General features: G+C 47.0%; 2 long non-coding RNA genes across 5 annotated transcripts; both read right to left on the reverse strand.

Moving 5' to 3' along the window:
- Positions 1 to 2,712: 2,712 nt before the first annotated feature.
- Positions 2,713 to 874,884, reverse strand: LOC307181126. Of its 4 annotated transcripts, none has more exons than XR_013825926.1 (6): positions 641,730 to 641,854; positions 559,636 to 559,721; positions 75,348 to 75,429; positions 65,875 to 65,956; positions 54,818 to 54,899; positions 2,713 to 2,790 (listed from the first exon to the last, which is right to left on the reverse strand). It is a non-coding gene; the product is annotated as an uncharacterized lncRNA (long non-coding RNA). The 4 variants fall into 4 exon arrangements; XR_013825927.1 differs by lacking the exons at positions 2,713 to 2,790; positions 641,730 to 641,854 and adding exons at positions 16,916 to 16,994; positions 874,819 to 874,884; XR_013825928.1 differs by lacking the exon at positions 2,713 to 2,790 and adding an exon at positions 16,916 to 16,994.
- On the reverse strand, positions 400,268 to 409,113 carry LOC307181122. Its single transcript, XR_013825922.1, has 3 exons — positions 409,070 to 409,113; positions 403,701 to 403,811; positions 400,268 to 400,404 (listed from the first exon to the last, which is right to left on the reverse strand). It is a non-coding gene; the product is annotated as an uncharacterized lncRNA (long non-coding RNA).
- Positions 874,885 to 1,153,433: the final 278,549 nt, after the last annotated feature.

Consider the following 1,153,433-nt stretch of genomic DNA (forward strand, 5'->3'; position numbering starts at 1 on the left):
AGAGAATCAAGCATGTGTACAGGGGCATAAACGCAGCAGTGATAGGATTGGAGAGGTTCGGTGAGCAAATGAAGACCCTTTGAAGTCATATTGCATGGTACCCATTCCACGGGTTTCAACTACCCAGGTTTTAGGTATTCTTCCTTCAGCTAAAACATGTATGTGGAACCCAAGTATGATCAACCATGTGAACGGGAGACGTGTTCAAATATGTCTCAGTTTTCTTCCCCTGGTACTCGGGTGCAACATTCCAGACGCTTTACTAACACTCTCCCGACTTGGAGAGTCAGTCCCTTTAACCTCCTGTTTGGCCCAGTTTGCAATTTCTGCGGAAGATGAACAGGAATAGCGAGAACCAATGAGAGGCTAGCTGGAGGTGTCTGGACGGGCAAATTTAACTCTCATTTCCCACCAGGAAGAGGAAATAACCAAAGGCTCAGTGTGCCGTGCCGGAACCAGATTAGGGCCTGAAGCCATCCTGCGGTGTTGCGGCCAGCTCACAAGAAAACGAGTTGAAGAAAGGAGCTCAGGGGCACTGTAATTCACAAACCTGCAGAGTTATAAATGACAGCTATCGTCCAAAAATAGACTGAAGTAAGGCTGCCAAGAGGACTTGAAAGCGGGGCAGAATTGCAGGAAACCGATTTCAGGAGGTAGACTGGAATTGCATTGAAAGCATAGGAAAAGAGGCAGAACGTCCACAATGATGCACTTGGCCAAAAAGGGCGTATGCGTTTTTTCCTGAATATATTCAGGAAAAAACGCATACGCCCTTTTTGGCCAACCAAGCAAGCTTGCAAAGGAAATCTGCACTACAATGAAGTCTCACTTCCCCCCGGTCAAAAGGGCCATCTGAAAAAAGTGTAAAATCCAGAAAGGCAGGACAGGCCATGGAGAACTGGGAGCCTTGTTATGCTGATGGGCGGGATGTAAATTGCCAACAACCACTCGGGAGAAGTGTATGGTGTTTCCTGAAACATCTAAAATACAAAGCAACAGAACCTAGGGCACTTCCACTTATGGTCCTATAGCTTAGGGAAATTAAAATCAAAAAGACACAGCCACCCCAAAGTTTGGAACGGCTCTGTTTACAAGAACCTCGTTTACATTACAAGTTCAACATCGCAGAAAGTGAAAAATGGATAAAGAAGTTGTGGTATTTACTTACAAAGCAATATCACTCAGCAATGAAATCTGTGTCATCAGGCCCTTAGCAGCACAATGAGTGGATTCAGGTATGATGATTCTAACTGAAATAAGTCACACAGAAAAAGAAACATCATAAGATATCAGTAATACACGGAATGTAAACTTGGCTACACAGGAACTGAATTACAGAACAGAACAGTGTCTCAAATTTAGAAAACCAACTTATGCTTGCTTAAGGGGAAAGGTGAGTTGGGGTGCTGCATAAAACCAGAGATTGAAATGAGCACAGATAAAGTTCCTTAAGCCAAATATGGAATAGACAAGAGCTACTCCTTGCTCAACGAAATGGACTCAACACCGCATATTAAACGCCTAAGAATGTACCTGACTAGTAAGTATCTTAAAACCTATAGATTGCTATGTCTCCGAAAGAGAATCAAGCATGTGTACAGGGGCATAAACGCAGCAGTGATAGGATTGGAGAGGTTCAGTGAGCAAATGAAGACCCTTTGAAGTCATATTGCATGGTACCCATTCCACGGGTTTCAACTACCCAGATTTTAGGTATTCTTCCTTCAGCTAAAACATGCATGTGGAACCCAGAGTATGATCAACCATGTGATCTGGAGACGTGTTCAAATATGTCTCAGTTTTCCTCCCCTGGTACTCGGGTGCAACATTCCAGATGCTTTACTAACACTCTCCCGACTTGGAGAGTCAGTCCCTTTAACCTCCTGTTTGGCCCAGTTTGCAATTTCTGCGGAAGATGAACAGGAATAGCGAGAACCAATGAGAGGCTAGCTGGAGGTGTCTGGATGGGCAAATTTAACTCTCATTTCCCACCAGGAAGCGGAATTAACCAAAGGCTCAGCATGCCGGGCCGGAACCAGATTAGGGCCTGAAGCCATCCTGCGGAGTTTCGGCCAGGTCACAAGAAAGCGAGTTGAAGAAAGGAGCTCAGGGGCACTGTAATTCACAAACCTGCAGAGTTATAAATGACAGCTATCGTCCAAAAATAGACTGAAGTAAGGCTGCCAAGAGGACTTGAAAGCGGGGCAGAATTGCAGGAAACCGATTTCAGGAGGTAGACTGGAATTGCATTGAAAGCATAGGAAAAGAGGCAGAACGTCCACAATGATGCACTTGGCCAAAAAGGGCGTATGCGTTTTTTCCTGAATATATTCAGGAAAAAACGCATACGCCCTTTTTGGCCAACCAAGCAAGCTTGCAAAGGAAATCTGCACTACAATGAAGTCTCACTTCCCCCCGGTCAAAAGGGCCATCTGAAAAAAGTGTAAAATCCAGAAAGGCAGGACAGGCCATGGAGAACTGGGAGCAACCACTTGGGAGAAGTGTATGGTGTTTCCTGAAACATCTAAAAAACAAAGCAACAGAACCTAGGGCACTTCCACTTATGGTCCTATAGCTTAGGGAAATTAAAATGAAAAAGACACAGCCACCCCAAAGTTTGGAACGGCTCTGTTTACAAGAACCTCGTTTACAGTACAAGTTCAACATCGCAGAAAGTGAAAAATGGATAAAGAAGTTGTGGTATTTACTTACAAAGCAATATCACTCAGCAATGAAATCTGTGTCATCAGGCCCTTAGCATCACAATGAGTGGATTCAGTTATGATGATTCTAACTGAAATAAGACACACAGAAAAAGAAACATCATAAGATATCAGTAATACACGGAATGTAAACTTGGCTACACAGGAACTGAATTACAGAACAGAACAGGGTCTCAAATTTAGAAAACCAACTTATGCTTGCTTAAGGGTAAAGGTGAGTTGGGGTGCTGCATAAAACCAGAGATTGAAATGAGCACAGATAAAGTTCCTTAAGCCAAATATGGAATAGACAAGAGCTACTCCTTGCGCAACGAAATGGACTCAACACCGCATATTAAACGCCTAAGAATGTACCTGACTAGTAAGTATCTTAAAACCTATGGATTGCTATGTCTCCGAAAGAGAATCAAGCATGTGTACATGGGCATAAATGCAGCAGTGATAGGATTGGAGGGGTTTGTGAGCAAATGAAGACCCTTTGAAGTCATATTGCATGCTACCCATTCCACGGGTCTCAACTCTCCAAGTTTAAGGTATTGTTTCTTCAGCTAAAACATGCATGTGGAACCTAGATTATGATCAACCATGTGATCGGGAGACGTGTTCAAATATGTCTCAGTTTTCGTACCCTGGTACTCGGGTTCAACATTCCAGACGCTTTACTAACACTCTCCCCACTTGGAGAGTCAGTCCCTTTAACCTCCTGTTTGGCCCAGTTTGCAATTTCTGTGGAAGATGAACAGGAATAGCGAGAACCAATGAGAGACTAGCTGGAGGTGTCTGGATGGGCAAATTTAACTCTCATTTCCCACCAGGAAGAGGAATTAACCAAAGGCTCAGCGTGCCATGCCGGAACCAGATTAGGGCCTGTAGACATCCTGCGGTGTTGCGGCCAGGTCACAAGAAAGCGAGTTGAAGAAAGGAGCTCAGGGGCACTGTAATTCACAAACCTGCAGAGTTATAATTGACAGCTGTCGTCCAAAAATAGACTGAAGTAAGGCTGCCAAGAGGACTTGAAAGTGGGGCAGAATTGCAGGAAACCGATTTCAGGAGGTAGACTGGAATTGCATTAAAGGCATAGGAAAAGAGGCAGAACGTCCACAATGATGCACTTGGCCAAAAAGGGCGTATGCGTTTTTTCCTGAATATATTCAGGAAAAAACGCATACGCCCTTTTTGGCCAACCAAGCAAACTTGCAAAGGAAATCTGCACTACAATGAAGTCTCACTTCTCCCCGGTCAAAAGGGCCATCTGAAAAAAGTGTAAACTCCAGAAAGGCAGGACAGGCCATGGAGAACTGGGAGCCTTGTTATGCTGATGGGCGGGATGTAAATTGCCAACAGATGCTCAGGAGAAGTGTATGGTGTTTCCTGAAACATCTAAAAAACAAAGCATCAGAGCCTAGGGCACTTCCACTTATGGTCCTATAGCTTAGGGAAATTAAAATGAAAAAGACACAGCCACCCCAAAGTTTGGAATGGCTCTGTTTACAAGAACCTCGTTTACAGTACAAGTTCAACATCGCAGAAAGTGAAAAATGGATAAAAAAGTTGTGGTATTTACTTACAAAGCAATATCACTCAGCAATGAAATCTGTGTCATCAGGCCCTTAGCAGCACAATGAGGGGATTCAGGTATGATGATTCTAACTGAAATAAGTCACACAGAAAAAGAAACATCATAAGATATCACTAATACACGGAATGTAAACTTGGCTACACAGGAACTGAATTACAGAACAGAACAGGGTCTCAAATTTCGAAAACCAACTTATGCTTGCTTAAGGGGAAAGGTGAGTTGGGGTGCTGCATAAAACCAGAGATTGAAATGAGCACAGATAAAGTTCCTTAAGCCAAATATGGAACAGACAAGAGCTACTCCTTGCTCAACGAAATGGACTCAACACCGCATATTAAACGCCTAAAATGTACCTGACTAGTAAGTATCTAAAAACCTATGGATTGCTATGTCTCCGAAAGAGAATCAAGCATGTGTACAGGGGCATAAACTCAGCAGTGATAGGATTGGAGAGGTTCGGTGAGCAAATGAACACCCTTTGAAGTCATATTGCATGGTACCCATTCCACGGGTCTTAACTCTCCAGGTTTAAGGTATTCTTCCTTCAGCTAAAACATGCATGTGGAACCCAGAGTATGATCAACCATGTGATCGGGAGACGTGTTCAAATATGTCTCAGTTTTCCTCCCCTGGTACTCGGGTGCAACATTCCAGACGCATTACTAACACTCTCCCCACTTGGAGAGTCAGCGCCTTTAACCTCCTGTTTGGCCCAGTTTGCAATTTCTGCGGAAGATGAACAGGAATAGCTAGAACCAATGAGAGGCTAGCTGGAGATGTCTGGACGGGCAAATTTAACTCTCATTTCCCACCAGGAAGAGGAAATAACCAAAGGCTCAGCGTGCCGTACCGGAACCAGATTAGGGCCTGAAGCCATCCTGCGGTGTTGCGGCCAGCTCAAAAGAAAGCGAGTTGAAGAAAGGAGCTCAGGGGCACTGTAATTCACAAACCTGCAGAGTTATAAATGACAGCTATCGTCCAAAAATAGACTGAAGTAAGGCTGCCAAGAGGACTTGAAAGCGGGGCAGAATTGCAGGAAACCGATTTCAGGAGGTAGACTGGAATTGCATTGAAAGCATAGGAAAAGAGGCAGAACGTCCACAATGATGCACTTGGCCAAAAAGGGCGTATGCATTTTTTCCTGAATATATTCAGGAAAAAACGCATACGCCCTTTTTGGCCAACCAAGCAAGCTTGCAAAGGAAATCTGCACTACAATGAAGTCTCACTTCCCCCCGGTCAAAAGGGCCATCTGAAAAAAGTGTAAAATCCAGAAAGGCAGGACAGGCCATGGAGAACTGGGAGCCTTGTTATGCTGATGGGCGGGATGTAAATTGCCAACAGACACTCAGGAGAAGTGTATGGTGTTTCCTGAAGCATCTAAAAAACAAAGCAACAGAGCCGAGGGCACTTGCGCTTATGGTCCTATAGCTTAGGGAAATTAAAATCAAAAAGACACAGCCACCCCAAAGTTTGGGACGCCTCCGTTTACAAGAACCTCGTTTACCGTACAAGTTCAATATCACAGAAAGTGAAAAATGGATAAACAACTTGTGGTACTTACGTACAATGCAGTATCACGCAGCAATGAAATCTATGTCATCAGGCCCGTAGCAGCATAATGAGTGGATTCAGGTACGATGATTCTAACTGAAATAAGTCACACAGAAAAAGAAACATCATAAGATATCACTAATACACGGAATGTAAACTTGGCTACACAGGAACTGCATTCCAAAACAGAACAGGGTCTCAAATTTAGAAAACCAACTTATGCTTGCTTAAGGGGAAAGGTGAGTTGGGGTGCTGCATAAAACCAGAGATTGAAATGAGCACAGATAAAGTTCCTTAAGCCAAATATGGAATACACAAGAGCTACTCCTTGCTCAACGAAATGGACACAAAACCCCATATTAAACGCCTAAGAATGCACCTGACTAGTAAGTATCTTAAAACCTATGGATTGCTATGTCTCCGAAAGAGAATCAAGCATGTGTACAGGGGCATAAACGCAGCAGTGATAGGATTGGAGAGGTTCGTGAGCAAATGAAGACCCTTTGAAGTCATATTGCATGGTACCCATTCCACGGGTTTCAACTACCCAGGTTTAAGGTATTCTTCCTTCATCTGAAACATGCATGTGGAACCTAGAGTATGATCAACCATGTGATCGGGAGACGTGTTCAAATATGTCTCAGTTTTCGTACCCTGGTACTCGGGTGCAACATTCCAGACGCTTTACTAACACTCTCCCCACTTGGAGAGTCAGCGCCTTTAACCTCCTGTTTGGCCCAGTTTGCAATTTCTGCGGAAGATGAACAGGAATAGGGAGAACCAATGAGAGACTAGCTGGAGGTGTCTGGTCGGGCAAATTTAACTCTCATTACCCACCAGGAAGAGGAAATAACCAAAGGCTCAGCGTGCCGTGCCGGAACCAGATTAGGGCCGGAAGCCATCCTGCGGTGTTGCGGCCAGCTCAAAAGAAAGCGAGTTGAAGAAAGGAGCTCAGGGGCACTGTAATTCACAAACCTGCAGAGTTATAAATGACAGCTATCGTCCAAAAATATACTGAAGTAAGGCTGCCAAGAGGACTTGAAAGCGGGGCAGAATTGCAGGAAACCGATTTCAGGAGGTAGACTGGAATTGCATTGAAAGCATAGGAAAAGAGGCAGAACGTCCACAATGATGCACTTGGCCAAAAAGGGCGTATGCGTTTTTTCCTGAATACATTCAGGAAAAAACGCATACGCCCTTTTTGGCCAACCAAGCAAGCTTGCAAAGGAAATCTGCACTACAATGAAGTCTCACTTCCCCCCGGTCAAAAGGGCCATCTGAAAAAAGTGTAAAATCCAGAAAGGCAGGACAGGCCATGGAGAACTGGGAGCCTTGTTATGCTGATGGGCGGGATGTAAATTGCCAACAACCACTCCGGAGAAGTGTATGGTGTCTCCTGAAACATCTAAAAAACAAATCAACAGAGCCTAGGGCACTTCCACTTATGGTCCTATAGCTTAGGAAAATTAAAATAAAATAGACACAGCCACCCCAAAGTTTGGAACGGCTCTGTTTACAAGAACCTCGTTTACAGTACAAGTTCAACATCGCAGAAAGTGAAAAATGGATAAAGAAGTTGTGGTATTTACTTACAAAGCAATATCACTCAGCAATGAAATCTATGTCATCAGGCCCTTAGCAGCACAATGAGTGGATTCAGGTATGATGATTCTAACTGAAATAAGTCACACAGAAAAAGAAACATCATAATATATCAGTAATACACGGAATGTAAACTTGACTACACAGGAACTGAATTACAGAACAGAACAGGGTCTCAAATTTAGAAAACCAACTTATGCTTGCTTAAGGATAAAGGTGAATTGGGGTGCTGCATAAGCAGAGATCGAAATGAGCACAGATAAAGTTCCTTAAGCCAAATATGGAATAGACAAGAGCTACTCCTTGCTCAACGAAATGGACTCAACACCGCATATTAAACGCCTAAGAATGTACCTGACTAGTAAGTATCTTAAAACCTATGGATTGCTATGTCTCCGAAAGAGAATCAAGCATGTGTACAGGGGCATAAACGCAGCAGTGATAGGATTGGAGAGGTTCGGTGAGCAAATGAAGACCCTTTGAAATCATATTGCATGGTACCCATTCCACGGGTTTCAACTACCCAGGTTTTAGGTATTCTTCCTTCAGCTAAAACATGCATGTGGAACCTAGAGTATGATCAACCATGCGATCGGGAGGCGTGTTCAAATATGTCTCAGTTTTTGTACCCTGGTACTCGGGTGCAACATTCCAGACGCTTTACTAACACTCTCCCCACTTGGAGAGTCAGTCCCTTTAACCTCCTGTTTGGCCCAGTTTGCAATTTCTGCGGAAGATGAACAGGAATAGCGAGAACCAATGAGAGGCTAGCTGGAGGTGTCTGGACGGGCAAATTTAACTCTCATTTCCCACCAGGAAGAGGAAATAACCAAAGGCTCAGCGTGCCGGGCCGGAACCAGATTAGGGCCTGAAGCCATCCTGCGGTGTTGCGGCCAGGTCACAAGAAAGCGAGTTGAAGAAAGGAGCTCAGGGGCACTGTAATTCACAAACCTGCAGAGTTATAAATGACAGCTATCGTCCAAAAATAGACTGAAGTAAGGCTGCCAAGAGGACTTGAAAGCGGGGCAGAATTGCAGGAAACCGATTTCAGGAGGTAGACTGGAATTGCATTGAAAGCATAGGAAAAGAGGCAGAACGTCCACAATGATGCACTTGGCCAAAAAGGGCGTATGCGTTTTTTCCTGAATATATTCAGGAAAAAACGCATACGCCCTTTTTGGCCAACCAAGCAAGCTTGCAAAGGAAATCTGCACTACAATGAAGTCTCACTTCCCCCCGGTCAAAAGGGCCATCTGAAAAAAGTGTAAAATCCAGAAATGCAACAGGCCATTGAGAACTGGGAGCCTTGTTATGCTGATGGGCGGGATGTAAATTGCCAACAGACACTCGGGAGAAGTGTATGGTGTTTCCTGAAACATCTAAAAAACAAAGCAACAGAGCCTAGGGCACTTCCACTTATGGTCCTATAGCTTAGGGAAATTAAAATCAAAAAGACACAGCCACCCCAAAGTTTGGAACGGCTCTGTTTACAAGAACCTCGTTTACAGTACAAGTTCAACATCGCAGAAAGTGAAAAATGGATAAAGAAGTTGTGGTATTCACTTACAAAGCAATATCACTCAGCAATGAAATCTATGTCATCAGGCCCTTAGCAGCACAATGAGTGGATTCAGGTATGATGATTCTAACTGAAATAAGTCACACAGAAAAAGAAACATCATAAGATATCAGTAATACACGGAATGTAAACTTGGCTACACAGGAACTGAATTACAGAACAGAACAGGGTCTCAAGTTTCGTAAACCAACTTATGCTTGCTTAAGGGGAAAGGTGAGTTGGGGTGCTGCATAAAACCAGAGATTAAAATAGCACAGATAAAGTTCCTTAAGCCAAATATGGAATAGACAAGAGCTACTCCTTGCTCAACGAAATGGACACAACACCGCATATTAAACGCCTAAGAATGTACCTGACTAGTAAGTATCGTAAAACCTATGGATTGCTATGTCTAAAAAAGAGAATCAAACATGTGTACAGGGGCATAAACGTAGGAGTGATAGGATTGGAGAGCTTCGGTGAGCAAATAAAGACCCTTTGAAGTCATATTGCATGGTACCCATTACACGGGTCTCAACTCTCCAGGTTTAAGGTATTCTTCCTTCAGCTAAAACATGCATGTGAAACCCAAGTATGATCAACCATGTGAACGGGAGACGTGTTCAAATATGTCTCAGTTTTCCTCCCCTGGTACTCGGGTGTAACATTCCAGACGCTTTACTAACACTCTCCCCATTTGGAGAGTCAGCGCCTTTAACCTCCTGTTTGGCCCAGTTTGCAATTTCTGCGGAAGATGAACAGGAATAGCGAGAACCAATGAGAGGCTACCTGGAGGTGTCTGGACGGGCAAATTTAACTCTCATTTCCCACCAGGAAGAGGAATTAACCAAAGGCTCAGCGTGCCGTGCCGGAACCCGATTAGGGCCTGAAGCCATTCTGCGGTGTTGCGGCCAGCACAAAAGAAAGTGAATTGAAGAAAGGAGCTCAGGGGCACTGTAATTCACAAACCTGCAGAGTTATAAATGACAGCTATCGTCCAAAAATAGACTGAAGTAAGGTTGCCAAGAGGACTTGAAAGCGGGGCAGAATTGCAGGAAACCGATTTCAGGAGGTAGACTGGAATTGCATTGAAAGCATAGGAAAAGAGGCAGAACGTCCACAATGATGCACTTGGCCAAAAAGGGCGTATGCGTTTTTTCCTGAATATATTCAGGAAAAAACGCATACGCCCTTTTTGGCCAACCAAGCAAGCTTGCAAAGGAAATCTGCACTACAATGAAGTCTCACTTCCCCCCAGTCAAAAGGGCCATCTGAAAAAAGTGTAAAATCCAGAAAGGCAGGACAGGCCATGGAGAACTGGGAGCCTTGTTATGCTGATGGGCGGGATGTAAATTGCCAACAGACACTCGGGAGAAGTGTATGGTGTTTCCTGAAACATCTAAAAAACAAAGCAACAGAGCCTAGGGCACTGCCACTTATGGTCCTATAGCTTAGGGAAATTAAAATCAAAAAGACACAGCCACCCCAAACTTTGGGACGCCTCTGTTTACAAGAACCTCGTTTACAGTACAAGTTCAACATCGCAGAAAGTGAAAAATGGATAAAGAAGTTGTGGTATTTACTTACAAAGCAATATCACACAGCAATGAAATCTGTGTCATCAGGCCCTTAGCAGCACAATGAGTGGATTCAGGTATGATGATTCTAACTGAAATAAGTCACACAGAAAAAGAAACATCATAAGATATCAGTAATACACGGAATATAAACTTGGCTACACAGGAACTGAATTACAGAACAGAACAGGGTCTCAAATTTAGAAAACCAACTTATGCTTGCTTAAGGGGAAAGGTGAGTTGGGGTGCTGCATAAAACCAGAGATTGAAATAAGCACAGATAAAATTCCTTAAGCCAAATATGGAATAGACAAGAGCTACTCCTTGCTCAACGAAATGGACTCAACACCGCATATTAAACGCCTAAGAATGTACCTGACTAGTAAGTATCGTAAAACCTATGGATTGCTATGTCTCCAAAAGAGAATCAAGCATGTGTACAGGGGCATAAACGTAGCAGTGATAGGATTGGAGAGGTTCGGTGAGCAAATGAAGACCCTTTGAAGTCATATTGCATGGTACCCATTACACGGGTCTCAACTCTCCAGGTTTAAGGTATTCTTCCTTCAGCTAAAACATGCATGTGGAACCCAAGTATGATCAACCATGTGAACGGGAGACGTGTTCAAATATGTCTCAGTTTTCCTCCCCTGGTACTCGGGTGTAACATTCCAGACGCTTTACTAACACTCTCCCCATTTGGGGAGTCAGCGCCTTTAACCTCCTGTTTGGCCCAGTTTGCAATTTCTGCGGAAGATGAACAGGAATAGCGAGAACCAATGAGAGACTAGCTGGAGGTGTCTGGACGGGCAAATTTAACTCTCATTTCCCACCAGGAAGAGGAATTAACCAAAGGCTCAGCATGCCGGGCCGGAACCAGATTAGGGCCTGAAGCCATCCTGCGGTGTTGCGGCCAGGTCACAAGAAAGCGAGTTGAAGAAAGGAGCTCAGGGGCACTGTAATTCACAAACCTGCAGAGTTATAAATGACAGCTATCGTCCAAAAATAGACTGAAGTAAGGCTGCCAAGAGGACTTGAAAGTGGGGCAGAATTGCAGGAAACCAATTTCAGGAGGTAGACTGGAATTGCATTGAAAGCATAGGAAAAGAGGCAGAACGTCCACAATGATGCACTTGGCCAAAAAGGGCGTATGCGTGTTTTCCTGAATATATTCAGGAAAAAACGCATACGCCCTTTTTGGCCAACCAAGCAAGCTTGCAAAGGAAATCTGCACTACAATGAAGTCTCACTTCCCCCGGGTCAAAAGGGCCATCTGAAAAAAGTGTAAAATCCAGAAAGGCAGGACAGGCCATGGAGAACTGGGAGCCTTGTTATGCTGATGGACGGGATGTAAATTGCCAACAACCACTCGGGAGAAGTGTATGGTGTTTCCTGAAACATCTAAAAAACAAAGCAACAGAACCTAGGGCACTTCCACTTATGGTCCTATAGCTTAGGGGAATTAAAATCAAAAAGACACAGCCACCCCAAAGTTTGGAACGGCTCTGTTGACAAGAACCTCGTTTACAGTACAAGTTCAACATCGAAGAAAGTGAAAAATGGATAAAGAAGTTGTGGTATTTACTTACAAAGCAATATCACTCAGCAATGAAATCTGTGTCATCAGGCCCTTAGCAGCACAATGAGTGGATTCAGGTATGATGATTCTAACTGAAATAAGTCACACAGAAAAAGAAACATCATAAGATATCAGTAATACACGGAATGTAAACTTGGCTACACAGGAACTGAATTACAGTACAGAACAGGGTCTCAAATTTAGAAAACCAACTTATGCTTGCTTAAGGGTAAAGGTGAGTTGTGGTGCTGCATAAAACCAGAGATTGAAATGAGCACAGATAAAGTTCCTTAAGTCAAATATGGAATAGACAAGAGCTACTCCTTGCTCAACGAAATGGACTCAACACCGCATATTAAACGCCTAAGAATGTACCTGACTAGTAAGTATCGTAAAACCTATGGATTGCTATGTCTCCAAAAGAGAATCAAGCATGTTTACAGGGGCATAAACGTAGCAGTGATAGGATTGGAGAGGTTCGGTGAGCAAATGAAGACCCTTTGAAGTCATATTGCATGGTACCCATTACACGGGTCTCAACGCTCCAGGTTTAAGGTATTCTTCCTTCAGCTAAAACATGCATGTGGAACCCAAGTATGATCAACCATGTGAACGGGAGACGTGTTCAAATATGTCTCAGTTTTCGTACCCTGGTACTCGGGTGCAACATTCCAGACGCTTTACTAACACTCTCCCCACTTGGAGAGTCAGCGCCTTTAACCTCCTGTTTGGCCCAGTTTGCAATTTCTGCGGAAGATGAACAGGAATAGCGAGAACCAATGAGAGACTAGCTGGAGGTGTCTGGACGGGCAAATTTAACTCTCATTTCCCACCAGGAAGAGGAAATAACCAAAGGCTCAGCGTGCCGTGCCGGAACCAGATTAGGGCCTGAAGCCATCCTGCGGTGTTGCGGCCAGGTCACAAGAAAGCAAGTTGAAGAAACGAGCTCAGGGGCACTGTAATTCACAAACCTGCAGAGTTATAAATGACAGCTATCGTCCAAAAATAGACTGAAGTAAGGCTGCCAAGAGGACTTGAAAGCGGGGCAGAATTGCAGGAAACCGATTTCAGGAGGTAGACTGGAATTGCATTGAAAGCATAGGAAAAGAGGCAGAACGTCCACAATGATGCACTTGGCCAAAAAGGGCGTATGCGTTTTTTCCTGAATATATTCAGGAAAAAACGCATACGCCCTTTTTGGCCAACCAAGCAAGCTTGCAAAGGAAATCTGCACTACAATGAAGTCTCACTTCCCCCCGGTCAAAAGGGCCATCTGAAAAAAGTGTAAAATCCAGAAAGGCAGGACAGGCCATGGAGAACTGGGAGCCTTGTTATGCTGATGGGCGGGATGTAAATTGCCAACAACCACTCCGGAGAAGTGTATGGTGTTTCCTGAAACATCTAAAAAACAAAGAAACAGAACCTAGGGCACTTCCACTTATGGTCCTATAGCTTAGGGAAATTAAAATCAAAAAGACACAGCCACCCCAATGTTTGGAACGGCTCTGTTGACAAGAACCTCGTTTACAGTACAAGTTCAACATCGCAGAAAGTGAAAAATGGATAAAGAAGTTGTGGTATTTACTTACAAAGCAATATCACTCAGCAATGAAATCTGTGTCATCAGGCCCTTAGCAGCACAATGAGTGGATTCAGGTATGATGATTCTAACTGAAATAAGTCACACAGAAAAAGAAACATCATAAGATATCAGTAATACACGGAATGTAAACTTGGCTACACAGGAACTGAATTACAGAACAGAACAGGGTCTCAAATTTAGAAAACCAACTTATTCTTGCTTAAGGGTAAAGGTGAGTTGGGGTGCTGCATAAAACCAGAGATTGAAATGAGCACAGATAAAGTTCCTTAAGCCAAATATGGAATAGACAAGAGCTACTCCTTGCTCAACGAAATGGACTCAACACCGCATATTAAACGCCTAAGAATGTACCTGACTAGTAAGTATCTTAAAACCTATGGATTGCTATGTCTCCGAAAGAGAACCAAGCATGTGTACAGGGGCATAAACGTAGCAGTGATAGGATTGGAGAGGTTCGGTGAGCAAATGAAGACCCTTTGAAGTCATATTGCATGGTACCCATTACACGGGTCTCAACTCTCCAGGTTTAAGGTATTCTTCCTTCAGCTAAAACATGCATGTGGAACCCAAGTATGATCAACCATGTGAACGGGAGACGTGTTCAAATATGTCTCAGTTTTCGTACCCTGGTACTCGGGTGCAACATTCCAGACGCTTTACTAACACTCTCCCCATTTGGAGAGTCAGCGCCTTTAACCTCCTGTTTGGCCCAGTTTGCAATTTCTGTGGAAGATGAACAGGAATAGCGAGAACCAATGGAGACTAGCTGGAGGTGTCTGGACGGGCAAATTTAACTCTCATTTCCTACCAGGAAGAGGAATTAACCAAAGGCTCAGCGTGCCGTGCCGGAACCAGATTAGGGCCTGAAGCCATCCTGCGGTGTTGCGGCCAGGTCACAAGAAAGCGAGTTGAAGAAAGGAGCTCAGGGGCACTGTAATTCACAAACCTGCAGAGTTATAAATGACAGCTATCGTCCAAAAATAGACTGAAGTAAGGCTGCCAAGAGGACTTGAAAGTGGGGCAGAATTGCAGGAAACCGATTTCAGGAGGTTGACTGGAATTGCATTGAAAGCATAGGAAAAGAGGCAGAACGTCCACAATGATGCACTTGGCCAAAAAGGGCGTATGCGTTTTTTCCTGAATATATTCAGGAAAAAACGCATACGCACTTTTTGGCCAACCAAGCAAGCTTGCAAAGGAAATCTGCACTACAATGAAGTCTCACTTCCCCCGGGTAAAAAGGGCCATCTGAAAAAAGTGTAAAACCCAGAAAGGCAGGACAGGCCATGGAGAACTGGGAGCCTTGTTATGCTGATGGGCGGGATGTAAATTGCCAACAACCACTCGGGAGAAGTGTATGGTGTTTCCTGAAACATCTAAAAAACAAAGCAACAGAACCTAGGGCACTTCCACTTATGGTCCTATAGCTTAGGGAAATTAAAATCAAAAAGACACAGCCACCCCAAAGTTTGGAACGGCTCTGTTTACAAGAACCTCCTTTACAGTACAAGTTCAACATCGCAGAAAGTGAAAAATGGATAAAGAAGTTGTGGTATTTACTTACAAAGCAATATCACTCAGCAATGAAATCTGTGTCATCAGGCCCTTAGCAGCACAATGAGTGGATTCAGGTATGATGATTCTAACTGAAATAAGTCACACAGAAAAAGAAACATCATAAGATATCAGTAATACACGGAATGTAAACTTGGCTACACAGGAACTGAATTACAGAACAGAACAGGGTCTCAAATTTAGAAAACCAACTTATGCTTGCTTAAGGGTAAAGGTGAGTTGTGGTGCTGCATAAAACCAGAGATTGAAATGAGCACAGATAAAGTTCCTTAAGTCAAATATGGAATAGACAAGAGCTACTCCTTGCTCAACGAAATGGACTCAACACCGCATATTAAACGCCTAAGAATGTACCTGACTAGTAAGTATCGTAAAACTTATGGATTGCTATGTCTCCAAAAGAGAATCAAGCATGTGTACAGGGGCATAAACGTAGCAGTGATAGGATTGGAGAGGTTCGGTGAGCAAATGAAGACCCTTTGAAGTCATATTGCATGGTACCCATTACACGGGTCTCAACGCTCCAGGTTTAAGGTATTCTTCATTCAGCTAAAACATGCATGTGGAACCCAAGTATGATCAACCATGTGAACGGGAGACGTGTTCAAATATGTCTTAGTTTTCCTCCCCTGGTACTCGGGTGCAACATTCCAGACGCTTTACTAACACTCTCCCCACTTGGAGAGTCAGCGACTTTAACCTCCTGTTTGGCCCAGTTTGCAATTTCTGCGGAAGATGAACAGGAATAGCGAGAACCAATGGAGACTAGCTGGAGGTGTCTGGACGGGCAAATTTAACTCTCATTTCCTACCAGGAAGAGGAATTAACCAAAGGCTCAGCGTGCCATGCCAGAACCAGATTAGGGCCTGAAGCCATCCTGCGGTGTTGCGGCCAGGTCACAAGAAAGCGAGTTGAAGAAAGGAGCTCAGGGGCACTGTAATTCACAAACCTGCAGAGTTATAAATGACAGCTATCGTCCAAAAATAGACTGAAGTAAGGCTGCCAAGAGGACTTGAAAGCGGGGCAGAAATGCAGGAAACCGATTTCAGGAGGTAGACTGGAATTGCATTGAAAGCATAGGAAAAGAGGCAGAACGTCCACAATGATGCACTTGGCCAAAAAGGGCGTATGCGTTTTTTCCTGAATATATTCAGGAAAAAACGCATACGCCCTTTTTGGCCAACCAAGCAAGCTTGCAAAGGAAATCTGCACTACAATGAAGTCTCACTTCCCCCCGGTCAAAAGGGCCATCTGAAAAAAGGGTAAAATCCAGAAAGGCAGGACAGGCCATGGAGAACTGGGAGCCTTGTTATGCTGATGGGCGGGATGTAAATTGCCAACAGACACTCAGGAGAAGTGTATGGTGTTTCCTGAAACATCTAAAAAACAAAGCAACAGAACCTAGGGCACTTCCACTTATGGTCCTATAGCTTAGGGAAATTAAAATCAAAAAGACACAGCCACCCCAAAGTTTGGAACGGCTCTGTTTACAAGAACCTCGTTTACAGTACAAGTTCAACATCGCAGAAAGTGAACAATGGATAAAGAAGTTGTGGTATTTAGTTAAAAGCAATATCACTCAGCAATGAAATCTATTTCATCAGGCCCTTAGCAGCACAATGAGTGGATTCAGGTATGATGATTCTAACTGAAATAAGTCACACAGAAAAAGAAACATCATAAGATATCAGTAATACACGGAATGTAAACTTGGCTACACAGGAACTGAATTACAGAACAGAACAGGGTCTCAAATTTAGAAAACCAACTTATGCTTGCTTAAGGGTAAAGGTGAGTTGTGGTGCTGCATAAAACCAGAGATTGAAATGAGCACAGATAAAGTTCCTTACGCCAAATATGGAATAGACAAGAGCTACTCCTTGCTCAATGAAATGGACTCAACACCGCATATTAAACACCTAAGAATGTACCTGACTAGAAAGTATCTTAAAACCTATGGATTGCTATGTCTCCGAAAGAGAATCAAGCATGTGTACAGGGGCATAAACGCAGCTGTAATAGGATTGGAGAGGTTCGGTGAGCAAATGAAGACCCTTTGAAGTCATATTGCATGGTACCCATTCCACGGGTTTCAACTCTCCAGGTTTAAGGTATTCTTCCTTCAGCTAAAACATGCATGTGGAACCTAGAGTATGATCAACCATGTGATCGGGAGACGTGTTCAAATATGTCTCAGTTTTCGTACCCTGGTACTCGGGTGCAACATTCCAGACGCTTTACTAACACTCTCCCGACTTCAGAGTCAATCCCTTAAATCTCCTGTTTGGCCCAGTTTGCAATTTCTGCGGAAGATGAACAGGAATAGCGAGAACCAATGAGAGACTAGCTGGAGGTGTCCTGACGGGCAAATTTAACACTCACATCCCACCACGAAGAGGAATTAACCAAAGGCTCAGCGTGCCGTGCCAGAACCAGATTAGGGCCTGAAGCCATCCTGCGGTGTTGCGGCCAGCTCACAAGAAAGCGAGTTGAAGAAAGGAGCTCAGGGGCACTGTAATTCACAAACCTGCAGAGTTATAAATGACAGCTATCGTCCAAAAATAGACTGAAGTAAGGCTGCCAAGAGGACTTGAAAGCGGGGCAGAATTGCAGGAAACCGATTTCAGGAGGTAGACTGGAATTGCATTGAAAGCATAGGAAAAGAGGCAGAACGTCCACAATGATGCACTTGGCCAAAAAGGGCGTATGCGTTTTTTCCTGAATATATTCAGGTAAAAACGCATACGCCCTTTTTGGCCAAGCAAGCAAACATGCAAAGGAAATCTGCACTACAATGAAGTCTCACTTCCCCCCGGTCAAAAGGGCCATCTGAAAAAAGTGTAAAATCCAGAAAGGCAGGACAGGCCATGGAGAACTGGGAGCCTTGTTATGCTGATGGGCGGGATGTAAATTGCCAACAACCACTCGGGAGAAGTGTATGGTGTTTCCTGAAACATCGAAAAAACAAAGCAACAGAGTCTAGGGCACTTCCACTTATGGTCCTATAGCTTAGGGAAATTAAAATCAAAAAGACACAGCCACCCCAAAATTTGGGACGCCTCTGTTTACAAGCACCTCGTTTACCATACAAGTTCAACATCGCAGAAAGTGAAAAATGGATAAAGAAGTTGTGGTATTTACTTACAAAGCAATATCACTCAGCAATGAAATCTATGTCATCAGGCCCTTAGCAGCACAATGAGTGGATTCAGGTATGATGATTCTAACTGAAATAAGTCACACAGAAAAAGAAACATCATAAGATATCAGTAATACACGGAATGTAAACTTGGCTACACAGGAACTGAATTACAGAACAGAACAGGGTCTCAAATTTAGAAAACCAACTTATGCTTGCTTAAGGGGAAAGGTGAGTTGGGGTGCTACATAAAACCAGAGATCGAAATGAGCACAGATAAAGTTCCTTAAGCCAAATATGGAATAGACAAGAGCTACTGCTTGCTCAACGAAATGGACTCGACACCGCATATTAAACGCCTAAGAATGTACCTGACTAGTAAGTATCTTAAAACCTATGGATTGCTATGTCTCCGAAAGAGAATGAAGCATGTGTACAGGGGCATAAACACAGCAGTGAAAGGATTGGAGAGGTTCGGTGAGCAAAAGAAGACCCTTTGAAGTCATATTACATGGTACCCATTCCACGGGTTTTAACTACCCAGGTTTAAGGTATTCTTCCTTCAGCTAAAACTTGCATGTGGAACCTAGAGTATGATCAACCATGTGATCGGGAGACGTGTTCAAATATGTCTCAGTTTTCATACCCTCGTACTCGGGTGCAACATTCCAGACGCTTTACTAACACTCTCCCCACTTGGAGAGTCAGTCCCTTTAACCTCCTGTTTGGCCCAGTTTGCAATTTCTGTGGAAGATGAACAGGAATAGCAAGAACCAATGAGAGACTAGCTGAAGGTGTCTGGATGGGCAAATTTAACTCTCATTTCCCACCAGGAAGAGGAATTAACCAAAGGCTCAGCGTGCCGTGCCAGAACCAGATTAGGGCCTGAAGACATCCTGCGGTGTTGCGGCCAGCTCACAAGAAAGCGAGTTGAAGAAAGGAGCTCAGGGGCACTGTAATTCACAAACCTGCAGACTTATAAATGACAGCTATCGTCCAAAAATAGACTGAAGTAAGGCTGCCAAGAGGACTTGAAAGCGGGGCAGAATTGCAGGAAACCGATTTCAGGAGGTAGACTGGAATTGCATTGAAAGCATAGGAAAAGAGGCAGAACGTCCACAATGATGCACTTGGCCAGAAAGGGCGTATGCGTTTTTTCCTGAATATGTTCAGGAAAAAACGCATACGCACTTTTTGGCCAACCAAGCAAACTTGCAAAGGAAATCTGCACTACAATGAAGTCTCACTTCCCCCCGGTCAAAAGGGCCATCTGAAAAAAGTGTAAAATCCAGAAAGGCAGGACAGGCCATGGAGAACTGGGAGCCTTGTTATGCTGATGGGCGGGATGTAAATTGCCAACAGAAACTCGGGAGAAGTGTATGGTGTTTCCTGAAACATCGAAAAAACAAAACAACAGAGTCTAGGGCACTTCCACTTATGGTCCTATAGCTTAGGGAATTTAAAATCAAAAAGACACAGCCACCCCAAAGTTTGGGACGCCTCTGTTTACAAGAACCTCGTTTACCGTGCAAGTTCAATATCACAGAAAGTGAAAAATGGATAAAGAACTTGTGGTACTTACGTACAATGCAGTATCAATCAGCAATGAAATCTATGTCATCAGGCCCGTAGCAGCATAATGAGTGGATTCAGGTACGATGATTCTAACTGAAATAAGTCACACAGAAAAAGAAACATCATAAAATATCACTAATACACGGAATGTAAACTTGGCTACACAGGAACTGAATTCCAAAACAGAACAGGGTCTCAAATTTAGAAAACCAACTTATGCTTGCTTAAGGGGAAAGGTGAGTTGGGGTGCTGCATAAAACCAAAGATTGAAATGAGCACAGATAAATTTCCTTAAGCCAAATATGGAATAGACAAGAGCTACTCCTTGCTCAGCGAAATGGACTCAATACCCCATATTAAACGCCTAAGAATGTACCTGACTAGTAAGTATCTTAAAACCTATGGATTGCTATGTCTCCAAAAGAGAATCAAGCGTGTGTACAGGGGCATAAACACAGCAGTGAAAGGATTGGAGAGGTTCGGTGAGCAAAAGAAGACCCTTTGAAGTCATATTACATGGTACCCATTCCACGGGTTTCAACTACCCAGGTTTAAGGTATTCTTCCTTCAGCTAAAACATGCATGTGGAACCTAGAGTATGATCAACCATGTGATCGGGAGACGTGTTCAAATATGTCTCAGTTTTCATACCCTAGTACTCGGGTGCAACATTCCAGACGCTTTACTAACACTCTCCCGACTTGGAGAGTCAGTCCCTTTAACCTCCTGTTTGGCCCAGTTTGCAATTTCTGCGGAAGATGAACAGGAATAGCGAGAACCAATGAGAGACTAGCTGGAGGTGTCTGGATGGGCAAATTTAACTCTCATTTCCCACCAGGAAGATGAATTAACCAAAGGCTCAGCATGCCGTGCCAGAACCAGATTAGGGCCTGAAGCCATCCTGCGGTGTTGCGGCCAGCTCAAAAGAAAGCGAGTTGAAGAAAGGAGCTCAGGGGCACTGTAATTCACAAACCTGCAGAGTTATAAATGACAGCTATCGTCCAAAAATAGACTGAAGTAAGGCTGCCAAGAGGACTTGAAAGCAGGGCAGAATTGCAGGAAACCGATTTCAGGAGTTAGACTGGAATTGCACTGAAAGCATAGGAAAAGAGGCAGAACGTCCACAATGATGCACTTGGCCAAAAAGGGCGTATGCGTTTTTTCCTGAATATATTCAGGAAAAAACGCATACGCCCTTTTTGGCCAACCAAGCAAGCTTGCAAAGGAAATCTGCACTACAATGAAGTCTCACTTCCCCCCGGTCAAAAGGGCCATCTGAAAAAAGTGTAAAATCCAGAAAGGCAGGACAGGCCATGGAGAACTGGGAGCCTTGTTATGCTGATGGGCGGGATGTAAATTGCCAACAGACACTCGGGAGAAGTGTATGGTGTTTCCTGAAACATCTAAAAAACAAAGCAACAGAACCTAGGGCACTTCCACTTATGGTCCTATAGCTTAGGGAAATTAAAATCAAAAAGACACAGCCACCCCAAAGTTTGGAACGGCTCTGTTTACAAGAACCTCGTTTACAGTACAAGTTCAACATCGCAGAAAGTGAAAAATGGATAAAGAAGTTGTGGTATTTACTTACAAAGCAATATCACTCAGCAATGAAATCTGTGTCATCAGGCCCTTAGCAGCACAATGAGTGGATTCAGGTATGATGATTCTAACTGAAATAAGTCACACAGAAAAAGAAACATCATAAGATATCAGTAATACACGGAATGTAAACTTGGCTACACAGGAACTGAATTACAGAACAGAACAGGGTCTCAAATTTAGAAAACCAACTTATGCTTGCTTAAGGGGAAAGGTGAGTTGGGGTGCTGCATAAAACCAGAGATTGAAATGAGCACAGATAAAGTTCCTTAAGCCAAATATGGAATACACAAGAGCTACTCCTTGCTCAACGAAATGGACTCAACACCGCATATTAAACGCCTAAGAATGTACCTGACTAGTAAGTATCTTAAAACCTATGGATTGCTATGTCTCCGAAAGAGAATCAAGCATGTGTACAGGGCCATAAACGCAGCAGTGATAGGATTGGAGAGGTTCGGTGAGCAAATGAAGACCCTTTGAAGTCATATTGCATGGTACCCATTCCACGGGTTTCAACTACCCAGGTTTTAGGTATTCTTCCTTCAGCTAAAACATGCATGTGGAACCCAGAGTATGATCAACCATGTGATCGGGAGACGTGTTCAAATATGTCTCAGTTTTCGTACCCTGGTACTCGGGTGCAACATTCCAGACGCTTTACTAACACTCTCCCGACTTGGAGAGTCAGTCCCTTTAACCTCCTGTTTGGCCCAGTTTGCAATTTCTGCGGAAGATGAACAGGAATAGTGAGAACCAATGAGAGACTAGCTGGAGGTGTCTGGACGGGCAAATTTAACTCTCATTTCCCACCAGGAAGAGGAATTAACCAAAGGCTCAGCGTGCCGTGCCGGAACCAGATTAGGGCCTGAAGCCATCCTGCGGTGTTGCGGCCAGGTCACAAGAAAGCGAGTTGAAGAAAGGAGCTCAGGGGCACTGTAATTCACAAACCTGCAGAGTTATAAATGACAGCTATCGTCCAAAAATAGACTGAAGTAAGGCTGCCAAGAGGACTTGAAAGCGGGGCAGAATTGCAGGAAACCGATTTCAGGAGGTAGACTGGAATTGCATTGAAAGCATAGGAAAAGAGGCAGAACGTCCACAATGATGCACTTGGCCAAAAAGGGCGTATGCGTTTTTTCCTGAATATATTCAGGAAAAAGCGCATACGCCCTTTTTGGCCAACCAAGCAAGCTTGCAAAGGAAATCTGCACTACAATGAAGTCTCACTTCCCCCCGGTCAAAAGGGCCATCTGAAAAAAGTGTAAAATCCAGAAAGGCAGGACAGGCCATGGAGAACTGGGAGCCTTGTTATGCTGATGGGCGGGATGTAAATTGCCAACAGACACTCGGGAGAAGTGTATGGTGTTTCCTGAAACATCTAAAAAACAAAGCAACAGAGCCTAGGGCACTGCCACTTATGGTCCTATAGCTTAGGGAAATTAAAATAAAAAAGACACAGCCACCCCAAAGTTTGGGACGCCTCTGTTTACAAGAACCTCGTTTACAGTACAAGTTCAACATCGCAGAAAGTGAAAAATGGATAAAGAAGTTGTGGTATTTACTTACAAAGCAATATCACTCAGGAATGAATCTGTGTCATCAGGCCCTTAGCAGCACAATGAGTGGATTCAGGTATGATGATTCTAACTGAAATAAGTCACACAGAAAAAGAAACATCATAAGATATCAGTAATACACGGAATGTAAACTTGGCTACACAGGAACTGAATTACAGAACAGAACAGGGTCTCAAATTTAGAAAACCAACTTATGCTTGCTTAAGGGTAAAGGTGAGTTGCGGTGCTGCATAAAACCAGAGATTGAAATGAGCACAGATAAAGTTCCTTAAGCCAAATATGGAATAGACAAGAGCTACTCCTTGCTCAACGAAATGGACTCAACACCGCATATTAAACACCTAAGAATGTACCTGACTAGTAAGTATCTTAAAACCTATGGATTGCAATGTCTCCGAAAGAGAATCAAGCATGTGTACAGGGGCATAAACGCAGCAGTGATAGGTTTGGAGATGTTCGGTGAGCAAATGAAGACCCTTTGAAGTCATATTGCATGGTACCCATTCCACGGGTTTCAACTACCCAGGTTTCAGGTATTCTTCCTTCAGCTAAAACATGCATGTTGAACCCAGAGTATGATCAACCATGTGAACGGGAGACGTGTTCAAATATGTCTCAGTTTTCCTCCCCTGGTACTCGGGTGCAACATTCCAAACGCTTTACTAACACTCTCCCGACTTGGAGAGTCAGTGCCTTTAACCTCCTGTTTGGCCCAGTTTGCAATTTCTGCGGAAGATGAACAGGAATAGCGAGAACCAATGAGAGGCTAGCTGGAGGTGTCTGAACGGGCAAATTTAACTCTCATTTCCCACCAGAAAGAGGAATTAATCAAAGGCTCAGCATGCCGGGCCGGAACCAGATTAGGGCCTGAAGCCATCCTGCGGTGTTGCGGCCAGGTCACAAGAAAGCGAGTTGAAGAAAGGAGCTCAGGGGCACTGTAATTCACAAACCTGCAGAGTTATAAATGACAGCTATCGTCCAAAAATAGACTGAAGTAAGGCTGCCAAGAGGACTTGAAAGCGGGGCAGAATTGCAGGAAACCGATTTCAGGAGGTAGACTGGAATTGCATTGAAAGCATAGGAAAAGAGGCAGAACGTCCACAATGATGCACTTGGCCAAAAAGGGCGTATGCGTTTTTTCCTGAATATATTCAGGAAAAAACACATACGCCCTTTTTGGCCAACCAAGCAAGCTTGCAAAGGAAATCTGCACTACAATGAAGTCTCACTTCCCCCCGGTCAAAAGGGCCATCTGAAAAAAGTGTAAAATCCAGAAAGGCAGGACAGGCCATGGAGAACTGTGAGCCTTGTTATGCTGAAAGGCGGGATGTAAATTGCCAACAACCACTCGGGAGAAGTGTATGGTGTTTCCTGAAACATCTAAAAAACAAAGCAACAGAGCCTAGGGCACTTCCACTTATGGTCCTATAGCTTAGGGAATTAAAATCAAAAAGACACAGCCACCCCAAAGTTTGGAACGGCTCTGTTTACAAGAACCTCGTTTACAGTACAAGTTCAACATCGCAGAAAGTGAAAAATGGATAAAGAAGTTGTGGTATTTACTTACAAAGCAATATCACTCAGCAATGAAATCTGTGTCATCAGGCCCTTAGCAGCACAATGAGTGGATTCAGGTATGATGATTCTAACTGAAATAAGTCACACAGAAAAAGAAACATCATAAGATATCAGTAATACACGGAATGTAAACTTGGCTACACAGGAACTGAATTACAGAACAGAACAGGGTCTCAAATTTAGAAAACCAACTTATGCTTGCTTAAGGGGAAAGGTGAGTTGGGGTGCTGCATAAAACCAGAGATTGAAATGAGCACAGATAAAGTTCCTTAAGCCAAATATGGAATAGACAAGAGCTACTCCTTGCTCAACGAAATGGACTCAACACCCCATATTAAACGCCTAAGAATGTACCTGACTAGTAAGTATCTTAAAACCTACGGATTGCTATGTCTCCGAAAGAGAATCAAGCATGTGTACAGGGGCATAAACGCAGCAGTGATAGGATTGGAGAGGTTCGGTGAGCAAATGAAGACCCTTTGAAGTCATATTGCATGGTTCCCATTCCACGGGTTTCAACTACCCAGGTTTAAGGTATTCTTCCTTCAGCTAAAACATGCATGTGCAACCTAGAGTATGATCAACCATGTGATCGGGAGACGTCTTCAAATATGTCCCAGTTTCCGTACCCTGGTACTCGGGTGCAACATTCCAGACGCTTTACTAACACTCTCCCGACTTGGAGAGTCAGTCCCTTTAACCTCCTGTTTGGCCCAGTTTGCAATTTCTGCGGAAGATGAACAGGAATAGCGAGAACCAATGAGAGGCTAGCTGGAGGTGTCTGGACGGGCAAATTTAACTCTCATTTCCCACCAGGAAGAGGAATTAACCAAAGGCTCAGCGTGCCGTGCCGGAACCAGCTTAGGGCATGAAGCCATCCTGCGGTGTTGCGGCCAGCTCAAAAGAAAGCGAGTTGAAGAAAGGAGCTCAGAGGCACTGTAATTCACAAACCTGCAGAGTTATAAATGACAGCTATCGTCCAAAAATAGACTGAAGTAAGGCTGCCAAGAGGACTTGAAAGCGGGGCAGAATTGCAGGAAACCGATTGCAGGAGGTAGACTGGAATTGCATTGAAAGCATAGGAAAAGAGGCAGAACGTCCACAATGATGCACTTGGCCAAAAAGGGCGTATGCGTTTTTTCCTGAATATATGCAGGAAAAACCGCATACGCCCTTTTTGGCCAACCAAGCAAGCTTGCAAAGGAAATCTGCACTACAATGAAGTCTCACTTCCCCCCGGTCAAAAGGGCCATCTGAAAAAAGTGTAAAATCCAGAAAGGCAGGACAGGCCATGGAGAACTGGGAGCCTTGTTATGCTGATGGGCGGGATGTAAATTGCCAACAGACACACGGGAGAAGTGTATGGTGTTTCCTGAAACATCTAAAAAACAAAGCAACAGAGCCTAGGGCACTGCCACTTATGGTCCTATAGCTTAGGGAAATTAAAATCAAAAAGACACAGCCACCCCAAAGTTTGGGACGCCTCTGTTTACAAGAACCTCGTTTACCGTACAAGTTCAATATCACAGAAAGTGAAAAATGGATAAAGAACTTGTGGTACTTACGTACAATGCAGTATCACTCAGCAATGAAATCTATGTCATCAGGCCCGTAGCAGCATAATGAGTAGATTCAGGTACGATGATTCTAACTGAAATAAGTCACACAGAAAAAGAAACATCATAAGATATCAGTAATACACGGAATGTAAACTTGGCTACACAGGAACTGAATTCCAAAACAGAACAGGTTCTCAAATTTAGAAAACCAACTTATGCTTGCTTAAGGGGAAAGGTGAGTTGGGTTGCTGCATAAAACCAGAGATTGAAATGAGCACAGATAAAGTTCCTTAAGCCAAATATGGAATAGACAAGAGCTACTCCTTGCTCAACAAAATGGACTCAACCCCGCATATAAAATGCCTAAGAATGTACCTGACTAGTAAGTATCTTAAAACCTATGGATTGCTATGTCTCTGAAAGAGAATCAAGCATGTGTACAGGGGCATAAACGCAGCAGTGATAGGATTGGAGAGGATCGGTGAGCAAATGAAGACCCTTTGAAGTCATATTGCATGGTACCCATTCCACGGGTTTCAACTACCCAGGTTTTAGTTATTCTTCCTTCAGCTAAAACATGCATGTGGAACCCAGAGTATGATCAACCATGTGATCGGGAGACGTGTTCAAATATGTCTCAGTGTTCCTCCCCTGGTACTCGGGTACAACATTCCAGACGCTTTACTAACACTCTCCCCACTTGGAGAGTCAGCGCCTTTAACCTCCTGTTTGGCACAGTTTGCAATTTCTGCGGAAGATGAACAGGAATAGCGAGAACCAATGAGAGACTAGCTGGAGGTGTATGGACGGGCAAATTTAACTCTCATTTCCCACCAGGAAGAGGAAATAACCAAAGGCTCAGTGTGCCGTACTGGAACCAGATTAGGGCCTGAAGCCATCCTGCGGTGTTGCGGCCAGCTCACAAGAAAGCGAGTTGAAGAAAGGAGCTCAGGGGCACTGTAATTCACAAACCTGCAGAGTTATAAATGACAGCTATCGTCCAAAAATAGACTGAAGTAAGGCTGCCAAGAGGACTTGAAAGCGGGGCAGAATTGCAGGAAACCGATTTCAGGAGGTAGACTGGAATTGCATTGAAAGCATAGGAAAAGAGGCAGAACATCCACAATGATGCACTTGGCCAAAAAGGGCATATGCGTTTTTTCCTGAATATATTCAGGAAAAAATGCATACGCCGTTTTTGGCCAACCAAGCAAGCTTGCAAAGGAAATCTGCACTACAATGAAGTCTCACTTCCCCCGGTCAAAAGGGCCATCTGAAAAAAGGGTAAAATCCAGAAAGGAAGGACAGGCCATGGAGAACTGGGAGCCTTGTTATGCTGATGGGCGGGATGTAAATTGCCAACAACCACTCGGGAGAAGTGTATGGTGTTTCCTGAAACATCTAAAAAACAAAGCAACAGAACCTTGGGCACTTCCACTTATGGTCCTATAGCTTAGGGAAATTAAAATCAAAAAGACACAGCCACCCCAAAGTTTGGAACGGCTCTGTTTACAAGAACCTAGTTTACAGTACAAGTTCAACATCTCAGAAAGTGAAAAATGGATAAAGAAGTTGTGGTATTTACTTACAAAGCAATATCACTCAGCAATGAAATCTGTGTCATCAGGCCCTTAGCAGCACAATGAGTGGATTCAGGTATGATGTTTCTAACTGAAATAAGTCACACAGAAAAAGAAACATCATAAGATATCAGTAATACACGGAATGTAAACTTGGCTACACAGGAACGGAATTACAGAACAGAACAGGGTCTCAAATTTAGAAAACCAACCTATGCTTGCTTAAGGGGAAAGGTGAGTTGGGGTGCTGCATAAAACCAGAGATTGAAATGAGCACAGATAAAGTTCCTTAAGCCAAATATGGAATAGACCAGAGCTACTCCTTGCTCAATGAAATGGACTCAACACCACATGTTAAACGCCTAAGAATGTACCTGACTAGTAAGTATCTTAAAACCTATGGATTGCTATGTCTCCGAAAGAGAATCAAGCATGTGTACAGGGGCATAAACGCAGCAGTGATAGGATTGGAGAGGTTCGTGAGCAAATGAAGACCCTTTGAAGTCATATTGCATGGTACCCATTACACGGGTCTTAACTCTCCAGGTTTAAGGTATTCTTCCTTCAGCTAAAACATGCATGTGGAACCCAGAGTATGATCAACCATTTGATCGGGAGACGTGTTCAAATATGTCTCAGTTTTCGTACCCTGGTACTCGGGTGCAACATTCCAGACGCTTTACTAACACTCTCCCGACTTGGAGAGTCAGTCCCTTTAACCTCCTGTGTGGCCCAGTTTGCAATTTCTGTGGAAGATGAACAGGAATAGCGAGAACCAATGAGAGACTAGCTGGAGGTGTCTGGATGGGAAATTTAACTCTCATTTCCCACCAGGAAGAGGAATTAACCAAAGGCTCAGCGTGCCGTGCCGGGACCAGATTAGGGCCTGAAGCCATCCTGCGGTGTTGCGGCCAGCTCAAAAGAAAGCGAGTTGAAGAAAGGAGCTCAGGGGCACTGTAATTCACAAACCTGCAGAGTTATAAATGACAGCTATCGTCCAAAAATAGACTGAAGTAAGGCTGCCAAGAGGACTTGAAAGCGGGGCAGAATTGCAGGAAACCGATTTCAGGAGGTAGACTGGAATTGCATTGAAAGCATAGGAAAAGAGGCAGAACGTCCACAATGATGCACTTGGCCAAAAAGGGCGTATGCGTTTTTTCCTGAATATATTCAGGAAAAAACGCATACGCCCTTTTTGGCCAACCAAGCAAACTTGCAAAGGAAATCTGCACTACAATGAAGTCTCACTTCCCCCCGGTCAAAAGGGCCATCTGAAAAAAGTGTAAAATCCAGAAAGACAGGACAGGCCATGGAGAACTGGGAGCCTTGTTATGCTGATGGGCGGGATGTAAATTGCCAACAGACACTCGGGAGAAGTGTATGGTGTTTCCTGAAACATCTAAAAAACAAAGCAACAGAGCCTAGGGCACTTCCACTTATGGTCCTATAGCTTAGGGAAATTAAAATCAAAAAGACACAGCCACCCCAAAGTTTGGGACGCCTCTGTTTACAAGAACCTCGTTTACCGTACAAGTTCAATATCACAGAAAGTGAAAAATGCATAAAGAACTTGTGGTACTTACGTACAATGCAGTATCACTCAGCAATGAAATCTATGTCATCAGGCCCGTAGCAGCATAATGAGTAGATTCAGGTACGATGATTCTAACTGAAATAAGTCACACAGAAAAAGAAACATCATAAGATATCAGTAATACACGGAATGTAAACTTGGCTACACAGGAACTGAATTACAGAACAGAACAGGTTCTCAAATTTAGAAAACCAACTAATGCTTGCTTAAGGGGAAAGGTGAGTTGGGGTGCTGCATAAAACCAGAGATTGAAATGAGCACAGATAAAGTTCCTTAAGCCAAATATGGAATAGACAAGAGCTACTCCTTGCTCAACGAAATGGACTCAACACCGCATATTAAACGCCTAAGAATGTACCTGACTAGTAAGTATCTTAAAACCTATGGATTGCTATGTCTCCGAAAGAGAATCAAGCATGTGTACAGGGGCATAAACGCAGCAGTGATAGGATTGGAGATGTTCGGTGAGCAAATGAAGACCCTTTGAAGTCATATTGCATGGTACCCATTCCACGGGTTTCAACTACCCAGGTTTTAGGTATTCTTCCTTCAGCTAAAACATGCATGTGGAACCCAGAGTATGATCAACCATGTGATTGGGAGACGTGTTCAAATATGTCTCAGTTTTCGTACCCTGGTACTCGGGTGCAACATTCCAGACGCTTTACTAACACTCTCCCGACTTGGAGAGTCAGTCCCTTTAACCTCCTGTTTGGCCCAGTTTGCAATTTCTGTGGAAGATGAACAGGAATAGCGAGAACCAATGAGAGACTAGCTGGAGGTGTCTGGATGGGCAAATTTAACTCTCATTTCCCACCAGGAAGAGGAATTAACCAAAGGCTCAGCATGCCGTGCCAGAACCAGATTAGGGCCTGAAGACATCCTGCGGTGTTGCGGCCAGGTCACAAGAAAGCGAGTTGAAGAAAGGAGCTCAGGGGCACTGTAATTCACAAACCTGCAGAGTTATAAATGACAGCTATCGTCCAAAAATAGACTGAAGTAAGGCTGCCAAGAGGACTTGAAAGCGGGGCAGAATTGCAGGAAACCGATTTCAGGAGGTAGACTGGAATTGCATTGAAAGCACAGGAAAAGAGGCAGAAGGTCCACAATGATGCACTTGGCCAAAAAGGGCGTATGCGTTTTTTCCTGAATATATTCAGGAAAAAACGCATACGCCCTTTTTGGCCAACCAAGCAATCTTGCAAAGGAAATCTGCACTACAATGAAGTCTCACTTCCCCCCGGTAAAAAGGGCCATCTGAAAAAAGTGTAAAATCCAGAAAGGCAGGACAGGCCATGGAGAACTGGGAGCCTTGTTATGCTGATGGGCGGGATGTAAATTACCAACAGACACTCAGGAGAAGTGTATGGTGTTTCCTGAAACATCTAAAAAACAAAGCAAGAGAGCCTAGGGCACTTCCACTTATAGTCCTATAGCTTAGGGAAATTAAAATCAAAAAGACACAGCCACCCCAAAGTTTGGGACGCCTCTGTTTACAAGAACCTCGTTTACCGTACAAGTTCAATATCACAGAAAGTGAAAAATGCATAAAGAACTTGTGGTACTTACGTACAATGCAGTATCACTCAGCAATGAAATCTATGTCATCAGGCCCGTAGCAGCATAATGAGTAGATTCAGGTACGATGATTCTAACTGAAATAAGTCACACAGAAAAAGAAACATCATAAGATATCAGTAATACACGGAATGTAAACTTGGCTACACAGGAACTGAATTACAGAACAGAACAGGGTCTCAAATTTAGAAAACCAACTAATGCTTGCTTAAGGGGAAAGGTGAGTTGGGGTGCTGCATAAAACCAGAGATTGAAATGAGCACAGATAAAGTTCCTTAAGCCAAATATGGAATAGACAAGAGCTACTCCTTGCTCAACGAAATGGACTCAACACCGCATATTAAACGCCTAAGAATGTACCTGACTAGTAAGTATCTTAAAACCTATGGATTGCTATGTCTCCGAAAGAGAATCAAGCATGTGTACAGGGGCATAAACGCAGCAGTGATAGGATTGGAGATGTTCGGTGAGCAAATGAAGACCCTTTGAAGTCATATTGCATGGTACCCATTCCACGGGTTTCAACTACCCAGGTTTTAGGTATTCTTCCTTCAGCTAAAACATGCATGTGGAACCCAGAGTATGATCAACCATGTGATCGGGAGACGTGTTCAAATATGTCTCAGTTTTCGTACCCTGGTACTCGGGTGCAACATTCCAGACGCTTTACTAACACTCTCCCGACTTGGAGAGTCAGTCCCTTTAACCTCCTGTTTGGCCCAGTTTGCAATTTCTGTGGAAGATGAACAGGAATAGCGAGAACCAATGAGAGACTAGCTGGAGGTGTCTGGATGGGCAAATTTAACTCTCATTTCCCACCAGGAAGAGGAATTAACCAAAGGCTCAGCATGCCGTGCCAGAACCAGATTAGGGCCTGAAGACATCCTGCGGTGTTGCGGCCAGGTCACAAGAAAGCGAGTTGAAGAAAGCAGCTCAGGGGCACTGTAATTCACAAACCTGCAGAGTTATAAATGACAGCTATCGTCCAAAAATAGACTGAAGTAAGGCTGCCAAGAGGACTTGAAAGCGGGGCAGAATTGCAGGAAACCGATTTCAGGAGGTAGACTGGAATTGCATTGAAAGCACAGGAAAAGAGGCAGAAGGTCCACAATGATGCACTTGGCCAAAAAGGGCGTATGCGTTTTTTCCTGAATATATTCAGGAAAAAACGCATACGCCCTTTTTGGCCAACCAAGCAAGCTTGCAAAGGAAATCTGCACTACAATGAAGTCTCACTTCCCCCCGGTAAAAAGGGCCATCTGAAAAAAGTGTAAAATCCAGAAAGGCAGGACAGGCCATGGAGAACTGGGAGCCTTGTTATGCTGATGGGCGGGATGTAAATTACCAACAGACACTCAGGAGAAGTGTATGGTGTTTCCTGAAACATCTAAAAAACAAAGCAACAGAGCCTAGGGCACTTCCACTTATGGTCCTATAGCTTAGGGAAATTAAAATCAAAAAGACACAGCCACCCCAAAGTTTGGGACGCCTCTGTTTACAAGAACCTCGTTTACCGTACAAGTTCAATATCACAGAAAGTGAAAAATGCATAAAGAACTTGTGGTACTTACGTACAATGCAGTATCACTCAGCAATGAAATCTATGTCATCAGGCCCGTAGCAGCATAATGAGTAGATTCAGGTACGATGATTCTAACTGAAATAAGTCACACAGAAAAAGAAACATCATAAGATATCACTAATACACGGAATGTAAACTTGGGTACACAGGAACTGCATTCCAAAACAGAACAGGGTCTCAAATTTAGAAAACCAACTAATGCTTGCTTAAGGGGAAAGGTGAGTTGGGGTGCTGCATAAAACCAGAGATTGAAATGAGCACAGATAAAGTTCCTTAAGCCAAATATGGAATAGACAAGAGCTACTCCTTGCTCAACGAAATGGACTCAACACCGCATATTAAACGCCTAAGAATGTACCTGACTAGTAAGTATCTTAAAACCTATGGATTGCTATGTCTCCGAAAGAGAATCAAGCATGTGTACAGGGGCATAAACGCAGCAGTGATAGGATTGGAGATGTTCGGTGAGCAAATGAAGACCCTTTGAAGTCATATTGCATGGTACCCATTCCACGGGTTTCAACTACCCAGGTTTTAGGTATTCTTCCTTCAGCTAAAACATGCATGTGGAACCCAGAGTATGATCAACCATGTGATCGGGAGACGTGTTCAAATATGTCTCAGTTTTCGTACCCTGGTACTCGGGTGCAACATTCCAGACGCTTTACTAACACTCTCCCGACTTGGAGAGTCAGTCCCTTTAACCTCCTGTTTGGCCCAGTTTGCAATTTCTGTGGAAGATGAACAGGAATAGCGAGAACCAATGAGAGACTAGCTGGAGGTGTCTGGATGGGCAAATTTAACTCTCATTTCCCACCAGGAAGAGGAATTAACCAAAGGCTCAGCATGCCGTGCCAGAACCAGATTAGGGCCTGAAGACATCCTGCGGTGTTGCGGCCAGGTCACAAGAAAGCGAGTTGAAGAAAGCAGCTCAGGGGCACTGTAATTCACAACCCTGCAGAGTTATAAATGACAGCTATCGTCCAAAAATAGACTGAAGTAAGGCTGCCAAGAGGACTTGAAAGCGGGGCAGAATTGCAGGAAACCGATTTCAGGAGGTAGACTGGAATTGCATTGAAAGCACAGGAAAAGAGGCAGAAGGTCCACAATGATGCACTTGGCCAAAAAGGGCGTATGCGTTTTTTCCTGAATATATTCAGGAAAAAACGCATACGTCCTTTTTGGCCAACCAAGCAAGCTTGCAAAGGAAATCTGCACTACAATGAAGTCTCACTTCCCCCCGGTAAAAAGGGCCATCTGAAAAAAGTGTAAAATCCAGAAAGGCAGGACAGGCCATGGAGAACTGGGAGCCTTGTTATGCTGATGGGCGGGATGTAAATTACCAACAGACACTCGGGAGAAGTGTATGGTGTTTCCTGAAACATCTAAAAAACAAAGCAACAGAGCCTAGGGCACTTCCACTTATGGTCCTATAGCTTAGGGAAATTAAAATCAAAAAGACACAGCCACCCCAAAGTTTGGGACGCCTCTGTTTACAAGAACCTCGTTTACCGTACAAGTTCAATATCACAGAAAGTGAAAAATGCATAAAGAACTTGTGGTACTTACGTACAATGCAGTATCACTCAGCAATGAAATCTATGTCATCAGGCCCGTAGCAGCATAATGAGTAGATTCAGGTACGATGATTCTAACTGAAATAAGTCACACAGAAAAAGAAACATCATAAGATATCACTAATACACGGAATGTAAACTTGGGTACACAGGAACTGCATTCCAAAACAGAACAGGGTCTCAAATTTAGAAAACCAACTAATGCTTGCTTAAGGGGAAAGGTGAGTTGGGGTGCTGCATAAAACCAGAGATTGAAATGAGCACAGATAAAGTTCCTTAAGCCAAATATGGAATAGACAAGAGCTACTCCTTGCTCAATGAAATGGACTCAACACCGCATATTAAACGCCTAAGAATGTACCTGACTAGTAAGTATCTTAAAACCTATGGATTGCTATGTCTCCGAAAGAGAATCAAGCATGTGTACAGGGGCATAAACGCAGCAGTGATAGGATTGGAGATGTTCGGTGAGCAAATGAAGACCCTTTGAAGTCATATTGCATGGTACCCATTCCACGGGTTTCAACTACCCAGGTTTTAGGTATTCTTCCTTCAGCTAAAACATGCATGTGGAACCCAGAGTATGATCAACCATGTGATCGGGAGACGTGTTCAAATATGTCTCAGTTTTCGTACCCTGGTACTCGGGTGCAACATTCCAGACGCTTTACTAACACTCTCCCGACTTGGAGAGTCAGTCCCTTTAACCTCCTGTTTGGCCCAGTTTGCAATTTCTGTGGAAGATGAACAGGAATAGCGAGAACCAATGAGAGACTAGCTGGAGGTGTCTGGATGGGCAAATTTAACTCTCATTTCCCACCAGGAAGAGGAATTAACCAAAGGCTCAGCATGCCGTGCCAGAACCAGATTAGGGCCTGAAGACATCCTGCGGTGTTGCGGCCAGGTCACAAGAAAGCGAGTTGAAGAAAGCAGCTCAGGGGCACTGTAATTCACAAACCTGCAGAGTTATAAATGACAGCTATCGTCCAAAAATAGACTGAAGTAAGGCTGCCAAGAGGACTTGAAAGCGGGGCAGAATTGCAGGAAACCGATTTCAGGAGGTAGACTGGAATTGCATTGAAAGCACAGGAAAAGAGGCAGAAGGTCCACAATGATGCACTTGGCCAAAAAGGGCGTATGCGTTTTTTCCTGAATATATTCAGGAAAAAACGCATACGCCCTTTTTGGCCAACCAAGCAAGCTTGCAAAGGAAATCTGCACTACAATGAAGTCTCACTTCCCCCCGGTAAAAAGGGCCATCTGAAAAAAGTGTAAAATCCAGAAAGGCAGGACAGGCCATGGAGAACTGGGAGCCTTGTTATGCTGATGGGCGGGATGTAAATTACCAACAGACACTCAGGAGAAGTGTATGGTGTTTCCTGAAACATCTAAAAAACAAAGCAAGAGAGCCTAGGGCACTTCCACTTATGGTCCTATAGCTTAGGGAAATTAAAATCAAAAAGACACAGCCACCCCAAAGTTTGGGACGCCTCTGTTTACAAGAACCTCGTTTACCGTACAAGTTCAATATCACAGAAAGTGAAAAATGCATAAAGAACTTGTGGTACTTACGTACAATGCAGTATCACTCAGCAATGAAATCTATGTCATCAGGCCCGTAGCAGCATAATGAGTAGATTCAGGTACGATGATTCTAACTGAAATAAGTCACACAGAAAAAGAAACATCATAAGATATCAGTAATACACGGAATGTAAACTTGGCTACACAGGAACTGAATTACAGAACAGAACAGGTTCTCAAATTTAGAAAACCAACTAATGCTTGCTTAAGGGGAAAGGTGAGTTGGGGTGCTGCATAAAACCAGAGATTGAAATGAGCACAGATAAAGTTCCTTAAGCCAAATATGGAATAGACAAGAGCTACTCCTTGCTCAACGAAATGGACTCAACACCGCATATTAAACGCCTAAGAATGTACCTGACTAGTAAGTATCTTAAAACCTATGGATTGCTATGTCTCCGAAAGAGAATCAAGCATGTGTACAGGGGCATAAACGCAGCAGTGATAGGATTGGAGATGTTCGGTGAGCAAATGAAGACCCTTTGAAGTCATATTGCATGGTACACATTCCACGGGTTTCAACTACCCAGGTTTTAGGTATTCTTCCTTCAGCTAAAACATGCATGTGGAACCCAGAGTATGATCAACCATGTGATCGGGAGACGTGTTCAAATATGTCTCAGTTTTCGTACCCTGGTACTCGGGTGCAATATTCCAGACGCTTTACTAACACTCTCCCGACTTGGAGAGTCAGTCCCTTTAACCTCCTGTTTGGCCCAGTTTGCAATTTCTGTGGAAGATGAACAGGAATAGCGAGAACCAATGAGAGACTAGCTGGAGGTGTCTGGATGGGCAAATTTAACTCTCATTTCCCACCAGGAAGAGGAATTAACCAAAGGCTCAGCATGCCGTGCCAGAACCAGATTAGGGCCTGAAGACATCCTGCGGTGTTGCGGCCAGGTCACAAGAAAGCGAGTTGAAGAAAGCAGCTCAGGGGCACTGTAATTCACAAACCTGCAGAGTTATAAATGACAGCTATCGTCCAAAAATAGACTGAAGTAAGGCTGCCAAGAGGACTTGAAAGCGGGGCAGAATTGCAGGAAACCGATTTCAGGAGGTAGACTGGAATTGCATTGAAAGCACAGGAAAAGAGGCAGAAGGTCCACAATGATGCACTTGGCCAAAAAGGGCGTATGCGTTTTTTCCTGAATATATTCAGGAAAAAACGCATACGCCCTTTTTGGCCAACCAAGCAAGCTTGCAAAGGAAATCTGCACTACAATGAAGTCTCACTTCCCCCCGGTAAAAAGGGCCATCTGAAAAAAGTGTAAAATCCAGAAAGGCAGGACAGGCCATGGAGAACTGGGAGCCTTGTTATGCTGATGGGCGGGATGTAAATTACCAACAGACACTCAGGAGAAGTGTATGGTGTTTCCTGAAACATCTAAAAAACAAAGCAACAGAGCCTAGGGCACTTCCACTTATGGTCCTATAGCTTAGGGAAATTAAAATCAAAAAGACACAGCCACCCCAAAGTTTGGGACGCCTCTGTTTACAAGAACCTCGTTTACCGTACAAGTTCAATATCACAGAAAGTGAAAAATGCATAAAGAACTTGTGGTACTTACGTACAATGCAGTATCACTCAGCAATGAAATCTATGTCATCAGGCCCGTAGCATCATAATGAGTAGATTCAGGTACGATGATTCTAACTGAAATAAGTCACACAGAAAAAGAAACATCATAAGATATCAGTAATACACGGAATGTAAACTTGGCTACACAGGAACTGAATTACAGAACAGAACAGGTTCTCAAATTTAGAAAACCAACTAATGCTTGCTTAAGGGGAAAGGTGAGTTGGGGTGCTGCATAAAACCAGAGATTGAAATGAGCACAGATAAAGTTCCTTAAGCCAAATATGGAATAGACAAGAGCTACTCCTTGCTCAACGAAATGGACTCAACACCGCATATTAAACGCCTAAGAATGTACCTGACTAGTAAGTATCTTAAAACCTATGGATTGCTATGTCTCCGAAAGAGAATCAAGCATGTGTACAGGGGCATAAACGCAGCAGTGATAGGATTGGAGATGTTCGGTGAGCAAATGAAGACCCTTTGAAGTCATATTGCATGGTACCCATTCCACGGGTTTCAACTACCCAGGTTTTAGGTATTCTTCCTTCAGCTAAAACATGCATGTGGAACCCAGAGTATGATCAACCATGTGATCGGGAGACGTGTTCAAATATGTCTCAGTTTTCGTACCCTGGTACTCGGGTGCAACATTCCAGACGCTTTACTAACACTCTCCCGACTTGGAGAGTCAGTCCCTTTAACCTCCTGTTTGGCCCAGTTTGCAATTTCTGTGGAAGATGAACAGGAATAGCGAGAACCAATGAGAGACTAGCTGGAGGTGTCTGGACGGGCAAATTTAACTCTCATTTCCCACCAGGAAGAGGAATTAACCAAAGGCTCAGCGTGCCGTGCCGGAACCAGATTAGGGCCTGAAGCCATCCTGCGGTGTTGCGGCCAGCTCAAAAGAAAGCGAGTTGAAGAAAGGAGCTCAGGGGCACTGTAATTCACAAACCTGCAGAGTTATAAATGACAGCTATCGTCCAAAAATAGACTGAAGTAAGGCTGCCAAGAGGACTTGAAAGCGGGGCAGAATTGCAGGAAACCGATTTCAGGAGGTAGACTGGAATTGCATTGAAAGCATAGGAAAAGAGGCAGAACGTCCACAATGATGCACTTGGCCAAAAAGGGCGTATGCGTTTTTTCCTGAATATATTCAGGAAAAAACGCATACGCCCTTTTTGGCCAACCAAGCAAACTTGCAAAGGAAATCTGCACTACAATGAAGTCTCACTTCTCCCCGGTCAAAAGGGCCATCTGAAAAAAGTGTAAAATCCAGAAAGGCAGGACAGGCCATGGAGAACTGGGAGCCTTGTTATGCTGATGGGCGGGATGTAAATTGCCAACAGACACTCGGGAGAAGTGTATGGTGTTTCCTGAAACATCTAAAAAACAAAGCAACAGAGCCTAGGGCACTTCCACTTATGGTCCTATAGCTTAGGGAAATTAAAATCAAAAAGACACAGCCACCCCAAGTTTGGAACGGCTCTGTTTACAAGAACCTCGTTTACAGTACAAGTTCCACATCTCAGAAAGTGAAAAATGGATAAAGAAGTTGTGGTATTTACTTACAAAGCAATATCACTCAGCAATGAAATCTGTGTCATCAGGCCCTTAGCAGCACAATGAGTGGATTCAGGTATGATGATTCTAACTGAAATAAGTCACACAGAAAAAGAAACATCATAAGATATCAGTAATACACGGAATGTAAACTTGGCTACACAGGAACGGAATTACAGAACAGAACAGGGTCTCAAATTTAGAAAACCAACTTATGCTTGCTTAAGGGGAAAGGTGAGTTGGGGTGCTGCATAAAACCAGAGATTGAAATGAGCACAGATAAAGTTCCTTAAGCCAAATATGGAATAGACAAGAGCTACTCCTTGCTCAATGAAATGGACTCAACACCACATGTTAAACGCCTAAGAATGTACCTGACTAGTAAGTATCTTAAAACCTATGGATTGCTATGTCTCCGAAAGAGAATCAAGCATGTGTACAGGGGCATAAACGCAGCAGTGATAGGATTGGAGAGGTTCGTGAGCAAATGAAGACCCTTTGAAGTCATATTGCATGGTACCCATTACACGGGTGTTAACTCTCCAGGTTTAAGGTATTCTTCCTTCAGCTAAAACATGCATGTGGAACCCAGAGTATGATCAACCATTTGATCGGGAGACGTGTTCAAATATGTCTCAGTTTTCGTACCCTGGTACTCGGGTGCAACATTCCAGACGCTTTACTAACACTCTCCCGACTTGGAGAGTCAGTCCCTTTAACCTCCTGTGTGGCCCAGTTTGCAATTTCTGTGGAAGATGAACAGGAATAGCGAGAACCAATGAGAGACTAGCTGGAGGTGTCTGGATGGGAAATTTAACTCTCATTTCCCACCAGGAAGAGGAATTAACCAAAGGCTCTGCGTGCCGTGCCGGGACCAGATTAGGGCCTGAAGCCATCCTGCGGTGTTGCGGCCAGCTTAAAAGAAAGCGAGTTGAAGAAAGGAGCTCAGGGGCACTGTAATTCACAAACCTGCAGAGTTATAAATGACAGCTATCGTCCAAAAATAGACTGAAGTAAGGCTGCCAAGAGGACTTGAAAGCGGGGCAGAATTGCAGGAAACCGATTTCAGGAGGTAGACTGGAATTGCATTGAAAGCATAGGAAAAGAGGCAGAACGTCCACAATGATGCACTTGGCCAAAAAGGGCGTATGCGTTTTTTCCTGAATATATTCAGGAAAAAACGCATACGCCCTTTTTGGCCAACCAAGCAAACTTGCAAAGGAAATCTGCACTACAATGAAGTCTCACTTCCCCCGGGTCAAAAGGGCCATCTGAAAAAAGTGTAAAATCCAGAAAGGCAGGACAGGCCATGGAGAACTGGGAGCCTTGTTATGCTGATGGGCGGGATGTAAATTGCCAACAGACACTCGGGAGAAGTGTATGGTGTTTCCTGAAACATCTAAAAAACAAAGCAAGAGAGCCTAGGGCACTTCCACTTATGGTCCTATAGCTTAGGGAAATTAAAATCAAAAAGACACAGCCACCCCAAAGTTTGGGACGCCTCTGTTTACAAGAACCTCGTTTACCGTACAAGTTCAATATCACAGAAAGTGAAAAATGCATAAAGAACTTGTGGTACTTACGTACAATGCAGTATCACTCAGCAATGAAATCTATGTCATCAGGCCCGTAGCAGCATAATGAGTAGATTCAGGTACGATGATTCTAACTGAAATAAGTCACACAGAAAAAGAAACATCATAAGATATCACTAATACACGGAATGTAAACTTGGGTACACAGGAACTGCATTCCAAAACAGAACAGGGTCTCAAATTTAGAAAACCAACTAATGCTTGCTTAAGGGGAAATGTGAGTTGGGGTGCTGCATAAAACCAGAGATTGAAATGAGCACAGATAAAGTTCCTTCAGCCAAATATGGAATAGACAAGAGCTACTCATTGCTCAACGAAATGGACTCAACACCGCATATTAAACGCCTAAGAATGTACCTGACTAGTAAGTATCTTAAAACCTATGGATTGCTATGTCTCCGAAAGAGAATCAAGCATGTGTACAGGGGCATAAACGCAGCAGTGATAGGATTGGAGAGGTTCGGTGAGCAAATGAAGACCCTTTGAAGTCATATTGCATGGTACCCATTCCACGGGTTTCAACTACCCAGGTTTTAGGTATTCTTCCTTCAGCTAAAACATGCATGTGGAACCCAAGTATGATCAACCATGTGAACGGGAGACGTGTTCAAATATGTCTCAGTTTTCCTCCCCTGGTACTCGGGTGCAACATTCCAGACGCTTTACTAACACTCTCCCCACTTGGAGAGTCAGCGCCTTTAACCTCCTGTTTGGCCCAGTTTGCAATTTCTGCGGAAGATGAACAAGAATAGCGAGAACCAATGAGAGACTAGCTGGAGGTGTCTGGACGGGCAAATTTAACTCTCATTTCCCACCAGGAAGAGGAAATAACCAAAGGCTCAGCGTGCCGTGCCGGATCCAGATTAGGGCCTGAAGCCATCCTGCGGTGTTGCGGCCAGGTCACAAGAAAGCGAGTTGAAGAAAGGAGCTCAGGGTCACTGTAATTCACAAACCTGCAGAGTTATAAATGACAGCTATCGTCCAAAAATAGACTGAAGTAAGGCTGCCAAGAGGACTTGAAAGCGGGGCAGAATTGCAGGAAACCGATTTCAGGAGGTAGACTGGAATTGCATTGAAAGCATAGGAAAAGAGGCAGAACGTCCACAATGATGCACTTGGCCAAAAAGGGCGTATGCGTTTTTTCCTGAATATATTCAGGAAAAAACGCATACGCCCTTTTTGGCCAACCAAGCAAACTTGCAAAGGAAATCTGCACTACAATGAAGTCTCACTTCCCCCCGGTCAAAAGGGCCATCTGAAAAAAGTGTAAAATCCAGAAAGGCAGGACAGGCCATGGAGAACTGGGAGCCTTGTTATGCTGATGGGCGGGATGTAAATTGCCAACAGACACTCGGGAGAAGTGTATGGTGTTTCCTGAAACATCTAAAAAACAAAGCAACAGAGCCTAGGGCACTTCCACTTATGGTCCTATAGCTTAGGGAAATTAAAATCAAAAAGACACAGCCACCCCAAAGTTTGGAACGGCTCTGTTTACAAGAACCTCGTTTACAGTACAAGTTCAACATCTCAGAAAGTGAAAAATGGATAAAGAAGTTGTGGTATTTACTTACAAAGCAATATCACTCAGCAATGAAATCTGTGTCATCAGGCCCTTAGCAGCACAATGAGTGGATTCAGGTATGATGTTTCTAACTGAAATAAGTCACACAGAAAAAGAAACATCATAAGATATCAGTAATACACGGAATGTAAACTTGGCTACACAGGAACGGAATTACAGAACAGAACAGGGTCTCAAATTTAGAAAACCAACTTATGCTTGCTTAAGGGGAAAGGTGAGTTGGGGTGCTGCATAAAACCAGAGATTGAAATGAGCACAGATAAAGTTCCTTAAGCCAAATATGGAATAGACAAGAGCTACTCCTTGCTCAATGAAATGGACTCAACACCACATGTTAAACGCCTAAGAATGTACCTGACTAGTAAGTATCTTAAAACCTATGGATTGCTATGTCTCCGAAAGAGAATCAAGCATGTGTACAGGGGCATAAACGCAGCAGTGATAAGATTGGAGAGGTTCCTGAGCAAATGAAGACCCTTTGAAGTCATATTGCATGGTACCCATTACACGGGTGTTAACTCTCCAGGTTTAAGGTATTCTTCCTTCAGCTAAAACATGCATGTGGAACCCAGAGTATGATCAACCATTTGATCGGGAGACGTGTTCAAATATGTCTCAGTTTTCGTACCCTGGTACTTGGGTGCAACATTCCAGATGCTTTACTAACACTCTCCCGACTTGGAGAGTCAGTCCCTTTAACCTCCTGTGTGGCCCAGTTTGCAATTTCTGTGGAAGATGAACAGGAAGAGCGAGAACCAATGAGAGACTAGCTGGAGGTGTCTGGATGGGAAATTTAACTCTCATTTCCCACCAGGAAGAGGAATTAACCAAAGGCTCAGCGTGCCGTGCCGGGACCAGATTAGGGCCTGAAGCCATCCTGCGGTGTTGCGGCCAGCTCACAAGAAAGCGAGTTGAAGAAAGGAGCTCAGGGGCACTGTAATTCACAAACCTGCAGAGTTATAAATGACAGCTATCGTCCAAAAATAGACTGAAGTAAGGCTGCCAAGAGGACTTGAAAGCGGGGCAGAATTGCAGGAAACCGATTTCAGGAGGTAGACTGGAATTGCATTGAAAGCATAGGAAAAGAGGCAGAACGTCCACAATGATGCACTTGGCCAAAAAGGGCGTATGCGTTTTTTCCTGAATATATTCAGGAAAAAACGCATACGCCCTTTTTGGCCAACCAAGCAAACTTGCAAAGGAAATCTGCACTACAATGAAGTCTCACTTCCCCCCGGTCAAAAGGGCCATCTGAAAAAAGTGTAAAATCCAGAAAGGCAGGACAGGCCATGGAGAACTGGGAGCCTTGTTATGCTGATGGGCGGGATGTAAATTGCCAACAGACACTCGGGAGAAGTGTATGGTGTTTCCTGAAACATCTAAAAAACAAAGCAAGAGAGCCTAGGGCACTTCCACTTATGGTCCTATAGCTTAGGGAAATTAAAATCAAAAAGACACAGCCACCCCAAAGTTTGGGACGCCTCTGTTTACAAGAACCTCGTTTACCGTACAAGTTCAATATCACAGAAAGTGAAAAATGCATAAAGAACTTGTGGTACTTACGTACAATGCAGTATCACTCAGCAATGAAATCTATGTCATCAGGCCCGTAGCAGCATAATGAGTAGATTCAGGTACGATGATTCTAACTGAAATAAGTCACACAGAAAAAGAAACATCATAAGATATCACTAATACACGGAATGTAAACTTGGGTACACAGGAACTGCATTCCAAAACAGAACAGGGTCTCAAATTTAGAAAACCAACTAATGCTTGCTTAAGGGGAAAGGTGAGTTGGGGTGCTGCATAAAACCAGAGATTGAAATGAGCACAGATAAAGTTCCTTAAGCCAAATATGGAATAGACAAGAGCTACTCCTTGCTCAACGAAATGGACTCAACACCGCATATTAAACGCCTAAGAATGTACCTGACTAGTAAGTATCTTAAAACCTATGGATTGCTATGTCTCCGAAAGAGAATCAAGCATGTGTACAGGGGCATAAACGCAGCAGTGATAGGATTGGAGATGTTCGGTGAGCAAATGAAGACCCTTTGAAGTCATATTGCATGGTACCCATTCCACGGGTTTCAACTACCCAGGTTTTAGGTATTCTTCCTTCAGCTAAAACATGCATGTGGAACCCAGAGTATGATCAACCATGTGATCGGGAGACGTGTTCAAATATGTCTCAGTTTTCGTACCCTGGTACTCGGGTGCAACATTCCAGACGCTTTACTAACACTCTCCCGACTTGGAGAGTCAGTCCCTTTAACCTCCTGTTTGGCCCAGTTTGCAATTTCTGTGGAAGATGAACAGGAATAGCGAGAACCAATGAGAGACTAGCTGGAGGTGTCTGGATGGGCAAATTTAACTCTCATTTCCCACCAGGAAGAGGAATTAACCAAAGGCTCAGCGTGCCGTGCCGGAACCAGATTAGGGCCTGAAGCCATCCTGCGGTGTTGCGGCCAGCTCAAAAGAAAGCGAGTTGAAGAAAGGAGCTCAGGGGCACTGTAATTCACAAACCTGCAGAGTTATAAATGACAGCTATCGTCCAAAAATAGACTGAAGTAAGGCTGCCAAGAGGACTTGAAAGCGGGGCAGAATTGCAGGAAACCGATTTCAGGAGGTAGACTGGAATTGCATTGAAAGCATAGGAAAAGAGGCAGAACGTCCACAATGATGCACTTGGCCAAAAAGGGCGTATGCGTTTTTTCCTGAATATATTCAGGAAAAAACGCATACGCCCTTTTTGGCCAACCAAGCAAACTTGCAAAGGAAATCTGCACTACAATGAAGTCTCACTTCCCCCCGGTCAAAAGGGCCATCTGAAAAAAGTGTAAAATCCAGAAAGGCAGGACAGGCCATGGAGAACTGGGAGCCTTGTTATGCTGATGGGCGGGATGTAAATTGCCAACAGACACTCGGGAGAAGTGTATGGTGTTTCCTGAAACATCTAAAAAACAAAGCAACAGAGCCTAGGGCACTTCCACTTATGGTCCTATAGCTTAGGGAAATTAAAATCAAAAAGACACAGCCACCCCAAAGTTTGGAACGGCTCTGTTTACAAGAACCTCGTTTACAGTACAAGTTCAACATCTCAGAAAGTGAAAAATGGATAAAGAAGTTGTGGTATTTACTTACAAAGCAATATCACTCAGCAATGAAATCTGTGTCATCAGGCCCTTAGCAGCACAATGAGTGGATTCAGGTATGATGTTTCTAACTGAAATAAGTCACACAGAAAAAGAAACATCATAAGATATCAGTAATACACGGAATGTAAACTTGGCTACACAGGAACGGAATTACAGAACAGAACAGGGTCTCAAATTTAGAAAACCAACTTATGCTTGCTTAAGGGGAAAGGTGAGTTGGGGTGCTGCATAAAACCAGAGATTGAAATGAGCACAGATAAAGTTCCTTAAGCCAAATATGGAATAGACAAGAGCTACTCCTTGCTCAATGAAATGGACTCAACACCACATGTTAAACGCCTAAGAATGTACCTGACTAGTAAGTATCTTAAAACCTATGGATTGCTATGTCTCCGAAAGAGAATCAAGCATGTGTACAGGGGCATAAACGCAGCAGTGATAGGATTGGAGAGGTTCCTGAGCAAATGAAGACCCTTTGAAGTCATATTGCATGGTACCCATTACACGGGTGTTAACTCTCCAGGTTTAAGGTATTCTTCCTTCAGCTAAAACATGCATGTGGAACCCAGAGTATGATCAACCATTTGATCGGGAGACGTGTTCAAATATGTCTCAGTTTTCGTACCCTGGTACTTGGGTGCAACATTCCAGATGCTTTACTAACACTCTCCCGACTTGGAGAGTCAGTCCCTTTAACCTCCTGTGTGGCCCAGTTTGCAATTTCTGTGGAAGATGAACAGGAATAGCGAGAACCAATGAGAGACTAGCTGGAGGTGTCTGGATGGGAAATTTAACTCTCATTTCCCACCAGGAAGAGGAATTAACCAAAGGCTCAGCGTGCCGTGCCGGGACCAGATTAGGGCCTGAAGCCATCCTGCGGTGTTGCGGCCAGCTCACAAGAAAGCGAGTTGAAGAAAGGAGCTCAGGGGCACTGTAATTCACAAACCTGCAGAGTTATAAATGACAGCTATCGTCCAAAAATAGACTGAAGTAAGGCTGCCAATTGGACTTGAAAGCGGGGCAGAATTGCAGGAAACCGATTTCAGGAGGTAGACTGGAATTGCATTGAAAGCATAGGAAAAGAGGCAGAACGTCCACAATGATGCACTTGGCCAAAAAGGGCGTATGCGTTTTTTCCTGAATATATTCAGGAAAAAACGCATACGCCCTTTTTGGCCAACCAAGCAAACTTGCAAAGGAAATCTGCACTACAATGAAGTCTCACTTCCCCCCGGTCAAAAGGGCCATCTGAAAAAAGTGTAAAATCCAGAAAGGCAGGACAGGCCATGGAGAACTGGGAGCCTTGTTATGCTGATGGGCGGGATGTAAATTGCCAACAGACACTCGGGAGAAGTGTATGGTGTTTCCTGAAACATCTAAAAAACAAAGCAACAGAGCCTAGGGCACTTCCACTTATGGTCCTATAGCTTAGGGAAATTAAAATCAAAAAGACACAGCCACCCCAAAGTTTGGGACGCCTCTGTTTACAAGAACCTCGTTTACCGTACAAGTTCAATATCACAGAAAGTGAAAAATGCATAAAGAACTTGTGGTACTTACGTACAATGCAGTATCACTCAGCAATGAAATCTATGTCATCAGGCCCGTAGCAGCATAATGAGTAGATTCAGGTACGATGATTCTAACTGAAATAAGTCACACAGAAAAAGAAACATCATAAGATATCACTAATACACGGAATGTAAACTTGGGTACACAGGAACTGCATTCCAAAACAGAACAGGGTCTCAAATTTAGAAAACCAACTAATGCTTGCTTAAGGGGAAAGGTGAGTTGGGGTGCTGCATAAAACCAGAGATTGAAATGAGCACAGATAAAGTTCCTTAAGCCAAATATGGAATAGACAAGAGCTACTCCTTGCTCAACGAAATGGACTCAACACCGCATATTAAACGCCTAAGAATGTACCTGACTAGTAAGTATCTTAAAACCTATGGATTGCTATGTCTCCGAAAGAGAATCAAGCATGTGTACAGGGGCATAAACGCAGCAGTGATAGGATTGGAGATGTTCGGTGAGCAAATGAAGACCCTTTGAAGTCATATTGCATGGTACCCATTCCACGGGTTTCAACTACCCAGGTTTTAGGTATTCTTCCTTCAGCTAAAACATGCATGTGGAACCCAGAGTATGATCAACCATGTGATCGGGAGACGTGTTCAAATATGTCTCAGTTTTCGTACCCTGGTACTCGGGTGCAACATTCCAGACGCTTTACTAACACTCTCCCGACTTGGAGAGTCAGTCCCTTTAACCTCCTGTTTGGCCCAGTTTGCAATTTCTGTGGAAGATGAACAGGAATAGCGAGAACCAATGAGAGACTAGCTGGAGGTGTCTGGATGGGCAAATTTAACTCTCATTTCCCACCAGGAAGAGGAATTAACCAAAGGCTCAGCATGCCGTGCCAGAACCAGATTAGGGCCTGAAGACATCCTGCGGTGTTGCGGCCAGGTCACAAGAAAGCGAGTTGAAGAAAGCAGCTCAGGGGCACTGTAATTCACAAACCTGCAGAGTTATAAATGACAGCTATCGTCCAAAAATAGACTGAAGTAAGGCTGCCAAGAGGACTTGAAAGCGGGGCAGAATTGCAGGAAACCGATTTCAGGAGGTAGACTGGAATTGCATTGAAAGCACAGGAAAAGAGGCAGAAGGTCCACAATGATGCACTTGGCCAAAAAGGGCGTATGCGTTTTTTCCTGAATATATTCAGGAAAAAACGCATACGCCCTTTTTGGCCAACCAAGCAAGCTTGCAAAGGAAATCTGCACTACAATGAAGTCTCACTTCCCCCCGGTAAAAAGGGCCATCTGAAAAAAGTGTAAAATCCAGAAAGGCAGGACAGGCCATGGAGAACTGGGAGCCTTGTTATGCTGATGGGCGGGATGTAAATTACCAACAGACACTCAGGAGAAGTGTATGGTGTTTCCTGAAACATCTAAAAAACAAAGCAAGAGAGCCTAGGGCACTTCCACTTATGGTCCTATAGCTTAGGGAAATTAAAATCAAAAAGACACAGCCACCCCAAAGTTTGGGACGCCTCTGTTTACAAGAACCTCGTTTACCGTACAAGTTCAATATCACAGAAAGTGAAAAATGCATAAAGAACTTGTGGTACTTACGTACAATGCAGTATCACTCAGCAATGAAATCTATGTCATCAGGCCCGTAGCAGCATAATGAGTAGATTCAGGTACGATGATTCTAACTGAAATAAGTCACACAGAAAAAGAAACATCATAAGATATCAGTAATACACGGAATGTAAACTTGGCTACACAGGAACTGAATTACAGAACAGAACAGGTTCTCAAATTTAGAAAACCAACTAATGCTTGCTTAAGGGGAAAGGTGAGTTGGGGTGCTGCATAAAACCAGAGATTGAAATGAGCACAGATAAAGTTCCTTAAGCCAAATATGGAATAGACAAGAGCTACTCCTTGCTCAACGAAATGGACTCAACACCGCATATTAAACGCCTAAGAATGTACCTGACTAGTAAGTATCTTAAAACCTATGGATTGCTATGTCTCCGAAAGAGAATCAAGCATGTGTACAGGGGCATAAACGCAGCAGTGATAGGATTGGAGATGTTCGGTGAGCAAATGAAGACCCTTTGAAGTCATATTGCATGGTACCCATTCCACGGGTTTCAACTACCCAGGTTTTAGGTATTCTTCCTTCAGCTAAAACATGCATGTGGAACCCAGAGTATGATCAACCATGTGATCGGGAGACGTGTTCAAATATGTCTCAGTTTTCGTACCCTGGTACTCGGGTGCAACATTCCAGACGCTTTACTAACACTCTCCCGACTTGGAGAGTCAGTCCCTTTAACCTCCTGTTTGGCCCAGTTTGCAATTTCTGTGGAAGATGAACAGGAATAGCGAGAACCAATGAGAGACTAGCTGGAGGTGTCTGGATGGGCAAATTTAACTCTCATTTCCCACCAGGAAGAGGAATTAACCAAAGGCTCAGCATGCCGTGCCAGAACCAGATTAGGGCCTGAAGACATCCTGCGGTGTTGCGGCCAGGTCACAAGAAAGCGAGTTGAAGAAAGCAGCTCAGGGGCACTGTAATTCACAAACCTGCAGAGTTATAAATGACAGCTATCGTCCAAAAATAGACTGAAGTAAGGCTGCCAAGAGGACTTGAAAGCGGGGCAGAATTGCAGGAAACCGATTTCAGGAGGTAGACTGGAATTGCATTGAAAGCACAGGAAAAGAGGCAGAAGGTCCACAATGATGCACTTGGCCAAAAAGGGCGTATGCGTTTTTTCCTGAATATATTCAGGAAAAAACGCATACGCCCTTTTTGGCCAACCAAGCAAGCTTGCAAAGGAAATCTGCACTACAATGAAGTCTCACTTCCCCCCGGTAAAAAGGGCCATCTGAAAAAAGTGTAAAATTCAGAAAGGCAGGACAGGCCATGGAGAACTGGGAGCCTTGTTATGCTGATGGGCGGGATGTAAATTACCAACAGACACTCAGGAGAAGTGTATGGTGTTTCCTGAAACATCTAAAAAACAAAGCAAGAGAGCCTAGGGCACTTCCACTTATGGTCCTATAGCTTAGGGAAATTAAAATCAAAAAGACACAGCCACCCCAAAGTTTGGGACGCCTCTGTTTACAAGAACCTCGTTTACCGTACAAGTTCAATATCACAGAATGTGAAAAATGCATAAAGAACTTGTGGTACTTACGTACAATGCAGTATCACTCAGCAATGAAATCTATGTCATCAGGCCCGTAGCAGCATAATGAGTAGATTCAGGTACGATGATTCTAACTGAAATAAGTCACACAGAAAAAGAAACATCATAAGATATCAGTAATACACGGAATGTAAACTTGGCTACACAGGAACTGAATTACAGAACAGAACAGGTTCTCAAATTTAGAAAACCAACTAATGCTTGCTTAAGGGGAAAGGTGAGTTGGGGTGCTGCATAAAACCAGAGATTGAAATGAGCACAGATAAAGTTCCTTAAGCCAAATATGGAATAGACAAGAGCTACTCCTTGCTCAACGAAATGGACTCAACACCGCATATTAAACGCCTAAGAATGTACCTGACTAGTAAGTATCTTAAAACCTATGGATTGCTATGTCTCCGAAAGAGAATCAAGCATGTGTACAGGGGCATAAACGCAGCAGTGATAGGATTGGAGATGTTCGGTGAGCAAATGAAGACCCTTTGAAGTCATATTGCATGGTACCCATTCCACGGGTTTCAACTACCCAGGTTTTAGGTATTCTTCCTTCAGCTAAAACATGCATGTGGAACCCAGAGTATGATCAACCATGTGATCGGGAGACGTGTTCAAATATGTCTCAGTTTTCGTACCCTGGTACTCGGGTGCAACATTCCAGACGCTTTACTAACACTCTCCCGACTTGGAGAGTCAGTCCCTTTAACCTCCTGTTTGGCCCAGTTTGCAATTTCTGTGGAAGATGAACAGGAATAGCGAGAACCAATGAGAGACTAGCTGGAGGTGTCTGGATGGGCAAATTTAACTCTCATTTCCCACCAGGAAGAGGAATTAACCAAAGGCTCAGCGTGCCGTGCCGGAACTAGATTAGGGCCTGAAGCCATCCTGCGGTGTTGCGGCCAGCTCAAAAGAAAGCGAGTTGAAGAAAGGAGCTCAGGGGCACTGTAATTCACAAACCTGCAGAGTTATAAATGACAGCTATCGTCCAAAAATAGACTGAAGTAAGGCTGCCAAGAGGACTTGAAAGCGGGGCAGAATTGCAGGAAACCGATTTCAGGAGGTAGACTGGAATTGCATTGAAAGCATAGGAAAAGAGGCAGAACGTCCACAATGATGCACTTGGCCAAAAAGGGCGTATGCGTTTTTTCCTGAATATATTCAGGAAAAAACGCATACGCCCTTTTTGGCCAACCAAGCAAACTTGCAAAGGAAATCTGCACTACAATGAAGTCTCACTTCCCCCCGGTCAAAAGGGCCATCTGAAAAAAGTGTAAAATCCAGAAAGGCAGGACAGGCCATGGAGAACTGGGAGCCTTGTTATGCTGATGGGCGGGATGTAAATTGCCAACAGACACTCGGGAGAAGTGTATGGTGTTTCCTGAAACATCTAAAAAACAAAGCAACAGAGCCTAGGGCACTTCCACTTATGGTCCTATAGCTTAGGGAAATTAAAATCAAAAAGACACAGCCACCCCAAAGTTTGGAACGGCTCTGTTTACAAGAACCTCGTTTACAGTACAAGTTCAACATCGCAGAAAGTGAAAAATGGATAAAGAAGTTGTGGTATTTACTTACAAAGCAATATCACTCAGCAATGAAATCTGTGTCATCAGGCCCTTAGCAGCACAATGAGTGGATTCAGGTATGATGTTTCTAACTGAAATAAGTCACACAGAAAAAGAAACATCATAAGATATCAGTAATACACGGAATGTAAACTTGGCTACACAGGAACGGAATTACAGAACAGGACAGGGTCTCAAATTTAGAAAACCAACTTATGCTTGCTTAAGGGGAAAGGTGAGTTGGGGTGCTGCATAAAACCAGAGATTGAAATGAGCACAGATAAAGTTCCTTAAGCCAAATATGGAATAGACAAGAGCTACTCCTTGCTCAATGAAATGGACTCAACACCACATGTTAAACGCCTAAGAATGTACCTGACTAGTAAGTATCTTAAAACCTATGGATTGCTATGTCTCCGAAAGAGAATCAAGCATGTGTACAGGGGCATAAACGCAGCAGTGATAGGATTGGAGAGGTTCGTGAGCAAATGAAGACCCTTTGAAGTCATATTGCATGGTACCCATTATACGGGTGTTAACTCTCCAGGTTTAAGGTATTCTTCCTTCAGCTAAAACATGCATGTGGAACCCAGAGTATGATCAACCATGAGATCGGGAGACGTGTTCAAATATGTCTCAGTTTTCCTCCCCTGGTACTCGGGTGCAACATTCCAGACGCTTTACTAACACTGTCCCCACTTGGAGAGTCAGCGCCTTTAACCTCCTGTTTGGCCCAGTTTGCAATTTCTGCGGAAGATGAACAGGAATAGCGAGAACCAATGAGAGACTAGCTGGAGGTGTCTGGACGGGCAAATTTAACTCTCATTTCCCACCAGGAAGAGGAAATAACCAAAGGCTCAGCGTGCCGTACCGGAATCAGATTAGGGCCTGAAGCCATCCTGCGGTGTTGCGGCCAGGTCACAAGAAAGCGCGTTGAAGAAAGGAGCTCAGGGGCACTGTAATTCACAAACCTGCAGAGTTATAAATGACAGCTATCGTCCAAAAATAGACTGAAGTAAGGCTGCCAAGAGGACTTGAAAGTGGGGCAGAATTGCAGGAAACCGATTTCAGGAGGTAGACTGGAATTGCATTGAAAGCATAGGAAAAGAGGCAGAACGTCCACAATGATGCACTTGGCCAAAAAGGGCGTATGCGTTTTTTCCTGAATATATTCAGGAAAAAACGCATAAGCCCTTTTTGGCCAACCAAGCAAGCTTGCAAAGGAAATCTGCACTACAATGAATTCTCACTTTCCCCCGGTCAAAAGGGCCATCTGAAAAAAGTGTAAAATCCAGAAAGGCAGGACAGGCCATTGAGAACTGGGAGCCTTGTTATGCTGATGGGCGGGATGTAAATTGCCAACAGACACTTGGGAGAAGTGTATGGTGTTTCCTGAAACATCTAAGAAACAAAGCAACAGAGCCTAGGGCACTTCCACTTATGGTCCTATAGCTTAGGGAAATTAAAATCAAAAAGACACAGCCACCCCAAAGTTTGGAACGGCTCTGTTAACAAGAACCTCGTTTACAGTACAAGTTCAACATCGCAGAAAGTGAAAAATGGATAAAGAAGTTGTGGTATTCACCTACAAAGCAATATCACTCAGCAATGAAATCTATGTCATCAGGCCCTTAGCAGCACAATGAGTGGATTCAGGTATGATGATTGTAACTGAAATAAGTCACACAGAAAAAGAAACATCATAAGATATCAGTAATACACGGAATGTAAACTTGGCTACACAGGAACTGAATTACAGAACAGAACAGGGTCTCAAATTTAGAAAACCAACTTATGCTTGCTTAAGGGGAAAGGTGAGTTGGGGTGCTGCATAAAACCAGAGATTGAAATGAGCACAGATAAAGTTCCTTAAGCCAAATATGGAATAGACAAGAGCTACTCCTTGCTCAACGAAATGGACTCAACACCGCATATTAAACGCCTAAGAATGTACCTGACTAGTAAGTATCTTAAAACCTATGGATTGCTATGTCTCCGAAAGAGAATCAAGCATGTGTACAGGGGCATAAACGCAGCAGTGATAGGATTGGAGAGGTTCGGTGAGCAAATGAAGACCCTTTGAAGTCATATTGCATGGTACCCATTCCACGGGTTTCAACTACCCAGGTTTAAGGTATTCTTCCTTCAGCTAAAACATGCATGTGGAACCTAGATTATGATCAACCATGTGATGGGGAGACGTGTTCAAATATGTCTCAGTTTTCGTACCCTGGTACTCGGGTGCAACATTCCAGACGCTTTACTAACACTCTCCCCACTTGGAGAGTCAGTCCCTTTAACCTCCTGTTTGGCCCAGTTTGTAATTTCTGCGGAAGATGAACAGGAATAGCGAGAACCAATGAGAGGCTAGCTGGAGGTATCTGGACGGGCAAATTTAACTCTCATTTCCCACCAGGAAGAGGAATTAACCAAAGGCTCAGCGTGCCGTGCCGGATCCAGATTAGGGCCTGAAGCCATCCTGCGGTGTTGCGGCCAGGTCACAAGAAAGCGAGTTGAAGAAAGGAGCTCAGGGGCACTGTAATTCACAAACCTGCAGAGTTATAAATGACAGCTATCGTCCAAAAATAGACTGAAGTAAGGCTGCCAAGAGGACTTGAAAACGGGGCAGAATTGCAGGAAACCGATTTCAGGAGGTAGACTGGAATTGCATTGAAAGCATAGGAAAAGAGGCAGAACGTCCACAATGATGCACTTGGCCAAAAAGGGAGTATGCGTTTTTTCCTGAATATATTCAGGAAAAAACGCATACGCCCTTTTTGGCCAACCAAGCAAGCTTGCAAAGGAAATCTGCACTACAATGAAGTCTCACTTCCCCCTGGTCAAAAGGGCCATCTGAAAAACGTGTAAAATCCAGAAAGGCAGGACAGGCCATGGAGAACTGGGAGCCTTGTTATGCTGATGGGCGGGATGTAAATTGCCAACAACCACTCGGGAGAAGTGTATGGTGTTTCCTGAAACATCTAAAAAACAAAGCAACATAGCCTAGGGCACTTCCACTTATGGTCCTATAGCTTAGGGAATTTAAAATCAAAAAGACACAGCCACCCCAAAGTTTGGAACGGCTCTGTTTACAAGAACCTCGTTTACAGTACAAGTTCAACATCGCAGAAAGTGAAAAATGGATAAAGAAGTTGTGGTATTTACTTAAAAAGCAATATCACTCAGCAATGAAATCTGTGTCATCAGGCCCTTAGCAGCACAATGAGTGGATTCAGGTATGATGATTCTAACTGAAATAAGTCACACAGAAAAAGAAACATCATAAGATATCAGTAATACACGGAATGTAAACTTGGCTACACAGGAACTGAATTACAGAACAGAACAGGGTCTCAAATTTCGAAAACCAACTTATGCTTGCTTAAGGCGAAAGGTGAGTTGGGGTGCTGCATAAAACCAGAGATTGAAATGAGCACAGATAAAGTTCCTTAAGCCAAATATGGAATAGACAAGAGCTACTCCTTGCTCAACGAAATGGACTCAACACCGCATATTAAACGCCTAAGAATGTACCTGACTAGTAAATATCTTAAAACCTATGGATTGCTATGTCTCCGAAAGAGAATCAAGCATGTGTACAGGGGCATAAACGCAGCAGTGATAGGATTGGAGAGGTTCGGTGAGCAAATGAAGACCCTTTGAAGTCATATTGCATGGTACCCATTCCACGGGTTTCAACTACCCAGGTTTTAGGTATTCTTCCTTCAGCTAAAACATGCATGTGGAACCCAGAGTATGATCAACCATGTGATCGGGAGACGTGTTCAAATATGTTTCAGTTTTCCTCCCCTGGTACTCGGGTGCAACATTCCAGACGCTTTACTAACACTCTCCCCACTTGGAGAGTCAGCGCCTTTAACCTCCTGTTTGGCCCAGTTTGCAATTTCTGCGGAAGATGAACAGGAATAGCCAGAACCAATGAGAGGCTAGCTGGAGGTGTCTGGACGGGCAAATTTAACTCTCATTTCCCACCAGGAAGAGGAAATAACCAAAGGCTCAGCGTGCCGTACCGGAACCAGATTATGGCCTGAAGCCAACCTGCGGTGTTGCGGCCAGCTCAAAAGAAAGCGAGTTGAAGAAAGGAGCTCAGGGGCACTGTAATTCACAAACCTGCAGAGTTATAAATGACAGCTATCGTCCAAAAATAGACTGAAGTAAGGCTGCCAAGAGGACTTGAAAGCGGGGCAGAATTGCAGGAAACCGATTTCAGGAGGTAGACTGGAATTGCATTGAAAGCATAGGAAAAGAGGCAGAACGTCCACAATGATGCAGTTGGCCAAAAAGGGCGTATGCGTTTTTTCCTGAATACATTCAGGAAAAAACGCATACGCCCTTTTTGGCCAACCAAGCAAGCTTGCAAAGGAAATCTGCACTACAATTAAGTCTCACTTCCCCCCGGTCAAAAGGGCCATCTGAAAAAAGTGTAAAATCCAGAAAGGCAGGACAGGCCATGGAGAACTGGGAGCCTTGTTATGCTGAAGGGCGGGATGTAAATTGCCAACAGACACTCGGGAGAAGTGTATGGTGTTTCCTGAAACATCTAAAAAACAAAGCAACAGAACCTAGGGCACTTCCACTTATGGTCCTATAGCTTAGGGAATTTAAAATCAAAAACACACAGCCACCCCAAAGTTTCGAACGGCTCTGTTTACAAGAACCTCGTTTACAATACAAGTTCAACATCGCAGAAAGTGAAAAATGGATAAAAAAGTTGTTTTATTTACTTACAAAGCAATATCAGTCAGCAATGAAATCTGTGTCATCAGGCCCTTAGCAGCACAATGAGTGGATTCAGGTATGATGATTCTAACTGAAATAAGTCACACAGAAAAAGAAACATCATAAGATATCAGTAATACACGGAATGTAAACTTGGCTACACAGGAACTGAATTACAGAACAGAACAGGGTCTCAAATTTAGAAAACCAACTTATGCTTGCTTAATGGGAAAGGTGAGTTGGGGTGCTGCATAAAACCAGAGATTGAAATGAGCACAGATAAAGTTCCTTAAGCCAAATATGGAATAGACAAGAGCTACTCCTTGCTCAAAGAAATGGACTCAACACCGCATATTAAACGCCTAAGAATGTACCTTACTAGTAAGTATCTTAAAACCTAGGGATTGCTATGTCTCCGAAAGAGAATCAAGCATGTGTACAGGGGCATAAACGCAGCAGTGATAGGATTGGAGATGTTCGGTGAGCAAATGAAGACCCTTTGAAGTCATATTGCATGGTACCCATTACACGGGTCTCAACTCTCCAGGTTTAAGGTATTCTTCCTTCAGCTAAACCATGCATGTGGAACCCAGAGTATGATCAACCATGTGAACGGGAGAGGTGTTCAAATATGTCTCAGTTTTCGTACCCTGGTACTCGGGTACAACATTCCAGATGCTTTACTAACACTCTCCCGACTTGGAGAGTCAGTCCCTTTAACCTCCTGTTTGGCCCAGTTTGCAATTTCTGCGGAAGATGAACAGGAATAGCGAGAACCAATGAGAGGCTAGCTGGAGGTGTCTGGACGGGCAAATTTAACTCTCATTTCCCACCAGGAAGAGGAATTAACCAAAGGCTCAGAATGCCGGGCCGGAACCAGATTAGGGCCCGAAGCCATCCTGCGGTGTTGCGGCCAGGTCACAAGAAAGCGAGTTGAAGAAAGGAGCTCAGGGGCACTGTAATTCACAAACCTGCAGAGTTATAAATGACAGCTATCGTCCAAAAATAGACTGAAGTAAGGCTGCCAAGAGGACTTGAAAGCGGGGCAGAATTGCAGGAAACCGATTTCAGGAGGTAGACTGGAATTGCATTGAAAGCATAGGAAAAGAGGCAGAACGTCCACAATGATGCACTTGGCCAAAAAGGGCGTATGCATTTTTTCCTGAATATATTCAGGAAAAAACGCATACGCCCTTTTTGGCCAACCAAGCAAGCTTGCAAAGGAAATCTGCACTACAATGAAGTCTCACTTCCCCCCGGTCAAAAGGGCCATCTGAAAAAAGTGTAAAATCCAGAAAGGCAGGACAGGCCATGGAGAACTGGGAGCCTTGTTATGCTGATGGGCGGGATGTAAATTGCCAACAGAAACTTGGGAGAAGTGTATGGTGTTTCCTGAAACATCTAAAAAACAAAGCAACAGAGCCTAGGGCACTTCCACTTATGGTCCTATAGCTTAGGGAAATTAAATTCAAAAAGACACAGCCACCCCAAAGTTTGGAACGGCTCTGTTTACAAGAACCTCGTTTACATTACAAGTTCAACATCGCAGAAAGTGAAAAATGGATAAAGAAGTTGTGGTATTCACTTACAATGCAGTATCACTCAGCAATGAAATCTATGTCATCAGGCCCTTAGCAGCACAATGAGTGGATTCAGGTATGATGATTCTAACTGAAATAAGTCACACAGAAAAAGAAACATCATAAGATATCAGTAATACACGGAATGGAAACTTGGCTACACAGGAACTGAATTACAGAACAGAACAGGGTCTCAAATTTAGAAAACCAACTTATGCTTGCTTAAGGGGAAAGGTGAGTTGGGGTGCTGCATAAAACCAGAGATTGAAATGAGCACAGATAAAGTTCCTTAAGCCAAATATGGAATAGACAAGAGCTACTCCTTGCTCAACGAAATGGACTCAACACCCCATATTAAACGCCGAAGAATGTACCTGACTAGTAAGTATCTTAAAACCTATGGATTGCTATGTCTCCGAAAGAGAATCAAGCATGTGTACAGGGGCATAAACGCAGCAGTGATAGGATTGGAGAGGTTCGGTGAGCAAATGAAGACCCTTTGAAGTCATATTGCATGGTACCCATTCCACGGGTTTCACCTACCCAGGTTTAAGGTATTCTTCCTTCAGCTAAAACATGCATGTGGAACCTAGAGTATGATCAACCATGTGATCGGGAGACGTGTTCAAATATGTCTCAGTTTTCGTACCCTGGTACTCGGGTGCAACATTCCAGACGCTTTACTAACACTCTCCCCACTTGGAGAGTCAGTCCCTTTAACCTCCTGTTTGGCCCAGTTTGCAATTTCTGCGGAAGATGAACAGGAATAGCGAGAACCAATGAGAGACTAGCTGGAGGTGTCTGAACGGGCAAATTTAACTCTCATTTCCCACCAGGAAGAGGAATTAACCAAAGGCTCAGCGTGCCATGCCGGAACCAGATTAGGGCCTGAAGACATCCTGCGGTGTTGCGGCCAGGTCACAAGAAAGCGAGTTGAAGAAAGGAGCTCAGCGGCACTGTAATTCACAAACCTGCAGAGTTATAAATGACAGCTATCGTCCAAAAATAGACTGAAGTAAGGCTGCCAAGAGGACTTGAAAGCGGGGCAGAATTGCAGGAAACCGATTTCAGGAGGTAGATTGGAATTGCATTGAAAGCTTAAGAAAAGAGGCAGAACGTCCACAATGATGCACTTGGCCAAAAAGGGCGTATGCGTTTTTTCCTGAATATATTCAGGAAAAAACGCATACGCCCTTTTTGGCCAACCAAGCAAACTTGCAAAGGAAATCTGCACTACAATGAAGTCTCACTTCCCCCCGCTCAAAAGGGCCATCTGAAAAAAGTGTAAAATCCAGAAAGGCAGGACAGGCCATGGAGAACTGGGAGCCTTGTTATGCTGATGGGCGGGATGTAAATTGCCAACAGACACTCAGGAGAAGTGTATGGTGTTTCCTGAAACATCTAAAAAACAAAGCAACAGAGCCTAGGGCACTGCCACTTATGGTCCTATAGCTTAGGGAAATTAAAATCAAGAAGACACAGCCACCCCAAAGTTTGGGACGCCTCCGTTTACAAGAACCTCGTTTACCATACAAGTTCAATATCACAGAAAGTGAAAAATGGATAAAGAAGTTGTGGTATTTACTTACAAAGCAATATCACTCAGCAATGAAATCTGTGTCATCAGGCCCTTAGCAGCACAATGAGTGGATTCAGGTATGATGATTCTAACTGAAATAAGTCACACAGAAAAAGAAACATCATAAGATATCAGTAATACACGGAATGTAAACTTGGCTACACAGGAACTGAAGAACAGAACAGAACAGTGTCTCAAATTTAGAAAACCAACTTATGCTTGCTTAAGGGGAAAGGTGAGTTGGGGTGCTGCATAAAACCAGAGATTGAAATGAGCACAGATAAAGTTCCTTAAGCCAAATATGGAATAGACAAGAGCTACTCCTTGCTCAACGAAATGGACTCAACACCGCATATTAAACGCCTAAGAATGTACCTGACTAGTAAGTATCTTAAAACCTATAGATTGCTATGTCTCCGAAAGAGAATCAAGCATGTGTACAGGGGCATAAACGCAGCAGTGATAGGATTGGAGAGGTTCGGTGAGCAAATGAAGACCCTTTGAAGTCATATTGCATGGTACCCATTCCACGGGTTTCAACTACCCAGGTTTTAGGTATTCTTCCTTCAGCTAAAACATGCATGTGGAACCCAGAGTATGATCAACCATGTGATCGGGAGACGTGTTCAAATATGTCTCAGTTTTCGTACCCTGGTACTCGGGTGCAACATTCCAGACGCTTTACTAACACTCTCCCCACTTGGAGAGTCAGCGCCTTTAACCTCCTGTTTGGCCCAGTTTGCAATTTCTGCGGAAGATGAACAGGAATAGCGAGAACCAATGAGAGGCTAGCTGCAGGTGTCTGGACGGGCAAATTTAACTCTCATTTCCCACCAGGAAGAGGAATTAACCAAAGGCTCAGCATGCCGGGCCGGAACCAGATTAGGGCCTGAAGCCATCCTGCGGTGTTGCGGCCAGGTCACAAGAAAGTGAGTTGAAGAAAGGAGCTCAGGGGCACTGTAATTCACAAACCTGCAGAGTTATAAATGACAGCTATCGTCCAAAAATAGACTGAAGTAAGGCTGCCAAGAGGACTTGAAAGCGGGGCAGAATTGCAGGAAACCGATTTCAGGAGGTAGACTGGAATTGCATTGAAAGCATAGGAAAAGAGGCAGAACGTCCACAATGATGCACTTGGCCAAAAAGGGCGTATGCGTTTTTTCCTGAATATATTCAGGAAAAAACGCATACGCCCTTTTTGGCCAACCAAGCAAGCTTGCAAAGGAAATCTGCACTACAATGAAGTCTCACTTCCCCCCGGTCAAAAGGGCCATCTGAAAAAAGTGTAAAATCCAGAAAGGCAGGACAGGCCATGGAGAACTGGGAGCCTTGTTATGCTGAAGGGCGGGATGTAAATTGCCAACAAACACTCGGGAGAAGTGTATGGTGTTTCCTGAAACATCTAAAAAACAAAGCAAGAGAGCCTAGGGCACTTCCACTTATGGTCCTATAGCTTAGGGAATTTAAAATCAAAAAGACACAGCCACCCCAAAGTTTCGAATGTCTCTGTTTACAAGAACCTCGTTTACAGTACAAGTTCAACATCGCAGAAAGTGAAAAATGGATAAAAAAGTTGTGGTATTTACTTACAAAGCAATATCACTCAGCAATGAAATCTGTGTCATCAGGCCCTTAGCAGCACAATGAGTGGATTCAGGTATGATGATTCTAACTGAAATAAGTCACACAGAAACAGAAACATCATAAGATATCAGTAATACACGGAATGTAAACTTGGCTACACAGGAACTGAATTACAGAACAGAACAGGGTCTCAAATTTAGAAAACCAACTTATGCTTGCTTAAGGGGAAAGGTGAGTTGGGGTGCTGCATAAAACCAGAGATTGAAATGAGCACAGATAAAGTTCCTTAAGCCAAATATGGAATAGACAAGAGCTACTCCTTGCTCGAAGAAATGGACCCAACACCGCATATTAAACGCCTAAGAATGTACCTGACTAGTAAGTATCTTAAAACCTAGGGATTGCTATGTCTCCGAAAGAGAATCAAGCATGTGTACAGGGGCATAAACGCAGCAGTGATAGGATTAGAGAGGTTCGGTGAGCAAATGAAGACCCTTTGAAGTCATATTGCATGGTACCCATTCCACGGGTTTCAGCTACCCAGGTTTTAGGTATTCTTCCTTCAGGTAAAACATGCATGTGGAACCCAGAGTATGATCAACCATGAGATCGGGAGACGTGTTCAAATATGTCTCAGTTTTCCTCCCCTGGTACTCGGGAGCAACATTCCAGACGCTTTACTAACACTGTCCCCACTTGGAGAGTCAGCGCCTTTAACCTCCTGTTTGGCCCAGTTTGCAATTTCTGCGGAAGATGAACAGGAATAGCGAGAACCAATGAGAGACTAGCTGGAGGTGTCTGGACGGGCAAATTTAACTCTCATTTCCCACCAGGAAGAGGAAATAACCAAAGGCTCAGCGTGCCGTACCGGAATCAGATTAGGGCCTGAAGCCATCCTGCGGTGTTGCGGCCAGGTCACAAGAAAGCGCGTTGAAGAAAGGAGCTCAGGGGCACTGTAATTCACAAACCTGCAGAGTTATAAATGACAGCTATCGTCCAAAAATAGACTGAAGTAAGGCTGCCAAGAGGACTTGAAAGCGGGGCAGAATTGCAGGAAACCGATTTCAGGAGGTAGACTGGAATTGCATTGAAAGCATAGGAAAAGAGGCAGAACGTCCACAATGATGCACTTGGCCAAAAAGGGTGTATGCGTTTTTTCCTGAATATATTCAGGAAAAAACGCATAAGCCCTTTTTGGCCAACCAAGCAAGCTTGCAAAGGAAATCTGCACTACAATGAATTCTCACTTTCCCCCGGTCAAAAGGGCCATCTGAAAAAAGTGTAAAATCCAGAAAGGCAGGACAGGCCATTGAGAACTGGGAGCCTTGTTATGCTGATGGGCGGGATGTAAATTGCCAACAGACACTTGGGAGAAGTGTATGGTGTTTCCTGAAACATCTAAGAAACAAAGCAACAGAGCCTAGGGCACTTCCACTTATGGTCCTATAGCTTAGGGAAATTAAAATCAAAAAGACACAGCCACCCCAAAGTTTGGAACGGCTCTGTTAACAAGAACCTCGTTTACAGTACAAGTTCAACATCGCAGAAAGTGAAAAATGGATAAAGAAGTTGTGGTATTCACCTACAAAGCAATATCACTCAGCAATGAAATCTATGTCATCAGGCCCTTAGCAGCACAATGAGTGGATTCAGGTATGATGATTGTAACTGAAATAAGTCACACAGAAAAAGAAACATCATAAGATATCAGTAATACACGGAATGTAAACTTGGCTACACAGGAACTGAATTACAGAACAGAACAGGGTCTCAAATTTCGAAAACCAACTTATGCTTGCTTAAGGCGAAAGGTGAGTTGGGGTGCTGCATAAAACCAGAGATTGAAATGAGCACAGATAAAGTTCCTTAAGCCAAATATGGAATAGACAAGAGCTACTCCTTGCTCAACGAAATGGACTCAACACCGCATATTAAACGCCTAAGAATGTACCTGACTAGTAAGTATCTTAAAACCTATGGATTGCTATGTCTCCGAAAGAGAATCAAGCATGTGTACAGGGGCATAAACGCAGCAGTGATAGGATTGGAGAGGTTCGGTGAGCAAATGAAGACCCTTTGAAGTCATATTGCATGGTACCCATTCCACGGGTTTCAACTACCCAGGTTTTAGGTATTCTTCCTTCAGCTAAAACATGCATGTGGAACCCAAGTATGATCAACCATGTGATCGGGAGACGTGTTCAAATATGTCTCAGTTTTCTTCCCCTGGTACTCGGGTGCAACATTCCAGACGCTTTACTAACACTCTCCCGACTTGGAGAGTCAGTCCCTTTAACCTCCTGTTTGGCCCAGTTTGCAATTTCTGCGGAAGATGAACAGGAATAGCGAGAACCAATGAGAGGCTAGCTGGAGGTGTCTGGACGGGCAAATTTAACTCTCATTTCCCACCAGGAAGAGGAAATAACCAAAGGCTCAGCATGCCGTGCCAGAACCAGATTAGGGCCTGAAGACATCCTGCGGTGTTGCGGCCAGGTCACAAGAAAGCGAGTTGAAGAAAGGAGCTCAGGGGCACTGTAATTCACAAACCTGCAGAGTTATAAATGACAGCTATCGTCCAAAAATAGACTGAAGTAAGGCTGCCAAGAGGACTTGAAAGCGGGGTAGAATTGCAGGAAACCGATTTCAGGAGGTAGACTGGAATTGCACTGAAGGCATAGGAAAAGAGGCAGAACGTCCACAATGATGCACTTGGCCAAAAAGGGCGTATGCGTTTTTTCCTGAATATATTCAGGAAAAAACGCATACGCCCTTTTTGGCCAACCAAGCAAGCTTACAAAGGAAATCTGCACTACAATGAAGTCTCACTTCCCCCCGGTCAAAAGGGCCATCTGAAAAAAGTGTAAAATCCAGAAAGGCAGGACAGGCCATGGAGAACTGGGAGCCTTGTTATGCTGATGGGCGGGATGTAAATTGCAAACAACCACTCGGGAGAAGTGTATGGTGTTTCCTGAAACATCTAAAAAACAAAGCAACAGAGCCTAGGGCACTTCCACTTATGGTCCTATAGCTTAGGGAATTTAAAATCAAAAAGACACAGCCACCCCAAAGTTTGGAATGGCTCTGTTTACAAGAACCTCGTTTACAGTACAAGTTCAACATCGCAGAAAGTGAAAAATGGATAAAGAAGTTGTGGTATTTACTTACAAAGCAATATCACTCAGCAATGAAATCTGTGTCATCAGGCCCTTAGCAGCACAATGAGTGGATTCAGGTATGATGATTCTAACTGAAATAAGTCACACAGAAAAAGAAACATCATAAGATATCAGTAATACACGGAATGGAAACTTGGCTACACAGGAACTGAATTACAGAACAGAACAAGGTCTCAAATTTAGAAAACCAACTTATGCTTGCTTAAGGGGAAAGGTGAGTTGGGGTGCTGCATAAAACCAGAGATTGAAATGAGCATAGATAAATTTCCTTAAGCCAAATATGGAATAGACAAGAGCTACTCCTTGCTCAACGAAATGGAGTCAACACCGCATATTAAACGCCTAAGAATGTACCTGACTAGTAAGTATCTTAAAACCTATGGATTGCTATGTCTCCAAAAGAGAATCAAGCATGTGTACAGGGGCATAAACGCAGCAGTGATAGGATTGGAGAGGTTCGTGAGCAAATGAAGACCCTTTGAAGTCATATTGCATGGTACCCATTCCACGGGTTTCAACTACCCAGGTTTTAGGTATTCTTCCTTCAGCTAAAACATGCATGTGGAACCCAAGTATGATCAACCATGTGAACGGGAGACGTGTTCAAATATGTCTCAGTTTTCTTCCCCTGGTACTCGGGTGCAACATTCCAGACGCTTTACTAACACTCTCCCGACTTGGAGAGTCAGTCCCTTTAACCTCCTGTTTGGCCCAGTTTGCAATTTCTGCGGAAGATGAACAGGAATAGCGAGAACCAATGAGAGGCTAGCTGGAGGTGTCTGGACGGGCAAATTCAACTCTCATTTCCCACCAGGAAGAGGAATTAACCAAAGGCTCAGCATGCCGGGCCGGAACCAGATTAGGGCCTGAAGACATCCTGCGGTGTTGCGGCCAGGTCACAAGAAAGCGAGTTGAAGAAAGGAGCTCAGGGGCACTGTAATTCACAAACCTGCAGAGTTATAAATGACAGCTATCGTCCAAAAATAGACTGAAGTAAGGCTGCCAAGAGGACTTGAAAGCGGGGCAGAATTGCAGGAAACCGATTTCAGGAGGTAGACTGGAATTGCATTGAAAGCATAGGAAAAGAGGCAGAACGTCCACAATGATGCACTTGGCCAAAAAGGGCGTATGCGTTTTTTCCTGAATATATTCAGGAAAAAACGCATACGTCCTTTTTGGCCAACCAAGCAAGCTTGCAAAGGAAATCTGCACTACAATGAAGTCTCACTTCCCCCTGTTCAAAAGGGCCATCTGAAAAAAGTGTAAAATCCAGAAAGGCAGGACAGGCCATGGAGAACTGGGAGCCTTGTTATGCTGATGGGCGGGATGTAAATTGCCAACAACCACTCGGGAGAAGTGTATGGTGTTTCCTGAAACATCTAAAAAACAAAGCAACATAGCCTAGGGCACTTCCACTTATGGTCCTATAGCTTAGGGAATTTAAAATCAAAAAGACACAGCCACCCCAAAGTTTGGAACGGCTCTGTTTACAAGAACCTCGTTTACAGTACAAGATCAACATCGCAGAAAGTGAAAAATGGATAAAGAAGTTGTGGTATTTACTTAAAAAGCAATATCACTCAGCAATGAAATCTGTGTCATCAGGCCCTTAGCAGCACAATGAGTGGATTCAGGTATGATGATTCTAACTGAAATAAGTCACACAGAAAAAGAAACATCATAAGATATCAGTAATACACGGAATGTAAACTTGGCTACACAGGAACTGAATTACAGAACAGAACAGGGTCTCAAATTTAGAAAACCAACTTATGCTTGCTTAAGGGGAAAGGTGAGTTGGGGTGCTGCATAAAACCAGAGATTGAAATGAGCACAGATAAAGTTCCTTAAGCCAAATATGGAATAGACAAGAGCTACTCCTTGCTCAACGAAATGGACTCAACACCGCATATTAAACGCCTAAGAATGTACCTGACTAGTAAGTATCTTAAAACCTATGGATTGCTATGTCTCCGAAAGAGAATCAAGCATGTGTACAGGGGCATAAACGCAGCAGTGATAGGATTGGAGAGGTTCGGTGAGCAAATGAAGACCCTTTGAAGTCATATTGCATGGTACCCATTCCACGGGTTTCAACTACCCAGGTTTTAGGTATTCTTCCTTCAGCTAAAACATGCATGTGGAACCCAAGTATGATCAACCATGTGATCGGGAGACGTGTTCAAATATGTCTCAGTTTTCTTCCCCTGGTACTCGGGTGCAACATTCCAGACGCTTTACTAACACTCTCCCCACTTGGAGAGTCAGCGCCTTTAACCTCTTGTTTGGCCCAGTTTGCAATTTCTGCGGAAGATGAACAGGAATAGAGAGAACCAATGAGAGGCTAGCTGGAGGTGTCTGGACGGGCAAATTTAACTCTCATTTCCCACCAGGAAGAGGAAATAACCAAAGGCTCAGCATGCCGTGCCAGAACCAGATTAGGGCCTGAAGACATCCTGCGGTGTTGCGGCCAGGTCACAAGAAAGCGAGTTGAAGAAAGGAGCTCAGGGGCACTGTAATTCACAAACCTGCAGAGTTATAAATGACAGCTATCGTCCAAAAATAGACTGAAGTAAGGCTGCCAAGAGGACTTGAAAGCGGGGCAGAATTGCAGGAAACCGATTTCAGGAGGTAGACTGGAATTGCATTGAAAGCATAGGAAAAGAGGCCGAACGTCCACAATGATGCACTTGGCCAAAAAGGGCGTATGCGTTTTTTCCTGAATATATTCAGGAAAAAACGCATAAGCCCTTTTTGGCCAACCAAGCAAGCTTGCAAAGGAAATCTGCACTACAATGAAGTCTCACTTCCCCCCGGTCAAAAGGGCCATCTGAAAAAAGTGTAAAATCCAGAAAGGCAGGACAGGCCATGGAGAACTGGGAGCCTTGTTATGCTGATGGGCGGGATGTAAATTGCAAACAACCACTCTGGAGAAGTGTATGGTGTTTCCTGAAACATCTAAAAAACAAAGCAACAGAGCCTAGGGCACTTCCACTTATAGTCCTATAGCTTAGGGAATTTAAAATCAAAAAGACACAGCCACCCCAAAGTTTGGAATGGCTCTGTTTACAAGAACCTCGTTTACAGTACAAGTTCAACATCGCAGAAAGTGAAAAATGGATAAAGAAGTTGTGGTATTTACTTACAAAGCAATATCACTCAGCAATGAAATCTGTGTCATCAGGCCCTTAGCAGCACAATGAGTGGATTCAGGTATGATGATTCTAACTGAAATAAGTCACACAGAAAAAGAAACATCATAAGATATCAGTAATACACGGAATGGAAACTTGGCTACACAGGAACTGAATTACAGAACAGAACAGGGTCTCAAATTTAGAAAATCAACTTATGCTTGCTTAAGGGGAAAGGTGAGTTGGGGTGCTGCATAAAACCAGAGATTGAAATGAGCACAGATAAAGTTCCTTAAGCCAAATATGGAATAGACAAGAGCTACTCCTTGCTCAACGAAATGGACTCAACACCGCATATTAAACGCCTAAGAATGTACCTGACTAGTAAGTATCTTAAAACCTATGGATTGCTATGTCTCCGAAAGAGAATCAAGCATGTGTACAGGGGCATAAACGCAGCAGTGATAGGATTGGAGAGGTTCGTGAGCAAATGAAGACCCTTTGAAGTCATATTGCATGGTACCCATTCCACGGGTTTCAACTACCCAGGTTTTAGGTATTCTTCCTTCAGCTAAAACATGCATGTGGAACCCAAGTATGATCAACCATGTGAACGGGAGACGTGTTCAAATATGTCTCAGTTTTCTTCCGCTGGTACTCGGGTGCAACATTCCAGACGCTTTACTAACACTCTCCCGACTTGGAGAGTCAGTCCCTTTAACCTCCTGTTTGGCCCAGTTTGCAATTTCTGCGGAAGATGAACAGGAATAGCGAGAACCAATGAGAGGCTAGCTGGAGGTGTCTGGACGGGCAAATTTAACTCTCATTTCCCACCAGGAAGAGGAAATAACCAAAGGCTCAGCATGCCGTGCCAGAACCCGATTAGGGCCTGAAGACCTCCTGCGGTGTTGCGGCCAGCTCACAAGAAAGCGAGTTGAAGAAAGGAGCTCAGGGGCACTGTAATTCACAAACCTGCAGAGTTATAAATGACAGCTATCGTCCAAAAATAGACTGAAGTAAGGCTGCCAAGAGGACTTGAAAGTGGGGCAGAATTGCAGGAAACCGATTTCAGGAGGTAGACTGGAATTGCACTGAAGGCATAGGAAAAGAGGCAGAACGTCCACAATGATGCACTTGGCCAAAAAGGGCGTATGCGTTTTTTCCTGAATATATTCAGGAAAAAACGCATACGCCCTTTTTGGCCAACCAAGCAAGCTTACAAAGGAAATCTGCACTACAATGAAGTCTCACTTCCCCCCGGTCAAAAGGGCCATCTGAAAAAAGTGTAAAATCCAGAAAGGCAGGACAGGCCATGGAGAACTGGGAGCCTTGTTATGCTGATGGGCGGGATGTAAATTGCAAACAACCACTCGGGAGAAGTGTATGGTGTTTCCTGAAACATCTAAAAAACAAAGCAACAGAGCCTAGGGCACTTCCACTTATGGTCCTATAGCTTAGGGAATTTAAAATCAAAAAGACACAGCCACCCCAAAGTTTGGAATGGCTCTGTTTACAAGAACCTCGTTTACAGTACAAGTTCAACATCGCAGAAAGTGAAAAATGGATAAAGAAGTTGTGGTATTTACTTACAAAGCAATATCACTCAGCAATGAAATCTGTGTCATCAGGCCCTTAGCAGCACAATGAGTGGATTCAGGTATGATGATTCTAACTGAAATAAGTCACACAGAAAAAGAAACATCATAAGATATCAGTAATACACGGAATGGAAACTTGGCTACACAGGAACTGAATTACAGAACAGAACAGGGTCTCAAATTTCGAAAACCAACTTATGCTTGCTTAAGGGGAAAGGTGAGTTGGGGTGCTGCATAAAACCAGAGATTGAAATGAGCACAGATAAAGTTCCTTAAGCCAAATATGGAATAGACAAGAGCTACTCCTTGCTCAACGAAATGGACTCAACACCGCATATTAAACGCCTAAGAATGTACCTGACTAGTAAGTATCTTAAAACCTATGGATTGCTATGTCTCCGAAAGAGAATCAAGCATGTGTACAGGGGCATAAACGCAGCAGTGATAGGATTGGAGAGGTTCGGTGAGCAAATGAAGACCCTTTGAAGTCATATTGCATGGTACCCATTCCAGGGGTTTCAACTACCCAGGTTTTAGGTATTCTTCCTTCAGCTAAAACATGCATGTGGAACCCAAGTATGATCAACCATGTGATCGGGAGACGTGTTCAAATATGTCTCAGTTTTCTTCCCCTGGTACTCGGGTGCAACATTCCAGACGCTTTACTAACACTCTCCCCACTTGGAGAGTCAGCGCCTTTAACCTCTTGTTTGGCCCAGTTTGCAATTTCTGCGGAAGATGAACAGGAATAGAGAGAACCAATGAGAGGCTAGCTGGAGGTGTCTGGACGGGCAAATTTAAATCTCATTTCCCACCAGGAAGAGGAAATAACCAAAGGCTCAGCATGCCGTGCCAGAACCAGATTAGGGCCTGAAGACATCCTGCGGTGTTGCGGCCAGGTCACAAGAAAGCGAGTTGAAGAAAGGAGCTCAGGGGCACTGTAATTCACAAACCTGCAGAGTTATAAATGACAGCTATCGTCCAAAAATAGACTGAAATAAGGCTGCTAAGAGGACTTGAAAGCGGGGCAGAATTGCAGGAAACCGATTTCAGGAGGTAGACTGGAATTGCATTGAAAGCATAGGAAAAGAGGCCGAACGTCCACAATGATGCACTTGGCCAAAAAGGGCGTATGCGTTTTTTCCTGAATATATTCAGGAAAAAACGCATACGCCCTTTTTGGCCAACCAAGCAAGCTTGCAAAGGAAATCTGCACTACAATGAAGTCTCACTTCCCCCCGGTCAAAAGGGCCATCTGAAAAAAGTGTAAAATCCAGAAAGGCAGGACAGGCCATGGAGAACTGGGAGCCTTGTTATGCTGATGGGCGGGATGTAAATTGCAAACAACCACTCTGGAGAAGTGTATGGTGTTTCCTGAAACATCTAAAAAACAAAGCAACAGAGCCTAGGGCACTTCCACTTATGGTCCTATAGCTTAGGGAATTTAAAATCAAAAAGACACAGCCACCCCAAAGTTTGGAATGGCTCTGTTTACAAGAACCTCGTTTACAGTACAAGTTCAACATCGCAGAAAGTGAAAAATGGATAAAGAAGTTGTGGTATTTACTTACAAAGCAATATCACTCAGCAATGAAATCTGTGTCATCAGGCCCTTAGCAGCACAATGAGTGGATTCAGGTATGATGATTCTAACTGAAATAAGTCACACAGAAAAAGAAACATCATAAGATATCAGTAATACACGGAATGGAAACTTGGCTACACAGGAACTGAATTACAGAACAGAACAGGGTCTCAAATTTAGAAAATCAACTTATGCTTGCTTAAGGGGAAAGGTGAGTTGGGGTGCTGCATAAAACCAGAGATTGAAATGAGCACAGATAAAGTTCCTTAAGCCAAATATGGAATAGACAAGAGCTACTCCTTGCTCAACGAAATGGACTCAACACCGCATATTAAACACCTAAGAATGTACCTGACTAGTAAGTATCTTAAAACCTATGGATTGCTATGTCTCCGAAAGAGAATCAAGCATGTGTACAGGGGCATAAACGCAGCAGTGATAGGATTGGAGAGGTTCGTGAGCAAATGAAGACCCTTTGAAGTCATATTGCATGGTACCCATTCCACGGGTTTCAACTACCCAGGTTTTAGGTATTCTTCCTTCAGCTAAAACATGCATGTGGAACCCAAGTATGATCAACCATGTGAACGGGAGACGTGTTCAAATATGTCTCAGTTTTCTTCCCCTGGTACTCGGGTGCAACATTCCAGACGCTTTACTAACACTCTCCCGACTTGGAGAGTCAGTCCCTTTAACCTCCTGTTTGGCCCAGTTTGCAATTTCTGCGGAAGATGAACAGGAATAGCGAGAACCAATGAGAGGCTAGCTGGAGGTGTCTGGACGGGCAAATTTAACTCTCATTTCCCACCAGGAAGAGGAAATAACCAAAGGCTCAGTGTGCCGTGCCGGAACCAGATTAGGGCCTGAAGCCATCCTGCGGTGTTGCGGCCAGCTCACAAGAAAACGAGTTGAAGAAAGGAGCTCAGGGGCACTGTAATTCACAAACCTGCAGAGTTATAAATGACAGCTATCGTCCAAAAATAGACTGAAGTAAGGCTGCCAAGAGGACTTGAAAGCGGGGCAGAATTGCAGGAAACCGATTTCAGGAGGTAGACTGGAATTGCATTGAAAGCATAGGAAAAGAGGCAGAACGTCCACAATGATGCACTTGGCCAAAAAGGGCGTATGCGTTTTTTCCTGAATATATTCAGGAAAAAACGCATACGCCCTTTTTGGCCAACCAAGCAAGCTTGCAAAGGAAATCTGCACTACAATGAAGTCTCACTTCCCCCCGGTCAAAAGGGCCATCTGAAAAAAGGGTAAAATCCAGAAAGGCAGGACAGGCCATGGAGAACTGGGAGCCTTGTTATGCTGATGGGCGGGATGTAAATTGCCAACAACCACTCTGGAGAAGTGTATGGTGTTTCCTGAAACATCTAAAAAACAAAGCAACAGAACCTAGGGCACTTCCACTTATGGTCCTATAGCTTAGGGAAATTAAAATCAAAAAGACACAGCCACCCCAAAGTTTGGAACGGCTCTGTTTACAAGAACCTCGTTTACAGTACAAGTTCAACATCGCAGAAAGTGAAAAATGGATAAAGAAGTTGTGGTATTTACTTACAAAGCAATATCACTCAGCAATGAAATCTGTGTCATCAGGCCCTTAGCAGCACAATGAGTGGATTCAGGTATGATGATTCTAACTGAAATAAGTCACACAGAAAAAGAAACATCATAAGATATCACTAATACACGGAATGTAAACTTGGCTACACAGGAACTGCATTCCAAAACAGAACAGGGTCTCAAATTTCGAAAACCAACTTATGCTTGCTTAAGGGGAAAGGTGAGTTGGGGTGCTGCATAAAACCAGAGATTGAAATGAGCACAGATAAAGTTCCTTAAGCCAAATATGGAATAGACAAGAGCTACTCCTTGCTCAACGAAATGGACTCAAAACCCCATATTAAACGCCTAAGAATGTACCTGACTAGTAAGTATCTTAAAACCTATGGATTGCTATGTCTCCAAAAGAGAATCAAGCGTGTGTACAGGGGCATAAACGCAGCAGTGATAGGATTGGAGAGGTTCGGGGAGCAAATGAAGACCCTTTGAAGTCATATTGCATGGTACCCATTACACGGGTCTCAACTCTCCAGGTTTAAGGTATTCTTCCTTCAGCTAAAACATGCATGTGGAACCCAGAGTATGATCAACCATGTGAACGGGAGACGTGTTCAAATATGTCTCAGTTTTCCTCCCCTGGTACTCGGGTGCAACATTCCAGATGCTTTACTAACACTCTCCCGACTTGGAGAGTCAGTCCCTTTAACCTCCTGTTTGGCCCAGTTTGCAATTTCTGTGGAAGATGAACAGGAATAGCGAGAACCAATGAGAGACTAGCTGGAGGTGTCTGGATGGGCAAATTTAACTCTCATTTCCCACCAGGAAGAGGAATTAACCAAAGGCTCAGCGTGCCGTGCCAGAACCAGATTAGGGCCTGAAGCCATCCTGCGGTGTTGCGGCCAGCTCAAAAGAAAGCGAGTTGAAGAAAGGAGCTCAGGGGCACTGTAATTCACAAACCTGCAGAGTTATAATTGACAGCTATCGTCCAAAAATAGACTGAAGTAAGGCTGCCAAGAGGACTTGAAAGCGGGGCAGAATTGCAGGAAACCGATTTCTGGAGGTAGACTGGAATTGCATTAAAGGCATAGGAAAAGAGGCAGAACGTCCACAATGATGCACTTGGCCAAAAAGGGCGTATGCGTTTTTTCCTGAATATATTCAGGAAAAAACGCATACGCCCTTTTTGGCCAACCAAGCAAACTTGCAAAGGAAATCTGCACTACAATGAAGTCTCACTTCTCCCCGGTCAAAAGGGCCATCTGAAAAAAGTGTAAACTCCAGAAAGGCAGGACAGGCCATGGAGAACTGGGAGCCTTGTTATGCTGATGGGCGGGATGTAAATTGCCAACAGACGCTCAGGAGAAGTGTATGGTGTTTCCTGAAACATCTAAAAAACAAAGCATCAGAGCCTAGGGCACTTCCACTTATGGTCCTATAGCTTAGGGAAATTAAAATGAAAAAGACACAGCCACCCCAAAGTTTGGAACGGCTCTGTTTACAAGAACCTCGTTTACAGTACAAGTTCAGCATCGCAGAAAGTGAAAAATGGATAAAAAAGTTGTGGTATTTACTTACAAAGCAATATCACTCAGCAATGAAATCTGTGTCATCAGGCCCTTAGCAGCACAATGAGTGGATTCAGGTATGATGATTCTAACTGAAATAAGTCACACAGAAAAAGAAACATCATAAGATATCACTAATACACGGAATGTAAACTTGGCTACACAGGAACTGCATTCCAAAACAGAACAGGGTCTCAAATTTCGAAAACCAACTTATGCTTGCTTAAGGGGAAAGGTGAGTTGGGGTGCTGCATAAAACCAGAGATTGAAATGAGCACAGATAAAGTTCCTTAAGCCAAATATGGAACAGACAAGAGCTACTCCTTGCTCAACGAAATGGACTCAACACCGCATATTAAACGCCTAAAATGTACCTGACTAGTAAGTATCTAAAAACCTATGGATTGCTATGTCTCCAAAAGAGAATCAAGCATGTGTACAGGGGCATAAACGCAGCAGTGATAGGATTGGAGAGGTTCGGTGAGCAAATGAACACCCTTTGAAGTCATATTGCATGGTACCCATTCCACGGGTTTCAAATACCCAGGTTTAAGGTATTCTTCCTTCAGCTAAAACATGCATGTGGAACCTAGATTATGATCAACCATGAGATCGGGAGACGTGTTCAAATATGTCTCAGTTTTCGTACCCTGGTACTCGGGTGCAACATTCCAGACGCTTTACTAACACTCTCCCCACTTGGAAAGTCAGCGCCTTTAACCTCCTGTTTGGCCCAGTTTGCAATTTCTGCGGAAGATGAACAGGAATAGCTAGAACCAATGAGAGGCTAGCTGGAGATGTCTGGACGGGCAAATTTAACTCTCATTTCCCACCAGGAAGAGGAAATAACCAAAGGCTCAGCGTGCTGTACCGGAACCAGATTAGGGCCTGAAGCCATCCTGCGGTGTTGCGGCCAGCTCAAAAGAAAGCGAGTTGAAGAAAGGAGCTCAGGGGCACTGTAATTCACAAACATGCAGAGTTATAAATGACAGCTATCGTCCAAAAATAGACTGAAGTAAGGCTGCCAAGAGGACTTGAAAACGGGGCAGAATTGCAGGAAACCGATTTCAGGAGGTAGACTGGAATTGCATTGAAAGCATAGGAAAAGAGGCAGAACGTCCACAATGATGCACTTGGCCAAAAAGGGCGTATGCGTTTTTTCCTGAATATATTCAGGAAAAAACGCATACGCCCTTTTTGGCCAACCAAGCAAGCTTGCAAAGGAAATCTGCACTACAATGAAGTCTCACTTCCCCCTGGTCAAAAGGGCCATCTGAAAAAAGTGTAAAATCCAGAAAGGCAGGACAGGCCATGGAGAACTGGGAGCCTTGTTATGCTGATGGGCGGGATGTAAATTGCCAACAACCACTCGGGAGAAGTGTATGGTGTTTCCTGAAACATCTAAAAAACAAAGCAACAGAGCCTAGGGCACTTCCACTTATGGTCCTATAGCTTAGGGAATTTAAAATCAAAAAGACACAGCCACCCCAAAGTTTGGAACGGCTCTGTTTACAAGAACCTCGTTTACAGTACAAGTTCAACATCGCAGAAAGTGAAAAATGGATAAAGAAGTTGTGGTATTTACTTAAAAAGCAATATCACTCAGCAATGAAATCTGTGTCATCAGGCCCTTAGCAGCACAATGAGTGGATTCAGGTATGATGATTCTAACTGAAATAAGTCACACAGAAAAAGAAACATCATAAGATATCAGTAATACACGGAATGTAAACTTGGCTACACAGGAACTGAATTACAGAACAGAACAGGGTCTCAAATTTCGAAAACCAACTTATGCTTGCTTAAGGGGAAAGGTGAGTTCGGGTGCTGCATAAAACCAGAGATTGAAATGAGCACAGATAAAGTTCCTTAAGCCAAATATGGAATAGACAAGAGCTACTCCTTGCTCAACGAAATGGACTCAACACCGCATATTAAACGCCTAAGAATGTACCTGACTAGTAAGTATCTTAAAACCTATGGATTGCTATGTCTCCGAAAGAGAATCAAGCATGTGTACAGGGGCATAAACGCAGCAGTGATAGGATTGGAGAGGTTCGGTGAGCAAATGAAGACCCTTTGAAGTCATATTGCATGGTACCCATTCCACGGGTTTCAACTACCCAGGTTTTAGGTATTCTTCCTTCAGCTAAAACATGTATGTGGAACCCAAGTATGATCAACCATGTGAACGGGAGACGTGTTCAAATATGTCTCAGTTTTCTTCCCCTGGTACTCGGGTGCAACATTCCAGACGCTTTACTAACACTCTCCCGACTTGGAGAGTCAGTCCCTTTAACCTCCTGTTTGGCCCAGTTTGCAATTTCTGCGGAAGATGAACAGGAATAGCGAGAACCAATGAGAGGCTAGCTGGAGGTGTCTGGACGGGCAAATTTAACTCTCATTTCCCACCAGGAAGAGGAAATAACCAAAGGCTCAGTGTGCCGTGCCGGAACCAGATTAGGGCCTGAAGCCATCCTGCGGTGTTGCGGCCAGCTCACAAGAAAACGAGTTGAAGAAAGGAGCTCAGGGGCACTGTAATTCACAAACCTGCAGAGTTATAAATGACAGCTATCGTCCAAAAATAGACTGAAGTAAGGCTGCCAAGAGGACTTGAAAGCGGGGCAGAATTGCAGGAAACCGATTTCAGGAGGTAGACTGGAATTGCATTGAAAGCATAGGAAAAGAGGCAGAACGTCCACAATGATGCACTTGGCCAAAAAGGGCGTATGCGTTTTTTCCTGAATATATTCAGGAAAAAACGCATACGCCCTTTTTGGCCAACCAAGCAAGCTTGCAAAGGAAATCTGCACTACAATGAAGTCTCACTTCCCCCCGGTCAAAAGGGCCATCTGAAAAAAGTGTAAAATCCAGAAAGGCAGGACAGGCCATGGAGAACTGGGAGCCTTGTTATGCTGATGGGCGGGATGTAAATTGCCAACAACCACTCGGGAGAAGTGTATGGTGTTTCCTGAAACATCTAAAATACAAAGCAACAGAACCTAGGGCACTTCCACTTATGGTCCTATAGCTTAGGGAAATTAAAATCAAAAAGACACAGCCACCCCAAAGTTTGGAACGGCTCTGTTTACAAGAACCTCGTTTACATTACAAGTTCAACATCGCAGAAAGTGAAAAATGGATAAAGAAGTTGTGGTATTTACTTACAAAGCAATATCACTCAGCAATGAAATCTGTGTCATCAGGCCCTTAGCAGCACAATGAGTGGATTCAGGTATGATGATTCTAACTGAAATAAGTCACACAGAAAAAGAAACATCATAAGATATCAGTAATACACGGAATGTAAACTTGGCTACACAGGAACTGAATTACAGAACAGAACAGTGTCTCAAATTTAGAAAACCAACTTATGCTTGCTTAAGGGGAAAGGTGAGTTGGGGTGCTGCATAAAACCAGAGATTGAAATGAGCACAGATAAAGTTCCTTAAGCCAAATATGGAATAGACAAGAGCTACTCCTTGCTCAATGAAATGGACTCAACACCGCATATTAAACGCCTAAGAATGTACCTGACTAGTAAGTATCTTAAAACCTATAGATTGCTATGTCTCCGAAAGAGAATCAAGCATGTGTACAGGGGCATAAACGCAGCAGTGATAGGATTGGAGAGGTTCAGTGAGCAAATGAAGACCCTTTGAAGTCATATTGCATGGTACCCATTCCACGGGTTTCAACTACCCAGATTTTAGGTATTCTTCCTTCAGCTAAAACATGCATGTGGAACCCAGAGTATGATCAACCATGTGATCTGGAGACGTGTTCAAATATGTCTCAGTTTTCCTCCCCTGGTACTCGGGTGCAACATTCCAGATGCTTTACTAACACTCTCCCGACTTGGAGAGTCAGTCCCTTTAACCTCCTGTTTGGCCCAGTTTGCAATTTCTGCGGAAGATGAACAGGAATAGCGAGAACCAATGAGAGGCTAGCTGGAGGTGTCTGGATGGGCAAATTTAACTCTCATTTCCCACCAGGAAGCGGAATTAACCAAAGGCTCAGCATGCCGGGCCGGAACCAGATTAGGGCCTGAAGCCATCCTGCGGAGTTTCGGCCAGGTCACAAGAAAGCGAGTTGAAGAAAGGAGCTCAGGGGCACTGTAATTCACAAACCTGCAGAGTTATAAATGACAGCTATCGTCCAAAAATAGACTGAAGTAAGGCTGCCAAGAGGACTTGAAAGCGGGGCAGAATTGCAGGAAACCGATTTCAGGAGGTAGACTGGAATTGCATTGAAAGCATAGGAAAAGAGGCAGAACGTCCACAATGATGCACTTGGCCAAAAAGGGCGTATGCGTGTTTTCCTGAATATATTCAGGAAAAAACGCATACGCCCTTTTTGGCCAACCAAGCAAGCTTGCAAAGGAAATCTGCACTACAATGAAGTCTCACTTCCCCCCGGTCAAAAGGGCCATCTGAAAAAAGTGTAAAATCCAGAAAGGCAGGACAGGCCATGGAGAACTGGGAGCAACCACTTGGGAGAAGTGTATGGTGTTTCCTGAAACATCTAAAAAACAAAGCAACAGAACCTAGGGCACTTCCACTTATGGTCCTATAGCTTAGGGAAATTAAAATGAAAAAGACACAGCCACCCCAAAGTTTGGAACGGCTCTGTTTACAAGAACCTCGTTTACAGTACAAGTTCAACATCGCAGAAAGTGAAAAATGGATAAAGAAGTTGTGGTATTTACTTACAAAGCAATATCACTCAGCAATGAAATCTGTGTCATCAGGCCCTTAGCATCACAATGAGTGGATTCAGGTATGATGATTCTAACTGAAATAAGTCACACAGAAAAAGAAACATCATAAGATATCAGTAATACACGGAATGTAAACTTGGCTACACAGGAACTGAATTACAGAACAGAACAGGGTCTCAAATTTAGAAAACCAACTTATGCTTGCTTAAGGGTAAAGGTGAGTTGGGGTGCTGCATAAAACCAGAGATTGAAATGAGCACAGATAAAGTTCCTTAAGCCAAATATGGAATAGACAAGAGCTACTCCTTGCGCAACGAAATGGACTCAACACCGCATATTAAACGCCTAAGAATGTACCTGACTAGTAAGTATCTTAAAACCTATGGATTGCTATGTCTCCGAAAGAGAATCAAGCATGTGTACATGGGCATAAATGCAGCAGTGATAGGATTGGAGGGGTTCGTGAGCAAATGAAGACCCTTTGAAGTCATATTGCATGCTACCCATTCCACGGGTCTCAACTCTCCAAGTTTAAGGTATTGTTTCTTCAGCTAAAACATGCATGTGGAACCTAGATTATGATCAACCATGTGATCGGGAGACGTGTTCAAATATGTCTCAGTTTTCGTACCCTGGTACTCGGGTTCAACATTCCAGACGCTTTACTAACACTCTCCCCACTTGGAGAGTCAGTCCCTTTAACCTCCTGTTTGGCCCAGTTTGCAATTTCTGTGGAAGATGAACAGGAATAGCGAGAACCAATGAGAGACTAGCTGGAGGTGTCTGGATGGGCAAATTTAACTCTCATTTCCCACCAGGAAGAGGAATTAACCAAAGGCTCAGCGTGCCATGCCGGAACCAGATTAGGGCCTGTAGACATCCTGCGGTGTTGCGGCCAGGTCACAAGAAAGCGAGTTGAAGAAAGGAGCTCAGGGGCACTGTAATTCACAAACCTGCAGAGTTATAATTGACAGCTATCGTCCAAAAATAGACTGAAGTAAGGCTGCCAAGAGGACTTGAAAGTGGGGCAGAATTGCAGGAAACCGATTTCAGGAGGTAGACTGGAATTGCATTAAAGGCATAGGAAAAGAGGCAGAACGTCCACAATGATGCACTTGGCCAAAAAGGGCGTATGCGTTTTTTCCTGAATATATTCAGGAAAAAACGCATACGCCCTTTTTGGCCAACCAAGCAAACTTGCAAAGGAAATCTGCACTACAATGAAGTCTCACTTCTCCCCGGTCAAAAGGGCCATCTGAAAAAAGTGTAAACTCCAGAAAGGCAGGACAGGCCATGGAGAACTGGGAGCCTTGTTATGCTGATGGGCGGGATGTAAATTGCCAACAGATGCTCAGGAGAAGTGTATGGTGTTTCCTGAAACATCTAAAAAACAAAGCATCAGAGCCTAGGGCACTTCCACTTATGGTCCTATAGCTTAGGGAAATTAAAATGAAAAAGACACAGCCACCCCAAAGTTTGGAACGGCTCTGTTTACAAGAACCTCGTTTACAGTACAAGTTCAACATCGCAGAAAGTGAAAAATGGATAAAAAAGTTGTGGTATTTACTTACAAAGCAATATCACTCAGCAATGAAATCTGTGTCATCAGGCACTTAGCAGCACAATGAGGGGATTCAGGTATGATGATTCTAACTGAAATAAGTCACACAGAAAAAGAAACATCATAAGATATCACTAATACACGGAATGTAAACTTGGCTACACAGGAACTGAATTACAGAACAGAACAGGGTCTCAAATTTCGAAAACCAACTTATGCTTGCTTAAGGGGAAAGGTGAGTTGGGGTGCTGCATAAAACCAGAGATTGAAATGAGCACAGATAAAGTTCCTTAAGCCAAATATGGAACAGACAAGAGCTACTCCTTGCTCAACGAAATGGACTCAACACCGCATATTAAACGCCTAAAATGTACCTGACTAGTAAGTATCTAAAAACCTATGGATTGCTATGTCTCCGAAAGAGAATCAAGCATGTGTACAGGGGCATAAACTCAGCAGTGATAGGATTGGAGAGGTTCGGTGAGCAAATGAAGACCCTTTGAAGTCATATTGCATGGTACCCATTCCACGGGTCTTAACTCTCCAGGTTTAAGGTATTCTTCCTTCAGCTAAAACATGCATGTGGAACCCAGAGTATGATCAACCATGTGATCGGGAGACGTGTTCAAATATGTCTCAGTTTTCCTCCCCTGGTACTCGGGTGCAACATTCCAGACGCATTACTAACACTCTCCCCACTTGGAGAGTCAGCGCCTTTAACCTCCTGTTTGGCCCAGTTTGCAATTTCTGCGGAAGATGAACAGGAACAGCTAGAACCAATGAGAGGCTAGCTGGAGATGTCTGGACGGGCAAATTTAACTCTCATTTCCCACCAGGAAGAGGAAATAACCAAAGGCTCAGCGTGCCGTACCGGAACCAGATTAGGGCCTGAAGCCATCCTGCGGTGTTGCGGCCAGCTCAAAAGAAAGCGAGTTGAAGAAAGGAGCTCAGGGGCACTGTAATTCACAAACCTGCAGAGTTATAAATGACAGCTATCGTCCAAAAATAGACTGAAGTAAGGCTGCCAAGAGGACTTGAAAGCGGGGCAGAATTGCAGGAAACCGATTTCAGGAGGTAGACTGGAATTGCATTGAAAGCATAGGAAAAGAGGCAGAACGTCCACAATGATGCACTTGGCCAAAAAGGGCGTATGCGTTTTTTCCTGAATATATTCAGGAAAAAACGCATACGCCCTTTTTGGCCAACCAAGCAAGCTTGCAAAGGAAATCTGCACTACAATGAAGTCTCACTTCCCCCCGGTCAAAAGGGCCATCTGAAAAAAGTGTAAAATCCAGAAAGGCAGGACAGGCCATGGAGAACTGGGAGCCTTGTTATGCTGATGGGCGGGATGTAAATTGCCAACAGACACTCAGGAGAAGTGTATGGTGTTTCCTGAAACATCTAAAAAACAAAGCAACAGAGCCGAGGGCACTTGCGCTTATGGTCCTATAGCTTAGGGAAATTAAAATCAAAAAGACACAGCCACCCCAAAGTTTGGGACGCCTCCGTTTACAAGAACCTCGTTTACCGTACAAGTTCAATATCACAGAAAGTGAAAAATGGATAAACAACTTGTGGTACTTACGTACAATGCAGTATCACGCAGCAATGAAATCTATGTCATCAGGCCCGTAGCAGCATAATGAGTGGATTCAGGTACGATGATTCTAACTGAAATAAGTCACACAGAAAAAGAAACATCATAAGATATCACTAATACACGGAATGTAAACTTGGCTACACAGGAACTGCATTCCAAAACAGAACAGAGTCTCAAATTTAGAAAACCAACTTATGCTTGCTTAAGGGGAAAGGTGAGTTGGGGTGCTGCATAAAACCAGATATTGAAATGAGCACAGATAAAGTTCCTTAAGCCAAATATGGAATACACAAGAGCTACTCCTTGCTCAACGAAATGGACACAAAACCCCATATTAAACGCCTAAGAATGCACCTGACTAGTAAGTATCTTAAAACCTATGGATTGCTATGTCTCCGAAAGAGAATCAAGCATGTGTACAGGGGCATAAACGCAGCAGTGATAGGATTGGAGAGGTTCGTGAGCAAATGAAGACCCTTTGAAGTCATATTGCATGGTACCCATTCCACGGGTTTCAACTACCCAGGTTTAAGGTATTCTTCCTTCATCTAAAACATGCATGTGGAACCTAGAGTATGATCAACCATGTGATCGGGAGACGTGTTCAAATATGTCTCAGTTTTCGTACCCTGGTACTCGGGTGCAACATTCCAGACGCTTTACTAACACTCTCCCCACTTGGAGAGTCAGCGCCTTTAACCTCCTGTTTGGCCCAGTTTGCAATTTCTGCGGAAGATGAACAGGAATAGGGAGAACCAATGAGAGACTAGCTGGAGGTGTCTGGTCGGGCAAATTTAACTCTCATTACCCACCAGGAAGAGGAAATAACCAAAGGCTCAGCGTGCCGTGCCGGAACCAGATTAGGGCCGGAAGCCATCCTGCGGTGTTGCGGCCAGCTCAAAAGAAAGCGAGTTGAAGAAAGGAGCTCAGGGGCACTGTAATTCACAAACCTGCAGAGTTATAAATGACAGCTATCGTCCAAAAATAGACTGAAGTAAGGCTGCCAAGAGGACTTGAAAGCGGGGCAGAATTGCAGGAAACCGATTTCAGGAGGTAGACTGGAATTGCATTGAAAGCATAGGAAAAGAGGCAGAACGTCCACAATGATGCACTTGGCCAAAAAGGGCGTATGCGTTTTTTCCTGAATACATTCAGGAAAAAACGCATACGCCCTTTTTGGCCAACCAAGCAAGCTTGCAAAGGAAATCTGCACTACAATGAAGTCTCACTTCCCCCCGGTCAAAAGGGCCATCTGATAAAAGTGTAAAATCCAGAAAGGCAGGACAGGCCATGGAGAACTGGGAGCCTTGTTATGCTGATGGGCGGGATGTAAATTGCCAAGAACCACTTGGGAGAAGTGTATGGTGTTTCCTGAAACAACTAAAAAACAAAGCAACAGAACCTAGGGCACTTCCACTTATGGTCCTATAGCTTAGGGAAATTAAAATCAAAAAGACACAGCCACCCCAAAGTTTGGAACGGCTCTGTTTACAAGAACCTCGTTTACAGTACAAGTTCAACATCGCAGAAAGTGAAAAATGGATAAAGAAGTTGTGGTATTTACTTACAAAGCAATATCACTCAGCAATGAAATCTGTGTCATCAGGCCCTTAGCAGCACAATGAGTGGATTCAGGTATGATGATTCTAACTGAAATAAGTCACACAGAAAAAGAAACATCATAAGATATCAGTAATACACGGAATGGAAACTTGGCTACACAGGAACTGAATTACAGAACAGAACAGGGTCTCAAATTTAGAAAACTAACTTATGCTTGCTTAAGGGGAAAGGTGAGTTGGGGTGCTGCATAAAACCAGAGATTGAAATGAGCACAGATAAAGTTCCTTAAGCCAAATATGGAATAGACAAGAGCTACTCCTTGCTCAACGACATGGACACAACACCCCATATTAAACACCTAAGAATGTACCTGACTAGTAAGTATCTTAAAACCTATGGATTGCTATGTCTCTGAAAGAGAATCAAGCATGTGTACAGGGGCATAAACGCAGCAGTGATAGGATTGGAGAGGTTCGTGAGCAAATGAAGACCCTTTGAAGTCATATTGCATGGTACCCATTCCACGGGTTTCAACTACCCAGGTTTAAGGTATTCTTCCTTCAGCTAAAACATGCATGTGGAACCTAGAGTATGATCAACCATGTGATCGGGAGACGTGTTCAAATATGTCTCAGTTTTCGTACCCTGGTACTCGGGTGCAACTTTCCAGACGCTTTACTAACACTCTCCCGACTTGGAGAGTCAGTCCCTTTAACCTCCTGTTTGGCCCAGTTTGCAATTTCTGTGGAAGATGAACAGGAATAGCGAGAACCAATGAAAGAATAGCTGGAGGTGTCTAGATGGGCAAATTTAACTCTCATTTCCCACCAGGAAGAGGAATTAACCAAAGGCTCAGCGTGCCGTGCCAGAACCAGATTAGGGCCTGAAGACATCCTGCGGTGTTGCGGCCAGGCCATAAGAAAGCGAGTTGAAGAAAGGAGCTCAGGGGCACTGTAATTCACAAACCTGCAGAGTTATAAATGACAGCTATCGTCCAAAAATAGACTGAAGTAAGGCTGCCAAGAGGACTTGAAAGCGGGGCAGAATTGCAGGAAACCGATTTCAGGAGGTAGACTGGAATTGCATTGAAAGCATAGGAAAAGAGGCAGAACGTCCACAATGATGCACTTGGCCAAAAAGGGCGTATGCGTTTTTTCCTGAGCCCTTTTTGGCCAACCAAGCAAGCTTGCAAAGGAAATCTGCACTACAATGAAGTCTCACTTCCCCCCGGTCAAAAGGGCCATCTGAAAAAAGTGTAAAATCCAGAAAGGCAGGACAGGCCATGGAGAACTGGGAGCCTTGTTATGCTGATGGGCGGGATGTAAATTGCCAACAGACACTCAGGAGAAGTGTATGGTGTTTCCTGAAACATCTAAAAAACCAAGCTACAGAGCCGAGGGCACTTGCGCTTATGGTCCTATAGCTTAGGGAAATTAAAATCAAAAAGACACAGCCACCCCAAAGTTTGGGACGCCTCCGTTTACAAGAACCTCGTTTACCGTACAAGTTCAATATCACAGAAAGTGAAAAATGGATAAAGAACTTGTGGTACTTACGTACAATGCAGTATCACTCAGCAATGAAATCTATGTCATCAGGCCCATAGCAGCATAATGAGTGGATTCAGGTATGATGATTCTAACTGAAATAAGTCACACAGAAAAAGAAACATCATAAGATATCACTAATACACGGAATGTAAACTTGGCTACACATGAACTGCATTCCAAAACAGAACAGGGTCTCAAATTTAGAAAACCAACTTATGCTTGCTTAAGGTGAAAGGTGAGTTGGGGTGCTGCATAAAACCAGAGATTGAAATGAGCACAGATAAAGTCCCTTAAGCCAAATATGGAATACACAAGAGCTACTCCTTGCTCAACGAAATGGACACAAAACCCCATATTAAACGCCTAAGAATGCACCTGACTAGTAAGTATCTTAAAACCTATGGATTGCTATGTCTCCGAAAGAGAATCAAGCATGTGTACAGGGGCATAAACGCAGCAGTGATAGGATTGGAGAGGTTCGTGAGCAAATGAAGACCCTTTGAAGTCATATTGCATGGTACCCATTCCACGGGTTTCAACTACCCAGGTTTAAGGTATTCTTCCTTCATCTAAAACATGCATGTGGAACCTAGAGTATGATCAACCATGTGATCGGGAGACGTGTTCAAATATGTTTCAGTTTTCGTACCCTGGTACTCGGGTGCAACATTCCAGACGCTTTACTAACACTCTCCCCACTTGGAGAGTCAGTTCCTTTAACTTCCTGTTTGGCCCAGTTTGCAATTTCTGTGGAAGATGAACAGGAATAGCGAGAACCAATGAAAGACTAGCTGGAGGTGTCTGGATGGGCAAATATAACTCTCATTTCCCACCAGGAAGAGGAATTAACCAAAGGCTCAGCGTGCCGTGCCGGAACCAGATTAGGGACTGAAGACATCCTGCGGTGTTGCGGCCAGGTCACAAGAAAGCGAGTTGAAGAAAGGAGCTCAGGGGCACTGTAATTCACAAACCTGCAGAGTTATAAATGACAGCTATCGTCCAAAAATAGACTGAAGTAAGGCTGCCAAGAGGACTTGAAAGCGGGGCAGAATTGCAGGAAACCGATTTCAGGAGGTAGACTGGAATTGCATTGAAAGCATAGGAAAAGAGGCAGAACGTCCACAATGATGCACTTGGCCAAAAAGGGCGTATGCGTTTTTTCCTGAATATATTCAGGAAAAAACGCATACGCCCTTTTTGGCCAACCAAGCAAGCTTGCAAAGGAAATCTGCACTACAATGAAGTCTCACTTCCCCCCGGTCAAAAGGGCCATCTGAAAAAAGTGTAAAATCCAGAAAGGCAGGACAGGCCATGGAGAACTGGGAGGCTTGTTATGCTGATGGGCGGAATGTAAATTGCCAACAACCACTTGGGAGAAGTGTATGGTGTTTCCTGAAACATCTAAAAAACAAAGCAACAGAACCTAGCGCACTTCCACTTATGGTCCTATAGCTTAGGGAAATTAAAATCAAAAAGACACAGCCACCCCAAAGTTTGGAACGGCTCTGTTTACAAGAAACTCGTTTACAGTACAAGTTCAACATCGCAGAAAGTGAAAAATGGATAAAGAAGTTGTGGTATTTACTTACAAAGCAATATCACTCAGCAATGAAATCTGTGTCATCAGGCCCTTAGCATCACAATGAGTGGATTCAGGTATGATGATTCTAACTGAAATAAGTCACACAGAAAAAGAAACATCATAAGATATCAGTAATACACGGAATGTAAACTTGGCTACACAGGAACTGAATTACAGAACAGAACAGGGTCTCAAATTTAGAAAACCAACTTATGCTTGCTTAAGGGGAAAGGTGAGTTGGGGTGCTGCATAAAACCAGAGATTGAAATGAGCACAGATAAAGTTCCTTAAGCCAAATATGGAATAGACAAGAGCTACTCCTTGCTCAACGAAATGGACTCAGCACCGCATATTAAACGCCTAAGAATGTACCTGACCAGTAAGTATCTTAAAACCTATGGATTGCTATGTCTCCGAAAGAGAATCAAGCATGTGTACATGGGCATAAATGCAGCAGTGATAGGATTGGAGGGGTTCGTGAGCAAATGAAGACCCTTTGAAGTCATATTGCATGGTACCCATTCCACGGGTCTCAACTCTCCAGGTTTAAGGTATTGTTCCTTCAGCTAAAACATGCATGTGGAACCTAGATTATGATCAACCATGTGATCGGGAGACGTGTTCAAATATGTCTCAGTTTTCGTACCCTGGTACTCGGGTGCAACATTCCAGACGCTTTACTAACACTCTCCCCACTTGGAGAGTCAGTCCCTTTAACCTCCTGTTTGGCCCAGTTTGCAATTTCTGTGGAAGATGAACAGGAATAGCGAGAACCAATGAGAGACTAGCTGGAGGTGTCTGGATGGGCAAATTTAACTCTCATTTCCCACCAGGAAGAGGAATTAACCAAAGGCTCAGCGTGCCGTGCCGGAACCAGATTAGGGCCTGTAGACATCCTGCGGTGTTGCGGCCAGGTCACAAGAAAGCGAGTTGAAGAAAGGAGCTCAGGGGCACTGTAATTCACAAACCTGCAGAGTTATAAATGACAGCTATCGTCCAAAAATAGACTGAAGTAAGGCTGCCAAGAGGACTTGAAAGCGGGGCAGAATTGCAGGAAACCGATTTCAGGAGGTAGACTGGAATTGCATTGAAGGCATAGGAAAAGAGGCAGAACGTCCACAATGATGCACTTGGCCAAAAAGGGCGTATGCGTTTTTTCCTGAATATATTCAGGAAAAAACGCATACGCCCTTTTTGGCCAACCAAGCAAACTTGCAAAGGAAATCTGCACTACAATGAAGTCTCACTTCCCCCCGGTCAAAAGGGCCATCTGAAAAAAGTGTAAAATCCAGAAAGGCAAGACAGGCCATGGAGAACTGGGAGCCTTGTTATGCTGATGGGCGGGATGTAAATTGCCAACAGACACTCAGGAGAAGTGTATGGTGTTTCCTGAAACATCTAAAAAACCAAGCAACAGAGCCGAGGGCACTTGCGCTTATGGTCCTATAGCTTAGGGAAATTAAAATCAAAAAGACACAGCCACCCCAAAGTTTGGGACGCCTCCGTTTACAAGAACCTCGTTTACCGTACAAGTTCAATATCACAGAAAGTGAAAAATGGATAAAGAACTTGTGGTACTTACGTACAATGCAGTATCACTCAGCAATGAAATCTATGTCATCAGGCCCGTAGCAGCATAATGAGTGGATTCAGGTACGATGATTCTAACTGAAATAAGTCACACAGAAAAAGAAACATCATAAGATATCACTAATACACGGAATGTAACTTGGCTACACAGGAACTGCATTCCAAAACAGAACAGGGTCTCAAATTTAGAAAACCAACTTATGCTTGCTTAAGGTGAAAGGTGAGTTGGGGTGCAGCATAAAACCAGAGATTGAAATGAGCACAGATAAAGTTCCTTAAGCCAAATATGGAATACACAAGAGCTACTCCTTGCTCAACGAAATGGACACAAAACCCCATATTAAAAGCCTAAGAATGTACCTGACTCGTAAGTATCTTAAAACCTATGGATTGCTATGTCTCCGAAAGAGAATCAAGCATGTGTACAGGGGCATAAACGCAGCAGTGATAGGATTGGAGAGGTTCGTGAGCAAATGAAGACCCTTTGAAGTCATATTGCATGGTACCCATTCCACGGGTCTCAACTCTCCAGGTTTAAGGTATTCTTCCTTCATCTAAAACATGCATGTGGAACCTAGAGTATGATCAACCATGTGATCGGGAGACGTGTTCAAATATGTCTCAGTTTTCGTACCCTGGTACTCGGGTGCAACATTCCAGACGCTTTACTAACACTCTCCCCACTTGGAGAGTCAGTCCCTTTAACTTCATGTTTGGCCCAGTTTGCAATTTCTGTGGAAGATGAACAGGAATAGCGAGAACCAATGAAAGACTAGCTGGAGGTGTCTGGATGGGCAAATATAACTCTCATTTCCCACCAGGAAGAGGAATTAACCAAAGGCTCAGCGTGCCGTGCCAGAACCAGATTAGGGCCTGAAGACATCCTGCGGTGTTGCGGCCAGGTCACAAGAAAGCGAGTTGAAGAAAGGAGCTCAGGGGCACTGTAATTCACAAACCTGCAGAGTTATAAATGACAGCTATCGTCCAAAAATAGACTGAAGTAAGGCTGCCAAGAGGACTTGAAATCGGGGCAGAATTGCAGGAAACCGATTTCAGGAGGTAGACTGGAATTGCATTGAAAGCATAGGAAAAGAGGCAGAACGTCCACAATGATGCACTTGGCCAAAAAGGGCGTATGCGTTTTTTCCTGAATATATTCAGGAAAAAACGCATACGCCCTTTTTGGCCAACCAAGCAAGCTTGCAAAGGAAATCTGCACTACAATGAAGTCTCACTTCCCCCCGGTCAAAAGGGCCATCTGAAAAAAGTGTAAAATCCAGAAAGGCAGGACAGGCCATGGAGAACTGGGAGCCTTGTTATGCTGATGGGCGGAATGTAAATTGCCAACAACCGCTTGGGAGAAGTGTATGGTGTTTCCTGAAACATCTAAAAAACAAAGCAACAGAACCTAGGGCACTTCCACTTATGGTCCTATAGCTTAGGGAAATTAAAATCAAAAAGACACAGCCACCCCAAAGTTTGGAACGGCTCTGTTTACAAGAAACTCGTTTACAGTACAAGTTCAACATCGCAGAAAGTGAAAAATGGATAAAGAAGTTGTGGTATTTACTTACAAAGCAATATCACTCAGCAATGAAATCTGTGTCATCAGGCCCTTAGCATCACAATGAGTGGATTCAGGTATGATGATTCTAACTGAAATAAGTCACACAGAAAAAGAAACATCATAAGATATCAGTAATACACGGAATGTAAACTTGGCTACACAGGAACTGAATTACAGAACAGAACAGGGTCTCAAATTTAGAAAACCAACTTATGCTTGCTTAAGGGGAAAGGTGAGTTGGGGTGCTGCATAAAACCAGAGATTGAAATGAGCACAGATAAAGTTCCTTAAGCCAAATATGGAATAGACAAGAGCTACTCCTTGCTCAACGAAATGGACTCAGCACCGCATATTAAACGCCTAAGAATGTACCTGACTAGTAAGTATCTTAAAACCTATGGATTGCTATGTCTCCGAAAGAGAATCAAGCATGTGTACATGGGCATAAATGCAGCAGTGATAGGATTGGAGGGGTTCGTGAGCAAATGAAGACCCTTTGAAGTCATATTGCATGGTACCCATTCCACGGGTCTCAACTCTCCAGGTTTAAGGTATTGTTCCTTCAGCTAAAACATGCATGTGGAACCTACATTATGATCAACCATGTGATCGGGAGACGTGTTCAAATATGTCTCAGTTTTCGTACCCTGGTACTCGGGTTCAACATTCCAGACGCTTTACTAACACTCTCCCCACTTGGAGAGTCAGTCCCTTTAACCTCCTGTTTGGCCCAGTTTGCAATTTCTGTGGAAGATGAACAGGAATAGCCAGAACCAATGAGAGACTAGCTGGAGGTGTCTGGATGGGCAAATTTAACTCTCATTTCCCACCAGGAAGAGGAATTAACCAAAGGCTCAGCGTGCCGTGCCGGAACCAGATTAGGGCCTGTAGACATCCTGCGGTGTTGCGGCCAGGTCACAAGAAAGCGAGTTGAAGAAAGGAGCTCAGGGGCACTGTAATTCACAAACCTGCAGAGTTATAAATGACAGCTATCGTCCAAAAATAGACTGAAGTAAGGCTGCCAAGAGGACTTGAAAGCGGGGCAGAATTGCAGGAAACCGATTTCAGGAGGTAGACTGGAATTGCATTGAAGGCATAGGAAAAGAGGCAGAACGTCCACAATGATGCACTTGGCCAAAAAGGGCGTATGCGTTTTTTCCTGAATATATTCAGGAAAAAACGCATACGCCCTTTTTGGCCAACCAAGCAAACTTGCAAAGGAAATCTGCACTACAATGAAGTCTCACTTCCCCCCGGTCAAAAGGGCCATCTGAAAAAAGTGTAAAATCCAGAAAGGCAGGACAGGCCATGGAGAACTGGGAGCCTTGTTATGCTGATGGGCGGGATGTAAATTGCCAACAGACACTCAGGAGAAGTGTATGGTGTTTCCTGAAACATCTAAAAAACCAAGCAACAGAGCCGAGGGCACTTGCGCTTATGGTCCTATAGCTTAGGGAAATTAAAATCAAAAAGACACAGCCACCCCAAAGTTTGGGACGCCTCCATTTACAAGAACCTCGTTTACCGTACAAGTTCAATATCACAGAAAGTGAAAAATGGATAAAGAACTTGTGGTACTTACGTACAATGCAGTATCACTCAGCAATGAAATCTATGTCATCAGGCCCGTAGCAGCATAATGAGTGGATTCAGGTACGATGATTCTAACTGAAATAAGTCACACAGAAAAAGAAACATCATAAGATATCACTAATACACGGAATGTAAACTTGGCTACACAGGAACTGCATTCCAAAACAGAACAGGGTCTCAAATTTAGAAAACCAACTTATGCTTGCTTAAGGTGAAAGGTGAGTTGGGGTGCAGCATAAAACCAGAGATTGAAATGAGCACAGATAAAGTTCCTTAAGCCAAATATGGAATACACAAGAGCTACTCCTTGCTCAACGAAATGGACACAAAACCCCATATTAAACGCCTAAGAATGTACCTGACTCGTAAGTATCTTAAAACCTATGGATTGCTATGTCTCCGAAAGAGAATCAAGCATGTGTACAGGGGCATAAACGCAGCAGTGATAGGATTGGAGAGGTTCGTGAGCAAATGAAGACCCTTTGAAGTCATATTGCATGGTACCCATTCCACGGGTCTCAACTCTCCAGGTTTAAGGTATTCTTCCTTCATCTAAAACATGCATGTGGAACCTAGAGTATGATCAACCATGTGATCGGGAGACGTGTTCAAATATGTCTCAGTTTTCGTACCCTGGTACTCGGGTGCAACATTCCAGACGCTTTACTAACACTCTCCCCACTTGGAGAGTCAGTCCCTTTAACTTCCTGTTTGGCCCAGTTTGCAATTTCTGTGGAAGATGAACAGGAATAGCGAGAACCAATGAAAGACTAGCTGGAGATGTCTGGATGGGCAAATATAACTCTCATTTCCCACCAGGAAGAGGAATTAACCAAGGGCTCAGCGTGCCGTGCCAGAACCAGATTAGGGCCTGAAGACATCCTGCGGTGTTGCGGCCAGCTCAAAAGAAAGCGAGTTGAAGAAAGGAGCTCAGGGGCACTGTAATTCACAAACCTGCAGAGTTATAAATGACAGCTATCGTCCAAAAATAGACTGAAGTAAGGCTGCCAAGAGGACTTGAAAGCGGGGCAGAATTGCAGGAAACCGATTTCAGGAGGTAGACTGGAATTGCATTGAAAGCATAGGAAAAGAGGCAGAACGTCCACAATGATGCACTTGGCCAAAAAGGGCGTATGCGTTTTTTCCTGAATATATTCAGGAAAAAACGCATACGCCCTTTTTGGCCAACCAAGCAAGCTTGCAAAGGAAATCTGCACTACAATGAAGTCTCACTTCCCCCCGGTCAAAAGGGCCATCTGAAAAAAGTGTAAAATCCAGAAAGGCAGGACAGGCCATGGAGAACTGGGAGCCTTGTTATGCTGATGGGCGGGATGTAAATTGCCAACAACCACTTGGGAGAAGTGTATGGTGTTTCCTGAAACATCTAAAAAACAAAGCAACAGAACCTAGGGCACTTCCACTTATGGTCCTATAGCTTAGGGAAATTAAAATAAAAAAGACACAGCCACCCCAAAGTTTGGAACGGCTCTGTTTACAAGAACCTCGTTTACAGTACAAGTTCAACATCGAAGAAAGTGAAAAATGGATAAAGAAGTTGTGGTATTTACTTACAAAGCAATATCACTCAGCAATGAAATCTGTGTCATCAGGCCCTTAGCATCACAATGAGTGGATTCAGGTATGATGATTCTAACTGAAATAAGTCACACAGAAAAAGAAACATCATAAGATATCAGTAATACACGGAATGTAAACTTGGCTACACAGGAACTGAATTACAGAACAGAACAGGGTCTCAAATTTAGAAAACCAACTTATGCTTGCTTAAGGGGAAAGGTGAGTTGGGGTGCTGCATAAAACCAGAGATTGAAATGAGCACAGATAAAGTTCCTTAAGCCAAATATGGAATAGACAAGAGCTACTCCTTGCTCAACGAAATGGACTGAACACCGCATATTAAACGCCTAAGAATGTACCTGACTAGTAAGTATCTTAAAACCTATGGATTGCTATGTCTCCGAAAGAGAATCAAGCATGTGTACAGGGGCATAAACGCAGCAGTGATAGGATTGGAGAGGTTCGGTGAGCAAATGAACACCCTTTGAAGTCATATTGCATGGTACCCATTCCACGGGTTTCAAATACCCAGGTTTAAGGTATTCTTCCTTCAGCTAAAACATGCATGTGGAACCCAAGTATGATCAACCATGTGAACGGGAGACGTGTTCAAATATGTCTCAGTTTTCGTACCCTGGTACTCGGGTGCAACATTCCAGACGCTTTACTAACACTCTCCCCACTTGGAGAGTCAGCGCCTTTAACCTCCTGTTTGGCCCAGTTTGCAATTTCTGTGGAAGATGAACAGGAATAGGGAGAACCAATGAGAGACTAGCTGGAGGTGTCTGGTCGGGCAAATTTAACTCTCATTTCCCACCAGGAAGAGGAAATAACCAAAGGCTCAGCGTGCCGTGCCGGAACCAGATTAGGGCCGGAAGCCATCCTGCGGTGTTGCGGCCAGCTCAAAAGAAAGCGAGTTGAAGAAAGGAGCTCAGGGGCACTGTAATTCACAAACCTGCAGAGTTATAAATGACAGCTATCGTCCAAATATATACTGAAGTAAGGCTGCCAAGAGGACTTGAAAGCGGGGCAGAATTGCAGGAAACCGATTTCAGGAGGTAGACTGGAATTGCATTGAAAGCATAGGAAAAGAGGCAGAACGTCCACAATGATGCACTTGGCCAAAAAGGGCGTATGCGTTTTTTCCTGAATATATTCAGGAAAAAACGCATACGCCCTTTTTGGCCAACCAAGCAAGCTTGCAAAGGAAATCTGCACTACAATGAAGTCTCACTTCCCCCCGGTCAAAAGGGCCATCTGATAAAAGTGTAAAATCCAGAAAGGCAGGACAGGCCATGGAGAACTGGGAGCCTTGTTATGCTGATGGGCGGGATGTAAATTGCCAACAACCACTTGGGAGAAGTGTATGGTGTTTCCTGAAACAACTAAAAAACAAAGCAACAGAACCTAGGGCACTTCCAGTTATGGTCCTATAGCTTAGGGAAATTAAAATCAAAAAGACACAGCCACCCCAAAGTTTGGAACGGCTCTGTTTACAAGAACCTCGTTTACAGTACAAGTTCAACATCGCAGAAAGTGAAAAATGGATAAAGAAGTTGTGGTATTTACTTACAAAGCAATATCACTCAGCAATGAAATCTGTGTCATCAGGCCCTTAGCAGCATAATGAGTGGATTCAGGTACGATGATTCTAACTGAAATAAGTCACACAGAAAAAGAAACATCATAAGATATCACTAATACACGGAATGGAAACTTGGCTACACAGGAACTGCATTCCAAAACAGAACAGGGTCTCAAATTTAGAAAACCAACTTATGCTTGCTTAAGGTGAAAGGTGAGTTGGGGTGCTGCATAAAACCAGAGATTGAAATGAGCACAGATAAAGTTCCTTAAGCCAAATATGGAATACACAAGAGCTACTCCTTGCTCAACGAAATGGACACAAAACCCCATATTAAACGCCTAAGAATGTACCTGACTAGTAAGTATCTTAAAACCTATGGATTGCTATGTCTCCGAAAGAGAATCAAGCATGTGTACAGGGGCATAAACGCAGCAGTGATAGGATTGGAGAGGTTCGTGAGCAAATGAAGACCCTTTGAAGTCATATTGCATGGTACCCATTCCACGGGTTTCAACTACCCAGGTTTAAGGTATTCTTCCTTCAGCTAAAACATGCATGTGGAACCTAGAGTATGATCAACCATGTGATCGGGAGACGTGTTCAAATATGTCTCAGTTTTCGTACCCTGGTACTCGGGTGCAACATTCCAGACGCTTTACTAACACTCTCCCCACTTGGAGAGTCAGTTCCTTTAACTTCCTGTTTGGCCCAGTTTGCAATTTCTGTGGAAGATGAACAGGAATAACGAGAACCAATGAAAGACTAGCTGGAGGTGTCTGGACGGGCAAATTTAACTCTCATTTCCCACCAGGAAGAGGAATTAACCAAAGGCTCAGCGTGCCGTGCCAGAACCAGATTAGGGCCTGAAGACATCCTGCGGTGTTGCGGCCAGCTCAAAAGAAAGCGAGTTGAAGAAAGGAGCTCAGGGGCACTGTAATTCACAAACCTGCAGAGTTATAAATGACAGCTATCGTCCAAAAATAGACTGAAGTAAGGCTGCCAAGAGGACTTGAAAGTGGGGCAGAATTGCAGGAAACCGATTTCAGGAGGTAGACTGGAATTGCATTGAAAGCATAGGAAAAGAGGCAGAACGTCCACAATGATGCACTTGGCCAAAAAGGGCGTATGCGTTTTTTCCTGAATATATTCAGGAAAAAACGCATACGCCCTTTTTGGCCAACCAAGCAAGCTTGCAAAGGAAATCTGCACTACAATGAAGTCTCACTTCCCCCCGGTCAAAAGGGCCATCTGAAAAAAGTGTAAAATCCAGAAAGGCAGGACAGGCCATGGAGAACTGGGAGCCTTGTTATGCTGATGGGCGGGATGTAAATTGCCAACAACCACTTGGGAGAAGTGTATGGTGTTTCCTGAAACATCTAAAAAACAAAGCAACAGAACCTAGGGTAGTTCCACTTATGGTCCTATAGCTTAGGGAAATTAAAATCAAAAAGACACAGCCACCCCAAAGTTTGGAACGGCTCTGTTTACAAGAAACTCGTTTACAGTACAAGTTCAACATCGCAGAAAGTGAAAAATGGATAAAGAAGTTGTGGTATTTACTTACAAAGCAATATCACTCAGCAATGAAATCTGTGTCATCAGGCCCTTAGCATCACAATGAGTGGATTCAGGTATGATGATTCTAACTGAAATAAGTCACACAGAAAAAGAAACATCATAAGATATCAGTAATACACGGAATGTAAACTTGGCTACACAGGAACTGAATTACAGAACAGAACAGGGTCTCAAATTTAGAAAACCAACTTATGCTTGCTTAAGGGGAAAGGTGAGTTGGGGTGCTGCATAAAACCAGAGATTGAAATGAGCACAGATAAAGTTCCTTAAGCTAAATATGGAATAGACAAGAGCTACTCCTTGCTCAACGAAATGGACTCAACACCGCATATTAAACGCCTAAGAATGTACCTGACTAGTAAGTATCTTAAAACCTATGGATTGCTATGTCTCCGAAAGAGAATCAAGCATGTGTACATGGGCATAAATGCAGCAGTGATAGGATTGGAGGGGTTCGTGAGCAAATGAAGACCCTTTGAAGTCATATTGCATGGTACCCATTCCACGGGTCTCAACTCTTCAGGTTTAAGGTATTGTTCCTTCAGCTAAAACATGCATGTGGAATCTAGATTATGATCAACCATGTGATCGGGAGACGTGTTCAAATATGTCTCAGTTTTTGTACCCTGGTACTCTGGTTCAACATTCCAGACGCTTTACTAACACTCTCCCCATTTGGAGAGTCAGTCCCTTTAACCTCCTGTTTGGCCCAGTTTGCAATTTCTGTGGAAGATGAACAGGAATAGCGAGAACCAATGAGAGACTAGCTGGAGGTGTCTGGATGGGCAAATTTAACTCTCATTTCCCACCAGGAAGAGGAATTAACCAAAGGCTCAGCGTGCCGTGCCGGAACCAGATTAGGGCCTGTAGACATCCTGCGGTGTTGCGGCCAGGTCACAAGAAAGCGAGTTGAAGAAAGGAGCTCAGGGGCACTGTAATTCACAAACCTGCAGAGTTATAAATGACAGCTATCGTCCAAAAATAGACTGAAGTAAGGCTGCCAAGAGGACTTGAAAGCGGGGCAGAATTGCAGGAAACCGATTTCAGGAGGTAGACTGGAATTGCATTGAAGGCATAGGAAAAGAGGCAGAACGTCCACAATGATGCACTTGGCCAAAAAGGGCGTATGCGTTTTTTCCTGAATATATTCAGGAAAAAACGCATACGCCCTTTTTGGCCAACCAAGCAAACTTGCAAAGGAAATCTGCACTACAATGAAGTCTCACTTCTTCCCGGTCAAAAGGGTCATCTGAAAAAAGTGTAAAATCCAGAAAGGCAGGACAGGCCATGGAGAACTGGGAGCCTTGTTATGCTGATGGGCGGGATGTAAATTGCCAACAGACACTCAGGAGAAGTGTATGGTGTTTCCTGAAACATCTAAAAAACAAAGCATCAGAGCCTAGGGCACTTGCGCTTATGGTCCTATAGCTTAGGGTAATTAAAATCAAAAAGACACAGCCACCCCAAAGTTTGGGACACCTCCGTTTACAAGAACCTCATTTACCGTACAAGTTCAATATCACAGAAAGTGAAAAATGGATAAAGAACTTGTGGTACTTACGTACAATGCAGTATCACTCAGCAATGAAATCTATGTCATCAGGCCCGTAGCAGCATAATGAGTGGATTCAGGTACGATGATTCTAACTGAAATAAGTCACACAGAAAAAGAAACATCATAAGATATCACTAATACACGGAATGTAAACTTGGCTACACAGGAACTGCATTCCAAAACAGAACAGGGTCTCAAATTTAGAAAACCAACTTATGCTTGCTTAAGGGGAAAGGTGAGTTGGGGTGCTGCATAAAACCAGAGATTGAAATGAGCACAGATAAAGTTCCTTAAGCCAAATATGGAATAGACAAGAGGTACTCCTTGCTCAACGAAATGGACTCAAAACCCCATATTAAACGCCTAAGAATGTACCTGACAAGTAAGTATCTTAAAACCTATGGATTGCTATGTCTCCAAAAGAGAATCAAGCGTGTGTACAGGGGCATAAACGCAGCAGTGATAGGATTGGAGAGGTTCGGTGAGCAAATGAAGACCCTTTGAAGTCATATTGCATGGTACCCATTACACGGGTCTCAACTCTCCAGGTTTAAGGTATTCTTCCTTCAGCTAAAACATGCATGTGGAACCCAGAGTATGATCAACCATGTGAACGGGAGACGTGTTCAAATATGTCTCAGTTTTCCTCCCCTGGTACTCGGGTGCAACATTCCAGACGCTTTACTAACACTCTCCCCACTTGGAGAGTCAGTCCTTTTAACCTCCTGTTTGGCCCAGTTTGCAATTTCTGTGGAAGATGAACAGGAATAGCGAGAACCAATGAAAGAATAGCTGGAGGTGTCTGGACGGGCAAATTTAACTCTCATTTCCCACCAGGAAGAGGAATTAACCAAAGGCTCAGCGTGCCGTGCCAGAACCAGATTAGGGCCTGAAGACATCCTGCGGTGTTGCGGCCAGGCCACAAGAAAGCGAGTTGAAGAAAGGAGCTCAGGGGCACTGTAATTCACAAACCTGCAGAGTTATAAATGACAGCTATCGTTCAAAAATAGACTGAAGTAAGGCTGCCAAGAGGACTTGAAAGCGGGGCAGAATTGCAGGAAACCGATTTCAGGAGGTAGACTGGAATTGCATTGAAAGCATAGGAAAAGAGGCAGAACGTCCACAATGATGCACTTGGCCAAAAAGGGCGTATGCGTTTTTTCCTGAATATATTCAGGAAAAAACGCATACGCCCTTTTCGGCCAACCAAGCAAACTTGCAAAGGAAATCTGCACTACAATGAAGTCTCACTTCCCCCCGGTCAAAAGGGCCATCTGAAAAAAGTGTAAAATCCAGAAAGGCAGGACAGGCCATGGAGAACTGGGAGCCTTGTTATGCTGATGGGCGGGATGTAAATTGCCAACAGACACTCAGGAGAAGTGTATGGTGTTTCCTGAAACATCTAAAAAACCAAGCAACAGAGCCGAGGGCACTTGCGCTTATGGTCCTATAGCTTAGGGAAATTAAAATCAAAAAGACACAGCCACCCCAAAGCTTGGGACGCCTCCGTTGACAAGAACCTCGTTTACCGTACAAGTTCAATATCACAGAAAGTGAAAAATGGATAAAGAACTTGTGGTACTTACGTACAATGCAGTATCACTCAGCAATGAAATCTATGTCATCAGGCCCGTAGCAGCATAATGAGTGGATTCAGGTACGATGATTCTAACTGAAATAAGTCACACAGAAAAAGAAACATCATAAGATATCACTAATACACGGAATGTAAACTTGGCTACACAGGAACTGCATTCCAAAACAGAACAGGGTCTCAAATTTAGAAAACCAACTTATGCTTGCTTAAGGTGAAAGGTGAGTTGGGGTGCAGCATAAAACCAGAGATTGAAATGAGCACAGATAAAGTTCCTTAAGCCAAATATGGAATACACAAGAGCTACTCCTTGCTCAACGAAATGGACACAAAACCCCATATTAAACGCCTAAGAATGTACCTGACTCGTAAGTATCTTAAAACCTATGGATTGCTATGTCCCCGAAAGAGAATCAAGCATGTGTACAGGGGCATAAACGCAGCAGTGATAGAATTGGAGAGGTTCGTGAGCAAATGAAGACCCTTTGAAGTCATATTGCATGGTACCCATTCCACGGGTTTCAACTACCCAGGTTTAAGGTATTCTTCCTTCAGCTAAAACATGCATGTGGAACCTAGAGTATGATCAACCATGTGATCGGGAGACGTGTTCAAATATGTCTCAGTTTTCGTACCCTGGTACTCGGGTGCAACATTCCAGACGCTTTACTAACACTCTCCCCACTTGGAGAGTCAGTCCCTTTAACTTCCTGTTTGGCCCAGTTTGCAATTTCTGCGGAAGATGAACAGGAATAGCGAGAACCAATGAGAGACTAGCTGGAGGTGTCTGGATGGGCAAATATAACTCTCATTTCCCACCAGGAAGAGGAATTAACCAAAGGCTCAGCGTGCCGTGCCAGAACCAGATTAGGGCCTGAAGACATCCTGCGGTGTTGCGGCCACGTCACAAGAAAGCGAGTTGAAGAAAGGAGCTCAGGGGCACTGTAATTCACAAACCTGCAGAGTTATAAATGACAGCTATCGTCCAAAAATAGACTGAAGTAAGGCTGCCAAGAGGACTTGAAAGCGGGGCAGAATTGCAGGAAACCGATTTCAGGAGGTAGACTGGAATTGCATTGAAAGCATAGGAAAAGAGGCAGAACGTCCACAATGATGCACTTGGCCAAAAAGGGCGTATGCGTTTTTTCCTGAATATATTCAGGAAAAAACGCATACGCCCTTTTTGGCCAACCAAGCAAGCTTGCAAAGGAAATCTGCACTACAATGAAGTCTCACTTCCCCCCGGTCAAAAGGGCCATCTGAAAAAAGTGTAAAATCCAGAAAGGCAGGACAGGCCATGGAGAACTGGGAGCCTTGTTATGCTGATGGGCGGGATGTAAATTGCCAACAACCACTTGGGAGAAGTGTATGGTGTTTCCTGAAACATCTAAAAAACAAAGCAACAGAACCTAGGGCACTTCCACTTATGGTCCTATAGCTTAGGGAAATTAAAATCAAAAAGACACAGCCACCCCAAAGTTTGGAATGGCTCTGTTTACAAGAAACTCGTTTACAGTACAAGTTCAACATCGCAGAAAGTGAAAAATGGATAAAGAAGTTGTGGTATTTACTTACAAAGCAATATCACTCAGCAATGAAATCTGTGTCATCAGGCCCTTAGCATCACAATGAGTGGATTCAGGTATGATGATTCTAACTGAAATAAGTCACACAGAAAAAGAAACATCATAAGATATCAGTAATACACGGAATGTAAACTTGGCTACACAGGAACTGAATTACAGAACAGAACAGGGTCTCAAATTTAGAAAACCAACTTATGCTTGCTTAAGGGGAAAGGTGAGTTGGGGTGCTGCATAAAACCAGAGATTGAAATGAGCACAGATAAAGTTCCTTAAGCCAAATATGGAATAGACAAGAGCTACTCCTTGCTCAACGAAATGGACTCAACACCGCATATTAAACGCCTAAGAATGTACCTGACTAGTAAGTATCTTAAAACCTATGGATTGCTATGTCTCCGAAAGAGAATCAAGCATGTGTACATGGGCATAAATGCAGCAGTGATAGGATTGGAGGGGTTCGTGAGCAAATGAAGACCCTTTGAAGTCATATTGCATGGTACCCATTCCACGGGTCTCAACTCTCCAGGTTTAAGGTATTGTTCCTTCAGCTAAAACATGCATGTGGAACCTAGATTATGATCAACCATGTGATCGGGAGACGTGTTCAAATATGTCTCAGTTTTCGTACCCTGGTACTCGGGTTCAACATTCCAGACGCTTTACTAACACTCTCCCCACTTGGAGAGTCAGTCCCTTTAACCTCCTGTTTGGCCCAGTTTGCAATTTCTGTGGAAGAAGAACAGGAATAGCGAGAACCAATGAGAGACTAGCTGGAGGTGTCTGGATGGGCAAATTTAACTCTCATTTCCCACCAGGAAGAGGAATTAACCAAAGGCTCAGCGTGCCGTGCCGGAACCAGATTAGGGCCTGTAGACATCCTGCGGTGTTGCGGCCAGGTCACAAGAAAGCGAGTTGAAGAAAGGAGCTCAGGGGCACTGTAATTCACAAACCTGCAGAGTTATAAATGACAGCTATCGTCCAAAAATAGACTGAAGTAAGGCTGCCAAGAGGACTTGAAATCGGGGCAGAATTGCAGGAAACCGATTTCAGGAGGTAGACTGGAATTGCATTGAAGGCATAGGAAAAGAGGCAGAACGTCCACAATGATGCACTTGGCCAAAAAGTGCGTATGCGTTTTTTCCTGAATATATTCAGGAAAAAACGCATACGCCCTTTTTGGCCAACCAAGCAAACTTGCAAAGGAAATCTGCACTACAATGAAGTCTCACTTCTCCCCGGTCAAAAGGGCCATCTGAAAAAAGTGTAAACTCCAGAAAGGCAGGACAGGCCATGGAGAACTGGGAGCCTTGTTATGCTGATGGGCGGGATGTAAATTGCCAACAGACACTCAGGAGAAGTGTATGGTGTTTCCTGAAACATCTAAAAAACAAAGCATCAGAGCCTAGGGCACTTCCACTTATGGTCCTATAGCTTAGGGTAATTAAAATCAAAAAGACACAGCCACCCCAAAGTTTGGGACACCTCCGTTTACAAGAACCTCGTTTACCGTACAAGTTCAATATCACAGAAAGTGAAAAATGGATAAAGAACTTGTGGTACTTACGTACAATGCAGTATCACTCAGCAATGAAATCTATGTCATCAGGCCCGTAGCAGCATAATGAGTGGATTCAGGTATGATGATTCTAACTGAAATAAGTCACACAGAAAAAGAAACATCATAAGATATCACTAATACACGGAATGTAAACTTGGCTACACAGGAACTGCATTCCAAAACAGAACAGGGTCTCAAATTTAGAAAACCAACTTATGCTTGCTTAAGGGGAAAGGTGAGTTGGGGTGCTGCATAAAACCAGAGATTGAAATGAGCACAGATAAAGTTCCTTAAGCCAAATATGGAATAGACAAGAGCTACTCCTTGCTCAACGAAATGGACTCAAAACCCCATATTAAACGCCTAAGAATGTACCTGACTAGTAAGTATCTTAAAACCTATGGATTGCTATGTCTCCGAAAGAGAATCAAGCATGTGTACAGGGGCATAAACGCAGCAGTGATAGGATTGGAGAGGTTCGGTGAGCAAATGAAGACCCTTTTAAGTCATATTGCATGGTACCCATTACACGGGTCTTAACTCTCCAGGTTTAAGGTATTCTTCCTTCAGCTAAAACATGCATGTGGAACCTAGAGTATGATCAACCATGTGATCGGGAGACGTGTTCAAATATGTCTCAGTTTTCGTACCCTGGTACTCGGGTGCAACATTCCAGACGCTTTACTAACACTCTCCCCACTTGGAGAGTCAGCGCCTTTAATCTCCTGTTTGGCACAGTTTCCAATTTCTGCGGAAGATGAACAGGAATAGCGAGAACCAATGAGAGGCTAGCTGGAGATGTCTGGACGGGCAAATTTAACTCTCATTTCCCACCAGGAAGAGGAAATAACCAAAGGCTCAGCATGCCGTACCGGAATCAGATTAGGGCCTGAAGCCATCCTGCGGTGTTGCGGCCAGCTCACAAGAAAGCGAGTTGAAGAAAGGAGCTCAGGGGCACTGTAATTCACAAACCTGCAGAGTTATAAATGACAGCTATCGTCCAAAAATAGACTGAAGTAAGGCTGCCAAGAGGACTTGAAAGTGGGGCAGAATTGCAGGAAACCGATTTCAGGAGGTAGACTGGAATTGCATTGAAAGCATAGGAAAAGAGGCAGAACGTCCACAATGATGCACTTGGCCAAAAAGGGCGTATGCGTTTTTTCCTGAATATATTCAGGAAAAAACGCATACGCCCTTTTTGGCCAACCAAGCAAGCTTGCAAAGGAAATCTGCACTACAATGAAGTCTCACTTCCGCCCGGTCAAAAGGGCCATCTGATAAAAGTGTAAAATCCAGAAAGGCAGGACAGGCCATGGAGAACTGGGAGCCTTGTTATGCTGATGGGCGGGATGTAAATTGCCAACAACCACTTGGGAGAAGTGTATGGTGTTTCCTGAAACAACTAAAAAACAAAGCAACAGAACCTAGGGCACTTCCACTTATGGTCCTATAGCTTAGGGAAATTAAAATCAAAAAGACACAGCCACCCCAAAGTTTGGAACGGCTCTGTTTACAAGAACCTCGTTTACAGTACAAGGTCAACATCGCAGAAAGTGAAAAATGGATAAAGAAGTTGTGGTATTTCCTTACAAAGCAATATCACTCAGCAATGAAATCTGTGTCAACAGGCCCTTAGCAGCACAATGAGTGGATTCAGGTATGATGATTCTAACTGAAATAAGTCACACAGAAAAAGAAACATCATAAGATATCAGTAATACACGGAATGGAAACTTGGCTACACAGGAACTGAATTACAGAACAGAACAGGGTCTCAAATTTAGAAAACTAACTTATGCTTGCTTAAGGGGAAAGGTGAGTTGGCGTGCTGCATAAAACCAGAGATTGAAATGAGCACAGATAAAGTTCCTTAAGCCAAATATGGAATAGACAAGAGCTACTCCTTGCTCAACGAAATGGACTCAACACCCCATATTAAACGCCTAAGAATGTACCTGACTAGTAAGTATCTTAGAACCTATGGATTGCTATGTCTCCGAAAGAGAATCAAGCATGTGTACAGGGGCATAAACGCAGCAGTGATAGGATTGGAGAGGTTCGTGAGCAAATGAAGTCCCTTTGAAGTCATATTGCATGGTACCCATTCCACGGGTTTCAACTACCCAGATTTCAGGTATTCTTCCTTCAGCTAAAACATGCATGTGGAACCTAGAGTATGATCAACCATGTGATCGGGAGACGTGTTCAAATATGTCTCAGTTTTCGTACCCTGGTACTCGGGTGCAACTTTACAGACGCTTTACTAACACTCTCCCGACTTGGAGAGTCAGTCCCTTTAACCTCCTGTTTGGCCCAGTTTGCAATTTCTGTGGAAGATGAACAGGAATAGCGAGAACCAATGAAAGAATAGCTGGAGGTGTATGGATGGGCAAATTTAACTCTCATTTCCCACCAGGAAGAAGAATTAACCAAAGGCTCAGCGTGCCGTGCCAGAACCAGATTAGGGCCTGAAGACATCCTGCGGTGTTGCGGTCAGGCCACAAGAAAGCGAGTTGAAGAAAGGAGCTCAGGGGCACTGTAATTCACAAACCTGCAGAGTTATAAATGACAGCTATCGTCCAAAAATATACTGAAGTAAGGCTGCCAAGAGGACTTGAAAGCGGGGCAGAATTGCAGGAAACCGATTTCAGGAGGTAGACTGGAATTGCATTGAAAGCATAGGAAAAGAGGCAGAACGTCCACAATGATGCACTTGGCCAAAAAGGGCGTATGCGTTTTTTCCTGAATATATTCAGGAAAAAACGCATACGCCCTTTTTGGCCAACCAAGCAAACTTGCAAAGGAAATCTGCACTACAATGAAGTCTCACTTCCCCCCGGTCAAAAGGGCCATCTGAAAAAAGTGTAAAATCCAGAAAGGCAGGACAGGCCATGGAGAACTGGGAGCCTTGTTATGCTGATGGGCGGGATGTAAATTGCCAACAGACACTCAGGAGAAGTGTATGGTGTTTCCTGAAACATCTAAAAAACCAAGCAACAGAGCCGAGGGCACTTGCGCTTATGGTCCTATAGCTTAGGGAAATTAAAATCAAAAAGACACAGCCACCCCAATGTTTGGGACGCCTCCATTTACAAGAACCTCGTTTACCGTACAAGTTCAATATCACAGAAAGTGAAAAATGGATAAAGAACTTGTGGTACTTACGTACAATGGAGTATCACTCAGCAATGAAATCTATGTCATCAGGCCCGTAGCAGCATAATGAGTGGATTCAGGTACGATGATTCTAACTGAAATAAGTCACACAGAAAAAGAAACATCATAAGATATCACTAATACACGGAATGTAAACTTGGCTACACAGGAACTGCATTCCAAAACAGAACAGGGTCTCAAATTTAGAAAACCAACTTATGCTTGCTTAAGGTGAAAGGTGAGTTGGGGTGCTGCATAAAACCAGAGATTGAAATGAGCACAGATAAAGTTCCTTAAGCCAAATATGGAATACACAAGAGCTACTCCTTGCTCAACGAAATGGACACAAAACCCCATATTAAACGCCTAAGAATGCACCTGACTAGTAAGTATCTTAAAACCTATGGATTGCTATGTCTCCGAAAGAGAATCAAGCATGTGTACAGGGGCATAAACGCAGCAGTGATAGGATTGGAGAGGTTCGTGAGCAAATGAAGACCCTTTGAAGTCATATTGCATGGTACCCATTCCACGGGTTTCAACTCTCCAGGTTTAAGGTATTGTTCCTTCATCTAAAACATGCATGTGGAACCTAGAGTATGATCAACCATGTGATCGGGAGACGTGTTCAAATATGTCTCAGTTTTCCTCCCCTGGTACTCGGGTGCAACATTCCAGACGCTTTACTAACACTCTCTCGACTTGGAGAGTCAGTCCCTTTAGCCTCCTGTTTGGCCCAGTTTGCAATTTCTGCGGAAGATGAACGGGAATAGCGAGAACCAATGAGAGGCTAGCTGGAGGTGTCTGGACGGGCAAATTCAACTCTCATTTCCCACCAGGAAGAGGAATTAACCAAAGGCTCAGCGTGCCGTGCCGGAACCAGATTAGGGCCTGAAGCCATCCTGCGGTGTTGCGGCCAGGTCACAAGAAAGCGAGTTGAAGAAAGGAGCTCAGGGGCACTGTAATTCACAAACCTGCAGAGTTATAAATGACAGCTATCGTCCAAAAATAGACTGAAGTAAGGCTGCCAAGAGGACTTGAAAGCGGGGCAGAATTGCAGGAAACCGATTTCAGGAGGTAGACTGGAATTGCATTGAAAGCATAGGAAAAGAGGCAGAACGTCCACAATGATGCACTTGGCCAAAAAGGGCGTATGCGTTTTTTCCTGAATATATTCAGGAAAAAACGCATACGCCCTTTTTGGCCAACCAAGCAAGCTTGCAAAGGAAATCTGCACTACAATGAAGTCTCACATCCCCCCGGTCAAAAGGGCCATCTGAAAAAAGTGTAAAATCCAGAAAGGCAGGACAGGCCATGGAGAATTGGGAGCCTTGTTATGCTGATGGGCGGGATGTAATTTGCCAACAACCACTCGGGAGAAGTGTATGGTGTTTCCTGAAACATCTAAAAAACAATGCAACAGAGCCTAGGGCACTTCCACTTATGGTCCTATAGCTTAGGGAATTTAAAATCAAAAAGACACAGCCACCCCAAAGTTTGGAACGGCTCTGTTTACAAGAAACTCGTTTACAGTACAAGTTCAACATCACAGAAAGTGAAAAATGGATAAAGAAGTTGTGGTATTTACTTACAAAGCAATATCACTCAGCAATGAAATCTGTGTCATCAGGCCCTTAGCAGCACAATGAGTGGATTCAGGTATGATGATTCTAACTGAAATAAGTCACACAGAAAAAGAAACATCATAAGATATCAGTAATACACGGAATGTAAACTTGGCTACACAGGAACTGAATTACAGAACAGAACAGGGTCTCAAATTTAGAAAACCAACTTATGCTTGCTTAAGGGTAAAGGTGAGTTGGCGTGCTGCATAAAACCAGAGATTGAAATGAGCACAGATAAAGTTCCTTAAGCCAAATATGGAATAGACAAGAGATACTCCTTGCTCAACGAAATGGACTCAAAACCCCATATTAAACGCCTAAGAATGTACCTGACTAGTAAGTATCTTAAAACCTATGGATTGCTATGTCTCCAAAAGAGAATCAAGCGTGTGTACAGGGGCATAAACGCAGCAGTGATAGGATTGGAGAGGTTCGGTGAGCAAATGAAGACCCTTTGAAGTCATATTGCATGGTACCCATTACACGGGTCTCAACTCTCCAGGTTTAAGGTATTCTTCCTTCAGCTAAAACATGCATGTGGAACCCAGAGTATGATCAACCATGTGAACGGGAGACGTGTTCAAATATGTCTCAGTTTTCCTCCCCTGGTACTCGGGTGCAACATTCCAGACGCTTTACTAACACTCTCCCCACTTGGAGAGTCAGTCCCTTTAACCTCCTGTTTGGCCCAGTTTGCAATTTCTGCGGAAGATGAACAGGAATAGCGAGAACCAATGAGAGGCTAGCTGGAGGTGTCTGGACGGGCAAATTCAACTCTCATTTCCCACCAGGAAGAGGAATTAACCAAAGGCTCAGCATGCCGGGCCGGAACCAGATTAGGGCCTGAAGCCATCCTGCGGTGTTGCGGCCAGGTCACAAGAAAGCGAGTTGAAGAAAGGAGCTCAGGGGCACTGTAATTCACAAACCTGCAGAGTTATAAATGACAGCTATCGTCCAAAAATAGACTGAAGTAAGGCTGCCAAGAGGACTTGAAAGCGGGGCAGAATTGCAGGAAACCGATTTCAGGAGGTAGACTGGAATTGCATTGAAAGCATAGGAAAAGAGGCAGAACGTCCACAATGATGCACTTGGCCAAAAAGGGCGTATGCGTTTTTTCCTGAATATATTCAGGAAAAAACGCATACGCCCATTTTGGCCAACCAAGCAAGCTTGCAAAGGAAATCTGCACTACAATGAAGTCTCACTTCCCCCCGGTCAAAAGGGCCATCTGAAAAAAGTGTAAAATCCAGAAAGGCAGGACAGGCCATGGAGAACTGGGAGCCTTGTTATGCTGATGGGCGGGATGTAAATTGCCAAGAACCACTTGGGAGAAGTGTATGGTGTTTCCTGAAACAACTAAAAAACAAAGCAACAGAACCTAGGGCACTTCCACTTATGGTCCTATAGCTTAGGGAAATTAAAATGAAAAAGACACAGCCACCCCAAAGTTTGGAACGGCTCTGTTTACAAGAACCTCGTTTACAGTACAAGTTCAACATTGCAGAAAGTGAAAAACGGATAAAGAAGTTGTGGTATTTACTTACAAAGCAATATCACTCAGCAATGAAATCTGTGTCATCAGGCCCTTAGCAGCACAATGAGTGGATTCAGGTATGATGATTCTAACTGAAATAAGTCACACAGAAAAAGAAACATCATAAGATATCACTAATACACGGAATGTAAACTTGGCTACACAGGAACTGAATTACAGAACAGAACAGGGTCTCAAATTTAGAAAACCAACTTATGCTTGCTTAAGGGTAAAGGTGAGTTGGCGTGCTGCATAAAACCAGAGATTGAAATGCGCACAGATAAAGTTCCTTAAGCCAAATATGGAATAGACAAGAGATACTCCTTGCTCAACGAAATGGACTCAATACCCCATATTAAACGCCTAAGAATGTACCTGACTAGTAAGTATCTTAAAACCTATGGATTGCTATGTCTCCAAAAGAGAATCAAGCGTGTGTACAGGGGCATAAACGCAGCAGTGATAGGATTGGAGAGGTTCGGTGAGCAAATGAAGACCCTTTGAAGTCATATTGCATGGTACCCATTACACGGGTCTCAACTCTCCAGGTTTAAGGTATTCTTCCTTCAGCTAAAACATGCATGTGGAACCCAGAGTATGATCAACCATGTGAACGGGAGACGTGTTCAAATATGTCTCAGTTTTCCTCCCCTGGTACTCGGGTGCAACATTCCAGACGCTTTACTAACACTCTCCCCACTTGGAGAGTCAGTCCCTTTAACCTCCTGTTTGGCCCAGTTTGCAATTTCTGCGGAAGATGAACAGGAATAGCGAGAACCAATGAGAGGCTAGCTGGAGGTGTCTGGACGGGCAAATTCAACTCTCATTTCCCACCAGGAAGAGGAATTAACCAAAGGCTCAGCATGCCGGGCCGGAACCAGATTAGGGCCTGAAGCCATCCTGCGGTGTTGCGGCCAGGTCACAAGAAAGCGAGTTGAAGAAAGGAGCTCAGGGGCACTGTAATTCACAAACCTGCAGAGTTATAAATGACAGCTATCGTCCAAAAATAGACTGAAGTAAGGCTGCCAAGAGGACTTGAAAGCGGGGCAGAATTGCAGGAAACCGATTTCAGGAGGTAGACTGGAATTGCATTGAAAGCATAGGAAAAGAGGCAGAACGTCCACAATGATGCACTTGGCCAAAAAGGGCGTATGCGTTTTTTCCTGAATATATTCAGGAAAAAACGCATACGCCCTTTTTGGCCAACCAAGCAAGCTTGCAAAGGAAATCTGCACTACAATGAAGTCTCACTTCCCCCCGGTCAAAAGGGCCATCTGAAAAAAGTGTAAAATCCAGAAAGGCAGGACAGGCCATGGAGAACTGGGAGCCTTGTTATGCTGATGGGCGGGATGTAAATTGCCAACAACCACTTGGGAGAAGTGTATGGTGTTTCCTGAAACAACTAAAAAACAAAGCAACAGAACCTAGGGCACTTCCACTTATGGTCCTATAGCTTAGGGAAATTAAAATGAAAAAGACACAGCCACCCCAAAGTTTGGAACGGCTCTGTTTACAAGAACCTCGTTTACAGTACAAGTTCAACATCGCAGAAAGTGAAAAATGGATAAAGAAGTTGTGGTATTTACTTACAAACCAATATCACTCAGCAATGAAATCTGTGTCATCAGGCCCTTAGCAGCACAATGAGTGGATTCAGGTATGATGATTCTAACTGAAATAAGTCACACAGAAAAAGAAACATCATAAGATATCACTAATACACGGAATGTAAACTTGGCTACACAGGAACTGCATTCCAAAACAGAACAGGTTCTCAAATTCAGAAAACCAACTTATGCTTGCTTAAGGGGAAAGGTGAGTTGGGGTGCTGCATAAAACCAGAGATTGAAATGAGCACAGATAAAGTTCCTTAAGCCAAATATGGAATAGACAAGAGCTACTCCTTGCTCAACGAAATGGACTCAAAACTCCATATTAAACGCCTAAGAATGTACCTGACTAGTAAGTATCTTAAAACCTATGGATTGCTATGTCTCCAAAAGAGAATCAAGCGTGTGTACAGGGCATAAACGCAGCAGTGATAGGATTGGAGAGGTTCGGTGAGCAAATGAAGACCCTTTGAAGTCATATTGCATGGTACCCATTACACGGGTCTCAACTCTCCAGGTTTAAGGTATTCTTCCTTCAGCTAAAACATGCATGTGGAACCCAGAGTATGATCAACCATGTGAACGGGAGACGTGTTCAAATATGTCTCAGTTTTCCTCCCCTGGTACTCGGGTGCAACATTCCAGACGCTTTACTAACACTCTCCCCACTTGGAGAGTCAGTCCCTTTAATCTCCTGTTTGGCCCAGTTTGCAATTTCTGCGGAAGATGAACAGGAATAGCGAGAACCAATGAGAGGCTAGCTGGAGGTGTCTGGACGGGCAAATTCAACTCTCATTTCCCACCAGGAAGAGGAATTAACCAAAGGCTCAGCATGCCGGGCCGGAACCAGATTAGGGCCTGAAGCCATCCTGCGGTGTTGCGGCCAGGTCACAAGAAAGCGAGTTGAAGAAAGGAGCTCAGGGGCACTGTAATTCACAAACCTGCAGAGTTATAAATGACAGCTATCGTCCAAAAATAGACTGAAGTAAGGCTGCCAAGAGGACTTGAAAGCGGGGCAGAATTGCAGGAAACCGATTTCAGGAGGTAGACTGGAATTGCATTGAAAGCATAGGAAAAGAGGCAGAACGTCCACAATGATGCACTTGGCCAAAAAGGGCGTATGCGTTTTTTCCTGAATATATTCAGGAAAAAACGCATACGCCCTTTTTGGCCAACCAAGCAAGCTTGCAAAGGAAATCTGCACTACAATGAAGTCTCACTTCCCCCCGGTCAAAAGGGCCATCTGAAAAAAGTGTAAAATCCAGAAAGGCAGGACAGGCCATGGAGAACTGGGAGCCTTGTTATGCTGATGGGCGGGATGTAAATTGCCAAGAACCACTTGGGAGAAGTGTATGGTGTTTCCTGAAACAACTAAAAAACAAAGCAACAGAACCTAGGGCACTTCCACTTATGGTCCTATAGCTTAGGGAAATTAAAATGAAAAAGACACAGCCACCCCAAAGTTTGGAACGGCTCTGTTTACAAGAACCTCGTTTACAGTACAAGTTCAACATCGCAGAAAGTGAAAAATGGATAAAGAAGTTGTGGTATTTACTTACAAAGCAATATCACTCAGCAATGAAATCTGTGTCATCAGGCCCTTAGCAGCACAATGAGTGGATTCAGGTATGATGATTCTAACTGAAATAAGTCACACAGAAAAAGAAACATCATAAGATATCACTAATACACGGAATGTAAACTTGGCTACACAGGAACTGAATTACAGAACAGAAAAGGGTCTCAAATTTAGAAAACCAACTTATGCTTGCTTAAGGGGAAAGGTGAGTTGGGGTGCTGCATAAAACCAGAGATTGAAATGAGCACAGATAAAGTTCCTTAAGCCAAATATGGAATAGACAAGAGCTACTCCTTGCTCAACGAAATGGACTCAACACCGCATATTAAACGCCTAAGAATGTACCTGACTAGTAAGTATCTTAAAACCTATAGATTGCTATGTCTCCAAAAGAGAATCAAGCGTGTGTACAGGGGCATAAACGCAGCAGTGATAGGATTGGAGAGGTTCGGTGAGCAAATGAAGACCCTTTGAAGTCATATTGCATGGTACCCATTACACGGGTCTCAACTCTCCAGGTTTAAGGTATTCTTCCTTCAGCTAAAACATGCGTGTGGAACCCAGAGTATGATCAACCATGTGAACGGGAGACGTGTTCAAATATGTCTCAGTTTTCCTCTCCTGGTACTCGGGTGCAACATTCCAGACACTTTACTAACACTCTCCCGACTTGGAGAGTCCGTCCCTTTAACCTCCTGTTTGGCCCAGTTTGCAATTTCTGCGGAAGATGAACAGGAATAGCGAGAACCAATGAGAGGCTAGCTGGAGGTGTCTGAACGGGCAAATTTAACTCTCATTTCCCACCAGGAAGAGGAATTAACCAAAGGCTCAGCATGCCGGGCCGGAACCAGATTAGGGCCTGAAGCCATCCTGCGGTGTTGCGGCCAGGTCACAAGAAAGCGAGTTGAAGAAAGGAGCTCAGGGGCACTGTAATTCACAAACCTGCAGAGTTATAAATGACAGCTATCGTCCAAAAATAGACTGAAGTAAGGCTGCCAAGAGGACTTGAAAGCGGGGCAGAATTGCAGGAAACCGATTTCAGGAGGTAGACTGGAATTGCATTGAAAGCATAGGAAAAGAGGCAGAACGTCCACAATGATGCACTTGGCCAAAAAGGGCGTATGCGTTTTTTCCTGAATATATTCAGGAAAAAACGCATACGCCCTTTTTGGCCAACCAAGCAAGCTTGCAAAGGAAATCTGCACTACAATGAAGTCTCACTTCCCCCCGGTCAAAAGGGCCATCTGAAAAAAGTGTAAAATCCAGAAAGGCAGGAAAGGCCATGGAGAATTGGGAGCCTTGTTATGCTGATGGGCGGGATGTAATTTGCCAACAACCACTCGGGAGAAGTGTATGGTGTTTCCTGAAACATCTAAAAAACAAAGCAACAGAGCCTAGGGCACTTCCACTTATGGTCCTATAGCTTAGGGAATTTAAAATCAAAAAGACACAGCCACCCCAAAGTTTGGAACGGCTCTGTTTACAAGAACCTCGTTTACAGTACAACTTCAACATCACAGAAAGTGAAAAATGGATAAAGAAGTTGTGGTATTTACTTACAAAGCAATATCACTCAGCAATGAAATCTGTGTCATCAGGCCCTTAGCAGCACAATGAGTGGATTCAGGTATGATGATTCTAACTGAAATAAGTCACACAGAAAAAGAAACATCATAAGATATCAGTAATACACGGAATGTAAACTTGGCTACACAGGAACTGAATTACAGAACAGAACAGGGTCTCAAATTTAGAAAACCAACTTATGCTTGCTTAAGGGGAAAGGTGAGTTGGCGTGCTGCATAAAACCAGAGATTGAAATGAGCACAGATAAAGTTCCTTAAGCCAAATATGGAATAGACAAGAGATACTCCTTGCTCAACGAAATGGACTCAAAACCCCATATTAAACGCCTAAGAATGTACCTGACTAGTAAGTATCTTAAAACCTATGGATTGCTATGTCTCCAAAAGAGAATCAAGCGTGTGTACAGGGGCATAAACGCAGCAGTGATAGGATTGGAGAGGTTCGGTGAGCAAATGAAGACCCTTTGAAGTCATATTGCATGGTACCCATTACACGGGTCTCAACTCTCCAGGTTTAAAGTATTCTTCCTTCAGCTAAAACATGCATGTGGAACCCAGAGTATGATCAACCATGTGAACGGGAGACGTGTTCAAATATGTCTCAGTTTTCCTTCCCTGGTACTCGGGTGCAACATTCCAGACGCTTTACTAACACTCTCCCCACTTGGAGAGTCAGTCCCTTTAACCTCCTGTTTGGCCCAGTTTGCAATTTCTGCGGAAGATGAACAGGAATAGCAAGAACCAATGAGAGGCTAGCTGGAGGTGTCTGGACGGGCAAATTCAACTCTCATTTCCCACCAGGAAGAGGAATTAACCAAAGGCTCAGCATGCCGGGCCGGAACCAGATTAGGGCCTGAAGCCATCCTGCGGTGTTGCGGCCAGGTCACAAGAAAGCGAGTTGAAGAAAGGAGCTCAGGGGCACTGTAATTCACAAACCTGCAGAGTTATAAATGACAGCTATCGTCCAAAAATAGACTGAAGTAAGGCTGCCAAGAGGACTTGAAAGCGGGGCAGAATTGCAGGAAACCGATTTCAGGAGGTAGACTGGAATTGCATTGAAAGCATAGGAAAAGAGGCAGAACGTCCACAATGATGCACTTGGCCAAAAAGGGCATATGCGTTTTTTCCTGAATATATTCAGGAAAAAACGCATACGCCCTTTTTGGCCAACCAAGCAAGCTTGCAAAGGAAATCTGCACTACAATGAAGTCTCACTTCCCCCCGGTCAAAAGGGCCATCTGAAAAAAGTGTAAAATCCAGAAAGGCAGGACAGGCCATGGAGAACTGGGAGCCTTGTTATGCTGATGGGCGGGATGTAAATTGCCAAGAACCACTTGGGAGAAGTGTATGGTGTTTCCTGAAACAACTAAAAAACAAAGCAACAGAACCTAGGGCACTTCCACTTATGGTCCTATAGCTTAGGGAAATTAAAATGAAAAAGACACAGCCACCCCAAAGTTTGGAACGGCTCTGTTTACAAGAACCTCGTTTACAGTACAAGTTCAACATCGCAGAAAGTGAAAAATGGATAAAGAAGTTGTGGTATTTACTTACAAAGCAATATCACTCAGCAATGAAATCTGTGTCATCAGGCCCTTAGCAGCACAATGAGTGGATTCAGGTATGATGATTCTAACTGAAATAAGTCACACAGAAAAAGAAACATCATAAGATATCACTAATACACGGAATGTAAACTTGGCTACACAGGAACTGCATTCCAAAACAGAACAGGTTCTCAAATTCAGAAAACCAACTTATGCTTGCTTAAGGGGAAAGGTGAGTTGGGGTGCTGCATAAAACCAGAGATTGAAATGAGCACAGATAAAGTTCCTTAAGCCAAATATGGAATAGACAAGAGCTACTCCTTGCTCAACGAAATGGACTCAAAACCCCATATTAAACGCCTAAGAATGTACCTGACTAGTAAGTATCTTAAAACCTATGGATTGCTATGTCTCCAAAAGAGAATCAAGCGTGTGTACAGGGGCATAAACGCAGCAGTGATAGGATTGGAGAGGTTCGGTGAGCAAATGAAGACCCTTTGAAGTCATATTGCATGGTACCCATTACACGGGTCTCAACTCTCCAGGTTTAAGGTATTCTTCCTTCAGCTAAAACATGCATGTGGAACCCAGAGTATGATCAACCATGTGAACGGGAGACGTGTTCAAATATGTCTCAGTTTTCCTCCCCTGGTACTCGGGTGCAACATTCCAGACGCTTTACTAACACTCTCCCGACTTGGAGAGTCAGTCCCTTTAACCTCCTGTTTGGCCCAGTTTGCAATTTCTGCGGAAGATGAACAGGAATAGCGAGAACCAATGAGAGGCTAGCTGGAGGTGTCTGGACGGGCAAATTCAACTCTCATTTCCCACCAGGAAGAGGAATTAACCAAAGGCTCAGCATGCCGGGCCGGAACCAGATTAGGGCCTGAAGCCATCCTGCGGTGTTGCGGCCAGGTCACAAGAAAGCGAGTTGAAGAAAGGAGCTCAGGGGCACTGTAATTCACAAACCTGCAGAGTTATAAATGACAGCTATCGTCCAAAAATAGACTGAAGTAAGGCTGCCAAGAGGACTTGAAAGCGGGGCAGAATTGCAGGAAACCGATTTCAGGAGGTAGACTGGAATTGCATTGAAAGCATAGGAAAAGAGGCAGAACGTCCACAATGATGCACTTGGCCAAAAAGGGCGTATGCGTTTTTTCCTGAATATATTCAGGAAAAAACGCATACGCACTTTTTGGCCAACCAAGCAAGCTTGCAAAGGAAATCTGCACTACAATGAAGTCTCACTTCCCCCCGGTCAAAAGGACCATCTGAAAAAAGTGTAAAATCCAGAAAGGCAGGGCAGGCCATGGAGAACTGGGAGCCTTGTTATGCTGATGGGCGGGATGTAAATTGCCAAGAACCACTTGGGAGAAGTGTATGGTGTTTCCTGAAACAACTAAAAAACAAAGCAACAGAACCTAGGGCACTTCCACTTATGGTCCTATAGCTTAGGGAAATTAAAATGAAAAAGACACAGCCACCCCAAAGTTTGGAACGGCTCTGTTTACAAGAACCTCGTTTACAGTACAAGTTCAACATCGCAGAAAGTGAAAAATGGATAAAGAAGTTGTGGTATTTACTTACAAAGCAATATCACTCAGCAATGAAATCTGTGTCATCAGGCCCTTAGCAGCACAATGAGTGGATTCAGGTATGATGATTCTAACTGAAATAAGTCACACAGAAAAAGAAACATCATAAGATATCACTAATACACGGAATGTAAACTTGGCTACACAGGAACTGCATTCCAAAACAGAACAGGGTCTCAAATTTAGAAAACCAACTTATGCTTGCTTAAGGGGAAAGGTGAGTTGGGGTGCTGCATAAAACCAGAGATTGAAATGAGCACAGATAAAGTTCCTTAAGCCAAATATGGAATAGACAAGAGCTACTCCTTGCTCAACGAAATGGACTCAAAACCCCATATTAAACGCCTAAGAATGTACCTGACTAGTAAGTATCTTAAAACCTATGGATTGCTATGTCTCCAAAAGAGAATCAAGCGTGTGTACAGGGGCATAAACGCAGCAGTGATAGGATTGGAGAGGTTCGGTGAGCAAATGAAGACCCTTTGCAGTCATATTGCATGGTACCCATTACACGGGTCTCAACTCTCCAGGTTTAAGGTATTCTTCCTTCAGCTAAAACATGCATGTGGAACCCAGAGTATGATCAACCATGTGAACGGGAGACGTGTTCAAATATGTCTCAGTTTTCCTCCCCTGGTACTCGGGTGCAACATTCCAGACGCTTTACTAACACTCTCCCGACTTGGAGAGTCAGTCCCTTTAACCTCCTGTTTGGCCCAGTTTGCAATTTCTGCGGAAGATGAACAGGAATAGTGAGAACCAATGAGAGGCTAGCTGGAGGTGTCTGGACGGGCAAATTCAACTCTCATTTCCCACCAGGAAGAGGAATTAACCAAAGGCTCAGCATGCCGGGCCGGAACCAGATTAGGGCCTGAAGCCATCCTGCGGTGTTGCGGCCAGGTCACAAGAAAGCGAGTTGAAGAAAGGAGCTCAGGGGCACTGTAATTCACAAACCTGCAGAGTTATAAATGACAGCTATCGTCCAAAAATAGACTGAAGTAAGGCTGCCAAGAGGACTTGAAAGCGGGGCAGAATTGCAGGAAACCGATTTCAGGAGGTAGACTGGAATTGCATTGAAAGCATAGGAAAAGAGGCAGAACGTCCACAATGATGCACTTGGCCAAAAAGGGCGTATGCGTTTTTTCCTGAATATATTCAGGAAAAAACGCATACGCACTTTTTGGCCAACCAAGCAAGCTTGCAAAGGAAATCTGCACTACAATGAAGTCTCACTTCCCCCCGGTCAAAAGGACCATCTGAAAAAAGTGTAAAATCCAGAAAGGCAGGGCAGGCCATGGAGAACTGGGAGCCTTGTTATGCTGATGGGCGGGATGTAAATTGCCAAGAACCACTTGGGAGAAGTGTATGGTGTTTCCTGAAACAACTAAAAAACAAAGCAACAGAACCTAGGGCACTTCCACTTATGGTCCTATAGCTTAGGGAAATTAAAATCAAAAAGACACAGCCACCCCAAAGTTTGGAACGGCTCTGTTTACAAGAACCTCGTTTACAGTACAAGTTCAACATCGCAGAAAGTGAAAAATGGATAAAGAAGTTGTGGTATTTACTTACAAAGCAATATCACTCAGCAATGAAATCTGTGTCATCAGGCCCTTAGCAGCACAATGAGTGGATTCAGGTATGATGATTCTAACTGAAATAAGTCACACAGAAAAAGAAACATCATAAGATATCACTAATACACGGAATGTAAACTTGGCTACACAGGAACTGCATTCCAAAACAGAACAGGGTCTCAAATTTAGAAAACCAACTTATGCTTGCTTAAGGGGAAAGGTGAGTTGGGGTGCTGCATAAAACCAGAGATTGAAATGAGCACAGATAAAGTTCCTTAAGCCAAATATGGAATAGACAAGAGCTACTCCTTGCTCAACGAAATGGACTCAAAACCCCATATTAAACGCCTAAGAATGTACCTGACTAGTAAGTATCTTAAAACCTATGGATTGCTATGTCTCCAAAAGAGAATCAAGCGTGTGTACAGGGGCATAAACGCAGCAGTGATAGGATTGGAGAGGTTCGGTGAGCAAATGAAGACCCTTTGAAGTCATATTGCATGGTACCCATTACACGGGTCTCAACTCTCCAGGTTTAAGGTATTCTTCCTTCAGCTAAAACATGCATGTGGAACCCAGAGTATGATCAACCATGTGAACGGGAGACGTGTTCAAATATGTCTCAGTTTTCCTCCCCTGGTACTCGGGTGCAACATTCCAGACGCTTTACTAACACTCTCCCGACTTGGAGAGTCAGTCCCTTTAACCTCCTGTTTGGCCCAGTTTGCAATTTCTGCGGAAGATGAACAGGAATAGTGAGAACCAATGAGAGGCTAGCTGGAGGTGTCTGGACGGGCAAATTCAACTCTCATTTCCCACCAGGAAGAGGAATTAACCAAAGGCTCAGCATGCCGGGCCGGAACCAGATTAGGGCCTGAAGCCATCCTGCGGTGTTGCGGCCAGGTCACAAGAAAGCGAGTTGAAGAAAGGAGCTCAGGGGCACTGTAATTCACAAACCTGCAGAGTTATAAATGACAGCTATCGTCCAAAAATAGACTGAAGTAAGGCTGCCAAGAGGACTTGAAAGCGGGGCAGAATTGCAGGAAACCGATTTCAGGAGGTAGACTGGAATTGCATTGAAAGCATAGGAAAAGAGGCAGAACGTCCACAATGATGCACTTGGCCAAAAAGGGCGTATGCGTTTTTTCCTGAATATATTCAGGAAAAAACGCATACGCCCTTTTTGGCCAACCAAGCAAGCTTGCAAAGGAAATCTGCACTACAATGAAGTCTCACTTCCCCCCGGTCAAAAGGGCCATCTGAAAAAAGTGTAAAATCCAGAAAGGCAGGACAGGCCATGGAGAACTGGGAGCCTTGTTATCATGATGGGCGGGATGTAAATTGCCAAGAACCACTGGGGAGAAGTGTATGGTGTTTCCTGAAACAACTAAAAAACAAAGCAACAGAACCTAGGGCACTTCCACTTATGGTCCTATAGCTTAGGGAAATTAAAATGAAAAAGACACAGCCACCCCAAAGTTTGGAACGGCTCTGTTTACAAGAACCTCGTTTAGAGTACAAGTTCAACATCGCAGAAAGTGAAAAATGGATAAAAAAGTTGTGGTCATTACTTACAAAGCAATATCACTCAGCAATGAAATCTGTGTCATCAGGCCCTTAGCAGCACAATGAGTGGATTCAGGTATGATGATTCTAACTGAAATAAGTCACACAGAAAAAGAAACATCATAAGATGTCAGTAATACACGGAATGTAAACATGGCTACACAGGAACTGAATTACAGAACAGAACAAGGTCTCAAATTTAGAAAACCAACTTATGCTTGCTTAAGGGGAAAGGTGAGTTGGGGTGCTGCATAAAACCAGAGATTGAAATGAGCACAGATAAAGTTCCTTAAGCCAAATATGGAATAGACAAGAGCTACTCCTTGCTCAACGAAATGGACTCAACACCCCATATTAAACGCCTAAGAATGTACCTGACTAGTAAGTATCTTAAAACCTATGGATTGCTATGTCTCCGAAAGAGAATCAAGCATGTGTACAGAGGCATAAACGCAGCAGTGATAGGATTGGAGAGGTTCAGTGAGCAAATGAAGACCCTTTGAAGTCATATTGCATGGTACCCATTCCACGGGTTTCAACTACCCAGATTTTAGGTATTCTTCCTTCAGCTAAAACATGCATGTGGAACCCAGAGTTTGATCAACCATGTGATCGGGAGACGTGTTCAAATATGTCTCAGTTTTCCTCCCCTGGTACTCGGGTGCAACATTCCAGACGCTTTACTAACACTCTCCCCACTTGGAGAGTCAGCGCCTTTAACCTCCTGTTTGGCCCAGTTTGCAATTTCTGCGGAAGATGAACAGGAATAGCAAGAACCAATGAGAGGCTAGCTGGAGGTGTCTGGACGGGCAAATTTAACTCTCATTTCCCACCAGGAAGAGGAAATAACCAAAGGCTCAGCATGCCGGGCCGGAACCAGATTAGGGCCTGAAGCCATCCTGCGGTGTTGCGGCCAGCTCAAAAGAAAGCGAGTTGAAGAAAGGAGCTCAGGGGCACTGTAATTCACAAACCTGCAGAGTTATAAATGACAGCTATCGTCCAAAAATAGACTGAAGTAAGGCTGCCAAGAGGACTTGAAAGCGGGGCAGAATTGCAGGAAACCGATTTCAGGAGGTAGACTGGAATTGCATTGAAAGCATAGGAAAAGAGGCAGAACGTCCACAATGATGCACTTGGCCAAAAAGGGCGTATGCGTTTTTTCCTGAATATATTCAGGAAAAAACGCATACGCCCTTTTTGGCCAACCAAGCAAGCTTGCAAAGGAAATCTGCACTACAATGAAGTCTCACTTCCCCCCGGTCAAAAGGGCCATCTGAAAAAAGTGTAAAATCCAGAAAGGCAGGACAGGCCATGGAGAACTGGGAGCCTTGTTATGCTGATGGGCGGGATGTAAATTGCCAACAACCACTCGGGAGAAGTGTATGGTGTTTCCTGAAACATCTAAAAAACAAAGCAACAGAACCTAGGGCACTTCCACTTATGGTCCTATAGCTTAGGGAAATTAAAATCAAAAAGACACAGCCACCCCAAAGTTTGGAACGGCTCTGTTTACAAGAACCTCATTTACAGTACAAGTTCAACATCGCAGAAAGTGAAAAATGGATAAAGAAGTTGTGGTATTTACTTACAAAGCAATATCACTCAGCAATGAAATCTGTGTCATCAGGCCCTTAGCAGCACAATGAGTGGATTCAGGTATGATGATTCTAACTGAAATAAGTCACACAGAAAAAGAAACATCATAAGATATCAGTAATACACGGAATGTAAACTTGGCTACACAGGAACTGAATTACAGAACAGAACAAGGTCTCAAATTTAGAAAACCAACTTATGCTTGCTTAAGGGGAAAGGTGAGTTGGGGTGCTGCATAAAACCAGAGATTGAAATGAGTACAGATAAAGTTCCTTAAGCCAAATATGGAATAGACAAGAGCTACTCCTTGCTCAACGAAATGGACTCAACACCGCATATTAAACGCCTAAGAATGTACCTGACTAGTAAGTATCTTAAAACCTATGGATTGCTATGTCTCCGAAAGAGAATCAAGCATGTGTACAGGGGCATAAACGCAGCAGTGATAGGATTGGAGAGGTTCGGTGAGCAAATGAAGACCCTTTGAAGTCATATTGCATGGTACCCATTCCACGGGTTTCAACTACCCAGGTTTTAGGTATTCTTCCTTCAGCTAAAACATGCATGTGGAACCCAAGTATGATCAACCATGTGAATGGGAGACGTGTTCAAATATGTCTCAGTTTTCCTCCCCTGGTACTCGGGTGCAACATTCCAGACGCTTTACTAACACTCTCCCCACTTGGAAAGTCAGCGCCTTTAACCTCCTGTTTGGCCCAGTTTGCAATTTCTGCGGAAGATGAACAGGAATAGCGAGAACCAATGAGAGGCTACCTGGAGGTGTCTGGACGGGCAAATTTAACTCTCATTTCCCACCAGGAAGAGGAAATAACCAAAGGCTCAGTGTGCCGTGCCGGAACCAGATTAGGGCCTGAAGCCATCCTGCGGTGTTGCGGCCAGGTCACAAGAAAGCGAGTTGAAGAAAGGAGCTCAGGGGCACTGTAATTCACAAACCTGCAGAGTTATAAATGACAGCTATCGTCCAAAAATAGACTGAAGTAAGGCTGCCAAGAGGACTTGAAAGCGGGGCAGAATTGCAGGAAACCGATTTCAGGAGGTAGACTGGAATTGCATTGAAAGCATAGGAAAAGAGGCAGAACGTCCACAATGATGCACTTGGCCAAAAAGGGCGTATGCGTTTTTTCCTGAATATATTCAGGAAAAAACGCATACGCCCTTTTTGGCCAACCAAGCAAGCTTGCAAAGGAAATCTGCACTACAATGAAGTCTCACTTCCCCCCGGTCAAAAGGGCCATCTGAAAAAAGTGTAAAATCCAGAAAGGCAGGACAGGCCATGGAGAACTGGGAGCCTTGTTATGCTGATGGGCGGTATGTAAATTGCCAACAACCACTCAGGAGAAGTGTATGGTGTTTCCTGAAACATCTAAAATACAAAGCAACAGACCCTACGGCACTTCCACTTATGGTCCTATAGCTTAGGGAATTTAAAATCAAAAAGACACAGCCACCCCAAAGTTTCGAACGGCTCTGTTTACAAGAACCTCGTTTACAGTACAAGTTCAACATCGCAGAAATTGAAAAATGGATAAAGAAGTTGTGGTATTTACTTACAAAGCAATATCACTCAGCAATGAAATCTGTGTCATCAGGCCCTTAGCAGCACAATGAGTGGATTCAGGTATGATGATTCTAACTGAAATAAGTCACACAGAAAAAGAAACATCATAAGATATCAGTAATACACTGAATGTAAACTTGGCTACACAGGAACTGAATTACAGAACAGAACAAGGTCTCAAATTTAGAAAACCAACTTATGCTTGCTTAAGGGGAAAGGTGAGTTGGGGTGCTGCATAAAACCAGAGATTGAAATGAGCACAGATAAAGTTCCTTAAGCCAAATATGGAATAGACAAGAGCTACTCCTTGCTCAACGAAATGGACTTAACACCGCATATTAAACGCCTAAGAATGTACCTGACTAGTAAGTATCTTAAAACCTATAGATTGCTATGTTTCCGAAAGAGAATCAAGCATGTGTACAGGGGCATAAACGCAGCAGTGATAGGATTGGAGAGGTTCGGTGAGCAAATGAAGACCCTTTGAAGTCATATTGCATGGTACCCATTCCACGGGTTTCAACTACGCAGATTTTAGGTATTCTTCCTTCAGCTAAAACATGCATGTGGAACCCAGAGTATGATCAACCATGTGATCGGGAGACGTGTTCAAATATGTCTCACTTTTCCTCCCCTGGTACTCGGGTGCAACATTCCAGACACTTTACTAACACTCTCCCCACTTGGAGAGTCAGTCCCTTTAACCTCCTGTTTGGCCCAGTTTGCAATTTCTGCGGAAGATGAACAGGAATAGCGAGAACCAATGAGAGGCTAGCTGGAGGTGTCTGGACGGGCAAATTTAACTCTCATTTCCCACCAGGAAGAGGAATTAACCAAAGGCTCAGCATGCCGGGCCGGAACCAGATTAGGGCCTGAAGCCATCCTGCGGTGTTGCGGCCTGGTCACAAGAAAGCGAGTTGAAGAAAGGAGCTCAGGGGCACTGTAATTCACAAACCTGCAGAGTTATAAATGACAGCTATCGTCCAAAAATAGAGTGAAGTAAGGCTGCCAAGAGGACTTGAAAGCGGGGCAGAATTGCAGGAAACCGATTTCAGGAGGTAGACTGGAATTGCATTGAAAGCATAGGAAAAGAGGCAGAACGTCCACAATGATGCACTTGGCCAAAAAGGGCATATGCGTTTTTTCCTGAATATACTCAGGAAAAAACGCATACGCACTTTTTGGCCAACCAAGCAAGCTTGCAAAGGAAATCTGCACTACAATGAAGTCTCACTTCCCCCCGGTCAAAAGGGCCATATGAAAAAAGTGTAAAATCCAGAAATGCAACAGGCCATTGAGAACTGGGAGCCTTGTTATGCTGATGGGCGGGATGTAAATTGCCAACAGACACTCAGGAGAAGTGTATGGTGTTTCCTGAAACATCTAAAAAACAAAGCAACAGAACCTAGGGCACTTCCACTTATGGTCCTATAGCTTAGGGAAATTAAAATGAAAAACACACAGCCACCCCAAAGTTTGGGACGCCTCCGTTTACAAGAACCTCGTTTACCGTACAAGTTCAATATCACAGAAAGTGAAAAATGGATAAAGAACTTGTGGTACTTACGTACAATGCAGTATCACTCAGCAATGAAATCTATGTCATCAGGCCTGTAGCAGCATAATGAGTGGATTCAGGTACGATGATTCTAACTGAAATAAGTCACACAGAAAAAGAAACATCATAAGATATCAGTAAGACACGGAATGTAAACTTGGCTACACAGGAACTGAATTACAGAACAGAACAGGGTCTCAAATTTAGAAAACCAACTTATGCTTGCTTAAGGGTAAAGGTGAGTTGGGGTGCTGCATAAAACCAGAGATTGAAATGAGCACAGATAAAGTTCCTTAAGCCAAATATGGAATAGACAAGAGCTACTCCTTGCTCAACGAAATGGACTCAACACCGCATATTAAACGCCTAAGAATGTACCTGACTAGTAAGTATCTTAAAACCTATGGATTGCTATGTCTCCGAAAGAGAATCAAGCATGTGTACAGGGGCATAAACGCAGCAGTGATAGGATTGGAGAGGTTCGGTGAGCAAATGAAGACCCTTTGAAGTCATATTGCATGGTACCCATTCCACGGGTTTCAACTCTCCAGGTTTAAGGTATTCTTCCTTCAGCTAAAACATGCATGTGGAACCTAGAGTATGATCAACCATGTGATCGGGAGACGTGTTCAAATATGTCTCAGTTTTCATACGCTGGTACTCGGATGCAACATTCCAGAAGCTTTACTAACACTCTCCCCACTTGGAGAGTCAGTCCCTTTAACCTCCTGTTTGGCCCAGTTTGCAATTTCTGTGGAAGATGAACAGGAATAGCGAGAACCAATGAGAGACTAGCTGGAGGTGTCTGGATGGGCAAATTTAACTCTCATTTCCCACCAGGAAGAGGAATTAACCAAAGGCTCAGCGTGCCGTGCCAGAACCAGATTAGGGCCTGAAGCCATCCTGCGGTGTTGCGGCCAGGTCACAAGAAAGCGAGTTGAAGAAAGGAGCTCAGGAGCACTGTAATTCACAAACCTGCAGAGTTATAAATGACAGCTATCGTCCAAAAATAGACTGAAGTAAGGCTGCCAAGAGGACTTGAAAGCGGGGCAGAATTGCAGGAAACCGATTTCAGGAGGTAGACTGGAATTGCATTGAAAGCATAGGAAAAGAGGCAGAACGTCCACAATGATGCACTTGGCCAAAAAGGGTGTATGCGTTTTTTCCTGAATATATTCAGGAAAAAACGCATACGCCCTTTTTGGCCAACCAAGCAAGCTTGCAAAGGAAATCTGCACTACAATGAAGTCTCACTTCCCCCCGGTCAAAAGGGCCATCTGAAAAAAGTGTAAACTCCAGAAAGGCAGGACAGGCCATGGAGAACTGGGAGCCTTGTTATGCTGATGGGCGGGATGTAAATTACCAACAGACACTCAGGAGAAGTGTATGGTGTTTCCTGAAACATCTGAAAAACAAATCAACAGAGCCTAGGGCACTGCCACTTATGGTCCTATAGCTTAGGGAAATTAAAATCAAAAAGACACAGCCACCCCAAAGTTTGGTTCGCCTCTGTTTACAAGAACCTCCTTTACAGTACAAGTTCAACATCGCAGAAAGTGAAAAATGGATAAAGAAGTTGTGGTATTTACTTACAAAGCAATATCACTCAGCAATGAAATCTGTGTCATCAGGCCCTTAGCAGCACAATGAGTGGATTCAGGTATGATGATTCTAACTGAAATAAGTCACACAGAAAAAGAAACATCATAAGATATCAGTAATACACGGAATGTAAACTTGGCTACACAGGAACTGAATTACAGAACAGAACAAGGTCTCAAATTTAGAAAACCAACTGATGCTTGCTTAAGGGGAAAGGTTAGTTGGGGTGCTGCATAAAACCAGAGATTGAAATGAGCACAGATAAAGTTCCTTAAGCCAAATATGGAATAGACAAGAGCTACTCCTTGCTCAACGAAATGGTCTCAACACCCCATATTAAACGCCTAAGAATGTACCTGACTAGTAAGTATCTTAAAACCTATGGATTGCTATGTCTCCGAAAGAGAATCAAGCATGTGTACAGGGGCATAAACGCAGCAGTGATAGGATTGGAGAGGTTCGGTGAGCAAATGAACACCCTTTGAAGTGATATTGCATGGTACCCATTCCACAGGTTTCAACTACCCAGGTTTTAGGTATTCTTCCTTCAGCTAAAACATGCATGTGGAACCTAGATTATGATCAACCATGTGATCGGGAGACGTGTTCAAATATGTCTCAGTTTTCCTCCCCTGGTACTCGGGTGCAACATTCCAGACGCTTTACTAACACTCTCCCCACTTGGAAAGTCAGCGCCTTTAACCTCCTGTTTGGCCCAGTTTGCAATTTCTGCGGAAGATGAACAGGAATAGCGAGAACCAATGAGAGGCTAGCTGGAGGTGTCTGGACGGGCAAATTTAACTCTCATTTCCCACCAGGAAGAGGAAATAACCAAAGGCTCAGTGTGCCGTGCCGGAACCAGATTAGGGCCTGAAGCCATCCTGCGGTGTTGCGGCCAGCTCAAAAGAAAGCGAGTTGAAGAAAGGAGCTCAGGGGCACTGTAATTCACAAACCTGCAGAGTTATAAATGACAGCTATCGTCCAAAAATAGACTGAAGTAAGGCTGCCAAGAGGACTTGAAAGCGGGGCAGAATTGCAGGAAACCGATTTCAGGAGGTAGACTGGAATTGCATTGAAAGCATAGGAAAAGAGGCAGAACGTCCACAATGATGCACTTGGCCAAAAAGGGCGTATGCGTTTTTTCCTGAATATATTCAGGAAAAAACGCATACGCCCTTTTTGGCCAACCAAGCAAGCTTGCAAAGGAAATCTGCACTACAATGAAGTCTCACTTCCCCCAGGTAAAAAGGGCCATCTGAAAAAAGTGTAAAATCCAGAAAGGCAGGACAGGCCATGGAGAACTGGGAGCCTTGTTATGCTGATGGGCGGGATGTAAATTGCCAACAACCACTCGGGAGAAGTGTATGGTGTTTCCTGAAACATCTAAAAAACAAAGCAACAGAACCTAGGGCACTTCCACTTATGGTCCTATAGCTTAGGGAAAATAAAATCAAAAAGACACAGCCACCCCAAAGTTTGGAACGGCTCTGTTTACAAGAACCTCATTTACAGTACAAGTTCAACATCGCAGAAAGTGAAAAATGGATAAAGAAGTTGTGGTATTTACTTACAAAGCAATATCACTCAGCAATGAAATCTGTGTCATCAGGCCCTTAGCAGCACAATGAGTGGATTCAGGTATGATGATTCTAACTGAAATAAGTCACACAGAAAAAGAAACATCATAAGATATCAGTAAGACACGGAATGTAAACTTGGCTACACAGGAACTGAATTACAGAACAGAACAGGGTCTCAAATTTAGAAAACCAACTTATGCTTGCTTAAGGGGAAAGGTGAGTTGGGGTGCTGCATAAAACCAGAGATTGAAATGAGCACAGATAAAGTTCCTTAAGCCAAATATGGAATAGACAAGAGCTACTCCTTGCTCAACGAAATGGACTCAACACCGCATATTAAACGCCTAAGAATGTACCTGACTAGTAAGTATCTTAAAACCTATGGATTGCTATGTCTCCGAAAGAGAATCAAGCATGTGTACAGGGGCATAAACGCAGCAGTGATAGGATTGGAGAGGTTCGGTGAGCAAATGAAGACCCTTTGAAGTCATATTGCATGGTACCCATTCCACGGGTTTCAACTCTCCAGGTTTAAGGTATTCTTCCTTCAGCTAAAACATGCATGTGGAACCTAGAGTATGATCAACCATGTGATCGGGAGACGTGTTCAAATATGTCTCAGTTTTCATACGCTGGTACTCGGATGCAACATTCCAGAAGCTTTACTAACACTCTCCCCACTTGGAGAGTCAGTCCCTTTAACCTCCTGTTTGGCCCAGTTTGCAATTTCTGTGGAAGATGAACAGGAATAGCGAGAACCAATGAGAGACTAGCTGGAGGTGTCTGGATGGGCAAATTTAACTCTCATTTCCCACCAGGAAGAGGAATTAACCAAAGGCTCAGCGTGCCGTGCCAGAACCAGATTAGGGCCTGAAGCCATCCTGCGGTGTTGTGGCCAGGTCACAAGAAAGCGAGTTGAAGAAAGGAGCTCAGGAGCACTGTAATTCACAAACCTGCAGAGTTATAAATGACAGCTATCGTCCAAAAATAGACTGAAGTAAGGCTGCCAAGAGGACTTGAAAGCGGGGCAGAATTGCAGGAAACCGATTTCAGGAGGTAGACTGGAATTGCATTGAAAGCATAGGAAAAGAGGCAGAACGTCCACAATGATGCACTTGGCCAAAAAGGGCGTATGCGTTTTTTCCTGAATATATTCAGGAAAAAACGCATACGCCCTTTTTGGCCAACCAAGCAAGCTTGCAAAGGAAATCTGCACTACAATGAAGTCTCACTTCCCCCTGGTCAAAAGGGCCATCTGAAAAAAGTGTAAACTCCAGAAAGGCAGGACAGGCCATGGAGAACTGGGAGCCTTGTTATGCTGATGGGTGGGATGTAAATTACCAACAGACACTCAGGAGAAGTGTATGGTGTTTCCTGAAACATCTGAAAAACAAAGCAACAGAGCCTAGGGCACTGCCACTTATGGTCCTATAGCTTAGGGAAATTAAAATCAAAAAGACACAGCCACCCCAAAGTTTGGTTCGCCTCTGTTTACAAGAACCTCGTTTACAGTACAAGTTCAACATCGCAGAAAGTGAAAAATGGATAAAGAAGTTGTGGTATTTACTTACAAAGCAATATCACTCAGCAATGAAATCTGTGTCATCAGGCCCTTAGCAGCACAATGAGTGGATTCAGGTATGATGATTCTAACTGAAATAAGTCACACAGAAAAAGAAACATCATAAGATATCAGTAATACACGGAATGTAAACTTGGCTACACAGGAACTGAATTACAGAACAGAACAAGGTCTCAAATTTAGAAAACCAACTGATGCTTGCTTAAGGGGAAAGGTGAGTTGGGGTGCTGCATAAAACCAGAGATTGAAATGAGCACAGATAAAGTTCCTTAAGCCAAATATGGAATAGACAAGAGCTACTCCTTGCTCAACGAAATGGTCTCAACACCCCATATTAAACGCCTAAGAATGTACCTGACTAGTAAGTATCTTAAAACCTATGGATTGCTATGTCTCCGAAAGAGAATCAAGCATGTGTACAGGGGCATAAACGCAGCAGTGATAGGATTGGAGAGGTTCGGTGAGCAAATGAACACCCTTTGAAGTGATATTGCATGGTACCCATTCCACAGGTTTCAACTACCCAGGTTTTAGGTATTCTTCCTTCAGCTAAAACATGCATGTGGAACCTAGATTATGATCAACCATGTGATCGGGAGACGTGTTCAAATATGTCTCAGTTTTCCTCCCCTGGTACTCGGGTGCAACATTCCAGACGCTTTACTAACACTCTCCCCACTTGGAAAGTCAGCGCCTTTAACCTCCTGTTTGGCCCAGTTTGCAATTTCTGCGGAAGATGAACAGGAATAGCGAGAACCAATGAGAGGCTAGCTGGAGGTGTCTGGACGGGCAAATTTAACTCTCATTTCCCACCAGGAAGAGGAAATAACCAAAGGCTCAGTGTGCCGTGCCGGAACCAGATTAGGGCCTGAAGCCATCCTGCGGTGTTGCGGCCAGCTCAAAAGAAAGCGAGTTGAAGAAAGGAGCTCAGGGGCACTGTAATTCACAAACCTGCAGAGTTATAAATGACAGCTATCGTCCAAAAATAGACTGAAGTAAGGCTGCCAAGAGGACTTGAAAGCGGGGCAGAATTGCAGGAAACCGATTTCAGGAGGTAGACTGGAATTGCATTGAAAGCATAGGAAAAGAGGCAGAACGTCCACAATGATGCACTTGGCCAAAAAGGGCGTATGCGTTTTTTCCTGAATATATTCAGGAAAAAACGCATATGCCCTTTTTGGCCAACCAAGCAAGCTTGCAAAGGAAATCTGCACTACAATGAAGTCTCACTTCCCCCCGGTAAAAAGGGCCATCTGAAAAAAGTGTAAAATCCAGAAAGGCAGGACAGGCCATGGAGAACTGGGAGCCTTGTTATGCTGATGGGCGGGATGTAAATTGCCAACAACCACTCGGGAGAAGTGTATGGTGTTTCCTGAAACATCTATAAAACAAAGCAACAGAACCTAGGGCACTTCCACTTATGGTCCTATAGCTTAGGGAAAATAAAATCAAAAAGACACAGCCACCCCAAAGTTTGGAACGGCTCTGTTTACAAGAACCTCATTTACAGTACAAGTTCAACATCGCAGAAAGTGAAAAATGGATAAAGAAGTTGTGGTATTTACTTACAAAGCAATATCACTCAGCAATGAAATCTGTGTCATCAGGCCCTTAGCAGCACAATGAGTGGATTCAGGTATGATGATTCTAACTGAAATAAGTCACACAGAAAAAGAAACATCATAAGATATCAGTAAGACACGGAATGTAAACTTGGCTACACAGGAACTGAATTACAGAACAGAACAGGGTCTCAAATTTAGAAAACCAACTTATGCTTGCTTAAGGGTAAAGGTGAGTTGGGGTGCTGCATAAAACCAGAGATTGAAATGAGCACAGATAACGTTCCTTAAGCCAAATATGGAATAGACAAGAGCTACTCCTTGCTCAACGAAATGGACTCAACACCGCATATTAAACGCCTAAGAATGTACCTGACTAGTAAGTATCTTAAAACCTATGGATTGCTATGTCTCCGAAAGAGAATCAAGCATGTGTACAGGGGCATAAACGCAGCAGTGATAGGATTGGAGAGGTTCGGTGAGCAAATGAAGACCCTTTGAAGTCATATTGCATGGTACCCATTCCACGGGTTTCAACTCTCCAGGTTTAAGGTATTCTTCCTTCAGCTAAAACATGCATGTGGAACCTAGAGTATGATCAACCATGTGATCGGGAGACGTGTTCAAATATGTCTCAGTTTTCATACCCTGGTACTCGGGTGCAACATTCCAGACGCTTTACTAACACTCTCCCCACTTGGAGAGTCAGTCCCTTTAACCTCCTGTTTGGCCCAGTTTGCAATTTCTGTGGAAGATGAACAGGAATAGCGAGAACCAATGAGAGACTAGCTGGAGGTGTCTGGATGGGCAAATTTAACTCTCATTTCCCACCAGGAAGAGGAATTAACCAAAGGCTCAGCGTGCCGTGCCAGAACCAGATTAGGGCCTGAAGACATCCTGCGGTGTTGCGGCCAGGTCACAAGAAAGCGAGTTGAAGAAAGGAGCTCAGGAGCACTGTAATTCACAAACCTGCAGAGTTATAAATGACAGCTATCGTCCAAAAATAGACTGAAGTAAGGCTGCCAAGAGGACTTGAAAGTGGGGCAGAATTGCAGGAAACCGATTTCAGGAGGTAGACTGGAATTGCATTGAAAGCATAGGAAAAGAGGCAGAACGTCCACAATGATGCACTTGGCCAAAAAGGGCGTATGCGTTTTTTCCTGAATATATTCAGGAAAAAACGCATACGCCCTTTTTGGCCAACCAAGCAAGCTTGCAAAGGAAATCTGCACTACAATGAAGTCTCACTTCCCCCTGGTCAAAAGGGCCATCTGAAAAAAGTGTAAAATCCAGAAAGGCAGGACAGGCCATGGAGAACTGGGAGCCTTGTTATGCTGATGGGCAGGATGTAAATTACCAACAGACACTCAGGAGAAGTGTATGGTGTTTCCTGAAACATCTAAAAAACAAAGCAACAGAGCCTAGGGCACTGCCACTTATGGTCCTATAGCTTAGGGAAATTAAAATCAAAAAGACACAGCCACCCCAAAGTTTGGGACGCCTCTGTTTACAAGAACCTCGTTTACAGTACAAGTTCAACATCGCAGAAATTGAAAAATGGATAAAGAGGTTGTGGTATTTACTTACAAAGCAATATCACTCAGCAATGAAATCTGTGTCATCAGGCCCTTAGCAGCACAATGAGTGGATTCAGGTATGATGATTCTAACTGAAATAAGTCACACAGAAAAAGAAACATCGTAAGATATCAGTAATACACGGAATGTAAACTTGGCTACACAGGAACTGAATTACAGAACAGAACAAGGTCTCAAATTTAGAAAACCAACTTATGCTTGCTTAAGGGGAAAGGTGAGTTGGGGTGCTGCATAAAACCAGAGATTGAAATGAGCACAGATAAAGTTCCTTAAGCCAAATATGGAATAGACAAGAGCTACTCCTTGCTCAACGAAATGGACTCAACACCGCATATTAAACGCCTAAGAATGTACCTGACTAGTAAGTATCTTAAAACCTATGGATTGCTATGTCTCCGAAAGAGAATCAAGCATGTGTACAGGGGCATAAACGCAGCAGTGATAGGATTGGAGAGGTTCGGTGAGCAAATGAAGACCCTTTGAAGTCATATTGCATGGTACCCATTCCACGGGTTTCAACTACCCAGGTTTTAGGTATTCTTCCTTCAGCTAAAACATGCATGTGGAACCCAAGTATGATCAACCATGTGAATGGGAGACGTGTTCAAATATGTCTCAGTTTTCCTCCCCTGGTACTCGGGTGCAACATTCCAGACGCTTTACTAACACTCTCCCCACTTGGAAAGTCAGCGCCTTTAACCTCCTGTTTGGCCCAGTTTGCAATTTCTGCGGAAGATGAACAGGAATAGCGAGAACCAATGAGAGGCTAGCTGGAGGTGTCTGGACGGGCAAATTTAACTCTCATTTCCCACCAGGAAGAGGAAATAACCAAAGGCTCAGTGTGCCGTGCCGGAACCAGATTAGGGCCTGAAGCCATCCTGCGGTGTTGCGGCCAGGTCACAAGAAAGCGAGTTGAAGAAAGGAGCTCAGGGGCACTGTAATTCACAAACCTGCAGAGTTATAAATGACAGCTATCGTCCAAAAATAGACTGAAGTAAGGCTGCCAAGAGGACTTGAAAGCGGGGCAGAATTGCAGGAAACCGATTTCAGGAGGTAGACTGGAATTGCATTGAAAGCATAGGAAAAGAGGCAGAACGTCCACAATGATGCACTTGGCCAAAAAGGGCGTATGCGTTTTTTCCTGAATATATTCAGGAAAAAACGCATACGCCCTTTTTGGCCAACCAAGCAAGCTTGCAAAGGAAATCTGCACTACAATGAAGTCTCACTTCCCCCCGGTCAAAAGGGCCATCTGAAAAAAGTGTAAAATCCAGAAAGGCAGGACAGGCCATGGAGAACTGGGAGCCTTGTTATGCTGATGGGCGGTATGTAAATTGCCAACAACCAATCAGGAGAAGTGTATGGTGTTTCCTGAAACATCTAAAATACAAAGCAACAGAACCTAGGGCACTTCCACTTATGGTCCTATAGCTTAGGGAAAATAAAATCAAAAAGACACAGCCACCCCAAAGTTTGGAACGGCTCTGTTTACAAGAACCTCATTTACAGTACAAGTTCAACATCGCAGAAAGTGAAAAATGGATAAAGAAGTTGTGGTATTTACTTACAAAGCAATATCACTCAGCAATGAAATCTGTGTCATCAGGCCCTTAGCAGCACAATGAGTGGATTCAGGTATGATGATTCTAACTGAAATAAGTCACACAGAAAAAGAAACATCATAAGATATCAGTAAGACACGGAATGTAAACTTGGCTACACAGGAACTGAATTACAGAACAGAACAGGGTCTCAAATTTAGAAAACCAACTTATGCTTGCTTAAGGGTAAAGGTGAGTTTGGGTGCTGCATAAAACCAGAGATTGAAATGAGCACAGATAAAGTTCCTTAAGCCAAATATGGAATAGACAAGAGCTACTCCTTGCTCAACGAAATGGACTCAACACCGCATATTAAACGCCTAAGAATGTACCTGACTAGTAAGTATCTTAAAACCTATGGATTGCTATGTCTCCGAAAGAGAATCAAGCATGTGTACAGGGGCATAAACGCAGCAGTGATAGGATTGGAGAGGTTCGGTGAGCAAATGAAGACCCTTTGAAGTCATATTGCATGGTACCCATTCCACGGGTTTCAACTCTCCAGGTTTAAGGTATTCTTCCTTCAGCTAAAACATGCATGTGGAACCTAGAGTATGATCAACCATGTGATCGGGAGACGTGTTCAAATATGTCTCAGTTTTCATACCCTGGTACTCGGGTGCAACATTCCAGACGCTTTACTAACACTCTCCCCACTTGGAGAGTCAGTCCCTTTAACCTCCTGTTTGGCCCAGTTTGCAATTTCTGTGGAAGATGAACAGGAATAGCGAGAACCAATGAGAGACTAGCTGGAGGTGTCTGGATGGGCAAATTTAACTCTCATTTCCCACCAGGAAGAGGAATTAACCAAAGGCTCAGCGTGCCGTGCCAGAACCAGATTAGGGCCTGAAGACATCCTGCGGTGTTGCGGCCAGGTCACAAGAAAGCGAGTTGAAGAAAGGAGCTCAGGAGCACTGTAATTCACAAACCTGCAGAGTTATAAATGACAGCTATCGTCCAAAAATAGACTGAAGTAAGGCTGCAAGAGGACTTGAAAGTGGGGCAGAATTGCAGGAAACCGATTTCAGGAGGTAGACTGGAATTGCATTGAAAGCATAGGAAAAGAGGCAGAACGTCCACAATGATGCACTTGGCCAAAAAGGGCGTATGCGTTTTTTCCTGAATATATTCAGGAAAAAACGCATACGCCCTTTTTGGCCAACCAAGCAAGCTTGCAAAGGAAATCTGCACTACAATGAAGTCTCACTTCCCCCTGGTCAAAAGGGCCATCTGAAAAAAGTGTAAAATCCAGAAAGGCAGGACAGGCCATGGAGAACTGGGAGCCTTGTTATGCTGATGGGGGGGATGTACATTACCAACAGACACTCAGGAGAAGTGTATGGTGTTTCCTGAAACATCTAAAAAACAAAGCAACAGAGCCTAGGGCACTGCCACTTATGGTCCTATAGCTTAGGGAAATTAAAATCAAAAAGACACAGCCACCCCAAAGTTTGGGACGCCTCTGTTTACAAGAACCTCGTTTACAGTACAAGTTCAACATCGCAGAAATTGAAAAATGGATAAAGAGGTTGTGGTATTTACTTACAAAGCAATATCACTCAGCAATGAAATCTGTGTCATCAGGCCCTTAGCAGCACAATGAGTGGATTCAGGTATGATGATTCTAACTGAAATAAGTCACACAGAAAAAGAAACATCATAAGATATCAGTAATACACTGAATGTAAACTTGGCTACACAGGAACTGAATTACAGAACAGAACAAGGTCTCAAATTTAGAAAACCAACTTATGCTTGCTTAAGGGGAAAGGTGAGTTGGGGTGCTGCATAAAACCAGAGATTGAAATGAGCACAGATAAAGTTCCTTAAGCCAAATATGGAATAGACAAGAGCTACTCCTTGCTCAACGAAATGGACTCAACACCGCATATTAAACGCCTAAGAATGTACCTGACTAGTAAGTATCTTAAAACCTATGGATTGCTATGTCTCCGAAAGAGAATCAAGCATGTGTACAGGGGCATAAACGCAGCAGTGATAGGATTGGAGAGGTTCGGTGAGCAAATGAAGACCCTTTGAAGTCATATTGCATGGTACCCATTCCACAGGTTTCAACTACCCAGGTTTTAGGTATTCTTCCTTCAGCTAAAACATGCATGTGGAACCCAAGTATGATCAACCATGTGAATGGGAGACGTGTTCAAATATGTCTCAGTTTTCCTCCCCTGGTACTCGGGTGCAACATTCCAGACGCTTTACTAACACTCTCCCCACTTGGAAAGTCAGCGCCTTTAACCTCCTGTTTGGCCCAGTTTGCAATTTCTGCGGAAGATGAACAGGAATAGCGAGAACCAATGAGAGGCTAGCTGGAGGTGTCTGGACGGGCAAATTTAACTCTCATTTCCCACCAGGAAGAGGAAATAACCAAAGGCTCAGTGTGCCGTGCCGGAACCAGATTAGGGCCTGAAGCCATCCTGCGGTGTTGCGGCCAGCTCAAAAGAAAGCGAGTTGAAGAAAGGAGCTCAGGGGCACTGTAATTCACAAACCTGCAGAGTTATAAATGACAGCTATCGTCCAAAAATAGACTGAAGTAAGGCTGCCAAGAGGACTTGAAAGCGGGGCAGAATTGCAGGAAACCGATTTCAGGAGGTAGACTGGAATTGCATTGAAAGCATAGGAAAAGAGGCAGAACGTCCACAATGATGCACTTGGCCAAAAAGGGCGTATGCGTTTTTTCCTGAATATATTCAGGAAAAAACGCATACGCCCTTTTTGGCCAACCAAGCAAGCTTGCAAAGGAAATCTGCACTACAATGAAGTCTCACTTCCCCCCGGTCAAAAGGGCCATCTGAAAAAAGTGTAAAATCCAGAAAGGCAGGACAGGCCATGGAGAACTGGGAGCCTTGTTATGCTGATGGGCGGGATGTAAATTGACAACAACCACTCGGGAGAAGTGTATGGTGTTTCCTGAAACATCTAAAAAACAAAGCAACAGAACCTAGGGCACTTCCACTTATGGTCCTATAGCTTAGGGAAATTAAAATCAAAAAGACACAGCCACCCCAAAGTTTGGAACGGCTCTGTTTACAAGAACCTCATTTACAGTACAAGTTCAACATCGCAGAAAGTGAAAAATGGATAAAGAAGTTGTGGTATTTACTTACAAAGCAATATCACTCAGCAATGAAATCTGTGTCATCAGGCCCTTAGCAGCACAATGAGTGGATTCAGGTATGATGATTCTAACTGAAATACGTCACACAGAAAAAGAAACATCATAAGATATCAGTAATACACGGAATGTAAACTTGGCTACACAGGAACTGAATTACAGAACAGAACAAGGTCTCAAATTTAGAAAACCAACTTATGCTTGCTTAAGGGGAAAGGTGAGTTGGGGTGCTGCATAAAACCAGAGATTGAAATGAGTACAGATAAAGTTCCTTAAGCCAAATATGGAATAGACAAGAGCTACTCCTTGCTCAACGAAATGGACTCAACACCGCATATTAAACGCCTAAGAATGTACCTGACTAGTAAGTATCTTAAAACCTATGGATTGCTATGTCTCCGAAAGAGAATCAAGCATGTGTACAGGGGCATAAACGCAGCAGTGATAGGATTGGAGAGGTTCGGTGAGCAAATGAAGACCCTTTGAAGTCATATTGCATGGTACCCATTCCACGGGTTTCAACTACCCAGGTTTTAGGTATTCTTCCTTCAGCTAAAACATGCATGTGGAACCCAAGTATGATCAACCATGTGAATGGGAGACGTGTTCAAATATGTCTCAGTTTTCCTCCCCTGGTACTCGGGTGCAACATTCCAGACGCTTTACTAACACTCTCCCCACTTGGAAAGTCAGCGCCTTTAACCTCCTGTTTGGCCCAGTTTGCAATTTCTGCGGAAGATGAACAGGAATAGCGAGAACCAATGAGAGGCTAGCTGGAGGTGTCTGGACGGGCAAATTTAACTCTCATTTCCCACCAGGAAGAGGAAATAACCAAAGGCTCAGTGTGCCGTGCCGGAACCAGATTAGGGCCTGAAGCCATCCTGCGGTGTTGCGGCCAGGTCACAAGAAAGCGAGTTGAAGAAAGGAGCTCAGGGGCACTGTAATTCACAAACCTGCAGAGTTATAAATGACAGCTATCGTCCAAAAATAGACTGAAGTAAGGCTGCCAAGAGGACTTGAAAGCGGGGCAGAATTGCAGGAAACCGATTTCAGGAGGTAGACTGGAATTGCATTGAAAGCATAGGAAAAGAGGCAGAACGTCCACAATGATGCACTTGGCCAAAAAGGGCGTATGCGTTTTTTCCTGAATATATTCAGGAAAAAACGCATACGCCCTTTTTGGCCAACCAAGCAAGCTTGCAAAGGAAATCTGAACTACAATGAAGTCTCACTTCCCCCCGGTCAAAAGGGCCATCTGAAAAAAGTGTAAAATCCAGAAAGGCAGGACAGGCCATGGAGAACTGGGAGCCTTGTTATGCTGATGGGCGGGATGTAAATTGCCAACAACCACTCAGGAGAAGTGTATGGTGTTTCCTGAAACATCTAAAATACAAAGCAACAGACCCTACGGCACTTCCACTTATGGTCCTATAGCTTAGGGAATTTAAAATCAAAAAGACACAGCCACCCCAAAGTTTCGAACGGCTCTGTTTACAAGAACCTCGTTTACAGTACAAGTTCAACATCGCAGAAATTGAAAAATGGATAAAGAAGTTGTGGTATTTACTTACAAAGCAATATCACTCAGCAATGAAATCTGTGTCATCAGGCCCTTAGCAGCACAATGAGTGGATTCAGGTATGATGATTCTAACTGAAATAAGTCACACAGAAAAAGAAACATCATAAGATATCAGTAATACACTGAATGTAAACTTGGCTACACAGGAACTGAATTACAGAACAGAACAAGGTCTCAAATTTAGAAAACCAACTTATGCTTGCTTAAGGGGAAAGGTGAGTTGGGGTGCTGCATAAAACCAGAGATTGAAATGAGCACAGATAAAGTTCCTTAAGCCAAATATGGAATAGACAAGAGCTACTCCTTGCTCAACGAAATGGACTCAACACCGCATATTAAACGCCTAAGAATGTACCTGACTAGTAAGTATCTTAAAACCTATGGATTGCTATGTCTCCGAAAGAGAATCAAGCATGTGTACAGGGGCATAAACGCAGCAGTGATAGGATTGGAGAGGTTCGGTGAGCAAATGAAGACCCTTTGAAGTCATATTGCATGGTACCCATTCCACGGGTTTCAACTACCCAGGTTTTAGGTATTCTTCCTTCAGCTAAAACATGCATGTGGAACCCAAGTATGATCAACCATGTGAATGGGAGACGTGTTCAAATATGTCTCAGTTTTCCTCCCCTGGTACTCGGGTGCAACATTCCAGACGCTTTACTAACACTCTCCCCACTTGGAAAGTCAGCGCCTTTAACCTCCTGTTTGGCCCAGTTTGCAATTTCTGCGGAAGATGAACAGGAATAGCGAGAACCAATGAGAGGCTAGCTGGAGGTGTCTGGACGGGCAAATTTAACTCTCATTTCCCACCAGGAAGAGGAAATAACCAAAGGCTCAGTGTGCCGTGCCGGAACCAGATTAGGGCCTGAAGCCATCCTGCGGTGTTGCGGCCAGGTCACAAGAAAGCGAGTTGAAGAAAGGAGCTCAGGGGCACTGTAATTCACAAACCTGCAGAGTTATAAATGACAGCTATCGTCCAAAAATAGACTGAAGTAAGGCTGCCAAGAGGACTTGAAAGCGGGGCAGAATTGCAGGAAACCGATTTCAGGAGGTAGACTGGAATTGCATTGAAAGCATAGGAAAAGAGGCAGAACGTCCACAATGATGCACTTGGCCAAAAAGGGCGTATGCGTTTTTTCCTGAATATATTCAGGAAAAAACGCATACGCCCTTTTTGGCCAACCAAGCAAGCTTGCAAAGGAAATCTGCACTACAATGAAGTCTCACTTCCCCCCGGTCAAAAGGGCCATCTGAAAAAAGTGTAAAATCCAGAAAGGCAGGACAGGCCATGGAGAACTGGGAGCCTTGTTATGCTGATGGGCGGGATGTAAATTGCCAACAACCACTCGGGAGAAGTGTATGGTGTTTCCTGAAACATCTAAAAAACAAAGCAACAGAACCTAGGGCACTTCCACTTATGGTCCTATAGCTTAGGGAAATTAAAATCAAAAAGACACAGCCACCCCAAAGTTTCGAACGGCTCTGTTTACAAGAACCTCGTTTACAGTACAAGTTCAACATCGCAGAAATTGAAAAATGGATAAAGAAGTTGTGGTATTTACTTACAAAGCAATATCACACAGCAATGAAATCTGTGTCATCAGGCCCTTAGCAGCACAATGAGTGGATTCAGGTATGATGATTCTAACTGAAATAAGTCACACAGAAAAAGAAACATCATAAGATATCAGTAATACACTGAATGTAAACTTGGCTACACAGGAACTGAATTACAGAACAGAACAAGGTCTCAAATTTAGAAAACCAACTTATGCTTGCTTAAGGGGAAAGGTGAGTTGGGGTGCTGCATAAAACCAGAGATTGAAATGAGCACAGATAAAGTTCCTTAAGCCAAATATGGAATAGACAAGAGCTACTCCTTGCTCAACGAAATGGACTCAACACCGCATATTAAACGCCTAAGAATGTACCTGACTAGTAAGTATCTTAAAACCTATGGATTGCTATGTCTCCGAAAGAGAATCAAGCATGTGTACAGGGGCATAAACGCAGCAGTGATAGGATTGGAGAGGTTCGGTGAGCAAATGAAGACCCTTTGAAGTCATATTGCATGGTACCCATTCCACGGGTTTCAACTACCCAGGTTTTAGGTATTCTTCCTTCAGCTAAAACATGCATGTGGAACCCAAGTATGATCAACCATGTGAATGGGAGACGTGTTCAAATATGTCTCAGTTTTCCTCCCCTGGTACTCGGGTGCAACATTCCAGACGCTTTACTAACACTCTCCCCACTTGGAAAGTCAGCGCCTTTAACCTCCTGTTTGGCCCAGTTTGCAATTTCTGCGGAAGATGAACAGGAATAGCGAGAACCAATGAGAGGCTAGCTGGAGGTGTCTGGACGGGCAAATTTAACTCTCATTTCCCACCAGGAAGAGGAAATAACCAAAGGCTCAGTGTGCCGTGCCGGAACCAGATTAGGGCCTGAAGCCATCCTGCGGTGTTGCGGCCAGGTCACAAGAAAGCGAGTTGAAGAAAGGAGCTCAGGGGCACTGTAATTCACAAACCTGCAGAGTTATAAATGACAGCTATCGTCCAAAAATAGACTGAAGTAAGGCTGCCAAGAGGACTTGAAAGCGGGGCAGAATTGCAGGAAACCGATTTCAGGAGGTAGACTGGAATTGCATTGAAAGCATAGGAAAAGAGGCAGAACGTCCACAATGATGCACTTGGCCAAAAAGGGCGTATGCGTTTTTTCCTGAATATATTCAGGAAAAAACGCATACGCCCTTTTTGGCCAACCAAGCAAGCTTGCAAAGGAAATCTGCACTACAATGAAGTCTCACTTCCCCCCGGTCAAAAGGGCCATCTGAAAAAAGTGTAAAATCCAGAAAGGCAGGACAGGCCATGGAGAACTGGGAGCCTTGTTATGCTGATGGGCGGGATGTAAATTGCCAACAACCACTCGGGAGAAGTGTATGGTGTTTCCTGAAACATCTAAAAAACAAAGCAACAGAACCTAGGGCACTTCCACTTATGGTCCTATAGCTTAGGGAAATTAAAATCAAAAAGACACAGCCACCCCAAAGTTTGGAACGGCTCTGTTTACAAAAACCTCATTTACAGTACAAGTTCAACATCGCAGAAAGTGAAAAATGGATAAAGAAGTTGTGGTATTTACTTACAAAGCAATATCACTCAGCAATGAAATCTGTGTCATCAGGCCCTTAGCAGCACAATGAGTGGATTCAGGTATGATGATTCTAACTGAAATAAGTCACACAGAAAAAGAAACATCATAAGATATCAGTAAGACACGGAATGTAAACTTGGCTACACAGGAACTGAATTACAGAACAGAACAGGGTCTCAAATTTAGAAAACCAACTTATGCTTGCTTAAGGGTAAAGGTGAGTTTGGGTGCTGCATAAAACCAGAGATTGAAATGAGCACAGATAAAGTTCCTTAAGCCAAATATGGAATAGACAAGAGCTACTCCTTGCTCAACGAAATGGACTCAACACCGCATATTAAACGCCTAAGAATGTACCTGACTAGTAAGTATCTTAAAACCTATGGATTGCTATGTCTCCGAAAGAGAATCAAGCATGTGTACAGGGGCATAAACGCAGCAGTGATAGGATTGGAGAGGTTCGGTGAGCAAATGAAGACCCTTTGAAGTCATATTGCATGGTACCCATTCCACGGGTTTCAACTCTCCAGGTTTAAGGTATTCTTCCTTCAGCTAAAACATGCATGTGGAACCTAGAGTATGATCAACCATGTGATCGGGAGACGTGTTCAAATATGTCTCAGTTTTCATACCCTGGTACTCGGGTGCAACATTCCAGACGCTTTACTAACACTCTCCCCACTTGGAGAGTCAGTCCCTTTAACCTCCTGTTTGGCCCAGTTTGCAATTTCTGTGGAAGATGAACAGGAATAGCGAGAACCAATGAGAGACTAGCTGGAGGTGTCTGGATGGGCAAATTTAACTCTCATTTCCCACCAGGAAGAGGAATTAACCAAAGGCTCAGCGTGCCGTGCCAGAACCAGATTAGGGCCTGAAGACATCCTGCGGTGTTGCGGCCAGGTCACAAGAAAGCGAGTTGAAGAAAGGAGCTCAGGAGCACTGTAATTCACAAACCTGCAGAGTTATAAATGACAGCTATCGTCCAAAAATAGACTGAAGTAAGGCTGCCAAGAGGACTTGAAAGTGGGGCAGAATTGCAGGAAACCGATTTCAGGAGGTAGACTGGAATTGCATTGAAAGCATAGGAAAAGAGGCAGAACGTCCACAATGATGCACTTGGCCAAAAAGGGCGTATGCGTTTTTTCCTGAATATATTCAGGAAAAAACGCATACGCCCTTTTTGGCCAACCAAGCAAGCTTGCAAAGGAAATCTGCACTACAATGAAGTCTCACTTCCCCCCAGTCAAAAGGGCCATCTGAAAAAAGTGTAAAATCCAGAAAGGCAGGACAGGCCATTGAGAACTGGGAGCCTTGTTATGCTGATGGGCGTGATGTAAATTGCCAACAACCACTCGGGAGAAGTGTATGGTGTTTCCTGAAACATCTAAAAAACAAAGCAACAGAACCTAGGGCACTTCCACTTATGGTCCTATAGCTTAGGGAAATTAAAATCAAAAAGACACAGCCACCCCAAAGTTTGGAACGGCTCTGTTTACAAGAACCTCATTTACAGTACAAGTTCAACATCGCAGAAAGTGAAAAATGGATAAAGAAGTTGTGGTATTTACTTACAAAGCAATATCACTCAGCAATGAAATCTGTGTCATCAGGCCCTTAGCAGCACAATGAGTGGATTCAGGTATGATGATTCTAACTGAAATAAGTCACACAGAAAAAGAAACATCATAAGATATCAGTAATACACGGAATGTAAACTTGGCTACACAGGAACTGAATTACAGAACAGAACAAGGTCTCAAATTTAGAAAACCAACTTATGCTTGCTTAAGGGGAAAGGTGAGTTGCGGTGCTGCATAAAACCAGAGATTGAAATGAGCACAGATAAAGTTCCTTAAGCCAAATATGGAATAGACAAGAGCTACTCCTTGCTCAACGAAATGGACTCAACACCGCATATTAAACGCCTAAGAATGTACCTGACTAGTAAGTATCTTAAAACCTATGGATTGCTATGTCTCCGAAAGAGAATCAAGCATGTGTACAGGGGCATAAACGCAGCAGTGATAGGATTGGAGAGGTTCGGTGAGCAAATGAAGACCCTTTGAAGTCATATTGCATGGTACCCATTTTACGGGTTTCAACTACCCAGGTTTTAGGTATTCTTCCTTCAGCTAAAACATGCATGTGGAACCCAAGTATGATCAACCATGTGAATGGGAGACGTGTTCAAATATGTCTCAGTTTTCCTCCCCTGGTACTCGGGTGCAACATTCCAGACGCTTTACTAACACTCTCCCCACTTGGAAAGTCAGCACCTTTAACCTCCTGTTTGGCCCAGTTTGCAATTTCTGCGGAAGATGAACAGGAATAGCGAGAACCAATGAGAGGCTAGCTGGAGGTGTCTGGACGGGCAAATTTAACTCTCATTTCCCACCAGGAAGAGGAAATAACCAAAGGCTCAGTGTGCCGTGCCGGAACCAGATTAGGGCCTGAAGCCATCCTGCGGTGTTGCGGCCAGCTCACAAGAAAGCGAGTTGAAGAAAGGAGCTCAGGGGCACTGTAATTCACAAACCTGCAGAGTTATAAATGACAGCTATCGTCCAAAAATAGACTGAAGTAAGGCTGCCAAGAGGACTTGAAAGCGGGGCAGAATTGCAGGAAACCGATTTCAGGAGGTAGACTGGAATTGCATTGAAAGCATAGGAAAAGAGGCAGAACGTCCACAATGATGCACTTGGCCAAAAAGGGCGTATGCGTTTTTTCCTGAATATATTCAGGAAAAAACGCATACGCCCTTTTTGGCCAACCAAGCAAGCTTGCAAAGGAAATCTGAACTACAATGAAGTCTCACTTCCCCCCGGTCAAAAGGGCCATCTGAAAAAAGTGTAAAATCCAGAAAGGCAGGACAGGCCATGGAGAACTGGGAGCCTTGTTATGCTGATGGGCGGTATGTAAATTGCCAACAACCACTCAGGAGAAGTGTATGGTGTTTCCTGAAACATCTAAAATACAAAGCAACAGACCCTACGGCACTTCCACTTATGGTCCTATAGCTTAGGGAATTTAAAATCAAAAAGACACAGCCACCCCAAAGTTTCGAACGGCTCTGTTTACAAGAACCTCGTTTACAGTACAAGTTCAACATCGCAGAAATTGAAAAATGGATAAAGAAGTTGTGGTATTTACTTACAAAGCAATATCACTCAGCAATGAAATCTGTGTCATCAGGCCCTTAGCAGCACAATGAGTGGATTCAGGTATGATGATTCTAACTGAAATAATTCACACAGAAAAAGAAACATCATAAGATATCAGTAATACACTGAATGTAAACTTGGCTACACAGGAACTGAATTACAGAACAGAACAAGGTCTCAAATTTAGAAAACCAACTTATGCTTGCTTAAGGGGAAAGGTGAGTTGGGGTGCTGCATAAAACCAGAGATTGAAATGAGCACAGATAAAGTTCCTTAAGCCAAATATGGAATAGACAAGAGCTACTCCTTGCTCAACGAAATGGACTCAACACCGCATATTAAACGCCTAAGAATGTACCTGACTAGTAAGTATCTTAAAACCTATGGATTGCTATGTCTCCGAAAGAGAATCAAGCATGTGTACAGGGGCATAAACGCAGCAGTGATAGGATTGGAGAGGTTCGGTGAGCAAATGAAGACCCTTTGAAGTCATATTGCATGGTACCCATTCCACGGGTTTCAACTACCCAGGTTTTAGGTATTCTTCCTTCAGCTAAAACATGCATGTGGAACCCAAGTATGATCAACCATGTGAATGGGAGACGTGTTCAAATATGTCTCAGTTTTCCTCCCCTGGTACTCGGGTGCAACATTCCAGACGCTTTACTAACACTCTCCCCACTTGGAAAGTCAGCGCCTTTAACCTCCTGTTTGGCCCAGTTTGCAATTTCTGCGGAAGATGAACAGGAATAGCGAGAACCAATGAGAGACTAGCTGGAGGTGTCTGGACGGGCAAATTTAACTCTCATTTCCCACCAGGAAGAGGAAATAACCAAAGGCTCAGTGTGCCGTGCCGGAACCAGATTAGGGCCTGAAGCCATCCTGCGGTGTTGCGGCCAGCTCACAAGAAAGCGAGTTGAAGAAAGGAGCTCAGGGGCACTGTAATTCACAAACCTGCAGAGTTATAAATGACAGCTATCGTCCAAAAATAGACTGAAGTAAGGCTGCCAAGAGGACTTGAAAGCGGGGCAGAATTGCAGGAAACCGATTTCAGGAGGTAGACTGGAATTGCATTGAAAGCATAGGAAAAGAGGCAGAACGTCCACAATGATGCACTTGGCCAAAAAGGGCGTATGCGTTTTTTCCTGAATATATTCAGGAAAAAACGCATACGCCCTTTTTGGCCAACCAAGCAAGCTTGCAAAGGAAATCTGCACTACAATGAAGTCTCACTTCCCCCCGGTCAAAAGGGCCATCTGAAAAAAGTGTAAAATCCAGAAAGGCAGGACAGGCCATGGAGAACTGGGAGCCTTGTTATGCTGATGGGCGGGATGTAAATTGCCAACAACCACTGGGGAGAAGTGTATGGTATTTCCTGAAACATCTAAAAAACAAAGCAACAGAACCTAGGGCACTTCCACTTATGGTCCTATAGCTTAGGGAAATTAAAATCAAAAAGACACAGCCACCCCAAAGTTTGGAACGGCTCTGTTTACAAGAACCTCATTTACAGTACAAGTTCAACATCGCAGAAAGTGAAAAATGGATAAAGAAGTTGTGGTCATTACTTACAAAGCAATATCACTCAGCAATGAAATCTGTGTCATCAGGCCCTTAGCAGCACAATGAGTGGATTCAGGTATGATGATTCTAACTGAAATAAGTCACACAGAAAAAGAAACATCATAAGATATCAGTAATACACGGAATGTAAACTTGGCTACACAGGAACTGAATTACAGAACAGAACAGGGTCTCAAATTTATAAAACCAACTTATGCTTGCTTAAGGGGAAAGGTGAGTTGGGGTGCTGCATAAAACCAGAGATTGAAATGAGCACAGATAAAGTTCCTTAAGCCAAATATGGAATAGACAAGAGCTACTCCTTGCTCAACGAAATGGACTCAACACCGCATATTAAACGCCTAAGAATGTACCTGACTAGTAAGTATCTTAAAACCTATGGATTGCTATGTCTCCGAAAGAGAATCAAGCATGTGTACAGGGGCATAAACGCAGCAGTGATAGGATTGGAGAGGTTCGGTGAGCAAATGAAGACCCTTTGAAGTCATATTGCATGGTACCCATTCCACGGGTTTCAACTACCCAGGTTTTAGGTATTCTTCCTTCAGCTAAAACATGCATGTGGAACCCAAGTATGATCAACCATGTGAATGGGAGACGTGTTCAAATATGTCTCAGTTTTCCTCCCCTGGTACTCGGGTGCAACATTCCAGACGCTTTACTAACACTCTCCCCACTTGGAAAGTCAGCGCCTTTAACCTCCTGTTTGGCCCAGTTTGCAATTTCTGCGGAAGATGAACAGGAATAGCGAGAACCAATGAGAGGCTAGCTGGAGGTGTCTGGACGGGCAAATTTAACTCTCATTTCCCACCAGGAAGAGGAAATAACCAAAGGCTCAGTGTGCCGTGCCGGAACCAGATTAGGGCCTGAAGCCATCCTGCGGTGTTGCGGCCAGGTCACAAGAAAGCGAGTTGAAGAAAGGAGCTCAGGGGCACTGTAATTCACAAACCTGCAGAGTTATAAATGACAGCTATCGTCCAAAAATAGACTGAAGTAAGGCTGCCAAGAGGACTTGAAAGCGGGGCAGAATTGCAGGAAACCGATTTCAGGAGGTAGACTGGAATTGCATTGAAAGCATAGGAAAAGAGGCAGAACGTCCACAATGATGCACTTGGCCAAAAAGGGCGTATGCGTTTTTTCCTGAATATATTCAGGAAAAAACGCATACGCCCTTTTTGGCCAACCAAGCAAGCTTGCAAAGGAAATCTGCACTACAATGAAGTCTCACTTCCCCCCGGTCAAAAGGGCCATCTGAAAAAAGTGTAAAATCCAGAAAGGCAGGACAGGCCATGGAGAACTGGGAGCCTTGTTATGCTGATGGGCGGGATGTAAATTGCCAACAACCACTGGGGAGAAGTGTATGGTGTTTCCTGAAACATCTAAAAAACAAAGCAACAGAACCTAGGGCACTTCCACTTATGGTCCTATAGCTTAGGGAAATTAAAATCAAAAAGACACAGCCACCCCAAAGTTTGGAACGGCTCTGTTTACAAGAACCTCATTTACAGTACAAGTTCAACATCGCAGAAAGTGAAAAATGGATAAAGAAGTTGTGGTATTTACTTACAAAGCAATATCACTCAGCAATGAAATCTGTGTCATCAGGCCCTTAGCAGCACAATGAGTGGATTCAGGTATGATGATTCTAACTGAAATAAGTCACACAGAAAAAGAAACATCATAAGATATCAGTAATACACTGAATGTAAACTTGGCTACACAGGAACTGAATTACAGAACAGAACAAGGTCTCAAATTTAGAAAACCAACTTATGCTTGCTTAAGGGGAAAGGTGAGTTGGGGTGCTGCATAAAACCAGAGATTGAAATGAGCACAGATAAAGTTCCTTAAGCCAAATATGGAATAGACAAGAGCTACTCCTTGCTCAACGAAATGGACTCAACACCGCATATTAAACGCCTAAGAATGTACCTGACTAGTAAGTATCTTAAAACCTATGGATTGCTATGTCTCCGAAAGAGAATCAAGCATGTGTACAGGGGCATAAACGCAGCAGTGATAGGATTGGAGAGGTTCGGTGAGCAAATGAAGACCCTTTGAAGTCATATTGCATGGTACCCATTCCACGGGTTTCAACTACCCAGGTTTTAGGTATTCTTCCTTCAGCTAAAACATGCATGTGGAACCCAAGTATGATCAACCATGTGAATGGGAGACGTGTTCAAATATGTCTCAGTTTTCCTCCCCTGGTACTCGGGTGCAACATTCCAGACGCTTTACTAACACTCTCCCCACTTGGAAAGTCAGCGCCTTTAACCTCCTGTTTGGCCCAGTTTGCAATTTCTGCGGAAGATGAACAGGAATAGCGAGAACCAATGAGAGGCTAGCTGGAGGTGTCTGGACGGGCAAATTTAACTCTCATTTCCCACCAGGAAGAGGAAATAACCAAAGGCTCAGTGTGCCGTGCCGGAACCAGATTAGGGCCTGAAGCCATCCTGCGGTGTTGCGGCCAGCTCACAAGAAAGCGAGTTGAAGAAAGGAGCTCAGGGGCACTGTAATTCACAAACCTGCAGAGTTATAAATGACAGCTATCGTCCAAAAATAGACTGAAGTAAGGCTGCCAAGAGGACTTGAAAGCGGGGCAGAATTGCAGGAAACCGATTTCACGAGGTAGACTGGAATTGCATTGAAAGCATAGGAAAAGAGGCAGAACGTCCACAATGATGCACTTGGCCAAAAAGGGCATATGCGTTTTTTCCTGAATATACTCAGGAAAAAACGCATACGCACTTTTTGGCCAACCAAGCAAGCTTGCAAAGGAAATCTGCACTACAATGAAGTCTCACTTCCCCCCGGTCAAAAGGGCCATCTGAAAAAAGTGTAAACTCCAGAAAGGCAGGACAGGCCATGGAGAACTGGGAGCCTTGTTATGCTGATGGGCGGGATGTAAATTACCAACAGACACTCAGGAGAAGTGTATGGTGTTTCCTGAAACATCTGAAAAACTAAGCAACAGAGCCTAGGGCACTGCCACTTATGGTCCTATAGCTTAGGGAAATTAAAATCAAAAAGACACAGCCACCCCAAAGTTTGGGACGCCTCTGTTTACAAGAACCTCGTTTACAGTACAAGTTCAACATCGCAGAAAGTGAAAATTGGATAAAGAAGTTGTGGTATTTACTTACAAAGCAATATCACTCAGCAATGAAATCTGTGTCATCAGGCCCTTAGCAGCACAATGAGTGGATTCAGGTATGATGATTCTAACTGAAATAAGTCACACAGAAAAAGAAACATCATAAGATATCAGTAATACACGGAATGTAAACTTGGCTACACAGGAACTGAATTACAGAACAGAACAAGGTCTCAAATTTAGAAAACCAACTTATGCTTGCTTAAGGGGAAAGGTGAGTTGGGGTGCTGCATAAAACCAGAGATTGAAATGAGCACAGATAAAGTTCCTTAAGCCAAATATGGAATAGACAAGAGCTACTCCTTGCTCAACGAAATGGTCTCAACACCCCATATTAAACGCCTAAGAATGTACCTGACTAGTAAGTATCTTAAAACCTATGGATTGCTATGTCTCCGAAAGAGAATCAAGCATGTGTACAGGGGCATAAACGCAGCAGTGATAGGATTGGAGAGGTTCGGTGAGCAAATGAACACCCTTTGAAGTGATATTGCATGGTACCCATTCCACAGGTTTCAACTACCCAGGTTTTAGGTATTCTTCCTTCAGCTAAAACATGCATGTGGAACCTAGATTATGATCAACCATGTGATCGGGAGACGTGTTCAAATATGTCTCAGTTTTCCTCCCCTGGTACTCGGGTGCAACATTCCAGACGCTTTACTAACACTCTCCCCACTTGGAAAGTCAGCGCCTTTAACCTCCTGTTTGGCCCAGTTTGCAATTTCTGCGGAAGATGAACAGGAATAGCGAGAACCAATGAGAGGCTAGCTGGAGGTGTCTGGACGGGCAAATTTAACTCTCATTTCCCACCAGGAAGAGGAAATAACCAAAGGCTCAGTGTGCCGTGCCGGAACCAGATTAGGGCCTGAAGCCATCCTGCGGTGTTGCGGCCAGCTCAAAAGAAAGCGAGTTGAAGAAAGGAGCTCAGGGGCACTGTAATTCACAAACCTGCAGAGTTATAAATGACAGCTATCGTCCAAAAATAGACTGAAGTAAGGCTGCCAAGAGGACTTGAAAGCGGGGCAGAATTGCAGGAAACCGATTTCAGGAGGTAGACTGGAATTGCATTGAAAGCATAGGAAAAGAGGCAGAACGTCCACAATGATGCACTTGGCCAAAAAGGGCGTATGCGTTTTTTCCTGAATATATTCAGGAAAAAACGCATACGCCCTTTTTGGCCAACCAAGCAAGCTTGCAAAGGAAATCTGCACTACAATGAAGTCTCACTTCCCCCCGGTCAAAAGGGCCATCTGAAAAAAGGGTAAAATCCAGAAAGGCAGGACAGGCCATGGAGAACTGGGAGCCTTGTTATGCTGATGGGCGGGATGTAAATTGCCAACAACCACTCTGGAGAAGTGTATGGTGTTTCCTGAAACATCTAAAAAACAAAGCAACAGAACCTAGGGCACTTCCACTTATGGTCCTATAGCTTAGGGAAATTAAAATCAAAAAGACACAGCCACCCCAAAGTTTGGAACGGCTCTGTTTACAAGAACCTCATTTACAGTACAAGTTCAACATCGCAGAAAGTGAAAAATGGATAAAGAAGTTGTGGTATTTACTTACAAAGCAATATCACTCAGCAATGAAATCTGTGTCATCAGGCCCTTAGCAGCACAATGAGTGGATTCAGGTATGATGATTCTAACTGAAATAAGTCACACAGAAAAAGAAACATCATAAGATATCAGTAATACACGGAATGTAAACTTGGCTACACAGGAACTGAATTACAGAACAGAACAGGGTCTCAAATTTAGAAAACCAACTTATGCTTGCTTAAGGGTAAAGGTGAGTTTGGGTGCTGCATAAAACCAGAGATTGAAATGAGCACAGATAAAGTTCCTTAAGCCAAATATGGAATAGACAAGAGCTACTCCTTGCTCAACGAAATGGACTCAACACCGCATATTAAACGCCTAAGAATGTACCTGACTAGTAAGTATCTTAAAACCTATGGATTGCTATGTCTCCGAAAGAGAATCAAGCATGTGTACAGGGGCATAAACGCAGCAGTGATAGGATTGGAGAGGTTCGGTGAGCAAATGAAGACCCTTTGAAGTCATATTGCATGGTACCCATTCCACGGGTTTCAACTCTCCAGGTTTAAGGTATTCTTCCTTCAGCTAAAACATGCATGTGGAACCTAGAGTATGATCAACCATGTGATCGGGAGACGTGTTCAAATATTTCTCAGTTTTCGTACCCTGGTACTCGGGTGCAACATTCCAGACGCTTTACTAACACTCTCCCCACTTGGAGAGTCAGTCCCTTTAACCTCCTGTTTGGCCCAGTTTGCAATTTCTGTGGAAGATGAACAGGAATAGCGAGAACCAATGAGAGACTAGCTGGAGGTGTCTGGATGGGCAAATTTAACTCTCATTTCCCACCAGGAAGAGGAATTAACGAAAGGCTCAGCGTGCCGTGCCAGAACCAGATTAGGGCCTGAAGACATCCTGCGGTGTTGCGGCCAGGTCACAAGAAAGCGAGTTGAAGAAAGGAGCTCAGGAGCACTGTAATTCACAAACCTGCAGAGTTATAAATGACAGCTATCGTCCAAAAATAGACTGAAGTAAGGCTGCCAAGAGGACTTGAAAGTGGGGCAGAATTGCAGGAAACCGATTTCAGGAGGTAGACTGGAATTGCATTGAAAGCATAGGAAAAGAGGCAGAACGTCCACAATGATGCACTTGGCCAAAAAGGGCGTATGCGTTTTTTCCTGAATATATTCAGGAAAAAACGCATACGCCCTTTTTGGCCAACCAAGCAAGCTTGCAAAGGAAATCTGCACTACAATGAAGTCTCACTTCCCCCTGGTCAAAAGGGCCATCTGAAAAAAGTGTAAAATCCAGAAAGGCAGGACAGGCCATGGAGAACTGGGAGCCTTGTTATGCTGATGGGCGGGATGTAAATTACCAACAGACACTCAGGAGAAGTGTATGGTGTTTCCTGAAACATCTAAAAAACAAAGCAACAGAGCCTAGGGCACTGCCACTTATGGTCCTATAGCTTAGGGAAATTAAAATCAAAAAGACACAGCCACCCCAAAGTTTGGGACGCCTCTGTTTACAAGAACCTCGTTTACAGTACAAGTTCAACATCGCAGAAATTGAAAAATGGATAAAGAGGTTGTGGTATTTACTTACAAAGCAATATCACTCAGCAATGAAATCTGTGTCATCAGGCCCTTAGCAGCACAATGAGTGGATTCAGGTATGATGATTCTAACTGAAATAAGTCACACAGAAAAAGAAACATCATAAGATATCAGTAATACACGGAATGTAAACTTGGCTACACAGGAACTGAATTACAGAACAGAACAAGGTCTCAAATTTAGAAAACCAACTTATGCTTGCTTAAGGGGAAAGGTGAGTTGGGGTGCTGCATAAAACCAGAGATTGAAATGAGCACAGATAAAGTTCCTTAAGCCAAATATGGAATAGACAAGAGCTACTCCTTGCTCAACGAAATGGACTCAACACCGCATATTAAACGCCTAAGAATGTACCTGACTAGTAAGTATCTTAAAACCTATGGATTGCTATGTCTCCGAAAGAGAATCAAGCATGTGTACAGGGGCATAAACGCAGCAGTGATAGGATTGGAGAGGTTCGGTGAGCAAATGAAGACCCTTTGAAGTCATATTGCATGGTACCCATTCCACGGGTTTCAACTCTCCAGGTTTAAGGTATTCTTCCTTCAGCTAAAACATGCATGTGGAACCCAAGTATGATCAACCATGTGAATGGGAGACGTGTTCAAATATGTCTCAGTTTTCCTCCCCTGGTACTCGGGTGCAACATTCCAGACGCTTTACTAACACTCTCCCCACTTGGAAAGTCAGCGCCTTTAACCTCCTGTTTGGCCCAGTTTGCAATTTCTGCGGAAGATGAACAGGAATAGCGAGAACCAATGAGAGGCTAGCTGGAGGTGTCTGGACGGGCAAATTTAACTCTCATTTCCCACCAGGAAGAGGAAATAACCAAAGGCTCAGTGTGCCGTGCCGGAACCAGATTAGGGCCTGAAGCCATCCTGCGGTGTTGCGGCCAGGTCACAAGAAAGCGAGTTGAAGAAAGGAGCTCAGGGGCACTGTAATTCACAAACCTGCAGAGTTATAAATGACAGCTATCGTCCAAAAATAGACTGAAGTAAGGCTGCCAAGAGGACTTGAAAGCGGGGCAGAATTGCAGGAAACCGATTTCAGGAGGTAGACTGGAATTGCATTGAAAGCATAGGAAAAGAGGCAGAACGTCCACAATGATGCACTTGGCCAAAAAGGGCGTATGCGTTTTTTCCTGAATATATTCAGGAAAAAACGCATACGCCCTTTTTGGCCAACCAAGCAAGCTTGCAAAGGAAATCTGCACTACAATGAAGTCTCACTTCCCCCCGGTCAAAAGGGCCATCTGAAAAAAGTGTAAAATCCAGAAAGGCAGGACAGGCCATGGAGAACTGGGAGCCTTGTTATGCTGATGGGCGGGATGTAAATTGCCAACAACCACTCGGGAGAAGTGTATGGTGTTTCCTGAAACATCTAAAAAACAAAGCAACAGAACCTAGGGCACTTCCACTTATGGTCCTATAGCTTAGGGAAATTAAAATCAAAAAGACACAGCCACCCCAAAGTTTGGAACGGCTCTGTTTACAAGAACCTCATTTACAGTACAAGTTCAACATCGCAGAAAGTGAAAAATGGATAAAGAAGTTGTGGTATTTACTTACAAAGCAATATCACTCAGCAATGAAATCTGTGTCATCAGGCCCTTAGCAGCACAATGAGTGGATTCAGGTATGATGATTCTAACTGAAATAAGTCACACAGAAAAAGAAACATCATAAGATATCAGTAATACACGGAATGTAAACTTGGCTACACAGGAACTGAATTACAGAACAGAACAGGGTCTCAAATTTAGAAAACCAACTTATGCTTGCTTAAGGGTAAAGGTGAGTTTGGGTGCTGCATAAAACCAGAGATTGAAATGAGCACAGATAAAGTTCCTTAAGCCAAATATGGAATAGACAAGAGCTACTCCTTGCTCAACGAAATGGACTCAACACCGCATATTAAACGCCTAAGAATGTACCTGACTAGTAAGTATCTTAAAACCTATGGATTGCTATGTCTCTGAAAGAGAATCAAGCATGTGTACAGGGGCATAAACGCAGCAGTGATAGGATTGGAGAGGTTCGGTGAGCAAATGAAGACCCTTTGAAGTCATATTGCATGGTACCCATTCCACAGGTTTCAACTCTCCAGGTTTAAGGTATTCTTCCTTCAGCTAAAACATGCATGTGGAACCTAGAGTATGATCAACCATGTGATCGGGAGACGTGTTCAAATATTTCTCAGTTTTCGTACCCTGGTACTCGGGTGCAACATTCCAGACGCTTTACTAACACTCTCCCCACTTGGAGAGTCAGTCCCTTTAACCTCCTGTTTGGCCCAGTTTGCAATTTCTGTGGAAGATGAACAGGAATAGCGAGAACCAATGAGAGACTAGCTGGAGGTGTCTGGATGGGCAAATTTAACTCTCATTTCCCACCAGGAAGAGGAATTAACGAAAGGCTCAGCGTGCCGTGCCAGAACCAGATTAGGGCCTGAAGACATCCTGCGGTGTTGCGGCCAGGTCACAAGAAAGCGAGTTGAAGAAAGGAGCTCAGGAGCACTGTAATTCACAAACCTGCAGAGTTATAAATGACAGCTATCGTCCAAAAATAGACTGAAGTAAGGCTGCCAAGAGGACTTGAAAGTGGGGCAGAATTGCAGGAAACCGATTTCAGGAGGTAGACTGGAATTGCATTGAAAGCATAGGAAAAGAGGCAGAACGTCCACAATGATGCACTTGGCCAAAAAGGGCGTATGCGTTTTTTCCTGAATATATTCAGGAAAAAACGCATACGCCCTTTTTGGCCAACCAAGCAAGCTTGCAAAGGAAATCTGCACTACAATGAAGTCTCACTTCCCCCTGGTCAAAAGGGCCATCTGAAAAAAGTGTAAAATCCAGAAAGGCAGGACAGGCCATGGAGAACTGGGAGCCTTGTTATGCTGATGGGCGGGATGTAAATTACCAACAGACACTCAGGAGAAGTGTATGGTGTTTCCTGAAACATCTAAAAAACAAAGCAACAGAGCCTAGGGCACTGCCACTTATGGTCCTATAGCTTAGGGAAATTAAAATCAAAAAGACACAGCCACCCCAAAGTTTGGGACGCCTCTGTTTACAAGAACCTCGTTTACAGTACAAGTTCAACATCGCAGAAATTGAAAAATGGATAAAGAGGTTGTGGTATTTACTTACAAAGCAATATCACTCAGCAATGAAATCTGTGTCATCAGGCCCTTAGCAGCACAATGAGTGGATTCACGTATGATGATTCTAACTGAAATAAGTCACACAGAAAAAGAAACATCATAAGATATCAGTAATACACGGAATGTAAACTTGGCTACACAGGAACTGAATTACAGAACAGAACAAGGTCTCAAATTTAGAAAACCAACTTATGCTTGCTTAAGGGGAAAGGTGAGTTGGGGTGCTGCATAAAACCAGAGATTGAAATGAGCACAGATAAAGTTCCTTAAGCCAAATATGGAATAGACAAGAGCTACTCCTTGCTCAACGAAATGGACTCAACACCGCATATTAAACGCCTAAGAATGTACCTGACTAGTAAGTATCTTAAAACCTATGGATTGCTATGTCTCCGAAAGAGAATCAAGCATGTGTACAGGGGCATAAACGCAGCAGTGATAGGATTGGAGAGGTTCGGTGAGCAAATGAAGACCCTTTGAAGTCATATTGCATGGTACCCATTCCACGGGTTTCAACTCTCCAGGTTTAAGGTATTCTTCCTTCAGCTAAAACATGCATGTGGAACCCAAGTATGATCAACCATGTGAATGGGAGACGTGTTCAAATATGTCTCAGTTTTCCTCCCCTGGTACTCGGGTGCAACATTCCAGACGCTTTACTAACACTCTCCCCACTTGGAAAGTCAGCGCCTTTAACCTCCTGTTTGGCCCAGTTTGCAATTTCTGCGGAAGATGAACAGGAATAGCGAGAACCAATGAGAGGCTAGCTGGAGGTGTCTGGACGGGCAAATTTAACTCTCATTTCCCACCAGGAAGAGGAAATAACCAAAGGCTCAGTGTGCCGTGCCGGAACCAGATTAGGGCCTGAAGCCATCCTGCGGTGTTGCGGCCAGGTCACAAGAAAGCGAGTTGAAGAAAGGAGCTCAGGGGCACTGTACTTCACAAACCTGCAGAGTTATAAATGACAGCTATCGTCCAAAAATAGACTGAAGTAAGGCTGCCAAGAGGACTTGAAAGCGGGGCAGAATTGCAGGAAACCGATTTCAGGAGGTAGACTGGAATTGCATTGAAAGCATAGGAAAAGAGGCAGAACGTCCACAATGATGCACTTGGCCAAAAAGGGCGTATGCGTTTTTTCCTGAATATATTCAGGAAAAAACGCATACGCCCTTTTTGGCCAACCAAGCAAGCTTGCAAAGGAAATCTGAACTACAATGAAGTCTCACTTCCCCCCGGTCAAAAGGGCCATCTGAAAAAAGTGTAAAATCCAGAAAGGCAGGACAGGCCATGGAGAACTGGGAGCCTTGTTATGCTGATGGGCGGTATGTAAATTGCCAACAACCACTCAGGAGAAGTGTATGGTGTTTCCTGAAACATCTAAAATACAAAGCAACAGACCCTACGGCACTTCCACTTATGGTCCTATAGCTTAGGGAATTTAAAATCAAAAAGACACAGCCACCCCAAAGTTTCGAACGGCTCTGTTTACAAGAACCTCGTTTACAGTACAAGTTCAACATCGCAGAAAGTGAAAAATGGATAAAGAAGTTGTGGTATTTACTTACAAAGCAATATCACTCAGCAATGAAATCTGTGTCATCAGGCCCTTAGCAGCACAATGAGTGGATTCAGGTATGATGATTCTAACTGAAATAAGTCACACAGAAAAAGAAACATCATAAGATATCAGTAATACACTGAATGTAAACTTGGCTACACAGGAACTGAATTACAGAACAGAACAAGGTCTCAAATTTAGAAAACCAACTTATGCTTGCTTAAGGGGAAAGGTGAGTTGGGGTGCTGCATAAAACCAGAGATTGAAATGAGCACAGATAAAGTTCCTTAAGCCAAATATGGAATAGACAAGAGCTACTCCTTGCTCAACGAAATGGACTCAACACCGCATATTAAACGCCTAAGAATGTACCTGACTAGTAAGTATCTTAAAACCTATGGATTGCTATGTCTCCGAAAGAGAATCAAGCATGTGTACAGGGGCATAAACGCAGCAGTGATAGGATTGGAGAGGTTCGGTGAGCAAATGAAGACCCTTTGAAGTCATATTGCATGGTACCCATTCCACGGGTTTCAACTACCCAGGTTTTAGGTATTCTTCCTTCAGCTAAAACATGCATGTGGAACCCAAGTATGATCAACCATGTGAATGGGAGACGTGTTCAAATATGTCTCAGTTTTCCTCCCCTGGTACTCGGGTGCAACATTCCAGACGCTTTACTAACACTCTCCCCACTTGGAAAGTCAGCGCCTTTAACCTCCTGTTTGGCCCAGTTTGCAATTTCTGCGGAAGATGAACAGGAATAGCGAGAACCAATGAGAGGCTAGCTGGAGGTGTCTGGACGGGCAAATTTAACTCTCATTTCCCACCAGGAAGAGGAAATAACCAAAGGCTCAGTGTGCCGTGCCGGAACCAGATTAGGGCCTGAAGCCATCCTGCGGTGTTGCGGCCAGGTCACAAGAAAGCGAGTTGAAGAAAGGAGCTCAGGGGCACTGTAATTCACAAACCTGCAGAGTTATAAATGACAGCTATCGTCCAAAAATAGACTGAAGTAAGGCTGCCAAGAGGACTTGAAAGCGGGGCAGAATTGCAGGAAACCGATTTCAGGAGGTAGACTGGAATTGCATTGAAAGCATAGGAAAAGAGGCAGAACGTCCACAATGATGCACTTGGCCAAAAAGGGCGTATGCGTTTTTTCCTGAATATATTCAGGAAAAAACGCATACGCCCTTTTTGGCCAACCAAGCAAGCTTGCAAAGGAAATCTGCACTACAATGAAGTCTCACTTCCCCCCGGTCAAAAGGGCCATCTGAAAAAAGTGTAAAATCCAGAAAGGCAGGACAGGCCATGGAGAACTGGGAGCCTTGTTATGCTGATGGGCGGGATGTAAATTGCCAACAACCACTCGGGAGAAGTGTATGGTGTTTCCTGAAACATCTAAAAAACAAAGCAACAGAACCTAGGGCACTTCCACTTATGGTCCTATAGCTTAGGGAAATTAAAATCAAAAAGACACAGCCACCCCAAAGTTTGGAACGGCTCTGTTTACAAGAACCTCATTTACAGTACAAGTTCAACATCGCAGAAAGTGAAAAATGGATAAAGAAGTTGTGGTATTTACTTACAAAGCAATATCACTCAGCAATGAAATCTGTGTCATCAGGCCCTTAGCAGCACAATGAGTGGATTCAGGTATGATGATTCTAACTGAAATAAGTCACACAGAAAAAGAAACATCATAAGATATCAGTAATACACGGAATGTAAACTTGGCTACACAGGAACTGAATTACAGAACAGAACAAGGTCTCAAATTTAGAAAACCAACTTATGCTTGCTTAAGGGGAAAGGTGAGTTGGGGTGCTGCATAAAAACCAGAGATTGAAATGAGTACAGATAAAGTTCCTTAAGCCAAATATGGAATAGACAAGAGCTACTCCTTGCTCAACGAAATGGACTCAACACCGCATATTAAACGCCTAAGAATGTACCTGACTAGTAAGTATCTTAAAACCTATGGATTGCTATGTCTCCGAAAGAGAATCAAGCATGTGTACAGGGGCATAAACGCAGCAGTGATAGGATTGGAGAGGTTCGGTGAGCAAATGAAGACCCTTTGAAGTCATATTGCATGGTACCCATTCCACGGGTTTCAACTACCCAGGTTTTAGGTATTCTTCCTTCAGCTAAAACATGCATGTGGAACCCAAGTATGATCAACCATGTGAATGGGAGACGTGTTCAAATATGTCTCAGTTTTCCTCCCCTGGTACTCGGGTGCAACATTCCAGACGCTTTACTAACACTCTCCCCACTTGGAAAGTCAGCGCCTTTAACCTCCTGTTTGGCCCAGTTTGCAATTTCTGCGGAAGATGAACAGGAATAGCGAGAATCAATGAGAGGCTAGCTGGAGGTGTCTGGACGGGCAAATTTAACTCTCATTTCCCACCAGGAAGAGGAAATAACCAAAGGCTCAGTGTGCCGTGCCGGAACCAGATTAGGGCCTGAAGCCATCCTGCGGTGTTGCGGCCCGGTCACAAGAAAGCGAGTTGAAGAAAGGAGCTCAGGGGCACTGTAATTCACAAACCTGCAGAGTTATAAATGACAGCTATCGTCCAAAAATAGACTGAAGTAAGGCTGCCAAGAGGACTTGAAAGCGGGGCAGAATTGCAGGAAACCGATTTCAGGAGGTAGACTGGAATTGCATTGAAAGCATAGGAAAAGAGGCAGAACGTCCACAATGATGCACTTGGCCAAAAAGGGCGTATGCGTTTTTTCCTGAATATATTCAGGAAAAAACGCATACGCCCTTTTTGGCCAACCAACCAAGCTTGCAAAGGAAATCTGAACTACAATGAAGTCTCACTTCCCCCCGGTCAAAAGGGCCATCTGAAAAAAGTGTAAAATCCAGAAAGGCAGGACAGGCCATGGAGAACTGGGAGCCTTGTTATGCTGATGGGCAGTATGTAAATTGCCAACAACCACTCAGGAGAAGTGTATGGTGTTTCCTGAAACATCTAAAATACAAAGCAACAGACCCTACGGCACTTCCACTTATGGTCCTATAGCTTAGGGAATTTAAAATCAAAAAGACACAGCCACCCCAAAGTTTCGAACGGCTCTGTTTACAAGAACCTCGTTTACAGTACAAGTTCAACATCGCAGAAATTGAAAAATGGATAAAGAAGTTGTGGTACTTACGTACAAAGCAATATCACTCAGCAATGAAATCTGTGTCATCAGGCCCTTAGCAGCACAATGAGTGGATTCAGGTATGATGATTCTAACTGAAATAAGTCACACAGAAAAAGAAACATCATAAGATATCAGTAATACACGGAATGTAAACTTGGCTACACAGGAACTGAATTGCAGAACAGAACAGGGTCTCAAATTTAGAAAACCAACTTATGCTTGCTTAAGGGGAAAGGTGAGTTGGGGTGCTGCATAAAACCAGAGATTGAAATGAGCACAGATAAAGTTCCTTAAGCCAAATATGGAATAGGCAAGACCTACTCCTTGCTCAACGAAATGGACTCAACACCGCATATTAAACGCCTAAGAATGTACCTGACTAGTAAGTATCTTAAAACCTATGGATTGCTATGTCTCCGAAAGAGAATCAAGCATGTGTACAGGGGCATAAACGCAGCAGTGATAGGATTGGAGAGGTTCGGTGAGCAAATGAAGACCCTTTGAAGTCATATTGCATGGTACCCATTCCACGGGTTTCAAATACCCAGGTTTAAGGTATTCTTCCTTCAGCTAAAACATGCATGTGGAACCTAGAGTATGATCAACCATGTGATCGGGAGACGTGTTCAAATATGTCTCAGTTTTCGTACCCTGGTACTCGGGTGCAACATTCCAGACGCTTTACTAACACTCTCCCCACTTGGAGAGTCAGTCCCTTTAACCTCCTGTTTGGCCCAGTTTGCAATTTCTGCGGAAGATGAACAGGAATAGCGAGAACCAATGAGAGACTAGCTGGAGGTGTCTGGACGGGCAAATTTAACTCTCATTTCCCACCAGGAAGAGGAATTAACCAAAGGCTCAGCGTGCCGTGCCGGAACCAGATTAGGGCCTGAAGCCATCCTGCGGTGTTGCAGCCAGCTCACAAGAAAGCGAGTTGAAGAAAGGAGCTCAGGGGCACTGTAATTCACAAACCTGCAGAGTTATAAATGACAGCTATCGTCCAAATATATACTGAAGTAAGGCTGCCAAGAGGACTTGAAAGCGGGGCAGAATTGCAGGAAACCGATTTCAGGAGGTAGACTGGAATTGCATTGAAAGCATAGGAAAAGAGGCAGAACGTCCACAATGATGCACTTGGCCAAAAAGGGCGTATGCGTTTTTTCCTGAATATATTCAGGAAAAAACGCATACGCCCTTTTTGGCCAACCAAGCAAGCTTGCAAAGGAAATCTGCACTACAATGAAGTCTCACTTCCCCCTGGTCAAAAGGGCCATCTGAAAAAAGTGTAAAATCCAGAAAGGCAGGACAGGCCATGGAGAACTGGGAGCCTTGTTATGCTGATGGGCGGGATGTAAATTGCCAACAACCACTCGGGAGAAGTGTATGGTGTTTCCTGAAACATCTAAAAAACAAAGCAACAGAACCTAGGGCACTTCCACTTATGGTCCTATAGCTTAGGGAAATTAAAATCAAAAAGACACAGCCACCCCAAAGTTTGGAACGGCTCTGTTTACAAGAACCTCATTTACAGTACAAGTTCAACATCACAGAAAGTGAAAAATGGATAAAGAAGTTGTGGTATTTACTTACAAAGCAATATCACTCAGCAATGAAATCTGTGTCATCAGGCCCTTAGCAGCACAATGAGTGGATTCAGGTATGATGATTCTAACTGAAATAAGTCACACAGAAAAAGAAACATCATAAGATATCAGTAATACACGGAATGTAAACTTGGCTACACAGGAACTGAATTACAGAACAGAACAAGGTCTCAAATTTAGAAAACCAACTTATGCTTGCTTAAGGGGAAAGGTGAGTTGGGGTGCTGCATAAAACCAGAGATTGAAATGAGCACAGATAAAGTTCCTTAAGCCAAATATGGAATAGACAAGAGCTACTCCTTGCTCAACGAAATGGACTCAACACCGCATATTAAACGCCTAAGAATGTACCTGACTAGTAAGTATCTTAAAACCTATGGATTGCTATGTCTCCGAAAGAGAATCAAGCATGTGTACAGGGGCATAAACGCAGCAGTGATAGGATTGGAGAGGTTCGGTGAGCAAATGAAGACCCTTTGAAGTCATATTGCATGGTACCCATTCCACGGGTTTCAACTACCCAGGTTTTAGGTATTCTTCCTTCAGCTAAAACATGCATGTGGAACCCAAGTATGATCAACCATGTGAATGGGAGACGTGTTCAAATATGTCTCAGTTTTCCTCCCCTGGTACTCGGGTGCAACATTCCAGACGCTTTACTAACATTCTCCCCACTTGGAAAGTCAGCGCCTTTAACCTCCTGTTTGGCCCAGTTTGCAATTTCTGCGGAAGATGAACAGGAATAGCGAGAACCAATGAGAGGCTAGCTGGAGGTGTCTGGACGGGCAAATTTAACTCTCATTTCCCACCAGGAAGAGGAAATAACCAAAGGCTCAGTGTGCCGTGCCGGAACCAGATTAGGGCCTGAAGCCATCCTGCGGTGTTGCGGCCAGGTCACAAGAAAGCGAGTTGAAGAAAGGAGCTCAGGGGCACTGTAATTCACAAACCTGCAGAGTTATAAATGACAGCTATCGTCCAAAAATAGACTGAAGTAAGGCTGCCAAGAGGACTTGAAAGCGGGGCAGAATTGCAGGAAACCGATTTCAGGAGGTAGACTGGAATTGCATTGAAAGCATAGGAAAAGAGGCAGAACGTCCACAATGATGCACTTGGCCAAAAAGGGCGTATGCGTTTTTTCCTGAATATATTCAGGAAAAAACGCATACGCCCTTTTTGGCCAACCAAGCAAGCTTGCAAAGGAAATCTGCACTACAATGAAGTCTCACTTCCCCCCGGTCAAAAGGGCCATCTGAAAAAAGTGTAAAATCCAGAAAGGCAGGACAGGCCATGGAGAACTGGGAGCCTTGTTATGCTGATGGGCGGGATGTAAATTGCCAAGAACCACTTGGGAGAAGTGTATGGTGTTTCCTGAAACATCTAAAAAACAAAGCAACAGAACCTAGGGCACTTCCACTTATGGTCCTATAGCTTAGGGAAATTAAAATCAAAAAGACACAGCCACCCCAAAGTTTGGAACGGCTCTGTTTACAAGAACCTCATTTACAGTACAAGTTCAACATCGCAGAAAGTGAAAAATGGATAAAGAAGTTGTGGTATTTACTTACAAAGCAATATCACTCAGCAATGAAATCTGTGTCATCAGGCCCTTAGCAGCACAATGAGTGGATTCAGGTATGATGATTCTAACTGAAATAAGTCACACAGAAAAAGAAACATCATAAGATATCAGTAATACACGGAATGTAAACTTGGCTACACAGGAACTGAATTACAGAACAGAACAGGGTCTCAAATTTAGAAAACCAACTTATGCTTGCTTAAGGGTAAAGGTGAGTTCGGGTGCTGCATAAAACCAGAGATTGAAATGAGCACAGATAAAGTTCCTTAAGCCAAATATGGAATAGACAAGAGCTACTCCTTGCTCAACGAAATGGACTCAACACCGCATATTAAACGCCTAAGAATGTACCTGACTAGTAAGTATCTTAAAACCTATGGATTGCTATGTCTCCGAAAGAGAATCAAGCATGTGTACAGGGGCATAAACGCAGCAGTGATAGGATTGGAGAGGTTCGGTGAGCAAATGAAGACCCTTTGAAGTCATATTGCATGGTACCCATTCCACGGGTTTCAACTACCCAGGTTTTAGGTATTCTTCCTTCAGCTAAAACATGCATGTGGAACCCAGAGTATGATCATCCGTGTGAACGGGAGACGTGTTCAAATATGTCTCAGTTTTCCTCCCCTGGTACTCGGGTGCAAAATTCCAGACGCTTTACTAACACTCTCCCGACTTGGAGAGTCATCGCCTTTAACCTCCTGTTTGGCCCAGTTTGTAATTTCTGTGGAAGATGAACAGGAATAGCGAGAACCAATGAGAGACTAGCTGGAGGTGTCTGGACGGGCAAATTTAACTCTCATTTCCCACCAGGAAGAGGAAATAACCAAAGGCTCAGCATGCCGTGCCGGAACCAGATTAGGGCCTGAAGCCATCCTGTGGTGTTGCGGCCAGCTCACAAGAAAGCGAGTTGAAGAAAGAGCTCAGGGGCACTGTAATTCACAAACCTGCAGAGTTATAAATGACAGCTATCGTCCAAAAATAGACTGAAGTAAGGCTGCCAAGAGGACTTGAAAGCGGGGCAGAATTGCAGGAAACCGATTTCAGGAGGTAGACTGGAATTGCATTGAAAGCATAGGAAAAGAGGCAGAACGTCCACAATGATGCACTTGGCCAAAAAGGGCGTATGCGTTTTTTCCTGAATATATTCAGGAAAAAACGCATACGCCCTTTTTGGCCAACCAAGCAAGCTTGCAAAGGAAATCTGCACTACAATGAAGTCTCACTTCCCCCCGGTCAAAAGGGCCATCTGAAAAAAGTGTAAAATCCAGAAAGGCAGGACAGGCCATGGAGAACTGGGAGCCTTGTTATGCTGATGGGCGGGATGTAAATTGCCAACAACCACTCGGGAGAAGTGTATGGTGTTTCCTGAAACATCTAAAAAACAAAGCAACAGAACCTAGGGCACTTCCACTTATGGTCCTATAGCTTAGGGAAATTAAAATCAAAAAGACACAGCCACCCCAAAGTTTGGAACGGCTCTGTTTACAAGAACCTCATTTACAGTACAAGTTCAACATCGCAGAAAGTGAAAAATGGATAAAGAAGTTGTGGTATTTACTTACAAAGCAATATCACTCAGCAATGAAATCTGTGTCATCAGGCCCTTAGCAGCACAATGAGTGGATTCAGGTATGATGATTCTAACTGAAATAAGTCACACAGAAAAAGAAACATCATAAGATATCAGTAATACACGGAATGTAAACTTGGCTACACAGGAACTGAATTACAGAACAGAACAAGGTCTCAAATTTAGAAAACCAACTTATGCTTGCTTAAGGGGAAAGGTGAGTTGGGGTGCTGCATAAAAACCAGAGATTGAAATGAGTACAGATAAAGTTCCTTAAGCCAAATATGGAATAGACAAGAGCTACTCCTTGCTCAACGAAATGGACTCAACACCGCATATTAAACGCCTAAGAATGTACCTGACTAGTAAGTATCTTAAAACCTATGGATTGCTATGTCTCCGAAAGAGAATCAAGCATGTGTACAGGGGCATAAACGCAGCAGTGATAGGATTGGAGAGGTTCGGTGAGCAAATGAAGACCCTTTGAAGTCATATTGCATGGTACCCATTCCACGGGTTTCAACTACCCAGGTTTTAGGTATTCTTCCTTCAGCTAAAACATGCATGTGGAACCCAAGTATGATCAACCATGTGAATGGGAGACGTGTTCAAATATGTCTCAGTTTTCCTCCCCTGGTACTCGGGTGCAACATTCCAGACGCTTTACTAACACTCTCCCCACTTGGAAAGTCAGCGCCTTTAACCTCCTGTTTGGCCCAGTTTGCAATTTCTGCGGAAGATGAACAGGAATAGCGAGAACCAATGAGAGGCTAGCTGGAGGTGTCTGGACGGGCAAATTTAACTCTCATTTCCCACCAGGAAGAGGAAATAACCAAAGGCTCAGTGTGCCGTGCCGGAACCAGATTAGGGCCTGAAGCCATCCTGCGGTGTTGCGGCCCGGTCACAAGAAAGCGAGTTGAAGAAAGGAGCTCAGGGGCACTGTAATTCACAAACCTGCAGAGTTATAAATGACAGCTATCGTCCAAAAATAGACTGAAGTAAGGCTGCCAAGAGGACTTGAAAGCGGGGCAGAATTGCAGGAAACCGATTTCAGGAGGTAGACTGGAATTGCATTGAAAGCATAGGAAAAGAGGCAGAACGTCCACAATGATGCACTTGGCCAAAAAGGGCGTATGCGTTTTTTCCTGAATATATTCAGGAAAAAACGCATACGCCCTTTTTGGCCAACCAAGCAAGCTTGCAAAGGAAATCTGAACTACAATGAAGTCTCACTTCCCCCCGGTCAAAAGGGCCATCTGAAAAAAGTGTAAAATCCAGAAAGGCAGGACAGGCCATGGAGAACTGGGAGCCTTGTTATGCTGATGGGCAGTATGTAAATTGCCAACAACCACTCAGGAGAAGTGTATGGTGTTTCCTGAAACATCTAAAATACAAAGCAACAGACCCTACGGCACTTCCACTTATGGTCCTATAGCTTAGGGAATTTAAAATCAAAAAGACACAGCCACCCCAAAGTTTCGAACGGCTCTGTTTACAAGAACCTCGTTTACAGTACAAGTTCAACATCGCAGAAATTGAAAAATGGATAAAGAAGTTGTGGTACTTACGTACAAAGCAATATCACTCAGCAATGAAATCTGTGTCATCAGGCCCTTAGCAGCACAATGAGTGGATTCAGGTATGATGATTCTAACTGAAATAAGTCACACAGAAAAAGAAACATCATAAGATATCAGTAATACACGGAATGTAAACTTGGCTACACAGGAACTGAATTGCAGAACAGAACAGGGTCTCAAATTTAGAAAACCAACTTATGCTTGCTTAAGGGGAAAGGTGAGTTGGGGTGCTGCATAAAACCAGAGATTGAAATGAGCACAGATAAAGTTCCTTAAGCCAAATATGGAATAGGCAAGACCTACTCCTTGCTCAACGAAATGGACTCAACACCGCATATTAAACGCCTAAGAATGTACCTGACTAGTAAGTATCTTAAAACCTATGGATTGCTATGTCTCCGAAAGAGAATCAAGCATGTGTACAGGGGCATAAACGCAGCAGTGATAGGATTGGAGAGGTTCGGTGAGCAAATGAAGACCCTTTGAAGTCATATTGCATGGTACCCATTCCACGGGTTTCAAATACCCAGGTTTAAGGTATTCTTCCTTCAGCTAAAACATGCATGTGGAACCTAGAGTATGATCAACCATGTGATCGGGAGACGTGTTCAAATATGTCTCAGTTTTCGTACCCTGGTACTCGGGTGCAACATTCCAGACGCTTTACTAACACTCTCCCCACTTGGAGAGTCAGTCCCTTTAACCTCCTGTTTGGCCCAGTTTGCAATTTCTGCGGAAGATGAACAGGAATAGCGAGAACCAATGAGAGACTAGCTGGAGGTGTCTGGACGGGCAAATTTAACTCTCATTTCCCACCAGGAAGAGGAATTAACCAAAGGCTCAGCGTGCCGTGCCGGAACCAGATTAGGGCCTGAAGCCATCCTGCGGTGTTGCAGCCAGCTCACAAGAAAGCGAGTTGAAGAAAGGAGCTCAGGGGCACTGTAATTCACAAACCTGCAGAGTTATAAATGACAGCTATCGTCCAAAAATAGACTGAAGTAAGGCTGCCAAGAGGACTTGAAAGCGGGGCAGAATTGCAGGAAACCGATTTCAGGAGGTAGACTGGAATTGCATTGAAAGCATAGGAAAAGAGGCAGAACGTCCACAATGATGCACTTGGCCAAAAAGGGCGTATGCGTTTTTTCCTGAATATATTCAGGAAAAAACGCATACGCCCTTTTTGGCCAACCAAGCAAGCTTGCAAAGGAAATCTGCACTACAATGAAGTCTCACTTCCCCCTGGTCAAAAGGGCCATCTGAAAAAAGTGTAAAATCCAGAAAGGCAGGACAGGCCATGGAGAACTGGGAGCCTTGTTATGCTGATGGGCGGGATGTAAATTGCCAACAACCACTCGGGAGAAGTGTATGGTGTTTCCTGAAACATCTAAAAAACAAAGCAACAGAACCTAGGGCACTTCCACTTATGGTCCTATAGCTTAGGGAAATTAAAATCAAAAAGACACAGCCACCCCAAAGTTTGGAACGGCTCTGTTTACAAGAACCTCATTTACAGTACAAGTTCAACATCACAGAAAGTGAAAAATGGATAAAGAAGTTGTGGTATTTACTTACAAAGCAATATCACTCAGCAATGAAATCTGTGTCATCAGGCCCTTAGCAGCACAATGAGTGGATTCAGGTATGATGATTCTAACTGAAATAAGTCACACAGAAAAAGAAACATCATAAGATATCAGTAATACACGGAATGTAAACTTGGCTACACAGGAACTGAATTACAGAACAGAACAAGGTCTCAAATTTAGAAAACCAACTTATGCTTGCTTAAGGGGAAAGGTGAGTTGGGGTGCTGCATAAAACCAGAGATTGAAATGAGCACAGATAAAGTTCCTTAAGCCAAATATGGAATAGACAAGAGCTACTCCTTGCTCAACGAAATGGACTCAACACCGCATATTAAACGCCTAAGAATGTACCTGACTAGTAAGTATCTTAAAACCTATGGATTGCTATGTCTCCGAAAGAGAATCAAGCATGTGTACAGGGGCATAAACGCAGCAGTGATAGGATTGGAGAGGTTCGGTGAGCAAATGAAGACCCTTTGAAGTCATATTGCATGGTACCCATTCCACGGGTTTCAACTACCCAGGTTTTAGGTATTCTTCCTTCAGCTAAAACATGCATGTGGAACCCAAGTATGATCAACCATGTGAATGGGAGACGTGTTCAAATAGGTCTCAGTTTTCCTCCCCTGGTACTCGGGTGCAACATTCCAGACGCTTTACTAACATTCTCCCCACTTGGAAAGTCAGCGCCTTTAACCTCCTGTTTGGCCCAGTTTGCAATTTCTGCGGAAGATGAACAGGAATAGCGAGAACCAATGAGAGGCTAGCTGGAGGTGTCTGGACGGGCAAATTTAACTCTCATTTCCCACCAGGAAGAGGAAATAACCAAAGGCTCAGTGTGCCGTGCCGGAACCAGATTAGGGCCTGAAGCCATTCTGCGGTGTTGCGGCCAGGTCACAAGAAAGCGAGTTGAAGAAAGGAGCTCAGGGGCACTGTAATTCACAAACCTGCAGAGTTATAAATGACAGCTATCGTCCAAAAATAGACTGAAGTAAGGCTGCCAAGAGGACTTGAAAGCGGGGCAGAATTGCAGGAAACCGATTTCAGGAGGTAGACTGGAATTGCATTGAAAGCATAGGAAAAGAGGCAGAACGTCCACAATGATGCACTTGGCCAAAAAGGGCGTATGCGTTTTTTCCTGAATATATTCAGGAAAAAACGCATACGCCCTTTTTGGCCAACCAAGCAAGCTTGCAAAGGAAATCTGCACTACAATGAAGTCTCACTTCCCCCCGGTCAAAAGGGCCATCTGAAAAAAGTGTAAAATCCAGAAAGGCAGGACAGGCCATGGAGAACTGGGAGCCTTGTTATGCTGATGGGCGGGATGTAAATTGCCAAGAACCACTTGGGAGAAGTGTATGGTGTTTCCTGAAACATCTAAAAAACAAAGCAACAGAACCTAGGGCACTTCCACTTATGGTCCTATAGCTTAGGGAAATTAAAATCAAAAAGACACAGCCACCCCAAAGTTTGGAACGGCTCTGTTTACAAGAACCTCATTTACAGTACAAGTTCAACATCACAGAAAGTGAAAAATGGATAAAGAAGTTGTGGTATTTACTTACAAAGCAATATCACTCAGCAATGAAATCTGTGTCATCAGGCCCTTAGCAGCACAATGAGTGGATTCAGGTATGATGATTCTAACTGAAATAAGTCACACAGAAAAAGAAACATCATAAGATATCAGTAATACACGGAATGTAAACTTGGCTACACAGGAACTGAATTACAGAACAGAACAAGGTCTCAAATTTAGAAAACCAACTTATGCTTGCTTAAGGGGAAAGGTGAGTTGGGGTGCTGCATAAAACCAGAGATTGAAATGAGCACAGATAAAGTTCCTTAAGCCAAATATGGAATAGACAAGAGCTACTCCTTGCTCAACGAAATGGACTCAACACCGCATATTAAACGCCTAAGAATGTACCTGACTAGTAAGTATCTTAAAACCTATGGATTGCTATGTCTCCGAAAGAGAATCAAGCATGTGTACAGGGGCATAAACGCAGCAGTGATAGGATTGGAGAGGTTCGGTGAGCAAATGAAGACCCTTTGAAGTCATATTGCATGGTACCCATTCCACGGGTTTCAACTACCCAGGTTTTAGGTATTCTTCCTTCAGCTAAAACATGCATGTGGAACCCAAGTATGATCAACCATGTGAATGGGAGACGTGTTCAAATATGTCTCAGTTTTCCTCCCCTGGTACTCGGGTGCAACATTCCAGACGCTTTACTAACATTCTCCCCACTTGGAAAGTCAGCGCCTTTAACCTCCTGTTTGGCCCAGTTTGCAATTTCTGCGGAAGATGAACAGGAATAGCGAGAACCAATGAGAGGCTAGCTGGAGGTGTCTGGACGGGCAAATTTAACTCTCATTTCCCACCAGGAAGAGGAAATAACCAAAGGCTCAGTGTGCCGTGCCGGAACCAGATTAGGGCCTGAAGCCATCCTGCGGTGTTGCGGCCAGCTCACAAGAAAGCGAGTTGAAGAAAGGAGCTCAGGGGCACTGTAATTCACAAACCTGCAGAGTTATAAATGACAGCTATCGTCCAAAAATAGACTGAAGTAAGGCTGCCAAGAGGACTTGAAAGCGGGGCAGAATTGCAGGAAACCGATTTCAGGAGGTAGACTGGAATTGCATTGAAAGCATAGGAAAAGAGGCAGAACGTCCACAATGATGCACTTGGCCAAAAAGGGCGTATGCGTTTTTTCCTGAATATATTCAGGAAAAAACGCATACGCCCTTTTTGGCCAAGCAAGCAAACATGCAAAGGAAATCTGCACTACAATGAAGTCTCACTTCCCCCCGGTCAAAAGGGCCATCTGAAAAAAGTGTAAAATCCAGAAAGGCAGGACAGGCCATGGAGAACTGGGAGCCTTGTTATGCTGATGGGCGGGATGTAAATTGCCAAGAACCACTTGGGAGAAGTGTATGGTGTTTCCTGAAACATCTAAAAAACAAAGCAACAGAACCTAGGGCACTTCCACTTATGGTCCTATAGCTTAGGGAAATTAAAATCAAAAAGACACAGCCACCCCAAAGTTTGGAACGGCTCTGTTTACAAGAACCTCATTTACAGTACAAGTTCAACATCGCAGAAAGTGAAAAATGGATAAAGAAGTTGTGGTATTTACTTACAAAGCAATATCACTCAGCAATGAAATCTGTGTCATCAGGCCCTTAGCAGCACAATGAGTGGATTCAGGTATGATGATTCTAACTGAAATAAGTCACACAGAAAAAGAAACATCATAAGATATCAGTAATACACGGAATGTAAACTTGGCTACACAGGAACTGAATTACAGAACAGAACAGGGTCTCAAATTTAGAAAACCAATTTATGCTTGCTTAAGGGGAAAGGTGAGTTGGGGTGCTGCATAAAGCCAGAGATTGAAATGAGCACAGATAAAGTTCCTTAAGCCAAATATGGAATAGACAAGAGCTACTCCTTGCTCAACGAAATGGACTCAACACCCCATATTAAACGCCTAGGAATGTACCTGACTAGTAAGTATCTTAAAACCTATGGATTGCTATGTCTCCGAAAGAGAATCAAGCATGTGTACAGGGGCATAAACGCAGCAGTGATAGTATTGGAGAGGTGCGGTGAGCAAATGAAGACCCTTTGAAGTCATATTGCATGGTACCCATTCCACGGGTTTCAACTACCCAGGTTTTAGGTATTCTTCCTTCAGCTAAAACATGCATGTGGAACCCAAGTATGATCAACCATGTGAATGGGAGACGTGTTCAAATATGTCTCTGTTTTCCTCCCCTGGTACTCGGGTGCAACATTCCAGACGCTTTACTAACATTCTCCCCACTTGGAAAGTCAGGGCCTTTAACCTCCTGTTTGGCCCAGTTTGCAATTTCTGTGGAAGATGAACAGGAATAGCGAGAACCAATGAGAGACTAGCTGGAGGTGTCTGGACGGGCAAATTTAACTCTCATTTCCCACCAGGAAGAGGAAATAACCAAAGGCTCAGCGTGCCGTGCCGGAACCAGATTAGGGCCTGAAGCCATCCTGTGGTGTTGCGGCCAGCTCACAAGAAAGCGAGTTGAAGAAAGAGCTCAGGGGCACTGTAATTCACAAACCTGCAGAGTTATAAATGACAGCTATCGTCCAAAAATAGACTGAAGTAAGGCTGCCAAGAGGACTTGAAAGCGGGGCAGAATTGCAGGAAACCGATTTCAGGAGGTAGACTGGAATTGCATTGAAAGCATAGGAAAAGAGGCAGAACGTCCACAATGATGCACTTGGCCAAAAAGGGCGTATGCGTTTTTTCCTGAATATATTCAGGAAAAAACGCATACGCCCTTTTTGGCCAACCAAGCAAGCTTGCAAAGGAAATCTGCACTACAATGAAGTCTCACTTCCCCCCGGTCAAAAGGGCCATCTGAAAAAAGTGTAAAATCCAGAAAGGCAGGACAGGCCATGGAGAACTGGGAGCCTTGTTATGCTGATGGGCGGGATGTAAATTGCCAACAACCACTCTGGAGAAGTGTATGGTGTTTCCTGAAACATCTAAAAAACAAAGCAACAGAACCTAGGGCACTTCCACTTATGGTCCTATAGCTTAGGGAAATTAAAATCAAAAAGACACAGCCACCCCAAAGTTTGGAACGGCTCTGTTTACAAGAACCTCATTTACAGTACAAGTTCAACATCGCAGAAAGTGAAAAATGGATAAAGAAGTTGTGGTATTTACTTACAAAGCAATATCACTCAGCAATGAAATCTGTGTCATCAGGCCCTTAGCAGCACAATGAGTGGATTCAGGTATGATGATTCTAACTGAAATAAGTCACACAGAAAAAGAAACATCATAAGATATCAGTAATACACGGAATGTAAACTTGGCTACACAGGAACTGAATTACAGAACAGAACAGGGTCTCAAATTTAGAAAACCAACTTATGCTTGCTTAAGGGGAAAGGTGAGTTCGGGTGCTGCATAAAACTAGAGATTGAAATGAGCACAGATAAAGTTCCTTAAGCCAAATATGGAATAGACAAGAGCTACTCCTTGCTCAACGAAATGGACTCAACACCGCATATTAAACGCCTAAGAATGTACCTGACTAGTAAGTATCTTAAAACCTATGGATTGCTATGTCTCCGAAAGAGAATCAAGCATGTGTACAGGGGCATAAACGCAGCAGTGATAGGATTGGAGAGGTTCGGTGAGCAAATGAAGACCCTTTGAAGTCATATTGCATGGTACCCATTCCACGGGTTTCAACTACCCAGGTTTTAGGTATTCTTCCTTCAGCTAAAACATGCATGTGGAACCCAGAGTATGATCATCCGTGTGAACGGGAGACGTGTTCAAATCTGTCTCAGTTTTCCTCCCCTGGTACTCGGGTGCAACATTCCAGACGCTTTACTACCACTCTCCCGACTTGGAGAGTCATCGCCTTTAACCTCCTGTTTGGCCCAGTTTGCAATTTCTGTGGAAGATGAACAGGAATAGCGAGAACCAATGAGAGATTAGCTGGAGGTGTCTGGACGGGCAAATTTAACTCTCATTTCCCACCAGGAAGAGGAAATAACCAAAGGCTCAGCGTGCCGTGCCGGAACCAGATTAGGGCCTGAAGCCATCCTGTGGTGTTGCGGCCAGCTCACAAGAAAGCGAGTTGAAGAAAGAGCTCAGGGGCACTGTAATTCACAAACCTGCAGAGTTATAAATGACAGCTATCGTCCAAAAATAGACTGAAGTAAGGCTGCCAAGAGGACTTGAAAGCGGGGCAGAATTGCCGGAAACCGATTACAGGAGGTAGACTGGAATTGCATTGAAAGCATAGGAAAAGAGGCAGAACGTCCACAATGATGCACTTGGCCAAAAAGGGCGTATGCGTTTTTTCCTGAATATATTCAGGAAAAAACGCATACGCCCTTTTTGGCCAACCAAGCAAGCTTGCAAAGGAAATCTGCACTACAATGAAGTCTCACTTCCCCCCGGTCAAAAGGGCCATCTGAAAAAAGTGTAAAATCCAGAAAGGCAGGACAGGCCATGGAGAACTGGGAGCCTTGTTATGCTGATGGGCGGGGTGTAAATTGCCAACAACCACTCTGGAGAAGTGTATGGTGTTTCCTGAAACATCTAAAAAACAAAGCAACAGAACCTAGGGCACTTCCACTTATGGTCCTATAGCTTAGGGAAATTAAAATCAAAAAGACACAGCCACCCCAAAGTTTGGAACGGCTCTGTTTACAAGAACCTCATTTACAGTACAAGTTCAACATCGCAGAAAGTGAAAAATGGATAAAGAAGTTGTGGTATTTACTTACAAAGCAATATCACTCAGCAATGAAATCTGTGTCATCAGGCCCTTAGCAGCACAATGAGTGGATTCAGGTATGATGATTCTAACTGAAATAAGTCACACAGAAAAAGAAACATCATAAGATATCAGTAATACACGGAATGTAAACTTGGCTACACAGGAACTGAATTACAGAACAGAACAGGGTCTCAAATTTAGAAAACCAACTTATGCTTGCTTAAGGGGAAAGGTGAGTTCGGGTGCTGCATAAAACTAGAGATTGAAATGAGCACAGATAAAGTTCCTTAAGCCAAATATGGAATAGACAAGAGCTACTCCTTGCTCAACGAAATGGACTCAACACCCCATATTAAACGCCTAAGAATGTACCTGACTAGTAAGTATCTTAAAACCTATGGATTGCTATGTCTCCGAAAGAGAATCAAGCATGTGTACAGGGGCATAAACGCAGCAGTGATAGGATTGGAGAGGTTCGGTGAGCAAATGAAGACCCTTTGAAGTCATATTGCATGGTACCCATTCCACGGGTTTCAACTACCCAGGTTTTAGGTATTCTTCCTTCAGCTAAAACATGCATGTGGAACCCAGAGTATGATCATCCGTGTGAACGGGAGACGTGTTCAAATCTGTCTCAGTTTTCCTCCCCTGGTACTCTGCTGCAACATTCCAGACGCTTTACTACCACTCTCCCGACTTGGAGAGTCATCGCCTTTAACCTCCTGTTTGGCCCAGTTTGCAATTTCTGTGGAAGATGAACAGGAATAGCGAGAACCAATGAGAGATTAGCTGGAGGTGTCTGGACGGGCAAATTTAACTCTCATTTCCCACCAGGAAGAGGAAATAACCAAAGGCTCAGCGTGCCGTGCCGGAACCAGATTAGTGCCTGAAGCCATCCTGCGGTGTTGCAGCCAGCTCACAAGAAAGCGAGTTGAAGAAAGAGCTCAGGGGCACTGTAATTCACAAACCTGCAGAGTTATAAATGACAGCTATCGTCCAAAAATAGACTGAAGTAAGGCTGCCAAGAGGACTTGAAAGCGGGGCAGAATTGCAGGAAACCGATTTCAGGAGGTAGACTGGAATTGCATTGAAAGCATAGGAAAAGAGGCAGAACGTCCACAATGATGCACTTGGCCAAAAAGGGCGTATGCGTTTTTTCCTGAATATATTCAGGAAAAAACGCATACGCCCTTTTTGGCCAACCAAGCAAGCTTGCAAAGGAAATCTGCACTACAATGAAGTCTCACTTCCCCCCGGTCAAAAGGGTCATCTGAAAAAAGTGTAAAATCCAGAAAGGCAGGACAGGCCATGGAGAACTGGGAGCCTTGTTATGCTGATGGGCGGGATGTAAATTACCAACAGACACTCAGGAGAAGTGTATGGTGTTTCCTGAAACATCTAAAAAACAAAGCAACAGAGCCTATGGCACTGCCACTTATAGTCTTATAGCTTAGGGAAATTAAAATCAAAAAGACACAGCCACCCCAATGTTTGGGACGCCTCTGTTTACAAGAACCTCGTTTACAGTACAAGTTCAACATCGCAGAAATTGAAAAATGGATAAAGAAGTTGTGGTATTTACTTACAAAGCAATATCACTCAGCAATGAAATCTGTGTCATCAGGCCCTTAGCAGCACAATGAGTGGATTCAGGTATGATGATTCTAACTGAAATAAGTCACACAGAAACAGAAACATCATAAGATATCAGTAATACACGGAATGTAAACTTGGCTACACAGGAACTGAATTACAGAACAGAACAGGGTCTCAAATTTAGAAAACCAATTTATGCTTGCTTAAGGGGAAAGGTGAGTTGGGGTGCTGCATAAAGCCAGAGATTGAAATGAGCACAGATAAAGTTCCTTAAGCCAAATATGGAATAGACAAGAGCTACTCCTTGCTCAACGAAATGGACTCAACACCCCATATTAAACGCCTAGGAATGTACCTGACTAGTAAGTATCTTAAAACCTATGGATTGCTATGTCTCCGAAAGAGAATCAAGCATGTGTACAGGGGCATAAACGCAGCAGTGATAGGATTGGAGAGGTGCGGTGAGCAAATGAAGACCCTTTGAAGTCATATTGCATGGTACCCATTCCACGGGTTTCAACTACCCAGGTTTTAGGTATTCTTCCTTCAGCTAAAACATGCATGTGGAACCCAAGTATGATCAACCATGTCAATGGGAGACGTGTTCAAATATGTCTCAGTTTTCTTCCCCTGGAACTCGGGTTCAACATTCCAGACGCTTTACTAACACTCTCCCCACTTGGAGAGTCAGGGCCTTTAACCTCCTGTTTGGCCCAGTTTGCAATTTCTGCGGAAGATGAACAGGAATAGCGAGAACCAATGAGAGGCTAGCTGGAGGTGTCTGGACGGGCAAATTTAACTCTCATTTCCCACCAGGAAGAGGAAATAACCAAAGGCTCAGTGTGCCGTGCCGGAACCAGATTAGGGCCTGAAGCCATCCTGCGGTGTTGCGGCCAGGTCACAAGAAAGCGAGTTGAAGAAAGGAGCTCAGGGGCACTGTAATTCACAAACATGCAGAGTTATAAATGACAGCTATCGTCCAAAAATAGACTGAAGTAAGGCTGCCAAGAGGACTTGAAAGCGGGGCAGAATTGCAGGAAACCGATTTCAGGAGGTAGACTGGAATTGCATTGAAAGCATAGGAAAAGAGGCAGAACGTCCACAATGATGCACTTGGCCAAAAAGGGCGTATGCGTTTTTTCCTGAATATATTCAGGAAAAAACGCATACGCCCTTTTTGGCCAACCAAGCAAGCTTGCAAAGGAAATCTGCACTACAATGAAGTCTCACTTCCCCCCGGTCAAAAGGGCCATCTGAAAAAAGTGTAAAATCCAGAAAGGCAGGACAGGCCATGGAGAACTGGGAGCCTTGTTATGCTGATGGACGGGATGTAAATTGCCAACAACCACTCGGGAGAAGTGTATGGTGTTTCTTGAAACATCTAAAAAACAAAGCAACAGAACCTAGGGCACTTCCACTTATGGTCCTATAGCTTAGGGAAATTAAAATCAAAAAGACACAGCCACCCCAAAGTTTGGAACGGCTCTGTTTACAAGAACCTCGTTTACAGTACAAGTTCAACATCGCAGAAAGTGAAAAATGGATAAAGAAGTTGTGGTATTTACTTACAAAGCAATATCACTCAGCAATGAAATCTGTGTCATCAGGCCCTTAGCAGCACAATGAGTGGATTCAGGTATGATGATTCTAACTGAAATAAGTCACACAGAAAAAGAAACATCATAAGATATCAGTAATACACGGAATGTAAACTTGGCTACACAGGAACTGAATTACAGAACAGAACAGGGTCTCAAATTTAGAAAACCAACTTATGCTTGCTTAAGGGGAAAGGTGAGTTGGGGTGCTGCATAAAAGCAGAGATTGAAATGAGCACAAAGTTCCTTAAGCCAAATATGGAATAGACAAGAGCTACTCCTTGCTCAACGAAATGGACTTAACACCGCATATTAAACGCCTAAGAATGTACCTGACTAGTAAGTATCTTAAAACCTATAGATTGCTATGTCTCCGAAAGAGAATCAAGCATGTGTACAGGGGCATAAACGCAGCAGTGATAGGATTGGAGCGGTTCAGTGAGCAAATGAAGACCCTTTGAAGTCATATTGCATTGTACCCATTCCACGGGTTTCAACTACGCAGATTTTAGGTATTCTTCCTTCAGCTAAAACATGCATGTGGAACCCAGAGTATGATCAACCATGTGATCGGGAGACGTGTTCAAATATGTCTCAGTTTTCCTCCCCTGGTACTCGGGTGCAACATTCCAGACGCTTTACTAACACTCTCCCCACTTGGAGAGTCAGTCCCTTTAACCTCCTGTTTGGCCCAGTTTGCAATTTCTGCGGAAGATGAACAGGAATAGCGAGAACCAATGAGAGGCTAGCTGGAGGTGTCTGGACGGGCAAATTTAACTCTCATTTCCCACCAGGAAGAGGAATTAACCAAAGGCTCAGCATGCCGGGCCGGAACCAGATTAGGGCCTGAAGCCATCCTGCGGTGTTGCGGCCTGGTCACAAGAAAGCGAGTTGAAGAAAGGAGCTCAGGGGCACTGTAATTCACAAACCTGCAGAGTTATAAATGACAGCTATCGTCCAAAAATAGACTGAAGTAAGGCTGCCAAGAGGACTTGAAAGCGGGGCAGAATTGCAGGAAACCGATTTCAGGAGGTAGACTGGAATTGCATTGAAAGCATAGGAAAAGAGGCAGAACGTCCACAATGATGCACTTGGCCAAAAAGGGCATATGCGTTTTTTCCTGAATATACTCAGGAAAAAACGCATACGCACTTTTTGGCCAACCAAGCAAGCTTGCAAAGGAAATCTGCACTACAATGAAGTCTCACTTCCCCCCGGTCAAAAGGGCCATCTGAAAAAAGTGTAAAATCCAGAAATGCAACAGGCCATTGAGAACTGGGAGCCTTGTTATGCTGATGGGCGGGATGTAAATTGACAACAGACACTCAGGAGAAGTGTATGGTGTTTCCTGAAACATCTAAAAAACAAAGCAACAGAACATAGGGCATTTCCACTTATGGTCCTATAGCTTAGGGAAATTAAAATGAAAAACACACAGCCACCCCAAAGTTTGGGACGCCTCCGTTTACAAGAACCTCGTTTACCATACAAGTTCAATATCACAGAAAGTGAAAAATGGATAAAGAACTTGTGGTACTTACGTACAATGCAGTATCACTCAGCAATGAAATCTATGTCATCAGGCCCGTAGCAGCATAATGAGTGGATTCAGGTATGATGATTCTAACTGAAATAAGTCACACAGAAAAAGAAACATCATAAGATATCACTAATACACGGAATGTAAACTTGGCTACACAGGAACTGCATTCCAAAACAGAACAGGGTCTCAAATTTAGAAAACCAACTAATGCTTGCTTAAGGGGAAAGGTGAGTTGGGGTGCTGCATAAAACCAGAGATTGAAATGAGCACAGATAAAGTTCCTTAAGCCAAATATGGAATAGACAAGAGCTACTCCTTGCTCAATGAAATGGACTCAACACTGCATATTAAATGCCTAAGAATGTAGCTGACTAGTAAGTATCTTAAAACCTATGGATTGCTATGTCTCCGAAAGAGAATCAAGCATGTGTACAGGGGCATAAACGCAGCTGTGATAGGATTGGAGAGGTTCGGTGAGCAAATGAAGACCCTTTGAAGTCATATTGCACGGTACCCATTCCACGGGTTTCAACTACGCAGGTTTAAGGTATTCTTCCTTCAGCTAAAACATGCATGTGGAACCTAGAGTATGATCAACCATGTGATCGGGAGATGTGTTCAAATATGTCTCAGTTTTCGTACCCTGGTACTCGGGTGCAACATTGCAGACGCTTTACTAACACTCTCCCCACTTGGAGAGTCAGTCCCTTTAACCTCCTGTTTGGCCCAGTTTGCAATTTCTGTGGAAGATGAACAGGAATAGCGAGAACCAATGAGAGACTAGCTGGAGGTGTCTGGATGGGCAAATTTAACTCTCATTTCCCACCAGGAAGAGGAATTAACCAAAGGCTCAGCGTGCCGTGCCAGAACCAGATTAGGGCCTGAAGGCATCCTGCGGTGTTGCGGCCAGGTCACAAGAAATCGAGTTGAAGAAAGGAGCTCAGGGGCACTGTAATTCACAAACCTGCAGAGTTATAAATGACAGCTATCGTCCAAAAATAGACTGAAGTAAGGCTGCCAAGAGGACTTGAAAGCGGGGCAGAATTGCAGGAAACCGATTTCAGGAGGTAGACTGGAATTGCATTGAAAGCATAGGAAAAGAGGCAGAACGTCCACAATGATGCACTTGGCCAAAAAGGGCGTATGCGTTTTTTCCTGAATATATTCAGGAAAAAACGCATACGACCTTTTTGGCCAACCAAGCAAGCTTGCAAAGGAAATCTGCACTACAATGAAGTCTCACTTCCCCCCGGTCAAAAGGGCCATCTGAAAAATCCAGAAAGGCAGGACAGGCCATGGAGAACTGGGAGCCTTGTTATGCTGATGGGCGGGATGTAAATTACCAACAGACACTCAGGAGAAGTGTATGGTGTTTCTTGAAACATCTGAAAAACAAAGCAACAGAGCCTAGGGCACTGCCACTTATGGTCCTATAGCTTAGGGAAATTAAAATCAAAAAGACACAGCCACCCCAAAGTTTGGAACGGCTCTGTTTACAAGAACCTCGTTTACAGTACAAGTTCAACATCGCAGAAAGTGAAAAATGGATAAAGAAGTTGTGGTATTTACTTACAAAGCAATATCACTCAGCAATGAAATCTGTGTCATCAGGCCCTTAGCAGCACAATGAGTGGATTCAGGTATGATGATTCTAACTGAAATAAGTCACACAGAAAAAGAAACATCATAAGATATCAGTAAGACACGGAATGTAAACTTGGCTACACAGGAACTGAATTACAGAACAGAACAGGGTCTCAAATTTAGAAAACCAACTTATGCTTGCTTAAGGGGAAAGGTGAGTTTGGGTGCTGCATAAAACCAGAGATTGAAATGAGCACAGATAAAGTTCCTTAAGCCAAATATGGAATAGACAAGAGCTACTCCTTGCTCAACGAAATGGACTCAACACCGCATATTAAACGCCTAAGAATGTACCTGACTAGTAAGTATCTTAAAACCTATGGATTGCTATGTCTCCGAAAGAGAATCAAGCATGTGTACAGGGGCATAAACGCAGCGGTGATAGGATTGGAGAGGTTCGGTGAGCAAATGAAGACCCTTTGAAGTGATATTGCATGGTACCCATTCCACGGGTTTCAACTACCCAGGTTTTAGGTATTCTTCCTTCAGCTAAAACATGCATGTGGAACCTAGATTATGATCAACCATGTGATCGGGAGACGTGTTCAAATATGTCTCAGTTTTCCTCCCCTGGTACTCGGGTGCAACATTCCAGACGCTTTACTAACACTCTCCCCACTTGGAAAGTCAGCGCCTTTAACCTCCTGTTTGGCCCAGTTTGCAATTTCTGCGGAAGATGAACAGGAATAGCGAGAACCAATGAGAGGCTAGCTGGAGGTGTCTGGATGGGCAAATTTAACTCTCATTTCCCACCAGGAAGAGGAATTAACCAGAGGCTCAGCGTGCCGTGCCGGAACCAGATTAGGGCCTGAAGACATCCTGCGGTGTTGCGGCCAGGTCACAAGAAAGCGAGTTGAAGAAAGGAGCTCAGGGGCACTGTAATTCACAAACCTGCAGAGTTATAAATGACAGCTATCGTCCAAAAATAGACTGAAGTAAGGCTGCCAAGAGGACTTGAAAGTGGGGCAGAATTGCAGGAAACCGATTTCAGGAGGTAGACTGGAATTGCATTGAAAGCATAGGAAAAGAGGCAGAACGTCCACAATGATGCACTTGGCCAAAAAGGGCGTATGCGTTTTTTCCTGAATATATTCAGGAAAAAACGAATACGCCCTTTTTGGCCAACCAAGCAAGCTTGCAAAGGAAATCTGCACTACAATGAAGTCTCACTTCCCCCTGGTCAAAAGGGCCATCTGAAAAAAGTGTAAAATCCAGAAAGGCAGGACAGGCCATGGAGAACTGGGAGCCTTGTTATGCTGATGGGCGGGATGTAAATTGCCAACAACCACTCGGGAGAAGTGTATGGTGTTTCCTGAAACATCTAAAAAACAAAGCAACAGAACCTAGGGCACTTCCACTTATGGTCCTATAGCTTAGGGAAATTAAAATCAAAAAGACACAGCCACCCCAAAGTTTGGAACGGCTCTGTTTACAAGAACCTCATTTACAGTACAAGTTCAACATCGCAGAAAGTGAAAAATGGATAAAGAAGTTGTGGTATTTACTTACAAAGCAATATCACTCAGCAATGAAATCTGTGTCATCAGGCCCTTAGCAGCACAATGAGTGGATTCAGGTATGATGATTCTAACTGAAATAAGTCACACAGAAAAAGAAACATCATAAGATATCAGTAATACACTGAATGTAAACTTGGCTACACAGGAACTGAATTACAGAACAGAACAAGGTCTCAAATTTAGAAAACCAACTTATGCTTGCTTAAGGGGAAAGGTGAGTTGGGGTGCTGCATAAAACCAGAGATTGAAATGAGCACAGATAAAGTTCCTTAAGCCAAATATGGAATAGACAAGAGCTACTCCTTGCTCAACGAAATGGACTCAACACCGCATATTAAACGCCTAAGAATGTACCTGACTAGTAAGTATCTTAAAACCTATGGATTGCTATGTCTCCGAAAGAGAATCAAGCATGTGTACAGGGGCATAAACGCAGCAGTGATAGGATTGGAGAGGTTCGGTGAGCAAATGAAGACCCTTTGAAGTCATATTGCATGGTACCCATTCCACGGGTTTCAACTACCCAGGTTTTAGGTATTCTTCCTTCAGCTAAAACATGCATGTGGAACCCAAGTATGATCAACCATGTGAATGGGAGACGTGTTCAAATATGTCTCAGTTTTCCTCCCCTGGTACTCGGGTGCAACATTCCAGACGCTTTACTAACACTCTCCCCACTTGGAAAGTCAGCGCCTTTAACCTCCTGTTTGGCCCAGTTTGCAATTTCTGCGGAAGATGAACAGGAATAGCGAGAACCAATGAGAGGCTAGCTGGAGGTGTCTGGATGGGCAAATTTAACTCTCATTTCCCACCAGGAAGAGGAAATAACCAAAGGCTCAGTGTGCCGTGCCGGAACCAGATTAGGGCCTGAAGCCATCCTGCGGTGTTGCGGACAGCTCACAAGAAAGCGAGTTGAAGAAAGGAGCTCAGGGGCACTGTAATTCACAAACCTGCAGAGTTATAAATGACAGCTATCGTCCAAAAATAGACTGAAGTAAGGCTGCCAAGAGGACTTGAAAGCGGGGCAGAATTGCAGGAAACCGATTTCAGGAGGTAGACTGGAATTGCATTGAAAGCATAGGAAAAGAGGCAGAACGTCCACAATGATGCACTTGGCCAAAAAGGGCGTATGCGTTTTTTCCTGAATATATTCAGGAAAAAACGCATACGCCCTTTTTGGCCAACCAAGCAAGCTTGCAAAGGAAATCTGCACTACAATGAAGTCTCACTTCCCCCCGGTCAAAAGGGCCATCTGAAAAAAGTGTAAAATCCAGAAAGGCAGGACAGGCCATGGAGAACTGGGAGCCTTGTTATGCTGATGGGCGGGATGTAAATTGCCAACAACCACTCGGGAGAAGTGTATGGTGTTTCCTGAAACATCTAAAAAACAAAGCAACAGAACCTAGGGCACTTCCACTTATGGTCCTATAGCTTAGGGAAATTAAAATCAAAAAGACACAGCCACCCCAAAGTTTGGAACGGCTCTGTTTACAAGAACCTCATTTACAGTACAAGTTCAACATCGCAGAAAGTGAAAAATGGATAAAGAAGTTGTGGTATTTACTTACAAAGCAATATCACTCAGCAATGAAATCTGTGTCATCAGGCCCTTAGCAGCACAATGAGTGGATTCAGGTATGATGATTCTAACTGAAATAAGTCACACAGAAAAAGAAACATCATAAGATATCAGTAATACACGGAATGTAAACTTGGCTACACAGGAACTGAATTACAGAACAGAACAAGGTCTCAAATTTAGAAAACCAACTTATGCTTGCTTAAGGGGAAAGGTGAGTTGGGGTGCTGCATAAAACCAGAGATTGAAATGAGTACAGATAAAGTTCCTTAAGCCAAATATGGAATAGACAAGAGCTACTCCTTGCTCAACGAAATGGACTCAACACCGCATATTAAACGCCTAAGAATGTACCTGACTAGTAAGTATCTTAAAACCTATGGATTGCTATGTCTCCGAAAGAGAATCAAGCATGTGTACAGGGGCATAAACGCAGCAGTGATAGGATTGGAGAGGTTCGGTGAGCAAATGAAGACCCTTTGAAGTCATATTGCATGGTACCCATTCCACGGGTTTCAACTACCCAGGTTTTAGGTATTCTTCCTTCAGCTAAAACATGCATGTGGAACCCAAGTATGATCAACCATGTGAATGGGAGACGTGTTCAAATATGTCTCAGTTTTCCTCCCCTGGTACTCGGGTGCAACATTCCAGACGCTTTACTAACACTCTCCCCACTTGGAAAGTCAGCGCCTTTAACCTCCTGTTTGGCCCAGTTTGCAATTTCTGCGGAAGATGAACAGGAATAGCGAGAACCAATGAGAGACTAGCTGGAGGTGTCTGGACGGGCAAATTTAACTCTCATTTCCCACCAGGAAGAGGAAATAACCAAAGGCTCAGTGTGCCGTGCCGGAACCATATTAGGGCCTGAAGCCATCCTGCGGTGTTGCGGGCAGGTCACAAGAAAGCGAGTTGAAGAAAGGAGCTCAGGGGCACTGTAATTCACAAACCTGCAGAGTTATAAATGACAGCTATCGTCCAAAAATACACTGAAGTAAGGCTGCCAAGAGGACTTGAAAGCGGGGCAGAATTGCAGGAAACCGATTTCAGGAGGTAGACTGGAATTGCATTGAAAGCATAGGAAAAGAGGCAGAACGTCCACAATGATGCACTTGGCCAAAAAGGGCGTATGCGTTTTTTCCTGAATATATTCAGGAAAAAACGCATACGCCCTTTTTGGCCAACCAAGCAAGCTTGCAAAGGAAATCTGAACTACAATGAAGTCTCACTTCCCACCGGTCAAAAGGGCCATCTGAAAAAAGTGTAAAATCCAGAAAGGCAGGACAGGCCATGGAGAACTGGGAGCCTTGTTATGCTGATGGGCGGGATGTAAATTGCCAACAACCACTCAGGAGAAGTGTATGGTGTTTCCTGAAACATCTAAAATACAAAGCAACAGACCCTACGGCACTTCCACTTATGGTCCTATAGCTTAGGGAATTTAAAATCAAAAAGACACAGCCACCCCAAAGTTTCGAACGGCTCTGTTTACAAGAACCTCGTTTACAGTACAAGTTCAACATCGCAGAAATTGAAAAATGGATAAAGAAGTTGTGGTATTTACTTACAAAGCAATATCACTCAGCAATGAAATCTGTGTCATCAGTCCCTTAGCAGCACAATGAGTGGATTCAGGTATGATGATTCTAACTGAAATAAGTCACACAGAAAAAGAAACATCATAAGATATCAGTAATACACTGAATGTAAACTTGGCTACACAGGAACTGAATTACAGAACAGAACAAGGTCTCAAATTTAGAAAACCAACTTATGCTTGCTTAAGGGGAAAGGTGAGTTGGGGTGCTGCATAAAACCAGAGATTGAAATGAGCACAGATAAAGTTGCTTAAGCCAAATATGGAATAGACAAGAGCTACTCCTTGCTCAACGAAATGGACTCAACACCGCATATTAAACGCCTAAGAATGTACCTGACTAGTAAGTATCTTAAAACCTATGGATTGCTATGTCTCCGAAAGAGAATCAAGCATGTGTACAGGGGCATAAAAGCAGCAGTGATAGGATTGGAGAGGTTCGGTGAGCAAATGAAGACCCTTTGAAGTCATATTGCATGGTACCCATTCCACGGGTTTCAACTACCCAGGTTTTAGGTATTCTTCCTTCAGCTAAAACATGCATGTGGAACCCAAGTATGATCAACCATGTGAATGGGAGACGTGTTCAAATATGTCTCAGTTTTCCTCCCCTGGTACTCGGGTGCAACATTCCAGACGCTTTACTAACACTCTCCCCACTTGGAAAGTCAGTGCCTTTAACCTCCTGTTTGGCCCAGTTTGCAATTTCTGCGGAAGATGAACAGGAATAGCGAGAACCAATGAGAGGCTAGCTGGAGGTGTCTGGACGGGCAAATTTAACTCTCATTTCCCACCAGGAAGAGGAAATAACCAAAGGCTCAGTGTGCCGTGCCGGAACCAGATTAGGGCCTGAAGCCATCCTGCGGTGTTGCGGCCAGCTCACAAGAAAGCGAGTTGAAGAAAGGAGCTCAGGGGCACTGTAATTCACAAACCTGCAGAGTTATAAATGACAGCTATCGTCCAAAAATAGACTGAAGTAAGGCTGCCAAGAGGACTTGAAAGCGGGGCAGAATTGCAGGAAACCGATTTCAGGAGGTAGACTGGAATTGCATTGAAAGCATAGGAAAAGAGGCAGAACGTCCACAATGATGCACTTGGCCAAAAAGGGCGTATGCGTTTTTTCCTGAATATATTCAGGAAAAAACGCATACGCCCTTTTTGGCCAACCAAGCAAGCTTGCAAAGGAAATCTGCACTACAATGAAGTCTCACTTCCCCCCGGTCAAAAGGGCCATCTAAAAAAAGTGTAAAATCCAGAAAGGCAGGACAGGCCATGGAGAACTGGGAGCCTTGTTATGCTGATGGGCGGGATGTAAATTGCCAACAACCACTGGGGAGAAGTGTATGGTATTTCCTGAAACATCTAAAAAACAAAGCAACAGAACCTAGGGCACTTCCACTTATGGTCCTATAGCTTAGGGAAATTAAAATCAAAAAGACACAGCCACCCCAAAGTTTGGAACGGCTCTGTTTACAAGAACCTCATTTACAGTACAAGTTCAACATCGCAGAAAGTGAAAAATGGATAAAGAACTTGTGGTATTTACTTACAAAGCAATATCACTCAGCAATGAAATCTGTGTCATCAGGCCCTTAGCAGCACAATGAGTGGATTCAGGTATGATGATTCTAACTGAAATAAGTCACACAGAAAAAGAAACATCATAAGATATCAGTAATACACGGAATGTAAACTTGGCTACACAGGAACTGAATTACAGAACAGAATAAAGTTTAAATTTAGAAAACCAACTTATGCTTGCTTAAGGGGAAAGGTGAGTTGGGGTGCTGCATAAAACCAGAGATTGAAATAAGCACAGATAAAGTTCCTTAAGCCAAATATGGAATAGACAAGAGCTACTCCTTGCTCAACGAAATGGACTCAACACCGCATATTAAACGCCTAAGAATGTACCTGACTAGTAAGTATCTTAAAACCTATGGATTGCTATGTCTCCGAAAGAGAATCAAGCATGTGTACAGGGGCATAAACGCAGCAGTGATAGGATTGGAGAGGTTCGGTGAGCAAATGAAGACCCTTTGAAGTCATATTGCATGGTACCCATTCCACGGGTTTCAACTACCCAGGTTTTAGGTATTCTTCCTTCAGCTAAAACATGCATGTGGAACCCAAGTATGATCAACCATGTGAATGGGAGACGTGTTCAAATATGTCTCAGTTTTCCTCCCCTGGTACTCGGGTGCAACATTCCAGACGCTTTACTAACACTCTCCCCACTTGGAAAGTCAGCGCCTTTAACCTCCTGTTTGGCCCAGTTTGCAATTTCTGCGGAAGATGAACAGGAATAGCGAGAACCAATGAGAGGCTAGCTGGAGGTGTCTGGACGGGCAAATTTAACTCTCATTTCCCACCAGGAAGAGGAAATAACCAAAGGCTCAGTGTGCCGTGCCGGAACCAGATTAGGGCCTGAAGCCATCCTGCGGTGTTGCGGGCAGGTCACAAGAAAGCGAGTTGAAGAAAGGAGCTCAGGGGCACTGTAATTCACAAACCTGCAGAGTTATAAATGACAGCTATCGTCCAAAAATAGACTGAAGTAAGGCTGCCAAGAGGACTTGAAAGCGGGGCAGAATTGCAGGAAACCGATTTCAGGAGGTAGACTGGAATTGCATTGAAAGCATAGGAAAAGAGGCAGAACGTCCACAATGATGCACTTGGCCAAAAAGGGCGTATGCGTTTTTTCCTGAATATATTCAGGAAAAAACGCATACGCCCTTTTTGGCCAACCAAGCAAGCTTGCAAAGGAAATCTGCACTACAATGAAGTCTCACTTCCCCAAGGTCAAAAGGGCCATCTGAAAAAAGTGTAAAATCCAGAAAGGCAGGACAGGCCATGGAGAACTGGGAGCCTTGTTATGCTGATGGGCGGTATGTAAATTGCCAACAACCACTCAGGAGAAGTGTATGGTGTTTCCTGAAACATCTAAAATACAAAGCAACAGAACCTACGGCACTTCCACTTATGGTCCTATAGCTTAGGGAATTTAAAATCAAAAAGACACAGCCACCCCAAAGTTTCGAATGGCTCTGTTTACAAGAACCTCGTTTACAGTACAAGTTCAACATCGCAGAAATTGAAAAATGGATAAAGAAGTTGTGGTATTTACTTACAAAGCAATATCACTCAGCAATGAAATCTGTGTCATCAGGCCCTTAGCAGCACAATGAGTGGATTCAGGGATGATGATTCTAACTGAAATAAGTCACACAGAAAAAGAAACATCATAAGATATCAGTAATACACGGAATGTAAACTTGGCTACACAGGAACTGAATTGCAGAACAGAACAGGGTCTCAAATTTAGAAAACCAACTTATGCTTGCTTAAGGGGAAAGGTGAGTTGGGGTGCTGCATAAAACCAGAGATTGAAATGAGCACAGATAAAGTTCCTTAAGCCAAATATGGAATAGGCAAGACCTACTCCTTGCTCAACGAAATGGACTCAACACCGCATATTAAACGCCTAAGAATGTACCTGACTAGTAAGTATCTTAAAACCTATGGATTGCTATGTCTCCGAAAGAGAATCAAGCATGTGTACAGGGGCATAAACGCAGCAGTGATAGGATTGGAGAGGTTCGGTGAGCAAATGAAGACCCTTTGAAGTCATATTGCATGGTACCCATTCCACGGGTTTCAACTACCCAGGTTTTAGGTATTCTTCCTTCAGCTAAAACATGCATGTGGAACCCAAGTATGATCAACCATGTGAATGGGAGACGTGTTCAAATATGTCTCAGTTTTCCTCCCCTGGTACTCGGGTGCAACATTCCAGACGCTTTACTAACATTCTCCCCACTTGGAAAGTCAGCGCCTTTAACCTCCTGTTTGGCCCAGTTTGCAATTTCTGCGGAAGATGAACAGGAATAGCGAGAACCAATGAGAGGCTAGCTGGAGGTGTCTGGACGGGCAAATTTAACTCTCATTTCCCACCAGGAAGAGGAAATAACCAAAGGCTCAGTGTGCCGTGCCGGAACCAGATTAGGGCCTGAAGCCATCCTGCGGTGTTGCGGCCAGCTCACAAGAAAGCGAGTTGAAGAAAGGAGCTCAGGGGCACTGTAATTCACAAACCTGCAGAGTTATAAATGACAGCTATCGTCCAAAAATAGACTGAAGTAAGGCTGCCAAGAGGACTTGAAAGCGGGGCAGAATTGCAGGAAACCGATTTCAGGAGGTAGACTGGAATTGCATTGAAAGCATAGGAAAAGAGGCAGAACGTCCACAATGATGCACTTGGCCAAAAAGGGCGTATGCGTTTTTTCCTGAATATATTCAGGAAAAAACGCATACGCACTTTTTGGCCAACCAAGCAAGCTTGCAAAGGAAATCTGCACTACAATGAAGTCTCACTTCCCCCCGGTCAAAAGGGCCATCTGAAAAAAGTGTAAAATCCAGAAAGGCAGGACAGGCCATGGAGAACTGGGAGCCTTGTTATGCTGATGGGCGGGATGTTAATTGCCAAGAACCACTTGGGAGAAGTGTATGGTGTTTCCTGAAACATCTAAAAAACAAAGCAACAGAACCTAGGGCACTTCCACTTATGGTCCTATAGCTTAGGGAAATTAAAATCAAAAAGACACAGCCACCCCAAAGTTTGGAACGGCTCTGTTTACAAGAACCTCATTTACAGTACAAGTTCAACATCGCAGAAAGTGAAAAATGGATAAAGAACTTGTGGTATTTACTTACAAAGCAATATCACTCAGCAATGAAATCTGTGTCATCAGGCCCTTAGCAGCACAATGAGTGGATTCAGGTATGATGATTCTAACTGAAATAAGTCACACAGAAAAAGAAACATCATAAGATATCAGTAATACACGGAATGTAAACTTGGCTACACAGGAACTGAATTACAGAACAGAACAAAGTTTAAATTTAGAAAACCAACTTATGCTTGCTTAAGGGGAAAGGTGAGTTGGGGTGCTGCATAAAACCAGAGATTGAAATAAGCACAGATAAAGTTCCTTAAGCCAAATATGGAATAGGCAAGACCTACTCCTTGCTCAACGAAATGGACTCAACACCGCATATTAAACGCCTAAGAATGTACCTGACTAGTAAGTATCTTAAAACCTATGGATTGCTATGTCTCCGAAAGAGAATCAAGCATGTGTACAGGGGCATAAACGCAGCAGTGATAGGATTGGAGAGGTTCGGTGAGCAAATGAAGACCCTTTGAAGTCATATTGCATGGTACCCATTCCACGGGTTTCAACTACCCAGGTTTTAGGTATTCTTCCTTCAGCTAAAACATGCATGTGGAACCCAAGTATGATCAACCATGTGAATGGGAGACGTGTTCAAATATGTCTCAGTTTTCCTCCCCTGGTACTCGGGTGCAACATTCCAGACGCTTTACTAACACTCTCCCCACTTGGAAAGTCAGCGCCTTTAACCTCCTGTTTGGCCCAGTTTGCAATTTCTGCGGAAGATGAACAGGAATAGCGAGAACCAATGAGAGGCTAGCTGGAGGTGTCTGGACGGGCAAATTTAACTCTCATTTCCCACCAGGAAGAGGAAATAACCAAAGGCTCAGTGTGCCGTGCCGGAACCAGATTAGGGCCTGAAGCCATCCTGCGGTGTTGCGGGCAGGTCACAAGAAAGCGAGTTGAAGAAAGGAGCTCAGGGGCACTGTAATTCACAAACCTGCAGAGTTATAAATGACAGCTATCGTCCAAAAATAGACTGAAGTAAGGCTGCCAAGAGGACTTGAAAGCGGGGCAGAATTGCAGGAAACCGATTTCAGGAGGTAGACTGGAATTGCATTGAAAGCATAGGAAAAGAGGCAGAACGTCCACAATGATGCACTTGGCCAAAAAGGGCGTATGCATTTTTTCCTGAATATATTCAGGAAAAAACGCATACGCCCTTTTTGGCCAACCAAGCAAGCTTGCAAAGGAAATCTGCACTACAATGAAGTCTCACTTCCCCCCGGTCAAAAGGGCCATCTGAAAAAAGTGTAAAATCCAGAAAGGCAGGACAGGCCATGGAGAACTGGGAGCCTTGTTATGCTGATGGGCGGTATGTAAATTGCCAACAACCACTCAGGAGAAGTGTATGGTGTTTCCTGAAACATCTAAAATACAAAGCAACAGAACCTACGGCACTTCCACTTATGGTCCTATAGCTTAGGGAATTTAAAATCAAAAAGACACAGCCACCCCAAAGTTTCGAATGGCTCTGTTTACAAGAACCTCGTTTACAGTACAAGTTCAACATCGCAGAAATTGAAAAATGGATAAAGAAGTTGTGGTATTTACTTACAAAGCAATATCACTCAGCAATGAAATCTGTGTCATCAGGCCCTTAGCAGCACAAAGAGTGGATTCAGGGATGATGATTCTAACTGAAATAAGTCACACAGAAAAAGAAACATCATAAGATATCAGTAATACACGGAATGTAAACTTGGCTACACAGGAACTGAATTGCAGAACAGAACAGGGTCTCAAATTTAGAAAACCAACTTATGCTTGCTTAAGGGGAAAGGTGAGTTGGGGTGCTGCATAAAACCAGAGATTGAAATGAGCACAGATAAAGTTCCTTAAGCCAAATATGGAATAGGCAAGACCTACTCCTTGCTCAACGAAATGGACTCAACACCGCATATTAAACGCCTAAGAATGTACCTGACTAGTAAGTATCTTAAAACCTATGGATTGCTATGTCTCCGAAAGAGAATCAAGCATGTGTACAGGGGCATAAACGCAGCAGTGATAGGATTGGAGAGGTTCGGTGAGCAAATGAAGACCCTTTGAAGTCATATTGCATGGTACCCATTCCACGGGTTTCAACTACCCAGGTTTTAGGTATTCTTCCTTCAGCTAAAACATGCATGTGGAACCCAAGTATGATCAACCATGTGAATGGGAGACGTGTTCAAATATGTCTCAGTTTTCCTCCCCTGGTACTCGGGTGCAACATTCCAGACGCTTTACTAACATTCTCCCCACTTGGAAAGTCAGCGCCTTTAACCTCCTGTTTGGCCCAGTTTGCAATTTCTGCGGAAGATGAACAGGAATAGCGAGAACCAATGAGAGGCTAGCTGGAGGTGTCTGGACGGGCAAATTTAACTCTCATTTCCCACCAGGAAGAGGAAATAACCAAAGGCTCAGTGTGCCGTGCCGGAACCAGATTAGGGCCTGAAGCCATCCTGCGGTGTTGCGGCCAGCTCACAAGAAAGCGAGTTGAAGAAAGGAGCTCAGGGGCACTGTAATTCACAAACCTGCAGAGTTATAAATGACAGCTATCGTCCAAAAATAGACTGAAGTAAGGCTGCCAAGAGGACTTGAAATCGGGGCAGAATTGCAGGAAACCGATTTCAGGAGGTAGACTGGAATTGCATTGAAAGCATAGGAAAAGAGGCAGAACGTCCACAATGATGCACTTGGCCAAAAAGGGCGTATGCGTTTTTTCCTGAATATATTCAGGAAAAAACGCATACGCACTTTTTGGCCAACCAAGCAAGCTTGCAAAGGAAATCTGCACTACAATGAAGTCTCACTTCCCCCCGGTCAAAAGGGCCATCTGAAAAAAGTGTAAAATCCAGAAAGGCAGGACAGGCCATGGAGAACTGGGAGCCTTGTTATGCTGATGGGCGGGATGTTAATTGCCAAGAACCACTTGGGAGAAGTGTATGGTGTTTCCTGAAACATCTAAAAAACAAAGCAACAGAACCTAGGGCACTTCCACTTATGGTCCTATAGCTTAGGGAAATTAAAATCAAAAAGACACAGCCACCCCAAAATTTGGAACGGCTCTGTTTACAAGAACCTCATTTACAGTACAAGTTCAACATCGCAGAAAGTGAAAAATGGATAAAGAAGTTGTGGTATTTACTTACAAAGCAATATCACTCAGCAATGAAATCTGTGTCATCAGGCCCTTAGCAGCACAATGAGTGGATTCAGGTATGATGATTCTAACTGAAATAAGTCACACAGAAAAAGAAACATCATAAGATATCAGTAATACACGGAATGTAAACTTGGCTACACAGGAACTGAATTACAGAACAGAACAGGGTCTCAAATTTAGAAAACCAACTTATGCTTGCTTAAGGGTAAAGGTGAGTTCGGGTGCTGCATAAAACCAGAGATTGAAATGAGCACAGATAAAGTTCCTTAAGCCAAATATGGAATAGACAAGAGCTACTCCTTGCTCAACGAAATGGACTCAACACCGCATATTAAACGCCTAAGAATGTACCTGACTAGTAAGTATCTTAAAACCTATGGATTGCTATGTCTCCGAAAGAGAATCAAGCATGTGTACAGGGGCATAAACGCAGCAGTGATAGGATTGGAGAGGTTCGGTGAGCAAATGAAGACCCTTTGAAGTCATATTGCATGGTACCCATTCCACGGGTTTCAACTACCCAGGTTTTAGGTATTCTTCCTTCAGCTAAAACATGCATGTGGAACCCAGAGTATGATCATCCGTGTGAACGGGAGACGTGTTCAAATATGTCTCAGTTTTCCTCCCCTGGTACTCGGGTGCAACATTCCATACGCTTTACTAACACTCTCCCGACTTGGAGAGTCATCGCCTTTAACCTCCTGTTTGGCCCAGTTTGTAATTTCTGTGGAAGATGAACAGGAATAGCGAGAACCAATGAGAGACTAGCTGGAGGTGTCTGGACGGGCAAATTTAACTCTCATTTCCCACCAGGAAGAGGAAATAACCAAAGGCTCAGCGTGCCGTGCCGGAACCAGATTAGGGCCTGAAGCCATCCTGTGGTGTTGCGGCCAGCTCACAAGAAAGCGAGTTGAAGAAAGAGCTCAGGGGCACTGTAATTCACAAACCTGCAGAGTTATAAATGACAGCTATCGTCCAAAAATAGACTGAAGTAAGGCTGCCAAGAGGACTTGAAAGCGGGGCAGAATTGCAGGAAACCGATTTCAGGAGGTAGACTGGAATTGCATTGAAAGCATAGGAAAAGAGGCAGAACGTCCACAATGATGCACTTGGCCAAAAAGGGCGTATGCGTTTTTTCCTGAATATATTCAGGAAAAAACGCATACGCCCTTTTTGGCCAACCAAGCAAGCTTGCAAAGGAAATCTGCACTACAATGAAGTCTCACTTCCCCCCGGTCAAAAGGGCCATCTGAAAAAAGTGTAAAATCCAGGAAGGCAGGACAGGCCATGGAGAACTGGGAGCCTTGTTATGCTGATGGGCGGGATGTAAATTGCCAACAACCACTCTGGAGAAGTGTATGGTGTTTCCTGAAACATCTAAAAAACAAAGCAACAGAACCTAGGGCACTTCCACTTATGGTCCTATAGCTTAGGGAAATTAAAATCAAAAAGACACAGCCACCCCAAAGTTTGGAACGGCTCTGTTTACAAGAACCTCATTTACAGTACAAGTTCAACATCGCAGAAAGTGAAAAATGGATAAAGAAGTTGTGGTATTTACTTACAAAGCAATATCACTCAGCAATGAAATCTGTGTCATCAGGCCCTTAGCAGCACAATGAGTGGATTCAGGTATGATGATTCTAACTGAAATAAGTCACACAGAAAAAGAAACATCATAAGATATCAGTAATACACGGAATGTAAACTTGGCTACACAGGAACTGAATTACAGAACAGAACAGGGTCTCAAATTTAGAAAACCAACTTATGCTTGCTTAAGGGGAAAGGTGAGTTCGGGTGCTGCATAAAACTAGAGATTGAAATGAGCACAGATAAAGTTCCTTAAGCCAAATATGGAATAGACAAGAGCTACTCCTTGCTCAACGAAATGGACTCAACACCGCATATTAAACGCCTAAGAATGTACCTGACTAGTAAGTATCTTAAAACCTATGGATTGCTATGTCTCCGAAAGAGAATCAAGCATGTGTACAGGGGCATAAACGCAGCAGTGATAGGATTGGAGAGGTTCGGTGAGCAAATGAAGACCCTTTGAAGTCATATTGCATGGTACCCATTCCACGGGTTTCAACTACCCAGGTTTTAGGTATTCTTCCTTCAGCTAAAACATGCATGTGGAACCCAGAGTATGATCATCCGTGTGAACGGGAGACGTGTTCAAATCTGTCTCAGTTTTCCTCCCCTGGTACTCGGGTGCAACATTCCAGACGCTTTACTAACACTCTCCCGACTTGGAGAGTCATCGCCTTTAACCTCCTGTTTGGCCCAGTTTGCAATTTCTGTGGAAGATGAACAGGAATAGCGAGAACCAATGAGAGATTAGCTGGAGGTGTCTGGACGGGCAAATTTAACTCTCATTTCCCACCAGGAAGAGGAAATAACCAAAGGCTCAGCGTGCCGTGCCGGAACCAGATTAGGGCCTGAAGCCATCCTGTGGTGTTGCGGCCAGCTCACAAGAAAGCGAGTTGAAGAAAGAGCTCAGGGACACTGTAATTCACAAACCTGCAGAGTTATAAATGACAGCTATCGTCCAAAAATAGACTGAAGTAAGGCTGCCAAGAGGACTTGAAAGTGGGGCAGAATTGCAGGAAACCGATTTCAGGAGGTAGACTGGAATTGCATTGAAAGCATAGGAAAAGAGGCAGAACGTCCACAATGATGCACTTGGCCAAAAAGGGCGTATGCGTTTTTTCCTGAATATATTCAGGAAAAAACGCATACGCCCTTTTTGGCCAACCAAGCAAGCTTGCAAAGGAAATCTGCACTACAATGAAGTCTCACTTCCCCCCGGTCAAAAGGGCCATCTGAAAAAAGTGTAAAATCCAGAAAGGCAGGACAGGCCATGGAGAACTGGGAGCCTTGTTATGCTGATGGGCGGGATGTAAATTGCCAACAACCACTCTGGAGAAGTGTATGGTGTTTCCTGAAACATCTAAAAAACAAAGCAACAGAACCTAGGGCACTTCCACTTATGGTCCTATAGCTTAGGGAAATTAAAATCAAAAAGACACAGCCACCCCAAAGTTTGGAACGGCTCTGTTTACAAGAACCTCATTTACAGTACAAGTTCAACATCGCAGAAAGTGAAAAATGGATAAAGAAGTTGTGGTATATACTTACAAAGCAATATCACTCAGCAATGAAATCTGTGTCATCAGGCCCTTAGCAGCACAATGAGTGGATTCAGGTATGATGATTCTAACTGAAATAAGTCACACAGAAAAAGAAACATCATAAGATATCAGTAATACACGGAATGTAACCTTGGCTACACAGGAACTGAATTACAGAACAGAACAGGGTCTCAAATTTAGAAAACCAACTTATGATTGCTTAAGGGGAAAGGTGAGTTCGGGTGCTGCATAAAACTAGAGATTGAAATGAGCACAGATAAAGTTCCTTAAGCCAAATATGGAATAGACAAGAGCTACTCCTTGCTCAACGAAATGGACTCAACACCGCATATTAAACGCCTAAGAATGTACCTGACTAGTAAGTATCTTAAAACCTATGGATTGCTATGTCTCCGAAAGAGAATCAAGCATGTGTACAGGGGCATAAACGCAGCAGTGATAGGATTGGAGAGGTTCGGTGAGCAAATGAAGACCCTTTGAAGTCATATTGCATGGTACCCATTCCACGGGTTTCAACTACCCAGGTTTTAGGTATTCTTCCTTCAGCTAAAACATGCATGTGGAACCCAGAGTATGATCATCCGTGTGAACGGGAGACGTGTTCAAATCTGTCTCAGTTTTCCTCCCCTGGTACTCTGCTGCAACATTCCAGACGCTTTACTAACACTCTCCCGACTTGGAGAGTCATCGCCTTTAACCTCCTGTTTGGCCCAGTTTGCAATTTCTGTGGAAGATGAACAGGAATAGCGAGAACCAATGAGAGATTAGCTGGAGGTGTCTGGACGGGCAAATTTAACTCTCATTTCCCACCAGGAAGAGGAAATAACCAAAGGCTCAGCGTGCCGTGCCGGAACCAGATTAGTGCCTGAAGCCATCCTGCGGTGTTGCGGCCAGCTCACAAGAAAGCAAGTTGAAGAAAGAGCTCAGGGGCACTGTAATTCACAAACCTGCAGAGTTATAAATGACAGCTATCGTCCAAAAATAGACTGAAGTAAGGCTGCCAAGAGGACTTGAAAGCGGGGCAGAATTGCAGGAAACCGATTTCAGGAGGTAGACTGGAATTGCATTGAAAGCATAGGAAAAGAGGCAGAACGTCCACAATGATGCACTTGGCCAAAAAGGGCGTATGCGTTTTTTCCTGAATATATTCACGAAAAAACGCATACGCCCTTTTTGGCCAACCAAGCAAGCTTGCAAAGGAAATCTGCACTACAATGAAGTCTCACTTCCCCCCGGTCAAAAGGGCCATCTGAAAAAAGTGTAAAATCCAGAAAGGCAGGACAGGCCATGGAGAACTGGGAGCCTTGTTATGCTGAAGGGCGGGATGTAAATTACCAACAGACACTCAGGAGAAGTGTATGGTGTTTCCTGAAACATCTAAAAAACAAAGCAACAGAGCCTAGGGCACTGCCACTTATAGTCTTATAGCTTAGGGAAATTAAAATCAAAAAGACACAGCCACCCCAATGTTTGGGACGCCTCTGTTTACAAGAACCTCGTTTACAGTACAAGTTCAACATCGCAGAAATTGAAAAATGGATAAAGAAGTTGTGGTATTTACTTACAAAGCAATATCACTCAGCAATGAAATCTGTGTCATCAGGCCCTTAGCAGCACAATGAGTGGATTCAGGTATGATGATTCTAATTGAAATAAGTCACACAGAAACAGAAACATCATAAGATATCAGTAATACACGGAATGTAAACTTGGCTACACAGGAACTGAATTACAGAACAGAACAGGGTCTCAAATTTAGAAAACCAATTTATGCTTGCTTAAGGGGAAAGGTGAGTTGGGGTGCTGCATAAAGCCAGAGATTGAAATGAGCACAGATAAAGTTCCTTAAGCCAAATATGGAATAGACAAGAGCTACTCCTTGCTCAACGAAATGGACTCAACACCCCATATTAAACGCCTAGGAATGTACCTGACTAGTAAGTATCTTAAAACCTATGGATTGCTATGTCTCCGAAAGAGAATCAAGCATGTGTACAGGGGCATAAACGCAGCAGTGATAGGATTGGAGAGGTGCGGTGAGCAAATGAATACCCTTTGAAGTCATATTGCATGGTACCCATTCCACGGGTTTCAACTACCCAGGTTTTAGGTATTCTTCCTTCAGCTAAAACATGCATGTGGAACCCAAGTATGATCAACCATGTCAATGGGAGACGTGTTCAAATATGTCTCAGTTTTCCTCCCCTGGAACTCGGGTTCTACATTCCAGACGCTTTACTAACACTCTCCCCACTTGGAGAGTCAGGGCCTTTAACCTCCTGTTTGGCCCAGTTTGCAATTTCTGCGGAAGATGAACAGGAATAGCGAGAACCAATGAGAGGCTAGCTGGAGGTGTCTGGACGGGCAAATTTAACTCTCATTTCCCACCAGGAAGAGGAAATAACCAAAGGCTCAGTGTGCTGTGCCGGAACCAGATTAGGGCCTGAAGCCATCCTGCGGTGTTGCGGCCAGGTCACAAGAAAGCGAGTTGAAGAAAGGAGCTCAGGGGCACTGTAATTCACAAACCTGCAGAGTTATAAATGACAGCTATCGTCCAAAAATAGACTGAAGTAAGGCTGCCAAGAGGACTTGAAAGCGGGGCAGAATTGCAGGAAACCGATTTCAGGAGGTAGACTGGAATTGCATTGAAAGCATAGGAAAAGAGGCAGAACGTCCACAATGATGCAGTTGGCCAAAAAGGGCGTATGCGTTTTTTCCTGAATATATTCAGGAAAAAACGCATACGCCCTTTTTGGCCAACCAAGCAAGCTTGCAAAGGAAATCTGCACTACAATGAAGTCTCACTTCCCCCTGGTCAAAAGGGCCATCTGAAAAAAGTGTAAAATCCAGAAAGGCAGGACAGGCCATGGAGAACTGGGAGCCTTGTTATGCTGATGGGCGGGATGTAAATTGCCAACAGACACTCAGGAGAAGTGTATGGTGTTTCCTGAAACATCTAAAAAACAAAGCAACAGAACCTAGGGCACTTCCACTTATGGTCCTATAGCTTAGGGAAATTAAAATCAAAAAGACACAGCCACCCCAAAGTTTGGAACGGCTCTGTTTACAAGAACCTCATTTACAGTACAAGTTCAACATCGCAGAAAGTGAAAAATGGATAAAGAAGTTGTGGTATTTACTTACAAAGCAATATCACTCAGCAATGAAATCTGTGTCATCAGGCCCTTAGCAGCACAATGAGTGGATTCACGTATGATGATTCTAACTGAAATAAGTCACACAGAAAAAGAAACATCATAAGTTATCAGTAATACACGGAATGTAAACTTGGCTACACAGGAACTGAATTACAGAACAGAACAACGTCTCAAATTTAGAAAACCAACTTATGCTTGCATAAGGGGAAAGGTGAGTTGGGGTGCTGCATAAAACCAGAGATTGAAATGAGCACAGATAAAGTTCCTTAAGACAAATATGGAATAGACAAGAGCTACTCCTTGCTCAACGAAATGGACTCAACACCGCATATTAAACGCCTAAGAATGTACCTGACTAGTAAGTATCTTAAAACCTATGGATTGCTATGTCTCCGAAAGAGAATCAAGCATGTGTACAGGGGCATAAACGCAGCAGTGATAGGATTGGAGATGTTCGGTGAGCAAATGAAGACCCTTTGAAGTCATATTGCATTGTACCCATTCCATGGTTTTCAACTACCCAGGTTTTAGGTATTCTTCCTTCAGCTAAAACATGCATGTGGAACCCAGAGTATGATCAACCATGTGATCGGGAGACGTGTTCAAATATGTCTCAGTTTTCGTACCCTGGTACTCGGGTGCAACATTCCAGACGCTTTACTAACACTCTCCCCACTTGGAGAGTCAGTCCCTTTAACCTCCTGTTTGGCCCAGTTTGCAATTTCTGTGGAAGATGAACAGGAATAGCGAGAACCAATGAGAGACTAGCTGGAGGTGTCTGGATGGGCAAATTTAACTCTCATTTCCCACCAGGAAGAGGAATTAACCAAAGGCTCAGCGTGCCGTGCCAGAACCAGATTAGGGCCTGAAGCCATCCTGCGGTGTTGCGGCCAGGTCACAAGAAAGCGAGTTGAAGAAAGGAGCTCAGGGGCACTGTAATTCACAAACCTGCAGAGTTATAAATGACAGCTATCGTCCAAAAATATACTGAAGTAAGGCTGCCAAGAGGACTTGAAAGCGGGGCAGAATTGCAGGAAACCGATTTCAGGAGGTAGACTGGAATTGCATTGAAAGCATAGGAAAAGAGGCAGAACGTCCACAATGATGCACTTGGCCAAAAAGGGCGTATGCCTTTTTTCCTGAATATATTCAGGAAAAAACGCATACGCCCTTTTTGGCCAACCAAGCAAACTTGCAAAGGAAATCTGCACTACAATGAAGTCTCACTTCCCCCCGGTCAAAAGGGCCATCTGAAAAAAGTATAAAATCCAGAAAGGCAGGACAGGCCATGGAGAACTGGGAGCCTTGTTATGCTGATGGGCGGGATGTAAATTGCCAACAGACACTCAGGAGAAGTGTATGGTGTTTCCTGAAACATCTAAAAAACAAAGCAACAGAGCCTAGGGCACTTCCACTTATGGTCCTATAACTTAGGGAAATTAAAATCAAAAAGACACAGCAACCCCAAAGTTTGGGACGCCTCCATTTACAAGAACCTCGTTTACCGTACAAGTTCAATATCACAGAAAGTGAAAAATGGATAAAGAACTTGTGGTACTTACGTACAATGCAGTATCACTCAGCAATGAAATGTATGTCATCAGGCCCGTAGCAGCATAATGAGTGGATTCAGGTACGATGATTCTAACTGAAATAAGTCACACAGAAATAGAAACATCATAAGATATCACTAATACACGGAATGTATACTTGGCTACACAGGAACTGCATTCCAAAACAGAACCGGGTCTCAAATTTAGAAAACCAACTTATGCTTGCTTAAGGGGAAAGGTGAGTTGGGGTGCTGCATAAAACCAGAGATTGAAATGAGCACAGATAAAGTTCCTTAAGCCAAATATGGAATAGACAAGAGCTACTCCTTGCTCAACGAAATGGACTCAAAACCCCATATTAAACGCCTAAGAATGTACCTGACTAGTAAGTATCTTAAAACCTATGGATTGCTATGTCTCCAAAAGAGAATCAAGCGTGTGTACAGGGGCATAAACGCAGCAGTGATAGGATTGGAGAGGTTCGGTGAGCAAATGAACACCCTTTGAAGTCATATTGCATGGTACCCATTACACGGGTCTCAAGTCTCCAGGTTTAAGGTATTCTTCCTTCAGCTAAAACATGCATGTGGAACCCAGAGTATGATCAACCATGTGAACGGGAGACGTGTTCAAATATGTCTCAGTTTTCCTCCCCTGGTACTCGGGTGCAACATTCCAGACGCTTTACTAACACTCTCCCGACTTGGAGAGTCAGTCCCTTTAACCTCCTGTTTGGCCCAGTTTGCAATTTCTGCGGAAGATGAACAGGAATAGCGAGAACCAATGAGAGACTAGCTGGAGGTGTCTGAACGGGCAAATTTAACTCTCATTTCCCACCAGGAAGAGGAATTAACCAAAGGCTCAGCGTGCCGTGCCAGAACCAGATTAGGGCCTGAAGACATCCTGCGGTGTTGTGGCCAGGTCACAAGAAAGCGAGTTGAAGAAAGGAGCTCAGGGGCACTGTAATTCACAAACCTGCAGAGTTATAAATGACAGCTATCGTCCAAAAATAGACTGAAGTAAGGCTGCCAAGAGGACTTGAAAGCGGGGCAGAATTGCAGGAAACCGATTTCAGGAGGTAGATTGGAATTGCATTGAAAGCATAGGAAAAGAGGCAGAACGTCCACAATGATGCACTTGACCAAAAAGGGTGTATGCGTTTTTTCCTGAATATATTCAGGAAAAAACGCATACGCCCTTTTTGGCCAACCAAGCAAACTTGCAAAGGAAATCTGCACTACAATGAAGTCTCACTTCCCCCCGGTCAAAAGGGCCATCTGAAAAAAGTGTAAAATCCAGAAAGGCAGGACAGGCCATGGAGAACTGGGAGCCTTGTTATGCTGATGGGCGGGATGTAAATTGCCAACAGACACTGGGGAGAAGTGTATGGTGTTTCCTGAAACATCTAAAAAACAATGCAACAGAGCCTAGGGCACTTCCACTTATGGTCCTATAGCTTAGGGAAATTAAAATCAAAAAGACACAGCCACCCCAAAGTTTGGGACGCCTCTGTTTACAAGAACCTCGTTTACCGTACAAGTTCAATATCACAGAAAGTGAAAAATGGATAAAGAACTTGTGGTACTTACGTACAATGCAGTATCACTCAGCAATGAAACCTATGTCATCAGGCCCGTAGCAGCATAATGAGTGGATTCAGGTACGATGATTCTAACTGAAATAAGTCACACAGAAAAAGAAACATCATAAGATATCAGTAATACACGGAATGTAAAGTTGGCTACACAGGAACTGAATTACAGAACAGAACAGGGTCTCAAATTTAGAAAACCAACTTATGCTTGCTTAAGGGGAAAGGTGAGTTGGGGTGCTGCATAAAACCAGAGATTGAAATGAGCACAGATAAAGTTCCTTAAGCCAAATATGGAATAGACAAGAGCTACTCCTTGCTCAACGAAATGGACTCAACACCGCATATTAAACGCCTAAGAATGTACCTAACTAGTAAGTATCTTAAAACCTATAGATTGCTATGTCTCCGAAAGAGAATCAAGCATGTGTACAGGGGCATAAACGCAGCAGTGATAGGATTGGAGAGGTTCGGTGAGCAAATGAAGACCCTTTGAATTCATATTGCATGGTACCCATTCCACGGGTTTCAACTACCCAGGTTTTAGGTATTCTTCCTTCAGCTAAAACATGCATGTGGAACCCAGAGTATGATCAATCATGTGATCGGGAGACGTGTTCAAATATGTCTCAGTTTTCCTCCCCTGGTACTCGGGTGCAACATTCCAGACGCTTTACTAACACTCTCCCCACCTGGAGAGTCCGCGCCTTTAACCTCCTGTTTGGCCCAGTTTGCAATTTCTGCGGAAGATGAACGGGAATAGCGAGAACCAATGAGAGGCTAGCTGCAGGTGTCTGGACGGGCAAATTTAACTCTCATTTCCCACCAGGAAGAGGAATTAACCAAAGGCTCAGCATGCCGGGCCGGAACCAGATTAGGGCCTGAAGCCATCCTGCGGTGTTGCGGCCAGGTCACAAGAAAGCGAGTTGAAGAAAGGAGCTCAGGGGCACTGTAATTCACAAAACTGCAGAGTTATAAATGACAGCTATCGTCCAAAAATAGACTGAAGTAAGGCTGCCAAGAGGACTTGAAAGCGGGGCAGAATTGCAGGAAACCGATTTCAGGAGGTAGACTGGAATTGCATTGAAAGCATAGGAAAAGAGGCAGAACGTCCACAATGATGCACTTGGCCAAAAAGGGCGTATGCGTTTTTTCCTGAATATATTCAGGAAAAAACGCATACGCCCTTTTTGGCCAACCAAGCAAGCTTGCAAAGGAAATCTGCACTACAATGAAGTCTCACTTCCCCCCGGTCAAAAGGGCCATCTGAAAAAAGTGTAAAATCCAGAAAGGCAGGACAGGCCATGGAGAACTGGCAGCCTTGTTATGCTGAAGGGCGGGATGTAAATTGCCAACAAACACTCGGGAGAAGTGTATGGTGTTTCCTGAAACATCTAAAAAACAAAGCAAGAGAGCCTAGGGCACTTCCAGTTATGGTCCTATAGCTTAGGGAATTTAAAATCAAAAAGACACAGCCACCCCAAAGTTTCGAACGGCTCTGTTTACAAGAACCTCGTTTACAGTACAAGTTCAACATCGCAGAAAGTGAAAAATGGATAAAAAAGTTGTGGTATTTACTTACAAAGCAATATCACTCAGCAATGAAATCTGTGTCATCAGGCCCTTAGCAGCACAATGAGTGGATTCAGGTATGATGATTCTAACTGAAATAAGTCACACAGAAAAAGAAACATCATAAGATATCAGTAATACACGGAATGTAAACTTGGCTACACAGGAACTGAATTACAGAACAGAACAGGGTCTCAAATTTAGAAAACCAACTTATGCTTGCTTAAGGGGAAAGGTGAGTTGGGGTGCTGCATAAAACCAGAGATTGAAATGAGCACAGATAAAGTTCCTTAAGCCAAATATGGAATAGACAAGAGCTACTCCTTGCTCAATGAAATGGACTCAACACCCCATATTAAACGCCTAAGAATGTACCTAACTAGTAAGTATCTTAAAACCTATGGATTGCTATGTCTCCGAAAGAGAATCAAGCATGTGTACAGGGGCATAAACGCAGCAGTGATAGGATTGGAGAGGTTCGGTGAGCAAATGAAGACCCTTTGAAGTCATATTGCATGGTACCCATTCCACGGGTTTCAACTACACAGGTTTTAGGTATTCTTCCTTCAGCTAAAACATGCATGTGGAACCCAGAGTATGATCATCCGTGTGAACGGGAGACGTGTTCAAATCTGTCTCAGTTTTCCTCCCCTGGTACTCTGCTGCAACATTCCAGACGCTTTACTAACACTCTCCCGACTTGGAGAGTCATCGCCTTTAACCTCCTGTTTGGCCCAGTTTGCAATTTCTGTGGAAGATGAACAGGAATAGCGAGAACCAATGAGAGGCTAGCTGGAGGTGTCTGGACGGGCAAATTTAACTCTCATTTCCCACCAGGAAGAGGAAATAACCAAAGGCTCAGCGTGCCGTGCCGGAACCAGATTAGGGCCTGAAGCCATCCTGTGGTGTTGCGGCCAGCTCACAAGAAAGCGAGTTGAAGAAAGAGCTCAGGGACACTGTAATTCACAAACCTGCAGAGTTATAAATGACAGCTATCGTCCAAAAATAGACTGAAGTAAGGCTGCCAAGAGGACTTGAAAGTGGGGCAGAATTGCAGGAAACCGATTTCAGGAGGTAGACTGGAATTGCATTGAAAGCATAGGAAAAGAGGCAGAACGTCCACAATGATGCACTTGGCCAAAAAGGGCGTATGCGTTTTTTCCTGAATATATTCAGGAAAAAACGCATACGCCCTTTTTGGCCAACCAAGCAAGCTTGCAAAGGAAATCTGCACTACAATGAAGTCTCACTTCCCCCCGGTCAAAAGGGCCATCTGAAAAAAGTGTAAAATCCAGAAAGGCAGGACAGGCCATGGAGAACTGGGAGCCTTGTTATGCTGATGGGCGGGATGTAAATTGCCAACAACCACTCTGGAGAAGTGTATGGTGTTTCCTGAAACATCTAAAAAACAAAGCAACAGAACCTAGGGCACTTCCACTTATGGTCCTATAGCTTAGGGAAATTAAAATCAAAAAGACACAGCCACCCCAAAGTTTGGAACGGCTCTGTTTACAAGAACCTCATTTACAGTACAAGTTCAACATCGCAGAAAGTGAAAAATGGAAAAAGAAGTTGTGGTATTTACTTACAAAGCAATATCACTCAGCAATGAAATCTGTGTCATCAGGCCCTTAGCAGCACAATGAGTGGATTCAGGTATGATGATTCTAACTGAAATAAGTCACACAGAAAAAGAAACATCATAAGATATCAGTAATACACGGAATGTAAACTTGGCTACACAGGAACTGAATTACAGAACAGAACAGGGTCTCAAATTTAGAAAACCAACTTATGATTGCTTAAGGGGAAAGGTGAGTTCGGGTGCTGCATAAAACTAGAGATTGAAATGAGCACAGATAAAGTTCCTTAAGCCAAATATGGAATAGACAAGAGCTACTCCTTGCTCAACGAAATGGACTCAACACCGCATATTAAACGCCTAAGAATGTACCTGACTAGTAAGTATCTTAAAACCTATGGATTGCTATGTCTCCGAAAGAGAATCAAGCATGTGTACAGGGGCATAAACGCAGCTGTGATAGGATTGGAGAGGTTCGGTGAGCAAATGAAGACCCTTTGAAGTCATATTGCATGGTACCCATTCCACGGGTTTCAACTACCCAGGTTTTAGGTATTCTTCCTTCAGCTAAAACATGCATGTGGAACCCAGAGTATGATCATCCGTGTGAACGGGAGACGTGTTCAAATCTGTCTCAGTTTTCCTCCCCTGGTACTCTGCTGCAACATTCCAGACGCTTTACTAACACTCTCCCGACTTGGAGAGTCATCGCCTTTAACCTCCTGTTTGGCCCAGTTTGCAATTTCTGTGGAAGATGAACAGGAATAGCGAGAACCAATGAGAGATTAGCTGGAGGTGTCTGGACGGGCAAATTTAACTCTCATTTCCCACCAGGAAGAGGAAATAACCAAAGGCTCAGCGTGCCGTGCCGGAACCAGATTAGTGCCTGAAGCCATCCTGCGGTGTTGCGGCCAGCTCACAAGAAAGCGAGTTGAAGAAAGAGCTCAGGGGCACTGTAATTCACAAACCTGCAGAGTTATAAATGACAGCTATCGTCCAAAAATAGACTGAAGTAAGGCTGCCAAGAGGACTTGAAAGCGGGGCAGAATTGCAGGAAACCGATTTCAGGAGGTAGACTGGAATTGCATTGAAAGCATAGGAAAAGAGGCAGAACGTCCACAATGATGCACTTGGCCAAAAAGGGCGTATGCGTTTTTTCCTGAATATATTCAGGAAAAAACGCATACGCCCTTTTTGGCCAACCAAGCAAGCTTGCAAAGGAAATCTGCACTACAATGAAGTCTCACTTCCCCCCGGTCAAAAGGGCCATCTGAAAAAAGTGTAAAATCCAGAAAGGCAGGACAGGCCATGGAGAACTGGGAGCCTTGTTATGCTGAAGGGCGGGATGTAAATTACCAACAGACACTCAGGAGAAGTGTATGGTGTTTCCTGAAACATCTAAAAAACAAAGCAACAGAGCCTAGGGCACTGCCACTTATAGTCTTATAGCTTAGGGAAATTAAAATCAAAAAGACACAGCCACCCCAATGTTTGGGACGCCTCTGTTTACAAGAACCTCGTTTACAGTACAAGTTCAACATCGCAGAAATTGAAAAATGGATAAAGAAGTTGTGGTATTTACTTACAAAGCAATATCACTCAGCAATGAAATCTGTGTCATCAGGCCCTTAGCAGCACAATGAGTGGATTCAGGTATGATGATTCTAATTGAAATGGGTCACACAGAAACAGAAACATCATAAGATATCAGTAATACACGGAATGTAAACTTGGCTACACAGGAACTGAATTACAGAACAGAACAGGGTCTCAAATTTAGAAAACCAATTTATGCTTGCTTAAGGGGAAAGGTGAGTTGGGGTGCTGCATAAAGCCAGAGATTGAAATGAGCACAGATAAAGTTCCTTAAGCCAAATATGGAATAGACAAGAGCTACTCCTTGCTCAACGAAATGGACTCAACACCCCATATTAAACGCCTAGGAATGTACCTGACTAGTAAGTATCTTAAAACCTATGGATTGCTATGTCTCCGAAAGAGAATCAAGCATGTGTACAGGGGCATAAACGCAGCAGTGATACGATTGGAGAGGTTCGGTGAGCAAATGAAGACCCTTTGAAGTCATATTGCATGGTACCCATTCCACGGGTTTCAACTACCCAGGTTTTAGGTATTCTTCCTTCAGCTAAAACATGCATGTGGAACCCAAGTATGATCAACCATGTCAATGGGAGACGTGTTCAAATATGTCTCAGTTTTCCTCCCCTGGAACTCGGGTTCTACATTCCAGACGCTTTACTAACACTCTCCCCACTTGGAGAGTCAGGGCCTTTAACCTCCTGTTTGGCCCAGTTTGCAATTTCTGCGGAAGATGAACAGGAATAGCGAGAACCAATGAGAGGCTAGCTGGAGGTGTCTGGACGGGCAAATTTAACTCTCATTTCCCACCAGGAAGAGGAAATAACCAAAGGCTCAGTGTGCTGTGCCGGAACCAGATTAGGGCCTGAAGCCATCCTGCGGTGTTGCGGCCAGGTCACAAGAAAGCGAGTTGAAGAAAGGAGCTCAGGGGCACTGTAATTCACAAACCTGCAGAGTTATAAATGACAGCTATCGTCCAAAAATAGACTGAAGTAAGGCTGCCAAGAGGACTTGAAAGCGGGGCAGAATTGCAGGAAACCGATTTCAGGAGGTAGACTGGAATTGCATTGAAAGCATAGGAAAAGAGGCAGAACGTCCACAATGATGCACTTGGCCAAAAAGGGCGTATGCGTTTTTTCCTGAATATATTCAGGAAAAAACGCATACGCCCTTTTTGGCCAACCAAGCAAGCTTGCAAAGGAAATCTGCACTACAATGAAGTCTCACTTCCCCCCGGTCAAAAGGGCCATCTGAAAAAAGTGTAAAATCCAGAAAGGCAGGACAGGCCATGGAGAACTGGGAGCCTTGTTATGCTGAAGGGCGGGATGTAAATTACCAACAGACACTCAGGAGAAGTGTATGGTGTTTCCTGAAACATCTAAAAAACAAAGCAACAGAGCCTAGGGCACTGCCACTTATAGTCTTATAGCTTAGGGAAATTAAAATCAAAAAGACACAGCCACCCCAATGTTTGGGACGCCTCTGTTTACAAGAACCTCGTTTACAGTACAAGTTCAACATCGCAGAAATTGAAAAATGGATAAAGAAGTTGTGGTATTTACTTACAAAGCAATGTCACTCAGCAATGAAATCTGTGTCATCAGGCCCTTAGCAGCACAATGAGTGGATTCAGGTATGATGATTCTAATTGAAATGGGTCACACAGAAACAGAAACATCATAAGATATCAGTAATACACGGAATGTAAACTTGGCTACACAGGAACTGAATTACAGAACAGAACAGGGTCTCAAATTTAGAAAACCAATTTATGCTTGCTTAAGGGGAAAGGTGAGTTGGGGTGCTGCATAAAGCCAGAGATTGAAATGAGCACAGATAAAGTTCCTTAAGCCAAATATGGAATAGACAAGAGCTACTCCTTGCTCAACGAAATGGACTCAACACCCCATATTAAACGCCTAGGAATGTACCTGACTAGTAAGTATCTTAAAACCTATGGATTGCTATGTCTCCGAAAGAGAATCAAGCATGTGTACAGGGGCATAAACGCAGCAGTGATACGATTGGAGAGGTTCGGTGAGCAAATGAAGACCCTTTGAAGTCATATTGCATGGTACCCATTCCACGGGTTTCAACTACCCAGGTTTTAGGTATTCTTCCTTCAGCTAAAACATGCATGTGGAACCCAAGTATGATCAACCATGTCAATGGGAGACGTGTTCAAATATGTCTCAGTTTTCCTCCCCTGGAACTCGGGTTCTACATTCCAGACGCTTTACTAACACTCTCCCCACTTGGAGAGTCAGGGCCTTTAACCTCCTGTTTGGCCCAGTTTGCAATTTCTGCGGAAGATGAACAGGAATAGCGAGAACCAATGAGAGGCTAGCTGGAGGTGTCTGGACGGGCAAATTTAACTCTCATTTCCCACCAGGAAGAGGAAATAACCAAAGGCTCAGTGTGCTGTGCCGGAACCAGATTAGGGCCTGAAGCCATCCTGCGGTGTTGCGGCCAGGTCACAAGAAAGCGAGTTGAAGAAAGGAGCTCAGGGGCACTGTAATTCACAAACCTGCAGAGTTATAAATGACAGCTATCGTCCAAAAATAGACTGAAGTAAGGCTGCCAAGAGGACTTGAAAGCGGGGCAGAATTGCAGGAAACCGATTTCAGGAGGTAGACTGGAATTGCATTGAAAGCATAGGAAAAGAGGCAGAACGTCCACAATGATGCACTTGGCCAAAAAGGGCGTATGCGTTTTTTCCTGAATATATTCAGGAAAAAACGCATACGCCCTTTTTGGCCAACCAAGCAAACTTGCAAAGGAAATCTGCACTACAATGAAGTCTCACTTCCCCCCGGTCAAAAGGGCCATCTGAAAAAAGTATAAAATCCAGAAAGGCAGGACAGGCCATGGAGAACTGGGAGCCTTGTTATGCTGATGGGCGGGATGTAAATTGCCAACAGACACTCAGGAGAAGTGTATGGTGTTTCCTGAAACATCTAAAAAACAAAGCAACAGAGCCTAGGGCACTTCCACTTATGGTCCTATAACTTAGGGAAATTAAAATCAAAAAGACACAGCAACCCCAAAGTTTGGGACGCCTCCATTTACAAGAACCTCGTTTACCGTACAAGTTCAATATCACAGAAAGTGAAAAATGGATAAAGAACTTGTGGTACTTATGTACAATGCAGTATCACTCAGCAATGAAATGTATGTCATCAGGCCCGTAGCAGTATAATGAGTGGATTCAGGTACGATGATTCTAACTGAAATAAGTCACACAGAAATAGAAACATCATAAGATATCACTAATACACGGAATGTATACTTGGCTACACAGGAACTGCATTCCAAAACAGAACCGGGTCTCAAATTTAGAAAACCAACTTATGCTTGCTTAAGGGGAAAGGTGAGTTGGGGTGCTGCATAAAACCAGAGATTGAAATGAGCACAGATAAAGTTCCTTAAGCCAAATATGGAATAGACAAGAGCTACTCCTTGCTCAACGAAATGGACTCAAAACCCCATATTAAACGCCTAAGAATGTACCTGACTAGTAAGTATCTTAAAACCTATGGATTGCTATGTCTCCAAAAGAGAATCAAGCGTGTGTACAGGGGCATAAACGCAGCAGTGATAGGATTGGAGAGGTTCGGTGAGCAAATGAACACCCTTTGAAGTCATATTGCATGGTACCCATTACACGGGTCTCAAGTCTCCAGGTTTAAGGTATTCTTCCTTCAGCTAAAACATGCATGTGGAACCCAGAGTATGATCAACCATGTGAACGGGAGACGTGTTCAAATATGTCTCAGTTTTCCTCCCCTGGTACTCGGGTGCAACATTCCAGACGCTTTACTAACACTCTCCCGACTTGGAGAGTCAGTCCCTTTAACCTCCTGTTTGGCCCAGTTTGCAATTTCTGCGGAAGATGAACAGGAATAGCGAGAACCAATGAGAGACTAGCTGGAGGTGTCTGAACGGGCAAATTTAACTCTCATTTCCCACCAGGAAGAGGAATTAACCAAAGGCTCAGCGTGCCGTGCCAGAACCAGATTAGGGCCTGAAGACATCCTGCGGTGTTGTGGCCAGGTCACAAGAAAGCGAGTTGAAGAAAGGAGCTCAGGGGCACTGTAATTCACAAACCTGCAGAGTTATAAATGACAGCTATCGTCCAAAAATAGACTGAAGTAAGGCTGCCAAGAGGACTTGAAAGCGGGGCAGAATTGCAGGAAACCGATTTCAGGAGGTAGATTGGAATTGCATTGAAAGCATAGGAAAAGAGGCAGAACGTCCACAATGATGCACTTGACCAAAAAGGGTGTATGCGTTTTTTCCTGAATATATTCAGGAAAAAACGCATACGCCCTTTTTGGCCAACCAAGCAAACTTGCAAAGGAAATCTGCACTACAATGAAGTCTCACTTCCCCCCGGTCAAAAGGGCCATCTGAAAAAAGTGTAAAATCCAGAAAGGCAGGACAGGCCATGGAGAACTGGGAGCCTTGTTATGCTGATGGGCGGGATGTAAATTGCCAACAGACACTGGGGAGAAGTGTATGGTGTTTCCTGAAACATCTAAAAAACAATGCAACAGAGCCTAGGGCACTTCCACTTATGGTCCTATAGCTTAGGGAAATTAAAATCAAAAAGACACAGCCACCCCAAAGTTTGGGACGCCTCTGTTTACAAGAACCTCGTTTACCGTACAAGTTCAATATCACAGAAAGTGAAAAATGGATAAAGAACTTGTGGTACTTACGTACAATGCAGTATCACTCAGCAATGAAACCTATGTCATCAGGCCCGTAGCAGCATAATGAGTGGATTCAGGTACGATGATTCTAACTGAAATAAGTCACACAGAAAAAGAAACATCATAAGATATCAGTAATACACGGAATGTAAAGTTGGCTACACAGGAACTGAATTACAGAACAGAACAGGGTCTCAAATTTAGAAAACCAACTTATGCTTGCTTAAGGGGAAAGGTGAGTTGGGGTGCTGCATAAAACCAGAGATTGAAATGAGCACAGATAAAGTTCCTTAAGCCAAATATGGAATAGACAAGAGCTACTCCTTGCTCAACGAAATGGACTCAACACCGCATATTAAACGCCTAAGAATGTACCTAACTAGTAAGTATCTTAAAACCTATAGATTGCTATGTCTCCGAAAGAGAATCAAGCATGTGTACAGGGGCATAAACGCAGCAGTGATAGGATTGGAGAGGTTCGGTGAGCAAATGAAGACCCTTTGAAGTCATATTGCATGGTACCCATTCCACGGGTTTCAACTACCCAGGTTTTAGGTATTCTTCCTTCAGCTAAAACATGCATGTGGAACCCAGAGTATGATCAATCATGTGATCGGGAGACGTGTTCAAATATGTCTCAGTTTTCCTCCCCTGGTACTCGGGTGCAACATTCCAGACGCTTTACTAACACTCTCCCCACCTGGAGAGTCCGCGCCTTTAACCTCCTGTTTGGCCCAGTTTGCAATTTCTGCGGAAGATGAACGGGAATAGCGAGAACCAATGAGAGGCTAGCTGCAGGTGTCTGGACGGGCAAATTTAACTCTCATTTCCCACCAGGAAGAGGAATTAACCAAAGGCTCAGCATGCCGGGACGGAACCAGATTAGGGCCTGAAGCCATCCTGCGGTGTTGCGGCCAGGTCACAAGAAAGCGAGTTGAAGAAAGGAGCTCAGGGGCACTGTAATTCACAAACCTGCAGAGTTATAAATGACAGCTATCGTCCAAAAATAGACTGAAGTAAGGCTGCCAAGAGGACTTGAAAGCGGGGCAGAATTGCAGGAAACCGATTTCAGGAGGTAGACTGGAATTGCATTGAAAGCATAGGAAAAGAGGCAGAACGTCCACAATGATGCACTTGGCCAAAAAGGGCGTATGCGTTTTTTCCTGAATATATTCAGGAAAAAACGCATACGCCCTTTTTGGCCAACCAAGCAAGCTTGCAAAGGAAATCTGCACTACAATGAAGTCTCACTTCCCCCCGGTCAAAAGGGCCATCTGAAAAAAGTGTAAAATCCAGAAAGGCAGGACAGGCCATGGAGAACTGGCAGCCTTGTTATGCTGAAGGGCGGGATGTAAATTGCCAACAAACACTCGGGAGAAGTGTATGGTGTTTCCTGAAACATCTAAAAAACAAAGCAAGAGAGCCTAGGGCACTTCCAGTTATGGTCCTATAGCTTAGGGAATTTAAAATCAAAAAGACACAGCCACCCCAAAGTTTCGAACGGCTCTGTTTACAAGAACCTCGTTTACAGTACAAGTTCAACATCGCAGAAAGTGAAAAATGGATAAAAAAGTTGTGGTATTTACTTACAAAGCAATATCACTCAGCAATGAAATCTGTGTCATCAGGCCCTTAGCAGCACAATGAGTGGATTCAGGTATGATGATTCTAACTGAAATAAGTCACACAGAAAAAGAAACATCATAAGATATCAGTAATACACGGAATGTAAACTTGGCTACACAGGAACTGAAGAACAGAACAGAACAGTGTCTCAAATTTAGAAAACCAACTTATGCTTGCTTAAGGGGAAAGGTGAGTTGGGGTGCTGCATAAAACCAGAGATTGAAATGAGCACAGATAAAGTTCCTTAAGCCAAATATGGAATAGACAAGAGCTACTCCTTGCTCAACGAAATGGACTCAACACCGCATATTAAACGCCTAAGAATGTACCTGACTAGTAAGTATCTTAAAACCTATGGATTGCTATGTCTCCGAAAGAGAATCAAGCATGTGTACAGGGGCATAAACGCAGCAGTGATAGGATAGGAGAGGTTCGGTGAGCAAATGAAGACCCTTTGAAGTCATATTGCATGGTACCCATTCCACAGGTTTCAACTACCCAGGTTTTAGGTATTCTTCCTTCAGCTAAAACATGCATGTGGAACCCAAGTATGATCAACCATGTGAATGGGAGACGTGTTCAAATATGTCTCAGTTTTCCTCCCCTGGTACTCGGGTGCAACATTCCAGACGCTTTACTAACACTCTCCCCACTTGGAAAGTCAGCGCCTTTAACCTCCTGTTTGGCCCAGTTTGCAATTTCTGCGGAAGATGAAGAGGAATAGCGAGAACCAATGAGAGGCTAGCTGGAGGTGTCTGGACGGGCAAATTTAACTCTCATTTCCCACCAGGAAGAGGAAATAACCAAAGGCTCAGTGTGCCATGCCGGAACCAGATTAGGGCCTGAAGCCATCCTGCAGTGTTGCGGCCAGCTCAAAAGAAAGCGAGTTGAAGAAAGGAGCTCAGGGGCACTGTAATTCACAAACCTGCAGAGTTATAAATGACAGCTATCATCCAAAAATAGACTGAAGTAAGGCTGCCAAGAGGACTTGAAAGCGGTGCAGAATTGCAGGAAACCGATTTCAGGAGGTAGACTGGAATTGCATTGAAAGCATAGGAAAAGAGGCAGAACGTCCACAATGATGCACTTGGCCAAAAAGGGCGTATGCGTTTTTTCCTGAATATATTCAGGAAAAAACGCATACGCCCTTTTTGGCCAACCAAGCAAGCTTGCAAAGGAAATCTGCACTACAATGAAGTCTCACTTCCCCCCGGTCAAAAGGGCCATCTGAAAAAAGGGTAAAATCCAGAAAGGCAGGACAGGCCATGGAGAACTGGGAGCCTTGTTATGCTGATGGGCGGGATGTAAATTGCCAACAGACACTCAGGAGAAGTGTATGGTGTTTCCTGAAACATCTAAAAAACAAAGCAACAGAACCTAGGGCACTTCCACTTATGGTCCTATAGCTTAGGGAAATTAAAATCAAAAAGACACAGCCACCTCAAAGTTCGGAACGGCTCTGTTTACAAGAACCTCGTTTACAGTACAAGTTCAACATCGCAGAAAGTGAAAAATGGATAAAGAAGTTCTGGTATTTACTTACAAAGCAATATCACTCAGCAATGAAATCTGTGTCATCAGGCCCTTAGCAGCACAATGAGTGGATTCAGGTATGATGATTCTATCTGAAATAAGTCACACAGAAAAAGAAACATCATAAGATATCAGTAATACACGGAATGTAAACTTGGCTACACAGGAACTGAATTACAGAACAGAACAGGTTCTCAAATTTAGAAAACCAACTTATGCTTGCTTAAGGGGAAAGGTGAGTTGGGGTGCTGCATAAAACCAGAGATTGAAATGAGCACAGATAAAGTTCCTTAAGCCAAATATGGAATAGACAAGAGCTACTCCTTGCTCAACGAAATGGACTCAACACCGCATATTAAACGCCTAAGAATGTACCTGACTAGTAAGTATCTTAAAACCTATGGATTGCTATGTCTCCGAAAGAGAATCAAGCATGTGTACAGGGGCATAAACGCAGCAGTGATAGGATTGGAGATGTTCGGTGAGCAAATGAAGACCCTTTGAAGTCATATTGCATTGTACCCATTCCATGGTTTTCAACTACCCAGGTTTTAGGTATTCTTCCTTCAGCTAAAACATGCATGTGGAACCCAGAGTATGATCAACCATGTGATCGGGAGACGTGTTCAAATATGTCTCAGTTTTCGTACCCTGGTACTCGGGTGCAACATTCCAGACGCTTTACTAACACTCTCCCGACTTGGAGAGTCAGTCCCTTTAACCTCCTGTTTGGCCCAGTTTGCAATTTCTGTGGAAGATGAACAGGAATAGCGAGAACCAATGAGAGACTAGCTGGAGGTGTCTGGATGGGCAAATTTAACTCTCATTTCCCACCAGGAAGAGGAATTAACCAAAGGCTCAGCGTGCCGTGCCAGAACCAGATTAGGGCCTGAAGCCATCCTGCGGTGTTGCGGCCAGGTCACAAGAAAGCGAGTTGAAGAAAGGAGCTCAGGGGCACTGTAATTCACAAACCTGCAGAGTTATAAATGACAGCTATCGTCCAAAAATATACTGAAGTAAGGCTGCCAAGAGGACTTGAAAGCGGGGCAGAATTGCAGGAAACCGATTTCAGGAGGTAGACTGGAATTGCATTGAAAGCATAGGAAAAGAGGCAGAACGTCCACAATGATGCACTTGGCCAAAAAGGGCGTATGCCTTTTTTCCTGAATATATTCAGGAAAAAACGCATACGACCTTTTTGGCCAACCAAGCAAGCTTGCAAAGGAAATCTGCACTACAATGAAGTCTCACTTCCCCCCGGTCAAAAGGGCCATCTGAAAAAAGTATAAAATCCAGAAAGGCAGGACAGGCCATGGAGAACTGGGAGCCTTGTTATGCTGATGGGCGGGATGTAAATTGCCAACAGACACTCAGGAGAAGTGTATGGTGTTTCCTGAAACATCTAAAAAACAAAGCAACAGAGCCTAGGGCACTTCCACTTATGGTCCTATAACTTTGGGAAATTAAAATCAAAAAGACACAGCAACCCCAAAGTTTGGGACGCCTCCATTTACAAGAACCTCGTTTACCGTACAAGTTCAATATCACAGAAAGTGAAAAATGGATAAAGAACTTGTGGTACTTACGTACAATGCAGTATCACTCAGCAATGAAATGTATGTCATCAGGCCCGTAGCAGCATAATGAGTGGATTCAGGTACGATGATTCTAACTGAAATAAGTCACACAGAAATAGAAACATCATAAGATATCACTAATACACGGAATGTATACTTGGCTACACAGGAACTGCATTCCAAAACAGAACCGGGTCTCAAATTTAGAAAACCAACTTATGCTTGCTTAAGGGGAAAGGTGAGTTGGGGTGCTGCATAAAACCAGAGATTGAAATGAGCACAGATAAAGTTCCTTAAGCCAAATATGGAATAGACAAGAGCTACTCCTTGCTCAACGAAATGGACTCAAAACCCCATATTAAACGCCTAAGAATGTACCTGACTAGTAAGTATCTTAAAACCTATGGATTGCTATGTCTCCAAAAGAGAATCAAGCGTGTGTACAGGGGCATAAACGCAGCAGTGATAGGATTGGAGAGGTTCGGTGAGCAAATGAACACCCTTTGAAGTCATATTGCATGGTACCCATTACACGGGTCTCAAGTCTCCAGGTTTAAGGTATTCTTCCTTCAGCTAAAACATGCATGTGGAACCCAGAGTATGATCAACCATGTGAACGGGAGACGTGTTCAAATATGTCTCAGTTTTCCTCCCCTGGTACTCGGGTGCAACATTCCAGACGCTTTACTAACACTCTCCCGACTTGGAGAGTCAGTCCCTTTAACCTCCTGTTTGGCCCAGTTTGCAATTTCTGCGGAAGATGAACAGGAATAGCGAGAACCAATGAGAGACTAGCTGGAGGTGTCTGAACGGGCAAATTTAACTCTCATTTCCCACCAGGAAGAGGAATTAACCAAAGGCTCAGCGTGCCGTGCCAGAACCAGATTAGGGCCTGAAGACATCCTGCGGTGTTGTGGCCAGGTCACAAGAAAGCGAGTTGAAGAAAGGAGCTCAGGGGCACTGTAATTCACAAACCTGCAGAGTTATAAATGACAGCTATCGTCCAAAAATAGACTGAAGTAAGGCTGCCAAGAGGACTTGAAAGCGGGGCAGAATTGCAGGAAACCGATTTCAGGAGGTAGATTGGAATTGCATTGAAAGCATAGGAAAAGAGTCAGAACGTCCACAATGATGCACTTGACCAAAAAGGGTGTATGCGTTTTTTCCTGAATATATTCAGGAAAAAACGCATACGCCCTTTTTGGCCAACCAAGCAAACTTGCAAAGGAAATCTGCACTACAATGAAGTCTCACTTCCCCCCGGTCAAAAGGGCCATCTGAAAAAAGTGTAAAATCCAGAAAGGCAGGACAGGCCATGGAGAACTGGGAGCCTTGTTATGCTGATGGGCGGGATGTAAATTGCCAACAGACACTGGGGAGAAGTGTATGGTGTTTCCTGAAACATCTAAAAAACAATGCAACAGAGCCTAGGGCACTTCCACTTATGGTCCTATAGCTTAGGGAAATTAAAATCAAAAAGACACAGCCACCCCAAAGTTTGGGACGCCTCTGTTTACAAGAACCTCGTTTACCGTACAAGTTCAATATCACAGAAAGTGAAAAATGGATAAAGAACTTGTGGTACTTACGTACAATGCAGTATCACTCAGCAATGAAACCTATGTCATCAGGCCCGTAGCAGCATAATGAGTGGATTCAGGTACGATGATTCTAACTGAAATAAGTCACACAGAAAAAGAAACATCATAAGATATCAGTAATACACGGAATGTAAAGTTGGCTACACAGGAACTGAATTACAGAACAGAACAGGGTCTCAAATTTAGAAAACCAACTTATGCTTGCTTAAGGGGAAAGGTGAGTTGGGGTGCTGCATAAAACCAGAGATTGAAATGAGCACAGATAAAGTTCCTTAAGCCAAATATGGAATAGACAAGAGCTACTCCTTGCTCAACGAAATGGACTCAACACCGCATATTAAACGCCTAAGAATGTACCTAACTAGTAAGTATCTTAAAACCTATAGATTGCTATGTCTCCGAAAGAGAATCAAGCATGTGTACAGGGGCATAAACGCAGCAGTGATAGGATTGGAGAGGTTCGGTGAGCAAATGAAGACCCTTTGAAGTCATATTGCATGGTACCCATTCCACGGGTTTCAACTACCCAGGTTTTAGGTATTCTTCCTTCAGCTAAAACATGCATGTGGAACCCAGAGTATGATCAATCATGTGATCGGGAGACGTGTTCAAATATGTCTCAGTTTTCCTCCCCTGGTACTCGGGTGCAACATTCCAGACGCTTTACTAACACTCTCCCCACCTGGAGAGTCCGCGCCTTTAACCTCCTGTTTGGCCCAGTTTGCAATTTCTGCGGAAGATGAACGGGAATAGCGAGAACCAATGAGAGGCTAGCTGCAGGTGTCTGGACGGGCAAATTTAACTCTCATTTCCCACCAGGAAGAGGAATTAACCAAAGGCTCAGCATGCCGGGCCGGAACCAGATTAGGGCCTGAAGCCATCCTGCGGTGTTGCGGCCAGGTCACAAGAAAGCGAGTTGAAGAAAGGAGCTCAGGGGCACTGTAATTCACAAACCTGCAGAGTTATAAATGACAGCTATCGTCCAAAAATAGACTGAAGTAAGGCTGCCAAGAGGACTTGAAAGCGGGGCAGAATTGCAGGAAACCGATTTCAGGAGGTAGACTGGAATTGCATTGAAAGCATAGGAAAAGAGGCAGAACGTCCACAATGATGCACTTGGCCAAAAAGGGCGTATGCATTTTTTCCTGAATATATTCAGGAAAAAACGCATACGCCCTTTTTGGCCAACCAAGCAAGCTTGCAAAGGAAATCTGCACTACAATGAAGTCTCACTTCCCCCCGGTCAAAAGGGCCATCTGAAAAAAGTGTAAAATCCAGAAAGGCAGGACAGGCCATGGAGAACTGGCAGCCTTGTTATGCTGAAGGGCGGGATGTAAATTGCCAACAAACACTCGGGAGAAGTGTATGGTGTTTCCTGAAACATCTAAAAAACAAAGCAAGAGAGCCTAGGGCACTTCCAGTTATGGTCCTATAGCTTAGGGAATTTAAAATCAAAAAGACACAGCCACCCCAAAGTTTCGAACGGCTCTGTTTACAAGAACCTCGTTTACAGTACAAGTTCAACATCGCAGAAAGTGAAAAATGGATAAAAAAGTTGTGGTATTTACTTACAAAGCAATATCACTCAGCAATGAAATCTGTGTCATCAGGCCCTTAGCAGCACAATGAGTGGATTCAGGTATGATGATTCTAACTGAAATAAGTCACACAGAAAAAGAAACATCATAAGATATCAGTAATACACGGAATGTAAACTTGGCTACACAGGAACTGAATTACAGAACAGAACAGGGTCTAAAATTTAGAACACCAACTTATGCTTGCTTAAGGGGAAAGGTGAGTTGGGGTGCTGCATAAAACCAGAGATTGAAATCAGCAGAGATAAAGTTCCTTAAGCCAAATATGGAATAGACAAGAGCTACTCCTTGCTCAACGAAATGGACTCAACACCGCATATTAAACGCCTAAGAATGTACCTGACTAGTAAGTATCTTAAAACCTATGGATTGCTATGTCTCCGAAAGAGAATCAAGCATGTGTACAGGGGCATAAACGCAGCTGTGATAGGATTGGAGAGGTTCGGTGAGAAAATGAAGACCCTTTAAAGTCATATTGCATGGTACCCATTCCACGGCTTTCACCTACCCAGGTTTAAGGTATTCTTCCTTCAGCTAAAACATGCATGTGGAACCTAGAGTATGATCAACCATGTGATCGGGAGACGTGTTCAAATATGTCTCAGTTTTCGTACCCTGGTACTCGGGTGCAACATTCCAGACGCTTTACTAACACTCTCCCGACTTGGAGAGTCAGTCCCTTTAACCTCCTGTTTGGCCCAGTTTGCAATTTCTGCGGAAGATGAACAGGAATAGCGAGAACCAATGAGAGGCTAGCTGGAGGTGTCTGAACGGGCAAATTTAACTCTCATTTCCCACCAGGAAGAGGAATTAACCAAAGGCTCAGCGTGCCGTGCCGGAACCAGATTAGGGCCTGAAGACATCCTGCGGTGTTGCGGCCAGGTCACAAGAAAGCGAGTTGAAGAAAGGAGCTCAGGGGCACTGTAATTCACAAACCTGCAGAGTTATAAATGACAGCTATCGTCCAAAAATAGACTGAAGTAAGGCTGCCAAGAGGACTTGAAAGCGGGGCAGAATTGCAGGAAACTGATTTCAGGAGGTAGACTGGAATTGCATTGAAAGCATAGGAAAAGAGGCAGAACGTCCACAATGATGCACTTGGCCAAAAAGGGCGTATGCGTTTTTTCCTGAACATATTCAGGAAAAAACGCATACGCACTTTTTGGCCAACCAAGCAAACTTGCAAAGGAAATCTGCACTACAATGAAGTCTCACTTCCCCCCGGTCAAAAGGGCCATCTGAAAAAAGTGTAAAATCCAGAAAGGCAGGACAGGCCATGGAGAACTGGGAGCCTTGTTATGCTGATGGGCGGGATGTAAATTGCCAACAGACACTCGGGAGAAGTGTATGGTGTTTCCTGAAACATCTAAAAAACAAAGCAACAGAGCCTAGGGCACTTCCACTTATGGTCCTATAGCTTAGGGAAATTAAAATCAAAAAGACACAGCCACCCCAAAGTTTGGGACGCCTCTGTTTACAAGAACCTCGTTTACCGTACAAGTTCAATATCACAGAAAGTGAAAAATGGATAAAGAACTTGTGGTACTTACGTACAATGCAGTATCACTCAGCAATGAAATCTATGTCATCAGGCCTGTAGCAGCATAATGAGTGGATTCAGGTACGATGATTCTAACTGAAATAAGTCACACAGAAAAAGAAACATCATAAGATATCACTAATACACGGATTGTAAACTTGGATACACAGGAACTGAATTACAGAACAGAACATGTTCTCAAATTTAGAAAACCAACTTATGCTTGCTTAAGGGGAAAGGTGAGTTGGGGTCCTGCATAAAACCAGAGATTGAAATGAGCACAGATAAAGTTCCTTAAGCCAAATATGGAATAGACAAGAGCTACTCCTTGCTCAAATAAATGGACTCAACACCGCATATTAAACGCCTAAGAATGTACCTGACTAGTAAGTATCTTAAAACCTAGGGATTGCTATGTCTCCGAAAGAGAATCAAGCATGTGTACAGGGGCATAAACGCAGCAGTGATAGGATTGGAGAGGTTCGGTGAGCAAATGAAGACCCTTTGAAGTCATATTGCATGGTACCCATTCCACGGGTTTCAACTACCCAGGTTTTAGGTATTCTTCCTTCAGCTAAAACATGCATGTGGAACCCAGAGTATGATCAACCATGAGATCGGGAGACGTGTTCAAATATGTCTCAGTTTTCCTCCCCTGGTACTCGGGTGCAACATTCCAGACGCTTTACTAACACTCTCCCCACTTGGAGAGTCAGCGCCTTTAACCTCCTGTTTGGCCCAGTTTGCAATTTCTGCGGAAGATGAACAGGAATAGCGAGAACCAATGAGAGACTAGCTGGAGGTGTCTGGACGGGCAAATTTAACTCTCATTTCCCACCAGGAAGAGGAAATAACCAGAGGCTCAGCGTGCCGTGCCGGAACCAGATTAGGGCCTGAAGCTATCCTGCGGTGTTGCGGCCAGGTCACAAGAAAGCGAGTTGAAGAAAGGAGCTCAGGGACACTGTAATTCACAAACCTGCAGAGTTATAAATGACAGCTATCGTCCAAAAATAGACTGAAGTAAGGCTGCCAAGAGGACTTGAAAGCGGGGCAGAATTGCAGGAAACCGATTTCAAGAGGTAGACTGGAATTGCATTGAAAGCATAGGAAAAGAGGCAGAACGTCCACAATGATGCACTTGGCCAAAAAGGGCGTATGCGTTTTTTCCTGAACATATTCAGGAAAAAACGCATACGCCCCTTTTGGCCAACCAAGCAAACTTGCAAAGGAAATCTGCTCTACAATGAAGTCTCACTTCCCCCCGGTCAAAAGGGCCATCTGAAAAAAGTGTAAAATCCAGAAAGGCAGGACAGGCCATGGAGAACTGGGAGCCTTGTTATGCTGATGGGCGGGATGTAAATTGCCAACAGACACTCGGGAGATGTGTATGGTGTTTCCTGAAACGTCTAAAAAACAAAGCAACAGAGCCTAGGGCACTTCCACTTATGGTCCTATAGCTTAGGGAAATTAAAATCAAAAAGACACAGCCACCCCAAAGTTTGGGACGCCTCTGTTTACAAGAACCTCGTTTACCGTACAAGTTCAACATCGCAGAAAGTGAAAAATGGATAAAGAAGTTGTGGTATTTACTTACAAAGCAATATCACTCAGCAATGAAATCTATGTCATCAGGCCCTTAGCAGCACAATGAGTGGATTCAGGTACGATGATTCTAACTGAAATAAGTCACACAGAAAAAGAAACATCATAAGATATCAGTAATACACGGAATGTAAACTTGGCTACACAGGAACTGAATTACAGAACAGAACAGGGTCTCAAATTTAGAAAACCAACTTATGCTTGCTTAAGGGGAAAGGTGAGTTGGGGTGCTGCATAAAACCAGAGATTGAAATGAGCACAGATAAAGTTCCTTAAGCCAAATATGGAATAGACAAGAGCTACTCCTTGCTCAACGAAATGGACTCAACACCGCATATTAAACGCCTAAGAATGTACCTGACTAGTAAGTATTTTAAAACCTATGGATTGCTATGTCTCCGAAAGAGAATCAAGCATGTGTACAGGGGCATAAACGCAGCAGTGATAGGATTGGAGAGGTTCGGTGAGCAAATGAAGACCCTTTGAAGTCATATTGCATGGTACCCATTCCACGGGTTTCAACTACCCAGGTTTAAGGTATTCTTCCTTCAGCTAAAACATGCATGTGGAACCCAGAGTATGATCAACCATGTGAACGGGAGACGTGTTCAAATATGTCTCAGTTTTCCTCCCCTGGTACTCGGGTGCAACATTCCAGATGCTTTACTAACACTCTCCTGACTTGGAGAGTCAGTCCCTTTAACCTCCTGTTTGGCCCAGTTTGCAATTTCTGTGGAAGATGAACAGGAATAGCGAGAACCAATGAGAGACTACCTGGAGGTGTCTGAACGGGCAAATTTAACTCTCATTTCCCACCAGGAAGAGGAATTAACCAAAGGCTCAGCGTGCCGTGCCGGAACCAGATTAGGGCCTGAAGACATCCTGCGGTGTTGCGGCCAGGTCACAAGAAAGCGTGTTGTAGAAAGGAGCTCAGGGGCACTGTAATTCACAAACCTGCCGAGTTATAAATGACAGCTATCGTCCAAAAATAGACTGAAGTAAGGCTGCCAAGAGGACTTGAAAGCGGGGCAGAATTGCAGGAAACCGATTTCAGGAGGTAGACTGGAATTGCATTGAAAGCATAGGAAAAGAGGCAGAACGTCCACAATGATGCACTTGGCCAAAAAGGGCGTATGCGTTTTTTCCTGAATATATTTTTCCTGAATATATTCAGGAAAAAACGCATACGCCCTTTTTGGCCAACCAAGCAAGCTTGCAAAGGAAATCTGCACTACAATGAAGTCTCACTTCCCCCCGGTCAAAAGGGCCATCTGAAAAAAGTGTAAAATCCAGAAAGGCAGGACAGGCCATGGAGAACTGGGAGCCTTGTTATGCTGATGGGCGGGATGTAAATTGCCAACAACCAATTGGGAGAAGTGTATGGTGTTTCCTGAAACATCTAAAAAACAAAGCAACAGAGCCTAGGGCACTTCCACTTATGGTCCTATAGCTTAGGGAATTTAAAATCAAAAAGACACAGCCACCCCAAAGTTTCGAACGGCTCTGTTTACAAGAACCTCGTTTACAGTACAAGTTCAACATCGCAGAAAGTGAAAAATGGATAAAGAAGTTGTGGTATTTACTTACAAAGCAATATCACTCAGCAATGAAATCTGTGTCATCAGGCCCTTAGCAGCACAATGAGTGGATTCAGGTATGATGATTCTAACTGAAATAAGTCACACAGAAAAAGAAACATCATAAGATATCACTAATACACGGAATATAAACTTGGCTACACAGGAACTGAATTACAGAACAGAACAGGGTCTCAAATTTAGAAAACCAACTTATGCTTGCTTAAGGGGAAAGGTGAGTTGGGGTGCTGCATAAAACCAGAGATTGAAATGAGCACAGATAAAGTTCCTTAAGCCAAATATGGAATAGACAAGAGCTACTCCTTGCTCAACGAAATGGACTCAAAACCCCATATTAAACGCCTAAGAATGTACCTGACTAGTAAGTATCTTAAAACCTATGGATTGCTATGTCTCCAAAAGAGAATCAAGCGTGTGTACAGGGGCATAAACGCAGCAGTGATAGGATTGGAGAGGTTCGGTGAGCAAATGAAGACCCTTTGAAGTCATATTGCATGGTACCCATTCCACGGGTTTCAAAAACCGAGGTTTAAGGTATTCTTCCTTCAGCTAAAACATGCATGTGGAACCCAAGTATGATCAACCATGTGAACGGGAGACGTGTTCAAATATGTCTCAGTTTTCCTCCCCTGGTACTCGGGTGCAACATTCCAGACGCTTTACTAACACTCTCCCCACTTGGAGAGTCAGCGCCTTTAAACTCCTGTTTGGCCCAGTTTGCAATTTCTGCGGAAGATGAACAGGAATAGCGAGAACCAATGAGACTAGCTGGAGGTGTCTGGACGGGCATATTTAACTCTCATTTCCCACCAGGAAGAGGAAATAACCAAAGGCTCAGCGTGTCGTGCCGGAACCAGATTAGGGCCTGAAGCCATCCAGCGGTGTTGCGGCCAGCTCACAAGAAAGCGAGTTGAAGAAACGAGCTCAGGGGCACTGTAATTCACAAACCTGCAGAGTTATAAATGACAGCTATCGTACAAAAATAGACTGAAGTAAGGCTGCCAAGAGGACTTGAAATCGGGGCAGAATTGCAGGAAACCGATTTCAGGAGGTAGACTGGAATTGCACTGAAAGCATAGGAAAGGAGGCAGAACGTACACAATGATGCACTTGGCCAAAAAGGGCGTATGCGTTTTTTCCTGAATATATTCAGGAAAAAACGCATACGCCCTTTTTGGCCAACCAAGCAAGCTTGCAAAGGAAATCTGCACTACAATGAAGTCTCACTTCCCCCAGGTCAAAAGGGCCATCTGAAAAAAGTGTAAAATCCAGAAAGGCAGGACAGGCCATGGAGAACTGGGAGCCTTGTTATGCTGATGGGCGGGATGTCAATTGCCAACAGACACTCGGGAGAAGTGTATGGTGTTTCCTGAAACATCTAAAAAACAAAGCAACAGAGCCTAGGGCACTTCCACTTATGGTCCTATAGCTTAGGGAAATTAAAATCAAAAAGACACAGCCACCCCAAAGTTTGGAACGGCTCTGTTTACAAGAACCTCGTTTACAGTACAAGTTCAACATCGCAGAAAGTGAAAAATGGATAAAGAACTTGTGGTACTTACGTACAATGCAGTATCACTCAGCAATGAAATCTATGTCATCAGGCCCGTAGCAGCATAATGAGTGGATTAAGGTACGATGATTCTAACTGAAATAAGTCACACAGAAAAAGAAACATCATAAGATATCAGTAATACACGGAATGTAAACTTGGCTACACAAGAACTGCATTCCAAAACAGAACAGGGTCTCAAATTTAGAAAAAGAACTTATGCTTGCTTAAGGGGAAAGGTGAGTTGGGGTGCTGCATAAAACCAGAGATTGAAATGAGCACAGATAAAGTTCCTTAAGCCAAATATGGAATAGACAAGAGCTACTCCTTGCTCAACGAAATGGACTCAAAACCCCATATTAAACGCCTAAGAATGTACCTGACTAGTAAGTATCTTAAAACCTATGGATTGCTATGTCTCCGAAAGAGAATCAAGCGTGTGTACAGGGACATAAACGCAGCAGTGATAGGATTGGAGAGGTTCGGTGAGCAAATGAAGACCCTTTGAAGTCATATTGCATGGTACCCATTCCACGGGTCTCAACTCTCCAGGTTTAAGGTATTCTTCCTTCAGCTAAAACATGCATGTGGAACCCAGAGTATGATCAACCATGTGATCGGGAGACGTGTTCAAATATGTCTCAGTTTTCCTCCCCTGGTACTCGGGTGCAACATTCCAGACGCTTTACTAACACTCTCCCGACTTTGAGAGTCAGTCCCTTTAACCTCCTGTTTGGCCCAGTTTGCAATTTCTGCGGAAGATGAACAGGAATAGCGAGAACCAATGAGAGGCTAGCTGGAGGTGTCTGGACGGGCAAATTTAACTCTCATTTCCCACCAGGAAGAGGAATTAACCAAAGGCTCAGCGTGCCGGGCCGGAACCAGATTAGGGCCTGAAGCCATCCTGCGGTGTTGCGGCCAGGTCACAAGAAAGCGAGTTGAAGAAACGAGCTCAGGGGCACTGTAATTCACAAACCTGCAGAGTTATAAATGACAGCTATCGTCCAAAAATAGACTGAAGTAAGGCTGCCAAGAGGACTTGAAAGCGGGGCAGAATTGCAGGAAACCGATTTCAGGAGGTAGACTGGAATTGCATTGAAAGCATAGGAAGAGGCAGAACGTCCACAATGATGCACTTGGCCAAAAAGGGCGTATGCGTTTTTTCCTGAATATATTCAGGAAAAAACGCATACGCCCTTTTTGGCCAACCAAGCAAGCTTGCAAAGGAAATCTGCACTACACTGAAGTCTCACTTCCCTCTGGTCAAAGGGGCCATCTGAAAAAAGTGTAAAATCCAGAAAGGCAGGACAGGCCATGGAGAACTGGGAGCCTTGTTATGCTGATGGGCGGGATGTAAATTGCCAAGAACCACTTGGGAGAAGTGTATGGTGTTTCCTGAAACATCTAAAAAACAAAGCAACAGAACCTAGGGCACTTCCACTTATGGTCCTATAGCTTAGGGAAATTAAAATGAAAAAGACACAGCCACCCCAAAGTTTGGAACGGCTCTGTTTACAAGAACCTCGTTTACAGTACAAGTTCAACATCGCAGAAAGTGAAAAATGGATAAAGAAGTTGTGGTATTTACTTACAAAGCAATATCACTCAGCAATGAAATCTGTGTCATCAGGCCCTTAGCAGCACAATGAGTGGATTCAGGTATGATGATTCTAACTGAAATAAGTCACACAGAAAACGGAACATCATAAGATATCACTAATACACGGAATGTAAACTTGGCTACACAGGAACTGCATTCCAAAACAGAACAGGGTCTCAAATTTAGAAAACCAACTTATGCTTGCTTAAGGGTAAAGGTGAGTTGGGGTGCTGCATAAAACCAGAGATTGAAATGAGCACAGATAAAGTTCCTTAAGCCAAATATGGAATAGACAAGAGCTACTCCTTGCTCAACGAAATGGACTCAAAACCCCATATTAAACGCCTAAGAATGTACCTGACTAGTAAGTATCTTAAAACCTATGGATTGCTATGTCTCCAAAAGAGAATCAAGCGTGTGTACAGGGGCATAAACGCAGCAGTGATAGGATTGGAGAGGTTCGGTGAGCAAATGAAGACCCTTTGAAGTCATATTGCATGGTACCCATTCCACGGGTTTCAACTACCCAGATTTTAGGTATTCTTCCTTCAGCTAAAACATGCATGTGGAACCCAGAGTATGATCAACCATGTGATCTGGAGACGTGTTCAAATATGTCTCAGTTTTCGTACCCTGGTACTCGGGTGCAACATTCCAGACGCTTTACTAACACTCTCCCAACTTGGAGAGTCAGTCCCTTTAACCTCCTGTTTGGCCCAGTTTGCAATTTCTGTGGAAGATGAATAGGAATAGCGAGAACCAATGAGAGACTAGCTGGAGGTGTCTGGATGGGCAAATTTAACTCTCATTTCCCACCAGGAAGAGGAATTAACCAAAGGCTCAGCGTGCCGTGCCAGAACCAGATTAGGGCCTGAAGACATCCTGCGGTGTTGTGGCCAGGTCACAAGAAAGCGAGTTGAAGAAAGGAGCTCAGGGGCACTGTAATTCACAAACCTGCAGAGTTATAAATGACAGCTATCGTCCAAAAATATACTGAAGTAAGGCTGCCAAGAGGACTTGAAAGCGGGGCAGAATTGCAGGAAACCGATTTCAGGAGGTAGACTGGAATTGCATTGAAAGCATAGGAAAAGAGGCAGAACGTCCACAATGATGCACTTGGCCAAAAAGGGCGTATGCGTTTTTTCCTGAATATATTCAGGAAGAAACGCATACGCCCTTTTTGGCCAACCAAGCAAACTTGCAAAGGAAATCTGCACTACAATGAAGTCTCACTTCCCTCCGGTCAAAAGGGCCATCTGAAAAAAGTGTAAAATCCAGAAAGGCAGGACAGGCCATGGAGAACTGGGAGTCTTGTTATGCTGATGGGCGGGATGTAAATTGCCAACAGACATTCAGGAGAAGTGTATGGGGTTTTTGAAACATCTAAAAAACAAAGCAACAGAGCCTAGGGCACTTCCACTTATGGTCCTATAGCTTAGGGAAATTAAAATCAAAAAGACACAGCCACCCCAAAGTTTGGGACGCCTCCGTTTACAAGAACCTCGTTTACCGTACAAGTGCAATATCACAGAAAGTGAAAAATGGATAAAGAACTTGTGGTACTTACGTACAATGCAGTATCACTCAGCAATGAAATCTATGTCATCAGGCCCGTAGCAGCATAATGAGTGGATTCAGGTACGATGATTCTAACTGAAATAAGTCACACAGAAAAAGAAACATCATAAGATATCAATAATACACGGAATGTAAACTTGGCTACACAGGAACTGCATTCCAAAACAGAACAGGGTCTCAAATTTAGAAAACCAACTTATGCTTGCTTAAGGGTAAAAGTGAGTTGGGGTGCTGCATAAAACCAGAGATTGAAATGAGCACAGATAATGTTCCTTAAGCCAAATATGGAATAGACAAGAGCTACTCCTTGCTCAATGAAATGGACTCAACACCGCATATTAAACGCCTAAGAATGTACCTGACTAGTAAGTATCTTAAAACCTATGGATTGGTATGTCTCCAAAAGAGAATCAAGCGTGTGTACAGGGGCATAAACGCAGCAGTGATAGGATTGGAGAGGTTCGGTGAGCAAATGAAGACCCTTTGAAGTCATATTGCATGGTACCCATTACACGCGTCTCAACTCTCCAGGTTTAAGGTATTCTTCCTTCAGCTAAAACATGCATGTGGAACCCAGAGTATGATCAACCATGTGAACGGGAGACGTGTTCAAATATGTCTCAGTTTTTGTACCCTGGTACTCGGGTGCGACATTCCAGACGCTTTACTAACACTCTCCCAACTTGGAGAGTCAGTGCCTTTAACCTCCTGTTTGGCCCAGTTTGCAATTTCTGCGGAAGATGAACAGGAATAGCGAGAACCAATGAGAGGCTAGCTGGAGGTGTCTGAACGGGCAAATTTAACTCTCATTTCCACCAGGAAGAGGAATTAACCAAAGGCTCAGCGTGCCGGGCCGGAACCAGATTAGGGCCTGAAGACATCCTGCGGTGTTGCGGCCAGGTCACAAGAAAGCGAGTTGAAGAAAGGAGCTCAGGGGCACTGTAATTCACAAACCTGCAGAGTTATAAATGACAGCTATCGTCCAAAAATAGACTGAAGTAAGGCTGCCAAGAGGACTTGAAAGCGGGGCAGAATTGCAGGAAACCGATTTCAGGAGGTAGACTGGAATTGCATTGAAAGCATAGGAAAAGAGGCAGAACGTCCACAATGATGCACTTGGCCAAAAAGGGCGTATGCGTTTTTTCCTGAATATATTCAGGAAAAAACGCATACGCCCTTTTTGGCCAACCAAGCAAGCTTGCAAAGGAAATCTGCACTACAATGAAGTCTCACTTCCCCCCGGTCAAAAGGGCCATCTGAAAAAAGTGTAAAATCCAGAAAGGCAGGACAGGCCATGGAGAACTGGGAGCCTTGTTATGCTGATGGGCGGGATGTAAATTGCCAACAGACACTTGGGAGAAGTGTATGGTGTTTCCTGAAACATCTAAAAAACAAAGCAACAGAACCTAGGGCACTTCCACTTATGGTTCTATAGCTTAGGGAAATTAAAATCAAAAAGACACAGCCACCCCAAAGTTTGGGACGGCTCTGTTTACAAGAACCTCGTTTACACTACAAGTTCAACATCGCAGAAAGTGAAAAATGGATAAAGAAGTTGTGGTATTCACTTACAAAGCAATATCACTCAGCAATGAAATCTATGTCATCAGGCCCTTAGCAGCACAATGAGTGGATTCAGGTATGATGATTCTAACTGAAATAAGTCACACAGAAAAAGAAACATCATAAGATATCAGTAATACACGGAATGGAAACTTGGCTACACAGGAACTGAATTACAGAACAGAACAGGGTCTCAAATTTAGAAAACCAACTTATGCTTGCTTAAGGGGAAAGGTGAGTTGGGGTGCTGCATAAAACCAGAGATTGAAATGAGCACAGATAAAGTTCCTTAAGCCAAATATGGAATAGACAAGAGCTACTCCTTGCTCAACGAAATGGACTCAACACCGCATATTAAACGCCTAAGAATGTACCTGACTAGTAAGTATCTTAAAACCTATGGATTGCTATGTCTCCGAAAGAGAATCAAGCATGTGTACAGGGGCATAAACGCAGGAGTGATAGGATTGGAGAGGTTCGGTGAGCAAATTAAGACCCTTTGAAGTCATATTGAATGGTACCCATTACACGGGTCTTAACTCTCCAGGTTTAAGGTATTGTTCCTTCAGCTAAAACATGCATGTGGAACCCAAGTATGATCAACCATGTGAACGGGAGACGTGTTCAAATATGTCTCAGTTTTCCTCCCCTGGTACTCGGGTGCAACATTCCAGACGCTTTACTAACACTCTCCCCACTTGGAGAGTCAGCGCCTTTAACCTCCTGTTTGGCCCAGTTTGCAATTTCTGCGGAAGATGAACAGGAATAGCGAGAACCAATGAGAGACTAGCTGGAGGTGTCTGGACGGGCAAATTTAACTCTCATTTCCCACCAGGAAGAGGAAATAACCAAAGGCTCAGCGTGCCGTGCCGGAACCAGATTAGGGCCTGAAGCCATCCTGCGGTGTTGCGGCCAGGTCACAAGAAAGCGAGTTGAAGAAAGGAGCTCAGGGGCACTGTAATTCACAAACCTGCAGAGTTATAAATGACAGCTATCGTCCAAAAATAGACTGAAGTAAGGCTGCCAAGAGGACTTGAAAGCGGGGCAGAATTGCAGGAAACCGATTTCAGGAGGTAGACTGGAATTGCATTGAAAGCATAGGAAAAGAGGCAGAACGTCCACAATGATGCACTTGGCCAAAAAGGGCGTATGCGTTTTTTCCTGAATATATTCAGGAAAAAACGCATACGCCCTTTTTGGCCAACCAAGCAAGCTTGCAAAGGAAATCTGCACTACAATGAAGTCTCACTTCCCCCCGGTCAAAAGGGCCATCTGAAAAAAGTGTAAAATCCAGAAAGGCAGGACAGGCCATGGAGAACTGGGAGCCTTGTTATGCTGATGGGCGGGATGTAAATTGCCAACAACCACTCGGGAGAAGTGTATGGTGTTTCCTGAAACATCTAAAAAACAAAGCAACAGAACCTAGGGCACTTCCACTTATGGTCCTATAGCTTAGGGAAATTAAAATCAAAAAGACACAGCCACCCCAAAGTTTGGGATGCCTCTGTTTACAAGAAGCTCGTTTACAGTACAAGTTCAACATCGCAGAAAGTGAAAAATGGATAAAGAAGTTGTGGTATTTACTTACAAAGCAATATCACTCAGCAATGAAATCTGTGTCATCAGGCCCTTAGCAGCACAATGAGTGGATTCAGGTATGATGATTCTAACTGAAATAAGTCACACAGAAAAAGAAACATCATAACATATCAGTAATACACGGAATGTAAACTTGGCTACACAGGAACTGAATTACAGAACAGAACAGGGTCTCAAATTTAGAAAACCAACTGATGCTTGCTTAAGGGTAAAGGTGAGTTGGGGTGCTGCATAAAAGCAGAGATTGAAATGAGCACAGATAAAGTTCCTTAAGCCAAATATGGAATAGACAAGAGCTACTCCTTGCTCAACGAAATGGACTCAACACCCCATATTAAACGCCTAAGAATGTACCTGACTAGTAAGTATCTTAAAACCTATGGATTGCTATGTCTCCAAAAGAGAATCAAGCATGTGTACAGGGGCATAAACGCAGCAGTGATAGGATTGGAGAGGTTCGGTGAGCAAATTAAGACCCTTTGAAGTCATATTGCATGGTACCCATTACACGGGTCTTAACTCTCCAGGTTTAAGGTATTCTTCCTTCAGCTAAAACATGCATGTGGAACCCAAGTATGATCAACCATGTGAACGGGAGACGTGTTCAAATATGTCTCAGTTTTCCTCCCCTGGTACTCGGGTGCAACATTCCAGACGCTTTACTAACACTCTCCCCACTTGGAGAGTCAGCGCCTTTAACCTCCTGTTTGGCCCAGTTTGCAATTTCTGCGGAAGATGAACAGGAATAGCGAGAACCAATGAGAGACTAGCTGGAGGTGTCTGGACGGGCAAATTTAACTCTCATTTCCCACCAGGAAGAGGAAATAACCAAAGGCTCAGCGTGCCGTGCCGGAACCAGATTAGGGCCTGAAGCCATCCTGCGGTGTTGCGGCCAGGTCACAAGAAAGCGAGTTGAAGAAAGGAGCTCAGGGGCACTGTAATTCACAAACCTGCAGAGTTATAAATGACAGCTATCGTCCAAAAATAGACTGAAGTAAGGCTGCCAAGAGGACTTGAAAGCGGGGCAGAATTGCAGGAAACCGATTTCAGGAGGTAGACTGGAATTGCATTGAAAGCATAGGAAAAGAGGCAGAACGTCCACAATGATGCACTTGGCCAAAAAGGGCGTATGCGTTTTTTCCTGAATATATTCAGGAAAAAACGCATACGCCCTTTTTGGCCAACCAAGCAAGCTTGCAAAGGAAATCTGCACTACAATGAAGTCTCACTTCCCCCCGGTCAAAAGGGCCATCTGAAAAAAGTGTAAAATCCAGAAAGGCAGGACAGGCCATGGAGAACTGGGAGCCTTGTTATGCTGATGGGCGGGATGTAAATTGCCAACAACCACTCGGGAGAAGTGTATGGTGTTTCCTGAAACATCTAAAAAACAAAGCAACAGAACCTAGGGCACTTCCACTTATGGTCCTATAGCTTAGGGAAATTAAAATCAAAAAGACACAGCCACCCCAAAGTTTGGGACGCCTCTGTTTACAAGAAGCTCGTTTACAGTACAAGTTCAACATCGCAGAAAGTGAAAAATGGATAAAGAAGTTGTGGTATTTACTTACAAAGCAATATCACTCAGCAATGAAATCTGTGTCATCAGGCCCTTAGCAGCACAATGAGTGGATTCAGGTATGATGATTCTAACTGAAATAAGTCACACAGAAAAAGAAACATCATAACATATCAGTAATACACGGAATGTAAACTTGGCTACACAGGAACTGAATTACAGAACAGAACAGGGTCTCAAATTTAGAAAACCAACTGATGCTTGCTTAAGGGTAAAGGTGAGTTGGGGTGCTGCATAAAGCAGAGATTGAAATGAGCACAGATAAAGTTCCTTAAGCCAAATATGGAATAGACAAGAGCTACTCCTTGCTCAACGAAATGGACTCAACACCCCATATTAAACGCCTAAGAATGTACCTGACTAGTAATTATCTTAAAACCTATGGATTGCTATGTCTCCAAAAGAGAATCAAGCATGTGTACAGGGGCATAAACGCAGCAGTGATAGGATTGGAGAGGTTCGGTGAGCAAATTAAGACCCTTTGAAGTCATATTGCATGGTACCCATTACACGGGTCTTAACTCTCCAGGTTTAAGGTATTCTTCCTTCAGCTAAAACATGCATGTGGAACCCAAGTATGATCAACCATGTGAAAGGGAGACGTGTTCAAATATGTCTCAGTTTTCCTCCCCTGGTACTCGGGTGCAACATTCCAGACGCTTTACTAACACTCTCCCCACTTGGAGAGTCAGCGCCTTTAACCTCCTGTTTGGCCCAGTTTGCAATTTCTGCGGAAGATGAACAGGAATAGCGAGAACCAATGAGAGACTAGCTGGAGGTGTCTGGACGGGCAAATTTAACTCTCATTTCCCACCAGGAAGAGGAAATAACCAAAGGCTCAGCGTGCCGTGCCGGAACCAGATTAGGGCCTGAAGCCATCCTGCGGTGTTGCGGCCAGGTCACAAGAAAGCGAGTTGAAGAAAGGAGCTCAGGGGCACTGTAATTCACAAACCTGCAGAGTTATAAATGACAGCTATCGTCCAAAAATAGACTGAAGTAAGGCTGCCAAGAGGACTTGAAAGCGGGGCAGAATTGCAGGAAACCGATTTCAGGAGGTAGACTGGAATTGCATTGAAAGCATAGGAAAAGAGGCAGAACGTCCACAATGATGCACTTGGCCAAAAAGGGCGTATGCGTTTTTTCCTGAATATATTCAGGAAAAAACGCATACGCCCTTTTTGGCCAACCAAGCAAACTTGCAAAGGAAATCTGCAGTACAATGAAGTCTCACTTCCCCCCAGTCAAAAGGGCCATCTGAAAAAAGTGTAAAATCCAGAAAGGCAGGACAGGCCATGGAGAACTGGGAGCCTTGTTATGCTGATGGGCGGGATGTAAATTGCCAACAGACACTCGGGAGAAGTGTATGGTGTTTCCAGAAACATCTAAAAAACAAAGCAACAGTGCCTAGGGCACTTCCACTTATGGTCCTATAGCTTAGGGAAATTAAAATCAAAAAGACACAGCCACCCCAAAGTTTGGGACGCCTCTGTTTACAAGAACCTCGTTTACAGTACAAGTTCAATATCACAGAAATGAAAAATGGATAAAGAACTTGTGGTACTTACGTACAATGCAGTATCACTCAGCAATGAAATCTATGTCATCAGGCCCATAGCAGCATCATGAGTGGATTCAGGTACGATGATTCTAACTGAAATAAGTCACACAGAAAAAGAAACATCATAAGATATCACTAATACACGGAATGTAAACTTGGCTACACAGGAACTGAATTACAGAACAGAACAGGTTCTCAAATTTAGAAAACCAACTTATGCTTGCTTAAGGGGAAAGGTGAGTTGGGGTGCTGCATAAAACCAGAGATTGAAATGAGCACAGATAAAGTTCCTTAAGCCAAATATGGAATAGACAAGAGCTACTCCTTGCTCAACGAAATAGACTCAACACCGCATATTAAACGCCTAAGAATGTACCTGACTAGTAAGTATCTTAAAACCTATGGATTGCTATGTCTCCGAAAGAGAATCAAGCATGTGTACAGGGGCATAAACGCAGCAGTGATAGGATTGGAGAGGTTCGGTGAGCAAATGAAGACCCTTTAAAGTCATATTGCATGGTACCCATTCCACGGGTTTCAACTACCCAGGTTTTAGGTATTCTTCCTTCAGCTAAAACATGCATGTGGAACCCAGAGTATGATCAACCATGTGATCGGGAGACGTGTTCAAATATGTCTCAGTTTTCGTACCCTGGTACTCGGGTGCAACATTCCAGACGCTTTACTAACACTCTCCCCACTTGGAGAGTCAGTCCCTTTAACCTCCTGTTTGGCCCAGTTTGCAATTTCTGTGGAAGATGAACAGGAATAGCGAGAACCAATGAGAGGCTAGCTGGAGGTGTCTGGACGGGCAAATTTAACTCTCATTTCCCACCAGGAAGAGGAAATTACCAAAGGCTCAGCGTGCTGTACCGGAACCAGATTAGGGCCTGAAGCCATCCTGCGGTGTTGCGGCCAGCTCAAAAGAAAGCGAGTTGAAGAAAGGAGCTCAGGGGCACTGTAATTCACAAACCTGCAGAGTTATAAATGACAGCTATCGTCCAAAAATAGACTGAAGTAAGGCTGCCAAGAGGACTTGAAAGCGGGGCAGAATTGCAGGAAACCGATTTCAGGAGGTAGACTGGAATTGCATTGAAAGCATAGGAAAAGAGGCAGAACGTCCACAATGATGCACTTGGCCAAAAAGGGCGTATGCGTTTTTTCCTGAATATATTCAGGAAAAAACGCATACGCCCTTTTTGGCCAACCAAGCAAGCTTGCAAAGGAAATCTGCACTACAATGAAGTCTCACTTCCCCCCGGTCAAAAGGGCCATCTGAAAAAAGTGTAAAATCCAGAAAGGCAGGACAGGCCATGGAGAACTGGGAGCCTTGTTATGCTGATGGGCGGGATGTAAATTGCCAACAGACACTTGGGAGAAGTGTATGGTGTTTCCTGAAACATCTAAAAAACAAAGCAACAGAGCCTAGGGCACTTCCACTTAGGGTTCTATAGCTTAGGGAAATTAAAATCAAAAAGACACAGCCACCCCAAAGTTTGGGACGGCTCTGTTTACAAGAACCTCGTTTACACTACAAGTTCAACATCGCAGAAAGTGAAAAATGGATAAAGAAGTTGTGGTATTCACTTACAAAGCAATATCACTCAGCAATGAAATCTATGTCATCAGGCCCTTAGCAGCACAATGAGTGGATTCAGGTATGATGATTCTAACTGAAATAAGTCACACAGAAAAAGAAACATCATAAGATATCAGTAATACACGGAATGTAAACTTGGCTACACAGGAACTGAATTACAGAACAGAACAAGGTCTCAAATTTAGAAAACCAACTTATGCTTGCTTAAGGGGAAAGGTGAGTTGGGGTGCTGCATAAAACCAGAGATTGAAATGAGCACAGATAAAGTTCCTTAAGCCAAATATGGAATAGACAAGAGCTACTCCTTGCTCAACGAAATGGACTCAACACCGCATATTAAACGCCTAAGAATGTACCTGACTAGTAAGTATCTTAAAACCTATGGATTGCTATGTCTCCGAAAGAGAATCAAGCATGTGTACAGGGGCATAAACGCAGCAGTGATAGGATTGGAGAGGTTCGGTGAGCAAATTAAGACCCTTTGAAGTCATATTGCATGGTACCCATTACACGGGTCTTAACTCTCCAGGTTTAAGGTATTCTTCCTTCAGCTAAAACATGCATGTGGAACCCAAGTATGATCAACCATGTGAACGGGAGACGTGTTCAAATATGTCTCAGTTTTCCTCCCCTGGTACTCGGGTTCAACATTCCAGACGCTTTACTAACACTCTCCCCACTTGGAGAGTCAGCGCCTTTAACCTCCTGTTTGGCACAGTTTGCAATTTCTGCGGAAGATGAACAGGAATAGCGAGAACCAATGAGAGACTAGCTGGAGGTGTCTGGACGGGCAAATTTAACTCTCATTTCCCACCAGGAAGAGGAAATAACCAAAGGCTCAGCGTGCCGTGCCGGAACCAGATTAGGGCCTGAAGCCATCCTGCGGTGTTGCGGCCAGCTCACAAGAAAGCAAGTTGAAGAAAGGAGCTCAGGGGCACTGTAATTCACAAACCTGCAGAGTTATAAATGACAGCTATCGTCCAAAAATAGACTGAAGTAAGGCTGCCAAGAGGACTTGAAAGCGGGGCAGAATTGCAGGAAACCGATTTCAGGAGGTAGACTGGAATTGCATTGAAAGCATAGGAAAAGAGGCAGAACGTCCACAATGATGCACTTGGCCAAAAAGGGCGTATGCGTTTTTTCCTGAATATATTCAGGAAAAAACGCATACGCCCTTTTTGGCCAACCAAGCAAGTTTGCAAAGGAAATCTGCACTACAATGAAGTCTCACTTCCCCCCGGTCAAAAGGGCCATCTGAAAAAAGTGTAAAATCCAGAAAGGCAGGACAGGCCATGGAGAACTGGGAGCCTTGTTATGCTGATGGGCGGGATGTAAATTGCCAACAACCACTCGGGAGAAGTGTATGGTGTTTCCTGAAACATCTAAAAAACAAAGCAACAGAACCTAGGGCACTTCCACTTATGGTCCTATAGCTTAGGGAAATTAAAATCAAAAAGACACAGCCACCCCAAAGTTTGGGACGCCTCTGTTTACAAGAACCTCGTTTACAGTACAAGTTCAACATCGCAGAAAGTGAAAAATGGATAAAGAAGTTGTGGTATTTACTTACAAAGCAATATCACTCAGCAATGAAATCTGTGTCATCAGGCCCTTAGCAGCACAATGAGTGGATTCAGGTATGATGATTCTAACTGAAATAAGTCACACAGAAAAAGAAACATCATAAGATATCAGTAATACACGGAATGTAAACTTGGCTACACAGGAACTGAATTACAGAACAGAACAGGGTCTCAAATTTAGAAAACCAACTGATGCTTGCTTAAGGGTAAAGGTGAGTTGGGGTGCTGCATAAAAGCAGAGATTGAAATGAGCACAGATAAAGTTCCTTAAGCCAAATATGGAATAGACAAGAGCTACTCCTTGCTCAACGAAATGGACTCAACACCCCATATTAAACGCCTAAGAATGTACCTGACTAGTAAGTATCTTAAAACCTATGGATTGCTATGTCTCCAAAAGAGAATCAAGCATGTGTACAGGGGCATAAACGCAGCAGTGATAGGATTGGAGAGGTTCGGTGAGCAAATAAAGACCCTTTGAAGTCATATTGCATGGTACCCATTACACGGGTCTTAACTCTCCAGGTTTAAGGTATTCTTCCTTCAGCTAAAACATGCATGTGGAACCCAAGTATGATCAACCATGTGAACGGGAGACGTGTTCAAATATGTCTCAGTTTTCCTCCCCTGGTACTCGGGTGCAACATTCCAGACGCTTTACTAACACTCTCCCCACTTGGAGAGTCAGCGCCTTTAACCTCCTGTTTGGCCCAGTTTGCAATTTCTGCGGAAGATGAACAGGAATAGCGAGAACCAATGAGAGACTAGCTGGAGGTGTCTGGACGGGCAAATTTAACTCTCATTTCCCACCAGGAAGAGGAAATAACCAAAGGCTCAGCGTGCCGTGCCGGAACCAGATTAGGGCCTGAAGCCATCCTGCGGTGTTGCGGCCAGGTCACAAGAAAGCGAGTTGAAGAAAGGAGCTCAGGGGCACTGTAATTCACAAACCTGCAGAGTTATAAATGACAGCTATCGTCCAAAAATAGACTGAAGTAAGGCTGCCAAGAGGACTTGAAAGCGGGGCAGAATTGCAGGAAACCGATTTCAGGAGGTAGACTGGAATTGCATTGAAAGCATAGGAAAAGAGGCAGAACGTCCACAATGATGCACTTGGCCAAAAAGGGCGTATGCGTTTTTTCCTGAATATATTCAGGAAAAAACGCATACGCCCTTTTTGGCCAACCAAGCAAGCTTGCAAAGGAAATCTGCACTACAATGAAGTCTCACTTCCCCCCGGTCAAAAGGGCCATCTGAAAAAAGTGTAAAATCCAGAAAGGCAGGACAGGCCATGGAGAACTGGGAGCCTTGTTATGCTGATGGGCGGGATGTAAATTGCCAACAACCACTCGGGAGAAGTGTATGGTGTTTCCTGAAACATCTAAAAAACAAAGCAACAGAACCTAGGGCACTTCCACTTATGGTCCTATAGCTTAGGGAAATTAAAATCAAAAAGACACAGCCACCCCAAAGTTTGGGACGCCTCTGTTTACAAGAAGCTCGTTTACAGTACAAGTTCAACATCGCAGAAAGTGAAAAATGGATAAAGAAGTTGTGGTATTTACTTACAAAGCAATATCACTCAGCAATGAAATCTGTGTCATCAGGCCCTTAGCAGCATCATGAGTGGATTCAGGTATGATGATTCTAACTGAAATAAGTCACACAGAAAAAGAAACATCATAACATATCAGTAATACACGGAATGTAAACTTGGCTACACAGGAACTGAATTACAGAACAGAACAGGGTCTCAAATTTAGAAAACCAACTGATGCTTGCTTAAGGGTAAAGGTGAGTTGGGGTGCTGCATAAAGCAGAGATTGAAATGAGCACAGATAAAGTTCCTTAAGCCAAATATGGAATAGACAAGAGCTACTCCTTGCTCAACGAAATGGACTCAACACCCCATATTAAACGCCTAAGAATGTACCTGACTAGTAATTATCTTAAAACCTATGGATTGCTATGTCTCCAAAAGAGAATCAAGCATGTGTACAGGGGCATAAACGCAGCAGTGATAGGATTGGAGAGGTTCGGTGAGCAAATTAAGACCCTTTGAAGTCATATTGCATGGTACCCATTACACGGGTCTTAACTCTCCAGGTTTAAGGTATTCTTCCTTCAGCTAAAACATGCATGTGGAACCCAAGTATGATCAACCATGTGAACGGGACACGTGTTCAAATATGTCTCAGTTTTCCTCCCCTGGTACTCGGGTGCAACATTCCAGACGCTTTACTAACACTCTCCCCACTTGGAGAGTCAGCGCCTTTAACCTCCTGTTTGGCCCAGTTTGCAATTTCTGCGGAAGATGAACAGGAATAGCGAGAACCAATGAGAGGCTAGCTGGAGGTGTCTGGACGGGCAAATTTAACTCTCATTTCCCACCAGGAAGAGGAAATAACCAAAGGCTCAGTGTGCCGTGCCAGAACCAGATTAGGGCCTGAAGCCATCCTGCGGTGTTGCGGCCCGGTCACAAGAAAGCGAGTTGAAGAAAGGAGCTCAGGGGCACTGTAATTCACAAACCTGCAGAGTTATAAATGACAGCTATCGTCCAAAAATAGACTGAAGTAAGGCTGCCAAGAGGACTTGAAAGCGGGGCAGAATTGCAGGAAACCGATTTCAGGAGGTAGACTGGAATTGCATTGAAAGCATAGGAAAAGAGGCAGAACGTCCACAATGATGCACTTGGCCAAAAAGGGCGTATGCGTTTTTTCCTGAATATATTCAGGAAAAAACGCATACGCCCTTTTTGGCCAACCAAGCAAGCTTGCAAAGGAAATCTGAACTACAATGAAGTCTCACTTCCCCCCGGTCAAAAGGGCCATCTGAAAAAAGTGTAAAATCCAGAAAGGCAGGACAGGCCATGGAGAACTGGGAGCCTTGTTATGCTGATGGGCAGTATGTAAATTGCCAACAACCACTCAGGAGAAGTGTATGGTGTTTCCTGAAACATCTAAAATACAAAGCAACAGACCCTACGGCACTTCCACTTATGGTCCTATAGCTTAGGGAATTTAAAATCAAAAAGACACAGCCACCGCAAAGTTTCGAACGGCTCTGTTTACAAGAACCTCGTTTACAGTACAAGTTCAACATCGCAGAAATTGAAAAATGGATAAAGAAGTTGTGGTACTTACGTACAAAGCAATATCACTCAGCAATGAAATCTGTGTCATCAGGCCCTTAGCAGCACAATGAGTGGATTCAGGTATGATGATTCTAACTGAAATAAGTCACACAGAAAAAGAAACATCATAAGATATCAGTAATACACGGAATGTAAACTTGGCTACACAGGAACTGAATTGCAGAACAGAACAGGGTCTCAAATTTAGAAAACCAACTTATGCTTGCTTAAGGGGAAAGGTGAGTTGGGGTGCTGCATAAAACCAGAGATTGAAATGAGCACAGATAAAGTTCCTTAAGCCAAATATGGAATAGGCAAGACCTACTCCTTGCTCAACGAAATGGACTCAACACCGCATATTAAACGCCTAAGAATGTACCTGACTAGTAAGTATCTTAAAACCTATGGATTGCTATGTCTCCGAAAGAGAATCAAGCATGTGTACAGGGGCATAAACGCAGCAGTGATAGGATTGGAGAGGTTCGGTGAGCAAATGAAGACCCTTTGAAGTCATATTGCATGGTACCCATTCCACGGGTTTCAAATACCCAGGTTTAAGGTATTCTTCCTTCAGCTAAAACATGCATGTGGAACCTAGAGTATGATCAACCATGTGATCGGGAGACGTGTTCAAATATGTCTCAGTTTTCGTACCCTGGTACTCAGGTGCAACATTCCAGACGCTTTACTAACACTCTCCCCACTTGGAGAGTCAGTCCCTTTAACCTCCTGTTTGGCCCAGTTTGCAATTTCTGCGGAAGATGAACAGGAATAGCGAGAACCAATGAGAGACTAGCTGGAGGTGTCTGGACGGGCAAATTTAACTCTCATTTCCCACCAGGAAGAGGAATTAACCAAAGGCTCAGCGTGCCGTGCCGGAACCAGATTAGGGCCTGAAGCCATCCTGCGGTGTTGCAGCCAGCTCACAAGAAAGCGAGTTGAAGAAAGGAGCTCAGGGGCACTGTAATTCACAAACCTGCAGAGTTATAAATGACAGCTATCGTCCAAAAATAGACTGAAGTAAGGCTGCCAAGAGGACTTGAAAGCGGGGCAGAATTGCAGGAAACCGATTTCAGGAGGTAGACTGGAATTGCATTGAAAGCATAGGAAAAGAGGCAGAACGTCCACAATGATGCACTTGGCCAAAAAGGGCGTATGCGTTTTTTCCTGAATATATTCAGGAAAAAACGCATACGCCCTTTTTGGCCAACCAAGCAAGCTTGCAAAGGAAATCTGCACTACAATGAAGTCTCACTTCCCCCTGGTCAAAAGGGCCATCTGAAAAAAGTGTAAAATCCAGAAAGGCAGGACAGGCCATGGAGAACTGGGAGCCTTGTTATGCTGATGGGCGGGATGTAAATTGCCAACAACCACTCGGGAGAAGTGTATGGTGTTTCCTGAAACATCTAAAAAACAAAGCAACAGAACCTAGGGCACTTCCACTTATGGTCCTATAGCTTAGGGAAATTAAAATCAAAAAGACACAGCCACCCCAAAGTTTGGAACGGCTCTGTTTACAAGAACCTCATTTACAGTACAAGTTCAACATCACAGAAAGTGAAAAATGGATAAAGAAGTTGTGGTATTTACTTACAAAGCAATATCACTCAGCAATGAAATCTGTGTCATCAGGCCCTTAGCAGCACAATGAGTGGATTCAGGTATGATGATTCTAACTGAAATAAGTCACACAGAAAAAGAAACATCATAAGATATCAGTAATACACGGAATGTAAACTTGGCTACACAGGAACTGAATTACAGAACAGAACAAGGTCTCAAATTTAGAAAACCAACTTATGCTTGCTTAAGGGGAAAGGTGAGTTGGGGTGCTGCATAAAACCAGAGATTGAAATGAGCACAGATAAAGTTCCTTAAGCCAAATATGGAATAGACAAGAGCTACTCCTTGCTCAACGAAATGGACTCAACACCGCATATTAAACGCCTAAGAATGTACCTGACTAGTAAGTATCTTAAAACCTATGGATTGCTATGTCTCCGAAAGAGAATCAAGCATGTGTACAGGGGCATAAACGCAGCAGTGATAGGATTGGAGAGGTTCGGTGAGCAAATGAAGACCCTTTGAAGTCATATTGCATGGTACCCATTCCACGGGTTTCAACTACCCAGGTTTTAGGTATTCTTCCTTCAGCTAAAACATGCATGTGGAACCCAAGTATGATCAACCATGTGAATGGGAGACGTGTTCAAATATGTCTCAGTTTTCCTCCCCTGGTACTCGGGTGCAACATTCCAGACGCTTTACTAACATTCTCCCCACTTGGAAAGTCAGCGCCTTTAACCTCCTGTTTGGCCCAGTTTGCAATTTCTGCGGAAGATGAACAGGAATAGCGAGAACCAATGAGAGGCTAGCTGGAGGTGTCTGGACGGGCAAATTTAACTCTCATTTCCCACCAGGAAGAGGAAATAACCAAAGGCTCAGTGTGCCGTGCCGGAACCAGATTAGGGCCTGAAGCCATCCTGCGGTGTTGCGGCCAGGTCACAAGAAAGCGAGTTGAAGAAAGGAGCTCAGGGGCACTGTAATTCACAAACCTGCAGAGTTATAAATGACAGCTATCGTCCAAAAATAGACTGAAGTAAGGCTGCCAAGAGGACTTGAAAGCGGGGCAGAATTGCAGGAAACCGATTTCAGGAGGTAGACTGGAATTGCATTGAAAGCATAGGAAAAGAGGCAGAACGTCCACAATGATGCACTTGGCCAAAAAGGGCGTATGCGTTTTTTCCTGAATATATTCAGGAAAAAACGCATACGCCCTTTTTGGCCAACCAAGCAAGCTTGCAAAGGAAATCTGCACTACAATGAAGTCTCACTTCCCCCCGGTCAAAAGGGCCATCTGAAAAAAGTGTAAAATCCAGAAAGGCAGGACAGGCCATGGAGAACTGGGAGCCTTGTTATGCTGATGGGCGGGATGTAAATTGCCAAGAACCACTTGGGAGAAGTGTATGGTGTTTCCTGAAACATCTAAAAAACAAAGCAACAGAACCTAGGGCACTTCCACTTATGGTCCTATAGCTTAGGGAAATTAAAATCAAAAAGACACAGCCACCCCAAAGTTTGGAACGGCTCTGTTTACAAGAACCTCGTTTACAGTACAAGTTCAACATCACAGAAAGTGAAAAATGGATAAAGAAGTTGTGGTATTTACTTACAAAGCAATATCACTCAGCAATGAAATCTGTGTCATCAGGCCCTTAGCAGCACAATGAGTGGATTCAGGTATGATGATTCTAACTGAAATAAGTCACACAGAAAAAGAAACATCATAAGATATCAGTAATACACGGAATGTAAACTTGGCTACACAGGAACTGAATTACAGAACAGAACAAGGTCTCAAATTTAGAAAACCAACTTATGCTTGCTTAAGGGGAAAGGTGAGTTGGGGTGCTGCATAAAACCAGAGATTGAAATGAGCACAGATAAAGTTCCTTAAGCCAAATATGGAATAGACAAGAGCTACTCCTTGCTCAACGAAATGGACTCAACACCGCATATTAAACGCCTAAGAATGTACCTGACTAGTAAGTATCTTAAAACCTATGGATTGCTATGTCTCCGAAAGAGAATCAAGCATGTGTACAGGGGCATAAACGCAGCAGTGATAGGATTGGAGAGGTTCGGTGAGCAAATGAAGACCCTTTGAAGTCATATTGCATGGTACCCATTCCACGGGTTTCAACTACCCAGGTTTTAGGTATTCTTCCTTCAGCTAAAACATGCATGTGGAACCCAAGTATGATCAACCATGTGAATGGGAGACGTGTTCAAATATGTCTCAGTTTTCCTCCCCTGGTACTCGGGTGCAACATTCCAGACGCTTTACTAACATTCTCCCCACTTGGAAAGTCAGCGCCTTTAACCTCCTGTTTGGCCCAGTTTGCAATTTCTGCGGAAGATGAACAGGAATAGCGAGAACCAATGAGAGGCTAGCTGGAGGTGTCTGGACGGGCAAATTTAACTCTCATTTCCCACCAGGAAGAGGAAATAACCAAAGGCTCAGTGTGCCGTGCCGGAACCAGATTAGGGCCTGAAGCCATCCTGCGGTGTTGCGGCCAGGTCACAAGAAAGCGAGTTGAAGAAAGGAGCTCAGGGGCACTGTAATTCACAAACCTGCAGAGTTATAAATGACAGCTATCGTCCAAAAATAGACTGAAGTAAGGCTGCCAAGAGGACTTGAAAGCGGGGCAGAATTGCAGGAAACCGATTTCAGGAGGTAGACTGGAATTGCATTGAAAGCATAGGAAAAGAGGCAGAACGTCCACAATGATGCACTTGGCCAAAAAGGGCGTATGCGTTTTTTCCTGAATATATTCAGGAAAAAACGCATACGCCCTTTTTGGCCAACCAAGCAAGCTTGCAAAGGAAATCTGCACTACAATGAAGTCTCACTTCCCCCCGGTCAAAAGGGCCATCTGAAAAAAGTGTAAAATCCAGAAAGGCAGGACAGGCCATGGAGAACTGGGAGCCTTGTTATGCTGATGGGCGGGATGTAAATTGCCAAGAACCACTTGGGAGAAGTGTATGGTGTTTCCTGAAACATCTAAAAAACAAAGCAACAGAACCTAGGGCACTTCCACTTATGGTCCTATAGCTTAGGGAAATTAAAATCAAAAAGACACAGCCACCCCAAAGTTTGGAACGGCTCTGTTTACAAGAACCTCATTTACAGTACAAGTTCAACATCGCAGAAAGTGAAAAATGGATAAAGAAGTTGTGGTATTTACTTACAAAGCAATATCACTCAGCAATGAAATCTGTGTCATCAGGCCCTTAGCAGCACAATGAGTGGATTCAGGTATGATGATTCTAACTGAAATAAGTCACACAGAAAAAGAAACATCATAAGATATCAGTAATACACGGAATGTAAACTTGGCTACACAGGAACTGAATTACAGAACAGAACAGGGTCTCAAATTTAGAAAACCAATTTATGCTTGCTTAAGGGGAAAGGTGAGTTGGGGTGCTGCATAAAGCCAGAGATTGAAATGAGCACAGATAAAGTTCCTTAAGCCAAATATGGAATAGACAAGAGCTACTCCTTGCTCAACGAAATGGACTCAACACCCCATATTAAACGCCTAGGAATGTACCTGACTAGTAAGTATCTTAAAACCTATGGATTGCTATGTCTCCGAAAGAGAATCAAGCATGTGTACAGGGGCATAAACGCAGCAGTGATAGTATTGGAGAGGTGCGGTGAGCAAATGAAGACCCTTTGAAGTCATATTGCATGGTACCCATTCCACGGGTTTCAACTACCCAGGTTTTAGGTATTCTTCCTTCAGCTAAAACATGCATGTGGAACCCAAGTATGATCAACCATGTGAATGGGAGACGTGTTCAAATATGTCTCAGTTTTCCTCCCCTGGTACTCGGGTGCAACATTCCAGACGCTTTACTAACATTCTCCCCACTTGGAAAGTCAGGGCCTTTAACCTCCTGTTTGGCCCAGTTTGCAATTTCTGTGGAAGATGAACAGGAATAGCGAGAACCAATGAGAGACTAGCTGGAGGTGTCTGGACGGGCAAATTTAACTCTCATTTCCCACCAGGAAGAGGAAATAACCAAAGGCTCAGCATGCCGTGCCGGAACCAGATTAGGGCCTGAAGCCATCCTGTGGTGTTGCGGCCAGCTCACAAGAAAGCGAGTTGAAGAAAGAGCTCAGGGGCACTGTAATTCACAAACCTGCAGAGTTATAAATGACAGCTATCGTCCAAAAATAGACTGAAGTAAGGCTGCCAAGAGGACTTGAAAGCGGGGCAGAATTGCAGGAAACCGATTTCAGGAGGTAGACTGGAATTGCATTGAAAGCATAGGAAAAGAGGCAGAACGTCCACAATGATGCACTTGGCCAAAAAGGGCGTATGCGTTTTTTCCTGAATATATTCAGGAAAAAACGCATACGCCCTTTTTGGCCAACCAAGCAAGCTTGCAAAGGAAATCTGCACTACAATGAAGTCTCACTTCCCCCCGGTCAAAAGGGCCATCTGAAAAAAGTGTAAAATCCAGAAAGGCAGGACAGGCCATGGAGAACTGGGAGCCTTGTTATGCTGATGGGCGGGATGTAAATTGCCAACAACCACTCTGGAGAAGTGTATGGTGTTTCCTGAAACATCTAAAAAACAAAGCAACAGAACCTAGGGCACTTCCACTTATGGTCCTATAGCTTAGGGAAATTAAAATCAAAAAGACACAGCCACCCCAAAGTTTGGAACGGCTCTGTTTACAAGAACCTCATTTACAGTACAAGTTCAACATCGCAGAAAGTGAAAAATGGATAAAGAAGTTGTGGTATTTACTTACAAAGCAATATCACTCAGCAATGAAATCTGTGTCATCAGGCCCTTAGCAGCACAATGAGTGGATTCAGGTATGATGATTCTAACTGAAATAAGTCACACAGAAAAAGAAACATCATAAGATATCAGTAATACACGGAATGTAAACTTGGCTACACAGGAACTGAATTACAGAACAGAACAGGGTCTCAAATTTAGAAAACCAACTTATGCTTGCTTAAGGGGAAAGGTGAGTTCGGGTGCTGCATAAAACTAGAGATTGAAATGAGCACAGATAAAGTTCCTTAAGCCAAATATGGAATAGACAAGAGCTACTCCTTGCTCAACGAAATGGACTCAACACCGCATATTAAACGCCTAAGAATGTACCTGACTAGTAAGTATCTTAAAACCTATGGATTGCTATGTCTCCGAAAGAGAATCAAGCATGTGTACAGGGGCATAAACGCAGCAGTGATAGGATTGGAGAGGTTCGGTGAGCAAATGAAGACCCTTTGAAGTCATATTGCATGGTACCCATTCCACGGGTTTCAACTACCCAGGTTTTAGGTATTCTTCCTTCAGCTAAAACATGCATGTGGAACCCAGAGTATGATCATCCGTGTGAACGGGAGACGTGTTCAAATCTGTCTCAGTTTTCCTCCCCTGGTACTCTGCTGCAACATTCCAGACGCTTTACTACCACTCTCCCGACTTGGAGAGTCATCGCCTTTAACCTCCTGTTTGGCCCAGTTTGCAATTTCTGTGGAAGATGAACAGGAATAGCGAGAACCAATGAGAGATTAGCTGGAGGTGTCTGGACGGGCAAATTTAACTCTCATTTCCCACCAGGAAGAGGAAATAACCAAAGGCTCAGCGTGCCGTGCCGGAACCAGATTAGGGCCTGAAGCCATCCTGTGGTGTTGCGGCCAGCTCACAAGAAAGCGAGTTGAAGAAAGAGCTCAGGGGCACTGTAATTCACAAACCTGCAGAGTTATAAATGACAGCTATCGTCCAAAAATAGACTGAAGTAAGGCTGCCAAGAGGACTTGAAAGCGGGGCAGAATTGCCGGAAACCGATTACAGGAGGTAGACTGGAATTGCATTGAAAGCATAGGAAAAGAGGCAGAACGTCCACAATGATGCACTTGGCCAAAAAGGGCGTATGCGTTTTTTCCTGAATATATTCAGGAAAAAACGCATACGCCCTTTTTGGCCAACCAAGCAAGCTTGCAAAGGAAATCTGCACTACAATGAAGTCTCACTTCCCCCCGGTCAAAAGGGCCATCTGAAAAAAGTGTAAAATCCAGAAAGGCAGGACAGGCCATGGAGAACTGGGAGCCTTGTTATGCTGATGGGCGGGATGTAAATTGCCAACAACCACTCTGGAGAAGTGTATGGTGTTTCCTGAAACATCTAAAAAACAAAGCAACAGAACCTAGGGCACTTCCACTTATGGTCCTATAGCTTAGGGAAATTAAAATCAAAAAGACACAGCCACCCCAAAGTTTGGAACGGCTCTGTTTACAAGAACCTCATTTACAGTACAAGTTCAACATCGCAGAAAGTGAAAAATGGATAAAGAAGTTGTGGTATTTACTTACAAAGCAATATCACTCAGCAATGAAATCTGTGTCATCAGGCCCTTAGCAGCACAATGAGTGGATTCAGGTATGATGATTCTAACTGAAATAAGTCACACAGAAAAAGAAACATCATAAGATATCAGTAATACACGGAATGTAAACTTGGCTACACAGGAACTGAATTACAGAACAGAACAGGGTCTCAAATTTAGAAAACCAACTTATGCTTGCTTAAGGGGAAAGGTGAGTTCGGGTGCTGCATAAAACTAGAGATTGAAATGAGCACAGATAAAGTTCCTTAAGCCAAATATGGAATAGACAAGAGCTACTCCTTGCTCAACGAAATGGACTCAACACCCCATATTAAACGCCTAAGAATGTACCTGACTAGTAAGTATCTTAAAACCTATGGATTGCTATGTCTCCGAAAGAGAATCAAGCATGTGTACAGGGGCATAAACGCAGCAGTGATAGGATTGGAGAGGTTCGGTGAGCAAATGAAGACCCTTTGAAGTCATATTGCATGGTACCCATTCCACGGGTTTCAACTACCCAGGTTTTAGGTATTCTTCCTTCAGCTAAAACATGCATGTGGAACCCAGAGTATGATCATCCGTGTGAACGGGAGACGTGTTCAAATCTGTCTCAGTTTTCCTCCCCTGGTACTCTGCTGCAACATTCCAGACGCTTTACTACCACTCTCCCGACTTGGAGAGTCATCGCCTTTAACCTCCTGTTTGGCCCAGTTTGCAATTTCTGTGGAAGATGAACAGGAATAGCGAGAACCAATGAGAGATTAGCTGGAGGTGTCTGGACGGGCAAATTTAACTCTCATTTCCCACCAGGAAGAGGAAATAACCAAAGGCTCAGCGTGCCGTGCCGGAACCAGATTAGTGCCTGAAGCCATCCTGCGGTGTTGCGGCCAGCTCACAAGAAAGCGAGTTGAAGAAAGAGCTCAGGGGCACTGTAATTCACAAACCTGCAGAGTTATAAATGACAGCTATCGTCCAAAAATAGACTGAAGTAAGGCTGCCAAGAGGACTTGAAAGCGGGGCAGAATTGCAGGAAACCGATTTCAGGAGGTAGACTGGAATTGCATTGAAAGCATAGGAAAAGAGGCAGAACGTCCACAATGATGCACTTGGCCAAAAAGGGCGTATGCGTTTTTTCCTGAATATATTCAGGAAAAAACGCATACGCCCTTTTTGGCCAACCAAGCAAGCTTGCAAAGGAAATCTGCACTACAATGAAGTCTCACTTTCCCCCGGTCAAAAGGGTCATCTGAAAAAAGTGTAAAATCCAGAAAGGCAGGACAGGCCATGGAGAACTGGGAGCCTTGTTATGCTGATGGGCGGGATGTAAATTACCAACAGACACTCAGCAGAAGTGTATGGTGTTTCCTGAAACATCTAAAAAACAAAGCAACAGAGCCTAGGGCACTGCCACTTATAGTCTTATAGCTTAGGGAAATTAAAATCAAAAAGACACAGCCACCCCAATGTTTGGGACGCCTCTGTTTACAAGAACCTCGTTTACAGTACAAGTTCAACATCGCAGAAATTGAAAAATGGATAAAGAAGTTGTGGTATTTACTTACAAAGCAATATCACTCAGCAATGAAATCTGTGTCATCAGGCCCTTAGCAGCACAATGAGTGGATTCAGGTATGATGATTCTAACTGAAATAAGTCACACAGAAACAGAAACATCATAAGATATCAGTAATACACGGAATGTAAACTTGGCTACACAGGAACTGAATTACAGAACAGAACAGGGTCTCAAATTTAGAAAACCAATTTATGCTTGCTTAAGGGGAAAGGTGAGTTGAGGTGCTGCATAAAGCCAGAGATTGAAATGAGCACAGATAAAGTTCCTTAAGCCAAATATGGAATAGACAAGAGCTACTCCTTGCTCAACGAAATGGACTCAACACCCCATATTAAACGCCTAGGAATGTACCTGACTAGTAAGTATCTTAAAACCTATGGATTGCTATGTCTCCGAAAGAGAATCAAGCATGTGTACAGGGGCATAAACGCAGCAGTGATAGGATTGGAGAGGTTCGGTGAGCAAATGAAGACCCTTTGAAGTCATATTGCATGGTACCCATTCCACGGGTTTCAACTACCCAGGTTTTAGGTATTCTTCCTTCAGCTAAAACATGCATGTGGAACCCAAGTATGATCAACCATGTGAATGGGAGACGTGTTCAAATATGTCTCAGTTTTCCTCCCCTGGTACTCGGGTGCAACATTCCAGACGCTTTACTAACACTATCCCCACTTGGAGAGTCAGTCCCTTTAACCTCCTGTTTGGCCCAGTTTGCAATTTCTGCGGAAGATGAACAGGAATAGCGAGAACCAATGAGAGGCTAGCTGGAGGTGTCTGGACGGGCAAATTTAACTCTCATTTCCCACCAGGAAGAGGAATTAACCAAAGGCTCAGCATGCCGGGCCGGAACCAGATTAGGGCCTGAAGCCATCCTGCGGTGTTGCGGCCTGGTCACAAGAAAGCGAGTTGAAGAAAGGAGCTCAGGGGCACTGTAATTCACAAACCTGCAGAGTTATAAATGACAGCTATCGTCCAAAAATAGACTGAAGTAAGGCTGCCAAGAGGACTTGAAAGCGGGGCAGAATTGCAGGAAACCGATTTCAGGAGGTAGACTGGAATTGCATTGAAAGCATAGGAAAAGAGGCAGAACGTCCACAATGATGCACTTGGCCAAAAAGGGCATATGCGTTTTTTCTTGAATATACTCAGGAAAAAACGCATACGCACTTTTTGGCCAACCAAGCAAGCTTGCAAAGGAAATCTGCACTACAATGAAGTCTCACTTCCCCCCGGTCAAAAGGGCCATCTGAAAAAAGTGTAAAATCCAGAAATGCAACAGGCCATTGAGAACTGGGAGCCTTGTTATGCTGATGGGCGGGATGTAAATTGACAACAGACACTCAGGAGAAGTGTATGGTGTTTCCTGAAACATCTAAAAAACAAAGCAACAGAACATAGGGCATTTCCACTTATGGTCCTATAGCTTAGGGAAATTAAAATGAAAAACACACAGCCACCCCAAAGTTTGGGACGCCTCCGTTTACAAGAACCTCGTTTACCATACAAGTTCAATATCACAGAAAGTGAAAAATGGATAAAGAACTTGTGGTACTTACGTACAATGCAGTATCACTCAGCAATGAAATCTATGTCATCAGGCCCGTAGCAGCATAATGAGTGGATTCAGGTATGATGATTCTAACTGAAATAAGTCACACAGAAAAAGAAACATCATAAGATATCACTAATACACGGAATGTAAACTTGGCTACACAGGAACTGCATTCCAAAACAGAACAGGGTCTCAAATTTAGAAAACCAACTTATGCTTGCTTAAGGGGAAAGGTGAGTTGGGGTGCTGCATAAAACCAGAGATTGAAATGAGCACAGATAAAGTTCCTTAAGCCAAATATGGAATAGACAAGAGCTACTCCTTGCTCAATGAAATGGACTCAACACTGCATATTAAATGCCTAAGAATGTAGCTGACTAGTAAGTATCTTAAAACCTATGGATTGCTATGTCTCCGAAAGAGAATCAAGCATGTGTACAGGGGCATAAACGCAGCTGTGATAGGATTGGAGAGGTTCGGTGAGCAAATGAAGACCCTTTGAAGTCATATTGCACGGTACCCATTCCACGGGTTTCAACTACCCAGGTTTAAGGTATTCTTCCTTCAGCTAAAACATGCATGTGGAACCTAGATTATGATCAACCATGTGATCGGGAGACGTGTTCAAATATGTCTCAGTTTTCCTCCCCTGGTACTCGGGTGCAACATTCCAGACGCTTTACTAACACTCTCCCCACTTGGAAAGTCAGCGCCTTTAACCTCCTGTTTGGCCCAGTTTGCAATTTCTGCGGAAGATGAACAGGAATAGCGAGAACCAATGAGAGGCTAGCTGGAGGTGTCTGGATGGGCAAATTTAACTCTCATTTCCCACCAGGAAGAGGAATTAACCAGAGGCTCAGCGTGCCGTGCCGGAACCAGATTAGGGCCTGAAGACATCCTGCGGTGTTGCGGCCAGGTCACAAGAAAGCGAGTTGAAGAAAGGAGCTCAGGGGCACTGTAATTCACAAACCTGCAGAGTTATAAATGACAGCTATCGTCCAAAAATAGACTGAAGTAAGGCTGCCAAGAGGACTTGAAAGTGGGGCAGAATTGCAGGAAACCGATTTCAGGAGGTAGACTGGAATTGCATTGAAAGCATAGGAAAAGAGGCAGAACGTCCACAATGATGCACTTGGCCAAAAAGGGCGTATGCGTTTTTTCCTGAATATATTCAGGAAAAAACGAATACGCCCTTTTTGGCCAACCAAGCAAGCTTGCAAAGGAAATCTGCACTACAATGAAGTCTCACTTCCTCCTGGTCAAAAGGGCCATCTGAAAAAAGTGTAAAATCCAGAAAGGCAGGACAGGCCATGGAGAACTGGGAGCCTTGTTATGCTGATGGGCGGGATGTAAATTGCCAACAACCACTCGGGAGAAGTGTATGGTGTTTCCTGAAACATCTAAAAAACAAAGCAACAGAACCTAGGGCACTTCCACTTATGGTCCTATAGCTTAGGGAAATTAAAATCAAAAAGACACAGCCACCCCAAAGTTTGGAACGGCTCTGTTTACAAGAACCTCATTTACAGTACAAGTTCAACATCGCAGAAAGTGAAAAATGGATAAAGAAGTTGTGGTATTTACTTACAAAGCAATATCACTCAGCAATGAAATCTGTGTCATCAGGCCCTTAGCAGCACAATGAGTGGATTCAGGTATGATGATTCTAACTGAAATAAGTCACACAGAAAAAGAAACATCATAAGATATCAGTAATACACGGAATGTAAACTTGGCTACACAGGAACTGAATTACAGAACAGAACAAGGACTCAAATTTAGAAAACCAACTTATGCTTGCTTAAGGGGAAAGGTGAGTTCGGGTGCTGCATAAAACCAGAGATTGAAATGAGTACAGATAAAGTTCCTTAAGCCAAATATGGAATAGACAAGAGCTACTCCTTGCTCAACGAAATGGACTCAACACCGCATATTAAACGCCTAAGAATGTACCTGACTAGTAAGTATCTTAAAACCTATGGATTGCTATGTCTCCGAAAGAGAATCAAGCATGTGTACAGGGGCATAAACGCAGCAGTGATAGGATTGGAGAGGTTCGGTGAGCAAATGAAGACCCTTTGAAGTCATATTGCATGGTACCCATTCCACGGGTTTCAACTACCCAGGTTTTAGGTATTCTTCCTTCAGCTAAAACATGCATGTGGAACCCAAGTATGATCAACCATGTGAATGGGAGACGTGTTCAAATATGTCTCAGTTTTCCTCCCCTGGTACTCGGGTGCAACATTCCAGACGCTTTACTAACACTCTCCCCACTTGGAAAGTCAGCGCCTTTAACCTCCTGTTTGGCCCAGTTTGCAATTTCTGCGGAAGATGAACAGGAATAGCGAGAACCAATGAGAGGCTAGCTGGAGGTGTCTGGACGGGCAAATTTAACTCTCATTTCCCACCAGGAAGAGGAAATAACCAAAGGCTCAGTGTGCCGTGCCAGAACCAGATTAGGGCCTGAAGCCATCCTGCGGTGTTGCGGGCAGGTCACAAGAAAGCGAGTTGAAGAAAGGAGCTCAGGGGCACTGTAATTCACAAACCTGCAGAGTTATAAATGACAGCTATCGTCCAAAAATAGACTGAAGTAAGGCTGCCAAGAGGACTTGAAAGCGGGGCAGAATTGCAGGAAACCGATTTCAGGAGGTAGACTGGAATTGCATTGAAAGCATAGGAAAAGAGGCAGAACGTCCACAATGATGCACTTGGCCAAAAAGGGCGTATGCGTTTTTTCCTGAATATATTCAGGAAAAAACGCATACGCCCTTTTTGGCCAACCAAGCAAGCTTGCAAAGGAAATCTGCACTACAATGAAGTCTCACTTCCCCCCGGTCAAAAGGGCCATCTGAAAAAAGTGTAAAATCCAGAAAGGCAGGACAGGCCATGGAGAACTGGGAGCCTTGTTATGCTGATGGGCGGTATGTAAATTGCCAACAACCACTCAGGAGAAGTGTATGGTGTTTCCTGAAACATCTAAAATACAAAGCAACAGACCCTACGGCACTTCCACTTATGGTCCTATAGCTTAGGGAATTTAAAATCAAAAAGACACAGCCACCCCAAAGTTTGGAACGGCTCTGTTTACAAGAACCTCGTTTACAGTACAAGTTCAACATCGCAGAAAGTGAAAAATGGATAAAGAAGTTGTGGTATTTACTTACAAAGCAATATCACTCAGCAATGAAATCTGTGTCATCAGGCCCTTAGCAGCACAATGAGTGGATTCAGGTATGATGATTCTAACTGAAATAAGTCACACAGAAAAAGAAACATCATAAGATATCAGTAATACACTGAATGTAAACTTGGCTACACAGGAACTGAATTACAGAACAGAACAAGGTCTCAAATTTAGAAAACCAACTTATGCTTGCTTAAGGGGAAAGGTGAGTTGGGGTGCTGCATAAAACCAGAGATTGAAATGAGCACAGATAAAGTTCCTTAAGCCAAATATGGAATAGACAAGAGCTACTCCTTGCTCAACGAAATGGACTCAACACCGCATATTAAACGCCTAAGAATGTACCTGACTAGTAAGTATCTTAAAACCTATGGATTGCTATGTCTCCGAAAGAGAATCAAGCATGTGTACAGGGGCATAAACGCAGCAGTGATAGGATTGGAGAGGTTCGGTGAGCAAATGAAGACCCTTTGAAGTCATATTGCATGGTACCCATTCCACGGGTTTCAACTACCCAGGTTTTAGGTATTCTTCCTTCAGCTAAAACATGCATGTGGAACCCAAGTATGATCAACCATGTGAATGGGAGACGTGTTCAAATATGTCTCAGTTTTCCTCCCCTGGTACTCGGGTGCAACATTCCAGACGCTTTACTAACACTCTCCCCACTTGGAAAGTCAGCGCCTTTAACCTCCTGTTTGGCCCAGTTTGCAATTTCTGCGGAAGATGAACAGGAATAGCGAGAACCAATGAGAGGCTAGCTGGAGGTGTCTGGATGGGCAAATTTAACTCTCATTTCCCACCAGGAAGAGGAAATAACCAAAGGCTCAGTGTGCCGTGCCGGAACCAGATTAGGGCCTGAAGCCATCCTGCGGTGTTGCGGCCAGCTCACAAGAAAGCGAGTTGAAGAAAGGAGCTCAGGGGCACTGTAATTCACAAACCTGCAGAGTTATAAATGACAGCTATCGTCCAAAAATAGACTGAAGTAAGGCTGCCAAGAGGACTTGAAAGCGGGGCAGAATTGCAGGAAACCGATTTCAGGAGGTAGACTGGAATTGCATTGAAAGCATAGGAAAAGAGGCAGAACGTCCACAATGATGCACTTGGCCAAAAAGGGCGTATGCGTTTTTTCCTGAATATATTCAGGAAAAAACGCATACGCCCTTTTTGGCCAACCAAGCAAGCTTGCAAAGGAAATCTGAACTACAATGAAGTCTCACTTCCCACCGGTCAAAAGGGCCATCTGAAAAAAGTGTAAAATCCAGAAAGGCAGGACAGGCCATGGAGAACTGGGAGCCTTGTTATGCTGATGGGCGGGATGTAAATTGCCAACAACCACTCAGGAGAAGTGTATGGTGTTTCCTGAAACATCTAAAATACAAAGCAACAGACCCTACGGCACTTCCACTTATGGTCCTATAGCTTAGGGAATTTAAAATCAAAAAGACACAGCCACCCCAAAGTTTCGAATGGCTCTGTTTACAAGAACCTCGTTTACAGTACAAGTTCAACATCGCAGAAATTGAAAAATGGATAAAGAAGTTGTGGTATTTACTTACAAAGCAATATCACTCAGCAATGAAATCTGTGTCATCAGGCCCTTAGCAGCACAATGAGTGGATTCAGGTATGATGATTCTAACTGAAATAAGTCACACAGAAAAAGAAACATCATAAGATATCAGTAATACACTGAATGTAAACTTGGCTACACAGGAACTGAATTACAGAACAGAACAAGGTCTCAAATTTAGAAAACCAACTTATGCTTGCTTAAGGGGAAAGGTGAGTTGGGGTGCTGCATAAAACCAGAGATTGAAATGAGCACAGATAAAGTTGCTTAAGCCAAATATGGAATAGACAAGAGCTACTCCTTGCTCAACGAAATGGACTCAACACCGCATATTAAACGCCTAAGAATGTACCTGACTAGTAAGTATCTTAAAACCTATGGATTGCTATGTCTCTGAAAGAGAATCAAGCATGTGTACAGGGGCATAAACGCAGCAGTGATAGGATTGGAGAGGTTCGGTGAGCAAATGAAGACCCTTTGAAGTCATATTGCATGGTACCCATTCCACGGGTTTCAACTACCCAGGTTTTAGGTATTCTTCCTTCAGCTAAAACATGCATGTGGAACCCAAGTATGATCAACCATGTGAATGGGAGACGTGTTCAAATATGTCTCAGTTTTCCTCCCCTGGTACTCGGGTGCAACATTCCAGACGCTTTACTAACACTCTCCCCACTTGGAAAGTCAGTGCCTTTAACCTCCTGTTTGGCCCAGTTTGCAATTTCTGCGGAAGATGAACAGGAATAGCGAGAACCAATGAGAGGCTAGCTGGAGGTGTCTGGACGGGCAAATTTAACTCTCATTTCCCACCAGGAAGAGGAAATAACCAAAGGCTCAGTGTGCCGTGCCGGAACCAGATTAGGGCCTGAAGCCATCCTGCGGTGTTGCGGCCAGCTCACAAGAAAGCGAGTTGAAGAAAGGAGCTCAGGGGCACTGTAATTCACAAACCTGCAGAGTTATAAATGACAGCTATCGTCCAAAAATAGACTGAAGTAAGGCTGCCAAGAGGACTTGAAAGCGGGGCAGAATTGCAGGAAACCGATTTCAGGAGGTAGACTGGAATTGCATTGAAAGCATAGGAAAAGAGGCAGAACGTCCACAATGATGCACTTGGCCAAAAAGGGCGTATGCGTTTTTTCCTGAATATATTCAGGAAAAAACGCATACGCCCTTTTTGGCCAACCAAGCAAGCTTGCAAAGGAAATCTGCACTACAATGAAGTCTCACTTCCCCCCGGTCAAAAGGGCCATCTAAAAAAAGTGTAAAATCCAGAAAGGCAGGACAGGCCATGGAGAACTGGGAGCCTTGTTATGCTGATGGGCGGGATGTAAATTGCCAACAACCACTGGGGAGAAGTGTATGGTATTTCCTGAAACATCTAAAAAACAAAGCAACAGAACCTAGGGCACTTCCACTTATGGTCCTATAGCTTAGGGAAATTAAAATCAAAAAGACACAGCCACCCCAAAGTTTGGAACGGCTCTGTTTACAAGAACCTCATTTACAGTACAAGTTCAACATCGCAGAAAGTGAAAAATGGATAAAGAACTTGTGGTATTTACTTACAAAGCAATATCACTCAGCAATGAAATCTGTGTCATCAGGCCCTTAGCAGCACAATGAGTGGATTCAGGTATGATGATTCTAACTGAAATAAGTCACACAGAAAAAGAAACATCATAAGATATCAGTAATACACGGAATGTAAACTTGGCTACACAGGAACTGAATTACAGAACAGAACAAAGTTTAAATTTAGAAAACCAACTTATGCTTGCTTAAGGGGAAAGGTGAGTTGGGGTGCTGCATAAAACCAGAGATTGAAATAAGCACAGATAAAGTTCCTTAAGCCAAATATGGAATAGACAAGAGCTACTCCTTGCTCAACGAAATGGACTCAACACCGCATATTAAACGCCTAAGAATGTACCTGACTAGTAAGTATCTTAAAACCTATGGATTGCTATGTCTCCGAAAGAGAATCAAGCATGTGTACAGGGGCATAAACGCAGCAGTGATAGGATTGGAGAGGTTCGGTGAGCAAATGAAGACCCTTTGAAGTCATATTGCATGGTACCCATTCCACGGGTTTCAACTACCCAGGTTTTAGGTATTCTTCCTTCAGCTAAAACATGCATGTGGAACCCAAGTATGATCAACCATGTGAATGGGAGACGTGTTCAAATATGTCTCAGTTTTCCTCCCCTGGTACTCGGGTGCAACATTCCAGACGCTTTACTAACACTCTCCCCACTTGGAAAGTCAGCGCCTTTAACCTCCTGTTTGGCCCAGTTTGCAATTTCTGCGGAAGATGAACAGGAATAGCGAGAACCAATGAGAGGCTAGCTGGAGGTGTCTGGACGGGCAAATTTAACTCTCATTTCCCACCAGGAAGAGGAAATAACCAAAGGCTCAGTGTGCCGTGCCGGAACCAGATTAGGGCCTGAAGCCATCCTGCGGTGTTGCGGGCAGGTCACAAGAAAGCGAGTTGAAGAAAGGAGCTCAGGGGCACTGTAATTCACAAACCTGCAGAGTTATAAATGACAGCTATCATCCAAAAATAGACTGAAGTAAGGCTGCCAAGAGGACTTGAAAGCGGGGCAGAATTGCAGGAAACCGATTTCAGGAGGTAGACTGGAATTGCATTGAAAGCATAGGAAAAGAGGCAGAACGTCCACAATGATGCACTTGGCCAAAAAGGGCGTATGCATTTTTTCCTGAATATATTCAGGAAAAAACGCATACGCCCTTTTTGGCCAACCAAGCAAGCTTGCAAAGGAAATCTGCACTACAATGAAGTCTCACTTCCCCCCGGTCAAAAGGGCCATCTGAAAAAAGTGTAAAATCCAGAAAGGCAGGACAGGCCATGGAGAACTGGGAGCCTTGTTATGCTGATGGGCGGTATGTAAATTGCCAACAACCACTCAGGAGAAGTGTATGGTGTTTCCTGAAACATCTAAAATACAAAGCAACAGAACCTACGGCACTTCCACTTATGGTCCTATAGCTTAGGGAAATTAAAATCAAAAAGACACAGCCACCCCAAAGTTTCGAATGGCTCTGTTTACAAGAACCTCGTTTACAGTACAAGTTCAACATCGCAGAAATTGAAAAATGGATAAAGAAGTTGTGGTATTTACTTACAAAGCAATATCACTCAGCAATGAAATCTGTGTCATCAGGCCCTTAGCAGCACAAAGAGTGGATTCAGGGATGATGATTCTAACTGAAATAAGTCACACAGAAAAAGAAACATCATAAGATATCAGTAATACACGGAATGTAAACTTGGCTACACAGGAACTGAATTGCAGAACAGAACAGGGTCTCAAATTTAGAAAACCAACTTATGCTTGCTTAAGGGGAAAGGTGAGTTGGGGTGCTGCATAAAACCAGAGATTGAAATGAGCACAGATAAAGTTCCTTAAGCCAAATATGGAATAGGCAAGACCTACTCCTTGCTCAACGAAATGGACTCAACACCGCATATTAAACGCCTAAGAATGTACCTGACTAGTAAGTATCTTAAAACCTATGGATTGCTATGTCTCCGAAAGAGAATCAAGCATGTGTACAGGGGCATAAACGCAGCAGTGATAGGATTGGAGAGGTTCGGTGAGCAAATGAAGACCCTTTGAAGTCATATTGCATGGTACCCATTCCACGGGTTTCAACTACCCAGGTTTTAGGTATTCTTCCTTCAGCTAAAACATGCATGTGGAACCCAAGTATGATCAACCATGTGAATGGGAGACGTGTTCAAATATGTCTCAGTTTTCCTCCCCTGGTACTCGGGTGCAACATTCCAGACGCTTTACTAACATTCTCCCCACTTGGAAAGTCAGCGCCTTTAACCTCCTGTTTGGCCCAGTTTGCAATTTCTGCGGAAGATGAACAGGAATAGCGAGAACCAATGAGAGGCTAGCTGGAGGTGTCTGGACGGGCAAATTTAACTCTCATTTCCCACCAGGAAGAGGAAATAACCAAAGGCTCAGTGTGCCGTGCCGGAACCAGATTAGGGCCTGAAGCCATCCTGCGGTGTTGCGGCCAGCTCACAAGAAAGCGAGTTGAAGAAAGGAGCTCAGGGGCACTGTAATTCACAAACCTGCAGAGTTATAAATGACAGCTATCGTCCAAAAATAGACTGAAGTAAGGCTGCCAAGAGGACTTGAAAGCGGGGCAGAATTGCAGGAAACCGATTTCAGGAGGTAGACTGGAATTGCATTGAAAGCATAGGAAAAGAGGCAGAACGTCCACAATGATGCACTTGGCCAAAAAGGGCGTATGCGTTTTTTCCTGAATATATTCAGGAAAACACGCATACGCACTTTTTGGCCAACCAAGCAAGCTTGCAAAGGAAATCTGCACTACAATGAAGTCTCACTTCCCCCCGGTCAAAAGGGCCATCTGAAAAAAGTGTAAAATCCAGAAAGGCAGGACAGGCCATGGAGAACTGGGAGCCTTGTTATGCTGATGGGCGGGATGTTAATTGCCAAGAACCACTTGGGAGAAGTGTATGGTGTTTCCTGAAACATCTAAAAAACAAAGCAACAGAACCTAGGGCACTTCCACTTATGGTCCTATAGCTTAGGGAAATTAAAATCAAAAAGACACAGCCACCCCAAAATTTGGAACGGCTCTGTTTACAAGAACCTCATTTACAGTACAAGTTCAACATCGCAGAAAGTGAAAAATGGATAAAGAAGTTGTGGTATTTACTTACAAAGCAATATCACTCAGCAATGAAATCTGTGTCATCAGGCCCTTAGCAGCACAATGAGTGGATTCAGGTATGATGATTCTAACTGAAATAAGTCACACAGAAAAAGAAACATCATAAGATATCAGTAATACACGGAATGTAAACTTGGCTACACAGGAACTGAATTACAGAACAGAACAGGGTCTCAAATTTAGAAAACCAACTTATGCTTGCTTAAGGGTAAAGGTGAGTTCGGGTGCTGCATAAAACCAGAGATTGAAATGAGCACAGATAAAGTTCCTTAAGCCAAATATGGAATAGACAAGAGCTACTCCTTGCTCAACGAAATGGACTCAACACCGCATATTAAACGCCTAAGAATGTACCTGACTAGTAAGTATCTTAGAACCTATGGATTGCTATGTCTCCGAAAGAGAATCAAGCATGTGTACAGGGGCATAAACGCAGCAGTGATAGGATTGGAGAGGTTCGGTGAGCAAATGAAGACCCTTTGAAGTCATATTGCATGGTACCCATTCCACGGGTTTCAACTACCCAGGTTTTAGGTATTCTTCCTTCAGCTAAAACATGCATGTGGAACCCAGAGTATGATCATCCGTGTGAACGGGAGACGTGTTCAAATATGTCTCAGTTTTCCTCCCCTGGTACTCGGGTGCAACATTCCATACGCTTTACTAACACTCTCCCGACTTGGAGAGTCATCGCCTTTAACCTCCTGTTTGGCCCAGTTTGTAATTTCTGTGGAAGATGAACAGGAATAGCGAGAACCAATGAGAGACTAGCTGGAGGTGTCTGGACGGGCAAATTTAACTCTCATTTCCCACCAGGAAGAGGAAATAACCAAAGGCTCAGCGTGCCGTGCCGGAACCAGATTAGGGCCTGAAGCCATCCTGTGGTGTTGCGGCCAGCTCACAAGAAAGCGAGTTGAAGAAAGAGCTCAGGGGCACTGTAATTCACAAACCTGCAGAGTTATAAATGACAGCTATCGTCCAAAAATAGACTGAAGTAAGGCTGCCAAGAGGACTTGAAAGCGGGGCAGAATTGCAGGAAACCGATTTCAGGAGGTAGACTGGAATTGCATTGAAAGCATAGGAAAAGAGGCAGAACGTCCACAATGATGCACTTGGCCAAAAAGGGCGTATGCGTTTTTTCCTGAATATATTCAGGAAAAAACGCATACGCCCATTTTGGCCAACCAAGCAAGCTTGCAAAGGAAATCTGCACTACAATGAAGTCTCACTTCCCCCCGGTCAAAAGGGCCATCTGAAAAAAGTGTAAAATCCAGAAAGGCAGGACAGGCCATGGAGAACTGGGAGCCTTGTTATGCTGATGGGCGGGATGTAAATTGCCAACAACCACTCTGGAGAAGTGTATGGTGTTTCCTGAAACATCTAAAAAACAAAGCAACAGAACCTAGGGCATTTCCACTTATGGTCCTATAGCTTAGGGAAATTAAAATCAAAAAGACACAGCCACCCCAAAGTTTGGAACGGCTCTGTTTACAAGAACCTCATTTACAGTACAAGTTCAACATCGCAGAAAGTGAAAAATGGATAAAGAAGTTGTGGTATTTACTTACAAAGCAATATCACTCAGCAATGAAATCTGTGTCATCAGGCCCTTAGCAGCACAATGAGTGGATTCAGGTATGATGATTCTAACTGAAATAAGTCACACAGAAACAGAAACATCATAAGATATCAGTAATACACGGAATGTAAACTTGGCTACACAGGAACTGAATTACAGAACAGAACAGGGTCTCAAATTTAGAAAACCAACTTATGCTTGCTTAAGGGGAAAGGTGAGTTCGGGTGCTGCATAAAACTAGAGATTGAAATGAGCACAGATAAAGTTCCTTAAGCCAAATATGGAATAGACAAGAGCTACTCCTTGCTCAATGAAATGGACTCAACACCGCATATTAAACGCCTAAGAATGTACCTGACTAGTAAGTATCTTAAAACCTATGGATTGCTATGTCTCCGAAAGAGAATCAAGCATGTGTACAGGGGCATAAACGCAGCAGTGATAGGATTGGAGAGGTTCGGTGAGCAAATGAAGACCCTTTGAAGTCATATTGCATGGTACCCATTCCACGGGTTTCAACTACCCAGGTTTTAGGTATTCTTCCTTCAGCTAAAACATGCATGTGGAACCCAGAGTATGATCATCCGTGTGAACGGGAGACGTGTTCAAATCTGTCTCAGTTTTCCTCCCCTGGTACTCGGGTGCAACATTCCAGACGCTTTACTAACACTCTCCCGACTTGGAGAGTCATCGCCTTTAACCTCCTGTTTGGCCCAGTTTGCAATTTCTGTGGAAGATGAACAGGAATAGCGAGAACCAATGAGAGATTAGCTGGAGGTGTCTGGACGGGCAAATTTAACTCTCATTTCCCACCAGGAAGAGGAAATAACCAAAGGCTCAGCGTGCCGTGCCGGAACCAGATTAGGGCCTGAAGCCATCCTGTGGTGTTGCGGCCAGCTCACAAGAAAGCGAGTTGAAGAAAGAGCTCAGGGGCACTGTAATTCACAAACCTGCAGAGTTATAAATGACAGCTATCGTCCAAAAATAGACTGAAGTAAGGCTGCCAAGAGGACTTGAAAGCGGGGCAGAATTGCAGGAAACCGATTTCAGGAGGTAGACTGGAATTGCATTGAAAGCATAGGAAAAGAGGCAGAACGTCCACAATGATGCACTTGGCCAAAAAGGGCGTATGCGTTTTTTCCTGAATATATTCAGGAAAAAACGCATACGCCCTTTTTGGCCAACCAAGCAAGCTTGCAAAGGAAATCTGCACTACAATGAAGTCTCACTTCCCCCCGGTCAAAAGGGCCATCTGAAAAAAGTGTAAAATCCAGAAAGGCAGGACAGGCCATGGAGAACTGGGAGCCTTGTTATGCTGATGGGCGGGATGTAAATTGTCAACAACCACTCGGGAGAAGTGTATGGTGTTTCCTGAAACATCTAAAAAACAAAGCAACAGAACCTAGGGCACTTCCACTTATGGTCCTATAGCTTAGGGAAATTAAAATCAAAAAGACACAGCCACCCCAAAGTTTGGAACGGCTCTGTTTACAAGAACCTCATTTACAGTACAAGTTCAACATCGCAGAAAGTGAAAAATGGATAAAGAAGTTGTGGTATTTACTTACAAAGCAATATCACTCAGCAATGAAATCTGTGACATCAGGCCCTTAGCAGCACAATGAGTGGATTCAGGTATGATGATTCTAACTGAAATAAGTCACACAGAAAAAGAAACATCATAAGATATCAGTAATACACGGAATGTAAACTTGGCTACACAGGAACTGAATTACAGAACAGAACAGGGTCTCAAATTTAGAAAACCAACTTATGCTTGCTTAAGGGGAAAGGTGAGTTCGGGTGCTGCATAAAACTAGAGATTGAAATGAGCACAGATAAAGTTCCTTAAGCCAAATATGGAATAGACAAGAGCTACTCCTTGCTCAACGAAATGGACTCAACACCGCATATTAAACGCCTAAGAATGTACCTGACTAGTAAGTATCTTAAAACCTATGGATTGCTATGTCTCCGAAAGAGAATCAAGCATGTGTACAGGGGCATAAACGCAGCAGTGATAGGATTGGAGAGGTTCGGTGAGCAAATGAAGACCCTTTGAAGTCATATTGCATGGTACCCATTCCACGGGTTTCAACTACCCAGGTTTTAGGTATTCTTCCTTCAGCTAAAACATGCATGTGGAACCCAGAGTATGATCATCCGTGTGAACGGGAGACGTGTTCAAATCTGTCTCAGTTTTCCTCCCCTGGTACTCGGGTGCAACATTCCAGACGCTTTACTAACACTCTCCCGACTTGGAGAGTCATCGCCTTTAACCTCCTGTTTGGCCCAGTTTGCAATTTCTGTGGAAGATGAACAGGAATAGCGAGAACCAATGAGAGATTAGCTGGAGGTGTCTGGACGGGCAAATTTAACTCTCATTTCCCACCAGGAAGAGGAAATAACCAAAGGCTCAGCGTGCCGTGCCGGAACCAGATTAGGGCCTGAAGCCATCCTGTGGTGTTGCGGCCAGCTCACAAGAAAGCGAGTTGAAGAAAGAGCTCAGGGACACTGTAATTCACAAACCTGCAGAGTTATAAATGACAGCTATCGTCCAAAAATAGACTGAAGTAAGGCTGCCAAGAGGACTTGAAAGTGGGGCAGAATTGCAGGAAACCGATTTCAGGAGGTAGACTGGAATTGCATTGAAAGCATAGGAAAAGAGGCAGAACGTCCACAATGATGCACTTGGCCAAAAAGGGCGTATGCGTTTTTTCCTGAATATATTCAGGAAAAAACGCATACGCCCTTTTTGGCCAACCAAGCAAGCTTGCAAAGGAAATCTGCACTACAATGAAGTCTCACTTCCCCCCGGTCAAAAGGGCCATCTGAAAAAAGTGTAAAATCCAGAAAGGCAGGACAGGCCATGGAGAACTGGGAGCCTTGTTATGCTGATGGGCGGGATGTAAATTGCCAACAACCACTCTGGAGAAGTGTATGGTGTTTCCTGAAACATCTAAAAAACAAAGCAACAGAACCTAGGGCACTTCCACTTATGGTCCTATAGCTTAGGGAAATTAAAATCAAAAAGACACAGCCACCCCAAAGTTTGGAACGGCTCTGTTTACAAGAACCTCATTTACAGTACAAGTTCAACATCGCAGAAAGTGAAAAATGGATAAAGAAGTTGTGGTATATACTTACAAAGCAATATCACTCAGCAATGAAATCTGTGTCATCAGGCCCTTAGCAGCACAATGAGTGGATTCAGGTATGATGATTCTAACTGAAATAAGTCACACAGAAAAAGAAACATCATAAGATATCAGTAATACACGGAATGTAACCTTGGCTACACAGGAACTGAATTACAGAACAGAACAGGGTCTCAAATTTAGAAAACCAACTTATGATTGCTTAAGGGGAAAGGTGAGTTCGGGTGCTGCATAAAACCAGAGATTGAAATGAGCACAGATAAAGTTCCTTAAGCCAAATATGGAATAGACAAGAGCTACTCCTTGCTCAACGAAATGGACTCAACACCGCATATTAAACGCCTAAGAATGTACCTGACTAGTAAGTATCTTAAAACCTATGGATTGCTATGTCTCCGAAAGAGAATCAAGCATGTGTACAGGGGCATAAACGCAGCAGTGATAGGATTGGAGAGGTTCCGTGAGCAAATGAAGACCCTTTGAAGTCATATTGCATGGTACCCATTCCACGGGTTTCAACTACCCAGGTTTTAGGTATTCTTCCTTCAGCTAAAACATGCATGTGGAACCCAGAGTATGATCATCCATGTGAACGGGAGACGTGTTCAAATCTGTCTCAGTTTTCCTCCCCTGGTACTCTGCTGCAACATTCCAGACGCTTTACTAACACTCTCCCGACTTGGAGAGTCATCGCCTTTAACCTCCTGTTTGGCCCAGTTTGCAATTTCTGTGGAAGATGAACAGGAATAGCGAGAACCAATGAGAGATTAGCTGGAGGTGTCTGGACGGGCAAATTTAACTCTCATTTCCCACCAGGAAGAGGAAATAACCAAAGGCTCAGCGTGCCGTGCCGGAACCAGATTAGTGCCTGAAGCCATCCTGCGGTGTTGCGGCCAGCTCACAAGAAAGCAAGTTGAAGAAAGAGCTCAGGGGCACTGTAATTCACAAACCTGCAGAGTTATAAATGACAGCTATCGTCCAAAAATAGACTGAAGTAAGGCTGCCAAGAGGACTTGAAAGCGGGGCAGAATTGCAGGAAACCGATTTCAGGAGGTAGACTGGAATTGCATTGAAAGCATAGGAAAAGAGGCAGAACGTCCACAATGATGCACTTGGCCAAAAAGGGCGTATGCGTTTTTTCCTGAATATATTCACGAAAAAACGCATACGCCCTTTTTGGCCAACCAAGCAAGCTTGCAAAGGAAATCTGCACTACAATGAAGTCTCACTTCCCCCCGGTCAAAAGGGCCATCTGAAAAAAGTGTAAAATCCAGAAAGGCAGGACAGGCCATGGAGAACTGGGAGCCTTGTTATGCTGAAGGGCGGGATGTAAATTACCAACAGACACTCAGGAGAAGTGTATGGTGTTTCCTGAAACATCTAAAAAACAAAGCAACAGAGCCTAGGGCACTGCCACTTATAGTCTTATAGCTTAGGGAAATTAAAATCAAAAAGACACAGCCACCCCAATGTTTGGGACGCCTCTGTTTACAAGAACCTCGTTTACAGTACAAGTTCAACATCGCAGAAATTGAAAAATGGATAAAGAAGTTGTGGTATTTACTTACAAAGCAATATCACTCAGCAATGAAATCTGTGTCATCAGGCCCTTAGCAGCACAATGAGTGGATTCAGGTATGATGATTCTAATTGAAATAAGTCACACAGAAACAGAAACATCATAAGATATCAGTAATACACGGAATGTAAACTTGGCTACACAGGAACTGAATTACAGAACAGAACAGGGTCTCAAATTTAGAAAACCAATTTATGCTTGCTTAAGGGGAAAGGTGAGTTGGGGTGCTGCATAAAGCCAGAGATTGAAATGAGCACAGATAAAGTTCCTTAAGCCAAATATGGAATAGACAAGAGCTACTCCTTGCTCAACGAAATGGACTCAACACCCCATATTAAACGCCTAGGAATGTACCTGACTAGTAAGTATCTTAAAACCTATGGATTGCTATGTCTCCGAAAGAGAATCAAGCATGTGTACAGGGGCATAAACGCAGCAGTGATAGGATTGGAGAGGTGCGGTGAGCAAATGAATACCCTTTGAAGTCATATTGCATGGTACCCATTCCACGGGTTTCAACTACCCAGGTTTTAGGTATTCTTCCTTCAGCTAAAACATGCATGTGGAACCCAAGTATGATCAACCATGTCAATGGGAGACGTGTTCAAATATGTCTCAGTTTTCCTCCCCTGGAACTCGGGTTCTACATTCCAGACGCTTTACTAACACTCTCCCCACTTGGAGAGTCAGGGCCTTTAACCTCCTGTTTGGCCCAGTTTGCAATTTCTGCGGAAGATGAACAGGAATAGCGAGAACCAATGAGAGGCTAGCTGGAGGTGTCTGGACGGGCAAATTTAACTCTCATTTCCCACCAGGAAGAGGAAATAACCAAAGGCTCAGTGTGCTGTGCCGGAACCAGATTAGGGCCTGAAGCCATCCTGCGGTGTTGCGGCCAGGTCACAAGAAAGCGAGTTGAAGAAAGGAGCTCAGGGGCACTGTAATTCACAAACCTGCAGAGTTATAAATGACAGCTATCGTCCAAAAATAGACTGAAGTAAGGCTGCCAAGAGGACTTGAAAGCGGGGCAGAATTGCAGGAAACCGATTTCAGGAGGTAGACTGGAATTGCATTGAAAGCATAGGAAAAGAGGCAGAACGTCCACAATGATGCAGTTGGCCAAAAAGGGCGTATGCGTTTTTTCCTGAATATATTCAGGAAAAAACGCATACGCCCTTTTTGGCCAACCAAGCAAGCTTGCAAAGGAAATCTGCACTACAATGAAGTCTCACTTCCCCCTGGTCAAAAGGGCCATCTGAAAAAAGTGTAAAATCCAGAAAGGCAGGACAGGCCATGGAGAACTGGGAGCCTTGTTATGCTGATGGGCGGGATGTAAATTGCCAACAGACACTCAGGAGAAGTGTATGGTGTTTCCTGAAACATCTAAAAAACAAAGCAACAGAACCTAGGGCACTTCCACTTATGGTCCTATAGCTTAGGGAAATTAAAATCAAAAAGACACAGCCACCCCAAAGTTTGGAACGGCTCTGTTTACAAGAACCTCATTTACAGTACAAGTTCAACATCGCAGAAAGTGAAAAATGGATAAAGAAGTTGTGGTATTTACTTACAAAGCAATATCACTCAGCAATGAAATCTGTGTCATCAGGCCCTTAGCAGCACAATGAGTGGATTCACGTATGATGATTCTAACTGAAATAAGTCACACAGAAAAAGAAACATCATAAGTTATCAGTAATACACGGAATGTAAACTTGGCTACACAGGAACTGAATTACAGAACAGAACAACGTCTCAAATTTAGAAAACCAACTTATGCTTGCATAAGGGGAAAGGTGAGTTGGGGTGCTGCATAAAACCAGAGATTGAAATGAGCACAGATAAAGTTCCTTAAGACAAATATGGAATAGACAAGAGCTACTCCTTGCTCAACGAAATGGACTCAACACCGCATATTAAACGCCTAAGAATGTACCTGACTAGTAAGTATCTTAAAACCTATGGATTGCTATGTCTCCGAAAGAGAATCAAGCATGTGTACAGGGGCATAAACGCAGCAGTGATAGGATAGGAGAGGTTCGGTGAGCAAATGAAGACCCTTTGAAGTCATATTGCATGGTACCCATTCCACGGGTTTCAACTACCCAGGTTTTAGGTATTCTTTCTTCAGCTAAAACATGCATGCGGAACCCAAGTATGATCAACCATGTGAATGGGAGACGTGTTCAAATATGTCTCAGTTTTCCTCCCCTGGTACTCGGGTGCAACATTCCAGACGCTTTACTAACACTCTCCCCACTTGGAAAGTCAGCGCCTTTAACCTCCTGTTTGGCCCAGTTTGCAATTTCTGCGGAAGATGAAGAGGAATAGCGAGAACCAATGAGAGGCTAGCTGGAGGTGTCTGGACGGGCAAATTTAACTCTCATTTCCCACCAGGAAGAGGAAATAACCAAAGGCTCAGTGTGCCATGCCGGAACCAGATTAGGGCCTGAAGCCATCCTGCAGTGTTGCGGCCAGCTCAAAAGAAAGCGAGTTGAAGAAAGGAGCTCAGGGGCACTGTAATTCACAAACCTGCAGAGTTATAAATGACAGCTATCATCCAAAAATAGACTGAAGTAAGGCTGCCAAGAGGACTTGAAAGCGGTGCAGAATTGCAGGAAACCGATTTCAGGAGGTAGACTGGAATTGCATTGAAAGCATAGGAAAAGAGGCAGAACGTCCACAATGATGCACTTGGCCAAAAAGGGCGTATGCGTTTTTTCCTGAATATATTCAGGAAAAAACGCATACGCCCTTTTTGGCCAACCAAGCAAGCTTGCAAAGGAAATCTGCACTACAATGAAGTCTCACTTCCCCCCGGTCAAAAGGGCCATCTGAAAAAAGGGTAAAATCCAGAAAGGCAGGACAGGCCATGGAGAACTGGGAGCCTTGTTATGCTGATGGGCGGGATGTAAATTGCCAACAGACACTCAGGAGAAGTGTATGGTGTTTCCTGAAACATCTAAAAAACAAAGCAACAGAACCTAGGGCACTTCCACTTATGGTCCTATAGCTTAGGGAAATTAAAATCAAAAAGACACAGCCACCTCAAAGTTCGGAACGGCTCTGTTTACAAGAACCTCGTTTACAGTACAAGTTCAACATCGCAGAAAGTGAAAAATGGATAAAGAAGTTGTGGTATTTACTTACAAAGCAATATCACTCAGCAATGAAATCTGTGTCATCAGGCCCTTAGCAGCACAATGAGTGGATTCAGGTATGATGATTCTATCTGAAATAAGTCACACAGAAAAAGAAACATCATAAGATATCAGTAATACACGGAATGTAAACTTGGCTACACAGGAACTGAATTACAGAACAGAACAGGTTCTCAAATTTAGAAAACCAACTTATGCTTGCTTAAGGGGAAAGGTGAGTTGGGGTGCTGCATAAAACCAGAGATTGAAATGAGCACAGATAAAGTTCCTTAAGCCAAATATGGAATAGACAAGAGCTACTCCTTGCTCAACGAAATGGACTCAACACCGCATATTAAACGCCTAAGAATGTACCTGACTAGTAAGTATCTTAAAACCTATGGATTGCTATGTCTCCGAAAGAGAATCAAGCATGTGTACAGGGGCATAAACGCAGCAGTGATAGGATTGGAGATGTTCGGTGAGCAAATGAAGACCCTTTGAAGTCATATTGCATTGTACCCATTCCATGGTTTTCAACTACCCAGGTTTTAGGTATTCTTCCTTCAGCTAAAACATGCATGTGGAACCCAGAGTATGATCAACCATGTGATCGGGAGACGTGTTCAAATATGTCTCAGTTTTCGTACCCTGGTACTCGGGTGCAACATTCCAGACGCTTTACTAACACTCTCCCCACTTGGAGAGTCAGTCCCTTTAACCTCCTGTTTGGCCCAGTTTGCAATTTCTGTGGAAGATGAACAGGAATAGCGAGAACCAATGAGAGACTAGCTGGAGGTGTCTGGATGGGCAAATTTAACTCTCATTTCCCACCAGGAAGAGGAATTAACCAAAGGCTCAGCGTGCCATGCCAGAACCAGATTAGGGCCTGAAGCCATCCTGCGGTGTTGCGGCCAGGTCACAAGAAAGCGAGTTGAAGAAAGGAGCTCAGGGGCACTGTAATTCACAAACCTGCAGAGTTATAAATGACAGCTATCGTCCAAAAATATACTGAAGTAAGGCTGCCAAGAGGACTTGAAAGCGGGGCAGAATTGCAGGAAACCGATTTCAGGAGGTAGACTGGAATTGCATTGAAAGCATAGGAAAAGAGGCAGAACGTCCACAATGATGCACTTGGCCAAAAAGGGCGTATGCCTTTTTTCCTGAATATATTCAGGAAAAAACGCATACGCCCTTTTTGGCCAACCAAGCAAACTTGCAAAGGAAATCTGCACTACAATGAAGTCTCACTTCCCCCCGGTCAAAAGGGCCATCTGAAAAAAGTATAAAATCCAGAAAGGCAGGACAGGCCATGGAGAACTGGGAGCCTTGTTATGCTGATGGGCGGGATGTAAATTGCCAACAGACACTCAGGAGAAGTGTATGGTGTTTCCTGAAACATCTAAAAAACAAAGCAACAGAGCCTAGGGCACTTCCACTTATGGTCCTATAACTTAGGGAAATTAAAATCAAAAAGACACAGCAACCCCAAAGTTTGGGACGCCTCCATTTACAAGAACCTCGTTTACCGTACAAGTTCAATATCACAGAAAGTGAAAAATGGATAAAGAACTTGTGGTACTTATGTACAATGCAGTATCACTCAGCAATGAAATGTATGTCATCAGGCCCGTAGCAGTATAATGAGTGGATTCAGGTACGATGATTCTAACTGAAATAAGTCACACAGAAATAGAAACATCATAAGATATCACTAATACACGGAATGTATACTTGGCTACAGAGGAACTGCATTCCAAAACAGAACCGGGTCTCAAATTTAGAAAACCAACTTATGCTTGCTTAAGGGGAAAGGTGAGTTGGGGTGCTGCATAAAACCAGAGATTGAAATGAGCACAGATAAAGTTCCTTAAGCCAAATATGGAATAGACAAGAGCTACTCCTTGCTCAACGAAATGGACTCAACACCGCATATTAAACGCCTAAGAATGTACCTAACTAGTAAGTATCTTAAAACCTATAGATTGCTATGTCTCCGAAAGAGAATCAAGCATGTGTACAGGGGCATAAACGCAGCAGTGATAGGATTGGAGAGGTTCGGTGAGCAAATGAAGACCCTTTGAATTCATATTGCATGGTACCCATTCCACGGGTTTCAACTACCCAGGTTTTAGGTATTCTTCCTTCAGCTAAAACATGCATGTGGAACCCAGAGTATGATCAATCATGTGATCGGGAGACGTGTTCAAATATGTCTCAGTTTTCCTCCCCTGGTACTCGGGTGCAACATTCCAGACGCTTTACTAACACTCTCCCCACCTGGAGAGTCCGCGCCTTTAACCTCCTGTTTGGCCCAGTTTGCAATTTCTGCGGAAGATGAACGGGAATAGCGAGAACCAATGAGAGGCTAGCTGCAGGTGTCTGGACGGGCAAATTTAACTCTCATTTCCCACCAGGAAGAGGAATTAACCAAAGGCTCAGCATGCCGGGCCGGAACCAGATTAGGGCCTGAAGCCATCCTGCGGTGTTGCGGCCAGGTCACAAGAAAGCGAGTTGAAGAAAGGAGCTCAGGGGCACTGTAATTCACAAAACTGCAGAGTTATAAATGACAGCTATCGTCCAAAAATAGACTGAAGTAAGGCTGCCAAGAGGACTTGAAAGCGGGGCAGAATTGCAGGAAACCGATTTCAGGAGGTAGACTGGAATTGCATTGAAAGCATAGGAAAAGAGGCAGAACGTCCACAATGATGCACTTGGCCAAAAAGGGCGTATGCGTTTTTTCCTGAATATATTCAGGAAAAAACGCATACGCCCTTTTTGGCCAACCAAGCAAGCTTGCAAAGGAAATCTGCACTACAATGAAGTCTCACTTCCCCCCGGTCAAAAGGGCCATCTGAAAAAAGTGTAAAATCCAGAAAGGTAGGACAGGCCATGGAGAACTGGGAGCCTTGTTATGCTGATGGGCGGGATGTAAATTGCCAACAACCACTCTGGAGAAGTGTATGGTGTTTCCTGAAACATCTAAAAAACAAAGCAAGAGAGCCTAGGGCACTTCCAGTTATGGTCCTATAGCTTAGGGAATTTAAAATCAAAAAGACACAGCCACCCCAAAGTTTCGAACGGCTCTGTTTACAAGAACCTCGTTTACAGTACAAGTTCAACATCGCAGAAAGTGAAAAATGGATAAAAAAGTTGTGGTATTTACTTACAAAGCAATATCACTCAGCAATGAAATCTGTGTCATCAGGCCCTTAGCAGCACAATGAGTGGATTCAGGTATGATGATTCTAACTGAAATAAGTCACACAGAAAAAGAAACATCATAAGATATCAGTAATACACGGAATGTAAACTTGGCTACACAGGAACTGAATTACAGAACAGAACAGGGTCTCAAATTTAGAAAACCAACTTATGCTTGCTTAAGGGGAAAGGTGAGTTGGGGTGCTGCATAAAACCAGAGATTGAAATGAGCACAGATAAAGTTCCTTAAGCCAAATATGGAATAGACAAGAGCTACTCCTTGCTCAACGAAATGGACTCAACACCCCATATTAAACGCCTAAGAATGTACCTGACTAGTAAGTATCTTAAAACCTATGGATTGCTATGTCTCCGAAAGAGAATCAAGCATGTGTACAGGGGCATAAACGCAGCAGTGATAGGATTGGAGAGGTTCGGTGAGCAAATGAAGACCCTTTGAAGTCATATTGCATGGTACCCATTCCACGGGTTTCAACTACCCAGGTTTTAGGTATTCTTCCTTCAGCTAAAACATGCATGTGGAACCCAGAGTATGATCATCCGTGTGAACGGGAGACGTGTTCAAATCTGTCTCAGTTTTCCTCCCCTGGTACTCTGCTGCAACATTCCAGACGCTTTACTAACACTCTCCCGACTTGGAGAGTCATCGCCTTTAACCTCCTGTTTGGCCCAGTTTGCAATTTCTGTGGAAGATGAACAGGAATAGCGAGAACCAATGAGAGGCTAGCTGGAGGTGTCTGGACGGGCAAATTTAACTCTCATTTCCCACCAGGAAGAGGAAATAACCAAAGGCTCAGCGTGCCGTGCCGGAACCAGATTAGGGCCTGAAGCCATCCTGTGGTGTTGCGGCCAGCTCACAAGAAAGCGAGTTGAAGAAAGAGCTCAGGGACACTGTAATTCACAAACCTGCAGAGTTATAAATGACAGCTATCGTCCAAAAATAGACTGAAGTAAGGCTGCCAAGAGGACTTGAAAGTGGGGCAGAATTGCAGGAAACCGATTTCAGGAGGTAGACTGGAATTGCATTGAAAGCATAGGAAAAGAGGCAGAACGTCCACAATGATGCACTTGGCCAAAAAGGGCGTATGCGGTTTTTCCTGAATATATTCAGGAAAAAACGCATACGCCCTTTTTGGCCAACCAAGCAAGCTTGCAAAGGAAATCTGCACTACAATGAAGTCTCACTTCCCCCCGGTCAAAAGGGCCATCTGAAAAAAGTGTAAAATCCAGAAAGGCAGGACAGGCCATGGAGAACTGGGAGCCTTGTTATGCTGATGGGCGGGATGTAAATTGCCAACAACCACTCTGGAGAAGTGTATGGTGTTTCCTGAAACATCTAAAAAACAAAGCAACAGAACCTAGGGCCCTTCCACTTATGGTCCTATAGCTTAGGGAAATTAAAATCAAAAAGACACAGCCACCCCAAAGTTTGGAACGGCTCTGTTTACAAGAACCTCATTTACAGTACAAGTTCAACATCGCAGAAAGTGAAAAATGGAAAAAGAAGTTGTGGTATTTACTTACAAAGCAATATCACTCAGCAATGAAATCTGTGTCATCAGGCCCTTAGCAGCACAATGAGTGGATTCAGGTATGATGATTCTAACTGAAATAAGTCACACAGAAAAAGAAACATCATAAGATATCAGTAATACACGGAATGTAAACTTGGCTACACAGGAACTGAATTACAGAACAGAACAGGGTCTCAAATTTAGAAAACCAACTTATGATTGCTTAAGGGGAAAGGTGAGTTCGGGTGCTGCATAAAACTAGAGATTGAAATGAGCACAGATAAAGTTCCTTAAGCCAAATATGGAATAGACAAGAGCTACTCCTTGCTCAACGAAATGGACTCAACACCGCATATTAAAAGCCTAAGAATGTACCTGACTAGTAAGTATCTTAAAACCTATGGATTGCTATGTCTCCGAAAGAGAATCAAGCATGTGTACAGGGGCATAAACGCAGCAGTGATAGGATTGGAGAGGTTCGGTGAGCAAATGAAGACCCTTTGAAGTCATATTGCATGGTACCCATTCCACGGGTTTCAACTACCCAGGTTTTAGGTATTCTTCCTTCAGCTAAAACATGCATGTGGAACCCAGAGTATGATCATCCGTGTGAACGGGAGACGTGTTCAAATCTGTCTCAGTTTTCCTCCCCTGGTACTCTTATGCAACATTCCAGACGCTTTACTAACACTCTCCCGACTTGGAGAGTCATCGCCTTTAACCTCCTGTTTGGCCCAGTTTGCAATTTCTGTGGAAGATGAACAGGAATAGCGAGAACCAATGAGAGATTAGCTGGAGGTGTCTGGACGGGCAAATTTAACTCTCATTTCCCACCAGGAAGAGGAAATAACCAAAGGCTCAGCGTGCCGTGCCGGAACCAGATTAGTGCCTGAAGCCATCCTGCGGTGTTGCGGCCAGCTCACAAGAAAGCGAGTTGAAGAAAGAGCTCAGGGGCACTGTAATTCACAAACCTGCAGAGTTATAAATGACAGCTATCGTCCAAAAATAGACTGAAGTAAGGCTGCCAAGAGGACTTGAAAGCGGGGCAGAATTGCAGGAAACCGATTTCAGGAGGTAGACTGGAATTGCATTGAAAGCATAGGAAAAGAGGCAGAACGTCCACAATGATGCACTTGGCCAAAAAGGGCGTATGCGTTTTTTCCTGAATATATTCAGGAAAAAACGCATACGCCCTTTTTGGCCAACCAAGCAAGCTTGCAAAGGAAATCTGCACTACAATGAAGTCTCACTTCCCCCCGGTCAAAAGGGCCATCTGAAAAAAGTGTAAAATCCAGAAAGGCAGGACAGGCCATGGAGAACTGGGAGCCTTGTTATGCTGAAGGGCGGGATGTAAATTACCAACAGACACTCAGGAGAAGTGTATGGTGTTTCCTGAAACATCTAAAAAACAAAGCAACAGAGCCTAGGGCACTGCCACTTATAGTCTTATAGCTTAGGGAAATTAAAATCAAAAAGACACAGCCACCCCAATGTTTGGGACGCCTCTGTTTACAAGAACCTCGTTTACAGTACAAGTTCAACATCGCAGAAATTGAAAAATGGATAAAGAACTTGTGGTATTTACTTACAAAGCAATATCACTCAGCAATGAAATCTGTGTCATCAGGCCCTTAGCAGCACAATGAGTGGATTCAGGTATGATGATTCTAATTGAAATAAGTCACACAGAAACAGAAACATCATAAGATATCAGTAATACACGGAATGTAAACTTGGCTACACAGGAACTGAATTACAGAACAGAACAGGGTCTCAAATTTAGAAAACCAATTTATGCTTGCTTAAGGGGAAAGGTGAGTTGGGGTGCTGCATAAAGCCAGAGATTGAAATGAGCACAGATAAAGTTCCTTAAGCCAAATATGGAATAGACAAGAGCTACTCCTTGCTCAACGAAATGGACTCAACACCCCATATTAAACGCCTAGGAATGTACCTGACTAGTAAGTATCTTAAAACCTATGGATTGCTATGTCTCCGAAAGAGAATCAAGCATGTGTACAGGGGCATAAACGCAGCAGTGATACGATTGGAGAGGTGCGGTGAGCAAATGAAGACCCTTTGAAGTCATATTGCATGGTACACATTCCACGGGTTTCAACTACCCAGGTTTTAGGTATTCTTCCTTCAGCTAAAACATGCATGTGGAACCCAAGTATGATCAACCATGTCAATGGGAGACGTGTTCAAATATGTCTCAGTTTTCCTCCCCTGGAACTCGGGTTCTACATTCCAGACGCTTTACTAACACTCTCCCCACTTGGAGAGTCAGGGCCTTTAACCTCCTGTTTGGCCCAGTTTGCAATTTCTGCGGAAGATGAACAGGAATAGCGAGAACCAATGAGAGGCTAGCTGGAGGTGTCTGGACGGGCAAATTTAACTCTCATTTCCCACCAGGAAGAGGAAATAACCAAAGGCTCAGTGTGCTGTGCCGGAACCAGATTAGGGCCTGAAGCCATCCTGCGGTGTTGCGGCCAGGTCACAAGAAAGCGAGTTGAAGAAAGGAGCTCAGGGGCACTGTAATTCACAAACCTGCAGAGTTATAAATGACAGCTATCGTCCAAAAATAGACTGAAGTAAGGCTGCCAAGAGGACTTGAAAGCGGGGCAGAATTGCAGGAAACCGATTTCAGGAGGTAGACTGGAATTGCATTGAAAGCATAGGAAAAGAGGCAGAACGTCCACAATGATGCACTTGGCCAAAAAGGGTGTATGCGTTTTTTCCTGAATATATTCAGGAAAAAACGCATACGCCCTTTTTGGCCAACCAAGCAAGCTTGCAAAGGAAATCTGCACTACAATGAAGTCTCACTTCCCCCCGGTCAAAAGGGCCATCTGAAAAAAGTGTAAAATCCAGAAAGGCAGGACAGGCCATGGAGAACTGGGAGCCTTGTTATGCTGATGGGCGGGATGTAAATTGCCAACAGACACTCAGGAGAAGTGTATGGTGTTTCCTGAAACATCTAAAAAACAAAGCAACAGAACCTAGGGCACTTCCACTTATGGTCCTATAGCTTAGGGAAATTAAAATCAAAAAGACACAGCCACCTCAAAGTTCGGAACGGCTCTGTTTACAAGAACCTCGTTTACAGTACAAGTTCAACATCGCAGAAAGTGAAAAATGGATAAAGAAGTTGTGGTATTTACTTACAAAGCAATATCACTCAGCAATGAAATCTGTGTCATCAGGCCCTTAGCAGCACAATGAGTGGATTCAGGTATGATGATTCTATCTGAAATAAGTCACACAGAAAAAGAAACATCATAAGATATCAGTAATACACGGAATGTAAACTTGGCTACACAGGAACTGAATTACAGAACAGAACAGGTTCTCAAATTTAGAAAACCAACTTATGCTTGCTTAAGGGGAAAGGTGAGTTGGGGTGCTGCATAAAACCAGAGATTGAAATGAGCACAGATAAAGTTCCTTAAGCCAAATATGGAATAGACAAGAGCTACTCCTTGCTCAACGAAATGGACTCAACACCGCATATTAAACGCCTAAGAATGTACCTGACTAGTAAGTATCTTAAAACCTATGGATTGCTATGTCTCCGAAAGAGAATCAAGCATGTGTACAGGGGCATAAACGCAGCAGTGATAGGATTGGAGATGTTCGGTGAGCAAATGAAGACCCTTTGAAGTCATATTGCATTGTACCCATTCCATGGTTTTCAACTACCCAGGTTTTAGGTATTCTTCCTTCAGCTAAAACATGCATGTGGAACCCAGAGTATGATCAACCATGTGATCGGGAGACGTGTTCAAATATGTCTCAGTTTTCGTACCCTGGTACTCGGGTGCAACATTCCAGACGCTTTACTAACACTCTCCCGACTTGGAGAGTCAGTCCCTTTAACCTCCTGTTTGGCCCAGTTTGCAATTTCTGTGGAAGATGAACAGGAATAGCGAGAACCAATGAGAGACTAGCTGGAGGTGTCTGGATGGGCAAATTTAACTCTCATTTCCCACCAGGAAGAGGAATTAACCAAAGGCTCAGCGTGCCGTGCCAGAACCAGATTAGGGCCTGAAGCCATCCTGCGGTGTTGCGGCCAGGTCACAAGAAAGCGAGTTGAAGAAAGGAGCTCAGGGGCACTGTAATTCACAAACCTGCAGAGTTATAAATGACAGCTATCGTCCAAAAATATACTGAAGTAAGGCTGCCAAGAGGACTTGAAAGCGGGGCAGAATTGCAGGAAACCGATTTCAGGAGGTAGACTGGAATTGCATTGAAAGCATAGGAAAAGAGGCAGAACGTCCACAATGATGCACTTGGCCAAAAAGGGCGTATGCCTTTTTTCCTGAATATATTCAGGAAAAAACGCATACGCCCTTTTTGGCCAACCAAGCAAACTTGCAAAGGAAATCTGCACTACAATGAAGTCTCACTTCCCCCCGGTCAAAAGGGCCATCTGAAAAAAGTATAAAATCCAGAAAGGCAGGACAGGCCATGGAGAACTGGGAGCCTTGTTATGCTGATGGGCGGGATGTAAATTGCCAACAGACACTCAGGAGAAGTGTATGGTGTTTCCTGAAACATCTAAAAAACAAAGCAACAGAACCTAGGGCACTTCCACTTATGGTCCTATAGCTTAGGGAAATTAAAATCAAAAAGACACAGCCACCTCAAAGTTCGGAACGGCTCTGTTTACAAGAACCTCGTTTACAGTACAAGTTCAACATCGCAGAAAGTGAAAAATGGATAAAGAAGTTGTGGTATTTACTTACAAAGCAATATCACTCAGCAATGAAATCTGTGTCATCAGGCCCTTAGCAGCACAATGAGTGGATTCAGGTATGATGATTCTATCTGAAATAAGTCACACAGAAAAAGAAACATCATAAGATATCAGTAATACACGGAATGTAAACTTGGCTACACAGGAACTGAATTACAGAACAGAACAGGTTCTCAAATTTAGAAAACCAACTTATGCTTGCTTAAGGGGAAAGGTGAGTTGGGGTGCTGCATAAAACCAGAGATTGAAATGAGCACAGATAAAGTTCCTTAAGCCAAATATGGAATAGACAAGAGCTACTCCTTGCTCAACGAAATGGACTCAACACCGCATATTAAACGCCTAAGAATGTACCTGACTAGTAAGTATCTTAAAACCTATGGATTGCTATGTCTCCGAAAGAGAATCAAGCATGTGTACAGGGGCATAAACGCAGCAGTGATAGGATTGGAGATGTTCGGTGAGCAAATGAAGACCCTTTGAAGTCATATTGCATTGTACCCATTCCATGGTTTTCAACTACCCAGGTTTTAGGTATTCTTCCTTCAGCTAAAACATGCATGTGGAACCCAGAGTATGATCAACCATGTGATCGGGAGACGTGTTCAAATATGTCTCAGTTTTCGTACCCTGGTACTCGGGTGCAACATTCCAGACGCTTTACTAACACTCTCCCGACTTGGAGAGTCAGTCCCTTTAACCTCCTGTTTGGCCCAGTTTGCAATTTCTGTGGAAGATGAACAGGAATAGCGAGAACCAATGAGAGACTAGCTGGAGGTGTCTGGATGGGCAAATTTAACTCTCATTTCCCACCAGGAAGAGGAATTAACCAAAGGCTCAGCGTGCCGTGCCAGAACCAGATTAGGGCCTGAAGCCATCCTGCGGTGTTGCGGCCAGGTCACAAGAAAGCGAGTTGAAGAAAGGAGCTCAGGGGCACTGTAATTCACAAACCTGCAGAGTTATAAATGACAGCTATCGTCCAAAAATATACTGAAGTAAGGCTGCCAAGAGGACTTGAAAGCGGGGCAGAATTGCAGGAAACCGATTTCAGGAGGTAGACTGGAATTGCATTGAAAGCATAGGAAAAGAGGCAGAACGTCCACAATGATGCACTTGGCCAAAAAGGGCGTATGCCTTTTTTCCTGAATATATTCAGGAAAAAACGCATACGCCCTTTTTGGCCAACCAAGCAAACTTGCAAAGGAAATCTGCACTACAATGAAGTCTCACTTCCCCCCGGTCAAAAGGGCCATCTGAAAAAAGTATAAAATCCAGAAAGGCAGGACAGGCCATGGAGAACTGGGAGCCTTGTTATGCTGATGGGCGGGATGTAAATTGCCAACAGACACTCAGGAGAAGTGTATGGTGTTTCCTGAAACATCTAAAAAACAAAGCAACAGAACCTAGGGCACTTCCACTTATGGTCCTATAGCTTAGGGAAATTAAAATCAAAAAGACACAGCCACCTCAAAGTTCGGAACGGCTCTGTTTACAAGAACCTCGTTTACAGTACAAGTTCAACATCGCAGAAAGTGAAAAATGGATAAAGAAGTTGTGGTATTTACTTACAAAGCAATATCACTCAGCAATGAAATCTGTGTCATCAGGCCCTTAGCAGCACAATGAGTGGATTCAGGTATGATGATTCTATCTGAAATAAGTCACACAGAAAAAGAAACATCATAAGATATCAGTAATACACGGAATGTAAACTTGGCTACACAGGAACTGAATTACAGAACAGAACAGGTTCTCAAATTTAGAAAACCAACTTATGCTTGCTTAAGGGGAAAGGTGAGTTGGGGTGCTGCATAAAACCAGAGATTGAAATGAGCACAGATAAAGTTCCTTAAGCCAAATATGGAATAGACAAGAGCTACTCCTTGCTCAACGAAATGGACTCAACACCGCATATTAAACGCCTAAGAATGTACCTGACTAGTAAGTATCTTAAAACCTATGGATTGCTATGTCTCCGAAAGAGAATCAAGCATGTGTACAGGGGCATAAACGCAGCAGTGATAGGATTGGAGATGTTCGGTGAGCAAATGAAGACCCTTTGAAGTCATATTGCATTGTACCCATTCCATGGTTTTCAACTACCCAGGTTTTAGGTATTCTTCCTTCAGCTAAAACATGCATGTGGAACCCAGAGTATGATCAACCATGTGATCGGGAGACGTGTTCAAATATGTCTCAGTTTTCGTACCCTGGTACTCGGGTGCAACATTCCAGACGCTTTACTAACACTCTCCCGACTTGGAGAGTCAGTCCCTTTAACCTCCTGTTTGGCCCAGTTTGCAATTTCTGTGGAAGATGAACAGGAATAGCGAGAACCAATGAGAGACTAGCTGGAGGTGTCTGGATGGGCAAATTTAACTCTCATTTCCCACCAGGAAGAGGAATTAACCAAAGGCTCAGCGTGCCGTGCCAGAACCAGATTAGGGCCTGAAGCCATCCTGCGGTGTTGCGGCCAGGTCACAAGAAAGCGAGTTGAAGAAAGGAGCTCAGGGGCACTGTAATTCACAAACCTGCAGAGTTATAAATGACAGCTATCGTCCAAAAATATACTGAAGTAAGGCTGCCAAGAGGACTTGAAAGCGGGGCAGAATTGCAGGAAACCGATTTCAGGAGGTAGACTGGAATTGCATTGAAAGCATAGGAAAAGAGGCAGAACGTCCACAATGATGCACTTGGCCAAAAAGGGCGTATGCCTTTTTTCCTGAATATATTCAGGAAAAAACGCATACGCCCTTTTTGGCCAACCAAGCAAACTTGCAAAGGAAATCTGCACTACAATGAAGTCTCACTTCCCCCCGGTCAAAAGGGCCATCTGAAAAAAGTATAAAATCCAGAAAGGCAGGACAGGCCATGGAGAACTGGGAGCCTTGTTATGCTGATGGGCGGGATGTAAATTGCCAACAGACACTCAGGAGAAGTGTATGGTGTTTCCTGAAACATCTAAAAAACAAAGCAACAGAACCTAGGGCACTTCCACTTATGGTCCTATAGCTTAGGGAAATTAAAATCAAAAAGACACAGCCACCTCAAAGTTCGGAACGGCTCTGTTTACAAGAACCTCGTTTACAGTACAAGTTCAACATCGCAGAAAGTGAAAAATGGATAAAGAAGTTGTGGTATTTACTTACAAAGCAATATCACTCAGCAATGAAATCTGTGTCATCAGGCCCTTAGCAGCACAATGAGTGGATTCAGGTATGATGATTCTATCTGAAATAAGTCACACAGAAAAAGAAACATCATAAGATATCAGTAATACACGGAATGTAAACTTGGCTACACAGGAACTGAATTACAGAACAGAACAGGTTCTCAAATTTAGAAAACCAACTTATGCTTGCTTAAGGGGAAAGGTGAGTTGGGGTGCTGCATAAAACCAGAGATTGAAATGAGCACAGATAAAGTTCCTTAAGCCAAATATGGAATAGACAAGAGCTACTCCTTGCTCAACGAAATGGACTCAACACCGCATATTAAACGCCTAAGAATGTACCTGACTAGTAAGTATCTTAAAACCTATGGATTGCTATGTCTCCGAAAGAGAATCAAGCATGTGTACAGGGGCATAAACGCAGCAGTGATAGGATTGGAGATGTTCGGTGAGCAAATGAAGACCCTTTGAAGTCATATTGCATTGTACCCATTCCATGGTTTTCAACTACCCAGGTTTTAGGTATTCTTCCTTCAGCTAAAACATGCATGTGGAACCCAGAGTATGATCAACCATGTGATCGGGAGACGTGTTCAAATATGTCTCAGTTTTCGTACCCTGGTACTCGGGTGCAACATTCCAGACGCTTTACTAACACTCTCCCGACTTGGAGAGTCAGTCCCTTTAACCTCCTGTTTGGCCCAGTTTGCAATTTCTGTGGAAGATGAACAGGAATAGCGAGAACCAATGAGAGACTAGCTGGAGGTGTCTGGATGGGCAAATTTAACTCTCATTTCCCACCAGGAAGAGGAATTAACCAAAGGCTCAGCGTGCCGTGCCAGAACCAGATTAGGGCCTGAAGCCATCCTGCGGTGTTGCGGCCAGGTCACAAGAAAGCGAGTTGAAGAAAGGAGCTCAGGGGCACTGTAATTCACAAACCTGCAGAGTTATAAATGACAGCTATCGTCCAAAAATATACTGAAGTAAGGCTGCCAAGAGGACTTGAAAGCGGGGCAGAATTGCAGGAAACCGATTTCAGGAGGTAGACTGGAATTGCATTGAAAGCATAGGAAAAGAGGCAGAACGTCCACAATGATGCACTTGGCCAAAAAGGGCGTATGCCTTTTTTCCTGAATATATTCAGGAAAAAACGCATACGCCCTTTTTGGCCAACCAAGCAAACTTGCAAAGGAAATCTGCACTACAATGAAGTCTCACTTCCCCCCGGTCAAAAGGGCCATCTGAAAAAAGTATAAAATCCAGAAAGGCAGGACAGGCCATGGAGAACTGGGAGCCTTGTTATGCTGATGGGCGGGATGTAAATTGCCAACAGACACTCAGGAGAAGTGTATGGTGTTTCCTGAAACATCTAAAAAACAAAGCAACAGAACCTAGGGCACTTCCACTTATGGTCCTATAGCTTAGGGAAATTAAAATCAAAAAGACACAGCCACCTCAAAGTTCGGAACGGCTCTGTTTACAAGAACCTCGTTTACAGTACAAGTTCAACATCGCAGAAAGTGAAAAATGGATAAAGAAGTTGTGGTATTTACTTACAAAGCAATATCACTCAGCAATGAAATCTGTGTCATCAGGCCCTTAGCAGCACAATGAGTGGATTCAGGTATGATGATTCTATCTGAAATAAGTCACACAGAAAAAGAAACATCATAAGATATCAGTAATACACGGAATGTAAACTTGGCTACACAGGAACTGAATTACAGAACAGAACAGGTTCTCAAATTTAGAAAACCAACTTATGCTTGCTTAAGGGGAAAGGTGAGTTGGGGTGCTGCATAAAACCAGAGATTGAAATGAGCACAGATAAAGTTCCTTAAGCCAAATATGGAATAGACAAGAGCTACTCCTTGCTCAACGAAATGGACTCAACACCGCATATTAAACGCCTAAGAATGTACCTGACTAGTAAGTATCTTAAAACCTATGGATTGCTATGTCTCCGAAAGAGAATCAAGCATGTGTACAGGGGCATAAACGCAGCAGTGATAGGATTGGAGATGTTCGGTGAGCAAATGAAGACCCTTTGAAGTCATATTGCATTGTACCCATTCCATGGTTTTCAACTACCCAGGTTTTAGGTATTCTTCCTTCAGCTAAAACATGCATGTGGAACCCAGAGTATGATCAACCATGTGATCGGGAGACGTGTTCAAATATGTCTCAGTTTTCGTACCCTGGTACTCGGGTGCAACATTCCAGACGCTTTACTAACACTCTCCCGACTTGGAGAGTCAGTCCCTTTAACCTCCTGTTTGGCCCAGTTTGCAATTTCTGTGGAAGATGAACAGGAATAGCGAGAACCAATGAGAGACTAGCTGGAGGTGTCTGGATGGGCAAATTTAACTCTCATTTCCCACCAGGAAGAGGAATTAACCAAAGGCTCAGCGTGCCGTGCCAGAACCAGATTAGGGCCTGAAGCCATCCTGCGGTGTTGCGGCCAGGTCACAAGAAAGCGAGTTGAAGAAAGGAGCTCAGGGGCACTGTAATTCACAAACCTGCAGAGTTATAAATGACAGCTATCGTCCAAAAATATACTGAAGTAAGGCTGCCAAGAGGACTTGAAAGCGGGGCAGAATTGCAGGAAACCGATTTCAGGAGGTAGACTGGAATTGCATTGAAAGCATAGGAAAAGAGGCAGAACGTCCACAATGATGCACTTGGCCAAAAAGGGCGTATGCCTTTTTTCCTGAATATATTCAGGAAAAAACGCATACGCCCTTTTTGGCCAACCAAGCAAACTTGCAAAGGAAATCTGCACTACAATGAAGTCTCACTTCCCCCCGGTCAAAAGGGCCATCTGAAAAAAGTATAAAATCCAGAAAGGCAGGACAGGCCATGGAGAACTGGGAGCCTTGTTATGCTGATGGGCGGGATGTAAATTGCCAACAGACACTCAGGAGAAGTGTATGGTGTTTCCTGAAACATCTAAAAAACAAAGCAACAGAGCCTAGGGCACTTCCACTTATGGTCCTATAACTTAGGGAAATTAAAATCAAAAAGACACAGCAACCCCAAAGTTTGGGACGCCTCCATTTACAAGAACCTCGTTTACCGTACAAGTTCAATATCACAGAAAGTGAAAAATGGATAAAGAACTTGTGGTACTTACGTACAATGCAGTATCACTCAGCAATGAAATGTATGTCATCAGGCCCGTAGCAGTATAATGAGTGGATTCAGGTACGATGATTCTAACTGAAATAAGTCACACAGAAATAGAAACATCATAAGATATCACTAATACACGGAATGTATACTTGGCTACACAGGAACTGCATTCCAAAACAGAACCGGGTCTCAAATTTAGAAAACCAACTTATGCTTGCTTAAGGGGAAAGGTGAGTTGGGGTGCTGCATAAAACCAGAGATTGAAATGAGCACAGATAAAGTTCCTTAAGCCAAATATAGAATAGACAAGAGCTACTCCTTGCTCAACGAAATGGACTCAAAACCCCATATTAAACGCCTAAGAATGTACCTGACTAGTAAGTATCTTAAAACCTATGGATTGCTATGTCTCCAAAAGAGAATCAAGCGTGTGTACAGGGGCATAAACGCAGCAGTGATAGGATTGGAGAGGTTCGGTGAGCAAATGAACACCCTTTGAAGTCATATTGCATGGTACCCATTACACGGGTCTCAAGTCTCCAGGTTTAAGGTATTCTTCCTTCAGCTAAAACATGCATGTGGAACCCAGAGTATGATCAACCATGTGAACGGGAGACGTGTTCAAATATGTCTCAGTTTTCCTCCCCTGGTACTCGGGTGCAACATTCCAGACGCTTTACTAACACTCTCCCGACTTGGAGAGTCAGTCCCTTTAACCTCCTGTTTGGCCCAGTTTGCAATTTCTGCGGAAGATGAACAGGAATAGCGAGAACCAATGAGAGACTAGCTGGAGGTGTCTGAACGGGCAAATTTAACTCTCATTTCCCACCAGGAAGAGGAATTAACCAAAGGCTCAGCGTGCCGTGCCAGAACCAGATTAGGGCCTGAAGACATCCTGCGGTGTTGTGGCCAGGTCACAAGAAAGCGAGTTGAAGAAAGGAGCTCAGGGGCACTGTAATTCACAAACCTGCAGAGTTATAAATGACAGCTATCGTCCAAAAATAGACTGAAGTAAGGCTGCCAAGAGGACTTGAAAGCGGGGCAGAATTGCAGGAAACCGATTTCAGGAGGTAGATTGGAATTGCATTGAAAGCATAGGAAAAGAGGCAGAACGTCCACAATGATGCACTTGACCAAAAAGGGTGTATGCGTTTTTTCCTGAATATATTCAGGAAAAAACGCATACGCCCTTTTTGGCCAACCAAGCAAACTTGCAAAGGAAATCTGCACTACAATGAAGTCTCACTTCCCCCCGGTCAAAAGGGCCATCTGAAAAAAGTGTAAAATCCAGAAAGGCAGGACAGGCCATGGAGAACTGGGAGCCTTGTTATGCTGATGGGCGGGATGTAAATTGCCAACAGACACTGGGGAGAAGTGTATGGTGTTTCCTGAAACATCTAAAAAACAATGCAACAGAGCCTAGGGCACTTCCACTTATGGTCCTATAGCTTAGGGAAATTAAAATCAAAAAGACACAGCCACCCCAAAGTTTGGGACGCCTCTGTTTACAAGAACCTCGTTTACCGTACAAGTTCAATATCACAGAAAGTGAAAAATGGATAAAGAACTTGTGGTACTTACGTACAATGCAGTATCACTCAGCAATGAAACCTATGTCATCAGGCCCGTAGCAGCATAATGAGTGGATTCAGGTACGATGATTCTAACTGAAATAAGTCACACAGAAAAAGAAACATCATAAGATATCAGTAATACACGGAATGTAAAGTTGGCTACACAGGAACTGAATTACAGAACAGAACAGGGTCTCAAATTTAGAAAACCAACTTATGCTTGCTTAAGGGGAAAGGTGAGTTGGGGTGCTGCATAAAACCAGAGATTGAAATGAGCACAGATAAAGTTCCTTAAGCCAAATATGGAATAGACAAGAGCTACTCCTTGCTCAACGAAATGGACTCAACACCGCATATTAAACGCCTAAGAATGTACCTAACTAGTAAGTATCTTAAAACCTATAGATTGCTATGTCTCCGAAAGAGAATCAAGCATGTGTACAGGGGCATAAACGCAGCAGTGATAGGATTGGAGAGGTTCGGTGAGCAAATGAAGACCCTTTGAAGTCATATTGCATGGTACCCATTCCACGGGTTTCAACTACCCAGGTTTTAGGTATTCTTCCTTCAGCTAAAACATGCATGTGGAACCCAGAGTATGATCAATCATGTGATCGGGAGACGTGTTCAAATATGTCTCAGTTTTCCTCCCCTGGTACTCGGGTGCAACATTCCAGACGCTTTACTAACACTCTCCCCACCTGGAGAGTCCGCGCCTTTAACCTCCTGTTTGGCCCAGTTTGCAATTTCTGCGGAAGATGAACGGGAATAGCGAGAACCAATGAGAGGCTAGCTGCAGGTGTCTGGACGGGCAAATTTAACTCTCATTTCCCACCAGGAAGAGGAATTAACCAAAGGCTCAGCATGCCGGGCCGGAACCAGATTAGGGCCTGAAGCCATCCTGCGGTGTTGCGGCCAGGTCACAAGAAAGCGAGTTGAAGAAAGGAGCTCAGGGGCACTGTAATTCACAAACCTGCAGAGTTATAAATGACAGCTATCGTCCAAAAATAGACTGAAGTAAGGCTGCCAAGAGGACTTGAAAGCGGGGCAGAATTGCAGGAAACCGATTTCAGGAGGTAGACTGGAATTGCATTGAAAGCATAGGAAAAGAGGCAGAACGTCCACAATGATGCACTTGGCCAAAAAGGGCGTATGCGTTTTTTCCTGAATATATTCAGGAAAAAACGCATACGCCCTTTTTGGCCAACCAAGCAAGCTTGCAAAGGAAATCTGCACTACAATGAAGTCTCACTTCCCCCCGGTCAAAAGGGCCATCTGAAAAAAGTGTAAAATCCAGAAAGGCAGGACAGGCCATGGAGAACTGGCAGCCTTGTTATGCTGAAGGGCGGGATGTAAATTGCCAACAAACACTCGGGAGAAGTGTATGGTGTTTCCTGAAACATCTAAAAAACAAAGCAAGAGAGCCTAGGGCACTTCCAGTTATGGTCCTATAGCTTAGGGAATTTAAAATCAAAAAGACACAGCCACCCCAAATTTTCGAACGGCTCTGTTTACAAGAACCTCGTTTACAGTACAAGTTCAACATCGCAGAAAGTGAAAAATGGATAAAAAAGTTGTGGTATTTACTTACAAAGCAATATCACTCAGCAATGAAATCTGTGTCATCAGGCCCTTAGCAGCACAATGAGTGGATTCAGGTATGATGATTCTAACTGAAATAAGTCACACAGAAAAAGAAACATCATAAGATATCAGTAATACACGGAATGTAAACTTGGCTACACAGGAACTGAAGAACAGAACAGAACAGTGTCTCAAATTTAGAAAACCAACTTATGCTTGCTTAAGGGGAAAGGTGAGTTGGGGTGCTGCATAAAACCAGAGATTGAAATGAGCACAGATAAAGTTCCTTAAGCCAAATATGGAATAGACAAGAGCTACTCCTTGCTCAACGAAATGGACTCAACACCGCATATTAAACGCCTAAGAATGTACCTGACTAGTAAGTATCTTAAAACCTATGGATTGCTATGTCTCCGAAAGAGAATCAAGCATGTGTACACGGGCATAAACGCAGCAGTGATAGGATAGGAGAGGTTCGGTGAGCAAATGAAGACCCTTTGAAGTCATATTGCATGGTACCCATTCCACAGGTTTCAACTACCCAGGTTTTAGGTATTCTTCCTTCAGCTAAAACATGCATGTGGAACCCAAGTATGATCAACCATGTGAATGGGAGACGTGTTCAAATATGTCTCAGTTTTCCTCCCCTGGTACTCGGGTGCAACATTCCAGACGCTTTACTAACACTCTCCCCACTTGGAAAGTCAGCGCCTTTAACCTCCTGTTTGGCCCAGTTTGCAATTTCTGCGGAAGATGAAGAGGAATAGCGAGAACCAATGAGAGGCTAGCTGGAGGTGTCTGGACGGGCAAATTTAACTCTCATTTCCCACCAGGAAGAGGAAATAACCAAAGGCTCAGTGTGCCATGCCGGAACCAGATTAGGGCCTGAAGCCATCCTGCAGTGTTGCGGCCAGCTCAAAAGAAAGCGAGTTGAAGAAAGGAGCTCAGGGGCACTGTAATTCACAAACCTGCAGAGTTATAAATGACAGCTATCATCCAAAAATAGACTGAAGTAAGGCTGCCAAGAGGACTTGAAAGCGGTGCAGAATTGCAGGAAACCGATTTCAGGAGGTAGACTGGAATTGCATTGAAAGCATAGGAAAAGAGGCAGAACGTCCACAATGATGCACTTGGCCAAAAAGGGCGTATGCGTTTTTTCCTGAATATATTCAGGAAAAAACGCATACGCCCTTTTTGGCCAACCAAGCAAGCTTGCAAAGGAAATCTGCACTACAATGAAGTCTCACTTCCCCCCGGTCAAAAGGGCCATCTGAAAAAAGGGTAAAATCCAGAAAGGCAGGACAGGCCATGGAGAACTGGGAGCCTTGTTATGCTGATGGGCGGGATGTAAATTGCCAACAGACACTCAGGAGAAGTGTATGGTGTTTCCTGAAACATCTAAAAAACAAAGCAACAGAACCTAGGGCACTTCCACTTATGGTCCTATAGCTTAGGGAAATTAAAATCAAAAAGACACAGCCACCTCAAAGTTCGGAACGGCTCTGTTTACAAGAACCTCGTTTACAGTACAAGTTCAACATCGCAGAAAGTGAAAAATGGATAAAGAAGTTGTGGTATTTACTTACAAAGCAATATCACTCAGCAATGAAATCTGTGTCATCAGGCCCTTAGCAGCACAATGAGTGGATTCAGGTATGATGATTCTATCTGAAATAAGTCACACAGAAAAAGAAACATCATAAGATATCAGTAATACACGGAATGTAAACTTGGCTACACAGGAACTGAATTACAGAACAGAACAGGTTCTCAAATTTAGAAAACCAACTTATGCTTGCTTAAGGGGAAAGGTGAGTTGGGGTGCTGCATAAAACCAGAGATTGAAATGAGCACAGATAAAGTTCCTTAAGCCAAATATGGAATAGACAAGAGCTACTCCTTGCTCAACGAAATGGACTCAACACCGCATATTAAACGCCTAAGAATGTACCTGACTAGTAAGTATCTTAAAACCTATGGATTGCTATGTCTCCGAAAGAGAATCAAGCATGTGTACAGGGGCATAAACGCAGCAGTGATAGGATTGGAGATGTTCGGTGAGCAAATGAAGACCCTTTGAAGTCATATTGCATTGTACCCATTCCATGGTTTTCAACTACCCAGGTTTTAGGTATTCTTCCTTCAGCTAAAACATGCATGTGGAACCCAGAGTATGATCAACCATGTGATCGGGAGACGTGTTCAAATATGTCTCAGTTTTCGTACCCTGGTACTCGGGTGCAACATTCCAGACGCTTTACTAACACTCTCCCGACTTGGAGAGTCAGTCCCTTTAACCTCCTGTTTGGCCCAGTTTGCAATTTCTGTGGAAGATGAACAGGAATAGCGAGAACCAATGAGAGACTAGCTGGAGGTGTCTGGATGGGCAAATTTAACTCTCATTTCCCACCAGGAAGAGGAATTAACCAAAGGCTCAGCGTGCCGTGCCAGAACCAGATTAGGGCCTGAAGCCATCCTGCGGTGTTGCGGCCAGGTCACAAGAAAGCGAGTTGAAGAAAGGAGCTCAGGGGCACTGTAATTCACAAACCTGCAGAGTTATAAATGACAGCTATCGTCCAAAAATATACTGAAGTAAGGCTGCCAAGAGGACTTGAAAGCGGGGCAGAATTGCAGGAAACCGATTTCAGGAGGTAGACTGGAATTGCATTGAAAGCATAGGAAAAGAGGCAGAACATCCACAATGATGCACTTGGCCAAAAAGGGCGTATGCCTTTTTTCCTGAATATATTCAGGAAAAAACGCATACGCCCTTTTTGGCCAACCAAGCAAACTTGCAAAGGAAATCTGCACTACAATGAAGTCTCACTTCCCCCCGGTCAAAAGGGCCATCTGAAAAAAGTATAAAATCCAGAAAGGCAGGACAGGCCATGGAGAACTGGGAGCCTTGTTATGCTGATGGGCGGGATGTAAATTGCCAACAGACACTCAGGAGAAGTGTATGGTGTTTCCTGAAACATCTAAAAAACAAAGCAACAGAGCCTAGGGCACTTCCACTTATGGTCCTATAACTTAGGGAAATTAAAATCAAAAAGACACAGCAACCCCAAAGTTTGGGACGCCTCCATTTACAAGAACCTCGTTTACCGTACAAGTTCAATATCACAGAAAGTGAAAAATGGATAAAGAACTTGTGGTACTTACGTACAATGCAGTATCACTCAGCAATGAAATGTATGTCATCAGGCCCGTAGCAGCATAATGAGTGGATTCAGGTACGATGATTCTAACTGAAATAAGTCACACAGAAATAGAAACATCATAAGATATCACTAATACACGGAATGTATACTTGGCTACACAGGAACTGCATTCCAAAACAGAACCGGGTCTCAAATTTAGAAAACCAACTTATGCTTGCTTAAGGGGAAAGGTGAGTTGGGGTGCTGCATAAAACCAGAGATTGAAATGAGCACAGATAAAGTTCCTTAAGCCAAATATGGAATAGACAAGAGCTACTCCTTGCTCAACGAAATGGACTCAAAACCCCATATTAAACGCCTAAGAATGTACCTGACTAGTAAGTATCTTAAAACCTATGGATTGCTATGTCTCCAAAAGAGAATCAAGCGTGTGTACAGGGGCATAAACGCAGCAGTGATAGGATTGGAGAGGTTCGGTGAGCAAATGAACACCCTTTGAAGTCATATTGCATGGTACCCATTACACGGGTCTCAAGTCTCCAGGTTTAAGGTATTCTTCCTTCAGCTAAAACATGCATGTGGAACCCAGAGTATGATCAACCATGTGAACGGGAGACGTGTTCAAATATGTCTCAGTTTTCCTCCCCTGGTACTCGGGTGCAACATTCCAGACGCTTTACTAACACTCTCCCGACTTGGAGAGTCAGTCCCTTTAACCTCCTGTTTGGCCCAGTTTGCAATTTCTGCGGAAGATGAACAGGAATAGCGAGAACCAATGAGAGACTAGCTGGAGGTGTCTGAACGGGCAAATTTAACTCTCATTTCCCACCAGGAAGAGGAATTAACCAAAGGCTCAGCGTGCCGTGCCAGAACCAGATTAGGGCCTGAAGACATCCTGCGGTGTTGTGGCCAGGTCACAAGAAAGCGAGTTGAAGAAAGGAGCTCAGGGGCACTGTAATTCACAAACCTGCAGAGTTATAAATGACAGCTATCGTCCAAAAATAGACTGAAGTAAGGCTGCCAAGAGGACTTGAAAGCGGGGCAGAATTGCAGGAAACCGATTTCAGGAGGTAGACTGGAATTGCATTGAAAGCATAGGAAAAGAGGCAGAACGTCCACAATGATGCACTTGACCAAAAAGGGTGTATGCGTTTTTTCCTGAATATATTCAGGAAAAAACGCATACGCCCTTTTTGGCCAACCAAGCAAACTTGCAAAGGAAATCTGCACTACAATGAAGTCTCACTTCCCCCCGGTCAAAGGGCCATCTGAAAAAAGTGTAAAATCCAGAAAGGCAGGACAGGCCATGGAGAACTGGGAGCCTTGTTATGCTGATGGGCGGGATGTAAATTGCCAACAGACACTGGGGAGAAGTGTATGGTGTTTCCTGAAACATCTAAAAAACAATGCAACAGAGCCTAGGGCACTTCCACTTATGGTCCTATAGCTTAGGGAAATTAAAATCAAAAAGACACAGCCACCCCAAAGTTTGGGACGCCTCTGTTTACAAGAACCTCGTTTACCGTACAAGTTCAATATCACAGAAAGTGAAAAATGGATAAAGAACTTGTGGTACTTACGTACAATGCAGTATCACTCAGCAATGAAACCTATGTCATCAGGCCCGTAGCAGCATAATGAGTGGATTCAGGTACGATGATTCTAACTGAAATAAGTCACACAGAAAAAGAAACATCATAAGATATCAGTAATACACGGAATGTAAACTTGGCTACACAGGAACTGAATTACAGAACAGAACAGGGTCTCAAATTTAGAAAACCAACTTATGCTTGCTTAAGGGGAAAGGTGAGTTGGGGTGCTGCATAAAACCAGAGATTGAAATGAGCACAGATAAAGTTCCTTAAGCCAAATATGGAATAGACAAGAGCTACTCCTTGCTCAACGAAATGGACTCAACACCGCATATTAAACGCCTAAGAATGTACCTAACTAGTAAGTATCTTAAAACCTATAGATTGCTATGTCTCCGAAAGAGAATCAAGCATGTGTACAGGGGCATAAACGCAGCAGTGATAGGATTGGAGAGGTTCGGTGAGCAAATGAAGACCCTTTGAAGTCATATTGCATGGTACCCATTCCACGGGTTTCAACTACCCAGGTTTTAGGTATTCTTCCTTCAGCTAAAACATGCATGTGGAACCCAGAGTATGATCAATCATGTGATCGGGAGACGTGTTCAAATATGTCTCAGTTTTCCTCCCCTGGTACTCGGGTGCAACATTCCAGACGCTTTACTAACACTCTCCCCACCTGGAGAGTCCGCGCCTTTAACCTCCTGTTTGGCCCAGTTTGCAATTTCTGCGGAAGATGAACGGGAATAGCGAGAACCAATGAGAGGCTAGCTGCAGGTGTCTGGACGGGCAAATTTAACTCTCATTTCCCACCAGGAAGAGGAAATAACCAAAGGCTCAGCGTGCCATGCCGGATCCAGATTAGGGCCTGAAGCCATCCTGCGGTGTTGCGGCCAGGTCACAAGAAAGCGAGTTGAAGAAAGGAGCTCAGGGGCACTGTAATTCACAAACCTGCAGAGTTATAAATGACAGCTATCGTCCAAAAATAGACTGAAGTAAGGCTGCCAAGAGGACTTGAAAGCGGGGCAGAATTGCAGGAAACCGATTTCAGGAGGTAGACTGGAATTGCATTGAAAGCATAGGAAAAGAGGCAGAACGTCCACAATGATGCACTTGGCCAAAAAGGGCGTATGCGTTTTTTCCTGAATATATTCAGGAAAAAACGCATACGCCCTTTTTGGCCAACCAAGCAAGCTTGCAAAGGAAATCTGCACTACAATGAAGTCTCACTTCCCCCCGGTCAAAAGGGCCATCTGAAAAAAGTGTAAAATCCAGAAAGGCAGGACAGGCCATGGAGAACTGGCAGCCTTGTTATGCTGAAGGGCGGGATGTAAATTGCCAACAAACACTCGGGAGAAGTGTATGGTGTTTCCTGAAACATCTAAAAAACAAAGCAAGAGAGCCTAGGGCACTTCCAGTTATGGTCCTATAGCTTAGGGAATTTAAAATCAAAAAGACACAGCCACCCCAAAGTTTCGAACGGCTCTGTTTACAAGAACCTCGTTTACAGTACAAGTTCAACATCGCAGAAAGTGAAAAATGGATAAAAAAGTTGTGGTATTTACTTACAAAGCAATATCACTCAGCAATGAAATCTGTGTCATCAGGCCCTTAGCAGCACAATGAGTGGATTCAGGTATGATGATTCTAACTGAAATAAGTCACACAGAAAAAGAAACATCATAAGATATCAGTAATACACGGAATGTAAACTTGGCTACACAGGAACTGAATTACAGAACAGAACAGGGTCTAAAATTTAGAAAACCAACTTATGCTTGCTTAAGGGGAAAGGTGAGTTGGGGTGCTGCATAAAACCAGAGATTGAAATCAGCACAGATAAAGTTCCTTAAGCCAAATATGGAATAGACAAGAGCTACTCCTTGCTCAACGAAATGGACTCAACACCGCATATTAAACGCCTAAGAATGTACCTGACTAGTAAGTATCTTAAAACCTATGGATTGCTATGTCTCCGAAAGAGAATCAAGCATGTGTACAGGGGCATAAACGCAGCTGTGATAGGATTGGAGAGGTTCGGTGAGAAAATGAAGACCCTTTAAAGTCATATTGCATGGTACCCATTCCACGGCTTTCACCTACCCAGGTTTAAGGTATTCTTCCTTCAGCTAAAACATGCATGTGGAACCTAGAGTATGATCAACCATGTGATCGGGAGACGTGTTCAAATATGTCTCAGTTTTCGTACCCTGGTACTCGGGTGCAACATTCCAGACGCTTTACTAACACTCTCCCGACTTGGAGAGTCAGTCCCTTTAACCTCCTGTTTGGCCCAGTTTGCAATTTCTGCGGAAGATGAACAGGAATAGCGAGAACCAATGAGAGGCTAGCTGGAGGTGTCTGAACGGGCAAATTTAACTCTCATTTCCCACCAGGAAGAGGAATTAACCAAAGGCTCAGCGTGCCGTGCCGGAACCAGATTAGGGCCTGAAGACATCCTGCGGTGTTGCGGCCAGGTCACAAGAAAGCGAGTTGAAGAAAGGAGCTCAGGGGCACTGTAATTCACAAACCTGCAGAGTTATAAATGACAGCTATCGTCCAAAAATAGACTGAAGTAAGGCTGCCAAGAGGACTTGAAAGCGGGGCAGAATTGCAGGAAACTGATTTCAGGAGGTAGACTGGAATTGCATTGAAAGCATAGGAAAAGAGGCAGAACGTCCACAATGATGCACTTGGCCAAAAAGGGCGTATGCGTTTTTTCCTGAACATATTCAGGAAAAAACGCATACGCACTTTTTGGCCAACCAAGCAAACTTGCAAAGGAAATCTGCACTACAATGAAGTCTCACTTCCCCCCGGTCAAAAGGGCCATCTGAAAAAAGTGTAAAATCCAGAAAGGCAGGACAGGCCATGGAGAACTGGGAGCCTTGTTATGCTGATGGGCGGGATGTAAATTGCCAACAGACACTCGGGAGAAGTGTATGGTGTTTCCTGAAACATCTAAAAAACAAAGCAACAGAGCCTAGGGCACTTCCACTTATGGTCCTATAGCTTAGGGAAATTAAAATCAAAAAGACACAGCCACCCCAAAGTTTGGGACGCCTCTGTTTACAAGAACCTCGTTTACCGTACAAGTTCAATATCACAGAAAGTGAAAAATGGATAAAGAACTTGTGGTACTTACGTACAATGCAGTATCACTCAGCAATGAAATCTATGTCATCAGGCCTGTAGCAGCATAATGAGTGGATTCAGGTACGATGATTCTAACTGAAATAAGTCACACAGAAAAAGAAACATCATAAGATATCACTAATACACGGATTGTAAACTTGGATACACAGGAACTGAATTACAGAACAGAACAGGTTCTCAAATTTAGAAAACCAACTTATGCTTGCTTAAGGGGAAAGGTGAGTTGGGGTCCTGCATAAAACCAGAGATTGAAATGAGCACAGATAAAGTTCCTTAAGCCAAATATGGAATAGACAAGAGCTACTCCTTGCTCAAAGAAATGGACTCAACACCGCATATTAAACGCCTAAGAATGTACCTGACTAGTAAGTATCTTAAAACCTAGGGATTGCTATGTCTCCGAAAGAGAATCAAGCATGTGTACAGGGGCATAAACGCAGCAGTGATAGGATTGGAGAGGTTCGGTGAGCAAATGAAGACCCTTTGAAGTCATATTGCATGGTACCCATTCCACGGGTTTCAACTACCCAGGTTTTAGGTATTCTTCCTTCAGCTAAAACATGCATGTGGAACCCAGAGTATGATCAACCATGAGATCGGGAGACGTGTTCAAATATGTCTCAGTTTTCCTCCCCTGGTACTCGGGTGCAACATTCCAGACGCTTTACTAACACTCTCCCCACTTGGAGAGTCAGCGCCTTTAACCTCCTGTTTGGCCCAGTTTGCAATTTCTGCGGAAGATGAACAGGAATAGCGAGAACCAATGAGAGACTAGCTGGAGGTGTCTGGACGGGCAAATTTAACTCTCATTTCCCACCAGGAAGAGGAAATAACCAGAGGCTCAGCGTGCCGTGCCGGAACCAGATTAGGGCCTGAAGCTATCCTGCGGTGTTGCGGCCAGGTCACAAGAAAGCGAGTTGAAGAAAGGAGCTCAGGGACACTGTAATTCACAAACCTGCAGAGTTATAAATGACAGCTATCGTCCAAAAATAGACTGAAGTAAGGCTGCCAAGAGGACTTGAAAGCGGGGCAGAATTGCAGGAAACCGATTTCAAGAGGTAGACTGGAATTGCATTGAAAGCATAGGAAAAGAGGCAGAACGTCCACAATGATGCACTTGGCCAAAAAGGGCGTATGCGTTTTTTCCTGAACATATTCAGGAAAAAACGCATACGCCCCTTTTGGCCAACCAAGCAAACTTGCAAAGGAAATCTGCTCTACAATGAAGTCTCACTTCCCCCCGGTCAAAAGGGCCATCTGAAAAAAGTGTAAAATCCAGAAAGGCAGGACAGGCCATGGAGAACTGGGAGCCTTGTTATGCTGATGGGCGGGATGTAAATTGCCAACAGACACTCGGGAGATGTGTATGGTGTTTCCTGAAACATCTAAAAAACAAAGCAACAGAGCCTAGGGCACTTCCACTTATGGTCCTATAGCTTAGGGAAATTAAAATCAAAAAGACACAGCCACCCCAAAGTTTGGGACGCCTCTGTTTACAAGAACCTCGTTTACCGTACAAGTTCAACATCGCAGAAAGTGAAAAATGGATAAAGAAGTTGTGGTATTTACTTACAAAGCAATATCACTCAGCAATGAAATCTATGTCATCAGGCCCTTAGCAGCACAATGAGTGGATTCAGGTACGATGATTCTAACTGAAATAAGTCACACAGAAAAAGAAACATCATAAGATATCAGTAATACACGGAATGTAAACTTGGCTACACAGGAACTGAATTACAGAACAGAACAGGGTCTCAAATTTAGAAAACCAACTTATGCTTGCTTAAGGGGAAAGGTGAGTTGGGGTGCTGCATAAAACCAGAGATTGAAATGAGCACAGATAAAGTTCCTTAAGCCAAATATGGAATAGACAAGAGCTACTCCTTGCTCAACGAAATGGACTCAACACCGCATATTAAACGCCTAAGAATGTACCTGACTAGTAAGTATTTTAAAACCTATGGATTGCTATGTCTCCGAAAGAGAATCAAGCATGTGTACAGGGGCATAAACGCAGCAGTGATAGGATTGGAGAGGTTCGGTGAGCAAATGAAGACCCTTTGAAGTCATATTGCATGGTACCCATTCCACGGGTTTCAACTACCCAGGTTTAAGGTATTCTTCCTTCAGCTAAAACATGCATGTGGAACCCAGAGTATGATCAACCATGTGAACGGGAGACGTGTTCAAATATGTCTCAGTTTTCCTCCCCTGGTACTCGGGTGCAACATTCCAGATGCTTTACTAACACTCTCCTGACTTGGAGAGTCAGTCCCTTTAACCTCCTGTTTGGCCCAGTTTGCAATTTCTGTGGAAGATGAACAGGAATAGCGAGAACCAATGAGAGACTACCTGGAGGTGTCTGAACGGGCAAATTTAACTCTCATTTCCCACCAGGAAGAGGAATTAACCAAAGGCTCAGCGTGCCGTGCCGGAACCAGATTAGGGCCTGAAGACATCCTGCGGTGTTGCGGCCAGGTCACAAGAAAGCGAGTTGTAGAAAGGAGCTCAGGGGCACTGTAATTCACAAACCTGCCGAGTTATAAATGACAGCTATCGTCCAAAAATAGACTGAAGTAAGGCTGCCAAGAGGACTTGAAAGCGGGGCAGAATTGCAGGAAACCGATTTCAGGAGGTAGACTGGAATTGCATTGAAAGCATAGGAAAAGAGGCAGAACGTCCACAATGATGCACTTGGCCAAAAAGGGCGTATGCGTTTTTTCCTGAATATATTTTTCCTGAATATATTCAGGAAAAAACGCATACGCCCTTTTTGGCCAACCAAGCAAGCTTGCAAAGGAAATCTGCACTACAATGAAGTCTCACTTCCCCCCGGTCAAAAGGGCCATCTGAAAAAAGTGTAAAATCCAGAAAGGCAGGACAGGCCATGGAGAACTGGGAGCCTTGTTATGCTGATGGGCGGGATGTAAATTGCCAACAGACACTCGGGAGAAGTGTATGGTGTTTCCTGAAACATCTAAAAAACAAAGCAACAGAGCCTAGGGCACTTCCACTTATGGTCCTATAGCTTAGGGAAATTAAAATCAAAAAGACACAGCCACCCCAAAGTTTGGAACGGCTCTGTTTACAAGAAGCTCGTTTACAGTACAAGTTCAACATCGCAGAAAGTGAAAAATGGATAAAGAACTTGTGGTACTTACGTACAATGCAGTATCACTCAGCAATGAAATCTATGTCATCAGGCCCGTAGCAGCATAATGAGTGGATTAAGGTACGATGATTCTAACTGAAATAAGTCACACAGAAAAAGAAACATCATAAGATATCAGTAATACACGGAATGTAAACTTGGCTACACAAGAACTGCATTCCAAAACAGAACAGGGTCTCAAATTTAGAAAACCAACTTATGCTTGCTTAAGGGGAAAGGTGAGTTGGGGTGCTGCATAAAACCAGAGATTGAAATGAGCACAGATAAAGTTCCTTAAGCCAAATATGGAATAGACAAGAGCTACTCCTTGCTCAACGAAATGGACTCAAAACCCCATATTAAACGCCTAAGAATGTACCTGACTAGTAAGTATCTTAAAACCTATGGATTGCTATGTCTCCGAAAGAGAATCAAGCGTGTGTACAGGGACATAAACGCAGCAGTGATAGGATTGGAGAGGTTCGGTGAGCAAATGAAGACCCTTTGAAGTCATATTGCATGGTACCCATTCCACGGGTCTCAACTCTCCAGGTTTAAGGTATTCTTCCTTCAGCTAAAACATGCATGTGGAACCCAGAGTATGATCAACCATGTGATCGGGAGACGTGTTCAAATATGTCTCAGTTTTCCTCCCCTGGTACTCGGGTGCAACATTCCAGACGCTTTACTAACAGTCTCCCCACTTGGAGAGTCAGTCCCTTTAACCTCCTGTTTGGCCCAGTTTGCAATTTCTGCGGAAGATGAACAGGAATAGCGAGAACCAATGAGAGGCTAGCTGGAGGTGTCTGGACGGGCCAATTTAACTCTCATTTCCCACCAGGAAGAGGAATTAACCAAAGGCTCAGCGTGCCGGGCCGGAACCAGATTAGGGCCTGAAGCCATCCTGCGGTGTTGCGGCCAGGTCACAAGAAAGCGAGTTGAAGAAAGGAGCTCAGGGGCACTGTAATTCACAAACCTGCAGAGTTATAAATGACAGCTATCGTCCAAAAATAGACTGAAGTAAGGCTGCCAAGAGGACTTGAAAGCGGGGCAGAATTGCAGGAAACCGATTTCAGGAGGTAGACTGGAATTGCATTGAAAGCATTGGAAGAGGCAGAACGTCCACAATGATGCACTTGGCCAAAAAGGGCGTATGCGTTTTTTCCTGAATATATTCAGGAAAAAACGCATACGCCCTTTTTGGCCAACCAAGCAAGCTTGCAAAGGAAATCTGCACTACACTGAAGTCTCACTTCCCTCTGGTCAAAGGGGCCATCTGAAAAAAGTGTAAAATCCAGAAAGGCAGGACAGGCCATGGAGAACTGGGAGCCTTGTTATGCTGATGGGCGGGATGTAAATTGCCAAGAACCACTTGGGAGAAGTGTATGGTGTTTCCTGAAACATCTAAAAAACAAAGCAACAGAACCTAGGGCACTTCCACTTATGGTCCTATAGCTTAGGGAAATTAAAATGAAAAAGACACAGCCACCCCAAAGTTTGGAACGGCTCTGTTTACAAGAACCTCGTTTACAGTACAAGTTCAACATCGCAGAAAGTGAAAAATGGATAAAGAAGTTGTGGTATTTACTTACAAAGCAATATCACTCAGCAATGAAATCTGTGTCATCAGGCCCTTAGCAGCACAATGAGTGGATTCAGGTATGATGATTCTAACTGAAATAAGTCACACAGAAAACGGAACATCATAAGATATCACTAATACACGGAATGTAAACTTGGCTACACAGGAACTGCATTCCAAAACAGAACAGGGTCTCAAATTTAGAAAACCAACTTATGCTTGCTTAAGGGTAAAGGTGAGTTGGGGTGCTGCATAAAACCAGAGATTGAAATGAGCACAGATAAAGTTCCTTAAGCCAAATATGGAATAGACAAGAGCTACTCCTTGCTCAACGAAATGGACTCAAAACCCCATATTAAACGCCTAAGAATGTACCTGACTAGTAAGTATCTTAAAACCTATGGATTGCTATGTCTCCAAAAGAGAATCAAGCGTGTGTACAGGGGCATAAACGCAGCAGTGATAGGATTGGAGAGGTTCGGTGAGCAAATGAAGACCCTTTGAAGTCATATTGCATGGTACCCATTCCACGGGTTTAAACTACCCAGATTTTAGGTATTCTTCCTTCAGCTAAAACATGCATGTGGAACCCAGAGTATGATCAACCATGTGATCGGGAGACGTGTTCAAATATGTCTCAGTTTTCGTACCCTGGTACTCGGGTGCAACATTCCAGACGCTTTACTAACACTCTCCCAACTTGGAGAGTCAGTCCCTTTAACCTCCTGTTTGGCCCAGTTTGCAATTTCTGTGGAAGATGAATAGGAATAGCGAGAACCAATGAGAGACTAGCTGGAGGTGTCTGGATGGGCAAATTTAACTCTCATTTCCCACCAGGAAGAGGAATTAACCAAAGGCTCAGCGTGCCGTGCCAGAACCAGATTAGGGCCTGAAGACATCCTGCGGTGTTGTGGCCAGGTCACAAGAAAGCGAGTTGAAGAAAGGAGCTCAGGGGCACTGTAATTCACAAACCTGCAGAGTTATAAATGACAGCTATCGTCCAAAAATATACTGAAGTAAGGCTGCCAAGAGGACTTGAAAGCGGGGCAGAATTGCAGGAAACCGATTTCAGGAGGTAGACTGGAATTGCATTGAAAGCATAGGAAAAGAGGCAGAACGTCCACAATGATGCACTTGGCCAAAAAGGGCGTATGCGTTTTTTCCTGAATATATTCAGGAAGAAACGCATACGCCCTTTTTGGCCAACCAAGCAAACTTGCAAAGGAAATCTGCACTACAATGAAGTCTCACTTCCCTCCGGTCAAAAGGGCCATCTGAAAAAAGTGTAAAATCCAGAAAGGCAGGACAGGCCATGGAGAACTGGGAGTCTTGTTATGCTGATGGGCGGGATGTAAATTGCCAACAGACATTCAGGAGAAGTGTATGGGGTTTTTGAAACATCTAAAAAACAAAGCAACAGAGCCTAGGGCACTTCCACTTATGGTCCTATAGCTTAGGGAAATTAAAATCAAAAAGACACAGCCACCCCAAAGTTTGGGACGCCTCCGTTTACAAGAACCTCGTTTACCGTACAAGTGCAATATCACAGAAAGTGAAAAATGGATAAAGAACTTGTGGTACTTACGTACAATGCAGTATCACTCAGCAATGAAATCTATGTCATCAGGCCCGTAGCAGCATAATGAGTGGATTCAGGTACGATGATTCTAACTGAAATAAGTCACACAGAAAAAGAAACATCATAAGATATCAATAATACACGGAATGTAAACTTGGCTACACAGGAACTGCATTCCAAAACAGAACAGGGTCTCAAATTTAGAAAACCAACTTATGCTTGCTTAAGGGTAAAAGTGAGTTGGGGTGCTGCATAAAACCAGAGATTGAAATGAGCACAGATAATGTTCCTTAAGCCAAATATGGAATAGACAAGAGCTACTCCTTGCTCAATGAAATGGACTCAACACCGCATATTAAACGCCTAAGAATGTACCTGACTAGTAAGTATCTTAAAACCTATGGATTGGTATGTCTCCAAAAGAGAATCAAGCGTGTGTACAGGGGCATAAACGCAGCAGTGATAGGATTGGAGAGGTTCGGTGAGCAAATGAAGACCCTTTGAAGTCATATTGCATGGTACCCATTACACGCGTCTCAACTCTCCAGGTTTAAGGTATTCTTCCTTCAGCTAAAACATGCATGTGGAACCCAGAGTATGATCAACCATGTGAACGGGAGACGTGTTCAAATATGTCTCAGTTTTTGTACCCTGGTACTCGGGTGCGACATTCCAGACGCTTTACTAACACTCTCCCAACTTGGAGAGTCAGTGCCTTTAACCTCCTGTTTGGCCCAGTTTGCAATTTCTGCGGAAGATGAACAGGAATAGCGAGAACCAATGAGAGGCTAGCTGGAGGTGTCTGAACGGGCAAATTTAACTCTCATTTCCACCAGGAAGAGGAATTAACCAAAGGCTCAGCGTGCCGGGCCGGAACCAGATTAGGGCCTGAAGACATCCTGCGGTGTTGCGGCCAGGTCACAAGAAAGCGAGTTGAAGAAAGGAGCTCAGGGGCACTGTAATTCACAAACCTGCAGAGTTATAAATGACAGCTATCGTCCAAAAATAGACTGAAGTAAGGCTGCCAAGAGGACTTGAAAGCGGGGCAGAATTGCAGGAAACCGATTTCAGGAGGTAGACTGGAATTGCATTGAAAGCATAGGAAAAGAGGCAGAACGTCCACAATGATGCACTTGGCCAAAAAGGGCGTATGCGTTTTTTCCTGAATATATTCAGGAAAAAACGCATACGCCCTTTTTGGCCAACCAAGCAAGCTTGCAAAGGAAATCTGCACTACAATGAAGTCTCACTTCCCCCCGGTCAAAAGGGCCATCTGAAAAAAGTGTAAAATCCAGAAAGGCAGGACAGGCCATGGAGAACTGGGAGCCTTGTTATGCTGATGGGCGGGATGTAAATTGCCAACAGACACTTGGGAGAAGTGTATGGTGTTTCCTGAAACATCTAAAAAACAAAGCAACAGAACCTAGGGCACTTCCACTTATGGTTCTATAGCTTAGGGAAATTAAAATCAAAAAGACACAGCCACCCCAAAGTTTGGGACGGCTCTGTTTACAAGAACCTCGTTTACACTACAAGTTCAACATCGCAGAAAGTGAAAAATGGATAAAGAAGTTGTGGTATTCACTTACAAAGCAATATCACTCAGCAATGAAATCTATGTCATCAGGCCCTTAGCAGCACAATGAGTGGATTCAGGTATGATGATTCTAACTGAAATAAGTCACACAGAAAAAGAAACATCATAAGATATCAGTAATACACGGAATGGAAACTTGGCTACACAGGAACTGAATTACAGAACAGAACAGGGTCTCAAATTTAGAAAACCAACTTATGCTTGCTTAAGGGGAAAGGTGAGTTGGGGTGCTGCATAAAACCAGAGATTGAAATGAGCACAGATAAAGTTCCTTAAGCCAAATATGGAATAGACAAGAGCTACTCCTTGCTCAACGAAATGGACTCAACACCGCATATTAAACGCCTAAGAATGTACCTGACTAGTAAGTATCTTAAAACCTATGGATTGCTATGTCTCCGAAAGAGAATCAAGCATGTGTACAGGGGCATAAACGCAGGAGTGATAGGATTGGAGAGGTTCGGTGAGCAAATTAAGACCCTTTGAAGTCATATTGAATGGTACCCATTACACGGGTCTTAACTCTCCAGGTTTAAGGTATTGTTCCTTCAGCTAAAACATGCATGTGGAACCCAAGTATGATCAACCATGTGAACGGGAGACGTGTTCAAATATGTCTCAGTTTTCCTCCCCTGGTACTCGGGTGCAACATTCCAGACGCTTTACTAACACTCTCCCCACTTGGAGAGTCAGCGCCTTTAACCTCCTGTTTGGCCCAGTTTGCAATTTCTGCGGAAGATGAACAGGAATAGCGAGAACCAATGAGAGACTAGCTGGAGGTGTCTGGACGGGCAAATTTAACTCTCATTTCCCACCAGGAAGAGGAAATAACCAAAGGCTCAGCGTGCCGTGCCGGAACCAGATTAGGGCCTGAAGCCATCCTGCGGTGTTGCGGCCAGGTCACAAGAAAGCGAGTTGAAGAAAGGAGCTCAGGGGCACTGTAATTCACAAACCTGCAGAGTTATAAATGACAGCTATCGTCCAAAAATAGACTGAAGTAAGGCTGCCAAGAGGACTTGAAAGCGGGGCAGAATTGCAGGAAACCGATTTCAGGAGGTAGACTGGAATTGCATTGAAAGCATAGGAAAAGAGGCAGAACGTCCACAATGATGCACTTGGCCAAAAAGGGCGTATGCGTTTTTTCCTGAATATATTCAGGAAAAAACGCATACGCCCTTTTTGGCCAACCAAGCAAGCTTGCAAAGGAAATCTGCACTACAATGAAGTCTCACTTCCCCCCGGTCAAAAGGGCCATCTGAAAAAAGTGTAAAATCCAGAAAGGCAGGACAGGCCATGGAGAACTGGGAGCCTTGTTATGCTGATGGGCGGGATGTAAATTGCCAACAACCACTCGGGAGAAGTGTATGGTGTTTCCTGAAACATCTAAAAAACAAAGCAACAGAACCTAGGGCACTTCCACTTATGGTCCTATAGCTTAGGGAAATTAAAATCAAAAAGACACAGCCACCCCAAAGTTTGGGATGCCTCTGTTTACAAGAAGCTCGTTTACAGTACAAGTTCAACATCGCAGAAAGTGAAAAATGGATAAAGAAGTTGTGGTATTTACTTACAAAGCAATATCACTCAGCAATGAAATCTGTGTCATCAGGCCCTTAGCAGCACAATGAGTGGATTCAGGTATGATGATTCTAACTGAAATAAGTCACACAGAAAAAGAAACATCATAACATATCAGTAATACACGGAATGTAAACTTGGCTACACAGGAACTGAATTACAGAACAGAACAGGGTCTCAAATTTAGAAAACCAACTGATGCTTGCTTAAGGGTAAAGGTGAGTTGGGGTGCTGCATAAAAGCAGAGATTGAAATGAGCACAGATAAAGTTCCTTAAGCCAAATATGGAATAGACAAGAGCTACTCCTTGCTCAACGAAATGGACTCAACACCCCATATTAAACGCCTAAGAATGTACCTGACTAGTAAGTATCTTAAAACCTATGGATTGCTATGTCTCCAAAAGAGAATCAAGCATGTGTACAGGGGCATAAACGCAGCAGTGATAGGATTGGAGAGGTTCGGTGAGCAAATTAAGACCCTTTGAAGTCATATTGCATGGTACCCATTACACGGGTCTTAACTCTCCAGGTTTAAGGTATTCTTCCTTCAGCTAAAACATGCATGTGGAACCCAAGTATGATCAACCATGTGAACGGGAGACGTGTTCAAATATGTCTCAGTTTTCCTCCCCTGGTACTCGGGTGCAACATTCCAGACGCTTTACTAACACTCTCCCCACTTGGAGAGTCAGCGCCTTTAACCTCCTGTTTGGCCCAGTTTGCAATTTCTGCGGAAGATGAACAGGAATAGCGAGAACCAATGAGAGACTAGCTGGAGGTGTCTGGACGGGCAAATTTAACTCTCATTTCCCACCAGGAAGAGGAAATAACCAAAGGCTCAGCGTGCCGTGCCGGAACCAGATTAGGGCCTGAAGCCATCCTGCGGTGTTGCGGCCAGGTCACAAGAAAGCGAGTTGAAGAAAGGAGCTCAGGGGCACTGTAATTCACAAACCTGCAGAGTTATAAATGACAGCTATCGTCCAAAAATAGACTGAAGTAAGGCTGCCAAGAGGACTTGAAAGCGGGGCAGAATTGCAGGAAACCGATTTCAGGAGGTAGACTGGAATTGCATTGAAAGCATAGGAAAAGAGGCAGAACGTCCACAATGATGCACTTGGCCAAAAAGGGCGTATGCGTTTTTTCCTGAATATATTCAGGAAAAAACGCATACGCCCTTTTTGGCCAACCAAGCAAGCTTGCAAAGGAAATCTGCACTACAATGAAGTCTCACTTCCCCCCGGTCAAAAGGGCCATCTGAAAAAAGTGTAAAATCCAGAAAGGCAGGACAGGCCATGGAGAACTGGGAGCCTTGTTATGCTGATGGGCGGGATGTAAATTGCCAACAACCACTCTGGAGAAGTGTATGGTGTTTCCTGAAACATCTAAAAAACAAAGCAACAGAACCTAGGGCACTTCCACTTATGGTCCTATAGCTTAGGGAAATTAAAATCAAAAAGACACAGCCACCCCAAAGTTTGGGACGCCTCTGTTTACAAGAAGCTCGTTTACAGTACAAGTTCAACATCGCAGAAAGTGAAAAATGGATAAAGAAGTTGTGGTATTTACTTACAAAGCAATATCACTCAGCAATGAAATCTGTGTCATCAGGCCCTTAGCAGCACAATGAGTGGATTCAGGTATGATGATTCTAACTGAAATAAGTCACACAGAAAAAGAAACATCATAACATATCAGTAATACACGGAATGTAAACTTGGCTACACAGGAACTGAATTACAGAACAGAACAGGGTCTCAAATTTAGAAAACCAACTGATGCTTGCTTAAGGGTAAAGGTGAGTTGGGGTGCTGCATAAAGCAGAGATTGAAATGAGCACAGATAAAGTTCCTTAAGCCAAATATGGAATAGACAAGAGCTACTCCTTGCTCAACGAAATGGACTCAACACCCCATATTAAACGCCTAAGAATGTACCTGACTAGTAATTATCTTAAAACCTATGGATTGCTATGTCTCCAAAAGAGAATCAAGCATGTGTACAGGGGCATAAACGCAGCAGTGATAGGATTGGAGAGGTTCGGTGAGCAAATTAAGACCCTTTGAAGTCATATTGCATGGTACCCATTACACGGGTCTTAACTCTCCAGGTTTAAGGTATTCTTCCTTCAGCTAAAACATGCATGTGGAACCCAAGTATGATCAACCATGTGAAAGGGAGACGTGTTCAAATATGTCTCAGTTTTCCTCCCCTGGTACTCGGGTGCAACATTCCAGACGCTTTACTAACACTCTCCCCACTTGGAGAGTCAGCGCCTTTAACCTCCTGTTTGGCCCAGTTTGCAATTTCTGCGGAAGATGAACAGGAATAGCGAGAACCAATGAGAGACTAGCTGGAGGTGTCTGGACGGGCAAATTTAACTCTCATTTCCCACCAGGAAGAGGAAATAACCAAAGGCTCAGCGTGCCGTGCCGGAACCAGATTAGGGCCTGAAGCCATCCTGCGGTGTTGCGGCCAGGTCACAAGAAAGCGAGTTGAAGAAAGGAGCTCAGGGGCACTGTAATTCACAAACCTGCAGAGTTATAAATGACAGCTATCGTCCAAAAATAGACTGAAGTAAGGCTGCCAAGAGGACTTGAAAGCGGGGCAGAATTGCAGGAAACCGATTTCAGGAGGTAGACTGGAATTGCATTGAAAGCATAGGAAAAGAGGCAGAACGTCCACAATGATGCACTTGGCCAAAAAGGGCGTATGCGTTTTTTCCTGAATATATTCAGGAAAAAACGCATACGCCCTTTTTGGCCAACCAAGCAAACTTGCAAAGGAAATCTGCAGTACAATGAAGTCTCACTTCCCCCCAGTCAAAAGGGCCATCTGAAAAAAGTGTAAAATCCAGAAAGGCAGGACAGGCCATGGAGAACTGGGAGCCTTGTTATGCTGATGGGCGGGATGTAAATTGCCAACAGACACTCGGGAGAAGTGTATGGTGTTTCCAGAAACATCTAAAAAACAAAGCAACAGTGCCTAGGGCACTTCCACTTATGGTCCTATAGCTTAGGGAAATTAAAATCAAAAAGACACAGCCACCCCAAAGTTTGGGACGCCTCTGTTTACAAGAACCTCGTTTACAGTACAAGTTCAATATCACAGAAAGTGAAAAATGGATAAAGAACTTGTGGTACTTACGTACAATGCAGTATCACTCAGCAATGAAATCTATGTCATCAGGCCCATAGCAGCATCATGAGTGGATTCAGGTACGATGATTCTAACTGAAATAAGTCACACAGAAAAAGAAACATCATAAGATATCACTAATACACGGAATGTAAACTTGGCTACACAGGAACTGAATTACAGAACAGAACAGGTTCTCAAATTTAGAAAACCAACTTATGCTTGCTTAAGGGGAAAGGTGAGTTGGGGTGCTGCATAAAACCAGAGATTGAAATGAGCACAGATAAAGTTCCTTAAGCCAAATATGGAATAGACAAGAGCTACTCCTTGCTCAACGAAATGGACTCAACACCGCATATTAAACGCCTAAGAATGTACCTGACTAGTAAGTATCTTAAAACCTATGGATTGCTATGTCTCCGAAAGAGAATCAAGCATGTGTACAGGGGCATAAACGCAGCAGTGATAGGATTGGAGAGGTTCGGTGAGCAAATGAAGACCCTTTAAAGTCATATTGCATGGTACCCATTCCACGGGTTTCAACTACCCAGGTTTTAGGTATTCTTCCTTCAGCTAAAACATGCATGTGGAACCCAGAGTATGATCAACCATGTGATCGGGAGACGTGTTCAAATATGTCTCAGTTTTTGTACCCTGGTACTCGGGTGCAACATTCCAGACGCTTTACTAACACTCTCCCCACTTGGAGAGTCAGTCCCTTTAACCTCCTGTTTGGCCCAGTTTGCAATTTCTGTGGAAGATGAACAGGAATAGCGAGAACCAATGAGAGGCTAGCTGGAGGTGTCTGGACGGGCAAATTTAACTCTCATTTCCCACCAGGAAGAGGAAATTACCAAAGGCTCAGCGTGCTGTACCGGAACCAGATTAGGGCCTGAAGCCATCCTGCGGTGTTGCGGCCAGCTCAAAAGAAAGCGAGTTGAAGAAAGGAGCTCAGGGGCACTGTAATTCACAAACCTGCAGAGTTATAAATGACAGCTATCGTCCAAAAATAGACTGAAGTAAGGCTGCCAAGAGGACTTGAAAGCGGGGCAGAATTGCAGGAAACCGATTTCAGGAGGTAGACTGGAATTGCATTGAAAGCATAGGAAAAGAGGCAGAACGTCCACAATGATGCACTTGGCCAAAAAGGGCGTATGCGTTTTTTCCTGAATATATTCAGGAAAAAACGCATACGCCCTTTTTGGCCAACCAAGCAAGCTTGCAAAGGAAATCTGCACTACAATGAAGTCTCACTTCCCCCCGGTCAAAAGGGCCATCTGAAAAAAGTGTAAAATCCAGAAAGGCAGGACAGGCCATGGAGAACTGGGAGCCTTGTTATGCTGATGGGCGGGATGTAAATTGCCAACAGACACTTGGGAGAAGTGTATGGTGTTTCCTGAAACATCTAAAAAACAAAGCAACAGAGCCTAGGGCACTTCCACTTACGGTTCTATAGCTTAGGGAAATTAAAATCAAAAAGACACAGCCACCCCAAAGTTTGGGACGGCTCTGTTTACAAGAACCTCGTTTACACTACAAGTTCAACATCGCAGAAAGTGAAAAATGGATAAAGAAGTTGTGGTATTCACTTACAAAGCAATATCACTCAGCAATGAAATCTATGTCATCAGGCCCTTAGCAGCACAATGAGTGGATTCAGGTATGATGATTCTAACTGAAATAAGTCACACAGAAAAAGAAACATCATAAGATATCAGTAATACACGGAATGTAAACTTGGCTACACAGGAACTGAATTACAGAACAGAACAAGGTCTCAAATTTAGAAAACCAACTTATGCTTGCTTAAGGGGAAAGGTGAGTTGGGGTGCTGCATAAAACCAGAGATTGAAATGAGCACAGATAAAGTTCCTTAAGCCAAATATGGAATAGACAAGAGCTACTCCTTGCTCAACGAAATGGACTCAACACCGCATATTAAACGCCTAAGAATGTACCTGACTAGTAAGTATCTTAAAACCTATGGATTGCTATGTCTCCGAAAGAGAATCAAGCATGTGTACAGGGGCATAAACGCAGCAGTGATAGGATTGGAGAGGTTCGGTGAGCAAATTAAGACCCTTTGAAGTCATATTGCATGGTACCCATTACACGGGTCTTAACTCTCCAGGTTTAAGGTATTCTTCCTTCAGCTAAAACATGCATGTGGAACCCAAGTATGATCAACCATGTGAACGGGAGACGTGTTCAAATATGTCTCAGTTTTCCTCCCCTGGTACTCGGGTTCAACATTCCAGACGCTTTACTAACACTCTCCCCACTTGGAGAGTCAGCGCCTTTAACCTCCTGTTTGGCACAGTTTGCAATTTCTGCGGAAGATGAACAGGAATAGCGAGAACCAATGAGAGACTAGCTGGAGGTGTCTGGACGGGCAAATTTAACTCTCATTTCCCACCAGGAAGAGGAAATAACCAAAGGCTCAGCGTGCCGTGCCGGAACCAGATTAGGGCCTGAAGCCATCCTGCGGTGTTGCGGCCAGCTCACAAGAAAGCAAGTTGAAGAAAGGAGCTCAGGGGCACTGTAATTCACAAACCTGCAGAGTTATAAATGACAGCTATCGTCCAAAAATAGACTGAAGTAAGGCTGCCAAGAGGACTTGAAAGCGGGGCAGAATTGCAGGAAACCGATTTCAGGAGGTAGACTGGAATTGCATTGAAAGCATAGGAAAAGAGGCAGAACGTCCACAATGATGCACTTGGCCAAAAAGGGCGTATGCGTTTTTTCCTGAATATATTCAGGAAAAAACGCATACGCCCTTTTTGGCCAACCAAGCAAGCTTGCAAAGGAAATCTGCACTACAATGAAGTCTCACTTCCCCCCGGTCAAAAGGGCCATCTGAAAAAAGTGTAAAATCCAGAAAGGCAGGACAGGCCATGGAGAACTGGGAGCCTTGTTATGCTGATGGGCGGGATGTAAATTGCCAACAACCACTCGGGAGAAGTGTATGGTGTTTCCTGAAACATCTAAAAAACAAAGCAACAGAACCTAGGGCACTTCCACTTATGGTCCTATAGCTTAGGGAAATTAAAATCAAAAAGACACAGCCACCCCAAAGTTTGGGACGCCTCTGTTTACAAGAACCTCGTTTACAGTACAAGTTCAACATCGCAGAAAGTGAAAAATGGATAAAGAAGTTGTGGTATTTACTTACAAAGCAATATCACTCAGCAATGAAATCTGTGTCATCAGGCCCTTAGCAGCACAATGAGTGGATTCAGGTATGATGATTCTAACTGAAATAAGTCACACAGAAAAAGAAACATCATAAGATATCAGTAATACACGGAATGTAAACTTGGCTACACAGGAACTGAATTACAGAACAGAACAGGGTCTCAAATTTAGAAAACCAACTGATGCTTGCTTAAGGGTAAAGGTGAGTTGGGGTGCTGCATAAAAGCAGAGATTGAAATGAGCACAGATAAAGTTCCTTAAGCCAAATATGGAATAGACAAGAGCTACTCCTTGCTCAACGAAATGGACTCAACACCCCATATTAAACGCCTAAGAATGTACCTGACTAGTAAGTATCTTAAAACCTATGGATTGCTATGTCTCCAAAAGAGAATCAAGCATGTGTACAGGGGCATAAACGCAGCAGTGATAGGATTGGAGAGGTTCGGTGAGCAAATAAAGACCCTTTGAAGTCATATTGCATGGTACCCATTACACGGGTCTTAACTCTCCAGGTTTAAGGTATTCTTCCTTCAGCTAAAACATGCATGTGGAACCCAAGTATGATCAACCATGTGAACGGGAGACGTGTTCAAATATGTCTCAGTTTTCCTCCCCTGGTACTCGGGTGCAACATTCCAGACGCTTTACTAACACTCTCCCCACTTGGAGAGTCAGCGCCTTTAACCTCCTGTTTGGCCCAGTTTGCAATTTCTGCGGAAGATGAACAGGAATAGCGAGAACCAATGAGAGACTAGCTGGAGGTGTCTGGACGGGCAAATTTAACTCTCATTTCCCACCAGGAAGAGGAAATAACCAAAGGCTCAGCGTGCCGTGCCGGAACCAGATTAGGGCCTGAAGCCATCCTGCGGTGTTGCGGCCAGGTCACAAGAAAGCGAGTTGAAGAAAGGAGCTCAGGGGCACTGTAATTCACAAACCTGCAGAGTTATAAATGACAGCTATCGTCCAAAAATAGACTGAAGTAAGGCTGCCAAGAGGACTTGAAAGCGGGGCAGAATTGCAGGAAACCGATTTCAGGAGGTAGACTGGAATTGCATTGAAAGCATAGGAAAAGAGGCAGAACGTCCACAATGATGCACTTGGCCAAAAAGGGCGTATGCGTTTTTTCCTGAATATATTCAGGAAAAAACGCATACGCCCTTTTTGGCCAACCAAGCAAGCTTGCAAAGGAAATCTGCACTACAATGAAGTCTCACTTCCCCCCGGTCAAAAGGGCCATCTGAAAAAAGTGTAAAATCCAGAAAGGCAGGACAGGCCATGGAGAACTGGGAGCCTTGTTATGCTGATGGGCGGGATGTAAATTGCCAACAACCACTCGGGAGAAGTGTATGGTGTTTCCTGAAACATCTAAAAAACAAAGCAACAGAACCTAGGGCACTTCCACTTATGGTCCTATAGCTTAGGGAAATTAAAATCAAAAAGACACAGCCACCCCAAAGTTTGGGACGCCTCTGTTTACAAGAAGCTCGTTTACAGTACAAGTTCAACATCGCAGAAAGTGAAAAATGGATAAAGAAGTTGTGGTATTTACTTACAAAGCAATATCACTCAGCAATGAAATCTGTGTCATCAGGCCCTTAGCAGCATCATGAGTGGATTCAGGTATGATGATTCTAACTGAAATAAGTCACACAGAAAAAGAAACATCATAACATATCAGTAATACACGGAATGTAAACTTGGCTACACAGGAACTGAATTACAGAACAGAACAGGGTCTCAAATTTAGAAAACCAACTGATGCTTGCTTAAGGGTAAAGGTGAGTTGGGGTGCTGCATAAAGCAGAGATTGAAATGAGCACAGATAAAGTTCCTTAAGCCAAATATGGAATAGACAAGAGCTACTCCTTGCTCAACGAAATGGACTCAACACCCCATATTAAACGCCTAAGAATGTACCTGACTAGTAATTATCTTAAAACCTATGGATTGCTATGTCTCCAAAAGAGAATCAAGCATGTGTACAGGGGCATAAACGCAGCAGTGATAGGATTGGAGAGGTTCGGTGAGCAAATTAAGACCCTTTGAAGTCATATTGCATGGTACCCATTACACGGGTCTTAACTCTCCAGGTTTAAGGTATTCTTCCTTCAGCTAAAACATGCATGTGGAACCCAAGTATGATCAACCATGTGAACGGGAGACGTGTTCAAATATGTCTCAGTTTTCCTCCCCTGGTACTCGGGTGCAACATTCCAGACGCTTTACTAACACTCTCCCCACTTGGAGAGTCAGCGCCTTTAACCTCCTGTTTGGCCCAGTTTGCAATTTCTGCGGAAGATGAACAGGAATAGCGAGAACCAATGAGAGACTAGCTGGAGGTGTCTGGACGGGCAAATTTAACTCTCATTTCCCACCAGGAAGAGGAAATAACCAAAGGCTCAGCGTGCCGTGCCGGAACCAGATTAGGGCCTGAAGCCATCCTGCAGTGTTGCGGCCAGGTCACAAGAAAGCGAGTTGAAGAAAGGAGCTCAGGGGCACTGTAATTCACAAACCTGCAGAGTTATAAATGACAGCTATCGTCCAAAAATAGACTGAAGTAAGGCTGCCAAGAGGACTTGAAAGCGGGGCAGAATTGCAGGAAACCGATTTCAGGAGGTAGACTGGAATTGCATTGAAAGCATAGGAAAAGAGGCAGAACGTCCACAATGATGCACTTGGCCAAAAAGGGCGTATGCGTTTTTTCCTGAATATATTCAGGAAAAAACGCATACGCCCTTTTTGGCCAACCAAGCAAACTTGCAAAGGAAATCTGCACTACAATGAAGTCTCACTTCCCCCCGGTCAAAAGGGCCATCTGAAAAAAGTGTAAAATCCAGAAAGGCAGGACAGGCCATGGAGAACTGGGAGCCTTGTTATGCTGATGGGCGGGATGTAAATTGCCAACAGACACTCGGGAGAAGTGTATGGTGTTTCCAGAAACATCTAAAAAACAAAGCAACAGTGCCTAGGGCACTTCCACTTATGGTCCTATAGCTTAGGGAAATTAAAATCAAAAAGACACAGCCACCCCAAAGTTTGGGACGCCTCTGTTTACAAGAACCTCGTTTACAGTACAAGTTCAATATCACAGAAAGTGAAAAATGGATAAAGAACTTGTGGTACTTACGTACAATGCAGTATCACTCAGCAATGAAATCTATGTCATCAGGCCCATAGCAGCATCATGAGTGGATTCAGGTACGATGATTCTAACTGAAATAAGTCACACAGAAAAAGAAACATCATAAGATATCACTAATACACGGAATGTAAACTTGGCTACACAGGAACTGAATTACAGAACAGAACAGGTTCTCAAATTTAGAAAACCAACTTATGCTTGCTTAAGGGGAAAGGTGAGTTGGGGTGCTGCATAAAACCAGAGATTGAAATGAGCACAGATAAAGTTCCTTAAGCCAAATATGGAATAGACAAGAGCTACTCCTTGCTCAACGAAATGGACTCAACACCGCATATTAAACGCCTAAGAATGTACCTGACTAGTAAGTATCTTAAAACCTATGGATTGCTATGTCTCCGAAAGAGAATCAAGCATGTGTACAGGGGCATAAACGCAGCAGTGATAGGATTGGAGAGGTTCGGTGAGCAAATGAAGACCCTTTAAAGTCATATTGCATGGTACCCATTCCACGGGTTTCAACTACCCAGGTTTTAGGTATTCTTCCTTCAGCTAAAACATGCATGTGGAACCCAGAGTATGATCAACCATGTGATCGGGAGACGTGTTCAAATATGTCTCAGTTTTCGTACCCTGGTACTCGGGTGCAACATTCCAGATGCTTTACTAACACTCTCCCGACTTGGAGAGTCAGTCCCTTTAACCTCCTGTTTGGCCCAGTTTGCAATTTCTGTGGAAGATGAACAGGAATAGCGAGAACCAATGAGAGACTAGCTGGAGGTGTCTGGATGGGCAAATTTAACTCTCATTTCCCACCAGGAAGAGGAATTAACCAAAGGCTCAGCGTGCCATGCCAGAACCAGATTAGGGCCTGAAGCCATCCTGCGGTGTTGCGGCCAGGTCACAAGAAAGCGAGTTGAAGAAAGGAGCTCAGGGGCACTGTAATTCACAAACCTGCAGAGTTATAAATGACAGCTATCGTCCAAAAATATACTGAAGTAAGGCTGCCAAGAGGACTTGAAAGCGGGGCAGAATTGCAGGAAACCGATTTCAGGAGGTAGACTGGAATTGCATTGAAAGCATAGGAAAAGAGGCAGAACGTCCACAATGATGCACTTGGCCAAAAAGGGCGTATGCGTTTTTTCCTGAATATATTCAGGAAAAAACGCATACGCCCTTTTTGGCCAACCAAGCAAGCTTGTAAAGGAAATCTGCACTACAATGAAGTCTCACTTCCCCCCGGTCAAAAGGGCCATCTGAAAAAAGTGTAAAATCCAGAAAGGCAGGACAGGCCATGGAGAACTGGGAGCCTTGTTATGCTGATGGGCGGGATGTAAATTGCCAACAGACACTTGGGAGAAGTGTATGGTGTTTCCTGAAACATCTAAAAAACAAAGCAACAGAGCCTAGGGCACTTCCACTTATGGTTCTATAGCTTAGGGAAATTAAAATCAAAAAGACACAGCCACCCCAAAGTTTGGGACAGCTCTGTTTACAAGAACCTCGTTTACACTACAAGTTCAACATCGCAGAAAGTGAAAAATGGATAAAGAAGTTGTGGTATTCACTTACAAAGCAATATCACTCAGCAATGAAATCTATGTCATCAGGCCCTTAGCAGCACAATGAGTGGATTCAGGTATGATCATTCTAACTGAAATAAGTCACACAGAAAAAGAAACATCATAAGATATCAGTAATACACGGAATGTAAACTTGGCTACACAGGAACTGAATTACAGAACAGAACAAGGTCTCAAATTTAGAAAACCAACTGATGCTTGCTTAAGGGTAAAGGTGAGTTGGGGTGCTGCATAAAAGCAGAGATTGAAATGAGCACAGATAAAGTTCCTTAAGCCAAATATGGAATAGACAAGAGCTACTCCTTGCTCAACGAAATGGACTCAACACCCCATATTAAACGCCTAAGAATGTACCTGACTAGTAATTATCTTAAAACCTATGGATTGCTATGTCTCCAAAAGAGAATCAAGCATGTGTACAGGGGCATAAACGCAGCAGTGATAGGATTGGAGAGGTTCGGTGAGCAAATTAAGACCCTTTGAAGTCATATTGCATGGTACCCATTACACGGGTCTTAACTCTCCAGGTTTAAGGTATTCTTCCTTCAGCTAAAACATGCATGTGGAACCCAAGTATGATCAACCATGTGAACGGGAGACGTGTTCAAATATGTCTCAGTTTTCCTCCCCTGGTACTCGGGTGCAACATTCCAGACGCTTTACTAACACTCTCCCCACTTGGAGAGTCAGCGCCTTTAACCTCCTGTTTGGCCCAGTTTGCAATTTCTGCGGAAGATGAACAGGAATAGCGAGAACCAATGAGAGACTAGCTGGAGGTGTCTGGACGGGCAAATTTAACTCTCATTTCCCACCAGGAAGAGGAAATAACCAAAGGCTCAGCGTGCCGTGCCGGAACCAGATTAGGGCCTGAAGCCATCCTGCGGTGTTGCGGCCAGGTCACAAGAAAGCGAGTTGAAGAAAGGAGCTCAGGGGCACTGTAATTCACAAACCTGCAGAGTTATAAATGACAGCTATCGTCCAAAAATAGACTGAAGTAAGGCTGCCAAGAGGACTTGAAAGCGGGGCAGAATTGCAGGAAACCGATTTCAGGAGGTAGACTGGAATTGCATTGAAAGCATAGGAAAAGAGGCAGAACGTCCACAATGATGCACTTGGCCAAAAAGGGCGTATGCGTTTTTTCCTGAATATATTCAGGAAAAAACGCATATGCCCTTTTTGGCCAACCAAGCAAACTTGCAAAGGAAATCTGCACTACAATGAAGTCTCACTTCCCCCCGGTCAAAAGGGCCATCTGAAAAAAGTGTAAAATCCAGAAAGGCAGGACAGGCCATGGAGAACTGGGAGCCTTGTTATGCTGATGGGCGGGATGTAAATTGCCAACAGACACTTGGGAGAAGTGTATGGTGTTTCCAGAAACATCTAAAAAACAAAGCAACAGTGCCTAGGGCACTTCCACTTATGGTCCTATAGCTTAGGGAAATTAAAATCAAAAAGACACAGCCACCCCAAAGTTTGGGACGCCTCTGTTTACAAGAACCTCGTTTACAGTACAAGTTCAATATCACAGAAAGTGAAAAATGGATAAAGAACTTGTGGTACTTACGTACAATGCAGTATCACTCAGCAATGAAATCTATGTCATCAGGCCCATAGCAGCATCATGAGTGGATTCAGGTACGATGATTCTAACTGAAATAAGTCACACAGAAAAAGAAACATCATAAGATATCACTAATACACGGAATGTAAACTTGGCTACACAGGAACTGAATTACAGAACAGAACAGGTTCTCAAATTTAGAAAACCAACTTATGCTTGCTTAAGGGGAAAGGTGAGTTGGGGTGCTGCATAAAACCAGAGATTGAAATGAGCACAGATAAAGTTCCTTAAGCCAAATATGGAATAGACAAGAGCTACTCCTTGCTCAACGAAATGGACTCAACACCGCATATTAAACGCCTAAGAATGTACCTGACTAGTAAGTATCTTAAAACCTATGGATTGCTATGTCTCCGAAAGAGAATCAAGCATGTGTACAGGGGCATAAACGCAGCAGTGATAGGATTGGAGAGGTTCGGTGAGCAAATGAAGACCCTTTAAAGTCATATTGCATGGTACCCATTCCACGGGTTTCAACTACCCAGGTTTTAGGTATTCTTCCTTCAGCTAAAACATGCATGTGGAACCCAGAGTATGATCAACCATGTGATCGGGAGACGTGTTCAAATATGTCTCAGTTTTCGTACCCTGGTACTCGGGTGCAACATTCCAGACGCTTTACTAACACTCTCCCCACTTGGAGAGTCAGTCCCTTTAACCTCCTGTTTGGCCAAGTTTGCAATTTCTGTGGAAGATGAACAGGAATAGCGAGAACCAATGAGAGGCTAGCTGGAGGTGTCTGGACGGGCAAATTTAACTCTCATTTCCCACCAGGAAGAGGAAATTACCAAAGGCTCAGCGTGCTGTACCGGAACCAGATTAGGGCCTGAAGCCATCCTGCGGTGTTGCGGCCAGCTCAAAAGAAAGCGAGTTGAAGAAAGGAGCTCAGGGGCACTGTAATTCACAAACCTGCAGAGTTATAAATGACAGCTATCGTCCAAAAATAGACTGAAGTAAGGCTGCCAAGAGGACTTGAAAGCGGGGCAGAATTGCAGGAAACCGATTTCAGGAGGTAGACTGGAATTGCATTGAAAGCATAGGAAAAGAGGCAGAACGTCCACAATGATGCACTTGGCCAAAAAGGGCGTATGCGTTTTTTCCTGAATATATTCAGGAAAAAACGCATACGCCCTTTTTGGCCAACCAAGCAAGCTTGCAAAGGAAATCTGCACTACAATGAAGTCTCACTTCCCCCCGGTCAAAAGGGCCATCTGAAAAAAGTGTAAAATCCAGAAAGGCAGGACAGGCCATGGAGAACTGGGAGCCTTGTTATGCTGATGGGCGGGATGTAAATTGCCAACAGACACTTGGGAGAAGTGTATGGTGTTTCCTGAAACATCTAAAAAACAAAGCAACAGAGCCTAGGGCACTTCCACTTACGGTTCTATAGCTTAGGGAAATTAAAATCAAAAAGACACAGCCACCCCAAAGTTTGGGACGGCTCTGTTTACAAGAACCTCGTTTACACTACAAGTTCAACATCGCAGAAAGTGAAAAATGGATAAAGAAGTTGTGGTATTCACTTACAAAGCAATATCACTCAGCAATGAAATCTATGTCATCAGGCCCTTAGCAGCACAATGAGTGGATTCAGGTATGATGATTCTAACTGAAATAAGTCACACAGAAAAAGAAACATCATAAGATATCAGTAATACACGGAATGTAAACTTGGCTACACAGGAACTGAATTACAGAACAGAACAAGGTCTCAAATTTAGAAAACCAACTTATGCTTGCTTAAGGGGAAAGGTGAGTTGGGGTGCTGCATAAAACCAGAGATTGAAATGAGCACAGATAAAGTTCCTTAAGCCAAATATGGAATAGACAAGAGCTACTCCTTGCTCAACGAAATGGACTCAACACCGCATATTAAACGCCTAAGAATGTACCTGACTAGTAAGTATCTTAAAACCTATGGATTGCTATGTCTCCGAAAGAGAATCAAGCATGTGTACAGGGGCATAAACGCAGCAGTGATAGGATTGGAGAGGTTCGGTGAGCAAATTAAGACCCTTTGAAGTCATATTGCATGGTACCCATTACACGGGTCTTAACTCTCCAGGTTTAAGGTATTCTTCCTTCAGCTAAAACATGCATGTGGAACCCAAGTATGATCAACCATGTGAACGGGAGACGTGTTCAAATATGTCTCAGTTTTCCTCCCCTGGTACTCGGGTTCAACATTCCAGACGCTTTACTAACACTCTCCCCACTTGGAGAGTCAGCGCCTTTAACCTCCTGTTTGGCACAGTTTGCAATTTCTGCGGAAGATGAACAGGAATAGCGAGAACCAATGAGAGACTAGCTGGAGGTGTCTGGACGGGCAAATTTAACTCTCATTTCCCACCAGGAAGAGGAAATAACCAAAGGCTCAGCGTGCCGTGCCGGAACCAGATTAGGGCCTGAAGCCATCCTGCGGTGTTGCGGCCAGCTCACAAGAAAGCAAGTTGAAGAAAGGAGCTCAGGGGCACTGTAATTCACAAACCTGCAGAGTTATAAATGACAGCTATCGTCCAAAAATAGACTGAAGTAAGGCTGCCAAGAGGACTTGAAAGCGGGGCAGAATTGCAGGAAACCGATTTCAGGAGGTAGACTGGAATTGCATTGAAAGCATAGGAAAAGAGGCAGAACGTCCACAATGATGCAATTGGCCAAAAAGGGCGTATGCGTTTTTTCCTGAATATATTCAGGAAAAAACGCATACGCCCTTTTTGGCCAACCAAGCAAGCTTGCAAAGGAAATCTGCACTACAATGAAGTCTCACTTCCCCCCGGTCGAAAGGGCCATCTGAAAAAAGTGTAAAATCCAGAAAGGCAGGACAGGCCATGGAGAACTGGGAGCCTTGTTATGCTGATGGGCGGGATGTAAATTGCCAACAACCACTCGGGAGAAGTGTATGGTGTTTCCTGAAACATCTAAAAAACAAAGCAACAGAACCTAGGGCACTTCCACTTATGGTCCTATAGCTTAGGGAAATTAAAATCAAAAAGACACAGCCACCCCAAAGTTTGGGACGCCTCTGTTTACAAGAACCTCGTTTACAGTACAAGTTCAACATCGCAGAAAGTGAAAAATGGATAAAGAAGTTGTGGTATTTACTTACAAAGCAATATCACTCAGCAATGAAATCTGTGTCATCAGGCCCTTAGCAGCACAATGAGTGGATTCAGGTATGATGATTCTAACTGAAATAAGTCACACAGAAAAAGAAACATCATAAGATATCAGTAATACACGGAATGTAAACTTGGCTACACAGGAACTGAATTACAGAACAGAACAGGGTCTCAAATTTAGAAAACCAACTGATGCTTGCTTAAGGGTAAAGGTGAGTTGGGGTGCTGCATAAAAGCAGAGATTGAAATGAGCACAGATAAAGTTCCTTAAGCCAAATATGGAATAGACAAGAGCTACTCCTTGCTCAACGAAATGGACTCAACACCCCATATTAAACGCCTAAGAATGTACCTGACTAGTAAGTATCTTAAAACCTATGGATTGCTATGTCTCCAAAAGAGAATCAAGCATGTGTACAGGGGCATAAACGCAGCAGTGATAGGATTGGAGAGGTTCGGTGAGCAAATAAAGACCCTTTGAAGTCATATTGCATGGTACCCATTCCACGGGTCTCAACTCTCCAGGTTTAAGGTATTCTTCCTTCAGCTAAAACATGCATGTGGAACCCAGAGTATGATCAACCATGTGAATGGGAGACGTGTTCAAATATGTCTCAGTTTTCCTCCCCTGGTACTCGGGTGCAACATTCCAGACGCTTTACTAACACTCTTCCGACTTGGAGAGTCAGTCCCTTTAACCTCCTGTTTGGCCCAGTTTGCAATTTCTGCGGAAGATGAACAGGAATAGCGAGAACCAATGAGAGACTAGCTGGAGGTGTCTGGACGGGCAAATTTAACTCTCATTTCCCACCAGGAAGAGGAATTAACCAAAGGCTCAGCGTGCCGTGCCGGAACCAGATTAGGGCCTGAAGCCATCCTGCGGTGTTGCGGCCAGGTCACAAGAAAGCGAGTTGAAGAAAGGAGCTCAGGGGCACTGTAATTCACAAACCTGCAGAGTTATAAATGACAGCTATCGTCCAAAAATAGACTGAAGTAAGGCTGCCAAGAGGACTTGAAAGCGGGGCAGAATTGCAGGAAACCGATTTCAGGAGGTAGACTGGAATTGCATTGAAAGCATAGGAAAAGAGGCAGAACGTCCACAATGATGCACTTGGCCAAAAAGGGCGTATGCGTTTTTTCCTGAATATATTCAGGAAAAAACGCATACGCCCTTTTTGGCCAACCAAGCAAGCTTGCAAAGGAAATCTGCACTACAATGAAGTCTCACTTCCCCCCGGTCAAAAGGGCCATCTGAAAAAAGTGTAAAATCCAGAAAGGCAGGACAGGCCATGGAGAACTGGGAGCCTTGTTATGCTGATGGGCGGGATGTAAATTGCCAACAGACACTCGGGAGAAGTGTATGGTGTTTCCTGAAACATCTAAAAAACAAAGCAACAGAGCCTAGGGCACTGCCACTTATGGTCCTATAGCTTAGGGAAATTAAAATCAAAAAGACACAGCCACCCCAAACTTTCGAACGGCTCTGTTTACAAGAACCTCGTTTACAGTACAAGTTCAACATCGCAGAAAGTGAAAAATGGATAAAGAAGTTGTGGTATTTACTTACAAAGCAATATCACTCAGCAATGAAATCTGTGTCATCAGGCCCGTAGCAGCACAATGAGTGGATTCAGGTATGATGATTCTAACTGAAATATGTCACACAGAAAAGAAACATCATAAGATATCATTAATACACGGAATGTAAACTTGGCTACACAGGAACTGAATTACAGAACAGAACAGGGTCTCAAATTTAGAAAACCAACTTATGCTTGCTTAAGGGGAAAGGTGAGTTGGGGTGCTGCATAAAACCAGAGATTGAAATGAGCACAGATAAAGTTCCTTAAGTCAAATATGGAATAGACAAGAGCTACTCCTTGCTCAAAGAAATGGACTCAACACCGCATATTAAACGCCTAAGAATGTACCTGACTAGTAAGTATCGGAAAACCTATGGATTGCTATGTCTCCAAAAGAGAATCAAGCATGTGTACAGGGGCATAAACGCAGCAGTGATAGGATTGGAGAGGTTCGGTGAGCAAATGAAGACCCTTTGAAGTGATATTGCATGGTACGCATTACAAGGGTCTCAACTCTCCAGGTTTAAGGTATTCTTCCTTCAGCTAAAACATGCATGTGGAACCTAGAGTATGATCAACCATGTGATCGGGAGACGTGTTCAAATATGTCTCAGTTTTCCTCCCCTGGTACTCGGGTGCAACATTCCAGACGCTTTACTAACACTCTCCCGAGTTGGAGAGTCAGTCCCTTTAACCTCCTGTTTGGCCCAGTTTGCAATTTCTGCGGAAGATGAACAGGAATAGCGAGAACCAATGAGAGACTAGCTGGAGGTGTCTGGACGGGCAAATTTAACTCTCATTTCTCACCAGGAAGAGGAATTAACCAAAGGCTCAGCGTGCCGTGCCAGAACCAGATTATGGCCTGAAGCCATCCTGTGGTGTTGCGGCCAGGTCACAAGAAAGCGAGTTGAAGAAAGGAGCTCAGGGGCACTGTAATTCACAAACCTGCAGAGTTATAAATGACAGCTATCGTCCAAAAATAGACTGAAGTAAGGCTGCCAAGAGGACTTGAAAGCGGGGCAGAATTGCAGGAAACCGATTTCAGGAGGTAGACTGGAATTGCATTGAAAGCATAGGAAAAGAGGCAGAACGTCCACAATGATGCACTTGGCCAAAAAGGGCGTATGCGTTTTTTCCTGAATATATTCAGGAAAAAACGCATACGCCCTTTTTGGCCAACCAAGCAAGCTTGCAAAGGAAATCTGCACTACAAAGAAGTCTCACTTCCCCCCGGTCAAAAGGGCCATCTGAAAAAAGTGTAAAATCCAGAAAGACAAGACAGGCCATGGAGAACTGGGAGCCTTGCTATGCTGATGGGCGGGATGTAAATTGCCAACAACCACTCGGGAGAAGTGTATGGTGTTTCCTGAAACATGTAAAAAACAAAGCAACAGAACCTAGGGCACTTCCACTTATGGTCCTATAGCTTAGGGAAATTAAAATCAAAAATACACAGCCTCCCCAAAGTTTGGAACGGCTCTGTTTACAAGAACCTCGTTTACAGTACAAGTTCAACATCGCAGAAAGTGAAAAATGGATAAAGAAGTTGTGGTATTTACTTACAAAGCAATATCACTCAGCAATGAAATCTATGTCATCAGGCCCTTAGCAGCACAATGAGTGGATTCAGGTACGATGATTCTAACTGAAATAAGTCACACAGAAAAAGAAACATCATAAGATATCACTAATACACGGAATGTAAACTTGGCTACACAGGAACTGAATTACAGAACAGAACAGTGTCTCAAATTTAGAAAAGCAACTTATGCTTGCTTAAGGGGAAAGGTGAGTTGGGGTGCTGCATAAAACCAGAGATTGAAATGAGCACAGATAAAGTTCCTTAAGCCAAATATGGAATAGACAAGAGCTACTCCTTGCTCAACGAAATGGACTCAATACCGCATATTAAACGCCTAAGAATGTACCTGACTAGTAAGTATCTTAAAACCTATGGATTGCTATGTCTCCGAAAGAGAATCAAGCGTGTGTACAGGGGCATAAACGCAGCAGTGATAGGATTGGAGAGGTTCGGTGAGCAAATGAAGACCCTTTGAAGTCATATTGCATGGTACCCATTCCACGGGTCTCAACTCTCCAGGTTTAAGGTATTCTTCCTTCAGCTAAAACATGCATGTGGAACCCAGAGTATGATCAACCATGTGAACGGGAGACGTGTTCAAATATGTCTCAGTTTTCCTCCCCTGGTACTCGGGTGCAACATTCCAGACGCTTTACTAACACTCTCCCCACTTGGAGAGTCAGCGCCTTTAACCTCCTTTTGGCCCAGTTTGCAATTTCTGCGGAAGATGAACAGGAATAGCGAGAACCAATGAGAGACTAGCTGGAGGTGTCTGGACGGGCAAATTTAACTCTCATTTCCCACCAGGAAGAGGAAATAACCAAAGGCTCAGCATGCCGGTCCGGAACCAGATTAGGGCCTGAAGCCATCCTGCGGTGTTGCGGCCAGGTCACAAGAAAGCGAGTTGAAGAAAGGAGCTCAGGGGCACTGTAATTCACAAACCTGCAGAGTTATAAATGACAGCTATCGTCCAAAAATAGACTGAAGTAAGGCTGCCAAGAGGACTTGAAAGCGGGGCAGAATTGCAGGAAACCGATTTCAGGAGGTAGACTGGAATTGCATTGAAAGCATAGGAAAAGAGGCAGAACGTCCACAATGATGCACTTGGCCAAAAAGGGCGTATGCGTTTTTTCCTGAATATATTCAGGAAAAAACGCATACGCCCTTTTTGGCCAACCAAGCAAGCTTGCAAAGGAAATCTGCACTACAATGAAGTCTCACTTCCCCCCGGTCAAAAGGGCCATCTGAAAAAAGTGTAAAATCCAGAAAGGCAGGACAGGCCATGGAGAACTGGGAGCCTTGTTATGCTGATGGGCGGGATGTAAATTGCCAACAGACACTCGGGAGAAGTGTATGGTGTTTCCTGAAACATCTAAAAAACAAAGCAACAGAGCCTAGGACACTGCCACTTATGGTCCTATAGCTTAGGGAAATTAAAATCAAAAAGACACAGCCACCCCAAAGTTTGGGACACCTCTGTTTACAAGAACCTCGTTTACAGTACAAGTTCAACATCGCAGAAAGTGAAAAATGGATAAAGAAGTTGTGGTATTTACTTACAAAGCAATATCACTCAGCAATGAAATCTATGTCATCAGGCCCTTAGCATCACAATGAATGGATTCAGGTATGATGATTCTAACTGAAATAAGTCACACAGAAAAAGAAACATCATAAGATATCAGTAATACACGGAATAGAAATTTGGCTACACAGGAACTGAATTACAGAACAGAACAGGGTCTCAAATTTAGAAAACCAACTTATGCTTGCTTAAGGGGAAAGGTGAGTTGGGGTGCTGCATAAAACCAGAGATTGAAATGAGCACAGATAAAGTTCCTTAAGCCAAATATGGAATAGACAAGAGCTACTCCTTGCTCAACGAAATGGACTCAACACCCCATATTAAACGCCTAAGAATGTACCTGACTAGTAAGTATCTTAAAACCTATGGATTGCTGTGTCTCCGAAAGAGAAGCAAGCATGTGCACAGGGGCATAAACGCAGCAGTGATAGGATTGGAGAGGTTTGGTGAGCAAATGAAGACCCTTTGAAGTCATATTGCATGGTACCCATTCCACGGGTTTCAACTACCCAGGTTTAAAGTATTCTTCCTTCAGCTAAAACATGCATGTGGAACCTAGAGTATGATCAACCATGTGATCGGGAGACGTGTTCAAATATGTCTCAATTTTCCTCCCCTGGTACTCGGGTGCAACATTCCAGACGCTTTACTAACACTCTCCCCACTTGGAGAGTCAGTCCCTTTAACCTCCTGTTTGGCCCAGTCTGCAATTTCTGCGGAAGATGAACAGGAATAGCGAGAACCAATGAGAGGCTAGCTGGAGGTGTCTGGACGGGCAAATTTAACTCTCATTTCCCACCAGGAAGAGGAATTAACCAAAGGCTCAGCATGCCGGGCCGGAACCAGATTAGGGCCTGAAGCCATCCTGCGGTGTTGCGGCCAGCTCACAAGAAAGCGAGCTGAAGAAAGGAGCTCAGGGGCACTGTAATTCACAAACCTGCAGAGTTATAAATGACAGCTATCGTCCAAAAATAGACTGAAGTAAGGCTGCCAAGAGGACTTGAAAGCGGGGCAGAATTGCAGGAAACCGATTTCAGGAGGTAGACTGGAATTGCATTGAAAGCATAGGAAAAGAGGCAGAACGTCCACAATGATGCACTTGGCCAAAAAGGGCGTATGCGTTTTTTCCTGAATATATTCAGGAAAAAACGCATACGCCATTTTGGCCAACCAAGCAAGCTTGCAAAGGAAATCTGCACTACAATGAAGTCTCACTTCCCCCCGGTCAAAAGGGCCATCTGAAAAAAGTGTAAAATCCAGAAAGGCAGGTCAGGCCATGGAGAACTGGGAGCCTTGTTATGCTGATGGGTGGGATGTAAATTGCCAACAACCACTCGGGAGAAGTGTATGGTGTTTCCTGAAACATCTAAAAAACAAAGCAACAGAACCTAGGGCACTTCCACTTATGGTCCTATAGCTTAGGGAAATTAAAATCAAAAAGACACAGCCACCCCAAAGTTTGGAACGGCTCTGTTTACAAGAACCTCGTTTACAGTACAAGTTCAACATCGCAGAAAGTGAAAAATGGATAAAGAACTTGTGGTATTTACTTACAAAGCAATATCACTCAGCAATGAAATCTGTGTCATCAGGCCCTTAGCAGCACAATGAGTGGATTCAGGTATGATGATTCTAACTGAAATAAGTCACACAGAAAAAGAAACATCATAAGATATCAGTAATACACGGAATGTAAACTTGGCTACACAGGAACTGAAATACAGAACAGAACAGGGTCTCAAATTTAGAAAACCAACTTATGCTTGCTTAAGGGTAAAGGTGAGTTGGGGTGCTGCATAAAACCAGAGATTGAAATGAGCACAGATAAAGTTCCTTAAGTCAAATATGGAATAGACAAGAGCTACTCCTTGCTCAACGAAATGGACTCAACACCCCATATTAAACACCTAAGAATGTACCTGACTAGTAAGTATCTTAAAACCTATGGATTGCTATGTCTCCGAAAGAGAATCAAGCATGTGTACAGGGGCATAAACGCAGCAGTGATAGGATTGGAGAGGTTCAGTGAGCAAATGAAGACCCTTTGAAATCATATTGCATGGTACCCATTCCACGGGTCTCAACTCTCCAGGTTTAAGGTATTCTTCCTTCAGCTAAAACATGCATGTGGAACCCAAGTATGATCAATCATGTGAATGGGAGACGTGTTCAAATATGTCTCAGTTTTCCTCCCCTGGTACTCGGGTCCAACATTCCAGACGCTTTACTAACACTCTCCCCACTTGGAGAGTCAGCGCCTTTAACCTCCTGTTTGGCCCAGTTTGCAATTTCTGCGGAAGATGAACAGGAATAGCGAGAACCAATGAGAGACTAGCTGGAGGTGTCTGGACAGGCAAATTTAACTCTCATTTCCCACCAGGAAGAGGAAATAACCAAAGGCTCAGCAAGCCGTGCCGGAACCAGATTAGGGCCTGAAGCCATCCTGCAGTGTTGCGGCCAGGTCACAAGAAAGCGAGTTGAAGAAAGGAGCTCAGGGACACTGTAATTCACAAACCTGCAGAGTTATAAATGACAGCTATCGTCCAAAAATAGACTGAAGTAAGGCTGCCAAGAGGACTTGAAAGCGGGGCAGAATTGCAGGAAACCGATTTCAGGAGGTAGACTGGAATTGCATTGAAAGCATAGGAAAAGAGGCAGAACGTCCACAATGATGCACTTGGCCAAAAAGGGTGTATGCGTTTTTTCCTGAATATATTCAGGAAAAAACGCATACGCCCTTTTTGGCCAACCAAGCAAGCTTGCAAAGGAAATCTGCACTATAATGAAGTCTCACTTCCCCCAGGTCAAAAGGGCCATCTGAAAAAAGTGTAAAATCCAGAAAGGCAGGACAGGCCATGGAGAACTGGCAGCCTTGTTATGCTGATGGGCGGGATGTAAATTGCCAACAACCACTCGGGAGAAGTGTATGGTGTTTCCTGAAACATCTAAAAAACAAAGCAACAGAACCTAGGGCACTTCCACTTATGGTCCTATAGCTTAGGGAAATTAAAATCAAAAAGACACAGCCACCCCAAATTTTGGAACGGCTCTGTTTACAAGAACCTCATTTACAGTACAAGTTCAACATCGCAGAAAGTGAAAAATGGATAAAGAACTTGTGGTACTTACGTACAATGCAGTATCACTCAGCAATGAAATCTATGTCATCAGGCCCGTAGCAGCATAATGAGTAGATTCAGGTACGATGATTCTAACTGAAATAAGTCACACAGAAAAAGAAACATCATAAGATATCACTAATACACGGAATGTAAACTTGGCTACACAGGAACTGAATTCCAAAACAGAACAGGTTCTCAAATTTAGAAAACCAACTTATGCTTGCTTAAGGGGAAAGGTGAGTTGGGTTGCTGCATAAAACCAGAGATTGAAATGAGCACAGATAAAGTTCCTTAAGCCAAATATGGAATAGACAAGAGCTACTCCTTGCTCCACAAATGGACTCCACACCGCATATTAAACGCCTAAGAATGTACCTGACTAGTAAGTATCTTAAAACCTATGGATTGCTATGTCTCTGAAAGAGAATCAAGCATGTGTACAGGGGCATAAACGCAGCAGTGATAGGATTGGAGAGGTTCGGTGAGCAAATGAAGACCCTTTGAAGTCATATTGCATGGTACCCATTCCACGGGTTTCAACTACCCAGGTTTTAGGTATTCTTCCTTCAGCTAAAACATGCATGTGGAACCCAGAGTATGATCAACCATGTGATCGGGAGACGTGTTCAAATATGTCTCAGTTTTCCTCCCCTGGTACTCGGGTGCAACATTCCAGACGCTTTACTAACACTCTCCCCACTTGGAGAGTCAGCGCCTTTAACCTCCTGTTTGGCCCAGTTTGCAATTTCTGCGGAAGATGAACAGGAATAGCGAGAACCAATGAGAGACTAGCTGGAGGTGTCTGGACGGGCAAATTTAACTCTCATTTCCCACCAGGAAGAGGAATTAACCAAAGGCTCAGCGTGCCGTGCCGGAACCAGATTAGGGCCTGAAGCCATCCTGTGGTGTTGCGGCCAGGTCACAAGAAAGCGAGTTGAAGAAAGGAGCTCAGGGGCACTGTAATTCACAAACCTGCAGAGTTATAAATGACAGCTATCGTCCAAAAATAGACTGAAGTAAGGCTGCCAAGAGGACTTGAAAGCGGGGCAGAATTGCAGGAAACCGATTTCTGGAGGTAGACTGGAATTGCATTGAAAGCATAGGAAAAGAGGCAGAACGTCCACAATGATGCACTTGGCCAAAAAGGGCGTATGCGTTTTTTCCTGAATATATTCAGGAAAAAACGCATACGCCCTTTTTGGCCAACCAAGCAAGCTTGCAAAGGAAATCTGCACTACAATGAAGTCTCACTTCCCCCCGGTCAAAAGGGCCATCTGAAAAAAGTGTAAAATCCAGAAAGGCAACAGGCCATTGAGAACTGGGAGCCTTGTTATGCTGATGGGCGGGATGTAAATTGCCAACAGACACTCCGGAGAAGTGTATGGTGTTTCCTGAAACATCTAAAAAACAAAGCAACAGAGCCTAGGGCACTTCCACTTATGGTCCTATAGCTTAGGGAAATTAAAATCAAAAAGACACAGCCACCCCAAACTTTGGAACGTCTCTGTTTACAAGAACCTCGTTTACAGTACAAGTTCAAGATCGCAGAAAGTGAAAAATGGATAAAGAAGTTGTGGTATTCACTTACAAAGCAATATCACTCAGCAATGTAATCTATGTCATCAGGCCCTTAGCAGCACAATGAGTGGATTCAGGTATGATGATTCTAACTGAAATAAGTCACAAGAAAAAGAAACATCATAAGATATCAGTAATACACGGAATGTAAACTTGGCTACACAGGAACTGAATTACAGAACAGAACAGGGTCTCAAATTTAGAAAACCAACTTATGCTTGCTTAAGGGTAAAGGTGAGTTGGGGTGCTGCATAAAACCAGAGATTGAAATGAGCACAGATAAACTTCCTTAGGCCAAATATGGAATAGACAAGAGCTACTCCTTGCTCAATGAAATGGACTCAACACCGCATATTAAACGCCTAAGAATGTACCTGACTAGTAAGTATCGTAAAACCTATGGATTGCTATGTCTCTGAAAGAGAATCAAGCATGTGTACAGGGGCATAAACGCAGCAGTGATAGGATTGGAGAGGTTCGGTGAGCAAATGAAGACCCTTTGAAGTCATATTGCATGGTACCCATTACACGGGTCTCAACTCTCCAGGTTTAAGGTATTCTTCCTTCAGCTAAAACATGCATGTGGAACCCAAGTATGATCAACCATGTGAACGGGAGACGTGTTCAAATATGTCTCAGTTTTCCTCCCCTGGTACTCGGGTGCAACATTCCAGACGCTTTACTAACACTCTCCCCACTTGGAGAGTCAGCGCCTTTAACCTCCTGTTTGGCCCAGTTTGCAATTTCTGCGGAAGATGAACAGGAATAGCGAGAACCAATGAGAGACTAGCTGGAGGTGTCTGGACAGGCAAATTTAACTCTCATTTCCCACCAGGAAGAGGAAATAACCAAAGGCTCAGCAAGCCGTGCCGGAACCAGATTAGGGCCTGAAGCCATCCTGCAGTGTTGCGGCCAGGTCACAAGAAAGCGAGTTGAAGAAAGGAGCTCAGGGACACTGTAATTCACAAACCTGCAGAGTTATAAATGACAGCTATCGTCCAAAAATAGACTGAAGTAAGGCTGCCAAGAGGACTTGAAAGCGGGGCAGAATTGCAGGAAACCGATTTCAGGAGGTAGACTGGAATTGCATTGAAAGCATAGGAAAAGAGGCAGAACGTCCACAATGATGCACTTGGACAAAAAGGGCGTATGCGTTTTTTCCTGAATATATTCAGGAAAAAACGCATACGCCCTTTTTGGCCAACCAAGCAAGCTTGCAAAGGAAATCTGCACTACAATGAAGTCTCACTTCCCCACGGTCAAAAGGGCCATCTGAAAAAAGTGTAAAATCCAGAAAGGCAGGACAGGCCATGGAGAACTGGGAGCCTTGTTATGCTGATGGGCGGGATGTAAATTGCCAACAACCACTCGGGAGAAGTGTATGGTGTTTCCTGAAACATGTAAAAAACAAAGCAACAGAACCTAGGGCACTTCCACTTATGGTCCTATAGCTTAGGGAAATTAAAATCAAAAAGACACAGCCACCCCAAAGTTTGGAACGGCTCCGTTTACAAGAACCTCGTTTACAGTACAAGTTCAACATCGCAGAAAGTGAAAAATGGAGAAAGAAGTTGTGGTATTTACTTACAAAGCAATATCACTCAGCAATGAAATCTGTGTCATCAGGCCCTTAGCAGCACAATGAGTGGATTCAGGTATGATGATTCTAACTGAAATAAGTCACACAGAAAAAGAAACATCATAAGATATCATTAATACACGGAATGTAAACTTGGCTACACAGGAACTGAAATACAGAACAGAACAGGGTCTCAAATTTAGAAAACCAACTTATGCTTGCTTAAGGGTAAAGGTGAGTTGGGGTGCTGCATAAAACCAGAGATTGAAATGAGCACAGATAAAGTTCCTTAAGCCAAATATGGAATAGACAAGAGCTACTCCTTGCTCAACGAAATGGACTCAACACCCCATATTAAACGCCTAAGAATGTACCTGACTAGTAAGTATCTTAAAACCTATGGATTGCTATGTCTCCAAAAGAGAATCAAGCGTGTGTACAGGGGCATAAACGCAGTAGTGATAGGATTGGAGAGGTTCGGTGAGCAAATGAAGACCCTTTGAAGTCACATTGCATGGTACCCATTACACGGGTCTCAACTCTCCAGGTTTAAGGTATTCTTCCTTCAGCTAAAACATGCATGTGGAACCCAGAGTATGATCAACCATGTCAACTGGAGACGTGTTCAAATATGTCTCAGTTTTCCTCCCCTGGTACTCGGGTGCAACATTCCAGACGCTTTACTAACAGTCTCCCCACTTGGAGAGTCAGCACCTTTAACCTCCTGTTTGGCCCAGTTTGCAATTTCTGCGGAAGATGAACAGGAATAGCGAGAACCAATGAGAGGCTAGCTGGAGGTGTCTGGACGGGCAAATTTAACTCTCATTTCCCACCAGGAAGAGGAAATAACCAAAGGCTCAGTGTGCCGTGCCGGAACCAGATTAGGGCCTGAAGCCATCCTGCGGTGTTGCGGCCAGCTCACAAGAAAGCGAGTTGAAGAAAGGAGCTCAGGGGCACTGTAATTCACAAACCTGCAGAGTTATAAATGACAGCTATCGTCTAAAAATAGACTGAAGTAAGGCTGCCAAGAGGACTTGAAAGCGGGGCAGAATTGCAGGAAACCGATTTCAGGAGGTAGACTGGAATTGCATTGAAAGCATAGGAAAAGAGGCAGAACGTCCACAATGATGCACTTGGCCAAAAAGGGCGTATGCGTTTTTTCCTGAATATATTCAGGAAAAAACGCATACGCCCTTTTTGGCCAACCAAGCAAGCTTGCAAAGGAAATCTGCACTACAATGAAGTCTCACTTCCCCCCGGTCAAAAGGGCCATCTGAAAAAAGTGTAAAATCCAGAAAGGCAGGACAGGCCATGGAGAACTGGGAGCCTTGTTATGCTGATGGGCGGGATGTAAATTGCCAACAACCACTGGGGAGAAGTGTATGGTGTTTCCTGAAACATCTAAAAAACAAAGCAACAGAACCTCGGGCACTTCCACTTATGGTCCTATAGCTTAGGGAAATTAAAATCAAAAAGACACAGCCACCCAAAAGTTTGGAACGGCTCCGTTTACAAGAAACTCGTTTACAGTACAAGTTCAACATCGCAGAAAGTGAAAAATGGATAAAGAAGTTGTGGTATTTACCTACCAAACAATATCACTCAGCAATGAAATCTGTGTCATCAGGCCCTTAGCAGCACAATGAGTGGATTCAGGTATGATGATTCTAACTGAAATAAGTCACACAGAAAAAGTAACATCATAAGATATCAGTAATACACGGAATGTAAAAATGGCTACACAGGAACTGAATTACAGAACAGAACAGGGTCTCAAATTTAGAAAACCAACTTATGCTTGCTTAAGGGGAAAGGTGAGTTGGGGTGCTGCATAAAACCAGAGATTGAAATGAGCACAGATAAAGTTCCTTAAGTCAAATATGGAATAGACTAGAACTACTCCTTGCTCAACGAAATGGACTCAACACCGCATATTAAACGCTTAAGAATGTACCTGACTAGTAAGTATCTTAAAACCTATGGATTGCTATGTCTCCGAAAGGGAATCAAGCATGTGTACAGGGGCATAAACGCAGCAGTGATAGGATTGGAGATGTTCGGTGAGCAAATGAAGACTCTTTGAAGTCATATTGCATGGTACCCATTACACGGGTCTTAACGCTCCAGGTTTAAGGTATTCTTCCTTCAGCTAAAACATGCATGTGGAACCTAGAGTATGATCAACCATGCGATCGGGAGACTTGTTCAAATATGTCTCAGTTTTCGTACCCTGGTACTCGGGTGCAACATTCCAGACGCTTTACTAACACTCTCCCCACTTGGAGAGTCAGTCCCTTTAACCTCCTGTTTGGCCCAGTTTGCAATTTCTGCGGAAGATGAACAGGAATAGCGAGAACCAATGAGAGACTAGCTGGAGGTGTCTGGACAGGCAAATTTAACTCTCATTTCCCACCAGGAAGAGGAATTAACCAAAGGCTCAGCGTGCCGTGCCGGAACTAGATTAGGGCCTGAAGCCATCCTGTGGTGTTGCGGCCAGCTCACAAGAAAGCAAGTTGAAGAAAGGAGCTCAGGGGCACTGTAATTCACAAACCTGCACAGTTATAAATGACAGCTATCGACCAAAAATAGACTGAAGTAAGGCTGCCAAGAGGACTTGAAAGCGGGGCAGAATTGCAGGAAACCGATTTCAGGAGGTAGACTGGAATTGCATTGAAAGCATAGGAAAAGAGGCAGAACGTCCACAATGATGCACTTGGCCAAAAAGGGCGTATGCGTTTTTTCCTGAATATATTCAGGAAAAAACGCATACGCCCTTTTTGGCCAACCAAGCAAGCTTGCAAAGGAAATCTGCACTACAATGAAGTCTCACTTCCCCCCGGTCAAAAGGGCCATCTGAAAAAAGTGTAAAATCCAGAAAGGCAGGACAGGCCATGGAGAACTGGGAGCATTGTTATGCTGATGGGCGGGATGTAAATTGCCAACAACCACTCGGGAGAAGTGTATGGTGTTTCCTGAAACATCTAAAAAACAAAGCAACAGAGCCTAGGGCACTTCCACTTATGGTCCTATAGCTTAGGGAAATTAAAATCAAAAAGACACAGCCACCCCAAATTTGGGACTCCTCCGTTTACAAGAACCTCGTTTACCGTACATGTTCAATATCACAGAAAGTGAAAAATGGATAAAGAACTTGTGGTACTTACGTACAATGCAGTATCACTCAGCAATGAAATCTATGTCATCAGGCCCATAGCAGCATAATGAGTGGATTCAGGTACGATGATTCTAACTGAAATAAGTCACACAGAAAAAGAAACATCATAAGATATCACTAATACACGGAATGTAAACTTGGCTACACAGGAACTGCATTCCAAAACAGAACAGGGTCTCAAATTTAGAAAACCAACTTATGCTTGCTTAAGGGGAAAGGTGAGTTGGGGTGCTGCATAAAACCAGAGATTGAAATGAGCACAGATAAAGTTCCTTAAGCCAAATATGGAATAGACAAGAGCTACTCCTTGCTCAACGAAATGGACTCAAAACCCCATATTAAACGCCTAAGAATGTACCTGACTAGTAAGTATCTTAAAACCTATGGATTGCTATGTCTCCGAAAGAGAATCAAGCATGTGTACAGGGGCATAAACGCAGCAGTGATAGGATTGGAGAGGTTCGGTGAGCAAATGAAGACCCTTTGAAGTCATATTGCATGGTACCCATTCCACGGGTTTCAACTACCCAGGTTTAAGGTATTCTTCCTTCAGCTAAAACATGCATGTGGAACCTAGAGTATGATCAACCATGTGATCGGGAGACGTGTTCAAATATGTCTCAGTTTTCCTCCCCTGGTACTCGGGTGCAACATTCCAGACGCTTTACTAACACTCTCCCGACTTGGAGAGTCAGTCCCTTTAACCTCCTGTTTGGCCCAGTTTGCAATTTCTGCGGAAGATGAACAGGAATAGCGAGAACCAATGAGAGGCTAGCTGGAGGTGTCTGGACGGGCAAATTTAACTCTCATTTCCCACCAGGAAGAGGAATTAACCAAAGGCTCACCATGCCGGGCCGGAACCAGATTAGGGCCTAAAGCCATCTTGCGGTGTTGCGGCCAGGTCACAAGAAAGCGAGTTGAAGAAAGGAGCTCAGGGGCACTGTAATTCACAAACCTGCAGAGTTATAAATGACAGCTATCGTCCAAAAATAGACTGAAGTAAGGCTGCCAAGAGGACTTGAAAGCGGGGCAGAATTGCAGGAAACCGATTTCAGGAGGTAGACTGGAATTGCATTGAAAGCATAGGAAAAGAGGCAGAACGTCCACAATGATGCACTTGGCCAAAAAGGGCGTATGCGTTTTTTCCTGAATATATTCAGGAAAAAACGCATACGCCCTTTTTGGCCAACCAAGCAAGCTTGCAAAGGAAATCTGCACTACAATGAAGTCTCACTTCCCCCCGGTCAAAAGGGCCATCTGAAAAAAGTGTAAAATCCAGAAAGGCAGGACAGGCCATGGAGAACTGGGAGCCTTGTTATGCTGATGGGCGGGATGTAAATTGCCAACAACCACTCGGGAGAAGTGTATGGTGTTTCCTGAAACATCTAAAATACAAAGCAACAGAACCTAGGGCACTTCCACTTATGGTCCTATAGCTTAGGGAAATTAAAATCAAAAAGACACAGCCACCCCAAAGTTTGGAACGGCTCTGTTTACAAGAACCTCGTTTACAGTACAAGTTCAACATCGCAGAAAGTGAAAAATGGAGAAAGAAGTTGTGGTATTTACTTACAAAGCAATATCACTCAGCAGTGAAATCTATATCATCAGGCCCTTAGCAGCACAATGAGTGGATTCAGGTATGATGATTCTAACTGAAATAAGTCACACAGAAAAAGAAACATCATAAGATATCAGTAATACACGGAATGTAAACTTGGCTACACAGGAACTGAATTACAGAAGAGAACAGGGTCTCAAATTTAGAAAACCAACTTATGCTTGCTTAAGGGGAAAGGTGAGTTGGGGTGCTGCATAAAACCAGAGATTGAAATGAGCACAGATAAAGTTCCTTAAGCCAAATATGGAATAGACAAGAGCTACTCCTTGCTCAACGAAATGGACTCAACACCCCATATTAAACGCCTAAGAATGTACCTGACTAGTAAGTATCTTAAAACCTATGGATTGCTATGTCTCCGAAAGAGAATCAAGCATGTGTACAGGGGCATAAACGCAGCAGTGATAAGATTGGAGAGGTTTGGTGAGCAATTGAAGACCCTTTGAAGTCATATTGCATGGTACCCATTACACGGGTCTTAACTCTCCAGGTTTAAGGTATTCTTCCTTCAGCTAAAACATGCATGTGGAACCCAAGTATGATCAACCATGTGAACGGGAGACGTGTTCAAATATGTCTCAGATTTCCTCCCCTGGTACTCGGGTGCAACATTCCAGACACTTTACTAACACTCTCCCCACTTGGAGAGTCAGCGCCTTTAACCTCCTGTTTGGCCCAGTTTGCAATTTCTGCGGAAGATGAACAGGAATAGCGAGAACCAATGAGAGGCTAGCTGGAGGTGTCTGGACGGGCAAATTTAACTCTCATTTCCCACCAGGAAGAGGAAATAACCAAAGGCTCAGCGTGCCGTGCCGGAACCAGATTAGGGCCTGAAGCCATCCTGCGGTGTTGCGGCCAGGTCACAAGAAAGCGAGTTGAAGAAAGGAGCTCAGGGGCACTGTAATTCACAAACCTGCAGAGTTATAAATGACAGCTATCGTCCAAAAATATACTGAAGTAAGGCTGCCAAAAGGACATGAAAGCGGGGCAGAATTGCAGGAAACCGATTTCAGGAGGTAGACTGGAATTGCATTGAAAGCATAGGAAAAGAGGCAGAACGTCCACAATGATGCACTTGGACAAAAAGGGCGTATGCGTTTTTTCCTGAATATATTCAGGAAAAAACGCATACGCCCTTTTTGGCCAACCAAGCAAGCTTGAAAAGGAAATCTGCACTACAATGAAGTCTGACTTCCCCCCGGTCAAATGGGCCATCTGAAAAAAGTGTAAAATCCAGAAAGGCAGGACAGGCCACGGAGAACTGGGAGCCTTGTTATGCTGATGGGCGGGATGTAAATTGCCAACAGACACTCCGGAGAAGTGTATGGTGTTTCCTGAAACATCTAAAAAACAAAGCAACAGAGCCTAGGGCACTGCCACTTATGGTCCTATAGCTTAGGGAAATTAAAATCAAAAAGACACAGCCACCCCAAAGTTTGGGACGCCTCTGTTTACAAGAACCTCGTTTACAGTACAAGTTCAACATCGCAGAAAGTGAAAAATGGATAAAGAATTTGTGGTATTTACTTACAAAGCAATATCACTCAGCAATGAAATCTATGTCATCAGGCCCTTAGCAGCACAATGAGTGGATTCAGGTATGATGATTCTAACTGAAATAAGTCACACAGAAAAAGAAACATCATAAGATATCAGTAATACACGGAATGTAAACTTGGCTACACAGGAACTGAATTACAGAACAGAACAGGGTCTCAAATTTAGAAAACCAACTTATGCTTGCTTAAGGGTAAAGTTGAGTTGGGGTGCTGCATAAAACCAGAGATTGAAATGAGCACAGATAAAGTTCCTTAAGCCAAATATGGAATAGACAAGAGCTACTCCTTGCTCAACGAAATGGACTCAACACCGCATATTAAACGCCTAAGAATGTACCTGACTAGTAAGTATCTTAAAACCTATGGATTGCTATGTCTCCGAAAGAGAATCAAGCATGTGTACAGGGGCATGAACGCAGCAGTGATAGGATTGGAGAGGTTCGGTGAGCAAATGAAGACCCTTTGAAGTCATATTGCATGGTACCCATTACACGGGTCTCAACTCTCCAGGTTTAAGGTATTCTTCCTTCAGCTGAAACATGCATGTGGAACCCAGAGTATGATCAACCGTGTGAACGGGAGACGTGTTCAAATATGTCTCAGTTTTCCTCCCCTGGTACTCGGGTGCAACATTCCAGACCCTTTACTAACACTCTCCCGACTTGGAGAGTCAGCGCCTTTAACCTCCTGTTTGGCCCAGTTTGCAATTTCTGCGGAAGATGAACAGGAATAGCGAGAACCAATGAGAGACTAGCTGGAGGTGTCTGGACAGGCAAATTTAACTCTCATTTCCCACCAGGAAGAGGAAATAACCAAAGGCTCAGCGTGCCGTGCCGGAACCATATTAGGGCCTGAAGCCATCCTGCGGTGTTGCGGCCAGCTCACAAGAAAGCGAGTTGAAGAAAGGAGCTCAGGGGCACTGTAATTCACAAACCTGCAGAGTTATAAATGACAGCTATCGTCCAAAAATATACTGAAGTAAGGCTGCCAAGAGGACTTGAAAGCGGGGCAGAATTGCAGGATACCGATTTCAGGAGGTAGACTGGAATTGCATTGAAAGCATAGGAAAAGAGGCAGAACGTCCACAATGATGCACTTTGCCAAAAGGGCGTATGCGTTTTTTCCTGAATATATTCAGGAAAAAACGCATACGCCCTTTTTGGCCAACCAAGCAAGCTTGCAAAGGAAATCTGCACTACAATGAAGTCTCACTTCCCCCAGGTCAAAAGGGCCATCTGAAAAAAGTGTAAAACCCAGAAAGGCAGGACAGGCCATGGAGAACTGGGAGCCTTGTTATGCTGATGGGCGGGATGTAAATTGCCAACAGACACTCCGGAGAAGTGTATGGTGTTTCCTGAAACATCTAAAAAACAAAGCAACAGAGCCTAGGGCACTTCCACTTATGGTCCTATAGCTTAGGGAAATTAAAATCAAAAAGACACAGCCACCCCAAAATTTGGAACGGCTCTGTTTACAACTACCTCATTTACAGTACAAGTTCAACATCGCAGAAAGTGAAAAATGGATAAAGAAGTTGTGGTATTTACTTACAAAGCAATATCACTCAGCAATGAAATCTGTGTCATCAGGCCCTTAGCAGCACAATGAGTGGATTCAGGTATGATGATTCTAACTGAAGTAAGTCACACAGAAAAAGAAATATCATAAGATATCAGTAATACACGGAATGTAAACTTGGCTACACAGGAACTGAATTACAGAACAGAACAGGGTCTCAAATTTAGAAAACCAACTTATGCTTGCTTAAGGGTAAAGGTGAGTTGGGGTGCTGCATAAAACCAGAGATTGAAATGAGCACAGATAAAGTTCCTTAAGCCAAATATGGAATAGACAAGAGCTACTCCTTGCTCAACGAAATGGACTCAACACCGCATATTAAACGCCTAAGAATGTACCTGACTAGTAAGTATCTTAAAACCTATGGATTGCTATGTCTCCGAAAGAGAATCAAGCATGTGTACAGGGGCATAAACGCAGCAGTGATAGGATTGGAGAGGTTCGGTGAGCAAATGAAGACCCTTTGAAGTCATATTGCATGGTACCCATTCCACGGGTTTCAACTACCCAGGTTTAAGGTATTCTTCCTTCAGCTAAAACATGCATGTGGAACCAAGAGTATGATCATCCGTGTGAACGGGAGACGTGTTCAAATATGTCTCAGTTTTCGTACCCTGGTACTCGGGTGCAACATTCCAGACGCTTTACTAACACTCTCCCGACTTGGAGAGTCAGCGCCTTTAACCTCCTCTTTGGCCCAGTTTGCAATTTCTGCGGAAGATGAACAGGAATAGCGAGAACCAATGAGAGACTAGCTGGAGGTGTCTGGACGAGCAAATTTAACTCTCATTTCCCACCAGGAAGAGGAAATAACCAAAGGCTCAGCGTGCTGTGCCGGAACCAGATAAGGGCCTGAAGCCATCCTGCGGTGTTGCGGCCAGCTCACAAGAAAGCGAGTTGAAGAAAGGAGCTCAGGGGCACTGTAATTCACAAACCTGCAGAGTTATAAATGACAGCTATCGTCCAAAAATATACTGAAGTAAGCCTGCCAAGAGGACTTGAAAGCGGGGCAGAATTGCAGGAAACCGATTTCAGGAGGTAGACTGGAATTGCATTGAAAGCATAGGAAAAGAGGCAGAACGTCCACAATGATGCACTTGGCCAAAAAGGGCGTATGCGTTTTTTCCTGAATATATTCAGGAAAAAACGCATACGCGCTTTTTGGCCAACCAAGCAAACTTGCAAAGGAAATCTGCACTACAATGAAGTCTCACTTCCCTCTGGTCAAAAGGGCCATCTGAAAAAAGTGTAAAATCCAGAAAGGCAGGACAGGCCATGGAGAACTGGGAGCCTTGTTATGCTGATGGGCGGGATGTAAATTGCCAACAGACACTCGGGAGAAGTGTATGGTGTTTCCTGAAACATCTAAAAAACAAAGCAACAGAGCCTAGGGCACTTCCACTTATGGTCCTATAGCTTAGGGAAATTAAAATCAAAAAGACACAGCCACCCCAAAATTTGGAACGGCTCTGTTTACAACATCCTCATTTACAGTACAAGTTCAACATCGCAGAAAGTGAAAAATGGATAAAGAAGTTGTGGTATTTACTTACAAAGCAATATCACTCAGCAATGAAATCTGTGTCATCAGGCCCATAGCAGCACAATGAGTGGATTCAGGTATGATGATTCTAACTGAAGTAAGTCACACAGAAAAAGAAACATCATAAGATATCAGTAATACACGGAATGTAAACTTGGCTACACAGGAACTGAATTACAGAACAGAACAGGGTCTCAAATTTAGAAAACCAACTTATGCTTGCTTAAGGGTAAAGGTGAGTTGGGGTGCTGCATAAAACCAGAGATTGAAATGAGCACAGATAAAGTTCCTAAAGCCAAATATGGAATAGACAAGAGCTACTCCTTGCTCAACGAAATGGACTCAACACCGCATATTAAACGCCTAAGAATGTACCTGATTAGTAAGTATCTTAAAACCTATGGATTGCTATGTCTCCGAAAGAGAATCAAGCATGTGTACAGGGGCATAAACGCAGCAGTGATAGGATTGGAGAGGTTCGGTGAGCAAATGAAGACCCTTTGAAGTCATATTGCATGGTACCCATTCCACGGGTTTCAACTACCCAGGTTTAAGGTATTCTTCCTTCAGCTAAAACATGCATGTGGAACCCAGAGTATGATCAACCATGTGATCGGGAGACGTGTTCAAATATGTCTCAGTTTTCGTACCCTGGTACTCGGGTGCAACATTCCAGACGCTTTACTAACACTCTCCCGACTTGGAGAGTCAGTCCCTTTAACCTCCTGTTTGGCCCAGTTTGCAATTTCTGCGGAAGATGAACAGGAATAGCGAGAACCAATGAGAGACTAGATGGAGCTGTCTGGACGGGCAAATTTAACTCTCATTTCCCACCAGGAAGAGGAATTAACCAAAGGCTCAGCGTGCCGTGCCGGAACCAGATTAGGGCCTGAAGCCATCCTGCGGTGTTGCGGCCAGCTCACAAGAAAGCGAGTTGAAGAAAGGAGCTCAGGGGCACTGTAATTCACAAACCTGCAGAGTTATAAATGACAGCTATCGTCCAAAAATAGACTGAAGTAAGGCTGCCAAGAGGACTTGAAAGCGGGGCAGCATTGCAGGAAACCGATTTCAGGAGGTAGACTGGAATTGCATTGAAAGCATAGGAAAAGAGGCAGAACGTCCACAATGATGCACTTGGCCAAAAAGGGCGTATGCGTTTTTTCCTGAATATATTCAGGAAAAAACGCATACGCCCTTTTTGGCCAACCAAGCAAGCTTGCAAAGGAAATCTGCACTACAATGAAGTCTCACTTCCCCCCGGTCAAAAGGGCCATCTGAAAAAAGTGTAAAATCCAGAAAGGCAGGACAGGCCATGGAGAACTGGGAGCCTTGTTATGCTGATGGGCGGGATGTAAATTGCCAACAACCACTCGGGAGAAGTGTATGGTGTTTCCTGAAACATCTAAAAAACAAAGCAACAGAACCTAGGGCACTTCCACTTATGGTCATATAGCTTAGGGAAATTAAAATCAAAAAGACACAGCCACCCCAAAGTTTGGAAAAGCTCTGTTTACAAGAACCTCGTTTACAGTACAAGTTCAACATCACAGAAAGTGAAAAATGGATAAAGAAGTTGTGGTATTTACTTACAAAGCAATATCACTCAGCAATGAAATCTGTGTCATCAGGCCCTTAGCAGCACAATGAGTGGATTCAGGTATGATGATTCTAACTGAAATAAGTCACACAGAAAAAGAAACATCATAAGATATCAGTAATACACGGAATGTAAACTTGGCTACACAGGAACTGAATTACAGAACAGAACAGGGTCTCAAATTTAGAAAACCAACTTATTCTTGCTTAAGGGTAAAGGAGAGTTGAGGTGCTGCATAAAACCAGAGATTCAAATGAGCACAGATAAAGTTCCTTAAGCCAAATATGGAATAGACAAGAGCTACTCCTTGCTCAACGAAATGGACTCAACACCCCATATTAAACGCCTAAGAATGTACCTGACTAGTAAGTATCTTAAAACCTATGGATTGCTATGTCTCCGAAAGAGAATGAAGCATGTGTACAGGGGCATAAACGCAGCAGTGATAGGATTGGAGAGGTTCGGTGAGCAAATGAAGACCCTTTGAAGTCATATTGCATAGTACCCATTACAGGGGTCTTAACTCTCCAGGTTTAAGGTATTCTTCCTTCAGCTAAAACATGCATGTGGAACCCAAGTATGATCAACCATGTGAACGGGAGACGTGTTCAAATATGTCTCAGTTTTCCTCCCCTGGTACTCGGGTGCAACATTCCAGACGCTTTACTAACACTCTCCCCACTTGGAGAGTCAGCGCCTTTAACATCCTGTTTGGCCCAATTTGCAATTTCTGCGGAAGATGAACAGGAATAGCGAGAACCAATGAGAGACTAGCTGGAGGTGTCTAGACGGGCAAATTTAACTCTCATTTCCCACCAGGAAGAGGAATTAACCAAAGGCTCAGCGTGCCGTGCCGGAACCAGATTAGCGCCTGAAGCCATCCTGCGGTGTTGCGGCCAGGGCACAAGAAAGCAAGTTGAAGAAAGGAGCTCAGGGGCACTGTAATTCACAAACCTGCAGAGTTATAAATGACAGCTATCATCCAAAAATAGACTGAAGTAAGGCTGCCAAGAGGACTTGAAAGCGGGGCAGAATTGCAGGAAACCGATTTCAGGAGGTAGACTGGAATTGCATTGAAAGCATAGGAAAAGAGGCAGAACGTCCACAATGATGCACTTGGCCAAAAAGGGCGTATGCGTTTTTTCCTGAATATATTCAGGAAAAAACGCATACGCCCTTTTTGGCCAACCAAGCAAACTTGCAAAGGAAATCTGCACTACAATGAAGTCTCACTTCCCTCCGGTCAAAAGGGCCATCTGAAAAAAGTGTAAAATCCAGAAAGGCAGGACAGGCCATGGAGAACTGAGAGCCTTGTTATGCTGATGGGTGGGATGTAAATTGCCAACAGACACTCGGGAGAAGTGTATGGTGTTTCCTGAAACATCTAAAAAACAAAGCAACAGAGCCTAGGGCACTTCCACTTATGGTCCTATAGCTTAGGGAAATTAAAATCAAAAAGACACAGCCACCCCAAAATTTGGAACGGCTCTGTTTACAAGAACCTCGTTTACAGTACAAGTTCAACATCGCAGAAAGTGAAAAATGGATAAAGAAGTTGTGGTATTTACTTACAAAGCAATATCAGTCAGCAATGAAATCTGTGTCATCAGGCCCTTAGCAGCACAATGAGTGGATTCAGGTATGATGATTCTAACTGAAATAAGTCACACAGAAAAAGAAACATCATAAGATATCAGTAATACACGGAATGTAAACTTGGCTACAGAGGAACTGAATTACAGAACAGAACAGGGTCTCTAATTTAGAAAACCAACTTATGCTTGCTTAAGGGTAAAGGTGAGTTGGGGTGCTGCATAAAACCAGAGATTGAAATGAGCACAGATAAAGTTCCTTAAGTCAAATATGGAATAGACAAGAGCTACTCCTTGCTCAACGAAATGGACTCAACACCCCATATTAAACGCCTAAGAATGTACCTGACTAGTAAGTATCTTAAAACCTATGGATTGCTATGTCTCCGAAAGAGAATGAAGCATGTGTACAGGGGCATAAACGCAGCAGTGATAGGATTGGAGAGGTTCGGTGAGCAAATGAAGACACTTTGAAGTCATATTGCATGGTACCCATTACACGGGTCTTAACTCTCCAGGTTTAAGGTATTCTTCCTTCAGCTAAAACATGCATGTGGAACCCAAGTATGATCAACCATGTGAACGGGAGACGTGTTCAAATATGTCTCAGATTTCCTCCCCTGGTACTCGGGTGCAACATTCCAGACGCTTTACTAACACTCTCCCCACTTGGAGAGTCAGCGCCTTTAACCTCCTGTTTGGCCCAGTTTGCAATTTCTGCGGAAGATGAACAGGAATAGCGAGAACCAATGAGAGGCTAGCTGGAGGTGTCTGGACGGGCAAATTTAACTCTCATATCCCACCAGGAAGAGGAATTAACCAAAGGCTCAGCGTGCCGTGCCGGAACCAGATTAGCGCCTGAAGCCATCCTGCGGTGTTGCGGCCAGGGCACAAGAAAGCAAGTTGAAGAAAGGAGCTCAGGGGCACTGTAATTCACAAACCTGCAGAGTTATAAATGACAGCTATCGTCCAAAAATAGACTGAAGTAAGGCTGCCAAGAGGACTTGAAAGCGGGGCAGAATTGCAGGAAACCGATTTCAGGAGGTAGACTGGAATTGCATTGAAAGCATAGGAAAAGAGGCAGAACGTCCACAATGATGCACTTGGCCAAAAAGGGCGTATGCGTTTTTTCCTGAATATATTCAGGAAAAAACGCATACGCCCTTTTTGGCCAACCAAGCAAACTTGCAAAGGAAATCTGCACTACAATGAAGTCTCACTTCCCTCCGGTCAAAGGGGCCGTCTGAAAAAAGTGTAAAATCCAGAAAGGCAGGACAGGCCATGGAGAACTGGGAGCCTTGTTATGCTGATGGGCGGGATGTAAATTGCCAACAGACACTCGGGAGAAGTGTATGGTGTTTCCTGAAACATCTAAAAAACAAAGCAACAGAGCCTAGGGCACTTCCACTTATGGTCCTATAGCTTAGGGAAATTAAAATCAAAAAGACACAGCCACCCCAAAATTTGGAACGGCTCTGTTTACAAGAACCTCGTTTACAGTACAAGTTCAACATCGCAGAAAGTGAAAAATGGATAAAGAAGTTGTGGTATTTACTTACAAAGCAATATCACTCAGCAATGAAATCTGTGTCATCAGGCCCTTAGCAGCACAATGAGTGGATTCAGGTATGATGATTCTAACTGAAATAAGTCACACAGAAAAAGAAACATCATAAGATATCAGTAATACACGGAATGTAAACTTGGCTACACAGGAACTGAATTACAGAACAGAACAGGGTCTCTAATTTAGAAAACCAACTTATGCTTGCTTAAGGGGAAAGGTGAGTTGGGGTGCTGCATAAAACCAGAGATTGAAATGAGCACAGATAAAGTTCCTTAAGTCAAATATGGAATAGACAAGAGCTACTCCTTGCTCAACGAAATGGACTCAACACCGCATATTAAACGTCTAAGAATGTACCTGACTAGTAAGTATCTTAAAACCTATGGATTGCTATGTCTCCGAAAGAGAATCAAGCATGTGTACAGGGGCATAAACGCAGCAGTGATAGGATTGGAGAGGTTCGGTGAGCAAATGAAGACCCTTTGAAGTCATATTGCATGGTACCCATTCCACGGGTTTCAACTACCCAGGTTTAAGGTATTCTTCCTTCAGCTAAAACATGCATGTGGAACCCAAGTATGATCAACCATGTGAACGGGAGACGTGTTCAAATATGTCTCAGATTTCCTCCCCTGGTACTCGGGTGCAACATTCCAGACGCTTTACTAACACTCTCCCCACTTGGAGAGTCAGCGCCTTTAACCTCCTGTTTGGCCCAGTTTGCAATTTCTGCGGAAGATGAACAGGAATAGCGAGAACCAATGAGAGGCTAGCTGGAGGTGTCTGGACGGGCAAATTTAACTCTCATTTCCCACCAGGAAGAGGAAATAACCAAAGGCTCAGCGTGCCGTACCGGAACCAGATTAGGGCCTGAAGCCATCCTGCGGTGTTGCGGCCAGCTCACAAGAAAGCAAGGTGAAGAAAGGAGCTCAGGGGCACTGTAATTCACAAACCTGCAGAGTTATAAATGACAGCTATCGTCCAAAAATATACTGAAGTAAGGCTGCCAAGAGGACTTGAAAGCGGGGCAGAATTGCAGGAAACCGATTTCAGGAGGTAGACTGGAATTGTATGGAAAGCATAGGAAAAGAGGCAGAACGTCCACAATGATGCACTTGGCCAAAAAGGGCGTATGCGTTTTTTCCTGAATATATTCAGGAAAAAACGCATACGCCCTTTTTGGCCAACCAAGCAAGCTTGCAAAGGAAATCTGCACTACAATGAAGTCTCACTTCCCCCTGGTCAAAAGGGCCGTCTGAAAAAAGTGTAAAATCCAGAAAGGCAGGACAGGCCATGGAGAACTGGGAGCCTTGTTATGCTGATGGGCGGGATGTAAATTGCCAACAACCACTCGGGAGAAGTGTATGGTGTTTCCTGAAACATCTAAAAAACAAAGCAACAGAGCCTAGGGCACTTCCACTTATGGTCCTATAGCTTAGGGAATTTAAAATCAAAAAGACACAGCCACCCCAAAGTTTGGAAAGGCTCTGTTTACAAGAACCTCGTTTACAGTACAAGTTCAACATCGCAGAAAGTGAAAAATGGAGAAAGAAGTTGTGGTATTTACTTACAAAGCAATATCACTCAGCAATGAAATCTGTGTCATCAGGCCCTTAGCAGCACAATGAGTGGATTCAGGTATGATGATTCTAACTGAAATAAGTCACACAGAAAAAGAAACATCATAAGATATCAGTAATACACGGAATGTAAACTTGGCTACACAGGAACTGAATTACAGAACAGAACAGGGTCTCTAATTTAGAAAACCAACTTATGCTTGCTTAAGGGTAAAGGTGAGTTGGGGTGCTGCATAAAACCAGAGATTGAAATGAGCACAGATAAAGTTCCTTAAGTCGAATATGGAATAGACAAGAGCTACTCCTTGCTCAACGAAATGGACTCAACACCGCATATTAAACGTCTAAGAATGTACCTGACTAGTAAGTATCTTAAAACCTATGGATTGCTATGTCTCCGAAAGAGAATCAAGCATGTGTACAGGGGCATAAACGCAGCAGTGATAGGATTGGAGAGGTTCGGTGAGCAAATGAAGACCCTTTGAAGTCATATTGCATGGTACCCATTCCACGGGTTTCAACTACCCAGGTTTAAGGTATTCTTCCTTCAGCTAAAACATGCATGTGGAACCCAAGTATGATCAACCATGTGAACGGGAGACGTGTTCAAATATGTCTCAGTTTTCCTCCCCTGGTACTCGGGTGCAACATTCCAGACGCTTTACTAACACTCTCCCCACTTGGAGAGTCAGCGCCTTTAACCTCCTGTTTGGCCCAGTTTGCAATTTCTGCGGAAGATGAACAGGAATAGCGAGAACCAATGAGAGGCTAGCTGGAGGTGTCTGGACGGGCAAATTTAACTCTCATTTCCTACCAGGAAGAGGAAATAACTAAAGGCTCAGCGTGATGTACCGGAACCAGATTAGGGCCTGAAGCCATCCTGCGGTGTTGCGGCCAGCTCAAAAGAAAGCGAGTTGAAGAAAGGAGCTCAGGGGCACTGTAATTCACAAACCTGCAGAGTTATAAATGACAGCTATTGTCCAAAAATATACTGAAGTAAGGCTGCCAAGAGGACTTGAAAGTGGGGCAGAATTGCAGGAAACCGATTTCAGGAGGTAGACTGGAATTACATTGAAAGCATAGGAAAAGAGGCAGAACGTCCACAATGATGCACTTGGCCAAAAAGGGCGTATGCGTTTTTTCCTGAATATATTCAGGAAAAAACGCATACGTCCTTTTTGGCCAACCAAGCAAGTTTGCAAAGGAAATCTGCACTACAATGAAGTCTCACTTCCCCCCGGTCAAAAGGGCCATCTGAAAAAAGTGTAAAATCCAGAAAGGCAGGACAGGCCATGGAGAACTGGGAGCCTTGTTATGCTGATGGGCGGGATGTAAATTGCCAACAACCACTCGGGAGAAGTGTATGGTGTTTCCTGAAACATCTAAAAAACAAAGCAACAGAACCTAGGGCACTTCCACTTATGGTCCTATAGCTTAGGGAAATTAAAATCAAAAAGACACATCCACCCCAAAGTTTGGAATGGCTCTGTTTACAAGAACCTCGTTTACAGTACAAGTTCAACATCGCAGAAAGTGAAAAATGGATAAAGAAGTTGTGGTATTTACTTACAAAGCAATATCACTCAGCAATGAAATCTGTGTCATCAGGCCCTTAGCAGCACAATGAGTGGATTCAGGTATGATGATTCTAACTGAAGTAAGTCACACAGAAAAAGAAACATCATAAGATATCAGTAATACACGGAATGTAAACTTGGCTACACAGGAACTGAATTACAGAACAGAACAGGGACTCAAATTTAGAAAACCAACTTATGCTTACTTAAGGGTAAAGGTGAGTTGGGGTGCTGCATAAAACCAGAGATTGAAATGAGCACAGATAAAGTTCCTTAAGCCAAATATGGAATAGACAAGAGCTACTCCTTGCTCAACGAAATGGACTCAACAACGCATATTAAACACCTAAGAATGTACCTGACTTGTAAGTATCTTAAAACCTATGGATTGCTATGTCTCCAAAAGAGAATGAAGCATGTGTACAGGGGCATAAACGCAGCAGTGATAGGATTGGAGATGTTGGGTGAGCAAATGAAGACCCTTTGAACTCATATTGCATGGTACCCATTCCACGTGTTTCAACTACCTAGGTTTAAGGTATTCTTCCTTCATCTAAAACATGCATGTGGAACCTAGAGTATGATCAACCATGTGATCGGGAGACGTGTTCAAATATGTCTCAGTTTTCGTACCCTGGTACTCGGGTGCAACATTCCAGACGCTTTACTAACACTCTCCCGACTTGGAGAGTCAGTCCCTTTAACCTCCTGTTTGGCCCAGTTTGCAATTTCTGCGGAAGATGAACAGGAATAGCGAGAACCAATGGAGACTAGCTGGAGGTGTCTGGACGGGCAAATTTAACTCTCATTTCCTACCAGGAAGAGGAATTAACCAAAGGCTCAGCGTGCCATGCCAGAATCAGATTAGGGCCTGAAGCCATCCTGCGGTGTTGCGGCCAGGTCACAAGAAAGCGAGTTGAAGAAAGGAGCTCAGGGGCACTGTAATTCACAAACCTGCAGAGTTATAAATGACAGCTATCGTCCAAAAATAGACTGAAGTAAGGCTGCCAAGAGGACTTGAAAGCGGGGCAGAATTGCAGGAAACCGATTTCAGGAGGTAGACTGGAATTGCATTGAAAGCATAGGAAAAGAGGCAGAACGTCCACAATGATGCACTTGGCCAAAAAGGGCGTATGCGTTTTTTCCTGAATATATTCAGGAAAAAACGCATACGCCCTTTTTGGCCAACCAAGCAAGCTTGCAAAGGAAATCTGCACTACAATGAAGTCTCACTTCCCCCCAGTCAAAAGGGCCATCTGAAAAAAGTGTAAAATCCAGAAAGGCAGGACAGGCCATGGAGAACTGGGAGCCTTGTTATGCTGATGGGCGGGATGTAAATTGCCAACAACCACTTGGGAGAAGTGTATGGTGTTTCCTGAAACATCTAAAAAACAAAGCAACAGAGCCTAGGGCACTGCCACTTATGGTCCTATAGCTTAGGGAAATTAAAATCAAAAAGACACAGCCACCCCAAAGTTTGGGACGCCTCTGTTTACAACAACCTCGTTTACAGTACAAGTTCAACATCGCAGAAAGTGAAAAATGGATAAAGAAGTTGTGGTATTTACTTACAAAGCAATATCACTCAGCAATGAAATCTATGTCATCAGGCCCTTAGCATCACAATGAGTGGATGCAGGTATGATGATTCTAACTGAAATAAGTCACACAGAAAATGAAACATCATAAGATATCAGTAATACATGGAATGTAAACTTGGCTACACAGGAACTGAATTACAGAACACAACAGGGTCTCAAATTTAGAAAACCAACTTATGCTTGCTTAAGGGTAAAGGTGAGTTGGGGTGCTGCATAAAACCAGAGATTGAAATGAGCACAGATAAAGTTCCTTAAGTCAAATATGGAATAGACAAGAGCTACTCCTTGCTCAACGAAATGGACTCAACACCGCATATTAAACGCCTAAGAATGTACCTGACTAGTAAGTATCTTAAAACCTATGGATTGCTATGTCTCCGAAAGAGAATCAAGCATGTGTACAGGGGCATAAACGCAGCAGTGATAGGATTGGAGAGGTTCGGTGAGCAAATGAAGACCCTTTGAAGTCATATTGCATGGTACCCATTCCACGGGTCTCAACTCTCCAGGTTTTAGGTATTCTTCCTTCAGCTAAAACATGCATGTGGAACCCAAGTATGATCAACCATGTGAACGGGAGACGTGTTCAAATATGTCTCAGTTTTCCTCCCCTGGTACTCGGGTGCAACATTCCAGACGCTTTACTAACACTCTCCCCACTTGGAGAGTCAGCGCCTTTAAACTCCTGTTTGGCCCAGTTTGCAATTTCTGCGGAAGATGAACAGGAATAGCGAGAACCAATGAGAGGCTAGCTGGAGGTGTCTGGACGGGCAAATTTAACTCTCATTTCCCACCAGGAAGAGGAAATAACCAAAGGCTCAGCGTGCCGTACAGGAACCAGATTAGGGCCTGAAGCCATCCTGCGGTGTTGCGGCCAGCTCAAAAGAAAGCGAGTTGAAGAAAGGAGCTCAGGGGCACTGTAATTCACAAACCTGCAGAGTTATAAATGACAGCTATCGTCCAAAAATATACTGAAGTAAGGCTGCCAAGAGGACTTGAAAGCGGGGCAGAATTGCAGGAAACCGATTTCAGGACGTAGACTGGAATTGCATTGAAAGCATAGGAAAAGAGGCAGAACGTCCACAATGATGCACTTGGCCAAAAAGGGCGTATGCGTTTTTTCCTGAATATATTCAGGAAAAAACGCATACGCCCTTTTTGGCCAACCAAGCAAGCTTGCAAAGGAAATCTGCACTACAATGAAGTCTCACTTCCCCCCGGTCAAAAGGGCCATCTGAAAAAAGTGTAAAATCCAGAAAGGCAGGACAGGCCATGGAGAACTGGGAGCCTTGTTATGCTGATGGGCGGGATGTAAATTGCCAACAACCACTCGGGAGAAGTGTATGGTGTTTCCTGAAACATCTAAAAAACAAAGCAACAGAACCTAGGGCACTTCCACTTATGGTCCTACAGCTTAGGGAAATTAAAATCAAAAAGACACAGCCACCCCAAAGTTTGGAATGGCTCTGTTTACAAGAACCTCGTTTACAGTACAAGTTCAACATCGCAGAAAGTGAAAAATGGATAAAGAAGTTGTGGTATTTACTTACAAAGCAATATCACTCAGCAATGAAATCTGTGTCATCAGGCCCTTAGCAGCACAATGAGTGGATTCAGGTATGATGATTCTAACTGAAGTAAGTCACACAGAAAAAGAAACATCATAAGATATCAGTAATACACGGAATGTAAACTTGGCTACACAGGAACTGAATTACAGAAGAGAACAGGGTCTCAAATTTAGAAAACCAACTTATGCTTACTTAAGGGTAAAGGTGAGTTGGGGTGCTGCATAAAACCAGAGATTGAAATGAGCACAGATAAAGTTCCTTAAGCCAAATATGGAATAGACAAGAGCTACTCCTTGCTCAACGAAATGGACTCAACAACGCATATTAAACGCCTAAGAATGTACCTGACTTGTAAGTATCTTAAAACCTATGGATTGCTATGTCTCCAAAAGAGAATCAAGCATGTGTACAGGGGCATAAACGCAGCAGTGATAGGATTGGAGAGGTTGGGTGAGCAAATGAAGACCCTTTGAACTCATATTGCATGGTACCCATTCCACGTGTTTCAACTACCTAGGTTTAAGGTATTCTTCCTTCATCTAAAACATGCATGTGGAACCTAGAGTATGATCAACCATGTGATCGGGAGACGTGTTCAAATATGTCTCAGTTTTCGTACCCTGGTACTCGGGTGCAACATTCCAGATGCTTTACTAACACTCTCCCGACTTGGAGAGTCAGCGCCTTTAACCTCCTGTTTGGCCCAGTTTGCAATTTCTGCGGAAGATGAACAGGAATAGGGAGAACCAATGGAGACTAGCTGGAGGTGTCTGGACGGGCAAATTTAACTCTCATTTCCTACCAGGAAGAGGAATTAACCAAAGGCTCAGCGTGCCATGCCAGAATCAGATTAGGGCCTGAAGCCATCCTGCGGTGTTGCGGCCAGGTCACAAGAAAGCGAGTTGAAGAAAGGAGCTCAGGGGCACTGTAATTCACAAACCTGCAGAGTTATAAATGACAGCTATCGTCCAAAAATATACTGAAGTAAGGCTGCCAAGAGGACTTGAAAGCGGGGCAGAATTGCAGGAAACCGATTTCAGGAGGTAGACTGGAATTGCATTGAAAGCATAGGAAAAGAGGCAGAACGTCCACAATGATGCACTTGGCCAAAAAGGGCGTATGCGTTTTTTCCTGAATATATTCAGGAAAAAACGCATACGCCCTTTTTGGCCAACCAAGCAAGCTTGCAAAGGAAATCTGCACTACAATGAAGTCTCACTTCCCCCCAGTCAAAAGGGCCATCTGAAAAAAGTGTAAAATCCAGAAAGGCAGGACAGGCCATGGAGAACTGGGAGCCTTGTTATGCTGATGGGCGGGATGTAAATTGCCAACAGACACTCGGGAGAAGTGTATGGTGTTTCCTGAAACATCTAAAAAACAAAGCAACAGAGCCTAGGGCACTGCCACTTATGGTCCTATAGCTTAGGGAAATTAAAATCAAAAAGACACAGCCACCCCAAAGTTTGGGACGCCTCTGTTTACAACAACCTCGTTTACAGTACAAGTTCAACATCGCAGAAAGTGAAAAATGGATAAAGAAGTTGTGGTATTTACTTACAAAGCAATATCACTCAGCAATGAAATCTATGTCATCAGGCCCTTAGCATCACAATGAGTGGATGCAGGTATGATGATTCTAACTGAAATAAGTCACACAGAAAAAGAAACATCATAAGATATCAGTAATACACGGAATGTAAACTTGGCTACACAGGAACTGAATTACAGAACAGAACAGGGTCTCAAATTTAGAAAACCAACTTATTCTTGCTTAAGGGTAAAGGTGAGTTGGGGTGCTGCATAAAACCAGAGATTGAAATGAGCACAGATAAAGTTCCTTAAGCCAAATATGGAATAGACAAGAGCTACTCCTTGCTCAACGAAATGGACTCAACACCCCATATTAAACGCCTAAGAATGTACCTGACTAGTAAGTATCTTAAAACCTATGGATTGCTATGTCTCCGAAAGAGAATCAAGCATGTGTACAGGGGCATAAATGCAGCAGTGCTAGGATTGGAGAGGTTCGGTGAGCAAATGAAGACCCTTTGAAGTCATATTGCATGGTACCCATTCCACAGGTTTCACCTACCCAGGTTTAAGGTATTCTTCCTTCAGCTAAAACATGCATGTGGAACCTAGAGTATGATCAACCATGTGATCGGGAGACGTGTTCAAATATGTCTCAGTTTTCCTCCCCTGGTACTCGGGTGCAACATTCCAGACGCTTTACTAACACTCTCCCCACTTGGAGAGTCAGTCCCTTTAACCTCCTGTTTGGCCCAGTTTGCAATTTCTGCGGAAGATGAACAGGAATAGCGAGAACCAATGAGAGGCTAGCTGGAGGTGTCTGGACGGGCAAATTTAACTCTCATTTCCCACCAGGAAGAGGAATTAACCAAAGGCTCAGCATGCCGGGCCGGAACCAGATTAGGGCCTGAAGCCATCCTGCGGTGTTGCGGCCAGGTCACAAGAAAGCGAGTTGAAGAAAGGAGCTCAGGGGCACTGTAATTCACAAACCTGCAGAGTTATAAATGACAGCTATCGTCCAAAAATAGACTGAAGTAAGGCTGCCAAGAGGACTTGAAAGCGGGGCAGAATTGCAGGAAACCAATTTCAGAAGGTAGACTGGAATTGCATTGAAAGCATAGGAAAAGAGGCAGAACGTCCACATGATGCACTTGGCCAAAAAGGGCGTATGCGTTTTTTCCTGAATATATTCAGGAAAAAACGCATACGCCCTTTTTGGCCAACCAAGCAAGCTTGCAAAGGAAATCTGCACTACAATGAAGTCTCACTTCCCCCCGGTCAAAAGGGCCATCTGAAAAAAGTGTAAAATCCAGAAAGGCAGGACAGGCCATGGAGAACTGGGAGCCTTGTTATGCTGATGGGCGGGATGTAAATTGCCAACAACCACTTGGGAGAAGTGTATGGTGTTTCCTGAAACATCTAAAAAACAAAGCAACAGAACCTAGGGCACTTCCACTTATGGTCCTATAGCTTAGGGAAATTAAAATCAAAAAGACACAGCCACCCCAAAGTTTGGAACGGCTCTGTTTACAAGAACCTCGTTTACAGTACAAGTTCAACATCGCAGAAAGTGAAAAATGGATAAAGAAGTTGTGGTATTTACTTACAAAGCAATATCACTCAGCAATGAAATCTGTGTCATCAGGCCCTTAGCAGCACAATGAGTGGATTCAGGTATGATGATTCTAACTGAAATAAGTCACACAGAAAAAGAAACATCATAAGATATCAGTAATACACGGAATGAAAACTTGGCTACACAGGAACTGAATTACAGAACAGAACAGGGTCTCAAATTTAGAAAACCAACTTATTCTTGCTTAAGGGTAAAGGTGAGTTGGGGTGCTGCATAAAACCAGAGATTGAAATGAGCACAGATAAAGTTCCTTAAGCCAAATATGGAATAGACAAGAGCTACTCCTTGCTCAACGAAATGGACTCAACACCCCATATTAAACGCCTAAGAATGTACCTGACTAGTAAGTATCTTAAAACCTATGGATTGCTATGTCTCCGAAAGAGAATCAAGCATGCGTACAGGGGCATAAACGCAGCAGTGCTAGGATTGGAGAGGTTCGGTGAGCAAATGAAGACCCTTTGAAGTCATATTGCATGGTACCCATTCCACAGGTTTCACCTACCCAGGTTTAAGGTATTCTTCCTTCAGCTAAAACATGCATGTAGAACCTAGAGTATGATCAACCATGTGATCGGGAGACGTGTTCAAATATGTCTCAGTTTTCCTCCCCTGGTACTCGGGTGCAACATTCCAGACGCTTTACTAACACTCTCCCCACTTGGAGAGTCAGTCCCTTTAACCTCCTGTTTGGCCCAGTTTGCAATTTCTGCAGAAGATGAACAGGAATAGCGAGAACCAATGAGAGGCTAGCTGGAGGTGTCTGGACGGGCAAATTTAACTCTCATTTCCCACCAGGAAGAGGAATTAACCAAAGGCTCAGCGTGCCGTGCCGGAACCAGATTAGGGCCTGAAGCCATCCTGCGGTGTTGCGGCCAGCTCACAAGAAAGCGAGTTGAAGAAAGGAGCGCAGGGGCACTGTAATTCACAAACCTGCAGAGTTATAAATGACAGCTATCGTCCAAAAATAGACTGAAGTAAGGCTGCCCAGAGGACTTGAAAGCGGGGCAGAATTGCAGGAAACCGATTTCAGGAGGTAGACTGGAATTGCATTGAAAGCATAGGAAAAGAGGCAGAACGTCCACAATGATGCACTTGGCCAAAAAGGGCGTATGCGTTTTTTCCTGAATATATTCAGGAAAAAACGCATACGCCCTTTTTGGCCAACCAAGCAAGCTTGCAAAGGAAATCTGCACTACAATGAAGTCTCACTTCCCCCCGGTCAAAAGGGCCATCTGAAAAAAGTGTAAAATCCAGAAAGGCAGGACAGGCCATGGAGAACTGGGAGCCTTGTTATGCTGATGGGCGGGATGTAAATTGCCAACAACCACTTGGGAGAAGTGTATGGTGTTTCCTGAAACATCTAAAAAACAAAGCAACAGAACCTAGGGCACTTCCACTTATGGTCCTATAGCTTAGGGAAATTAAAATCAAAAAGACACAGCCACCCCAAAGTTTGGAATGGCTCTGTTTACAAGAACCTCGTTTACAGTACAAGTTCAACATCGCAGAAAGTGAAAAATGGATAAAGAAGTTGTGGTATTTACTTACAAAGCAATATCACTCAGCAATGAAATCTGTGTCATCAGGCCCTTAGCAGCACAATGAGTGGATTCAGGTATGATGATTCTAACTGAAATAAGTCACACAGAAAAAGAAACATCATAAGATATCAGTAATACACGGAATGTAAACTTGGCTACACAGGAACTGAATTACAGAACAGAACAGGGTCTCTAATTTAGAAAACCAACTTATGCTTGCTTAAGGGTAAAGGTGAGTTGGGGTGCTGCATAAAACCAGAGATTGAAATGAGCACAGATAAAGTTCCTTAAGTCGAATATGGAATAGACAAGAGCTACTCCTTGCTCAACGAAATGGACTCAACAACGCATATTAAACGCCTAAGAATGTACCTGACTTGTAAGTATCTTAAAACCTATGGATTGCTATGTCTCCAAAAGAGAATCAAGCATGTGTACAGGGGCATAAACGCAGCAGTGATAGGATTGGAGAGGTTGGGTGAGCAAATGAAGACCCTTTGAACTCATATTGCATGGTACCCATTCCACGTGTTTCAACTACCTAGGTTTAAGGTATTCTTCCTTCATCTAAAACATGCATGTGGAACCTAGAGTATGATCAACCATGTGATCGGGAGACGTGTTCAAATATGTCTCAGTTTTCGTACCCTGGTACTCGGGTGCAACATTCCAGATGCTTTACTAACACTCTCCCGACTTGGAGAGTCAGCGCCTTTAACCTCCTGTTTGGCCCAGTTTGCAATTTCTGCGGAAGATGAACAGGAATAGGGAGAACCAATGGAGACTAGCTGGAGGTGTCTGGACGGGCAAATTTAACTCTCATTTCCTACCAGGAAGAGGAATTAACCAAAGGCTCAGCGTGCCATGCCAGAATCAGATTAGGGCCTGAAGCCATCCTGCGGTGTTGCGGCCAGGTCACAAGAAAGCGAGTTGAAGAAAGGAGCTCAGGGGCACTGTAATTCACAAACCTGCAGAGTTATAAATGACAGCTATCGTCCAAAAATATACTGAAGTAAGGCTGCCAAGAGGACTTGAAAGCGGGGCAGAATTGCAGGAAACCGATTTCAGGAGGTAGACTGGAATTGCATTGAAAGCATAGGAAAAGAGGCAGAACGTCCACAATGATGCACTTGGCCAAAAAGGGCGTATGCGTTTTTTCCTGAATATATTCAGGAAAAAACGCATACGCCCTTTTTGGCCAACCAAGCAAGCTTGCAAAGGAAATCTGCACTACAATGAAGTCTCACTTCCCCCCAGTCAAAAGGGCCATCTGAAAAAAGTGTAAAATCCAGAAAGGCAGGACAGGCCATGGAGAACTGGGAGCCTTGTTATGCTGATGGGCGGGATGTAAATTGCCAACAGACACTCGGGAGAAGTGTATGGTGTTTCCTGAAACATCTAAAAAACAAAGCAACAGAGCCTAGGGCACTGCCACTTATGGTCCTATAGCTTAGGGAAATTAAAATCAAAAAGACACAGCCACCCCAAAGTTTGGGACGCCTCTGTTTACAACAACCTCGTTTACAGTACAAGTTCAACATCGCAGAAAGTGAAAAATGGATAAAGAAGTTGTGGTATTTACTTACAAAGCAATATCACTCAGCAATGAAATCTATGTCATCAGGCCCTTAGCATCACAATGAGTGGATGCAGGTATGATGATTCTAACTGAAATAAGTCACACAGAAAAAGAAACATCATAAGATATCAGTAATACACGGAATGTAAACTTGGCTACACAGGAACTGAATTACAGAACAGAACAGGGTCTCAAATTTAGAAAACCAACTTATTCTTGCTTAAGGGTAAAGGTGAGTTGGGGTGCTGCATAAAACCAGAGATTGAAATGAGCACAGATAAAGTTCCTTAAGCCAAATATGGAATAGACAAGAGCTACTCCTTGCTCAACGAAATGGACTCAACACCCCATATTAAACGCCTAAGAATGTACCTGACTAGTAAGTATCTTAAAACCTATGGATTGCTATGTCTCCGAAAGAGAATCAAGCATGTGTACAGGGGCATAAATGCAGCAGTGCTAGGATTGGAGAGGTTCGGTGAGCAAATGAAGACCCTTTGAAGTCATATTGCATGGTACCCATTCCACAGGTTTCACCTACCCAGGTTTAAGGTATTCGTCCTTCAGCTAAAACATGCATGTGGAACCTAGAGTATGATCAACCATGTGATCGGGAGACGTGTTCAAATATGTCTCAGTTTTCCTCCCCTGGTACTCGGGTGCAACATTCCAGACGCTTTACTAACACTCTCCCCACTTGGAGAGTCAGTCCCTTTAACCTCCTGTTTGGCCCAGTTTGCAATTTCTGCGGAAGATGAACAGGAATAGCGAGAACCAATGAGAGGCTAGCTGGAGGTGTCTGGACGGGCAAATTTAACTCTCATTTCCCACCAGGAAGAGGAATTAACCAAAGGCTCAGCATGCCGGGCCGGAACCAGATTAGGGCCTGAAGCCATCCTGCGGTGTTGCGGCCAGGTCACAAGAAAGCGAGTTGAAGAAAGGAGCTCAGGGGCACTGTAATTCACAAACCTGCAGAGTTATAAATGACAGCTATCGTCCAAAAATAGACTGAAGTAAGGCTGCCAAGAGGACTTGAAAGCGGGGCAGAATTGCAGGAAACCAATTTCAGAAGGTAGACTGGAATTGCATTGAAAGCATAGGAAAAGAGGCAGAACGTCCACATGATGCACTTGGCCAAAAAGGGCGTATGCGTTTTTTCCTGAATATATTCAGGAAAAAACGCATACGCCCTTTTTGGCCAACCAAGCAAGCTTGCAAAGGAAATCTGCACTACAATGAAGTCTCACTTCCCCCCGGTCAAAAGGGCCATCTGAAAAAAGTGTAAAATCCAGAAAGGCAGGACAGGCCATGGAGAACTGGGAGCCTTGTTATGCTGATGGGCGGGATGTAAATTGCCAACAACCACTTGGGAGAAGTGTATGGTGTTTCCTGAAACATCTAAAAAACAAAGCAACAGAACCTAGGGCACTTCCACTTATGGTCCTATAGCTTAGGGAAATTAAAATCAAAAAGACACAGCCACCCCAAAGTTTGGAACGGCTCTGTTTACAAGAACCTCGTTTACAGTACAAGTTCAACATCGCAGAAAGTGAAAAATGGATAAAGAAGTTGTGGTATTTACTTACAAAGCAATATCACTCAGCAATGAAATCTGTGTCATCAGGCCCTTAGCAGCACAATGAGTGGATTCAGGTATGATGATTCTAACTGAAATAAGTCACACAGAAAAAGAAACATCATAAGATATCAGTAATACACGGAATGAAAACTTGGCTACACAGGAACTGAATTACAGAACAGAACAGGGTCTCAAATTTAGAAAACCAACTTATTCTTGCTTAAGGGTAAAGGTGAGTTGGGGTGCTGCATAAAACCAGAGATTGAAATGAGCACAGATAAAGTTCCTTAAGCCAAATATGGAATAGACAAGAGCTACTCCTTGCTCAACGAAATGGACTCAACACCCCATATTAAACGCCTAAGAATGTACCTGACTAGTAAGTATCTTAAAACCTATGGATTGCTATGTCTCCGAAAGAGAATCAAGCATGCGTACAGGGGCATAAACGCAGCAGTGCTAGGATTGGAGAGGTTCGGTGAGCAAATGAAGACCCTTTGAAGTCATATTGCATGGTACCCATTCCACAGGTTTCACCTACCCAGGTTTAAGGTATTCTTCCTTCAGCTAAAACATGCATGTAGAACCTAGAGTATGATCAACCATGTGATCGGGAGACGTGTTCAAATATGTCTCAGTTTTCCTCCCCTGGTACTCGGGTGCAACATTCCAGACGCTTTACTAACACTCTCCCCACTTGGAGAGTCAGTCCCTTTAACCTCCTGTTTGGCCCAGTTTGCAATTTCTGCAGAAGATGAACAGGAATAGCGAGAACCAATGAGAGGCTAGCTGGAGGTGTCTGGACGGGCAAATTTAACTCTCATTTCCCACCAGGAAGAGGAATTAACCAAAGGCTCAGCGTGCCGTGCCGGAACCAGATTAGGGCCTGAAGCCATCCTGCGGTGTTGCGGCCAGCTCACAAGAAAGCGAGTTGAAGAAAGGAGCGCAGGGGCACTGTAATTCACAAACCTGCAGAGTTATAAATGACAGCTATCGTCCAAAAATAGACTGAAGTAAGGCTGCCCAGAGGACTTGAAAGCGGGGCAGAATTGCAGGAAACCGATTTCAGGAGGTAGACTGGAATTGCATTGAAAGCATAGGAAAAGAGGCAGAACGTCCACAATGATGCACTTGGCCAAAAAGGGCGTATGCGTTTTTTCCTGAATATATTCAGGAAAAAACGCATACGCCCTTTTTGGCCAACCAAGCAAGCTTGCAAAGGAAATCTGCACTACAATGAAGTCTCACTTCCCCCCGGTCAAAAGGGCCATCTGAAAAAAGTGTAAAATCCAGAAAGGCAGGACAGGCCATGGAGAACTGGGAGCCTTGTTATGCTGATGGGCGGGATGTAAATTGCCAACAACCACTTGGGAGAAGTGTATGGTGTTTCCTGAAACATCTAAAAAACAAAGCAACAGAACCTAGGGCACTTCCACTTATGGTCCTATAGCTTAGGGAAATTAAAATCAAAAAGACACAGCCACCCCAAAGTTTGGAATGGCTCTGTTTACAAGAACCTCGTTTACAGTACAAGTTCAACATCGCAGAAAGTGAAAAATGGATAAAGAAGTTGTGGTATTTACTTACAAAGCAATATCACTCAGCAATGAAATCTGTGTCATCAGGCCCTTAGCAGCACAATGAGTGGATTCAGGTATGATGATTCTAACTGAAATAAGTCACACAGAAAAAGAAACATCATAAGATATCAGTAATACACGGAATGTAAACTTGGCTACACAGGAACTGAATTACAGAACAGAACAGGGTCTCAAATTTAGAAAACCAACTTATTCTTGCTTAAGGGTAAAGGTGAGTTGGGGTGCTGCATAAAACCAGAGATTGAAATGAGCACAGATAAAGTTCCTTAAGCCAAATATGGAATAGACAAGAGCTACTCCTTGCTCAACGAAATGGACTCAACACCCCATATTAAACGCCTAAGAATGTACCTGACTAGTAAGTATCTTAAAACCTATGGATTGCTATGTCTCCGAAAGAGAATCAAGCATGTGTACAGGGGCATAAACGCAGCAGTGCTAGGATTGGAGAGGTTCGGTGAGCAAATGAAGACCCTTTGAAGTCATATTGCATGGTACCCATTCCACAGGTTTCACCTACCCAGGTTTAAGGTATTCTTCCTTCAGCTAAAACATGCATGTGGAACCTAGAGTATGATCAACCATGTGATCGGGAGATGTGTTCAAATATGTCTCAGTTTTCCTCCCCTGGTACTCGGGTGCAACATTCCAGACGCTTTACTAACACTCTCCCCACTTGGAGAGTCAGTCCCTTTAACCTCCTGTTTGGCCCAGTTTGCAATTTCTGCAGAAGATGAACAGGAATAGCGAGAACCAATGAGAGGCTAGCTGGAGGTGTCTGGACGGGCAAATTTAACTCTCATTTCCCACCAGGAAGAGGAATTAACCAAAGGCTCAGCATGCCGGGCCGGAACCAGATTAGGACCTGAAGCCATCCTGCGGTGTTGCGGCCAGGTCACAAGAAAGCGAGTTGAAGAAAGGAGCTCAGGGGCACTGTAATTCACAAACCTGCAGAGTTATAAATGACAGCTATCGTCCAAAAATAGACTGAAGTAAGGCTGCCAAGAGGACTTGAAAGCGGGGCAGAATTGCAGGAAACCGATTTCAGGAGGTAGACTGGAATTGCATTGAAAGCATAGGAAAAGAGGCAGAACGTCCACAATGATGCACTTGGCCAAAAAGAGCGTATGCGTTTTTTCCTGAATATAATCAGGAAAAAACACATACGCCCTTTTTGGCCAACCAAGCAAGCTTGCAAAGGAAATCTGCACTACAATGAAGTCTCACTTCCCCCCGGTCAAAAGGGCCATCTGAAAAAAGTGTAAAATCCAGAAAGGCAACAGGCCATTGAGAACTGGGAGCCTTGTTATGCTGATGGGCGGGATGTAAATTGCCAACAGACACTCGGGAGAAGTGTATGGTGTTTCCTGAAACATCTAAAAAACAAAGCAACAGAGCCTAGGGCACTTCCACTTATGGTCCTATAGCTTAGGGAAATTAAAATCAAAAAGACACAGCCACCCCAAAGTTTGGAACGGCTCTGTTCACAAGAACCTCGTTTACAGTACAAGTTCAACATCGCAGAAAGTGAAAAATGGATAAAGAACTTGTGGTACTTACGTACAATGCAGTATCACTCAGCAATGAAATCTATGTCATCAGGCCCGTAGCAGCATAATGAGTAGATTCAGGTACGATGATTCTAACTGAAATAAGTCACACAGAAAAAGAAACATCATAAGATATCACTAATACACGGAATGTAAACTTGGCTACACAGGAACTGAATTCCAAAACAGAACAGGTTATCAAATTTAGAAAACCAACTTATGCTTGCTTAAGGGGAAAGGTGAGTTGGGTTGCTACATAAAACCAGAGATTGAAATGAGCACAGATAAAGTTCCTTAAGGCAAATATGGAATAGACAAGAGCTACTCCTTGCTCAACGAAATGGACTCAACACCGCATATTAAACGCCTAAGAATGTACCTGACTAGTAAGTATCTTAAAACCTATGGATTGCTATGTCTCCGAAAGAGAATCAAGCATGTGTACAGGGGCATAAACGCAGCAGTGATAGGATTGGAGAGGTTCGGTGAGCAAATGAAGACCCTTTGAAGTCATATTGCATGGTACCCATTCCACGGGTTTCAACTACCCAGGTTTTAGGTATTCTTCCTTCAGGTAAAACATGCATGTGGAACCCAGAGTATGATCAACCATGTGATCAGGAGACGTGTTCAAATATGTCTCAGTTTTCCTCCCCTGGTACTCGGGTGCAACATTCCAGACGCTTTACTAACACTCTCCCCACTTGGAGAGTCAGCGCCTTTAACCTCCTGTTTGGCCCAGTTTGCAATTTCTGCGGAAGATGAACAGGAATAGCGAGAACCAATGAGAGGCTAGCTGGAGGTGTCTGGACGGGCAAATTTAACTCTCATTTCCCACCAGGAAGAGGAAATAACCAAAGGCTCAGCGTGCCGTACCGGAACCAGATTAGGGCCTGAAGCCATCCTGCGGTGTTGCGGCCAGGTCACAAGAAAGCGAGTTGAAGAAAGGAGCTCAGGGGCACTGTAATTCACAAACCTGCAGAGTTATAAATGACAGCTATCGTCCAAAAATAGACTGAAGTAAGGCTGCCAAGAGGACTTGAAAGCGGGGCAGAATTGCAGGAAACCGATTTCAGGAGGTAGACTGGAATTGCATTGAAAGCATAGGAAAAGAGGCAGAACGTCCACAATGATGCACTTGGCCAAAAAGGGCGTATGCGTTTTTTCCTGAATATATTCAGGAAAAAACGCATACGCCCTTTTTGGCCAACCAAGCAAGCTTGCAAAGGAAATCTGCACTACAATGAAGTCTCACTTCCCCCCGGTCAAAAGGGCCATCTGAAAAAAGTGTAAAATCCAGAAAGGCAGGACAGGCCATGGAGAACTGGGAGCCTTGTTATGCTGATGGGCGGGATGTAAATTGCCAACAACCACTTGGGAGAAGTGTATGGTGTTTCCTGAAACATCTAAAAAACAAAGCAACAGAACCTAGGGCACTTCCACTTATGGTCCTATAGCTTAGGGAAATTAAAATCAAAAAGACACAGCCACCCCAAAGTTTGGAACGGCTCTGTTTACAAGAACCTCGTTTACAGTACAAGTTCAACATCGCAGAAAGTGAAAAATGGATAAAGAAGTTGTGGTATTTACTTACAAAGCAATATCACTCAGCAATGAAATCTGTGTCATCAGGCCCTTAGCAGCACAATGAGTGGATTCAGGTATGATGATTCTAACTGAAATAAGTCACACAGAAAAAGAAACATCATAAGATATCAGTAATACACGGAATGAAAACTTGGCTACACAGGAACTGAATTACAGAACAGAACAGGGTCTCAAATTTAGAAAACCAACTTATTCTTGCTTAAGGGTAAAGGTGAGTTGGGGTGCTGCATAAAACCAGAGATTGAAATGAGCACAGATAAAGTTCCTTAAGCCAAATATGGAATAGACAAGAGCTACTCCTTGCTCAACGAAATGGACTCAACATCCCATATTAAACGCCTAAGAATGTACCTGACTAGTAAGTATCTTAAAACCTATGGATTGCTATGTCTCCGAAAGAGAATCAAGCATGTGTACAGGGGCATAAACGCAGCAGTGCTAGGATTGGAGAGGTTCGGTGAGCAAATGAAGACCCTTTGAAGTCATATTGCATGGTACTCATTCCACAGGTTTCACCTACCCAGGTTTAAGGTATTCTTCCTTCAGCTAAAACATGCATGTGGAACCTAGAGTATGATCAACCATGTGATCGGGAGACGTGTTCAAATATGTCTCAGTTTTCCTCCCCTGGTACTCGGGTGCAACATTCCAGACGCTTTACTAACACTCTCCCCACTTGGAGAGTCAGTCCCTTTAACCTCCTGTTTGGCCCAGTTTGCAATTTCTGCAGAAGATGAACAGGAATAGCGAGAACCAATGAGAGGCTAGCTGGAGGTGTCTGGACGGGCAAATTTAACTCTCATTTCCCACCAGGAAGAGGAATTAACCAAAGGCTCAGCGTGCCGTGCCGGAACCAGATTAGGGCCTGAAGCCATCCTGCGGTGTTGCGGCCAGGTCACAAGAAAGCGAGTTGAAGAAAGGAGCTCAGGGGCACTGTAATTCACAAACCTGCAGAGTTATAAATGACAGCTATCGTCCAAAAATAGACTGAAGTAAGGCTGCCAAGAGGACTTGAAAGTGGGGCAGAATTGCAGGAAACCGATTTCAGGAGGTAGACTGGAATTGCATTGAAAGCATAGGAAAAGAGGCAGAACGTCCACAATGATGCACTTGGCCAAAAAGGGCGTACGCGTTTTTTCCTGAATATAATCAGGAAAAAACGCATACGCCCTTTTTGGCCAACCAAGCAAGCTTGCAAAGGAAATCTGCACTACAATGAAGTCTCACTTCACCCCGGTCAAAAGGGCCATCTGAAAAAAGTGTAAAATCCAGAAAGGCAACAGGCCATTGAGAACTGGGAGCCTTGTTATGCTGATGGGCGGGATGTAAATTGCCAACAGACACTCGGGAGAAGTGTATGGTGTTTCCTGAAACATCTAAAAAACAAAGCAACAGAGCCTAGGGCACTTCCACTTATGGTCCTATAGCTTAGGGAAATTAAAATCAAAAAGACACAGCCACCCCAAAGTTTGGAACGGCTCTGTTTACAAGAACCTGGTTTACAGTACAAGTTCAACATCGCAGAAAGTGAAAAATATATAAAGAACTTGTGGTACTTACGTACAATGCAGTATCACTCAGCAATGAAATCTATGTCATCAGGCCCGTAGCAGCATAATGAGTAGATTCAGGTACGATGATTCTAACTGAAATAAGTCACACAGAAAAAAAACATCATAAGATATCACTAATACACGGAATGTAAACTTGGCTACACAGGAACTGCATTCCAAAACAGAACAGGGTCTCAAATTTAGAAAACCAACTTATGCTTGCTTAAGGGGAAAGGTGAGTTGGGGTGCTGCATAAAACCAGAGATTGAAATGAGCACAGATAAAGTTCCTTAAGCCAAATATGGAATAGACAAGAGCTACTCCTTGCTCAACGAAATGGACTCAACACCGCATATTAAACGCCTAAGAATGTACCTGACTAGTAAGTATCTTAAAACCTATGGATTGCTATGTCTCCAAAAGAGAATCAAGCGTGTGTACAGGGGAATAAACGCAGCAGTGATAGGATTGGAGAGGTTCGGTGAGCAAATGAAGACCCTTTGAAGTCATATTGCATGGTACCCATTCCACGGGTCTCAACTCTCCTGGTTTAAGGTATTCTTCCTTCAGCTAAAACATGCATGTGGAACCCAGAGTATGATCAACCATGTGAACGGGAGACGTGTTCAAATATGTCTCAGTTTTCCTCCCCTGGTACTCGGGTGCAACATTCCAGATGCTTTATTAACACTCTCCCCACTTGGAGAGTCAGTCCCTTTAACCTCCTGTTTGGCCCAGTTTGCAATTTCTGCGGAAGATGAACAGGAATAGCGAGAACCAATGAGAGGCTAGCTGGAGGTGTCTGGACGGGCAAATTTAACTCTCATTTCCCACCAGGAAGAGGAAATAACCAAAGGCTCAGCATGCCGGGCCGGAACCAGATTAGGGTCTGAAGCCATCCTGCGGTGTTGCGGCCAGGTCACAAGAAAGAGAGTTGAAGAAAGGAGCTCAGGGGCACTGTAATTCACAAACCTGCAGAGTTATAAATGACAGCTATCGTCCAAAAATATACTAAAGTAAGGCTGCCAAGAGGACTTGAAAGCGGGGCAGAATTGCAGGAAACCGATTTCAGGAGGTAGACTGGAATTGCTTTGAAAGCATAGGAAAAGAGGCAGAACGTCCACAATGATGCACTTGGCCAAAAAGGGCGTATGCGTTTTTTCCTGAATATATTCAGGAAAAAACGCATACGCACTTTTTGGCCAACCAAGCAAGCTTGCAAAGGAAATCTGCACGACAATGAAGTCTCACTTCCCCCCGGTCAAAAGGGCCATCTGAAAAAAGTGTAAAATCCAGAAAGGCAGGACAGGCCATGGAGAACTGGGAGCCTTGTTATGCTGATGGGCGGGATGTAAATTGCCAACAACCACTCGGGAGAAGTGTATGGTGTTTCCTGAAACATCTAAAAAACAAAGCAACAGAACCTAGGGCACTTCCACTTATGGTCCTATAGCTTAGGGAAATTAAAATCAAAAAGACACAGCCACCCCAAAGTTTGGAACGGCTCTGTTTACAAGAATCTCGTTTACAGTACAAGTTCAACATCGCAGAAAGTGAAAAATGGATAAAGAAGTTGTGGTATTTACTTACAAAGCAATATCACTCAGCAATGAAATCTGTGTCATCAGGCCCTTAGCAGCACAATGAGTGGATTCAGGTATGATGATTCTAACTGAAGTAAGTCACACAGAAAAAGAAACATCATAAGATATCAGTAATACACGGAATATAAACTTGGCTACACAGGAACTGAATTACAGAACAGAACAGGGTCTCAAATTTAGAAAACCAACTTATGCTTGCTTAAGGGTAAAGATGAGTTGGGGTGCTGCATAAAACCAGAGATTGAAATGAGCACAGATAAAGTTCCTTAAGCCAAATATGGAATAGACAAGAGCTACTCCTTGCTCAACGAAATGGACTCAACACCGCATATTAAACGCCTAAGAATGTACCTGACTAGTAAGTATCTTAAAACCTATGGATTGCTATGTCTCCGAAAGAGAATCAAGCATGTGTACAGGGGCATAAACGCAGCAGTGATAGGATTGGGGAGGTTCGGTGAGCAAATGAAGACCCTTTGAAGTCATATTGCATGGTACCCATTCCACGGGTTTCAACTACCCAGGTTTTAGGTATTCTTCCTTCAGCTAAAACATGCATGTGGAACCCAAGTATGATCAACCATGTGAACGGGAGACGTGTTCAAATATGTCTCAGTTTTCCTCCCCTGGTACTCGGGTGCAACATTCCAGACGCTTTACTAACACTCTCCCCACTTGGAGAGTCAGTCCCTTTAACCTCCTGTTTGGCCCAGTTTGCAATTTCTGCGGAAGATGAACAGGAATAGTGAGAACCAATGAGAGGCTAGCTGGAGGTGTCTGGACGGGCAAATTTAACTCTCATTTCCCACCAGGAAGAGGAAATAACCAAAGGCTCAGCGTGCCATACCGGAACTAGATTAGGGCCTGAAGCCATCCTGCGGTATTGCGGCCAGCTCAAAAGAAAGCGAGTTGAAGAAAGGAGCTCAGGGGCACTGTAATTCACAAACCTGCAGAGTAATAAATGACAGCTATCGTCCAAAAATAGACTGAAGTAAGGCTGCCAAGAGGAGTTGAAAGTGGGGCAGAATTGCAGGAAACCGATTTCAGGAGGTAGACTGGAATTGCATTGAAAGCATAGGAATAGAGGCAGAACGGCCACAATGATGCACTTGGCCAAAAAGGGCGTATGCGTTTTTTCCTGAATATATTCAGGAAAAAACGCATACGCCCTTTTTGGCCAACCAAGCAAGCTTGCAAAGGAAATCTGCACTACAATGAAGTCTCACTTCCCCCCGGTCAAAAGGGCCATCTGAAAAAAGTGTAAAATCCAGAAAGGCAGGACAGGCCATGGAGAACTGGGAGCCTTGTTATGCTGATGGGCGGGATGTAAATTGCCAACAACCACTTGGGAGAAGTGTATGGTGTTTCCTGAAACATCTAAAAAACAAAGCAACAGAGCCTAGGGCACTGCCACTTATGGTCCTAAGGCTTAGGGAATTTAAAATCAAAAAGACACAGCCACCCCAAAGTTTGGAACGGCTCTGTTTACAAGAACCTCGTTTACAGTACAAGTTCAACATCGCAGAAAGTGAAAAATGGATAAAGAAGTTGTGGTATTTACTTACAAAGCAATATCACTCAGCAATGAAATCTGTGTCATCAGGCCCTTAGCAGCACAATGAGTGGATTCAGGTATGATGATTCTAACTGAAATAAGTCACACAGAAAAAGAAACATCATAAGATATCAGTAATACACGGAATGTAAACTTGGTTACACAGGAACTGAATTACAGAACAGAACAGGGTCTCAAATTTAGAAAACCAACTTATGCTTGCTTAAGGGTAAAGGTGAGTTGGGGTGCTGCATAAAACCAGAGATTGAAATGAGCACAGATAAAGTTCCTTAAGCCAAATATGGAATAGACAAGAGCTACTCCTTGCTCAACGAAATGGACTCAACACCGCATATGAAACGCCTAAGAATGTACCTGACTAGTAAGTATCTTAAAACCTATGGATTGCTATGTCTCCGAAAGAGAATCAAGCATGTGTACAGGGGCATAAACGCAGCAGTGATAGGATTGGAGAGGTTCGGTGAGCAAATGAAGACCCTTTGAAGTCATATTGCATGGTACCCATTCCACGGGTTTCAACTACCCAGGTTTTAGGTATTCTTCCTTCAGCTAAAACATGCATGTGGAACCCAGAGTATGATCAACCATGTGAACGGGAGACATGTTCAAATATGTCTCAGTTTTCCTCCCCTGGTACTCGGGTGCAACATTCCAGACGCTTTACTAACACTCTCCCCACTTGGAGAGTCAGTCCCTTTAACCTCCTGTTTGGCCCAGTTTGCAATTTCTGCGGAAGATGAACAGGAATAGCGAGAACCAATGAGAGACTAGCTGCAGGTGTCTGGACGGGCAAATTTAACTCTCATTTCCCACCAGGAAGAGGAAATAACCAAAGGCTCAGCGTGCCGTGCTGGAACCAGATTAGGGCCTGAAGCCATCCTGCGGTGTTGCGGCCAGGTCACAAGAAAGCGAGTTGAAGAAAGGAGCTCAGGGGCACTGTAATTCACAAACCTGCAGAGTTATAAATGACAGCTATCGTCCAAAAATAGACTGAAGTAAGGCTGCCAAGAGGACTTCAAAGCGGGGCAGAATTGCAGGAAACCGATTTCAGAGGTAGACTGGAATTGCATTGAATGCATAGGAAAAGAGGCAGAACGTCCACAATGATGCACTTGGCCAAAAAGGGCGTATGCGTTTTTTCCTGAATATATTCAGGAAAAAACGCATACGCCCTTTTTGGCCAACCAAGCAAGCTTGCAAAGGAAATCTGCACTACAATGAAGTCTCACTTCCCCCCGGTCAAAAGGGCCGTCTGAAAAAAGTGTAAAATCCAGAAAGGCAGGACAGGCCATAGAGAACTGGGAGCCTTGTTATGCTGATGGGCGGGATGTAAATTGCCAACAACCACTCGGGAAAAGTGTATGGTGTTTCCTGAAACATCTAAAAAACAAAGCAACAGAGCCTAGGGCACTTCCACTTATGGTCCTATAGCTTAGGGAATTCAAAATCAAAAAGACACAGCCACCCCAAAGTTTGGAACGGCTCTGTTTACAAGAACCTCGTTTACAGTACAAGTTCAACATCACAGAAAGTGAAAAATGGATAAAGAAGTTGTGGTATTTACTTACAAAGCAATATCACTCAGCAATGAAATCTGTGTCATCAGGCCCTTAGCAGCACAATGAGTGGATTCAGGTATGATGAATCTAACTGAAGTAAGTCACACAGAAAAAGAAACATCATAAGATATCAGTAATACACGGAATGGAAACTTGGCTACACAGGAACTGAATTACAGAACAGAACAGGGTCTCAAATTTAGAAAACCAACTTATGCTTGCTTAAGGGGAAAGGTGAGTTGGGGTGCTGCATAAAACCAGAGATTGAAATGAGCACAGATAAAGTTCCTTAAGCCAAATATGAAATAGACAAGAGCTACTCCTTGCTCAACGAAATGGACTCAACACCGCATATTAAACGCCTAAGTATGTACCTGACTAGTAAGTGTCTTAAAACCTATGGATTGCTATGTCTCCGAAAGAGAATCAAGCATGTGTACAGGGGCATAAACGCAGCAGTGATAGGATTGGAGAGGTTCGGTGAGCAAATGAAGACCCTTTGAAGTCATATTGCATGGTACCCATTCCACGGGTTTCAACTACCCAGGTTTTAGGTATTCTTCCTTCAGCTAAAACATGCATATGGAACCCAAGTATGATCAACCACGTGAACGGGAGACGTGTTCAAATATGTCTCAGTTTTCCTCCCCTGGTACTCGGGTGCAACATTCCAGACGCTTTACTAACACTCTCCCCACTTGGAGAGTCAGTCCCTTTAACCTCCTGTTTGGCACAGTTTGCAATTTCTGCGGAAGATGAACAGGAATAGCGAGAACCAATGAGAGGCTAGCTGGAGGTGTCTGGACGGGCAAATTTAACTCTCATTTCCCACCAGGAAGAGGAAATAACCAAAGGCTCAGTGTGCCGTGCCGGAACCAGATTAGGGCCTGAAGCCATCCTGCGGTGTTGCGGCCAGGTCACAAGAAAGCGAGTTGAAGAAAGGAGCTCAGGGGCACTGTAATTCACAAACCTGCAGAGTTATAAATGACAGCTATCGTCCAAAAATAGACTGAAGTAAGGCTGCCAAGAGGACTTGAAAGCGGGGCAGAATTGCAGGAAACCGATTTCAGGAGGTAGACTGGAATTGCATTGAAAGCATAGGAAAAGAGGCAGAACGTCCACAATGATGCACTTGGCCAAAAAGGGCGTATGCGTTTTTTCCTGAATATATTCAGGAAAAAACGCATACGCCCTTTTTGGCCAACCAAGCAAGCTTGCAAAGGAAATCTGCACTACAATGAAGTCTCACTTCCCCCCGGTCAAAAGGGCCATCTGAAAAAAGTGTAAAATCCAGAAAGGCAGGACAGGCCATGGAGAACTGGGAGCCTTGTTATGCTGATGGGCGGGATGTAAATTGTCAACAGACACTCGGGAGAAGTGTATGGTGTTTCCTGAAACATCTAAAAAACAAAGCAACAGAACCTAGGGCACTTCCACTTATGGTCCTATAGCTTAGGGAAATTAAAATCAAAAAGACACAGCCACCCCAAAGTTTGGAACGGCTCTGTTTACAAGAACCTCGTTTACAGTACAAGTTCAACATCGCAGAAAGTGAAAAATGGATAAAGAAGTTGTGGTATTTACTTACAAAGCAATATCACTCAGCAATGAAATCTGTGTCATCAGGCCCTTAGCATCACAATGAGTGGATGCAGGTATGATGATTCTAACTGAAATAAATCACACAGAAAAAGAAACATCATAAGATATCAGTAATACACGGAATGTAAACTTGGCTACACAGGAACTGAATTACAGAACAGAACAGGGTCTCAAATTTAGAAAACCAACTTATGCTTGCTTAAGGGGAAAGGTGAGTTGGGGTGCTGCATAAAACCAGAGATTGAAATGAGCACAGATAAAGTTCCTTAAGCCAAATATGGAATAGACAAGAGCTACTCCTTGCTCAACGAAATGGACTCAACACCGCATATTAAACGCCTAAGAATGTACCTGACTAGTAAGTATCTTAAAACCTATGGATTGCTATCTCTCGAAAAGAGAATCAAGCATGTGTACAGGGGCATAAACGCAGCAGTGATAGGGTTGGGGAGGTTCGGTGAGCAAATGAAGACCCTTTGAAGTCATATTGCATGGTACCCATTCCACGGGTTTCAACTACCCAGGTTTTAGGTATTCTTCCTTCAGCTAAAACATGCATGTGGAACCCAAGTATGATCAACCATGTGAACGGGAGACGTGTTCAAATATGTCTCAGTTTTACTCCCCTGGTACTCGGGTGCAACATTCCAGACGCTTTACTAACACTCTCCCCACTTGGAGAGTCAGTCCCTTTAACCTCCTGTTTGGCCCAGTTTGCAATTTCTGCGGAAGATGAACAGGAATAGCGAGAACCAATGAGAGGCTAGCTGGAGGTGTCTGGACGGGCAAATTTAACTCTCATTTCCCACCAGGAAGAGGAAATAACCAAAGGCTCAGTGTGCCGTGCCGGAACCAGATTAGGGCCTGAAGCCATCCTGCGGTGTTGCGGCCAAGTCACAAGAAAGCGAGTTGAAGAAAGGAGCTCAGGGGCACTGTAATTCACAAACCTGCAGAGTTATAAATGACAGCTATCGTCCAAAAATAGACTGAAGTAAGGCTGCCAAGAGGACTTGAAAGCGGGGCAGAATTGCAGGAAACCGATTTCAGGAGGTAGACTGGAATTGCATTGAAAGCATAGGAATAGAGGCAGAACGTACACAATGATGCACTTGGCCAAAAAGGGCGTATGCGTTTTTTCCTGAATATATTCAGGAAAAAACGCATACGCCCTTTTTGGCCAACCAAGCAAGCTTGCAAAGGAAATCTGCACTACAATGAAGTCTCACTTCCCCCCGGTCAAAAGGGCCATCTGAAAAAAGTGTAAAATCCAGAAAGGCAGGACAGGCCATGGAGAACTGGGAGCCTTGTTATGCTGATGGGCGGGATGTAAATTGCCAACAACCACTCGGGAGAAGTGTATGGTGTTTCCTGAAACATCTAAAAAACAAAGCAACAGAACCTAGGGCACTTCCACTTATGGTCCTATAGCTTAGGGAAATTAAAATCAAAAAGACACAGCCACCCCATAGTTTGGAACGGCTCTGTTTACAAGAACCTCGTTTACAGTACAAGTTCAACATCGCAGAAAGTGAAAAATGGATAAAGAAGTTGTGGTATTTACTTACAAAGCAATATCACTCAGCAATGAAATCTGTGTCATCAGGCCCTTAGCAGCACAATGAGTGGATTCAGGTATGATGATTCTAACTGAAATAAGTCACACAGAAAAAGAAACATCATAAGATATCAGTAATACACGGAATGTAAACTTGGCTACACAGGAACTGAATTACAGAACAGAACAGGGTCTCAAATTTAGAAAACCAACTTATGCTTGCTTAAGGGGAAAGGTGAGTTGGGGTGCTGCATAAAACCAGAGATTGAAATGAGCACAGATAAAGTTCCTTAAGCCAAATATGGAATAGACAAGAGCTACTCCTTGCTCAACGAAATGGACTCAACACCGCATATTAAACGCCTAAGAATGTACCTGACTAGTAAGTATCTTAAAACCTATGGATTGCTATGTCTCCGAAAGAGAATCAAGCATGTGTACAGGCGCATAAACGCAGCAGTGATAGGATTGTGGCGGTTCGGTGAGCAAATGAAGACCCTTTGAAGTCATATTGCATGGTACCCATTCCACGGGTTTCAACTACCCAGGTTATAGGTATTCTTCCTTCAGCTAAAACATGCATGTGGAACCCAAGTATGATCAACCATGTGAACGGGAGACGTGTTCAAATATGTCTCAGTTTTACTCCCCTGGTACTCGGGTGCAACATTCCAGACGCTTTACTAACACTCTCCCCACTTGGAGAGTCAGCGCCTTTAACCTCCTGTTTGGCACAGTTTGCAATTTCTGCGGAAGATGAACAGGAATAGCGAGAACCAATGAGAGGCTAGCTGGAGGTGTCTGGACGGGCAAATTTAACTCTCATTTCCCACCAGGAAGAGGAAATAACCAAAGGCTCAGTGTGCCGTGCCGGAACCAGATTAGGGCCTGAAGCCATCCTGCGGTGTTGCGGCCAGGTCACAAGAAAGCGAGTTGAAGAAAGGAGCTCAGGGGCACTGTAATTCACAAACCTGCAGAGTTATAAATGACAGCTATCGTCCAAAAATAGACTGAAGTAAGGCTGCCAAGAGGACTTGAAAGCGGGGCAGAATTGCAGGAAACCGATTTTAGGAGGTAGACTGGAATTGCATTGAATGCATAGGAAAAGAGGCAGAACGTCCACAATGATGCACTTGGCCAAAAAGGGCGTATGCGTTTTTTCCTGAATATATTCAGGAAAAAACGCATACGCCCTTTTTGGCCAACCAAGCAAGCTTGCAAAGGAAATCTGCACTACAATGAAGTCTCACTTCCCCCCGGTCAAAAGGGCCATCTGAAAAAAGTGTAAAATCCAGAAAGGCAGGACAGGCCATGGAGAACTGGGAGCCTTGTTATGCTGATGGGCGGGATGTAAATTGCCAACAACCACTCGGGAGAAGTGTATGGTGTTTCCTGAAACATCTAAAAAACAAAGCAACAGAGCCTAGGGCACTTCCACTTATGGTCCTATAGCTTAGGGAATTTAAAATCAAAAAGACACAGCCACCCCAAAGTTTGGAACGGCTCTGTTTACAAGAACCTCGTTTACAGTACAAGTTCAACATCGCAGAAAGTGAAAAATGGATAAAGAAGTTGTGGTATTTACTTACAAAGCAATATCACTCAGCAATGAAATCTGTGTCATCAGGCCCTTAGCAGCACAATGAGTGGATTCAGGTATGATGATTCTAACTGAAATAAGTCACACAGAAAAAGAAACATCATAAGATATCAGTAATACACGGAATGTAAACTTGGCTACACAGGAACTGAATTACAGAACAGAACAGGGTCTCAAATTTCGAAAACCAACTTATGCTTGCTTAAGGGGAAAGGTGAGTTGGGGTGCTGCATAAAACCAGAGATTGAAATGAGCACAGATAAAGTTCCTTAAGCCAAATATGGAATAGACAAGAGCTACTCCTTGCTCAACGAAATGGACTCAACACCGCATATTAAACGCCTAAGAATGTACCTGACTAGTAAGTATCTTAAAACCTATGGATTGCTATGTCTCCGAAAGAGAATCAAGCATGTGTACAGGGGCATAAACGCAGCAGTGATAGGATTGGGGAGGTTCGGTGAGCAAATGAAGACCCTTTGAAGTCATATTGCATGGTACCCATTCCACGGGTTTCAACTACCCAGGTTTTAGGTATTCATCCTTCAGCTAAAACATGCATGTGGAACCCAAGTATGATCAACCATGTGAACGGGAGACGTGTTCAAATATGTCTCAGTTTTCCTCCCCTGGTACTCGGGTGCAACATTCCAGACGCTTTACTAACACTCTCCCCACTTGGAGAGTCAGTCCCTTTAACCTCCTGTTTGGCCCAGTTTGCAATTTCTGCGGAAGATGAACAGGAATAGCGAGAACCAATGAGAGGCTAGCTGGAGGTGTCTGGACGGGCAAATTTAACTCTCATTTCCCACCAGGAAGAGGAAATAACCAAAGGCTCAGTGTGCCGTGCTGGAACCAGATTAGGGCCTGAAGCCATCCTGCGGTGTTGCGGCCAGGTCACAAGAAAGCGAGTTGAAGAAAGGAGCTCAGGGGCACTGTAATTCACAAACCTGCAGAGTTATAAATGACAGCTATCGTCCAAAAATAGACTGAAGTAAGGCTGCCAAGAGGACTTGAAAGCGGGGCAGAATTGCAGGAAACCGATTTCAGGAGGTAGACTGGAATTGCATTGAAAGCATAGGAAAAGAGGCAGAACGTCCACAATGATGCACTTGGCCAAAAAGGGCGTATGCGTTTTTTCCTGAATATATTCAGGAAAAAACGCATACGCCCTTTTTGGCCAACCAAGCAAGCTTGCAAAGGAAATCTGCACTACAATGAAGTCTCACTTCCCCCCGGTCAAAAGGGCCATCTGAAAAAAGTGTAAAATCCAGAAAGGCAGGACAGGCCATGGAGAACTGGGAGCCTTGTTATGCTGATGGGCGGGATGTAAATTGCCAACAACCACTCGGGAGAAGTGTATGGTGTTTCCTGAAACATCTAAAAAACAAAGCAACAGAACCTAGGGCACTTCCACTTATGGTCCTATAGCTTAGGGAAATTAAAATCAAAAAGACACAGCCACCCCAAAGTTTGGAACGGCTCTGTTTACAAGAACCTCGTTTACAGTACAAGTTCAACATCGCAGAAAGTGAAAAATGGATAAAGAAGTTGTGGTATTTACTTACAAAGCAATATCACTCAGCAATGAAATCTGTGTCATCAGGCCCTTAGCAGCACAATGAGTGGATTCAGGTATGATGATTCTAACTGAAATAAGTCACACAGAAAAAGAAACATCATAAGATATCAGTAATACACGGAATGTAAACTTGGCTACACAGGAACTGAATTATAGAACAGAACAGGGTCTGAATTTTAGAAAACCAACTTATGCTTGCTTAAGGGGAAAGGTGAGTTGGGGTGCTGCATAAAACCAGAGATTGAAATGAGCACAGATAAAGTTCCTTAAGCCAAATATGGAATAGACAAGAGCTACTCCTTGCTCAACGAAATGGACTCAACACCCCATATTAAACGCCTAAGAATGTACCTGACTAGTAAGTATCTTAAAACCTATGGATTGCTATGTCTCCGAAAGAGAATCAAGCATGTGTACAGGGGCATAAACGCAGCAGTGATAGGATTGGAGAGGTTCGGTGAGCAAATGAAGACCCTTTGAAGTCATATTGCATGGTACCCATTCCACAGGTTTCAAATACACAGGTTTAAGGTATTCTTCCTTCAGCTAAAACATGCATGTGGAACCCAAGTATGATCAACCATGTGAACGGGAGACGTGTTCAAATATGTCTCAGTTTTCCTCCCCTGGTACTCGGGTGCAACATTCCAGACGCTTTACTAACACTCTCCCCACTTGGAGAGTCAGTCCCTTTAACCTCCTGTTTGGCCCAGTTTGCAATTTCTGCGGAAGATGAACAGGAATAGCGAGAACCAATGAGAGGCTAGCTGGAGGTGTCTGGACGGGCAAATTTAACTCTCATTTCCCACCAGGAAGAGGAAATAACCAAAGGCTCAGTGTGCCGTGCCGGAACCAGATTAGGGCCTGAAGCCATCCTGCGGTGTTGCGGCCAGCTCACAAGAAAGCGAGTTGAAGAAAGGAGCTCAGGGGCACTGTAATTCACAAACCTGCAGAGTTATAAATGACAGCTATCGTCCAAAAATAGACTGAAGTAAGGCTGCCAAGAGGACTTGAAAGCGGGGCAGAATTGCAGGAAACCGATTTCAGGAGGTAGACTGGAATTGCATTGAAAGCATAGGAAAAGAGGCAGAACGTCCAGAATGATGCACTTGGCCAAAAAGGGCGTATGCGTTTTTTCCTGAATATATTCAGGAAAAAACGCATACGCCCTTTTTGGCCAACCAAGCAAGCTTGCAAAGGAAATCTGCACTACAATGAAGTCTCACTTCCCCCCGGTCAAAAGGGCCATCTGAAAAAAGTGTAAAATCCAGAAAGGCAGGACAGGCCATGGAGAACTGGGAGCCTTGTTATGCTGATGGGCGGGATGTAAATTGCCAACAACCACTCGGGAGAAGTGTATGGTGTTTCCTGAAACATCTAAAAAACAAAGCAACAGAACCTAGGGCACTTCCACTTATGGTCCTATAGCTTAGGGAAATTAAAATCAAAAAGACACAGCCACCCCAAAGTTTGGAAAGGCTCTGTTTACAAGAACCTCGTTTACAGTACAAGTTCAACATCGCAGAAAGTGAAAAATGGATAAAGAAGTTGTGGTATTTACTTACAAAGCAATATCACTCAGCAATGAAATCTGTGTCATCAGGCCCTTAGCAGCACAATGAGTGGATTCAGGTATGATGATTCTAACTGAAATAAGTCACACAGAAAAAGAAACATCATAAGATATCAGTAATACACGGAATGTAAACTTGGCTACACAGGAACTGAATTACAGAACAGAACAGGGTCTCTAATTTAGAAAACCAACTTATGCTTGCTTAAGGGTAAAGGTGAGTTGGGGTGCTGCATAAAACCAGAGATTGAAATGAGCACAGATAAAGTTCCTTAAGCCAAATATGTAATAGACAAGAGCTACTCCTTGCTCAACGAAATGGACTCAACACCGCATATTAAACGCCTAAGAATGTACCTGACTAGTAAGTATCTTAAAACCTATGGATTGCTATGTCTCCGAAAGAGAATCAAGCATGTGTACAGGGGCATAAACGCAGCAGTGATAGGATTGGAGATGTTCGGTGAGCAAATGAAGACCCTTTGAAGTCATATTGCAGGGTACCCATTCCATGGGTTTCAACTACCCAGGTTTAAGGTATTCTTCCTTCAGCTAAAACATGCATGTGGAACCTAGAGTATGATCAACCATGTGATCGGGAGACATGTTCAAATATGTCTCAGTTTTCGTACCCTGGTACTCGGGTGCAATATTCCAGACGCTTTACTAACACTCTCCCGACTTGGAGAGTCAGTCCCTTTAACCTCCTGTTTGGCCCAGTTTGCAATTTCTGCGGAAGATGAACAGGAATAGCGAGAACCAATGAGAGACTAGCTGGAGGTGTCTGGACGGGCAAATTTAACTCTCATTTCCCACCAGGAAGAGGAATTAACCAAAGGCTCACGGTGCCGTGCCAGAACCAGATTAGGGCCTGAAGCCATCCTGCGGTGTTGCGGCCAGCTCACAAGAAAGCGAGTTGAAGAAAGGAGCTCAGGGGCACTGTAATTCACAAACCTGCAGAGTTATAAATGACAGCTATCGTCCAAAAATAGACTGAAGTAAGGCTGCCAAGAGGACTTGAAAGCGGGGCAGAATTGCAGGAAACCGATTTCAGGAGGTAGACTGGAATTGCATTGAAAGCATAGGAAAAGAGGCAGAACGTCCACAATGATGCACTTGGCCAAAAAGGGCGTATGCGTTTTTTCCTGAATATATTCAGGAAAAAACGCATACGCCCTTTTTGGCCAACCAAGCAAGCTTACAAAGGAAATCTGCACTACAATGAAGTCTCACTTCCCCCCGGTCAAAAGGGCCATCTGAAAAAAGTGTAAAATCCAGAAAGGCAACAGGCCATTGAGAACTGGGAGCCTTGTTATGCTGATGGGCGGGATGTAAATTGCCAACAGACACTCGGGAGAAGTGTATGGTGTTTCCTGAAACATCTAAAAAACAAAGCAACAGAGCCTAGGGCACTTCCACTTATGGTCCTATAGCTTAGGGAAATTAAAATCAAAAAGACACAGCCACCCCAAAGTTTGGGACGCCTCCGTTTACAAGAACCTCGTTTACCGTACAAGTTCAATATCACAGAAAGTGAAAAATGGATAAAGAACTTGTGGTACTTACGTACAATGCAGTATCACTCAGCAATGAAATCTATGTCATCAGGCCCGTAGCAGCATAATGAGTGGATTCAGGTACGATGATTCTAACTGAAATAAGTCACACAGAAAAAGAAACATCATAAGATATCACTAATACACGGAATGTAAACTTGGCTACACAGGAACTGCATTCCAAAACAGAACAGGGTCTCAAATTTAGAAAACCAACTTATGCTTGCTTAAGGGGAAAGGTGAGTTGGGGTGCTGCATAAAACCAGAGATTGAAATGAGCACAGATAAAGTTCCTTAAGCCAAATATGGAATAGACAAGAGCTACTCCTTGCTCAACGAAATGGACTCAACACCGCATATTAAACGCCTAAGAATGTACCTGACTAGTAAGTATCTTAAAACCTATGGATTGCTATGTCTCCAAAAGAGAAACAAGCGTGTGTACAGGGGCATAAACGCAGCAGTGATAGGATTGGAGAGGTTCGGTGAGAAAATGAAGACCCTTTGAAGTCATATTGCATGGTACCCATTACACGGGTTTCAACTACCCAGGTTTTAGGTATTCTTCCTTCAGCTAAAACATGCATGTGGAACCTAGAATATGATCAACCATGTGATCGGGAGATGTGTTCAAATATGTCTCAGTTTTCGTACCCTGGTACTCGGGTGCAATATTCCAGACGCTTTACTAACACTCTCCCGACTTGGAGAGTCAGTCCCTTTAACCTCCTGTTTGGCCCAGTTTGCAATTTCTGCGGAAGATGAACAGGAATAGCGAGAACCAATGAGAGACTAGCTGGAGGTGTCTGTACGGGCAAATTTAACTCTCATTTCCCACCAGGAAGAGGAATTAACCAAAGGCTCAGCGTGCCGTGCCGGAACCAGATTAGGGCCTGAAGCCATCCTGCGGTGTTGCGGCCAGCTCACAAGAAAGCGAGTTGAAGAAAGGAGCTCAGGGGCACTGTAATTCACAAACCTGCAGAGTTATAAATGACAACTATCGTCCAAAAATAGACTGAAGTAAGGCTGCCAAGAGGACTTGAAAGCAGGGCACTATTGCAGGAAACTGATTTCAGGAGGTAGACTGGAATTGCATTGAAAGCATAGGAAAAGAGGCCTAAGGTCCACAATGATGCACTTGGCCAAAAAGGGCGTATGCGTTTTTTCCTGAATATATTCAGGAAAAAACGCATACGCCCTTTTTGGCCAACCAAGCAAGCTTGCAAAGGAAATCTGCACTACAATGAAGTCTCACTTCCCCCTGGTCAAAAGGGCCATCTGAAAAAAGTGTAAAATCCAGAAAGTCAGGACAGGCCATGGAGAACTGGGAGCCTTGTTATGCTGATGGGCGGGATGTAAATTGCCAACAACCACTCGGTAGAAGTGTATGGTGTTTCCTGAAACATCTAAAAAACAAAGCAACAGAACCTAGGGCACTTCCACTTATGGTCCTATAGCTTAGGGAAATTAAAATCAAAAAGACACAGTCACCCCAAAGTTTGGAACGGCTCTGTTTACAAGAACCTCGTTTACAGTACAAGTTCAACATCGCAGAAAGTGAAAAATGGATAAAGAACTTGTGGTATTTACTTACAAAGCAATATCACTCAGCAATGAAATCTGTGTCATCAGGCCCTTAGCAGCACAATGAGTGGATTCAGGTATGATGATTCTAACTGAAATAAGTCACACAGAAAAAGAAACATCATAAGATATCAGTAATACACGGAATGTAAACTTGGCTACACAGGAACTGAATTACAGAACAGAACAGGGTCTCAAATTTAGAAAACCAACTTATGCTTGCTTATGGGTAAAGGTGAGTTGGGGTGCTGCATAAAACCAGAGATTGAAATGAGCACAGATAAAGTTCCTTAAGCCAAATATGGAATAGACAAGAGCTACTCCTTGCTCAACGAAATGGACTCAACACCGCATATTAAACGCCTAAGAATGTACCTGACTAGTAAGTATCTTAAAACCTATGGATTGCTATGTCTCCGAAAGAGAATCAAGCATGTGTACAGGGGCATAAACGCAGCAGTGATAGGATTGGAGAGGTTCGGTGAGCAAATGAAGAGCCTTTGAAGTCATATTGCATGGTACCCATTCCACGGGTTTCAACTACCCAGGTTTTAGGTATTCTTCCTTCAGCTAAAACATGCATGTGGAACCCAAGTATGATCAACCATGTGAACGGCAGACGTGTTCAAATATGTCTCAGTTTTCCTCCCCTGGTACTCGGGTGCAACATTCCAGACGCTTTACTAACACTCTCCCCACTTGGAGAGTCAGCGCCTTTAACCTCCTGTTTGGCCCAGTTTGCAATTTCTGCGGAAGATGAACAGGAATAGCGAGAACCAATGAGAGGCTAGCTGGAGGTGTCTGGACGGGCAAATTTAACTCTCATTTCCCACCAGGAAGAGGAAGTAACCAAAGGCTCAGTGTGCCGTGCCGGAACCAGATTAGGGCCTGAAGCCATCCTGCGGTGTTGCGGCCAGCTCACAAGAAAACGAGTTGAAGAAAGGAGCTCAGGGGCACTGTAATTCACAAACCTGCAGAGTTATAAATGACAGCTATCGTCCAAAAATAGACTGAAGTAAGGCTGCCAAGAGGACTTGAAAGTGGGGCAGAATTGCAGGAAACCGATTTCAGGAGGTAGACTGGAATTGCATTGAAAGCATAGGAAAAGAGGCCGAACGTCCACAATGATGCACTTGGCCAAAAAGGGCGTATGCGTTTTTTCCTGAATATATTCAGGAAAAAACGCATACGCCCTTTTTGGCCAACCAAGCAAGCTTGCAAAGGAAATCTGCACTACAATGAAGTCTCACTTCCCCCCGGTCAAAAGGGCCATCTGAAAAAAGTGTAAAATCCAGAAAGGCAGGACAGGCCATGGAGAACTGGGAGCCTTGTTATGCTGATGGGCGGGATGTAAATTGCCAACAGACACTCGGGAGAAGTGTATGGTGTTTCCTGAAACATCTAAAAAACAAAGCAACAGAGCCTAGGGCACTGCCACTTATGGTCCTATAGCTTAGGGAAATTAAAATCAAAAAGACACAGCCACCCCAAAGTTTGGGACGCCTCTGTTTACAAGAACCTCGTTTACAGTACAAGTTCAACATCGCAGAAAGTGAAAAATGGATAAAGAACTTGTGGTACTTACGTACAATGCAGTATCACTCAGCAATGAAATCTATGTCATCAGGCCCGTAGAAGCATAATGAGTGGATTCAGGTACGATGATTCTAACTGAAATAAGTCACACAGAAAAAGAAACATCATAAGATATCACTAATACACGGAATGTAAACTTGGCTACACAGGAACTGCATTCCAAAACAGAACAGGGTCTCAAATTTAGAAAACCAACTTATGCTTGCTTAAGGGGAAAGGTGAGTTGGGGTGCTGCATAAAACCAGAGATTGAAATGAGTACAGATAAAGTTCCTTAAGCCAAATATGGAATAGACAAGAGCTACTCCTTGCTCAACGAAATGGACTCAACACCCCATATTAAACGCCTAAGAATGTACCTGACTAGTAAGTATCTTAAAACCTATGGATTGCTATGTCTCCAAAAGGGAATCAAGCGTGTGTACAGGGGTATAAACGCAGCAGTGATAGGATTGGGGAGGTTCGGTGAGCAAATGAAGACCCTTTGAAGTCATATTGCATGGTACCCATTACACGGGTCTCAACTCTCCAGGTTTAAGGTATTCTTCCTTCAGCTAAAACATGCATGTGGAACCCAGAGTATGATCAACCATGTGAAAGGGAGACGTGTTCAAATATGTCTCAGTTTTCCTCCCCTGGTACTCGGGTGCAACATTCCAGACGCTTTACTAACACTCTCCCCACTTGGAGAGTCAGCGCCTTTAACCTCCTGTTTGGCCCAGTTTGCAATTTCTGCGGAAGATGAACAGGAATAGCGAGAACCAATGAGAGGCTAGCTGGAGGTGTCTGGACGGGCAAATTTAACTCTCATTTCCCACCAGGAAGAGGAAATAACCAAAGGCTCAGCGTGCCGTACCGGAACCAGATTAGGGCCTGAAGCCATCATGCGGTGTTGCGGCCAGCTCAAAAGAAAGCGAGTTGAAGAAAGGAGCTCAGGGGCACTGTAATTCACAAACCTGCAGAGTTATAAATGACAGCTATCGTCCAAAAATAGACTGAAGTAAGGCTGCCAAGAGGACTTGAAAGCGGGGCAGAATTGCAGGAAACCGATTTCAGGAGGTAGACTGGAATTGCATTGAAAGCATAGGAAAAGAGGCAGAACGTCCACAATGATGCACTTGGCCAAAAAGGGCGTATGCGTTTTTTCCTGAATATATTCAGGAAAAAACGCATACGCCCTTTTTGGCCAACCAAGCAAGCTTGCAAAGGAAATCTGCACTACAATGAAGTCTCACTTCCCCCCGGTCAAAAGGGCCATCTGAAAAAAGTGTAAAATGCAGGAAGGCAGGACAGGCCATGGAGAACTGGGAGCCTTGTTATGCTGAAGGGCGGGATGTAAATTGCCAACAAACACTCGGGAGAAGTGTATGGTGTTTCCTGAAACATCTAAAAAACAAAGCAACAGAACCTAGGGCACTTCCACTTATGGTCCTATAGCTTAGGGAAATTAAAATCAAAAAGACACAGTCACCCCAAAGTTTGGAACGGCTCTGTTTACAAGAACCTCGTTTACAGTACAAGTTCAACATCGCAGAAAGTGAAAAATGGATAAAGAAGTTGTGGTATTTACTTACAAAGCAATATCACTCAGCAATGAAATCTGTGTCATCAGGCCCTTAGCAGCACAATGAGTGGATTCAGGTATGATGATTCTAACTGAAATAAGTCACACAGAAAAAGAAACATCATAAGATATCAGTAATACACGGAATGTAAACTTGGCTACACAGGAACTGAATTACAGAACAGAACAGGGTCTCAAATTTAGAAAACCAACTTATGCTTGCTTAAGGGGAAAGGTGAGTTGGGGTGCTGCATAAAACCAGAGATTGAAATGAGCACAGATAAAGTTCCTTAAGCCAAATATGGAATAGACAAGAGCTACTCCTTGCTCAACGAAATGGACTCAACACCGCATATTAAACGCCTAAGAATGTACCTGACTAGTAAGTATCTTAAAACCTATGGATTGCTATGTCTCCGAAAGAGAATCAAGCATGTGTACAGGGGCATAAACGCAGCAGTGATAGGATTGGAGAGGTTCGGTGAGCAAATGAAGAGCCTTTGAAGTCATATTGCATGGTACCCATTCCACGGGTTTCAACTACCCAGGTTTTAGGTATTCTTCCTTCAGCTAACACATGCATGTGGAACCCAAGTATGATCAACCATGTGAACGGCAGACGTGTTCAAATATGTCTCAGTTTTCCTCCCCTGGTACTCGGGTGCAACATTCCAGACGCTTTACTAACACTCTCCCCACTTGGAGAGTCAGCGCCTTTAACCTCCTGTTTGGCCCAGTTTGCAATTTCTGCGGAAGATGAACAGGAATAGCGAGAACCAATGAGAGGCTAGCTGGAGGTGTCTGGACGGGCAAATTTAACTCTCATTTCCCACCAGGAAGAGGAAGTAACCAAAGGCTCAGTGTGCCGTGCCGGAACCAGATTAGGGCCTGAAGCCATCCTGCGGTGTTGCGGCCAGCTCACAAGAAAACGAGTTGAAGAAAGGAGCTCAGGGGCACTGTAATTCACAAACCTGCAGAGTTATAAATGACAGCTATCGTCCAAAAATAGACTGAAGTAAGGCTGCCAAGAGGACTTGAAAGTGGGGCAGAATTGCAGGAAACCGATTTCAGGAGGTAGACTGGAATTGCATTGAAAGCATAGGAAAAGAGGCCGAACGTCCACAATGATGCACTTGGCCAAAAAGGGCGTATGCGTTTTTTCCTGAATATATTCAGGAAAAAACGCATACGCCCTTTTTGGCCAACCAAGCAAGCTTGCAAAGGAAATCTGCACTACAATGAAGTCTCACTTCCCCCCGGTCAAAAGGGCCATCTGAAAAAAGTGTAAAATCCAGAAAGGCAGGACAGGCCATGGAGAACTGGGAGCCTTGTTATGCTGATGGGCGGGATGTAAATTGCCAACAGACACTCGGGAGAAGTGTATGGTGTTTCCTGAAACATCTAAAAAACAAAGCAACAGAGCCTAGGGCACTGCCACTTATGGTCCTATAGCTTAGGGAAATTAAAATCAAAAAGACACAGCCACCCCAAAGTTTGGGACGCCTCTGTTTACAAGAACCTCGTTTACAGTACAAGTTCAACATCGCAGAAAGTGAAAAATGGATAAAGAACTTGTGGTACTTACGTACAATGCAGTATCACTCAGCAATGAAATCTATGTCATCAGGCCCGTAGAAGCATAATGAGTGGATTCAGGTACGATGATTCTAACTGAAATAAGTCACACAGAAAAAGAAACATCATAAGATATCACTAATACACGGAAGGTAAACTTGGCTACACAGGAACTGCATTCCAAAACAGAACAGGGTCTCAAATTTAGAAAACCAACTTATGCTTGCTTAAGGGGAAAGGTGAGTTGGGGTGCTGCATAAAACCAGAGATTGAAATGAGTACAGATAAAGTTCCTTAAGCCAAATATGGAATAGACAAGAGCTACTCCTTGCTCAACGAAATGGACTCAACACCCCATATTAAACGCCTAAGAATGTACCTGACTAGTAAGTATCTTAAAACCTATGGATTGCTATGTCTCCAAAAGAGAATCAAGCGTGTGTACAGGGGTATAAACGCAGCAGTGATAGGATTGGGGAGGTTCGGTGAGCAAATGAAGACCCTTTGAAGTCATATTGCATGGTACCCATTACACGGGTCTCAACTCTCCAGGTTTAAGGTATTCTTCCTTCAGCTAAAACATGCATGTGGAACCCAGAGTATGATCAACCATGTGAAAGGGAGACGTGTTCAAATATGTCTCAGTTTTCCTCCCCTGGTACTCGGGTGCAACATTCCAGACGCTTTACTAACACTCTCCCCACTTGGAGAGTCAGCGCCTTTAACCTCCTGTTTGGCCCAGTTTGCAATTTCTGCGGAAGATGAACAGGAATAGCGAGAACCAATGAGAGGCTAGCTGGAGGTGTCTGGACGGGCAAATTTAACTCTCATTTCCCACCAGGAAGAGGAAATAACCAAAGGCTCAGCGTGCCGTACCGGAACCAGATTAGGGCCTGAAGCCATCATGCGGTGTTGCGGCCAGCTCAAAAGAAAGCGAGTTGAAGAAAGGAGCTCAGGGGCACTGTAATTCACAAACCTGCAGAGTTATAAATGACAGCTATCGTCCAAAAATAGACTGAAGTAAGGCTGCCAAGAGGACTTGAAAGTGGGGCAGAATTGCAGGAAACCGATTTCAGGAGGTAGACTGGAATTGCATTGAAAGCATAGGAAAAGAGGCAGAACGTCCACAATGATGCACTTGGCCAAAAAGGGCGTATGCGTTTTTTCCTGAATATATTCAGGAAAAAACGCATACGCCCTTTTTGGCCAACCAAGCAAGCTTGCAAAAGAAATCTGCATTACAATGAAGTCTCACTTCCCCCGGTCAAAAGGGCCATCTGAAAAAAGTGTAAAATGCAGAAAGGCAGGACAGGCCATGGAGAACTGGGAGCCTTGTTATGCTGAAGGGCGGGATGTAAATTGCCAACAAACACTCGGGAGAAGTGTATGGTGTTTCCTGAAACATCTAAAAAACAAAGCAACAGAGCCTAGGGCACTTCCACTTATGGTCCTATAGCTTAGGGAATTTAAAATCAAAAAGACACAGCCACCCCAAAGTTTCGAACGGCTCTGTTTACAAGAACCTCGTTTACAGTACAAGTTCAACATCGCAGAAAGTGAAAAATGGATAAAAAAGTTGTGGTATTTACTTAGTAAGCAATATCACTCAGCAATGAAATCTGTGTCATCAGGCCCTTAGCAGCACAATGAGTGGATTCAGGTATGATGATTCTAACTGAAATAAGTCACACAGAAAAAGAAACATCATAAGATATCAGTAATACACGGAATGTAAACTTGGCTACACAGGAACTCAGTTACAAAACAGAACAGGGTCTCAAATTTAGAAAACCAACTTATGCTTGCTTAAGGGTAAAGGTGAGTTGGGGTGCTGCATAAAACCAGAGATTGAAATGAGCACAGATAAAGTTCCTTAAGCCAAATATGGAATAGACAAGAGCTACTCCTTGCTCAACGAAATGGACTCAACACCGCATATTAAACGCCTAAGAATGTAACTGACTAGTAAGTATGTTAAAACCTATGGATTGCTATGTCTCCGAAAGAGAATCAAGCATGTGTACAGGGGCATAAACGCAGCAGTGATAGGATTGGAGAGGTTCGGTGAGCAAATGAAGACCCTTTGAAGTCATATTGCATGGTACCCATTACACGGGTCTCAACTCTCCAGGTTTAAGGTATTCTTCCTTCAGCTAAAACATGCATGTAGAACCCAGAGTATGATCAACCATGTGAATGGGAGACGTGTTCAAATATGTCTCAGTTTTCCTCCCCTGGTACTCGGGTGCAACATTCCAGACGCTTTACTAACACTCTCCCGACTTGGAGAGTCAGTCCCTTTAACCTCCTGTTTGGCCCAGTTTGCAATTTCTGCGGAAGATGAACAGGAATAGCGAGAACCAATGAGAGGCTAGCTGGAGGTGTCTGGACGGGCAAATTTAACTCTCATTTCCCACCAGGAAGAGGAATTAACCAAAGGCTCAGCATGCCGGGCCGGAACAAGATTAGGGCCTGAAGCCATCCTGCGGTGTTGCGGCCAGGTCACAAGAAAGCGAGTTGAAGAAAGGAGCTCAGGGGCACTGCAATTCACAAACCTGCAGAGTTATAAATGACAGCTATCGTCCAAAAATATACTGAAGTAAGGCTGCCAAGAGGACTTGAAAGCGGGGCAGAATTGCAGGAAACCGATTTCAGGAGGTAGACTGGAATTGCATTGAAAGCATAGGAAAAGAGGCAGAACGTCCACAATGATGCACTTGGCCAAAAAGGGCGTATGCGTTTTTTCCTGAATATATTCAGGAAAAAACGCATTACGCACTTTTTGGCCAACCAAGCAAGCTTGCAAAGGAAATCTGCACTACAATGAAGTCTCACTTCCCCCCGGTCAAAAGGGCCATCTGAAAAAAGTGTAAAATCCAGAAAGGCAACAGGCCATTGAGAACTGGGAGCCTTGTTATGCTGATGGGCGGGATGTAAATTGCCAATAGACACTCAGGAGAAGTGTATGGTGTTTCCTGAAACATCTAAAAAACAAAGCAACAGAACCTAGGGCACTTCCACTTATGGTCCTATAGCTTAGGGAATTTAAAATCAAAAAGACACAGCCACCCCAAAGTTTGGGACGCCTCCGTTTACAAGATCCTCGTTTACCGTACAAGTTCAATATCACAGAAAGTGAAAAATGGATAAAGAAATTGTGGTACTTACGTACAATGCAGTATCACTCAGCAATGAAATCTATGTCATCAGGCCCGTAGCAGCATAATGAGTGGATTCAGGTACGATGATTCTAACTGAAATAAGTCACACAGAAAAAGAAACATCATAAGATATCACTAATACACGGAATGTAAACTTGGCTACACAGGAACTGCATTCCAAAACAGAACAGGGTCTCAAATTTAGAAAACCAACTTATGCTTGCTTAAGGGGAAAGGTGAGTTGGGGTGCTGCATAAAACCAGAGATTGAAATGAGCACAGATAAAGTTCCTTAAGCCAAATATGGAATAGACAAGAGCTACTCCTTGCTCAACGAAATGGACTCAACACCCCATATTAAACGCCTAAGAATGTACCTGACTAGTAAGTATCTTAAAACCTATGGATTGCTATGTCTCCGAAAGAGAATCAAGCATGTGTACAGGGGCATAAACACAGCAGTGAAAGGATTGGAGAGGTTCGGTGAGCCAATGAAGACCCTTTGAAGTCATATTGCATGGTACCCATTCCACGGGTTTCAACTACCCAGGTTTTAGGTATTCTTCCTTCAACTAAAACATGCATGTGGAACCTAGAGTATGATCAACCATGAGATCGGGAGACGTGTTCATATATGTCCCTGTTTTCGTACCCTGGTACTCGGGTGCAACATTCCAGACGCTTTACTAACACTCTCCCGACTTGGAGAGTCAGTCCCTTTAACCTCCTGTTTGGCCCAGTTTGCAATTTCTGCGGAAGATGAACAGGAATAGCGAGAACCAATGAGAGGCTAGCTGGAGGTGTCTGGACGGGCAAATTTAACTCTCATTTCCCACCAGGAAGAGGAATTAACCAAAGGCTCAGCGTGCCGTGCCGGAACCAGATTAGGGCCTGAAGCCATCCTGCGGTGTTGCGGCCAGCTCAAAAGAAAGCGAGTTGAAGAAAGGAGCTCAGGGGCACTGTAATTCACAAACCTGCAGAGTTATAAATGACAGCTATCGTCCAAAAAGAGACTGAAGTAAGGCTGCCAAGAGGACTTGAAAGCGGGGCAGAATTGCAGGAAACCGATTTCAGGAGGTAGACTGGAATTGCATTGAAAGCATAGGAAAAGAGGCAGAACGTCCACAATGATGCACTTGGCCAAAAAGGGCGTATGCGTTTTTTCCTGAATATATTCAGGAAAAAACGCATACGCCCTTTTTGGCCAACCAAGCAAGCTTGCAAAGGAAATCTGCACTACAATGAAGTCTCACTTCCCCGAGGTCAAAAGGGCCATCTGAAAAAAGTGTAAAATCCAGAAAGGCAGGACAGGCCATGGAGAACTGGGAGCCTTGTTATGCTGAAGGGCGGGATGTAAATTGCCAACAAACACTCGGGAGAAGTGTATGGTGTTTCCTGAAACATCTAAAAGACAAAGCAACAGAGCCTAGGGCACTTCCACTTATGGTCCTATAGCTTAGGGAATTTAAAATCAAAAAGGCACAGCCACCCCAAAGTTTGGAACGGCTCGGTTTACAAGAACCTCGTTTACAGTACAAGTTCAACATCGCAGAAAGTGAAAAATGGATAAAGAACTTGTGGTACTTACGTACAATGCAGTATCACTCAGCAATGAAATCTATGTCATCAGGCCCGTAGCAGCATAATGAGTGGATTCGGGTATGGTGATTCTAACTGAAATAAGTCTAACAGAAAAAGAAACATCAAAAAATATCACTAATACATGGAATTTAAACTTGGCTACAGAGGAACTGAATTACAAAACAGAACAGTGTCTCAAATTTAGAAAACCAACATATGCTTGCTTAAGTGGAAAGGTGAGTTGGGGTGCTGCATAAAACCAGAGACTGAAATGAGCACAGATAAAGTTCCTTAAGCCAAATATGGAATAGACAAGAGCTACTCCTTGCTCAACGAAATGGACTCCACACCCCATATTAAACGCCTAAGAATATACCTGACTAGTAAGTATCTTAAAACCTATGGATTGCTATGTCTCCAAAAGAGAATCAAGCGTGTGTACAAGGGTCATAAACGCAGCAGTGATAGGATTGGAGAGATTCGGTGAGCAAATGAAGACCCTTTGAAGTCATATTGCATGGTACCCATTCCACGGGTCTCAACTCTCCAGGTTTAAGGTATTCTTCCTTCAGCTAAAACATGCATGTGGAACCCAGAGTATGATCAACCATGTGATCGGGAGACATGTTAAAATATGTCTCAGTTTTCATCCCCTGGTACTTCGGTGCAACATTCCAGACGCTTTACTAACACTCTCCCCACTTGGAGAGTCAGTGCCTTTAACCTCCTGTTTGGCCCAGTTTGCAATTTCTGCGGAAGATGTACAGGAATAGGGAGAACCAATGAGAGACAAGCGGGAGGTGTGTGGATTGGCAAATTTAACTCTAATTTCCCACCAGGATGAGGAATTAACCAAAGGCTCAGCGTGCCGTGCCGGAACCAGATTAGGGCCTGAAGCCATCCTGCGGTGTTGCGGCCAGGTCACAAGAAAGCGAGTTGAAGAAAGGATCTCAGGCGCACTGTAATTCACAAACCTGCAGAGTTATAAATGACAGCTATCGTCCAAAAATAGACTGAAGTAAGGCTGCCAAGAGGACTTGAAAGCGGGGCAGAATTGCAGGAAACCGATTTCAGGAGGTAGACTGGAATTGCATTGAAAGCATAGGAAAAGAGGCAGAACGTCCACAATGATGCACTTGGCCAAAAAGGGCGTATGCGTTTTTTCCTGAATATATTCAGGAAAAAACGCATACGCCCTTTTTGGCCAACCAAGCAAGCTTGCAAAGGAAATCTGCACTACAATGAAGTCTCACTTCCCCCCGGTCAAAAGGGCCATCTGAAAAAAGTGTAAAATCCAGAAAGGCAGGACAGGCCATGGAGAACTGGGAGCCTTGTTATGCTGATGGGCGAGATGTAAATTGCCAACAGACACTCAGGAGAAGTGTATGGTGTTTCCTGAAACATCTAAAAAACAAAGCAACAGAGCCTAGGGCACTTCCACTTATGGTCCTATAGCTTAGGGAAATTAAAATCAAAAAGACACAGCCACCCCAAAGTTTGGGACGCCTCTGTTTACAAGAACCTCGTTTACCGTACAAGTTCAATATCACAGAAAGTGAAAAATGGATAAAGAACTTGTGGTACGTATGTACAATGCAATATCACTCAGCAATGAAATCTAAGTCATCAGGCCCGTAGCAGCATAATGAGTGGATTCAGGTACGATGATTCTAACTGAAATAAGTCACACAGAAAAAGAAACATCATAAGATATCACTAATACACGGAATGTAAACTTGGCTACACAGGAACTGCATTCCAAAACAGAACAGGGTCTCAAATTTAGAAAACCAACTTCTGCTTGCTTAAGGGGAAAGGTGAGTTGGGGTGCTGCATAAAACCAGAGATTGAAATGAGCACAGATAAAGTTCCTTAAGCCAAATATGGAATAGACAAGAGCTACTCCTTGCTCAACGAAATGGACTCAACACCCCATATTAAATGCCTAAGAATGTACCTGACTAGTAAGTATCTTAAAACCTAGGGATTGCTATGTCTCCGAAAGAGAATCAAGCGTGTGTACTGGGGCATAAATGCAGCAGTGATAGGATTGGAGAGGTTCGGTGAGCAAATGAAGACCCTTTGAAGTCATATTGCATGGTACCCATTCCACGGGTCTCAACTCTCCAGGTTTAAGGTATTCTTCCTTCAGCTAAAACATGCATGTGGAACCCAGAGTATGATCAACCGTGTGATCGGGAGACGTGTTCAAATATGTCTCAGTTTTCCTCCCCTGGTACTCGGGTGCAACATTCCAGACGCTTTACTAACACTCTCCCGACTTGGACAGTCAGTGCCTTTAACCTCCTGTTTGGCCCAGTTTGCAATTTCTGCGGAAGATGAACAGGAATAGGGAGAACCAATGAGAGACTAGCTGGAGGTGTCTGGACGGGCAAATTTAACTCTCATTTCCCACTAGGAAGAGGAATTAACCAAAGGCTCAGCGTGCCGTGGCGGAAACAGATTAGGGCCTGAAGTCATCCTGCAGTGTTGCGGCCAGCTCACAAGAAAGTGAGTTGAAGAAAGGAGCTCAGGGGCTCTGTAATTCACAAACCTGCAGAGTTATAAATGACAGCTATCGTCCAAAAATAGACTGAAGTAAGGCTGCCAAGAGGACTTGAAAGCGGGGCAGAATTGCAGGATACCGATTTCAGGAGGTAGACTGGAATTGCATTGAAAGCGTAGGAAAAGAGGCAGAACGTCCACAATGATGCACTTGGCCAAAAAGGGCGTATGCGTTTTTTCCTGAATATATTCAGGAAAAAACGCATACGCCCTTTTTGGCCAACCAAGCAAGCTTGCAAAGGAAATCTGCACTACAATGAAGTCTCACTTCCCCCCGGTCAAAAGGGCCATCAGAATAAAGTGTAAAATCCAGAAAGGCAGGACAGGCCATGGAGAACTGGGAGCCTTGTTATGCTGATGGGCGGGATGTAAATTGCCAACAGACACTCGGGAGAAGTGTATGGTGTTTCCTGAAACATCTAAAAAACAAAGCAACAGAGCCTAGGGCACTTCCACTTATGGTCCTATAGCTTAGGGAAATTAATATCAAAAAGACACAGCAACCCCAAAATTTGGGACGGCTCTTTTTACAGGAATCTCTTCTACGGCACAAGTTAAATATCCCAGAGAGCAAATAATGGATAAAGAAGTTGCGGTACTTCTGTACAACAGAATACCACTCAGCAATGAAATCTCTGTCACCAGGCCCGTACCAGCATAATGAGTGGATTGAGGCACGATGATTCTAAGTGAAATAAGTCACACAGAAAAAGAAACATCATAAGGTATCACTAATACACGGAATGTGAACTTGGCTACACATGAACTGAATTACAAAACAGAACAGGGTCTCAAGTTTAGAAAACCAACTTATGCCTGCTTAAGGGGGAAGGTGAGTTGGGGTGCTGCATAAAAGCAGAGTTTGAAATTAGCACAGATACCATTCCATAAGCCAAATATGTAATAGACAAGACCTACCCCTTGCTCAACGAAATGGATTCAACAATGAGGTATCACCTCACACCTGGTAGAATAGGCATCATTGAAAATCTACAAACAAAATATGCTGGAAAGGGTCTGGAGAAAAGGAACCCTCTTCCACTATTGTTGGGAATATAAATTGATACAGTCATTATGGAGAACAATATGGAATTTCTTAAGAAACTAACAATAGAATTACCATATGATACAGCAATCCCAGTACTGGACATATACCCAGACAAAACCATAAATCAAAAAGAGTCATTCACCGCAATGTTCATTGCATCACTATTTACAATATCGAGGTAATGGAAGCAACCTAAATGCCCACAGACAGACGAATGCATAAAGCTGTGGTACATATATAAAATGGAATATTACTAAGCCATGAAAAGGAATGAAATTGGGTCATTTGTAGAGACGTCGATGGATCTAGAGACTGTCATACAGAGTGAAGTAAGTCAGAAAGAGAAAAACAAATCTTGTATATTCATGCATATATGTGGAACCTAGAAAAACTGTACAGATTAACCATTTTGCAAGGCATAAATAGAGCAACAGATGTAGACAACAAACGTATGGACAACAAGGGGGGAAAGCTGTTGGGGGGTGGTGGTGGGAGGAGTTGAGAGACTGGGATTGGCATGTATACATTTATATGTATAAAATAGATAACCAATAAGAACCTGCTGTATAAAAATATAAAATAAAATTCAAAATTAAAAAGAAATAAAATTTAAAAAATAAAACAGAAAAAACAATTATTCCCTGCACATACATGTATTTATATGAATAAATTATTTCCATGCTTATATCTGTAAATACAAAAAAGAGGAATAAAATCTACCTTGAACCAAAAACGAAAAAGAGAAAAAAACACAGAACCCACCAGTTCCACAGAGGAAAACCGTATCAGGGCACTTGCTCCAGTTGTAAACAATTCTGAAGTTGGTCAGTGGTGGGGAATCGTCTCCCATTCAGCCAGCAGCCCCCACGCAACAAGCGTCCTCATTGCAAAGCTGGGGCACCGTGCCGAGGCATCTGTGAGTAAACGTGAGCTGAGCCCCAGGCCAGTTGCTGCTGAACTATTCCCACCCGTCCCAGGTAAAACACCTGAATATATACAAGGACTTGAAAGCCTAGAGGAAGGGCCATAGAGCCACACGAGTGACAGCATGCCGGCCGACTTGGTGCCTGCAGGCCAGCCAGGATGGTCCTGGCCCTGGGTGCTCTTCTGGAAGATTTCCATTTCCCTGCCTGAGATACCCGTCCTGTCCCTGCCCCCACTGCTTTTTTCCTTCCTCACCTCTGCCCAGGGAGAAATTCCAGCAGCAGGTATGGGTGACACATCCTCTTCTTTAGCAGGTGGCAGCCTGGCAACTGCTGCAGAAAGTCCAGCAGAGCCCCACTCACACTGGGCCACCCACAAAGCCGTGGCCTCTCACTCCCTCCCACCAGCCCAGCCCCGAGACTGCTGACAGGGCAGAGAAAATGGCGTCAGGCACGGCTGCAGGGGCTCTTGCTGCCTGGAGTGGTATTTATATTGATCTCAACCCAGGCACACCTGGGGAGGGCTGGCCGGCACGGTAAGGCTGCCCAGGTCAGCCAATCATCACCCCTCAGGGGCTCACAGTTGCAGAAAATGGAACTTGCTGAACCGGCCAGGTCCAAGGAACAGGTGTGGGCTCCTGAGAGTCAGGATAGACAAGGGGCTGCAGCTTTGGCTTGTTTTCTAATCATTTTATCTGGCCCATGAGTGGGAGACAACTTCAAGAAAACCCTCTCCTAATGAGAGGAACCCAGGAGTCAGGCAGAGGAGGGGTGGGTGGTGGTTGGAGACAGAGGCCTGGTGCCCCGGGTGCAGTGGAAGTCTCTGGAAGACCAGGTGGAGGGTGGCCTCATGGAGTGATGCCCAGGGTCACAGACCTGTCGCAGCTGCTGTTTGTTAGTTCAAGTCCTGCTCTGAGGTGCTCTGTGTCAGCTCTGAGCGACAGGTGAGCTGGGGGTGCTCTGCAATGAGGGCTATGTGCACGGTTCCTGTGTGCCCAGCCCTGCCACGGTACCTGCAAGGGTAGCTCTGTATCCTGGGAGGGGCCTGACCACGAGAGCCCCGTGGGCTGGGGTGGGGGTGGGGTACCTGCCCAGGTGAGCTCCATATTCTGGGATTGGTCTGACCACGAGAGCCCCATGGGCTGCTGGGGACCTGGTAAAGGATGTCAGGACAGTCAGTGAAGCCACCGAGGATATACCTCCAGTTGCTCCTAATTCCTACACCCTGCTGGTCATTCTACCAACCACCAGGACATGGTATTCTGTATTAGTCTTCAATGATGCCTTCTTTTGTATTCCATTAGTCCCAGAGTCACAAGAAATTTTGGCTTGTGAGTGGCAGGACTCAACATACAACTAAAACAATACTTCCGGGCCGTCTGGCCCCAAGGGTGCAAAAATTCCCACACCATCTTTGGGGAAAGCTTAGCTAAAGACCTAAAAGTTCTACCTCTGGAAAAGGAAACCCTCCTTCAATATGCAGACGACATTCTGATCACCAGCCCTACTAAGGAGGCCTCTGAACTACCAAGCCAATAAAGGATAGAAGTTGTCCAAGAAAAAGCTCAAATATCACAGACTGCGGTGACCTGCCTGGGCTTCATTCTCACAGAAGGTCAGAGAAGCCCATCCCAGGAAAGGGAAGAAACCATTTTCAGCCTTACCCCTTTCTAAAACTAGAAGACAGCTTAGGGGTTCCTGGGGAGGCCAGGGTTTGCTGCTTCTGGATCCCTAACTACAGTCTACTAGCTGGGCCTCTATATGAAACACTGAAAGGAAAAGATGATGATCCTTTTGAATAGAATCCAGAAGTGGCCTTTCAAGAATGGAAAGAGCAGTCAATTCAGACCCTTGCCCTGGAACTCCCTAATTTAGCTAAACCCTTTGATCTTTACAATCCCGGTGAAAGGTGAATCGCCATTGGAGAATTAGTGCAAAAACTGGGACCACTTGAAATGGAACAATGCAAGAATGCCATCCAGGTAGGATAAACTACGGTCACTAAGGGGCTTGGCCCACTGCCACATCTGGCCAAGATACTGGCGGTATCTAAAAACCTGGAAATCAGCAGCCCAAAAGGCCACCTCCCTCCTAAGGGAAAAGGACCCCACGTGGTGATCCTAACCACCAACCATGCCCTGAAGTTGCAGGGTTCGCTCCGTGGGCACACCGACCTCGAGTGAGGAGGCCCTCCAACTCCAACATCCAGAGAGATAACCGGGGGCAACAGGGCACCATGACGACTCATGTGAACATCACTTGACCTGGAGTTTCTCTCATAAAACAACAAGAGTGTGTCCCAAAAGAGTAGACTACTGCTTGCAGGACTTACTGCACCCAGAGGGGAGCTAATAATCTTGGCGGGGGAACAGTATACCACACTGTCACCATAGAAAAGCCTACAGACACCGTGATGATGGTGGCCAATAAGACCGGCTGGACTCCTGTTTACTTCAAAAGGCTGTTGACTCAGTAGCCATCATGGTCCTTGGTCACCACTGACCCTGGACTGTCTGGGAGTTGAGCGGGCAGGGCTCTGACACCTGGTGCTGTTTGTACGTTAATTCAGGGGCCTAACTGAAGAAAGCGCAGACTACTGGTCAGAACATCTAGGCTGGCAGAGACGGTCAGCCTAAGGTGGCCGAACAAATGTGGGGCGGGGTGAAACCGGCCCCCACAGCGTCTCTGCACATCTCTTTCCTGGACCCTTAAAGGTCATTAGAATCTATAACACTTCCAATGCTGGTGCTCAGGTGGACGAGCAGGGAGGCAGGGGTCCTGGGGACAATCAACGTCACCGGGAGGCTGCTGGGGAGAAGCTCTGACCCTCGCCCCAGGGTATGAGGGCTCCCAACTCAGCACTCAGCAGTTACAGAAGAAGGGTCTGCACCCTCAGCACTCCAAGAATGAGGAACGGGACAAAAGGCAGAGGAGGGGTTTGTCCCCAGCAAAGCCCATTAAAAATCCCTGGGAGATAAAAATAGAATCTGGGCAATAAAGTCAAGTCTAACCTTTTTTATCCTTTGTGCTTTGTCTAATTTCACGTGCTCCTAGGGTCCCGCATGCAGAGGTTCCACACCCGGCACTTCAGACCAGATTTCCTAGTGCAGAATGGCTGGGTCGACACCTCAGCTCCTGGGGCCCAGTGCAGACTCCACGATATAGAGCCTGAGCTACAGCCAACCCGGCCCTCGAGAGCTCCGCCGCCTCCCTCCCTCCCACTGACTCTGACATGATCTCTACACAGCAGCCCAGCCCACAGCCCACGGGGTAGTGCATGCTCTCACCTCTCCATTCTCTGATCAAAATATAAAGTTTCCTTTGCTTGTGAACCAAACTCAGTCTCGATCTGTTGGCCCCAATGACACTGGGCAGGGGGACACTTGTTGGGGTCCACTCTGGAGGATCAGTAACAGAAATTGAGACTATTGTAACCTCAATGAACAGATGTGTGAGCCAAACTGTAGTTAACATAGAACAGTGTATAAGGCTCGGGTAAAATAAGATGTTTTTAACACTTCCATTTGATATTTCCATCACTTTTTATAAGCAAGTTCAGTGAAAAGGTTTGTCTTATTTGTCAGGTCAATATTAGAGAAACGAAGTGATTTCTTTCCAAGGATGTACAGCTAATAATCTTGGTTAAACCTTCAATCTTGTTTTAAATGCTTTTCCATTGAAAATGATACCTCTCTTTCAGCTCCCCCATTTCTGAGAAGTATAAAATCTTATAATTTATTATTACCAAAGGGGAAAGGTGGGAGGAGGGATAAATTAACAGTTTGGAATGAACACATACACACTGCTATGTATAAAATAGATCATCAACAAGGAACTACTGTATAGCACAGGGAACTACACTCAACATTTTGCAATAACCTATAAGGGGAAATAATCTGAAAAAGAATAGATATTTTTATTGACATCATCTATCAATGACAGTTAAAGTGTAGCCTAAGGGAAGCTGGTGGTGAGTGCTTCTGACCCTGAAGACTTCAATCATCTAAAGTTTGGACTCTGCCTACTTCCCAAGGCCCTTAATGAACATATGTGTAGCCGTAGCTTAAAAACTTCCCCAGTTTGGGTTTCGGGGAGACACTGATTTTGAAAAAGCCCTGGTGTTCTCCTTACATGAATGGGACTCTTCCTACTGCTAAAACATGTCTGTCACACCCAGAGGATGGTATACCGTCTGATCGGGAAGAGTTTGGAAAAGGCATCTTATCTCCTCATCTCCTGGTGCTCGGGTTCACCCCTCCAGCGTCTTTACTAACAGTCTCCCCACTTGGAGATGTCAGCACTGTCAACATCCTGTTGCGTACAGTTTGGAATTTGTCCAGAGGATGAAACGGAAGGATGAGGAACAATGAGAGACAAGTCCTAGGTGTTCAGACAGGCACATGTCACTCTAATTTCCAATCAGGAAGACGAATTGACCAAAGGCTAGGGTTGCCCATGGAAACAGTATAGGGCTTGAGGAAATCCCGCTGCTTTGTGGCCAGTTCCCATAAACACGAGTTGAACAATGGAACTCAGGGGCAGTAAAATTCACAAAACTGCAGAGTTGAAAATATCCATCACTGAAAAATGTCTTGAGGAAAGTCAGAGAAAAGGATTTGTAAGCAAGGGAGAATGGCAGGAAAGGGATTTGAGGAGGTAGAAAGGACTCGCCATTAAGCACAAGAAAAGGAGCTGAACATTGCCAACATTGCAGTTGGCCAAAAAGGGTGTATGCGTTCTTTTCTGTATATATTCAAGAAAAGGGCATACACTTTTTTAGCCAACCAAACAGGTGGGCACTGGAAGTCAATACTACAAAAGATATCACTTCGCATCAGTCAGAAGAGCCATCCTCATAAAGCGTAAACAACAGAAATGCAGGACAGGGCAACGAGAAGAGGGAGCCCTGTGAGACTTATAGTGGAAATGTATATTGCCAACGGCCATTCTGGAGAAGTGTATTGTGTTTACTAAAGCATCTAAAAAATGAGCTACAGAGCATAGGGCACTTGCACTCATGGGCGTATATCTTGGGAAAAACAAAAATCGAGAGGACACAGGCACCCCAATGTTTACCCCCTCTCTGTTTAAAAGATCCTCGACTAGGATATAACTTAAATGTCTCTGGAGGGAAAAAATGGATAGAGATGTGGTACTTAGGTAGAGTGGAATATTATTCAGCCTGGAAATCAATGAAATATGGCCAGTTGTAACAACTCCGGAGGAGTTACGTATGATCATTCTAAGTGACAGAATTCAAAAAGAAAAAGACACATATCATAAGATATCACTTAAAGGTGGAATCCAAAATGGCTACACATGAAATAAATTACAAAACAAAAACATAGTCAAATATGTAGAAAACACGCATAAGGCTGCTAAACGGGAAAGGTGGGGAGGGGTGAGGCATCATCCAGGAGGTTGAAATTAGCAAAGATACCATTCCAAATACCAAACTGATAATCAACAAGGCCTACACGGTAGCTAAAAGAACTGCACTCAGCACACTCAAGTCACCGGAAAAGAATATATACGACTGGTAAGAATCTGAAAAAGAATTTATTGATGTCTCTCTGTACGTGAATCAAGTGGATGTACAGCAGCAAGAAACAGAGCTTTGAAAATCAGCTGTAACCAATATAGTAATAAATTGAAAAAAATAAACGACAGAGAGACAGAGAAAACCTCTTACAACTTTTCCTCAGGGATGGTGATGCAACATGGATTGAACACATCTAGACCCACAGCAGGATGAGACATAAGGCTGGAAACTGTTTGCGCTAAGAGAAATGTGAGGTTGGGTGAGGAAATACACACCCTTTAAAGTAATACTACCTGGTACCCATTCAATGGGTCCCAAATCTGCAGGTTCAAGGGATCTTCCTACAGCTAAAACATGCATGGAAAACCCAGAGGACTGTACACCATGTGATCGGGAGATGTGTCTAAAATGCACCTCATTTATCCTCTCCTGGTGCTCCTGTTCACCATTCCAGCCACGCTACTTAGAATCTCCCCACTTGGAGAATCAGCACATTTAAACTTCTGTTTCACACATTTTGCAAATTGTGAGGAGGATGAACGGGAAGAGGGGGAACCAATGAGAGAAGAGTTGTAGGGGTTTGGACGGGCACATATCACTCTAATTTCCCATTAAGAGTAAGAATTAAAGGAAGGCTCAGCCTGCCTCGCCGGAGCCAAAATAGGGCCTGAAGCAATCCTGCGGGTTTGAGGCCAGCTCACAAAAGAGCAACTTAAAAAATGGAGCTCAGGGTCACTGCAGTTCACAAACCTGCAGAGTTATAAATGAAAACTAACGTCCAAAAATATGTTGAGGTAAGGCAAAGAAGAGGATCTGAATGCAAGACAGAATTGCAAGAAACAGATTTCAAGAGATAGATTGGACTCGTCTTTAACGCACATGAAAAGCGGCAGAATTTCGACAATGATGCAGTTGGCCCAAAAGGGCGTATGCGTTTTTTCCTGATTATATCCAGGAAAAAACGCATACGCACTTTATGGGCAACGAAGCAAGCAAGCAATGCAAATGTGCACAACAAAGAAGTCTCACTTCCCACCGGTCAAAAGGGCCATCCTAAAAAATTGTAAAAACCAGAAATGCAGGACAGGCCATGGAGAACAGGGAGCCTTTATACGCTGATGGGCAGTGTGTGAACTGCCGAGAGCCACTCTGGAGAAGTGTATGGTGGTTCCTAAATCATCTAAAAAACAGAGCTACAGAGCATAGGACACTTCCAATCATGGGAGTACATCTAGGGAAGTCTAAAAATCAACAAGACACAAGCACACCACAGTTTAGGGCTACTCTGTTTACAAGAACCTCAACTTCAGTACACCTTAAATATCCCAGGAAAGAGAACAATGGATAAAGAAGATGTGGTACTTATGTACAATGGAATATCTCTTCACCATGAAATCAATGTAATAAGGCTAGTAGAAGGATAAAGAGTGGATTTAGGTCCGATAATACTACTTGAAATAAGTCAAACAGAAAAAGAAACATATCATAAGATATCACTTATAGAGGGAGGGTAAATATGGCTGCACAAGAAATGAATTACAGAACAGAACAGTGTCTCACATTTAGAAAACACACTTATGTCAGCTTAAGGGGAAAGGAGAGGTGGGGTGATGCATAAAACCAGAGTTTGAAATTAGCACAGATACCGTTCAATAAACCAAATAGGTATTAGACAAGATCTACACCTTGCTCAATGAACAGGCCTCAACACACCCTATACACCGCAGAGAAATATATCTGAGGAATAAGAATCTTAAAACCCATGTATTGATATATCTCCATAAGGGAATCAAGTGTGTGCAGAGTGGCACAAACACAGCAGTGAAAAGGAGCTAAACCCCATTATAGAAATAAATTTTAAAAACAAAACGCTGAAACAATGAAAGAGAGAAAAATTCTTACAAAATTCGCTCAGGGGCTGTGATGCAACCTGGATTGACCACATATAAACCCACAGCTGGATAAGACATAAGGCTGGACACTTGGGGCTGACAGGATTGGTGAGCTTTGGTGAGCAACTGCCGAAAGTTTAATGCAATACTTCATGCTACTCAGTCCAAGGGTCCCAACACTCCAGGTTGAAGGGAATCTTCCTACAGCTAAACCATGCTTGGGAAACCCAGCGACTGGTATACCATATGATCGGGAAAGGTTTCTAAAACGCACCTCATTTTTCCTCTCCTGGGGCTCCGGATCGACATTCCAGCCGCTTTACTAACAACATCCCCACATGGAGTCAATGCCTTTAAGTTCTGGTATCGCACAGTCTGCAGTTAGTGCAGAGGATGAATGGGAATAGGGGGAACCAGTGAGAAACTAGCTGTAGCGGTTTCAATGGGCACATGTCACTCTAATATCACATCAGTAAGAAGAATTAACCAAAGGCACAGCAAGGTGCCCCAGAAGAAAAATAGGGCTTCAAGGAATCCTGTGGTTATGGGGCAAGACCACAAAAATAAGAGCTAAAAAATGGAGCTAAGGGCCACTGCAATTCAAAAACCTGCAGAGTTATAAAGGCCAACTATTTTTAAAAAATATATTGAGGTAAGGCTATGAAGAGGCATTGAAAGCAAGGCAGAATTGCAGGAAACCGATTTCAGGAGGTTGACTGGAATTGCATTGAAAGCATATGAAGAGAGTCAGAAACTCGACAATGATGCACTTGGCCAAAAAGGGCGTATGCGTTTTTTCCTGAATATATTCAGGAAAAAACGCATACGCACTTTTTGGCCAACCAAGCAAGCTTGCAAAGGAAATCTGCACTACAATGAAGTCTCACTTCCACCCGGTCAAAAGGGCCATCTGAAAAAAGTGTAAAATCCATAAAGGCACGACAGGCCATGGAGAACTGGGAGCCTTCTTATGCTGATGGGCGGGATGTAAATTGCCAACAGCCACTCTGGAGAAGTGTATGGTGTTTCCTGAAACATCTAAAAAACAAAGCAACAGAGCCTAGGGCACTTCCACTTATGGTCCTATAGCTTAGGGAAATTAAAATCAAAAAGACACAGCCACCCCAAAATTTGGGACGGCTCTGTTTACAACAACCTCGTTTACGGTACAAGTTCAATATCGCAGAAAGTGAAAAATGGATAAAGAACTTGTGGTACTTACGTACAATGCAATATCACTCAGCAATGAAATCTATGTCATCAGGCCCGTAGCAGCATAATGAGTGGATTCAGGTATGATGATTCGAACTGAAATAAGTCACACAGAAAAGAAACATCATAAGGTATCACTAATACACAGAATGTGAACTTGGCTACACATGAACTGAATTACAAAACAGAACAGTGTCTCAAGTTTAGAAAACCAACTTACGCTTGCTTAAGGGGGAAGGTGAGTTGGGGTGCTGCATAAAACCAGAGATTGAAATGAGCACAGATAAAGTTCCTTAAGCCAAATATGGAATAGACAAGAGCTACTCCTTGCTCAACGAAATGGACTCAACACCCCATATTAAACGCCTAAGAATGTACCTGACTAGTAAGTATCTTAAAACCTATGGATTGCTATGTCTCCGAAAGAGAATCAAGCGTGTGTACAGAGACATAAACGCAGCAGTGATAGGATTGGAGAGGTTCGGTGAGCAAATGAAGACCCTTTGAAGTCATATTGCATGGTACCCATTCCACGGGTCTCAACTCTCCAGGTTTAAGGTATTCTTCCTTCAGCTAAAACATGCATGTGGAACCCAGAGTATGATCAACCGTGTGAACGGGAGACGTGTTCAAATATGTCTCAGTTTTCCTCCCCTGGTACTCGGGTGCAACATTCCAGACCCTTTACTAACACTCTCCCAACTTGGAGAGTCAGTGCCTTTAACCTCCTGTTTGGCCCATTTTGCAATTTCTGCGGAAGATGAACAGGAATAGGGAGAACCAATGAGAGAGTAGCTGGAGGTGTCTGGACGGGCAAATTTAACTCTCATTTCCCACCAGGAAGAGGAAATAACCAAAGGCTCAGCGTGCCGTGCCGGAACCAGATTAGGGCCTGAAGCCATCCTGCGGTGTTGCGGCCAGCTCAAAAGAAAGCGAGTTGAAGAAATGAGCTCAGGGTCTCTGTAATTCACAAACCTGCAGAGTTATAAATGACAGCTATCGTCCAAAAATAGACTGAAGTAAGGCTGCCAAGAGGACTTGAAAGCGGGGCAGAATTGCAGGATACCGATTTCAGGAGGTAGACTGGAATTGCATTGAAAGCGTAGGAAAAGAGGCAGAACGTCCACAATGATGCACTTTGCCAAAAGGGCATATGCGTTTTTTCCTGAATATATTCAGGAAAAAACGCATACGCCCTTTTTGGCCAACCAAGCAAGCTTGCAAAGGAAATCTGCACTACAATGAAGTCTCACTTCCCCCCCGGTCAAAAGGGCCATCAGAATAAAGTGTAAAATCCAGAAAGGCAGGACAGGCCATGGAGAACTGGGAGCCTTGTTATGCTGATGGGCGGGATGTAAGTTGCCAACAGACACTGGGGAGAAGTGTATGGTGTTTCCTGAAACATCTAAAAAACAAAGCAACAGAACCTAGGGCACTTCCACTTATGGTCCTATAGCTTAGGGAAATTAATATCAAAAAGACACAGCAACCCCAAAATTTGGGACGGCTCTTTTTACAGGAATCTCTTCTCCGGCACAAGTTAAATATCCCAGAGAGCAAATAATGGATAAAGAAGTTGCGGTACTTCTGTACAACAGAATACCACTCAGCAATGAAATCTATGTCACCAGGCCCGTACCAGCATAATGAGTGGATTGAGGCACGATGATTCTAAGTGAAATAAGTCACACAGAAAAAGAAACATCATAAGGTATCACTAATACACGGAATGTGAACTTGGCTACACATGAACTGAATTACAAAACAGAACAGGGTCTCAAGTTTAGAAAACCAACTTATGCCTGCTTAAGGGGGAAGGTGAGTTGGGGTGCTGCATAAAAGCAGAGTTTGAAATTAGCACAGATACCGTTCCATAAGCCAAATATGTAATAGACAAGACCTACCCCTTGCTCAACGAAATGGATTCAACAATGAGGTATCACCTCACACCTGGTAGAATAGGCATCATTGAAAATCTACAAGCAAAAAATGCTGGAAAGGGTGTGGGGAAAAGGAACCCTCTTCCACTATTGTTGGGAATATAAATTGATACAGTCATTATGGAGAACAATATGGAATTTCTTAAGAAACTAACAATAGAATTACCATATGATACAGCAATCCCAGTACTGGACATATACCCAGAAAAAACCATAAATCAAAAAGAGTCATTCACCGCAATGTTCATTGCATCACTATTTACAATATCGAGGTAATGGAAGCAACCTAAATGCCCACAGACAGACGAATGCATAAAGCTGTGGTACATATATAAAATGGAATATTACTAAGCCATGAAAAGGAATGAAATTGGGTCATTTGTAGAGACGTCGATGGATCTAGAGACTGTCATACAGAGTGAAGTAAGTCAGAAGGAGAAAAACAAATCTTGTATATTCATGCATATATGTGGAACCTAGAAAAACTGTACAGATTAACCATTTTGCAAGGCATAAATAGAGCAACAGATGTAGACAACAAACGTATGGACAACAAGGGGGGAAAGCTGTTGGGGGGGTGGTGGTGGGAGGAGTTGAGAGACTGGGATTGGCATGTATACATTTATATGTATAAAATAGATAACCAATAAGAACCTGCTGTATAAAAATATAAAATAAAATTCAAAATTAAAAAGAAGTAAAATTTAAAAAATAAAACAGAAAAAACAATTATTCCCTGCACATACATGTATTTATATGAATAAATTATTTCCATGCTTATATCTGTAAATACAAAAAAGAGGAATAAAATCTACCTTGAACCAAAAACGAAAAAGAGAAAAAAAACACAGAACCCACCAGTTCCACAGAGGAAAACCGTATCAGGGCACTTGCTCCAGTTGTAAACAATTCTGAAGTTGGTCAGTGGTGGGGAATCGTCTCCCATTCAGCCAGCAGCCCCCACGCAACAAGCGTCCTCATTGCAAAGCTGGGGCACCGTGCCGAGGCATCTGTGAGTAAACGTGAGCTGAGCCCCAGGCCAGTTGCTGCTGAACTATTCCCACCCGTCCCAGGTAAAACACCTGAATATATACAAGGACTTGAAAGCCTAGAGGAAGGGCCATAGAGCCACACGAGTGACAGCATGCCAGCCGACTTGGTGCCTGCAGGCCAGCCAGGATGGTCCTGGCCCTGGGTGCTCTTCTGGAAGATTTCCATTTCCCTGCCTGAGATACCCGTCCTGTCCCTGCCCCCACTGCTTTTTTCCTTCCTCACCTCTGCCCAGGGAGAAATTCCAGCAGCAGGTATGGGTGACACATCCTCTTCTTTAGCAGGTGGCAGCCTGGCAACTGCTGCAGAAAGTCCAGCAGAGCCCCACTCACACTGGGCCACCCACAAAGCCGTGGCCTCTCACTCCCTCCCACCAGCCCAGCCCCGAGACTGCTGACAGGGCAGAGAAAATGGCGTCAGGCACGGCTGCAGGGGCTCTTGCTGCCTGGAGTGGTATTTATATTGATCTCAACCCAGGCACACCTGGGGAGGGCTGGCCAGCACGGTAAGGCTGCCCAGGTCAGCCAATCATCACCCCTCAGGGGCTCACAGTTGCAGAAAATGGAACTTGCTGAACCGGCCAGGTCCAAGGAACAGGTGTGGGCTCCTGAGAGTCAGGATAGACAAGGGGCTGCAGCTTTGGCTTGTTTTCTAATCATTTTATCTGGCCCATGAGTGGGAGACAACTTCAAGAAAACCCTCTCCTAATGAGAGGAACCCAGGAGTCAGGCAGAGGAGGGGTGGGTGGTGGTTGGAGACAGAGGCCTGGTGCCCCGGGTGCAGTGGAAGTCTCTGGAAGACCAGGTGGAGGGAGGCCTCATGGAGTGATGCCCAGGGTCACAGACCTGTCGCAGCTGCTGTTTGTTAGTTCAAGTCCTGCTCTGAGGTGCTCTGTGTCAGCTCTGAGCGACAGGTGAGCTGGGGGTGCTCTGCAATGAGGGCTATGTGCACGGTTCCTGTGTGCCCAGCCCTGCCACGGTACCTGCAAGGGTAGCTCTGTATCCTGGGAGGGGCCTGACCACGAGAGCCCCGTGGGCTGGGGTGGGGGTGGGGTACCTGCCCAGGTGAGCTCCATATTCTGGGATTGGTCTGACCACGAGAGCCCCATGGGCTGCTGGGGACCTGGTAAAGGATGTCAGGACAGTCAGTGAAGCCACCGAGGATATACCTCCAGTTGCTCCTAATTCCTACACCCTGCTGGTCATTCTACCAACCACCAGGACATGGTATTCTGTATTAGTCTTCAATGATGCCTTCTTTTGTATTCCATTAGTCCCAGAGTCACAAGAAATTTTGGCTTGTGAGTGGCAGGACTCTACATACAACTAAAACAATACTTCCGGGCCGTCTGGCCCCAAGGGTGCAAAAATTCCCACACCATCTTTGGGGAAAGCTTAGCTAAAGACCTAAAAGTTCTACCTCTGGAAAAGGAAACCCTCCTTCAATATGCAGACGACATTCTGATCACCAGCCCTACTAAGGAGGCCTCTGAACTACCAAGCCAATAAAGGATAGAAGTTGTCCAAGAAAAAGCTCAAATATCACAGACTGCGGTGACCTGCCTGGGCTTCATTCTCACAGAAGGTCAGAGAAGCCCATCCCAGGAAAGGGAAGAAACCATTTTCAGCCTTACCCCTTTCTAAAACTAGAAGACAGCTTAGGGGTTCCTGGGGAGGCCAGGGTTTGCTGCTTCTGGATCCCTAACTACAGTCTACTAGCTGGGCCTCTATATGAAACACTGAAAGGAAAAGATGATGATCCTTTTGAATAGAATCCAGAAGTGGCCTTTCAAGAATGGAAAGAGCAGTCAATTCAGACCCTTGCCCTGGAACTCCCTAATTTAGCTAAACCCTTTGATCTTTACAATCCCGGTGAAAGGTGAATCGCCATTGGAGAATTAGTGCAAAAACTGGGACCACTTGAAATGGCACAATGCAAGAATGCCATCCAGGTAGGATAAACTACGGTCACTAAGGGGCTTGGCCCACTGCCACATCTGGCCAAGATACTGGCGGTATCTAAAAACCTGGAAATCAGCAGCCCAAAAGGCCACCTCCCTCCTAAGGGAAAAGGACCCCACGTGGTGATCCTAACCACCAACCATGCCCTGAAGTTGCAGGGTTCGCTCCGTGGGCACACCGACCTCGAGTGAGGAGGCCCTCCAACTCCAACATCCAGAGAGATAACCGGGGGCAACAGGGCACCATGACGACTCGTGTGAACATCACTTGACCTGGAGTTTCTCTCATAAAACAACAAGAGTGTGTCCCAAAAGAGTAGACTACTGCTTGCAGGACTTACTGCACCCAGAGGGGAGCTAATAATCTTGGCGGGGGAACAGTATACCACACTGTCACCATAGAAAAGCCTACAGACACTGTGATGATGGTGGCCAATAAGACCGGCTGGACTCCTGTTTACTTCAAAAGGCTGTTGACTCAGTAGCCATCATGGTCCTTGGTCACCACTGACCCTGGACTGTCTGGGAGTTGAGCGGGCAGGGCTCTGACACCTGGTGCTGTTTGTACGTTAATTCAGGGGCCTAATTGAAGAAAGCGCAGACTACTGGTCAGAGCATCTAGGCTGGCAGAGACGGTCAGCCTAAGGTGGCCGAACAAATGTGGGGCGGGGTGAAACCGGCCCCCACAGCGTCTCTGCACATCTCTTTCCTGGACCCTTAAAGGTCATTAGAATCTATAACACTTCCAATGCTGGTGCTCAGGTGGACGAGCAGGGAGGCAGGGGTCCTGGGGACAATCAACGTCACCGGGAGGCTGCTGGGGAGAAGCTCTGACCCTCGCCCCAGGGTATGAGGGCTCCCAACTCAGCACTCAGCAGTTACAGAAGAAGGGTCTGCACCCTCAGCACTCCAAGAATGAGGAACGGGACAAAAGGCAGAGGAGGGGTTTGTCCCCAGCAAAGCCCATTAAAAATCCCTGGGAGATAAAAATAGAATCTGGGCAATAAAGTCAAGTCTAACCTTTTTTATCCTTTGTGCTTTGTCTAATTTCACGTGCTCCTAGGGTCCCGCATGCAGAGGTTCCACACCCGGCACTTCAGACCAGATTTCCTAGTGCAGAATGGCTGGGTCGACACCTCAGCTCCTGGGGCCCAGTGCAGACTCCACGATATAGAGCCTGAGCTACAGCCAACCCGGCCCTCGAGAGCTCCGCCGCCTCCCTCCCTCCCACTGACTCTGACAGGATCTCTACACAGCAGCCCAGCCCACAGCCCACGGGGTAGTGCATGCTCTCATCTCTCCATTCTCTGATCAAAATATAAAGTTTCCTTTGCTTGTGAACCAAACTCAGTCTCGATCTGTTGGCCCCAATGACACTGGGCAGGGGGACACTTGTTGGGGTCCACTCTGGAGGATCAGTAACAGAAATTGAGACTATTGTAACCTCAATGAACAGATGTGTGAGCCAAACTGTAGTTAACATAGAACAGTGTATAAGGCTCGGGTAAAATAAGATGTTTTTAACACTTCCATTTGATATTTCCATCACTTTTTATAAGCAAGTTCAGTGAAAAGGTTTGTCTTATTTGTCAGGTCAATATTAGAGAAACGAAGTGATTTCTTTCCAAGGATGTACAGCTAATAATCTTGGTTAAACCTTCAATCTTGTTTTAAATGCTTTTCCATTGAAAATGATACCTCTCTTTCAGCTCCCCCATTTCTGAGAAGTATAAAATCTTATAATTTATTATTACCAAAGGGGAAAGGTGGGAGGAGGGATAAATTAACAGTTTGGAATGAACACATACACACTGCTATGTATAAAATAGATCATCAACAAGGAACTACTGTATAGCACAGGGAACTACACTCAACATTTTGCAATAACCTATAAGGGGAAATAATCTGAAAAAGAATAGATATTTTTATTGACATCATCTATCAATGACAGTTAAAGTGTAGCCTAAGGGAAGCTGGTGGTGAGTGCTTCTGACCCTGAAGACTTCAATCATCTAAAGTTTGGACTCTGCCTACTTCCCAAGGCCCTTAATGAACATATGTGTAGCTGTAGCTTAAAAAATTCCCCAGTTTGGGTTTCGGGGAGACACTGATTTTGAAAAAGCCCTGGTGTTCTCCTTACATGAATGGGACTCTTCCTACTGCTAAAACATGTCTGTCACACCCAGAGGATGGTATACCGTCTGATCGGGAAGAGTTTGGAAAAGGCATCTCATCTCCTCATCTCCTGGTGCTCGGGTTCACCCCTCCAGCGTCTTTACTAACAGTCTCCCCACTTGGAGATGTCAGCACTGTCAACATCCTGTTGCGTACAGTTTGGAATTTGTCCAGAGGATGAAGCGGAAGGATGAGGAACAATGAGAGACAAGTCCTAGGTGTTCAGACAGGCACATGTCACTCTAATTTCCAATCAGGAAGACGAATTGACCAAAGGCTAGGGTTGCCCATGGAAACAGTATAGGGCTTGAGGAAATCCCGCTGCTTTGTGGCCAGTTCCCATAAACACGAGTTGAACAATGGAACTCAGGGGCAGTAAAATTCACAAAACTGCAGAGTTGAAAATATCCATCACTGAAAAATGTCTTGAGGAAAGTCAGAGAAAAGGACTTGTAAGCAAGGGAGAATGGCAGGAAAGGGATTTGAGGAGGTAGAAAGGACTCGCCATTAAGCACAAGAAAAGGAGCTGAACATTGCCAACATTGCCAACATTGCAGTTGGCCAAAAAGGGTGTATGCGTTCTTTTCTGTATATATTCAAGAAAAGGGCATACACTTTTTTAGCCAACCAAACAGGTGGGCACTGGAAGTCAATACTACAAAAGATATCACTTCGCATCAGTCAGAAGAGCCATCCTCATAAAGCGTAAACAACAGAAACGCAGGACAGGGCAACGAGAAGAGGGAGCCCTGTGAGACTTATAGTGGAAATGTATATTGCCAACGGCCATTCTGGAGAAGTGTATTGTGTTTACTAAAGCATCTAAAAAATGAGCTACAGAGCATAGGGCACTTGCACTCATGGGCGTATATCTTGGGAAAAACAAAAATCGAGAGGACACAGGCACCCCAATGTTTACCCCCTCTCTGTTTAAAAGATCCTCGACTAGGATATAACTTAAATGTCTCTGGAGGGAAAAAATGGATAGAGATGTGGTACTTAGGTAGAGTGGAATATTATTCAGCCTGGAAATCAATGAAATATGGCCAGTTGTAACGACTCCGGAGGAGTTACGTATGATCATTCTAAGTGACAGAATTCAAAAAGAAAAAGACACATATCATAAGATATCACTTAAAGGTGGAATCCAAAATGGCTACACATGAAATAAATTACAAAACAAAAACATAGTCAAATATGTAGAAAACACGCATAAGGCTGCTAAACGGGAAAGGTGGGGAGGGGTGAGGCATCATCCAGGAGGTTGAAATTAGCAAAGATACCATTCCAAATACCAAACTGATAATCAACAAGGCCTACACGGTAGCTAAAAGAACTGCACTCAGCACACTCAAGTCACCGGAAAAGAATATATACGACTGGTAAGAATCTGAAAAAGAATTTATTGATGTCTCTCTGTACGTGAATCAAGTGGATGTACAGCAGCAAGAAACAGAGCTTTGAAAATCAGCTGTAACCAATATAGTAATAAATTGAAAAAAATAAACGACAGAGAGACAGAGAAAACCTCTTACAACTTTTCCTCAGGGATGGTGATGCAACATGGATTGAACACATCTAGACCCACAGCAGGATGAGACATAAGGCTGGAAACTGTTTGCGCTAAGAGAAATGTGAGGTTGGGTGAGGAAATGCACACCCTTTAAAGTAATACTACCTGGTACCCATTCAATGGGTCCCAAATCTGCAGGTTCAAGGGATCTTCCTACAGCTAAAACATGCATGGAAAACCCAGAGGACTGTACACCATGTGATCGGGAGATGTGTCTAAAATGCACCTCATTTATCCTCTCCTGGTGCTCCTGTTCACCATTCCAGCCACGCTACTTAGAATCTCCCCACTTGGAGAATCAGCACATTTAAACTTCTGTTTCACACATTTTGCAAATTGTGAGGAGGATGAACGGGAAGAGGGGGAACCAATGAGAGAAGAGTTGTAGGGGTTTGGACGGGCACATATCACTCTAATTTCCCATTAAGAATAAGAATTAAAGAAAGGCTCAGCCTGCCTCGCCGGAGCCAAAATAGGGCCTGAAGCAATCCTGCGGGTTTGAGGCCAGCTCACAAAAGAGCAACTTAAAAAATGGAGCTCAGGGTCACTGCAATTCACAAACCTGCAGAGTTATAAATGAAAACTAACGTCCAAAAATATGTTGAGGTAAGGCAAAGAAGAGGATCTGAATGCAAGACAGAATTGCAAGAAACAGATTTCAAGAGATAGATTGGACTCGTCTTTAACGCACATGAAAAGCGGCAGAATTTCGACAATGATGCAGTTGGCCCAAAAGGGCGTATGCGTTTTTTCCTGATTATATCCAGGAAAAAACGCATACGCACTTTATGGGCAACGAAGCAAGCAAGCAATGCAAATGTGCACAACAAAGAAGTCTCACTTCCCACCGGTCAAAAGGGCCATCCTAAAAAATTGTAAAAACCAGAAATGCAGGACAGGCCATGGAGAACAGGGAGCCTTTATACGCTGATGGGCAGTGTGTGAACTGCCGAGAGCCACTCTGGAGAAGTGTATGGTGGTTCCTAAATCATCTAAAAAACAGAGCTACAGAGCATAGGACACTTCCAATCATGGGAGTATATCTAGGGAAGTCTAAAAATCAACAAGACACAAGCACACCACAGTTTAGGGCTACTCTGTTTACAAGAACCTCAACTTCAGTACACCTTAAATATCCCAGGAAAGAGAACAATGGATAAAGAAGATGTGGTACTTATGTACAATGGAATATCTCTTCACCATGAAATCAATGTAATAAGGCTAGTAGAAGGATAAAGAGTGGATTTAGGTCCGATAATACTACTTGAAATAAGTCAAACAGAAAAAGAAACATATCATAAGATATCACTTATAGAGGGAGGGTAAATATGGCTGCACAAGAAATGAATTACAGAACAGAACAGTGTCTCACATTTAGAAAACACACTTATGTCAGCTTAAGGGGAAAGGAGAGGTGGGGTGATGCATAAAACCAGAGTTTGAAATTAGCACAGATACCGTTCAATAAACCAAATAGGTATTAGACAAGATCTACACCTTGCTCAATGAACAGGCCTCAACACACCCTATACACCGCAGAGAAATATATCTGAGGAATAAGAATCTTAAAACCCATGTATTGATATATCTCCATAAGGGAATCAAGTGTGTGCAGAGCGGCACAAACACAGCAGTGAAAAGGAGCTAAACCCCATTATAGAAATAAATTTTAAAAACAAAACGCTGAAACAATGAAAGAGAGAAAAATTCTTACAAAATTCGCTCAGGGGCTGTGATGCAACCTGGATTGACCACATATAAACCCACAGCTGGATAAGACATAAGGCTGGACACTTGGGGCTGACAGGATTGGTGAGCTTTGGTGAGCAACTGCCGAAAGTTTAATGCAATACTTCATGCTACTCAGTCCAAGGGTCCCAACACTCCAGGTTGAAGGGAATCTTCCTACAGCTAAACCATGCTTGGGAAACCCAGCGACTGGTATACCATATGATCGGGAAAGGTTTCTAAAACGCACCTCATTTTTCCTCTCCTGGGGCTCCGGATCGACATTCCAGCCGCTTTACTAACAACATCCCCACATGGAGTCAATGCCTTTAAGTTCTGGTATCGCACAGTCTGCAGTTAGTGCAGAGGATGAATGGGAATAGGGGGAACCAGTGAGAAACTAGCTGTAGCGGTTTCAATGGGCACATGTCACTCTAATATCACATCAGTAAGAAGAATTAACCAAAGGCACAGCAAGGTGCCCCAGAAGAAAAATAGGGCTTCAAGGAATCCTGTGGTTATGGGGCAAGACCACAAAAATAAGAGCTAAAAAATGGAGCTAAGGGCCACTGCAATTCAAAAACCTGCAGAGTTATAAAGGCCAACTATTTTTAAAAAATATATTGAGGTAAGGCTATGAAGAGGCATTGAAAGCAAGGCAGAATTGCAGGAAACCGATTTCAGGAGGTAGACAGGAATTGCATTGAAAGCATATGAAGAGAGTCAGAAACTCGACAATGATGCACTTGGCCAAAAAGGGCGTATGCGTTTTTTCCTGAATATATTCAGGAAAAAACGCATACGCACTTTTTGGCCAACCAAGCAAGCTTGCAAAGGAAATCTGCACTACAATGAAGTCTCACTTCCCCCCGGTCAAAAGGGCCATCTGAAAAAAGTGTAAAATCCATAAAGGCACGACAGGCCATGGAGAACTGGGAGCCTTCTTATGCTGTTGGGCGGGATGTAAATTGCCAACAGCCACTCGGGAGAAGTGTATGGTGTTTCCTGAAACATCTAAAAAACAAAGCAACAGAGCCTAGGGCACTTCCACTTATGGTCCTATAGCTTAGGGAAATTAAAATCAAAAAGACACAGCCACCCCAAAGTTTGGGACGGCTCTGTTTACAAGAACCTCGTTTACGGTACAAGTTCAATATCGCAGAAAGTGAAAAATGGATAAAGAACTTGTGGTACTTACGTACAATGCAATATCACTCAGCAATGAAATCTATGTCATCAGGCCCGTAGCAGCATAATGAGTGGATTCAGGTATGATGATTCGAACTGAAATAAGTCACACAGAAAAGAAACATCATAAGGTATCATTAATACACAGAATGTCGACTTGGCTACACATGAACTGAATTACAAAACAGAACAGTGTCTCAAGTTTAGAAAACCAACTTATGCTTGCTTAAGGGGGAAGGTGAGTTGGGGTGCTGCATAAAACCAGAGATTGAAATGAGCACAGATAAAGTTCCTTAAGCCAAATATGGAATAGACAAGAGCTACTCCTTGCTCAACGAAATGGACTCAACACCCCATATTAAACGCCTAAGAATGTACCTGACTAGTAAGTATCTTAAAACCTATGGATTGCTATGTCTCCAAAAGAGAATCAAGCGTGTGTACAGGGGCATAAACGCAGCAGTGATAGGATTGGAGAGGTTCGGTGAGCAAATGAAGACCCTTTGAAGTCATATTGCATGGTACCCATTCCATGGGTCTCAACTCTCCAGGTTTAAGGTATTCTTCCTTCAGCTAAAACATGCATGTGGAACCCAGAGTATGATCAACCGTGTGAACGGGAGACGTTTTCAAATATGTCTCAGTTTTCCTCCCCTGGTACTCGGGTGCAACATTCCAGACGCTTTACTAACACTCCCGACTTGGAGAGTCAGTGCCTTTAACCTCCTGTTTGGCCCAGTTTGCAATTTCTGCGCAAGATGAACAGGAATAGCGAGAACCAATGGGAGGCTAGCTGGAGGTGTCTGAACGGGCAAATTTAACTCTCATTTCCCACCAGGAAGAGGAATTAACCAAAGGCTCAGCATGCCGGGCCGGAACCAGATTAGGGCCTGAAGCCATCCTGCGGTGTTGCGGCCACCTCACAAGAAAGCGAGTTGAAGAAAGGAGCTCAGGGGCACTTTAATTCACAAACCTGCAGAGTTATAAATGACAGCTATCGTCCAAAAATAGACTGAAGTAAGGCTGCCAAGAGGACTTGAAAGCGGGGCAGAATTGCAGGAAACCGATTTCAGGAGGTAGACTGAAATTGCATTGAAAGCATAGGAAAAGAGGCAGAACGTCCACAATGATGCACTTGGCCAAAAAGGGCGTATGCGTTTTTTCCTGAATATATTCAGGAAAAAACGCATACGCCCTTTTTGGCCAACCAAGCAAGCTTGCAAAGGAAATCTGCACTACAATGAAGTCTCACTTCCCCCCAGTCAAAAGGGCCATCTGAAAAAAGTGTAAAATCCAGAAAGGCAGGACAGGCCATGGAGAACTGGGAGCCTTGTTATGCTGATGGGCGGGATGTAAATTGCCAACAGACACTCGGGAGAAGTGTATGGTGTTTCCTGAAACATCTAAAACACAAAGCAACAGAGCCTAGGGCACTGCCACTTATGGTCCTATAGCTTAGGGAAATTAAAATCAAAAAGACACAGCCACCCCAAAGTTTGGGACGCCTCTGTTTACAAGAACCTCGTTTACAGTACAAGTTCAACATCGCAGAAAGTGAAAAATGGATAAAGAAGTTGTGGTATTTACTTACAAAGCAATATCACTCAGCAATGAAATCTATGTCATCAGGCCCTTAGCAGAACAATGAGTGGATTCAGGTATGATGATTCTAACTGAAATAAGTCACACAGAAAAAGAAACATCATAAGATATCAGTAATACACGGAATGTAAACTTGGCTACACAGGAACTGAATTACAGAACAGAACAGGGTCTCAAATTTAGAAAACCAACTTATGCTTGCTTAAGGGTAAAGGTGAGTTGGGGTGCTGCATAAAACCAGAGATTGAAATGAGCACAGATAAAGTTCCTTAAGCCAAATATGGAATAGACAAGAGCTACTCCTTGCTCAACGAAATGGACTCAACACCGCATATTAAACGCCTAAGAATGTACCTGACTAGTAAGTATCGTAAAACCTATGGATTGCTATGTCTCCAAAAGAGAATCAAGCATGTGTACAGGGGCATAAACGCAGCAGTGATAGGATTGGAGAGGTTCGGTGAGCAAATGAAGACCCTTTGAAGTCATATTGCATGGTACCCATTACACGGGTCTAAACTCTCCAGGTTTAAGGTATTCTTCCTTCAGCTAAAACATGCATGTGGAACCCAAGTATGATCAACCATGTGAACGGGAGACGTGTTCAAATATGTCTCAGTTTTCCTCCCCTGGTACTCGGGTGCAACATTCCAGACGCTTTACTAACAGTCTCCCCACTTGGAGAGTCAGCGCCTTTAACCTCCTGTTTGGCCCAGTTTGCAATTTCTGCGGAAGATGAACAGGAATAGCGAGAACCAATGAGAGGCTAGCTGGAGGTGTCTGGACGGGCAAATTTAACTCTCATTTCCCACCAGGAAGAGGAAATAACCAAAGGCTCAGCGTGCCGTACCGGAACCAGATTAGGGCCTGAAGCCATCCTGCGGTGTTGCGGCCAGCTCAAAAGAAAGCGAATTGAAGAAAGGAGCTCAGGGGCACTGTAATTCACAAACCTGCAGAGTTATAAATGACAGCTATCGTCCAAAAATAGACTGAAGTAAGGCTGCCAAGACGACTTGAAAGCGGGGCAGAATTGCAGGAAACCGATTGCAGGAGGTAGACTGGAATTGCATTGAAAGCATAGGAAAAGAGGCAGAACGTCCACAATGATGCACTTGGCCAAAAAGGGCGTATGCGTTTTTTCCTGAATATATTCAGGAAAAAACGCATACGCCCTTTTTGGCCAACCAAGCAAGCTTGCAAAGGAAATCTGCACTACAATGAAGTCTCACTTCCCCCCGGTCAAAAGGGCCATCTGAAAAAAGTGTAAAATCCAGAAAGGCAGGACAGGCCATGGAGAACTGGGAGCCTTGTTATGCTGATGGGCGGGATGTCAATTGCCAACAACCACTCGGGAGAAGTGTATGGTGTTTCCTGAAACATCTAAAAAACAAAGCAACAGAGCCTAGGGCACTTCCACTTATGGTCCTATAGCTTAGGGAAATTAAAATCAAAAAGACACAGCCATCCCAAAGTTTGGAACGGCTCTGTTTACAAGAACCTCGTTTACAGTACAAGTTCAACATCGCAGAAAGTGAAAAATGGATAAAGAACTTGTGGTACTTACGTACAATGCAGTATCACTCAGCAATGAAATCTATGTCATCAGGCCCGTAGCAGCATAATGAGTGGATTCAGGTATGATGATTCTAACTGAAATAAGTCACACAGAAAAAGAAACATCATAAGATATCACTAATACACGAAATGTAAACTTGGCTACACAGGAACTGAATTCCAAAACAGAACAGGTTCTCAAATTTAGAAAACCAACTATGCTTGCTTAAGGGGAAAGGTGAGTTGGGTTGCTGCATAAAACCAGAGATTGAAATGAGCACAGATAAAGTTCCTTAAGCGAAATATGGAATAGACAAGAGCTACTCCTTGCTCAACGAAATGGACTCAACACCCCATATTAAACGCCTAAGAATGTACCTGACTAGTAAGCATCTTAAAACCTATGGATTGCTATGTCTCCGAAAGAGAATCAAGCATGTGTACAGGGGCATAAACGCAGCAGTGCTAGGATTGGAGACGTTCGGTGAGCAAATGAAGACCCTTTGAAGTCATATTGCATGGTACCCATTCCACAGGTTTCAACTACCCAGGTTTAAGGTATTCTTCCTTCAGTTAAAACATGCATGTGGAACCTAGAGTGTGATCAACCATGTGATCGGGAGACGTGTTCAAATATGTCTCAGTTTTCCTCCCCTGGTACTCGGGTGCAACATTCCAGACGCTTTACTAACACTCTCCCCACTTGGAGAGTCAGTCCCTTTAACCTACTGTTTGGCCCAGTTTGCAATTTCTGCGGAAGATGAACAGGAATAGCGAGAACCAATGAGAGGCTAGCTGGAGGTGTCTGGATGGGCAAATTTAACTCTCATTTCCCACAAGGAAGAGGAATTAACCAAAGGCTCAGCATGCCGTGCCGGAACCAGATTAGGGCCTGAAGCCATCCTGCGGTGTTGCGGCCAGGTCACAAGAAAGCGAGTTGAAGAAAGGAGCTCAGGGGCACTGTAATTCACAAACCTGCAGAGTTATAAATGACAGCTATCGTCCAAAAATAGACTGAAGTAAGGCTGCCAAGAGGACTTGAAAGCGGGGCAGAATTGCAGGAAACCGATTTCAGGAGGTAGACTGGAATTGCATTGAAAGCATAGGAAAAGAGGCAGAACGTCCACAATGATGCACTTGGCCAAAAAGGGCGTATGCGTTTTTTCCTGAATATAATCAGGAAAAAACCCATACGCCCTTTTTGGCCAACCAAGCAAGCTTGCAAAGGAAATCTGCACTACAATGAAGTCTCACTTCCCCCCGGTCAAAAGGGCCATCTGAAAAAAGTGTAAAATCCAGAAAGGCAACAGGCCATTGAGAACTGGGAGCCTTGTTATGCTGATGGGCGGGATGTAAATTGCCAACAGACACTCGGGAGAACTGTATGGTGTCTCCTGAAACATCTAAAAAACAAAGCAACAGAGCCTAGGGCACTTCCACTTATGGTCCTATAGCTTAGGGAAATTAAAATCAAAAAGACACAGCCATCCCAAAGTTTGGAACGGCTCTGTTTACAAGAACCTCGTTTACAGTACAAGTTCAACATCGCAGAAAGTGAAAAATGGATAAAGAACTTGTGGTACTTACGTACAATGCAGTATCACTCAGCAATGAAATCTATGTCATCAGGCCCGTAGCAGCATAATGAGTGGATTCAGGTATGATGATTCTAACTGAAATAAGTCACACAGAAAAAGAAACATCATAAGATATCACTAATACACGAAATGTAAACTTGGCTACACAGGAACTGAATTCCAAAACAGAACAGGTTCTCAAATTTAGAAAACCAACTATGCTTGCTTAAGGGGAAAGGTGAGTTGGGTTGCTGCATAAAACCAGAGATTGAAATGAGCACAGATAAAGTTCCTTAAGCGAAATATGGAATAGACAAGAGCTACTCCTTGCTCAACGAAATGGACTCAACACCCCATATTAAACGCCTAAGAAAGTACCTGACTAGTAAGTATCTTAAAACCTATGGATTGCTATGTCTCCGAAAGAGAATCAAGCATGTGTACAGGGGCATAAACGCAGCAGTGCTAGGATTGGAGACGTTCGGTGAGCAAATGAAGACCCTTTGAAGTCATATTGCATGGTACCCATTCCACAGGTTTCAACTACCCAGGTTTAAGGTATTCTTCCTTCAGCTAAAACATGCATGTGGAACCTAGAGTGTGATCAACCATGTGATCGGGAGACGTGTTCAAATATGTCTCAGTTTTCCTCCCCTGGTACTCGGGTGCAACATTCCAGACGCTTTACTAACACTCTCCCCACTTGGAGAGTCAGTCCCTTTAACCTACTGTTTGGCCCAGTTTGCAATTTCTGCGGAAGATGAACAGGAATAGCGAGAACCAATGAGAGGCTAGCTGGAGGTGTCTGGATGGGCAAATTTAACTCTCATTTCCCACAAGGAAGAGGAATTAACCAAAGGCTCAGCATGCCGTGCCGGAACCAGATTAGGGCCTGAAGCCATCCTGCGGTGTTGCGGCCAGGTCACAAGAAAGCGAGTTGAAGAAAGGAGCTCAGGGGCACTGTAATTCACAAACCTGCAGAGTTATAAATGACAGCTATCGTCCAAAAATAGACTGAAGTAAGGCTGCCAAGAGGACTTGAAAGCGGGGCAGAATTGCAGGAAACCGATTTCAGGAGGTAGACTGGAATTGCATTGAAAGCATAGGAAAAGAGGCAGAACGTCCACAATGATGCACTTGGCCAAAAAGGGCGTATGCGTTTTTTCCTGAATATAATCAGGAAAAAACCCATACGCCCTTTTTGGCCAACCAAGCAAGCTTGCAAAGGAAATCTGCACTACAATGAAGTCTCACTTCCCCCCGGTCAAAAGGGCCATCTGAAAAAAGTGTAAAATCCAGAAAGGCAACAGGCCATTGAGAACTGGGAGCCTTGTTATGCTGATGGGCGGGATGTAAATTGCCAACAGACACTCGTGAGAACTGTATGGTGTCTCCTGAAACATCTAAAAAACAAAGCAACAGAGCCTAGGGCACTTCCACTTATGGTCCTATAGCTTAGGGAAATTAAAATCAAAAAGACACAGCCACCCCAAAGTTTGGAACGGCTCTGTTTACAAGAACCTCGTTTACAGTACAAGTTCAACATCGCAGAAAGTGAAAAATGGATAAAGAAGTTGTGGTATTTACTTACAAAGCAATATCACTCAGCAATGAAATCTGTGTCATCAGGCCCTTAGCAGCACAATGAGTGGATTCAGGTATGATGATTCTAACTGAAATAAGTCACACAGAAAAAGAAACATCATAAGATATCAGTAATACACGGAATGTAAACTTGGCTACACAGGAACTGAATTACAGAACAGAACAGGGTCTCAAATTTAGAAAACCAACTTATTCTTGCTTAAGGGTAAAGGTGAGTTGGGGTGCTGCATAAAACCAGAGATTGAAATGAGCACAGATAAAGTTCCTTAAGCCAAATATGGAATAGACAAGAGCTACTCCTTGCTCAACGAAATGGACTCAACACCCCATATTAAACGCCTAAGAATGTACCTGACTAGTAAGTATCTTAAAACCTATGGATTGCTATGTCTCCGAAAGAGAATCAAGCATGTGTACAGGGGCATAAACGCAGCAGTGATAGGATTGGAGAGGTTTGGTGAGCAAATGAAGACCCTTTGAAGTCATGTTGCATGGTACCCATTCCTCAGGTTTCAACTACCCAGGTTTAAGGTATTCTTCCTTCAGCTATAACATGCATGTGGAACCTAGAGTATGATCAACCATGTGATCGGGAGACGTGTTCAAATATGTCTCAGTTTTCCTCCCCTGGTACTCGGGTGCAACATTCCAGACGCTTTACTAACACTCTCCCCACTTGGAGAGTCAGTCCCTTTAACCTCCTGTTTGGCCCAGTTTGCAATTTCTGCGGAAGATGAACAGGAATAGCGAGAACCAATGAGAGGCTAGCTGGAGGTGTCTGGACGGGCAAATTTAACTCTCATTTCCCACCAGGAAGAGGAATTAACCAAAGGCTCAGCATGCCGGGCCGGAACCAGATTAGGGCCTGAAGCCATCCTGCGGTGTTGCGGCCAGGTCACAAGAAAACGAGTTGAAGAAAGGAGCTCAGGGGCACTGTAATTCACAAACCTGCAGAGTTATAAATGACAGCTATCGTCCAAAAATAGACTGAAGTAAGGCTGCCAAGAGGACTTGAAAGCGGGGCAGAATTGCAGGAAACCGATTTCAGGAGGTAGACTGGAATTGCATTGAAAGCATAGGAAAAGAGGCAGAACGTCCACAATGATGCACTTGGCCAAAAAGGGCGTATGCGTTTTTTCCTGAATATAATCAGGAAAAAATGCATACGCCCTTTTTGGCCAACCAAGCAAGCTTGCAAAGGAAATCTGCACTACAATGAAGTCTCACTTCCCCCCGGTCAAAAGGGCCATCTGAAAAAAGTGTAAAATCCAGAAAGGCAACAGGCCATTGAGAACTGGGAGCATTGTTATGCTGATGGGCGGGATGTAAATTGCCAACAGACACTCGGGAGAAGTGTATGGTGTTTCCTGAAACATCTAAAAAACAAAGCAACAGAGCCTAGGGCACTTCCACTTATGGTCCTATAGCTTAGGGAAATTAAAATCAAAAAGACACAGCCACCCCAAAGTTTGGAACGGCTCTGTTTACAAGAACCTCGTTTACAGTACAAGTTCAACATCGCAGAAAGTGAAAAATGGATAAAGAACTTGTGGTACTTACGTACAATGCAGTATCACTCAGCAATGAAATCTATGTCATCAGGCCCGTAGCAGCATAATGAGTAGATTCAGGTACGATGATTCTAACTGAAATAAGTCACACAGAAAAAGAAACATCATAAGATATCAGTAATACACGGAATGTAAACTTGGCTACACAGGAACTGAATTCCAAAACAGAACAGGTTCTCAAATTTAGAAAACCAACTTATGCTTGCTTAAGGGGAAAGGTGAGTTGGGTTGCTGCATAAAACCAGAGATTGAAATGAGCACAGATAAAGTTCCTTAAGCCAAATATGGAATAGACAAGAGCTACTCCTTGCTCAATGAAATGGACTCAACACCGCATATTAAACGCCTAAGAATGTACCTGACTAGTAAGTATCTTAAAACCTATGGATTGCTATGTCTCCGAAAGAGAATCAAGCATGTGTACAGGGGCATAAACGCAGCAGTGATAGGATTGGAGAGGTTCGGTGAGCAAACGAAGACCCTTTGAAGTCATATTGCATGGTACCCATTACACGGGTCTCAACTCTCCAGGTTTAAGGTATTCTTCCTTCAGCTAAAACATGCATGTGGAACCCAAGTATGATCAACCATGTGAACGGGAGACGTGTTCAAATATGTCTCAGTTTTCCTCCCCTGGTACTCGGGTGCAACATTCCAGACGCTTTACTAACAGTCTCCCCACTTGGAGAGTCAGCGCCTTTAACCTCCTGTTTGGCCCAGTTTGCAATTTCTGCGGAAGATGAACAGGAATAGCGAGAACCAATGAGAGGCTAGCTGGAGGTGTCTGGACGGGCAAATTTAACTCTCATTTCCCACCAGGAAGAGGAAATAACCAAAGGCTCAGCGTGCCGTACCGGAACCAGATTAGGGCCTGAAGCCATCCTGCGGTGTTGCGGCCAGCTCAAAAGAAAGCGAGTTGAAGAAAGGAGCTCAGGGGCACTGTAATTCACAAACCTGCAGAGTTATAAATGACAGCTATCGTCCAAAAATAGACTGAAGTAAGGCTGCCAAGAGGACTTGAAAGCGGGGCAGAATTGCAGGAAACCGATTTCAGGAGGTAGACTGGAATTGCATTGAAAGCATAGGAAAAGAGGCAGAACGTACACAATGATGCACTTGGCCAAAAAGGGCGTATGCGTTTTTTCCTGAATATATTCAGGAAAATCGCATACGCCCTTTTTGGCCAACCAAGCAAGCTTGCAAAGGAAATCTGCACTACAATGAAGTCTCACTTCCCCCCGGTCAAAAGGGCCATCTGAAAAAAGTGTAAAATCCAGAAAGGCAGGACAGGCCATGGAGAACTGGGAGCCTTGTTATGCTGATGGGCGGGATGTCAATTGCCAACAACCACTCGGGAGAAGTGTATGGTGTTTCCTGAAACATCTAAAAAACAAAGCAACAGAGCCTAGGGCACTTCCACTTATGGTCCTATAGCTTAGGGAAATTAAAATCAAAAAGACACAGCCACCCCAAAGTTTGGAACGGCTCTGTTTACAAGAACCTCGTTTACAGTACAAGTTCAACATCGCAGAAAGTGAAAAATGGATAAAGAACTTGTGGTACTTACGTACAATGCAGTATCACTCAGCAATGAAATCTATGTCATCAGGCCCGTAGCAGCATAACGAGTGGATTCAGGTACGATGATTCTAACTGAAATAAGTCACACAGAAAAAGAAACATCATAAGATATCACTAATACACGAAATGTAAACTTGGCTACACAGGAACTGAATTCCAAAACAGAACAGGGTCTCAAATTTAGAAAACCAACTATGCTTGCTTAAGGGGAAAGGTGAGTTGGGTTGCTGCATAAAACCGGAGATTGAAATGAGCACATATAAAGTTCCTTAAGCGAAATATGGAATAGACAAGAGCTACTCCTTGCTCAACGAAATGGACTCAACACCCCATATTAAACGCCTAAGAATGTACCTGACTAGTAAGTATCTTAAAACCTATGGATTGCTATGTCTCCGAAAGAGAATCAAGCATGTGTACAGGGGCATAAACGCAACAGTGCTAGGATTGGAGAGGTTCGGTGAGCAAATGAAGACCCTTTGAAGTCATATTGCATGGTACCCATTCCACGGGTTTCAACTACCCAGGTTTTAGGTATTCTTCCTTCAGCTAAAACATGCATGTGGAACCCAGAGTATGATCAACCATGTGATCAGGAGACGTGTTCAAATATGTCTCAGTTTTCGTACCCTGGTACTCGGGTGCAACATTCCAGACGCTTTACTAACACTCTCCCCACTTGGAGAGTCAGCGCCTTTAACCTCCTGTTTGGCCCAGTTTGCAATTTCTGCGGAAGATGAACAGGAATAGCGAGAACCAATGAGAGGCTAGCTGGAGGTGTCTGGACGGGCAAATTTAACTCTCATTTCCCACCAGGAGGAGGAAATAACCAAAGGCTCAGCGTGCCGTGCCAGAACCAGATTAGGGCCTGAAGCCATCCTGCGGTGTTGCGGCCAGGTCACAAGAAAGCGAGTTGAAGAAAGGAGCTCAGGGGCACTGTAATTCACAAACCTGCAGAGTTATAAATGACAGCTATCGTCCAAAAATAGACTGAAATAAGGCTGCCAAGAGGACTTGAAAGCGGGGCAGAATTGCAGGAAACCGATTTCAGGAGGTAGACTGAAATTGCATTGAAAGCATAGGAAAAGAGGCAGAACGTCCACAATGATGCACTTGGCCAAAAAGGGTGTATGCGTTTTTTCCTGAATATATTCAGGAAAAAACGCATACGCCCTTTTTGGCCAACCAAGCAAGCTTGCAAAGGAAATCTGCACTACAATGAAGTCTCACTTCCCCCCGGTCAAAAGGGCCATCTGAAAAAAGTGTAAAATCCAGAAAGGCAGGACAGGCCATGGAGAACTGGGAGCCTTGTTATGCTGATGGGTGGGATGTAAATTGCCAAGAGACACTCGGGAGAAGTGTATGGTGTTTCCTGAAACATCTAAAACACAAAGCAACAGAGCCTAGGGCACTGCCACTTATGGTCCTATAGCTTAGGGAAATTAAAATAAAAAAGACACAGCCACCCCAAAGTTTGGGACGCCTCTGTTTACAAGAACCTCGTTTACAGTACAAGTTCAACATCGCAGAAAGTGAAAAATGGATAAAGAAGTTGTGGTATTTACTTACAAAGCAATATCACTCAGCAATGAAATCTATGTCATCAGGCCCTTAGCAGCACAATGAGTGGATTCAGGTATGATGATTCTAACTGAAATAAGTCACACAGAAAAAGAAACATCATAAGATATCAGTAATACACGGAATGTAAACTTGGCTACACAGGAACGGAATTACAGAACAGAACAGGGTCTCAAATTTAGAAAACCAACTTATGCTTGCTTAAGGGTAAAGGTGAGTTGGGGTGCTGCATAAAACCAGAGATTGAAATGAGCACAGATAAAGTTCCTTAAGCCAAATATGGAATAGACAAGAGCTACTCCTTGCTCAACGAAATGGACTCAACACCGCATATTAAACGCCTAAGAATGTACCTGACTAGTAAGTATCGTAAAACCTATGGATTGCTATGTCTCCAAAAGAGAATCAAGCATGTGTACAGGAGCATAAACGCAGCAGTGATAGGATTGTAGAGGTTCGGTGAGCAAATGAAGACCCTTTGAATTCATATTGCATGGTACCCATTACACGGGTCTCAACTCTCCAGGTTTAAGGTATTCTTCCTTCAGCTAAAACATGCATGTGGAACCCAAGTATGATCAACCATGTGAACGGGAGACGTGTTCAAATATGTCTCAGTTTTCCTCCCCTGGTACTCGGGTGCAACATTCCAGACGCTTTACTAACAGTCTCCCCACTTGGAGAGTCAGCGCCTTTAACCTCCTGTTTGGCCCAGTTTGCAATTTCTGCGGAAGATGAACAGGAATAGCGAGAACCAATGAGAGGCTAGCTGGAGGTGTCTGGACGGGCAAATTTAACTCTCATTTCCCACCAGGAAGAGGAAATAACCAAAGGCTCAGCGTGCCGTACCGGAACCAGTTTAGGGCCTGAAGCCATCCTGCGGTGTTGCGGCCAGCTCAAAAGAAAGCGAGTTGAAGAAAGGAGCTCAGGGGCACTGTAATTCACAAACCTGCAGAGTTATAAATGACAGCTATCGTCCAAAAATAGACTGAAGTAAGGCTGCCAAGAGGACTTGAAAGCGGGGCAGAATTGCAGGAAACCGATTGCAGGAGGTAGACTGGAATTGCATTGAAAGCATAGGAAAAGAGGCAGAACGTCCACAATGATGCACTTGGCAAAAAGGGCGTATGCGTTTTTTCCTGAATATATTCAGGAAAATCGCATACGCCCTTTTTGGCCAACCAAGCAAGCTTGCAAAGGAAATCTGCACTACAATGAAGTCTCACTTCCCCCCGGTCAAAAGGGCCATCTGAAAAAAGTGTAAAATCCAGAAAGGCAGGACAGGCCATGGAGAACTGGGAGCCTTGTTATGCTGATGGGCGGGATGTCAATTGCCAACAACCACTCGGGAGAAGTGTATGGTGTTTCCTGAAACATCTAAAAAACAAAGCAACAGAGCCTAGGGCACTTCCACTTATGGTCCTATAGCTTAGGGAAATTAAAATCAAAAAGACACAGCCACCCCAAAGTTTGGAACGGCTCTGTTTACAAGAACCTCGTTTACAGTACAAGTTCAACATCGCAGAAAGTGAAAAATGGATAAAGAACTTGTGGTACTTACGTACAATGCAGTATCACTCAGCAATGAAATCTATGTCATCAGGCCCGTAGCAGCATAACGAGTGGATTCAGGTACGATGATTCTAACTGAAATAAGTCACACAGAAAAAGAAACATCATAAGATATCACTAATACACGAAATGTAAACTTGGCTACACAGGAACTGAATTCCAAAACAGAACAGGGTCTCAAATTTAGAAAACCAACTATGCTTGCTTAAGGGGAAAGGTGAGTTGGGTTGCTGCATAAAACCAGAGATTAAAATGAGCACAGATAAAGTTCCTTAAGCGAAATATGGAATAGACAAGAGCTACTCCTTGCTCAACGAAATGGACTCAACACCCCATATTAAACGCCTAAGAATGTACCTGACTAGTAAGTATCTTAAAACCTATGGATTGCTATGTCTCCGAAAGAGAATCAAGCATGTGTACAGGGGCATAAACGCAGCAGTGCTAGGATTGGAGAGGTTCGGTGAGCAAATGAAGACCCTTTGAAGTCATATTGCATGGTACCCATTCCACAGGTTTCAACTACCCAGGTTTAAGGTATTCTTCCTTCAGCTAAAACATGCATGTGGAACCTAGAGTGTGATCAACCATGTGATCAGGAGACGTGTTCAAATATGTCTCAGTTTTCCTCCCCTGGTACTCGGGTGCAACATTCCAGACGCTTTACTAACACTCTCCCCACTTGGAGAGTCAGTCCCTTTAACCTCCTGTTTGGCCCAGTTTGCAATTTCTGCGGAAGATGAACAGGAATAGCGAGAACCAATGAGAGGCTAGCTGGAGGTGTCTGGATGGGCAAATTTAACTCTCATTTCCCACCAGGAAGAGGAATTAACCAAAGGCTCAGCATGCCGTGCCGGAACCAGATTAGGGCCTGAAGCCATCCTGCGGTGTTGCGGCCAGGTCACAAGAAAGCGAGTTGAAGAAAGGAGCTCAGGGGCACTGTAATTCACAAACCTGCAGAGTTATAAATGACAGCTATCGTCCAAAAATAGACTGAAGTAAGGCTGCCAAGAGGACTTGAAAGCGGGGCAGAATTGCAGGAAACCGATTTCAGGAGGTAGACTGGAATTGCATTGAAAGCATAGGAAAAGAGGCAGAACGTCCACAATGATGCACTTGGCCAAAAAGGGCGTATGCGTTTTTTCCTGAATATAATCAGGAAAAAATGCATACGCCCTTTTTGGCCAACCAAGCAAGCTTGCAAAGGAAATCTGCACTACAATGAAGTCTCACTTCCCCCCGGTCAAAAGGGCCATCTGAAAAAAGTGTAAAATCCAGAAAGGCAACAGGCCATTGAGAACTGGGAGCCTTGTTATGCTGATGGACGGGATGTAAATTGCCAACAGACACTCGGGAGAACTGTATGGTGTCTCCTGAAACATCTAAAAAACAAAGCAACAGAGCCTAGGGCACTTCCACTTATGGTCCTATAGCTTAGGGAAATTAAAATCAAAAAGACACAGCCACCCCAAAGTTTGGAACGGCTCTGTTTACAAGAACCTCGTTTACAGTACAAGTTCAACATCGCAGAAAGTGAAAAATGGATAAAGAACTTGTGGTACTTACGTACAATGCAGTATCACTCAGCAATGAAATCTATGTCATCAGGCCCGTAGCAGCATAACGAGTGGATTCAGGTACGATGATTCTAACTGAAATAAGTCACACAGAAAAAGAAACATCATAAGATATCACTAATACACGAAATGTAAACTTGGCTACATAGGAACTGAATTCCAAAACAGAACAGGTTCTCAAATTTAGAAAACCAACTATGCTTGCTTAAGGGGAAAGGTGAGTTGGGTTGCTGCATAAAACCAGAGATTGAAATGAGCACAGATAAAGTTCCTTAAGCGAAATATGGAATAGACAAGAGCTACTCCTTGCTCAACGAAATGGACTCAACACCCCATATTAAACGCCTAAGAATGTACCTGACTAGTAAGTATCTTAAAACCTATGGATTGCTATGTCTCCGAAAGAGAATCAAGCATGTGTACAGGGGCATAAACGCAGCAGTGCTAGGATTGGAGAGGTTCGGTGAGCAAATGAAGACCCTTTGAAGTCATATTGCATGGTACCCATTCCACAGGTTTCAACTACCCAGATTTAAGGTATTCTTCCTTCAGCTAAAACATGCATGTGGAACCTAGAGTGTGATGAAACATGTGATCGGGAGACGTGTTCAAATATGTCTCAGTTTTCCTCCCCTGGTACTCGGGTGCAACATTCCAGACGCTTTACTAACACTCTCCCCACTTGGAGAGTCAGTCCCTTTAACCTCCTGTTTGGCCCAGTTTGCAATTTCTGCGGAAGATGAACAGGAATAGCGAGAACCAATGAGAGGCTAGCTGGAGGTGTCTGGATGGGCAAATTTAACTCTCATTTCCCACCAGGAAGAGGAATTAACCAAAGGCTCAGCATGCCGTGCCGGAACCAGATTAGGGCCTGAAGCCATCCTGCGGTGTTGCGGCCAGCTCACAAGAAAGCGAGTTGAAGAAAGGAGCTCAGGGGCACTGTAATTCACAAACCTGCAGAGTTATAAATGACAGCTATCGTCCAAAAATAGACTGAAGTAAGGCTGCCAAGAGGACTTGAAAGCGGGGCAGAATTGCAGGAAACCGATTTCAGGAGGTAGACTGGAATTGCATTGAAAGCATAGGAAAAGAGGCAGAACGTCCACAATGATGCACTTGGCCAAAAAGGGCGTATGCGTTTTTTCCTGAATATAATCAGGAAAAAACCCATACGCCCTTTTTGGCCAACCAAGCAAGCTTGCAAAGGAAATCTGCACTACAATGAAGTCTCACTTCCCCCCGGTCAAAAGGGCCATCTGAAAAAACTGTAAAATCCAGAAAGGCAGGACAGGCCATGGAGAACTGGGAGCCTTGTTATGCTGATGGGCGGGATGTAAATTGCCAACAACCACTCGGGAGAAGTGTATGGTGTTTCCTGAAACATCTAAAAAACAAAGCAACAGAACCTAGGGCACTTCCACTTATGGTCCTATAGCTTAGGGAAATTAAAATCAAAAAGACACAGCCACCCCAAAGTTTGGAACGGCTCTGTTTACAAGATACTCGTTTACAGTACAAGTTCAACATCGCAGAAAGTGAAAAATGGATAAAGAAGTTGTGGTATATACTTACAAAGCAATATCACTCAGCAATGAAATCTGTGTCATCAGGCCCTTAGCAGCACAATGAGTGGATTCAGGTATGATGATTCTAACTGAAATAAGTCACACAGAAAAAGAAACATCATAAGATATCAGTAATACACGGAATGTAAACTTGGCTACACAGGAACTGAATTACAGAACAGAACAGGGTCTCAAATTTAGAAAACCAACTTATGCTTGCTTAAGGGTAAAGGTGAGTTGGGGTGCTGCATAAAACCAGAGATTGAAATGAGCACAGATAAAGTTCCTTAAGCCAAATATGGAATAGACAAGAGCTACTCCTTGCTCAACGAAATGGACTCAAAACCCCATATTAAACGCCTAAGAATGTACCTGACTAGTAAGTATCTTAAAACCTATGGATTGCTATGTCTCCGAAAGAGAATCAAGCATGTGTACAGGGGCATAAACGCAGCAGTGATAGGATTGGAGAGGTTCGGTGAGCAAATGAAGACCCTTTGAAGTCATATTGCATGGTACCCATTCCACGGGTTTCAACTAACCAGGTTTAAGGTATTCTTCCTTCAGCTAAAACATGCATGTGGAACCTAGAGTATGATCAACCATGTGATCGGGAGACGTGTTCAAATATGTCTCAGTTTTCCTCCCCTGGTACTCGGGTGCAACATTCCAGACGCTTTACTAACACTCTCCCCACTTGGAGAGTCAGTCCCTTTAACCTCCTGTTTGGCCCAGTTTGCTATTTCTGCGGAAGATGAACAGGAATAGCGAGAACCAATGAGAGGCTAGCTGGAGGTGTCTGGACCGGCAAATTTAACTCTCATTTCCCACCAGGAAGAGGAATTAACCAAAGGCTCAGCATGCCGGGCCGGAACCAGATTAGGGCCTGAAGCCATCCTGCGGTGTTGCGGCCAGGTCACAAGAAAGCGAGTTGAAGAAAGGAGCTCAGGGGCACTGTAATTCACAAACCTGCAGAGTTATAAATGACAGCTATCGTCCAAAAATAGACTGAAGTAAGGCTGCCAAGAGGACTTGAAAGCGGGGCAGAATTGCAGGAAACCGATTTCAGGAGGTAGACTGGAATTGCATTGAAAGCATAGGAAAAGAGGCAGAACGTCCACAATGATGCACTTGGCCAAAAAGGGCGTATACGTTTTTTCCTGAATATATTCAGGAAAAAACGCATACGCCCTTTTTGGCCAACCAAGCAAGCTTGCAAAGGAAATCTGCACTACAATGAAGTCTCACTTCCCCCGGTCAAAAGGGCCATCTGAAAAAAGTGTAAAATCCAGAAAGGCAGGACAGGCCATGGAGAACTGGGAGCCTTGTTATGCTGATGGGCGGGATGTAAAATGCCAACAACCACTCGGGAGAAGTGTATGGTGTTTCCTGAAACATCTAAAAAACAAAGCAACAGAGCCTAGGGCACTGCCACTTATGGTCCTATAGCTTAGGGAAATTAAAATCAAAAAGACACAGCCACCCCAAAGTTTGGAACGGCTCTGTTTACAAGAACCTCGTTTACAGTACAAGTTCAACATCGCAGAAAGTGAAAAATGGATAAAGAAGTTGTGGTATTTACTTACAAAGCAATATCACTCAGCAATGAAATCTATGTCATCAGGCCCTTAGCAGAACAATGAGTGGATTCAGGTATGATGATTCTAACTGAAATAAGTCACACAGAAAAAGAAACATCATAAGATATCAGTAATACACGGAATGTAAACTTGGCTACACAGGAACTGAATTACAGAACAGAACAGGGTCTCAAATTTAGAAAACCAACTTATGCTTGCTTAAGGGTAAAGGTGAGTTGGGGTGCTGCATAAAACCAGAGATTGAAATGAGCACAGATAAAGTTCCTTAAGTCAAATATGGAATAGACAAGAGCTACTCCTTGCTCAACGAAATGGACTCAACACCGCATATTAAACGCCTAAGAATGTACCTGACTAGTAAGTATCGTAAAACCTATGGATTGCTATGTCTCCAAAAGAGAATCAAGCATGTGTACAGGGGCATAAACGCAGCAGTGATAGGATTGGAGAGGTTTGGTGAGCAAATGAAGACCCTTTGAAGTCATATTGCATGGTACCCATTACACGGGTCTCAACTCTCCAGGTTTAAGGTATTCTTCCTTCAGCTAAAACATGCATGTGGAACCCAAGTATGATCAACCATGTGAACGGGAGACGTGTTCAAATATGTCTCAGTTTTCCTCCCCTGGTACTCGGGTGCAACATTCCAGACGCTTTACTAACACTCTCCCCACTTGGAGAGTCAGCGCCTTTAACCTCCTGTTTGGCCCAGTTTGCAATTTCTGCGGAAGATGAACAGGAATAGCGAGAACCAATGAGAGACTAGCTGGAGGTGTCTGGACGGGCAAATTTAACTCTCATTTCCCACCAGGAAGAGGAAATAACCAAAGGGTCAGTGTGCCGTACCGGAGCCAGATTAGGGCCTGAAGCCGTCTTGCGGTGTTGCGGCCAGCTCACAAGAAAGCGAGTTGAAGAAAGGAGCTCAGGGGCACTGTAATTCACAAACCTGCAGAGTTATAAATGACAGCTATCGTCCAAAAATAGACTGAAGTAAGGCTGCCAAGAGGACTTGAAAGCGGGGCAGAATTGCAGGAAACCGATTGCAGGAGGTAGACTGGAATTGCATTGAAAGCATAGGAAAAGAGGCAGAACGTCCACAATGATGCACTTGGCAAAAAGGGCGTATGCGTTTTTTCCTGAATATATTCAGGAAAATCGCATACGCCCTTTTTGGCCAACCAAGCAAGCTTGCAAAGGAAATCTGCACTACAATGAAGTCTCACTTCCCCCCGGTCAAAAGGGCCATCTGAAAAAAGTGTAAAATCCAGAAAGGCAGGACAGGCCATGGAGAACTGGGAGCCTTGTTATGCTGATGGGCGGGATGTCAATTGCCAACAACCACTCGGGAGAAGTGTATGGTGTTTCCTGAAACATCTAAAAAACAAAGCAACAGAGCCTAGGGCACTTCCACTTATGGTCCTATAGCTTAGGGAAATTAAAATCAAAAAGACACAGCCACCCCAAAGTTTGGAACGGCTCTGTTTACAAGAACCTCGTTTACAGTACAAGTTCAACATCGCAGAAAGTGAAAAATGGATAAAGAACTTGTGGTACTTACGTACAATGCAGTATCACTCAGCAATGAAATCTATGTCATCAGGCCCGTAGCAGCATAACGAGTGGATTCAGGTACGATGATTCTAACTGAAATAAGTCACACAGAAAAAGAAACATCATAAGATATCACTAATACACGAAATGTAAACTTGGCTACACAGGAACTGAATTCCAAAACAGAACAGGGTCTCAAATTTAGAAAACCAACTATGCTTGCTTAAGGGGAAAGGTGAGTTGGGTTGCTGCATAAAACCAGAGATTAAAATGAGCACAGATAAAGTTCCTTAAGCGAAATATGGAATAGACAAGAGCTACTCCTTGCTCAACGAAATGGACTCAACACCCCATATTAAACGCCTAAGAATGTACCTGACTAGTAAGTATCTTAAAACCTATGGATTGCTATGTCTCCGAAAGAGAATCAAGCATGTGTACAGGGGCATAAACGCAGCAGTGCTAGGATTGGAGAGGTTCGGTGAGCAAATGAAGACCCTTTGAAGTCATATTGCATGGTACCCATTCCACAGGTTTCAACTACCCAGGTTTAAGGTATTCTTCCTTCAGCTAAAACATGCATGTGGAACCTAGAGTGTGATCAACCATGTGATCAGGAGACGTGTTCAAATATGTCTCAGTTTTCCTCCCCTGGTACTCGGGTGCAACATTCCAGACGCTTTACTAACACTCTCCCCACTTGGAGAGTCAGTCCCTTTAACCTCCTGTTTGGCCCAGTTTGCAATTTCTGCGGAAGATGAACAGGAATAGCGAGAACCAATGAGAGGCTAGCTGGAGGTGTCTGGATGGGCAAATTTAACTCTCATTTCCCACCAGGAAGAGGAATTAACCAAAGGCTCAGCATGCCGTGCCGGAACCAGATTAGGGCCTGAAGCCATCCTGCGGTGTTGCGGCCAGGTCACAAGAAAGCGAGTTGAAGAAAGGAGCTCAGGGGCACTGTAATTCACAAACCTGCAGAGTTATAAATGACAGCTATCGTCCAAAAATAGACTGAAGTAAGGCTGCCAAGAGGACTTGAAAGCGGGGCAGAATTGCAGGAAACCGATTTCAGGAGGTAGACTGGAATTGCATTGAAAGCATAGGAAAAGAGGCAGAACGTCCACAATGATGCACTTGGCCAAAAAGGGCGTATGCGTTTTTTCCTGAATATAATCAGGAAAAAATGCATACGCCCTTTTTGGCCAACCAAGCAAGCTTGCAAAGGAAATCTGCACTACAATGAAGTCTCACTTCCCCCCGGTCAAAAGGGCCATCTGAAAAAAGTGTAAAATCCAGAAAGGCAACAGGCCATTGAGAACTGGGAGCCTTGTTATGCTGATGGGCGGGATGTAAATTGCCAACAGACACTCGGGAGAACTGTATGGTGTCTCCTGAAACATCTAAAAAACAAAGCAACAGAGCCTAGGGCACTTCCACTTATGGTCCTATAGCTTAGGGAAATTAAAATAAAAAAGACACAGCCACCCCAAAGTTTGGAACGGCTCTGTTTACAAGAACCTCGTTTACAGTACAAGTTCAACATCGCAGAAAGTGAAAAATGGATAAAGAACTTGTGGTACTTACGTACAATGCAGTATCACTCAGCAATGAAATCTATGTCATCAGGCCCATAGCAGCATAACGAGTGGATTCAGGTACGATGATTCTAACTGAAATAAGTCACACAGAAAAAGAAACATCATAAGATATCACTAATACACGAAATGTAAACTTGGCTACATAGGAACTGAATTCCAAAACAGAACAGGTTCTCAAATTTAGAAAACCAACTATGCTTGCTTAAGGGGAAAGGTGAGTTGGGTTGCTGCATAAAACCAGAGATTGAAATGAGCACAGATAAAGTTCCTTAAGCGAAATATGGAATAGACAAGAGCTACTCCTTGCTCAACGAAATGGACTCAACACCCCATATTAAACGCCTAAGAATGTACCTGACTAGTAAGTATCTTAAAACCTATGGATTGCTATGTCTCCGAAAGAGAATCAAGCATGTGTACAGGGGCATAAACGCAGCAGTGCTAGGATTGGAGAGGTTCGGTGAGCAAATGAAGACCCTTTGAAGTCATATTGCATGGTACCCATTCCACAGGTTTCAACTACCCAGATTTAAGGTATTCTTCCTTCAGCTAAAACATGCATGTGGAACCTAGAGTGTGATGAAACATGTGATCGGGAGACGTGTTCAAATATGTCTCAGTTTTCCTCCCCTGGTACTCGGGTGCAACATTCCAGACGCTTTACTAACACTCTCCCCACTTGGAGAGTCAGTCCCTTTAACCTCCTGTTTGGCCCAGTTTGCAATTTCTGCGGAAGATGAACAGGAATAGCGAGAACCAATGAGAGGCTAGCTGGAGGTGTCTGGATGGGCAAATTTAACTCTCATTTCCCACCAGGAAGAGGAATTAACCAAAGGCTCAGCATGCCGTGCCGGAACCAGATTAGGGCCTGAAGCCATCCTGCGGTGTTGCGGCCAGCTCACAAGAAAGCGAGTTGAAGAAAGGAGCTCAGGGGCACTGTAATTCACAAACCTGCAGAGTTATAAATGACAGCTATCGTCCAAAAATAGACTGAAGTAAGGCTGCCAAGAGGACTTGAAAGCGGGGCAGAATTGCAGGAAACCGATTTCAGGAGGTAGACTGGAATTGCATTGAAAGCATAGGAAAAGAGGCAGAACGTCCACAATGATGCACTTGGCCAAAAAGGGCGTATGCGTTTTTTCCTGAATATAATCAGGAAAAAACCCATACGCCCTTTTTGGCCAACCAAGCAAGCTTGCAAAGGAAATCTGCACTACAATGAAGTCTCACTTCCCCCCGGTCAAAAGGGCCATCTGAAAAAACTGTAAAATCCAGAAAGGCAGGACAGGCCATGGAGAACTGGGAGCCTTGTTATGCTGATGGGCGGGATGTAAATTGCCAACAACCACTCGGGAGAAGTGTATGGTGTTTCCTGAAACATCTAAAAAACAAAGCAACAGAACCTAGGGCACTTCCACTTATGGTCCTATAGCTTAGGGAAATTAAAATCAAAAAGACACAGCCACCCCAAAGTTTGGAACGGCTCTGTTTACAAGATACTCGTTTACAGTACAAGTTCAACATCGCAGAAAGTGAAAAATGGATAAAGAAGTTGTGGTATATACTTACAAAGCAATATCACTCAGCAATGAAATCTGTGTCATCAGGCCCTTAGCAGCACAATGAGTGGATTCAGGTATGATGATTCTAACTGAAATAAGTCACACAGAAAAAGAAACATCATAAGATATCAGTAATACACGGAATGTAAACTTGGCTACACAGGAACTGAATTACAGAACAGAACAGGGTCTCAAATTTAGAAAACCAACTTATGCTTGCTTAAGGGTAAAGGTGAGTTGGGGTGCTGCATAAAACCAGAGATTGAAATGAGCACAGATAAAGTTCCTTAAGCCAAATATGGAATAGACAAGAGCTACTCCTTGCTCAACGAAATGGACTCAAAACCCCATATTAAACGCCTAAGAATGTACCTGACTAGTAAGTATCTTAAAACCTATGGATTGCTATGTCTCCGAAAGAGAATCAAGCATGTGTACAGGGGCATAAACGCAGCAGTGATAGGATTGGAGAGGTTCGGTGAGCAAATGAAGACCCTTTGAAGTCATATTGCATGGTACCCATTCCACGGGTTTCAACTAACCAGGTTTAAGGTATTCTTCCTTCAGCTAAAACATGCATGTGGAACCTAGAGTATGATCAACCATGTGATCGGGAGACGTGTTCAAATATGTCTCAGTTTTCCTCCCCTGGTACTCGGGTGCAACATTCCAGACGCTTTACTAACACTCTCCCCACTTGGAGAGTCAGTCCCTTTAACCTCCTGTTTGGCCCAGTTTGCTATTTCTGCGGAAGATGAACAGGAATAGCGAGAACCAATGAGAGGCTAGCTGGAGGTGTCTGGACCGGCAAATTTAACTCTCATTTCCCACCAGGAAGAGGAATTAACCAAAGGCTCAGCATGCCGGGCCGGAACCAGATTAGGGCCTGAAGCCATCCTGCGGTGTTGCGGCCAGGTCACAAGAAAGCGAGTTGAAGAAAGGAGCTCAGGGGCACTGTAATTCACAAACCTGCAGAGTTATAAATGACAGCTATCGTCCAAAAATAGACTGAAGTAAGGCTGCCAAGAGGACTTGAAAGCGGGGCAGAATTGCAGGAAACCGATTTCAGGAGGTAGACTGGAATTGCATTGAAAGCATAGGAAAAGAGGCAGAACGTCCACAATGATGCACTTGGCCAAAAAGGGCGTATACGTTTTTTCCTGAATATATTCAGGAAAAAACGCATACGCCCTTTTTGGCCAACCAAGCAAGCTTGCAAAGGAAATCTGCACTACAATGAAGTCTCACTTCCCCCGGTCAAAAGGGCCATCTGAAAAAAGTGTAAAATCCAGAAAGGCAGGACAGGCCATGGAGAACTGGGAGCCTTGTTATGCTGATGGGCGGGATGTAAAATGCCAACAACCACTCGGGAGAAGTGTATGGTGTTTCCTGAAACATCTAAAAAACAAAGCAACAGAGCCTAGGGCACTGCCACTTATGGTCCTATAGCTTAGGGAAATTAAAATCAAAAAGACACAGCCACCCCAAAGTTTGGAACGGCTCTGTTTACAAGAACCTCGTTTACAGTACAAGTTCAACATCGCAGAAAGTGAAAAATGGATAAAGAAGTTGTGGTATTTACTTACAAAGCAATATCACTCAGCAATGAAATCTATGTCATCAGGCCCTTAGCAGAACAATGAGTGGATTCAGGTATGATGATTCTAACTGAAATAAGTCACACAGAAAAAGAAACATCATAAGATATCAGTAATACACGGAATGTAAACTTGGCTACACAGGAACTGAATTACAGAACAGAACAGGGTCTCAAATTTAGAAAACCAACTTATGCTTGCTTAAGGGTAAAGGTGAGTTGGGGTGCTGCATAAAACCAGAGATTGAAATGAGCACAGATAAAGTTCCTTAAGTCAAATATGGAATAGACAAGAGCTACTCCTTGCTCAACGAAATGGACTCAACACCGCATATTAAACGCCTAAGAATGTACCTGACTAGTAAGTATCGTAAAACCTATGGATTGCTATGTCTCCAAAAGAGAATCAAGCATGTGTACAGGGGCATAAACGCAGCAGTGATAGGATTGGAGAGGTTTGGTGAGCAAATGAAGACCCTTTGAAGTCATATTGCATGGTACCCATTACACGGGTCTCAACTCTCCAGGTTTAAGGTATTCTTCCTTCAGCTAAAACATGCATGTGGAACCCAAGTATGATCAACCATGTGAACGGGAGACGTGTTCAAATATGTCTCAGTTTTCCTCCCCTGGTACTCGGGTGCAACATTCCAGACGCTTTACTAACACTCTCCCCACTTGGAGAGTCAGCGCCTTTAACCTCCTGTTTGGCCCAGTTTGCAATTTCTGCGGAAGATGAACAGGAATAGCGAGAACCAATGAGAGACTAGCTGGAGGTGTCTGGACGGGCAAATTTAACTCTCATTTCCCACCAGGAAGAGGAAATAACCAAAGGGTCAGTGTGCCGTACCGGAGCCAGATTAGGGCCTGAAGCCGTCTTGCGGTGTTGCGGCCAGCTCACAAGAAAGCGAGTTGAAGAAAGGAGCTCAGGGGCACTGTAATTCACAAACCTGCAGAGTTATAAATGACAGCTATCGTCCAAAAATAGACTGAAGTAAGGCTGCCAAGAGGACTTGAAAGCGGGGCAGAAATGCAGGAAACCGATTTCAGGAGGTAGACTGGAATTGCATTGAAAGCATAGGAAAAGAGGCAGAACGTCCACAATGATGCACTTGGCCAAAAAGGGCGTATGCGTTTTTTCCTGAATATATTCAGGAAAAAACGCATACGCCCTTTTTGGCCAACCAAGCAAGCTTGCAAAGGAAATCTGCACTACAATGAAGTCTCACTTCCCCACGGTCAAAAGGGTCATCTGAAAAAAGTGTAAAATCCAGAAAGGCAGGACAGGCCATGGAGAACTGGGAGCCTTGTTATGCTGATGGGCGGGATGTAAATTGCCAACAACCACTCGGGAGAAGTGTATGGTGTTTCCTGAAACATCTAAAAAACAAAGCAACAGAACCTAGGGCACTTCCACTTATGGACCTATAGCTTAGGGAAATTAAAATCAAAAAGACACAGCCACCCCAAAGTTTGGAACGGCTCTGTTTACAAGAACCTCGTTTACAGTACAAGTTCAACATCGCAGAAAGTGAAAAATGGATAAAGAAGTTGTGGTATTTACTTACAAAGCAACATCACTCAGCAATGAAATCTGTGTCACAAGGCCCTTAGCAGCACAATGAGTGGATTCAGGTATGATGATTCTAACTGAAATAAGTCACACAGAAAAAGAAACATCATAAGATATCAGTAATACACGGAATGTAAACTTGGCTACACAGGAACTGAATTACAGAACAGAACAGTGTCTCAAATTTAGAAAACCAACTTATGCTTGCTTAAGGGGAAAGGTGAGTTGGGGTGCTGCATAAAACCAGAGATTGAAATGAGCACAGATAAAGTTCCTTAAGCCAAATATGGAATAGACAAGAGCTACTCCTTGCTCAACGAAATGGACTCAACACCGCATATTAAACGCCTAAGAATGTACCTGACTAGTAAGTATCGTAAAACCTATGGATTGCTATGTCTCCAAAAGAGAATCAAGCATGTGTACAGGGGCATAAATGCAGCAGTGATAGGATTGGAGAGGTTCGGTGAGCAAATGAAGACCCTTTGAAGTCATATTGCATGGTACCCATTACACGGGTCTCAACTCTCCAGGTTTAACGTATTCTTCCTTCAGCTAAAACATGCATGTGGAACCCAAGTATGATCAACCATGTGAACGGGAGACGTGTTCAAATATGTCTCAGTTTTCCTCCCCTGGTACTCGGGTGCAACATTCCAGACGCTTTACTAACACTCTCCCCACTTGGAGAGTCAGCGCCTTTAACCTCCTGTTTGGCACAGTTTGCAATTTCTGCGGAAGATGAACAGGAATAGCGAGAACCAATGAGAGGCTAGCTGGAGGTGTCTGGACGGGCAAATTTAACTCTCATTTCCCACCAGGAAGAGGAAATAACCAAAGGCTCAACGTGCCGTACCGGAGCCAGATTAGGGCCTGAAGCCATCCTGCGGTGTTGCGCCCAGCTCAAAAGAAAGCGAGTTGAAGAAAGGAGCACAGGGGCACTGTAATTCACAAACCTGCAGAGTTATAAATGAGAGCTATCGTCCAAAAATAGACTGAAGTACGGCTGCCAAGAGGACTTGAAAGCGGGACAGAATTGCAGGAAACCGATTTCAGGAGGTAGACTGGAATTGCATTGAAAGCATAGGAAAAGAGGCAGAACGTCCACAATGATGTACTTGGCCAAAAAGGGCGTATGCGTTTTTTCCTGAATATATTCAGGAAAAAACGCATACGCCCTTTTTGGCCAACCAAGCAAGCTTGCAAAGGAAATCTGCACTACAATGAAGTCTCACTTCCCCCCGGTCAAAAGGGTCATCTGAAAAAAGTGTAAAATCCAGAAAGGCAGGACAGTCCATGGAGAACTGGGAGCCTTGTTATGCTGATGGGCGGGATGTAAATTGCCAACAACCACTCGGGAGAAGTGTATGGTGTTTCCTGAAACATCTAAAAAACAAAGCAACAGAACCTAGGGCACTTCCACTTATGGTCCTATAGCTTAGGGAAATTAAAATCAAAAAGACACAGCCACCCCAAAGTTTGGAACGGCTCTGTTTACAAGAACCTCGTTTACAGTACAAGTTCAACATCGCAGAAAGTGAAAAATGGATAAAGAAGTTGTGGTATTTACTTACAAAGCAATATCACTCAGCAATGAAATCTGTGTCATCAGGCCCTTAGCAGCACAATGAGTGGATTCAGGTATGATGATTCTAACTGAAATAAGTCACACAGAAAAAGAAACATCATAAGATATCAGTAATACACGGAATGTAAACTTGGCTACACAGGAACTGAATTACAGAACAGAACAGGGTCTCAAATTTAGAAAACCAACTTATGCTTGCTTAAGGGGAAAGGTGAGTTGGGGTGCTGCATAAAACCAGAGATTGAAATGAGCACAGATAAAGTTCCTTAAGCCAAATATGGAATAGACAAGAGCTACTCGTTGCTCAACGAAATGGACTCAACACCCCATATTAAACGCCTAAGAATGTACCTGACTAGTAAGTATCGTAAAACCTATGGATTGCTATGTCTCCGAAAGAGAATCAAGCATGTGTACAGGGGCATAAACGCAGCAGTGATAGGATTGGAGAGGTTCGGTGAGCAAATGAAGACCCTTTGAAGTCATATTGCATGGTACCCATTTCACGGGTCTCAACTCTCCAGGTTTAAGGTATTCTTCCTTCAGCTAAAACATGCATGTGGAACCCAAGTATGATCAACCATGTGAACGGGAGACGTGTTCAAATATGTCTCAGTTTTCCTCCCCTGGTACTCGGGTGCAACATTCCAGACGCTTTACTAACACTCTCCCCACTTGGAGAGTCAGCGCCTTTAACCTCCTGTTTGGCCCAGTTTGCAATTTCTGAGGAAGATGAACAGGAATAGCGAGAACCAATGAGAGGCTAGCTGGAGGTGTCTGGACGGGCAAATTTAACTCTCATTTCCCACCAGGAAGAGGAAATAACCAAAGGCTCAACGTGCCGTGCCGGAGCCAGATTAGGGCCTGAAGCCATCCTGCGGTGTTGCAGCCAGCTCAAAAGAAAGCGAGTTGAAGAAAGGAGCTCAGGGGCACTGTAATTCACAAACCTGCAGAGTTATAAATGACAGCTATCGTCCAAAAATAGACTGAAGTAAGGCTGCCAAGAGGACTTGAAAGCGGGGCAGAATTGCAGGAAACCGATTTCAGGAGGTAGACTGGAATTGCATTGAAAGCATAGGAAAAGAGGCAGAACGTCCACAATGATGCACTTGGCCAAAAAGGGCGTATGCGTTTTTTCCTGAATATATTCAGGAAAAAACGCATACGCCCTTTTTGGCCAACCAAGCAAGCTTGCAAAGGAAATCTGCACTACAATGAAGTCTCACTTCCCCCCGGTCAAAAGGGCCATCTGAAAAAACTGTAAAATCCAGAAAGGCAGGACAGTCCATGGAGAACTGGGAGCCTTGTTATGCTGATGGGCGGGATGTAAATTGCCAACAACCACTCGGGAGAAGTGTATGGTGTTTCCTGAAACATCTAAAAAACAAAGCAACAGAACCTAGGGCACTTCCACTTATGGTCCTATAGTTTAGGGAAATTAAAATCAAAAAGACACAGCCACCCCAAAGTTTGGAACGGCTCTGTTTACAAGAACCTCGTTTACAGTACAAGTTCAACATCGCAGAAAGTGAAAAATGGATAAAGAAGTTGTGGTATTTACTTACAAAGCAATATCACTCAGCAATGAAATCTGTGTCATCAGGCCCTTAGCAGCACAATGAGTGGATTCAGGTATGATGATTCTAACTGAAATAAGTCACACAGAAAAAGAAACATCATAAGATATCAGTAATACACGGAATGTAAACTTGGCTACACAGGAACTGAATTACAGAACAGAACAGGGTCTCAAATTTAGAAAACCAACTTATGCTTGCTTAAGGGGAAAGGTGAGTTGGGGTGCTGCATAAAACCAGAGATTGAAATGAGCACAGATAAAGTTCCTTAAGCCAAATATGGAATAGACAAGAGCTACTCGTTGCTCAACGAAATGGACTCAACACCCCATATTAAACGCCTAAGAATGTACCTGACTAGTAAGTATCGTAAAACCTATGGATTGCTATGTCTCCGAAAGAGAATCAAGCATGTGTACAGGGGCATAAACGCAGCAGTGATAGGATTGGAGAGGTTCGGTGAGCAAATGAAGACCCTTTGAAGTCATATTGCATGGTACCCATTTCACGGGTCTCAACTCTCCAGGTTTAAGGTATTCTTCCTTCAGCTAAAACATGCATGTGGAACCCAAGTATGATCAACCATGTGAACGGGAGACGTGTTCAAATATGTCTCAGTTTTCCTCCCCTGGTACTCGGGTGCAACATTCCAGACGCTTTACTAACACTCTCCCCACTTGGAGAGTCAGCGCCTTTAACCTCCTGTTTGGCCCAGTTTGCAATTTCTGAGGAAGATGAACAGGAATAGCGAGAACCAATGAGAGGCTAGCTGGAGGTGTCTGGACGGGCAAATTTAACTCTCATTTCCCACCAGGAAGAGGAAATAACCAAAGGCTCAACGTGCCGTACCGGAGCCAGATTAGGGCCTGAAGCCATCCTGCGGTGTTGCGGCCAGCTCAAAAGAAAGCGAGTTGAAGAAAGGAGCTCAGGGGCACTGTAATTCACAAACCTGCAGAGTTATAAATGACAGCTATCGTCCAAAAATAGACTGAAGTAAGGCTGCCAAGAGGACTTGAAAGCGGGGCAGAATTGCAGGAAACCGATTTCAGGAGGTAGACTGGAATTGCATTGAAAGCATAGGAAAAGAGGCAGAACGTCCACAATGATGCACTTGGCCAAAAAGGGCGTATGCGTTTTTTCCTGAATATATTCAGGAAAAAACGCATACGCCCTTTTTGGCCAACCAAGCAAGCTTGCAAAGGAAATCTGCACTACAATGAAGTCTCACTTCCCCCCGGTCAAAAGGGCCATCTGAAAAAAGTGTAAAATCCAGAAAGGCAGGACAGGCCATGGAGAACTGGGAGCCTTGTTATGCTGATGGGCGGGATGTAAATTGACAACAACCACTCGGGAGAAGTGTATGGTGTTTCCTGAAACATCTAAAAAACAAAGCAACAGAACCTAGGGCACTTCCACTTATGGTCCTATAGCTTAGGGAAATTAAAATCAAAAAGACACAGCCACCCCAAAGTTTGGAACGGCTCTGTTTACAAGAACCTCGTTTACAGTACAAGTTCAACATCGCAGAAAGTGAAAAATGGATAAAGAAGTTGTGGTATTTACTTACAAAGCAATATCACTCAGCAATGAAATCTGTGTCATCAGGCCCTTAGCAGCACAATGAGTGGATTCAGGTATGATGATTCTAACTGAAATAAGTCACACAGAAAAAGAAACATCATAAGATATCAGTAATACACGGAATGTAAACTTGGCTACACAGGAACTGAATTACAGAACAGAACAGGGTCTCAAATTTAGAAAACCAACTTATGCTTGCTTAAGGGTAAAGGTGAGTTGGGGTGCTGCATAAAACCAGAGATTGAAATGAGCACAGATAAAGTTCCTTAAGCCAAATATGGAATAGACAAGAGCTACTCCTTGCTCAACGAAATGGACTCAACACCGCATATTAAACGCCTAAGAATGTACCTGACTAGTAAGTTTCGTAAAACCTACGGATTGCTATGTCTCCAAAAGAGAATCAAGCATGTGTACAGGGGCATAAATGCAGCAGTGATAGGATTGGAGAGGTTCGGTGAGCAAATGAAGACCCTTTGAAATCATATTGCATGGTACCCATTACACGGGTCTCAACTCTCCAGGTTTAAGGTATTCTTCCTTCAGCTAAAACATGCATGTGGAACCCAAGTATGATCAACCATGTGAACGGGAGACGTGTTCAAATATGTCTCAGTTTTCCTCCCCTGGTACTCGGGTGCAACATTCCAGACGCTTTACTAACACTCTCCCCACTTGGAGAGTCAGCGCCTTTAACCTCCTGTTTGGCACAGTTTGCAATTTCTGCGGAAGATGAACAGGAATAGCGAGAACCAATGAGAGGCTAGCTGGAGGTGTCTGGACGGGCAAATTTAACTCTCATTTCCCAACAGGAAGAGGAAATAACCAAAGGCTCAGCGTGCCGTACCGGAACCAGATTAGGGCCTGAAGCCATCCTGTAGTGTTGCGGCCAGCTCAAAAAAAACCGAGTTGAAGAAAGGAGCACAGGGGCACTGTAATTCACAAACCTGCAGAGTTATAAATGACAGCTATCGTCCAAAAATAGACTGAAGTACGGCTGCCAAGAGGACTTGAAAGCGGGACAGAATTGCAGGAAACCGATTTCAGGAGGTAGACTGGAATTGCATTGAAAGCATAGGAAAAGAGGCAGAACGTCCACAATGATGCACTTGGCCAAAAAGGGCGTATGCGTTTTTTCCTGAATATATTCAGGAAAAAACGCATACGCCCTTTTTGGCCAACCAAGCGAGCTTGCAAAGGAAATCTGCCCTACAATGAAGTCTCACTACCCCCCGGTCAAAAGGGCCATCTGAAAAAAGTGTAAAATCCAGAAAGGCAGGACAGGCCATGGAGAACTGGGAGCCTTGTTATGCTGATGGGCGGGATGTAAATTGCCAACAACCACTCGGGAGAAGTGTATGGTGTTTCCTGAAACATCAAAAAAACAAAGCAACAGAACCTAGGGCACTTCCACTTATGGTCCTATAGCTTAGGGAAATTAAAATCAAAAAGACACAGCCACCCCAAAGTTTGGAACGGCTCTGTTTACAAGAACCTCATTTACAGTACAAGTTCAACATCGCAGAAAGTGAAAAATGGATAAAGAAGTTGTGGTATTTACTTACAAAGCAATATCACTCAGCAATGAAATCTGTGTCATCAGGCCCTTAGCAGCACAATGAGTGGATTCAGGTATGATGATTCTAACTGAAATAAGTCACACAGAAAAAGAAACATCATAAGATATCAGTAATACACGGAATGTAAACTTGGCTACACAGGAACTGAATTACAGAACAGAACAGGGTCTCAAATTTAGAAAACCAACTTATGCTTGCTTAAGGGGAAAGGTGAGTTGGGGTGCTGCATAAAACCAGAGATTGAAATGAGCACAGATAAAGTTCCTTAAGCCAAATATGGAATAGACAAGAGCTACTCCTTGCTCAACGAAATGGACTCAACACCGCATATTAAACGCCTAAGAATGTACCTGACTAGTAAGTATCTTAAAACCTATGGATTGCTATGTCTCCGAAAGAGAATCAAGCATGTGTACAGGGGCATAAACGCAGCAGTGATAGGATTGGAGAGGTTCGGTGAGCAAATGAAGACCCTTTGAAGTCATATTGCATGGTACCCATTACACGGGTCTCAACTCTCCAGGTTTAAGGTATTCTTCCTTCAGCTAAAACATGCATGTGGAACCCAAGTATGATCAACCATGTGAACGGGAGACGTGTTCAAATATGTCTCAGTTTTCCTCCCCTGGTACTCGGGTGCAACATTCCAGACGCTTTACTAACAGTCTCCCCACTTGGAGAGTCAGCGCCTTTAACCTCCTGTTTGGCCCAGTTTGCAATTTCTGCGGAAGATGAACAGGAATAGCGAGAACCAATGAGAGGCTAGCTGGAGGTGTCTGGACGGGCAAATTTAACTCTCATTTCCCACCAGGAAGAGGAAATAACCAAAGGCTCAGCGTGCCGTACCGGAACCAGATTAGGGCCTGAAGCCATCCTGCGGTGTTGCGGCCAGCTCAAAAGAAAGCGAGTTGAAGAAAGGAGCTCAGGGGCACTGTAATTCACAAACCTGCAGAGTTATAAATGACAGCTATCGTCCAAAAATAGACTGAAGTAAGGCTGCCAAGAGGACTTGAAAGCGGGGCAGAATTGCAGGAAACCGATTGCAGGAGGTAGACTGGAATTGCATTGAAAGCATAGGAAAAGAGGCAGAACGTCCACAATGATGCACTTGGCAAAAAGGGCGTATGCGTTTTTTCCTGAATATATTCAGGAAAATCGCATACGCCCTTTTTGGCCAACCAAGCAAGCTTGCAAAGGAAATCTGCACTACAATGAAGTCTCACTTCCCCCCGGTCAAAAGGGCCATCTGAAAAAAGTGTAAAATCCAGAAAGGCAGGACAGGCCATGGAGAACTGGGAGCCTTGTTATGCTGATGGGCGGGATGTCAATTGCCAACAACCACTCGGGAGAAGTGTATGGTGTTTCCTGAAACATCTAAAAAACAAAGCAACAGAGCCTAGGGCACTTCCACTTATGGTCCTATAGCTTAGGGAAATTAAAATCAAAAAGACACAGCCACCCCAAAGTTTGGAACGGCTCTGTTTACAAGAACCTCGTTTACAGTACAAGTTCAACATCGCAGAAAGTGAAAAATGGATAAAGAACTTGTGGTACTTACGTACAATGCAGTATCACTCAGCAATGAAATCTATGTCATCAGGCCCATAGCAGCATAACGAGTGGATTCAGGTACGATGATTCTAACTGAAATAAGTCACACAGAAAAAGAAACATCATAAGATATCACTAATACACGAAATGTAAACTTGGCTACACAGGAACTGAATTCCAAAACAGAACAGGGTCTCAAATTTAGAAAACCAACTATGCTTGCTTAAGGGGAAAGGTGAGTTGGGTTGCTGCATAAAACCAGAGATTAAAATGAGCACAGATAAAGTTCCTTAAGCGAAATATGGAATAGACAAGAGCTACTCCTTGCTCAACGAAATGGACTCAACACCCCATATTAAACGCCTAAGAATGTACCTGACTAGTAAGTATCTTAAAACCTATGGATTGCTATGTCTCCGAAAGAGAATCAAGCATGTGTACAGGGGCATAAACGCAGCAGTGCTAGGATTGGAGAGGTTCGGTGAGCAAATGAAGACCCTTTGAAGTCATATTGCATGGTACCCATTCCACAGGTTTCAACTACCCAGGTTTAAGGTATTCTTCCTTCAGCTAAAACATGCATGTGGAACCTAGAGTGTGATCAACCATGTGATCAGGAGACGTGTTCAAATATGTCTCAGTTTTCCTCCCCTGGTACTCGGGTGCAACATTCCAGACGCTTTACTAACACTCTCCCCACTTGGAGAGTCAGTCCCTTTAACCTCCTGTTTGGCCCAGTTTGCAATTTCTGCGGAAGATGAACAGGAATAGCGAGAACCAATGAGAGGCTAGCTGGAGGTGTCTGGATGGGCAAATTTAACTCTCATTTCCCACCAGGAAGAGGAATTAACCAAAGGCTCAGCATGCCGTGCCGGAACCAGATTAGGGCCTGAAGCCATCCTGCGGTGTTGCGGCCAGGTCACAAGAAAGCGAGTTGAAGAAAGGAGCTCAGGGGCACTGTAATTCACAAACCTGCAGAGTTATAAATGACAGCTATCGTCCAAAAATAGACTGAAGTAAGGCTGCCAAGAGGACTTGAAAGCGGGGCAGAATTGCAGGAAACCGATTTCAGGAGGTAGACTGGAATTGCATTGAAAGCATAGGAAAAGAGGCAGAACGTCCACAATGATGCACTTGGCCAAAAAGGGCGTATGCGTTTTTTCCTGAATATAATCAGGAAAAAATGCATACGCCCTTTTTGGCCAACCAAGCAAGCTTGCAAAGGAAATCTGCACTACAATGAAGTCTCACTTCCCCCCGGTCAAAAGGGCCATCTGAAAAAAGTGTAAAATCCAGAAAGGCAACAGGCCATTGAGAACTGGGAGCCTTGTTATGCTGATGGGCGGGATGTAAATTGCCAACAGACACTCGGGAGAACTGTATGGTGTCTCCTGAAACATCTAAAAAACAAAGCAACAGAGCCTAGGGCACTTCCACTTATGGTCCTATAGCTTAGGGAAATTAAAATCAAAAAGACACAGCCACCCCAAAGTTTGGAACGGCTCTGTTTACAACAACCTCCTTTACAGTACAAGTTCAACATCGCAGAAAGTGAAAAATGGATAAAGAACTTGTGGTACTTACGTACAATGCAGTATCACTCAGCAATGAAATCTATGTCATCAGGCCCGTAGCAGCATAACGAGTGGATTCAGGTACGATGATTCTAACTGAAATAAGTCACACAGAAAAAGAAACATCATAAGATATCACTAATACACGAAATGTAAACTTGGCTACATAGGAACTGAATTCCAAAACAGAACAGGTTCTCAAATTTAGAAAACCAACTATGCTTGCTTAAGGGGAAAGGTGAGTTGGGTTGCTGCATAAAACCAGAGATTGAAATGAGCACAGATAAAGTTCCTTAAGCGAAATATGGAATAGACAAGAGCTACTCCTTGCTCAACGAAATGGACTCAACACCCCATATTAAACGCCTAAGAATGTACCTGACTAGTAAGTATCTTAAAACCTATGGATTGCTATGTCTCCGAAAGAGAATCAAGCATGTGTACAGGGGCATAAACGCAGCAGTGCTAGGATTGGAGAGGTTCGGTGAGCAAATGAAGACCCTTTGAAGTCATATTGCATGGTACCCATTCCACAGGTTTCAACTACCCAGATTTAAGGTATTCTTCCTTCAGCTAAAACATGCATGTGGAACCTAGAGTGTGATCAAACATGTGATCGGGAGACGTGTTCAAATATGTCTCAGTTTTCCTCCCCTGGTACTCGGGTGCAACATTCCAGACGCTTTACTAACACTCTCCCCACTTGGAGAGTCAGTCCCTTTAACCTCCTGTTTGGCCCAGTTTGCAATTTCTGCGGAAGATGAACAGGAATAGCGAGAACCAATGAGAGGCTAGCTGGAGGTGTCTGGACGGGCAAATTTAACTCTCATTTCCCACCAGGAAGAGGAATTAACCAAAGGCTCAGCATGCCGTGCCGGAACCAGATTAGGGCCTGAAGCCATCCTGCGGTGTTGCGGCCAGCTCACAAGAAAGCGAGTTGAAGAAAGGAGCTCAGGGGCACTGTAATTCACAAACTTGCAGAGTTATAAATGACAGCTATCGTCCAAAAATAGACTGAAGTAAGGCTGCCAAGAGGACTTGAAAGCGGGGCAGAATTGCAGGAAACCGATTTCAGGAGGTAGACTGGAATTGCATTGAAAGCATAGGAAAAGAGGCAGAACGTCCACAATGATGCACTTGGCCAAAAAGGGCGTATGCGTTTTTTCCTGAATATAATCAGGAAAAAACCCATACGCCCTTTTTGGCCAACCAAGCAAGCTTGCAAAGGAAATCTGCACTACAATGAAGTCTCACTTCCCCCCGGTCAAAAGGGCCATCTGAAAAAACTGTAAAATCCAGAAAGGCAGGACAGGCCATGGAGAACTGGGAGCCTTGTTATGCTGATGGGCGGGATGTAAATTGCCAACAACCACTCGGGAGAAGTGTATGGTGTTTCCTGAAACATCTAAAAAACAAAGCAACAGAACCTAGGGCACTTCCACTTATGGTCCTATAGCTTAGGGAAATTAAAATCAAAAAGACACAGCCACCCCAAAGTTTGGAACGGCTCTGTTTACAAGATACTCGTTTACAGTACAAGTTCAACATCGCAGAAAGTGAAAAATGGATAAAGAAGTTGTGGTATATACTTACAAAGCAATATCACTCAGCAATGAAATCTGTGTCATCAGGCCCTTAGCAGCACAATGAGTGGATTCAGGTATGATGATTCTAACTGAAATAAGTCACACAGAAAAAGAAACATCATAAGATATCAGTAATACACGGAATGTAAACTTGGCTACACAGGAACTGAATTACAGAACAGAACAGGGTCTCAAATTTAGAAAACCATCTTATGCTTGCTTAAGGGTAAAGGTGAGTTGGGGTGCTGCATAAAACCAGAGATTGAAATGAGCACAGATAAAGTTCCTTAAGCCAAATATGGAATAGACAAGAGCTACTCCTTGCTCAACGAAATGGACTCAAAACCCCATATTAAACGCCTAAGAATGTACCTGACTAGTAAGTATCTTAAAACCTATGGATTGCTATGTCTCCGAAAGAGAATCAAGCATGTGTACAGGGGCATAAACGCAGCAGTGATAGGATTGGAGAGGTTCGGTGAGCAAATGAAGACCCTTTGAAGTCATATTGCATGGTACCCATTCCACGGGTTTCAACTAACCAGGTTTAAGGTATTCTTCCTTCAGCTAAAACATGCATGTGGAACCTAGAGTATGATCAACCATGTGATCGGGAGACGTGTTCAAATATGTCTCAGTTTTCCTCCCCTGGTACTCGGGTGCAACATTCCAGACGCTTTACTAACACTCTCCCCACTTGGAGAGTCAGTCCCTTTAACCTCCTGTTTGGCCCAGTTTGCTATTTCTGCGGAAGATGAACAGGAATAGCGAGAACCAATGAGAGGCTAGCTGGAGGTGTCTGGACCGGCAAATTTAACTCTCATTTCCCACCAGGAAGAGGAATTAACCAAAGGCTCAGCATGCCGGGCCGGAACCAGATTAGGGCCTGAAGCCATCCTGCGGTGTTGCGGCCAGGTCACAAGAAAGCGAGTTGAAGAAAGGAGCTCAGGGGCACTGTAATTCACAAACCTGCAGAGTTATAAATGACAGCTATCGTCCAAAAATAGACTGAAGTAAGGCTGCCAAGAGGACTTGAAAGCGGGGCAGAATTGCAGGAAACCGATTTCAGGAGGTAGACTGGAATTGCATTGAAAGCATAGGAAAAGAGGCAGAACGTCCACAATGATGCACTTGGCCAAAAAGGGCGTATACGTTTTTTCCTGAATATATTCAGGAAAAAACGCATACGCCCTTTTTGGCCAACCAAGCAAGCTTGCAAAGGAAATCTGCACTACAATGAAGTCTCACTTCCCCCGGTCAAAAGGGCCATCTGAAAAAAGTGTAAAATCCAGAAAGGCAGGACAGGCCATGGAGAACTGGGAGCCTTGTTATGCTGATGGGCGGGATGTAAAATGCCAACAACCACTCGGGAGAAGTGTATGGTGTTTCCTGAAACATCTAAAAAACAAAGCAACAGAGCCTAGGGCACTGCCACTTATGGTCCTATAGCTTAGGGAAATTAAAATCAAAAAGACACAGCCACCCCAAAGTTTGGAACGGCTCTGTTTACAAGAACCTCGTTTACAGTACAAGTTCAACATCGCAGAAAGTGAAAAATGGATAAAGAAGTTGTGGTATTTACTTACAAAGCAATATCACTCAGCAATGAAATCTATGTCATCAGGCCCTTAGCAGAACAATGAGTGGATTCAGGTATGATGATTCTAACTGAAATAAGTCACACAGAAAAAGAAACATCATAAGATATCAGTAATACACGGAATGTAAACTTGGCTACACAGGAACTGAATTACAGAACAGAACAGTGTCTCAAATTTAGAAAACCAACTTATGCTTGCTTAAGGGGAAAGGTGAGTTGGGGTGCTGCATAAAACCAGAGATTGAAATGAGCACAGATAAAGTTCCTTAAGCCAAATATGGAATAGACAAGAGCTACTCCTTGCTCAACGAAATGGACTCAACACCGCATATTAAACGCCTAAGAATGTACCTGACTAGTAAGTATCGTAAAACCTATGGATTGCTATGTCTCCAAAAGAGAATCAAGCATGTGTACAGGGGCATAAATGCAGCAGTGATAGGATTGGAGAGGTTCGGTGAGCAAATGAAGACCCTTTGAAGTCATATTGCATGGTACCCATTACACGGGTCTCAACTCTCCAGGTTTAACGTATTCTTCCTTCAGCTAAAACATGCATGTGGAACCCAAGTATGATCAACCATGTGAACGGGAGACGTGTTCAAATATGTCTCAGTTTTCCTCCCCTGGTACTCGGGTGCAACATTCCAGACGCTTTACTAACACTCTCCCCACTTGGAGAGTCAGCGCCTTTAACCTCCTGTTTGGCACAGTTTGCAATTTCTGCGGAAGATGAACAGGAATAGCGAGAACCAATGAGAGGCTAGCTGGAGGTGTCTGGACGGGCAAATTTAACTCTCATTTCCCACCAGGAAGAGGAAATAACCAAAGGCTCAACGTGCCGTACCGGAGCCAGATTAGGGCCTGAAGCCATCCTGCGGTGTTGCGCCCAGCTCAAAAGAAAGCGAGTTGAAGAAAGGAGCACAGGGGCACTGTAATTCACAAACCTGCAGAGTTATAAATGAGAGCTATCGTCAAAAAATAGACTGAAGTACGGCTGCCAAGAGGACTTGAAAGCGGGACAGAATTGCAGGAAACCGATTTCAGGAGGTAGACTGGAATTGCATTGAAAGCATAGGAAAAGAGGCAGAACGTCCACAATGATGTACTTGGCCAAAAAGGGCGTATGCGTTTTTTCCTGAATATATTCAGGAAAAAACGCATACGCCCTTTTTGGCCAACCAAGCAAGCTTGCAAAGGAAATCTGCACTACAATGAAGTCTCACTTCCCCCCGGTCAAAAGGGTCATCTGAAAAAAGTGTAAAATCCAGAAAGGCAGGACAGTCCATGGAGAACTGGGAGCCTTGTTATGCTGATGGGCGGGATGTAAATTGCCAACAACCACTCGGGAGAAGTGTATGGTGTTTCCTGAAACATCTAAAAAACAAAGCAACAGAACCTAGGGCACTTCCACTTATGGTCCTATAGCTTAGGAAAATTAAAATCAAAAAGACACAGCCACCCCAAAGTTTGGAACGGCTCTGTTTACAAGAACCTCGTTTACAGTACAAGTTCAACATCGCAGAAAGTGAAAAATGGATAAAGAAGTTGTGGTATTTACTTACAAAGCAATATCACTCAGCAATGAAATCTGTGTCATCAGGCCCTTAGCAGCACAATGAGTGGATTCAGGTATGATGATTCTAACTGAAATAAGTCACACAGAAAAAGAAACATCATAAGATATCAGTAATACACGGAATGTAAACTTGGCTACACAGGAACTGAATTACAGAACAGAACAGGGTCTCAAATTTAGAAAACCAACTTATGCTTGCTTAAGGGGAAAGGTGAGTTGGGGTGCTGCATAAAACCAGAGATTGAAATGAGCACAGATAAAGTTCCTTAAGCCATATATGGAATAGACAAGAGCTACTCGTTGCTCAACGAAATGGACTCAACACCCCATATTAAACGCCTAAGAATGTACCTGACTAGTAAGTATCGTAAAACCTATGGATTGCTATGTCTCCGAAAGAGAATCAAGCATGTGTACAGGGGCATAAACGCAGCAGTGATAGGATTGGAGAGGTTCGGTGAGCAAATGAAGACCCTTTGAAGTCATATTGCATGGTACCCATTTCACGGGTCTCAACTCTCCAGGTTTAAGGTATTCTTCCTTCAGCTAAAACATGCATGTGGAACCCAAGTATGATCAACCATGTGAACGGGAGACGTGTTCAAATATGTCTCAGTTTTCCTCCCCTGGTACTCGGGTGCAACATTCCAGACGCTTTACTAACACTCTCCCCACTTGGAGAGTCAGCGCCTTTAACCTCCTGTTTGGCCCAGTTTGCAATTTCTGAGGAAGATGAACAGGAATAGCGAGAACCAATGAGAGGCTAGCTGGAGGTGTCTGGACGGGCAAATTTAACTCTCATTTCCCACCAGGAAGAGGAAATAACCAAAGGCTCAACGTGCCGTGCCGGAGCCAGATTAGGGCCTGAAGCCATCCTGCGGTGTTGCGGCCAGCTCAAAAGAAAGCGAGTTGAAGAAAGGAGCTCAGGGGCACTGTAATTCACAAACCTGCAGAGTTATAAATGACAGCTATCGTCCAAAAATAGACTGAAGTAAGGCTGCCAAGAGGACTTGAAAGCGGGGCAGAATTGCAGGAAACCGATTTCAGGAGGTAGACTGGAATTGCATTGAAAGCATAGGAAAAGAGGCAGAACGTCCACAATGATGCACTTGGCCAAAAAGGGCGTATGCGTTTTTTCCTGAATATATTCAGGAAAAAACGCATACGCCCTTTTTGGCCAACCAAGCAAGCTTGCAAAGGAAATCTGCACTACAATGAAGTCTCACTTCCCCCCGGTCAAAAGGGCCATCTGAAAAAACTGTAAAATCCAGAAAGGCAGGACAGTCCATGGAGAACTGGGAGCCTTGTTATGCTGATGGGCGGGATGTAAATTGCCAACAACCACTCGGGAGAAGTGTATGGTGTTTCCTGAAACATCAAAAAAACAAAGCAACAGAACCTAGGGCACTTCCACTTATGGTCCTATAGCTTAGGGAAATTAAAATCAAAAAGACACAGCCACCCCAAAGTTTGGAACGGCTCTGTTTACAAGAACCTCGTTTACAGTACAAGTTCAACATCGCAGAAAGTGAAAAATGGATAAAGAAGTTGTGGTATTTACTTACAAAGCAATATCACTCAGCAATGAAATCTGTGTCATCAGGCCCTTAGCAGCACAATGAGTGGATTCAGGTATGATGATTCTAACTGAAATAAGTCACACAGAAAAAGAAACATCATAAGATATCAGTAATACACGGAATGTAAACTTGGCTACACAGGAACTGAATTACAGAACAGAACAGGGTCTCAAATTTAGAAAACCAACTTATGCTTGCTTAAGGGGAAAGGTGAGTTGGGTTGCTGCATAAAACCAGAGATTGAAATGAGCACAGATAAAGTTCCTTAAGCCAAATATGGAATAGACAAGAGCTACTCCTTGCTCAACGAAATGGACTCAACACCGCATATTAAACGCCTAAGAATGTACCTGACTAGTAAGTATCGTAAAACCTATGGATTGCTATGTCTCCAAAAGAGAATCAAGCATGTGTACAGGGGCATAAACGCAGCAGTGATAGGATTGGAGAGGTTCGGTGAGCAAATGAAGACCCTTTGAAGTCATATTGCATGGTACCCATTACACGGGTCTCAACTCTCCAGGTTTAAGGTATTCTTCCTTCAGCTAAAACATGCATGTGGAACCCAAGTATGATCAACCATGTGAACGGGAGACGTGTTCAAATATGTCTCAGTTTTCCTCCCCTGGTACTCGGGTGCAACATTCCAGACGCTTTACTAACACTCTCCCCACTTGGAGAGTCAGCGCCTTTAACCTCCTGTTTGGCCCAGTTTGCAATTTCTGCGGAAGATGAACAGGAATAGCGAGAACCAATGAGAGGCTAGCTGGAGGTGTCTGGACGGGCAAATTTAACTCTCATTTCCCACCAGGAAGAGGAAATAACCAAAGGCTCAGCGTGCCGTACCGGAACCAGATTAGGGCCTGAAGCCATCCTGCGGTGTTGCGGCCAGCTCAAAAGAAAGCGAGTTGAAGAAAGGAGCTCAGGGGCACTGTAATTCACAAACCTGCAGAGTTATAAATGACAGCTATCGTCCAAAAATATACTGAAGTAAGGCTGCCAAGAGGACTTGAAAGCGGGGCAGAATTGCAGGAAACCGATTGCAGGAGGTAGACTGGAATTGCATTGAAAGCATAGGAAAAGAGGCAGAACGTCCACAATGATGCACTTGGCCAAAAAGGGCGTATGCGTTTTTTCCTGAATATATGCAGGAAAAACCGCATACGCCCTTTTTGGCCAACCAAGCAAGCTTGCAAAGGAAATCTGCACTACAATGAAGTCTCACTTCCCCCCGGTCAAAAGGGCCATCTGAAAAAAGTGTAAAATCCAGAAAGGCAGGACAGGCCATGGAGAACTGGGAGCCTTGTTATGCTGATGGGCGGGATGTAAATTGCCAACAGACACACGGGAGAAGTGTATGGTGTTTCCTGAAACATCTAAAAAACAAAGCAACAGAGCCTAGGGCACTGCCACTTATGGTCCTATAGCTTAGGGAAATTAAAATCAAAAAGACACAGCCACCCCAAAGTTTGGGACGCCTCTGTTTACAACAACCTCCTTTACAGTACAAGTTCAACATCGCAGAAAGTGAAAAATGGATAAAGAAGTTGTGGTATTTACTTACAAAGCAATATCACTCAGCAATGAAATCTGTGTCATCAGGCCCTTAGCAGCACAATGAGTGGATTCAGGTATGATGATTCTAACTGAAATAAGTCACACAGAAAAAGAAACATCATAAGATATCTGTAATACACGGAATGTAAACTTGGCTACACAGGAACTGAATTACAGAACAGAACAGGGTCTCAAATTTAGAAAACCAACTTATGCTTGCTTAAGGGGAAAGGTGAGTTGGGGTGCTGCATAAAACCAGAGATTGAAATGAGCACAGATAAAGTTCCTTAAGCCAAATATGGAATAGACAAGAGCTACTCCTTGCTCAACGAAATGGACTCAACACCCCATATTAAACGCCTAAGAATGTACCTGACTAGTAAGTATCTTAAAACCTATGGATTGCTATGTCTCCGAAAGAGAATCAAGCATGTGTACAGGGGCATAAACGCAGCAGTGATAGGATTGGGGAGGTTCGGTGAGCAAATGAAGACCCTTTGAAGACATATTGCATGGTACCCATTCCACGGGTCTCAACTCTCCAGGTTTAAGGTATTCTTCCTTCAGCTAAAACATGCATGTGGAACCCAGAGTATGATCAACCGTGTGAACGGGAGACGTGTTCAAATATGTCTCAGTTTTCCTACCCTGGTACTCGGGTGCAACATTCCAGAAGCTTTACTAACACTCTCCCCACTTGGAGAGTCAGCGCCTTTAACCTCCTGTTTGGCCCAGTTTGCAATTTCTGCGGAAGATGAACAGGAATAGCGAGAAGCAATGAGAGACTAGCTGGAGGTGTCTGGACGGGCAAATTTAACTCTCATTTCCCACCAGGAAGAGGAATTAACCAAAGGCTCAGCGTGCCGTGCCGGAACCAGATTAGGGCCTGAAGCCATCCTGCGGTGTTGCGGCCAGCTCACAAGAAAGCGAGTTGAAGAAAGGAGCTCAGGGGCACTGTAATTCAAAAGCCTGCAGAGTTATAAATGACAGCTATCGTCCAAAAATAGACTGAAGTAAGGCTGCCAAGAGGACTTGAAAGTGGGGCAGAATTGCAGGAAACCGATTTCAGGAGGTAGACTGGAATTGCATTGAAAGCATAGGAAAAGAGGCAGAACGTCCACAATGATGCACTTGGCCAAAAAGGGCGTATGCGTTTTTTCCTGAATATATTCAGGAAAAAACGCATACGCCCTTTTTGGCCAACCAAGCAAGCTTGCAAAGGAAATCTGCACTACAATGAAGTCTCACTTCCCCCCGGTCAAAAGGGCCATCTGAAAAAAGTGTAAAATCCAGAAAGGCAGGACAGGCCATGGAGAACTGGGAGCCTTGTTATGCTGATGGGCGGGATGTAAATTGCCAACAACCACTCGGGAGAAGTGTATGGTGTCTCCTGAAACATCTAAAAAACAAATCAACAGAGCCTAGGGCACTTCCACTTATGGTCCTATAGCTTAGGAAAATTAAAATAAAATAGACACAGCCACCCCAAAGTTTGGAACGGCTCTGTTTACAAGAACCTCGTTTACAGTACAAGTTCAACATCGCAGAAAGTGAAAAATGGATAAAGAAGTTGTGGTATTTACTTACAAAGCAATATCACTCAGCAATGAAATCTATGTCATCAGGCCCTTAGCAGCACAATGAGTGGATTCAGGTATGATGATTCTAACTGAAATAAGTCACACAGAAAAAGAAACATCATAATATATCAGTAATACACGGAATGTAAACTTGGCTACACAGGAACTGAATTACAGAACAGAACAGGGTCTCAAATTTAGAAAACCAACTTATGCTTGCTTAAGGATAAAGGTGAATTGGGGTGCTGCATAAGCAGAGATCGAAATGAGCACAGATAAAGTTCCTTAAGCCAAATATGGAATAGACAAGAGCTACTCCTTGCTCAACGAAATGGACTCAACACCGCATATTAAACGCCTAAGAATGTACCTGACTAGTAAGTATCTTAAAACCTATGGATTGCTATGTCTCCGAAAGAGAATCAAGCATGTGTACAGGGGCATAAACGCAGCAGTGATAGGATTGGAGAGGTTCGGTGAGCAAATGAAGACCCTTTGAAGTCATATTGCATGGTACCCATTCCACGGGTTTCAACTACCCAGGTTTTAGGTATTCTTCCTTCAGCTAAAACATGCATGTGGAACCTAGAGTATGATCAACCATGCGATCGGGAGGCGTGTTCAAATATGTCTCAGTTTTTGTACCCTGGTACTCGGGTGCAACATTCCAGACGCTTTACTAACACTCTCCCCACTTGGAGAGTCAGTCCCTTTAACCTCCTGTTTGGCCCAGTTTGCAATTTCTGCGGAAGATGAACAGGAATAGCGAGAACCAATGAGAGGCTAGCTGGAGGTGTCTGGACGGGCAAATTTAACTCTCATTTCCCACCAGGAAGAGGAAATAACCAAAGGCTCAGCATGCCGGGCCGGAACCAGATTAGGGCCTGAAGCCATCCTGCGGTGTTGCGGCCAGGTCACAAGAAAGCGAGTTGAAGAAAGGAGCTCAGGGGCACTGTAATTCACAAACCTGCAGAGTTATAAATGACAGCTATCGTCCAAAAATAGACTGAAGTAAGGCTGCCAAGAGGACTTGAAAGTGGGGCAGAATTGCAGGAAACCGATTTCAGGAGGTAGACTGGAATTGCATTGAAAGCATAGGAAAAGAGGCAGAACGTCCACAATGATGCACTTGGCCAAAAAGGGCGTATGCGTTTTTTCCTGAATATATTCAGGAAAAAACGCATACGCCCTGTTTGGCCAACCAAGCAAGCTTGCAAAGGAAATCTGCACTACAATGAAGTCTCACTTCCCCCCGGTCAAAAGGGCCATCTGAAAAAAGTGTAAAATCCAGAAATGCAACAGGCCATTGAGAACTGGGAGCCTTGTTATGCTGATGGGCGGGATGTAAATTGCCAACAGACACTTGGGAGAAGTGTATGGTGTTTCCTGAAACATCTAAAAAACAAAGCAACAGAGCCTAGGGCACTTCCACTTATGGTCCTATAGCTTAGGGAAATTAAAATCAAAAAGACACAGCCACCCCAAAGTTTGGAACGGCTCTGTTTACAAGAACCTCCTTTACAGTACAAGTTCAACATCGCAGAAAGTGAAAAATGGATAAAGAAGTTGTGGTATTTACTTACAAAGCAATATCACTCAGCAATGAAATCTGTGTCATCAGGCCCTTAGCAGCACAATGAGTGGATTCAGGTATGATGATTCTAACTGAAATAAGTCACACAGAAAAAGAAACATCATAAGATATCAGTAATACACGGAATGTAAACTTGGCTACACAGGAACTGAATTACAGAACAGAACAGGGTCTCAAATTTAGAAAACCAACTTATGCTTGCTTAAGGGGAAAGGTGAGTTGGGGTGCTGCATAAAACCAGAGATTGAAATGAGCACAGATAAAGTTCCTTAAGCCAAATATGGAATAGACAAGAGCTACTCCTTGCTCAACGAAATGGACTCAACACCGCATATTAAACGCCTAAGAATGTACCTGATTAGTAAGTATCGTAAAACCTATGGATTGCTATGTCTCCAAAAGAGAATCAAGCATGTGTACAGGGGCATAAACGCAGCAGTGATAGGATTGGAGAGGTTCGGTGAGCAAATGAAGACCCTTTGAAGTCATATTGCATGGTACCCATTACACGGGTCTCAACTCTCCAGGTTTAAGGTATTCTTCCTTCAGCTAAAACATGCATGTGGAACCCAAGTATGATCAACCATGTGAACGGGAGACGTGTTCAAATATGTCTCAGTTTTCCTCCCCTGGTACTCGGGTGCAACATTCCAGACGCTTTACTAACACTCTCCCCATTTGGAGAGTCAGCGCCTTTAACCTCCTGTTTGGCCCAGTTTGCAATTTCTGCGGAAGATGAACAGGAATAGCGAGAACCAATGAGAGGCTAGCTGGAGGTGTCTGGACGGGCAAATTTAACTCTCATTTCCCACCAGGAAGAGGAAATAACCAAAGGCTCAGCGTGCCGTACCGGAACCAGATTAGGGCCTGAAGCCATCCTGCGGTGTTGCGGCCAGGTCACAAGAAAGCGAGTTGAAGAAAGGAGCTCAGGGGCACTGTAATTCACAAACCTGCAGAGTTATAAATGACAGCTATCGTCCAAAAATATACTGAAGTAAGGCTGCCAAGAGGACTTGAAAGCGGGGCAGAATTGCAGGAAACCGATTGCAGGAGGTAGACTGGAATTGCATTGAAAGCATAGGAAAAGAGGCAGAACGTCCACAATGATGCACTTGGCCAAAAAGGGCGTATGCGTTTTTTCCTGAATATATGCAGGAAAAACCGCATACGCCCTTTTTGACCAACCAAGCAAGCTTGCAAAGGAAATCTGCACTACAATGAAGTCTCACTTCCCCCCGGTCAAAAGGGCCATCTGAAAAAAGTGTAAAATCCAGAAAGGCAGGACAGGCCATGGAGAACTGGGAGCCTTGTTATGCTGATGGGCGGGATGTAAATTGCCAACAGACACACGGAAGAAGTGTATGGTGTTTCCTGAAACATCTAAAAAACAAAGCAACAGAGCCTAGGGCACTGCCACTTATGGTCCTATAGCTTAGGGAAATTAAAATCAAAAAGACACAGCCACCCGAAAGTTTGGGACGCCTCTGTTTACAACAACCTCCTTTACAGTACAAGTTCAACATCGCAGAAAGTGAAAAATGGATAAAGAAGTTGTGGTATTTACTTACAAAGCAATATCACTCAGCAATGAAATCTGTGTCATCAGGCCCTTAGCAGCACAATGAGTGGATTCAGGTATGATGATTCTAACTGAAATAAGTCACACAGAAAAAGAAACATCATAAGATATCTGTAATACACGGAATGTAAACTTGGCTACACAGGAACTGAATTACAGAACAGAACAGGGTCTCAAATTTAGAAAACCAACTTATGCTTGCTTAAGGGGAAAGGTGAGTTGGGGTGCTGCATAAAACCAGAGATTGAAATGAGCACAGATAAAGTTCCTTAAGCCAAATATGGAATAGACAAGAGCTACTCCTTGCTCAACGAAATGGACTCAACACCCCATATTAAACGCCTAAGAATGTACCTGACTAGTAAGTATCTTAAAACCTATGGATTGCTATGTCTCCGAAAGAGAATCAAGCATGTGTACAGGGGCATAAACGCAGGAGTGATAGGATTGGGGAGGTTCGGTGAGCAAATGAAGACCCTTTGAAGACATATTGCATGGTACCCATTCCACGGGTCTCAACTCTCCAGGTTTAAGGTATTCTTCCTTCAGCTAAAACATGCATGTGGAACCCAGAGTATGATCAACCGTGTGAACGGGAGACGTGTTCAAATATGTCTCAGTTTTCCTCCCCTGGTACTCGGGTGCAACATTCCAGAAGCTTTACTAACACTCTCCCCACTTGGAGAGTCAGCGCCTTTAACCTCCTGTTTGGCCCAGTTTGCAATCTCTTCGGAAGATGAACAGGAATAGCGAGAAGCAATGAGAGACTAGCTGGAGGTGTCTGGACGGGCAAATTTAACTCTCATTTCCCACCAGGAAGAGGAATTAACCAAAGGCTCAGCGTGCCGTGCCGGAACCAGATTAGGGCCTGAAGCCATCCTGCGGTGTTGCGGCCAGCTCACAAGAAAGCGAGTTGAAGAAAGGAGCTCAGGGGCACTGTAATTCACAAGCCTGCAGAGTTATAAATGACAGCTATCGTCCAAAAATAGACTGAAGTAAGGCTGCCAAGAGGACTTGAAAGTGGGGCAGAATTGCAGGAAACCGATTTCAGGAGGTAGACTGGAATTGCATTGAAAGCATAGGAAAAGAGGCAGAACGTCCACAATGATGCACTTGGCCAAAAAGGGCGTATGCGTTTTTTCCTGAATATATTCAGGAAAAAACGCATACGCCCTTTTTGGCCAACCAAGCAAGCTTGCAAAGGAAATCTGCACTACAATGAAGTCTCACTTCCCCCCGGTCAAAAGGGCCATCTGAAAAAAGTGTAAAATCCAGAAAGGCAGGACAGGCCATGGAGAACTGGGAGCCTTGTTATGCTGATGGGCGGGATGTAAATTGCCAAGAACCACTTGGGAGAAGTGTATGGTGTTTCCTGAAACATCTAAAAAACAAAGCAACAGAACCTAGGGCACTTCCACTTATGGTCCTATAGCTTAGGGAAATTAAAATCAAAAAGACACAGCCACCCCAAAGTTTGGAACGGCTCTGTTTACAAGAACCTCGTTTACAGTACAAGTTCAACATCACAGAAAGTGAAAAATGGATAAAGAAGTTGTGGTATTTACTTACAAAGCAATATCACTCAGCAATGAAATCTGTGTCATCAGGCCCTTAGCAGCACAATGAGTGGATTCAGGTATGATGATTCTAACTGAAATAAGTCACACAGAAAAAGAAACATCATAAGATATCAGTAATACACGGAATGTAAACTTGGCTACACAGGAACTGAATTACAGAACAGAACAAGGTCTCAAATTTAGAAAACCAACTTATGCTTGCTTAAGGGGAAAGGTGAGTTGGGGTGCTGCATAAAACCAGAGATTGAAATGAGCACAGATAAAGTTCCTTAAGCCAAATATGGAATAGACAAGAGCTACTCCTTGCTCAACGAAATGGACTCAACACCGCATATTAAACGCCTAAGAATGTACCTGACTAGTAAGTATCTTAAAACCTATGGATTGCTATGTCTCCGAAAGAGAATCAAGCATGTGTACAGGGGCATAAACGCAGCAGTGATAGGATTGGAGAGGTTCGGTGAGCAAATGAAGACCCTTTGAAGTCATATTGCATGGTACCCATTCCACGGGTTTCAACTACCCAGGTTTTAGGTATTCTTCCTTCAGCTAAAACATGCATGTGGAACCTAGAGTATGATCAACCATGCGATCGGGAGGCGTGTTCAAATATGTCTCAGTTTTTGTACCCTGGTACTCGGGTGCAACATTCCAGACGCTTTACTAACACTCTCCCCACTTGGAGAGTCAGTCCCTTTAACCTCCTGTTTGGCCCAGTTTGCAATTTCTGCGGAAGATGAACAGGAATAGCGAGAACCAATGAGAGGCTAGCTGGAGGTGTCTGGACGGGCAAATTTAACTCTCATTTCCCACCAGGAAGAGGAAATAACCAAAGGCTCAGCGTGCCGGGCCGGAACCAGATTAGGGCCTCAAGCCATCCTGCGGTGTTGCGGCCAGGTCACAAGAAAGCGAGTTGAAGAAAGGAGCTCAGGGGCACTGTAATTCACAAACCTGCAGAGTTATAAATGACAGCTATCGTCCAAAAATAGACTGAAGTAAGGCTGCCAAGAGGACTTGAAAGTGGGGCAGAATTGCAGGAAACCGATTTCAGGAGGTAGACTGGAATTGCATTGAAAGCATAGGAAAAGAGGCAGAACGTCCACAATGATGCACTTGGCCAAAAAGGGCGTATGCGTTTTTTCCTGAATATATTCAGGAAAAAACGCATACGCCCTTTTTGGCCAACCAAGCAAGCTTGCAAAGGAAATCTGCACTACAATGAAGTCTCACTTCCCCCCGGTCAAAAGGGCCATCTGAAAAAAGTGTAAAATCCAGAAATGCAACAGGCCATTGAGAACTGGGAGCCTTGTTATGCTGATGGGCGGGACGTAAATTGCCAACAGACACTCGGGAGAAGTGTATGGTGTTTCCTGAAACATCTAAAAAACAAAGCAACAGAGCCTAGGGCACTTCCACTTATGGTCCTATAGCTTAGGGAAATTAAAATCAAAAAGACACAGCCACCCCAAAGTTTGGAACGGCTCTGTTTACAAGAACCTCGTTTACAGTACAAGTTCAACATCGCAGAAAGTGAAAAATGGATAAAGAAGTTGTGGTATTCACTTACAAAGCAATATCACTCAGCAATGAAATCTATGTCATCAGGCCCTTAGCAGCACAATGAGTGGATTCAGGTATGATGATTCTAACTGAAATAAGTCACACAGAAAAAGAAACATCATAAGATATCAGTAATACACGGAATGTAAACTTGGCTACACAGGAACTGAATTACAGAACAGAACAGGGTCTCAAATTTCGAAAACCAACTTATGCTTGCTTAAGGGGAAAGGTGAGTTGGGGTGCTGCATAAAACCAGAGATTAAAATAGCACAGATAAAGTTCCTTAAGCCAAATATGGAATAGACAAGAGCTACTCCTTGCTCAACGAAATGGACACAACACCGCATATTAAACGCCTAAGAATGTACCTGACTAGTAAGTATCGTAAAACCTATGGATTGCTATGTCTAAAAAAGAGAATCAAACATGTGTACAGGGGCATAAACGTAGGAGTGATAGGATTGGAGAGCTTCGGTGAGCAAATAAAGACCCTTTGAAGTCATATTGCATGGTACCCATTACACGGGTCTCAACTCTCCAGGTTTAAGGTATTCTTCCTTCAGCTAAAACATGCATGTGAAACCCAAGTATGATCAACCATGTGAACGGGAGACGTGTTCAAATATGTCTCAGTTTTCCTCCCCTGGTACTCGGGTGTAACATTCCAGACGCTTTACTAACACTCTCCCCATTTGGAGAGTCAGCGCCTTTAACCTCCTGTTTGGCCCAGTTTGCAATTTCTGCGGAAGATGAACAGGAATAGCGAGAACCAATGAGAGACTAGCTGGAGGTGTCTGGACGGGCAAATTTAACTCTCATTTCCCACCAGGAAGAGGAATTAACCAAAGGCTCAGCATGCCGGGCCGGAACCAGATTAGGGCCTGAAGCCATCCTGCGGTGTTGCGGCCAGGTCACAAGAAAGCGAGTTGAAGAAAGGAGCTCAGGGGCACTGTAATTCACAAACCTGCAGAGTTATAAATGACAGCTATCGTCCAAAAATAGACTGAAGTAAGGCTGCCAAGAGGACTTGAAAGCGGGGCAGAATTGCAGGAAACCGATTTCAGGAGGTAGACTGGAATTGCATTGAAAGCATAGGAAAAGAGGCAGAACGTCCACAATGATGCACTTGGCCAAAAAGGGCGTATGCGTTTTTCCCTGAATATATTCAGGAAAAAACGCATACGCCCTTTTTGGCCAACCAAGCAAGCTTGCAAAGGAAATCTGCACTACAAGGAAGTCTCACTTCCCCCCGGTCAAAAGGGCCATCTGAAAAAAGTGTAAAATCCAGAAAGGCAGGACAGGCCATGGAGAACTGGGAGCCTTGTTATGCTGATGGGCGGGATGTAAATTGCCAACAACCACTCGGGAGAAGTGTATGGTGTTTCCTGAAACATCTAAAAAACAAAGCAACAGAACCTAGGGCACTTCCACTTATGGTCCTATAGCTTAGGGAAATTAAAATCAAAAAGACACAGCCACCCCAAAGTTTGGAATGGCTCTGTTGACAAGAACCTCGTTTACAGTACAAGTTCAACATCGCAGAAAGTGAAAAATGGATAAAGAAGTTGTGGTATTTACTTACAAAGCAATATCACTCAGCAATGAAATCTGTGTCATCAGGCCCTTAGCAGCACAATGAGTGGATTCAGGTATGATGATTCTAACTGAAATAAGTCACACAGAAAAAGAAACATCATAAGATATCAGTAATACACGGAATGTAAACTTGGCTACACAGGAACTGAATTACAGAACAGAACAGGGTCTCAAATTTAGAAAACAATCTTATTCTTGCTTAAGGGTAAAGGTGAGTTGGGGTGCTGCATAAAACCAGAGATTGAAATGAGCACAGATAAAGTTCCTTAAGCCAAATATGGAATAGACAAGAGCTACTCCTTGCTCAACGAAATGGACTCAACACCCCATATTAAACGCCTAAGAATGTACCTGACTAGTAAGTATCTTAAAACCTATGGATTGCTATGTCTCCGAAAGAGAACCAAGCATGTGTACAGGGGCATAAACGCAGCAGTGATAGGATTGGAGAGGTTCGGTGAGCAAATGAAGACCCTTTGAAGTCATATTGCATGATACCCATTCCAGGGGTTTCAACTACCCAGGTTTAAGGTATTCTTCCTTCAGCTAAAACATGCATGTGGAACCTAGAGTATGATCAACCATGTGATCGGGAGACGTGTTCAAATATGTCTCAGTTTTCGTACCCTGGTACTCGGGTGCAAGATTCCAGACGCTTTACTAACACTCTCCCGACTTGGAGAGTCAGTCCCTTTAACCTCCTGTTTGGCCCAGTTTGCAATTTCTGCGGAAGATGAACAGGAATAGCGAGAACCAATGAGAGGCTACCTGGAGGTGTCTGGACGGGCAAATTTAACTCTCATTTCCCACCAGGAAGAGGAATTAACCAAAGGCTCAGCGTGCCGTGCCGGAACCCGATTAGGGCCTGAAGCCATTCTGCGGTGTTGCGGCCAGCACAAAAGAAAGTGAATTGAAGAAAGGAGCTCAGGGGAACTGTAATTCACAAACCTGCAGAGTTATAAATGACAGCTATCGTCCAAAAATAGACTGAAGTAAGGTTGCCAAGAGGACTTGAAAGCGGGGCAGAATTGCAGGAAACCGATTTCAGGAGGTAGACTGGAATTGCATTGAAAGCATAGGAAAAGAGGCAGAACGTCCACAATGATGCACTTGGCCAAAAAGGGCGTATGCGTTTTTTCCTGAATATATTCAGGAAAAAACGCATACGCCCTTTTTGGCCAACCAAGCAAGCTTGCAAAGGAAATCTGCACTACAATGAAGTCTCACTTCCCCCCGGTCAAAAGGGCCATCTGAAAAAAGTGTAAAATCCAGAAAGGCAGGACAGGCCATGGAGAACTGGGAGCCTTGTTATGCTGATGGGCGGGATGTAAATTGCCAACAGACACTCGGGAGAAGTGTATGGTGTTTCCTGAAACATCTAAAAAACAAAGCAACAGAGCCTAGGGCACTGCCACTTATGGTCCTATAGCTTAGGGAAATTAAAATCAAAAAGACACAGCCACCCCAAACTTTGGGACGCCTCTGTTTACAAGAACCTCGTTTACAGTACAAGTTCAACATCGCAGAAAGTGAAAAATGGATAAAGATGTTGTGGCATTTACTTACAAAGCAATATCACACAGCAATGAAATCTGTGTCATCAGGCCCTTAGCAGCACAATGAGTGGATTCAGGTATGATGATTCTAACTGAAATAAGTCACACAGAAAAAGAAACATCATAAGATATCAGTAATACACGGAATATAAACTTGGCTACACAGGAACTGAATTACAGAACAGAACAGGGTCTCAAATTTAGAAAACCAACTTATGCTTGCTTAAGGGGAAAGGTGAGTTGGGGTGCTGCATAAAACCAGAGATTGAAATGAGCACAGATAAAATTCCTTAAGCCAAATATGGAATAGACAAGAGCTACTCCTTGCTCAACGAAATGGACTCAACACCGCATATTAAACGCCTAAGAATGTACCTGACTAGTAAGTATCGTAAAACCTATGGATTGCTATGTCTCCAAAAGAGAATCAAGCATGTGTACAGGGGCATAAACGTAGCAGTGATAGGATTGGAGAGGTTCGGTGAGCAAATGAAGACCCTTTGAAGTCATATTGCATGGTACCCATTACACGGGTCTCAACTCTCCAGGTTTAAGGTATTCTTCCTTCAGCTAAAACATGCATGTGGAACCCAAGTATGATCAACCATGTGAACGGGAGACGTGTTCAAATATGTCTCAGTTTTCCTCCCCTGGTACTCGGGTGTAACATTCCAGACGCTTTACTAACACTCTCCCCATTTGGAGAGTCAGCGCCTTTAACCTCCTGTTTGGCCCAGTTTGCAATTTCTGCGGAAGATGAACAGGAATAGCGAGAACCAATGAGAGACTAGCTGGAGGTGTCTGGACGGGCAAATTTAACTCTCATTTCCCACCAGGAAGAGGAATTAACCAAAGGCTCAGCATGCCGGGCCGGAACCAGATTAGGGCCTGAAGCCATCCTGCGGTGTTGCGGCCAGGTCACAAGAAAGCGAGTTGAAGAAAGGAGCTCAGGGGCACTGTAATTCACAAACCTGCAGAGTTATAAATGACAGCTATCGTCCAAAAATAGACTGAATTAAGGCTGCCAAGAGGACTTGAAAGTGGGGCAGAATTGCAGGAAACCAATTTCAGGAGGTAGACTGGAATTGCATTGAAAGCATAGGAAAAGAGGCAGAACGTCCACAATGATGCACTTGGCCAAAAAGGGCGTATGCGTTTTTTCCTGAATATATTCAGGAAAAAACGCATACGCCCTTTTTGGCCAACCAAGCAAGCTTGCAAAGGAAATCTGCACTACAATGAAGTCTCACTTCCCACGGGTCAAAAGGGCCATCTGAAAAAAGTGTAAAATCCAGAAAGGCAGGACAGGCCATGGAGAACTGGGAGCCTTGTTATGCTGATGGGCGGGATGTAAATTGCCAACAACCACTCGGGAGAAGTGTATGGTGTTTCCTGAAACATCTAAAAAACAAAGCAACAGAACCTAGGGCACTTCCACTTATGGTCCTATAGCTTAGGGGAATTAAAATCAAAAAGACACAGCCACCCCAAAGTTTGGAACGGCTCTGTTTACAAGAACCTCGTTTACAGTACAAGTTCAACATCGAAGAAAGTGAAAAATGGATAAAGAAGTTGTGGTATTTACTTACAAAGCAATATCACTCAGCAATGAAATCTGTGTCATCAGGCCCTTAGCAGCACAATGAGTGGATTCAGGTATGATGATTCTAACTGAAATAAGTCACACAGAAAAAGAAACATCATAAGATATCAGTAATACACGGAATGTAAACTTGGCTACACAGGAACTGAATTACAGTACAGAACAGGGTCTCAAATTTAGAAAACCAACTTATGCTTGCTTAAGGGTAAAGGTGAGTTGTGGTGCTGCATAAAACCAGAGATTGAAATGAGCACAGATAAAGTTCCTTAAGTCAAATATGGAATAGACAAGAGCTACTCCTTGCTCAACGAAATGGACTCAACACCGCATATTAAACGCCTAAGAATGTACCTGACTAGTAAGTATCGTAAAACCTATGGATTGCTATGTCTCCAAAAGAGAATCAAGCATGTTTACAGGGGCATAAACGTAGCAGTGATAGGATTGGAGAGGTTCGGTGAGCAAATGAAGACCCTTTGAAGTCATATTGCATGGTACCCATTACACGGGTCTCAACGCTCCAGGTTTAAGGTATTCTTCCTTCAGCTAAAACATGCATGTGGAACCCAAGTATGATCAACCATGTGAACGGGAGACGTGTTCAAATATGTCTCAGTTTTCCTCCCCTGGTACTCGGGTGCAACATTCCAGACGCTTTACTAACACTCTCCCCACTTGGAGAGTCAGCGCCTTTAACCTCCTGTTTGGCCCAGTTTGCAATTTCTGCGGAAGATGAACAGGAATAGCGAGAACCAATGAGAGACTAGCTGGAGGTGTCTGGACGGGCAAATTTAACTCTCATTTCCCACCAGGAAGAGGAAATAACCAAAGGCTCAGCGTGCCGTGCCGGAACCAGATTAGGGCCTGAAGCCATCCTGCGGTGTTGCGGCCAGGTCACAAGAAAGCAAGTTGAAGAAACGAGCTCAGGGGCACTGTAATTCACAAACCTGCAGAGTTATAAATGACAGCTATCGTCCAAAAATAGACTGAAGTAAGGCTGCCAAGAGGACTTGAAAGCGGGGCAGAATTGCAGGAAACCGATTTCAGGAGGTAGACTGGAATTGCATTGAAAGCATAGGAAAAGAGGCAGAACGTCCACAATGATGCACTTGGCCAAAAAGTGCGTATGCGTTTTTTCCTGAATATATTCAGGAAAAAACGCATACGCCCTTTTTGGCCAACCAAGCAAGCTTGCAAAGGAAATCTGCACTACAATGAAGTCTCACTTCCCCCGGGTAAAAAGGGCCATCTGAAAAAAGTGTAAAACCCAGAAAGGCAGGACAGGCCATGGAGAACTGGGAGCCTTGTTATGCTGATGGGCGGGATGTAAATTGCCAACAACCACTCGGGAGAAGTGTATGGTGTTTCCTGAAACATCTAAAAAACAAAGCAACAGAACCTAGGGCACTTCCACTTATGGTCCTATAGCTTAGGGAAATTAAAATCAAAAAGACACAGCCACCCCAAAGTTTGGAACGGCTTTGTTTACAAGAACCTCCTTTACAGTACAAGTTCAACATCGCAGAAAGTGAAAAATGGATAAAGAAGTTGTGGTATTTACTTACAAAGCAATATCACTCAGCAATGAAATCTGTGTCATCAGGCCCTTAGCAGCACAATGAGTGGATTCAGGTATGATGATTCTAACTGAAATAAGTCACACAGAAAAAGAAACATCATAAGATATCAGTAATACACGGAATGTAAACTTGGCTACACAGGAACTGAATTACAGAACAGAACAGGGTCTCAAATTTAGAAAACCAACTTATGCTTGCTTAAGGGTAAAGGTGAGTTGTGGTGCTGCATAAAACCAGAGATTGAAATGAGCACAGATAAAGTTCCTTAAGTCAAATATGGAATAGACAAGAGCTACTCCTTGCTAAACGAAATGGACTCAACACCGCATATTAAACGCCTAAGAATGTACCTGACTAGTAAGTATCGTAAAACTTATGGATTGCTATGTCTCCAAAAGAGAATCAAGCATGTGTACAGGGGCATAAACGTAGCAGTGATAGGATTGGAGAGGTTCGGTGAGCAAATGAAGACCCTTTGAAGTCATATTGCATGGTACCCATTACACGGGTCTCAACGCTCCAGGTTTAAGGTATTCTTCATTCAGCTAAAACATGCATGTGGAACCCAAGTATGATCAACCATGTGAACGGGAGACGTGTTCAAATATGTCTCAGTTTTCCTCCCCTGGTACTCGGGTGCAACATTCCAGACGCTTTACTAACACTCTCCCCACTTGGAGAGTCAGCGACTTTAACCTCCTGTTTGGCCCAGTTTGCAATTTCTGCGGAAGATGAACAGGAATAGCGAGAACCAATGGAGACTAGCTGGAGGTGTCTGGACGGGCAAATTTAACTCTCATTTCCTACCAGGAAGAGGAATTAACCAAAGGCTCAGCGTGCCATGCCAGAACCAGATTAGGGCCTGAAGCCATCCTGCGGTGTTGCGGCCAGGTCACAAGAAAGCGAGTTGAAGAAAGGAGCTCAGGGGCACTGTAATTCACAAACCTGCAGAGTTATAAATGACAGCTATCGTCCAAAAATAGACTGAAGTAAGGCTGCCAAGAGGACTTGAAAGCGGGGCAGAAATGCAGGAAACCGATTTCAGGAGGTAGACTGGAATTGCATTGAAAGCATAGGAAAAGAGGCAGAACGTCCACAATGATGCACTTGGCCAAAAAGGGCATATGCGTTTTTTCCTGAATATATTCAGGAAAAAACGCATACGCCCTTTTTGGCCAACCAAGCAAGCTTGCAAAGGAAATCTGCACTACAATGAAGTCTCACTTCCCCTAGGTCAAAAGGGCCATCTGAAAAAAGTGTAAAATCCAGAAAGGCAGGACAGGCCATGGAGAACTGGGAGCCTTGTTATGCTGATGGGCGGGATGTAAATTGCCAACAGACACTCAGGAGAAGTGTATGGTGTTTCCTGAAACATCTAAAAAACAAAGCAACAGAACCTAGGGCACTTCCACTTATGGTCCTATAGCTTAGGGAAATTAAAATCAAAAAGACACAGCCACCCCAAAGTTTGGAACGGCTCTGTTTACAAGAACCTCGTTTACAGTACAAGTTCAACATCGCAGAAAGTGAACAATGGATAAAGAAGTTGTGGTATTTAGTTAAAAGCAATATCACTCAGCAATGAAATCTATGTCATCAGGCCCTTAGCAGCACAATGAGTGGATTCAGGTATGATGATTCTAACTGAAATAAGTCACACAGAAAAAGAAACATCATAAGATATCAGTAATACACGGAATGTAAACTTGGCTACACAGGAACTGAATTACAGAACAGAACAGGGTCTCAAATTTAGAAAACCAACTTATGCTTGCTTAAGGGTAAAGGTGAGTTGGGGTGCTGCATAAAACCAGAGATTGAAATGAGCACAGATAAAGTTCCTTACGCCAAATATGGAATAGACAAGAGCTACTCCTTGCTCAACGAAATGGACTCAACACCGCATATTAAACACCTAAGAATGTACCTGACTAGAAAGTATCTTAAAACCTATGGATTGCTATGTCTCCGAAAGAGAATCAAGCATGTGTACAGGGGCATAAACGCAGCAGTGATAGGATTGGAGAGGTTCGGTGAGCAAATGAATACCCTTTGAAGTCATATTGCATGGTACCCATTCCACGGGTTTCAACTACCCAGGTTTTAGGTATTCTTCCTTCAGCTAAAACATGCATGTGGAACCTAGAGTATGATCAACCATGTGATCGGGAGACGTATTCAAATATGTCTCAGTTTTCTTACCCTGGTACTCGGGTGCAACATTCCAGACGCATTACTAACACTCTCCCGACTTGGAGAGTCAGTCCCTTTAACCTCCTGTTTGGCCCAGTTTGCAATTTCTGTGGAAGATGAACAGGAATAACGAGAACCAATGAGAGGCTAGCTGGAGGTGTCTGGATGGGCAAATTTAACTCTCATTTCCCACCAGGAAGAGGAATTAACCAAAGGCTCAGCGTGCCGTGCCAGAACCAGATTAGGGCCTGAAGCCATCCTGCGGTGTTGCGGCCAGGTCACAAGAAAGCGAGTTGAAGAAAGGAGCTCAGGGGCACTGTAATTCACAAACCTGCAGAGTTATAAATGACAGCTATCGTCCAAAAATAGACTGAAGTAAGGCTGCCAAGAGGACTTGAAAGCGGGGCAGAATTGCAGGAAACCGATTTCAGGAGGTAGACTGGAATTGCATTGAAAGCATAGGAAAAGAGGCAGAACGTCCACAATGATGCACTTGGCCAAAAAGGGCGTATGCGTTTTTTCCTGAATATATTCAGGAAAAAACGCATACGCCCTTTTTGGCCAACCAAGCAAGCTTGCAAAGGAAATCTGCACTACAATGAAGTCTCACTTCCCCCCGGTCAAAAGGGCCATCTGAAAAATGTGTAAAATCCAGAAAGGCAGGACAGGCCATGGAGAACTGGGAGCCTTGTTATGCTGATGGGCGGGATGTAAATTGCCAACAGACACTCGGGAGAAGTGTATGGTGTTTCCTGAAACATCTAAAAAACAAAGCAACAGAGCCTACGGCACTGCCACTTATGGTCCTATAGCTTAGGGAAATTAAAATCAAAAAGATACAGCCACCCCAAAGTTTGGGACGCCTCTGTTTACAAGAACCTCGTTTACAGTACAATTTCAACATCGCAGAAAGTGAAAAATGGATAAAGAAGTTGTGGTATTTACTTACAAAGCAATATCACTCAGCAATGAAATCTATGTCATCAGGCCCTTAGCAGCACAATGAGTGGATTCAGGTATGATGATTCTAACTGAAATAAGTCACACAGAAAAAGAAACATCATAAGATATCAGTAATATATGGAATGTAAACTTGGCTACACAGGAACTGAATTACAGAACAGAACAGGATCTCAAATTTAGAAAACCAACTTATGCTTGCTTAAGGGGAAAGGTGAGTTGTGGTGCTGCATAAAACCAGAGATTGAAATGAGCACAGATAAAGTTCCTTAAGCCAAATATGGAATAGACAAGAGCTACTCCTTGCTCAACGAAATGGACTCAACACCGCATATTAAACGCCTAAAAATGTACCTGACTAGTAAGTATCTTAAAACCTATAGATTGCTATGTCTCCGAAAGAGAATCAAGCATGTGTACAGGGGCAAAAACGCAGCAGTGATAGGATTGGAGAGGTTCGGTGAGCAAATGAAGACCCTTTGAAGTCATATTGCATGGTACCCATTCCACGGGTTTCAACTACCCAGGTTTTAGGTATTCTTCCTTCAGCTAAAACATGCATGTGGAACCCAGAGTATGATCAACCATGTGATCGGGAGACGTGTTCAAATATGTCTCAGTTTTCGTCCCCTGGTACTCGGGTGCAACATTCCAGACGCTTTACTAACACTCTCCCCACTTGGAGAGTCAGCGCCTTTAACCTCCTGTTTGGCCCAGTTTGCAATTTCTGCGGAAGATGAACAGGAATAGCGAGAACCAATGAGAGACTAGCTGGAGGTGTCTGGACAGGCAAATTTAACTCTCATTTCCCACCAGGAAGAGGAAATAACCAAAGGCTCAGCATGCCGTGCCGGAACCAGATTAGGGCCTGAAGCCATCCTGCGGTGTTGCGGCCAGCTCAAAAGAAAGCGAGTTGAGGAAAGGAGCTCAGGGGCACTGTAATTCACAAACCTGCAGAGTTATAAATGACAGCTATCGTCCAAAAATAGATTGAAGTAAGGCTGCCAAGAGGACTTGAAAGCGGGGCAGAATTGCAGGAAACCGATTTCAGGAGGTAGACTGGAATTGCATTGAAAGCATAGGAAAAGAGGCAGAACGTCCACAATGATGCACTTGGCCAAAAAGGGCGTATGCGTTTTTTCCTGAATATATTCAGGAAAAAACGCATACGCCCTTTTTGGCCAACCAAGCAAGCTTGCAAAGGAAATCTGCACTACAATGAAGTCTCACTTCCCCCCGGTCAAAAGGGCCATCTGAAAAAAGTGTAAAATCCAGAAAGGCAGGACAGGCCATGGAGAACTGGGAGCCTTGTTATGCTGATGGGCGGGATGTAAATTGCCAACAGACACTCCGGAGAAGTGTATGGTGTTTCCTGAAACATCTAAAAAACAAAGCAACAGAGCCTAGGGCTCTTCCACTTATGGTCGTATAGCTTACGGAAATTAAAATCAAAAAGACACAGCCACCCAAAAGTTTGGGACGCCTCTGTTTACAAGAACCTCGTTTACAGTACAAGTTCAACATCGCAGAATGTGAAAAATGGATAAAGAAGTTGTGGTATTTACTTACAAAGAAATATCACTCAGCAATGAAATCTATGTCATCAGGCCCTTAGCAGCACAATGAGTGGATTCAGGTATGATGATTCTAACTGAAATAAGTCACACAGAAAAAGAAACATCATAAGATATCAGTAATACACGGAATGTAAACTTGGCTACACAGGAACTGAATTACAGAACAGAACAGGGTCTCAAATTTAGAAAACCAACTTATGCTTGCTTAAGGGGAAAGGTGAGTTGGGGTGCTGCATAAAACCAGAGATTGAAATGAGCACAGATAAAGTTCCTTAAGCCAAATATGGAATAGACAAGAGCTACTCCTTGCTCAACGAAATGGACTCAACACCCCATATTAAACGCCTAAGAATGTACCTGACTAGTAAGAATCTTAAAACCTATGGATTGCTATGTCTCCGAAAGAGAATCAAGCATGTGTACAGGGGCATAAACGCAGCAGTGATAGGATTGGAGAGGTTCGGTGAGCAAATGAAGACCCTTTGAAGTCATAATGCATGGTACCCATTCCACGAGTCTCAACTCTCCAGGTTTCAGGTATTCTTCCTTCAGCTAAAACATGCATGTGGAACCCAGAGTATGATCAACTGTGTGAACGGGAGACGTGTTCAAATATGTCTCAGTTTTTGTACCCTGGTACTCGGGTGCAACATTCCAGACGCTTTACTAACACTCTCCCGACTTGGAGAGTCAGTCCCTTTAACCTCCTGTTTGGCCCAGTTTGCAATTTCTGCGGAAGATGAACAGGAATAGCGAGAACCAATGAGAGACTAGCTGGAGGTGTCTGGACGGGCAAATTTAACACTCACATCCCACCAGCAAGAGGAATTAACCAAAGGCTCAGCGTGCCGTGCCGGAACCAGATTAGGGCCTGAAGCCATCCTGCGGTGTTGCGGCCAGGTCACAAGAAAGCGAGTTGAAGAAAGGAGCTCAGGGGCACTGTAATTCACAAACCTGCAGAGTTATAAATGACAGCTATCGTCCAAAAATAGACTGAAGTAAGGCTGCCAAGAGGACTTGAAAGCGGGGCAGAATTGCAGGAAACCGATTTCAGGAGGTAGACTGGAATTGCATTGAAAGCATAGGAAAAGAGGCAGAACGTCCACAATGATGCACTTGGCCAAAAAGGGCGTATGCGTTTTTTCCTGAATATATTCAGGAAAAAACGCATACGCCCTTTTTGGCCAACCAAGCAAGCTTGCAAAGGAAATCTGCAGTACAATGAAGTCTCACTTCCCCCCGGTCAAAAGGGCCATCTGAAAAAAGTGTAAAATCCAGAAAGGCAGGACAGGCCATGGAGAACTGGGAGCCTTGTTATGCTGATGGGCGGGATGTAAATTGCCACAGACACTCGGGAGAAGTGTATGGTGTTTCCTGAAACATCTAAAAAACAAAGCAACAGAGCCTAGGGCACTTCCACTTATGGTCCTATAGCTTAGGGAAATTAAAATAAAAAAGACACAGCCACCCCAAAGTTTGGGACTCCTCTGTTTACAAGAACCTCGTTTACCGTACAAGTTCAATGTCACAGAAAGTGAAAAATGGATAAAGAACTTGTGGTACTTACGTACAATGCAGTATCACTCAGCAATGAAATCTATGTCATCAGGCCCGTAGCAGCATAATGAGTGGATTCAGGTACGATGATTCTAACTGAAATAAGTCACACAGAAAAAGAAACATCATAAGATATCACTAATACACGGAATGTAAACTTGGCTACACAGGAACTGCATTCCAAAACAGAACAGGGTCTCAAATTTAGAAAACCAACTTATGCTTGCTTAAGGGGAAAGGTGAGTTGGGGTGCTGCATAAAACCAGAGATTGAAATGAGCACAGATAAAGTTCCTTAAGCCAAATATGGAATAGACAAGAGCTACTCCTTGCTCAACGAAATGGACTCAACACCCCATATTAAACGCCTAAGAATGTACCTGACTAGTAAGTATCTTAAAACCTATGGATTGCTATGTCTCCAAAAGGGAATCAAGCGTGTGTACAGGGGCATAAACGCAGGAGTGATAGGATTGGAGAGGTTCGGTGAGCAAATGAAGACCCTTTGAAGTCATATTGCATGGTACCCATTCCACGGGTCTCAACTCTGCAGGTTCCAGGTATTCTTCCTTCAGCTAAAACATGCATGTGGAACCTAGAGTATGATCAACCATGTGATCAGGAGACGTGTTCAAATATGTCTCAGTTTTTGTACCCTGGTACTCGGGTGCAACATTCCAGACGCTTTACTAACACTCTCCCGACTTCAGAGTCAATCCCTTAAATCTGCTGTTTGGCCCAGTTTGCAATTTCTGCGGAAGATGAACAGGAATAGCGAGAACCAATGAGAGACTAGCTGGAGGTGTCCTGACGGGCAAATTTAACACTCACATCCCACCAGGAAGAGGAATTAACCAAAGGCTCAGCGTGCCGTGCCAGAACCAGATTAGGGCCTGAAGCCATCCTGCGGTGTTGCGGCCAGCTCACAAGAAAGCGAGTTGAAGAAAGGAGCTCAGGGGCACTGTAATTCACAAACCTGCAGAGTTATAAATGACAGCTATCGTCCAAAAATAGACTGAAGTAAGGCTGCCAAGAGGACTTGAAAGCGGGGCAGAATTGCAGGAAACCGATTTCAGGAGGTAGACTGGAATTGCATTGAAAGCATAGGAAAAGAGGCAGAACGTCCACAATGATGCACTTGGCCAAAAAGGGCATATGCGTTTTTTCCTGAATATATTCAGGTAAAAACGCATACGCCCTTTTTGGCCAAGCAAGCAAACATGCAAAGGAAATCTGCACTACAATGAAGTCTCACTTCCCCCTGGTCAAAAGGGCCATCTGAAAAAAGTGTAAAATCCAGAAAGGCAGGACAGGCCATGGAGAACTGGGAGCCTTGTTATGCTGATGGGCGGGATGTAAATTGCCAACAACCACTCGGGAGAAGTGTATGGTGTTTCCTGAAACATCGAAAAAACAAAGCAACAGAGTCTAGGGCACTTCCACTTATGGTCCTATAGCTTAGGGAAATTAAAATCAAAAAGACACAGCCACCCCAAAAGTTGGGACGCCTCTGTTTACCAGCACCTCGTTTACCATACAAGTTCAACATCGCAGAAAGTGAAAAATGGATAAAGAAGTTGTGGTATTTACTTACAAAGCAATATCACTCAGCAATGAAATCTATGTCATCAGGCCCTTAGCAGCACAATGAGTGGATTCAGGTATGATGATTCTAACTGAAATAAGTCACACAGAAAAAGAAACATCATAAGATATCAGTAATACACGGAATGTAAACTTGGCTACACAGGAACTGAATTACAGAACAGAACAGGGTCTCAAATTTAGAAAACCAACTTATGCTTGCTTAAGGGGAAAGGTGAGTTGGGGTGCTGCATAAAACCAGAGATCGAAATGAGCACAGATAAAGTTCCTTAAGCCAAATATGGAATAGACAAGAGCTACTGCTTGCTCAACGAAATGGACTCGACACCGCATATTAAACGCCTAAGAATGTACCTGACTAGTAAGTATCTTAAAACCTATGGATTGCTATGTCTCCGAAAGAGAATGAAGCATGTGTACAGGGGCATAAACACAGCAGTGAAAGGATTGGAGAGGTTCGGTGAGCAAAAGAAGACCCTTTGAAGTCATATTACATGGTACCCATTCCACGGGTTTTAACTACCCAGGTTTAAGGTATTCTTCCTTCAGCTAAAACTTGCATGTGGAACCTAGAGTATGATCAACCATGTGATCGGGAGACGTGTTCAAATATGTCTCAGTTTTCATACCCTCGTACTCGGGTGCAACATTCCAGACGCTTTACTAACACTCTCCCCACTTGGAGAGTCAGTCCCTTTAACCTCCTGTTTGGCCCAGTTTGCAATTTCTGTGGAAGATGAACAGGAATAGCAAGAACCAATGAGAGACTAGCTGAAGGTGTCTGGATGGGCAAATTTAACTCTCATTTCCCACCAGGAAGAGGAAATAACCAAAGGCTCAGCGTGCCGTGCCAGAACCAGATTAGGGCCTGAAGACATCCTGCGGTGTTGCGGCCAGCTCACAAGAAAGCGAGTTGAAGAAAGGAGCTCAGGGGCACTGTAATTCACAAACCTGCAGACTTATAAATGACAGCTATCGTCCAAAAATAGACTGAAGTAAGGCTGCCAAGAGGACTTGAAAGCGGGGCAGAATTGCAGGAAACCGATTTCAGGAGGTAGACTGGAATTGCATTGAAAGCATAGGAAAAGAGGCAGAACGTACACAATGATGCACTTGGCCAAAAAGGGCGTATGCGTTTTTTCCTGAATATGTTCAGGAAAAAACGCATACGCCCTTTTTGGCCAACCAAGCAAGCTTGCAAAGGAAATCTGCACTACAAAGAAGTCTCACTTCCCCCCGGTCAAAAGGGCCATCAGAAAAAGGTGTAAAATCCAGAAAGGCAGGACAGGCCATGGAGAACTGGGAGCTTTGTTATGCTGATGGGCGGGATGTAAATTGTCAACAGACACTCCTGAGAAGTGTATGGTGTTTCCTGAAACATCTAAAAAACAAAGCAACAGAGCCTAGGGCACTTCCACTTATGGTCCTATAGCTTAGGGAAATTTAAATCAAAAAGACACAGCCACCCAAATGTTTGGGACTCCTCTGTTTACAAGAACCTCGTTTACTGTAAAAGTTCAATATCGCAGAAAGTGAAAAATGGATAAGAAGTTGTGGTACTTACGTACAATGCAGTATCACTCAGCAATGAAATTTTTGTCATCAGGCCCGTTGCAGCTTAATGAGTGGATTCAGGTACGATGTTTCTAACTGAAATAAGTCACACAGAAAAAGAAACATCATAGGATATCACTAATACACGGAATGTAAACTTGGCTACACAGGAACTGAATTACAGAACAGAACAGGGTCTCAAATTTAGAAAACCAACTTATGCTTGCTTAAGGGTAAAGGTGAGTTGGGGTGCTGCATAAAACCGAGATTGAAATGAGCACAGATAAATTTCCTTAAGCCAAATATGGAATAGACAAGAGCTACTCCTTGCTCAACGAAATGGACTCAACACCGCATATTAAACGCCTAAGAATGTACCTGACTAGTAAGTATCTTAAAACCTATGGATTTCTATGTCTCCGAAAGAGAATCAAGCATGTGTACAGGGGCATAAACGCAGCAGTGATAGGATTGGAGAGGTTCGGTGAGCAAATGAAGACCCTTTGAAGTCATATTGCATGGTACCCATTCCACGGGTTTCAACTACCCAGGTTTAAGGTATTCTTCCTTCAGCTAAAACATGCATGTGGAACCTAGAGTATGATCAACCATGTGATCGGGAGACGTGTTCAAATATGTCTCAGTTTTCGTACCCTGGTACTCGGGTGCAACATTCCAGACGCTTTACTAACACTCTCCCGACTTGGAGAGTCAGTCCCTTTAACTTCCTGTTTGGCCCAGTTTGCAATTTCTGCGGAAGATGAACAGGAATAGCGAGAACCAATGAGAGACTAGCTGGAGGTGTCTGGACGGGCAAATTTAACTCTCATTTCCCACCAGGAAGAGGAATTAACCAAAGGCTCAGCGTGCCGTGCCAGAACCAGATTAGGGCCTGAAGCCATCCTGCGGTGTTGCGGCCAGCTCACAAGAAAGCGAGTTGAAGAAAGGAGCTCAGGGGCGCTGTAATTCACAAACCTGCAGAGTTATAAATGACAGCTATCGTCCAAAAATAGACTGAAGTAAGGCTGCCAAGAGGACTTGAAAGCGGGGCAGAATTGCAGGAAACCGATTTCAGGAGGTAGACTGGAATTGCATTGAAAGCATAGGAAAAGAGGCAGAACGTCCACAATGATGCACTTGGCCAGAAAGGGCGTATGCGTTTTTTCCTGAATATGTTCAGGAAAAAACGCATACGCCCTTTTTGGCCAACCAAGCAAACTTGCAAAGGAAATCTGCACTACAATGAAGTCTCACTTCCCCCCGGTCAAAAGGGCCATCTGAAAAAAGTGTAAAATCCAGAAAGGCAGGACAGGCCATGGAGAACTGGGAGCCTTGTTATGCTGATGGGCGGGATGTAAATTGCCAACAGAAACTCGGGAGAAGTGTATGGTGTTTCCTGAAACATCGAAAAAACAAAACAACAGAGTCTAGGGCACTTCCACTTATGGTCCTATAGCTTAGGGAATTTAAAATCAAAAAGACACAGCCACCCCAAAGTTTGGGACGCCTCTGTTTACAAGAACCTCGTTTACCGTGCAAGTTCAATATCACAGAAAGTGAAAAATGGATAAAGAACTTGTGGTACTTACGTACAATGCAGTATCAATCAGCAATGAAATCTATGTCATCAGGCCCGTAGCAGCATAATGAGTGGATTCAGGTACGATGATTCTAACTGAAATAAGTCACACAGAAAAAGAAACATCATAAAATATCACTAATACACGGAATGTAAACTTGGCTACACAGGAACTGAATTCCAAAACAGAACAGGGTCTCAAATTTAGAAAACCAACTTATGCTTGCTTAAGGGGAAAGGTGAGTTGGGGTGCTGCATAAAACCAGAGATTGAAATGAGCACAGATAAATTTCCTTAAGCCAAATATGGAATAGACAAGAGCTACTCCTTGCTCAGCGAAATGGACTCAATACCCCATATTAAACGCCTAAGAATGTACCTGACTAGTAAGTATCTTAAAACCTATGGATTGCTATGTCTCCAAAAGAGAATGAAGCGTGTGTACAGGGGCATAAACACAGCAGTGAAAGGATTGGAGAGGTTCGGTGAGCAAAAGAAGACCCTTTGAAGTCATATTACATGGTACCCATTCCACGGGTTTCAACTACCCAGGTTTAAGGTATTCTTCCTTCAGCTAAAACATGCATGTGGAATCTAGAGTATGATCAACCATGTGATCGGGAGACGTGTTCAAATATGTCTCAGTTTTCATACCCTGGTACTCGGGTGCAACATTCCAGACGCTTTACTAACACTCTCCCGACTTGGAGAGTCAGTCCCTTTAACCTCCTGTTTGGCCCAGTTTGCAATTTCTGCGGAAGATGAACAGGAATAGCGAGAACCAATGAGAGACTAGCTGGAGGTGTCTGGATGGGCAAATTTAACTCTCATTTCCCACCAGGAAGATGAATTAACCAAAGGCTCAGCATGCCGTGCCAGAACCAGATTAGGGCCTGAAGCCATCCTGCGGTGTTGCGGCCAGCTCAAAAGAAAGCGAGTTGAAGAAAGGAGCTCAGGGGCACTGTAATTCACAAACCTGCAGAGTTATAAATGACAGCTATCGTCCAAAAATAGACTGAAGTAAGGCTGCCAAGAGGACTTGAAAGCAGGGCAGAATTGCAGGAAACCGATTTCAGGAGTTAGACTGGAATTGCATTGAAAGCATAGGAAAAGAGGCAGAACGTCCACAATGATGCACTTGGCCAAAAAGTGCATATGCGTTTTTTCCTGAATATATTCAGGAAAAAACGCATACGCCCTTTTTGGCCAACCAAGCAAGCTTGCAAAGGAAATCTGCACTACAAAGAAGTCTCACTTCCCCCCGGTCAAAAGGGCCATCTGAAAAAGGTGTAAAATCCAGAAAGGCAGGACAGGCCATGGAGAACTGGGAGCTTTGTTATGCTGATGGGCGGGATGTAAATTGTCAACAGACACTCCTGAGAAGTGTATGGTGTTTCCTGAAACATCTAAAAAACAAAGCAACAGAGCCTAGGGCACTTCCACTTATGGTCCTATAGCTTAGGGAAATTAAAATCAAAAAGACACAGCCACCCAAAAGTTTGGGACTCCTCTGTTTACAAGAACCTCGTTTACTGTAAAAGTTCAATATCGCAGAAAGTGAAAAATGGATAAAGAAGTTGTGGTACTTATGTACAATGCAGTATCACTCAGCAATGAAATCTTTGTCATCAGGCCCATAGCAGCTTAATGAGTGGATTCAGGTACGATGTTTCTAACTGAAATAAGTCACACAGAAAAAGAAACATCATAAGATATCACTAATACACGGAATGTAAACTTGGCTACACAGGAACTGAATTACAGAACAGAACAGTGTCTCAAATTTAGAAAACCAACTTATACTTGCTTAAGGGGAAAGGTGAGTTGGGGTGCTTCATAAAACCAGAGATTGAAATGAGCACAGATAAAGTTCCTTAAGCCAAATATGGAATAGACAAGAGCTACTCATTGCTCAACGAAATGGACTCAACACCGCATATTAAACGCCTAAGAATGTACCTGACTAGTAAGTATCTTAAAACCTATGGATTTCTATGTCTCCGAAAGACAATCAAGCATGTGTACAGGGGCATAAACGCAGCAGTGATAGGATTGGAGAGGTTTGCTGAGCAAATGAAGACCCTTTGAAGTCATATTGCATGGTACCCATTCCACGGGTTTCAACTACCCAGGTTTAAGGTATTCTTCCTTCAGCTAAAACATGCATGTGGAACCTAGAGTATGATCAACCATGTGATCGGGAGACGTGTTCAAATATTTCTCAGTTTTCGTACCCTGGTACTCGGGTGCAACATTCCAGACGCTTTACTAACACTCTCCCGACTTGGAGAGTCAGTCCCTTTAACCTCCTGTTTGGCCCAGTTTGCAATTTCTGCGGAAGATGAACAGGAATAGCGAGAACCAATGAGAGACTAGCTGGAGGTGTCTGGACGGGCAAATTTAACTCTCATTTCCCACCAGGAAGAGGAAATAACCAAAGGCTCAGCGTGCCGTGCCAGAACCAGATTAGGGCCTGAAGCCATCCTGCGGTGTTGCGGCCAGCTCACAAGAAAGCGAGTTGAAGAAAGGAGCTCAGGGGCACTGTAATTCACAAACCTGCAGAGTTATAAATGACAGCTATCGTCCAAAAATATACTGAAGGAAGGCTGCCAAGAGGACTTGAAAGCGGGGCAGAATTGCAGGAAACCGATTTCAGGAGGTAGACTGGAATTGCATTGAAAGCATAGGAAAAGAGGCAGAACGTCCACAATGATGCACTTGGCCAAAAAGGGCGTATGCGTTTTTTCCTGAATATATTCAGGAAAAAACGCATACGCCCTTTTTGGCCAACCAAGCAAGCTTGCAAAGGAAATCTGCACTACAATGAAGTCTCACTTCCCCCCGGTCAAAAGGGCCATCTGAAAAAAGTGTAAAATCCAGAAAGGCAGGACAGGCCATGGAGAACTGGGAGCCTTGATATGCTGATGGGTGGGATGTAAATTGCCAACAAACACTCGGGAGAAGTGTATGGTGTTTCCTGAAACATCTAAAAAAAAATGCAACAGAGCCTAGGACACTGCCACTTATGGTCCTATAGCTTAGGGAAATTAAAATCAAAAAGACACAGCCACCCAAATGTTTGGGACGCCTCTGTTTACAAGAACCTCGTTTACAGTACAAGTTCAACATTGTAGAAAGTGAAAAATGGATAAAGAAGTTGTGGTATTTACTTACAAAGCAATATCACTCAGCAATGAAATCTGTGTCATCAGGCCCTTAGCAGCACAATGAGTGGATTCAGGTATGATGATTCTAACTGAAATAAGTCACACAGAAAAAGAAACATCATAAGATATCAGTAATACATGGAATGTAAACTTGGCTACACAGGAACTGAATTACAGAACAGAACAGGGTCTCAAATTTAGAAAACCAACTTATGCTTGCTTAAGGGGAAAGGTGAGTTGGGGTGCTGTATAAAACCAGAGATTGAAATGAGCACAGATAAAGTTCCTTAAGCCAAATATGGAATAGACAAGAGCTACTCCTTGCTCAACGAAATGGACTCAACACCGCATATTAAACGCCTAAGAATGTACCTGACTTGTAAGTATCTTAAAACCTATGGATTGCTATGTCTCCGAAAGAGAATCAAGCATGTGTACAGGGGCATAAACGCAGCAGTGATAGGATTGGAGAGGTTCGGTGAGCAAATGAAGACCCTTTGAAGTCATATTGCATGGTACCCATTCCACGGGTTTCAACTACTCAGGTTTAAGGTATTCTTCCTTCAGCTAAAACGTGCATGTGGAACCTAGAGTATGATCAACCATGTGATCAGGAGACGTGTTCAAATATGTCTCAGTTTTCGTACCCTGGTACTCGGGAGCAACATTCCAGACGCTTTACTAACACTCTCCCGACTTGGAGAGTCAGTCCCTTTAACCTCCTGTTTGGCCCAGTTTGCAATTTCTGCGGAAGATAAACAGGAATAGCGAGAACCAATGAGAGAATAACTGGAGGTGTCTGGACAGGCAAATTTAACTCTCATTTCCCACCAGGAAGAGGAATTAACTAAAGGCTCAGCGTGCCGTGCCGGAACCAGATTAGGGCCTGAAGCCATCCTGCGGTGTTGCGGCCAGCTCACAAGAAAGCGAGTTGAAGAAAGGAGCTCAGGGGCACTGTAATTCACAAACCTGCAGAGTTATAAATGACAGCTATCGTCCAAAAATAGACTGAAGTAAGGCTGCCAAGAGGACTTGAAAGCGGGGCAGAATTGCAGGAAACCGATTTCAGGAGGTAGACTGGAATTGCATTGAAAGCATAGGAAAAGAGGCAGAACGTCCACAATGATGCACTTGGCCAAAAAGGGCGTATGCGTTTTTTCCTGAATATATTCAGGAAAAAACGCATACGCCCTTTTTGGCCAACCAAGCAAGCTTGCAAAGGAAATCTGCACTACAATGAAGTCTCACTTCCCCCCGGTCAAAAGGGCCATCTGAAAAAAGTGTAAAATCCAGAAAGGCAGGACAGGCCATGGAGAACTGGGAGAATTGTTATGCTGATGGGCGGGATGTAAATTGCCAACAGACACTCGAGAGAAGTGTATGGTGTTTCCTGAAACATCTAAAAAACAAAGCAACAGAACCTAGGGCACTTCCACTTATGGTCCTATAGCTTAGGGAAATTAAAATCAAAAAGACACAGCCACCCCAAAGTTTGGAACGGCTCTGTTTACAAGAACCTCGTTTACAGTACAAGTTCAACATCGCAGAAAGTGAAAAATGGATAAAGAAGTTGTGGTATTTACTTACAAAGCAATATCACTCAGCAATGAAATCTATGTCATCAGGCCCTTAGCAGCACAATGAGTGGATTCAGGTATGATGATTCTAAGTGAAATAAGTCACACAGAAAAAGAAACATCATAAGATATCAGTAATACACGGAATGTAAACTTGGCTACACAGGAACTGAATTACAGAACAGAACAGGGTCTCAAATTTAGAAAACCAACTTATTCTTGCTTAAAGGTAAAGGTGAGGTGGGGTGCTTCATAAAACCAGAGATTGAAATGAGCACAGATAAAGTTCCTTAAGTCAAATATGGAATAGACAAGAGCTACTCCTTGCTCAACGAAATGGACTCAACACCGCATATTAAACGCCTAAGAATGTACCTGACTAGTAAGTATCTTAAAACCTATGGATTTCTATGTCTCCGAAAGAGAATCAAGCATGTGTATAGGGGCATAAACGCAGCAGTGATAGGATTGGAGAGGTTCGGTGAGCAAATGAAGACCCTTTGAAGTCATATTGCATGCTACCCATTCCACGGGTTTCAACTACCCAGGTTTAAGGTATTCTTCCTTCAGCTAAAACATGCATGTGGAACCTAGAGTATGATCAACCATGTGATCGGGAGACGTGTTCAAATATGTCTCAGTTTTCGTACCCTGGTACTCGGGTGCAACATTCCAGACGCTTTACTAACACTCTCCCGACTTGGAGAGTCAGTCCCTTTAACCTCCTGTTTGGCCCAGTTTGCAATTTCTGCGGAAGATGAACAGGAATAGCGAGAACCAATGAGAGACTAGCTGGAGGTGTCTGGACGGGCAAATTTAACTCTCATTTCCCACCAGGAAGAGGAATTAACCAAAGGCTCAGCGTGCCGTGCCATAACCAGATTAGGGCCTGAAGCCATCCTGCGGTGTTGCGGCCAGCTCAAAAGAAAGCGAGTTGAAGAAAGGAGCTCAGGGGCACTGTAATTCACAAACCTGCAGAGTTATAAATGACAGCTATCGTCCAAAAATAGACTGAAGTAAGGCTGCCAAGAGGACTTGAAAGCAGGGCAGAATTGCAGGAAACCGATTTCAGGAGGTAGACTGGAATTGCATTGAAAGCATAGGAAAAGAGGCAGAACGTCCACAATGATGCACTTGGCCAAAAAGGGCGTATGCGTTTTTTCCTGAATATATTCAGGAAAAAATGCATACGCCCTTTTTGGCCAACCAAGCAAGCTTGCAAAGGAAATCTGCACTACAAAGAAGTCTCACTTCCCCCCGGTCAAAAGTGCCATCTGAAAAAGGTGTAAAATCCAGAAAGGCAGGACAGGCCATGGAGAACTGGGAGCTTTGTTATGCTGATGGGCGGGATGTAAATTGTCAACAGACACTCCTGAGAAGTGTATGGTGTTTCCTGAAACATCTAAAAAACAAAGCAACAGAGCCTAGGGCACTTCCACTTATGGTCTTATAGCTTAGGGAAATTAAAATCAAAAAGACACAGCCACCCAAAAGTTTGGGACTCCTCTGTTTACAAGAACCACGTTTACTGTAAAAGTTCAATATCGCAGAAAGTGAAAAATGGATAAAGAAGTTGTGGTACTTACGTACAATGCAGTATCACTCAGCAATGAAATCTTTGTCATCAGGCCCGTAGCAGCTTAATGAGTGGATTCAGGTACGATGTTTCTAACTGAAATAAGTCACACAGAAAAAGAAACATCATAAGATATCACTAATACACGGAATGTAAACTTGGCTACACAGGAACTGAATTACAGAACAGAACAGGGTCTCAAATTTAGAAAACCAACTTATGCTTGCTTAAGGGGAAAGTGAGTTGGGGTGCTGCATAAAACCAGAGATTGAAATGAGCACAGATAAAGTTCCTTAAGCCAAATATGGAATAGACAAGAGCTACTCCTTGCTCAACGAAATGGACTCAACACCGCATATTAAACGCCTAAGAATGTACCTGACTAGTAAGTATCTTAAAACCTATGGATTGCTATGTCTCCGAAAGACAATCAAGCATGTGTACAGGGGCATAAACGCAGCAGTGATAGGATTGGAGAGGTTTGGTGAGCAAATGAAGACCCTTTGAAGTCATATTGCATGGTACCCATTCCACGGGTTTCAACTACCCAGGTTTAAGGTATTCTTCCTTCAGCTAAAACATGCATGTGGAACCTAGAGTATGATCAACCATGTGATCGGGAGACGTGTTCAAATATTTCTCAGTTTTCGTACCCTGGTACTCGGGTGCAACATTCCAGACGCTTTACTAACACTCTCCCGACTTGGAGAGTCAGTCCCTTTAACCTCCTGTTTGGCCCAGTTTGCAATTTCTGCGGAAGATGAACAGGAATAGCGAGAACCAATGAGAGACTAGCTGGAGGTGTCTGGACGGGCAAATTTAACTCTCATTTCCCACCAGGAAGAGGAATTAACCAAAGGCTCAGCATGCCGTGCCAGAACCAGATTAGGGCCTGAAGCCATCCTGCGGTGTTGCGGCCAGCTCACAAGAAAGCGAGTTGAAGAAAGGAGCTCAGGGGCACTGTAATTCACAAACCTGCAGAGTTATAAATGACAGCTATCGTCCAAAAATAGACTGAAGTAAGGCTGCCAAGAGGACTTGAAAGCGGGGCAGAATTGCAGGAAACCGATTTCAGGAGGTAGACTGGAATTGCATTGAAAGCATAGGAAAAGAGGCAGAACGTCCACAATGATGCACTTGGCCAAAAAGGGCGTATGCGTTTTTTCCTGAATATATTCAGGAAAAAACGCATACGCCCTTTTTGGCCAACCAAGCAAGCTTGCAAAGGAAATCTGCACTACAATGAAGTCTCACTTCCCCCCGGTCAAAAGGGCCATCTGAAAAAAGTGTAAAATCCAGAAAGGCAGGACAGGCCATGGAGAACTGGGAGCCTTGTTATGCTGATGGGCGGGATGTAAATTGCCAACAGACACTCGAGAGAAGTGTATGGTGTTTCCTGAAACATCTAAAAAACAAAGCAACAGAACCTAGGGCACTTCCACTTATGGTCCTATAGCTTAGGGAAATTAAAATCAAAAAGACACAGCCACCCCAAAGTTTGGAACGGCTCTGTTTACAAGAACCTCGTTTACAGTACAAGTTCAACATCGCAGAAAGTGAAAAATGGATAAAGAAGTTGTGGTATTTACTTACAAAGCAATATCACTCAGCAATGAAATCTGTGTCATCAGGCCCTTAGCAGCACAATGAGTGGATTCAGGTATGATGATTCTAACTGAAATAAGTCACACAGAAAAAGAAACATCATAAGATATCAGTAATACACGGAATGTAAACTTGGCTACACAGGAACTGAATTACAGAACAGAACAGGGTCTCAAATTTAGAAAACCAACTTATGCTTGCTTAAGGGGAAAGGTGAGTTGGGGTGCTGCATAAAACCAGAGATTGAAATGAGCACAGATAAAGTTCCTTAAGCCAAATATGGAATACACAAGAGCTACTCCTTGCTCAACGAAATGGACTCAACACCGCATATTAAACGCCTAAGAATGTACCTGACTAGTAAGTATCTTAAAACCTATGGATTGCTATGTCTCCGAAAGAGAATCAAGCATGTGTACAGGGCCATAAACGCAGCAGTGATAGGATTGGAGAGGTTCGGTGAGCAAATGAAGACCCTTTGAAGTCATATTGCATGGTACCCATTCCACGGGTTTCAACTACCCAGGTTTTAGGTATTCTTCCTTCAGCTAAAACATGCATGTGGAACCCAGAGTATGATCAACCATGTGATCGGGAGACGTGTTCAAATATGTCTCAGTTTTCGTACCCTGGTACTCGGGTGCAACATTCCAGACGCTTTACTAACACTCTCCCGACTTGGAGAGTCAGTCCCTTTAACCTCCTGTTTGGCCCAGTTTGCAATTTCTGCGGAAGATGAACAGGAATAGTGAGAACCAATGAGAGACTAGCTGGAGGTGTCTGGACGGGCAAATTTAACTCTCATTTCCCACCAGGAAGAGGAATTAACCAAAGGCTCAGCGTGCCGTGCCGGAACCAGATTAGGGCCTGAAGCCATCCTGCGGTGTTGCGGCCAGGTCACAAGAAAGCGAGTTGAAGAAAGGAGCTCAGGGGCACTGTAATTCACAAACCTGCAGAGTTATAAATGACAGCTATCGTCCAAAAATAGACTGAAGTAAGGCTGCCAAGAGGACTTGAAAGCGGGGCAGAATTGCAGGAAACCGATTTCAGGAGGTAGACTGGAATTGCATTGAAAGCATAGGAAAAGAGGCAGAACGTCCACAATGATGCACTTGGCCAAAAAGGGCGTATGCGTTTTTTCCTGAATATATTCAGGAAAAAGCGCATACGCCCTTTTTGGCCAACCAAGCAAGCTTGCAAAGGAAATCTGCACTACAATGAAGTCTCACTTCCCCCCGGTCAAAAGGGCCATCTGAAAAAAGTGTAAAATCCAGAAAGGCAGGACAGGCCATGGAGAACTGGGAGCCTTGTTATGCTGATGGGCGGGATGTAAATTGCCAACAGACACTCGGGAGAAGTGTATGGTGTTTCCTGAAACATCTAAAAAACAAAGCAACAGAGCCTAGGGCACTGCCACTTATGGTCCTATAGCTTAGGGAAATTAAAATAAAAAAGACACAGCCACCCCAAAGTTTGGGACGCCTCTGTTTACAAGAACCTCGTTTACAGTACAAGTTCAACATCGCAGAAAGTGAAAAATGGATAAAGAAGTTGTGGTATTTACTTACAAAGCAATATCACTCAGGAATGAATCTGTGTCATCAGGCCCTTAGCAGCACAATGAGTGGATTCAGGTATGATGATTCTAACTGAAATAAGTCACACAGAAAAAGAAACATCATAAGATATCAGTAATACACGGAATGTAAACTTGGCTACACAGGAACTGAATTACAGAACAGAACAGGGTCTCAAATTTAGAAAACCAACTTATGCTTGCTTAAGGGGAAAGGTGAGTTGGGGTGCTGCATAAAACCAGAGATTGAAATGAGCACAGATAAAGTTCCTTAAGCCAAATATGGAATACACAAGAGCTACTCCTTGCTCAACGAAATGGACTCAACACCGCATATTAAACGCCTAAGAATGTACCTGACTAGTAAGTATCTTAAAACCTATGGATTGCTATGTCTCCGAAAGAGAATCAAGCATGTGTACAGGGCCATAAACGCAGCAGTGATAGGATTGGAGAGGTTCGGTGAGCAAATGAAGACCCTTTGAAGTCATATTGCATGGTACCCATTCCACGGGTTTCAACTACCCAGGTTTTAGGTATTCTTCCTTCAGCTAAAACATGCATGTGGAACCCAGAGTATGATCAACCATGTGATCGGGAGACGTGTTCAAATATGTCTCAGTTTTCGTACCCTGGTACTCGGGTGCAACATTCCAGACGCTTTACTAACACTCTCCCGACTTGGAGAGTCAGTCCCTTTAACCTCCTGTTTGGCCCAGTTTGCAATTTCTGCGGAAGATGAACAGGAATAGTGAGAACCAATGAGAGACTAGCTGGAGGTGTCTGGACGGGCAAATTTAACTCTCATTTCCCACCAGGAAGAGGAATTAACCAAAGGCTCAGCGTGCCGTGCCGGAACCAGATTAGGGCCTGAAGCCATCCTGCGGTGTTGCGGCCAGGTCACAAGAAAGCGAGTTGAAGAAAGGAGCTCAGGGGCACTGTAATTCACAAACCTGCAGAGTTATAAATGACAGCTATCGTCCAAAAATAGACTGAAGTAAGGCTGCCAAGAGGACTTGAAAGCGGGGCAGAATTGCAGGAAACCGATTTCAGGAGGTAGACTGGAATTGCATTGAAAGCATAGGAAAAGAGGCAGAACGTCCACAATGATGCACTTGGCCAAAAAGGGCGTATGCGTTTTTTCCTGAATATATTCAGGAAAAAGCGCATACGCCCTTTTTGGCCAACCAAGCAAGCTTGCAAAGGAAATCTGCACTACAATGAAGTCTCACTTCCCCCCGGTCAAAAGGGCCATCTGAAAAAAGTGTAAAATCCAGAAAGGCAGGACAGGCCATGGAGAACTGGGAGCCTTGTTATGCTGATGGGCGGGATGTAAATTGCCAACAGACACTCGGGAGAAGTGTATGGTGTTTCCTGAAACATCTAAAAAACAAAGCAACAGAGCCTAGGGCACTGCCACTTATGGTCCTATAGCTTAGGGAAATTAAAATAAAAAAGACACAGCCACCCCAAAGTTTGGGACGCCTCTGTTTACAAGAACCTCGTTTACAGTACAAGTTCAACATCGCAGAAAGTGAAAAATGGATAAAGAAGTTGTGGTATTTACTTACAAAGCAATATCACTCAGGAATGAATCTGTGTCATCAGGCACTTAGCAGCACAATGAGTGGATTCAGGTATGATGATTCTAACTGAAATAAGTCACACAGAAAAAGAAACATCATAAGATATCAGTAATACACGGAATGTAAACTTGGCTACACAGGAACTGAATTACAGAACAGAACAGGGTCTCAAATTTAGAAAACCAACTTATGCTTGCTTAAGGGTAAAGGTGAGTTGCGGTGCTGCATAAAACCAGAGATTGAAATGAGCACAGATAAAGTTCCTTAAGCCAAATATGGAATAGACAAGAGCTACTCCTTGCTCAACGAAATGGACTCAACACCGCATATTAAACACCTAAGAATGTACCTGACTAGTAAGTATCTTAAAACCTATGGATTGCAATGTCTCCGAAAGAGAATCAAGCATGTGTACAGGGGCATAAACGCAGCAGTGATAGGTTTGGAGATGTTCGGTGAGCAAATGAAGACCCTTTGAAGTCATATTGCATGGTACCCATTCCACGGGTTTCAACTACCCAGGTTTCAGGTATTCTTCCTTCAGCTAAAACATGCATGTTGAACCCAGAGTATGATCAACCATGTGAACGGGAGACGTGTTCAAATATGTCTCAGTTTTCCTCCCCTGGTACTCGGGTGCAACATTCCAAACGCTTTACTAACACTCTCCCGACTTGGAGAGTCAGCGCCTTTAACCTCCTGTTTGGCCCAGTTTGCAATTTCTGCGGAAGATGAACAGGAATAGCGAGAACCAATGAGAGGCTAGCTGGAGGTGTCTGAACGGGCAAATTTAACTCTCATTTCCCACCAGGAAGAGGAATTAATCAAAGGCTCAGCATGCCGGGCCGGAACCAGATTAGGGCCTGAAGCCATCCTGCGGTGTTGCGGCCAGGTCACAAGAAAGCGAGTTGAAGAAAGGAGCTCAGGGGCACTGTAATTCACAAACCTGCAGAGTTATAAATGACAGCTATCGTCCAAAAATAGACTGCAGTAAGGCTGCCAAGAGGACTTGAAAGCGGGGCAGAATTGCAGGAAACCGATTTCAGGAGGTAGACTGGAATTGCATTGAAAGCATAGGAAAAGAGGCAGAACGTCCACAATGATGCACTTGGCCAAAAAGGGCGTATGCGTTTTTTCCTGAATATATTCAGGAAAAAACGCATACGCCCTTTTTGGCCAACCAAGCAAGCTTGCAAAGGAAATCTGCACTACAATGAAGTCTCACTTCCCCCCGGTCAAAAGGGCCATCTGAAAAAAGTGTAAAATCCAGAAAGGCAGGACAGGCAATGGAGAACTGTGAGCCTTGTTATGCTGAAAGGCGGGATGTAAATTGCCAACAACCACTCGGGAGAAGTGTATGGTGTTTCCTGAAACATCTAAAAAACAAAGCAACAGAGCCTAGGGCACTTCCACTTATGGTCCTATAGCTTAGGGAATTAAAATCAAAAAGACACAGCCACCCCAAAGTTTGGAACGGCTCTGTTTACAAGAACAGCGTTTACAGTACAAGTTCAACATCGCAGAAAGTGAAAAATGGATAAAGAAGTTGTGGTATTTACTTACAAAGCAATATCACTCAGCAATGAAATCTGTGTCATCAGGCCCTTAGCAGCACAATGAGTGGATTCAGGTATGATGATTCTAACTGAAATAAGTCACACAGAAAAAGAAACATCATAAGATATCAGTAATACACGGAATGTAAACTTGGCTACACAGGAACTGAATTACAGAACAGAACAGGGTCTCAAATTTAGAAAACCAACTTATGCTTGCTTAAGGGGAAAGGTGAGTTGGGGTGCTGCATAAAACCAGAGATTGAAATGAGCACAGATAAAGTTCCTTAAGCCAAATATGGAATAGACAAGAGCTACTCCTTGCTCAACGAAATGGACTCAACACCCCATATTAAACGCCTAAGAATGTACCTGACTAGTAAGTATCTTAAAACCTATGGATTGCTATGTCTCCGAAAGAGAATCAAGCATGTGTACAGGGGCATAAACGCAGCAGTGATAGGATTGGAGAGGTTCGTGAGCAAATGAAGACCCTTTGAAGTCATATTGCATGGTACCCATTACACGGGTCTTAACTCTCCAGGTTTAAGGTATTCTTCCTTCAGCTAAAACATGCATGTGGAACCCAGAGTATGATCAACCATTTGATCGGGAGACGTGTTCAAATATGTCTCAGTTTTCGTACCCTGGTACTCGGGTGCAACATTCCAGACGCTTTACTAACACTCTCCCGACTTGGAGAGTCAGTCCCTTTAACCTCCTGTGTGGCCCAGTTTGCAATTTCTGTGGAAGATGAACAGGAATAGCGAGAACCAATGAGAGACTAGCTGGAGGTGTCTGGATGGGAAATTTAACTCTCATTTCCCACCAGGAAGAGGAATTAACCAAAGGCTCAGCGTGCCGTGCCGGGACCAGATTAGGGCCTGAAGCCATCCTGCGGTGTTGCGGCCAGCTCAAAAGAAAGCGAGTTGAAGAAAGGAGCTCAGGGGCACTGTAATTCACAAACCTGCAGAGTTATAAATGACAGCTATCGTCCAAAAATAGACTGAAGTAAGGCTGCCAAGAGGACTTGAAAGCGGGGCAGAATTGCAGGAAACCGATTTCAGGAGGTAGACTGGAATTGCATTGAAAGCATAGGAAAAGAGGCAGAACGTCCACAATGATGCACTTGGCCAAAAAGGGCGTATGCATTTTTTCCTGAATATATTCAGGAAAAAACGCATACGCCCTTTTTGGCCAACCAAGCAAACTTGCAAAGGAAATCTGCACTACAATGAAGTCTCACTTCCCCCCGGTCAAAAGGGCCATCTGAAAAAAGTGTAAAATCCAGAAAGACAGGACAGGCCATGGAGAACTGGGAGCCTTGTTATGCTGATGGGCGGGATGTAAATTGCCAACAGACACTCGGGAGAAGTGTATGGTGTTTCCTGAAACATCTAAAAAACAAAGCAACAGAGCCTAGGGCACTTCCACTTATGGTCCTATAGCTTAGGGAAATTAAAATCAAAAAGACACAGCCACCCCAAAGTTTGGGACGCCTCTGTTTACAAGAACCTCGTTTACCGTACAAGTACAATATCACAGAAAGTGAAAAATGCATAAAGAACTTGTGGTACTTACGTACAATGCAGTATCACTCAGCAATGAAATCTATGTCATCAGGCCCGTAGCAGCATAATGAGTAGATTCAGGTACAATGATTCTAACTGAAATAAGTCACACAGAAAAAGAAACATCATAAGATATCAGTAATACACGGAATGTAAACTTGGCTACACAGGAACTGAATTACAGAACAGAACAGGTTCTCAAATTTAGAAAACCAACTAATGCTTGCTTAAGGGGAAAGGTGAGTTGGGGTGCTGCATAAAACCAGAGATTGAAATGAGCACAGATAAAGTTCCTTAAGCCAAATATGGAATAGACAAGAGCTACTCCTTGCTCAACGAAATGGACTCAACACCGCATATTAAACGCCTAAGAATGTACCTGACTAGTAAGTATCTTAAAACCTATGGATTGCTATGTCTCCGAAAGAGAATCAAGCATGTGTACAGGGGCATAAACGCAGCAGTGATAGGATTGGAGATGTTCGGTGAGCAAATGAAGACCCTTTGAAGTCATATTGCATGGTACCCATTCCACGGGTTTCAACTACCCAGGTTTTAGGTATTCTTCCTTCAGCTAAAACATGCATGTGGAACCCAGAGTATGATCAACCATGTGATCGGGAGACGTGTTCAAATATGTCTCAGTTTTCGTACCCTGGTACTCGGGTGCAACATTCCAGACGCTTTACTAACACTCTCCCGACTTGGAGAGTCAGTCCCTTTAACCTCCTGTTTGGCCCAGTTTGCAATTTCTGTGGAAGATGAACAGGAATAGCGAGAACCAATGAGAGACTAGCTGGAGGTGTCTGGATGGGCAAATTTAACTCTCATTTCCCACCAGGAAGAGGAAATAACCAAAGGCTCAGCGTGCCATGCCAGAACCAGATTAGGGCCTGAAGACATCCTGTGGTGTTGCGGCCAGGTCACAAGAAAGCGAGTTGAAGAAAGGAGCTCAGGGGCACTGTAATTCACAAACCTGCAGAGTTATAAATGACAGCTATCGTCCAAAAATAGACTGAAGTAAGGCTGCCAAGAGGACTTGAAAGCGGGGCAGAATTGCAGGAAACCGATTTCAGGAGGTAGACTGGAATTGCATTGAAAGCACAGGAAAAGAGGCAGAAGGTCCACAATGATGCACTTGGCCAAAAAGGGCGTATGCGTTTTTTCCTGAATATATTCAGGAAAAAACGCATACGCCCTTTTTGGCCAACCAAGCAAGCTTGCAAAGGAAATCTGCACTACAATGAAGTCTCACTTCCCCCCGGTCAAAAGGGCCATCTGAAAAAAGGGTAAAATCCAGAAAGGCAGGACAGGCCATGGAGAACTGGGAGCCTTGTTATGCTGATGGGTGGGATGTAAATTACCAACAGACACTCAGGAGAAGTGTATGGTGTTTCCTGAAACATCTAAAAAACAAAGCAAGAGAGCCTAGGGCACTTCCACTTATGGTCCTATAGCTTAGGGAAATTAAAATCAAAAAGACACAGCCACCCCAAAGTTTGGGACGCCTCTGTTTACAAGAACCTCGTTTACCGTACAAGTTCAATATCACAGAAAGTGAAAAATGCATAAAGAACTTGTGGTACTTACGTACAATGCAGTATCACTCAGCAATGAAATCTATGTCATCAGACCCGTAGCAGCATAATGAGTAGATTCAGGTACGATGATTCTAACTGAAATAAGTCACACAGAAAAAGAAACATCATAAGATATCAGTAATACACGGAATGTAAACTTGGCTACACAGGAACTGAATTACAGAACAGAACAGGTTCTCAAATTTAGAAAACCAACTAATGCTTGCTTAAGGGGAAAGGTGAGTTGGGGTGCTGCATAAAACCAGAGATTGAAATGAGCACAGATAAAGTTCCTTAAGCCAAATATGGAATAGACAAGAGCTACTCCTTGCTCAACGAAATGGACTCAACACCGCATATTAAACGCCTAAGAATGTACCTGACTAGTAAGTATCTTAAAACCTATGGATTGCTATGTCTCCGAAAGAGAATCAAGCATGTGTACAGGGGCATAAACGCAGCAGTGATAGGATTGGAGATGTTCGGTGAGCAAATGAAGACCCTTTGAAGTCATATTGCATGGTACCCATTCCACGGGTTTCAACTACCCAGGTTTTAGGTATTCTTCCTTCAGCTAAAACATGCATGTGGAACCCAGAGTATGATCAACCATGTGATCGGGAGACGTGTTCAAATATGTCTCAGTTTTCGTACCCTGGTACTCGGGTGCAACATTCCAGACGCTTTACTAACACTCTCCCGACTTGGAGAGTCAGTCCCTTTAACCTCCTGTTTGGCCCAGTTTGCAATTTCTGTGGAAGATGAACAGGAATAGCGAGAACCAATGAGAGACTAGCTGGAGGTGTCTGGATGGGCAAATTTAACTCTCATTTCCCACCAGGAAGAGGAATTAACCAAAGGCTCAGCATGCCGTGCCAGAACCAGATTAGGGCCTGAAGACATCCTGCGGTGTTGCGGCCAGGTCACAAGAAAGCGAGTTGAAGAAAGCAGCTCAGGGGCACTGTAATTCACAAACCTGCAGAGTTATAAATGACAGCTATCGTCCAAAAATAGACTGAAGTAAGGCTGCCAAGAGGACTTGAAAGCGGGGCAGAATTGCAGGAAACCGATTTCAGGAGGTAGACTGGAATTGCATTGAAAGCACAGGAAAAGAGGCAGAAGGTCCACAATGATGCACTTGGCCAAAAAGGGCGTATGCGTTTTTTCCTGAATATATTCAGGAAAAAACGCATACGCCCTTTTTGGCCAACCAAGCAAGCTTGCAAAGGAAATCTGCACTACAATGAAGTCTCACTTCCCCCCGGTAAAAAGGGCCATCTGAAAAAAGTGTAAAATCCAGAAAGGCAGGACAGGCCATGGAGAACTGGGAGCCTTGTTATGCTGATGGGCGGGATGTAAATTACCAACAGACACTCAGGAGAAGTGTATGGTGTTTCCTGAAACATCTAAAAAACAAAGCAAGAGAGCCTAGGGCACTTCCACTTATGGTCCTATAGCTTAGGGAAATTAAAATCAAAAAGACACAGCCACCCCAAAGTTTGGGACGCCTCTGTTTACAAGAACCTCGTTTACCGTACAAGTTCAATATCACAGAAAGTGAAAAATGCATAAAGAACTTGTGGTACTTACGTACAATGCAGTATCACTCAGCAATGAAATCTATGTCATCAGGCCCGTAGCATCATAATGAGTAGATTCAGGTACGATGATTCTAACTGAAATAAGTCACACAGAAAAAGAAACATCATAAGATATCAGTAATACACGGAATGTAAACTTGGCTACACAGGAACTGAATTACAGAACAGAACAGGTTCTCAAATTTAGAAAACCAACTAATGCTTGCTTAAGGGGAAAGGTGAGTTGGGGTGCTGCATAAAACCAGAGATTGAAATGAGCACAGATAAAGTTCCTTAAGCCAAATATGGAATAGACAAGAGCTACTCCTTGCTCAACGAAATGGACTCAACACCGCATATTAAACGCCTAAGAATGTACCTGACTAGTAAGTATCTTAAAACCTATGGATTGCTATGTCTCCGAAAGAGAATCAAGCATGTGTACAGGGGCATAAACGCAGCAGTGATAGGATTGGAGATGTTCGGTGAGCAAATGAAGACCCTTTGAAGTCATATTGCATGTTACCCATTCCACGGGTTTCAACTACCCAGGTTTTAGGTATTCTTCCTTCAGCTAAAACATGCATGTGGAACCCAGAGTATGATCAACCATGTGATCGGGAGACGTGTTCAAATATGTCTCAGTTTTCGTACCCTGGTACTCGGGTGCAACATTCCAGACGCTTTACTAACACTCTCCCGACTTGGAGAGTCAGTCCCTTTAACCTCCTGTTTGGCCCAGTTTGCAATTTCTGTGGAAGATGAACAGGAATAGCGAGAACCAATGAGAGACTAGCTGGAGGTGTCTGGATGGGCAAATTTAACTCTCATTTCCCACCAGGAAGAGGAATTAACCAAAGGCTCAGCATGCCGTGCCAGAACCAGATTAGGGCCTGAAGACATCCTGCGGTGTTGCGGCCAGGTCACAAGAAAGCGAGTTGAAGAAAGCAGCTCAGGGGCACTGTAATTCACAAACCTGCAGAGTTATAAATGACAGCTATCGTCCAAAAATAGACTGAAGTAAGGCTGCCAAGAGGACTTGAAAGCGGGGCAGAATTGCAGGAAACCGATTTCAGGAGGTAGACTGGAATTGCATTGAAAGCACAGGAAAAGAGGCAGAAGGTCCACAATGATGCACTTGGCCAAAAAGGGCGTATGCGTTTTTTCCTGAATATATTCAGGAAAAAACGCATACGCCCTTTTTGGCCAACCAAGCAAGCTTGCAAAGGAAATCTGCACTACAATGAAGTCTCACTTCCCCCCAGTCAAAAGGGCCATCTGAAAAAAGTGTAAAATCCAGAAAGGCAGGACAGGCCATGGAGAACTGGGAGCCTTGTTATGCTGATGGGCGGGATGTAAATTACCAACAGACACTCAGGAGAAGTGTATGGTGTTTCCTGAAACATCTAAAAAACAAAGCAAGAGAGCCTAGGGCACTTCCACTTATGGTCCTATAGCTTAGGGAAATTAAAATCAAAAAGACACAGCCACCCCAAAGTTTGGGACGCCTCTGTTTACAAGAACCTCGTTTACCATACAAGTTCAATATCACAGAAAGTGAAAAATGCATAAAGAACTTGTGGTACTTACGTACAATGCAGTATCACTCAGCAATGAAATCTATGTCATCAGGCCCGTAGCAGCATAATGAGTAGATTCAGGTACGATGATTCTAACTGAAATAAGTCACACAGAAAAAGAAACATCATAAGATATCAGTAATACACGGAATGTAAACTTGGCTACACAGGAACTGAATTACAGAACAGAACAGGTTCTCAAATTTAGAAAACCAACTAATGCTTGCTTAAGGGGAAAGGTGAGTTGGGGTGCTGCATAAAACCAGAGATTGAAATGAGCACAGATAAAGTTCCTTAAGCCAAATATGGAATAGACAAGAGCTACTCCTTGCTCAACGAAATGGACTCAACACCGCATATTAAACGCCTAAGAATGTACCTGACTAGTAAGTATCTTAAAACCTATGGATTGCTATGTCTCCGAAAGAGAATCAAGCATGTGTACAGGGGCATAAACGCAGCAGTGATAGGATTGGAGATGTTCGGTGAGCAAATGAAGACCCTTTGAAGTCATATTGCATGGTACCCATTCCACGGGTTTCAACTACCCAGGTTTTAGGTATTCTTCCTTCAGCTAAAACATGCATGTGGAACCCAGAGTATGATCAACCATGTGATCGGGAGACGTGTTCAAATATGTCTCAGTTTTCGTACCCTGGTACTCGGGTGCAACATTCCAGACGCTTTACTAACACTCTCCCGACTTGGAGAGTCAGTCCCTTTAACCTCCTGTTTGGCCCAGTTTGCAATTTCTGTGGAAGATGAACAGGAATAGCGAGAACCAATGAGAGACTAGCTGGAGGTGTCTGGATGGGCAAATTTAACTCTCATTTCCCACCAGGAAGAGGAATTAACCAAAGGCTCAGCGTGCCGTGCCGGAACCAGATTAGGGCCTGAAGCCATCCTGCGGTGTTGCGGCCAGCTCAAAAGAAAGCGAGTTGAAGAAAGGAGCTCAGGGGCACTGTAATTCACAAACCTGCAGAGTTATAAATGACAGCTATCGTCCAAAAATAGACTGAAGTAAGGCTGCCAAGAGGACTTGAAAGCGGGGCAGAATTGCAGGAAACCGATTTCAGGAGGTAGACTGGAATTGCATTGAAAGCATAGGAAAAGAGGCAGAACGTCCACAATGATGCACTTGGCCAAAAAGGGCGTATGCGTTTTTTCCTGAATATATTCAGGAAAAAACGCATACGCCCTTTTTGGCCAACCAAGCAAACTTGCAAAGGAAATCTGCACTACAATGAAGTCTCACTTCCCCCCGGTCAAAAGGGCCATCTGAAAAAAGTGTAAAATCCAGAAAGGCAGGACAGGCCATGGAGAACTGGGAGCCTTGTTATGCTGATGGGCGGGATGTAAATTGCCAACAGACACTCGGGAGAAGTGTATGGTGTTTCCTGAAACATCTAAAAAACAAAGCAACAGAGCCTAGGGCACTTCCACTTATGGTCCTATAGCTTAGGGAAATTAAAATCAAAAAGACACAGCCACCCCAAAGTTTGGAACGGCTCTGTTTACAAGAACCTCGTTTACAGTACAAGTTCAACATCTCAGAAAGTGAAAAATGGATAAAGAAGTTGTGGTATTTACTTACAAAGCAATATCACTCAGCAATGAAATCTGTGTCATCAGGCCCTTAGCAGCACAATGAGTGGATTCAGGTATGATGTTTCTAACTGAAATAAGTCACACAGAAAAAGAAACATCATAAGATATCAGTAATACACGGAATGTAAACTTGGCTACACAGGAACGGAATTACAGAACAGAACAGGGTCTCAAATTTAGAAAACCAACTTATGCTTGCTTAAGGGGAAAGGTGAGTTGGGGTGCTGCATAAAACCAGAGATTGAAATGAGCACAGATAAAGTTCCTTAAGCCAAATATGGAATAGACAAGAGCTACTCCTTGCTCAATGAAATGGACTCAACACCACATGTTAAACGCCTAAGAATGTACCTGACTAGTAAGTATCTTAAAACCTATGGATTGCTATGTCTCCGAAAGAGAATCAAGCATGTGTACAGGGGCATAAACGCAGCAGTGATAGGATTGGAGAGGTTCGTGAGCAAATGAAGACCCTTTGAAGTCATATTGCATGGTACCCATTACACGGGTGTTAACTCTCCAGGTTTAAGGTATTCTTCCTTCAGCTAAAACATGCATGTGGAACCCAGAGTATGATCAACCATTTGATCGGGAGACGTGTTCAAATATGTCTCAGTTTTCGTACCCTGGTACTCGGGTGCAACATTCCAGACGCTTTACTAACACTCTCCCGACTTGGAGAGTCAGTCCCTTTAACCTCCTGTGTGGCCCAGTTTGCAATTTCTGTGGAAGATGAACAGGAATAGCGAGAACCAATGAGAGACTAGCTGGAGGTGTCTGGATGGGAAATTTAACTCTCATTTCCCACCAGGAAGAGGAATTAACCAAAGGCTCAGCGTGCCGTGCCGGGACCAGATTAGGGCCTGAAGCCATCCTGCGGTGTTGCGGCCAGCTCAAAAGAAAGCGAGTTGAAGAAAGGAGCTCAGGGGCACTGTAATTCACAAACCTGCAGAGTTATAAATGACAGCTATCGTCCAAAAATAGACTGAAGTAAGGCTGCCAAGAGGACTTGAAAGCGGGGCAGAATTGCAGGAAACCGATTTCAGGAGGTAGACTGGAATTGCATTGAAAGCATAGGAAAAGAGGCAGAACGTCCACAATGATGCACTTGGCCAAAAAGGGCGTATGCGTTTTTTCCTGAATATATTCAGGAAAAAACGCATACGCCCTTTTTGGCCAACCAAGCAAACTTGCAAAGGAAATCTGCACTACAATGAAGTCTCACTTCCCCCCGGTCAAAAGGGCCATCTGAAAAAAGTGTAAAATCCAGAAAGGCAGGACAGGCCATGGAGAACTGGGAGCCTTGTTATGCTGATGGGCGGGATGTAAATTGCCAACAACCACTCGGGAGAAGTGTATGGTGTTTCCTGAAACATCTAAAAAACAAAGCAAGAGAGCCTAGGGCACTTCCACTTAAGGTCCTATAGCTTAGGGAAATTAAAATCAAAAAGACACAGCCACCCCAAAGTTTGGGACGCCTCTGTTTACAAGAACCTCGTTTACCGTACAAGTTCAATATCACAGAAAGTGAAAAATGCATAAAGAACTTGTGGTACTTACGTACAATGCAGTATCACTCAGCAATGAAATCTATGTCATCAGGCCCGTAGCAGCATAATGAGTAGATTCAGGTACGATGATTCTAACTGAAATAAGTCACACAGAAAAAGAAACATCATAAGATATCAATAATACACGGAATGTAAACTTGGGTACACAGGAACTGCATTCCAAAACAGAACAGGGTCTCAAATTTAGAAAACCAACTAATGCTTGCTTAAGGGGAAAGGTGAGTTGGGGTGCTGCATAAAACCAGAGATTGAAATGAGCACAGATAAAGTTCCTTAAGCCAAATATGGAATAGACAAGAGCTACTCCTTGCTCAACGAAATGGACTCAACACCGCATATTAAACGCCTAAGAATGTACCTGACTAGTAAGTATCTTAAAACCTATGGATTGCTATGTCTCCGAAAGAGAATCAAGCATGTGTACAGGGGCATAAACGCAGCAGTGATAGGATTGGAGATGTTCGGTGAGCAAATGAAGACCCTTTGAAGTCATATTGCATGGTACCCATTCCACGGGTTTCAACTACCCAGGTTTTAGGTATTCTTCCTTCAGCTAAAACATGCATGTGGAACCCAGAGTATGATCAACCATGTGATCGGGAGACGTGTTCAAATATGTCTCAGTTTTCGTACCCTGGTACTCGGGTGCAACATTCCAGACGCTTTACTAACACTCTCCCGACTTGGAGAGTCAGTCCCTTTAACCTCCTGTTTGGCCCAGTTTGCAATTTCTGTGGAAGATGAACAGGAATAGCGAGAACCAATGAGAGACTAGCTGGAGGTGTCTGGATGGGCAAATTTAACTCTCATTTCCCACCAGGAAGAGGAATTAACCAAAGGCTCAGCATGCCGTGCCAGAACCAGATTAGGGCCTGAAGACATCCTGCGGTGTTGCGGCCAGGTCACAAGAAAGCGAGTTGAAGAAAGCAGCTCAGGGGCACTGTAATTCACAAACCTGCAGAGTTATAAATGACAGCTATCGTCCAAAAATAGACTGAAGTAAGGCTGCCAAGAGGACTTGAAAGCGGGGCAGAATTGCAGGAAACCGATTTCAGGAGGTAGACTGGAATTGCATTGAAAGCACAGGAAAAGAGGCAGAACGTCCACAATGATGCACTTGGCCAAAAAGGGCGTATGCGTTTTTTCCTGAATATATTCAGGAAAAAACGCATACGCCCTTTTTGGCCAACCAAGCAAGCTTGCAAAGGAAATCTGCACTACAATGAAGTCTCACTTCCCCCCGGTAAAAAGGGCCATCTGAAAAAAGTGTAAAATCCAGAAAGGCAGGACAGGCCATGGAGAACTGGGAGCCTTGTTATGCTGATGGGCGGGATGTAAATTACCAACAGACACTCAGGAGAAGTGTATGGTGTTTCCTGAAACATCTAAAAAACAAAGCAAGAGAGCCTAGGGCACTTCCACTTATGGTCCTATAGCTTAGGGAAATTAAAATCAAAAAGACACAGCCACCCCAAAGTTTGGGACGCCTCTGTTTACAAGCACCTCGTTTACCGTACAAGTTCAATATCACAGAAAGTGAAAAATGCATAAAGAACTTGTGGTACTTACGTACAATGCAGTATCACTCAGCAATGAAATCTATGTCATCAGGCCCGTAGCAGCATAATGAGTAGATTCAGGTACGATGATTCTAACTGAAATAAGTCACACAGAAAAAGAAACATCATAAGATATCAGTAATACACGGAATGTAAACTTGGCTACACAGGAACTGAATTACAGAACAGAACAGGTTCTCAAATTTAGAAAACCAACTAATGCTTGCTTAAGGGGAAAGGTGAGTTGGGGTGCTGCATAAAACCAGAGATTGAAATGAGCACAGATAAAGTTCCTTAAGCCAAATATGGAATAGACAAGAGCTACTCCTTGCTCAACGAAATGGACTCAACACCGCATATTAAACGCCTAAGAATGTACCTGACTAGTAAGTATCTTAAAACCTATGGATTGCTATGTCTCCGAAAGAGAATCAAGCATGTGTACAGGGGCATAAACGCAGCAGTGATAGGATTGGAGATGTTCGGTGAGCAAATGAAGACCCTTTGAAGTCATATTGCATGTTACCCATTCCACGGGTTTCAACTCCCCAGGTTTTAGGTATTCTTCCTTCAGCTAAAACATGCATGTGGAACCCAGAGTATGATCAACCATGTGATCGGGAGACGTGTTCAAATATGTCTCAGTTTTCGTACCCTGGTACTCGGGTGCAACATTCCAGACGCTTTACTAACACTCTCCCGACTTGGAGAGTCAGTCCCTTTAACCTCCTGTTTGGCCCAGTTTGCAATTTCTGTGGAAGATGAACAGGAATAGCGAGAACCAATGAGAGACTAGCTGGAGGTGTCTGGATGGGCAAATTTAACTCTCATTTCCCACCAGGAAGAGGAATTAACCAAAGGCTCAGCATGCCGTGCCAGAACCAGATTAGGGCCTGAAGACATCCTGCGGTGTTGCGGCCAGGTCACAAGAAAGCGAGTTGAAGAAAGCAGCTCAGGGGCACTGTAATTCACAAACCTGCAGAGTTATAAATGACAGCTATCGTCCAAAAATAGACTGAAGTAAGGCTGCCAAGAGGACTTGAAAGCGGGGCAGAATTGCAGGAAACCGATTTCAGGAGGTAGACTGGAATTGCATTGAAAGCACAGGAAAAGAGGCAGAAGGTCCACAATGATGCACTTGGCCAAAAAGGGCGTATGCGTTTTTTCCTGAATATATTCAGGAAAAAACGCATACGCACTTTTTGGCCAACCAAGCAAGCTTGCAAAGGAAATCTGCACTACAATGAAGTCTCACTTCCCCCCGGTAAAAAGGGCCATCTGAAAAAAGTGTAAAATCCAGAAAGGCAGGACAGGCCATGGAGAACTGGGAGCCTTGTTATGCTGATGGGCGGGATGTAAATTACCAACAGACACTCAGGAGAAGTGTATGGTGTTTCCTGAAACATCTAAAAAACAAAGCAAGAGAGCCTAGGGCACTTCCACTTATGGTCCTATAGCTTAGGGAAATTAAAATCAAAAAGACACAGCCACCCCAAAGTTTGGGACGCCTCTGTTTACAAGAACCTCGTTTACCGTACAAGTTCAATATCACAGAAAGTGAAAAATGCATAAAGAACTTGTGGTACTTACGTACAATGCAGTATCACTCAGCAATGAAATCTATGTCATCAGGCCCGTAGCAGCATAATGAGTAGATTCAGGTACGATGATTCTAACTGAAATAAGTCACACAGAAAAAGAAACATCATAAGATATCAGTAATACACGGAATGTAAACTTGGCTACACAGGAACTGAATTACAGAACAGAACAGGTTCTCAAATTTAGAAAACCAACTAATGCTTGCTTAAGGGGAAAGGTGAGTTGGGGTGCTGCATAAAACCAGAGATTGAAATGAGCACAGATAAAGTTCCTTAAGCCAAATATGGAATAGACAAGAGCTACTCCTTGCTCAACGAAATGGACTCAACACCGCATATTAAACGCCTAAGAATGTACCTGACTAGTAAGTATCTTAAAACCTATGGATTGCTATGTCTCCGAAAGAGAATCAAGCATGTGTACAGGGGCATAAACGCAGCAGTGATAGGATTGGAGATGTTCGGTGAGCAAATGAAGACCCTTTGAAGTCATATTGCATGGTACCCATTCCACGGGTTTCAACTACCCAGGTTTTAGGTATTCTTCCTTCAGCTAAAACATGCATGTGGAACCCAGAGTATGATCAACCATGTGATCGGGAGACGTGTTCAAATATGTCTCAGTTTTCGTACCCTGGTACTCGGGTGCAACATTCCAGATGCTTTACTAACACTCTCCCGACTTGGAGAGTCAGTCCCTTTAACCTCCTGTTTGGCCCAGTTTGCAATTTCTGTGGAAGATGAACAGGAATAGCGAGAACCAATGAGAGACTAGCTGGAGGTGTCTGGATGGGCAAATTTAACTCTCATTTCCCACCAGGAAGAGGAATTAACCAAAGGCTCAGCATGCCGTGCCAGAACCAGATTAGGGCCTGAAGACATCCTGCGGTGTTGCGGCCAGGTCACAAGAAAGCGAGTTGAAGAAAGCAGCTCAGGGGCACTGTAATTCACAAACCTGCAGAGTTATAAATGACAGCTATCGTCCAAAAATAGACTGAAGTAAGGCTGCCAAGAGGACTTGAAAGCGGGGCAGAATTGCAGGAAACCGATTTCAGGAGGTAGACTGGAATTGCATTGAAAGCACAGGAAAAGAGGCAGAAGGTCCACAATGATGCACTTGGCCAAAAAGGGCGTATGCGTTTTTTCCTGAATATATTCAGGAAAAAACGCATACGCCCTTTTTGGCCAACCAAGCAAGCTTGCAAAGGAAATCTGCACTACAATGAAGTCTCACTTCCCCCCGGTAAAAAGGGCCATCTGAAAAAAGTGTAAAATCCAGAAAGGCAGGACAGGCCATGGAGAACTGGGAGCCTTGTTATGCTGATGGGCGGGATGTAAATTACCAACAGACACTCAGGAGAAGTGTATGGTGTTTCCTGAAACATCTAAAAAACAAAGCAAGAGAGCCTAGGGCACTTCCACTTATGGTCCTATAGCTTAGGGAAATTAAAATCAAAAAGACACAGCCACCCCAAAGTTTGGGACGCCTCTGTTTACAAGAACCTCGTTTACCGTACAAGTTCAATATCACAGAAAGTGAAAAATGCATAAAGAACTTGTGGTACTTACGTACAATGCAGTATCACTCAGCAATGAAATCTATGTCATCAGGCCCGTAGCAGCATAATGAGTAGATTCAGGTACGATGATTCTAACTGAAATAAGTCACACAGAAAAAGAAACATCATAAGATATCAGTAATACACGGAATGTAAACTTGGCTACACAGGAACTGAATTACAGAACAGAACAGGTTCTCAAATTTAGAAAACCAACTAATGCTTGCTTAAGGGGAAAGGTGAGTTGGGGTGCTGCATAAAACCAGAGATTGAAATGAGCACAGATAAAGTTCCTTAAGCCAAATATGGAATAGACAAGAGCTACTCCTTGCTCAACGAAATGGACTCAACACCGCATATTAAACGCCTAAGAATGTACCTGACTAGTAAGTATCTTAAAACCTATGGATTGCTATGTCTCCGAAAGAGAATCAAGCATGTGTACAGGGGCATAAACGCAGCAGTGATAGGATTGGAGATGTTCGGTGAGCAAATGAAGACCCTTTGAAGTCATATTGCATGGTACCCATTCCACGGGTTTCAACTACCCAGGTTTTAGGTATTCTTCCTTCAGCTAAAACATGCATGTGGAACCCAGAGTATGATCAACCATGTGATCGGGAGACGTGTTCAAATATGTCTCAGTTTTCGTACCCTGGTACTCGGGTGCAACATTCCAGACGCTTTACTAACACTCTCCCGACTTGGAGAGTCAGTCCCTTTAACCTCCTGTTTGGCCCAGTTTGCAATTTCTGTGGAAGATGAACAGGAATAGCGAGAACCAATGAGAGACTAGCTGGAGGTGTCTGGATGGGCAAATTTAACTCTCATTTCCCACCAGGAAGAGGAATTAACCAAAGGCTCAGCATGCCGTGCCAGAACCAGATTAGGGCCTGAAGACATCCTGCGGTGTTGCGGCCAGGTCACAAGAAAGCGAGTTGAAGAAAGCAGCTCAGGGGCACTGTAATTCACAAACCTGCAGAGTTATAAATGACAGCTATCGTCCAAAAATAGACTGAAGTAAGGCTGCCAAGAGGACTTGAAAGCGGGGCAGAATTGCAGGAAACCGATTTCAGGAGGTAGACTGGAATTGCATTGAAAGCACAGGAAAAGAGGCAGAAGGTCCACAATGATGCACTTGGCCAAAAAGGGCGTATGCGTTTTTTCCTGAATATATTCAGGAAAAAACGCATACGCCCTTTTTGGCCAACCAAGCAAGCTTGCAAAGGAAATCTGCACTACAATGAAGTCTCACTTCCCCCCGGTAAAAAGGGCCATCTGAAAAAAGTGTAAAATCCAGAAAGGCAGGACAGGCCATGGAGAACTGGGAGCCTTGTTATGCTGATGGGCGGGATGTAAATTACCAACAGACACTCAGGAGAAGTGTATGGTGTTTCCTGAAACATCTAAAAAACAAAGCAAGAGAGCCTAGGGCACTTCCACTTATGGTCCTATAGCTTAGGGAAATTAAAATCAAAAAGACACAGCCACCCCAAAGTTTGGGACGCCTCTGTTTACAAGAACCTCGTTTACCGTACAAGTTCAATATCACAGAAAGTGAAAAATGCATAAAGAACTTGTGGTACTTACGTACAATGCAGTATCACTCAGCAATGAAATCTATGTCATCAGGCCCGTAGCAGCATAATGAGTAGATTCAGGTACGATGATTCTAACTGAAATAAGTCACACAGAAAAAGAAACATCATAAGATATCAGTAATACACGGAATGTAAACTTGGCTACACAGGAACTGAATTACAGAACAGAACAGGTTCTCAAATTTAGAAAACCAACTAATGCTTGCTTAAGGGGAAAGGTGAGTTGGGGTGCTGCATAAAACCAGAGATTGAAATGAGCACAGATAAAGTTCCTTAAGCCAAATATGGAATAGACAAGAGCTACTCCTTGCTCAACGAAATGGACTCAACACCGCATATTAAACGCCTAAGAATGTACCTGACTAGTAAGTATCTTAAAACCTATGGATTGCTATGTCTCCGAAAGAGAATCAAGCATGTGTACAGGGGCATAAACGCAGCAGTGATAGGATTGGAGATGTTCGGTGAGCAAATGAAGACCCTTTGAAGTCATATTGCATGGTACCCATTCCACGGGTTTCAACTACCCAGGTTTTAGGTATTCTTCCTTCAGCTAAAACATGCATGTGGAACCCAGAGTATGATCAACCATGTGATCGGGAGACGTGTTCAAATATGTCTCAGTTTTCGTACCCTGGTACTCGGGTGCAACATTCCAGACGCTTTACTAACACTCTCCCGACTTGGAGAGTCAGTCCCTTTAACCTCCTGTTTGGCCCAGTTTGCAATTTCTGTGGAAGATGAACAGGAATAGCGAGAACCAATGAGAGACTAGCTGGAGGTGTCTGGATGGGCAAATTTAACTCTCATTTCCCACCAGGAAGAGGAATTAACCAAAGGCTCAGCATGCCGTGCCAGAACCAGATTAGGGCCTGAAGACATCCTGCGGTGTTGCGGCCAGGTCACAAGAAAGCGAGTTGAAGAAAGCAGCTCAGGGGCACTGTAATTCACAAACCTGCAGAGTTATAAATGACAGCTATCGTCCAAAAATAGACTGAAGTAAGGCTGCCAAGAGGACTTGAAAGCGGGGCAGAATTGCAGGAAACCGATTTCAGGAGGTAGACTGGAATTGCATTGAAAGCACAGGAAAAGAGGCAGAAGGTCCACAATGATGCACTTGGCCAAAAAGGGCGTATGCGTTTTTTCCTGAATATATTCAGGAAAAAACGCATACGCCCTTTTTGGCCAACCAAGCAAGCTTGCAAAGGAAATCTGCACTACAATGAAGTCTCACTTCCCCCCGGTCAAAAGGGCCATCTGAAAAAAGTGTAAAATCCAGAAAGGCAGGACAGGCCATGGAGAACTGGGAGCCTTGTTATGCTGATGGGCGGGATGTAAATTACCAACAGACACTCAGGAGAAGTGTATGGTGTTTCCTGAAACATCTAAAAAACAAAGCAAGAGAGCCTAGGGCACTTCCACTTATGGTCCTATAGCTTAGGGAAATTAAAATCAAAAAGACACAGCCACCCCAAAGTTTGGGACGCCTCTGTTTACAAGAACCTCGTTTACCGTACAAGTTCAATATCACAGAAAGTGAAAAATGCATAAAGAACTTGTGGTACTTACGTACAATGCAGTATCACTCAGCAATGAAATCTATGTCATCAGGCCCGTAGCAGCATAATGAGTAGATTCAGGTACGATGATTCTAACTGAAATAAGTCACACAGAAAAAGAAACATCATAAGATATCAGTAATACACGGAATGTAAACTTGGCTACACAGGAACTGAATTACAGAACAGAACAGGTTCTCAAATTTAGAAAACCAACTAATGCTTGCTTAAGGGGAAAGGTGAGTTGGGGTGCTGCATAAAACCAGAGATTGAAATGAGCACAGATAAAGTTCCTTAAGCCAAATATGGAATAGACAAGAGCTACTCCTTGCTCAACGAAATGGACTCAACACCGCATATTAAACGCCTAAGAATGTACCTGACTAGTAAGTATCTTAAAACCTATGGATTGCTATGTCTCCGAAAGAGAATCAAGCATGTGTACAGGGGCATAAACGCAGCAGTGATAGGATTGGAGATGTTCGGTGAGCAAATGAAGACCCTTTGAAGTCATATTGCATGGTACCCATTCCACGGGTTTCAACTACCCAGGTTTTAGGTATTCTTCCTTCAGCTAAAACATGCATGTGGAACCCAGAGTATGATCAACCATGTGATCGGGAGACGTGTTCAAATATGTCTCAGTTTTCGTACCCTGGTACTCGGGTGCAACATTCCAGACGCTTTACTAACACTCTCCCGACTTGGAGAGTCAGTCCCTTTAACCTCCTGTTTGGCCCAGTTTGCAATTTCTGTGGAAGATGAACAGGAATAGCGAGAACCAATGAGAGACTAGCTGGAGGTGTCTGGATGGGCAAATTTAACTCTCATTTCCCACCAGGAAGAGGAATTAACCAAAGGCTCAGCATGCCGTGCCAGAACCAGATTAGGGCCTGAAGACATCCTGCGGTGTTGCGGCCAGGTCACAAGAAAGCGAGTTGAAGAAAGCAGCTCAGGGGCACTGTAATTCACAAACCTGCAGAGTTATAAATGACAGCTATCGTCCAAAAATAGACTGAAGTAAGGCTGCCAAGAGGACTTGAAAGCGGGGCAGAATTGCAGGAAACCGATTTCAGGAGGTAGACTGGAATTGCATTGAAAGCACAGGAAAAGAGGCAGAAGGTCCACAATGATGCACTTGGCCAAAAAGGGCGTATGCGTTTTTTCCTGAATATATTCAGGAAAAAACGCATACGCCCTTTTTGGCCAACCAAGCAAGCTTGCAAAGGAAATCTGCACTACAATGAAGTCTCACTTCCCCCCGGTAAAAAGGGCCATCTGAAAAAAGTGTAAAATCCAGAAAGGCAGGACAGGCCATGGAGAACTGGGAGCCTTGTTATGCTGATGGGCGGGATGTAAATTACCAACAGACACTCAGGAGAAGTGTATGGTGTTTCCTGAAACATCTAAAAAACAAAGCAAGAGAGCCTAGGGCACTTCCACTTATGGTCCTATAGCTTAGGGAAATTAAAATCAAAAAGACACAGCCACCCCAAAGTTTGGGACGCCTCTGTTTACAAGAACCTCGTTTACCGTACAAGTTCAATATCACAGAAAGTGAAAAATGCATAAAGAACTTGTGGTACTTACGTACAATGCAGTATCACTCAGCAATGAAATCTATGTCATCAGGCCCGTAGCAGCATAATGAGTAGATTCAGGTACGATGATTCTAACTGAAATAAGTCACACAGAAAAAGAAACATCATAAGATATCAGTAATACACGGAATGTAAACTTGGCTACACAGGAACTGAATTACAGAACAGAACAGGTTCTCAAATTTAGAAAACCAACTAATGCTTGCTTAAGGGGAAAGGTGAGTTGGGGTGCTGCATAAAACCAGAGATTGAAATGAGCACAGATAAAGTTCCTTAAGCCAAATATGGAATAGACAAGAGCTACTCCTTGCTCAACGAAATGGACTCAACACCGCATATTAAACGCCTAAGAATGTACCTGACTAGTAAGTATCTTAAAACCTATGGATTGCTATGTCTCCGAAAGAGAATCAAGCATGTGTACAGGGGCATAAACGCAGCAGTGATAGGATTGGAGAGGTTCGGTGAGCAAATGAAGACCCTTTGAAGTCATATTGCATGGTACCCATTCCACGGGTTTCAACTACCCAGGTTTTAGGTATTATTCCTTCAGCTAAAACATGCATGTGGAACCCAAGTATGATCAACCATGTGAACGGGAGACGTGTTCAAATATGTCTCAGTTTTCCTCCCCTGGTACTCGGGTGCAACATTCCAGATGCTTTACTAACACTCTCCCCACTTGGAGAGTCAGCGCCTTTAACCTCCTGTTTGGCCCAGTTTGCAATTTCTGCGGAAGATGAACAGGAATAGCGAGAACCAATGAGAGACTAGCTGGAGGTGTCTGGACGGGCAAATTTAACTCTCATTTCCCACCAGGAAGAGGAAATAACCAAAGGCTCAGCGTGCCATGCCGGATCCAGATTAGGGCCTGAAGCCATCCTGCGGTGTTGCGGCCAGGTCACAAGAAAGCGAGTTGAAGAAAGGAGCTCAGGGGCACTGTAATTCACAAACCTGCAGAGTTATAAATGACAGCTATCGTCCAAAAATAGACTGAAGTAAGGCTGCCAAGAGGACTTGAAAGCGGGGCAGAATTGCAGGAAACCGATTTCAGGAGGTAGACTGGAATTGCATTGAAAGCATAGGAAAAGAGGCAGAACGTCCACAATGATGCACTTGGCCAAAAAGGGCGTATGCGTTTTTTCCTGAATATATTCAGGAAAAAACGCATACGCCCTTTTTGGCCAACCAAGCAAGCTTGCAAAGGAAATCTGCACTACAATGAAGTCTCACTTCCCCCCGGTCAAAAGGGCCATCTGAAAAAAGGGTAAAATCCAGAAAGGCAGGACAGGCCATGGAGAACTGGGAGCCTTGTTATGCTGAAGGGCGGGATGTAAATTGCCAACAACCACTCGGGAGAAGTGTATGGTGTTTCCTGAAACATCTAAAAAACAAAGCAACAGAACCTAGGGCACTTCCACTTATGGTCCTATAGCTTAGGGAAATTAAAATCAAAAAGACACAGCCACCCCAACGTTTGGGACGCCTCTGTTTACAAGAACCTCGTTTACCGTACAAGTTCAATATCACAGAAAGTGAAAAATGCATAAAGAACTTGTGGTACTTACGTACAATGCAGTATCACTCAGCAATGAAATCTATGTCATCAGGCCCGTAGCAGCATAATGAGTAGATTCAGGTACGATGATTCTAACTGAAATAAGTCACACAGAAAAAGAAACATCATAAGATATCAGTAATACACGGAATGTAAACTTGGCTACACAGGAACTGAATTACAGAACAGAACAGGTTCTCAAATTTAGAAAACCAACTAATGCTTGCTTAAGGGGAAAGGTGAGTTGGGGTGCTGCATAAAACCAGAGATTGAAATGAGCACAGATAAAGTTCCTTAAGCCAAATATGGAATAGACAAGAGCTACTCCTTGCTCAACGAAATGGACTCAACACCGCATATTAAACGCCTAAGAATGTACCTGACTAGTAAGTATCTTAAAACCTATGGATTGCTATGTCTCCGAAAGAGAATCAAGCATGTGTACAGGGGCATAAACGCAGCAGTGATAGGATTGGAGAGGTTCGGTGAGCAAATGAAGACCCTTTGAAGTCATATTGCATGGTACCCATTCCACGGGTTTCAACTACCCAGGTTTTAGGTATTCTTCCTTCAGCTAAAACATGCATGTGGAACCCAGAGTATGATCAACCATGTGATCGGGAGACGTGTTCAAATATGTCTCAGTTTTCGTACCCTGGTACTCGGGTGCAACATTCCAGACGCTTTACTAACACTCTCCCGACTTGGAGAGTCAGTCCCTTTAACCTCCTGTGTGGCCCAGTTTGCAATTTCTGTGGAAGATGAACAGGAATAGCGAGAACCAATGAGAGACTAGCTGGAGGTGTCTGGATGGGAAATTTAACTCTCATTTCCCACCAGGAAGAGGAATTAACCAAAGGCTCAGCGTGCTGTGCCGGGACCAGATTAGGGCCTGAAGCCATCCTGCGGTGTTGCGGCCAGCTCAAAAGAAAGCGAGTTGAAGAAAGGAGCTCAGGGGCACTGTAATTCACAAACCTGCAGAGTTATAAATGACAGCTATCGTCCAAAAATAGACTGAAGTAAGGCTGCCAAGAGGACTTGAAAGCGGGGCAGAATTGCAGGAAACCGATTTCAGGAGGTAGACTGGAATTGCATTGAAAGCACAGGAAAAGAGGCAGAAGGTCCACAATGATGCACTTGGCCAAAAAGGGCGTATGCGTTTTTTCCTGAATATATTCAGGAAAAAACGCATACGCCCTTTTTGGCCAACCAAGCAAGCTTGCAAAGGAAATCTGCACTACAATGAAGTCTCACTTCCCCCCGGTAAAAAGGGCCATCTGAAAAAAGTGTAAAATCCAGAAAGGCAGGACAGGCCATGGAGAACTGGGAGCCTTGTTATGCTGATGGGCGGGATGTAAATTACCAACAGACACTCAGGAGAAGTGTATGGTGTTTCCTGAAACATCTAAAAAACAAAGCAAGAGAGCCTAGGGCACTTCCACTTATGGTCCTATAGCTTAGGGAAATTAAAATCAAAAAGACACAGCCACCCCAAAGTTTGGGACGCCTCTGTTTACAAGAACCTCGTTTACCGTACAAGTTCAATATCACAGAAAGTGAAAAATGCATAAAGAACTTGTGGTACTTACGTACAATGCAGTATCACTCAGCAATGAAATCTATGTCATCAGGCCCGTAGCAGCATAATGAGTAGATTCAGGTACGATGATTCTAACTGAAATAAGTCACACAGAAAAAGAAACATCATAAGATATCAGTAATACACGGAATGTAAACTTGGCTACACAGGAACTGAATTACAGAACAGAACAGGTTCTCAAATTTAGAAAACCAACTAATGCTTGCTTAAGGGGAAAGGTGAGTTGGGGTGCTGCATAAAACCAGAGATTGAAATGAGCACAGATAAAGTTCCTTAAGCCAAATATGGAATAGACAAGAGCTACTCCTTGCTCAACGAAATGGACTCAACACCGCATATTAAACGCCTAAGAATGTACCTGACTAGTAAGTATCTTAAAACCTATGGATTGCTATGTCTCCGAAAGAGAATCAAGCATGTGTACAGGGGCATAAACGCAGCAGTGATAGGATTGGAGATGTTCGGTGAGCAAATGAAGACCCTTTGAAGTCATATTGCATGGTACCCATTCCACGGGTTTCAACTACTCAGGTTTTAGGTATTCTTCCTTCAGCTAAAACATGCATGTGGAACCCAGAGTATGATCAACCATGTGATCGGGAGACGTGTTCAAATATGTCTCAGTTTTCGTACCCTGGTACTCGGGTGCAACATTCCAGACGCTTTACTAACACTCTCCCGACTTGGAGAGTCAGTCCCTTTAACCTCCTGTTTGGCCCAGTTTGCAATTTCTGTGGAAGATGAACAGGAATAGCGAGAACCAATGAGAGACTAGCTGGAGGTGTCTGGATGGGCAAATTTAACTCTCATTTCCCACCAGGAAGAGGAATTAACCAAAGGCTCAGCATGCCGTGCCAGAACCAGATTAGGGCCTGAAGACATCCTGCGGTGTTGCGGCCAGGTCACAAGAAAGCGAGTTGAAGAAAGCAGCTCAGGGGCACTGTAATTCACAAACCTGCAGAGTTATAAATGACAGCTATCGTCCAAAAATAGACTGAAGTAAGGCTGCCAAGAGGACTTGAAAGCGGGGCAGAATTGCAGGAAACCGATTTCAGGAGGTAGACTGGAATTGCATTGAAAGCACAGGAAAAGAGGCAGAAGGTCCACAATGATGCACTTGGCCAAAAAGGGCGTATGCGTTTTTTCCTGAATATATTCAGGAAAAAACGCATACGCCCTTTTTGGCCAACCAAGCAAGCTTGCAAAGGAAATCTGCACTACAATGAAGTCTCACTTCCCCCCGGTAAAAAGGGCCATCTGAAAAAAGTGTAAAATCCAGAAAGGCAGGACAGGCCATGGAGAACTGGGAGCCTTGTTATGCTGATGGGCGGGATGTAAATTACCAACAGACACTCAGGAGAAGTGTATGGTGTTTCCTGAAACATCTAAAAAACAAAGCAAGAGAGCCTAGGGCACTTCCACTTATGGTCCTATAGCTTAGGGAAATTAAAATCAAAAAGACACAGCCACCCCAAAGTTTGGAACGGCTCTGTTTACAAGAACCTCGTTTACCGTACAAGTTCAATATCACAGAAAGTGAAAAATGCATAAAGAACTTGTGGTACTTACGTACAATGCAGTATCACTCAGCAATGAAATCTATGTCATCAGGCCCGTAGCAGCATAATGAGTAGATTCAGGTACGATGATTCTAACTGAAATAAGTCACACAGAAAAAGAAACATCATAAGATATCAGTAATACACGGAATGTAAACTTGGCTACACAGGAACTGAATTACAGAACAGAACAGGTTCTCAAATTTAGAAAACCAACTAATGCTTGCTTAAGGGGAAAGGTGAGTTGGGGTGCTGCATAAAACCAGAGATTGAAATGAGCACAGATAAAGTTCCTTAAGCCAAATATGGAATAGACAAGAGCTACTCCTTGCTCAACGAAATGGACTCAACACCGCATATTAAACGCCTAAGAATGTACCTGACTAGTAAGTATCTTAAAACCTATGGATTGCTATGTCTCCGAAAGAGAATCAAGCATGTGTACAGGGGCATAAACGCAGCAGTGATAGGATTGGAGATGTTCGGTGAGCAAATGAAGACCCTTTGAAGTCATATTGCATGGTACCCATTCCACGGGTTTCAACTACCCAGGTTTTAGGTATTCTTCCTTCAGCTAAAACATGCATGTGGAACCCAGAGTATGATCAACCATGTGATCGGGAGACGTGTTCAAATATGTCTCAGTTTTCGTACCCTGGTACTCGGGTGCAACATTCCAGACGCTTTACTAACACTCTCCCGACTTGGAGAGTCAGTCCCTTTAACCTCCTGTGTGGCCCAGTTTGCAATTTCTGTGGAAGATGAACAGGAATAGCGAGAACCAATGAGAGACTAGCTGGAGGTGTCTGGATGGGAAATTTAACTCTCATTTCCCACCAGGAAGAGGAATTAACCAAAGGCTCAGCGTGCTGTGCCGGGACCAGATTAGGGCCTGAAGCCATCCTGCGGTGTTGCGGCCAGCTCAAAAGAAAGCGAGTTGAAGAAAGGAGCTCAGGGGCACTGTAATTCACAAACCTGCAGAGTTATAAATGACAGCTATCGTCCAAAAATAGACTGAAGTAAGGCTGCCAAGAGGACTTGAAAGCGGGGCAGAATTGCAGGAAACCGATTTCAGGAGGTAGACTGGAATTGCATTGAAAGCACAGGAAAAGAGGCAGAAGGTCCACAATGATGCACTTGGCCAAAAAGGGCGTATGCGTTTTTTCCTGAATATATTCAGGAAAAAACGCATACGCCCTTTTTGGCCAACCAAGCAAGCTTGCAAAGGAAATCTGCACTACAATGAAGTCTCACTTCCCCCCGGTAAAAAGGGCCATCTGAAAAAAGTGTAAAATCCAGAAAGGCAGGACAGGCCATGGAGAACTGGGAGCCTTGTTATGCTGATGGGCGGGATGTAAATTACCAACAGACACTCAGGAGAAGTGTATGGTGTTTCCTGAAACATCTAAAAAACAAAGCAAGAGAGCCTAGGGCACTTCCACTTATGGTCCTATAGCTTAGGGAAATTAAAATCAAAAAGACACAGCCACCCCAAAGTTTGGGACGCCTCTGTTTACAAGAACCTCGTTTACCGTACAAGTTCAATATCACAGAAAGTGAAAAATGCATAAAGAACTTGTGGTACTTACGTACAATGCAGTATCACTCAGCAATGAAATCTATGTCATCAGGCCCGTAGCAGCATAATGAGTAGATTCAGGTACGATGATTCTAACTGAAATAAGTCACACAGAAAAAGAAACATCATAAGATATCAGTAATACACGGAATGTAAACTTGGCTACACAGGAACTGAATTACAGAACAGAACAGGTTCTCAAATTTAGAAAACCAACTAATGCTTGCTTAAGGGGAAAGGTGAGTTGGGGTGCTGCATAAAACCAGAGATTGAAATGAGCACAGATAAAGTTCCTTAAGCCAAATATGGAATAGACAAGAGCTACTCCTTGCTCAACGAAATGGACTCAACACCGCATATTAAACGCCTAAGAATGTACCTGACTAGTAAGTATCTTAAAACCTATGGATTGCTATGTCTCCGAAAGAGAATCAAGCATGTGTACAGGGGCATAAACGCAGCAGTGATAGGATTGGAGATGTTCGGTGAGCAAATGAAGACCCTTTGAAGTCATATTGCATGGTACCCATTCCACGGGTTTCAACTACTCAGGTTTTAGGTATTCTTCCTTCAGCTAAAACATGCATGTGGAACCCAGAGTATGATCAACCATGTGATCGGGAGACGTGTTCAAATATGTCTCAGTTTTCGTACCCTGGTACTCGGGTGCAACATTCCAGACGCTTTACTAACACTCTCCCGACTTGGAGAGTCAGTCCCTTTAACCTCCTGTTTGGCCCAGTTTGCAATTTCTGTGGAAGATGAACAGGAATAGCGAGAACCAATGAGAGACTAGCTGGAGGTGTCTGGATGGGCAAATTTAACTCTCATTTCCCACCAGGAAGAGGAATTAACCAAAGGCTCAGCATGCCGTGCCAGAACCAGATTAGGGCCTGAAGACATCCTGCGGTGTTGCGGCCAGGTCACAAGAAAGCGAGTTGAAGAAAGCAGCTCAGGGGCACTGTAATTCACAAACCTGCAGAGTTATAAATGACAGCTATCGTCCAAAAATAGACTGAAGTAAGGCTGCCAAGAGGACTTGAAAGCGGGGCAGAATTGCAGGAAACCGATTTCAGGAGGTAGACTGGAATTGCATTGAAAGCACAGGAAAAGAGGCAGAAGGTCCACAATGATGCACTTGGCCAAAAAGGGCGTATGCGTTTTTTCCTGAATATATTCAGGAAAAAACGCATACGCCCTTTTTGGCCAACCAAGCAAGCTTGCAAAGGAAATCTGCACTACAATGAAGTCTCACTTCCCCCCGGTAAAAAGGGCCATCTGAAAAAAGTGTAAAATCCAGAAAGGCAGGACAGGCCATGGAGAACTGGGAGCCTTGTTATGCTGATGGGCGGGATGTAAATTACCAACAGACACTCAGGAGAAGTGTATGGTGTTTCCTGAAACATCTAAAAAACAAAGCAAGAGAGCCTAGGGCACTTCCACTTATGGTCCTATAGCTTAGGGAAATTAAAATCAAAAAGACACAGCCACCCCAAAGTTTGGAACGGCTCTGTTTACAAGAACCTCGTTTACCGTACAAGTTCAATATCACAGAAAGTGAAAAATGCATAAAGAACTTGTGGTACTTACGTACAATGCAGTATCACTCAGCAATGAAATCTATGTCATCAGGCCCGTAGCAGCATAATGAGTAGATTCAGGTACGATGATTCTAACTGAAATAAGTCACACAGAAAAAGAAACATCATAAGATATCAGTAATACACGGAATGTAAACTTGGCTACACAGGAACTGAATTACAGAACAGAACAGGTTCTCAAATTTAGAAAACCAACTAATGCTTGCTTAAGGGGAAAGGTGAGTTGGGGTGCTGCATAAAACCAGAGATTGAAATGAGCACAGATAAAGTTCCTTAAGCCAAATATGGAATAGACAAGAGCTACTCCTTGCTCAACGAAATGGACTCAACACCGCATATTAAACGCCTAAGAATGTACCTGACTAGTAAGTATCTTAAAACCTATGGATTGCTATGTCTCCGAAAGAGAATCAAGCATGTGTACAGGGGCATAAACGCAGCAGTGATAGGATTGGAGATGTTCGGTGAGCAAATGAAGACCCTTTGAAGTCATATTGCATGGTACCCATTCCACGGGTTTCAACTACCCAGGTTTTAGGTATTCTTCCTTCAGCTAAAACATGCATGTGGAACCCAGAGTATGATCAACCATGTGATCGGGAGACGTGTTCAAATATGTCTCAGTTTTCGTACCCTGGTACTCGGGTGCAACATTCCAGACGCTTTACTAACACTCTCCCGACTTGGAGAGTCAGTCCCTTTAACCTCCTGTTTGGCCCAGTTTGCAATTTCTGTGGAAGATGAACAGGAATAGCGAGAACCAATGAGAGACTAGCTGGAGGTGTCTGGATGGGCAAATTTAACTCTCATTTCCCACCAGGAAGAGGAATTAACCAAAGGCTCAGCGTGCCGTGCCGGAACCAGATTAGGGCCTGAAGCCATCCTGCGGTGTTGCGGCCAGCTCAAAAGAAAGCGAGTTGAAGAAAGGAGCTCAGGGGCACTGTAATTCACAAACCTGCAGAGTTATAAATGACAGCTATCGTCCAAAAATAGACTGAAGTAAGGCTGCCAAGAGGACTTGAAAGCGGGGCAGAATTGCAGGAAACCGATTTCAGGAGGTAGACTGGAATTGCATTGAAAGCATAGGAAAAGAGGCAGAACGTCCACAATGATGCACTTGGCCAAAAAGGGCGTATGCGTTTTTTCCTGAATATATTCAGGAAAAAACGCATACGCCCTTTTTGGCCAACCAAGCAAACTTGCAAAGGAAATCTGCACTACAATGAAGTCTCACTTCCCCCCGGTCAAAAGGGCCATCTGAAAAAAGTGTAAAATCCAGAAAGGCAGGACAGGCCATGGAGAACTGGGAGCCTTGTTATGCTGATGGGCGGGATGTAAATTGCCAACAGACACTCGGGAGAAGTGTATGGTGTTTCCTGAAACATCTAAAAAACAAAGCAACAGAGCCTAGGGCACTTCCACTTATGGTCCTATAGCTTAGGGAAATTAAAATCAAAAAGACACAGCCACCCCAAAGTTTGGAACGGCTCTGTTTACAAGAACCTCCTTTACAGTACAAGTTCAACATCTCAGAAAGTGAAAAATGGATAAAGAAGTTGTGGTATTTACTTACAAAGCAATATCACTCAGCAATGAAATCTGTGTCATCAGGCCCTTAGCAGCACAATGAGTGGATTCAGGTATGATGTTTCTAACTGAAATAAGTCACACAGAAAAAGAAACATCATAAGATATCAGTAATACACGGAATGTAAACTTGGCTACACAGGAACGGAATTACAGAACAGAACAGGGTCTCAAATTTAGAAAACCAACTTATGCTTGCTTAAGGGGAAAGGTGAGTTGGGGTGCTGCATAAAACCAGAGATTGAAATGAGCACAGATAAAGTTCCTTAAGCCAAATATGGAATAGACAAGAGCTACTCCTTGCTCAATGAAATGGACTCAACACCACATGTTAAACGCCTAAGAATGTACCTGACTAGTAAGTATCTTAAAACCTATGGATTGCTATGTCTCCGAAAGAGAATCAAGCATGTGTACAGGGGCATAAACGCAGCAGTGATAGGATTGGAGAGGTTCGTGAGCAAATGAAGACCCTTTGAAGTCATATTGCATGGTACCCATTACACGGGTGTTAACTCTCCAGGTTTAAGGTATTCTTCCTTCAGCTAAAACATGCATGTGGAACCCAGAGTATGATCAACCATTTGATCGGGAGACGTGTTCAAATATGTCTCAGTTTTCGTACCCTGGTACTCGGGTGCAACATTCCAGACGCTTTACTAACACTCTCCCGACTTGGAGAGTCAGTCCCTTTAACGTCCTGTTTGGCCCAGTTTGCAATTTCTGTGGAAGATGAACAGGAATAGCGAGAACCAATGAGAGACTAGCTGGAGGTGTCTGGATGGGAAATTTAACTCTCATTTCCCACCAGGAAGAGGAATTAACCAAAGGCTCAGCGTGCCGTGCCGGGACCAGATTAGGGCCTGAAGCCATCCTGCGGTGTTGCGGCCAGCTCAAAAGAAAGCGAGTTGAAGAAAGGAGCTCAGGGGCACTGTAATTCACAAACCTGCAGAGTTATAAATGACAGCTATCGTCCAAAAATAGACTGAAGTAAGGCTGCCAAGAGGACTTGAAAGCGGGGCAGAATTGCAGGAAACCGATTTCAGGAGGTAGACTGGAATTGCATTGAAAGCATAGGAAAAGAGGCAGAACGTCCACAATGATGCACTTGGCCAAAAAGGGCGTATGCGTTTTTTCCTGAATATATTCAGGAAAAAACGCATACGCCCTTTTTGGCCAACCAAGCAAACTTGCAAAGGAAATCTGCACTACAATGAAGTCTCACTTCCCCCCGGTCAAAAGGGCCATCTGAAAAAAGTGTAAAATCCAGAAAGGCAGGACAGGCCATGGAGAACTGGGAGCCTTGTTATGCTGATGGGCGGGATGTAAATTGCCAACAGACACTCGGGAGAAGTGTATGGTGTTTCCTGAAACATCTAAAAAACAAAGCAAGAGAGCCTAGGGCACTTCCACTTATGGTCCTATAGCTTAGGGAAATTAAAATCAAAAAGACACAGCCACCCCAAAGTTTGGGACGCCTCTGTTTACAAGAACCTCGTTTACCGTACAAGTTCAATATCACAGAAAGTGAAAAATGCATAAAGAACTTGTGGTACTTACGTACAATGCAGTATCACTCAGCAATGAAATCTATGTCATCAGGCCCGTAGCAGCATAATGAGTAGATTCAGGTACGATGATTCTAACTGAAATAAGTCACACAGAAAAAGAAACATCATAAGATATCACTAATACACGGAATGTAAACTTGGGTACACAGGAACTGCATTCCAAAACAGAACAGGGTCTCAAATTTAGAAAACCAACTAATGCTTGCTTAAGGGGAAAGGCGAGTTGGGGTGCTGCATAAAACCAGAGATTGAAATGAGCACAGATAAAGTTCCTTAAGCCAAATATGGAATAGACAAGAGCTACTCCTTGCTCAACGAAATGGACTCAACACCGCATATTAAACGCCTAAGAATGTACCTGACTAGTAAGTATCTTAAAACCTATGGATTGCTATGTCTCCGAAAGAGAATCAAGCATGTGTACAGGGGCATAAACGCAGCAGTGATAGGATTGGAGAGGTTCGGTGAGCAAATGAAGACCCTTTGAAGTCATATTGCATGGTACCCATTCCACGGGTTTCAACTACCCAGGTTTTAGGTATTCTTCCTTCAGCTAAAACATGCATGTGGAACCCAAGTATGATCAACCATGTGAACGGGAGACGTGTTCAAATATGTCTCAGTTTTCCTCCCCTGGTACTCGGGTGCAACATTCCAGACGCTTTACTAACACTCTCCCCACTTGGAGAGTCAGCGCCTTTAACCTCCTGTTTGGCCCAGTTTGCAATTTCTGCGGAAGATGAACAAGAATAGCGAGAACCAATGAGAGACTAGCTGGAGGTGTCTGGACGGGCAAATTTAACTCTCATTTCCCACCAGGAAGAGGAAATAACCAAAGGCTCAGCGTGCCGTGCCGGATCCAGATTAGGGCCTGAAGCCATCCTGCGGTGTTGCGGCCAGGTCACAAGAAAGCGAGTTGAAGAAAGGAGCTCAGGGTCACTGTAATTCACAAACCTGCAGAGTTATAAATGACAGCTATCGTCCAAAAATAGACTGAAGTAAGGCTGCCAAGAGGACTTGAAAGCGGGGCAGAATTGCAGGAAACCGATTTCAGGAGGTAGACTGGAATTGCATTGAAAGCATAGGAAAAGAGGCAGAAAGTCCACAATGATGCACTTGGCCAAAAAGGGCGTATGCGTTTTTTCCTGAATATATTCAGGAAAAAACGCATACGCCCTTTTTGGCCAACCAAGCAAGCTTGCAAAGGAAATCTGCACTACAATTAAGTCTCACTTCCCCCCGGTCAAAAGGGCCATCTGAAAAAAGGGTAAAATCCAGAAAGGCAGGACAGGCCATGGAGAACTGGGAGCCTTGTTATGCTGAAGGGCGGGATGTAAATTGCCAACAAACACTCGGGAGAAGTGTATGGTGTTTCCTGAAACATCTAAAAAACAAAGCAACAGAACCTAGGGCACTTCCACTTATGGTCCTATAGCTTAGGGAAATTAAAATCAAAAAGACACAGCCACCCCAAAGTTTGGAACGGCTCTGTTTACAAGAACCTCGTTTACAGTACAAGTTCAACATCGCAGAAAGTGAAAAATGGGTAAAGAAGTTGTGGTATTTACTTACAAAACAATATCACTCAGCAATGAAATCTGTGTCATCAGGCCCTTAGCAGCACAATGAGTGGATTCAGGTATGATGATTCTAACTGAAATAAGTCACACAGAAAAAGAAACATCATAAGATATCAGTAATACACGGAATGTAAACTTGGCTACACAGGAACTGAATTACAGAACAGAACAGTGTCTCAAATTTAGAAAACCAACTTATGCTTGCTTAAGGGGAAAGGTGAGTTGGGGTGCTGCATAAAACCAGAGATTGAAATGAGCACAGATAAAGTTCCTTAAGCCAAATATGGAATAGACAAGAGCTACTCCTTGCTCAACGAAATGGACTCAACACCGCATATTAAACGCCTAAGAATGTACCTGACTAGTAAGTATCTTAAAACCTATGGATTGCTATGTCTCCGAAAGAGAATCAAGCATGTGTACAGGGGCATAAACGCAGCAGTGATAGGATTGGAGAGGTTCGGTGAGCAAATGAAGACCCTTTGAAGTCATATTGCATGGTACCCATTCCACGGGTTTCAACTCTCCTGGTTTAAGGTATTCTTCCTTCAGCTAAAACATGCATGTGGAACCTAGAGTATGATCAACCATGTGATCGGGAGACGTGTTCAAATATTTCTCAGTTTTCGTACCCTGGTACTCGGGTGCAACATTCCAGACGCTTTACTAACACTCTCCCCACTTGGAGAGTCAGCGCCTTTAACCTCCTGTTTGGCCCAGTTTGCAATTTCTGCGGAAGATGAACAAGAATAGCGAGAACCAATGAGAGACTAGCTGGAGGTGTCTGGACGGGCAAATTTAACTCTCATTTCCCACCAGGAAGAGGAAATAACCAAAGGCTCAGCGTGCCGTGCCGGATCCAGATTAGGGCCTGAAGCCATCCTGCGGTGTTGCGGCCAGGTCACAAGAAAGCGAGTTGAAGAAAGGAGCTCAGGGTCACTGTAATTCACAAACCTGCAGAGTTATAAATGACAGCTATCGTCCAAAAATAGACTGAAGTAAGGCTGCCAAGAGGACTTGAAAGCGGGGCAGAATTGCAGGAAACCGATTTCAGGAGGTAGACTGGAATTGCATTGAAAGCATAGGAAAAGAGGCAGAAAGTCCACAATGATGCACTTGGCCAAAAAGGGCGTATGCGTTTTTTCCTGAATATATTCAGGAAAAAACGCATACGCCCTTTTTGGCCAACCAAGCAAGCTTGCAAAGGAAATCTGCACTACAATGAAGTCTCACTTCCCCCCGGTCAAAAGGGCCATCTGAAAAAAGGGTAAAATCCAGAAAGGCAGGACAGGCCATGGAGAACTGGGAGCCTTGTTATGCTGAAGGGCGGGATGTAAATTGCCAACAAACACTCGGGAGAAGTGTATGGTGTTTCCTGAAACATCTAAAAAACAAAGCAACAGAACCTAGGGCACTTCCACTTATGGTCCTATAGCTTAGGGAAATTAAAATCAAAAAGACACAGCCACCCCAAAGTTTGGAACGGCTCTGTTTACAAGAACCTCGTTTACAGTACAAGTTCAACATCGCAGAAAGTGAAAAATGGGTAAAGAAGTTGTGGTATTTACTTACAAAACAATATCACTCAGCAATGAAATCTGTGTCATCAGGCCCTTAGCAGCACAATGAGTGGATTCAGGTATGATGATTCTAACTGAAATAAGTCACACAGAAAAAGAAACATCATAAGATATCAGTAATACACGGAATGTAAACTTGGCTACACAGGAACTGAATTACAGAACAGAACAGTGTCTCAAATTTAGAAAACCAACTTATGCTTGCTTAAGGGGAAAGGTGAGTTGGGGTGCTGCATAAAACCAGAGATTGAAATGAGCACAGATAAAGTTCCTTAAGCCAAATATGGAATAGACAAGAGCTACTCCTTGCTCAACGAAATGGACTCAACACCCCATATTAAACGCCTAAGAATGTACCTGACTAGTAAGTATCTTAAAACCTATGGATTGCTATGTCTCCGAAAGAGAATCAAGCATGTGTACAGGGGCATAAACGCAGCAGTGATAGGATTGGAGAGGTTCGTGAGCAAATGAAGACCCTTTGAAGTCATATTGCATGGTACCCATTCCACGGGTTTCAACTACCCAGGTTTAAGGTATTCTTCCTTCAGATAAAACATGCATGTGGAACCTAGAGTATGATCAACCATGTGATCGGGAGACGTGTTCATATATGTCCCAGTTTTCGTACCCTGGTACTCGGGTGCAACATTCCAGACGCTTTACTAACACTCTACCGACTTGGAGAGTCAGTCCCTTTAACCTCCTGTTTGGCCCAGTTTGCAATTTCTGCAGAAGATGAACAGGAATAGCGAGAACCAATGAGAGTCTAGCTGGATGTGTCTGGATGGGCAAATTTAACTCTCATTTCCCACCAGGAAGAGGAATTAACCAAAGGCTCAGCATGCCGTGCCAGAACCAGATTAGGGCCTGAAGACATCCTGCGGTGTTGCGGCCAGGTCACAAGAAAGCGAGTTGAAGAAAGCAGCTCAGGGCCACTGTAATTCACAAACCTGCAGAGTTATAAATGACAGCTATCGTCCAAAAATAGACTGAAGTAAGGCTGCCAAGAGGACTTGAAAGCGGGGCAGAATTGCAGGAAACCGATTTCAGGAGGTAGACTGGAATTGCATTGAAAGCACAGGAAAAGAGGCAGAAGGTCCACAATGATGCACTTGGCCAAAAAGGGCGTATGCGTTTTTTCCTGAATATATTCAGGAAAAAACGCATACGCCCTTTTTGGCCAACCAAGCAAGCTTGCAAAGGAAATCTGCACTACAATGAAGTCTCACTTCCCCCCGGTAAAAAGGGCCATCTGAAAAAAGTGTAAAATCCAGAAAGGCAGGACAGGCCATGGAGAACTGGGAGCCTTGTTATGCTGATGGGCGGGATGTAAATTACCAACAGACACTCAGGAGAAGTGTATGGTGTTTCCTGAAACATCTAAAAAACAAAGCAAGAGAGCCTAGGGCACTTCCACTTATGGTCCTATAGCTTAGGGAAATTAAAATCAAAAAGACACAGCCACCCCAAAGTTTGGGACGCCTCTGTTTACAAGCACCTCGTTTACCGTACAAGTTCAATATCACAGAAAGTGAAAAATGCATAAAGAACTTGTGGTACTTACGTACAATGCAGTATCACTCAGCAATGAAATCTATGTCATCAGGCCCGTAGCAGCATAATGAGTAGATTCAGGTACGATGATTCTAACTGAAATAAGTCACACAGAAAAAGAAACATCATAAGATATCAGTAATACACGGAATGTAAACTTGGCTACACAGGAACTGAATTACAGAACAGAACAGGTTCTCAAATTTAGAAAACCAACTAATGCTTGCTTAAGGGGAAAGGTGAGTTGGCGTGCTGCATAAAACCAGAGATTGAAATGAGCACAGATAAAGTTCCTTAAGCCAAATATGGAATAGACAAGAGCTACTCCTTGCTCAACGAAATGGACTCAACACCGCATATTAAACGCCTAAGAATGTACCTGACTAGTAAGTATCTTAAAACCTATGGATTGCTATGTCTCCGAAAGAGAATCAAGCATGTGTACAGGGGCATAAACGCAGCAGTGATAGGATTGGAGATGTTCGGTGAGCAAATGAAGACCCTTTGAAGTCATATTGCATGGTACCCATTCCACGGGTTTCAACTACCCAGGTTTTAGGTATTCTTCCTTCAGCTAAAACATGCATGTGGAACCCAGAGTATGATCAACCATGTGATCGGGAGACGTGTTCAAATATGTCTCAGTTTTCGTACCCTGGTACTCGGGTGCAACATTCCAGACGCTTTACTAACACTCTCCCGACTTGGAGAGTCAGTCCCTTTAACCTCCTGTTTGGCCCAGTTTGCAATTTCTGTGGAAGATGAACAGGAATAGCGAGAACCAATGAGAGACTAGCTGGAGGTGTCTGGATGGGCAAATTTAACTCTCATTACCCACCAGGAAGAGGAATTAACCAAAGGCTCAGCATGCCGTGCCAGAACCAGATTAGGGCCTGAAGACATCCTGCGGTGTTGCGGCCAGGTCACAAGAAAGCGAGTTGAAGAAAGCAGCTCAGGGGCACTGTAATTCACAAACCTGCAGAGTTATAAATGACAGCTATCGTCCAAAAATAGACTGAAGTAAGGCTGCCAAGAGGACTTGAAAGCGGGGCAGAATTGCAGGAAACCGATTTCAGGAGGTAGACTGGAATTGCATTGAAAGCACAGGAAAAGAGGCAGAAGGTCCACAATGATGCACTTGGCCAAAAAGGGCGTATGCGTTTTTTCCTGAATATATTCAGGAAAAAACGCATACGCCCTTTTTGGCCAACCAAGCAAGCTTGCAAAGGAAATCTGCACTACAATGAAGTCTCACTTCCCCCCGGTAAAAAGGGCCATCTGAAAAAAGTGTAAAATCCAGAAAGGCAGGACAGGCCATGGAGAACTGGGAGCCTTGTTATGCTGATGGGCGGGATGTAAATTACCAACAGACACTCAGGAGAAGTGTATGGTGTTTCCTGAAACATCTAAAAAACAAAGCAAGAGAGCCTAGGGCACTTCCACTTATGGTCCTATAGCTTAGGGAAATTAAAATCAAAAAGACACAGCCACCCCAAAGTTTGGGACGCCTCTGTTTACAAGAACCTCGTTTACCGTACAAGTTCAATATCACAGAAAGTGAAAAATGCATAAAGAACTTGTGGTACTTACGTACAATGCAGTATCACTCAGCAATGAAATCTATGTCATCAGGCCCGTAGCAGCATAATGAGTAGATTCAGGTACGATGATTCTAACTGAAATAAGTCACACAGAAAAAGAAACATCATAAGATATCAGTAATACACGGAATGTAAACTTGGCTACACAGGAACTGAATTACAGAACAGAACAGGTTCTCAAATTTAGAAAACCAACTAATGCTTGCTTAAGGGGAAAGGTGAGTTGGGGTGCTGCATAAAACCAGAGATTGAAATGAGCACAGATAAAGTTCCTTAAGCCAAATATGGAATAGACAAGAGCTACTCCTTGCTCAACGAAATGGACTCAACACCGCATATTAAACGCCTAAGAATGTACCTGACTAGTAAGTATCTTAAAACCTATGGATTGCTATGTCTCCGAAAGAGAATCAAGCATGTGTACAGGGGCATAAACGCAGCAGTGGTAGGATTGGAGAGGTTCGGTGAGCAAATGAAGACCCTTTGAAGTCATATTGCATGGTACCCATTCCACGGGTTTCAACTACCCAGGTTTTAGGTATTCTTCCTTCAGCTAAAACATGCATGTGGAACCCAAGTATGATCAACCATGTGAACGGGAGACGTGTTCAAATATGTCTCAGTTTTCCTCCCCTGGTACTCGGGTGCAACATTCCAGATGCTTTACTAACACTCTCCCCACTTGGAGAGTCAGCGCCTTTAACCTCCTGTTTGGCCCAGTTTGCAATTTCTGCGGAAGATGAACAGGAATAGCGAGAACCAATGAGAGACTAGCTGGAGGTGTCTGGACGGGCAAATTTAACTCTCATTTCCCACCAGGAAGAGGAAATAACCAAAGGCTCAGCGTGCCGTGCCGGATCCAGATTAGGGCCCGAAGCCGTCCTGCGGTGTTGCGGCCAGGTCACAAGAAAGCGAGTTGAAGAAAGGAGCTCAGGGGCACTGTAATTCACAAACCTGCAGAGTTATAAATGACAGCTATCGTCCAAAAATAGACTGAAGTAAGGCTGCCAAGAGGACTTGAAAGCGGGGCAGAATTGCAGGAAACCGATTTCAGGAGGTAGACTGGAATTGCATTGAAAGCATAGGAAAAGAGGCAGAACGTCCACAATGATGCACTTGGCCAAAAAGGGCGTATGCGTTTTTTCCTGAATATATTCAGGAAAAAGCGCATACGCCCTTTTTGGCCAACCAAGCAAGCTTGCAAAGGAAATCTGCACTACAATGAAGTCTCACTTCCCCCCGGTCAAAAGGGCCATCTGAAAAAAGGGTAAAATCCAGAAAGGCAGGACAGGCCATGGAGAACTGGGAGCCTTGTTATGCTGAAGGGCGGGATGTAAATTGCCAACAACCACTCCGGAGAAGTGTATGGTGTTTCCTGAAACATCTAAAAAACAAAGCAACAGAACCTAGGGCACTTCCACTTATGGTCCTATAGCTTAGGGAAATTAAAATCAAAAAGACACAGCCACCCCAAAGTTTGGAACGGCTCTGTTTACAAGAACCTCGTTTACAGTACAAGTTCAACATCGCAGAAAGTGAAAAATGGGTAAAGAAGTTGTGGTATTTACTTACAAAACAATATCACTCAGCAATGAAATCTGTGTCATCAGGCCCTTAGCAGCACAATGAGTGGATTCAGGTATGATGATTCTAACTGAAATAAGTCACACAGAAAAAGAAACATCATAAGATATCAGTAATACACGGAATGTAAACTTGGCTACACAGGAACTGAATTACAGAACAGAACAGTGTCTCAAATTTAGAAAACCAACTTATGCTTGCTTAAGGGGAAAGGTGAGTTGGGGTGCTGCATAAAACCAGAGATTGAAATGAGCACAGATAAAGTTCCTTAAGCCAAATATGGAATAGACAAGAGCTACTCCTTGCTCAACGAAATGGACTCAACACCCCATATTAAACGCCTAAGAATGTACCTGACTAGTAAGTATCTTAAAACCTATGGATTGCTATGTCTCCGAAAGAGAATCAAGCATGTGTACAGGGGCATAAACGCAGCAGTGATAGGATTGGAGAGGTTCGTGAGCAAATGAAGACCCTTTGAAGTCATATTGCATGGTACCCATTCCACGGGTTTCAACTACCCAGGTTTTAGGTATTCTTCCTTCAGCTAAAACATGCATGTGGAACCTAGAGTATGATCAACCATGTGATCGGGAGACGTGTTCAAATATGTCCCAGTTTTCGTACCCTGGTACTCAGGTGCAACATTCCAGACGTTTACTAACACTCTCCCCACTTGGAGAGTCAGCGCCTTTAACCTCCTGTTTGGCCCAGTTTGCAATTTCTGCGGAAGATGAACAGGAATAGCGAGAACCAATGAGAGACTAGCTGGAGGTGTCTGGACGGGCAAATTTAACTCTCATTTCCCACCAGGAAGAGGAAATAACCAAAGGCTCAGCGTGCCGTGCCGGATCCAGATTAGGGCCTGAAGCCATCCTGCGGTGTTGCGGCCAGGTCACAAGAAAGCGAGTTGAAGAAAGGAGCTCAGGGGCACTGTAATTCACAAACCTGCAGAGTTATAAATGACAGCTATCGTCCAAAAATAGACTGAAGTAAGGCTGCCAAGAGGACTTGAAAGCGGGGCAGAATTGCAGGAAACCGATTTCAGGAGGTAGACTGGAATTGCATTGAAAGCATAGGAAAAGAGGCAGAACGTCCACAATGATGCACTTGGCCAAAAAGGGCGTATGCGTTTTTTCCTGAATATATTCAGGAAAAAACGCATACGCCCTTTTTGGCCAACCAAGCAAGCTTGCAAAGGAAATCTGCACTACAATGAAGTCTCACTTCCCCCCAGTCAAAAGGGCCATCTGAAAAAAGGGTAAAATCCAGAAAGGCAGGACAGCCCATGGAGAAATGGGAGCCTTGTTATGCTGAAGGGCGGGATGTAAATTGCCAACAACCACTTGGGAGAAGTGTATGGTGTTTCCTGAAACATCTAAAAAACAAAGCAACAGAACCTAGGGCACTTCCACTTATGGTCCTATAGCTTAGGGAAATTAAAATCAAAAAGACACAGCCACCCCAAAGTTTGGAACGGCTCTGTTTACAAGAACCTCATTTACAGTACAAGTTCAACATCGCAGAAAGTGAAAAATGGGTAAAGAAGTTGTGGTATTTACTTACAAAACAATATCACTCAGCAATGAAATCTGTGTCATCAGGCCCTTAGCAGCACAATGAGTGGATTCAGGTATGATGATTCTAACTGAAATAAGTCACACAGAAAAAGAAACATCATAAGATATCAGTAATACACGGAATGTAAACTTGGCTACACAGGAACTGAATTACAGAACAGAACAGTGTCTCAAATTTAGAAAACCAACTTATGCTTGCTTAAGGGGAAAGGTGAGTTGGGGTGCTGCATAAAACCAGAGATTGAAATGAGCACAGATAAAGTTCCTTAAGCCAAATATGGAATAGACAAGAGCTACTCCTTGCTCAACGAAATGGACTCAACACCGCATATTAAACGCCTAAGAATGTACCTGACTAGTAAGTATCTTAAAACCTATGGATTGCTATGTCTCCGAAAGAGAATCAAGCATGTGTACAGGGGCATAAACGCAGCAGTGATAGGATTGGAGAGGTTCGTGAGCAAATGAAGACCCTTTGAAGTCATATTGCATGGTACCCATTCCACGGGTTTCAACTACCCAGGTTTTAGGTATTCTTCCTTCAGCTAAAACATGCATGTGGAACCTAGAGTATGATCAACCATGTGATCGGGAGACGTGTTCAAATATGTCCCAGTTTTCGTACCCTGGTACTCAGGTGCAACATTCCAGACGCTTTACTAACACTCTCCCCACTTGGAGAGTCAGCGCCTTTAACCTCCTGTTTGGCCCAGTTTGCAATTTCTGCGGAAGATGAACAGGAATAGCGAGAACCAATGAGAGACTAGCTGGAGGTGTCTGGACGGGCAAATTTAACTCTCATTTCCCACCAGGAAGAGGAAATAACCAAAGGCTCAGCGTGCCGTGCCGGATCCAGATTAGGGCCTGAAGCCATCCTGCGGTGTTGCGGCCAGGTCACAAGAAAGCGAGTTGAAGAAAGGAGCTCAGGGGCACTGTAATTCACAAACCTGCAGAGTTATAAATGACAGCTATCGTCCAAAAATAGACTGAAGTAAGGCTGCCAAGAGGACTTGAAAGCGGGGCAGAATTGCAGGAAACCGATTTCAGGAGGTAGACTGGAATTGCATTGAAAGCATAGGAAAAGAGGCAGAACGTCCACAATGATGCACTTGGCCAAAAAGGGCGTATGCGTTTTTTCCTGAATATATTCAGGAAAAAACGCATACGCCCTTTTTGGCCAACCAAGCAAGCTTGCAAAGGAAATCTGCACTACAATGAAGTCTCACTTCCCCCCAGTCAAAAGGGCCATCTGAAAAAAGGGTAAAATCCAGAAAGGCAGGACAGGCCATGGAGAACTGGGAGCCTTGTTATGCTGAAGGGCGGGATGTAAATTGCCAACAACCACTCGGGAGAAGTGTATGGTGTTTCCTGAAACATCTAAAAAACAAAGCAACAGAACCTAGGGCACTTCCACTTATGGTCCTATAGCTTAGGGAAATTAAAATCAAAAAGACACAGCCACCCCAAAGTTTGGAACGGCTCTGTTTACAAGAACCTCGTTTACAGTACAAGTTCAACATCGCAGAAAGTGAAAAATGGGTAAAGAAGTTGTGGTATTTACTTACAAAACAATATCACTCAGCAATGAAATCTGTGTCATCAGGCCCTTAGCAGCACAATGAGTGGATTCAGGTATGATGATTCTAACTGAAATAAGTCACACAGAAAAAGAAACATCATAAGATATCAGTAATACACGGAATGTAAACTTGGCTACACAGGAACTGAATTACAGAACAGAACAGTGTCTCAAATTTAGAAAACCAACTTATGCTTGCTTAAGGGGAAAGGTGAGTTGGGGTGCTGCATAAAACCAGAGATTGAAATGAGCACAGATAAAGTTCCTTAAGCCAAATATGGAATACACAAGAGCTACTCCTTGCTCAACGAAATGGACTCAACACCGCATATTAAACGCCTAAGAATGTACCTGACTAGTAAGTATCTTAAAACCTATGGATTGCTATGTCTCCGAAAGAGAATCAAGCATGTGTACAGGGGCATAAACGCAGCAGTGATAGGATTGGAGAGGTTCGTGAGCAAATGAAGACCCTTTGAAGTCATATTGCATGGTACCCATTCCACGGGTTTCAACTACCCAGGTTTTAGGTATTCTTCCTTCAGCTAAAACATGCATGTGGAACCTAGAGTATGATCAACCATGTGATCGGGAGACGTGTTCAAATATGTCCCAGTTTTCGTACCCTGGTACTCAGGTGCAACATTCCAGACGCTTTACTAACACTCTCCCCACTTTGAGAGTCACCGCCTTTAACCTCCTGTTTGGCCCAGTTTGCAATTTCTGCGGAAGATGAACAGGAATAGCGAGAACCAATGAGAGACTAGCTGGAGGTGTCTGGACGGGCAAATTTAACTCTCATTTCCCACCAGGAAGAGGAAATAACCAAAGGCTCAGCGTGCCGTGCCGGATCCAGATTAGGGCCTGAAGCCATCCTGCGGTGTTGCGGCCAGGTCACAAGAAAGCGAGTTGAAGAAAGGAGCTCAGGGGCACTGTAATTCACAAACCTGCAGAGTTATAAATGACAGCTATCGTCCAAAAATAGACTGAAGTAAGGCTGCCAAGAGGACTTGAAAGCGGGACAGAATTGCAGGAAACCGATTTCAGGAGGTAGACTGGAATTGCATTGAAAGCATAGGAAAAGAGGCAAAACGTCCACAATGATGCACTTGGCCAAAAAGGGCGTATGCGTTTTTTCCTGAATATATTCAGGAAAAAACGCATACGCACTTTTTGGCCAACCAAGCAAGCTTGCAAAGGAAATCTGCACTACAATGAAGTCTCACTTCCCCCCGGTCAAAAGGGCCATCTGAAAAAAGGGTAAAATCCAGAAAGGCAGGACAGACCATGGAGAACTGGGAGCCTTGTTATGCTGAAGGGCGGGATGTAAATTGCCAACAACCACTCGGGAGAAGTGTATGGTGTTTCCTGAAACATCTAAAAAACAAAGCAACAGAACCTAGGGCACTTCCACTTATGGTCCTATAGCTTAGGGAAATTAAAATCAAAAAGACACAGCCACCCCAAAGTTTGGAATGGCTCTGTTTACAAGAACCTCGTTTACAGTACAAGTTCAACATCGCAGAAAGTGAAAAATGGGTAAAGAAGTTGTGGTATTTACTTACAAAACAATATCACTCAGCAATGAAATCTGTGTCATCAGGCCCTTAGCAGCACAATGAATGGATTCAGGTATGATGATTCTAACTGAAATAAGTCACACAGAAAAAGAAACATCATAAGATATCAGTAATACACGGAATGTAAACTTGGCTACACAGGAACTGAATTACAGAACAGAACAGTGTCTCAAATTTAGAAAACCAACTTATGCTTGCTTAAGGGGAAAGGTGAGTTGGGGTGCTGCATAAAACCAGAGATTGAAATGAGCACAGATAAAGTTCCTTAAGCCAAATATGGAATAGACAAGAGCTACTCCTTGCTCAACGAAATGGACTCAACACCCCATATTAAACGCCTAAGAATGTACCTGACTAGTAAGTATCTTAAAACCTATGGATTGCTATGTCTCCGAAAGAGAATCAAGCATGTGTACAGGGGCATAAACGCAGCAGTGATAGGATTGGAGATGTTCGGTGAGCAAATGAAGACCCTTTGAAGTCATATTGCATGGTACCCATTCCACGGGTTTCAACTACCCAGGTTTTAGGTATTCTTCCTTCAGTTAAAACATGCATGTGGAACCCAGAGTATGATCAACCATGTGATCGGGAGACGTGTTCAAATATGTCTCAGTTTTCGTACCCTGGTACTTGGGTGCAACATTCCAGACGCTTTACTAACACTCTCCCGACTTGGAGAGTCAGTCCCTTTAACCTCCTGTTTGGCCCAGTTTGCAATTTCTGCGGAAGATGAACAGGAATAGCGAGAACCAATGAGAGAATAGCTGGAGGTGTCTGGACGGGCAAATTTAACTCTCATTTCCCACCAGGAAGAGGAAATAACCAAAGGCTCAGCGTGCCGTGCCGGATCCAGATAAGGGCCTGAAGCCAACCTGCGGTGTTGCGGCCAGCTCAAAAGAAAGCGAGTTGAAGAAAGGAGCTCAGGGGCACTGTAATTCACAAACCTGCAGAGTTATAAATGACAGCTATCGTCCAAAAATAGACTGAAGTAAGGCTGCCAAGAGGACTTGAAAGCGGGGCAGAATTGCAGGAAACCGATTTCAGGAGGTAGACTGGAATTGCATTGAAAGCATAGGAAAAGAGGCAGAACGTCCACAATGATGCACTTGGCCAAAAAGGGTGTATGCGTTTTTTCCTGAATATATTCAGGAAAAAACGCATACGCCCTTTTTGGCCAACCAAGCAAGCTTGCAAAGGAAATCTGCACTACAATGAAGTCTCACTTCCCCCCGGTCAAAAGGGCCATCTGAAAAAAGTGTAAAATCCAGAAAGGCAGGACAGGCCATGGAGAACTGGGAGCCTTGTTATGCTGATGGGCGGGATGTAAATTGCCAACAACCACTCGGGAGAAGTGTATGGTGTTTCCTGAAACATCTAAAAAACAAAGCAACAGAACCTAGGGCACTTCCACTTATGGTCCTATAGCTTAGGGAAATTAAAATCAAAAAGACACAGCCACCCCAAAGTTTGGAACGGCTCTGTTTACAAGAACCTCGTTTACAGTACAAGTTCAACATCGCAGAAAGTGAAAAATGGGTAAAGAAGTTGTGGTATTTACTTACAAAACAATATCACTCAGCAATGAAATCTGTGTCATCAGGCCCTTAGCAGCACAATGAGTGGATTCAGGTATGATGATTCTAACTGAAATAAGTCACACAGAAAAAGAAACATCATAAGATATCAGTAATACACGGAATGTAAACTTGGCTACACAGGAACTGAATTACAGAACAGAACAGGGTCTCAAATTTAGAAAACCAACTTATGCTTGCTTAAGGGGAAAGGTGAGTTGGGGTGCTGCATAAAACCAGAGATTGAAATGAGCACAGATAAAATTCCTTAAGCCAAATATGGAATAGACAAGAGCTACTCCTTGCTCAACGAAATGGACTCAACACCGCATATTAAACGCCTAAGAATGTACCTGACTAGTAAGTATCTTAAAACCTATGGATTGCTATGTCTCCGAAAGAGAATCAAGCATGTGTACAGGGGCATAAACGCAGCAGTGATAGGATTGGAGAGGTTCGTGAGCAAATGAAGACCCTTTGAAGTCATATTGCATGGTACCCATTCCACGGGTTTCAACTACCCAGGTTTTAGGTATTCTTCCTTCAGCTAAAACATGCATGTGGAACCTAGAGTATGATCAACCATGTGATCGGGAGACGTGTTCAAATATGTCCCAGTTTTCGTACCCTGGTACTCAGGTGCAACATTCCAGACGCTTTACTAACACTCTCCCCACTTGGAGAGTCAGCGCCTTTAACCTCCTGTTTGGCCCAGTTTGCAATTTCTGCGGAAGATGAACAGGAATAGCGAGAACCAATGAGAGACTAGCTGGAGGTGTCTGGACGGGCAAATTTAACTCTCATTTCCCACCAGGAAGAGGAAATAACCAAAGGCTCAGCGTGCCGTGCCGGATCCAGATTAGGGCCTGAAGCCATCCTGCAGTGTTGCGGCCAGCTCAAAAGAAAGCGAGTTGAAGAAAGGAGCTCAGGGGCACTGTAATTCACAAACCTGCAGAGTTATAAATGACAGCTATCGTCCAAAAATAGACTGAAGTAAGGCTGCCAAGAGGACTTGAAAGCGGGGCAGAATTGCAGGAAACCGATTTCAGGAGGTAGACTGGAATTGCATTGAAAGCATAGGAAAAGAGGCAGAACGTCCACAATGATGCACTTGGCCAAAAAGGGCGTATGCGTGTTTTCCTGAATATATTCAGGAAAAAACGCATACGCCCTTTTTGGCCAACCAAGCAAGCTTGCAAAGGAAATCTGCACTACAATGAAGTCTCACTTCCCCCCGGTCAAAAGGGCCATCTGAAAAAAGTGTAAAATCCAGAAAGGCAGGACAGGCCATGGAGAACTGGGAGCCTTGTTATGCTGAAGGGCGGGATGTAAATTGCCAACAACCACTCGGGAGAAGTGTATGGTGTTTCCTGAAACATCTAAAAAACAAAGCAACAGAACCTAGGGCACTTCCACTTATGGTCCTATAGCTTAGGGAAATTAAAATCAAAAAGACACAGCCACCCCAAAGTTTGGAACGGCTCTGTTTACAAGAACCTCGTTTACAGTACAAGTTCAACATCGCAGAAAGTGAAAAATGGATAAAGAAGTTGTGGTATTTACTTACAAAGCAATATCACTCAGCAATGAAATCTATGTCATCAGGCCCTTAGCAGCACAATGAGTGGATTCAGGTATGATGATTCTAACTGAAATAAGTCACACAGAAAAAGAAACATCATAAGATATCAGTAATACACGGAATGTAAACTTGGCTACACAGGAACTGAATTACAGAACAGAACAGTGTCTCAAATTTAGAAAACCAACTTATGCTTGCTTAAGGGGAAAGGTGAGTTGGGGTGCTGCATAAAACCAGAGATTGAAATGAGCACAGATAAAGTTCCTTAAGCCAAATATGGAATAGACAAGAGCTACTCCTTGCTCAACGAAATGGACTCAACACCCCATATTAAACGCCTAAGAATGTACCTGACAAGTAAGTATCTTAAAACCTATGGATTGCTATGTCTCCGAAAGAGAATCAAGCATGTGTACAGGGGCATAAACGCAGCAGTGATAGGATTGGAGATGTTCGGTGAGCAAATGAAGACCCTTTGAAGTCATATTGCATGGTACCCATTCCACGGGTTTCAACTACCCAGGTTTTAGGTATTCTTCCTTCAGCTAAAACATGCATGTGGAACCCAGAGTATGATCAACCATGTGATCGGGAGACGTGTTCAAATATGTCTCAGTTTTCGTACCCTGGTACTCGGGTGCAACATTCCAGACGCTTTACTAACACTCTCCCGACTTGGAGAGTCAGTCCCTTTAACCTCCTGTTTGGCCCAGTTTGCAATTTCTGTGGAAGATGAACAGGAATAGCGAGAACCAATGAGAGACTAGCTGGAGGTGTCTGGATGGGCAAATTTAACTCTCATTTCCCACCAGGAAGAGGAATTAACCAAAGGCTCAGCGTGCCGTGCCGGAACCAGATTAGGGCCTGAAGCCATCCTGCGGTGTTGCGGCCAGCTCAAAAGAAAGCGAGTTGAAGAAAGGAGCTCAGGGGCACTGTAATTCACAAACCTGCAGAGTTATAAATGACAGCTATCGTCCAAAAATAGACTGAAGTAAGGCTGCCAAGAGGACTTGAAAGCGGGGCAGAATTGCAGGAAACCGATTTCAGGAGGTAGACTGGAATTGCATTGAAACCATAGGAAAAGAGGCAGAACGTCCACAATGATGCACTTGGCCAAAAAGGGCGTATGCGTTTTTTCCTGAATATATTCAGGAAAAAACGCATACGCCCTTTTTGGCCAACCAAGCAAGCTTGCAAAGGAAATCTGCACTACAATGAAGTCTCACTTCCCCCCGGTCAAAAGGGCCATCTGAAAAAAGTGTAAAATCCAGAAAGGCAGGACAGGCCATGGAGAACTGGGAGCCTTGTTATGCTGATGGGCGGGATGTAAATTGCCAACAGACACACAGGAGAAGTGTATGGTGTTTCCTGAAACATCTAAAAAACAAAGCAACAGAGCCTAGGGCACTTCCACTTATGGTCCTATAGCTTAGGGAAATTAAATTCAAAAAGACACAGCCACCCCAAAGTTTGGGACGCCTCTGTTTAGAAGAACCTCGTTTACCGTACAAGTTCAATATCACAGAAAGTGAAAAATGCATAAAGAACTTGTGGTACTTACGTACAATGCAGTATCACTCAGCAATGAAATCTATGTCATCAGGCCCGTAGCAGCATAATGAGTAGATTCAGGTACGATGATTCTAACTGAAATAAGTCACACAGAAAAAGAAACATCATAAGATATCACTAATACACGGAATGTAAACTTGGCTACACAGGAACTGCATTCCAAAACAGAACAGGGTCTCAAATTTAGAAAACCAACTTATGCTTGCTTAAGGGGAAAGGTGAGTTGGGGTGCTGCATAAAACCAGAGATTGAAATGAGCACAGATAAAGTTCCTTAAGCCAAATATGGAATAGACAAGAGCTACTCCTTGCTCAACGAAATGGACTAAACACCGCATATTAAACGCCTAAGAATGTACCTGACTAGTAAGTATCTTAAAACCTATGGATTGCTATGTCTCCGAGAGAGAATCAAGCATGTGTACAGGGGCATAAACGCAGCAGTAATAGGATTGGAGAGGTTCGGTGAGCAAATGAAGACCCTTTGAAGTCATATTGCATGGTACCCATTCCACGGGTTTCAACTACCCAGGTTTTAGGTATTCTTCCTTCAGCTAAAACATGCATGTGGAACCCAGAGTATGATCAACCATGTGAACGGGAGACGTGTTCAAATATGTCTCAGTTTTCCTCCCCTGGTACTCGGGTGCAACATTCCAGACGCTTTACTAACACTCTCCCCACTTGGAGAGTCAGCGCCTTTAACCTCCTGTTTGGCCCAGTTTGCAATTTCTGCGGAAGATGAACAGGAATAGCGAGAACCAATGAGAGACTAGCTGGAGGTGTCTGGACGGGCAAATTTAACTCTCATTTCCCACCAGGAAGAGGAAATAACCAAAGGCTCAGCGTGCCGTGCCGGATCCAGATTAGGGCCTGAAGCCATCCTGCGGTGTTGCGGCCAGCTCAAAAGAAAGCGAGTTGAAGAAAGGAGCTCAGGGGCACTGTAATTCACAAACCTGCAGAGTTATAAATGACAGCTATCGTCCAAAAATAGACTGAAGTAAGGCTGCCAAGAGGACTTGAAAGCGGGGCAGAATTGCAGGAAACCGATTTCAGGAGGTAGACTGGAATTGCATTGAAAGCATAGGAAAAGAGGCAGAACGTCCACAATGATGCACTTGGCCAAAAAGGGCGTATGCGTTTTTTCCTGAATATATTCAGGAAAAAACGCATACGCCCTTTTTGGCCAACCAAGCAAGCTTGCAAAGGAAATCTGCACTACAATGAAGTCTCACTTCCCCCCGGTCAAAAGGGCCATCTGAAAAAAGGGTAAAATCCAGAAAGGCAGGACAGGCCATGGAGAACTGGGAGCCTTGTTATGCTGAAGGGCGGGATGTAAATTGCCAACAACCACTCGGGAGAAGTGTATGGTGTTTCCTGAAACATCTAAAAAACAAAGCAACAGAACCTAGGGCACTTCCACTTATGGTCCTATAGCTTAGGGAAATTAAAATCAAAAAGACACAGCCACCCCAAAGTTTGGAACGGCTCTGTTTACAAGAACCTCGTTTACAGTACAAGTTCAACATCGCAGAAAGTGAAAAATGGGTAAAGAAGTTGTGGTATTTACTTACAAAACAATATCACTCAGCAATGAAATCTGTGTCATCAGGCCCTTAGCAGCACAATGAGTGGATTCAGGTATGATGATTCTAACTGAAATAAGTCACACAGAAAAAGAAACATCATAAGATATCAGTAATACACGGAATGTAAACTTGGCTACACAGGAACTGAATTACAGAACAGAACAGTGTCTCAAATTTAGAAAACCAACTTATGCTTGCTTAAGGGGAAAGGTGAGTTGGGGTGCTGCATAAAACCAGAGATTGAAATGAGCACAGATAAAGTTCCTTAAGCCAAATATGGAATAGACAAGAGCTACTCCTTGCTCAACGAAATGGACTCAACACCGCATATTAAACGCCTAAGAATGTACCTGACTAGTAAGTATCTTAAAACCTATGGATTGCTATGTCTCCGAAAGAGAATCAAGCATGTGTACAGGGGCATAAACGCAGCAGTGATAGGATTGGAGAGGTTCGTGAGCAAATGAAGACCCTTTGAAGTCATATTGCATGGTACCCATTCCACGGGTTTCAACTACCCAGGTTTTAGGTATTCTTCCTTCAGCTAAAACATGCATGTGGAACCTAGAGTATGATCAACCATGTGATCGGGAGACGTGTTCAAATATGTCCCAGTTTTCGTACCCTGGTACTCAGGTGCAACATTCCAGACGCTTTACTAACACTCTCCCCACTTGGAGAGTCAGCGCCTTTAACCTCCTGTTTGGCCCAGTTTGCAATTTCTGCGGAAGATGAACAGGAATAGCGAGAACCAATGAGAGACTAGCTGGAGGTGTCTGGACGGGCAAATTTAACTCTCATTTCCCACCAGGAAGAGGAAATAACCAAAGGCTCAGCGTGCCGTGCCGGATCCAGATTAGGGCCTGAAGCCATCCTGCGGTGTTGCGGCCAGCTCAAAAGAAAGCGAGTTGAAGAAAGGAGCTCAGGGGCACTGTAATTCACAAACCTGCAGAGTTATAAATGACAGCTATCGTCCAAAAATAGACTGAAGTAAGGCTGCCAAGAGGACTTGAAAGCGGGGCAGAATTGCAGGAAACCGATTTCAGGAGGTAGACTGGAATTGCATTGAAAGCATAGGAAAAGAGGCAGAACGTCCACAATGATGCACTTGGCCAAAAAGGGCGTATGCGTTTTTTCCTGAATATATTCAGGAAAAAACGCATACGCCCTTTTTGGCCAACCAAGCAAGCTTGCAAAGGAAATCTGCACTACAATGAAGTCTCACTTCCCCCCGGTCAAAAGGGCCATCTGAAAAAAGTGTAAAATCCAGAAAGGCAGGACAGGCCATGGAGAACTGGGAGCCTTGTTATGCTGAAGGGCGGGATGTAAATTGCCAACAACCACTCGGGAGAAGTGTATGGTGTTTCCTGAAACATCTAAAAAACAAAGCAACAGAACCTAGGGCACTTCCACTTATGGTCCTATAGCTTAGGGAAATTAAAATCAAAAAGACACAGCCACCCCAAAGTTTGGAACGGCTCTGTTTACAAGAACCTCGTTTACAGTACAAGTTCAACATCGCAGAAAGTGAAAAATGGATAAAGAAGTTGTGGTATTTACTTACAAAGCAATATCACTCAGCAATGAAATCTATGTCATCAGGCCCTTAGCAGCACAATGAGTGGATTCAGGTATGATGATTCTAACTGAAATAAGTCACACAGAAAAAGAAACATCATAAGATATCAGTAATACACGGAATGTAAACTTGGCTACACAGGAACTGAATTACAGAACAGAACAGTGTCTCAAATTTAGAAAACCAACTTATGCTTGCTTAAGGGGAAAGGTGAGTTGGGGTGCTGCATAAAACCAGAGATTGAAATGAGCACAGATAAAGTTCCTTAAGCCAAATATGGAATAGACAAGAGCTACTCCTTGCTCAACGAAATGGACTCAACACCCCATATTAAACGCCTAAGAATGTACCTGACTAGTAAGTATCTTAAAACCTATGGATTGCTATGTCTCCGAAAGAGAATCAAGCATGTGTACAGGGGCATAAACGCAGCAGTGATAGGATTGGAGATGTTCGGTGAGCAAATGAAGACCCTTTGAAGTCATATTGCATGGTACCCATTCCACGGGTTTCAACTACCCAGGTTTTAGGTATTCTTCCTTCAGCTAAAACATGCATGTGGAACCCAGAGTATGATCAACCATGTGATCGGGAGACGTGTTCAAATATGTCTCAGTTTTCGTACCCTGGTACTCGGGTGCAACATTCCAGATGCTTTACTAACACTCTCCCGACTTGGAGAGTCAGTCCCTTTAACCTCCTGTTTGGCCCAGTTTGCAATTTCTGTGGAAGATGAACAGGAATAGCGAGAACCAATGAGAGACTAGCTGGAGGTGTCTGGATTGGCAAATTTAACTCTCATTTCCCACCAGGAAGAGGAATTAACCAAAGGCTCAGCGTGCCGTGCCGGAACCAGATTAGGGCCTGAAGCCATCCTGCGGTGTTGCGGCCAGCTCAAAAGAAAGCGAGTTGAAGAAAGGAGCTCAGGGTCACTGTAATTCACAAACCTGCAGAGTTATAAATGACAGCTATCGTCCAAAAATAGACTGAAGTAAGGCTGCCAAGAGGACTTGAAAGCGGGGCAGAATTGCAGGAAACCGATTTCAGGAGGTAGACTGGAATTGCATTGAAAGCATAGGAAAAGAGGCAGAACGTCCACAATGATGCACTTGGCCAAAAAGGGCGTATGCGTTTTTTCCTGAATATATTCAGGAAAAAACGCATACGCCCTTTTTGGCCAACCAAGCAAGCTTGCAAAGGAAATCTGCACTACAATGAAGTCTCACTTCCCCCCGGTCAAAAGGGCCATCTGAAAAAAGTGTAAAATCCAGAAAGGCAGGACAGGCCATGGAGAACTGGGAGCCTTGTTATGCTGATGGGCGGGATGTAAATTGCCAACAACCACTCGGGAGAAGTGTATGGTGTTTCCTGAAACATCTAAAAAACAAAGCAACAGAGCCTAGGGCACTTCCACTTATGGTCCTATAGCTTAGGGAAATTAAAATCAAAAAGACACAGCCACCCCAAAGTTTGGGACGCCTCTGTTTACAAGAACCTCGTTTACCGTACAAGTTCAATATCACAGAAAGTGAAAAATGCATAAAGAACTTGTGGTACTTACGTACAATGCAGTATCACTCAGCAATGAAATCTATGTCATCAGGCCCGTAGCAGCATAATGAGTAGATTCAGGTACGATGATTCTAACTGAAATAAGTCACACAGAAAAAGAAACATCATAAGATATCAGTAATACACGGAATGTAAACTTGGCTACACAGGAACTGAATTACAGAACAGAACAGTGTCTCAAATTTAGAAAACCAACTTATGCTTGCTTAAGGGGAAAGGTGAGTTGGGGTGCTGCATAAAACCAGAGATTGAAATGAGCACAGATAAAGTTCCTTAAGCCAAATATGGAATAGACAAGAGCTACTCCTTGCTCAACGAAATGGACTCAACACCGCATATTAAACGCCTAAGAATGTACCTGACTAGTAAGTATCTTAAAACCTATGGATTGCTATGTCTCCGAAAGAGAATCAAGCATGTGTACAGGGGCATAAACGCAGCAGTGATAGGATTGGAGAGGTTCGGTGAGCAAATGAAGACCCTTTGAAGTCATATTGCATGGTACCCATTCCACGGGTTTCAACTACCCAGGTTTTAGGTATTCTTCCTTCAGCTAAAACATGCATGTGGAACCCAGAGTATGATCAATCATGTGATCGGGAGACGTGTTCAAATATGTCTCAGTTTTCGTACCCTGGTACTCGGGTGCAACATTCCAGACGCTTTACTAACACTCTCCCGACTTGGAGAGTCAGTCCCTTTAACCTCCTGTTTGGCCCAGTTTGCAATTTCTGTGGAAGATGAACAGGAATAGCCAGAACCAATGAGAGACTAGCTGGAGGTGTCTGGATGGGCAAATTTAACTCTCATTTCCCACCAGGAAGAGGAAATAACCAAAGGCTCAGCGTGCCGTGCCGGAACCAGATTAGGTCCTGAAGCCATCCTGCGGTGTTGCGGCCAGCTCAAAAGAAAGCGAGTTGAAGAAAGGAGCTCAGGGGCACTGTAATTCACAAACCTGCAGAGTTATAAATGACAGCTATCGTCCAAAAATAGACTGAAGTAAGGCTGCCAAGAGGACTTGAAAGCGGGGCAGAATTGCAGGAAACCGATTTCAGGAGGTAGACTGGAATTGCATTGAAAGCATAGGAAAAGAGGCAGAACGTCCACAATGATGCACTTGGCCAAAAAGGGCGTATGCGTTTTTTCCTGAATATATTCAGGAAAAAACGCATACGCCCTTTTTGGCCAACCAAGCAAACTTGCAAAGGAAATCTGCACTACAATGAAGTCTCACTTCCGCCCGGTCAAAAGGGCCATCTGAAAAAAGTGTAAAATCCAGAAAGGCAGGACAGGCCATGGAGAACTGGGAGCCTTGTTATGCTGAAGGGCGGGATGTAAATTGCAAACAACCACTCGGGAGAAGTGTATGGTGTTTCCTGAAACATCTAAAAAACAAAGCAACAGAGCCTAGGGCACTTCCACTTATGGTCCTATAGCTTAGGGAAATTAAAATCAAAAAGACACAGCCACCCCAAAGTTTGGGACGCCTCTGTTTACAAGAACCTCATTTACCGTACAAGTTCAACATCGCAGAAAGTGAAAAATGGGTAAAGAAGTTGTGGTATTTACTTACAAAACAATATCACTCAGCAATGAAATCTGTGTCATCAGGCCCTTAGCAGCACAATGAGTGGATTCAGGTATGATGATTCTAACTGAAATAAGTCACACAGAAAAAGAAACATCATAAGATATCAGTAATACACGGAATGTAAACTTGGCTACACAGGAACTGAATTACAGAACAGAACAGTGTCTCAAATTTAGAAAACCAACTTATGCTTGCTTAAGGGGAAAGGTGAGTTGGGGTGCTGCATAAAACCAGAGATTGAAATGAGCACAGATAAAGTTCCTTAAGCCAAATATGGAATAGACAAGAGCTACTCCTTGCTCAACGAAATGGACTCAACACCCCATATTAAACGCCTAAGAATGTACCTGACTAGTAAGTATCTTAAAACCTATGGATTGCTATGTCTCCGAAAGAGAATCAAGCATGTGTACAGGGGCATAAACGCAGCAGTGATAGGATTGGAGAGGTTCGGTGAGCAAATGAAGACCCTTTGAAGTCATATTGCATGGTACCCATTCCACGGGTTTCAACTACCCAGGTTTTAGGTATTCTTCCTTCAGCTAAAACATGCATGTGGAACCTAGAGTATGATCAACCATGTGATCGGGAGACGTGTTCAAATATGTCCCAGTTTTCGTACCCTGGTACTCAGGTGCAACATTCCAGACGCTTTACTAACACTCTCCCCACTTGGAGAGTCAGCGCCTTTAATCTCCTGTTTGGCCCAGTTTGCAATTTCTGCGGAAGATGAACAGGAATAGCGAGAACCAATGAGAGACTAGCTGGAGGTGTCTGGACGGGCAAATTTAACTCTCATTTCCCACCAGGAAGAGGAAATAACCAAAGGCTCAGCATGCCGGGCCGGAACCAGATTAGGGCCTGAAGCCATCCTGCGGTGTTGCGGCCAGGTCACAAGAAAGCGAGTTGAAGAAAGGAGCTCAGGGGCACTGTAATTCACAAACCTGCAGAGTTATAAATGACAGCTATCGTCCAAAAATAGACTGAAGTAAGGCTGCCAAGAGGACTTGAAAGCGGGGCAGAATTGCAGGAAACCGATTTCAGGAGGTAGACTGGAATTGCATTGAAAGCATAGGAAAAGAGGCAGAACGTCCACAATGATGCACTTGGCCAAAAAGGGCGTATGCGTTTTTTCCTGAATATATTCAGGAAAAAACGCATACGCCCTTTTTGGCCAACCAAGCAAGCTTGCAAAGGAAATCTGCACTACAATGAAGTCTCACTTCCCCCCGGTCAAAAGGGCCATCTGAAAAAAGTGTAAAATCCAGAAAGGCAGGACAGGCCATGGAGAACTGGGAGCCTTGTTATGCTGATGGGCGGGATGTAATTTGCCAACAACCACTCGGGAGAAGTGTATGGTGTTTCCTGAAACATCTAAAAAACAAAGCAACAGAACCTAGGGCACTTCCACTTATGGTCCTATAGCTTAGGGAAATTAAAATCAAAAAGACACAGCCACCCCAAAGTTTGGAACGGCTCTGTTTACAAGAACCTCGTTTACAGTACAAGTTCAACATCGCAGAAAGTGAAAAATGGATAAAGAAGTTGTGGTATTTACTTACAAAGCAATATCACTCAGCAATGAAATCTGTGTCATCAGGCCCTTAGCAGCACAATGAGTGGATTCAGGTATGATGATTCTAACTGAAATAAGTCACACAGAAACAGAAACATCATAAGATATCAGTAATACACGGAATAGAAATTTGGCTACACAGGAACTGAATTACAGAACAGAACAGGGTCTCAAATTTAGAAAACCAACTTATGCTTGCTTAAGGGGAAAGGTGAGTTGGGGTGCTGCATAAAACCAGAGATTGAAATGAGCACAGATAAAGTTCCTTAAGCCAAATATGGAATAGACAAGAGCTACTCCTTGCTCAACGAAATGGACTCAAAACCCCATATTAAACGCCTAAGAATGTACCTGACTAGTAAGTATCTTAAAACCTATGGATTGCTATGTCTCCAAAAGAGAATCAAGCGTGTGTACAGGGGCATAAGCGCAGCAGTGATAGGATTGGAGAGGTTCGGGGAGCAAATGAAGACCCTTTGAAGTCATATTGCATGGTACCCATTACACGGGTCTCAACTCTCCAGGTTTAAGGTATTCTTCCTTCAGCTAAAACATGCATGTGGAACCCAGAGTATGATCAACCATGTGAACGGGAGACGTGTTCAAATATGTCTCAGTTTTCCTCCCCTGGTACTCGGGTGCAACATTCCAGACGCTTTACTAACACTCTCCCGACTTGGAGAGTCAGTCCCTTTAACCTCCTGTTTGGACCAGTTTGCAATTTCTGCGGAAGATGAACAGGAATAGCGAGAACCAATGAGAGGCTAGCTGGAGGTGTCTGGACGGGCAAATTCAACTCTCATTTCCCACCAGGAAGAGGAAATAACCAAAGGCTCAGCATGCCGGGCCGGAACCAGATTAGGGCCTGAAGCCATCCTGCGGTGTTGCGGCCAGGTCACAAGAAAGCGAGTTGAAGAAAGGAGCTCAGGGGCACTGTAATTCACAAACCTGCAGAGTTATAAATGACAGCTATCGTCCAAAAATAGACTGAAGTAAGGCTGCCAAGAGGACTTGAAAGCGGGGCAGAATTGCAGGAAACCGATTTCAGGAGGTAGACTGGAATTGCATTGAAAGCATAGGAAAAGAGGCAGAACGTCCACAATGATGCACTTGGCCAAAAAGGGCGTATGCGTTTTTTCCTGAATATATTCAGGAAAAAACGCATACGCCCTTTTTGGCCAACCAAGCAAGCTTGCAAAGGAAATCTGCACTACAATGAAGTCTCACTTCCCCCCGGTCAAAAGGGCCATCTGAAAAAAGTGTAAAATCCAGAAAGGCAGGACAGGCCATGGAGAACTGGGAGCCTTGTTATGCTGATGGGCGGGATGTAAATTGCCAACAGATGCTCAGGAGAAGTGTATGGTGTTTCCTGAAACATCTAAAAAACAAAGCATCAGAGCCTAGGGCACTTCCACTTATGGTCCTATAGCTTAGGGAAATTAAAATGAAAAAGACACAGCCACCCCAAAGTTTGGAACGGCTCTGTTTACAAGAACCTCGTTTACAGTACAAGTTCAACATCGCAGAAAGTGAAAAATGGATAAAAAAGTTGTGGTATTTACTTACAAAGCAATATCACTCAGCAATGAAATCTGTGTCATCAGGCCCTTAGCAGCACAATGAGTGGATTCAGGTATGATGATTCTAACTGAAATAAGTCACACAGAAAAAGAAACATCATAAGATATCAATAATACACGGAATGTAAACTTGGCTACACAGGAACTGCATTCCAAAACAGAACAGGGTCTCAAATTTCGAAAACCAACTTATGCTTGCTTAAGGGGAAAGGTGAGTTGGGGTGCTGCATAAAACCAGAGATTGAAATGAGCACAGATAAAGTTCCTTAAGCCAAATATGGAACAGACAAGAGCTACTCCTTGCTCAACGAAATGGACTCAACACCGCATATTAAACGCCTAAAATGTACCTGACTAGTAAGTATCTAAAAACCTATGGATTGCTATGTCTCCAAAAGAGAATCAAGCATGTGTACAGGGGCATAAACGCAGCAGTGATAGGATTGGAGAGGTTCGGTGAGCAAATGAACACCCTTTGAAGTCATATTGCATGGTACCCATTCCACGGGTTTCAAATACCCAGGTTTAAGGTATTCTTCCTTCAGCTAAAACATGCATGTGGAACCTAGATTATGATCAACCATGTGATCGGGAGACGTGTTCAAATATGTCTCAGTTTTCGTACCCTGGTACTCGGGTGCAACATTCCAGACGCTTTACTAACACTCTCCCCACTTGGAAAGTCAGCGCCTTTAACCTCCTGTTTGGCCCAGTTTGCAATTTCTGCGGAAGATGAACAGGAATAGCTAGAACCAATGAGAGGCTAGCTGGAGATGTCTGGACGGGCAAATTTAACTCTCATTTCCCACCAGGAAGAGGAAATAACCAAAGGCTCAGCGTGCCATACCGGAACCAGATTAGGGCCTGAAGCCATCCTGCGGTGTTGCGGCCAGCTCAAAAGAAAGCGAGTTGAAGAAAGGAGCTCAGGGGCACTGTAATTCACAAACATGCAGAGTTATAAATGACAGCTATCGTCCAAAAATAGACTGAAGTAAGGCTGCCAAGAGGACTTGAAAACGGGGCAGAATTGCAGGAAACCGATTTCAGGAGGTAGACTGGAATTGCATTGAAAGCATAGGAAAAGAGGCAGAACGTCCACAATGATGCACTTGGCCAAAAAGGGCGTATGCGTTTTTTCCTGAATATATTCAGGAAAAAACGCATACGCACTTTTTGGCCAACCAAGCAAGCTTGCAAAGGAAATCTGCACTACAATGAAGTCTCACTTCCCCCTGGTCAAAAGGGCCATCTGAAAAAAGTGTAAAATCCAGAAAGGCAGGACAGGCCATGGAGAACTGGGAGCCTTGTTATGCTGATGGGCGGGATGTAAATTGCCAACAACCACTCGGGAGAAGTGTATGGTGTTTCCTGAAACATCTAAAAAACAAAGCAACAGAGCCTAGGGCACTTCCACTTATGGTCCTATAGCTTAGGGAAATTAAAATGAAAAAGACACAGCCACCCCAAAGTTTGGAACGGCTCTGTTTACAAGAACCTCGTTTACAGTACAAGTTCAACATCGCAGAAAGTGAAAAATGGATAAAGAAGTTGTGGTATTTACTTAAAAAGCAATATCACTCAGCAATGAAATCTGTGTCATCAGGCCCTTAGCAGCACAATGAGTGGATTCAGGTATGATGATTCTAACTGAAATAAGTCACACAGAAAAAGAAACATCATAAGATATCAGTAATACACGGAATGTAAACTTGGCTACACAGGAACTGAATTACAGAACAGAACAGGGTCTCAAATTTCGAAAACCAACTTATGCTTGCTTAAGGGGAAAGGTGAGTTCGGGTGCTGCATAAAACCAGAGATTGAAATGAGCACAGATAAAGTTCCTTAAGCCAAATATGGAATAGACAAGAGCTACTCCTTGCTCAACGAAATGGACTCAACACCGCATATTAAACGCCTAAGAATGTACCTGACTAGTAAGTATCTTAAAACCTATAGATTGCTATGTCTCCGAAAGAGAATCAAGCATGTGTACAGGGGCATAAACGCAGCAGTGATAGGATTGGAGAGGTTCAGTGAGCAAATGAAGACCCTTTGAAGTCATATTGCATGGTACCCATTCCACGGGTTTCAACTACCCAGATTTTAGGTATTCTTCCTTCAGCTAAAACATGCATGTGGAACCCAGAGTATGATCAACCATGTGATCTGGAGACGTGTTCAAATATGTCTCAGTTTTCCTCCCCTGGTACTCGGGTGCAACATTCCAGATGCTTTACTAACACTCTCCCGACTTGGAGAGTCAGTCCCTTTAACCTCCTGTTTGGCCCAGTTTGCAATTTCTGCGGAAGTTGAACAGGAATAGCGAGAACCAATGAGAGGCTAGCTGGAGGTGTCTGGATGGGCAAATTTAACTCTCATTTCCCACCAGGAAGAGGAATTAACCAAAGGCTCAGCATGCCGGGCCGGAACCAGATTAGGGCCTGAAGCCATCCTGCGGAGTTTCGGCCAGGTCACAAGAAAGCGAGTTGAAGAAAGGAGCTCAGGGGCACTGTAATTCACAAACCTGCAGAGTTATAAATGACAGCTATCGTCCAAAAATAGACTGAAGTAAGGCTGCCAAGAGGACTTGAAAGCGGGGCAGAATTGCAGGAAACCGATTTCAGGAGGTAGACTGGAATTGCATTGAAAGCATAGGAAAAGAGGCAGAACGTCCACAATGATGCACTTGGCCAAAAAGTGCGTATGCGTTTTTTCCTGAATATATTCAGGAAAAAACGCATACGCCCTTTTTGGCCAACCAAGCAAACTTGCAAAGGAAATCTGCACTACAATGAAGTCTCACTTCCCCCCGGTCAAAAGGGCCATCTGAAAAAAGTGTAAAATCCAGAAAGGCAGGACAGGCCATGGAGAACTGGGAGCAACCACTTGGGAGAAGTGTATGGTGTTTCCTGAAACATCTAAAAAACAAAGCAACAGAACCTAGGGCACTTCCACTTATGGTCCTATAGCTTAGGGAAATTAAAATGAAAAAGACACAGCCACCCCAAAGTTTGGAACGGCTCTGTTTACAAGAACCTCGTTTACAGTACAAGTTCAACATCGCAGAAAGTGAAAAATGGATAAAGAAGTTGTGGTATTTACTTACAAAGCAATATCACTCAGCAATGAAATCTGTGTCATCAGGCCCTTAGCATCACAATGAGTGGATTCAGTTATGATGATTCTAACTGAAATAAGTCACACAGAAAAAGAAACATCATAAGATATCAGTAATACACGGAATGTAAACTTGGCTACACAGGAACTGAATTACAGAACAGAACAGGGTCTCAAATTTCGAAAACAAACTTATGCTTGCTTAAGGGGAAAGGTGAGTTGGGGTGCTGCATAAAACCAGAGATTGAAATGAGCACAGATAAAGTTCCTTAAGCCAAATATGGAATAGACAAGAGCTACTCCTTGCGCAACGAAATGGACTCAACACCGCATATTAAACGCCTAAGAATGTACCTGACTAGTAAGTATCTTAAAACCTATGGATTGCTATGTCTCCGAAAGAGAATCAAGCATGTGTACATGGGCATAAATGCAGCAGTGATAGGATTGGAGGGGTTCGTGAGCAAATGAAGACCCTTTGAAGTCATATTGCATGCTACCTATTCCACGGGTCTCAACTCTCCAAGTTTAAGGTATTGTTTCTTCAGCTAAAACATGCATGTGGAACCTAGATTATGATCAACCATGTGATCGGGAGACGTGTTCAAATATGTCTCAGTTTTCGTACCCTGGTACTCGGGTTCAACATTCCAGACGCTTTACTAACACTCTCCCCACTTGGAGAGTCAGTCCCTTTAACCTCCTGTTTGGCCCAGTTTGCAATTTCTGTGGAAGATGAACAGGAATAGCGAGAACCAATGAGAGACTAGCTGGAGGTGTCTGGATGGGCAAATTTAACTCTCATTTCCCACCAGGAAGAGGAATTAACCAAAGGCTCAGCGTGCCATGCCGGAACCAGATTAGGGCCTGTAGACATCCTGCGGTGTTGCGGCCAGGTCACAAGAAAGCGAGTTGAAGAAAGGAGCTCAGGTGCACTGTAATTCACAAACCTGCAGAGTTATAATTGACAGCTATCGTCCAAAAATAGACTGAAGTAAGGCTGCCAAGAGGACTTGAAAGTGGGGCAGAATTGCAGGAAACCGATTTCAGGAGGTAGACTGGAATTGCATTAAAGGCATAGGAAAAGAGGCAGAACGTCCACAATGATGCACTTGGCCAAAAAGGGCGTATGCGTTTTTTCCTGAATATATACAGGAAAAAACGCATACGCCCTTTTTGGCCAACCAAGCAAACTTGCAAAGGAAATCTGCACTACAATGAAGTCTCACTTCTCCCCGGTCAAAAGGGCCATCTGAAAAAAGTGTAAACTCCAGAAAGGCAGGACAGGCCATGGAGAACTGGGAGCCTTGTTATGCTGATGGGTGGGATGTAAATAGCCAACAGATGCTCAGGAGAAGTGTATGGTGTTTCCTGAAACATCTAAAAAACAAAGCATCAGAGCCTAGGGCACTTCCACTTATGGTCCTATAGCTTAGGGAAATTAAAATGAAAAAGACACAGCCACCCCAAAGTTTGGAACGGCTCTGTTTACAAGAACCTCGTTTACAGTACAAGTTCAACATCGCAGAAAGTGAAAAATGGATAAAAAAGTTGTGGTATTTACTTACAAAGCAATATCACTCAGCAATGAAATCTGTGTCATCAGGCCCTTAGCAGCACAATGAGGGGATTCAGGTATGATGATTCTTACTGAAATAAGTCACACAGAAAAAGAAACATCATAAGATATCAGTAATACACGGAATGTAAACTTGGCTACACAGGAACTGAATTACAGAACAGAACAGGGTCTCAAATTTTGAAAACCAACTTATGCTTGCTTAAGGGGAAAGGTGAGTTGGGGTGCTGCATAAAACCAGAGATTGAAATGAGCACAGATAAAGTTCCTTAAGCCAAATATGGAACAGACAAGAGCTACTCCTTGCTCAACGAAATGGACTCAACACCGCATATTAAACGCCTAAAATGTACCTGACTAGTAAGTATCTAAAAACCTATGGATTGCTATGTCTCCGAAAGAGAATCAAGCATGTGTACAGGGGCATAAACGCAGCAGTGATAGGATTGGAGAGGTTCGGTGAGCAAATGAACACCCTTTGAAGTCATATTGCATGGTACCCATTCCACGGGTCTTAACTCTCCAGGTTTAAGGTATTCTTCCTTCAGCTAAAACATGCATGTGGAACCCAGAGTATGATCAACCATGTGATCGGGAGACGTGTTCAAATATGTCTCAGTTTTCCTCCCCTGGTACTCGGGTGCAACATTCCAGACGCATTACTAACACTCTCCCCACTTGGAGAGTCAGCGCCTTTAACCTCCTGTTTGGCCCAGTTTGCAATTTCTGCGGAAGATGAACAGGAATAGCTAGAACCAATGAGAGGCTAGCTGGAGATGTCTGGACGGGCAAATTTAACTCTCATTTCCCACCAGGAAGAGGAAATAACCAAAGGCTCAGCGTGCCGTACCGGAACCAGATTAGGGCCTGAAGCCATCCTGCGGTGTTGCGGCCAGCTCAAAAGAAAGCGAGTTGAAGAAAGGAGCTCAGGGGCACTGTAATTCACAAACCTGCAGAGTTATAAATGACAGCTATCGTCCAAAAATAGACTGAAGTAAGGCTGCCAAGAGGACTTGAAAGCGGGGCAGAATTGCAGGAAACCGATTTCAGGAGGTAGACTGGAATTGCATTGAAAGCATAGGAAAAGAGGCAGAACGTCCACAATGATGCACTTGGCCAAAAAGGGCGTATGCGTTTTTTCCTGAATATATTCAGGAAAAAACGCATACGTCCTTTTTGGCCAACCAAGCAAGCTTGCAAAGGAAATCTGCACTACAATGAAGTCTCACTTCCCCCCGGTCAAAAGGGCCATCTGAAAAAAGTGTAAAATCCAGAAAGGCAGGACAGGCCATGGAGAACTGGGAGCCTTGTTATGCTGATGGGCGGGATGTAAATTGCCAACAGACACTCAGGAGAAGTGTATGGTGTTTCCTGAAACATCTAAAAAACAAAGCAACAGAGCCGAGGGCACTTGCGCTTATGGTCCTATAGCTTAGGGAAATTAAAATCAAAAAGACACAGCCACCCCAAAGTTTGGGACGCCTCCGTTTACAAGAACCTCGTTTACCGTACAAGTTCAATATCACAGAAAGTGAAAAATGGATAAACAACTTGTGGTACTTACGTACAATGCAGTATCACGCAGCAATGAAATCTATGTCATCAGGCCCGTAGCAGCATAATGAGTGGATTCAGGTACGATGATTCTAACTGAAATAAGTCACACAGAAAAAGAAACATCATAAGATATCACTAATACACGGAATGTAAACTTGGCTACACAGGAACTGCATTCCAAAACAGAACAGGGTCTCAAATTTAGAAAACCAACTTATGCTTGCTTAAGGGGAAAGGTGAGTTGGGGTGCTGCATAAAACCAGATATTGAAATGAGCACAGATAAAGTTCCTTAAGCCAAATATGGAATACACAAGAGCTACTCCTTGCTCAACGAAATGGACACAAAACCCCATATTAAACGCCTAAGAATGCACCTGACTAGTAAGTATCTTAAAACCTATGGATTGCTATGTCTCCGAAAGAGAATCAAGCATGTGTACAGGGGCATAAACGCAGCAGTGATAGGATTGGAGAGGTTCGTGAGCAAATGAAGACCCTTTGAAGTCATATTGCATGGTACCCATTCCACGGGTTTCAACTACCCAGGTTTAAGGTATTCTTCCTTCATCTAAAACATGCATGTGGAACCTAGAGTATGATCAACCATGTGATCGGGAGACGTGCTCAAATATGTCTCAGTTTTCGTACGCTGGTACTCGGGTGCAACATTCCAGACGCTTTACTAACACTCTCCCCACTTGGAGAGTCAGCGCCTTTAACCTCCTGTTTGGCCCAGTTTGCAATTTCTGCGGAAGATGAACAGGAATAGGGAGAACCAATGAGAGACTAGCTGGAGGTGTCTGGTCGGGCAAATTTAACTCTCATTACCCACCAGGAAGAGGAAATAACCAAAGGCTCAGCGTGCCGTGCCGGAACCAGATTAGGGCCGGAAGCCATCCTGCGGTGTTGCGGCCAGCTCAAAAGAAAGCGAGTTGAAGAAAGGAGCTCAGGGGCACTGTAATTCACAAACCTGCAGAGTTATAAATGACAGCTATCGTCCAAAAATATACTGAAGTAAGGCTGCCAAGAGGACTTGAAAGCGGGGCAGAATTGCAGGAAACCGATTTCAGGAGGTAGACTGGAATTGCATTGAAAGCATAGGAAAAGAGGCAGAACGTCCACAATGATGCACTTGGCCAAAAAGGGCGTATGCGTTTTTTCCTGAATACATTCAGGAAAAAACGCATACGCCCTTTTTGGCCAACCAAGCAAGCTTGCAAAGGAAATCTGCACTACAATGAAGTCTCACTGCCCCCCGGTCAAAAGGGCCATCTGATAAAAGTGTAAAATCCAGAAAGGCAGGACAGGCCATGGAGAACTGGGAGCCTTGTTATGCTGATGGGCGGGATGTAAATTGCCAAGAACCACTTGGGAGAAGTGTATGGTGTTTCCTGAAACAACTAAAAAACAAAGCAACAGAACCTAGGGCACTTCCACTTATGGTCCTATAGCTTAGGGAAATTAAAATCAAAAAGACACAGCCACCCCAAAGTTTGGAACGGCTCTGTTTACAAGAACCTCGTTTACAGTACAAGTTCAACATCGCAGAAAGTGAAAAATGGATAAAGAAGTTGTGGTATTTACTTACAAAGCAATATCACTCAACAATGAAATCTGTGTCATCAGGCCCCTAGCAGCACAATGAGTGGATTCAGGTATGATGATTCTAACTGAAATAAGTCACACAGAAAAAGAAACATCATAAGATATCAGTAATACACGGAATGGAAACTTGGCTACACAGGAACTGAATTACAGAACAGAACAGGGTCTCAAATTTAGAAAACTAACTTATGCTTGCTTAAGGGCAAAGGTGAGTTGGGGTGCTGCATAAAACCAGAGATTGAAATGAGCACAGATAAAGTTCCTTAAGCCAAATATGGAATAGACAAGAGCTACTCCTTGCTCAACGACATGGACACAACACCCCATATTAAACACCTAAGAATGTACCTGACTAGTAAGTATCTTAAAACCTATGGATTGCTATGTCTCTGAAAGAGAATCAAGCATGTGTACAGGGGCATAAACGCAGCAGTGATAGGATTGGAGAGGTTCGTGAGCAAATGAAGACCCTTTGAAGTCATATTGCATGGTACCCATTCCACGGGTTTCAACTACCCAGGTTTAAGGTATTATTCCTTCAGCTAAAACATGCATGTGGAACCTAGAGTATGATCAACCATGTGATCGGGAGACGTGTTCAAATATGTCTCAGTTTTCGTACCCTGGTACTCGGGTGCAACTTTCCAGACGCTTTACTAACACTCTCCCGACTTGGAGAGTCAGTCCCTTTAACCTCCTGTTTGGCCCAGTTTGCAATTTCTGTGGAAGATGAACAGGAATAGCGAGAACCAATGAAAGAATAGCTGGAGGTGTCCGGATGGGCAAATTTAACTCTCATTTCCCACCAGGAAGAGGAATTAACCAAAGGCTCAGCGTGCCGTGCCAGAACCAGATTAGGGCCTGAAGACATCCTGCGGTGTTGCGGCCAGGCCATAAGAAAGCGAGTTGAAGAAAGGAGCTCAGGGGCACTGTAATTCACAAACCTGCAGAGTTATAAATGACAGCTATCGTCCAAAAATAGACTGAAGTAAGGCTGCCAAGAGGACTTGAAAGTGGGGCAGAATTGCAGGAAACCGATTTCAGGAGGTAGACTGGAATTGCATTGAAAGCATAGGAAAAGAGGCAGAACGTCCACAATGATGCACTTGGCCAAAAAGGGCGTATGCGTTTTTTCCTGAATATATTCAGGAAAAAACGCATACGCCCTTTTTGGCCAACCAAGCAAGCTTGCAAAGGAAATCTGCACTACAATGAAGTCTCACTTCCCCCCGGTCAAAAGGGCCATCTGAAAAAAGTGTAAAATCCAGAAAGGCAGGACAGGCCATGGAGAACTGGGAGCCTTGTTATGCTGATGGGCGGGATGTAAATTGCCAACAGACACTCAGGAGAAGTGTATGGTGTTTCCTGAAACATCTAAAAAACCAAGCAACAGAGCCGAGGGCACTTGCGCTTATGGTCCTATAGCTTAGGGAAATTAAAATCAAAAAGACACAGCCACCCCAAAGTTTGGGACGCCTCCGTTTACAAGAACCTCGTTTACCGTACAAGTTCAATATCACAGAAAGTGAAAAATGGATAAAGAACTTGTGGTACTTACGTACAATGCAGTATCACTCAGCAATGAAATCTATGTCATCAGGCCCGTAGCAGCATAATGAGTGGATTCAGGTATGATGATTCTAACTGAAATAAGTCACACAGAAAAAGAAACATCATAAGATATCACTAATACACGGAATGTAAACTTGGCTACACATGAACTGCATTCCAAAACAGAACAGGGTCTCAAATTTAGAAAACCAACTTATGCTTGCTTAAGGTGAAAGGTGAGTTGGGGTGCTGCATAAAACCAGAGATTGAAATGAGCACAGATAAAGTCCCTTAAGCCAAATATGGAATACACAAGAGCTACTCCTTGCTCAACGAAATGGACACAAAACCCCATATTAAACGCCTAAGAATGCACCTGACTAGTAAGTATCTTAAAACCTATGGATTGCTATGTCTCCGAAAGAGAATCAAGCATGTGTACAGGGGCATAAACGCAGCAGTGATAGGATTGGAGAGGTTCGTGAGCAAATGAAGACCCTTTGAAGTCATATTGCATGGTACCCATTCCACGGGTTTCAACTACCCAGGTTTAAGGTATTCTTCCTTCATCTAAAACATGCATGTGGAACCTAGAGTGTGATCAACCATGTGATCGGGAGACGTGTTCAAATATGTCTCAGTTTTCGTACCCTGGTACTCGGGTGCAACATTCCAGACGCTTTACTAACACTCTCCCCACTTGGAGAGTCAGTTCCTTTAACTTCCTGTTTGGCCCAGTTTGCAATTTCTGTGGAAGATGAACAGGAATAGCGAGAACCAATGAAAGACTAGCTGGAGGTGTCTGGATGGGCAAATATAACTCTCATTTCCCACCAGGAAGAGGAATTAACCAAAGGCTCAGCGTGCCGTGCCGGAACCAGATTAGGGACTGAAGACATCCTGCGGTGTTGCGGCCAGGTCACAAGAAAGCGAGTTGAAGAAAGGAGCTCAGGGGCACTGTAATTCACAAACCTGCAGAGTTATAAATGACAGCTATCGTCCAAAAATAGACTGAAGTAAGGCTGCCAAGAGGACTTGAAAGCGGGGCAGAATTGCAGGAAACCGATTTCAGGAGGTAGACTGGAATTGCATTGAAAGCATAGGAAAAGAGGCAGAACGTCCACAATGATGCACTTGGCCAAAAAGGGCGTATGCGTTTTTTCCTGAATATATTCAGGAAAAAACGCATACGCCCTTTTTGGCCAACCAAGCAAGCTTGCAAAGGAAATCTGCACTACAATGAAGTCTCACTTCCCCCCGGTCAAAAGGGCCATCTGATAAAAGTGTAAAATCCAGAAAGGCAGGACAGGCCATGGAGAACTGGGAGCCTTGTTATGCTGATGGGCGGGATGTAAATTGCCAACAACCACTTGGGAGAAGTGTATGGTGTTTCCTGAAACAACTAAAAAACAAAGCAACAGAACCTAGGGCACTTCCAGTTATGGTCCTATAGCTTAGGGAAATTAAAATCAAAAAGACACAGCCACCCCAAAGTTTGGAACGGCTCTGTTTACAAGAACCTCGTTTACAGTACAAGTTCAACATCGCAGAAAGTGAAAAATGGATAAAGAAGTTGTGGTATTTACTTACAAAGCAATATCACTCAGCAATGAAATCTGTGTCATCAGGCCCTTAGCAGCATAATGAGTGGATTCAGGTACGATGATTCTAACTGAAATAAGTCACACAGAAAAAGAAACATCATAAGATATCACTAATACACGGAATGGAAACTTGGCTACACAGGAACTGCATTCCAAAACAGAACAGGGTCTCAAATTTAGAAAACCAACTTATGCTTGCTTAAGGGGAAAGGTGAGTTGGGGTGCTGCATAAAACCAGAGATTGAAATGAGCACAGATAAAGTTCCTTAAGCCAAATATGGAATACACAAGAGCTACTCCTTGCTCAACGAAATGGACACAAAACCCCATATTAAACGCCTAAGAATGTACCTGACTAGTAAGTATCTTAAAACCTATGGATTGCTATGTCTCCGAAAGAGAATCAAGCATGTGTACAGGGGCATAAACGCAGCAGTGATAGGATTGGAGAGGTTCGTGAGCAAATGAAGACCCTTTGAAGTCATATTGCATGGTACCCATTCCACGGGTTTCAACTACCCAGGTTTAAGGTATTCTTCCTTCAGCTAAAACATGCATGTGGAACCTAGAGTATGATCAACCATGTGATCGGGAGACGTGTTCAAATATGTCTCAGTTTTCGTACCCTGGTACTCGGGTGCAACATTCCAGACGCTTTACTAACACTCTCCCCACTTGGAGAGTCAGTTCCTTTAACTTCCTGTTTGGCCCAGTTTGCAATTTCTGTGGAAGATGAACAGGAATAACGAGAACCAATGAAAGACTAGCTGGAGGTGTCTGGACGGGCAAATTTAACTCTCATTTCCCACCAGGAAGAGGAATTAACCAAAGGCTCAGCGTGCCGTGCCAGAACCAGATTAGGGCCTGAAGACATCCTGCGGTGTTGCGGCCAGCTCAAAAGAAAGCGAGTTGAAGAAAGGAGCTCAGGGGCACTGTAATTCACAAACCTGCAGAGTTATAAATGACAGCTATCGTCCAAAAATAGACTGAAGTAAGGCTGCCAAGAGGACTTGAAAGCGGGGCAGAATTGCAGGAAACCGATTTCAGGAGGTAGACTGGAATTGCATTGAAAGCATAGGAAAAGAGGCAGAACGTCCACAATGATGCACTTGGCCAAAAAGGGCGTATGCGTTTTTTCCTGAATATATTCAGGAAAAAACGCATACGCCCTTTTTGGCCAACCAAGCAAGCTTGCAAAGGAAATCTGCACTACAATGAAGTCTCACTTCCCCCCGGTCAAAAGGGCCATCTGAAAAAAGTGTAAAATCCAGAAAGGCAGGACAGGCCATGGAGAACTGGGAGCCTTGTTATGCTGATGGGCGGGATGTAAATTGCCAACAACCACTTGGGAGAAGTGTATGGTGTTTCCTGAAACATCTAAAAAACAAAGCAACAGAACCTAGGGTACTTCCACTTATGGTCCTATAGCTTAGGGAAATTAAAATCAAAAAGACACAGCCACCCCAAAGTTTGGAACGGCTCTGTTTACAAGAAACTCGTTTACAGTACAAGTTCAACATCGCAGAAAGTGAAAAATGGATAAAGAAGTTGTGGTATTTACTTACAAAGCAATATCACTCAGCAATGAAATCTGTGTCATCAGGCCCTTAGCATCACAATGAGTGGATTCAGGTATGATGATTCTAACTGAAATAAGTCACACAGAAAAAGAAACATCATAAGATATCAGTAATACACGGAATGTAAACTTGGCTACACAGGAACTGAATTACAGAACAGAACAGGGTCTCAAATTTAGAAAACCAACTTATGCTTGCTTAAGGGGAAAGGTGAGTTGGGGTGCTGCATAAAACCAGAGATTGAAATGAGCACAGATAAAGTTCCTTAAGCCAAATATGGAATAGACAAGAGCTACTCCTTGCTCAACGAAATGGACTCAACACCCCATATTAAACGCCTAAGAATGTACCTGACTAGTAAGTATCTTAAAACCTATGGATTGCTATGTCTCCGAAAGAGAATCAAGCATGTGTACAGGGGCATAAACGCAGCAGTGATAGGATTGGAGAGGTTCGGTGAGCAAATGAAGACCCTTTGAAGTCATATTGCATGGTACCCATTCCACGGGTTTCAACTACCCAGGTTTAAGGTATTCTTCCTTCAGCTAAAACATGCATGTGGAACCTAGAGTATGATCAACCATGTGATCGGGAGACGTGTTCAAATATGTCTCAGTTTTCGTACCCTGGTACTCGGGTGCAACATTCCAGACGCTTTACTAACACTCTCCCCACTTGGAGAGTCAGTCCCTTTAACTTCCTGTTTGGCCCAGTTTGCAATTTCTGCGGAAGATGAACAGGAATAGCGAGAACCAATGAGAGACTAGCTGGAGGTGTCTGGATGGGCAAATATAACTCTCATTTCCCACCAGGAAGAGGAATTAACCAAAGGCTCAGCGTGCCGTGCCAGAACCAGATTAGGGCCTGAAGACATCCTGCGGTGTTGCGGCCACGTCACAAGAAAGCGAGTTGAAGAAAGGAGCTCAGGGGCACTGTAATTCACAAACCTGCAGAGTTATAAATGACAGCTATCGTCCAAAAATAGACTGAAGTAAGGCTGCCAAGAGGACTTGAAAGCGGGGCAGAATTGCAGGAAACCGATTTCAGGAGGTAGACTGGAATTGCATTGAAAGCATAGGAAAAGAGGCAGAACGTCCACAATGATGCACTTGGCCAAAAAGGGCGTATGCGTTTTTTCCTGAATATATTCAGGAAAAAACGCATACGCCCTTTTTGGCCAACCAAGCAAGCTTGCAAAGGAAATCTGCACTACAATGAAGTCTCACTTCCCCCCGGTCAAAAGGGCCATCTGAAAAAAGTGTAAAATCCAGAAAGGCAGGACAGGCCATGGAGAACTGGGAGCCTTGTTATGCTGATGGGCGGGATGTAAATTGCCAACAACCACTTGGGAGAAGTGTATGGTGTTTCCTGAAACATCTAAAAAACAAAGCAACAGAACCTAGGGCACTTCCACTTATGGTCCTATAGCTTAGGGAAATTAAAATCAAAAAGACACAGCCACCCCAAAGTTTGGAATGGCTCTGTTTACAAGAAACTCGTTTACAGTACAAGTTCAACATCGCAGAAAGTGAAAAATGGATAAAGAAGTTGTGGTATTTACTTACAAAGCAATATCACTCAGCAATGAAATCTGTGTCATCAGGCCCTTAGCATCACAATGAGTGGATTCAGGTATGATGATTCTAACTGAAATAAGTCACACAGAAAAAGAAACATCATAAGATATCAGTAATACACGGAATGTAAACTTGGCTACACAGGAACTGAATTACAGAACAGAACAGGGTCTCAAATTTAGAAAACCAACTTATGCTTGCTTAAGGGGAAAGGTGAGTTGGGGTGCTGCATAAAACCAGAGATTGAAATGAGCACAGATAAAGTTCCTTAAGCCAAATATGGAATAGACAAGAGCTACTCCTTGCTCAACGAAATGGACTCAACACCGCATATTAAACGCCTAAGAATGTACCTGACTAGTAAGTATCTTAAAACCTATGGATTGCTATGTCTCCGAAAGAGAATCAAGCATGTGTACATGGGCATAAATGCAGCAGTGATAGGATTGGAGGGGTTCGTGAGCAAATGAAGACCCTTTGAAGTCATATTGCATGGTACCCATTCCACGGGTCTCAACTCTCCAGGTTTAAGGTATTGTTCCTTCAGCTAAAACATGCATGTGGAACCTAGATTATGATCAACCATGTGATCGGGAGACGTGTTCAAATATGTCTCAGTTTTCGTACCCTGGTACTCGGGTTCAACATTCCAGACGCTTTACTAACACTCTCCCCACTTGGAGAGTCAGTCCCTTTAACCTCCTGTTTGGCCCAGTTTGCAATTTCTGTGGAAGAAGAACAGGAATAGCGAGAACCAATGAGAGACTAGCTGGAGGTGTCTGGATGGGCAAATTTAACTCTCATTTCCCACCAGGAAGAGGAATTAACCAAAGGCTCAGCGTGCCGTGCCGGAACCAGATTAGGGCCTGTAGACATCCTGCGGTGTTGCGGCCAGGTCACAAGAAAGCGAGTTGAAGAAAGGAGCTCAGGGGCACTGTAATTCACAAACCTGCAGAGTTATAAATGACAGCTATCGTCCAAAAATAGACTGAAGTAAGGCTGCCAAGAGGACTTGAAATCGGGGCAGAATTGCAGGAAACCAATTTCAGGAGGTAGACTGGAATTGCATTGAAGGCATAGGAAAAGAGGCAGAACGTCCACAATGATGCACTTGGCCAAAAAGTGCGTATGCGTTTTTTCCTGAATATATTCAGGAAAAAACGCATACGCCCTTTTTGGCCAACCAAGCAAACTTGCAAAGGAAATCTGCACTACAATGAAGTCTCACTTCTCCCCGGTCAAAAGGGCCATCTGAAAAAAGTGTAAACTCCAGAAAGGCAGGACAGGCCATGGAGAACTGGGAGCCTTGTTATGCTGATGGGCGGGATGTAAATTGCCAACAGACACTCAGGAGAAGTGTATGGTGTTTCCTGAAACATCTAAAAAACAAAGCATCAGAGCCTAGGGCACTTCCACTTATGGTCCTATAGCTTAGGGTAATTAAAAGCAAAAAGACACAGCCACCCCAAAGTTTGGGACACCTCCGTTTACAAGAACCTCGTTTACCGTACAAGTTCAATATCACAGAAAGTGAAAAATGGATAAAGAACTTGTGGTACTTACGTACAATGCAGTATCACTCAGCAATGAAATCTATGTCATCAGGCCCGTAGCAGCATAATGAGTGGATTCAGGTATGATGATTCTAACTGAAATAAGTCACACAGAAAAAGAAACATCATAAGATATCACTAATACACGGAATGTAAACTTGGCTACACAGGAACTGCATTCCAAAACAGAACAGGGTCTCAAATTTAGAAAACCAACTTATGCTTGCTTAAGGGGAAAGGTGAGTTGGGGTGCTGCATAAAACCAGAGATTGAAATGAGCACAGATAAAGTTCCTTAAGCCAAATATGGAATAGACAAGAGCTACTCCTTGCTCAACGAAATGGACTCAAAACCCCATATTAAACGCCTAAGAATGTACCTGACTAGTAAGTATCTTAAAACCTATGGATTGCTATGTCTCCGAAAGAGAATCAAGCATGTGTACAGGGGCATAAACGCAGCAGTGATAGGATTGGAGAGGTTCGGTGAGCAAATGAAGACCCTTTTAAGTCATATTGCATGGTACCCATTACACGGGTCTTAACTCTCCAGGTTTAAGGTATTCTTCCTTCAGCTAAAACATGCATGTGGAACCTAGAGTATGATCAACCATGTGATCGGGAGACGTGTTCAAATATGTCTCAGTTTTCGTACCCTGGTACTCGGGTGCAACATTCCAGACGCTTTACTAACACTCTCCCCACTTGGAGACTCAGCGCCTTTAACCTCCTGTTTGGCACAGTTTCCAATTTCTGCGGAAGATGAACAGGAATAGCGAGAACCAATGAGAGGTGAGCTGGAGATGTCTGGACGGGCAAATTTAACTCTCATTTCCCACCAGGAAGAGGAAATAACCAAAGGCTCAGCGTGCCGTACCGGAATCAGATTAGGGCCTGAAGCCATCCTGCGGTGTTGCGGCCAGCTCACAAGAAAGCGAGTTGAAGAAAGGAGCTCAGGGGCACTGTAATTCACAAACCTGCAGAGTTATAAATGACAGCTATCGTCCAAAAATAGACTGAAGTAAGGCTGCCAAGAGGACTTGAAAGTGGGGCAGAATTGCAGGAAACCGATTTCAGGAGGTAGACTGGAATTGCATTGAAAGCATAGGAAAAGAGGCAGAACGTCCACAATGATGCACTTGGCCAAAAAGGGCGTATGCGTTTTTTCCTGAATATATTCAGGAAAAAACGCATACGCCCTTTTTGGCCAACCAAGCAAACTTGCAAAGGAAATCTGCACTACAATGAAGTCTCACTTCCCCCCGGTCAAAAGGGCCATCTGAAAAAAGTGTAAAATCCAGAAAGGCAGGACAGGCCATGGAGAACTGGGAGCCTTGTTATGCTGATGGGCGGGATGTAAATTGCCAACAGACATTCAGGAGAAGTGTATGGTGTTTCCTGAAACATCTAAAAAACCAAGCAACAGAGCCGAGGGCACTTTCGCTTATGGTCCTATAGCTTAGGGAAATTAAAATCAAAAAGACACAGCCACCCCAAAGTTTGGGACGCCTCCGTTTACAAGAACCTCGTTTACCGTACAAGTTCAATATCACAGAAAGTGAAAAATGGATAAAGAACTTGTGGTACTTACGTACAATGGAGTATCACTCAGCAATGAAATCTATGTCATCAGGCCCGTAGCAGCATAATGAGTGGATTCAGGTACGATGATTCTAACTGAAATAAGTCACACAGAAAAAGAAACATCATAAGATATCACTAATACACGGAATGTAAACTTGGCTACACAGGAACTGCATTCCAAAACAGAACAGGGTCTCAAATTTAGAAAACCAACTTATGCTTGCTTAAGGTGAAAGGTGAGTTGGGGTGCTGCATAAAACCAGAGATTGAAATGAGCACAGATAAAGTTCCTTAAGCCAAATATGGAATACACAAGAGCTACTCCTTGCTCAACAAAATGGACACAAAACCCCATATTAAACGCCTAAGAATGCACCTGACTAGTAAGTATCTTAAAACCGATGGATTGCTATGTCTCCGAAAGAGAATCAAGCATGTGTACAGGGGCATAAACGCAGCAGTGATAGGATTGGAGAGGTTCGTGAGCAAATGAAGACCCTTTGAAGTCATATTGCATGGTACCCATTCCACGGGTTTCAACTCTCCAGGTTTAAGGTATTCTTCCTTCATCTAAAACATGCATGTGGAACCTAGAGTATGATCAACCATGTGATCGGGAGACGTGTTCAAATATGTCTCAGTTTTCGTACCCTGGTACTCGGGTGCAACATTCCAGACACTTTACTAACACTCTCCCCACTTGGAGAGTCAGTCCCTTTAACTTCCTGTTTGGCCCAGTTTGCAATTTCTGCGGAAGATGAACAGGAATAGCGAGAACAAATGAAAGACTAGCTGGAGGTGTCTGGATGGGCAAATATAACTCTCATTTCCCACCAGGAAGAGGAATTAACCAAAGGCTCAGCGTGCCGGGCCAGAACCAGATTAGGGCCTGAAGACATCCTGCGGTGTTGCGGCCAGGTCACAAGAAAGCGAGTTGAAGAAAGGAGCTCAGGGGCACTGTAATTCACAAACCTGCAGAGTTATAAATGACAGCTATCGTCCAAAAATAGACTGAAGTAAGGCTGCCAAGAGGACTTGAAAGCGGGGCAGAATTGCAGGAAACCGATTTCAGGAGGTAGACTGGAATTGCATTGAAAGCATAGGAAAAGAGGCAGAACGTCCACAATGATGCACTTGGCCAAAAAGGGCGTATGCGTTTTTTCCTGAATATATTCAGGAAAAAACGCATACGCCCTTTTTGGCCAACCAAGCAAGCTTGCAAAGGAAATCTGCACTACAATGAAGTCTCACTTCCCCCCGGTCAAAAGGGCCATCTGATAAAAGTGTAAAATCCAGAAAGGCAGGACAGGCCATGGAGAACTGGGAGCCTTGTTATGCTGATGGGCGGGATGTAAATTGCCAACAACCACTTGGGAGAAGTGTATGGTGTTTCCTGAAACAACTAAAAAACAAAGCAACAGAACCTAGGGCACTTCCACTTATGGTCCTATAGCTTAGGGAAATTAAAATCAAAAAGACACAGCCACCCCAAAGTTTGGAACGGCTCTGTTTACAAGAACCTCGTTTACAGTACAAGGTCAACATCGCAGAAAGTGAAAAATGGATAAAGAAGTTGTGGTATTTACTTACAAAGCAATATCACTCAGCAATGAAATCTGTGTCAACAGGCCCTTAGCAGCACAATGAGTGGATTCAGGTATGATGATTCTAACTGAAATAAGTCACACAGAAAAAGAAACATCATAAGATATCAGTAATACACGGAATGTAAACTTGGCTACACAGGAACTGAATTACAGAACAGAACAGGGTCTCAAATTTAGAAAACTAACTTATGCTTGCTTAAGGGGAAAGGTGAGTTGGGGTGCTGCATAAAACCAGAGATTGAAATGAGCACAGATAAAGTTCCTTAAGCCAAATATGGAATAGACAAGAGCTACTCCTTGCTCAACGAAATGGACTCAACACCCCATATTAAACGCCTAAGAATGTACCTGACTAGTAAGTATCTTAAAACCTATGGATTGCTATGTCTCCGAAAGAGAATCAAGCATGTGTACAGGGGCATAAACGCAGCAGTGATAGGATTGGAGAGGTTCGTGAGCAAATGAAGTCCCTTTGAAGTCATATTGCATGGTACCCATTCCACGGGTTTCAACTACCCAGGTTTCAGGTATTCTTCCTTCAGCTAAAACATGCATGTGGAACCTAGAGTATGATCAACCATGTGATCGGGAGACGTGTTCAAATATGTCTCAGTTTTCCTCCCCTGGTACTCGGGTGCAACATTCCAGACGCTTTACTAACACTCTCTCGACTTGGAGAGTCAGTCCCTTTAGCCTCCTGTTTGGCCCAGTTTGCAATTTCTGCGGAAGATGAACGGGAATAGCGAGAACCAATGAGAGGCTAGCTGGAGGTGTCTGGACGGGCAAATTCAACTCTCATTTCCCACCAGGAAGAGGAATTAACCAAAGGCTCAGCGTGCCGTGCCGGAACCAGATTAGGGCCTGAAGCCATCCTGCGGTGTTGCGGCCAGGTCACAAGAAAGCGAGTTGAAGAAAGGAGCTCAGGGGCACTGTAATTCACAAACCTGCAGAGTTATAAATGACAGCTATCGTCCAAAAATAGACTGAAGTAAGGCTGCCAAGAGGACTTGAAAGCGGGGCAGAATTGCAGGAAACCGATTTCAGGAGGTAGACTGGAATTGCATTGAAAGCATAGGAAAAGAGGCAGAACGTCCACAATGATGCACTTGGCCAAAAAGGGCGTATGCGTTTTTTCCTGAATATATTCAGGAAAAAACGCATACGCCCTTTTTGGCCAACCAAGCAAGCTTGCAAAGGAAATCTGCACTACAATGAAGTCTCACATCCCCCCGGTCAAAAGGGCCATCTGAAAAAAGTGTAAAATCCAGAAAGGCAGGACAGGCCATGGAGAATTGGGAGCCTTGTTATGCTGATGGGCGGGATGTAATTTGCCAACAACCACTCGGGAGAAGTGTATGGTGTTTCCTGAAACATCTAAAAAACAATGCAACAGAGCCTAGGGCACTTCCACTTATGGTCCTATAGCTTAGGGAATTTAAAATCAAAAAGACACAGCCACCCCAAAGTTTGGAACGGCTCTGTTTACAAGAACCTCGTTTACAGTACAAGTTCAACATCACAGAAAGTGAAAAATGGATAAAGAAGTTGTGGTATTTACTTACAAAGCAATATCACTCAGCAATGAAATCTGTGTCATCAGGCCCTTAGCAGCACAATGAGTGGATTCAGGTATGATGATTCTAACTGAAATAAGTCACACAGAAAAAGAAACATCATAAGATATCAGTAATACACGGAATGTAAACTTGGCTACACAGGAACTGAATTACAGAACAGAACAGGGTCTCAAATTTAGAAAACCAACTTATGCTTGCTTAAGGGTAAAGGTGAGTTGGCGTGCTGCATAAAACCAGAGATTGAAATGAGCACAGATAAAGTTCCTTAAGCCAAATATGGAATAGACAAGAGATACTCCTTGCTCAACGAAATGGACTCAAAACCCCATATTAAACGCCTAAGAATGTACCTGACTAGTAAGTATCTTAAAACCTATGGATTGCTATGTCTCCAAAAGAGAATCAAGCGTGTGTACAGGGGCATAAACGCAGCAGTGATAGGATTGGAGAGGTTTGGTGAGCAAATGAAGACCCTTTGAAGTCATATTGCATGGTACCCATTACACGGGTCTCAACTCTCCAGGTTTAAGGTATTCTTCCTTCAGCTAAAACATGCATGTGGAACCCAGAGTATGATCAACCATGTGAACGGGAGACGTGTTCAAATATGTCTCAGTTTTCATCCCCTGGTACTCGGGTGCAACATTCCAGACGCTTTACTAACACTCTCCCCACTTGGAGAGTCAGTCCCTTTAACCTCCTGTTTGGCCCAGTTTGCAATTTCTGCGGAAGATGAACAGGAATAGCGAGAACCAATGAGAGGCTAGCTGGAGGTGTCTGGACGGGCAAATTCAACTCTCATTTCCCACCAGGAAGAGGAATTAACCAAAGGCTCAGCATGCCGGGCCGGAACCAGATTAGGGCCTGAAGCCATCCTGCAGTGTTGCGGCCAGGTCACAAGAAAGCGAGTTGAAGAAAGGAGCTCAGGGGCACTGTAATTCACAAACCTGCAGAGTTATAAATGACAGCTATCGTCCAAAAATAGACTGAAGTAAGGCTGCCAAGAGGACTTGAAAGCGGGGCAGAATTGCAGGAAACCGATTTCAGGAGGTAGACTGGAATTGCATTGAAAGCATAGGAAAAGAGGCAGAACGTCCACAATGATGCACTTGGCCAAAAAGGGCGTATGCGTTTTTTCCTGAATATATTCAGGAAAAAACGCATACGCCCTTTTTGGCCAACCAAGCAAGCTTGCAAAGGAAATCTGCACTACAATGAAGTCTCACTTCCCCCCGGTCAAAAGGGCCATCTGAAAAAAGTGTAAAATCCAGAAAGGCAGGACAGGCCATGGAGAACTGGGAGCCTTGTTATGCTGATGGGCGGGATGTAAATTGCCAAGAACCACTTGGGAGAAGTGTATGGTGTTTCCTGAAACAACTAAAAAACAAAGCAACAGAACCTAGGGCACTTCCACTTATGGTCCTATAGCTTAGGGAAATTAAAATGAAAAAGACACAGCCACCCCAAAGTTTGGAACGGCTCTGTTTACAAGAACCTCGTTTACAGTACAAGTTCAACATCGCAGAAAGTGAAAAATGGATAAAGAAGTTGTGGTATTTACTTACAAAGCAATATCACTCAGCAATGAAATCTGTGTCATCAGGCCCTTAGCAGCACAATGAGTGGATTCAGGTATGATGATTCTAACTGAAATAAGTCACACAGAAAAAGAAACATCATAAGATATCAGTAATACACGGAATGTAAACTTGGCTACACAGGAACTGCATTCCAAAACAGAACAGGTTCTCAAATTCAGAAAACCAACTTATGCTTGCTTAAGGGGAAAGGTGAGTTGGGGTGCTGCATAAAACCAGAGATTGAAATGAGCACAGATAAAGTTCCTTAAGCCAAATATGGAATAGACAAGAGCTACTCCTTGCTCAACGAAATGGACTCAAAACCCCATATTAAACGCCTAAGAATGTACCTGACTAGTAAGTATCTTAAAACCTATGGATTGCTATGTCTCCAAAAGAGAATCAAGCGTGTGTACAGGGGCATAAACGCAGCAGTGATACGATTGGAGAGGTTCGGTGAGCAAATGAAGACCCTTTGAAGTCATATTGCATGGTACCCATTACACGGGTCTCAACTCTCCAGGTTTAAGGTATTCTTCCTTCAGCTAAAACATGCATGTGGAACCCAGAGTATGATCAACCATGTGAACGGGAGACGTGTTCAAATATGTCTCAGTTTTCCTCCCCTGGTACTCGGGTGCAACATTCCAGACTCTTTACTAACACTCTCCCCACTTGGAGAGTCAGTCCCTTTAACCTCCTGTTTGGCCCAGTTTGCAATTTCTGCGGAAGATGAACAGGAATAGCGAGAACCAATGAGAGGCTAGCTGGAGGTGTCTGGACGGGCAAATTCAACTCTCATTTCCCACCAGGAAGAGGAATTAACCAAAGGCTCAGCATGCCGGGCCGGAACCAGATTAGGGCCTGAAGCCATCCTGCGGTGTTGCGGCCAGGTCACAAGAAAGCGAGTTGAAGAAAGGAGCTCAGGGGCACTGTAATTCACAAACCTGCAGAGTTATAAATGACAGCTATCGTCCAAAAATAGACTGAAGTAAGGCTGCCAAGAGGACTTGAAAGCGGGGCAGAATTGCAGGAAACCGATTTCAGGAGGTAGACTGGAATTGCATTGAAAGCATAGGAAAAGAGGCAGAACGTCCACAATGATGCACTTGGCCAAAAAGGGCGTATGCGTTTTTTCCTGAATATATTCAGGAAAAAACGCATACGCACTTTTTGGCCAACCAAGCAAGCTTGCAAAGGAAATCTGCACTACAATGAAGTCTCACTTCCCCCCGGTCAAAAGGGCCATCTGAAAAAAGTGTAAAATCCAGAAAGGCAGGACAGGCCATGGAGAACTGGGAGCCTTGTTATGCTGATGGGCGGGATGTAAATTGCCAACAACCACTCGGGAGAAGTGTATGGTGTTTCCTGAAACATCTAAAAAACAAAGCAACAGAACCTAGGGCACTTCCACTTATGGTCCTATAGCTTAGGGAAATTAAAATGAAAAAGACACAGCCACCCCAAAGTTTGGAACGGCTCTGTTTACAAGAACCTCGTTTACAGTACAAGTTCAACATCGCAGAAAGTGAAAAATGGATAAAGAAGTTGTGGTATTTACTTACAAAGCAATATCACTCAGCAATGAAATCTGTGTCATCAGGCCCTTAGCAGCACAATGAGTGGATTCAGGTATGATGATTCTAACTGAAATAAGTCACACAGAAAAAGAAACATCATAAGATATCACTAATACACGGAATGTAAACTTGGCTACACAGGAACTGAATTACAGAACAGAACAGGGTCTCAAATTTAGAAAACCAACTTATGCTTGCTTAAGGGGAAAGGTGAGTTGGGGTGCTGCATAAAACCAGAGATTGAAATGAGCACAGATAAAGTTCCTTAAGCCAAATATGGAATAAACAAGAGCTACTCCTTGCTCAACGAAATGGACTCAACACCGCATATTAAACGCCTAAGAATGTACCTGACTAGTAAGTATCTTAAAACCTATAGATTGCTATGTCTCCAAAAGAGAATCAAGCGTGTGTACAGGGGCATAAACGCAACAGTGATAGGATTGGAGAGGTTCGGTGAGCAAATGAAGACCCTTTGAAGTCATATTGCATGGTACCCATTACACGGGTCTCAACTCTCCAGGTTTAAGGTATTCTTCCTTCAGCTAAAACATGCATGTGGAACCCAGAGTATGATCAACCATGTGAACAGGAGACGTGTTCAAATATGTCTCAGTTTTCCTCCCCTGGTACTCGGGTGCAACATTCCAGACGCTTTACTAACACTCTCCCCACTTGGAGAGTCAGTCCCTTTAACCTCCTGTTTGGCCCAGTTTGCAATTTCTGCGGAAGATGAACAGGAATAGCGAGAACCAATGAGAGGCTAGCTGGAGGTGTCTGGACGGGCAAATTCAACTCTCATTTCCCACCAGGAAGAGGAATTAACCAAAGGCTCAGCATGCCGGGCCGGAACCAGATTAGGGCCTGAAGCCATCCTGCAGTGTTGCGGCCAGGTCACAAGAAAGCGAGTTGAAGAAAGGAGCTCAGGGGCACTGTAATTCACAAACCTGCAGAGTTATAAATGACAGCTATCGTCCAAAAATAGACTGAAGTAAGGCTGCCAAGAGGACTTGAAAGCGGGGCAGAATTGCAGGAAACCGATTTCAGGAGGTAGACTGGAATTGCATTGAAAGCATAGGAAAAGAGGCAGAACGTCCACAATGATGCACTTGGCCAAAAAGGGCGTATGCGTTTTTTCCTGAATATATTCAGGAAAAAACGCATACGCCCTTTTTGGCCAACCAAGCAAGCTTGCAAAGGAAATCTGCACTACAATGAAGTCTCACTTCCCCCCGGTCAAAAGGGCCATCTGAAAAAAGTGTAAAATCCAGAAAGGCAGGACAGGCCATGGAGAACTGGGAGCCTTGTTATGCTGATGGGCGGGATGTAAATTGCCAAGAACCACTTGGGAGAAGTGTATGGTGTTTCCTGAAACAACTAAAAAACAAAGCAACAGAACCTAGGGCACTTCCACTTATGGTCCTATAGCTTAGGGAAATTAAAATGAAAAAGACACAGCCACCCCAAAGTTTGGAACGGCTCTGTTTACAAGAACCTCGTTTACAGTACAAGTTCAACATCGCAGAAAGTGAAAAATGGATAAAGAAGTTGTGGTATTTACTTACAAAGCAATATCACTCAGCAATGAAATCTGTGTCATCAGGCCCTTAGCAGCACAATGAGTGGATTCAGGTATGATGATTCTAACTGAAATAAGTCACACAGAAAAAGAAACATCATAAGATATCAGTAATACACGGAATGTAAACTTGGCTACACAGGAACTGCATTCCAAAACAGAACAGGTTCTCAAATTCAGAAAACCAACTTATGCTTGCTTAAGGGGAAAGGTGAGTTGGGGTGCTGCATAAAACCAGAGATTGAAATGAGCACAGATAAAGTTCCTTAAGCCAAATATGGAATAGACAAGAGCTACTCCTTGCTCAACGAAATGGACTCAAAACCCCATATTAAACGCCTAAGAATGTACCTGACTAGTAAGTATCTTAAAACCTATGGATTGCTATGTCTCCAAAAGAGAATCAAGCGTGTGTACAGGGGCATAAACGCAGCAGTGATACGATTGGAGAGGTTCGGTGAGCAAATGAAGACCCTTTGAAGTCATATTGCATGGTACCCATTACACGGGTCTCAACTCTCCAGGTTTAAGGTATTCTTCCTTCAGCTAAAACATGCATGTGGAACCCAGAGTATGATCAACCATGTGAACGGGAGACGTGTTCAAATATGTCTCAGTTTTCCTCCCCTGGTACTCGGGTGCAACATTCCAGACTCTTTACTAACACTCTCCCCACTTGGAGAGTCAGTCCCTTTAACCTCCTGTTTGGCCCAGTTTGCAATTTCTGCGGAAGATGAACAGGAATAGCGAGAACCAATGAGAGGCTAGCTGGAGGTGTCTGGACGGGCAAATTCAACTCTCATTTCCCACCAGGAAGAGGAATTAACCAAAGGCTCAGCATGCCGGGCCGGAACCAGATTAGGGCCTGAAGCCATCCTGCGGTGTTGCGGCCAGGTCACAAGAAAGCGAGTTGAAGAAAGGAGCTCAGGGGCACTGTAATTCACAAACCTGCAGAGTTATAAATGACAGCTATCGTCCAAAAATAGACTGAAGTAAGGCTGCCAAGAGGACTTGAAAGCGGGGCAGAATTGCAGGAAACCGATTTCAGGAGGTAGACTGGAATTGCATTGAAAGCATAGGAAAAGAGGCAGAACGTCCACAATGATGCACTTGGCCAAAAAGGGCGTATGCGTTTTTTCCTGAATATATTCAGGAAAAAACGCATACGCACTTTTTGGCCAACCAAGCAAGCTTGCAAAGGAAATCTGCACTACAATGAAGTCTCACTTCCCCCCGGTCAAAAGGGCCATCTGAAAAAAGTGTAAAATCCAGAAAGGCAGGACAGGCCATGGAGAACTGGGAGCCTTGTTATGCTGATGGGCGGGATGTAAATTGCCAACAACCACTCGGGAGAAGTGTATGGTGTTTCCTGAAACATCTAAAAAACAAAGCAACAGAACCTAGGGCACTTCCACTTATGGTCCTATAGCTTAGGGAAATTAAAATGAAAAAGACACAGCCACCCCAAAGTTTGGAACGGCTCTGTTTACAAGAACCTCGTTTACAGTACAAGTTCAACATCGCAGAAAGTGAAAAATGGATAAAGAAGTTGTGGTATTTACTTACAAAGCAATATCACTCAGCAATGAAATCTGTGTCATCAGGCCCTTAGCAGCACAATGAGTGGATTCAGGTATGATGATTCTAACTGAAATAAGTCACACAGAAAAAGAAACATCATAAGATATCACTAATACACGGAATGTAAACTTGGCTACACAGGAACTGAATTACAGAACAGAACAGGGTCTCAAATTTAGAAAACCAACTTATGCTTGCTTAAGGGGAAAGGTGAGTTGGGGTGCTGCATAAAACCAGAGATTGAAATGAGCACAGATAAAGTTCCTTAAGCCAAATATGGAATAAACAAGAGCTACTCCTTGCTCAACGAAATGGACTCAACACCGCATATTAAACGCCTAAGAATGTACCTGACTAGTAAGTATCTTAAAACCTATAGATTGCTATGTCTCCAAAAGAGAATCAAGCGTGTGTACAGGGGCATAAACGCAACAGTGATAGGATTGGAGAGGTTCGGTGAGCAAATGAAGACCCTTTGAAGTCATATTGCATGGTACCCATTACACGGGTCTCAACTCTCCAGGTTTAAGGTATTCTTCCTTCAGCTAAAACATGCATGTGGAACCCAGAGTATGATCAACCATGTGAACAGGAGACGTGTTCAAATATGTCTCAGTTTTCCTCCCCTGGTACTCGGGTGCAACATTCCAGACGCTTTACTAACACTCTCCCCACTTGGAGAGTCAGTCCCTTTAACCTCCTGTTTGGCCCAGTTTGCAATTTCTGCGGAAGATGAACAGGAATAGCGAGAACCAATGAGAGGCTAGCTGGAGGTGTCTGGACGGGCAAATTCAACTCTCATTTCCCACCAGGAAGAGGAATTAACCAAAGGCTCAGCATGCCGGGCCGGAACCAGATTAGGGCCTGAAGCCATCCTGCAGTGTTGCGGCCAGGTCACAAGAAAGCGAGTTGAAGAAAGGAGCTCAGGGGCACTGTAATTCACAAACCTGCAGAGTTATAAATGACAGCTATCGTCCAAAAATAGACTGAAGTAAGGCTGCCAAGAGGACTTGAAAGCGGGGCAGAATTGCAGGAAACCGATTTCAGGAGGTAGACTGGAATTGCATTGAAAGCATAGGAAAAGAGGCAGAACGTCCACAATGATGCACTTGGCCAAAAAGGGCGTATGCGTTTTTTCCTGAATATATTCAGGAAAAAACGCATACGCCCTTTTTGGCCAACCAAGCAAGCTTGCAAAGGAAATCTGCACTACAATGAAGTCTCACTTCCCCCCGGTCAAAAGGGCCATCTGAAAAAAGTGTAAAATCCAGAAAGGCAGGACAGGCCATGGAGAACTGGGAGCCTTGTTATGCTGATGGGCGGGATGTAAATTGCCAAGAACCACTTGGGAGAAGTGTATGGTGTTTCCTGAAACAACTAAAAAACAAAGCAACAGAACCTAGGGCACTTCCACTTATGGCCCTATAGCTTAGGGAAATTAAAATGAAAAAGACACAGCCACCCCAAAGTTTGGAACGGCTCTGTTTACAAGAACCTCGTTTACAGTACAAGTTCAACATCGCAGAAAGTGAAAAATGGATAAAGAAGTTGTGGTATTTACTTACAAAGCAATATCACTCAGCAATGAAATCTGTGTCATCAGGCCCTTAGCAGCACAATGAGTGGATTCAGGTATGATGATTCTAACTGAAATAAGTCACACAGAAAAAGAAACATCATAAGATATCACTAATACACGGAATGTAAACTTGGCTACACAGGAACTGCATTCCAAAACAGAACAGGTTCTCAAATTCAGAAAACCAACTTATGCTTGCTTAAGGGGAAAGGTGAGTTTGGGTGCTGCATAAAACCAGAGATTGAAATGAGCACAGATAAAGTTCCTTAAGCCAAATATGGAATAGACAAGAGCTACTCCTTGCTCAACGAAATGGACTCAAAACCCCATATTAAACGCCTAAGAATGTACCTGACTAGTAAGTATCTTAAAACCTATGGATTGCTATGTCTCCAAAAGAGAATCAAGCGTGTGTACAGGGGCATAAACGCAGCAGTGATAGGATTGGAGAGGTTCGGTGAGCAAATGAAGACCCTTTGAAGTCATATTGCATGGTACCCATTACACGGGTCTCAACTCTCCAGGTTTAAGGTATTCTTCCTTCAGCTAAAACATGCATGTGGAACCCAGAGTATGATCAACCATGTGAACGGGAGACGTGTTCAAATATGTCTCAGTTTTCCTCCCCTGGTACTCGGGTGCAACATTCCAGACGCTTTACTAACACTCTCCCCACTTGGAGAGTCAGTCCCTTTAACCTCCTGTTTGGCCCAGTTTGCAATTTCTGCGGAAGATGAACAGGAATAGCGAGAACCAATGAGAGGCTAGCTGGAGGTGTCTGGACGGGCAAATTCAACTCTCATTTCCCACCAGGAAGAGGAATTAACCAAAGGCTCAGCATGCCGGGCCGGAACCAGATTAGGGCCTGAAGCCATCCTGCGGTGTTGCGGCCAGGTCACAAGAAAGCGAGTTGAAGAAAGGAGCTCAGGGGCACTGTAATTCACAAACCTGCAGAGTTATAAATGACAGCTATCGTCCAAAAATAGACTGAAGTAAGGCTGCCAAGAGGACTTGAAAGCGGGGCAGAATTGCAGGAAACCGATTTCAGGAGGTAGACTGGAATTGCATTGAAAGCATAGGAAAAGAGGCAGAACGTCCACAATGATGCACTTGGCCAAAAAGGGCGTATGCGTTTTTTCCTGAATATATTCAGGAAAAAACGCATACGCACTTTTTGGCCAACCAAGCAAGCTTGCAAAGGAAATCTGCACTACAATGAAGTCTCACTTCCCCCCGGTCAAAAGGGCCATCTGAAAAAAGTGTAAAATCCAGAAAGGCAGGACAGGCCATGGAGAACTGGGAGCCTTGTTATGCTGATGGGCGGGATGTAAATTGCCAAGAACCACTTGGGAGAAGTGTATGGTGTTTCCTGAAACAACTAAAAAACAAAGCAACAGAACCTAGGGCACTTCCACTTATGGTCCTATAGCTTAGGGAAATTAAAATGAAAAAGACACAGCCACCCCAAAGTTTGGAACGGCTCTGTTTACAAGAACCTCGTTTACAGTACAAGTTCAACATCGCAGAAAGTGAAAACTGGATAAAGAAGTTGTGGTATTTACTTACAAAGCAATATCACTCAGCAATGAAATCTGTGTCATCAGGCCCGTAGCAGCACAATGAGTGGATTCAGGTATGATGATTCTAACTGAAATAAGTCACACAGAAAAAGAAACATCATAAATTATCACTAATACACGGAATGTAAACTTGGCTACACAGGAACTGAATTACAGAACAGAAAAGGGTCTCAAATTTAGAAAACCAACTTATGCTTGCTTAAGGGGAAAGGTGAGTTGGGGTGCTGCATAAAACCAGAGATTGAAATGAGCACAGATAAAGTTCCTTAAGCCAAATATGGAATAGACAAGAGCTACTCCTTGCTCAACGAAATGGACTCAACACCGCATATTAAACGCCTAAGAATGTACCTGACTAGTAAGTATCTTAAAACCTATAGATTGCTATGTCTCCAAAAGAGAATCAAGCGTGTGTACAGGGGCATAAACGCAGCAGTGATAGGATTGGAGAGGTTCGGTGAGCAAATGAAGACCCTTTGAAGTCATATTGCATGGTACCCATTACACGGGTCTCAACTCTCCAGGTTTAAGGTATTCTTCCTTCAGCTAAAACATGCATGTGGAACCCAGAGTATGATCAACCATGTGAACGGGAGAGGTGTTCAAATATGTCTCAGTTTTCCTCTCCTGGTACTCGGGTGCAACATTCCAGACACTTTACTAACACTCTCCCGACTTGGAGAGTCAGTCCCTTTAACCTCCTGTTTGGCCCAGTTTGCAATTTCTGCGGAAGATGAACAGGAATAGCGAGAACCAATGAGAGGCTAGCTGGAGGTGTCTGGACGGGCAAATTTAACTCTCATTTCCCACCAGGAAGAGGAATTAACCAAAGGCTCAGCATGCCGTGCCGGAACCAGATTAGGGCCTGAAGCCATCCTGCGGTGTTGCGGCCAGGTCACAAGAAAGCGAGTTGAAGAAAGGAGCTCAGGGGCACTGTAATTCACAAACCTGCAGAGTTATAAATGACAGCTATCGTCCAAAAATAGACTGAAGTAAGGCTGCCAAGAGGACTTGAAAGCGGGGCAGAATTGCAGGAAACCGATTTCAGGAGGTAGACTGGAATTGCATTGAAAGCATAGGAAAAGAGGCAGAACGTCCACAATGATGCACTTGGCCAAAAAGGGCGTATGCGTTTTTTCCTGAATATATTCAGGAAAAAACGCATACGCCCTTTTTGGCCAACCAAGCAAGCTTGCAAAGGAAATCTGCACTACAATGAAGTCTCACTTCCCCCCGGTCAAAAGGGCCATCTGAAAAAAGTGTAAAATCCAGAAAGGCAGGACAGGCCATGGAGAATTGGGAGCCTTGTTATGCTGATGGGCGGGATGTAATTTGCCAACAACCACTCGGGAGAAGTGTATGGTGTTTCCTGAAACATCTAAAAAACAAAGCAACAGAGCCTAGGGCACTTCCACTTATGGTCCTATAGCTTAGGGAATTTAAAATCAAAAAGACACAGCCACCCCAAAGTTTGGAACGGCTCTGTTTACAAGAACCTCGTTTACAGTACAAGTTCAACATCACAGAAAGTGAAAAATGGATAAAGAAGTTGTGGTATTTACTTACAAAGAAATATCACTCAGCAATGAAATCTGTGTCATCAGGCCCTTAGCAGCACAATGAGTGGATTCAGGTATGATGATTCTAACTGAAATAAGTCACACAGAAAAAGAAACATCATAAGATATCAGTAATACACGGAATGTAAACTTGGCTACACAGGAACTGAATTACAGAACAGAACAGGGTCTCAAATTTAGAAAACCAACTTATGCTTGCTTAAGGGGAAAGGTGAGTTGGCGTGCTGCATAAAACCAGAGATTGAAATGAGCACAGATAAAGTTCCTTAAGCCAAATATGGAATAGACAAGAGATACTCCTTGCTCAACGAAATGGACTCAAAACCCCATATTAAACGCCTAAGAATGTACCTGACTAGTAAGTATCTTAAAACCTATGGATTGCTATGTCTCCAAAAGAGAATCAAGCGTGTGTACAGGGGCATAAACGCAGCAGTGATAGGATTGGAGAGGTTCGGTGAGCAAATGAAGACCCTTTGAAGTCATATTGCATGGTACCCATTACACGGGTCTCAACTCTCCAGGTTTAAAGTATTCTTCCTTCAGCTAAAACATGCATGTGGAACCCAGAGTATGATCAACCATGTGAACGGGAGACGTGTTCAAATATGTCTCAGTTTTCCTTCCCTGGTACTCGGGTGCAACATTCCAGACGCTTTACTATCACTCTCCCCACTTGGAGAGTCAGTCCCTTTAACCTCCTGTTTGGCCCAGTTTGCAATTTCTGCGGAAGATGAACAGGAATAGCGAGAACCAATGAGAGGCTAGCTGGAGGTGTCTGGACGGGCAAATTCAACTCTCATTTCCCACCAGGAAGAGGAATTAACCAAAGGCTCAGCATGCCGGGCCGGAACCAGATTAGGGCCTGAAGCCATCCTGCGGTGTTGCGGCCAGGTCACAAGAAAGCGAGTTGAAGAAAGGAGCTCAGGGGCACTGTAATTCACAAACCTGCAGAGTTATAAATGACAGCTATCGTCCAAAAATAGACTGAAGTAAGGCTGCCAAGAGGACTTGAAAGCGGGGCAGAATTGCAGGAAACCGATTTCAGGAGGTAGACTGGAATTGCATTGAAAGCATAGGAAAAGAGGCAGAACGTCCACAATGATGCACTTGGCCAAAAAGGGCGTATGCGTTTTTTCCTGAATATATTCAGGAAAAAACGCATACACACTTTTTGGCCAACCAAGCAAGCTTGCAAAGGAAATCTGCACTACAATGAAGTCTCACTTCCCCCCGGTCAAAAGGACCATCTGAAAAAAGTGTAAAATCCAGAAAGGCAGGGCAGGCCATGGAGAACTGGGAGCCTTGTTATGCTGATGGGCGGGATGTAAATTGCCAAGAACCACTTGGGAGAAGTGTATGGTGTTTCCTGAAACAACTAAAAAACAAAGCAACAGAACCTAGGGCACTTCCACTTATGGTCCTATAGCTTAGGGAAATTAAAATGAAAAAGACACAGCCACCCCAAAGTTTGGAACGGCTCTGTTTACAAGAACCTCGTTTACAGTACAAGTTCAACATCGCAGAAAGTGAAAAATGGATAAAGAAGTTGTGGTATTTACTTACAAAGCAATATCACTCAGCAATGAAATCTGTGTCATCAGGCCCTTAGCAGCACAATGAGTGGATTCAGGTATGATGATTCTAACTGAAATAAGTCACACAGAAAAAGAAACATCATAAGATATCACTAATACACGGAATGTAAACTTGGCTACACAGGAACTGCATTCCAAAACAGAACAGGGTCTCAAATTTAGAAAACCAACTTATGCTTGCTTAAGGGGAAAGTTGAGTTGGGGTGCTGCATAAAACCAGAGATTGAAATGAGCACAGATAAAGTTCCTTAAGCCAAATATGGAATAGACAAGTGCTACTCCTTGCTCAACGAAATGGACTCAAAACCCCATATTAAACGCCTAAGAATGTACCTGACTAGTAAGTATCTTAAAACCTATGGATTGCTATGTCTCCAAAAGAGAATCAAGCATGTGTACAGGGGCATAAACGCAGCAGTGATAGGATTGGAGAGGTTCGGTGAGCAAATGAAGACCCTTTGAAGTCATATTGCATGGTACCCATTACACGGGTCTCAACTCTCCAGGTTTAAGGTATTCTTCCTTCAGCTAAAACATGCATGTGGAACCCAGAGTATGATCAACCATGTGAACGGGAGACGTGTTCAAATATGTCTCAGTTTTCCTCCCCTGGTACTCGGGTGCAACATTCCAGACGCTTTACTAACACTCTCCCGACTTGGAGAGTCAGTCCCTTTAACCTCCTGTTTGGCCCAGTTTGCAATTTCTGCGGAAGATGAACAGGAATAGTGAGAACCAATGAGAGGCTAGCTGGAGGTGTCTGGACGGGCAAATTCAACTCTCATTTCCCACCAGGAAGAGGAATTAACCAAAGGCTCAGCATGCCGGGCCGGAACCAGATTAGGGCCTGAAGCCATCCTGCGGTGTTGCGGCCATGTCACAAGAAATCGAGTTGAAGAAAGGAGCTCAGGGGCACTGTAATTCACAAACCTGCAGAGTTATAAATGACAGCTATCGTCCAAAAATAGACTGAAGTAAGGCTGCCAAGAGGACTTGAAAGCGGGGCAGAATTGCAGGAAACCGATTTCAGGAGGTAGACTGGAATTGCATTGAAAGCATAGGAAAAGAGGCAGAACGTCCACAATGATGCACTTGGCCAAAAAGGGCGTATGCGTTTTTTCCTGAATATATTCAGGAAAAAACGCATACGCCCTTTTTGGCCAACCAAGCAAGCTTGCAAAGGAAATCTGCACTACAATGAAGTCTCACTTCCCCCCGGTCAAAAGGGCCATCTGAAAAAAGTGTAAAATCCAGAAAGGCAGGACAGGCCATGGAGAACTGGGAGCCTTGTTATCCTGATGGGCGGGATGTAAATTGCCAAGAACCACTTGGGAGAAGTGTATGGTGTTTCCTGAAACAACTAAAAAACAAAGCAACAGAACCTAGGGCACTTCCACTTATGGTCCTATAGCTTAGGGAAATTAAAATGAAAAAGACACAGCCACCCCAAAGTTTGGAACGGCTCTGTTTACAAGAACCTCGTTTACAGTACAAGTTCAACATCGCAGAAAGTGAAAAATGGATAAAGAAGTTGTGGTATTTACTTACAAAGCAATATCACTCAGCAATGAAATCTGTGTCATCAGGCCCTTAGCAGCACAATGAGTGGATTCAGGTATGATGATTCTAACTGAAATAAGTCACACAGAAAAAGAAACATCATAAGATATCACTAATACACGGAATGTAAACTTGGCTACACAGGAACTGCATTCCAAAACAGAACAGGGTCTCAAATTTAGAAAACCAACTTATGCTTGCTTAAGGGGAAAGGTGAGTTGGGGTGCTGCATAAAACCAGAGATTGAAATGAGCACAGATAAAGTTCCTTAAGCCAAATATGGAATAGACAAGAGCTACTCCTTGCTCAACGAAATGGACTCAAAACCCCATATTAAACGCCTAAGAATGTACCTGACTAGTAAGTATCTTAAAACCTATGGATTGCTATGTCTCCAAAAGAGAATCAAGCGTGTGTACAGGGGCATAAACGCAGCAGTGATAGGATTGGAGAGGTTCGGTGAGCAAATGAAGACCCTTTGAAATCATATTGCATGGTACCCATTACACGGTTCTCAACTCTCCAGGTTTAAGGTATTCTTCCTTCAGCTAAAACATGCATGTGGAACCCAGAGTATGATCAACCATGTGAACGGGAGACGTGTTCAAATATGTCTCAGTTTTCCTCCCCTGGTACTCGGGTGCAACATTCCACATGCTTTACTAACACTCTCCCGACTTGGAGAGTCAGTCCCTTTAACCTCCTGTTTGGCCCAGTTTGCAATTTCTGCGGAAGATGAACAGGAATAGCGAGAACCAATGAGAGGCTAGCTGGAGGTGTCTGGACGGGCAAATTCAACTTTCATTTCCCACCAGGAAGAGGAATTAACCAAAGGCTCAGCATGCCGGGCCAGAACCAGATTAGGGCCTGAAGCCATCCTGCAGTGTTGCGGCCAGGTCACAAGAAAGCGAGTTGAAGAAAGGAGCTCAGGGGCACTGTAATTCACAAACCTGCAGAGTTATAAATGACAGCTATCGTCCAAAAATAGACTGAAGTAAGGCTGCCAAGAGGACTTGAAAGCGGGGCAGAATTGCAGGAAACCGATTTCAGGAGGTAGACTGGAATTGCATTGAAAGCATAGGAAAAGAGGCAGAACGTCCACAATGATGCACTTGGCCAAAAAGGGCGTATGCGTTTTTTCCTGAATATATTCAGGAAAAAACGCATACGCCCTTTTTGGCCAACCAAGCAAGCTTGCAAAGGAAATCTGCACTACAATGAAGTCTCACTTCCCCCCGGTCAAAAGGGCCATCTGAAAAAAGGGTAAAATCCAGAAAGGCAGGACAGGCCATGGAGAACTGGGAGCCTTGTTATGCTGAAGGGCGGGATGTAAATTGCCAACAACCACTCGGGAGAAGTGTATGGTGTTTCCTGAAACATCTAAAAAACAAAGCAACAGAACCTAGGGCACTTCCACTTATGGTCCTATAGCTTAGGGAAATTAAAATCAAAAAGACACAGCCACCCCAAAGTTTGGAACGGCTCTGTTTACAAGAACCTCGTTTACAGTACAAGTTCAACATCGCAGAAAGTGAAAAATGGGTAAAGAAGTTGTGGTATTTACTTACAAAACAATATCACTCAGCAATGAAATCTGTGTCATCAGGCCCTTAGCAGCACAATGAGTGGATTCAGGTATGATGATTCTAACTGAAATAAGTCACACAGAAAAAGAAACATCATAAGATATCAGTAATACACGGAATGTAAACTTGGCTACACAGGAACTGAATTACAGAACAGAACAGGGTCTCAAATTTAGAAAACCAACTTATGCTTGCTTAAGGGGAAAGGTGAGTTGGCGTGCTGCATAAAACCAGAGATTGAAATGAGCACAAAGTTCCTTAAGCCAAATATGGAATAGACAAGAGCTACTCCTTGCTCAACGAAATGGACTTAACACCGCATATTAAACGCCTAAGAATGTACCTGACTAGTAAGTATGTTAAAACCTATAGATTGCTATGTCTCCGAAAGAGAATCAAGCATGTGTACAGGGGCATAAACGCAGCAGTGATAGGATTGGAGCGGTTCAGTGAGCAAATGAAGACCCTTTGAAGTCATATTGCATGGTACCCATTCCACGGGTTTCAACTACGCAGATTTTAGGTATTCTTCCTTCAGCTAAAACATGCATGTGGAACCCAGAGTATGATCAACCATGTGATCGGGAGACGTGTTCAAATATGTCTCACTTTTCCTCCCCTGGTACTCGGGTGCAACATTCCAGACACTTTACTAACACTCTCCCCACTTGGAGAGTCAGTCCCTTTAACCTCCTGTATGGCCCAGTTTGCAATTTCTGCGGAAGATGAACAGGAATAGCGAGAACCAATGAGAGGCTAGCTGGAGGTGTCTGGACGGGCAAATTTAACTCTCATTTCCCACCAGGAAGAGGAATTAACCAAAGGCTCAGCATGCCGGGCCGGAACCAGATTAGGGCCTGAAGCCATCCTGCGGTGTTGCGGCCTGGTCACAAGAAAGCGAGTTGAAGAAAGGAGCTCAGGGGCACTGTAATTCACAAACCTGCAGAGTTATAAATGACAGCTATCGTCCAAAAATAGAGTGAAGTAAGGCTGCCAAGAGGACTTGAAAGCGGGGCAGAATTGCAGGAAACCGATTTCAGGAGGTAGACTGGAATTGCATTGAAAGCATAGGAAAAGAGGCAGAACGTCCACAATGATGCACTTGGCCAAAAAGGGCATATGCGTTTTTTCCTGAATATACTCAGGAAAAAACGCATACGCACTTTTTGGCCAACCAAGCAAGCTTGCAAAGGAAATCTGCACTACAATGAAGTCTCACTTCCCCCCGGTCAAAAGGGCCATCTGAAAAAAGTGTAAAATCCAGAAATGCAACAGGCCATTGAGAACTGGGAGCCTTGTTATACTGATGGGCGGGATGTAAATTGCCAACAGACACTCAGGAGAAGTGTATGGTGTTTCCTGAAACATCTAAAAAACAAAGCAACAGAACCTAGGGCACTTCCACTTATGGTCCTATAGCTTAGGGAAATTAAAATGAAAAACACACAGCCACCCCAAAGTTTGGGACGCCTCCGTTTACAAGAACCTCGTTTACCGTACAAGTTCAATATCACAGAAAGTGAAAAATGGATAAAGAACTTGTGGTACTTACGTACAATGCAGTATCACTCAGCAATGAAATCTATGTCATCAGGCCCGTAGCAGCATAATGAGTGGATTCAGGTACGATGATTCTAACTGAAATAAGTCACACAGAAAAAGAAACATCATAAGATATCACTAATACACGGAATGTAAACTTGGCTACACAGGAACTGAATTACAGAACAGAACAGGGTCTCAAATTTAGAAAACCAAGTTATGCTTGCTTAAGGGGAAAGGTGAGTTGGGGTGCTGCATAAAACCAGAGATTGAAATGAGCACAGATAAAGTTCCTTAAGCCAAATATGGAATAGACAAGAGCTACTCCTTGCTCAACGAAATGGACTCAACACTGCATATTAAATGCCTAAGAATGTAGCTGACTAGTAAGTATCTTAAAACCTATGGATTGCTATGTCTCCGAAAGAGAATCAAGCATGTGTACAGGGGCATAAACGCAGCTGTAATAGGATTGGAGAGGTTCGGTGAGCAAATGAAGACCCTTTGAAGTCATATTGCATGGTACCCATTCCACGGGTTTCAACTCTCCAGGTTTAAGGTATTCTTCCTTCAGCTAAAACATGCATGTGGAACCTAGAGTATGATCAACCATGTGATCGGGAGACGTGTTCAAATATGTCTCAGTTTTCATACCCTGGTACTCGGGTGCAACATTCCAGACGCTTTACTAACACTCTCCCCACTTGGAGAGTCAGTCCCTTTAACCTCCTGTTTGGCCCAGTTTGCAATTTCTGTGGAAGATGAACAGGAATAGCGAGAACCAATGAGAGACTAGCTGGAGGTGTCTGGATGGGCAAATTTAACTCTCATTTCCCACCAGGAAGAGGAATTAACCAAAGGCTCAGCGTGCCGTGCCAGAACCAGATTAGGGCCTGAAGACATCCTGCGGTGTTGCGGCCAGGTCACAAGAAAGCGAGTTGAAGAAAGGAGCTCAGGAGCACTGTAATTCACAAACCTGCAGAGTTATAAATGACAGCTATCGTCCAAAAATAGACTGAAGTAAGGCTGCCAAGAGGACTTGAAAGTGGGGCAGAATTGCAGGAAACCGATTTCAGGAGGTAGACTGGAATTGCATTGAAAGCATAGGAAAAGAGGCAGAACGTCCACAATGATGCACTTGGCCAAAAAGGGCGTATGCGTTTTTTCCTGAATATATTCAGGAAAAAACGCATACGCCCTTTTTGGCCAACCAAGCAAGCTTGCAAAGGAAATCTGCACTACAATGAAGTCTCACTTCCCCCTGGTCAAAAGGGCCATCTGAAAAAAGTGTAAAATCCAGAAAGGCAGGACAGGCCATGGAGAACTGGGAGCCTTGTTATGCTGATGGGCGGGATGTAAATTACCAACAGACACTCAGGAGAAGTGTATGGTGTTTCCTGAAACATCTAAAAAACAAAGCAACAGAGCCTAGGGCACTGCCACTTATGGTCCTATAGCTTAGGGAAATTAAAATCAAAAAGACACAGCCACCCCAAAGTTTGGGACGCCTCTGTTTACAAGAACCTCGTTTACAGTACAAGTTCAACATCGCAGAAATTGAAAAATGGATAAAGAGGTTGTGGTATTTACTTACAAAGCAATATCACTCAGCAATGAAATCTGTGTCATCAGGCCCTTAGCAGCACAATGAGTGGATTCAGGTATGATGATTCTAACTGAAATAAGTCACACAGAAAAAGAAACATCATAAGATATCAGTAATACACTGAATGTAAACTTGGCTACACAGGAACTGAATTACAGAACAGAACAAGGTCTCAAATTTAGAAAACCAACTTATGCTTGCTTAAGGGGAAAGGTGAGTTGGGGTGCTGCATAAAACCAGAGATTGAAATGAGCACAGATAAAGTTCCTTAAGCCAAATATGGAATAGACAAGAGCTACTCCTTGCTCAACGAAATGGACTCAACACCGCATATTAAACGCCTAAGAATGTACCTGACTAGTAAGTATCTTAAAACCTATGGATTGCTATGTCTCCGAAAGAGAATCAAGCATGTGTACAGGGGCATAAACGCAGCAGTGATAGGATTGGAGAGGTTCGGTGAGCAAATGAAGACCCTTTGAAGTCATATTGCATGGTACCCATTCCACGGGTTTCAACTACCCAGGTTTTAGGTATTCTTCCTTCAGCTAAAACATGCATGTGGAACCCAAGTATGATCAACCATGTGAATGGGAGACGTGTTCAAATATATCTCAGTTTTCCTCCCCTGGTACTCGGGTGCAACATTCCAGACGCTTTACTAACACTCTCCCCACTTGGAAAGTCAGCGCCTTTAACCTCCTGTTTGGCCCAGTTTGCAATTTCTGCGGAAGATGAACAGGAATAGCGAGAACCAATGAGAGGCTAGCTGGAGGTGTCTGGACGGGCAAATTTAACTCTCATTTCCCACCAGGAAGAGGAAATAACCAAAGGCTCAGTGTGCCGTGCCGGAACCAGATTAGGGCCTGAAGCCATCCTGCGGTGTTGCGGCCAGCTCAAAAGAAAGCGAGTTGAAGAAAGGAGCTCAGGGGCACTGTAATTCACAAACCTGCAGAGTTATAAATGACAGCTATCGTCCAAAAATAGACTGAAGTAAGGCTGCCAAGAGGACTTGAAAGCGGGGCAGAATTGCAGGAAACCGATTTCAGGAGGTAGACTGGAATTGCATTGAAAGCATAGGAAAAGAGGCAGAACGTCCACAATGATGCACTTGGCCAAAAAGGGCGTATGCGTTTTTTCCTGAATATATTCAGGAAAAAACGCATACGCCCTTTTTGGCCAAACAAGCAAGCTTGCAAAGGAAATCTGCACTACAATGAAGTCTCACTTCCCCCCGGTCAAAAGGGCCATCTGAAAAAAGTGTAAAATCCAGAAAGGCAGGACAGGCCATGGAGAACTGGGAGCCTTGTTATGCTGATGGGCGGGATGTAAATTGACAACAACCACTCGGGAGAAGTGTATGGTGTTTCCTGAAACATCTAAAAAACAAAGCAACAGAACCTAGGGCACTTCCACTTATGGTCCTATAGCTTAGGGAAATTAAAATCAAAAAGACACAGCCACCCCAAAGTTTGGAACGGCTCTGTTTACAAGAACCTCGTTTACAGTACAAGTTCAACATCGCAGAAAGTGAAAAATGGGTAAAGAAGTTGTGGTATTTACTTACAAAGCAATATCACTCAGCAATGAAATCTGTGTCATCAGGCCCTTAGCAGCACAATGAGTGGATTCAGGTATGATGATTCTAACTGAAATAAGTCACACAGAAAAAGAAACATCATAAGATATCAGTAATACACGGAATGTAAACTTGGCTACACAGGAACTGAATTACAGAACAGAACAGTGTCTCAAATTTAGAAAACCAACTTATGCTTGCTTAAGGGGAAAGGTGAGTTGGGGTGCTGCATAAAACCAGAGATTGAAATGAGCACAGATAAAGTTCCTTAAGCCAAATATGGAATAGACAAGAGCTACTCCTTGCTCAACGAAATGGACTCAACACCCCATATTAAACGCCTAAGAATGTACCTGACTAGTAAGTATCTTAAAACCTATGGATTGCTATGTCTCCGAAAGAGAATCAAGCATGTGTACAGGGGCATAAACGCAGCAGTGATAGGATTGGAGAGGTTCGTGAGCAAATGAAGACCCTTTGAAGTCATATTGCATGGTACCCATTCCACGGGTTTCAACTACCCAGGTTTAAGGTATTCTTCCTTCAGCTAAAACATGCATGTGGAACCTAGAGTATGATCAACCATGTGATCGGGAGACGTGTTCATATATGTCCCAGTTTTCGTACCCTGGTACTCGGGTGCAACATTCCAGACGCTTTACTAACACTCTACCGACTTGGAGAGTCAGTCCCTTTAACCTCCTGTTTGGCCCAGTTTGCAATTTCTGCGGAAGATGAACAGGAATAGCGAGAACCAATGAGAGTCTAGCTGGATGTGTCTGGATGGGCAAATATAACTCTCATTTCCCACCAGGAAGAGGAATTAACCAAAGGCTCAGCATGCCGTGCCAGAACCAGATTAGGGCCTGAAGACATCCTGCGGTGTTGCGGCCAGGTCACAAGAAAGCGAGTTGAAGAAAGCAGCTCAGGGCCACTGTAATTCACAAACCTGCAGAGTTATAAATGACAGCTATCGTCCAAAAATAGACTGAAGTAAGGCTGCCAAGAGGACTTGAAAGCGGGGCAGAATTGCAGGAAACCGATTTCAGGAGGTAGACTGGAATTGCATTGAAAGCACAGGAAAAGAGGCAGAAGGTCCACAATGATGCACTTGGCCAAAAAGGGCGTATGCGTTTTTTCCTGAATATATTCAGGAAAAAACGCATACGCCCTTTTTGGCCAACCAAGCAAGCTTGCAAAGGAAATCTGCACTACAATGAAGTCTCACTTCCCCCCGGTAAAAAGGGCCATCTGAAAAAAGTGTAAAATCCAGAAAGGCAGGACAGGCCATGGAGAACTGGGAGCCTTGTTATGCTGATGGGCGGGATGTAAATTACCAACAGACACTCAGGAGAAGTGTATGGTGTTTCCTGAAACATCTAAAAAACAAAGCAAGAGAGCCTAGGGCACTTCCACTTATGGTCCTATAGCTTAGGGAAATTAAAATCAAAAAGACACAGCCACCCCAAAGTTTGGGACGCCTCTGTTTACAAGCACCTCGTTTACCGTACAAGTTCAATATCACAGAAAGTGAAAAATGCATAAAGAACTTGTGGTACTTACGTACAATGCAGTATCACTCAGCAATGATATCTATGTCATCAGGCCCGTAGCAGCATAATGAGTAGATTCAGGTACGATGATTCTAACTGAAATAAGTCACACGGAAAAAGAAACATCATAAGATATCAGTAATACACGGAATGTAAACTTGGCTACACAGGAACTGAATTACAGAACAGAACAGGTTCTCAAATTTAGAAAACCAACTAATGCTTGCTTAAGGGGAAAGGTGAGTTGGGGTGCTGCATAAAACCAGAGATTGAAATGAGCACAGATAAAGTTCCTTAAGCCAAATATGGAATAGACAAGAGCTACTCCTTGCTCAACGAAATGGACTCAACACCGCATATTAAACGCCTAAGAATGTACCTGACTAGTAAGTATCTTAAAACCTATGGATTGCTATGTCTCCGAAAGAGAATCAAGCATGTGTACAGGGGCATAAACGCAGCAGTGATAGGATTGGAGAGGTTCGGGGAGCAAATGAAGACCCTTTGAAGTCATATTGCATGGTACCCATTCCACGGGTTTCAACTACCCAGGTTTTAGGTATTCTTCCTTCAGCTAAAACATGCATGTGGAACCCAAGTATGATCAACCATGTGAACGGGAGACGTGTTCAAATATGTCTCAGTTTTCCTCCCCTGGTACTCGGGTGCAACATTCCAGATGCTTTACTAACACTCTCCCCACTTGGAGAGTCAGCGCCTTTAACCTCCTGTTTGGCCCAGTTTGCAATTTCTGCGGAAGATGAACAGGAATAGCGAGAACCAATGAGAGACTAGCTGGAGGTATCTGGACGGGCAAATTTAACTCTCATTTCCCACCAGGAAGAGGAAATAACCAAAGGCTCAGCGTGCCATGCCGGATCCAGATTAGGGCCTGAAGCCATCCTGCGGTGTTGCGGCCAGGTCACAAGAAAGCGAGTTGAAGAAAGGAGCTCAGGGGCACTGTAATTCACAAACCTGCAGAGTTATAAATGACAGCTATCGTCCAAAAATAGACTGAAGTAAGGCTGCCAAGAGGACTTGAAAGCGGGGCAGAATTGCAGGAAACCGATTTCAGGAGGTAGACTGGAATTGCATTGAAAGCATAGGAAAAGAGGCAGAACGTCCACAATGATGCACTTGGCCAAAAAGGGCGTATGCGTTTTTTCCTGAATATATTCAGGAAAAAACGCATACGCCCTTTTTGGCCAACCAAGCAAGCTTGCAAAGGAAATCTGCACTACAATGAAGTCTCACTTCCCCCCGGTCAAAAGGGCCATCTGAAAAAAGGGTAAAATCCAGAAAGGCAGGACAGGCCATGGAGAACTGGGAGCCTTGTTATGCTGAAGGGCGGGATGTAAATTGCCAACAACCACTCGGGAGAAGTGTATGGTGTTTCTTGAAACATCTAAAAAACAAAGCAACAGAACCTAGGGCACTTCCACTTATGGTCCTATAGCTTAGGGAAATTAAAATCAAAAAGACACAGCCACCCCAAAGTTTGGGACGCCTCTGTTTACAAGAACCTCGTTTACCGTACAAGTTCAATATCACAGAAAGTGAAAAATGCATAAAGAACTTGTGGTACTTACGTACAATGCAGTATCACTCAGCAATGAAATCTATGTCATCAGGCCCGTAGCAGCATAATGAGTAGATTCAGGTACGATGATTCTAACTGAAATAAGTCACACAGAAAAAGAAACATCATAAGATATCAGTAATACACGGAATGTAAACTTGGCTACACAGGAACTGAATTACAGAACAGAACAGGTTCTCAAATTTAGAAAACCAACTAATGCTTGCTTAAGGGGAAAGGTGAGTTGGGGTGCTGCATAAAACCAGAGATTGAAATGAGCACAGATAAAGTTCCTTAAGCCAAATATGGAATAGACAAGAGCTACTCCTTGCTCAACGAAATGGACTCAACACCGCATATTAAACGCCTAAGAATGTACCTGACTAGTAAGTATCTTAAAACCTATGGATTGCTATGTCTCCGAAAGAGAATCAAGCATGTGTACAGGGGCATAAACGCAGCAGTGGTAGGATTGGAGAGGTTCGGTGAGCAAATGAAGACCCTTTGAAGTCATATTGCATGGTACCCATTCCACGGGTTTCAACTACCCAGGTTTTAGGTATTCTTCCTTCAGCTAAAACATGCATGTGGAACCCAAGTATGATCAACCATGTGAACGGGAGACGTGTTCAAATATGTCTCAGTTTTCCTCCCCTGGTACTCGGGTGCAACATTCCAGATGCTTTACTAACACTCTCCCCACTTGGAGAGTCAGCGCCTTTAACCTCCTGTTTGGCCCAGTTTGCAATTTCTGCGGAAGATGAACAGGAATAGCGAGAACCAATGAGAGACTAGCTGGAGGTGTCTGGACGGGCAAATTTAACTCTCATTTCCCACCAGGAAGAGGAAATAACCAAAGGCTCAGCGTGCCGTGCCGGATCCAGATTAGGGCCCGAAGCCGTCCTGCGGTGTTGCGGCCAGGTCACAAGAAAGCGAGTTGAAGAAAGGAGCTCAGGGGCACTGTAATTCACAAACCTGCAGAGTTATAAATGACAGCTATCGTCCAAAAATAGACTGAAGTAAGGCTGCCAAGAGGACTTGAAAGCGGGGCAGAATTGCAGGAAACCGATTTCAGGAGGTAGACTGGAATTGCATTGAAAGCATAGGAAAAGAGGCAGAACGTCCACAATGATGCACTTGGCCAAAAAGGGCGTATGCGTTTTTTCCTGAATATATTCAGGAAAAAGCGCATACGCCCTTTTTGGCCAACCAAGCAAGCTTGCAAAGGAAATCTGCACTACAATGAAGTCTCACTTCCCCCCGGTCAAAAGGGCCATCTGAAAAAAGGGTAAAATCCAGAAAGGCAGGACAGGCCATGGAGAACTGGGAGCCTTGTTATGCTGAAGGGCGGGATGTAAATTGCCAACAACCACTCCGGAGAAGTGTATGGTGTTTCCTGAAACATCTAAAAAACAAAGCAACAGAACCTAGGGCACTTCCACTTATGGTCCTATAGCTTAGGGAAATTAAAATCAAAAAGACACAGCCACCCCAAAGTTTGGAACGGCTCTGTTTACAAGAACCTCGTTTACAGTACAAGTTCAACATCGCAGAAAGTGAAAAATGGGTAAAGAAGTTGTGGTATTTACTTACAAAACAATATCACTCAGCAATGAAATCTGTGTCATCAGGCCCTTAGCAGCACAATGAGTGGATTCAGGTATGATGATTCTAACTGAAATAAGTCACACAGAAAAAGAAACATCATAAGATATCAGTAATACACGGAATGTAAACTTGGCTACACAGGAACTGAATTACAGAACAGAACAGTGTCTCAAATTTAGAAAACCAACTTATGCTTGCTTAAGGGGAAAGGTGAGTTGAGGTGCTGCATAAAACCAGAGATTGAAATGAGCACAGATAAAGTTCCTTAAGCCAAATATGGAATAGACAAGAGCTACTCCTTGCTCAACGAAATGGACTCAACACCCCATATTAAACGCCTAAGAATGTACCTGACTAGTAAGTATCTTAAAACCTATGGATTGCTATGTCTCCGAAAGAGAATCAAGCATGTGTACAGGGGCATAAACGCAGCAGTGATAGGATTGGAGAGGTTCGTGAGCAAATGAAGACCCTTTGAAGTCATATTGCATGGTACCCATTCCACGGGTTTCAACTACCCAGGTTTTAGGTATTCTTCCTTCAGCTAAAACATGCATGTGGAACCTAGAGTATGATCAACCATGTGATCGGGAGACGTGTTCAAATATGTCCCAGTTTTCGTACCCTGGTACTCAGGTGCAACATTCCAGACGTTTACTAACACTCTCCCCACTTGGAGAGTCAGCGCCTTTAACCTCCTGTTTGGCCCAGTTTGCAATTTCTGCGGAAGATGAACAGGAATAGCGAGAACCAATGAGAGACTAGCTGGAGGTGTCTGGACGGGCAAATTTAACTCTCATTTCCCACCAGGAAGAGGAAATAACCAAAGGCTCAGCGTGCCGTGCCGGATCCAGATTAGGGCCTGAAGCCATCCTGCGGTGTTGCGGCCAGGTCACAAGAAAGCGAGTTGAAGAAAGGAGCTCAGGGGCACTGTAATTCACAAACCTGCAGAGTTATAAATGACAGCTATCGTCCAAAAATAGACTGAAGTAAGGCTGCCAAGAGGACTTGAAAGCGGGGCAGAATTGCAGGAAACCGATTTCAGGAGGTAGACTGGAATTGCATTGAAAGCATAGGAAAAGAGGCAGAACGTCCACAATGATGCACTTGGCCAAAAAGGGCGTATGCGTTTTTTCCTGAATATATTCAGGAAAAAACGCATACGCCCTTTTTGGCCAACCAAGCAAGCTTGCAAAGGAAATCTGCACTACAATGAAGTCTCACTTCCCCCCAGTCAAAAGGGCCATCTGAAAAAAGGGTAAAATCCAGAAAGGCAGGACAGCCCATGGAGAAATGGGAGCCTTGTTATGCTGAAGGGCGGGATGTAAATTGCCAACAACCACTCGGGAGAAGTGTATGGTGTTTCCTGAAACATCTAAAAAACAAAGCAACAGAACCTAGGGCACTTCCACTTATGGTCCTATAGCTTAGGGAAATTAAAATCAAAAAGACACAGCCACCCCAAAGTTTGGAACGGCTCTGTTTACAAGAACCTCATTTACAGTACAAGTTCAACATCGCAGAAAGTGAAAAATGGGTAAAGAAGTTGTGGTATTTACTTACAAAACAATATCACTCAGCAATGAAATCTGTGTCATCAGGCCCTTAGCAGCACAATGAGTGGATTCAGGTATGATGATTCTAACTGAAATAAGTCACACAGAAAAAGAAACATCATAAGATATCAGTAATACACGGAATGTAAACTTGGCTACACAGGAACTGAATTACAGAACAGAACAGTGTCTCAAATTTAGAAAACCAACTTATGCTTGCTTAAGGGGAAAGGTGAGTTGGGGTGCTGCATAAAACCAGAGATTGAAATGAGCACAGATAAAGTTCCTTAAGCCAAATATGGAATAGACAAGAGCTACTCCTTGCTCAACGAAATGGACTCAACACCGCATATTAAACGCCTAAGAATGTACCTGACTAGTAAGTATCTTAAAACCTATGGATTGCTATGTCTCCGAAAGAGAATCAAGCATGTGTACAGGGGCATAAACGCAGCAGTGATAGGATTGGAGAGGTTCGTGAGCAAATGAAGACCCTTTGAAGTCATATTGCATGGTACCCATTCCACGGGTTTCAACTACCCAGGTTTTAGGTATTCTTCCTTCAGCTAAAACATGCATGTGGAACCTAGAGTATGATCAACCATGTGATCGGGAGACGTGTTCAAATATGTCCCAGTTTTCGTACCCTGGTACTCAGGTGCAACATTCCAGACGCTTTACTAACACTCTCCCCACTTGGAGAGTCAGCGCCTTTAACCTCCTGTTTGGCCCAGTTTGCAATTTCTGCGGAAGATGAACAGGAATAGCGAGAACCAATGAGAGAGTAGCTGGAGGTGTCTGGACGGGCAAATTTAACTCTCATTTCCCACCAGGAAGAGGAAATAACCAAAGGCTCAGCGTGCCGTGCCGGATCCAGATTAGGGCCTGAAGCCATCCTGCGGTGTTGCGGCCAGGTCACAAGAAAGCGAGTTGAAGAAAGGAGCTCAGGGGCACTGTAATTCACAAACCTGCAGAGTTATAAATGACAGCTATCGTCCAAAAATAGACTGAAGTAAGGCTGCCAAGAGGACTTGAAAGCGGGGCAGAATTGCAGGAAACCGATTTCAGGAGGTAGACTGGAATTGCATTGAAAGCATAGGAAAAGAGGCAGAACGTCCACAATGATGCACTTGGCCAAAAAGGGCGTATGCGTTTTTTCCTGAATATATTCAGGAAAAAACGCATACGCCCTTTTTGGCCAACCAAGCAAGCTTGCAAAGGAAATCTGCACTACAATGAAGTCTCACTTCCCCCCAGTCAAAAGGGCCATCTGAAAAAAGGGTAAAATCCAGAAAGGCAGGACAGGCCATGGAGAACTGGGAGCCTTGTTATGCTGAAGGGCGGGATGTAAATTGCCAACAACCACTCGGGAGAAGTGTATGGTGTTTCCTGAAACATCTAAAAAACAAAGCAACAGAACCTAGGGCACTTCCACTTATGGTCCTATAGCATAGGGAAATTAAAATCAAAAAGACACAGCCACCCCAAAGTTTGGAACGGCTCTGTTTACAAGAACCTCGTTTACAGTACAAGTTCAACATCGCAGAAAGTGAAAAATGGGTAAAGAAGTTGTGGTATTTACTTACAAAACAATATCACTCAGCAATGAAATCTGTGTCATCAGGCCCTTAGCAGCACAATGAGTGGATTCAGGTATGATGATTCTAACTGAAATAAGTCACACAGAAAAAGAAACATCATAAGATATCAGTAATACACGGAATGTAAACTTGGCTACACAGGAACTGAATTACAGAACAGAACAGTGTCTCAAATTTAGAAAACCAACTTATGCTTGCTTAAGGGGAAAGGTGAGTTGGGGTGCTGCATAAAACCAGAGATTGAAATGAGCACAGATAAAGTTCCTTAAGCCAAATATGGAATAGACAAGAGCTACTCCTTGCTCAACGAAATGGACTCAACACCGCATATTAAACGCCTAAGAATGTACCTGACTAGTAAGTATCTTAAAACCTATGGATTGCTATGTCTCCGAAAGAGAATCAAGCATGTGTACAGGGGCATAAACGCAGCAGTGATAGGATTGGAGAGGTTCGTGAGCAAATGAAGACCCTTTGAAGTCATATTGCATGGTACCCATTCCACGGGTTTCAACTACCCAGGTTTTAGGTATTCTTCCTTCAGCTAAAACATGCATGTGGAACCTAGAGTATGATCAACCATGTGATCGGGAGACGTGTTCAAATATGTCCCAGTTTTCGTACCCTGGTACTCAGGTGCAACATTCCAGACGCTTTACTAACACTCTCCCCACTTGGAGAGTCAGCGCCTTTAACCTCCTGTTTGGCCCAGTTTGCAATTTCTGCGGAAGATGAACAGGAATAGCGAGAACCAATGAGAGACTAGCTGGAGGTGTCTGGACGGGCAAATTTAACTCTCATTTCCCACCAGGAAGAGGAAATAACCAAAGGCTCAGCGTGCCGTGCCGGATCCAGATTAGGGCCTGAAGCCATCCTGCGGTGTTGCGGCCAGGTCACAAGAAAGCGAGTTGAAGAAAGGAGCTCAGGGGCACTGTAATTCACAAACCTGCAGAGTTATAAATGACAGCTATCGTCCAAAAATAGACTGAAGTAAGGCTGCCAAGAGGACTTGAAAGCGGGGCAGAATTGCAGGAAACCGATTTCAGGAGGTAGACTGGAATTGCATTGAAAGCATAGGAAAAGAGGCAAAACGTCCACAATGATGCACTTGGCCAAAAAGGGCGTATGCGTTTTTTCCTGAATATATTCAGGAAAAAACGCATACGCACTTTTTGGCCAACCAAGCAAGCTTGCAAAGGAAATCTGCACTACAATGAAGTCTCACTTCCCCCCGGTCAAAAGGGCCATCTGAAAAAAGGGTAAAATCCAGAAAGGCAGGACAGACCATGGAGAACTGGGAGCCTTGTTATGCTGAAGGGCGGGATGTAAATTGCCAACAACCACTCGGGAGAAGTGTATGGTGTTTCCTGAAACATCTAAAAAACAAAGCAACAGAACCTAGGGCACTTCCACTTATGGTCCTATAGCTTAGGGAAATTAAAATCAAAAAGACACAGCCACCCCAAAGTTTGGAATTGCTCTGTTTACAAGAACCTCGTTTACAGTACAAGTTCAACATCGCAGAAAGTGAAAAATGGGTAAAGAAGTTGTGGTATTTACTTACAAAACAATATCACTCAGCAATGAAATCTGTGTCATCAGGCCCTTAGCAGCACAATGAGTGGATTCAGGTATGATGATTCTAACTGAAATAAGTCACACAGAAAAAGAAACATCATAAGATATCAGTAATACACGGAATGTAAACTTGGCTACACAGGAACTGAATTACAGAACAGAACAGTGTCTCAAATTTAGAAAACCAACTTATGCTTGCTTAAGGGGAAAGGTGAGTTGGGGTGCTGCATAAAACCAGAGATTGAAATGAGCACAGATAAAGTTCCTTAAGCCAAATATGGAATAGACAAGAGCTACTCCTTGCTCAACGAAATGGACTCAACACCCCATATTAAACGCCTAAGAATGTACCTGACTAGTAAGTATCTTAAAACCTATGGATTGCTATGTCTCCGAAAGAGAATCAAGCATGTGTACAGGGGCATAAACGCAGCAGTGATAGGATTGGAGATGTTCGGTGAGCAAATGAAGACCCTTTGAAGTCATATTGCATGGTACCCATTCCACGGGTTTCAACTACCCAGGTTTTAGGTATTCTTCCTTCAGTTAAAACATGCATGTGGAACCCAGAGTATGATCAACCATGTGATCGGGAGACGTGTTCAAATATGTCTCAGTTTTCGTACCCTGGTACTTGGGTGCAACATTCCAGACGCTTTACTAACACTCTCCCAACTTGGAGAGTCAGTCCCTTTAACCTCCTGTTTGGCCCAGTTTGCAATTTCTGCGGAAGATGAACAGGAATAGCGAGAACCAATGAGAGAATAGCTGGAGGTGTCTGGACGGGCAAATTTAACTCTCATTTCCCACCAGGAAGAGGAAATAACCAAAGGCTCAGCGTGCCGTGCCGGATCCAGATTAGGGCCTGAAGCCAACCTGCGGTGTTGCGGCCAGCTCAAAAGAAAGCGAGTTGAAGAAAGGAGCTCAGGGGCACTGTAATTCACAAACCTGCAGAGTTATAAATGACAGCTATCGTCCAAAAATAGACTGAAGTAAGGCTGCCAAGAGGACTTGAAAGCGGGGCAGAATTGCAGGAAACCGATTTCAGGAGGTAGACTGGAATTGCATTGAAAGCATAGGAAAAGAGGCAGAACGTCCACAATGATGCACTTGGCCAAAAAGGGCGTATGCGTTTTTTCCTGAATATATTCAGGAAAAAACGCATACGCCCTTTTTGGCCAACCAAGCAAGCTTGCAAAGGAAATCTGCACTACAATGAAGTCTCACTTCCCCCCGGTCAAAAGGGCCATCTGAAAAAAGGGTAAAATCCAGAAAGGCAGGACAGGCCATGGAGAACTGGGAGCCTTGTTATGCTGATGGGCGGGATGTAAATTGCCAACAACCACTCGGGAGAAGTGTATGGTGTTTCCTGAAACATCTAAAAAACAAAGCAACAGAACCTAGGGCACTTCCACTTATGGTCCTATAGCTTAGGGAAATTAAAATCAAAAAGACACAGCCACCCCAAAGTTTGGAACGGCTCTGTTTACAAGAACCTCGTTTACAGTACAAGTTCAACATCGCAGAAAGTGAAAAATGGGTAAAGAAGTTGTGGTATTTACTTACAAAACAATATCACTCAGCAATGAAATCTGTGTCATCAGGCCCTTAGCAGCACAATGAGTGGATTCAGGTATGATGATTCTAACTGAAATAAGTCACACAGAAAAAGAAACATCATAAGATATCAGTAATACACGGAATGTAAACTTGGCTACACAGGAACTGAATTACAGAACAGAACAGTGTCTCAAATTTAGAAAACCAACTTATGCTTGCTTAAGGGGAAAGGTGAGTTGGGGTGCTGCATAAAACCAGAGATTGAAATGAGCACAGATAAAGTTCCTTAAGCCAAATATGGAATAGACAAGAGCTACTCCTTGCTCAACGAAATGGACTCAACACCGCATATTAAACGCCTAAGAATGTACCTGACTAGTAAGTATCTTAAAACCTATGGATTGCTATGTCTCCGAAAGAGAATCAAGCATGTGTACAGGGGCATAAACGCAGCAGTGATAGGATTGGAGAGGTTCGTGAGCAAATGAAGACCCTTTGAAGTCATATTGCATGGTACCCATTCCACGGGTTTCAACTACCCAGGTTTTAGGTATTCTTCCTTCAGCTAAAACATGCATGTGGAACCTAGAGTATGATCAACCATGTGATCGGGAGACGTGTTCAAATATGTCCCAGTTTTCGTACCCTGGTACTCAGGTGCAACATTCCAGACGCTTTACTAACACTCTCCCCACTTGGAGAGTCAGCGCCTTTAACCTCCTGTTTGGCCCAGTTTGCAATTTCTGCGGAAGATGAACAGGAATAGCGAGAACCAATGAGAGACTAGCTGGAGGTGTCTGGACGGGCAAATTTAACTCTCATTTCCCACCAGGAAGAGGAAATAACCAAAGGCTCAGCGTGCCGTGCCGGATCCAGATTAGGGCCTGAAGCCATCCTGCGGTGTTGCGGCCAGGTCACAAGAAAGCGAGTTGAAGAAAGGAGCTCAGGGGCACTGTAATTCACAAACCTGCAGAGTTATAAATGACAGCTATCGTCCAAAAATAGACTGAAGTAAGGCTGCCAAGAGGACTTGAAAGCGGGGCAGAATTGCAGGAAACCGATTTCAGGAGGTAGACTGGAATTGCATTGAAAGCATAGGAAAAGAGGCAGAACGTCCACAATGATGCACTTGGCCAAAAAGGGCATATGCGTGTTTTCCTGAATATATTCAGGAAAAAACGCATACGCCCTTTTTGGCCAACCAAGCAAGCTTGCAAAGGAAATCTGCACTACAATGAAGTCTCACTTCCCCCCGGTCAAAAGGGCCATCTGAAAAAAGGGTAAAATCCAGAAAGGCAGGACAGGCCATGGAGAACTGGGAGCCTTGTTATGCTGAAGGGCGGGATGTAAATTGCCAACAACCACTCGGGAGAAGTGTATGGTGTTTCCTGAAACATCTAAAAAACAAAGCAACAGAACCTAGGGCACTTCCACTTATGGTCCTATAGCTTAGGGAAATTAAAATCAAAAAGACACAGCCACCCCAAAGTTTGGAACGGCTCTGTTTACAAGAACCTCGTTTACAGTACAAGTTCAACATCGCAGAAAGTGAAAAATGGATAAAGAAGTTGTGGTATTTACTTACAAAGCAATATCACTCAGCAATGAAATCTATGTCATCAGGCCCTTAGCAGCACAATGAGTGGATTCAGGTATGATGATTCTAACTGAAATAAGTCACACAGAAAAAGAAACATCATAAGATATCAGTAATACACGGAATGTAAACTTGGCTACACAGGAACTGAATTACAGAACAGAACAGGGTCTCAAATTTAGAAAACCAACTTATGCTTGCTTAAGGGGAAAGGTGAGTTGGGGTGCTGCATAAAACCAGAGATTGAAATGAGCACAGATAAAGTTCCTTAAGCCAAATATGGAATAGACAAGAGCTACTCCTTGCTCAACGAAATGGACTCAACACCCCATATTAAACGCCTAAGAATGTACCTGACAAGTAAGTATCTTAAAACCTATGGATTGCTATGTCTCCGAAAGAGAATTAAGCATGTGTACAGGGGCATAAACGCAGCAGTGATAGGATTGGAGATGTTCGGTGAGCAAATGAAGACCCTTTGAAGTCATATTGCATGGTACCCATTCCACGGGTTTCAACTACCCAGGTTTTAGGTATTCTTCCTTCAGCTAAAACATGCATGTGGAACCCAGAGTATGATCAACCATGTGATCGGGAGACGTGTTCAAATATGTCTCAGTTTTCCTCCCCTGGTACTCGGGTGCAACATTCCAGACGCTTTACTAACACTCTCCCGACTTGGAGAGTCAGTCCCTTTAACCTCCTGTTTGGCCCAGTTTGCAATTTCTGTGGAAGATGAACAGGAATAGCGAGAACCAATGAGAGACTAGCTGGAGGTGTCTGGATGGGCAAATTTAACTCTCATTTCCCACCAGGAAGAGGAATTAACCAAAGGCTCAGCGTGCCGTGCCGGAACCAGATTAGGGCCTGAAGCCATCGTGCGGTGTTGCGGCCAGCTCAAAAGAAAGCGAGTTGAAGAAAGGAGCTCAGGGGCACTGTAATTCACAAACCTGCAGAGTTATAAATGACAGCTATCGTCCAAAAATAGACTGAAGTAAGGCTGCCAAGAGGACTTGAAAGCGGGGCAGAATTGCAGGAAACCGATTTCAGGAGGTAGACTGGAATTGCATTGAAAGCATAGGAAAAGAGGCAGAACGTCCACAATGATGCACTTGGCCAAAAAGGGCGTATGCGTTTTTTCCTGAATATATTCAGGAAAAAACACATACGCCCTTTTTGGCCAACCAAGCAAACTTGCAAAGGAAATCTGCACTACAATGAAGTCTCACTTCCCCCCGGTCAAAAGGGCCATCTGAAAAAAGTGTAAAATCCAGAAAGGCAGGACAGGCCATGGAGAACTGGGAGCCTTGTTATGCTGATGGGCGGGATGTAAATTGCCAACAGACACTCGGGAGAAGTGTATGGTGTTTCCTGAAACATCTAAAAAACAAAGCAACAGAGCCTAAGGCACTTCCACTTATGGTCCTATAGCTTAGGGAAATTAAAATCAAAAAGACACAGCCACCCCAAAGTTTGGGACGCCTCTGTTTACAAGAACCTCGTTTACCGTACAAGTTCAATATCACAGAAAGTGAAAAATGCATAAAGAACTTGTGGTACTTACGTACAATGCAGTATCACTCAGCAATGAAATCTATGTCATCAGGCCCGTAGCAGCATAATGAGTAGATTCAGGTACGATGATTCTAACTGAAATAAGTCACACAGAAAAAGAAACATCATAAGATATCACTAATACACGGAATGTAAACTTGGCTACACAGGAACTGCATTCCAAAACAGAACAGGGTCTCAAATTTAGAAAACCAACTTATGCTTGCTTAAGGGGAAAGGTGAGTTGGGGTGCTGCATAAAACCAGAGATTGAAATGAGCACAGATAAAGTTCCTTAAGCCAAATATGGAATAGACAAGAGCTACTCCTTGCTCAACGAAATGGACTAAACACCGCATATTAAACGCCTAAGAATGTACCTGACTAGTAAGTATCTTAAAACCTATGGATTGCTATGTCTCCGAAAGAGAATCAAGCATGTGTACAGGGGCATAAACGCAGCAGTAATAGGATTGGAGAGGTTCGGTGAGCAAATGAAGACCCTTTGAAGTCATATTGCATGGTACCCATTCCACGGGTTTCAACTACCCAGGTTTTAGGTATTCTTCCTTCAGCTAAAACATGCATGTGGAACCCAAGTATGATCAACCATGTGAACGGGAGACGTGTTCAAATATGTCTCAGTTTTCCTCCCCTGGTACTCGGGTGCAACATTCCAGACGCTTTACTAACACTCTCCCCACTTGGAGAGTCAGCGCCTTTAACCTCCTGTTTGGCCCAGTTTGCAATTTCTGCGGAAGATGAACAGGAATAGCGAGAACCAATGAGAGACTAGCTGGAGGTGTCTGGACGGGCAAATTTAACTCTCATTTCCCACCAGGAAGAGGAAATAACCAAAGGCTCAGCGTGCCGTGCCGGATCCAGATTAGGGCCTGAAGCCATCCTGCGGTGTTGCGGCCAGCTCAAAAGAAAGCGAGTTGAAGAAAGGAGCTCAGGGGCACTGTAATTCACAAACCTGCAGAGTTATAAATGACAGCTATCGTCCAAAAATAGACTGAAGTAAGGCTGCCAAGAGGACTTGAAAGCGGGGCAGAATTGCAGGAAACCGATTTCAGGAGGTAGACTGGAATTGCATTGAAAGCATAGGAAAAGAGGCAGAACGTCCACAATGATGCACTTGGCCAAAAAGGGCGTATGCGTTTTTTCCTGAATATATTCAGGAAAAAACGCATACGCCCTTTTTGGCCAACCAAGCAAGCTTGCAAAGGAAATCTGCACTACAATGAAGTCTCACTTCCCCCCGGTCAAAAGGGCCATCTGAAAAAAGGGTAAAATCCAGAAAGGCAGGACAGGCCATGGAGAACTGGGAGCCTTGTTATGCTGAAGGGCGGGATGTAAATTGCCAACAACCACTCGGGAGAAGTGTATGGTGTTTCCTGAAACATCTAAAAAACAAAGCAACAGAACCTAGGGCACTTCCACTTATGGTCCTATAGCTTAGGGAAATTAAAATCAAAAAGACACAGCCACCCCAAAGTTTGGAACGGCTCTGTTTACAAGAACCTCGTTTACAGTACAAGTTCAACATCGCAGAAAGTGAAAAATGGGTAAAGAAGTTGTGGTATTTACTTACAAAACAATATCACTCAGCAATGAAATCTGTGTCATCAGGCCCTTAGCAGCACAATGAGTGGATTCAGGTATGATGATTCTAACTGAAATAAGTCACACAGAAAAAGAAACATCATAAGATATCAGTAATACACGGAATGTAAACTTGGCTACACAGGAACTGAATTACAGAACAGAACAGTGTCTCAAATTTAGAAAACCAACTTATGCTTGCTTAAGGGGAAAGGTGAGTTGGGGTGCTGCATAAAACCAGAGATTGAAATGAGCACAGATAAAGTTCCTTAAGCCAAATATGGAATAGACAAGAGCTACTCCTTGCTCAACGAAATGGACTCAACACCCCATATTAAACGCCTAAGAATGTACCTGACTAGTAAGTATCTTAAAACCTATGGATTGCTATGTCTCCGAAAGAGAATCAAGCATGTGTACAGGGGCATAAACGCAGCAGTGATAGGATTGGAGATGTTCGGTGAGCAAATGAAGACCCTTTGAAGTCATATTGCATGGTACCCATTCCACGGGTTTCAACTACCCAGGTTTTAGGTATTCTTCCTTCAGCTAAAACATGCATGTGGAACCCAGAGTATGATCAACCATGTGATCGGGAGACGTGTTCAAATATGTCTCAGTTTTCGTACCCTGGTACTCGGGTGCAACATTCCAGACGCTTTACTAACACTCTCCCGACTTGGAGAGTCAGTCCCTTTAACCTCCTGTTTGGCCCAGTTTGCAATTTCTGTGGAAGATGAACAGGAATAGCGAGAACCAATGAGAGACTAGCTGGAGGTGTCTGGATTGGCAAATTTAACTCTCATTTCCCACCAGGAAGAGGAATTAACCAAAGGCTCAGCGTGCCGTGCCGGAACCAGATTAGGGCCTGAAGCCATCCTGCGGTGTTGCGGCCAGCTCAAAAGAAAGCGAGTTGAAGAAAGGAGCTCAGGGTCACTGTAATTCACAAACCTGCAGAGTTATAAATGACAGCTATCGTCCAAAAATAGACTGAAGTAAGGCTGCCAAGAGGACTTGAAAGCGGGGCAGAATTGCAGGAAACCGATTTCAGGAGGTAGACTGGAATTGCATTGAAAGCATAGGAAAAGAGGCAGAACGTCCACAATGATGCACTTGGCCAAAAAGGGCGTATGCGTTTTTTCCTGAATATATTCAGGAAAAAACGCATACGCCCTTTTTGGCCAACCAAGCAAGCTTGCAAAGGAAATCTGCACTACAATGAAGTCTCACTTCCCCCCGGTCAAAAGGGCCATCTGAAAAAAGTGTAAAATCCAGAAAGGCAGGACAGGCCATGGAGAACTGGGAGCCTTGTTATGCTGATGGGCGGGATGTAAATTGCCAACAACCACTCGGGAGAAGTGTATGGTGTTTCCTGAAACATCTAAAAAACAAAGCAACAGAGCCTAGGGCACTTCCACTTATGGTCCTATAGCTTAGGGAAATTAAAATCAAAAAGACACAGCCACCCCAAAGTTTGGGACGCCTCTGTTTACAAGAACCTCGTTTACCGTACAAGTTCAATATCACAGAAAGTGAAAAATGCATAAAGAACTTGTGGTACTTACGTACAATGCAGTATCACTCAGCAATGAAATCTATGTCATCAGGCCCGTAGCAGCATAATGAGTAGATTCAGGTACGATGATTCTAACTGAAATAAGTCACACAGAAAAAGAAACATCATAAGATATCACTAATACACGGAATGTAAACTTGGCTACACAGGAACTGAATTACAGAACAGAACAGGTTCTCAAATTTAGAAAACCAACTTATGCTTGCTTAAGGGGAAAGGTGAGTTGGGGTGCTGCATAAAACCAGAGATTGAAATGAGCACAGATAAAGTTCCTTAAGCCAAATATGGAATAGACAAGAGCTACTCCTTGCTCAACGAAATGGACTCAACACCGCATATTAAACGCCTAAGAATGTACCTGACTAGTAAGTATCTTAAAACCTATGGATTGCTATGTCTCCGAAAGAGAATCAAGCATGTGTACAGGGGCATAAACGCAGCAGTGATAGGATTGGAGAGGTTCGGTGAGCAAATGAAGACCCTTTGAAGTCATATTGCATGGTACCCATTCCACGGGTTTCAACTACCCAGGTTTTAGGTATTCTTCCTTCAGCTAAAACATGCATGTGGAACCCAGAGTATGATCAACCATGTGATCGGGAGACGTGTTCAAATATGTCTCAGTTTTCGTACCCTGGTACTCGGTTGCAACATTCCAGACGCTTTACTAACACTCTCCCGACTTGGAGAGTCAGTCCCTTTAACCTCCTGTTTGGCCCAGTTTGCAATTTCTGTGGAAGATGAACAGGAATAGCCAGAACCAATGAGAGACTAGCTGGAGGTGTCTGGATGGGCAAATTTAACTCTCATTTCCCACCAGGAAGAGGAAATAACCAAAGGCTCAGCGTGCCGTGCCGGAACCAGATTAGGTCCTGAAACCATCCTGCGGTGTTGCGGCCAGCTCAAAAGAAAGCGAGTTGAAGAAAGGAGCTCAGGGGCACTGTAATTCACAAACCTGCAGAGTTATAAATGACAGCTATCGTCCAAAAATAGACTGAAGTAAGGCTGCCAAGAGGACTTGAAAGCGGGGCAGAATTGCAGGAAACCGATTTCAGGAGGTAGACTGGAATTGCATTGAAAGCATAGGAAAAGAGGCAGAACGTCCACAATGATGCACTTGGCCAAAAAGGGCGTATGCGTTTTTTCCTGAATATATTCAGGAAAAAACGCATACGCCCTTTTTGGCCAACCAAGCAAACTTGCAAAGGAAATCTGCACTACAATGAAGTCTCACTTCCGCCCGATCAAAAGGGCCATCTGAAAAAAGTGTAAAATCCAGAAAGGCAGGACAGGCCATGGAGAACTGGGAGCCTTGTTATGCTGAAGGGCGGGATGTAAATTGCAAACAACCACTCGGGAGAAGTGTATGGTGTTTCCTGAAACATCTAAAAAACAAAGCAACAGAGCCTAGGGCACTTCCACTTATGGTCCTATAGCTTAGGGAAATTAAAATCAAAAAGACACAGCCACCCCAAAGTTTGGGACGCCTCTGTTTACAAGAACCTCATTTACCGTACAAGTTCAACATCGCAGAAAGTGAAAAATGGGTAAAGAAGTTGTGGTATTTACTTACAAAACAATATCACTCAGCAATGAAATCTGTGTCATCAGGCCCTTAGCAGCACAATGAGTGGATTCAGGTATGATGATTCTAACTGAAATAAGTCACACAGAAAAAGAAACATCATAAGATATCAGTAATACACGGAATGTAAACTTGGCTACACAGGAACTGAATTACAGAACAGAACAGTGTCTCAAATTTAGAAAACCAACTTATGCTTGCTTAAGGGGAAAGGTGAGTTGGGGTGCTGCATAAAACCAGAGATTGAAATGAGCACAGATAAAGTTCCTTAAGCCAAATATGGAATAGACAAGAGCTACTCCTTGCTCAACGAAATGGACTCAACACCCCATATTAAACGCCTAAGAATGTACCTGACTAGTAAGTATCTTAAAACCTATGGATTGCTATGTCTCCGAAAGAGAATCAAGCATGTGTACAGGGGCATAAACGCAGCAGTGATAGGATTGGAGAGGTTCGGTGAGCAAATGAAGACCCTTTGAAGTCATATTGCATGGTACCCATTCCACGGGTTTCAACTACCCAGGTTTTAGGTATTCTTCCTTCAGCTAAAACATGCATGTGGAACCTAGAGTATGATCAACCATGTGATCGGGAGACGTGTTCAAATATGTCCCAGTTTTCGTACCCTGGTACTCAGGTGCAACATTCCAGACGCTTTACTAACACTCTCCCCACTTGGAGAGTCAGCGCCTTTAATCTCCTGTTTGGCCCAGTTTGCAATTTCTGCGGAAGATGAACAGGAATAGCGAGAACCAATGAGAGACTAGCTGGAGGTGTCTGGACGGGCAAATTTAACTCTCATTTCCCACCAGGAAGAGGAAATAACCAAAGGCTCAGCATGCCGGGCCGGAACCAGATTAGGGCCTGAAGCCATCCTGCGGTGTTGCGGCCAGGTCACAAGAAAGCGAGTTGAAGAAAGGAGCTCAGGGGCACTGTAATTCACAAACCTGCAGAGTTATAAATGACAGCTATCGTCCAAAAATAGACTGAAGTAAGGCTGCCAAGAGGACTTGAAAGTGGGGCAGAATTGCAGGAAACCGATTTCAGGAGGTAGACTGGAATTGCATTGAAAGCATAGGAAAAGAGGCAGAACGTCCACAATGATGCACTTGGCCAAAAAGGGCGTATGCGTTTTTTCCTGAATATATTCAGGAAAAAACGCATACGCCCTTTTTGGCCAACCAAGCAAGCTTGCAAAGGAAATCTGCACTACAATGAAGTCTCACTTCCCCCCGGTCAAAAGGGCCATCTGAAAAAAGTGTAAAATCCAGAAAGGCAGGACAGGCCATGGAGAACTGGGAGCCTTGTTATGCTGATGGGCGGGATGTAATTTGCCAACAACCACTCGGGAGAAGTGTATGGTGTTTCCTGAAACATCTAAAAAACAAAGCAACAGAACCTAGGGCACTTCCACTTATGGTCCTATAGCTTAGGGAAATTAAAATCAAAAAGACACAGCCACCCCAAAGTTTGGAACGGCTCTGTTTACAAGAACCTCATTTACAGTACAAGTTCAACATCGCAGAAAGTGAAAAATGGATAAAGAAGTTGTGGTATTTACTTACAAAGCAATATCACTCAGCAATGAAATCTGTGTCATCAGGCCCTTAGCAGCACAATGAGTGGATTCAGGTATGATGATTCTAACTGAAATAAGTCACACAGAAAAAGAAACATCATAAGATATCAGTAAGACACGGAATGTAAACTTGGCTACACAGGAACTGAATTACAGAACAGAACAGGGTCTCAAATTTAGAAAACCAACTTATGCTTGCTTAAGGGTAAAGGTGAGTTTGGGTGCTGCATAAAACCAGAGATTGAAATGAGCACAGATAAAGTTCCTTAAGCCAAATATGGAATAGACAAGAGCTACTCCTTGCTCAACGAAATGGACTCAACACCGCATATTAAACGCCTAAGAATGTACCTGACTAGTAAGTATCTTAAAACCTATGGATTGCTATGTCTCCGAAAGAGAATCAAGCATGTGTACAGGGGCATAAACGCAGCAGTGATAGGATTGGAGAGGTTCGGTGAGCAAATGAAGACCCTTTGAAGTCATATTGCATGGTACCCATTCCACGGGTTTCAACTCTCCAGGTTTAAGGTATTCTTCCTTCAGCTAAAACATGCATGTGGAACCTAGAGTATGATCAACCATGTGATCGGGAGACGTGTTCAAATATGTCTCAGTTTTCATACCCTGGTACTCGGGTGCAACATTCCAGACACTTTACTAACACTCTCCCCACTTGGAGAGTCAGTCCCTTTAACCTCCTGTTTGGCCCAGTTTGCAATTTCTTTGGAAGATGAACAGGAATAGCGAGAACCAATGAGAGACTAGCTGGAGGTGTCTGGATGGGCAAATTTAACTCTCATTTCCCACCAGGAAGAGGAATTAACCAAAGGCTCAGCGTGCCGTGCCAGAACCAGATTAGGGCCTGAAGACATCCTGCGGTGTTGCGGCCAGGTCACAAGAAAGCGAGTTGAAGAAAGGAGCTCAGGAGCACTGTAATTCACAAACCTGCAGAGTTATAAATGACAGCTATCGTCCAAAAATAGACTGAAGTAAGGCTGCCAAGAGGACTTGAAAGTGGGGCAGAATTGCAGGAAACCGATTTCAGGAGGTAGACTGGAATTGCATTGAAAGCATAGGAAAAGAGGCAGAACGTCCACAATGAGGCACTTGGCCAAAAAGGGCGTATGCGTTTTTTCCTGAATATATTCAGGAAAAAACGCATACACCCTTTTTGGCCAACCAAGCAAGCTTGCAAAGGAAATCTGCACTACAATGAAGTCTCACTTCCCCCTGGTCAAAAGGGCCATCTGAAAAAAGTGTAAAATCCAGAAAGGCAGGACAGGCCATGGAGAACTGGGAGCCTTGTTATGCTGATGGGCGGGATGTAAATTACCAACAGACACTCAGGAGAAGTGTATGGTGTTTCCTGAAACATCTAAAAAACAAAGCAACAGAGCCTAGGGCACTGCCACTTATGGTCCTATAGCTTAGGGAAATTAAAATCAAAAAGACACAGCCACCCCAAAGTTTGGGACGCCTCTGTTTACAAGAACCTCGTTTACAGTACAAGTTCAACATCGCAGAAATTGAAAAATGGATAAAGAGGTTGTGGTATTTACTTACAAAGCAATATCACTCAGCAATGAAATCTGTGTCATCAGGCCCTTAGCAGCACAATGAGTGGATTCAGGTATGATGATTCTAACTGAAATAAGTCACACAGAAAAAGAAACATCATAAGATATCAGTAATACACTGAATGTAAACTTGGCTACACAGGAACTGAATTACAGAACAGAACAAGGTCTCAAATTTAGAAAACCAACTTATGCTTGCTTAAGGGGAAAGGTGAGTTGGGGTGCTGCATAAAACCAGAGATTGAAATGAGCACAGATAAAGTTCCTTAAGCCAAATATGGAATAGACAAGAGCTACTCCTTGCTCAACGAAATGGACTCAACACCGCATATTAAACGCCTAAGAATGTACCTGACTAGTAAGTATCTTAAAACCTATGGATTGCTATGTCTCCGAAAGAGAATCAAGCATGTGTACAGGGGCATAAACGCAGCAGTGATAGGATTGGAGAGGTTCGGTGAGCAAATGAAGACCCTTTGAAGTCATATTGCATGGTACCCATTCCACGGGTTTCAACTACCCAGGTTTTAGGTATTCTTCCTTCAGCTAAAACATGCATGTGGAACCCAAGTATGATCAACCATGTGAATGGGAGACGTGTTCAAATATGTCTCAGTTTTCCTCCCCTGGTACTCGGGTGCAACATTCCAGACGCTTTACTAACACTCTCCCCACTTGGAAAGTCAGCGCCTTTAACCTCCTGTTTGGCCCAGTTTGCAATTTCTGCGGAAGATGAACAGGAATAGCGAGAACCAATGAGAGGCTAGCTGGAGGTGTCTGGACGGGCAAATTTAACTCTCATTTCCCACCAGGAAGAGGAAATAACCAAAGGCTCAGTGTGCCGTGCCGGAACCAGATTAGGGCCTGAAGCCATCCTGCGGTGTTGCGGCCAGCTCAAAAGAAAGCGAGTTGAAGAAAGGAGCTCAGGGGCACTGTAATTCACAAACCTGCAGAGTTATAAATGACAGCTATCGTCCAAAAATAGACTGAAGTAAGGCTGCCAAGAGGACTTGAAAGCGGGGCAGAATTGCAGGAAACCGATTTCAGGAGGTAGACTGGAATTGCATTGAAAGCATAGGAAAAGAGGCAGAACGTCCACAATGATGCACTTGGCCAAAAAGGGCGTATGCGTTTTTTCCTGAATATATTCAGGAAAAAACGCATACGCCCTTTTTGGCCAACCAAGCAAGCTTGCAAAGGAAATCTGCACTACAATGAAGTCTCACTTCCCCCCGGTCAAAAGGGCCATCTGAAAAAAGTGTAAAATCCAGAAAGGCAGGACAGGCCATGGAGAACTGGGAGCCTTGTTATGCTGATGGGCGGGATGTAAATTGACAACAACCACTCGGGAGAAGTGTATGGTGTTTCCTGAAACATCTAAAAAACAAAGCAACAGAACCTAGGGCACTTCCACTTATGGTCCTATAGCTTAGGGAAATTAAAATCAAAAAGACACAGCCACCCCAAAGTTTGGAACGGCTCTGTTTACAAGAACCTCATTTACAGTACAAGTTCAACATCGCAGAAAGTGAAAAATGGATAAAGAAGTTGTGGTATTTACTTACAAAGCAATATCACTCAGCAATGAAATCTGTGTCATCAGGCCCTTAGCAGCACAATGAGTGGATTCAGGTATGATGATTCTAACTGAAATAAGTCACACAGAAAAAGAAACATCATAAGATATCAGTAATACACGGAATGTAAACTTGGCTACACAGGAACTGAATTACAGAACAGAACAAGGTCTCAAATTTAGAAAACCAACTTATGCTTGCTTAAGGGGAAAGGTGAGTTGGGGTGCTGCATAAAACCAGAGATTGAAATGAGTACAGATAAAGTTCCTTAAGCCAAATATGGAATAGACAAGAGCTACTCCTTGCTCAACGAAATGGACTCAACACCGCATATTAAACGCCTAAGAATGTACCTGACTAGTAAGTATCTTAAAACCTATGGATTGCTATGTCTCTGAAAGAGAATCAAGCATGTGTACAGGGGCATAAACGCAGCAGTCATAGGATTGGAGAGGTTCGGTGAGCAAATGAAGACCCTTTGAAGTCATATTGCATGGTACCCATTCCACGGGTTTCAACTACCCAGGTTTTAGGTATTCTTCCTTCAGCTAAAACATGCATGTGGAACCCAAGTATGATCAACCATGTGAATGGGAGACGTGTTCAAATATGTCTCAGTTTTCCTCCCCTGGTACTCGGGTGCAACATTCCAGACGCTTTACTAACACTCTCCCCACTTGGAAAGTCAGCGCCTTTAACCTCCTGTTTGGCCCAGTTTGCAATTTCTGCGGAAGATGAACAGGAATAGCGAGAACCAATGAGAGGCTAGCTGGAGGTGTCTGGACGGGCAAATTTAACTCTCATTTCCCACCAGGAAGAGGAAATAACCAAAGGCTCAGTGTGCCGTGCCGGAACCAGATTAGGGCCTGAAGCCATCCTGCGGTGTTGCGGCCAGCTCAAAAGAAAGCGAGTTGAAGAAAGGAGCTCAGGGGCACTGTAATTCACAAACCTGCAGAGTTATAAATGACAGCTATCGTCCAAAAATAGACTGAAGTAAGGCTGCCAAGAGGACTTGAAAGCGGGGCAGAATTGCAGGAAACCGATTTCAGGAGGTAGACTGGAATTGCATTGAAAGCATAGGAAAAGAGGCAGAACGTCCACAATGATGCACTTGGCCAAAAAGGGCGTATGCGTTTTTTCCTGAATATATTCAGGAAAAAACGCATACGCCCTTTTTGGCCAACCAAGCAAGCTTGCAAAGGAAATCTGAACTACAATGAAGTCTCACTTCCCCCCGGTCAAAAGGGCCATCTGAAAAAAGTGTAAAATCCAGAAAGGCAGGACAGGCCATGGAGAACTGGGAGCCTTGTTATGCTGATGGGCGGTATGTAAATTGCCAACAACCACTCAGGAGAAGTGTATGGTGTTTCCTGAAACATCTAAAATACAAAGCAACAGACCCTACGGCACTTCCACTTATGGTCCTATAGCTTAGGGAATTTAAAATCAAAAAGACACAGCCACCCCAAAGTTTCGAACGGCTCTGTTTACAAGAACCTCGTTTACAGTACAAGTTCAACATCGCAGAAATTGAAAAATGGATAAAGAAGTTGTGGTATTTACTTACAAAGCAATATCACTCAGCAATGAAATCTGTGTCATCAGGCCCTTAGCAGCACAATGAGTGGATTCAGGTATGATGATTCTAACTGAAATAAGTCACACAGAAAAAGAAACATCATAAGATATCAGTAATACACTGAATGTAAACTTGGCTACACAGGAACTGAATTACAGAACAGAACAAGGTCTCAAATTTAGAAAACCAACTTATGCTTGCTTAAGGGGAAAGGTGAGTTGGGGTGCTGCATAAAACCAGAGATTGAAATGAGCACAGATAAAGTTCCTTAAGCCAAATATGGAATAGACAAGAGCTACTCCTTGCTCAACGAAATGGACTCAACACCGCATATTAAACGCCTAAGAATGTACCTGACTAGTAAGTATCTTAAAACCTATGGATTGCTATGTCTCCGAAAGAGAATCAAGCATGTGTACAGGGGCATAAACGCAGCAGTGATAGGATTGGAGAGGTTCGGTGAGCAAATGAAGACCCTTTGAAGTCATATTGCATGGTACCCATTCCACGGGTTTCAACTACCCAGGTTTTAGGTATTCTTCCTTCAGCTAAAACATGCATGTGGAACCCAAGTATGATCAACCATGTGAATGGGAGACGTGTTCAAATATGTCTCAGTTTTCCTCCCCTGGTACTCGGGTGCAACATTCCAGACGCTTTACTAACACTCTCCCCACTTGGAAAGTCAGCGCCTTTAACCTCCTGTTTGGCCCAGTTTGCAATTTCTGCGGAAGATGAACAGGAATAGCGAGAACCAATGAGAGGCTAGCTGGAGGTGTCTGGACGGGCAAATTTAACTCTCATTTCCCACCAGGAAGAGGAAATAACCAAAGGCTCAGTGTGCCGTGCCGGAACCAGATTAGGGCCTGAAGCCATCCTGCGGTGTTGCGGCCAGGTCACAAGAAAGCGAGTTGAAGAAAGGAGCTCAGGGGCACTGTAATTCACAAACCTGCAGAGTTATAAATGACAGCTATCGTCCAAAAATAGACTGAAGTAAGGCTGCCAAGAGGACTTGAAAGCGGGGCAGAATTGCAGGAAACCGATTTCAGGAGGTAGACTGGAATTGCATTGAAAGCATAGGAAAAGAGGCAGAACGTCCACAATGATGCACTTGGCCAAAAAGGGCATATGCGTTTTTTCCTGAATATATTCAGGAAAAAACGCATACGCCCTTTTTGGCCAACCAAGCAAGCTTGCAAAGGAAATCTGCACTACAATGAAGTCTCACTTCCCCCCGGTCAAAAGGGCCATCTGAAAAAAGTGTAAAATCCAGAAAGGCAGGACAGGCCATGGAGAACTGGGAGCCTTGTTATGCTGATGGGCGGGATGTAAATTGCCAACAACCACTCGGGAGAAGTGTATGGTGTTTCCTGAAACATCTAAAAAACAAAGCAACAGAACCTAGGGCACTTCCACTTATGGTCCTATAGCTTAGGGAAATTAAAATCAAAAAGACACAGCCACCCCAAAGTTTGGAACGGCTCTGTTTACAAGAACCTCATTTACAGTACAAGTTCAACATCGCAGAAAGTGAAAAATGGATAAAGAAGTTGTGGTATTTACTTACAAAGCAATATCACTCAGCAATGAAATCTGTGTCATCAGGCCCTTAGCAGCACAATGAGTGGATTCAGGTATGATGATTCTAACTGAAATAAGTCACACAGAAAAAGAAACATCATAAGATATCAGTAAGACACGGAATGTAAACTTGGCTACACAGGAACTGAATTAGAGAACAGAACAGGGTCTCAAATTTAGAAAACCAACTTATGCTTGCTTAAGGGTAAAGGTGAGTTTGGGTGCTGCATAAAACCAGAGATTGAAATGAGCACAGATAAAGTTCCTTAAGCCAAATATGGAATAGACAAGAGCTACTCCTTGCTCAACGAAATGGACTCAACACCGCATATTAAACGCCTAAGAATGTACCTGACTAGTAAGTATCTTAAAACCTATGGATTGCTATGTCTCCGAAAGAGAATCAAGCATGTGTACAGGGGCATAAACGCAGCAGTGATAGGATTGGAGAGGTTCGGTGAGCAAATGAAGACCCTTTGAAGTCATATTGCATGGTACCCATTCCACGGGTTTCAACTCTCCAGGTTTAAGGTATTCTTCCTTCAGCTAAAACATGCATGTGGAACCTAGAGTATGATCAACCATGTGATCGGGAGACGTGTTCAAATATGTCTCAGTTTTCATACCCTGGTACTCGGGTGCAACATTCCAGACGCTTTACTAACACTCTCCCCACTTGGAGAGTCAGTCCCTTTAACCTCCTGTTTGGCCCAGTTTGCAATTTCTGTGGAAGATGAACAGGAATAGCGAGAACCAATGAGAGACTAGCTGGAGGTGTCTGGATGGGCAAATTTAACTCTCATTTCCCACCAGGAAGAGGAATTAACCAAAGGCTCAGCGTGCCGTGCCAGAACCAGATTAGGGCCTGAAGCCATCCTGCGGTGTTGCGGCCAGGTCACAAGAAAGCGAGTTGAAGAAAGGAGCTCAGGAGCACTGTAATTCACAAACCTGCAGAGTTATAAATGACAGCTATCGTCCAAAAATAGACTGAAGTAAGACTGCCAAGAGGACTTGAAAGTGGGGCAGAATTGCAGGAAACCGATTTCAGGAGGTAGACTGGAATTGCATTGAAAGCATAGGAAAAGAGGCAGAACGTCCACAATGATGCACTTGGCCAAAAAGGGCGTATGCGTTTTTTCCTGAATATATTCAGGAAAAAATGCATACGCCCTTTTTGGCCAACCAAGCAAGCTTGCAAAGGAAATCTGCACTACAATGAAGTCTCACTTCCCCCTGGTCAAAAGGGCCATCTGAAAAAAGTGTAAAATCCAGAAAGGCAGGACAGGCCATGGAGAACTGGGAGCCTTGTTATGCTGATGGGCGGGATGTAAATTACCAACAGACACTCAGGAGAAGTGTATGGTGTTTCCTGAAACATCTAAAAAACAAAGCAACAGAGCCTAGGGCACTGCCACTTATGGTCCTATAGCTTAGGGAAATTAAAATCAAAAAGACACAGCCACCCCAAAGTTTGGGACGCCTCTGTTTACAAGAACCTCGTTTACAGTACAAGTTCAACATCGCAGAAATTGAAAAATGGATAAAGAGGTTGTGGTATTTACTTACAAAGCAATATCACTCAGCAATGAAATCTGTGTCATCAGGCCCTTAGCAGCACAATGAGTGGATTCAGGTATGATGATTCTAACTGAAATAAGTCACACAGAAAAAGAAACATCATAAGATATCAGTAATACACTGAATGTAAACTTGGCTACACAGGAACTGAATTACAGAACAGAACAAGGTCTCAAATTTAGAAAACCAACTTATGCTTGCTTAAGGGGAAAGGTGAGTTGGGGTGCTGCATAAAACCAGAGATTGAAATGAGCACAGATAAAGTTCCTTAAGCCAAATATGGAATAGACAAGAGCTACTCCTTGCTCAACGAAATGGACTCAACACCGCATATTAAACGCCTAAGAATGTACCTGACTAGTAAGTATCTTAAAACCTATGGATTGCTATGTCTCCGAAAGAGAATCAAGCATGTGTACAGGGGCATAAACGCAGCAGTGATAGGATTGGAGAGGTTCGGTGAGCAAATGAAGACCCTTTGAAGTCATATTGCATGGTACCCATTCCACGGGTTTCAACTACCCAGGTTTTAGGTATTCTTCCTTCAGCTAAAACATGCATGTGGAACCCAAGTATGATCAACCATGTGAATGGGAGACGTGTTCAAATATGTCTCAGTTTTCCTCCCCTGGTACTCGGGTGCAACATTCCAGACGCTTTACTAACACTCTCCCCACTTGGAAAGTCAGCGCCTTTAACCTCCTGTTTGGCCCAGTTTGCAATTTCTGCGGAAGATGAACAGGAATAGCGAGAACCAATGAGAGGCTAGCTGGAGGTGTCTGGACGGGCAAATTTAACTCTCATTTCCCACCAGGAAGAGGAAATAACCAAAGGCTCAGTGTGCCGTGCCGGAACCAGATTAGGGCCTGAAGCCATCCTGCGGTGTTGCGGCCAGCTCAAAAGAAAGCGAGTTGAAGAAAGGAGCTCAGGGGCACTGTAATTCACAAACCTGCAGAGTTATAAATGACAGCTATCGTCCAAAAATAGACTGAAGTAAGGCTGCCAAGAGGACTTGAAAGCGGGGCAGAATTGCAGGAAACCGATTTCAGGAGGTAGACTGGAATTGCATTGAAAGCATAGGAAAAGAGGCAGAACGTCCACAATGATGCACTTGGCCAAAAAGGGCGTATGCGTTTTTTCCTGAATATATTCAGGAAAAAACGCATACGCCCTTTTTGGCCAACCAAGCAAGCTTGCAAAGGAAATCTGCACTACAATGAAGTCTCACTTCCCCCCGGTCAAAAGGGCCATCTGAAAAAAGTGTAAAATCCAGAAAGGCAGGACAGGCCATGGAGAACTGGGAGCCTTGTTATGCTGATGGGCGGGATGTAAATTGCCAACAACCACTCGGGAGAAGTGTATGGTGTTTCCTAAAACATCTAAAAAACAAAGCAACAGAACCTAGGGCACTTCCACTTATGGTCCTATAGCTTAGGGAAATTAAAATGAAAAAGACACAGCCACCCCAAAGTTTGGAACGGCTCTGCTTACAAGAACCTCATTTACAGTACAAGTTCAACATCGCAGAAAGTGAAAAATGGATAAAGAAGTTGTGGTATTTACTTACAAAGCAATATCACTCAGCAATGAAATCTGTGTCATCAGGCCCTTAGCAGCACAATGAGTGGATTCAGGTATGATGATTCTAACTGAAATAAGTCACACAGAAAAAGAAACATCATAAGATATCAGTAATACACGGAATGTAAACTTGGCTACACAGGAACTGAATTACAGAACAGAACAAGGTCTCAAATTTAGAAAACCAACTTATGCTTGCTTAAGGGGAAAGGTGAGTTGGGGTGCTGCATAAAACCAGAGATTGAAATGAGTACAGATAAAGTTCCTTAAGCCAAATATGGAATAGACAAGAGCTACTCCTTGCTCAACGAAATGGACTCAACACCGCATATTAAACGCCTAAGAATGTACCTGACTAGTAAGTATCTTAAAACCTATGGATTGCTATGTCTCCGAAAGAGAATCAAGCATGTGTACAGGGGCATAAACGCAGCAGTGATAGGATTGGAGAGGTTCGGTGAGCAAATGAAGACCCTTTGAAGTCATATTGCATGGTACCCATTCCACGGGTTTCAACTACCCAGGTTTTAGGTATTCTTCCTTCAGCTAAAACATGCATGTGGAACCCAAGTATGATCAACCATGTGAATGGGAGACGTGTTCAAATATGTCTCAGTTTTCCTCCCCTGGTACTCGGGTGCAACATTCCAGACGCTTTACTAACACTCTCCCCACTTGGAAAGTCAGCGCCTTTAACCTCCTGTTTGGCCCAGTTTGCAATTTCTGCGGAAGATGAACAGGAATAGCGAGAACCAATGAGAGGCTAGCTGGAGGTGTCTGGACGGGCAAATTTAACTCTCATTTCCCACCAGGAAGAGGAAATAACCAAAGGCTCGGTGTGCCGTGCCAGAACCAGATTAGGGCCTGAAGCCATCCTGCGGTGTTGCGGCCAGGTCACAAGAAAGCGAGTTGAAGAAAGGAGCTCAGGGGCACTGTAATTCACAAACCTGCAGAGTTATAAATGACAGCTATCGTCCAAAAATAGACTGAAGTAAGGCTGCCAAGAGGACTTGAAAGCGGGGCAGAATTGCAGGAAACCGATTTCAGGAGGTAGACTGGAATTGCATTGAAAGCATAGGAAAAGAGGCAGAACGTCCACAATGATGCACTTGGCCAAAAAGGGCGTATGCGTTTTTTCCTGAATATATTCAGGAAAAAACGCATACGCCCTTTTTGGCCAACCAAGCAAGCTTGCAAAGGAAATCTGCACTACAATGAAGTCTCACTTCCCCCCGGTCAAAAGGGCCATCTGAAAAAAGTGTAAAATCCAGAAAGGCAGGACAGGCCATGGAGAACTGGGAGCCTTGTTATGCTGATGGGCGGTATGTAAATTGCCAACAACCACTCAGGAGAAGTGTATGGTGTTTCCTGAAACATCTAAAATACAAAGCTACAGACCCTACGGCACTTCCACTTATGGTCCTATAGCTTAGGGAATTTAAAATCAAAAAGACACAGCCACCCCAAAGTTTCGAACGGCTCTGTTTACAAGAACCTCGTTTACAGTACAAGTTCAACATCGCAGAAATTGAAAAATGGATAAAGAAGTTGTGGTATTTACTTACAAAGCAATATCACTCAGCAATGAAATCTGTGTCATCAGGCCCTTAGCAGCACAATGAGTGGATTCAGGTATGATGATTCTAACTGAAATAAGTCACACAGAAAAAGAAACATCATAAGATATCAGTAATACACTGAATGTAAACTTGGCTACACAGGAACTGAATTACAGAACAGAACAAGGTCTCAAATTTAGAAAACCAACTTATGCTTGCTTAAGGGGAAAGGTGAGTTGGGGTGCTGCATAAAACCAGAGATTGAAATGAGCACAGATAAAGTTCCTTAAGCCAAATATGGAATAGACAAGAGCTACTCCTTGCTCAACGAAATGGACTCAACACCGCATATTAAACGCCTAAGAATGTACCTGACTAGTAAGTATCTTAAAACCTATGGATTGCTATGTCTCCGAAAGAGAATCAAGCATGTGTACAGGGGCATAAACGCAGCAGTGATAGGATTGGAGAGGTTCGGTGAGCAAATGAAGACCCTTTGAAGTCATATTGCATGGTACCCATTCCACGGGTTTCAACTACCCAGGTTTTAGGTATTCTTCCTTCAGCTAAAACATGCATGTGGAACCCAAGTATGATCAACCATGTGAATGGGAGACGTGTTCAAATATGTCTCAGTTTTCCTCCCCTGGTACTCGGGTGCAACATTCCAGACGCTTTACTAACACTCTCCCCACTTGGAAAGTCAGCGCCTTTAACCTCCTGTTTGGCCCAGTTTGCAATTTCTGCGGAAGATGAACAGGAATAGCGAGAACCAATGAGAGGCTAGCTGGAGGTGTCTGGACGGGCAAATTTAACTCTCATTTCCCACCAGGAAGAGGAAATAACCAAAGGCTCAGTGTGCCGTGCCGGAACCAGATTAGGGCCTGAAGCCATCCTGCGGTGTTGCGGCCAGGTCACAAGAAAGCGAGTTGAAGAAAGGAGCTCAGGGGCACTGTAATTCACAAACCTGCAGAGTTATAAATGACAGCTATCGTCCAAAAATAGACTGAAGTAAGGCTGCCAAGAGGACTTGAAAGCGGGGCAGAATTGCAGGAAACCGATTTCAGGAGGTAGACTGGAATTGCATTGAAAGCATAGGAAAAGAGGCAGAACGTCCACAATGATGCACTTGGCCAAAAAGGGCGTATGCGTTTTTTCCTGAATATATTCAGGAAAAAACGCATACGCACTTTTTGGCCAACCAAGCAAGCTTGCAAAGGAAATCTGAACTACAATGACGTCTCACTTCCCCCCGGTCAAAAGGGCCATCTGAAAAAAGTGTAAAATCCAGAAAGGCAGGACAGGCCATGGAGAACTGGGAGCCTTGTTATGCTGATGGGCGGTATGTAAATTGCCAACAACCACTCAGGAGAAGTGTATGGTGTTTCCTGAAACATCTAAAATACAAAGCAACAGACCCTACGGCACTTCCACTTATGGTCCTATAGCTTAGGGAATTTAAAATCAAAAAGACACAGCCACCCCAAAGTTTCGAACGGCTCTGTTTACAAGAACCTCGTTTACAGTACAAGTTCAACATCGCAGAAATTGAAAAATGGATAAAGAAGTTGTGGTATTTACTTACAAAGCAATATCACTCAGCAATGAAATCTGTGTCATCAGGCCCTTAGCAGCACAATGAGTGGATTCAGGTATGATGATTCTAACTGAAATAATTCACACAGAAAAAGAAACATCATAAGATATCAGTAATACACTGAATGTAAACTTGGCTACACAGGAACTGAATTACAGAACAGAACAAGGTCTCAAATTTAGAAAACCAACTTATGCTTGCTTAAGGGGAAAGGTGAGTTGGGGTGCTGCATAAAACCAGAGATTGAAATGAGCACAGATAAAGTTCCTTAAGCCAAATATGGAATAGACAAGAGCTACTCCTTGCTCAACGAAATGGACTCAACACCGCATATTAAACGCCTAAGAATGTACCTGACTAGTAAGTATCTTAAAACCTATGGATTGCTATGTCTCCGAAAGAGAATCAAGCATGTGTACAGGGGCATAAACGCAGCAGTGATAGGATTGGAGAGGTTCGGTGAGCAAATGAAGACCCTTTGAAGTCATATTGCATGGTACCCATTCCACGGGTTTCAACTACCCAGGTTTTAGGTATTCTTCCTTCAGCTAAAACATGCATGTGGAACCCAAGTATGATCAACCATGTGAATGGGAGACGTGTTCAAATATGTCTCAGTTTTCCTCCCCTGGTACTCGGGTGCAACATTCCAGACGCTTTACTAACACTCTCCCCACTTGGAAAGTCAGCGCCTTTAACCTCCTGTTTGGCCCAGTTTGCAATTTCTGCGGAAGATGAACAGGAATAGCGAGAACCAATGAGAGGCTAGCTGGAGGTGTCTGGACGGGCAAATTTAACTCTCATTTCCCACCAGGAAGAGGAAATAACCAAAGGCTCAGTGTGCCGTGCCAGAACCAGATTAGGGCCTGAAGCCATCCTGCGGTGTTGCGGCCAGCTCACAAGAAAGCGAGTTGAAGAAAGGAGCTCAGGGGCACTGTAATTCACAAACCTGCAGAGTTATAAATGACAGCTATCGTCCAAAAATAGACTGAAGTAAGGCTGCCAAGAGGACTTGAAAGCGGGGCAGAATTGCAGGAAACCGATTTCAGGAGGTAGACTGGAATTGCATTGAAAGCATAGGAAAAGAGGCAGAACGTCCACAATGATGCACTTGGCCAAAAAGGGCGTATGCGTTTTTTCCTGAATATATTCAGGAAAAAACGCATACGCCCTTTTTGGCCAACCAAGCAAGCTTGCAAAGGAAATCTGCACTACAATGAAGTCTCACTTCCCCCCGGTCAAAAGGGCCATCTGAAAAAAGTGTAAAATCCAGAAAGGCAGGACAGGCCATGGAGAACTGGGAGCCTTGTTATGCTGATGGGCGGGATGTAAATTGCCAACAACCACTGGGGAGAAGTGTATGGTATTTCCTGAAACATCTAAAAAACAAAGCAACAGAACCTAGGGCACTTCCACTTATGGTCCTATAGCTTAGGGAAATTAAAATGAAAAAGACACAGCCACCCCAAAGTTTGGAACGGCTCTGTTTACAAGAACCTCGTTTACAGTACAAGTTCAACATCGCAGAAAGTGAAAAATGGATAAAGAAGTTGTGGTCATTACTTACAAAGCAATATCACTCAGCAATGAAATCTGTGTCATCAGGCCCTTAGCAGCACAATGAGTGGATTCAGGTATGATGATTCTAACTGAAATAAGTCACACAGAAAAAGAAACATCATAAGATATCAGTAATACACGGAATGTAAACTTGGCTACACAGGAACTGAATTACAGAACAGAACAGGGTCTCAAATTTAGAAAACCAACTTATGCTTGCTTAAGGGGAAAGGTGAGTTGGGGTGCTGCATAAAACCAGAGATTGAAATGAGCACAGATAAAGTTCCTTAAGCCAAATATGGAATAGACAAGAGCTACTCCTTGCTCAACGAAATGGACTCAACACCCCATATTAAACGCCTAAGAATGTACCTGACTAGTAAGTATCTTAAAACCTATGGATTGCTATGTCTCCGAAAGAGAATCAAGCATGTGTACAGAGGCATAAACGCAGCAGTGATAGGATTGGAGAGGTTCAGTGAGCAAATGAAGACCCTTTGAAGTCATATTGCATGGTACCCATTCCACGGGTTTCAACTACCCAGATTTTAGGTATTCTTCCTTCAGCTAAAACATGCATGTGGAACCCAGAGTTTGATCAACCATGTGATCGGGAGACGTGTTCAAATATGTCTCAGTTTTCCTCCCCTGGTACTCGGGTGCAACATTCCAGACGCTTTACTAACACTCTCCCCACTTGGAGAGTCAGCGCCTTTAACCTCCTGTTTGGCCCAGTTTGCAATTTCTGCGGAAGATGAACAGGAATAGCAAGAACCAATGAGAGGCTAGCTGGAGGTGTCTGGACGGGCAAATTTAACTCTCATTTCCCACCAGGAAGAGGAAATAACCAAAGGCTCAGCGTGCCGTACCGGAACCAGATTAGGGCCTGAAGCCATCCTGCGGTGTTGCGGCCAGCTCACAAGAAAGCGAGTTGAAGAAAGGAGCTCAGGGGCACTGTAATTCACAAACCTGCAGAGTTATAAATGACAGCTATCGTCCAAAAATAGACTGAAGTAAGGCTGCCAAGAGGACTTGAAAGCGGGGCAGAATTGCAGGAAACCGATTTCAGGAGGTAGACTGGAATTGCATTGAAAGCATAGGAAAAGAGGCAGAACGTCCACAATGATGCACTTGGCCAAAAAGGGCGTATGCGTTTTTTCCTGAATATATTCAGGAAAAAACGCATACGCCCTTTTTGGCCAACCAAGCAAGCTTGCAAAGGAAATCTGCACTACAATGAAGTCTCACTTCCCCCCGGTCAAAAGGGCCATCTGAAAAAAGTGTAAAATCCAGAAAGGCAGGACAGGCCATGGAGAACTGGGAGCCTTGTTATGCTGATGGGCGGTATGTAAATTGCCAACAACCACTCAGGAGAAGTGTATGGTGTTTCCTGAAACATCTAAAATACAAAGCAACAGACCCTACGGCACTTCCACTTATGGTCCTATAGCTTAGGGAATTTAAAATCAAAAAGACACAGCCACCCCAAAGTTTCGAACGGCTCTGTTTACAAGAACCTCGTTTACAGTACAAGTTCAACATCGCAGAAATTGAAAAATGGATAAAGAAGTTGTGGTATTTACTTACAAAGCAATATCACTCAGCAATGAAATCTGTGTCATCAGGCCCTTAGCAGCACAATGAGTGGATTCAGGTATGATGATTCTAACTGAAATAAGTCACACAGAAAAAGAAACATCATAAGATATCAGTAATACACTGAATGTAAACTTGGCTACACAGGAACTGAATTACAGAACAGAACAAGGTCTCAAATTTAGAAAACCAACTTATGCTTGCTTAAGGGGAAAGGTGAGTTGGGGTGCTGCATAAAACCAGAGATTGAAATGAGCACAGATAAAGTTCCTTAAGCCAAATATGGAATAGACAAGAGCTACTCCTTGCTCAACGAAATGGACTCAACACCGCATATTAAACGCCTAAGAATGTACCTGACTAGTAAGTATCTTAAAACCTATGGATTGCTATGTCTCCGAAAGAGAATCAAGCATGTGTACAGGGGCATAAACGCAGCAGTGATAGGATTGGAGATGTTCGGTGAGCAAATGAAGACCCTTTGAAGTCATATTGCATGGTACCCATTCCACGGGTTTCAAATACCCAGGTTTTAGGTATTCTTCCTTCAGCTAAAACATGCATGTGGAACCCAAGTATGATCAACCATGTGAATGGGAGACGTGTTCAAATATGTCTCAGTTTTCCTCCCCTGGTACTCGGGTGCAACATTCCAGACGCTTTACTAACACTCTCCCCACTTGGAAAGTCAGCGCCTTTAACCTCCTGTTTGGCCCAGTTTGCAATTTCTGCGGAAGATGAACAGGAATAGCGAGAACCAATGAGAGGCTAGCTGGAGGTGTCTGGACGGGCAAATTTAACTCTCATTTCCCACCAGGAAGAGGAAATAACCAAAGGCTCAGTGTGCCGTGCCGGAACCAGATTAGGGCCTGAAGCCATCCTGCGGTGTTGCGGCCAGCTCACAAGAAAGCGAGTTGAAGAAAGGAGCTCAGGGGCACTGTAATTCACAAACCTGCAGAGTTATAAATGACAGCTATCGTCCAAAAATAGACTGAAGTAAGGCTGCCAAGAGGACTTGAAAGCGGGGCAGAATTGCAGGAAACCGATTTCAGGAGGTAGACTGGAATTGCATTGAAAGCATAGGAAAAGAGGCAGAACGTCCACAATGATGCACTTGGCCAAAAAGGGCGTATGCGTTTTTTCCTGAATATATTCAGGAAAAAACGCATACGCCCTTTTTGGCCAACCAAGCAAGCTTGCAAAGGAAATCTGCACTACAATGAAGTCTCACTTCCCCCCGGTCAAAAGGGCCATCTGAAAAAAGTGTAAAATCCAGAAAGGCAGGACAGGCCATGGAGAACTGGGAGCCTTGTTATGCTGATGGGCGGGATGTAAATTGCCAACAACCACTGGGGAGAAGTGTATGGTATTTCCTGAAACATCTAAAAAACAAAGCAACAGAACCTAGGGCACTTCCACTTATGGTCCTATAGCTTAGGGAAATTAAAATCAAAAAGACACAGCCACCCCAAAGTTTGGAACGGCTCTGTTTACAAGAACCTCATTTACAGTACAAGTTCAACATCGCAGAAAGTGAAAAATGGATAAAGAAGTTGTGGTCATTACTTACAAAGCAATATCACTCAGCAATGAAATCTGTGTCATCAGGCCCTTAGCAGCACAATGAGTGGATTCAGGTATGATGATTCTAACTGAAATAAGTCACACAGAAAAAGAAACATCATAAGATATCAGTAATACACGGAATGTAAACTTGGCTACACAGGAACTGAATTACAGAACAGAACAGGGTCTCAAATTTAGAAAACCAACTTATGCTTGCTTAAGGGGAATGGTGAGTTGGGGTGCTGCATAAAACCAGAGATTGAAATGAGCACAGATAAAGTTCCTTAAGCCAAATATGGAATAGACAAGAGCTACTCCTTGCTCAACGAAATGGACTTAACACCGCATATTAAACGCCTAAGAATGTACCTGACTAGTAAGTATCTTAAAACCTATAGATTGCTATGTCTCCGAAAGAGAATCAAGCATGTGTACAGGGGCATAAACGCAGCAGTGATAGGATTGGAGCGGTTCAGTGAGCAAATGAAGACCCTTTGAAGTCATATTGCATGGTACCCATTCCACGGGTTTCAACTACGCAGATTTTAGGTATTCTTCCTTCAGCTAAAACATGCATGTGGAACCCAGAGTATGATCAACCATGTGATCGGGAGACGTGTTCAAATATGTCTCAGTTTTCCTCCCCTGGTACTCGGGTGCAACATTCCAGACGCTTTACTAACACTCTCCCCACTTGGAGAGTCAGTCCCTTTAACCTCCTGTTTGGCCCAGTTTGCAATTTCTGCGGAAGATGAACAGGAATAGCGAGAACCAATGAGAGGCTAGCTGGAGGTGTCTGGACGGGCAAATTTAACTCTCATTTCCCACCAGGAAGAGGAATTAACCAAAGGCCTCAGCATGCCGGGCCGGAACCAGATTAGGGCCTGAAGCCATCCTGCGGTGTTGCGGCCTGGTCACAAGAAAGCGAGTTGAAGAAAGGAGCTCAGGGGCACTGTAATTCACAAACCTGCAGAGTTATAAATGACAGCTATCGTCCAAAAATAGACTGAAGTAAGGCTGCCAAGAGGACTTGAAAGCGGGGCAGAATTGCAGGAAACCGATTTCACGAGGTAGACTGGAATTGCATTGAAAGCATAGGAAAAGAGGCAGAACGTCCACAATGATGCACTTGGCCAAAAAGGGCATATGCGTTTTTTCCTGAATATACTCAGGAAAAAACGCATACGCACTTTTTGGCCAACCAAGCAAGCTTGCAAAGGAAATCTGCACTACAATGAAGTCTCACTTCCCCCCGGTCAAAAGGGCCATCTGAAAAAAGGGTAAAATCCAGAAATGCAACAGGCCATTGAGAACTGGGAGCCTTGTTATGCTGATGGGCGGGATGTAAATTGCCAACAGACACTCAGGAGAAGTGTATGGTGTTTCCTGAAACATCTAAAAAACAAAGCAACAGAACCTAGGGCACTTCCACTTATGGTCCTATAGCTTAGGGAAATTAAAATGAAAAACACACAGCCACCCCAAAGTTTGGGACGCCTCTGTTTACAAGAACCTCGTTTACCGTACAAGTTCAATATCACAGAAAGTGAAAAATGGATAAAGAACTTTTGGTACTTACGTACAATGCAGTATCACTCAGCAATGAAATCTATGTCATCAGGCCCGTAGCAGCATAATGAGTGGATTCAGGTACGATGATTCTAACTGAAATAAGTCACACAGAAAAAGAAACATCATAAGATATCACTAATACACGGAATGTAAACTTGGCTACACAGGAACTGCATTCCAAAACAGAACAGGGTCTCAAATTTAGAAAACCAACTTATGCTTGCTTAAGGGGAAAGGTGAGTTGGGGTGCTGCATAAAACCAGAGATTGAAATGAGCACAGATAAAGTTCCTTAAGCCAAATATGGAATAGACAAGAGCTACTCCTTGCTCAACGAAATGGACTCAACACTGCATATTAAATGCCTAAGAATGTAGCTGACTTGTAAGTATCTTAAAACCTATGGATTGCTATGTCTCCGAAAGAGAATCAAGCATGTGTACAGGGGCATAAACGCAGCAGTGATAGGATTGGAGAGGTTCGGTGAGCAAATGAAGACCCTTTGAAGTCATATTGCATGGTACCCATTCCACGGGTTTCAACTACCCAGGTTTAAGGTATTCTTCCTTCAGCTAAAACATGCATGTGGAACCTAGAGTATGATCAACCATGTGATCGGGAGATGTGTTCAAATATGTCTCAGTTTTCGTACCCTGGTACTCGGGTGCAACATTGCAGACGCTTTACTAACACTCTCCCCACTTGGAGAGTCAGTCCCTTTAACCTCCTGTTTGGCCCAGTTTGCAATTTCTGTGGAAGATGAACAGGAATAGCGAGAACCAATGAGAGACTAGCTGGAGGTGTCTGGATGGGCAAATTTAACTCTCATTTCCCACCAGGAAGAGGAATTAACCAAAGGCTCAGCATGCCGTGCCAGAACCAGATTAGGGCCTGAAGACATCCTGCGGTGTTGCGGCCAGGTCACAAGAAATCGAGTTGAAGAAAGGAGCTCAGGAGCAGTGTAATTCACAAACCTGCAGAGTTATAAATGACAGCTATCGTCCAAAAATAGACTGAAGTAAGGCTGCCAAGAGGACTTGAAAGCGGGGCAGAATTGCAGGAAACCGATTTCAGGAGGTAGACTGGAATTGCATTGAAAGCATAGGAAAAGAGGCAGAACGTCCACAATGATGCACTTGGCCAAAAAGGGCGTATGCGTTTTTTCCTGAATATATTCAGGAAAAAACGCATACGCCCTTTTTGGCCAACCAAGCAAGCTTGCAAAGGAAATCTGCACTACAATGAAGTCTCACTTCCCCCCGGTCAAAAGGGCCATCTGAAAAAAGTGTAAACTCCAGAAAGGCAGGACAGGCCATGGAGAACTGGGAGCCTTGTTATGCTGATGGGCGGGATGTAAATTACCAACAGACACTCAGGAGAAGTGTATGGTGTTTCCTGAAACATCTGAAAAACTAAGCAACAGAGCCTAGGGCACTGCCACTTATGGTCCTATAGCTTAGGGAAATTAAAATCAAAAAGACACAGCCACCCCAAAGTTTGGGACGCCTCTGTTTACAAGAACCTCGTTTACAGTACAAGTTCAACATCGCAGAAAGTGAAAATTGGATAAAGAAGTTGTGGTATTTACTTACAAAGCAATATCACTCAGCAATGAAATCTGTGTCATCAGGCCCTTAGCAGCACAATGAGTGGATTCAGGTATGATGATTCTAACTGAAATAAGTCACACAGAAAAAGAAACATCATAAGATATCAGTAATACACGGAATGTAAACTTGGCTACACAGGAACTGAATTACAGAACAGAACAAGGTCTCAAATTTAGAAAACCAACTTATGCTTGCTTAAGGGGAAAGGTGAGTTGGGGTGCTGCATAAAACCAGAGATTGAAATGAGCACAGATAAAGTTCCTTAAGCCAAATATGGAATAGACAAGAGCTACTCCTTGCTCAACGAAATGGTCTCAACACCCCATATTAAACGCCTAAGAATGTACCTGACTAGTAAGTATCTTAAAACCTATGGATTGCTATGTCTCCGAAAGAGAATCAAGCATGTGTACAGGGGCATAAACGCAGCAGTGATAGGATTGGAGAGGTTCGGTGAGCAAATGAAGACCCTTTGAAGTGATATTGCATGTTACCCATTCCACAGGTTTCAACTACCCAGGTTTTAGGTATTCTTCCTTCAGCTAAAACATGCATGTGGAACCTAGATTATGATCAACCATGTGATCGGGAGACGTGTTCAAATATGTCTCAGTTTTCCTCCCCTGGTACTCGGGTGCAACATTCCAGACGCTTTACTAACACTCTCCCCACTTGGAAAGTCAGCGCCTTTAACCTCCTGTTTGGCCCAGTTTGCAATTTATGCGGAAGATGAACAGGAATAGCGAGAACCAATGAGAGGCTAGCTGGAGGTGTCTGGACGGGCAAATTTAACTCTCATTTCCCACCAGGAAGAGGAAATAACCAAAGGCTCAGTGTGCCGTGCCGGAACCAGATTAGGGCCTGAAGCCATCCTGCGGTGTTGCGGCCAGCTCAAAAGAAAGCGAGTTGAAGAAAGGAGCTCAGGGGCACTGTAATTCACAAACCTGCAGAGTTATAAATGACAGCTATCGTCCAAAAATAGACTGAAGTAAGGCTGCCAAGAGGACTTGAAAGCGGGGCAGAATTGCAGGAAACCGATTTCAGGAGGTAGACTGGAATTGCATTGAAAGCATAGGAAAAGAGGCAGAACGTCCACAATGATGCACTTGGCCAAAAAGGGCGTATGCGTTTTTTCCTGAATATATTCAGGAAAAAACGCATACGCCCTTTTTGGCCAACCAAGCAAGCTTGCAAAGGAAATCTGCACTACAATGAAGTCTCACTTCCCCCTGGTCAAAAGGGCCATCTGAAAAAAGTGTAAAATCCAGAAAGGCAGGACAGGCCATGGAGAACTGGGAGCCTTGTTATGCTGATGGGCGGGATGTAAATTACCAACAGACACTCAGGAGAAGTGTATGGTGTTTCCTGAAACATCTAAAAAACAAAGCAACAGAGCCTAGGGCACTGCCACTTATGGTCCTATAGCTTAGGGAAATTAAAATCAAAAAGACACAGCCACCCCAAAGTTTGGGACGCCTCTGTTTACAAGAACCTCGTTTACAGTACAAGTTCAACATCGCAGAAATTGAAAAATGGATAAAGAGGTTGTGGTATTTACTTACAAAGCAATATCACTCAGCAATGAAATATGTGTCATCAGGCCCTTAGCAGCACAATGAGTGGATTCAGGTATGATGATTCTAACTGAAATAAGTCACACAGAAAAAGAAACATCATAAGATATCAGTAATACACGGAATGTAAACTTGGCTACACAGGAACTGAATTACAGAACAGAACAAGGTCTCAAATTTAGAAAACCAACTTATGCTTGCTTAAGGGGAAAGGTGAGTTGGGGTGCTGCATAAAACCAGAGATTGAAATGAGCACAGATAAAGTTCCTTAAGCCAAATATGGAATAGACAAGAGCTACTCCTTGCTCAACGAAATGGACTCAACACCGCATATTAAACGCCTAAGAATGTACCTGACTAGTAAGTATCTTAAAACCTATGGATTGCTATGTCTCCGAAAGAGAATCAAGCATGTGTACAGGGGCATAAACGCAGCAGTGATAGGATTGGAGAGGTTCGGTGAGCAAATGAAGACCCTTTGAAGTCATATTGCATGGTACCCATTCCACGGGTTTCAACTCTCCAGGTTTAAGGTATTCTTCCTTCAGCTAAAACATGCATGTGGAACCCAAGTATGATCAACCATGTGAATGGGAGACGTGTTCAAATATGTCTCAGTTTTCCTCCCCTGGTACTCGGGTGCAACATTCCAGACGCTTTACTAACACTCTCCCCACTTGGAAAGTCAGCGCCTTTAACCTCCTGTTTGGCCCAGTTTGCAATTTCTGCAGAAGATGAACAGGAATAGCGAGAACCAATGAGAGGCTAGCTGGAGGTGTCTGGACGGGCAAATTTAACTCTCATTTCCCACCAGGAAGAGGAAATAACCAAAGGCTCAGTGTGCCGTGCCGGAACCAGATTAGGGCCTGAAGCCATCCTGCGGTGTTGCGGCCAGGTCACAAGAAAGCGAGTTGAAGAAAGGAGCTCAGGGGCACTGTAATTCACAAACCTGCAGAGTTATAAATGACAGCTATCGTCCAAAAATAGACTGAAGTAAGGCTGCCAAGAGGACTTGAAAGCGGGGCAGAATTGCAGGAAACCGATTTCAGGAGGTAGACTGGAATTGCATTGAAAGCATAGGAAAAGAGGCAGAACGTCCACAATGATGCACTTGGCCAAAAAGGGCGTATGCGTTTTTTCCTGAATATATTCAGGAAAAAACGCATACGCCCTTTTTGGCCAACCAAGCAAGCTTGCAAAGGAAATCTGCACTACAATGAAGTCTCACTTCCCCCCGGTCAAAAGGGCCATCTGAAAAAAGTGTAAAATCCAGAAAGGCAGGACAGGCCATGGAGAACTGGGAGCCTTGTTATGCTGATGGGCGGTATGTAAATTGCCAATAACCACTCAGGAGAAGTGTATGGTGTTTCCTGAAACATCTAAAATACAAAGCAACAGACCCTACGGCACTTCCACTTATGGTCCTATAGCTTAGGGAATTTAAAATCAAAAAGACACAGCCACCCCAAAGTTTCGAACGGCTCTGTTTACAAGAACCTCGTTTACAGTACAAGTTCAACATCGCAGAAAGTGAAAAATGGATAAAGAAGTTGTGGTATTTACTTACAAAGCAATATCACTCAGCAATGAAATCTGTGTCATCAGGCCATTAGCAGCACAATGAGTGGATTCAGGTATGATGATTCTAACTGAAATAAGTCACACAGAAAAAGAAACATCATAAGATATCAGTAAGACACTGAATGTAAACTTGGCTACACAGGAACTGAATTACAGAACAGAACAAGGTCTCAAATTTAGAAAACCAACTTATGCTTGCTTAAGGGGAAAGGTGAGTTGGGGTGCTGCATAAAACCAGAGATTGAAATGAGCACAGATAAAGTTCCTTAAGCCAAATATGGAATAGACAAGAGCTACTCCTTGCTCAACGAAATGGACTCAACACCGCATATTAAACGCCTAAGAATGTACCTGACTAGTAAGTATCTTAAAACCTATGGATTGCTATGTCTCCGAAAGAGAATCAAGCATGTGTACAGGGGCATAAACGCAGCAGTGATAGGATTGGAGAGGTTCGGTGAGCAAATGAAGACCCTTTGAAGTCATATTGCATGGTACCCATTCCACGGGTTTCAACTACCCAGGTTTTAGGTATTCTTCCTTCAGCTAAAACATGCATGTGGAACCCAAGTATGATCAACCATGTGAATGGGAGACGTGTTCAAATATGTCTCAGTTTTCCTCCCCTGGTACTCGGGTGCAACATTCCAGACGCTTTACTAACACTCTCCCCACTTGGAAAGTCAGCGCCTTTAACCTCCTGTTTGGCCCAGTTTGCAATTTCTGCGGAAGATGAACAGGAATAGCGAGAACCAATGAGAGGCTAGCTGGAGGTGTCTGGACGGTCAAATTTAACTCTCATTTCCCACCAGGAAGAGGAAATAACCAAAGGCTCAGTGTGCCGTGCCAGAACCAGATTAGGGCCTGAAGCCATCCTGCGGTGTTGCGGCCAGGTCACAAGAAAGCGAGTTGAAGAAAGGAGCTCAGGGGCACTGTAATTCACAAACCTGCAGAGTTATAAATGACAGCTATCGTCCAAAAATAGACTGAAGTAAGGCTGCCAAGAGGACTTGAAAGCGGGGCAGAATTGCAGGAAACCGATTTCAGGAGGTAGACTGGAATTGCATTGAAAGCATAGGAAAAGAGGCAGAACGTCCACAATGATGCACTTGGCCAAAAAGGGCGTATGCGTTTTTTCCTGAATATATTCAGGAAAAAACGCATACGCCCTTTTTGGCCAACCAAGCAAGCTTGCAAAGGAAATCTGCACTACAATGAAGTCTCACTTCCCCCCGGTCAAAAGGGCCATCTGAAAAAAGTGTAAAATCCAGAAAGGCAGGACAGGCCATGGAGAACTGGGAGCCTTGTTATGCTGATGGGCGGGATGTAAATTGCCAACAACCACTCGGGAGAAGTGTATGGTGTTTCCTGAAACATCTAAAAAACAAAGCAACAGAACCTAGGGCACTTCCACTTATGGTCCTATAGCTTAGGGAAATTAAAATCAAAAAGACACAGCCACCCCAAAGTTTGGAACGGCTCTGTTTACAAGAACCTCATTTACAGTACAAGTTCAACATCGCAGAAAGTGAAAAATGGATAAAGAAGTTGTGGTATTTACTTACAAAGCAATATCACTCAGCAATGAAATCTGTGTCATCAGGCCCTTAGCAGCACAATGAGTGGATTCAGGTATGATGATTCTAACTGAAATAAGTCACACAGAAAAAGAAACATCATAAGATATCAGTAATACACGGAATGTAAACTTGGCTACACAGGAACTGAATTACAGAACAGAACAAGGTCTCAAATTTAGAAAACCAACTTATGCTTGCTTAAGGGGAAAGGTGAGTTGGGGTGCTGCTTAAAAACCAGAGATTGAAATGAGTACAGATAAAGTTCCTTAAGCCAAATATGGAATAGACAAGAGCTACTCCTTGCTCAACGAAATGGACTCAACACCGCATATTAAACGCCTAAGAATGTACCTGACTAGTAAGTATCTTAAAACCTATGGATTGCTGTGTCTCCGAAAGAGAATCAAGCATGTGTACAGGGGCATAAACGCAGCAGTGATAGGATTGGAGAGGTTCGGTGAGCAAATGAAGACCCTTTGAAGTCATATTGCATGGTACCCATTCCACGGGTTTCAACTACCCAGGTTTTAGGTATTCTTCCTTCAGCTAAAACATGCATGTGGAACCCAAGTATGATCAACCATGTGAATGGGAGACGTGTTCAAATATGTCTCAGTTTTCCTCCCCTGGTACTCGGGTGCAACATTCCAGACGCTTTACTAACACTCTCCCCACTTGGAAAGTCAGCGCCTTTAACCTCCTGTTTGGCCCAGTTTGCAATTTCTGCGGAAGATGAACAGGAATAGCGAGAACCAATGAGAGGCTAGCTGGAGGTGTCTGGACGGGCAAATTTAACTCTCATTTCCCACCAGGAAGAGGAAATAACCAAAGGCTCAGTGTGCCGTGCCGGAACCAGATTAGGGCCTGAAGCCATCCTGCGGTGTTGCGGCCAGGTCACAAGAAAGCGAGTTGAAGAAAGGAGCTCAGGGGCACTGTAATTCACAAACCTGCAGAGTTATAAATGACAGCTATCGTCCAAAAATAGACTGAAGTAAGGCTGCCAAGAGGACTTGAAAGCGGGGCAGAATTGCAGGAAACCGATTTCAGGAGGTAGACTGGAATTGCATTGAAAGCATAGGAAAAGAGGCAGAACGTCCACAATCATGCACTTGGCCAAAAAGTGCGTATGCGTTTTTTCCTGAATATATTCAGGAAAAAACGCATGCGCCCTTTTTGGCCAACCAAGCAAGCTTGCAAAGGAAATCTGAACTACAATGAAGTCTCACTTCCCCCCGGTCAAAAGGGCCATCTGAAAAAAGTGTAAAATCCAGAAAGGCAGGACAGGCCATGGAGAACTGGGAGCCTTGTTATGCTGATGGGCGGTATGTAAATTGCCAACAACCACTCAGGAGAAGTGTATGGTGTTTCCTGAAACATCTCAAATACAAAGCAACAGACCCTACGGCACTTCCACTTATGGTCCTATAGCTTAGGGAATTTAAAATCAAAAAGACACAGCCACCCCAAAGTTTCGAACGGCTCTGTTTACAAGAACCTCGTTTACAGTACAAGTTCAACATCGCAGAAATTGAAAAATGGATAAAGAAGTTGTGGTACTTACGTACAAAGCAATATCACTCAGCAATGAAATCTGTGTCATCAGGCCCTTAGCAGCACAATGAGTGGATTCAGGTATGATGATTCTAACTGAAATAAGTCACACAGAAAAAGAAACATCATAAGATATCAGTAATACACGGAATGTAAACTTGGCTACACAGGAACTGAATTGCAGAACAGAACAGGGTCTCAAATTTAGAAAACAAACTTATGCTTGCTTAAGGGGAAAGGTGAGTTGGGGTGCTGCATAAAACCAGAGATTGAAATGAGCACAGATAAAGTTCCTTAAGCCAAATATGGAATAGGCAAGACCTACTCCTTGCTCAACGAAATGGACTCAACACCGCATATTAAACGCCTAAGAATGTACCTGACTAGTAAGTATCTTAAAACCTATGGATTGCTATGTCTCCGAAAGAGAATCAAGCATGTGTACAGGGGCATAAACGCAGCAGTGATAGGATTGGAGAGGTTCGGTGAGCAAATGAAGACCCTTTGAAGTCATATTGCATGGTACCCATTCCACGGGTTTCAAATACCCAGGTTTAAGGTATTCTTCCTACAGCTAAAACATGCATGTGGAACCTAGAGTATGATCAACCATGTGATCGGGAGACGTGTTCAAATATGTCTCAGTTTTCGTACCCTGGTCCTCGGGTGCAACATTCCAGACGCTTTACTAACACTCTCCCCACTTGGAGAGTCAGTCCCTTTAACCTCCTGTTTGGCCCAGTTTGCAATTTCTGCGGAAGATGAACAGGAATAGCGAGAACCAATGAGAGACTAGCTGGAGGTGTCTGGACGGGCAAATTTAACTCTCATTTCCCACCAGGAAGAGGAATTAACCAAAGGCTCAGCGTGCCGTGCCGGAACCAGATTAGGACCTGAAGCCATCCTGCGGTGTTGCAGCCAGCTCACAAGAAAGCGAGTTGAAGAAAGGAGCTCAGGGGCACTGTAATTCACAAACCTGCAGAGTTATAAATGACAGCTATCGTCCAAAAATAGACTGAAGTAAGGCTGCCAAGAGGACTTGAAAGCGGGGCAGAATTGCAGGAAACCGATTTCAGGAGGTAGACTGGAATTGCATTGAAAGCATAGGAAAAGAGGCAGAACGTCCACAATGATGCACTTGGCCAAAAAGGGCGTATGCGTTTTTTCCTGAATATATTCAGGAAAAAACGCATACGCCCTTTTTGGCCAACCAAGCAAGCTTGCAAAGGAAATCTGCACTACAATGAAGTCTCACTTCCCCCTGGTCAAAAGGGCCATCTGAAAAAAGTGTAAAATCCAGAAAGGCAGGACAGGCCATGGAGAACTGGGAGCCTTGTTATGCTGATGGGCGGGATGTAAATTGCCAACAACCACTCGGGAGAAGTGTATGGTGTTTCCTGAAACATCTAAAAAACAAAGCAACAGAACCTAGGGCACTTCCACTTACGGTCCTATAGCTTAGGGAAATTAAAATCAAAAAGACACAGCCACCCCAAAGTTTGGAACGGCTCTGTTTACAAGAACCTCATTTACAGTACAAGTTCAAAATCACAGAAAGTGAAAAATGGATAAAGAAGTTGTGGTATTTACTTACAAAGCAATATCACTCAGCAATGAAATCTGTGTCATCAGGCCCTTAGCAGCACAATGAGTGGATTCAGGTATGATGATTCTAACTGAAATAAGTCACACAGAAAAAGAAACATCATAAGATATCAGTAATACACGGAATGTAAACTTGGCTACACAGGAACTGAATTACAGAACAGAACAAGGTCTCAAATTTAGAAAACCAACTTATGCTTGCTTAAGGGGAAAGGTGAGTTGGGGTGCTGCATAAAACCAGAGATTGAAATGAGCACAGATAAAGTTCCTTAAGCCAAATATGGAATAGACAAGAGCTACTCCTTGCTCAACGAAATGGACTCAACACCGCATATTAAACGCCTAAGAATGTACCTGACTAGTAAGTATCTTAAAACCTATGGATTGCTATGTCTCCGAAAGAGAATCAAGCATGTGTACAGGGGCATAAACGCAGCAGTGATAGGATTGGAGAGGTTTGGTGAGCAAATGAAGACCCTTTGAAGTCATATTGCATGGTACCCATTCCACGGGTTTCAACTACCCAGGTTTTAGGTATTCTTCCTTCAGCTAAAACATGCATGTGGAACCCAAGTATGATCAACCATGTGAATGGGAGACGTGTTCAAATATGTCTCAGTTTTCCTCCCCTGGTACTCGGGTGCAACATTCCAGACGCTTTACTAACACTCTCCCCACTTGGAAAGTCAGCGCCTTTAACCTCCTGTTTGGCCCAGTTTGCAATTTCTGCGGAAGATGAACAGGAATAGCGAGAACCAATGAGAGGCTAGCTGGAGGTGTCTGGACGGGCAAATTTAACTCTCATTTCCCACCAGGAAGAGGAAATAACCAAAGGCTCAGTGTGCCGTGCCGGAACCAGATTAGGGCCTGAAGCCATCCTGCGGTGTTGCGGCCAGGTCACAAGAAAGCGAGTTGAAGAAAGGAGCTCAGGGGCACTGTAATTCACAAACCTGCAGAGTTATAAATGACAGCTATCGTCCAAAAATAGACTGAAGTAAGGCTGCCAAGAGGACTTGAAAGCGGGGCAGAATTGCAGGAAACCGATTTCAGGAGGTAGACTGGAATTGCATTGAAAGCATAGGAAAAGAGGCAGAACGTCCACAATGATGCACTTGGCCAAAAAGGGCGTATGCGTTTTTTCCTGAATATATTCAGGAAAAAACGCATACGCCCTTTTTGGCCAACCAAGCAAGCTTGCAAAGGAAATCTGCACTACAATGAAGTCTCACTTCCCCCCGGTCAAAAGGGCCATCTGAAAAAAGTGTAAAATCCAGAAAGGCAGGACAGGCCATGGAGAACTGGGAGCCTTGTTATGCTGATGGGCGGGATGTAAATTGCCAACAACCACTCTGGAGAAGTGTATGGTGTTTCCTGAAACATCTAAAAAACAAAGCAACAGAACCTAGGGCACTTCCACTTATGGTCCTATAGCTTAGGGAAATTAAAATCAAAAAGACACAGCCACCCCAAAGTTTGGAACGGCTCTGTTTACAAGAACCTCATTTACAGTACAAGTTCAACATCGCAGAAAGTGAAAAATGGATAAAGAAGTTGTGGTATTTACTTACAAAGCAATATCACTCAGCAATGAAATCTGTGTCATCAGGCCCTTAGCAGCACAATGAGTGGATTCAGGTATGATGATTCTAACTGAAATAAGTCACACAGAAAAAGAAACATCATAAGATATCAGTAATACACGGAATGTAAACTTGGCTACACAGGAACTGAATTACAGAACAGAACAGGGTCTCAAATTTAGAAAACCAACTTATGCTTGCTTAAGGGTAAAGGTGAGTTCGGGTGCTGCATAAAACCAGAGATTGAAATGAGCACAGATAAAGTTCCTTAAGCCAAATATGGAATAGACAAGAGCTACTCCTTGCTCAACGAAATGGACTCAACACCGCATATTAAACGCCTAAGAATGTACCTGACTAGTAAGTATCTTAAAACCTATGGATTGCTATGTCTCCGAAAGAGAATCAAGCATGTGTACAGGGGCATAAATGCAGCAGTGATAGGATTGGAGAGGTTCGGTGAGCAAATGAAGACCCTTTGAAGTCATATTGCATGGTACCCATTCCACGGGTTTCAACTACCCAGGTTTTAGGTATTCTTCCTTCAGCTAAAACATGCATGTGGAACCCAGAGTATGATCATCCGTGTGAATGGGAGACGTGTTCAAATATGTCTCAGTTTTCCTCCCCTGGTACTCGGGTGCAACATTCCATACGCTTTACTAACACTCTCCCGACTTGGAGAGTCATCGCCTTTAACCTCCTGTTTGGCCCAGTTTGTAATTTCTGTGGAAGATGAACAGGAATAGCGAGAACCAATGAGAGACTAGCTGGAGGTGTCTGGACGGGCAAATTTAACTCTCATTTCCCACCAGGAAGAGGAAATAACCAAAGGCTCAGCGTGCCGTGCCGGAACCAGATTAGGGCCTGAAGCCATCCTGTGGTGTTGCGGCCAGCTCACAAGAAAGCGAGTTGAAGAAAGAGCTCAGGGGCACTGTAATTCACAAACCTGCAGAGTTATAAATGACAGCTATCGTCCAAAAATAGACTGAAGTAAGGCTGCCAAGAGGACTTGAAAGCGGGGCAGAATTGCAGGAAACCGATTTCAGGAGGTAGACTGGAATTGCATTGAAAGCATAGGAAAAGAGGCAGAACGTCCACAATGATGCACTTGGCCAAAAAGGGCGTATGCGTTTTTTCCTGAATATATTCAGGAAAAAACGCATACGCCCTTTTTGGCCAACCAAGCAAGCTTGCAAAGGAAATCTGCACTACAATGAAGTCTCACTTCCCCCCGGTCAAAAGGGCCATCTGAAAAAAGTGTAAAATCCAGAAAGGCAGGACAGGCCATGGAGAACTGGGAGCCTTGTTATGCTGATGGGCGGGATGTAAATTGCCAACAACCACTCTGGAGAAGTGTATGGTGTTTCCTGAAACATCTAAAAAACAAAGCAATAGAACCTAGGGCACTTCCACTTATGGTCCTATAGCTTAGGGAAATTAAAATCAAAAAGACACAGCCACCCCAAAGTTTGGAACGGCTCTGTTTACAAGAACCTCATTTACAGTACAAGTTCAACATCGCAGAAAGTGAAAAATGGATAAAGAAGTTGTGGTATTTACTTACAAAGCAATATCACTCAGCAATGAAATCTGTGTCATCAGGCCCTTAGCAGCACAATGAGTGGATTCAGGTATGATGATTCTAACTGAAATAAGTCACACAGAAAAAGAAACATCATAAGATATCAGTAATACACGGAATGTAAACTTGGCTACACAGGAACTGAATTACAGAACAGAACAGGGTCTCAAATTTAGAAAACCAACTTATGCTTGCTTAAGGGGAAAGGTGAGTTCGGGTGCTGCATAAAACTAGAGATTGAAATGAGCACAGATAAAGTTCCTTAAGCCAAATATGGAATAGACAAGAGCTACTCCTTGCTCAACGAAATGGACTCAACACCGCATATTAAACGCCTAAGAATGTACCTGACTAGTAAGTATCTTAAAACCTATGGATTGCTATGTCTCCGAAAGAGAATCAAGCATGTGTACAGGGGCATAAACGCAGCAGTGATAGGATTGGAGAGGTTCGGTGAGCAAATGAAGACCCTTTGAAGTCATATTGCATGGTACCCATTCCACGGGTTTCAACTACCCAGGTTTTAGGTATTCTTCCTTCAGCTAAAACATGCATGTGGAACCCAGAGTATGATCAACCATGTGATCGGGAGACGTGTTCAAATATGTCTCAGTTTTCCTCCCCTGGTACTCGGGTGCAACATTCCAGACGCTTTACTAACACTCTCCCCACTTGGAGAGTCAGTCCCTTTAACCTCCTGTTTGGCCCAGTTTGCAATTTCTGCGGAAGATGAACAGGAATAGCGAGAACCAATGAGAGGCTAGCTGGAGGTGTCTGGACGGGCAAATTTAACTCTCATTTCCCACCAGGAAGAGGAATTAACCAAAGGCTCAGCATGCCGGGCCGGAACCAGATTAGGGCCTGAAGCCATCCTGCGGTGTTGCGGCCTGGTCACAAGAAAGCGAGTTGAAGAAAGGAGCTCAGGGGCACTGTAATTCACAAACCTGCAGAGTTATAAATGACAGCTATCGTCCAAAAATAGACTGAAGTAAGGCTGCCAAGAGGACTTGAAAGCGGGGCAGAATTGCAGGAAACCGATTTCAGGAGGTAGACTGGAATTGCATTGAAAGCATAGGAAAAGAGGCAGAACGTCCACAATGATGCACTTGGCCAAAAAGGGCATATGCGTTTTTTCCTGAATATACTCAGGAAAAAACGCATACGCACTTTTTGGCCAACCAAGCAAGCTTGCAAAGGAAATCTGCACTACAATGAAGTCTCACTTCCCCCCGGTCAAAAGGGCCATCTGAAAAAAGTGTAAAATCCAGAAATGCAACAGGCCATTGAGAACTGGGAGCCTTGTTATGCTGATGGGCGGGATGTAAATTGACAACAGACACTCAGGAGAAGTGTATGGTGTTTCCTGAAACATCTAAAAAACAAAGCAACAGAACATAGGGCATTTCCACTTATGGTCCTATAGCTTAGGGAAATTAAAATGAAAAACACACAGCCACCCCAAAGTTTGGGACGCCTCCGTTTACAAGAACCTCGTTTACCGTACAAGTTCAATATCACAGAAAGTGAAAAATGGATAAAGAACTTTTGGTACTTACGTACAATGCAGTATCACTCAGCAATGAAATCTATGTCATCAGGCCCGTAGCAGCATAATGAGTGGATTCAGGTACGATGATTCTAACTGAAATAAGTCACACAGAAAAAGAAACATCATAAGATATCACTAATACACGGAATGTAAACTTGGCTACACAGGAACTGCATTCCAAAACAGAACAGGGTCTCAAATTTAGAAAACCAACTTATGCTTGCTTAAGGGGAAAGGTGAGTTGGGGTGCTGCATAAAACCAGAGATTGAAATGAGCACAGATAAAGTTCCTTAAGCCAAATATGGAATAGACAAGAGCTACTCCTTGCTCAACGAAATGGACTCAACACTGCATATTAAATGCCTAAGAATGTAGCTGACTTGTAAGTATCTTAAAACCTATGGATTGCTATGTCTCCGAAAGAGAATCAAGCATGTGTACAGGGGCATAAACGCAGCAGTGATAGGATTGGAGAGGTTCGGTGAGCAAATGAAGACCCTTTGAAGTCATATTGCACGGTACCCATTCCACGGGTTTCAACTACCCAGGTTTAAGGTATTCTTCCTTCAGCTAAAACATGCATGTGGAACCTAGAGTATGATCAACCATGTGATCGGGAGATGTGTTCAAATATGTCTCAGTTTTCGTACCCTGGTACTCGGGTACAACATTGCAGACGCTTTACTAACACTCTCCCCACTTGGAGAGTCAGTCCCTTTAACCTCCTGTTTGGCCCAGTTTGCAATTTCTGTGGAAGATGAACAGGAATAGCGAGAACCAATGAGAGACTAGCTGGAGGTGTCTGGATGGGCAAATTTAACTCTCATTTCCCACCAGGAAGAGGAATTAACCAAAGGCTCAGCGTGCCGTGCCAGAACCAGATTAGGGCCTGAAGGCATCCTGCGGTGTTGCGGCCAGGTCACAAGAAATCGAGTTGAAGAAAGGAGCTCAGGGGCACTGTAATTCACAAACCTGCAGAGTTATAAATGACAGCTATCGTCCAAAAATAGACTGAAGTAAGGCTGCCAAGAGGACTTGAAAGCGGGGCAGAATTGCAGGAAACCGATTTCAGGAGGTAGACTGGAATTGCATTGAAAGCATAGGAAAAGAGGCAGAACGTACACAATGATGCACTTGGCCAAAAAGGGCGTATGCGTTTTTTCCTGAATATATTCAGGAAAAAACGCATACGACCTTTTTGGCCAACCAAGCAAGCTTGCAAAGGAAATCTGCACTACAATGAAGTCTCACTTCCCCCCGGTCAAAAGGGCCATCTGAAAAAAGTGTAAAATCCAGAAAGGCAGGACAGGCCATGGAGAACTGGGAGCCTTGTTATGCTGATGGGCGGTATGTAAATTGCCAACAACCACTCGGGAGAAGTGTATGGTGTTTCCTGAAACATCTAAAATACAAAGCAACAGACGCTACGGCACTTCCACTTATGGTTCTATAGCTTAGGGAATTTAAAATCAAAAAGACACAGCCACCCCAAAGTTTGGAACGGCTCTGTTTACAAGAACCTCGTTTACAGTACAAGTTCAACATCGCAGAAAGTGAAAAATGGATAAAGAAGTTGTGGTATTTACTTACAAAGCAATATCACTCAGCAATGAAATCTGTGTCATCAGGCCCTTAGCAGCACAATGAGTGGATTCAGGTATGATGATTCTAACTGAAATAAGTCATACAGAAAAAGAAACATCATAAGATATCAGTAATACACGGAATGTAAACTTGGCTACACAGGAACTGAATTACAGAACAGAACAGGGTCTCAAATTTAGAAAACCAACTTATGCTTGCTTAAGGGGAAAGGTGAGTTGGGGTGCTGCATAAAACCAGAGATTGAAATGAGCACAGATAAAGTTGCTTAAGCCAAATATGGAATAGACAAGAGCTACTCCTTGCTCAACGCAATGGACTCAACACCGCATATTAAACGCCTAAGAATGTACCTGACTAGTAAGTATCTTAAAACCTATGGATTGCTATGTCTCCGAAAGAGAATCAAGCATGTGTACAGGGGCATAAACGCAGCAGTGATAGGATTGGAGAGGTTCGGTGAGCAAATGAAGACCCTTTGAAGTCATATTGCATGGTACCCATTCCACGGGTTTCAACTCTCCAGGTTTAAGGTATTCTTCCTTCAGCTAAAACATGCATGTGGAACCTAGAGTATGATCAACCATGTGATCGGGAGACATGTTCAAATATGTCTCAGTTTTCGTACGCTGGTACTCGGATGCAACATTCCAGACGCTTTACTAACACTCTCCCCACTTGGAGAGTCAGTCCCTTTAACCTCCTGTTTGGCCCAGTTTGCAATTTCTGTGGAAGATGAACAGGAATAGCGAGAACCAATGAGAGACTAGCTGGAGGTGTCTGGATGGGCAAATTTAACTCTCATTTCCCACCAGGAAGAGGAATTAACCAAAGGCTCAGCGTGCCATGCCAGAACCAGATTAGGGCCTGAAGACATCCTGCGGTGTTGCGGCCAGGTCACAAGACAGCGAGTTGAAGAAAGGAGCTCAGGAGCACTGTAATTCACAAACCTGCAGAGTTATAAATGACAGCTATCGTCCAAAAATAGACTGAAGTAAGGCTGCCAAGAGGACTTGAAAGCGGGGCAGAATTGCAGGAAACCGATTTCAGGAGGTAGACTGGAATTGCATTGAAAGCATAGGAAAAGAGGCAGAACGTACACAATGATGCACTTGGCCAAAAAGGGCGTATGCGTTTTTTCCTGAATATATTCAGGAAAAAACGCATACGCCCTTTTTGGCCAACCAAGCAATCTTGCAAAGGAAATCTGCACTACAATGAAGTCTCACTTCCCCCCGGTCAAAAGGGCCATCTGAAAAATCCAGAAAGGCAGGACAGGCCATGGAGAACTGGGAGCCTTGTTATGCTGATGGGCGGGATGTAAATTACCAACAGACACTCAGGAGAAGTGTATGGTGTTTCCTGAAACATCTGAAAAACAAAGCAACAGAGCCTAGGGCACTGCCACTTATGGTCCTATAGCTTAGGGAAATTAAAATCAAAAAGACACAGCCACCCCAAAGTTTGGAACGGCTCTGTTTACAAGAACCTCGTTTACAGTACAAGTTCAACATCGCAGAAAGTGAAAAATGGATAAAGAAGTTGTGGTATTTACTTACAAAGCAATATCACTCAGCAATGAAATCTGTGTCATCAGGCCCTTAGCAGCACAATGAGTGGATTCAGGTATGATGATTCTAACTGAAATAAGTCACACAGAAAAAGAAACATCATAAGATATCAGTAAGACACGGAATGTAAACTTGGCTACACAGGAACTGAATTACAGAACAGAACAGGGTCTCAAATTTAGAAAACCAACTTATGCTTGCTTAAGGGGAAAGGTGAGTTGGGGTGCTGCATAAAACCAGAGATTGAAATGAGCACAGATAAAGTTCCTTAAGCCAAATATGGAATAGACAAGAGCTACTCCTTGCTCAACGAAATGGACTCAACACCGCATATTAAACGCCTAACAATGTACCTGACTAGTAAGTATCTTAAAACCTATGGATTGCTATGTCTCCGAAAGAGAATCAAGCATGTGTACAGGGGCATAAACGCAGCAGTGATAGGATTGGAGAGGTTCGGTGAGCAAATGAAGACCCTTTGAAGTGATATTGCATGGTACCCATTCCACGGGTTTCAACTACCCAGGTTTTAGGTATTCTTCCTTCAGCTAAAACATGCATGTGGAACCTAGATTATGATCAACCATGTGATCGGGAGACGTGTTCAAATATGTCTCAGTTTTCCTCCCCTGGTACTCGGGTGCAACATTCCAGACGCTTTACTAACACTCTCCCCACTTGGAAAGTCAGCGCCTTTAACCTCCTGTTTGGCCCAGTTTGCAATTTCTGCGGAAGATGAACAGGAATAGCGAGAACCAATGAGAGGCTAGCTGGAGGTGTCTGGATGGGCAAATTTAACTCTCATTTCCCACCAGGAAGAGGAATTAACCAGAGGCTCAGCGTGCCGTGCCGGAACCAGATTAGGGCCTGAAGACATCCTGCGGTGTTGCGGCCAGGTCACAAGAAAGCGAGTTGAAGAAAGGAGCTCAGGGGCACTGTAATTCACAAACCTGCAGAGTTATAAATGACAGCTATCGTCCAAAAATAGACTGAAGTAAGGCTGCCAAGAGGACTTGAAAGCGGGGCAGAATTGCAGGAAACCGATTTCAGGAGGTAGACTGGAATTGCATTGAAAGCATAGGAAAAGAGGCAGAACGTCCACAATGATGCACTTGGCCAAAAAGGGCGTATGCGTTTTTTCCTGAATATATTCAGGAAAAAACGAATACGCCCTTTTTGGCCAACCAAGCAAGCTTGCAAAGGAAATCTGCACTACAATGAAGTCTCACTTCCCCCTGGTCAAAAGGGCCATCTGAAAAAAGTGTAAAATCCAGAAAGGCAGGACAGGCCATGGAGAACTGGGAGCCTTGTTATGCTGATGGGCGGGATGTAAATTGCCAACAACCACTCGGGAGAAGTGTATGGTGTTTCCTGAAACATCTAAAAAACAAAGCAACAGAACCTAGGGCACTTCCACTTATGGTCCTATAGCTTAGGGAAATTAAAATCAAAAAGACACAGCCACCCCAAAGTTTGGAACGGCTCTGTTTACAAGAACCTCATTTACAGTACAAGTTCAACATCGCAGAAAGTGAAAAATGGATAAAGAAGTTGTGGTATTTACTTACAAAGCAATATCACTCAGCAATGAAATCTGTGTCATCAGGCCCTTAGCAGCACAATGAGTGGATTCAGGTATGATGATTCTAACTGAAATAAGTCACACAGAAAAAGAAACATCATAAGATATCAGTAATACACGGAATGTAAACTTGGCTACACAGGAACTGAATTACAGAACAGAACAAGGTCTCAAATTTAGAAAACCAACTTATGCTTGCTTAAGGGGAAAGGTGAGTTGGGGTGCTGCATAAAACCAGAGATTGAAATGAGTACAGATAAAGTTCCTTAAGCCAAATATGGAATAGACAAGAGCTACTCCTTGCTCAACGAAATGGACTCAACACCGCATATTAAACGCCTAAGAATGTACCTGACTAGTAAGTATCTTAAAACCTATGGATTGCTATGTCTCCGAAAGAGAATCAAGCATGTGTACAGGGGCATAAACGCAGCAGTGATAGGATTGGAGAGGTTCGGTGAGCAAATGAAGACCCTTTGAAGTCATATTGCATGGTACCCATTCCACGGGTTTCAACTACCCAGGTTTTAGGTATTCTTCCTTCAGCTAAAACATGCATGTGGAACCCAAGTATGATCAACCATGTGAATGGGAGACGTGTTCAAATATGTCTCAGTTTTCCTCCCCTGGTACTCGGGTGCAACATTCCAGACGCTTTACTAACACTCTCCCCACTTGGAAAGTCAGCGCCTTTAACCTCCTGTTTGGCCCAGTTTGCAATTTCTGCGGAAGATGAACAGGAATAACGAGAACCAATGAGAGGCTAGCTGGAGGTGTCTGGACGGGCAAATTTAACTCTCATTTCCCACCAGGAAGAGGAAATAACCAAAGGCTCAGTGTGCCGTGCCGGAACCATATTAGGGCCTGAAGCCATCCTGCGGTGTTGCGGGCAGGTCACAAGAAAGCGAGTTGAAGAAAGGAGCTCAGGGGCACTGTAATTCACAAACCTGCAGAGTTATAAATGACAGCTATCGTCCAAAAATAGACTGAAGTAAGGCTGCCAAGAGGACTTGAAAGCGGGGCAGAATTGCAGGAAACCGATTTCAGGAGGTAGACTGGAATTGCATTGAAAGCATAGGAAAAGAGGCAGAACGTCCACAATGATGCACTTGGCCAAAAAGGGCGTATGCGTTTTTTCCTGAATATATTCAGGAAAAAACGCATACGCCCTTTTTGGCCAACCAAGCAAGCTTGCAAAGGAAATCTGAACTACAATGAAGTCTCACTTCCCCCCGGTCAAAAGGGCCATCTGAAAAAAGTGTAAAATCCAGAAAGGCAGGACAGGCCATGGAGAACTGGGAGCCTTGTTATGCTGATGGGCGGTATGTAAATTGCCAACAACCACTCAGGAGAAGTGTATGGTGTTTCCTGAAACATCTAAAATACAAAGCAACAGACCCTACGGCACTTCCACTTATGGTCCTATAGCTTAGGGAATTTAAAATCAAAAAGACACAGCCACCCCAAAGTTTCGAACGGCTCTGTTTACAAGAACCTCGTTTACAGTACAAGTTCAACACCGCAGAAATTGAAAAATGGATAAAGAAGTTGTGGTATTTACTTACAAAGCAATATCACTCAGCAATGAAATCTGTGTCATCAGGCCCTTAGCAGCACAATGAGTGGATTCAGGTATGATGATTCTAACTGAAATAAGTCACACAGAAAAAGAAACATCATAAGATATCAGTAATACACTGAATGTAAACTTGGCTACACAGGAACTGAATTACAGAACAGAACAAGGTCTCAAATTTAGAAAACCAACTTATGCTTGCTTAAGGGGAAAGGTGAGTTGGGGTGCTGCATAAAACCAGAGATTGAAATGAGCACAGATAAAGTTGCTTAAGCCAAATATGGAATAGACAAGAGCTACTCCTTGCTCAACGAAATGGACTCAACACCGCATATTAAACGCCTAAGAATGTACCTGACTAGTAAGTATCTTAAAACCTATGGATTGCTATGTCTCCGAAAGAGAATCAAGCATGTGTACAGGGGCATAAACGCAGCAGTGATAGGATTGGAGAGGTTCGGTGAGCAAATGAAGACCCTTTGAAGTCATATTGCATGGTACCCATTCCACGGGTTTCAACTACCCAGGTTTTAGGTATTCTTCCTTCAGCTAAAACATGCATGTGGAACCCAAGTATGATCAACCATGTGAATGGGAGACGTGTTCAAATATGTCTCAGTTTTCCTCCCCTGGTACTCGGGTGCAACATTCCAGACGCTTTACTAACACTCTCCCCACTTGGAAAGTCAGTGCCTTTAACCTCCTGTTTGGCCCAGTTTGCAATTTCTGCGGAAGATGAACAGGAATAGCGAGAACCAATGAGAGGCTAGCTGGAGGTGTCTGGACGGGCAAATTTAACTCTCATTTCCCACCAGGAAGAGGAAATAACCAAAGGCTCAGTGTGCCGTGCCGGAACCAGATTAGGGCCTGAAGCCATCCTGCGGTGTTGCGGCCAGCTCACAAGAAAGCGAGTTGAAGAAAGGAGCTCAGGGGCACTGTAATTCACAAACCTGCAGAGTTATAAATGACAGCTATCGTCCAAAAATAGACTGAAGTAAGGCTGCCAAGAGGACTTGAAAGCGGGGCAGAATTGCAGGAAACCGATTTCAGGAGGTAGACTGGAATTGCATTGAAAGCATAGGAAAAGAGGCAGAACGTCCACAATGATGCACTTGGCCAAAAAGGGCGTATGCATTTTTTCCTGAATATATTCAGGAAAAAACGCATACGCCCTTTTTGGCCAACCAAGCAAGCTTGCAAAGGAAATCTGCACTACAATGAAGTCTCACTTCCCCCCGGTCAAAAGGGCCATCTAAAAAAAGTGTAAAATCCAGAAAGGCAGGACAGGCCATGGAGAACTGGGAGCCTTGTTATGCTGATGGGCGGGATGTAAATTGCCAACAACCACTGGGGAGAAGTGTATGGTATTTCCTGAAACATCTAAAAAACAAAGCAACAGAACCTAGGGCACTTCCACTTATGGTCCTATAGCTTAGGGAAATTAAAATCAAAAAGACACAGCCACCCCAAAGTTTGGAACGGCTCTGTTTACAAGAACCTCATTTACAGTACAAGTTCAACATCGCAGAAAGTGAAAAATGGATAAAGAACTTGTGGTATTTACTTATAAAGCAATATCACTCAGCAATGAAATCTGTGTCATCAGGCCCTTAGCAGCACAATGAGTGGATTCAGGTATGATGATTCTAACTGAAATAAGTCACACAGAAAAAGAAACATCATAAGATATCAGTAATACACGGAATGTAAACTTGGCTACACAGGAACTGAATTACAGAACAGAACAAAGTTTAAATTTAGAAAACCAACTTATGCTTGCTTAAGGGGAAAGGTGAGTTGGGGTGCTGCATAAAACCAGAGATTGAAATGAGCACAGATAAAGTTCCTTAAGCCAAATATGGAATAGACAAGAGCTACTCCTTGCTCAACGAAATGGACTCAACACCGCATATTAAACGCCTAAGAATGTACCTGACTAGTAAGTATCTTAAAACCTATGGATTGCTATGTCTCCGAAAGAGAATCAAGCATGTGTACAGGGGCATAAACGCAGCAGTGATAGGATTGGAGAGGTTCGGTGAGCAAATGAAGACCCTTTGAAGTCATATTGCATGGTACCCATTCCACGGGTTTCAACTACCCAGGTTTTAGGTATTCTTCCTTCAGCTAAAACATGCATGTGGAACCCAAGTATGATCAACCATGTGAATGGGAGACGTGTTCAAATATGTCTCAGTTTTCCTCCCCTGGTACTCGGGTGCAACATTCCAGACGCTTTACTAACACTCTCCCCACTTGGAAAGTCAGCGCCTTTAACCTCCTGTTTGGCCCAGTTTGCAATTTCTGCGGAAGATGAACAGGAATAGCGAGAACCAATGAGAGGCTAGCTGGAGGTGTCTGGACGGGCAAATTTAACTCTCATTTCCCACCAGGAAGAGGAAATAACCAAAGGCTCAGTGTGCCGTGCCGGAACCATATTAGGGCCTGAAGCCATCCTGCGGTGTTGCGGGCAGGTCACAAGAAAGCGAGTTGAAGAAAGGAGCTCAGGGGCACTGTAATTCACAAACCTGCAGAGTTATAAATGACAGCTATCGTCCAAAAATAGACTGAAGTAAGGCTGCCAAGAGGACTTGAAAGCGGGGCAGAATTGCAGGAAACCGATTTCAGGAGGTAGACTGGAATTGCATTGAAAGCATAGGAAAAGAGGCAGAACGTCCACAATGATGCACTTGGCCAAAAAGGGCGTATGCGTTTTTTCCTGAATATATTCAGGAAAAAACGCATACGCCCTTTTTGGCCAACCAAGCAAGCTTGCAAAGGAAATCTGAACTACAATGAAGTCTCACTTCCCCCCGGTCAAAAGGGCCATCTGAAAAAAGTGTAAAATCCAGAAAGGCAGGACAGGCCATGGAGAACTGGGAGCCTTGTTATGCTGACGGGCGGTATGTAAATTGCCAACAACCACTCAGGAGAAGTGTATGGTGTTTCCTGAAACATCTAAAATACAAAGCAACAGACCCTACGGCACTTCCACTTATGGTCCTATAGCTTAGGGAATTTAAAATCAAAAAGACACAGCCACCCCAAAGTTTCGAACGGCTCTGTTTACAAGAACCTCGTTTACAGTACAAGTTCAACATCGCAGAAATTGAAAAATGGATAAAGAAGTTGTGGTATTTACTTACAAAGCAATATCACTCAGCAATGAAATCTGTGTCATCAGGCACTTAGCAGCACAATGAGTGGATTCAGGGATGATGATTCTAACTGAAATAAGTCACACAGAAAAAGAAACATCATAAGATATCAGTAATACACGGAATGTAAACTTGGCTACACAGGAACTGAATTGCAGAACAGAACAGGGTCTCAAATTTAGAAAACCAACTTATGCTTGCTTAAGGGGAAAGGTGAGTTGGGGTGCTGCATAAAACCAGAGATTGAAATGAGCACAGATAAAGTTCCTTAAGCCAAATATGGAATAGGCAAGACCTACTCCTTGCTCAACGAAATGGACTCAACACCGCATATTAAACGCCTAAGAATGTACCTGACTAGTAAGTATCTTAAAACCTATGGATTGCTATGTCTCCGAAAGAGAATCAAGCATGTGTACAGGGGCATAAACGCAGCAGTGATAGGATTGGAGAGGTTCGGTGAGCAAATGAAGACCCTTTGAAGTCATATTGCATGGTACCCATTCCACGGGTTTCAACTACCCAGGTTTTAGGTATTCTTCCTTCAGCTAAAACATGCATGTGGAACCCAAGTATGATCAACCATGTGAATGGGAGACGTGTTCAAATATGTCTCAGTTTTCCTCCCCTGGTACTCGGGTGCAACATTCCAGACGCTTTACTAACATTCTCCCCACTTGGAAAGTCAGCGCCTTTAACCTCCTGTTTGGCCCAGTTTGCAATTTCTGCGGAAGATGAACAGGAATAGCGAGAACCAATGAGAGGCTAGCTGGAGGTGTCTGGACGGGCAAATTTAACTCTCATTTCCCACCAGGAAGAGGAAATAACCAAAGGCTCAGTGTGCCGTGCCGGAACCAGATTAGGGCCTGAAGCCATCCTGCGGTGTTGCGGCCAGCTCACAAGAAAGCGAGTTGAAGAAAGGAGCTCAGGGGCACTGTAATTCACAAACCTGCAGAGTTATAAATGACAGCTATCGTCCAAAAATAGACTGAAGTAAGGCTGCCAAGAGGACTTGAAAGCGGGGCAGAATTGCAGGAAACCGATTTCAGGAGGTAGACTGGAATTGCATTGAAAGCATAGGAAAAGAGGCAGAACGTCCACAATGATGCACTTGGCCAAAAAGGGCGTATGCATTTTTTCCTGAATATATTCAGGAAAAAACGCATACGCCCTTTTTGGCCAACCAAGCAAGCTTGCAAAGGAAATCTGCACTACAATGAAGTCTCACTTCCCCCCGGTCAAAAGGGCCATCTGAAAAAAGTGTAAAATCCAGAAAGGCAGGACAGGCCATGGAGAACTGGGAGCCTTGTTATGCTGATGGGCGGGATGTTAATTGCCAAGAACCACTTGTGAGAAGTGTATGGTGTTTCCTGAAACATCTAAAAAACAAAGCAACAGAACCTAGGGCACTTCCACTTATGGTCCTATAGCTTAGGGAAATTAAAATCAAAAAGACACAGCCACCCCAAAATTTGGAACGGCTCTGTTTACAAGAACCTCATTTACAGTACAAGTTCAACATCGCAGAAAGTGAAAAATGGATAAAGAAGTTGTGGTATTTACTTACAAAGCAATATCACTCAGCAATGAAATCTGTGTCATCAGGCCCTTAGCAGCACAATGAGTGGATTCAGGTATGATGATTCTAACTGAAATAAGTCACACAGAAAAAGAAACATCATAAGATATCAGTAATACACGGAATGTAAACTTGGCTACACAGGAACTGAATTACAGAACAGAACAGGGTCTCAAATTTAGAAAACCAACTTATGCTTGCTTAAGGGTAAAGGTGAGTTCGGGTGCTGCATAAAACCAGAGATTGAAATGAGCACAGATAAAGTTCCTTAAGCCAAATATGGAATAGTCAAGAGCTACTCCTTGCTCAACGAAATGGACTCAACACCGCATATTAAACGCCTAAGAATGTACCTGACTAGTAAGTATCTTAAAACCTATGGATTGCTATGTCTCCGAAAGAGAATCAAGCATGTGTACAGGGGCATAAACGCAGCAGTGATAGGATTGGAGAGGTTCGGTGAGCAAATGAAGACCCTTTGAAGTCATATTGCATGGTACCCATTCCACGGGTTTCAACTACCCAGGTTTTAGGTATTCTTCCTTCAGCTAAAACATGCATGTGGAACCCAGAGTATGATCATCCGTGTGAACGGGAGACGTGTTCAAATCTGTCTCAGTTTTCCTCCCCTGGTACTCTGCTGCAACATTCCAGACGCTTTACTAACACTCTCCCGACTTGGAGAGTCATCGCCTTTAACCTCCTGTTTGGCCCAGTTTGTAATTTCTGTGGAAGATGAACAGGAATAGCGAGAACCAATGAGAGACTAGCTGGAGGTGTCTGGACGGGCAAATTTAACTCTCATTTCCCACCAGGAAAAGGAAATAACCAAAGGCTCAGCGTGCCGTGCCGGAACCAGATTAGGGCCTGAAGCCATCCTGTGGTGTTGCGGCCAGCTCACAAGAAAGCGAGTTGAAGAAAGAGCTCAGGGGCACTGTAATTCACAAACCTGCAGAGTTATAAATGACAGCTATCGTCCAAAAATAGACTGAAGTAAGGCTGCCAAGAGGACTTGAAAGCGGGGCAGAATTGCAGGAAACCGATTTCAGGAGGTAGACTGGAATTGCATTGAAAGCATAGGAAAAGAGGCAGAACGTCCACAATGATGCACTTGGCCAAAAAGGGCGTATGCGTTTTTTCCTGAATATATTCAGGAAAAAACGCATACGCCCTTTTTGGCCAACCAAGCAAGCTTGCAAAGGAAATCTGCACTACAATGAAGTCTCACTTCCCCCCGGTCAAAAGGGCCATCTGAAAAAAGTGTAAAATCCAGAAAGGCAGGACAGGCCATGGAGAACTGGGAGCCTTGTTATGCTGATGGGCGGGATGTAAATTGCCAACAACCACTCTGGAGAAGTGTATGGTGTTTCCTGAAACATCTAAAAAACAAAGCAACAGAACCTAGGGCACTTCCACTTATGGTCCTATAGCTTAGGGAAATTAAAATCAAAAAGACACAGCCACCCCAAAGTTTGGAACGGCTCTGTTTACAAGAACCTCATTTACAGTACAAGTTCAACATCGCAGAAAGTGAAAAATGGATAAAGAAGTTGTGGTATTTACTTACAAAGCAATATCACTCAGCAATGAAATCTGTGTCATCAGGCCCTTAGCAGCACAATGAGTGGATTCAGGTATGATGATTCTAACTGAAATAAGTCACACAGAAAAAGAAACATCATAAGATATCAGTAATACACGGAATGTAAACTTGGCTACACAGGAACTGAATTACAGAACAGAACAGGGTCTCAAATTTAGAAAACCAACTTATGCTTGCTTAAGGGGAAAGGTGAGTTCGGGTGCTGCATAAAACTAGAGATTGAAATGAGCACAGATAAAGTTCCTTAAGCCAAATATGGAATAGACAAGAGCTACTCCTTGCTCAACGAAATGGACTCAACACCGCATATTAAACGCCTAAGAATGTACCTGACTAGTAAGTATCTTAAAACCTATGGATTGCTATGTCTCCGAAAGAGAATCAAGCATGTGTACAGGGGCATAAACGCAGCAGTGATAGGATTGGAGAGGTTCGGTGAGCAAATGAAGACCCTTTGAAGTCATATTGCATGGTACCCATTCCACGGGTTTCAACTACCCAGGTTTTAGGTATTCTTCCTTCAGCTAAAACATGCATGTGGAACCCAGAGTATGATCATCCGTGTGAACGGGAGACGTGTTCAAATCTGTCTCAGTTTTCCTCCCCTGGTACTCGGGTGCAACATTCCAGACGCTTTACTAACACTCTCCCGACTTGGAGAGTCATCGCCTTTAACCTCCTGTTTGGCCCAGTTTGCAATTTCTGTGGAAGATGAACAGGAATAGCGAGAACCAATGAGAGATTAGCTGGAGGTGTCTGGACGGGCAAATTTAACTCTCATTTCCCACCAGGAAGAGGAAATAACCAAAGGCTCAGCGTGCCGTGCCGGAACCAGATTAGGGCCTGAAGCCATCCTGTGGTGTTGCGGCCAGCTCACAAGAAAGCGAGTTGAAGAAAGAGCTCAGGGACACTGTAATTCACAAACCTGCAGAGTTATAAATGACAGCTATCGTCCAAAAATAGACTGAAGTAAGGCTGCCAAGAGGACTTGAAAGCGGGGCAGAATTGCAGGAAACCGATTTCAGGAGGTAGACTGGAATTGCATTGAAAGCATAGGAAAAGAGGCAGAACGTCCACAATGATGCACTTGGCCAAAAAGGGCGTATGCGTTTTTTCCTGAATATATTCAGGAAAAAACGCATACGCCCTTTTTGGCCAACCAAGCAAGCTTGCAAAGGAAATCTGCACTACAATGAAGTCTCACTTCCCCCCGGTCAAAAGGGCCATCTGAAAAAAGTGTAAAATCCAGAAAGGCAGGACAGGCCATGGAGAACTGGGAGCCTTGTTATGCTGATGGGCGGGATGTAAATTGCCAACAACCACTCTGGAGAAGTGTATGGTGTTTCCTGAAACATCTAAAAAACAAAGCAACAGAACCTAGGGCACTTCCACTTATGGTCCTATAGCTTAGGGAAATTAAAATCAAAAAGACACAGCCACCCCAAAGTTTGGAACGGCTCTGTTTACAAGAACCTCATTTACAGTACAAGTTCAACATCGCAGAAAGTGAAAAATGGATAAAGAAGTTGTGGTATTTACTTACAAAGCAATATCACTCAGCAATGAAATCTGTGTCATCAGGCCCTTAGCAGCACAATGAGTGGATTCAGGTATGATGATTCTAACTGAAATAAGTCACACAGAAAAAGAAACATCATAAGATATCAGTAATACACGGAATGTAAACTTGGCTACACAGGAACTGAATTACAGAACAGAACAGGGTCTCAAATTTAGAAAACCAACTTATGCTTGCTTAAGGGGAAAGGTGAGTTCGGGTGCTGCATAAAACTAGAGATTGAAATGAGCACAGATAAAGTTCCTTAAGCCAAATATGGAATAGACAAGAGCTACTCCTTGCTCAACGAAATGGACTCAACACCGCATATTAAACGCCTAAGAATGTACCTGACTAGTAAGTATCTTAAAACCTATGGATTGCTATGTCTCCGAAAGAGAATCAAGCATGTGTACAGGGGCATAAACGCAGCAGTGATAGGATTGGAGAGGTTCGGTGAGCAAATGAAGACCCTTTGAAGTCATATTGCATGGTACCCATTCCACGGGTTTCAACTACCCAGGTTTTAGGTATTCTTCCTTCAGCTAAAACATGCATGTGGAACCCAGAGTATGATCATCCGTGTGAACGGGAGACGTGTTCAAATCTGTCTCAGTTTTCCTCCCCTGGTACTCTGCTGCAACATTCCAGACGCTTTACTAACACTCTCCCGACTTGGAGAGTCATCGCCTTTAACCTCCTGTTTGGCCCAGTTTGCAATTTCTGTGGAAGATGAACAGGAATAGCGAGAACCAATGAGAGATTAGCTGGAGGTGTCTGGACGGGCAAATTTAACTCTCATTTCCCACCAGGAAGAGGAAATAACCAAAGTCTCAGCGTGCCGTGCCGGAACCAGATTAGTGCCTGAAGCCATCCTGCGGTGTTGCGGCCAGCTCACAAGAAAGCGAGTTGAAGAAAGAGCTCAGGGGCACTGTAATTCACAAACCTGCAGAGTTATAAATGACAGCTATCGTCCAAAAATAGACTGAAGTAAGGCTGCCAAGAGGACTTGAAAGCGGGGCAGAATTGCAGGAAACCGATTTCAGGAGGTAGACTGGAATTGCATTGAAAGCATAGGAAAAGAGGCAGAACGTCCACAATGATGCACTTGGCCAAAAAGTGCGTATGCGTTTTTTCCTGAATATATTCACGAAAAAACGCATACGCCCTTTTTGGCCAACCAAGCAAGCTTGCAAAGGAAATCTGCACTACAATGAAGTCTCACTTCCCCCCGGTCAAAAGGGCCATCTGAAAAAAGTGTAAAATCCAGAAAGGCAGGACAGGCCATGGAGAACTGGGAGCCTTGTTATGCTGAAGGGCGGGATGTAAATTACCAACAGACACTCAGGAGAAGTGTATGGTGTTTCCTGAAACATCTAAAAAACAAAGCAACAGAGCCTAGGGCACTGCCACTTATAGTCTTATAGCTTAGGGAAATTAAAATCAAAAAGACACAGCCACCCCAATGTTTGGGACGCCTCTGTTTACAAGAACCTCGTTTACAGTACAAGTTCAACATCGCAGAAATTGAAAAATGGATAAAGAAGTTGTGGTATTTACTTACAAAGCAATATCACTCAGCAATGAAATCTGTGTCATCAGGCCCTTAGCAGCACAATGAGTGGATTCAGGTATGATGATTCTAATTGAAATAAGTCACACAGAAACAGAAACATCATAAGATATCAGTAATACACGGAATGTAAACTTGGCTACACAGGAACTGAATTACAGAACAGAACAGGGTCTCAAATTTAGAAAACCAATTTATGCTTGCTTAAGGGGAAAGGTGAGTTGGGGTGCTGCATAAAGCCAGAGATTGAAATGAGCACAGATAAAGTTCCTTAAGCCAAATATGGAATAGACAAGAGCTACTCCTTGCTCAACGAAATGGACTCAACACCCCATATTAAACGCCTAGGAATGTACCTGACTAGTAAGTATCTTAAAACCTATGGATTGCTATGTCTCCGAAGGAGAATCAAGCATGTGTACAGGGGCATAAACGCAGCAGTGATAGGATTGGAGAGGTGCGGTGAGCAAATGAAGACCCTTTGAAGTCATATTGCATGGTACCCATTCCACGGGTTTCAACTACCCAGGTTTTAGGTATTCTTCCTTCAGCTAAAACATGCATGTGGAACCCAAGTATGATCAACCATGTCAATGGGAGACGTGTTCAAATATGTCTCAGTTTTCCTCTCCTGGAACTCGGGTTCTACATTCCAGACGCTTTACTAACACTCTCCCCACTTGGAGAGTCAGGGCCTTTAACCTCCTGTTTGGCCCAGTTTGCAATTTCTGCGGAAGATGAACAGGAATAGCGAGAACCAATGAGAGGCTAGCTGGAGGTGTCTGGACGGGCAAATTTAACTCTCATTTCCCACCAGGAAGAGGAAATAACCAAAGGCTCAGTGTGCTGTGCCGGAACCAGATTAGGGCCTGAAGCCATCCTGCGGTGTTGCGGCCAGGTCACAAGAAAGCGAGTTGAAGAAAGGAGCTCAGGGGCACTGTAATTCACAAACCTGCAGAGTTATAAATGACAGCTATCGTCCAAAAATAGACTGAAGTAAGGCTGCCAAGAGGACTTGAAAGCGGGGCAGAATTGCAGGAAACCGATTTCAGGAGGTAGACTGGAATTGCATTGAAAGCATAGGAAAAGAGGCAGAACGTCCACAATGATGCAGTTGGCCAAAAAGGGCGTATGCGTTTTTTCCTGAATATATTCAGGAAAAAACGCATACGCCCTTTTTGGCCAACCAAGCAAGCTTGCAAAGGAAATCTGCACTACAATGAAGTCTCACTTCCCCCTGGTCAAAAGGGCCATCTGAAAAAAGTGTAAAATCCAGAAAGGCAGGACAGGCCATGGAGAACTGGGAGCCTTGTTATGCTGATGGGCGGGATGTAAATTGCCAACAGACACTCAGGAGAAGTGTATGGTGTTTCCTGAAACATCTAAAAAACAAAGCAACAGAACCTAGGGCACTTCCACTTATGGTCCTATAGCTTAGGGAAATTAAAATCAAAAAGACACAGCCACCCCAAAGTTTGGAACGGCTCTGTTTACAAGAACCTCATTTACAGTACAAGTTCAACATCGCAGAAAGTGAAAAATGGATAAAGAAGTTGTGGTATTTACTTACAAAGCAATATCACTCAGCAATGAAATCTGTGTCATCAGGCCCTTAGCAGCACAATGAGTGGATTCAGGTATGATGATTCTAACTGAAATAAGTCACACAGAAAAAGAAACATCATAAGATATCAGTAATACACGGAATGTAAACTTGGCTACACAGGAACTGAATTACAGAACAGAACAACGTCTCAAATTTAGAAAACCAACTTATGCTTGCTTAAGGGGAAAGGTGAGTTGGGGTGCTGCATAAAACCAGAGATTGAAATGAGCACAGATAAAGTTCCTTAAGACAAATATGGAATAGACAAGAGCTACTCCTTGCTCAACGAAATGGACTCAACACCGCATATTAAACGCCTAAGAATGTACCTGACTAGTAAGTATCTTAAAACCTATGGATTGCTATGTCTCCGAAAGAGAATCAAGCATGTGTACAGGGGCATAAACGCAGCAGTGATAGGATAGGAGAGGTTCGGTGAGCAAATGAAGACCCTTTGAAGTCATATTGCATGGTACCCATTCCACGGGTTTCAACTACCCAGGTTTTAGGTATTCTTCCTTCAGCTAAAACATGCATGTGGAACCCAAGTATGATCAACCATGTGAATGGGAGACGTGTTCAAATATGTCTCAGTTTTCCTCCCCTGGTACTCGGGTGCAACATTCCAGACGCTTTACTAACACTCTCCCCACTTGGAAAGTCAGCGCCTTTAACCTCCTGTTTGGCCCAGTTTGCAATTTCTGCGGAAGATGAAGAGGAATAGCGAGAACCAATGAGAGGCTAGCTGGAGGTGTCTGGACGGGCAAATTTAACTCTCATTTCCCACCAGGAAGAGGAAATAACCAAAGGCTCAGTGTGCCATGCCGGAACCAGATTAGGGCCTGAAGCCATCCTGCAGTGTTGCGGCCAGCTCAAAAGAAAGCGAGTTGAAGAAAGGAGCTCAGGGGCACTGTAATTCACAAACCTGCAGAGTTATAAATGACAGCTATCATCCAAAAATAGACTGAAGTAAGGCTGCCAAGAGGACTTGAAAGCGGTGCAGAATTGCAGGAAACCGATTTCAGGAGGTAGACTGGAATTGCATTGAAAGCATAGGAAAAGAGGCAGAACGTCCACAATGATGCACTTGGCCGAAAAGGGCGTATGCGTTTTTTCCTGAATATATTCAGGAAAAAACGCATACGCCCTTTTTGGCCAACCAAGCAAGCTTGCAAAGGAAATCTGCACTACAATGAAGTCTCACTTCCCCCCGGTCAAAAGGGCCATCTGAAAAAAGGGTAAAATCCAGAAAGGCAGGACAGGCCATGGAGAACTGGGAGCCTTGTTATGCTGATGGGCGGGATGTAAATTGCCAACAGACACTCAGGAGAAGTGTATGGTGTTTCCTGAAACATCTAAAAAACAAAGCAACAGAACCTAGGGCACTTCCACTTATGGTCCTATAGCTTAGGGAAATTAAAATCAAAAAGACACAGCCACCTCAAAGTTCGGAACGGCTCTGTTTACAAGAACCTCGTTTACAGTACAAGTTCAACATCGCAGAAAGTGAAAAATGGATAAAGAAGTTGTGGTATTTACTTACAAAGCAATATCACTCAGCAATGAAATCTGTGTCATCAGGCCCTTAGCAGCACAATGAGTGGATTCAGGTATGATGATTCTATCTGAAATAAGTCACACAGAAAAAGAAACATCATAAGATATCAGTAATACACGGAATGTAAACTTGGCTACACAGGAACTGAATTACAGAACAGAACAGGTTCTCAAATTTAGAAAACCAACTTATGCTTGCTTAAGGGGAAAGGTGAGTTGGGGTGCTGCATAAAACCAGAGATTGAAATGAGCACAGATAAAGTTCCTTAAGCCAAATATGGAATAGACAAGAGCTACTCCTTGCTCAACGAAATGGACTCAACACCGCATATTAAACGCCTAAGAATGTACCTGACTAGTAAGTATCTTAAAACCTATGGATTGCTATGTCTCCGAAAGAGAATCAAGCATGTGTACAGGGGCATAAACGCAGCAGTGATAGGATTGGAGATGTTCGGTGAGCAAATGAAGACCCTTTGAAGTCATATTGCATTGTACCCATTCCATGGTTTTCAACTACCCAGGTTTTAGGTATTCTTCCTTCAGCTAAAACATGCATGTGGAACCCAGAGTATGATCAACCATGTGATCGGGAGACGTGTTCAAATATGTCTCAGTTTTCGTACCCTGGTACTCGGGTGCAACATTCCAGACGCTTTACTAACACTCTCCCGACTTGGAGAGTCAGTCCCTTTAACCTCCTGTTTGGCCCAGTTTGCAATTTCTGTGGAAGATGAACAGGAATAGCGAGAACCAATGAGAGACTAGCTGGAGGTGTCTGGATGGGCAAATTTAACTCTCATTTCCCACCAGGAAGAGGAATTAACCAAAGGCTCAGCGTGCCGTGCCAGAACCAGATTAGGGCCTGAAGACATCCTGCGGTGTTGCGGCCAGGTCACAAGAAAGCGAGTTGAAGAAAGGAGCTCAGGGGCACTGTAATTCACAAACCTGCAGAGTTATAAATGACAGCTATCGTCCAAAAATATACTGAAGTAAGGCTGCCAAGAGGACTTGAAAGCGGGGCAGAATTGCAGGAAACCGATTTCAGGAGGTAGACTGGAATTGCATTGAAAGCATAGGAAAAGAGGCAGAACGTCCACAATGATGCACTTGGACAAAAAGGGCGTATGCCTTTTTTCCTGAATATATTCAGGAAAAAACGCATACGCCCTTTTTGGCCAACCAAGCAAACTTGCAAAGGAAATCTGCACTACAATGAAGTCTCACTTCCCCCCGGTCAAAAGGGCCATCTGAAAAAAGTATAAAATCCAGAAAGGCAGGACAGGCCATGGAGAACTGGGAGCCTTGTTATGCTGATGGGCGGGATGTAAATTGCCAACAGACACTCAGGAGAAGTGTATGGTGTTTCCTGAAACATCTAAAAAACAAAGCAACAGAGCCTAGGGCACTTCCACTTATGGTCCTATAACTTAGGGAAATTAAAATCAAAAAGACACAGCAACCCCAAAGTTTGGGACGCCTCCATTTACAAGAACCTCGTTTACCGTACAAGTTCAATATCACAGAAAGTGAAAAATGGATAAAGAACTTGTGGTACTTACGTACAATGCAGTATCACTCAGCAATGAAATGTATGTCATCAGGCCCGTAGCAGTATAATGAGTGGATTCAGGTACGATGATTCTAACTGAAATAAGTCACACAGAAATAGAAACATCATAAGATATCACTAATACACGGAATGTATACTTGGCTACACAGGAACTGCATTCCAAAACAGAACCGGGTCTCAAATTTAGAAAACCAACTTATGCTTGCTTAAGGGGAAAGGTGAGTTGGGGTGCTGCATAAAACCAGAGATTGAAATGAGCACAGATAAAGTTCCTTAAGCCAAATATGGAATAGACAAGAGCTACTCCTTGCTCAACGAAATGGACTCAAAACCCCATATTAAACGCCTAAGAATGTACCTGACTAGTAAGTATCTTAAAACCTATGGATTGCTATGTCTCCAAAAGAGAATCAAGCGTGTGTACAGGGGCATAAACGCAGCAGTGATAGGATTGGAGAGGTTCGGTGAGCAAATGAACACCCTTTGAAGTCATATTGCATGGTACCCATTACACGGGTCTCAAGTCTCCAGGTTTAAGGTATTCTTCCTTCAGCTAAAACATGCATGTGGAACCCAGAGTATGATCAACCATGTGAACGGGAGACGTGTTCAAATATGTCTCAGTTTTCCTCCCCTGGTACTCGGGTGCAACATTCCAGACGCTTTACTAACACTCTCCCGACTTGGAGAGTCAGTCCCTTTAACCTCCTGTTTGGCCCAGTTTGCAATTTCTGCGGAAGATGAACAGGAATAGCGAGAACCAATGAGAGACTAGCTGGAGGTGTCTGAACGGGCAAATTTAACTCTCATTTCCCACCAGGAAGAGGAATTAACCAAAGGCTCAGCGTGCCGTGCCAGAACCAGATTAGGGCCTGAAGACATCCTGCGGTGTTGTGGCCAGGTCACAAGAAAGCGAGTTGAAGAAAGGAGCTCAGGGGCACTGTAATTCACAAACCTGCAGAGTTATAAATGACAGCTATCGTCCAAAAATAGACTGAAGTAAGGCTGCCAAGAGGACTTGAAAGCGGGGCAGAATTGCAGGAAACCGATTTCAGGAGGTAGACTGGAATTGCATTGAAAGCATAGGAAAAGAGGCAGAACGTCCACAATGATGCACTTGACCAAAAAGGGCGTATGCGTTTTTTCCTGAATATATTCAGGAAAAAACGCATACGCCCTTTTTGGCCAACCAAGCAAACTTGCAAAGGAAATCTGCACTACAATGAAGTCTCACTTACCCCCGGTCAAAAGGGCCATCTGAAAAAAGTGTAAAATCCAGAAAGGCAGGACAGGCCATGGAGAACTGGGAGCCTTGTTATGCTGATGGGCGGGATGTAAATTGCCAACAGACACTCGGGAGAAGTGTATGGTGTTTCCTGAAACATCTAAAAAACAATGCAACAGAGCCTAGGGCACTTCCACTTATGGTCCTATAGCTTAGGGAAATTAAAATCAAAAAGACACAGCCACCCCAAAGTTTGGGACGCCTCTGTTTACAAGAACCTCGTTTACCGTACAAGTTCAATATCACAGAAAGTGAAAAATGGATAAAGAACTTGTGGTACTTACGTACAATGCAGTATCACTCAGCAATGAAACCTATGTCATCAGGCCCGTAGCAGCATAATGAGTGGATTCAGGTACGATGATTCTAACTGAAATAAGTCACACAGAAAAAGAAACATCATAAGATATCAGTAATACACGGAATGTAAAGTTGGCTACACAGGAACTGAATTACAGAACAGAACAGGGTCTCAAATTTAGAAAACCAACTTATGCTTGCTTAAGGGGAAAGGTGAGTTGGGGTGCTGCATAAAACCAGAGATTGAAATGAGCACAGATAAAGTTCCTTAAGCCAAATATGGAATAGACAAGAGCTACTCCTTGCTCAACGAAATGGACTCAACACCGCATATTAAACGCCTAAGAATGTACCTAACTAGTAAGTATCTTAAAACCTATAGATTGCTATGTCTCCGAAAGAGAATCAAGCATGTGTACAGGGGCATAAACGCAGCAGTGATAGGATTGGAGAGGTTCGGTGAGCAAATGAAGACCCTTTGAAGTCATATTGCATGGTACCCATTCCACGGGTTTCAACTACCCAGGTTTTAGGTATTCTTCCTTCAGCTAAAACATGCATGTGGAACCCAGAGTATGATCAATCATGTGATCGGGAGACGTGTTCAAATATGTCTCAGTTTTCCTCCCCTGGTACTCGGGTGCAACATTCCAGACGCTTTACTAACACTCTCCCCACCTGGAGAGTCCGCGCCTTTAACCTCCTGTTTGGCCCAGTTTGCAATTTCTGTGGAAGATGAACAGGAATAGCGAGAACCAATGAGAGGCTAGCTGCAGGTGTCTGGACGGGCAAATTTAACTCTCATTTCCCACCAGGAAGAGGAATTAACCAAAGGCTCAGCATGCCGGGCCGGAACCAGATTAGGGCCTGAAGCCATCCTGCGGTGTTGCGGCCAGGTCACAAGAAAGCGAGTTGAAGAAAGGAGCTCAGGGGCACTGTAATTCACAAACCTGCAGAGTTATAAATGACAGCTATCGTCCAAAAATAGACTGAAGTAAGGCTGCCAAGAGGACTTGAAAGCGGGGCAGAATTGCAGGAAACCGATTTCAGGAGGTAGACTGGAATTGCATTGAAAGCATAGGAAAAGAGGCAGAACGTCCACAATGATGCACTTGGCCAAAAAGGGCGTATGCGTTTTTTCCTGAATATATTCAGGAAAAAACGCATACGCCCTTTTTGGCCAACCAAGCAAGCTTGCAAAGGAAATCTGCACTACAATGAAGTCTCACTTCCCCCCGGTCAAAAGGGCCATCTGAAAAAAGTGTAAAATCCAGAAAGGCAGGACAGGCCATGGAGAACTGGCAGCCTTGTTATGCTGAAGGGCGGGATGTAAATTGCCAACAAACACTCGGGAGAAGTGTATGGTGTTTCCTGAAACATCTAAAAAACAAAGCAAGAGAGCCTAGGGCACTTCCAGTTATGGTCCTATAGCTTAGGGAATTTAAAATCAAAAAGACACAGCCACCCCAAAGTTTCGAACGGCTCTGTTTACAAGAACCTCGTTTACAGTACAAGTTCAACATCGCAGAAAGTGAAAAATGGATAAAAAAGTTGTGGTATTTACTTACAAAGCAATATCACTCAGCAATGAAATCTGTGTCATCAGGCCCTTAGCAGCACAATGAGTGGATTCAGGTATGATGATTCTAACTGAAATAAGTCACACAGAAAAAGAAACATCATAAGATATCAGTAATACACGGAATGTAAACTTGGCTACACAGGAACTGAATTACAGAACAGAACAGGGTCTCAAATTTAGAAAACCAACTTATGCTTGCTTAAGGGGAAAGGTGAGTTGGGGTGCTGCATAAAACCAGAGATTGAAATGAGCACAGATAAAGTTCCTTAAGCCAAATATGGAATAGACAAGAGCTACTCCTTGCTCAACGAAATGGACTCAACACCCCATATTAAACGCCTAAGAATGTACCTGACTAGTAAGTATCTTAAAACCTATGGATTGCTATGTCTCTGAAAGAGAATCAAGCATGTGTACAGGGGCATAAACGCAGCAGTGATAGGATTGGAGAGGTTCGGTGAGCAAATGAAGACCCTTTGAAGTCATATTGCATGGTACCCATTCCACGGGTTTCAACTACCCAGGTTTTAGGTATTCTTCCTTCAGCTAAAACATGCATGTGGAACCCAGAGTATGATCATCCGTGTGAACGGGAGACGTGTTCAAATCTGTCTCAGTTTTCCTCCCCTGGTACTCTGCTGCAACATTCCAGACGCTTTACTAACACTCTCCCGACTTGGAGAGTCATCGCCTTTAACTTCCTGTTTGGCCCAGTTTGCAATTTCTGTGGAAGATGAACAGGAATAGCGAGAACCAATGAGAGATTAGCTGGAGGTGTCTGGACGGGCAAATTTAACTCTCATTTCCCACCAGGAAGAGGAAATAACCAAAGGCTCAGCGTGCCGTGCCGGAACCAGATTAGGGCCTGAAGCCATCCTGTGGTGTTGCGGCCAGCTCACAAGAAAGCGAGTTGAAGAAAGAGCTCAGGGACACTGTAATTCACAAACCTGCAGAGTTATAAATGACAGCTATTGTCCAAAAATAGACTGAAGTAAGGCTGCCAAGAGGACTTGAAAGTGGGGCAGAATTGCAGGAAACCGATTTCAGGAGGTAGACTGGAATTGCATTGAAAGCATAGGAAAAGAGGCAGAACGTCCACAATGATGCACTTGGCCAAAAAGGGCGTATGCGTTTTTTCCTGAATATATTCAGGAAAAAACGCATACGCCCTTTTTGGCCAACCAAGCAAGCTTGCAAAGGAAATCTGCACTACAATGAAGTCTCACTTCCCCCCGGTCAAAAGGGCCATCTGAAAAAAGTGTAAAATCCAGAAAGGCAGGACAGGCCATGGAGAACTGGGAGCCTTGTTATGCTGATGGGCGGGATGTAAATTGCCAACAACCACTCGGGAGAAGTGTATGGTGTTTCCTGAAACATCTAAAAAACAAAGCAACAGAACCTAGGGCACTTCCACTTATGGTCCTATAGCTTAGGGAAATTAAAATCAAAAAGACACAGCCACCCCAAAGTTTGGAACGGCTCTGTTTACAAGAACCTCATTTACAGTACAAGTTCAACATCGCAGAAAGTGAAAAATGGATAAAGAAGTTGTGGTATTTACTTACAAAGCAATATCACTCAGCAATGAAATCTGTGTCATCAGGCCCTTAGCAGCACAATGAGTGGATTCAGGTATGATGATTCTAACTGAAATAAGTCACACAGAAAAAGAAACATCATAAGATATCAGTAATACACGGAATGTAAACTTGGCTACACAGGAACTGAATTACAGAACAGAACAGGGTCTCAAATTTAGAAAACCAACTTATGATTGCTTAAGGAGAAAGGTGAGTTCGGGTGCTACATAAAACTAGAGATTGAAATGAGCACAGATAAAGTTCCTTAAGCCAAATATGGAATAGACAAGAGCTACTCCTTGCTCAACGAAATGGACTCAACACCGCATATTAAACGCCTAAGAATGTACCTGACTAGTAAGTATCTTAAAACCTATGGATTGCTATGTCTCCGAAAGAGAATCAAGCATGTGTACAGGGGCATAAACGCAGCAGTGATAGGATTGGAGTGGTTCGGTGAGCAAATGAAGACCCTTTGAAGTCATATTGCATGGTACCCATTCCACGGGTTTCAACTACCCAGGTTTTAGGTATTCTTCCTTCAGCTAAAACATGCATGTGGAACCCAGAGTATGATCATCCGTGTGAACGGGAGACGTGTTCAAATCTGTCTCAGTTTTCCTCCCCTGGTACTCTGCTGCAACATTCCAGACGCTTTACTAACACTCTCCCGACTTGGAGAGTCAGTCCCTTTAACCTCCTGTTTGGCCCAGTTTGCAATTTCTGCGGAAGATGAACAGGAATAGCGAGAACCAATGAGAGGCTAGCTGGAGGTGTCTGAACGGGCAAATTTAACTCTCATTTCCCACCAGGAAGAGGAATTAACCAAAGGCTCAGCGTGCCGTGCCGGAACCAGATTAGGGCCTGAAGACATCCTGCGGTGTTGCGGCCAGGTCACAAGAAAGCGAGTTGAAGAAAGGAGCTCAGGGGCACTGTAATTCACAAACCTGCAGAGTTATAAATGACAGCTATCGTCCAAAAATATACTGAAGTAAGGCTGCCAAGAGGACTTGAAAGCGGGGCAGAATTGCAGGAACCCGATTTCAGGAGGTAGACTGGAATTGCATTGAAAGCATAGGAAAAGAGGCAGAACGTCCACAATGATGCACTTGGCCAAAAAGGGCGTATGCGTTTTTTCCTGAACATATTCAGGAAAAAACGCATACGCACTTTTTGGCCAACCAAGCAAACTTGCAAAGGAAATCTGCACTACATTGAAGTCTCACTTCCCCCCGGTCAAAAGGGCCATCTGAAAAAAGTGTAAAATCCAGAAAGGCAGGACAGGCCATGGAGAACTGGGAGCCTTGTTATGCTGATGGGCGGGATGTAAATTGCCAACAGACACTCGGGAGAAGTGTATGGTGTTTCCTGAAACATCTAAAAAACAAAGCAACAGAGCCTAGGGCACTTCCACTTATGGTCCTATAGCTTAGGGAAATTAAAATCAAAAAGACACAGCCACCCCAAAGTTTGGGACGCCTCTGTTTACAAGAACCTCGTTTACCGTACAAGTTCAATATCACAGAAAGTGAAAAATGGATAAAGAACTTGTGGTACTTACGTACAATGCAGTATCACTCAGCAATGAAATCTATGTCATCAGGCCTGTAGCAGCATAATGAGTGGATTCAGGTACGATGATTCTAACTGAAATAAGTCACACAGAAAAAGAAACATCATAAGATATCACTAATACACGGATTGTAAACTTGGATACACAGGAACTGAATTACAGAACAGAACAGGTTCTCAAATTTAGAAAACCAACTTATGCTTGCTTAAGGGGAAAGGTGAGTTGGGGTCCTGCATAAAACCAGAGATTGAAATGAGCACAGATAAAGTTCCTTAAGCCAAATATGGAATAGACAAGAGCTACTCCTTGCTCAAAGAAATGGACTCAACACCGCATATTAAACGCCTAAGAATGTACCTGACTAGTAAGTATCTTAAAACCTAGGGATTGCTATGTCTCCGAAAGAGAATCAAGCATGTGTACAGGGGCATAAACGCAGCAGTGATAGGATTGGAGAGGTTCGGTGAGCAAATGAAGACCCTTTGAAGTCATGTTGCATGGTACCCATTCCACGGGTTTCAACTACCCAGGTTTTAGGTATTCTTCCTTCAGCTAAAACATGCATGTGGAACCCAGAGTATGATCAACCATGAGATCGGGAGACGTGTTCAAATATGTCTCAGTTTTCCACCCCTGGTACTCGGGTGCAACATTCCAGACGCTTTACTAACACTCTCCCCACTTGGAGAGTCAGCGCCTTTAACCTCCTGTTTGGCCCAGTTTGCAATTTCTGCGGAAGATGAACAGGAATAGCGAGAACCAATGAGAGACTAGCTGGAGGTGTCTGGACGGGCAAATTTAACTCTCATTTCCCACCAGGAAGAGGAAATAACCAGAGGCTCAGCGTGCCGTGCCGGAACCAGATTAGGGCCTGAAGCTATCCTGCGGTGTTGCGGCCAGGTCACAAGAAAGCGAGTTGAAGAAAGGAGCTCAGGGGCACTGTAATTCACAAACCTGCAGAGTTATAAATGACAGCTATCGTCCAAAAATAGACTGAAGTAAGGCTGCCAAGAGGACTTGAAAGCGGGGCAGAATTGCAGGAAACCGATTTCAAGAGGTAGACTGGAATTGCATTGAAAGCATAGGAAAAGAGGCAGAACGTCCACAATGATGCACTTGGCCAAAAAGGGCGTATGCGTTTTTTCCTGAACATATTCAGGAAAAAACGCATACGCCCCTTTTGGCCAACCAAGCAAACTTGCAAAGGAAATCTGCTCTACAATGAAGTCTCACTTCCCCCCGGTCAAAAGGGCCATCTGAAAAAAGTGTAAAATCCAGAAAGGCAGGACAGGCCATGGAGAACTGGGAGCCTTGTTATGCTGATGGGCGGGATGTAAATTGCCAACAGACACTCGGGAGATGTGTATGGTGTTTCCTGAAACATCTAAAAAACAAAGCAACAGAGCCTAGGGCACTTCCACTTATGGTCCTATAGCTTAGGGAAATTAAAATCAAAAAGACACAGCCACCCCAAAGTTTGGGACGCCTCTGTTTACAAGAACCTCGTTTACCGTACAAGTTCAACATCGCAGAAAGTGAAAAATGGATAAAGAAGTTGTGGTATTTACTTACAAAGCAATATCACTCAGCAATGAAATCTATGTCATCAGGCCCTTAGCAGCACAATGAGTGGATTCAGGTACGATGATTCTAACTGAAATAAGTCACACAGAAAAAGAAACATCATAAGATATCAGTAAGACACTGAATGTAAACTTGGCTACACAGGAACTGAATTACAGAACAGAACAAGGTCTCAAATTTAGAAAACCAACTTATGCTTGCTTAAGGGGAAAGGTGAGTTGGGGTGCTGCATAAAACCAGAGATTGAAATGAGCACAGATAAAGTTCCTTAAGCCAAATATGGAATAGACAAGAGCTACTCCTTGCTCAACGAAATGGACTCAACACCGCATATTAAACGCCTAAGAATGTACCTGACTAGTAAGTATCTTAAAACCTATGGATTGCTATGTCTCCGAAAGAGAATCAAGCATGTGTACAGGGGCATAAACGCAGCAGTGATAGGATTGGAGAGGTTCGGTGAGCAAATGAAGACCCTTTGAAGTCATATTGCATGGTACCCATTCCACGGGTTTCAACTACCCAGGTTTAAGGTATTCTTCCTTCAGCTAAAACATGCATGTGGAACCCAGAGTATGATCAACCATGTGAACGGGAGACGTGTTCAAATATGTCTCAGTTTTCCTCCCCTGGTACTCGGGTGCAACATTCCAGATGCTTTACTAACACTCTCCTGACTTGGAGAGTCAGTCCCTTTAACCTCCTGTTTGGCCCAGTTTGCAATTTCTGTGGAAGATGAACAGGAATAGCGAGAACCAATGAGAGACTACCTGGAGGTGTCTGAACGGGCAAATTTAACTCTCATTTCCCACCAGGAAGAGGAATTAACCAAAGGCTCAGCGTGCCGTGCCGGAACCAGATTAGGGCCTGAAGACATCCTGCGGTGTTGCGGCCAGGTCACAAGAAAGCGAGTTGTAGAAAGGAGCTCAGGGGCACTGTAATTCACAAACCTGCCGAGTTATAAATGACAGCTATCGTCCAAAAATAGACTGAAGTAAGGCTGCCAAGAGGACTTGAAAGCGGGGCAGAATTGCAGGAAACCGATTTCAGGAGGTAGACTGGAATTGCATTGAAAGCATAGGAAAAGAGGCAGAACGTCCACAATGATGCACTTGGCCAAAAAGGGCGTATGCGTTTTTTCCTGAATATATTTTTCCTGAATATATTCAGGAAAAAACGCATACGCCCTTTTTGGCCAACCAAGCAAGCTTGCAAAGGAAATCTGCACTACAATGAAGTCTCACTTCCACCCGGTCAAAAGGGCCATCTGAAAAAAGTGTAAAATCCAGAAAGGCAGGACAGGCCATGGAGAACTGGGAGCCTTGTTATGCTGATGGGCGGGATGTAAATTTCCAACAACCACTTGGGAGAAGTGTATGGTGTTTCCTGAAACATCTAAAAAACAAAGCAACAGAGCCTAGGGCACTTCCACTTATGGTCCTATAGCTTAGGGAATTTAAAATCAAAAAGACACAGCCACCCCAAAGTTTCGAACGGCTCTGTTTACAAGAACCTCGTTTACAGTACAAGTTCAACATCGCAGAAAGTGAAAAATGGATAAAGAAGTTGTGGTATTTACTTACAAAGCAATATCACTCAGCAATGAAATCTGTGTCATCAGGCCCTTAACAGCACAATGAGTGGATTCAGGTATGATGATTCTAACTGAAATAAGTCACACAGAAAAAGAAACATCATAAGATATCACTAATACACGGAATGTAAACTTGCCTACACAGGAACTGAATTACAGAACAGAACAGGGTCTCAAATTTAGAAAACCAACGTATGCTTGCTTAAGGGGAAAGGTGAGTTGGGGTGCTGCATAAAACCAGAGATTGAAATGAGCACAGATAAAGTTCCTTAAGCCAAATATGGAATAGACAAGAGCTACTCCTTGCTCAACGAAATGGACTCAAAACCCCATATTAAACGCCTAAGAATGTACCTGACTAGTAAGTATCTTAAAACCTATGGATTGCTATGTCTCCAAAAGAGAATCAAGCGTGTGTACAGGGGCATAAACGCAGCAGTGATAGGATTGGAGAGGTTCGGTGAGCAAATGAAGACCCTTTGAAGTCATATTGCATGGTACCCATTCCACGGGTTTCAAATACCGAGGTTTAAGGTATTCTTCCTTCAGCTAAAACATGCATGTGGAACCCAAGTATGATCAACCATGTGAACGGGAGACGTGTTCAAATATGTCTCAGTTTTCCTCCCCTGGTACTCGGGTGCAACATTCCAGACGCTTTACTAACACTCTCCCCACTTGGAGAGTCAGCGCCTTTAAACTCCTGTTTGGCCCAGTTTGCAATTTCTGCGGAAGATGAACAGGAATAGCGAGAACCAATGAGACTAGCTGGAGGTGTCTGGACGGGCAAATTTAACTCTCATTTCCCACCAGGAAGAGGAAATAACCAAAGGCTCAGCGTGTCGTGCCGGAACCAGATTAGGGCCTGAAGCCATCCAGCGGTGTTGCGGCCAGCTCACAAGAAAGCGAGTTGAAGAAACGAGCTCAGGGGCACTGTAATTCACAAACCTGCAGAGTTATAAATGACAGCTATCGTCCAAAAATAGACTGAAGTAAGGCTGCCAAGAGGACTTGAAATCGGGGCAGAATTGCAGGAAACCAATTTCAGGAGGTAGACTGGAATTGCATTGAAAGCATAGGAGAGGAGGCAGAACGTACACAATGATGCACTTGGCCAAAAAGGGCGTATGCGTTTTTTCCTGAATATATTCAGGAAAAAACGCATACGCCCTTTTTGGCCAACCAAGCAAGCTTGCAAAGGAAATCTGCACTACAATGAAGTCTCACTTCCCCCAGGTCAAAAGGGCCATCTGAAAAAAGTGTAAAATCCAGAAAGGCAGGACAGGCCATGGAGAACTGGGAGCCTTGTTATGCTGATGGGCGGGATGTCAATTGCCAACAGACACTCGGGAGAAGTGTATGGTGTTTCCTGAAACATCTAAAAAACAAAGCAACAGAGCCTAGGGCACTTCCACTTATGGTCCTATAGCTTAGGGAAATTAAAATCAAAAAGACACAGCCACCCCAAAGTTTGGAACGGCTCTGTTTACAAGAACCTCGTTTACAGTACAAGTTCAACATCGCAGAAAGTGAAAAATGGATAAAGAACTTGTGGTACTTACGTACAATGCAGTATCACTCAGCAATGAAATCTATGTCATCAGGCCCGTAGCAGCACAATGAGTGGATTCAGGTATGATCATTCTAACTGAAATAAGTCACACAGAAAAAGAAACATCATAAGATATCAGTAATACACGGAATGTAAACTTGGCTACACAGGAACTGAATTACAGAACAGAACAAGGTCTCAAATTTAGAAAACCAACTGATGCTTGCTTAAGGGTAAAGGTGAGTTGGGGTGCTGCATAAAAGCAGAGATTGAAATGAGCACAGATAAAGTTCCTTAAGCCAAATATGGAATAGACAAGAGCTACTCCTTGCTCAACGAAATGGACTCAACACCCCATATTAAACGCCTAAGAATGTACCTGACTAGTAATTATCTTAAAACCTATGGATTGCTATGTCTCCAAAAGAGAATCAAGCATGTGTACAGGGGCATAAACGCAGCAGTGATAGGATTGGAGAGGTTCGGTGAGCAAATTAAGACCCTTTGAAGTCATATTGCATGGTACCCATTACACGGGTCTTAACTCTCCAGGTTTAAGGTATTCTTCCTTCAGCTAAAACATGCATGTGGAACCCAAGTATGATCAACCATGTGAACGGGAGACGTGTTCAAATATGTCTCAGTTTTCCTCCCCTGGTACTCGGGTGCAACATTCCAGACGCTTTACTAACACTCTCCCCACTTGGAGAGTCAGCGCCTTTAACCTCCTGTTTGGCCCAGTTTGCAATTTCTGCGGAAGATGAACAGGAATAGCGAGAACCAATGAGAGACTAGCTGGAGGTGTCTGGACGGGCAAATTTAACTCTCATTTCCCACCAGGAAGAGGAAATAACCAAAGGCTCAGCGTGCCGTGCCGGAACCAGATTAGGGCCTGAAGCCATCCTGCGGTGTTGCGGCCAGGTCACAAGAAAGCGAGTTGAAGAAAGGAGCTCAGGGGCACTGTAATTCACAAACCTGCAGAGTTATAAATGACAGCTATCGTCCAAAAATAGACTGAAGTAAGGCTGCCAAGAGGACTTGAAAGCGGGGCAGAATTGCAGGAAACCGATTTCAGGAGGTAGACTGGAATTGCATTGAAAGCATAGGAAAAGAGGCAGAACGTCCACAATGATGCACTTGGCCAAAAAGGGCGTATGCGTTTTTTCCTGAATATATTCAGGAAAAAACGCATATGCCCTTTTTGGCCAACCAAGCAAACTTGCAAAGGAAATCTGCACTACAATGAAGTCTCACTTCCCCCCAGTCAAAAGGGCCATCTGAAAAAAGTGTAAAATCCAGAAAGGCAGGACAGGCCATGGAGAACTGGGAGCCTTGTTATGCTGATGGGCGGGATGTAAATTGCCAACAGACACTCGGGAGAAGTGTATGCTGTTTCCAGAAACATCTAAAAAACAAAGCAACAGTGCCTAGGGCACTTCCACTTATGGTCCTATAGCTTAGGGAAATTAAAATCAAAAAGACACAGCCACCCCAAAGTTTGGGACGCCTCTGTTTACAAGAACCTCGTTTACAGTACAAGTTCAATATCACAGAAAGTGAAAAATGGATAAAGAACTTGTGGTACTTACGTACAATGCAGTATCACTCAGCAATGAAATCTATGTCATCAGGCCCATAGCAGCATCATGAGTGGATTCAGGTACGATGATTCTAACTGAAATAAGTCACACAGAAAAAGAAACATCATAAGATATCACTAATACACGGAATGTAAACTTGGCTACACAGGAACTGAATTACAGAACAGAACAGGTTCTCAAATTTAGAAAACCAACTTATGCTTGCTTAAGGGGAAAGGTGAGTTGGGGTGCTGCATAAAACCAGAGATTGAAATGAGCACAGATAAAGTTCCTTAAGCCAAATATGGAATAGACAAGAGCTACTCCTTGCTCAACGAAATGGACTCAACACCGCATATTAAACGCCTAAGAATGTACCTGACTAGTAAGTATCTTAAAACCTATGGATTGCTATGTCTCCGAAAGAGAATCAAGCATGTGTACAGGGGCATAAACGCAGCAGTGATAGGATTGGAGAGGTTCGGTGAGCAAATGAAGACCCTTTAAAGTCATATTGCATGGTACCCATTCCACGGGTTTCAACTACCCAGGTTTTAGGTATTCTTCCTTCAGCTAAAACATGCATGTGGAACCCAGAGTATGATCAACCATGTGATCGGGAGACGTGTTCAAATATGTCTCAGTTTTCGTACCCTGGTACTCGGGTGCAACATTCCAGACGCTTTACTAACACTCTCCCCACTTGGAGAGTCAGTCCCTTTAACCTCCTGTTTGGCCCAGTTTGCAATTTCTGTGCAAGATGAACAGGAATAGCGAGAACCAATGAGAGGCTAGCTGGAGGTGTCTGGACGGGCAAATTTAACTCTCATTTCCCACCAGGAAGAGGAAATTACCAAAGGCTCAGCGTGCTGTACCGGAACCAGATTAGGGCCTGAAGCCATCCTGCGGTGTTGCGGCCAGCTCAAAAGAAAGCGAGTTGAAGAAAGGAGCTCAGGGGCACTGTAATTCACAAACCTGCAGAGTTATAAATGACAGCTATCGTCCAAAAATAGACTGAAGTAAGGCTGCCAAGAGGACTTGAAAGCGGGGCAGAATTGCAGGAAACCGATTTCAGGAGGTAGACTGGAATTGCATTGAAAGCATAGGAAGAGGCAGAACGTCCACAATGATGCACTTGGCCAAAAAGGGCGTATGCGTTTTTTCCTGAATATATTCAGGAAAAAACGCATACGCCCTTTTTGGCCAACCAAGCAAGCTTGCAAAGGAAATCTGCACTACACTGAAGTCTCACTTCCCTCTGGTCAAAGGGGCCATCTGAAAAAAGTGTAAAATCCAGAAAGGCAGGACAGGCCATGGAGAACTGGGAGCCTTGTTATGCTGATGGGCGGGATGTAAATTGCCAAGAACCACTTGGGAGAAGTGTATGGTGTTTCCTGAAACATCTAAAAAACAAAGCAACAGAACCTAGGGCACTTCCACTTATGGTCCTATAGCTTAGGGAAATTAAAATGAAAAAGACACAGCCACCCCAAAGTTTGGAACGGCTCTGTTTACAAGAACCTCGTTTACAGTACAAGTTCAACATCGCAGAAAGTGAAAAATGGATAAAGAAGTTGTGGTATTTACTTACAAAGCAATATCACTCAGCAATGAAATCTGTGTCATCAGGCCCTTAGCAGCACAATGAGTGGATTCAGGTATGATGATTCTAACTGAAATAAGTCACACAGAAAACGGAACATCATAAGATATCACTAATACACGGAATGTAAACTTGGCTACACAGGAACTGCATTCCAAAACAGAACAGGGTCTCAAATTTAGAAAACCAACTTATGCTTGCTTAAGGGTAAAGGTGAGTTGGGGTGCTGCGTAAAACCAGAGATTGAAATGAGCACAGATAAAGTTCCTTAAGCCAAATATGGAATAGACAAGAGCTACTCCTTGCTCAACGAAATGGACTCAAAACCCCATATTAAACGCCTAAGAATGTACCTGACTAGTAAGTATCTTAAAACCTATGGATTGCTATGTCTCCAAAAGAGAATCAAGCGTGTGTACAGGGGCATAAACGCAGCAGTGATAGGATTGGAGAGGTTCGGTGAGCAAATGAAGACCCTTTGAAGTCATATTGCATGGTACCCATTACACGGGTCTCAACTCTCCAGGTTTAAGGTATTCTTCCTTCAGCTAAAACATGCATGTGGAACCCAGAGTATGATCAACCATGTGAACGGGAGACGTGTTCAAATATGTCTCAGTTTTCCTCCCCTGGTACTCGGGTGCAACATTCCAGACGCTTTACTAACACTCTCCCGACTTGGAGAGTCAGTCCCTTTAACCTCCTGTTTGGCCCAGTTTGCAATTTCTGCGGAAGATGAACAGGAATAGCGAGAACCAATGAGAGGCTAGCTGGAGGTGTCTGGACGGGCAAATTCAACTCTCATTTCCCACCAGGAAGAGGAATTAACCAAAGGCTCAGCATGCCGGGCCGGAACCAGATTAGGGCCTGAAGCCATCCTGCGGTGTTGCGGCCAGGTCACAAGAAAGCGAGTTGAAGAAAGGAGCTGAGGGGCACTGTAATTCACAAACCTGCAGAGTTATAAATGACAGCTATCGTCCAAAAATAGACTGAAGTAAGGCTGCCAAGAGGACTTGAAAGCGGGGCAGAATTGCAGGAAACCGATTTCAGGAGGTAGACTGGAATTGCATTGAAAGCATAGGAAAAGAGGCAGAACGTCCACAATGATGCACTTGGCCAAAAAGGGCGTATGCGTTTTTTCCTGAATATATTCAGGAAAAAACGCATACGCCCTTTTTGGCCAACCAAGCAAGCTTGCAAAGGAAATCTGCACTACAATGAAGTCTCACTTCCCCCCGGTCAAAAGGGCCATCTGAAAAAAGTGTAAAATCCAGAAAGGCAGGACAGGCCATGGAGAACTGGGAGCCTTGTTATGCTGATGGGCGGGATGTAAATTGCCAACAACCACTCGGGAGAAGTGTATGGTGTTTCCTGAAAAATCTAAAAAACAAAGCAACAGAACCTAGGGCACTTCCACTTATGGTCCTATAGCTTAGGGAAATTAAAATCAAAAAGACACAGCCACCCCAAAGTTTGGGACGCCTCTGTTTACAAGAAGCTCGTTTACAGTACAAGTTCAACATCGCAGAAAGTGAAAAATGGATAAAGAAGTTGTGGTATTTACTTACAAAGCAATATCACTCAGCAATGAAATCTGTGTCATCAGGCCCTTAGCAGCACAATGAGTGGATTCAGGTATGATGATTCTAACTGAAATAAGTCACACAGAAAAAGAAACATCATAACATATCAGTAATACACGGAATGTAAACTTGGCTACACAGGAACTGAATTACAGAACAGAACAGGGTCTCAAATTTAGAAAACCAACTGATGCTTGCTTAAGGGTAAAGGTGAGTTGGGGTGCTGCATAAAGCAGAGATTGAAATGAGCACAGATAAAGTTCCTTAAGCCAAATATGGAATAGACAAGAGCTACTCCTTGCTCAACGAAATGGACTCAACACCCCATATTAAACGCCTAAGAATGTACCTGACTAGTAATTATCTTAAAACCTATGGATTGCTATGTCTCCAAAAGAGAATCAAGCATGTGTACAGGGGCATAAACGCAGCAGTGATAGGATTGGAGAGGTTCGGTGAGCAAATTAAGACCCTTTGAAGTCATATTGCATGGTACCCATTACACGGGTCTTAACTCTCCAGGTTTAAGGTATTCTTCCTTCAGCTAAAACATGCATGTGGAACCCAAGTATGATCAACCATGTGAACGGGAGACGTGTTCAAATATGTCTCAGTTTTCCTCCCCTGGTACTCGGGTGCAACATTCCAGACGCTTTACTAACACTCTCCCCACTTGGAGAGTCAGCGCCTTTAACCTCCTGTTTGGCCCAGTTTGCAATTTCTGCGGAAGATGAACAGGAATAGCGAGAACCAATGAGAGACTAGCTGGAGGTGTCTGGACGGGCAAATTTAACTCTCATTTCCCACCAGGAAGAGGAAATAACCAAAGGCTCAGCGTGCCGTGCCGGAACCAGATTAGGGCCTGAAGCCATCCTGCGGTGTTGCGGCCAGGTCACAAGAAAGCGAGTTGAAGAAAGGAGCTCAGGGGCACTGTAATTCACAAACCTGCAGAGTTATAAATGACAGCTATCGTCCAAAAATAGACTGAAGTAAGGCTGCCAAGAGGACTTGAAAGCGGGACAGAATTGCAGGAACCCGATTTCAGGAGGTAGACTGGAATTGCATTGAAAGCATAGGAAAAGAGGCAGAACGTCCACAATGATGCACTTGGCCAAAAAGGGCGTATGCGTTTTTTCCTGAATATATTCAGGAAAAAACGCATACGCCCTTTTTGGCCAACCAAGCAAGCTTGCAAAGGAAATCTGCACTACAATGAAGTCTCACTTCCCCCCGGTCAAAAGGGCCATCTGAAAAAAGTGTAAAATCCAGAAAGGCAGGACAGGCCATGGAGAACTGGGAGCCTTGTTATGCTGATGGGCGGGATGTAAATTGCCAACAACCACTCGGGAGAAGTGTATGGTGTTTCCTGAAACATCTAAAAAACAAAGCAACAGAACCTAGGGCACTGCCACTTATGGTCCTATAGCTTAGGGAAATTAAAATCAAAAAGACACAGCCACCCCAAAGTTTGGGACGCCTCTGTTTACAAGAAGCTCGTTTACAGTACAAGTTCAACATCGCAGAAAGTGAAAAATGGATAAAGAAGTTGTGGTATTTACTTACAAAGCAATATCACTCAGCAATGAAATCTGTGTCATCAGGCCCTTAGCAGCACAATGAGTGGATTCAGGTATGATGATTCTAACTGAAATAAGTCACACAGAAAAAGAAACATCATAACATATCAGTAATACACGGAATGTAAACTTGGCTACACAGGAACTGAATTACAGAACAGAACAGGGTCTCAAATTTAGAAAACCAACTGATGCTTGCTTAAGGGTAAAGGTGAGTTGGGGTGCTGCATAAAGCAGAGATTGAAATGAGCACAGATAAAGTTCCTTAAGCCAAATATGGAATAGACAAGAGCTACTCCTTGCTCAACGAAATGGACTCAACACCGAATATTAAACGCCTAAGAATGTACCTGACTAGTAAGTATCTTAAAACCTATGGATTGCTATGTCTCCGAAAGAGAATCAAGCATGTGTACAGGGGCATAAACGCAGCAGTGATAGGATTGGAGAGGTTCGGTGAGCAAATGAAGACCCTTTAAAGTCATATTGCATGGTACCCATTCCACGGGTTTCAACTACCCAGGTTTTAGGTATTCTTCCTTCAGCTAAAACATGCATGTGGAACCCAGAGTATGATCAACCATGTGATCGGGAGACGTGTTCAAATATGTCTCAGTTTTCGTACCCTGGTACTCGGGTGCAACATTCCAGATGCTTTACTAACACTCTCCCGACTTGGAGAGTCAGTCCCTTTAACCTCCTGTTTGGCCCAGTTTGCAATTTCTGTGGAAGATGAACAGGAATAGCGAGAACCAATGAGAGACTAGCTGGAGGTGTCTGGATGGGCAAATTTAACTCTCATTTCCCACCAGGAAGAGGAATTAACCAAAGACTCAGCGTGCCATGCCAGAACCAGATTAGGGCCTGAAGCCATCCTGCGGTGTTGCGGCCAGGTCACAAGAAAGCGAGTTGAAGAAAGGAGCTCAGGGGCACTGTAATTCACAAACCTGCAGAGTTATAAATGACAGCTATCGTCCAAAAATATACTGAAGTAAGGCTGCCAAGAGGACTTGAAAGCGGGGCAGAATTGCAGGAACCCGATTTCAGGAGGTAGACTGGAATTGCATTGAAAGCATAGGAAAAGAGGCAGAACGTCCACAATGATGCACTTGGCCAAAAAGGGCGTATGCGTTTTTTCCTGAATATATTCAGGAAAAAACGCATACGCCCTTTTTGGCCAACCAAGCAAGCTTGCAAAGGAAATCTGCACTACAATGAAGTCTCACTTCCCCCCGGTCAAAAGGGCCATCTGAAAAAAGTGTAAAATCCAGAAAGGCAGGACAGGCCATGGAGAACTGGGAGCCTTGTTATGCTGATGGGCAGGATGTAAATTGCCAACAGACACTTGGGAGAAGTGTATGGTGTTTCCTGAAACATCTAAAAAACAAAGCAACAGAGCCTAGGGCACTTCCACTTATGGTTCTATAGCTTAGGGAAATTAAAATCAAAAAGACACAGCCACCCCAAAGTTTGGGACAGCTCTGTTTACAAGAACCTCGTTTACACTACAAGTTCAACATCGCAGAAAGTGAAAAATGGATAAAGAAGTTGTGGTATTCACTTACAAAGCAATATCACTCAGCAATGAAATCTATGTCATCAGGCCCTTAGCAGCACAATGAGTGGATTCAGGTATGATCATTCTAACTGAAATAAGTCACACAGAAAAAGAAACATCATAAGATATCAGTAATACACGGAATGTAAACTTGGCTACACAGGAACTGAATTACAGAACAGAACAAGGTCTCAAATTTAGAAAACCAACTGATGCTTGCTTAAGGGTAAAGGTGAGTTGGGGTGCTGCATAAAAGCAGAGATTGAAATGAGCACAGATAAAGTTCCTTAAGCCAAATATGGAATAGACAAGAGCTACTCCTTGCTCAACGAAATGGACTCAACACCCCATATTAAACGCCTAAGAATGTACCTGACTAGTAATTATCTTAAAACCTATGGATTGCTATGTCTCCAAAAGAGAATCAAGCATGTGTACAGGGGCATAAACGCAGCAGTGATAGGATTGGAGAGGTTCGGTGAGCAAATTAAGACCCTTTGAAGTCATATTGCATGGTACCCATTACACGGGTCTTAACTCTCCAGGTTTAAGGTATTCTTCCTTCAGCTAAAACATGCATGTGGAACCCAAGTATGATCAACCATGTGAACGGGAGACGTGTTCAAATATGTCTCAGTTTTCCTCCCCTGGTACTCGGGTGCAACATTCCAGACGCTTTACTAACACTCTCCCCACTTGGAGAGTCAGCGCCTTTAACCTCCTGTTTGGCCCAGTTTGCAATTTCTGCGGAAGATGAACAGGAATAGCGAGAACCAATGAGAGACTAGCTGGAGGTGTCTGGACGGGCAAATTTAACTCTCATTTCCCACCAGGAAGAGGAAATAACCAAAGGCTCAGCGTGCCGTGCCGGAACCAGATTAGGGCCTGAAGCCATCCTGCGGTGTTGCGGCCAGGTCACAAGAAAGCGAGTTGAAGAAAGGAGCTCAGGGGCACTGTAATTCACAAACCTGCAGAGTTATAAATGACAGCTATCGTCCAAAAATAGACTGAAGTAAGGCTGCCAAGAGGACTTGAAAGCGGGGCAGAATTGCAGGAAACCGATTTCAGGAGGTAGACTGGAATTGCATTGAAAGCATAGGAAAAGAGGCAGAACGTCCACAATGATGCACTTGGCCAAAAAGGGCGTATGCGTTTTTTCCTGAATATATTCAGGAAAAAACGCATATGCCCTTTTTGGCCAACCAAGCAAACTTGCAAAGGAAATCTGCACTACAATGAAGTCTCACTTCCCCCCAGTCAAAAGGGCCATCTGAAAAAAGTGTAAAATCCAGAAAGGCAGGACAGGCCATGGAGAACTGGGAGCCTTGTTATGCTGATGGGCGGGATGTAAATTGCCAACAGACACTCGGGAGAAGTGTATGCTGTTTCCAGAAACATCTAAAAAACAAAGCAACAGTGCCTAGGGCACTTCCACTTATGGTCCTATAGCTTAGGGAAATTAAAATCAAAAAGACACAGCCACCCCAAAGTTTGGGACGCCTCTGTTTACAAGAACCTCGTTTACAGTACAAGTTCAATATCACAGAAAGTGAAAAATGGATAAAGAACTTGTGGTACTTACGTACAATGCAGTATCACTCAGCAATGAAATCTATGTCATCAGGCCCATAGCAGCATCATGAGTGGATTCAGGTACGATGATTCTAACTGAAATAAGTCACACAGAAAAAGAAACATCATAAGATATCACTAATACACGGAATGTAAACTTGGCTACACAGGAACTGAATTACAGAACAGAACAGGTTCTCAAATTTAGAAAACCAACTTATGCTTGCTTAAGGGGAAAGGTGAGTTGGGGTGCTGCATAAAACCAGAGATTGAAATGAGCACAGATAAAGTTCCTTAAGCCAAATATGGAATAGACAAGAGCTACTCCTTGCTCAACGAAATGGACTCAACACCGCATATTAAACGCCTAAGAATGTACCTGACTAGTAAGTATCTTAAAACCTATGGATTGCTATGTCTCCGAAAGAGAATCAAGCATGTGTACAGGGGCATAAACGCAGCAGTGATAGGATTGGAGAGGTTCGGTGAGCAAATGAAGACCCTTTAAAGTCATATTGCATGGTACCCATTCCACGGGTTTCAACTACCCAGGTTTTAGGTATTCTTCCTTCAGCTAAAACATGCATGTGGAACCCAGAGTATGATCAACCATGTGATCGGGAGACGTGTTCAAATATGTCTCAGTTTTCGTACCCTGGTACTCGGGTGCAACATTCCAGACGCTTTACTAACACTCTCCCCACTTGGAGAGTCAGTCCCTTTAACCTCCTGTTTGGCCCAGTTTGCAATTTCTGTGCAAGATGAACAGGAATAGCGAGAACCAATGAGAGGCTAGCTGGAGGTGTCTGGACGGGCAAATTTAACTCTCATTTCCCACCAGGAAGAGGAAATTACCAAAGGCTCAGCGTGCTGTACCGGAACCAGATTAGGGCCTGAAGCCATCCTGCGGTGTTGCGGCCAGCTCAAAAGAAAGCGAGTTGAAGAAAGGAGCTCAGGGGCACTGTAATTCACAAACCTGCAGAGTTATAAATGACAGCTATCGTCCAAAAATAGACTGAAGTAAGGCTGCCAAGAGGACTTGAAAGCGGGGCAGAATTGCAGGAAACCGATTTCAGGAGGTAGACTGGAATTGCATTGAAAGCATAGGAAAAGAGGCAGAACGTCCACAATGATGCACTTGGCCAAAAAGGGCGTATGCGTTTTTTCCTGAATATATTCAGGAAAAAACGCATACGCCCTTTTTGGCCAACCAAGCAAGCTTGCAAAGGAAATCTGCACTACAATGAAGTCTCACTTCCCCCCGGTCAAAAGGGCCATCTGAAAAAAGTGTAAAATCCAGAAAGGCAGGACAGGCCATGGAGAACTGGGAGCCTTGTTATGCTGATGGGCGGGATGTAAATTGCCAACAGACACTTGGGAGAAGTGTATGGTGTTTCCTGAAACATCTAAAAAACAAAGCAACAGAGCCTAGGGCACTTCCACTTACGGTTCTATAGCTTAGGGAAATTAAAATCAAAAAGACACAGCCACCCCAAAGTTTGGGACGGCTCTGTTTACAAGAACCTCGTTTACACTACAAGTTCAACATCGCAGAAAGTGAAAAATGGATAAAGAAGTTGTGGTATTCACTTACAAAGCAATATCACTCAGCAATGAAATCTATGTCATCAGGCCCTTAGCAGCACAATGAGTGGATTCAGGTATGATGATTCTAACTGAAATAAGTCACACAGAAAAAGAAACATCATAAGATATCAGTAATACACGGAATGTAAACTTGGCTACACAGGAACTGAATTACAGAACAGAACAAGGTCTCAAATTTAGAAAACCAACTTATGCTTGCTTAAGGGGAAAGGTGAGTTGGGGTGCTGCATAAAACCAGAGATTGAAATGAGCACAGATAAAGTTCCTTAAGCCAAATATGGAATAGACAAGAGCTACTCCTTGCTCAACGAAATGGACTCAACACCGCATATTAAACGCCTAAGAATGTACCTGACTAGTAAGTATCTTAAAACCTATGGATTGCTATGTCTCCGAAAGAGAATCAAGCATGTGTACAGGGGCATAAACGCAGCAGTGATAGGATTGGAGAGGTTCGGTGAGCAAATTAAGACCCTTTGAAGTCATATTGCATGGTACCCATTACACGGGTCTTAACTCTCCAGGTTTAAGGTATTCTTCCTTCAGCTAAAACATGCATGTGGAACCCAAGTATGATCAACCATGTGAACGGGAGACGTGTTCAAATATGTCTCAGTTTTCCTCCCCTGGTACTCGGGTTCAACATTCCAGACGCTTTACTAACACTCTCCCCACTTGGAGAGTCAGCGCCTTTAACCTCCTGTTTGGCACAGTTTGCAATTTCTGCGGAAGATGAACAGGAATAGCGAGAACCAATGAGAGACTAGCTGGAGGTGTCTGGACGGGCAAATTTAACTCTCATTTCCCACCAGGAAGAGGAAATAACCAAAGGCTCAGCGTGCCGTGCCGGAACCAGATTAGGGCCTGAAGCCATCCTGCGGTGTTGCGGCCAGCTCACAAGAAAGCAAGTTGAAGAAAGGAGCTCAGGGGCACTGTAATTCACAAACCTGCAGAGTTATAAATGACAGCTATCGTCCAAAAATAGACTGAAGTAAGGCTGCCAAGAGGACTTGAAAGCGGGGCAGAATTGCAGGAAACCGATTTCAGGAGGTAGACTGGAATTGCATTGAAAGCATAGGAAAAGAGGCAGAACGTCCACAATGATGCACTTGGCCAAAAAGGGCGTATGCGTTTTTTCCTGAATATATTCAGGAAAAAACGCATACGCCCTTTTTGGCCAACCAAGCAAGCTTGCAAAGGAAATCTGCACTACAATGAAGTCTCACTTCCCCCCGGTCAAAAGGGCCATCTGAAAAAAGTGTAAAATCCAGAAAGGCAGGACAGGCCATGGAGAACTGGGAGCCTTGTTATGCTGATGGGCGGGATGTAAATTGCCAACAACCACTCGGGAGAAGTGTATGGTGTTTCCTGAAACATCTAAAAAACAAAGCAACAGAACCTAGGGCACTTCCACTTATGGTCCTATAGCTTAGGGAAATTAAAATCAAAAAGACACAGCCACCCCAAAGTTTGGGACGCCTCTGTTTACAAGAACCTCGTTTACAGTACAAGTTCAACATCGCAGAAAGTGAAAAATGGATAAAGAAGTTGTGGTATTTACTTACAAAGCAATATCACTCAGCAATGAAATCTGTGTCATCAGGCCCTTAGCAGCACAATGAGTGGATTCAGGTATGATGATTCTAACTGAAATAAGTCACACAGAAAAAGAAACATCATAAGATATCAGTAATACACGGAATGTAAACTTGGCTACACAGGAACTGAATTACAGAACAGAACAGGGTCTCAAATTTAGAAAACCAACTGATGCTTGCTTAAGGGTAAAGGTGAGTTGGGGTGCTGCATAAAAGCAGAGATTGAAATGAGCACAGATAAAGTTCCTTAAGCCAAATATGGAATAGACAAGAGCTACTCCTTGCTCAACGAAATGGACTCAACACCCCATATTAAACGCCTAAGAATGTACCTGACTAGTAAGTATCTTAAAACCTATGGATTGCTATGTCTCCAAAAGAGAATCAAGCATGTGTACAGGGGCATAAACGCAGCAGTGATAGGATTGGAGAGGTTCGGTGAGCAAATAAAGACCCTTTGAAGTCATATTGCATGGTACCCATTACACGGGTCTTAACTCTCCAGGTTTAAGGTATTCTTCCTTCAGCTAAAACATGCATGTGGAACCCAAGTATGATCAACCATGTGAACGGGAGACGTGTTCAAATATGTCTCAGTTTTCCTCCCCTGGTACTCGGGTGCAACATTCCAGACGCTTTACTAACACTCTCCCCACTTGGAGAGTCAGCGCCTTTAACCTCCTGTTTGGCCCAGTTTGCAATTTCTGCGGAAGATGAACAGGAATAGCGAGAACCAATGAGAGACTAGCTGGAGGTGTCTGGACGGGCAAATTTAACTCTCATTTCCCACCAGGAAGAGGAAATAACCAAAGGCTCAGCGTGCCGTGCCGGAACCAGATTAGGGCCTGAAGCCATCCTGCGGTGTTGCGGCCAGGTCACAAGAAAGCGAGTTGAAGAAAGGAGCTCAGGGGCACTGTAATTCACAAACCTGCAGAGTTATAAATGACAGCTATCGTCCAAAAATAGACTGAAGTAAGGCTGCCAAGAGGACTTGAAAGCGGGGCAGAATTGCAGGAAACCGATTTCAGGAGGTAGACTGGAATTGCATTGAAAGCATAGGAAAAGAGGCAGAACGTCCACAATGATGCACTTGGCCAAAAAGGGCGTATGCGTTTTTTCCTGAATATATTCAGGAAAAAACGCATACGCCCTTTTTGGCCAACCAAGCAAGCTTGCAAAGGAAATCTGCACTACAATGAAGTCTCACTTCCCCCCGGTCAAAAGGGCCATCTGAAAAAAGTGTAAAATCCAGAAAGGCAGGACAGGCCATGGAGAACTGGGAGCCTTGTTATGCTGATGGGCGGGATGTAAATTGCCAACAACCACTCGGGAGAAGTGTATGGTGTTTCCTGAAACATCTAAAAAACAAAGCAACAGAACCTAGGGCACTTCCACTTATGGTCCTATAGCTTAGGGAAATTAAAATCAAAAAGACACAGCCACCCCAAAGTTTGGGACGCCTCTGTTTACAAGAAGCTCGTTTACAGTACAAGTTCAACATCGCAGAAAGTGAAAAATGGATAAAGAAGTTGTGGTATTTACTTACAAAGCAATATCACTCAGCAATGAAATCTGTGTCATCAGGCCCTTAGCAGCATCATGAGTGGATTCAGGTATGATGATTCTAACTGAAATAAGTCACACAGAAAAAGAAACATCATAACATATCAGTAATACACGGAATGTAAACTTGGCTACACAGGAACTGAATTACAGAACAGAACAGGGTCTCAAATTTAGAAAACCAACTGATGCTTGCTTAAGGGTAAAGGTGAGTTGGGGTGCTGCATAAAGCAGAGATTGAAATGAGCACAGATAAAGTTCCTTAAGCCAAATATGGAATAGACAAGAGCTACTCCTTGCTCAACGAAATGGACTCAACACCCCATATTAAACGCCTAAGAATGTACCTGACTAGTAATTATCTTAAAACCTATGGATTGCTATGTCTCCAAAAGAGAATCAAGCATGTGTACAGGGGCATAAACGCAGCAGTGATAGGATTGGAGAGGTTCGGTGAGCAAATTAAGACCCTTTGAAGTCATATTGCATGGTACCCATTACACGGGTCTTAACTCTCCAGGTTTAAGGTATTCTTCCTTCAGCTAAAACATGCATGTGGAACCCAAGTATGATCAACCATGTGAACGGGAGACGTGTTCAAATATGTCTCAGTTTTCCTCCCCTGGTACTCGGGTGCAACATTCCAGACGCTTTACTAACACTCTCCCCACTTGGAGAGTCAGCGCCTTTAACCTCCTGTTTGGCCCAGTTTGCAATTTCTGCGGAAGATGAACAGGAATAGCGAGAACCAATGAGAGACTAGCTGGAGGTGTCTGGACGGGCAAATTTAACTCTCATTTCCCACCAGGAAGAGGAAATAACCAAAGGCTCAGCGTGCCGTGCCGGAACCAGATTAGGGCCTGAAGCCATCCTGCGGTGTTGCGGCCAGGTCACAAGAAAGCGAGTTGAAGAAAGGAGCTCAGGGGCACTGTAATTCACAAACCTGCAGAGTTATAAATGACAGCTATCGTCCAAAAATAGACTGAAGTAAGGCTGCCAAGAGGACTTGAAAGCGGGGCAGAATTGCAGGAAACCGATTTCAGGAGGTAGACTGGAATTGCATTGAAAGCATAGGAAAAGAGGCAGAACGTCCACAATGATGCACTTGGCCAAAAAGGGCGTATGCGTTTTTTCCTGAATATATTCAGGAAAAAACGCATACGCCCTTTTTGGCCAACCAAGCAAACTTGTAAAGGAAATCTGCACTACAATGAAGTCTCACTTCCCCCCGGTCAAAAGGGCCATCTGAAAAAAGGGTAAAATCCAGAAAGGCAGGACAGGCCATGGAGAACTGGGAGCCTTGTTATGCTGATGGGCGGGATGTAAATTGCCAACAGACACTCGGGAGAAGTGTATGGTGTTTCCAGAAACATCTAAAAAACAAAGCAACAGTGCCTAGGGCACTTCCACTTATGGTCCTATAGCTTAGGGAAATTAAAATCAAAAAGACACAGCCACCCCAAAGTTTGGGACGCCTCTGTTTACAAGAACCTCGTTTACAGTACAAGTTCAATATCACAGAAAGTGAAAAATGGATAAAGAACTTGTGGTACTTACGTACAATGCAGTATCACTCAGCAATGAAATCTATGTCATCAGGCCCATAGCAGCATCATGAGTGGATTCAGGTACGATGATTCTAACTGAAATAAGTCACACAGAAAAAGAAACATCATAAGATATCACTAATACACGGAATGTAAACTTGGCTACACAGGAACTGAATTACAGAACAGAACAGGTTCTCAAATTTAGAAAACCAACTTATGCTTGCTTAAGGGGAAAGGTGAGTTGGGGTGCTGCATAAAACCAGAGATTGAAATGAGCACAGATAAAGTTCCTTAAGCCAAATATGGAATAGACAAGAGCTACTCCTTGCTCAACGAAATGGACTCAACACCGCATATTAAACGCCTAAGAATGTACCTGACTAGTAAGTATCTTAAAACCTATGGATTGCTATGTCTCCGAAAGAGAATCAAGCATGTGTACAGGGGCATAAACGCAGCAGTGATAGGATTGGAGAGGTTCGGTGAGCAAATGAAGACCCTTTAAAGTCATATTGCATGGTACCCATTCCACGGGTTTCAACTACCCAGGTTTTAGGTATTCTTCCTTCAGCTAAAACATGCATGTGGAACCCAGAGTATGATCAACCATGTGATCGGGAGACGTGTTCAAATATGTCTCAGTTTTCGTACCCTGGTACTCGGGTGCAACATTCCAGATGCTTTACTAACACTCTCCCGACTTGGAGAGTCAGTCCCTTTAACCTCCTGTTTGGCCCAGTTTGCAATTTCTGTGGAAGATGAACAGGAATAGCGAGAACCAATGAGAGACTAGCTGGAGGTGTCTGGATGGGCAAATTTAACTCTCATTTCCCACCAGGAAGAGGAATTAACCAAAGGCTCAGCGTGCCATGCCAGAACCAGATTAGGGCCTGAAGCCATCCTGCGGTGTTGCGGCCAGCTCACAAGAAAGCGAGTTGAAGAAAGGAGCTCAGGGGCACTGTAATTCACAAACCTGCAGAGTTATAAATGACAGCTATCGTCCAAAAATAGACTGAAGTAAGGCTGCCAAGAGGACTTGAAAGCGGGGCAGAATTGCAGGAACCCGATTTCAGGAGGTAGACTGGAATTGCATTGAAAGCATAGGAAAAGAGGCAGAACGTCCACAATGATGCACTTGGCCAAAAAGGGCGTATGCGTTTTTTCCTGAATATATTCAGGAAAAAACGCATACGCCCTTTTTGGCCAACCAAGCAAGCTTGCAAAGGAAATCTGCACTACAATGAAGTCTCACTTCCCCCCGGTCAAAAGGGCCATCTGAATAAAGTGTAAAATCCAGAAAGGCAGGACAGGCCATGGAGAACTGGGAGCCTTGTTATGCTGATGGGCGGGATGTAAATTGCCAACAGACACTTGGGAGAAGTGTATGGTGTTTCCTGAAACATCTAAAAAACAAAGCAACAGAGCCTAGGGCACTTCCACTTATGGTTCTATAGCTTAGGGAAATTAAAATCAAAAAGACACAGCCACCCCAAAGTTTGGGACAGCTCTGTTTACAAGAACCTCGTTTACACTACAAGTTCAACATCGCAGAAAGTGAAAAATGGATAAAGAAGTTGTGGTATTCACTTACAAAGCAATATCACTCAGCAATGAAATCTATGTCATCAGGCCCTTAGCAGCACAATGAGTGGATTCAGGTATGATCATTCTAACTGAAATAAGTCACACAGAAAAAGAAACATCATAAGATATCAGTAATACACGGAATGTAAACTTGGCTACACAGGAACTGAATTACAGAACAGAACAAGGTCTCAAATTTAGAAAACCAACTGATGCTTGCTTAAGGGTAAAGGTGAGTTGGGGTGCTGCATAAAAGCAGAGATTGAAATGAGCACAGATAAAGTTCCTTAAGCCAAATATGGAATAGACAAGAGCTACTCCTTGCTCAACGAAATGGACTCAACACCCCATATTAAACGCCTAAGAATGTACCTGACTAGTAATTATCTTAAAACCTATGGATTGCTATGTCTCCAAAAGAGAATCAAGCATGTGTACAGGGGCATAAACGCAGCAGTGATAGGATTGGAGAGGTTCGGTGAGCAAATTAAGACCCTTTGAAGTCATATTGCATGGTACCCATTACACGGGTCTTAACTCTCCAGGTTTAAGGTATTCTTCCTTCAGCTAAAACATGCATGTGGAACCCAAGTATGATCAACCATGTGAACGGGAGACGTGTTCAAATATGTCTCAGTTTTCCTCCCCTGGTACTCGGGTGCAACATTCCAGACGCTTTACTAACACTCTCCCCACTTGGAGAGTCAGCGCCTTTAACCTCCTGTTTGGCCCAGTTTGCAATTTCTGTGGAAGATGAACAGGAATAGCGAGAACCAATGAGAGACTAGCTGGAGGTGTCTGGACGGGCAAATTTAACTCTCATTTCCCACCAGGAAGAGGAAATAACCAAAGGCTCAGCGTGCCGTGCCGGAACCAGATTAGGGCCTGAAGCCATCCTGCGGTGTTGCGGCCAGGTCACAAGAATGCGAGTTGAAGAAAGGAGCTCAGGGGCACTGTAATTCACAAACCTGCAGAGTTATAAATGACAGCTATCGTCCAAAAATAGACTGAAGTAAGGCTGCCAAGAGGACTTGAAAGCGGGGCAGAATTGCAGGAAACCGATTTCAGGAGGTAGACTGGAATTGCATTGAAAGCATAGGAAAAGAGGCAGAACGTCCACAATGATGCACTTGGCCAAAAAGGGCGTATGCGTTTTTTCCTGAATATATTCAGGAAAAAACGCATATGCCCTTTTTGGCCAACCAAGCAAACTTGCAAAGGAAATCTGCAATACAATGAAGTCTCACTTCCCCCCAGTCAAAAGGGCCATCTGAAAAAAGTGTAAAATCCAGAAAGGCAGGACAGGCCATGGAGAACTGGGAGCCTTGTTATGCTGATGGGCGGGATGTAAATTGCCAACAGACACTTGGGAGAAGTGTATGGTGTTTCCAGAAACATCTAAAAAACAAAGCAACAGTGCCTAGGGCACTTCCACTTATGGTCCTATAGCTTAGGGAAATTAAAATCAAAAAGACACAGCCACCCCAAAGTTTGGGACGCCTCTGTTTACAAGAACCTCGTTTACAGTACAAGTTCAATATCACAGAAAGTGAAAAATGGATAAAGAACTTGTGGTACTTACGTACAATGCAGTATCACTCAGCAATGAAATCTATGTCATCAGGCCCATAGCAGCATCATGAGTGGATTCAGGTACGATGATTCTAACTGAAATAAGTCACACAGAAAAAGAAACATCATAAGATATCACTAATACACGGAATGTAAACTTGGCTACACAGGAACTGAATTACAGAACAGAACAGGTTCTCAAATTTAGAAAACCAACTTATGCTTGCTTAAGGGGAAAGGTGAGTTGGGGTGCTGCATAAAACCAGAGATTGAAATGAGCACAGATAAAGTTCCTTAAGCCAAATATGGAATAGACAAGAGCTACTCCTTGCTCAACGAAATGGACTCAACACCGCATATTAAACGCCTAAGAATGTACCTGACTAGTAAGTATCTTAAAACCTATGGATTGCTATGTCTCCGAAAGAGAATCAAGCATGTGTACAGGGGCATAAACGCAGCAGTGATAGGATTGGAGAGGTTCGGTGAGCAAATGAAGACCCTTTAAAGTCATATTGCATGGTACCCATTCCACGGGTTTCAACTACCCAGGTTTTAGGTATTCTTCCTTCAGCTAAAACATGCATGTGGAACCCAGAGTATGATCAACCATGTGATCGGGAGACGTGTTCAAATATGTCTCAGATTTCGTACCCTGGTACTCGGGTGCAACATTCCAGACGCTTTACTAACACTCTCCCCACTTGGAGAGTCAGTCCCTTTAACCTCCTGTTTGGCCCAGTTTGCAATTTCTGTGGAAGATGAACAGGAATAGCGAGAACCAATGAGAGGCTAGCTGGAGGTGTCTGGACGGGCAAATTTAACTCTCATTTCCCACCAGGAAGAGGAAATTACCAAAGGCTCAGCGTGCTGTACCGGAACCAGATTAGGGCCTGAAGCCATCCTGCGGTGTTGCGGCCAGCTCAAAAGAAAGCGAGTTGAAGAAAGGAGCTCAGGGGCACTGTAATTCACAAACCTGCAGAGTTATAAATGACAGCTATCGTCCAAAAATAGACTGAAGTAAGGCTGCCAAGAGGACTTGAAAGCGGGGCAGAATTGCAGGAAACCGATTTCAGGAGGTAGACTGGAATTGCATTGAAAGCATAGGAAAAGAGGCAGAACGTCCACAATGATGCACTTGGCCAAAAAGGGCGTATGCGTTTATTCCTGAATATATTCAGGAAAAAACGCATACGCCCTTTTTGGCCAACCAAGCAAGCTTGCAAAGGAAATCTGCACTACAATGAAGTCTCACTTCCCCCCGGTCAAAAGGGCCATCTGAAAAAAGTGTAAAATCCAGAAAGGCAGGACAGGCCATGGAGAACTGGGAGCCTTGTTATGCTGATGGGCGGGATGTAAATTGCCAACAGACACTTGGGAGAAGTGTATGGTGTTTCCTGAAACATCTAAAAAACAAAGCAACAGAGCCTAGGGCACTTCCACTTACGGTTCTATAGCTTAGGGAAATTAAAATCAAAAAGACACAGCCACCCCAAAGTTTGGGACGGCTCTGTTTACAAGAACCTCGTTTACACTACAAGTTCAACATCGCAGAAAGTGAAAAATGGATAAAGAAGTTGTGGTATTCACTTACAAAGCAATATCACTCAGCAATGAAATCTATGTCATCAGGCCCTTAGCAGCACAATGAGTGGATTCAGGTATGATGATTCTAACTGAAATAAGTCACACAGAAAAAGAAACATCATAAGATATCAGTAATACACGGAATGGAAACTTGGCTACACAGGAACTGAATTACAGAACAGAACAAGGTCTCAAATTTAGAAAACCAACTTATGCTTGCTTAAGGGGAAAGGTGAGTTGGCGTGCTGCATAAAACCAGAGATTGAAATGAGCACAGATAAAGTTCCTTAAGCCAAATATGGAATAGACAAGAGTTACTCCTTGCTCAACGAAATGGACTCAACACCGCATATTAAACGCCTAAGAATGTACCTGACTAGTAAGTATCTTAAAACCTATGGATTGCTATGTCTCCGAAAGAGAATCAAGCATGTGTACAGGGGCATAAACGCAGCAGTGATAGGATTGGAGAGGTTCGGTGAGCAAATTAAGACCCTTTGAAGTCATATTGCATGGTACCCATTACACGGGTCTTAACTCTCCAGGTTTAAGGTATTCTTCCTTCAGCTAAAACATGCATGTGGAACCCAAGTATGATCAACCATGTGAACGGGAGACGTGTTCAAATATGTCTCAGTTTTCCTCCCCTGGTACTCGGGTTCAACATTCCAGACGCTTTACTAACACTCTCCCCACTTGGAGAGTCAGCGCCTTTAACCTCCTGTTTGGCACAGTTTGCAATTTCTGCGGAAGATGAACAGGAATAGCAAGAACCAATGAGAGACTAGCTGGAGGTGTCTGGACGGGCAAATTTAACTCTCATTTCCCACCAGGAAGAGGAAATAACCAAAGGCTCAGCGTGCCGTGCCGGAACCAGATTAGGGCCTGAAGCCATCCTGCGGTGTTGCGGCCAGCTCACAAGAAAGCAAGTTGAAGAAAGGAGCTCAGGGGCACTGTAATTCACAAACCTGCAGAGTTATAAATGACAGCTATCGTCCAAAAATAGACTGAAGTAAGGCTGCCAAGAGGACTTGAAAGCGGGGCAGAATTGCAGGAAACCGATTTCAGGAGGTAGACTGGAATTGCATTGAAAGCATAGGAAAAGAGGCAGAACGTCCACAATGATGCACTTGGCCAAAAAGGGCGTATGCGTTTTTTCCTGAATATATTCAGGAAAAAACGCATACGCCCTTTTTGGCCAACCAAGCAAGCTTGCAAAGGAAATCTGCACTACAATGAAGTCTCACTTCCCCCCGGTCAAAAGGGCCATCTGAAAAAAGTGTAAAATCCAGAAAGGCAGGACAGGCCATGGAGAACTGGGAGCCTTGTTATGCTGATGGGCGGGATGTAAATTGCCAACAACCACTCGGGAGAAGTGTATGGTGTTTCCTGAAACATCTAAAAAACAAAGCAACAGAACCTAGGGCACTTCCACTTATGGTCCTATAGCTTAGGGAAATTAAAATCAAAAAGACACAGCCACCCCAAAGTTTGGGGCGCCTCTGTTTACAAGAACCTCGTTTACAGTACAAGTTCAACATCGCAGAAAGTGAAAAATGGATAAAGAAGTTGTGGTATTTACTTACAAAGCAATATCACTCAGCAATGAAATCTGTGTCATCAGGCCCTTAGCAGCACAATGAGTGGATTCAGGTATGATGATTCTAACTGAAATAAGTCACACAGAAAAAGAAACATCATAAGATATCAGTAATACACGGAATGTAAACTTGGCTACACAGGAACTGAATTACAGAACAGAACAGGGTCTCAAATTTAGAAAACCAACTGATGCTTGCTTAAGGGTAAAGGTGAGTTGGGGTGCTGCATAAAAGCAGAGATTGAAATGAGCACAGATAAAGTTCCTTAAGCCAAATATGGAATAGACAAGAGCTACTCCTTGCTCAACGAAATGGACTCAACACCCCATATTAAACGCCTAAGAATGTACCTGACTAGTAAGTATCTTAAAACCTATAGATTGCTATGTCTCCAAAAGAGAATCAAGCATGTGTACAGGGGCATAAACGCAGCAGTGATAGGATTGGAGAGGTTCGGTGAGCAAATAAAGACCCTTTGAAGTCATATTGCATCGTACCCATTACACGGGTCTTAACTCTCCAGGTTTAAGGTATTCTTCCTTCAGCTAAAACATGCATGTGGAACCCAAGTATGATCAACCATGTGAACGGGAGACGTGTTCAAATATGTCTCAGTTTTCCTCCCCTGGTACTCGGGTGCAACATTCCAGACGCTTTACTAACACTCTCCCCACTTGGAGAGTCAGCGCCTTTAACCTCCTGTTTGGCCCAGTTTGCAATTTCTGCGGAAGATGAACAGGAATAGCGAGAACCAATGAGAGACTAGCTGGAGGTGTCTGGACGGGCAAATTTAACTCTCATTTCCCACCAGGAAGAGGAAATAACCAAAGGCTCAGCGTGCCGTGCCGGAACCAGATTAGGGCCTGAAGCCATCCTGCGGTGTTGCGGCCAGGTCACAAGAAAGCGAGTTGAAGAAAGGAGCTCAGGGGCACTGTAATTCACAAACCTGCAGAGTTATAAATGACAGCTATCGTCCAAAAATAGACTGAAGTAAGGCTGCCAAGAGGACTTGAAAGCGGGGCAGAATTGCAGGAAACCGATTTCAGGAGGTAGACTGGAATTGCATTGAAAGCATAGGAAAAGAGGCAGAACGTCCACAATGATGCACTTGGCCAAAAAGGGCGTATGCGTTTTTTCCTGAATATATTCAGGAAAAAACGCATACGCCCTTTTTGGCCAACCAAGCAAGCTTGCAAAGGAAATCTGCACTACAATGAAGTCTCACTTCCCCCCGGTCAAAAGGGCCATCTGAAAAAAGTGTAAAATCCAGAAAGACAAGACAGGCCATGGAGAACTGGGAGCCTTGTTATGCTGATGGGCGGGATGTAAATTGCCAACAACCACTCGGGAGAAGTGTATGGTGTTTCCTGAAACATCTAAAAAACAAAGCAACAGAACCTAGGGCACTTCCACTTATGGTCCTATAGCTTAGGGAAATTAAAATCAAAAAGACACAGCCACCCCAAAGTTTGGGACGCCTCTGTTTACAAGAACCTCGTTTACAGTACAAGTTCAACATAGCAGAAAGTGAAAAATGGATAAAGAAGTTGTGGTATTTACTTACAAAGCAATATCACTCAGCAATGAAATCTGTGTCATCAGGCCCTTAGCAGCATCATGAGTGGATTCAGGTATGATGATTCTAACTGAAATAAGTCACACAGAAAAAGAAACATCATAACATATCAGTAATACACGGAATGTAAACTTGGCTACACAGGAACTGAATTACAGAACAGAACAGGGTCTCAAATTTAGAAAACCAACTGATGCTTGCTTAAGGGTAAAGGTGAGTTGGGGTGCTGCATAAAGCAGAGATTGAAATGAGCACAGATAAAGTTCCTTAAGCCAAATATGGAATAGACAAGAGCTACTCCTTGCTCAACGAAATGGACTCAACACCCCATATTAAACGCCTAAGAATGTACCTGACTAGTAATTATCTTAAAACCTATGGATTGCTATGTCTCCAAAAGAGAATCAAGCATGTGTACAGGGGCATAAACGCAGCAGTGATAGGATTGGAGAGGTTCGGTGAGCAAATTAAGACCCTTTGAAGTCATATTGCATGGTACCCATTACACGGGTCTTAACTCTCCAGGTTTAAGGTATTCTTCCTTCAGCTAAAACATGCATGTGGAACCCAAGTATGATCAACCATGTGAACGGGAGACGTGTTCAAATATGTCTCAGTTTTCCTCCCCTGGTACTCGGGTGCAACATTCCAGACGCTTTACTAACACTCTCCCCACTTGGAGAGTCAGCGCCTTTAACCTCCTGTTTGGCCCAGTTTGCAATTTCTGCGGAAGATGAACAGGAATAGCGAGAACCAATGAGAGACTAGCTGGAGGTGTCTGGACGGGCAAATTTAACTCTCATTTCCCACCAGGAAGAGGAAATAACCAAAGGCTCAGCGTGCCGTGCCGGAACCAGATTAGGGCCTGAAGCCATCCTGCGGTGTTGCGGCCAGGTCACAAGAAAGCGAGTTGAAGAAAGGAGCTCAGGGGCACTGTAATTCACAAACCTGCAGAGTTATAAATGACAGCTATCGTCCAAAAATAGACTGAAGTAAGGCTGCCAAGAGGACTTGAAAGCGGGGCAGAATTGCAGGAAACCGATTTCAGGAGGTAGACTGGAATTGCATTGAAAGCATAGGAAAAGAGGCAGAACGTCCACAATGATGCACTTGGCCAAAAAGGGCGTATGCGTTTTTTCCTGAATATATTCAGGAAAAAACGCATACGCCCTTTTTGGCCAACCAAGCAAACTTGCAAAGGAAATCTGCACTACAATGAAGTCTCACTTCCCCCCAGTCAAAAGGGCCATCTGAAAAAAGTGTAAAATCCAGAAAGGCAGGACAGGCCATGGAGAACTGGGAGCCTTGTTATGCTGATGGGCGGGATGTAAATTGCCAACAGACACTTGGGAGAAGTGTATGGTGTTTCCAGAAACATCTAAAAAACAAAGCAACAGTGCCTAGGGCACTTCCACTTATGGTCCTATAGCTTAGGGAAATTAAAATCAAAAAGACACAGCCACCCCAAAGTTTGGGACGCCTCTGTTTACAAGAACCTCGTTTACAGTACAAGTTCAATATCACAGAAAGTGAAAAATGGATAAAGAACTTGTGGTACTTACGTACAATGCAGTATCACTCAGCAATGAAATCTATGTCATCAGGCCCATAGCAGCATCATGAGTGGATTCAGGTACGATGATTCTAACTGAAATAAGTCACACAGAAAAAGAAACATCATAAGATATCACTAATACACGGAATGTAAACTTGGCTACACAGGAACTGAATTACAGAACAGAACAGGTTCTCAAATTTAGAAAACCAACTTATGCTTGCTTAAGGGGAAAGGTGAGTTGGGGTGCTGCATAAAACCAGAGATTGAAATGAGCACAGATAAAGTTCCTTAAGCCAAATATGGAATAGACAAGAGCTACTCCTTGCTCAACGAAATGGACTCAACACCGCATATTAAACGCCTAAGAATGTACCTGACTAGTAAGTATCTTAAAACCTATGGATTGCTATGTCTCCGAAAGAGAATCAAGCATGTGTACAGGGGCATAAACGCAGCAGTGATAGGATTGGAGAGGTTCGGTGAGCAAATGAAGACCCTTTAAAGTCATATTGCATGGTACCCATTCCACGGGTTTCAACTACCCAGGTTTTAGGTATTCTTCCTTCAGCTAAAACATGCATGTGGAACCCAGAGTATGATCAACCATGTGATCGGGAGACGTGTTCAAATATGTCTCAGTTTTCGTACCCTGGTACTCGGGTGCAACATTCCAGATGCTTTACTAACACTCTCCCGACTTGGAGAGTCAGTCCCTTTAACCTCCTGTTTGGCCCAGTTTGCAATTTCTGTGGAAGATGAACAGGAATAGCGAGAACCAATGAGAGACTAGCTGGAGGTGTCTGGATGGGCAAATTTAACTCTCATTTCCCACCAGGAAGAGGAATTAACCAAAGGCTCAGCGTGCCATGCCAGAACCAGATTAGGGCCTGAAGCCATCCTGCGGTGTTGCGGCCAGGTCACAAGAAAGCGAGTTGAAGAAAGGAGCTCAGGGGCACTGTAATTCACAAACCTGCAGAGTTATAAATGACAGCTATCGTCCAAAAATATACTGAAGTAAGGCTGCCAAGAGGACTTGAAAGCGGGGCAGAATTGCAGGAAACCGATTTCAGGAGGTAGACTGGAATTGCACTGAAAGCATAGGAAAAGAGGCAGAACGTCCACAATGATGCACTTGGCCAAAAAGGGCGTATGCGTTTTTTCCTGAATATATTCAGGAAAAAACGCATACGCCCTTTTTGGCCAACCAAGCAAGCTTGCAAAGGAAATCTGCACTACAATGAAGTCTCACTTCCCCCCGGTCAAAAGGGCCATCTGAAAAAAGTGTAAAATCCAGAAAGGCAGGACAGGCCATGGAGAACTGGGAGCCTTGTTATGCTGATGGGCGGGATGTAAATTGCCAACAGACACTTGGGAGAAGTGTATGGTGTTTCCTGAAACATCTAAAAAACAAAGCAACAGAGCCTAGGGCACTTCCACTTATGGTTCTATAGCTTAGGGAAATTAAAATCAAAAAGACACAGCCACCCCAAAGTTTGGGACGGCTCTGTTTACAAGAACCTCGTTTACACTACAAGTTCAACATCGCAGAAAGTGAAAAATGGATAAAGAAGTTGTGGTATTCACTTACAAAGCAATATCACTCAGCAATGAAATCTATGTCATCAGGCCCGTAGCAGCACAATGAGTGGATTCAGGTATGATGATTCTAACTGAAATAAGTCACACAGAAACAGAAACATCATAAGATATCAGTAATACACGGAATGGAAACTTGGCTACACAGGAACTGAATTACAGAACAGAACAGGGTCTCAAATTTAGAAAACCAACTTATGCTTGCTTAAGGGTAAAGGTGAGTTGGGGTGCTGCATAAAACCAGAGATTGAAATGAGCACAGATAAAGTTCCTTAAGCCAAATATGGAATAGACAAGAGCTACTCCTTGCTCAACGAAATGGACTCAACACCGCATATTAAACGCCTAAGAATGTACCTGACTAGTAAGTATCTTAAAACCTATGGATTGCTATGTCTCCGAAAGAGAATCAAGCATGTGTACAGGGCATAAACGCAGCAGTGATAGGATTGGAGAGGTTCGGTGAGCAAATTAAGACCCTTTGAAGTCATATTGCATGGTACCCATTACACGGGTCTTAACTCTCCAGGTTTAAGGTATTCTTCCTTCAGCTAAAACATGCATGTGGAACCCAAGTATGATCAACCATGTGAACGGGAGACGTGTTCAAATATGTCTCAGTTTTCCTCCCCTGGTACTCGGGTGCAACATTCCAGACGCTTTACTAACACTCTCCCCACTTGGAGAGTCAGCGCCTTTAACCTCCTGTTTGGCACAGTTTGCAATTTCTGCGGAAGATGAACAGGAATAGCGAGAACCAATGAGAGACTAGCTGGAGGTGTCTGGACGGGCAAATTTAACTCTCATTTCCCACCAGGAAGAGGAAATAACCAAAGGCTCAGCGTGCCGTGCCGGAACCAGATTAGGGCCTGAAGCCATCCTGCGGTGTTGCGGCCAGCTCACAAGAAAGCAAGTTGAAGAAAGGAGCTCAGGGGCACTGTAATTCACAAACCTGCAGAGTTATAAATGACAGCTATCGTCCAAAAATAGACTGAAGTAAGGCTGCCAAGAGGACTTGAAAGCGGGGCAGAATTGCAGGAAACCGATTTCAGGAGGTAGACTGGAATTGCATTGAAAGCATAGGAAAAGAGGCAGAACGTCCACAATGATGCACTTGGCCAAAAAGGGCGTATGCGTTTTTTCCTGAATATATTCAGGAAAAAACGCATACGCCCTTTTTGGCCAACCAAGCAAGCTTGCAAAGGAAATCTGCACTACAATGAAGTCTCACTTCCCCCCGGTCAAAAGGGCCATCTGAAAAAAGTGTAAAATCCAGAAAGGCAGGACAGGCCATGGAGAACTGGGAGCCTTGTTATGCTGATGGGCGGGATGTATTTGCCAACAACCACTCGGGAGAAGTGTATGGTGTTTCCTGAAACATCTAAAAAACAAAGCAACAGAACCTAGGGCACTTCCACTTATGGTCCTATAGCTTAGGGAAATTAAAATCAAAAAGACACAGCCACCCCAAAGTTTGGGACGCCTCTGTTTACAAGAAGCTCGTTTACAGTACAAGTTCAACATCGCAGAAAGTGAAAAATGGATAAAGAAGTTGTGGTATTTACTTACAAAGCAATATCACTCAGCAATGAAATCTGTGTCATCAGGCCCTTAGCAGCACAATGAGTGGATTCAGGTATGATGATTCTAACTGAAATAAGTCACACAGAAAAAGAAACATCATAACATATCAGTAATACACAGAATGTAAACTTGGCTACACAGGAACTGAATTACAGAACAGAACAGGGTCTCAAATTTAGAAAACCAACTGATGCTTGCTTAAGGGTAAAGGTGAGTTGGGGTGCTGCATAAAAGCAGAGATTGAAATGAGCACAGATAAAGTTCCTTAAGCCAAATATGGAATAGACAAGAGCTACTCCTTGCTCAACGAAATGGACTCAACAACCCATATTAAACGCCTAAGAATGTACCTGACTAGTAAGTATCTTAAAACCTATGGATTGCTATGTCTCCAAAAGAGAATCAAGCATGTGTACAGGGACATAAACGCAGCAGTGATAGGATTGGAGAGGTTCGGTGAGCAAATTAAGACCCTTTGAAGTCATATTGCATGGTACCCATTACACGGGTCTTAACTCTCCAGGTTTAAGGTATTCTTCCTTCAGCTAAAACATGCATGTGGAACCCAAGTATGATCAACCATGTGAACGGGAGACGTGTTCAAATATGTCTCAGTTTTCCTCCCCTGGTACTCGGGTGCAACATTCCAGACGCTTTACTAACACTCTCCCCACTTGGAGAGTCAGCGCCTTTAACCTCCTGTTTGGCCCAGTTTGCAATTTCTGCGGAAGATGAACAGGAATAGCGAGAACCAATGAGAGACTAGCTGGAGGTGTCTGGACGGGCAAATTTAACTCTCATTTCCCACCAGGAAGAGGAAATAACCAAAGGCTCAGCGTGCCGTGCCGGAACCAGATTAGGGCCTGAAGCCATCCTGCGGTGTTGCGGCCAGGTCACAAGAAAGCGAGTTGAAGAAAGGAGCTCAGGGGCACTGTAATTCACAAACCTGCAGAGTTATAAATGACAGCTATCGTCCAAAAATAGACTGAAGTAAGGCTGCCAAGAGGACTTGAAAGCGGGGCAGAATTGCAGGAAACCGATTTCAGGAGGTAGACTGGAATTGCATTGAAAGCATAGGAAAAGAGGCAGAACGTCCACAATGATGCACTTGGCCAAAAAGGGCGTATGCGTTTTTTCCTGAATATATTCAGGAAAAAACGCATACGCCCTTTTTGGCCAACCAAGCAAGCTTGCAAAGGAAATCTGCACTACAATGAAGTCTCACTTCCCCCCGGTCAAAAGGGCCATCTGAAAAAAGTGTAAAATCCAGAAAGGCAGGACAGGCCATGGAGAACTGGGAGCCTTGTTATGCTGATGGGCGGGATGTAAATTGCCAACAACCACTCGGGAGAAGTGTATGGTGTTTCCTGAAACATCTAAAAAACAAAGCAACAGAACCTAGGGCACTTCCACTTATGGTCCTATAGCTTAGGGAAATTAAAATCAAAAAGACACAGCCACCCCAAAGTTTGGGACGCCTCTGTTTACAAGAAGCTCGTTTACAGTACAAGTTCAACATCGCAGAAAGTGAAAAATGGATAAAGAAGTTGTGGTATTTACTTACAAAGCAATATCACTCAGCAATGAAATCTGTGTCATCAGGCCCTTAGCAGCATCATGAGTGGATTCAGGTATGATGATTCTAACTGAAATAAGTCACACAGAAAAAGAAACATCATAACATATCAGTAATACACGGAATGTAAACTTGGCTACACAGGAACTGAATTACAGAACAGAACAGGGTCTCAAATTTAGAAAACCAACTGATGCTTGCTTAAGGGTAAAGGTGAGTTGGGGTGCTGCATAAAGCAGAGATTGAAATGAGCACAGATAAAGTTCCTTAAGCCAAATATGGAATAGACAAGAGCTACTCCTTGCTCAACGAAATGGACTCAACACCCCATATTAAACGCCTAAGAATGTACCTGACTAGTAATTATCTTAAAACCTATGGATTGCTATGTCTCCAAAAGAGAATCAAGCATGTGTACAGGGGCATAAACGCAGCAGTGATAGGATTGGAGAGGTTCGGTGAGCAAATTAAGACCCTTTGAAGTCATATTGCATGGTACCCAATACACGGGTCTTAACTCTCCAGGTTTAAGGTATTCTTCCTTCAGCTAAAACATGCATGTGGAACCCAAGTATGATCAACCATGTGAACGGGAGACGTGTTCAAATATGTCTCAGTTTTCCTCCCCTGGTACTCGGGTGCAACATTCCAGACGCTTTACTAACACTCTCCCCACTTGGAGAGTCAGCGCCTTTAACCTCCTGTTTGGCCCAGTTTGCAATTTCTGCGGAAGATGAACAGGAATAGCGAGAACCAATGAGAGACTAGCTGGAGGTGTCTGGACGGGCAAATTTAACTCTCATTTCCCACCAGGAAGAGGAAATAACCAAAGGCTCAGCGTGCCGTGCCGGAACCAGATTAGGGCCTGAAGCCATCCTGCGGTGTTGCGGCCAGGTCACAAGAAAGCGAGTTGAAGAAAGGAGCTCAGGGGCACTGTAATTCACAAACCTGCAGAGTTATAAATGACAGCTATCGTCCAAAAATAGACTGAAGTAAGGCTGCCAAGAGGACTTGAAAGCGGGGCAGAATTGCAGGAACCCGATTTCAGGAGGTAGACTGGAATTGCATTGAAAGCATAGGAAAAGAGGCAGAACGTCCACAATGATGCACTTGGCCAAAAAGGGCGTATGCGTTTTTTCCTGAATATATTCAGGAAAAAACGCATACGCCCTTTTTGGCCAACCAAGCAAGCTTGCAAAGGAAATCTGCTCTACAATGAAGTCTCACTTCCCCCCGGTCAAAAGGGCCATCTGAAAAAAGTGTAAAATCCAGAAAGGCAGGACAGGCCATGGAGAACTGGGAGCCTTGTTATGCTGATGGGCAGGATGTAAATTGCCAACAGACACTTGGGAGAAGTGTATGGTGTTTCCTGAAACATCTAAAAAACAAAGCAACAGAGCCTAGGGCACTTCCACTTATGGTTCTATAGCTTAGGGAAATTAAAATCAAAAAGACACAGCCACCCCAAAGTTTGGGACAGCTCTGTTTACAAGAACCTCGTTTACACTACAAGTTCAACATCGCAGAAAGTGAAAAATGGATAAAGAAGTTGTGGTATTCACTTACAAAGCAATATCACTCAGCAATGAAATCTATGTCATCAGGCCCTTAGCAGCACAATGAGTGGATTCAGGTATGATCATTCTAACTGAAATAAGTCACACAGAAAAAGAAACATCATAAGATATCAGTAATACACGGAATGTAAACTTGGCTACACAGGAACTGAATTACAGAACAGAACAAGGTCTCAAATTTAGAAAACCAACTGATGCTTGCTTAAGGGTAAAGGTGAGTTGGGGTGCTGCATAAAAGCAGAGATTGAAATGAGCACAGATAAAGTTCCTTAAGCCAAATATGGAATAGACAAGAGCTACTCCTTGCTCAACGAAATGGACTCAACACCCCATATTAAACGCCTAAGAATGTACCTGACTAGTAATTATCTTAAAACCTATGGATTGCTATGTCTCCAAAAGAGAATCAAGCATGTGTACAGGGGCATAAACGCAGCAGTGATAGGATTGGAGAGGTTCGGTGAGCAAATTAAGACCCTTTGAAGTCATATTGCATGGTACCCATTACACGGGTCTTAACTCTCCTGGTTTAAGGTATTCTTCCTTCAGCTAAAACATGCATGTGGAACCCAAGTATGATCAACCATGTGAACGGGAGACGTGTTCAAATATGTCTCAGTTTTCCTCCCCTGGTACTCGGGTGCAACATTCCAGACGCTTTACTAACACTCTCCCCACTTGGAGAGTCAGCGCCTTTAACCTCCTGTTTGGCCCAGTTTGCAATTTCTGCGGAAGATGAACAGGAATAGCGAGAACCAATGAGAGACTAGCTGGAGGTGTCTGGACGGGCAAATTTAACTCTCATTTCCCACCAGGAAGAGGAAATAACCAAAGGCTCAGCGTGCCGTGCCGGAACCAGATTAGGGCCTGAAGCCATCCTGCGGTGTTGCGGCCAGGTCACAAGAAAGCGAGTTGAAGAAAGGAGCTCAGGGGCACTGTAATTCACAAACCTGCAGAGTTATAAATGACAGCTATCGTCCAAAAATAGACTGAAGTAAGGCTGCCAAGAGGACTTGAAAGCGGGGCAGAATTGCAGGAAACCGATTTCAGGAGGTAGACTGGAATTGCATTGAAAGCATAGGAAAAGAGGCAGAACGTCCACAATGATGCACTTGGCCAAAAAGGGCGTATGCGTTTTTTCCTGAATATATTCAGGAAAAAACGCATACGCCCTTTTTGGCCAACCAAGCAAGCTTGCAAAGGAAATCTGCACTACAATGAAGTCTCACTTCCCCCCAGTCAAAAGGGCCATCTGAAAAAAGTGTAAAATCCAGAAAGGCAGGACAGGCCATGGAGAACTGGGAGCCTTGTTATGCTGATGGGCGGGATGTAAATTGCCAACAGACACTTGGGAGAAGTGTATGGTGTTTCCAGAAACATCTAAAAAACAAAGCAACAGTGCCTAGGGCACTTCCACTTATGGTCCTATAGCTTAGGGAAATTAAAATCAAAAAGACACAGCCACCCCAAAGTTTGGGACGCCTCTGTTTACAAGAACCTCGTTTACAGTACAAGTTCAATATCACAGAAAGTGAAAAATGGATAAAGAACTTGTGGTACTTACGTACAATGCAGTATCACTCAGCAATGAAATCTATGTCATCAGGCCCATAGCAGCATCATGAGTGGATTCAGGTACGATGATTCTAACTGAAATAAGTCACACAGAAAAAGAAACATCATAAGATATCACTAATACACGGAATGTAAACTTGGCTACACAGGAACTGAATTACAGAACAGAACAGGTTCTCAAATTTAGAAAACCAACTTATGCTTGCTTAAGGGGAAAGGTGAGTTGGGGTGCTGCATAAAACCAGAGATTGAAATGAGCACAGATAAAGTTCCTTAAGCCAAATATGGAATAGACAAGAGCTACTCCTTGCTCAACGAAATGGACTCAACACCGCATATTAAACGCCTAAGAATGTACCTGACTAGTAAGTATCTTAAAACCTATGGATTGCTATGTCTCCGAAAGAGAATCAAGCATGTGTACAGGGGCATAAACGCAGCAGTGATAGGATTGGAGAGGTTTGGTGAGCAAATGAAGACCCTTTAAAGTCATATTGCATGGTACCCATTCCACGGGTTTCAACTACCCAGGTTTTAGGTATTCTTCCTTCAGCTAAAACATGCATGTGGAACCCAGAGTATGATCAACCATGTGATCGGGAGACGTGTTCAAATATGTCTCAGTTTTCCTCCCCTGGTACTCGGGTGCAACATTCCAGACGCTTTACTAACACTCTCCCCACTTGGAGAGTCAGCGCCTTTAACCTCCTGTTTGGCACAGTTTGCAATTTCTGCGGAAGATGAACAGGAATAGCGAGAACCAATGAGAGACTAGCTGGAGGTGTCTGGACGGGCAAATTTAACTCTCATTTCCCACCAGGAAGAGGAAATAACCAAAGGCTCAGCGTGCCGTGCCAGAACCAGATTAGGGCCTGAAGCCATCCTGCGGTGTTGCGGCCAGCTCACAAGAAAGCAAGTTGAAGAAAGGAGCTCAGGGGCACTGTAATTCACAAACCTGCAGAGTTATAAATGACAGCTATCGTCCAAAAATAGACTGAAGTAAGGCTGCCAAGAGGACTTGAAAGCGGGGCAGAATTGCAGGAAACCGATTTCAGGAGGTAGACTGGAATTGCATTGAAAGCATAGGAAAAGAGGCAGAACGTCCACAATGATGCACTTGGCCAAAAAGGGCGTATGCGTTTTTTCCTGAATATATTCAGGAAAAAACGCATACGCCCTTTTTGGCCAACCAAGCAAGCTTGCAAAGGAAATCTGCACTACAATGAAGTCTCACTTCCCCCCGGTCAAAAGGGCCATCTGAAAAAAGTGTAAAATCCAGAAAGGCAGGACAGGCCATGGAGAACTGGGAGCCTTGTTATGCTGATGGGCGGGATGTAAATTGCCAACAACCACTCCGGAGAAGTGTATGGTGTTTCCTGAAACATCTAAAAAACAAAGCAACAGAACCTAGGGCACTTCCACTTATGGTCCTATAGCTTAGGGAAATTAAAATCAAAAAGACACAGCCACCCCAAAGTTTGGGACGCCTCTGTTTACAAGAACCTCGTTTACAGTACAAGTTCAACATCGCAGAAAGTGAAAAATGGATAAAGAAGTTGTGGTATTTACTTACAAAGCAATATCACTCAGCAATGAAATCTGTGTCATCAGGCCCTTAGCAGCACAATGAGTGGATTCAGGTATGATGATTCTAACTGAAATAAGTCACACAGAAAAAGAAACATCATAAGATATCAGTAATACACGGAATGTAAACTTGGCTACACAGGAACTGAATTACAGAACAGAACAGGGTCTCAAATTTAGAAAACCAACTGATGCTTGCTTAAGGGTAAAGGTGAGTTGGGGTGCTGCATAAAAGCAGACATTGAAATGAGCACAGATAAAGTTCCTTAAGCCAAATATGGAATAGACAAGAGCTACTCCTTGCTCAACGAAAAGGACTCAACACCCCATATTAAACGCCTAAGAATGTACCTGACTAGTAAGTATCTTAAAACCTATGGATTGCTATGTCTCCAAAAGAGAATCAAGCATGTGTACAGGGGCATAAACGCAGCAGTGATAGGATTGGAGAGGTTCGGTGAGCAAATTAAGACCCTTTGAAGTCATATTGCATGGTACCCATTCCACGGGTCTTAACTCTCCAGGTTTAAGGTATTCCTCCTTCAGCTAAAACATGCATGTGGAACCCAAGTATGATCAACCATGTGAACGGGAGACGTGTTCAAATATGTCTCAGTTTTCCTCCCCTGGTACTCGGGTGTAACATTCCAGACGCTTTACTAACACTCTCCCCACTTGGAGAGTCAGCGCCTTTAACCTCCTGTTTGGCCCAGTTTGCAATTTCTGCGGAAGATGAACAGGAATAGCGAGAACCAATGAGAGACTAGCTGGAGGTGTCTGGACGGGCAAATTTAACTCTCATTTCCCACCAGGAAGAGGAAATAACCAAAGGCTCAGCGTGCCGTGCCGGAACCAGATTAGGGCCTGAAGCCATCCTGCGGTGTTGCGGCCAGGTCACAAGAAAGCGAGTTGAAGAAAGGAGCTGAGGGGCACTGTAATTCACAAACCTGCAGAGTTATAAATGACAGCTATCGTCCAAAAATAGACTGAAGTAAGGCTGCCAAGAGGACTTGAAAGCGGGGCAGAATTGCAGGAAACCGATTTCAGGAGGTAGACTGGAATTGCATTGAAAGCATAGGAAAAGAGGCAGAACGTCCACAATGATGCACTTGGCCAAAAAGGGCGTATGCGTTTTTTCCTGAATATATTCAGGAAAAAACGCATACGCCCTTTTTGGCCAACCAAGCAAGCTTGCAAAGGAAATCTGCACTACAATGAAGTCTCACTTCCCCCCGGTCAAAAGGGCCATCTGAAAAAAGTGTAAAATCCAGAAAGGCAGGACAGGCCATGGAGAACTGGGAGCCTTGTTATGCTGATGGGCGGGATGTAAATTGCCAACAACCACTCCGGAGAAGTGTATGGTGTTTCCTGAAACATCTAAAAAACAAAGCAACAGAACCTAGGGCACTTCCACTTATGGTCCTATAGCTTAGGGAAATTAAAATCAAAAAGACACAGCCACCCCAAAGTTTGGGACGCCTCTGTTTACAAGAACCTCGTTTACAGTACAAGTTCAACATCGCAGAAAGTGAAAAATGGATAAAGAAGTTGTGGTATTTACTTACAAAGCAATATCACTCAGCAATGAAATCTGTGTCATCAGGCCCTTAGCAGCACAATGAGTGGATTCAGGTATGATGATTCTAACTGAAATAAGTCACACAGAAAAAGAAACATCATAACATATCAGTAATACACAGAATGTAAACTTGGCTACACAGGAACTGAATTACAGAACAGAACAGGGTCTCAAATTTAGAAAACCAACTGATGCTTGCTTAAGGGTAAAGGTGAGTTGGGGTGCTGCATAAAAGCAGAGATTGAAATGAGCACAGATAAAGTTCCTTAAGCCAAATATGGAATAGACAAGAGCTACTCCTTGCTCAACGAAATGGACTCAACACCCCATATTAAACGCCTAAGAATGTACCTGACTAGTAAGTATCTTAAAACCTATGGATTGCTATGTCTCCAAAAGAGAATCAAGCATGTGTACAGGGACATAAACGCAGCAGTTATAGGATTGGAGAGGTTCGGTGAGCAAATTAAGACCCTTTGAAGTCATATTGCATGGTACCCATTACACGGGTCTTAACTCTCCAGGTTTAAGGTATTCTTCCTTCAGCTAAAACATGCATGTGGAACCCAAGTATCATCAACCATGTGAACGGGAGACGTGTTCAAATATGTCTCAGTTTTCCTCCCCTGGTACTCGGGTGCAACATTCCAGACGCTTTACTAACACTCTCCCCACTTGGAGAGTCAGCGCCTTTAACCTCCTGTTTGGCCCAGTTTGCAATTTCTGCGGAAGATGAACAGGAATAGCGAGAACCAATGAGAGACTAGCTGGAGGTGTCTGGACGGGCAAATTTAACTCTCATTTCCCACCAGGAAGAGGAAATAACCAAAGGCTCAGCGTGCCGTGCCGGAACCAGATTAGGGCCTGAAGCCATCCTGCGGTGTTGCGGCCAGGTCACAAGAAAGCGAGTTGAAGAAAGGAGCTCAGGGGCACTGTAATTCACAAACCTGCAGAGTTATAAATGACAGCTATCGTCCAAAAATAGACTGAAGTAAGGCTGCCAAGAGGACTTGAAAGCGGGGCAGAATTGCAGGAAACCGATTTCAGGAGGTAGACTGGAATTGCATTGAAAGCATAGGAAAAGAGGCAGAACGTCCACAAAGATGCACTTGGCCGAAAAGGGCGTATGCGTATTTTCCTGAATATATTCAGGAAAACACGCATACGCCCTTTTTGGCCAACCAAGCAAACTTGCAAAGGAAATCTGCACTACAATGAAGTCTCACTTCCCCCCAGTCAAAAGGGCCATCTGAAAAAAGTGTAAAATCCAGAAAGGCAGGACAGGCCATGGAGAACTGGGAGCCTTGTTATGCTGATGGGCGGGATGTAAATTGCCAACAGACACTCGGGAGAAGTGTATGGTGTTTCCTGAAACATCTAAAAAACAAAGCAACAGTGCCTAGGGCACTTCCACTTATGGTCCTATAGCTTAGGGAAATTAAAATCAAAAAGACACAGCCACCCCAAAGTTTGGGACGCCTCTGTTTACAAGAACCTCGTTTACAGTACAAGTTCAATATCACAGAAAGTGAAAAATGGATAAAGAACTTGTGGTACTTACGTACAATGCAGTATCACTCAGCAATGAAATCTATGTCATCAGGCCCATAGCAGCATCATGAGTGGATTCAGGTACGATGATTCTAACTGAAATAAGTCACACAGAAAAAGAAACATCATAAGATATCACTAATACACGGAATGTAAACTTGGCTACACAGGAACTGAATTACAGAACAGAACAGGTTCTCAAATTTAGAAAACCAACTTATGCTTGCTTAAGGGGAAAGGTGAGTTGGGGTGCTGCATAAAACCAGAGATTGAAATGAGCACAGATAAAGTTCCTTAAGCCAAATATGGAATAGACAAGAGCTACTCCTTGCTCAACGAAATGGACTCAACACCGCATATTAAACGCCTAAGAATGTACCTGACTAGTAAGTATCTTAAAACCTATGGATTGCTATGTCTCCGAAAGAGAATCAAGCATGTGTACAGGGGCATAAACGCAGCAGTGATAGGATTGGAGAGGTTCGGTGAGCAAATGAAGACCCTTTAAAGTCATATTGCATGGTACCCATTCCACGGGTTTCAACTACCCAGGTTTTAGGTATTCTTCCTTCAGCTAAAACATGCATGTGGAAACCAGAGTATGATCAACCATGTGATCGGGAGACGTGTTCAAATATGTCTCTGTTTTCGTACCCTGGTACTCGGGTGCAACATTCCAGATGCTTTACTAACACTCTCCCGACTTGGAGAGTCAGTCCCTTTAACCTCCTGTTTGGCCCAGTTTGCAATTTCTGTGGAAGATGAACAGGAATAGCGAGAACCAATGAGAGACTAGCTGGAGGTGTCTGGATGAGCAAATTTAACTCTCATTTCCCACCAGGAAGAGGAATTAACCAAAGGCTCAGCGTGCCATGCCAGAACGAGATTAGGGCCTGAAGCCATCCTGCGGTGTTGCGGCCAGCTCAAAAGAAAGCGAGTTGAAGAAAGGAGCTCAGGGGCACTGTAATTCACAAACCTGCAGAGTTATAAATGACAGCTATCGTCCAAAAATAGACTGAAGTAAGGCTGCCAAGAGGACTTGAAAGCGGGGCAGAATTGCAGGAAACCGATTTCAGGAGGTAGACTGGAATTGCATTGAAAGCATAGGAAAAGAGGCAGAACGTCCACAATGATGCACTTGGCCAAAAAGGGCGTATGCGTTTTTTCCTGAATATATTCAGGAAAAAACGCATACGCCCTTTTTGGCCAACCAAGCAAGCTTGCAAAGGAAATCTGCACTACAATGAAGTCTCACTTCCCCCGGTCAAAAGGGTCATCTGAAAAAAGGGTAAAATCCAGAAAGGCAGGACAGGCCATGGAGAACTGGGAGCCTTGTTATGCTGATGGGCGGGATGTAAATTGCCAACAGACACTCGGGAGAAGTGTATGGTGTTTCCTGAAACATCTGAAAAACAAAGCAACAGAACCTAGGGCACTTCCACTTATGGTCCTATAGCTTAGGGAAATTAAAATCAAAAAGACACAGCCACCCCAAAGTTTGGGACGCCTCTGTTTACAAGAACCTCGTTTACAGTACAAGTTCAACATCGCAGAAAGTGAAAAATGGATAAAGAAGTTGTGGTATTTACTTACAAAGCAATATCACTCAGCAATGAAATCTGTGTCATCAGGCCCTTAGCAGCACAATGAGTGGATTCAGGTATGATGATTCTAACTGAAATAAGTCACACAGAAAAAGAAACATCATAAGATATCACTAATACACGGAATGTAAACTTGGCTACACAGGAACTGAATTACAGAACAGAACAGGGTCTCAAATTTAGAAAACCAACTTATGCTTGCTTAAGGGGAAAGGTGAGTTGGGGTGCTGCATAAAACCTGAGATTGAAATGAGAACAGATAAATTTCCTTAAGCCAAATATGGAATAGACAAGAGCTACTCCTTGTTCAACGAAATGGACTCAACACCGCATATTAAACGCCTAAGAATGTACCTGACTAGTAAGTATCTTAAAACCTATGGATTGCTATGTCTCCGAAAGAGAATCAAGCATGTGTACAGGGGCATAAACGCAGCAGTGATAGGATTGGAGAGGTTCGGTGAGCAAATGAAGACCCTTTGAAGTCATATTGCATGGTACCCATTCCACGGATTTCAACTACCCAGGTTTAAGGTATTCTTCCTTCAGCTAAAACATGCATGTGGAACCTAGAGTATGATCAACCATGTGATCGGGAGACGTGTTCAAATATGTCTCAGTTTTCGTACCCTGGTACTCGGGTGCAACATTCCAGACGCTTTACTAACACTCTCCCCACTTGGAGAGTCAGTCCCTTTAACCTCCTGTTTGGCCTAGTTTGCAATTTCTGTGGAAGATGAACAGGAATAGCGAGAACCAATGAGAGACTAGCTGGAGGTGTCTGGATGGGCAAATTTAACTCTCATTTCCCACCAGGAAGAGGAATTAACCAAAGGCTCAGCGTGTCGTGCAAGAAGCAGATTAGGGCCTGAAGACATCCTGCGGTGTTGCGGCCAGGTCACAAGAAAGCGAGTTGAAGAAAGGAGCTCAGGGGCACTGTAATTCACAAACCTGCAGAGTTATAAATGACAGCTATCGTCCAAAAATAGACTGAAGTACGGCTGCCAAGAGGACTTGAAAGCGGGGCAGAATTGCAGGAAACCGATTTCAGGAGGTAGACTGGAATTGCATTGAAAGCATAGGAAAAGAGGCAGAACGTCCACAATGATGCACTTGGCCAAAAAGGGCGTATGCGTTTTTTCCTGAATATATTCAGGAAAAAACGCATACGCACTTTTTGGCCAACCAAGCAAACTTGCAAAGGAAATCTGCACTACAATGAAGTCTCACTTCCCCCCGGTCAAAAGGGCCATCTGAAAAAAGTGTAAAATCCAGAAAGGCAGGACAGGCCATGGAGAACTGGGAGCCTTGTTATGCTGATGGGCGGGATGTAAATTGCCAACAGACACTTGGGAGAAGTGTATGGTGTTTCCTGAAACATCTAAAAAACAAAGCAACAGAGCCTAGGGCACTTCCACTTATGGTCCTATAGCTTAGGGAAATTAAAATCAAAAAGACACAGCCACCCCAAAGTTTGGGACGCCTCTCTTTACAAGAACCTCGTTTACCGTACAAGTTCAATATCACAGAAAGTGAAAAATGGATAAAGAACTTGTGGTACTTACGTACAATGCAGTATCACTCAGCAATGAAATCTATGTCATCAGGCCCGTAGCAGCATAATGAGTGGATTCAGGTACGATGATTCTAACTGAAATAAGTCACACAGAAAAAGAAACATCATAAGATATCACTAATACACGGAATGTAAACTTGGCTACACAGGAACTGCATTCCAAAACAGAACAGGGTCTCAAATTTAGAAAACCAACTTATGCTTGCTTAAGGGGAAAGGTGAGTTGGGGTGCTGCATAAAACCAGAGATTGAAATGAGCAAAGATAAAGTTCCTTAAGCCAAATATGGAATAGACAAGAGCTACTCCTTGCTCAACGAAATGGACTCAACACCGCATATTAAACGCCTAAGAATGTACCTGACTAGTAAGTATCTTAAAACCTATGGATTGCTATGTCTCCGAAAGAGAATCAAGCATGTGTACAGGGGCATAAACGCAGCAGTGATAGGATTGGAGAGGTTCGGTGAGCAAATGAAGACCCTTTGAAGTCATATTGCATGGTACCCATTCCACGGGTCTTAACTCTCCAGGTTTAAGGTATTCTTCCTTCAGCTAAAACATGCATGTGGAACCCAGAGTATGATCAACCATGTGATCGGGAGACGTGTTCAAATATGTCTCAGTTTTCCTCCCCTGGTACTCGGGTGCAACATTCCAGACGCATTACTAACACTCTCCCCACTTGGAGAGTCAGCGCCTTTAACCTCCGGTTTGGCACAGTTTGCAATTTCTGCGGAAGATGAACAGGAATAGCGAGAACCAATGAGAGGCTAGCTGGAGGTGTCTGGACGGGCAAATTTAACTCTCATTTCCCACCAGGAAGAGGAATTAACCAAAGGCTCAGCATGCCGGGCCGGAACCAGATTAGGGCCTGAAGCCATCCTGCGGTGTTGCGGCCAGCTCAAAAGAAAGCGAGTTGAAGAAAGGAGCTCAGGGGCACTGTAATTCACAAACCTGCAGAGTTATAAATGACAGCTATCGTCCAAAAATAGACTGAAGTAAGGCTGCCAAGAGGACTTGAAAGCGGGGCAGAATTGCAGGAAACCGATTTCAGGAGGTAGACTGGAATTGCATTGAAAGCATAGGAAAAGAGGCAGAACGTCCACAATGATGCACTTGGCCAAAAAGGGCGTATGCGTTTTTTCCTGAATATATTCAGGAAAAAACGCATACGCCCTTTTTGGCCAACCAAGCAAGCTTGCAAAGGAAATCTGCACTACAATGAAGTCTCACTTCCCCCCGGTCAAAAGGGCCATCTGAAAAAAGTGTAAAATCCAGAAAGGCAGGACATGCCATGGAGAACTTGGAGCCTTGTTATGCTGATGGGCGGGATGTAAATTGCCAACAGACAATTGGGAGAAGTGTATGGTGTTTCCTGAAACATCTAAAAAACAAAGCAACAGAGCCTAGGGCACTTCCACTTATGGTCCTATAGCTTAGGGAAATTAAAATCAAAAAGACACAGCCACCCCAAAGTTTGGGACGCCTCTGTTTACAAGAACCTCGTTTACAGTACAAGTTCAATATCACAGAAAGTGAAAAATGGATAAAGAACTTGTGGTACTTACGTACAATGCAGTATCACTCAGCAATGAAATCTATGTCATCAGGCCCGTAGCAGCATCATGAGTGGATTCAGGTACGATGATTCTAACTGAAATAAGTCACACAGAAAAAGAAACATCATAAGATATCACTAATACACGGAATGTAAACTTGGCTACACAGGAACTGAATTACAGAACAGAACAGGGTCTCAAATTTAGAAAACCAACTTATGCTTGCTTAAGGGGAAAGGTGAGTTGGGGTGCTGCATAAAACCAGAGATTGAAATGAGCACAGATAAAGTTCCTTAAGCCAAATATGGAATAGACAAGAGCTACTCCTTGCTCAACGAAATGGACTCAACACCCCATATTAAACGCCTAAGAATGTACCTGACTAGTAAGTATCTTAAAACCTATGGATTGCTATGTCTCCGAAAGAGAATCAAGCATGTGTACAGGGGCATAAACGCAGCAGTGATAGGATTGGAGAGGTTCGGTGAGCAAATGAAGACCCTTTGAAGTCATATTGCACGGTACCCATTCCACGGGTCTCAACTCTCCAGGTTTAAGGTATTCTTCCTTCAGCTAAAACATGCATGTGGAACCCAGAGTATGATCAACCATGTGAACGGGAGACGTGTTCAAATATGTCTCAGTTTTCCTACCCTGGTACTCGGGTGCAACATTCCAGACGCTTTACTAACACTCTCCCGACTTGGAGAGTCAGTCCCTTTAACCTCCTGTTTGGCCCAGTTTGCAATTTCTGCGGAAGATGAACAGGAATAGCGAGAACCAATGAGAGACTAGCTGGAGGTGTCTGGACGGGCAAATTTAACTCTCATTTCCCACCAGGAAGAGGAAATAACCAAAGGCTCAGCATGCCATACAGGAACCAGATTAGGGCCTGAAGCCATCCTGCGGTGTTGCGGCCAGCTCAAAAGAAAGCGAGTTGAAGAAAGGAGCTGAGGGGCACTGTAATTCACAAACCTGCAGAGTTATAAATGACAGCTATCGTCCAAAAATAGACTGAAGTAAGGCTGCCAAGAGGACTTGAAAGCGGGGCAGAATTGCAGGAAACCGATTTCAGGAGGTAGACTGGAATTGCATTGAAAGCATAGGAAAAGAGGCAGAACGTCCACAATGATGCACTTGGCCAAAAAGGGCGTATGCGTTTTTTCCTGAATATATTCAGGAAAAAACGCATACGCCCTTTTTGGCCAACCAAGCAAGCTTGCAAAGGAAATCTGCACTACAATGAAGTCTCACTTCCCCCCGGTCAAAAGGGCCATCTGAAAAAAGTGTAAAATCCAGAAAGGCAGGACAGGCCATGGAGAACTGGGAGCCTTGTTATGCTGATGGGCGGGATGTAAATTGCCAACAGACAATTGGGAGAAGTGTATGGTGTTTCCTGAAACATCTAAAAAACAAAGCAACAGAGCCTAGGACACTTCCACTTATGGTCCTATAGCTTAGGGAAATTAAAATCAAAAAGACACAGCCACCCCAAAGTTTGGGACGCCTCTGTTTACAAGAACCTCGTTTACAGTACAAGTTCAATATCACAGAAAGTGAAAAATGGATAAAGAACTTGTGGTACTTACGTACAATGCAGTATCACTCAGCAATGAAATCTATGTCATCAGGCCCGTAGCAGCATCATGAGTGGATTCAGGTACGATGATTCTAACTGAAATAAGTCACACAGAAAAAGAAACATCATAAGATATCACTAATACACGGAATGTAAACTTGGCTACACAGGAACTGAATTACAGAACAGAACAGGTTCTCAAATTTAGAAAACCAACTTATGCTTGCTTAAGGGGAAAGGTGAGTTGGGGTGCTGCATAAAACCAGAGATTGAAATGAGCACAGATAAAGTTCCTTAAGCCAAATATGGAATAGACAAGAGCTACTCCTTGCTCAACGAAATGGACTCAACACCCCATATTAAACGCCTAAGAATGTACCTGACTAGTAAGTATCTTAAAACCTATGGATTGCTATGTCTCCGAAAGAGAATCAAGCATGTGTACAGGGGCATAAACGCAGCAGTGATAGGATTGGAGAGGTTCGGTGAGCAAATGAAGACCCTTTGAAGTCATATTGCACGGTACCCATTCCACGGGTCTCAACTCTCCAGGTTTAAGGTATTCTTCCTTCAGCTAAAACATGCATGTGGAACCCAGAGTATGATCAACCATGTGAACGGGAGACGTGTTCAAATATGTCTCAGTTTTCCTACCCTGGTACTCGGGTGCAACATTCCAGACGCTTTACTAACACTCTCCCGACTTGGAGAGTCAGTCCCTTTAACCTCCTGTTTGGCCCAGTTTGCAATTTCTGCGGAAGATGAAGAGGAATAGCGAGAACCAATGAGAAGCTAGCTGGAGGTGTCTGGACGGGCAAATTTAACTCTCATTTCCCACCAGGAAGAGGAATTAACCAAAGGCTCAGCGTGCCGTGCCGGAACCAGATTAGGGCCTGAAGCCATCCTGCGGTGTTGCGGCCAGCTCAAAAGAAAGCGAGTTGAAGAAAGGAGCTCAGGGGCACTGTAATTCACAAACCTGCAGAGTTATAAATGACAGCTATTGTCCAAAAATATACTGAAGTAAGGCTGCCAAGAGGACTTGAAAGCGGGGCAGAATTACAGGAAACCGATTTCAGGAGGTAGACTGGAATTGCATTGAAAGCATAGGAAAAGAGGCAGAACGTCCACAATGATGCACTTGGCCAAAAAGGGCGTATGCGTTTTTTCCTGAATATATTCAGGAAAAAACGCATACGCACTTTTTGGCCAACCAAGCAAACTTGCAAAGGAAATCTGCACTACAATGAAGTCTCACTTCCCCCCGGTCAAAAGGGCCATCTGAAAAAAGTGTAAAATCCAGAAAGGCAGGACAGGCCATGGAGAACTGGGAGCCTTGTTATGCTGATGGGCGGGATGTAAATTGCCAACAAACACTCAGGAGAAGTGTATGGTGTTTCCTGAAACATCTAAAAAACAAAGCAACAGAGCCTAGGGCACTTCCACTTATGGTCCTATAGCTTAGGGAAATTAAAATCAAAAAGACACAGCCACCCCAAAGTTTGGGATGCCTCTGTTTACAAGAACCTCGTTTACCGTACAAGTGCAATATCACAGAAAGTGAAAAATGGATAAAGAACTTGTGGTACTTACGTACAATGCAGTATCACTCAGCAATGAAATCTATGTCATCAGGCCCGTAGCAGCATAATGAGTGGATTCAGGTACGATGATTCTAACTGAAATAAGTCACACAGAAAAAGAAACATCATAAGATATCACTAATACACGGAATGTAAACTTGGCTACACAGGAACTGAATTACAGAACAGAACAGGGTCTCAAATTTAGAAAACCAACTTATGCTTGCTTAAGGGTAAAGGTGAGTTGGGGTGCTGCATAAAACCAGAGATTGAAATGAGCACAGATAAAGTTCCTTAAGCCAAATATGGAATAGACAAGAGCTACTCCTTGCTCAAAGAAATGGACTCAACACCGCATATTAAACGCCTAAGAATGTACCTGACTAGTAAGTATCTTAAAACCTAGGGATTGCTATGTCTCCGAAAGAGAATCAAGCATGTGTACAGGGGCATAAACGCAGCAGTGATAGGATTGGAGAGGTTCGGTGAGCAAATGAAGACCCTTTGAAGTCATATTGCACGGTACCCATTCCACGGGTCTCAACTCTCCAGGTTTAAGGTATTCTTCCTTCAGCTAAAACATGCATGTGGAACCCAGAGTATGATCAACCATGTGAACGGGAGACGTGTTCAAATATGTCTCAGTTTTCCTACCCTGGTACTCGGGTGCAACATTCCAGACGCTTTACTAACACTCTCCCGACTTGGAGAGTCAGTCCCTTTAACCTCCTGTTTGGCCCAGTTTGCAATTTCTGCGGAAGATGAACAGGAATAGCGAGAACCAATGAGAGACTAGCTGGAGGTGTCTGGACGGGCAAATTTAACTCTCATTTCCCACCAGGAAGAGGAAATAACCAGAGGCTCAGCGTGCCGTGCCGTAACCAGATTAGGGCCTGAAGCCTTCCTGCGGTGTTGCGGCCAGGTCACAAGAAAGCGAGTTGAAGAAAGGAGCTCAGGGGCACTGTAATTCACAAACCTGCAGAGTTATAAATGACAGCTATCGTCCAAAAATAGACTGAAGTAAGGCTGCCAAGAGGACTTGAAAGTGGGGCAGAATTGCAGGAAACCGATTTCAGGAGGTAGACTGGAATTGCATTGAAAGCATAGGAAAAGAGGCAGAACGTCCACAATGATGCACTTGGCCAAAAAGGGCGTATGCGTTTTTTCCTGAATATATTCAGGAAAAAACGCATACGCCCTTTTTGGCCAACCAAGCAAGCTTGCAAAGGAAATCTGCACTACAATGAAGTCTCACTTCCCCCCGGTCAAAAGGGTCATCTGAAAAAAGGGTAAAATCCAGAAAGGCAGGACAGGCCATGGAGAACTGGGAGCCTTGTTATGCTGATGGGCGGGATGTAAATTGCCAACAACCACTCGGGAGAAGTGTATGGTGTTTCCTGAAACATCTAAAAAACAAAGCAACAGAACCTAGGGCACTTCCACTTATGGTCCTATAGGTTAGGGAAATTAAAATCAAAAAGACACAGCCACCCCAAAGTTTGGGACGCCTCTGTTTACAAGAACCTCATTTACAGTACAATTTCAACATCGCAGAAAGTGAAAAATGGATAAAGAAGTTGTGGTATTTACTTACAAAGCAATATCACTCAGCAATGAAATCTGTGTCATCAGGCCCTTAGCAGCACAATGAGTGGATTCAGGTATGATGATTCTAACTGAAATAAGTCACACAGAAAAAGAAACATCATAAGATATCAGTAATACACGGAATGTAAACTTGGCTACACAGGAACTGAATTACAGAACAGAACAGGGTCTCAAATTTAGAAAACCAACTTATGCTTGCTTAAGGGGAAAGGTGAGTTGGGGTGCTGCATAAAACCAGAGATTGAAATGAGCACAGATAAAGTTCCTTAAGCCAAATATGGAATAGACAAGAGCTACTCCTTGCTCAACGAAATGGACACAAAACCCCATATTAAAAGCCTAAGAATGCAACTGACTAGTACGTATCTCAAAACCTATGGTTTGCTATGTCTCCGAAAGAGAATCAAGCATGTGTACAGGGGCATAAACGCAGCAGTGATAGGATTGGAGAGGTTCGTGAGCAAATGAAGACCCTTTGAAGTCATATTGCATGGTACCCATTCCACGGGTTTCAATTCTCCAGGTTTAAGGTATTCTTCGTTCAGCTAAAACATGCATGTGGAACCCAGAGTATGATCAACCATGTGAACGGGAGACGTGTTCAAATATGTCTCAGTTTTCCTCCCCTGGTACTCGGGTGTAACATTCCAGACGCTTTACTAACACTCTCCCAACTTGGAGAGTCAGTCCCTTTAACCTCCTGTTTGGCCCAGTTTGCAATTTCTGCGGAAGATGAACAGGAATAGCGAGAACCAATGAGAGGCTAGCTGGAGGTGTCTGGACGGGCAAATTTAACACTCATTTCCCACCAGGAAGAGGAATTAACCAAAGGCTCAGCATGCCAGGCCGGTACCAGATTAGGGCCTGAAGCCATCCTGCGGTGTTGCGGCCAGGTCACAAGAAAGCGAGTTGAAGAAAGGAGCTCAGGGGCACTGTAATTCACAAACCTGCAGAGTTATAAATGACAGCTATCGTCCAAAAATAGACTGAAGTAAGGCTGCCAAGAGGACTTGAAAGCGGGGCAGAATTGCAGGAAACCGATTTCAGGAGGTAGACTGGAATTGCATTGAAAGCATAGGAAAAGAGGCAGAACGTCCACAATGATGCACTTGGCCAAAAAGGGCGTATGCGTTTTTTCCTGAATATATTCAGGAAAAAACGCATACGCCCTTTTTGGCCAACCAAGCAAGCTTGCAAAGGAAATCTGCACTACAATGAAGTCTCACTTCCCCCCGGTCAAAAGGGCCATCTGAAAAAAGTGTAAAATCCAGAAAGGCAGGACAGGCCATGGAGAACTGGGAGCCTTGTTATGCTGATGGGCGGGATGTAAATTGCCAACAGACACTTGGGAGAAGTGTATGGTGTTTCCTGAAACAGCTAAAAAACAAAGCAACAGAACCTAGGGCACTTCCACTTATGGTCCTATAGCTTAGGGAAATTAAAATCAAAAAGACACAGCCACCCCAGAGTTTGGAACGGCTCTGTTTACAAGAACCTCGTTTACAGTACAAGTTCAACATTGCAGAAAGTGAAAAATGGATAAAGAAGTTGTGGTATTTACTTACAAAGCAATATCACTCAGCAATGAAATCTGTGTCATCAGGCCCTTAGCAGCACAATGAGTGGATTCAGGTATGATGATTCTAACTGAAATAAGTCACACAGAAAAAGAAACATCATAAGATATCAATAATACACGGAATGTAAACTTGGCTACACAGGAACTGAATTACAGAACAGAACAGGGTCTCAAATTTAGAAAACTAACTTATGCTTGCTTAAGGGTAAAGGTGAGTTGGGGTGCTGCATAAAACCAGAGATTGAAATGAGCACAGATAAAGTTCCTTAAGCCAAATATGGAATAGACAAGAGCTACTCCTTGCTCAACGAAATGGACTCAACACCGCATATTAAACGCCTAAGAATGTACCTGACTAGTAAGTATCTTAAAATCTATGGATTGCTATGTCTCCGAAAGAGAATCAAGCATGTGTACAGGGGCATAAACGCAGCAGTGATAGGATTGGAGAGGTTCGTGAGCAAATGAAGACCCTTTGAAGTCATATTGCATGGTACCCATTCCACGGGTTTCAACTACCCAGGTTTAAGGTATTCTTCCTTCAGCTAAAACATGCATGTGGAACCTAGAGTATGATCAACCATGTGATCGGGAGACGTGTTCAAATATGTCTCAGTTTTCGTACCCTGGTCCTCGGGTGCAACATTCCAGACGCTTTACTAACACTCTCCCCACTTGGAGAGTCAGTCCCTTTAACCTCCTGTTTGGCCCAGTTTGCAATTTCTGCGGAAGATGAACAGGAATAGCGAGAACCAATGAGAGACTAGCTGGAGGTGTCTGGTTGGGCAAATTTAACTCTCATTTCCCACCAGGAAGAGGAATTAACCAAAGGCTCAGCGTGCCGTGCCAGAACCAGATTAGGGCCTGAAGACATCCTGCGGTGTTGCGGCCAGGTCACAAGAAAGCGAGTTGAAGAAAGGAGCTCAGGGGCACTGTAATTCACAAACCTGCAGAATTATAAATGACAGCTATCGTCCAAAAATAGACTGAAGTAAGGCTGCCAAGAGGACTTGAAAGCGGGGCAGAATTGCAGGAAACCGATTTCAGGAGGTAGACTGGAATTGCATTGAAAGCATAGGAAAAGAGGCAGAACGTCCACAATGATGCACTTGGCCAAAAAGGACGTATGCGTTTTTTCCTGAATATATTCAGGAAAAAACGCATACGCCCTTTTTGGCCAACCAAGCAAGCTTGCAAAGGAAATCTGCACTACAATGAAGTCTCACTTCCCCCCGGTCAAAAGGGCCATCTGAAAAAAGTGTAAAATCCAGAAAGGCAACAGGCCATGGAGAACTGGGAGCCTTGTTATGCTGATGGGCGGGATGTAAATTGCCAACAGACACTCAGGAGAAGTGTATGGTGTTTCCAGAAACATCTAAAAAACAAAGCAACAGAGCCTAGGGCACTTCCACCTATGGTCCTATAGCTTAGGGAAATTAAAATCAAAAAGACACAGCCACCCCAAAGTTTGGGACGCCTCTGTTTACAAGAACCTCGTTTACCGTACAAGTTCAATATCACAGAAAGTGAAAAATGGATAAAGAACCTGTGGTACTTACGTACAATGCAGTATCACTCAGCAATGAAATCTATGTCATCAGGCCCGTAGCAGCATAATGAGTGGATTCAGGTACGATGATTCTAACTGAAATAAGTCACACAGAAAAAGAAACATCATAAGATATCACTAATACACGGAATGTAAACTTGGCTATACAGGAACTGCATTCCAAAACAGAACAGGGTCTCAAATTTAGAAAACCAACTTATGCTTGCTTAAGGGGAAAGGTGAGTTGGGGTGCTGCATAAAACCAGAGATTGAAATGAGCACAGATAAAGTTCCTTAAGCCAAATATGGAATAGACAAGAGCTACTCCTTGCTCAACGAAATGGACTCAACACCGCATATTAAACGCCTAAGAATGTACCTGACTAGTAAGTATCTTAAAACCTATAGATTGCTATGTCTCCGAAAGAGAATCAAGCATGTGTACAGAGGCATAAACGCAGCAGTGATAGGATTGGAGAGGTTCGGTGAGCAAATGAAGACCCTTTGAAGTCATATTGCATGGTACCCATTACATGGGTCTCAACTCTCCAGGTTTAAGGTATTCTTCCTTCAGCTAAAACATGCATGTGGAACCCAGAGTATGATCAACCATGTGAACGGGAGACGTGTTCAAATATGTCTCAGTTTTCCTCCCCTGGTACTCGGGTGCAACATTCCAGACGCTTTACTAACACTCTCCCAACTTGGAGAGTCAGTCCCTTTAACCTCCTGTTTGGCCCAGTTTGCAATTTCTGCGGAAGATGAACAGGAATAGCGAGAACCAATGAGAGGCTAGCTGGAGGTGTCTGGACGGGCAAATTTAACTCTCATTTCCCACCAGGAAGAGGAAATAACCAGAGGCTCAGCGTGCCGTGCCGGAACCAGATTAGGGCCTGAAGCCATCCTGCGGTGTTGCGGCCAGGTCACAAGAAAGCGAGTTGAAGAAAGGAGCTCAGGGGCACTGTAATTCACAAACCTGCAGAGTTATAAATGACAGCTATCGTCCAAAAATACACTGAAGTAAGGCTGCCAAGAGGACTTGAAAGCGGGGCAGAATTGCAGGAAACCGATTTCAGGAGGTAGACTGGAATTGCATTGAAAGCATAGGAAAAGAGGCAGAACGTCCACAATGATGCACTTGGCCAAAAAGGGCGTATGCGTTTTTTCCTGAATATATTCAGGAAAAAACGCATACGCCCTTTTTGGCCAACCAAGCAAGCTTGCAAAGGAAATCTGCACTACAATGAAGTCTCACTTCCCCCCGGTCAAAAGGGCCATCTGAAAAAAGTGTAAAATCCAGAAAGGCAGGACAGGCCATGGAGAACTGGGAGCCTTGTTATGCTGATGGGCGGGATGTAAATTGCCAACAGACACTTGGGAGAAGTGTATGGTGTTTCCTGAAACAGCTAAAAAACAAAGCAACAGAACCTAGGGCACTTCCACTTATGGTCCTATAGCTTAGGGAAATTAAAATCAAAAAGACACAGCCACCCCAGAGTTTGGAACGGCTCTGTTTACAAGAACCTCGTTTACAGTACAAGTTCAACATTGCAGAAAGTGAAAAATGGATAAAGAAGTTGTGGTATTTACTTACAAAGCAATATCACTCAGCAATGAAATCTGTGTCATCAGGCCCTTAGCAGCACAATGAGTGGATTCAGGTATGATGATTCTAACTGAAATAAGTCACACAGAAAAAGAAACATCATAAGATATCAATAATACACGGAATGTAAACTTGGCTACACAGGAACTGAATTACAGAACAGAACAGGGTCTCAAATTTAGAAAACTAACTTATGCTTGCTTAAGGGTAAAGGTGAGTTGGGGTGCTGCATAAAACCAGAGATTGAAATGAGCACAGATAAAGTTCCTTAAGCCAAATATGGAATAGACAAGAGCTACTCCTTGCTCAACGAAATGGACTCAACACCGCATATTAAACGCCTAAGAATGTACCTGACTAGTAAGTATCTTAAAATCTATGGATTGCTATGTCTCCGAAAGAGAATCAAGCATGTGTACAGAGGCATAAACGCAGCAGTGATAGGATTGGAGAGGTTCGGTGAGCAAATGAAGACCCTTTGAAGTCATATTGCATGGTACCCATTACATGGGTCTCAACTCTCCAGGTTTAAGGTATTCTTCCTTCAGCTAAAACATGCATGTGGAACCCAGAGTATGATCAACCATGTGAACGGGAGACGTGTTCAAATATGTCTCAGTTTTCCTCCCCTGGTACTCGGGTGCAACATTCCAGACGCTTTACTAACACTCTCCCAACTTGGAGAGTCAGTCCCTTTAACCTCCTGTTTGGCCCAGTTTGCAATTTCTGCGGAAGATGAACAGGAATAGCGAGAACCAATGAGAGGCTAGCTGGAGGTGTCTGGACGGGCAAATTTAACTCTCATTTCCCACCAGGAAGAGGAAATAACCAGAGGCTCAGCGTGCCGTGCCGGAACCAGATTAGGGCCTGAAGCCTTCCTGCGGTGTTGCGGCCAGGTCACAAGAAAGCGAGTTGAAGAAAGGAGCTCAGGGGCACTGTAATTCACAAACCTGCAGAGTTATAAATGACAGCTATCGTCCAAAAATAGACTGAAGTAAGGCTGCCAAGAGGACTTGAAAGTGGGGCAGAATTGCAGGAAACCGATTTCAGGAGGTAGACTGGAATTGCATTGAAAGCATAGGAAAAGAGGCAGAACGTCCACAATGATGCACTTGGCCAAAAAGGGCGTATGCGTTTTTTCCTGAATATATTCAGGAAAAAACGCATACGCCCTTTTTGGCCAACCAAGCAAGCTTGCAAATGAAATCTGCACTACAATGAAGTCTCACTTCCCCCTGGTCAAAAGGGTCATCTGAAAAAAGGGTAAAATCCAGAAAGGCAGGACAGGCCATGGAGAACTGGGAGCCTTGTTATGCTGATGGGCGGGATGTAAATTGCCAACAACCACTCGGGAGAAGTGTATGGTGTTTCCTGAAACATCTAAAAAACAAAGCAACAGAGCCTAGGGCACTTCCACTTATGGTCCTATAGGGTAGGGAAATTAAAATCAAAAAGACACAGCCACCCCAAAGTTTGGAACGGCTCTGTTTACAAGAACCTCGTTTACAGTACAAGTTCAACATTGCAGAAAGTGAAAAATGGATAAAGAAGTTGTGGTATTTACTTACAAAGCAATATCACCAAGCAATGAAATCTGTGTCATCAGGCCCTTAGCAGCACAATGAGTGGATTCAGGTATGATGATTCTAACTGAAATAAGTCACACAGAAAAAGAAACATCATAAGATATCACTAATACACGGAATGTAAACTTGGCTACACAGGAACTGAATTACAGAACAGAACAGGGTCTCAAATTTAGAAAACCAACTTATGCTTGCTTAAGGGTAAAGGTGAGTTGGGGTGCTGCATAAAACCAGAGATTGAAATGAGCACAGATAAAGTTCCTTAAGCCAAATATGGAATAGACAAGAGCTACTCCTTGCTCAAAGAAATGGACTCAACACCGCATATTAAACGCCTAAGAATGTACCTGACTAGTAAGTATCTTAAAACCTAGGGATTGCTATGTCTCCGAAAGAGAATCAAGCATGTGTACAGGGGCATAAACGCAGCAGTGATAGGATTGGAGAGGTTCAGTGAGCAAATGAAGACCCTTTGAAGTCATATTGCATGGTACCCATTCCACGGGTTTCAACTACCCAGATTTTAGGTATTCTTCCTTCAGCTAAAACATGCATGTGGAACCCAGAGTATGATCAACCATGTGATCGGGAGACGTGTTCAAATATGTCTCAGTTTTCCTCCCCTGGTACTCGGGTGCAACATTCCAGACGCTTTACTAACACTCTCCCCACTTGGAGAGTCAGCGCCTTTAACCTCCTGTTTGGCCTAGTTTGCAATTTCTGTGGAAGATGAACAGGAATAGCGAGAACCAATGAGAGACTAGCTGGAGGTGTCTGGACGGGCAAATTTAACTCTCATTTCCCACCAGGAAGAGGAAATAACCAGAGGCTCAGCGTGCCGTGCCGGAACCAGATTAGGGCCTGAAGCCTTCCTGCGGTGTTGCGGCCAGGTCACAAGAAAGCGAGTTGAAGAAAGGAGCTCAGGGGCACTGTAATTCACAAACCTGCAGAGTTATAAATGACAGCTATCGTCCAAAAATAGACTGAAGTAAGGCTGCCAAGAGGACTTGAAAGTGGGGCAGAATTGCAGGAAACCGATTTCAGGAGGTAGACTGGAATTGCATTGAAAGCATAGGAAAAGAGGCAGAACGTCCACAATGATGCACTTGGCCAAAAAGGGCGTATGCGTTTTTTCCTGAATATATTCAGGAAAAAACGCATACGCCCTTTTTGGCCAACCAAGCAAGCTTGCAAAGGAAATCTGCACTACAATGAAGTCTCACTTCCCCCCGGTCAAAAGGGTCATCTGAAAAAAGGGTAAAATCCAGAAAGGCAGGACAGGCCATGGAGAACTGGGAGCCTTGTTATGCTGATGGGCGGGATGTAAATTGCCAACAACCACTCGGGAGAAGTGTATGGTGTTTCCTGAAACATCTAAAAAACAAAGCAACAGAACCTAGGGCACTTCCACTTATGGTCCTATAGGTTAGGGAAATTAAAATCAAAAAGACACAGCCACCCCAAAGTTTGGGACGCCTCTGTTTACAAGAACCTCATTTACAGTACAATTTCAACATCGCAGAAAGTGAAAAATGGATAAAGAAGTTGTGGTATTTACTTACAAAGCAATATCACTCAGCAATGAAATCTGTGTCATCAGGCCCTTAGCAGCACAATGAGTGGATTCAGGTATGATGATTCTAACTGAAATAAGTCACACAGAAAAAGAAACATCATAAGATATCAGTAATACACGGAATGTAAACTTGGCTACACAGGAACTGAATTACAGAACAGAACAGGGTCTCAAATTTAGAAAACCAACTTATGCTTGCTTAAGGGGAAAGGTGAGTTGGGGTGCTGCATAAAACCAGAGATTGAAATGAGCACAGATAAAGTTCCTTAAGCCAAATATGGAATAGACAAGAGCTACTCCTTGCTCAACGAAATGGACACAAAACCCCATATTAAAAGCCTAAGAATGCAACTGACTAGTACGTATCTCAAAACCTATGGTTTGCTATGTCTCCGAAAGAGAATCAAGCATGTGTACAGGGGCATAAACGCAGCAGTGATAGGATTGGAGAGGTTCGTGAGCAAATGAAGACCCTTTGAAGTCATATTGCATGGTACCCATTCCACGGGTTTCAATTCTCCAGGTTTAAGGTATTCTTCGTTCAGCTAAAACATGCATGTGGAACCCAGAGTATGATCAACCATGTGAACGGGAGACGTGTTCAAATATGTTTCAGTTTTCCTCCCCTGGTACTCGGGTGTAACATTCCAGACGCTTTACTAACACTCTCCCAACTTGGAGAGTCAGTCCCTTTAACCTCCTGTTTGGCCCAGTTTGCAATTTCTGCGGAAGATGAACAGGAATAGCGAGAACCAATGAGAGGCTAGCTGGAGGTGTCTGGACGGGCAAATTTAACTCTCATTTCCCACCAGGAAGAGGAATTAACCAAAGGCTCAGCATGCCAGGCCGGAACCAGATTAGGGCCTGAAGCCATCCTGCGGTGTTGCGGCCAGGTCACAAGAAAGCGAGTTGAAGAAAGGAGCTCAGGGGCACTGTAATTCACAAACCTGCAGAGTTATAAATGACAGCTATCGTCCAAAAATACACTGAAGTAAGGCTGCCAAGAGGACTTGAAAGCGGGGCAGAATTGCAGGAAACCGATTTCAGGAGGTAGACTGGAATTGCATTGAAAGCATAGGAAAAGAGGCAGAACGTCCACAATGATGCACTTGGCCAAAAAGGACGTATGCGTTTTTTCCTGAATATATTCAGGAAAAAACGCATACGCCCTTTTTGGCCAACCAAGCAAGCTTGCAAAGGAAATCTGCACTACAATGAAGTCTCACTTCCCCCCGGTCAAAAGGGCCATCTGAAAAAAGTGTAAAATCCAGAAAGGCAGGACAGGCCATGGAGAACTGGGAGCCTTGTTATGCTGATGGGCGGGATGTAAATTGCCAACAGACACTTGGGAGAAGTGTATGGTGTTTCCTGAAACAGCTAAAAAACAAAGCAACAGAACCTAGGGCACTTCCACTTATGGTCCTATAGCTTAGGGAAATTAAAATCAAAAAGACACAGCCACCCCAGAGTTTGGAACGGCTCTGTTTACAAGAACCTCGTTTACAGTACAAGTTCAACATTGCAGAAAGTGAAAAATGGATAAAGAAGTTGTGGTATTTACTTACAAAGCAATATCACTCAGCAATGAAATCTGTGTCATCAGGCCCTTAGCAGCACAATGAGTGGATTCAGGTATGATGATTCTAACTGAAATAAGTCACACAGAAAAAGAAACATCATAAGATATCAATAATACACGGAATGTAAACTTGGCTACACAGGAACTGAATTACAGAACAGAACAGGGTCTCAAATTTAGAAAACTAACTTATGCTTGCTTAAGGGTAAAGGTGAGTTGGGGTGCTGCATAAAACCAGAGATTGAAATGAGCACAGATAAAGTTCCTTAAGCCAAATATGGAATAGACAAGAGCTACTCCTTGCTCAACGAAATGGACTCAACACCGCATATTAAACGCCTAAGAATGTACCTGACTAGTAAGTATCTTAAAATCTATGGATTGCTATGTCTCCGAAAGAGAATCAAGCATGTGTACAGGGGCATAAACGCAGCAGTGATAGGATTGGAGAGGTTCGTGAGCAAATGAAGACCCTTTGAAGTCATATTGCATGGTACCCATTCCACGGGTTTCAACTACCCAGGTTTAAGGTATTCTTCCTTCAGCTAAAACATGCATGTGGAACCTAGAGTATGATCAACCATGTGATCGGGAGACGTGTTCAAATATGTCTCAGTTTTCGTACCCTGGTCCTCGGGTGCAACATTCCAGACGCTTTACTAACACTCTCCCCACTTGGAGAGTCAGTCCCTTTAACCTCCTGTTTGGCCCAGTTTGCAATTTCTGCGGAAGATGAACAGGAATAGCGAGAACCAATGAGAGACTAGCTGGAGGTGTCTGGATGGGCAAATTTAACTCTCATTTCCCACCAGGAAGAGGAATTAACCAAAGGCTCAGCGTGCCGTGCCAGAACCAGATTAGGGCCTGAAGACATCCTGCGGTGTTGCGGCCAGGTCACAAGAAAGCGAGTTGAAGAAAGGAGCTCAGGGGCACTGTAATTCACAAACCTGCAGAATTATAAATGACAGCTATCGTCCAAAAATAGACTGAAGTAAGGCTGCCAAGAGGACTTGAAAGCGGGGCAGAATTGCAGGAAACCGATTTCAGGAGGTAGACTGGAATTGCATTGAAAGCATAGGAAAAGAGGCAGAACGTCCACAATGATGCACTTGGCCAAAAAGGACGTATGCGTTTTTTCCTGAATATATTCAGGAAAAAACGCATACGCCCTTTTTGGCCAACCAAGCAAGCTTGCAAAGGAAATCTGCACTACAATGAAGTCTCACTTCCCCCCGGTCAAAAGGGCCATCTGAAAAAAGTGTAAAATCCAGAAAGGCAACAGGCCATGGAGAACTGGGAGCCTTGTTATGCTGATGGGCGGGATGTAAATTGCCAACAGACACTCAGGAGAAGTGTATGGTGTTTCCAGAAACATCTAAAAAACAAAGCAACAGAGCCTAGGGCACTTCCACCTATGGTCCTATAGCTTAGGGAAATTAAAATCAAAAGGACACAGCCACCCCAAAGTTTGGGACGCCTCTGTTTACAAGAACCTCGTTTACCGTACAAGTTCAATATCACAGAAAGTGAAAAATGGATAAAGAACCTGTGGTACTTACGTACAATGCAGTATCACTCAGCAATGAAATCTATGTCATCAGGCCCGTAGCAGCATAATGAGTGGATTCAGGTACGATGATTCTAACTGAAATAAGTCACACAGAAAAAGAAACATCATAAGATATCACTAATACACGGAATGTAAACTTGGCTATACAGGAACTGCATTCCAAAACAGAACAGGGTCTCAAATTTAGAAAACCAACTTATGCTTGCTTAAGGGGAAAGGTGAGTTGGGGTGCTGCATAAAACCAGAGATTGAAATGAGCACAGATAAAGTTCCTTAAGCCAAATATGGAATAGACAAGAGCTACTCCTTGCTCAACGAAATGGACTCAACACCGCATATTAAACGCCTAAGAATGTACCTGACTAGTAAGTATCTTAAAACCTATAGATTGCTATGTCTCCGAAAGAGAATCAAGCATGTGTACAGAGGCATAAACGCAGCAGTGATAGGATTGGAGAGGTTCGGTGAGCAAATGAAGACCCTTTGAAGTCATATTGCATGGTACCCATTACATGGGTCTCAACTCTCCAGGTTTAAGGTATTCTTCCTTCAGCTAAAACATGCATGTGGAACCCAGAGTATGATCAACCATGTGAACGGGAGACGTGTTCAAATATGTCTCAGTTTTCCTCCCCTGGTACTCGGGTGCAACATTCCAGACGCTTTACTAACACTCTCCCAACTTGGAGAGTCAGTCCCTTTAACCTCCTGTTTGGCCCAGTTTGCAATTTCTGCGGAAGATGAACAGGAATAGCGAGAACCAATGAGAGGCTAGCTGGAGGTGTCTGGACGGGCAAATTTAACTCTCATTTCCCACCAGGAAGAGGAAATAACCAGAGGATCAGCGTGCCGTGCCGGAACCAGATTAGGGCCTGAAGCCTTCCTGCGGTGTTGCGGCCAGGTCACAAGAAAGCGAGTTGAAGAAAGGAGCTCAGGGGCACTGTAATTCACAAACCTGCAGAGTTATAAATGACAGCTATCGTCCAAAAATAGACTGAAGTAAGGCTGCCAAGAGGACTTGAAAGTGGGGCAGAATTGCAGGAAACCGATTTCAGGAGGTAGACTGGAATTGCATTGAAAGCATAGGAAAAGAGGCAGAACGTCCACAATGATGCACTTGGCCAAAAAGGGCGTATGCGTTTTTTCCTGAATATATTCAGGAAAAAACGCATACGCCCTTTTTGGCCAACCAAGCAAGCTTGCAAAGGAAATCTGCACTACAATGAAGTCTCACTTCCCCCTGGTCAAAAGGGTCATCTGAAAAAAGGGTAAAATCCAGAAAGGCAGGACAGGCCATGGAGAACTGGGAGCCTTGTTATGCTGATGGGCGGGATGTAAATTGCCAACAACCACTCGGGAGAAGTGTATGGTGTTTCCTGAAACATCTAAAAAACAAAGCAACAGAACCTAGGGCACTTCCACTTATGGTCCTATAGCTTAGGGAAATTAAAATCAAAAAGACACAGCCACCACAAAGTTTGGGACGCCTCTGTTTACAAGAACCTCGTTTACAGTACAATTTCAACATTGCAGAAAGTGAAAAATGGATAAAGAAGTTGTGGTATTTACTTACAAAGCAATATCACTCAGCAATGAAATCTGTGTCATCAGGCCCTTAGCATCACAATGAGTGGATTCAGGTATGATGATTCTAACTGAAATAAGTCACACAGAAAAAGAAACATCATAAGATATCAGTAATACATGGAATGTAAACTTGGCTACACAGGAACTGAATTACAGAACAGAACAGGGTCTCAAATTTAGAAAACCAACTTATGCTTGCTTAAGGGGAAAGGTGAGTTGGGGTGCTGCATAAAACCAGAGATTGAAATGAGCACAGATAAAGTTCCTTAAGCCAAATATGGAATAGACAAGAGCTACTCCTTGCTCAACGAAATGGACTCAACACCCCATATTAAACGCCTAAGAATGTACCTGACTAGTAAGTATCTTAAAACCTATGGATTGCTATGTCTCCGAAAGAGAATCAAGCATGTGTACAGGGGCATAAACGCAGCAGTGATAGGATTGGAGAGGTTCGGTGAGCAAATGAAGACCCTTTGAAGTCATATTGCATGGTACCCATTCCACGGGTTTCAACTACCCAGGTTTAAGGTACTCTTCCTTCAGCTAAAACATGCATGTGGAACCTAGAGTATGATCAACCATGTGATCGGGAGACGTGTTCAAATATGTCTCAGTTTTCGTACCCTGGTACTCGGGTGCAACATTCCAGACGCTTTACTAACACTCTCCCCACTTGGAGAGTCAGTCCCTTTAACCTCCTGTTTGGCCTAGTTTGCAATTTCTGTGGAAGATGAACAGGAATAGCGAGAACCAATGAGAGACTAGCTGGAGGTGTCTGGATGGGCAAATTTAACTCTCATTTCCCACCAGGAAGAGGAATTAACCAAAGGCTCAGCGTGTCGTGCAAGAACCAGATTAGGGCCTGAAGACATCCTGCGGTGTTGCGGCCAGGTCACAAGAAAGCGAGTTGAAGAAAGGAGCTCAGGGGCACTGTAATTCACAAACCTGCAGAGTTATAAATGACAGCTATCGTCCAAAAATATACTGAAGTAAGGCTGCCAAGAGGACTTGAAAGCGGGGCAGAATTGCAGGAAACCGATTTCAGGAGGTAGACTGGAATTGCATTGAAAGCATAGGAAAAGAGGCAGAACGTCCACAATGATGCACTTGTCCAAAAAGGGCGTATGCGTTTTTTCCTGAATATATTCAGGAAAAAACGCATACGCACTTTTTGGCCAACCAAGCAAACTTGCAAAGGAAATCTGCACTACAATGAAGTCTCACTTCCCCCCGGTCAAAAGGCCCATCTGAAAAAAGTGTAAAATCCAGAAAGGCAGGACAGGCCATGGAGAACTGGGAGCCTTGTTATGCTGATGGGCGGGATGTAAATTGCCAACAGACACTTGGGAGAAGTGTATGGTGTTTCCTGAAACATCTAAAAAACAAAGCAACAGAGCCTAGGGCACTTCCACTTATGGTCCTATAGCTTAGGGAAATTAAAATCAAAAAGACACAGCCACCCCAAAGTTTGGGACGCCTCTGTTTACAAGAACCTCGTTTACCGTACAAGTTCAATATCACAGAAAGTGAAAAATGGATAAAGAACTTGTGGTACTTACGTACAATGCAGTATCACTCAGCAATGAAATCTATGTCATCAGGCCCGTAGCAGCATAATGAGTGGATTCAGGTACGATGATTCTAACTGAAATAAGTCACACAGAAAAAGAAACATCATAAGATATCACTAATACACGGAATGTAAACTTGGCTACACAGGAACTGCATTCCAAAACAGAACAGGGTCTCAAATTTAGAAAACCAACTTATGCTTGCTTAAGGGGAAAGGTGAGTTGGGGTGCTGCATAAAACCAGAGATTGAAATGAGCAAAGATAAAGTTCCTTAAGCCAAATATGGAATAGACAAGAGCTACTCCTTGCTCAACGAAATGGACTCAACACCGCATATTAAACGCCTAAGAATGTACCTGACTAGTAAGTATCTTAAAACCTATGGATTGCTATGTCTCCGAAAGAGAATCAAGCATGTGTACAGGGGCATAAACGCAGCAGTGATAGGATTGGAGAGGTTCGGTGAGCAAATGAAGACCCTTTGAAGTCATATTGCATGGTACCCATTCCACGGGTTTCAACTACCCAGGTTTAAGGTATTCTTCCTTCAGCTAAAACATGCATGTGGAACCTAGAGTATGATCAACCATGTGATCGGGAGACGTGTTCAAATATGTCTCAGTTTTCGTACCCTGGTACTCAGGTGCAACATTCCAGACGCTTTACTAACACTCTCCCCACTTGGAGAGTCAGTCCCTTTAACCTCCTGTTTGGCCTAGTTTGCAATTTCTGTGGAAGATGAACAGGAATAGCGAGAACCAATGAGAGACTAGCTGGAGGTGTCTGGATGGGCAAATTTAACTCTCATTTCCCACCAGGAAGAGGAATTAACCAAAGGCTCAGCGTGTCGTGCAAGAACCAGATTAGGGCCTGAAGACATCCTGCGGTGTTGCGGCCAGGTCACAAGAAAGCGAGTTGAAGAAAGGAGCTCAGGGGCACTGTAATTCACAAACCTGCAGAGTTATAAATGACAGCTATCGTCCAAAAATATACTGAAGTAAGGCTGCCAAGAGGACTTGAAAGCGGGGCAGAATTGCAGGAAACCGATTTCAGGAGGTAGACTGGAATTGCATTGAAAGCATAGGAAAAGAGGCAGAACGTCCACAATGATGCACTTGTCCAAAAAGGGCGTATGCGTTTTTTCCTGAATATATTCAGGAAAAAACGCATACGCACTTTTTGGCCAACCAAGCAAACTTGCAAAGGAAATCTGCACTACAATGAAGTCTCACTTCCCCCCGGTCAAAAGGGCCATCTGAAAAACGTGTAAAATCCAGAAAGGCAGGACAGGCCATGGAGAACTGGGAGCCTTGTTATGCTGATGGGCGGGATGTAAATTGCCAACAGACACTTGGGAGAAGTGTATGGTGTTTCCTGAAACATCTAAAAAACAAAGCAACAGAACCTAGGGCACTTCCACTTATGGTCCTATAGCTTAGGGAAATTAAAATCAAAAAGACACAGCCACCCCAAAGTTTGGGACGCCTCTGTTTACAAGAACCTCGTTTACCGTACAAGTTCAATATCACAGAAAGTGAAAAATGGATAAAGAACTTGTGGTACTTACGTACAATGCAGTATCACTCAGCAATGAAATCTATGTCATCAGGCCCGTAGCAGCATAATGAGTGGATTCAGGTACGATGATTCTAACTGAAATAAGTCACACAGAAAAAGAAACATCATAAGATATCACTAATACACGGAATGTAAACTTGGCTACACAGGAACTGCATTCCAAAACAGAACAGGGTCTCAAATTTAGAAAACCAACTTATGCTTGCTTAAGGGGAAAGGTGAGTTGGGGTGCTGCATAAAACCAGAGATTGAAATGAGCAAAGATAAAGTTCCTTAAGCCAAATATGGAATAGACAAGAGCTACTCCTTGCTCAACGAATTGGACTCAACACCGCATATTAAACGCCTAAGAATGTACCTGACTAGTAAGTATCTTAAAACCTATGGATTGCTATGTCTCCGAAAGAGAATCAAGCATGTGTACAGGGGCATAAACGCAGCAGTGATAGGATTGGAGAGGTTCGGTGAGCAAATGAAGACCCTTTGAAGTCATATTGCATGGTACCCATTCCACGGGTCTTAACTCTCCAGGTTTAAGGTATTCTTCCTTCAGCTAAAACATGCATGTGGAACCCAGAGTATGATCAACCATGTGATCGGGAGACGTGTTCAAATATGTCTCAGTTTTCCTCCCCTGGTACTCGGGTGCAACATTCCAGACGCATTACTAACACTCTCCCCACTTGGAGAGTCAGCGCCTTTAACCTCCGGTTTGGCACAGTTTGCAATTTCTGCGGAAGATGAACAGGAATAGCGAGAACCAATGAGAGGCTAGCTGGAGGTGTCTGGACGGGCAAATTTAACTCTCATTTCCCACCAGGAAGAGGAAATAACCAAAGGCTCAGCGTGCCGTACCGGAACCAGATTAGGGCCTGAAGCCATCCTGCGGTGTTTCGGCCAGCTCAAAAGAAAGCGAGTTGAAGAAAGGAGCTCAGGGGCACTGTAATTCACAAACCTGCAGAGTCATAAATGACAGCTATCGTCCAAAAATAGACTGAAGTAAGGCTGCCAAGAGGACTTGAAAGCGGGGCAGAATTGCAGGAAACCGATTTCAGGAGGTAGACTGGAATTGCATTGAAAGCATAGGAAAAGAGGCAGAACGTCCACAATGATGCACTTGGCCAAAAAGGGCGTATGCATTTTTTCCTGAATATATTCAGGAAAAAACGCATATGCCCTTTTTGGCCAACCAAGCAAGCTTGCAATGGAAATCTGCACTACAATGAAGTCTCACTTCCCCCCGGTCAAAAGGGCCATCTGAAAAAAGTGTAAAATCCAGAAAGGCAGGACAGGCCATGGAGAACTGGGAGCCTTGTTATGCTGATGGGCGGGATGTAAATTGCCAACAACCACTTGGGAGAAGTGTATGGTGTTTCCTGAAACATCTAAAAACAAAGCAACAGAGCCTAGGACTTTTCCGCTTATGGTCCTATAGCTTAGGGAAATTAAAATCAAAAACACACAGCCACCCCAAAGTTTGGGACGCCTCTGTTTACAAGAACCTCGTTTACCGTACAAGTTCAATATCACAGAAAGTGAAAAATGCATAAAGAACTTGTGGTACTTACGTACAATGCAGTATCACTCAGCAATGAAATCTATGTCATCAGGCCCGTAGCAGCATCATGAGTGGATTCAGGTACGATGATTCTAACTGAAATAAGTCACACAGAAAAAGAAACATCATAAGATATCACTAATACACGGAATGTAAACTTGGCTACACAGGAACTGCATTCCAAAACAGAACAGTGTCTCAAATTTAGAAAACCAACTTATGCTTGCTTAAGGGGAAAGGTGAGTTGGGGTGCTGCATAAAACCAGAGATTGAAATGAGCAAAGATAAAGTTCCTTAAGCCAAATATGGAATAGACAAGAGCTACTCCTTGCTCAACGAAATGGACACAAAACCCCATATTAAAAGCCTAAGAATGCAACTGACTAGTACGTATCTCAAAACCTATGGTTTGCTATGTCTCCGAAAGAGAATCAAGCATGTGTACAGGGGCATAAACGCAGCAGTGATAGGATTGGAGAGGTTCGTGAGCAAATGAAGACCCTTTGAAGTCATATTGCATGGTACCCATTCCACGGGTTTCAATTCTCCAGGTTTAAGGTATTCTTCGTTCAGCTAAAACATGCATGTGGAACCCAGAGTATGATCAACCATGTGAACGGGAGACGTGTTCAAATATGTCTCAGTTTTCCTCCCCTGGTACTCGGGTGTAACATTCCAGACGCTTTACTAACACTCTCCCAACTTGGAGAGTCAGTCCCTTTAACCTCCTGTTTGGCCCAGTTTGCAATTTCTGCGGAAGATGAACAGGAATAGCGAGAACCAATGAGAGGCTAGCTGGAGGTGTCTGGACGGGCAAATTTAACTCTCATTTCCCACCAGGAAGAGGAATTAACCAAAGGCTCAGCATGCCAGGCCGGAACCAGATTAGGGCCTGAAGCCATCGTGCGGTGTTGCGGCCAGGTCACAAGAAAGCGAGTTGAAGAAAGGAGCTCAGGGGCACTGTAATTCACAAACCTGCAGAGTTATAAATGACAGCTATCGTCCAAAAATACACTGAAGTAAGGCTGCCAAGAGGACTTGAAAGCGGGGCAGAATTGCAGGAAACCGATTTCAGGAGGTAGACTGGAATTGCATTGAAAGCATAGGAAAAGAGGCAGAACGTCCACAATGATGCACTTGGCCAAAAAGGGCGTATGCGTTTTTTCCTGAATATATTCAGGAAAAAACGCATACGCCCTTTTTGGCCAACCAAGCAAGCTTGCAAAGGAAATCTGCACTACAATGAAGTCTCACTTCCCCCTGGTCAAAAGGGCCATCTGAAAAAAGTGTAAAATCCAGAAAGGCAGGACAGGCCATGGAGAACTGGGAGCCTTGTTATGCTGATGGGCGGGATGTAAATTGCCAACAGACACTCCGGAGAAGTGTATGGTGTTTCCTGAAACATCTAAAAAACAAAGCAACAGAGCCTAGGGCACTTCCACTTATGGTCCTATAGCTTAGGGAAATTAAAATCAAAAAGACACAGCCACCCCAAAGTTTGGGACGCCTCTGTTTACAAGAACCTCGTTTACAGTACAAGTTCAATATCACAGAAAGTGAAAAATGGATAAAGAACTTGTGGTACTTACGTACAATGCAGTATCACTCAGCAATGAAATCTATGTCATCAGGCCCGTAGCAGCATCATTAGTGGATTCAGGTACGATGATTCTAACTGAAATAAGTCACACAGAAAAAGAAACATCATAAGATATCACTAATACACGGAATGTAAACTTGGCTACACAGGAACTGCATTCCAAAACAGAACAGGGTCTCAAATTTAGAAAACCAACTTATGCTTGCTTAAGGGGAAAGGTGAGTTGGGGTGCTGCATAAAACCAGAGATTGAAATGAGCACAGATAAAGCTCCTTAAGCCAAATATGGAATAGACAAGAGCTACTCCTTGCTCAACGAAATGGACTCAACACCGCATATTAAACGCCTAAGAATGTACCTGACTAGTAAGTATCTTAAAACCTATGGATTGCTATGTTTCCAAAAGAGAATCAAGCGTGTGTACAGGGGCATAAACGCAGCAGTGATAGGATTGGAGAGGTTCGGTGAGCAAATGAAGACCCTTTGAAGTCATATTGCATGGTACCCATTACATGGGTCTCAACTCTCCAGGTTTAAGGTATTCTTCCTTCAGCTAAAACATGCATGTGGAACCCAGAGTATGATCAACCATGTGAACGGGAGACGTGTTCAAATATGTCTCAGTTTTCCTCCCCTGGTACTCGGGTGCAACATTCCAGATGCTTTACTAACACTCTCCCCACTTGGAGAGTCAGCGCCTTTAACCTCCTGTTTGGCCCAGTTTGCAATTTCTGCGGAAGATGAACAGGAATAGCGAGAACCAATGAGAGACTAGCTGGAGGTGTCTGGATGGGCAAATTTAACTCTCATTTCCCACCAGGAAGAGAAAATAACCAAAGGCTCAGCGTGCCGTACCGGAACCAGATTAGGGCCTGAAGCCATCCTGCGGTGTTGCGGCCAGCTCAAAAGAAAGCGAGTTGAAGAAAGGAGCTCAGGGGCACTGTAATTCACAAACCTGCAGAGTTATAAATGACAGCTATCGTCCAAAAATATACTGAAGTAAGGCTGCCAAGAGGACTTGAAAGCGGGGCAGAATTGCAGGAAACCGATTTCAGGAGGTAGACTGGAATTGCATTGAAAGCATAGGAAAAGAGGCAGAACGTCCACAATGATGCACTTGGCCAAAAAGGGCGTATGCGTTTTTTCCTGAATATATTCAGGAAAAAACGCATACGCCCTTTTTGGCCAACCAAGCAAGCTTGCAAAGGAAATCTGCACTACAATGAAGTCTCACTTCCCCCAGGTCAAAAGGGCCATCTGAAAAAAGTGTAAAATCCAGAAAGGCAGGACAGGCCATGGAGAACTGGGAGCTTTGTTATGCTGATGGGCGGGATGTAAATTGCCAACAACCACTCGGGAGAAGTGTATGGTGTTTCCTGAAACATCTAAAAAACAAAGCAACAGAACCTAGGGCACTTCCACTTATGGTCCTATAGCTTAGGGAAATTAAAATCAAAAAGACACAGCCACCCCAAAGTTTGGATCGGCTCTGTTTACAAGAACCTCGTTTACAGTACAAGTTCAACATCGCAGAAAGTGAAAAATGGATAAAGAAGTTGTGGTATTTACTTACAAAGCAATATCACTCAGCAATGAAATCTGTGTCATCAGGCCCTTAGCAGCACAATGAGTGGATTCAGGTATGATGATTCTAACTGAAATAAGTCACACAGAAAAAGAAACATCATAAGATATCACTAATACACGGAATGTAAACTTGGCTACACAGGAACTGAATTACAGAACAGAACAGGGTCTCAAATTTAGAAAACCAACTTATGCTTGCTTAAGGGTAAAGGTGAGTTGGGGTGCTGCATAAAACCAGAGATTGAAATGAGCACAGATAAAGTTCCTTAAGCCAAATATGGAATAGACAAGAGCTACTCCTTGCTCAACGAAATGGACTCAACACCGCATATTAAATGCCTAAGAATGTACCTGACTAGTAAGTATCTTAAAACCTATGGATTGCTATGTCTCCGAAAGAGAATCAAGCATGTGTACAGGGGCATAAACGCAGCAGTGATAGGATTGGAGAGGTTCGGTGAGCAAACGAAGACCCTTTGAAGTCATATTGCATGGTACACATTCCACGGGTTTCAACTACCAAGGTTTAAGGTATTCTTCCTTCAGCTAAAACATGCATGTGGAACCTAGAGTATGATCAACCATGTGATCGGGAGACGTTTTCAAATATGTCTCAGTTTTCCTACCCTGGTACTCGGGTGCAACATTCCAGACGCTTTACTAACACTCTCCCCACTTGGAGAGTCAGTCCCTTTAACCTCCTGTTTGGCCCAGTTTGCAATTTCTGTGGAAGATGAACAGGAATAGCGAGAACCAATGAGAGACTAGCTGGAGGTGTCTGGATGGGCAAATTTAACTCTCATTTCCCACCAGGAAGAGGAATTAACCAAAGGCTCAGCGTGACGTGCCAGAACCAGATTAGGGCCTGAAGACATCCTGCAGTGTTGCGGGCAGGTCACAAGAAAGCGAGTTGAAGAAAGAGCTCAGGGGCACTGTAATTCACAAGCCTGCAGAGTTATAAATGACAGCTATCGTCCAAAAATATACCGAAGTAAGGCTGCCAAGAGGACTTGAAAGCGGGGCAGAATTGCAGGAAACCGATTTCAGGAGGTAGAGTGGAATTGCATTGAAAGCATAGGAAAAGAGGCAGAACGTCCACAATGATGCACTTGGCCAAAAAGGGCGTATTCGTCTTTTCCTGAATATATTCAGGAAAAAACGCATACGTACTTTTTGGCCAACCAAGCAAGCTTGCAAAGGAAATCTGCACTACAATGAAGTCTCACTTCCCCCCGGTCAAAAGGGCCATCTGAAAAAAGTGTAAAATCCAGAAAGGCAGGACAGGCCATGGAGAACTGGGAGCCTTGTTATGCTGAAGGGCGGGAAGTAAATTGCCAACAAACACTCAGGAGAAGTGTATGGTGTTTCCTGAAACATCTAAAAAACAAAGCAACAGAGCCTAGGGCACTTCTACTTATGGTCCTATAGCATAGGGAATTTAAAATCAAAAAGACACAGCCACCCCAAAGTTTCGAACGGCTCTGTTTACAAGAACCTCGTTTACAGTACAAGTTCAACATCGCAGAAAGTGAAAAATGGATAAAAATTGTGGTATTTACTTACAAAGCAATATCACTCAGCAATGAAATCTGTGTCATCAGACCCTTAGCAGCACAATGAGTGGAATCAGGTATGATGATTCTAACTGAAATAAGTCACACAGAAAAAGAAACATCATAAGATATCACTAATACACGGAATGTAAACTTGGCTACACAGGAACTGAATTACAGAACAGAACAGGGTCTCAAATTTAGAAAACCAACTTATGCTTGCTTAAGGGGAAAGGTGAGTTGGGGTGCTGCATAAAACCAGAGATTGAAATGAGCACAGATAAAGTTCCTTAAGCCAAATATGGAATAGCCAAGAGCTACTCCTTGCTCAACGAAATGGACTCAACACCGCATATTAAACGCCTAAGAATGTACCTGACTAGTAAGTATCTTAAAACCTATGGATTGCTATGTCTCCGAAAGAGAATCAAGCATGTGTACAGGGGCATAAACGCAGCAGTGATAGGATTGGAGAGGTTCAGTGAGCAAATGAAGACCCTTTGAATTCATATTGCATGGTACCCATTCCACGGGTTTCAACTACCCAGATTTTAGGTATTCTTCCTTCAGCTAAAACATGCATGTGGAACCCAGAGTATGATCAACCATGTGATCGGGAGACGTGTTCAAATATGTCTCAGTTTTCCTCCCCTGGTACTCGGGTGCAACATTCCAGACGCTTTACTAACACTCTCCCCACTTGGAGAGTCAGCGCCTTTAACCTCCTGTTTGGCCCAGTTTGCAATTTCTGCGGAAGATGAACAGGAATAGCGAGAACCAATGAGAGGCTAGCTGGAGGTGTTTGGACGGGCAAATTTAACTCTCATTTCCCACCAGGAAGAGGAAATAACCAAAGGCTCAGCGTGCCGTACCGGAACCAGATTAGGGCCTGAAGCCATCCTGCGGTGTTGCGGCCAGCTCAAAAGAAAGCGAGTTGAAGAAAGGAGCTCAGGGGCACTGTAATTCACAAACCTGCAGAGTTATAAATGACAGCTATCGTCCAAAAATAGACTGAAGTAAGGCTGCCAAGAGGACTTGAAAGCGGGACAGAATTGCAGGAAACCGATTTTAGGAGGTAGACTGGAATTACATTGAAAGCATAGGAAAAGAGGAAGAATGTCCACAATGATGCACTTGGCCAAAAAGGGCGTATGCGTTTTTCCCTGAATATATTCAGGAAAAAACGCATACGCCCTTTTTGGCCAACCAAGCAAGCTTGCAAAGGAAATCTGCACTACAATGAAGTCTCACTTCCCCCCGGTCAAAAGGGCCATCTAAAAAAAGTGTAAAACCCAGAAAGGCAGGACAGGCCATGGAGAACTGGGAGCCTTGTTATGCTGATGGGCGGGATGTAAATTGCCAACAGACACTCGGTAGAAGTGTATGGTGTTTCCTGAAACATCTAAAAAACAAAGCAACAGAGCCTAGGGCACTTCCACTTATGGTCCTATAGCTTAGGGAAATTAAAATCAAAAAGACACAGCCACCCCAAAGTTTGGAACGGCTCTGTTTACAAGAACCTCGTTTACAGTACAAGTTCAACATCGCAGAAAGTGAAAAATGGATAAAGAAGTTGTGGTATTTACTTACAAAACAATATCACTCAGCAATGAAATCTGTGTCATCAGGCCCTTAGCAGCACAATGAGTGGATTCAGGTATGATGATTCTAACTGAAATAAGTCACACAGAAAAAGAAACATCATAAGATATCAGTAATACACGGAATGTAAACTTGGCTACACAGGAACTGAATTACAGAACAGAACAGGGTCTCAAATTTAGAAAACCAACTTATGCTTGCTTAAGGGGAAAGGTGAGTTGGGGTGCTGCATAAAACCAGAGATTGAAATGAGCACAGATAAAGTTCCTTAAGCCAAATATGGAATAGACAAGAGCTACTCCTTGCTCAACGAAATGGACTCAAAACCCCATATTAAACGCCTAAGAATGTACCTGACTAGTAAGTATCTTAAAACCTATGGATTGCTATGTCTCCAAAAGAGAATCAAGCGTGTGTACAGGGGCATAAATGCAGCAGTGATAGGATTGGAGAGGTTCGGTGAGCAAATGAAGACCCTTTGAAGTCATATTGCATGGTACCCATTCCACGGGTCTCAACTCTCCAGGTTTATGGTATTCTTCCTTCAGCTAAAACATGCATGTGGAACCCAGAGTATGATCAACCATGTGAACGGGAGACGTGTTCAAATATGTCTCAGTTTTCGTACCCTGGTTCTCGGGTGCAACATTCCAGACGCTTTACTAACACTCTCCCGACTTGGAGAGTCAGTCCCTTTAAACTCCTGTTTGGCCCAGTTTGCAATTTCTGCGGAAGATGAACAGGAATAGCGAGAACCAATGAGAGGCTAGCTGGAGGTGTCTGGACGGGCAAATTTAACTCTCATTTCCCACCAGGAAGAGGAATTAACCAAAGGCTCAGCATGCCGGGCCGGAACCAGATTAGGGCCTGAAGGCATCCTGCGTTGTTGCGGCCAGCTCAAAAGAAAGCGAGTTGAAGAAAGGAGCTCAGGGGCACTGTAATTCACAAACCTGCAGAGTTATAAATGACAGCTATCGTCCAAAAATAGACTGAAGTAAGGCTGCCAAGAGGACTTGAAAGCGGGGCAGAATTGCAGGAAACCGATTTCAGGAGGTAGACTGGAATTGCATTGAAAGCATAGGAAAAGAGGCAGAACGTCCACAATGATGCACTTGGCCAAAAAGGGCGTATGCGTTTTTTCCTGAATATATTCAGGAAAAAACGCATACGCCCTTTTTGGCCAACCAAGCAAGCTTGCAAAGGAAATCTGCACTACAATGAAGTCTCACTTCCCCCCGGTCAAAAGGGCCATCTGAAAAAAGTGTAAAATCCAGAAAGGCAGGACAGGCCATGGAGAACTGGGAGCCTTGTTATGCTGATGGGCGGGATGTAAATTGCCAACAGACACTGGGGAGAAGTGTATGGTGTTTCCTGAAACATCTAAAAAACAAAGCAACAGAGCCTAGGGCACTGCCACTTATGGTCCTATAGCTTAGGGAAATTAAAATCAAAAAGACACAGCCACCCCAAAGTTTGGGACGCCTCTGTTTACAAGAACCTCGTTTACAGTACAACTTCAACAGCGCAGAAAGTGAAAAATGGATAAAGAAGTTGTGGTATTTACTTACAAAGCAATATCACTCAGCAATGAAATCTATGTCATCAGGCCCTTAGCAGCACAATGAGTGGATTCAGGTATGATGATTCTAACTGAAATAAGTCACACAGAAAAAGAAACATCATAAGATATCAGTAATACACGGAATGTAAACTTGGCTACACAGGAACTGAATTACAGAACAGAACAGGGTCTCAAATTTCGAAAACCAACTTATGCTTGCTTAAGGGGAAAGGTGAGTTGGGGTACTGCATAAAACCAGAGATTGAAATGAGCACAGATAAAGTTCCTTAAGCCAAATATGGAATAGACAAGAGCTACTCCTTGCTCAATGAAATGGACTCAACACCGCATATTAAACGCCTAAGAATGTACCTGACTAATAAGTATCTTAAAACCTATGGATTGCTATGTCTCCGAAAGAGAATCAAGCGTGTGTACAGGGGCATAAACGCAGCAGTGATAGGATTGGAGAGGTTCGGTGAGCAAATGAAGACCCTTTGAAGTCATATTGCATGGTACCCATTACACGGGTCTCAACTCTCCAGGTTTAAGGTATTCTTCCTTCAGCTAAAACATGCATGTGGAACCCAAGTATGATCAACCATGTGAACGAGAGACGTGTTCAAATATGTCTCAGTTTTCCTCCCCTGGTACTCGGGTGCAACATTCCAGATGCTTTACTAACACTCTCCCCACTTGGAGAGTCAGCGCCTTTAACCTCCTGTTTGGCACAGTTTGCAATTTCTGCGGAAGATGAACAGGAATAGCGAGAACCAATGAGAGGCTAGCTGGAGGTGTCTGGACGGGCAAATTTAACTCTCATTTCCCACCAGGAAGAGGGAATAACCAAAGGGTCAGCGTGCCGTGCCGGAACCAGATTAGGGCCTGAAGCCATCCTGCGGTGTTGCGGCCAGCTCAAAACAAAGCGAGTTGAAGAAAGGAGTTCAGGGGCACTGTAATTCACAAACCTGCAGAGTTATAAATGACAGCTATCGTCCAAAAATAGACTGAAGTAAGGCTGCCAAGAGGACTTGAAAGCGGGGCAGAATTGCAGGAAACCGATTTCAGGAGGTAGACTGGAATTGCATTGAAAGCATAGGAAAAGAGGCAGAACGTCCACAATGATGCACTTGGCCAAAAAGGGCGTATGCGTTTTTTCCTGAATATATTCAGGAAAAAACGCATACGCCCTTTTTGGCCAACCAAGCAAGCTTGCAAAGGAAATCTGCACTACAATGAAGTCTCACTTCCCCCCGGTCAAAAGGGCCATCTGAAAAAAGTGTAAAATCCAGAAAGGCAGGACAGGCCATGGAGAACTGGGAGCCTTGTTATGCTGATGGGCGGGATGTAAATTGCCAACAGACACTGGGGAGAAGTGTATGGTGTTTCCTGAAACATCTAAAAAACAAAGCAACAGAGCCTAGGGCACTGCCACTTATGGTCCTATAGCTTAGGGAAATTAAAATCAAAAAGACACAGCCACCCCAAAGTTTGGGACGCCTCTGTTTACAAGAACCTCGTTTACAGTACAACTTCAACAGCGCAGAAAGTGAAAAATGGATAAAGAAGTTGTGGTATTTACTTACAAAGCAATATCACTCAGCAATGAAATCTATGTCATCAGGCCCTTAGCAGCACAATGAGTGGATTCAGGTATGATGATTCTAACTGAAATAAGTCACACAGAAAAAGAAACATCATAAGATATCAGTAATACACGGAATGTAAACTTGGCTACACAGGAACTGAATTACAGAACAGAACAGGGTCTCAAATTTCGAAAACCAACTTATGCTTGCTTAAGGGGAAAGGTGAGTTGGGGTACTGCATAAAACCAGAGATTGAAATGAGCACAGATAAAGTTCCTTAAGCCAAATATGGAATAGACAAGAGCTACTCCTTGCTCAATGAAATGGACTCAACACCGCATATTAAACGCCTAAGAATGTACCTGACTAATAAGTATCTTAAAACCTATGGATTGCTATGTCTCCGAAAGAGAATCAAGCGTGTGTACAGGGGCATAAACGCAGCAGTGATAGGATTGGAGAGGTTCGGTGAGCAAATGAAGACCCTTTGAAGTCATATTGCATGGTACCCATTCCACGGGTTTCAACTACCCAGGTTTTAGGTATTCTTCCTTCAGCTAAAACATGCATGTGGAACCCAGAGTATGATCAACCGTGTGATCGGGAGACGTGTTCAAATATGTCTCAGTTTTCCTCCCCTGGTACTCGGGTGCAACATTCCAGATGCTTTACTAACACTCTCCCCACTTGGAGAGTCAGCGCCTTTAACCTCCTGTTTGGCACAGTTTGCAATTTCTGCGGAAGATGAACAGGAATAGCGAGAACCAATGAGAGGCTAGCTGGAGGTGTCTGGTCGGGCAAATTTAACTCTCATTTCCCACCAGGAAGAGGAAATAACCAAAGGCTCAGTGTGCCGTACCGGAACCAGATTAGGGCCTGAAGCCATCCTGCGGTGTTGCGGCCAGCTCAAAAGAAAGCGAGTTGAAGAAAGGAGCTCAGGGGCACTGTAATTCACAAACCTGCAGAGTTATAAATGACAGCTATCGTCCAAAAATTGACTGAAGTTAGGCTGCCAAGAGGACTTGAAAGCGGGGCAGAATTGCAGGAAACCGATTTCAGGAGGTAGACTGGAATTGCATTGAAAGCATAGGAAAAGAGGCAGAACGTCCACAATGATGCACTTGGCCAAAAAGGGCGTATGCGTTTTTTCCTGAATATATTCAGGAAAAAACGCATACGCCCTTTTTGGCCAACCAAGCAAGCTTGCAAAGGAAATCTGCACTACAATGAAGTCTCACTTCCTCCCGGTCAAAAGGGCCATCTGAAAAAAGTGTAAAATCCAGAAAGGCAGGACAGGCCATGGAGAACTGGGAGCCTTGTTATGCTGATGGGTGGGATGTAAATTGCCAACAGACACTCGGGAGAAGTGTATGGTGTTTCCTGAAACATCTAAGAAACAAAGCAACAGAGCCTAGGGCACTTCCACTTATGGTCCTATAGCTTAGGGAAATTAAAATCAAAAAGACACAGCCACCCCAAAGTTTGGGACGCCTCTGTTTACAAGAACCTCGTTTACAGTACAAGTTCAACATCGCAGAAAGTGAAAAATGGAGAAAGAAGTTGTGGTATTTACTTACAAAGCAATATCACTCAGCAATGAAATCTGTGTCATCAGGCCCTTAGCAGCACAATGAGTGGATTCAGGTATGATGATTCTAACTGAAATAAGTCACACAGAAAAAGAAACATCATAAGATATCAGTAATACACGGAATGTAAACTTGGCTACACAGGAACTGAATTACAGAACAGAACAGGGTCTCAAATTTAGAAAACCAACTTATGCTTGCTTAAGGGGAAAGGTGAGTTGGGGTGCTGCATAAAACCAGAGATTGAAATGAGCACAGATAAAGTTCCTTAAGCCAAATATGGAATAGACAAGAGCTACTCCTTGCTCAACGAAGTGGACTCAACACCGCATATTAAACGCCTAAGAATGTACCTGACTAGTAAGTATCTTAAAACCTATGGATTGCTATGTCTCCGAAAGAGAATCAAGCATGTGTACAGGGGCATAAACGCAGCAGTGATAGGATTGGAGAGGTTCGTGAGCAAATGAAGACCCTTTGAAGTCATATTGCATGGTACCCATTCCACGGGTTTCAACTACCCAGGTTTTAGGTATTCTTCCTTCAGCTAAAACATGCATGTGGAACCCAGAGTATGATCAACCATGTGATCGGTAGACGTGTTCAAATATGTCTCAGTTTTCGTACCCTGGTACTCGGGTGCAACATTCCAGACGCTTTACTAACACTCTCCCCACTTGGAGAGTCAGCGCCTTTAACCTCCTGTTTGGCACAGTTTGCAATTTCTGCGGAAGATGAACAGGAATAGCGAGAACCAATGAGAGACTAGCTGGAGGTGTCTGGACGGGCAAATTTAACTCTCATTTCCCACCAGGAAGAGGAAATAACCAAAGGCTCAGCGTGCCGTACCGGAACCAGATTAGGGCCTGAAGCCATCCTGCGGTGTTGCGGCCAGCTCAAAAGAAAGCGAGTTGAAGAAAGGAGCTCAGGGGCACTGTAATTCACAAACCTGCAGAGTTATAAATGACAGCTATCGTCCAAAAATAGACTGAAGTAAGGCTGCCGAGAGGACTTGAAAGCGGGGCAGAATTGCAGGAAACCGATTTCAGGAGGTAGACTGGAATTGCATTGAAAGCATAGGAAAAGAGGCAGAACGTCCACAATGATGCACTTGGCCAAAAAGGGCGTATGCGTTTTTTCCTGAATATATTCAGGAAAAAACGCATACGCCCTTTTTGGCCAACCAAGCAAGCTTGCAAAGGAAATCTGCACTACAATGAAGTCTCACTTCCCCCGGTCAAAAGGGCCATCTGAAAAAAGGGTAAAATCCAGAAAGGCAGGACAAGCCATGGAGAACTGGGAACCTTGTTATGCTCATGGGCGGGATGTAAATTGCCAACAGACACTCAGGAGAAGTGTATGGTGTTTCCTGAAACATCTAAAAAACAAAGCAACAGAACCTAGGGCACTTCCACTTATGGTCCTATAGCTTAGGGAAATTAAAATGAAAAACACACAGCCACCCCAAAGTTTGGGACGCCTCTGTTTACAAGAACCTCGTTTACCGTACAAGTTCAATATCACAGAAAGTGAAAAATGGATAAAGAACTTTTGGTACTTACGTACAATGCAGTATCACTCAGCAATGAAATCTATGTCATCAGGCCCGTAGCAGCATAATGAGTGGATTCAGGTACGATGATTCTAACTGAAATAAGTCACACAGAAAAAGAAACATCATAAGATATCACTAATACACGGAATGTAAACTTGGCTACACAGGAACTGCATTCCAAAACAGAACAGGGTCTCAAATTTAGAAAACCAACTTATGCTTGCTTAAGGGGAAAGGTGAGTTGGGGTGCTGCATAAAACCAGAGATTGAAATGAGCACAGATAAAGTTCCTTAAGCCAAATATGGAATAGACAAGAGCTACTCCTTGCTCAACGAAATGGACTCAACACTGCATATTAAATGCCTAAGAATGTAGCTGACTTGTAAGTATCTTAAAACCTATGGATTGCTATGTCTCCGAAAGAGAATCAAGCATGTGTACAGGGGCATAAACGCAGCAGTGATAGGATTGGAGAGGTTCGGTGAGCAAATGAAGACCCTTTGAAGTCATATTGCATGGTACCCATTCCACGGGTTTCAACTACCCAGGTTTAAGGTATTCTTCCTTCAGCTAAAACATGCATGTGGAACCTAGAGTATGATCAACCATGTGATCGGGAGATGTGTTCAAATATGTCTCAGTTTTCGTACCCTGGTACTCGGGTGCAACATTGCAGACGCTTTACTAACACTCTCCCCACTTGGAGAGTCAGTCCCTTTAACCTCCTGTTTGGCCCAGTTTGCAATTTCTGTGGAAGATGAACAGGAATAGCGAGAACCAATGAGAGACTAGCTGGAGGTGTCTGGATGGGCAAATTTAACTCTCATTTCCCACCAGGAAGAGGAATTAACCAAAGGCTCAGCGTGCCGTGCCAGAACCAGATTAGGGCCTGAAGACATCCTGCGGTGTTGCGGCCAGGTCACAAGAAATCGAGTTGAAGAAAGGAGCTCAGGAGCAGTGTAATTCACAAACCTGCAGAGTTATAAATGACAGCTATCGTCCAAAAATAGACTGAAGTAAGGCTGCCAAGAGGACTTGAAAGCGGGGCAGAATTGCAGGAAACCGATTTCAGGAGGTAGACTGGAATTGCATTGAAAGCATAGGAAAAGAGGCAGAACGTCCACAATGATGCACTTGGCCAAAAAGGGCGTATGCGTTTTTTCCTGAATATATTCAGGAAAAAACGCATACGCCCTTTTTGGCCAACCAAGCAAGCTTGCAAAGGAAATCTGCACTACAATGAAGTCTCACTTCCCCCGGTCAAAAGGGCCATCTGAAAAAAGTGTAAACTCCAGAAAGGCAGGACAGGCCATGGAGAACTGGGAGCCTTGTTATGCTGATGGGCGGGATGTAAATTACCAACAGACACTCAGGAGAAGTGTATGGTGTTTCCTGAAACATCTGAAAAACTAAGCAACAGAGCCTAGGGCACTGCCACTTATGGTCCTATAGCTTAGGGAAATTAAAATCAAAAAGACACAGCCACCCCAAAGTTTGGGACGCCTCTGTTTACAAGAACCTCGTTTACAGTACAAGTTCAACATCGCAGAAAGTGAAAAATGGATAAAGAAGTTGTGGTATTTACTTACAAAGCAATATCACTCAGCAATGAAATCTATGTCATCAGGGCCTTAGCAGCACAATGAGTGGATTCAGGTATGATGATTCTAACTGAAATAAGTCACACAGAAAAAGAAACATCATAAGATATCAGTAATACACGGAATGTAAACTTGGCTACACAGGAACTGAATTACAGAACAGAACAGGGTCTCAAATTTAGAAAACCAACTTATGCTTGCTTAAGGGGAAAGGTGAGTTGGGGTGCTGCATAAAACCAGAGATTAAAATGAGCACAGATAAAGTTCCTTAAGCCAAATATGGAATAGACAAGAGCTACTCCTTGCTCAACGAAATGGACGCAACACCGCATATTAAACGCCTAAGAATGTACCTGACTAGTAAGTATCTTAAAACCTATGGATTGCTATGTCTCCGAAAGAGAATCAAGCATGTGTACAGGGGCATAAAAGCAGCAGTGATAGGATTGGAGACGTTCGGTGAGCAAATGAAGACCCTCTGAAGTCATATTGCATGGTACCCATTCCACGGGTTTCACCTACCCAGGTTTAAGGTATTCTTCCTTCAGCTAAAACATGCATGTGGAACCTAGAGTATGATCAACCATGTGATCGGGAGACGTGTTCAAATATGTCTCAGTTTTCGTACCCTGGTACTCGGGTGCAACATTCCAGACGCTTTACTAACACTCTCCCGACTTGGAGAGTCAGTCCCTTTAACCTCCTGTTTGACCCAGTTTGCAATTTCTGTGGAAGATGAACAGGAATAGCGAGAACCAATGAAAGAATAGCTGGAGGTGTCTGGTTGGGCAAATTTAACTCTCATTTCCCACCAGGAAGAGGAAATAACCAAAGGCTCAGCGTGCCGTGCCGGAACCAGATTAGGGCCTGAAACCATCCTGCGGTGTTGCGGCCAGTTCACAAGAAAGCGAGTTGAAGAAACGAGCTCAGGGGCACTGTAATTCACAAACCTGCAGAGTTATAAATGAGAGCTATCGTCCAAAAATAGACTGAAGTAAGGCTGCCAAGAGGACTTGAAAGCGGGGCAGAATTGCAGGAAACCGATTTCAGGAGGTAGACTGGAATTGCATTGAAAGCATAGGAAAAGAGGCAGAACGTCCACAATGATGCACTTGGCCAAAAAGGGCGTATGCGTTTTTTCCTGAATATATTCAGGAAAAAACGCATACGCCCTTTTTGGCCAACCAAGCAAGCTTGCAAAGGAAATCTGCACTACAATGAAGTCTCACTTCCCCCCGGTCAAAAGGGCCATCTGAAAAAAGTGTAAAATCCAGAAAGGCAGGACAGGCCATGGAGAACTGGGAGCCTTGTTATGCTGATGGGCGGGATGTAAATTGCCAAGAACCACTTGGGAGAAGTGTATGGTGTTTCCTGAAACAACTAAAAAACACAGCAACAGAACCTAGGGCACTTCCACTTATGGTCCTATAGATTAGGGAAATTAAAATGAAAAAGAAACAGCCACCCCAAAGTTTGGAACGGCTCTGTTTACAAGAACCTCGTTTACAGTACAAGTTCAACATCGCAGAAAGTGAAAAATGGATAAAGAAGTTGTGGTATTTACTTACAAAGCAATATCACTCAGCAATGAAATCTGTGTCATCAGGCCCTTAGCAGCACAATGAGTGGATTCAGGTATGATGATTCTAACTGAAATAAGTCACACAGAAAAAGAAACATCATAAGATATCAGTAATACACGGAATGGAAACTTGGCTACACAGGAACTGAATTACAGAACAGAACAGGGTCTCAAATTTAGAAAACCAACTTATGCTTGCTTAAGGGTAAAGGTGAGTTGGGGTGCTGCATAAAACCAGAGATTGAAATGAGCACAGATAAAGTTCCTTAAGCCAAATATGGAATAGACAAGAGCTACTCCTTGCTCAACGAAATGGACTCAAAACCCCATATTAAACGCCTAAGAATGTACCTGACTAGTAATTGTCTTAAAACCTATGGATTGCTATGTCTCCAAAAGAGAATCAAGCGTGTGTACAGGGGCATAAACGCAGCAGTGATAGGATTGGAGAGGTTCGGTGAGCAAATGAAGACCCTTTGAAGTCATATTGCATGGTACCCATTACACGGGTCTCAACTCTCCAGGTTTAAGGTATTCTTTCTTCAGCTAAAACATGCATGTGGTACCCAGAGTATGATCAACCATGTGAACGGGAGACGTGTTCAAATATGTCTCAGTTTTCCTCCCCTGGTACTCGGGTGCAACATTCCAGACGCTTTACTAACACTCTCCCGACTCGGAGAGTCAGTCCCTTTAACCTCCTGTTTGGCCCAGTTTGCAATTTCTGTGGAAGATGAACAGGAATAGCGAGAACCAATGAAAGAATAGCTGGAGGTGTCTGGTTGGGCAAATTTAACTCTCATTTCCCACCAGGAAGAGGAAATAACCAAAGGCTCAGCGTGCCGTGCCGGAACCAGATTAGGGCCTGAAGCCATCCTGCGGTGTTGCGGCCAGGTCACAAGAAAGCGAGTTGAAGAAACGAGCTCAGGGGCACTGTAATTCACAAACCTGCAGAGTTATAAATGAGAGCTATCGTCCAAAAATAGACTGAAGTAAGGCTGCCAAGAGGACTTGAAAGCGGGGCAGAATTGCAGGAAACCGATTTCAGGAGGTAGACTGGAATTGCATTGAAAGCATAGGAAAAGAGGCAGAACGTCCACAATGATGCACTTGGCCAAAAAGGGCGTATGCGTTTTTTCCTGAATATATTCAGGAAAAAACGCATACGCCCTTTTTGGCCAACCAAGCAAGCTTGCAAAGGAAATCTGCACTACAATGAAGTCTCACTTCCCCCCGGTCAAAAGGGCCATCTGAAAAAAGTGTAAAATCCAGAAAGGCAGGACAGGCCATGGAGAACTGGGAGCCTTGTTATGCTGATGGGCGGGATGTAAACTGCCAAGAACCACTTGGGAGAAGTGTATGGTGTTTCCTGAAACAACTAAAAAACACAGCAACAGAACCTAGGGCACTTCCACTTATGGTCCTATAGATTAGGGAAATTAAAATGAAAAAGAAACAGCCACCCCAAAGTTTGGAACGGCTCTGTTTACAAGAACCTCGTTTACAGTACAAGTTCAACATCGCAGAAAGTGAAAAATGGATAAAGAAGTTGTGGTATTTACTTACAAAGCAATATCACTCAGCAATGAAATCTGTGTCATCAGGCCCTTAGCAGCACAATGAGTGGATTCAGGTATGATGATTCTAACTGAAATAAGTCACACAGAAAAAGAAACATCATAAGATATCACTAATACACGGAATGTAAAGTTGGCTACACAGGAACTGCATTCCAAAACAGAACAGGGTCTAAAATTTAGAAAACCAACTTATGCTTGCTTAAGGGGAAAGGTGAGTTGGGGTGCTGCATAAAACCAGAGATTGAAATGAGCACAGATAAAGTTCCTTAAGCCAAATATGGAATAGACAAGAGCTACTCCTTGCTCAACGAAATGGACTCAAAACCCCATATTAAACGCCTAAGAATGTACCTGACTAGTAAGTATCTTAAAACCTATGGATTGCTATGTCTCCAAAAGAGAATCAAGCGTGTGTACAGGGGCATAAACGCAGCAGTGATAGGATTGGAGAGGTTCGGTGAGCAAATGAAGACCCTTTGAAGTCATATTGCATGGTACCCATTCCACGCGTCTCAACTCTCCAGGTTTAAGGTATTCTTTCTTCAGCTAAAACATGCATGTGGAACCCAGAGTATGATCAACCATGTGAACGGGAGACGTGTTCAAATATGTCTCAGTTTTCGTCCCCTGGTACTGGGGTGCAACATTCCAGACGCTTTACTAACATTCTCCCGACTTGGAGAGTCAGTCCCTTTAACCTCCTGTTTGGCCCAGTTTGCAATTTCTGTGGAAGATGAACAGGAATAGCGAGAACCAATGAGAGGCTAGCTGGAGGTGTCTGGATGGGCAAATTTAACTCTCATTTCCCACCAGGAAGAGGAATTAACCAAAGGCTCAGCGTGCCGGGCCGGAACCTGATTAGGGCCTGAAGCCATCCTGCGGTGTTGCGGCCAGGTCACAAGAAAGCGAATTGAAGAAAGGAGCTCAGGGGCACTGTAATTCACAAACCTGCAGAGTTATAAATGAGAGCGATCGTCCAAAAATAGACTGAAGTAAGGCTGCCAAGAGGACTTGAAAGCGGGGCAGAATTGCAGGAAACCGATTTCAGGAGGTAGACTGGAATTGCACTGAAAGCATAGGAAAAGAGGCAGAACGTGCACAATGATGCACTTGGCCAAAAAGGGCGTATGCGTTTTTTCCTGAATATATTCAGGAAAAAACGCATACGCCCTTTTTGGCCAACCAAGCAAGCTTGCAAAGGAAATCGGCACTACAATGAAGTCTCACTTCCCCCGGTCAAAAGGGCCATCTGAAAAAAGTGTAAAATCCAGAAAGGCAACAGGCATTGAGAACTGGGAGCCTTGTTATGCTGATGGGCGGGATGTAAATTGCCAACAGACACTCAGGAGAAGTGTATGGTGTTTCCTGAAACATCTAAAAAACAAAGCAACAGAGCCTAGGGCACTTCCACTTATGGTCCTATAGCCTCGGGAAATTAAAATCAAAAAGACACAGCCACCCCAAAATTTGCGACGCCTCTGTTTACAAGAACCTCGTTTACCGTACAAGTGCAATATCACAGAAAGTGAAAAATGGATAAAGAACTTGTGGTACTTACGTACAATGCAGTATCACTCAGCAATGAAATCTATGTCATCAGGCCCGTAGCAGCATAATGAGTGGATTCAGGTACGATGATTCTAACTGAAATAAGTCACACAGAAAAAGAAACATCATAAGATATCACTAATACACGGAATGTAAACTTGGCTACACAGGAACTGCATTCCAAAACAGAACAGGGTCTCAAATTTAGAAAACCAACTTATGCTTGCTTAAGGGGAAAGGTGAGTTGGGGTGCTGCATAAAACCAGAGATTGAAATGAGCACAGATAAAGTTCCTTAAGCCAAATATGGAATAGACAAGAGCTACTCCTTGCTCAACGAAATGGACTCAACACCGCATATTAAACGCCTAAGAATGTACCAGACTAGTAAGTATCATAAAACCTATAGATTGCTATGTCACCGAAAGAGAATCAAGCATGTGTACAGGGGCATAAACGCAGCAGTGATAGGATTGGAGAGGTTCGGTGAGCAAATGAAGACCCTTTGAAGTCATATTGCATGGTACCCATTCCACGGGTTTCAAATACCCAGGTTTAAGGTATTCTTCCTTCAGCTAAAACATGCATGTGGAACCTAGAGTATGATCAACCATGTGATTGGGAGACGTGTTCAAATATGTCTCAGCTTGCGTACCCTGGTCCTCGGGTGCAACATTCCAGACGCTTTACTAACACTCTCCCGACTTGGAGAGTCAGTCCCTTTAACCTCCGGTTTGGCCCAGTTTGCAATTTCTGCGGAAGATGAACAGGAATAGCGAGAACCAATGAGAGACTAGCTGGAGGTGTCTGGACGGGCAAATTTAACTCTCATTTCCCACCAGGAAGAGGAAATAACCAAAGGCTCAGCGTGCCGTACCGGAACCAGATTAGGGCCTGAAGCCATCCTGCGGTGTTGCGGCCAGGTCACAAGAAAGCAAGTTGAAGAAAGGAGCTGAGGGGCACTGTAATTCACAAACCTGCAGAGTTATAAATGACAGCTATCGTCCAAAAATAGACTGAAGTAAGGCTGCCAAGAGGACTTGAAAGCGGGGCAGAATTGCAGGAAACCGATTTCAGGAGGTACACTGGAATTGCATTGAAAGCATAGGAAAAGAGGCAGAACGTCCACAATGATGCACTTGGCCAAAAAGGGCGTATGCGTTTTTTCCTGAATATATTCAGGAAAAAACGCATACGCCCTTTTTGGACAACCAAGCAAACTTGCAAAGGAAATCTGCACTACAATGAAGTCTCACTTCCCCCTGGTCAAAAGGGCCATCTGAAAAAAGTGTAAAATCCAGAAAGGCAGGACAGGCCATGGAGAACTGGGAGCCTTGTTATGCTGATGGGCGGGATGTAAATTGCCAACAACCACTCGGGAGAAGTGTATGGTGTTTCCTGAAACATCTAAAAAACAAAGCAACAGAGCCTAGGGCACTTCCACTTATGGTCCTATAGCTTAGGGAATTTAATTTCAAAAAGACACAGCCACCCCAAAGTTTCGAACGGCTCTGTTTACAAGAACCTCGTTTACAGTACAAGTTCAACATCGCAGAAAGTGAAAAATGGATAAAGAAGTTTTGGTATTTACTTACAAAGCAATATCACTCAGCAATGAAATCTGTGTCATCAGGCCCTTAGCAGCACAATGAGTGGATTCAGGTATGATGATTCTAACTGAAATAAGTCACACAGAAAAAGAAACATCCTAAGATATCAGTAATACACGGAATGTAAACTTGGCTACACAGGAACTGAATTACAGAACAGAACAGGGTCTCAAATTTAGAAAACCAACTTATGCTTGCTTAAGGGGAAAGGTGAGTTGGGGTGCTGCATAAAACCAGAGATTGAAATGAGCACAGATAAAGTTCCTTAAGCCAAATATGGAATAGACAAGAGCTACTCCTTGCTCAACGAAATGGACTCAACACCCCATATTAAACGCCTAAGAATGTACCTGACTAGTAAGTATCTTAAAACCTATGGATTGCTATGTCTCCGAAAGAGAATCAAGCATGTGTACAGGGGCATAAACGCAGCAGTGATAGGATTGGAGAGGTTCGGTGAGCATATGAAGACCCTTTGAAGTCATATTGCATGGTACCCATTACACGGGTCTCAACTCTCCAGGTTTAAGGTATTCTTCCTTCAGCTAAAACATGCATGTGGAACCCAGAGTATGATCAACCATGTGAACGGGAGACGTATTCAAATATGTCTCAGTTTTCCTCCCCTGGTACTCGGGTGCAACATTCCAGACGCTTTACTAACACTCTCCAGACTTGGAGAGTCAGTCCCTTTAACCTCCTGTTTGGCCCAGTTTGCAATTTCTGTGGAAGATGAACAGGAATAGCGAGAACCAATGAGAGGCTAGCTGGAGGTGTCTGGACGGGCAAATTTAACTCTCATTTCCCACCAGGAAGAGGAATTAACCAAAGGCTCAGCATGCCGGGCCGGAACCAGATTAGGGCCTGAAGCCATCCTGCGGTGTTGCGGCCAGGTCACAAGAAAGCGAGTTGAAGAAAGGAGCTCAGGGGCACTGTAATTCACAAACCTGCAGAGTTATAAATGAGAGCTATCGTCCAAAAATAGACTGAAGTAAGGCTGCCAAGAGGACTTGAAAGCGGGGCAGAATTGCAGGAAACCGATTTCAGGAGGTACACTGGAATTGCATTGAAAGCATAGGAAAAGAGGCAGAACGTCCACAATGATGCACTTGGCCAAAAAGGGCGTATGCGTTTTTTCCTGAATATATTCAGGAAAAAACGCATACGCCCTTTTTGGCCAAGCAAGCAGGCTTGCAAAGGAAATCTGCACTACAATGAAGTCTCACTTCCCCCTGGTCAAAAGGGCCATCTGAAAAAAGTGTAAAATCCAGAAAGGCAACAGGCCATTGAGAACTGGGAGCCTTGTTATGCTGATGGGCGGGATGTAAATTGCCAACAGACACTCAGGAGAAGTGTATGGTGTTTCCTGAAACATCTAAAAAACAAAGCAACAGAGCCTAGGGCACTTCCACTTATGGTCCTATAGCTTAGGGAAATTAAAATCAAAAGGACACAGCCACCCCAAAGTTTGGGACGCCTCCGTTTACAAGAACCTCGTTTACCGTACAAGTTCAATATCACAGAAAGTGAAAAATGGATAAAGAACTTGTGGTACTTACGTACAATGCAGTATCACTCAGCAATGAAATCTATGTCATCAGGCCCGTAGCAGCATAATGAGTGGATTCAGGTACGATGATTCTAACTGAAATAAGTCACACAGAAAAAGAAACATCATAAGATATCACTAGTACACGGAATGTAAACTTGGCTACACAGGAACTGAATTACAGAACAGAACAGGGTCTCAAATTTAGAAAACCAACTTATGCTTGCTTAAGGGGAAAGGTGAGTTGGGGTGCTGCATAAAACCAGAGATTGAAATGAGCACAGATAAAGTTCCTTAAGCCAAATATGGAATAGACAAGAGCTACTCCTTGCTCAACGAAATGGACTCAACACCGCATATTAAACGCCTAAGAATGTACCTGACTAGTAAGTATCTTAAAACCTATGGATTGCTATGTCTCCGAAAGAGAATCAAGCATGTGTACAGGGGCATAAACGCAGCAGTGATAGGATTGGAGAGGTTCGGTGAGCAAATGAAGACCCTTTGAAGTCATATTGCATGGTAACCATTCCAAGGGTTTCAACTACCCAGGTTTTAGGTATTCTTCCTTCAGCTAAAACATGCATGTGGAACCCAGAGTATGATCAACCATGTGATCGGGAGACGTGTTCAAATATGTCTCAGTTTTCCTCCCCTGGTACTCGGGTGCAACATTCCAGACGCTTTACTAACACTCTCCCCACTTGGAGAGTCAGCGCCTTTAACCTCCTGTTTGGCCCAGTTTGCAATTTCTGCGGAAGATGAACAGGAATAGCGAGAACCAATGAGAGGCTAGCTGGAGGTGTCTGGACGGGCAAATTTAACTCTCATGTCCCACCAGGAAGAGGAAATAACCAAAGGCTCAGCGTGCTGTACCGGAACCAGATTAGGGCCTGAAGCCATCCTGCGGTGTTGCGGCCAGGTCACAAGAAAGCGAGTTGAAGAAAGGAGCTCAGGGGCACTGTAATTCACAAACCTGCAGAGTTATAAATGAGAGCTATCGTCCAAAAATATACTGAAGTAAGGCTGCCAAGAGGACTTGAATGCGGGGCAGAACTGCAGGAAACCGATTTCAGGAGGTAGACTGGAATTGCATTGAAAGCATAGGAAAAGAGGCAGAATGTCCACAATGATGCACTTGGCCAAAAAGGGCATATGCGTTTTTTCCTGAATATATTCAGGAAAAAACGCATACGCCCTTTTTGGCCAACCAAGCAAGCTTGCAAAGGAAATCTGCACTACAATGAAGTCTCACTTCCCCCTGGTCAAAAGGGCCATCTGAAAAAAGTGTAAAATCCAGAAAGGCAGGACAGGCCATGGAGAACTGGGAGCCTTGTTATGCTGATGGGCGGGATGTAAATTGCCAACAGACACTCAGGAGAAGTGTATGGTGTTTCCTGAAACATCTAAAAAACAAAGCAACAGAGCCTAGGGCACTTCCACTTATGGTCCTATAGCTTAGGGAAATTAAAATAAACAAGACACAGCCACCCCAAAGTTTGGAACGGATCTGTTTACAAGAACCTCATTTACAGTACAAGTTCAACATCGCAGAAAGTGAAAAATGGATAAAGAAGTTGTGGTATTTACTTACAAAGCAATATCACTCAGCAATGAAATCTATGTCATCAGGCCCTTAGCAGCACAATGAGTGGATTCAGGAATGATCATTCTAACTGAAATAAGTCACACAGAAAAAGAAACATCATAAGATATCAGTAATACACGGAATGTAAACTTGGCTACACAGGAACTGAATTACAGAACAGAACAAGGTCTCAAATTTAGAAAACCAACTGATGCTTGCTTAAGGGTAAAGGTGAGTTGGGGTGCTGCATAAAAGCAGAGATTGAAATGAGCACAGATAAAGTTCCTTAAGCCAAATATGGAATAGACAAGAGCTACTCCTTGCTCAACGAAATGGACTCAACACCCCATATTAAACGCCTAAGAATGTACCTGACTAGTAATTATCTTAAAACCTATGGATTGCTATGTCTCCAAAAGAGAATCAAGCATGTGTACAGGGGCATAAACGCAGCAGTGATAGGATTGGAGAGGTTCGGTGAGCAAATTAAGACCCTTTGAAGTCATATTGCATGGTACCCATTACACGGGTCTTAACTCTCCTGGTTTAAGGTATTCTTCCTTCAGCTAAAACATGCATGTGGAACCCAAGTATGATCAACCATGTGAACGGGAGACGTGTTCAAATATGTCTCAGTTTTCCTCCCCTGGTACTCGGGTGCAACATTCCAGACGCTTTACTAACACTCTCCCCACTTGGAGAGTCAGCGCCTTTAACCTCCTGTTTGGCCCAGTTTGCAATTTCTGCGGAAGATGAACAGGAATAGCGAGAACCAATGAGAGACTAGCTGGAGGTGTCTGGACGGGCAAATTTAACTCTCATTTCCCACCAGGAAGAGGAAATAACCAAAGGCTCAGCGTGCCGTGCCGGAACCAGATTAGGGCCTGAAGCCATCCTGCGGTGTTGCGGCCAGGTCACAAGAAAGCGAGTTGAAGAAAGGAGCTCAGGGGCACTGTAATTCACAAACCTGCAGAGTTATAAATGACAGCTATCGTCCAAAAATAGACTGAAGTAAGGCTGCCAAGAGGACTTGAAAGCGGGGCAGAATTGCAGGAAACCGATTTCAGGAGGTAGACTGGAATTGCATTGAAAGCATAGGAAAAGAGGCAGAACGTCCACAATGATGCACTTGGCCAAAAAGGGCGTATGCGTTTTTTCCTGAATATATTCAGGAAAAAACGCATACGCCCTTTTTGGCCAACCAAGCAAGCTTGCAAAGGAAATCTGCACTACAATGAAGTCTCACTTCCCCCCAGTCAAAAGGGCCATCTGAAAAAAGTGTAAAATCCAGAAAGGCAGGACAGGCCATGGAGAACTGGGAGCCTTGTTATGCTGATGGGCGGGATGTAAATTGCCAACAGACACTTGGGAGAAGTGTATGGTGTTTCCAGAAACATCTAAAAAACAAAGCAACAGTGCCTAGGGCACTTCCACTTATGGTCCTATAGCTTAGGGAAATTAAAATCAAAAAGACACAGCCACCCCAAAGTTTGGGACGCCTCTGTTTACAAGAACCTCGTTTACAGTACAAGTTCAATATCACAGAAAGTGAAAAATGGATAAAGAACTTGTGGTACTTACGTACAATGCAGTATCACTCAGCAATGAAATCTATGTCATCAGGCCCATAGCAGCATCATGAGTGGATTCAGGTACGATGATTCTAACTGAAATAAGTCACACAGAAAAAGAAACATCATAAGATATCACTAATACACGGAATGTAAACTTGGCTACACAGGAACTGAATTACAGAACAGAACAGGTTCTCAAATTTAGAAAACCAACTTATGCTTGCTTAAGGGGAAAGGTGAGTTGGGGTGCTGCATAAAACCAGAGATTGAAATGAGCACAGATAAAGTTCCTTAAGCCAAATATGGAATAGACAAGAGCTACTCCTTGCTCAACGAAATGGACTCAACACCGCATATTAAACGCCTAAGAATGTACCTGACTAGTAAGTATCTTAAAACCTATGGATTGCTATGTCTCCGAAAGAGAATCAAGCATGTGTACAGGGGCATAAACGCAGCAGTGATAGGATTGGAGAGGTTTGGTGAGCAAATGAAGACCCTTTAAAGTCATATTGCATGGTACCCATTCCACGGGTTTCAACTACCCAGGTTTTAGGTATTCTTCCTTCAGCTAAAACATGCATGTGGAACCCAGAGTATGATCAACCATGTGATCGGGAGACGTGTTCAAATATGTCTCAGTTTTCCTCCCCTGGTACTCGGGTGCAACATTCCAGACGCTTTACTAACACTCTCCCCACTTGGAGAGTCAGCGCCTTTAACCTCCTGTTTGGCACAGTTTGCAATTTCTGCGGAAGATGAACAGGAATAGCGAGAACCAATGAGAGACTAGCTGGAGGTGTCTGGACGGGCAAATTTAACTCTCATTTCCCACCAGGAAGAGGAAATAACCAAAGGCTCAGCGTGCCGTGCCAGAACCAGATTAGGGCCTGAAGCCATCCTGCGGTGTTGCGGCCAGCTCACAAGAAAGCAAGTTGAAGAAAGGAGCTCAGGGGCACTGTAATTCACAAACCTGCAGAGTTATAAATGACAGCTATCGTCCAAAAATAGACTGAAGTAAGGCTGCCAAGAGGACTTGAAAGCGGGGCAGAATTGCAGGAAACCGATTTCAGGAGGTAGACTGGAATTGCATTGAAAGCATAGGAAAAGAGGCAGAACGTCCACAATGATGCACTTGGCCAAAAAGGGCGTATGCGTTTTTTCCTGAATATATTCAGGAAAAAACGCATACGCCCTTTTTGGCCAACCAAGCAAGCTTGCAAAGGAAATCTGCACTACAATGAAGTCTCACTTCCCCCCGGTCAAAAGGGCCATCTGAAAAAAGTGTAAAATCCAGAAAGGCAGGACAGGCCATGGAGAACTGGGAGCCTTGTTATGCTGATGGGCGGGATGTAAATTGCCAACAACCACTCCGGAGAAGTGTATGGTGTTTCCTGAAACATCTAAAAAACAAAGCAACAGAACCTAGGGCACTTCCACTTATGGTCCTATAGCTTAGGGAAATTAAAATCAAAAAGACACAGCCACCCCAAAGTTTGGGACGCCTCTGTTTACAAGAACCTCGTTTACAGTACAAGTTCAACATCGCAGAAAGTGAAAAATGGATAAAGAAGTTGTGGTATTTACTTACAAAGCAATATCACTCAGCAATGAAATCTGTGTCATCAGGCCCTTAGCAGCACAATGAGTGGATTCAGGTATGATGATTCTAACTGAAATAAGTCACACAGAAAAAGAAACATCATAAGATATCAGTAATACACGGAATGTAAACTTGGCTACACAGGAACTGAATTACAGAACAGAACAGGGTCTCAAATTTAGAAAACCAACTGATGCTTGCTTAAGGGTAAAGGTGAGTTGGGGTGCTGCATAAAAGCAGACATTGAAATGAGCACAGATAAAGTTCCTTAACCCAAATATGGAATAGACAAGAGCTACTCCTTGCTCAACGAAAAGGACTCAACACCCCATATTAAACGCCTAAGAATGTACCTGACTAGTAAGTATCTTAAAACCTATGGATTGCTATGTCTCCAAAAGAGAATCAAGCATGTGTACAGGGGCATAAACGCAGCAGTGATAGGATTGGAGAGGTTCGGTGAGCAAATTAAGACCCTTTGAAGTCATATTGCATGGTACCCATTCCACGGGTCTTAACTCTCCAGGTTTAAGGTATTCCTCCTTCAGCTAAAACATGCATGTGGAACCCAAGTATGATCAACCATGTGAACGGGAGACGTGTTCAAATATGTCTCAGTTTTCCTCCCCTGGTACTCGGGTGTAACATTCCAGACGCTTTACTAACACTCTCCCCACTTGGAGAGTCAGCGCCTTTAACCTCCTGTTTGGCCCAGTTTGCAATTTCTGCGGAAGATGAACAGGAATAGCGAGAACCAATGAGAGACTAGCTGGAGGTGTCTGGACGGGCAAATTTAACTCTCATTTCCCACCAGGAAGAGGAAATAACCAAAGGCTCAGCGTGCCGTGCCGGAACCAGATTAGGGCCTGAAGCCATCCTGCGGTGTTGCGGCCAGGTCACAAGAAAGCGAGTTGAAGAAAGGAGCTCAGGGGCACTGTAATTCACAAACCTGCAGAGTTATAAATGACAGCTATCGTCCAAAAATAGACTGAAGTAAGGCTGCCAAGAGGACTTGAAAGCGGGGCAGAATTGCAGGAAACCGATTTCAGGAGGTAGACTGGAATTGCATTGAAAGCATAGGAAAAGAGGCAGAACGTCCACAATGATGCACTTGGCCAAAAAGGGCGTATGCGTTTTTTCCTGAATATATTCAGGAAAAAACGCATACGCCCTTTTTGGCCAACCAAGCAAGCTTGCAAAGGAAATCTGCACTACAATGAAGTCTCACTTCCCCCCGGTCAAAAGGGCCATCTGAAAAAAGTGTAAAATCCAGAAAGGCAGGACAGGCCATGGAGAACTGGGAGCCTTGTTATGCTGATGGGCGGGATGTAAATTGCCAACAACCACTCAGGAGAAGTGTATGGTGTTTCCTGAAACATCTAAAAAACAAAGCAACAGAACCTAGGGCACTTCCACTTATGGTCCTATAGCTTAGGGAAATTAAAATCAAAAAGACACAGCCACCCCAAAGTTTGGGACGCCTCTGTTTACAAGAAGCTCGTTTACAGTACAAGTTCAACATCGCAGAAAGTGAAAAATGGATAAAGAAGTTGTGGTATTTACTTACAAAGCAATATCACTCAGCAATGAAATCTGTGTCATCAGGCCCTTAGCAGCACAATGAGTGGATTCAGGTATGATGATTCTAACTGAAATAAGTCACACAGAAAAAGAAACATCATAACATATCAGTAATACACAGAATGTAAACTTGGCTACACAGGAACTGAATTACAGAACAGAACAGGGTCTCAAATTTAGAAAACCAACTGATGCTTGCTTAAGGGTAAAGGTGAGTTGGGGTGCTGCATAAAAGCAGAGATTGAAATGAGCACAGATAAAGTTCCTTAAGCCAAATATGGAATAGACAAGAGCTACTCCTTGCTCAACGAAATGGACTCAACACCCCATATTAAACGCCTAAGAATGTACCTGACTAGTAAGTATCTTAAAACCTATGGATTGCTATGTCTCCAAAAGAGAATCAAGCATGTGTACAGGGACATAAACGCAGCAGTTATAGGATTGGAGAGGTTCGGTGAGCAAATTAAGACCCTTTGAAGTCATATTGCATGGTACCCATTACACGGGTCTTAACTCTCCAGGTTTAAGGTATTCTTCCTTCAGCTAAAACATGCATGTGGAACCCAAGTATCATCAACCATGTGAACGGGAGACGTGTTCAAATATGTCTCAGTTTTCCTCCCCTGGTACTCGGGTGCAACATTCCAGACGCTTTACTAACACTCTCCCCACTTGGAGAGTCAGCGCCTTTAACCTCCTGTTTGGCCCAGTTTGCAATTTCTGCGGAAGATGAACAGGAATAGCGAGAACCAATGAGAGACTAGCTGGAGGTGTCTGGACGGGCAAATTTAACTCTCATTTCCCACCAGGAAGAGGAAATAACCAAAGGCTCAGCGTGCCGTGCCGGAACCAGATTAGGGCCTGAAGCCATCCTGCGGTGTTGCGGCCAGGTCACAAGAAAGCGAGTTGAAGAAAGGAGCTCAGGGGCACTGTAATTCACAAACCTGCAGAGTTATAAATGACAGCTATCGTCCAAAAATAGACTGAAGTAAGGCTGCCAAGAGGACTTGAAAGCGGGGCAGAATTGCAGGAAACCGATTTCAGGAGGTAGACTGGAATTGCATTGAAAGCATAGGAAAAGAGGCAGAACGTCCACAAAGATGCACTTGGCCAAAAAGGGCGTATGCGTATTTTCCTGAATATATTCAGGAAAACACGCATACGCCCTTTTTGGCCAACCAAGCAAACTTGCAAAGGAAATCTGCACTACAATGAAGTCTCACTTCCCCCCAGTCAAAAGGGCCATCTGAAAAAAGTGTAAAATCCAGAAAGGCAGGACAGGCCATGGAGAACTGGGAGCCTTGTTATGCTGATGGGCGGGATGTAAATTGCCAACAGACACTCGGGAGAAGTGTATGGTGTTTCCTGAAACATCTAAAAAACAAAGCAACAGTGCCTAGGGCACTTCCACTTATGGTCCTATAGCTTAGGGAAATTAAAATCAAAAAGACACAGCCACCCCAAAGTTTGGGACGCCTCTGTTTACAAGAACCTCGTTTACAGTACAAGTTCAATATCACAGAAAGTGAAAAATGGATAAAGAACTTGTGGTACTTACGTACAATGCAGTATCACTCAGCAATGAAATCTATGTCATCAGGCCCATAGCAGCATCATGAGTGGATTCAGGTACGATGATTCTAACTGAAATAAGTCACACAGAAAAAGAAACATCATAAGATATCACTAATACACGGAATGTAAACTTGGTTACACAGGAACTGAATTACAGAACAGAACAGGTTCTCAAATTTAGAAAACCAACTTATGCTTGCTTAAGGGGAAAGGTGAGTTGGGGTGCTGCATAAAACCAGAGATTGAAATGAGCACAGATAAAGTTCCTTAAGCCAAATATGGAATAGACAAGAGCTACTCCTTGCTCAACGAAATGGACTCAACACCGCATATTAAACGCCTAAGAATGTACCTGACTAGTAAGTATCTTAAAACCTATGGATTGCTATGTCTCCGAAAGAGAATCAAGCATGTGTACAGGGGCATAAACGCAGCAGTGATAGGATTGGAGAGGTTCGGTGAGCAAATGAAGACCCTTTAAAGTCATATTGCATGGTACCCATTCCACGGGTTTCAACTACCCAGGTTTTAGGTATTCTTCCTTCAGCTAAAACATGCATGTGGAAACCAGAGTATGATCAACCATGTGATCGGGAGACGTGTTCAAATATGTCTCTGTTTTCGTACCCTGGTACTCGGGTGCAACATTCCAGATGCTTTACTAACACTCTCCCGACTTGGAGAGTCAGTCCCTTTAACCTCCTGTTTGGCCCAGTTTGCAATTTCTGTGGAAGATGAACAGGAATAGCGAGAACCAATGAGAGACTAGCTGGAGGTGTCTGGATGGGCAAATTTAACTCTCATTTCCCACCAGGAAGAGGAATTAACCAAAGGCTCAGCGTGCCATGCCAGAACGAGATTAGGGCCTGAAGCCATCCTGCGGTGTTGCGGCCAGCTCAAAAGAAAGCGAGTTGAAGAAAGGAGCTCAGGGGCACTGTAATTCACAAACCTGCAGAGTTATAAATGACAGCTATCGTCCAAAAATAGACTGAAGTAAGGCTGCCAAGAGGACTTGAAAGCGGGGCAGAATTGCAGGAAACCGATTTCAGGAGGTAGACTGGAATTGCATTGAAAGCATAGGAAAAGAGGCAGAACGTCCACAATGATGCACTTGGCCAAAAAGGGCGTATGCGTTTTTTCCTGAATATATTCAGGAAAAAACGCATACGCCCTTTTTGGCCAACCAAGCAAGCTTGCAAAGGAAATCTGCACTACAATGAAGTCTCACTTCCCCCGGTCAAAAGGGTCATCTGAAAAAAGGGTAAAATCCAGAAAGGCAGGACAGGCCATGGAGAACTGGGAGCCTTGTTATGCTGATGGGCGGGATGTAAATTGCCAACAGACACTCGGGAGAAGTGTATGGTGTTTCCTGAAACATCTGAAAAACAAAGCAACAGAACCTAGGGCACTTCCACTTATGGTCCTATAGCTTAGGGAAATTAAAATCAAAAAGACACAGCCACCCCAAAGTTTGGGACGCCTCTGTTTACAAGAACCTCGTTTACCGTACAAGTTCAACATCGCAGAAAGTGAAAAATGGATAAAGAAGTTGTGGTATTTACTTACAAAGCAATATCACTCAGCAATGAAATCTGTGTCATCAGGCCCTTAGCAGCACAATGAGTGGATTCAGGTATGATGATTCTAACTGAAATAAGTCACACAGAAAAAGAAACATCATAAGATATCACTAATACACGGAATGTAAACTTGGCTACACAGGAACTGAATTACAGAACAGAACAGGGTCTCAAATTTAGAAAACCAACTTATGCTTGCTTAAGGGGAAAGGTGAGTTGGGGTGCTGCATAAAACCTGAGATTGAAATGAGAACAGATAAATTTCCTTAAGCCAAATATGGAATAGACAAGAGCTACTCCTTGCTCAACGAAATGGACTCAACACCGCATATTAAACGCCTAAGAATGTACCTGACTAGTAAGTATCTTAAAACCTATGGATTGCTATGTCTCCGAAAGAGAATCAAGCATGTGTACAGGGGCATAAACGCAGCAGTGATAGGATTGGAGAGGTTCGGTGAGCAAATGAAGACCCTTTGAAGTCATATTGCATGGTACCCATTCCACGGGTTTCAACTACCCAGGTTTAAGGTATTCTTCCTTCAGCTAAAACATGCATGTGGAACCTAGAGTATGATCAACCATGTGATCGGGAGACGTGTTCAAATATGTCTCAGTTTTCGTACCCTGGTACTCGGGTGCAACATTCCAGACGCTTTACTAACACTCTCCCCACTTGGAGAGTCAGTCCCTTTAACCTCCTGTTTGGCCTAGTTTGCAATTTCTGTGGAAGATGAACAGGAATAGCGAGAACCAATGAGAGACTAGCTGGAGGTGTCTGGATGGGCAAATTTAACTCTCATTTCCCACCAGGAAGAGGAATTAACCAAAGGCTCAGCGTGTCGTGCAAGAAGCAGATTAGGGCCTGAAGACATCCTGCGGTGTTGCGGCCAGGTCACAAGAAAGCGAGTTGAAGAAAGGAGCTCAGGGGCACTGTAATTCACAAACCTGCAGAGTTATAAATGACAGCTATCGTCCAAAAATAGACTGAAGTACGGCTGCCAAGAGGACTTGAAAGCGGGGCAGAATTGCAGGAAACCGATTTCAGGAGGTAGACTGGAATTGCATTGAAAGCATAGGAAAAGAGGCAGAACGTCCACAATGATGCACTTGGCCAAAAAGGGCGTATGCGTTTTTTCCTGAATATATTCAGGAAAAAACGCATACGCACTTTTTGGCCAACCAAGCAAACTTGCAAAGGAAATCTGCACTACAATGAAGTCTCACTTCCCCCCGGTCAAAAGGGCCATCTGAAAAAAGTGTAAAATCCAGAAAGGCAGGACAGGCCATGGAGAACTGGGAGCCTTGTTATGCTGATGGGCGGGATGTAAATTGCCAACAGACACTTGGGAGAAGTGTATGGTGTTTCCTGAAACATCTAAAAAACAAAGCAACAGAGCCTAGGGCACTTCCACTTATGGTCCTATAGCTTAGGGAAATTAAAATCAAAAAGACACAGCCACCCCAAAGTTTGGGACGCCTCTCTTTACAAGAACCTCGTTTACCGTACAAGTTCAATATCACAGAAAGTGAAAAATGGATAAAGAACTTGTGGTACTTACGTACAATGCAGTATCACTCAGCAATGAAATCTATGTCATCAGGCCCGTAGCAGCATAATGAGTGGATTCAGGTACGATGATTCTAACTGAAATAAGTCACACAGAAAAAGAAACATCATAAGATATCACTAATACACGGAATGTAAACTTGGCTACACAGGAACTGCATTCCAAAACAGAACAGGGTCTCAAATTTAGAAAACCAACTTATGCTTGCTTAAGGGGAAAGGTGAGTTGGGGTGCTGCATAAAACCAGAGATTGAAATGAGCAAAGATAAAGTTCCTTAAGCCAAATATGGAATAGACAAGAGCTACTCCTTGCTCAACGAAATGGACTCAACACCGCATATTAAACGCCTAAGAATGTACCTGACTAGTAAGTATCTTAAAACCTATGGATTGCTATGTCTCCGAAAGAGAATCAAGCATGTGTACAGGGGCATAAACGCAGCAGTGATAGGATTGGAGAGGTTCGGTGAGCAAATGAAGACCCTTTGAAGTCATATTGCATGGTACCCATTCCACGGGTCTTAACTCTCCAGGTTTAAGGTATTCTTCCTTCAGCTAAAACATGCATGTGGAACCCAGAGTATGATCAACCATGTGATCGGGAGACGTGTTCAAATATGTCTCAGTTTTCCTCCCCTGGTACTCGGGTGCAACATTCCAGACGCATTACTAACACTCTCCCCACTTGGAGAGTCAGCGCCTTTAACCTCCGGTTTGGCACAGTTTGCAATTTCTGCGGAAGATGAACAGGAATAGCGAGAACCAATGAGAGGCTAGCTGGAGGTGTCTGGACGGGCAAATTTAACTCTCATTTCCCACCAGGAAGAGGAATTAACCAAAGGCTCAGCATGCCGGGCCGGAACCAGATTAGGGCCTGAAGCCATCCTGCGGTGTTGCGGCCAGCTCAAAAGAAAGCGAGTTGAAGAAAGGAGCTCAGGGGCACTGTAATTCACAAACCTGCAGAGTTATAAATGACAGCTATCGTCCAAAAATAGACTGAAGTAAGGCTGCCAAGAGGACTTGAAAGCGGGGCAGAATTGCAGGAAACCGATTTCAGGAGGTAGACTGGAATTGCATTGAAAGCATAGGAAAAGAGGCAGAACGTCCACAATGATGCACTTGGCCAAAAAGGGCGTATGCGTTTTTTCCTGAATATATTCAGGAAAAAACGCATACGCCCTTTTTGGCCAACCAAGCAAGCTTGCAAAGGAAATCTGCACTACAATGAAGTCTCACTTCCCCCCGGTCAAAAGGGCCATCTGAAAAAAGTGTAAAATCCAGAAAGGCAGGACATGCCATGGAGAACTTGGAGCCTTGTTATGCTGATGGGCGGGATGTAAATTGCCAACAGACAATTGGGAGAAGTGTATGGTGTTTCCTGAAACATCTAAAAAACAAAGCAACAGAGCCTAGGGCACTTCCACTTATGGTCCTATAGCTTAGGGAAATTAAAATCAAAAAGACACAGCCACCCCAAAGTTTGGGACGCCTCTGTTTACAAGAACCTCGTTTACAGTACAAGTTCAATATCACAGAAAGTGAAAAATGGATAAAGAACTTGTGGTACTTACGTACAATGCAGTATCACTCAGCAATGAAATCTATGTCATCAGGCCCGTAGCAGCATCATGAGTGGATTCAGGTACGATGATTCTAACTGAAATAAGTCACACAGAAAAAGAAACATCATAAGATATCACTAATACACGGAATGTAAACTTGGCTACACAGGAACTGAATTACAGAACAGAACAGGTTCTCAAATTTAGAAAACCAACTTATGCTTGCTTAAGGGGAAAGGTGAGTTGGGGTGCTGCATAAAACCTGAGATTGAAATGAGAACAGATAAATTTCCTTAAGCCAAATATGGAATAGACAAGAGCTACTCCTTGCTCAACGAAATGGACTCAACACCGCATATTAAACGCCTAAGAATGTACCTGACTAGTAAGTATCTTAAAACCTATGGATTGCTATGTCTCCGAAAGAGAATCAAGCATGTGTACAGGGGCATAAACGCAGCAGTGATAGGATTGGAGAGGTTCGGTGAGCAAATGAAGACCCTTTGAAGTCATATTGCATGGTACCCATTCCACGGGTTTCAACTACCCAGGTTTAAGGTATTCTTCCTTCAGCTAAAACATGCATGTGGAACCTAGAGTATGATCAACCATGTGATCGGGAGACGTGTTCAAATATGTCTCAGTTTTCGTACCCTGGTACTCGGGTGCAACATTCCAGACGCTTTACTAACACTCTCCCCACTTGGAGAGTCAGTCCCTTTAACCTCCTGTTTGGCCTAGTTTGCAATTTCTGTGGAAGATGAACAGGAATAGCGAGAACCAATGAGAGACTAGCTGGAGGTGTCTGGATGGGCAAATTTAACTCTCATTTCCCACCAGGAAGAGGAATTAACCAAAGGCTCAGCGTGTCGTGCAAGAAGCAGATTAGGGCCTGAAGACATCCTGCGGTGTTGCGGCCAGGTCACAAGAAAGCGAGTTGAAGAAAGGAGCTCAGGGGCACTGTAATTCACAAACCTGCAGAGTTATAAATGACAGCTATCGTCCAAAAATAGACTGAAGTAAGGCTGCCAAGAGGACTTGAAAGCGGGGCAGAATTGCAGGAAAACGATTTCAGGAGGTAGACTGGAATTGCATTGAAAGCATAGGAAAAGAGGCAGAACGTCCACAATGATGCACTTGGCCAAAAAGGGCGTATGCGTTTTTTCCTGAATATATTCAGGAAAAAACGCATACGCACTTTTTGGCCAACCAAGCAAACTTGCAAAGGAAATCTGCACTACAATGAAGTCTCACTTCCCCCCGGTCAAAAGGGCCATCTGAAAAAAGTGTAAAATCCAGAAAGGCAGGACAGGCCATGGAGAACTGGGAGCCTTGTTATGCTGATGGGCGGGATGTAAATTGCCAACAGACACTTGGGAGAAGTGTATGGTGTTTCCTGAAACATCTAAAAAACAAAGCAACAGAGCCTAGGGCACTTCCACTTATGGTCCTATAGCTTAGGGAAATTAAAATCAAAAAGACACAGCCACCCCAAAGTTTGGGACGCCTCTCTTTACAAGAACCTCGTTTACCGTACAAGTTCAATATCACAGAAAGTGAAAAATGGATAAAGAACTTGTGGTACTTACGTACAATGCAGTATCACTCAGCAATGAAATCTATGTCATCAGGCCCGTAGCAGCATAATGAGTGGATTCAGGTACGATGATTCTAACTGAAATAAGTCACACAGAAAAAGAAACATCATAAGATATCACTAATACACGGAATGTAAACTTGGCTACACAGGAACTGCATTCCAAAACAGAACAGGGTCTCAAATTTAGAAAACCAACTTATGCTTGCTTAAGGGGAAAGGTGAGTTGGGGTGCTGCATAAAACCAGAGATTGAAATGAGCAAAGATAAAGTTCCTTAAGCCAAATATGGAATAGACAAGAGCTACTCCTTGCTCAACGAAATGGACTCAACACCGCATATTAAACGCCTAAGAATGTACCTGACTAGTAAGTATCTTAAAACCTATGGATTGCTATGTCTCCGAAAGAGAATCAAGCATGTGTACAGGGGCATAAACGCAGCAGTGATAGGATTGGAGAGGTTCGGTGAGCAAATGAAGACCCTTTGAAGTCATATTGCATGGTACCCATTCCACGGGTCTTAACTCTCCAGGTTTAAGGTATTCTTCCTTCAGCTAAAACATGCATGTGGAACCCAGAGTATGATCAACCATGTGATCGGGAGACGTGTTCAAATATGTCTCAGTTTTCCTCCCCTGGTACTCGGGTGCAACATTCCAGACGCATTACTAACACTCTCCCCACTTGGAGAGTCAGCGCCTTTAACCTCCGGTTTGGCACAGTTTGCAATTTCTGCGGAAGATGAACAGGAATAGCGAGAACCAATGAGAGGCTAGCTGGAGGTGTCTGGACGGGCAAATTTAACTCTCATTTCCCACCAGGAAGAGGAATTAACCAAAGGCTCAGCATGCCGGGCCGGAACCAGATTAGGGCCTGAAGCCATCCTGCGGTGTTGCGGCCAGCTCAAAAGAAAGCGAGTTGAAGAAAGGAGCTCAGGGGCACTGTAATTCACAAACCTGCAGAGTTATAAATGACAGCTATCGTCCAAAAATAGACTGAAGTAAGGCTGCCAAGAGGACTTGAAAGCGGGGCAGAATTGCAGGAAACCGATTTCAGGAGGTAGACTGGAATTGCATTGAAAGCATAGGAAAAGAGGCAGAACGTCCACAATGATGCACTTGGCCAAAAAGGGCGTATGCGTTTTTTCCTGAATATATTCAGGAAAAAACGCATACGCCCTTTTTGGCCAACCAAGCAAGCTTGCAAAGGAAATCTGCACTACAATGAAGTCTCACTTGCCCCTGGTCAAAAGGGCCATCTGAAAAAAGTGTAAAATCCAGAAAGGCAGGACATGCCATGGAGAACTGGGAGCCTTGTTATGCTGATGGGCGGGATGTAAATTGCCAACAGACACTTGGGAGAAGTGTATGGTGTTTCCTGAAACATCTAAAAAACAAAGCAACAGAGCCTAGGGCACTTCCACTTATGGTCCTATAGCTTAGGGAAATTAAAATCAAAAAGACACAGCCACCCCAAAGTTTGGGACGCCTCTGTTTACAAGAACCTCGTTTACCGTACAAGTTCAATATCACAGAAAGTGAAAAATGGATAAAGAACTTGTGGTACTTACGTACAATGCAGTATCACTCAGCAATGAAATCTATGTCATCAGGCCCGTAGCAGCATAATGAGTGGATTCAGGTACGATGATTCTAACTGAAATAAGTCACACAGAAAAAGAAACATCATAAGATATCACTAATACACGGAATGTAAACTTGGCTACACAGCAACTGCATTCCAAAACAGAACAGGGTCTCAAATTTAGAAAACCAACTTATGCTTGCTTAAGGGGAAAGATGAGTTGGGGTGCTGCATAAAACCAGAGATTGAAATGAGCAAAGATAAAGTTCCTTAAGCCAAATATGGAATAGACAAGAGCTACTCCTTGCTCAACGAAATGGACTCAACACCGCATATTAAACGCCTAAGAATGTACCTGACTAGTAAGTATCTTAAAACCTATGGATTGCTATGTCTCCGAAAGAGAATCAAGCATGTGTACAGGGGCATAAACGCAGCAGTGATAGGATTGGAGAGGTTCGGTGAGCAAATGAAGACCCTTTGAAGTCATATTGCATGGTACCCATTCCACGGGTCTTAACTCTCCAGGTTTAAGGTATTCTTCCTTCAGCTAAAACATGCATGTGGAACCCAAGTATGATCAACCATGTGAACGAGAGACGTGTTCAAATATGTCTCAGTTTTCCTCCCCTGGTACTCGGGTGCAACATTCCAGATGCTTTACTAACACTCTCCCCACTTGGAGAGTCAGCGCCTTTAACCTCCTGTTTGGCCCAGTTTGCAATTTCTGCGGAATATGAACAGGAATAGCGAGAACCAATGAGAGGCTAGCTGGAGGTGTCTGGACGGGCAAATTTAACTCTCATTTCCCACCAGGAAGAGGAAATAACCAAAGGCTCAGCGTGCCGTGCCAGAACCAGATTAGGGCCTGAAGCCATCCTGCGGTGTTGCGGCCAGCTCAAAACAAAGCGAGTTGAAGAAAGGAGTTCAGGGGCACTGTAATTCACAAACCTGCAGAGTTATAAATGACAGCTATCGTCCAAAAATAGACTGAAGTAAGGCTGCCAAGAGGACTTGAAAGCGGGGCAGAATTGCAGGAAACCGATTTCAGGAGGTACACTGGAATTGCATTGAAAGCATAGGAAAAGAGGCAGAACGTCCACAATGATGCACTTGGCCAAAAAGGGCATATGCGTTTTTTCCTGAATATATTCAGGAAAAAACGCATACGCCCTTTTTGGCCAACCAAGCAAGCTTGCAAAGGAAATCTGCACTACAATGAAGTCTCACTTCCTCCCGGTCAAAAGGGCCATCTGAAAAAAGTGTAAAATCCAGAAAGGCAGGACAGGCCATGGAGAACTGGGAGCCTTGTTATGCTGATGGGCGGGATGTAAATTGCCAACAGACACTCGGGATAAGTGTATGGTGTTTCCTGAAACATCTAAAAAACAAAGCAACAGAGCCTAGGGCACTTCCACTTATGGTCCTATAGCTTAGGGAAATTAAAATCAAAAAGACACAGCCACCCCAAAGTTTGGGACGCCTCTGTTTACAAGAACCTCGTTTACCGTACAAGTTCAATATCACAGAAAGTGAAAAATGGATAAAGAACTTGTGGTACTTACGTACAATGCAGTATCACTCAGCAATGAAATCTATGTCATCAGGCCCGTAGCAGCATCATGAGTAGATTCAGGTACGATGATTCTAACTGAAATAAGTCACACAGAAAAAGAAACATCATAAGATATCAGTAATACACGGAATGTAAACTTGGCTACACAGGAACTGAATTACAGAACAGAACAGGGACTCAAATTTAGAAAACCAACTTATGCTTGCTTAAGGGGAAAGGTGAGTTGGGGTGCTGCATAAAACCAGAGATTGAAATGAGCACAGATAAAGTTCCTTAAGCCAAATATGGAATAGACAAGAGCTACTCCTTGCTCAACGAAATGGACTCAACACCGCATATTAAACGCCTAAGAATGTAACTGACTAGTAAGTATCTTAAAACCTATGGATTGCTATGTCTCCGAAAGAGAATCAAGCATGTGTACAGGGGCATAAACGCAGCAGTGATAGGATTGGAGAGGTTCGGTGAGCAAATGAAGACCCTTTGAAGTCATATTGCATGGTACCCATTCCACGGGTTTCAACTACCCAGGTTTTAGGTATTCTTCATTCAGCTAAAACATGCATGTGGAACCCAGAGTATGATCAACCGTGTGATCGGGAGACGTGTTCAAATATGTCTCAGTTTTCCTCCCCTGGTACTCGGGTGCAACATTCCAGATGCTTTACTAACACTCTCCCCACTTGGAGAGTCAGCGCCTTTAACCTCCTGTTTGGCACAGTTTGCAATTTCTGCGGAAGATGAACAGGAATAGCGAGAACCAATGAGAGGCTAGCTGGAGGTGTCTGGTCGGGCAAATTTAACTCTCATTTCCCACCAGGAAGAGGAAATAACCAAAGGCTCAGTGTGCCGTACCGGAACCAGATTAGGGCCTGAAGCCATCCTGCGGTGTTGCGGCCAGCTCAAAAGAAAGCGAGTTGAAGAAAGGAGCTCAGGGGCACTGTAATTCACAAACCTGCAGAGTTATAAATGACAGCTATCGTCCAAAAATTGACTGAAGTTAGGCTGCCAAGAGGACTTGAAAGCGGGGCAGAATTGCAGGAAACCGATTTCAGGAGGTAGACTGGAATTGCATTGAAAGCATAGGAAAAGAGGCAGAACGTCCACAATGATGCACTTGGCCAAAAAGGGCGTATGCGTTTTTTCCTGAATATATTCAGGAAAAAACGCATACGCCCTTTTTGGCCAACCAAGCAAGCTTGCAAAGGAAATCTGCACTACAATGAAGTCTCACTTCCTCCCGGTCAAAAGGGCCATCTGAAAAAAGTGTAAAATCCAGAAAGGCAGGACAGGCCATGGAGAACTGGGAGCCTTGTTATGCTGATGGGTGGGATGTAAATTGCCAACAGACACTCGGGAGAAGTGTATGGTGTTTCCTGAAACATCTAAAAAACAAAGCAACAGAGCCTAGGGCACTTCCACTTATGGTCCTATAGCTTAGGGAAATTAAAATCAAAAAGACACAGCCACCCCAAAGTTTGGGACGCCTCTGTTTACAAGAACCTCGTTTACCGTACAAGTTCAATATCACAGAAAGTGAAAAATGGATAAAGAACTTGTGGTACTTACGTACAATGCAGTATCACTCAGCAATGAAATCTATGTCATCAGGCCCGTAGCAGCATAATGAGTAGATTCAGGTACGATGATTCTAACTGAAATAAGTCACACAGAAAAAGAAACATCATAAGATATCAGTAATACACGGAATGTAAACTTGGCTACACAGGAACTGAATTACAGAACAGAACAGGGACTCAAATTTAGAAAACCAACTTATGCTTGCTTAAGGGGAAAGGTGAGTTGGGGTGCTGCATAAAACCAGAGATTGAAATGAGCACAGATAAAGTTCCTTAAGCCAAATATGGAATAGACAAGAGCTACTCCTTGCTCAACGAAATGGACTCAACACCGCATATTAAACGCCTAAGAATGTAACTGACTAGTAAGTATCTTAAAACCTATGGATTGCTATGTCTCCGAAAGAGAATCAAGCATGTGTACAGGGGCATAAACGCAGCAGTGATAGGATTGGAGAGGTTCGGTGAGCAAATGAAGACCCTTTGAAGTCATATTGCATGGTACCCATTCCACGGGTTTCAACTACCCAGGTTTTAGGTATTCTTCATTCAGCTAAAACATGCATGTGGAACCCAGAGTATGATCAACCGTGTGATCGGGAGACGTGTTCAAATATGTCTCAGTTTTCCTCCCCTGGTACTCGGGTGCAACATTCCAGATGCTTTACTAACACTCTCCCCACTTGGAGAGTCAGCGCCTTTAACCTCCTGTTTGGCACAGTTTGCAATTTCTGCGGAAGATGAACAGGAATAGCGAGAACCAATGAGAGGCTAGCTGGAGGTGTCTGGTCGGGCAAATTTAACTCTCATTTCCCACCAGGAAGAGGAAATAACCAAAGGCTCAGTGTGCCGTACCGGAACCAGATTAGGGCCTGAAGCCATCCTGCGGTGTTGCGGCCAGCTCAAAAGAAAGCGAGTTGAAGAAAGGAGCTCAGGGGCACTGTAATTCACAAACCTGCAGAGTTATAAATGACAGCTATCGTCCAAAAATTGACTGAAGTTAGGCTGCCAAGAGGACTTGAAAGCGGGGCAGAATTGCAGGAAACCGATTTCAGGAGGTAGACTGGAATTGCATTGAAAGCATAGGAAAAGAGGCAGAACGTCCACAATGATGCACTTGGCCAAAAAGGGCGTATGCGTTTTTTCCTGAATATATTCAGGAAAAAACGCATACGCCCTTTTTGGCCAACCAAGCAAGCTTGCAAAGGAAATCTGCACTACAATGAAGTCTCACTTCCTCCCGGTCAAAAGGGCCATCTGAAAAAAGTGTAAAATCCAGAAAGGCAGGACAGGCCATGGAGAACTGGGAGCCTTGTTATGCTGATGGGTGGGATGTAAATTGCCAACAGACACTCGGGAGAAGTGTATGGTGTTTCCTGAAACATCTAAAAAACAAAGCAACAGAGCCTAGGGCACTTCCACTTATGGTCCTATAGCTTAGGGAAATTAAAATCAAAAAGACACAGCCACCCCAAAGTTTGGGACGCCTCTGTTTACAAGAACCTCGTTTACCGTACAAGTTCAATATCACAGAAAGTGAAAAATGGATAAAGAACTTGTGGTACTTACGTACAATGCAGTATCACTCAGCAATGAAATCTATGTCATCAGGCCCGTAGCAGCATAATGAGTAGATTCAGGTACGATGATTCTAACTGAAATAGGTCACACAGAAAAAGAAACATCATAAGATATCAGTAATACACGGAATGTAAACTTGGCTACACAGGAACTGAATTACAGAACAGAACAGGTTCTCAAATTTAGAAAACCAACTTATGCTTGCTTAAGGGGAAAGGTGAGTTGGGGTGCTGCATAAAACCAGAGATTGAAATGAGCACAGATAAAGTTCCTTAAGCCAAATATGGAATAGACAAGAGCTACTCCTTGCTCAACGAAATGGACTCAACACCGCATATTAAACGCCTAAGAATGTACCTGACTAGTAAGTATCTTAAAACCTATGGATTGCTATGTCTCCGAAAGAGAATCAAGCATGTGTACAGGGGCATAAACGCAGCAGTGATAGGATTGGAGAGGTTCGGTGAGCAAATGAAGACCCTTTGAAGTCATATTGCATGGTACCCATTCCACGGGTTTCAACTACCCAGGTTTTAGGTATTCTTCCTTCAGCTAAAACATGCATGTGGAACCCAGAGTATGATCAACCGTGTGATCGGGAGACGTGTTCAAATATGTCTCAGTTTTCCTCCCCTGGTACTCGGGTGCAACATTCCAGACGCTTTACTAACACTCTCCCCACTTGGAGAGTCAGCGCCTTTAACCTCCTGTTTGGCACAGTTTGCAATTTCTGCGGAAGATGAACAGGAATAGCGAGAACCAATGAGAGGCTAGCTGGAGGTGTCTGGACGGGCAAATTTAACTCTCATTTCCCACCAGGAAGAGGAAATAACCAAAGGCTCAGTGTGCCGTACCGGAACCAGATTAGGGCCTGAAGCCATCCTGCGGTGTTGCGGCCAGCTCAAAAGAAAGCGAGTTGAAGAAAGGAGCTCAGGGGCACTGTAATTCACAAACCTGCAGAGTTATAAATGACAGCTATCGTCCAAAAATAGACTGAAGTTAGGCTGCCAAGAGGACTTGAAAGCGGGGCAGAATTGCAGGAAACCGATTTCAGGAGGTAGACTGGAATTGCATTGAAAGCATAGGAAAAGAGGCAGAACGTCCACAATGATGCACTTGGCCAAAAAGGGCGTATGCGTTTTTTCCTGAATATATTCAGGAAAAAACGCATACGCCCTTTTTGGCCAACCAAGCAAGCTTGCAAAGGAAATCTGCACTACAATGAAGTCTCACTTCCTCCGGGTCAAAAGGGCCATCTGAAAAAAGTGTAAAATCCAGAAAGGCAGGACAGAACATGGAGAACTGGGAGCCTTGTTATGCTGATGGGCGGGATGTAAATTGCCAACAGACACTCGGGAGAAGTGTATGGTGTTTCCTGAAACATCTAAAAAACAAAGCAACAGAGCCTAGGGCACTTCCACTTATGGTCCTATAGCTTAGGGAAATTAAAATCAAAAAGACACAGCCACCCCAAAGTTTGGGACGCCTCTGTTTACAAGAACCTCGTTTACCGTACAAGTTCAATATCACAGAAAGTGAAAAATGGATAAAGAACTTGTGGTACTTACGTACAATGCAGTATCACTCAGCAATGAAATCTATGTCATCAGGCCCGTAGCAGCATAATGAGTAGATTCAGGTACGATGATTCTAACTGAAATAGGTCACACAGAAAAAGAAACATCATAAGATATCAGTAATACACGGAATGTAAACTTGGCTACACAGGAACTGAATTACAGAACAGAACAGGTTCTCAAATTTAGAAAACCAACTTATGCTTGCTTAAGGGGAAAGGTGAGTTGGGGTGCTGCATAAAACCAGAGATTGAAATGAGCACAGATAAAGTTCCTTAAGCCAAATATGGAATAGACAAGAGCTACTCCTTGCTCAACGAAATGGACTCAACACCGCATATTAAACGCCTAAGAATGTACCTGACTAGTAAGTATCTTAAAACCTATGGATTGCTATGTCTCCGAAAGAGAATCAAGCATGTGTACAGGGGCATAAACGCAGCAGTGATAGGATTGGAGAGGTTCGGTGAGCAAATGAAGACCCTTTGAAGTCATATTGCATGGTACCCATTCCACGGGTTTCAACTACCCAGGTTTTAGGTATTCTTCCTTCAGCTAAAACATGCATGTGGAACCCAGAGTATGATCAACCGTGTGATCGGGAGACGTGTTCAAATATGTCTCAGTTTTCCTCCCCTGGTACTCGGGTGCAACATTCCAGACGCTTTACTAACACTCTCCCCACTTGGAGAGTCAGCGCCTTTAACCTCCTGTTTGGCACAGTTTGCAATTTCTGCGGAAGATGAACAGGAATAGCGAGAACCAATGAGAGGCTAGCTGGAGGTGTCTGGACGGCCAAATTTAACTCTCATTTCCCACCAGGAAGAGGAAATAACCAAAGGCTCAGTGTGCCGTACCGGAACCAGATTAAGGCCTGAAGCCATCCTGCGGTGTTGCGGCCAGCTCAAAAGAAAGCGAGTTGAAGAAAGGAGCTCAGGGGCACTGTAATTCACAAACCTGCAGAGTTATAAATGACAGCTATCGTCCAAAAATAGACTGAAGTTAGGCTGCCAAGAGGACTTGAAAGCGGGGCAGAATTGCAGGAAACCGATTTCAGGAGGTAGACTGGAATTGCATTGAAAGCATAGGAAAAGAGGCAGAACGTCCACAATGATGCACTTGGCCAAAAAGGGCGTATGCGTTTTTTCCTGAATATATTCAGGAAAAAACGCATACGCCCTTTTTGGCCAACCAAGCAAGCTTGCAAAGGAAATCTGCACTACAATGAAGTCTCACTTCCCCCCGGTCAAAAGGGCCATCTGAAAAAAGTGTAAAATCCAGAAAGGCAGGACAGGCCATGGAGAACTGGGAGCCTTGTTATGCTGATGGGCGGGATGTCAATTGCCAACAGACACTCGGGAGAAGTGTATGGTGTTTCCTGAAACATCTAAAATACAAAGCAACAGAGCCTAGGGCACTTCCACTTATGGTCCTATAGCTTAGGGAAATTAAAATCAAAAAGACACAGCCACCCCAAAGATTGGGACGCCTCTGTTTACAAGAACCTCGTTTACCGTACAAGTTCAATATCACAGAAAGTGAAAAATGGATAAAGAACTTGTGGTACTTACGTACAATGCAGTATCACTCAGCAATGAAATCTATGTCATCAGGCCCGTAGCAGCATAATGAGTAGATTCAGGTACGATGATTCTAACTGAAATAAGTCACACAGAAAAAGAAACATCATAAGATATCACTAATACACGGAATGTAAACTTGGCTACACAGGAACTGAATTACAGAACAGAACAGGTTCTCAAATTTAGAAAACCAACTTATGCTTGCTTAAGGGGAAAGGTGAGTTGGGGTGCTGCATAAAACCAGAGATTGAAATGAGCACAGATAAAGTTCCTTAAGCCAAATATGGAATAGACAAGAGCTACTCCTTGCTCAACGAAATGGACTCAACACCGCATATTAAACGCCTAAGAATGTACCTGACTAGTAAGTATCTTAAAACCTATGGATTGCTATGTCTCCGAAAGAGAATCAAGCATATGTACAGGGGCATAAACGCAGCAGTGATAGGATTGGAGAGGTTCGGTGAGCAAATGAAGACCCTTTGAAGTCATATTGCATGGTACCCATTCCACGGGTTTCAACTACCCAGGTTTTAGGTATTCTTCCTTCAGCTAAAACATGCATGGGGAACCCAGAGTATGATCAACCGTGTGATCGGGAGACGTGTTCAAATATGTCTCAGTTTTCCTCCCCTGGTACTCGGGTGCAACATTCCAGACGCTTTACTAACACTCTCCCCACTTGGAGAGTCAGCGCCTTTAACCTCCTGTTTGGCACAGTTTGCAATTTCTGCGGAAGATGAACAGGAATAGCGAGAACCAATGAGAGGCTAGCTGGAGGTGTCTGGACGGGCAAATTTAACTCTCATTTCCCAACAGGAAGAGGAAATAACCAAAGGCTCAGTGTGCCGTACCGGAACCAGATTAGGGCCTGAAGCCATCTTGCGGTGTTGCGGCCAGCTCAAAAGAAAGCGAGTTGAAGAAAGGAGCTCAGGGGCACTGTAATTCACAAACCTGCAGAGTTATAAATGACAGCTATCGTCCAAAAATAGACTGAAGTTAGGCTGCCAAGAGGACTTGAAAGCGGGGCAGAATTGCAGGAAACCGATTTCAGGAGGTAGACTGGAATTGCATTGAAAGCATAGGAAAAGAGGCAGAACGTCCACAATGATGCACTTGGCCAAAAAGGGCGTATGCGTTTTTTCCTGAATATATTCAGGAAAAAACGCATACGCCCTTTTTGGCCAACCAAGCAAGCTTGCAAAGGAAATCTGCACTACAATGAAGTCTCACTTCCCCCTGGTCAAAAGGGCCATCTGAAAAAAGTGTAAAATCCAGAAAGGCAGGACAGGCCATGGAGAACTGGGAGCCTTGTTATGCTGATGGGCGGGATGTAAATTGCCAACAACCACTCGGGAGAAGTGTATGGTGTTTCCTGAAACATCTAAAAAACAAAGCAACAGAACCTAGGGCACTTCCACTTATGGTCCTATAGCTTAGGGAAATTAAAATCAAAAAGACACAGCCATCCCAAAGTTTGGAACGGCTCTGTTTACAAGAAGCTCGTTTACAGTACAAGTTCAACATCGCAGAAAGTGAAAAATGGAGAAAGAAGTTGTGGTATTTACTTACAAAGCAATATCACTCAGCAATGAAATCTGTGTCATCAGGCCCTTAGCAGCACAATGAGTGGATTCAGGTATGATGATTCTAACTGAAATAAGTCACACAGAAAAAGAAACATCATAAGATATCAGTAATACACGGAATGTAAACTTGGCTACACAGGAACTGAATTACAGAACAGAACAGGGTCTCAAATTTAGAAAACCAACTTATGCTTGCTTAAGGGGAAAGGTGAGTTGGGGTGCTGCATAAAACCAGAGATTGAAATGAGCACAGATAAAGTTCCTTAAGCCAAATATGGAATAGACAAGAGCTACTCCTTGCTCAACGAAGTGGACTCAACACCGCATATTAAACGCCTAAGAATGTACCTGACTAGTAAGTATCTTAAAACCTATGGATTGCTATGTCTCCGAAAGAGAATCAAGCATGTGTACAGGGGCATAAACGCAGCAGTGATAGGATTGGAGAGGTTCGTGAGCAAATGAAGACCCTTTGAAGTCATATTGCATGGTACCCATTCCACGGGTTTCAACTACCCAGGTTTTAGGTATTCTTCCTTCAGCTAAAACATGCATGTGGAACCCAGAGTATGATCAACCATGTGATCGGGAGACGTGTTCAAATATGTCTCAGTTTTCGTACCCTGGTACTCGGGTGCAACATTCCAGACGCTTTACTAACACTCTCCCCACTTGGAGAGTCAGCGCCTTTAACCTCCTGTTTGGCACAGTTTGCAATTTCTGCGGAAGATGAACAGGAATAGCGAGAACCAATGAGAGACTAGCTGGAGGTGTCTGGACGGGCAAATTTAACTCTCATTTCCCACCAGGAAGAGGAAATAACCAAAGGCTCAGCGTGCCGTACCGGAACCAGATTAGGGCCTGAAGCCATCCTGCGGTGTTGCGGCCAGCTCAAAAGAAAGCGAGTTGAAGAAAGGAGCTCAGGGGCACTGTAATTCACAAACCTGCAGAGTTATAAATGACAGCTATCGTCCAAAAATAGACTGAAGTAAGGCTGCCGAGAGGACTTGAAAGCGGGGCAGAATTGCAGGAAACCGATTTCAGGAGGTAGACTGGAATTGCATTGAAAGCATAGGAAAAGAGGCAGAACGTCCACAATGATGCACTTGGCCAAAAAGGGCGTATGCGTTTTTTCCTGAATATATTCAGGAAAAAACGCATACGCCCTTTTTGGCCAACCAAGCAAGCTTGCAAAGGAAATCTGCACTACAATGAAGTCTCACTTCCCCCCGGTCAAAAGGGCCATCTGAAAAAAGGGTAAAATCCAGAAAGGCAGGACAAGCCATGGAGAACTGGGAGCCTTGTTATGCTGATGGGCGGGATGTAAATTGCCAACAGACACTTGGGAGAAGTGTATGGTGTTTCCTTAAACATCTAAAAAACAAAGCAACAGAGCCTAGGGCACTTCCACTTATGGTCCTATAGCTTAGGGAAATTAAAATCAAAAAGACACAGCCACCCCAAAGTTTGGGACGGCTCTGTTTACAAGAACCTCGTTTACAGTACAAGTTCAACATAGCAGAAAGTGAAAAATGGATAAAGAATTTGTGGTATTTACTTACAAAGCAATATCACTCAGCAATGAAATCTATGTCATCAGGGCCTTAGCAGCACAATGAGTGGATTCAGGTATGATGATTCTAACTGAAATAAGTCACACAGAAAAAGAAACATCATAAGATATCAGTAATACACGGAATGTAAACTTGGCTACACAGGAACTGCATTACAGAACAGAACAGGGTCTCAAATTTAGAAAACCAACTTATGCTTGCTTAAGGGGAAAGGTGAGTTGGGGTGCTGCATAAAACCAGAGATTGAAATGAGCACAGATAAAGTTCCTTAAGCCAAATATGGAATAGACAAGAGCTACTCCTTGCTCAACGAAATGGACGCAACACCGCATATTAAACGCCTAAGAATGTACCTGACTAGTAAGTATCTTAAAACCTATGGATTGCTATGTCTCCGAACGAGAATCAAGCATGTGTACACGGGCATAAACGCAGCAGTGATAGGATTGGAGAGGTTCAGTGAGCAAATGAAGACCCTCTGAAGTCATATTGCATGGTACCCATTCCACGGGTTTCACCTACCCAGGTTTAAGGTATTCTTCCTTCAGCTAAAACATGCATGTGGAACCTAGAGTATGATCAACCATGTGATCGGGAGACGTGTTCAAATATGTCTCAGTTTTCGTACCCTGGTACTCGGGTGCAACATTCCAGACGCTTTACTAACACTCTCCCGACTTGGAGAGTCAGTCCCTTTAACCTCCTGTTTGACCCAGTTTGCAATTTCTGTGGAAGATGAACAGGAATAGCGAGAACCAATGAAAGAATAGCTGGAGGTGTCTGGTTGGGCAAATTTAACTCTCATTTCCCACCAGGAAGAGGAAATAACCAAAGGCTCAGCGTGCCGTGCCGGAACCAGATTAGGGCCTGAAACCATCCTGCGGTGTTGCGGCCAGTTCACAAGAAAGCGAGTTGAAGAAACGAGCTCAGGGGCACTGTAATTCACAAACCTGCAGAGTTATAAATGAGAGCTATCGTCCAAAAATAGACTGAAGTAAGGCTGCCAAGAGGACTTGAAAGCGGGGCAGAATTGCAGGAAACCGATTTCAGGAGGTAGACTGGAATTGCATTGAAAGCATAGGAAAAGAGGCAGAACGTCCACAATGATGCACTTGGCCAAAAAGGGCGTATGCGTTTTTTCCTGAATATATTCAGGAAAAAACGCATACGCCCTTTTTGGCCAACCAAGCAAGCTTGCAAAGGAAATCTGCACTACAATGAAGTCTCACTTCCCCCCGGTCAAAAGGGCCATCTGAAAAAAGTGTAAAATCCAGAAAGGCAGGACAGGCCATGGAGAACTGGGAGCCTTGTTATGCTGATGGGCGGGATGTAAATTGCCAAGAACCACTTGGGAGAAGTGTATGGTGTTTCCTGAAACAACTAAAAAACACAGCAACAGAACCTAGGGCACTTCCACTTATGGTCCTATAGATTAGGGAAATTAAAATGAAAAAGAAACAGCCACCCCAAAGTTTGGAACGGCTCTGTTTACAAGAACCTCGTTTACAGTACAAGTTCAACATCGCAGAAAGTGAAAAATGGATAAAGAAGTTGTGGTATTTACTTACAAAGCAATATCACTCAGCAATGAAATCTGTGTCATCAGGCCCTTAGCAGCACAATGAGTGGATTCAGGTATGATGATTCTAACTGAAATAAGTCACACAGAAAAAGAAACATCCTAAGATATCACTAATACACGGAATGTAAACTTGGCTACACAGGAACTGAATTACAGAACAGAACAGGGTCTCAAATTTAGAAAACCAACTTATGCTTGCTTAAGGGTAAAGGTGAGTTGGGGTGCTGCATAAAACCAGAGATTGAAATGAGCACAGATAAAGTTCCTTAAGCCAAATATGGAATAGACAAGAGCTACTCCTTGCTCAACGAAATGGACTCAACACCCCATATTAAACGCCTAAGAATGTACCTGACTAGTAAGTATCTTAAAACCTATGGATTGCTATGTCTCCGAAAGAGAATCAAGCATGTGTACAGGGGCATAAACGCAGCAGTGATAGGATTGGAGAGGTTCGGTGAGCATATGAAGACCCTTTGAAGTCATATTGCATGGTACCCATTACACGGGTCTCAACTCTCCAGGTTTAAGGTATTCTTCCTTCAGCTAAAACATGCATGTGGAACCCAGAGTATGATCAACCATGTGAACGGGAGACGTATTCAAATATGTCTCAGTTTTCCTCCCCTGGTACTCGGGTGCAACATTCCAGACGCTTTACTAACACTCTCCCGACTTGGAGAGTCAGTCCCTTTAACCTCCTGTTTGGCCCAGTTTGCAATTTCTGTGGAAGATGAACAGGAATAGCGAGAACCAATGAGAGGCTAGCTGGAGGTGTCTGGACGGGCAAATTTAACTCTCATTTCCCACCAGGAAGAGGAATTAACCAAAGGCTCAGCATGCCGGGCCGGAACCAGATTAGGGCCTGAAGCCATCCTGCGGTGTTGCGGCCAGGTCACAAGAAAGCGAGTTGAAGAAAGGAGCTCAGGGGCACTGTAATTCACAAACCTGCAGAGTTATAAATGAGAGCTATCGTCCAAAAATAGACTGAAGTAAGGCTGCCAAGAGGACTTGAAAGCGGGGCAGAATTGCAGGAAACCGATTTCAGGAGGTAGGCTGGAATTGCATTGAAAGCATAGGAAAAGAGGCAGAACGTCCACAATGATGCACTTGGCCAAAAAGGGCATATGCGTTTTTTCCTGAATATATTCAGGAAAAAACGCATACGCCCTTTTTGGCCAAGCAAGCAGGCTTGCAAAGGAAATCTGCACTACAATGAAGTCTCACTTCCCCCCGGTCAAAAGGGCCATCTGAAAAAAGTGTAAAATCCAGAAAGGCAACAGGCCATTGAGAACTGGGAACCTTGTTATGCTGATGGGCGGGATGTAAATTGCCAACAGACACTCAGGAGAAGTGTATGGTGTTTCCTGAAACATCTAAAAAACAAAGCAACAGAGCCTAGGGCACTTCCACTTATGGTCCTATAGCTTAGGGAAATTAAAATCAAAAGGACACAGCCACCCCAAAGTTTGGGACGCCTCCGTTTACAAGAACCTCGTTTACCGTACAAGTTCAATATCACAGAAAGTGAAAAATGGATAAAGAACTTGTGGTACTTACGTACAATGCAGTATCACTCAGCAATGAAATCTATGTCATCAGGCCCGTAGCAGCATAATGAGTGGATTCAGGTACGATGATTCTAACTGAAATAAGTCACACAGAAAAAGAAACATCATAAGATATCACTAGTACACGGAATGTAAACTTGGCTACACAGGAACTGAATTACAGAACAGAACAGGGTCTCAAATTTAGAAAACCAACTTATGCTTGCTTAAGGGGAAAGGTGAGTTGGGGTGCTGCATAAAACCAGAGATTGAAATGAGCACAGATAAAGTTCCTTAAGCCAAATATGGAATAGACAAGAGCTACTCCTTGCTCAACGAAATGGACTCAACACCGCATATTAAACGCCTAAGAATGTACCTGACTAGTAAGTATCTTAAAACCTATGGATTGCTATGTCTCCGAAAGAGAATCAAGCATGTGTACAGGGGCATAAACGCAGCAGTGATAGGATTGGAGAGGTTCGGTGAGCAAATGAAGACCCTTTGAAGTCATATTGCATGGTAACCATTCCACGGGTTTCAACTACCCAGGTTTTAGGTATTCTTCCTTCAGCTAAAACATGCATGTGGAACCCAAGTATGATCAACCATGTGAACGGGAGACGTGTTCAAATATGTCTCAGTTTTCCTCCCCTGGTACTCGGGTGCAACATTCCAGACGCTTTACTAACACTCTCCCCACTTGGAGAGTCAGCGCCTTTAACCTCCTGTTTGGCCCAGTTTGCAATTTCTGCGGAAGATGAACAGGAATAGCGAGAACCAATGAGAGGCTAGCTGGAGGTGTCTGGACGGGCAAATTTAACTCTCATGTCCCACCAGGAAGAGGAAATAACCAAAGGCTCAGCGTGCCGTACCGGAACCAGATTAGGGCCTGAAGCCATCCTGCGGTGTTGCGGCCAGGTCACAAGAAAGCGAGTTGAAGAAAGGAGCTCAGGGGCACTGTAATTCACAAACCTGCAGAGTTATAAATGAGAGCTATCGTCCAAAAATATACTGAAGTAAGGCTGCCAAGAGGACTTGAAAGCGGGGCAGAATTGCAGGAAACCGATTTCAGGAGGTAGACTGGAATTGCATTGAAAGCATAGGAAAAGAGGCAGAATGTCCACAATGATGCACTTGGCCAAAAAGGGCATATGCGTTTTTTCCTGAATATATTCAGGAAAAAACGCATACGCCCTTTTTGGCCAACCAAGCAAGCTTGCAAAGGAAATCTGCACTACAATGAAGTCTCACTTCCCCCTGGTCAAAAGGGCCATCTGAAAAAAGTGTAAAATCCAGAAAGGCAGGACAGGCCATGGAGAACTGGGAGCCTTGTTATGCTGATGGGCGGGATGTAAATTGCCAACAACCACTCGGGAGAAGTGTATGGTGTTTCCTGAAACATCTAAAAAACAAAGCAACAGAGCCTAGGGCACTTCCACTTATGGTCCTATAGCTTAGGGAAATTAAAATAAACAAGACACAGCCACCCCAAAGTTTGGAACGGATCTGTTTACAAGAACCTAATTTACAGTACAAGTTCAACATCGCAGAAAGTGAAAAATGGATAAAGAAGTTGTGGTATTTACTTACAAAGCAATATCACTCAGCAATGAAATCTGTGTCATCAGGCCCTTAGCAGCACAATGAGTGGATTCAGGTATGATGATTCTAACAGAAGTAAGTCACACAGAAAAAGAAACGTCATAAGATATCAGTAATACACGGAATGTAAACTTGGCTACACAGGAACTGAATTACAGAACAGAACAGGGTCTCAAATTTAGAAAACCAACTTATGCTTGCTTAAGGGTAAAGGTGAGTTGGGGTGCTGCATAAAACCAGAGATTGAAATGAGCACAGATAAAGTTCCTTAAGTCAAATATGGAATAGACAAGAGCTACTCCTTGCTCAACGAAATGGACTCAACACCCCATATTAAACGCCTAAGAATGTACCTGACTAGTAAGTATCTTAAAACCTATGGATTGCTATGTCTCCGAAAGAGAATCAAGCATGTGTACAGGGGCATAAACGCAGCAGTGATAGGATTGGAGAGGTTCGGTGAGCAAATGAAGACCCTTTGAAGTCATATTGCATGGTACCCATTCCACGGGTTTCAACTACCCAGGTTTAAGGTATTCTTCCTTCAGCTAAAACATGCATGTGGAACCTAGAGTATGATCAACCATGTGATCGGGAGACGTGTTCAAATATGTCTCAGTTTTCCTCCCCTGGTACTCGGGTGCAACATTCCAGACGCTTTACTAACACTCTCCCCACTTGGAGAGTCAGTCCCTTTAACCTCCTGTTTGGCCCAGTTTGCAATTTCTGCGGAAGATGAACAGGAATAGCGAGAACCAATGAGAGGCTAGCTGGAGGTGTCTGGACGGGCAAATTTAACTCTCATTTCCCACCAGGAAGAGGAATTAACCAAAGGCTCAGCGTGCCGTGCCGGAACCAGATTAGGGCCTGAAGACATCCTGCGGTGTTGTGGCCAGGTCACAAGAAAGCGAGTTGAAGAAAGGAGCTCATTGGCACTGTAATTCACAAACCTGCAGAGTTATAAATGACAGCTATCGTCCAAAAATACACTGAAGTAAGGCTGCCAAGAGGACTTGAAAGCGGGGCAGAATTGCAGGAAACCGATTTCAGGAGGTAGACTGGAATTGCATTGAAAGCATAGGAAAAGAGGCAGAACGTCCACAATGATGCACTTGGCCAAAAAGGGCGTATGCGTTTTTTCCTGAATATATTCAGGAAAAAACGCATACGCCCTTTTTGGCCAACCAAGCAAGCTTGCAAAGGAAATCTGCACTACAATGAAGTCTCACTTCCCCCCGGTCAAAAGGGCCATCTGAATAAAGTGTAAAATCCAGAAAGGCAGGACAGGCCATGGAGAACTGGGAGCCTTGTTATGCTGATGGGCGGGATGTAAATTGCCAACAGACACTCGGGAGAAGTGTATGGTGTTTCCTGAAACATCTAAAAAACAAAGCAACAGAGTCTAGGGCACTGCCACTTATGGTCCTATAGCTTAGGGAAATTAAAATCAAAAAGACACAGCCACCCCAAAGTTTGGGACGCCTCTGTTTACAAGAACCTCGTTTACAGTACAAGTTCAACATTGCAGAAAGTGAAAAATGGATAAAGAAGTTGTGGTATTTACTTACAAAGCAATATCACTCAGCAATGAAATCTATGTCATCAGGCCCTTAGCATCACAATGAGTGGATTCAGGTATGATGATTCTAACTGAAATAAGTCACACAGAAAAAGAAATATCATAAGATATCAGTAATACACGGAATGTAAACTTGGCTACACAGGAACTGAATTACAGAACAGAACAGGGTCTCAAATTTAGAAAACCATCTTATGCTTGCTTAAGGGTAAAGGTGAGTTGGGGTGCTGCATAAAACCAGAGATTGAAATGAGCACAGATAAAGTTCCTTAAGTCAAATATGGAATAGACAAGAGCTACTCCTTGCTCAACAAAATGGACTCAACACCGCATATTAAACGCCTAAGAATGTACCTGACTAGTAAGTATCGTAAAACCTATGGATTGCTATGTCTCCAAAAGAGAATCAAGCATGTGTACAGGGGCATAAACGCAGCAGTGATAGGATTGGAGAGGTTCGGTGAGCAAATGAAGACCCTTTGAAGTCATATTGCATGGTACCCATTACACGGGTCTCAACTCTCCAGGTTTAAGGTATTCTTCCTTCAGCTAAAACATGCATGTGGAACCCAAGTATGATCAACCATGTGAACGGGAGACGTGTTCAAATATGTCTCAGTTTTCTTCCCCTGGTACTCGGGTGCAACATTCCAGACGCTTTACTAACACTCTCCCCACTTGGAGAGTCAGCGCCTTAAACCTCCTGTTTGGCCCAGTTTGCAATTTCTGCAGAAGATGAACAGGAATAGCGAGAACCAATGAGAGGCTAGCTGGAGGTGTCTGGACGGGCAAATTTAACTCTCATTTCCCACCAGGAAGAGGAAATTACCAAAGGCTCAGCGTGCTGTACCGGAACCAGATTAGGGCCTGAAGCCATCCTGCGGTGTTGCGGCCAGCTCAAAAGAAAGCGAGTTGAAGAAAGGAGCTCAGGGGCACTGTAATTCACAAACCTGCAGAGTTATAAATGACAGCTATCGTCCAAAAATAGACTGAAGTAAGGCTGCCAAGAGGACTTGAAAGCGGGGCAGAATTGCAGGAAACCGATTTCAGGAGGTAGACTGGAATTGCATTGAAAGCATAGGAAAAGAGGCAGAACGTCCACAATGATGCACTTGGCCAAAAAGGGCGTATGCGTTTTTTCCTGAATATATTCAGGAAAAAACGCATACGCCCTTTTTGGCCAACCAAGCAAGCTTGCAAAGGAAATCTGCACTACAATGAAGTCTCACTTCCCCCCGGTCAAAAGGGCCATCTGAAAAAAGTGTAAAATCCAGAAAGGCAACAGGCCATTGAGAACTGGGAGCCTTGTTATGCTGATGGGCGGGATGTAAATTGCCAACAGACAATTGGGAGAAGTGTATGGTGTTTCCTGAAACATCTAAAAAACAAAGCAACAGAGCCTAGGGCACTTCCACTTATGGTCCTATAGCTTAGGGAAATTAAAATCAAAAAGACACAGCCACCCCAAAGTTTGGGACGGCTCTGTTTACAAGAACCTCGTTTACAGTACAAGTTCAACATCGCAGAAAGTGAAAAATGGATAAAGAAGTTGTGGTATTCACTTACCAAGCAATATCACTCAGCAATGAAATCTATGTCATCAGGCCCTTAGCATCACAATGAGTGGATTCAGGTATGATGATTCTAACTGAAATAAGTCACACAGAAAAAGAAACATCATAAGATATCAGTAATACACGGAATGTAAACTTGGCTACACAGGAACTGAATTACAGAACAGAACAGGGTCTCAAATTTAGAAAACCAACTTATGCTTGCTTAAGGGTAAAGGTGAGTTGGGGTGCTGCATAAAACCAGAGATTGAAATGAGCACAGATAAAGTTCCTTAAGTCAAATATGGAATAGACAAGAGCTACTCCTTGCTCAACGAAATGGACTCAACACCCCATATTAAACGCCTAAGAATGTACCTGACTAGTAAGTATCGTAAAACCTATGGATTGCTATGTCTCCAAAAGAGAATCAAGCATGTGTACAGGGGCATAAACGCAGCAGTGATAGGATTGGAGAGGTTCGGTGAGCAAATGAAGACCCTTTGAAGTCATATTGCATGGTACCCATTCCACGGGTCTCAACTCTCCAGGTTTAAGGTATTCTTCCTTCAGCTAAAACATGCATGTGGAATCCAAGTATGATCAACCATGTGAACGGGAGACGTGTTCAAATATGTCTCAGTTTTCTTCCCCTGGTACTCGGGTGCAACATTCCAGACGCTTTACTAACACTCTCCCCACTTGGAGAGTCAGCGCCTTTAACCTCCTGTTTGGCCCAGTTTGCAATTTCTGCGGAAGATGAACAGGAATAGCGAGAACCAATGAGAGGCTAGCTGGAGGTGTCTGGACGGGCAAATTTAACTCTCATTTCCCACCAGGAAGAGGAAATAACCAAAGGCTCAGCGTGCCGTACCGGAACCAGATTAGGGCCTGAAGCCATCCTGCGGTGTTGCGGCCAGCTCAAAAGAAAGCGAGTTGAAGAAAGGAGCTCAGGGGCACTGTAATTCACAAACCTGCAGAGTTATAAATGACAGCTATCGTCCAAAAATAGACTGAAGTAAGGCTGCCAAGAGGACTTGAAAGCGGGGCAGAATTGCAGGAAACCGATTTCAGGAGGTAGACTGGAATTGCATTGAAAGCATAGGAAAAGAGGCAGAACGTCCACAATGATGCACTTGGCCAAAAAGGGCGTATGCGTTTTTTCCTGAATATATTCAGGAAAAAACGCATACGCCCTTTTTGGCCAACCAAGCAAGCTTGCAAAGGAAATCTGCACTACAATGAAGTCTCACTTCCCCCCGGTCAAAAGGGCAATCTGAAAAAAGTGTAAAATCCAGAAAGGCAGGACAGGCCATGGAGAACTGGGAGCCTTGTTATGCTGATGGGCGGGATGTAAATTGCCAACAGACACTCGGGAGAAGTGTATGGTGTTTCCTGAAACATCTAAAAAACAAAGCAACAGAGCCTAGGGCACTGCCACTTATGGTCCTATAGCTTAGGGAAATTAAAATCAAAAAGACACAGCCACCCCAAAGTTTGGAACGGCTCTGTTTACAAGAACCTCGTTTACAGTACAAGTTTAACATCGCAGAAAGTGAAAAATGGAGAAAGAAGCTGTGGTATTCACTTACAAAGCAATATCACTCAGCAATGAAATCTATGTCATCAGGCCCTTAGCAGCACAATGAGTGGATTCAGGTATAATGATTCTAACTGAAATAAGTCACACAGAAAAAGAAACATCATAAGATATCAGTAATACACGGAATGGAAACTTGGCTACACAGGAACTGAATTACAGAACAGAACAGGGTCTCAAATTTAGAAAACCAACTTATGCTTGCTTAAGGGGAAAGGTGAGTTGGGTTGCTGCATAAAACCAGAGATTGAAATGAGCACAGATAAAGTTCCTTAAGCCAAATATGGAATAGACAAGAGCTACTCCTTGCTCAACGAAATGGACTCAACACCGCATATTAAACGTCTAAGAATGTACCTGACTTGTAAGTATCTTAAAACCTATGGATTGCTATGTCTCCGAAAGAGAATCAAGCATGTGTACAGGGGCATAAACGCAGCAGTGATAGGATTGGAGAGGTTCGGTGAGCAAATGAAGACCCTTTGAAGTCATATTGCATGGTACCCATTCCACGGGTTTCAACTACCCAGGTTTAAGGTATTCTTCCTTCAGCTAAAACATGCATGTGGAACCTAGAGTATGATCAACCATGTGATCGGGAGACGTGTTCAAATATGTCTCAGTTTTCCTCCCCTGGTACTCGGGTGCAACATTCCAGACGCTTTACTAACACTCTCCCCACTTGGAGAGTCAGTCCCTTTAACCTCCAGTTTGGCCCAGTTTGCAATTTCTGCGGAAGATGAACAGGAATAGCGAGAACCAATGAGAGGCTAGCTGGAGGTGTCTGGACGGGCAAATTTAACTCTCATTTCCCACCAGGAAGAGGAATTAACCAAAGGCTCAGCGTGCCGTGCCGGAACCAGATTAGGGCCTGAAGACATCCTGCGGTGTTGCGGCCAGGTCACAAGAAAGCGAGTTGAAGAAAGGAGCTCAGGGGCACTGTAATTCACAAACCTGCAGAGTTATAAATGACAGCTATCGTCCAAAAATAGACTGAAGTAAGGCTGCCAAGAGGACTTGAAAGCGGGGCAGAATTGCAGGAAACCGATTTCAGGAGGTAGACTGGAATTGCATTGAAAGCATAGGAAAAGAGGCAGAACGTCCACAATGATGCACTTGGCCAAAAAGGGCGTATGCGTTTTTTCCTGAATATATTCAGGAAAAAACGCATACGCCCTTTTTGGCCAACCAAGCAAGCTTGCAAAGGAAATCTGCACTACAATGAAGTCTCACTTCCCCCCGGTCAAAAGGGCCATCTGAAAAAAGTGTAAAATCCAGAAAGGCAGGACAGGCCATGGAGAACTGGGAGCCTTGTTATGCTGATGGGCGGGATGTAAATCGCCAACAGACACTCGGGAGAAGTGTATGGTGTTTCCGGAAACATCTAAAAAACAAAGCAACAGAGCCTAGGGCACTGCCACTTATGGTCCTATAGCTTAGGGAAATTAAAATCAAAAAGACACAGCCACCCCAAAGTTTGGAACGGCTCTGTTTACAAGAACCTCGTTTACAGTACAAGTTCAACATCGCAGAAAGTGAAAAATGGATAAAAAAGTTGTGGTATTCACTTACAAAGCAATATCACTCAGCAATGAAATCTATGTCATCAGGCCCTTAGCAGTACAATGAGTGGATTCAGGTATGATGATTCTAACTGAAATAAGTCACACAGAAAAAGAAACATCATAAGATATCAGTAATACACGGAATGGAAACTTGGCTACACAGGAACTGAATTACAGAACAGAACAGGGTCTCAAATTTAGAAAAACAACTTATGCTTGCTTAAGGGTAAAGGTGAGTTGGGGTGCTGCATAAAACCAGAGATTGAAATGAGCACAGATAAAGTTCCTTAAGCCAAATATGGAATAGACAAGAGCTACTCCTTGCTCAACGAAATGGACTCAACACCGCATATTAAACGTCTAAGAATGTACCTGACTTGTAAGTATCTTAAAACCTATGGATTGCTATGTCTCCGAAAGAGAATCAAGCATGTGTACAGGGGCATAAACGCAGCAGTGATAGGATTGGAGAGGTTCGGTGAGCAAATGAAGACCCTTTGAAGTCATATTGCATGGTACCCATTCCACGGGTTTCAACTACCCAGGTTTAAGGTATTCTTCCTTCAGCTAAAACATGCATGTGGAACCTAGAGTATGATCAACCATGTGATCGGGAGACGTGTTCAAATATGTCTCAGTTTTCCTCCCCTGGTACTCGGGTGCAACATTCCAGACGCTTTACTAACACTCTCCCCACTTGGAGAGTCAGTCCCTTTAACCTCCTGTTTGGCCCAGTTTGCAATTTCTGCGGAAGATGAACAGGAATAGCGAGAACCAATGAGAGGCTAGCTGGAGGTGTCTGGACGGGCAAATTTAACTCTCATTTCCCACCAGGAAGAGGAATTAACCAAAGGCTCAGCATGCCGGGCCGGAACCAGATTAGGGCCTGAAGCCATCCTGCGGTGTTGCGGCCAGGTCACAAGAAAGCGAGTTGAAGAAAGGAGCTCAGGGGCACTGTAATTCACAAACCTGCAGAGTTATAAATGACAGCTATCATCCAAAAATAGACTGAAGTAAGGCTGCCAAGAGGACTTGAAAGTGGGGCAGAATTGCAGGAAACCGATTTCAGGAGGTAGACTGGAATTGCATTGAAAGCATAGGAAAAGAGGCAGAACGTCCACAATGATGCACTTGGCCAAAAAGGGCGTATGCGTTTTTTCCTGAATATATTCAGGAAAAAACGCATACGCCCTTTTTGGCCAACCAAGCAAGCTTGCAAAGGAAATCTGCACTACAATGAAGTCTCACTTCCCCCGGTCAAAAGGGCAATCTGAAAAAAGTGTAAAATCCAGAAAGGCAGGACAGGCCATGGAGAACTGGGAGCCTTGTTATGCTGATGGGCGGGATGTAAATTGCCAACAGACACTCGGGAGAAGTGTATGGTGTTTCCTGAAACATCTAAAAAACAAAGCAACAGAGCCTAGGGCACTGCCACTTATGGTCCTATAGCTTAGGGAAATTAAAATCAAAAAGACACAGCCACCCCAAAGTTTGGAATGGCTCTGTTTACAAGAACCTCGTTTACAGTACAAGTTTAACATCGCAGAAAGTGAAAAATGGATAAAGAAGTTGTGGTATTCACTTACAAAGCAATATCACTCAGCAATGAAATCTATGTCATCAGGCCCTTAGCAGCACAATGAGTGGATTCAGGTATAATGATTCTAACTGAAATAAGTCACACAGAAAAAGAAACATCATAAGATATCAGTAATACACGGAATGGAAACTTGGCTACACAGGAACTGAATTCCAAAACAGAACAGGTTCTCAAATTTAGAAAACCAACTTATGCTTGCTTAAGGGGAAAGGTGAGTTGGGTTGCTGCATAAAACCAGAGATTGAAATGAGCACAGATAAAGTTCCTTAAGCCAAATATGGAATAGACAAGAGCTACTCCTTGCTCAACGAAATGGACTCAACACCGCATATTAAACGCCTAAGAATGTACCTGACTAGTAAGTATCTTAAAACCTATGGATTGCTATGTCTCCGAAAGAGAATCAAGCATGTGTACAGGGGCATAAACGCAGCAGTGATAGGATTGGAGAGGTTCGGTGAGCAAATGAAGACCCTTTGAAGTCATATTGCATGGTACCCATTCCACGGGTTTCAACTACCCAGGTTTTAGGTATTCTTCCTTCAGCTAAAACATGCATGTGGAACCCAGAGTATGATCAACCATGTGATCGGGAGACGTGTTCAAATATGTCTCAGTTTTCCTCCCCTGGTACTCGGGTGCAACATTCCAGACGCTTTACTAACACTCTCCCCACTTGGAGAGTCAGCGCCTTTAACCTCCTGTTTGGCCCAGTTTGCAATTTCTGCGGAAGATGAACAGGAATAGTGAGAACCAATGAGAGACTAGCTGGAGGTGTCTGGACGGGCAAATTTAACTCTCATTTCCCACCAGGAAGAGGAAATAACCAAAGGCTCAGCGTGCCGTGCCGGAACCAGATTAGGGCCTGAAGCCATCCTGCGGTGTTGCGGCCAGGTCACAAGAAAGCGAGTTGAAGAAAGGAGCTCAGGGGCACTGTAATTCACAAACCTGCAGAGTTATAAATGACAGCTATCGTCCAAAAATAGACTGAAGTAAGGCTGCCAAAAGGACTTGAAAGCGGGGCAGAATTGCAGGAAACCAATTTCAGGAGGTAGACTGGAATTGCATTGAAAGCATAGGAAAAGAGGCAGAACGTCCACAATGATGCACTTGGCCAAAAAGGGCGTATGCGTTTTTTCCTGAATATATTCAGGAAAAAACGCATACACCCTTTTTGGCCAACCAAGCAATCTTGCAAAGAAATCTGCACTACAATGAAGTCTCACTTCTCCCCGGTCAAAAGGTCCATCTGAAAAAAGTGTAAAATCCAGAAAGGCAGGACAGGCCATGGAGAACTGGGAGCCTTGTTATGCTGATGGGCGGGATGTAAATTGCCAACAGACACTCAGGAGAAGTGTATGGTGTTTCCTGAAACATCTAAAAAACAAAGCAACAGAGCCTAGGGCACTTCCACTTATGGTCCTATAGCTTAGGGAAATTACAATCAAAAAGACACAGCCACCCCAAAGTTTGGGACGCCCCCGTTTACAAGAACCGCGTTTACCGTACAAGTTCAATATCACAGAAAGTGAAAAATGGATAAAGAACTTGTGGTACTTACGTACAATGCAGTATCACTCAGCAATGAAATCTATGTCATCAGGCCCATAGCAGCATAATGAGTGGATTCAGGTACGATGATTCTAACTGAAATAAGTCACACAGAAAAAGAAACATCATAAGATATCAGTAATACACGGAATGTAAACTTGGCTACACAGGAACTGCATTCCAAAACAGAACAGGGTCTCAAATTTAGAAAACCAACTTATGCTTGCTTAAGGGGAAAGGTGAGTTGGGGTGCTGTATAAAACCAGAGATTGAAATGAGCACAGATAAAGGTCCTTGAGCCAAATATGGAATACACAAGAGCTACTCCTTGCTCAACGAAATGGACTCAACACCCCATATTAAACGCCTAAGAATGTACCTGACTAGTAAGTATCTTAAAACCTATGGATTGCTATGTCTCCAAAAGAGAATCAAGCGTGTGTACAGGGGCATAAACGCAGCAGTGATAGGATTGGAGAGGTTCGGTGAGCAAATGAAGACCCTTTGAAGTCATATTGCATGGTACCCATTCCAAGGGTTTCAACTACCCAGGTTTAAGGTATTCTTCCTTCAGCTAAAACATGCATGTGGAACCTAGAGTATGATCAACCATGTGATCGGGAGACGTGTTCAAATATGTCTCAGTTTTCGTACCCTGGTACTCGGGTGCAACATTCCAGACGCTTTACTAACACTCTCCCGACTTGGAGAGTCAGTCCCTTTAACCTCCTGTTTGGCCCAGTTTGCAATTTCTGCGGAAGATGAACAGGAATAGCGAGAACCAATGAGAGACTAGCTGGAGGTGTCTGGACGGGCAAATTTAACTCTCATTTCCCACCAGGAAGAGGAATTAACGAAAGGCTCAGCGTGCCGTGCCGGAACCAGATTAGGGCCTGAAGCCATCCTGCGGTGTTGCGGCCAGGTCACAAGAAAGCGAGTTGAAGAAAGGAGCTCAGGGGCACTGTAATTCACAAACCTGCAGAGTTATAAATGACAGCTATCGTCCAAAAATAGACTGAAGTAAGGCTGCCAAGAGGACTTGAAAGCGGGGCAGAATTGCAGGAAACCGATTTCAGGAGGTAGACTGGAATTGCATTGAAAGCATAGGAAAAGAGGCAGAACGTCCACAATGATGCACTTGGCCAAAAAGGGCGTATGCGTTTTTTCCTGAATATATTCAGGAAAAAACGCATACGCCCTTTTTGGCCAACCAAGCAAGCTTGCAAAGGAAATCTGCACTACAATGAAGTCTCACTTCCCCCCGGTCAAAAGGGCCATCTGAAAAAAGTGTAAAATCCAGAAAGGCAGGACAGGCCATGGAGAACTGGGAGCCTTGTTATGCTGATGGGTGGGATGTAAATTGCCAACAGACATTCGGGAGAAGTGTATGGTGTTTCCTGAAACATCTAAAAAACAAAGCAACAGAACCTAGGGCACTTCCACTTATGGTCCTATAGCTTAGGGAAATTAAAATCAAAAAGACACAGCCACCCCAAAGTTTGGAACGGCTCTGTTTACAAGAACCTCGTTTACAGTACAAGTTCAACATCGCAGAAAGTGAAAAATGGATAAAGAAGTTGTGGTATTTACTTACAAAGCAATATCACTCAGCAATGAAATCTGTGTCATCAGGCCCTTAGCAGCACAATGAGTGGATTCAGGTATGATGATTCTAACTGAAATAAGTCACACAGAAAAAGAAACATCATAAGATATCAGTAATACACGGAATGTAAACTTGGCTACACAGGAACAGAATTACAGAACAGAACAGGGTCTCAAATTTAGAAAACCAACTTATGCTTGCTTAAGGGGAAAGGTGAGTTGGGGTGCTGCATAAAACCAGAGATTGAAATGAGCACAGATAAAGTTCCTTAAGCCAAATATGGAATAGACAAGAGCTACTCCTTGCTCAACGAAATGGACTCAACACCGCATATTAAACGCCTAAGAATGTACCTGACTAGTAAGTATCTTAAAACCTATGGATTGCTATGTGTCCGAAAGAGAATCAAGCATGTGTACAGGGGCATAAACGCAGCAGTGATAGGATTGGAGAGGTTTGGTGAGCAAATGAAGACCCTTTGAAGTCATATTGCATGGTACCCATTACACGGGTCTTAACTCTCCAGGTTTAAGGTATTCTTCCTTCAGCTAAAACATGCATGTGGAACCCAAGTATGATCAACCATGTGAACGGGAGACGTGTTCAAATATGTCTCAGTTTTCCTCCCCTGGTACTCGGGTGCAACATTCCAGACACTTTACTAACACTCTCCCCACGTGGAGAGTCAGCGCCTTTAACCTCCTGTTTGTCCCAGTTTGCAATTTCTGCGGAAGATGAACAGGAATAGCGAGAACCAATGAGAGATTAGCTGGAGGTGTCTGGACGGGCAAATTTAACTCTCATTTCCCACCAGGAAGAGGAAATAACCAAAGGCTCAGCGTGCCGTGCCGGAACCAGATTAGGGCCTGAAGCCATCCTGCGGTGTTGCGGCCAGGTCACAAGAAAGCGAGTTGAAGAAAGGAGCTCAGGGGCACTGTAATTCACAAACCTGCAGAGTTATAAATGACAGCTATCGTCCAAAAATATACTGAAGTAAGGCTGCCAAAAGGACTTGAAAGCGGGGCAGAATTGCAGGAAACCGATTTCAGGAGGTAGACTGGAATTGCATTGAAAGCATAGGAAAAGAGGCAGAACGTCCACAATGATGCACTTGGCCAAAAAGGGCGTATGCGTTTTTTCCTGAATATATTCAGGAAAAAACGCATACGCCCTTTTTGGCCAACCAAGCAAGCTTGCAAAGGAAATCTGCACTACAATGAAGTCTCACTTCCCCCCGTCAAAAGGGCCATCTGAAAAATGTGTAAAATCCAGAAAGGCAGGACAGGCCATGGAGAACTGGGAGCCTTGTTATGCTGATGGGCGGGATGTAAATTGCCAACAGACATTCGGGAGAAGTGTATGGTGTTTCCTGAAACATCTAAAAAACAAAGCAACAGAACCTAGGGCACTTCCACTTATGGTCCTATAGCTTAGGGAAATTAAAATCAAAAAGACACAGCCACCCCAAAGTTTGGAACGGCTCTGTTTACAAGAACCTCGTTTACAGTACAAGTTCAACATCGCAGAAAGTGAAAAATGGATAAAGAAGTTGTGGTATTTACTTACAAAGCAATATCACTCAGCAATGAAATCTGTGTCATCAGACCCTTAGCAGCACAATGAGTGGATTCAGGTATGATGATTCTAACTGAAATAAGTCACACAGAAAAAGAAACATCATAAGATATCAGTAATACACGGAATGTAAACTTGGCTACACAGGAACTGAATTACAGAACAGAACAGGGTCTCAAATTTAGAAAACCAACTTATGCTTGCTTAAGGGGAAAGGTGAGTTGGGGTGCTGCATAAAACCAGAGATTGAAATGAGCACAGATAAAGTTCCTTAAGCCAAATATGGAATAGACAAGAGCTACTCCTTGCTCAACGAAATGGACTCAACACCGCATATTAAACGCCTAAGAATGTACCTGACTAGTAAGTATCTTAAAACCTATGGATTGCTATGTGTCCGAAAGAGAATCAAGCATGTGTACAGGAGCATAAATGCAGCAGTGATAGGATTAGAGAGGTTTGGTGAGCAAATGAAGACCCTTTGAAGTCATATTACATGGTACCCATTACACGGGTCTTAACTCTCCAGGTTTAAGGTATTCTTCCTTCAGCTAAAACATGCATGTGGAACCCAAGTATGATCAACCATGTGAACGGGAGACGTGTTCAAATATGTCTCAGTTTTCCTCCCCTGGTACTCGGGTGCAACATTCCAGACACTTTACTAACACTCTCCCCACTTGGAGAGTCAGTCCCTTTAACCTCCTGTTTGGCCCAGTTTGCAATTTCTGCGGAAGATGAACAGGAATAGCGAGAACCAATGAGAGGCTAGCTGGAGGTGTCTGGACGGGCAAATTTAACTCTCATTTCCCACCAGGAAGAGGAAATAACCAAAGGCTCAGCGTGCCGTGCCGGAACCAGATTAGGGCCTGAAGCCATCCTGCGGTGTTGCGGCCAGGTCACAAGAAAGCGAGTTGAAGAAAGGAGCTCAGGGGCTCTGTAATTCACAAACCTGCAGAGTTATAAATGACAGCTATCGTCCAAAAATATACTGAAGTAAGGCTGCCAAAAGGACTTGAAAGCTGGGCAGAATTGCAGGAAACCGATTTCAGGAGGTAGACTGGAATTGCATTGAAAGCATAGGAAAAGAGGCAGAACGTCCACAGTGATGCAGTTGGCCAAAAAGGGCGTATGCGTTTTTTCCTGAATATATTCAGGAAAAAACGCATACGCCCTTTTTGGCCAACCAAGCAAGCTTTCAAAGGAAATCTGCACTACAATGAAGTCTCACTTCCCCCCGGTCAAAAGGGCCATCTGAAAAAAGTGTAAAATCCAGAAAGGCAGGACAGGCCATGGAGAACTGGGAGCCTTGTTATGCTGATGGGCGGGATGTAAATTGCCAACAGACATTCGGGAGAAGTGTATGGTGTTTCCTGAAACATCTAAAAAACAAAGCAACAGAACCTAGGGCACTTCCACTTATGGTCCTATAGCTTAGGGAAATTAAAATCAAAAAGACACAGCCACCCCAAAGTTTGGAACGGCTCTGTTTACAAGAACCTCGTTTACAGTACAAGTTCAACATCGCAGAAAGTGAAAAATGGATAAAGAAGTTGTGGTATTTACTTACAAAGCAATATCACTCAGCAATGAAATCTGTGTCATCAGGCCCTTAGCAGCACAATGAGTGGATTCAGGTATGATGATTCTAACTGAAATAAGTCACACAGAAAAAGAAACATCATAAGATATCAGTAATACACGGAATGTAAACTTGGCTACACAGGAACTGAATTACAGAACAGAACAGGGTCTCAAATTTAGAAAACCAACTTATGCTTGCTTAAGGGGAAAGGTGAGTTGGGGTGCTGCATAAAACCAGAGATTGAAATGAGCACAGATAAAGTTCCTTAAGCCAAATATGGAATAGACAAGAGCTACTCCTTGCTCAACGAAATGGACTCAACACCGCATATTAAACGCCTAAGAATGTACCTGACTAGTAAGTATCTTAAAACCTATGGATTGCTATGTGTCCGAAAGAGAATCAAGCATGTGTACAGGGGCATAAACGCAGCAGTGATAGGATTGGAGAGGTTCGGTGAGCAAATGAAGACCCTTTGAAGTCATATTGCATGGTACCCATTACACGGGTTTCAACTACCCAGGTTTTAGGTATTCTTCCTTCAGCTAAAACATGCATGTGGAACCCAGAGTATGATCAACCATGTGATCGGGAGACATGTTCAAATATGTCTTAGTTTTCGTACCCTGGTACTAGGGTGCAACATTCCAGACGCTTTACTAACACTCTCCCCACTTGGAGAGTCAGTCCCTTTAACCTCCTGTTTGGCCCAGTTTGCAATTTCTGCGGAAGATGAACAGGAATAGCGAGAACCAATGAGAGGCTAGCTGGAGGTGTCTGGACGGGCAAATTTAACTCTCATTTCCCACCAGGAAGAGGAATTAACCAAAGGCTCAGCATGCCGGGCCGGAACCAGATTAGGGCCTGAAGCCATCCTGCGGTGTTGCGGCCAGCTCACAAGAAAACGAGTTGAAGAAAGGAGCTCAGGGGCACTGCAATTGATAAACCAGCAGAGTTATAAATGACAGGTATCGTCCAAAAATAGACTGAAGTAAGACTGCCAAGAGGACTTGAAAGTGGGGCAGAATTGCAGCAAACCGATTTCAGGATGTAGACTGGAATTGCATTGAAAGCATAGGAAAAGAGGCAGAACGTCCACAATGATGCACCTGGCCAAAAAGGGCGTATGCGTTTTTTCCTGAATATATTCAGGAAAAAACGCATACGCCCTTTTTGGCCAACCAAGCAAGCTTGCAAAGGAAATCTGCACTACAATGAAATCTCACTTCCCCCCGGTCAAAAGGGCCATCTGAAAAAAGTGTAAAATCCAGAAAGGCAACAGGCCATGGAGAACTGGGAGCCTTGTTATGCTGATGGGTGGGATGTAAATTGCCAACAGCCACTCCGGAGAAGCGTATGGTGTTTCCTGAAACATCTAAAAAACAAAGCAACAGAGCCTAGTGCACTTCCACTTATGGTCCTATAGCTTAGGGAAATTAAAATCAAAAAGACACAGCCACCCCAAAGTTTGGGACGCCTCTGTTTACAAGAACCTCGTTTACCGTACAAGTTCAATATCACAGAAAGTGAAAAATGGATAAAGAATTTGTGGTACTCATGTACAAAGCAATATCACTCAGCAATGAAATCTATGTCACCAGGCCCGTAGCAGCATAATGAGTGGATTCGGGTATGGTGATTCTAACTGAAATAAGTCTAACAGAAAAAGAAACATCAAAAAATATCACTAATACATGGAATTTAAACTTGGCTACAGAGGAACTGAATTACAAAACAGAACAGGGTCTCAAATTTAGAAAACCAACTTATGCTTGCTTAAGTGGAAAGGTGAGTGGGGTGCTGCATAAAACCAGAGACTGAAATGAGCAAAGATAAAGTTCCTTAAGCCAAATATGGAATAGACAAGAGCTACTCCTTGCTCAACGAAATGGACTCCACACCCCATATTAAACGCCTAAGAATATACCTGACTAGTAAGTATCTTAAAACCTATGGATTGCTCTGTCTCCAAAAGAGAATCAAGCGTGTGTACAAGGGTCATAAACGCAGCAGTGATAGGATTGGAGAGATTCGGTGAGCAAATGAAGACCCTTTGAAGTCATATTGCATGGTACCCATTCCACGGGTCTCAACTCTCCAGGTTTAAGGTATTCTTCCTTCAGTTAAAACATGCATGTGGAACCCAGAGTATGATCAACCGTGTGATCGGGAGACGTGTTCAAATATGTCTCAGTTTTCATACCCTGGTACTCGGGTGCAACATTCCAGACGCTTTACTAACACTCTCCCGACTTGGACAGTCAGTGCCTTTCACCTCCTGTTTGGCCCAGTTTGCAATTTCTGCGGAAGATGAACAGGAATAGGGAGAACCAATGAGAGACTAGCTGGAGGTGTCTGGACGGGCAAATTTAACTCTCATTTCCCACTAGGAAGAGGAATTAACCAAAGGCTCAGCCTGCCGGGGCGGAAACAGATTAGGGCCTGAAGCCATCCTGCAGTGTTGCGGCCAGCTCACAAGAAAGTGAGTTGAAGAAAGGAGCTCAGGGGCTCTGTAATTCACAAACCTGCAGAGTTATAAATGACAGCTATCGTCCAAAAATATACTGAAGTAAGGCTGCCAAGAGGACTTGAAAGCGGGGCAGAATTGCAGGATACCAATTTCAGGAGGTAGACTGGAATTGCATTGAAAGCGTAGGAAAAGAGGCAGTACGTCCACAATGATGCACTTTGCCAAAAGGGCATATGCGTTTTTTCCTGCATATATTCAGGAAAAAACGCATACGCCCTTTTTGGCCAACCAAGCAAGCTTGCAAAGGAAATCTGCACTACAATGAAGTCTCACTTCCCCCCGGTCAAAAGGGCCATCAGAATAAAGTGTAAAATCCAGAAAGGCAGGACAGGCCATGGAGAACTGGGAGCCTTGTTATGCTGATGGGCGGGATGTAAATTGCCAACAGACACTCGGGAGAAGTGTATGGTGTTTCCTGAAACATCTAAAAAACAAAGCAACAGAGCCTAGGGCACTTCCACTTATGGTCCTATAGCTTAGGGAAATTAATATCAAAAAGACACAGCAACCCCAAAATTTGGGACGGCTCTTTTTACAGGAATCTCTTCTACGGCACAAGTTAAATATCCCAGAGAGCAAATAATGGATAAAGAAGTTGCGGTACTTCTTTACAACAGAATACCACTCAGCAATGAAATCTATGTCACCAGGCCCGTACCAGCATAATGAGTGGATTGCGGCACGATGATTCTAAGTGAAATAAGTCACACAGAAAAAGAAACATCATAAGGTATCACTGATACACGGAATGTGAACTTGGCTACACATGAACTGAATTACAAAACAGAACAGGGTCTCAAGTTTAGAAAACCAACTTATGCCTGCTTAAGGGGGAAGGTGAGTTGGGGTGCTGCATAAAAGCAGAGTTTGAAATTAGCACAGATACCGTTCCATAAGCCAAATATGTAATAGACAAGAGCTACCCCTTGCTCAACGAAATGGATTCAACAATGAGGTATCACCTCACACCTGGTAGAATAGGCATCATTGAAAATCTACAAACAAAAAATGCTGGAAAGGGTGTGGAGAAAAGGAACCCTCTTCCACTATTGTTGGGAATATAAATTGATACAGTCATTATGGAGAACAATATGGAATTTCTTAAGAAACTAACAATAGAACTACCATATGATACAGCAATCCCAGTTCTGGACATATACCCAGACAAAACCATAAATCAAAAAGAGTCATTCACCGCAATGTTCATTGCATCACTATTTACAATATCGAGGTAATGGAAGCAACCTAAATGCCCACAGACAGACGAATGCATAAAGCTGTGGTACATATATAAAATGGAATATTACTAAGCCATGAAAAGGAATGAAATTGGGTCATTTGTAGAGACGTCGATGGATCTAGAGACTGTCATACAGAGTGAAGTAAGTCAGAAAGAGAAAAACAAATCTTGTATATTCATGCATATATGTGGAACCTAGAAAAACTGTACAGATTAACCATTTTGCAAGGCATAAATAGAGCAACAGATGTAGACAACAAACGTATGGACAACAAGGGGGGAAAGCTGTTGGGGGGGTGGTGGTGGGAGGAGTTGAGAGACTGGGATTGGCATGTATACATTTATATGTATAAAATAGATAACCAATAAGAACCTGCTGTATAAAAATATAAAATAAAATTCAAAATTAAAAAGAAGTAAAATTTAAAAAATAAAACAGAAAAAACAATTATTCCCTGCACATACATGTATTTATATGAATAAATTATTTCCATGCTTATATCTGTAAATACAAAAAAGAGGAATAAAATCTACCTTGAACCAAAAACGAAAAAGAGAAAAAAAACACAGAACCCACCAGTTCCACAGAGGAAAACCGTATCAGGGCACTTGCTCCAGTTGTAAACAATTCTGAAGTTGGTCAGTGGTGGGGAATCGTCTCCCATTCAGCCAGCAGCCCCCACGCAACAAGCGTCCTCATTGCAAAGCTGGGGCACCGTGCCGAGGCATCTGTGAGTAAACGTGAGCTGAGCCCCAGGCCAGTTGCTGCTGAACTATTCCCACCCGTCCCAGGTAAAACACCTGAATATATACAAGGACTTGAAAGCCTAGAGGAAGGGCCATAGAGCCACACGAGTGACAGCATGCCGGCCGACTTGGTGCCTGCAGGCCAGCCAGGATGGTCCTGGCCCTGGGTGCTCTTCTGGAAGATTTCCATTTCCCTGCCTGAGATACCCGTCCTGTCCCTGCCCCCACTGCTTTTTTCCTTCCTCACCTCTGCCCAGGGAGAAATTCCAGCAGCAGGTATGGGTGACACATCCTCTTCTTTAGCAGGTGGCAGCCTGGCAACTGCTGCAGAAAGTCCAGCAGAGCCCCACTCACACTGGGCCACCCACAAAGCCGTGGCCTCTCACTCCCTCCCACCAGCCCAGCCCCGAGACTGCTGACAGGGCAGAGAAAATGGCGTCAGGCACGGCTGCAGGGGCTCTTGCTGCCTGGAGTGGTATTTATATTGATCTCAACCCAGGCACACCTGGGGAGGGCTGGCCAGCACGGTAAGGCTGCCCAGGTCAGCCAATCATCACCCCTCAGGGGCTCACAGTTGCAGAAAATGGAACTTGCTGAACCGGCCAGGTCCAAGGAACAGGTGTGGGCTCCTGAGAGTCAGGATAGACAAGGGGCTGCAGCTTTGGCTTGTTTTCTAATCATTTTATCTGGCCCATGAGTCGGAGACAACTTCAAGAAAACCCTTTCCTAATGAGAGGAACCCAGGAGTCAGGCAGAGGAGGGGTGGGTGGTGGTTGGAGACAGAGGCCTGGTGCCCCGGGTGCAGTGGAAGTCTCTGGAAGACCAGGTGGAGGGAGGCCTCACGGAGTGATGCCCAGGGTCACAGACCTGTCGCAGCTGCTGTTTGTTAGTTCAAGTCCTGCTCTGAGGTGCTCTGTGTCAGCTCTGAGCGACAGGTGAGCTGGGGGTGCTCTGCAATGAGGGCTATGTGCACGGTTCCTGTGTGCCCAGCCCTGCCACGGTACCTGCAAGGGTAGCTCTGTATCCTGGGAGGGGCCTGACCACGAGAGCCCCGTGGGCTGGGGTGGGGGTGGGGTACCTGCCCAGGTGAGCTCCATATTCTGGGATTGGTCTGACCACGAGAGCCCCATGGGCTGCTGGGGACCTGGTAAAGGATGTCAGGACAGTCAGTGAAGCCACCGGGGATATACCTCCAGTTGCTCCTAATTCCTACACCCTGCTGGTCATTCTACCAACCACCAGGACATGGTATTCTGTATTAGTCTTCAATGATGCCTTCTTTTGTATTCCATTAGTCCCAGAGTCACAAGAAATTTTGGCTTGTGAGTGGCAGGACTCCACATACAACTAAAACAATACTTCCGGGCCGTCTGGCCCCAAGGGTGCAAAAATTCCCACACCATCTTTGGGGAAAGCTTAGCTAAAGACCTAAAAGTTCTACCTCTGGAAAAGGAAACCCTCCTTCAATATGCAGACGACATTCTGATCACCAGCCCTACTAAGGAGGCCTCTGAACTACCAAGCCAATAAAGGATAGAAGTTGTCCAAGAAAAAGCTCAAATATCACAGACTGCGGTGACCTGCCTGGGCTTCATTCTCACAGAAGGTCAGAGAAGCCCATCCCAGGAAAGGGAAGAAACCATTTTCAGCCTTACCCCTTTCTAAAACTAGAAGACAGCTTAGGGGTTCCTGGGGAGGCCAGGGTTTGCTGCTTCTGGATCCCTAGCTACAGTCTACTAGCTGGGCCTCTATATGAAACACTGAAAGGAAAAGATGATGATCCTTTTGAATAGAATCCAGAAGTGGCCTTTCAAGAATGGAAAGAGCAGTCAATTCAGACCCTTGCCCTGGAACTCCCTAATTTAGCTAAACCCTTTGACCTTTACATTCCCGGTGAAAGGTGAATCGCCATTGGAGAATTAGTGCAAAAACTGGGACCACTTGAAATGGAACAATGCAAGAATGCCATCCAGGTAGGTTAAACTACGGTCACTAAGGGGCTTGGCCCACTGCCACATCTGGCCAAGATACTGGCGGTATCTAAAAACCTGGAAATCAGCAGCCCAAAAGGCCACCTCCCTCCTAAGGGAAAAGGACCCCACGTGGTGATCCTAACCACCAACCATGCCCTGAAGTTGCAGGGTTCGCTCCGTGGGCACACCGACCTCGAGTGAGGAGGCCCTCCAACTCCAACATCCAGAGAGATAACCGGGGGCAACAGGGCACCATGACGACTCGTGTGAACATCACTTGACCTGGAGTTTCTCTCATAAAACAACAAGAGTGTGTCCCAAAAGAGTAGACTACTGCTTGCAGGACTTACTGCACCCAGAGGGGAGCTAATAATCTTGGCGGGGGAACAGTATACCACACTGTCACCATAGAAAAGCCTACAGACACCATGATGATGGTGGCCAATAAGACCGGCTGGACTCCTGTTTACTTCAAAAGGCTGTTGACTCAGTAGCCATCATGGTCCTTGATCACCACTGACCCTGGACTGTCTGGGAGTTGAGCGGGCAGGGCTCTGACACCTGGTGCTGTTTGTACGTTAATTCAGGGGCCTAATTGAAGAAAGCGCAGACTACTGGTCAGAGCATCTAGGCTGGCAGAGACGGTCAGCCTAAGGTGGCCGAACAAATGTGGGGCGGGGTGAAACCGGTCCCCACAGCGTCTCTGCACATCTCTTTCCTGGACCCTTAAAGGTCATTAGAATCTATAACACTTCCAATGCTGGTGCTCAGGTGGACGAGCAGGGAGGCAGGGGTCCTGGGGACAATCAACGTCACCGGGAGGCTGCTGGGGAGAAGCTCTGACCCTCGCCCCAGGGTATGAGGGCTCCCAACTCAGCACTCAGCAGTTACAGAAGAAGGGTCTGCACCCTCAGCACTCCAAGAATGAGGAACGGGACAAAAGGCAGAGGAGGGGTTTGTCCCCAGCAAAGCCCATTAAAAATCCCTGGGAGATAAAAATAGAATCTGGGCAATAAAGTCAAGTCTAACCTTTTTTATCCTTTGTGCTTTGTCTAATTTCACGTGCTCCTAGGGTCCCGCATGCAGAGGTTCTACACCCGGCACTTCAGACCAGATTTCCTAGTGCAGAATGGCTGGGACGACACCTCAGCTCCTGGGGCCCAGTGCAGACTCCACGATATAGAGCCTGAGCTACAGCCAACCCAGCCCTCGAGAGCTCCGCCGCCTCCCTCCCTCCCACTGACTCTGACAGGATCTCTACACAGCAGCCCAGCCCACAGCCCACGGGGTAGTGCATGCTCTCACCTCTCCATTCTCTGATCAAAATATAAAGTTTCCTTTGCTTGTGAACCAAACTCAGTCTCGATCTCTTGGCCCCAATGACACTGGGCAGGGGGACACTTGTTGGGGTCCACTCTGGAGGATCAATAACAGAAATTGAGACTATTGTAACCTCAATGAACAGATGTGTGAGCCAAACTGTACTTAACATAGAACAGTGTATAAGGCTCGGGTAAAATAAGATGTTTTTAACACTTCCATTTGATATTTCCATCACTTTTTATAAGCAAGTTCAGTGAAAAGGTTTGTCTTATTTGTCAGGTCAATATTAGAGAAACGAAGTGATTTCTTTCCAAGGATGTACAGCTAATAATCTTGGTTAAACCTTCAATCTTGTTTTAAATGCTTTTCCATTGAAAATGATACCTCTCTTTCAGCTCCCCCATTTCTGAGAAGTATAAAATCTTATAATTTATTATTACCAAAGGGGAAAGGTGGGAGGAGGGATAAATTAACAGTTTGGAATGAACACATACACACTGCTATGTATAAAATAGATCATCAACAAGGAACTACTGTATAGCACAGGGAACTACACTCAACATTTTGCAATAACCTATAAGGGGAAATAATCTGAAAAAGAATAGATATTTTTATTGACATCATCTATCAATGACAGTTAAAGTGTAGCCTAAGGGAAGCTGGTAGTGAGTGCTTCTGACCCTGAAGACTTCAATCATCTAAAGTTTGGACTCTGCCTACTTCCCAAGGCCCTTAATGAACATATGTGTAGCCGTAGCTTAAAAACTTCCCCAGTTTGGGTTTCGGGGAGACACTGATTTTGAAAAAGCCCTGGTGTTCTCCTTACATGAATGGGACTCTTCCTACTGCTAAAACATGTCTGTCACACCCAGAGGATGGTATACCGTCTGATCGGGAAGAGTTTGGAAAAGGCATCTCATCTCCTCATCTCCTGGTGCTCGGGTTCACCCCTCCAGCGTCTTTACTAACAGTCTCCCCACTTGGAGATGTCAGCACTGTCAACATCCTGTTGCGTACAGTTTGGAATTTGTCCAGAGGATGAAGCGGAAGGATGAGGAACAATGAGAGACAAGTCCTAGGTGTTCAGACAGGCACATGTCACTCTAATTTCCAATCAGGAAGACGAATTGACCAAAGGCTAGGGTTGCCCATGGAAACAGTATAGGGCTTGAGGAAATCCCGCTGCTTTGTGGCCAGTTCCCATAAACACGAGTTGAACAATGGAACTCAGGGGCAGTAAAATTCACAAAACTGCAGAGTTGAAAATATCCATCACTGAAAAATGTCTTGAGGAAAGTCAGAGAAAAGGACTTGTAAGCAAGGGAGAATGGCAGGAAAGGGATTTGAGGAGGTAGAAAGGACTCGCCATTAAGCACAAGAAAAGGAGCTGAACATTGCCAACATTGCAGTTGGCCAAAAAGGGTGTATGCGTTCTTTTCTGTATATATTCAAGAAAAGGGCATACACTTTTTTAGCCAACCAAACAGGTGGGCACTGGAAGTCAATACTACAAAAGATATCACTTCGCATCAGTCAGAAGAGCCATCCTCATAAAGCGTAAACAACAGAAATGCAGGACAGGGCAACGAGAAGAGGGAGCCCTGTGAGACTTATAGTGGAAATGTATATTGCCAACGGCCATTCTGGAGAAGTGTATTGTGTTTACTAAAGCATCTAAAAAATGAGCTACAGAGCATAGGGCACTTGCACTCATGGGCGTATATCTTGGGAAAAACAAAAATCGAGAGGACACAGGCACCCCAATGTTTACCCCCTCTCTGTTTAAAAGATCCTCGACTAGGATATAACTTAAATGTCTCTGGAGGGAAAAAATGGATAGAGATGTGGTACTTAGGTAGAGTGGAATATTATTCAGCCTGGAAATCAATGAAATATGGCCAGTTGTAACGACTCCGGAGGAGTTACGTATGATCATTCTAAGTGACAGAATTCAAAAAGAAAAAGACACATATCATAAGATATCACTTAAAGGTGGAATCCAAAATGGCTACACATGAAATAAATTACAAAACAAAAACATAGTCAAATATGTAGAAAACACGCATAAGGCTGCTAAACGGGAAAGGTGGGGAGGGGTGAGGCATCATCCAGGAGGTTGAAATTAGCAAAGATACCATTCCAAATACCAAACTGATAATCAACAAGGCCTACACGGTAGCTAAAAGAACTGCACTCAGCACACTCAAGTCACCGGAAAAGAATATATACGACTGGTAAGAATCTGAAAAAGAATTTATTGATGTCTCTCTGTACGCGAATCAAGTGGATGTACAGCAGCAAGAAACAGAGCTTTGAAAATCAGCTGTAACCAATATAGTAATAAATTGAAAAAAATAAACGACAGAGAGACAGAGAAAACCTCTTACAACTTTTCCTCAGGGACGGTGATGCAACATGGATTGAACACATCTAGACCCACAGCAGGATGAGACATAAGGCTGGAAACTGTTTGCGCTAAGAGAAATGTGAGGTTGGGTGAGGAAATGCACACCCTTTAAAGTAATACTACCTGGTACCCATTCAATGGGTCCCAAATCTGCAGGTTCAAGGGATCTTCCTACAGCTAAAACATGCATGGAAAACCCAGAGGACTGTACACCATGTGATCGGGAGATGTGTCTAAAATGCACCTCATTTATCCTCTCCTGGTGCTCCTGTTCACCATTCCAGCCACGCTACTTAGAATCTCCCCACTTGGAGAATCAGCACATTTAAACTTCTGTTTCACACATTTTGCAAATTGTGAGGAGGATGAACGGGAAGAGGGGGAACCAATGAGAGAAGAGTTGTAGGGGTTTGGACGGGCACATATCACTCTAATTTCCCATTAAGAATAAGAATTAAAGAAAGGCTCAGCCTGCCTCGCCGGAGCCAAAATAGGGCCTGAAGCAATCCTGCGGGTTTGAGGCCAGCTCACAAAAGAGCAACTTAAAAAATGGAGCTCAGGGTCACTGCAATTCACAAACCTGCAGAGTTATAAATGAAAACTAACGTCCAAAAATATGTTGAGGTAAGGCAAAGAAGAGGATCTGAATGCAAGACAGAATTGCAAGAAACAGATTTCAAGAGATAGATTGGACTCATCTTTAACGCACATGAAAAGCGGCAGAATTTGGACAATGATGCAGTTGGCCCAAAAGGGCGTATGCGTTTTTTCCTGATTATATCCAGGAAAAAACGCATACGCACTTTATGGGCAACGAAGCAAGCAAGCAATGCAAATGTGCACAACAAAGAAGTCTCACTTCCCACCGGTCAAAAGGGCCATCCTAAAAAATTGTAAAAACCAGAAATGCAGGACAGGCCATGGAGAACAGGGAGCCTTTATACGCTGATGGGCAGTGTGTGAACTGCCGAGAGCCACTCTGGAGAAGTGTATGGTGGTTCCTAAATCATCTAAAAAACAGAGCTACAGAGCATAGGACACTTCCAATCATGGGAGTATATCTAGGGAAGTCTAAAAATCAACAAGACACAAGCACACCACAGTTTAGGGCTACTCTGTTTACAAGAACCTCAACTTCAGTACACCTTAAATATCCCAGGAAAGAGAACAATGGATAAAGAAGATGTGGTACTTATGTACAATGGAATATCTCTTCACCATGAAATCAATGTAATAAGGCTAGTAGAAGGATAAAGAGTGGATTTAGGTCCGATAATACTACTTGAAATAAGTCAAACAGAAAAAGAAACATATCATAAGATATCACTTATAGAGGGAGGGTAAATATGGCTGCACAAGAAATGAATTACAGAACAGAACAGTGTCTCACACTTAGAAAACACACTTATGTCAGCTTAAGGGGAAAGGAGAGGTGGGGTGATGCATAAAACCAGAGTTTGAAATTAGCACAGATACCGTTCAATAAACCAAATAGGTATTAGACAAGATCTACACCTTGCTCAATGAACAGGCCTCAACACACCCTATACACCGCAGAGAAATATATCTGAGGAATAAGAATCTTAAAACCCATGTATTGATATATCTCCATAAGGGAATCAAGTGTGTGCAGAGCGGCACAAACACAGCAGTGAAAAGGAGCTAAACCCCATTATAGAAATAAATTTTAAAAACAAAACGCTGAAACAATGAAAGAGAGAAAAATTCTTACAAAATTCGCTCAGGGGCTGTGATGCAACCTGGATTGACCACATATAAACCCACAGCTGGATAAGACATAAGGCTGGACACTTGGGGCTGACAGGATTGGTGAGCTTTGGTGAGCAACTGCCAAAAGTTTAATGCAATACTTCATGCTACTCAGTCCAAGGGTCCCAACACTCCAGGTTGAAGGGAATCTTCCTACAGCTAAACCATGCTTGGGAAACCCAGCGACTGGTATACCATATGATCGGGAAAGGTTTCTAAAACGCACCTCATTTTTCCTCTCCTGGGGCTCCGGATCGACATTCCAGCCGCTTTACTAACAACATCCCCACATGGAGTCAATGCCTTTAAGTTCTGGTATCGCACAGTCTGCAGTTAGTGCAGAGGATGAATGGGAATAGGGGGAACCAGTGAGAAACTAGCTGTAGCGGTTTCAATGGGCACATGTCACTCTAATATCACATCAGTAAGAAGAATTAACTAAAGGCACAGCAGGTGCCCCAGAAGAAAAATAGGGCTTCAAGGAATCCTGTGGTTATGGGGCAATACCACAAAAATAAGAGCTAAAAAATGGAGCTAAGGGCCACTGCAATTCAAAAACCTGCAGAGTTATAAAGGCCAACTATTTTTAAAAAATATATTGAGGTAAGGCTATGAAGAGGCATTGAAAGCAAGGCAGAATTGCAGGAAACCGATTTCAGGAGGTAGACTGGAATTGCATTGAAAGCATATGAAGAGAGTCAGAAACTCGACAATGATGCACTTGGCCAAAAAGGGCGTATGTGTTTTTTCCTGAATATATTCAGGAAAAAACGCATACGCACTTTTTGGCCAACCAAGCAAGCTTGCAAAGGAAATCTGCACTACAATGAAGTCTCATTTCCACCTGGTCAAAAGGGCCATCTGAAAAAAGTGTAAAATCCATAAAGGCACGACAGGACATGGAGAACTGGGAGCCTTCTTATGCTGATGGGCGGGATGTAAATTGCCAACAGCCACACTGGAGAAGTGTATGGTGTTTCCTGAAACATCTAAAAAACAAAGCAACAGAACCTAGGGCACTTCCACTTATGGTCCTATAGCTTAGGGAAATTAAAATCAAAAAGACACAGCCACCCCAAAGTTTGGGACGGCTCTGTTTACAAGAACCTCGTTTACAGTACAAGTTCAACATCGCAGAAAGTGAAAAATGGAGAAAGAAGTTGTGGTATTTACTTACAAAGCAATATCACTCAGCAATGAAATCTATGTCATCAGGCCCGTAGCAGCATAATGAGTGGATTCAGGTATGATGATTCGAACTGAAATAAGTCACACAGAAAAGAAACATCATAAGGTATCACTAATACACAGAATGTGAACTTGGCTACACATGAACTGAATTACAAAACAGAACAGTGTCTCAAGTTTAGAAAACCAACTTATGCTTGCTTAAGGGTAAAGGTGATATGGGGTGCTGCATAAAACCAGAGATTGAAATGAGCACAGATAAAGTTCCTTAAGCCAAATATGGAATAGATAAGAGCTACTCCTTGCTCAACGAAATGGACTCAACACCGCATATTAAACGCCTAAGAATGTACCTGACTAGTAAGTATCTTAAAACCTATGGATTGCTATGTCTCCAAAAGAGAATCAGGCGTGTGTACAGGGGCATAAACGCAGCAGTGATAGGATTGGAGAGGTTCGGTGAGCAAATGAAGACCCTTTGAAGTCATATTGCATGGTACCCATTACACGGGTCTCAACTCTCCAGGTTTAAGGTATTCTTCCTTCAGCTAAAACATGCATGTGGAACCCAGAGTATGATCAACCGTGTGAACGGGAGACGTGTTCAAATATGTCTCAGTTTTCCTCCCCTGGTACTCGGGTGCAACATTCCAGACGCTTTACTAACACTCTCCCCACTTGGAGAGTCAGCACCTTTAACCTCCTGTTTGGCCCCGTTTGCAATTTCTGCGGAAGATGAACAGGAATAGGGATAACCAATGAGAGACTAGCTGGAGGTGTCTGGACGGGCAAATTTAACTCTCATTTCCCACCAGAAAGAGGAAATAACCAAAGGCTCAGCATGCCGTGCCGGAACCAGATTAGGGCCTGAAGCCATCCAGCGGTGTTGCAGCCAGCTCACAAGAAAACGAGTTGAAGAAAGGAGCTCAGGGGCACTGTAACTCACAAACCTGCAGAGTTATAAATGAGAGCTATCGTCCAAAAATAGACTGAAGTAAGGCTGCCAAGAGGACTTGAAAGCGGGGCAGAATTGCAGGAAACCGATTTCAGGAGGTAGACTGGAATTGCATTGAAAGCATAGGAAAAGAGGCAGAACGTCCACAATGATGCACTTGGCCAAAAAGGGCGTATGCGTTTTTTCCTGAATATATTCAGGAAAAAACGCATACGCCCTTTTTGGCCAACCAAGCAAGCTTGCAAAGGAAATCTGCACTACAATGAAGTCTCACTTCCCCCCGGTCAAAAGGGCCATCTGAAAAAAGTGTAAAATCCAGAAAGGCAGGACAGGCCATGGAGAACTGGGAGCCTTGTTATGCTGATGGGCGGGATGTAAATTGCCAACAGACACTCAGGAGAAGTGTATGGTGTTTCCTGAAACATCGAAAAAACAAAGCAACAGAGCCTAGGGCACTTCCACTTATGGTCCTATAGCTTAGGGAAATTAAAATCAAAAAGACACAGCCACCCCAAAGTTTGGGACGGCTCTGTTTACAAGAACCTCGTTTACAGTACAAGTTCAACATCGCAGAAAGTGAAAAATGGATAAAGAAGTTGTGGTATTTACTTACAAAGCAATATCACTCAGCAATGAAATCTATGTCATCAGGCCCTTAGCAGCACAATGAGTGGATTCAGGTATGATGATTCTAACTGAAATAAGTCACACAGAAAAAGAAACATCATAAGATATCAGTAATACACGGAATGTAAACTTGGCTACACAGGAACTGAATTACAGAACAGAACAGGGTCTCAAATTTAGAAAACCAACTTATGCTTGCTTAAGGGGAAAGGTGAGTTGGGGTGCTGCATAAAACCAGAGATTGAAATGAGCACAGATAAAGTTCCTTAAGCCAAATATGGAATAGACAAGAGCTACTCCTTGCTCAACGAAATGGACTCAACACCGCATATTAAACGCCTAAGAATGTACCTGACTAGTAAGTATCTTAAAACCTATGGATTGCTTTGTCTCCGAAAGAGAATCAAGCATGTGTACAGGGGCATAAACGCAGCAGTGATAGGACTGGAGAGGTTCGTGAGCAAATGAAGACCCTTTGAAGTCATATTGCATGGTACCCATTCCACGGGTTTCAACTACCCAGGTTTAAGGTATTCTTCCTTCAGCTAAAACATGCATGTGGAACCTAGAGTATGATCAACCATGTGATCGGGAGACGTGTTCAAATATGTCTCAGTTTTCGTACCCTGGTACTCGGGTGCAACATTCCAGACGCTTACTAACACTCTCCCCACTTGGAGAGTCAGTCCCTTTAACCTCCTGTTTGGCCCAGTTTGCAATTTCTGCGGAAGATGAACAGGAACAGCGAGAATCAATGAGAGACTAGCTGGAGGTGTCTGGATGGGCAAATTTAACTCTCATTTCCCACCAGGAAGAGGAATTAACCAAAGGCTCAGCGTGCCGTGCCAGAACCAGATTAGGGCCTGAAGACATCCTGCGGTGTTGCGGCCAGGTCACAAGAAAGCGAGTTGAAGAAAGGAGCTCAGGGGCACTGTAATTCACAAACCTGCAGAGTTATAAGTGACAGCTATCGTCCAAAAATAGACTGAAGTAAGGCTGCCAAGAGGACTTGAAAGCGGGGCAGAATTGCAGGAAACCGATTTCAGGAGGTAGACTGGAATTGCATTGAAAGCATAGGAAAAGAGGCAGAACGTCCACAATGATGCACTTGGCCAAAAAGGGCGTATGCGTTTTTTCCTGAATATATTCAGGAAAAAACGCATACGCCCTTTTTGGCCAACCAAGCAAACTTGCAAAGGAAATCTGCACTACAATGAAGTCTCACTTCCCCCCGGTCAAAAGGTCCATCTGAAAAAAGTGTAAAATCCAGAAAGGCAGGACAGGCCATGGAGAACTGGGAGCCTTGTTATGCTGATGGGCGGGATGTAAATTGCCAACAGACACTCAGGAGAAGTGTATGGTGTTTTCTGAAACATCTAAAAAGCAAAGCAACAGAGCCTAGGGCACTTCCACTTATGGTCCTATAGCTTAGGGAAATTAAAATCAAAAAGACACAGCCACCCCAAAGTTTGGGACGCCTCCGTTTACAAGAACCTTGTTTACCGTACAAGTTCAATATCACAGAAAGTGAAAAATGGATAAAGAACTTGTGGTACTTACGTACAATGCAGTATCACTCAGCAATGAAATCTATGTCATCAGGCCCGTAGCAGCATAATGAGTGGATTAAGGTACGATGATTCTAACTGAAATAAGTCACACAGAAAAAGAAACATCATAAGATATCAGTAATACACGAAATGTAAACTTGGCTACACAGGAACTGCATTCCAAAACAGAACAGGGTCTCAAATTCAGAAAACCAACTTATGCTTGCTTAAGGGGAAAGGTGAGTTGGGGTGCTGCATAAAACCAGAGATTGAAATGAGCACAGATAAAGTTCCTTAAGCCAAATATGGAATAGACAAGAGCTACTCCTTGCTCAACGAAATGGACTCAACACCGCATATTAAACGCCTAAGAATGTACCTGACTAGTAAGTATCTTAAAACCTATGGATTGCTATGTCTCCGAAAGAGAATCAAGCATGTGTACAGGGGCATAAACGCAGCAGTGATAGGATTGGAGAGGTTCGGTGAGCAAATGAAGACCCTTTGAAGTCATATTGCATGGTACCCATTCCACGGGTTTCAACTACCGAGGTTTAAGGTATTCTTCCTTCAGCTAAAACATGCATGTGGAACCCAGAGTATGATCAACCATGTGATCGGGAGACGTGTTCAAATATGTCTCAGTTTTCGTACCCTGGTACTCGGGTGCAACATTCCAGACGCTTTACTAACACTCTCCTGACTTGGAGAGTCAGTCCCTTTAACCTCCTGTTTGGCCCAGTTTGCAATTTCTACGGAAGATGAACAGGAATAGCGAGAACCAATGAGAGACTAGCTGGAGGTGTCTGGACGGGCAAATTTAACTCTCATTTCCCACCAGGAAGAGGAATTAACCAAAGGCTCAGTGTGCCGTGCCAGAACCAGATTAGGGCCTGAAGCCATCCTGCGGTGTTGTGGCCAGGTCACAAGAAAGCGAGTTGAAGAAAGGAGCTCAGGGGCACTGTAATTCACAAACCTGCAGAGTTATAAATGACAGCTATCGTCCAAAAATAGACTGAAGTAAGGCTGCCAAGAGGACTTGAAAACGGGGCAGCATTGCAGGAAACCGATTTCAGGAGGTAGACTGGAATTGCATTGAAAGCATAGGAAAAGAGGCAGAACGTCCACAATGATGCACTTGGCCAAAAAGGGCGTATGCGTTTTTTCCTGAATATATTCAGGAAAAAAACGCATACACCCTTTTTGGCCAACCAAGCAAGCTTGCAAAGGAAATCTGCACTACAATGAAGTCTCACTTCCCCCCAGTCAAAAGGGCCATCTGAAAAAAGTGTAAAATGCAGAAAGGCAGGACAGGCCATGGAAAACTGGGAGCCTTGTTATGCTGATTTGCGGGATGTAAATTGCCAACAACCACTCGGGAGAAGTGTATGGTGTTTCCTGAAACATCTAAAAAACAAAGCAACAGAGCCTAGGGCACTTCAACTTATGGTCCTATAGCTTAGGGAATTTAAAATCAAAAAGACACAGCCACCCCAATGTTTGGAACGGCTCTGTTTACAAGAACCTCGTTTACAGTACAAGTTCAACATCGCAGAAAGTGAAAAATGGATAAAGAAGTTGTGGTATTTACTTACAAAGCAATATCACTCAGCAATGAAATCTGTGTCATCAGGCCCTTAGCAGCACAATGAGTGGATTCAGGTATGATGATTCTAACTGAAATAAGTCACACAGAAAAAGAAACATCATAAGATATCAGTAATACACGGAATGTAAACTTGGCTACACAGGAACTGAATTACAGAACAGAACAGGGTCTCAAATTTAGAAAACCAACTTATTCTTGTTTAAGGGGAAAGGTGAGTTGGGGTGCTGCATAAAACCAGAGATTGAAATGAGCACAGATAAAGTTCCTTAAGCCAAATATGGAATAGACAAGAGCTACTCCTTGCTCAACGAAATGGACTCAACACCGCATATTAAACACCTAAGAATGTACCTGACTAGTAAGTATCTTAAAACCTATGGATTGCTATGTCTCCGAAAGAGAATCAAGCATGTGTACAGGGGCGTAAACGCAGCAGTGATAGGATTGGAGAGGTTCGGTGAGCAAATGAAGACCCTTTGAAGTCATATTGCATGGTACCCATTACACGGGTCTCAACTCTCCAGGTTTAAGGTATTCTTCCTTCAGCTAAAACATGCATGTGGAACCCAGAGTATGATCAACCGTGTGAACGGGAGACGTGTTCAAATATGTCTCAGTTTTCCTCCCCTGGTACTCGGGTGCAACATTCCAGACGCTTTACTAACACTCTCCCCACTTGGAGAGTCAGCACCTTTAACCTCCTGTTTGGCCCCGTTTGCAATTTCTGCGGAAGATGAACAGGAATAGGGAGAACCAATGAGAGACTAGCTGGAGGTGTCTGGACGGGCAAATTTAACTCTCATTTCCCACCAGAAAGAGGAAATAACCAAAGGCTCAGCATGCCGTGCCGGAACCAGATTAGGGCCTGAAGCCATCCAGCGGTGTTGCAGCCAGCTCACAAGAAAACGAGTTGAAGAAAGGAGCTCAGGGGCACTGTAACTCACAAACCTGCAGAGTTATAAATGAGAGCTATCGTCCAAAAATAGACTGAAGTAAGGCTGCCAAGAGGACTTGAAAGCGGGGCAGAATTGCAGGAAACCGATTTCAGGAGGTAGACTGGAATTGCATTGAAAGCATAGGAAAAGAGGCAGAACGTCCACAATGATGCACTTGGCCAAAAAGGGCGTATGCGTTTTTTCCTGAATATATTCAGGAAAAAACGCATACGCCCTTTTTGGCCAACCAAGCAAGCTTGCAAAGGAAATCTGCACTACAATGAAGTCTCACTTCCCCCCGGTCAAAAGGGCCATCTGAAAAAAGTGTAAAATCCAGAAAGGCAGGACAGGCCATGGAGAACTGGGAGCCTTGTTATGCTGATGGGCGGGATGTAAATTGCCAACAGACACTCAGGAGAAGTGTATGGTGTTTCCTGAAACATCGAAAAAACAAAGCAACAGAGCCTAGGGCACTTCCACTTATGGTCCTATAGCTTAGGGAAATTAAAATCAAAAAGACACAGCCACCCCAAAGTTTGGGACGGCTCTGTTTACAAGAACCTCGTTTACAGTACAAGTTCAACATCGCAGAAAGTGAAAAATGGATAAAGAAGTTGTGGTATTTACTTACAAAGCAATATCACTCAGCAATGAAATCTATGTCATCAGGCCCTTAGCAGCACAATGAGTGGATTCAGGTATGATGATTCTAACTGAAATAAGTCACACAGAAAAAGAAACATCATAAGATATCAGTAATACACGGAATGTAAACTTGGCTACACAGGAACTGAATTACAGAACAGAACAGGGTCTCAAATTTAGAAAACCAACTTATGCTTGCTTAAGGGGAAAGGTGAGTTGGGGTGCTGCATAAAACCAGAGATTGAAATGAGCACAGATAAAGTTCCTTAAGCCAAATATGGAATAGACAAGAGCTACTCCTTGCTCAACGAAATGGACTCAACACCGCATATTAAACGCCTAAGAATGTACCTGACTAGTAAGTATCTTAAAACCTATGGATTGCTATGTCTCCGAAAGAGAATCAAGCATGTGTACAGGGGCATAAACGCAGCAGTGATAGGACTGGAGAGGTTCGTGAGCAAATGAAGACCCTTTGAAGTCATATTGCATGGTACCCATTCCACGGGTTTCAACTACCCAGGTTTAAGGTATTCTTCCTTCAGCTAAAACATGCATGTGGAACCTAGAGTATGATCAACCATGTGATCGGGAGACGTGTTCAAATATGTCTCAGTTTTCGTACCCTGGTACTCGGGTGCAACATTCCAGACGCTTACTAACACTCTCCCCACTTGGAGAGTCAGTCCCTTTAACCTCCTGTTTGGCCCAGTTTGCAATTTCTGCGGAAGATGAACAGGAACAGCGAGAATCAATGAGAGACTAGCTGGAGGTGTCTGGATGGGCAAATTTAACTCTCATTTCCCACCAGGAAGAGGAATTAACCAAAGGCTCAGCGTGCCGTGCCAGAACCAGATTAGGGCCTGAAGACATCCTGCGGTGTTGCGGCCAGGTCACAAGAAAGCGAGTTGAAGAAAGGAGCTCAGGGGCACTGTAATTCACAAACCTGCAGAGTTATAAGTGACAGCTATCGTCCAAAAATAGACTGAAGTAAGGCTGCCAAGAGGACTTGAAAGCGGGGCAGAATTGCAGGAAACCGATTTCAGGAGGTAGACTGGAATTGCATTGAAAGCATAGGAAAAGAGGCAGAACGTCCACAATGATGCACTTGGCCAAAAAGGGCGTATGCGTTTTTTCCTGAATATATTCAGGAAAAAACGCATACGCCCTTTTTGGCCAACCAAGCAAACTTGCAAAGGAAATCTGCACTACAATGAAGTCTCACTTCTCCCCGGTCAAAAGGGCCATCTGAAAAAAGTGTAAAATCCAGAAAGGCAGGACAGGCCATGGAGAACTGGGAGCCTTGTTATGCTGATGGGCGGGATGTAAATTGCCAACAACCACTCGGGAGAAGTGTATGGTGTTTCCTGAAACATCTAAAAAACAAAGCAACAGAACCTAGGGCACTTCTACTTATGGTCCTATAGCTTAGGGAAATTAAAATCAAAAAGACACAGCCACCCCAAAGTTTGGAACGGCTCTGTTTACAAGAACCTCGTTTACAGTACAAGTTCAACATCGCAGAAAGTGAAAAATGGAGAAAGAAGTTGTGGTATTTACTTACAAAGCAATATCACTCAGCAATGAAATCTGTGTCATCAGGCCCTTAGCAGCACAATGAGTGGATTCAGGTATGATGATTCTAACTGAAATAAGTCACACAGAAAAAGAAACATCATAAGATATCAGTAATACACGGAATGTAAACTTGGCTACACAGGAACTGAATTACAGAACAGAACAGGGTCTCAAATTTAGAAAACCAACTTATGCTTGCTTAAGGGGAAAGGTGAGTTGGGGTGCTGCATAAAACCAGAGATTGAAATGAGCACAGATAAAGTTCCTTAAGTCAAATATGGAATAGACAAGAGCTACTCCTTGCTCAACGAAATGGACTCAACACCGCATATTAAACGCCTAAGAATGTACCTGACTAGTAAGTATCTTAAAACCTATGGATTGCTATGTCTCCGAAAGAGAATCAAGCATGTGTACAGGGGCATAAACGCAGCAGTGATAGGATTGGAGAGGTTCGGTGAGCAAATGAAGACCCTTTGAAGTCATATTGCATGGTACCCATTCCACGGGTTTCAACTACCGAGGTTTAAGGTATTCTTCCTTCAGCTAAAACATGCATGTGGAACCCAGAGTATGATCAACCATGTGATCGGGAGACGTGTTCAAATATGTCTCAGTTTTCGTACCCTGGTACTCGGGTGCAACATTCCAGACGCTTTACTAACACTCTCCCGACTTGGAGAGTCAGTCCCTTTAACCTCCTGTTTGGCCCAGTTTGCAATTTCTACGGAAGATGAACAGGAATAGCGAGAACCAATGAGAGACTAGCTGGAGGTGTCTGGACGGGCAAATTTAACTCTCATTTCCCACCAGGAAGAGGAATTAACCAAAGGCTCAGTGTGCCGTGCCAGAACCAGATTAGGGCCTGAAGCCATCCTGCGGTGTTGTGGCCAGGTCACAAGAAAGCGAGTTGAAGAAAGGAGCTCAGGGGCACTGTAATTCACAAACCTGCAGAGTTATAAATGACAGCTATCGTCCAAAAATAGACTGAAGTAAGGCTGCCAAGAGGACTTGAAAACGGGGCAGCATTGCAGGAAACCGATTTCAGGAGGTAGACTGGAATTGCATTGAAAGCATAGGAAAAGAGGCAGAACGTCCACAATGATGCACTTGGCCAAAAAGGGCGTATGCGTTTTTTCCTGAATATATTCAGGAAAAAAATGCATACGCCCTTTTTGGCCAACCAAGCAAGCTTGCAAAGGAAATCTGCACTACAATGAAGTCTCACTTCCCCCCGGTCAAAAGGGCCATCTGAAAAAAGTGTAAAATCCAGAAAGGCAGGACAGGCCATGGAAAACTGGGAGCCTTGTTATGCTGATTTGCGGGATGTAAATTGCCAACAACCACTCGGGAGAAGTGTATGGTGTTTCCTGAAACATCTAAAAAACAAAGCAACAGAGCCTAGGGCACTTCCACTTATGGTCCTATAGCTTAGGGAATTTAAAATCAAAAAGACACAGCCACCCCAAAGTTTGGAACGGCTCTGTTTACAAGAACCTCGTTTACAGTACAAGTTCAACATCGCAGAAAGTGAAAAATGGAGAAAGAAGTTGTGGTATTTACTTACAAAGCAATATCACTCAGCAATGAAATCTGTGTCATCAGGCCCTTAGCAGCACAATGAGTGGATTCAGGTATGATGATTCTAACTGAAATAAGTCACACAGAAAAAGAAACATCATAAGATATCAGTAATACACGGAATGTAAACTTGGCTACACAGGAACTGAATTACAGAACAGAACAGGGTCTCAAATTTAGAAAACCAACTTATTCTTGTTTAAGGGGAAAGGTGAGTTGGGGTGCTGCATAAAACCAGAGATTGAAATGAGCACAGATAAAGTTCCTTAAGCCAAATATGGAATAGACAAGAGCTACTCCTTGCTCAACGAAATGGACTCAACACCGCATATTAAACACCTAAGAATGTACCTGACTAGTAAGTATCTTAAAACCTATGGATTGCTATGTCTCCGAAAGAGAATCAAGCATGTGTACAGGGGCGTAAACGCAGCAGTGATAAGATTGGAAAGGTTCGGTGAGCAAATGAAGACCCTTTGAAGTCATATTGCATGGTACCCATTCCACGGGTTTCAACTACCCAGGTTTTAGGTATTCTTCCTTCAGCTAAAACATGCATGTGGAACCAAGAGTATGATCACACGTGTGAACGGGAGACGTGTTCAAATATGTCTCAGTTTTCCTCCCCTTGTACTCGGGTGCAACATTCCAGACGCTTTACTAACACTCTCCCGACTTGGAGAGTCAGCGCCTTTAACCTCCTGTTTGGCCCAGTTTGCAATTTCTGCGGAAGATGAACAGGAATAGCGAGAACCAATGAGAGACTAGCTGGAGGTGTCTGGACGGGCAAATTTAACTCTCATTTCCCACCAGGAACAGGAAATAACCAGAGGGTCAGCGTGCCATGCCGGAACCAGATAAGGGCCTGAAGCCATCCTGCAGTGTTGCGGCCAGCTCACAAGAAAGCGAGTTGAAGAAAGGAGCTCAGGGGCACTGTAATTCACAAACCTGCAGAGTTATAAATGACAGCTATCGTCCAAAAATATACTGAAGTAAGCCTGCCAAGAGGACTTGAAAGCGGGGCAGAATTGCAGGAAACCGATTTCAGGAGGTAGACTGGAATTGCATTGAAAGCATAGGAAAAGAGGCAGAACGACCACAATGATGCACTTGGCCAAAAAGGGCGTATGCGTTTTTTCCTGAATATATTCAGGAAAAAACGCATACGCCCTTTTTGGCCAACCAAGCAAACTTGCAAAGGAAATCTGCACTACAATGAAGTCTCACTTCCCTCTGGTCAAAAGGACCATCTGAAAAAAGTGTAAAATCCAGAAAGGCAGGACAGGCCATGGAGAACTGGGAGCCTTGTTATGCTGATGGGCGGGATGTAAATTGCCAACAGACACTTGGGAGAAGTGTATGGTGTTTCCTGAAACATCTAAAAAACAAAGCAACAGAGCCTAGGGCACTGCAAGTTATGGTCCTATAGCTTAGGGAAATTAAAATCAAAAAGACACAGCCACCCCAAAATTTGGAACGGCTCTGTTTACAAGAACCTCGTTTACAGTACAAGTTCAACATCGCAGAAAGTGAAAAATGGATAAAGAAGTTGTGGTATTTACTTACAAAGCAATATCACTCAGCAATGAAATCTGTGTCATCAGGCCCTTAGCAGCACAATGAGTGGATTCAGGTATGATGATTCTAACTGAAATAAGTCACACAGAAAAAGAAACATCATAAGATATCAGTAATACACGGAATGTAAACTTGGCTACACAGGAACTGAATTATAGAACAGAACAGGGTCTGAAATTTAGAAAACCAACTTATGCTTGCTTAAGGGGAAAGGTGAGTTGGGGTGCTGCATAAAACCAGAGATTGAAATCAGCACAGATAAAGTTCCTTAAGCCAAATATGGAATAGACAAGAGCTACTCCTTGCTCAACGAAATGGACTCAACACCGCATATTAAACGCCTAAGAATGTACCTGACTAGTAAGTATCTTAAAACCTATGGATTGCTATGTCTCCGAAAGAGAATCAAGCATGTGTACAGGGGCATAAACGCAGCAGTGATAGGATTGGAGAGGTTCGGTGAGCAAATGAAGACCCTTTGAAGTCATATTGCATGGTACCCATTCCACGGGTTTCAACTACCGAGGTTTAAGGTATTCTTCCTTCAGCTAAAACATGCATGTGGAACCCAGAGTATGATCAACCATGTGATCGGGAGACGTGTTCAAATATGTCTCAGTTTTCGTACCCTGGTAGTCGGGTGCAACATTCCAGACGCTTTACTAACACTCTCCCGACTTGGAGAGTCAGTCCCTTTAACCTCCTGTTTGGCCCAGTTTCCAATTTCTGCAGAAGATGAACAGGAATAGCGAGAACCAATGAGAGACTAGCTGGAGGTGTCTGGACGGGCAAATTTAACTCTCATTTCCCACCAGGAAGAGGAATTAACCAAGGGCTCAGCGTGCCGTGCCGGAACCAGATTAGGGCCTGAAGCCATCCTGCCGTGTTGCGGCCAGCTCACAAGAAAGCGAGTTGAAGAAAGGAGCTCAGGGGCACTGTAATTCACAAACCTGCAGAGTTATAAATGACAGCTATCGTCCAAAAATAGACTGAAGTAAGGCTGCCAAGAGGACTTGAAAGCGGGGCAGAATTGCAGGAAACCGATTTCAGGAGGTAGACTGGAATTGCATTGAAAGCATAGGAAAAGAGGCAGAACGTCCACAATGATGCACTTGGCCAAAAAGGGCGTATGCGTTTTTTCCTGAATATATTCAGGAAAAAACGCATACGCCCTTTTTGGCCAACCAAGCAAGCTTGCAAAGGAAATCTGCACTACAATGAAGTCTCACTTCTCCCCGGTCAAAAGGGCCATCTGAAAAAAGTGTAAAATCCAGAAAGGCAGGACAGGCCATGGAGAACTGGGAGCCTTGTTATGCTGATGGGCGGGATGTAAATTGCCAACAACCACTCGGGAGAAGTGTATGGTGTTTCCTGAAACATCTAAAAAACAAAGCAACAGAACCTAGGGCACTTCTACTTATGGTCCTATAGCTTAGGGAAATTAAAATCAAAAAGACACAGCCACCCCAAAGTTTGGGACGCCTCTGTTTACAAGAACCTCGTTTACAGTACAAGTTCAACATCGCAGAAAGTGAAAAATGGAGAAAGAAGTTGTGGTATTTACTTACAAAGCAATATCACTCAGCAATGAAATCTGTGTCATCAGGCCCTTAGCAGCACAATGAGTGGATTCAGGTATGATGATTCTAACTGAAATAAGTCACACAGAAAAAGAAACATCATAAGATATCAGTAATACACGGAATGTAAACTTGGCTACACAGGAACTGAATTACAGAACAGAACAGGGTCTCAAATTTAGAAAACCAACTTATGCTTGCTTAAGGGGAAAGGTGAGTTGGGGTGCTGCATAAAACCAGAGATTGAAATCAGCACAGATAAAGTTCCTTAAGTCAAATATGGAATAGACAAGAGCTACTCCTTGCTCAACGAAATGGACTCAACACCGCATATTAAACGCCTAAGAATGTACCTGACTAGTAAGTATCTTAAAACCTATGGATTGCTATGTCTCCGAAAGAGAATCAAGCATGTGTACAGGGGCATAAACGCAGCAGTGATAGGATTGGAGAGGTTCAGTGAGCAAATGAAGACCCTTTGAAGTCATATTGCATGGTACCCATTACACGGGTCTCAACTCTCCAGGTTTAAGGTATTCTTCCTTCAGCTAAAACATGCATGTGGAACCAAGAGTATGATCACACGTGTGAACGGGAGACGTGTTCAAATATGTCTCAGTTTTCCTCCCCTGGTACTCGGGTGCAACATTCCAGACGCTTTACTAACACTCTCCCGACTTGGAGAGTCAGCGCCTTTAACCTCCTGTTTGGCCCAGTTTGCAATTTCTGCGGAAGATGAACAGGAATAGCGAGAACCAATGAGAGACTAGCTGGAGGTGTCTGGACGGGCAAATTTAACTCTCATTTCCCACCAGGAACAGGAAATAACCAGAGGGTCAGCGTGTCATGCCGGAACCAGATAAGGGCCTGAAGCCATCCTGCAGTGTTGCGGCCAGCTCACAAGAAAGCGAGTTGAAGAAAGGAGCTCAGGGGCACTGTAATTCACAAACCTGCAGAGTTATAAATGACAGCTATCGTCCAAAAATATACTGAAGTAAGCCTGCCAAGAGGACTTGAAAGCGGGGCAGAATTGCAGGAAACCGATTTCAGGAGGTAGACTGGAATTGCATTGAAAGCATAGGAAAAGAGGCAGAACGACCACAATGATGCACTTGGCCAAAAAGGGCGTATGCGTTTTTTCCTGAATATATTCAGGAAAAAACGCATACGCCCTTTTTGGCCAACCAAGCAAACTTGCAAAGGAAATCTGCACTACAATGAAGTCTCACTTCCCTCTGGTCAAAAGGGCCATCTGAAAAAAGTGTAAAATCCAGAAAGGCAGGACAGGCCATGGAGAACTGGGAGCCTTGTTATGCTGATGGGCGGGATGTAAATTGCCAACAGACACTTGGGAGAAGTGTATGGTGTTTCCTGAAACATCTAAAAAACAAAGCAACAGAGCCTAGGGCACTGCAACTTATGGTCCTATAGCTTAGGGAATTTAAAATCAAAAAGACACAGCCACCCCAAAATTTGGAACGGCTCTGTTTACAAGAACCTCGTTTACAGTACAAGTTCAACATCGCAGAAAGTGAAAAATGGATAAAGAAGTTGTGGTATTTACTTACAAAGCAATATCACTCAGCAATGAAATCTGTGTCATCAGGCCCTTAGCAGCACAATGAGTGGATTCAGGTATGATGATTCTAACTGAAGTAAGTCACACAGAAAAAGAAACATCATAAGATATCAGTAATACACGGAATGTAAACTTGGCTACACAGGAACTGAATTACAGAACAGAACAGGGTCTCAAATTTAGAAAACCAACTTATGCTTGCTTAAGGGGAAAGGTGAGTTGGGGTGCTGCATAAAACCAGAGATTGAAATGAGCACAGATAAAGTTCCTTAAGCCAAATATGGAATAGACAAGAGCTACTCCTTGCTCAACGAAATGGACTCAACACCGCATATTAAACGCCTAAGAATGTACCTGACTAGTAAGTATCTTAAAACCTATGGATTGCTATGTCTCTGAAAGAGAATCAAGCATGTGTACAGGGGCATAAACGCAGCAGTGATAGGATTGGAGAGGTTCGGTGAGCAAATGAAGACCCTTTGAAGTCATATTGCATGGTACCCATTCCACGGGTTTCAACTACCCAGGAACTGAATTAAAGAACAGAACAGGGTCTCAAATTTAGAAAACCAACTTATGCTTGCTTAAGGGGAAAGGTGAGTTGGGGTGCTGCATAAAACCAGAGATTGAAATGAGCACAGATAAAGTTCCTTAAGCCAAATATGGAATAGACAAGAGCTACTCCTTGCTCAACGAAATGGACTCAACACCGCATATTAAACGCCTAAGAATGTACCTGACTAGTAAGTATCTTAAAACCTATGGATTGCTATGTCTCCGAAAGAGAATCAAGCATGTGTACAGGGGCATAAACGCAGCAGTGATAGGACTGGAGAGGTTCGTGAGCAAATGAAGACCCTTTGAAGTCATATTGCATGGTACCCATTCCACGGGTTTCAACTACCCAGGTTTAAGGTATTCTTCCTTCAGCTAAAACATGCATGTGGAACCTAGAGTATGATCAACCATGTGATCGGGAGACGTGTTCAAATATGTCTCAGTTTTCGTACCCTGGTACTCGGGTGCAACATTCCAGACGCTTTACTAACACTCTCCCCACTTGGAGAGTCAGTCCCTTTAACCTCCTGTTTGGCCCAGTTTGCAATTTCTGCGGAAGATGAACAGGAACAGCGAGAATCAATGAGAGACTAGCTGGAGGTGTCTGGATGGGCAAATTTAACTCTCATTTCCCACCAGGAAGAGGAATTAACCAAAGGCTCAGCGTGCCGTGGCAGAACCAGATTAGGGCCTGAAGCCATCCTGCGGTGTTGCGGCCAGCTCAAAAGAAAGCGAGTTGAAGAAAGGAGCTCAGGGGCACTGTAATTCACAAACCTGCAGAGTTATAAGTGACAGCTATCGTCCAAAAATATACTGAAGTAAGGCTGCCAAGAGGACTTGAAAGCGGGGCAGAATTGCAGGAAACCGATTTCAGGAGGTAGACTGGAATTGCATTGAAAGCATAGGAAAAGAGGCAGAACGTCCACAATGATGCACTTGGCCAAAAAGGGCATATGCGTTTTTTCCTGAATATATTCAGGAAAAAACGCATACGCCCTTTTTGGCCAACCAAGCAAACTTGCAAAGGAAATCTGCACTACAATGAAGTCTCACTTCTCCCTGGTCAAAAGGTCCATCTGAAAAAAGTGTAAAATCCAGAAAGGCAGGACAGGCCATGGAGAACTGGGAGCCTTGTTATGCTGATGGGCGGGATGTAAATTGCCAACAGACACTCAGGAGAAGTGTATGGTGTTTCCTGAAACATCTAAAAAACAAAGCAACAGAGCCTAGGGCACTTCCACTTATGGTCCTATAGCTTAGGGAAATTAAAATCAAAAAGACACAGCCACCCCAAAGTTTGGGACGCCTCCGTTTACAAGAACCTCGTTTACCGTACAAGTTCAATATCACAGAAAGTGAAAAATGGATAAAGAACTTGTGGTACTTACGTACAATGCAGTATCACTCAGCAATGAAATCTATGTCATCAGGCCCGTAGCAGCATAATGAGTGGATTCAGGTACGATGATTCTAACTGAAATAAGTCACACAGAAAAAGAAACATCATAAGATATCAGTAATACACGGAATGTAAACTTGGCTACACAGGAACTGCATTCCAAAACAGAACAGGGTCTCAAATTTAGAAAACCAACTTATGCTTGCTTAAGGGGAAAGGTGAGTTGGGGTGCTGCATAAAACCAGAGATTGAAATGAGCACAGATAAAGTTCCTTAAGCCAAATATGGAATAGACAAGAGCTACTCCTTGCTCAACGAAATGGACTCAACACCGCATATTAAACGCCTAAGAATGTACCTGACTAGTAAGTATCTTAAAACCTATGGATTGCTATGTCTCCGAAAGAGAATCAAGCATGTGTACAGGGGCATAAACACAGCAGTGATAGGATTGGAGAGGTTCGGTGAGCAAATGAAGACCCTTTGAAGTCATATTGCATGGTACCCATTCCACGGGTTTCAACTACCGAGGTTTAAGGTATTCTTCCTTCAGCTAAAACATGCATGTGGAACCCAGAGTATGATCAACCATGTGATCGGGAGACGTGTTCAAATATGTCTCAGTTTTTGTACCCTGGTACTCGGGTGCAACATTCCAGACGCTTTACTAACACTCTCCCGACTTGGAGAGTCAGTCCCTTTAACCTCCTGTTTGGCCCAGTTTGCAATTTCTACGGAAGATGAACAGGAATAGCGAGATGCAATGAGAGACTAGCTGGAGGTGTCTGGACGGGCAAATTTAACTCTCATTTCCCACCAGGAAGAGGAATTAACCAAAGGCTCAGCGTGCCGTGCCAGAACCAGATTAGGGCCTGAAGCCATCCTGCGGTGTTGTGGCCAGGTCACAAGAAAGCGAGTTGAAGAAAGGAGCTCAGGGGCACTGTAATTCACAAACCTGCAGAGTTATAAATGACAGCTATCGTCCAAAAATAGACTGAAGTAAGGCTGCCAAGAGGACTTGAAAGCGGGGCAGCATTGCAGGAAACCGATTTCAGGAGGTAGACTGGAATTGCATTGAAAGCATAGGAAAAGAGGCAGAACGTCCACAATGATGCACTTGGCCAAAAAGGGCGTATGCGTTTTTTCCTGAATATATTCAGGAAAAAAACGCATACGCCCTTTTTGGCCAACCAAGCAAGCTTGCAAAGGAAATCTGCATTACAATGAAGTCTCACTTCCCCCCAGTCAAAAGGGCCATCTGAAAAAAGTGTAAAATCCAGAAAGGCAGGACAGGCCATGGAGAACTGGGAGCCTTGTTATGCTGATGGGCGGGATGTAAATTGCCAACAGACACTCGGGATAAGTGTATGGTGTTTCCTGAAACATCTAAAAAACAAAGCAACAGAGCCTAGGGCACTTCCACTTATGGTCCTATAGCTTAGGGAATTTAAAATCAAAAAGACACAGCCACCCCAAAGTTTGGAACGGCTCTGTTTACAAGAACCTCGTTTACAGTACAAGTTCAACATCGCAGAAAGTGAAAAATGGAGAAAGAAGTTGTGGTATTTACTTACAAAGCAATATCACTCAGCAATGAAATCTGTGTCATCAGGCCCTTAGCAGCACAATGAGTGGATTCAGGTATGATGATTCTAACTGAAATAAGTCACACAGAAAAAGAAACATCATAAGATATCAGTAATACACGGAATGTAAACTTGGCTACACAGGAACTGAATTACAGAACAGAACAGGGTCTCAAATTTAGAAAACCAACTTATTCTTGCTTAAGGGGAAAGGTGAGTTGGGGTGCTGCATAAAACCAGAGATTGAAATGAGCACAGATAAAGTTCCTTAAGCCAAATATGGAATAGACAAGAGCTACTCCTTGCTCAACGAAATGGACTCAACACCGCATATTAAACACCTAAGAATGTACCTGACTAGTAAGTATCTTAAAACCTATGGATTGCTATGTCTCCGAAAGAGAATCAAGCATGTGTACAGGGGCGTAAACGCAGCAGTGATAAGATTGGAAAGGTTCGGTGAGCAAATGAAGACCCTTTGAAGTCATATTGCATGGTACCCATTCCACGGGTTTCAACTACCCAGGTTTTAGGTATTCTTCCTTCAGCTAAAACATGCATGTGGAACCCAGAGTATGATCAATCATGTGATCGGGAGACGTGTTCAAATATGTCTCAGTTTTCGTACCCTGGTACTCGGGTGCAACATTCCAGATGCTTTACTAACACTCTCCCAACTTGGAGAGTCAGTCCCTTTAACCTCCTGTTTGGCCCAGTTTGCAATTTCTGCGGAAGATGAACAGGAACAGCGAGAATCAATGAGAGACTAGCTGGAGGTGTCTGGATGGGCAAATTTAACTCTCATTTCCCACCAGGAAGAGGAATTAACCAAAGGCTCAGCGTGCCGTGGCAGAACCAGATTAGGGCCTGAAGCCATCCTGCGGTGTTGCGGCCAGCTCAAAAGAAAGCGAGTTGAAGAAAGGAGCTCAGGGGCACTGTAATTCACAAACCTGCAGAGTTATAAGTGACAGCTATCGTCCAAAAATATACTGAAGTAAGGCTGCCAAGAGGACTTGAAAGCGGGGCAGAATTGCAGGAAACCGATTTCAGGAGGTAGACTGGAATTGCATTGAAAGCATAGGAAAAGAGGCAGAACGTCCACAATGATGCACTTGGCCAAAAAGGGCATATGCGTTTTTTCCTGAATATATTCAGGAAAAAACGCATACGCCCTTTTTGGCCAACCAAGCAAACTTGCAAAGGAAATCTGCACTACAATGAAGTCTCACTTCTCCCCGGTCAAAAGGGCCATCTGAAAAAAGTGTAAAATCCAGAAAGGCAGGACAGGCCATGGAGAACTGGGAGCCTTGTTATGCTGATGGGCGGGATGTAAATTGCCAACAACCACTCGGGAGAAGTGTATGGTGTTTCCTGAAACATCTAAAAAACAAAGCAACAGAGCCTAGGGCACTTCCACTTATGGTCCTATAGCTTAGGGAAATTAAAATCAAAAAGACACAGCCACCCCAAAGTTTGGAACGGCTCTGTTTACAAGAACCTCGTTTACAGTACAAGTTCAACATCGCAGAAAGTGAAAAATGGAGAAAGAAGTTGTGGTATTTACTTACAAAGCAATATCACTCAGCAATGAAATCTGTGTCATCAGGCCCTTAGCAGCACAATGAGTGGATTCAGGTATGATGATTCTAACTGAAATAAGTCACACAGAAAAAGAAACATCATAAGATATCAGTAATGCACGGAATGTAAACTTGGCTACACAGGAACTGAATTACAGAACACAACAGGGTCTCAAATTTAGAAAACCAACTTATGCTTGCTTAAGGGTAAAGGTGAGTTGGGGTGCTGCATAAAACCAGAGATTGAAATGAGCACAGATAAAGTTCCTTAAGTCAAATATGGAATAGACAAGAGCTACTCCTTGCTCAACGAAATGGACTCAACACCCCATATTAAACGCCTAAGAATGTACCTGACTAGTAAGTATCTTAAAACCTATGGATTGCTATGTCTCCGAAAGAGAATCAAGCATGTGTACAGGGGCATAAACGCAGCAGTGATAGGATTGGAGAGGTTCGGTGAGCAAATGAAGACCCTTTGAAGTCATATTGCATGGTACCCATTCCACGGGTTTCAACTACCCAGGTTTAAGGTATTCTTCCTTCAGCTAAAACATGCATGTGGAACCAAGAGTATGATCATCCGTGTGAACGGGAGACGTGTTCAAATATGTCTCAGTTTTCGTACCCTGGTACTCGGGTGCAACATTCCAGACGCTTTACTAACACTCTCCCGACTTGGAGAGTCAGCGCCTTTAACCTCCTGTTTGGCCCAGTTTGCAATTTCTGCGGAAGATGAACAGGAATAGCGAGAACCAATGAGAGACTAGCTGGAGGTGTCTGGACGGGCAAATTTAACTCTCATTTCCCACCAGGAACAGGAAATAACCAAAGGCTCAGCGTGCCGTGCCGGAACCAGATAAGGGCCTGAAGCCATCCTGCGGTGTTGCGGCCAGCTCACAAGAAAGCGAGTTTAAGAAAGGAGCTCAGGGGCACTGGAATTCACAAACCTGCAGAGTTATAAATGACAGCTATCGTCCAAAAATATACTGAAGTAAGCCTGCCAAGAGGACTTGAAAGCGGGGCAGAATTGCAGGAAACCGATTTCAGGAGGTAGACTGGAATTGCATTGAAAGCATAGGAAAAGAGGCAGAACGTCCACAATGATGCACTTGGCCAAAAAGGGCGTATGCGTTTTTTCCTGAATATATTCAGGAAAAAACGCATACGCCCTTTTTGGCCAACCAAGCAAACTTACAAAGAAAATCTGCACTACAATGAAGTCTCACTTCCCTCTGGTCAAAAGGGCCATCTGAAAAAAGTGTAAAATCCAGAAAGGCAGGACAGGCCATGGAGAACTGGGAGCCTTGTTATGCTGATGGGCGGGATGTAAATTGCCAACAGACACTCGGGAGAAGTGTATGGTGTTTCCTGAAACATCGAAAAAACAAAGCAACAGAGCCTAGGGCACTGCAACTTATGGTCCTATAGCTTAGGGAAATTAAAATCAAAAGGACTCAGCCACCCCAAAATTTGGAACGGCTCTGTTTACAAGAACCTCGTTTACAGTACAAGTTCAACATCGCAGAAAGTGAAAAATGGATAAAGAAGTTGTGGTATTTACTTACAAAGCAATATCACTCAGCAATGAAATCTGTGTCATCAGGCCCTTAGCAGCACAATGAGTGGATTCAGGTATGATGATTCTAACTGAAATAAGTCACACAGAAAAAGAAACATCATAAGATATCAGTAATACACGGAATGTAAACTTGGCTACACAGGAACTGAATTACAGAACAGAACAGGGTCTCAAATTTAGAAAACCAACTTATGCTTGCTTAAGGGTAAAGGTGAGTTGGGGTGCTGCATAAAACCAGAGATTGAAATGAGCACAGATAAAGTTCCTTAAGCCAAATACGGAATAGACAAGAGCTACTCCTTGCTCAACGAAATGGACTCAACACCCCATATTAAACGCCTAAGAATGTACCTGACTAGTAAGTATCTTAAAACCTATGGATTGCTATGTCTCCGAAAGAGAATCAAGCATGTGTACAGGGGCATAAACGCAGCAGTGATAGGATTGGAGAGGTTCGGTGAGCAAATGAAGACCCTTTGAAGTCATATTGCATGGTACCCATTCCACGGGTTTCAACTACCCGGGTTTAAGGTATTCTTCCTTCAGCTAAAACATGCATGTGGAACCAAGAGTATGATCATCCGTGTGAACGGGAGTCGTGTTCAAATATGTCTCAGTTTTCGTACCCTGGTACTTGGGTGCAACATTCCAGACGCTTTACTAACACTCTCCCGACTTGGAGAGTCAGCGCCTTTAACCTCCTGTTTGGCCCAGTTTGCAATTTCTGCGGAAGATGAACAGGAATAGTGAGAAGCAATGAGAGACTAGCTGGAGGTGTCTGGACGGGCAAATTTAACTCTCATTTCCCACCAGGAACAGGAAATAACCAAAGGCTCAGCGTGCCATGCCGGAACCAGATAAGGGCCTGGAGCCATCCTGCGGTGTTGCGGCCAGCTCACAAGAAAGCGAGTTGAAGAAAGGAGCTCAGGGGCACTGTAATTCACAAACCTGCAGAGTTATAAATGACAGCTATCGTCCAAAAATATACTGAAGTAAGCCTGCCAAGAGGACTTGAAAGCGGGGCAGAATTGCAGGAAACCGATTTCAGGAGGTAGACTGGAATTGCATTGAAAGCATAGGAAAAGAGGCAGAACGTCCACAATGATGCACTTGGCCAAAAAGGGCGTATGCGTTTTTTCCTGAATATATTCAGGAAAAAACGCATACGCCCTTTTTGGCCAACCAAGCAAACTTGCAAAGGAAATCTGCACTACAATGAAGTCTCACTTCCCTCTGGTCAAAAGGGCCATCTGAAAAAAGTGTAAAATCCAGAAAGGCAGGACAGGCCATGGAGAACTGGGAGCCTTGTTATGCTGATGGGCGGGATGTAAATTGCCAACAGACACTCGGGAGAAGTGTATGGTGTTTCCTGAAACATCTAAAAAACAAAGCAACAGAGCCTAGGGCACTGCAACTTATGGTCCTATAGCTTAGGGAAATTAAAATCAAAAAGACACAGCCACCCCAAAGTTTGGAACGGCTCTGTTTACAAGAACCTCGTTTACAGTACAAGTTCAACATCGCGGAAAGTGAAAAATGGATAAAGAAGTTGTGGTATTTACTTACAAAGCAATATCACTCAGCAATGAAATCTGTGTCATCAGGCCCTTAGCAGCACAATGAGTGGATTCAGGTATGATGATTCTAACTGAAGTAAGTCACACAGAAAGAGAAACATCATAAGATAGCAGTAATACACGGAATGTAAACTTGGCTACACAGGAACTGAATTACAGAACAGAACAGGGTCTCAAATTTAGAAAACCAACTTATGCTTGCTTAAGGGTAAAGGTGAGTTGGGGTGCTGCATAAAACCAGAGATTGAAATGAGCACAGATAAAGTTCCTTAAGCCAAATATGGAATAGACAAGAGCTACTCCTTGCTCAACGAAATGGACTCAACACCGCATATTAAACGCCTAAGAATGTACCTGACTAGTAAGTATCTTAAAACCTATGGATTGCTATGTCTCCGAAAGAGAATCAAGCATGTGTACAGGGGCATAAACGCAGCAGTGATAGGATTGGAGAGGTTCGGTGAGCAAATGAAGACCCTTTGAAGTCATATTGCATGGTACCCATTCCACGGGTTTCAACTACCCAGGTTTTAGGTATTCTTCCTTCAGCTAAAACATGCATGTGGAACCCAAGTATGATCAACCATGTGAACGGGAGATGTGTTCAAATATGTCTCAGTTTTCCTCCCCTGGTACTCGGGTGCAACATTCCAGACGCTTTACTAACACTCTCCCGACTTGGAGAGTCAGTCCCTTTAACCTCCTGTTTGGCCCAGTTTGCAAATTCTGCGGAAGATGAACAGGAATAGCGAGAACCAATGAGAAGCTAGCTGGAGGTGTCTGGACGGGCAAATTTAACTCTCATTTCCCACCAGGAAGAGGAATTAACCAAAGGCTCAGCATGCCGGGCCGGAACCAGATTAGGGCCTGAAGCCATCCTGCGGTGTTGCGGCCAGGTCACAAGAAAGCGAGTTGAAGAAAGGAGCTCAGGGGCACTGTAATTCACAAACCTGCAGAGTTATAAATGACAGCTATCGTCCAAAAATAGACTGAAGTAAGGCTGCCAAGAGGACTTGAAAGCGGGGCAGAATTGCAGGAAACCGATTTCAGGAGGTAGACTGGAATTGCATTGAAAGCATAGGAAAAGAGGCAGAACGTCCACAATGATGCACTTGGCCAAAAAGGGCGTATGCGTTTTTTCCTGAATATATTCAGGAAAAAACGCATACGCCCTTTTTGGCCAACCAAGCAAGCTTGCAAAGGAAATCTGCACTACAATGAAGTCTCACTTCCCCCCGGTCAAAAGGGCCATCTGAAAAAAGTGTAAAATCCAGAAAGGCAGGACAGGCCATGGAGAACTGGGAGCCTTGTTATGCTGATGGGCGGGATGTAAATTGCCAACAACCACTCAGGAGAAGTGTATGGTGTTTCCTGAAACATGGAAAAAACAAAGCAACAGAGCCTAGGGCACTGCCACTTATGGTCCTATAGCTTAGGGAAATTAAAATCAAAAAGACACAGCCACCCCAAAGTTTGGAACGGCTCTGTTTACAAGAACCTCGTTTACAGTACAAGTTCAACATCGCAGAAAGTGAAAAATGGATAAAGAAGTTGTGGTATTTACTTACAAAGCAATATCACTCAGCAATGAAATCTGTGTCATCAGGCCCTTAGCAGCACAATGAGTGGATTCAGGTATGATGATTCTAACTGAAATAAGTCACACAGAAAAAGAAACATCATAAGATATCAGTAATACACGGAATGTAAACTTGGCTACACAGGAACTGAATTACAGAACAGAACAGGGTCTCAAATTTAGAAAACCAACTTATTCTTGCTTAAGGGTAAAGGTGAGTTGGGGTGCTGCATAAAACCAGAGATTTAAACGAGCACAGATAAAGTTCCTTAAGCCAAATATGGTATAGACAAGAGCTACTCCTTGCTCAACGAAATGGACTCAACACCCCATATTAAACGCCTAAGAATGTACCTGACTAGTAAGTATCTTAAAACCTATGGATTGCTATGTCTCCGAAAGAGAATCAAGCATGTGTACAGGGGCATAAACGCAGCAGTGATAGGATTGGAGAGGTTCGGTGAGCAAATGAAGACCCTTTGAAGTCATATTGCATGGTACCCATTCCACGGGTTTCAACTACCCAGGTTTAAGTTATTCTTCCTTCAGCTAAAACATGCATGTGGAACCTAGAGTATGATCAACCATGTGATCGGGAGATGTGTTCAAATATGTCTCAGTTTTCCTCCCCTGGTACTCGGGTGCAACATTCCAGACGCTTTACTAACACTCTCCCCACTTGGAGAGTCAGTCCCTTTAACCTCCTGTTTGGCCCAGTTTGTAAATTCTGCGGAAGATGAACAGGAATAGCGAGAACCAATGAGAGGCTAGCTGGAGGTGTCTGGACGGGCAAATTTAACTCTCATTTCCCACCAGGAAGAGGAATTAACCAAAGGCTCAGCATGCCGGGCCGGAACCAGATTAGGGCCTGAAGCCATCCTGCGGTGTTGCGGCCAGGTCACAAGAAAGCGAGTTGAAGAAAGGAGCTCAGGGGCACTGTAATTCACAAACCTGCAGAGTTATAAATGACAGCTATCGTCCAAAAATAGACTGAAGTAAGGCTGCCAAGAGGACTTGAAAGCGGGGCAGAATTGCAGGAAACCGATTTCAGGAGGTAGACTGGAATTGCATTGAAAGCATAGGAAAAGAGGCAGAACGTCCACAATGATGCACTTGGCCAAAAAGGGCGTATGCGTTTTTTCCTGAATATATTCAGGAAAAAACGCATACGCCCTTTTTGGCCAACCAAGCAAGCTTGCAAAGGAAATCTGCACTACAATGAAGTCTCACTTCCCCCCGGTCAAAAGGGCCATCTGAAAAAAGTGTAAAATCCAGAAAGGCAGGACAGGCCATGGAGAACTGGGAGCCTTGTTATGCTGATGGGCGGGATGTAAATTGCCAACAGACACTCGGGAGAAGTGTATGGTGTTTCCTGAAACATCTAAAAAACAAAGCAACAGAGCCTAGGGCACTGGCACTTATGGTCCTATAGCTTAGGGAAATTAAAATCAAAAAGACACAGCCACCCCAAAGATTGGGACGGCTCTGTTTACAAGAACCTCGTTTACAGTACAAGTTCAACATCGCAGAAAGTGAAAAATGGATAAAGAAGTTGTGGTATTTACTTACAAAGCAATATCACTCAGCAATGAAATCTGTGTCATCAGGCCCTTAGCAGCACAATGAGTGGATTCAGGTATGATGATTCTAACTGAAGTAAGTCACACAGAAAAAGAAACATCATAAGATATCAGTAATACACGGAATGTAAACTTGGCTACACAGGAACTGAATTACAGAACAGAACAGGGTCTCAAGTTTAGAAAACCAACTTATGCTTGCTTAAGGGTAAAGGTGAGTTGGGGTGCTGAATAAAAGCAGAGATTGAAATGAGCACAGATAAAGTTCCTTAAGTCAAATATGGAATAGACAAGAGCTACTCCTTGCTCAACGAAATGGACTCAACACTGCATATTAAACGCCTAAGAATGTACCTGACTAGTAAGTATCTTAAAACCTATGGATTGCTATGTCTCCGAAAGAGAATCAAGCATGTGTACAGGGGCATAAACGCAGCAGTGATAGGATTGGAGAGGTTCGGTGAGCAAATGAAGACCCTTTGAAGTCATATTGCATGGTACCCATTACACGGGTCTTAACTCTCCAGGTTTAAGGTATTCTTCCTTCAGCTAAAACATGCATGTGGAACCCAAGTATGATCAACCATGTGAACGGGAGACGTGTTCAAATATGTCTCAGTTTTCCTCCCCTGGTACTCGGGTGCAACATTCCAGACGCTTTACTAACACTCTCCCCACTTGGAGAGTCAGCGCCTTTAACCTCCTGTTTGGCCCAGTTTGCAATTTCTGCGGAAGATGAACAGGAATAGCGAGAACCAATGAGAGACTAGCTGGAGGTGTCTGGAAGGGCAAATTTAACTCTCATTTCCCACCAGGAAGAGGAAATAACCAAAGGCTCTGCGTGCCGTGCCGGAACCAGATTAGGGCCTGAAGCCATCCTGCGGTGTTGCGGCCACCTCAAAAGAAACCGAGTTGAAGACAGGAGCTCAGGGGCACTGTAATTCACAAACCTGCAGAGTTATAAATGACAGCTATCGTCCAAAAATAGACTGAAGTAAGCCTGCCAAGAGGACTTGAAAACGGGGCAGAATTGCAGGAAACCGATTTCAGGAGGTAGACTGGAATTGCATTGAAAGCATAGGAAAAGAGGCAGAACGTCCACAATGATGCACTTGGCCAAAAAGGGCGTATGCGTTTTTTCCTGAATATATTCAGGAAAAAACGCATACGCCCTTTTTGGCCAACCAAGCAAGCTTGCAAAGGAAATCTGCACTACAATGAAGTCTCACTTCCCCCCGGTCAAAAGGGCCATCTGAAAAAAGTGTAAAATCCAGAAAGGCAGGACAGGCCATGGAGAACTGGGAGCCTTGTTATGCTGATGGGCGGGATGTAAATTGCCAACAACCACTCAGGAGAAGTGTATGGTGTTTCCTGAAACATCGAAAAAACAAAGCAACAGAGCCTAGGGCACTTCCACTTATGGTCCTATAGCTTAGGGAAGTTAAAATCAAAAAGACACAGCCACCCCAAAGTTTGGGACGCCTCCGTTTACAAGAACCTCGTTTACCGTACAAGTTCAATATCACAGAAAGTGAAAAATGGATAAAGAACTTGTGGTACTTACGTACAATGCAGTATCAGTCAGCAATGAAATCTATGTCATCAGGCCCGTAGCAGCATAATGAGTGGATTCAGGTACGATGATTCTAACTGAAATAAGTCACACAGAAAAAGAAACATCATAAGATATCACTAATACACGGAATGTAAACTTGGCTACACAGGAACTGCATTCCAAAACAGAACAGGGTCTCAAATTTAGAAAACCATCTTATGCTTGCTTAAGGGGAAAGGTGAGTTGGGGTGCTGCATAAAACCAGAGATTGAAATGAGCACAGATAAAGTTCCTTAAGGCAAATATGGAATAGACAAGAGCTACTCCTTGCTCAACGAAATGGACTCAACACCGCATATTAAACGCCTAAGAATGTACCTGACTAGTAAGTATCTTAAAGCCTATGGATTGCTATGTCTCCGAAAGAGAATCAAGCATGTGTACAGGGGCATAAACGCAGCAGTGATAGGATTGGAGAGGTTCGGTGAGCAAATGAAGACCCTTTGAAGTCATATTGCATGGTACCCATTCCACGGGTTTCAACTACCCAGGTTTTAGGTATTCTTCCTTCAGCTAAAACATGCATGTGGAACCTAGAGTATGATCAACCATGTGATCGGGAGACGTGTTCAAATATGTCTCAGTTTTCCTCCCCTGGTACTCGGGTGCAGAATTCCAGACGCTTTACTAACACTCTCCCCACTTGGAGAGTCAGTCCCTTTAACCTCCTGTTTGGCCCAGTTTGCAATTTCTGTGGAAGATGAACAGGAATAGCGAGAACCAATGAGAGGCTAGCTGGAGGTGTCTGGATGGGCAAATTTAACTCTCATTTCCCACCAGGAAGAGGAATTAACCAAAGGCTCAGCATGCTGTGCCGGAACCAGATTAGGGCCTGAAGCCATCCTGCGGTGTTGCGGCCAGGTCACAAGAAAGCGAGTTGAAGAAAGGAGCTCAGGGGCACTGTAATTCACAAACCTGCAGAGTTATAAATGACAGCTATCGTCCAAAAATAGACTGAAGTAAGGCTGCCAAGAGGACTTGAAAGCGGGGCAGAATTGCAGGAAACCGATTTCAGGAGGTAGACTGGAATTGCATTGAAAGCATAGGAAAAGAGGCAGGACGTCCACAATGATGCACTTGGCCAAAAAGGGCGTATGCGTTTTTTCCTGAATATATTCAGGAAAAAACGCATACGCCCTTTTTGGCCAACCAAGCAAGCTTGCAAAGGAAATCTGCACTACAATGAAGTCTCACTTACCCCCGGTCAAAAGGGCCATCTGAAAAAAGTGTAAAATCCAGAAAGGCAGGACAGGCCATGGAGAACTGGGAGCCTTGTTATGCTGATGGGCGGGATGTAAATTGCCAACAACCACTCGGGAGAAGTGTATGGTGTTTCCTGAAACATCTAAAAAACAAAGCAACAGAACCTAGGGCACTTCCACTTATAGTCCTATAGCTTAGGGAAATTAAAATCAAAAAGACACAGCCACCCCAAAGTTTGGAACGGCTCTGTTTACAAGAACCTCGTTTACAGTACAAGTTCAACATTGCAGAAAGTGAAAAATGGATAAAGAAGTTGTGGTATTTACTTACAAAGCAATATCACTCAGCAATGAAATCTGTGTCATCAGGCCCTTAGCAGCACAATGAGTGGATTCAGGTATGATGATTCTAACTGAAATAAGTCACACAGAAAAAGAAACATCATAAGATATCAGTAATACACGGAATGTAAACTTGGCTACACAGGAACTGAATTACAGAACAGAACAGGGTCTCAAATTTAGAAAACCAACTTATTCTTGCTTAAGGGTAAAGGTGAGTTGGGGTGCTGCATAAAACCAGAGATTGAAATGAGCACAGATAAAGTTCCTTAAGCCAAATACGGAATAGACAAGAGCTACTCCTTGCTCAACGAAATGGACTCAACACCCCATATTAAACGCCTAAGAATGTACCTGACTAGTAAGTATCTTAAAACCTATGGATTGCTATGTCTCCGAAAGAGAATCAAGCATGTGTACAGGGGCATAAACGCAGCAGTGATATGATTGGAGAGGTTCGGTGAGCAAATGAAGACCCTTTGAAGTCATATTGCATGGTACCCATTCCACGGGTTTCAACTACCCAAGTTTAAGGTATTCTTCCTTCAGCTAAAACATGCATGTGGAACCTAGAGTATGATCAACCATGTGATCGGGAGACGTGTTCAAATATGTCTCAGTTTTCCTCCCCTGGTACTCGGGTGCAGAATTCCAGACGCTTTACTAACACTCTCCCCACTTGGAGAGTCAGTCCCTTTAACCTCCTGTTTGGCCCAGTTTGCAATTTCTGTGGAAGATGAACAGGAATAGCGAGAACCAATGAGAGGCTAGCTGGAGGTGTCTGGATGGGCAAATTTAACTCTCATTTCCCACCAGGAAGAGGAATTAACCAAAGGCTCAGCATGCTGTGCCGGAACCAGATTAGGGCCTGAAGCCATCCTGCGGTGTTGCGGCCAGGTCACAAGAAAGCGAGTTGAAGAAAGGAGCTCAGGGGCACTGTAATTCACAAACCTGCAGAGTTATAAATGACAGCTATCGTCCAAAAATAGACTGAAGTAAGGCTGCCAAGAGGACTTGAAAGCGGGGCAGAATTGCAGGAAACCGATTTCAGGAGGTAGACTGGAATTGCATTGAAAGCATAGGAAAAGAGGCAGAACGTCCACAATGATGCACTTGGCCAAAAAGGGCGTATGCGTTTTTTCCTGAATATATTCAGGAAAAAACGCATACGCCCTTTTTGGCCAACCAAGCAAGCTTGCAAAGGAAATCTGCACTACAATGAAGTCTCACTTCCCCCTGGTCAAAAGGGCCATCTGAATAAAGTGTAAAATCCAGAAAGGCGGGACAGGCCATGGAGAACTGGGAGCCTTGTTATGCTGACGGGCGGGATGTAAATTGCCAACAGACACTCGGGAGAAGTGTATGGTGTTTCCTGAAACATCTAAAAAACAAAGCAACAGAGCCTAGGGCACTGCCACTTATGGTCCTATAGCTTAGGGAAATTAAAATCAAAAAGACACAGCCACCCCAAAGTTTGGGACGCCTCTGTTTACAAGAACCTCGTTTACAGTACAAGTTCAACATCGCAGAAAGTGAAAAATGGATAAAGAAGTTGTGGTATTTACTTACAAAGCAATATCACTCAGCAATGAAATCTATGTCATCAGGCCCTTAGCATCACAATGAGTGGATTCAGGTATGATGATTCTAACAGAAATAAGTCACACAGAAAAAGAAACATCATAAGATATCATTAATACACGGAATGTAAACTTGGCTACACAGGAACTGAATTACAGAACAGAACAGGGTCTCAAATTTAGAAAACCAACTTATGCTTGCTTAAGGGTAAAGGTGAGTTGGGGTGCTGCATAAAACCAGAGATTGAAATGAGCACAGATAAAGTTCCTTAAGTCAAATATGGAATAGACAAGAGCTACTCCTTGCTCAACGAAATGGACTCAACACCGCATATTAAACGCCTAAGAATGTACCTGACTAGTAAGTATCTTAAAACCTATGGATTGCTATGTCTCCGAAAGAGAATCAAGCATGTGTACAGGGGCATAAACGCAGCAGTGATAGGATTGGAGAGGTTCGGTGAGCAAATGAAGACCCTTTGAAGTCATATTGCATGGTACCCATTACACGGGTCTCAACTCTCCAGGTTTAAGGTATTCTTCCTTCAGCTAAAACATGCATGTGGAACCCAAGTATGATCAACCATGTGAATGGGAGACGTGTTCAAATATGTCTCAGTTTTCCTCCCCTGGTACTCGGGTGCAACATTCCAGACGCTTTACTAACACTCTCCCCACTTGGAGAGTCAGCGCCTTTAACCTCCTGTTTGGCCCAGTTTGCAATTTCTGCGGAAGATGAACAGGAATAGCGAGAACCAATGAGAGGCTAGCTGGAGGTGTCTGGACGGGCAAATTTAACTCTCAATTCCCACCAGGAAGAGGAAATAACCAAAGGCTCAGCGTGCCGTACCGGAACCAGATTAGGGCCTGAAGCCATCCTGCGGTGTTGCGGCCAGCTCAAAAGAAAGCGAGTTGAAGAAAGGAGCTCAGGGGCACTGTAATTCACAAACCTGCAGAGTTATAAATGACAGCTATTGTCCAAAAATAGACTGAAGTAAGGCTGCCAAGAGGACTTGAAAGTGGGACAGAATTGCAGGAAACCGATTTCAGGAGGTAGACTGGAATTGCATTGAAAGCATAGGAAAAGAGGCAGAACGTCCACAATGATGCACTTGGCCAAAAGGGCGTATGCGTTTTTTCCTGAATATATTCAGGAAAAAACGCATACGCCCTTTTTGGCCAACCAAGCAAGCTTGCAAAGGAAATCTGCACTACAATGAAGTCTCACTTCCCCCCGGTCAAAAGGGCCATCTGAAAAAAGTGTAAAATCCAGAAAGGCAGGACAGGCCATGGAGAACTGGGAGCCTTGTTATGCTGATGGGCGGGATGTAAATTGCCAACAACCACTCGGGAGAAGTGTATGGTGTTTCCTGAAACATCTAAAAAACAAAGCAACAGAGCCTAGGGCACTTCCACTTATGGCCCTATAGCTTAGGGAAATTAAAATCAAAAAGACACAGCCACCCCAAAGTTTGGGACGCCTCCGTTTACAAGAACCTCGTTTACCGTACAAGTTCAATATCACAGAAAGTGAAAAATGGATAAAGAACTTGTGGTACTTACGTACAATGCAGTATCAGTCAGCAATGAAATCTATGTCATCAGGCCCGTAGCAGCATAATGAGTGGATTCAGGTACGATGATTCTAACTGAAATAAGTCACACAGAAAAAGAAACATCATAAGATATCACTAATACACGGAATGTAAACTTGGCTACACAGGAACTGCATTCCAAAACAGAACAGGGTCTCAAATTTAGAAAACCAACTTATGCTTGCTTCAGGGGAAAGGTGAGTTGGGTTGCTGCATAAAACCAGAGATTGAAATGAGCACAGATAAAGTTCCTTAAGCCAAATATGGAATAGACAAGAGCTACTCCTTGCTCAACGAAATGGACTCAACACCCCATATTAAACGCCTAAGAATGTACCTGAATAGTAAGTATCTTAAAACCTATGGATTGCTATGTCTCCAAAAGAGAATCAAGCGTGTGTACAGGGGCATAAACGCAGCAGTGATAGGATTGGAGAGGTTCGGTGAGCAAATGAAGACCCTTTGAAGTCATATTGCATGGTACCCATTCCACGGGTCTCAACTCTCCAGGTTTAAGGTATTCTTCCTTCAGCTAAAACATGCATGTGGAACCCAGAGTATGATCAACCATGTGAACGGGAGACGTGTTCAAATATGTCTCAGTTTTCCTCCCCTGGTACTCGGGTGCAACATTCCAGACGCTTTACTAACACTCTCCCGACTTGGAGAGTCAGTCCCTTTAACCTCCTGTTTGGCCCAGTTTGCAATTTCTGCGGAAGATGAACAGGAATAGCGAGAACCAATGAGAGACTAGCTGGAGGTGTCTGAACGGGCAAATTTAACTCTCATTTCCCACCAGAAAGAGGAATTAACCAAAGGCTCAGCATGCCGGGCCGGAACCAGATTAGGGCCTGAAGCCATCCTGCGGTGTTGCGGCCAGCTCAAAAGAAAGCGAGTTGAAGAAAGGAGCTCAGGGGCACTGTAATTCACAAACCTGCAGAGTTATAAATGACAGCTATCGTCCAAAAATAGACTGAAGTAAGGCTGCCAAGAGGACTTGAAAGCGGGGCAGAATTGCAGGAAACCGATTTCAGGAGGTAGACTGGAATTGCATTGAAAGCATCGGAAAAGAGGCAGAACGTCCACAATGATGCACTTGGCCAAAAAGGGCGTATGCGTTTTTTCCTGAATATATTCAGGAAAAAACGCATACGCCCTTTTTGGCCAACCAAGCAAGCTTGCAAAGGAAATCTGCACTACAATGAAGTCTCACTTCCCCTCGGTCAAAAGGGCCATCTGAAAAAAGTGTAAAATCCAGAAAGGCAACAGGCCATTGAGAACTGGGAGCCTTGTTATGCTGATGGGCGGGATGTAAATTGCCAACAACCACTCGGGAGAAGTGTATGGTGTTTCCTGAAACATCTAAAAAACAAAGCAACAGAGCCTAGGGCACTTCCACTTATGGTCCTATAGCTTAGGGAAATTAAAATCAAAAAGACACAGCCACCCCAAAGTTTGGAACGGCTCTGTTTACAAGAACCCCGTTTACAGTACAAGTTCAACATCGCAGAAAGTGAAAAATGGATAAAGAACTTGTGGTACTTACGTACAATGCAGTATCACTCAGCAATGAAATCTATGTCATCAGGCCCGTAGCAGCATAATGAGTAGATTCAGTTACGATGATTCTAACTGAAATAAGTCACACAGAAAAAGAAACATCATAAGATATCACTAATACACGGAATGTAAACTTGGCTACACAGGAACTGAATTCCAAAACAGAACAGGGTCTCAAATTTAGAAAACCAACTTATGCTTGCTTAAGGGGAAAGGTGAGTTGGGTTGCTGCATAAAACCAGAGATTGAAATGAGCACAGATAAAGTTCCTTAAGCCAAATATGGAATAGACAAGAGCTACTCCTTGCTCAACGAAATGGACTCAACACCGCATATTAAACGCCTAACAATGTACCTGACTAGTAAGTATCTTAAAACCTATGGATTGCTATGTCTCCGAAAGAGAATCAAGCATGTGTACAGGGGCATAAACGCAGCAGTGATAGGATTGGAGAGGTTCGGTGAGCAAATGAAGACCCTTTGAAGTCATACTGCATGGTACCCATTCCACGGGTTTCAACTACCCAGGTTTTAGGTATTCTTCCTTCAGCTAAAACATGCATGTGGAACCCAGAGTATGATCAACCATGTGATCGGGAGACGTGTTCAAATATGTCTCAGTTTTCCTCCCCTGGTACTCGGGTGCAACATTCCAGACGCTTTACTAACACTCTCCCCACTTGGAGAGTCAGTCCCTTTAACCTCCTGTTTGGCACAGTTTGCAATTTCTGCGGAAGATGAACAGGAATAGCGAGAACCAATGAGAGGCTAGCTGGGGGTGTCTGGACGGGCAAATTTAACTCTCATTTCCTACCAGGAAGAGGAATTAACCAAAGGCTCAGCATGCCGGGCCGAAACGAGATTAGGGCCTGAAGCCATCCTGCGGTGTTGCGGCCAGGTCACAAGAAAGCGAGTTGAAGAAAGGAGCTCAGGGGCACTGTAATTCACAAACCTGCAGAGTTATAAATGACAGCTATCGTCCAAAAATAGACTGAAGTAAGGCTGCCAAGAGGACTTGAAAGCGGGGCAGAATTGCAGGAAACCGATTTCAGGAGGTAGACTGGAATTGCATTGAAAGCATAGGAAAAGAGGCAGAACGTCCACAATGATGCACTTGGCCAAAAAGGGCGTATGCGTTTTTTCCTGAATATATTCAGGAAAAAACGCATACGCCCTTTTTGGCCAACCAAGCAAGCTTGCAAAGGAAATCTGCACTACAATGAAGTCTCACTTCCCCCCGGTCAAAAGGGCCATCTGAAAAACGTGTAAAATCCAGAAAGGCAGGACAGGCCATGGAGAACTGGGAGCCTTGTTATGCTGATGGGCGGGATGTAAATTGCCAACAACCACTCGGGAGAAGTGTATGGTGTTTCCTGAAACATCTAAAAAACAAAGCAACAGAGCCTAGGGCACTTCCACTTATGGCCCTATAGCTTAGGGAAATTAAAATCAAAAAGACACAGCCACCCCAAAGTTTGGGACGCCTCCGTTTACAAGAACCTCGTTTACCGTACAAGTTCAATATCACAAAAAGTGAAAAATGGTTAAAGAACTTGTGGTACTTACGTACAATTCAGTATCACTCAGCAATGAAATCTATGTCATCAGGCCCGTAGCAGCATAATGAGTGGATTCAGGTACGATGATTCTAACTGAAATAAGTCACACAGAAAAAGAAACATCATAAGATATCACTAATACACGGAATGTAAACTTGGCTACACAGGAACTGCATTCCAAAACAGAACAGGGTCTCAAATTTAGAAAACCAACTTATGCTTGCTTAAGGGTAAAGGTGAGTTGGGGTGCTGCATAAAACCAGAGATTGAAATGAGCACAGATAAAGTTCCTTAAGTCAAATATGGAATAGACAAGAGCTACTCCTTGCTCAACGAAATGGACTCAACACCGCATATTAAACGCCTAAGAATGTACCTGACTAGTAAGTATCTTAAAACCTATGGATTGCTATGTCTCCGAAAGAGAATCAAGCATGTGTACAGGGGCATAAACGCAGCAGTGATAGGATTGGAGAGGTTCGGTGAGCAAATGAAGACCCTTTGAAGTCATATTGCATGGTACCCATTACAAGGGTCTCAACTCTCCAGGTTTAAGGTATTCTTCCTTCAGCTAAAACATGCATGTGGAACCTAGAGTATGATCAACCATGTGATCGGGAGACGTGTTCAAATATGTCTCAGTTTTCGTACCCTGGTACTCGGGTGCAACATTCCAGATGATTTACTAACACTCTCCCGATTGGAGAGTCAGTCCCTTTAACCTCCTGTTTGGCCCAGTTTGCAATTTCTGCGGAAGATGAACAGGAATAGCGAGAACCAATGGAGACTAGCTGGAGGTGTCTGGACGGGCAAATTTAACTCTCATTTCCTACCAGGAAGAGGAATTAACCAAAGGCTCAGCGTGCCGTACCGGAGCCAGATTAGGGCCTGAAGCCATCCTGCGGTGTTGCGGCAAGCTCAAAAGAAACCGAGTTGAAGAAAGGAGCTCAGGGGCACTGTAATTCACAAACCTGCAGAGTTATAAATGACAGCTATCGTCCAAAAATAGACTGAAGTAAGGCTGCCAAGAGGACTTGAAAGCGGGGCAGAATTGCAGGAAACCGATTTCAGGAGGTAGACTGGAATTGCATTGAAAGCATAGGAAAAGAGGCAGAACGTCCACAATGATGCACTTGGCCAAAAAGGGCGTATGCGTTTTTTCCTGAATATATTCAGGAAAAAACGCATACGCCCCTTTTGGCCAACCAAGCAAGCTTGCAAAGGAAATCTGCACTACAATGAAGTCTCACTTCCCCCCGGTCAAAAGAGCCATCTGAAAAAAGTGTAAAATCCAGAAAGGCAGGACAGGCCATGGAGAACTGGGAGCCTTGTTATGCTGATGGGCGGGATGTAAATTGCCAACAACCACTCGGGAGAAGTGTATGGTGTTTCCTGAAACATCTAAAAAACAAAGCAACAGAACCTAGGGCACTTCCACTTATGGTCCTATAGCTTAGGGAAATTAAAATCAAAAAGACACAGCCACCCCAAAGTTTGGAACGGCTCTGTTTACAAGAACCTCGTTTACAGTACAAGTTCAACATCGCAGAAAGTGAAAAATGGAGAAAGAAGTTGTGGTATTTACTTACAAAGCAATATCACTCAGCAATGAAATCTGTGTCATCAGGCCCTTAGCAGCACAATGAGTGGATTCAGGTATGATGATTCTAACTGAAATAAGTCACACAGAAAAAGAAACATCATAAGATATCACTAATACACGGAATGTAAACTTGGCTACACAGGAACTGAATTACAGAACAGAACAGGGTCTCAAATTTAGAAAACCAACTTATGCTTGCTTAAGGGTAAAGGTGAGTTGGGGTGCTGCATAAAACCAGAGATTGAAATGAGCACAGATAAAGTTCCTTAAGCCAAATATGGAATAGACAAGAGCTACTCCTTGCTCAACGAAATGGACTCAACACCGCATATTAAACGCCTAAGAATGTACCTGACTTGTAAGTATCTTAAAACCTATGGATTGCTATGTCTCCAAAAGAGAATCAAGCATGTGTACAGGGGCATAAATGCAGCAGTGATAGGATTGGAGAGGTTGGGTGAGCAAATGAAGACCCTTTGAAGTCATATTGCATGGTACCCATTCCACGGGTTTCAACTACCCAGGTTTAAGGTATTCTTCCTTCAGCTAAAACATGCATGTGGAACCTAGAGTATGATCAACCATGTGATCGGGAGACGTGTTCAAATATATCTCAGTTTTCGTACCCTGGTACTCGGGTGCAGCATTCCAGACGCTTTACTAACACTCTCCCGACTTGGAGAGTCAGTCCCTTTAACCTCCTGTTTGGCCCAGTTTGCAATTTCTGCGGAAGATGAACAGGAATAGCGAGAACCAATGGAGACTAGCTGGAAGTGTCTGGACGGGCAAATTTAACTCTCATTTCCTACCAGGAAGAGGAATTAACCAAAGGCTCAGCGTGCCATGCCAGAATCAGATTAGGGCCTGAAGCCATCCTGCGGTGTTGCGGCCAGCTCAAAAGAAAGCGAGTTGAAGAAAGGAGCTCAGGGGCACTGTAATTCACAAACCTGCAGAGTTATAAATGACAGCTATCGTCCAAAAATAGACTGAAGTAAGGCTGCCAAGAGGACTTGAAAGCGGGGCAGAATTGCAGGAAACCGATTTCAGGAGGTAGACTGGAATTGCATTGAAAGCATAGGAAAAGAGGCAGAACGTCCACAATGATGCACTTGGCCAAAAAGGGCGTATGCGTTTTTTCCTGAATATATTCAGGAAAAAACGCATACGCCCCTTTTGGCCAACCAAGCAAGCTTGCAAAGGAAATCTGCACTACAATGAAGTCTCACTTCCCCCCGGTCAAAAGGGCCATCTGAAAAAAGTGTAAAATCCAGAAAGGCAGGACAGGCCATGGAGAACTGGGAGCCTTGTTATGCTGATGGGCGGGATGTAAATTGCCAACAACCACTCGGGAGAAGTGTATGGTGTTTCCTGAAACATCTAAAAAACAAAGCAACAGAACCTAGGACACTTCCACTTATGGTCCTATAGCTTAGGGAAATTAAAATCAAAAAGACACAGCCACCCCAAAGTTTGGAACGGCTCTGTTTACAAGAACCTCGTTTACAGTACAAGTTCAACATCGCAGAAAGTGAAAAATGGAGAAAGAAGTTGTGGTATTTACTTACAAAGCAATATCACTCAGCAATGAAATCTGTGTCATCAGGCCCTTAGCAGCACAATGAGTGGATTCAGGTATGATGATTCTAACTGAAATAAGTCACACAGAAAAAGAAACATCATAAGATATCAGTAATACACGGAATGTAAACTTGGCTACACAGGAACTGAATTACAGAACAGAACAGGGTCTCAAATTTAGAAAACCAACTTATGCTTGCTTAAGGGTAAAGGTGAGTTGGGGTGCTGCATAAAACCAGAGATTGAAATGAGCACAGATAAAGTTCCTTAAGCCAAATATGGAATAGACAAGAGCTACTCCTTGCTCAACGAAATGGACTCAACACCGCATATTAAACGCCTAAGAATGTACCTGACTTGTAAGTATCTTAAAACCTATGGATTGCTATGTCTCCAAAAGAGAATCAAGCATGTGTACAGGGGCATAAATGCAGCAGTGATAGGATTGGAGAGGTTGGGTGAGCAAATGAAGACCCTTTGAAGTCATATTGCATGGTACCCATTCCACGGGTTTCAACTACCCAGGTTTAAGGTATTCTTCCTTCAGCTAAAACATGCATGTGGAACCTAGAGTATGATCAACCATGTGATCGGGAGACGTGTTCAAATATATCTCAGTTTTCGTACCCTGGTACTCGGGTGCAACATTCCAGACGCTTTACTAACACTCTCCCGACTTGGAGAGTCAGTCCCTTTAACCTCCTGTTTGGCCCAGTTTGCAATTTCTGCGGAAGATGAACAGGAATAGCGAGAACCAATGGAGACTAGCTGGAAGTGTCTGGACCGGCAAATTTAACTCTCATTTCCTACCAGGAAGAGGAATTAACCAAAGGCTCAGCGTGCCATGCCAGAATCAGATTAGGGCCTGAAGCCATCCTGCGGTGTTGCGGCCAGCTCAAAAGAAAGCGAGTTGAAGAAAGGAGCTCAGGGGCACTGTAATTCACAAACCTGCAGAGTTATAAATGACAGCTATCGTCCAAAAATAGACTGAAGTAAGGCTGCCAAGAGGACTTGAAAGCGGGGCAGAATTGCAGGAAACCGATTTCAGGAGGTAGACTGGAATTGCATTGAAAGCATAGGAAAAGAGGCAGAACGTCCACAATGATGCACTTGGCCAAAAAGGGCGTATGCGTTTTTTCCTGAATATATTCAGGAAAAAACGCATACGCCCTTTTTGGCCAACCAAGCAAGCTTGCAAAGGAAATCTGCACTACAATGAAGTCTCACTTCCCCCCAGTCAAAAGGGCCATCTGAAAAAATTGTAAAATCCAGAAAGGCAGGACAGGTCATGGAGAACTGGGAGCCTTGTTATGCTGATGGGCGGGATGTAAATTGCCAAGAGACACTTGGGAGAAGTGTATGCTGTTTCCTGAAACATCTAAAAAACAAAGCAACAGAGCCTAGGGCACTGCCACTTATGGTCCTATAGCTTAGGGAAATTAAAATCAAAAAGACACAGCCACCCCAAAGTTTGGGACGCGTCTGTTTACAAGAACCTCGTTTACAGTACAAGTTCAACATCGCAGAAAGTGAAAAATGGATAAAGAAGTTGTGGTATTTACTTACAAAGCAATATCACTCAGCAATGAAATCTATGTCATCAGGCCCTTAGCATCACAATGAGTGGATTCAGGTATGATGATTCTAACTGAAATAAGTCACACAGAAAAAGAAACATCATAAGATATCAGTAATACACGGAATGTAAACTTGGCTACACAGGAACTGAATTACAGAACAGAACAGGGTCTCAAATTTAGAAAACCAACTTATGCTTGCTTAAGGGGAAAGGTGAGTTGGGGTGCTGCATAAAACCAGAGATTGAAATGAGCACAGATAAAGTTCCTTAAGCCAAATACGGAATAGACAAGAGCTACTCCTTGCTCAACGAAATGGACTCAACACCGCATATTAAACGCCTAAGAATGTACCTGACTTGTAAGTATCTTAAAACCTATGGATTGCTATGTCTCCAAAAGAGAATCAAGCATGTGTACAGGGGCATAAACGCAGCAGTGATAGGATTGGAGAGGTTCGGTGAGCAAATGAAGACCCTTTGAAGTCATATTGCATGGTACCCATTCCACGGGTTTCAACTACCCAGGTTTAAGGTATTCTTCCTTCAGCTAAAACATGCATGTGGAACCTAGAGTATGATCAACCATGTGATCGGGAGACGTGTTCAAATATGTCTCAGTTTTCGTACCCTGGTACTCGGGTGCAACATTCCAGACGATTTACTAACACTCTCCCGACTTGGAGAGTCAGTCCCTTTAACCTCCTGTTTGGCACAGTTTGCAATTTCTGCGGAAGATGAACAGGAATAGCGAGAACCAATGGAGACTAGCTGGAGGTGTCTGGACGGGCAAATTTAACTCTCATTTCCTACCAGGAAGAGGAATTAACCAAAGGCTCAGCGTGCCGTACCGGAGCCAGATTAGGGCCTGAAGCCATCCTGCGGTGTTGCGGCAAGCTCAAAAGAAACCGAGTTGAAGAAAGGAGCTCAGGGGCACTGTAATTCACAAACCTGCAGAGTTATAAATGACAGCTATCGTCCAAAAATAGACTGAAGTAAGGCTGCCAAGAGGACTTGAAAGCGGGGCAGAATTGCAGGAAACCGATTTCAGGAGGTAGACTGGAATTGCATTGAAAGCATAGGAAAAGAGGCAGAACGTCCACAATGATGCACTTGGCCAAAAAGGGCGTATGCGTTTTTTCCTGAATATATTCAGGAAAAAACGCATACGCCCCTTTTGGCCAACCAAGCAAGCTTGCAAAGGAAATCTGCACTACAATGAAGTCTCACTTCCCCCCGGTCAAAAGGGCCATCTGAAAAAAGTGTAAAATCCAGAAAGGCAGGACAGGCCATGGAGAACTGGGAGCCTTGTTATGCTGATGGGCGGGATGTAAATTGCCAACAACCACTCGGGAGAAGTGTATGGTGTTTCCTGAAACATCTAAAAAACAAAGCAACAGAACCTAGGGCACTTCCACTTATGGTCCTATAGCTTAGGGAAATTAAAATCAAAAAGACACAGCCACCCCAAAGTTTGGAACGGCTCTGTTTACAAGAACCTCGTTTACAGTACAAGTTCAACATCGCAGAAAGTGAAAAATGGAGAAAGAAGTTGTGGTATTTACTTACAAAGCAATATCACTCAGCAATGAAATCTGTGTCATCAGGCCCTTAGCAGCACAATGAGTGGATTCAGGTATGATGATTCTAACTGAAATAAGTCACACAGAAAAAGAAACATCATAAGATATCACTAATACACGGAATGTAAACTTGGCTACACAGGAACTGAATTACAGAACAGAACAGGGTCTCAAATTTAGAAAACCAACTTATTCTTGCTTAAGGGTAAAGGTGAGTTGGGGTGCTGCATAAAACCAGAGATTGAAATGAGCACAGATAAAGTTCCTTAAGCCAAATATGGAATAGACAAGAGCTACTCCTTGCTCAATGAAATGGACTCAACACCGCATATTAAACGCCTAAGAATGTACCTGACTAGTAAGTATCTTAAAACCTATGGATTGCTATGTCTCCGAAAGAGAATCAAGCATGTGTACAGGGGCATAAACGCAGCAGTGATAGGATTGGAGAGGTTCGGTGAGCAAATGAAGACCCTTTGAAGTCATATTGCATGGTACCCATTCCACGGGTTTCAACTACCCAGGTTTTAGGTATTCTTCCTTCAGCTAAAACATGCATGTGGAACCCAGAGTATGATCAACCATGTGATCGGGAGACGTGTTCAAATATGTCTCAGTTTTCCTCCCCTGGTACTCGGGTGCAACATTCCAGACGCTTTACTAACACTCTCCCCACTTGGAGAGTCAGTCCCTTTAACCTCCTGTTTGGCCCAGTTTGCAATTTCTGCGGAAGATGAACAGGAATAGCGAGAACCAATGAGAGGCTAGCTGGAGGTGTCTGGACGGGCAAATTTAACTCTCATTTCCCACCAGGAAGAGGAATTAACCAAAGGCTCAGCGTGCCGTACCGGAGCCAGATTAGGGCCTGAAGCCATCCTGCGGTGTTGCGGCCAGGTCACAAGAAAGCGAGTTGAAGAAAGGAGCTCAGGGGCACTGTAATTCACAAACCTGCAGAGTTATAAATGACAGCTATCGTCCAAAAATAGACTGAAGTAAGGCTGCCAAGAGGACTTGAAAGCGGGGCAGAATTGCAGGAAACCGATTTCAGGAGGTAGACTGGAATTGCATTGAAAGCATAGGAAAAGAGGCAGAACGTCCACAATGATGCACTTGGCCAAAAAGGGCGTATGCGTTTTTTCCTGAATATATTCAGGAAAAAACGCATACGCCCTTTTTGGCCAACCAAGCAAGCTTGCAAAGGAAATCTGCACTACAATGAAGTCTCACTTCCCCCCGGTCAAAAGGGCGATCTGAAAAAAGTGTAAAATCCAGAAAGGCAGGACAGGCCATGGAGAACTGGGAGCCTTGTTATGCTGATGGGCGGGATGTAAATTGCCAACAGACACTCCGGAGAAGTGTATGGTGTTTCCTGAAACATCTAAAACACAAAGCAACAGAGCCTAGGGCACTTCCACTTATGGTCCTATAGCTTAGGGAAATTAAAATCAAAAAGACACAGCCACCCCAAAGTTTGGAACGGCTCTGTTTACAAGAACCCCGTATACAGTACAAGTTCAACATCGCAGAAAGTGAAAAATGGATAAAGAACTTGTGGTACTTACGTACAATGCAGTATCACTCAGCAATGAAATCTATGTCATCAGGCCCGTAGCAGCATAATGAGTAGATTCAGGTACGATGATTCTAACTGAAGTAAGTCACACAGAAAAAGAAACATCATAAGATATCACTAATACACGGAATGTAAACTTGGCTACACAGGAACTGAATTCCAAAACAGAACAGGTTCTCAAATTTAGAAAACCAACTTATGCTTGCTTAAGGGGAAAGGTGAGTTGGGTTGCTGCATAAAACCAGAGATTGAAATGAGCACAGATAAAGTTCCTTAAGCCAAATATGGAATAGACAAGAGCTACTCCTTGCTCAACGAAATGGACTCAACACCCCATATTAAACGCCTAAGAATGTACCTGACTAGTAAGTATCTTAAAACCTATGGATTGCTATGTCTCCGAAAGAGAATCAAGCATGTGTACAGGGGCATAAACGCAGCAGTGATAGGATTGGAGAGGTTTGGTGAGCAAATGAAGACCCTTTGAAGTCATATTGCATGGTACCCATTCCACGGGTTTCAACTACCCAGGTTTTAGGTATTCTTCCTTCAGCTAAAACATGCATGTGGAACCCAGAGTATGATCAACCATGTGATCGGGAGACGTGTTCAAATATATCTCAGTTTTCCACCCCTGGTACTCGGGTGCAACATTCCAGACGCTTTACTAACACTCTCCCCACTTGGAGAGTCAGTCCCTTTAACCTCCTGTTTGGCCCAGTTTGCAATTTCTGCGGAAGATGAACAGGAATAGCGAGAACCAAGGAGAGGCTAGCTGGAGGTGTCTGGACGGGCAAATTTAACTCTCATTTCCCAACAGGAAGAGGATATAACCAAAGGCTCAGCGTGCCGTACCGGAACCAGATTAGGGCCTGAAGCCATCCTGCGGTGTTGCGGCCAGGTCACAAGAAAGCGAGTTGAAGAAAGGAGCTCAGGGACACTGTAATTCACAAACCTGCAGAGTTATAAATGACAGCTATCGTCCAAAAATAGACTGAAGTAAGGCTGCCAAGAGGACTTGAAAGCGGGGCAGAATTGCAGGAAACCGATTTCAGGAGGTAGACTGGAATTGCATTGAAAGCATAGGAAAAGAGGCAGAACGTCCACAATGATGCACTTGGCCAAAAAGGGCGTATGCGTTTTTTCCTGAATATATTCAGGAAAAAACGCATATGCCCTTTTTGGCCAACCAAGCAAGCTTGCAAAGGAAATCTGCACTACAATGAAGTCTCACTTCCCCCCGGTCAAAAGGGCCATCTGAAAAAAGTGTAAAATCCAGAAAGGCAGGACAGGCCATGGAGAACTGGGAGCCTTGTTATGCTGATGGGCGGGATGTAAATTGCCAACAACCACTCGGGAGAAGTGTATGGTGTTTCCTGAAACATCTAAAAAACAAAGCAACAGAACCTAGGGCACTTCCACTTATGGTCCTATAGCTTAGGGAAATTAAAATCAAAAAGACACAGCCACCCCAAAGTTTGGAACGGCTCTGTTTACAAGAACCTCGTTTACAGTACAAGTTCAACATCGCAGAAAGTGAAAAATGGATAAAGAAGTTGTGGTATTTACTTACAAAGCAATATCACAGCAATGAAATCTATGTCATCAGGCCCTTAGCATCACAATGAGTGGATTCAGGTATGATGATTCTAACTGAAATAAGTCACACAGAAAAAGAAACATCATAAGATATCACTAATACACGGAATGTAAACTTGGCTACACAGGAACTGAATTACAGAACAGAACAGGGTCTCAAATTTAGAAAACCAACTTATGCTTGCTTAAGGGTAAAGGTGAGTTGGGGTGCTGCATAAAACCAGAGATTGAAATGAGCACAGATAAAGTTCCTTAAGTCAAATATGGAATAGACAAGAGCTACTCCTTGCTCAACGAAATGGACTCAACACCGCATATTAAACGCCTAAGAATGTACCTGACTAGTAAGTATCGTAAAACCTATGGATTGCTATGTCTCCAAAAGAGAATCAAGCATGTGTACAGGGGCAAAAACGCAGCAGTGATAGGATTGGAGAGGTTCGGTGAGCAAATGAAGACCCTTTGAAGTCATATTGCATGGTACCCATTCCACGGGTCTCAACTCTCCAGGTTTAAGGTATTCTTCCTTCAGCTAAAACATGCATGTGGAACCCAAGTATGATCAACCATGTGAACGGGAGACGTGTTCAAATATGTCTCAGTTTTCCTCCCCTGGTACTTGGGTGCAACATTCCAGACGCTTTACTAACACTCTCCCCTCTTGGAGAGTCAGCGCCTTTAACCTCCTGTTTGGCCCAGTTTGCAATTTCTGCGGAAGATGAACAGGAATAGCGAGAACCAATGAGAGGCTAGCTGGAGGTGTCTGGACGGGCAAATTTAACTCTCATTTCCCACCAGGAAGAGGAAATAACCAAAGGCTCAGCATGCCGTACCGCAGCCAGATTAGGGCCTGAAGCCATCCTGTGGTGTTGCGGCCAGCTCAAAAGAAAGCGAGTTGAAGAAAGGAGCTCAGGGGCACTGTAATTCACAAACCTGCAGAGTTATAAATGACAGCTATCGTCCAAAAATAGACTGAAGTAAGGCTGCCAAGAGGACTTGAAAGCGGGGCAGAATTGCAGGAAACCGATTTCAGGAGGTAGACTGGAATTGCATTGAAAGCATAGGAAAAGAGGCAGAACGTCCACAATGATGCACTTGGCCAAAAAGGGCGTATGCGTTTTTTCCTGAATATATTCAGGAAAAAACGCATACGCCCTTTTTGGCCAACCAAGCAAGCTTGCAAAGGAAATCTGCACTACAATGAAGTCTCACTTCCCCACGGTCAAAAGGGCCATCTGAAAAAAGTGTAAAATCCAGAAAGGCAGGACAGGCCATGGAGAACTGGGAGCCTTGTTATGCTGATGGGCGGGATGTAAATTGCCAACAACCACTCGGGAGAAGTGTATGGTGTTTCCTGAAACATCTAAAAAACAAAGCAACAGAACCTAGGGCACTTCCACTTATGGTCCTATAGCTTAGGGAAATTAAAATCAAAAAGACACAGCCACCCCAAAGTTTGGAACGGCTCTGTTTACAAGAACCTCGTTTACAGTACAAGTTCAACATCGCAGAAAGTGAAAAATGGAGAAAGAAGTTGTGGTATTTACTTACAAAGCAATATCACTCAGCAATGAAATCTGTGTCATCAGGCCCTTAGCAGCACAATGAGTGGATTCAGGTATGATGATTCTAACTGAAATAAGTCACACAGAAAAAGAAACATCATAAGATATCACTAATACACGGAATGTAAACTTGGCTACACAGGAACTGAATTACAGAACAGAACAGGGTCTCAAATTTAGAAAACCAACTTATTCTTGCTTAAGGGTAAAGGTGAGTTGGGGTGCTGCATAAAACCAGAGATTGAAATGAGCACAGATAAAGTTCCTTAAGCCAAATATGGAATAGACAAGAGCTACTCCTTGCTCAATGAAATGGACTCAACACCGCATATTAAACGCCTAAGAATGTACCTGACTAGTAAGTATCTTAAAACCTATGGATTGCTATGTCTCCGAAAGAGAATCAAGCATGTGTACAGGGGCATAAACGCAGCAGTGATAGGATTGGAGAGGTTCGGTGAGCAAATGAAGACCCTTTGAAGTCATATTGCATGGTACCCATTCCACGGGTTTCAACTACCCAGGTTTTAGGTATTCTTCCTTCAGCTAAAACATGCATGTGGAACCCAGAGTATGATCAACCATGTGATCGGGAGACGTGTTCAAATATGTCTCAGTTTTCCTCCCCTGGTACTCGGGTGCAACATTCCAGACGCTTTACTAACACTCTCCCCACTTGGAGAGTCAGTCCCTTTAACCTCCTGTTTGGCCCAGTTTGCAATTTCTGCGGAAGATGAACAGGAATAGCGAGAACCAAGGAGAGGCTAGCTGGAGGTGTCTGGACGGGCAAATTTAACTCTCATTTCCCACCAGGAAGAGGAATTAACCAAAGGCTCAGCGTGCCGTACCGCAGCCAGATTAGGGCCTGAAGCCATCCTGCGGTGTTGCGGCCAGGTCACAAGAAAGCGAGTTGAAGAAAGGAGCTCAGGGGCACTGTAATTCACAAACCTGCAGAGTTATAAATGACAGCTATCGTCCAAAAATAGACTGAAGTAAGGCTGCCAAGAGGACTTGAAAGCGGGGCAGAATTGCAGGAAACCGATTTCAGGAGGTAGACTGGAATTGCATTGAAAGCATAGGAAAAGAGGCAGAACGTCCACAATGATGCACTTGGCCAAAAAGGGCGTATGCTTTTTTTCCTGAATATATTCAGGAAAAAACGCATACGCCCTTTTTGGCCAACCAAGCAAGCTTGCAAAGGAAATCTGCACTACAATGAAGTCTCACTTCCCCCCGGTCAAAAGGGCGATCTGAAAAAAGTGTAAAATCCAGAAAGGCAGGACAGGCCATGGAGAACTGGGAGCCTTGTTATGCTGATGGGCGGGATGTAAATTGCCAACAGACACTCCGGAGAAGTGTATGGTGTTTCCTGAAACATCTAAAACACAAAGCAACAGAGCCTAGGGCACTTCCACTTATGGTCCTATAGCTTAGGGAAATTAAAATCAAAAAGACACAGCCACCCCAAAGTTTGGAACGGCTCTGTTTACAAGAACCTCGTTTACAGTACAAGTTCAACATCGCAGAAAGTGAAAAATGGATAAAGAACTTGTGGTACTTACGTACAATGCAGTATCACTCAGCAATGAAATCTATGTCATCAGGCCCGTAGCAGCATAATGAGTAGATTCAGGTACGATGATTCTAACTGAAGTAAGTCACACAGAAAAAGAAACATCATAAGATATCACTAATACACGGAATGTAAACTTGGCTACACAGGAACTGAATTCCAAAACAGAACAGGTTCTCAAATTTAGAAAACCAACTTATGCTTGCTTAAGGGGAAAGGTGAGTTGGGTTGCTGCATAAAACCAGAGATTGAAATGAGCACAGATAAAGTTCCTTAAGCCAAATATGGAATAGACAAGAGCTACTCCTTGCTCAACGAAATGGACTCAACACCGCATATTAAACGCCTAAGAATGTACCTGACTAGTAAGTATCTTAAAACCTATGGATTGCTATGTCTCCGAAAGAGAATCAAGCATGTGTACAGGGGCATAAACGCAGCAGTGATAGGATTGGAGAGGTTTGGTGAGCAAATGAAGACCCTTTGAAGTCATATTGCATGGTACCCATTCCACGGGTTTCAACTACCCAGGTTTTAGGTATTCTTCCTTCAGCTAAAACATGCATGTGGAACCCAGAGTATGATCAACCATGTGATCGGGAGACGTGTTCAAATATATCTCAGTTTTCCACCCCTGGTACTCGGGTGCAACATTCCAGACGCTTTACTAACACTCTCCCCACTTGGAGAGTCAGTCCCTTTAACCTCCTGTTTGGCCCAGTTTGCAATTTCTGCGGAAGATGAACAGGAATAGCGAGAACCAAGGAGAGGCTAGCTGGAGGTGTCTGGACGGGCAAATTTAACTCTCATTTCCCAACAGGAAGAGGATATAACCAAAGGCTCAGCGTGCCGTACCGGAACCAGATTAGGGCCTGAAGCCATCCTGCGGTGTTGCGGCCAGGTCACAAGAAAGCGAGTTGAAGAAAGGAGCTCAGGGACACTGTAATTCACAAACCTGCAGAGTTATAAATGACAGCTATCGTCCAAAAATAGACTGAAGTAAGGCTGCCAAGAGGACTTGAAAGGGGGGCAGAATTGCAGGAAACCGATTTCAGGAGGTAGACTGGAATTGCATTGAAAGCATAGGAAAAGAGGCAGAACGTCCACAATGATGCACTTGGCCAAAAAGGGCGTATGCGTTTTTTCCTGAATATATTCAGGAAAAAACGCATATGCCCTTTTTGGCCAACCAAGCAAGCTTGCAAAGGAAATCTGCACTACAATGAAGTCTCACTTCCCCCCGGTCAAAAGGGCCATCTGAAAAAAGTGTAAAATCCAGAAAGGCAGGACAGGCCATGGAGAACTGGGAGCCTTGTTATGCTGATGGGCGGGATGTAAATTGCCAACAACCACTCGGGAGAAGTGTATGGTGTTTCCTGAAACATCTAAAAAACAAAGCAACAGAACCTAGGGCACTTCCACTTATGGTCCTATAGCTTAGGGAAATTAAAATCAAAAAGACACAGCCACCCCAAAGTTTGGAACGGCTCTGTTTACAAGAACCTCGTTTACAGTACAAGTTCAACATCGCAGAAAGTGAAAAATGGAGAAAGAAGTTGTGGTATTTACTTACAAAGCAATATCACTCAGCAATGAAATCTGTGTCATCAGGCCCTTAGCAGCACAATGAGTGGATTCAGGTATGATGATTCTAACTGAAATAAGTCACACAGAAAAAGAAACATCATAAGATATCACTAATACACGGAATGTAAACTTGGCTACACAGGAACTGAATTACAGAACAGAACAGGGTCTCAAATTTAGAAAACCAACTTATGCTTGCTTAAGGGTAAAGGTGAGTTGGGGTGCTGCATAAAACCAGAGATTGAAATGAGCACAGATAAAGTTCCTTAAGCCAAATATGGAATAGACAAGAGCTACTCCTTGCTCAACGAAATGGACTCAACACCCCATATTAAACGCCTAAGAATGTACCTGACTAGTAAGTATCTTAAAATCTATGGATTGCTATGTCTCCGAAAGAGAATCAAGCATGTGTACAGGGGCATAAACGCAGCAGTGATAGGATTGGAGAGGTTCGGTGAGCAAATGAAGACCCTTTGAAGTCATATTGCATGGTACCCATTCCACGGGTTTCAACTACCCAGGTTTAAGGTATTCTTCCTTCAGCTAAAACATGCATGTGGAACCTAGAGTATGATCAACCATGTGATCGGGAGACGTGTTCAAATATGTCTCAGTTTTCCTCCCCTGGTACTCGGGTGCAACATTCCAGACGCTTTACTAACACTCTCCCCACTTGGAGAGTCAGTCCCTTTAACCTCCTGTTTGGCCCAGTTTGCAATTTCTGCGGAAGATGAACAGGAATAGCGAGAACCAATGAGAGGCTAGCTGGAGGTGTCTGGACGGGCAAATTTAACTCTCATTTCCCACCAGGAAGAGGAATTAACCAAAGGCTCAGCGTGCCGTACCGGAGCCAGATTAGGGCCTGAAGCCATCCTGCGGTGTTGCGGCAAGGTCACAAGAAAGCGAGTTGAAGAAAGGAGCTCAGGGGCACTGTAATTCACAAACCTGCAGAGTTATAAATGACAGCTATCGTCCAAAAATAGACTGAAGTAAGGCTTCCAAGAGGACTTGAAAGCGGGGCAGAATTGCAGGAAACCGATTTCAGGAGGTAGACTGGAATTGCATTGAAAGCATAGGAAAAAAGGCAGAACGTCCACAATGATGCACTTGGCCAAAAAGGGCGTATACGTTTTTTCCTGAATATATTCAGGAAAAAACGCATACGCCCTTTTTGGCCAACCAAGCAAGCTTGCAAAGGAAATCTGCACTACAATGAAGTCTCACTTCCCCCCGGTCAAAAGGGCCATCTGAAAAAAGTGTAAAATCCAGAAAGGCAGGACAGGCCATGGAGAACTGGGAGCCTTGTTATGCTGATGGGCGGGATGTAAATTGCCAACAGACACTCGGGAGAAGTGTATGGTGTTTCCTGAAACATCTAAAAAACAAAGCAACAGAGCCAGGGCACTGCCACTTATAGTCCTATAGCTTAGGGAAATTAAAATCAAAAAGACACAGCCACCCCAAAGTTTGGGATGGCTCTGTTTACAAGAACCTCGTTTACAGTACAAGTTCAACATCGCAGAAAGTGAAAAATGGAGAAAGAAGTTGTGGTATTTACTTACAAAGCAATATCACTCAGCAATGAAATCTGTGTCATCAGGCCCTTAGCAGCACAATGAGTGGATTCAGGTATGATGATTCTAACTGAAATAAGTCACACAGAAAAAGAAACATCATAAGATATCACTAATACACGGAATGTAAACTTGGCTACACAGGAACTGAATTACAGAACAGAACAGGGTCTCAAATTTAGAAAACCAACTTATTCTTGCTTAAGGGTAAAGGTGAGTTGGGGTGCTGCATAAAACCAGAGATTGAAATGAGCACAGATAAAGTTCCTTAAGCCAAATATGGAATAGACAAGAGCTACTCCTTGCTCAACGAAATGGACTCAACACCCCATATTAAACGCCTAAGAATGTACCTGACTAGTAAGTATCTTAAAATCTATGGATTGCTATGTCTCCGAAAGAGAATCAAGCATGTGTACAGGGGCATAAACGCAGCAGTGATAGGATTGGAGAGGTTCGGTGAGCAAATGAAGACCCTTTGAAGTCATATTGCATGGTACCCATTCCACGGGTTTCAACTACCCAGGTTTAAGGTATTCTTCCTTCAGCTAAAACATGCATGTGGAACCTAGAGTATGATCAACCATGTGATCGGGAGACGTGTTCAAATATGTCTCAGTTTTCCTCCCCTGGTACTCGGGTGCTACATTCCAGACGCTTTACTAACACTCTCCCCACTTGGAGAGTCAGTCCCTTTAACCTCCTGTTTGGCCCAGTTTGCAATTTCTGCGGAAGATGAACAGGAATAGCGAGAACCAATGAGAGGCTAGCTGGAGGTGTCTGGACGGGCAAATTTAACTCTCATTTCCCACCAGGAAGAGGAATTAACCAAAGGCTCAGCGTGCCGTACCGGAGCCAGATTAGGGCCTGAAGCCATCCTGCGGTGTTGCGGCAAGGTCACAAGAAAGCGAGTTGAAGAAAGGAGCTCAGGGGCACTGTAATTCACAAACCTGCAGAGTTATAAATGACAGCTATCGTCCAAAAATAGACTGAAGTAAGGCTTCCAAGAGGACTTGAAAGCGGGGCAGAATTGCAGGAAACCGATTTCAGGAGGTAGACTGGAATTGCATTGAAAGCATAGGAAAAAAGGCAGAACGTCCACAATGATGCACTTGGCCAAAAAGGGCGTATACGTTTTTTCCTGAATATATTCAGGAAAAAACGCATACGCCCTTTTTGGCCAACCAAGCAAGCTTGCAAAGGAAATCTGCACTACAATGAAGTCTCACTTCCCCCCGGTCAAAAGGGCCATCTGAAAAAAGTGTAAAATCCAGAAAGGCAGGACAGGCCATGGAGAACTGGGAGCCTTGTTATGCTGATGGGCGGGATGTAAATTGCCAACAGACACTCGGGAGAAGTGTATGGTGTTTCCTGAAACATCTAAAAAACAAAGCAACAGAGCCAGGGCACTGCCACTTATAGTCCTATAGCTTAGGGAAATTAAAATCAAAAAGACACAGCCACCCCAAAGTTTGGAACGGCTCTGTTTACAAGAACCTCGTTTACAGTACAAGTTCAACATCGCAGAAAGTGAAAAATGGATAAAGAAGTTGTGGTATTTACTTACAAAGCAATATCACTCAGCAATGAAATCTATGTCATCAGGCCCTTAGCATCACAATGAGTGGATTCAGGTATGATGATTCTAACTGAAATAAGTCACACAGAAAAAGAAACATCATAAGATATCACTAATACACGGAATGTAAACTTGGCTACACAGGAACTGAATTACAGAACAGAACAGGGTCTCAAATTTAGAAAACCAACTTATGCTTGCTTAAGGGTAAAGGTGAGTTGGGGTGCTGCATAAAACCAGAGATTGAAATGAGCACAGATAAAGTTCCTTAAGTCAAATATGGAATAGACAAGAGCTACTCCTTGCTCAACGAAATGGACTCAACACCGCATATTAAACGCCTAAGAATGTACCTGACTAGTAAGTATCGTAAAACCTATGGATTGCTATGTCTCCAAAAGAGAATCAAGCATGTGTACAGGGGCAAAAACGCAGCAGTGATAGGATTGGAGAGGTTCGGTGAGCAAATGAAGACCCTTTGAAGTCATATTGCATGGTACCCATTCCACGGGTCTCAACTCTCCAGGTTTAAGGTATTCTTCCTTCAGCTAAAACATGCATGTGGAACCCAAGTATGATCAACCATGTGAACGGGAGACGTGTTCAAATATGTCTCAGTTTTCCTCCCCTGGTACTTGGGTGCAACATTCCAGACGCTTTACTAACACTCTCCCCTCTTGGAGAGTCAGCGCCTTTAACCTCCTGTTTGGCCCAGTTTGCAATTTCTGCGGAAGATGAACAGGAATAGCGAGAACCAATGAGAGGCTAGCTGGAGGTGTCTGGACGGGCAAATTTAACTCTCATTTCCCACCAGGAAGAGGAAATAACCAAAGGCTCAGCATGCCGTACCGCAGCCAGATTAGGGCCTGAAGCCATCCTGCGGTGTTGCGGCCAGGTCACAAGAAAGCGAGTTGAAGAAAGGAGCTCAGGGGCACTGTAATTCACAAACCTGCAGAGTTATAAATGACAGCTATCGTCCAAAAATAGACTGAAGTAAGGCTGCCAAGAGGACTTGAAAGCGGGGCAGAATTGCAGGAAACCGATTTCAGGAGGTAGACTGGAATTGCATTGAAAGCATAGGAAAAGAGGCAGAACGTCCACAATGATGCACTTGGCCAAAAAGGGCGTATGCGTTTTTTCCTGAATATATTCAGGAAAAAACGCATACGCCCTTTTTGGCCAACCAAGCAAGCTTGCAAAGGAAATCTGCACTACAATGAAGTCTCACTTCCCCCCGGTCAAAAGGGCCATCTGAAAAAAGTGTAAAATCCAGAAAGGCAGGACAGGCCATGGAGAACTGGGAGCCTTGTTATGCTGATGGGCGGGATGTAAATTGCCAACAACCACTCGGGAGAAGTGTATGGTGTTTCCTGAAACATCTAAAAAACAAAGCAACAGAACCTAGGGCACTTCCACTTATGGTCCTATAGCTTAGGGAAATTAAAATCAAAAAGACACAGCCACCCCAAAGTTTGGAACGGCTCTGTTTACAAGAACCTCGTTTACAGTACAAGTTCAACATCGCAGAAAGTGAAAAATGGATAAAGAAGTTGTGGTATTTACTTACAAAGCAATATCACTCAGCAATGAAATCTGTGTCATCAGGCACTTAGCAGCACAATGAGTGGATTCAGATATGATGATTCTAACTGAAATAAGTCACACAGAAAAATAAACATCATAAGATATCAGTAATAAACGGAATGTAAACTTGGCTACACAGGAACTGAATTACAGAACAGAACAGGGTCTCAAATTTAGAAAACCAACTTATGCTTGCTTAAGGGTAAAGGTGAGTTGGGGTGCTGCATAAAACCAGAGATTGAAATGAGCACAGATAAAGTTCCTTAGGCCAAATATGGAATAGACAAGAGCTACTCCTTGCTCAACGAAATGGACTCAACACCGCATATTAAACGCCTAAGAATGTACCTGACTAGAAAGTATCGTAAAACCTATGGATTGCTATGTCTCCGAAAGAGAATCAAGCATGTGTACAGGGGCATAAACGCAGCAGTGATAGGATTGGAGAGGTTTGGTGAGCAAATGAAGACCCTTTGAAGTCATATTGCATGGTACCCATTCCACGGGTTTCAACTACCCAGGTTTTAGGTATTCTTCCTTCAGCTAAAACATGCATGTGGAACCCAGAGTATGATCAACCATGTGATCGGGAGACGTGTTCAAATATATCTCAGTTTTCCACCCCTGGTACTCGGGTGCAACATTCCAGACGCTTTACTAACACTCTCACCACTTGGAGAGTCAGTCCCTTTAACCTCCTGTTTGGCCCAGTTTGCAATTTCTGCGGAAGATGAACAGGAATAGCGAGAACCAAGGAGAGGCTAGCTGGAGGTGTCTGGACGGGCAAATTTAACTCTCATTTCCCAACAGGAAGAGGATATAACCAAAGGCTCAGCGTGCCGTACCGGAACCAGATTAGGGCCTGAAGCCATCCTGCGGTGTTGCGGCCAGGTCACAAGAAAGCGAGTTGAAGAAAGGAGCTCAGGGACACTGTAATTCACAAACCTGCAGAGTTATAAATGACAGCTATCGTCCAAAAATAGACTGAAGTAAGGCTGCCAAGAGGACTTGAAAGGGGGGCAGAATTGCAGGAAACCGATTTCAGGAGGTAGACTGGAATTGCATTGAAAGCATAGGAAAAGAGGCAGAACGTCCACAATGATGCACTTGGCCAAAAAGGGCGTATGCGTTTTTTCCTGAATATATTCAGGAAAAAACGCATACGCCCTTTTTGGCCAACCAAGCAAGCTTGCAAAGGAAATCTGCACTACAATGAAGTCTCACTTCCCCCCGGTCAAAAGGGCCATCTGAAAAAAGTGTAAAATCCAGAAAGGCAGGACAGGCCATGGAGAACTGGGAGCCTTGTTATGCTGATGGGCGGGATGTAAATTGCCAACAACCACTCGGGAGAAGTGTATGGTGTTTCCTGAAACATCTAAAAAACAAAGCAACAGAACCTAGGGCACTTCCACTTATGGTCCTATAGCTTAGGGAAATTAAAATCAAAAAGACACAGCCACCCCAAAGTTTGGAACGGCTCTGTTTACAAGAACCTCGTTTACAGTACAAGTTCAACATCGCAGAAAGTGAAAAATGGAGAAAGAAGTTGTGGTATTTACTTACAAAGCAATATCACTCAGCAATGAAATCTGTGTCATCAGGCCCTTAGCAGCACAATGAGTGGATTCAGGTATGATGATTCTAACTGAAATAAGTCACACAGAAAAAGAAACATCATAAGATATCACTAATACACGGAATGTAAACTTGGCTACACAGGAACTGAATTACAGAACAGAACAGGGTCTCAAATTTAGAAAACCAACTTATTCTTGCTTAAGGGTAAAGGTGAGTTGGGGTGCTGCATAAAACCAGAGATTGAAATGAGCACAGATAAAGTTCCTTAAGCCAAATATGGAATAGACAAGAGCTACTCCTTGCTCAACGAAATGGACTCAACACCCCATATTAAACGCCTAAGAATGTACCTGACTAGTAAGTATCTTAAAATCTATGGATTGCTATGTCTCCGAAAGAGAATCAAGCATGTGTACAGGGGCATAAACGCAGCAGTGATAGGATTGGAGAGGTTCGGTGAGCAAATGAAGACCCTTTGAAGTCATATTGCATGGTACCCATTCCACGGGTTTCAACTACCCAGGTTTAAGGTATTCTTCCTTCAGCTAAAACATGCATGTGGAACCTAGAGTATGATCAACCATGTGATCGGGAGACGTGTTCAAATATGTCTCAGTTTTCCTCCCCTGGTACTCGGGTGCAACATTCCAGACGCTTTACTAACACTCTCCCCACTTGGAGAGTCAGTCCCTTTAACCTCCTGTTTGGCCCAGTTTGCAATTTCTGCGGAAGATGAACAGGAATAGCGAGAACCAATGAGAGGCTAGCTGGAGGTGTCTGGACGGGCAAATTTAACTCTCATTTCCCACCAGGAAGAGGAATTAACCAAAGGCTCAGCGTGCCGTACCGGAGCCAGATTAGGGCCTGAAGCCATCCTGCGGTGTTGCGGCAAGGTCACAAGAAAGCGAGTTGAAGAAAGGAGCTCAGGGGCACTGTAATTCACAAACCTGCAGAGTTATAAATGACAGCTATCGTCCAAAAATAGACTGAAGTAAGGCTTCCAAGAGGACTTGAAAGCGGGGCAGAATTGCAGGAAACCGATTTCAGGAGGTAGACTGGAATTGCATTGAAAGCATAGGAAAAAAGGCAGAACGTCCACAATGATGCACTTGGCCAAAAAGGGCGTATACGTTTTTTCCTGAATATATTCAGGAAAAAACGCATACGCCCTTTTTGGCCAACCAAGCAAGCTTGCAAAGGAAATCTGCACTACAATGAAGTCTCACTTCCCCCCGGTCAAAAGGGCCATCTGAAAAAAGTGTAAAATCCAGAAAGGCAGGACAGGCCATGGAGAACTGGGAGCCTTGTTATGCTGATGGGCGGGATGTAAATTGCCAACAGACACTCGGGAGAAGTGTATGGTGTTTCCTGAAACATCTAAAAAACAAAGCAACAGAGCCAGGGCACTGCCACTTATAGTCCTATAGCTTAGGGAAATTAAAATCAAAAAGACACAGCCACCCCAAAGTTTGGGATGGCTCTGTTTACAAGAACCTCGTTTACAGTACAAGTTCAACATCGCAGAAAGTGAAAAATGGATAAAGAAGTTGTGGTATTTACTTACAAAGCAATATCACTCAGCAATGAAATCTATGTCATCAGGCCCTTAGCATCACAATGAGTGGATTCAGGTATGATGATTCTAACTGAAATAAGTCACACAGAAAAAGAAACATCATAAGATATCACTAATACACGGAATGTAAACTTGGCTACACAGGAACTGAATTACAGAACAGAACAGGGTCTCAAATTTAGAAAACCAACTTATGCTTGCTTAAGGGTAAAGGTGAGTTGGGGTGCTGCATAAAACCAGAGATTGAAATAAGCACAGATAAAGTTCCTTAAGTCAAATATGGAATAGACAAGAGCTACTCCTTGCTCAACGAAATGGACTCAACACCGCATATTAAACGCCTAAGAATGTACCTGACTAGTAAGTATCGTAAAACCTATGGATTGCTATGTCTCCAAAAGAGAATCAAGCATGTGTACAGGGGCAAAAACGCAGCAGTGATAGGATTGGAGAGGTTCGGTGAGCAAATGAAGACCCTTTGAAGTCATATTGCATGGTACCCATTCCACGGGTCTCAACTCTCCAGGTTTAAGGTATTCTTCCTTCAGCTAAAACATGCATGTGGAACCCAAGTATGATCAACCATGTGAACGGGAGACGTGTTCAAATATGTCTCAGTTTTCCTCCCCTGGTACTTGGGTGCAACATTCCAGACGCTTTACTAACACTCTCCCCTCTTGGAGAGTCAGCGCCTTTAACCTCCTGTTTGACCCAGTTTGCAATTTCTGCGGAAGATGAACAGGAATAGCGAGAACCAATGAGAGGCTAGCTGGAGGTGTCTGGACGGGCAAATTTAACTCTCATTTCCCACCAGGAAGAGGAAATAACCAAAGGCTCAGCATGCCGTACCGCAGCCAGATTAGGGCCTGAAGCCATCCTGCGGTGTTGCGGCCAGCTCAAAAGAAAGCGAGTTGAAGAAAGGAGCTCAGGGGCACTGTAATTCACAAACCTGCAGAGTTATAAATGACAGCTATCGTCCAAAAATAGACTGAAGTAAGGCTGCCAAGAGGACTTGAAAGCGGGGCAGAATTGCAGGAAACCGATTTCAGGAGGTAGACTGGAATTGCATTGAAAGCATAGGAAAAGAGGCAGAACGTCCACAATGATGCACTTGGCCAAAAAGGGCGTATGCGTTTTTTCCTGAATATATTCAGGAAAAAACGCATACGCCCTTTTTGGCCAACCAAGCAAGCTTGCAAAGGAAATCTGCACTACAATGAAGTCTCACTTCCCCCCGGTCAAAAGGGCCATCTGAAAAAAGTGTAAAATCCAGAAAGGCAGGACAGGCCATGGAGAACTGGGAGCCTTGTTATGCTGATGGGCGGGATGTAAATTGCCAACAACCACTCAGGAGAAGTGTATGGTGTTTCCTGAAACATCTAAAAAACAAAGCAACAGAACCTAGGGCACTTCCACTTATGGTCCTATAGCTTAGGGAAATTAAAATCAAAAAGACACAGCCACCCCAAAGTTTGGAACGGCTCTGTTTACAAGAACCTCGTTTACAGTACAAGTTCAACATCGCAGAAAGTGAAAAATGGATAAAGAAGTTGTGGTATTTACTTACAAAGCAATATCACTCAGCAATGAAATCTGTGTCATCAGGCCCTTAGCAGCACAATGAGTGGATTCAGATATGATGATTCTAACTGAAATAAGTCACACAGAAAAATAAACATCATAAGATATCAGTAATAAACAGAATGTAAACTTGGCTACACAGGAACTGAATTACAGAACAGAACAGGGTCTCAAATTTAGAAAACCAACTTATGCTTGCTTAAGGGTAAAGGTGAGTTGGGGTGCTGCATAAAACCAGAGATTGAAATGAGCACAGATAAAGTTCCTTAGGCCAAATATGGAATAGACAAGAGCTACTCCTTGCTCAACGAAATGGACTCAACACCGCATATTAAACGCCTAAGAATGTACCTGACTAGAAAGTATCGTAAAACCTATGGATTGCTATGTCTCCGAAAGAGAATCAAGCATGTGTACAGGGGCATAAACGCAGCAGTGATAGGATTGGAGAGGTTCGGTGAGCAAATGAAGACCCTTTGAAGTCATATTGCATGGTACCCATTCCACGGGTCTCAACTCTCCAGGTTTAAGGTATTCTTCCTTCAGGTAAAACATGCATGTGGAACCCAAGTATGATCAACCATGTGAACGGGAGACGTGTTCAAATATGTCTCAGTTTTCCTCCCCTGGTACTCGGGTGCAACATTCCAGACGCTTTACTAACACTCTCCCCACTTGGAGAGTCAGTCCCTTTAACCTCCTGTTTGGCCCAGTTTGCAATTTCTGCGGAAGATGAACAGGAATAGCGAGAACCAATGAGAGGCTAGCTGGAGGTGTCTGGACGGGCAAATTTAACTCTCATTTCCCACCAGGAAGAGGAAATAACCAAAAGCTCAGCGTGCTGTACCGGAACCAGATTAGGGCCTGAAGCCATCCTGCGGTGTTGCGGCCAGCTCAAAAGAAAGCGAGTTGAAGAAAGGAGCTCAGGGGCACTGCAATTCACAAACCTGCAGAGTTATAAATGACAGCTATCGTCCAAAAATAGACTGAAGTAAGGCTGCCAAGAGGACTTGAAAGCGGGGCAGAATTGCAGGAAACCGATTTCAGGAGGTAGACTGGAATTGCATTGAAAGCATAGGAAAAGAGGCACAACGTCCACAATGATGCACTTGGCCAAAAAGGGCGTATGTGTTTTTTCCTGAATATATTCAGGAAAAAACGCATACGCACTTTTTGGCCAACCAAGCAAGCTTGCAAAGGAAATCTGCACTACAATGAAGTCTCACTTCCCCTCGGTCAAAAGGGCCATCTGAAAAAAGTGTAAAATCCAGAAAGGCAACAGGCCATTGAGAACTGGGAGCCTTGTTATGCTGAGGGGCGGGATGTAAATTGCCAACAGACAGTTGGGAGAAGGGTATGGTGTTTCCTGAAACATCTAAAAAACAAAGCAACAGAGCCTAGGGCACTTCCACTTATGGTCCTATAGCTTAGGGAAATTAAAATCAAAAAGACACAGCCACCCCAAAGTTTGGAATGGCTCTGTTTACAAGAACCTCGTTTACAGTACAAGTTCCACATCGCAGAAAGTGAAAAATGGATAAAGAACTTGTGGTACTTACGTACAATGCAGTATCACTCAGCAATGAAATCTATGTCATCAGGCCCGTAGCAGCATAATGAGTAGATTCAGGTACGATGATTCTAACTGAAATAAGTCACACAGAAAAAGAAACATCATAAGATATCACTAATACACGGAATGTAAACTTGGCTACACAGGAACTGAATTCCAAAACAGAACAGGTTCTCAAATTTAGAAAACCAACTTATGCTTGCTTAAGGGGAAAGGTGAGTTGGGTTGCTGCATAAAACCAGAGATTGAAATGAGCACAGATAAAGTTCCTTAAGCCAAATATGGAATAGACAAGAGCTACTCCTTGCTCAACGAAATGGACTCAACACCGCATATTAAACGCCTAAGAATGTACCTGACTAGTAAGTATCTTAAAACCTATGGATTGCTATGTCTCCGAAAGAGAATCAAGCATGTGTACAGGGGCATAAACGCAGCAGTGATAGGATTGGAGAGGTTCGGTGAGCAAATGAAGACCCTTTGAAGTCATATTGCATGGTACCCATTCCACGGGTTTCAACTACCCAGGTTTAAGGTATTCTTCCTTCAGCTAAAACATGCATGTGGAACCTAGAGTATGATCAACCATGTGATCGGGAGACGTGTTCAAATATGTCTCAGTTTTCCTCCCCTGGTACTCGGGTGCAACATTCCAGACGCTTTACTAACACTCTCCCCACTTGGAGAGTCAGTCCCTTTAACCTCCTGTTTGGCCCAGTTTGCAATTTCTGCGGAAGATGAACAGGAATAGCGAGAACAAATGAGAGGCTAGCTGGAGGTGTCTGGACGGGCAAATTTAACTCTCATTTCCCACCAGGAAGAGGAATTAACCAAAGGCTCAGCATGCCGGGCCGGAACCAGATTAGGGCCTGAAGCCATCCTGCGGTGTTGCTGCCAGGTCACAAGAAAACGAGTTGAAGACAGGAGCTCAGGGGCACTGTAATTCACAAACCTGCAGAGTTATAAATGACAGCTATCGTCCAAAAATAGACTGAAGTAAGGCTGCCAAGAGGACTTGAAAGCGGGGCAGAATTGCAGGAAACCGATTTCAGGAGGTAGACTGGAATTGCATTGAAAGCATAGGAAAAGAGGCAGAACGTCCACAATGATGCACTTGGCCAAAAAGGGCGTATGCGTTTTTTCCTGAATATATTCAGGAAAAAACGCATACGCCCTTTTTGGCCAACCAAGCAAGCTTGCAAAGGAAATGTGCACTACAATGAAGTCTCACTTCCCCTCGGTCAAAAGGGCCATCTGAAAAAAGTGTAAAATCCAGAAAGGCAACAGGCCATTGAGAACTGGGAGCCTTGTTATGCTGAGGGGCGGGATGTAAATTGGCAACAGACAGTTGGGAGAAGGGTATGGTGTTTCCTGAAACATCTAAAAAACAAAGCAACAGAGCCTAGGGCACTTCCACTTATGGTCCTATAGCTTAGGGAAATTAAAATCAAAAAGACACAGCCACCCCAAAGTTTGGAATGGCTCTGTTTACAAGAACCTCGTTTACAGTACAAGTTCCACATCGCAGAAAGTGAAAAATGGATAAAGAACTTGTGGTACTTACGTACAATGCAGTATCACTCAGCAATGAAATCTATGTCATCAGGCCCGTAGCAGCATAATGAGTAGATTCAGGTACGATGATTCTAACTGAAATAAGTCACACAGAAAAAGAAACATCATAAGATATCACTAATACACGGAATGTAAACTTGGCTACACAGGAACTGAATTCCAAAACAGAACAGGTTCTCAAATTTAGAAAACCAACTTATGCTTGCTTAAGGGGAAAGGTGAGTTGGGTTGCTGCATAAAACCAGAGATTGAAATGAGCACAGATAAAGTTCCTTAAGCCAAATATGGAATAGACAAGAGCTACTCCTTGCTCAACGAAATGGACTCAACACCGCATATTAAACGCCTAAGAATGTACCTGACTAGTAAGTATCTTAAAACCTATGGATTGCTATGTCTCCGAAAGAGAATCAAGCATGTGTACAGGGGCATAAACGCAGCAGTGATAGGATTGGAGAGGTTCGGTGAGCAAATGAAGACCCTTTGAAGTCATATTGCATGGTACCCATTCCACGGGTTTCAACTACCCAGGTTTAAGGTATTCTTCCTTCAGCTAAAACATGCATGTGGAACCTAGAGTATGATCAACCATGTGATCGGGAGACGTGTTCAAATATGTCTCAGTTTTCCTCCCCTGGTACTCGGGTGCAACATTCCAGACGCTTTACTAACACTCTCCCCACTTGGAGAGTCAGTCCCTTTAACCTCCTGTTTGGCCCAGTTTGCAATTTCTGCGGAAGATGAACAGGAATAGCGAGAACAAATGAGAGGCTAGCTGGAGGTGTCTGGACGGGCAAATTTAACTCTCATTTCCCACCAGGAAGAGGAATTAACCAAAGGCTCAGCATGCCGGGCCGGAACCAGATTAGGGCCTGAAGCCATCCTGCGGTGTTGCTGCCAGGTCACAAGAAAACGAGTTGAAGACAGGAGCTCAGGGGCACTGTAATTCACAAACCTGCAGAGTTATAAATGACAGCTATCGTCCAAAAATAGACTGAAGTAAGGCTGCCAAGAGGACTTGAAAGCGGGGCAGAATTGCAGGAAACCGATTTCAGGAGGTAGACTGGAATTGCATTGAAAGCATAGGAAAAGAGGCAGAACGTCCACAATGATGCACTTGGCCAAAAAGGGCGTATGCGTTTTTTCCTGAATATATTCAGGAAAAAACGCATACGCCCTTTTTGGCCAACCAAGCAAGCTTGCAAAGGAAATGTGCACTACAATGAAGTCTCACTTCCCCTCGGTCAAAAGGGCCATCTGAAAAAAGTGTAAAATCCAGAAAGGCAACAGGCCATTGAGAACTGGGAGCCTTGTTATGCTGAGGGGCGGGATGTAAATTGGCAACAGACAGTTGGGAGAAGGGTATGGTGTTTCCTGAAACATCTAAAAAACAAAGCAACAGAGCCTAGGGCACTTCCACTTATGGTCCTATAGCTTAGGGAAATTAAAATCAAAAAGACACAGCCACCCCAAAGTTTGGAATGGCTCTGTTTACAAGAACCTCGTTTACAGTACAAGTTCAACATCGCAGAAAGTGAAAAATGGATAAAGAACTTGTGGTACTTACGTACAATGCAGTATCACTCAGCAATGAAATCTATGTCATCAGGCCCGTAGCAGCATAATGAGTAGATTCAGGTACGATGATTCTAACTGAAATAAGTCACACAGAAAAAGAAACATCATAAGATATCACTAATACACGGAATGTAAACTTGGCTACACAGGAACTGAATTCCAAAACAGAACAGGTTCTCAAATTTAGAAAACCAACTTATGCTTGCTTAAGGGGAAAGGTGAGTTGGGTTGCTGCATAAAACCAGAGATTGAAATGAGCACAGATAAAGTTCCTTAAGCCAAATATGGAATAGACAAGAGCTACTCCTTGCTCAACGAAATGGACTCAACACCGCATATTAAACGCCTAAGAATGTACCTGACTAGTAAGTATCTTAAAACCTATGGATTGCTATGTCTCCGAAAGAGAATCAAGCATGTGTACAGGGGCATAAAAGCAGCAGTGATAGGATTGGAGAGGTTCGGTGAGCAAATGAAGACCCTTTGAAGTCATATTGCATGGTACCCATTCCACGGGTTTCAACTACCCAGGTTTAAGGTATTCTTCCTTCAGCTAAAACATGCATGTGGAACCTAGAGTATGATCAACCATGTGATCGGGAGACGTGTTCAAATATGTCTCAGTTTTCCTCCCCTGGTACTCGGGTGCAACATTCCAGACGCTTTACTAACACTCTCCCCACTTGGAGAGTCAGCGCCTTTAACCTCCTGTTTGGCCCAGTTTGCAATTTCTGCGGAAGATGAACAGGAATAGCGAGAACCAATGAGAGGCTAGCTGGAGGTGTCTGGACGGGCAAATTTAACTCTCATTTCCCACCAGGAAGAGGAAATAACCAAAGGCTCAGCGTGCTGTACCGGAACCAGATTAGGGCCTGAAGCCATCCTGCGGTGTTGTTGCCAGCTCAAAAGAAAGCGAGTTGAAGAAAGGAGCTCAGGGGCACTGAAATTCACAAACCTGCAGAGTTATAAATGACAGCTATCGTCCAAAAATAGACTGAAGTAAGGCTGCCAAGAAGACTTGAAAGCGGGGCAGAATTGCAGGAAACCGATTTCAGGAGGTAGACTGGAATTGCATTGAAAGCATAGGAAAAGAGGCAGAACGTCCACAATGATGCACTTGGCCAAAAAGGGCGTATGCGTTTTTTCCTGAATATATTCAGGAAAAAACGCATACGCCCTTTTTGGCCAACCAAGCAAGCTTGCAAAGGAAATCTGCACTACAATGAAGTCTCACTTCCCCCTGGTCAAAAGGGTCATCTGAAAAAAGTGTAAAATCCAGAAAGGCAGGACAGGCCATGCAGAACTGGGAGCCTTGTTATGCTGATGGGCGGGATGTAAATTGCCAACAACCACTCGGGAGAAGTGTATGGTGTTTCCTGAAACATCTAAAAAACAAAGCAACAGAGCCTAGGGCACTTCCACTTACGGTCCTATAGCTTAGGGAAATTAAAATCAAAAAGACACAGCCACCCCAAAGTTTGGAACGGCTCTGTTTACAAGAACCTCGTTTACAGTACAAGTTCAACATCGCAGAAAGTGAAAAATGGATAAAGAAGTTGTGGTATTTACTTACAAAGCAATATCACTCAGCAATGAAATCTGTGTCATCAGGCCCTTAGCAGCACAATGAGTGGATTCAGGTATGATGATTCTAACTGAAGTAAGTCACACAGAAAAAGAAACATCATAAGATATCAGTAATACACGGAATGTAAACTTGGCTACACAGGAACTGAATTACAGAACAGAACAGGGTCTCAAATTTAGAAAACCAACTTATGCTTGCTTAAGGGGAAAGGTGAGTTGGGGTGCTGCATAAAAGCAGAGATTGAAATGAGCACAGATAAAGTTCCTTAAGTCAAATATGGAATAGACAAGAGCTACTCCTTGCTCAACGAAATGGACTCAACACCGCATATTAAACGCCTAAGAATGTACCTGACTAGTAAGTATCTTAAAACCTATGGATTGCTATGTCTCCGAAAGAGAATCAAGCATGTGTACAGGGGCATAAACGCAGCAGTGATAGGATTGGAGAGGTTCGGTGAGCAAATGAAGACCCTTTGAAGTCATATTGCATGGTACCCATTACACGGGTCTTAACTCTCCAGGTTTAAGGTATTCTTCCTTCAGCTAAAACATGCATGTTGAACCCAAGTATGATCAACCATGTGAACGGGAGACGTGTTCAAATATGTCTCAGTTTTCCTCCCCTGGTACTCGGGTGCAACATTCCAGACGCTTTACTAACACTCTCCCCACTTGGAGAGTCAACGCCTTTAACCTCCTGTTTGGCCCAGTTTGCAATTTCTGTGGAAGATGAACAGAAATAGCGAGAACCAATGAGAGACTAGCTGGAGGTGTCTGGACGGGCAAATTTAACTCTCATTTCCCACCAGGAAGAGGAAATAACCAAAGGCTCAGCGTGCCGTCCCGGAACCAGATTAGGGCCTGAAGCCATCTTGCGGTGTTGCGGCCAGGTCACAAGAAAGCGAGTTGAAGAAAGGAGCTCAGGGGCACTGTAATTCACAAACCTGCAGAGTTATAAATGACAGCTATCGTCCAAAAATAGACTGAAGTAAGGCTGCCAAGAGGACTTGAAAGCGGGGCAGAATTGCAGGAAACCGATTTCAGGAGGTAGACTGGAATTGCATTGAAAGCATAGGAAAAGAGGCAGAACGTCCACAATGATGCACTTGGCCAAAAAGGGCGTATGCGTTTTTTCCTGAATATATTCAGGAAAAAACGCATACGCCCTTTTTGGCCAACCAAGCAAGCTTGCAAAGGAAATCTGCACTACAATGAAGTCTCACTTCCCCCTGGTCAAAAGGGCCATCTGAAAAAAGTGTAAAATCCAGAAAGGCAGGACAGGCCATGGAGAACTGGGAGCCTTGTTATGCTGATGGGCGGGATGTAAATTGCCAACAGACACTAGGGAGAAGTGTATGGTGTTTCCTGAAACATCTAAAAAACAAAGCAACAGAGCCTAGGGCACTGCCACTTATGGTCCTATAGCTTAGGGAAATTAAAATCAAAAAGACACAGCCACCCCAAAGTTTGGGACGCCTCTGTTTACAAGAACCTCGTTTACAGTACAAGTTCAACATCGCAGAAAGTGAAAAATGGATAAAGAACTTGTGGTACTTACGTACAATGCAGTATCACTCAGCAATGAAATCTATGTCATCAGGCCCGTAGCAGCATAATGAGTGGATTCAGGTACGATGATTCTAACTGAAATAAGTCACACAGAAAAAGAAACATCATAAGATATCACTAATACACGGAATGTAAACTTGGCTACACAGGAACTGCATTCCAAAACAGAACAGGGTCTCAAATTTAGAAAACCAACTTATGCTTGCTTAAGGGGAAAGGTGAGTTGGGGTGCTGCATAAAACCAGAGATTGAAATGAGCACAGATAAAGTTCCTTAAGCCAAATATGGAATAGACAAGAGGTACTCCTTGCTCAACGAAATGGACTCAAAACCCCATATTAAACCCCTAAGAATGTACCTGACTAGTAAGTATCTTAAAACCTATGGATTGCTATGTCTCCGAAAGAGAATCAAGCATGTGTACAGGGGCATAAACGCAGCAGTGATAGGATTGGAGAGGTTCGGTGATCAAATGAAGACCCTTTGAAGTCATATTGCATGGTACCCATTACACGGGTCTCAACTCTCCAGGTTTAAGATATTCTTCCTTCAGCTAAAACATGCATGTGGAACCCAGAGTATGATCAACCATGTGAACGGGAGACGTGTTCAAATATGTCTCAGTTTTCCTCCCCTGGTACTCGGGTGCAACATTCCAGACGCTTTACTAACACTCTCCCGACTTGGAGAGTCAGTCCCTTTAACCTCCTGTTTGGCCCAGTTTGCAATTTCTGCGGAAGATGAACAGGAATAGCGAGAACCAATGAGAGGCTAGCTGGAGGTGTCTGGACGGGCAAATTTAACTCTCATTTCCCGCCAGGAAGAGGAATTAACCAAAGGCTCAGCATGCCGGGCCGGAACCAGATTAGGGCCTGAAGCCATCCTGCGGTGTTGCGGCCAGGTCACAAGAAAGCAAGTTGAAGAAAGAAGCTCAGGGGCACTGTAATTCACAAACCTGCAGAGTTATAAATGACAGCTATCGTCCAAAAATAGACTGAAGTAAGGCTGCCAAGAGGACTTGAAAGCGGGGCAGAATTGCAGGAAACCGATTTCAGGAGGTAGACTGGAATTGCATTGAAAGCATAGGAAAAGAGGCAGAACGTCCACAATGATGCACTTGGCCAAAAAGGGCGTATGCGTTTTTTCCTGAATATATTCAGGAAAAAACGCATACGCCCTTTTTGGCCAACCAAGCAAGCTTGCAAAGGAAATCTGCACTACAATGAAGTCTCACTTCCCCCCCGGTCAAAAGGGCCATCTGAAAAAAGTGTAAAATCCAGAAAGGCAACAGGCCATTGAGAACTGGGAGCCTTGTTATGCTGAGGGGCGGGATGTAAATTGCCAACAGACACTCGGGAGAAGTGTATGGTGTTTCCTGAAACATCTAAAAAACAAAGCAACAGAACCTAGGGCACTTCCACTTATGGTCCTATAGCTTAGGGAAATTAAAATCAAAAAGACACAGCCACCCCAAAGTTTGGAACGGCTCTGTTTACAAGAACCTCGTTTACAGTACAAGTTCAACATCGCAGAAAGTGAAAAATGGATAAAGAAGTTGTGGTATTTACTTACAAAGCAATATCACTCAGCAATGAAATCTGTGTCATCAGGCCCTTAGCAGCACAATGAGTGGATTCAGGTATGATGATTCTAACTGAAATAAGTCACACAGAAAAAGAAACATCATAAGATATCAGTAATACACGGAATGTAAACTTGGCTACACAGGAACTGAATTACAGAACAGAACAGGGTCTCAAATTTAGAAAACCAACTTATGCTTGCTTAAGGGGAAAGGTGAGTTGGGGTGCTGCATAAAACCAGAGATTGAAATGAGCACAGATAAAGTTCCTTAAGCCAAATATGGAATAGACAAGAGCTACTCCTTGCTCAACGAAATGGACTCAACACCGCATATTAAACGCCTAAGAATGTACCTGACTAGTAACTATCTTAAAACCTATAGATTGCTATGTCTCCGAAAGAGAATCAAGCATTTGTACAGGGGCATAAACGCAACAGTGATAGGATTGGAGAGGTTCGGTGAACAAATGAAGACCCTTTGAAGTCATATTGCATGGTACCCATTCCATGGGTTTCAACTACCCAGGTTTAAGGTATTCTTCCTTCAGCTAAAACATGCATGTGGAACCTAGAGTATGATCAACCATGTGATCGGGAGACGTGTTCAAATATGTCTCAGTTTTCCTCCCCTGGTACTCGGGTGCAACATTCCAGACGCTTTACTAACACTCTCGCCACTTGGAGAGTCAGTCCCTTTAACCTCCTGTTTGGCCCAGTTTGCAATTTCTGCGGAAGATGAACAGGAATAGCGAGAACCAATGAGAGGCTAGCTGGAGGTGTCTGGACGGGCAAATTTAACTCTCATTTCCCACCAGGAAGAGGAATTAACCAAAGGCTCAGCGTGCCGTACCGGAACCAGATTAGGGCCTGAAGCCATCCTGCGGTGTTGCGGCCAGCTCAAAAGAAAGCGAGTTGAAGAAAGGAGCTCAGGGGCACTGAAATTCACAAACCTGCAGAGTTATAAATGACAGCTATCGTCCAAAAATAGACTGAAGTAAGGCTGCCAAGAGGACTTGAAAGCGGGGCAGAATTGCAGGAAACCGATTTCAGGATGTAGACTGGAATTGCATTGAAAGCATAGGAAAAGAGGCAGAACGTCCACAATGATGCACTTGGCCAAAAAGGGCGTATGCGTTTTTTCCTGAATATATTCAGGAAAAAACGCATACGCCCTTTTTGGCCAACCAAGCAAGCTTGCAAAGGAAATCTGCACTGCAATGAAGTCTCACTTCCCCCCGGTCAAAAGGGCCATCTGAAAAAAGTGTAAAATCCAGAAAGGCAGGACAGGCCATGGAGAACTGGGAGCCTTGTTATGCTGATGGGCGGGATGTAAATTGCCAACAGACACTCGGGAGAAGTGTATGGTGTTTCCTGAAACATCTAAAAAACAAAGCAACAGAACCTAGGGCACTTCCACTTATGGTCCTATAGCTTAGGGAAATTAAAATCAAAAAGACACAGCCACCCCAAAGTTTGGAACGGCTCTGTTTACAAGAACCTCGTTTACAGTACAAGTTCAACATCGCAGAAAGTGAAAAATGGATAAAGAACTTGAGATACTTACGTACAATGCAGTATCACGCAGCAATGAAATCTATGTCATCAGGCCCGTAGCAGCATAATGAGTAGATTCAGGTACGATGATTCTAACTGAAATAAGTCACACAGAAAAAGAAACATCATAAGATATCAGTAATACACGGAATGTAAACTTGGCTACACAGGAACTGCATTCCAAAACAGAACAGGGTCTCAAATTTAGAAAACCAACTTATGCTTGCTTAAGAGGAATGGTGAGTTGGGTTGCTGCATAAAACCAGAGATTGAAATGAGCACAGATAAAGTTCCTTAAGCCAAATATGGAATAGACAAGAGCTACTCCTTGCTCAACGAAATGGACTCAACACCGCATATTAAACGCCTAAGAATGTACCTGACTAGTAATTATCTTAAAACCTATGGATTGCTATGTCTCCGAAAGAGAATCAAGCATGTGTACAGGGGCATAAACGCAGCAGTGATAGGATTGGAGAGGTTCGGTGAGCAAATGAAGACCCTTTGAAGTCATATTGCATGGTACCCATTCCACGGGTTTCAACTACCCAGGTTTTAGGTATTCTTCCTTCACCTAAAACATGCATGTGGAACCCAGAGTATGATCAACCATGTGATCGGGAGACGTGTTCAAATATGTCTCAGTTTTCCTCCCCTGGTACTCGGGTGCAACATTCCAGACGCTTTACTAACACTCTCCCCACTTGGAGAGTCAGCGCCTTTAACCTCCTGTTTGGCCCAGTTTACAATTTCTGCGGAAGATGAACAGGAATAGCGAGAACCAATGAGAGGCTAGCTGGAGGTGTCTGGACGGGCAAATTTAACTCTCATTTCCCAACAGGAAGAGGAAATAACCAAAGGCTCAGCGTGCCGTACCAGAGCCAGATTAGGGCCTGAAGCCATCCTGCGGTGTTGCGGCCAGCTCACAAGAAAGCGAGTTGAAGAAAGGAGCTCAGGGGCACTGAAATTCACAAACCCGCAGAGCTATAAATGGCAGCTATCGTCCAAAAATAGACTGAAGTAAGGCTGCCAAGAGGACTTGAAAGCGGGGCAGAATTGCAGGAAACCGATTTCAGGAGGTAGACTGGAATTGCATTGAAAGCATAGGAAAAGAGGCAGAACGTCCACAATGATGCTCTTGGCCAAAAAGGGCGTATGCGTTTTTTCCTGAATATATTCAGGAAAAAACGCATACGCACTTTTTGGCCAACCAAGCAAGCTTGCAAAGGAAATCTGCACTGCAATGAAGTCTCACTTCCCCCCGGTCAAAAGGGCCATCTGAAAAAAGTGTAAAATCCAGAAAGGCAGGACAGGCCATGGAGAACTGGGAGCCTTGTTATGCTGATGGGCGGGATGTAAATTGCCAACAACCACTCCGGAGAAGTGTATGGTGTTTCCTGAAACATCTAAAAAACAAAGCAACAGAACCTAGGGCACTTCCACTTATGGTCCTATAGCTTAGGGAAATTAAAATCAAAAAGACACAGCCACCCCAAAGTTTGGAACGGCTCTGTTTACAAGAACCTCATTTACAGTACAAGTTCAACATCGCAGAAAGTGAAAAATGGATAAAGAAGTTGTGGTATTTACTTACAAAGCAATATCACTCAGCAATGAAATCTGTGTCATCAGGCCCTTAGCAGCACAATGAGTGGATTCAGGTATGATGATTCTAACTGAAATAAGTCACACAGAAAAAGAAACATCATAAGATATCAGTAATACACGGAATGTAAACTTGGCTACACAGGAACTGAATTACAGAACAGAACAAGGTCTCAAATTTAGAAAACCAACTTATGCTTGCTTAAGGGGAAAGGTGAGTTGGGGTGCTGCATAAAACCAGAGATTGAAATGAGCACAGATAAAGTTCCTTAGGCCAAATATGGAATAGACAAGAGCTACTCCTTGCTCAACGAAATGGACTCAACACCGCATATTAAACGCCTAAGAATGTACCTGACTAGAAAGTATCGTAAAACCTATGGATTGCTATGTCTCCGAAAGAGAATCAAGCATGTGTACAGGGGCATAAACGCAGCAGTGATAGGATTGGAGAGGTTTGGTGAGCAAATGAAGACCCTTTGAAGTCATATTGCATGGTACCCATTCCACGGGTTTCAACTACCCAGGTTTTAGGTATTCTTCCTTCAGCTAAAACATGCATGTGGAACCCAGAGTATGATCAACCATGTGATCGGGAGACGTGTTCAAATATATCTCAGTTTTCCACCCCTGGTACTCGGGTGCAACATTCCAGACGCTTTACTAACACTCTCCCCACTTGGAGAGTCAGTCCCTTTAACCTCCTGTTTGGCCCAGTTTGCAATTTCTGCGGAAGATGAACAGGAATAGCGAGAACCAAGGAGAGGCTAGCTGGAGGTGTCTGGACGGGCAAATTTAACTCTCATTTCCCAACAGGAAGAGGATATAACCAAAGGCTCAGCGTGCCGTACCGGAACCAGATTAGGGCCTGAAGCCATCCTGCGGTGTTGCGGCCAGGTCACAAGAAAGCGAGTTGAAGAAAGGAGCTCAGGGACACTGTAATTCACAAACCTGCAGAGTTATAAATGACAGCTATCGTCCAAAAATAGACTGAAGTAAGGCTGCCAAGAGGACTTGAAAGGGGGGCAGAATTGCAGGAAACCGATTTCAGGAGGTAGACTGGAATTGCATTGAAAGCATAGGAAAAGAGGCAGAACGTCCACAATGATGCACTTGGCCAAAAAGGGCGTATGCGTTTTTTCCTGAATATATTCAGGAAAAAACGCATACGCCCTTTTTGGCCAACCAAGCAAGCTTGCAAAGGAAATCTGCACTACAATGAAGTCTCACTTCCCCCCGGTCAAAAGGGCCATCTGAAAAAAGTGTAAAATCCAGAAAGGCAGGACAGGCCATGGAGAACTGGGAGCCTTGTTATGCTGATGGGCGGGATGTAAATTGCCAACAACCACTCGGGAGAAGTGTATGGTGTTTCCTGAAACATCTAAAAAACAAAGCAACAGAACCTAGGGCACTTCCACTTATGGTCCTATAGCTTAGGGAAATTAAAATCAAAAAGACACAGCCACCCCAAAGTTTGGAACGGCTCTGTTTACAAGAACCTCGTTTACAGTACAAGTTCAACATCGCAGAAAGTGAAAAATGGAGAAAGAAGTTGTGGTATTTACTTACAAAGCAATATCACTCAGCAATGAAATCTGTGTCATCAGGCCCTTAGCAGCACAATGAGTGGATTCAGGTATGATGATTCTAACTGAAATAAGTCACACAGAAAAAGAAACATCATAAGATATCACTAATACACGGAATGTAAACTTGGCTACACAGGAACTGAATTACAGAACAGAACAGGGTCTCAAATTTAGAAAACCAACTTATTCTTGCTTAAGGGTAAAGGTGAGTTGGGGTGCTGCATAAAACCAGAGATTGAAATGAGCACAGATAAAGTTCCTTAAGCCAAATATGGAATAGACAAGAGCTACTCCTTGCTCAACGAAATGGACTCAACACCCCATATTAAACGCCTAAGAATGTACCTGACTAGTAAGTATCTTAAAATCTATGGATTGCTATGTCTCCGAAAGAGAATCAAGCATGTGTACAGGGGCATAAACGCAGCAGTGATAGGATTGGAGAGGTTCGGTGAGCAAATGAAGACCCTTTGAAGTCATATTGCATGGTACCCATTCCACGGGTTTCAACTACCCAGGTTTAAGGTATTCTTCCTTCAGCTAAAACATGCATGTGGAACCTAGAGTATGATCAACCATGTGATCGGGAGACGTGTTCAAATATGTCTCAGTTTTCCTCCCCTGGTACTCGGGTGCAACATTCCAGACGCTTTACTAACACTCTCCCCACTTGGAGAGTCAGTCCCTTTAACCTCCTGTTTGGCCCAGTTTGCAATTTCTGCGGAAGATGAACAGGAATAGCGAGAACCAATGAGAGGCTAGCTGGAGGTGTCTGGACGGGCAAATTTAACTCTCATTTCCCACCAGGAAGAGGAATTAACCAAAGGCTCAGCGTGCCGTACCGGAGCCAGATTAGGGCCTGAAGCCATCCTGCGGTGTTGCGGCAAGGTCACAAGAAAGCGAGTTGAAGAAAGGAGCTCAGGGGCACTGTAATTCACAAACCTGCAGAGTTATAAATGACAGCTATCGTCCAAAAATAGACTGAAGTAAGGCTTCCAAGAGGACTTGAAAGCGGGGCAGAATTGCAGGAAACCGATTTCAGGAGGTAGACTGGAATTGCATTGAAAGCATAGGAAAAAAGGCAGAACGTCCACAATGATGCACTTGGCCAAAAAGGGCGTATACGTTTTTTCCTGAATATATTCAGGAAAAAACGCATACGCCCTTTTTGGCCAACCAAGCAAGCTTGCAAAGGAAATCTGCACTACAATGAAGTCTCACTTCCCCCCGGTCAAAAGGGCCATCTGAAAAAAGTGTAAAATCCAGAAAGGCAGGACAGGCCATGGAGAACTGGGAGCCTTGTTATGCTGATGGGCGGGATGTAAATTGCCAACAGACACTCGGGAGAAGTGTATGGTGTTTCCTGAAACATCTAAAAAACAAAGCAACAGAGCCAGGGCACTGCCACTTATAGTCCTATAGCTTAGGGAAATTAAAATCAAAAAGACACAGCCACCCCAAAGTTTGGAACGGCTCTGTTTACAAGAACCTCGTTTACAGTACAAGTTCAACATCGCAGAAAGTGAAAAATGGATAAAGAAGTTGTGGTATTTACTTACAAAGCAATATCACTCAGCAATGAAATCTATGTCATCAGGCCCTTAGCATCACAATGAGTGGATTCAGGTATGATGATTCTAACTGAAATAAGTCACACAGAAAAAGAAACATCATAAGATATCACTAATACACGGAATGTAAACTTGGCTACACAGGAACTGAATTACAGAACAGAACAGGGTCTCAAATTTAGAAAACCAACTTATGCTTGCTTAAGGGTAAAGGTGAGTTGGGGTGCTGCATAAAACCAGAGATTGAAATGAGCACAGATAAAGTTCCTTAAGTCAAATATGGAATAGACAAGAGCTACTCCTTGCTCAACGAAATGGACTCAACACCGCATATTAAACGCCTAAGAATGTACCTGACTAGTAAGTATCGTAAAACCTATGGATTGCTATGTCTCCAAAAGAGAATCAAGCATGTGTACAGGGGCAAAAACGCAGCAGTGATAGGATTGGAGAGGTTCGGTGAGCAAATGAAGACCCTTTGAAGTCATATTGCATGGTACCCATTCCACGGGTCTCAACTCTCCAGGTTTAAGGTATTCTTCCTTCAGCTAAAACATGCATGTGGAACCCAAGTATGATCAACCATGTGAACGGGAGACGTGTTCAAATATGTCTCAGTTTTCCTCCCCTGGTACTTGGGTGCAACATTCCAGACGCTTTACTAACACTCTCCCCTCTTGGAGAGTCAGCGCCTTTAACCTCCTGTTTGGCCCAGTTTGCAATTTCTGCGGAAGATGAACAGGAATAGCGAGAACCAATGAGAGGCTAGCTGGAGGTGTCTGGACGGGCAAATTTAACTCTCATTTCCCACCAGGAAGAGGAAATAACCAAAGGCTCAGCATGCCGTACCGCAGCCAGATTAGGGCCTGAAGCCATCCTGCGGTGTTGCGGCCAGGTCACAAGAAAGCGAGTTGAAGAAAGGAGCTCAGGGGCACTGTAATTCACAAACCTGCAGAGTTATAAATGACAGCTATCGTCCAAAAATAGACTGAAGTAAGGCTGCCAAGAGGACTTGAAAGCGGGGCAGAATTGCAGGAAACCGATTTCAGGAGGTAGACTGGAATTGCATTGAAAGCATAGGAAAAGAGGCAGAACGTCCACAATGATGCACTTGGCCAAAAAGGGCGTATGCGTTTTTTCCTGAATATATTCAGGAAAAAACGCATACGCCCTTTTTGGCCAACCAAGCAAGCTTGCAAAGGAAATCTGCACTACAATGAAGTCTCACTTCCCCCCGGTCAAAAGGGCCATCTGAAAAAAGTGTAAAATCCAGAAAGGCAGGACAGGCCATGGAGAACTGGGAGCCTTGTTATGCTGATGGGCGGGATGTAAATTGCCAACAACCACTCGGGAGAAGTGTATGGTGTTTCCTGAAACATCTAAAAAACAAAGCAACAGAACCTAGGGCACTTCCACTTATGGTCCTATAGCTTAGGGAAATTAAAATCAAAAAGACACAGCCACCCCAAAGTTTGGAACGGCTCTGTTTACAAGAACCTCGTTTACAGTACAAGTTCAACATCGCAGAAAGTGAAAAATGGATAAAGAAGTTGTGGTATTTACTTACAAAGCAATATCACTCAGCAATGAAATCTGTGTCATCAGGCACTTAGCAGCACAATGAGTGGATTCAGATATGATGATTCTAACTGAAATAAGTCACACAGAAAAATAAACATCATAAGATATCAGTAATAAACGGAATGTAAACTTGGCTACACAGGAACTGAATTACAGAACAGAACAGTGTCTCAAATTTAGAAAACCAACTTATGCTTGCTTAAGGGTAAAGGTGAGTTGGGGTGCTGCATAAAACCAGAGATTGAAATGAGCACAGATAAAGTTCCTTAGGCCAAATATGGAATAGACAAGAGCTACTCCTTGCTCAACGAAATGGACTCAACACCGCATATTAAACGCCTAAGAATGTACCTGACTAGAAAGTATCGTAAAACCTATGGATTGCTATGTCTCCGAAAGAGAATCAAGCATGTGTACAGGGGCATAAACGCAGCAGTGATAGGATTGGAGAGGTTTGGTGAGCAAATGAAGACCCTTTGAAGTCATATTGCATGGTACCCATTCCACGGGTTTCAACTACCCAGGTTTTAGGTATTCTTCCTTCAGCTAAAACATGCATGTGGAACCCAGAGTATGATCAACCATGTGATCGGGAGACGTGTTCAAATATATCTCAGTTTTCCACCCCTGGTACTCGGGTGCAACATTCCAGACGCTTTACTAACACTCTCACCACTTGGAGAGTCAGTCCCTTTAACCTCCTGTTTGGCCCAGTTTGCAATTTCTGCGGAAGATGAACAGGAATAGCGAGAACCAAGGAGAGGCTAGCTGGAGGTGTCTGGACGGGCAAATTTAACTCTCATTTCCCAACAGGAAGAGGATATAACCAAAGGCTCAGCGTGCCGTACCGGAACCAGATTAGGGCCTGAAGCCATCCTGCGGTGTTGCGGCCAGGTCACAAGAAAGCGAGTTGAAGAAAGGAGCTCAGGGACACTGTAATTCACAAACCTGCAGAGTTATAAATGACAGCTATCGTCCAAAAATAGACTGAAGTAAGGCTGCCAAGAGGACTTGAAAGCGGGGCAGAATTGCAGGAAACCGATTTCAGGAGGTAGACTGGAATTGCATTGAAAGCATAGGAAAAGAGGCAGAACGTCCACAATGATGCACTTGGCCAAAAAGGGCGTATGCGTTTTTTCCTGAATATATTCAGGAAAAAACGCATACGCCCTTTTTGGCCAACCAAGCAAGCTTGCAAAGGAAATCTGCACTACAATGAAGTCTCACTTCCCCCCGGTCAAAAGGGCCATCTGAAAAAAGTGTAAAATCCAGAAAGGCAGGACAGGCCATGGAGAACTGGGAGCCTTGTTATGCTGATGGGCGGGATGTAAATTGCCAACAACCACTTGGGAGAAGTGTATGGTGTTTCCTGAAACATCTAAAAAACAAAGCAACAGAACCTAGGGCACTTCCACTTATGGTCCTATAGCTTAGGGAAATTAAAATCAAAAAGACACAGCCACCCCAAAGTTTGGAACGGCTCTGTTTACAAGAACCTCGTTTACAGTACAAGTTCAACATCGCAGAAAGTGAAAAATGGAGAAAGAAGTTGTGGTATTTACTTACAAAGCAATATCACTCAGCAATGAAATCTGTGTCATCAGGCCCTTAGCAGCACAATGAGTGGATTCAGGTATGATGATTCTAACTGAAATAAGTCACACAGAAAAAGAAACATCATAAGATATCACTAATACACGGAATGTAAACTTGGCTACACAGGAACTGAATTACAGAACAGAACAGGGTCTCAAATTTAGAAAACCAACTTATTCTTGCTTAAGGGTAAAGGTGAGTTGGGGTGCTGCATAAAACCAGAGATTGAAATGAGCACAGATAAAGTTCCTTAAGCCAAATATGGAATAGACAAGAGCTACTCCTTGCTCAACGAAATGGACTCAACACCCCATATTAAACGCCTAAGAATGTACCTGACTAGTAAGTATCTTAAAATCTATGGATTGCTATGTCTCCGAAAGAGAATCAAGCATGTGTACAGGGGCATAAACGCAGCAGTGATAGGATTGGAGAGGTTCGGTGAGCAAATGAAGACCCTTTGAAGTCATATTGCATGGTACCCATTCCACGGGTTTCAACTACCCAGGTTTAAGGTATTCTTCCTTCAGCTAAAACATGCATGTGGAACCTAGAGTATGATCAACCATGTGATCGGGAGACGTGTTCAAATATGTCTCAGTTTTCCTCCCCTGGTACTCGGGTGCAACATTCCAGACGCTTTACTAACACTCTCCCCACTTGGAGAGTCAGTCCCTTTAACCTCCTGTTTGGCCCAGTTTGCAATTTCTGCGGAAGATGAACAGGAATAGCGAGAACCAATGAGAGGCTAGCTGGAGGTGTCTGGACGGGCAAATTTAACTCTCATTTCCCACCAGGAAGAGGAATTAACCAAAGGCTCAGCGTGCCGTACCGGAGCCAGATTAGGGCCTGAAGCCATCCTGCGGTGTTGCGGCAAGGTCACAAGAAAGCGAGTTGAAGAAAGGAGCTCAGGGGCACTGTAATTCACAAACCTGCAGAGTTATAAATGACAGCTATCGTCCAAAAATAGACTGAAGTAAGGCTGCCAAGAGGACTTGAAAGCGGGGCAGAATTGCAGGAAACCGATTTCAGGAGGTAGACTGGAATTGCATTGAAAGCATAGGAAAAAAGGCAGAACGTCCACAATGATGCACTTGGCCAAAAAGGGCGTATACGTTTTTTCCTGAATATATTCAGGAAAAAACGCATACGCCCTTTTTGGCCAACCAAGCAAGCTTGCAAAGGAAATCTGCACTACAATGAAGTCTCACTTCCCCCCGGTCAAAAGGGCCATCTGAAAAAAGTGTAAAATCCAGAAAGGCAGGACAGGCCATGGAGAACTGGGAGCCTTGTTATGCTGATGGGCGGGATGTAAATTGCCAACAGACACTCGGGAGAAGTGTATGGTGTTTCCTGAAACATCTAAAAAACAAAGCAACAGAGCCAGGGCACTGCCACTTATAGTCCTATAGCTTAGGGAAATTAAAATCAAAAAGACACAGCCACCCCAAAGTTTGGGATGGCTCTGTTTACAAGAACCTCGTTTACAGTACAAGTTCAACATCGCAGAAAGTGAAAAATGGATAAAGAAGTTGTGGTATTTACTTACAAAGCAATATCACTCAGCAATGAAATCTATGTCATCAGGCCCTTAGCATCACAATGAGTGGATTCAGGTATGATGATTCTAACTGAAATAAGTCACACAGAAAAAGAAACATCATAAGATATCACTAATACACGGAATGTAAACTTGGCTACACAGGAACTGAATTACAGAACAGAACAGGGTCTCAAATTTAGAAAACCAACTTATGCTTGCTTAAGGGTAAAGGTGAGTTGGGGTGCTGCATAAAACCAGAGATTGAAATAAGCACAGATAAAGTTCCTTAAGTCAAATATGGAATAGACAAGAGCTACTCCTTGCTCAACGAAATGGACTCAACACCGCATATTAAACGCCTAAGAATGTACCTGACTAGTAAGTATCGTAAAACCTATGGATTGCTATGTCTCCAAAAGAGAATCAAGCATGTGTACAGGGGCAAAAACGCAGCAGTGATAGGATTGGAGAGGTTCGGTGAGCAAATGAAGACCCTTTGAAGTCATATTGCATGGTACCCATTCCACGGGTCTCAACTCTCCAGGTTTAAGGTATTCTTCCTTCAGCTAAAACATGCATGTGGAACCCAAGTATGATCAACCATGTGAACGGGAGACGTGTTCAAATATGTCTCAGTTTTCCTCCCCTGGTACTTGGGTGCAACATTCCAGACGCTTTACTAACACTCTCCCCTCTTGGAGAGTCAGCGCCTTTAACCTCCTGTTTGACCCAGTTTGCAATTTCTGCGGAAGATGAACAGGAATAGCGAGAACCAATGAGAGGCTAGCTGGAGGTGTCTGGACGGGCAAATTTAACTCTCATTTCCCACCAGGAAGAGGAAATAACCAAAGGCTCAGCATGCCGTACCGCAGCCAGATTAGGGCCTGAAGCCATCCTGCGGTGTTGCGGCCAGCTCAAAAGAAAGCGAGTTGAAGAAAGGAGCTCAGGGGCACTGTAATTCACAAACCTGCAGAGTTATAAATGACAGCTATCGTCCAAAAATAGACTGAAGTAAGGCTGCCAAGAGGACTTGAAAGCGGGGCAGAATTGCAGGAAACCGATTTCAGGAGGTAGACTGGAATTGCATTGAAAGCATAGGAAAAGAGGCAGAACGTCCACAATGATGCACTTGGCCAAAAAGGGCGTATGCGTTTTTTCCTGAATATATTCAGGAGAAAACGCATACGCCCTTTTTGGCCAACCAAGCAAGCTTGCAAAGGAAATCTGCACTACAATGAAGTCTCACTTCCCCCCGGTCAAAAGGGCCATCTGAAAAAAGTGTAAAATCCAGAAAGGCAGGACAGGCCATGGAGAACTGGGAGCCTTGTTATGCTGATGGGCGGGATGTAAATTGCCAACAACCACTCGGGAGAAGTGTATGGTGTTTCCTGAAACATCTAAAAAACAAAGCAACAGAACCTAGGGCACTTCCACTTATGGTCCTATAGCTTAGGGAAATTAAAATCAAAAAGACACAGCCACCCCAAAGTTTGGAACGGCTCTGTTTACAAGAACCTCGTTTACAGTACAAGTTCAACATCGCAGAAAGTGAAAAATGGATAAAGAAGTTGTGGTATTTACTTACAAAGCAATATCACTCAGCAATGAAATCTGTGTCATCAGGCCCTTAGCAGCACAATGAGTGGATTCAGATATGATGATTCTAACTGAAATAAGTCACACAGAAAAATAAACATCATAAGATATCAGTAATAAACAGAGTGTAAACTTGGCTACACAGGAACTGAATTACAGAACAGAACAGGGTCTCAAATTTAGAAAACCAACTTATGCTTGCTTAAGGGTAAAGGTGAGTTGGGGTGCTGCATAAAACCAGAGATTGAAATGAGCACAGATAAAGTTCCTTAGGCCAAATATGGAATAGACAAGAGCTACTCCTTGCTCAACGAAATGGACTCAACACCGCATATTAAACGCCTAAGAATGTACCTGACTAGAAAGTATCGTAAAACCTATGGATTGCTATGTCTCCGAAAGAGAATCAAGCATGTGTACAGGGGCATAAACGCAGCAGTGATAGGATTGGAGAGGTTCGGTGAGCAAATGAAGACCCTTTGAAGTCATATTGCATGGTACCCATTCCACGGGTCTCAACTCTCCAGGTTTAAGGTATTCTTCCTTCAGGTAAAACATGCATGTGGAACCCAAGTATGATCAACCATGTGAACGGGAGACGTGTTCAAATATGTCTCAGTTTTCCTCCCCTGGTACTCGGGTGCAACATTCCAGACGCTTTACTAACACTCTCCCCACTTGGAGAGTCAGTCCCTTTAACCTCCTGTTTGGCCCAGTTTGCAATTTCTGCGGAAGATGAACAGGAATAGCGAGAACCAATGAGAGGCTAGCTGGAGGTGTCTGGACGGGCAAATTTAACTCTCATTTCCCACCAGGAAGAGGAAATAACCAAAAGCTCAGCGTGCTGTACCGGAACCAGATTAGGGCCTGAAGCCATCCTGCGGTGTTGCGGCCAGCTCAAAAGAAAGCGAGTTGAAGAAAGGAGCTCAGGGGCACTGCAATTCACAAACCTGCAGAGTTATAAATGACAGCTATCGTCCAAAAATAGACTGAAGTAAGGCTGCCAAGAGGACTTGAAAGCGGGGCAGAATTGCAGGAAACCGATTTCAGGAGGTAGACTGGAATTGCATTGAAAGCATAGGCAAAGAGGCACAACGTCCACAATGATGCACTTGGCCAAAAAGGGCGTATGTGTTTTTTCCTGAATATATTCAGGAAAAAACGCATACGCACTTTTTGGCCAACCAAGCAAGCTTGCAAAGGAAATCTGCACTACAATGAAGTCTCACTTCCCCTCGGTCAAAAGGGCCATCTGAAAAAAGTGTAAAATCCAGAAAGGCAACAGGCCATTGAGAACTGGGAGCCTTGTTATGCTGAGGGGCGGGATGTAAATTGCCAACAGACAGTTGGGAGAAGGGTATGGTGTTTCCTGAAACATCTAAAAAACAAAGCAACAGAGCCTAGGGCACTTCCACTTATGGTCCTATAGCTTAGGGAAATTAAAATCAAAAAGACACAGCCACCCCAAAGTTTGGAATGGCTCTGTTTACAAGAACCTCGTTTACAGTACAAGTTCCACATCGCAGAAAGTGAAAAATGGATAAAGAACTTGTGGTACTTACGTACAATGCAGTATCACTCAGCAATGAAATCTATGTCATCAGGCCCGTAGCAGCATAATGAGTAGATTCAGGTACGATGATTCTAACTGAAATAAGTCACACAGAAAAAGAAACATCATAAGATATCACTAATACACGGAATGTAAACTTGGCTACACAGGAACTGAATTCCAAAACAGAACAGGTTCTCAAATTTAGAAAACCAACTTATGCTTGCTTAAGGGGAAAGGTGAGTTGGGTTGCTGCATAAAACCAGAGATTGAAATGAGCACAGATAAAGTTCCTTAAGCCAAATATGGAATAGACAAGAGCTACTCCTTGCTCAACGAAATGGACTCAACACCGCATATTAAACGCCTAAGAATGTACCTGACTAGTAAGTATCTTAAAACCTATGGATTGCTATGTCTCCGAAAGAGAATCAAGCATGTGTACAGGGGCATAAAAGCAGCAGTGATAGGATTGGAGAGGTTCGGTGAGCAAATGAAGACCCTTTGAAGTCATATTGCATGGTACCCATTCCACGGGTTTCAACTACCCAGGTTTAAGGTATTCTTCCTTCAGCTAAAACATGCATGTGGAACCTAGAGTATGATCAACCATGTGATCGGGAGACGTGTTCAAATATGTCTCAGTTTTCCTCCCCTGGTACTCGGGTGCAACATTCCAGACGCTTTACTAACACTCTCCCCACTTGGAGAGTCAGCGCCTTTAACCTCCTGTTTGGCCCAGTTTGCAATTTCTGCGGAAGATGAACAGGAATAGCGAGAACCAATGAGAGGCTAGCTGGAGGTGTCTGGACGGGCAAATTTAACTCTCATTTCCCACGAGGAAGAGGAAATAACCAAAGGCTCAGCGTGCTGTACCGGAACCAGATTAGGGCCTGAAGCCATCCTGCGGTGTTGTTGCCAGCTCAAAAGAAAGCGAGTTGAAGAAAGGAGCTCAGGGGCACTGTAATTCACAAACCTGCAGAGTTATAAATGACAGCTATCGTCCAAAAATAGACTGAAGTAAGGCTGCCAAGAGGACTTGAAAGCGGGGCAGAATTGCAGGAAACCGATTTCAGGAGGTAGACTGGAATTGCATTGAAAGCATAGGAAAAGAGGCAGAACGTCCACAATGATGCACTTGGCCAAAAAGGGCGTATGCGTTTTTTCCTGAATATATTCAGGAAAAAACGCATACGCCCTTTTTGGCAAACCAAGCAAGCTTGCAAAGGAAATCTGCACTACAATGAAGTCTCACTTCCCCCTGGTCAAAAGGGCCATCTGAAAAAAGTGTAAAATCCAGAAAGGCAGGACAGGCCATGGAGAACTGGGAGCCTTGTTATGCTGATGGGCGGGATGTAAATTGCCAACAGACACTAGGGAGAAGTGTATGGTGTTTCCTGAAACATCTAAAAAACAAAGCAACAGAGCCTAGGGCACTGCCACTTATGGTCCTATAGCTTAGGGAAATTAAAATCAAAAAGACACAGCCACCCCAAAGTTTGGGACGCCTCTGTTTACAAGAACCTCGTTTACAGTACAAGTTCAACATCGCAGAAAGTGAAAAATGGATAAAGAACTTGTGGTACTTACGTACAATGCAGTATCACTCAGCAATGAAATCTATGTCATCAGGCCCGTAGCAGCATAATGAGTGGATTCAGGTATGATGATTCTAACTGAAATAAGTCACACAGAAAAAGAAACATCATAAGATATCACTAATACACGGAATGTAAACTTGGCTACACAGGAACTGCATTCCAAAACAGAACAGGGTCTCAAATTTAGAAAACCAACTTATGCTTGCTTAAGGGGAAAGGTGAGTTGGGGTGCTGCATAAAACCAGAGATTGAAATGAGCACAGATAAAGTTCCTTAAGCCAAATATGGAATAGACAAGAGGTACTCCTTGCTCAACGAAATGGACTCAAAACCCCATATTAAACCCCTAAGAATGTACCTGACTAGTAAGTATCTTAAAACCTATGGATTGCTATGTCTCCGAAAGAGAATCAAGCATGTGTACAGGGGCATAAACGCAGCAGTGATAGGATTGGAGAGGTTCGGTGATCAAATGAAGACCCTTTGAAGTCATATTGCATGGTACCCATTACACGGGTCTCAACTCTCCAGGTTTAAGATATTCTTCCTTCAGCTAAAACATGCATGTGGAACCCAGAGTATGATCAACCATGTGAACGGAGACGTGTTCAAATATGTCTCAGTTTTCCTCCCCTGGTACTCGGGTGCAACATTCCAGACGCTTTACTAACACTCTCCCGACTTGGAGAGTCAGTCCCTTTAACCTCCTGTTTGGCCCAGTTTGCAATTTCTGCGGAAGATGAACAGGAATAGCGAGAACCAATGAGAGGCTAGCTGGAGGTGTCTGGACGGGCAAATTTAACTCTCATTTCCCGCCAGGAAGAGGAATTAACCAAAGGCTCAGCATGCCGGGCCGGAACCAGATTAGGGCCTGAAGCCATCCTGCGGTGTTGCGGCCAGGTCACAAGAAAGCAAGTTGAAGAAAGAAGCTCAGGGGCACTGTAATTCACAAACCTGCAGAGTTATAAATGACAGCTATCGTCCAAAAATAGACTGAAGTAAGGCTGCCAAGAGGACTTGAAAGCGGGGCAGAATTGCAGGAAACCGATTTCAGGAGGTAGACTGGAATTGCATTGAAAGCATAGGAAAAGAGGCAGAACGTCCACAATGATGCACTTGGCCAAAAAGGGCGTATGCGTTTTTTCCTGAATATATTCAGGAAAAAACGCATACGCCCTTTTTGGCCAACCAAGCAAGCTTGCAAAGGAAATCTGCACTACAATGAAGTCTCACTTCCCCCCCGGTCAAAAGGGCCATCTGAAAAAAGTGTAAAATCCAGAAAGGCAACAGGCCATTGAGAACTGGGAGCCTTGTTATGCTGAGGGGCGGGATGTAAATTGCCAACAGACACTCGGGAGAAGTGTATGGTGTTTCCTGAAACATCTAAAAAACAAAGCAACAGAACCTAGGGCACTTCCACTTATGGTCCTATAGCTTAGGGAAATTAAAATCAAAAAGACACAGCCACCCCAAAGTTTGGAACGGCTCTGTTTACAAGAACCTCGTTTACAGTACAAGTTCAACATCGCAGAAAGTGAAAAATGGATAAAGAAGTTGTGGTATTTACTTACAAAGCAATATCACTCAGCAATGAAATCTGTGTCATCAGGCCCTTAGCAGCACAATGAGTGGATTCAGGTATGATGATTCTAACTGAAATAAGTCACACAGAAAAAGAAACATCATAAGATATCAGTAATACACGGAATGTAAACTTGGCTACACAGGAACTGAATTACAGAACAGAACAGGGTCTCAAATTTAGAAAACCAACTTATGCTTGCTTAAGGGGAAAGGTGAGTTGGGGTGCTGCATAAAACCAGAGATTGAAATGAGCACAGATAAAGTTCCTTAAGCCAAATATGGAATAGACAAGAGCTACTCCTTGCTCAACGAAATGGACTCAACACCGCATATTAAACGCCTAAGAATGTACCTGACTAGTAACTATCTTAAAACCTATAGATTGCTATGTCTCCGAAAGAGAATCAAGCATGTGTACAGGGGCATAAACGCAACAGTGATAGGATTGGAGAGGTTCGGTGAACAAATGAAGACCCTTTGAAGTCATATTGCATGGTACCCATTCCATGGGTTTCAACTACCCAGGTTTAAGGTATTCTTCCTTCAGCTAAAACATGCATGTGGAACCTAGAGTATGATCAACCATGTGATCGGGAGACGTGTTCAAATATGTCTCAGTTTTCCTCCCCTGGTACTCGGGTGCAACATTCCAGACGCTTTACTAACACTCTCGCCACTTGGAGAGTCAGTCCCTTTAACCTCCTGTTTGGCCCAGTTTGCAATTTCTGCGGAAGATGAACAGGAATAGCGAGAACCAATGAGAGGCTAGCTGGAGGTGTCTGGACGGGCAAATTTAACTCTCATTTCCCACCAGGAAGAGGAATTAACCAAAGGCTCAGCGTGCCGTACCGGAACCAGATTAGGGCCTGAAGCCATCCTGCGGTGTTGCGGCCAGCTCAAAAGAAAGCGAGTTGAAGAAAGGAGCTCAGGGGCACTGAAATTCACAAACCTGCAGAGTTATAAATGACAGCTATCGTCCAAAAATAGACTGAAGTAAGGCTGCCAAGAGGACTTGAAAGCGGGGCAGAATTGCAGGAAACCGATTTCAGGATGTAGACTGGAATTGCATTGAAAGCATAGGAAAAGAGGCAGAACGTCCACAATGATGCACTTGGCCAAAAAGGGCGTATGCGTTTTTTCCTGAATATATTCAGGAAAAAACGCATACGCCCTTTTTGGCCAACCAAGCAAGCTTGCAAAGGAAATCTGCACTGCAATGAAGTCTCACTTCCCCCCGGTCAAAAGGGCCATCTGAAAAAAGTGTAAAATCCAGAAAGGCAGGACAGGCCATGGAGAACTGGGAGCCTTGTTATGCTGATGGGCGGGATGTAAATTGCCAACAGACACTCGGGAGAAGTGTATGGTGTTTCCTGAAACATCTAAAAAACAAAGCAACAGAACCTAGGGCACTTCCACTTATGGTCCTATAGCTTAGGGAAATTAAAATCAAAAAGACACAGCCACCCCAAAGTTTGGAACGGCTCTGTTTACAAGAACCTCGTTTACAGTACAAGTTCAACATCGCAGAAAGTGAAAAATGGATAAAGAACTTGAGATACTTACGTACAATGCAGTATCACGCAGCAATGAAATCTATGTCATCAGGCCCGTAGCAGCATAATGAGTAGATTCAGGTACGATGATTCTAACTGAAATAAGTCACACAGAAAAAGAAACATCATAAGATATCAGTAATACACGGAATGTAAACTTGGCTACACAGGAACTGCATTCCAAAACAGAACAGGGTCTCAAATTTAGAAAACCAACTTATGTTTGCTTAAGAGGAATGGTGAGTTGGGTTGCTGCATAAAACCAGAGATTGAAATGAGCACAGATAAAGTTCCTTAAGCCAAATATGGAATAGACAAGAGCTACTCCTTGCTCAACGAAATGGACTCAACACCGCATATTAAACGCCTAAGAATGTACCTGACTAGTAATTATCTTAAAACCTATGGATTGCTATGTCTCCGAAAGAGAATCAAGCATGTGTACAGGGGCATAAACGCAGCAGTGATAGGATTGGAGAGGTTCGGTGAGCAAATGAAGACCCTTTGAAGTCATATTGCATGGTACCCATTCACCGGGTTTCAACTACCCAGGTTTTAGGTATTCTTCCTTCACCTAAAACATGCATGTGGAACCCAGAGTATGATCAACCATGTGATCGGGAGACGTGTTCAAATATGTCTCAGTTTTCCTCCCCTGGTACTCGGGTGCAACATTCCAGACGCTTTACTAACACTCTCCCCACTTGGAGAGTCAGCGCCTTTAACCTCCTGTTTGGCCCAGTTTACAATTTCTGCGGAAGATGAACAGGAATAGCGAGAACCAATGAGAGGCTAGCTGGAGGTGTCTGGACGGGCAAATTTAACTCTCATTTCCCAACAGGAAGAGGAAATAACCAAAGGCTCAGCGTGCCGTACCAGAGCCAGATTAGGGCCTGAAGCCATCCTGCGGTGTTGCGGCCAGCTCACAAGAAAGCGAGTTGAAGAAAGGAGCTCAGGGGCACTGAAATTCACAAACCCGCAGAGCTATAAATGGCAGCTATCGTCCAAAAATAGACTGAAGTAAGGCTGCCAAGAGGACTTGAAAGCGGGGCAGAATTGCAGGAAACCGATTTCAGGAGGTAGACTGGAATTGCATTGAAAGCATAGGAAAAGAGGCAGAACGTCCACAATGATGCTCTTGGCCAAAAAGGGCGTATGCGTTTTTTCCTGAATATATTCAGGAAAAAACGCATACGCACTTTTTGGCCAACCAAGCAAGCTTGCAAAGGAAATCTGCACTGCAATGAAGTCTCACTTCCCCCCGGTCAAAAGGGCCATCTGAAAAAAGTGTAAAATCCAGAAAGGCAGGACAGGCCATGGAGAACTGGGAGCCTTGTTATGCTGATGGGCGGGATGTAAATTGCCAACAACCACTCCGGAGAAGTGTATGGTGTTTCCTGAAACATCTAAAAAACAAAGCAACAGAACCTAGGGCACTTCCACTTATGGTCCTATAGCTTAGGGAAATTAAAATCAAAAAGACACAGCCACCCCAAAGTTTGGAACGGCTCTGTTTACAAGAACCTCGTTTACAGTACAAGTTCAACATCGCAGAAAGTGAAAAAAGGATAAAGAAGTTGTGGTATTTACTTACAAAGCAATATCACTCAGCAATGAAATCTGTGTCATCAGGCCCTTAGCAGCACAATGAGTGGATTCAGGTATGATGATTCTAACTGAAGTAAGTCACACAGAAAAAGAAACATCATAAGATATCAGTAATACACGGAATGTAAACTTGGCTACACAGGAACTGAATTACAGAACAGAACAGGGTCTCAAATTTAGAAAACCAACTTATGCTTGCTTAAGGGGAAAGGTGAGTTGGGGTGCTGCATAAAAGCAGAGATTGAAATGAGCACAGATAAAGTTCCTTAAGTCAAATATGGAATAGACAAGAGCTACTCCTTGCTCAACGAAATGCACTCAACATCGCATATTAAACGCCTAAGAATGTACCTGACTAGTAAGTATCTTAAAACCTATGGATTGCTATGTCTCCAAAAGAGAATCAAGCATGTGTACAGGGTCATAAACGCAGCAGTGATAGGATTGGAGAGGTTCGGTGAGCAAATGAAGACCCTTTGAAGTCATATTGCATGGTACCCATTCCACGGGTTTCAACTACCCAGGTTTAAGGTATTCTTCCTTCAGCTAAAACATGCATGTGGAACCTAGAGTATGATCAACCATGTGATCGGAAGACGTGTTCAAATATGTCTCAGTTTTCGTACGCTGGTACTCGGGTGCAACATTCCAGACGCTTACTAACACTCTCCCCACTTGGAGAGTCAGTCCCTTTAACCTCCTGTTTGGCCCAGTTTGCAATTTCTGCGGAAGATGAACAGGAATAGCGAGAATCAATGAGAGACTACCTGGAGGTGTCTGGATGGGCAAATTTAACTCTCATTTCCCACCAGGAAGAGATATTAACCAAAGGCTCAGCAGCCGTGCCAGAACCAGATTAGGGCCTGAAGACATCCTGCGGTGTTGCGGCCAGCTCACAAGAAAGCGAGTTGAAGAAAGGAGCTCAGGGGCACTGTAATTCACAAACCTGCAGAGTTATAAATGACAGCTATCGTCCAAAAATAGACTGAAGTAAGGCTGCCAAGAGGACTTGAAAGCCGCGCAGAATTGCAGGAAACCGATTTCAGGAGGTAGACTGGAATTGCATTGAAAGCATAGGAAAAGAGGCAGAACGTCCACAATGATGCACTTGGCCAAAAAGGGCGTATGCGTTTTTTCCTGAATATATTCAGGAAAAAACGCATACGCCCTTTTTGGCCAACCAAGCAAGCTTGCAAAGGAAATCTGCACTACAATGAAGTCTCACTTCCCCCCCGGTCAAAAGGGCCATCTGAAAAAAGTGTAAAATCCAGAAAGGCAGGACAGGCCATGGAGAACTGGGAGCCTTGTTATGCTGATGGGCGGGATGTAAATTGCCAACAACCACTCGGGAGAAGTGTATGGTGTTTCCTGAAACATCTAAAAAACAAAGCAACAGAGCCTAGGGCACTTCCACTTATGGTCCTATAGCTTAGGGAAATTAAAATCAAAAAGACACAGCCACCCCAAAGTTTGAGACGCCTCCGTTTACAAGGACCTCGTTTACCGTACAAGTTCAATATCACAGAAAGTGAAAAATGGATAAAGAACTTGTGGTACTTACGTACAATGCAGTATCACTCAGCAATGAAATCTATGTCATCAGGCCCATAGCAGCATAATGAGTGGATTCAGGTACGATGATTCTAACTGAAATAAGTCACACAGAAAAGAAACATCATAAGATATCAGTAATACACGGAATGTAAATTTGGCTACACAGGAACTGCATTCCAAAACAGAACAGGGTCTCAAATTTAGAAAACCAACTTATGCTTGCTTAAGGGGAAAGGTGAGTTGGGGTGCTGCATAAAACCAGAGATTGAAATGAGCACAGATAAAGTTCCTTAAGCCAAATATGGAATAGACAAGAGCTACTCCTTGCTCAACGAAATGGACTCAACACCGCATATTAAACGCCTAAGAATGTACCTGACTAGTAAGTATCTTAAAACCTATGGATTGCTATGTCTCCGAAAGAGAATCAAGCATGTGTACAGGGGCATAAACGCAGCAGTGATAGGATTGGAGAGGTTCGGTGAGCAAATGAAGACCCTTTGAAGTCATATTGCATGGTACCCATTCCACGGGTTTCAACTACCCAGGTTTTAGGTATTCTTCCTTCAGCTAAAACATGCATGTGGAACCCAGAGTATGATCAACCATGTGATCGGGAGACGTGTTCAAATATGTCTCAGTTTTCGTACCCTGGTACTCGGGTGCAACATTCCAGACGCTTTACTAACACTCTCCCGACTTGGAGAGTCAATCCCTTTAACCTCCTGTTTGGCCCAGTTTGCAATTTCTGCGGAAGATGAACAGGAATAGCGAGAACCAATGAGAGACTAGCTGGAGGTGTCTGGACGGGCAAATTTAACTCTCATTTCCCACCAGGAAGAGGAATTAACCAAAGGCTCAGCGTGCCGTGCCGGAACCAGATTAGGGCCTGAAGCCATCCTGCGGTGTTGCGGCCAGGTCACAAGAAAGCGAGTTGAAGAAAGGAGCTCAGGGGCACTGTAATTCACAAACCTGCAGAGTTATAAATGACAGCTATCGTCCAAAAATAGACTGAAGTAAGGCTGCCAAGAGGACTTGAAAGCGGGGCAGAATTGCAGGAAACCGATTTCAGGAGGTAGACTGGAATTGCATTGAAAGCATAGGAAAAGAGGCAGAACGTCCACAATGATGCTCTTGGCCAAAAAGGGCGTATGCGTTTTTTCCTGAATATATTCAGGAAAAAACGCATACGCACTTTTTGGCCAACCAAGCAAGCTTGCAAAGGAAATCTGCACTGCAATGAAGTCTCACTTCCCCCCGGTCAAAAGGGCCATCTGAAAAAAGTGTAAAATCCAGAAAGGCAGGACAGGCCATGGAGAACTGGGAGCCTTGTTATGCTGATGGGCGGGATGTAAATTGCCAACAACCACTCCGGAGAAGTGTATGGTGTTTCCTGAAACATCTAAAAAACAAAGCAACAGAACCTAGGGCACTTCCACTTATGGTCCTATAGCTTAGGGAAATTAAAATCAAAAAGACACAGCCACCCCAAAGTTTGGAACGGCTCTGTTTACAAGAACCTCGTTTACAGTACAAGTTCAACATCGCAGAAAGTGAAAAAAGGATAAAGAAGTTGTGGTATTTACTTACAAAGCAATATCACTCAGCAATGAAATCTGTGTCATCAGGCCCTTAGCAGCACAATGAGTGGATTCAGGTATGATGATTCTAACTGAAGTAAGTCACACAGAAAAAGAAACATCATAAGATATCAGTAATACACGGAATGTAAACTTGGCTACACAGGAACTGAATTACAGAACAGAACAGGGTCTCAAATTTAGAAAACCAACTTATGCTTGCTTAAGGGGAAAGGTGAGTTGGGGTGCTGCATAAAAGCAGAGATTGAAATGAGCACAGATAAAGTTCCTTAAGTCAAATATGGAATAGACAAGAGCTACTCCTTGCTCAACGAAATGCACTCAACATCGCATATTAAACGCCTAAGAATGTACCTGACTAGTAAGTATCTTAAAACCTATGGATTGCTATGTCTCCAAAAGAGAATCAAGCATGTGTACAGGGTCATAAACGCAGCAGTGATAGGATTGGAGAGGTTCGGTGAGCAAATGAAGACCCTTTGAAGTCATATTGCATGGTACCCATTCCACGGGTTTCAACTACCCAGGTTTAAGGTATTCTTCCTTCAGCTAAAACATGCATGTGGAACCTAGAGTATGATCAACCATGTGATCGGAAGACGTGTTCAAATATGTCTCAGTTTTCGTACGCTGGTACTCGGGTGCAACATTCCAGACGCTTACTAACACTCTCCCCACTTGGAGAGTCAGTCCCTTTAACCTCCTGTTTGGCCCAGTTTGCAATTTCTGCGGAAGATGAACAGGAATAGCGAGAATCAATGAGAGACTACCTGGAGGTGTCTGAATGGGCAAATTTAACTCTCATTTCCCACCAGGAAGAGATATTAACCAAAGGCTCAGCAGCCGTGCCAGAACCAGATTAGGGCCTGAAGACATCCTGCGGTGTTGCGGCCAGCTCACAAGAAAGCGAGTTGAAGAAAGGAGCTCAGGGGCACTGTAATTCACAAACCTGCAGAGTTATAAATGACAGCTATCGTCCAAAAATAGACTGAAGTAAGGCTGCCAAGAGGACTTGAAAGCCGCGCAGAATTGCAGGAAACCGATTTCAGGAGGTAGACTGGAATTGCATTGAAAGCATAGGAAAAGAGGCAGAACGTCCACAATGATGCACTTGGCCAAAAAGGGCGTATGCGTTTTTTCCTGAATATATTCAGGAAAAAACGCATACGCCCTTTTTGGCCAACCAAGCAAGCTTGCAAAGGAAATCTGCACTACAATGAAGTCTCACTTCCCCCCCGGTCAAAAGGGCCATCTGAAAAAAGTGTAAAATCCAGAAAGGCAGGACAGGCCATGGAGAACTGGGAGCCTTGTTATGCTGATGGGCGGGATGTAAATTGCCAACAACCACTCGGGAGAAGTGTATGGTGTTTCCTGAAACATCTAAAAAACAAAGCAACAGAGCCTAGGGCACTTCCACTTATGGTCCTATAGCTTAGGGAAATTAAAATCAAAAAGACACAGCCACCCCAAAGTTTGAGACGCCTCCGTTTACAAGGACCTCGTTTACCGTACAAGTTCAATATCACAGAAAGTGAAAAATGGATAAAGAACTTGTGGTACTTACGTACAATGCAGTATCACTCAGCAATGAAATCTATGTCATCAGGCCCATAGCAGCATAATGAGTGGATTCAGGTACGATGATTCTAACTGAAATAAGTCACACAGAAAAGAAACATCATAAGATATCAGTAATACACGGAATGTAAATTTGGCTACACAGGAACTGCATTCCAAAACAGAACAGGGTCTCAAATTTAGAAAACCAACTTATGCTTGCTTAAGGGGAAAGGTGAGTTGGGGTGCTGCATAAAACCAGAGATTGAAATGAGCACAGATAAAGTTCCTTAAGCCAAATATGGAATAGACAAGAGCTACTCCTTGCTCAACGAAATGGACTCAACACCCCATATTAAACGCCTAAGAATGTACCTGACTAGTAAGTATCTTAAAACCTATGGATTGCTATGTCTCCGAAAGAGAATCAAGCATGTGTACAGGGGCATAAACGCAGCAGTGATAGGATTGGAGAGGTTCGGTGAGCAAATGAAGACCCTTTGAAGTCATATTGCATGGTACCCATTCCACGGGTTTCAACTACCCAGGTTTTAGGTATTCTTCCTTCAGCTAAAACATGCATGTGGAACCCAGAGTATGATCAACCATGTGATCGGGAGACGTGTTCAAATATGTCTCAGTTTTCGTACCCTGGTACTCGGGTGCAACATTCCAGACGCTTTACTAACACTCTCCCGACTTGGAGAGTCAATCCCTTTAACCTCCTGTTTGGCCCAGTTTGCAATTTCTGCGGAAGATGAACAGGAATAGCGAGAACCAATGAGAGACTAGCTGGAGGTGTCTGGACGGGCAAATTTAACTCTCATTTCCCACCAGGAAGAGGAATTAACCAAAGGCTCAGCGTGCCGTGCCGGAACCAGATTAGGGCCTGAAGCCATCCTGCGGTGTTGCGGCCAGGTCACAAGAAAGCGAGTTGAAGAAAGGAGCTCAGGGGCACTGTAATTCACAAACCTGCAGAGTTATAAATGACAGCTATCGTCCAAAAATAGACTGAAGTAAGGCTGCCAAGAGGACTTGAAAGCGGGGCAGAATTGCAGGAAACCGATTTCAGGAGGTAGACTGGAATTGCATTGAAAGCATAGGAAAAGAGGCAGAACGTCCACAATGATGCTCTTGGCCAAAAAGGGCGTATGCGTTTTTTCCTGAATATATTCAGGAAAAAACGCATACGCACTTTTTGGCCAACCAAGCAAGCTTGCAAAGGAAATCTGCACTGCAATGAAGTCTCACTTCCCCCCGGTCAAAAGGGCCATCTGAAAAAAGTGTAAAATCCAGAAAGGCAGGACAGGCCATGGAGAACTGGGAGCCTTGTTATGCTGATGGGCGGGATGTAAATTGCCAACAACCACTCCGGAGAAGTGTATGGTGTTTCCTGAAACATCTAAAAAACAAAGCAACAGAACCTAGGGCACTTCCACTTATGGTCCTATAGCTTAGGGAAATTAAAATCAAAAAGACACAGCCACCCCAAAGTTTGGAACGGCTCTGTTTACAAGAACCTCGTTTACAGTACAAGTTCAACATCGCAGAAAGTGAAAAAAGGATAAAGAAGTTGTGGTATTTACTTACAAAGCAATATCACTCAGCAATGAAATCTGTGTCATCAGGCCCTTAGCAGCACAATGAGTGGATTCAGGTATGATGATTCTAACTGAAGTAAGTCACACAGAAAAAGAAACATCATAAGATATCAGTAATACACGGAATGTAAACTTGGCTACACAGGAACTGAATTACAGAACAGAACAGGGTCTCAAATTTAGAAAACCAACTTATGCTTGCTTAAGGGGAAAGGTGAGTTGGGGTGCTGCATAAAAGCAGAGATTGAAATGAGCACAGATAAAGTTCCTTAAGTCAAATATGGAATAGACAAGAGCTACTCCTTGCTCAACGAAATGCACTCAACATCGCATATTAAACGCCTAAGAATGTACCTGACTAGTAAGTATCTTAAAACCTATGGATTGCTATGTCTCCAAAAGAGAATCAAGCATGTGTACAGGGTCATAAACGCAGCAGTGATAGGATTGGAGAGGTTCGGTGAGCAAATGAAGACCCTTTGAAGTCATATTGCATGGTACCCATTCCACGGGTTTCAACTACCCAGGTTTAAGGTATTCTTCCTTCAGCTAAAACATGCATGTGGAACCTAGAGTATGATCAACCATGTGATCGGAAGACGTGTTCAAATATGTCTCAGTTTTCGTACGCTGGTACTCGGGTGCAACATTCCAGACGCTTACTAACACTCTCCCCACTTGGAGAGTCAGTCCCTTTAACCTCCTGTTTGGCCCAGTTTGCAATTTCTGCGGAAGATGAACAGGAATAGCGAGAATCAATGAGAGACTACCTGGAGGTGTCTGGATGGGCAAATTTAACTCTCATTTCCCACCAGGAAGAGATATTAACCAAAGGCTCAGCAGCCGTGCCAGAACCAGATTAGGGCCTGAAGACATCCTGCGGTGTTGCGGCCAGCTCACAAGAAAGCGAGTTGAAGAAAGGAGCTCAGGGGCACTGTAATTCACAAACCTGCAGAGTTATAAATGACAGCTATCGTCCAAAAATAGACTGAAGTAAGGCTGCCAAGAGGACTTGAAAGCCGCGCAGAATTGCAGGAAACCGATTTCAGGAGGTAGACTGGAATTGCATTGAAAGCATAGGAAAAGAGGCAGAACGTCCACAATGATGCACTTGGCCAAAAAGGGCGTATGCGTTTTTTCCTGAATATATTCAGGAAAAAACGCATACGCCCTTTTTGGCCAACCAAGCAAGCTTGCAAAGGAAATCTGCACTACAATGAAGTCTCACTTCCCCCCCGGTCAAAAGGGCCATCTGAAAAAAGTGTAAAATCCAGAAAGGCAGGACAGGCCATGGAGAACTGGGAGCCTTGTTATGCTGATGGGCGGGATGTAAATTGCCAACAACCACTCGGGAGAAGTGTATGGTGTTTCCTGAAACATCTAAAAAACAAAGCAACAGAGCCTAGGGCACTTCCACTTATGGTCCTATAGCTTAGGGAAATTAAAATCAAAAAGACACAGCCACCCCAAAGTTTGAGACGCCTCCGTTTACAAGGACCTCGTTTACCGTACAAGTTCAATATCACAGAAAGTGAAAAATGGATAAAGAACTTGTGGTACTTACGTACAATGCAGTATCACTCAGCAATGAAATCTATGTCATCAGGCCCATAGCAGCATAATGAGTGGATTCAGGTACGATGATTCTAACTGAAATAAGTCACACAGAAAAGAAACATCATAAGATATCAGTAATACACGGAATGTAAATTTGGCTACACAGGAACTGCATTCCAAAACAGAACAGGGTCTCAAATTTAGAAAACCAACTTATGCTTGCTTAAGGGGAAAGGTGAGTTGGGGTGCTGCATAAAACCAGAGATTGAAATGAGCACAGATAAAGTTCCTTAAGCCAAATATGGAATAGACAAGAGCTACTCCTTGCTCAACGAAATGGACTCAACACCGCATATTAAACGCCTAAGAATGTACCTGACTAGTAAGTATCTTAAAACCTATGGATTGCTATGTCTCCGAAAGAGAATCAAGCATGTGTACAGGGGCATAAACGCAGCAGTGATAGGATTGGAGAGGTTCGGTGAGCAAATGAAGACCCTTTGAAGTCATATTGCATGGTAACCATTCCACGGGTTTCAACTACCCAGGTTTTAGGTATTCTTCCTTCAGCTAAAACATGCATGTGGAACCCAGAGTATGATCAACCATGTGATCGGGAGACGTGTTCAAATATGTCTCAGTTTTCGTACCCTGGTACTCGGGTGCAACATTCCAGACGCTTTACTAACACTCTCCCGACTTGGAGAGTCAATCCCTTTAACCTCCTGTTTGGCCCAGTTTGCAATTTCTGCGGAAGATGAACAGGAATAGCGAGAACCAATGAGAGACTAGCTGGAGGTGTCTGGACGGGCAAATTTAACTCTCATTTCCCACCAGGAAGAGGAATTAACCAAAGGCTCAGCGTGCCGTGCCGGAACCAGATTAGGGCCTGAAGCCATCCTGCGGTGTTGCGGCCAGGTCACAAGAAAGCGAGTTGAAGAAAGGAGCTCAGGGGCACTGTAATTCACAAACCTGCAGAGTTATAAATGACAGCTATCGTCCAAAAATAGACTGAAGTAAGGCTGCCAAGAGGACTTGAAAGCGGGGCAGAATTGCAGGAAACCGATTTCAGGAGGTAGACTGGAATTGCATTGAAAGCATAGGAAAAGAGGCAGAACGTCCACAATGATGCACTTGGCCAAAAAGGGCGTATGCGTTTTTTCCTGAATATATTCAGGAAAAAACGCATACGCCCTTTTTGGCCAACCAAGCAAGCTTGCAAAGGAAATCTGCACTACAATGAAGTCTCACTTCCCCCCGGTCAAAAGGGCCATCTGAAAAAAGTGTAAAATCCAGAAAGGCAGGACAGGCCATGGAGAACTGGGAGCCTTGTTATGCTGATGGGTGGGATGTAAGTTGCCAACAGACACTTGGGAGAAGTGTATGGTGTTTCCTGAAACATCTAAAAAACAAAGCAACAGAGCCTAGGGCACTGCCACTTATGGTCCTATAGCTTAGGGAAATTAAAATCAAAAAGACACAGCCACCCCAAAATTTGGGACGGCTCTGTTTACAGGAACCTCTTCTGCAGCACAAGTTAAATATGCCAGAGAGCAAATAATGCATAAAGAAGTTGCGGTACTTACGTACAACAGAATACCTCTCAGCAATGAAAACTATGTCACCAGGCCTGTACCAGCATAATGAGTGGATTGAGGCAAGGTGATTCTAAATGAAAAAAGTCACACAGAAAAAGAAACATCATAAGGTATCACTAATACATGGAATGAGAACTTGGCTACACATGAACTGAATTACCAAATAGAACAGGGTCTCATGTTTAGAAAACCAACTTATGCTTGCTTAAGGGGGAAGGTGAGTTGGGGTGCTGCATAAAACCAGAGTTTGAAATTAGCACAGATACCGTTCCATAAGCCACATATGTAATAGCCAAGACCTACCCCTTGCTCAACAAAATGGACTCAACAATGAGGTATCACCTCACATCTGATTGAATGCACATCATCAGAAAATCTACAAACAAAAAATGCTGGAAAGGGTGTGGAGAAAAGGAACCCTCTTCCACTATTGTTGGGAATATAAATTGATACAGTCACTATGGAGAACAATATGGAGTTTCTTAAGAAACTAACAGTAGAATTACCATATGATACAGCAATCCCAGTTCTGGACATATACCCAGACAAAACCATAAATCAGAAAGAGACATTCACCGCAATGTTCATTGCCTCACTCTTTACAATATCGAGGTAATGAAAGCAACCTAAATGCCCACAGACAGACGAATGCATAAAGCTGTGGTACATATATAAAATGGAATATTACTAAGCCATGAAAAGGAATGAAATTGGGTCATTTGTAGAGACGTCGATGGATCTAGAGACTGTCATACAGAGTGAAGTAAGTCAGAAAGAGGAAAACAAATCTTGTATATTCATGCATATATGTGGAACCTAGAAAAACTGTACAGATTAACCATTTTGCAAGGCATAAATAGAGCAACAGATGTAGACAACAAACGTATGGACAACAAGGGGGGAAGCTCTAGGGGGGTGGTGGTGGGAGGAGTTGAGAGACTGGGATTGGCATGTATACATTTATATGTATAAAATAGATAACCAATAAGAACCTGCTGTATAAAAATATAAAATAAAATTCAAAATTAAAAAGAAATAAAATTTAAAAAATAAAACAGAAAAAACAATTATTCCCTGCACATACATGTATTTATATGAATAAATTATTTCCATGCTTATATCTGTAAATACAAAAAAGAGGAATAAAATCTACCTTGAACCAAAAACGAAAAAGAGAAAAAAACACAGAACCCACCAGTTACACAGAGGAAAACCGTATCAGGGCACTTGCTCCAGTTGTAAACAATTCTGAAGTTGGTCAGTGGTGGGGAATCGTCTCCCATTCAGCCAGCAGCCCCCACGCAACAAGCGTCCTCATTGCAAAGCTGGGGCACCGTGCCGAGGCATCTGTGAGTAAACGTGAGCTGAGCCCCAGGCCAGTTGCTGCTGAACTATTCCCACCCGTCCCAGGTAAAACACCTGAATATATACAAGGACTTGAAAGCCTAGAGGAAGGGCCATAGAGCCACACGAGTGACAGCATGCCGGCCGACTTGGTGCCTGCAGGCCAGCCAGGATGGTCCTGGCCCTGGGTGCTCTTCTGGAAGATTTCCATTTCCCTGCCTGAGATACCCGTCCTGTCCCTGCCCCCACTGCTTTTTTCCTTCCTCACCTCTGCCCAGGGAGAAATTCCAGCAGCTGGTATGGGTGACACATCCTCTTCTTTAGCAGGTGGCAGCCTGGCAACTGCTGCAGAAAGTCCAGCAGAGCCCCACTCATACTGGGCCACCCACAAAGCCGTGGCCTCTCACTCCCTCCCACCAGCCCAGCCCCGAGACTGCTGACAGGGCAGAGAAAATGGCGTCAGGCATGGCTGCAGGGGCTCTTGCTGCCTGGAGTGGTATTTATATTGATCTCAACCCAGGCACACCTGGGGAGGGCTGGCCGGCATGGTAAGGCTGCCCAGGTCAGCCAATCATCACCCCTCAGGGGCTCACAGTTGCAGAAAATGGAACTTGCTGAACCGGCCAGGTCCAAGGAACAGGTGTGGGCTCCTGAGAGTCAGGATAGACAAGGGGCTGCAGCTTTGGCTTGTTTTCTAATCATTTTATCTGGCCCATGAGTGGGAGACAACTTCAAGAAAACCCTCTCCTAATGAGAGGAACCCAGGAGTCAGGGAGAGGAGGGGTGGGTGGTGGTTGGAGACAGAGGCCTGGTGCCCCGGGTGCAGTGGAAGTCTCTGGAAGACCAGGTGGAGGGAGGCCGTACAGAGTGATGCCCAGGGTCACAGACCTGTCACAGCTGCTGTTTGTTAGTTCAAGTCCTGCTCTGAGGTGCTCTGTGTCAGCTCTGAGCGACAGGTGAGCTGGGGGTGCTCTGCAATGAGGGCTGTGTGCACGGTTCCTGTGTGCCCAGCCCTGCCACGGTACCTACAAGGGTAGCTCTGTATCCTGGGAGGGGCCTGACCACGAGAGCCCCATGGGCTGGGGTGGGGGTGGGGTACCTGCCCAGGTGAGCTCCATATTCTGGGATTGGTCTGACCACGAGAGCCCCATGGGCCGCTGGGGACCTGGTAAAGGATGTCAGGACAGTCAGTGAAGTCACCGAGGATATACCTCCAGTTGCTCCTAATTCCTACACCCTGCTGGTCATTCTACCAACCACCAGGACATGGTATTCTGTATTAGTCTTCAATGATGCCTTCTTTTGTATTCCATTAGTCCCAGAGTCACAAGAAATTTTGGCTTGTGAGTGGCAGGACTCAACATACAACTAAAACAATACTTCCGGGCCGTCTTGCCCCAAGGGTGCAAAAATTCCCACACCATCTTTGGGGAAAGCTTAGCTAAAGACCTAAAAGTTCTACCTCTGGAAAAGGAAACCCTCCTTCAGTACGCAGACGACATTCTGATCGCCAGCCCTACTAAGGAGGCCTCTGAACTATCAAGCCAATAAAGGATAGAAGTTGTCCAAGAAAAAGCTCAAATATCACAGACTGCGGTGATCTGCCTGGGCTTCATTCTCACAGAAGGTCAGAGAAGCCCATCTCAGGAAAGGGAAGAAACCATTTTCAGCCTTACCCCTTTCTAAAACTAGAAGACAGCTTAGGGGTTCCTGGGGAGGCCAGGGTTTGCTGCTTCTGGATCCCTAACTACAGTCTACTAGCTGGGCCTCTATATGAAACACTGAAAGGAAAAGATGATGATCCTTTTGAATAGAATCCAGAAGTGGCCTTTCAAGAATGGAAAGAGCAGTCAATTCAGACCCTTGCCCTGGAACTCCCTAATTTAGCTAAACCCTTTGACCTTTACATTCCCGGTGAAAGGTGAATCGCCATTGGAGAATTAGTGCAAAAACTGGGACCACTTGAAATGGAACAATGCAAGAATGCCATCCAGGTAGGATAAACTACGGTCACCAAGGGGCTTGGCCCACTGCCACATCTGGCCAAGATACTGGCGGTATCTAAAAACCTGGAAATCAGCAGCCCAAAAGGCCACCTCCCTCCTAAGGGAAAAGGACCTCACGTGGTGATCCTAACCACCAACCATGCCCTGAAGTTGCAGGGTTCGCTCCGTGGGCACACCAACCTCGAGTGAGGAGGCCCTCCAACTCCAACATCCAGAGAGATAACCGGGGGCAACAGGGCACCATGACGACTCGTGTGAACATCACTTGACCTGGAGTTTCTCTCATAAAACAACAAGAGTGTGTCCCAAAAGAGTAGACTACTGCTTGCAGGACTTACTGCACCCAGAGGGGAGCTAATAATCTTGGCGGGGGAACCGTATATCACACTGTCACCATAGAAAAGCATACAGACACCATGATGATGGTGGCCAATAAGACCGGCTGGACTCCTGTTTACTTCAAAAGGCTGTTGACTCAGTGGCCATCATGGTCCTTGATCACCACTGACCCTGGACTGTCTGGGAGTTGAGTGGCCAGGGCTCTGACACCTGGTGCTGTTTGTACGTTAATTCAGGGGCCTAATTGAAGAAAGCGCAGACTACTGGTCAGAGCATCTAGGCTGGCAGAAACGGTCAGCCTAAGGTGGCCGAACAAATGTGGGGCGGGGTGAAACCGGCCCCCACAGCGTCTCTGCACATCTCTTTCCTGGACCCTTAAAGGTCATTAGAATCTATAACACTTCCAATGCTGGTGCTCAGGTGGACGAGCAGGGAGGCAGGGGTCCTGGGGACAATCAACGTCACCGGGAGGCTGCTGGGGAGAAGCTCTGACCCTCGCCCCAGGGTATGAGGGCTCCCAACTCAGCACTCAGCAGTTACAGAAGAAGGGTCTGCACCCTCAGCACTCCAAGAATGAGGAACGGGACAAAAGGCAGAGGAGGGGTTTGTCCCCAGCAAAGCCCATTAAAAATCCCTGGGAGATAAAAATAGAATCTGGGCAATAAAGTCAAGTCTAACCTTTTTTATCCTTTGTGCTTTGTCTAATTTCACGTGCTCCTAGGGTCCCGCATGCAGAGGTTCTACACCCGGCACTTCAGACCAGATTTCCTAGTGCAGAATGGCTGGGACGACACCTCAGCTCCTGGGGCCCAGTGCAGACTCCACGATATAGAGCCTGAGCTACAGCCAACCCAGCCCTCGAGAGCTCCGCCGCCTCCCTCCCTCCCACTGACTCTGACAGGATCTCTACACAGCAGCCCAGCCCACAGCCCACGGGGTAGTGCATGCTCTCACCTCTCCATTCTCTGATCAAAATATAAAGTTTCCTTTGCTTGTGAACCAAACTCAGTCTCGATCTCTTGGCCCCAATGACACTGGGCAGGGGGACACTTGTTGGGGTCCACTCTGGAGGATCAATAACAGAAATTGAGACTATTGTAACCTCAATGAACAGATGTGTGAGCCAAACTGTACTTAACATAGAACAGTGTATAAGGCTCGGGTAAAATAAGATGTTTTTAACACTTCCATTTGATATTTCCATCACTTTTTATAAGCAAGTTCAGTGAAAAGGTTTGTCTTATTTGTCAGGTCAATATTAGAGAAACGAAGTGATTTCTTTCCAAGGATGTACAGCTAATAATCTTGGTTAAACCTTCAATCTTGTTTTAAATGCTTTTCCATTGAAAATGATACCTCTCTTTCAGCTCCCCCATTTCTGAGAAGTATAAAATCTTATAATTTATTATTACCAAAGGGGAAAGGTGGGAGGAGGGATAAATTAACAGTTTGGAATGAACACATACACACTGCTATGTATAAAATAGATCATCAACAAGGAACTACTGTATAGCACAGGGAACTACACTCAACATTTTGCAATAACCTATAAGGGGAAATAATCTGAAAAAGAATAGATATTTTTATTGACATCATCTATCAATGACAGTTAAAGTGTAGCCTAAGGGAAGCTGGTGGTGAGTGCTTCTGACCCTGAAGACTTCAATCATCTAAAGTTTGGACTCTGCCTACTTCCCAAGGCCCTTAATGAACATATGTGTAGCCGTAGCTTAAAAACTTCCCCAGTTTGGGTTTCGGGGAGACACTGATTTTGAAAAAGCCCTGGTGTTCTCCTTACATGAATGGGACTCTTCCTACTGCTAAAACATGTCTGTCACACCCAGAGGATGGTATACCGTCTGATCGGGAAGAGTTTGGAAAAGGCATCTCATCTCCTCATCTCCTGGTGCTCGGGTTCACCCCTCCAGCGTCTTTACTAACAGTCTCCCCACTTGGAGATGTCAGCACTGTCAACATCCTGTTGCGTACAGTTTGGAATTTGTCCAGAGGATGAAGCGGAAGGATGAGGAACAATGAGAGACAAGTCCTAGGTGTTCAGACAGGCACATGTCACTCTAATTTCCAATCAGGAAGACGAATTGACCAAAGGCTAGGGTTGCCCATGGAAACAGTATAGGGCTTGAGGAAATCCCGCTGCTTTGTGGCCAGTTCCCATAAACACAAGTTGAACAATGGAACTCAGGGGCAGTAAAATTCACGAAACTGCAGAGTTGAAAATATCCATCACTGAAAAATGTCTTGAGGAAAGTCAGAGAAAAGGACTTGTAAGCAAGGGAGAATGGCAGGAAAGGGATTTGAGGAGGTAGAAAGGACTCGCCATTAAGCACAAGAAAAGGAGCTGAACATTGCCAACATTGCAGTTGGCCAAAAAGGGTGTATGCGTTTTTTTCTGTATATATTCAAGAAAAGGGCATACACTTTTTTAGCCAACCAAACAGGTGGGCACTGGAAGTCAATACTACAAAAGATATCACTTCGCATCAGTCAGAAGAGCCATCCTCATAAAGCGTAAACAACAGAAATGCAGGACAGGGCAACGAGAAGAGGGAGCCCTGTGAGACTTATAGTGGAAATGTATATTGCCAACGGCCATTCTGGAGAAGTGTATTGTGTTTACTAAAGCATCTAAAAAATGAGCTACAGAGCATAGGGCACTTGCACTCATGGGCGTATATCTTGGGAAAAACAAAAATCGAGAGGACACAGGCACCCCAATGTTTACCCACTCTCTGTTTAAAAGATCCTCGACTAGGATATAACTTAAATGTCTCTGGAGGGAAAAAATGGATAGAGATGTGGTACTTATGTAGAGTGGAATATTATTCAGCCTGGAAATCAATGAAATATGGCCAGTTGTAACAACTCCGGAGGAGTTACATATGATCTTTCTAAGTGACATAATTCAAAAAGAAAAAGACACATATCATAAGATATCACTTAAAGGTGGAATCCAAAATGGCTACACATGAAATAAATTACAAAACAAAAACATAGTCAAATATGTAGAAAACACGCATAAGGCTGCTAAACGGGAAAGGTGGGGAGGGGTGAGACATCATCCAGGAGGTTGAAATTAGCAAAGATACCATTCCAAATACCAAACTGATAATCAACAAGGCCTACACGGTAGCTAAAAGAACTGCACTCAGCACACTCAAGTCACCGGAAAAGAATATATATGACTGGTAAGAATCTGAAAAAGAATTTACTGATGTCTCTCTGTACGTGAATCAAGTGGATGTACAGCAGCAAGAAACAGAGCTTTGAAAATCAGCTGTAACCAATATAGTAATAAATTGAAAAAAATAAACGACAGAGAGACAGAGAAAACCTCTTACAACTTTTCCTCAGGGACGGTGATGCAACATGGATTGAACACATCTAGACCCACAGCAGGATGAGACATAAGGCTGGAAACTGTTTGCGCTAAGAGAAATGTGAGGTTGGGTGAGGAAATGCACACCCTTTAAAGTAATACTACCTGGTGCCCATTCAATGGGTCCCAAATCTGCAGGTTCAAGGGATCTTCCTACAGCTAAAACATGCATGGAAAACCCAGAGGACTGTACACCATGTGATCGGGAGATGTGTCTAAAATGCAGCTCATTTATCCTCTCCTGGTGCTCCTGTTCACCATTCCAGCCACGTTACTTAGAATCTCCCCACTTGGAGAATCAGCACATTTCAACTTCTATTTCACACATTTTGCAAATTGTGAGGAGGATGAACGGGAAGAGGGGGAACCAATGAGAGAATAGTTGTAGGGGTTTGGACGGGCACATATCACTCTAATTTCCCATTAAGAATAAGAATTGAAAAAAGGCTCAGCCCGCCTCGCCGGAGCCAAAATAGGGCCTGAAGCAATCCTGCGGGTTTGAGGCCAGCTCACAAAAGAGCAACTTAAAAAATGGAGCTCAGGGTCACTGCAATTCACAAACCTGCAGAGTTATAAATGAAAACTAACGTCCAAAAATATGTTGAGGTAAGGCAAAGAAGAGGATCTGAATGCAAGACAGAATTGCAAGAAACAGATTTCAAGAGATAGATTGGACTCGTCTTTAAAGCACATGAAAAGCGGCAGAATTTCGACAATGATGCAGTTGGCCCAAAAGGGCGTATGCGTTTTTTCCTGATTATATCCAGGAAAAAACGCATACGCACTTTATGGACAACGAAGCAAGCAAGCAATGCAAATGTGCACAACAAAGAAGTCCCATTTCCCACCGGTCAAAAGGGCCATCCTAAAAAATTGTAAAAACCAGAAATGCAGGACAGGCCATGGAGAACAGGGAGCCTTTATACGCTGATGGGCAGTGTGTGAACTGCCGAGAGCCACTCTGGAGAAGTGTATGGTGGTTCCTAAATCATCTAAACAACAGAGCTACAGAGCATAGGACACTTCCAATCATGGGAGTATATCTAGGGAAGTCTAAAAATCAACAAGACACAAGCACACCACAGTTTAGGGCTACTCTGTTTACAAGAACCTCAACTTCAGTACACCTTAAATATCCCAGGAAAGAGAACAATGGATAAAGAAGATGTGGTACTTATGTACAATGGAATATCTCTTCACCATGAAATCAATGTAATAAGGCTAGTAGAAGGATAAAGAGTGGATTTAGGTCCGATAATACTACTTGAAATAAGTCAAACAGAAAAAGAAACATATCATAAGATATCACCTATAGAGGGAGGGTAAATATGGCTGCACAAGAAATGAATTACAGAACAGAACAGTGTCTCACATTTAGAAAACACACTTATGTCAGCTTAAGGGGAAAGGAGAGGTGGGGTGATGCATAAAACCAGAGTTTGAAATTAGCACAGATACCGTTCAATAAACCAAATAGATATTAGACAAGATCTACACCTTGCTCAATGAACTGGCCTCAACACACCCTATACACCGCAGAGAAATATATCTGAGTAATAAGAATCTTAAAACCCATGTATTGATATATCTCCATAAGGGAATCAAGTGTGTGCAGAGCGGCACAAACACAGCAGTGAAAATGAGCTAAACCCCATTATAGAAATAAATTTTAAAAACAAAATGCAGAAACAATGAAAGAGAGAAAAATTCTTACAAAATTTGCTCAGGGGCTGTGATGCAACCTGGATTGACCACATATAAACCCACAGCTGGATAAGACATAAGGCTGGACACTTGGGGGTGAGAGGATTGGTGAGCTTTGGTGAGCAACTGCCAAAAGTTTAATGCAATACTTCATGCTACTCATTCCAAGGGTCCCAACACTCCAGGTTGAAGGGAATCTTCCTACAGCTAAACCATGCTTGGGAAACCCAGCGACTGGTATACCATATGATCGGGAAAGGTTTCTAAAACGCACCTCATTTTTCCTCTCCTGGGACTCCAGATCGACATTCCAGCCACTTTACTAAAAACATCCCCTCATGGAGAGTCAATGCCTTTAAGTTCTGGTATCGCACAGTCTGCAGTTAGTGCGGAGGATGAATGGGAATAGGGGGAACCAGTGAGAAACTAGCTGTAGCGGTTTCAATGGGCACATGTCACTCTAATTTCACATCAGTAAGAAGAATTAACCAAAGGCACAGCAAGGTGCCCCAGAAGAAGAATAGGGCCTGAAGGAATCCTGTGGTTATGAGGCAAGATCACAAAAATAAGAGCTGAAAAATGGAGCTAAGGGCCACTGCAAGTCAAAAACCTGCAGAGTTATAAAGGCCAACTATTTTCAAAAAATATATTGAGGTAAGGCTATGAAGTGGCAATGAAATGAAGGCAGAATTGCAGAAAAACCAATTTCAGGAGGTAGACTGGAAATGCACTGAAAACATATGAAGAAAGTCAGAACCTCGACAATGATGCACTTGGCCAAAAAGGGCGTATGCGTTTTTCCCTGAATATATTCAGGGACAAACGCATACGCCCTTTTTGGCCAACCAAGCAAGCTTGCAAAGGAAATCTGCACTACAATGAAGTCTCACTTCCCCCCGGTCAAAAGGACCATCTGAAAAAAGTGTAAAATCCAGAAAGACAGGACAGGCCATGGAGAACTGGGAGCCTTGTTATGCTGATGGGCGGGATGTAAATTGCCAACAACCACTCGGGAGAAGTGTATGGTGTTTCCTGAAACATCTAAAAAACAAAGCAACAGAACCTAGGACACTTCCACTTATGGTCCTATAGCTTAGGGAAATTAAAATCAAAAAGACACAGCCACCCCAAAGTTTGGGACGGCTCTGTTTACAAGAACCTCGTTTACGGTACAAGTTCAATATCGCAGAAAGCGAAAAATGGATAAAGAATTTGTGGTACTTACGTACAATGCAATATCACTCAGCAATGAAATCTATGTCATGAGGCCCGAAGCAGCATAATGAGTGGATTCAGGTATGATGATTCTAACTGAAATAAGTCACAGAGAAAAAGAAACATCATAAGATATCACTAATACACGGAATGTAAACTTGGCTACACAGGAACTGGATTACAAAAGAGAACAGGGTTTCAAATTTAGAAAACGAACTTATGATTGCTTAAGGGGAAAGGTGAGTTGGGGTGCTGCATAAAACCAGAGATTGAAACGAGCACAGATAAAGTTCCTTAAGCCAAATATGTAATAGACAAGAGCTACTCCTTGCTACACGAAATGGACTCAACACCCCATATTAAACGCCTAAGAATGTACCTGACTAGTAAGTATCTTAAAACCTATGGATTGCTGTCTCTGAAAGAGAATCAAGCGTGTGTACAGGGGCATAAACGCAGCAATGATAGGATTGGAGAGCTTCGGTGAGCAAATGAAGACCCTTTGAAGTCATATTGCATGGTACCCATTCCACGGGTCTCAACTCTCCAGGTTTAAGGGATTCTTCCTTCAGCTAAAACATGCATGTGGAACCCAGAATATGATCCACCCTAAACCTTCCCCGAAGCCTTACCCTCACCCGTCCCCTAATCCTAATCCGTATGGTAACACTAACCCATGCCCTCACACGTACGCTCCCCCTAACCCGTCGTCGTACCCTCACCTGGACCCTAAACCGTCCCCGTCCCCTAACCCTAACCCTAGCCCGAACCCTAACCCTAACCCTTCCCCTAATCCTCACCCTCACCCGTGCCCTAATCCTAACCCGTACGCTAACACTAACCCGTGCTCTCACACGTACGCTCCCCCTAAACCGTTGTCGTACCCTCAACTGGACGCTAAACCATCCCCTTCCCCTAACCCTAACCCTAGCCCGAACACTAACCCTAAGACTTCCCCGAAGCCTACCCCTCATCCGTCCCGTAATCCTAACCCGTACGCTCACACTAACCCGTGCCCTCACACATACGCTCCCCCTAAACCGTTGTCATACCCTCACTTGGACCCTAAACCGTCCCCATCCCCAAACCCTAACCCTAGCCGGAACCCTAACCCTAACCCTTCCCAGGAGCCTTCCCCTCACCCGTCCCCTAATCCGAACCCGTACGCTAACACTAACCCGTGCCCTACACGTACGCTCCCCGTGAACCATTGTCGTACCCTCACCTGGACCCTAAACCGTCCCCGTACCCTAACCCTAACCCTAGCCCGAACCCTAAACATAACCCTTCCCGAAGCTTTCCCCTCATCCGTCCCCTATTCCTAAGCCGTACGCTAACACTAACCCGTGCCCTCACAGGTACGCTCCCCCTAAAATGTTGTCGTACACTCACTTGGACCCTAAACTGTCCCCGTCCCCTAACCCTAACCCTAGCCCGAACCGTAACCCTAACTCTTCCCCGAACCCTTCCCCTCACCCGTCCCCTAATCCTAAGCCGTATGCTAACACTAACCCGTTCCCTCACAAGTACGCTCCCCCTAAACGGTTGTCGTACCCTCACCTGGAACCTAAACCGTCCCCGTCCCCTAACCCGAGCCCTAGCTGGAAACCTAACCCTAACACTTCCCCGAAGCCTGACCCTCACCCGTCCCCTAATCCTAACCCGTACGCTAACACTAACCCGCGCCCTCACACGTACGCTCCCCCTAAAGCGTTGTCGTACCCTCACCTGGACCCTAAACCGTCCCCTAACCCTAACCCTAACCCTAGCACGAACCCTAACCCTAACCCTTCCCCGAAGCCTGACCCTCACCCGTCCCCTAATCCTAACCCGTACGCTAACGCTAACCCGCGCCCTCAAACATACACTCCCCCTAAAGCGTTGTCGTACCCTCACCTGGACCCTAAACCGTCCCCGTCCCCTAACCCTAGCCCGAACCCTAACCGTAACCCTTCCCCGAAGCCTGACCCTCACCCGTCCCCTAATCCTAACCCGTACGCTAACACTAACCCGCGCCCTCACACGTACGCTCCCCCTAAAGCGTTGTCGTACCCTCCCCTGGACCCGAAACCGTCCCCGTCCCCTAACCCTAACCCTAGCCTGAACCCCAGCCCTAACCCTTCCCCGAAGCCTGACCCTCACCCGTCCCCTAATCCTAACCCGTATGCTAACACTAACCCGCGCCCTCACAAGTACGCTTCCCCTAAAGCGTTGTCGTACCCTCCCCTGGACCCTAAACCGTCCCCGTCCACGAACCCTAACCCTAGCCCGAACGCTAACCCTAACCCTTCCCCGAAGCCTGACCCTCACCCGTCCCCTAATCCTAACCCGTACGCTAACACTAACCCGCGCCCTCACACGTACGCTTCCCATAAAGCGTTGTCGTACCCTCCCCTGGACCCTAAACCGTCCCCGTCCCCTAACCCTAACCCTAGCCCGAACGCTAACCCTAACCCTCCCCCGAAGTCTGACCCTCACCCGTCCCCTATTCCTAACCCGTACGCGAACACTAACCCGCGCCCTCACACGTACGCTCCCCCGTAAGCGTTGTCATACCCTCACCTGGACCCTAAACTTTCCCCGTCCCCTAACCCTAACCCTAGCCCGAACTCTAACCCTAACCCTTCCCCGAATCCTGACCCTCACCCGTCCCCAAATCCTAACCCGTACGCTAACACTAACGCGCACCCTCACATGTACGCTCCCCCTAAAGTGATGTCGTACCCTCCCCTGGACACTAAACAGTCCCCGTCCCCTAACCCTAGCCCGAACCCTAACCCTAACCCTTCCCCGAAGCCTGACCCTCAACCGTCCCCTAATCCTAACCCGTACGTTAATACTAACCCGCGCCCTCACACGCACGCTCCCCCTAAAGCGTTGCCGTACCCTCACCTGGACCCTAAACCGTCCCCGTCCCCTAACCCTAACCCTAGCCCGAACCCTAACCCTAACCCTTCCCCGAAGCCTGACCCTCACCCGTCACCAAATCCTAACCCGTACGCTAACACTAACCCGCGCCCTCACACGCACGCTCCCCCTAAAGCGTTGCCGTACCCTCAACTGGACCCTAAACCGTCCCCGTCCCCTAACCCTAAACCTAGCCCGAACCCTAACCCTAACCCTTCCCCGAAGCCTGACCCTCACCCGTCCCCTAATCCTAACCCGTACGCTAACACTAACCCGCGCCCTCACATGCACGCTCCCCCTAAAGCGTTGCCGTACCCTCACCTGGACCCTAAACCGTCCCCGTCCCCTAACCCTAACCCTAGCCCGAACCCTAACCCTAACCCTTCCCCGAAGCCTGACCCTCACCCGTCCCCTAATCCTAACCCGTACGCTAACACTAACCCGCGCCCTCACATGCACGCTCCCCCTAAAACGTTGCCGTACCCTCACCTGGACTCTAAACCGTCCCCGTCCCCTAACCCTGACCCTAGCCCGAACCCTAACCCTAACCCTTCCCCAAAGCCTGACCCTCACCCGTCCCCTAATCCTAACCCGTACGCTAACACTAACCCGCGCCCTCAGACGCACGCTCCTCCTAAAGCGTTGCCGTACCCTCACCTGGACCCTAAACCGTCCCCGTCCCCTAACCCTAAACCTAGCCCGAACCCTAACCCTAACCCTTCCCCGAAGCCTGACCCTCACCCGTCCCCTAATCCTAACCCGTACGCTAACACTAACCCGCGCCCTCACATGCACGCTCCCCCTAAAGCGTTGCCGTACCCTCACCTGGACCCTAAACCGTCCCCGTCCCCTAACCCTAACCCTAGCCCGAACCCTAACCCTAACCCTTCCCCGAAGCCTGACCCTCACCCGTCCCCTAATCCTAACCCGTACGCTAACACTAACCCGCGCCCTCACATGCACGCTCCCCCTAAAACGTTGCCGTACCCTCACCTGGACCCTAAACCGTCCCCGTCCCCTAACCCTAACCCTAGCGCGAACCCTAACCCTAACCCTTCCCCGAAGCCTGACCCTCACCCGTCCCCTAATCCTAACCCGTACGCTAACACTAACCCGCGCCCTCACACGCACGCTCCCCCTAAAGCGTTGCCGTACCCTCACCTGGACTCTAAACCGTCCCCGTCCCCTAACCCTAACCCTAGCCCGAACCCTAACCCTAACCCTTCTCCGAAGCCTGACCCTCACCCGTCCCCTAATCCTAACCCGTACGCTAACACTAACCCGCGCCCTCAGACGCACGCTCCTCCTAAAGCGTTGCCGTACCCTCACCTGGACCCTAAACCGTCCCCGTCCCCTAACCCTAACCCTAGCCCGAACCCTAACCCTAACCCTTCCCCGAAGCCTGACCCTCACCCATCCCCTAATCCTAACCCGTACGCTAACACTAACCCGCGCCCTCACACACATGCTCCCCCTAAAGCGTTGCCGTACCCTCACCTGGACCCTAAACCGTCCCCGTCCCCTAACCCTAACCCTAGCCCGAAACCTAACCCTAACCCTTCCCCGAAGCCTGACCCTCACCCGTCCCCTAATCCTAACCCGTACGCTAACACTAACCCGCGCCCTCACACGCACGCTCCCCCTAAAGCGCTGCCGTACCCTCACCTGGACCCTAAACCGTCCCCGTCCCCTAACCCTAACCCTAGCCCGAACCGTAACCCTAACCCTTCCCCGAAGCCTGACCCTCACCCGTCCCCTAATCCTAACCCGTACGCTAACACTAACGCGCGCCCTCACACGCACGCTCCCCCTAAAGCGTTGCCGTACCCTCACCTGGACCCTAAACCGTCCCCGTCCCCTAACCCTAACCCTAGCCCGAACCCTAACCCTAACCCTTCCCCGAAGCCTGACCCTCACCCGTCCCCTAATCCTAACCCGTACGCTAACACTAACCCGCGCCCTCACACGCACGCTCCCCCTAAAGCTTTGCCGTACCCTCACCTGGACCCTAAACCGTCCCCGTCCCCTAACCCTAACCCTAGCCCGAACCCTAACCCTAACCCTTCCCCGAAGCCTGACCCTCACCCGTCCCCTAATCCTAACCCGTACGCTAACACTAACCCGCGCCCTCACACGCACGGTCCCCCTAAAACGTTGCCGTACCCTCACCTGGACCCTAAACCGTCCCTGTCCCCTAACCCTAACCCTAGCCCGAACCCTAACCCTAACCCTTGCCCGAAACCTGACCCTCATCCGTACCCTAATCGTAACACGTACGCTAACACTAACCCGTGCCCTCACACGCACGCTCCCCCTAAAGCGTTGCCGTACCCTCACCTGGACCCTAAACCGTCCCCGTCCCCTAACCCTAACCCTAGCCCGAACCCTAACCCTAACCCTTCCCCGAAGCCTGACCCTCACCCGTCCCCTAATCCTAACCCGTACGCTAACACTAACCCGCGCCCTCACACGCACGCTCCCCCTAAAGCGTTGCCGTACCCTCACCTGGGCCCTAAACAGTCCCCATCCCCTAACCCTAACCCTAGCCCGAACCCTAACCCTAACCCTTTCCCGAAGCCTGACCCTCACCCGTCCCCTAATCCTAAGCCGTATGCTAACAATAACGCGCGCCCTCACACGCACGCTCCCCCTAAAGCGTTGCCGTACCCTCACCTGGACCCTAAACCGTCCCCGTCCCCTAACCCTAACCCTAGCCCGAACCCTAATCCTAACCCTTCCCCGAAGCCTAACCCTCACCCGTCCCCTAATCCTAAGCCGTACACTAACACTAACGCGCGCCCTCACACGCACGCTCCCCCTATAGCGTTGCCGTACCCTCACCTGGACCCTAAACCGTCCCCGTCCCCTAACCCTAACCCTAGCCCGAACCCTAACCCTAACCCTTCCCCGAAGCCTGACCCTCACCCGTCCCCTAATCCTAAGCCGTACGCTAACACTAACCCGCGCCCTCACACGCACGCTCCCCCTAAAGCGTTGCCGTACCCTCACCTGGACCCTAAACCGTCCCCGTCCCCTAACCCTAACCCTAGCCCGAACCCTAAACCTAACCATTCCCCGAAGCCTGACCCTCACCCGTCCCCTAATCCTAACCCGTATGCTAACACTAACAAGCGACCTCACACGCACGCTCCCCCTAAAGCGTTGCCGTACCCTCACCTGGACCCTAAACCGTCCCCGTCCCCTAACCCTAACCCTAGCCCGAACCCTAACCCTAACCCCTCCCCGAAGCCTGACACTCACCCGTCCTCTAATCCTAACCCGTACGCTAACACTAACCCGCGCCCTCACACGCACGCTCCCCCTAAAGCGTTGCCGTACCCTCACCTGGACCCTAAACCGTCCCCGTCCCCTAACCCTAACCCTAGCCCGAACCCTAACCCTAACCCTTCCCCGAAGCCTGACCCTCACCCGTCCCCTAATCCTAACCCGTACGCTAACACTAACCCGCGCCCTCACACGCACGTTCCCCCTAAAGCGTTGCCGTACCCTCACCTGGACGCTAAACCATCCCCGTCCCCTAACCCTAACCCTAGCCCGAACCCTAACCCTAACCCTTCCCCGAAGCCTGACCCTCACCCGTCCCCTAATCCTAACCCGTACGCTAACACTAACCCGCGCCCTCACACGCACGCTCCCCCTAAAGCGTTGCCGTACCCTCATCTGGACCCTAAACCGTCCCCGTCCCCTAACCCTAACCCTAGCCCGAACCCTAACCCTAACCCTTCCCCGAAGCCTGACCCTCACCCGTCCCCTAATCCTAACCCGTACGCTAACACTAACCCGCGCCCTCACACGCACGCTCCCCCTAAAGCGTTGCCGTACCCTCACCTGGACCCTAAACCGTCCCCGTCCCCTAACCCTAACCCTAGCCCGAACCCTAACCCTAACCCTTCCCCGAAGCCTGACCCTCACCCGTCCCCTAATCCTAACCCGTACGCTAACACTAACCCGCGCCCTCACACGCACGCTCCCCCTAAAGCGTTGCCGTACCCTCACCTGGACCCTAAACCGTCCCCGTCCCCTAACCCTAACCCTAGCCCGAACCCTAACCCTAACCCTTCCCCGAAGCCTGACCCTCACCCGTCCCCTAATACTAACTCGTACGCTAACACTAACCCGCGCCCTCACACGCACGCTCCCCCTAAAGTGTTGCCGTACCCTCACCTGGACCCTAAACCGTCCCCGTCCCCTAACCTTAACCCTAGCCCGAACCCTAACCCTAACCCTTCCCCGAAGCCTGACCCTCACCCGTCCCCTAATCCTAACCCGTACGCTAACACTAACCCGCGCCCTCACACGCACGCTCCCCCTAAAGCGTTGCGCTACCCTCACCTGGACCCTAAACCGTCCCCGTCCCCTAACCCTAACCCTAGCCCGAACCCTAACCCTAACCCTTCCCCGAAGCCTGACCCGCACCCGTCCCCTAATCCTAAGCCGTACGCTAACACTAACCCGCGCCCTCACACGCACGCTCCCCCTAAAGCGTTGCCGTACCCTCACCTGGACCCTAAACCGTCCCCGTCCCCTAACCCTAACCCTAGCCCGAACCCTAACCCTAACCCTTCCCCGAAGCCTGACTCTCACCCGTCCCTTAATCCTAACCCGTACACTAACACTAACCCGCGCCCTCACACGCACGCTCCCCTAAAGGGTTGCCGTACACTCACCTGGACCCTAAACCGTCCCCGTCCCCTAACCCTAACCCTAGCCCGAACCCTAACCCTAACCCTTCCCCGAAGCCTGACCCTCACCCGTCCCCTAATCCTAACCCGTACGCTAACACTACCCCGCGCCCTCACACGCACGCTCCCCCTAAAGCGTTTCCGTACCCTCACCTGGAAACTAAACGGTCCCCGTCACCTAACCCTAACCCTAGCCCGAACCCTAACCCTAACCCTTCCCCGAAGCATGACCCTCAACCGTCCCCTAATCCTAACCCGTACGCTAACACTAACCCGCACCCTCACACGCACGCTCCCCCTAAAGCGTTGCCGTACCCTCAACTGGACCGTAAGCCGTCCCCGTCCCCGTACCCTAACCCTAACCCTAACCCGAACCCTAACCCTAACCCTTCCCCGAAGCCTGATCCTCACCCGTCCCCTAATCCTAACCCGTACGCTAACACTAACCCGCGCCCTCACACGCACGCTCCCCCTAAAGCGTTGCCGTACCCTCCCCTGGACCCTAAACCGTCCCCGTCCCCTAACCCTAAACCTAGCCCGAACCCTAACCCTAACCCTTCCCCGAAGCCTGACCCTCACCCGTCCCCTAATCATAAGCCATACGCTAACACTAACCCGCGCCCTCACACGCACGCTCCCCCTAAAGCGTTGCCGTACCCTCACCTGGACCCTAAACCGTCCCCATCCCCTAACCCTAACCCTAGCCCGAACCCTAATCCTAACCCTTCCCCGAATCCTGACCCTCACCCGTCACCTAATCCTAAGCCGTACGCTAACACTAACCCGCGCCCTCACACGCACGCTCCCCCTAAAGCGTTGCCGTACCCTCACCTGGACCCTAAACCGTCCCCGTCCCCTAACCCTAACCCTAGCCCGAACCCTAACCCTAACCCTTCCCCGAAGCCTGACCCTCACCCGTCCCCTAATCCTAACCCGTACGCTAACACTAACCCGCGCCCTCACACGCACGCTCCCCCTAAAGCGTTGCCGTACCCTCACCTGGACCCGAAACCGTCCCCGTCCCCTAACCCTAACCCTAGCCCGAACCCTAACCCTAACCCTTCCCCGAAGCCTGACCCTCACCCGTCCCCTAATCCTAACCCGTACGCTAACACTAAACCGCGCCCTCACACGCACGCTCCCCCTAAAGCGTTGCCGTACCCTCATCTGGACCCTAAACCGTCCCCGTCCCCTAACCCTAACCCTAGCCCGAACCCTAACCCTAACCCTTCCCCGAAGCCTGACCCTCACCCGTCCCCTAATCCTAAGCCGTACGCTAACACTAACCCGCGCCCTCACACGCACGCTCCCCCTAAAGCGTTGCCGTACCCTCACCAGGACCCTAAACCGTCCCCGTCCCCTAACCCTAACCCTAGCCCGAACCCTAACCCTAACCCTTCCCCGAAGCCTGACCCTCACCCGTCCCCTAATCCTAAGCCGTACGCTAACACTAACCCGCGCCCTCACACGCACGCTCCCCCTAAAGCGTTGCCGTACCCTCACCAGGACCCTAAACCGTCCCCGTCCCCTAACCCTAACCCTAGCCCGAACCCTAACCCTAACCCTTCCCCGAAGCCTGACCCTCACCCGTCCCCTAATCCTAAGCCGTACGCTAACACTAACCCGCGCCCTCACACGCACGCTCCCCCTAAAGCGTTGCCGTACCCTCACCAGGACCCTAAACCGTCCCCGTCCCCTAACCCTAACCCTAGCCCGAACCCTAACCCTAACCCTTCCCCGAAACCTGACCCTCACCCGTCCCCTAATCCTAACCCATACGCTAACACTAACCCGCGCCCTCACACGCACGCTCCCCCTAAAGCGTTGCCGTACCCTCACCTGGACTCTAAACCGTCCCCGTCCCCTAATCCTAACCCTAGCCCGAACCCTAACCCTAACCCTTCCCCGAAGCCTGACCCTCTCCCGTCCCCTAATTCTAAACCATACGCTAACACTAACCCGCGCCCTCACACGCACGCTCCCCCTAAAGCGTTGCCGTACCCTCACCTGGACCCTAAACCGTCCCCGTCCCCTAACCCTAACCCTAGCCCGAACCCTAACCCTAACCCTTCCCCGAAGCCTGACCCACACCCGTCCCCTAATCCTAACCCGTACGCTAACACTAACCCGCGCCATCACACGCACGCTCCCCCTAAAGCGTTGCCGTACCCTCACCTGGACCCTAAACCGTCCCCGTCCCCTAACCCTAACCCTAGCCTGAACCCTAACCCTAACACTTCCCCGAAGCCTGACCCTCACCTGTCCCCTAATCCTAACCCGTACGCTAACACTAACCCGCGCCCTCACACGCACGCTCCCCCTAAAGCGTTGCTGTACCCTCACCTGGACCCTAAACCGTCCCCGTCTCCTAACCCTAACCCTAGCCCGAACCCTAACCCTAACCCTTCCCCGAAGCCTGACCCTCACCCGTCCCCTAATCCTAACCCGTACGCTAACACTAACAAGCGACCTCACACGCATGCTCCCCCTAAAGCGTTGCCGTACCCTCACCTGGACCCTAAACCGTCCCCGTCCCCTAACCCTAACCCTAGCACGAACCCTAACCCTAACCCCTCCCCGAAGCCTGACACTCACCCGTCCCCTAATCCTAACCCGTACGCTAACACTAACCCGCGCCCTCACACGCACGCTCCCCCTAAAGCGTTGCCGTACCCTCACCTGCACCCTGAACCGTCCCCGTCCCCTAACCCTAACCCTAGCCCGAACCCTAACCCTAACCCTTCCCCGAAGCCTGACCCTCACCCGTTCCCTAATCCTAACCCGTACGCTAACACTAACCCGCGCCCTCACACGCACGCTCCCCCTAAAGCGTTGCCGTACCCTCACCTGGACGCTAAACCATCCCCGTCCCCTAACCCTAACCCTAGCCCGAACCCTAACCCTAACCCTTCCCCGAAGCCTGACCCTCACCCGTCCCCTAATCCTAACCCGTACGCTAACACTAACACGCGCCCTCACACGCACGCTCCCCCTAAAGCGTTGCCGTACCCTCACCTGGACCCTAAACCGTCCCCGTCCCCTAACCCTAACCCTAGCCCGAACCCTAACCCTAACCCTTCCCCGAAGCATGACCCTCAACCGTCCCATAATCCTAACCCGTACGCTAACACTAACCCGCACCCTCACACGCACGCTCCCCCTAAAGCGTTGCCGTACCCTCACCTGGACCCTAAACCGTCCCCGTCCCCGTACCCTAACCCTAACCCTAACCCGAACCCTAACCCTAACCCTTCCCCGAAGCCTGATCCTCACCCGTCCCCTAATCCTAACCCGTACGCTAACACTAACCTGCGCCCTCACACGCACGCTCCCCCTAAAGCGTTGCCGTACCCTCCCCTGGACCCTAAACTGTCCGCGTCCCCTAACCCTAAACCTAGCCCGAACCCTAACCCTAACCCTTCCCCGAAGCCTGACACTCACACGTCCCCTAATCCTAAGCCGTACGCTAACACTAATCCGAGCCCTCACACGCACGCTCCCCCTAAAGCGTTGCCGTACCCTCACCTGGACCCTGAACCGTCTCCGTCCCCTAACCCTAACCCTAGCCCGAACCCTAACCCTAACCCTTCCCCGAAGCCTGACCCTCACCCGTCCCCTAATCCTAAGCCGTACGCTAACACTAACGCGCTCCCTCACACGCACGCTCCCCCTAAAGCGTGGCCCTACCCTCAGCTGGACCCTAAACCGTCCCCGTCCCCTAATCCTAACCCTAGCCCGAACCCTAACCCTAACCCTTCCCCGAAGCCTGACCGTCACCCGTCCCCTAATCCTAACCCGTACGCTAACACTAACCCACGCCCTCACACGCACGCTCCCCCTAAAACGTTGCCATAGACTCACCTGGACCATAAACCATCCCCGTTCCCTAACCCTAACCCTAGCCCGAACCCTAACCCTAACCCTTCCCCGAAGCCTGACCCTCACCCGTCCCCTAATCCTAACCCGTACGCTAACACTAACCCTCCCCCTCACACTCACGCTCCCCCTAAAGCGTTGCCGTACCCTCACCTGGACCCTAAACCGTCCCCGTCCCCTAACCCTAACCCTAGCCCGAACCCTAACCCTAACCCTTCCCCGAAGCCGGACCCTCACCCGTCCCCTAATGTTAACCCGTACGTTAACACTAACCCGCGCCCTCACACGCACGCTCCCCCTAAAGCGTTGCAGTACCCTCACCTGGACCCTAAACCGTCCCTGTCCCCTAACCCTAACCCTAGCCCGAACCCTAACCCTAACACTTCCCCAAAGCCTGACCCTCACCCGTCCCCTAATCCTAACCCGTACGCTAACACTAACCCGCGCCCTCACACGCACGCTCCCCCTAAAGCGTTGCCGTACCCTCACCTGGACCCGAAACCGTCCCCGTCACCTAACCCTAACCCTAGCCCGAACCCTAACCCTAACCCTTCCCCGAAGCCTGACCCTCACCCGTCCCCTAATCCTAACCCGTACGCTAACACTAACCCGCGCCCTCACAAGCACGCTCCCCCTAAAGCGTTGCCATACCCTCACCTGGACCTTAAACCGTCCCTGTCCCGTAACCCTAACCCTAGCCCGAACCCTAACCCTAACCCTTCCCCGATGCCTGACCCTCACCCGTCCCCTAATCCTAACCCGTACGCTAACACTAACCCGCGCCCTCACACGCACGCTCCCCCTAAAGCGTTGCCGTACCCTCACCTGGACCCTAAACCGTCCCCGTCCCCTAACCCTAACCCTAGCCCGAACCCTAACCCTAACCCTTCCCCGAAGCCTGACCCTCACCCGTCCCCTAATCCTAACCCGTACACTAACACTAACCCGCGCCCTCACACGCACGGTCCCCCTAAAACGTTGCCGTACCCTCACCTGGACCCTAAACCGTCCCCGTCCCCTAACCCTAACCCTAGCCCGAACCCTAACCCTAACCCTTCCCCGAAGCCTGACCCTCACCCGTCCCCTAATCCTAACCCGTACGCTAACACTAACCCGCGCCCTCACACGCACGCTCCCCCTAAAGCGTTGCCGTACCCTCACCTGGGCCCTAAACAGTCCCCATCCCCTAACCCTAACCCTAGCCCGAACCCTAACCCTAACCCTTTCCCGAAGCCTGACCCTCACCCGTCCCCTAATCCTAAGCCGTACGCTAACAATAACGCGCGCCCTCACACGCACGCTCCCCCTAAAGCGTTGCCGTACCCTCACCTGGACCCTAAACCGTCCCCGTCCCCTAACCCTAACCCTAGCCCGAACCCTAACCCTAACCCTTCCCCGAAGCCTGACCCTCACCCGCCCCCTAATCCTAAGCCGTACGCTAACACTAATCCGCGCCCTCACACGCACGCTCCCCCTAAAGCGTTGCCGTACCCTCACCTGGACCCTATACCGTCCCAGGCCCTAACCCTAACCCTAGCCCGAACCCTAACCCTAACCCTTCCCCGAAGCCTGACCCTCACCCGTCCCCTAATTCTAACCCGTACTCTAACACTAACCCGCGCCCTCACACGCACGCTCCCCCTAAAGCGTTGCCGTACCCTCACCTGGACCCTAAACCGTCCCCGTCCCCTAACCCTAACCCTAGCCCGAACCCTAAACCTAACCCTTCCCCGAAGCCTGACCCTCACCCGTCCCCTAATCCTAACCCGTACGCTAACACTAACCCGCGCCCTCACACGCACGCTCCCCCTAAAGCGTTGCCGTACCCTCACCTGGACCCTAAACCGTCCCCGTCCCCTAAACCTAACCCTAGCCCGAACCCTAACCATAACCCTTCCCCGAAGCCTGACCCACACCCGTCCCCTAATCCTAACCCGTACGCTAACACTAACCCGCGCCATCACACGCACGCTCCCCCTAAAGCGTTGCCGTACCCTCACCTGGACCCTAAACCGTCCCCGTCCCCTAACCCTAACCCTAGCCCGAACCCTAACCCTAACCCTTCCCCGAAACCTGACCCTCAGCCGTCCCCTAATCCTAACCCGTACGCTAACACTAACCCGCGCCCTCACACGCACGCTCCCCCTAAAGCGTTGCCGTACCCTCACCTGGACCCTAAACCGTCCCCGTCCCCTAACCCTAACCCTAGCCCGAACCCTAACCCTAACCCTTCCCCGAAGCCTGACCCACACCCGTCCCCTAATCCTAACCCGTACGCTAACACTAACCCGCGCCATCACACGCACGCTCCCCCTAAAGCGTTGCCGTACCCTCACCTGGACCCTAAACCGTCCCCGTCCCCTAACCCTAACCCTAGCCCGAACCCTAACCCTAACCCTTCCCCGAAACCTGACACTCAGCCGTCCCCTAATCCTAACCCGTACGCTAACACTAACCCACACCCTCACACGCACGCTCCCCCTAAAGCGTTGCCGTACCCTCACCTGGACCCTAAACCGTCCCCGTCCCCTAACCCTAACCCTAGCCCGAACCCTAACCCTAACACTTCCCCGAAGTCTGACCCTCACCCGTCCCCTAATCCTAACCCGTACGCTAACACTAACACACGCCCTCACACGCACGCTCCCCCTAAAGCGTTGCCGTACCCTCACCTGGACCCTAAACCGTCCCCGTCCCCTAACCCTAACCCTAGCCCGTACCCTAACCCTAACCCTTCCCCGAAGCCTGACCCTCACCCATCCCCTAATCCTAACCCGTACGCTAACACTAACCCGCGCCCTCACACGCACGCTCCCCCTAAAGCGTTGCCGTACCCTCACCTGGACCCTAAACCGTCCCCGTCCCCTAACCCTAACCCTAGCCCGAACCCTAACCCTAACCCTTCCCCGAAGCCTGACCCTCACCCGTCGCCTAATCCTAACCTGTACGCTAACACTAACCCGCGCCCTCACACGCACGCTCCCCCTAAAGCGTTGCCGTACCCTCACCTGGACCCTAAACCGTCCCCGTCCCCTAACCCTAAACCTAGCCCGAACCCTAACCCTAACCCTTCCCCGAAGCCTGACCCTCACCCGTCCCCTAATCCTAACCCGTACACTAACACTAACCCGCGCCCTCACACGCACGCTCCCCCTAAAGCATTGCCGTACCCTCACCTGGACCCTAAACCGTCCCCGTCCCCTAACCCTAACCCTAGCCCGAACCCTAACCCTAACACTTCCCCGAAGCCTGACCCTCACCCGTCGCCTAATCCTAACCCGTACGCTAACACTAACCCGCGCCCTCACACGCACGCTCCCCCTAAAGCGTTGCCGTACACTCACCTGGACCCTAAACCGTCCCCGTCCCCTAACCCGAACCCTAGCCCGAACCCTAACCCTAACCCTTCCCCGAAGCCTGACCCTCACCCGTCCCCTAATCCTAACCCGTACGCTAACACTAACCCGCGCCCTCACACGCACGCTCCCCCTAAAGCGTTGCCGTACCCTCACCTGGACCCTAAACCGTCCCCGTCCCCTAACCCTAACCCTAGCCCGAACCCTAACCCTAACACTTCCCCGAAGCCTGACCCTCACCCGTCCCCTAATCCTAACCCGTACGCTAACACTAACTCGCGCCCTCACACGCACGGTCCCCCTAAAACGTTGCCGTACCCTCACCTGGACCCTAAACCGTCCCTGTCCCCTAACCCTAACCCTAGCCCGAACCCTAACCCTAACCCTTCCCCGAAGCCTGACCCTCATCCGTCCCCTAATTGTAACACGTACGCTAACACTAACCCGCGCCCTCACACGCATGCTCCCCCTAAAGCGTTGCCGTACCCTCACCTGGACCCTAAACCGTCCCCGTCCCCTAACCCTAACCCTAGCCCGAACCCTAACCCTAACACTTTCCCGAAGCCTGACCCTCACCCGTCCCCTAATCCTAAGCCATACGCTAACAATAACGCGCGCCCTCACACGCACGCTCCCCCTAAAGCGTTGCCGTACCCTCACCTGGACCCTAAACCGTCCCCGTCCCCTAACCCTAACCCTAGCCCGAACCCTAATCCTAACCCTTCCCCGAAGCCTAACCCTCACCCGTCCCCTAATCCTAAGCCGTACACTAACACTAACGCGCGCCCTCACACGCACGCTCCCCCTAAAGCGTTGCCGTACCCTCACCTGGACCCTAAACCGTCCCCGTCCCCTAACCCTAACCCTAGCCCGAACCCTAACCCTAACCCTTCCCCGAAGCCTGACTCTCACCCGTCCCCTAATCCTAAGCTGTACGCTAACACTATCCCGCGCCCTCACACACACGCTCCCCCTAAAGCGTTGCTGTACCCTCACCTGGACCCTAAACCGTCCCCGTCCCCTAATCCTAACCCTAGCCCGAACCCTAAACCTAACCCTTCCCCGAAGCCTGACCCTCTCCCGTCCCCTAATTCTAAACCATACGCTAACACTAACCCGCGCCCTCACACGCACGCTCCCCCTAAAGCGTTGCCGTACCCTCACCTGGACCCTAAACCGTCCCCGTCCCCTAACCCTAACCCTAGCCTGAACCCTAACCCTAACCCTTCCCCGAAGCCTGACCCTCACCTGTCCCCTAATCCTAACCCGTACGCTAACACTAACCCGCGCCCTCACACGCACGCTCCCCCTAAAGCGTTGCTGTAACCTCACCTGGACCCTAAACCGTCCCCGTCTCCTAACCCTAACCCTAGCCCGAACCCTAACCCTAACCCTTCCCCGAAGCCTGACCCTCACCCGTCCCCTAATCCTAACCCGTACGCTAACACTAACAAGCGACCTCACACGCATGCTCCCCCTAAAGCGTTGCCGTACCCTCACCTGGACCCTAAACCGTCCCCGTCCCCTAACCCTAACCCTAGCCCGAACCCTAACCCTAACCCCTCCCCGAAGCCTGACACTCACCCGTCCCCTAATCCTAACCCGTACGCTAACACTAACCCGCGCCCTCACACGCACGCTCCCCCTAAAGCGTTGCCGTACCCTCACCTGCACCCTAAACCGTCCCCGTCCCCTAACCCTAACCCTAGCCCGAACCCTAACCCTAACCCTTCCCCGAAGCCTGACCCTCACCCGTTCCCTAATCCTAACCCGTACGCTAACACTAACCCGCGCCCTCACACGCACGCTCCCCCTAAAGCGTTGCCGTACCCTCACCTGGACGCTAAACCATCCCCGTCCCCTAACCCTAACCCTAGCCCGAACCCTAACCCTAACCCTTCCCCGAAGCCTGACCCTCACCCGTCCCCTAATCCTAACCCGTACGCTAACACTAACACGCGCCCTCACACGCACGCTCCCCCTAAAGCGTTGCCGTACCCTCACCTGGACCCTAAACCGTCCCCGTCCCCTAACCCTAACCCTAGCCCGAACCCTAACCCTAACCCTTCCCCGAAGCATGACCCTCAACCGTACCATAATCCTAACCCGTACGCTAACACTAACCCGCACCCTCACACGCACGCTCCCCCTAAAGCGTTGCCGTACCCTCACCTGGACCCTAAACCGTCCCCGTCCCCGTACCCTAACCCTAACCCTAACCCGAACCCTAACCCTAACCCTTCCCCGAAGCCTGATCCTCACCCGTCCCCTAATCCTAACCCGTACGCTAACACTAACCTGCGCCCTCACACGCACGCTCCCCCTAAAGCGTTGCCGTACCCTCCCCTGGACCCTAAACTGTCCGCGTCCCCTAACCCTAAACCTAGCCCGAACCCTAACCCTAACCCTTCCCCGAAGCCTGACCCTCACACGTCCCCTAATCATAAGCCGTACGCTAACACTAACCCGAGCCCTCACACGCACGCTCCCCCTAAAGCGTTGCCGTACCCTCACCTGGACCCTGAACCGTCTCCGTCCCCTAACCCTAACCCTAGCCCGAACCCTAACCCTAACCCTTCCCCGAAGCCTGACCCTCACCCGTCCCCTAATCCTAAGCCGTACGCTAACACTAACGCGCTCCCTCACACGCACGCTCCCCCTAAAGCGTGGCCCTACCCTCAGCTGGACCCTAAACCGTCCCCGTCCCCTAATCCTAACCCTAGCCCAAACCCTAACCCTAACCCTTCCGCGAAGCCTGACCGTCACCCGTCCCCTAATCCTAACCCGTACGCTAACACTAACCCACGCCCTCACACGCACGCTCCCCCTAAAACGTTGCCATAGACTCACCTGGACCATAAACCATCCCCGTTCCCTAACCCTAACCCTAGCCCGAACCCTAACCCTAACCCTTCCCCGAAGCCTGACCCTCACCCGTCCCCTAATCCTAACCCGTACGCTAACACTAACCCTCCCACTCACACGCACGCTCCCCCTAAAGCGTTGCCGTACCCTCACCTGGACCCTAAACCGTCCCCGTCCCCTAACCCTAACCCTAGCCCGAACCCTAACCCTAACCCTTCCCCGAAGCCTGACCCTCACCCGTCCCCTAATGTTAACCCGTACGTTAACACTAACCCGCGCCCTCACACGCACGCTCCCCCTAAAGCGTTGCAGTACCCTCACCTGGACCCTAAACCGTCCCTGTCCCCTAACCCTAACCCTAGCCCGAACCCTAACCCTAACCCTTCCCCGAAGCCTGACCCTCACCCGTCCCCTAATCCTAACCCGTACGCTAACACTAACCCGCGCCCTCACACGCACGCTCCCCCTAAAGCGTTGCCGTACCCTCACCTGGACCCTAAACCGTCCCCGTCACCTAACCCTAACCCTAGCCCGAACCCTAACCCTAACCCTTCCCCGAAGCCTGACCCTCACCCGTCCCCTAATCCTAACCCGTACGCTAACACTAACCCGCGCCCTGACAAGCACGCTCCCCCTAAAGCGTTGCCATACCCTCACCTGGACCCTAAACCGACCCTGTCCCGTAACACTAACCCTAGCCCGAACCCTAACCCTAACCCTTCCCCGATGCCTGACCCTCACCCGTCCCCTAATCCTAACCCGTACGCTAACACTAACCCGCGCCCTCACACGCATTCTCCCCCTAAAGCGTTGCCGTACCCTCAGCTGGACCCTAAACCATCCCCGTTCCCTAACCCTAACCCTAGCCCGAACCCTAACCCTAACCCTTCCCCGAAGCCTGACCCTCACCCATCCCCTAATCCTAACCCGTACGCTAACACTAACCTGCGCCCTCACACGCACGCTCCCCCTAAAGCGTTGCCGTACCCTCACCTGGACCCTAAACCTTCCCCGTCACCTAACCCTAACCCTAGCCCGAACCCTAACCCTAACCCTTCCCCGAAGCCTGACCCTCACCCGTCCCCTAATCCTAACCCGTACGCTAACACTAACCCGCGCCCTCACACGCACGCTCCCCCTAAAGCTTTGCCGTACCCTCACCTGGACCCTAAACCGTCCCCGTCCCCTAACCCTAACCCTAGCCCGAACCCTAACCCTAACCCTTCCCCGAAGCCTGACCCTCACCCGTCCCATAATCCTAACCCGTACGCTAACACTAACCCGCGCCCTCACACGCACGCTCCCCCTAAAGCGTTGCCGTACCCTCACCTGGACCCTAAACCGTCCCCGTCCCCGTACCCTAACCCTAACCCTAACCCGAACCCTAACCCTAACCCTTCCCCGAAGCCTGATCCTCACCCGTCCCCTAATCCTAACCCGTACGCTAACACTAACCCGCGCCCTCACACGCACGCTCCCCCTAAAGCGTTGCCGTACCCTCCCCTGGACCCTAAACCGTCCCCGTCCCGTAACCCTAAACCTAGCCCGAACCCTAACCCTAACCCTTCCCCGAAGCCTGACCCTCACACGTCCCCTAATCCTAAGCCGTACGCTAACACTAACCCGAGCCCTCACACGCACGCTCCCCCTAAAGCGTTGCCGTACCCTCACCTGGACCCTGAACCGTCCCTGTCCCGTAACCCTAACCCTAGCCCGAACCCTAACCCTAACCCTTCCCCGAAGCCTGACCCTCACCCGTCCCCTAATCCTAACCAGGACGCTAACACTACCCAGCGCCCTCACATGCACGCTCCCCCTAAAGCGTTGCCGTACCCTCACCTGGACCCTAAACCGTCCCTGTACCGTAACCCTAACCCTAGCCCGAACCCTAACCCTAACCCTTCCCCGAAGCCTGACCCTCACCCGTCCCCTAATCCTAAGCCGTACGCTAACACTAACCCGCGCCCTCACACGCACGCTCCCCCTGAAGCTTTGCCATACCCTCACCTGGACTCTAAACCGTCCCCGTCCCCTAACACTAACCCTAGCCCGAACCCTAACCCTAACCCTTCCCCGAAGCCTGACCCTCACCCGTCCCCAATCCTAACACGTACGCTAACACTAACCCGCGCCCTCACACGCACGCTCCCCCTAAAGCGTTGCCGTACCCTCACCTGGATCCTAAACCGTCCCCGTCCCTTAACCCTAACCCTAGCCACAACCCTAACCCTAACCCTTCCCCGAAGCCTGACCCTCACCCGTCCCCTAATCCTAACCCGTACGCTAACACTAACCCGCGCCCTCACACGCACGCTCCCCCTAAAGCGTTGCCGTACCCTCACCTGGACCCGAAACCGTCCCCGTCCCTTAACCCTTACCCTAGCCCGAACCCTAACCCTAAACCTTCCCCGAAGCCTGACCCTCACCCGTCCCCTAATCCTAACCCGTACGCTAACACTAACCCGCGCCCTCACATGCACAATCCCCCTAAAGCGTTGCCGTACCCTCAACTGGACCCTAAACCGTCCCCATCCCCTAACCCTAACCCTAGCCCGAACCCTAACCCTAACCCTTCCCCGAAGCCTGACCCTCACCCGTCCCCTAATCCTAACCCGTACGCTAACACTAACCCGCGCCCTCACACGCACGCTCCCCCTAAAGCGTTGCCGTACCCTCACCTGGACCCGAAACCGTCCCCATCCCCTAACCCTAACCCTAGCCCGAACCCTAACCCTAACCCTTCCCCGAAGCCTGACCCTCACCCATCCCCTAATCCTAACCCGTACGCTAACACTAACCCGCGCCCTCACACGCACGCTCCCCATAAAGCGTTGCCGTACCCTCACCTGGACCCTAAACCGTCCCCGTCCCCTAACCCTAACCCTAGCCCGAACCCTAACCCTAACCCTTCCCCGAAGCCTGAACCTCATCCGTCCCCTAATCCTAACCCGTACGCTAACACTAACCCGCGCCCTCACATGCACGCTCCCCCTAAAGCGTTGCCGTACCCTCACCTGGACCCTAAACCGTCCCCGTCCCCTAAGCCTAACCCTAGCCCGAAACCTAACCCTAACCATTCCCCGAAGCCTGACCCTCACCCGTCCCCTAATCCTAACCCGTACGCTAACACTAACCCGCGCCCTCACACGCACGCTCCCCCTAAAGCGTTGCCGTACCCTCACCTGGACCCGAAACCGTCCCCGTCCCCTAACCCTAACCCTAGCCCGAACCCTAACCCTAACCCTTCCCCGAAGCCTGACCCTCACCCATCCCCTAATCTTAACCCGTACGCTAACACTAACCCGCGCCCTCACACGCACGCTCCCCCTAAAGCGTTGCCGTACCCTCACCTGGACCCTAAACCGTCCCCGTCCCCTAACCCTAACCCTAGCCCGAACCCTAACCCTAACCCTTCCCCGAAGCCTGACCCTCACCCGTCCCCTAATCCTAACCCGTACGCTAACACTAACCCGCGCCCTCACACGCACGCTCCACCTAAAGCGTTGCCGTACCCTCACCTGGACCCTAAACCGTCCCCGTCCCCTAAGCCTAACCCTAGCCCGAACCCTAACCCTAACCCTTCCCCGAAGCCTGACCCTCACCCGTCTCCTAATCCTAAGCCGTACGCTAACACTAACCCGCGCCCTCACACTCAGGCGCCTACTAAAGCGTTGCCGTACCCTCACCTGGACCCTAAACCGTCCCCGTCCCCAAACCCTAACCCTAGCCCGAACCCTAACCCTAACCCTTCCCCGAAGCCTGACCCTCACCCGTCCCCTAATCCTAAGCCGTACGCTAACACTAACCCGCGCCCTCACACGCACGCTCCCCCTAAAGCGTTGCCGTACCCTCCCCTGGACCCTAAACCGTCCCCGTCCCGTAACCCTAAACCTAGCCCGAACCCTAACCCTAACCCTTCCCCGAAGCCTGACCCTCACACGTCCCCTAATCCTAAGCCGTACGCTAACACTAACCCGAGCCCTCACACGCACGCTCCCCCTAAAGCGTTGCCGTACCCTCACCTGGACCCTGAACCGTCTCCGTCCCCTAACCCTAACCATAGCCCGAACCCTAACCCTAACCCTTCCCCGAAGCCTGACCCTCACCCGTCCCCTAATCCTAAGCCGTACGCTAACACTAACGCGCGCCCTCACACGCACGCTCCCCCTAAAGCGTTGCCCTACCCTCAGCTGGACCCTAAACCGTCCCCGTCCCCTAATCCTAACCCTTGCCCGAACCCTAACCCTAACCCTTCCCCGAAGCCTGACCGTCACCCGTCCCCTAATCCTAACCCGTACGCTAACACTAACCCACGCCCTCACACGCACGCTCCCCCTAAAACGTTGCCGTAGACTCACCTGGACCATAAACCATCCCCGTTCCCTAACCCTAACCCTAGCCCGAACCCTAAACCTAACCCTTCCCCGAAGCCTGACCCTCACCCGTCCCCTAATCCTAACCCGTACGCTAACACTAACCCTCCCCCTCACACGCACGCTCCCCCTAAAGCGTTGCCGTACCCTCACCTGGACCCTAAACCGTCCCCGTCCCCTAACCCTAACCCTAGCCCGAACCCTAACCCTAACCCTTCCCCGAAGCCTTACCCTCACCCGTCCCCTAATGTTAACCCGTACGTTAACACTAACCCGCGCCCTCACACGCACGCTCCCCCTAAAGCGTTGCAGTACCCTCACCTGGACCCTAAACCGTCCCCGTCCCCTAACCCTAACCCTAGCCTGAACCCTAACCCTAACCCTTCCCCGAAGCCTGACCCTCACCCGTCCCCTAATCCTAACCCGTACGCTAACACTAACCCGCGCCCTCACACGCACGCTCCCCCTAAAGCGTTGCCGTACCCTCACCTGGACCCTAAACCGTCCCTGTCCCGTAACCCTAACCCTAGCCCGAACCCTAACCCTAACCCTTCCCCGAAGCCTGACCCTCACCCGTCCCCTAATCCTAACCCGTACGCTAACACTAACCCGCGCCCTCACACGCACGCTCCCCCTAAAGCGTTGCAGTACCCTCACCTGGACCCTAAACCGTCCCCGTCCCCTAACCCTAACCCTAGCCCGAACCCTAACCCTAACCCTTCCCCGAAGCCTGACCCTCACCCGTCCCCTAATCCTAACCCGTATGCTAACACTAACCCGCGCCCTCACAAGCACGCTCCCCCTAAAGCGTTGCCGTACCCTCTCCTGGACCCTAAACCGTCCCTGTCCCGTAACCCTAACCCTAGCCCGAACCCTAACCCTAACCCTTCCCCGAAGCCTGACCCTCACCCGTCCCCTAATCCTAACCCGTACGCTAACACTAACCCGCGCCCTCACACGCATTCTCTCCCTAAAGTGTTGCCGTACCCTCACCTGGACCCTAAACCGTCCCCGTCCCCTAACCCTAACCCTAGCCCGAACCCTAACCCTAACCCTTCCCCGAAGCCTGACCCTCACCCGTCCCCTAATGCTAACCAGGACGCTAACACTACCCAGCGCCCTCACATGCACGCTCCCCCTAAAGCGTTGCCGTACCCTCACCTGGACCCTAAACCGTCCCTGTCCCGTAACCCTAACCCTAGCCCGAACCCTAACCCTAACCCTTCCCCGAAGCCTGACCCTCACCCGTCCCCTAATCCTAACCCGTACGCTAACACTAACCCGCGCCCTCACACTCATTCTCCCCCTAAAGTGTTGCCGTACCCTCACCTGGACCCTAAACCGTCCCCGTCCCCTAACCCTAACCCTAGCCCGAACCCTAACCCTAACCCTTCCCCGAAGCCTGACCCTCACCCGTCCCCTAATCCTAAGCCGTACGCTAACACTAACCCGCGCCCTCATACGCACGCTCCCTCTAAAGCTTTGCCGTACCCTCACCTGGACCCTAAACCATCCCCGTCCCCTAAACTTAACCCTAGCCCGAACCCTAACCCTAACCCTTCCCCGAAGCCTGACCCTCACCCGTCCTCTAATCCTAAGCCGTACGCTAACACTAACCCGCGCCCTCACACGCACGCTCCCCCTGAAGCTTTGCCATACCCTCACCTGGACTCTAAACCGTCCCCGTCCCCTAACACTAACCCTAGCCCGAACCCTAACCCTAACCCTTCCCCGAAGCCTGACACTCACCCGACCCCAATCCTAACACGTACGTTAACACTAACCCGCGCCCTCACACGCACGCTCCCCCTAAAGCGTTGCCGTACCCTCACCTGGACCCTAAACCGTCCCCGTCCCTTAACCCTAACCCTAGCCACAACCCTAACCCTAACCCTTCCCCGAAGCCTGACCCTCACCCGTCCCCTAATCCTAAGCCGTACGCTAACACTAACCCGCGCCCTCACACGCACGCTCCCCCTAAAGCGTTGCCGTACCCTCACCTGGACCCGAAACCATCCCCGTCCCTTAACCCTTACCCTAGCCCGAACCCTAACCCTAAACCTTCCCCGAAGCCTGACCCTCACCCGTCCCCTAATCCTAACCCGTACGCTAACACTAACCCGCGCCCTCACACGCACGCTCCCCCTAAAGCGTTGCCGTACCCTCAACTGGACCCTAAACCGTCCCCGTCCCCTAACCCTAACCCTAGCCCGAACCCTAACCCTAACCCTTCCCCGAAGCCTGACCCTCACCCGTCCCCTAATCCTAACCCGTACGCTAACACTAACCCGCGCCCTCACACGCACGCTCCCCCTAAAGCGTTGCCGTACCCTCACCTGGACCCGAAACCGTCCCCGTCCCCTAACCCTAACCCTAGCCCGAACCCTAACCCTAACCCTTCCCCGAAGCCTGACCCACACCCATCCCCTAATCCTAACCCGTACGCTAACACTAACCCGCGCCCTCACACGCACGCTCCCCCTAAAGCGTTGCCGTACCCTCACCTGGACCCTAAACCGTCCCCGTCCCCTAACCCTAACCCTAGCCCGAACCCTAACCCTAACCCTTCCCCGAAGCCTGAACCTCACCCGTCCCCTAATCCTAACCCGTACGCTAACACTAACCCGCGCCCTCACACGCACGCTCCCCCTAAAGCGTTTCCGTACCCTCACCTGGACCCTAAACCGTCCCCGTCCCCTAAGCCTAACCCTAGCCCGAACCCTAACCCTAACCCTTCCCCGAAGCCTGACCCTCACCCGTCCCCTAATCCTAACCCGTACGCTAACACTAACCCGCGCCCTCACACGCACGCTCCCCCTAAAGCGTTGCCGTACCCTCACCTGGACCCGAAACCGTCCCCGTCCCCTAACCCTAACCCTAGCCCGAACCCTAACCCTAACCCTTCCCCGAAGCCTGACCTTCACCCATCCCCTAATCCTAACACGTACGCTAACACTAACCCGCGCCCTCACACGCACGCTCCCCCTAAAGCGTTGCCGTACCCTCACCTGGACCCTAAACCGTCCCCGTCCCCTAACCCTAACCCTAGCCCGAACCCTAACCCTAACCCTTCCCCGAAGCCTGACCCTCACCCGTCCCCTAATCCTAACCCGTACGCTAACACTAACCCGCGCCCTCACACGCACGCTCCCCCTAAAGCGTTGCCGTACCCTCACCTGGACCCTAAACCGTCCCCGTCCCCTAAGCCTAACCCTAGCCCGAACCCTAACCCTAACCCTTCCCCGAAGCCTGACCCTCACCCGTCCCCTAATCCTAAGCCGTACGCTAACACTAACCCGCGCCCTCACACTCAGGCGCCTACTAAAGCGTTGCCGTACCCTCACCTGGACCCTAAACCGTCCCCGTCCCCAAACCCTAACCCTAGCCCGAACCCTAACCCTAACCCTTCCCCGAAGCCTGACCCTCACCCGTCCCCTAATCCTAAGCCGTACGCTAACACTAACCCGCGCCCTCACACGCACGCTCCCCCTAAAGCGTTGCCGTACCCTCACCTGGACCCTAAACCGTCCCCGTCCCCTAACCCTAACCCTAGCCCGAACCCTAACCATAACACTTCCCCGAAGCCTGACCCTCACCCGTCCCCTAATCCTAAGCCGTACGCTAACACTAACGCGCGCCCTCACACGCACACTCCCCCTAAAGCGTTGCCGTACCCTCACCTGGACCCTAAACCGTCCCCGTCCCTTAACCCTAACCCTAGCCACAACACTAACCCTAACCCTTCCCCGAAGCCTGACCCTCACCCGTCCCCTAATCCTAACCCGTAGGCTAACACTAACCCGCGCCCTCACACGCACGCTCCCCCTAAAGCGTTGCCGTACCCTCACCTGGACCCGAAACCGTCCCCGTCCCCTAACCCTAACCCTAGCCCGAACCCTAACCCTAACCCTTCCCCGAAGCCTGACCCTCACCCGTCCCCTAATCCTAACCCGTACGCTAACACTAACCCGCGCCCTCACACGCACGCTCCCCCTAAAGCGTTGCCGTACCCTCACCTGGACCCGAAACCGTCCCCGTCCCTTAACCCTAACCCTAGCCACAACCCTAACCCTAACCCTTCCCCGAAGCCTGACCCTCACCCGTCCCCTAATCCTAACCCGTACGCTAACACTAACCCGCGCCCTCACACGCACGCTCCCCCTAAAGCGTTGCCGTACCCTCACCTGGACCCGAAACCGTCCCCGTCCCTTAACCCTTACCCTAGCCCGAACCCTAACCCTAACCCTTCCCCGAAGCCTGACCCTCACCCGTCCCCTAATCCTAACCCGTACGCTAACACTAACCCGCGCCCTCACACGCACGCTCCCCCTAAAGCGTTGCAGTACCCTCACCTGGACCCTAAACCGTCCCCGTCCCTTAACCCTAACCCTAGCCCGAACCCTAACCCTAACCCTTCCCCGAAGCCTGACCCTCACCCGTCCCCTAATCCTAACCCGTACGCTAACACTAAGCCGCGCCCTCACACGCACGCTCCCCCTAAAGCGTTGCCGTACCCTCACCTGGACCCGAAACCGTCCCCATCCCCTAACCCTAACCCTAGCCCGAACCCTAACCCTAACCCTTCCCCGAAGCCTGACCCTCAACCGTCCCCTAATCCTAACCCGTACGCTAACACTAACCCACGCCCTCACACGCACGCTCCCCCTAAAGCGTTGCTGTACCCTCAACAGGACCCTAAACCATCCCTGTCCCGTAACCCTAACCGTAGCCCGAACCCTAACCCTAACCCTTCCCCGAAGCCTGACCCTCACCCGTCCCCTAATCCTAACCCGTACGCTAACACTAACCCGCGCCCTCACAAGCACGCTCCCCCTAAAGCGTTGCCGTACCCTCACCTGGACCCTAAACCGTCCCTGTCCCGTAACCCTAACCCTAGCCCGAACCCTAACCCTAACCCTTCCCTGAAGCCTGACCCTCACCCGTCCCCTAATCCTAACCCGTACGCTAACACTAACCCGCGCCCTCACACGCATTCTCCCCCTAAAGTGTTGCCGTACCCTCACCTGGACCCTAAACCGTCCCCGTCCCCTAACCCTAACCCTAGCCCGAACCCTAACCCTAACCCTTCCCCGAAGCCTGACCCTCACCCATCCCCTAATCCTAACCAGTACGCTAACACTAACCTGCGCCCTCACACGCACGCTCCCCCTAAAGCGTTGCCGTACCCTCACCTGGACCCTAAACCGTCCCCGTCCCCTAACCCTAACCCTAGCCCGAACCCTAACCCTAACCCTTCCCCGAAGCCTGACCCTCACCCGTCCCCTAATCCTAAGCCGTACGCTAACACTAACCCGCGCCCTCACACGCACGCTCCCCCTAAAGCTTTGCCGTACCCTCACCTGGACTCTAAACCGTCCCCGTTCCCTAACCCTAACCCTAGCCCGAACCCTAACCCTAACCCTTCCCCGAAGCCTGACCCTCACCCGTCCCATAATCCTAACACGTACGCTAACACTAACCCTCGCCCTCACACGCACGCTCCCCCTAAAGCGTTGCTGTACTCTTACCTGGACCCTAAACCGTCCCCATCCAGTAACCCTAACCCTAGCCCGAACCCTAACTCTAACCCTTCCCCGAAGCTGACCCTCAACCGTCCCCTAATCCTAACCCGTACGCTAACACTAAACCGCGCCCTCACACGCACGCTCCCCCTAAAGCGTTGCTGTACCCTCACCAGGACCCTAATCCGTCCCTGTCCCGTAACCCTAACCCTAGCCCGAACCCTAACCCTAACCCTTCGCCGAAGCCTGACCCTCACCCGTCCCCTAATCCTAACCCGCACGCTAACACTAACCTGCGCCCTCACACGCACGCTCCCCCTAAAGCGTTGCCGTACCCTCACCTGGACCCTAAACCGTCCCCGTCCCCTAACACTAACCCTAGCCCGAACCCTAACCCTAACCCTTCCCCGAAGCCTGACCCTCACCCGTCCCCTAATCCTAACCCGTACGCTAACACTACCCCGCGCCCTCACATGCACGCTCCCCCTAAAGCGTTGCCGTACCCTCACCTGGACCCTAAACCGTCTCCATCACCTAACCCTAACCCTAGCCCGAACCCTAACCCTAAACCTTCTCCGAAGCATGACCCTCACCCATCCCCTAATCCTAAGCCATACGCTAACACTAACCCGCGCCCTCACACGCACGCTCCCCCTAAAGCGTTGCAGTACCCTCACCTGGACCCTAAACCGTCCCCGTCCCCTAACCCTAACCCTAGCCCGAACCCTAACCCTAACCCTTCCCCGAAGCCTGACCCTCACCCGTCCCCTAATCCTAACCCGTACGCTAACACTAACCCGCGCCCTCACACGCACGCTCCCCCTAAAGCGTTGCCGTACCCTCACCTGGACCCTAAACCGTCCCCGTCCCCTAACCCTAACCCTAGCCCGAACCCTAACCCTAACCCTTCCCCGAAGCCTGAACCTCACCCGTCCCCTAATCCTAACCCGTACGCTAACACTAACCCGCGCCCTCACATGCACGCTCCCCCTAAAGCGTTGCCGTACCCTCACCTGGACCCTAAACCGTCCCCGTCCCCTAAGCCTAACCCTAGCCCGAACCCTAACCCTAACCCTTCCCCGAAGCCTGACCCTCACCCGTCCCCTAATCCTAACCGTACGCTAACACTAACCCGCGCCCTCACACGCACGCTCCCCCTAAAGCGTTGCCGTACCCTCACCTGGACCCGAAACCGTCCCCGTCCCCTAACCCTAACCCTAGCCCGAACCCTAACCCTAACCCTTCCCCGAAGCCTGACCCTCACCCATTCCCTAATCCTAACCCGTACGCTAACACTAACCCGCGCCCTCACACGCACGCTCCCCCTAAAGCGTTGCCGTACCCTCACCTGGACCCTAAACCGTCCCCGTCCCCTAACCCTAACCCTAGCCCGAACCCTAACCCTAACCCTTCCCCGAAGCCTGACCCTCACCCATCCCCTAATCCTAACCAGTACGCTAACACTAACCTGCGCCCTCACACGCACGCTCCCCCTAAAGCGTTGCCGTACCCTCACCTGGACCCTAAACCGTCCCCGTCCCCTAACCCTAACCCTAGCCCGAACCCTAACCCTAACCCTTCCCCGAAGCCTGACCCTCACCCGTCCCCTAATCCTAAGCCGTACGCTAACACTAACCCGCGCCCTCACACGCACGCTCCCCCTAAAGCTTTGCCGTACCCTCACCTGGACTCTAAACCGTCCCCGTTCCCTAACCCTAACCCTAGCCCGAACCCTAACCCTAACCCTTCCCCGAAGCCTGACCCTCACCCGTCCCATAATCCTAACACGTACGCTAACACTAACCCTCGCCCTCACACGCACGCTCCCCCTAAAGCGTTGCTGTACTCTTACCTGGACCCTAAACCGTCCCCATCCAGTAACCCTAACCCTAGCCCGAACCCTAACTCTAACCCTTCCCCGAAGCTGACCCTCAACCGTCCCCTAATCCTAACCCGTACGCTAACACTAAACCGCGCCCTCACACGCACGCTCCCCCTAAAGCGTTGCTGTACCCTCACCAGGACCCTAATCCGTCCCTGTCCCGTAACCCTAACCCTAGCCCGAACCCTAACCCTAACCCTTCGCCGAAGCCTGACCCTCACCCGTCCCCTAATCCTAACCCGCACGCTAACACTAACCTGCGCCCTCACACGCACGCTCCCCCTAAAGCGTTGCCGTACCCTCACCTGGACCCTAAACCGTCCCCGTCCCCTAACACTAACCCTAGCCCGAACCCTAACCCTAACCCTTCCCCGAAGCCTGACCCTCACCCGTCCCCTAATCCTAACCCGTACGCTAACACTACCCCGCGCCCTCACATGCACGCTCCCCCTAAAGCGTTGCCGTACCCTCACCTGGACCCTAAACCGTCTCCATCACCTAACCCTAACCCTAGCCCGAACCCTAACCCTAAACCTTCTCCGAAGCATGACCCTCACCCATCCCCTAATCCTAAGCCATACGCTAACACTAACCCGCGCCCTCACACGCACGCTCCCCCTAAAGCGTTGCAGTACCCTCACCTGGACCCTAAACCGTCCCCGTCCCCTAACCCTAACCCTAGCCCGAACCCTAACCCTAACCCTTCCCCGAAGCCTGACCCTCACCCGTCCCCTAATCCTAACCCGTACGCTAACACTAACCCGCGCCCTCACACGCACGCTCCCCCTAAAGCGTTGCCGTACCCTCACCTGGACCCTAAACCGTCCCCGTCCCCTAACCCTAACCCTAGCCCGAACCCTAACCCTAACCCTTCCCCGAAGCCTGAACCTCACCCGTCCCCTAATCCTAACCCGTACGCTAACACTAACCCGCGCCCTCACATGCACGCTCCCCCTAAAGCGTTGCCGTACCCTCACCTGGACCCTAAACCGTCCCCGTCCCCTAAGCCTAACCCTAGCCCGAACCCTAACCCTAACCCTTCCCCGAAGCCTGACCCTCACCCGTCCCCTAATCCTAACCGTACGCTAACACTAACCCGCGCCCTCACACGCACGCTCCCCCTAAAGCGTTGCCGTACCCTCACCTGGACCCGAAACCGTCCCCGTCCCCTAACCCTAACCCTAGCCCGAACCCTAACCCTAACCCTTCCCCGAAGCCTGACCCTCACCCATTCCCTAATCCTAACCCGTACGCTAACACTAACCCGCGCCCTCACACGCACGCTCCCCCTAAAGCGTTGCCGTACCCTCACCTGGACCCTAAACCGTCCCCGTCCCCTAACCCTAACCCTAGCCCGAACCCTAACCCTAACCCTTCCCCGAAGCCTGACCCTCACCCGTCCCCTAATCCTAACCCCTACGCTAACACTAACCCGCGCCCTCACACGCATGCTCCCCCTAAAGCGTTGCAATACCCTCACCTGGACCCTAAACCGTCCCCGTCCCCTAACCCTAACCCTAGCCCGAACCCTAACCCTAACACTTCCCCGAAGCCTGACCCTCACCCGTCCCCTAATCCTAACCCGTACGCTAACACTAACCCGCGCCCTCACAAGCACGCTCCCCCTAAAGCGTTGCCGTACCCTCACCTGGACCCTAAACCGTCCCTGTCCCGTAACCCTAACCCTAGCCCGAACCCTAACCCTAACCCTTCCCCGAAGCCTGACCCTCACCCGTCCCCTAATCCTAACCCGTACGCTAACACTAACCCGCGCCCTCACACGCATTCTCCCCCTAAAGTGTTGCCGTACCCTCACCTGGACCCTAAACCGTCCCCGTCCCCTAACCCTAACCCTAGCCCGAACCCTAACCCTAACCCTTCCCCGAAGCCTGACCCTCACCCGTCCCCTAATCCTAACACGTACGCTAACACTAACCCGCGCCCTCACACGCACGCTCCCCCTAAAGCGTTGCCGTACCCTCACCTGGACCCTAAACCATCCCCGTCCCCTAACCCTAACCCTAGCCCGAACCCTAACCGTAACCCTTCCCCGAAGCCTGACCCTCACCCGTCCCCTAATCCTAACCCGTACGCTAACACTAACCCGCACCCTCACATGCACGCTCCCCCTAAAGTGTTGCCGTACCCTCACCTGGACCCTAAACCGTCCCCGTCCCCTAACCCTAACCCTAGACCGAACCCTAACCCTAACCCTTCCCCGAAGCCTGACCCTCACCCGTCCCCTAATCCTAACCAGTACGCTAACACTACCCCGCGCCCTCACATGCACGCTCCCCCTAAAGCGTTGCCGTACCCTCACCTGGACCCTAAACCGTCCCCGTCACCTAACCCTAACCCTAGCCCGAACCCTAACCCTAACCCTTCCCCGAAGCCTGACCCTCACCAGTCCCCTAATCCTAACCCGTACGCTAACACTAACCCACGCCCTCACACGCACGCTCCCCCTAAAGCGTTGCCGTACCCTCAACTGGACCCTAAACCGTCCCCATCCCTTAACCCTAACCCTAGCCCGAACCCTAACCCTAACCCTTCCCCGAAGCCTGACCCTCACCCGTCCCCTAATCCTAACCCGTACGCTAACACTAACCCGCGCCCTCACAAGCACGCTCCCCCTAAAGCGTTGCCGTACTCTCACCCGGACCCTAAACCATCCCTGTCCCCTAACCCTAACCCTAGCCCGAACCCTAACCCTAACCCTTCCCCGAAGCCTGACCCTCACCCGTCCCCTAATACTAACACGTACGCTAACACTAACCCGCGCCCTCACACGCATTCTCCCCCTAAAGTGTTGCCGTACCCTCACCTGGACCCTAAACCGTCCCCGTCCCCTAACCCTAACCCTAGCCCGAACCCTAACCCTAACCCTTCCCTGAAGCCTGACCCTCACCCGTCCCCTAATCCTAACCCGTACGCTAACACTAACCTGCGCCCTCACACGCACGCTCCCCCTAAAGCGTTGCCGTACCCTCACCTGGACCCTAAACCGTCCCCGTCCCCTAACCCTAACCCTAGCCCGAACCCTAACCCTAACCCTTCCCCGAAGCCTGACCCTCACCCGTCCCCTAATCCTAAGCCGTACGCTAACATTAACCCACGCCCTCACACGCACGCTCCCCCTAAAGCTTTGCCGTACCCTCACCTGGACGCTAAACCGTCCCCGTCCCCTAACCCTAACCCTAGCCCGAACCCTAACCCTAACCCTTCCCTGAAGCCTGACCCTCACCCGTCCCCTAATCCTAACACGTACGCTAACACTAACCCGTGCCCTCACACGCACGCTCCCCCTAAAGCGTTGCCGTACCCTCACCTGGACCGTAAACCATCCCCGTCCCCTAACCCTAACCCTAGCCCAAACCCTAACCCTAACCCTTCCCCGAAGCCTGACCCTCACCCGTCTCCTAATCCTAACCCGTACGCTAACACTAACCCACACCCTCACATGCACGCTCCCCCTAAAGCGTTGCCGTACCCTCACCTGGACCCTAAACCATCCCCATCCCCTAACCCTAACCCTAGCCCGAACCCTAACCCTAACCCTTCCCCGAAGCCTGACCCTCACCCGTCCCCTAATCCTAACCCGTACGCTAACACTAACCCGCACCCTCACATGCACGCTCCCCCTAAAGCGTTGCCGTACCCTCACCTGGACCCTAAACCGTCCCCGTCCCCTAACCCTAACCCTAGCCCGAACCCTAACCCTAACCCTTCCCCGAAGCCTGACCCTCACCCGTCCCCTAATCCTAACCCGTACGCTAACACTAACCCGCGCCCTCACACGCACGCTCCCCCTAAAGCGTTGCCGTACCCTCACCTGGACCCTAAACCGTCCCCATCCCTTAACCCTAACCCTAGCCCGAACCCTAACCCTAACCCTTCACCGAAGCCTGACCCTCACCCGTCCCGTAATCCTAACACGTATGCTAACACTAACCCTCGCCCTCACACGCACGCTCCCCCTAAAGTGTTGCTGTACTCTTACCTGGACCCTAAACCGTCCCCATCCCCTAACCCTAACCCTAGCCCGAACCCTAACCCTAACCCTTCCCCGAAGCCTGACCCTCAACCGTCCCCTAATCCTAACCCGTACGCTAACACTAACCCGCGCCCTCACACGCACGCTCCCCCTAAAGCGTTGATGTACCCTCAACAGGACCCTAAACCGTCCCTGTCCCGTAACCCTAACCCTAGCCCGAACCCTAACCCTAACCCTTCCCCGAAGCCTGACCCTCACCCGTCCCCTAATCCTAACCCGTACGCTAACACTACCCCGCGCCCTCACATGCACGCTCCCCCTAAAGCGTTGCCGTACCCTCACCTGGACCCTAAACCGTCCCCGTCACCTAACCCTAACCCTAGCCCGAACCCTAACCCTAAATCTTCTCCGAAGCATGACCCTCACCCATCCCCTAATCCTAAGCCATACGCTAACACTAACGCGCGCCCTCACACGCACACTCCCCCTAAAGCGTTGCCGTACCCTCACCTGGACCCTAAACCGTCCCCGTCCCTTAACCCTAACCCTAGCCACAACACTAACCCTAACCCTTCCCCGAAGCCTGACCCTCACCCGTCCCCTAATCCTAACCCCTACGCTAACACTAACCCGCGCCCTCACACGCATGCTCCCCCTAAAGCGTTGCAATACCCTCACCTGGACCCTAAACCGTCCCCGTCCCCTAACCCTAACCCTAGCCCGAACCCTAACCCTAACACTTCCCCGAAGCCTGACCCTCACCCGTCCCCTAATCCTAACCCGTACGCTAACACTAACCCGCGCCCTCACAAGCACGCTCCCCCTAAAGCGTTGCCGTACCCTCACCTGGACCCTAAACCGTCCCTGTCCCGTAACCCTAACCCTAGCCCGAACCCTAACCCTAACCCTTCCCCGAAGCCTGACCCTCACCCGTCCCCTAATCCTAACCCGTACGCTAACACTAACCCGCGCCCTCACACGCATTCTCCCCCTAAAGTGTTGCCGTACCCTCACCTGGACCCTAAACCGTCCCCGTCCCCTAACCCTAACCCTAGCCCGAACCCTAACCCTAACCCTTCCCCGAAGCCTGACCCTCACCCGTCCCCTAATCCTAACACGTACGCTAACACTAACCCGCGCCCTCACACGCACGCTCCCCCTAAAGCGTTGCCGTACCCTCACCTGGACCCTAAACCATCCCCGTCCCCTAACCCTAACCCTAGCCCGAACCCTAACCGTAACCCTTCCCCGAAGCCTGACCCTCACCCGTCCCCTAATCCTAACCCGTACGCTAACACTAACCCGCACCCTCACATGCACGCTCCCCCTAAAGTGTTGCCGTACCCTCACCTGGACCCTAAACCGTCCCCGTCCCCTAACCCTAACCCTAGACCGAACCCTAACCCTAACCCTTCCCCGAAGCCTGACCCTCACCCGTCCCCTAATCCTAACCAGTACGCTAACACTACCCCGCGCCCTCACATGCACGCTCCCCCTAAAGCGTTGCCGTACCCTCACCTGGACCCTAAACCGTCCCCGTCACCTAACCCTAACCCTAGCCCGAACCCTAACCCTAACCCTTCCCCGAAGCCTGACCCTCACCAGTCCCCTAATCCTAACCCGTACGCTAACACTAACCCACGCCCTCACACGCACGCTCCCCCTAAAGCGTTGCCGTACCCTCAACTGGACCCTAAACCGTCCCCATCCCTTAACCCTAACCCTAGCCCGAACCCTAACCCTAACCCTTCCCCGAAGCCTGACCCTCACCCGTCCCCTAATCCTAACCCGTACGCTAACACTAACCCGCGCCCTCACAAGCACGCTCCCCCTAAAGCGTTGCCGTACTCTCACCCGGACCCTAAACCATCCCTGTCCCCTAACCCTAACCCTAGCCCGAACCCTAACCCTAACCCTTCCCCGAAGCCTGACCCTCACCCGTCCCCTAATACTAACACGTACGCTAACACTAACCCGCGCCCTCACACGCATTCTCCCCCTAAAGTGTTGCCGTACCCTCACCTGGACCCTAAACCGTCCCCGTCCCCTAACCCTAACCCTAGCCCGAACCCTAACCCTAACCCTTCCCTGAAGCCTGACCCTCACCCGTCCCCTAATCCTAACCCGTACGCTAACACTAACCTGCGCCCTCACACGCACGCTCCCCCTAAAGCGTTGCCGTACCCTCACCTGGACCCTAAACCGTCCCCGTCCCCTAACCCTAACCCTAGCCCGAACCCTAACCCTAACCCTTCCCCGAAGCCTGACCCTCACCCGTCCCCTAATCCTAAGCCGTACGCTAACATTAACCCACGCCCTCACACGCACGCTCCCCCTAAAGCTTTGCCGTACCCTCACCTGGACGCTAAACCGTCCCCGTCCCCTAACCCTAACCCTAGCCCGAACCCTAACCCTAACCCTTCCCTGAAGCCTGACCCTCACCCGTCCCCTAATCCTAACACGTACGCTAACACTAACCCGTGCCCTCACACGCACGCTCCCCCTAAAGCGTTGCCGTACCCTCACCTGGACCGTAAACCATCCCCGTCCCCTAACCCTAACCCTAGCCCAAACCCTAACCCTAACCCTTCCCCGAAGCCTGACCCTCACCCGTCTCCTAATCCTAACCCGTACGCTAACACTAACCCACACCCTCACATGCACGCTCCCCCTAAAGCGTTGCCGTACCCTCACCTGGACCCTAAACCATCCCCATCCCCTAACCCTAACCCTAGCCCGAACCCTAACCCTAACCCTTCCCCGAAGCCTGACCCTCACCCGTCCCCTAATCCTAACCCGTACGCTAACACTAACCCGCACCCTCACATGCACGCTCCCCCTAAAGCGTTGCCGTACCCTCACCTGGACCCTAAACCGTCCCCGTCCCCTAACCCTAACCCTAGCCCGAACCCTAACCCTAACCCTTCCCCGAAGCCTGACCCTCACCCGTCCCCTAATCCTAACCCGTACGCTAACACTAACCCGCGCCCTCACACGCACGCTCCCCCTAAAGCGTTGCCGTACCCTCACCTGGACCCTAAACCGTCCCCATCCCTTAACCCTAACCCTAGCCCGAACCCTAACCCTAACCCTTCACCGAAGCCTGACCCTCACCCGTCCCGTAATCCTAACACGTATGCTAACACTAACCCTCGCCCTCACACGCACGCTCCCCCTAAAGTGTTGCTGTACTCTTACCTGGACCCTAAACCGTCCCCATCCCCTAACCCTAACCCTAGCCCGAACCCTAACCCTAACCCTTCCCCGAAGCCTGACCCTCAACCGTCCCCTAATCCTAACCCGTACGCTAACACTAACCCGCGCCCTCACACGCACGCTCCCCCTAAAGCGTTGATGTACCCTCAACAGGACCCTAAACCGTCCCTGTCCCGTAACCCTAACCCTAGCCCGAACCCTAACCCTAACCCTTCCCCGAAGCCTGACCCTCACCCGTCCCCTAATCCTAACCCGTACGCTAACACTACCCCGCGCCCTCACATGCACGCTCCCCCTAAAGCGTTGCCGTACCCTCACCTGGACCCTAAACCGTCCCCGTCACCTAACCCTAACCCTAGCCCGAACCCTAACCCTAAATCTTCTCCGAAGCATGACCCTCACCCATCCCCTAATCCTAAGCCATACGCTAACACTAACGCGCGCCCTCACACGCACACTCCCCCTAAAGCGTTGCCGTACCCTCACCTGGACCCTAAACCGTCCCCGTCCCTTAACCCTAACCCTAGCCACAACACTAACCCTAACCCTTCCCCGAAGCCTGACCCTCACCCGTCCCCTAATCCTAACCCGTAGGCTAACACTAACCCGCGCCCTCACACGCACGCTCCCCCTAAAGCGTTGCCGTACCCTCACCTGGACCCGAAACCGTCCCCGTCCCCTAACCCTAACCCTAGCCCGAACCCTAACCCTAACCCTTCCCCGAAGCCTGACCCTCACCCGTCCCCTAATCCTAACCCGTACGCTAACACTAACCCGCGCCCTCACACGCACGCTCCCCCTAAAGCGTTGCCGTACCCTCACCTGGACCCGAAACCGTCCCCGTCCCTTAACCCTAACCCTAGCCACAACCCTAACCCTAACCCTTCCCCGAAGCCTGACCCTCACCCGTCCCCTAATCCTAACCCGTACGCTAACACTAACCCGCGCCCTCACACACACGCTCCCCCTAAAGCGTTGCCGTACCCTCACCTGGACCCGAAACCGTCCCCGTCCCTTAACCCTTACCCTAGCCCGAACCCTAACCCTAACCCTTCCCCGAAGCCTGACCCTCACCCGTCCCCTAATCCTAACCCGTACGCTAACACTAACCCGCGCCCTCACACGCACGCTCCCCCTAAAGCGTTGCCGTACCCTCACCTGGACCCTAAACCTTCCCCGTCCCTTAACCCTAACCCTAGCCCGAACCCTAACCCTAACCCTTCCCCGAAGCCTGACCCTCACCCGTCCCCTAATCCTAACCCGTACGCTAACACTAACCCGCGCCCTCACATGCACGCTCCCCCTAAAGCGTTGCCGTACCCTCACCTGGACCCGAAACCGTCCCCGTCCTGTAACCCTAACCCTAGCCCGAACCCTAACCCTAACCCTTCCCCGAAGCCTGACCCTCAACCGTCCCCTAATCCTAACCCGTACGCTAACACTAACCCGCGCCCTCACACGCACGCTCCCCCTAAAGAGTTGACGTACCCTCACCTGGACCCTAAACCGTCCCCGTCCCTTAACCCTAACCCTAGACTGAACCCTAACCCTAACCCTTCCCCGAAGCCTGACCCTCACCCGTCCCGTAATCCTAACACGTACGCTAACACTAACCCTCGCCCTCACACGCACGCTCCCCCTAAAGCGTTGCTGTACTCTTACCTGGACCCTAAACCGTCCCCATCCAGTAACCCTAACCCTAGCCCGAACCCTAACTCTAACCCTTCCCCGAAGCCTGACCCTCAACCGTCCCCTAATCCTAACCCGTACGCTAACACTAACCCGCGCCCTCACACGCACGCTCCCCCTAAAGCGTTGCTGTACCCTCACCAGGACCCTAATCCGTCCCTGTCCCGTAACCCTAACCCTAGCCCGAACCCTAACCCTAACCCTTCCCCGAAGCCTGACCCTCACCCGTCCCCTAATCCTAACCCGCACGCTAACACTAACCTGCGCCCTCACACGCACGCTCCCCCTAAAGCGTTGCCGTACCCTCACCTGGACCCTAAACCGTCCCCGTCCCCTAACACTAACCCTAGCCCGAACCCTAACCCTAACCCTTCCCCGAAGCCTGACCCTCACCCATCCCCTAATCCTAACCCGTACGCTAACACTACCCCGCGCCCTCACATGCACGCTCCCCCTAAAGCGTTGCCGTACCCTCACCTGGACCCTAAACCGTCCCCGTCACCTAACCCTAACCCTAGCCCGAACCCTAACCCTAAACCTTCTCCGAAGCATGACCCTGACCCATCCCCTAATCCTAAGCCATACGCTAACACTAACCCGCGCCCTCACACTCACGCTCCCCCTAAAGCGTTGCAGTACCCTCACCTGGACCCTAAACCGTCCCCGTCCCCTAACCCTAACCCTAGCCCGATCCCTAACCCTAACCCTTCCCCGAAGCCTGACCCTCACCCGTCCCCTAATCCTAACCCGTGCGCTAACACTAACCCGCGCCCTCACACGCACGCTCCCCCTAAAGTGTTGCCGTACCCTCACCTGGACCCTAAACCGTCCCTGTCCCGTAACCCTAACCCTAGCCCGAACCCTAACCCTAACCCTTCCCCGAAGCCTGACCCTCACCCGTCCCCTAATCCTAACCCCTACGCTAACACTAACCCGCGCCCTCACACGCATGCTCCCCCTAAAGCGTTGCAATACCCTCACCTGGACCCTAAACCGTCCCCGTCCCCTAACCCTAACCCTAGCCCGAACCCTAACCCTAACCCTTCCCCGAAGCCTGACCCTCACCCGTCCCCTAATCCTAACCCGTACGCTAACACTAACCCGCGCCCTCACAAGCACGCTCCCCCTAAAGCGTTGCCGTACCCTCACCTGGACCCTAAACCGTCCCTGTCCCGTAACCCTAACCCTAGCCCGAACCCTAACCCTAACCCTTCCCCGAAGCCTGACCCTCACCCGTCCCCTAATCCTAACCCGTACGCTAACACTAACCCGCGCCCTCACACGCATTCTCCCCCTAAAGTGTTGCCGTACCCTCACCTGGACCCTAAACCGTCCCCGTCCCCTAACCCTAACCCTAGCCCGAACCCTAACCCTAACCCTTCCCCGAAGCCTGACCCTCACCCGTCCCCTAATCCTAACACGTACGCTAACACTAACCCGCGCCCTCACACGCACGCTCCCCCTAAAGCGTTGCCGTACCCTCACCTGGACCCTAAACCATCCCCGTCCCCTAACCCTAACCCTAGCCCGAACCCTAACCGTAACCCTTCCCCGAAGCCTGACCCTCACCCGTCCCCTAATCCTAACCCGTACGCTAACACTAACCCGCACCCTCACATGCACGCTCCCCCTAAAGTGTTGCCGTACCCTCACCTGGACCCTAAACCGTCCCCGTCCCCTAACCCTAACCCTAGACCGAACCCTAACCCTAACCCTTCCCCGAAGCCTGACCCTCACCCGTCCCCTAATCCTAACCAGTACGCTAACACTACCCCGCGCCCTCACATGCACGCTCCCACTAAAGCGTTGCCGTACCCTCACCTGGACCCTAAACCGTCCCCGTCACCTAACCCTAACCCTAGCCCGAACCCTAACCCTAACCCTTCCCCGAAGCCTGACCCTCACCCGTCCCCTAATCCTAACCCGTGCGCTAACACTAACCCACGCCCTCACACGCACGCTCCCCCTAAAGCGTTGCCGTACCCTCAACTGGACCCTAAACCGTCCCCATCCCTTAACCCTAACCCTAGCCCGAACCCTAACCCTAACCCTTCCCCGAAGCCTGACCCTCACCCGTCCCATAATCCTAACCCGTACGCTAACACTAACCCGCGCCCTCACAAGCATGCTCCCCCTAAAGCGTTGCCGTACTCTCACCCGGACCCTAAACCATCCCCGTCCACTAACCCTAACCCTAGCCCGAACCCTAACCCTAACCCTTCCCCGAAGCCTGACCCTCACCCGTCCCCTAATACTAACACGTACGCTAACACTAACCCGCGCCCTCACACGCATTCTCCCCCTAAAGTGTTGCCGTACCCTCACCTGGACCCTAAACCGTCCCCGTCCCCTAACCCTAACCCTAGCCCGAACCCTAACCCTAACCCTTCCCTGAAGCCTGACCCTCACCCATCCCCTAATCCTAACCCGTACGCTAACACTAACCTGCGCCCTCACATGTACGCTCCCCCTAAAGCGTTGCCGTACCCTCACCTGGACCCTAAACCGTCCCCGTCCCCTAACCCTAACCCTAGCCCGAACCCTAACCCTAACCCTTCCCCGAAGCCTGACCCTCACCCGTCCCCTAATCCTAAGCCGTACGCTAACACTAACCCACGCCCTCACACGCACGCTCCCCCTAAAGCGTTGCCGTACCCTCACCTGGACGCTAAACCGTCCCCGTCCCCTAACCCTAACCCTAGCCCGAACCCTAACCCTAACCCTTCCCTGAAGCCTGACCCTCACCCGTCCCCTAATCCTAACCCGTACGCTAACACTAACCCGCGCCCTCACACGCACGCTCCCCCTAAAGCGTTGCCGTACCCTCACCTGGACCGTAAAGCATCCCCGTCCCCTAACCCTAACCCTAGCCCAAACCCTAACCCTAACCCTTCCCCGAAGCCTGACCCTCACCCGTCTCCTAATCCTAACCCGTACGCTAACACTAACCCACACCCTCACATGCACGCTCCCCCTAAAGCGTTGCCGTACCCTCACCTGGACCCTAAACCGTCCCCGTCCCCTAAACCTAACCCTAGCCCGAACCCTAACCCTAACCCTTCCCCGAAGCCTGACCCTCACCCGTCCCCTAATCCTAACCCGTACGCTAACACTAACCCGCACCCTCACATGCACGCTCCCCCTAAAGCGTTGCCGTACCCTCACCTGGACCCTAAACCGTCCCCGTCCCCTAACCCTAACCCTAGCCCGAACCCTAACCCTAACCCTTCCCCGAAGCCTGACCCTCACCCGTCCCCTAATCCTAACCCGTACGCTAACACTAACCCGCGCCCTCACACGCACGCTCCCCCTAAAGCGTTGCCGTACCCTCACCTAGACCCTAAACCGTCCCCATCCCCTAACCCTAACCCTAGCCCGAACCCTAACCCTAACCCTTCACCGAAGCCTGACCCTCACCCGTCCCGTAATCCTAACACGTACGCTAACACTAACCCTCGCCCTCACACGCACGCTCCCCCTAAAGTGTTGCTGTACTCTTACCTGGACCCTAAACCGTCCCCATCCCCTAACCCTAACCCTAGCCCGAACCCTAACCCTAACACTTCCCCGAAGCCTGACCCTCAACCGTCCCCTAATCCTAACCCGTACGCTAACACTAACCCGCGCCCTCACACGCACGCTCCCCCTAAAGCGTTGATGTACCCTCAACAGGACCCTAAACCGTCCCTGTCCCGTAACCCTAACCCTAGCCCGAACCCTAACCCTAACCCTTCCCCGAAGCCTGACCCTCACCCGTCCCCTAATCCTAAACCGCACGCTAACACTAACCCGCGCCCTCACACGCACGCTCCCCCTAAAGCGTTGCCGTACCCTCACCTGGACCCTAAACCGTCCCCGTCCCCTAACCCTAACCCTAGCCCGAACCCTAAACCTAACCCTTCCCCGAAGCCTGACCCTCACCCGTCCCCTAATCCTAACCCGTACGCTAACACTACCCCGCGCCCTCACATGCACGCTCCCCCTAAAGCGTTGCCGTACCCTCACCTGGACCCTAAACCGTCCCCGTCACCTAACCCTAACCCTAGCCCGAACCCTAACCCTAAATCTTCTCCGAAGCATGACCCTCACCCATCCCCTAATCCTAAGCCATACGCTAACACTAACCCGCGCCCTCACACGCACGCTCCCCCTAAAGCGTTGCAGTACCCTCACCTGGACCCTAAACCGTCCCCGTCCCCTAACCCTATCCCTAGCGCGAACCCTAACCCTAACCCTTCTCCGAAGCCTGACCCTCACCCGTCCCCTAATCCTAACCCGTACGTTAACACTAACCCGCGCCCTCACACGCACGCTCCCCCTAAAGCTTTGCCGTACCCTCACCTGGACCCTAAACCGTCCCTGTCCCGTAACCCTAACCCTAGCCCGAACCCTAAACCTAACCCTTCCCCGAAGCCTGACCCTCAACCGTCCCCTAATCCTAACCCTTACGCTAACACTAACCCGCGCCCTCACACGCACGCTCCCCCTAAAGCGTTGCAGTACCCTCACCTAGACCCTAAACCGTCCCCGTCCCCTAACCCTAACCCTAGCCCGAACCCTAACCATAACACTTTCCCGAAGCCTGACCCTCACCCGTCCCCTAATCCTAACCCGTACGCTAACACTAACCCGCACCCTCACATGCACGCTCCCCCTAAAGCGTTGCCGTACCCTCACCTGGACCCTAAACCGTCCCCGTCCCCTAACCCTAAACCTAGCCCGAACCCTAACCCTAACCCTTCCCCGAAGCCTGACCCTCACCCGTCCCCTAATGCTAACCCGTACGCTAACACTAACCCGCGCCCTCACACGCACGCTCCCCCTAAAGCGTTGTCGTACCCTCACCTGGACCCTAAACCGTCCCCGTCCCCTAACCCTAACCCTAGACCGAACCCTAACCCTAACCCTTCCCCGAAGCCTGACCCTCACCCGTCCCCTAATCCTAACCAGTACGCTAACACTACCCCGCGCCCTCACATGCACGCTCCCCCTAAACCGTTGCCGTACCCTCACCTGGACCCTAAAGCGTCCCCGTCACCTAACCCTAACCCTAGCCCGAACCCTAACCCTAACCCTTCCCCGAAGCATGACCCTCACCCATCTCCTAATCCTAAACCATACGCTAACACTAACCCGCGCCCTCACACGCACGCTCCCCCTAAAGCGTTGCCGTACCCTCACCTGGACCCTAAACCGTCCCCGTCCCCTAACCCTAACCCTAGCCCGAACCCTAACCCTAACCGTTCCCCGAAGCCTGACCCTCACCCGTCCCCTAATCCTAACCAGTACGCTAACACTACCCCGCGCCCTCACATGCACTCTCCCCCTAAAGCGTTGCCGTACCCTCACCTGGACCCTAAACCGTCCCCGTCACCTAACCCTAACCCTAGCCCGAACCCTAACCCTAACCCTTCCCCGAAGCCTGACCCTCAACGGTCCCCTAATCCTAACCCTTACGCTAACACTAACCCACGCCCTCACACGCACGCTCCCTCTAAAGCGTTGCCGTACCCTCACCTGGACCCTAAACCGTCCCCGTCCCCTAACCCTAACCCTAGACCGAACCCTAACCCTAACCCTTCCCCGAAGCCTGACACTCACCCGTCACCTAATCCTAACCCGTACGCTAACACTAACCCGCGCCCTCACACGCACGCTCCCTCTAAATCGTTGCCGTACCCTCACCTGGACTCTAAACCGTCCCCGTCCCCTAACCCTAACCCTAGCCCGAACCCTAACCCTAACCCTTCCCCGAAGCCTGACCCTCACCCGTCCCCTAATCCTAAGCCGTACGCTAACACTAACCCACGCCCTCACACTCACGCGCCTACTAAAGCGTTGCCGTACCCTCACCTGGACCCTAAACCGTCCCCGTCCCCAACGCTAACCCTAGCCCGAACCCTAACCCTAACCCTTCCCCGAAGCCTGACCCTCACCCGTCCCCTAATCCTAAGCCGTACGCTAACACTAACCCGCGCCCTCACACGCACGCTCCCCCTAAAGCGTTGCCGTACCCTCACCTGGACCCTAAACCGTCCCCGTCCCGTAACCCTAACCCTAGCCCGAACCCTAAACATAACCCTTCCCCGAAGCCGGACCCTCACCCGTCCCCTAATCCTAAGCCGTACGCTAACACTAACGCGCGCCCTCACACGCACACTCCCCCTAAAGCGTTGCCGTACCCTCACCTGGACCCTAAACCGTCCCCGTCCCCTAACCCTAACCCTAGCCCGAACCCTAACCCTAACCCTTCCCCGAAGCCTGACCCTCACCCGTCCCCTAATCCTAACCCGTAGGCTAACACTAACCCGCGCCCTCACACGCACGCTCCCCCTAAAGCGTTGCCGTACCCTCACCTGGACCCTAAACCGTCCCCGTCCCCTAACCCTAACCCTAGCCCGAACCCTAACCCTAACCCTTCCCCGAAGCCTGACCCTCACCCGTCCCCTAATCCTAACCCGTACGATAACACTAACCCGCGCCCTCACACGCACGCTCCCCCTAAAGCGTTGCCGTACCCTCACCTGGACCCGAAACCGTCCCCGTCCCCTAAGCCTAACCCTAGCCCGAACCCTAAACCTAACCCTTCCCCGAAGCCTGACCCTCACCCGTCCCCTAATCCTAACCCGTACGCTAACACTAACCCGCGCCCTCACACGCACGCTCCCCCTAAAGCGTTGCCGTACCCTCACCTGGACCCTAAACCGTCCCCGTCCCCTAACCCTAACCCTAGCCCGAACCCTAACCCTAACCCTTCCCCGAAGCCTGACCCTCACCCGTCCCCTAGTCCTAACCCGTACGCTAACACTAACCCGCGCCCTCACACGCACGCTCCCCCTAAAGCGTTGCCGTACCCTCACCTGGACCCTAAACCGTCCCCGTCCCCTAACCCTAACCCTAGCCCGAACCCTAACCCTAACCCTTCCCCGAAGCCTGACCCTCACCCTTCCCCTAATCCTAACCCGTACGCTAACACTAACCCGCGCCCTCACACGCACGCTCCCCCTAAAGCGTTGCCGTACCCTCACCTGGACCCGAAACCGTCCCCGTCCCTTAACCCTTACCCTAGCCTGAACCCTAACCCTAACCCTTCCCCGAAGCCTGACCCTCACCCGTCCCCTAATCCTAACCCGTAGGCTAACAGTAACCCACGCCCTCACACGCACGCTCCCCCTAAAGCGTTGCCGTACCCTCACCTGGACCCTAAACCGTCCCCGTCCCCTAACCCTAACCCTAGCCCGAACCCTAACCCTAACCCTTCCCCGAAGCCTGACCCTCACCCTTCCCCTAATCCTAACCCGTACGCTAACACTAACCCGCGCCCTCACACGCACGCTCCCCCTAAAGCGTTGCCGTACCCTCACCTGGACCCGAAACCGTCCCCGTCCCTTAACCCTTACCCTAGCCTGAACCCTAACCCTAACCCTTCCCCGAAGCCTGACCCTCACCCGTCCCCTAATCCTAACCCGTAGGCTAACAGTAACCCACGCCCTCACACGCACGCTCCCCCTAAAGCGTTGCCGTACCCTCACCTGGACCCTAAACCGTCCCCGTCCCCTAACCCTAACCCTAGCCCGAACCCTAACCCTAACCCTTCCCCGAAGCCTGACCCTCACCCGTCCCCTAATCCTAACCCGTACGCTAACACTAACCCGCGCCCTCACACGCACGCTCCCCCTAAAGCGTTGCCGTACCCTCACCTGGACCCTAAACCGTCCCCGTTCCCTAACCCTAACCCTAGCCCGAACCCTAACCCTAACCCTTCCCCGAAGCCTGACCCTCACCCATCCCCTAATCCTAACCCGTACGCTAACACTAACCCGCGCCCTCACACGCACGCTCCCCCTAAAGCGTTGCCGTACCCTCACCTGGACCCTAAACCGTCCCTGTCCCGTAACCCTAACCCTAGCCCGAACCCTAACCCTAACCCTTCCCCGAAGCCTGACACTCAACCGTCCCCTAATCCTAACCCCTACGCTAACACTAATCCGCGCCCTCACACGCACGCTCCCCCTAAAGCGTTGCAGTACCCTCACCTAGACCCTAAACCGTCCCCGTCCCCTAACCCTAACCCTAGCCCGAACCCTAACCATAACACTTTCCCGAAGCCTGACCCTCACCCATCTCCTAATCCTAACCCGTACGCTAACACTAACCCGCACCCTTACATGCACGCTCCCCCTAAAGCGTTGCCGTACCCTCACCTGGACCCTAAACCGTCCCCGTCCCCTAACCCTAACCCTAGCCCGAACCCTAACCCTAACCCTTCCCCGAAGCCTGACCCTCATCCGTCCCCTAATGCTAACACGTACGCTAACACTAACCCGCGACCTCACACGCACGCTCCCCCTAAAGCGTTGTCGTACCCTCACCTGGACCCTAAACCGTCCCCGTCCCCTAACCCTAAACCTAGACCGAACCCTAACCCTAACCCTTCCCCGAAGCCTGACCCTCACCCGTCCCCTAATCCTAACCAGTACGCTAACACTAACCCGCGCCCTCACATGCACGCTCCCCCTAAAGCGTTGCCGTACCCTCACCTGGACCCTAAACCGTCCCCGTCCCCTAACCCTAACCCTAGCCCGAACCCTAACCCTAACACTTCCACGAAGCCTGACCCTCACCCGTCCCCTAATCCTAAGCCGTACGCTAACACTACCCCGCGCCCTCACATGCACGCTCCCCCTAAAGCGTTGCCGTACCCTCACCTGGACCCTAAACCGTCCCCGTCACCTAACCCTAACCCTAGCCCGAACCCTAACCCTAAATCTTCTCCGAAGCATGACCCTCACCCATCCCCTAATCCTAAGCCATACGCTAACACTAACCCGCGCCCTCACACGCACGCTCCCCCTAAAGCGTTGCAGTACCCTCACCTGGACCCTAAACCGTCCCCGTCCCCTAACCCTATCCCTAGCGCGAACCCTAACCCTAACCCTTCCCCGAAGCCTGACCCTCACCCGTCCCCTAATCCTAACCCGTACGTTAACACTAACCCGCGCCCTCACACGCACGCTCCCCCTAAAGCTTTGCCGTACCCTCACCTGGACCCTAAACCGTCCCTATCCCGTAACCCTAACCCTAGCCCGAACCCTAAACCTAACCCTTCCCCGAAGCCTGACCCTCAACCGTCCCCTAATCCTAACCCTTACGCTAACACTAACCCGCGCCCTCACACGCACGCTCCCCCTAAAGCGTTGCAGTACCCTCACCTAGACCCTAAACCGTCCCCGTCCCCTAACCCTAACCCTAGCCCGAACCCTAACCATAACACTTTCCCGAAGCCTGACCCTCACCCGTCCCCTAATCCTAACCCGTACGCTAACACTAACCCGCACCCTCACATGCACGCTCCCCCTAAAGCGTTGCCGTACCCTCACCTGGACCCTAAACCGTCCCCGTCCCCTAACCCTAAACCTAGCCCGAACCCTAACCCTAACCCTTCCCCGAAGCCTGACCCTCACCCGTCCCCTAATGCTAACCCGTACGCTAACACTAACCCGCGCCCTCACACGCACGCTCCCCCTAAAGCGTTGTCGTACCCTCACCTGGACCCTAAACCGTCCCCGTCCCCTAACCCTAACCCTAGACCGAACCCTAACCCTAACCCTTCCCCGAAGTCTGACCCTCACCCGTCCCCTAATCCTAACCAGTACGCTAACACTACCCCGCGCCCTCACATGCACGCTCCCCCTAAACCGTTGCCGTACCCTCACCTGGACCCTAAAGCGTCCCCGTCACCTAACCCTAACCCTAGCCCGAACCCTAACCCTAACCCTTCCCCGAAGCATGACCCTCACCCATCTCCTAATCCTAAACCATACGCTAACACTAACCCGCGCCCTCACACGCACGCTCCCCCTAAAGCGTTGCCGTACCCTCACCTGGACCCTAAACCGTCCCCGTCCCCTAACCCTAACCCTAGCCCGAACCCTAACCCTAACCGTTCCCCGAAGCCTGACCCTCACCCGTCCCCTAATCCTAACCAGTACGCTAACACTACCCCGCGCCCTCACATGCACTCTCCCCCTAAAGCGTTGCCGTACCCTCACCTGGACCCTAAACCGTCCCCGTCACCTAACCCTAACCCTAGCCCGAACCCTAACCCTAACCCTTCCCCGAAGCCTGACCCTCAACGGTCCCCTAATCCTAACCCTTACGCTAACACTAACCCACGCCCTCACACGCACGCTCCCTCTAAAGCGTTGCCGTATCCTCACCTGGACCCTAAACCGTCCCCGTCCCCTAACCCTAACCCTAGACCGAACCCTAACCCTAACCCTTCCCCGAAGCCTGACCCTCACCCGTCACCTAATCCTAACCCGTACGCTAACACTAACCCGCGCCCTCACACGCACGCTCCCTCTAAATCGTTGCCGTACCCTCACCTGGACTCTAAACCGTCCCCGTCCCCTAACCCTAACCCTAGGCCGAACCCTAACCCTAACCCTTCCCCGAAGCCTGACCCTCACCCGTCCCCTAATCCTAAGCCGTACGCTAACACTAACCCACGCCCTCACACTCACGCGCCTACTAAAGCGTTGCCGTACCCTCACCTGGACCCTAAACCGTCCCCGTCCCCAACGCTAACCCTAGCCCGAACCCTAACCCTAACCCTTCCCCGAAGCCTGACCCTCACCCGTCCCCTAATCCTAAGCCGTACGCTAACACTAACCCGCGCCCTCACACGCACGCTCCCCCTAAAGCGTTGCCGTACCCTCACCTGGACCCTAAACCGTCCCCGTCCCCTAACCCTAACCCTACCCCGAACCCTAAACATAACCCTTCCCCGAAGCCGGACCCTCACCCGTCCCCTAATCCTAAGCCGTACGCTAACACTAACGCGCGCCCTCACACGCACACTCCCCCTAAAGCGTTGCCGTACCCTCACCTGGACCCTAAACCGTCCCCGTCCCCTAACCCTAACCCTAGCCCGAACCCTAACCCTAACCCTTCCCCGAAGCCTGACCCTCACCCGTCCCCTAATCCTAACCCGTAGGCTAACACTAACCCGCGCCCTCACACGCACGCTCCCCCTAAAGCGTTGCCGTACCCTCACCTGGACCCTAAACCGTCCCCGTCCCCTAACCCTAACCCTAGACCGAACCCTAACCCTAACCCTTCCCCGAAGCCTGACCCTCACCCGTCCCCTAATCCTAACCCGTACGATAACACTAACCCGCGCCCTCACACGCACGCTCCCCCTAAAGCGTTGCCGTACCCTCACCTGGACCCGAAACCGTCCCCGTCCCCTAACCCTAACCCTAGCCCGAACCCTAAACCTAACCCTTCCCCGAAGCCTGACCCTCACCCGTCCCCTAATCCTAACCCGTACGCTAACACTAACCCGCGCCCTCACACGCACGCTCCCCCTAAAGCGTTGCCGTACCCTCACCTGGACCCTAAACCGTCCCCGTCCCCTAACCCTAACCCTAGCCCGAACCCTAACCCTAACCCTTCCCCGAAGCCTGACCCTCACCCGTCCCCTAGTCCTAACCCGTACGCTAACACTAACCCGCGCCCTCACACGCACGCTCCCCCTAAAGCGTTGCCGTACCCTCACCTGGACCCTAAACCGTCCCCGTCCCCTAACCCTAACCCTAGCCCGAACCCTAACCCTAACCCTTCCCCGAAGCCTGACCCTCACCCTTCCCCTAATCCTAACCCGTACGCTAACACTAACCCGCGCCCTCACACGCATGCTCCCCCTAAAGCGTTGCCGTACCCTCACCTGGACCCTAAACCGTCCCCGTCCCCTAACCCTAACCCTAGCCCGAACCCTAACCCTAACCCTTCCCCGAAGCCTGACCCTCACCCGTCCCCTAATCCTAACCCGTACGCTAACACTAACCCGCGCCCTCACACGCACGCTCCCCCTAAAGCGTTGCCGTACCCTCACCTGGACCCTAAACCGTCCCCGTTCCCTAACCCTAACCCTAGCCCGAACCCTAACCCTAACCCTTCCCCGAAGCCTGACCCTCACCCATCCCCTAATCCTAACCCGTACGCTAACACTAACCCGCGCCCTCACACGCACGCTCCCCCTAAAGCGTTGCCGTACCCTCACCTGGACCCTAAACCGTCCCTGTCCCGTAACCCTAACCCTAGCCCGAACCCTAACCCTAACCCTTCCCCGAAGCCTGACACTCAACCGTCCCCTAATCCTAACCCCTACGCTAACACTAATCCGCGCCCTCACACGCACGCTCCCCCTAAAGCGTTGCAGTACCCTCACCTAGACCCTAAACCGTCCCCGTCCCCTAACCCTAACCCTAGCCCGAACCCTAACCATAACACTTTCCCGAAGCCTGACCCTCACCCATCTCCTAATCCTAACCCGTACGCTAACACTAACCCGCACCCTTACATGCACGCTCCCCCTAAAGCGTTGCCGTACCCTCACCTGGACCCTAAACCGTCCCCGTCCCCTAACCCTAACCCTAGCCCGAACCCTAACCCTAACCCTTCCCCGAAGCCTGACCCTCATCCGTCCCCTAATGCTAACACGTACGCTAACACTAACCCGCGACCTCACACGCACGCTCCCCCTAAAGCGTTGTCGTACCCTCACCTGGACCCTAAACCGTCCCCGTCCCCTAACCCTAAACCTAGACCGAACCCTAACCCTAACCCTTCCCCGAAGCCTGACCCTCACCCGTCCCCTAATCCTAACCAGTACGCTAACACTAACCCGCGCCCTCACATGCACGCTCCCCCTAAAGCGTTGCCGTACCCTCACCTGGACCCTAAACCGTCCCCGTCACCTAACCCTAACCCTAGCCCGAACCCTAACCCTAACCCTTCCCCGAAGCCTGACCCTCACCCGTCACCTAATCCTAACCCGTACGCTAACACTAACCCGCGCCCTCACACGCACGCTCCCTCTAAATCGTTGCCGTACCCTCACCTGGACCCTAAACCGTCCCCGTCCCCTAACCCTAACCCTAGCCCGAACCCTAACCCTAACCCTTCCCCGAAGCCTGACCCTCACCCGTCCCCTAATCCTAAGCCGTACGCTAACACTAACCCTCGCCCTCACACTCACGCGCCTACTAAAGCGTTGCCGTACCCTCACCTGGACCCTAAACCGTCCCCGTCCCCTAACCCTAACCCTAGCCCGAACCCTAACCCTAACACTTCCACGAAGCCTGACCCTCACCCGTCCCCTAATCCTAAGCCGTACGCTAACACTAACCCGCGCCCTCACACGCACGCTCCCCCTAAAGCGTTGCCGTACCCTCACCTGGACCCTAAACCGTCCCCGTCCCCTAACCCTAACCCTAGCCCGAACCCTAACCCTAACCCTTTCCCGAAGCCTGACCCTCACCCGTCCCCTAGTCCTAACCCGTACGCTAACACTAACCCGCGCCCTCACACGCACGCTCCCCCTAAAGCGTTGCCGTACCCTCACCTGGACCCTAAACCGTCCCCGTCCCCTAACCCTAACCCTAGCCCGAAGCCTAACCCTAACCCTTCCCCGAAGCCTGACCCTCACCCTTCCCCTAATCCTAACCCGTACGCTAACACTAACCCGCGCCCTCACACGCACGCTCCCCCTAAAGCGTTGCCGTACCCTCACCTGGACCCTAAACCGTCCCCGTCCCCTAACCCTAACCCTAGCCCGAACCCTAACCCTAACCCTTCCCCGAAGCCTGACCCTCACCCGTCCCTAGTCCTAACCCGTACGCTAACACTAACCCGCGCCCTCACACGCACGCTCCCCCTAAAGCGTTGCCGTACCCTCACCTGGACCCTAAACCGTCCCCGTCCCCTAACCCTAACCCTAGCCCGAACCCTAACCCTAACCCTTCCCCGAAGCCTGACCCTCACCCTTCCCCTAATCCTAACCCGTACGCTAACACTAACCCGCGCCCTCACACGCACGCTCCCCCTAAAGCGTTGCCGTACCCTCACCTGGACCCGAAACCGTCCCCGTCCCTTAACCCTTACCCTAGCCCGAACCCTAACCCTAACCCTTCCCCGAAGCCTGACCCTCACCCGTCCCCTAATCCTAACCCGTACGCTAACACTAACCCGCGCCCTCACACGCACGCTCCCCCTAAAGCGTTGCCGTACCCTCACCTGGACCCTAAACCGTCCCCGTCACCTAACCCTAACCCTAGCCCGAACCCTAACCCTAACCCTTCCCCGAAGCATGACCCTCACCCATCTCCTAATCCTAAGCCATACGCTAACACTAACCCGCGCCCTCACACGCACGCTCCCCCTAAAGCGTTGCCGTACCCTCACCTGGACCCTAAACCGTCCCCGTCCCCTAACCCTAACCCTAGCCCGAACCCTAACCCTAACCCTTCCCCGAAGCCTGACCCTCACCCGTCCCCTAATCCTAACCAGTACGCTAACACTACCCCGCGCCCTCACATGCACTCTCCCCCTAAAGCGTTGCCGTACCCTCACCTGGACCCTAAACCGTCCCCGTCACCTAACCCTAACCCTAGCCCGAACCCTAACCCTAACCCTTCCCCGAAGCCTGACCCTCAACGGTCCCCTAATCCTAACCCTTACGCTAACACTAACCCACGCCCTCACACGCACGCTCCCTCTAAAGCGTTGCCGTATCCTCACCTGGACCCTAAACCGTCCCCGTCCCCTAACCCTAACCCTAGACCGAACCCTAACCCTAACCCTTCCCCGAAGCCTGACCCTCACCCGTCACCTAATCCTAACCCGTACGCTAACACTAACCCGCGCCCTCACACGCACGCTCCCTCTAAATCGTTGCCGTACCCTCACCTGGACTCTAAACCGTCCCCGTCCCCTAACCCTAACCCTAGGCCGAACCCTAACCCTAACCCTTCCCCGAAGCCTGACCCTCACCCGTCCCCTAATCCTAAGCCGTACGCTAACACTAACCCACGCCCTCACACTCACGCGCCTACTAAAGCGTTGCCGTACCCTCACCTGGACCCTAAACCGTCCCCGTCCCCAACGCTAACCCTAGCCCGAACCCTAACCCTAACCCTTCCCCGAAGCCTGACCCTCACCCGTCCCCTAATCCTAAGCCGTACGCTAACACTAACCCGCGCCCTCACACGCACGCTCCCCCTAAAGCGTTGCCGTACCCTCACCTGGACCCTAAACCGTCCCCGTCCCCTAACCCTAACCCTACCCCGAACCCTAAACATAACCCTTCCCCGAAGCCGGACCCTCACCCGTCCCCTAATCCTAAGCCGTACGCTAACACTAACGCGCGCCCTCACACGCACACTCCCCCTAAAGCGTTGCCGTACCCTCACCTGGACCCTAAACCGTCCCCGTCCCCTAACCCTAACCCTAGCCCGAACCCTAACCCTAACCCTTCCCCGAAGCCTGACCCTCACCCGTCCCCTAATCCTAACCCGTAGGCTAACACTAACCCGCGCCCTCACACGCACGCTCCCCCTAAAGCGTTGCCGTACCCTCACCTGGACCCTAAACCGTCCCCGTCCCCTAACCCTAACCCTAGCCCGAACCCTAACCCTAACCCTTCCCCGAAGCCTGACCCTCACCCGTCCCCTAATCCTAACCCGTACGATAACACTAACCCGCGCCCTCACACGCACGCTCCCCCTAAAGCGTTGCCGTACCCTCACCTGGACCCGAAACCGTCCCCGTCCCCTAACCCTAACCCTAGCCCGAACCCTAAACCTAACCCTTCCCCGAAGCCTGACCCTCACCCGTCCCCTAATCCTAACCCGTACGCTAACACTAACCCGCGCCCTCACACGCACGCTCCCCCTAAAGCGTTGCCGTACCCTCACCTGGACCCTAAACCGTCCCCGTCCCCTAACCCTAACCCTAGCCCGAACCCTAACCCTAACCCTTCCCCGAAGCCTGACCCTCACCCGTCCCCTAGTCCTAACCCGTACGCTAACACTAACCCGCGCCCTCACACGCACGCTCCCCCTAAAGCGTTGCCGTACCCTCACCTGGACCCTAAACCGTCCCCGTCCCCTAACCCTAACCCTAGCCCGAACCCTAACCCTAACCCTTCCCCGAAGCCTGACCCTCACCCTTCCCCTAATCCTAACCCGTACGCTAACACTAACCCGCGCCCTCACACGCATGCTCCCCCTAAAGCGTTGCCGTACCCTCACCTGGACCCTAAACCGTCCCCGTCCCCTAACCCTAACCCTAGCCCGAACCCTAACCCTAACCCTTCCCCGAAGCCTGACCCTCACCCGTCCCCTAATCCTAACCCGTACGCTAACACTAACCCGCGCCCTCACACGCACGCTCCCCCTAAAGCGTTGCCGTACCCTCACCTGGACCCTAAACCGTCCCCGTTCCCTAACCCTAACCCTAGCCCGAACCCTAACCCTAACCCTTCCCCGAAGCCTGACCCTCACCCATCCCCTAATCCTAACCCGTACGCTAACACTAACCCGCGCCCTCACACGCACGCTCCCCCTAAAGCGTTGCCGTACTCTCACCTGGACCCTAAACCGTCCCTGTCCCGTAACCCTAACCCTAGCCCGAACCCTAACCCTAACCCTTCCCCGAAGCCTGACACTCAACCGTCCCCTAATCCTAACCCCTACGCTAACACTAATCCGCGCCCTCACACGCACGCTCCCCCTAAAGCGTTGCAGTACCCTCACCTAGACCCTAAACCGTCCCCGTCCCCTAACCCTAACCCTAGCCCGAACCCTAACCATAACACTTTCCCGAAGCCTGACCCTCACCCATCTCCTAATCCTAACCCGTACGCTAACACTAACCCGCACCCTTACATGCACGCTCCCCCTAAAGCGTTGCCGTACCCTCACCTGGACCCTAAACCGTCCCCGTCCCCTAACCCTAACCCTAGCCCGAACCCTAACCCTAACCCTTCCCCGAAGCCTGACCCTCATCCGTCCCCTAATGCTAACACGTACGCTAACACTAACCCGCGACCTCACACGCACGCTCCCCCTAAAGCGTTGTCGTACCCTCACCTGGACCCTAAACCGTCCCCGTCCCCTAACCCTAAACCTAGACCGAACCCTAACCCTAACCCTTCCCCGAAGCCTGACCCTCACCCGTCCCCTAATCCTAACCAGTACGCTAACACTAACCCGCGCCCTCACATGCACGCTCCCCCTAAAGCGTTGCCGTACCCTCACCTGGACCCTAAACCGTCCCCGTCACCTAACCCTAACCCTAGCCCGAACCCTAACCCTAACCCTTCCCCGAAGCCTGACCCTCACCCGTCACCTAATCCTAACCCGTACGCTAACACTAACCCGCGCCCTCACACGCACGCTCCCTCTAAATCGTTGCCGTACCCTCACCTGGACCCTAAACCGTCCCCGTCCCCTAACCCTAACCCTAGCCCGAACCCTAACCCTAACCCTTCCCCGAAGCCTGACCCTCACCCGTCCCCTAATCCTAAGCCGTACGCTAACACTAACCCTCGCCCTCACACTCACGCGCCTACTAAAGCGTTGCCGTACCCTCACCTGGACCCTAAACCGTCCCCGTCCCCTAACCCTAACCCTAGCCCGAACCCTAACCCTAACACTTCCACGAAGCCTGACCCTCACCCGTCCCCTAATCCTAAGCCGTACGCTAACACTAACCCGCGCCCTCACACGCACGCTCCCCCTAAAGCGTTGCCGTACCCTCACCTGGACCCTAAACCGTCCCCGTCCCCTAACCCTAACCCTAGCCCGAACCCTAACCCTAACCCTTTCCCGAAGCCTGACCCTCACCCGTCCCCTAGTCCTAACCCGTACGCTAACACTAACCCGCGCCCTCACACGCACGCTCCCCCTAAAGCGTTGCCGTACCCTCACCTGGACCCTAAACCGTCCCCGTCCCCTAACCCTAACCCTAGCCCGAAGCCTAACCCTAACCCTTCCCCGAAGCCTGACCCTCACCCTTCCCCTAATCCTAACCCGTACGCTAACACTAACCCGCGCCCTCACACGCACGCTCCCCCTAAAGCGTTGCCGTACCCTCACCTGGACCCTAAACCGTCCCCGTCCCCTAACCCTAACCCTAGCCCGAACCCTAACCCTAACCCTTCCCCGAAGCCTGACCCTCACCCGTCCCCTAGTCCTAACCCGTACGCTAACACTAACCCGCGCCCTCACACGCACGCTCCCCCTAAAGCGTTGCCGTACCCTCACCTGGACCCTAAACCGTCCCCGTCCCCTAACCCTAACCCTAGCCCGAACCCTAACCCTAACCCTTCCCCGAAGCCTGACCCTCACCCTTCCCCTAATCCTAACCCGTACGCTAACACTAACCCGCGCCCTCACACGCACGCTCCCCCTAAAGCGTTGCCGTACCCTCACCTGGACCCGAAACCGTCCCCGTCCCTTAACCCTTACCCTAGCCCGAACCCTAACCCTAACCCTTCCCCGAAGCCTGACCCTCACCCGTCCCCTAATCCTAACCCGTACGCTAACACTAACCCGCGCCCTCACACGCACGCTCCCCCTAAAGCGTTGCCGTACCCTCACCTGGACCCTAAACCGTCCCCGTCACCTAACCCTAACCCTAGCCCGAACCCTAACCCTAACCCTTCCCCGAAGCATGACCCTCACCCATCTCCTAATCCTAAGCCATACGCTAACACTAACCCGCGCCCTCACACGCACGCTCCCCCTAAAGCGTTGCCGTACCCTCACCTGGACCCTAAACCGTCCCCGTCCCCTAACCCTAACCCTAGCCCGAACCCTAACCCTAACCCTTCCCCGAAGCCTGACCCTCACCCGTCCCCTAATCCTAACCAGTACGCTAACACTACCCCGCGCCCTCACATGCACGCTCCCCCTAAAGCGTTGCCGTACCCTCACCTGGCCCCTAAACCGTCCCCGTCACCTAACCCTAACCCTAGCCCGAACCCTAACCCTAACCCTTCCCCGAAGCCTGACCCTCACCCGTCACCTAATCCTAACCCGTACGCTAACACTAACCCGCGCCCTCACACGCACGCTCCCTCTAAATCGTTGCTGTACCCTCACCTGGACCCTAAACCGTCCCCGTCCCCTAACCCTAACCCTAGCCCGAACCCTAACCCTAACCCTTCCCCGAAGCCTGACCCTCACCCGTCCCCTAATCCTAAGCCGTACGCTAACACTAACCCGCGCCCTCACACTCACGCGCCTACTAAAGCGTTGCCGTACCCTCACCTGGACCCTAAACCGTCCCCATCCCCTAACCCTAACCCTAGCCCGAACCCTAACCCTAACCCTTCCCCGAAGCCTGACCCTCACCCGTCCCCTAATCCTAAGCCGTACGCTAACACTAACCCGCGCCCTCACACGCACGCTCCCCCTAAATCGTTGCCGTACCCTCACCTGGACCCTAAACCGTCCCCGTCCCCTAACCCTAACCCTAGCCCGAACCCTAACCCTAACCCTTCCCCGAAGCCTGACCCTCACCCGTCCCCTAATAATAAGCCGTACGCTAACACTAACGCGCGCCCTCACACGCACACTCCCCCTAAAGCGTTGCCGTACCCTCACCTGGACCCTAAACCGTCCCCGTCCCCTAACCCTAACCCTAGCCCGAACCCTAACCCTAACCCTTCCCCGAAGCCTGACCCTCACCCGTCCCCTAATCCTAACCCGTACGCTAACACTAACCCGCGCCCTCACACGCACGCTCCCCCTAAAGCGTTGCCGTACCCTCACCTGGACCCTAAACCGTCCCTGTCCCGTAACCCTAACCCTAGCCCGAACCCTAACCCTAACCCTTCCCCGAAGCCTGACCCTCAACCGTCCCCTAATCCTAACCCCTACGCTAACACTAACCCGCGCCCTCACACGCACGCTCCCCCTAAAGCGTTGCAGTACCCTCACCTAGACCCTAAACCGTCCCCGTCCCCTAACCCTAACCCTAGCCCGAACCCTAACCATAACACTTTCCCGAAGCCTGACCCTCACCCATCTCCTAATCCTAACCCGTACGCTAACACTAACCCGCACCCTTACATGCACGCTCCCCCTAAAGCGTTGCCGTACCCTCACCTGGACCCTAAACCGTCCCCGTCCCCTAACCCTAACCCTAGCCCGAACCCTAACCCTAACCCTTCCCCGAAGCCTGACCCTCACCCGTCCCCTAATGCTAACCCGTACGCTAACACTAACCCGCGACCTCACACGCACGCTCCCCCTAAAGCGTTGTCGTACCCTCACCTGGACCCTAAACCGTCCCCGTCCCCTAACCCTAAACCTAGACCGAACCCTAACCCTAACCCTTCCCCGAAGCCTGACCCTCACCCGTCCCCTAATCCTAACCAGTACGCTAACACTAACCCGCGCCCTCACATGCACGCTCCCCCTAAAGCGTTGCCGTACCCTCACCTGGACCCTAAACCGTCCCCGTCCCCTAACCCTAACCCTAGCCCGAACCCTAACCCTAACCCTTCCCCGAAGCCTGACCCTCACCCGTCCCCTAATCCTAACCAGTACGCTAACACTACCCCGCGCCCTCACATGCACGCTCCCCCTAAAGCGTTGCCGTACCCTCACCTGGACCCTAAACCGTCCCCGTCACCTAACCCTAACCCTAGCCCGAACCCTAACCCTAACCCTTCCCCGAAGCCTGACCCTCACCCGTCACCTAATCCTAACCCGTACGCTAACACTAACCCGCGCCCTCACACGCACGCTCCCTCTAAATCGTTGCCGTACCCTCACCTGGACCCTAAACCGTCCCCGTTCCCTAACCCTAACCCTAGCCCGAACCCTAACCCTAACCCTTCCCCGAAGCCTGACCCTCACCCGTCCCCTAATCCTAAGCCGTACGCTAACACTAACCCGCGCCCTCACACTCACGCGCCTACTAAAGCGTTGCCGTACCCTCACCTGGACCCTAAACCGTCCCCATCCCCTAACCCTAACCCTAGCCCGAACCCTAACCCTAACCCTTCCCCGAAGCCTGACCCTCACCCGTCCCCTAATCCTAAGCCGTACGCTAACACTAACCCGCGCCCTCACACGCACGCTCCCCCTAAAGCGTTGCCGTACCCTCACCTGGACCCTAAACCGTCCCCGTCCCCTAACCCTAACCCTAGCCCGAACCCTAACCCTAACACTTCCCCGAAGCCTGACCCTCACCCGTCCCCTAATCCTAAGCCGTACGCTAACACTAACGCGCGCCCTCACACGCACACTCCCCCTAAAGCGTTGCCGTACCCTCACCTGGACCCTAAACCGTCCCCGTCCCCTAACCCTAACCCTAGCCCGAACCCTAACCCTAACCCTTCCCCGAAGCCTGACCCTCACCCGTCCCCTAATCCTAACCCGTACGCTAACACTAACCCGCGCCCTCACACGCACGCTCCCCCTAAAGCGTTGCCGTACCCTCACCTGGACCCTAAACCGTCCCCGTCCCCTAACCCTAACCCTAGCCCGAACCCTAACCCTAACCCTTCCCCGAAGCCTGACCCTCACCCGTCCCCTAATCCTAACCCGTACGCTAACACTAACCCGCGCCCTCACACGCACGCTCCCCCTAAAGCGTTGCCGTACCCTCACCTGGACCCGAAACCGTCCCCGTCCCCTAACCCTAACCCTAGCCCGAACCCTAACCCTAACCCTTCCCCGAAGCCTGACCCTCACCCGTCCCCTAATCCTAACCCGTACGCTAACACTAACCCACGCCCTCACACGCACGCTCCCCCTAAAGCGTTGCCGTACCCTCACCTGGACCCTAAACCGTCCCCGTCCCCTAACCCTAACCCTAGCCCGAACCCTAACCCTAACCCTTCCCCGAAGCCTGACCCTCATCCGTCCCCTAGTCCTAACCCGTACGCTAACACTAACCCGCGCCCTCACACGCACGCTCCCCCTAAAGCGTTGCCGTACCCTCACCTGGACCCTAAACCGTCCCCGTCCCCTAACCCTAACCCTAGCCCGAACCCTAACCCTAACCCTTCCCCGAAGCCTGACCCTCACCCATCCCCTAATCCTAACCCGTACGCTAACACTAACCCGCGCCCTCACACGCACGCTCCCCCTAAAGCGTTGCCGTACCCTCACCTGGACCCGAAACCGTCCCCGTCCCCTAACCCTAACCCTAGCCCGAACCCTAACCCTAACCCTTCCCCGAAGCCTGACCCTCACCCGTCCCCTAATCCTAACCCGTACGCTAACACTAACCCGCGCCCTCACACGCACGCTCCCCCTAAAGCGTTGCCGTACCCTCACCTGGACCCTAAACCGTCCCCGTCCCCTAACCCTAACCCTAGCCCGAACCCTAACCCTAACCCTTCCCCGAAGCCTGACCCTCACCCGTCCCCTAATCCTAACCCGTACGCTAACACTAACCCGCGCTCTCACACGCACGCTCCCCCTAAAGCGTTGCCGTACCCTCACCTGGACCCTAAACCGTCCCCGTCCCCTAACCCTAACCCTAGCCCGAACCCTAACCCTAACCCTTCCCCGAAGCCTGACCCTCACCCGTCCCCTAATCCTAACCCGTACGCTAACACTAACCCACGCCCTCACACGCACGCTCCCCCTAAAGCGTTGCCGTACCCTCACCTGGACCCGAAACCGTCCCCGTCCCTTAACCCTTACCCTAGCCCGAACCCTAACCCTAACCCTTCCCCGAAGCCTGACCCTCACCCGTCCCCTAATCCTAACCCGTACGCTAACACTAACCCGCGCCCTCACACGCACGCTCCCCCTAAAGCGTTGCCGTACCCTCACCTGGACCCTAAACCTTCCCCGTCCCCTAACCCTAACCCTAGCCCGAACCCTAAACCTAACCCTTCCCCGAAGCCTGACCCTCACCCGTCCCCTAATCCTAAGCCGTACGCTAACACTAACCCGCGCCCTCACACTCACGCGCCTACTAAAGCGTTGCCGTACCCTCACCTGGACCCTAAACCGTCCCCGTCCCCTAACCCTAACCCTAGCCCGAACCCTAACCCTAACCCTTCCCCGAAGCCTGACCCTCACCCGTCCCCTAATCCTAAGCCGTACGCTAACACTAACTCGCGCCCTCACACGCATGCTCCCCCTAAAGCGTTGCCGTACCCTCACCTGGACCCTAAACCGTCCCCGTCCCCTAACCCTAACCCTAGCCCGAACCCTAACCATAACACTTCCCCGAAGCCTGACCCTCACCCGTCCCCTAATCCTAAGCCGAACGCTAACACTAACGCGCGCCCTCACACGCACACTCCCCCTAAAGCGTTGCCGTACCCTCACCTGGACCCTAACCCGTCCCCGTCCCCTAACCCTAACCCTAGCCCGAACCCTAACCCTAACCCTTCCCCGAAGCCTGACCCTCACCCGTCCCCTAATCCTAACCCGTAGGCTAACACTAACCCGCGCCCTCACACGCACGCTCCCCCTAAAGCGTTGCCGTACCCTCACCTGGACCCTAAACCGTCCCCGTCCCCTAACCCTAACCCTAGCCCGAACCCTAACCCTAACCCTTCCCCGAAGCCTGACCCTCACCCGTCCCCTAATCCTAACCCGTACGATAACACTAACCCGCGCCCTCACACGCACGCTCACCCTAAAGCGTTGCCGTACCCTCACCTGGACCCGAAACCGTCCCCGTCCCCTAACCCTAACCCTAGCCCGAACCCTAAACCTAACCCTTCCCCGAAGCCTGACCCTCACCCGTCCCCTAATCCTAACCCGTACGCTAACACTAACCCGCGCCCTCACACGCACGCTCCCCCTAAAGCGTTGCCGTACCCTCACCTGGACCCGAAACCGTCCCCGTCCCCTAACCCTAACCCTAGCCCGAACCCTAACCCTAACCCTTCCCCGAAGCCTGACCCTCACCCGTCCCCTAGTCCTAACCCGTACGCTAACACTAACCCGCGCCCTCACACGCACGCTCCCCCTAAAGCGTTGCCGTACCCTCACCTGGACCCTAAACCGTCCCCGTCCCCTAACCCTAACCCTAGCCCGAACCCTAACCCTAACCCTTCCCCGAAGCCTGACCCTCACCCTTCCCCTAATCCTAACCCGTACGCTAACACTAACCCGCGCCCTCACACGCACGCTCCCCCTAAAGCGTTGCCGTACCCTCACCTGGACCCGAAACCGTCCCCGTCCCTTAACCCTTACCCTAGCCTGAACCCTAACCCTAACCCTTCCCCGAAGCCTGACCCTCACCCGTCCCCTAATCCTAACCCGTAGGCTAACAGTAACCCACGCCCTCACACGCACGCTCCCCCTAAAGCGTTGCCGTACCCTCACCTGGACCCTAAACCGTCCCCATCCCCTAACCCTAACCCTAGCCCGAACCCTAACCCTAACCCTTCCCCGAAGCCTGACCCTCACCCGTCCCCTAATCCTAACCCGTACGCTAACACTAACCCGCGCCCTCACACGCACGCTCCCCCTAAAGCGTTGCCGTACCCTCACCTGGACCCTAAACCGTCCCCGTTCCCTAACCCTAACCCTAGCCCGAACCCTAACCCTAACCCTTCCCCGAAGCCTGACCCTCACCCATCCCCTAATCCTAACCCGTACGCTAACACTAACCTGCGCCCTCACACGCACGCTCCCCCTAAAGCGTTGCCGTACCCTCCCCTGGACCCTAAACCGTCCCTGTCCCGTAACCCTAACCCTAGCCCGAACCCTAACCCTAACCCTTCCCCGAAGCCTGACACTCAACCGTCCCCTAATCCTAACCCCTACGCTAACACTAATCCGCGCCCTCACACGCACGCTCCCCCTAAAGCGTTGCAGTACCCTCACCTAGACCCTAAACCGTCCCCGTCCCCTAACCCTAACCCTAGCCCGAACCCTAACCATAACACTTTCCCGAAGCCTGACCCTCACCCATCTCCTAATCCTAACCCGTACGCTAACACTAACCCGCACCCTTACATGCACGCTCCCCCTAAAGCGTTGCCGTACCCTCACCTGGACCCTAAACCGTCCCCGTCCCCTAACCCTAACCCTAGCCCGAACCCTAACCCTAACCCTTCCCCGAAGCCTGACCCTCATCCGTCCCCTAATGCTAACCCGTACGCTAACACTAACCCGCGACCTCACACGCACGCTCCCCCTAAAGCGTTGTCGTACCCTCACCTGGACCCTAAACCGTCCCCGTCCCCTAACCCTAAACCTAGACCGAACCCTAACCCTAACCCTTCCCCGAAGCCTGACCCTCACCCGTCCCCTAATCCTAACCAGTACGCTAACACTAACCCGCGCCCTCACATGCACGCTCCCCCTAAAGCGTTGCCGTACCCTCACCTGGACCCTAAACCGTCCCCGTCACCTAACCCTAACCCTAGCCCGAACCCTAACCCTAACCCTTCCCCGAAGCCTGACCCTCACCCGTCACCTAATCCTAACCCGTACGCTAACACTAACCCGCGCCCTCACACGCACGCTCCCTCTAAATCGTTGCCGTACCCTCACCTGGACCCTAAACCGTCCCCGTCCCCTAACCCTAACCCTAGCCCGAACCCTAACCCTAACCCTTCCCCGAAGCCTGACCCTCACCCGTCCCCTAATCCTAAGCCGTACGCTAACACTAACCCTCGCCCTCACACTCACGCGCCTACTAAAGCGTTGCCGTACCCTCACCTGGACCCTAAACCGTCCCCGTCCCCTAACCCTAACCCTAGCCCGAACCCTAACCCTAACACTTCCACGAAGCCTGACCCTCACCCGTCCCCTAATCCTAAGCCGTACGCTAACACTAACCCGCGCCCTCACACGCACGCTCCCCCTAAAGCGTTGCCGTACCCTCACCTGGACCCTAAACCGTCCCCGTCCCCTAACCCTAACCCTAGCCCGAACCCTAACCCTAACCCTTTCCCGAAGCCTGACCCTCACCCGTCCCCTAGTCCTAACCCGTACGCTAACACTAACCCGCGCCCTCACACGCACGCTCCCCCTAAAGCGTTGCCGTACCCTCACCTGGACCCTAAACCGTCCCCGTCCCCTAACCCTAACCCTAGCCCGAAGCCTAACCCTAACCCTTCCCCGAAGCCTGACCCTCACCCTTCCCCTAATCCTAACCCGTACGCTAACACTAACCCGCGCCCTCACACGCACGCTCCCCCTAAAGCGTTGCCGTACCCTCACCTGGACCCTAAACCGTCCCCGTCCCCTAACCCTAACCCTAGCCCGAACCCTAACCCTAACCCTTCCCCGAAGCCTGACCCTCACCCGTCCCCTAGTCCTAACCCGTACGCTAACACTAACCCGCGCCCTCACACGCACGCTCCCCCTAAAGCGTTGCCGTACCCTCACCTGGACCCTAAACCGTCCCCGTCCCCTAACCCTAACCCTAGCCCGAACCCTAACCCTAACCCTTCCCCGAAGCCTGACCCTCACCCTTCCCCTAATCCTAACCCGTACGCTAACACTAACCCGCGCCCTCACACGCACGCTCCCCCTAAAGCGTTGCCGTACCCTCACCTGGACCCGAAACCGTCCCCGTCCCTTAACCCTTACCCTAGCCCGAACCCTAACCCTAACCCTTCCCCGAAGCCTGACCCTCACCCGTCCCCTAATCCTAACCCGTACGCTAACACTAACCCGCGCCCTCACACGCACGCTCCCCCTAAAGCGTTGCCGTACCCTCACCTGGACCCTAAACCGTCCCCGTCACCTAACCCTAACCCTAGCCCGAACCCTAACCCTAACCCTTCCCCGAAGCATGACCCTCACCCATCTCCTAATCCTAAGCCATACGCTAACACTAACCCGCGCCCTCACACGCACGCTCCCCCTAAAGCGTTGCCGTACCCTCACCTGGACCCTAAACCGTCCCCGTCCCCTAACCCTAACCCTAGCCCGAACCCTAACCCTAACCCTTCCCCGAAGCCTGACCCTCACCCGTCCCCTAATCCTAACCCGTACGCTAACACTACCCCGCGCCCTCACATGCACGCTCCCCCTAAAGCGTTGCCGTACCCTCACCTGGACCCTAAACCGTCCCCGTCCCCTAACCCTAACCCTAGCCCGAACCCTAACCCTAACCCTTCCCCGAAGCCTGACCCTCACCCGTCCCCTAATCCTAAGCCGTACGCTAACACTAACCCGCGCCCTCACACTCACGCGCCTACTAAAGCGTTGCCGTACCCTCACCTGGACCCTAAACCGTCCCCATCCCCTAACCCTAACCCTAGCCCGAACCCTAACCCTAACCCTTCCCCGAAGCCTGACCCTCACCCGTCCCCTAATCCTAAGCCGTACGCTAACACTAACCCGCGCCCTCACACGCACGCTCCCCCTAAATCGTTGCCGTACCCTCACCTGGACCCTAAACCGTCCCCGTCCCCTAACCCTAACCCTAGCCCGAACCCTAACCCTAACCCTTCCCCGAAGCCTGACCCTCACCCGTCCCCTAATAATAAGCCGTACGCTAACACTAACGCGCGCCCTCACACGCACACTCCCCCTAAAGCGTTGCCGTACCCTCACCTGGACCCTAAACCGTCCCCGTCCCCTAACCCTAACCCTAGCCCGAACCCTAACCCTAACCCTTCCCCGAAGCCTGACCCTCACCCGTCCCCTAATCCTAACCCGTACGCTAACACTAACCCGCGCCCTCACACGCACGCTCCCCCTAAAGCGTTGCCGTACCCTCACCTGGACCCTAAACCGTCCCTGTCCCGTAACCCTAACCCTAGCCCGAACCCTAACCCTAACCCTTCCCCGAAGCCTGACCCTCAACCGTCCCCTAATCCTAACCCCTACGCTAACACTAACCCGCGCCCTCACACGCACGCTCCCCCTAAAGCGTTGCAGTACCCTCACCTAGACCCTAAACCGTCCCCGTCCCCTAACCCTAACCCTAGCCCGAACCCTAACCATAACACTTTCCCGAAGCCTGACCCTCACCCATCTCCTAATCCTAACCCGTACGCTAACACTAACCCGCACCCTTACATGCACGCTCCCCCTAAAGCGTTGCCGTACCCTCACCTGGACCCTAAACCGTCCCCGTCCCCTAACCCTAACCCTAGCCCGAACCCTAACCCTAACCCTTCCCCGAAGCCTGACCCTCACCCGTCCCCTAATGCTAACCCGTACGCTAACACTAACCCGCGACCTCACACGCACGCTCCCCCTAAAGCGTTGTCGTACCCTCACCTGGACCCTAAACCGTCCCCGTCCCCTAACCCTAAACCTAGACCGAACCCTAACCCTAACCCTTCCCCGAAGCCTGACCCTCACCCGTCCCCTAATCCTAACCAGTACGCTAACACTAACCCGCGCCCTCACATGCACGCTCCCCCTAAAGCGTTGCCGTACCCTCACCTGGACCCTAAACCGTCCCCGTCCCCTAACCCTAACCCTAGCCCGAACCCTAACCCTAACCCTTCCCCGAAGCCTGACCCTCACCCGTCCCCTAATCCTAACCAGTACGCTAACACTACCCCGCGCCCTCACATGCACGCTCCCCCTAAAGCGTTGCCGTACCCTCACCTGGACCCTAAACCGTCCCCGTCACCTAACCCTAACCCTAGCCCGAACCCTAACCCTAACCCTTCCCCGAAGCCTGACCCTCACCCGTCACCTAATCCTAACCCGTACGCTAACACTAACCCGCGCCCTCACACGCACGCTCCCTCTAAATCGTTGCCGTACCCTCACCTGGACCCTAAACCGTCCCCGTCCCCTAACCCTAACCCTAGCCCGAACCCTAACCCTAACCCTTCCCCGAAGCCTGACCCTCACCCGTCCCCTAATCCTAAGCCGTACGCTAACACTAACCCACGCCCTCACACTCACGCGCCTACTAAAGCGTTGCCGTACCCTCACCTGGACCCTAAACCGTCCCCATCCCCTAACCCTAACCCTAGCCCGAACCCTAACCCTAACCCTTCCCCGAAGCCTGACCCTCACCCGTCCCCTAATCCTAAGCCGTACGCTAACACTAACCCGCGCCCTCACACGCACGCTCCCCCTAAAGCGTTGCCGTACCCTCACCTGGACCCTAAACCGTCCCCGTCCCCTAACCCTAACCCTAGCCCGAACCCTAACCCTAACACTTCCCCGAAGCCTGACCCTCACCCGTCCCCTAATCCTAAGCCGTACGCTAACACTAACGCGCGCCCTCACACGCACACTCCCCCTAAAGCGTTGCCGTACCCTCACCTGGACCCTAAACCGTCCCCGTCCCCTAACCCTAACCCTAGCCCGAACCCTAACCCTAACCCTTCCCCGAAGCCTGACCCTCACCCGTCCCCTAATCCTAACCCGTACGCTAACACTAACCCGCGCCCTCACACGCACGCTCCCCCTAAAGCGTTGCCGTACCCTCACCTGGACCCTAAACCGTCCCCGTCCCCTAACCCTAACCCTAGCCCGAACCCTAACCCTAACCCTTCCCCGAAGCCTGACCCTCACCCGTCCCCTAATCCTAACCCGTACGCTAACACTAACCCGCGCCCTCACACGCACGCTCCCCCTAAAGCGTTGCCGTACCCTCACCTGGACCCGAAACCGTCCCCGTCCCCTAACCCTAACCCTAGCCCGAACCCTAACCCTAACCCTTCCCCGAAGCCTGACCCTCACCCGTCCCCTAATCCTAACCCGTACGCTAACACTAACCCACGCCCTCACACGCACGCTCCCCCTAAAGCGTTGCCGTACCCTCACCTGGACCCTAAACCGTCCCCGTCCCCTAACCCTAACCCTAGCCCGAACCCTAAACCTAACCCTTCCCCGAAGCCTGACCCTCATCCGTCCCCTAGTCCTAACCCGTACGCTAACACTAACCCGCGCCCTCACACGCACGCTCCCCCTAAAGCGTTGCCGTACCCTCACCTGGACCCTAAACCGTCCCCGTCCCCTAACCCTAACCCTAGCCCGAACCCTAACCCTAACCCTTCCCCGAAGCCTGACCCTCACCCATCCCCTAATCCTAACCCGTACGCTAACACTAACCCGCGCCCTCACACGCACGCTCCCCCTAAAGCGTTGCCGTACCCTCACCTGGACCCGAAACCGTCCCCGTCCCCTAACCCTAACCCTAGCCCGAACCCTAACCCTAACCCTTCCCCGAAGCCTGACCCTCACCCGTCCCCTAATCCTAACCCGTACGCTAACACTAACCCGCGCCCTCACACGCACGCTCCCCCTAAAGCGTTGCCGTACCCTCACCTGGACCCTAAACCGTCCCCGTCCCCTAACCCTAACCCTAGCCCGAACCCTAACCCTAACCCTTCCCCGAAGCCTGACCCTCACCCGTCCCCTAATCCTAACCCGTACGCTAACACTAACCCGCGCTCTCACACGCACGCTCCCCCTAAAGCGTTGCCGTACCCTCACCTGGACCCTAAACCGTCCCCGTCCCCTAACCCTAACCCTAGCCCGAACCCTAACCCTAACCCTTCCCCGAAGCCTGACCCTCACCCGTCCCCTAATCCTAACCCGTACGCTAACACTAACCCACGCCCTCACACGCACGCTCCCCCTAAAGCGTTGCCGTACCCTCACCTGGACCCGAAACCGTCCCCGTCCCTTAACCCTTACCCTAGCCCGAACCCTAACCCTAACCCTTCCCCGAAGCCTGACCCTCACCCGTCCCCTAATCCTAACCCGTACGCTAACACTAACCCGCGCCCTCACACGCACGCTCCCCCTAAAGCGTTGCCGTACCCTCACCTGGACCCTAAACCTTCCCCGTCCCCTAACCCTAACCCTAGCCCGAACCCTAAACCTAACCCTTCCCCGAAGCCTGACCCTCACCCGTCCCCTAATCCTAAGCCGTACGCTAACACTAACCCGCGCCCTCACACTCACGCGCCTACTAAAGCGTTGCCGTACCCTCACCTGGACCCTAAACCGTCCCCGTCCCCTAACCCTAACCCTAGCCCGAACCCTAACCCTAACCCTTCCCCGAAGCCTGACCCTCACCCGTCCCCTAATCCTAAGCCGTACGCTAACACTAACTCGCGCCCTCACACGCATGCTCCCCCTAAAGCGTTGCCGTACCCTCACCTGGACCCTAAACCGTCCCCGTCCCCTAACCCTAACCCTAGCCCGAACCCTAACCATAACACTTCCCCGAAGCCTGACCCTCACCCGTCCCCTAATCCTAAGCCGAACGCTAACACTAACGCGCGCCCTCACACGCACACTCCCCCTAAAGCGTTGCCGTACCCTCACCTGGACCCTAAACCGTCCCCGTCCCCTAACCCTAACCCTAGCCCAAACCCTAACCCTAACACTTCCCCGAAGCCTGACCCTCACCCGTCCCCTAATCCTAACCCGTAGGCTAACACTATCCCGCGCCCTCACACGCACGCTCCCCCTAAAGCGTTGCCGTACCCTCACCTGGACCCTAAACCGTCCCCGTCCCCTAACCCTAACCCTAGCCCGAACCCTAACCCTAACCCTTCCCCGAAGCCTGACCCTCACCCGTCCCCTAATCCTAACCCGTACGCTAACACTAACCCGCGCCCTCACACGCACGCTCCCCCTAAAGCGTTGCCGTACCCTCACCTGGACCCGAAACCGTCCCCGTCCCCTAACCCTAACCCTAGCCCGAACCCTAATCCTAACCCTTCCCCGAAGCCTGACCCTCACCCGTCCCCTAATCCTAACCCGTACAATAACACTAACCCGCGCCCTCACACGCACGCTCCCCCTAAAGCGTTGCCGTACCCTCACCTGGACCCTAAACCGTCCCCGTCCCCTAACCCTATCCCTAGCCCGAACCCTAACCCTAACCCTTCCCCGAAGCCTGACCCTCACCCGTCCCCTAATCCTAACCCGTACGCTAACACTAACCCGCGCCCTCACACGCACGCTCCCCCTAAAGCGTTGCCGTACCCTCACCTGGACCCTAAACCGTCCCCGTCCCCTAACCCTAACCCTAGCCCGAACCCTAACCCTAACCCTTCCCCGAAGCCTGACCCTCACCCGTCCCCTAATCCTAACCCGTACGCTAACACTAACCCACGCCCTCACACGCACGCTCCCCCTAAAGCGTTGCCGTACCCTCACCTGGACCCGAAACCGTCCCCGTCCCTTAACCCTTACCCTAGCCCGAACCCTAACCCTAACCCTTCCCCGAAGCCTGACCCTCACCCGTCCCCTAATCCTAACCCGTACGCTAACACTAACCCGCGCCCTCACACGCACGCTCCCCCTAAAGCGTTGCCGTACCCTCACCTGGACCCGAAACCGTCCCCGTCCCCTAAACCTAACCCTAGCCCGAACCCTAACCCTAACCCTTCCCCGAAGCCTGACCCTCACCCGTCCCCTAATCCTAACCCGTACGCTAACACTAACCCGCGCCCTCACACGCACGCTCCCCCTAAAGCGTTGCCGTACCCTCACCTGGACCCGAAACCGTCCCCGTCCCCTAACCCTAACCCTAGCCCGAACCCTAACCCTAACCCTTCCCCGAAGCCTGAACCTCACCCGTCCCCTAATCCTAACCCGTACGCTAACACTAACCCGCGCCCTCACACACATTCTCCCCCTAAAGTGTTGCCGTACCCTCACCTGGACCCTAAACCGTCCCCGTCCCCTAACCCTAACCCTAGCCCGAACCCTAACCCTAACCCTTCCCCAAAGCCTGACCCTCACCCGTCCCCTAATCCTAAGCCGTACGCTAACACTAACCCGCGCCCTCATAGGCACGCTCCCTCTAAAGCTTTGCCGTACCCTCACCTGGACCCTAAACCGTCCCCGTCCCCTAACCCTAACCCTAGCCCGAACCCTAACCCTAAGCCTTCCCCGAAGGCTGACCCTCACCCGTCCCCTAATCCTAAGCCGTATGCTATCACTAACCCGCGCCCTCACACGCACGCTCCCCCTGAAGCTTTGCCATACCCTCACCTGGACTCTAAACTGTCCCCGTCCCCTAACACTAACCCTAGCCCGAACCCTAACCCTAACCCTTCCCCGAAGCCTGACCCTCACCTGTCCCCAATCCTAACACGTACGCTAACACTAACCCGCGCCCTCACACGCACGCTCCCCCTAAAGCGTTGCCGTACCCTCACCTGGACCCTAAACCGTCCCCGTCCCTTAACACTAACCCTAGCCACAACCCTAACCCTAACCCTTCCCCGAAGCCTGACCCTCACCCGTCCCCTAATCCTAACCCGTACGCTAACACTAACCCGCGCCCTCACACGCACGCTCCCCCTAAAGCGTTGCCGTACCCTCACCTGGACCCTAAACCGTCCCCGTCCCCTAACCCTAACCCTAGCCCGAACCCTAACCCTAACCCTTCCCCGAAGCCTGACCCTCACCCGTCCCCTAATCCTAACCCGTACGCTAACACTAACCCGCGCCCTCACACGCACGCTCCCCCTAAAGCGTTGCCGTACCCTCACGTGGACCCGAAACCGTCCCCGTCCCCTAACCCTAACCCTAGCCCGAACCCTAACCCTAACCCTTCCCCGAAGCCTGACCCTCACCCGTCCCCTAATCCTAACCCGTAGGCTAACAGTAACCCGCGCCCTCACACGCACGCTCCCCCTAAAGCGTTGCCGTACCCTCACCTGGACCCTAAACCGTCCCCGTCCCCTAACCCTAACCCTAGCCCGAACCCTAACCCTAACCCTTCCCCGAAGCCTGACCCTCACCCGTCCCCTAATCCTAACCCGTACGCTAACACTAACCCGCGCCCTCACACGCACGCTCCCCCTAAAGCGTTGCCGTACCCTCACCTGGACCCTAAACCGTCCCCGTCCCTTAACCCTAACCCTAGCCACAACCCTAACCCTAACCCTTCCCCGAAGCCTGACCCTCACCCATCCCCTAATCCTAACCCGTACGCTAACACTAACCCGCGCCCTCACACGCACGCTCCCCCTAAAGCGTTGCCGTACCCTCACCTGGACCCGAAACCGTCCCCGTCCCTTAACCCTTACCCTAGCCCGAACCCTAACCCTAACCCTTCCCCGAAGCCTGACCCTCACCCGTCCCCTAATCCTAACCCGTATGCTAACACTAACCCGCGCCCTCACACGCACGCTCCCCCTAAAGCGTTGCCGTACCCTCACCTGGACCCTAAACCGTCCCCGTCCCCTAATCCTAACCCTAGCCCGAACCCTAACCCTAACCCTTCCCCGAAGCCTGAACCTCACCCGTCCCCTAATCCTAACCCGTACGCTAACACTAACCCGCGCCCTCACACGCACGCTCCCCCTAAAGCGTTGCCGTACCCTCACCTGGACCCGAAACCGTCCCCGTCCCCTAACCCTAACCCTAGCCCGAACCCTAACCCTAACCCTTCCCCGAAGCCTGACCCTCACCCGTCCCCTAATCCTAACCCGTAGGCTAACACTAACCCGCGCCCTCACACGCACGCTCCCCCTAAAGCGTTGCCGTACCCTCACCTGGACCCTAAACCGTCCCCGTCCCCTAACCCTAACCCTAGCCCGAACCCTAACCCTAACCCTTCCCCGAAGCCTGACCCTCACCCGTCCCCTAATCCTAACCCGTACGCTAACACTAACCCGCGCCCTCACACGCACGCTCCCCCTAAAGCGTTGCCGTACCCTCACCTGGACCCTAAACCGTCCCCGTCCCTTAACCCTAACCCTAGCCACAACCCTAACCCTAACCCTTCCCCGAAGCCTGACCCTCACCCATCCCCTAATCCTAACCCGTACGCTAACACTAACCCGCGCCCTCACACGCACGCTCCCCCTAAAGCGTTGCCGTACCCTCACCTGGACCCGAAACCGTCCCCGTCCCTTAACCCTTACCCTAGCCCGAACCCTAACCCTAACCCTTCCCCGAAGCCTGACCCTCACCCGTCCCCTAATCCTAACCCGTATGCTAACACTAACCCGCGCCCTCACACGCACGCTCCCCCTAAAGCGTTGCCGTACCCTCACCTGGACCCTAAACCGTCCCCGTCCCCTAATCCTAACCCTAGCCCGAACCCTAACCCTAACCCTTCCCCGAAGCCTGAACCTCACCCGTCCCCTAATCCTAACCCGTACGCTAACACTAACCCGCGCCCTCACACGCACGCTCCCCCTAAAGCGTTGCCGTACCCTCACCTGGACCCGAAACCGTCCCCGTCCCCTAACCCTAACCCTAGCCCGAACCCTAACCCTAACCCTTCCCCGAAGCCTGACCCTCACCCGTCCCCTAATCCTAACCCGTACGCTAACACTAACCCGCGCCCTCACACGCACGCTCCCCCTAAAGCGTTGCCGTACCCTCACCTGGACCCTAAACCGTCCCCGTCCCCTAACCCTAACCCTAGCCCGAACCCTAACCCTAACCCTTCCTCGAAGCCTGAACCTCACCCGTCCCCTAATCCTAACCCGTACGCTAACACTAACCCGCGCCCTCACACGCACGCTCCCCCTAAAGCGTTGCCGTACCCTCACCTGGACCCTAAACCGTCCCCGTCCCCTAACCCTAACCCTAGCCCGAACCCTAACCCTAACCTTTCCCCGAAGCCTGACCCTCACCCGTCCCCTAATCCTAACCCGTACGCTAACACTAACCCGCGCTCTCACACGCACGCTCCCCCTAAAGCGTTGCCGTACCCTCACCTGGACCCGAAACCGTCCCCGTCCCTTAACCCTTACCCTAGCCCGAATCCTAACCCTAACCCTTCCCCGAAGCCTGACCCTCACCCGTCCCCTAATCCTAACCCGTACGCTAACACTAACCCGCGCCCTCACACGCACGCTCCCCCTAAAGCGTTGCCGTACCCTCACCTGGACCCTAAACCGTCCCCGTCCCCTAACCCTAACCCTAGCCCGAACCCTAACCCTAACCCTTCCCCGAAGCCTGACCCTCACCCGTCCCCTAATCCTAACCCGTACGCTAACACTAACCCGCGCCCTCACACGCACGCTCCCCCTAAAGCTTTGCCGTACCCTCACCTGGACCCTAAACCGTCCCCGTCCCCTAACCCTAACCCTAGCCCGAACCCTAACCCTAACCCTTCCCCGAAGCCTGACCCTCACCCGTCCCCTAATCCTAACCCGTACGCTAACACTAACCCGCGCCCTCACACGCACGGTCCCCCTAAAACGTTGCCGTACCCTCACCTGGACCCTAAACCGTCCCCGTCCCCTAACCCTAACCCTAGCCCGAACCCTAAACCTAACCCTTCCCCGAAGCCTGACCCTCACCCGTCCCCTAATCCTAAGCCGTACGCTAACACTAACCCGCGCCCTCACACTCACGCGCCTACTAAAGCGCTGCCGTACCCTCACCTGGACCCTAAACCGTCCCCGTCCCCTAACCCTAACCCTAGCCCGAACCCTAACCCTAACCCTTCCCCGAAGCCTGACCCTCACCCGTCCCCTAATCCTAAGCCGTACGCTAACACTAACCCGCGCCCTCACACGCACGCTCCCCCTAAAGCGTTGCCGTACCCTCACCTGGACCCTAAACCGTCCCCGTCCCCTAACCCTAACCCTAGCCCGAACCCTAACCATAACCCTTCCCCGAAGCCTGACCCTCACCCGTCCCCTAATCCTAAGCCGTACGCTAACACTAACGCACGCCCTCACACGCACACTCCCCCTAAAGCGTTGCCGTACCCTCACCTGGACCCTAAACCGTCCCCGTCCCCTAACCCTAACCCTAGCCCGAACCCTAACCCTAACCCTTCCCCGAAGCCTGACCCTCACCCGTCCCCTAATCCTAACCCGAAGGCTAACACTAACCCGCGCCCTCACACGCACGCTCCCCCTAAAGCGTTGCCGTACCCTCACCTGGACCCTAAACCGTCCCCGTCCCCTAACCCTAACCCTAGCCCGAACCCTAACCCTAACCCTTCCCCGAAGCCTGACCCTCACCCGTCCCCTATTCCCAACCCGTACGCTAACACTAACCCGCGCCCTCACACGCACGCTCCCCCTAAAGCGTTGCCGTACGCTCACCTGGACCCGAAACCGTCCCCGTCCCCTAACCCTAACCCTAGCCCGAACCCTAACCCTAACCCTTCCCCGAAGCCTGACCCTCACCCGTCCCCTATTCCCAACCCGTACGCTAACACTAACCCGCGCCCTCACACGCACGCTCCCCCTAAAGCGTTGCCGTACCCTCACCTGGACCCTAAACCGTCCCCGTCCCCTAACCCTAACCCTAGCCCGAACCCTAACCCTAACCCTTCCCCGAAGCCTGACCCTCACCCGTCCCCTAATCCTAACCCGTACGCTAACACTAACCCACGCCCTCACACGCACGCTCCCCCTAAAGCGTTGCCGTACCCTCACCTGGACCCGAAACCGTCCCCGTCCCTTAACCCTTACCCTAGCCCGAACCCTAACCCTAACCCTTCCCCGAAGCCTGACCCTCACCCGTCCCCTAATCCTAACCCGTACGCTAACACTAACCCGCGCCCTCACACGCACGCTCCCCCTAAAGCGTTGCCGTACCCTCACCTGGACCCGAAACCGTCCCCGTCCCCTAACCCTAACCCTAGCCCGAACCCTAACCCTAACCCTTCCCCGAAGCCTGAACCTCACCCGTCCCCTAATCCTAACCCGTACGCTAACACTAACCCGCGCCCTCACACACATTCTCCCCCTAAAGTGTTGCCGTACCCTCAACTGGACCCTAAACCGTCCCCGTCCCCTAACCCTAACCCTAGCCCGAACCCTAACCCTAACCCTTCCCCAAAGCCTGACCCTCACCCGTCCCCTAATCCTAAGCCGTACGCTAACACTAACCTGCGCCCTCATAGGCACGCGCCCTCTAAAGCTTTGCCGTACCCTCACCTGGACCCTAAACCGTCCCCGTCCCCTAACCCTAACCCTAGCCCGAACCCTAACCCTAAGCCTTCCCCGAAGCCTGACCCTCACCCGTCCCCTAATCCTAAGCCGTACGCTAACACTAACCCGCGCCCTCACACGCACGCTCCCCCTGAAGCTTTGCCATACCCTCACCTGGACTCTAAACTGTCCCCATCCCCTAACACTAACCCTAGCCCGAACCCTAACCCTAACCCTTCCCCGAAGCCTGACCCTCACCTGTCCCCAATCCTAACACGTACGCTAACACTAACCCGCGCCCTCACACGCACGCTCCCCCTAAAGCGTTGCCGTACCCTCACCTGGACCCTAAACCGTCCCCGTCCCTTAACCCTAACCCTAGCCACAACCCTAACCCTAACCCTTCCCCGAAGCCTGACCCTCACCCGTCCCCTAATCCTAAGCCGTACGCTAACACTAACCCTCGCCCTCACACGCACGCTCCCCCTAAAGCGTTGCCGTACCCTCACCTGGACCCTAAACCGTCCCCGTCCCCTAACCCTAACCCTAGCCCGAACCCTAACCCTAACCCTTCCCCGAAGCCTGACCCTCACCCGTCCCCTAATCCTAAGCCGTACGCTAACACTAATGCACGCCCTCACACGCACGCTCCCCCTAAAGCGTTGCCGTACCCTCACCTGGACCCTAAACCGTCCCCGTCCCCTAACCCTAACCCTAGCCCGAACCCTAACCCTAACCCTTCCCCGAAGCCTGACCCTCACCCGTCCCCTAATCCTAACCCGTAGGCTAACAGTAACCCGCGCCCTCACACGCACGCTCCCCCTAAAGCGTTGCCGTACCCTCACCTGGACCCTAAACCGTCCCCGTCCCCTAACCCTAACCCTAGCCCGAACCCTAACCCTAACCCTTCCCCGAAGCCTGACCCTCACCCGTCCCCTAATCCTAACCCGTACGCTAACACTAACCCGCGCCCTCACACGCACGCTCCCCCTAAAGCGTTGCCGTACCCTCACCTGGACCCTAAACCGTCCCCGTCCCTTAACCCTAACCCTAGCCACAACCCTAACCCTAACCCTTCCCCGAAGCCTGACCCTCACCCGTCCCCTAATCCTAACCCGTACGCTAACACTAACCCGCGCCCTCACACGCACGCTCCCCCTAAAGCGTTGCCGTACCCTCACCTGGACCCGAAACCGTCCCCGTCCCTTAACCCTTACCCTAGCCCGAACCCTAACCCTAACCCTTCCCCGAAGCCTGACCCTCACCCGTCCCCTAATCCTAACCCGTATGCTAACACTAACCCGCGCCCTCACACGCACGCTCCCCCTAAAGCGTTGCCGTACCCTCACCTGGACCCTAAACCGTCCCCGTCCCCTAAACCTAACCCTAGCCCGAACCCTAACCCTAACCCTTCCCCGAAGCCTGACCCTCACCCGTCCCCTAATCCTAACCCGTACGCTAACACTAACCCGCGCCCTCACACGCACGCTCCCCCTAAAGCGTTGCCGTACCCTCACCTGGACCCGAAACCGTCCCCGTCCCCTAACCCTAACCCTAGCCCGAACCCTAACCCTAACCCTTCCCCGAAGCCTGACCCTCACCCGTCCCCTAATCCTAACCCGTACGCTAACACTAACCCGCGCCCTCACACGCACGCTCCCCCTAAAGCGTTGCCGTACCCTCACCTGGACCCTAAACCGTCCCCGTCCCCTAACCCTAACCCTAGCCCGAACCCTAACCCTAACCCTTCCTCGAAGCCTGAACCTCACCCGTCCCCTAATCCTAACCCGTACGCTAACACTAACCCGCGCCCTCACACGCACGCTCCCCCTAAAGCGTTGCCGTACCCTCACCTGGACCCTAAACCGTCCCCGTCCCCTAACCCTAACCCTAGCCCGAACCCTAACCCTAACCTTTCCCCGAAGCCTGACCCTCACCCGTCCCCTAATCCTAACCCGTACGCTAACACTAACCCGCGCTCTCACACGCACGCTCCCCCTAAAGCGTTGCCGTACCCTCACCTGGACCCTAAACCTTCCCCGTCCCCTAACCCTAACCCTAGCACGAACACTAAACCTAACCCTTCCCCGAAGCCTGACCCTCACCCGTCCCCTAATCCTAAGCCGTACGCTAACACTAACCCACGCCCTCACACTCACGCGCCTACTAAAGCGTTGCCGTACCCTCACCTGGACCCTAAACCGTCCCCGTCCCCTAACCCTAACCCTAGCCCGAACCCTAACCCTAACCCTTCCCCGAAGCCTGACCCTCACCCGTCCCCTAATCCTAAGCCGTACGCTAACACTAACCTGCGCCCTCACACGCACGCTCCCCCTAAAGCGTTGCCGTACCCTCACCTGGACCCTAAACCGTCCCCGTCCCCTAAACCTAACCCTAGCCCGAACCCTAACCATAACCCTTCCCCGAAGCCTGACCCTCACCCGTCCCCTAATCCTAAGCCGTACGCTAACACTAACGCGCGCCCTCACACGCACACTCCCCCTAAAGCGTTGCCGTACCCTCACCTGGACCCGAAACCATCCCCGTCCCCTAACCCTAACCCTAGCCCGAACCCTAACCCTAACCCTTCCCCGAAGCCTGACCCTCACCCGTCCCCTAATCCTAACCCGTACGCTAACACTAACCCGCTCCCTCACACGCACGCTCCCCCTAAAGCGTTGCCGTACCCTCACCTGGACCCTAAACCGTCCCCGTCCCCTAACCCTAACCCTAGCCCGAACCCTAACCCTAACCCTTCCCCGAAGCCTGACCCTCACCCGTCCCCTAATCCCAACCCGTACGCTAACACTAACCCGCGCCCTCACACGCACGCTCCCCCTAAAGCGTTGCCGTACCCTCACCTGGACCCGAAACCGTCCCCGTCCCCTAACCCTAACCCTAGCCCGAACCCTAACCCTAACCCTTCCCCGAAGCCTGACCCTCACCCGTCCCCTAATCCTAACCCGTACGCTAACACTAACCCGCGCCCTCACACGCACGCTCCCCCTAAAGCGTTGCCGTACCCTCACCTGGACCCTAAACCGTCCCCGTCCCCTAACCCTAACCCTAGCCCGAACCCTAACCCTAACCCTTCCCCGAAGCCTGACCCTCACCCGTCCCCTAATCCTAACCCGTACGCTAACACTAACCCACGCCCTCACACGCACGCTCCCCCTAAAGCGTTGCCGTACCCTCACCTGGACCCTAAACCGTCCCCGTCCCCTAACCCTAACCCTAGCCCGAACCCTAACCCTAACCCTTCCCCGAAGCCTGACCCTCACCCGTCCCCTAATCCTAACCCGTACGCTAACACTAACCCGTGCCCTCACACGCACGCTCCCCCTAAAGCGTTGCCGTACCCTCACCTGGACCCGAAACCGTCCCCTTCCCTTAACCCTTACCCTAGCCCGAACCCTAACCCTAACCCTTCCCCGAAGCCTGACCCTCACCCGTCCCCTAATCCTAACCCGTACGCTAACACTAACCCGCGCCCTCACACGCACGCTCCCCCTAAAGCGTTGCCGTACCCTCACCTGGACCCTAAACCGTCCCCGTCCCCTAACCCTAACCCTAGCCCGAACCCTAACCCTAACCCTTCCCCGAAGCCTGACCCTCACCCGTCCCCTAATCCTAACCCGTACGCTAACACTAACCCGCGCCCTCACACGCACGGTCCCCCTAAAACGTTGCCGTACCCTCACCTGGACCCTAAACCGTCCCCGTCCCCTAACCCTAACCCTAGCCCGAACCCTAAACCTAACCCTTCCCCGAAGCCTGACCCTCACCCGTCCCCTAATCCTAAGCCGTACGCTAACACTAACCCGCGCCCTCACACTCACGCGCCTACTAAAGCGTTGCCGTACCCTCACCTGGACCCTAAACCGTCCCCGTCCCCTAACCCTAACCCTAGCCCGAACCCTAACCCTAACCCTTCCCCGAAGCCTGACCCTCACCCGTCACCTAATCCTAAGCCGTACGCTAACACTAACCCGCGCCCTCACACGCACGCTCCCCCTAAAGCGTTGCCGTACCCTCACCTGGACCCTAAACCGTCCCCGTCCCCTAACCCTAACCCTAGCCCGAACCCTAACCATAACCCTTCCCCGAAGCCTGACCCTCACCCGTCCCCTAATCCTAAGCCGTACGCTAACACTAACGTACGCCCTCACACGCACGCTCCCCCTAAAGCGTTGCCGTACCCTCACCTGGACCCTAAACCGTCCCCGTCCCCTAACCCTAACCCTAGCCCGAACCCTAACCCTAACCCTTCCCCGAAGCCTGACCCTCACCCATCCCCTAATCCTAACCCGTACGCTAACACTAACCCGCGCCCTCACACGCACGCTCCCCCTAAAGCGTTGCCGTACCCTCACCTGGACCCTAAACCGTCCCCGTCCCCTAACCCTAACCCTAGCCCGAACCCTAACCCTAACCCTTCCCCGAAGCCTGACCCTCACCCGTCCCCTAATCCTAACCCGTACGCTAACACTAACCCGCGCCCTCACACGCACGCTCCCCCTAAAGCGTTGCCGTACCCTCACCTGGACCCTAAACCGTCCCCGTCCCCTAACCCTAACCATAGCCCGAACCCTAACCCTAACCCTTCCCCGAAGCCTGACCCTCACCCGTCCCCTAATCCTAACCCGTACGCTAACACTAACCCGCGCCCTCACACGCACGCTCCCCCTAAAGCGTTGCCGTACCCTCACCTGGACCCTAAACCATCCCCGTCCCCTAACCCTAACCCTAGCCCGAACCCTAACCCTAACCCTTCCCCGAAGCCTGAACCTCACCCGTCCCCTAATCCTAACCCGTACGCGAACACTAACCCGCGCCCTCACACGCACGCTCCCCCTAAAGCGTTGCCGTACCCTCACCTGGACCCGAAACCGTCCCCGTCCCCTATCCCTAACCCTAGCCCGAACCCTAACCCTAACCCTTCCCCGAAGCCTGACCCTCACCCGTCCCCTAATCCTAACCCGTACGCTAACACTAACCCGCGCCCTCACACGCACGCTCCCCCTAAAGCGTTGCCGTACCCTCACCTGGACCCTAAACCGTCCCCGTCCCCTAACCCTAACCCTAGCCCGAACCCTAACCCTAACCCTTCCCCGAAGCCTGACCCTCACCCGTCCCCTAATCCTAACCAGTACGCTAACACTACACAGCGCCCTCACACGCACGCTCCCCCTAAAGCGTTGCCGTACCCTCACCTGGACCCTAAACCGTCCCTGTCCCGTAACCCTAACCCTAGCCCGAACCCTAACCCTAACCCTTCCCCGAAGCCTGACCCTCACCCGTCCCCTAATCCTAACCCGTACGCTAACACTAACCCGCGCCCTCACACACATTCTCCCCCTAAAGTGTTGCCGTACCCTCACCTGGACCCTAAACCGTCCCCGTCCCCTAACCCTAACCCTAGCCCGAACCCTAACCCTAACCCTTCCCCGAAGCCTGACCCTCACTCGTCCCCTAATCCTAACCCGTACGCTAACACTAACCCGCGCCCTCATACGGACGCTCCCTCTAAAGCTTTGCCGTACCCTCACCTGGACCCTAAACCGTCCCCGTCCCCTAACCCTAACCCTAGCCCGAACCCTAACCCTAACACTTCCCCGAAGCCTGACCCTCACCCGTCCCCTAATCCTAAGCCGTACGCTAACACTAACCCGCGCCCTCACACGCACGCTCCCCCTGAAGCTTTGCCATACCCTCACCTGGACTCTAAACCGTCCCCGTCCCCTAACACTAACCCTAGCCCGAACCCTAACCCTAACCCTTCCCCGAAGCCTGACCCTCACCCGTCCCGAATCCTAACACGTACGCTAACACTAACCCGCGCCCTCACACGCACGCTCCCCCTAAAGCGTTGCCGTACCCTCACCTGGACCCTAAACCTCCCCGTCCCTTAACCCTAACCCTAGCCACAACCCTAACCCTAACCCTTCCCCGAAGCCTGAACCTCACCCGTCCCCTAATCCTAACACGTACGCTAACACTAACCCTCGCCCTCACACGCACGCTACCCCTAAAGCATTGCTGTACTCTTACCTGCACCCTAAACCGTCCCCATCCCCTAACCCTAACCCTAGCCCGAACCCTAACCCTAACCCTTCCCCGAAGCCTGACCCTCAACCGTCCCCTAATCCTAACCAGTACGCTAACACTACCACGCGCCCTCACATGCTCGCTCCCCCTAAAGCGTTGCCGTACCCTCACCTGGACCCTAAACCGTCCCCGTCACCTAACCCTAACCCTAGCCCGAACCCTAACCCTAACCCTTCCCCGAAGCATGACCCTCACCCATCCCCTAATCCTAAGCCATACGCTAACACTAACCCGCGCCCTCACACACACGCTCCCCCTAAAGCGTTGCCGTACCCTCACCTGGACCCTAAACCGTCCCCGTCCCCTAACCCTAACCCTAGCCCGAACCCTAACCCTAACCCTTCCCCGAAGCCTGACCCTCACCTGTCCCCTAATCCTAACCAGTACGATAACACTACCCCGCGCCCTCACATGCACGCACCCCCTAAAGCGTTGCCGTACCCTCACCTGGACCCTAAACCGTCCCCGTCACCTAACCCTAACCCTAGCCCGAACCCTAACCCTAACCCTTCCCCGAAGCCTGACCCTCAACCGTCCCCTAATCCTAACCCGTACGCTAACAATAACCCAAGCCCTCACACGCACGCTCCCCCTAAAGCGTTGCCGTACCCTCACCTGGACCCTAAACCGTCCCCGTCCCCTAACCCTAACCCTAGCCCGAACCCTAAACCTAACCCTTCCCCGAAGCCTGACCCTCAACCGTCCCCTAATCCTAACCCGTACGTTAATACTAACCCGCGCCCTCACACGCACGCTCCCCCTAAAGCGTTGCCGTACCCTCACCTGGACCCTAAACCGTCCCCGTCCCCTAACCCTAACCCTAGCCCGAACCCTAACCCTAACCCTTCCCCGAAGCCTGACCCTCACCCGTCACCTAATCCTAACCCGTACGCTAACACTAACCCGCGCCCTCACACGCACGCTCCCCCTAAAGCGTTGCCGTACCCTCAACTGGACCCTAAACCGTCCCCGTCCCCTAACGCTAACCCTAGCCCGAACCCTAACCCTAACCCTTCCCCGAAGCCTGACCCTCACCCGTCCCTTAATCCTAACCCGTACGCTAACACTAATCCGCGCCCTCACACGCACGCTCCCCCTAAAGCGTTGCCGTACCCTCACCTGGACCCTAAACCCTCCCCGTCCCCTAACCCTAACCCTAGCCCGAACCCTAACCCTAATCCTTCCCCGAAGCCTGACCCTCACCCGTCCCCTAATCCTAACCCGTACGCTAACACTAACCAGCGCCCTCACACGCATGCTCCCCCTAAATCGTTGCCGTACCCTCACCTGGACCCTAAACCGTCCCCGTCCCCTAAGCCTAACCCTAGCCCGAACCCTAACCCTAACCCTTCCCCGAAGCCTGACCCTCACCCGTCCCCTAATCCTAACCCGTACGCTAACACTAACCCGCGCCCTCACACGCACGCTCCCCCTAAAGCGTTGCCGTACCCTCACCTGGACCCTAAACCGTCACCGTCCCCTAACCCTAACCCTAGCCCGAACCCTAACCCTAACCCTTCCCCGAAGCCTGACCCTCACCCGTCCCCTAATCCTAAGCCGTACGCTAACACTAACCCGCGCCCTCACACGCACGCTTCCCCTAAAGCGTTGCCGTACCCTCACCTGGACCCTAAACCGTCCCCGTCCCCTAACCCTAACCCTAGCCCGAACCCTAACCCTAACCCTTCCCCGAAGCCTGACCCTCAGCCGTCCCCTAATCCTAAGCCGTACGCTAACACTAACGTGCGCCCTCACACGCACACTCCCCCTAAAGCGTTGCCGTACCCTCACCTGGACCCTAAACCATCCCCGTCCCCTAACCCTAACCCTAGCCACAACCCTAACCCTAACCCTTCCCGGAAGCCTGACCCTCACCCGTCCCCTAATCCTAACCCGTACGCTAACACTAACCCGCGCCCTCACACGCACGCTCCCCCTAAAGCGTTGCCGTACCCTCACCTGGACCCGAAACCGTCCCCGTCCCCTAACCCTAACCCTAGCCCGAACCCTAACCCTAACCCTTCCCCGAAGCCTGACCCTCACCCGTCCCCTAATCCTAACCCGTACGCTAACACTAACCCGCGCCCTCACACGCACGCTCCCCCTAAAGCGTTGCCGTACCCTCACCTGCACCCGAAACCGTCCCCGTCCCCTAACCCTAACCCTAGCCCGAACCCTAACCCTAACCCTTCCCCGAAGCCTGACCCTCACCCGTCCCCTAATCCTAACCCGTACGCTAACACTAACCCGCGCCCTCACACGCACGCTCCCCCTAAAGCGTTGCCATACCCTCACCTGGACCCTAAACCGTCCCCGTCCCCTAACCCTAACCCTAGCCCGAACCCTAACCCTAACCCTTCCTCGAAGCCTGAACCTCACCCGTCCCATAATCCTAACCCGTACGCTAACACTAACCCGCGCCCTCACACGCACGCTCCCCCTAAAGCGTTGCCGTACCCTCACCTGGACCCTAAACCGTCCCCGTCCCCTAACCCTAACCCTAGCCCGAACCCTAACCCTAACCTTTCCCCGAAGCCTGACCCTCACCCGTCCCCTAATCCTAACCCGTACGCTAACACTAACCCGCGCTCTCACACGCACGCTCCCCCTAAAGCGTTGCCGTACCCTCACCTGGACCCTAAACCTTCCCCGTCCCCTAACCCTAACCCTAGCACGAACACTAAACCTAACCCTTCCCCGAAGCCTGACCCTCACCCGTCCCCTAATCCTAAGCCGAACGCTAACACTAACCCACGCCCTCACACTCACGCGCCTACTAAAGCGTTGCCGTACCCTCACCTGGACCCTAAACCGTCCCCGTCCCCTAACCCTAACCCTAGCCCGAACCCTAACCCTAACCCTTCCCCGAAGCCTGACCCTCACCCGTCCCCTAATCCTAAGCCGTACGCTAACACTAACCTGCGCCCTCACACGCACGCTCCCCCTAAAGCGTTGCCGTACCCTCACCTGGACCCTAAACCGTCCCCGTCCCCTAACCCTAACCCTAGCCCGAACCCTAACCATAACCCTTCCCCGAAGCCTGACCCTCACCCGTCCCCTAATCCTAAGCCGTACGCTAACACTAACGCGCGCCCTCACACGCACACTCCCCCTAAAGCGTTGCCGTACCCTCACCTGGACCCGAAACCGTCCCCGTCCCCTAACCCTAACCCTAGCCTGAACCCTAACCCTAACCCTTCCCCGAAGCCTGACCCTCACCCGTCCCCTAATCCTAACCCGTACGCTAACACTAACCCGCGCCCTCACACGCACGCTCCCCCTAAAGCGTTGCCGTACCCTCACCTGGACCCTAAACCGTCCCCGTCCCCTAACCCTAACCCTAGCCCGAACCCTAACCCTAACCCTTCCCCGAAGCCTGACCCTCACCCGTCCCCTAATCCCAACCCGTACGCTAACACTAACCCGCGCCCTCACACGCACGCTCCCCCTAAAGCGTTGCCGTACCCTCACCTGGACCCGAAACCGTCCCCGTCCCCTAACCCTAACCCTAGCCCGAACCCTAACCCTAACCCTTCCCCGAAGCCTGACCCTCACCCGTCCCCTAATCCTAACCCGTACGCTAACACTAACCCGCGCCCTCACACGCACGCTCCCCCTAAAGCGTTGCCGTACCCTCACCTGGACCCTAAACCGTCCCCGTCCCCTAACCCTAACCCTAGCCCGAACCCTAACCCTAACCCTTCCCCGAAGCCTGACCCTCACCCGTCCCCTAATCCTAACCCGTACGCTAACACTAACCCACGCCCTCACACGCACGCTCCCCCTAAAGTGTTGCCGTACCCTCACCTGGACCCTAAACCGTCCCCGTCCCCTAACCCTAACCCTAGCCCGAACCCTAACCCTAACCCTTCCCCGAAGCCTGACCCTCACCCGTCCCCTAATCCTAACCCGTACGCTAACACTAACCCATGCCCTCACACGCACGCTCCCCCTAAAGCGTTGCCGTACCCTCACCTGGACCCGAAACCGTCCCCGTCCCTTAACCCTTACCCTAGCCCGAACCCTAACCCTAACCCTTCCCCGAAGCCTGACCCTCACCCGTCCCCTAATCCTAACCCGTACGCTAACACTAACCCGCGCCCTCACACGCACAATCCCCCTAAAGCGTTGCCGTACCTTCACCTGGACCCTAAACCGTCCCCGTCCCCTAACCCTAACCCTAGCCCGAACCCTAACCCTAACCCTTCCCCGAAGCCTGACCCTCACCCGTCCCCTAATCCTAACCCGTACGCTAACACTAACCCGCGCCCTCACACGCACGCTCCCCCTAAAGCTTTGCCGTACCCTCACCTGGACCCTAAACCGTCCCCGTCCCCTAACCCTAACCCTAGCCCGAACCCTAACCCTAACCCTTCCCCGAAGCCTGACCCTCACCCGTCCCCTAATCCTAACCCGTACGCTAACACTAACCCGCGCCCTCACACGCACGGTCCCCCTAAAACGTTGCCGTACCCTCACCTGGACCCTAAACCGTCCCCGTCCCCTAACCCTAACCCTAGCCCGAACCCTAAACCTAACCCTTCCCCGAAGCCTGACCCTCACCCGTCCCCTAATCCTAAGCCGTACGCTAACACTAACCCGCGCCCTCACACTCACGCGCCTACTAAAGCGTTGCCGTACCCTCACCTGGACCCTAAACCGTCCCCGTCCCCTAACCCTAACCCTAGCCCGAACCCTAACCCTAACCCTTCCCCGAAGCCTGACCCTCACCCGTCCCCTAATCCTAAGCCGTACGCTAACACTAACCCGCGCCCTCACACGCACGCTCCCCCTAAAGCGTTGCCGTACCCTCACCTGGACCCTAAACCGTCCCCATCCCCTAACCCTAACCCTAGCCCGAACCCTAACCATAAACCTTCCCCGAAGCCTGACCCTCACCCGTCCCCTAATCCTAAGCCGTACGCTAACACTAACGCACGCCCTCACACGCACACTCCCCCTAAAGCGTTGCCGTACCCTCACCTGGACCCTAAACCGTCCCCGTCCCCTAACCCTAACCCTAGCCCGAACCCTAACCCTAACCCTTCCCCGAAGCCTGACCCTCACCCGTCCCCTAATCCTAACCCGTAGGCTAACACTAACCCGCGCCCTCACACGCACGCTCCCCCTAAAGCGTTGCCGTACCCTCACCTGGACCCTAAACCGTCCCCGTCCCCTAACCCTAACCCTAGCCCGAACCCTAACCCTAACCCTTCCCCGAAGCCTGACCCTCACCCGTCCCCTATTCCCAACCCGTACGCTAACACTAACCCGCGCCCTCACACGCACGCTCCCCCTAAAGCGTTGCCGTACGCTCACCTGGACCCGAAACCGTCCCCGTCCCCTAACCCTAACCCTAGCCCGAACCCTAACCCTAACCCTTCCCCGAAGCCTGACCCTCACCCGTCCCCTAATCCTAACCCGTACGCTAACACTAACCCGCGCCCTCACACGCACGCTCCCCCTAAAGCGTTGCCGTACCCTCACCTGGACCCTAAACCGTCCCCGTCCCCTAACCCTAACCCTAGCCCGAACCCTAACCCTAACCCTTCCCCGAAGCCTGACCCTCACCCGTCCCCTAATCCTAACCCGTACGCTAACACTAACCCGCGCCCTCACACGCACGCTCCCCCTAAAGCGTTGCCGTACCCTCACCTGGACCCTAAACCGTCCCCGTCCCCTAACCCTAACCCTAGCCCGAACCCTAACCCTAACCCTTCCCCGAAGCCTGACCCTCACCCGTTCCCTAATCCTAACCCGTACGCTAACACTAACCCGCGCCCTCACACGCACGCTCCCCCTAAAGCGTTGCCGTACCCTCACCTGGACCCGAAACCGTCCCCGTCCCCTAACCCTAGCCCGAACCCTAACCCTAACCCTTCCCCGAAGCCTGACCCTCACCCATCCCCTAATCCTAACCCGTACGCTAACACTAACCCGCGCCCTCACACGCACGCTCCCCCTAAAGCGTTGCCGTACCCTCACCTGGACCCTAAACCGTCCCCGTCCCCTAACCCTAACCCTAGCCCGAACCCTAACCCTAACCCTTCACCGAAGCCTGACCCTCACCCGTCCCCTAATCCTAACCCGTACGCTAACACTAACCCGCGCCCTCACACGCACGCTCCCCCTAAAGCGTTGCCGTACCCTCACCTGGACCCTAAACCGTCCCCGTTCCCTAACCCTAACCCTAGCCCGAACCCTAACCCTAACCCTTCCCCGAAGCCTGACCCTCACCCGTCCCCTAATCCTAACCCGTACGCTAACACTAACCCGCGCCCTCACACGCACGCTCCCCCTAAAGCGTTGCCGTACCCTCACCTGGACCCTAAACCATCCCCGTCCCCTAACCCTAACCCTAGCCCGAACCCTAACCCTAACCCTTCCCCGAAGCCTGAACCTCACCCGTCCCCTAATCCTAACCCGTACGCTAACACTAACCCGCGCCCTCACACGCACGCTCCCCCTAAAGCGTTGCCGTACCCTCACCTGGACCCTAAACCGTCCCCGTCCCCTAACCCTAACCGTAGCCCGAACCCTAACCCTAACCCTTCCCCAAAGCCTGACCCTCACCCGTCCCCTAATCCTAACCCGTACGCTAACACTAACCCGCGCCCTCACACGCACGCTCCCCCTAAAGCGTTGCCGTACCCTCACCTGGACCCGAAACCGTCCCCGTCCCCTATCCCTAACCCTAGCCCGAACCCTAACCCTAACCCTTCCCCGAAGCCTGACCCTCACCCATCCCCTAATCCTAACCCGTACGCTAACATTAATCCGCGCCCTCACACGCACGCTCCCCCTAAAGCGTTGCCGTACCCTCACCTGGACCCGAAACCGTCCCCGTCCCCTATCCCTAACCCTAGCCCGAACCCTAACCCTAACCCTTCCCCGAAGCCTGACCCTCTCCCATCCCCTAATCCTAACCCGTACGCTAACACTAATCCGCGCCCTCACACGCACGCTCCCCCTAAAGCGTTGCCGTACCCTCACCTGGACCCTAAACCGTCCCCGTCCCCTAACCCTAACCCTAGCCCGAACCCTAACCCTAACCCTTCCCCGAAGCCTGAACCTCACCTGTCCCCTAATCCTAACCCGTACGCTAACACTAACCCGCGCCCTCACACGCACGCTCCCCCTAAAGCGTTGCCGTACCCTCACCTGGACCCTAAACCGTCCCCGTCCCCTAACCCTAACCATAGCCCGAACCCTAACCCTAACCCTTCCCCGAAGCCTGACCCTCACCCGTCCCCTAATCCTAACCCGTACGCTAACACTAACCCACGCCCTCACACGCACGCTCCCCCTAAAGCGTTGCCGTACCCTCACCTGGACCCTAAACCATCCCCGTCCCCTAACCCTAACCCTAGCCCGAACCCTAACCCTAACCCTTCCCCGAAGCCTGAACCTCACCCGTCCCCTAATCCTAACCCGTACGCGAACACTAACCCGCGCCCTCACACGCACGCTCCCCCTAAAGCGTTGCCGTACCCTCACCTGGACCCTAAACCGTCCCCGTCCCCTAACCCTAACCCTAGCCCGAACCCTAACCCTAACCCTTCCCCAAAGCCTGACCCTCACCCGTCCCCTAATCCTAACCCGTACGCTAAAACTAACCCGCGCCCTCACACGCACGCTCCCCCTAAAGCGTTGCCGTACCCTCACCTGGACCCTAAACCGTCCCCGTCCCCTAACCCTAACCCTAGCCCGAACCCTAACCCTAACCCTTCCCCGAAGCCTGACCCTCACCCGTCCCCTAATCCTAACCAGGACGCTAACACTACCCAGCGCCCTGACATGCACGCTCCCCCTAAAGCGTTGCCGTACCCTCACCTGGATCCTAAACCGTCCCTGTCCCGTAACCTTAACCCTAGCCTGAACCCTAACCCTAACCCTTCCCCGAAGCCTGACCCTCACCCGTCCCCTAATCCTAACCCGTACGCTAACACTAACCCGCGCCCTCACACACATTCTCCCCCTAAAGTGTTGCCGTACCCTCACCTGGACCCTAAACCGTCCCCGTCCCCTAACCCTAACCCTAGCCCGAACCCTAACCCTAACCCTTCCCCGAAGCCTGACCCTCACCCGTCCCCTAATCCTAAGCCGTACGCTAACACTAACCCGCGCCCTCATACGCACGCTCCCTCTAAAGCTTTGCCGTACCCTCACCTGGACCCTAAACCGTCCCCGTCCCCTAACCCTAACCCTAGCCCGAACCCTAACCCTAACCCTTCCCCGAAGCCTGACCCTCACCCGTCCCCAATCCTAACACGTACGCTAACACTAACCCGCGCCCTCACACGCACGCTCCCCCTAAAGCGTTGCCGTACCCTCACCTGGACCTTAAACCGTCTCCGTCCCTTAACCCTAACCCTAGCCACAACCCTAACCCTAACCCTTCCCCGAAGCCTGACCCTCACCCGTCCCCTAATCCTAACCCGTACGCTAACACTAACCCGCGCCCTCACACGCACGCTCCCCCTAAAGCGTTGCCGTACCCTCACCTGGACCCGAAACCGTCCACGTCCCTTAACCCTTACCCTAGCCCGAACCCTAACCCTAACCCTTCCCCGAAGCCTGACCCTCACCCGTCCCATAATCCTAACCCGTACGCTAACACTAACCCGCGCCCTCACACGCACGCTCCCCCTAAAGCGTTGCCGTACCCTCACCTGGACTCTAAACCGTCCCCGTCCCCTAACCCTAACCCAAGCCCGAACCCTAACCCTAACCCTTCCCCGAAGCCTGACCCTCACCCGTCCCCTAATCCTAACCCGTACGCTAACACTAACCCGCGCCCTCACACGCACGCTCCCCCTAAAGCGTTGCCGTACCCTCACCTGGACCCGAAACCGTCCCCGTCCCCTAACCCTAACCCTAGCCCGAACCGTAATCCTAACCCTTCCCCGAAGCCTGACCCTCACCCGTCCCCTAATCCTAACACGTACGCTAACACTAACCCGCGCCCTCACACGCACGCTCCCCCTAAAGCGTTGCCGTACCCTCACCTGGACCCTAAACCGTCCCCGTCCCCTAACCCTAACCCTAGCCCGAACCCTAACCCTAACCCTTCCCCGAAGCCTGACCCTCACCCGTCCCCTAATCCTAACCCGTACGCTAACACTAACCCGCGCCCTCACACGCACGCTCCCCCTAAAGCGTTGCCGTACCCTCACCTGGACCCGAAACCGTCCCCGTCCCTTAACCCTAACCCTAGCCACAACCCTAACCCTAAACCTTCCCCAAAGCCTGACCCTCACCCGTCCCCTAATCCTAACCCGTACGCTAACACTAACCCGCGCCCTCACACGCACGCTCCCCCTAAAGCGTTGCCGTACCCTCACCTGGACCCGAAACCGTCCCCGTCCCTTAACCCTTACCCTAGCCCGAACCCTAACCCTAACCCTTCCCCGAAGCCTGACCCTCACCCGTCCCCTAATCCTAACCCGTACGCTAACACTAACCCGCGCCCTCACACGCACGCTCCCCCTAAAGCGTTGCCGTACCCTCACCTGGACCCTAAACCGTCCCCGTCCCCTAACCCTAACCCTAGCCCGAACCCTAACCCTAACCCTTCCCCGAAGCCTGAACCTCACCCGTCCCCTAATCCTAACCCGTACGCTAACACTAACCCGCGCCCTCACACGCACGCTCCCCCTAAAGCGTTGCCGTACCCTCACCTGGACCCTAAACCGTCCCCGTCCCCTAACCCTAACCCTAGCCCGAACCCTAACCCTAACCCTTCCCCGAAGCCTGACCCTCACCCGTCCCCTAATCCTAACCCGTACGCTAACACTAACCCGCGCCCTCACACGCACGCTCCCCCTAAAGCGTTGCCGTACCCTCACCTGGACCCTAAACCGTCCCCGTCCCCTAACCCTAACCCTAGCCCGAACCCTAACCCTAACCCTTCCCCGAAGCCTGACCCTCACCCGTCCCCTAATCCTAAACCGTACGCTAACACTAACCCGCGCCCTCACACGCACGCTCCCCCTAAAGCGTTGCCGTACCCTCACCTGGACCCGAAACCGTCCCCGTCCCCTAACCCTAACCCTAGCCCGAACCCTAAACCTAACCCTTCCCCGAAGCCTGACCCTCAACCGTCCCCTAATCCTAACCCGTACGTTAATACTAACCCGCGCCCTCACACGCACGCTCCCCCTAAAGCGTTGCCGTACCCTCACCTGGACCCTAAACCGTCCCCGTCCCCTAACCCTAACCCTAGCCCGAACCCTAACCCTAACCCTTCCCCGAAGCCTGACCCTCACCCGTCACCAAATCCTAACCCGTACGCTAACACTAACCCGCGCCCTCACACGCACGCTCCCCCTAAAGCGTTGCCGTACCCTCAACTGCACCCTAAACCGTCCCCGTCCCCTAACGCTAACCCTAGCCCGAACCCTAACCCTAACCCTTCCCCGAAGCCTGACCCTCACCCGTCCCTTAATCCTAACCCGTACGCTAACACTAATCCGCGCCCTCACACGCACGCTCCCCCTAAAGCGTTGCCGTACCCTCACCTGGACCCTAAACCGTCCCCGTCCCCTAACCCTAACCCTAGCCCGAACCCTAACCCTAATCCTTCACCGAAGCCTGACCCTCACCCGTCCCCTAATCCTAACCCGTACGCTAACACTAACGCGCGCCCTCACACGCACGCTCCCCCTAAAGCGTTGCCGTACCCTCAACTGGACCCTAAACCGTCCCCGTCCCCTAACCCTAACCCTAGCCCGAACCCTAACCCTAACCCTTCCCCAAAGCCTGACCCTCACCCGTCCCCTAATCCTAACCCGTACGCTAACACTAACCCGCACCCTCACACGCACGCTCCCCCTAAAGCGTTGCCGTACCCTCACCTGGACCCTAAACCGTCCCCGTCCCCTAACCCTAACCCTAGCCCGAACCCTAACCCTAACCCTTCCCCGAAGCCTGACCCTCACCCGTCCCCTAATCCTAACCCGTACGCTAACACTAACCCGCGCCCTCACACGCACGCTCCCCCTAAAGCGTTGCCGTACCCTCACCTGGACCCGAAACCGTCCCCGTCCCCTAACCCTAACCCTAGCCCGAACCCTAAACCTAACCCTTCCCCGAAGCCTGACCCTCACCCGTCCCCTAATCCTAACCCGTACGCTAACACTAACCCGCGCCCTCACACGCACGCTCCCCCTAAAGCGTTGCCGTACCCTCACCTGGACCCTGAACCGTCCCCGTCCCCTAACCCTAACCCTAGCCCGAACCCTAACCCTAACCCTTCCCCAAAGCCTGACTCTCACCCGTCACCTAATCCTAACCCGTACGCTAACACTAACCCGCGGCGTCACACGCACGCTCCCCCTAAAGCGTTGCCGTACCCTCACCTGGACCCTAAACCGTCCCCGTCCCCTAACCCTAACCCTAGCCCGAACCCTAACCCTAACCCTTCCCCGAAGCCTGACCCTCATCCGTCCCCTAATCCTAACCTGTACGCTCACACTAACCCGCGCCCTCACACGCACGCTCCCCCTAAAGCGTTGCCGTACCCTCACCTGGACCCTAAACCGTCCCCGTCCCCTAACCCTAACCCTAGCCCGAACCCTAACCCTAACCCTTCCCCGAAGCCTGAACCTCACCCGTCCCCTAATCCTAACCCGTACGCTAACACTAACCCGCGCCCTCACACGCACGCTCCCCCTAAAGCGTTGCCGTACCCTCACCTGGACCCTAAACCGTCCCCGTCCCCTAACCCTAACCCTAGCCCGAACCCTAACCCTAACCCTTCCCCGAAGCCTGACCCTCACCCGTCCCCTAATCCTAACCCGTACGCTAACACTAACCCGCGCCCTCACACGCACGCTCCCCCTAAAGCGTTGCCGTACCCTCACCTGGACCCTAAACCGTCCCCGTCCCCTAACCCTAACCCTAGCCCGAACCCTAACCCTAACCCTTCCCCGAAGCCTGAACCTCACCCGTCCCCTAATCCTAACCCGTACGCTAACACTAACCCGCGCCCTCACACGCACGCTCCCCCTAAAGCGTTGCCGTACCCTCACCTGGACCCTAAACCGTCCCCGTCCCCTAACCCTAACCCTAGCCCGAACCCTAACCCTAACCCTTCCCCGAAGCCTGACCCTCACCCGTCCCCTAATCCTAACCCGTACGCTAACACTAACCCTCGCCCTCACACGCACGCTCCCCCTAAAGCGTTGCCGTACCCTCACCTGGACCCTAAACCGTCCCCGTCCCCTAACCCTAACCCTAGCCCGAACCCTAACCCTAACCCTTCCCCGAAGCCTGACCCTCACCCGTCCCCTAATCCTAAACCGTACGCTAACACTAACCCGCGCCCTCACACGCACGCTCCCCCTAAAGCGTTGCCGTACCCTCACCTGGACCCGAAACCGTCCCCGTCCCCTAACCCTAACCCTAGCCCGAACCCTAAACCTAACCCTTCCCCGAAGCCTGACCCTCAACCGTCCCCTAATCCTAACCCGTACGTTAATACTAACCCGCGCCCTCACACGCACGCTCCCCCTAAAGCGTTGCCGTACCCTCACCTGGACCCTAAACCGTCCCCGTCCCCTAACCCTAACCCTAGCCCGAACCCTAACCCTAACCCTTCCCCGAAGCCTGACCCTCACCCGTCACCAAATCCTAACCCTTACGCTAACACTAACCCGCGCCCTCACACGCACGCTCCCCCTAAAGCGTTGCCGTACCCTCAACTGGACCCTAAACCGTCCCCGTCCCCTAACCCTAACCCTAGCCCGAACCCTAACCCTAACCCTTCCCCAAAGCCTGACCCTCACCCGTCCCCTAATCCTAACCCGTACGCTAACACTAACCCGCACCCTCACACGCACGCTCCCCCTAAAGCGTTGCCGTACCCTCACCTGGACCCTAAACCGTCCCCGTCCCCTAACCCTAACCCTAGCCCGAACCCTAACCCTAACCCTTCCCCGAAGCCTGACCCTCACCCGTCCCCTAATCCTAACCCGTACGCTAACACTAACCCGCGCCCTCACACGCACGCTCCCCCTAAAGCGTTGCCGTACCCTCACCTGGACCCGAAACCGTCCCCGTCCCCTAACCCTAACCCTAGCCCGAACCCTAAACCTAACCCTTCCCCGAAGCCTGACCCTCACCCGTCCCCTAATCCTAACCCGTACGCTAACACTAACCCGCGCCCTCACACGCACGCTCCCCCTAAAGCGTTGCCGTACCCTCACCTGGACCCTGAACCGTCCCCGTCCCCTAACCCTAACCCTAGCCCGAACCCTAACCCTAACCCTTCCCCAAAGCCTGACTCTCACCCGTCACCTAATCCTAACCCGTACGCTAACACTAACCCGCGGCGTCACACGCACGCTCCCCCTAAAGCGTTGCCGTACCCTCACCTGGACCCTAAACCGTCCCCGTCCCCTAACCCTAACCCTAGCCCGAACCCTAACCCTAACCCTTCCCCGAAGCCTGACCCTCATCTGTCCCCTAATCCTAACCTGTACGCTCACACTAACCCGCGCCCTCACACGCACGCTCCCCCTAAAGCGTTGCCGTACCCTCACCTGGACCCGAAACCGTCCCCGTCCCTTAACCCTTACCCTAGCCCGAACCCTAACCCTAACCCTTCCCCGAAGCCTGACCCTCACCCGTCCCCTAATCCTAACCCGTACGCTAACACTAACCCGCGCCCTCACACGCACGCTCCCCCTAAAGCGTTGCCGTACCCTCACCTGGACCCTAAACCGTCCCCGTCCCCTAACCCTAACCCTAGCCCGAACCCTAACCCTAACCCTTCCCCGAAGCCTGACCCTCACCCGTCCCCTAATCCTAACCCGTACGCTAACACTAAACCGCGCCCTCACACGCACGCTCCCCCTAAAGCGTTGCCGTACCCTCACCTGGACCCTAAACCGTCCCCGTCCCCTAACCCTAACCCTAGCCCGAACCCTAACCCTAACCCTTCCCCGAAGCCTGAACCTCACCCGTCCCCTAATCCTAACCCGTACGCTAACACTAACCCGCGCCCTCACACGCACGCTCCCCCTAAAGCGTTGCCGTACCCTCACCTGGACCCTAAACCGTCCCCGTCCCCTAACCCTAACCCTAGCCCGAACCCTAACCCTAACCCTTCCCCGAAGCCTGACCCTCACCCGTCCCCTAATCCTAACCCGTACGCTAACACTAACCCGCGCCCTCACACGCACGCTCCCCCTAAAGCGTTGCCGTACCCTCACCTGGACCCTAAACCGTCCCCGTCCCCTAACCCTAACCCTAGCCCGAACCCTAACCCTAACCCTTCCCCGAAGCCTGACCCTCACCCGTCCCCTAATCCTAAACCGTACGCTAACACTAACCCGCGCCCTCACACGCACGCTCCCCCTAAAGCGTTGCCGTACCCTCACCTGGACCCGAAACCGTCCCCGTCCCCTAACCCTAACCCTAGCCCGAACCCTAAACCTAACCCTTCCCCGAAGCCTGACCCTCAACCGTCCCCTAATCCTAACCCGTACGTTAATACTAACCCGCGCCCTCACACGCACGCTCCCCCTAAAGCGTTGCCGTACCCTCACCTGGACCCTAAACCGTCCCCGTCCCCTAACCCTAACCCTAGCCCGAACCCTAACCCTAACCCTTCCCCGAAGCCTGACCCTCACCCGTCACCAAATCCTAACCCGTACGCTAACACTAACCCGCGCCCTCACACGCACGCTCCCCCTAAAGCGTTGCCGTACCCTCAACTGCACCCTAAACCGTCCCCGTCCCCTAACGCTAACCCTAGCCCGAACCCTAACCCTAACCCTTCCCCGAAGCCTGACCCTCACCCGTCCCTTAATCCTAACCCGTACGCTAACACTAATCCGCGCCCTCACACGCACGCTCCCCCTAAAGCGTTGCCGTACCCTCACCTGGACCCTAAACCGTCCCCGTCCCCTAACCCTAACCCTAGCCCGAACCCTAACCCTAATCCTTCCCCGAAGCCTGACCCTCTCCCATCCCCTAATCCTAACCCGTACGCTAACACTAATCCGCGCCCTCACACGCACGCTCCCCCTAAAGCGTTGCCGTACCCTCACCTGGACCCTAAACCGTCCCCGTCCCCTAACCCTAACCCTAGCCCGAACCCTAACCCTAACCCTTCCCCGAAGCCTGAACCTCACCTGTCCCCTAATCCTAACCCGTACGCTAACACTAACCCGCGCCCTCACACGCACGCTCCCCCTAAAGCGTTGCCGTACCCTCACCTGGACCCTAAACCGTCCCCGTCCCCTAACCCTAACCATAGCCCGAACCCTAACCCTAACCCTTCCCCGAAGCCTGACCCTCACCCGTCCCCTAATCCTAACCCGTACGCTAACACTAACCCACGCCCTCACACGCACGCTCCCCCTAAAGCGTTGCCGTACCCTCACCTGGACCCTAAACCATCCCCGTCCCCTAACCCTAACCCTAGCCCGAACCCTAACCCTAACCCTTCCCCGAAGCCTGAACCTCACCCGTCCCCTAATCCTAACCCGTACGCGAACACTAACCCGCGCCCTCACACGCACGCTCCCCCTAAAGCGTTGCCGTACCCTCACCTGGACCCTAAACCGTCCCCGTCCCCTAACCCTAACCCTAGCCCGAACCCTAACCCTAACCCTTCCCCAAAGCCTGACCCTCACCCGTCCCCTAATCCTAACCCGTACGCTAAAACTAACCCGCGCCCTCACACGCACGCTCCCCCTAAAGCGTTGCCGTACCCTCACCTGGACCCTAAACCGTCCCCGTCCCCTAACCCTAACCCTAGCCCGAACCCTAACCCTAACCCTTCCCCGAAGCCTGACCCTCACCCGTCCCCTAATCCTAACCAGGACGCTAACACTACCCAGCGCCCTGACATGCACGCTCCCCCTAAAGCGTTGCCGTACCCTCACCTGGATCCTAAACCGTCCCTGTCCCGTAACCTTAACCCTAGCCTGAACCCTAACCCTAACCCTTCCCCGAAGCCTGACCCTCACCCGTCCCCTAATCCTAACCCGTACGCTAACACTAACCCGCGCCCTCACACACATTCTCCCCCTAAAGTGTTGCCGTACCCTCACCTGGACCCTAAACCGTCCCCGTCCCCTAACCCTAACCCTAGCCCGAACCCTAACCCTAACCCTTCCCCGAAGCCTGACCCTCACCCGTCCCCTAATCCTAAGCCGTACGCTAACACTAACCCGCGCCCTCATACGCACGCTCCCTCTAAAGCTTTGCCGTACCCTCACCTGGACCCTAAACCGTCCCCGTCCCCTAACCCTAACCCTAGCCCGAACCCTAACCCTAACCCTTCCCCGAAGCCTGACCCTCACCCGTCCCCAATCCTAACACGTACGCTAACACTAACCCGCGCCCTCACACGCACGCTCCCCCTAAAGCGTTGCCGTACCCTCACCTGGACCTTAAACCGTCTCCGTCCCTTAACCCTAACCCTAGCCACAACCCTAACCCTAACCCTTCCCCGAAGCCTGACCCTCACCCGTCCCCTAATCCTAACCCGTACGCTAACACTAACCCGCGCCCTCACACGCACGCTCCCCCTAAAGCGTTGCCGTACCCTCACCTGGACCCGAAACCGTCCACGTCCCTTAACCCTTACCCTAGCCCGAACCCTAACCCTAACCCTTCCCCGAAGCCTGACCCTCACCCGTCCCATAATCCTAACCCGTACGCTAACACTAACCCGCGCCCTCACACGCACGCTCCCCCTAAAGCGTTGCCGTACCCTCACCTGGACTCTAAACCGTCCCCGTCCCCTAACCCTAACCCAAGCCCGAACCCTAACCCTAACCCTTCCCCGAAGCCTGACCCTCACCCGTCCCCTAATCCTAACCCGTACGCTAACACTAACCCGCGCCCTCACACGCACGCTCCCCCTAAAGCGTTGCCGTACCCTCACCTGGACCCGAAACCGTCCCCGTCCCCTAACCCTAACCCTAGCCCGAACCGTAATCCTAACCCTTCCCCGAAGCCTGACCCTCACCCGTCCCCTAATCCTAACACGTACGCTAACACTAACCCGCGCCCTCACACGCACGCTCCCCCTAAAGCGTTGCCGTACCCTCACCTGGACCCTAAACCGTCCCCGTCCCCTAACCCTAACCCTAGCCCGAACCCTAACCCTAACCCTTCCCCGAAGCCTGACCCTCACCCGTCCCCTAATCCTAACCCGTACGCTAACACTAACCCGCGCCCTCACACGCACGCTCCCCCTAAAGCGTTGCCGTACCCTCACCTGGACCCGAAACCGTCCCCGTCCCTTAACCCTAACCCTAGCCACAACCCTAACCCTAAACCTTCCCCAAAGCCTGACCCTCACCCGTCCCCTAATCCTAACCCGTACGCTAACACTAACCCGCGCCCTCACACGCACGCTCCCCCTAAAGCGTTGCCGTACCCTCACCTGGACCCGAAACCGTCCCCGTCCCTTAACCCTTACCCTAGCCCGAACCCTAACCCTAACCCTTCCCCGAAGCCTGACCCTCACCCGTCCCCTAATCCTAACCCGTACGCTAACACTAACCCGCGCCCTCACACGCACGCTCCCCCTAAAGCGTTGCCGTACCCTCACCTGGACCCTAAACCGTCCCCGTCCCCTAACCCTAACCCTAGCCCGAACCCTAACCCTAACCCTTCCCCGAAGCCTGAACCTCACCCGTCCCCTAATCCTAACCCGTACGCTAACACTAACCCGCGCCCTCACACGCACGCTCCCCCTAAAGCGTTGCCGTACCCTCACCTGGACCCTAAACCGTCCCCGTCCCCTAACCCTAACCCTAGCCCGAACCCTAACCCTAACCCTTCCCCGAAGCCTGACCCTCACCCGTCCCCTAATCCTAACCCGTACGCTAACACTAACCCGCGCCCTCACACGCACGCTCCCCCTAAAGCGTTGCCGTACCCTCACCTGGACCCTAAACCGTCCCCGTCCCCTAACCCTAACCCTAGCCCGAACCCTAACCCTAACCCTTCCCCGAAGCCTGACCCTCACCCGTCCCCTAATCCTAAACCGTACGCTAACACTAACCCGCGCCCTCACACGCACGCTCCCCCTAAAGCGTTGCCGTACCCTCACCTGGACCCGAAACCGTCCCCGTCCCCTAACCCTAACCCTAGCCCGAACCCTAAACCTAACCCTTCCCCGAAGCCTGACCCTCAACCGTCCCCTAATCCTAACCCGTACGTTAATACTAACCCGCGCCCTCACACGCACGCTCCCCCTAAAGCGTTGCCGTACCCTCACCTGGACCCTAAACCGTCCCCGTCCCCTAACCCTAACCCTAGCCCGAACCCTAACCCTAACCCTTCCCCGAAGCCTGACCCTCACCCGTCACCAAATCCTAACCCGTACGCTAACACTAACCCGCGCCCTCACACGCACGCTCCCCCTAAAGCGTTGCCGTACCCTCAACTGCACCCTAAACCGTCCCCGTCCCCTAACGCTAACCCTAGCCCGAACCCTAACCCTAACCCTTCCCCGAAGCCTGACCCTCACCCGTCCCTTAATCCTAACCCGTACGCTAACACTAATCCGCGCCCTCACACGCACGCTCCCCCTAAAGCGTTGCCGTACCCTCACCTGGACCCTAAACCGTCCCCGTCCCCTAACCCTAACCCTAGCCCGAACCCTAACCCTAATCCTTCACCGAAGCCTGACCCTCACCCGTCCCCTAATCCTAACCCGTACGCTAACACTAACGCGCGCCCTCACACGCACGCTCCCCCTAAAGCGTTGCCGTACCCTCAACTGGACCCTAAACCGTCCCCGTCCCCTAACCCTAACCCTAGCCCGAACCCTAACCCTAACCCTTCCCCAAAGCCTGACCCTCACCCGTCCCCTAATCCTAACCCGTACGCTAACACTAACCCGCACCCTCACACGCACGCTCCCCCTAAAGCGTTGCCGTACCCTCACCTGGACCCTAAACCGTCCCCGTCCCCTAACCCTAACCCTAGCCCGAACCCTAACCCTAACCCTTCCCCGAAGCCTGACCCTCACCCGTCCCCTAATCCTAACCCGTACGCTAACACTAACCCGCGCCCTCACACGCACGCTCCCCCTAAAGCGTTGCCGTACCCTCACCTGGACCCGAAACCGTCCCCGTCCCCTAACCCTAACCCTAGCCCGAACCCTAAACCTAACCCTTCCCCGAAGCCTGACCCTCACCCGTCCCCTAATCCTAACCCGTACGCTAACACTAACCCGCGCCCTCACACGCACGCTCCCCCTAAAGCGTTGCCGTACCCTCACCTGGACCCTGAACCGTCCCCGTCCCCTAACCCTAACCCTAGCCCGAACCCTAACCCTAACCCTTCCCCAAAGCCTGACTCTCACCCGTCACCTAATCCTAACCCGTACGCTAACACTAACCCGCGGCGTCACACGCACGCTCCCCCTAAAGCGTTGCCGTACCCTCACCTGGACCCTAAACCGTCCCCGTCCCCTAACCCTAACCCTAGCCCGAACCCTAACCCTAACCCTTCCCCGAAGCCTGACCCTCATCCGTCCCCTAATCCTAACCTGTACGCTCACACTAACCCGCGCCCTCACACGCACGCTCCCCCTAAAGCGTTGCCGTACCCTCACCTGGACCCTAAACCGTCCCCGTCCCCTAACCCTAACCCTAGCCCGAACCCTAACCCTAACCCTTCCCCGAAGCCTGAACCTCACCCGTCCCCTAATCCTAACCCGTACGCTAACACTAACCCGCGCCCTCACACGCACGCTCCCCCTAAAGCGTTGCCGTACCCTCACCTGGACCCTAAACCGTCCCCGTCCCCTAACCCTAACCCTAGCCCGAACCCTAACCCTAACCCTTCCCCGAAGCCTGACCCTCACCCGTCCCCTAATCCTAACCCGTACGCTAACACTAACCCGCGCCCTCACACGCACGCTCCCCCTAAAGCGTTGCCGTACCCTCACCTGGACCCTAAACCGTCCCCGTCCCCTAACCCTAACCCTAGCCCGAACCCTAACCCTAACCCTTCCCCGAAGCCTGAACCTCACCCGTCCCCTAATCCTAACCCGTACGCTAACACTAACCCGCGCCCTCACACGCACGCTCCCCCTAAAGCGTTGCCGTACCCTCACCTGGACCCTAAACCGTCCCCGTCCCCTAACCCTAACCCTAGCCCGAACCCTAACCCTAACCCTTCCCCGAAGCCTGACCCTCACCCGTCCCCTAATCCTAACCCGTACGCTAACACTAACCCTCGCCCTCACACGCACGCTCCCCCTAAAGCGTTGCCGTACCCTCACCTGGACCCTAAACCGTCCCCGTCCCCTAACCCTAACCCTAGCCCGAACCCTAACCCTAACCCTTCCCCGAAGCCTGACCCTCACCCGTCCCCTAATCCTAAACCGTACGCTAACACTAACCCGCGCCCTCACACGCACGCTCCCCCTAAAGCGTTGCCGTACCCTCACCTGGACCCGAAACCGTCCCCGTCCCCTAACCCTAACCCTAGCCCGAACCCTAAACCTAACCCTTCCCCGAAGCCTGACCCTCAACCGTCCCCTAATCCTAACCCGTACGTTAATACTAACCCGCGCCCTCACACGCACGCTCCCCCTAAAGCGTTGCCGTACCCTCACCTGGACCCTAAACCGTCCCCGTCCCCTAACCCTAACCCTAGCCCGAACCCTAACCCTAACCCTTCCCCGAAGCCTGACCCTCACCCGTCACCAAATCCTAACCCTTACGCTAACACTAACCCGCGCCCTCACACGCACGCTCCCCCTAAAGCGTTGCCGTACCCTCAACTGGACCCTAAACCGTCCCCGTCCCCTAACCCTAACCCTAGCCCGAACCCTAACCCTAACCCTTCCCCAAAGCCTGACCCTCACCCGTCCCCTAATCCTAACCCGTACGCTAACACTAACCCGCACCCTCACACGCACGCTCCCCCTAAAGCGTTGCCGTACCCTCACCTGGACCCTAAACCGTCCCCGTCCCCTAACCCTAACCCTAGCCCGAACCCTAACCCTAACCCTTCCCCGAAGCCTGACCCTCACCCGTCCCCTAATCCTAACCCGTACGCTAACACTAACCCGCGCCCTCACACGCACGCTCCCCCTAAAGCGTTGCCGTACCCTCACCTGGACCCGAAACCGTCCCCGTCCCCTAACCCTAACCCTAGCCCGAACCCTAAACCTAACCCTTCCCCGAAGCCTGACCCTCACCCGTCCCCTAATCCTAACCCGTACGCTAACACTAACCCGCGCCCTCACACGCACGCTCCCCCTAAAGCGTTGCCGTACCCTCACCTGGACCCTGAACCGTCCCCGTCCCCTAACCCTAACCCTAGCCCGAACCCTAACCCTAACCCTTCCCCAAAGCCTGACTCTCACCCGTCACCTAATCCTAACCCGTACGCTAACACTAACCCGCGGCGTCACACGCACGCTCCCCCTAAAGCGTTGCCGTACCCTCACCTGGACCCTAAACCGTCCCCGTCCCCTAACCCTAACCCTAGCCCGAACCCTAACCCTAACCCTTCCCCGAAGCCTGACCCTCATCTGTCCCCTAATCCTAACCTGTACGCTCACACTAACCCGCGCCCTCACACGCACGCTCCCCCTAAAGCGTTGCCGTACCCTCACCTGGACCCGAAACCGTCCCCGTCCCTTAACCCTTACCCTAGCCCGAACCCTAACCCTAACCCTTCCCCGAAGCCTGACCCTCACCCGTCCCCTAATCCTAACCCGTACGCTAACACTAACCCGCGCCCTCACACGCACGCTCCCCCTAAAGCGTTGCCGTACCCTCACCTGGACCCTAAACCGTCCCCGTCCCCTAACCCTAACCCTAGCCCGAACCCTAACCCTAACCCTTCCCCGAAGCCTGACCCTCACCCGTCCCCTAATCCTAACCCGTACGCTAACACTAAACCGCGCCCTCACACGCACGCTCCCCCTAAAGCGTTGCCGTACCCTCACCTGGACCCTAAACCGTCCCCGTCCCCTAACCCTAACCCTAGCCCGAACCCTAACCCTAACCCTTCCCCGAAGCCTGAACCTCACCCGTCCCCTAATCCTAACCCGTACGCTAACACTAACCCGCGCCCTCACACGCACGCTCCCCCTAAAGCGTTGCCGTACCCTCACCTGGACCCTAAACCGTCCCCGTCCCCTAACCCTAACCCTAGCCCGAACCCTAACCCTAACCCTTCCCCGAAGCCTGACCCTCACCCGTCCCCTAATCCTAACCCGTACGCTAACACTAACCCGCGCCCTCACACGCACGCTCCCCCTAAAGCGTTGCCGTACCCTCACCTGGACCCTAAACCGTCCCCGTCCCCTAACCCTAACCCTAGCCCGAACCCTAACCCTAACCCTTCCCCGAAGCCTGACCCTCACCCGTCCCCTAATCCTAAACCGTACGCTAACACTAACCCGCGCCCTCACACGCACGCTCCCCCTAAAGCGTTGCCGTACCCTCACCTGGACCCGAAACCGTCCCCGTCCCCTAACCCTAACCCTAGCCCGAACCCTAAACCTAACCCTTCCCCGAAGCCTGACCCTCAACCGTCCCCTAATCCTAACCCGTACGTTAATACTAACCCGCGCCCTCACACGCACGCTCCCCCTAAAGCGTTGCCGTACCCTCACCTGGACCCTAAACCGTCCCCGTCCCCTAACCCTAACCCTAGCCCGAACCCTAACCCTAACCCTTCCCCGAAGCCTGACCCTCACCCGTCACCAAATCCTAACCCGTACGCTAACACTAACCCGCGCCCTCACACGCACGCTCCCCCTAAAGCGTTGCCGTACCCTCAACTGCACCCTAAACCGTCCCCGTCCCCTAACGCTAACCCTAGCCCGAACCCTAACCCTAACCCTTCCCCGAAGCCTGACCCTCACCCGTCCCTTAATCCTAACCCGTACGCTAACACTAATCCGCGCCCTCACACGCACGCTCCCCCTAAAGCGTTGCCGTACCCTCACCTGGACCCTAAACCGTCCCCGTCCCCTAACCCTAACCCTAGCCCGAACCCTAACCCTAATCCTTCCCCGAAGCCTGACCCTCACCCGTCCCCTAATCCTAACCCGTACGCTAACACTAACGCGCGCCCTCACACGCACGCTCCCCCTAAAGCGTTGCCGTACCCTCAACTGGACCCTAAACCGTCCCCGTCCCCTAACCCTAACCCTAGCCCGAACCCTAACCCTAACCCTTCCCCAAAGCCTGACCCTCACCCGTCCCCTAATCCTAACCCGTACGCTAACACTAACCCGCGCCCTCACACGCACGCTCCCCCTAAAGCGTTGCCGTACCCTCACCTGGACCCTAAACCGTCCCCGTCCCCTAACCCTAACCCTAGCCCGAACCCTAACCCTAACCCTTCCCCGAAGCCTGACCCAAACCCGTCCCCTAATCCTAACCCGTACGCTAACACTAACCGTCGCCCTCACACGCACGCTCCCCCTAAAGCGTTGCCGTACCCTCACCTGGACCCGAAACCGTCCCCGTCCCCTAACCCTAACCCTAGCCCGAACCCTAAACCTAACCCTTCCCCGAAGCCTGACCCTCACCCGTCCCCTAATCCTAACCCGTACGCTAACACTAACCCGCGCCCTCACACGCACGCTCCCCCTAAAGCGTTGCCGTACCCTCACCTGGACCCTGAACCGTCCCCGTCCCCTAACCCTAACCCTAGCCCGAACCCTAACCCTAACCCTTCCCCAAAGCCTGACTCTTACCCGTCACCTAATCCTAACCCGTACGCTAACACTAACCCGCGGCGTCACACGCACGCTCCCCCTAAAGCGTTGCCGTACCCTCACCTGGACCCTAAACCGTCCCCGTCCCCTAACCCTAACCCTAGCCCGAACCCTAACCCTAACCCTTCCCCGAAGCCTGACCCTCATCCGTCCCCTAATCCTAACCCGTACGCTCACACTAACCCGCGCCCTCACACGCACGCTCCCCCTAAAGCGTTGCCGTACCCTCACCTGGACCCTAAACCGTCCCCGTCCCCTAACCCTAACCCTAGCCCGAACCCTAACCCTAACCCTTCCCCGAAGCCTGACCCTCACCCGTCCCCTAATCCTAACCCGTACGCTAACACTAACCCGCGCCCTCACACGCACGCTCCCCCTAAAGCGTTGCCGTACCCTCACCTGGACCCTAAACCGTCCCCGTCCCCTAACCCTAACCCTAGCCCGAACCCTAACCCTAACCCTTCCCCGAAGCCTGACCCTCACCCGTCCCCTAATCCTAACCCGTACGCTAACACTAACCCGCGCCCTCACACGCACGCTCCCCCTAAAGCGTTGCCGTACCCTCACCTGGACCCGAAACCGTCCCCGTCCCCTAACCCTAACCCTAGCCCGAACCCTAAACCTAACCCTTCCCCGAAGCCTGACCCTCACCCGTCCCCTAATCCTAACCCGTACGCTAACACTAACCCGCGCCCTCACACGCACGTTCCCCCTAAAGCGTTGCCGTACCCTCACCTGGACCCGAAACCGTCCCCGTCCCTTAACCCTTACCCTAGCCCGAACCCTAACCCTAACCCTTCCCCGAAGCCTGACCCTCACCCGTCCCCTAATCCTAACCCGTACGCTAACACTAACCCGCGCCCTCACACGCACGCTCCCCCTAAAGCGTTGCCGTACCCTCACCTGGACCCTAAACCGTCCCCGTCCCCTAACCCTAACCCTAGCCCGAACCCTAACCCTAACCCTTCCCCGAAGCCTGACCCTCACCCGTCCCCTAATCCTAACCCGTACGCTAACACTAACCCGCGCCCTCACACGCACGCTCCCCCTAAAGCGTTGCCGTACCCTCACCTGGACCCTAAACCGTCCCCGTCCCCTAACCCTAACCCTAGCCCGAACCCTAACCCTAACCCTTCCCCGAAGCCTGAACCTCACCCGTCCCCTAATCCTAACCCGTACGCTAACACTAACCCGCGCCCTCACACGCACGCTCCCCCTAAAGCGTTGCCGTACCCTCACCTGGACCCTAAACCGTCCCCGTCCCCTAACCCTAACCCTAGCCCGAACCCTAACCCTAACCCTTCCCCGAAGCCTGACCCTCACCCGTCCCCTAATCCTAACCCGTACGCTAACACTAACCCGCGCCCTCACACGCACGCTCCCCCTAAAGCGTTGCCGTACCCTCACCTGGACCCTAAACCGTCCCCGTCCCCTAACCCTAACCCTAGCCCGAACCCTAACCCTAACCCTTCCCCGAAGCCTGACCCTCACCCGTCCCCTAATCCTAAACCGTACGCTAACACTAACCCGCGCCCTCACACGCACGCTCCCCCTAAAGCGTTGCCGTACCCTCACCTGGACCCGAAACCGTCCCCGTCCCCTAACCCTAACCCTAGCCCGAACCCTAAACCTAACCCTTCCCCGAAGCCTGACCCTCAACCGTCCCCTAATCCTAACCCGTACGTTAATACTAACACGCGCCCTCACACGCACGCTCCCCCTAAAGCGTTGCCGTACCCTCACCTGGACCCTAAACCGTCCCCGTCCCCTAACCCTAACCCTAGCCCGAACCCTAACCCTAACCCTTCCCCGAAGCCTGACCCTCACCCGTCACCAAATCCTAACCCGTACGCTAACACTAACCCGCGCCCTCACACGCACGCTCCCCCTAAAGCGTTGCCGTACCCTCAACTGGACCCTAAACCGTCCCCGTCCCCTAACGCTAACCCTAGCCCGAACCCTAACCCTAACCCTTCCCCGAAGCCTGACCCTCACCCGTCCCTTAATCCTAACCCGTACGCTAACACTAATCCGCGCCCTCACACGCACGCTCCCCCTAAAGCGTTGCCGTACCCTCACCTGGACCCTAAACCGTCCCCGTCCCCTAACCCTAACCCTAGCCCGAACCCTAACCCTAATCCTTCCCCGAAGCCTGACCCTCACCCGTCCCCTAATCCTAACCCGTACGCTAACACTAACGCGCGCCCTCACACGCACGCTCCCCCTAAAGCGTTGCCGTACCCTCAACTGGACCCTAAACCGTCCCCGTCCCCTAACCCTAACCCTAGCCCGAACCCTAACCCTAACCCTTCCCCAAAGCCTGACCCTCACCCGTCCCCTAATCCTAACCCGTACGCTAACACTAACCCGCGCCCTCACACGCACGCTCCCCCTAAAGCGTTTCCGTACCCTCACCTGGACCCTAAACCGTCCCCGTCCCCTAACCCTAACCCTAGCCCGAACCCTAACCCTAACCCTTCCCCGAAGCCTGACCCTCACCCGTCCCCTAATCCTAACCCGTACGCTAACACTAACCCGCGCCCTCACACGCACGCTCCCCCTAAAGCGTTGTCGTAACCTCACCTGGACCCTAAACCGTCCCCGTGCCCTAACCCTAACCCTAGACCGAACCCTAACCCTAACCCTTCCCCGAAGCCTGACCCTCACCCGTCCCCTAATCCTAACCCGTACGCTAACACTAACCCGCGCCCTCACACGCACGCTCCCCCTAAAGCGTTGCCGTACCCTCACCTGGACCCTAAACCGTCCCCGTCCCCTAACCCTAACCCTAGCCCGAACCCTAACCCTAACCCTTCCCCGAAGCCTGACCCTCACCCGTCCCCTAATCCTAACACGTACGCTAACACTAACCCTCACCCTCACACGCACGCTCCCCCTAAAGCGTTGCTGTACTCTTACCTGCACCCTAAACCGTCCCCATCCCCTAACCCTAACCCTAGCCCGAACCCTAACCCTAACCCTTCCCCGAAGCCTGACCCTCACCCGTCCCCTAATCCTAACACGTACGCTAACACTACCCCGCGCCCTCACATGCACGCTCCCCCTAAAGCGTTGCCGTACCCTCACCTGGACCCTAAACCGTCCCCGTCACCTAACCCTAACCCTAGCCCGAACCCTAAACCTAACCCTGCCCCGAAGCATGACCCTCACCCATCTCCTAATCCTAAGCCATACGCTAACACTAACCCGCGCCCTCACACGCACGCTCCCCCTAAAGCGTTGCCGTACCCTCACCTGGACCCTAAACCGTCCCCGTCCCCTAACCCTAACCCTAGCCCGAACCCTAACCCTAACCCTTCCCCGAAGCCTGACCCTCACCCGTCCCCTAATCCTAACCAGTACGCTAACACTACCCCGCGCCCTCACATGCACGCTCCCCCTAAAGCGTTGCCGTACCCTCACCTGGACCCTAAACCGTCCCCGTCACCAAACCCTAACCCTAGCCCGAACCATAACACTAACCCTTCCCCGAAGCCTGACCCTCAACTGTCCCCTAATCCTAACCCGTACGCTAACACTAACCCACGCCCTCACACGCACGCTCCCCCTAAAGCGTTGCCGTACCCTCACCTGGACCCTAAACCGTCCCCGTCTCCTAACCCTTACCCTAGACCGAACCCTAACCCTAACCCTTCCCCGAAGCCTGACCCTCACCCGTCCCCTAATCCTAAGCCATACGCTAACACTAACCCGCGCCCTCACACGCACGCTCCCTCTAAATCGTTGCCGTACCCTCACCTGGACCCTAAACCGTCCCCGTCCCCTAACCCTAACCCTAGCCCGAACCCTAACCCTAACCCTTCTCCGAAGCCTGACCCTCACCCGTCCCTTAATCCTAACCCGTACGCTAACAGTAACCCGCGCCCTCACACGCACGCTCCCCCTAAAGCGTTGCCGTACCCTCACCTGGACCCTAAACCGTCCCCGTCCCCTAACCCTAACCCTAGCCCGAACCCTAACCCTAATCCTTCCCCGAAGCCTGACCCTCACCCGTCCCCTAATCCTAACCCGTACGTTAACACTAACCAGCGCCCTCAGACGCACGCTCCCCCTAAAGCGTTGCCGTACCCTCACCTGGACCCTAAACCGTCCCCGTCCCCTAACCCTAACCCTAGCCCGAACCCTAACCCTAACCCTTCCCCGAAGCCTGACCCTCACCCGTCCCCTAATCCTAAGCCGTACGCTAACACTAACCCGCGCCCTCACACGCACGCTCCCCCTAAAGCGTTGCCGTACCCTCACCTGGACCCTAAACCGTCCCCGTCCCCTAACCCTAACCCTAGCCCGAACCCTAAGCCTAACCCTTCCCCGAAGCCTGACCCTCACCCGTCCCCTAATCCTAACCCGTACGCTAACACTAACCCGCGCCCTCACACGCACGCTCCACCTAAAGCATTGCCGTACCCTCACCTGGACCCTAAACCGTCCCCGTCCCCTAAGCCTAACCCTAGCCCGAACCCTAACCCTAACCCTTCCCCGAAGCCTGACCCTCACCCGTCCCCTAATCCTAACCCGTACGCTAACACTAACCCGCGCCCTCACACGCACGCTCCCCCTAAAGCGTTGCCGTACCCTCACCTGGACCCTAAACCGTCCCCGTCGCCTAACCCTAACCCTAGCCCGAACCCTAAACCTAACCCTTCCCCGAAGCCTGACCCTCACCCGTCCCCTAATCCTAACCCGTACGCTAACACTAACCCGTGCCCTCACACTCACGCTCCCCCTAAAGCGTTGCCGTACCCTCACCTGGACCCGAAACCGTCCCCGTCCCCTAACCCTAACCCTAGCCCGAACCCTAACCCTAACCCTTCCCCGAAGCCTGACCCTCACCCGTCCCCTAATCCTAACCCGTACGCTAACACTAACCCGCGCCCTCACACGCACGCTCCCCCTAAAGCGTTGCCGTACTCTCACCTGGACCCTAAACCGTCCCCGTCCCCTAACCCTAACCCTAGCCCGAACCCTAACCCTAACACTTCCCCGAAGCCTGACCCTCACCCGTCCCCTAATCCTAACCCGTACGCTAACACTAACCCGCGCCCTCACACGCACGCTCCCCCTAAAGCGTTGCCGTACCCTCACCTGGACCCGAAACCGTCCCCGTCCCCTAACCCTAACCCTAGCCCGAACCCTAACCCTAACGCTTCCCCGAAGCCTGACCCTCACCCGTCCCCTAATCCTAACCCGTACGCTAACACTAACCCGCGCCCTCACACTCACGCTCCCCCTAAAGCGTTGCCGTACCCTCACCTGGACCCGAAAACGTCCCCGTCCCTTAACCCTTACCCTAGCCCGAACCCTAACCCTAACCCTTCCCCGAAGCCTGACCCTCACCCGTCCCCTAATCCTAACCCGTACGCTAACACTAACCCGCGCCCTCACACGCACGCTCCCCCTAAAGCGCTGCCGTACCCTCACCTGGACACTAAACCGTCCCCGTCCCCTAACCCTAACCCTAGCCCGAACCCTAAACCTAACCCTTCCCCGAAGCCTGACCCTCACCCGTCCCCTAATCCTAACCCGTACGCTAACACTAACCCGCGCCCTCACACGCACGCTCCGCCTAAAGCGTTGCCGTACCCTCACCTGGACCCGAAACCGTCCCCGTCCCCTAACCCTAACCCTAGCCCGAACCCTAACCCTAACCCTTCCCCGAAGCCTGACCCTCACCCATCCCCTAATCCTAACCCGTACGCTAACACTAACCCGCGCCCTCACACGCACGCTCCCCCTAAAGCGTTGCCGTACCCTCACCTGAACCCTAAACCGTCCCCGTCCCCTAACCCTAACCCTAGCCCGAACCCTAACCCTAACACTTCCCCGAAGCCTGAACCTCACCCGTCCCCTAATCCTAACCCGTACGCTAACACTAACCCGCGCCCTCACACGCACGCTCCCCCTAAAGCGTTGCCGTACCCTCACCTGGACCCTAAACCGTCCCCGGCCCCTAACCCTAACCCTAGCCCGAACCCGAACCCTAACCCTTCCCCGAAGCCTGACCCTCACCCGTCCCCTAATCCTAACCCGTACGCTAACACTAACCCGCGCCCTCACACGCACGCTCCCCGTAAAGCGTTGCCGTACCCTTACCTGGACCCTAAACGGTCCCCGTCCCCTAACCCTAACCCTAGCCCGAACCCTAACCCTAACCCTTCCCCGAAGCCTGAACCTCACCCGTCCCCTAATCCTAACCCGTACGCGAACACTAACCCGCGCCCTCACACGCATGCTCCCCCTAAAGCGTTGCCGTACCCTCACCTGGACCCTAAACCGTCCCCATCCCCTAACCCTAACCCTAGCCCGAACCCTAACCCTAACCCTTCCCCAAAGCCTGACCCTCACCCGTCCCCTAATCCTAACCCGTACGCTAAAACTAACCCGCGCCCTCACACGCACGCTCCCCCTAAATCGTTGCCGTACCCTCACCTGGACCCTAAACCGTCCCCGTCCCCTAACCCTAACCCTAGCCCGAACCCTAACCCTAACCCTTCCCCGAAGCCTGACCCTCACCCGTCCCCTAATCCTAAGCCGTACGCTAACACTAACCCGCGCCCTCACACGCACGCTCCCCCTGAAGCTTTGCCGTACCCTCACCTGGACTCTAAACCGTCCCCGTCCCCTAACACTAACCCTAGCTCGAACCCTAACCCTAACCCTTCCCCGAAGCCTGACCCTCACCCGTCCCCTAATCCTAACACGTAGGCTAACACTAACCCGCGCCCTCACACGCACGCTCCCCCTAAAGCGTTGCCGTACCCTCACCTGGACCCTAAACCATCCCATGTCCCCTAACCCTAACCCTAGCCCGAACCCTAACCCTAACACTTCCCCGAAGCCTGACCCTCACCCGTCCCCTAATCCTAACCCGTACGCTAACACTAACCCGCGCCCTCACACGCACGCTCCCCCTAAAGCGTTGCCGTACCCTCACCTGGACCCTAAACCGTCCCCGTCCCTTAACCCTAACCCTAGCCAGAACCCTAACCCTAACCCTTCCCTGAAGCCTGACCCTCACCCGTCCCCTAATCCTAACACGTACGCTAACACTAACCCTCGCCATCACACGCTGGCTCCCCCTAAAGCGTTGCTGTACTCTTACCTGCACCCTAAACCGTCCCCATCCCCTAACCCTAACCCTAGCCCGAACCCTAACCCTAACCCTTCCCCGAAGCCTGACCCTCAACCGTCCTCTAATCCTAACCAGTACGCTAACACTACCCAGCGCCCTCACATGCTCGCTCCCCCTAAAGCGTTGCCGTACCCTCACCTGGACCCTAAACCGTCCCCGTCACCTAACCCTAACCCTAGCCCGAACCCTAACCCTAACCCTTCCCCGAAGCATGACCCTCACCCATCCCCTAATCCTAAGCCATACGCTAACACTAATCCGCGCCCTCACACACACACTCCCCCTAAAGCGTTGCCGTACCCTCACCTGGACCCTAAACCGTCCCCGTCCCCTAACCCTAACCCTAGCCCGAACCCTAACCCTAACCCTTCCCCGAAGCCTGACCCTCACCCGTCCCCTAAACCTAACCAGTACGCTAACACTACCCCGCGCCCTCACATGCACGCTCCCCCTAAAGCGTTGCCGTACCCTCACCTGGACCCTAAACCGTCCCCGTCACCTAAGCCTAACCCTAGCCCGAACCCTAACCCTATCCCTTCCCCGAAGCCTGACCCTCAACCGTCCCCTAATCCTAGCCCGTACGCTAACACTAACCCACGCCCTCACACGCACGCTCCCCCTAAAGCGTTGCCGTACCCTCACCTGGACCCTAAACCGTCCCCGTCCCCTAACCCTAACCCTAGCCCGAACCCTAACCCTAACCCTTCCCCGAAGCCTGACCCTCAACCGTCCCCTAATCCTAACCCGTACGTTAACACTAACCCGCGCCCTCACACGCACGCTCCCCCTAAAGCGTTGCCGTACCCTCACCTGGACCCTAAACCGTCCCCGTCCCCTAACCCTAACCCTAGCCCGAACCCTAACCCTAACCCTTCCCCGAAGCCTGACCCTCACCCGTCCCCTAATCCTAACCCGTACGCTAACACTAACCCGCGCCCTCACACGCACGCTCCCCCTAAAGCGTTGCCGTACCCTCACCTGGACCCTAAACCGTCCCCGTCCCCTAATCCTAGCCCGAACCCTAACCCTAACCCTTCCCCGAAGCCTGACCCTCACACGTCCCTTAATCCTAACCCGTACGCTAACACTAACCCGCGCCCTCACACGCATGCTCACCCTAAAGCGTTGCCGTACCCTCACCTGGACCCTAAACCGTCCCCGTCCCCTAACCCTAACCCTAGCCCGAACCCTAACCCTAATCCTTCCCCGAAGCCTGACCCTCACCCGTCCCCTAATCCTAACCCGTACGCTAACACTAACCAGCGCCCTCACAGGCACGCTCCCCCTAAAGCGTTGCCGTACCCTCACCTGGACCCTAAACCGTCCCCGTCCCCTAACCCTAACCCTAGCCCGAACAATAACCCTAACTCTTCCCCGAAGCCTGACCCTCACCCGTCCCCTAATCCTAACCCGTACGCTAACACTAACCCGCGCCCTCACACGCACGCTCCCCCTAAAGCGTTGCCGTACCCTCACCTGGACCCTAATCCGTCCCCGTCCCCTAACCCTAACCCTAGCCCAAACCCTAAGCCTAACCCTTCCCCGAAGCCTGACCCTCACCCGTCCCCTAATCCTATCCCGTACGCTAACACTAACCCGCGCCCTCACACGCACGCTCCCCCTAAAGCGTTGCCGTACCCTCACCTGGACCCTAAACCGTCCCCGGCCCCTAACCCTAACCCTAGCCCGAACCCTAACCCTAACCATTCCCCGAAGCCTGACCCTCACCCGTCCCCTAATCCTAACCCGTACGCTAACACTAACCCACGCCCTCACATGCACGCTCCCCCTAAAGCGTTGCCGTACCCTCACCTGGACCCTAAACCGTCCCTGTCCCGTAACCCTAACCCTAGCCCGAACCCTAACCCTAACCCTTCCCCGAAGCCTGACCCTCACCCGTCCCCAATCCTAACACGTACGCTAACACTAACCCGCGCCCTCACACGCACGCTCCCCCTAAAGCGTTGCCGTACCCTCACCTGGACCCTAAACCATCCCCGTCCCCTAACCCTAACCCTAGGCCGAACCCTAACCCTAACCCTTCCCCGAAGCCTGACCCTCACCCGTCCCCTAATCCTAACCCGTACGCTAACACTAACCCGCGCCCTCACACGCACGCTCCCCCTAAAGCGTTGCCGTACCCTCACCTGGACCCTAAACCGTCCCCGTCCCTTAACCCTAACCCTAGCCAGAACCCTAACCCTAACCCTTCCCCGAAACCTGACCCTCACCCGTCCCCTAATCCTAACACGTACGCTAACACTAACCCTCGCCCTCACACGCACGCTCCCCCTAAAGCGTTGCTGTACTCTTACCTGCACCCTAAACCGTCCCCATCCCCTAACCCTAACCCTAGCCCGAACCCTAACCCTAACCCTTCCCCCAAGCATGACCCTCACCCGTCCCCTAATCCTAAGCCGTACGCTAACACTAACGCGCGCCCTCACACGCACGCTCCCCCTAAAGCGTTGCCGTACCCTCACCTGGACCCTAAACCGTCCCCGTCCCCTAACCCTAACCCTAGCCCGAACCCTAACCCTAAACCTTCCCCGAAGCCTGACCCTCACCCGTCCCCTAATCCTAACCCGTACGCTAACACTAACGCGCGCCCTCACACGCACGCTCCCCCTAAAGCGTTGCCGTACCCTCAACTGGACCCTAAACCGTCCCCGTCCCCTAACCCTAACCCTAGCCCGAACCCTAACCCTAACCCTTCCCCGAAGCCTGACCCTCACCCGTCCCCTAATCCTAACCCGTACGCTAACACTAACCCGCGCCCTCACACGCACGCTCCCCCTAAAGCGTTGCCGTACCCTCACCTTGACCCTAAACTGTCCCCGTCCCCTAACCCTAACCCTAGCCCGAACCCTAACCCTAACCCTTCCCCGAAGCCTGACCCTCACCCGTCCCCTAATCCTAACCTGTACGCTAACACTAACCCGCGCCCTCACACGCACGCTCCCCCTAAAGCGTTGTCGTACCCTCACCTGGACCCTGAACCGTCCCCGTCCCCTAACCCTAACCCTAGCCCGAACCCTAACCCTAACCCTTCCCCGAAGCCTGACCCTCACCCGTCCCCTAATCCTAACCCGTACGCTAACACTAACCCGCGCCCTCACACGCACGCTCCCCCTAAAGCGTTGCCGTACCCTCACCTGGACCCTGAACCGTCCCCGTCCCCTAACCCTAACCCTAGCCCGAACCCTAACCCTAACCCTTCCCCGAAGCCTGACCCTCACCCGTCCCCTAATCCTAACCCGTACGCTAACACTAACCCGCGCCCTCACACGTACGCTCCCCCTAAAGCGTTGCCGTACCCTCACCTGGACCCTAAACCGTCCCCGTCCCCTAACCCTAACCCTAGCCCGAACCCTAACCCTAACCCTTCCCCGAAGCCTGACCCTCACCCGTCCCCTAATCCTAACCAGTACGCTAACACTAACCCGCGTCCTCACACGCATGCTCCCCCTAAAGCGTTGCCGTACCCTCACCTGGACCCGAAACAGTCCCCGTCCCTTAACCCTTACCCTAGCACGAACCCTAACCCTAACACTTCCCCGAAGCCTGACCCTCACCCGTCCCCTAATCCTAACCCGTACGCTAACACTAACCCGCGCCCTCACACGCACGCTCCCCCTAAAGCGTTGCCGTACCCTCACCTGGACACTAAACCTTCCCCATCCCCTAACCCTAACCCTAGCCCGAACCCTTACCCTAACCCTTCCCCGAAGCCTGACCCTCACCCGTCCCCTAATCCTAACCCGTACGCTAACACTAACCCGCGCCCTCACACGCACGCTCCCCCTAAAGTGTTGCCGTACCCTCACCTGGACCCTAAACCGTCCCCGTCCCCTAACCCTAACCCTAGCCCGAACCCTAACCCTAACCCTTCCCCGAAGCCTGACCCTCACCCGTCCCCTAATCCTAACCCGTACGCTAACACTAACACGCGCCCTCACACGCACGCTCCCCCTAAAGCGTTGCCGTACCCTCACCTGGACCCTAAACCGTCCCCGTCCCCTAACCCTAACCCTAGCCCGAACCCTAACCCTAACCCTTCCCCGAAGCCTGACCCTCACCCGTCCCCTAATCCTAACCCGTACGCTATCACTAACCCGCGCCCTCACACGCACGCTCCCCCTAAAACGTTGCCGTACCCTCACCTGGACCCGAAACCGTCCCCGTCCCCTAACCCTAACCCTAGCCCGAACCCTAACCCTAACCCTTCCCCGAAGCCTGACCCTCACCCGTCCCCTAATCCTAACCGTACGCTAACACTAACCCACGCCCTCACACGCACACTCCCCCTAAAGCGTTGCCGTACCCTCACCTGGACCCTAAACCGTCCCCGTCCCCTAACCCTAACCCTAGCCCGAACCCTAACCCTAACACTTCCCCGAAGCCTGACACTCACCCGTCCCCTAATCCTAAGCCGTACGCTAACACTAACCCGCGCCCTCACACGCACGCTCCCCCTAAAGCGTTGCCGTACCCTCACCTGGACCCTAAACCGTCCCCGTACCCTAACCCTAACCCTAGCCCGAACCCTAACCATAACCCTTCCCCGAAGCCTGACCCTCACCCGTCCCCTAATCCTAACCCGTACGCTAACACTAACCCGCGCCCTCACACGCACGCTCCCCCTAAAGCGTTGCCGTACCCTCACCTGGACCCTAAACCGTCCCCATCCCCTAACCCTAACCCTAGCCCGAACCCTAACCCTAACCCTTCCCCGAAGCCTGACCCTCACCCGTCCCCTAATCCTAACCCGTACGCTAACACTAACCCGCGCCCTCACATGCACGCTCCCCCTAAAGCGTTGCTGTACCCTCACCTGGACCCTAAACCGTCCCCGTCCCCTAACCCTAACCCTAGCCCGAACCTTAACCCTAACCCTTCCCCGATGCCTGACCCTCACCCGTCCCCTAATCCTAACCCGTATGCTAACACTAACCCGCGCCCTCACACGCACGCTCCCCCTAAAGCGTTGTCGTACCCTCACCTGGACCCTAAACCGTCCCAGTCCCCTAACCCTAACCCTAGCCCGAACCCTAACCCTAACCCTTCCCCGAAGCCTGACCCTCACCCGTCCCCTAATCCTAACCCGTACGCTAACACTAACCCGCGCCCTCACACGCACGCTCCCCCTAAAGCGTTGCCGTACCCTCACCTGGACCCTAAACCGTGCCCGTCCCCTAACCCTAACCCTAGCCCGAACCCTAACCCTAACCCTTCCCCAAAGCCTGACCCTCACCCGTCCCCTAATCCTAACCCGTACGCTAACACTAATCCGCGCCCTCACACGCACGCTCCCCCTAAAGCGTTGCCGTACCCTCACTTGGACCCTAAACCGTCCCCGTCCCCTAACCCTAACCCTAGCCCGAACCCTAAGCCTAACCCTTCCCCGAAGCCTGACCGTCAGCCGTCCCCTAATCCTAACCCGTACGCTAACACTAACCCGCACCCTCACACGCACGCTCCCCCTAAAGCGTTGCCGTACCCTCACCTGGACCCTAAAACGTCCCCGTCCCATAACCCTAACCCTAGCCCGAACCCTAACCCTAACCCTTCCCCGAAGCCTGACCCTCACCCGTCCCCTAATCCTAACCCGTACGCTAACACTAACCCGCGCCCTCACACGCACGCTCCCCCTAAAGCGTTGCCGTACCCTCACCTGGACCCTAAACCGTCCCCGTCCCCTAACCCTAACCCTAGCCCGAACCCTAACCCTCACCCTTCCCCGAAGCCTGACCCTCACCCGTCCCCTAATCCTAACCCGTACGCTAACACTAACCCGCGCCCTCACACGCACACTCCTACTAAAGCGTTGCCGTACCCTCACCTGGACCCTAAACCGTCCCCGTCCCCTATCCCTAACCCTAGCCCGAACCCTAACCCTAACCCTTCCCCGAAGCCTGACACTCACCCGTCCCCTAATCCTAAGCCGTACGCTAACACTAACCCACGCCCTCACACGCACGCTCCCCCTAAAGCGTTGCCGTACCCTCACCTGGACCCTAAACCGTCCCCGTCCCCTAACCCTAACCCTAGCCCAAACCCTAACCCTAACCCTTCCCCGAAGCCTGACCCTCACCCGTCCCCTATTCCTAACCGTACGCTAACACTAACCCACGCCCTCACACGCACACTCCCCCTAAAGCGTTGCCGTACCCTCACCTGGACCCTAAACCGTCCCCGTCCCCTAACCCTAACCCTAGCCCGAACCCTAACCCTAACACTTCCCCGAAGCCTGACCCTCACCCGTCCCCTAATCCTAAGCCGTACGCTAACACTAACCCGCGCCCTCACACGCACGCTCCCCCTAAAGCGTTGCCGTACCCTCACCTGGACCCTAAACCGTCCCCGTACCCTAACCCTAACCCTAGCCCGAACCCTAACCATAACCCTTCCCCGAAGCCTGACCCTCACCCGTCCCCTAATCCTAACCCGTACGCTAACACTAACCCGCGCCCTCACACGCACGCTCCCCCTAAAGCGTTGCCGTACCCTCACCTGGACCCTAAACCGTCCCCATCCCCTAACCCTAACCCTAGCCCGAACCCTAACCCTAACCCTTCCCCGAAGCCTGACCCTCACCCGTCCCCTAATCCTAACCCGTACGCTAACACTAACCCGCGCCCTCACATGCACGCTCCCCCTAAAGCGTTGCTGTACCCTCACCTGGACCCTAAACCGTCCCCGTCCCCTAACCCTAACCCTAGCCCGAACCTTAACCCTAACCCTTCCCCGATGCCTGACCCTCACCCGTCCCCTAATCCTAACCCGTATGCTAACACTAACCCGCGCCCTCACACGCACGCTCCCCCTAAAGCGTTGTCGTACCCTCACCTGGACCCTAAACCGTCCCAGTCCCCTAACCCTAACCCTAGCCGGAACCCTAACCCTAACCCTTCCCCGAAGCCTGACCCTCACCCGTCCCCTAATCCTAACCCGTACGCTAACACTAACCCGCGCCCTCACACGCACGCTCCCCCTAAAGCGTTGCCGTACCCTCACCTGGACCCTAAACCGTGCCCGTCCCCTAACCCTAACCCTAGCCCGAACCCTAACCCTAACCCTTCCCCAAAGCCTGACCCTCACCCGTCCCCTAATCCTAACCCGTACGCTAACACTAATCCGCGCCCTCACACGCACGCTCCCCCTAAAGCGTTGCCGTACCCTCACTTGGACCCTAAACCGTCCCCGTCCTCTAACCCTAACCCTAGCCCGAACCCTAAGCCTAACCCTTCCCCGAAGCCTGACCGTCAGCCGTCCCCTAATCCTAACCCGTACGCTAACACTAACCCGCACCCTCACACGCACGCTCCCCCTAAAGCGTTGCCGTACCCTCACCTGGACCCTAAAACGTCCCCGTCCCATAACCCTAACCCTAGCCCGAACCCTAACCCTAACCCTTCCCCGAAGCCTGACCCTCACCCGTCCCCTAATCCTAACCCGTACGCTAACACTAACCCGCGCCCTCACACGCACGCTCCCCCTAAAGCGTTGCCGTACCCTCACCTGGACCCTAAACCGTCCCCGTCCCCTAACCCTAACCCTAGCCCGAACCCTAACCCTAACCCTTCCCCGAAGCCTGACCCTCACCCGTCCCCTAATCCTAACCCGTACGCTAACACTAACCCGCGCCCTCACACGCACACTCCTACTAAAGCGTTGCCGTACCCTCACCTGGACCCTAAACCGTCCCCGTCCCCTATCCCTAACCCTAGCCCGAACCCTAACCCTAACCCTTCCCCGAAGCCTGACCCTCACCCGTCCCCTAATCCTAAGCCGTACGCTAACACTAACCCACGCCCTCACACGCACGCTCCCCCTAAAGCGTTGCCGTACCCTCACCTGGACCCTAAACCGTCCCCGTCCCCTAACCCTAACCCTAGCCCAAACCCTAACCCTAACACTTCCCCGAAGCCTGACCCTACCCGTCCCCTAATCCTAACCCGTACGCTAACACTAACCCGCGCCCTCACACGCACGCTCCCCCTAAAGGGTTGCCGTACCCTCACCTGGACCCTAAACCGACCCCGTCCCCTAACCCTAACCCTAGCCCGAACTTTAACCCTAACCCTTCCCCGAAGCCTGACCCTCACCCGTCCCCTAATCCTAACCCGTACGCTAACGCTATCGCGCGCCCTCACACGCACGCTCCCCCTAAAGCGTTGCCGTACCCTCACCTGGACCCTAAACCGTCCCCGTCCCCTAACCCTAACCCTAGCCCGAACCCTAACCCTAACCCTTCCCCGAAGCCTGACCCTCACCCGTCCCCTAATCCTAACCCGTACGCTAACACTAACGCGCGCCCTCACACGCACGCTCCCCCTAAAGAGTTGCCGTACCCTCACCTGGACCCTAAACCGTCCCCGTCCCCTAACCCTAACCCTAACCCGAACCCTAACCCTAACCCTTCCCCGAAGCCTGACCCTCACCCGTCCCCTAATCCTAACCCGTACGCTAACACTAACGCGCGCCCTCACACGCACGCTCCCCCTAAAGCGTTGCCGTACCTTCAACTGGACCCTAAACCGTCCCCGTCCCCTAACCCTAACCCTAGCCCGAACCTTAACCCTAACCCTTCCCCGAAGCCTGACCCTCACCCGTCTCCTAATCCTAACCCGTACGCTAACACTAACCCGCGCCCTCACACGCACGCTCCCCCTAAAGCATTGCCGTACCCTCACCTGGACCCTAAACCGTCCCCGTCCCCTAACCCTAACCCTAGCCCGAACCCTAACCCTAACCCTTCCCCGAAGCCTGACCCTCACCCGTCCCCTAATCCTAACCCGTACGCTAACAATAACCCGCGCCCTCACACGCACGCTCCCCCTAAAGCGTTGCCGTACCCTCACCTGGACCCTAAACCGTCCCCGTCCCCTAACCCTAACCCTAGCCCGAACCTTAACCCTAACCCTTCCCCGAAGCCTGACCCTCACTCGTCTCCTAATCCTAACCCGTACGCTAACACTAACCCGCGCCCTCACACGCACGCTCCCCCTAAAGCATTGCCGTACCCTCACCTGGACCCTAAACCGTCCCCGTCCCCTAACCCTAACCCTAGCCCGAACCCTAACCCTAACCCTTCCCCGAAGCCTGACCCTCACCCGTCCCCTAATCCTAACCCGTACGCTAACAATAACCCGAGCCCTCACACGCACGCTCCCCCTAAAGCGTTGCCGTACCCTCACCTGGACCCTAAACCGTCCCCGTCCCCTAACCCTAACCCTAGCCCGAACCCTAACCCTAACCCTCCCCGAAGCCTGACCCTCACCCGTCCCCTAATCCTAACCCGTACGCTAAAACTAACCCGCGCCCTCACACGCACGCTCCCACTAAAGCGTTGCCATACCCTCACCTGGACCCTAAACCGTCCCCGTCCCCTAACCCTAACCCTAGCCCGAACCCTAACCCTAACCCTTCCCCGAAGCCTGACCCTCACCCGTCCCCTAATCCTAACCCGTACGCTAACACTAACCCGCGCCCTCACATGCACGCTCCCCCTAAAGCGTTGCCGTACCCTCACCTGGACCCTAAACCGTCCCCGTCCCCTAACCCTAACCCTAGCCCGAACCCTAACCCTAACCCTTCCCCGAAGCCTGAACCTCACCCGTCCCCTAATCCTAACCCGTACGCTAACACTAACCCGCTCCCTCACACGCACGCTCCCCCTAAAGCGTTGCCGTACCCTCACCTGGACCCTAAACCGTCCCCGTCCCCTAACCCTAACCCTAGCCCGAACCCTAACCCTAACCCTTCCCCGAAGCCTGACCCTCACCCGTCCCCTAATCCTAACCCGTACGCTAACACTAACCCGCGCCCTCACACGCACGCTCCCCCTAAAGCGTTGCCGTACCCTCACCTGGACCCTAAACCGTCCCCGTCTCCTAACCCTAACCCTAGCCCGAACCCTAACCCTAACCCTTCCCCGAAGCCTGACCCTCACCCGTCCCCTAATCCTAACCCGTACGCTAACACTAACCCGCGCCCTCACACGCACGCTCCCCCTAAAGCGTTGCCGTACCCTCACCTGGACCCTAAACCGTCCCCGTCCCCTAACACTAACCCTAGCCCGAACCCTAACCCTAACCCTTCCCCGAAGCCTGACCCTCACCCGTCCCCTAATCCTAACCCGTACGCTAACACTAACCCGCGCCCTCACACGCACGCTCCCCCTAAAGCGTTGCCGTACCCTCACCTGGACCCTAAACCGTCCCCGTCCCCTAACCCTAACCCTAGCCCGAACCCTAACCCTAACCCTTCCCCGAAGCCTGACCCTCACCCGTCCCCTAATCCTAACCCGTACGCTAACACTAACCCGCGCCCTCACACGCACGCTCCCCCTGAAGCGTTGCCGTACCCTCACCTGGACCCTAAACCGTCCCCGTCCCCTAACCCTAACCCTAGCCCGAACCGTAACCCTAACACTTTCCCGAAGCCTGACCCTCACCCGTCCCCTAATCCTAAACCGTACGCTAACACTAACCCGCGCCCTCACACGCACGCTCCCCCGAAAGCGTTGCCGTACCCTCACCTGGACCCTAAACCGTCCCCATCCCCTAACCCTAACCCTAGCCCGAACCCTAACCCTAACCCTTCCCCGAAGCCTGACCCTCACCCGTCCCCTAATCCTAACCCGTACGCTAACACTAACCCGCGCCCTCACACGCACGCTCCCCCTAAAGCGTTGCCGTACCCTCACCTGGACCCTAAACCGTCCCCGTCCCCTAACCCTAACCCTAGCCCGAACCCTAACCCTAACCCTTCCCCGAAGCCTGACCCTCACCCGTCCCCTAATCCTAACCCGTACGCTAACACTAACCCGCGCCCTCACACGCACGCTCCCCCTAAAGCGTTGCCGTACCCTCACCTGGACCCTAAACCGTCCCCGTCCCCTAACCCTAACCCTAGCCCCAACCCTAACCCTAACCCTTCCCCGAAGCCTGACCCTCACCCGTCCCCTAATCCTAACCCGTACGCTAACACTAACCCGCGCCCTCACACGCACGCTCCCCCTAAAGCGTTGCCGTACCCTCACCTGGACTCTAAACCGTCCCCATCCCCTAACCCTAACCCTAGCCCGAACCCTAACCCTAACCCTTCCCCGAAGCCTGACTCTACCCGTCCCCTAATCCTAACCCGTACGCTAACACTAAGCCGCGCCCTCACACGCACGCTCCCCCTAAAGCGTTGCCGTACCCTCACCTGAACCCTAAACCGTCCCCGTCCCCTAACCCTAACCCTAGCCCGAACCCTAACCCTAACCCTTCCCCGAAGCCTGACCCTCACCCGTCCCCTAATCCTAACCCGTACGCTAACACTAACCCGCGCCCTCACATGCACGCTCCCCCTAAAGCGTTGCCGTACCCTCACCTGGACCCGAAACCGTCCCCGTCCCCTAACCCTAACCCTAGCCCGAACCCTAACCCTAACCCTTCCCCGAAGCCTGACCCTCACCCGTCCCTTAATCCTAACCCGTACGCTAACACTAACCCGCGCCCTCACACGCACGCTCCCCCTAAAGCGTTGCCATACCCTCACCCTGAACCTAAACCGTCCCCGTCCCCTAACCCTAACCCTAGCCCGAACCCTAACCCTAACCCTTCCCCAAAGCCTGACCCTCACCCGTCCCCTAATCCTAACCCGTACGCTAACACTAACCCGCGCCCTCACACGCACACTCCCCCTAAAGCGTTGCCGTACCCTCACCTGGACCCTAAACCGTCCCCGTCCCCTAACCCTAACCCTAGCCCGAACCCTAACCCTAAACCTTCCCCGAAGCCTGACCCTCACCCGTCCCCTAATCCTAAGCCGTACGCTAACACTAACCCGCGCCCTCACACGCTCGCTCCCCCTAAAGCGTTGCCGTACCTTCACCTGGACCCTGAACCGTCCCCGTCCCCTAACCCTAACCCTAGCCCGAACCCTAACCCTAACCCTTCCCCGAAGCCTGACCCTCACCCGTCCCCTAATCCTAACCCGCACGCTAACACTAACACGCGCCCTCACACGTACGCTCCCCCTAAAGCGTTGCCGTACCCTCACCTGGACCCTAAACCGTCCCCGTCCCCTAACCCTAACCCTAGCCCGAACCCTAACCCTAACCCTTCCCCGAAGCCTGACCCTCACCCGTCCCCTAATCCTAACCCGTACGCTAACACTAACCCGCGCCCTCACACGCACGCTCCCCCTAAAGCGTTGCCGTACCCTCACCTGGACCCTAAACCGTCCCCGTCCCCTAACCCTAACCCTAGCCCGAACCCTAACCCTAACCCTTCCCCGAAGCCTGACCCTCACCCGTCCCCTAATCCTAACCCGTACGCTAACACTAACCCGCGCCCTCACACGCACGCTCCCCCTAAAGCGTTGCCGTACCCTCACCTGGACCCTAAACCGTCCCCGTCCCCTAACCCTAACCCTAGCCCCAACCCTAACCCTAACCCTTCCCCGAAGCCTGACCCTCACCCGTCCCCTAATCCTAACCCGTACGCTAACACTAACCCGCGCCCTCACACGCACGCTCCCCCTAAAGCGTTGCCGTACCCTCACCTGGACTCTAAACCGTCCCCATCCCCTAACCCTAACCCTAGCCCGAACCCTAACCCTAACCCTTCCCCGAAGCCTGACTCTACCCGTCCCCTAATCCTAACCCGTACGCTAACACTAAGCCGCGCCCTCACACGCACGCTCCCCCTAAAGCGTTGCCGTACCCTCACCTGAACCCTAAACCGTCCCCGTCCCCTAACCCTAACCCTAGCCCGAACCCTAACCCTAACCCTTCCCCGAAGCCTGACCCTCACCCGTCCCCTAATCCTAACCCGTACGCTAACACTAACCCGCGCCCTCACATGCACGCTCCCCCTAAAGCGTTGCCGTACCCTCACCTGGACCCGAAACCGTCCCCGTCCCCTAACCCTAACCCTAGCCCGAACCCTAACCCTAACCCTTCCCCGAAGCCTGACCCTCACCCGTCCCTTAATCCTAACCCGTACGCTAACACTAACCCGCGCCCTCACACGCACGCTCCCCCTAAAGCGTTGCCATACCCTCACCCTGAACCTAAACCGTCCCCGTCCCCTAACCCTAACCCTAGCCCGAACCCTAACCCTAACCCTTCCCCAAAGCCTGACCCTCACCCGTCCCCTAATCCTAACCCGTACGCTAACACTAACCCGCGCCCTCACACGCACACTCCCCCTAAAGCGTTGCCGTACCCTCACCTGGACCCTAAACCGTCCCCGTCCCCTAACCCTAACCCTAGCCCGAACCCTAACCCTAAACCTTCCCCGAAGCCTGACCCTCACCCGTCCCCTAATCCTAAGCCGTACGCTAACACTAACCCGCGCCCTCACACGCTCGCTCCCCCTAAAGCGTTGCCGTACCTTCACCTGGACCCTGAACCGTCCCCGTCCCCTAACCCTAACCCTAGCCCGAACCCTAACCCTAACCCTTCCCCGAAGCCTGACCCTCACCCGTCCCCTAATCCTAACCCGCACGCTAACACTAACACGCGCCCTCACACGTACGCTCCCCCTAAAGCGTTGCCGTACCCTCACCTGGACCCTAAACCGTCCCCGTCCCCTAACCCTAACCCTAGCCCGAACCCTAACCCTAACCCTTCCCCGAAGCCTGACCCTCACCCGTCCCCTAATCCTAACCCGTACGCTAACACTAACCCGCGCCCTCACACGCACGCTCCCCCTAAAGCGTTGCCGTACCCTCACCTGGACCCTAAACCGTCCCCGTCCCCTAACCCTAACCCTAGCCCGAACCCTAACCCTAACCCTTCCCCGAAGCCTGACCCTCACCCGTCCCCTAATCCTAACCCGTACGCTAACACTAACCCGCGCCCTCACACGCACGCTCCCCCTAAAGCGTTGCCGTACCCTCACCTGGACCCTAAACCGTCCCCGTCCCCTAACCCTAACCCTAGCCCCAACCCTAACCCTAACCCTTCCCCGAAGCCTGACCCTCACCCGTCCCCTAATCCTAACCCGTACGCTAACACTAACCCGCGCCCTCACACGCACGCTCCCCCTAAAGCGTTGCCGTACCCTCACCTGGACCCTAAACCGTCCCCGTACCCTAAACCTAACCCTAGCCCGAACCCTAACCCTAACCCTTCCCCGAAGCCTGACCCTCACCCGTAACCTAATCCTAACCCGTACACTAACACTAACCCGCGCCCTCACACGCACGCTCCCCCTAAAGCGTTGCCGTACCCTCACCTGGACCCGAAACCGTCCTCGTCCCTTAACCCTTACCCTAGCCCGAACCCTAACCCTAACCCTTCCCCGAAGCCTGACCCTCACCCGTCCCCTAATCCTAACCCGTACGCTAACACTAACCCGCGCCCTCACACGCACGCTCCCCCTAAAGCGTTGCCGTACCCTCACCTGGACCCTAAACCGTCCCCGTCCCCTAACCCTAACCCTAGCCCGAACCCAAACCCTAACCCTTCCCCGAAGCCTGACCCTCACCCGTCCCCTAATCCTAAGCCGTACGCTAACACTAACCCGCGCCCTCACACGCACGCTCCCCCTGAAGCTTTGCCGTACCCTCACCTGGACTCTAAACCGTCCCCGTCCCCTAACAGTAACCCTAGCCCGAACCCTAACCCTAACCCTTCCCCGAAGCCTGACCCTCACCCGTCCCCAATCCTAACACGTACGCTAACACTAACCCGCGCCCTCACACGCACGCTCCCCCTAAAGCGTTGCCGTACCCTCACCTGGACCCTAAACCATCCCATGTCCCCTAACCCTAACCCTAGCCCGAACCCTAACCCTAACCCTTCCCCGAAGCCTGACCCTCACCCGTCCCCTAATCCTAACCTGTACGCTAACACTAACCCGCGCCCTCACACGCACGCTCCCCCTAAAGCGTTGCCGTACCCTCACCTGGACCCTAAACCGTCCCCGTCCCTTAACCCTAACCCTAGCCCGAACCCTAACCCTAACCCTTCCCTGAAGCCTGACCCTCACCCGTCCCCTAATCCTAACACGTACGCTAACACTAACCCTCGCCCTCACACGCACGCTCCCCATAAAGCGTTGCTGTACTCTTACCTGCACCCTAAACCGTCCCCATCCCCTAACCCTAACCCTAGCCCGAACCCTAACCCTAACCCTTCCCCGAAGCCTGACCCTCAACCGTCCTCTAATCCTAACCAGTACGCTAACACTACCCAGCGCCCTCACATGCTCGCTCCCCCTAAAGCGTTGCCGTACCCTCACCTGGACCCTAAACCGTCCCCGTCACCTAACCCTAACCCTAGCCCAAACCCTAACCCTAACCCTTCCCCGAAGCATGACCCTCACCCATCCCCTAATCCTAAGCCATACGCTAACACTAACCCGCGCCCTCACACACACGCTCCCCCTAAAGCGTTGCCGTACCCTCACCTGGACCCTAAACCGTCCCCGTCCCCTAACCCTAACCCTAGCCCGAACCCTAACCCTAACCCTTCCCCGAAGCCTGACCCTCACCCGTCCCCTAATCCTAACCAGTACGCTAACACTACCCCGCGCCCTCACATGCACGCTCCCCCTAAAGCGTTGCCGTACCCTCACCTGGACCCTAAACCGTCCCCGTCACCTAACCCTAACCCTAGCCCGAACCCTAACCCTAACCCTTCCCCGAAGCCTGACCCTCAACCGTCCCCTAATCCTAACCCGTACGCTAACACTAACCCACGCCCTCACACGCACGCTCCCCCTAAAGCGTTGCTGTACCCTCCCCTGAACCCTAAACCGTCCCCGTCCCCTAACCCTAACCCTAGCCAGAACCCTAACCCTAACCCTTCCCCGAAGCCTGACCCTCAACCGTCCCCTAATCCTAACCCGTACGTTAACACTAACCCGCGCCCTCACACGCACGCTCCCCCTAAAGCGTTGCCGTACCCTCACCTGGACCCTAAACCGTCCCCGTCCCCTAACCCTAACCCTACCCCGAACCCTAACCCTAACCCTTCCCCGAAGCCTGACCCTCACCCGTCCCCTAATCCTAACCCGTACGCTGACACTAACCCGCGCCCTCACACGCACGCTCCCCCTAAAGCGTTGCCGTACCCTCACCTGGACCCTAAACCGTCCCCGTCCCCTAATCCTAGCCCGAACCCTAACCCTAACCCTTCCCCGAAGCCTGACCCTCACACGTCCCTTAATCCTAACCCGTACGCTAACACTAACCCACGCCCTCACACGCACGCTCACCCTAAAGCGTTGCCGTACCCTCACCTGGACCCTAAACCGTCCCCGTCCCCTAACCCTAACCCTAGCCCGAACCCTAACCCTAATCCTTCTCCGAAGCCTGACCCTCACCCGTCCCCTAATCCTAACCCGTACGCTAACACTAACCAGCGCCCTCACAGGCACGCTCCCCCTAAAGCGTTGCCGTACCCTCACCTGGACCCTAAACCGTCCCCGTCCCCTAACCCTAACCCTAGCCCGAACACTAACCCTAACTCTTCCCCGAAGCCTGACCCTCACCCGTCCCCTAATCCTAACCCGTACGCTAACACTAACCCGCGCCCTCACACGCACGCTCCCCCTAAAGCGTTGCCGTACCCTCACCTGGACCCTAAATCGTCCCCGTCCCCTAACCCTAAACCTAGCCCGAACCCTAACCCTAACCCTTCCCCGAAGCCTGACCCTCACCCGTCCCCTAATCCTATCCCGTACGCTAACACTAACCCGCGCCCTCACACGCACGCTCCCCCTAAAGCGTTGCCGTACCCTCACCTGGACCCTAAACCGTCCCCGGCCCCTAAGCCTAACCCTAGCCCGAACCCTAACCCTAACCCTTCCCCGAAGCCTGACCCTCACCCGTCCCCTAATCCTAACCCGTACGCTAACACTAACCCGCGCCCTCACACGCATTCTCCCCCTAAAGTGTTGCCGTACCCTCACCTGGACCCTAAACCGTCCCCGTCCCCGTCCCCTAACCCTAGCCCGAACCCTAACCCTAACCCTTCCCCGAAGCCTGACCCTCACCCGTCCCCTAATCCTAAGCCATACGCTAACACTAACCCGCGCCCTCACACGCACGCTCCCCCTGAAGCTTTGCCGTACCCTCACCTGGACTCTAAACCGTCCCCGTTCCCTAACCCTAACCCTAGCCCGAACCCTAACCCTAACCCTTCCCCGAAGCCTGACCCTCACCCGTCCCCAATCCTAACACGTACGCTAACACTAACCCGCGCCCTCACACGCACGCTCCCCCTAAAGCGTTGCCGTACCCTCACCTGAACCCTAAACCATCCCCGTCCCCTAACCCTAACCCTAGCCCGAACCCTAACCCTAACCCTTCCCCGAAGCCTGACCCTCACCCGTCCCCTAATCCTAACCCGTACGCTAACACTAACCCGCGCCCTCACACGCACGCTCCCCCTAAAGCGTTGCCGTACCCTCACCTGGACCCTAAACCGTCCCCGTCCCTTAACCCTAACCCTAGCCAGAACCCTAACCCTAACCCTTCCCCGAAACTTGACCCTCACCCGTCCCCTAATCCTAACACGTACGCTAACACTAACCCTCGCCCTCACACGCACGCTCCCCCTAAAGCGTTGCTGTACTCTTACCTGCACCCTAAACCGTCCCCATCCCCTAACCCTAACCCTAGCCCGAACCCTAACCCTAACCCTTCCCCGAAGCCTGACCCTCAACCGTCCCCTAATCCTAACCAGTACGCTAACACTACCCCGCGCCCTCACATGCTCGCTCCCCCTAAAGCGTTGCCGTACCCTCACCTGGACCCTAAACCGTCCCCGTCACCTAACCCTAACCCTAGCCGAACCCTAACCCTAACCCTTCCCCCAAGCATGACCCTCACCCGTCCCCTAATCCTAAGCCGTACGCTAACACTAACCCGCGCCCTCACACGCACGCTCCCCCTAAAGCGTTGCCGTACCCTCACCTGGACCATAAACCGTCCCCGTCCCCTAACCCTAACCCTAGCCCGAACCCTAACCCTAACCCTTCCCCGAAGCCTGACCCTCACCCGTCCCCTAATCCTAAGCCGTACGCTAACACTAACGCGCGCCCTCACACGCACGCTCCCCCTAAAGCGTTGCCGTACCCTCACCTGGACCCTAAACCGTCCCCATCCCCTAACCCTAACCCTAGCCCGAACCCTAACCCTAACCCTTCCCCGAAGCCTGACCCTCACCCGTCCCCTAATCCTAACCCGTACGCTAACACTAACACGCGCCCTCACACGCACGCTCCCCCTAAAGCGTTGCCGTACCCTCAACTGGACCCTAAACCGTCCCCGTCCCCTAACCCTAACCCTAGCCCGAACCCTAACCCTAACCCTTCCCCGAAGCCTGACCCTCACCCGTCCCCTAATCCTAACCCGTACGCTAACACTAACCCGCGCCCTCACACGCACGCTCCCCCTAAAGCGTTGCCGTACCCTCACCTGGACCCTAAACCGTCCCCGTCCCCTAACCCTAACCCTAGCCCGAACCCTAACCCTAACCCTTCCCCGAAGCCTGACCCTCACCCATCCCCTAATCCTAACCCGTACGCTAACACTAACCCGCGCCCTCACACACACGCTCCCCCTAAAGCGTTGTCGTACCCTCACCTGGACCCTAAACCGTCCCCGTCCCCTAACCCTAACCCTAGCCCGAACCCTAACCCTAACCCTTCCCCGAAGCCTGACCCTCACCCGTCCCCTAATCCTAACCCGTACGCTAACACTAACCCGCGTCCTCACACGCATGCTCCCCCTAAAGCGTTGCCGTACCCTCACCTGGACCCGAAACAGTCCCCGTCCCTTAACCCTTACCCAAGCACGAACCCTAACCCTAACCCTTCCCCGAAGCCTGACCCTCACCCGTCCCCTAATCCTAACCCGTACGCTAACACTAACCCGCGCCCTCACACGCACGCTCCCCCTAAAGCGTTGCCGTACCCTCACCTGGACCCTAAACCTTCCCCATCCCCTAACCCTAACCCTAGCCCGAACCCTTACCCTAACCCTTCCCCGAAGCCTGACCCTCACCCGTCCCCTAATCCTAACCCGTACGCTAACACTAACCCGCGCCCTCACATGCACGCTCCCCCTAAAGTGTTGCCGTACCCTCACCTGGACCCTAAACCGTCCCCGTCCCCTAACCCTAACCCTAGCCCGAACCCTAACCCTAACCCTTCCCCGAAGCCTGACCCTCACCCGTCCCCTAATCCTAAGCCGTACGCTAACACTAACCCGCGCCCTCACACGCACGCTCCCCCTAAAGCGTTGCCGTACCCTCACCTGGACCCTAAACCGTCCCCGTCCCCTAACCCTAACCCTAGCCCAAACCCTAACCCTAACCCTTCCCCGAAGCCTGACCCTACCCGTCCCCTAATCCTAACCCGTACGCTAACACTAACCCGCGCCCTCACACGCACGCTCCCCCTAAAGGGTTGCCGTACCCTCACCTGGACCCTAAACCGATCCCGTCCCCTAACCCTAACCCTAACCCGAACTTTAACCCTAACCCTTCCCCGAAGCCTGACCCTCACCCGTCCCCTAATCCTAACCCGTACGCTAACGCTATCGCGCGCCCTCACACGCACGCTCCCCCTAAAGCGTTGCCGTACCCTCACCTGGACCCTAAACCGTCCCCGTCCCCTAACCCTAACCCTAGCCAGAACCCTAACCCTAACCCTTCCCCGAAGCCTGACCCTCACCCGTCCCCTAATCCTAACCCGTACGCTAACACTAACCCGCGCCCTCACACGCACGCTCCCCCTAAAGCGTTGCTGTACCCTCAACTGGACCCTAAACCGTCCCCGTCCCCTAACCCTAACCCTAGCCCGAACCCTAACCCTAACCCTTCCCCGAAGCCTGACCCTCACCCGTCCCCTAATCCTAAGCCGTACGCTAACACTAACCCGCGCCCTCACACGCACGCTCCCCCTAAAGCGTTGCCGTACCCTCACCTGGACCCTAAACCCTCCCCGTCCCCTAACCCTAACCCTAGCCCGAACCCTAACCCTAACCCTTCCCCGAAGCCTGACCCTCACCCGTCCCCTATTCCTAACCCGTACGCTAACACTAACGCGCGCCCTCACACGCACGCTCCCCCTAAAGCGTTGCCGTACCCTCAACTGGACCCTAAACCGTCCCCGTCCCCTAACCCTAACCCTAGCCCGAACCCTAACCCTAACCCTTCCCCGAAGCCTGACCCTCACCCGTCCCCTAATCCTAACCCGTACGCTAACACTAACCCGCGCCCTCACACGCACGCTCCCCCTAAAGCGTTGCCGTACCCTCACCTGGACCCTAAACCGTCCCCGTCCCCTAACCCTAACCCTAGCCCGAACCTTAACCCTAACCCTTCCCCGAAGCCTGACCCTCACCCGTCTCCTAATCCTAACCCGTACGCTAACACTAACCCGCGCCCTCACACGCACGCTCCCCCTAAAGCATTGCCGTACCCTCACCTGGACCCTAAACCGTCCCCGTCCCCTAACCCTAACCCTAGCCCGAACCCTAACCCTAACCCTTCCCCGAAGCCTGACCCTCACCCGTCCCCTAATCCTAACCCGTACGCTAACAATAACCCGCGCCCTCACACGCACGCTCCCCCTAAAGCGTTGCCGTACCCTCACCTGGACCCTAAACCGTCCCCGTCCCCTAACCCTAACCCTAGCCCGAACCCTAACACTAACCCTCCCCGAAGCCTGACCCTCACCCGTCCCCTAATCCTAACCCGTACGCTAACACTAACCCGCGCCCTCACACGCACGCTTCCACTAAAGCGTTGCCATACCCTCACCTGGACCCTAAACCGTCCCCGTCCCCTAACCCTAACCCTAGCCCGAACCGTAACCCTAACCCTTCCCCGAAGCCTGACCCTCACCCGTCCCCTAATCCTAACCCGTACGCTAACACTAACCCGCGCCCTCACACGCACGCTCCCCCTAAAGCGTTGCCGTACCCTCACCTGGACCCTAAACCGTCCCCGTCCCCTAACCCTAACCCTAGCCCGAACCCTAAACCTAACCCTAACCCTTCCCCGAAGCCTGAACCTCACCCGTCCCCTAATCCTAACCCGTACGCTAACACTAACGCGCGCCCTCACACACACGCTCCCCCTAAAGCGTTGCCGTACCCTCACCTGGACCCTAAACCGTCCCCATCCCCTCACCCTAACCCTAGCCCGAACCCTAACCCTAACCCTTCCCCGAAGCCTGACCCTCACCCGTCCCCTAATCCTAACCCGTACGCTAACACTAACCCGCGCCCTCACACGCACGCTCCCCCTAAAGCGTTGCCGTACCCTCACCTGGACCCTAAACCGTCCCCGTCCCCTAACCCTAACCCTAGCCCGAACCCTAACCCTAACCCTTCCCCGAAGCCTGACCCTCACCCGTCCCCTAATCCTAACCCGTACGCTAACACTAACCCGCGCCCTCACACGCACGCTCCCCCTAAAGCGTTGCCGTACCCTCACCTGGACCCTAAACCGTCCCCGTCCCCTAACCCTAACCCTAGCCCGAACCCTAACCCTAACCGTTCCCCAAAGCCTGACCCTCAGCCGTCCCCTAATCCTAACCCGTACGCTAACACTAACCCGCGCCCTCACACGCACGCTCCCCCTGAAGCGTTGCCGTACCCTCACCTGGACCCTAAACCGTCCCCGTCCCCTAACCCTAACCCTAGCCCGAACCCTAACTCTAACCCTTCCCCGAAGCCTGACCCTCACCCGTCCCCTAATCCTAACCCGTACGCTAACACTAACCCGCGCCCTCACACGCACGCTCCCCCTAAAGCGTTGCCGTACCCTCACCTGGACCCTAAACCGTCCCCGTCCCCTAACCCTAACCCTAGCCCGAACCCTAACCCTAACCCTTCCCCGAAGCCTGACACTCACCCGTCCCCTAATCCTAACCCGTACGCTAACACTAACCCGCGCCCTCACACGCACGCTCCCCCTAAAGCGTTGCCGTACCCTCACCTGGACCCTAAACCGTCCCCGTCCCCTAAACCTAACCCTAGCCCGAACCCTAACCCTAACCCTTCCCCGAAGCCTGACCCTCACCCGTCCCCTAATCCTAACCCGTACGCTAACACTAACCCGCGCCCTCACACGCACGCTCCCCCTAAAGCGTTGCCGTACCCTCACCTGGACCCTAAACCGTCCCCGTCCCCTAACCCTAACCCTAGCCCGAACCCTAACCCTAACCCTTCCCCGAAGCCTGACCCTCACCCGTCCCCTAATCCTAAGCCGTACGCTAACACTAACCCGCGCCCTCACACGCACGCTCCCCCTAAAGCGTTGCCGTACCCTCACCTGGACTCTAAACCATCCCCGTCCCCTAACCCTAACCCTAGCCCGAACCCTAACCCTAACCCTTCCCCGAAGCCTGACCCTCACCCGTCCCCTAATCCTAACCCGTACGCTAACACTAAGCCGCGCCCTCACACGCACGCTCCCCCTAAAGCGTTGCCGTACCCTCACCTGGACCCTAAACCATCCCCGTCCCCTAACCCTAACCCTAGCCCGAACCCTAACCCTAACCCTTCCCCGAAGCCTGACCCTCACCCGTCCCCTAATCCTAACCCGTACGCTAACACTAACCCGTGCCCTCACATGCACGCTCCCCGTAAAGCGTTGCCGTACCCTCAGCTGGACCCGAAACCGTCCCCGTCCCCTAACCCTAACCCTAGCCCGAACCCTAACCCTAAACCTTCCCCGAAGCCTGACCCTCACCCGTCCCCTAATCCTAACCCGTACGCTAACACTAACCCGTGCCCTCACACGCACGCTCCCCCTAAAGCGTTGCCGTACCCTCACCTGGACCCTGAACCGTCCCCGTCCCCTAACCCTAACCCTAGCCCGAACCCTAACCCTAACCCTTCCCCGAAGCCTGACCCTCACCCGTCCCCTAATCCTAACCCGTACGCTAACACTAACCCGCGCCCTCACACGTACGCTCCCCCTAAAGCGTTGCCGTACCCTCACCTGGACCCGAAACCGTCCCCGTCCCTTAACCCTAACCCTAGCCCGAACCCTAACCCTAAACCTTCCCCGAAGCCTGACCCTCACCCGTCACCTAATCCTAACCCGTATGCTAACACTAACCCGCGCCCTCACACGCACGCTCCCCCTAAAGCGTTGCCGTACCCTCACCTGTACCCTAAACCTTCCCCATCCCCTAACCCTAACCCTAGCCCGAACCCTAACCCTAACCCTTCCCCGAAGCCTGACCCTCACCCGTCCCCTAATCCTAACCCGTACGCTAACACTAACCCGCGCCCTCACACGCACGCTCCCCCTAAAGCGTTGCCGTACCCTCACCTGGACCCTAAACCGTCCCCGTCCCCTAACCCTAACCCTAGCCCGAACCCTAACCCTAACCCTTCCCCGAAGCCTGACCCTCACCCGTCCCCTAATCCTAAGCCGTACGCTAACACTAACGCGCGCCCTCACACGCACGCTCCCCCTACAGCGTTGCCGTACCCTCACCTGAACCCTAAACCGTAACCGTCCCCTAACCTTAACCCTAGCCCGAACCCTAACCCTAACCCTTCCCCGAAGCCTGACCCTCACCCGTCCCCTAATCCTAACCCGTACGCTAACACTAACCCGCGCCCTCACACGCACGCTCCCCCTAAAGAGTTGCCGTACCCTCACCTGGACCCGAAACCGTCCCCGTCCCCTAACCCTAACCCTAGCCCGAACCCTGATCCTAACCCTTCCCCGAAGCCTGACCCTCACCCGTCCCCTAATCCTAAGCCATACGCTAACACTAACCCGCGCCCTCACACGCACGCTCCCCCTAAAGCGTTGCCGTACCCTCACCTGGACCCTAAACCGTCCCCGTCCCCTAACCCTAACCCTAGCCCGAACCCTAACCCTAACCCTTCCCCGAAGCCTGACCCTCACCCGTCCCCTAATCCTAACCCGTACGCTAACACTAACCCGCGCCCTCACACGCACGCTCCCCCTAAAGCGTTGCCGTACCCTCACCTGGACCCTAAACCGTCCCCGTCCCCTAACCCTAACCCTAGCCCGAACCCTAACCCTAACCCTTCCCCGAAGCCTGACCCTCACCCGTCCCCTAATCCTAACCCGTACGCTAACACTAACCCGCGCCCTCACACGCACGCTCCCCCTAAAGCGTTGCCGTACACTCACCTGGACCCGAAACCGTCCCCGTCCCCTAACCCTAACCCTAGCCCGAACCCTAACCCTAACCCTTCCCCGAAGCCTGACCCTCACCCGTCCCCTAATCCTAAGCCGTACGCTAACACTAACCCGCGCCCTCACACGCACGCTCCCCCTAAAGCGTTCCCGTACCCTCACCTGGACCCTAAACCGTCCCCGTCCCCTAACCCTAACCCTAGCCCGAACCCTAACCCTAACCCTTCCCCGAAGCCTGACCCTCACCCGTCCCCTAATCCTAACCCGTACGCTAACACTAACCCGCGCCTTCACACGCACGCTCCCCCTAAAGCGTTGCCGTACCCTCACCTGGACCCTAAACCGTCCCCGTACCCTTACTCTAACCCTAGCCCGAACCCTAACCCTAACACTTCCCCGAAGCCTGAACTTCACCCGTCCCCTAATCCTAACCCATACGCTAACACTAACCCGCGCCCTCACACGCACGCTCCCCCTAAAGCGTTGCCGTACCCTCACCTGGACCCTAAACCGTCCCCGTCCCCTAACCCTAACCCTAGCCCGAACCCTAACCCTAACCCTTCCCCGAAGCCTGACCCTAACCCATCCCCTAATCCTAACCAGTACGCTAACACTAACCCGTGCCCTCACACGCACGCTCCCCCTAAAGCGTTGCCGTACCCTCACCTGGACCCTAAACCGTCCCCGTCCCCTAACCCTAACCCTAGCCCGAACCCTAACCCTAACCCTTCCCCGAAGCCTGACCCTCACCCGTCCCCTAATCCTAACCCGTACGCTAACACTAACCCGCGCCCTCACACGCACGCTCCCCTAAAGCGTTGCCGTACCCTCACCTGGACCCTAAACCTTCCCCGTCCCCTAACCCTAACCGTAGCCCGAACCCTAACCCTAACCCTTCCCCGAAGCCTGACCCTCACCCGTCCCCTAATCCTAAGCCGTACGCTAACACTAACCCGTGCCCTCACACGCACGCTCCCCCTAAAGCGTTGCCGTACCCTCACCTGAACCCTAAACCGTCCCCGTCCCCTAACCCTAACCCTAGCCCGAACCCTAACCCTAACCCTTCCCCGAAGCCTGACCCTCACCCGTCCCCTAATCCTAAGCCGTACGCTAACACTAACCCGCGCCCTCACACGCACGCTCCCCCTAAAACGTTGCCGTACCCTCACCTGGACCCGAAACCGTCCCCGTCCCCTAACCCTAACCCTAGCCCGAACCCTAACCCTAACCCTTCCCCGAAGCCTGACCCTCACCCGTCCCCTAATCCTAACCCGTACGCTAACACTAACCCGCGCCCTCACACGCACGCTCCCCCTAAATCGTTGCCGTTCCCTCACCTGGACCCTAAACCTTCCCCATCCCCTAACCCTAACCCTAGCCCGAACCCTAACCCTAAACATTCCCCGAAGCCTGACCCTCACCCGTCCCCTAATCCTAACCCGTACGCTAACACTAACCCGCGCCCTCACACGCACGCTCCCCCTAAAGCGTTGCCGTACCCTCACCTGGACCCTAAACCGTCCCCATCCCCTAACCCTAACCCTAGCCCGAACCCTAACCCTAACCGTTCCCCGAAGCCTGACCCTCACCCGTCCCCTAATCCTAACCCGTACGCTAACACTAACACGCGCCCTCACACGCACGCTCCCCCTAAAGCGTTGCCGTACCCTCACCTGGACCCTAAACCTTCCCCGTCCCCTAACCCTAACCGTAGCCCGAACCCTAACCCTAACCCTTCCCCGAAGCCTGACCCTCACCCGTCCCCTAATCCTATGCCGTACGCTAACACTAACCCGCGCCCTCACACGCACGCTCCCCCTAAAGCGTTGCCGTACCCTCACCTGAACCCTAAACCGTCCCCATCCCCTAACCCTAACCCTAGCCCGAACCCTAACCCTAACCCTTCCCCGAAGCCTGACCCTCACCCGTCCCCTAATCCTAACCGTACGCTAACACTAACCAACGCCCTCACACGCACGCTCCCCCTAAAGCATTGCCGTACCCTCACCTGGACCCTAAACCGTCCCCGTCCCCTAACCCTAACCCTAGGCCGAACCCTAACCCTATACCTTCCCCGAAGCCTGACCCTCACCCGTCCCCTAATCCTAACCCGTACGCTAACACTAACCCGCGCCCTCACACGCACGCTCCCCCTAAAGCGTTGCCGTACCCTCACCTGGACCCTAAACCGTCCCCGTCCCCTAACCCTAACCCTAGCCCGAACCCTAACCCTAACCCTTCCCAGAAGCCTGACCCTCACCCGTCCCCTAATCCTAACCCGTACGCTAACACTAACCCGCGCCCTCACACGCACGCTCCCCCTAAAGAGTTGCCGTACCCTCACCTGGACCCGAAACCGTCCCCGTCCCCTAACCCTAACCCTAGCCCGAACCCTGACCCTAACCCTTCCCCGAAGCCTGACCCTCACCCGTCCCCTAATCCTAAGCCATACGCTAACACTAACCCGCACCCTCACACGCACGCTCCCCCTAAAGCGTTGCCGTACCCTCACCTGGACCCTAAACCGTCCCCGTCCCCTAACCCTAACCCTAGCCCGAACCCTAACCCTAACCCTTCCCCGAAGCCTGACCCTCACCCGTCCCCTAATCCTAACCCGTACGCTAACACTAACCCGCGCCCTCACACGCACGCTCCCCCTAAAGAGTTGCCGTACCCTCACCTGGACCCTAAACCGTCCCCGTCCCCTAACCCTAACCCTAGCCCGAACCCTAACCCTAACCCTTCCCCGAAGCCTGACCCTCACCCGTCCCCTAATCCTAACCCGTACGCTAACACTAACCCGCGCCCTCACACGCACGCTCCCCCTAAAGCGTTGCCGTACCCTCACCTGGACCCTAAACCGTCCCCGTACCCTTACTCTAACCCTAGCCCGAACCCTAACCCTAACACTTCCCCGAAGCCTGACCCTCACCCGTCCCCTAATCCTAACCCGTACGCTAACACTAACCCGCGCCCTCACACGCACGCTCCCCCTAAAGCGTTGCCGTACCCTCACCTGGACCCTAAACCGTCCCCGTCCCCTAACCCTAACCCTAGCCCGAACCCTAACCCTAACCCTTCCCCGAAGCCTGACCCTCACCCGTCCCCTAATCCTAACCCGTACGCTAACACTAACCCGCGCCCTCACACGCACGCTCCCCCTAAAGCGTTGCCGTACCCTCACCTGGACCCTAAACCGTCCCCGTCCCCTAACCCTGACCCTAGCCCGAACCCTAACCGTAACCTTTCCCCGAAGCCTGACCCTCACCCGTCCCCTAATCCTAACCCGTACGCTAACACTAACACGCGCCCTCACACGCACGCTCCCCCTAAAGCGTTGCCGTACCCTCACCTGGACCCGAAACCGTCCCCGTCCCCTAACACTAACCCTAGCCCGAACCCTAACCCTAACCCTTCCCCGAAGCCTGACCCTCACCTGTCCCCTAATCCTAACCCGTACGCTAACACTAACCCGTGCCCTCACACGCACGCTCCCCCTAAAGCGTTGCCGTACCCTCACCTGGACCCTAAACCGTCCCCGTCCCCTAACCCTAACCCTAGCCCGAACCCTAACCCTAACCCTTCCCCGAAGCCTGACCCTCACCCGTCCCCTAATCCTAAGCCGTACGCTAGCACTAACCCGCGCCCTCACACGCACGCTCCCCCTAAAGCGTTGCCGTACCCTCACCTGGACCCTAAACCGTCCCCGTCCCCTAACCCTAACCCTAGCCCGAACCTTAACCCTAACCCTTCCCCGAAGCCTGACCCTCACCCCTCCCCTAATCCTAACCCGTACGCTAACACTAACCCGCGCCCTCACACGCACGCTCCCCCTAAAGCGTTGCCGTACCCTCACCTGGACCCTAAACCGTCCCCGTCCCCTAACCCTAACCCTAGCCCGAACCCTAACCCTAACCCTTCCCCGAAGCCTGACCCTCACCCGTCCCCTAATCCTAACCCGTACGCTAACACTAACCCGCGCCCTCACACGCACGCTCCACCTAAAGCGTTGCCGTACCCTCACCTGGACCCGAAACTGTCCCCGTCCCCTAACCCTAACCCTAGCCCGAACCCTAACCCTAACCCTTCCCCGAAGCCTGACCCTCACCCGTCCCCTAATCTTAACCCGTACGCTAACACTAACCCACGCCTTCACACGCACGCTCCCCCTAAAGCGTTGCCGTACCCTCACCTGGACCCTAAACCGTCCCCGTCCCCTAACCCTAACCCTAGCCCGAACCCTAACCCTAACCCATCCCCGAAGCCTGACCCTCACCCGTCCCCTAATCCTAACCCGTACGCTAACACTAACCCGCGCCCTCACACGCACGCTCCCCCTAAAGCGTTGCCGTACCCTCACCTGGACCCTAAACCGTCCCCGTCCCCTAACCCTAACCCTAGCCCGAACCCTAACCCTCACCCTTCCCCGAAGCCGGACCCTCACCCGTCCCCTAATCCTAACCCGTACGCTAACAGTAACCCGCGCCCTCACACGCACGCTCCCCCTAAAGCATTGCCGTACCCTCACCTGGACCCTAAACCGTCCCCGTCCCCTAACCCTAACTCTAGCCCGAACCCTAACCCTAACTCTTCCCCGAAGCCTGACCCTCACCCGTCCCCTAATCCTAACCCGTACGCTAACACTAACCCGCGCCCTCACACGCACGCTCCCCCTAAAGCGTTGCCGTACCCTCACCTGGACCCTAAACCGTCCCCGTACCCTAACCCTAACCCTAGCCCGAACCCTAACCCTAACCCTTCCCCGAAGCCTGACCCTCACCCGTCCCCTAATCCTAACCCGTACGCTAACACTAACCCACACCCTCACACGCACGCTCCCCCTAAAGCGTTGCCGTACCCTCACCTGGACCCTAAACCTTCCCCATCCTCTAACCCTAACCGTAGCCCGAACCCTAACCCTAACCCTTCCCCGAAGCCTGACCCTCACCCGTCCCCTAATCCTAACCCGTACGCTAAGACTAACACGCGCCCTCACACGCACGCTCCCCCTAAAGCGTTGCCGTACCCTCACCTGAACCCTAAACCGTCCCCGTCCCCTAACCCTAACCCTAGCCCGAACCCTGACCCTAACCCTTCCCCGAAGCCTGACCCTCACCCGTCCCCTAATCCTAACCCGTACGCTAACACTAACCCGCGCCCTCACACACACGCTCCCCCTAAAGCGTTGCCGTACCCTCACCTGGACCCTAAACCGTCCCCGTCCCCTAACCCTAACCCTAGCCCGAACCCTGACCCTAACCCTTCCCCGAAGCCTGACCCTCACCCGTCCCCTAATCCTAACCCGTACGCTAACACTAACCCGCGCCCTCAAACACATGCTCCCCCTAAAGCGTTGCCGTACCCTCACCTGGACCCGAAACCGTCCCCGTCCCCTAACCCTAACCCTAGCCCGAACCCTAACCCTAACCCTTCCCAGAAGCCTGACCCTCACCCGTCCCCTAATCCTAACCCGTACGCTAACACTAACCCGCGCCCTCACACGCACGCTCCCCCTAAATCGTTGCCGTTCCCTCACCTGGACCCTAAACCTTCCCCATCCCCTAACCCTAACCCTAGCCGGAACCCTAACCCTAACCATTCCCCGAAGCCTGACACTCACCCTTCCCCTAATCCTAACCCGTACGCTAACACTAACACGCGCCCTCACACGCACGCTCCCCCTAAAGCGTTGCCGTACCCTCACCTGGACCCTAAACCGTCACCGTCCCGTAACCCTGACCCTAGCCCGAACCCTAACCGTAACCCTTCCCCGAAGCCTGACCCTCACCCGTCCCCTAATCCTAACCCGTACGCTAACACTAACACGCGCCCTCACACGCACGCTCCCCCTAAAGCGTTGCCGTACCCTCACCTGTATCCGAAACCGTCCCCGTCCCCTAACACTAACCCTAGCCCGAACCCTAACCCTAACCCTTCCCCGAAGCCTGACCCTCACCCGTCCCCTAATCCTAACCCGTACGCTAACACTAACCCGCGCCCTCACACGCACGCTCCCCCTAAAGCGTTGCCGTACCCTCACCTGGACCCTAAACCGTCCCCGTCCCCTAACCCTAACCCTAGCCCGAACCCTAACCCTAACCCTTCCCCGAAGCCTGACCCTCACCCGTCCCCTAATCCTAAGCCGTACGCTAGCACTAACCCGCGCCCTCACACGCACGCTCCCCCTAAAGCGTTGCCGTACCCTCACCTGGACCCTAAACCGTACCCGTCCCCTAACCCTAACTCTAGCCCGAACCCTAACCCTAACACTTCCCCGAAGCCTGACCCTCACCCGTCCCCTAATCCTAACCCGTACGCTAACACTAACCCGCGCCCTCACACGCACGCTCCCCCTAAAGCGTTGCCGTACCCTCACCTGGACCCTAAACCGTCCCCGTCCCCTAACCCTAACCCTAGCCCGAACCCTAACCCTAACCCTTCCCCGAAGCCTGACCCTCACCCGTCCCCTAATCCTAACCCGTACGCTAACACTAACCCGCGCCCTCACACGCACGCTCCACCTAAAGCGTTGCCGTACCCTCACCTGGACCCGAAACTGTCCCCGTCCCCTAACCCTAACCCTAGCCCGAACCCTAACCCTAACCCTTCCCCGAAGCCTGACCCTCACCCGTCCCCTAATCCTAACCCGTACGCTAACACTAACCCGCGCCCTCACACGCACGCTCCCCCTAAAGCGTTGCCGTACCCTCACCTGGACCCTAAACCGTCCCCGTACCCTAACCCTAACCCTAGCCCGAACCCTAACCCTAACCCTTCCCCGAAGCCTGACCCTCACCCGTCCCCTAATCCTAACCCGTACGCTAACACTAACCCGCACCCTCACACGCACGCTCCCCCTAAAGCGTTGCCGTACCCTCACCTGGACCCTAAACCTTCCCCGTCCCCTAACCCTAACCGTAGCCCGAACCCTAACCCTAACCCTTCCCCGAAGCCTGACCCTCACCCGTCCCCTAATCCTAAGCCGTACGCTAACACTAACCCGCGCCCTCACACGCACGCTCCCCCTAAAGCGTTGCCGTACCCTCACCTGAACCCTAAACCGTCCCCGTCCCCTAACCCTAACCCTAGCCCGAACCCTGACCCTAACCCTTCCCCGAAGCCTGACCCTCACCCGTCCCCTAATCCTAACCCGTACGCTAACACTAACCCGCGCCCTCACACGCACGCTCCCCCTAAAGCGTTGCCGTACCCTCACCTGGACCCTAAACCGTCCCCGTCCCCTAACCCTAACCCTAGCCCGAACCCTAACCCTAACCCTTCCCCGAAGCCTGACCCTCACCCGTCCCCTAATCCTAACCCGTACGCTAACACTAACCCGCGCCCTCACACGCACGCTCCACCTAAAGCGTTGCCGTACCCTCACCTGGACCCGAAACCGTCCCCGTCCCCTAACCCTAACCCTAACCCGAACCCTAACCCTAAACCTTCCCCGAAGCCTGACCCTCACCCGTCCCCTAATCTTAACCCGTACGCTAACACTAACCCACGCCCTCACACGCACGCTCCCCCTAAAGCGTTGCCGTACCCTCACCTGGACCCTAAACCGTCCCCGTCCCCTAACCCTAACCCTAGCCCGAACCCTAACCCTAACCCATCCCCGAAGCCTGACCCTAACCCGTCCCCTAATCCTAACCCGTACGCTAACACTAACCCGCGCCCTCACACGCACGCTCCCCCTAAAGCGTTGCCGTACCCTCACCTGGACCCTAAACCGTCCCCGTCCCCTAACCCTAACCCTAGCCCGAACCCTAACCCTAACCCTTCCCCGAATCCGGACCCTCACCCGTCCCCTAATCCTAACCCGTACGCTAACACTAACCCGCGCCCTCACACGCACGCTCCCCCTAAAGCGTTGCCGTACCCTCACCTGGACCCTAAACCGTCCCTGTCCCCTAACCCTAACCCTAGCCCGAACCCTAACCCTAACCCTTCCCCGAAGCCTGACCCTCACCCGTCCCCTAATCCTAAGCCGTACGCTAACACTAACCCGCGCCCTCACACGCACGCTCCCCCTAAAGCGTTGCCGTACCCTCACCTGGACCCGAAACCGTCCCCGTCCCCTAACCCTAACCCTAGCCCGAACCCTAACCCTAACCCTTCCCCGAAGCCTGACCCTCACCCGTCCCCTAATCCTAACCCGTACGCTAACACTAACCCGCGCCCTCACACGCACCCTCCCCCTAAAGCGTTGCCGTACCCTCACCTGGACCCTAAACCTTCCCCGTCCCCTAACCCTAACCGTAGCCCGAAGCCTAACCCTAACCCTTCCCCGAAGCCTGACCCTCACCCGTCCCCTAATCCTAAGCCGTACGCTAACACTAACCCGCGCCCTCACACGCACGCTCCCCCTAAAGCGTTGCCGTACCCTCACCTGAACCCTAAACCGTCCCAGTCCCCTAACCCTAACCCTAGCCCGAACCCTAACCCTAACCCTTCCCCGAAGCCTGACCCTCACCCGTCCCCTAATCCTAACCCGTACGCTAACACTAACCCGCGCCCTCACACGCACGCTCCCCCTAAAGCGTTGCCGTACCCTCACCTGGACCCTAAACCGTCCCCGTCCCCTAACCCTAACCCTAGCCCGAACCCTAACCCTAACCCTTCCCCGAAGCCTGACCCTCACCCGTCCCCTAATCCTAAGCCATACGCTAACACTAACGCGCGCCCTCACACGCACGCTCCCCCTAAAGCGTTGCCGTACCCTCACCTGGACCCTAAACCGTCCCCGTCCCCTAACCCTAACCCTAGCCCGAACCCTAACCCTAACCCTTCCCCGAAGCCTGACCCTCACCCGTCCACTAATCCTAACCCGTACGCTAACACTAACCCGCGCCCTCACACGCACGCTCCCCCTAAAGCGTTGCCGTACCCTCACCTGGACCCGAAACCGTCCCCGTCCCCTAACCCTAACCCTAGCCCGAACCCTAACCCTAACCCTTCCCCGAAGCCTGACCCTCACCCGTCCCCTAATCCTAACCCGTACGCTAACACTAACCCGCGCCCTCACACGCACGCTCCCCTTAAAGCGTTGCCGTACCCTCACCTGGACCCGAAACCGTCCCCGTCCCCTAACCCTAACCCTAGCCCGGACCCTAACCCTAACCCTTCCCCGAAGCCTGACCCTCACCCGTCCCCTAATCTTAACCCGTACGCTAACACTAACCCGCGCCCTCACACGCACTCTCCCCCTAAAGCGTTGCCGTACCCTCACCTGGACCCTAAACCGTCCCCGTCCCCTAACCCTAACCCTAGCCCGAACCCTAACCCTAACCCATCCCCGAAGCCGGACCCTCACCCGTCCCCTAATCCTAACCCGTACGCTAACACTAACCCGCGCCCTCACACGCACGCTCCCCCTAAAGCGTTGCCGTACCCTCACCTGGACCCTAAACCGTCCCCGTCCCCTAACCCTAACCCTAGCCCGAACCCTAACCCTAACCCTTCCCCGAAGCCTGACCCTCACCCGTCCCCTAATCCTAACCCGTACGCTAACACTAACCCGCGCCCTCACACGCACGCTCCCCCTAAAGCGTTGCCGTACCCTCACCTGGACCCTAAACCGTCCCCGTACCCTTACTCTAACCCTAGCCCGAACCCTAACCCTAACCCTTCCCCGAAGCTTGACCCTCACCAGTCCCCTAATGCTAACCCGTACGATAACACTAACCCGCGCCCTCACACGCACGCTCCCCCTAAAGCGTTGCCGTACCCTCACCTGGACCCTAAACCGTCCCCGTCCCCTAACCCTAACCGTAGCCCGAACCCTAACCCTAACCCTTCCCCGAAGCCTGACCCTCACCCGTCCCCTAATCCTAACCCGTACGCTAACACTAACCCACGCCCTCACACGCACGCTCCCCCTAAAGCGTTGCCGTACCCTCACCTGGACCCGAAACCGTCCCCGTCCCCTAACCCTAACCCTAGCCCGAACCCTAACCCTAACCCTTCCCCGAAGCCTGAACCTCACCCGTCCCCTAATCCTAAGCCGTACGCTAACACTAACCCGCGCCCTCACACGCACGCTCCCCCTAAAGCGTTGCCGTACCCTCACCTGGACCCGAAACCGTCCCCGTCCCCTAACCCTAACCCTAGCCCGAACCCTAACCCTAACCCTTCCCCGAAGCCTGACCCTCACCCGTCCTCTAATCCTAACCCGTACGCTAACACTAACCCGCGCCCTCACACGCACGCTCCCCCTAAATCGTTGCCGTTCCCTCACCTGGACCCTAAACCTTCCCCATCCCCTAACCCTAACCCTAGCCGGAACCCTAACCCTAACCGTTCCCCGAAGCCTGACCCTCACCCGTCCCCTAATCCTAACCCGTACGCTAACACTAACCCGCGCCCTCACACGCACGCTCCCCCTAAAGCGTTGGCGTACCCTCACCTGGACCCTAAACCGTACCCGTGCCCTAACCCTGACCCTAGCCCGAACCCTAACCGTAACCCTTCCCCGAAGCCTGACCCTCACCCGTCCCCTAATCCTAACCCGTACGCTAACACTAACACGCGCCCTCACACGCACGCTCCCCCTAAAGCGTTGCCGTACCCTCACCTGGACCCGAAACCGTCCCCGTCCCCTAACACTAACCCTAGCCCGAACCCTAACCCTAACCCTTCCCCGAAGCCTGACCCTCACCCGTTCCCTAATCCTAACCCGTACGCTAACACTAACCCGCGCCCTCACACGCACGCTCCCCCTAAAGCGTTGCCGTACCCTCACCTGGACCCTAAACCGTCCCCGGCCCCTAACCCTAACCCTAGCCCGAACCCTAACCCTAACCCTTCCCCGAAGCCTGACCCTCACCCGTCCCCTAATCCTAAGCCGTACTCTACCAGTAACCCGCGCCCTCACACGCACGCTCCCCCTAAAGCGTTGCCGTACCCTCACCTGGACCCTAAACCGTCCCCGTCCCCTAACCCTAACCCTAGCCCGAACCCTAACCCTAACCCTTCCCCGAAGCCTGACCCTCACCCGTCCCCTAATCCTAACCCGTACGCTAACACTAACACGCGCCCTCACACGCACGGTCCCCCTAAAGCGTTGCCGTACCCTCACCTGGACCCTAAACCGTCCCCGTCCCCTAACCCTAACCCTAGCCCGAACCCTAACCCTAACCCATCCCCGAAGCCTGACCCTCACCCGTCCCCTAATCCTAACCCGTACGCTAACACTAACCCGCACCCTCTCACGCACGCTCCCCCTAAAGCGTTGCCGTACCCTCACCTGGACCCTAAACCGTCCCCGTCCCCTAACCCTAACCCTAGCCCGAACCCTAACCCTAACCCTTCCCCGAAGCCGGACCCTCACCCGTCCCCTAATCCTAACCCGTACGCTAACACTAACCCGCGCCCTCACACGCACGCTCCCCCTAAAGCGTTGCCGTACCCTCACCTGGACCCTAAACCGTCCCCGTCCCCTAACACTAACCCTAGCCCGAACCCTAACCCTAACCCTTCCCCGAAGCCTGACCCTCACCCGTCCCCTAATCCTAACCCGTTCGCTAACACTAACCCGCGCCCTCACACGCACGCTCCCCCTAAAGCGTTGCCGTACCCTCACCTGGATCCTAAACCGTCCCCGTACCCTAACCCTAACCCTAGCCCGAACCCTAACCCTAACCCTTCCCCGAAGCCTGACCCTCACCCGTCCCCTAATCCTAACCCGTACGCTAACACTAACCCGCGCCCTCACACGCACGCTCCCCCTAAAGCGTTGCCGTACCCTCACCTGGACCCTAAACCTTCCCCGTCCCCTAACCCTAACCGTAGCCCGAACCCTAACCCTAACCCTTCCCCGAAGCCTGACCCTCACCCGTCCCCTAATCCTAAGCCGTACGCTAACACTAACCCGCGCCCTCACACGCACGCTCCCCCTAAAGCGTTGCCGTACCCTCACCTGAACCCTAAACAGTCCCCGTCCCCTAACCCTAACCCTAGCCCGAACCCTAACCCTAACCCTTCCCCGAAGCCTGACCCTCACCCGTCCCCTAATCTTAACCCGTACGCTAACACTAACCCGCGCCCTCACACGCACTCTCCCCCTAAAGCGTTGCCGTACCCTCACCTGGACCCTAAACCGTCCCCGTCCCCTAACCCTAACCCTAGCCCGAACCCTAACCCTAACCCATCCCCGAAGCCTGACCCTCACCCGTCCCCTAATCCTAACCCGTACGCTAACACTAACCCGCGCCCTCACACGCACGCTCCCCCTAAAGCGTTGCCGTACCCTCACCTGGACCCGAAACCTTCCCCGTCCCCTAACCCTAACCCTAGCCCGAACCCTAACCCTAACCCTTCCCCGAAGCCGGACCCTCACCCCTCCCCTAATCCTAACCCGTACGCTAACACTAACCCGCGCCCTCACACGCACGCTCCCCCTAAAGCGTTGCCGTACCCTCACCTGGACCCTAAACCGTCCCCGTCCCCTAACCCTAACCCTAGCCCGAACCCTAACCCTAACCCTTCCCCGAAGCCTGACCCTCACCCGTCCCCTAATCCTAACCCGTACGCTAACACTAACCCGCGCCCTCACACGCACGCTCCCCCTAAAGCGTTGCCGTACCCTCACCTGGACCCTAAACCGTCCCCGTACCCTTACTCTAACCCTAGCCCGAACCCTAACCCTAACCCTTCCCCGAAGCTTGACCCTCACCAGTCCCCTAATGCTAACCCGTACGATAACACTAACCCGCGCCCTCACACGCACGCTCCCCCTAAAGCGTTGCCGTACCCTCACCTGGACCCTAAACCGTCCCCGTCCCCTAACCCTAACCGTAGCCCGAACCCTAACCCTAACCCTTCCCCGAAGCCTGACCCTCACCCGTCCCCTAATCCTAACCCGTACGCTAACACTAACCCACGCCCTCACACGCACGCTCCCCCTAAAGCGTTGCCGTACCCTCACCTGGACCCGAAACCGTCCCCGTCCCCTAACCCTAACCCTAGCCCGAACCCTAACCCTAACCCTTCCCCGAAGCCTGAACCTCACCCGTCCCCTAATCCTAAGCCGTACGCTAACACTAACCCGCGCCCTCACACGCACGCTCCCCCTAAAGCGTTGCCGTACCCTCACCTGGACCCGAAACCGTCCCCGTCCCCTAACCCTAACCCTAGCCCGAACCCTAACCCTAACCCTTCCCCGAAGCCTGACCCTCACCCGTCCTCTAATCCTAACCCGTACGCTAACACTAACCCGCGCCCTCACACGCACGCTCCCCCTAAATCGTTGCCGTTCCCTCACCTGGACCCTAAACCTTCCCCATCCCCTAACCCTAACCCTAGCCGGAACCCTAACCCTAACCGTTCCCCGAAGCCTGACCCTCACCCGTCCCCTAATCCTAACCCGTACGCTAACACTAACCCGCGCCCTCACACGCACGCTCCCCCTAAAGCGTTGGCGTACCCTCACCTGGACCCTAAACCGTACCCGTGCCCTAACCCTGACCCTAGCCCGAACCCTAACCGTAACCCTTCCCCGAAGCCTGACCCTCACCCGTCCCCTAATCCTAACCCGTACGCTAACACTAACACGCGCCCTCACACGCACGCTCCCCCTAAAGCGTTGCCGTACCCTCACCTGGACCCGAAACCGTCCCCGTCCCCTAACACTAACCCTAGCCCGAACCCTAACCCTAACCCTTCCCCGAAGCCTGACCCTCACCCGTTCCCTAATCCTAACCCGTACGCTAACACTAACCCGCGCCCTCACACGCACGCTCCCCCTAAAGCGTTGCCGTACCCTCACCTGGACCCTAAACCGTCCCCGGCCCCTAACCCTAACCCTAGCCCGAACCCTAACCCTAACCCTTCCCCGAAGCCTGACCCTCACCCGTCCCCTAATCCTAAGCCGTACTCTACCAGTAACCCGCGCCCTCACACGCACGCTCCCCCTAAAGCGTTGCCGTACCCTCACCTGGACCCTAAACCGTCCCCGTCCCCTAACCCTAACCCTAGCCCGAACCCTAACCCTAACCCTTCCCCGAAGCCTGACCCTCACCCGTCCCCTAATCCTAACCCGTACGCTAACACTAACACGCGCCCTCACACGCACGGTCCCCCTAAAGCGTTGCCGTACCCTCACCTGGACCCTAAACCGTCCCCGTCCCCTAACCCTAACCCTAGCCCGAACCCTAACCCTAACCCATCCCCGAAGCCTGACCCTCACCCGTCCCCTAATCCTAACCCGTACGCTAACACTAACCCGCACCCTCTCACGCACGCTCCCCCTAAAGCGTTGCCGTACCCTCACCTGGACCCTAAACCGTCCCCGTCCCCTAACCCTAACCCTAGCCCGAACCCTAACCCTAACCCTTCCCCGAAGCCGGACCCTCACCCGTCCCCTAATCCTAACCCGTACGCTAACACTAACCCGCGCCCTCACACGCACGCTCCCCCTAAAGCGTTGCCGTACCCTCACCTGGACCCTAAACCGTCCCCGTCCCCTAACACTAACCCTAGCCCGAACCCTAACCCTAACCCTTCCCCGAAGCCTGACCCTCACCCGTCCCCTAATCCTAACCCGTTCGCTAACACTAACCCGCGCCCTCACACGCACGCTCCCCCTAAAGCGTTGCCGTACCCTCACCTGGATCCTAAACCGTCCCCGTACCCTAACCCTAACCCTAGCCCGAACCCTAACCCTAACCCTTCCCCGAAGCCTGACCCTCACCCGTCCCCTAATCCTAACCCGTACGCTAACACTAACCCGCGCCCTCACACGCACGCTCCCCCTAAAGCGTTGCCGTACCCTCACCTGGACCCTAAACCTTCCCCGTCCCCTAACCCTAACCGTAGCCCGAACCCTAACCCTAACCCTTCCCCGAAGCCTGACCCTCACCCGTCCCCTAATCCTAAGCCGTACGCTAACACTAACCCGCGCCCTCACACGCACGCTCCCCCTAAAGCGTTGCCGTACCCTCACCTGAACCCTAAACAGTCCCCGTCCCCTAACCCTAACCCTAGCCCGAACCCTAACCCTAACCCTTCCCCGAAGCCTGACCCTCACCCGTCCCCTAATCCTAACCCGTACGCTAACACTAACCCGCGCCCTCACACGCACGCTCCCCCTAAAGCGTTGCCGTACCCTCACCTGGACCCTAAACCGTCCCCGTCCCCTAACCCTAACCCTAGCCCGAACCCTAACCCTAACCCTTCCCCGAAGCCTGACCCTCACCCGTCCCCTAATCCTAACCCGTACGCTAACACTAACCCGCGCCCTCACACGCACGCTCCCCCTAAAGCGTTGCCGTACCCTCACCTGGACCCAAAACCGTCCCCGTCCCCTAACCCTAACCCTAGCCCGAACCCTAACCCTAACCCTTCCCAGAAGCCTGACCCTCACCCGTCCCCTAATCCTAACCCGTACGCTAACACTAACCCGCGCCCTCACACGCACGCTCCCCCTAAAGCGTTGCCGTACCCTCACCTGGACCCTAAACCGTCCCCGTCCCCTAACCCTAACCCTAGCCCGAACCCTAACCCTAACCCTTCCCCGAAGCCTGACCCTCACCCGTCCCCTAATCCTAAGCCGTACGCTACCACTAACCCGCACCCTCACACGCACGCTCCCCCTAAAGCGTTGCCGTACCCTCACCTGGACCCTAAACCGTCCCCGTCCCCTAACCCTAAACCTAGCCCGAACCCTAACCCTAACCCTTCCCCGAAGCCTGACCCTCACCCGTCTCCTAATCCTAACCCGTACGCTAACACTAACCTGCGCCCTCACACGCACACTCCCCCTAAAGCGTTGCCGTACCCTCACCTGGACCCTAAACCGTCCCCGTCCCCTAAACCTAACCCTAGCCCGAACCCTAACCCTAACCCTTCCCCGAAGCCTGACCCTCACCCGTCCCCTAATCCTAACCCGTACGCTAACACTAACCCGCGCCCTCACACGCACGCTCCCCCTAAAGCGTTGCCGTACCCTCACCTGGACCCTAAACCGTCCCCGTCCCCTAACCCTAACCCTAGCCCGAACCCTAACCCTAACCCTTCCCTGAAGCCTGACCCTCACCCGTCCCCTAATCCTAACCCGTACGCTAACACTAACCCACGCCCTCACACGCACGCTCCCCCTAAAGCGTTGCCGTACCCTCACCTGGACCCTAAACCGTCCCCGTCCCCTAACCCTAACCCTAGCCCGAACCCTAACCCTAACCCTTCCCCGAAGCCTGACCCTCACCCGTCCCCTAATCCTAAGCCGTACGCTAACACTAACCTGCGCCCTCACACGCACGCTCCCCCTAAAGCGTTGCCGTACCCTCACCTGGACCCGAAACCGTCCCCGTCCCCTAACCCTAACCCTAGCCCGAACCCTAACCCTAACCCTTCCCCGAAGCCTGACCCTCACCCGTCCCCTAATCCTAACCCGTACGCTAACACTAACCCGCGCCCTCACACGCACGCTCCCCCTAAATCGTTGCCGTTCCCTCACCTGGACCCTAAACCTTCCCCGTCCCCTAACCCTAACCCTAGCCGGAACCCTAACCCTAACCTTTCCCCGAAGCCTGACCCTCACCCGTCCCCTAATCCTAACCCGTACGCTAACACTAACCCGCGCCCTCACACGCACGCTCCCCCTAAAGCGTTGCCGTACCCTCACCTGGACCCTAAACCGTCCCCGTCCCCTAACCCTGACCCTAGCCCGAACCCTAACCATAACCCTTCCCCGAAGCCTGACCCTCACCCGTCCCCTAATCCTAACCCGTACGCTAACACTAACACGCGCCCTCACACGCACGCTCCCCCTAAAGCGTTGCCGTACCCTCACCTGGACCCGAAACAGTCCCCGTCCCCTAACACTAACCCTAGCCCGAACCCTAACCCTAACCCTTCCCCGAAGCCTGACCCTCACCCGTCCCCTAATCCTAACCCGTACGCTAACACTAACCCGCGCCCTCACACGCACGCTCCCCCTAAAGCGTTGCCGTACCCTCACCTGGACCCTAAACCGTCCCCGTCCCCTAACCCTAACCCTAGCCCGAACCCTAACCCTAACCCTTCCCCGAAGCCTGACCCTCACCCGTCCCCTAATCCTAACCCGTACGCTAACACTAACCCACGCCCTCACACGCACGCTCCCCCTAAAGCGTTGCCGTACCCTCACCTGGACCCTAAACCGTCCCCGTCCCCTAACCCTAACCCTAGCCCGAACCCTAACCCTAACCCTTCCCCGAAGCCTGACCCTCACCCGTCCCCTAATCCTAAGCCATACGCTAACACTAACCCGCACCCTCACACGCACGCTCCCCCTAAAGCGTTGCCGTACCCTCACCTGGACCCGAAACCGTCCCCGTCCCCTAACCCTAACCCTAGCCCGAACCCTAACCCTAACCCTTCCCCGAAGCCTGACCCTCACCCGTCCCCTTATCCTAACCCGTACGCTAACACTAACCCGCGCCCTCACACGCACGCTCCCCCTAAATCGTTGCCGTTCCCTCACCTGGACCCTAAACCTTCCCCGTCCCCTAACCCTAACCCTAGCCGGAACCCTAACCCTAACCATTCCCCGAAGCCTGACCCTCACCCGTCCCCTAATCCTAACCCGTACGCTAACACTAACCCGCGCCCTCACACGCACGCTCCCCCTAAAGCGTTGCCGTACCCTCACCTGGACCCTAAACCGTCCCCGTCCCCTAACCCTGACCCTAGCACGAACCCTAACCGTAACCCTTCCCCGAAGCCTGACCCTCACCCGTCCCCTAATCCTAACCCGTACACTAACACTAACACGCGCCCTCACACGCACGCTCCCCCTAAAGCGTTGCCGTACCCTCACCTGGACCCGAAACCGTTCCCGTCCCCTAACACTAACCCTAGCCCGAACCCTAACCCTAACCCTTCCCCGAAGCCTGACCCTCACCCGTCCCCTAATCCTAACCCGTACGCTAACACTAACCCGCGCCCTCACACGCACGCTCCCCCTAAAGCGTTGCCGTACCCTCACCTGGACCCTAAACCTTCCCCATCCCCTAACCCTAACCCTAGCCCGAACCCTAACCCTAACCCTTCCCCGAAGCCTGACCCTCACCCGTCCCCTAATCCTAACCCGTACGCTAACACTAACCCGCGCTCTCACACGCACGCTCCCCCTAAAGCGTTGCCGTACCCTCACCTGGACCCTAAACCGTCCCCGTCCCCTAACCCTAACCCTAGCCCGAACCCTAACCCTAACCCTTCCCCGAAGCCTGACCCTCACCCGTCCCCTAATCCTAACCCGTACGCTATCACTAACCCGCGCCCTCACACGCACGCTCCCCCTAAAACGTTGCCGTACCCTCACCTGGACCCGAAACCGTCCCCGTCCCCTAACCCTAACCCTAGCCCGAACCCTAACCCTAACCCTTCCCCGAAGCCTGACCCTCACCCGTCCCCTAATCCTAACCGTACGCTAACACTAACCCGCGCCCTCACACGCACGCTCCCCCTAAAGCGTTGCCGTACCCTCACCTGGACCCTAAACCGTCCCCGTCCCCTAACCCTAACCCTAGCCCGAACCCTAACCCTAACCCTTCCCCGAAGCCTGACCCTCACCCGTCCCCTAATCCTAACCCGTACGCTAACACTAACCCGCGCCCTCACACACACGCTACCCCTAAAGCGTTGCCGTACCCTCACCTGGACCCTAAACCGTCCCCGTCCCCTAACCCTAACCCTAGCCCGAACCCTAACCCTAACCCTTCCCCGAAGCCTGACCCTCACCCGTCCCCTAATCCTAAGCCGTACGCTAACACTAACCCGCGCCCTCACACGCACGCTCCCCCTAAAGCGTTGCCGTACCCTCACCTGGACCCTAAACCGTCCCCGTCCCCTAACCCTAACCCTAGCCCGAACCCTAACCCTAACCTTTCCCCGAAGCCTGACCCTCACCCGTCCCCTAATCCTAAGCCGCACGCTAACACTAACCCGCGCCCTCACACGCACGCTCCCCCTAAAGCGTTGCCGTACCCTAACTTGGACCCTAAACCGTCCCCGTCCCCTAACCCTAACCCTAGCCCGAACCCTAACCCTAACACTTCCCCGAAGCCTGACCCTCACCCGTCCCCTAATCCTAAGCCGTACGCTAACACTAACGCGCGCCCTCACACGCACGCTCCCCCTAAAGCGTTGCCGTACCCTCTCCTGGACCCTAAACCGTCCCCGTACCCTAACCCTAACCCTAGTCCGAACCCTAACCCTAACCCTTCCCCGAAGCCTGACCCTCACCCGTCCCCTAATCCTAACCCGTACGCTAACACTAACCCGCGCCCTCACACGCACGCTCCCCCTAAAGCGTTGCCGTACCCTCACCTGGACCCGAAACCGTCCCCGTCCCCTAACCCTAACCCTAGCCCGAACCCTAACCCTAACCCTTCCCCGAAGCCTGACCCTCACCCGTCCCCTAATCCTAACCCGTACGCTAACACTAACTCACGCTCTCACACGCATGCTCCCCCTAAAGCGTTGCCGTACCCTCACATGGACCCTAAACCGTCCCCGTCCCCTAACCCTAACCCTAGCCCGAACCCTAACCCTAACCCTTCCCCGAAGCCTGACCCTCACCCGTCCCCTAATCCTAACCCGTACGCTAACACTAACCCGCGTCCTCACACGCACGCTCCCCCTAAAGCGTTGCCGTACCCTCACCTGGACCCTAAACCTTCCCCGTCCCCTAACCCTAACCGTAGCCCGAACCCTAACCCTAACCCTTCCCCGAAGCCTGACCCTCACCCGTCCCCTAATCCTAAGCCGTACGCTAACACTAACCCGCGCCCTCAGACGCACGCTCCCCCTAAAGCGTTGCCGTACCCTCACCTGAACCCTAAACCGTAACCGTCCCCTAACCCTAACCCTAGCCCGAACCCTAACCCTAACCCTTCCCCGAAGCCTGACCCTCACCCGTCCCCTAATCCTAACCCGTACGCTAACACTAACCCGCGCCCTCACACGCACGCTCCCCCTAAAGCGTTGCCGTACCCTCACCTGGACCCGGAACCGTCCCCGTCCCCTAACCCTAACCCTAGCCCGAACCCTAACCCTAACCCTTCCCCGAAGCCTGACCCTCACCCGTCCCCTAATCCTAACCCGTACGCTAACACTAACCCGCGCCCTCACACGCACGCTCCCCCTAAAGCGTTGCCGTACCCTCACCTGGACCCTAAACCTTCCCCGTCCCCTAACCCTAACCGTAGCCCGAACCCTAACCCTAACCCTTCCCCGAAGCCTGACCCTCACCCGTCCCCTAATCCTAAGCCGTACGCTAACACTAACCCGCGCTCTCACACGCACGCTACACCTAAAGCATTGCCGTACCCTCACCTGAACCCTAAACCGTCCCCGTCCCCTAACCCTAACCCTAGCCCGAACCCTAACCCTAACCCTTCCCCGAAGCCTGACCCTCACCCGTCCCCTAATCCTAACCCGTACGCTAACACTAACCCGTGCCCTCACACGCACGCTCCCCCTAAAGCGTTGCCGTACCCTCACCTGGACCCTAAACCGTCCCCGTCCCCTAACCCTAACCCTAGCCCGAACCCTAAACCTAACCCTTCCCCGAAGCCTGACCCTCACCCGTCCCCTAATCCTAACCCGTACGCTAACACTAACCCGCGCCCTCACATGCACGCTCCCCCTAAAGCGTTGCCGTACCCTCACCTGGACCCGAAACCGTCCCCGTCCCCTAACCCTAACCCTAGCCCGAACCCTAACCCTAACCCTTCCCCGAAGCCTGACCCTCACCCGTCCCCTAATCCTAACCCGTACGCTAACACTAACCCGTGCCCTCACACGCACGCTCCCCCTAAAGCGTTGCCGTACCCTCACCTGGACCCTAAACCGTCCCCGTCCCCTAACCCTAACCCTAGCCCGAACCCTAACCCTAACCCTTCCCCGAAGCCTGACCCTCACCCGTCCCCTAATCCTAACCCGTACGCTAACACTAACACGCGCCCTCACACGTACACTCCCCCTAAAGCGTTGCCGTACCCTCACCTGGACCCTAAACCGTCCCCGTCCCCTAACCCTAACCCTAGCCCGAACCCTAACCCTAACCCTTCCCCGAAGCCTGACCCTCACCCGTCCCCTAATCCTAACCCGTACGCTAACACTAACCCGCGCCCTCACACGCACGCTCCCCCTAAAGCGTTGCCGTACCCTCACCTGGACCCTAAACCGTCCCCGTCCCCTAACCCTAACCCTAGCCCGAACCCTAACCCTAACCCTTCCCCAAAGCCTGACCCTCACCCGTCCCCTAATCCTAACCCGTACGCTAACACTAACCCGCGCCCTCACACGCACACTCCCCCTAAAGCGTTGCCGTACCCTCACCTGGACCCTAAACCGTCCCCGTCCCCTAACCCTAAACCTAGCCCGAACCCTAACCCTAACCCTTCCCCGAAGCCTGACCCTCACCCGTCCCCTAATCCTAACCCGTACGCTAACACTAACCCGCGCCCTCACACGCATGCTCCCCCTAAAGCGTTGCCGTACCCTCACATGGACCCTAAACCGTCCCCGTCCCCTAACCCTAACCCTAGCCCGAACCCTAACCCTAACCCTTCCCCGAAGCCTGACCCTCACCCGTCCCCTAATCCTAACCCGTACGCTAACACTAACCCGCGCCCTCACACGCACGCTCCCCCTAAAGCGTTGCCGTACCCTCACCTGGACCCTAAACCGTCCCCGTCCCCTAACCCTAACCCTAGCCCGAACCCTAACCCTAAACCTTCCCCGAAGCCTGACCCTCACACATCCCCTAATCCTAACCCGTACGCTAACACTAACCCGCGCCCTCACACGCACGCTCCCCCTAAAGCATTGCCGTACTCTCACCTGGACCCTAAACCGTCCCCGTCCCCTAACCCTAACCCTAGCCCGAACCCTAACCCTAACCCTTCCCCGAAGCCTGACCCTCACCCGTCCCCTAATCCTAAACCGTACGCTAACACTAACCCGCGCCCTCACACGCACGCTCCCCCTAAAGCGTTGCCGTACACTCACCTGGACCCTAAACCGTCCCCGTCCCTTAACCCTAACCCTAGCCCGAACCGTAACCCTAAACTTTCCCCGAAGCCAGACCCTCACCCATCCCCTAATCCTAACCCGTACGCTAACACTAACCCGCGCCCTCACACGCACGCTCCCCCTAAAGCGTTGCCGTACCCTCACCTGGACCCTAAACCGTCCCCGTCCCCTAACCCTAACCCTAGCCCGAACCCTAACCCTAACCCTTCCCCGAAGCCTGACCCTCACCCGTCTCCTAATCCTAACCCGTACGCTAACACTAACCCGCGCCCTCACACGCACGCTCCCCCTAAAGCGTTGCCGTACCCTCACCTGGACCCTAAACCGTCCCCGTCCCCTAACCCTAACCCTAGGCCGAACCCTAACTCTAACCCTTCCCCGAAGCCTGACCCTCACCCGTCCCCTAATCCTAACCCGTACGCTAACAATAACCCGCGCCCTCACACGCACGCTCCCCCTAAAGCGTTGCCGTACCCTCACCTGGACCCTAAACCGTCCTCGTCCCCTAAACCTAACCCTAGCCCGAACCCTAACCCTAACCCTTCCCCGAAGCCTGACCCTCACCCGTCCCCTAATCCTAAGCCGTACGCTAACACTAACCCGCGCCCTCACACGCACGCTCCCCCTAAAGCGTTGCCGTACCCTCACCTGGACCCTAAACCGTCCCCGTCCCCTAACCCTAACCCTAGCCCGAACCCTAACCCTAACCCTTCCCCGAAGCCTGACCCTCACCCGTCCCCTAATCCTAACCCGTACGCTAACACTAACCCGCGCCCTCACACGCACGCTCCCCCTAAAGCGTTGCCGTACCCTCACCTGGACCCTAAACCGTCCCCGTCCCCTAACCCTAACCCTAGCCCGAACCCTAACCCTAACCCTTCCCCGAAGCCTGACCCTCACCCGTCCCCTAATCCTAACCCGTACGCTAACACTAACCCGCGCCCTCACACGCACGCTCCCCCTAAAGCGTTGCCGTACCCTCACCTGGACCCTAAACCGTCCCCGTCCCCTAACCCTAACCCTAGCCCGAACCCTAACCCTAACCCTTCCCCGAAGCCTGACCCTCACCCGTCCCCTAATCCTAACCCGTACGCTAACACTAACCCGCGCCCTCACACGCACGCTCCCCCTAAAGCGTTGCCGTACCCTCACCTGGACCCTAAACCGTCCCCGTCCCCTAAACCTAACCCTAGCCCGAACCCTAACCCTAACCCTTCCCCGAAGCCTGACCCTCACCCGTCCCCTAATCCTAAGCAGTACGCTAACACTAACCCGCGCCCTCACACGCACGCTCCCCCTAAAGCGTTGCCGTACCCTCACCTGGACCCTAAACCGTCCCCGTCCCCTAACCCTAACCCTAGCCCGAACCCTAACCCTAAACCTTCCCCGAAGCCTGACCCTCACCCGTCCCCTAATCCTAACCCGTACGCTAACACTAACCCGCGCCCTCACATGCACGCTCCCCGTAAAGCGTTGCCGTACCCTCAGCTGGACCCGAAACCGTCCCCGTCCCCTAACCCTAACCCTAGCCCGAACCCTAACCCTAACCCTTCCCCGAAGCCTGACCCTCACCCGTCCCCTAATCCTAACCCGTACGCTAACACTAACCCGCGCCCTCACACGCACGCTCCCCCTAAAGCGTTGCCGTACCCTCACCTGGACCCGAAACCGTCCCCGTCCCCTAACCCTAACCCTAGCCCGAACCCTAACCCTAACCCTTCCCCGAAGCCTGACCCTCACCCGTCCCCTAATCCTAACCCGTACGCTAAGACTAACACGCGCCCTCACACGCACGCTCCCCCTAAAGCGTTGCCGTACCCTCACCTGGACCCTAAACGGTCCCCATCCCCTAACCCTAACCCTAGCCCGAACCCTAACCCTAACCCTTCCCCGAAGCCTGACCCTCACCCGTCCCCTAATCCTAACCCGTACGCTAACACTAACCCGCGCCCTCACATGCACGCTCCCCCTAAAACGTTGCCGTACCCTCACCTGGACCCGAAACCGTCCCCGTCCCCTAACCCTAACCCTAGCCCGAACCCTAACCCTAACCCTTCCCCGAAGCCTGACCCTCACCCGTCCCCTAATCCTAACCGTACGCTAACACTAACCCGCGCCCTCACACGCACGATCCCCCTAAAGCGTTGCCGTACCCTCACCTGGACCCTAAACCGTCCCCGTCCCCTAACCCTAACCCTAGCCCGAATCCTAACCCTAACCCTTCCCCGATGCCTGACCCTCACCCGTCCCCTAATCCTAACCCGTACGCTAACACTAACCCGCGTCCTCACACGCACGCTCCCCCTAAAGCGTTGCCGTACCCTCACCTGGACCCTAAACCGTCCCCATCCCCTAACCCTAACCCTAGCCCAAACCCTAACCCTAACCCTTCCCCGAAGCCTGAACCTCACCCGTCCCCTAATCCTAAGCCGTACGCTAACACTAACCCGCGCCCTCACACGCACGCTCCCCCTAAAGCGTTGCCGTACCCTCACCTGGACCCTAAACCGTCCCCGTCCCCTAACCCTAACCCTAGCCCGAACCCTAACCCTAACCCTTCCCCGAAGCCTGACCCTCACCCGTCCCCTAATCCTAAGCCGCACGCTAACACTAACGCACTCTCTCACACGCATGCTCCCCCTAAAGCGTTGCCGTACCCTCACTTGGACCCTAAACCGTCCCCGTCCCCTAACCCTAACCCTAGCCCGATCCCTAACCCTAACCCTTCCCCGAAGCCTGACCCTCACCCGTCCCCTAATCCTAAGCCGTACGATAACACTAACGCGCGCCCTCACACGCACGCTCCCCCTAAAGCGTTGCCGTACCCTCTCCTGGACCCTAAACCGTCCCCGTACCCTAACCCTAACCCTAGCCCGAACCCTAACCCTAACCCTTCCCCAAAGCCTGACCCTCACCCGTCCCCTAATCCTAACCCGTACGCTAACACTAACGCGTGCCCTCACACGCACGCTCCCCCTAAAGCGTTGCCGTACCCTCACCTGGACCCGAAACCGTCCCCGTCCCCTAACCCTAACCCTAGCCCGAACCCTAACCCTAACCCTTCCCCGAAGCCTGACCCTCACCCGTCCCCTAATCCTAACCCGTAGGCTAACACTAACCCGCGCCCTCACACGCACGCTCCCCCTAAAGCGTTGCCGTACCCTCACCTGGACCCTAAACCGTCCCCGTCCCCTAACCCTAATCCTAGCCCGAACCCTAACCCTAACCCTTCCCCGAAGCCTGACCCTCACCCGTCCCCTAATCCTAACCCGTACGCTAACACTAACCCGCGCCCTCACACGCACGCTCCCCCTAAAACGTTGCCGTAACCTCACCTGGACCCGAAACCGTCCCCGTCCCCTAACCCTAACCCTAGCCCGAACCCTAACCCTAACCCTTCCCCGAAGCCTGACCCTCACCCGTCCCCTAATCCTAACCCGTACGCTAACACTAACCCGCGCCCTCACACGCACGCTCCCCCTAAAGCGTTGTCGTACCCTCACCTGGACCCTAAACCGTCCCCGTCCCCTAACCCTAACCCTAGCCCGAACCCTAACCCTAACCCTTCCCCGAAGCCTGAACCTCACCCATCCCCTAATCCTAACCCGTACGCGAACACTAACCCGCGCCCTCACACGCATGCTCCCCCTAAAGCGTTGCCGTACACTCACCTGGACCCTAAACCGTCCCCGTCCCCTAACCCTAACCCTAGCCCGAACCCTAACCCTAACCCTTCCCCAAAGCCTGACCCTCACCCGTCCCCTAATCCTAACCCGTACGCTAAAACTAACCCGCGCCCTCACACGCACGCTCCCCCTAAAGCGTTGCCGTACCCTCACCTGGACCCTAAACCGTCCCCGTCCCCTAACCCTAACCCTAGCCCGAACCCTAACCCTAACCCTTCCCCGAAGCCTGACCCTCACCCGTCCCCTAATCCTAACCAGGACGCTAACACTACCCAGCGCCGTCACATGCACGCTCCCCCTAAAGCGTTGCCGTACCCTCACCTGGACCCTAAACCGTCCCTGTCCCGTAACCCTAACCCTAGCCCGAACCCTAACCCTAACCCTTCCCCGAAGCCTGACCCTCACCCGCCCCTAATCCTAACCCGTACGCTAACACTAACCCGCGCCCTCACACACATTCTCCCCCTAAAGTGTTGCCGTACCCTCACCTGGACCCTAAACCGTCCCCGTCCCCTAACCCTAACCCTAGCCCGAACCCTAACCCTAACCCTTCCCCGAAGCCTGACCCTCACCCGTCCCCTAATCCTAAGCCGTACGCTAACACTAACCCGCGCCCTCATACGCACGCTCCCTCTAAAGCTTTGCCGTACCCTCACCTGGACCCTAAACCGTCCCCATCCCCTAACCCTAACCCTAGCCCGAACCCTAACCCTAACCCTTCCCCGAAGCCTGACCCTCACCCGTCCCCTAATCCTAAGCCGTACGCTAACACTAACCCGCGCCCTCACACGCACGCTCCCCCTGAAGCTTTGCCATACCCTCACCTGGACTCTAAACCGTCCCCGTCCCCTAACACTAACCCTAGCCCGAACCCTAACCCTAACCCTTCCCCGAAGCCTGACCCTCACCCGTCCCCAATCCTAACACGTACGCTAACACTAACCCGCGCCCTCACACGCACGCTCCCCCTAAAGCGTTGCCGTACCCTCACCTGGACCCTAAACCGTCCCCGTCCCCTAACCCTAACCCTAGCCCGAACCCTAACCCTAACCTTTCCCCGAAACCTGACCCTCACCCGTCCCCTAATCCTAACCCGTACGCTAACACTAACCCGCGCCCTCACACGCACGCTCCCCCTAAAGCGTTGCCGTACCCTCACCTGGACCCGAAACCGTCCCCGTCCCCTAACCCTAACCCTAGCCCGAACCCTAACCCTAACCCTTCCCCGAAGCCTGACCCTCACCCATCCCCTAATCCTAACCCGTACGCTAACACTAACCCGCGCCCTCACACGCACGCTCCCCCTAAAGCGTTGCCGTACCCTCACCTGGACCCGAAACCGTCCCCGTCCCTTAACCCTTACCCTAGCCCGAACCCTAACCCTAACCCTTCCCCGAAGCCTGACCATCACCCGTCCAATAATCCTAACCCGTACGCTAACACTAACCCGCGCCCTCACACGCACGCTCCCCCTAAAGCGTTGCCGTACCCTCACCTGGACCCTAAACCGTCCCCGTCCCCTAACCCTAACCCTAGCCCGAACCCTAACCCTAACCCTTCCCCGAAACCTGACCCTCACCCGTCCCCTAATCCTAACCCGTACGCTAACACTAACCCGCGCCCTCACACGCACGCTCCCCCTAAAGCATTGCCGTACTCTCACCTGGACCCTAAACCGTCCCCGTCCCCTAACCCTAACCCTAGCCCGAACCCTAACCCTAACCCTTCCCCGAAGCCTGACCCTCACCCGTCCCCTAATCCTAAACCGTACGCTAACACTAACCCGCGCCCTCACACGCACGCTCCCCCTAAAGCGTTGCCGTACACTCACCTGGACCCTAAACCGTCCCCGTCCCCTAACCCTAACCCTAGCCCGAACCGTAACCCTAAACTTTCCCCGAAGCCAGACCCTCACCCATCCCCTAATCCTAACCCGTACGCTAACACTAACCCGCGCCCTCACACGCACGCTCCCCCTAAAGCGTTGCCGTACCCTCACCTGGACCCGAAACCGTCCCCGTCCCCTAACCCTAACCCTAGCCCGAACCCTAACCCTAACCCTTCCCTTAAGCCTGACCCTCACCCGTCCCCTAATCCTAACCCGTACGCTAACACTAACCCGCGCCCTCACACGCACGCTCCCCCTAAAGCGTTGCCGTACCCTCACCTGGACCCTAAACCGTCCCCGTCCCCTAACCCTAACCCTAGCCCGAACCCTAACCCTAACCCTTCCCCGAAGCCTGACCCTCACCCGTCCCCTAATCCTAACCCGTACGCTAACACTAACCCGCGCCCTCACACGCACGCTCCCCCTAAAGCGTTGCCGTACCCTCACCTGGACCCTAAACCGTCCTCGTCCCCTAAACCTAACCCTAGCCCGAACCCTAACCCTAACCCTTCCCCGAAGCCTGACCCTCACCCGTCCCCTAATCCTAACCCGTACGCTAACACTAACCCGCGCCCTCACACGCACGCTCCCCCTAAAGCGTTGCCGTACCCTCACCTGGACCCTAAACCGTCCCCGTCCCCTAACCCTAACCCTAGCCCGAACCCTAACCCTAACCCTTCCCCGAAGCCTGACCCTCACCCGTCCCCTAATCCTAACCCGTACGCTAACACTAACCCGCGCCCTCACACGCACGCTCCCCCTAAAGCGTTGCCGTACCCTCACCTGGACCCTAAACCGTCCCCGTCCCCTAACCCTAACCCTAGCCCGAACCCTAACCCTAACCCTTCCCCGAAGCCTGACCCTCACCCGTCCCCTAATCCTAACCCGTACGCTAACACTAACCCGCGCCCTCACACGCACGCTCCCCCTAAAGCGTTGCCGTACCCTCACCTGGACCCTAAACCGTCCCCGTCCCCTAACCCTAACCCTAGCCCGAACCCTAACCCTAACCCTTCCCCGAAGCCTGACCCTCACCCGTCCCCTAATCCTAACCCGTACGCTAACACTAACCCGCGCCCTCACACGCACGCTCCCCCTAAAGCGTTGCCGTACCCTCACCTGGACCCTAAACCGTCCCCGTCCCCTAAACCTAACCCTAGCCCGAACCCTAACCCTAACCCTTCCCCGAAGCCTGACCCTCACCCGTCCCCTAATCCTAAGCCGTACGCTAACACTAACCCGCGCCCTCACACGCACGCTCCCCCTAAAGCGTTGCCGTACCCTCACCTGGACCCTAAACCGTCCCCGTCCCCTAACCCTAACCCTAGCCCGAACCCTAACCCTAAACCTTCCCCGAAGCCTGACCCTCACCCGTCCCCTAATCCTAACCCGTACGCTAAAACTAACCCGCGCCCTCACATGCACGCTCCCCGTAAAGCGTTGCCGTACCCTCAGCTGGACCCGAAACCGTCCCCGTCCCCTAACCCTAACCCTAGCCCGAACCCTAACCCTAACCCTTCCCCGAAGCCTGACCCTCACCCGTCCCCTAATCCTAACCCGTACGCTAACACTAACCCGCGCCCTCACACGCACGCTCCCCCTAAAGCGTTGCCGTACCCTCACCTGGACCCGAAACCGTCCCCGTCCCCTAACCCTAACCCTAGCCCGAACCCTAACCCTAACCCTTCCCCGAAGCCTGACCCTCACCCGTCCCCTAATCCTAACCCGTACGCTAAGACTAACACGCGCCCTCACACGCACGCTCCCCCTAAAGCGTTGCCGTACCCTCACCTGGACCCTAAACGGTCCCCGTCCCCTAACCCTAACCCTAGCCCGAACCCTAACCCTAACCCTTCCCCGAAGCCTGACCCTCACCCGTCCCCTAATCCTAACCCGTACGCTAACACTAACCCGCGCCCTCACATGCACGCTCCCCCTAAAACGTTGCCGTACCCTCACCTGGACCCGAAACCGTCCCCGTCCCCTAACCCTAACCCTAGCCCGAACCCTAACCCTAACCCTTCCCCGAAGCCTGACCCTCACCCGTCCCCTAATCCTAACCGTACGCTAACACTAACCCGCGCCCTCACACGCACGATCCCCCTAAAGCGTTGCCGTACCCTCACCTGGACCCTAAACCGTCCCCGTCCCCTAACCCTAACCCTAGCCCGAATCCTAACCCTAACCCTTCCCCGAAGCCTGACCCTCACCCGTCCCCTAATCCTAACCCGTACGCTAACACTAACCCGCGTCCTCACACGCACGCTCCCCCTAAAGCGTTGCCGTACCCTCACCTGGACCCTAAACCGTCCCCATCCCCTAACCCTAACCCTAGCCCAAACCCTAACCCTAACCCTTCCCCGAAGCCTGAACCTCACCCGTCCCCTAATCCTAAGCCGTACGCTAACACTAACCCGCACCCTCACACGCACGCTCCCCCTAAAGCGTTGCCGTACCCTCACCTGGACCCTAAACCGTCCCCGTCCCCTAACCCTAACCCTAGCCCGAACCCTAACCCTAACCCTTCCCCGAAGCCTGACCCTCACCCGTCCCCTAATCCTAAGCCGCCGCTAACACTAACGCACGCTCTCACACGCATGCTCCCCCTAAAGCGTTGCCGTACCCTCACTTGGACCCTAAACCGTCCCCGTCCCCTAACCCTAACCCTAGCCCGAACCCTAACCCTAACCCTTCCCCGAAGCCTGACCCTCACCCGTCCCCTAATCCTAAGCCGTACGATAACACTAACGCGCGCCCTCACACGCACGCTCCCCCTAAAGCGTTGCCGTACCCTCTCCTGGACCCTAAACCGTCCCCGTACCCTAACCCTAACCCTAGCCCGAACCCTAACCCTAACCCTTCCCCGAAGCCTGACCCTCACCCGTCCACTAATCCTAACCCGTACGCTAACACTAACGCGTGCCCTCACACGCACGCTCCCCCTAAAGCGTTGCCGTACCCTCACCTGGACCCGAAACCGTCCCCGTCCCCTAACCCTAACCCTAGCCCGAACCCTAACCCTAACCCTTCCCCGAAGCCTGACCCTCACCCGTCCCCTAATCCTAACCCGTAGGCTAACACTAACCCGCGCCCTCACACGCACGCTCCCCCTAAAGCGTTGCCGTACCCTCACCTGGACCCTAAACCGTCCCCGTCCCCTAACCCTAACCCTAGCCCGAACCCTAACCCTAACCCTTCCCCGAAGCCTGACCCTCACCCGTCCCCTAATCCTAAGCCGCACGCTAACACTAACGCACGCTCTCACACGCATGCTCCCCCTAAAGCGTTGCCGTACCCTCACTTGGACCCTAAACCGTCCCCGTCCCCTAACCCTAACCCTAGCCCGAACCCTAACCCTAACCCTTCCCCGAAGCCTGACCCTCACCCGTCCCCTAATCCTAAGCCGTACGATAACACTAACGCGCGCCCTCACACGCACGCTCCCCCTAAAGCGTTGCCGTACCCTCTCCTGGACCCTAAACCGTCCCCGTACCCTAACCCTAACCCTAGCCCGAACCCTAACCCTAACCCTTCCCCGAAGCCTGACCCTCACCCGTCCCCTAATCCTAACCCGTACGCTAACACTAACGCGTGCCCTCACACGCACGCTCCCCCTAAAGCGTTGCCGTACCCTCACCTGGACCCGAAACCGTCCCCGTCCCCTAACCCTAACCCTAGCCCGAACCCTAACCCTAACCCTTCCCCGAAGCCTGACCCTCACCCGTCCCCTAATCCTAACCCGTAGGCTAACACTAACCCGCGCCCTCACACGCACGCTCCCCCTAAAGCGTTGCCGTACCCTCACCTGGACCCTAAACCGTCCCCGTCCCCTAACCCTAATCCTAGCCCGAACCCTAACCCTAACCCTTCCCCGAAGCCTGACCCTCACCCGTCCCCTAATCCTAACCCGTACGCTAACACTAACCCGCGCCCTCACACGCACGCTCCCCCTAAAACGTTGCCGTAACCTCACCTGGACCCGAAACCGTCCCCGTCCCCTAACCCTAACCCTAGCCCGAACCCTAACCCTAACCCTTCCCCGAAGCCTGACCCTCACCCGTCCCCTAATCCTAACCCGTACGCTAACACTAACCCGCGCCCTCACATGCACGCTCCCCCTAAAGCATTGCCGTACCCTCACCTGGACCCTAAACCGTCCCCGTCCCCTAACCCTAACCCTAGCCCGAACCCTAACCCTAACCCTTCCCCGAAGCCTGACCCTCACCCGTCCCCTAATCCTAACCCGTACGCTAACACTAACCCGTGCCCTCACACGCACGCTCCCCCTAAAGCGTTGCCGTACCCTCACCTGGACCCTAAACCGTCCCCGTCCCCTAACCCTAACCCTAGCCCGAACCCTAACCCTAACCTTTCCCCGAAGCCTGACCCTCACCCGTCCCCTAATCCTAACCCGTACGCTAACACTAACCCGCGCCCTCACACGCACGCTCCCCCTAAAGCGTTGCCGTACCCTCACCTGGACCCGAAACCGTCCCCGTCCCTTAACCCTTACCCTAGCCCGAACCCTAACCCTAACCCTTCCCCGAAGCCTGACCCTCACCCGTCCCCTAATCCTAACCCGTACGCTAACACTAACCCGCGCCATCACACGCACGCTCCCCCTAAAGCGTTGCCGTACCCTCACCTGGACCCTAAACCGTCCCCGTCCCCTAACCCTAACCCTAGCCCGAACCCTAACCCTAACCCTTCCCCGAAGCCTGACCCTCACCCGTCCCCTAATCCTAACCCGTACGCTAACACTAACCCGCGCCCTCACACGCACGCTCCCCCTAAAGCGTTGTCGTACCCTCACCTGGACCCTAAACCGTCCCCGTCCCCTAACCCTAACCCTAGCCCGAAGCCTGAACCTCACCCGTCCCCTAATCCTAACCCGTACGCGAACACTAACCCGCGCCCTCACACGCATGCTCCCCCTAAAGCGTTGCCGTACACTCACCTGGACCCTAAACCGTCCCCGTCCCCTAACCCTAACCCTAGCCCGAACCCTAACCCTAACCCTTCCCCAAAGCCTGACCCTCACCCGTCCCCTAATCCTAACCCGTACGCTAAAACTAACCCGCGCCCTCACACGCACGCTCCCCCTAAAGCGTTGCCGTACCCTCACCTGGACCCTAAACCGTCCCCGTCCCCTAACCCTAACCCTAGCCCGAACCCTAACCCTAACCCTTCCCCGAAGCCTGACCCTCACCCGTCCCCTAATCCTAACCAGGACGCTAACACTACCCAGCGCCGTCACATGCACGCTCCCCCTAAAGCGTTGCCGTACCCTCACCTGGACCCTAAACCGTCCCTGTCCCGTAACCCTAACCCTAGCCCGAACCCTAACCCTAACCCTTCCCCGAAGCCTGACCCTCACCCGCCCCTAATCCTAACCCGTACGCTAACACTAACCCGCGCCCTCACACACATTCTCCCCCTAAAGTGTTGCCGTACCCTCACCTGGACCCTAAACCGTCCCCGTCCCCTAACCCTAACCCTAGCCCGAACCCTAACCCTAACCCTTCCCCGAAGCCTGACCCTCACCCGTCCCCTAATCCTAAGCCGTACGCTAACACTAACCCGCGCCGTCATACGCACGCTCCCTCTAAAGCTTTGCCGTACCCTCACCTGGACCCTAAACCGTCCCCGTCCCCTAACCCTAACCCTAGCCCGAACCCTAACCCTAACCCTTCCCCGAAGCCTGACCCTCACCCGTCCCCTAATCCTAAGCCGTACGCTAACACTAACCCGCGCCCTCACACGCACGCTCCCCCTGAAGCTTTGCCATACCCTCACCTGGACTCTAAACCGTCCCCGTCCCCTAACACTAACCCTAGCCCGAACCCTAACCCTAACCCTTCCCCGAAGCCTGACCCTCACCCGTCCCCAATCCTAACACGTACGCTAACACTAACCCGCGCCCTCACACGCACGCTCCCCCTAAAGCGTTGCCGTACCCTCACCTGGACCCTAAACCGTCCCCGTCCCCTAACCCTAACCCTAGCCCGAACCCTAACCCTAACCTTTCCCCGAAACCTGACCCTCACCCGTCCCCTAATCCTAACCCGTACGCTAACACTAACCCGCGCCCTCACACGCACGCTCCCCCTAAAGCGTTGCCGTACCCTCACCTGGACCCGTAACCGTCCCCGTCCCCTAACCCTAACCCTAGCCCGAACCCTAACCCTAACCCTTCCCCGAAGCCTGACCCTCACCCATCCCCTAATCCTAACCCGTACGCTAACACTAACCCGCGCACTCACACGCACGCTCCCCCTAAAGCGTTGCCGTACCCTCACCTGGACCCGAAACAGTCCCCGTCCCTTAACCCTTACCCTAGCCCGAACCCTAACCCTAACCCTTCCCCGAAGCCTGACCATCACCCGTCCAATAATCCTAACCCGTACGCTAACACTAACCCGCGCCCTCACACGCACGCTCCCCCTAAAGCGTTGCCGTACCCTCACCTGGACCCTAAACCGTCCCCGTCCCCTAACCCTAACCCTAGCCCGAACCCTAACCCTAACCCTTCCCCGAAACCTGACCCTCACCCGTCCCCTAATCCTAACCCGTACGCTAACACTAACCCGCGCCCTCACACGCACGCTCCCCCTAAAGCATTGCCGTACTCTCACCTGGACCCTAAACCGTCCCCGTCCCCTAACCCTAACCCTAGCCCGAACCCTAACCCTAACCCTTCCCCGAAGCCTGACCCTCACCCGTCCCCTAATCCTAAACCGTACGCTAACACTAACCCGCGCCCTCACACGCACGCTCCCCCTAAAGCGTTGCCGTACACTCACCTGGACCCTAAACCGTCCCCGTCCCCTAACCCTAACCCTAGCCCGAACCGTAACCCTAAACTTTCCCCGAAGCCAGACCCTCACCCATCCCCTAATCCTAACCCGTACGCTAACACTAACCCGCGCCCTCACACGCACGCTCCCCCTAAAGCGTTGCCGTACCCTCACCTGGACCCTAAACCGTCCCCGTCCCCTAACCCTAACCCTAGCCCGAACCCTAACCCTAACCCTTCCCCGAAGCCTGACCCTCACCCGTCCCCTAATCCTAACCCGTACGCTAACACTAACCCGCGCCCTCACACGCACGCTCCCCCTAAAGCGTTGCCGTACCCTCACCTGGACCCTAAACCGTCCCCGTCCCCTAACCCTAACCCTAGCCCGAACCCTAACCCTAACCCTTCCCCGAAGCCTGACCCTCACCCGTCCCCTAATCCTAACCCGTACGCTAACACTAACCCGCGCCCTCACACGCACGCTCCCCCTAAAGCGTTGCCGTACCCTCACCTGGACCCTAAACCGTCCTCGTCCCCTAAACCTAACCCTAGCCCGAACCCTAACCCTAACCCTTCCCCGAAGCCTGACCCTCACCCGTCCCCTAATCCTAACCCGTACGCTAACACTAACCCGCGCCCTCACACGCACGCTCCCCCTAAAGCGTTGCCGTACCCTCACCTGGACCCTAAACCGTCCCCGTCCCCTAACCCTAACCCTAGCCCGAACCCTAACCCTAACCCTTCCCCGAAGCCTGACCCTCACCCGTCCCCTAATCCTAACCCGTACGCTAACACTAACCCACGCCCTCACACGCACGCTCCCCCTAAAGCGTTGCCGTACCCTCACCTGGACCCTAAACCGTCCCCGTCCCCTAACCCTAACCCTAGCCCGAACCCTAACCCTAACCCTTCCCCGAAGCCTGACCCTCACCCGTCCCCTAATCCTAACCCGTACGCTAACACTAACCCGCGCCCTCACACGCACGCTCCCCCTAAAGCGTTGCCGTACCCTCACCTGGACCCTAAACCGTCCCCGTCCCCTAACCCTAACCCTAGCCCGAACCCTAACCCTAACCCTTCCCCGAAGCCTGACCCTCACCCGTCCCCTAATCCTAACCCGTACGCTAACACTAACCCGCGCCCTCACACGCACGCTCCCCCTAAAGCGTTGCCGTACCCTCACCTGGACCCTAAACCGTCCCCGTCCCCTAAACCTAACCCTAGCCCGAACCCTAACCCTAACCCTTCCCCGAAGCCTGACCCTCACCCGTCCCCTAATCCTAAGCCGTACGCTAACACTAACCCGCGCCCTCACACGCACGCTCCCCCTAAAGCGTTGCCGTACCCTCACCTGGACCCTAAACCGTCCCCGTCCCCTAACCCTAACCCTAGCCCGAACCCTAACCCTAAACCTTCCCCGAAGCCTGACCCTCACCCGTCCCCTAATCCTAACCCGTACGCTAACACTAACCCGCGCCCTCACATGCACGCTCCCCGTAAAGCGTTGCCGTACCCTCAGCTGGACCCGAAACCGTCCCCGTCCCCTAACCCTAACCCTAGCCCGAACCCTAACCCTAACCCTTCCCCGAAGCCTGACCCTCACCCGTCCCCTAATCCTAACCCGTACGCTAACACTAACCCGCGCCCTCACACGCACGCTCCCCCTAAAGCGTTGCCGTACCCTCACCTGGACCCGAAACCGTCCCCGTCCCCTAACCCTAACCCTAGCCCGAACCCTAACCCTAACCCTTCCCCGAAGCCTGACCCTCACCCGTCCCCTAATCCTAACCCGTACGCTAACACTAACCCGCGTCCTCACACGCACGCTCCCCCTAAAGCGTTGCCGTACCCTCACCTGGACCCTAAACCGTCCCCATCCCCTAACCCTAACCCTAGCCCAAACCCTAACCCTAACCCTTCCCCGAAGCCTGAACCTCACCCGTCCCCTAATCCTAAGCCGTACGCTAACACTAACCCGCACCCTCACACGCACGCTCCCCCTAAAGCGTTGCCGTACCCTCACCTGGACCCTAAACCGTCCCCGTCCCCTAACCCTAACCCTAGCCCGAACCCTAACCCTAACCCTTCCCCGAAGCCTGACCCTCACCCGTCCCCTAATCCTAAGCCGCCGCTAACACTAACGCACGCTCTCACACGCATGCTCCCCCTAAAGCGTTGCCGTACCCTCACTTGGACCCTAAACCGTCCCCGTCCCCTAACCCTAACCCTAGCCCGAACCCTAACCCTAACCCTTCCCCGAAGCCTGACCCTCACCCGTCCCCTAATCCTAAGCCGTACGATAACACTAACGCGCGCCCTCACACGCACGCTCCCCCTAAAGCGTTGCCGTACCCTCTCTTGGACCCTAAACCGTCCCCGTACCCTAACCCTAACCCTAGCCCGAACCCTAACCCTAACCCTTCCCCGAAGCCTGACCCTCACCCGTCCCCTAATCCTAACCCGTACGCTAACACTAACGCGTGCCCTCACACGCACGCTCCCCCTAAAGCGTTGCCGTACCCTCACCTGGACCCGAAACCGTCCCCGTCCCCTAACCCTAACCCTAGCCCGAACCCTAACCCTAACCCTTCCCCGAAGCCTGACCCTCACCCGTCCCCTAATCCTAACCCGTAGGCTAACACTAACCCGCGCCCTCACACGCACGCTCCCCCTAAAGCGTTGCCGTACCCTCACCTGGACCCTAAACCGGCCCCGTCCCCTAACCCTAACCCTAGCCCGAACCCTAACCCTAACCCTTCCCCGAAGCCTGACTCTCACCCGTCCCCTAATCCTAACCCGTACGCTAACACTAACCCGCGCCCTCACACGCACGCTCCCCCTAAAACGTTGCCGTAACCTCACCTGGACCCGAAACCGTCCCCGTCCCCTAACCCTAACCCTAGCCCGAACCCTAACCCTAACCCTTCCCCGAAGCCTGACCCTCACCCGTCCCCTAATCCTAACCCGTACGCTAACACTAACTCACGCCCTCACACGCATGCTCCCCCTAAAGCGTTGCCGTACCCTCACATGGACCCTAAACCGTCCCCGTCCCCTAACCCTAACCCTAGCCCGAACCCTAACCCTAACCCTTCCCCGAAGCCTGACCCTCACCCGTCCCCTAATCCTAACCCGTACGCTAACACTAACCCGCGTCCTCACACGCACGCTCCCCCTAAAGCGTTGCCGTACCCTCACCTGGACCCTAAACCTTCCCCGTCCCCTAACCCTAACCGTAGCCCGAACCCTAACCCTAACCCTTCCCCGAAGCCTGACCCTCACCCGTCCCCTAATCCTAAGCCGTACGCTAACACTAACCCGCGCCCTCAGACGCACGCTCCCCCTAAAGCGTTGCCGTACCCTCACCTGAACCCTAAACCGTAACCGTCCCCTAACCCTAACCCTAGCCCGAACCCTAACCCTAACCCTTCCCCGAAGCCTGACCCTCACCCGTCCCCTAATCCTAACCCGTACGCTAACACTAACCCGCGCCCTCACACGCACGCTCCCCCTAAAGCGTTGCCGTACCCTCACCTGGACCCGGAACCGTCCCCGTCCCCTAACCCTAACCCTAGCCCGAACCCTAACCCTAACCCTTCCCCGAAGCCTGACCCTCACCCGTCCCCTAATCCTAACCCGTACGCTAACACTAACCCGCGCCCTCACATGCACGCTCCCCCTAAAGCGTTGCCGTACCCTCACCTGGACCCTAAACCTTCCCCGTCCCCTAACCCTAACCGTAGCCCGAACCCTAACCCTAACCCTTCCCCGAAGCCTGACCCTCACCCGTCCCCTCATCCTAAGCCGTACGCTAACACTAACCCGCGCTCTCACACGCACGCTACACCTAAAGCATTGCCGTACCCTCACCTGAACCCTAAACCGTCCCCTAACCCTAACCCTAACCCTAGCCCGAACCCTAACCCTAACCCTTCCCCGAAGCCTGACCCTCACCCGTCCCCTAATCCTAACCCGTACGCTAACACTAACCCGTGCCCTCACACGCACGGTCCCCCTAAAGCGTTGCCGTACCCTCACCTGGACCCTAAACCGTCCCCGTCCCCTAACCCTAACCCTAGCCCGAACCCTAACCCTAACCCTTCCCCAAAGCCTGACCCTCACCCGTCCCCTAATCCTAACCCGTACGCTAACACTAACCCGCGCCCTCACATGCACGCTCCCCCTAAAGCGTTGCCGTACCCTCACCTGGACCCGAAACCGTCCCCGTCCCCTAACCCTAACCCTAGCCCGAACCCTAACCCTAACCCTTCCCCGAAGCCTGACCCTCACCCGTCCCCTAATCCTAACCCGTACGCTAACACTAACCCGTGCCCTCACACGCACGCTCCCCCTAAAGCGTTGCCGTACCCTCACCTGGACCCTAAACCGTCCCCGTCCCCTAACCCTAACCCTAGCCCGAACCCTAACCCTAACCCTTCCCCGAAGCCTGACCCTCACCCGTCCCCTAATCCTAACCCGTACGCTAACACTAACACGCGCCCTCACACGTACACTCCCCCTAAAGCGTTGCCGTACCCTCACCTGGACCCTAAACCGTCCCCGTCCCCTAACCCTAACCCTAGCCCGAACCCTAACCCTAACCCTTCCCCGAAGCCTGACCCTCACCCGTCCCCTAATCCTAACCCGTACGCTAACACTAACCCGCGCCCTCACACGCACGCTCCCCCTAAAGCGTTGCCGTACCCTCACCTGGACCCTAAACCGTCCCCGTCCCCTAACCCTAACCCTAGCCCGAACCCTAACCCTAACCCTTCCCCAAAGCCTGACCCTCACCCGTCCCCTAATCCTAACCCGTACGCTAACACTAACCCGCGCCCTCACACGCACACTCCCCCTAAAGCGTTGCCGTACCCTCACCTGGACCCTAAACCGTCCCCGTCCCCTAACCCTAAACCTAGCCCGAACCCTAACCCTAACCCTTCCCCGAAGCCTGACCCTCACCCGTCCCCTAATCCTAACCCGTACGCTAACACTAACCCGCGCCCTCACACGCATGCTCCCCCTAAAGCGTTGCCGTACCCTCATATGGACCCTAAACCGTCCCCGTCCCCTAACCCTAACCCTAGCCCGAACCCTAACCCTAACCCTTCCCCGAAGCCTGACCCTCACCCGTCCCCTAATCCTAACCCGTACGCTAACACTAACCCGCGCCCTCACACGCACGCTCCCCCTAAAGCGTTGCCGTACCCTCACCTGGACCCTAAACCTTCCCCGTCCCCTAACCCTAACCGTAGCCCGAACCCTAACCCTAACCCTTCCCCGAAGCCTGACCCTCACCCGTCCCCTAATCCTAAGCCGTACGCTAACACTAACCCGCGCCCTCACACGCACGCTCCCCCTAAAGCGTTGCCGTACCCTCACCTGAACCCTAAACCGTAACCGTCCCCTAACCCTAACCCTAGCCCGAACCCTAACCCTAACCCTTCCCCGAAGCCTGACCCTCACCCGTCCCCTAATCCTAACCCGTACGCTAACACTAACCCGCGCCCTCACACGCACGCTCCCCCTAAAGCGTTGCCGTACCCTCACCTGGACCCGAAACCGTCCCCGTCCCCTAACCCTAACCCTAGCCCGAACCCTAACCCTAACCCTTCCCCGAAGCCTGACCCTCACCCGTCCCCTAATCCTAACCCGTACGCTAACACTAACCCGCGCCCTCACACGCACGCTCCCCCTAAAGCGTTGCCGTACCCTCACCTGGACCCTAAACCTTCCCCGTCCCCTAACCCTAACCGTAGCCCGAAACCTAACCCTAACCCTTCCCCGAAGGCTGACCCTCACCCGTCCCCTAATCCTAAGCCGTACGCTAACACTAACCCGCGCTCTCACACGCACGCTACACCTAAAGCATTGCCGTACCCTCACCTGAACCCTAAACCGTCCCCGTCCCCTAACCCTAACCCTAGCCCGAACCCTAACCCTAACCCTTCCCCGAAGCCTGACCCTCACCCGTCCCCTAATCCTAACCCGTACGCTAACACTAACCCGTGCCCTCACACGCACGCTCCCCCTAAAGCGTTGCCGTACCCTCACCTGGACCCTAAACCGTCCCCGTCCCCTAACCCTAACCCTAGCCCGAACCCTAACCCTAACCCTTCCCCGAAGCCTGACCCTCACCCGTCCCCTAATCCTAACCCGTACGCTAACACTAACCCGCGCCCTCACATGCACGCTCCCCCTAAAGCGTTGCCGTACCCTCACCTGGACCCGAAACCGTCCCCGTCCCCTAACCCTAACCCTAGCCCGAACCCTAACCCTAACCCTTCCCCGAAGCCTGACCCTCACCCGTCCCCTAATCCTAACCCGTACGCTAACACTAACCCGTGCCCTCACACGCACGCTCCCCCTAAAGCGTTGCCGTACCCTCACCTGGACCCTAAACCGTCCCCGTCCCCTAACCCTAACCCTAGCCTGAACCCTAACCCTAACCCTTCCCCGAAGCCTGACCCTCACCCGTCCCCTAATCCTAACCCGTACGCTAACACTAACACGCGCCCTCACACGTACACTCCCCCTTAAGCGTTGCCGTACCCTCACCTGGACCCTAAACCGTCCCCGTCCCCTAACCCTAACCCTAGCCCGAACCCTAACCCTAACCCTTCCCCGAAGCCTGACCCTCACCCGTCCCCTAATCCTAACCCGTACGCTAACACTAACCCGCGCCCTCACACGCACGCTCCCCCTAAAGCGTTGCCGTACCCTCACCTGGACCCTAAACCTTCCCCGTCCCCTAACCCTAACCCTAGCCCGAACCCTAACCCTAACCCTTCCCCAAAGCCTGACCCTCACCCGTCCCCTAATCCTAACCCGTACGCTAACACTAACCCGCGCCCTCACACGCACACTCCCCCTAAAGCGTTGCCGTACCCTCACCTGGACCCTAAACCGTCCCCGTCCCCTAACCCTAAACCTAGCCCGAACCCTAACCCTAACCCTTCCCCGAAGCCTGACCCTCACCCGTCCCCTAATCCTAACCCGTACGCTAACACTAACCCGCGCCCTCACACGCTCGCTCCCCCTAAAGCGTTGCCGTACCTTCACCTGGACCCTGAACCGTCCCCGTCCCCTAACCCTAACCCTAGCCCGAACCCTAACCCTAACCCTTCCCCGAAGCCTGACCCTCACCCGTCCCCTAATCCTAACCCGTACGCTAACACTAACACGCACCCTCACACGTACGCTCCCCCTAAAGCGTTGCCGTACCCTCACCTGGACCCTAAACCGTCCCCGTCCCCTAACCCTAACCCTAGCCCGAACCCTAACCCTAACCCTTCCCCGAAGCCTGACCCTCACCCGTCCCCTAATCCTAACCCGTACGCTAACACTAACCCGCGCCCTCACACGCACGCTCCCCCTAAAGCGTTGCCGTACCCTCACCTGGACCCTAAACCGTCCCCGTCCCCTAACCCTAACCCTAGCCCGAACCCTAACCCTAACCCTTCCCCGAAGCCTGACCCTCACACATCCCCTAATCCTAACCCGTACGCTAACACTAACCTGCGCCCTCACACGCACGCTCCCCCTAAAGCATTGCCGTACTCTCACCTGGACCCTAAACCGTCCCCGTCCCCTAACCCTAACCCTAGCCCGAACCCTAACCCTAACCCTTCCCCGAAGCCTGACCCTCACCCGTCCCCTAATCCTAAACCGTACGCTAACACTAACCCGCGCCCTCACACGCACGCTCCCCCTAAAGCGTTGCCGTACACTCACCTGGACCCTAAACCGTCCCCGTCCCCTAACTCTAACCCTAGCCCGAACCGTAACCCTAAACTTTCCCCGAAGCCAGACCCTCACCCATCCCCTAATCCTAACCCGTACGCTAACACTAACCCGCGCCCTCACACGCACGCTCCCCCTAAAGCGTTGCCGTACCCTCACCTGGACCCTAAACCGTCCCCGTCCCCTAACCCTAACCCTAGCCCGAACCCTAACCCTAACCCTTCCCCGAAGCCTGACCCTCACCCGTCCCCTAATCCTAACCCGTACGCTAACACTAACCCGCGCCCTCACACGCACGCTCCCCCTAAAGCGTTGCCGTACCCTCACCTGGACCCTAAACCGTCCCCGTCCCCTAACCCTAACCCTAGCCCGAACCCTAACCCTAACCCTTCCCCGAAGCCTGACCCTCACCCGTCCCCTAATCCTAACCCGTACGCTAACACTAACCCGCGCCCTCACACGCACGCTCCCCCTAAAGCGTTGCCGTACCCTCACCTGGACCCTAAACCGTCCTCGTCCCCTAAACCTAACCCTAGCCCGAACCCTAACCCTAACCCTTCCCCGAAGCCTGACCCTCACCCGTCCCCTAATCCTAAGCCGTACGCTAACACTAACCCGCGCCCTCACACGCACGCTCCCCCTAAAGCGTTGCCGTACCCTCACCTGGACCCTAAACCGTCCCCGTCCCCTAACCCTAACCCTAGCCCGAACCCTAACCCTAACCCTTCCCCAAAGCCTGACCCTCACCCGTCCCCTAATCCTAACCCGTACGCTAACACTAACCCGCGCCCTCACACGCACGCTCCCCCTAAAGCGTTGCCGTACCCTCACCTGGACCCTAAACCGTCCCCGTCCCCTAACCCTAACCCTAGCCCGAACCCTAACCCTAACCCTTCCCCGAAGCCTGACCCTCACCCGTCCCCTAATCCTAACCCGTACGCTAACACTAACCCGCGCCCTCACACGCACGCTCCCCCTAAAGCGTTGCCGTACCCTCACCTGGACCCTAAACCGTCCCCGTCCCCTAACCCTAACCCTAGCCCGAACCCTAACCCTAACCCTTCCCCGAAGCCTGACCCTCACCCGTCCCCTAATCCTAACCCGTACGCTAACACTAACCCGCGCCCTCACACGCACGCTCCCCCTAAAGCGTTGCCGTACCCTCACCTGGACCCTAAACCGTCCCCGTCCCCTAAACCTAACCCTAGCCCGAACCCTAACCCTAACCCTTCCCCGAAGCCTGACCCTCACCCGTCCCCTAATCCTAAGCCGTACGCTAACACTAACCCGCGCCCTCACACGCACGCTCCCCCTAAAGCGTTGCCGTACCCTCACCTGGACCCTAAACCGTCCCCGTCCCCTAACCCTAACCCTAGCCCGAACCCTAACCCTAAACCTTCCCCGAAGCCTGACCCTCACCCGTCCCCTAATCCTAACCCGTACGCTAACACTAACCCGCGCCCTCACATGCACGCTCCCCGTAAAGCGTTGCCGTACCCTCAGCTGGACCCGAAACCGTCCCCGTCCCCTAACCCTAACCCTAGCCCGAACCCTAACCCTAACCCTTCCCCGAAGCCTGACCCTCACCCGTCCCCTAATCCTAACCCGTACGCTAACACTAACCCGCGCCCTCACACGCACGCTCCCCCTAAAGCGTTGCCGTACCCTCACCTGGACCCGAAACCGTCCCCGTCCCCTAACCCTAACCCTAGCCCGAACCCTAACCCTAACCCTTCCCCGAAGCCTGACCCTCACCCGTCCCCTAATCCTAACCCGTACGCTAAGACTAACACGCGCCCTCACACGCACGCTCCCCCTAAAGCGTTGCCGTACCCTCACCTGGACCCTAAACGGTCCCCATCCCCTAACCCTAACCCTAGCCCGAACCCTAACCCTAACCCTTCCCCGAAGCCTGACCCTCACCCGTCCCCTAATCCTAACCCGTACGCTAACACTAACCCGCGCCCTCACATGCACGCTCCCCCTAAAACGTTGCCGTACCCTCACCTGGACCCGAAACCGTCCCCGTCCCCTAACCCTAACCCTAGCCCGAACCCTAACCCTAACCCTTCCCCGAAGCCTGACCCTCACCCGTCCCCTAATCCTAACCGTACGCTAACACTAACCCGCGCCCTCACACGCACGATCCCCCTAAAGCGTTGCCGTACCCACACCTGGACCCTAAACCGTCCCCGTCCCCTAACCCTAACCCTAGCCCGAATCCTAACCCTAACCCTTCCCCGATGCCTGACCCTCACCCGTCCCCTAATCCTAACCCGTACGCTAACACTAACCCGCGTCCTCACACGCACGCTCCCCCTAAAGCGTTGCCGTACCCTCACCTGGACCCTAAACCGTCCCCATGCCCTAACCCTAACCCTAGCCCAAACCCTAACCCTAACCCTTCCCCGAAGCCTGAACCTCACCCGTCCCCTAATCCTAAGCCGTACGCTAACACTAACCCGCGCCCTCACACGCACGCTCCCCCTAAAGCGTTGCCGTACCCTCACCTGGACCCTAAACCGTCCCCGTCCCCTAACCCTAACCCTAGCCCGAACCCTAACCCTAACCCTTCCCCGAAGCCTGACCCTCACCCGTCCCCTAATCCTAAGCCGCACGCTAACACTAACGCACGCTCTCACACGCATGCTCCCCCTAAAGCGTTGCCGTACCCTCACTTGGACCCTAAACCGTCCCCGTCCCCTAACCCTAACCCTAGCCCGAACCCTAACCCTAACCCTTCCCCGAAGCCTGACCCTCACCCGTCCCCTAATCCTAAGCCGTACGATAACACTAACGCGCGCCCTCACACGCACGCTCCCCCTAAAGCGTTGCCGTACCCTCTCCTGGACCCTAAACCGTCCCCGTACCCTAACCCTAACCCTAGCCCGAACCCTAACCCTAACCCTTCCCCGAAGCCTGACCCTCACCCGTCCCCTAATCCTAACCCGTACGCTAACACTAACGCGTGCCCTCACACGCACGCTCCCCCTAAAGCGTTGCCGTACCCTCACCTGGACCCGAAACCGTCCCCGTCCCCTAACCCTAACCCTAGCCCGAACCCTAACCCTAACCCTTCCCCGAAGCCTGACCCTCACCCGTCCCCTAATCCTAACCCGTAGGCTAACACTAACCCGCGCCCTCACACGCACGCTCCCCCTAAAGCGTTGCCGTACCCTCACCTGGACCCTAAACCGTCCCCGCCCCTAACCCTAATCCTAGCCCGAACCCTAACCCTAACCCTTCCCCGAAGCCTGACCCTCACCCGTCCCCTAATCCTAACCCGTACGCTAACACTAACCCGCGCCCTCACACGCACGCTCCCCCTAAAACGTTGCCGTAACCTCACCTGGACCGGAAACCGTCCCCGTCCCCTAACCCTAACCCTAGCCCGAACCCTAACCCTAACCCTTCCCCGAAGCCTGACACTCACCCGTCCCCTAATCCTAACCCGTACGCTAACACTAACCCGCGCCCTCACATGCACGCTCCCCCTAAAGCGTTGCCGTACCCTCACCTGGACCCTAAACCGTCCCCGTCCCCTAACCCTAACCCTAGCCCGAACCCTAACCCTAACCCTTCCCCGAAGCCTGACCCTCACCCGTCCCCTAATCCTAACCCGTACGCTAACACTAACCCGTGCCCTCACACGCACGCTCCCCCTAAAGCGTTGCCGTACCCTCACCTGGACCCGAAACCGTCCCCGTCCCCTAACCCTAACCCTAGCCCGAACCCTAACCCTAACCTTTCCCCGAAGCCTGACCCTCACCCGTCCCCTAATCCTAACCCGTACGCTAACACTAACCCGCGCCCTCACACGCACGCTCCCCCTAAAGCGTTGCCGTACCCTCACCTGGACCCGAAACCGTCCCCGTCCCTTAACCCTTACCCTAGCCCGAACCCTAACCCTAACCCTTCCCCGAAGCCTGACCCTCACCCGTCCCCTAATCCTAACCCGTACGCTAACACTAACCCGCGCCCTCACACGCACGCTCCCCCTAAAGCGTTGCCGTACCCTCACCTGGACCCTAAACCGTCCCCGTCCCCTAACCCTAACCCTAGCCCGAACCCTAACCCTAACCCTTCCCCGAAGCCTGACCCTCACCCGTCCCCTAATCCTAACCCGTACGCTAACACTAACCCGCGCCCTCACACGCACGCTCCCCCTAAAGCGTTGTCGTACCCTCACCTGGACCCTAAACCGTCCCCGTCCCCTAACCCTAACCCTAGCCCGAACCCTAACCCTAACCCTTCCCCGAAGCCTGAACCTCACCCGTCCCCTAATCCTAACCCGTACGCGAACACTAACCCGCGCCCTCACACGCATGCTCCCCCTAAAGCGTTGCCGTACACTCACCTGGACCCTAAACCGTCCCCGTCCCCTAACCCTAACCCTAGCCCGAACCCTAACCCTAACCCTTCCCCAAAGCCTGACCCTCACCCGTCCCCTAATCCTAACCCGTACGCTAAAACTAACCCACGCCCTCACACGCACGCTCCCCCTAAAGCGTTGCCGTACCCTCACCTGGACCCTAAACCGTCCCCGTCCCCTAACCCTAACCCTAGCCCGAACCCTAACCCTAACCCTTCCCCGAAGCCTGACCCTCACCCGTCCCCTAATCCTAACCAGGACGCTAACACTACCCAGCGCCGTCACATGCACGCTCCCCCTAAAGCGTTGCCGTACCCTCACCTGGACCCTAAACCGTCCCTGTCCCGTAACCCTAACCCTAGCCCGAACCCTAACCCTAACCCTTCCCCGAAGCCTGACCCTCACCCGCCCCTAATCCTAACCCGTACGCTAACACTAACCCGCGCCCTCACACACATTCTCCCCCTAAAGTGTTGCCGTACCCTCACCTGGACCCTAAACCGTCCCCGTCCCCTAACCCTAACCCTAGCCCGAACCCTAACCCTAACCCTTCCCCGAAGCCTGACCCTCACCCGTCCCCTAATCCTAAGCCGTACGCTAACACTAACCCGCGCCCTCATACGCACGCTCCCTCTAAAGCTTTGCCGTACCCTCACCTGGACCCTAAACCGTCCCCGTCCCCTAACCCTAACCCTAGCCCGAACCCTAACCCTAACCCTTCCCCGAAGCCTGACCCTCACCCGTCCCCTAATCCTAAGCCGTACGCTAACACTAACCCGCGCCCTCACACGCACGCTCCCCCTGAAGCTTTGCCATACCCTCACCTGGACTCTAAACCGTCCCCGTCCCCTAACACTAACCCTAGCCCGAACCCTAACCCTAACCCTTCCCCGAAGCCTGACCCTCACCCGTCCCCAATCCTAACACGTACGCTAACACTAACCCGCGCCCTCACACGCACGCTCCCCCTAAAGCGTTGCCGTACCCTCACCTGGACCCTAAACCGTCCCCGTCCCCTAACCCTAACCCTAGCCCGAACCCTAACCCTAACCTTTCCCCGAAACCTGACCCTCACCCGTCCCCTAATCCTAACCCGTACGCTAACACTAACCCGCGCCCTCACACGCACGCTCCCCCTAAAGCGTTGCCGTACCCTCACCTGGACCCGAAACCGTCCCCGTCCCCTAACCCTAACCCTAGCCCGAACCCTAACCCTAACCCTTCCCCGAAGCCTGACCCTCACCCATCCCCTAATCCTAACCCGTACGCTAACACTAACCCGCGCCCTCACACGCACGCTCCCCCTAAAGCGTTGCCGTACCCTCACCTGGACCCGAAACCGTCCCCGTCCCTTAACCCTTACCCTAGCCCGAACCCTAACCCTAACCCTTCCCCGAAGCCTGACCATCACCCGTCCAATAATCCTAACCCGTACGCTAACACTAACCCGCGCCCTCACACGCACGCTCCCCCTAAAGCGTTGCCGTACCCTCACCTGGACCCTAAACCGTCCCCGTCCCCTAACCCTAACCCTAGCCCGAACCCTAACCCTAACCCTTCCCCGAAACCTGACCCTCACCCGTCCCCTAATCCTAACCCGTACGCTAACACTAACCCGCGCCCTCACACGCACGCTCCCCCTAAAGCATTGCCGTACTCTCACCTGGACCCTAAACCGTCCCCGTCCCCTAACCCTAACCCTAGCCCGAACCCTAACCCTAACCCTTCCCCGAAGCCTGACCCTCACCCGTCCCCTAATCCTAAACCGTACGCTAACACTAACCCGCGCCCTCACACGCACGCTCCCCCTAAAGCGTTGCCGTACACTCACCTGGACCCTAAACCGTCCCCGTCCCCTAACCCTAACCCTAGCCCGAACCGTAACCCTAAACTTTCCCCGAAGCCAGACCCTCACCCATCCCGTAATCCTAACCCGTACGCTAACACTAACCCGCGCCCTCACACGCACGCTCCCCCTAAAGCGTTGCCGTACCCTCACCTGGACCCTAAACCGTCCCCGTCCCCTAACCCTAACCCTAGCCCGAACCCTAACCCTAACCCTTCCCCGAAGCCTGACCCTCACCCGTCCCCTAATCCTAACCCGTACGCTAACACTAACCCGCGCCCTCACACGCACGCTCCCCCTAAAGCGTTGCCGTACCCTCACCTGGACCCTAAACCGTCCCCGTCCCCTAACCCTAACCCTAGCCCGAACCCTAACCCTAACCCTTCCCCGAAGCCTGACCCTCACCCGTCCCCTAATCCTAACCCGTACGCTAACACTAACCCGCGCCCTCACACGCACGCTCCCCCTAAAGCGTTGCCGTACCCTCACCTGGACCCTAAACCGTCCTCGTCCCCTAAACCTAACCCTAGCCCGAACCCTAACCCTAACCCTTCCCCGAAGCCTGACCCTCACCCGTCCCCTAATCCTAACCCGTACGCTAACACTAACCCGCGCCCTCACACGCACGCTCCCCCTAAAGCGTTGCCGTACCCTCACCTGGACCCTAAACTGTCCCCGTCCCCTAACCCTAACCCTAGCCCGAACCCTAACCCTAACCCTTCCCCGAAGCCTGACCCTCACCCGTCCCCTAATCCTAACCCGTACGCTAACACTAACCCGCGCCCTCACACGCACGCTCCCCCTAAAGCGTTGCCGTACCCTCACCTGGACCCGAAACCGTCCCCGTCCCCTAACCCTAACCCTAGCCCGAACCCTAACCCTAACCCTTCCCCGAAGCCTGACCCTCACCCGTCCCCTAATCCTAACCCGTACGCTAACACTAACCCGCGCCCTCACACGCACGCTCCCCCTAAAGCGTTGCCGTACCCTCACCTGGACCCTAAACCGTCCCCGTCCCCTAACCCTAACCCTAGCCCGAACCCTAACCCTAACCCTTCCCCGAAGCCTGACCCTCACCCGTCCCCTAATCCTAACCCGTACGCTAACACTAACCCGCGCCCTCACACGCACGCTCCCCCTAAAGCGTTGCCGTACCCTCACCTGGACCCTAAACCGTCCCCGTCCCCTAAACCTAACCCTAGCCCGAACCCTAACCCTAACCCTTCCCCGAAGCCTGACCCTCACCCGTCCCCTAATCCTAAGCCGTACGCTAACACTAACCCGCGCCCTCACACGCACGCTCCCCCTAAAGCGTTGCCGTACCCTCACCTGGACCCTAAACCGTCCCCGTCCCCTAACCCTAACCCTAGCCCGAACCCTAACCCTAAACCTTCCCCGAAGCCTGACCCTCACCCGTCCCCTAATCCTAACCCATACGCTAACACTAACCCGCGCCCTCACATGCACGCTCCCCGTAAAGCGTTGCCGTACCCTCAGCTGGACCCGAAACCGTCCCCGTCCCCTAACCCTAACCCTAGCCCGAACCCTAACCCTAACCCTTCCCCGAAGCCTGACCCTCACCCGTCCCCTAATCCTAACCCGTACGCTAACACTAACCCGCGCCCTCACACGCACGCTCCCCCTAAAGCGTTGCCGTACCCTCACCTGGACCCGAAACCGTCCCCGTCCCCTAACCCTAACCCTAGCCCGAACCCTAACCCTAACCCTTCCCCGAAGCCTGACCCTCACCCGTCCCCTAATCCTAACCCGTACGCTAAGACTAACACGCGCCCTCACACGCACGCTCCCCCTAAAGCGTTGCCGTACCCTCACCTGGACCCTAAACGGTCCCCGTCCCCTAACCCTAACCCTAGCCCGAACCCTAACCCTAACCCTTCCCCGAAGCCTGACCCTCACCCGTACCCTAATCCTAACCCGTACGCTAACACTAACCCGCGCCCTCACATGCACGCTCCCCCTAAAACGTTGCCGTACCCTCACCTGGACCCGAAACCGTCCCCGTCCCCTAACCCTAACCCTAGCCCGAACCCTAACCCTAACCCTTCCCCGAAGCCTGACCCTCACCCGTCCCCTAATCCTAACCGTACGCTAACACTAACCCGCGCCCTCACACGCACGATCCCCCTAAAGCGTTGCCGTACCCTCACCTGGACCCTAAACCGTCCCCGTCCCCTAACCCTAACCCTAGCCCGAATCCTAACCCTAACCCTTCCCCGAAGCCTGACCCTCACCCGTCCCCTAATCCTAACCCGTACGCTAACACTAACCCGCGTCCTCACACGCACGCTCCCCCTAAAGCGTTGCCGTACCCTCACCTGGACCCTAAACCGTCCCCATCCCCTAACCCTAACCCTAGCCCAAACCCTAACCCTAACCCTTCCCCGAAGCCTGAACCTCACCCGTCCCCTAATCCTAAGCCGTACGCTAACACTAACCCGCGCCCTCACACGCACGCTCCCCCTAAAGCGTTGCCGTACCCTCACCTGGACCCTAAACCGTCCCCGTCCCCTAACCCTAACCCTAGCCCGAACCCTAACCCTAACCCTTCCCCGAAGCCTGACCCTCACCCGTCCCCTAATCCTAAGCCGCCGCTAACACTAACGCACGCTCTCACACGCATGCTCCCCCTAAAGCGTTGCCGTACCCTCACTTGGACCCTAAACCGTCCCCGTCCCCTAACCCTAACCCTAGCCCGAACCCTAACCCTAACCCTTCCCCGAAGCCTGACCCTCACCCGTCCCCTAATCCTAAGCCGTACGATAACACTAACGCGCGCCCTCACACGCACGCTCCCCCTAAAGCGTTGCCGTACCCTCTCCTGGACCCTAAACCGTCCCCGTACCCTAACCCTAACCCTAGCCCGAACCCTAACCCTAACCCTTCCCCGAAGCCTGACCCTCACCCGTCCCCTAATCCTAACCCGTACGCTAACACTAACGCGTGCCCTCACACGCACGCTCCCCCTAAAGCGTTGCCGTACCCTCACCTGGACCCGAAACCGTCCCCGTGCCCTAACCCTAACCCTAGCCCGAACCCTAACCCTAACCCTTCCCCGAAGCCTGACCCTCACCCGTCCCCTAATCCTAACCCGTAGGCTAACACTAACCCGCGCCCTCACACGCACGCTCCCCCTAAAGCGTTGCCGTACCCTCACCTGGACCCTAAACCGGCCCCGTCCCCTAACCCTAACCCTAGCCCGAACCCTAACCCTAACCCTTCCCCGAAGCCTGACCCTCACCCGTCCCCTAATCCTAACCCGTACGCTAACACTAACCCGCGGCGTCACACGCACGCTCCCCCTAAAACGTTGCCGTAACCTCACCTGGACCCGAAACCGTCCCCGTCCCCTAACCCTAACCCTAGCCCGAACCCTAACCCTAACCCTTCCCCGAAGCCTGACCCTCACCCGTCCCCTAATCCTAACCCGTACGCTAACACTAACCCGCGCCCTCACATGCACGCTACCCCTAAAGCGTTGCCGTACCCTCACCTGGACCCTAAACCGTCCCCGTCCCCTAACCCTAACCCTAGCCCGAACCCTAACCCTAACCCTTCCCCGAAGCCTGACCCTCACCCGTCCCCTAATCCTAACCCGTACGCTAACACTAACCCGTGCCCTCACACGCACGCTCCCCCTAAAGCGTTGCCGTACCCTCACCTGGACCCTAAACCGTCCCCGTCCCCTAACCCTAACCCTAGCCCGAACCCTAACCCTAACCTTTCCCCGAAGCCTGACCCTCACCCGTCCCCTAATCCTAACCCGTACGCTAACACTAACCCGCGCCCTCACACGCACGCTCCCCCTAAAGCGTTGCCGTACCCTCACCTGGACCCGAAACCGTCCCCGTCCCTTAACCCTTACCCTAGCCCGAACCCTAACCCTAACCCTTCCCCGAAGCCTGACCCTCACCCGTCCCCTAATCCTAACCCGTACGCTAACACTAACCCGCGCCCTCACACGCACGCTCCCCCTAAAGCGTTGCCGTACCCTCACCTGGACCCTAAACCGTCCCCGTCCCCTAACCCTAACCCTAGCCCGAACCCTAACCCTAACCCTTCCCCGAAGCCTGACCCTCACCCGTCCCCTAATCCTAACCCGTACGCTAACACTAACCCGCGCCCTCACACGCACGCTCCCCCTAAAGCGTTGTCGTACCCTCACCTGGACCCTAAACCGTCCCCGTCCCCTAACCCTAACCCTAGCCCGAACCCTAACCCTAACCCTTCCCCGAAGCCTGAACCTCACCCGTCCCCTAATCCTAACCCGTACGCGAACACTAACCCGCGCCCTCACACGCATGCTCCCCCTAAAGCGTTGCCGTACACTCACCTGGACCCTAAACCGTCCCCGTCCCCTAACCCTAACCCTAGCCCGAACCCTAACCCTAACCCTTCCCCAAAGCCTGACCCTCACCCGTCCCCTAATCCTAACCCGTACGCTAAAACTAACCCGCGCCCTCACACGCACGCTCCCCCTAAAGCGTTGCCGTACCCTCACCTGGACCCTAAACCGTCCCCGTCCCCTAACCCTAACCCTAGCCCGAACCCTAACCCTAACCCTTCCCCGAAGCCTGACCCTCACCCGTCCCCTAATCCTAACCAGGACGCTAACACTACCCAGCGCCGTCACATGCACGCTCCCCCTAAAGCGTTGCCGTACCCTCACCTGGACCCTAAACCGTCCCTGTCCCGTAACCCTAACCCTAGCCCGAACCCTAACCCTAACCCTTCCCCGAAGCCTGACCCTCACCCGCCCCTAATCCTAACCCGTACGCTAACACTAACCCGCGCCCTCACACACATTCTCCCCCTAAAGTGTTGCCGTACCCTCACCTGGACCCTAAACCGTCCCCGTCCCCTAACCCTAACCATAGCCCGAACCCTAACCCTAACCCTTCCCCGAAGCCTGACCCTCACCCGTCCCCTAATCCTAAGCCGTACGCTAACACTAACCCGCGCCCTCATACGCACGCTCCCTCTAAAGCTTTGCCGTACCCTCACCTGGACCCTAAACCGTCCCCGTCCCCTAACCCTAACCCTAGCCCGAACCCTAACCCTAACCCTTCCCCGAAGCCTGACCCTCACCCGTCCCCTAATCCTAAGCCGTACGCTAACACTAACCCGCGCCCTCACACGCACGCTCCCCCTGAAGCTTTGCCATACCCTCACCTGGACTCTAAACCGTCCCCGTCCCCTAACACTAACCCTAGCCCGAACCCTAACCCTAACCCTTCCCCGAAGCCTGACCCTCACCCGTCCCCAATCCTAACACGTACGCTAACACTAACCCGCGCCCTCACACGCACGCTCCCCCTAAAGCGTTGCCGTACCCTCACCTGGACCCTAAACCGTCCCCGTCCCCTAACCCTAACCCTAGCCCGAACCCTAACCCTAACCTTTCCCCGAAACCTGACCCTCACCCGTCCCCTAATCCTAACCCGTACGCTAACACTAACCCGCGCCCTCACACGCACGCTCCCCCTAAAGCGTTGCCGTACCCTCACCTGGACCCGAAACCGTCCCCGTCCCCTAACCCTAACCCTAGCCCGAACCCTAACCCTAACCCTTCCCCGAAGCCTGACCCTCACCCATCCCCTAATCCTAACCCGTACGCTAACACTAACCCGCGCCCTCACACGCACGCTCCCCCTAAAGCGTTGCCGTACCCTCACCTGGACCCGAAACCGTCCCCGTCCCTTAACCCTTACCCTAGCCCGAACCCTAACCCTAACCCTTCCCCGAAGCCTGACCCTCACCCGTCCAATAATGCTAACCCGTACGCTAACACTTACCCGCGCCCTCACACGCACGCTCCCCCTAAAGCGTTGCCGTACCCTCACCTGGACCCTAAACCGTCCCCGTCCCCTAACCCTAACCCTAGCCCGAACCCTAACCCTAACCCTTCCCCGAAACCTGACCCTCACCCGTCCCCTAATCCTAACCCGTACGCTAACACTAACCCGCGCCCTCACACGCACGCTCCCCCTAAAGCGTTGCCGTACCCTCACCTGGACCCGAAACCGTCCCCGTCCCCTAACCCTAACCCTAGCCCGAACCCTAACCCTAACCCTTCCCCGAAGCCTGACCCTCACCCATCCCCTAATCCTAAACCGTACGCTATCACTAACCCGCGCCCTCACACGCACGCTCCCCCTAAAGCGTTGCCGTACCCTCACCTGGACCCTAAACCGTCCCCGTCCCCTAACCCTAACCCTAGCCCGAACCCTAACCCTAACCCTTCCCCGAAGCCTGAACCTCACCCGTCCCCTAATACTAACCCGTACGCTAACACTAACCCGTGCCCTCACACGCACGCTCCCCCTAAAGCGTTGCCGTACCCTCACCTGGACCCTAAACCGTCCCCGTCCCCTAAACCTAACCCTAGCCCGAACCCTAACCCTAACCCTTCCCCGAAGCCTGACCCTCACCCGTCCCCTATCCTAACCCGTACGCTAACACTAACCCGCGCCCTCACACGCATGCTCCCCCTAAAGCGTTGCCGTACCCTCACCTGGACCCTAAACCTTCCCCGTCCCCTAACCCTAACCCTAGCCCGAACCCTAAACCTAACCCTTCCCCGACGCCTGACCCTCACCCGTCCCCTAATCCTAAGCCGTACGCTAACACTAACCCGCGCCCTCACACGCACGCTCCCCCTAAAGCGTTGCCGTACCCTCACCTGGACCCTAAACCGTCCCCGTCCCCTAACCCTAACCCTAGCCCGAACCCTAACCCTAACCCTTCCCCGAAGCCTGAACCTCACCCGTCCCCTAATCCTAACCCGTACGCTAACACTAACCCGTGCCCTCACAGGCACGCTCCCCCTAAAGCGTTGCCGTACCCTCACCTGGACCCTAAACCGTCCCCGTCCCCTAAACCTAACCCTAGCCCGAACCCTAACCCTAACCCTTCCCCGAAGCCTGACCCTCACCCGTCCCCTATCCTAACCCGTACGCTTACACTAACCCGCGCCCTCACACGCATGCTCCCCCTAAAGCGTTGCCGTACCCTCACCTGGACCCTAAACCTTCCCCGTCCCCTAACCCTAACCCTAGCCCGAACCCTAAACCTAACCCTTCCCCGAAGCCTGACCCTCACCCGTCCCCTAATCCTAACCCGTACGCTAACACTAACCCGCGCCCTCACACGCACGCTCCCCCTAAAGCGTTGCCGTACCCTCACCTGGACCCTAAACCGTCCCCGTCCCCTAACCCTAACCCTAGCCCGAACCCTAACCATAATACTTCCCCGAAACCTGACCCTCACCCGTCCCCTAATCCTAAGCCGTACGCTAACACTAACGCGCGCCCTCACACGCACACTCCCCCTAAAGCGTTGCCGTACCCTCACCTGGACCCTAAACCGTCCCCGTCCCCTAACCCTAACCCTAGCCCGAACCCTAACCCTAACCCTTCCCCGAAGCCTGACCCTCACCCGTCCCCTAATCCTAACCCGTAGGCTAACACTAACCCGCGCCCTCACACGCACGCTCCCCCTAAAGCGTTGCCGTACCCTCACCTGGACCCTAAACCGTCCCCGTCCCCTAACCCTAACCCTAGCCCGAACCCTAACCCTAACCCTTCCCCGAAGCCTGACCCTCACCCGTCCCCTAATCCTAACCCGTACGCTAACACTAACCCGCGCCCTCACACGCACGCTCCCCCTAAAGCGTTGCCGTACCCTCACCTGGACCCGAAACCGTCCCCGTCCCTTAACCCTAACCCTAGCCACAACGCTAACCCTAACCCTTCCCCGAAGCCTGACCCTCACCCGTCCCCTAATCCTAACCCGTACGCTAACACTAACCCGCGCCCTCACACGCACGCTCCCCCTAAAGCGTTGCCGTACCCTCACCTGGACCCGAAACCGTCCCCGTCCCTTAACCCTTACCCTAGCCCAAACCCTAACCCTAACCCTTCCCCGAAGCCTGACCCTCACCCGTCCCCTAATCCTAACCCGTACGCTAACACTAACCCGCGCCCTCACACGCACGCTCCCCCTAAAGCGTTGCCGTACCCTCACCTGGACCCTAAACCGTCCCCGTCCCCTAACCCTAACCCTAGCCCGAACCCTAACCCTAACCCTTCCCCGAAGCCTGACCCTCACCCGTCCCCTAATCCTAACCCGTACGCTAACACTAACCCGCGCCCTCACAGGCACGCTCCCCCTAAAGCGTTGCCGTACCCTCACCTGGACCCTAAACCGTCCCCGTCCCCTAACCCTAACCCTAGCCCGAACCCTAACCCTAACACTTCCCCGAAGCCTGACCCTCACCCGTCCCCTAATCCTAACCCGTACGCTAACACTAACCCGCGCCCTCACACGCACGCTCCCCCTAAAGCGTTGCCGTACCCTCACCTGGACCCTAAACCGTCCCCGTCCCCTAACCCTAACCCTAGCCCGAACCCTAACCCTAACCCTTCCCCGAAGCCTGACCCTCACCCGTCCTCTAATCCTAACCCGTACGCTAACACTAACCCGCGCCCTCACACGCACGCTCCCCCTAAAGCGTTGCCGTACCCTCACCTGGACCCGAAACCGTCCCCGTCCCCTAACCCTAACCCTAGCCCGAACCCTAACCCTAACCCTTCCCCGAAGCCTGACCCTCACCCGTCCCCTAATCCTAACCCGTACGCTAACACTAACCCGCGCCCTCACACGCACGCTCCCCCTAAAGCGTTGCCGTACCCTCACCTGGACCCTAAACCGTCCCCGTCCCCTAACCCTAACCCTAGCCCGAACCCTAACCCTAACCCTTCCCCGAAGCCTGACCCTCACCCGTCCCCTAGTCCTAACCCGTACGCTAACACTAACCCGCGCCCTCACACACACGCTCCCCCTAAAGCGTTGCCGTACCCTCACCTGGACCCTAAACCGTCCCCGTCCCCTAACCCTAACCCTAGCCCGAACCCTAACCCTAACCCTTCCCCGAAGCCTTACCCTCACCCGTCCCCTAATCCTAACCCGTACGCTAACACTAACCCGCGCCCTCACACGCACGCTCCCCCTAAAGCGTTGCCGTACCCTCACCTGGACCCGAAACCGTCCCCGTCCCTTAACCCTTACCCTAGCCCGAACCCTAACCCTAACCCTTCCCCGAAGCCTGACCCTCACCCGTCCCCTAATCCTAACCCGTACGCTAACACTAACCCGCGCCCTCACACGCACGCTCCCCCTAAAGCGTTGCCGTACCTCACCTGGACCCTAAACCGTCCCCGTCCCCTAACCCTAACCCTAGCCCGAACCCTAACCCTAACCCTTCCCCGAAGCCTGACCCTCACCCGTCCCCTAATCCTAACCCGTACGCTAACACTAACCCGCGCCCTCACACGCACGCTCCCCCTAAAGCGTTGCCGTACCCTCACCTGGACCCGAAACCGTCCCCGTCCCCTAACCCTAACCCTAGCCCGAACCCTAACCCTAACCCTTCCCCGAAGCCTGACCCTCACCCGTCCCCTAATCCTAACCCGTACGCTAACACTAACCCGCGCCCTCACACGCATGCTCCCCCTAAAGCGTTGCCGTACCCTCACCTGGACCCTAAACCGTCCCCGTCCCCTAACCCTAACCCTAGCCCGAACCCTAACCCTAACCCTTCCCCGAAGCCTGAACCTCACCCGTCCCCTAATCCTAACCCGTACGCTAACACTAACCCGCGCCCTCACACGCGCGCTCCCCCTAAAGCGTTGCCGTACCCTCACCTGGACCCTAAACCGTCCCCGTCCCCTAACCCTAACCCTAGCCCGAACACTAACCCTAACCCTTCCCCGAAGCCTGACCCTCACCCGTCCCCTAATCCTAACCCGTAGGCTAACACTAACCCGCGCCCTCACACGCACGCTCCCCCTAAAGCGTTGCCGTACCCTCACCTGGACCCTAAACCGTCCCCGTCCCCTAACCCTAACCCTAGCCCGAACCCTAACCCTAACCCTTCCCCGAAGCCTGACCCTCACCCGTCCCCTAATCCTAACCCGTACGCTAACACTAACCCGCGCCCTCACACGCACGCTCCCCCTAAAGCGTTGCCGTACCCTCACCTGGACCCAAAACCGTCCCCGTCCCCTAACCCTAACCCTAGCCCGAACCCTAACCCTAACCCTTCCCCGAAGCCTGACCCTCACCCGTCCCCTAATCCTAACCCGTACGCTAACACTAACCCGCGCCCTCACACGCACGCTCCCCCTAAAGCGTTGCCGTACCCTCACCTGGACCCTAAACCGTCCCCGTCCCCTAACCCTAACCCTAGCCCGAACCCTAACCCTAACCCTTCCCCGAAGCCTGAACCTCACCCGTCCCCTAATCCTAACACGTACGCTAACACTAACCCGCGCCCTCACACGCACGCTCCCCCTAAAGGGTTGCCATACCCTCACCTGGACCCTAAACCGTCCCCGTCCCCTAAGCCTAACCCTAGCCCGAACCCTAACCCTAACCCTTCCCCGAAGCCTGACCCTCACCCGTCCCCTATCCTAACCCGTACGCTAACACTAACCCGCGCCCTCACACGCACGTTCCCCCTAAAGCGTTGCCGTACCCTCACCTGGACCCTAAACCTTCCCCGTCCCCTAACCCTAACCCTAGCCCGAACCCTAAACCTAACCCTTTCCCGAAGCCTGACCCTCACCCGTCCCCTAATCCTAAGCCGTACGCTAACACTAACCCGCGCCCTCACACTCACGCGCCTACTAAAGCGTTGCCGTACCCTCACCTGGAACCTAAACCGTCCCCGTCCCCTAACCCTAACCCTAGCCCGAACCGTAACCCTAACCCTTCCCCGAAGCCTGACCCTCACCCGTCCTCTAATCCTAAGCCATACGCTAACACTAACCCGCGCCCTCACACGCACGCTCCCCCTAAAGCGTTGCCGTACCCTCACCTGGACCCTAAACCGTCCCCGTCCCCTAACCCTAACCCTAGCCCGAACCCTAACCATAACCCTTCCCCGAAGCCTGACCCTCACCCGTCCCCTAATTCTAAGCCGTACGCTAACACTAACGCGCGCCCTCACACGCACACTCCCCCTAAAGCGTTGCCGTACCCTCACCTGGACCCTAAACCGTCCCCGTCCCCTAACCCTAACCCTAGCCCGAACCCTAACCCTAACACTTCCCCGAAGCCTGACCCTCACCCGTCCCCTAATCCTAACCCGTAGGCTAACACTAACCCGCGCCCTCACACGCACGCTCCCCCTAAAGCGTTGCCGTACCCTCACCTGGACCCTAAACCGTCCCCGTCCCCTAACCCTAACCCTAGCCCGAACCCTAACCCTAACCCTTCCCCGAAGCCTGACCCTCACCCGTCCCCTAATCCTAACCCGTACGCTAACACTAACCCGCGCCCTGACACGCACGCTCCCCCTAAAGCGTTGCCGTACCCTCACCTGGACCCGAAACCGTCCCCGTCCCTTAACCCTAACCCTAGCCACAACCCTAACCCTAACCCTTCCCCGAAGCCTGACCCTCACCCGTCCCCTAATCCTAACCCGTACGCTAACACTAACCCGCGCCCTCACACGCACGCTCCCCCTAAAGCGTTGCCGTACCCTCACCTGGACCCGAAACCGTCCCCGTCCCTTAACCCTTACTCTAGCCCGAACCCTAACCCTAACCCTTCCCCGAAGCCTGACCCTCACCCGTCCCCTAATCCTAACCCGTACGCTAACACTAACCCGCGCCCTCACACGCACGCTCCCCATAAAGCGTTGCCGTACCCTCACCTGGACCCTAAACCGTCCCCGTCCCCTAACCGTAACCCTAGCCCGAACCCTAACCCTAACCCTTCCCCGAAGCCTGACCCTCACCCGTCCCCTAATCCTAACCCGTAGGCTAACACTAACCCGCGCCCTCACACGCACGCTCCCCCTAAAGCGTTGCCGTACCCTCACCTGGACCCTAAACCGTCCCCGTCCCCTAACCCTAACCCTAGCCCGAACCCTAACCCTAACACTTCCCCGAAGCCTGAACCTCACCCGTCCCCTAATCCTAACCCGTACGCTAACACTAACCCGTGCCCTCACACGCACGCTCCCCCTAAAGCGTTGCCGTACCCTCACCTGGACCCTAAACCGTCCCCGTCCCCTAACCCTAACCCTAGCCCGAACCCTAACCCTAACCCTTCCCCGAAGCCTGACCCTCACCCGTCCCCTAATCCTAACCCGTACGCTAACACTAACCCGCGCCCTCACACGCACGCTCCCCCTAAAGCGTTGCCGTACCCTCACCTGGACCCTAAACCGTCCCCGTCCCCTAACCCTAACCCTAGCCCGAACCCTAAACCTAACACTTCCCCGAAGCCTGACCCTCAACCGTCCCCTAATCCTAACCCGTACGTTAATACTAACCTGCGCCCTCACACGCACGCTCCCCCTAAAGCGTTGCCGTACCCTCACCTGGACCCTAAACCGTCCCCGTCCCCTAACCCTAACCCTAGCCCGAACCCTAACCCTAACCCTTCCCCGAAGCCTGACCCTCACCCGTCACCTAATCCTAACACGTACGCTAACACTAACCCGCGCCCTCACACGCACGCTCCCCCTAAAGCTTTGCCGTACCCTCAACTGGACCCTAAACCGTCCCCGTCCCCTAACGCTAACCCTAGCCCGAACCCTAACCCTAACCCTTCCCCGAAGCCTGACCCTCACCTGTCCCTTAATCCTAAACCGTACGCTAACACTAATCCGCGCCCTCACACGCACGCTCCCCCTAAAGCGTTGCTGTACCCTCACCTGGACCCTAAACCGTCCCCGTCCCCTAACCCTAACCCTAGCCCGAACCCTAACCCTAACCCTTCCCCGAAGCCTGACCCTCACCCGTCCCCTAGTCCTAACCCGTACGCTAACACTAACCCGCGCCCTCACACGCACGCTCCCCCTAAAGCGTTGCCGTACCCTCACCTGGACCCTAAACCGTCCCCGTCCCCTAACCCTAACCCTAGCCCGAACCCTAACCCTAACCCTTCCCCGAAGCCTGACCCTCACCCGTCCCCTAATCCTAACCCGTACGCTAACACTAACCCGCGCCCTCACACGCACGCTCCCCCTAAAGCGTTGCCGTACCCTCACCTGGACCCGAAACCGTCCCCGTCCCTTAACCCTTACCCTAGCCCGAACCCTAACCCTAACCCTTCCCCGAAGCCTGAACCTCACCCGTCCCCTAATCCTAACCCGTACGCTAACACTAACCCGCGCCCTCACACGCACGCTCCCCTTAAAGCGTTGCCGTACCCTCACCTGGACCCTAAACCGTCCCCGTCCCCTAACCCTAACCCTAGCCCGAACCCTAACCCTAACCCTTCCCCGAAGCCTGACCCTCACCCGTCCCCTAATCCTAACCCGTACGCTAACACTAACGCGCGCCCTCACACGCACGCTCCCCCTAAAGCGTTGCCGTACCCTCAACTGGACCCTAAACCGTCCCCGTCCCCTAACCCTAACCCTAGCCCGAACCCTAACCCTAACCCTTCCCCGAAGCCTGACCCTCACCCGTCCCCTAATCCTAACACGTACGCTAACACTAACCCGCGCCCTCACACGCACGCTCCCCCTAAAGCGTTGCCGTACCCTCACCTGGACCCTAAACCGTCCCCGTCCCCTAACCCTAACCCTAGCCCGAACCCTAACCCTAACCCTTCCCCGAAGCCTGACCCTCACCCGTCCCCTAATCCTAACCCGTACGCTAACACTAACCCGCGCCCTCACACGCACGCTCCCCCTAAAGCGTTGCCGTACCATCACCTGGACCCGAAACCGTCCCCGTCCCCTAACCCTAACCCTAGCCCGAACCCTAACCCTAACCCTTCCCCGAAGCCTGACCCTCACCCGTCCCCTAATCCTAACCCGTACGCTAACACTAACCCGCGCCCTCACACGCACGCTCCCCCTAAAGCGTTGCCGTACCCTCACCTGGACCCTGAACCGTCCCCGTCCCCTAACCCTAACCCTAGCCCGAACCCTAACCCTAACCCTTCCCCAAAGCCTGACCCTCACCCGTCCCCTAATCCTAACCCGTACGCTAACAGTAACCCGCGGCCTCACACGCACGCTCCCCCTAAAGCGTTGCCGTACCCTCACCTGGACCCTAAACCGTCCCCGTCCCCTAACCCTAACCCTAGCCCGAACCCTAACCCTAACCCTTCCCCGAAGCCTGACCCTCACCCGTCCCCTAATCCTAACCCGTACGCTCACACTAACCCGCGCCCTCACACGCACGCTCCCCCTAAAGCGTTGCCGTACCCTCACCTAGACCCTAAACCGTCCCCGTCCCCTAACCCTAACCCTAGCCCGAACCCTAACCCTAACCCTTCCCCGAAGCCTGACCCTCACCCGTCCCCTAATCCTAACCCGTACGCTAACACTAACCCGCGCCCTCACACGCACGCTCCCCCTAAAGCGTTGCCGTACCCTCACCTGGACCCTAAACCGTCCCCGTCCCCTAACCCTAACCCTAGCCCGAACCCTAACCCTAACCCTTCCCCGAAGCCTGACCCTCACCCGTCCCCTAATCCTAACCCGTACGCTAACACTAACCCGCGCCCTCACACGCACGCTCCCCCTAAAGCGTTGCCGTACCCTCACCTGGACCCGAAACCGTCCCCGTCCCTTAACCCTTACCCTAGCCCGAACCCTAACCCTAACCCTTCCCCGAAGCCTGACCCTCACCCGTCCCCTAATCCTAACCCGTACGCTAACACTAACCCGCGCCCTCACACGCACGCTCCCCCTAAAGCGTTGCCGTACCCTCACCTGGACCCTAAACCGTCCCCGTCCCCTAACCCTAACCCTAGCCCGAACCCTAACCCTAACCCTTCCCCGAAGCCTGACCCTCACCCGTCCCCTAATCCTAACCCGTACGCTAACACTAACCCGCGCCCTCACACGCACGCTCCCCCTAAAGCGTTGCCGTACCCTCACCTGGACCCTAAACCGTCCCCGTCCCCTAACCCTAACCCTAGCCCGAACCCTAACCCTAACCCTTCCCCGAAGCCTGACCCTCACCCGTCCCCTAATCCTAACCCGTACGCTAACACTAACCCGCGCCCTCACACGCACGCTCCCCCTAAAGCGTTGCCGTACCCTCACCTGGACCCTAAACCGTCCCCGTCCCCTAACCCTAACCCTAGCCCGAACCCTAACCCTAGCCCTTCCCCGAAGCCTGACCCTCACCCATCCCCTAATCCTAACCCGTACGCTAACACTAACCCGCGCCCTCACACGCACGCTCCCCCTAAAGCGTTGTCGTACCCTCACCTGGAACCTAAACCGTCCCCGTCCCCTAACCCTAACCCTAGCCCGAACCCTAACCCTAACACTTCCCCGAAGCCTGACCCTCACCCGTCCCCTAATCCTAACCCGTACGCTAACACTAACCCGCGCCCTCACACGCACGCTCCCCCTAAAGCGTTGCCGTACCCTCACCTGGACCCTGAACCGTCCCCGTCCCCTAACCCTAACCTTAGCCCGAACCCTAACCCTAACCCTTCCCTGAAGCCTGACCCTCACCCGTCCCCTAATCCTAACCCGTACGCTAACACTAACCCGTGCCCGCACACGTACGCTCCCCCTAAAGCGTTGCCGTACCCTCACCTGGACCCTAAACCGTCCCCGTCCCCTAACCCTAACCCTAGCCCGAACCCTAACCCTAACCCTTCCCCGAAGCCTGACCCTCACCCGTCCCCTAATCCTAACCAGTACGCTAACACTAACACACGTCCTCACACGCATGCTCCCCCTAAAGCGTTGCCGTACCCTCACCTGGACCCGAAATCGTCCCCGTCCCTTAACCCTAACCCTAGCCCGAACCCTAACCCTAACCCTTCCCCGAAGCCTGAACCTCACCCGTCCCCTAATCCTAACCCGTACGCTAACACTAACCCGCGCCCTCACACGCACGCTCCCCCTAAAGCGTTGCCGTACCCTCACCTGGACCCTAAACCGTCCCCGTCCCCTAACCCTAACCCTAGCCCGAACCCTAACCCTAACCCTTCCCCGAAGCCTGACCTTCACCCGTCCCCTAATCCTAACCCGTAGGCTAACACTAACCCGCGCCCTCACACGCACGCTCCCCCTAAAGCGTTGCCATACCCTCACCTGGACCCTAAACCGTCCCCGTCCCCTAACCCTAACCCTAGCCCGAACCCTAACCCTAACCCTTCCCCGAAGCCTGACCCTCACCCGTCCCCTAATCCTAACCCGTACGCTAACACTAACCCGCGCCCTCACACGCACGCTCCCCCTAAAGCGTTGCCGTACCCTCACCTGGACCCGAAACCGTCCCCGTCCCCTAACCCTAACCCTAGCCCGAACCCTAACCCTAACCCTTCCCCGAAGCCTGACCCTCACCCGTCCCCTAATCCTAACCCGTACGCTAACACTAACCCGCGCCCTCACACGCACGCTCCCCCTAAAGCATTGCCGTACCCTCACCTGGACCCTAAACCGTCCCCGTCCCTAACCCTAACCCTAGCCCGAACCCTAACCCTAACCCTTCCCCGAAGCCTGACCCTCACCCGTCCCCTAGTCCTAACCCGTACGCTAACACTAACCCGCGCCCTCACACGCACGCTCCCCCTAAAGCGTTGCCGTACCCTCACCTGGACCCTAAACCTTCCCCGTCCCCTAACCCTAACCCTAGCCCGAACCCTAACCCTAACCCTTCCCCGAAGCCTGACCCTCACCCGTCCCCTAATCCTAACCCGTACGCTAACACTAACCCGCGCCCTCACACGCACGCTCCCCCTAAAGCGTTGCCGTACCCTCACCTGGACCCGAAACCGTCCCCGTCCCTTAACCCTTACCCTAGCCCGAACCCTAACCCTAACCCTTCCCCGAAGCCTGAACCTCACCCGTCCCCTAATCCTAACCCGTACGCTAACACTAACCCGCGCCCTCACACGCACGCTCCCCTTAAAGCGTTGCCGTACCCTCACCTGGACCCTAAACCGTCCCCGTCCCCTAACCCTAACCCTAGCCCGAACCCTAACCCTAACCCTTCCCCGAAGCCTGACCCTCACCCGTCCCCTAATCCTAACCCGTACGCTAACACTAACCCGCGCCCTCACACGCACGCTCCCCCTAAAGCGTTGCCGTACCCTCACCTGGACCCGAAACCGTCCCCGTCCCTTAACCCTTACCCTAGCCCGAACCCTAATCCTAACCCTTCCCCGAAGCCTGAACCTCACCCGTCCCCTAATCCTAACCCGTACGCTAACACTAACCCGCGCCCTCACACGCACGCTCCCCCTAAAGCGTTGCCGTACCCTCACCTGGACCCTGAACCGTCCCCGTCCCCTAACCCTAACCCTAGCCCGAACCCTAACCCTAACCCTTCCCTGAAGCCTGACCCTCACCCGTCCCCTAATCCTAACCCGTACGCTAACACTAACCCGCGCCCGCACACGTACGCTCCCCCTAAAGCGTTGCCGTACCCTCACCTGGACCCTAAACCGTCCCCGTCCCCTAACCCTAACCCTAGCCCGAACCCTAACCCTAACCCTTCCCCGAAGCCTGACCCTCACCCGTCCCCTAATCCTAACCAGTACGCTAACACTAACACACGTCCTCACACGCATGCTCCCCCTAAAGCGTTGCCGTACCCTCACCTGGACCCGAAATCGTCCCCGTCCCTTAACCCTAACCCTAGCCCGAACCCTAACCCTAACCCTTCCCCGAAGCCTGACCCTCACCCGTCCCCTAATCCTAACCCGTACGCTAACACTAACCCGCGCCCTCACACGCACGCTCCCCCTAAAGCGTTGCCGTACCCTCACCTGGACCCTAAACCGTCCCCGTCCCCTAACCCTAACCCTAGCCCGAACCCTAACCCTAACCCTTCCCCGAAGCCTGACCTTCACCCGTCCCCTAATCCTAACCCGTAGGCTAACACTAACCCGCGCCCTCACACGCACGCTCCCCCTAAAGCGTTGCCATACCCTCACCTGGACCCTAAACCGTCCCCGTCCCCTAACCCTAACCCTAGCCCGAACCCTAACCCTAACCCTTCCCCGAAGCCTGACCCTCACCCGTCCCCTAATCCTAACCCGTACGCTAACACTAACCCGCGCCCTCACACGCACGCTCCCCCTAAAGCGTTGCCGTACCCTCACCTGGACCCGAAACCGTCCCCGTCCCCTAACCCTAACCCTAGCCCGAACCCTAACCCTAACCCTTCCCCGAAGCCTGACCCTCACCCGTCCCCTAATCCTAACCCGTACGCTAACACTAACCCCCGCCCTCACACGCACGCTCCCCCTAAAGCGTTGCCGTACCCTCACCTGGACCCTAAACCGTCCCCGTCCCCTAACCCTAACCCTAGCCCGAACCCTAACCCTAACCCTTCCCTGAAGCCTGACCCTCACCCGTCTCCTAGTCCTAACCCGTACGCTAACACTAACCCGCGCCCTCACACGCACGCTCCCCCTAAAGCGTTGCCGTACCCTCACCTGGACCCTAAACCGTCCCCGTCCCCTAACCCTAACCCTAGCCCGAACCCTAACCCTAACCCTTCCCCGAAGCCTGACCCTCACCCGTCCCCTAATCCTAACCCGTACGCTAACACTAACCCGCGCCCTCACACGCACGCTCCCCCTAAAGCGTTGCCGTACCCTCACCTGGACCCGAAACCGTCCCCGTCCCTTAACCCTTACCCTAGCCCGAACCCTAACCCTAACCCTTCCCCGAAGCCTGAACCTCACCCGTCCCCTAATCCTAACCCGTACGCTAACACTAACCCACGCCCTCACACGCACGCTCCCCTTAAAGCGTTGCCGTACCCTCACCTGGACCCTAAACCGTCCCCGTCCCCTAACCCTAACCCTAGCCCGAACCCTAACCCTAACCCTTCCCCGAAGCCTGACCCTCACCCGTCCCCTAATCCTAACCCGTACGCTAACACTAACCCGCGCCCTCACACGCACGCTCCCCCTAAAGCGTTGCCGTACCCTCACCTGGACCCTAAACCGTCCCCGTCCCCTAACCCTAACCCTAGCCCGAACCCTAACCCTAACCCTTCCCCGAAGCCTGACACTCACACGTCCCCTAATCCTAACCCGTACGCTAACACTAACCCGCGCCCTCACACGCACGCTCCCCCTAAAGCGTTGCCGTACCCTCACCTGGACCCGAAACCGTCCCCGTCCCTTAACCCTTACCCTAGCCCGAACCCTAATCCTAACCCTTCCCCGAAGGCTGAACCTCACCCGTCCCCTAATCCTAACCCGTACGCTAACACTAACCCGCGCCCTCACACGCACGCTCCCCCTAAAGCGTTGCCGTACCCTCACCTGGACCCTAAACCGTCCCCGTCCCCTAACCCTAACCCTAGCCCGAACCCTAACCCTAACCCTTCCCCGAAGCCTGACCCTCACCCGTCCCCTAATCCTAACCCGTACGCTAACACTAACCCGCGCCCTCACACGCACGCTCCCCCTAAAGCGTTGCCGTACCCTCCCCTGGACCCTAAACCGTCCCCGTCCCCTAACCCTAACCCTAGCCTGAACCCTAACCCTAACCCTTCTCCGAAGCCTGAACCTCACCCGTCCCCTAATCCTAACCCGTACGCGAACACTAACCCGCGCCCTCACACGCATGCTCCCCCTAAAGCGTTGCCGTACCCTCACCTGGACCCTAAACCGTCCCCGTCCCCTAACCCTAACCCTAGCCCGAACCCTAACCCTAACACTTCCCCAAAGCCTGACCCTCACCCGTCCCCTAATCCTAACCCGTACGCTAACACTAACCCGCGCCCTCACACGCACGCTCCCCCTAAAGCGTTGCCGTACCCTCACCTGGACCCGAAACCGTCCCCGTCCCTTAACCCTTACCCTAGCCCGAACCCTAATCCTAACCCTTCCCCGAAGGCTGAACCTCACCGTCCCCTAATCCTAACCCGTACGCTAACACTAACCCGCGCCCTCACACGCACGCTCCCCCTAAAGCGTTGCCGTACCCTCACCTGGACCCTGAACCGTCCCCGTCCCCTAACCCTAACCCTAGCCCGAACCCTAACCCTAACCCTTCCCTGAAGCCTGACCCTCACCCGTCCCCTAATCCTAACCCGTACGCTAACACTAACCCGCGCCCGCACACGTACGCTCCCCCTAAAGCGTTGCCGTACCCTCACCTGGACCCGAAACCGTCCCCGTCCCTTAACCCTTACCCTAGCCCGAACCCTAACCCTAACCCTTCCCCGAAGCCTGAACCTCACCCGTCCCCTAATCCTAACCCGTACGCTAACACTAACCCGCGCCCTCACACGCACGCTCCCCCTAAAGCGTTGCCGTACCCTCACCTGGACCCTGAACCGTCCCCGTCCCCTAACCCTAACCCTAGCCCGAACCCTAACCCTAACCCTTCCCTGAAGCCTGACCCTCACCCGTCCCCTAATCCTAACCCGTACGCTAACACTAACCCGCGCCCGCACACGTACGCTCCCCCTAAAGCGTTGCCGTACCCTCACCTGGACCCTAAACCGTCCCCGTCCCCTAACCCTAACCCTAGCCCGAACCCTAACCCTAACCCTTCCCCGAAGCCTGACCCTCACCCGTCCCCTAATCCTAACCAGTACGCTAACACTAACACACGTCCTCACACGCATGCTCCCCCTAAAGCGTTGCCGTACCCTCACCTGGACCCGAAATCGTCCCCGTCCCTTAACCCTAACCCTAGCCCGAACCCTAACCCTAACCCTTCCCCGAAGCCTGACCCTCACCCGTCCCCTAATCCTAACCCGTACGCTAACACTAACCCGCGCCCTCACACGCACGCTCCCCCTAAAGCGTTGCCGTACCCTCACCTGGACCCTAAACCGTCCCCGTCCCCTAACCCTAACCCTAGCCCGAACCCTAACCCTAACCCTTCCCCGAAGCCTGACCTTCACCCGTCCCCTAATCCTAACCCGTAGGCTAACACTAACCCGCGCCCTCACACGCACGCTCCCCCTAAAGCGTTGCCATACCCTCACCTGGACCCTAAACCGTCCCCGTCCCCTAACCCTAACCCTAGCCCGAACCCTAACCCTAACCCTTCCCCGAAGCCTGACCCTCACCCGTCCCCTAATCCTAACCCGTACGCTAACACTAACCCGCGCCCTCACACGCACGCTCCCCCTAAAGCGTTGCCGTACCCTCACCTGGACCCGAAACCGTCCCCGTCCCCTAACCCTAACCCTAGCCCGAACCCTAACCCTAACCCTTCCCCGAAGCCTGACCCTCACCCGTCCCCTAATCCTAACCCGTACGCTAACACTAACCCCCGCCCTCACACGCACGCTCCCCCTAAAGCGTTGCCGTACCCTCACCTGGACCCTAAACCGTCCCCGTCCCCTAACCCTAACCCTAGCCCGAACCCTAACCCTAACCCTTCCCTGAAGCCTGACCCTCACCCGTCTCCTAGTCCTAACCCGTACGCTAACACTAACCCGCGCCCTCACACGCACGCTCCCCCTAAAGCGTTGCCGTACCCTCACCTGGACCCTAAACCGTCCCCGTCCCCTAACCCTAACCCTAGCCCGAACCCTAACCCTAACCCTTCCCCGAAGCCTGACCCTCACCCGTCCCCTAATCCTAACCCGTACGCTAACACTAACCCGCGCCCTCACACGCACGCTCCCCCTAAAGCGTTGCCGTACCCTCACCTGGACCCGAAACCGTCCCCGTCCCTTAACCCTTACCCTAGCCCGAACCCTAACCCTAACCCTTCCCCGAAGCCTGAACCTCACCCGTCCCCTAATCCTAACCCGTACGCTAACACTAACCCACGCCCTCACACGCACGCTCCCCTTAAAGCGTTGCCGTACCCTCACCTGGACCCTAAACCGTCCCCGTCCCCTAACCCTAACCCTAGCCCGAACCCTAACCCTAACCCTTCCCCGAAGCCTGACCCTCACCCGTCCCCTAATCCTAACCCGTACGCTAACACTAACCCGCGCCCTCACACGCACGCTCCCCCTAAAGCGTTGCCGTACCCTCACCTGGACCCTAAACCGTCCCCGTCCCCTAACCCTAACCCTAGCCCGAACCCTAACCCTAACCCTTCCCCGAAGCCTGACACTCACACGTCCCCTAATCCTAACCCGTACGCTAACACTAACCCGCGCCCTCACACGCACGCTCCCCCTAAAGCGTTGCCGTACCCTCACCTGGACCCGAAACCGTCCCCGTCCCTTAACCCTTACCCTAGCCCGAACCCTAATCCTAACCCTTCCCCGAAGGCTGAACCTCACCCGTCCCCTAATCCTAACCCGTACGCTAACACTAACCCGCGCCCTCACACGCACGCTCCCCCTAAAGCGTTGCCGTACCCTCACCTGGACCCTAAACCGTCCCCGTCCCCTAACCCTAACCCTAGCCCGAACCCTAACCCTAACCCTTCCCCGAAGCCTGACCCTCACCCGTCCCCTAATCCTAACCCGTACGCTAACACTAACCCGCGCCCTCACACGCACGCTCCCCCTAAAGCGTTGCCGTACCCTCCCCTGGACCCTAAACCGTCCCCGTCCCCTAACCCTAACCCTAGCCTGAACCCTAACCCTAACCCTTCTCCGAAGCCTGAACCTCACCCGTCCCCTAATCCTAACCCGTACGCGAACACTAACCCGCGCCCTCACACGCATGCTCCCCCTAAAGCGTTGCCGTACCCTCACCTGGACCCTAAACCGTCCCCGTCCCCTAACCCTAACCCTAGCCCGAACCCTAACCCTAACACTTCCCCAAAGCCTGACCCTCACCCGTCCCCTAATCCTAACCCGTACGCTAACACTAACCCGCGCCCTCACACGCACGCTCCCCCTAAAGCGTTGCCGTACCCTCACCTGGACCCGAAACCGTCCCCGTCCCTTAACCCTTACCCTAGCCCGAACCCTAATCCTAACCCTTCCCCGAAGGCTGAACCTCACCCGTCCCCTAATCCTAACCCGTACGCTAACACTAACCCGCGCCCTCACACGCACGCTCCCCCTAAAGCGTTGCCGTACCCTCACCTGGACCCTAAACCGTCCCCGTCCCCTAACCCTAACCCTAGCCCGAACCCTAACCCTAACCCTTCCCCGAAGCCTGACCCTCACCCGTCCCCTAATCCTAACCCGTACGCTAACACTAACCCGCGCCCTCACACGCACGCTCCCCCTAAAGCGTTGCCGTACCCTCCCCTGGACCCTAAACCGTCCCCGTCCCCTAACCCTAACCCTAGCCTGAACCCTAACCCTAACCCTTCTCCGAAGCCTGACCCTCACCCGTCCCCTAATCCTAACCCGTACGCGAACACTAACCCGCGCCCTCACACGCATGCTCCCCCTAAAGCGTTGCCGTACCCTCACCTGGACCCTAAACCGTCCCCGTCCCCTAACCCTAACCCTAGCCCGAACCCTAACCCTAACCCTTCCCCGAAGCCTGACCCTCACCCGTCCCCTAATCCTAACCAGGACGCTAACACTACCCAGCACCCTCACATGCACGCTCCCCCTAAAGCGTTGCCGTACCCTCACCTGGACCCTAAACCGTCCCTGTCCCGTAACCCTAACCCTAGGCCGAACCCTAACCCTAACCCTTCCCCGAAGCCTGACCCTCACCCGTCCCCTAATCCTAACCCGTACGCTAACACTAACCCGAGCCCTCACACACATTCTCACCCTAAAGTGTTGCCGTACCCTCACCTGGACCCTAAACCGTCCCCTAACCCTAACCCTAGCCCGAACCCTAACCCTAACCCTTCCCCGAAGCCTGACCCTCACCTGTCCCCTAATCCTAAGCCGTACGCTAACACTAACCCGCGCCCTCATACGCACGCTCCCTCTAAAGCTTTGCCGTACCCTCACCTGGACCCTAAACCGTCCCCGTCCCCTAACCCTAACCCTAGCCCGAACCCTAACCCTAACCCTTCCCCGAAGCCTGACCCTCACCCGTCCCCTAATCCTAAGCAGTACGCTAACACTAACCCGCGCCCTCACACGCACGCTCCCCCTGAAGCTTTGCCATACCCTCACCTGGACTCTAAACCGTCCCCGTCCCCTAACACTAACCCTAGCCCGAACCCTAACCCTAACCCTTCCCCGAAGCCTGACCCTCACCCGTCCCCAATCCTAACCCGTACGCTAACACTAACCCGCGCCCTCACACGCACGCTCCCCCTAAAGCGTTGCCGTACCCTCACCTGGACCTTAAACCGTCCCCGTCCCTTAACCCTAACCCTAGCCACAACCCTAACCCTAACCCTTCCCCGAAGCCTGACCCTCACCCGTCCCCTAATCCTAACCCGTACGCTAACACTAACCCGCGCCCTCACACGCACGCTCCCCCTAAAGCGTTGCCGTACCCTCACCTGGACCCGAAACCGTCCCCGTCCCTTAACCCTTACCCTAGCCCGAACCCTAACCCTAACCCTTCCCCGAAGCCTGACCCTCACCCGTCCCCTAATCCTAACCCGTACGCTAACACTAACCCGCGCCCTCACACGCACGCTCCCCCTAATTCGTTGCCGTACCCTCACCTGGACTCTAAACCGTCCCCGTCCCCTAACCCTAACCCTAGCCCGAACCCTAACCCTAACCCTTCCCCGAAGCCTGACCCTCACCCGTCCCCTAATCCTAACCCGTACGCTAACACTAACCCGCGCCCTCACACGCACGCTCCCCCTAAAGCGTTGCCGTACCCTCACCTGGACCCGAAACCGTCCCCGTCCCCTAACCCTAACCCTAGCCCGAACCCTAACCCTAACCCTTCCCCGAAGCCTGACCCTCACCCGTCCCCTAATCCTAACACGTACGCTAACACTAACCCGCGCCCTCACACGCACGCTCCCCCTAAAGCGTTGCCGTACCCTCACCTGGACCCTAAACCGTCCCCATCCCCTAACCCTAACCCTAGCCCGAACCCTAACCCTAACCCTTCCCCGAAGCCTGAACCTCACCCGTCCCCTAATCCTAACACGTACGCTAACACTAACCCGCGCCCTCACACGCACGCTCCCCCTAAAGCGTTGCCGTACCCTCACCTGGACCCTAAACCGTCCCCGTCCCCTAAGCCTAACCCTAGCCCGAACCCTAACCCTAACCCTTCCCCGAAGCCTGACCCTCACCCGTCCCCTATCCTACCCCGTACGCTAACACTAACCCGCGCCCTCACACGCACGCTCCCCCTAAAGCGTTGCCGTACCCTCACCTGGACCCTAAACCTTCCCCGTCCCCTAACACTAACCCTAGCCCGAACCCTAAACCTAACCCTTCCCCGAAGCCTGACCCTCACCCGTCCCCTAATCCTAACCCGTACGCTAACACTAACCCGCGCCCTCACACGCACGCTCCCCCTAAAGCGTTGCCGTACCCTCACCTGGACCCGAAACCGTCCCCGTCCCCTAACCCTAACCCTAGCCCGAACCCTAAACCTAACCCTTCCCCGAAGCCTGACCCTCAACCGTCCCCTAATCCTAACCCGTACGTTAATACTAACCCGCGCCCTCACACGCACGCTCCCCCTAAAGCGTTGCCGTACCCTCACCTGGACCCTAAACCGTCCCCGTCCCCTAACCCTAACCCTAGCCCGAACCCTAACCCTAACCCTTCCCCGAAGCCTGACCCTCACCCGTCACCAAATCCTAACCCGTACGCTAACACTAACCCGCGCCCTCACACGCACGCTCCCCCTAAAGCGTTGCCGTACCCTCACCTGGACCCGAAACCGTCCCCGTCCCCTAACGCTAACCCTAGCCCGAACCCTAACCCTAACCCTTCCCCGAAGCCTGACCCTCACCCGTCCCTTAATCCTAACACGTACGCTAACACTAATCCGCGCCCTCACACGCACGCTCCCCCTAAAGCGTTGCTGTACCCTCACCTGGACCCTAAACCGTCCCCGTCCCCTAACCCTAACCCTAGCCCGAACCCTAACCCTAATCCTTCCCCGAAGCCTGACCCTCACCCGTCCCCTAATCCTAACCCGTACGCTAACACTAACCCGCGCCCTCACACGCACGCTCCCCCTAAAGCGTTGCCGTACCCTCACCTGGACCCTAAACCGTCCCCGTCCCCTAACGCTAACCCTAGCCCGAACCCTAACCCTAACCCTTCCCCGAAGCCTGACCCTCACCCGTCCCTTAATCCTAACCCGTACGCTAACACTAATCCGCGCCCTCACACGCACGCTCCCCCTAAAGCGTTGCCATACCCTCACCTGGACCCTAAACCGTCCCCGTCCCCTAACCCTAACCCTAGCCCGAACCCTAACCCTAATCCTTCCCCGAAGCCTGACCCTCACCCGTCTCCTAATCCTAACCCGTACGCTAACACTAACCAGCGCCCTCACACGCACGCTCCCCCTAAAGCGTTGCCGTACCCTCACCTGGACCCTAAACCGTCCCCGTCCCCTAAGCCTAACCCTAGCCCGAACCCTAACCCTAACCCTTCCCCGAAGCCTGACCCTCACCCGTCCCCTAATCCTAACCCGTACGCTAACACTAACCAGCGCCCTCACACGCACGCTCCCCCTAAAGCGTTGCCGTACCCTCACCTGGACCCTAAACCGTCCCCGTCCCCTAACCCTAACCCTAGCCCGAACCCTAACCCTAACCCTTCCCCGAAGCCTGACCCTCACCCGTCCCCTAATCCTAAGCCGTACGCTAACACTAACCCGCGCCCTCACACGCACGCTCCCCCTAAAGCGTTGCCGTACCCTCACCTGGACCCTAAACCATCCCCGTCCCCTAACCCTAACCCTAGCCCGAACCCTAACCCTAACCCTTCCCCGAAGCCTGACCCTCACCCGTCCCCTAATCCTAACCCGTACGCTAACACTAACGCGCGCCCTCACACGCACGCTCCCCCTAAAGCGTTGCCGTACCCTCACCTGGACCCTAAACCGTCCCCGTCCCCTAACCCTAACCCTAGCCCGAACCCTAACCCTAACCCTTCCCCAAAGCCTGACCCTCACCCGTCCCCTAATCCTAACCCGTACGCTAACACTAACCCGCGCCCTCACACGCACGCTCCCCCTAAAGCGTTGCCGTACCCTCACCTGGACCCTAAACCGTCCCCGTCCCCTAACCCTAACCCTAGCCCGAACCCTAACCCTAACCCTTCCCCGAAGCCTGACCCTCACCCGTCCCCTAATCCTAACCCGTACGCTAACACTAACCCGCGCCCTCACACGCACGCTCCCCCTAAAGCGTTGCCGTACCCTCACCTGGACCCGAAACCGTCCCCGTCCCCTAACCCTAACCCTAGCCCGAACCCTAACCCTAACCCTTCCCCGAAGCCTGACCCTCACCCGTCCCCTAGTCCTAACCCGTACGCTAACACTAACCCGCGCCCTCACACGCACGCTCCCCCTAAAGCGTTGCCGTACCCTCACCTGGACCCTAAACCGTCCCCGTCCCCTAACCCTAACCCTAGCCCGAACCCTAACCCTAACCCTTCCCCGAAGCCTGACCCTCACCCGTCCCCTAATCCTAACCCGTACGCTAACACTAACCCGCGCCCTCACACGCACGCTCCCCCTAAAGCGTTGCCGTACCCTCACCTGGACCCGAAACCGTCCCCGTCCCTTAACCCTTACCCTAGCCCGAACCCTAACCCTAACCCTTCCCCGAAGCCTGAACCTCACCCGTCCCCTAATCCTAACCCGTACGCTAACACTAACCCGCGCCCTCACACTCACGCTCCCCTTAAAGCGTTGCCGTACCCTCACCTGGACCCTAAACCGTCCCCGTCCCCTAACCCTAACCCTAGCCCGAACCCTAACCCTAACCCTTCCCCGAAGCCTGACCCTCACCCGTCCCCTAATCCTAACCCGTACGCTAACACTAACCCGCGCCCTCACACGCACGCTCCCCCTAAAGCGTTGCCGTACCCTCACCTGGACCCTAAACCGTCCCCGTCCCCTAACCCTAACCCTAGCCCGAACCCTAACCCTAACCCTTCCCCGAAGCCTGACACTCACACGTCCCCTAATCCTAACCCGTACGCTAACACTAACCCGCGCCCTCACACGCACGCTCCCCCTAAAGCGTTGCCGTACCCTCACCTGGACCCGAAACCGTCCCCGTCCCTTAACCCTTACCCTAGCCCGAACCCTAATCCTAACCCTTCCCCGAAGCCTGAACCTCACCCGTCCCCTAATCCTAACCCGTACGCTAACACTAACCCGCGCCCTCACACGCACGCTCCCCCTAAAGCGTTGCCGTACCCTCACCTGGACCCTGAACCGTCCCCGTCCCCTAACCCTAACCCTAGCCCAAACCCTAACCCTAACCCTTCCCTGAAGCCTGACCCTCACCCGTCCCCTAATCCTAACCCGTACGCTAACACTAACCCGCGCCCGCACACGTACGCTCCCACTAAAGCGTTGCCGTACCCTCACCTGGACCCTAAACCGTCCCCGTCCCCTAACCCTAACCCTAGCCCGAACCCTAACCCTAACCCTTCCCCGAAGCCTGACCCTCACCCGTCCCCTAATCCTAACCAGTACGCTAACACTAACACACGTCCTCACACGCATGCTCCCCCTAAAGCGTTGCCGTACCCTCACCTGGACCCGAAATCGTCCCCGTCCCTTAACCCTAACCCTAGCCCGAACCCTAACCCTAACCCTTCCCCGAAGCCTGACCCTCACCCGTCCCCTAATCCTAACCCGTACGCTAACACTAACCCGCGCCCTCACACGCACGCTCCCCCTAAAGCCTTGCCGTACCCTCACCTGGACCCTAAACCGTCCCCGTCCCCTAACCCTAACCCTAGCCCGAACCCTAACCCTAACCCTTCCCCGAAGCCTGACCTTCACCCGTCCCCTAATCCTAACCCGTAGGCTAACACTAACCCGCGCCCTCACACGCACGCTCCCCCTAAAGCGTTGCCATACCCTCACCTGGACCCTAAACCGTCCCCGTCCCCTAACCCTAACCCTAGCCCGAACCCTAACCCTAACCCTTCCCCGAAGCCTGACCCTCACCCGTCCCCTAATCCTAACCCGTACGCTAACACTAACCCGCGCCCTCACACGCACGCTCCCCCTAAAGCGTTGCCGTACCCTCACCTGGACCCGAAACCGTCCCCGTCCCCTAACCCTAACCCTAGCCCGAACCCTAACCCTAACCCTTCCCCGAAGCCTGACCCTCACCCGTCCCCTAATCCTAACCCGTACGCTAACACTAACCCCTGCCCTCACACGCACGCTCCCCCTAAAGCGTTGCCGTACCCTCACCTGGACCCTAAACCGTCCCCGTCCCCTAACCCTAACCCTAGCCCGAACCCTAACCCTAACCCTTCCCTGAAGCCTGACCCTCACCCGTCTCCTAGTCCTAACCCGTACGCTAACACTAACCCGCGCCCTCACACGCACGCTCCCCCTAAAGCGTTGCCGTACCCTCACCTGGACCCTAAACCGTCCCCGTCCCCTAACCCTAACCCTAGCCCGAACCCTAACCCTAACCCTTCCCCGAAGCCTGACC

The sequence above is a fragment of the Stenella coeruleoalba genome, assembly GCF_951394435.1.
Source record: "Stenella coeruleoalba genome assembly, contig: scaffold_33, whole genome shotgun sequence".
Lineage (NCBI taxonomy): Eukaryota > Metazoa > Chordata > Mammalia > Artiodactyla > Delphinidae > Stenella > Stenella coeruleoalba.